This window comes from Urocitellus parryii, chromosome 7, assembly GCF_045843805.1.
Source record: "Urocitellus parryii isolate mUroPar1 chromosome 7, mUroPar1.hap1, whole genome shotgun sequence".
Lineage (NCBI taxonomy): Eukaryota > Metazoa > Chordata > Mammalia > Rodentia > Sciuridae > Urocitellus > Urocitellus parryii.
Genome location: NC_135537.1, coordinates 2955139 through 4108571, shown reverse-complemented (window position 1 = coordinate 4108571; position 1153433 = coordinate 2955139). Strand labels below are relative to the sequence as shown.

Sequence of the window (1153433 nt, the reverse complement as noted above, 5' to 3'; positions counted from 1 at the left end):
AAGTTCACATTCTCAAAAGAAATTGTTAAAATGGACAACAGGTGCGTGACACAATGTCCCTGATCATTAAGGAAATGCAAAACAAAACCACAATGTGCTATCACCTCTCTCCACGAAGAAAGACTTATCAAAAAGACAAAAGGAGACAAGAGTCGGTGAGGAGGAGGGAAAAGACAACCACGGTGCACGGTGGAGTGCGAGTTGGATCAGCACCAGGGAGAGCAGCAGGAGGTTCCTAAACAAATTGAAAATGCAACTGCCCCAACCCAGCACCCTGCTGATGGAGTATCCCCCAGGGGAAGAAAAGCAGTGTGTCCAAGAGACACCTGTGCTCCACCTTCACTGCAGCCAAGAACTCCAAATAACCTAGGATGCCGGGATCAAGAGAAGGTGGTAGATAAACACCACGGGATATTATTCAGCCACAAAAAAAGAGAGTGCAATATTTACAGCAACACAGTAGGAAATGAGCCAGGCGCAGACACATAACCTGTGATCTCACTCATGGGGAAGGTCAGAACATTGACGTCACAGGAGTTGAGAGCAGACAGGTGGCTGCCAGGGACAGCAGAGGCTGACCAATTGTTCACTGTGAGACGGAAGGCAGGAGTCCTGGCTTGCGGTTGCCTGGTCAGCAACCCTGGGTGAAAATAATGCTCTGTATGTATGAAACACCCAGGAGAAAGGGTCTAGAGTGTTCTCACTCTAAAGACATCATCACTCTTTGAGGGAGACTCTGAGCTGAACATGACAAGGTAATATATGTATGGAAACATCACATAGCAATTCATAAATATATATAAATTTCATGTTTTTATGTATCACTTAAAATATATTTAATTTTAAAAATCCATAAAAAGTTACCCCAATAATATTTAGTACTAAGAGTCTGGTGTTCTTAAATATATTCAAGGAAAGATGTAACTTGCTTTGAGGAAAAAAAAATGTATAAACAAAAGCACAATTAATTTTCTAATTGTTCTCCCCTCTGGAAAGTCTGCAGTGTAAAATAAATTTTGTTTTATATGTTCTAGGGGAGAAGGTTTAATCAGCCCTTACCACATACAGACTACCCCAAATTACAGTGGCTTAATGTGACCCCACTGATTGACCTTCTGAGTCCGTGGGCTTGTAATCTGGGCTGGACTGACATGGGCAGTTCTGCCTTCTTGGTGGGGCTTAAGCTGACCTTGAGGTGGGCCAAGGGTCAGCTTAGCTCCTGATATCAGGCTAGCTCCCGATGCTGAGGGCTAGCAGAGACCGTGCTCCTCCACACAGACCCCAGCCCCCAGCAAACACCAGACCTGTTGCCATGGCAACTGGATTCCAAGAGTGGAAGAGGCTGTAACTCCGCTGGGTGCCAGGCTTAAAATGACATCATGGACTTCTATGGGTCAAAGCAAGTCAGAAGGAGAGAAATGGATTATACTCCTGCTGTTCAGAAGCTCTGCAAAGAAGCAAGACCTCTGTTTTGTTTTGCAATCCAACACAGAGGTCCACCTAAGACGTCCAAGAAGTTCTGAGTTCCCTGACGAGTTGTACAAGGAGAGAACACAACAGATTGGTATATACTGTTGGGTTTCTGCCTAGGCAAAAGAAAACAAGTTCATAGCTGTGTGTTATGATAGTAAGATTTTTCAATGTTTGGAAACAGACTCAGGAGGAACCTATGTCCATTTGACTAGGAGAGGTAAGGACAGGCACAGGTCAGTGGCCTGTCCTATCACAGTTATGCCCATCCAGGTTGCAGTTAACTATTACATTGAGGCAAAATAACTCCATCTCCCATATTAATGCCATCTTGAGTGCTATTGTTTGTGTGTATACAATTTTCTATGCTTTTCCCTTATATGTGTTCTTTGGATTATTGTGTTAAGGAGTTTGGTTATTCTCTCAAGATAAGAGAAGAAACTTGATCTCACTTTGATACAAATTACTAGGACAAACCTGCATTGGATGTGAGTTTCAGTCAATATCTAAAATAAAGTGTTTTAACCTGTCCCGCCCACATCCTGCATGGGCAGTGGAAATGGGGTTCCCTTTGGTGGAAGGGGCTGGCTGCAAAATAAGAGCTAAGCAAAGTAGAATGATGAAAAAACCACAGGACCCAGAAAATATTCTCAAAAAGCGAGGGTGGGACCGGCTAGCTGACCATAGGGATCAAACTCCTACACGAGAAAGGCAAAATGGGGCCCGTGCTTGCTTTATTTATATCGGAGAACGTCAAAGGCCTTCCACAGAATGTTCTTCACCAAAAAAGGCAGAAGGTGAACTGTCCAGTTCCCGTTGGGAACTGGACATCTCCCAGCTATTGTGAGGGATCTTTCTAAGTAGAGCGGAGATAAAGAAGGTCATATGGCTTGAGATAAAGGTCATATGCCTTAGGCAATCTATTGCATGGGGAGCCACAGACACTTCCCAAGGTTAAACGTAAAATCTCTCCGTGTCTGACATATTGATGAAAAGACCCCCGATTCCCTGTCCAAGGAGAATCACACGAAACACTGGCTGCAAAAAGCAAGAGGGATTTATTGGGACACAGGCGCCTGCGGGTGCCCAGCAGAACCTCAGCCGGAGCTTTGGTGAGCTGGCACACCGGGCTTGGGGATACAGAGATTTTTATAGGGTAAAGGGGCAGTTTTCACGCGGGGGAAGCAATAGGTTTCTTAATAGTTAATTTTAAACCCAGCATATAGATTACCTAAAGGGCAAAGTTGTTTTTCACTGTATGTTACTAAAAAAGAACCACATAAAAGCTACATATTTGCACTCTGGTCCTCCTGTTCCTGCTCATTCAGGCATGCCTTGGGACCTGGGACCTGGTCCTTTGTCCTTTCCCAACCGGTTACACCTAACTAATTATCTGAAAAATACCTCTGGTGCCTGCGTAGGTTTGTGACATGCCTCGGTGGTTTTGCAACTAGGCCTGAGGTTGTTGGGCTGGGGTCTTTCATTGAGGGGAGATCCTCAAGTAATTCACAGGTGGCTTCCACAAACCTGAATATTAAAGCAGGTGTTAAAAAACATGGGTATGGGTTTCATCTCCAGAAAACTCACTGAACAGTGGAAGTAAGACAAAATAAAAACAAAATAACAATCATGAAGCAAAAACTAACAGAATTGAAAGTTGAAATAGACGACCCAGCAAGCAACTGACTACTTTCAACAAGGTACAGAACAACCAGAGAGAAGATGAGCAGCAACTAGGCCAGAGGGACCCAGCAGAGAGTGGAGAACCTGCAGCCAAAGCCCAGGCAGGATCCTCCCAGGGGCACGCTCTTGAGGGCAGAGTGGAGGGAGCCACAAGACCTTCTGAGAAGTTAAAAAGAAGTTAAGCCATACAAAGTATGTTGGCCAACCACCATGGAATGAACTCTGAGAAGTTTCAGAAAAAAGCCAGAAGTTCACAAATGTGGGAATTAAATAATATATTTCCAAGTACTGAGTCGGTCAAAAATCAACTGCCTTTCTAAACGCTCTCAATGAAAATAAAATCAGGGGAAATTGTATCATTTATAACACAAACAAAATAATGAAATATATAAGGATAAAACTGATAAAATATTTTAGCAAGATATATATATCTATAATATACATGACATTTATATTAACTTAATGGAGTTAACAAGAGTCACTGGTAATGATCAATGTGTCAATTTATGAAGAGGACATAAAAACCTTAAATGTATATCTGCCTAAAAGGAGTACTTCAAAACATAAAGCAAAACCTGATAGAACTAAGAGGAGTAATTGACAAATCTACAATTATCTTCAGTGAGTTCAACGCCTGTCCTCAATAACTGATACAACAAATTGAACAAACATTACTTAAGACACAGAAGACCTGGGCCAAAGTGTCAACCAAATTGAACTGACTAATTTTATGGAATACTCTCCCCAATATCAGTAAAATACATATTCTTTTTAAGTACAAAGGGATTGTTTGCCAAGACAGACCTTATTCGGGTCTAGAAGCAAGTCTAAATGCATTTAAAAGGATTCAAATCATGCAGAGTACGTTTCCTGACCACCATGGAATTAAATTAGAAATCAATAACAGAAATATATCTGGGAAATCCCCAGATGGTGGGAAAATAAGTCACAGAATTGTGAACTAATCATGGTCAAAAAAAGAAATTGCAAGGAAAATTAGAAAGTATTTTGTACACTAATCATGGTCAAAAAAAGAAATTGCAAGGAAAATTAGAAAGTATTTTGTACTGATTGAAAATGAAGGGAAAAAGCCAGCGCTATGGGAAACTCCCAAGCAGCACTTAATGGAGAAGTCATAGCAGTAGGCACCTGTCTTAGAAAAGAATCAATTACCTCAGTTTCTACCTCAAGAAAATAGAAAAGGAAAAGCAAATTAAATCCAAAGTACCGAGAGAGGGATTGAGGAGAGAGCCCAAAATTAGTGAGATTGGAAAAAAGAAACACAGGAGAGAGAATCAATAGATCCCAAGTTGGGCAACGATCAATAAGCTGATGGGCCCTCTAGGCAGACCAGGCAGCAGGGAAGGGACCATCGTGACGCCAGCTGTCTTACTCCTATTATGTGGGTCTGGGCCCTCTCTCACTTCCCTCTGCATCCTTCTGACTGCTATTTGATGAGTTTTTTCGATTTTAAAGGAAAAGCGTTGAAATGCCCGGTGAAACCTCCTTTGCAGGCTCCCAGGTCCCTGTGGCGGTTGGGGTGCAGGAGTCTCTGGTGCGCCCTCCAGGTATCCCAGCCTGACTCCTGGACTCTGCCCTCGTGGGTCCAGGGCAACAAGACCAAGCCAAACAGAAACGCAGCACCCCTTACACGGCTGAGACGGGGAGCCAGCGGAGCCGCTCACCAACGGATGAGCAGTAAAATGTGGCAGGTGGACGGGAGTATGATTACTGCAAAGAAGAATGAAATCCTATCATTTGCAGGAAAACGGATGGACTGGAGGACATTAAAGCCAAACAGAGAGACGAGTGTCACACATTCTGCCTCAAATGTGGAAGCCAAACGAGGCTGGCTTCTAAGCAGAGGAGGGATTTCTGAAGATGGGACTGGCACGTGGGGGAGGGGCAGGTGAAAGGAGGTCAGCGTGGTCAGTGCCTGCCGGGTGTATGCGTGGAAACGGCACGCTGAACCCACTGGGATGCACAGCTAATAAATGTTCATAGCAATATAAAGACTTCAAAAGGTAGCATATCCGATTCAATAATATGTGAAAAGATAATATACAATAGCCCACTAGGGTTCACCCTAGGATGTAAGGCCAGTTTAACATTCAAAAAACCAATCATGTTCTCCATATTAATAAGCTAAGAGAAATCACCTCACTAGACACAGAAAAAGCATTTAGCAAAATCTAACATGCATTTCTGATAAGAAAAAAATTCTCAGCAACGTAGGAATAAAAGATTTTTCTGCAACGTAATAAAAGCCATCTACAAAACCCTGCAGTTAACATCACCCTCCACAAAGAAAGACGGAACGTTTGTCCCCATTGTGGAAACGAGGCAAGGATGTCTGCTCTCGACGCTTATCCAACATCTCACTATGTCCAACATTCAGCACATGTAACAAGGGGGAAAAGGAGGAAGAAATAAAGGCATCTATACTGAAAAAAAAAAAAAAAGAAGCAAAACCATCTTCACTCACAGATGCTGTGGCAATTTACATGGAAAATTCCATTGCATCTACAAAAACGTCCTGAAAATTAATAAGTGTGTTTCTCAGGGCCATAGGATACATGGTCAATATTTAAAAGATCAATTGTGTTTCTGAACACTAGCAAGAAACAATAAAAATTGTATTGTGCACAGCAAGATAACCATAGTTAATAATATAGTGAACACTTCAAAACTGCTCAAAGAGTAGATTTAAAATGTCCTCACCAAAAAAGTATGATAAGGGGCGAGGTAAAGGATCTGTTCTTAGCTTGATTCAATCACATTGTATCTGGTAACTACAGAAATTATTTGTCAATTAGAAATTGGAAGTTCTAACTTTAAAACGGTACTATGGGGCCTTCCCCTTCCAGGAAGACAAACAGGCGCTCTCCCTGTCCCTCCCACCAAGTGCATGGAAAAACCTGAGCACGACTGTCCTCCGTAGCCACAGGGGTGGGGCCAGGGCCCGTGATTACCAAACTCCCCGCATGTCCCTTATGTGAAATGGTGCAGTGTCTGCACACCCTTCTGAGTGTGAAGTCATCCCGAGATCACTTATATCTAATAGAATGCAAATGCTGTGCAAATAGTTGTTACACTGTATCTTTTAAGAAATCACGATGAGAACAAAACCTTTTACCATTTTAGATTCATGGTTCCTTGAATCTGCAGATAAGAACACAGGGATACAGAGGCTTGACTGTACAGAAAATCGACAGGACGACTCAACAGTGGAAAGAAGGAGGCACTCCACTAGAACCCTCGGGCCCCAGCAATGACAGGAAGTGATCCCCTGGGTCTTCTGTCTGCCATGGCCACAGAGAAGCACCAGCCAGCACGACCCCAAAACATCCCAACAGAGAGCCTGTACTCTCTCACCAAAGGCCCAAGAAAGAGGCAGACGGGTGAGTCAGAAAACCTCACTCCAGCCAAACAAGTAGAAACCACGGCCCCCGCCTTCCAGCGCAGGCTGCAGGGGAGCCCGGCCTCCCCCGCCCACTGCAGTAGCTGAGAAGGCCAACCGGGGACAGGAGTTGACCCCGACAACCTGCACTGACGCCCATCACCCCTTGCCCACATCATCAGGGACAGGGGGCCAGCCTGACTTCCACCCATCCAGCCATGACAAGTTTCCCTGCACCTCCTCATGGGGGGCCAGCTGGAGTGTCCTGACCCCCACCCTTACCCACCTGGGGCCTGGAGGCCAGAACTCCCACCCTGTCCAGCAGGCTATCACCCCCAAGGCACCGAGAGGCAGCTTGCCACCTGCCCTTCCACCCTCATGCAACAGTCATGCAGCTGCCAGGCACGAGAAGTGGTTTGAAGACCATCTGACTGTGTCTTGGAAAGATCAACACCCACCTGCCATAGGAACCACCATCCTACCCCCAAATATTGCCCCCCAATAAAGGGAAGTGGGTGTCCAGATGAAGAATGGCACAAAAACGTACTGAGCCGCTTCATTTGTAGCAGGCAGACCCCAGAACAACCTGAAGTCCGCGAACACCAGGAAGGATGGACACATTTTGGCATATTCACCCAACAAATGTCACCCAGGACAGAGACAGGAACATTGTCAGACGCAGAAACATGGACAGATCTCAAAATAATTACACCAAGAGAAAGAGGCCAAACAAAAGGAGTACATACTGCAGGGTTCCTTTTTAAAAATTCAGTACCTATGATGACAGAAAGCAGATCAGCGGTTGCCTAGGAACCTGGGAGGGGGGAGGGGCGCGAGGGAGGGACTCCTGGGGGACGCAGGCTGCTTCCGGGAGTGATGGATTTGTTCATTATCTTCATTCCCTTTGTTCATCCATATTGACTAGAACAAGAGGGTCTGGAACATTGATAAATTAAGTTGATCGCCTTCATTAGTTTAAAAAAAAATCCAGAAGATTAATTTTTCCTCTATCTGAATTTGAAAAATAAAAGTTATAAACGGACACATTTGGAGTAAAATATAAGATTGTATCACTTCACATACTTGAAAACCTTGCACTTATCTAAAAGGAGCCACTTTAAGGAGCGGCACACACAGCCCTCTCTGCCTAGATCTGTGAGCTTCCTGCAGGTCCACAGGGCCGTCCAGAGAGGGGGGGGCTGCGTGGGAGCTGGAGTTCTCCCAGTCCAGGAAAACCCATTAACACCTTCACATGGAATAATCGGGGATGCATAATGGATCATGACTTCACATTTATTTTGATAAACGGTCCAATAACTTGGAGTTAAAATAAATAATTCATCCCCCTCTCCCCCTCAGCCCGCAGCTTGGAAGATATATCACATGCTGAAACCACGGTGCAATCTTCCGCAGGTCCTTTTACTGAATTTGAGTCTCGACAACACAGCTGGGAGGATTCGTAATGAGTGGCAGTCCCCCTCATGCTCACGTTTGCTGCACACTTGGATAAAAGCAGATTTGTGGCACAGCAGTGGCCCAGAGGTGACAGTGGAAGCTCTCTGTCCCTGCCAATTAAATGCCACCACTCTTCACTTCTGTCTACTCCGGGGGGACCTACTTGGATCACCCATTTTGGAAACATTGCCATGCAGCTAGATACAGCACTCGAGATTCTACTTCTGTCTCCCTTTCCCGGAATTCAGCCCAAATGCACCAAAAATTGGGACAAAAACATCTCAGTCTCTGTTCTTTCAGTCCCGAGAAGCAAATTCAAAGAGCATTTCCATACGAGTCACAGAAGCACCCATCCTCTTAAGACAGATTCCCTCTTGAGCAGAAAGTATTTGTTCATTAAGCCTTTTTCTGCATTAAATTGATGAAACAAAAGGATGTTTCAAAAAGATTGTGTTTTTTTTAAAAAAAAAAAAACTCTCAACTCTCTTAATATGGAGAAGAGCTAAACAAATTATGTGTCATCAATAAAACACATTCAGTTCCAAACATATTCATCCTGCAAATATCTATTTGTCTCCTATTTTGTGCTGGTCACTTTGCCAGCACGGGTACACGGCCATGAAGAAGGAAGAGTGTGGCCTCCATTCACACCGTCATGCCTGTCTTTGGCTGAGGACATCCCAGGGCATGCAGAGGAGAGAGGCAATGATGGCATGTTAAAGTCTGTGAGGAAACCAAGTGCTGTCCAAAGGGCAGAGGCACAGGCACGTGCTGGGGGTTGGTGGGCAGACTTGCACCAAGCAGGGGATCAGGAAGGGCCAGGGAGGTGAGTCCAGCCAGGGTTTGAAGGAGGTGGGGAGAGAGCCGTGCAGATCCTGCAGCACCAGGGATTACTGGCAGAGGAAACGGCAAGGCAGGGTGCCGGTGCCTGCAGAGGCTGTGGCAGGGAGGAGGGGTCCAGAGCAAAGGGGCCCAGATCACCAAAGACCTTGAGTGTGAGGATTTGGGCTCACTCTAACTGAAAGGAGAAGGTCGCTGAGGAGGTTTGAGCTGGGGGACTTGATAGAACTTAATAATTGTGGTCAATTACATGAAAGATAAGATTTACCACCTTCAACACATCCAAGTATCTGGATGGGTGGCATGGCGCCCACCCACCTACCCACCCACCCCGGAACTCTTCATCCCACAAAACTGAGCACCGGCTCCCCAGCCCATCCTCCCCAGCTCCTCCACCCTGCCTGCTCTCTGTGTGTGCTCTGGAGTCCTCCAGGATCCACACCTGGGTGGAATCAGGTAGCAATTGTCCTTTTGTCCCCAGCTTATTTCCCTTAGCAAAATGTCCTCAAAGTTCATTTTTGATGGAGAAGTTGTCAGATGGCCTTCCTTTCTAAGGCGAATCCTTCTCCGCCTGTAGCTGGTCAGCGTTTTGCTTATCCATCCACCCAAGGATGGACACCTGGCTGTTTCCACTTTGGGCAGCTGTGGATAGCGCTGTGGTGAACTTGGTGTGCAAATGGCTTCTCCAGACCTTGCTCTCAGTCCTTCCTGTTGGGATAGCCAAAAGGGTGACTGCTGGCCATATGGTAATTCTATTTTTACTTTTTGTGGAAATGCTGTGTTCTTGCTGCAGTGTTTAGGGATGGGATAGGCTGTGAGTGGACGAGAAGGATAGTAGGGAGGTCACAGAGGAGTCTGTCCTGCATCTGTTCTGCTTCCAGAACCCAGCATGGAAATCTGCACACAGGAACTTGCCTGGAGATTGCACTAGAGGGGAAGGACATGGTCAGGAGGGAAGAAAGGACATGCAGAGGAGCCGTCTGAATGGAAATGTGGTTACAGTGGGCCTCCTCTGATCCCGCAGATTCTGAGGCTGACCAGGCACTGGAGCTTGCTAGCTCTAAGGTGCAGGTGTGACTGACACAGGCAGAGGACCATTCCCAGAGAGAGGCTACTGAGAGCCTTCAGCCCCCAGCTAGCTGTTCTGCAGCTGAGGGATGTGGGCAGCCATTCTGAGGGGTGAGGGTCTGAGCCGTGCACCTATCATCCACAGCAGAGGCTGCTGCAGTTGAGTTATAAGCACTGTTGAGCTTTTCAACTATTTTGAAGGTAGAGCAAAAAAATGTTGGCTGAAAAACTGGATATTTGCTGTGAGAGGAAAAGGTGCCAGGATGACTGAGAGATTTGGCCAAGCAGCCAGAAGGTCAAGGAGCCACCAACGGAGATGGAGAAGTCTGGGCAGGAGCAGGTTTAGGGGGGTACTCAGCAGCTGGATTTAAGACATAGTTCATGGGTGGCACCAAGCCGATATCCAAGGACAGGCTGAGCAGCCAGGTGGGTATCTAGGGGAAGGTTTCAGAGGAAAAGCCCAAGTGCAGGGGTGGGGGGAGATGAGAAGATAGAGGTATCCATGAGACTAGACCAAACAACACCATCAGGGAAATGCCCAGAGAGCAGAGGCCTGGGTCCTGGGGGTCCAGCTCAGAGGTGGGGGAACCCAGCACAGGAGAGAACAGGAAGAGATGCAGTGTGCTGGCCACCCTGTCCCTGTCCCTTCCAACTGTACTGTCCCTGCCAGGCTGTGCTGCTGTGCCCACCCCTGGGCCTCCTTGCCCATGGGGCTCAGCCCATCCTTCACACCTGTGCCCAGGTCACCCTTTCTTTGACTCCAACTCTCAATTGGTTTGGGCAGCAACATTCCCCCGCCAGCCCCTCAGGTCTAGGAGAGTAGCAGCTCTGGACCAGTTTTTCTCTGGGCACATCAATATCTCTATCCTATTACCTTCCTCTAAATTGCCCATTTACTGCTATGTCTCTTTAAAAATCCCCTGCCCAGAATTTCATCTGTATCTGCCAAGACCCTGACTAATGTATGTGATGTCCTAGAAGAAAAGTTAAAAAAATTAAATAAAAAGGAACAGTTTGAAATGGAAAAAAATCAGTTATTTCAAGAGCTACTTGCCGTTTAAGAAGTGGAGTGAAAAATGACCATGGGATTTCACAGCATGGAAAACTGGTCGAGTTTATCAAGAGCAATTTCCTTAGAGAGTGGTGGCAAATGGATGCTCAGAATGTGTTTAAGAGAAAAAAAGGAAGAAAAGAATTGGGAAAAAAAATCAAGAGTAGACCACTATTTTAAGGAATAAAAAGCAGAGCCCTTTGGGGAGGGGGGAGTGAGCTGCTCCAGGGCTCTCCAGGGAGGAGCATTAGTACGTTCCCAGGGGTATGAGGAGTGACCTAGAACAGTGGGAACAATGCAGCGAGCAGGGGACAGTCACCACGGCCACGTCTTCACCAGGGGACACTGGGAGCCTCACTATGCAGGAAAGGGGGTGCTGGCCGGAGAGTGCTGGGAGCACATGTCTGTGCTGGGAAGCAGCCGAAGGCGCAGGTGCAGGTGGTGCCAGGCTCAGAGGGTGGGAGGGAATGGTTTTGTTATCCTTCTATTTTTCAGCCTAGAAGGATTGGTGTCACCTGAAAGAGAAGGTGAGGGCAACTTCCCTGGAGGCTGTGGGGAGAGGGGGAGTGTGCACTTGATCAGGGAGCGAGAGCACCATGGGCCAGTGAGAGATGCAGGGGCCCAGGGACTACACTGGGGTCACCAGAGCCACCCCTTCAAAGTCAGACCACAGTTGCTGGTCCTTCTGCTTTCTCTTGCCATGTTTAGCTACCTGGGTGGAGGCACAGTGCAGGGAAAATGTTTTCCTGCAGGTCTGGAGTTTTTCCAAGAAGGTGCTACAAAATGAGAAGGGGCAAGGGTGTCAGGAGGGTATGCAGTAAGTGAGCTGTGAGGACTGCCCAGGGATCCGTGTGCCGGGGGAGTGTGGACAATGGTATCCACGTGTGACGTTAAGTACTAGAAGAAATGATCTTGAACATCGGTGGTGTATCAAGTATATGGCGCTCCAGCCAAGGCACAATGAAGGACACAAAAGAATTTTCATGCCTACTCCTTACTGCCAACAGGGTTACATTCTGACGGGTGGGAGTGCATTTCTCAGGGTGCAGGAAGGGTCACTGGTTTTCTTTGCAAAACTTCCCAAATGCAGGAAGCTCTGCCTACCATTTCCGATTCAAGACACTTCAAAGAAGCAAAGTGAGGTGTATCATTGTTCCATTTCACAGAGAGGAACTTCTAGCTCAATAAATTGCTTTACATTGCCAAGATAACTCCGTCAAGTGCCAACTCAGACTGCTGTAACAGAATACCACAGACTGGACACAGCAACAACAGATAGTTCTGGAGACCTGGAAGTCCAAGATCAAGGTGCTGGCTAATCTGCTTCCTGGTTAGGATTTTCTTCCCTGCTTGGAGATGGCCACTTTCTTGCTGTGTCCTTACCTGGCAGACATTTTGCTAGCTCTGTCTCTCTCTTTCTCCTTCTCTTTTTAAGGACATCAGTTCTATCAGTTTAAGACCCTTATGATTTCACTTTCCCTTAATCACCTCCTAAAATCCCTATCACCAAATACAGTCACACGAGGTGTTAGAGCTCCAGCATGTGAATTTGGTATGGGGCACCACACAGTCTTCTGATCCCAAAATCACTTGCTCCTGTCATTTGGTCTCTGATAGACAAATTCAGAAAATATTTCTAGATGAAATTACAGATTCACTGGGCATGCATTGTTAGGCTGACCTCAACACACTCACAGTGCTTTAGTAATAGAAGCTATGTATGGTGCATTCCAACTCCAGCTCTATAACAAATGACGGCAATAGATTGAAAAGATTGATAAGTTCTACCAGCGATGTCCCTGTTATGGTAAATGAAAAAAAACAAGCTTCCAATCATTTCCCTCACAGAAGCAGGAAATGGAAGGGTGCTTTTCAGGGCCAGGGAGAGTGACTTTGGAGCTGATGGGTAGCCATGAAATTATGGTCACACAAGATGAGTACGTTCTGGAGATCTGCTCCAGACCGGTGTCTGTGGCTGACAGTGCTGCCTTGTACACTTAATCTGTGACCGACCATTGTGACCCATGTTTAAGTGTTCTTATCACAAAACAAAAAAACCCACAAAGGGGCCATAGGAGACTTTCGAAGGCAATGGATGTGTCTCCTTCCTTGACTGTGGTGGTGACATTGAGGGTGTTTGTCAGTGTCCAAACTCATGACATGAAACACATTTTCTGTATCTAAATTATACCTCAAGTCGTTTTTAAAAAGCAAGCTCAAAACACAAGTATGGAATACTACCATTTGTTTTCAAAGGATATGGTATTTCAGTTTGCAGAGGTTTATTCTCTCACCACTCTGGAGGCGGGAAGTCGGAGATCAAAGGTCAGCAGGGCTAGTCCCTTCTGAGGCCCCTCTCCTGGACTGCAGGTGACCTGTTCACCCCATGTCCTCACATGGTCCTCACTCTGGCCATGAATTTTTTTCCAATGTCCTCTTCTTACGAGTCCAACAGATCTGAGTAGGGTTCACACTGATGACTCATTTCACTTAAATGCCTCTAGAAAGAGCTATCTCAAAACACCTCCCCTTCTGAAGACCAGGGTTAGGAGTCACAATCCAGCCTGTGAGAGTGCCATGAGTGTGAGTGTGAGTGTGAGTGTGTGTGTGTGTGTGTGTGTGTATGTGTTTGTAGACATGTAAAACAGCACTGGGAAAAGATCACCAAAACAAAGAGCCTCTTGCTTGGGGAACTGGAATTTGAGATCAGGAAAACAGGGCATCCTTCTGTGGATTCCACCTAGGTTCTCATTCTTGATTCATTTTACAATAAAAAACTTCACTGCTATTGAAAGAACAAACTGTTTCCGAACAACGTGGGGAGGAATGTGGAGCAAGGGCCATTTGGCACTTCATTATGTAAATAAAGCCATAAGAACTCAGAGCTTCCCCAGTCCAATACCAAGCCCAGATGGCTGCTGTTGGCTGACACTAGATCATGAGCACCCACAAACTCTGAGGGGACCCCCGACTTTCACCTCTCTGGCCCTCATGTTTTCACTTGTAGAGTGAAGGGGAGCTGTGTTGATGGGCAAGGTCTTCTCCATTGCTACATTCCATGGTCCCTGAGGTTGGGATGAGGAAGGGGCAGGAAAGAACATTGGGTAGCCAGAGATGGCCGCCGTCATCCTCAGGGTGAGGCCTGCATTGCCCTGGGAATGTGAGGGTTCCCTTTCCCTCTCTGGGTCCTGGTTAGTGTCAGTGGTTCCTGTCTCCACTCTGGATTTGCTAACCAGGCGTAACTTCACAGATGAATCCAAGGAGGGCTCTCTGAGTCTGCCCTTGCTTTCTCTTTTCTTCGTGAGAAGGCAAGTCTGGGGGTGGGTGAAGAGAAGAGGATAAGAGAAGAGAAAGGATAGGGATGGGGGATGCGGAAAAGGGAGGAATCAGAGGACACTCGGGTTTGAATCAGAGGGCATGAATCCCCAAGAACAGTATGCGCCCATTTCTCTTCCATGGACCACAAGCTTGGTTTCAGCCAGAAATAGATCTCAATCTGGGCCTCTCTGCTTCCCTGTCCAGGTCTTGGGAAGTCACCCATTTTCTTAGCCTCAAGGTCCACACACACGAAACGGAAAGACCAGTCCATGCCAGTCCATGCTCTGTGGGCTGGCGGAGGGGAGGAAGGGAGTAGCACAGGCCCTGCCTGGAGCAGGAGCAGGCCAGCGTGAGCCTCAAGCCAGGTGTGGTCCGGGAGAGCTTGTTGGCTCCTCATCAGTTTCTGCTTCCTTCTGAGGATGAGGCGGTTGCCCTGGGATGGACTGAATAGGCAGAAGGAAGATGGAAGGCATTTCAGTTGCGAGGAGGCTGTAAACTCCAAGAAGAGCTTCATTCATTTTTCAGCAGCTTTTCATCCTAGAATATTTTACATACTTTGGTTAAAAAAAGCCAAATTTGAAACCAACATAAAGAGTGCGAGGTGAGGGCTACTCTCCTGTTTCTTCTTTTCTTTTTTGATGCAACTCTGGTAATTAAACACAAATCTTGAATAATGCAAACCTATAATTCATGCAAATTGATCCCTAATGAGATGGAAACAAGCCAGGTTTTAATTTGTTGAACTTGTGGGAGATACTATAATGAGTTGGAAAGAACAGATGCAAAAATGTGTCCTTTTTCACCTAAAGCGAGCCAGACATTTCATTTCTATACTCAGTCTCATCATCTTTTAATGCCTGATATGATTTCAAATTTCTTTGCTAAGGAGATGATCCTGCATCCCAGGTGCACCGAGCTACCTTCATAGGAATGTTAACGCTTTTCCCAGTTCCCCAGAGTTGTTCACATCATCAGTGACCTCACTTCCTAAGACTTCTGTGCCCTGGAAGAGAACTTGATCCATTAGTGGCACGGAGAACCAATGAATGCTCTAAATGAAACCTTAACCGAAGCCTTGAGGTTTTTTTTTTTTTTTTTTTTTTTTTTTTTGGTAAATGGCTGGCAATTGCTTCTAAATATGGGGAAAAGAGCAAGGCACCGACAGACTCCACTCTGGTGTGATGCTAGAATCAAAGCCAACAGAGAGAGGCATTTCAAGCAAAAGAACAATGAAAGCAAAAATACGGACCCATTAGTATGCATGACTTGTCTAGCCCACCCTGACTAGGAGGGACTGTTCTGCTCTTTATACTGATTCTTCTCCCAGGTACACAGGAGGAGGTCCAACACCTCGAACTTCTCCATGAGCCCTTCTTCAGTTGTACTCCTCAGTGGTCCAAGTCTCTCTCCTTCACAGTAAATAGTTTTGTCTACTCTGAACAAAATAAGAAACCAGTATGGCTGCAACAGGCCAATTTATTTCTGGATGCATCCATCCCATTAGTTTCCTATTGCTCAATATGTGTTGATCTTTTATACACCTGTCAGTCGATATGTATCTATGTGTGTTAAGACCTTCCTAGGGCTGGCAGGAGTAGAGAGTAGAGGCAGCCCTTAGAGGTACTATAGATTTGGTTTCAGATCATTGCAATTGAGCAAATATCACAATAAAGCCAAGTCACATGCATTTTTTGTTTTCCTGGTACATATAAAAGTTATGTTTACAACATACTGAAGCCTATTAAGTGTACAATAGCATTATGACTATAAAACAGTCTATATGCTTTAATTTTTTAAAAATATATTATTGTTAAAAAATTCTCATGATCATCTAAGCCATTGGAAAAATGGTGCCAAGAGCCCTGCTCATCACAAGGTTGCCACCAGCCTTCAAGCTGTGAAAAACCCATGTACAAAACACAATAGAGTGAAGTGCAATGAAATGAGGAATGCCTCTTTGGCTGTCTCTCCTTATCAGTGGTTTTGCTTTCTGCAGTTTCAGTTACCCACAATCAACCTTGGTCTGAAAATATTAAATGGAAAATTCTAGAAATAAATAATTCATGAATTTTAAATTGCATACCATTCTGAGTATCATGACAAAATCTTGCACTGAGTTGTGATTTTTCGCTTGATGCAGTATATCCGCTCTGTATATGCTACCCACCCATTGGTATCATATACAGTAGCTTTCTCAGGTATCAGACCAACCGTTACAGTGCCATTGTGTTTGTGTTCAAGTAGCCCTTATTTTACTTAATAATGGCCCCAACGTACAAGAGCAGTGATGCTGGAAATTTGAAGACACCAAAGGAAAGCTTCTAAAGTGTTTTTTCTAAATAAAAAAAAAAAGTGAAAGTACAAGAAGATATTCTGAGATAAAGAAAGATCACATTCACAAAACTTGTATTACAGCGTATGGCTATAATGATTTTATTAATTACTGTTTTTTAATATTGTACTGTGCCTAATTTATAAATTAAACTTTATTGTAAGTATATATGTATAGGAAAATACAAGAAATATAGGGTTTGGTACTGTCCAAGGTTTTAGGCATCCATTAGTGTCTTGGAACATGGATAAAGTGACACAGAGCCAAGCATCATATATGGAGAAATCATCAGGAAATTCTCTTGGAGCACTATAATGAGAAGAGGTAAGGAAAGATCTTGAAGACTTAACAAAGGTTTTCATTTCTTATAAGAAAAAAACTGTATTTTATGGTAGCCCTAGCCTCAAAAAACAGGCAGGTTTTCCGCAATTCAGGTTGTGCATAAAATATTGTACCCCTGAAAAAGGATGAATTCCTTGCCCACTGAGGTTAATAGCCGGAGTCAAGCAAAAAGGCTATTTTAAGATGAAATCAAAGAAAAATGACCTGAAATATTCTAATGCCAAATTTCAGAACATATTAACTTGGCCAAAGCTTAATCTGTTTTGTCCCATTGACTATTAATAATAATCTTAGTTGAGAATAATTAAAATATTGGGCCTAACCACCCCATCTCATCATTGGAAATGTACAGAATTCTAAATATTGGTATCCAGAGTAGGCAGAAAAGATGTGGAGCATATAGTACAGGGTCAGGGAGACCCCAGTTGCTCCCATGAACCATACATAACCATTAACCTCCAGGAGGCAAATTTACAAGTAAGGCTGGGGGAGTAGCTCAGTGGTAGAGCACTTGTCTAGTATGTGCAAGGTCCTGGGTTCAAACCCTAGCACCCCTGCAAAATGCAAGTAAACATGATGCCTTAATTTTAGGGGTATTATTGATAAGGATGAAGGAGGTACTATTAGACCTTCTTGTCTGGTAAGAAGATATAGCTTTGATGGTTCAGTAAAGGATATATTGCTAACTTCAAAACATAGTCTGAATAAAAGCTGCAAGTGTTCAAAGTGAAAGAGACACAGGAACCAGACTAATCTGTGCTTTATCAGAGGTATAAGCAGATGCTAAATAAAAGTGCATAGAGGGAGATTTGCTTGCTTAGAACTTTGCAGTGCAGTCACATATATATTTCAACAAAAGCTCAACCCACAAATACAAGCAAAGGCGCATTACCTACCAGCAGCACGCCAGTTCCATTACTAGACCGACTCTGTTCCTTCAATAAATGTCAGGGCCGAAAGCCGCTGCACTGATTCCCAAGTCCCCCGCTACCTAACCCTGTGTAGACCAGGATGAAAGTGCTCCCCAGTTCACCATGCAGTGACAACAATGAGAAGATTTTTACAGAATGACAAAACATTAATGTGATCCAGCTAAGAGCAATGGCAGGTGTCCCAGCCTAGGGGTCAAGAATGCTGAGGGCTCTGGAGCCAGTCTGGGCATAAATTCCAGCTGCACGACACAGTGGCCACATGGCACGGGTTACATGGTGTAACCCTCTTGGCCTCCCTTTACTCATGTGTGAAATGCAGATGATAATAGTGATGTTACCATATCATTTTGTTTTAAGGACTAATAAAGGGCATAAAGATCATTGTCTATTCCTACATAATTTTCTTTAAACAGATGATTTATTACAATAACTTGTGAAGCAGTTAGAACAGTATCTGGCACGTTCTAAGTATATATTAGTCAGCTTTACATCACTGTGTACAAAATACTTAATGAGAGAACACAGAGGAGAAAAGTCTATCTGGGCTTGTGGTTTCAGAGGTTCAGTCCGTGACTGGCTGACTCCATCACTCTGGGCCCAAGGGGAGGCAGAGCAACATGGCAGAAGTGTGTGGTGGAGGAAAACTGGCAGCTAGGAGGCAGGGAGAGGAGAAAGAATCAGAGGGACAAAATATAATCCCCAAGGGCAGGCCCCCAGTGACCTGCTTCCTCCAGGTACACCTCACCTGCCTACAGTTACCCCCAGTTCAGCAGTCCTTTCAAATTATTAACCCATCAAATGGATTAATCCACTGACTCAGTTATAGCTCTCATAACCTAATCATTTCACTTGTGAATATTCCCATGTTGTCTATCTCATGAGCTTGTTGGGGGACACCTCATATTTGAACCATAACAAAGTGCTACATAAATTGTTAAATAAATAAAAATTCATTTAATCTTAGATTATGTTCTCACTGATTTTCTGGTGTTTGTGATCTCTTCTGAAATGCCAGTTTTAATAAATCATTAGACTTTTTTGTTGATTTGGATTCGATATTCTCATCTGACAGAATATGCAACGGGTACCCAATCCAACGGTGGTTCTAGACCCTCCCCATCCATTTTTTTGTTTTCAACTTTCACTGAAATCTCCAAATTTGTAAAATACAAATTTGAATCAAATCCCCATTTATAAGCAGAAAAGCTGATGTCTGTGGACATCAGGTGAGTCCACCCACTCTCAATCCTGAAGTCTGGGCTCTTACCCCACCGCCTCCTCCTCCCCGCCCAGCACTTTGCTTCGCGCTCACATGTTCCAGCTACCCTAGCCTGGCTTTTCTTCCTCACCTATTCCAAGCTCATTACCGATTCGGAGCTGACTCTGTTACTTTGGAGGAGAGCTAGACATTACCCATTTATCTTCCTGCCAGTACAGCCAATTTTTTAGGTTAAGTTTTCATAAGAAAATCTGTTTCAGTGTGAATGATTTTAATAGAATGTACATGGAATTAAAATTGCAAAGGCTATGAAACCACAAGACCTTGTCTTATCCATATAGACTGAGGCTCAGTGAGGTCCCTGCAATCCATGGAGTTTGGGCTTATCCCACCAGAGGAGCAACTGGTGAAAAGGTGGAATTTTGGAGGAGGCCTTCATTTTTATGACCTCTGCAATTTTTAAGAGCCTTTAAAAATAAATAGATGCTTTCTTTGAATATTACATATTTCAACTTACATTAATTACACAGCAAATATGAAGCATACAATTAAAAACGTTAGCAAAGATTTCTCACTTCAAAAGGAAGTCACGGGAGTCATAAGAGAAGCATTTTACAACCAACAATATAATAAAAACAAGCCTCCTATTTTCTTTTTCCTCCAAAAATAATGGTGTGGCTAAATATAATCTGGATACCAATAGATGCATGCTAAAAAAATGTCCCCAGATATCGCATCCCAACTCAATTGAGTGTGTGTGCAGTCTATTGACTGTGCACCCTGACACTGGATGTATTATAGCCAGCCCGAGGTAGAAGCAAGTCATTAATCTCTACCAGCAAAGTAAAAATAGTTTCAGAGATTTTATTAAGTTTGGAATGGTGATACAATCTAAGCTATATGTGATAACTGACATAGGTCTTAAATAAGAATTCTGGTATTTTAGGTTGGGGGGCATAAGAAGGTAAGGATTATATTTCTCAACAATGTTTCCTAGAGCAATGTCTCTATAAAGTACAAACTCTGGCACGTCCAAGAGTCCCTAAGCAGAAAGAAGGTGCGGATGGTCTTGGTCTCCTTCCACAAGACGGAGCCAGTTGCAGATCTACCATCTGGATCTGCAGTCAAGAATCTGTTTTGCTTGTAAAACAGGAAAGCAATCCCATTTTTCTTATTTTTAGTGACTAACAGTGGGTTATAATAATAGAATGTTCTGCTTCATTTATCAATCTAAAGGGGAGTTTGTTATGCACAACAGTAGCTTGTGTTTCCGAAGGAAAGATATCAAGAATGTCACCAGTGGGAGAGTTGGTGGCAGGAATCCCACTAGAGGTCAACACAGGGGTATAGAGCATGCAGCAGGACTCTGTACCCTTGGTCATGTTGGCAGGACAGCAGACACAGCTATCCTCTGCACACAGCAGCCTGCAGCCTGCTCTCCCCAAACACTCTGGCATTGTTCAAAAGACCAAGATTCCAGGGCTATTTATCACTTAGGGACCTGGATGACTTGGGAAATAAAGCAAAATTCTTCTTTATGCCAAAGCCCCACGAATCACTGAGAATATGGGCATTGGGACTGAAGTGGTGAACTAGCTCCAGGCCTAGGCCTTCTTGTGCCCTCCAGATAACATAGGCACAGGCAGTCTGCTCTGCTCTTCTTCTGTTCATACCACAGAATTGGCCCTGTAATTTAGCTGCTTTATCATTAACCAGAATGCTTATTCACTGGACAGTTAGGATCTGACCTGCTGCAAGAACACCATGGCCTTGGGGTCTTCGGAGGCTTTACCTATTGTATCCTTGGTGTAAAAACACTGTCCACCAAGCCGTCTGCTCCCTGTGGTGAAGCCTCTGAGCCCTCCCTTAACCCTCCCTGCACCACACGCTGCCATGCCAAAGCCGCCTCTGTGCAGACTGAAGCAGCCACAGTGATGCCCAGGGCTACCTCCCCTGAGAAGACACACCTGCACACAGGTAAAGTGCACCATAGCCTGGCTCACCCAAACCCAGCCCTTCCTCAGTCCAGAAGCTGGGCAGGTGCAGGTCCAAAAGGCAATGGGTAAATGCAGTTGCATCGTGGTGTAAGGACCCTGTGCTCAGCACAAGCTGCGTCTTTGGAGTCATGATGGATTCTTTCTCAATGCAATTCCACCAAAATACTCAGTCTAGAGTCAACATGGCGTTAGAATCAGAGACATTATATTCAGGTTCCAATTTTTTTCTCTTTCTAGCTTTCTGTCCTTGAGCAGTTACTATACTTTTTGCAGCTTTGGTTTTCTCTTGGTGCCATTGTTAGGGCTGTTTTCCTCAGCTTCTCCTTCCCCTTCTCTTCCTCTGTGGCTGTTGTCCAATGCAATGTTTTTGCATCACATCTGGCATACGTGACTGCCCACCAATGAACACCAATGCAGGGGACATGCTCAATCAGGTAGACCAGATGACTCATGCTGTGATGCCAGTCAGCATCTTTCCTCACCCTTGCTCTTTCCAAGAGTGGCTCTGGTGGCAGAGATAGAGGTCATGCGTGGGTTCAAAACCAGGGACATGTGCTTAGACAGGTTGCTACCCAAGTTATGGATACACTTGCTGATAACCCAAGCCACAGCTGAGTCCAGCATGGGTGATTTCCTGCAGAGATGAGCCCACCACCTAGCAGCAGATGGACACATTAAACCCAGTTCATCATGGCAGATGCAGTGATTTACCATCATGGAAAAGCATACATATTCTGGTCAGGATGTTCCTTTCCTATACACTATGCTTCCACTGACTCTCGCTGCTTGTGGACTTGCACAAGCTTTCATTCATTCCCACAGTGCACCATGTTTGGGCTTAGAACTTCATCACCAAAGAATAAAAAAAAATGGGCTCCTGATCATTGCACTTCCTGGTCTACCTAACACCTATAGCAGCTATATCCAGCTAGACAGGTACAATGTCTTACCGAAGCCTGAAAAATGGCACTAACTAGGATAGAACCTTACAAAGTTAGGACCCTGTATGGGATATATTTTTGAGCTAGTGAGCAAAATATAATGTTGTTTCTTCCAAAGCCACATACACAGATCCAGAAAAGGAAGACTGCTCCATCACTATCACACCTAATAATCCACTGGCAAATTTGTACTTCCTGTCTCGAAACTTTGGGTGTTGATGAGTTAGAGGATTTAGATCCCAGGAGAAGAACTCTTTCATGATGGGACACAAAATTGGTCTAATTAAACCGGAAGCTGAAATCACCACCTGGCTATTTTGGGCTCCTCATGTCATAAAACACCAGGCAGAGATGGGATTTCCATTATGACTAGGATGATTGATTTAAACACCACAGGGAAATTGCTGGCTGCTGCAGAACCGGACAGGGAAGATGAGGTGGCATCCGGGAGTCAGTGGGCACTCATTAGAGTGTCTATACCCAATAGTAAGCACCAGTGACAGCATACAGCAACCCCCCAGAAGTCAGACCTCAAGCCAGGAATGCAGATCTAACCACACTAGGGGGAAAAATTGGTGTGTTTAAATACCAGTGTTGATAATGTTAACACCATTTCCCCCCATCACAAGACCCTGGTCTAGAGGCTGGTTGAGGATAAAAGTACCAGGAAATGATGGAAGAAGGAAGTAACAATATCTACCATGGCCTCACCACCAGGCCATATAATGGGAACTGGAGACATGCATGTGAATAAATGGCTTCTTTATAATCCTATGCCTCCATTCTGCATAATTAGCACTGTTGATGCTTCACCTCAAAATGTAGGTCATATATGATTGATGGGAAGATCCTTGACGTCTGCATCATTGACCTGTGATATTTCACGTCTGCCGTGGTTGACACTGTATGTCCTTGCCTGGCTAGGCAGACGCATCTGAGTTCAGAGGGTTGTCAATAGGTAGAAGAGAATGACAGAAAGAAATGGACTGTGGCTCTCTTGGATCTGAGTCCCCTTAAGTGTGTTCCTTGCTCTCCCCTGTCCTGCCTTTATCAAAGAGGCTGCCCCCAGGAGGCTGGCTTTCACCTGTGTTCACCCAGAGAGAAGTACTGGTAAGGCCATGGGACTGATCGCACAGAGGGCCTGAACTTCTCTTCTGTGTGGCCAGGCAGTGTTTCCATGGCAGCTTCATCCTCACTCAGATACCCTACCTGGGGGGGGGGGTTGTCTTTGGTGGTCCCCACTGTTATCAAAGAACACTGGCCTTGGTCCAGGAATAGCACCTCTTCATTTTGTCTCTCCAGAACAATGAAGGTAGAAGATTTCTACTGTTATTAAATCTGGGCTGGCTGAACATCCCTTATTGATTTACTGGCTTTTGTAATCACCTCTGTAAATGTCCCCTACATTAAATTCTCTTTCTGAAACATCCGGAAAAGGGACAGGGATGTAGCTCAGAGGTAGAATACTTGCCTACCATGCACAGACCCTGGTTCAACCCCTAGAACCCCCCTCCCCCCCAAAAAAAAGGTTTATTAAAATACTTGGAATGACAACTGCTTTTCAGATTTTGTTCCATCTGATTCACTGTCTTTTTGAGTTGCTATAAAATGCCATCAGTAATATACGAATGTGCCCAGCCCAGTGCCAGGCATCCAGACAACCTACTGCGTGGCAGCTAAGATAGATTGCTTAGAGGTGAAGACCAGCCTGCACTGATCTGAAACTGGCTCTAGCACTTACCACACGGCTGGTCATATGGAACAAGCACTTTAAAAGTTCTGGGTCTCATTTTCCAAATCTGCAAAATCAGGTAACAGTAAAACCTACTCAAAGAGGTTCTGTCTTAACTGGATTCATTCCAGGTAAAAAATGGGCCGAATAAACATGAGTCACTTTCACTAGGTATAATTTCTAAAAATCAAGTGATAAAATTTCAATGGAGTAGGGAATGAGAAATTAAAGTCTTTGAGGACCCAGTTATTAGAATTACTATTAGAATCACAGGATTCCAAAAACTAAATACTTCTTTTTCAAATTGGCTCAAAAGGTAAGATGTATTACCGTACATAAACTGATAGAATTCAGTTTTGAGCCTCTCCTCCCTTCTAGAAGTACAGAGAGGGTAAAAACAAGTGTGTCCACATGTACCTACATGTCTTCCATCACCCAGTGTCAGCAGGGAGGGCACCTGTTGTCAGGCTGGTCCCCACTCAGCTATCACCTCTAGTGGACAGCTTAGACCTGAGTCAGGAGCTGGTAGATTGGATGTGTAGTTCTGGCCCTCAGATGTTGAGAGGAGGTTAAGAACACTCTGAACTTAATTGCACTTATCTATAAATAGGCAATAATACCTGCTGACAGTTTGTCATACAGTGAAATGGAATTTTTGCTTATTATAAGGTATCTGCAAATTATGAAAGGGATTTCAGGTTGTTCACCAATAAAAAGCAGAAGTGGAGGAACAGTCCAAAACACTTGGGAAACATGGCTCTAGCTCCTTCAACATTCAAAATAATCCTGTGGCTTGGCTTCATTATTTAGATACTCTGGAAGAGGAAACAGATTCACAGAGAAATTCACCATCTTGTCCAAGACTGTTAGTAGCTCTGTCTTTGAACCTAGAGCTCAAGTTAGCAGCCATGGTCCTCTCGACCATTTAGCAGATAGGGCGATGGGGTAGACTGTTTTTGTCAGAGGCCTGCATGAGACAGGAACATCACCACGAGGAGAGAGAGCACTGTGAAGGTAGCTCAGGGTCTGGCAGGAAGGCAGGGAGATGAAAAAAAATCTCACGGGCTGCCTTAAACTCATTCTCAATAGCTTCTCAGTCCACAAGAGAGTTTTCAACAAAGCAACTCCTGAGTGAAATTCAACTTATTGAGAAAAATGGTAAAGGGCTGGAGTCTGTACCAACCCATGCAGAGTCATTAAATCGACCCACAGACATTTGCAGGTGTGCATGAAGAGGACCACGGTAAAACAATGTTAAGATGTGACAACATGGCGGAGGGTACTGAGCCCACCCAAGGTCTGACTTTGGAGAGTCAGGCATTTGGGGAGTCCCTAGGTCCCATAACGTTCAAAGAGAACCTACAGCAGTGTAGGAATTACTGTGCCCTCAGATGCCAGGCGACCCAGGGCGGGTTCATCCATCTCTGTGCAAAGGTTCTTCATCTATAATCTGGGACACTCCTGCTTTGTCTGTGCCAGACTGTTGATGAGAACACAACAGGTGGAATCCCAGTGGTGGATCCATTGTATGCATGTGCTTGCAAAAAGTTTCCAAATACATCATTCCAGTTGGATCTTACCTCAATTTAACATTATTAATAAAAATTGATAGTTACTGAAAATTCTACAATGGACCAAGGCACAACGGTAGTAAGCATTTTCATCTGTTTTTCTCATTTACTTCTCAAAATAACTCCATTTGACAGATGAGGATACTGAGGCAAATTAGGGACTAACTTGTCTAAGGCCTCCCACCTCATGCCAGTCGGGCACAGATCCAGAAAATGAGCTTCCAGGAGACCCTGATGGGTGGACAAGGCAGGTACAAAAGCCCCAGCCCTTGATGAAAGGGGGACTCTAAAGCTTGGGAGACCGAGTGGGTGACTTTGAGAAGTGTGAGTGCTTGGCAAAGCCAACCAGACCCCGTGGCCCGGGGCAAACATCAGACATGAGTGGCAAGGTTTCTTCTGCAGCACCCAGACAGATTGCTCCCCTCCTGATACATCTGCACCTGGCTGCCTTGCCTGACAAGTGCCACACTGGAGTGGGCATCGGTGTGTGGGAGGAGCCCCCAGCTCCCTCCGCCCGACCCTACACTGACCAAATGGTCTCTGCCCAGTCATTTGCGTTTCAAACCCGGCAGGCCTACTTCTGACTATTTTATATTGGTCAGAGCAGGAAAGATGCCCATTGTTTAATTTCTACCCACGTGCTCAGCCTTTAACTCCCGATCACTGTCTGAAGACAGAGCTGCATTTGAGAAGAGCCTAGGGAAGGGCCCCGGAAGAACTCAGAGACCAGCAATGCCTGTCTTATGGCACTGTCATGAGACGAGATCCAAGTGAGTGTGCAGGTGGTGGATGTGCTGCCACGGCCCAGGGGAAGGGTGTGCTGGGCCTAGGACATTCCCTAGGAAGTTTGAATTTGATCCCCAAGGGATGCAGATTCCTGCAGGGGTATGAGTGGACCAGGGGCCCACTTAGAACAGGATTCAAAGAAAATGCTAGCAGCCTTGGGACTGCATTTCATCAAGGGAAGAGGAACAACAGGCAGCAGGCTGCTGAGCAGACGGATAAGAGGCGCCGCACCAGGGCTGTGCAGAGGCAGACAGGAGCAGGGAAAATCAGCAGAAGTCACTGTTCACCCCTGGGCTGCACAGCACCCGTCATCTGCCCCTTCTGAGGCGGGGGACGACTAGAGCGCGTGAATAACAGATGGAGTCCTGTGTGGATGATGGAGACGAGAAGGAGCACCGCCACAGCGTACTTAAGTGAACATTTCATGGCTGAGCACCACTAGAGGCTGAGCAGGGGGCTCCGGCTGGGTTCCCTGGGTGACTTTTAGTGGCAGTGGTGGCAGAGGGGAGGGAGATGGGTTTTCTAATGATGTTGCTGAAAGCGGGGCATGATGTCTGGGGGGTCCACTGGGGAGACCAAGGAAGAGCAGACTCTGCCACCACAGCAGATCTCATGACAAAATGTGTCCCCACACCCCCGTGGTATGTATATCTGGCAAAAAAAAAAAATGTAATTGATTTCAGGCTCTTTGGATCCACTCAAAACAGAACCTGCATATTTGCTCTATCATTCCCATTTCTGAGGATCCAACAGCACACTCACCTCAAAAAAGAAGATTCACATAAGTCAGGAAGGCCCCCCGAGCTCTGAAGCCTCCTCCCTGTGTGCTAACCAGCCTTGTGACCCTCGAAAGCAAACCACCAAGGTGTGACAGCTGTGAGCCAGCTGACGCATACCTAAGCCTGGGTCCTCAGGGAACTGAAGCTTAGAAATTCACACTGTGAACTTGAAATCCAACCAGTTGTCCTCAATATGGTAACCACAGTGGTTGGCATTGGCTGCGCACTTACTAGTGCCAGGCTCTGGGCTGCTGATTCCTCACACGCCAACTCGTATGACTACCATTGAGGTAGATTCCTTTCCCCTGTTTTAGCCCCCAAGGACCCTAAGGTGAGAAGCTGTTGACCCACTCAATAGGCCTCCCAAGTAACACACAGCAAGCAGGGGACTGGATTCAGCTCTTTGTCAACTCTGAAGTCCTTGCAGATATATATGATGTCCCAGGCCTGTCACATAACTTTCACAAGCAGCAGTGATGTTGTTTCTCTTTGTCAAGACAACACAAGGAGGTTACTATTAGTAGTTTCTTCTTGCAGCCAAAGTAACTGAGGCTCAGGGAGCCTAATCGGACTCACTGGACAGTCATATGGCTGGAAAGGTCAGGGGTTTGCAAGAAGTTCCCCCGACTCCAAGGCATACGGCCAGTCAGGCCCACAGACCCATGGCCCTCCTGCCCTGATCCTGCTTCTCCTCCTTTCCCTACTGCATCACCCGCTCCCCCCGCTGCTCAAAACCAGAACTGTCCTCGACCCCTCCCTCCACCCCTGCCTCTACCACAGCCCAAACCTGTCTTTGTCCCTGCACTTCTGCGTCCTCTCTGCTTCCGTCTCCCTGACTTAAAGGGAGCCCCCTCCTCTGACAGTTCCCAGGCCTTTCCCGGGGGCCCCTCTCTTCTTCCAGTCACTCTCCAGCTTCAGCACACAAGGGAGCCCGGGGCCTTCCAGATGCGGTCCCTCGCCTGCCCCCCCAACACACCACACTCTGGTTCAGAAGATGCAACAGCTTGGATATGGTTGACCCCTCTGAAACGCACGGCAGAAACCATGATGGGAGATCAGGAGGTGGGTCCTTGGAGAGGCGAGTTGGGCTCCACCCTCACAAAAGAACTTGATTCTAACGTATGAAATATGATATGTCAAGAGCTTTGTAATGTTGTGAACAACCAATAAAAAAAATAAAAAATAAATAAAAGAAAAATTAAAAAAAAAATAAAAGAACTGATCTATTCATGCTACAAATGGATTCACGGGTTTTCTTGAGGGTCTATTAAAAAAACCTGTTTGGCTAAGTTACTGTATCTTTCCTCTCTCTCCTGTCTCTCGCCATCTGATGCCCTGTGCCACCTTAGAACTTTGTCAGAAAAAAAAAAAAAAAAACCCACTACCTTTGCCATCATTAGATAGGACTGGAAGTGTGAGCCCAAATAATTCCCTTTTCTTTATGACTTACTCTGTCTGTGGCATCTTGTATTAGCTACAGAAAACAGACTAAGATGGTGGATCTGGGTGAAACCCACAAATTCTCATCTCTAACAAGTTCCAGAAATGCTACTACTGTTGGCCCACGACCCTCACTTGAAGAATGTCCACCCTACACCACAGCCACCAAAACCATCACTTCTCTTCTGTATATATAAACGCCCCATGACTCCTCACGGTCTAGGTCAGTCGGATGCCCGGCATTTTATAACCTTTAGTCCATAAGAGCCCAGGTAGAGTAGACTCATAGCAGATCCGAGATCCAGCCCAAACAAGAGCTGGGGGTCACTCATGCTGATGGTGCTGGTGAACATATATGGATTTTTCTTGGCTCAGACAGAAACAAGAACCTGATGAAAAGAGGGTCCAAATGACCAGGTCAGGGAAGGCTGACCTTTGTTAAAGAATCTTTCCCAAATAAGATTGTTCACTTTTTTGCTTGATCATTCATTTACCATTCTAAGCAACAGACCAGCAGGATGCTCCCAGGATATAATCAGTGGCTCAAAACCCCTGCTGATGAGAAGCCTGCCTGGCTACAACTTACCAGTCAATAGAGACTTTTCATAAATTTTTTTAAAATCATATGATCTTCACACTAAATGAAGAAAAAAAAAACGTGGTACAACACAATCATTTCATGATTAAAAAAAAAAAAGCAAGCAAACTTCAGCCTAATAAAGTCCATCATGAAACACCCACAACTAACATCACACTTGGCCCTAAAGCACTGAGTTTTGCCCTCAGCAGGAACACAGCAAGGAGATCTGAGAGCACCACTCTCTTCAATGTTTTAATGCAGATTCCAGCCATTGTTGTTAGGCCAAAAACTACACAAAACCCCTGTAAAGAAAGAAGTAAAACTACTTATATTTGCAGATGAAATGATCTTGGATCCAGAAAATGGAGACATCCACTAAACTGTAAAACTACAAAAACTAATGAACAAGTTCACCAATGTTGCAGACACAAGATCACATACAAAATCAGTCCTATTTCTACACCTGTAGTGAGTAACCCATTAAGAAAGCAATTTCATTTACAAGAGCACCCAAATGCACAAAACAATGCCACATTTAACAAAAGAAGGGTGATGCTTGTACACTGAGAATTACAATAGTGTTGACAGAAATTAAAGAGCTAAATAAATGTAACAAAATCTCATCTTCAAGGATCAGCAAGTTTAATTTTGCTAAATGACAATAATCCCCAACTTGATCTACAGATTCTATGTATTCCTTTTCTAAAGCTCAGCTGGCTTTTTTGCATATGATGATGCTTTAAATAGATCAGGGACCCCCAAATAGCCCAGACAAGATTGAACAAGAGCAAGGTTGAAGGTTTACACTTCCTGGTTTTAAGACTACTAGAAAGGTACAGTAGTAGACAGTGTATTACTGCACATAAGGGCAGACATATAAATTGATGGCACAGAGTTGAAAGTAAAGAAATAAACCCTGACATTTATGGTAATTGATTTCAACAGGATGCCAGAATAATTCAGTGGAGAAAATGGTATTGTCAACAAATAACACTAGGAAAACGGGATATTCACATGCAAAATGGTGAAGCTAAACCCTTCCCTCATACCACACCCACAGAAATCTAATTGAAAGTGGACTAGAGATCTAAATATAAAGACCAAACTATGCTTGCATAAATTTGTCAAAATGAATTCTACTGTCTTGTATAACTAAGAAGAACCAATAAAACAATTTTTTTTTAAAAAAATACAACCTGTACAAGAAAAGAAAGACATATATACTCCTGGCTTTAGATTAAGCAATGGTTTCTCAGGTACAACACAAAAGAAAACACCAAAGAAAAATTAGGTAAACTGGGCTTCAATGAAATTTTTTTTTTAAAGAGAGAGAGTGAGAGAGAGAGAGAGAATTTTTAATATTTATTTTTTAGTTCTCCGCGGACACAACATCTTTGTTGGTATGTGGTGCTGAGGATCGAACCCGGGCCGCACGCATGCCAGGCGAGCGCGCTACCGCTGAGCCACATCCCCAGCCCTCAATGAAATTTTTTAAAATGCTAAAATTCAACCACCAAAAGAGCAAAGACCAGCCACAGAATGGGAAAAAAATATTTGCAAATCATGTATCTGCTAAGAGACCTTTATCTAGAATAAATATTTTTAAAGATACAAAGAAAAAAAACTTTTGTGATAATAAAAAGAGAAAAATAATTTAATGGGGAAAGGATGTGAATAGACATTTCTCCAAAAAGGACAGGAAGAGCCAGTGGCACACGAAGTGCTGTTCAACATCATCGGTCATTATAGACATGCAAAACAAAACCGCTGCGTGATACCACTTCACACCCACTCAGAGAGCCTGGCCAATTAAAGACAGGCAATAGTAAGTGTTGTTGAGAAGATAGGGACACTGTAACCCCATCCATTGTTGGTGGGAGCATAAAAGAGTGTGCATCTACTCTGGAGAACAGTTTGTCAGAGCCTCAGGAAGTCCAGCAGCATTACCAATGTCCCAGCCATCCTGCTCCAAGGTATACACCTGAGAAACATAAAAAGGTGTCCATGCAAAAACTTTGTTCATGAGTGTTCATAACAGAGTAGAACAATACAAATATCTATCAACAGAAACAGAATGTGATATGTCCATCCAGGGGAAAGTTATCCCCTCCGTGAGGGGGATATGGTAGTAATTCACAGACAGGAGAGATGAACCTTGAAGATGACATGCCGACTCAGAAAAGCTCAGCACAAATTGCCACAAAAGTGTATGACTGCATCTGTCTGAAACGTCTGGAACAAGCAAATCTACACAGGCGCAAGGTTGATGGGTCAAGCCCAGGACTGAGGAGGTGGGAGGGACTGAGAATGACTAATGGGGCTGGAGTTTCTTTTGGATGTGATGAAAATGTTCCAAATTAAATTATGGTGATGGTGATGCAACTCTGTGAACCTGAAATATAAAATATATCAGTGTGCACATATTAAGTGGGTGAAATTCATAGTACATGAATTATATTTTTATAAAATGATCTTTTAAAACCACATTGGGATACTCTTAAATGTTTTGGGGTTTTTTTGACACATTGTGATTGTACAAATTTACGGGTTACAACATAATGTTTCCATACATGTGTCCATTAGGTAATGACCAAATCAGGGTCATTAGCATATCTGTCACTTCAAACACTTATCATTTCTTTTGTGATGAAGCTTTCAAAATCCTGTCTCCTGGCTGTACTCAAATATACAGCACCTTACTGCTCAGTGCACTTGCCCTATTCTGCAGGAGAGCACCAGAAATTATTACTTGGCCAACTTTGTACCTATGGCCTAAACTCTCCCTTTCCTCCTGCTCTGGCCCCAGCCTCCAGTACGCTCTAGGCTACTCTGTTTCTATGAGATGGCCTTTCCAAAGCTTCCACAGGAGTGCGACCACATGGCCTTCAGTCTCCCTGCGCCTGACTGGCGTCTTTCAAAGCTCGCAGGTGTCACCCAGGGCGTCCCAGAGGACAGGGCTTCATCTTGTTCCGCCTGCACGACTTTCCACTGCGCTTGTGTACATTTTCTTCATCCACCGAGCAACTCTCACGCAGCGTGGACACTGGGCAGGGCCGAGATGAACTCAGAGAGCAGGTGTCTGTGCAGCGTGATTTCCTCTCCTGTGGGCGCGTCGCCTGGCTAGATCCGGCAGAAGAGACGGTGCGTAGGAGACAGCGCTGATGAAATCACCTAGGAGGCAATAGACAGCGATAAAGAAATGAAAAAGGAAATGAAAAACCTGGCGAGAGGCGAAGGCGAGATCGGGAACCTCCAACATCTGTGTAATGAAAGTGCCAAAAGAAGGAAATAAATGGGTGTTGACAAAGGAGATAATAGCCAAGAATGTTCCAGAAGTGAAGGACTTTTAAAAAGGCACAGGCACTCACGGAAGAAATTTCCTAAGTTCTAAGCAATAGGCATAGATATCGAAAAACTTTACAACATAAAGAAAAATGAGAAAACCCTAAAAGCCTTCCAGAGAGAATGGATTACCTACAAAGAAATCTGTTTGAGAGCATATTTCTCATCAGCAAGGAAACAGTTGCAGATGGAAATGAAATAATATCTTCCAAGTGCTAAAGGGAAATTACTGTCAACCCAAGATTTTAATCATAACTAGGCCCTAATTTATATGCAATGTAAAGTATGGGTGAATGCACAGCTCTGAAGCCCAGTCACGCACATATTTAAACCAGCTCTGTCATCGACTGGTCCTGAGCTGAGCTTGCCTCCATGTTCTGACCCATAACAAAGATAGCCATCCTGTGGAGAGTTGTGAAAGCTCAATGAGTTTATGTGTGTAATGGTCCTGGGCACCTAAGAGCAAGGTTTAAGGGTCAGACACTCACTCAGGAAATGTAACTTGACAATGAACACAGAAAACAACCTGGTTATAGTCAGGTAACCAAGACAGTTACTTAGTCATGTTTAGTATCAGAACAAAAACAACCCAAAGAAAAGCTACTAAAAGAATCAAAGGATCATCCCAACAAAAGGATAAGAGGAAGTGGAAGGGGATGAGAGGACCAGGAGACCAGGGACCCCGGAAGGTAGGAGGCGGGGGAAATGAGGGGCTCTGGGGAGAGACCCTGACCACAGTGAAGCCCACCACTGTGTACAGTTACAGTGCACAGAGAAAAGCATCACACAGGACCCTGTTATCACTTTATGCACAAAATGACCCCAAAATATATAAAATTGAAGAAAATGTGCACAAATTTAAAAAAAAAATGGCATGTAATGATATATTTAGAACAGAAGTAATACAACTAAGCAAGTAAACACGTAAACACACACACACACACTCCCTCTCCCTCTCACAAATCTCACAGGAAGGTTTAGTGAATTTATAAGTAGTTCATGATCTTTTGCCAGACCATAATTAGATTAGAAACCAACATTAAAATAATAAAACTAAGAACAAAAAATATGCACACTGAAATTACAGAATAAACAAGAGTGAGTGTATGTGTGTATGTGTTGTGTGTGTACACACAGTGACACAGTGCACACATACATATGTGTAAGGCCTAGGTGTTTAACAACCCAGAAAAAGCAAGGTAAATGAAGGCAGCAAATCAGAAGACTTTAAAAATTCAGAATTCAGAGTCCACTAATATTTGATTTGAAGATCCCCTTCCTGGTTTCTTTCATTTGTAAAATATTACCATGTTTATTTTCTGCCCATACATTCATGAGCTTTATTAAATTCTTTAAAATTGTGAATCTAATCCCAAAACAGTGTGCCTATGAGTATGTGTTTATAAAGCTTCCTAGACACTATAAATTCCAGAAGGAGATAGATTATGATTTATTCACTACCATATCCCCATTCCATATACGAGTGCCTAACATTAAGACTAAAAAATATTTATTGAATATTGTAGTTGAATTTGAAGTGAAATGAATTAGAAGCTAACTGTCAGAGAATTTTTCTAAGCCAAGCAAACTGCATTATAATCCTGGATCTGGGACACTGTGGCTAGAATCTGGGAAAGTTCAATGTCTCTCAGCAATAAGTTTCTATAATGCAAAGTGGAAATGGCAGTTTCTTGCAGGACTTGGAAAGATGTTACATGTCAGCTATGAAATCATGTGCCCTAGCTCCCCACCCACCCGGCTCTACTCTGCTCTATGGTGCTGGGCTGGGACCGCAGACCACATTTCTTGTGGCCAGCAGGGTCCATATAAGCTCCAGGAACAGAGGCAGCACAGCGAGCTGAGAGGTGGCGGTGCAAAAAGGGGCTGTGCGCTCCCTGGGGGCTTCCCAATTATCTCCTGTCCCTGTGAGCATCACCCTGCAAGACTCCACCTGGCAGTGACTATCCCTTCCTCAGGGCTGCTGAATACAGCTGACAGCTGATTCAGGGCCTGCTGACACGTGAGCACCAGCCGGGCAGCCCCATCCCAGGAAGCCCCATGACCTATTCCTGCCTTTTCTCTTGGGTCCCTGAGCCCTGGGAGTCCTACCTCTGTGATACCGAGAGTGCCCTTCCTCACCTGATGGTTATTAAGTCAACTTTGCACCTAGTTAACAATTCTTTTTATTAAATTCTTCCTGTCAAATAACTGGTAGGGGTGCTCTCTCCCGACAGGCCCCAAATTAATAATAAAAATTTTAAAAAAAATTTAAAGCCCTTAACATGGCTATCTTCCTTCTCAGGGCCCATTTGCATGCACTATCACATGGGATCCTCAGAGCAGGGCTGGGGACAAATTCTACTGTCAGTTCTCCTTTATACACATGCAAAAGCTAAGATTTACAGAGCTTGAATTTCTCAAGGTAATGCTCTAAGAAGTGACTGAGCCAGAACTAACTCCAAGCTCTTTTCAGAATGCCAACCTGTGCGTTGTTAGATATTCTTATTCCAAATGTACTGGCCACCATTTTGTTTTAAAGATAATAATTTGAACTATTAATCTTCATTGATTTGCTTCAACGGAATGCTAAATTGGATCAGGACTCTTTCCATTCTTTTGAAATATTTTCCTTTAAAGTAATGCTCAAAACAATGTCACCATGTGATAAATTGCAAATATTTGATATATAAGAAAATAGTTAATTAACATTTATTTTTGGGATCTGGAAGTCCTGGGTTTGAATCTAACCTCCACTAGTTATTAGCCACGTGAACTTTTAAAGGATACTTGAACTCTGTACTTAAAATTTCACATGTAAAATGGCCAATGCCTTGATGGACTTTTGTGCAAATTATATGGTCTCTGGACGACTCCTGGCACGTAAACATTCTCAAATGAAAATTGTACATCATCGGATACAGAAACTGGTTCTATCCTCAAAGTGAAACAAAATACTGTCTTCAAAATTTTCACAAAATAAACTTGGATAACTTCCACAGTTCCCCAGATCCAAAGAAATAAGTTCCTTTCCAACTTTTGCACCCCTAAAAGAGAAGTGGCATTTAATACCTGGTTTTGATCTACATTTCTTGCATCTCAATTCTTCAAGGTCCCTTAGGGGCTGTCAGGAAGGTCAACCGTGGAAGCAGGAGGCAAGTTACCAAAGGGGAGATTCCAACCATCAGGAGGATTCTGGCTGCTGGTAAATGAATCAATCTCCAGTCAAAACAGCATGAAAATAAGAACCCACATCAGCATTCATAATACTAAACCCAGAGGCAAAACAGACTTCAGTCCTAGAGCTTCTACAAGGACCAAGATTGGGCTTTTGTGGGATTGGTTGGCTTTGATTTTGTTTTTCCTTTGTTATCCTCAGCCTTGGGTCTGCCATCCCACCAGGAGGAAGATTGCTTAACAATCTTACAAGCTCCATCTGTGACCAGTGACGGCTCCTGGACCCCCGATTCTCCATTCACATCATCAGACTTCCCCGAGACACTCATCAACCATGTTTCTTCATGAGAAAAAATGTTCACCCTCAAGATGGAATGGGGTCAGCGTCCCCTGAGGCCCACTGCTGCTCAGAAGGACAGATCCTCAGAAGAAAAGCTAGTTTCCATTAGAAAGGAAGAAGCAGGACTCGAAAAAGAGATCTCATTGCAGATAAATACCAGGAGATTACTGACGCCAATGATATTAGAGTTCTTCTTGGTCATTCCCTCTCGTACCCATATGGATTCATGCCCTCTGGCTCTTGTAACAAGTAACACCTGGCTAACTACAAACCTCAGAAACTTATTCTCTTACAGTTCTGGAGGCTAGAGTCAGAAGTCAAGGTGTTGGCCAGCCACCTGGCCTCTGAAGGCTCTCAACGTTCTCAGGCCCTGCCTTCTCCAGGTCTGAAACCCCAGGTGTTCCCAGCCCAGGCTGCATCCCTCCAGTCTCCGTCTTGGCTATACCTTTTCTCTATGTGTCAAACCTCCCTCTGCCTCATTCTCATGAGGGGTTTGTCACTGGCTAGAGGGCCCACCCAGATTATCTAGGAGGCTCTTATCCCGAGATCCTGCACGTCTTTACATCTGCAGAGGCCCTTTTCCTAGTCACCAGAACACTCAGAGCTTACGGGGAGCAGTATGTGGATGTACCTCTTTGGGGGGGGGTGCGCACTATTCTCTACCCTCTACCACAGGGTCGGGGTAAGGCAGTGTATTTCAAAGCTCCAGCAAAAGCCTGGCACCCAGTAGGTAAGTGATGAATATTGGTTGGATCTAGATCCATTTATATATCTTCGCAGCCTCCGCTGGCATTTCCCTCACTTCCTATGCCGTTACTTCTGGGGTTCTTGGCAAAGCAGCACTCCCTTGGCCTGAACAAGAAGAGTGTGAGCCAGGGGGACAAAGGGTGTGACTGTGGGACGGAGAGTCAGAAGGTGACCCAGATGGCAAGGTGAAGGGAGAAGGTGACCGTCGCAGCAGGAGTGGGAGTGGGGAGGTAGCAGATGAAACAAAGTGCATGACACATGCAGAATTCCTGGGCACTCTGTCTCCCTGCCTCTCCTCCTCTTGGCGTGGGCTATAAATAACTTCTATGCCTCCTGTCAAGCAGCAGCCCCAGGAGTATGTAACTTCTTCCTCTTGAAAAATTCACAATTTCATAAAGGTTCTCTTTACAGATCCTATATCTAAGCTTATTTTTCTTCTGAGCAAACACATCAATCTTCCCAATCCCTCATTTTTCAAATAATGAGCCAAAGCTGTTTTCTCATTACTTTGTTTTCTATTTTTCAAAGAAAGGTGATGTTGAAGTTTCATACTCAAATTTCATGCTCAGAGAATTTTCCAGCTGGAATGAAGGGACCTCAGGACTCATCTGCCCTGTTCCTGTGTCTTACAGGGAGGGACTCTGAGGCTGGAAGACGTTCCCTTACTTGCCCAAGGTCAAAGTCAGCCGTTGGAAGGAAAGGATGTACCGCGGGAAGGAATGGTGGGAGCCAAGCCCCAGGTGAGAGAAGGGTCCTGGAAATGCAGGTGTCAGCAGGCCTGGGAGGGGGAACAGTGGGGGGGGCAAGTCTATCACCTCTGGGTCACCAGCTCCCGTCAAAAGTGTCTGTTTTGTCCCTTAAATTATCCCTAATACTCTTTATGCAATCTCATTTGCCAAGTAAAGGTTAGACCCTTAAACTATAAAAGGATCATTATTCATGTTCTGGAGCCTCTGAGCAAGTGAAGTGAATCTAAAGTATGAAATAATAAGATCCATAACTTTGTCGTCGATTGTATTAAATGTACCATTCATCACCATCCATTGACATGCAGTTACCACCCTCAAACTAGTCCCTATTTTTTCTCACCTTTTTAAGAGTGCATTTGCTCGTTGCTTTGGCCAAAAGCCACAACTCTAAAGAGACATGATGAATGAAGAGGTCATGGGACCCAGGAGCACCTTGAACTAAGCAGGCAAGGTCACGGAACTGCCTCTTTCCTCACACCTCTGTTCACTGGTGGGCTCTGGCAGACGTCATGAGCCCAAGGGAATGACAGCCTCTGGGACCTTCCAGGGAACGGTTCTCTGACCTACCAATTCTGCCCAGAAGAAAAGACAGACCCAGAGAATGTACGTCTCTCTCCCATGATTGCCTGTCAAGTGGGCAAAACGGGAGAGCAGGGAGCTCCACTGTCTAACTCGTGTTGGTTTCCAAAACCAGCCTGCAACTGAAGCTGCATCTTGGCCTAAAATAAAAGTGTCACCCAAAGGCTTTTGGAAAATTGCAAGTAGAATAATTGCCTTGGCAACACGGTGATTACATCAGGCAAGTTTCAATCAGAGAAATGGTGGGATGACGCATGTGTAGGGAGCGGGAGAGAGTCAAGACTCACTGATCACCAGGGATGAGACTCACCATCATGGTCTGGCCAAGCAATTCCAAGACCATAGAGAAGGCCGAAGGAAGGGAAGATCTCGAGCAGCTGGAACCCACTGGGCATGCTGTTCAGCCACAAAAGCCTGTCACTCCAGGAAAGGCCTATGCCTTCCTGAAGGAATTTCACCTGAGTCAGTTGGGCTCATTCAGAATAGTCCCCCTAATTTAAAGTCAGCTGACTGTGAACTTGACATCTTCCAAACTCATTCTCAGTGGTATTTAGATCAGTGCTTTCCTGAGTGCCTGGTGACTGTCTCTCAACCTAGCCAAGCTAACACCTGAAGAAACTCTCCTGACAATCAGAGTGGATTTCCAGAGGGGTGGAGTGGACAGTCAGGAATGGTCCCATGTAATCATTGGTAGGAAAGCACTTGAAGTCCACAACCTTTACATTTTGTTTATGATGAAAGAGCCCCAGGGCTCCGGGTGTATTATCACATACAAGTGGCTCTAGCCAGCGTGCGGGTCTGTGTCAAGGTCTTTGCCTCTATTCCCAGGAGATGCAGCAGTCTCTGATTTTCCTGATTTTCTTGCCGTGTCTTTCTGAGGTTTCAATATCAAGATCTTGCTGTTCAGAGTCAGGATGGTGGTCAGAGACTGGACGGGAACACAGGGACTTTCCTGGGACTGGTAGTGTTTTTCTCATCATCTGTGTGCTGCTAACATGGGTGTGTTCAAATTGTGAAAATTCACTGGTCTACACACCAATGAAAAAGGCCTTTTTTTCCGAGTATAGGAATGACTGTCCACGTCCTTCAAGAGGCAGAGGCTAAAAGAAATCAAGCATGCAGGGGAGCCATGGAGGGAAAAGTCTGAAGGACACAGAGGGAGGGGGCTAAGTAGGTGTGGGGGCTTTCAGGTCTGACACCTACGAAGGGAGAGAGGGAACCCAGGGAGTTGTGCACAAAGAGGCCCCAGTGCAGCCTGAGGAAGTCTCGTTAGGCTGACGGGTTGGCCAGAGCAAAGACCACTCCCAGCAGAGCCCACCTGGTGCCGAGACATCTGGCCCGGGTGTCCTCACTGTGCTTCACCATCCGCTGGAGCAGCTGGGGGCAAGCACAGACCTGAGAAGGACCACTGATCCCAGAGGTGCGAAAGCGGGAGGCCCATCGGCCCTTGGAGGTAGCTTCTCCTTAAGGAAGACCTGAGCCACACACCCTGCACCCCAATCCTGGTTTCCTCGGGAGAACAGCAGCGTGATGCGTTCAGCACTGCAGGGCCCCAGCTCGAGTCCTAAGGAAGCAAACTCTAGCCTGCGTCCCTTCCTCTCCATCACACCTGTGGTGCCAACCCCCCTGAGGCTCTGAACCCAGGTCACACTGAGGAAACGGACCCCTTCCTTCAGCCTCGTGCAGCCGCAGAACACTCAAGGGGACCTCGGGTCAGTGAGGGCAAAGCCTTTCTGGGTTATTGTCAGACAATCCTAAGAAATGGGTGAGAATCGGTATTCTGGGTGTTTTCTAAAGGATGAACTCTTCAAAGGGAATCAGTTCATCTCTTCAGTCTTCAAAGCAGAAATAACCTGCCCAGCGAAGGAGTAGCCAAACAGACACCAAAGGGCCTTCACAGGAAATCTTAAATCAGCCATTGAGAGGGCACAACAGATCAGCGACCGGAAGGCAGCCCCCAGCTCCCTGGAAAGCCCGGGGTAGGTTCTGGGCCAGGCAAGGACTGCTAACCACATGCAGGAGCAGGCTTGAAAGCAAGAGCCACAGAGTCAGACCTCAGGGAAGCCCCCGGGCACAGGCAGGGGCCAGAGCTCCTGTCCCAAGTCTGTACCTATCCTTAAGAGCCTGCCCCGCCCCCAATCAGGTCCTAGTCCCCCAGTAGCTAACCACTGCACACCTAGGCAAACACAATGCAAATTCCTTCTCTTAAAGGTCCATAGGACATGCCACCTGAGGGTGCACCTGGAGGCGCCTGCCTCCTTCCTCCACCCCTCTTCCCACCCTCCCCTAGCTCATCTCTTCTTCAACCACTGCCACTTTGGTGACAGGTATTGGGGGTGGTCACCAGGCATGGGTGTGTGTGAGCACACATGTGTGAGTGCATGTGTTTGAATCTTTGTGGGGGTGGGAAGCATCCTGGGGTGTAAAATGGTGTTTCCTTTACAACACGGCCCAGATGGCTTTCTTGCCTTCTCGCATAGAAACACACTGTTTGGCCTATTCCTGTGTGGCTCTTAGCTCCTCCCTGGCCTTTTGATCAGGGAACAGCTCACGACTTCAACATGTGCACTCTCTCCATGATTTCAGCTGGGGTGATCTTTACCCCTAAGATGGTTCTGATTACCATCTGCACACTGAAAGTCCCCAAGTTTATCCAGAGCATCAGAGCGGGGTATCCACTTGATTCCCTAACACATCTCCTTGCATGGCTGAAAGACATTTGCAATTTATCATACAAAAGCCAAAGTCTGGATCTTTCCCCCAAGAAACCTGCTCCTTTTCTAGTTTTATCTACCTCATTAAATGCAAAACCCCTGGCACCATCTTCAACCCCCTTTTCTCTCTCATCTTGTCCAAACTCACTAGCAAATCAAGCTGGCTGCATCTTCAAACCTACCCTCACCCAGCCCTCCCCTGCAACCACCATATTCAAACCACTAGATTTTGGCAGTGAAATGTCAACTTATCTCCCTTAAGGGCCTATCCTCAAAACAACTAAGTGACCCTCTGCCTTAGGCAAGGTCACCTGGAAGCAGAGACCCTGATGGAAACTTTTAGTGCATGTGATTTATTACAGAAGTACTCTCAGGGGAAATAATCAGCAAGGATTTGAGGGAAGGAGAAAGAGATGAGTGAGGAGGGCCTTGGCTTGATCAGTGGGGAGAGGTGTGCAGAGGGACTCTGAGGTTCAGACAGCACCATAGAGGCAGACCTCTAGGCAGAGATCCAGCTTTTTGTAATCAGTCACTAGCCACAGACCAGTAGTGGTTCTAGTCACTAGGGGGAGTGTCTGCAGAAGGGGCAGCTAAAAGCCATCAAGAGTCAACAGGCACAGATGAGGGGGAGCTTGCAGTAGTGTACCTACCCGACACAGCACGCTGGCCAAGGGAAAGCCCTTGGGTCAGACACTGACCACTTCTAGAGCAGTAGTTCTCAAGCCTCAGTGCACATCAGAATCACCTGGAGGGCTAAGTGAGTGAAGACATAGGGCTCCCAGTTCAATTTGAATTTCAGATCAACAATGAGCAATTTTTTCAGAATAAGTGTGGCTCATGCAATATTGAGCATTCTTATTGAAAATTATTCATTGTTGATCTGAAATTCAAATTGAACTGGGAGCCCTGTCATTTGTCTCCTCTCTGGAGGGCTTATTGAAACAGATTGCCCTGTTTCTGACTCATTAGGCTCAGGGTGGGCCCAGGAATGTGCCCCTCTTACAAGTTCCAGGGCTTAACTGGTTCAGGAACCACATACATATTGAAAAACACTGTTGTAGCTATTTTTTGTAAACATGTCAGATTGTGGTGTTCAAAATTGTCCAGGGCCTTCCAAGTACCTTATAAGAAAAGCCAAAGTACTACCAAGGACTGTTAAAGGTCCATGGGCAATGGAGATCCCCCCTTATCTCATTCCCTAAACCCCTCCCCTCTGCACTTTCAAGAGATGCAGGCAAAATAGCTGTTTCTGGAACCAAGCACAATTCCACCCAAGGAACTTTACACAAATGGTTCCTCCTGATTAAATTATTCTCCTTACACAGATACGGGGGTCAGTGCTTCACTCCTTCAGCCTTCCCTTGATGCCACCTTTCCACCGTGTTTTAGATTGCACCCCACGCACAGCCCCAAGCCCATCAGTCTGCTCTGTTTTGTTTATCTCCGCAGTGCTGTCTTCATCTGACAAGCAAGAAAACATATCATTTGCTTATTATCTACTTCCTCCTGAAATGTAAGCTCTGTGAACACAGAGATTTGTGTTTATTACACGGGCTGCTATTCAGGGCAGCAATATCATTTTCCCATACATAGGAGGTGCTCAACAAATGTGTAAAATAAATGTTTAAAGACAAGGAGATGCCCTGATCTGAGAGTGCGGCCTGACAGTCATTCTTTGATCACTGGCATTAAACCACCTCTTGAACAAGGCATGAAGAACCAACTGCAGAAAATCTCCTTTGTGCAAATGGATGAGCTCAGGTCACCCAAGCCCAGGGGAAAATCATTTGGACTTCAAAAACTGCTATTGCAAAATTACTTAGGGCAGTTTGGAACATTCAGCAACTGGTTTCCTGTGTTGCTCATGTTGCGGTGTTTAAAACCCAAAGTCAGGCCACAGGGGCAGGTAGAAGGTCTATCTGATCCCACAACCCTACCATCATTTGTCAAAGTCTTGGAGCCCATTCCTTTTTCCTCTAGCTCTGTTAAAATGCAAAGTACAGATAAAAATCAGATATTCTTCATGTACAAGGTGATGTTTTGATACATGTCTACACTGTGAAATGATCACCCAGACAATCGCAGCCAGTTCTGACAACATGCAGAAGCATCTGTAGCAGTTAGGCCTGTCACATACCCTACATCTCTAGTTCAGAGACACCTCTGCCGTCAGCCCATGGGCACTTCAAAACTAGGGCCAAACTTTCCCTGGGAAGCAAAGATAGCCTCACAGTAGAACCAGCCCAACCTCCTCAGGACAGGGGAACCCTGGCAGGGAGGTGGGGAGCTGAGAAGGAGGAGCCTGCGCCCAGCTAGTGGAGCCACACAGTCTCACCTGGCTCATTGTACTAGGAACAGGTGACACTGTTTTAAGCGATTAGTATTCTCTTCTAGTTCAGAAGCTCATTAAGTTATTTTGAATGTGAACTAAAGGTACTCAAATGCGTTACACTGTTTGTATATGTAAATTACACAAAGAAAGGTAAAAATGGGTCCTTCTGTGTTAAGTTTAAAGTTTGTTGGCTACAACCATCAATTCATGTGCCAATCACCAAGAAACTTCTCAAATAGAATGTTAATTCCAGATGCTTTGACACCAAAGTTGAATTGAAACAAAAACTATTAATTCATCAAATTCGCTGTATTTCACAGTCCTGAGGACAAACAAAATGAAATAAACAAACCCACACATTTTGCATAGTTAATATTCCAAATTCTTAACTCTAGCCATTTGCATTCTGTTTGCAGGATCAACTCTTGTTTATGCCTGCAGAATCCTAACACTAAAAATCTGACATTCATCTCCTCAACTAGCAGATGATAAAACTTCTAAAAAGTAATCTCTGTGCACACAACTGGTGAATTTTTTCATAATAAATGCTCAAAGGTATACATTTAACAAATCTCATAAAAACTCTAGCCTTCCTACCAAAAATCAAAATAATTTGAATTGAGGGAATAGGAAATGCTTGCTATCTAAACAGACTGAGTTGGAATCTATCTCAGGTAACTTTTAAGGCTAAGAAGTTTAGAAAAACTCAAGAGTGTTTAATTGCTGCAGAATGTTTCCTTCCGTCTGCTGCCTGTCCCAACCCTACTTGCTGTGGGCCAGTCCAGAGTCACAAGCCCACTCTCGCTGTCCTGCCCTTCTCTGCTGGGGTAAACCACCTCCCAGTTCACCTGGATTTATGCAGAATTTTTGTGCTAACAGCAGGACCTGTGGGCACAAATTGATCACTTACCTGAATCTTCAAGTTCCTCTCCCAGAGTGACCCTCCCAGCTGCCTAACACTAATGGTCTTAATGGCAGTGTCTCTGGTGAGTATCTCCTCTGGAGTTAGCTGCTGAGCCTCTGAGAGTGGTGTGCAATCCTCACCTTAACCCTGCTTGACCACCAGCACAGCTGCTGCCCCTCATCAACCCAAAAACCCCAACAGGAGGCTCACGGACGGGGTAGGCAGAAAGGCACTGTGGGCCAGGTGCTTGTGGTTCCAGCTAACTAGGTGGGTGGGGCGGAAGAAGTATACTTAGGGAGCTACAGGCATGCCCTTCTCTCGGTCTTCCTGGCCAGCATAAGCTGCCCTCGAGGCCCCGTCCTGTCCGGTGGGTGACTAGTTGCTGCAGCCCTGAGGTGGGCCAGACTCTGCCTGTTCTATCCGGTTGCTGGGGTGGGAGGTTGGGTCCCATGTTTTCTCTGGAGCTTGTGAGGTCTGCTCTTCCTTTGATCCTTTCTTCCTAAAGCGGCTCAGCTCTCTCTTTCTCAAAGCCCAAGACTACAGCCAAACAAAAGACCCTTTCTGGTGCAACTCCTGAACAAGCTACGCTGGGTTTCTTGCTTTCCCTGGCACTGCCAGAGGCCCCCCTCTCCCCAAAAGACTCTCCTTGTCCTCAACGACTTCCTTTCTTTCCCACAAAAAGGCTTTACAACAATCTATCCTCGGCTCCCAGAGCCATAGGTGAAGCTTACTTTATGCAAAACGGCAGGCTGGGAAGGAGCTGGCTGGGTGGAGGTGAGGGAAAAACACCTCCTCCCCTGGAGTAACGTGTCTGGGGGTGTGGGCAGGGCTGCTGCAAATCATGTGACCCCCAAAGCTGGGAAGTTGGAGAGGAGGGCTTGGGTGGAGGAGTCCTGCAGGAGAGCCACTAAAGAGCGTGTGCTCTGTGAATCGGGGTGATCCGATCCCTCAAATCCAGCTCAAAGGGAAAGTGATAAGCATTAGGGAGCTCCACCTGAGACCCTAGACCCCTCCAGGGCAGCCAGGCTCGCAGCTGCCACACTAGGAGCCCTGCGGCATTTTCTCTATGCTATTTCGTTTGACACACCTCCGGGACTCCTTGGGAGCATCCGACTTATGTTAATAAAAGGCCCAACCCAGTCGTCTGGGGTCAGCCATTTAACTACCTGATCCCTACAACCCCAACAAGATGGGTCCCCTGACACTACTGAGACGTGCCAGGATCTGGCCATAGCTTTACCTAAAGTTCAAGATTCTGGTTCATTCTCTAGCCAGTGAATGGTTTTCTCAACATAGTGGATTAAATACTCCTGAAAGGAAGAGCTAAGGAGTGGCAGGCTGTCTGGGGCTGCACCCGGCCATAGGAACCCTTATAAACACGTCTCTCCAATTAGCAAAGAATAGCTAGTGCTGTGTGCCATCACTCGAAGTACTTAACCATCTGGGTTCCAGACTTGGCAGACAGCTGAGGACCTCCTAGTACTTTAAAACCTTAGTCAAGGCTTCCATTAAGGCTCTGCACGGGGCAGAATGCCAGAACTTCTGACCCAGGGGGAATTCCATGTCTCTTGCTGATCCTGGGTACTACTGGAATCGGTACTTGTGCCACTGAGAAGTGACCCCAATGCCTATAGCTATGTTTCCACACTCCTATCTCATTCTTTGCTACACCCATCAGCAGCACATGAGTCTACCTTAAAACGGAAGAAAATCAAGTTGGGACTTCCCCAAGGCAATAACTAGTGACAGGCAGAGGAGAGTTAGTCCCACTCCTGTTCAGTCTGCTCCTTCTTGGTCCCTGAGCTGGGAGCTGAGTGAACATGATTTAGCTTGGCTTTCGTGGCCATATAAACCTGGGCTTACTACCTGCATTAATGCTAAGTTGCCTTCATCTGAGAAACCGGGAGAGTTGATCATTCCCGAGGCTTTCTCGGATCTGCCTCGGCATGCCTAATTTCAGGATGCCAGCTGAACGACTTCTGCGGGTGTGGGAAGGGGCGTCCAGCTGGAAGGGAGATGCTAACTAGACTGCTGCAGACTGCCCCTCCCTGGGGCTGCACACGGCCAGCAGGTGCAGCTGGCTTCAGATTCAGATGGTGTCTCTGCTGCTCCTGGAGAATGTGGAAGAGCAGAGGGCCAGGAAAGGCCTCAATGAGCTTCCTGGAGTGAGCCTCGCTCTCACCGACATACTATAATTGATGTCCCGAAGTCACCTTCTGGTGCAGAAAATGATGCAGCCCAACTCATGTGCTTAGGGAAAGCTAGAACATCATCCCTATTGGTCACAGCCTGGCTTTCTGCTCTGGCTTCAGCATCCTGACATCTATACTGAAGAGGAATTTAGTTTTTGTCTGAGAATGACTGACTGCAGTTGAAGGACCTAGTCACTGGGAGACGGTTTCTAATCTTCAATGAAGTAACAGTTATAAAGACTACCATAAAGCCTTAAGCTGCCCCCGTTTTAGCTTAGCACTAACATTAGCATAGGCAGTGCTGGATTGATGGTTGGTATTACTCATGTTAGTGCCCATAACCTTACACTGCTCTCGGCCACCCTACACCCATCACCCTTGCCACAATCAAATGCTGGGAAGTGTAAATGCAGAGGCCACTTGTCAGGTGGTGGTGTGTGCCTGGGAGGTTAACACCCCTAGTGAGACAGTCTTGACGCATCAGGGCCCAGTGGGTGCAATCCTGCAAGAAGCTGGTGGGCTCCTCATGTTTGAATTGGGGGTTGCTAAGGTCCTAGAGAACACACTTTCTACCCCTACAGAGAAACGAAGCTTGTAACAGCTAGTTCAGAAGCCTGCGTGTGCTGGCTCAGATGTCTGGTCTCTGCAAAATGAGTCGTGTGTCCCATCCTGTTGAGGGGACTCCTCAGGTTTTAAGAGTTAAGGGCAAACCATCTAAAACTTGAACATCAGGTCTCGCTAGTTTAAAAAGTGCTTAGAACATCCCAGCTGAAGGCTCTCAAGTGTCTCCCAGTAAAAACCAGAGCTTGCAGGTTCACGTAGTACAGGGAAAGGATAACAGTCTATTCGCTGCCCTGACTTGTATCCACAGTACTAAGGGTTGGCAGTTGCTCCCAAATTGGGAATATCATCTGTCAGGTATGAGGCCACTCCTCTTGGAATGTTGATGCCTCAGGTCCAGAACCCAAAGGAAACCTAAGTGGACTGGACTGAAAGACTTTGCACCAAGGTGGGCCCCTAACAATTGGCTTCAACTGCCATGGCTTTGGGTTTACCTGGACCTCATTCAGCCTCTTACCTTTCCCTCACCTGTGTCTGGACTTGGTGTTAAAATACAGCACCCCTTTATATTCAAAACACTAGAAAAACTAGGGATAACAGTCTGTAGAGATGTTCCTATCTACACTAAGCCCTAGGCCAATATCATTGTAAGTGGAGAAAAAGTGAAGGCATTTCCTCTAAACTGGAACAAGACAGGGATGCCCTCTTTCACCACTTCTATTTAACATAGTCCTTGAAACACTGGCCAGAGCAATTAGACAGATGAAAAAATGATACACAGGAAAAGAACTCAAATTGGCACTACTTGTTGATAGGATTCTATACCTGGAAGACCCTAGAAGTTCCAGAAAACTTCTAGAACTAGTAAATGAATTCAGCAATGTAGCAGGATATAAAATCAACTCTTAAATCAAAGGTATTTCTGTGTATCGGTGACAAATCCTCAGGGAAATGAGGCAAACTACCCCTTTTTCAATAGCCCCCAAAATAAAATACTAGGGAATAAACTTGATGAAAGAGGTGAAAAATCTATGATGAAAATCAGAACCCTAAAGAAATCAAAGATCTTGGATGGAAAGATCTCCCTTGCTCTTGGATAGGCAGAATTAATATTATCAAAATGACTGTACTCCCAAAGCACTACACAGATTTAATGCAGTTTGATCAAAATTCTAATACCATTCTTCATACAAATAGAAAAAACAACCATGAAATAAGACCAAGAATAGCTAAAGCAATCTTTAGCAGGAAGAGTGAAGCAGGTATCTTAAATGATACTACAGAGCAATAATAACAAAAACAGCATGGTATTGAAACCAAAACAGACTGTTAGACCAATCTTCCAGAATAGAAGACATAGAGATTAACCCACAATCACAGTCATCTTATATTAGACAAAGGTACCAAGAACATAACATTGGAGAAAAGACAGCCTCTTCAACAAATGATGCTGGGAAAACTGGAAATCCATATGCAACAAAATGAGATAAACCCCTATCTCTCACCGTGCACAAAACTCGACTCAAAATAGACCAATGACTACAACCAGAGATCCTGTGCCTAATAGATGAAAAAGTAGGTTCTAATATCCATCAGGTGGGATTAGGCCCCAACTTCCTTAAGACTCCTGTGGTACAAGAATTAAAATCGAGAATCAAATGGTATGAACTCAAACTATAAAAAACCTTCTCGGCAAAAGAAACAATCTGGGATGAATAGAGCCTACATCTTGGGAGCAAATCTTTACCCATCACACATCAGAGCACTAATCTCTAGGGTATAGAAAGAATTCGTCTATGAAGACAAGTGTTGGTGAGGATGTGGAGGAAAAGGCACACTCATACATTGCTGGTGGGACTGCAAATTGGTGCAGCCAATATGGAAAGCAGTATGGAGATTCCTTGGAAGTCTGGGAATGGAACCACCATTTGACCCAACTATCCCTCTCCTCAGACTATACCCAAAGGACGTAAAAATGGCATACTACAGGGACTTGGCCACATCAATGTTTTATAGCAGCACAATTCACAATAGCTAAACTGTGGAGCCAACCTAGATGCCCTTCAGTTGGATGAATGGATTTTTAAAAAGTAGCATATATACACAGTGGAATTTTACTCAACATTAAGAGAATAAAATCATGACATTTGCAAGTAAATGGATGGCATTGGAGAAGATAATGCTAAGCAAAGTTATCCAATCCCCCAAAAGCAAATGCCAAATGTTTCTTGATACAAGGAGGCTGATTCATAGTGGGGGAGGGAGGGAAGGGGAGCATGGGAGGATTAGGTGAATTCTAGATAGGGAAGAGGGGTGGGAAAGGGAGGGGGCAGGGGATCAGCAAAGGTGGTGGGATATGATAGACATCATTATCTAAAGTACATGTATGAAGACTCAAATTGGGTGTCAACATACTTTATACATAAACAGATGAAAAACTGGTAGGTGTAATAAAAATTGTAATGGAAAGAAAAATCTGGGAATGGAACCACCATTTGACCCAGCTATCTCTCTGTCCATACCCAAAGGACTTAAAAACAGCATACTACAGGGACGCAGCACAATTCACAACAGCTAAACTATAGAACCAACCTAGATGCCCTTCAGCAGATGAATGGACTAAAAATGGCATATATACACAATCGAACAAAAGAATAAATAAAATCGTGGTACTTGAAGGTAAATGGAGTCAGAGAAGATAATGCTAAGTGAAGTTAGTCAATCCCAAAAACAAATGCCGAATGTTTTCTTTGATACAAGGAGGCTGATTCATAGTGGGATTGGGTGGGGGGGGCAGCATGGGAGGAATAGATGCCCTTTAGATAGGGCAGAGGGATGGGAGTGGAGGGGAAGGAGCAAGAGGCCATTAATCATGGTGGAATGTGATGATCGTTATTATCCAAAGTACAGGTATGAAGACAAATTGTGAATATACTGTGTATACAACCAGAGATATGAAAAATTGTGCTCTATATGTGATAAGAACTGTAATGCATTCCACTGTCACATTAAAAAAACAAACAAAAAAAAAAACACTGAAGTGATAGGCTAAGATGTTCATGGGCCCTTTAAAACTGTGTTCCCTGTGGCTTTCAATCCTGGGCTTGGGTCATGCCCAGCAGCTATATAGGTTCCATTTGGAAAAAGCCTATATTGACTGCAAGTGATAAATCATTGATGCTAACAGACATGGTTGTACCAAGTCTCGGCCAGGAGCTGTGAGTAGTAACTGCTATAAAGTAGCAGTTGGTCCTCAGACCAGTGTGACTGCCAGCTTGGAGGACAAGTGCTGTAAGAAGAGTCCCCTGACGGGGCCCGGGCCTACGGAGAAGCCCCCATACAGGGCCCTCCTTGTTCTCCTGACCTCTGTGCACTGGCAGCTAAACAGGGCCACCAAAGGCAGGACTCGGAACCTGGGGCTACAGGGCTCCTCCTGGCTGACCCGAGACTCCACTTGGTGAGCCTGGGTGTCAGGATGGCCGTCAATGACATGCCACCAGATTCTGCCTCGGGCTGCTTCCTGGTCAATGAGGTTGGATGGCAACGCTGCCCAGTCGGGCCCATCCCATGTCTGAGGGGCCCTGGTGAGGCTGGTATCGTCCCCGTCTCTGACTAGGGAGGGACTTGTTCTCAAATGAGCACCAAGGAACGTGACACCAGCGTGAAGCGCGGGCGTGGGCTGTGTAGTCCAGGTGGGGACTGTCTTCTCGGTCAGGATACCCGAAATCTGGGTGCCACCTTGCTGGGCTAGACTGGATGCTAAGGTCACCAGACCTAAACGGGGACCTGTCCTCCAGCTGGAGCGCACAACCCTGAGGTGTTGGTGAGGTAAGGTCTAGAGACTCGGGCCACTCCAAAAGCTTATGCCAGTCTGAAGACGGCTACGTCTGGCCTAGCTGTGCCCCATGGGGACAGGGTGACCTGTCATCTGGCAGAGTATTCTGTGGCTGGGTCAACACCTTGTCTTCATGGCAGGACACCCAGGCACTGCCCAAACACAAGGCATCTTATGTGTGGATACAATGGCTGTCCACACTGACAGGAGGCCGGGATGCCTTAGACTCGGGTCTTGAACCTCTTTCTCACCTCCGTTCCAGCATCAGTCCGGTAGGCTGAGTCAACTGCTGGTGTTCAAAAGCAAAGACGACCACGACCGGTTCCTAGTGATGTGGACTAGTCTGTCCAATCGACGCTATCGTGCACCCCAGGGAGGGGGTCACTGACAGTCCCTGATCCTGGCTTCTAGAGCTAGGCCCCAGGACCTCTGGGATAGTCCATCTCTGTCCTACTCACCATTTACCAATTGCCAAAAAAACTTGTCTTTTGACCTGTCTGAAGACCCGTGTCTCCTGATAATCTCTCACTGAACAAGAAGCATCCCTGTCACCTGAACAAAGGGTGGCATCTTGCTCCTGAACCAATTCCATGATGGAAGATCATTGTTCTGGGAACTTTGTTTCAGTCTTCAACTTCCTTTCAAGGTGTCGGCCTTGATCCCCTGCCCAGCGGACTTCTGGCACAATCGCAGGACAGCTGTGAAAAGACCTCTGAGCCTGGTGCCGTTCTTGGGGTATCGGTGCACCTCTGGGGTGGGCTGTGAGTGAGGAGAATGCTCTGAGCAGCATGATCCTCGGCTCCCAAGTTCTCCCAGGTTCCTGACTGTGGGAGCCCGGCTCTGCCGATGACAGCTTTTAACTGGTATTAAAGTACCAACCTAACACAACGAACAAAGCTGCCTGTGGCTAGACGGGCACGGGGAATAAACATGTTCTTAGAACTTGCTTTTACTCCTGCAAATTGAGTCAGTAGATCCCAGTGCAAGATCGGGGACATGATTAGACCAGCAGGTACTGTCCCCAGAGCTCAGTGCCACTAGCAGAAAATCCCAACAATGGGAAGCAAGGGTGAGGTCAAGGTCACGAAGCAACCACTAAAAAGGAAGTGGGGTCCACTGGCTTAGATTGGCCAAACACAAGGCTTTCTGTAAAGGACCAAAGGGGGATTTGGAATTTTTCCTTTTTTTTTTTTTTAAGGGCAGAGGGAGCAACTTCAATGTAAAATGTTTCATAAATTGAAGAAACTAACATGGTCTACATACCGGCCTCAAATACCTAAAATACCTGCCCTTTCAAATCTCCCTTATGTGTGTCAAACACTGGCTCAGATGAAACTTATTAACTCCCCCAAGCCAGGGGAGTGGATGACCGTCTAGCTCTGCTGTCTGGAAACAGTCAACATTCCTTTTCATTGATGGCTCTGCTGATGTCTTGTGTTTAAGCTGCCTCGCCATGGGTAATAGAAGCCAGGCTAGGATGGGTTCCCTTCATTGGGGTCTCAATGGGACAATGATATGTCTATCGGTTCTCTGAATGTGCACTGACTGCTCCTTTGAGGCAGCTAGTCCTCTGCCCCCTTCACTACTCTCTATCAGAAGGCCAGAAGCTCAAGCCAACCGAGGGGCTTTGAGAACAGGATCAGCATCCCAAGGGGTTGGGTGTAGCTTCTCACTGTAGAAACGAAAGAGCAACTGAAAGGAATGGGCTCTAAGGTGTCGGCCTTTGAGCCTCTACCCAAGCCAAGAGGGCTGTGCTGCAGGAGAGTGCAGTGTTCAGCAGGGCCTGCTGCAACTCGCATCAGAGGAGTAAGTTTAGCCAAGTGATGGTGAAACTATTTTTAGCCACTGAGTTGTGGCTCTAATGCATTCTTACATGCTGTGGGTACACACGGGGGCACTACCAGAAATGAGGCTGAAGTGGAAGCTTAGATTTTTGCAGGGTTGGGAAAGGCCTATCTTGGTATCCCCTCGAGTACCCACGAGGCCTCAAGATCCAGAGCAACTGCTGGTGGTGGCCACAGGTTCTGCAACTGAATCTCCCAGGACAGTTCTCGGGCAGATCTTGGAGCTCCAGGATCAGGGACATCCATAGTATATGGAGTAACTTTATTGGGAGAAATTCCAAACACTCCCTTTGCTGCTCCTATTCCTTTGAGTATTAATTGTCCTACAGCCTCAGGATACCTAGTAAGAATAGTGTTAGAATAAGATAAATGTATCCACAATAATGGAACTTCTTGCCAAAATACTCCTGTAGGAATATTTTTTGTTGGTAGCACAACAAACAATAAAGGCAAACTTATATCAATTCTATCCAAATGCATATTTTCCATATGTTTCAATAATTTTTAATGCCTTTCTAGTTTTAGGAGTTAACATTCTGGGTGAATTTGGATCTGATGGACCTTTTAGAATATCAAATAAAGGTCCCAACTCTCCTGTTGGTATGCCTAGATAAGGCCTTATCCAACTTATGTCTCTCAATAAGTCTTGAAAGTCGTTAAGTGATTTGAGTTGATCTACTCGTATTTGAATTTTTGGTGGACGGACCATGGTTGAGGATAATAGAACTCCTAAATAATTAATAGGAATAGATAAAGTACAATTAAATTTTCCAATCTCTAGATTATAATTTTTTAACAAGTTTGTAAGTGTGGCATAATATTCCAGCAATGTTTTTATCTTTATGTGCTACTAATACATCATCCATATAGTGAACTATTTGTAGTTCAGGATTTTGATTTCTAAGTGGCTGGATTGCTTTGTTAACATAGATTTGACATAGTTGGATTGTTAGCCATCCCATGAGGGAGTACTTTCCATTCATATCTCTGATCAGGACCTTCATGATTTAGTGCAGGGATAGTAAATGCAAAACGTGGACTATCCTCGGGATGAATTGGAATCGGGGGAAAAAAAAAACAATCTTTAATGTCTATAGCTAAAACACACCAGGTTTCTGGTAAAGCAGACAACTGAGGAATCCCTGATTGAGCAGGTCCCATAATAACCATCTCATTATTAATGGCTCTTAAATCTTGCAATAATCTCCATTTACCAGATTTCTTTGACAAAAATGGGAGTATTATGGGGAGATATGGAAGGTTGTATATGTCCTTCCACTAATTGTTGTTTGACCAGATCATGGACTACTTGTATCTTTTCTTTAGTCAGGGGCCACTGAGGAACCCACACTGGTCTTTCTGATTTCCAAGTAATTTTGATTGTCCCAGTGGCCCTTTCTGAAAATCCAACCCATGTCTGTCTGTTCCTTGATCTATTTGAATTGGTGCTGCTGTATCTTGTTCTTGTTCTCCTAATCTTTTTTCTTTCCTAAAACCTTGTCTAGCCCTAGTAGTGGGCGCATTAGGATTGACGTTATTTGTTAACGTCAAACCTAGTTGATCTAGGACATGTCGTCCCCATAAATTTATAGGAAGATGATCCAATACATATGGCTGTATAGTTCCTTCACATCCTTCAGGATCCTTCCAATCTAATATCATTGCACTTCTATGGGGATTAGTCGCCACTCCTAGGCCTTGAAGCATTTAAGTGGCTTGTTGTAATGGCCAATGTTTTGGACATTCTTGACTAGATATGATGCTAATGTCCAGTAGCCCATTAAACTCATGTCCTTGAATATTTAGTTTTAGCATTGGGCGAGAATCTAAATTTAAAGACGGCATAGCCCAATCTACACCTTTGGAGCCTAATCCCCTGGAATCTCTTTCTACACTACGAATAGAGAATTTATTATGTAGGCTGGGTATTAACAACTGTGCTATTCTATCTCCAGGTGAAATTACTGATAGACCTCTTGGAGAACTAGCTATAATTTTTATTTCACCTACATAATCGGGATCAATTACCCCAGGACTTACCATAAGTCCTTTTAGAGTAGAAGAGCTGCGTCCCAATAATAAGCCTACTGTTCCTTGGGGAAGAGGTCCTTTTACTCCTGTGGGAATGATTTGAACTCCCATCTCTGGAGTTAGTACTGCTCTGGCAGAGGCGCAGATGTCCAACCCTGCGCTCCACAACCTGGGTTGGAGGACTTGCTCCTCTCGACTTTTCCCACGTGGGGCATGCTTAAGAAAACTTTCTTTTCCTAAATTGGTGTCTAACTTATTTGAATGAAAGAAAAGTTGGCTGGGGATGTGGCTCAAGCGGTAATGCACTCACCTGGCATGCACGCGGCCCTGGGTTTGATCCTGAGCACCACATAAAAATAAAGATGTTTTGTCCACCAAAAACTGAAATATTAAACTCTCACATTAAAAAAAAATGCTGAGAATCTTAGAGCCACATAAGGAGACACAAGGTTTCAGGAATGGTGTGGTCCTCAGTTCTTACTGTTGCTGCTGGCCTTGGCCATACCACATGTTTTTAGGTGAATCTTGATGCTGTAGGTAACGGCAGGATAACTGCCTGAGTGGGATCACATGACCATAGGGGACAGATGGTTCCTTTGTGCTTTCACTTTAAGCAAAATGTAATTGTTTGCTCTGAACACCTTCTTGGGAACCTGCTACCTCACCTATCCTATATCTTGCATACAACTAGAGGAACTCTCATGTGGATACTGGTACTGATGACAAGAGTGAGAATCCATAAGCCTGCTCAGAACATGAGGTTCGTAACTAAGTCCTCAATCTAAGCAGGAAGAGTCAAGGCAGCCAGTTCTTCCATGGGATCTCATGAGGATAAGTCACTCAGGTTCTCCGTAGGATCCACTTTTTGTCCCAGGTTAAAACTTTATACAAATCCTGTCAATAAATTATTATTAAACAAAGAAATAACACCTTTTGTAATGTAGAGGAACACTGTCACTCATGGCAAAAATATCCACACTCGGACTATTGGTCAAAATAGCACCTATGACCAGGCACTATGGCACACACCTGTAATCCCAGCTACCTGGGAGGCCAAGACGGGAGGATCACAAGTTTAGGGTCTTAGTTGCCAAGGCTTGCCTTATCTCAAAATAGACATCTTTAAAGGGTCTGGGGATGTAGCTCAGTGACAGTGTCCATGGGTTCCATCTCCAGCACTGCCCCCACCGCCAAACCCTTAGAAATCGACCAGCAAAAAGCAAGTTGGTCTCAGTTTGAAATACCCACCCACCCTCAAAATTTGTGTAATGGCCTCCTGAATTCAAGGATCACATTCTAAACCTCATTTTTATCTCAATGTTTCCGCCTCATCTAATATTTTAAGATGTGTTTTATGGCCTAATCTATTTTGGAATCAATTTAATGGGATAAAAAGAATGAATAATCTGCAGCTGTTAGATGGAATATCCTATAGGTGTCTTAAGATCATCTGATCTGGAAGTAGTTTGACTTCTTTGGCCTGAGTAGCTTAATGGTGAGTAGGTTATTGAAGTCATCCACTACTGTACTCGGTCTACATCTTATGTCTAGAAATGTGTTTAAAACTGGATCAGTTTGCCATTCAGAGCATATATATTTATAATATTTCATGACTTCCTTTATGTAGTGACTTTCTGCTTTTCTAAATGACTTTAGCTTAAGTCTACTCTATCATTTATCAGTACAGCTACTCCTGCTTGCTCTCAGGTTCTATTTGCTTAGAATATTTTCCATTCTCACTTAGTCTCAGAGATGAGTCAGGTGCAGGCAGCATGTTGTTGGGTATTGTCTTTTAATTGTTCAGCTTTAATTGAACTCACTTACATTCATTGTTAGTGTAGGTCCTATCATTTTATTTTTTACCTGAGTGGCTTTAAATATTCCATGTTCATTTTATTCCTGTATTGTTCATCTTGGATGCTTGATGGCTTACTACACTGTGAAAGCATTTGACTTATTTCTCATTTGCATGTCTAATCTTCTGGTAGACTTGTTCTTTCCTATGATCTTGAAACTGCTGATCCTCCCTGTCTGGGTGTGGGATTCCATTAAATATCTTCTGTAATGCTTGTCATGAATTTAGTTGATCTCGAAAGGCCTTTATTTCTCCTGATTCTGAGGAATACAACAATCTTAGTGAGAACGTGTCATTCATGACTTAAAACACATGAAATTCCATGCTCACATAACCTTACTGTTCTATGAGCCTGTTCTGATGGGTTTGACTTTCAGTGTGACCAACCAGGCACTACTTTCTTGCAAACTTTTTTTTTTTTTTTCTGTACTGGGGATTGAAGGCAGGGTGATTAACCATTGAGCCACATCCCCAGCCAGTTTTTTGAGACAAGACCTCACATTAAGTTGCTGAGGCTGCCTTGAACTCATGATCCTCCTGCCTCAGCCTCCCAAGCTGCTGGGATTACAGGTGTGCACTCCCACACTTGCATTCTTTTGCAACTTTGACTATTCATTCTTGGCAAGCTCAACATCCTGGAGAGGGTCTTTTCTGGTCATGTCTACTTGGGGTTCTAAATGTACATCTTACCTGGATGTCCACATCTTTCCCAACACCTGGGAAGTTCTCGGCTACTTAAGAGGACTTTATGCCCTCAGCATGCAGATCTTCTCCCTCTGTTGCTAACAATTCAGAAGTTTGATCTTTAAATGGTATCTAGAGATCCTGTAGTTCTTCGTTGTCATCTGAATGTACTATTCTGGCAGAGTTGTCCTCAAATTCTGATCTTCCGCTTGATCTAGTCTGAGGCTTTCAACGAAGTTTATCTGACTTAGCTTTGTGTAGCTTTCAAAATTAGCTTTAGTTTATTGAAAAGCTCATATCCTGTCTTCCTTGGTCAATTGTCAAGTTTCATTGAGCTTCTCAAAAAGGACTTATTATTTGTCCAGCATTTCAGCCAGTTTCTTTGGGATCTCCTCCTAGAGTTAAAAACTTCTAGGAGGGTCATATTGCCCTGATTCAGTTCTTGTTTCTATTTCTGTGCATCTGTTGTAAGGGATGTCTCCTCTACCTTCATGAGCACAACAAGTCGATATCCCAGGACAGTTTCCCTGTGGCTTCTTTGGGACTAGTGGCTTTTGACATGTGTTCCAATTCAGATTCCAAGAGACCTGCTTTCTCTGTAGGCCTCACAAGAACCGCTCCTTCAGGTAGTTCATGCAGGTGTAACGTAGACAGTGGGGAGGTGGGTACATTCTGTGCTCACCCCTCTGATGGAAACAGAAGCTTTGATTGGGTATTGGGGGCTCCCTAAAGCTCTGTAGGTACTACCTTTGTTACTTGACGGCATGTCTGCTACTGAATGTTCCAGTCACAGTAGCAGGTCTGGAGCACCCATCCTCTGAGTCGGGGGTTCAGTGTGGGGTATTTCATGGGGAAAGGTGGATATACCAGAGTCGCAGGTCCCTGCTCTGTAGCACTTCCCTCCAGTTTGTCACCAATGTGATCTGATAGAGAATGGCGGCCCTGAGTCCCCAGGCTATTGTGGCCACATCTGTTTCTCTCTGCTATTGCCATAGGAGTCACTGTCCAAGGGTAGGACTTCCATGCCCCCTGGCCGGGCCTACTTGAGGTCATCTAGGGCTTTTCACCTCCCTTCCTCCTGGAGTTGACGTGTCTGCCAAGGTTTGAACAGGGCTGTGCCATGGCTGAAGTAAGGAATGATCTCAGTGGGGCGGGATATGGGTCTCGGTGGCAGAGCCCCTGCCCCACCTTATCAATGTGCTGAGCTTCATGCCCAGTGCCACCGAGGGGCGGGATTAAAGAGCAAAAACCATGACACCATCAACAAGTAAAAAGGGGGAAATAATCTAGAATAAAACTTAAAATCAAAATGTAGCAGGAGAAGAGTGATAACAGGGGATGGGGGGAATGAAATGGGAACAAAACACAAACGGCAATAGGTTGCCTCAACCGAGGCACTGGAATGAGGGGCGGGGTGGAAACCTGGCCTCTGTCGCGCCTGTCTTGGGCTGTGTCCCTTGAAGCCAAGGCTGGGGCTACTTGCTACCCTTCTTCGGCAGTGATGGCCATCGGATATCCAGTGGGAGTGACTTTGGGTGGCATCTGCAGGAAGATCTCTTGGCAGCAGTGCTTACTGGACCTGAAGGCCGGGTTCCCTATATAGACCCTCCAGTGCTACTTGGATCGTGGGCTCTGGGAGCAGGGAAAACGCCAATACAATGTCAAGGAGCTAGAGAATGGAGAATTCTCTCAAGTCTCCCGTACTACACATTGGAGGCGGAGGCCATGCTAGCTGTGGCATGACCCTTACGCCCCCATGGTCACACAAGCCATGTCTGCTGGCAGGTGGCCTACGGCATGCTCACTTCCTCAGACTGGCAGCTGGCCTGGTGAGCCACGGATCCCAGGGGGCAGCACCTTGTCTTCCCCAGGCTCTGCAGTCTACACTCTCAACAGAGAACCCTTCGGCAAGTTTGTTGGTGCCCCACTCTGTTGCCACCCACTGAGCAGAAATGCTATGTTGCCCTGGGTCCCAGAGATGGGAAAATGCAAGTACTGTGGACTCCCAGAGCAGTGAGCTCAGAGTAAACCCTTCCTGATGGCTCCTAGTTCCAGTGCCACCGAGATGGCTCGTAGTGACAGCGCCATGAAAACACACTGCGAAGAGCCCAAACCGCTCCAGAGCCAGCGTTCTGGAAACCTGTCTGCTTAGACTGTTCCCCCAGGGTGCTGAATCCTGCCCCCAGGGGCCCTCCCCACCCTCGGGCTGTCCTCCAGCTCTGTTCCCCTCCGTGGTTCCTGCCCACTGCACTTGGCCTTCTCCCCTAGCAGCCGCCTCAGAGCAGCTGCCATGGAGCCGCTCCCTACCTCAGAAGCAGGAGCGTGCGGGGTGCCTCAGCTCTGCCACCCCGAGACACAGCCCACTCCCCTTGTGTCCAGTCCCCTCATCTGAACGGCAAGAATGTCTGTTGAAACACGTTTCCTGGAACACACTCCCGCCAGCGAGAACTGGTGTGACCCTGAGAGCAGAGCCCGACCTGCTCAATGGTGGCACTCTGGAGCATGGCAGCAGAATAAATGGAATGCTGCCCTTGGGAGGAGGGGCTGTGCCACATCCAGGGGGCTCAAAGTCGCAGGCGCAGAGACCATGGAAGACTGGGTGGCCTTCGGTAAGGACTTCTTTAACCTGGAGTCGAATGCAGATACACCGGGGTGAGTGATGTCCCGAGTCCTGAAAGCTCTCACTGGCTCCATACAGAGAAAGTGGGGGAGAGACCAGCTAGGAGCTCAGGCAGACTTGGACGGGCCGAGTCCCAGAATGTGTAGGGATGGGGACTGTCGGCTACTAGCACACCTTGAGGGAAGACCTGGCAGCCCTGCGTTTGTCGGAAGCCTCTGTGGGAGTTACAGGAGAAAGCCAGAAGCCAGGCATGGCGGGTTTGATATGCAAAAGAGCAAACAGGTGTTGAAAGCAAGTTGCTATCGATATCATCTTGAGCTCTACTCTGGTCTTCAGTGACAGACTTTCATGTCCGTTAAACCAAGGGAGACGGGCAGCGGTGTTGGCGGAGACTGCATTGAATAATTGGAGCTGGGAGTGTCGCGTGTTCCCACGGAGAACCCTGGTCCCAATGGCTGGGTCCCTTCAGGAACTGATACCTTCTTTTGAACAGGTGTATCAGGGTAGGTGGCACAGAATGCCAAAATAGCACAACGGGAAGAACAGTCAAAATCGGGAGTCTCTCTAGAGGTCAAAGTGGTTCCATGGAGCCAGGGGAATTACCTCTAGGTGGGATGAACAAAGTGCTCGGGGGAGAGGGGGGCGACATTCTTGAGGAATGAGAAGGAGCAGCTCCCAGAATCCTTGAATCTGGACAGAAATAACTGTTTTAAAAGTTACAAAATTTGTGAGGGGGAGGTACTAGGGACACTTAAAACCTGCTCCTGTCCAATGCCTATAACAAAGACATGGGAAGAGTAAGGTTCCCTCTGCAATCCTCATGGCAGGTGCAGGTACACTAGAGGCAAGCCAAGATGGCACCCCCGCTCCAATCGATGAGGACCCATGAGAGTCTGGGACTCCTGTTCCTCTTGAGCAGAGGTGCCCACCACTGAAACGCTCCAGGGCACTCAAGTGGCTGTCACTAGTGAGAATCCAGGCAATCGGGCATGGGGACCATGCGTTTCAACCTTCTCTTTGTCCTATAGCTCTGTTTCCTGAGCCTGGTCTAGAGCCTGAGTGCCACTCCAATCCCTTCCCTCACAGAAGCTCCTAATCATTGATCTTCCTTATGATGATCTTCTGTCTACCTGCTTTTCCTTAATCATCCCACTGACCTGAATGTTGGTTCCCCAACTGACACCCAATAGGTACCAGAGATGAAAGCCTAGAAAGGACATCTCATCTGCTCTGCAGAGATCGTCGGGGTGTGAGCATCCCCGCCCTGCTTGGTCCAGACACCCTCGCCTCACCGCTGCATGTTCAAATCCTGTTGGGACACCACCCTCCCCAACTCCAAAAATAAGGAAAAGAGTTGGTACCATGGCACTTGCCTTCAGTTCCAGAAGCTCCTCAGACTGAGGCAGGAGGATCGCGGATTCAAAGCCAGCCTCAGCAATTTAGCAAGGCCCGGTCTCTAAAATACAAAAGGCTGGCGATGTGGCTAAGAGCCCCTGGATTTAATCCCCAAACATAAGAAACTGGCCAAAATATCTTCCAAGTGGGGTCAGGGACCAAACACCAAGTTGCCCAAGGTTTTAATCTAAACAAAATACAAAAGGAAATAAGCCACTTGGAAGATGGAGCTCAGACATGACTCATTCATGAGTCTGCTGTAGGTCACTGTCTGGGCCAAGACTGTGGCATTTGGTCTCTGTCCCTCCTCTGGCCTCTCGGTGAGAGGGCTTAATTGCAAGCTCCACCATAGTCTGCCTACTCAAGAGTACTTCACTGCCTCCAAGAACATTTTGCCTTGATAGAAAGATCGAAGGGATTATTTCTGAAACCTCATGCTGTCTTTAAGGGACAGAAAGCAGGATAAAGACCTCGGTATTCCTCAGATGGCAAGATCTTGTTCAACTATTCCTGTAAATGGATAGGTACCAAGCCAAGGCTCTGGGGGGAACTACAGGAAGGGGAGCAGTGGGGAAGCTGAGCTGCCTGGGAACGGGTCCTGCCTCCCCTCGGCCTCCTTGGAGGCATTTTCAGAATGGCTGGAAGTCCCATGGGCCTCTGTTGCAAATCCCAAGAAAATCCTGAGAACTTGATTCTGGAAGGTTCAGTGTCAGTAAGCTATAGGGCAATGCCCTCAAACACTATACCATCCCCTCCAGGGCTACGGCCAGGCTGGCCTTGGTTCCGAAGGCTCCGAGCACGCATGCTTGACATCCTGAAATCTTGCTCGGGAGCCCTTTGCCTTTCAGTAGAATAAAAGATCTGTTAAAAGTAAACGGGACCAAGTTCAAGTTCGGCCCTCGGGACAGAATCGGAGGCTGCCTGGACTCCAGAGCCACAGAAAGACTCCCCATCTGTCACTGCACAGCAAGGCAGCTGGGTCTAGGACAGAATGATACACAGGACCCCTGCTCCAGCTGAGGGACACTGATGGGGCTTCCTCACGCAGCTTATCCCAGAACAGCATGCCTAGAAAATGATCTGGCCAGCAGCAAGATCTTAATTCTCCTTGTGGCCCGGGTCGGACACTGCTGAGTAGGCAATGTTTTAACTGACGTCCATCCTCAGGGTTATGAAATGGACGCCATGGGGGCCAAAAAACATGCAGGGATTGCTTTTCTTAATCTACCACAAATGTGGTCAACTTGAATGAATTTGGGGACCAAGAGACACTACAGACTCCTCCAAAAATACAGGAAAAGTGTTAATATATTGAGTCCCACATCTGGAAACCTCATGGTGTACATCAAACTTCACCTTGAGCATAGGCCAGACACTCCCTGGGAATGACGGGCACCTCTTCGTACCTCTTCATACATGTCACTTGGACAGATGTGTCGAGCACCACCTGGAGCCACGCACTGGCCTGTCTTTCCCAGCCTAGAAAAGTCAGACTTGGGTCATGGGAGTGCCAAGTGCGGAGCTGGGCTCCCAGAGGTCAGTGGCCAGGCCCGTCTAGTGTCTGACATCCCTCCTTAGGCCTGGGTCATTGGAGTGGGGAAGGGGTCTTGTACCTGCTGACCATAAGGCACCAGTTGAGGGGTGGTGACGAGAGGTGGCGTTTTTTCCTCCTCAAAACAAGTCAAGCTGGGCCTGCAGCAGCTAGCCGGCCTGAACTGCAGCCTTTAGAAGGAGCTATGGACACCGAGGTCACTGGTACCAGCCTTCTGCAGCTTCCAGGAGGGCAGGTCTCCCCAGGGCCCCGCCCGCTGGTGCAGAGATGGGACTCCAAGCACAGGAGGGTGCATCTCACGATGGGCGTAGCCGAGAAGTGGGAGGACTGGACCTGGTGATGCCGAGGTTCGCGGCTCCTCTAAAATAACTGGCTGCTGGAAATTCCCCCAAGATGCATCTCGGCAGACGGGACCTTCTGGGTGTCTCTTGCATCTCCACCTTCCCCCGTGCACCTTTGCCCCTCGTGCTGACTCCAGTTCCCCATGAGCTTTTGTTTCTCAGGGGTTGTGGCCAATGGGAGGTTCCACGTGAGATCATGTGGAGTCACATTGAGGTCACTTTATTCCAACAGTCTTCTCCAGCTGGCTGTGTCCCTGATGGTGGTTGCTGTACCTCAAGGCTGGCATCCCGAGGATTCCTCTAGAATCGACTCCCCAACCCTAGCAGGGCTCCTGTTCTCTCTGGCCTTAAATGATTCAACCCTGTGCCTGTGACAATGGGTATCACCAACCCCATCACATCCTCCTGAAGCGGAAGGCCTGAGGGCCTGGCAGCTTGTTCTGCACCAGCTCTCTGGGACATTCTGATGCTTATCAAAGTGCTCTGGGTGACAAATTCCAGAGTGACATTACTGTGAGTCCCCTTGGGTCCCACTATTCCCTGCAGATCCAGACTAGAGTCCCTCCTGAGCCCCTGAGCTCGGAGCCCCATTTCCTGTGTGGTCCTGTGAGGCCTCAGCAATACCACGGAGCTTCCAGTTCCATCTGGCAGTTGATCACAACTTGGTCAACATTGAAGGATCATCCTAACATCAGAAATGGAGATCCAAACTTGGAATTCCCGGTAGAATCCCATTTAGACGTCTTCCTCCAAGACTTGCAGCACACATTACTTGGCAAGAAGTCCTATGAGTGATGTAGTCATCGGGCACAACCTGTAGGTAGGAGGTATGGGGAACTACCAAAGTTGCCCTTGCAGACCTCAAGTTTTATGCTATAAACCCACCCACATGGGCCTTAAGGACTGGAGCTGAAATAACTGAGGCAAAGTGGTAGAAAGCCTTCTCTTGACCTGAGTGACTTCTCATTGGAACATGCAAAGAGCATTGGCTTGGCCTTTCCCCCAAGGTTTTGTGATCAGAATCTGACTTCTATAAATATAGAGAACCATGAATTTAAAGATAAAGTGGAGAAATGCCTGGATCAAGCACCAAGACACCTGAATTTCCTGCTAATGAAGTAGGTCTGAGCCTGACCACTCCAATTCCTCTGGCATTGGAATCCTGTGCAGTTCAATACTACACAGAACATCAAATAGCACTCGGCTCATGTGAGGTTAGCTACCAGGCACCTCTAAACTGTCTTTAGGTGTTTATGGCTAGCAGGACCCAGAAACCAGCTAGGAGTTGATCTTCAGTTATACAATATTTGCTGGCAGAAGTAACCATAGCTCTTCTCTTCCTGAAGTGTGTGCTGTGACTATCCACCTGGAAACTTCATTTGGATCCATATAGCAACTGTCCCTACCAGACTTGCTTCCACTGAGACCATATCCTCATGGCAGGGTAGCTTATCAGTCCAGACAGAAAGCAAAGCCTTCTCTTGACCTGTGTCCCACTCAATCACAGGAGCTCCAAGAATGACCTGTTCATTGCATCTGAGTAGCAGCCCCACATGTCATGTCCTCCATGACTCCAGGGCCCTACCAAAATGTCCTAGTCAGTTTGTCGGGTCTTGGTCACAGCAATGAAAAACTGACAAACTTAGAGGAAACATTGACTTGGGCTCAGTTTCAAGGTTTAGTCCGTGGTCTGCCGATTCCATCACCCTGGGCCTCAGAAGGCAGAACGCCATGATGGAAGGACCAGCCTGACAGTCTTTCACCTCATAGCAGCTGGAAAGCAGAGTGTGAGGTGCCAGGGACAAAATATGGACTCTGAAGGCATGCCTCCAGTGACCTGCTTCCTCCAGCCATACTCCACCTGCCCATTACCACTCGATGATCCATTCAAATGCCACTTCATCAAGTGGATTAACCAACTGTAAGGTCACAGTTCTCATAATCTCATCATTCAGCTCTGAACCTTGTACCACCTGCCTAATGTAAGACTTCTGTGGGGGACACCTCACATCCAACTTGCACAAGGAGGAATGTCTCTACTGGGTAGAGCAAAGGCAGCCCCTTGCTCTTCCCTTGTCTGACCTGGGTAAGGGTCCCCATCTTTTTATCCACCAGTGACTGAGGTACCCTCTCCCTAGAGAACCCTTATTGCATGTCTCCAGTGAAGCCAAGTTCTTAGACTCTTGCTTTGAGGAGTTAGAGAGGCTTTGTCCATGTTGACCCAGGAGAGCAAAGCCCTGACCAGGGAAGAGCATGTTCAGGCACAAGGCACCGCCACAGGGTACCGGTCAAGTCTGGTGTATCCTTCCTCCAGCTGCAATGTGTTTGGCTTTTGGAAAGCCACATGCTCCCAGTGATGGTGTGTCCAGTCCCACTTGGTCACAAATCCTGAGGTCCTAGCTGCCCAAGAACCCAGAACCTCCAGCCCCACAGTCAGGAACTGCTTGGAGAAAGTACCTGCCCTGAGGTATGTGTGTTCAGGATGCTTCGGGGGCAGTGGGGGGGGCCTTCTTCCTACCCCCAAGCCTCAAGAATGCAGCTTCACACTGCTCTGTACCTGTAGACTAGAAGGGGATGCTAGGAACAGACTGCCAGCTTGTCCTCAGGCCTTTGAAGTGGTGACGCGGGATGGCACAGCGCTGCACATGTCCTGCCCAAGGCGACTGCTCTCCCTCCACTGGCCAGATTCACCTGGAGACTCGATTCTCCTGGGGGAACATTTCTTGCTGTCCTCGAATATTTTGGGAGACCAGAGTTCTATGTGGCAATATTAGAACAGAGGAGAATAGATCTGGGTTGAGAAAGTCCCTACCTACAACTGGAGGGGAAGCATATCGAATCTAAACACAGGTATTTTTAAAGTGTGTTTTTAAATACTCTGGATTTTATCATCTCTATTGATCTACAAATCCGTGGATTCTCGCTTCCATTTTGCTCATCCAGTGAGCTTGAACTTTTTCATACCCTTCAATACTAAAATCTGTTTCCTCCTGAGATCTCCTATTTCTATCAGATTTTTTTTCATCTGTTTCAAGATGGTCTCTAAGTGTCCAGTGGAGTATTTCACCTTCCTGATAACTTGACATGCCTTTTCAGGAGTCAAGTCTGCATCCTTGTTCCAGCTGCAATATGGGTGGCTTTTGGTGTTGGGTGGCTTTAGACTTCAGGGCCTTGGGGGTTCCAGGACTCATCCCTTGTGATTCTACATTTTGGTATGTTCCAACATGTTAGCTCTGTGGACACTTGACCCCTGCCCTGTGGCCCTGCTGTTTCCTGAACGTACTTCCTGTGGTCCTCTTCTGGCCAGTCCCATCCATTTCCCAGATGATTTGGCTCTGCCCAATCTCGGCTCCAGCTTGCATGGTCACCCCACTGCTAATGGAGGGCAGTGCCCTTCTGCAGGGAAAGAAGGGCAGTCCCTCATGACTGCAGAGGGCCAGAAGGGTCTCCATGAGCTCCACCGCTGTGGTGTCCACAGGCAGAACTTGAAAGGCAAAATAGCTCCACTGTAGTTGAATGACTGCAGTGATTGCTGCAAGTGACTTAGTTTGATATGCAGCTACAACTGAACTGCTTCAAGGGGAGGTAAGGGTCATTGGTATTGGTGTGAAATGTTGGGCATTCTGAACACAAGCAGTGTTTCTCCCCAATGGCTTTAGGTTAAAATTCCTGTGACGGTGAATGGAAAGATTGAACCATGGGTCATGACAGATGTTAGAGACCTTTCTCCCCAAATACTGACAAGCCCCTCACCCTGAACACACCTTTTCTCTTTCAGAAGAGGTGACCAGAAACCTAATCTGAAATGAGAAAGATTGAGAGGGTGAAGTGGTCCTTGGCCCTAGACGACCTGACCATAGTGATTTGCAATGAAATCTATAGACGATGGCTGTCGCCTTGTTTTTAACCCTCAAACCTCGCCCTTTATATCTGAAACTGAGCCCATGTTAGACCACAAAGTCCTGCTAGATATTTACTAAAGGGGGCTTACAGCTGTAAATGGGTGTCTGTTACACCTCAGGAGTATCTCAAGGACCTGAGAACTATTTCCAAGACAGAATCAAAGGGGTCTCGGACTCCATGGGAGGTCAGTCCTAACTTTGGCTGCATTGGCTGGCAATGACCAGCCTTATCTCGGGCACACCCACCACCTCTACTTATTCCAATGCTAGTGGGTCCCTGCCCACCTTCTAGGACACAAATCAAAATGTGGCTCAGCATTCTCCTGATAGGAATTCAATTCCTCACTCAACTGTGGTGTGGAAATGTTTTACAGAACACATCGGACGGGCACCTTTAAAGCCTAACCTAAGGATGAGCACAACATGTATGCCCTAGAAGGTTCAAGCTAAAAGTTTGGGGACTGGGAGCTACATCCAAGAGCAAGGGTGTGTGACCTGGAATTTAAAACGGAGCTAAAACATTAAAAGACCTAACTGCATTCAACCAAGACAAACATCAGACCCATCAACTCAAGCCCTTAAACCCCACTGGCCAACTGTAGACAGATTTGAACTTGCCTCCTATCGCTATCGGTTAACCTCTAATAACTTCTTGTAAAAGCTGGTGCTGTGGCATTGGCTTCTGTGCACACGGAGGGCCAGCCCTTGGCTGGCTTCACATCTTTCCCTCAGAGTTATAACTCGATCTTTCCTTCTTACAAATTTGTGCTCCCTCTTTGTAGGGAATATCTATGACCTTTAAACTCACTGGATGAATATAGTCTAAAATCAGTGACTTCTAACTCGACTATTAAATGTGGCTGCAAGGATGAGTCTAGAAAAGTCGATTACTTCTGGAAGAGATGATTCTTGCCTCCAGTGTAGATTGTTTGTATGTGTAGTTCCTCCACTTGTGCAACCTGCAGTAAAAATCCCCTCTGACCGGAGCAGTCGGGAAGGACAATGGTTCTTAATTAAATTAGCCACGTTGAATCAGCTGATGGGGAGTCAGGGGAGTCGCTTGTGGCTTTGAAGATAGTAAACAAAAGAAGTGGAGATACTCATCATAGTGAGTTTCAAGCTAAAATCTTTGTGGCAGGTGATAGGAGGCTTAAAGTTGGAGTTTCCCCCACCCTTCTGAGCCAGGACCAGGGTATCCTCTGAGGATACAACATGAGGGCCTCCTGCTCAGCAAGAGCAGCAGGGTTAGAATACAAACACATCTTCACAGACCAAATGATGGCAGGTCTCCTCCCAATTGCCCTCCTAGACTAGAGTAAAATGCAAAACCTGTTCCGAGGCACTGACTGTCCAGGGACCCTTGCCAGTGCCCTAAAATGCACAGAAAAGATGGAGTTGAAGCACTAGCCTTCTGTTACTGCTGGAGGGACCTATCCAGGCCTTCTCTTGCCTGTCTCATGAGCAAGACCCTGATCCCCTTGTGCCCTATGAACAAGGAAAACGTGTGTGTGGCTGAGGACTTGGGAGCCCTGTGCCCCTTAAAGAGAAGGCAGAACACTATACAACTCTCCAGCTGTGTAGAGAGCTGACGGCAACTTGAGCCTCAGGTGTCGGAGGATGTGAAGTCTACAGACCAGGACAGCTAGGACAGGTCGCACTTGGACAGTGAGGCCCACAGGAGAATGGGCCAAGATGCTGGCTGCAACACCAGCTCCAGTCTGGTAGTGGGCCAGGCCCAGGAAGGTGCCATGTGGAAGAGTCCCATCTCCTTCGCTGCAGGCCAGCCGTGTGCTGAAGAGCAAGTCCTCGCGTGCCCTGGGGTGGGGGCAGCACCGAGGCTCCTGGAAGCCTGGTAAGGGCTGACTCTCCCCAGGGCTTCACTGGGCAGCAGCAGCCACAGGAGGGGTGTGCCTCACCTACTCGAGCTGCCTCCTGTTCTGGGGTCCCAGCTGGGCCCACTGCCCCTAGAGCCTCCCCTCCCTCATGTGGCTATAACAGCATGTTACTCATCAAGCCACAAAGTTAAAGCCACCAACGTCTCCCGTGGACCATCTTCCCTCTTGTATTTGCTTCCTTCATCTAAGAGATGAAAATTCAGTACTAGGACACTCCCTGAGGAGGAGTGAGGAACCTAGACCACGGAGCCTAATCCCTCTAGAGCTAGCCTGCCTGGGGAGTGCGGAGCCGGGAGAACCAGCCCAGCCCAGCCAGCCGGGAGCTTGGGCCTGTGTGAAGGGGGACGGAGCAGCATGCACGTAGCTGAGGGTACAAGTCGGAGCAGGGACATCGCGAGGCCTCGTGAGGCCTGTGTAAGCACCTCAGCTTTCACTTGGTGCGAGATGTGGACGTCCTGGTGAGCTTGGAGTGATGTGGCTTGTCTTTTAAATGATTCCCTGGCTGCACAGTGACATGTGGTAGAGGGATCAGTCAGAAACTTGGTGTAGTCATCAAGGAGCAGAGTGCTGGCTTAGTCTAGGCAGCATGGCGGAGGGGACTGACGGACTCTAGCATATCGTGAGGGAAGAACTGACCAATTCGGATGCTTGACGAGGCAGCCTATGTGGGGAAGCGTCGGAGCCGGGAGTTGGACACTGCAAGTCTGAGATGCAGAAAACCAAAGGGCAGGTACGAACAAACTGCCACTAACAAGCGACTTGGAGCCCCAGTGAACTCCATGGAGCAGGGTGGGAGAAGATTGACGTCAGCTCAACTAAGGGGGGAGACGGAGGAAGACGGTGTGGGAAAGGCTCATCTGCACTGAGCTGGACAGAAGGGCAGACGGGTTTTGAGTGACGGGTGGTTATTATGATATATATTACATAGTGGCTCTATAGCTACAGTGGCCCTCATTAGGGGGCCCAGAGTAAGTCACTTGGAATGACAAAGTGTCAGTGAGGTGACGGAACCTAGAATTCATCTAAAGGTCAAAGGGTGCTTTCAGGTAACCTTCGCTGGACTCTGCCCTCTTCACCTGGGCCTTGCTTGCTGTTGGAGTAGATCTGGGGCTCTAGACCATCCTCGGGACAAGCTGGCTATTTGGGAACCGATGCTGCCTGGACTCCAGAGTCACGGAAAGGGTCTCCACACGTGTCACTGCACAGCAAGGCATCTGGGCTCAGGACGGAGGATGAAGGGAACATTGATGGGGCCTCCACCGGCGGCCTACGCAAGCATAACGTGCGCAGAACACGACCTGTCTGGCAGCAGGTTCTCCCTGTGGGCCCAGCTCTAGCTTCCCGAGTCTCAGACTGCCCACAAATGGGGCAGAAACTTCACCCCCATATACAGCAGGATTGGTTCAGACACTGCCAAACAGACAGAAGGCTTAAGATTACGGCAGTACTTCCATTGTCGGGTGCAAGAAAAGGATGGAACCAAGGGCCACATGAATGGGGATAGCCTTGCTTTTCCTTTAGCTCATAAAATCTGTAAACAGATCAACTTGAATGAATTTGGGGGCCCAGGGACTCTCCAGAGACACAGCAGGAAGAAAGTGTTAATACTGAGTCCCACATCTGGAAACCTCATGGGTGTCCATCAAACTTCACCTTGAGCATAGGCCAGACGCTTCCTGGGAATGACAGGCACCTCTTTGTACCCCTTCATACATGTCACTTGGACAGGTACGTCAAGCACCACCTGGAGCCACACACTAGCCTGTCCTTACCAGCCTAGAAAAGTCAGACTTGGGTCATGGGAGTGCAAAGTGTGGAGCTGGGCTCCCAGAGGTCATGGAGGAGCAATGGCCAGGCCCATCTAGTGTCTGACATCCCTCCTTAGGCCTAGGTCACTGGAGGCGAGTGGGGGGGGGTCTTATACCTGCTGACCATAAGGATGGGGAGATTGGCATAGCCAGACCCCAAAGAACTTGAGATTCCACCCTGAACCTGTCGGTGGTGGATCTGATGTCAGGATAAGGTGAGCTTCTGTGATGTCGTCCGTGGTCCCAGGGCACGCAGAGCAAACGGCACTAGGAAGGTGGGCAGAGGCACCAGCTTGAGGGATGGTGACAAGAGATTTGAAGGGGGGGGGGGGAACGAGTTGAGCTGGGCCTGCAGCAGCTAGCCGGCCTGAACTGTAGCCTTTAGAAGGAGCTATGGACACTGGAGGTCACTGGTGCCAGCCTTCTGCAGCTTCCAGGAGGGCCGGTCTCCCCAGGGCCCTGCCTGCTGGTGCAGAGATGGGACTCCAAGCACAGGATGGTGCATCTCACGATGGGCGTAGCCGAGAAGTGGGAGGACTGGACCTGGTGATGCCGAGGTTCGCGGCTCCTCTAAAATAACTGGCTGCTGGAAATTCCCCCAAGATGCATCTCGGCAGACGGGACCTCCTGGGTGTCTCTTGCATCTCCACCTTCCCCCATACACCTTTGCTGCCCCTGAGTGCTGACTCCAGTTCCCCATGAGCTTTGTTTCTTGGATTATGGCCAATGGGAGGTTCCATGTAAGGCCATGTGGAGGGACAAAGTGACCTCGATGTGCCAGCAGTCTTCTCCAGCTGGCTGTATCCCTGATGGTGGTTGCTGTATTACAAGGAGGGCATCTCTAGGGTTCCTCTAGAATCCATCCCACACCTCCTGACTCCCCAACTCTAGCAGGATTCCTGTTCTCTCCCTGGCTCGGATGGTTCAACCCTTTGCCTGTGACTCTCCAAGGGAGTCTCCCAGACTTCCTGGGGAGCTTGCTGGTAATGGGTATCACCAACCCCATCACATCCTCCTGAAGCAGAAGGCCTGAGGGCCTGGCAGCTTGTTCTGCACCAGCTCTCTGGACATTCTGATGCTTGTCAAAGTGCTCTGGGTGACAAATTCCAGAGTGACATTACTGTGAGTCCCCTTGGGTCCCATTATTCCCTGCAGATCCAGACTAGAGTCCCTCCTGAGCCCCTGAGCTCAGGAGCCCTGAGCTCAGGAGCCCTGTGCTTTCTGTGTGGTCCTCTGAGGCCTCAGCAATTCCTCAGAGCTTGTCATCTGGCAGACGATGACTCCTGGGTAATGTGGGCAGCAGAGTTGGACAGACACTATTTGGGGTATAGCCCTTGGGAAGGGAAAGTTCAAAAATGACTTCAGCCACCTTGATTATAGCAGTCAGGCAGCTCAACCGAGCTACAGTAGAGAAGAGATGGAGTCGGAAGGAGCCCAGGGTTGGGAGGCCTGTGTCTGAATTACGAAATCCCTCTTCTGTGATGTTCTTGGACCTGGGTAGCTTAACTACAATAATTCTGTAACATTAAATTGTGGTCTAAACAGGAAAGCTGTGACTTCCAACTCTGTCGTTCTGTCACTCAGAACTATAGCCTTTGAGAACTTTTTTCTGTAGCATCTGAATTGTATATTTAAGCTCGGAACACGAGGGTTATACCACATTTGGAAACGAGACTTTTTGTATGCTTCCAATACTGGGTGCAACCTGTCAGAAGATCTTTGCAATTCAGTAGTTACCCTCCCTGGCTGGCCTCCAGTCCAAAGCCATGTACCTGTCACTCTGGTTTCCTTGGACTCTGCTGCCCAAGTCCTCAGCTGGTGAGGAGTCTGCCTGAGGGATTGCATCAGAAGGGGAAGAGGTCTCACCCCAGGACTGTGGGATCAGTTTCGGCTTCTTCAGGTAGAGCTCGTGTGGGGTTTTTAAATGCTGTCAGGGTTCCCTTGCTTCCCCCCATAGAGCCATAGGGGGTAGAAGATAAAGATGGAACTCAAGCAGCAGGCACCATGACCTCTGAAGTTCTGTGAGATGTCTCCTGGGCCTTCCAGTCCTGAGCCTTACCGCCGTCTAAGTGACGATTCCACGTGGTATCGGCACTCTGCTGGACAACCTCATGCAGCACATCCACTGACACCCAGCTCATAATTGTTCAGCCACGGTTAGCTTTTCTTGTCGGTGGTCAAAAGACCTGCTGAACACAATTGAAGGAGGAAAAGCTTATCTGGCACTCAGGGTTCCAGAGGTCTCGTCTGCAGATGGCTATGCAGGGCCCTAGGGGAGGCAGAACCTCATAGGGGAAGGGCATGGCAAAAGACAGTGGCCCAGGTTACAGCCACAAGGACAGCTCTGCACCAAGGACAAAACGGGCCACTGGACACATGCCTCCAGGATGTCTAGTTACCACCCGGTTAACCCCAATCAGGGCATTAATCCTCCTGTGGTTTGAGAGTCTTGACCTAATCACTTCACCTCTGAATTTTCTTGCACTGTCTTGTACATGAGCTTTTGGAGACTATCTTCTATCCAAACCACAACTAGGAATTCCAGGCTTTTTCTGATGTCCTTGGTGGCCATAAGTGCTGAAAGGTTGACTTCGTAATCCTGCAACTCAAATCCTGCAACTCAAGTTTTTCTTACATCTTAAAACTCCAGAAACACAGGTCACTTCCACATCTGTGTCCATTCCCACAGCATCTATTCCTTTGGAGCAAAATGAAAGAATGCTGGGTGTGGTCGTACATGCCCAACTACTTGGGAGGCTGAAGTGGGAGGGCTGCTCAAGGCCACCACTTCAAGACCCCTGGGTTCAATCCATGGTACAACAAATACTTTGCTGACCAGGCATGGTGGGAGTGCAACTGTAATTCCAGCTACTCAGGAAGCTGAGGCAGGAGACGGGCAGAATTGGAGACCAGCCTGGGCAATAGTGAGACTTGCCTCAAATTTATGGCTAAATAAATGCTAGTGAATCTAGCACCAGTTTTTTTTTAATGGCAGAGAGATGAAGCAATGCTGCATCTTGCGCTTCACCCTGCATAGTCTGCTACCTCACAGATAATAAAAGGCTTTGGATCATCGACAATACCAACCCAAGGCTTCAATGCTTCAGAAAAATCCATCTATGAAAGAAATGGATGTGAGACCTGATGTCCAAATTGTAAAAGGAACTCTCGCCCAACTAGGTCCCGATAAATGCCAATCCATCTAGGTTTTTCCACTAGAGCGACTGGGACAGTGCACTGAGCCAGGTAAACAACATTATGCATCTGCCCAGACCTGACAGTGGCCATGTCTCACGGAGTCTTGACCAACCTCCACAATCCATTCAGGCTTGTCTCCACTTGGACTTCCCAGTGCCAGCCAAAATTGAACCTCTCTGAACCCAGAACCACTGGACAAGGCACGATTCTTACTAGATTCAGATGAACAAGTTTCTCTCTGCACAAATGTCACGCGTTTCTCATCCTTGGAGACGAGTAGACTAGGATGTGCTGTTTCGGGATCCAGAGACAGAAGTTTGGAGAAGTTACTCATTTAGAGCTGAAAAGTATAAAGGAAGACTGCATCCTTTCCTTAACCAGAAGGGAAAGACCTGGGCATCTGAGGCTGTCGCACCTGTGGGAGACGTTATTAACATCCATCAGCAATTTCACTTCTGACATCATGCTCTTCTCTGCCACCCCGATTTTATTGGACCTTTGATCTTGGAAATGTGGCCTGAAAATACTCTCCTGTTCACAATGAATTTCTTTTCAATCTCTTCTCTTGCTAACCTTAACTGCCTATTGCTCATATTCTACAAACTGGTTCAGATACTCAAATTAAGAGGGTAATCTGTCTCTGGTGTTCCATCTTCTCCCTGTTCTAATTGTTCTTGGTCCTGGGTGACTAGTAATTTTTTAACACTCTACTTGCCCCTTCAAGGGTTCAACGTAACTTTTAACCCTCCTGTGGTGAGGGGCAGCCTCCTTGATGATCCTCATGTAGTGGCCCTGGTGGTCAGGGGGCTCAGCACAGACACACAATGGCTCTTGGTCCTCCTCACAAAAAGGTCAAGACCTCATCATGCTCCTCATACAAGTACGTCATCATCTCCCTCTTCTCATACTGACATGGAGTAGCCTGGAAATTCCATCATCCTTCCCAGCTGGGTGTTTCTCCTGAAGTGCCCTCCTTCACGCTGACCAAGACCAAGGGAACCTGTTCTGCAGATCTGCCCAGGACTGCTGGATGCAGGAGCGACAGAAGTCATGCCCACATTTGATGACTGGAGGTCCCAGGTCATCCAGACAGATGGGGCACCTGGCTTCTGCCACCACCATCGAACTGTGACTGGTCAGATGGATTTTCTTCAGACCAGCTTGGGGGGTACTCTGCAGTGAGATGCAGATACACCCTCAAATCTTGCTGTCCTTTCTGCTCGAACATCTTGTCAGTTAAAGGTCGTCTTGATGACCTGGGAGGCTACTGACCTTGGTGACAAAGGCAGGGAGCCAGGAGTTCCACTGCCACTTGTAGCTGGTCAGAGATGCATTCAGAAACTAGCTCCAAAGGGCAGCTCTGGGAGGGCCTTGGAGGCAAGTCTCCTAGACAGATCTGTGAAGCTAGTCTTGTCCCACACTCTACCAAGGATAACTCTTAAATGGGGACTATTTGCTAGTAGAAGTGGGCATCGCACTTCTCCAGAATCCGGTGGTCTGATCACCCCACTAGGGTTTAGATGACAACTGCATATGCACTGAGACCAAGCCTGCAAGAGCCTTCCCCTGCTCTGTCCAGCTTGGTAACGGCAGCTTGCTCAGTGTCTGAGCAGCACTCCTAACTGCTGTACACCTTCCAGTTCTTAAGTCTACCAAGCAATGCTTCCTACTGCGGGTGGAGCAAGTCTCCCGGCCCCTGGTATGAAATAACCTTGGACTATGCCTTGGGCTTTTGATGGTCTGGAACTCTGCTTCCTGCTGAAATCGTCCATCTTGGCACAGTCAACCTGTTAAACTGAGGAACTCTGGGTCCACCACTGTCAAAGCATGGTGCATCCTGGGTGTGAAGTCCCTGCAGCCCTGTCCTGGCCCTTCCCATGTGTCTCCTGGATGGAGAGACCCTACCAGAGTCTCGGTTGCCATCTGCAGGGCGCAGAAGGGACTTCCTGTGACAGCAGGAGGGCAAGGTGCACAAGGCAGCAAGGCCCAGCTGGGCAGCCTCGCCCCGCTGCAGGGGAGTGAGCAAGCTCATCCTCGGGTCTGCTGCCGCTATCCTCATGGAAGTGTGTGTGTGTGGGGGGGGGGGGGCTTCCTTGCCCTAGGCAGTGTGAAGACTGTCCTCCATCAGGTTTTCCTTAGGGCCATTCCTGACCCGTCCTGTCGGCAGTTCCCTGTGTCAGACCAACCTTGATCAACTCGCTGCCTGTTCATGGCTGAGGTCCCCACCAGCATGTCCTCCCGTAGCCACCTGGCAGTGGCTTCTGGTGGTGACTTCTGCCGGGTAGAAGGCACTCGGCCATGTTAGGCGGAGGTGGTAGAGAACAGCCTGCTCCACCCAGGACGATGAACCCTGAGCTGTGACCTCCCCAGCACTGCACTGTCTTCTTCTGTGGCTGCAGTGGTACTTGGTCACTACCTAGTGACCTGCTACACCTCTGCTGCATTCTCCTTTCAACCACCAGGGTCCTCCTTGGGCACTGAAACAAGTGACAAAGACAGACGGTGTGTGTCCTCGGATTGGGGCTGTGCTGTGCGTCTGACTGATGCTTCATCCCCTCCTTCCGTGGGTGAGGACTCTGCCCGGGGGCTGTGAGGGCACAGGCGGTGGGAGCCACAGCAATGCGCCACACGCCACCAGCCAGCTGCTGACTCTGTACCATCTGTCAGGGCCACGCAGGGCTTTCATTTGGGAGCAGTGACCAACCTCAGGGCCCTTAGGAAGCAGACAGCAGTGACAACAGGGAAAGGTGCCACACCTCGTTCCTACAGGAAGCTGTCCGAGTTCCTGGGCTGACAGGAAGTGAAGGGGAGGGGCAGCTGAACCTGACCCCAGGATCAGGAGAGCTGTGTGGCTGGAAGACCTTCTCCATATAGTGGGAGCCGTGGGGCCACCCGAGCGAGCCGTTCCAGGCCCTCCCAGTCTAGCCCCATGCTAAGACGGCACTCGGCACTGGACCTTAACTCTGGGCCTGATCCTCCTCACCGTGCAACCAACCTCAGCCCCTCCTCTGGTCGCTTTGGGAGGGAGACTTTCTTCCACAGATTCCATCTAGCACTTGAATTCTCCCATCATTAATCCCAATCTCCAACCTTATAACAACTGAGACCACTGCGTTCCATCAGAGACATATACTAGTGGGTTATGTGGGCTATAATAGTGAGTTTGTTCGACTTAGAAACATCTCTTTGCTCTGCAAGAATTGCTTAATTCATTCAAAATCTTCCCATCTAAAAACTGACCGAATGATGCTTATTCACCCCAACTCCAACTCTCCTACACAGGCACCAGGCTGGAATCTGGCTGCTCCCTCCCCCAGCTCCGACTTACCCGGTGTGTTGGAGTCACTGCTGGACTTTGTGAGCCCAACACTCCCCTCCAGTGGACCACACTTCCTGAAGATGCCCAAAATGAGGCACGCTGGGGCTGCCCATGACTTCCAGAGCAGTGGCTGTCCCACAAGCTCAGATTCCCGTAGGCGGGGTGACTTTCCTCTCCCCAGAGGGCCCTGTTCCTCTCTCGGGGCCCAACGATCCAGTTTAAATGTTGGCCATGGGTGAGTGAACTCGTACTGCTGGGTTTTCTTAGCTAGGCAACAGAACACTCGGGCTGGCACAATGCTTCTTGCTAGAACTCCATAGGTAATAGTCGGTCGAGGACGACGGCTGACCAGTAAGTGAAAGGTTACTGGTTCTCCACCACGGCAGCCTGTGTCCAGCTTCCTCTATTCCTGAGTTATGTCCTGAGTTTTCAAATCTGTATCACAGCTAAGTGAGAGGGCTGCAGCTTACCTGGTAAAAGGGTGTGAGATGAGCTGATGGCACACCTGGCTATCACCGGAGTAGATGCCACGGTGAGGACGCCGATGGGATGGTCTGTCTTCACTTGCCCTGGGCCAAAAGGAGGTGACGGAGGTGGAAGGCATCCAGACAGTGCTGGCCCTTCAAAGTTTTACAGATCCCACTGGTTTCCATATTCAGGTGACCTGAGCCGTGGCGAGGGGGTGCCACGGCAAGACTGCCTCACCATGTCTGAACGCAGAAGATGCAAAAAGCCAAGGTGACAAGTGTGGGTTTTGGTTCTCGTCTGTCGTCACCATGCGTCCCAGGCTGCAGCCTCTCTGATAAGGAGTCGAGTAGGCTTGGAAACTGGGGAAAGGGGGAGGGAGCACGACTGGGCAGGGAGCTGAGGGTCACAGGCCTTGGGTCCGAATGGCCAGACCCTCTCGCAGCCCCGACCCTTCTCCCTCAGTGGACGCTGGACTCCTGAGGAAGGCATGACTTGGGAAATCGGCTCACAGGAGGCCCTGGCAGAGCTGACGTCCAGAAGTGACCTCTTGGCCTCTGTTCCATGGAAGTAAGAGCTTTGAAGGAGATCAAGATGCACAGGAATGTTGGACGGTGGAGCTCGCCCAAGAGGGGGACAGCTTTTCCTGGATACTAATGTAGAATGGTTAGTAATATCGGCTGAGTTTCAGAAGGATCTACCTCAGAAACCCACACAAACTTGATCAAGTTTCCATGTCCTGTAGGTCTGTTCACTTTTTTTTTTCAAAACGAAACTTCACTGGAGAATCTGGGCTGGAATAGTAAGCACAGATCAGTATGAAGTGGCACAAATTGGCAAGACCAAAGAAACTCTAGGGTAGCTAGCTGCAGTGGTGCACACCTCTAATCCCACTGACTCGGGAGGCTAAGGCAGGAGGATTGCAAGGAGGATTGCCATCCTCCTGCAGCCTCAGCAATTTGGCAAGAACCTAAACAACTTAGTGAGACCCTGTCTCAAACTAAAAATGGCTGGGGATGGCTGGGTGGTCAAGCATCCCCTGGATTCCACCCACTACAAAAACATCAGGGTAAGTCTTCTAACAGTGTCTCAGTGGAGAGTCGCCACACTTTGGAATCATGTGACCTGTTATGAGGCTGGAGGATTGCTTAGTAAGACGGAATCGATTGGCGGGAGAGCAAGAAGAGTTGACTGGGATGAGGAAAATTTAAATTCTGCTTGGTCCTCAATATGAGTCCTTCGGGTCCTGGTATGAATGGAGAAAGAAGGCGGTGAGCAAAGCCTTCTGGAAAGATCTCCATCTTGATTGGATAAGGGAGGCGAGAAGCACCAGGACTTGGACTAAACCGAGCGCCTTCAGATTCCAACAGGACACTGAAAAGTCGAGGCTGGACGGCTAGCACCTACCTGGGACGGCTGGTTGTGGATGATGGAGCCAGTCTAAGACACACCTAGAATTCGGCTGATCCCTGACTCACTACAGGGCCTTGTGTGAGTGCCTGAAGCCCATGGAAAGGGGGGCGTTCTGGGTCTAGAACCAACCAGACAGACTATGGTGGCATGTGAGGCGGGCCTTGGAGAATGGGTAGTGTTTTGACAGAAATGGAAGGAAAAGACCCTGGAGCAGCTGGGACAGTGTGTGGGGGTATGATGGGGTTTACTTCAGAGCAGCAGGTTCATAAAACTGATCTATGCCAACCTCAGTGACAAGGTGGCTAGAGAAGCCCACTTGTCTAGAAGGCTGGATAATATACAGTCGGTGACCCCTCTGGGAATAAGGGCAACCTTAGCAAGGCTCTGGATACGACTTCTTCCCTCCATCCTGCAGGAGGATCAAGAGTCATGTCCATGGTGGATGGGAAGATCCAAAACCTGCATTTTTCCTGGCTTGAGTTCCATACACTCGGACAGAAGGGTTCCCAGACCCCCATACCCCAAACTCTGTTCAAAAAAATCTACTTGCGTGGACTAATGAAATCCTAACTTGAGTACCAACGAGACTAAAGGCTTGAGGTACATGACGAGCTCTGCCTGCTCTAGTGTCCCAAAGCTGATACTTTTTTATGTAGCTTTCCCCCATCGTGAGGCTCCCAAGTTGCAGACCCAAATGCAGTTCTCTTCTCTTCAAAAAACGTGGACAGTAGGCTTCTAATGTACTCTGCAGAGCTAGATAAAAGGACTTTTTGCTCTAGGAAAAGTGAAAAGGAGAAATCTCGGATCTACCTGGACATCCACATATTTGAAGTCGCCTTTCAGGAATTTTTTTGCTAAGGACCTACAGGTGTGAAATGTAGGCTTGATCTCAGTGCTGTAGGGTGTTGCTCCTAACCCTCTTGCTCAGTTTCATACAGTGGCCCTTCTATGCCATGATTGACATACCAGGAGACGATTGTCTAGTGCTAAGTAAACTCTTCCACGGCTTGAAAGAATCAAAGAATTGATTGACAGATGTGGTAAACTGTATGCCAAATGGCAGCAGGGCATGTTTAACTAAATTTCTAAAGAACATGAGAATTTACAAAATCTGCATTTTTTTTCTGCAGTGGCAACATTGAAATTGATAAAGAAGAGCTATACTTTTTATATTGGGTGAACTGAGATGTTTAGTTCTTTGCCTCTTAAAAGTAGGAATAAGAAATCAAAACAGTCTGTGCTCTTTATTTCCTCCTCCCTGTAAGGCAGTTCCCAAATAGAACTAGGAAGAAAGGGTTTTAGAGATGCAAGAGGGGGGATAAATTGCAGCAGTTACAAGAGTCAAATTTATGGACATGACCCAAGAAGAGGCGAGCCTTTTCTTGGATCTGTACCTTTCTGTGTTGTATCCATCTCACCTCATCCCTTGGGCATGTTGAAACAAGTGGATGGCGTTGGAGATGATGCTAAGTGAAGTCGGCCAATCCCCCCAAAAACAAATGCCGAATGTTTTCTCTGACATAAGGAGACTGACTCATACTGGGGTAGGGAGGGGGAGCATGGAGGATTAGATGAATTCTAGATAGGGAAGGGAAGAGGGAGGGAAAGGGATGCAGGGGATTAGCAAGGATGGTGGAATCATTATCCAAAGTACATGTATGAAGACACGAATTGGGTGTCAACCTACTTTATATACAAACAGATGAAAAATTGTGGTATATGTATAAGAATTGTACCACAAAAGTACATGTATAAAGACATGAATTGGCATAAACATACTTTACACGAAGAGATTACACATAGAGCACAATCCTTCATAAGAACTAATATATTCCACTGTCATGTATTTAAAATAAAATCAAAACGATAACAAATTTCCAAGTTTTTTTAAAAAAAACAGATTTGGCCCATATTGGGTGCTGTTCACCTTTCATCGGGAAGTGATCAAGAGTCATTGATCAAAGTACCACTTTCCTGATCAAATCACTCTTGCATTAATCTCAGATATGTGGCCTGTGTTTTAGAATGACCAACCGTAGAGGCTCAGGAGGACCACTGAAGCTGAAGAGGAGGCTGGCTGTGCTTGGGAAACTCAAAGAATAAGATCCCCAGATGAACCTTGCAAAGGTGTATCTCGCTCAAAGTTAAACTGTCAGCTGATCTCTCTATGGAGGTAGCTTAGCAAGTCTTTATCTTGAGTCTGGGCAACACTCAAATCCTGAAATGCTATTAGAAGTGATTTCTGAGGACAAAACTTCCAATTTGCTAAGCCTACGATGCAGGTACCCTGTCCAGACCCCCCACCCTGCCAAAATGCTGCATGTCTGAACTGGCTCAGACCAGAGAAATTGCAGGAGGTGTGTCCCACGGGTGATCCCATCCTCCTTTCCTAAATGCAGTGACTACGAATGAGCACCCCTGAAGCTGGGCAGGGGGTCTCGGCCCAGGAAGAGTGCTTGGGCCATGGATGGTGAGTCAAGGCACTTGGCTCTCTTGAAGGGAGAAGTAGCTTCTCGGTTTAAAGCTGCGTGTGCTGTATATGAATTCAGGACCCATGTAGCTAGGTTATTTGCTTTTTTTTAAAAAAAAAACAAAAGCCAAAACCTTGGATTTCTAGATAAAATTCCTAGATTTATTAAACTCCTAAAATAACTGCAAAACCAAGTGTGATACAAAGGTCCGTCATACAACCTCACTTACATGAAATTCTAGAAAATGCAGGAGCAACCTGTAGTGAGGACAGGGCTTCCCAGCAGTGACCCCCTAGAAGGAAGTAGAAAAGTGTGGTTTGCCCAAGTCCCTAGGCAAACTTCTGGGATAGTGGTGACTGGGGGTGTGCTTAAGAAACCCATCAAATGGTGGGAGGTCTCAGGATTTCACAGCGTGATTTTTTTTTTTTTAAACCTCAAAGTAAGCATTAACTAAAGTGATCCAAGTACTTAGGGGCAAGAGTTAACATCTCTAATTCACTGTGGAATGTATCAATTGCTTGGCAGAAATAAAACGCATAGAAACATGATTATAGTAACTGAATTACTAAACTGCCAATTTTTCTATGTTAAACAGATTTTTTATAATATTAAATGGAGGGGAAAAAGAACTAAAGCACAAAGAGTACCTGGAAATCAAAGTTAATAGCTTTAACACCTGATCCGTTAGCATAAAGTTTATTAACTTTATAGAAAAATGCTAAATTCCATGGTTCTTTTCTACCTGATTACATAAAGCCATAAATCATCATCATGTTGTTGGAAATAAGGAACTGCAATTTATGTAGAAATAAATTATCATCATCAATCACCACAGGCAGTGTGGATAATAGCGGAATGAAAACACAAGCCATTTAATTGGTCAGTACTTTACCTTAAGTCTTTCGATAGACTCCATAGGCCATTACTCTCCATCCACTTGATTCATGTGGAAACTTGGGCATAAGTAACTTCAGGCTTAAGGAAATCAGGAAACTGGAGACTTGGACATCAGCTTACAGGATTCACTTACTGGGCAAGTCTGGAGCCAGGTGCAATTGGTCTTGACATGAGACTTTAATTTTAAAAGCATTTTGCCCAGAAAAACTCTAATTTATCACAATTCTATGCAGATTCAACCAATTCCAAATTATTGTGAAATAGAAAAATCGAGTATGAACAGAGGTTTGTTATGGCCAGGATGTGAGAAGCCCCTATAGGTTAACATAGGCCTAGTTTACCACCTCTATAGAAATATTTCAGATGTAATGTTAGTAACTGGGAGCAAAGGGGAAGTTGGCACAAATAGCTTAGCTATGTGCTGATGGCCCCTGGAATGCGCACACTACGTGGCAGTTGAGTTAAAGCAAACCTGGTTAGCAAAAAAAGTGGAGCAGTAAGTTGTCCTTCTACAGGAAGCGGTGGGCGAGTGGCCAGGACATGACCTGCAGGTGGTGGGGACAAGGACCCCGGCAGCTCAGCCAGCTGTGAGGTATCGGCTCTGCTGTGGCTGCTGCTGGCTTGGATGTTCCTACTGACGTTTCTCGGCTTAACAGGGTCCCCCGGGTCTATGGGCTCCTCACTACTGCTCTTGGTGTTAGGAGAATTGGTCTCTGTGCACAAAGGAGCCTCGTGTGAAGAGGTGTCTTGAGCTACCTCTGGGGGCTGTTTCCCCAAAGCTGAGGGATACCTCCACGGGGCCTCAGCTAATGGACGTGGACAGTCTTGACCCATCTTCTACTTCAAGTCCAGTGCTGAACTATCTTACAGGGGGTTTTGAAATGCCCACTGTGTTCTCTCTCTCTCTCTCTCTCTCTCTCTCTCTCTCTCTCTCTCTCTCTCTCTCTCGGAAATGCGAGGTAAAAGCGCCCCTCTGGTTCTGAGGAGTATGGCAAGTCTGAATGTCCACACATCACTAATAGGAAACGGGCTTCTGGGCAGTGCCATGGGCCCCCTGACTCGGCCAGGATGAGACTGTGCAACGCTCGGAGATGGAAGGAGGGGGAGCAGCACGAGGGGCCAGTCTGGCTTGCCCTCTGTACCCTTGGTCATGTCAGATGGCTGCTTATGGCTACAAAAGCCAAGGTGGTCCTCGTGCTAAGAAAGCCAACCTCATGCTCATGAGGCCCTCTACATCTAGGGTTCTCCCCAGGACACTTCCACAGACAGAACAGGTCCCAGGGGCCTTAACTCTGAGTCATTCAGCTCTGCACAGCAGGGCTCAGGCCAGCATGCCCGGGAACTCTGCAGGCTTCTGGAGCGCAGCCCTGGTGCCCACCTGCCCTTCTCTGAGGGCGGGGATGCTGCAGCCTCAGGGGACAGAAGCCAGGGGTCATTACCAAGCAGCCTCCCTTCTGGAGTGATGCTCAGAGTCCCATAGATGTGTCCAGGAGACAAACAGGCAATTTGGAAATTGGGAATTGTCAAGGCAAATGGTCTCAGCAGAAACCAGACCACTGACCACAGCTGAAGGCAGGCGGTGTGCAGTGCACCGTGCACGGGGGCTGGCGTTCGAGGAAGGCTGCTCGGGTCTGGAATTGATGGGTCTTTGACACTGCACTTTCTTGGAATGCAGGACCTAATGCTCCAGGAGGGACCCTATGGGATGGTGCAAATTCACTGCCAGGTGGCACTGATGCCTGGGAAACCCATTTCCTTCATCTGGTTAAGATATTGGGGTTGCCACAGGAGAAAGGATGAAGGGCTGTGGTCGGGTATGCTGCAAGACAGGGCGCTGTGAGGCTGGAGGCTGGACGGAGGTGTATCCATGCCAAGGACGGGACTGTGTGTCCCACAGGCTGTAGGGAGGACACAGCATCGCCAAGTGCAGTGGCAGCTCCTGGGCAGCCAGGACTGATCAAGAGATGCCCAGAGCACAGCTTGATGACAGCCATGTCCACGCCCCAGCCACACCGCCGAGATCAGGCCCAGCACCTGACACCTGATGGCAGGCAAGATGCCTATGTGAGCAGGAGGTCATGACCTGCAAAGACGGGAGATGAGGGGTGGGAGATGGGCTAAGAACAACACTTGGCCAGTTATTTTGCCCCATGAATAAGGGAGAACAGGAAGCAGAAGCACTGACCACAGTAGTCTCCATCTCGCTTCTAATCCCAGAACCCCAGAGGGTTTTAGACCCGGAGAAAGGAAATGAGATGAGACACTCGGAGAAAGATTCTGCAATGTCAGTGTAGTCTCGGGATCTGGCCAACATCCCAGAGTCTTATAACCAGTTAAGTCCTTCGAATAGTTGAATAGTTGTGTCTTCCCTTTTTTTTTTTTTTTTTTGGAGGTGGACGTGAGTTTATACTGGTCCCTCTGCTGTCCTTATGCTTACTAGTAAGATGGAAGCATTTAAAGGCCAGTTTGAGTGGTCACGTGGACAAGGTGAGCTCCCAGTGGGTCCACTGCACCTACAGACACACCTGGTCAACTTTCTGGTCCCTTGATGACTTGAGTAGCAGTGACTTCACATTGGCCCTTGGCCTGTGAGGTAAGAGGTATCATAGGAGGCCAGGTGAAGAAGGTACTCGACTGACCTCTTCCCCAAGAGAACAAATCCAAAACACTGCCCACGGAGGCCCCGTGAGACGCTGCTCTTCAGGAGACCAAGGATGCAGGGGCGGGTGTCCCCACCACATCCCCCTAAGAAAGAAGAACCAGTGAAATGACTAACACTGAGCTCAACAAGGAAGGCCTGCATCATGGCTGCAGCTGGCACGTGTGCGCCCTCATAAAATGTGTCATCTTGTACCCAAGGGTGGGGGGAGGGTGAGAATCCTATGAATGCACTGAACGCTCAATATGCCTTCTGTCTTGTTCCACGGCCATGTGCACCTCCCCATTGTCACGCTGTCTCTCGGGCAGACCGAGTCCTGAGCAGCCTGCAGGACTTGATAGCTAGCGAGGCCACTGGAGCCATGGTGGGCCTACAGAAGGAGAGGGCTAGCCAGCAGGTGGCCTCAGTGGAACACATGTATCTCGGGCTGGGGGAGACTCTTCCAGAAAGAGCTTTGCAATCTGCCCTTAACTAGTTGAACGATGAAGAACAAACTGTAGCATCTCCCACCTGTGACCACACTGAAGCACAATGCCTGGCGGGTTTCCAAGGATTTAAGTCCCTTCTCCAAGCCCAGCTAGAGTGCTCCTCTAGTATACTGGGTGACACAGAGGCTTCCAGTTTGGGTGTGGCTGAGCAGAAAAGGACTCTGCAGCAGTGGGGCAAAGGGCCCTGATGCCTGGGCCACAATCGCACAGACCCCAAGGATTGGAGTGGTCAGGAGTGGGAAAGGGAATTGTGGAGTTGATGGGAGAGCCCCAGGGAAACCTTGGCAGGGTCCCTGAGGTCTACAGTAAGCCACGCCGTGTCTTTGGCTCCACCATGGCAATCCTGAGGAAGTAATGGCCCGTCGCATGCAGCCAAAGCACCAGTGCAGAGGCCATGCTGAAGACGGATGCCAGCCCCCTGGGTACAGGACTCACACTGTCGGAGTGCCATACGGCCTTTGACCCTAATAGGGAAAACGGTCTAGAAACCAAGGTGTTGAAGCAGGCACGGTCCCTCTTTCCATGAGCCCCTGGGAGTAAAGGTGACCACGCCTACTATCTCAAACTCGAGGCCCTGCAGAACTGCAGCCCTCATCCTGGCAGACAGAGGCCGCCCAGGGAGACTGTATCTTCCCCTCAGACATGGAGAGGAGCCCTGGAAGGTGTCTGGCAGTTCCTTGGCTGTCAGCGCCCTTGTCCTGGAAGAGCCAAGGCACACCCTTCCGCATCTACCACACGGTCACCTCTCCACGTGTGCGGAGGGGCTTCCCAGCCTCTGGTGGGCTTTTTCTGGGGGACACTTAACAGAGGGAGTTGGAATGAGGAACTGCCGCTTGTCACTGCAGCGGGTGTCGCTCACTGCCATGAGGTTTTAGTAGGCTTTTTCCTTGCTGGGAACAAAAGACCTAATGAGAACAATTTTAGAAATGTATACCCTAAAGCCACCCCCCTGAGACCTACTTCTTCAATCACACCCTACCTACTTACCTACCAATGGCTGCCGCCCACTTAATCCACTCAAGTGGATTAATGCTCTGACTAGGTTCAGACTTTCATAGCCCAGTCATTTCACCTCTGAACCTTCTGCATTCTTGCTCCCATAAGCTCTTGGTGGTCATCTCACCTAAAATGACACATGATGATAGAATGAATCATCGCCTCTTAAAATTCCCACCCCTCAACATCTCCACTGAGGGTCCTGTTTCCCACATGCGAATACTGGGGGACACGCTCAAACCATACTACCATCGGCAGTGGCTTATTCCCCACACCCTGCTCCAGATGGACAGTAGTCTGCTGTCTGTATGCCTGTCCTGGACATTACAAGTAGAACCACATGGCATATGTGGCCTCTCTTGTCTTCGTTCTCTCGGGTACCATGATGTTGTCAAGACTCATCCTGTGACATTGGCCAAACGTGAAGGCCATGCCCTACCCTGGCCCCCACCCCGTGCCCCCACCGATTCATCTGGATTTGATGGCAGCCTTTTGAGTAAGGAATTTTTTGTACAGAAGCACTGAAGGCTTGCAGAGCCAGCTTCTTTCTCAGTTGGAGGCATCTCCCAAAATAGTGGGGTTGTGAACTCAGCAGACTCTAGGCATCCTCCAGACACAATGGTACCATGACAAACTTGATTTGTTCAAGGCAAGTAGTGGCACTTATTCTTCCATTGCTAGTTGATCTCCAGAGATGGAGAGGCCTCAGGCTTTTGGAGCTTCCAATCAAAGGTCTTTGTACCATGGGCCAGAGGAGTCCATCGAGGTCACGAACAAAAGCAAGCATCCCTGGGAAGGTTCAGCCTCCACATCACATATGGTGGAAGAAGTACACTCCGTTCCTGCTCTGCGCCTTGCCCAGCCTCCTGTGCTATGTCTGATTCAAGCTGGGCAGGAAGGAGGCCTGGTGTCTCCAGCTGTGAAAAGCACTTGTCTTGCAATCAGCCATAGATGGCTTTGTGAGGTTAGGAGCCACTCCCCGGACTCCAATCAAGGCTGGACCAAAGTTTCATTTCAGAATGAAACAATCATTGACCTGGAAGTTGGTAAGGAGACCCTGGGGAAGATGATGCTGCCGGGCTGCTCCAGCCGGCTGAGGTGCAATGTGTGCGGGAGAGTTCAAACACGGCAGAGAATAAAGCCCAAGGATGCTGGTTCCCAGGGCTGAAAGCCCACCCAGGGGATGACTCCACCTACTTCCAAACAGCGGACACTGGCACCATTGTGCCTTGCCATAGCCCTTGGCTACTTCAGGACTTCCAGACAATGTCTTCACCCAAGTTAAACACACGAGGTCCCGTTTCCAAGGAAGCTGGATCACCTGAGGGGCGGGGCAGTGGGGCTCCATGAAGACCAGCTGCTCTGGCTGGAGACAGTCCAGCCAGGGCTGCCACCCAGAGGGGCCGGCCCTGGACGGACTTGCTGTACATGCGTACCAGAGTGCAGAGCTCTGACGGCTGCTCTGGAACTCTCCACCCGAACCTCTGACCTGGAGCCTGGTGTCGGAGGGCTCCCACTTCCCACTTGGCATTGGACTTTAGGTGGCAGCCTCCTGGAGTTCACACCTACCTGACCTTTTTGTGGGGCTCACGTGCACTGCACATAGGTGCAAGAGGTGGGGAGGACATACCAGATGTCCTTGGTCTTGCTGAGGCCGGTTACATTTTCTATGTGACCTTGAATTTGGTGATGCTAATTATCTTCTGTGATAGAAGTTGAAGGGGGGGAAAATGACATAAAAAGGCTGAATAAAAGACCAGCAAACGTTTTTTCAATTCCATCCCACCTGCTTTCAGTTTCTGATGGATTCCTTTGTGCTAAGCAGGCACAGGAAACGAATATATCCTTTATAATAGAAAACACCAAAGTGATAGCCATTTATGTAAAAATAGTGTTTCTTGAAATACATGTGAAGAGTACGATAGGCTATAAGAACTCCTACTTCAAATATATAATTACTGTATAAAACATGATTAAAATGCTCCCAGTATCCTGCCTAACCCTTCACTGAACCCCCAGGGGAACATGGGCCGCAGACTGGAAGCCGTCTTTCCGGCTACGGCAGATACCTCCTGCTCCTCGCTCCATTGTCTACACTCTGCTTCTCTTCCTGTCCTCAAAGTCCAATAGTGCTTTAGGAGCAGGGAAGTAGGATCCTCCTGTGGAGGAGCCACCTTGACTCCAGCCAGCCCCATCTAGGAAAGGGGGACAGATGCCCACAAAGATGCTGATGGGGCCTGGGACTGTCCTGGGAAAGCAGAATGGTATGTTCGAGGCTCTATAGGAGGGAGGCAGCGGCATCTTCTGTTGGGAATGCCACCGATTATAACTCCTAAAAGCACTGCCTAAGGTCGCTGGTTCAGTGGCAGGGTGCCATGGAGGTCCCACCCCAGCATTCCACTAGTATAACCAGGCTGACCACACGAGAGCCCAGCTGACCACCGAGCCCAGTTGTCCATCGTGCCTGCCTGGTTGGAACCCAGTCCAGTCATGCTCCAGAAACCTGAAGACCCTAGAGGAGCTCCAGACTGGTCCCCTCTCTCCTCTGTGGGGAGAGTTGGAGAAAGCAGCTTCTTGGTTACTTGCAGAGGAATCTAGTCCAAACCAGAAGACGCCAGGGTTGACTAAGAAATGGAGGTGAAGTCCTCTGCCTTGCTCCACGTCGGGTACTGCAGAGAGCCCTCGCTGAGGCCTTGGGCTGCAGGAGAGGATGAGCTACACCACAGCCTGTGGTCCCCCAGAACAGACTGCAGCTAGTGAAGCCCGAGACCCTGGATCCAGAGGGTCATGGAAGAAGTCCCATGTGAGCTTTGTTGACTGCTCAGTGTAAGTAGTGTGAATCAATTAACATCACATTGCATACTCTAGCCCATAAACTAATTTCCATTGCTCTTTACTGCTTTTAATTAGGTTAACTTTCATTTTCCCTTATTTCCCCTCCATGCATTAGCTGCTTTGATAGTCTTGCTAAGGATTTATAACACCATCAAAATCTAAAATAAACCAGGACTCCTGCCTCTTCTCCAGAGAAATGGGAGAACTTCAGATGACCATGGCAGCATCCTACTCCTGGCTTCCAGTGTTGCATCACGTGTGCTCTTTTAACAGGTCTCTATGCACTTAAGCCCCTGACGTTGCTGTAGTCGCTATAAATCCACTTGCATTGCCCTTAGTTCCAGGAGCATCACGAGACTGAAGTTTCGGGGCTTCTGGCCACCTCCTTTCCTTGGGGAGCCTGTCTCCCCAGCTCTCTCCCCCTCCAACCACGTCTCCTGTCCTTGGGAGTCTGCAAGCATGGCGGCCCTTTTCTGATGAGACCCAGAAGGATACTTCAGGGAGGTCCCACCACAGGCACCTGCAGTCAAAGAGCCTTTCTTCACTGTGCTGTCCTTTTCTATCCTTTTTAGAAAGGATTTGGGGGAACTGAGCAGCCCCAGTTTAAAAGTCGGGGCAAGGCTTGGATTACTGATGTAAAACTAAAGCAGGGTAGAGATGGCCCAAGCCAGGCCTGGCCACAACCAGGGGTTCCACATGGCGGAAACCAGGGCCAGGCAGGAGCTTCATGAGTGCACAAGGAAGTGTCGTGAAATACGGGACTGCCCAAGCAGGAGAGCAGAAGCAAAGCTTTTTCTGATGCCCTTCACCTAATTCCTCCCCCTTGTAAGTCTCCATCTAACCTGGCAGTTGTTACAGTGGACCTCGTGGGCTACTCTGAACATAGCTGTCGTGTGATCCCTAGGCTAGAAGACAGCTCTCTAACTGGGGACTCCTCCTTCCCTGCATCAGAAGGAAAGTAGCTGTGTGGCGTTGCCTGTGTCCTGAATGCGACTTCATTCAATGGCTCTTGGGGTTTGTGGGGGTTAACAGTGAGGGGTATCATTGCCATTGGTTGATCAACAGCCGGCTATGGAAAGTGTCCATGTGTTACTTGCTTCACCCAAATGAATCGTGGCAGATGTTGGCAATTTTAAGGGAGAGGATGCTTACAGCAGGGTGTGGCCTGCAGTTCTCAGTGCTGGCTATTTGGGTAGTAAATGAGTAGCATCGAAGCCCTTGCCTCTTAGAAATACAACCACACTAACACGCCTGGGCTGAGAAGGGAGGGGTCACAATGGGAACACAGGCTGCCCCCAGGGACCTTGTAAGAGGTTCCTCAGCTGAGGGGGAGGGCGGGTAGCGACTGGGAACAGTGCTATTAAATCAAGTAGTAACTACAGAGCATGAGCTTACTCCTGTAACTCGGGTAAATATTGTGGGTCCATTAAAACTTGACTCAATGTCGGCAAAATTCTGGCTAATCTTCCCCTTACCTGGACAGAACTTCTCTCTATAACTCCCAATCTCCATGGTCTATCGGTGAACATGTGGCAACATGAATCTATAATCCTGGGCCGCCGTGGCTGGGAACACAGGAGCCTGTCAGCAGCATTCTCTCTACTCCATGAGCTTTACCAAAGCAATGGAGTCCCAGGTCTTGTAATTAGATGGGAATACAGCTGTTACTTGGTGCTGGGATTCAGGGCATGGAACTGTCCAGGTTTAGCACGACCCCTGGCTTCATGCCAGGATCCTAAGTGATGTGGTACTGAGCTTCCCACATCTGCAGACCCAGGGCTCCCAGGAAGAATACAGTGGAAAAGAAGCTAGCTTCCTATGGAGCTGGTCATGGGATTGGATAGGGTCCAGTGCTCCTTACTAGAGAAACAGAGGAACTCTAGAAAATGACCGAGTCCAGGTCCTGGGGTTAGGCCAGGGTCATTCCCCTGGGTAGTTCTTACAGAGCAGGTGGTAAAGCTGCCCGAGAAAGCCCTCCCAAAGCAGTACCACAATCTAAGGCCTTTCCTGTGGCTTTTCCAGATCCCTCCACCATGGTCACAGCCTAGCTCCCATTCTGGCCCCTCTGTTTCCATGGTGAGCACTATTAGAATTGTCAGAGACCAGGAGGGTGATGCTGAAGAGGATCTTGCCTGTTGAAAAGATGATTCTCAAACAGCATGTGCTCCTCTGCCGGCACAAACAGTCTCTGCTCATGTTCCTCAAAACTTTAAAAAAAAAAAAAAAAAAAAAGCAAATGCTGTGACTCATACGAGCAGCACAATCTTAAATTCTGCATTTTGGGCATATTTTTGAAATACAACATTAACTAGATCAGTTTTAGTCTTGCCAAAATCTATAACCTGATCTCATCTCAAACCTCAAGTTTTAGCTGTGAAATCTAAAGTCTGGGGCCATGTGCTCCCAGGGCATGTGTTTCTGAGTTAGAATTTACTAGGAACACCCATGTCTTCCTATGGAGTCTGAGTCCAGGATGCATAGGATCTTGCAGAGTTAATGGGGTCAAGTGACCCTGGAACTGACCTGGGCTCATTTTCAGCTGTGTGAACTAGCACAGAACTAGTCCTGTCTCTGGGAGTGATGCTCGGTCCCTGGCAGATCATGTCACCAAGGTCCACAGCACTGAAGATGCACACTTATAAAACGCCCTGGGAAGTGGAGATGTGACAGTGACATTAGCAGGACCACCCAAGATGGAAAGGTGCTCTGATCTTCAGTAGATCTCGTGTGGCCAAATGGAGTCCCACAGGAAACGATGAGACTTCCAAGCTATCAAACCTAATGGAAAATGAGTCATCTGGCCCCAGACATGAACATGTTCTGGTGTTCAGGGACATGCCTCCTGTGGAGATAGCTTACACTGGGGCTACCTGGTCTGAAGGCTTAGGGGCCACAAGACTTCATGTACTTAACACTGTGTGCGTGACGAGAAGGGCTGGCGTTCGTCACTGTCCATGCTGAAGGTTCAGAGTAGACATTCTTCGAAATAAGTTTCTAACCTGCTAGAGATGGGATGAGCTAATGATTCCAATAGCTACTTCAGTATCCTGCTAGTAGCTAAGCAAGTGGGTAGATCCATGGTAGATGCCCAGACCAGGTGAATAGCCTTGGCCCATAGAGGTGGGCTAGGGATGTGGCACAGTGGAGTGCTTGCCTAGTAGGCATGAGGCCCTGGGTTCAACTTCTAGAAATTCTATTTGTAGAATCTTCACCAATTTCCTTTGGTGAAAAGGCACAAGTCCTTCCTGTACCTGCATGGCATGAGCTGAAGCCCTCAGCACTGTCCTCCTGCCACTGGCAGCCATGTGGCCGTAAGCCACATTGTCACTCATGCTTGTCTGAAATCATGCTTCCCCTCTCTCCCCTAGGAAATAAGGGGTCTCTGCAGGTAGTACTTCACAGGGCTGCAGATGACAGATTCTTGTTGACCTAATGCAAGTGCCTGCTATGCCCTAGGCCCTGTTCCAGGCACAGGGACACATTGGAACAAGACGGATGTTCCCATGGAGCACCTAAGGGGAGAGACTAATAGAAGCTGTGGAAAGACTGGAGGTAGCGGCTAGAGGGTGAAAGAACAAGGCTTGTCGTCGGAGCAAATGCCCGTTTATTGAGGAACAGCTCTGCATATTTATAGAGCCAGGGGTGGTTTGACAGTTGTCATGGGGTGCCTTTTGACTGGAGGGTAAGGATCAGGTGAGCCAGTAGGGCTAGTCGGGCTGATTGGTGGGTAAGGATCATGTGAGCCAGCAGGGCTCACCATTGGACGGCTCTTCTTGGAGGATGGGCAAGTTAGTCTTTGGAGCCGGAGGGACTCCCAACAGAGGGGACCTCCAACTGCACACCTCCTCTCCTCTGACTTCAAGTCCCTTTCAGCTCCCTACATCAAATTGTAAAGCCCAATAATCAAATCATAATTCAGACAAGCCTCTGCCTTATTCCTTCTCCAAATTGACTTCCCGTATAGTGTGATCAGCACTGTCCCAAGCACTTGCTGTCTGGCCTTTGACAATACTCCTTGGGAGGGACGATTCTCCTATCTATCCCCTCTTCTTAACTGCCACATGTCATGGGTAAAAATGCCATCTAATTCTTAAGCATCTAATTCTTATATTGGCCAGGACCAAATCTTCAGGCATGGTTCCTGGGGATTGTGGTGCTGGGGATCAAACTCGGGGCCCTTGCACACAGTAGGTAAATGTTCTACCACTAAGCTACACCACAGCCGGGCCTTAATGGAATTGTCTAATTCTCTTATCTGGATTTCTCCAAAAGCAGACCCTGAGACAAGGGTTTACTTGAAATGCAGTAGGACTGTCAGGTAGTGGGGAGGTGCTATGGGAGAAGGAAGGCAGCCAGTAAGAGGGGTCCTAACGAGCCAGCTACCACACGAGTGAGGAGAGTGATCCTTCAGGGAGCCTCCAGGAATCTGTACAAAACACTTTGGACTGCTCCTGGGTCAAGAAGCTGGTTAAACATACCTCTGACATGTATCTGCTGTCACCTAACGTGTGCCTCCTGGGTGGTCATCCCAAAGCACTTCAGCGCATTATGCATGCAGACAAGGTGGCCTGTGGGCAGCCCTCCTAAGATACAGGTTTCATCCAGGAGAATCGGCCTAATGCACAGCCTGATGTATGGGGACCCAAGGGAGATGGGTAGATGGCTAATGACATGTTGTGCTGGGCTTGTATCTTGGGCATTAGAGATGAATCTTTTTCCTTTAGGTGCTATCTATAATGCACAGTGGGCACCTGTTAATGCATTATCAGCCTGAATATAAAGGTGGATTTTCTTTTGCATTACAATGGTTTTCAAAAATATTAATAGCATCCAAGTGCATTGGGTTGTCATTTTCTATATCAGATTTTTTTCATGAATCTCATACCTTAAACATAAATTGTCACCCGAGAACTTTTTCTTTCCTATCAGGCAAGGGCCTTGTTCTATCTTGAATTGAGCTAGCCCTTCATGGAATTCTTTGATAACTAAATTCATCCTTGGATCTATGGGATCCATAGGTAACACTGGGTCACAAAACTGCAGGTCTGGTCACTGGTGTCTGTTAAACAGCCAATCCAAGGAGATGGTCCCCTCTAACAGAACCGCCACATCCCTCTCCCTGTCTTCCTGTCTCCCTTACTACTGCTTAGGATTCTCCAGCTCCCAGGAAGATGAGCAACTTAAAGCTAGGCATTAGATACAAGTTTGTGGCAGTCAGACATGGCCAGTTGGCAGTCTGGCTGGGCACAAAATCACGAGCCACTCACAGCCTTGTAGATTCAAACAGCAATTCTTTATTCCCAAACTTACACCGGCCCTCTACAAACACGTTCTGGGGAAATTCATGTTCTGGGCAAAATCCACATACTCCACCAGGCTCTAATCAGCAGGATATGCCCTATTCCCGGCAGGGTACACCTTAAACCTGGAACTGCCCTAAACCCAAGGAGCGGGATACTCCCTAAAACCTGATCTGCCCTAAACCCGGATCCTCCCTGGTCCTTGAGCAAGGTCACCCCTCATGCAATGTCCTACTTGGCAATGGCCCTCAGCATCTCCCCCTTCTGATTAATAAAACAACAAGCAATGTGGCTTAAGGACCCTGCCTGGTAGGTTGTCCAATTCAACATATGGTTCTTACCAGTCTTGGGAAAAACTGACCTCTAGGCGTCAGCCTCCTGTCTTAGGTTGATACCACTGCAATTGGATCATACCCGTCACTGACTACCGGTCCAGCATACAGCCATACTTGTGGATAGGCCTATGCACCAGTGGAGGGGTGAGGTTCTTGCCTCACCTCTGTTGGCGCCCAAATTTTAGACCATCACCAGCAGAAGGGAGGAGGATACAGAAATGCCACGACACCAAGACAATTGACGGCTCCTTTGGAAAAATTGCATCACTGGTGACACCATCAGCATCACTGGTGACACCATCAGCAAAGATATGCCAGCACTACCACAATTCGCTGCACCAGACGATAGTTCACAATGCATACAAGTGATATATAGTCCAGGCAAGTTCTGTAAGCAGTTCAAAGCGGAGGAGTCCATCAATGTGTCCATTTCCTCCCAAAGTAAATCGAGTCCTTGATTGAGCATTACTTGTTGAGTTATATTCATTGATGCATCAGTTTATGCAGTTTACTGTGATAGCTATCATTTGGTTTTATCTTAGTCTTCACCGGCACTGGGATGGAGATGGGAATTCTGGCAAAGATGCTAAAGAGACATTATCCTGAACAGAATTATTAAATATAATGAAAAGGAAAGGTGAAAGTAAACAAACAGATCTGTTAACCACCTTTAAACAATCCTTAACAGCTGTTTACCTAATTTAAACCATTTAAATCACGTGAATAAAAAAATTTGGATCCATTTTATCATGAGCACTCCTCATATGATATATGGACATATGCACACACAGACATACAACACAAAACACAAATGTGCACACAAACGTACAACACATAAGACAATAGTAAAGGCCTTGTAGCTTTACCTAGGTGAAATCTCCATTGCAATGTTTAAAAACTCCAGTCAAAAAATAAAACTGATCAGAAAAACATTAACCTAGGTCTGTATGAGCTCAAAAAATAAAATTTATGATGTGGGAAAATGCAATAATAAAATATTGAAAAAAGCACCCTGGTTAATCACTGTTGCAGATGTAAGAATAGCCAAGCTGGAGCTCTGGATATCGGCTGTTATGGATTTGAGTCAAATCATCTTTTTGGACTGTAGAAATTGCTTCAGTTAATCTCTCTAGAATCCAAATCGACTGCTGTTTTTCCTGTGGAAACACACAACAGAACCCCGACTCCAAACAATGACTGGATCAGGACCTTTCCATTGTCTTGTTAGAATATCTTTCCAAAGTACCTTAGGCTTATGTACACTTTTTGGATACATGTCTTTCCACAGCACTAAGCCCTGATGAATCCAAATTTAGAAAGTTTAGAGTAAAAAGGGTTATTTTAAGTTTATCTTTGGGGGATATATACCCATTTCCAATTCCCTCTTTTTGCTTTAATAAGTACGTTTTAACAGTTTGAGCTCTTTCAACTATGCCTTGTCCCTGTGGATTGTATGGGATTCCTGTTACATGAGTAATACCAAATGATGAGCAAAATTGCTTAAAAGAGGTAGAGGTATAACCAGGACCATTATCTGTTTTCAACTGTTTAGGAACGCCCACAGTGGCAAAATCTTGTAAGCAATGAGCTATAACATTTTTAGTTTTTTCTCCGGCATGAAGGGAACCCATCAAAAATCCAGAAGTATCTACTGTAACATGCAAATATTTTAATTTTCCAAATTCTGGCAAGTGTGTGACGTCCATCTGCCAAATATGGTTAGGTATCAGTCCTCTAGGATTGACTCCAAGATTAACTTGTGGTAAAAAGGTCACACAATTTTTACATTGTTTTATTATGTGTCTGGCTTGTTCCTTAGTTATTTTAAAACGCTTATGTAAAGTATTAGCATTAACATGAAACCTTTTATGAATTTGTAGCCTCTTCTAGGGTAGAGAAAATATGTATGTCATGTGTAGTTTTATCTGCTAAATCATTGCCCAAACTAAGGGCTCCAGGCAATCCTGTATGTGCCCTGATATGTCCTATAAAGAATGGATCTTTTCTGTCCCAGATTAGACTTTGTATAGTGGAAAACAAAGAGAGAACAGTAGAGGAAGGGGAAATCCTACCAGCATCTTCAAGGGATACAATAGCATTACCTATATATTGACTATCAGAAAATAAATACAGAATCTTTAAACATCACAAAAGCTTGTAAAACTGCATTAAGCTCTACCTTTTGAGCTGATTGTTTGGGTACTAAAAATGTAAAAGTTTGATCAGGGGTAACTATTGCTGCTGTACCATGATTAGACCCATCAGTGAATATATTTGGAGCATTCATGATAGGTGTTTTTCTTGTCATTTTAGAAAAAACTACAGGATGCTTAGACCAAAAAGACAACAAAGGATTTGGTAAATGATTATCAAATGAAACATTAGATTTACACATGATTATTGCCCAAGTATTTAACTCATTAGCTAACTCATCAATTTGATCCATAGTATATGGAGTAATTTTATGGGGAGAAATTCCAAACACTCCCTTTGCTGCTCCTATTCCTTTGAGTATTAATTGTCCTACAGCCTCAGGATACCTAGTAATAGTGTTAGGAGAATAAGATAAATGTATCCACAATAATGGACCTTCTTGCCAAAATACTCCTGTAGGAATATTTTTTGTTGGTAGAATAAACAATAAAGGCAAACTTATATCAATTCTATATTTTCCATATGTTTCAATATTTTTAATACCTTTCTAGCTTTAGGAGTTAACATTCGGGGTGAATTTGGATCTGATGGACCTTTTAGAATATCAAATAAAGGTCCCAACTCTCCTGTTGGTATGCCTAGATAAGGCCTTATCCAATTTATGTCTCCCAATAACTTTTTAAAGTCGTTAAGTGATTTGAGTTGATCTACTCGTATTTGAATTTTTGGTGGACGGACCATGGTTGAGGATAATAGAACTCCTAAATTAATAGGAATAGATAAAGTACAATTAAATTTTCCAATCTCTAGATTATAATTTTTTAACAAGTTTGTAAGTGTGGCATAACATTCCAGCAATGTTTTTATCTTTATGTGCTACTAATACATCATCCATATAGTGAACTATTTGTAGTTCAGGATTTTGATTTCTAAGTGGCTGGATTGCTTTGTTAACATAGATTTGACACATAGTTGGATTGTTAGCCATCCCATGAGGGAGTACTTTCCATTCATATCTCTGATCAGGACCTTCATGATTTAGTGCAGGATAGTAAATGCAAAACATGGACTATCCTCGGGATGAATTGGAATTGAAAAGAAACAATCTTTAATATCTATAGCTAAAACAAAATATGCCAGATTTTTGGCAAAGCAGACAATTGAGGAATCCCTGATTGAGCAGGTCCCATAATAACCATCTCATTATTAATGGCTCTTAAATCTTGCAATAATCTCCATTTACCAGATTTCTTTTTGATGACAAAAATGGGAGTATTATGGGGAGATATGGAAGGTTGTATATGTCCTTCCACTAATTGTTATTTGACCAGATCATGGGCTACTTGTATCTTTTCTTTAGTCAGGGGCCACTGAGGAACCCACACTGGTCTTTCTGATTTCCAAGTAATTTTGATTGTCTCAGTGGCCCTTTCTGAAAATCCAACCCATGTCTGTCTGTTCCTTGATCTATTTGAATTGGTGCTGCTATACCTTGTTATTGTTCTCCTTTTTTCTTTCCTAAAACCTTGTCTAGCCCTAGTAGTGGGCGCATTAGGATTGACGTTATTTGTTAACGTCAAACTTAGTTGATCTAGGACATCTCATCCCCATAAATTTATAGGAAGATGATCCAATACATATGGCTGTATAGTTCCTTCACATCCTTCAGGATCCTTCCAATCTAATATCATTGCACTTCTATGGGGATTAGTCGCCACTCCTAGGCCTCAAAGTGTTTGAGTGGCTTGTTATAATGGCCAATGTTTTGGCCATTCTTGACGAGATATGATGCTAATGTCCAGTAGCCCATTAAACTCATGTCCTTGAATATTTAGTTTTAGCATTGGGCGAGAATCTAAATTTAAAGACGGCATAGCCCAATCTACACCTTTGGAGCCTAATCCCCTGGAACTTCTTTCTACACTATGACTAGAGAATTTATTATGTAGGCTGGGTATTAACAACTGTACTATTCTATCTCCAGGTGAAATTACTGATAGACCTCTTGGAGAACTAGCTATAATTTTTATTTCACCTACATAATCGGGATCAATTACCCCAGGACTTACCATAAGTCCTTTTAGAGTAGAAGAGCTGCGGCCCAATAATAAGCCTACTGTTCCTTGGGGAAGAGGTCCTTTTACTCCTGTGGGAATGATTTGAACTCCCATCTCTGGAGTTAGTACTGCTCTGGCAGAGACGCAGATGTCCAACCCTGCGCTCCCTCGGGTTTGTCTGAGGGATTTAATGGACAATGTGTCCTGGGCACTACCCTGATGGTGTTGCTGGGTTCCTCCACTGCCCCTGTGGTTGTGGGCCCCGGAGCATTGGGCCCCCCCAGTCCGGTTTTTGGCAATGGAGCCCGATGCCTTTCTCCACAAAATACCTGGTCCTTGTCTGTTTTTTGATAAGGGAGTACCCTCTATGGTGGTTTGAGAACGGCATTCATTAGCCCAATGTCTCCCTCTACGGCATCGTGGGCAAATACCCAGTATTCTATTCCTTTGATACCTAGTTTTGTTAAACCCGCCTCCTATGGGGCAACTCCTTTTAAAATGTCCTGTTTGTTCAGTTATAGCATGTTTTTGGCCTGGCATCTAAAGCCTGTTGTACTGCAGCTGCCAAGACTTGCCCTTGTTCATTAATATCTCTACATAATTTAATGTGTTTAAATCTTCATGTCTCCATGGTCTAATAACCTCTCTGCAGCAACGATTTGCTTGGTCATAAGCCAGTTTTATTAATGGCATTGCTTGTTCTGTATCCCCAAAAATTCTGGCAGCTGTTTGAATAGGCCTATCTACAAAGTCAGTGTAAGGTTCATTAGCTCTCTGTATTACCTTAGATAGCTAACCCTGTACATCTCCATGCCCTTGTAAAGTCTTTCATGCCCTAACTGCGTCTGCAGCAATTTGTGCATATATAGCAGGATCATATTCAATTTGTTGCCGTTGACCCTCATAAGGTCCTTTTCCTAAAAACATATCTAGATTTCTTTGAGGGTAACCGGCTGCTGCATTTCGCCTAGCTGTCTCTGTGCAAAATTCCTCATTGGCAACCTTCCATAACAAATATTGTCCTCCATTTATCACAGATTTACACATGCTAGCCTAATCTGCTGGCGTCATGTCCAAGTTAGTAATGGACTCGACCATGCTTACCGTGAAGGGAGCTTGGGGACCATAGGTTGTTACAACCTCCTTTAACTGCTTCACTGTCTTAAAATCTAAAGCACAGTGAATTCGCTGCCCTCCTACCTGCTCAAGTACAGGGCATGCTAATAATCTTTGAGGTGCTGTCTCAGGATCCCATTTATCAACTACGGGGTTTGAGGGCCACTCGGCTGTCTCCATCGGTGGGGCTGTTGGTTGAATTACGCCCTCTGGTGATAAAACGGAGTTAGTAACAGCCTCCTGTTGTGGCCTTTTTCCTAATAACCCCTTTTCCTTTAAATTTTCTTCCTCTCTGACTAGCTCGAGAGACCTTCTCATTTGCTTGATCTAAAATGTCTTTCTCCATCGTCTGAACCTCTAACAATTTACTTAACACCTTTTCGGTTTGTGTTTTTACTAATTTCTAATCGACTATGAAGATAATGCAACCCAATAAGATAACACAAAACAAAATCAAAACTGAAAACAAAAACGGAATAAAAAATCGCTATCAATTTTCTCTTCCTCGGGGGCGACAAACTTCAAACCTTTAACCAACCATTTTTCCAAGTTTGCCTGAGAAATTTCTACGGATAGGCAGCTTGAAAGAAAAACTAAATAAATCAAAACAAGGACACATTGTTTTTTGAAATGGTCGCCCATTCTCTCGCCTTCCCTCAGGGGCGAGCAATTTCACTTACCTCCAAGTTTCAGACGTTCCGTGTACAGGCCACCAAATGCCGCAGTCTGGCTGGGCACAAAATCACGAGCCACTCACAGCCTTGTAGATTCAAACAGCAACTCTTTATTCCTGAACTCACACCAGCCCTCTACAAACACGTTCTGGGGAAATTCATGTTCTGGGCAAAAGCCACGTACTCCACCAGGCTCTAATCAGCAGGATAAGCCCTATTCCCAGCAGGGTACACCTTAAACCTGGAACTGCCCTAAACCCAAGGAGCGGGATACTCCCTAAAACCTGATCTGCCCTAAACCCGGATCCTCCCTGGTCCTTGAGCAAGGTCACCTCTCAGACAATGTCCTACTTGGCAATGGCCCTCAGCATCTGACAGCTTTGGGCTCTTTAGGTGAAGAGACACAGGACTCTTTGGAGTCCTACAGGACAGCTTGCATAGCTTCCGCTTGGTTACTAACCGAAGGGTTGCTGAACACAGCCTGTAAGAGAATGGCAGACATCTCTCTTCCGTTGTAAGACATTAAGATTGGAAGATTTCCAAACTAAAGAATGTGGTATTAGTAGGAAGCAAGTCTCTCCTGGCAGTGGTTGCCAGGGCTCTGGGGATGGCTAGAATGAGGACTGAGAGAGCAAGCCACGTTCAAGGTGTTATGATCTTCCATAGGAGAAAGTATCAGATCCTTTTGTTGCATTTATTCTCCTTGGCACATCAGTTCTCTGCTAGCATATATGGCCCTAAATTAACAACCACAAGGACAGCCCCAGTCTGTCTATTTTGTAAAGCTGGTTCCTTTATGCTCTGGAGTCTGGTCAGCAGTTAAAATGTGGAGTCACTGCGAGTACTGCAAGTGATGTAGTCGGGAAATCTACAGCTTCATCCTTCCACCAGTGCAACTAAGATGCTGGTAAGAGCGATCAGAAGCAATTTTTGAATTCTAGAAGCTAATGAAACTTACAAAACCAGGGAAACTTAATGTTGGACTTGAATAAGAGAAGAACTATGGCATCTGACCCTTCCTGCTTATTACTTTCTCATTCCCCAACTTGACAGCAACCCACATCCCTGGAAGACGTGCCTGTACCAGAGAGAACAGCATGGGCTTCACTCTCAAAGAATGGTGATTGTGTATATCTACCTATCTGGACTTCAGCTCCAGGGCTTGTCCTGGTCTTACCTTCGTTTACCTGACGAAGTGGCTGACATCTATTGCTCCATCAGCCAACATTTTAACAATAAGAATCAGAACTTCTATTGTGGTGGAGATTTGTAGTGGAATATAAGAATCTGGAAAGTTCCCATGTATAGTGGAGTATAGAATGCCCTACACATGTAGGGACAGGACTCGTGTTCAGAAAAGACCTGAGAAGACCCTACACTTGGCCTCTGGGTGATCTTTAGACCCTGTGCAAGCAAGAAATGGAAGCTAAGGCAAAGTTGTAAATGCTGTCGACTAAGTGTAAATGGAGTGCCTAACAGAGCCAGTTGGCAAAAACTTGGAGAAGAGTTCTTGTTTTTTGGTCTTGGGTGTTTTCAGCTAGAGGCATTTAAGGAAATCCTTAAGTCACTAGCTGAACACTAAGGTATTTTAGCCAGCTTTTGCATTGCTGAGACCAAAATACTTAAGAACAGCTTAGAGCAGGGAAAGTTTGCTTGGGGCTCTTAGTTTCAGAGGTCTCTACAAACGCCATTGCTGTGGAGCAATGTGAAGCAGATCTCATGAGGGAGAGGCGTGGCAGGCCAAAGCTCCTCCCATCAGGGGATCAAGCAAGCAGACCCAGGGCAGGGAGGAGCCCCAAGGAAGATGCGTATTTCCAGGGCACGCCTTCAGTGACCCACATCCTCCAGCCACACCCCACCCCTGTATTACCAGTCCATTCAAACAATAAAGAACTAACTGGGTAGTAGCTTTCACAATCCAATCATCTACCTCAGAGAATTCCTGCATTAACACAGGAGTTCTGGGAGCACCTCCCAGTCAAACCACAGCACTAAATGAATGGAGATCTTAGCCACATGGCAGGAGGAGAATAGTGGGCAGAAAGAATATTGGAAGAATTAAAGGCCATAAATTACCAAAATTGACAAAATACAGGAATCTACACATCCAAGAAGTTCAACAAATACAAGATAGGATAAAGTCGGGTCTATAGCAGAGCATCATAATCAAATTGTCAAACACCCTGAAATCTAGAGAAGCAACTCATTTCTTAGGAGGAAGACACAAATTAACCATTTCTTCATTACAGAAGCTAGAAGGCAGCAAGATAACACAGTGGTGAAAAGTAAAATGTCTATGCAGTAGTTCAAGCATGTCTCAAATTGTGCACCCTGTGAGTGGCATGATGTTTCATACTATCCTGACCCTTCCTGACCCATCTCACCAAGGGTATGAATCATCCCTTTGTCCAGTACATCCACACTGTAGAGCAGTTCTCAAGGTGTGGGCTCCAGACGAGCAGCATCCACATCTCCTGGAATTCTTCTGAAAATAGGAATTCGGGGGCCCCACCCCAGACCTGCTGAATCAGAAAACGGATTACACTACCCCTCCATCCATCACCTAGAATCCATCTTGGTCTTCAGAGGAAGACTGTCATGACATCACATACCTCGTGGTCAAGTAACCTTGCACAGTGACCGAACACTACCTCAGTGTCTGTCCCTCCTCATTTTCTCATAGGCATCATATCTCCCACACCACAAGAAGGGTGAATGTGACACAACTTTTCTGGAGAAAGTAAGGGATCACACTCACACAAATCTTAGTATATTGTAATTGTTCTATTTTTTGTTGTTGTTTTTTTACCATGCCTAACTCATAAAATGTCATATATACCAAACACACTGAACCCTGTGACGACTATCTATAGTTTCAGGCATCCATGAGGAGTCCTGGAATGTCTCCCATGTGGATAAGTGGGGACTTCTATATGTGGCAAAACTGTCCACCAAAAAATGAAGGGAAAATGAACATAAAAACCAAGGTGGTTCATCCACAGTAGACCTGCCTTTAAGAAACGTTGAACAGTCCTTTAGGCCTAGGTGAAAGGAGACTCCACTGTGATTCAAATCCATAAAACCATAGTTACCTTCTGAGGTAAAGAAAGAATTCTGGAACCAGTTGATGGTCATGGCTGTGTTACAACGTTTCAAGTATTCTCATGTTACCTAACTGTAATATGCTAAATTGCTAAATGACTTTTGTGTTCTGTAATTTTTGCCTCAACTGGAAAGTCTTTGAGACAGAATAAACCGAGGAACCACTTAAGATTTTCCCAACTGAGGTATCATAGTCCCAAAGAATACCATATAAGCAAATTTGAGGTGTTTGAGTCACACAATCTTTACTTTGGAACAACAGAAACGTGAACAGAAAGATGTGTCTGGACATGTACCTACATTGGGTTACCCTTGCAAAACTGGTTGACCCAGGTGGAAGTTCAACCCTCAACCTTGATAATCCAGTAGTAAATTTTGAGTACAAGACCAGCTCATCAAATGGATGCCACCAGGATCCAGGCTGAGACCACCACTAAATTTTCTTGTACGTTGAAAGACACATCCAGTGACGTTTTATTCACATCCTTTCTTCAAGTGTGATCCACTTCATGATTTAGAAGTGAAGGGTGACTCTCCTTCCAGTCTACTAGTTACTCCTGTCTATATTGGCTTTTCCTGTCAAAGCATCCTCCCCTCAAGATTACTTAGCAATAATGTTCATGTCCACTGCTGATAAATACTGTGAACCCCAAGGCTCAGTGAGCTTGCTTGGATGGCAATACTCCTCCTGTGCTGGGGAGAGAGAGCTTGTACCTGGTCTGTCCTTGGGTCCTCCCTGATGTACCTTTTTCATTGCTGACCTTAATTTATCATGGCTATAAACTGTAGCCATGAGCATAAGCATTTCTGACTTGAGTCCTTCCTAGGGAATCATTGAACCTGAGGATGGGCTTGGGAATCCCTAGACATACCACAGAGTTGGTCCTGCCATGAATCGAGGGATCCAGGTTCTCATGTACTGATATCAGTTAATCCACTAGTCACTGGACTTGACCAGTAGGGCTGTGGTCAGCCTTCCCAAGTGGGGAGGTTTGACAGAGGTAAATTCCCCTGAGAATAGGGCAACTGTTAGCAGCTGACACAGGGAGCAATTGGGAGATGGGTGCCGATCCTCCTCCCAGGCTCAGTGTTCCCACCACACTGGGATCTCCCTGGAACTGCACTCCTTTACTACTTCTCCTTCCTACTGCAGCTCTCCCTGCCCCCTTGCTGCTGTCTTCTGGAAACATTTTCTTGATCATTGGCGCATACCTTCCTTTCATGCTTCTGGGGAAAATCTACTTGGGACACTTGTAGCCAAAAGTTGTCTTAGGAAGCAGAGTTCCAGAATAGATGTTCTAAAGTGGCCCACTGACCAGCCAGGTGACAAGGACCCTTCACTGGTTGTAGGTGGCATATTGATAGCACTGGTAGAGCTAGAGTAGTTTTCCAGATGAGCCAGCATCCACATCTCCTGGAAATCAACTGAAAATGGGAATTTGGGGGCCCCACCCCAGACCTGCTGAATCAAACTGTGGGGTATGGCCCAGTAATCTATCATCGTGAGCCTTCTGGGAATTATGAGCGCAAGCTAAGCAGCAAAGACTCCACCCTAGTGATCTTGGATGGTGGAAGGGAATCGGCTTGAACAATGGTTCTGGCCTATGGCAACTGTAGGGATGAGTCAGTTGCATGTGGCTACGTCAGCCTTGGGTGTTCGTGAGGTTCCGTGTGAATACAGAAGGGACCCCAAAATGATGTTTTGGCAGCCTGAATCTCCCACCATACCCATATTTGCAGGAGGCCTGGCTTGGGATTCTACTCGTGCAGAGTTTAGGGCCCTGAGAGCTCAGGTTGCAGACTGCTGGCCACCTGACCATTTCCAAATCCAACTCCCAGCAGGCCACCCCATCATCCTCTGCCTTCTGTATGTGGCTGTCACTTTTAAATGCTGTCTTGTTATCGTTTCTATTTTGGAATCATGGGAGGTTTAAAGAACTTACTCACCATACTATATTGACTGCCTGGGATTTGTTTTAAAAATTAAAATTAAAACAGGATGATATTTGGTCTCACATGGGGTCTCAGTCCAATTATTTAAACTAGAAATAGCTCAGAAGGGCCTCTCTTCACACCAGCAGTCTACAATTTCTGAATGGATGTACATAATTGGTCACCAATTTATGTACTATATTTGCTTTCTTGGCAGTGTTAAACTTTCTTTCAACCTTGTACTCACTTCTATTTAGCACCAATTAAGTATATTGCAGTTTAATTTGGTTTACGCTAATAGAATCTCCAAACTGAAGAATCCAATTTAGTACATCTCTTTTGAACTCGGCTGCCCAAAATTACATGAGACGTACTTACACTAAAAATCACTTATTTATCTCCAATTTAAATTTAACCAGGCCTCCTATGTTTTTATTTGCTAAACCTAAACTTACCTTTAGCTGCTAAGGCAGTAAAAATAATTGGGATCTCTGCAGCCTTCACCTCAAACCACTCTCCAGTTGTTAGTTAGTATTGCCCACCAATCACAAAGCCGGGCGGCTTAGCCACCTACCTGTTGAACAGGACCCTGGGATCAGGCTATCCTGACAGATCTGGTGACTCTGGATGACCTGCAGGCTCCAGCACAGGGAACCTAGATGAGGTCCACTCCAGGAACTGCCCGATGCCTGCATTTCAGTTGGCACTGGTCACAGGGAGGGTCAGGACCATCCTGGACTATGAAGCAGACCCCTGGGACTCAAACTTTAAACATGAAGGGTACAGCAGAGGGGATTCCTCCAGGGGCTAGAGAAACCCCATGGAGCCACCTTCATTCCCAATAACCGGGGACCCTCCATGTATCTTAACTCCTCATGGAATACATACTCCACGACAGCCCTTTCTGCTTACCTCTGAGATAGTTCACTAAATCTTTGCCCCTACTTGGTTGGGTGAATTTGGGGTCTCTTCTAGCATTTCTCTTCATGTTTTTCACTAGGTTATTTTCAAACAGAATTCCTAAGAATTCTGTTTACTCTAGGGAAATAGTCCAACATATTCCTAAGAGACTCCCTCACCTTTTCTTCATGCTTCTTATTTTATCACGCTGCTAAGGGTTGGTCATGACCAAACGTACCATGAGGCGGGACCCATGGGGTCTCATGACCCCTTGCCCTTACATATTCAGGGCAGCCACAGAACCTCAGAGCTGAGGTACCATGAGATAGCTAGATATCACTTGCCCCATGGACTGCAAAACACGCTACAGTGACAACTCTTGGTAATAGTGGGACCCCATGAAGGGCCACCAATCAGCAAATCCCACTGGGAAACCTGACTGGGTAAGGCTCTCAATCCCAAGAACAGCTCCAACCCAGAGGACCCTTTCTCTCATTCCCCAGAACTACAACCAGGCTGCAGAAATCCTAACTACTATACTACCTTAGCATCTAAAGGTGGGTTTTCTAGACTTCGCAAGTAAAAACATAGAGTGCTCAATTAAACTTGAGATGAATAATCATGCCTGTCCTGGATGCCCCCCAGGGCCCAGGGGATAGGGAGCCATCTGCCACCCTCTTTGACCCTGTAAGTAAGTAATTAGCTGCTATCACTTCACGTGGGTTGAGTTGCTGCTTCTGTGTCCCACCTGACACCCAAATTTAACTTTCCAGGTTGGGTGCTTGCTCCCAGAAAAGGGCTATCTTTGTAGGAATAAACTGGACAGAGATCAGACAAGAGCCATACAGGTATCTGCCAGTGTAAAGAAGCTTTCTCCTAAAAGACGAAGACTAAAGACATGGTCAGGAAAGAAACGGCTGGTTCCAATTTCTCCATCTCCTCAATACTTGCTATTGTGCCTTTTTTCTTTTTAATTTACTGACTTCTATGGTTGTACATATTAAGTTCACCCCAACCAACTCTCACGTGCTTGAAGTTGATTTCCGTTCCGGCCTCCCTGGTGGACATGTGGGACCCCGCCAGACCTGATCTCGCTTCCCTGACAACGGTGCTAGGATGCCTCCTCATACATGTGTTGTCCCTGTGGATGTCTGATCTGGAGAAACTTCTTCACATCCTTCACTGGATTTTTACACTTAGTCATTTGCTTTTGTTATGTAACATATAATTTTTGCAGTGAGTTTTGGAACTTCCTAACTATCCTCTTCAAGATTGCTTTGGTTATTTTGGGTCCTTACATTTTCCTATGAATTTTAGGATAGTTTTTCAAATTCTGCAAATTCAAGCCAGCTGGGGTTTTAATAGACTGCATTAAATATGTAGGTCAACTTGGACTATTGCTACATGGACAACAGTCTTCTAATTCTAACTCATAGGACCTGAGATGTCTGCCAATTTTCTTTTTGTCTAATTTCTCTGAATCTTTCACTTGTTACTCATTATTCCTTTTGATGTTATTGTAAATGAAGTCAGTTTCTTAAATCATTTTCAAATTCATTGCTAGCGTATAGAAATATAATTCAGTATGCAGATTTTTATATCCTAAAGCATTGCTACATTATTAGGCTTAGTAGTCATGCATGCCTTGCCCCTGAACTAAGGGGGAAAGTGTTTAAGTAAAAAAATGGGTTTTACTTCTAATTGTTTACATCTTTTTGTTCCTCTTCCCATTGCTGCCTTGTCTTAGGTTAGATATTTTCCAGCACATCACATGTATTTCCTTCTACTGTCTATTTTTTAGATTTTCTTTATGGTTGTCTCAAGTGTTATAATTAGTATCTTAATCTAGTTCAGTTCTACCAACTAGACTTCAATATATATTTTTAAAAACCTTATAACTGTGTTCATCGCATTTCCTCATGCTATTATCATACAAGTTATAGCTAAATGTTACAAACAGGTCAACAATTTCCTAAGTGATTACTTTCTGCACGTCGTCCTAGACACTTTTTTCCCTGCAGTGCTGGGGAAAGAACCAGGGCCTTGTGCATGCTAGGTGAGAGCGCCAACACTGAGTTATATCCTCAGCCTTGACTTTATATTTGACTGGTTTTATACAGTATAGAAATATGGAGCCCATACTTCAGAGAATTCCCTTATATACATATGCAAATATCCCCCATTAAAGCTTCTCATTAGTATGATCATGCTCATATGATCATGTTCTTATTGCTCAGCATTAACACACTAACATCCACAGACTATTCCGATTTCCTTAGATTTTTGCTGGTGTCTTTTCACCACTCCAGGAATGCATCTGGGATACCATATTACACTCAGTTGCCAGGTCTCTTAAGTTTCTGGGTTATGACTTATTTTGTGACTTATTTCCTTTTTAATGACTTTGACAGGTTGGACGCATTGTAACAATAGAAAGCTGACTAACACGTAGTAAACTAATTCCAACAGATGCTCACGCTATCACAGAATACCTGAGACAACTGGTTGAAGAGGAAGAAAAGTCTGTTTCACTGGCATCACTGCATGTGGTCCATAGTTGCTTGGCCCTGTTGCTTCGGGCCCATGGCAGCACAATACGCCATGGCAAGAACTCGGGGGGAGCCTGTCCATCTCATGGTGTCTGAAGAAGGGGTCGGTGACTTGAGCTCCCTAAAGGGCACACCCCCAGTGAACTAATTTCTTCCACTAGGTTTCACTTCCTGAATGGCACCATGGGCTAAAGACCAAGCCTTTAACCCCTGTCTCTTGGACATTCAAGATCCAAACTATAGCGGGTGGTTTCCTCGTGAGTTGGGAAGTGAGTGGAGAAGATAAAGATAAAAGACCATGGCAGCACAGCAAGTCGGGGGCTGCAACAAATGATGTCACATATCCATTAAAGCATCACACCCCTAGTTTCTCCACCCTGAAGATTCCCAGTGCCTCCCTTCCTTATCCCACCCTCACTCCCTTAACCCCCAGGAAATGTTGATCTTTTTGCAGTTCTATAGATCTGTCTTGCTGTGAACATTGTATAATTGGAATCCTAGTTCATAACCTTCTAAGTTGGCTTTTTCAACTTGGCAACATACATTTGGGATTGCTTTGTGCCTTTCAGCAACTCGATAGCTTGTTTTTTTTTTTTCTTTTTTTTTTTTTTTTGGTGGTTCTTAGTTTTACATGATGGTAGAATCCATTCTTGTAAGATTATACAAGCAAGGATACATTTTGCTTTTACTGCTGCATGATTGTCTGTTGTATGGATGGACCAGTTTATCCATTTCTTCCATGGAAGACACCATGGTTGCTTCTGGTTCGTGGCAATTATGATAGCTCCTATAATACTCGACATGCTGGTTTTTATGTAAGCTTTCAAAACAATTGGGTAAAAATGCTCATGGGCAAAGTTACTGGGTAGTAGCATATCTACTTCTGTAAGACTCTGCCAAACTAGCTCGCAAAGGCGTTATCTTTACATTCCCTGCCGACAATGAGTGTGAGGTCCAGTTGCTCTTCCTTGCCAGTATTTGATAGTCTCTGTGCTGGATTTTAACCCTTCAAATAGTCTGTACAGCAGGAACTCATTGTGTTGACTTGCAATTCCCTAAAAGCAAGTATATGGGGCATCTTTTCATGTGCTTATTTGTTTTTTATGTATCATCCTTGCTGAAGTATCTGTTCAGAGCTTGGTGTGTTTTTTGGTTTTTTTTTTTTGGTTTTTTTTTGGGGGGTGGGGGCGGCTGACAATTTTTGAATTCTTGAGTTCTGTGTAATATTTTTAAAATTTCAAAACATCATGAAGGACTTTCCTCCCAGTCTGACTAATTTTCATTATCTTAAGAGAGTCTCCCACAAATTGGTACTTTTTGAACACCCCCCACTGCCCCCCACCCCCAAGGGTGGTACTTCTGGTGTTGCCCTAACCCTTGTGGGTGTAGATCCTACAGACCTTCCGCTGATCATTCCCTAGCAGCTTTGCCATCTTGCGCTCTACCCTTACGTCCATGGTCAGTTTTGAAGTGATGTCGGGGAAGGTATGACATCAGCACCTGAATGTTCTCTCCGATCCAGTTATCCCAGTGCCATTTGTTGAAAGACTATCCTTTCTCCTTTGACTTTGGGCCTTTTCCCAAAGATGAGTAACCTGTGTTGAGTGCCCTGCCCCTGGGCGCTCTATTCTGCTCCACTGACTTACAAGTCTATTCTTTCACAAATAGTGTGTCTATTGGTCACAGGAGCTTTCAAAGTCTTGACAAGGTCAGACCTCATTTTCCTTCAGTATTTCATTGGATTTTTTTTTCTTATAACCTTAGAATCACCAGTCAATATCCACAAATGGCTTATTGGACTTTTGTTTGGAATTTGATGCAATTGTCTTTTTAATCATGCAGAAAAATATTAAAACAGACCACACACTCGCTGTTCTTATGGTGCCCGGGAAGCTGTGTGTCCTAGTGGTCTGTATTTGCTTGTCTGGACTCGTGCTACTGTCTCGTCTGATTTCTTGGTGTTCCTATAGGGCAGGCATACTGGCACCTGTTTGGCCTGGGAAGTCTTAACTTCTTGTATAAGGATTTTGTTTTCTTGGTGTTGAATCCTGAGCGACAGTCTCTTCCCTGTGACACTCTGGGCCATCCCATTACCTTCTGGCCTCCATGGTTTTGAGTAAGAATGTAGCACTAAGTGTGGGGTTGGGTGGTTCTTTGTGGATCTCGTTCTTTGAACATACGAGATGAAGGGTGAGAACAAAGGAACAGGATTTATAATAGAAAGAAGCAGAGCTCCTGCTGGAGGAGTCCCAGGAGGGTTGCCAATGGGTGTCTGTTGTCTAGGGGCTTATGAATCTAGTTAGCCCCGTCCAGTCCTGATTAAGGCGCTCAGTATCCATGGACGTTCTATGTACCCTTTTGTCTAATTACTGCTTCTTGCGTTTTTGTTTTTTGTTTTTTGTTGGAGGGGGTCTGAGCATTGGGCAACGGATGTCTCAACGTCCGCTTCTGTTTACACAGGAATTGGCCTGATCTTGATGAAGCATGTGCCTGGTCTCTCGGCTCTGTTAGAAACCTGGCCCAAGGTTGGAGGGGCCCAATTCGGGTCTAATGGTCAACTCTCGGTGAAGTTTCTGGAGAGTCTCGACCTGCCCTGCCCTGCCCTTCCCAGTGGCTGGTAGACAGCTGGTTTTCAAAGCACTCCTAGTTGCAGGACTTCTGTGGAGTTGAGACGGAAACGGGAATGGAACAAGTGAAAATGTCCAGGACCTCAGATCTTGCTGAGATTTAGCCATGATCTTGAACAGGTTCCTCATACCACTGTAAGCCCTTGGTTGATTTCCAGAGTCGGGAAAAGTCCGTCTTTGACAAGTCGTGCCCGTGTTGATTGCTTTGCAGAGGACTGAACTGCCAAAGGCGGCCTCTCGGCTACAGGAGAGTGCTTCCCCATCAGTCTACTGACCAAAGGTTTCCCTCACTTAAAAAAAAAAAAAAAAAAAAAAAACGACATTGGTGTTTCTTAGCCAGTTATCTTCATATTACTCCACATGTGAACAAGTCATGACTTTTTAAAATTCAAACGCAGTTTTCCACAAACAATTTTGGCGCTCAACCACTTTTCGGTGCTCTCTGGAGAGAAGGGAAGTAGAGGAAGGAAGAGATTGGAAGTACTAATTTAAATGACTGAAAAAAAAGGTTTTTTTGGGGAAACCTACTCCAAGGCATATGGATTAACTCTTTAAATAATATGTACATTTACTTTTTATGATACCTAGGTCTACAAAATCCAACATCTTATTATAACACAGTATATAAGGTACATATTGTTATGTTTAGATGCTCCTGATAACAAACCAAGTAATGCATATATGCTTGGATTTCTACAGAAAAATTCACAAATCCTTTACATGAACAGAAGAAACTAACCATTAGTGCAGATATCTAAAATTTCATCTGAAGCACACATACTTAAATCTTTGCATGGTCTCACATAAAATAGACTTGCAATTCAGTTTTGTTTTTAGCAACTTTATAGGTGTTACACAGGTGAAATAAGTAATCACCATTACATTATTGAAACCAATTAACACTTTACTACAAAAAAGTTTTCCCTAATGCAATTAGTTTCCTAATCAGAGGTTGATATCAAAGTGAATTTTTAAATTTCCCACTTGTATTATTATACTACATATTGTAATCGCTTTCTGATTATTCACATTGTAGAATTTAATATTTTCATAATTGCTTTATTACAGGTCGTGGAGGAGGTAAGGAGAACTGGACTACCCACTCCCTGCTGTCCTTTCAACTTGAAAAGAGCCTCAACTGAGTTTTAAGACTGACATTTTTACTTGTTTTTCCCTTATCCAAAGCTTTCTCTTGGTCCCTATTCAAATCTGAATGCTCTGTAGAAAAGTTCCTTTTCTTAAAAGAGAAATTAAATTTAGAGAAAAATACAATTATTAGTTTAAATTAAATCATTTACCTTATGTTTAAAATTTCTTAAATTCAGTTTATTTTGGTATAGGATACGGGGAAGCCATTAATCACTTTTTTTCTGAGCAAAAATGAAGAAGCTCTAAGATTTATCAAACACTAAACTTGGCCAAGATGCAAACATTATAAATAGAAGATTCTAAAATAAGCACTTGACAAATTTAGCAATGGGAATCTCATGTCTCCAATTATAATTGATAAGACATCTTTCTGAACAATTGCTTTCAAAACTGCAGATGCTAAGCAGTAACTTAAAACCCCATTATCTAACTATATATTGGAACAAAACAAAGTGTAAGATCAGAGTTCTTCAGTAAAAACTGCTTTTCCTGTTCAATTCCCTTTTCACCATTTCAGAACCTCTGCAAACTCGGGAACATACTTGCTGTTTCTCTGTGCTGGCTCTTGTTTGCTTGGGGGAAGACAACCAGAATTCGTCTTGCTTTCCCGGGGGGCTGCAGAAGTCTAGTGACTCCATCTGCCAGAGTCCCTTACCTCTGAGATCATAGATATAATTTACATTTTGCTAATGAGAAATGCTCATGCAAAGCCTAGAAATGTGAAATTGAGACAGAATCTTTCTTCATCTCTAATGTACTTATTTGCTAAATGTGAACTTCGGTGTCCTCTGAGTTTTGCTGTTATCCTGCCCCAGGCTTGTAGAAGAGCTGTGAAATTTCTGGCAATTTCCTTAAGGACCCAGACTCTGCATAGCAGCTGCCATCTGGCTCTCTATGGCAGCGAACCTAAAGTCAGAGTTTGTCCCCCTAATTTTTGTGCTCTAGCCATTTGGGTGGTTTCATTAGTATGTGATTCCCCGAATTAAATAATTACTGCTTGAAAATCCTGCAGTGATTTACACAGCCCCCAGCCCAAGGCTTTTGTACCCTGAATTGCATGACATTTGATGCCAAAATAAAGAAGCTGGCTATTTCTGACTGCGCCTAAGAATTGAAAATGACAAGTTCAGATCTTTGCATGGAAAATCTGACATTGTTAGAGAACTGAATCTTCTAAGACTTCCCTAAAAGAAATTCTTCTTCTGTAACTATAGTCCACATATCATAAAATCAAACCCAGATTTTGATCCTTCTAGTGATGAAATAATCATAACCCTTAGCTTAATATCCATATTGGGGCTCCTCTGTAAAAGTTAGACCCCCTCAAATTCCATCTTGGGTTACTAAGTTGCGAGCTCCCCAATCCTAAGCTCCACCATGCGTTAGGATCTCCTCTCGCCTGTCTGAAGACTCGACCTCCTGCTTAAAGATCTCTACGGACTTCACTTGACGAAGTGCCCTGCAAGTCTCCAATCGCATCTCCCCCAGCTAAGATGCCAGAACTTCCTCATAAAATGTGGAATAGCCCAAAGACTTGGGAACGGGAATGCTGGGATGTGGACTTCTACTCTTTTCTGCGCATGCCACACATTCTCGTCCTCACTCTGCTCCAGAGTAGCTGCAGCAGTTGCATAAGGATGGTCTAATGTCCCTCGAGGAACCTTACCATATACACCTAGGTTTCTGCCCCTAGAACCTCTATGTGGCTGGCTGCCTGCAGGAATCTGCATCCCCATTTTGAGCTCAAGTACAAACCTGGATCTGTAAAGCAGTTACCACCTGGCCATCAGGGGACAGCGTATAGAATTATACTCTTATCCCAACGACTTTACATGTTCCCTCAGGGATCCAGAAAGTTCTAGCTCCAGTTTCCAGCAACAGGAACTCCAGTGACTCATGACAGCAGGTGCTAAATGCCGCCCTTGGGCCTTCCTATCTTAGTGCAGGTGATGACCACCCCCATCTTCCCTCTTCACACACAGCTGTCTCCAACCACTCGAGTTTGCTCTGCTTGCATGAACCACATCCCTGAAGCTCCTGAGAATCTGCCCCCCTGGAAGCCACTATAGCCAGGAACTGATAGTCAATGCATGAACACTCCAAATCCCTTGCCACTGAGCTGGGGTGACCCTGAGCTGCAGGTTCTGTGCTGGCTCCCAGAGTCTTCCAGTGGTATTAAGCTGCAGGGTTAACTTGCTCAATGAGGTACCCTTTACATGGAAGATAATCCCAGGACAAGGAAAGAAAAAGAATAGCCACCTAGCCTGTGGATACTTGCTTAGCAATTGCCTCTAGAACAATCATACCCATGACAGTTGACAGATTTTTCTTTCAAAATGGGAATCTAGAGTTGGGTCTCACTGGTAAACTATAGCAAGAACATCATTATTGATAGTAAGCGGCCCCTGGCATGCTGGGGAATCATATTACTAGGACTCTTACATGCAGGGAATTTGGATGGGACACAAGTAAATACGGTGGATTGTCTTGGGCAACACCTTTAGCACAAGGGAGTGGGGGCAGGTACACAGCAACATCTAAGATAGCATTGGTAGTCACAACTGGGTAGGGGGTGCTACGGGAATCTAGTGGGTAGAGGCCAGGAATGCTGTCCACATTGTACAGGACAGTCCCCACTAGGAAGAATCAGCTGGCTCAATGGCAATTAGAACCCCAGGAACATCTCAGCTTGTTTATTCTGTTCTGAGGCTTGCACTTTTTAAGCATTAAAATGCTTAGTTTCTAGTTGAAAACATTTGTCATTTGAATTTTAATCTATGTACTGATCATACCTGATTTTAAATAATACTTTAAGTGTTACAAAACACTTTAAAACAGTTAAAATCCTCAAGTGAAAAGCAAATGACCCCTGCAGGTCAGCCCATGGCCAACGAATATGTGGAAAGACCTTCATTAGTAATCAGTGACAGGTAGGAAAACGGAAAACACTCTTGGTATATCAGACGGGGATTTAAAATAGGGAATTGGGTACTTACAGAGCACTTGGGAAGTTGGAAGAGGGCTGGGAATGGTCCCTGACTAAGTTCAGAGAATCCAGAAGTTGAGCACTACCACCCAGGCCAGGAATCGCCAGAAACGGTCATCCGTGGTCCTCATTCACAGCAGCAGTGAGGAGGAGGTCAGCCCTGCTGATGAGAGGGCCTTTCCCGGAGCACACTGGAGAATCGAGGTTGCTGCCGTCCACTTGAGTAGCTTTTGCTCCCTGGGCACCTTCCAAATCTTGCCTGAGGGCCTCTCTAAAGTGCAACAAAGGGCCTCTGGGACTGTGGCCCAGGTACCAGTCCCTTGACGTAAGAGGAAAGAGATGAGCAAGAAAGAGGCTGAAGGCAGATGGTACCCCACTTCAAATGAAAATAGCCTATGTGGCCAGTGCGGGCAGCATCTAAGATACTGGTGGCCACCTGGTGACAGTGACTACTTGCAGAAAGGCGGGGTAACTCGCCTTCCCACCAGTGTGACCTGTTGAGTAAAATGTGACCACTTGGAGGGCAGCCGATAGGCTTCCTACTCTAACACAGTTCAGGGAATTGCTCATCATGAGCACACACTTACCTTGTATACGTTTTATAACGACTACAGTTTAAACATCCATAGGATTTTGACTAATGGCCATATAACTGAATGTCTAGCAAACTAAACGGGGCACAATTTGTATTAACTGATACATGACTTTTCTGTGTCTTACATCATCCTTAGGATAAAACAAAGTCCTCACTGACAGAAGTCTGGTGCAATGGTCCCTGCTTGCTTCACCACTATCTCATGGTCCTCTCCCTCAGGACCCTATTCATGCTCTCTCTGCCTGGAATATTCTAGATGTATGTCATCTTGTGAGTTCTTACTTACATGCAGAAAGAGAACGAGATAAAGCAAGGAAGACGGGGCTGAGAGGCTGCTCAGTGGTAGGACACTTGCCTAGCATGCCCCAGGCCCTAGGTCAATCCCCAGCACCAGAGAGAAAGAAATATTTTTGAATTTCTGTATCTATAGTTATATTTGTCACTACAGAAGCTTAGTAAATTACTTTGCAACTCTGACAGCCATCTTGAAGGTCTAGAGGAAATTGTACATGCAACTTGAACAATTTTTTATTATCTAGTAGAAGCAGATGCTTTTCTCGCACAAATGTTTTGAAAAGAATGGTCAAATTTCTCCCTCTTGAACTAATCTCATTACATAAAAGCCTTTCTGTGTCGCTAAGTTTACAAGTCTCTTAAGTCTATCTCTAGGAGATAATTTTATAAACCAGTTTGAGAATCATAACTGTGGTCAAACGTATCATCTACATAGAGGGGTGTCTATGACATAAAAGGGCATTTTATTTTTTATGTATCTGCATGCAGGTTAGAATCCAGATGTGAAGCCGTACCTTTTGAAGCCCTCTGTGCCTCCCCGATAGCGCCCCTTCTCCTTCCGGCAGTCCAAGAGAATAACACAAAACCAGCCGAGTAACTACAATCTCACTTTTAGTAAATGCAAGTCATACATGGGAATACCAAAATAATGTGCAGCTTGTACCAAGATAAGGAAGGACAATGGCTCCTATGACGAGATAAACCAAGAGCCCTCAGGCCCCAGTCTGAGTGGACTCCTGTGGTGGTTCCCATCTGGCAGTCGGTGGGCAGGCTCATGATGAGTCCTGGGAGATGAGGACACTCACCACTGTTGGATGCTTCCCTGTTGGCAGAGGAAGGGGCCACTCGGAGCCGAGGAACTCCCCCTTGCCTACCTCAGGTTCTGAGGAGTGGGTCAAAACGGGATAGTTCTGTTCAGGGATTCTAGCATCCAGACCTGGAGGGAGATCTAGAACTTCATCAAGGCCAGCTCGATACAAGCCAAATACCAAAAAGGCGGGCCATACCTAGCTGGGGGTCAGAGATGGGTCTCTTGGATGGATCACTCTTGGCAGAGCCCTTCTGGAAGTGGCCAGCAAGCTCTCTCAAGAGGTGTGATCTCCCTGGAGCCCACAACGGAGCACCCAGCACACCAGCCCCAGCCCATGTGGTGACCATAGTAGCCCCTGCCCAGTGAGGCCAGCACCCTCACTGTGTTCAAGTCGGCAGTGCTGTGATGCCCGGCTGTTTGGTGAAACACCAGTGTAGACGTTGCTGTGCAGTTGCCTCGTAAATGTGATTCGCATTTCAAATTGGTAGACTTTGAGTAAAGAGATCACCCTCCGTAATGTGGGTGGGTCTCATCTGATCAACTGAAGCCTGAGAACAAAAGACGACATATTTTCTATTTTTAAAGCTAGATTTTCCTCTGAGGACTTGATAGGAGACCTATTTTGTTCTCCTGGGTCCCCTAGTAACTCCACTTCCTGGGAGAGCGTTGACTTCCTGGTTCAGAGTGATCCTCTGTCGTGACCCTGTAAATGCCTCAAGCCTCCACAGAGGGTCTGGGTCATCAAGGAAGAGGGCAAAGATAAAGGCAGAGTCCCTGCCAGCACTGGGCCTGCCAGGAGGCCTGTCGCAGCCACCTGAGGTTCCGATATCCTGGCACTGAAGGCATGGCTTTCATTAGGTTAACTATTTCAGAAGGATTTGGGGAAAAGGGAAAGAGTCACATGAGTGCAATCGCTCATTCTTAGATTTGCAACAAATAAATTCCAAATTCTATATACTGAGCATATTAGTTTCAACTATTTTATCTCCATTGTGAGTTGGAACATTTATCGACATAAAATAGCCCTTCATTCCATCTCGGTGTCTGAAATCAATAAATCCATCCCAGTATTGTTTTGATGGTCCTGAAATTTTTAAAAAGATGGTTAAAGATAAACGGCTAAAAGACCAGAGTCTGTTTCTCACAGCAACACAGAGCTGATTTCTTTCAGCCCAAGTTTCAGTGGAATTTTTTTAGCCCAATCTGGGAGTTGGCCTTTTTTTTTGGGGGGGGGGGGAGGGCTAATAAATGAGTCTAAATCATTAATACTCTCTTCCTTAACCTGGGACTCTTTAACAGTATCAAGCCGTACTCTGGATGTCTCAATCCTAGCTGTTCGCATATGAAAACAAGATGAACCCCGTTACATATGGCCTTTGGAGCTACTCCCCATGGATTTTTTTAAAATATCTTTTTGGTTGTCAATGGACCTCTATTTATATGCAGTTCTGAGAATCGAACCCAGTGCCTCATACATGCCAGGCAAGCGCTCTACCTCTGAGCCATAACCCCAGCCCTTTTTCTCAGGGATTTTACTTCAAAAGAAATCGGGTCTAAAAACATGGGAGAACATTTAAGCCAACTGTCACCATAACAGGGTTAACTTATAATTGAAAGCATGGTATTGCATGGGTCAAATTAGGGGTGTGGGTGGGTGGGGTTATATATATACAAGTGAAATAGTTTTAACATATTCTCTGAACAATGGACATAGTAAAAAAAAATATGTTAAATAGCATAGGTATGGTTAATATACTACATATACTATTCTATATATACATTATTAATATTATATACTACATACACTATTCTATAGTAATTGAAAGTTATTTTTCTAGAGGGCATCTTGGTGTGTCTGGGATCTTACAACACAATACAATGGGCTAAGTGGCTCACAAGCAAGTTTCTCAGTTCTTGAGACAAGAAGTCTAAAAGTGGCAGCAGGTTCAGGTTCTGGTGAGGGCCCTATTCTGGGTTGCAGATGGACACCTTTTGACCCCACATGGCAGAAAAAGCTCTGGCCTTGTAACCTCCACTTCCTAACACCCTCACTCTGGGGACTAGGCTCAACGTGTGAATTTGGTCTACTGCAGAGGGATTTCCAAGGGAGCACCTAATAAGTGCCCGCACCCAATTTCCACTAGTCTCAGAACGGGGAGCTTACAAAGCGCATGGAGTGCTAAAGTGTCAGTTTCATCTGACAAAGACAAAATGGGGGTGGGGGGTGGGGAAGTAACTTGTCAGTCATAAAATTAACCAAACCACAAAATTAAGCAAACACCTACTCCATCCTGGGAGGACAGGCTCACCCCTGAAGGAGCATGCGAGAGTCTTCTTCACTGCAGGATTGGTGTCCACAAGGAGGAAAAACTGGATGGTATCTTCATATTCACAGATACAAACTGTAGCAGATGATGTGGCCAACACACAGATCTTCCTGCCCTTTTTTGACAGTATTACTCCTAGACGATGGAGCTCTGGTAGCCCCTGTCTCCCAGCCGTGTCCCTCCCTGGACACTGATCTTTCCTGGAGGGCTGCCTCGCCCAAGTTCCAGGGTTTTGTACCCTTCCTTCCTAGTAGATGCTCAAGTCCAAAGGCCTGGCCACTTGCCTTAGTGAGATGTCCAGGGTCCCCTGTGGGGCCTGTAGTTCAGCTTTCACTGTCCAGCCTGCCTGACTTGCTCCCTCAGAGCTGAGCTGCCATCGGTCTCCATCTTGGAACTGGTTTCCCTGAACCCAAGCTGCAACATCAGACTGTGGCCAGGTTGGTTTTAGTCCAAGAACACAAAGAAATTGGTATCAGGAACCCTAGCCTATTGATACAAGGGATTACATGGTAAAGAAGGCTTTAAAATGTATCCATGGCTACCTAACTGGCATTTCATGTAAGGTAGTAATTCTTGTTTAAAAAAAAATTTAAACTAGAATTCAGTAGAAAAGACTTCTTGTTCTGGGTTTTAATGAAAATGCCTTTAATGATTCAATATAGTTATTTTCTAATGTACATTATAAAGTCAATCTTCCAAAAACTTTGTGCTAATATTTCTGAAAACACTATGTGAAAATTTGAACAAATACTGACAAAAGCAAAATGGGGTTGCTATAATTTCATAACTAAATCCAGAAAGCCTTGAGTCTAAATGTATTTTGTTTTCTAAAACCTAATCTTCAGGTGAAGAATCGGATGTATACTCAAATAGCTTCTCTATTAACAAAAGGCCTAAAATCCTATCTTTATAAAAATAGTGCATTATAATTACATTATGCCAATTTGTACATTCACATAACTTGATCAATCTTGTTCCCCACTACCCTCCTTTCCCCCCTCCCTTCCCTGATCCACTTGTTCTACTCTGCTGATTTCCTATTGTGTTTAATTAGTATGTTATACCACAATGAATCCTGCTTCTATATGAGATTATATCTGTACGTGGACATAGCCTGACTTGGTAGACTTCATTCTCCAGTGCTTCCGGGCCTCCTCTCCTCCCTCTCCATTCCCTTCCTCTGCTCTTTGTCTCCCTTCCATTACAATCCCATGTATAACAGTGACAAATCTATAAGGGTTTCTAGAAATTTTCTAAGAATGGTCCAGGACTTTTATGTAAAACAAAATCTTATTGATGGACATTAGAACAAATGACCAGACACATTGTGACCCTAGAAGGGAGAAGATATATAATTGGCTTCAATGATATAAACATATGAATGCAATATAATGTGAATATTTCCAATCAGCATTCAGATAAGTTTTGAAATAATTAAATTTAAAACTTGTGTATTCCAACAAAAAAATCACTGAATCTAATAAATGAACTCAGTAAAATTACAGGATATAAAATCAATGTACCAAATTCTACAAAGTTACAATTACATAGATGAATAAGTCTAGACATCTAATGTGCAGCATGATGACTATAGTTAATAATATTGTACACTGGAAATTTGCTAGGATGCCAGGTGCTCTGATCATAAAAAATCTTACTTTATAAAGACAAATTACTTGACTATAGGAATCATTTCATTATGTATACATGTCAAAATATTCTTAATGCTTTAAATGTAATCAATAAATTGTCCAAAATTTATTTTACATCCCAAGTTGAGCACATTTAAAATATTAACTTTCAATGAAAAACTATTTCTTGGGCTGGGGCTCAGTAGCAGAGCGCTTGCCTAGCATGTGGAGGCACTGGGTTCAATCCTTAGCACGGCAAAAAAAAACTAAACAAATAAAGGCATGCTGTTCATCTACAACAATTTTAAAAAAATTAAAAAAAAATATTCCTGCAGAACCAACTTAAAGACAACCCATATACTAGGAGAAAATATCTGCAAGCCATTGATAAGGGTTTTGTAATTAAGTGAATTCTTAGGCAACCTAATTAAAAATGGGCAAAGGATTTGGACACTTCTTTCCGACGTAGGTCCACATGATCAATAAGCACATGAAAAGATGCATGAAGTCCTTAGGGGAAATGAAATCAGGATCACAATGAGAGAACAGCACTTCAAACCCACCCGAATAGCTACAAGGAAGATAAGGATGATGTGGAGATTTTTGGAATGCTCAAACATTGCTGGTGATAATGTGAAATGATCCAGCCACTCTGGAAAACAATTCTGAAGTTTTCCAAGTCTTATTCAGATACCTAGAAGAATTGCTGTGTCACAGATTTCTACTTAGAAGAAATGGAAGCAGACGACTACACCAATTGTACACAGGACTCAAGCCAGCCTTATTTAGATGGCCCTCAAAGAGAACAACCCAGATTTCTATCAACTGAGAATAGATAAGTGAAGCATGGTCTATACATACAATGGAAGGGTTGGTGAAGCCGTGGGAAGGTGGCATTGCAGATGTAGATTAACCTAAGAAGCAGAGTGCAAAATGAAATTACACCTGGGGATGGTCTCATTCACATGAGACATCCAGTATGGGCAAACCAATGGAGAAAGATCAGAGGTGGCTGAAGACTGGATGGGAGTGGCTGTTGGGTGTGGTGTGGGGTTTCTTTGAGGGGTGATAAAAGTGTTCCCAAGTTAGATCATGATTTTTTTTGACAGCAGAATTCATTTTGATAAAATCATACGAGAATGTAATATCTTATTCTAATTAGGACCTCATTCTTGTGATGGGGACATGGTGGGTTTCACTTAGTTAATTTCACATGTGTACATGGAAAAGTAGCTATTCTACTGTCTTTCCTACTCCTATTCCCTTCCCTTCCTTTCATTCCCCTTTATCTTACTAAACTTCTCTTCTTCCCCTCCCCTCACTTATTGTGGTTTTAGCTTCTACATATTTAATACTATGAAAAATATCTGTTTAAATCAAGCCATTAAAGTTACATGTCAATATTGACTAGAAGTTTGTCAGCCTGAAGATAATTTCCAAGCCTTTAGGTAGCTTGAAACCTTGAATGGATACTAAATCGAGTTAATGGCACCCCTTGGATGCCTAGATCATTCCTAAGTAAAATGGAATAATGAAACATGGATTAGTAAGCATGATTTGGTTTTGCTTATCTTTATATACTGCAGAAATGCTTTGTCTTAGGTCTATTAAGAACAAGTTCATTTTTCCACGTGGAGGAGTTGAACAAGAGGTATGTCACATCAGAGCACTAATCTCTGGGTTATTTGAGTTCTTTATATATCCTAATCAATAAATGGAACAAAAATCTGAACATCCACTTCTCGGAGAGGATATACAATCAACAATGAAAAAAATGTTCATTTCTAGCAATTAGAGTAGTTTTGATTTGCATTACTCCAAGATATCATCTCACTCCAGACAGATTGGCGGGTATTATGAACACCAAAAACAATAAGTGTTGGCGAGGATGTGGGGGAAAAGGCACACTCCTACATTGCTGTGGGACTGCAAATTGGTGCAGCCAATATGGAAAGCAGGATGGAGATTCCTTGGAAATCTGGGAATGGAACCACCATTTGACCCAGCTATCCCTCTCCTCGGTCTATACCCAACGGACTAAAAACGGCATCCTATAGGGACACAGCCAAATCAATGTTTATAGCAGCACAATTCACAATAGTTAAACTGGAACCAACCTAGATGCCCTTCAGTAGATGAATGGATAAAAATGTGGCATATATACACAATGGAATATTACCCGGCAATAAAATAAAATCATGGCATTTGCAGGTAAACGGGTGGCGTTGGAGAAGATAATGCTAAAGTTAGCTAATTCCAAAAAAAAACAAATGTCAAATGTTTTCTCTGATATAAGGAGGTTGATTCATAGTGGGGTAGGGAGGGGGAGCATGGGAGGAATAGACGCCCTCTAGATAGGGCAGAGGGGTGGGAGGGAAAGGGGAGGGGGCAGGGGGTTAGCAAGGATGATAGAATGTGATGGACATCATTATCCAGTACATGTATGAAGATATGAATTTGTCAACATACTTTATATGTAAACAGAAATATGAAAATTGTGCTATATAAGAACTGTAATGCATTCTGCTGTCATCTTTTTTTTTTTAAATCAAATTAAAAACTGATACAAGCCTGTACCAGCTAGTGTGCTGGTGCATGACGGACTCCTCAATCGGCCACCACACTGAGAAATAGGACTGAATGCTTCTGCTCCCCCAGGGAAGGGGCGGCTGTCCCCCGAAGTATCGGTGTTCAGGGTTCTGACCACCAGAGCTCTAGGCTGCCCTGGTACACTGGCCTTCTGCCCATGGTACAGGGCACAAGGCTCAAGCCAATGAAGCCAGCCTTTCTCTGACTGGAGGAAGCTTTGCTCCTCCTCAAAAGTGAGGAGACAGCAGGGGAAACTGTGGTTCCATTGACAACTGAGAGCAAGTGTGTCTCTAGCCCATCTTGGAGTTTGGGTCCGACTTTCTGGGGATGAACTCACGACCCTAGGTTGCAGATGAATGGTAACCAGGCCTGTGTGCAGAAGGCGGCCGAGCACCCCGCTTCCCCAGAGCTAACCTGTTCAGTTCCATTTGCACACTTTCTTTCTATATTTGGTCTATAAAAATCTTCTTCAAACTGGTTACAACACTTCAGTTTACTCACTAAAGAGAATCTTCTAGCTCATTGGTGTAAGGCTGGTTTTTACCTTTTCTAATGTTTCAGTATGGCTCGGAAGGCCGGTCCGCATGCGTTGAGCTTGACATGAGACAAGGGCTACGTTCAAGGCTGACAGCTGCTCATTTGTAGGAGAGCCGTGGGTTTTCCTTTTTTTTTTTTTTTACATGAAAACTCTCACTACTAAGGGACTGACTTGTGCACCTTGAAGAGCTCACTGTATGGTGAAGCCACATTCTGCATCAGTGGGGAGAGGACTGCCTAGTTTATAAAAGTCACTGGAACAAGGGGCTTCCATCTGAAAAAGAGCCAAGTTAGGCCCCCCAAGTGACAGTATCTACAAAAATGAACCCCAGGTGGATTAAAGATGCAAATGTAAAGATTTATTATTTTAACATCCTACATTTCTTGTTCTGGTATTAAGCTCGGCGTGAAGGGGCCACCTGCACAGGACGGGGAGGGAGCTGGCCTCCACCATTCCTGAGTTGTCTAAGACAGCTACGCATAAATCAGTAGTAAAAGGTCAAACGGTTCCTCAAGCTGTTATTTCTTTTGACTTCGCGGTTCTTATTGTTACTCAACACTTAAAACTTCCCATCTCATTGGTCTCATTTACTATGTGACCTTGGAGTTTTATCTTTCCAGAGAAAGTCTCCACCATTCCAGTTATTCCCCTCTCCATGCACAAAACTCTTTAGAACCACGTCGGAATGGTTATGTTCCAAAGTACTCAAAGGGCACCTTCTCTGGAGCAGACATACAGGTAATTTTATTCTCTTGTGTTTGCTAATCTGCTTTAAACAAGGGAATTTATATTCACTTTTTTGCGAGGGGAAACTAATGTTCTAAGAAAACATAAAATGTCGTACTAGAAGGATCTGTAGAATCCTAACAGACCAAATTGGTTGCCTCTGGAAAAGAACAGATTAGAGACGGGAGTGGAAGACGGATGTCCCACAGAATACTCTTCTGCACCATTTGAATTTTGAGCATTGCCAGTTCAAAACCTCAGATTAAGCTAAAACGCAATCCCCCTGGCCCAGGGAAGTCCTCGCCCCATTCCACAAGTTGCCTTTCTCCATATCCCCACCAGCCCCTTCTTGCCATGAGCCCAACTCGGTCCCCTGCAAACCATGGCACAAGTCTGGTCCCTGAGCCAAAGCCCTGGGCTGGTGTCAGACCACCCCTCAGGTATACAGAGCCACAGGAGGACTTTGCTTTTTTTTTTTTTTTCCCACCCCCCCCCCGCCCGGTTCCTTTATTTCAAAGTGAAGGTGGCTTATCCCAACAAACCCCTAAGCCTGGAATGGAGAAGCCATAAAGAGCCTCACATGTAGTAGATGCTTAATAAATAGACCTGGAGACCGTGATGGGCCTGCATGTGTGCCCAGCTAAGTCGCCATAGCTGCTGATCTTGCTGTAAATTGCTCCCTCTCCTCTGCTATGATGGCGCCCAAGCTGCCCCAGGGTTCTCCGGTGCTTGAAGTGGGCTCTCGGGACAATGGCTCCTTACACCTGCCAGGGCCAGGTGCTGTTCCCAGCTGAGGTGGATGGCTTCAGGAAGAGGGGGCAGTTTCAGCCTACATTGTCTAGGCCAGGCTCCCCTTTCCTTCCTCAAAGCAGAACCAGGAGTTGGGCCAGGAGGGTGACTGGGAGGCCATCCCAGGAGGCACAGTGAGGGCGGGGAAGAGGGAGGGAAGGTAACAGACCAGCAGAGCTGAGGGCTGCTTGACGCTCCAGGCAACTGACACTCAGGCCCACCCCAGCCCTGCGGAGAAAGCAGGTGCCATGTGACTTGAGACGCCACGAAGAGGGCTCAGGGACTGGGCCTTGGCCCAGCTGCTCACCACATTCTGGTAGAAGTTGCTTCTCAGGCCCAGGGGAGTTGGTGCCCAAGTGTGTCCCCTCACGTGGCCAAGTGGCCCTGCTGGCCTCAGAAAAAGCAGAGGGCCACCTCAGCTGGACAGACCTGGGATGTGTGCGTGGAGCTCTATAGCAGCACCATGCGGAAGTTGAGCACGCAGCAGCATTGTGTCTACAGCAGATGCCACTAAGCAACCACAGCACACGCCATGTCCCCGTGATGGGTCCTGCTGGCTCCCCAGACCTCCCTACTGATCATCCCCTCCCTCCAACGCGGACTGCGACACTCCAGTCTCCACTTTCATCCCCGCACCCCACCAGCCACACCCAGCCCGCTCTGTGACTACCAGTTCTGCACATCTGACCCTTGGTTTTCTCACCTGTAAAATGGCAGGAAGTTATTTTTACTATTGTGAAAGTACTGAACACCACAATGTTAATATGTGGAGAGGGGAAAATGTCTGGCACACAGTACACTTGGAAAATGGAAGTCATCATAAAAACTCTTCCTTGAGGCTCTTGCATCCCAGGCCCTGCCCTGTTTCTTTACCAGAATTACAGGAAAAACTTTCCTCAATACTATCTTCATGATCCCTGTGAATGCCATCTTGAACTTGGGCCCAGGTCTTCTGAGGCCCACGTGGCAGTGTAAAGCTGGATAATCTACTGGCCCAGCCAGCGGCCCTGGACTGGGGCTGAATCCCCAGATCCCTTCTAAGGAGCAACTTGCCCTTCACCTCGGGCGCTCCGTTCACAGCCAGCATCCCTCTGTTAGCCTTTGGGTTCTCATGGGATGCTGTACTCTCCCTGAAAGCCTGCCACTCCAGGGATACTGGGCCTGGCTGCTGCTGTCCAGCATGACTCCTCTGGGAGCCGTCTTGGCTCTGAAGCTCCCTCTGGGCTCAGCCCAACTGTCAGATCTGCTCGTGATCTGAAGGCTTTCTCTGTCCAGACCTGCTTCCTCCCTTCTGAATCTGACACTGTCCCTCAGGAGACAGCTGGCACTCCTAACTGCCTCCTGGCCAGCTTCCAGGAGGCCTGCATCCACAGTCGCTGCCTGGTGCTCTCCTGTGGGTCTTGGCCTCCCCCTCCGGGCGTGGAACATTGGTCTTGCTGGGCTCCAGGCCTCTTCAGCTTGGTCCTCACAGAACTGGGCCCCATTAGGGTGCCCTAACTACAGAAAGGGAACTGTCCCAAGTCCCAAGTCCCAAGTCCAAAAGAACAAGAGAACAAGGGACGGCAACACATTTCAGCAACTAGAAAGAGGTGGGATGGCAGCGTCTCCCTACCAAAGTCGAACGCTAACGGCAGCTGAGCCACATCTGCTGGGCATGCCGCAGGACCCTGCAAGACTCCGCTGATGGCACTGGGAGCTTCTAGGGTGGGGGTGGGAAGGGAGAGCTAAGGCTGAAATACCCTGTAAACCCAGCCTCATTTCACTTGGCTTCTGCTCCCCACCGTGGGAGAAAGGAAGTTGGCTCACCAAGGGAGTGAGCCAGAAGACCAGCCTACAGGCCCCAGGGGCACTCACAGCAGAAGGGCTCTGAGAAATCCAAGACGGCCAGGGGCCACATACAGAACTGAGATGCCCAGCCCCAAGCCTTCAGAGCACATGGGATTTAAGACTCTGCGGCTCTGCTCAACATTGGGAGCTCCTCCAAAGGCCTTGCTAGGTCGCCTTATACCAAAGTCAGTCTACAAGCCCCACTCTGTGCTCGGGACCCCATTGGCCCTCCTGTTCCCCACCCTTCAGCCTAAACAGACAACCAAGGGCTCCCAGAGATGAGGGGCATGTCTACCATAGAAACCACAGAAAATGGACAAGCAGGAAAAACAAGTATGGAAATAATTGAGACAAAGCAGGAAAAACGAGAAACATCAAAATAGTCTTTAATATCCCCAGAAACGCTGGCGATATCTGTGGCATAAAACAGTTTTTAGGGGGAAGACATCAGCCAAAAAAAAGCTTTCAGAATTTGAAATCGGATGCAAACATGAAAAACTCAACAGGAATAGACTCAAGAGAAGTTGTCTCTATAAAAAAAATTAAGGAAATCCCAAGGAAGTAAGAACAAAAAGATGGATAATGGGATGATATGAAAATATTCAAAGGCTACCTCAGGAGAAGCAACGTCAGAATAAAGAGTTCCAGAAAGGGGAATTAAAGAAGAGGAATCGTTAATAAGCTTTTAAAATGCTTTCCCAGAAACAAAGGACATGACTTTGTAGATGGAAAGGGGCTACCAAGCTCTCTGCATACCAAAGCATGCCTCATGGAGTTGTGGGCAATAGAAACGAAGACCAGATACTTCCAAAGGAAGAAAACAGATTTGCTCAATTATGAGGGAACACTAGTACACCGATATCCAGAGAGATGCCCTTCTGAAGAAGGAAGATGCCCGAGGTTTGATGGACTTATGACTGCCTCACACTGGGACAGCCTACTTCTGTGGTTTTTATGGTCACTAAAGGAAATCTGAAGAAACTACTGTCTTCTATCTGGAGCCTGTCCAAAGCCTTCTTAGTTAAACTTTCTGCTCTTCAATTTCCTCCTATGTCAATCAGGGATAACAATAGTACCACCTCAGAGTTGAATGTTAAATGAGATGATGTTAGGCTTGGTACTTGATATTGTCACCCAAATGCTATGTTGGAGGGAGCTACGGCAAAAGAGGAAAACTCATTTTTTCTATCGTGTCTATATGCCATATGGTCCAAATGCCTATTTTTCTCTTCTAGGAAAAAGTCAAGATTTTCTTCTTAATGCAACATTTCTTGAGTGCCTGCTGTATGCTAGGTATTCTGGGGCTAAGCACTAAAGACTAGCAATGACAATAGATGATAGATTCTGCTATAAGAGGCATACTGTCTAATTATTTGGTTAAGGTTGTCTTACTAATTTTCACAAGTGCTATAAAAAGTTCAAGGCATACCCTTGTAGTACATCAATGTTTACAGCAGCACAATTCACAACAGCTAAACTGTGGAGCCAGCCTAGATGCCCTTCAGTAGATGAATGGATTACAAAAGGGTGGCATATATACAGAATGGAGTTTTACCCAGCAATAAAGGAATAAAATCATGGCATTTGCAGGTAAATGGATGGAGCTGGAGGAGATAATACTAAGTGAAGTTAGCCAATCCCCCCCCCCAAAAAAAAACAAATGCCAAATCTTTTTTCTGATATAAGGAGGCCAATTCGTTTTGGGGTAGGGAGGGGGAGCATGGGAGGAATAGATGAACTCTACATAGGGCAGAGGGGAAGGGAGGGGGCATGGGGTAATTAATGATGGTGGAATGTGATAATTATTATCCAAAGTACAGGTATGAAGACACAAATTGGTGTGAATATACTGTGTATACAACCAGAGATATGAAAAATTGTGCTCTATATGTACAATAAGAATTGTAATGCATTCTGCTGTCACATAAATTTAAAAAATAAATTAAAAAGTTCAAGGCATAAGAGATAAACAAGATTTACTAATGTACCAAGGGGTGGGAAGGGAATGATCAAGGAACCCCCTCTGTGCTCCGAAGGATGAGTAAGAACTAACCAGGCCCTAGGAGGGGATATGCCGAGCAGACCAAAGAGCAAGGGCTGGTGTGGGAGCACTCAGCCCCCCCGTATACCCAAGAGAAGACTGGAGTTACAGGGAGGCGGCTGGGGCCCCTCCCGACAGGGTCCTGTGGCCATGGCAGAATTCAGATGTCGGGTTTCATCTTTCCAAGACCTACTCATGGCTTCTAATTGGCTTAGGACAGAGCATCCTAGAAGTGGGTAGAGTTGTCCCAGATCAGAGTTGTCAGTTTGCAAACAGAAGCAAAGGTGTAAGCCCAAGGGAGACCGATGACCAGCCACAGTCGGCCTCTCCAGGCACCCAGGGAAGAGTGGGCCAAGAGGGCTCTGGGGAGGAGCCAGCACACATCCATAAGGTTACCCTAGAACCGAGCCTTGGGCTTGAGCTCGAGAGCCACAGGGCCCCATGTCTCCTCCAAAGACAGAGTATCCCAGAGTATGGTCCCGGGGAAGCCCACAGACCTGGGCCTGACTCCTCTGTGTAGCCTAGGCATTCCGTTTTTAGCTGTCGCACAAGAGGGCCTGCCCTGACGCTCCCCCCACTTGCCCAGCCAGGCCCCACAGTCGTCCAAGCCAACTCTCCACGAGGACTTATCTCTGTCCTGCTGGCTCGGCTTCTACTGGCCGTCGGTCTGATCCAGCATCTAGCCTTCAAGAGGTCAAGGAAATGCCCTGGGCTTGCCCAGCAAGAGGTGGAGAGCTGGAATTGGATGGGGGCCTACCTGACCCCAGCCCTCAAGTGTAGAAGGCCCCAACCTTCAGGACTGGTAGATGGGGGAGCATGGATTGCTCCCCCATCATGCCCAGGACCTCAACAGCACTAAGGCAGGTGGGCAGTATTTACAATAAATGGAGGATGTAGAAGAGGGAAGCCCTCAGCTGTATCGGATTCCTGGACCTCACCCCAGTCCTGCTTCCTGTTCAGAGTCCTTCAGGGGAAACCCTATACTCCAACGTGTGTGTGTGTGAGAGAGAGTTTTATATACACATAATTATAATTTTTTTGTTTTTTACAAGATGCTACCCCCCAATCATCTATTCCTAGTGCCGCACTAGGGCGTTGCCATGGCAGCAGGAAGCCCAACAAGCTAGCTTACTTACCTGAGCACTCTGTGGGGACTTCACCACTCACGGGGCAGCTGCGTGAGCCAGTGCCATGTGCTCTGAGCAGTGAATATCAGCCTCCCCTTGACTCTTACTTAAACCCAAGTACAGCAGCCAAGATCCTAACAGAGGGACCATGGAAGAAATGAACATGATGGAAACCATTTTGGGAGCAGGCCCTGACAGAGCCAAAAGTGAGGGAGGTGGGATCCCCAGGATAATCTGCAGTGTTACCCCTTGAACTTCTGCAAGGTATGAGGAAGAAGTGCCACTGTGTCCTGTCACTTCGTTCTAGAGCCATGTTGGAGCCAACCGTCCAACACCTACATAGGTTTTCTGTTGTACGCTGCAGAGGGAGTTAGGCCAAGGTAGCACCAAGGGCTGGAAATGGGGCCAACAGACTCGAGTCTGCAAAGAATGGCACTCCACTGGCTAAGATGTGGATACTTCATTCCTCCCGTGCTTCCCCCCACCCCATCGACATTATGAGTCGGCATTCTCGAATCAAGAAGAAGGGAGGGGGCGAGGGGGTAGAGATCATGGTGGAATGAGTTGGACATCATTGCCCTCAGTACATGCATGAAGACATGAATAGTGTGAAAATATTTTGTGTACAATCAGCGACTTGAAAATATGTGCTCTACATGTGTAATGTGAAGTGAATTGCATTCTGCCATTGTGTAACAAATTATAATAACTTAATAAAAAGTAGATACTTAATGAGGGTACTATTTTTATTTTGAAAATACATGATAGCGAAATGCATTACAATTCTTATGAAAAATTGTGCTCTATATGTGTAATCTCTGGTTGTATACACAGTATATTCACACCAATTCGTGTCTTCATACCTGTACTTTGGATAATGATCATCACATACCACCATCATTGATTACCCCATGCCCCCTCTCTTCCCCTCCAACCCCTCTACCCTAGAGTTCACCTATTCCTCCCATGCTCCCCCTCCCTACCCCACTATGAATTGGCCTCCTTATATCAGAAAAAAAAATTTGACATTTGTTTTTTTGGGGGGATTGGCTAACTTCACTTAGCATTATCTCCTCCAGCTCCATCCATTTACCTGCAAATGCCATGATTTTATTCCTTTATTGCTGGGTAAAACTCCATTCTGTGTATATGCCACCCTTTTGTAATCCATTCATCTACTGAAGAGCATCTAGGCTGGCTCCATAGTTTAGCTATTGTGAATTGTGCTGCTATAAACATTGATGTGGCTGTGTCCTTATAGTATGTTTTTAAGTCCGTTGGGTATAGACCAAGGAGAGGGATAGCTGGGTCAAATGGTGGTTCCATTCACAGATTTCCAAGGAATCTCCATACTGCTTTCCATATTGGCTGCACCAATTGACTATTTTTTCTAAAGCTCAAAAGAACACAAGGGAAGAATCAAGGTAGGGAAGAGACCCAGAAGTAAGAAGAGCTGGCTCTGTCTCCTAGAGCTGTTCAACCTGGAAACCAGAGCTTATGGGACAGGCTACCCACAAGGACTTGGAATCCTGGCTTCAGGAAACCTCCAGACCACAGGCAAATGGAGGGAGTAAATAGGCCCACTCCCCTTTCCTGTAACCTCCTGCTCCCCATTGGCCAAATCCAGATGGAAGCCAAGCAGGTTCGTGTCCACCGACACAGGGCAGAGTGGATAAAGGTAGCGAGGGATTTGGAGAAGAAATGGAAAAGTCCCACCCCATAGTCTGACTCAGGCCTGTAGAGTCATCCCATCCAAGCCCACACTGGCTTTTAAAAATTGTTTATACCTTACCTGGATGTGAGTCTCCAGGGTGATTTGATCTGGGTCTGGAGCACTCTGCCCTTGCAGGGTGTCTAAAGGCCACCATGGTAGTCTCTGTGGCTCCTGTGGCACTGTCTGAGCAGCTGCCCTCTCCCTGGCCTCCCCAGACCAGACTCGCTTGAGAAATCAGCCTCAGTGTGGAGCTCGGCCTCTGGCTCTCACCTGGCCCACCAGAAGGGCCCTACAGAGAAGGCCTTGGGACAGAGCCGGTGGGGCGGGGTCTGCTCCCCAGCAGGTGGTGCCTGGTCACCTGAGCAGCAGGGTCTCTTGGGTAAGCTCGGCCTTTTAAGGGGTTAACCTTGTCCTTACTGCCCGCTGAGAGAAGGCAGCTACTGAGATACTGAACCATGTGCCTGAGCTAATGCCCACCGAGTGCCAGGTACTGTCCTGAGACACCTCTACACTCTGTCAGACCAACTGTGTGCCCTCAGGGGCTCCCACGCTTGGGCTGAGCCCACTATGGAAAGTACCTTCCGGTATTCGTGTGCCCTGTGCCTTCCACCTTACTCCTCCTCCCAAAAGAGTCCAGACTTGAGTCCTTTACAGGTCCAGAATCCTTTGAAGGGGAGACCGTGCCACACAGCCAAAACTGACCCTTCTCCCAGGCCTCCTCTGAGGGAGTCATGGCCATTTGCCCAGGTGACTGTGCATTGGGGAAAGAGACATGACCAGATTTGGGGGATTACCAGATCTTGGCTCTGAGCTGATACCGAGTCCAGAACACCTAGTATCACTGATCCTACAGTCGGCAGGCGACCACGGAGATCGGCAATCAATGGAGTCTTAGCTCGGGCCCATCTCGCAGCGGGTCTAGTGGGAGCCCACACTCTCCTGTGGTCACTTCCCCATGACTATACCCACCAGGGAACCAGGAAGTGCAACCCCCCTGTGCCTGGGGGGCAGAGAGAAGAGGAAGATGGAGCCTGCTGCCATGTGCATGTGGAGAGGGGGTGGTGAGGAAGGCCAACTGGGCCCGGCAGAGCCCTCCATGGGTGGATCGTGTTGCCACCCACTGAGACTAAAGAGGGAAGAGGGCTTCATGTGTAAAATGTGAACAATGTGTATTTCTGAATCCTAATCCAGATTTGCATGGAACCCTCTTACAACCCTAAAGCAGGGATCATAAAGACCCAGATCTGAGCAGGCTCTCCAGAGAGGCCACAGGAGGCAGGCCAACCACCTGCCCATCCCTCTGACCTGCGACTGCTCTCTGGGAGGAGAGCGGGGCCGCAGAGCAACATATAGGAGACGAGCTGTCACCAGGACCCATGACCTCCTGAACCCTCTGAGATGTCCCAGAGGGTATAGGAAGCTGACTACTCTCTCCTAGAACCAACTTCAGTTCTCCCTACACCTGGAGGTAGAAGATACAGCCACTAAGGGCTGAGTCCCTGGCACCTGGCCAATAGCTCAGAAAAGGGATGTGCACATTGGTCTCTAGGCCAGATTTGGGCCAGCCTGGTTCTGTATGGCCTACTGGATAAGAAAGGCTTTTCCCTCATGCAGTGGCTGGAGGGGAAGCTCAAATAGCCCTCTTCTGACACAGGAAAATGGAGTGAAATTCAAACTTCACTTCCCCTAAGTGAAATGCTATGGGACCCAGGTGTGCCCATTCATCTTCACAGTCTACAACTGTTTCCGAGCAACACTGGCAGATGTCGGCACACGAGTCAAAACCATGTGCTATCTGCTCCCTTAGGGGAATATTCTGCCTACTCCCAGAAGACCCAGCTCCAGAAACGTGGTTCTGCTAGGGACATACTACAATATAAACACCACAGCCAGCATTCACCCCAGGGGTCGGGCCCATCTGTCCCCAGGATGAGTCCCAGAGCAGGTAGCCAGGGCAGGGGGTGAGCACACCATCTTGAGACTCGCAGGGAGGGGCCGGCCCTGTGTAGGCAGGAATTCAGATGGCCTGGGGCAGGACCTGCCCGGACCTGCCCATCCATCTCAGCACCAGGGCAGGCTGGAGAACCCAGGTCTCCTGAGGTGCGGTCCCCAGGCCAGCACCTGAGTCCCTGGGGAGCAGGGGATGTTCTTGGCCCCACTTACGGCACCTCCAGGGGAGGCAGCCAGCCCCTAAGACGGGCAGCTCCTACAGGAGGGAAGAGGCCACCAAGCGCCTTTCATCTGCCTGGGCTTCCTCCTCCTCTTCCCTCATACGGGTTTTTGCTTGTTGTTCTGCCTTTTTAAAGGGCAATGCGACGTGGTTTTGTCTAGAACTAGAATTCTTGTTCGGTTGAAGTCACTCATTTTGACTTGGTTTCATTTCCTCCTTGAAATACTGCTCATCTACCTTCTGCCTCCAAGTGGAGCTGCACAAAATGAGTGGGTGCGGGGTGGCATCCAAGGAGAACTTCACCTCCCAGGAGGGGCCCATTCCCTACTTTACCAGGGCTTTTTGGGGAAAGGGGTCTCAGCAGGCCTGTGCAATGACGAGGACAGGCAGTGAATGTGACAAATCACGCAGACAGCCCAGCTGGCATCTGCTGGCCTGGCAGTGTGCTCATGGGATGTAGCAGGAGAGACTGGTCAAAGCGGCTCCTGTCCAACTTTTTTCTGAAGGAAAACCAAGACACAGTTGCAAATGTGCCAGAGATTTTAATGGGAAAAAAAATAGAAAAAGTGCAATATTTTATACTATAGCAAATGATTCTGTAAAAGAGAAATAGGGCTGCATGAAGCATTCATTAAAATAGAAAGATGCAATCTCTTGCACAAGGCGTCTGTCACGAGTGTGACGTCTAGGACATGTAAACATTGTGGGGTTTCTTATTCAGGTGAGCAACAATAACGAACACATCTGAAATTGACTCTGGTTGCCACGTTCCATTAATGGCATTCTAAGGCCGTTTGTGAAGACGCCTCTGCACAGGCTGAAGGCAAGGGGGCGACACCAGGGGCTCTCACGGCGGCAGGAGGCTCTGGCTCCGCTTCTCCGCAGTCCTGCTGGAATCGCTGGGCTTTGCCGTCTGCTGGGTCCCACAGGCCTGCGCCTCCACCTCAAAGGGCTTGTCGTCCACCAGTGGGAGGGCAGGTCCTGCTGGGGGCGTGGGGCAAACCATGCCATCCTCCCAGAATGTGGACCTACTGGTCTCTCGGGCAAACGGACGCCCCCTTCTTGTGGGACTGTCCTGCCTTCCATCACCCTCTCCCGCAAGAACGGTGGGTCAGGCTTCTGATAGTCTCACCATCAGAACCAAATCCAGATCCTCTTACCACAGCACACACAAATGTCCAGCAAAGCAAAAAAATAAAAGCCCAGAGACCCAGCTATCCAGGGAATGCACCCCCTCCCTGCCCAGTGATCCCAAGAGACCACCTCCCACTCCTAGAATAAGCCCCATAAATATATGCCAGTTAATTTTGAGGATGAGTTTGACATCAATTGAAACTTAATTTCTATGTCTAGGGTCACAAAAGATGGGGGGTTTGTTTCTCCTTGATGTCATGAGGCACAGAATACACATTTGGCTGAAGTTAAAGCTAGACATCTAAAAGGGGTTATTGGCCATCTCTTGGCCTGGTAGGAATAGACTAGAGATTTTTTTTTTTTATCAAGTCATTGGTTCAAATCTGTCTTTTGATGTCTTTGTTGCTTGTCTCCTATGTGTACTTAGTTGCAAACCTTCTCGTCAATGTTTTTGTACATAGGAGTCTGGAGGACCTCTTGGCTGGTATTGATCTCTCCCCCTGTGTTAGGCTGGGGGTCCCCATAGTGTCACCTAGCTCGGTGCAGTCTATCTGGTGGAGAGTTCTGATAAGGCAAAAGTGGGCCGAGATGACCTCGTAAGGGCCTTTCCAGCCCAGAACCAGCTGTCACAATGCTATTTGTGGACTGAATAAACAGATACATAATTAGCCCTTTTCAGGAGTGTGTTCTTCTGAGGAGCCATCAAATTATAGAGAAATCTTGTTAATTGTGGGTCTGCTTCATGGGGTTCCCACTAATCACATTTTTCCTTTCATTATTATTGTTCCACTCAACTTCTAAGCTTCAGCTCGAAAATGAAATAATTTTGGAGGCAAGTCCTGGTTGCAATCCCCGCTTCCCTGGCCTGGCTTGAGACCTCTCCCATCTCGGAAGCCTCAGGCCAGTGGGCCCTCAGCTAGGGGCCAGGGCCTTAGCCATCTCCTTCAGCACAGAGCCTCTCACAAAGGCTGGCCACAGACGGTCCATGTGCCTGTAGTCTCCAAGGGACCAGGGTGACCCAGCTGCCATTGCTGCACTCAGAATGGGGCCCAATGGGGCTGCCACTTCATGCCTGGCAGCTGTGTCCTCTCGGGCTGAGAGGTAAGACTTGGGCTCCTCAGTGGAAGGCAGCATTGGAGCTCTGGCCAAGACCCCTGCCCACCATGGTCCAAGACTCTGGCTCATTAAGAACTTAGTGTGGGGACATAAAGGAGAGCCCATTTGTATGGGGACCTGTCCAAAGGAGGGTCTAAGAGCTGGGGAGACATGATTTTTCAGAGAGGGAGTCTATAGAACAATTCTACCTGGAAAATGGGACATCCCCAAGAGACGGGAGTTGGCCCACGTTTAGCAACGCAGACCTGTGCTGGAAGGACTTGGTCCTGCCCTCCCCACCTCCCACCAAAATGCCAAGAAAGTCTGTTCACAGAGATGCTGGTTTCTTCATCTTCACCAGACGTCTCTGGGAGATACAGCTTCTCTCCTGGCTAGCCCACCTTTATAGAGGGGACAAGGAGTGACTAGCCAAGACCATGTGACCCAATACATGTATGGAAGGAGCCCATTGTCCCCATTGTCCTTCAGAGGCCAAAGCTATGGCTGAAGATTACAAAAACAAGCATAGCTCTCTAGATGCTGGAGGCTTCCAAGGTGCCATATTGGAGCCTCCAAAGAGGCAGTTAGGACTCCAAGGTAAAGGGGAAGATGTGCAGATTGAGATCTTCCCCAATAAGTCTCCTTGCCCCTCCCGTACCACCTCCCACCAAACCCCTCCCCCTCCCCCATCCTCCCACCAGAGTCCTTTACCTGCTGTGGCTGTTACCACACCTAGGGAGGAGGGTGACGGGAAGGCCAAGATTCCTGCTGACCTAGGCCATGCCACCCAACATCAGACAACACCCGGGCAGCCCCAGGAAAACCCCAGGCCCCGCTCTGAGGGTCAGTCACACCAGCATGTGCAGGGAGGGGTCCAGCCCATCCTTCTGGAGCAGCTCCTGCCACCTGAGGGAAGGCTCAGCGAGAGGGGCCCTTTCACCAGGATGACATACTGGAGTGTCGCTGTCCTGTCGTCCTCAGATCTGCCTCCAGGAAGGGTGACCTGCCTGGGTCACACAGCGTCCGCTGCAGAGGGGCCGTGGGCAGGGGCCACTGCAGGCTTTCAGAGGGCCCGCACCCTGCAGCCTCTCTACTGCAGGTGTACCCTGCAGGCGTCCTGCTAACCCCCCAGAGAACATGCTACCACCAGCCTCGGGTGTGCCCTCTGGGTTCCCTGGTGTGGAGAAGGCAGGCCTGGGACCAAGGTCTCATGGCTAGTAGGACCAAAAGCTTAGTCTGCACGTGTCTCCTGTGGGGTAGGGGGGTTGTCCTGGTGCTTGGCACAGAGCTGGGCTTCGAAACGGGCAAAGGATCTGGCGGGTTTAACAGACGCCCTTCTGGCCAGCTTGGAAGCTGCTCCTCTCCAACCGTCCCCACAGTGTGAGGCCCCATTTGGTTTCCTCGGAGGTGACACCCCACCCTCCCCCTCTTTTCCTCATGTCCTCTTGTGGGAGGGAGGGCCCCTCCCCACCCTGCACACTGGAAGTCCCAGTGGGCCGCTGGGCTGGGAGTTCCAGTGGAAAAGGAACTCGGCTGGTGGACCTGCAGGGTGGGGGTGCTCTGGCTGCCCCTCCACCCCCACCCAGCAGGTAGAGCAAGTGCACAGAGGAAACAGGAGTCCAGCACCCGCTGGTCCACATGCTCTTTGTAGTTCAGCCCTAGTAGAGCAGAGCCCCAGGTGAGGTCCCATGCTGGGTCCAGCACCTGTGGGTGAAGGGACCTGCCCTCCCAGGAAGCGGAGAACCCTGGCACAGTGGCCGGCACAGAAGAGGTGCCCATAGATGGCTTCTCCCGGATACCCTGTGCAGGAGGGGTTTCTTGTAATCTCCAACTGGAAGGTGGGGAAGGTGGGGCTTGGAGGAGCGAGCTACCTCCTCCTGTGAGTGGCCGAGGTTGGCTCAAGGTGTGGAAGTGCCTGGGCCTGAGTAACTCATCATGCTGTTGTCTGGGGGCAAGAGAGGGGGGGTTTGCCTCTCACAGGGCTCCAGAGCTGGAAGTGGCAGGTTCCACTGAGGCATGGAATCCCCTCCCACTCATCCCATGTCCCCATGTCGCCCAGCCTCCAGCAGAAGACCTGCCATAAGCAAATGGCGTTGACTAGACCCAGTTTCCTGGTAGTGTTCCTGCCACAGGGTTCCCCTCCCACAGGAGAAATGTCCCCAAGAGTGTTTTGCAATCTGAAGGTATTCCAATTGTACCCATGGAGGAAGCTCCCAGCCGTGGGCCACCAGCCATGGGCAGCTGACTAGCCAGGGGGGTGAGGCCGGTCATCTTCTCGGGGATCTGGATTGGTTTCCAGGCATTGTATAGCATTATGGTTTCCACTTGGGCAATTAAAGGCATGATCATGGGGATGCGTGACCATTGGGACAAATGTTAGAAGTCTTTTTCCCATGGCGCCCACAATGGCCACCCCTAAGGCTGGGACCACGGGAGGTTTGCTTCTCAGTGTGTTCATCCATGAGAGGAGGACGGGGGAGCTCGGAGGAGGACATCCGAAGTCTGTCGGGGGTAAGATGGTCAGGAGGGACTTTGACAGGAGGAGCTAAAGACCCTCGCACCACCCTACAGAGCAAAAGGGAGGCCCCAGGTGGCAGAACCTGAAGGGGCACATCTCCCCCGTCAAAAGGGAAGCTGAGGGGGACACAGCAGGTAGGTTCCATGAGATCGGATCTAGGAGGGCTGGGCTCTAGAACTTCTCAGAAAACCCCTCATAGATCACAGGTGGTAGCCCTTAGTGGCCAGGTGGGGCATGGAGACAAATTCCACTTCTTGGAGGGAAGGGCATGGCCAGCACTGAGCCCACGGAGGAGCCCGGGCAGCTCGCGGGGGCCCTGGAAACACGCATCTCTGCTCTCTATTTACAGCTGGGCTACCCCACAGGTGTCTAGGGGAGGTGCTGGTGTCAGCCCACACGGAAGAGGTCCCCGGGAGAGGTCAGAAATCTGAAGCCTGCTTGGGCTTCGGCAGTGAGACCCAGCATCCGTGGACGCCTCTTGCAGCTGTAGTTAGTTCCCCTAACAGAGGAAAACAACATTTAATATGACTTATTTATTCACAACGAAAGCAGTAACCACAGAAGTCCCCAGGGAGACAGACATCCAGAGCATAAATCATAGCTACACAACATCAACTGTTTTCTTGCCAACAGTTCCTCAACCTGAGGGAACAAGCAGACAAAAGCAGATCATAGGGCATTCTACAAGACTGTGGGCCTGGGCTCTTCAAAAATATCGAGAGACACAACTGCTGAGGGAGATGCCCTCAATTGGGGGGTTCTGGGACCACAAGACAAGCAACTGTAGGGGTGTCATCTTGGGTGGCGTCGAGTTTCACAAAAAGCTCTGCAGGATATTTTGGGGACAGTTGGGAGATTTTTGCATACAGATTTTACTAGGTAATACTGTAAGATACTAAATCTCTCGGGTGTGACAATGGCACTACTATAGGAGAATGAGCTTGTTCATGGGAGATACACAATGTTTTCTTTGGCTGAATCACCTCACTGTTACAGACATCGTGACATTCTGTCCTCCAAACGTCTCTGAGTGTAAGAGTTGAGGGGAAGGGGGCAAAGGGCTGAGGATAGTGGGTCAGGGTGAGAGGTATCGGGAAGCTCATTATGTTCTTCCAACTTTTCCTTAACTCTGGGATTTTCAAAACGACCTTGGCTGGGAAATCGGTCCTACTTTCACTGTCCTGAGGCAGCAGCCTCTATCGTGTTGTGGTCAAGACAGAATACCACGGGATGGATTCATGCCCAGCTCTCTGGGAAGCCCAGAACACGCTGGGCCTCAGTGCACATGACCACCACTGCTCTCTGCCATTGCTGTGTCCCTTCATTTTCCCAGCTCTGTCTCCTGCCAAAGGAAAGGATCGTTTGGCTTGCTTTCTGGTGGCTCAACCTTCAAGGTGCCCAGAGATCAGATTATCCAGACCAAATGCCTTTGTGGGTCAAGTCCGTTCTGCACAAAGTGCTGTCCGACTGTTGAAGGAGGAAGCTTCAGGGACTCGGAGTGAAATGACTTCCAAGAGCCCACTGAGGCAAGACACGGAAATGGGCCCTGTCCTGCCCCTCTTCCCTCCCCTAGGATGCTCCCAGGGTCTCACAGATACCATGATTCTAGAGGAAACACACTTTAGAAGTGAGTCCCAAGCTGCTTTCAAAACTAAGCCATGACTCTGGGTTCAGCAGCCAGCCCACACCTGGGATCTGGCACAGATACTCTCAATCGGGTCCCTGTGCGTAAAGAACAGGCGCCAGGTGACTCCAGCTCCACCTTTCTTACAGGTGGTTTAATGCGACCTCCTCAGGGGTCTCTTCCAAGTAGCAGTCTGCATCCATTTGCTTCCTCCCCTGGAAGTATGAGGGACGTGGAGGTAGGGGGGAGAGAGGGAGGGTCCCAGGCTGCAAATGACCTGCTATGATCATACTACCTGGGCAGAGGCTGCCTTGCTTTCAAGATGGAGCAGAAAGAGCAGATCTGGTCCCAGCTATGGGGCTAAGAGGGAATCTCAGAACTCAGAGAGGTTGGTTCACCTCTATGTAAACAAGAGTCTAACAGACTGTTGGTCAGGACAGCACCATCCACCTGGGAGGGGTGCTGCGAGGACCCAAACGGATGCTCGCTAGAAAGCGGTGAGCCCAGGGCTCCAGGGTAATCAATCCAATGTCCACCTTCCTCCTGCCTTTGATGGAGTAAAGATGGATATCACTTAGTGGAAAAGAGTTCAAGTGAGTCAGAAATCTCAAGTATATACAAGGCATGTAGTCGTGTGGGGACCGGAAGGCAAGTCGGCCTCCTACGCCCCTGGTGAGAGGGGGCTCTCCATTCATGTGTCCTAACAGAAGCTGATGCTATCCAAACCCCCGGGGGTGATTTCATCCCCCTTTCTGAATGGGCATGGTCGAGTGGAAGAAGGGAGTAACAATCACTTGGCTGAAAGAAGTTGCCAAGTACAAGGGAAGAAGAGGGGCCAGGCCAGAGAAGTCCAGCAGCAAGGGGTCTTTGGAGGGCTGTGCAGGACGGCAGCAACAAAAGCAGCCTGGACCACAGCAGAAAGAGTACCGAGACCTCGGCTCTAGCCATGACCTCCGGCGGCTGTGGGCCTGTGTGGCCCAGCTCTCATCTGAAGGAGATCAGCAGGGAGAGGCACACTGAGCTTCTGCCCACGCTGGCCATGGGGGGCTCTCGGCCGAGAAGGCCCACTCCCATCCTATCAAGAGAGAAGAGCTCTGGACATCGCGAAGTCCCCCACCCTTTCCCCAGGAGCACATATGGAGTGCACCATGACAGGGAAGAAATGGGCCATCTGCAGGGGAGCAGGCCATGCTCGCCTGCATCCCCTGGCCACTCTGGATGCCCAACTGTGAAGAGGGGACCCGGTGCTCCTCCCTCGGGGCTAGCCTGGCAGCAGCCTGCAGAAGACAAGGGAGGGGAACAGAACCAAGACGGTATGGAGCTGCCCCAGACCCTTTGGTCGGTGGTCATGACTTGGAGAAAAAAGGCTTCGTCCTACAATCCTAATCCTCCAAAAAGGGAGTTGACTGTGAGAATAGTGTGTCCTACGTCTCCTGTCGCTCAGGGCATTCAAGCAAGACGGTCACTGCATGACCACATTATGCAGATAGAAACCGGCTCTGAAGGGGGCGAGCTGACCTCCCTCTGTCTGACTCCACAGTGTGGGCCCCTGTGGAGACACAGGGCAGGGTGCCTCACTGGGGGGCCGGGATAGGATACCTTGGTGTGTGGAATCAATGTTGTGGACCCTTCTGAGACTATGGCCTTGGTTCTGTCAAGGATCAACTGATATTGAGCAAATCTTTCACCCTCCCTGTGCCACATGAAGATAAGATGATCACACACGCCCCCATTCGAGGGCAAATCTTACAAAGGTTTTCAGAACTCCTACATGTGTCCCAGGCAGCGGCCAAGGCAAAAAGCAGTCTGCAAATATGCATTAGTGAGTTCACACCTCTGATCTCCTATAGCCAACAATCCCTTCAGAGAATTCAAGAAGAGGAGTCTATTCTCTGGACAGACTTGAGCACCCTAGGCAGGGCGTTCCAGAATCGTAAAGATGAATGAGCCGATAGAGGCCTTGAAGGTTCATAACTGTCAAGTTCAGCCAAGAGAGTCTGAGGTTCACAGACTCCTTCTGAAGGTCCTGTGTCCTAGGCGAAGGGGACATTTCAACACGGGACGTAGCATTAGGTGCATGCGTAGCCTTTTCAAAGGAGTCCAAGTGCTCCTGGTTCAGCCCAGTGGCCCACATGCTGGGGCCGGGTGGCATTTGGGTTCGGTCTCCTTTAAGAAGTCCTGTAGGCCAGTGAGCGGGTTCCTTCTGAGCAGTGCAGCGAAGCCCATTTCCATCCAAGAGCCAGGAACTTCCAGTGTACAACAGAGGATTTGGGAGGATGAGTGAATGGGTGACTTTCAGAAATGGCAGGGATGATGATGGAAGAAATCAAAGTCCCCTCAGTGAACAGAGGTCAAACTGTCCTTACTCCTGCCATCGTAAGGGCCTACCATGTGCCATATTCTCTAGCCTAACGTGTGTCCCCCAAGAGATGAGCATGTCTTCCCTTTGGGTTCACCCCTTATGGAGAGTGGGAAGGAATTCTCCACTGCCTAAACCAAAGCATCCCCTGAGATTGACAAGTTCCCAGTAGGCCAAGATACAGCCTCTAAACTCTTCCTGAGACCAACTTGAACTTTCCCCTATTTACAAATCAAATGCAATTCCAGACAATCTTTCTTGAAATATATAATCTCTATATATTTTAAGCGAGGAATGCCCTGTCACTTTTTATTAGGAAAAGAAACCACATCCACATACCAATCCCACTCTCATCCAAGCATTCCAGAACTACACTGCTTATCTATGCAGGGAGGTGCCGCACAGAAATCATCGTCCTAGTCATCATCATCGAGCAGAGGGAAGTAATAAAATAGATACTCTGGGGTTCCAACCACTTTCAGTTTCCACCGACAATTCCAGCTGCACAGTAAATTGTTGGAACTGGCGATGATAAAACTAAATATCCTTAAGCGGGGGCTTTTGGTCATTCCATTGCTACTTCTGTTGATAATGCATACCAGTTTCACAAGGTGCATGCTTTTCAGATTTTTAAACTGGCAAGCTAAAATGATCCATGTCTTCTTGCCCACCCACCCCCTGAAAAAAAGTTAATAGAATAACTTAGAACCTATGGTGGTGGCACACCTGGGTCAAGGCTGCTCATGGAACATGCTCGATTTGGCAAGATGATTAAAAACCTCTTGGGTTTTGTCTTTCCTTTCTGTTTGGAAGCAGCCCAAAGCAGGTTACCAACAAAACATGAGTGAGGGGAGTAGAGAAATGAACCTGACACTTCCCATCTGGTCACACGGTCCACCTGCACATAGAGGCACACACGCTCACACTGCACACGCAGACACAGCCACCCAGTCCTCGGGGAGGAAAAGAGAGAGTTAGTGAGACACGCCTCTAGGGGCGGCAGTCAAAGGCTCTCGGCTTGGTGAGCCACTTCGGGCTGGGTATCCTCAGCTCTGTCTCCGTGCTCTTGGTCTCACACCTGTCCTAGAAAAGCCACCCCGGAGAAAGGGGGCAGGGCGGGGGAGGGGGAATATAAGGCATACTTTGCTGGGGAGGAAGGAAGAAATCCATGCTTCATGCTCAGATGCGAGTTTCAGAGAAGGATGGGCCTTTATCTTCCCTTTGGACAGCTCTGCCTGGCTGGAAAGGTGGGGAAGAAAATGAAACCGAGAAAGGAGGGAGGAGAGAAAGGAATGGTGATGACTGTAATCGTAACGAAAGGTAATAATAAATAAACAAGGAGGAAAGACGAGTTGAGCCAATGGAACTTACATCCACATGACAATGACTTCCGATCCTTCCCTCCCCACACTTAGACGGACTTCCGGCGGCGCATCAGCCTGTGGTTGTCGTTGAAGCTGTGCAACCCAGGCGACACGGAGCTGAGCGGAGACGGCAGGAGGCTGTTCTTCAGGGCGCTCGGCGAGATCTCCTCCATCTTGTAGGAGATGGCGCGCAAGGTGGGGGGCGCGAGCTTGGCACTGACGCTGCTCGGCGGCGCCTGGGGATCGTAGCAGGCGCAGGAGCACACCACCGACTGCAGCTCGCCGCCCTCGCTCCTGCGGCGCCGTCGCGCGGGCCGCCGCTCCTCCTCGCTGCCGGAGATGTGCGCCACCACCACGCTGTTGCGGTTGTCGGGGGCCGGCTCCCCACCTTCCAGCTCCGGAGGCTGCTCTTCGTCGCTATTCATGGTCAGGAAGCGGAGGACCACCAGGTTGAGGAAGGCTCCGATGACGGTCAGCCCCACCAGGATGTACATGAAGCTGAAGGCCACGTAGAAAGGCTTCCTCTGCAGGGCACCCTTGGTCTGCAGCGCCACGTAGTCCCCGAATCCGATGGTCGTCAAGGTGATGAAGCAGTAGTAGTAGGCGTGGAAGAAGCTCCACTCCTCGCACTGGGAGAAGGCGGCCGCCCCGATGCACAGCGTGCCCATGCAGGAGAAGAAGCCGACGGTCACCATGTTCTCCATGGACACCTCGGTGTTGCGCATGCCGCAGCACTTCTTGATGCGTTTCAGCAGGTAGCGCACAAAGGTGTTCATGCGCTCGCCCAGGCTCTGGAACATGACCAGCGTCAGGGGGATGCCCAGCACAGCGTAGAACATGCAGAAGGCCTTGCCAGCGTCGGTGCCAGGTGCCGCGTGTCCGTAACCTGCAGGAGGGGTGGGAAGAGCAGAGCGACAGTCAGGAGAGGCCCTGTGCCGTTCGCGCGTACTGGGATCTGGGATACTCTATTTGGGAGGAGGTTGGCCCACACCCTAAAGGGACAAGGAAAGGTTTGTTTAAGCAACGGAAGGGTTGGGGTGTGGGGGGTTGGAGGAATTTCAGTAGGGAGGGGACTTGGAGCATAGGTCAAGCATCCCTAATCCAAAACTGAAATCCAAATGCTCCATGGCCCAAAATTTGGAGAGCTAACGCAATGCCACAAGTAGAAAACTGCACATGAGACTTTGTTTCATTTATAGTTACTTAAAATATTATATAAAATTCAGCCTATTATATAAAATTCAGCCTAAGTGTATAAAGTATAGAAAATATGAATTTCCTGGGTAGGCTAAGATATCTCATTGCATACATGCAAATATCCCAATATCTGAGAAGATTCCAAACCCCAAACACCTCTGGTCCCAAGCATTTTGGTTAAGGGATGTTCAACCTATACTGTGACCCAGGACTGAGGAGAATCAACCAGGGTATGTCACTAGTGAGGTGACACTGGAAGGGTATATGGGGCATTTCAGTGTTCTCAAAGCAACAGTTTTTAAAAGAAGAAGAAAAAAGCATATCTAACTACTAAGAAATGTACAAATACCAAAACCAAGGGAGAAAATGAAGTATTCTCATGACGGGTGGATCCCTAAGAAAAGGGAATACTAAAAGAATCACTGCAGGAACCATACAGATGCCTGTAACACATGTCACCCCAGCCTAACCTCCTAGTCACCCTAGAAAACAGGCCTAATGATGCCCACACTGCTGACAAGAAATCTGGGTTAGTGACTTCATAAGTAGGGTAGGTTGGCTTCTTCAGAATTGGGATTTGAGCCCAGAGTTTTCAGCCTCCTAGAGTGAGGCTAAGAGTAAGAATTGGAATGGAGAGAGGTGATGCAGACTGCGGCACAATGCCATGGGGAGGAGGCCTTCATCTGTTTTGGTCACTGCTGTATCTCCCATGCCTAGATAATACTTAAAAAGGTAAAATATTCCTCTGATGGAGGCATGAGTACTTCTGCACCACTGTGTGAATGTGGCCTTGATAGGAATGTGGCCTTGAAGGCCCTCCATGTGCAGGAGCTTTGGAAACTCCTGCTGGAACTGTGCAGCATGCCATTCACCGATGCCCTGCTGTAGCCAGGCAAAGTCAGGCCTCTATTTTATTTGCTCCTGTTCAGCATGAGGATGATGGATCTAGAAAGGTAAGGTTGCTGGTTAGGGTCACCTATAGTCGGTGGCAATGTCCAAGCCAGGATATGATCTGCCAAATATGAGAAGAGGAACCTCAGAACCCAATAGGTTGTAGCTCAATTCTGGGATGAATATTGCCCAGAAGAAAACTTGGGTCATGCACAGTATTCAGACTCGGAGTTTGGAGGATAGACCTGGTCTTCCACCATCTCAAGACCTGACCTGTCAAGGAAGGCTTTGCTTATGTTCCCCCAGTCACATGATCATTGTCACTCAACCAGCTTCCTTACCATGGACCCAGAGAACTCCTCCCAACCCAGGTGTCTTCATCTGACACAAATAATAGCAATGTTTCTGGGTGGGTTTGGTGAGAATAAAGAGCAGCTAGTCCAATACACAGTAGGCATCTACTGACTTCTAACTGTGAACAATGGAGGCTGGCAAACAGTGGAATCACATCTTCAAAGAGCTAAGAGATTCTTAAACTCGGAATTCTATATGCAAAAAAATTACCTTCAGGAATGAAAGCAAAATGAAGACATTTTCAAATTTTTAAAACTAGGATAATTTATTACCAGCAAATCTGCATGGCATGACTACAGAAGGAAGTTGTTCTGTGCAAGCAGGGAGGATACCAGATGGAAATTTAGGTCTTCAGGAAAGAATGAGACACATAGTGGTAAACAAGTAGGTAAATATAAAAAATGCAGGTGGGAATCCCACTGTATTCCACATAGTCACCTGTAGAGCTGATACAAAAGCCAGATGGATGTTGGAGAATAACAGGAAATTGTTAGAAACTTAAATGGCAATGCTAAAAGTTCTGGATGTAATGTCTTTACTGGAAAAAATTGACGCAGCATTTTTGGGGTCAAAATTGCACACATCAAGGGCCAGGCTCCTCCACTCCTATCCCTATGGGTAAATAAGATCAGAACTGTTTGCCTTTACACAGTCCGGACAGCAGTACACCTGCACATCCCGTCTCAGGGCTGTGTTCATCCTGCTGCTATTGTATTACAGAATGGAAGAACCTGATCATGTTGACACCTCACAGTTCATCTCGCTGGTCCAGGTCCATTACACTGATGGCTTAGTGAGATGCACAAGAAAGCATGGGAGACCAGAACCACCCAAGTTCAGGGCCCTTGAATGCTAATAAATTCCATAGGAGCCCAGTGGTCTGAGAACAGGACCACTTCCTCTAAAGTGAGAGATGAGTTGCAGAACTTGCAAGGCCTTCTAGGAGAATGAGGATGTGCAGGCATCCTCCCCCACCCAGGCGCCCCACCTCCACCCCCACCCAGGCGCCTACCTCCACCCTGCACTCTACCCTGCTGTCCAAACTGTCCCCCTGCTCTCTAGTTTCCACTTGATCCATCCAATGGGCAGCCCCAGGGGGAGATCAAAGGAAAGGAGGACCCTGTCCATCAGGAGTCATACCACAGAGCTCTCTACAGGTCCTGGTGACTGGTCCCCAGGTGCCACACCTCACTTTGCTTTCCCCCAACTCTACCCATGGGGGTGGGGGGGGAGGATGAGGAGGGTAATTGGACTCGTCTTTTCTGTTGTGTCTGGGGCTTGCCTTAGGACCCACTGTGGCCAGAAGATCCTGCTCCTGCTGGCTTAGGTGAGATTTCCCAGCAGTGGACAAGCCACTGGGTAGGAAAAGCCGCCTGGCCTTGCTCCCCTCTGAGCAGCATTGCCTTTAAAGAGGCTGTGACGGGCCTGTAGGCCCTCCATATGGACAAAGACGGGCTGCAACCAGCCTCACCCCTGACCTACCAGTGTTCAAGAACTGTCCCTGGCTCCTTCCTGCCCCTGGCAAGGAGGCCCACCCACACCTGGCCGGAGGTGGTGGTTCCAGACTTCCACACACCTCGCATTGGCCAAGCGCGGAGCGTAGTGTGGGCTCCAGAGCTGTGTGGCGGTAGGCCTTGGTGCTCTGCCTGGCTCACCCTTTTCCTTCTACTTGGGAATGCCCACCACTACCCACATGCAGGTGGCAAGCTCCACTCGTGTCTGAGCCCGGCTCAGAATGCCTTCCCTGACGTCCCCACTGTCTCCACAGAAGCCCTCAAGCCCTGCTCTGAGTCTCCCCTGCAAGGAAGGGTAGTCGAGTAACAAGATCAACTTCCCACGTCAGGCCCGACCGCCACCTTAGTGACTGTGGATCACCTCCCTCCTGTAGCCTCCTCTTTGGTCATGTTTACTGTAACCTCCCAGGGAACCTGGTGTCAGAGAAGGGGTGGTGGCAGTCTCCTCCAGCCCATTGGTGCCAGGGAACAGAATGCCTAGAACAGTCAAGCCCTGAATTCAGGGTCACTAGTCAAAGCCTGAATCATTGAGATTTTTGCTGGAATAAAGTCTTATTCTTTCCTGTCAGAGCTTGAAGGGTGCCAGAGTGTGAGATCTGGAGCTGCTGCAGTCATTTCACCGTCATAAGGATAACCCCCAATTGGAGGAAATTGTCCCTGATATAAAAGATACAGAAGCTATTCCACCTGTGTCTGAGCCCATCCAACAGTCAGCCCTATTCACAGAATGTTCCAGTCTATCTCCCAATAAATCTAGCTTCAGACTATATGGGGTTTTTTAATTTGTTTTGTTGTGTTTTTGTTGTGGTGGTTGTGTTTTTGTTTTTGTTTTTGTTTTTTGGTTTGTTGGTACGGAGGACAGTGTTTTGATTATAATTAATACTCAACCAGGAGTGCATGTCCTAACACCTTCGCCTTCCTATGAAGAATCACAATGTTGCCAACAAAACCTTCTGTGTCCCCTGCTCCCTGTATCTCATGTGGTTCCTCTTACAGCCCACATCAGATCTGAGGGGGCATGTGGATCCAGGAGGTGACCAGTCTGTGGTAGACAGTGGCCAGCTGGACAGCCAGATCCTGTCAAAGAGCAGCTGCTCCCCGTCCAGCAGCTAAGACTGTGGACTGAGATGGCCCCATTTCCTGAGTTGTAAAGAGAAGCTGGAAATATGGATTTTTAAAATGTGAAATTTAATTAGTGTCTAATTAAACATTCTGAAACATAGGCCAAATACAACAAGACAAAACAGACCATCATTTGTCCTCAACAGAGCTTGCACGTGCTCCAGACATGGAAGAAGGGAAAGACGTCGGCAAATGCCCAGGCTCCCAAGTCTCCCTACTGACCAGTCCTCTCCCCGCCCCTTCGCCTCGCTCCACCCCTATGAGGTGAGAATCGCCCTTGGCTCCATTTCGCAGATGCACAGACCAAGGCGGCAAGAGAGCACTGCCCCACGAGGCCGAGGTGGCCTTGCCCTGCACAGGGCCCATAGAGGCACCCCTTCAGGGATCAGTGGCCCCATTTCACAAAGAGCACAGAGACTGTCCCGGTGACTTTCTCCCTGTGGGGACCCCAGGCCCGCTGGGCAGTCTGGCCCCAAGTACCACCTCGCTGTCCCCAGAGCCAGGAAGGCCCTCCCGTGGCTGATTGACAGGTCTGGCCTCTGCAGTTGGAAGGAAAAGCTGGCAGGTTTCGTGTTCTATTTAATGAACAAGTAACTTCTTCGTATGCTTTTTTATTGTTAATTTCCAAAAAGAACTTGGGTTCCCTTTAGCTTTCTCCCGTTGTGCCTCTTGGGGAGGAACCGGACCTACCAGACTTCTGACGCTCAAGCTGCAGCGCACGCATTTCTGCCAGGAGCTAGTAAGAACCTTGTCCTTCCCCCTCCTCTGCCCTGAGGGCGGCCTGGGGCGGGGCAGGGGACGGGGCGTGGGAAGGGGGTCCGGAGAGGCAGATGGGACGGGCAGGGAGCGCTCCCCTGCCCCGCCTGAGGATCTGAGGCTGGGACCGCCCCCGCCCTCCCGGGAGTTTGCAGCTGGGGAAGGCGCACAGAGGTGGTGCCGGGGCGGGCGAAGGCGCAGAGAGGAGGCGCCTGCAGAATTCGGCCCCTCGGCCACCAGAGGTGCGAGTGCGCCCTCTGGCGGGCGTTTGGACAGCTGCAGAAACGCAGCGCTAGGGGCCCCAGCAGCCTGCGCATCCACCTGGGACCGCACCCAGGACCTAGGAGTCCCAGGGAAGTTCTCTAATCTTCTCCATAGACGAGCACGTGTCCGTGGTCAGCTTCCTCCCCAGAACTACCATCAGTCCATGAAATCTTGGCATAGACAAAAGCTGACAATAAAAATCCCGACCACCATGGAGGGTACCACACAGCTCGGGAGCTGAGCTGAAATACTTTGTTGGCTAACTCGCTGCTCCAGGGAGAGGGGAAGCCTTTAGCAAGGTGGGCAGTGTTCTCTCTAGCATGGCTGAGAAGATGCTCCTTGCCTCGGGCTAAGCGTGGTGTCTTCAGGTAATCCGATCTGGGATCTAGACCTGGGTCCCTGCTCTCGCTTGCAGGCCAGGTGCCCACCCTTTCCAGATGGACAAGGACCTCCGCAGAGACCTGTTCCTGAAGCTCCCTCCATTCCCAGGAAAGATCTCCTTGGACTCTTCCATTCTCTTCTTCCCTCTCCATGCCTCACCAGAAAACAGAAACAGCAAAAAAGAAATCCTACCAAAAAGGTGCATGGGGAAGATGTGATACTTGACTGACATTTTGAAAAGTCTCTGGTAGAATAAGTAAATTTTAAATCGAGCTAGGGTCAAATACTCAATAGGTAATAATTGATAGTTTGGGTTTCTTTATTTTCTAAAATATTCATCTTTTAGTTGTAGTTGGACACAATCTTTATTTTGTGTTTGGTTTGTTTTGTTTATGTGGTGCTGAGGCTCAAACCCAGGGCCTTGCACATGCTGGGCGAGCACTCTACCACTGAGCCACAACCCCAGCCCTGATAGCTTCATCTTCAGAACTTTTTTTTTCTTTTAAGTGAAAACAAATTTATAGTATGTCTTTTTTTTATTATTGGTTGTTCACAACATTACAAAGCTCATGACATATCAAATTTCATACATTAGATTGAAGTGGGTTATGAACTCCCAATTTTACCCCAAATGCAGATTGCAGAATCACGTCGGTTACACATCCACAATTTTACATAATGCCCAATTAGTAACTGTTGTATTCTGCTACTTTTCCAAATTTATAGTATGTCTTTATTGTTCTCCCTTAGGTTTAATTCACCTGGAGCATGTGGCAGGGAATTCTTACTGGAAAGATCTGTTGGATCAGAAGGAGTGCCAAGTGACCTCAGGATCTGAATCCCAGCCAAGCTAGAAGAACCCGCTGGTGGATGGACTGTGCCCGCCCCCATCACAGGACAGATCTCTACCCTCTCAGGGCCCAAGTTCACCAGGGTTCTCCCCATCTTCCTCCACGTTTCCAGAGGAGCTCCAGGCACACAGGATCTGAGCCCCCAGTGGGCCTTTGGGGGCCTTCCACCAGGCCTCATGTCCCTCTGTGAAGTGAGTGGGGCAGGGAAGCCAAGGCATCAGTCTCCATAGCAGAAGAGTTGGACCATCAAAGTCTGCCCCCTCAGCAGAGCTGGTGGTCAAAACAAAGGGAAGGAGCATCGCCGTGAGGCTTCTGAAGCACCGCCCCACACTTCACCGTTCGGATCTGGCTACAGTACAGGTTGGGGGCAGGGGGGCGAACTCTGCCTTCCCAGCAAGTGCCTGGGTGACCTCCTGTCCTACAGGAAGGGCTGAGAGAGAACCTGCACCCAGCAGGGTAAGTGTCTGGCCTGAAAGGATGCCACCAGGCCCGGGGTGCTCTCGACTGAGCCCATTCCACGTCTGCGAGGACAGTGCCTGTTTCAGTTGGATGGCAGCAAATAGACCCAGGACTTCACATACTGAGGGACACTCATTTTGTCAGCTGGCCAGGTGAGGCGCACTCTCTGCTGTCCCCTGCCCAGGCCATTGTGCCCTGAGTAAATGGAGGGGAGGGGTCTTTGGGTGAGGTCAGTGGCTGGTAAGTCATAAAGATGTTAGCTGAGGCCTGCCAGGCCCTCCTGGGCTCCTCACCAGGGCACAGGGACCCTCAGAAAACCTGAGTCCTGTGCCTACCAGAGAGTTTCTGGGCCCTGTCTAAGGGGCACTGCGTGGGCACAGGAGATGACTCGCACAGAGCTGCCAAGAGGTCACCAGCTGGAACATCCCCTCCATTCAGCACCCTGAGAGGCCAGGGTGAGCAACCAGCTTATGGGCAGCGAGGGCCAGGCAAGCGAGGGCCAGCCCAGCGAGGCCCGTTGGATGCACTGCTATGTCCTCGCATGAGTAGAATCTCAATAAAGGTCGTTAATGGTTGGGGTTCATTCTCCATTCGTTTAAGTGCATAACAAATGTCAGCCAGGTGGGCGTGAGCACTGTTCTCAGGTAAGGCCAGCTGTGTGGCCAGCAGAGGGCATATTGGTCATCACGGTGCCACGGGGCTCAGTGTCCCCAGCTCAGACAAGAAGCTGAGGCGCAGAGACTGCTGCTCACAGGCTCCCACGGGCCAGGTGCCTGCTGGGGTCGGCACTGGAGAAGAGAAAGGCCCTGTCCAGCTTCCCAGCTCTGGGGAGAAGAGCTGCATGGCACCTTACCCCACCGGAGACCAATTCCACAAACGGGAGCTGGCCGCAGCCCATCTCTGCAGAGCCCCTCAACGAAAGCGGCAGCCAGGCTGCCAGAGGCCCAGGGAGGCCTGGGGCGCAGGAGCAGCCCTGCACCTGTCTCCTGTGTGGCTGGGTCTCGGGCTCTGCCTGTGCCAAGGAAGAACACGGGGAGAAGCACCCTTAGAGCAGGCTCCTGTTGAAGGGGCTCCAGGGCCACCTGTAAACTGGAAGTGGGGTCAGAGCCCCTTCTGAACCTGCTGGGGGGCGGAAGTCAGATGGACCTCCAGGGGTGGCCACGCAGTCCCCCTGAAACAAACACCTACAGGTTTAAGCTGCTTGGCACCAGACCCCAGGGAGAAAATTGTGCCCAACCAGAGCATTGCCCTTGTTACCCTTCCCAAAAAAGTCAAGGGTGACAGCTGCTGGGGTGGACTCTTCTGCATCTGTCACTGCCAATTCCCATCAACTGCCATCGTCAGGAACCAGCAGCAAGGGGCAGGCTGGCATCGCCAAGGGGAAGTGTGGGCTCACAATTATAATAACAGATACAGCAGACCTGGGTCCCAGTGGCACCTCCTCTGTGGCTCAGCTGTGTGACCTTGGGCGAGTCACCTAACCTTGCAAAGATCAAGAAATGCAAGACAAGAAATGGAAAATCCTTGCCAATCGAATCCCGATGAATTTATCTCCTTGACATCTATCCACTTCCCTTTATTTTTGACTTTTTAGATTTTTCCACTTAGTAATTTTGCTGATTGTAGGAATAATACTTGCTCACTGAAGAGAACTGCAAAGTTTTTTTTAATAATATGAAGAACCAGGAAAAGTTACAATCCCACTGCTCAGGAGGCAGCCCCAAGAGCATTTTGGTGTATTTAGGAAAAGGACTCAGAAAATACATCTTCCACAGCTGAGAGCAGGCTGTTTGAAAGCAGTTACACACCTGCATTTTCACTTCTAAGAAAATAGAATGCGGGCTGGGGATGTGGCTCAAGCGGTAGCGCGCTCGCCTGGCATGCGTGCGGCCCGGGTTCGATCCTCAGCACCACATACCAACAAAGATGTTGTGTCCGCCAAGAACTAAAAAATAAATATTAAAAATTCTCTCTATATATAAAAAGAAAATAGAATGCTTTTGCTTTCTGCTGCCAATAAAAGTTCTCCATGAATGTCACTTTCAATTCTTCAACTTCGAGTAGGTACAACATAACTTCATCACCTCAGTAGATCATACAGGGAATCTGTTGGACTCCAATTTGTTTCTGTTGCTAATAACCATTTGAGTTTTTTGCCAAAGGCATGCTGTTTATGGTCCGGGAGATTTTATTCTCACATGCAAAGACCAGAAGCCAATTAAGTGCTAGGACTTGGGCAAGATTTAAAATTTGGGAACCTTTTGTACCCCCTTTCCTGAAAACAGGGTCCTAGCACCAGTGAGATCTGTCTTCTCTCATGCACTCAATTGCTAGAGATAATGGCTTCCGTTTTCTACGTGAAGAAACGGGGAGGTTGCTCAACTTGCTCTTGTTGCACAGGAATGGAAAAACTTCAGGAGCAGAATGAGGGTGGAAATCTCTGCCTAGCTGTCTTCAGGCTGTGTGCTGATGTGAGTGGCCAGAACAGGCACCATCACACACCCTAAGGTAGGTCACTTCCTAAGCCTCCTGCCTGGCGGGATCCAGACCTCACTTCCTGGCAATGGCCCTCTTCTTCAGAAGAGGTGACCCCACCTCCTCCTCCTGACCCAATCCAGAGCCCAGCAGGCAAAGAGATGACATGTTCAGAGTACTGAAAGTGAATTCGTGTCAACAAGAATTCTATATCCAGCTAAACTGTCTTTCCAAAACTAAAGAGAAATTGAGACATTCCCAGATAAACACAAGCTAAACATTCACTGCTAGCAGACCTACCCTTACAAGGCATGAAAGGACTCTCTTCAGTGACTCAAATTCATACAAAGAAAAAAGGTGCTGGAAAGGCAACTACACAGATAATTTGAAAGTATTGATGTGTTTTATTTGTAGTCCTTTCTCCTAATTTTAAAAGGTTACTACTTATATTTATGCACTGATTTATTCTTTATAAGACAATAACAGTATAAAAGAAGAAAGGAAGCTATATTGGAGCAAAAATTTATAAGCCATGAAGATGGTAGCAACCCAAACTGATTTTTTCAAAATGCAGTTTCTCATTTGTAATCTCCAGGACAATTGCTGAGAAATAATTCAAAAAATATAATAAAACAACAAAGAAATCGGAAAGACATGCTAGAAAATATCTACTTACCGCAAAAGAAACCTGTAATAGAGAAACTGGGGGACAAAAAAAGACAAAATACCAACATAACAAAGAGTAAACTGGCCAATTCAACTCCTACAGGATCAATAAGTATGTTAAATATAAATTAAATGCATTTTCCAATCGACCTCCAGAAATCAGCAGAATGGAGGGCGGGTCTCCTCTGGAGGTGCTACATGTATCAAGCCCTGTCAGAAGACAGGTGGCCCAAACAGCCCAGAATCCAGCACACAGTTACATAAAACCTGATTTAGCAAATGCACTGTACTGAGCAGATCCATTCCCAGGTCTCCCGACTCTCAGCCCTGCTCTTCAGTCCAAGACGCCTCAAGGATTTTTGTGTCCTTGTTCTCCGCAGAATATACAGTCCTCAGTGTGTGATGAGCTTGTCCCCCAATCAATCGGCATCATAAAAAATACTGAAAGTCAAGGATGTGTCTAATGCACCTTTCCTACTGAACACCAGGGCTCAGCAGTGCGGTTTTCTGCAGGTCCTGCTGGTCACTGGGAGCTGCAGCCACTTCCATTACCGTCGAGTAGGCATCAGCCTGTGTGTCTCCAGCATGAGAGGCCAAAATCCAAACTCCAAAGACGTTTCTGCAGCACATTGCTTTCGCACCACGGTAAGCACAGGGTAAGTGTACGCAGGACAGGCCAAGCACAGCAGGTGTAAGTGCATGAACGGGGGGCTGCTGTGCGCAGAAGAGGCCCCTGCTCCGCCTCACACCAGGGCTACCCCTTAAAACGGGGGGAGCTGGCCCCTTGTGCAGTTGGCTGATTAAATGGTCATCAGCTCTGCCCTCCGTGTAGAGAAGACACCCCCTGAAAGGCCCTTCAGGAGAAGGGGAGCTGTGAGGTGGTCACCTCCCATACATTGGTCTACAAAATGAAATGCCAGCAGCTGGTGGCCAGGTCAGTAGGTAGCATCATCTGGAGGCTCAAACTGCAGTGACCCTCTGGGACAGCCTGACCCTGACCCTGCCGAGCACCACAGGGCCCCCACACTGGCTCCACCCCCACCTTCTCCTTGGAGACAGAATTTACTATCTCAGAGCTGGGGCTCAGGAGCTGCCCAGGCAGACAAGGGCATGATGGGGACTTGCTGCTGACAGCAGGCACGTAGGCATTCCTCCTGCCCACCCTGTGGCTCCAGTGCTCCGCACAGACCCGTACGATGAGGCCGTGCCCCATGCCTAGCACTGTGCCTGGCACATGCCAGCCACTGATGTCATGAGAATCAGAAGAACCATCACAAAGCCATCAGCCCTGTCAACCTCTGACTCCAAAGGGGGCCAGAGGCCACTCTTATAAGAGGTATTTCAATGTCGGATGTCACAGAGAAATGACCAGGAATGGGAAATGTTAATATATTTTACCCATGTTTGGCTTTATCGTAACAATGAAAGAACCTGAAAAGTTTTATTTCTTTGTGCCATGTTTGCTTTAAATCTAAGTGAAATCCAGGTCCTCCTCCCTAACCCCAGGACCTGACAGGACTCTTCTGGCCCACTCTATGCAGACTCTTGTTCAAGCCATACTCAAAACTCAAATGGGAAGATGTCAGAAAGTGCTCAAAACTCAGTCGTAGCACTACAACTACGAGGCAGAATTACCAGCTCAAGAAAAATCCATCCTCCCCGCCTTCCGGGGCCCATCCTCCGCATGCTGGCCAGCTCTGCTCCTACACGACACCCTGAAAATTCCTACTCCCTGCAGAGGCCCACCAACCCAGGTCCTCCAACCCCAGAGCCTCAGCAGAAGGGGACAGAACTAAGTACCAAGTTCCTTTCTTTCACCTGAGGAGAAAGTGAAGGCCCAGAATGGGCAAGACAGTGGCTCAGAGACGGCACAGCAGGTGAGTGTGGCAGCCTGGCAACCCCAACCCAGCGCCAAGGCTTTGAAGCACAATTCCAAGTAGAGCTTTCCATCTAATGCACCAGGGGAGGAGGCAGATGCCGCGGTTACTTGATGAAAAAAAGGAAATGCTAAGCAAGACCAAGAATAACCTAGAATAGCTGAGATTTATCTGGATTTTCTGCTTATATGGCCAGGGGAAGCTTGGAGCAGGTTTTCAAGATTTGCATGTGAAAGCGGCCACCAGGCCTCAGCGCCCCGACCTGCAGTATTGGCCCCCCATCTGCAGTGGGGCCAGATGATCTCCTGAGCCTCAGGCCCAGGCTGTCTGACCCACCATCCCACCCCACCCCCTTTTCCTCTCCATCCCACCCCCACTCTCACGGAGCCCCAGAACCCTCCAAGGCAGGCCCTCCAAGATGATAGCAGGAAACGGGCTCCTGGTCGGCCCCCGGAGCTGGGATGCCGCCACCTCCAGGAATCCCATGTGGCTCCCTGACATAACACCCACCAAGAGACACCATGAGATGCTCACAGACGAGCAGGAAATGCCCAGTTCACTGTCTAATGGCCTCCAGGGGACACAGACTGGCCACGGTGAGTCTCGTCTGCCACTCCGTGGCAGGGCCCTCAGGATGGCAAACAGGGATGTGGAGCTGCCCCACAGCGTTGGCTGCAGGAACTGATGTGTGGACAATGGAGTGGGGGGCGGGGGCGAGGAGTGGACTGAGATGCAAGAGGACGGCTGGTGGAGGGGAGATGGACAAATGAAGGGATGGCGAGGTGACCGGTGGATGGACACAGGAACGGGGAGGAGGGGGGAGGGGTGGAGAGATGGACAGGGATGGACGGATGAGATGGAGGGAAGGTGGGGGTGGAGGCTGGAGGGTGAGTAAGGGTAAGTGGGAGAATGACGGACAAGTGACAGATGCATGGTTGGCTAAAATGTGTTCAGATGGACAAATGGGTGGGCGGGAGAGGAGCAGGCAGATAACTGGGTGGGTGACAGTGGGAGCGTGGTGGGCTGGAGATGCACGGGGGTGGGCGGCAGGGCTGGAGACGATGTCTGGGTGGGAAGCAGAGTCCCCTCCCCTCCTCCACCGCCTTCTGTGATACTGCTGGGGAACAAGCTGACAGTGACAGGGTCAGGCTGCAGACCCACGTGGCCTCTGGCTGTCGGGCAGTCTGACAGTCCATCTCCTTCCCTGCCTGTCCCTCACTTGGTGTCCAGAGGAGGAGAGCAGGGCTCTTCCACCTCTGGTGATCACAAGAAGCAAACAAAACAAAGCACTCTTCCCGACTCGCTCCCAAAATAGCCTCTCACCACCCAGACGCAGGCCAGCTCTCCCCCACTCAACCTGACGAGGCAGATTCTCCAGGCCCTGGGCTGGGGGAAGAAGGGGTCTGGGGAGCTGTGGGAGAAGGGTGAGGCCTGGCCACCTTGGGAGGGAAGCAGCTGGCTGAGGCCCTGTGCGTGTAAGAAGTCCATCCTGTGGGCGACACCCGTTTCTCATGAGAGCAGACTGAGGCCCAGGTGGGGCAGTCACTTCTGAAGACTGAACAGGCAGGTGTGTCCCACCTGAATGACTTGCTGTACCTGCACCCCTGGGCTTCCCTGGCCAAGGTTCTGCCTGCCAGGGGTGGAGAAGACAGTGCCACGCCCCTAGGGTAGTCGGGAAGGATTTCCTGGACAGGAGTCAAAGGGATACCTGCCTACAGCCAGGGGGAGACGGGGCCAGGCCTGAAGACTTGGGGAGTCCTGGAGGACGCCCTCTGAGCCTCAGCTCCTCGTCTGCCTACTAGGAAAAAGAGCCTGGGAGGGAAGATGGTGGTCAAGTCACCTGGGGACGCTCAGGGGAGGGGGGACCCCTGAGTTTTACTGCACCCTGGACAGGAGGTCAGGTGTGGTGTCGTGTCAGTCCTCGGAGTTCTGGATGCTGATGAGCAAAACAGTCCCGCTCTCTGGCCAGTCATTTGGGCAAACACCAGACGGTGTCAAAAATCAGCCACAAGATGGTCTCAAAATAGACTGCGACACAATTCCCATGGCAACAGCCCCAAGGGCCGCCTCCAGGGGACACGGGATAGGGCCAGCCCAGCCTCCCGGGAGGCTCCCACCGTGGGGTGTCCCCCGTCCACAGCAGGCCCAGGGAAGAGAGGGGCCCGTGGGTTTTCAGTTCCCTTTCTCCAGAGAACGGGCAACATGGGAAGAAGCTGGGGAGCCCGGCAGCTGGGCGTCACCGCCTCCCAGAGGACCAGCAGGCCTGGAGGCCGGGCAGCCAGGCGGCACTCCACAGGCAACCCCCTCCTGCCCTCCCCAGCTTCGCAGAACAGAGGCACTGGGCCCAGCCCACAGGAGGGGTGCAGTTTGGGGAGCAGCCAGTCAGGCCCAGAGGGAGGGAGGAAGGAACCACAGGAGCCCCCAACCCAAGCAGCGCTGGGGGAGCCCACCCCACAATGGCTGCTCCCTTTGCTCCAGAAACGAGAATGACAGAGGCCAGCCTCCGTGAGAATGCTGCAGGGATGACCCTTCCATTTCAGTATGGGCACCGGGCCACCCACAGTGGAGGCCCAGGCCCTCCAGATGTGCCCCACTCCAGAGAGGAGAGGGAAGTGCAGGAGCATAGCTGTTGAGCTAACTGGTGGCTCTCACAGCCAAGCCCAGAGCCAGGAAAGGGAGACACTGGAGGGGCCCAGCCCCAGTGGGGAAAGAAGGCTCCCTTCCCTTCCTACAGTGCACCCTCCTGGAAGCTCCAGCAGTACCATGGTATCCAGGCAGGGCCCCCAGGACCCTGGAGGGAAAAGAGCAATGTCAGCAGGCCCCTGAGCTGAGCAGGGAGGCTGAGGGGTGCAGGGAGAGCCCTGGTCCCGTGGACAGCAGGGCCGCCTTCCAACTCGACCACCCACCACTTCTTGCAAACACCTGCTGTTCAGATTCGTGGGCTGCTGTTTTTCAAGGATTTGCTTTTCTGAAAGACCTAAAGAATATTCTAGAACAGTTAAATATAGCTCTCGTGAAAGCTGTCCCATTTACATGCCTATGTTCATTCAACAAACATTCTCCAAGGGCCTGCTGGGTGCCAGACACTGGTGGGTGGGCGTCTCAGCCACCGTGAAGTAGAAGGTCTCTGCCCAGAGGTGCTGGGGACAGGGGACAAAGACCAGTTTGGGAGAAGTTAGGCATGACACAGGATGACAGGTGTCAAACTTGCAGGAGCCCTGGAGCTGTGAGGACACACAGGAGAGGCACCTGACCCCCAGAGAAGGCTGCACAGAGGAGGGATCGTGGCTGTTCAGAGGTGCCTGCCCCAGATTGTGACGGTCTGTAAGGGACAGCAGTGACGTGAGGCAAGGGGCTGAGTGGCAAGCAAGAGGTTGGAACTCGAGGGCCATGGGCAGCCATCATGGGCTTCTGAGCAGGGGAGTGAACTGATCTGCCCTGAGAGCAGGTGGCCAGCTCACTGCACATCAGCTCAGCTGAAGCCACCTCAGAAACGCAACTGGGAGAAGGCCCCCCGGAACACTGTCCCAGTGCAGTGGCCCTGCCAACCCCCTAAGGCACTTGGCTCACCTCCAGAGGAAGCCAAAATTGGAGAGGGAGACACAGGGAGAGAAGGAGGGAGAGATTTTAAAACATACACACTTAAAATAACTTTTAAAGAAAAAAAAATACGTTTGCAAATTATTTACAGATAAATGCCAATAAGAGACCTATAGGATACAGCCAAAGCAGCACACAGAGGAAAACACATAGCCTTTAGTACTGATTTTATTAAAAAAAAAAAGTACATAATACAAGTATTTGTAAGTATAAAAGCAAAAACCAAGATAATAACTTACTTTAACTAAATCCAGAGCTGGTTCTTAAGATCACTAAATGTTGGCAACTAATTTTACATATTTCCAAGCAATGTAAGAACCAAAGAAAGCACATGTGAAGGCTAGAGCCTGTGGAGAACCAAGGGTTTTGTCTCTTCTGCACAGCAACCTGATGCTGGCTGTCACCTCCTGAAGCAAGGCTGAGGGGGAGGCCAGGCAGGACAGGACTCTCCCCTTCTATGCTACATTTTCCTTGATTTGTCCCCAGTGTTTACTATGCAAATTTTCAAAAGAATACATAGTGGAAAAAACTATAATTACACCCAGATATGAACAATCCACCAGTTATCAACAACTCGCGGTCAGTCTGATTTCATCTAAGACCCTTCTCACTTCCCTTGAAATTCAGATTATTTTAAAGCAAATCTCAGATATTACATCTACAAAGGCTTCAGTATCCCTTAAATATGAGAACTCATGTATTCTACACAGTCACAATAAAACAACCGCACCAAAAACTCAGCCTCTTGTTTTAAAAGGCTGTCCAGGGGTGATTTGTTACACATCCCTAGCTAACTGATACAGAAGGTCAAGAGAAGCAGTATATAACAAGACAGTTACAAACACAAAACCAAAGTCGGACTCCTTAGGTACCAATCCTTTCTGCTGCTTGTTAACTGTGTGGCCTGGTTTCTGAAGCTCTCTGATCTCCCACGTGCTCATCTATAAAATGGTGATACATAAAAATATTTTTAGGGTTGAGAGGATGAAATTAATTCAGATACTCTCTATAAAAACCTAGAGACCCATGGACATGACAGAAATGGTAGCTCTCTCCAGATAGAGAATGAGACGACATTGGCTCTGGAGACGCCCCACCGACAGGGCCGACACCAGCCAGGGGGAGCCGTTGGTCCTCTGTTGTAAAGCCAATGCCACATCTGCCTCTGCCTCTGCCTCTAAGTGAAGTCCAGCTCCCCAGCCCTGGGATTCGGCAGTGATCCATCCTGGAGGGCAGGGCTCCTAACTACCAGATGACGCCACTGAGCTGGCCCTCCCCATAGCCAGGAGCACGATCCCAGGCAGGGGAGGGGCTGGAATGACACCCAGCCGGGCTGTGCGTGTCGGGAACACCACCACCTTGGGCAAGCTCCACCCATGGGGCCATCTGTAGCCATGGCTCTCCTGACATGCAACACAGAGCTCCTGCCTCTGAGGTCCACCCTGGCATCGGCCCGGACGAGTAGGAGCCATGGTGCCGTCACTGCCCATCTCTACCCACGGCCAACATGGCCAACCGTGGTCCACGGTACTCCTGCCCCCGAGGCTGCGGCTTGTCCAGCCTCCTCAGCTGCATCCACAGACCCCCTGGACTAGCCCAGCAGAGCAGCACAGGTTCACGGCTGTGGGTGGGCAGCAGCCATTGGCCCTGCGTGGCCTAGTCCAGCTGCCTTTCAAAGGCCAAATATCGTGAAGGAAACTCTGAACATCCAGACATTCCCGGCACTTCCAGAGAAGCCAGCTTCCCATGCCACGCCTCAGCCACCATCCACAGCAACAGTACAAGAACACAGCCCCCTGCTTGACCCTCGGATGGGGAAATCTCGCCCTCTGTGGGAAACCCTCAGGGGCTTGGCTGAGCCGAATCTAGACTCACACCAAGATGCTCAAAGAAGCACTGCCTATAATTAGCCAAGAAAGAAAAGCACTAAATTGCTATAAATAGATGACAGTATATTCATTCAGTGGCTCTAGAGCCATGAAAATCAATCTCCCTAAAGACTGGAGGTAGGAGGTGATGTTTGCTAGAAACTTCAGTAGAAAGGAGGCCCAGAGTGCGAGGCCCACAGCAGGGAGCTGTGGTGACCCCCCTGACATTTTCCACTCCTCCTCCCCCGAAGGCCTCAGGTTGCCTGGAAAAGCCGCACACCTCATTCCCAGCCTCCCTTGCAGCTAGGTGGATCACGTGACATGGCCCGGGCCATTGAAATACAAGTAGAAGCTACTGTCTGGCAGGGCCCGTGACAGCCAAAGGCCATGTCACAGGGGATCTCTTCCTCCCTGGTGCCTGTGGTCACCTGGGGGACTGAGATCACACTTCCAAGCCTAGGGAAAGAGATGCTCCCTACCCAGAAAGACAGGTCCCTGCCCTGTCACCTCTAAGAGGAGTCCACAGCCTCAGCCTGCACCTGCCTGCCACCCAGGACACAGCCCACAGTGAGGCACACCCAGCTCCAGCAAGCACCCAGGCACCCAGACTGCCACCCCCTGGGAGCGGACAAACCAGTGCTATGGCCCAAGGGGCACAGGACATTGTGGGAAGAGGAAGGCAGGGCAGGGGCCAGGGCAGAAGACCAGGACAAGGGTAGAGCTGGGTGGGCCCAATGTGGGGACATTGGGGCAGATGGAGTAGGGGCAGACGGCAGCCCAAGGGCTTGTGAAGGTCATCATGGGGCGGATTGGAGGGCAGGGTCGGGAAGTCATACTTTCCCAAAAGACCAAGTTGGAAAAATGTACCTCCTTGGTTGGACCCTGTGCCCCCCAAACCCTGCTGCCCCCCCTGGTGGAGGGTGCTCTCTCCTCCTCAAGGGGCAGTTCTCGGCCTCGGTGGCCTCAGGCCACCCCACACTGGGACTGGGCCAGGAGGCCTCTCGCTCTTCCCCAGCGTCACACAGTATAGGGGCTGGGCTCTGTGTCCCCATTTCACACACGAGGAAGCTGGGCTTCAGGGCGTGAGATGGCCAGTGGGACCTGGGGATCTTCCTGCCACCTTGGTCCTCTGTTCAGATTCACGGACCAGGCATAGGAATCTCTGAGGCTTTGCTGGGGAAACAGGTGGCATTGTGGCCCACCCAGCCAATGGGAAGGCGCCCCTCAGCTGGCCAAGGTACAGGGGGGACTTGCCTCTGCCCTCCAGACCCTTCCAGCACCCCCAGCCACACCCCTCCCCCACCCACCTGGTTCATATGCCCCCTCCTCTGCCCCAGGCACCTACCAGGACTGAAGAGGACCAGGCCCATTCAGGGAGGTCCATTCCACTAGGCCAGCTCCTCCTTCCAGCAGCTGTTTCTGGCCAGGCTCTGCCATTGCTCAGGCAGGGGCATGGTGAGGTTGAGGCCAGCCAACCCTCACCTGGTGGACGCACCGGCCCAGTGACCGACAGGCTGAGCCTCACCTCCCACAGCTCCTCCCCCCGCCACACTGGGACTCCCATTTGCCTCCCTGTCTGGGTCCACAGCACCCAACCCTGTTCTGTGCTCAGTGTCAGTGCCCTGCCTTCCCCCAGAGAGCCGCAGGCTGCAGGTGGGTGTGCTTGGCTTCAAAGGAGAACTCTCTGCAGCAGAGTCCCCAGGGTAGGAAGAGGCAGGAAGAGACCCCGGGACAATCCCCCGAGGACAGGACACCGGAGCCCCCTCCTTTGAGGCTTGTGGTGGAGAAGATGTTCCAGCAGGAGAGGAAGAGACCCTGCCCTGCATTTTTACGTCCCAGAGCTGCCGTGCCCAGTGACACTCTAAGAGTGCCCACCTGGGTGTTTGCCTTTTAACTCCCAGGGCTCTTCCTAACTAGTGAGGCCAGGTGTGTATTTCCCTGGTCCTGCAGGAGGGCTGCTGCATACAGCAGGCACGGAGCTGCCCCTGCCCCCTGCCTCAAAGGGGCAGCGCCTCTGGGGACATAGCCTGCCATCTCGGCTCATCCCACGTGAGCAGACCTGCCCAACAGCTGCCAAGACCCCTCTGCTCTCCTGGACCCGGACCCCATGTTCCAGAGTCTCCGTGACACCAGCTGGCTCTGCCCCAGGACTGGCAGCATCTGAGGAGGGCCCCCACAGGCCCGCCTTCCACGTGGCAGCTCAGAGCTCTGAGCAGCACCTGCAACACGCGGCTCAGGTGAGGTCCTGAGCTCCCGGTGCGGCAGGCTTTCGAGAAGCAGCTGAGTCTGCAGTGCTGGAGCTGTGGCTTTGTGTGTGCGTGTTGGTGACGTGAGCGTGGCTGTTTACAAGGGTCTGTTGAGGTGTACACTTGTGAAATGCTGCTCTTCTGTGTGAATATTAAATAAAAGTTTTTAAAAATCAAAAATGACTGGATTTGACTGATGATTGGACAAGAAGGAGACGGGCTGGAGCAACGGGAGGATCCCACATTCAGCCCCAAGGCGCTGAGACCTACTGAGTCTGAGCTTGGGCTCTGCACCCTCACAGGGCACCAGGCCATGTGCAGGGAGGGAGGGAGGCGGGGGAATGAGAAATGAGTAGAGGTGAGTGGAGGACGGAGGGAGGGGTGAGCAACAGGAGGGACCACACAGGGGCACGTGGACAGAGGGGCAGGGAACCCAGGGCCGAGCCGTGCGATGGTGCAAGGAGGACCAGGACCAAGGGACCCAATGGCAGGGAAGGGGATAGAGACAAGTGAGTGGGGAAATGAGCATAGAATGGTGGCTGGGGAGAAGTGAGTGACACCGGAGTGGGTGGGAGAAGGAGTGACACCATGGTAGATGGAGACCGCCAAGTTCATGGAGAACTGGGTGTCACCGTGGCAGATGCCTATGTGAATGACAGGTGTGCAGGGCAGAGGGAGTCGATGGCAGAGAGGAAGGATGCCTGGTTGTGAAGGGTCCACCCGCACCTCGGCAGGAGCACGGAGCAGGGAACAACGCAAGGGGAGTGTAGGAGGTGCTGGGGTGAGGGGCGCGGTGGCAGACGGTGGAAGGAAGCGTGGGTTCAGGAAGGACTTCGGAAGAAATGGCAGGTGAGGCACAAAGGAGAAGCGCACGAGGACCAAGGGGGCATGAATGGTGGGTTCCTGGGGAAATGGGTGACGCAATAGCAAAAGGGGGGGAGTGGCAGGTGCGTGAGGAACTGAGTGACACTGGGCCAGGGACGAAAGGCAGGTGTACGGAGGACTGAGTGATCCATGACGGTGGGGAATGAGTGACAGGAAATGGAGATGAGGCAGTGGCAGAGGGGAAGGAGCAGTGAGTGAGTGACGGCCAAGGGACACGAGGAGGACTGCATGAGTGAGGCAGGGGACACAGTGGCACTGTGGCAGATGGGGGCACGCGTGTCGTGGGGGGGTACAGAAAGCGCCCATGGCAAATGGGGCGATGACCGGTAGGATGGGGACAGCCAAGTGATGCAATGGTGATGGACGGCGTGAAGGTCAGGTGCGCGGAGCACAGGGTGGCACAAGGGGCAAGGAGGGAAGACGGCCATGGCCCAGAAACACAGGTGACACAGGTGAGTGAGAAAAGGGCGAGAGTGGACTTCGACGGACAGATACGATGGCCAGGGGGGAGCCGTGGAGTGAGTGGAGAACTGCCTGACAAAATGGTGGTCAGGGAGTGAGTGACAGGCCCGAGGACCGAGTGACACGATGGAAGGTAGGGCGTAAGGAGAAGAATAGGGAGGAGAGGCCCTGACCAGGGAGGGGTAGGAGAGGAATGGCAGGTGTGTGGGGGGACGGTGGTGGGTGGTGGGTAGAGAACTGTGGCTGCGGGGTCAGATGGGGGACGAGTGGCAGACCCCGAGGAGCAGTGACACACAGTGGGAGAGGAAAGTGAAGCAGGAGTGAGATCCAGGTGCCTGGAGCCCTGGGCCATCAGTGGCAGGTGGGGGATTGAGTGCACCCTGAGCTCGGTGGCACGGGGCAGCTCAAGGCAGTCACTGGGCTTAGCTGTCCCCACACTGCATGCAACCACTTGGGTTCCCAGCTCTGCCTGTCAAGGCCAGACCTTCTGTAATCTAGGCTGTCACCCAGAGCCGTCGATGCTGGTGGCACTGGTGAGGCAGGGTGGGGCTTGGCAAGTGCTAACATGTTTCAGAAACTACACCCCAAAATGGGAAATGCCACCCATTTCAGGAAGTCTGTGTGTGGCTCTGCTGGTGACTGGAGAAGGAGGTCCCCACGTCCTGTGCTGCAGCAGCTGCAGAAACCCTGTGCTTTTTCTCCAAGTGCCTCACCCTGGGCTGGACCCCGGTCCTGAACCAGTCACCTCAGTTCCCATAATGACCATCCCAGTTTCAGACGGACCCAGAGAGACAGGGGAAATAGTGCCCCCTCCTCCAAACTGGTGCCAAAAAAGGAAAACCCCCATGTCTCACCCTCTTTCCCCGACGGAGACCATTGTTGGAATTGTCCTCCCCAGCTCTGCAGAGGAGATCTGGTCTCTTCTTCTGTCATGATTCTAGAGGTGGTGACAACCTAGATCCCCAATATTAGATTGAAGAAAGAAATGGCAGAGGGGTTCCACATCTGTCATATCATGCGAGAGCCCAAATGTGGGATGCAATTTTGGCTGAAAATGCTGATTATGAGAAGGTGACAAGATGGCACCCAGAATCCCTTACACAAGCACCAAGACCTCAGCCCCACGCAGAGCAAATTCAGAGAAAGCACCCACACCCGGCCCAGACCCTCCCAGCTCTCCTGACCCCCACCCTCCCACTGACAGGTCTTGGGACGGAGACACTCAAACTGCCCTGCTAATCAGACAGGTCAGGCAAGGTACAGATAAAGGTCTCCCGTGCAGAGGGCTGAAGCCTCACAAGTTTAGAACTAAACAGTCAAATCCTTTCAGAAGAGCCACAAGTGGCACCGACACAGACACAGCCATGGGGAGGCATGGAAACCAGAACCGGGTGGTGATGTAATGCATCTGCCCTTTGCGGAGCTGGCTGGACTGGTGCTGTCCCCTGGTGATCGCGACAGCAGGCTGCTATGCCCAGGGCTCCCTGGAGATCTGGGGCGGGAGTCAGTGCAATTTCCCTCCAAAGCCTTTCACCCAGGTGCGGCCACAGATTCAACACGAAGTGGCAATTATATGTGTTTTTTAAATCCACTTCCCAGAGTGAGCTAATCACTGTATCTGAGAAGATACGTTCAGCACCCGGCTCCCACCGCAGCCTCCTCGGAGGCTCGGACGCAAAGTTGACGCACACTTGAGAAATCGCTCAAGGTTAGATTAAAAATAAGAACGCCCATGAAGATTAACCCGACTCATTCACATCACTGTCCAGTAGAGACTACTCCTTGGAGGGCGGCTCGAGGGTGGCTTTTGTTCTAGGCCTAAGAGCACCTTAATTTGCATTTATATTAAAAAAAAAAAAGGAGAAGAAAACAAGCAGAATTAACTGAAAAGGTGCTTTATTTCCTGTAAATGTGAGCTCTTTTGCTAAAAGCTTCTTAGGCCAAAGAGCACGAGGCTGGATCAGCCACTGTCCAGGAACGTGGACTGCACACCTACTAAGTGCTGCACTGCGCCTGGCAGCCCTGGGCATGTGGGACCCTGCCGGCCCCCAGAGGCTGCCAGCAGGCGCTGACTGTGTGATGGCCTTTTGACAGGTGGGTAAACTGAGGCTGGGAGTCAGGAAATGATGTCCCAGGACTATGGCAGGATTCAGATTCCCAGTCTGTGGGCTCCACATACAATATCTGTCCACTAATGGGCAGTTGTGTTAGGGCACATGTGTGAGAAAGAGAGTGTATATGTGTGTGTGAGGAGGTGAGACTATGGGTGTGAGTATAAGAGTGTGTGTGACTGCATGAGAAATAATGTGTGCGTGTGAGACAGCATATGAGTGTGTCTGTGTAAGAAAATCTGTGTGTTTGTATGTGTGAGTGTGCATGAGAAACTGTGTGTATGAGACAGCGTATGAGTGTCTGTAAGAAAATGTGTGTATAAAAAAATGAAAAAAAATTTAAAAAAAGAAAGGAAGATGTGTGTGTGTTTGTGTGTGAGTGTGCATGAGAAACTGTGAGTGTGTGTGAGACAGTATATGAGTGTGTCTTTATAAAAGAAGTGTGAGAGTGTGCAAGTGTGTGTGTGTGTGTGTTCTCCAACCCTGCTTTTCAGAAAACCAGCTGAAACCCCAGTAAGGGAGGGAGTATAAGACACATGTTCCTCAGGAGCCCCTGGCCCTGCACTGAGGTCAGCCCACCACCCCTAGATGAGATGGCCGCCTCCATGTCCATGTTTCCCATGTTCTCTTCAGAGGTTCACCATTAGGAGCACACGTCCAGAATCACCCGTCAAAATCAATAATGCAAAACATACCTTGATAAGAACTTCGTTAGTCACAACAATTTTTTTTTTAATTAGAACCTTTCTGGGTTTGTTTTTAACTCCACCTCTTTCCTCAATGCTGTTGCTCACCTCCTGGAAGCAGCCAAACCTTTTATGTGCTGTTTCACGACTGGGAGCCAGCACGGTCGCCATGTCACCTGTCTGGGTCTAGATCACAGAAAGCACCTTTAGAAACCTGGGCTTCCTCCCTCCCTTGCAAGGCCAGCTCCACAGGCATATTTCTTGCTCTCCTGCTCTCCAACAAATAGGCCCCCAGAATCAATGACTTGCACATCTGCATGCCACCTCCACAGTTTAAAGACAGAAATCACTGCAATGACCAGCTGCCCCCCACCCCCAACACTAGAAACACAACAAGGAGGAAGGACTCTTCCCTGTTTGGTGCAAGCAGAGGGCTTGGGGCCAGCAGGGGCAAAGCTGATCACGGAGCCGACAGAAGGGCAACTTCCTTTCCGAACATTAAAACCTGCACCAATGAATTAAACATTGAAAACAAGATGACACTCTAAAAAGTCTTCTCAACCAAGAAGGAAAGACAGGCCGTCCTGTGCTGGTGCTTCCTGTTGCATATGGCACAGAGAAATCCACCCCCACCCCCAACTCTCCAGCATGTAGAGCTTTGCAGACCAAGAAAAATATCAAGGGAAATTAGAAGGGAGGTCAGGGAGGGAAGTAAGCCATGGGGGCTAGAGAGGGCAGAAAGGAGACCTCTGCCCAGCACTCAGGGGCCGAAAGGACTGGAGGGACAGCTTCTGGCCCTGGCAGGTACAAGAGACACCTAATACCCTAAAGACACAGCATGCCATGCTGGGACAAGTGTGACCCACAGAAACGAAACACGGCCTGCTGCCCACAGGGATGAAGGGATATGCTCAAATGCCCACAGGTCTCCAAGTGGCATGTTTGAAAGTCTCCCAACACCCAGCCTCAGTGGGGGTGATACCCTAAGGACCCACCAGACACCCTGCTGGGTCGCACCCCAGGCATGGGTTTTACAGACAACTCCAAGCGCACCAACTGGACCCTCATGTGGTGGGGTGGGGCTGAATGTCTCATTTCGGGCAATATCCAGACTTGCCTTACCCACAGTCACAATCGAGGGGGTGGGCCATCCACCTCCATCCAAGAGCAGTTCACCTGCCTGGTCCCCCCCCCCCCCCAGTGCTAGAAAGCACTCTTCTCCCAGGAGCCTGACATGTCCAAGCTCAAAGAAAAAGGGGGTGAAATCTGGTGTCAGGGAAAGCAAAAGGGAGATGAGAGGCTAGCTAGGGTCAGTGCCTCCCACCCTCAGGAACAGTCTCCAGCTGCCTAAGTCCTAGCGTGCCAGCCCTCTCCAACTCCCCAAGAGGTAGTGAGTGTAAGTCTTGGAATCCCGCACAGCGCAGCCCGCGTTGGGGCGGTGGGTGGGTGGGTGGGTGACTGCGATGGGATTATTCTTAGCGTTCCACTCTTCAAAAAAGTGGCGCCTCCGCCCTCAGGGCTCCAACACACTCTCTCCAGGCTCACACGCCTGGTCCAGACACCGGCGCTGTGGAGAGCAACGGGTGGGGTTCCCAAGGAATGCGCTCAGAGGCATAAGAGAGGAGTGGGCTCCCCAGAGACCAGGGGGCGCTGCAGGAGAGCCCCCACACGAGGCTACGTGTACCCCAAACACCCCGCACCCAGCCCTGCGTCGCGCTTTCAGCGATTTCCCCGGACTCTTCCTGGAGCGGGGCGCCCAGCGGAGGCGCACCCAGCGCTTACCTATGGTAGTGATGACCGTGATGGCAAAGTAGAAGGAGCCAGCGAATTTCCACTGCACGCCGGCGCGGTGCGGCTCCGACTGCAGGATCACCAGCTCGAGCTGCCGGTAGTCATCGCTGCTGATGTTGTACTTGCCCCTGATCCGGATCTCCTCCGCCTTGAGCTTCTCCTCCTCGCGCATCTCATGGTCGGACTCGAGGGCGTCGAACACGGCGGCGCCCACCAGCAGGTACGTGAAGGTGCAGGCTATGAGGGACAGAGTCCTCACGTTCTGCCTCTTCATGGCTGCCAGCAAGGCGTTGGTGCGGGGGACCTGTCCCGCAGGCTGGCAGCCGCGCGCGTCCCACTGCAGCGCCCCGCGGCCGCCGCCTCCTCCGCCACCGCCGCTGCCACCTCCAAGTTGTAAGCGGTGGCAACAGCAGCAGCAGCAGCCGGGAGGCGGGGGGCCGGCAGCCGGTGGCGGGCCCCCTCCGCTGGGGCCGCCGCCACCGCGAGGTGGACGGCGGGCCAGGGGTCCCGCAGGCTCAGAGGAGAAAGCGGGCAGGCACAGGAGGCTGCTAGAGCGTCGGGGCCAGGCGTCCTGTAACCCCGACACTCTGCGCCAGGCCCGGCGAAAGCAACCCGCCGCCGTGTTGCGCTGGGCCACGAGGGGCTGCCCAGTGACGATCCTCACGGACTGGGTGGCCCTGCGCATCCCGCCCCTAGCTCCCGCTGGAGGAGCCAGAGCAGGAGCCAGAGCGGGAGCAGGAGCAGGGGACAGGGTGGAGGGAGGAGCGGGGGTCGTGGGCTCCTCCTCGGGCTCCGGCTTGACGGTGGGCTCCAGGTTGACGGCGGCGGCGCCCAGCGAGGGCGCCCTGCGGGATCTCTTACTCATTTTTACCCCTTTCTCACCCCCTTCCAGGGGCGGAAAAGTTTGCTAAGTGGTGGCTGTCTCTAGAGTCCCCTGCTTGCGGGGAGGGAGCAAAGCAGGTGCAACGGGTGAAGCAGCCCGATGCCCTAAGGTCCGAACGCCCCGAGCCCACCTGGGCGCGCGGGGACACCGCTGGGTGTCCGCCGCGCGTTGGCCGGTCTTCGAAGTTTGCTCTTCTCAGCCTTCAAGACGCAGGAGCGGGGCGCGGTCTCAAGACGGTAGGGTCTGCAGCGGAGCTACCTCGGGGACAGCCAAGGAACTGCGCGGCGGCGGCCGGCCAGTTAGCTTCTCCGGGGGCGGCGGGCGCGGCGGCAGCGGCGGCGGAGGCAGGAGGGATCCCGCGAGCCTGGAGGAGCTGCGGGGTGGAGGCGCGGGCGGGCGCGGACGCACCAGCCGCGCCGAGGTCTGAGCCCTCCGGCGTCTGGGCGTCCGGAGAGGCTGCCGCCTCGCTGGTCTGCCTGGGGCGCTGTGTGCGTGCGCGCTGGAGGGAGGCTGAGTGTCTGTGTTCGTCTGTGAGTGCGCGTGTGTGTTTGCGCTTGACAGCCCCGCTCCGGCGGGAGGGCCGCGGGGGGGGGGTGGTGGCGGCGGGGGCCAGGCTACGCCGAGGCCGGGCCTCCCTCCCTCCCTCCCGCAGCCTCCGGGGCGCGCCACCTCCCGCCTGGTCCCCAGCCAACTGCGAGGCGGAGTGGCAGCTCCCGCCGCAGACCTAGCGCTGCGCAGGGCGCACAGGGAGGGAGCCCAGAAGAGGCGGCCAGAGCCGCCAGGGAGGGGGTGGGGGAGGGTTTAGGGATGGGTGCCGCCGGAGAGGGGGTGGGGGGCGGAGCCACTAGCGGATTTTGGCGGGGGATGGGAGAACAAACGTGGCTGTTTGGGTCCTTTCTCTGCTCCCCTCCGAGAGCGCACGCAGCGGTGGCAGGCAGAGAGTTTGAGGGACCCGAGGCTGGGGAAGAAGAAAGGAATCCAGCCGAGAAGGCAGACTGATGGCTGAAGGGAGCGGACACCTCAGGTGGAGAGTGAGGAGCAGAAGGAAGGGGGCCGTGGGCACCTGGGGGCGCGGCACTTGCGGCCAGCCACCTGGCGCCAGAGCAGGTCACCGGCCCGGGCCACCGCCTCCCAGAGTGGTGGGGTTCTGAGAGCCGCCGGAGTCCCTGGAGTTGGTGCCGCCCGGGTGGCCCAGCACCTGCCAACCTGAACCGTTTGCCCAAAGCGCTGAATAGCACAGGCTGCCGCTCTTAGAGTAGGGACAGCAGAAAAGGACGTCGCATTTCCCCACAGTACCCTCCCTGTTGCTCTTCTGAGAAGCACTCCCGGTACCCCGCGGTGGGGCGCGGAAGCTCCGGGAGGGCAGCCCTGCCCCTCCCCCAGCCGCACCGCGCCGCAGCCCGCCTCTGGGGGCCGGTGTCGGGAGCCGGTGCCGGGAGCCGGTGCCGGGACACAGCTATTCCTAGGGTCCAGAGAAGAAGCTCAGCTTTTTCTCCTTTCCATCTAGGCCTTCTGGGTCCCCTAGCCCCCGTCTCCCTTTAGGTGGTCCTAGGCTTCCCCACATGAATGACTCCTGGACTGGGGGCGCTCCAAACCACGCCCAAAACCAAGGACCAAGCCGCGGGAGACCACTCCTTGGCCAGGCTACCTCCTCTGACTCTAGCCACGGAAGAGATGGAGACTGGGGGTAGGGTCCTTCTCCTACCACACCCCGAGGTCTAAGAGGCCGGCAAGGAGACTCCCACAGGCTGGGATCAGACCCAACTCTGTAACAACCCCCGGACTCGGGGGGCGCTCCCGCTTCCCTCCAGGTAGCGCTCGGGCTCCTGGCTCTCGGGGATTGAAGGGTCTGGGATCCCTATGCGTCAAAGAAGAACCCAGGTGGAAGGCTCTGCACAGTACTTTGAGAGTTGGCGGGTGCGCACTGGGGAAAGTGACATCGGGCTGTGCGCTGTGTCTGGGCAGTCTGGTCTGCTAGGTCCACGGGAACCCTCTGGCACGAGGGTGGGGAGCCCCATCCGAGCGGGCATTCTCCCCAGAATTCATTTTGGAAACCGAGGCCCCCGCGCTCCGCAAGTGAGCCTGGCTGCTGGGTGAGTCACCGCAAGCGGGCGACAAGGATTCCCAACAGCTGGTAATTAATCGCGCCGCGGCTCTGCCCACGACGGAACCCCATTCAGGCCTTGCACCGCCCTGGCAGCGGTGCCACCCTGAGTCACAGCCGTCGGGCCTCTGCAAAGTCCGAGGCGGCCTGCCCGCCTTGGGGCCACCAGGGGGCGCTGGACTCCGACCCACAGGGCAGCGTAGCGTTGAGCCAACCTTGTGGCAGGGACGGTCCAGGCTGTTCCCACTGGCAAATGCTGGAGCGGGGGATGGGCTAGCACTCCAGGGACAGATTCCATGCTTTGGGGAGAGCCACTTTTCTTCTGTTTTCGGAACTCCAATTTACATACAGCCTTTGAGGAAAACAGAAAAGGACTTCAGAGATAGATTATTGCAAACCCTTTGTTTTACAGATGGGAAAACATCCAACAAGAAAGGGTCACCTGCTCAGGACCAGCAACAACTCCCATGTAGAAGCCGTGCCTGCCGGTCCTCCCTGGGCTTCTGTCCAGCATTGCTTTGAAGACCCCAGCAGCTTTCTGACCCCAACTTCAAAGTTTCCACAAGAGGCCAGCCCCACCGAGTCTCCCTCCTCTGTCCCCTGGGAACTATGGTACTTGGGCTCAAAAGCCACATGCCCAGGGAGCTGGGCCTCAGGGCAGGGTCTAGGGGTGGGAGAGGAGGGTTTCCTTGTGGGGCCACCCACGCCCACAGCCACTCTTTCCACACATGTAGATTGCCAGTGGACCAGAGTCTGCATCTCGACCATCTTCTCTGAGATGCTAGTGCCCATCCCCAAGGCAGGTGCTCAGAGAGCACCATGGGGTGCCACATGGCCGTCCAGAGGAGGTCAGGCTGTTGATAGGACATCTCCCAGGATGTCCTGCCCTGCCTAGCTCAGGTGTGGCCAGAGCCAAAGGAATTGCCTGGGCTTGGCTCACATGTCCCCCTCTGAGCCAGTGAAAACCTGACCCCAGCTAGAGTTGGAGACTGATAAGCGTGATTCCTGGGCATCTTCTCTTGGTTTTAGAAAAGCGTCTGTGAGATGTCTAGCAGGACTACAGGGCAGGGAGGAGGAGGGCTTGGGGAGCCCACGCGGGCACCTGCAGACCAAAGCACCCCGCCAGGGAGTAAGTGCGTTCTCTCTGCCTAAGCCACTGAGCTGGTCCCAAGGTTTTCGGAACCACTAGGCCCATTAGCTGGCTGCACAGCTGGTTGGCAAGCCTCCAGTGGCCAGCCCCTGGGCCTGCCAGAACCTCAGATTTTATAGTAAAAACAGAATCATCTTATTAAATAATAAAGCACATCATGGTTTTGGACTCGGCTGCCTACTTTTTGGCTCATGCTTACACACAGTGGGTCTGTCTGCAGCCCCTCCAGAGTTCTACCAGAGGTCAGTTGATCCTGGTCCTACATTAAGAGGATGGGACTCCCGGACCAATACTCCCTCCACATCACCACTGTGAGTCTGGAAGACATAGTGCTGTTACCAACTGAAGGCAGGGGATCCGAGCTCCAGGCTGGGTGCCCCAAGCTGATGCCAGCGATGACCAGGGTGGGTTCAGCTTGCTGGGAGGAAGCCGGAGCTGCCTGCTGCTCCATTTCCATTTGCATCTTTGAAAATAGGCAGAGGATGCAGAGGCACAGATGGGGAAAGTGAGGCACGGAGGAGTGCAGCAGCCCTGAGTCACAGGAGGAGCGGTGGTGACCCTCCCTGGTGGACATGTCTTCACGGTAAACCTGCAGCGGTGTCAGACTCCAGAGCAAGCCCTCTGAAAGCAGGCAGCTCGGCTCACCCTAGACTCTTCTTTGGGGTGTGAGCAGGTCTGTTCTGTGTTTGGGGAACACTGGGTTAATCAGGGAAGAATTCAGGACTTCTCTGAGCCTTCAGATTATGGCTCCCAGGCGGAAGCTCTGTGAGCACTTTTCCTAAACCTACTCACCCATGGAATCTGCCTCTGGGCAGAATCTGCAGGAACACTTGGACCTGGGATCATGGCTTGGGAACACCTGGCCCCGCCCCAAGAGCTGGTCTGGGTTAGGGTTAGGGTTGGGGTTAGGGTTAGGACCCGGCCTTCTCTCGGGTCCTCCCACCCATGTCTGACCTTCCCCTTGGCGGACCTGACACTTGTTTGCTGAAAGCCCTCCAGGAGCCCTGGGTCAATTCTAAGCCCTCCTTTCATCGCCCCCTCACCTCCTCATCTTTTGAGAATCTGCTCTGACTGCAAGTCCTCCAGAAGTTTCCGTGGCCCGCCAGGCTGAGGGGTCAGACCCGAGCAGGGCCTGTTCCCTGCCGCGGCTCCGGAGTCTCCTGGGAATTCTCTGACTACCTTTGTCATTCCCACAGGCCAGTGGGAAAGCCAAGCCTTCTGAAGGGCCTGGGGGTCTGTAGGGAGCTGTGTCCTTCTCTACAGAGACCAGTACCAGTGGCCCTGACATGGGAGGAAGAGGTCCACCTCCCTGACATGGGGTGGAAGAGGTGGAGAAGGGGGGCACCTCCCAGCTCCTGGGACAGTGCAGGTGCTCAAAACGTGTTCCATGGCTCTCTGCCTGAATCCAGAGATGCAGGGGTGAGTCCCCAAGGCTTGGCTCTGATGATGTGCCTGCCAGAAGTGACAGGGAAGGAAAACGGCTTAGAGCTTCTGAAACACAAGAGGCCAAGCCAGGGGCAGAAGAGGGGATGGCCGCTGGCCTCAGGCACATGACCTTGGCATTCTCAGACCCTCTTTGCCTGAGCTGTGGGTGGGTGGCACAGGAGCCCAAGCTGACGGGGTCCCTCGCCCGCATGCCACGCCCTGGCGAGTCTTGCTGGACGCTTTCTAGCTTCAGTGTGTGGTCACAGAGGTGGCAGCGTGACTCACAGCTGTGGCAGGAACAGGGTACACAGGGGCAGAACTGGGTGCAGAGTGGGTCAGAGGACTTGCAGTGGGAGTGTCATTTTATTATTGTGAACCACACACTCTAGGACTCCAGGTCACCTAGCCAATGAGGGAAGTGGCCAGAGGCAGGGTCCTCCCTCTTGGAGGCCCCTCTCCATGAGACAAGGAGGCCCCCAGCGCTCCACGCAGGACGGCGGCCTTGCCTGATGGAGGAAATCTCATTAGTGGAATCTGGGCTTCTCAGTGCAGCTGGACCACTGCCCGTCACTTGATCCAGAAATAGTCGCATCCATCCCTATGGAGCCCAGGCGCTGCCGGGATCCAGTGGACAGTCGGCAGAGGATGGCGGCTCCCAGGAGGGGAGCGGGGCAGGACCCTGTGTCCATCCTGAGGGTCTCATTAACAGGCTGGAGAGGCAGGAGCCATAAGCCAGGCCAAGCAGGTGGGAAGGCAATATGTGTCCCCAGCCACAGGCTGCCACAGGGACCCGGAGCTGGGCCTCCTGGGCAGCATGGAGGGTAACCCTGTCCCCAGCCTGTGCTTTGGGTTAAGGGCTTGGCTCAGAGCAGAGGCTGCTGAGCATTCACAATGGCAGTGGGGACAGTCAGGATAGTGGTGGCCAGGAAATGGCATTGGTGACAATTTCCCCATCACCCCCCCACCCTGTGTTGGGAATAATTAGACCTTCATAGTACAGGGACACTCGATGGACCTAGGCCTTCTACCTTCTTAAAGAAAACAGCAATTAAAACAGGAATATTCTGCTCCTAGGGATGAACAGACAGAGCTGTGAACTGGCAGAAGCTCTCTGTGGAGCTGGGGGAGGCAGCCCTCCAGCTCTTCCCCTTGACCTCGGGATGGGATAGGACTGCCTCCCAGGGTCACCTCCTGTGACGTGTCCAGCAAGACTCGGGGCAGAGTGGGTTTCCCCAGGCCCGAGGATCCCCAGGGCGGCCCCAGAGAGCGCGTCCAGCCTGGCCAGTTCACCAGCGCAGCCCTCGGTTTTGCTAGATGGAGCAATGAAGCCCACACAGCTTGCAGCAGAAGCATGGCTTCCAAGGCAGGCCTGGTTCCAAACCCTCTGTGCCCTTGGGCAAGTGAAGAACCCTCTCTGTGCCTCTTTCCTTGTGGATAAAACAAGGGGAAAGAGCTCGTCCCTACCTGGATGAAGGGAGAACAAGGTTCAGACCTTCCTTGGCAGAGGCCCAGGCACCCAGTGGTGCTCAACCAATGCTGCTTCTCTTCCTGGGCACCGAGGGCGTGCTGGCCCCCTCCCTCCACCAACTGCCCGCCATCCAGGGAGCAGTGCCAGTGCCACATGCTCGCGGTAGAGACGCTACTACGCGCCAGCTCCCTCCTGGCGGGAGCTAACTTTAGCCCCGTCACGTGGAGCAGGTTGTGCCTGTGCCGAGGGTTCACAGACCCTGGGAGGTGTCCAAACCTCCTCCTTCAGAAGCCTGCGTCTCGCCTCTGCCTCTGCCCTCTGTGTGGCAGAAGGCCTCTGTGCCACGCAGCCCGGGGAGCTGCCGGCCTGACCCTGCGTCCCCGCACACAGCGCTGCCAGGTCAGGGCGCGCAGTGGGTCGCTTGTGCCGTTATGGGTGCTGTCAACTCCCAGGGAAAGGGAAGAGGGGCACTTCCAGAAGCCCCCGGAGGCCCCTTCGCCTAGGGTTCCCTGGCACCTCCTCCAGGAAGCCTTCCTGGGCTCTGAGGCTGAGTCCAGAGCCTGAAGCCACTCCCCCACCCCCACCACCCCCGGCAGATAGCCTGCGACGGCCTCGAGCCTCCCTTGTGCAGTCTGCCTCCCCAGCACCAGGCCAAGTTCTAGTCTTGTTTGGGAGAATCACTAGTACCTTGTTTTTAACTAATAGCAGAGGGACCTGTGTCGGTGACATAAACAGGGAAAGAAGGGGCCTTAATGCAGTGGGGATGTGGCTGGGACTCCCAAGTTAGCAAAGGGAAGAAATGGAGGGAAAACTGTGAGCCAAGCCACAACAGCAAGGGAGAGAGAAGGAGGCGTCGACGCGCCAAGTAGCTAATCAGCGATAGAGTGTCCCGGATGGCACTGAACCCGCCACTCAAGAAGTGGGGCTCACAGTCCCCTGGGAAGGACTTCCAACAGGGACTCTCCCGTTAAAAGACAGGAGATTAATAAGTAAGACAAACAGACGGGCCAATGCTAAGCTGTTTGTAGAGAAACACTCAAAACGATACTTGAAGATATTTAAAATGAGTGGCTGGGGATACCTACAAGAATAAGTGAAGATGAAGTAGGACCGGCAAGTGCCTATAGAGAAAGGCCAGACACATGTGAATGTGATGAATGAGGACATCGTACAGAGGTGGCAGAGAGCCAGGTGGAGGGAGAGGGGCTCCTATGTAGAAAGATCTATCAGGACCAAAAGGTGATTGATAGAAAGGAAATTCTCTCCCAAAGACCCCAGCACTCTGCCTCAGAAAGGGGCCAGAGTAGGAGACAACTGAGGAACCAGCAGCTCGACGTCTAGCCAGACACTGACTACATCTGGGTTTAAACAAATCAGATGTTAAAAGTCATTTTAGGGACAATTATGGAAGTTTGAATATGGATGAAGTTTGAGGAGACTGGAGACCCTCACTGGGGTGCTCTGTGTGCAGCAAAGCCTTCCTCACGGCATGGGGGACGTGTCCCTATGGAAGACGGAAACTGAGGCATCTCAGAGTGAGACGTCATGAAGTCCCTGCCCAGTGGACAGCAAGGACGGCCAGACTGACCACTGTGGAGCCCTGGTGGTGTGGACGTGGGCTCCTACGCCTGTCTCCCTGCCTTTCTGCACATGTGAAATTCTCAAAGCACACAAAACTCCAAAAGAGTGACATCATCAGAATTGGAAAATGCAAACAGTCCGTGTGATCACTTAGGTGACTCCCAGCAGACGACACATTTCCATTTATCCAAAGACCCCGGGAAGAACCCACCTGGAACAGGTCACACAGAAAACCTGGGAGAACAAAGTTCTTCACAGGCCACCTGCTCCAGCTCTATTTCATACATGTAGCAATAAATAATGAAAGAGGAGCAAAAAATGTCTTCACTCAAAAATCTAAAACCCCCCAACCTTGGATCAAAGACAAAATCAAAGGAGAAGTCACTTGCTCTCTAGAAAACAAAGAGAAAGAAGGTTTTGTGTTAAAACCTGAGTAACAAAGTAGCCTGTTTGGAAACCCATGACCTCAAATGCCCTCATTAGAAGTGGGGAAGGTAAACAAATCCTTCCTGGTACTTGTCTCAAGAAATGAGGAAAAGAAGGAACTAAAAAAAAAAAGTAAGAAGGAGAGAATTCATAAAGATAACTGAATTGATGGAAGAAAATTGGAAAATATGGGGAGAATAAGGAAATGCAAAAGCTCATTCTTTGAAATGGCTAATAAAATAGAAAAAACCCTCCTGAGCCCAATTATGGAGACTGGAGAAGACAGAGAGTAAAATTAGTCAAGATTACGGAGGAGAAGATAGACATGACCAATATAACCACAGATACAGGGGAGATAAAAATAATGATGAGAGAGTAGTCTGTGCAACTCCGTGATAACAAACTGAAAGCCTCAAGGAAATGGATGGTTTCCTAGTAAAAGAAAATCACCAAAATCAATCCAAAAAAAATGGAAGACTTAATAGACCAATTATTATAGAAGATATTAGAAGATCATCAGAGATCTATCAGCGAAAGTCACCCGGATCAGATGGGCTTGCAGCCTGTCTTCTCCAACCTCTAAAGAATCAATCATTTCAGTACTGTTCAAACGATTTTAATTCTAGAACAAGAAAGAAGAGAAATTCCCTAACCATTCATGCATTTAGAATAACTTTTTAATACAAATAGTACAAACTATTGGGAACTCTAGACCAATGGCACTCATAGAGAAAAGTACATCATGAATAAAGTACCAGCGAGCAGGACGGAGCCACATATCCAAAGAACACTGCGTGGTCGTAACCAGGTTCACTCCAGCGTGGGCCAAGAACCCTGGGCCCAAGGGTTATGTGTTGGCATATTGTCACCCTCTCTTTCCAGCATCTCCGTGGCAGGACAGAAATAAGGACATGTTAGACAATGGTCACCAGTGCACTGAGGGTCTCAAGTGGCAGACAGCCCAGGGACTTGAAGTCTTTAGGAAAAGCAGAGACTTTACGGAGACGTCGTAGCCGACGTCTTCCTGAGGAGGACTCTGAAGGACAGTGTTGCCCACATGTCCCAATCACTCCACCGAGGCAAGCCCCTTTCTGTTTGAGGCCCACTGAGGGAAAGGCCAAGGCACTGCTTCTGTCCATGTGGGATGGACCTCGTGCCATTGGATGCCCGGCACCGACAGGAAGAGGACGTCAGGACCGGGGTTTGGAGCCTGAAACCCTGGGGCCTGGCGCACAGCCAAGCTTCCACAGGCCGCCAAGTCCCCCGCCACGCCCTGGTTCCCAGAGGACCCCGAGTGCGACTCTCTGAAGCCAGGAGCCACCTCTGAAGACGGCACGAGGGGTCAGAAGGCTGGTAGGACTTCTGAGGAGGCCGCCCGCAGGCCTGCAGGCCGCTGGCCGTGGTGCTGGCGTGGTGCTGGCGGCGCTGCTGCCTGGCCTGGCCGGTTTCTGGAGGAAGCGGCTGGGGAGGCTGCCAGGGCCCTTCGTCAGCAGGTGGACAGCAGCTGGTTCTCACGGTGGAGGGAAGGAGGGTTCTCTGTGGGTCTGTGCCCAGTGCCCAGACGCCTTCTCTCTTTTTAAACCAAACCACGTCTGTCCCTGCTCATCGCCTGAACTGACAGAGACACAGTTTCCCGTCAGGCCAAGGGGCACGTCCCCTCTTCCCCAAGCCCCTGGGGGTTCCTGCACACCCCCTTTTCCTGGGGAAATCAGTGCCTGGGCCTTGTGTCCCTGGGTCTTGGGGTGGTGAGGGTTTCCGGGGGCTCCTCAGCGGGTGGAATGTCACTGAGGGAGGGACTCTCCGGGTCAGAGGGCCTGTGTCTCAGCGCCCGCTCCTCCTTCCACACGTGGTGGACGTGCCCGTCTCGCTGCGAGTCCCCCGCCGCGCACGGCCGAGCCGCTGTTTATCTGTCCCTTCTCACCGAGGCTGGGGCTTCTGCCCTCCGTGTCCTGTCAGTTCTCTGGGAACATTCTGGAACACGCCTCACAGGGGCACCTGGCCAGGCGGGGTGGGGACCATGTGGCCTGACGGTGCCGGGCGTCGGCGTGACCACGACCCATTCTCGCCTCCTCCCCGTGGGAGACATGCCCCCGTGCACCCCTGGAGCTGGGTGACTTGCTCGGCTCCGTGGAGTCGAACACAGCGATGGAGCGATCTCGTCACTGTGCCTCAGGGCTTCACGGGGCTCTCAGAGCCGCCTTTGGGTCCCAGTGGCCAGTGCTGAGGTGACAGAGCTTAGAAGAGGTGGGCCTGGCAGAAGGGGCTTAGGTGGTGGGAACACTGCCCTCCGAAGAGATTAACGCTGGTCTTCAAAGTGGGTTAGTTCTCCTGAGAGAAGGTTATTACAAACAGAGCAAGACCAGCCACTCCCTCGTCTCTGACCTCCTGTCTCCTAAAATGTGCACCACCTCCTGCATGTGCTCCCACCATGATGCCATCTGCCACATGTGATATAACCAGAAGTCCTTCACTAGTGCCAACAGATACCGGAACCTCCTGAATGACGAGCTAAATAAGCCTTTTTTTTTCTTTGTAAAATAGCAGCCCCAGGTATTTTGTTATAGCAACAGAAAATATAGTAAAACAGTGTCAGACCAAACTCATGTTTCTCCTAGTTTGCCTCTTCAGTCTTGGGGACTCTCTGGGCCATCTGCTCCAGGTCCTGGGTTGGAGGTGGGTGTGTTCGAATCTCTCAAAGACTTTCTCCACATTCACAGAAAGGACCACGTGGGGTTTTAACCGTTAGACAGTGAGTCCATCCGTGATCCTCTCGAATCCTCTGAACCAAGAGGCTGGGCCTGTGCCACACCCAGGGGTGTCTGCTGGCCTTGGACCTGAAGTTTCACGCCCACGCGGACACACCGCAGCCTGAGCCCCGTCTCACCCTCTCCCCGCCAGGTGGGGGGAGTGAGTTCATGCCGGCCTCATAGAAAATATCCAAGAGTTTGCTCTTTTCCCACATTTCAAAATAAGTTGTTGATCATTACAATTTTTCATTCCTTGAATATTTGTTAAAACTCACTGTTAAAACCCATGTGGACTTACACCTTTCTCTTTGGAGAGAATTTAACTGCTGATTTGATTTCTTTAATGATGTTAGAATGATTTCATCTATTTATTATTATAAATTTTAATTTTTATGATATTTTCAGGGACATCTGCATTTCAGTTTCCAAGTGTATTGCACAACATCGTCCTTCCTGATTTCCTCTTGTCAGGTTTCTAATATCCTCCTCCCAGCACTGCTGCGGTATCTGATGTCCCCTCTCCATTTGTGATGTGGTCATTTGTGCCTTTTCTTTTTCCATTATTAATTTACTCAGAGCTTTCTTTATTCTATCAGCTTTTTCAAGAAATAACCTTTGACTTTGCTATTATGTGTTTCTTTTCTATTTTATTAATTTATGATCTTATCTTTATTATATCCTTCTATTTTCTTTAATCTCTTCAACCTGCATTTTCAACTTCTGGGTATGGTGCTCAGCTCATTAACCTTCACCCTTCCCTCTTGATTATAAGCATTGAAACTTTATGACCCTCCCACTAAATGCTGACCTATCTGCATCACACAAGTTTTGATGCATACCTTTATTGTTGTTTATTCTCTCCACTTCCCATTTTCCCTGGTTACTGTATCTTGCAAATGTGAGTTATCAAAAAGTGTTTTTTAATGCCCCAAAACATGAGGTTTATAATTATCTTCTTGTGATTGATTTCTTAAACATATTGGGTTCAGAAAAAGTGATCTGCATGATAACAGTCTTTCAACTGTACACTGGGCCATAAACCAAATCACAACATATGTCCTTTATAAAAATACCTATAGCTATTAAGTAAAATAGTTTATATATATCTACCAAACTCATTTACTAAAATTTCAAATCTTCTATGTCCTTCCTACATCCTTCAGATTTTTTCATACCTTTGTGGTCTTGGTTTTTCAATATAGGGGGTTAGTTATGTCCACTTATAGTCCTGTCATGTTTTGCTTTATATATTTGAGACTATATTATTGGTTGTATACGTATTTAGAATTATTAAAACTTCTTAGTGAGTTGTCAATTATCATCATGATGTTATTCTTTATTTCTAGATATTGCCTTAAAATTTTGTATTAGGATTTGCTGATACTTCTTTACTTACCATTTTATATCAACTTTCTGTATCCTTTTGTTTCAATATTTATTATTATAAACATTATAGCCCTGATTTTATCTAGTCTTTCACCTGGAATATTTAGCTGATTTTCATTTATTGGAAATAAGTATATTTAATTTTTTTTACAACTTATCTTGTAATCTTTCTAGCTTTTATGAAATATTGGCACAATATCTCATTTTTTAAATCTGTAATATGGGAATAATAATATCATCTACTTTGAAGACTTAGTATGGATTCTTTTACAATTGAGAAAAATAACTGATGCATGTATTTTTGGAGGGGGTTTCTTTTTTATTGGCAGTGCTGGGGATTGAACCCAAGGCCCTGTGCATGATAGAAAAACACTCTACAACTGAGCTGCATCTGTGTTCTCCTTTTTTATTTTTTATTTTGAGACAAGGTCTCATTAAGTTACCCAGGCTAACCTCAAACTTGTGATCCTCCTGTCTCAGCATCCTGTGCTGTTAGGATTACAGGTGTGCAACACCAGGTCCAGATGATAGATATATATCTGCCATCTATCTCTATATATCTATATCTATCTATCAATCATATAAGGAAGGACTCCACACCTTTATTAAATGAAATATCAGGGGCTGGGGTTGTGGCTTGGTGGTAGAGTGCTCATCTAGCTTATGTGAAGCACTGGGTTCAATCCTCAGTACCATATAAAAATAAGTAAATAAAATAAAGGTATTGTGTCCATCTACAACTAAAAATATATTAAAAAGAGGACATATATGTGTGTATATATACACATATACATAAATATGTGTATACATATGTATATGCTTAGATATGGTACATACATACAAACATATATATATATAAAATCAGAATAACACCCAACACATGGTGCTATTTAACTGTAAGCATTACTATCAACATTATTAATGTCATTATGTCATGGTTGTAACTTTTCTGTCATTTCTATTTCTTCAGTTAGTTCTCCTTCTTGTGTCTTCTTTTGGACTGATTGATTAGTTTGCCTTATTCCTGATTTGGGGTGTGTTAATTTAGAAGCTATTATGTTTTTTTCATTTTCTTAATGGTTATTCTAGAAACGGTAACTTTCATAACTAAAGCACCAAGTCTCAAGTCTGTCAATCATCATCTTGGCCCTCTTCCAGAACCTTTGAGATTGAAACCAAAGCACCCTATACCTGGATTCCAACCATCCCTCACCAACTTCCATGTGATTTTGCTGTATTTGTTCTTTCTTTTTTGCATCTCTGACATTCCATCTGGTGCATGTGTGTGTGTGTGTGTGTGTGTGTGTGTGTGTGTAGTGCTGGGATTGAACCCAGGGCGAGGCAAGCACTCAACCAACTGAGCGCCACCCCCAGCTCCTGTGTCAATCTCTTTCTCCCGTAAGTCCTGTTTGCATTCCCTTTGATGCAGCTTTTGTGCTGGAGGACGGCTTGGGTGAAGTTCATCACACCTATGGAAAAGCGTCATCGTCACTCAGCGCACTCCCAGCTATCACGAAGGGAGCTGTCAATCAAACCACCACTTCCTGGAAGGTCATGGTCCTTCTGCCTCCCTTTAAGGTCGCTGCGTCTCATCGGGTCCCCGAGTGACCCCCTGACGTGTGGATGGTGTGTTTTAAGTCTCGCCCGTCCCCTCTTCTTTCCCTCAGGAGTCCGCATCGGAGTCGGTGTGCGGCGCTCTGGGGACCCGCTGCCTGGGCCGAGGGTCCTTGCTGTCTGCTCACTGACATGGGGGTCTTGATTGCTGCTGTCCCCTGTTTGCGGAGGTGACTCCTGTCTTTGTTAGTTGTGTCTAGCAGGAAGGCCACTGTACGTCCCTGCTGTGGACAGCCTCTTGTTCTATATCTATTATTTGTCATAATCCGGGAGCCAGGTGACCGTGTGAAAGCCCTGCTTATTGGCACTGGGACTGGCTCTGAAGGTGTCGTAGTGACAGAGGTTCTCTGAGCTGTCAGGCTGAGGGCCCCAGTGAGGCTTTCAAAGCTGGCCCGTGGCCAGGCCGCTGGGGACGCCTCCAGGGAGGAGCCCCCTTCTCTGTGCAGCCCGTGCCCATGTGAGCGTGGGTTAGGAAGCTCTGCCCTGAAGTGCTTCATGTTGTGGACGAACGAACCCCCACAGGAGCACAGAGCGCAGCAGGGTCACACGCCAGGGTCCCGGAGGACGCAGAATTTCAGGGATGGGGTCCAGGTCACCTGGGTGTGCTGTGTTTGGAAACAATCACCAACACGCTTCCTGCTTGGAACCCAACTCGGCCGGGACCCCGCATCAGCTCTGCGAGGTCTCTACATGAGCCTGTGTCTCCACCCTCCCAACCGCACACCGTCCTGAAGTCCCCATGACCTGCGTCCTCCTTCCCACACCAGGTGCGCTGTCACTTGTGACCCCAGGAAGGTCACGGGTCACACCTTCAACGTATTTTTATAGAAGTCTCTTGAAGCAGAGGGCAATGGGGCCGGTGCCTGCAGCAGCCGGCCTAGGGCGCCCCACCCCGTCCTTCACTCGGCAGCGTGTCTGGGGATCTGTGCACACTGAGGCCGAGAGAGTGCTGGGCCCGTTAGGAGCCAGGTCACCCCTCGCGGAGCCTCCCCTGGGTCCCGACACCTGGGCCAAGCCGGCCTTCTGGGCTGCGTCCCCCATAGCCTCAAGCTGAGAGACCAACGGGCAGCTAGCGGGCACTGTGACCCACGTGCCACTGACCCACAACCTTGCAGCACCCCTGGATGACATCAGAAGGCCACAGGCGGGCGGCCAAGAACCCCATCCTTCGGGTCTGGGGATCAGGACGTCCAGGTACTTGGGAAGCGCCCTCAGCCCTCAGGCCTCCTGCGGCCCCCGCTCCCTCTGCTCCACGGAGCCCTGTGCCCACTGGGCTCTGGGAGCTTCGGCATCCAGGGACGCCCGAGGTCCGGCTCTGGGACCCAGCTGCTCGCGCAGGTGGCCACCTGGCCGACTGGAGCTGCCTGGGCGGGAAGTGGCCTCAAGTGGCTCGGAGTCGGTGTGTGCCTACGGCGCCCACAGCTGGCTCCCCTCCCCAAGCCCCCTGAGGAGGTGGGTGCCAGCCGCCCGCCCGTCCTGGGAACTCAGGGCCACCCTCTATGGTCATCCCCCTCCCGGTGACTCGCACCCCCTGGGGATGTCCCTCAACCTCCGGCACCAGCTGTCAGTGCCCAAGTCCCCGTCTTGGGGTAAGCTGGTGGGGGACTCAAGCTAAGAACCCCCGCAGCTGAGCCTGTCCTGCTGAGAAGCCACGCAGGGCCGGTGGCTCCAAGCTGGCTGCTGCTCTGGGCTCCTCCGTGGGCAGCAGGGTCTGTGGGCAGGGCCAACGGGGTGGGCCGAGAGCAGGGCCCTCAGCTCCCCTGGCAGCTCCGTGATTGGAAAGCTGCCCCTGCCCGGCCACGACCCAGTGTGCAGGCAGGACTGGCGGGGGCCTCTGGGTGGCCGCCGGCCTGCAAAGCTGCCTGCAGAGTGGACTGGCAGCGAGGCAGGTGCTGGGCAAGCTGGGTGGCAGCCCTGGGTGGACCTTGAGCTCCTGGGGCAGCGCCGCGTCTGGGCTGCAGGAGTGTTCCAGGAGCATTTGTGTGGAGGGGCCGGGTCAAGTGGCCCTCAGCAGGGAAAGCAAGAGGCCGGGCCAGCCAGGGCCAGCCGGGGGCTCAGGGCGGAGGAGCGTGGTGTGGGGCTCTGGCCGGTTCTGCGCGGGCTCTGGGGCAGGCCCAGCGAGCACAGGGGGGAAGTGACCTGGGAGCCCTACCGTGGGGACACACAACGCTGGCCAACCACGTTGGCTCAAGGCGGCGGCCCCGGCCCACCTCCTCACCTGATGCGGGCTGTGCTGGGTGGGTGGCCCTGCCAGCTGCCCGCCCCGCCCCGCCCCCCCCCAGCGAGCAGACCAGCGCTGTGCAGAGGCAGCGAGGGAGACTCTTTATTGGAGAATGTGTCACAGACAGGGACCCAGGACGGGCTCCCAGACAGAACCCCGCCCAGGTGGGGAGCCCCAGGCCCAGCCTGGCACAGCCACGACGTCCTCGCCCTCCTGGCTGCCCTCAGAGCCTCCAAAGGAAGGGCTGGCCCTGAGGACATTCCTAGGGCCCAAGGTGGCCCTCTGGGGTGCCCACCCTCAGGCTTGCCTTCCCGTGGCCAGGGCAGGAGCAGGGATGGGCTCCAGCGGTGAGCGGTGTGGGGCTTGTCCGGAGCAGCGCAGCGCTCCCAGCACTGGCCTGGGGCCTGGTCAGCTCCCGAGGGCCCCGCTCAGTGTGGGCAGAGGGCGAGGGCCCAGCGGGGCTCCTGGGAAGCCCAGCGGACTCCCCAGGAGAAGGGAGAGAGGACAGGGTGTGAGGGGGGAGGAGGAGAGGGCAGCTGCAGGAAGGCCTTAGGCCTGCGGTGGGGTGGAGGCCGGCCTCCCCCTGTCCCCGGGACTGGGGCCAGCAGGGGACTCAGGCCTAGGCCTCCAGGGCGCGCACGTGCACACTGGGCAAGCAGAACCAGGACGGCGGCAGCTCCTTGCTCTTGCTGTCCTCGTGGAACCGGATGTGCAGGAAGAAGTCCCCGGTGTAGAGGAAGAGGAGGGCCCCGAGGCAGGATGCCTGGCCTGAAGGCTGTACCTGTGTGGGAGGAGGAAGGGACGTCAGCCCATATTACCAACACCCACCCCAAAGCCACCAGGAGTGCCCTGAGCCTGCCCAGGCAGCAGGACATGGGGAAGGGAGGGACAGCCCGAGTCAGCCCACCCAGGCCTGGCTCCCATGCCCTCTCCCAGACTTCTTTGCTGTGCTGCCTTGGGCAAGTTGCTATACCTCTCTGAGCCTGTTTTCATCTCTGAAAGAAGATGATTGCATTTCCCTCTCTGAGCTGTTTGGGGGTTCTGTGAGTCAGGAGTATGGGCTGCAGTGTGGGGGTGGCTGGGGTGCAGCAGGTGGAGCAGGTGCTCGGGCACCTGGTGTGCAGTGGCTGCTGGTCTGGGAGTGAGGGCACCCCGGTGACAGGAGCACCGGGTCTGAGCGCACTCCAGTGCTCCCTGGCCTGGCCCTCGAGGGAGGTGCGGCCATCGTCCTGGCCTCCTGGACCCCGGTCAGGTGGCACAGGGTTACGATGTGTCGAGAGGAGCCCTGTCTGCTGATCTGGGCGGACCCTGCAGCCCGGCTCCCGGGGGAGGGAGGACAGCCACGGAGGCCCCGCTGAGCCGCCACGTACCGCGTCGAGGTAGAAGGTGCCGGAGCCCACGAAGGACAGCGTGTGCTGCAGCTCGCGGTCGTGCACGCCGTTCTGGTGGTCCTGGAAGGGCAGCACCGTGAGTGCAAAGGGGCCCACGCTGTGCGGGCTCCGGTTGGTCAGCCGCACCTCCAGGCTCACAGGGTCGCCCACCCGGCAGGCCGCCGCTGCCTCGCAGTCACAGGGCTGTCCGTCCACCAGCACGTCTGCAAGGGACACAAGGTTAGAGGCGGCCCTCACCCCTCCTCCCGGATCCCCCAGCATGCGGCCGGCCCCTCCAGGCCAGGCTGGGTGCAGAGCCCGGGGCGGGACGCCCTCTGAAGCAGGGTCTGGCAGAGACACCGTGGGGCAGAGGACAGCGCTCACTGTCCTCGGCCTGAGGCACCGTGGGTGCTCCTAACACCGCCACAGAGAAAGGCTGACCCTACCCACCGTTCCCGGGCTCTCCAGGGTTCCCCTGGCCCAGGTGAGGGTCAGAAACCACCGGGTGGGAATGGGGAAGGACCAGGCAGGGCAGCCGGCACCTGACTGGACCCTCCGTGACCACGTGCCTGAAGTCAGGCTGGGGAGGTAGGAGACCAGTGCAGGAGTGACTGGCAGAGGCCCTGGAGGAGGCTGGGTTCAGGGAGATCCACCTGGCCCACGGGAGGAGCAAGGCCGGCACTCCCACCTGCTCACGGGACCTGGGCCAGCAGGATGGCCTGGGGGCAGGGCCTGGGACCTGGTAGGAGGCACACGGAGGCCAAGTTCTGAGAGGCTCCCCTCCTCACGGTGGCTTGGGCTCCTGCCCTGTCCCCAAGCCAGCCATGCAGGTCGAGTGCTCTCGTTGTGGGACGGCAGGTGTGGGGCCAGCCAGGGGCCGGGCCAGGCCGGGGCTGGTGGGGAGATGGCAGGCCGTCTCGGGTGACGGCACCACCAAGGCAAGGAGTGAGCGGCTGGCGTCGGCCCACAGCCACCTCCCGCTCAGTGGCTGCACTCGTGTCCCTCCCCGTCTACAAGGCAAGGCCTCCACGGCGCCAGCTACGCAGGGGCAGGAGGAGCTGCGTCATGCCAACGCCGATGGTCCCTCGCACCCTGCCAGCACCTGCAGCCAGTGTGATACGGACAGAGGCGAACAAGTCCCAGCGCTGAGAGAGTTCACAGTGGAAGAGAACGGGCCAGTCAGCCAAGAGGTGGGCCAGGCTGCGTTTGCAGTGACCCAGCAGCAAGGGGGTCCACAGGGGGCCGGAGGGGTCCCTCCCTCGGTGCAGGCACAGGGGACGGTTCCAGAAGGAAGAGGACACCTTTCTCTTTTCCTTTATATATTTTTAAGGCTCTGATTTGCCCTCAAAACTTTGCTTCTGCCGCACCTCACAGCCCTGACTGACAGGACCGCCTGAGCTGAGTCTGGCCAGGCTGGCATCTGCTTGGGGCTGAGCCCCTGCCCACGGGTCCAGCTGTAGCACACATAAGCACTTCCGCCAGTGTCTGGCACACAGCGGGCAGCCAAGAGGACGGGCTGCTCTTTGCACTAGCTGCCGGGCTCTGCTGAGGCCAGAGCGAGCGTCAGAGGAACCCAACACTCATGGCCCTTTCTGTCTGTGGGCCTGAGACTCCTGTCAGATGCAGCCAAGCCAACACTGCCATCTGTGAGGAGGTATCCACACCCGGTTCTAGAAATGTCCCTCTGGAGAGGTCAGCCGCGACACCAGCAAAGCTCCATCTCGCCGCATGGTAAGTGTCTGAGGGACTTGAGACCTGAGGACCGTGCTGCTGTGTGACAGGTGGCCCAGCACAGGGAGGTGCCCGTCAGTCCTCAGCACCCCTCACCTCTACATGTCCCCTGAGTGGTGAACCCAGCCAGGTGCAGTCTGACGCTCTTGAACAAGCGGGAACGTGGCTGGTGCTGCTGAGGGAGGGAGGGAGCACGGCTGCTCCAGGGCGCCTCTGCTCTGTCCTTCCCGCAGACTGTGCCACGGCCCCCTGCCGTCCACCCGTAGGAGCCCAGCTCTGCACAGCCCCAGGGGAGACAGGATGGCGAAGCTGGAGAGTCGCTGTCCTGCAAGCAATTGTCCCCATGAACACAGCTCCTGGGGGACTCCTCCCCTGTCCCTTTCTAAGAGGAGGAGGGCGTGGGGCCTGACATCTGGCTGGGAAGCAGACATGTGCCTGGGGCTGGGCCCTGGGGGGTCTCAGCCTCCCCTCTGACCTCCGCCAGCTGAAGCCTCCTCCACTTCACCTGCAGCGCTGGCACGGTGGGCCTGACCTCCCAGGTGGGCTGGGGTGAGGGGCTAGGCTGAGAGGACCTGGCGGGGGTCTGTGGGTGCTCCTACCAGAGCTGGGACGTGTGGCTGTCATGACTGGCCTCCCCGATGCCCCCTGCAGGGAGGGCAATGATGGAGAAGGGTCAGTGCGCAGGTCTAGCTGTCTGTCCCTAGTCTGCCAGTGTGCCTGTCCTGCAGTGCAGGCAGACTGGGACACTTGGTCACTCCACCCTGGTTCCTGACCCCTACACCAACCAGCTGCCAAGTGAGTGGGCTTCTGAGCTCCTCAGTGGCCACTTCCTTCCGGTTTCAGGGGGCAGCCTCTGCGGCGCCAGCAGGTCAGATCCTGGCCCAGGCACACCACGCCTCCCCGTGAGGCTGCGCGGAAGCCCGTCTCCCCAGCGGGCAGGGCAGGCTTGCTTTCTCCAGAGAGTGCCACGGTTCCCGAGTTCCAAAGGACACCCTGGTTGGCTCCCTGGGGACCCACAGGGTGCTGCTTAGGGAACACGGTGAAAATACATCTCAGGATAACAGCCCAGTGGCGGCCAGTGACTGAGCTGTCCTGGAGAGGACATCGCTGCCGCACAGCTGTGCCCAGGCCGCACTCGCAGCCCCCAGAGCCACTGTCCTAACACCGGGGCTGAAGCGGGCTCACCTCTCGGACCTGGGACCAGAACCAGCTGCCTGCCAACCTTGGGGAAGAGGAGTGCCTCCTCTCCGGAGCCCCGATGAGCAAGGCTGCCGGGCAGGAACAGCGGAAGCCCCAGAGGAGCTGGCCCCGGGACCTGGGTCTGCGGGCGCAGGAGGGCGCTGGAGCGTGGGAGGTGAGACTTCGCAGACGGCCGCCGAGGCAGGGCTGGAGGGCCACCGTGAAGTGTGGGCTCTGAGGGCCCTTGTTCCCGCTGTGCTTGCTCCACCATGCTCCCAGAGAGGCCCCGGGGACACAGTGGGGGGCCCAGGAGGGCACCGGGGTCTGGAGGAAGTGGGGGTCTGGTGTGGGGCCCTCAGCTCAGTCATGGCAAGGTGAGCACCTGAGGGGAGGGGCCTCCGGAAGGAAGGGCCTGGTCTGCCAGCTCCTCGTCCCCCCCCCACCCCCCGGACCACTAGGCAGTAATGCAGCCTCTTCAGAGCAACGAGAATCAGTTCAGGGGGGCTGGGGACGAGTGGAGCCCCGGTAGCCCGGGGAGCCCCTCCAGGCCCCTCGGTGGACAGCCAGCCTGGGCACGCAGAGCCAGGCTCAGAGCCGACAGGCTGGTGTGGCCCTGTCTTGCTGTGAATGGACACAGCTGGCACCCTGAGCCTTGGTCTCCTCACTTAGAATCCCCGATGCCTGTCTGGGCAGCTAGTGGGTGTCCCCTCCTTAACTTAGGCAAAATGGAGGCCTCCACTTCTCAGATGCCTGTTCCCTGGTGCCCTGTCCAGTGGCTCCCACTCATCTGGAGGGTCAGTCTGTCCTCTCCACCTGACACCCAGCCCCAGCCAGTGGGCATGTCCTGTGGTCAGTGGGGCTGTGCCTTCTCCTCGCCTCCCCAGGCCAGCACTCTCTCCTGCAGTTCCCGTCGGGCCCCTGTGTCCACACGCTCTCAGGCCAGGCTCAGACCCTGCTGTGACAATGCTGGTGGGGGACATCTCCACTTGGTTTGCCCTTTGCTGGCCCTGAGCTTGCCCCTCCTCCACCACTGTCCTGGTTGTCCCTGCAGCACACCATCCCTGCCCCCAGGTCCTTTGCACCTCGGCTCCCCACCTGCAGCTCCTTCCTGACGGTCTCTTGGCCTGCTCCCCAGAGAGGCTGCCCTGACCACCCAGCAAAGGGCCTCGCTGCCCGTCAGCACTGCACTTTTCATAGGCCTCCTCCTCTTGTCTGAAGCTTTCTTGTTGACTCGTTTAGTCATTAGCTGTCTCTGCCTCTCCTCCAGGAAACTGGCCCTGGCTTTCCTGCTCACCATGGTGCCCAGGACCCAGAACAGAAAGGCACGTGGCAGACACTGGTCTTCTTCCTTATCTGTTGAAGGAATGAAAGGGTGGTCCTCGCGGGCAGCACAGGGCTTGGGGCTGGGAGCCCTGTCCACACCCTGCCCCTCCACTCACTCTGGCTGTGTTCCCATCCCGTGCTCCTCTGTAACAGGAGGGGACTGGAGCCACCATCTAAAGTGCACTCCCAACAGAGGACCTGGGAACCAATGCCGGGCCCACATGAGGGTGCACTCCTGGGGAGGCGGCTCCTGCAGGGGACCGCATGTCGCCAGGCTTCTCCCAGGAGCAGATGAGCTTCTCTTCTCAAAGTATTAAATCAGGTCAAGGACCGTCTTTTCCTCTGAGCCTCTGGCCCCAGTCTCTCCTCCGCATTTTGAACTGGCCAGAGTCACGGACTTCATCCTGAGGAGGCTGCTCTGTGCCGTACCCGGCAGGCTCTGCAGAACCGCAGGCTAAAAATAGGAGACGCGAGGCCAGGGCTCCCGGGGCTGCGCTGGCAGACAGGAAGGGACATGGCCTGGGCTTGGGCCCAGGGTGGCCAACATGGGCCTGAGAGAATGGGCATGTGGCCCGTGGCAGGGGAGGCTGGGCTGGCTCCAGGCTCTTACTGCAGCTGACAGGATCCCCACCTGCCAGGCCCGGGCCACCTTGTCTTCTAGGAGCACAGAGAGCAGGTGCAGAACTCGGGGCTGCAGAGGGGTGATGTGGGTTGCCACACAGAAGCAAGCCCTGACCTGGTGGGGAGGCACCGGTGGCCTAGGAGGAGTCAGCAAGCCACCCCTTTTCAGGAGAGTGATGATGATTCTTCACACAGACATGCAGAAGTGCACTCTGTTGGTGGCACCTGGGTTTTCCACCTCTCACTGTAGGAAATGCTGCTGTGAACTTCATTCGAGTTTTAGTTTCTCTGCGTGGACGCCTGAGAGGACTTGCCACGGAGGAGGACGGCGCTGCCAGAGTGCTTCCCCCTCAGCCCTGTGGGCTCCAGTCCCCCGGTCCCTGTGACACTGCCTCCTGTCTGCCTTTTGGGGCCTGACGTCTTGAGTGGGCTGAGGGACCCTGTCCTCTGGTTTCGATTTGTATTTCTGGTGCCCGGCCATGCGACCTAGTGCTCACTGTCCCCCACCACCGGGGACAGCCCTGTGTGCAGTCTGCAGGCTTGCTCCCTGCAGAAGGACCTGGAACCACTAGCCCAGGCCTCCACTCCTGAGGTGCTCCCTCCCTGGGAGCCTGGGCCCCAGCAGGGCTGGAACCGAGGCCGAGGCTCTTCCCAGGAGCAGCTTCCAGAGCTGAGAGACAGGCCAGTTAGGGGCCACCAGAGAGGGGCAGAACTCCAGCTCTGGGCAAGCCACATTACAAGAGCAAAGCCCTAGGCCACAGCAGGGTGGACACAGGAATTAGAGCCATGGGACAGGGCAAGGAGGGCTGGATCCCAGGACCTGCGGGCCCACTGGTCGGGACTGGGCACTGCAGCATCTCAGCTGTCCCTCCAGTCTGGTCTCTGCTGACTGGTGCTGGAGGGCCAATCCTGGGCCAGGGGCAGCTGGTCTCTGCTGGCACCTCGGAGGTATTTGCTGGGTTCTTAGGGAGAACAGGCCTGTCCAGCAGTGGTCGTAGACCACAGTGGACTTCAGAAGACAGCCTAGCTCCCCTCATCCAGGGCGGTGCTGGGCATGCGTTTCCGATGTGGTGTCCACAGGCACCGTCTGTCTTCCTCAGAGCGGGCTGTGGGGAGGAGCAGGGAGAGGAGGCGTGGAGGACGGCAGGGTGGCCCCTCCCAGGCCGCGCTGCACCCGGCTCCTGCTCCCACACATGGTTCAAGGAACCCTCTAAGACATGAGCAGGCCCAGGGCGAGTGCAAGTCACCACGGTGGCAGGTGCGGGACCCGTGAAGCCTTGCCCTCCCGGCTCAGCCCCCACCTGCTCTGCCCCTTGAGGACAAGGCTCCAGAGGCCGGAACGTGAAGGATGATTTTTGCTCCAGAGCTCCAACTCTGAGTGAGGCTGTCCTGCCTCTCCTCCCTGTAACTCCATTCACCTGCCCAGGAGACCAGCAGAAGCAAGGAATTCGAGGTAGACTTCAATGCAAATGTCAGATGTAGGATAAAAAAGGTAGACTCAGAACAAGGAGCAAGGTGCCCAGGTGCTCCGGGCCTGACCAGCTGATGCACGTTTAGAGTCAAGGTCTCAGAGATGGACACACTCCGGCTTTCAGTTGACATGGGTCTTGGGTGGACCTGAGTTTGAGAGGGAAGTTTTGTTCTTGGAGGGCATGGCCTTGGGAGGCGTGGCCTTGGGAGGCGTGGCTCTGGAAGGCTTGGGATTGTCAAGGAACTTCCTTTCTCTCTAGGTGAAGCTGAAGGAGTTCACCTGGGAAGAGTGGCAAACCTCAGTGTGATGAGAGCCAGGTCCTGGGCCCAGCTGTTGGTCTCCTTCACTTCCTCCATGCCATCAGGAGTCCTCTGGGGAAGCACTGGCAGATCTAGAATAAAGTTCTCTAATTTCTACTTCTGGTAAAGACTAGTGAATTTTCTTCTGGTAAATTTTCTCCCATGATAGCATAGCTAGTTGCTAGGTGTGCAACCAACCAACCTGACCGGCCTTCCCTCCTTACCAATGGAAGCCAAGCAACTTGCCTTTTCACACTGGCTGCTAGGAAGCTCAGAATCAAACATGAATCAAGTGAAAGCACCATGTTGGTGCCCAGTAGCTATATTTTCGTCCCTGTGACCGATCCTGTGAGCTGCACACACAGCCCCTCCTGCACGTCACTCCTCCAAGCCAACCAACTACGCCAACTATGGTTTTCCTCCACCCAGACGTTTCACTTGACTGTGCTGAGACAGAGTTTGGAAAAGGAGTCTGAAGCACGGTCAATACCCAGGAGGTGAGTGAGGAGATACGGGCTAGGGTCTAACGCAGGGGCACTGGGCGCATGGGAAGGTAGAGTCAGACCCCAGCCCCGGCTCTGCACCCACCTCTGACCCCGCATTAGGAAGGGGGCCTCGGCTGGGTGCACTGGAGCCCAAGGCAGCTCAGACGTGGAGAGGGGACGTCCCCCCAGACCCAGCATGCTGCTCCTCCTACAGGACACGCACTGACCTGACTGTGGACAGAACACGGGGTCCTCCCCGCAGCACACCAAGGCCTGCGTGCTGGAGCCGGCGCAGGGCTGAACAGCCGCCAAGGCAACCGGCTGCTCCGGGACCCAGTGCTCCCGCTCCGCACGCGGCCGCTGGGACGCCTGTGTAATCACCCTCCAGCCGAGACCGCTCCTGAGGAGCTGCCGCCTCTCTCGGGTAAATAATTTACTTTTACAACTTTTCATTAAAGATTAAAGGGAATTAAATTAAAATTAAAGCAAATTGGAGCTGGAGAAGAGACCTGTGAAGCTTGCGGCCTCCAGTGGGAGGTTCCTGTCCCAAGCCCACGGAGGGCTGGGGCTTCCGGGAGCCCACCGGGGTGGGGAGGGCTCCTCCACCCGGCAGGCCTCCAGGCAGAGCCCTGGGTGCTGGGGCTGTGGACAGGCCGAGCCGCTGCCTTGAACGGCAGAACAGCCACTGCAGGCGGCAAGCCGTGGCCTCCCAACTCGGAGCCCGCGTGGCCGGGGCCTGGAGCCCGGTGATGCCGGGAAGCTCCAGGCTTGGAATGGGAGCAGCTGTGCAGCCGCTGGCACTCAGGCACTGCGTCAGGGGCCAGGGAAGCCTCTCCAGGACCCAGAGCCTGGGCTCCCGCATCTGACCGAGGAAGGGCAGGGCCGAGTGAAGGAGGAGTGCTGGGAGAACTGGGCCCAGAGACTGGCTGGAGAAGGAAGGCCGGACAGACCCCGGGTGCCCACACCCAGGAGGTTCTGAGTTAAGCCAGCCAAATGCCAGGAACTCTTGGCACACCCGGCACCACCCAACCTTCAGCACATCAGAGGCACAAGTGTTGGTGCCATCGATGGGCAGTGGTGAATGGAGGGAGCTGGGCACAGACAGTGAGCACTCACTGCCAAGCCCTCAGGTTCTAGGGGACCTGGTCTGCTTGGGGCAAGGATACTCACCTGCTGAGGGTGCACCTGCAGCCCCAGAAGTCCCAAGAGGCTCTGGTGTTTGCTGCAGGGGCTGGAGTTTCCCTCTGGGATCAAGTGCAATGAGACAGTTGAGTGGAGAGGAACCAGGAGCCAGGCCAGACTGCCTCATGCCTGCGTGACCTCCAGCCAGCACCTAACCTCAAAGTTGCAAATCCATGGCCCAAGACTCAACAGACGGCAGCCAGGCTACTTGAGCAGTGCCAAGTGCACCAGCACTGTCCACTGTCCACTGAGGGTCCTGCAGCATCCCACAGGGGCTCATCCTGCCCCAGGGACGGTCTCCCTGGCACTGAAGCCTGCACATGCCCCACAGCCTGCCTCCTCCTGAGGCTGGCATCTGCTGCTGCCCGTGCTGGGCTCCTATGGCCTCCACCACAGCCCCTGTGCCCTGCTCACAAGCCCTTCCATGAAGGCCCTCCAGGATCCCTTCTGGAGAAGGCTTCAGCTGCAGTGGACGGCAGGTGAAAGCATGCCCTCTCCTCCCAGGCACACACAGACTGCAGCCCCTGCCTGCCCGAAGTCAGGCCAATAGAAGTAGGAAAATCACCCCTCCCTCAACCTGGACCGGAGGCTCGTCTCTCCTACAACCCTCATCTCCGGGCACCTACATGCCAGGACTGGCCATAGGAGCCTGCTCGGGATGCCAGCTCCCCACACTGTGTCTGTCCAGTGAGAGAATCAGCCCCGGGGAAGGAACGGGCACCAAGGAGAGGGCAAAATGTGATCACATTGCAGGGGGGGCTCCTGCAGTAGCTGCCCGTGTCCCCTCCCCTGTGACCACTCCTCCCCAGCATGCTGTGACTCCCCTGCCCTGACATTCTCCCTCACGACCTCCAGAAACATCCATGTCCCTCCTGATGGCTACTGTTGGTCTTTTCAAAACGGCCCCAGTGGTACCTCCTCCAGGAAAATGTCCTGAACTACCGTCCACTGCCTAGCCCGCACCACAGCTGTCCCCAGATGGAGTGACTCCCCAGGTAATGGTGAGCTCCCTAAAGACAGGGGCTCGGGGCCCGTTCACTGACCTACTGGACAAGTGAATAGACAGCCCCGCCCATGGGGAGAATCCCTCCAGCCGTCAGGCCCTTAAGCCCTGCCAGAGGACCAGGGTGAGGAGGTTGCACCTTGGGCCTCCCGAACCCAACGTTAATGGGGGCAAATGCTCCAAAAGTGGTGCCTGCCCAAGCTCAATGTGGAGCATGAAGCCCCGCTGCACCAAGAGACCTGCAGCAAGGTCAGGGCCAGAAGGCAGCTTCCAGGCCACGTTGGGCAGGCAGGGTGGTGATGCGAGCCACTCCCGGCCTGAGGCCCCCAACCACTGGTCACTTTGTGTCCGAGGCCTGCCAGAGCAACCTCCCCAGCCTGGGTCCTTCTCCCCAGGGGCTGGACGCTCTAGGATTCCTGCTCTCAGGCTACAGCAGGCAGCTGAGAAGCAGCTGATTACCAGGTCCCAGGTGCAGAGCCCGCCCCAGCTCCCAGCTCCTTTACCCTGCCACCTCCATCACACACACACAAGACGCACTCTCAGGCTGCTCCCACTCTGCTCGGCTGGAGGGGAGCAACATGGGATCAGGCAGCAGGACGGGTCCATGGAACTGTGCTGGGCACAGGCTGAGCAGTCGCCCAGGCAGCTCTAAGCCAGAGAAGAGGGACATGCTATGTTAGGGTTTGGGTGTGAGGTGTCCCCCCAAACCTCATGTGTGAGACAATGCAAGAAAGGTCCAGAGGAGAAGACTGGGTACCAGGAGTCTTAACCCAATCAGTGAATTAATCTCCTGATAGGGATTCACTGAGCGGTAACTGAAGTGGCAGGGTGTGGCTGGAGGAGATGGCACCGGGACGAGGCTATGGGTGTGTATTTGTACCTGGCAGGCGGAGACCTCTCTGTCTGCCTCCTGGTCATCACGTGAACTGCTTCCTTCTGCCACCTCTTCTGCCATGATGCCCTGCCTCACCTCGAGCCCTCAGGAGTGGACCTGGCTACCTGTGGATTGAGACCTCTGAACCCGGCCCCTAAGTAGACCTTTCCTCTTCCACAGCAGTTCTGGCTGGATCCTTTTGTCACAGTGGCAAAAAAGCTGACTGAAATCCAATGGTTCCCAGCACCGGCTGTGGCCCTCGCTCCTGGGTCAGGTCTCAGGTCTCTCTCCAGGAACTCTGGGGTTCTCTGACAGAGCCTCTGAGCCCCCCGGGGGGGGGGGGGACGAGTGGCCCCAGGGTTTTGGAACAAGGGCTTCCCGTCCTGCATATGATGCACCTGAGGTGGGTGCAGGTTGGGGGAAGCACTTGAGAAAGGACACGCCACAGGGACCATCTCTAGAATTGGCAGGTGGCAGGTCCTGGGCAGAAGGAGGGCTACCATCTCCAGCCAGTGGTAGGGCTGCAGTCAACCACCCTTTCTCTGTCTCCGGCTCTGTAAGAGGGGATGGTGGCATCTGCCTGGCAGGATGTGGAATACCCCTGAGGCCAAGGGCACAAGGGCACCAGGGGCTCTCCATGCTCAGGGTCACTGCAGCTCTCACAGGCGTTGCCTCTCATCCCGAAACCCTTCTTCAGCCACATGGCCGCTGACCGCTCACCTAGCTGTGTTCATGGCACCTGCCCAGCCGGCCCACACTCCACGCCACCTGCACCTGTGAGTCCACTCACTCCCTGCAGCAACAGCAGGGTCACCGGCAGGCAGGTCCTCACCCTGGACAAGGAGTACACCGAGCTTGCACCCTCCTGCGGGCAGTGCAGCTGAGGCTCCACGGGCTCCCAGGGCTGCAGTCAGCCAGGCACGGTGGGGGAAGGAGGCATCCTCACAGCTGGCACCCGGGCAGGCCAGCAGTCTGTGAGGTCATCCTGGGGGATGGCTGGCCTGTTCCCTGTGCCAGTTGATCAATAACCATTTAAGATGAGCACAGTCCAGCCCAGGAGAAAGGTTATGGGCGGTCAATGCAGTTGGCCCTCCCAGCCGTGCATCAGAAACCTCTGGCCCAGTTCTGTCGGGTGTTAGTCTGGAGATCACAGTAGATTTCTCGGCTATGGAGGGATGATGAGGTGGTTGGAACACAGAAGAAAATCTTTTCAGGAGTCTGGAGGTCAAGTCTCTGGTGCCTCGGACTGACGTTAACATTGGCTCTTGGTAAACCTGACCCATCCAGAAATCAGATCACCCATAAGCACCCCTGCTGCAGGCCTGAGGGCCACAGCCTACCCTTGCTCATTTTTGTCTCTGCATCCTCCCAGCTGCTTCTAGTACTGGCGTGGAGATACTAGCAGCCAGGTTGGGCTCTCCTGTTCCATTTCCTGAAGTTGTTGACCTTAGCTTTGTGGTGCTCCCAGTTAGGGTGACCCATATAGCTTCTTCTGTCAACCTAGCCATCTGGGCACCTTTGCTTCAACCCTGGAACAAAGATCTGGACATTACTTCCACCTTTGCAAACTCAAACCACACTAAAGTACATGTCACCCATCCATCCCCTAATCCAACCACCCATTGTCCATTCTTTTATCCATCCACCATCCATCATCTACCCATCTGTCTTCCATCTTCTTACCCATCTAATCCACCCAGTTACCTCCCCACCACTCATCCATCCATCCATCCATCCATCCATCCATCCATCCATCCAATCATGCAATCTTCTAACCATCTGCCCAACATCTGCCCTTCTATCTATCCATCCTCCACCTTTGTACCCATCCATCCATCACCCGTTTATCTATCCTTCATTCAGCCATCATGTACAATCATCCATCCTCCATCCTTCCTTCCTTCTATCCATCCACCACTCATCCCTCCATCCCTCCATCCCTTCATTTGCTCCATGAGATCTCCCACTAGACTTCCCCGCATTTCTCCATTTTGCAGGCTGTCCCATCCTCCTCCATTGCCTGCTGAACTTTTCTCTATCTTTGGAGGGCTAGGTCCACTAAGGTCACCAGCAGCAGCCTTCCCTACTTCTAGATTCTCCATGGCTTCCTAGGGACTTGATAGTACCTTTTCCTGGTTGCCTGAAACAAATAGGCCATGAAGCCTTATGTTTTCCACTTACTGGCTACCTGTCCTTTGGCAAGCCCCTCTTTTTACAAGTCCCAGAATCCTCACCTGGACTATCCTCACCTGAAGGTGTCTGCAAGGGTAAAAGGACATCAGTGTCCCCAGACCCAGTGTTGGCAGCACCTCCTCATCTGCAGGACGAAGGCCTCCCACCTGCATCAGTTTGACTTCGTAAGGTAGCAAAAGCTATATGCATTCTGTGGACGCCACAGTTTGAGGTTTGAGTTTCCATCTCCCAGGCTGGTGACGTGAGCATGATGTTCTGTGGTGCTGGCAGTGGCAGAAGCTGTAGCCCGACTGGCAGGCGGTCAGCAAGGCAGCTGCACTGCAGTGTGCTGTGAGGCTGGGCAAGGCACAAGGCAGGTGGGCATGCCCAGTGCATTTCTCGCATACAACAGGTTTTGGGGACACAGCACCACCACAAGTCAAGGAGCACTGTGTGCAGAGCGCTTGGGGGGCTGTGATGGGGAGATGAGGGAGCCACTGAAGCTCTGTGGCACATGGAGTCCTGGGAAGGACCAGCCAGGCCCATCTTCCTTGACTTTCAGGGACCAGTGGGACAGGAGTTGGTAGATGGCCCTCAGCTAGCCTCATGCGCACCCTGAGGTCACTGTGACTTGAGGTGGGACTGAGGGGAAAAGACACAAAGAACCATGAGCTGGCTCCCTGTCTGTGTCCATCTGGCCTCCTTCCTGTGGTCAGTCCAGAGCCAGCACAGCACCTAGCACATGCTTAGTAAAAGCCATGGAGCTAGCAACACACAGAGCCAACACCTGGAGGAGAAGGCGAGGCCCCCAATCCATCAGAGAGTGTGGTGTTGGGATGTGTCTCAGGAGGCCAGGGCTCAGGGACCACCAGACCTGGACACAAGGCACAGTGTGTCCAATGGCTGCTTTGGCAATGCCCTGCAGACTCATCCAGAGAGAGGTCCCCTTAGCCCAGGCCATCATCCGCTTTAGTGCCAAGGCCAAACACATCTTGTTCATGGGTCTTGGGCTCTTAGAGCCTAATGATCTTGAGCACAGAGAACTCAGGCAGCTTCTGACCAGCTCCACTGCCATGTACTTGCACCTCGTAGATGCTCAGTAAATGCTGCTGGCTGCCCCTTCCTATCCAACAGGGAATGCCTGAGCCCAGAGGAAGGCTGCTGAACTTCACCAGCAAGATCTGCGCCAGGAGGCCACGCGCCCTGCTGCGTAAAGACTTTCCCGTGATGGAGATGCAGCTCTGCAGGAGCAGCCTCCTTGTTTATTTTCAACAAGCCTGGTCCGGGGGATTGTGCCTGGGGCCCACATACCTCCTTCCGAGGACAGTACAGCTAGAAGATGGATGAAGGACACGTTAACCTTGCCCCTTCCCCTTAGGAAGGGGCCTGTGAGAGGGAGAAGGGCAAGCACTTGGACCAGGAGTGCCAGCGTCCCCCCACAGGGCTGGGAGTGGCTGCAGAGGCTGAAGCCAGAGCAAGTGCCACTGAGGGGACAGGGGTGCGTGCGTGTGGAGGAGACAGAAAGGAGTCACTGTGTGGGGTGACTTTCTGATTTGATGGCTGGATGAGAAAGAAATCCCCAGACTGGGCTGGCTCAGGGACGGTTTCCTCAACCTCCCAGCGCCTGCACTAGTTCTCGAGTTCCAGAGGGAGGAGCGGGGGCATCTGGCTGCAGGGTGGGCAATGGAGAGAGGGCGGGGCAGCCCTCCCAGAGTGATGCTAAGGCCAGGGGTGTGCAGGAGCGGCGAGCGCCGGGAGGGCACCAGGCGCACGCAAGGCAGGCGCCACTTGTGAACCCCTCCTCCCTTCCGCCCTCAGAGTGGCCACTGATCACCTACTCAGGCAGGCCTGCTGGAGCAGGGGTGCAGGCACCAGGGCAGGGACCTGGGTGTGGAAAGGCAGGGGCCAGAAGACCCTGTTCAGAAGGGAGAGTGGCAGGGGTCAGACATGTTGGCCCATGACTTTGGGCAGTGACAGGAATGAGCCCCAGAGGTGGAAGAGCCAGATCATGTCACCAGTCAGCCAAGTGAGGTTTGGAAATGGCTCAAAGCCACAGTGGATGAGTCTCGGTCAGTGTTCCAAAGCCAAAGCTGGTGCCACTGCTGCCCCGCGGGAGTGCCTACCCAAGTCTCTCTGGGGCCAGACGGAGGACTTGGGCTCCCTGAGGAGCCTGGGGTGCCATTGCCAGGAGCAGGTGTCTGCCCTCCTATTCTGAATCAGAAGGAACAGCAGGACTGCACTACAAGTCTAGAGCACTGTGGGCCAGGCCCCAAACCAGTCCTCGCAGCGACTCTCTGAGCAGGAGTTACCACACTCCCTGTTTTGTGGATGGGGAAACTCAGGCTCAGAGAAGTTAATGACTAGCCCAGGCTGCACACCAAGTGGGAGAATTGGAGTTTGGGGCAAAGACGTGGAGAATGCCGTTTACTGGTTGTCTCTCATGCTTATGGCACTGCATTGGGCTTTTGAGGCCCATTGTCCCTGGGCCCCTGCCACTGTCTTTAGCCATGGGCCATCTTCTTGAGGAAGGTGAGGGGTGCAGGAGTTGCCTGGCCTGGAACAGGCCACCACACTGGCAATGTATGGACATGGAGCGTCTGCACGCTGCAGCAGCACACAAGGGAATTCGAAGGCCTAGAACAATGTGGCAAGAGTGGACCTCTCTTCCTGCTCTGGGCTGCCCCTCTCTTCCTGCAGAGGAGCAAGGCATGAGGGAGCTTGGTGATTTTTCAGACAAGCCTGAGATGGACGAGCAGCTCTTCTAAACAGAAAACAAAGAGCATTCTGAAAGGCAGTCTCCCTCGGGACATGCCAGCCAGAGCAGACGCTGGGGCGGGCTCTCCAGAGAGGGATGCACATTCAGCATCCAGCTGCCTCTCCAAGGCTCCCAGGAGGCTGGTCACCAGCTCCTGCCCTCCTGTTAGCCCTTCCAGGTGTGGAAGCAAAAGACAGGTCCCCGTGCCTGAAATGGGGAGGGACCAGCACCATGCCCGCCAACAGCTGACTGCATCACCATCCCCAGGACAAGCTCCCGAGCCAGGTCCGCCCAGTTATCCATCTGGCTGTCTCTGCAGGGCCGGTGGGCACGGATTCCAGCCCTGCCTGTGCCTCTGGCCTTCATCTCAAGCCCGAGTGTGTGCTTGCATGTGCATATCCCGTGCACTCTGGCACAGGGCAAGTGGCTGGTGTGAACTGCACACGTCCATGCATGGACATGTGTGGGCACCTGTGCACTGTGAGGGTGCAGGTGTGTGCACATGTATAGCATATGTGCAAGATGTTGTTCCCATGGCTACTGTAGTGACTCGTGACCCACAGGGAGACCAGACCCATTAAAGAGGACAGGCCAGGGCAATATGGGTTGGGGGCAGGGGTGCCTGTGGATTCATTACCCTCTTTGGAAATCTAGAGAGAGAGCTCGCAGATCAGGGAAGGAGAGGGGGTGGTGGCAACAAGCCCAGGACAGGCCCCACCGGGCAAGAGGTGTAGGGGACTGGGTGTCCATCTCTTTGGGATCTGCAAAAGCAGAGACAGGGGCTCCCCTCCATCCCTGAACTTTGCAGACTGTGTGGCAGAGCAAGGAGCACCCACCTGACCAGCTCTTCATTGGTGGCACTGAGCAGGCCTGTGCGTGAGCGCACAGGGTCAGGCCAGAGTGACTGTAAGCATGGGGCTCAGCTAACCAGAGTGGGGTGGTCCTAATCCCCAGGCCCCTCTTGGCCCTGATGCTGGAACAAACGAGCACAGGCAGACTCCCAGATCTCAGCGTGTCCTCCATGTGGTGGGGAATCAGCCCCTGTGGTGGGGCAGCCTTCCCTCAAGGCCAGGGTGTGGGCGTTGGTGGGGGCTGCAGCACTGGGGCCCGGGGCCTCGGCTAGGAATGCCAGGAGAAGCATTCTTGCACAGCGGCGATAGCCAGCCCCCACAGAGACCAGGCTGGACCTCAGATAAACACACGCGGGTCTTATCAGTTCTTTGTCCACTGGCTTCTCATTAACTAAAAATTTTAAATGAAAGAAACCCAACTGCATGTCTCTGGCTTCCCATCCAGAGACCACAGTGGGGCAGCCCCCAGCCCCTCCCCTGTGACAGTCACAGGCAAGGGCAGTGCCAGGGGGCAAGGCTCCGCAGGGTGTGCAGAGGGGTTCGGGGGGGGGGCTGCCACTCTGGTCCTGGGGGTACTGTCGGGGGAAGTTTCGGCTCAGGGAGTGCACTGGAAGGGATAAATGCGGGGACTTGGGGAAGGGCAGGTTGGGTGGCTGGAGCGGGCCTCGGCCTTGGCAAGTACCCTGCTTAGCCCAGCATCCTCCTAGGCTGGCTGGCCCCCTCTCACCATCAAACAAGCACAGCACGTACCTCTGGGCCAACCACGCTGCGTCCAGAAGAAAAATGGAACTTTTGAAAGCAACTTGGAAATGACAGCCTGCGGCACTGGCTATGCATTTTACAGGGAGGCGGCTGGGGATCACTGGGGGCACCCTGCACAGGACTGAGTTTCCAGGTGTGCTAAGGCAGGGGGGTGGACGGGCCAGGCAGGCCCACCAGGCATTCTTGGGGTGCAGAACTGCACTGGAGACCCACCAGCCCCACGAGGTCAGTGAGGCTAAATAGTTAAAAGCTGCCAATGGAGCTAAGGAGCCGTGGCGTGACGTTGCCGTGTCCTTTTAACCTGGCAAATCTACCTTTCTTTACTGACCAAGAAGGCTGAGTTCAATTTAAGTCCTGTAGAGTTCTGGGCAGGGAACTCGGGGAAGGTGACCATGTGGGGAACACTGTCCCCCAGCCCCAGTCCTGGGCTCACCTGTCTTGTCCTCCCCCATCCCTCTCCGCCTGGTACTGGAGCCCCCGTTCTGACCCCAGGCCTGGGGACACAAGGTGTCAGCACACCCTCACGGCCCTCCCTTCCCCCGCCCCTCTGGCTTCTGTTGCCAGGCGGCCCCTATTGGCAATGTCCCAGGGGACAGTCACTGCCCACCCTGCTCTGTCGTCCCTGTTCCAGGTCTGAGGCCCACCCCATATCACTCACTCCCAAGGCCTGCTCCCCACATCCCTGGTGCCTGCAGGTGTACCGCGGCTTCCTCTGCTGGCTCCCCCCAACCCCTATATATGCCCCCATACCAAAGTTCTCTCACTGAGAAATGCAGGATTTTCACAGTGGGTCTGAGCAAAGCCATGCTTGGAACTATAAATGTCCCTCTGCCACACAGCCCTGTCCTGGCTGGACACTCCTTCCTGGACCCTGCTAGCCTTGTGGGCCACTGTGGCCCTGACGCCCTGGTGTTGAGTGAGGGCTGAAGGTTCATGAGAGGGGAGGAAGACCCAGCTTTGAATCGAGTCACACTGACACCTTTGAGATACCCCCACTGCAGCACAGCAGCCACTAGACAGGGTGGCTTTGGAGAACCAAGAAGAATCACTGATAATCAGCATGTTAAGAACTGGTATGCAGGGCTGGGGATGTGGCTCAAGCGGTAGCGCGCTTGCCTTGCATGCGTGCGGCCCGGGTTCGATCCTCAGCACCACATACCAACAAAGATGTTGTGTCCGCCGAGAACTAAAAAATAAATATTAAAAAAAAATTCTCTCTCTCTCTCTCTCTCTCTCTCTCTCTCTCTCTCTCTCTCTCCTCTCTCACTCTATCTTTAAAAAAAAAAAAAAAAAAGAACTGGTATGCAGATCCAAGTCATTCAATCATCTGCTCTGTCACCTTCTTCCTTGACAAGCATTTGCTTAGGAAACAATGGCCACAGCAGTCAGGGGACCTGGGCCTTCCAGATGTTGGACCCTGGCCTCTCATTTCACCCCTGAGCCCAGCTCTGTAGCCCCTGGGTTCTGGAGATAGGGCAGCAGCAGCCCCGGTAGCACCCACACACACCAAGAGAGAGCCCAGGTACGGGCCCAGGTATGGACAGGGCCACTCTCCCTACACCTGGGAGGGGCCATCACCTCCCAGTGTCCTGAAAGCGGTGCATGGGCAGTTGCGCTGAGCACGGAGGCCACTGTGGCCAGAACAACACACGGGCGGGGAGATGCCATCCCAGAGAGCAGCCGGTGGAGCTTCTCGAGCCAGGCTGGCTCTTTGCCTGGGAGATGGAGGTGCAGGAGTTTGAGGGGAGGAGAGATGGGGAGCCCAGGTGCTCTGCAGGCTCCCTCGGGCTGCCAGGTGGCAAGGAACTCGGGGCAAGGAGGAGACGTCCCTGGAGGTGCCAGCCCTCCGGGTGTTCCCCAACTCAGTCAAGGTGACACCAGAACCAACCGTAGCACAGGGTAACTCAGACACGGCCGATGGCTACCTACCAGGGAACCCAGGAGTGGGATGGTGGGCTTTGATCCCTTCTTTCCCACAAGGCCTCGGGGAACCCTGGACACTGGGAGCAGAGATGGGTACTATCCCTAAGGGACGTGCACGCCTCCCCCCTCTAGGCCCCGGCCCCCATTTGTACCACAGGGACTTGGAAAAGGTGGCTCCCCTGCTCCACCATACGGGGACTGGCCAGCCACAGCTGGCTCCTTGCTGCTGGGCCCCTTGAGCCCTGTCCTCACAAGGCCCCTCCCTGGCAGCAGGGGAAGGTGAAGCCTCCAGACCTGGGCCAGGTGGGTCCTGGTAGGCACCCGGGCAGGAGTGGGGTGGGTGTGGGGGCTCCGGAGGAGGAAGGAGGTAGAAAGGCGGTGTGTGTGGCAGCCCAGATGAAGGGGAAAACAGTCAGGAGGAGCACTCCAACCAGGAGGGCTGAGCAGCCGAACACCATGAACACGTGGCAAGCGGCCAAGCCTCACCGGGGCTCACAGACCGCAGTGCGTCCTTTCCTGACTCAGGAGACTGGTGTGCACTTTAAGGAAAATAAAAGTGACGCTGGCAAGAGGGGAGGGAGAAGGGGATGTTCACACATGCTGACGAGAGTCTGAAAGCTACAATATTTATGGAGGGCCATCTCGTAATAATTTGCAAATATTCTTGAAAAATACACAGACCCTTTGCCTCAGCAGCTTTACTTCCAGAACATTACTGATAGGGAGAGATTTGAGTAAAAACGCTAAGAAGCCGGAAACCACATTTCCAGCAAGGCATGGGGGATGGGCCGAGTACAGGCGCACCGTGCCGCGGGATTCCACGACTCGGGTGCGCATTTGGTTTAGAAAGACCCGAACAGCACGGTTTTAAGAAAAAGTGTGTTCACAGGCACAGTCTTTTAGTTGTGCCTCAGTTCTTAAAGCACGTGTGTGGGAAACACCCTGGCAGCGGCGCATCTGCGTTAGCAGTCTCCTCTGGGGTGTGGGGTTCTGGTAAAGGCCCATCTGTTCACTCGTGTTCACCTCCGAGTGTAGTTGTGCCTACAATGATCAGAATTGCTTTTTTATATTAATTTATCGGTGGGGAAGCTGAACAGAAAGCTGACAGGTCCCCTTTATTCTGCTCTTTGTACCATTTCTATTAAATACACACAATTACACGCCACGCCTCGTGTTATGGTCTGGACTGTGTGCCCCCAAATTCACAGGCTCTCGTCCCGACCCCTGGTATCTCAGGAAGGGGCTGTACCTGGAGAGGGCTGCCAAGAGGCGACCACAGTAAAATGACGCCCCCGGTGAGCCCCCCCTCCACAACTGGCATCCCTGTGAGCGAAGGAGATGAAGCACAGCGAAGACCACGCGAGCACCCGAGGGGATGTCAGCAGACAGCGGCCCCAGGAGGAGCCATCCTGCCCCACGGACCTTGGTCTTCAGGCCCTCGGGACTGAGAGAACCAGTGTCTGCTCTTGGAGCTGCCCCGTCAGCCTCGTCCAGACCCTTGACACAGACGTGCATGCAGACAGGGAACATCATACAAATCAGAATCAAGGCCAAAATTAAAATTAAGTAACATGACAAACACCCAAAGATTCAAAATTAAACATCAAAATGACCCAGATCTTAAATGGTGGGCAAGTGAGAGAACTGTTTTTGAGTATTCCCTCTATTTAGGGAACAGCATGGATTACTTTGTATTGGCATTTAAAAGTTATTGAAATTGTGTTTTTAAAAAAGAAAAAAATGTAGAAAACACCTACAGGTTGAATGTCCCCCAGGAGGTGGCACTGCCCTGTGCACGGGAACTGTAGCAGGGGGCTACAGTCGTCCCTGCCCCACAGCTGCCTGGGCACTCAGGGAACACGGGCCATTGGTGACATGCTTGAAGCAGAATCCGCACACCGGCAACCCCAGCCTGCCGCAGCTGGCACAGACCCCAGGCCTGAGCAGAACTGCCCTCCAGCAGGGGGTCTGGCAGACCCAGGGGCTAGGCACGGTGTGCACAGGCCTCTCTGTCCCCTGACTCAGATCAGGACAGCTGCCCAGGTTGGCTTAGCAGGAAGACGACAACCAGGATGACAGCTGTTGGGTAGGAACTTAGTCATGCTGCAGCCCGGCTCAGAGGGAGGCAGGGAGGCTGGCTACCTCTGGGGCTAATGGCCACAGACTGGTCCTGCCGATCTTCATCCCTTATACAGCCTGCATATGAACTCCCTTGGGATCCAGATGGTCTGCACGTGCACCTGCTCACACATCCACTGCACGTGTGTGAGGCAAACATACCAGGAACAGGTGTGTGCACACAGTCAGAGAGGCCCTCAGCAAGGGAAGGCAGAGACCCCAACTGAGTGCCCTTCCGTGCTGCTGCTCTGCACAGACCCTGCCTCACTGCAGAGGACTCAGCCAGGAAAGGTCGACCTCTCTGCAGATGAGCAAACAGGCTCAGGGCTCAGTGACCTGCCCACGGGTCCCCACAGAGCTGGGGTGAAGCATGGCCCCTTTTCCTCACCTCAGAAGGCAGCTGGGGGCTGAAGGTCCAGGGCTGGGTGGGGCGGGGAGAAGAGGACACACTGGTCCCTTCTGAGGACCAGAACCACATGTGGGGACACGGGAACTCTTGCTCTTAGGAGTTGCAGGGTCTCCTTGGAGGGAAGGGTAGCCATGAGGACATATGGGGCAGCAGCAGGGCCAGGTCACGGGGAGCTGTCCAATGCCCCAGCCCTGTGGCTCCCACCATTTCCTTGGCCTCTGTGTTGGCTCCACACCCCTGGGATCACGCTGATGCAGAGGAACCCACCTTCTGTCACGAGCAACTAGGTGTCCGCCTGAGGGGCTTCCCTTCCCCTGGCCAGACTCCCCGTGCCCACCCCTGCCTGGCATTCTCTGCTTATCTTGCTGATGATACCCAGAGTCCCCAGGACCACAGGTGAGTCCAGGTGTATCTCTGCAAGCGGCTTTATGGAACAGGTGGGGCTAGGGACTGAGTGACTAGGCTATGTCCCCTCTCTTCCCAACGTGGCTTCTCTCCAGGGGGCCCAGGCCTGAGCTTTACACCTGGGCCTCCTCCCAGTGGCTTCCCTCTGGGTCAGCGCCTTGCTCCCGATGAAGCCCTCTTCCTCGGCAGGAATGGTGGCACCTGTTGTGAAGGGTAAGTGTCCCACAAGACCCGGCTCATCTAGAAGTCAGTTCCTGTCTTTCCTCATGCTGGTGGCTTAAACAGGCTTTAGCGTAATCCAGAATAAGAGCTACAGCACACTTAGTGCTAACCAGGATCACTGAAATTAATCTGAATGAAGAGAAGGTTCCCAAGGACCCTGATTACGTCATGGAGTTTGTCCTGAGTGTTAGAATCACTCCCAGGAGCAGCAAATGCCAGAGAATGAACTTGCAGGAGACAGAGATCCCAACAAGAAGCTTGCTCCAGGGAGCGGCAGAGCCGTGAAGGGTGGGTCTTCCCCTGTGGCCAGAGCTGAGGTCCCCAGTACAGCTAGGTCCCTAGACTGAGCCATGTGACAGCAGCTTCCTCTCCACGTGGTCACCCCCAGCTCCATGCCCATGGTTGCAGTCACAGCCTGCCCCTGCCCCACCACCCTGTTGCCCACCTTGCAGTCCACCCCCTCCTATACCCTTGGCCAGCTGCAAACCGAGCCACCGCCACCCCTGTGGGTCTCCCTGTGTGGCCCTTTAGCTTGGAACCAACCAACCACCCACCAGAGCATCAGTTCAACTGACCACTCCATGTAGCTCGTCCTAGGGGCCCGACATTCCAATGGAAAGAAAACCTAGATTTCTAGAAATAAGTAAGATATAAAGACACATGAAAGCCTGGTTTAGCAAAGCCCACCTTTCAGTGGGGAAGGCAGAGAAGAGTTGGATAAGATGTCCCCTGTTGGGCAGCGGTCAACCCTGTGAGGGAAGAGGGCCATGGGAGGGGCGTCTGCTGCTAGGGGACCCAGGGAGGCTGGTGGCTTCAGGGAGCTGCAGCAGGCATGAGCATGGGTGGAAAGAGGTCCAGGCTGAAGAGTGAGGGAGGATGAACAGCGCTGGCAGAAGAGGCCCTGAGCCTTCCCTGATGCCATGGGCAGTCAGGCGTTCAACACAAGATTGCCGCCTCCTTCACAGGTCTGAGGTCGCTGCAGCCACCACGGGAGAAGACAGCATGGGCTGTGAGGCCAAGTGACGTGCCAGAGAGAAGGCCCTGGGAGGAGCCTGGGAGGAATGTGGGAACACAGACCTGGATGGGCATGGCGGGGCTGGCCAGAGCTGGCCAACCTCAGGCTGTCCCACACAGCCTCACTGTAATGACTTCCGAGTCCACTGAAGCACACCCCGGCTAGCTGGCCTCTTCCTGCCCATCTGCAGCTGCCCGAGCTGTTTCCCAGGCCTCCTGGGGTCAGCAGAAGCACTGGGAAGGAGCAGGCACCTTCTAACGTTCATCAAGGGCTGCGGGCATCCTCCTTCCACCTTGGGGATGTCTCATGATCACCACCAGCTGATATTTTATTTGTGATAAAACACAAAAGCTCAGGAAGGGACAGAATCTCTCTAATGGACAAGGGAGGGACAGAGCAGGACATTAGCTCTGCCAGCCCAACCCAAGTCCCCCTGCACATCACACTCTCCAGGAGGCGGGGTCAGCAGAGGACACACAGGAGAACAACGGGCCCGCACGCCCCTGCCACTCAGGGCAGTGCTTGGTAAAAAGCCGGTTGAAGCTCTGCCGACAGGGTGTCCGAGGACCACAGCGGCCCAGGAAGCTCCTGAGACTGCTGGGAGGCAAGGGCAGCTGGAGCCATGTCCCGGGTCAGACCCCAGGAGGGCACGGATCTTGCTGAACACACCCACCTGCCCAGGTGACCACAGGACCTCCCGTCCTGTGTGTGCTGGAGTCGGTGAGGGGCTGGCTCCCGGGGCCTGGCAGAGCTCTCTGGCTCACGGCTCTAATAAAAGCAAATGAAGCTAGAATTTTGCTCTCTGGGGACGAGGAACTGGGCAGTGATTATTCATTCTCTGTGTGTCTTCTGTTCCTGTAAACAGTTACCCTTTTCATAAGCTGATAAATTTGCTTTTCCCAGAAACTCTTAGGAAAGGGCCTTGGGCCGAGCTGAACACGGTTCATGCCACTTGTGGCTAGAAGTCAGCAACCACTCTTTCAGGGTGCTTGGTCGTCCAGGGCCAAGGTAGCATCATGCAGGGAGGGTGCAGGCTGGCCAGGAGCAAGCCTAGGGTCTCCCAAGGGACTCTCCGGCCAGCTTGGTCTCTCCAGTGCAGATACAGACTGGTGTGGCCACTGAGACGGGCCTGACTCCTGCAGGCTGGAGTCACTTTGTGCCCTCTTATGTCAAGTCCCTCTTCCCGCTGCCCCACAGTGGGGAAAAGCCAAAACTCTGGGAAGTCCAAGCTCTGGAGCCCCCAGAGCCTAGCTGGCCCAGGCAAGGTGGTGTGTCCTCCGTGGCCATCTTACTTCCTTCCTGCCCAACGCTGGGGCCTCCACGTGCCGTACTGGAGCACATCCTCTCTTTACCACCCCTGAGGCTCAGTGCTGCCTTCAGGGCCACCCAAGGTAGGTCCACTCCTGACCCCTCCCTGCCAACAGGACCTGGAGACTTGTGGGGAGAGCCAGGTTGCCGAGGTCCATCTGTGGCTTCCTGCTCCCAAGCCACCTGTCTCACTGGCATGGCCTAGGACAAGGACAAGAGGACAAGGATGGGCAGCCCTGGATGGGGCCACATGCTCACCCATGGGGACTGGGACCCAGGTCCGGGTCTCTTTCTACCCTGCACAGGAGGGAGGAGGGCTTCCTGGGTCGGGCGGCTCAGTGCACAGATGGTCTCAGCTACAGGAGGCCAGGCCAACAGGACCAAGCAGGGGAGCGTCACCTGCTGTGTGACACCTTCCGCTTGTAAAGAGCACAGAGTGGCCAGGCCTGTCCTCTGTGACCAAGGAGAGGGCATGCTGAACTGGAAGAATACAGTCACGAAGGGGAAGACCAACGTTCGTCACCTGGGGGTTGGCATGGCTTACATGACAGGGACGCGCTGCAACTCTTCCAGGAGATCAGAGCTTTGTGACAAACCAACTGTCCCCCAGGAAGACAGCACCCAGAACCCTCCCTCAAAGCCGCACCTAGAGCCCAGCCTCCACAGGGCCTCTGCCGCGTAGCTTGGCCTCTGCAGGTGCTGTCGCCTGCCCGTGTGCGTGTGTCCAGGCTCGCCAAGGAAAAGTTCGGAAATGCTGGCTTCGGGAGCCGGGTATGGAACAGGCCCCCAGGCCAACAAGAGGAATTATCAATGTTTCTGGGGAAACCACTCAGGGAACCAAAAGTGGCTTCGAGGTGATGAGAATCAAAGCCCGTGGTACTCTGAATTCACACTCAGTGACAACGTAGTCCTTGTTTCCTAGCCACAGACCGCTGCAGCGGGTGGTGCCTCCCCACCCATCCTGTATGCCACCCCCAGGGTGCTGTGGCCCTCGGTGGGGCTCCCACCGCCTCATCTTTGACCTGGGCCCAGACATGAGGTTCACAAAGTCCATCACCTTCCGCAGCTTCTGCCCTGATCACGTTTCCAAATCCACCGACTACCACCTTCTCTGGGGAGGGTTACCCTTCTCCTTTATGGTCAGAACTCAGCATGTCTCCTCTGTGGGCCTCCACTCCACTCCTTAGCAGAAAGTTCTCTGACGGCCATACATCTACCTCCATAGCCCGCGAGCTCCTTGGGGGCTGTGCGAGCAGCCTCTGGCGGACACTGTCCTGGTGAATGTCTGTGGGTCAGGGATAGAGCTTCATTGCTCCAGGCCCACCTGAGACGCCTGCTAAAATGCACTGGGCCTTGTTTCCCATAAGCCCGAGGGAACAGGGTGCAGCTGCTCTATCCTGGGTGGCACCACAGCTCCGCAGAGGCCAGGTAGGCATTTCCTGAGTGAGGAAATGAATGAATGAATGATTTTCTCCTTGACAATTCCTAGCTGAATTATCCATCCTGGCCATGAGACCCACACCCCTCTCTCCCTCTCCCTCTGTCTCTCTCTCTCTCTCTATACACACATACACACACACAGACACACACACACACACATACACACACACACACATATGACCTCTTATGTATTAACACCCATGTCAGTGAGATGAAATCGCATCAGAGCCTCCTGCCTGAGAGAGGCTTCTGCCTCCAGACAAGATGGAGCAAAGGGCCAGGGCCAACCTCCCTAGAACAAACTCACCATCAGACATACATGGGAACGAGGTTTCCAAGCTCTGGCCAGCAGGCAACCCAGAAGAGTGGGAGACCGAACACAGACAAAGGGAGCCCGGCACCCCGGCGCAGGCCCCACGGAGGCTCCAGGCACAGGCAGGGGAGGCAGCAGAGGAGCTCCTGGGGCAGAACGCCAGAGAGAAGACAGATGCAGGGGGGGAGGCAGGAACCCAGACCTGCGAGGGTTCCATTAGGCTCCTTGCAAGACACTGGTGGCATCCAAGGCTGCGGACCAGGGACAGCGAGGGGATTCCAGGGCGCAGGGCCCAGTGTTCACATGGAGCTGGGAGGGGAGCTGGTTCCCATCATAGACAACCAAGCACACGTAGGGCGCCCGGCAGCATGCTCGGGGAGCTCTCACCTCTGCGGGGGGAGATCAGCCCCGGACCAAACCTGCCTAAAACTCCTAGGAGTAAAACCTAACACCATGCGACTATTTCTTATTGTGATTTTTTTTTTTTTTTTTGCACTGGGGGGTGTTTAATCACTGACCACATCCCCAGCCCTTTTTTATATTTTATTCAGAGACAGGGTCTCGCTAAGTAGCTGAGGCTGGCTTGGAACTCGTGATCCTTCTGCCTCAACCTCCAAGCCGCTGCGATTATAGGCGTACACAGCCAAGCCTGGCTGTGACTATTTCTAAGTAACTTAACCGTGTCTTGGAATCTCAAGGGTATTTACATCCACAGCCAGCAGGGTGACCGAAAAACCTACGTCTATGCAAAAACCTTCACAGCAGCTTATTGACAAATGTTAAAACTTTGGAGCAACTAGAGCGTCCTCTGCAGGTGACTGGATCAACTGGTACATTTGCACAGTGAGTGTCCCTCGACAGCAGAAGAGCATGCTCAGAGGCCACGGAAGGCCTGAGGAAGCCTAAGGGTACAACCAAGTGCAACCAACCATTCCTAAAAGGCCGCATCCCAGCTGCATGGCGTTCTAGGTGTGAAAGACTAGGGGCTTGGCAAGAAGGGAGAGGGACAGGTGGGTGCTGGAGTGTCAGATGTTCCTTTGTCCCACCCACAGAATGTGCCTACTCGGGGACCCTTGAGCCAGCCTTGGACTTGGGCCCACCTGCTGTCTCAGCCTCACTTGCCTAGGGCGTCCGATGCTCCACCCCAGGGCAGGATGTCAAGCATTCCAGGATGCCGGGTGGTGGGTGCACAGGGACTCTGCTTCAGGCTCAATTTTGTCATGATATTAAAAATAATGGAATGATAAGAAATAATCAATTCTAAACAAGGCAGGGAAAGAGGAAAATGGAGCAAAGGGCAGTCTGGATGATGGAAACAAGGGCGAGATGAGGGACTCGAGCCTAAGATGTTAATAATGACTGTCAACGAGAGACAGGAACGACCAGGGTGGGCAGAGCAAGAACGAGCTTCAGAGAAACAAGTGGATTAACATCAAGAGCACAGAAAAGGAGGGCCAGGTACACACTGATGTGGGGAAAGCCGAGCAGCTCAGTCAGCATCGGAGCAACGGGCACCATCAAGCCACGAACGCCTCACCCAGCTACAGACAGGAGGACTGCAAACGATGCGCCTGACAGGGGATTTCAAAGCTCAAGAGGTCAACGTGACAGAGCGGAAGAGGGGCAGCCAAGTCCACACGGTGGGGGTGCTTCCACACCTCCCCTCCTGCCAGGGCACGTCCACGGCACCAGAGACCCGAGTGACCCTCTCCAGCCACACGGATTAAGTAGCATTTGTAGAACGTTCTATGCAACCATGGAATGCCCGTGGTTTCCAAGGACATGTTGAGTATCCATCAGGGTAGACCAAATTCTTGACTTTAAGTTGAAAAGAATTCAAGTCATATAAAGTATGTTCTCTGACAATAAAATTAAATCAGGAAACAATAACAGACAGGCAGATCTCTGGAAAATCTCCAAACACTTAGAAACTGAGAAATACACTTCCAAATAACTCTTAGGTCAAAAAAAATCAAACTGGAAATCAGAAATCATTTTCAACTGAGTGAAAATAACAGCACTGCATTTCACAATCTGTGAGATGTCACTAAAGCAATGCAAATGGGGGCTTATAACACTAAACAAGCCAGGTGCAGTGACACGCCTGTTATCCCAGTGACTTGGGAGGCTGAGAAGGAGCTGAGGCAAGTTCAAGGCCAGCCTCAGCGACTTAGCAAGGCCCTAAGCAACTTCACAAGACCCTGTCTCAAAATAAAAAACTAACAGAGCAGCAGAGGTGGCTCAGTGCTTGAGTGCCCCTGGGTTCAATCCCTGTAACCAAAGGGAGGGAGGGAGGAAGGAAGGAAGGAAGGAAGGGACCACAAGCAAACAAAACACTGAACAACTATTAGAAGAAAACAATCTCAAATTTACAATTTTTGCTTCCACTTTAAGAAACTAGGAATAGAATAATTCAAATCCAAAGTAAAGGAGTGAAAGGAAATAATGAATAGAAAGCAGAAATCAATGACCCAGAAAACAGAAGATCCACAGAGAAGATCAATAAGACCAAGAGCTGGTTCTTCAAGAAGCTCCGAAGAGCGACTAGGCTCCAGCCAAACTGGGAGGAGCGGGGAAGTCACAAGTCACCCAGGTCAGGGGGAGAGTCTGCAGTACCCACGTTCCCTACTCTCAAAGGGAAGTAAGGGATAAAATGAAAAACTTCATTCCTGAGGTTTGACAACTTCGATAAAATGTGTAAATTCCTTGAAAGACACACCACTGAAGCTCCCTAGAGAAGACATGAATGACCACATGTTCTTGAAAATATGTTATTGAAAAACCAAACATGCAGTCAGCATCTTTCTCACATTATTCCACTGGTAAGTTCTACTCAACAGAGATGATGACGATTTTCACAGACTCTAGAAAATCAAAGAAATGCTTTCCAGCTTATCCTGTGAGGCTAGCATCATCCTGATGCCAGAATTAGACAGCTACAAGAACACTATAAATAATCCTTGCAAATATAGGTAAAAACATTTTGAAAAGTATTTTGAAACTGAATCCCATATATATATATATGATGATATATCATTGCCAACTGAGGCTGATCCCAGGAATTCAAGGTTGGTTTAGCATGTAGAAATCAATTGGGGTTAATTTACCATATTTACAAATTAAAAAAGAGAAACCGTATCATCATCTCAACCCAGGCAGAACATGCCTTGGACACAGTGTAATACTCATTCCTGATTAGAAACTGGGAAAGAACAACCAGCCAAACAAACAAGCCACAGAACAAAGGCCTCAGAGATCCAGGAGCATCACAGAACCATCCTGGTGGGACTGGGGGCGTCTGTCTGCCAGAGGCTCACGCCTCCCTGAGGCCGAGGGGGACACGACGCTCGGCCTCTGTCTGGCACAGCAGCACTGGGGTGCCAGGCCTCCTGGGAGGAAGGAGCAGGACGCACAGGGCTGGGAAAGGGCGGGCATATCTTCCTCCACTCTGGAAAGCCACTGTTAGCACGGTCACATGAGCACACCGGCTTGAGAGGTTGCGGGATGTAAGCTCAAGACATGAAAGTCAGTGGGCCCCATGCCAGCAACAAGCTGTGGGAAACTGGAAATTTCAAATACCTCATCATTACAAGAGCCTAAAGAACGCTCACTGCTTAGGGACAGCTGACAAGACATGCAAGACCAAGGCCTGGAGGCCACCAAGCCCTGCAAGAGCCGGGAGGAGCTGGGAGGAAGCTGGGCCAGGAAGCAGCTCTGCCAGGCTCAGCTGAGTAGGCAACATCACTCCAATTAAAACCCTGGTGAGCTTTCTTTTTAAAATAGAAAGTGACAAATTGATGAGGAGATTCACACGGAAATAAAAAGACCTAGGACAGTGAAAATGCCACCTGACTTTGTGAGTTTTCAGACAGACACAATAATTAAGACCATGTGGCCATTAGCTTCCAGACAGACAAACAGATCGATAAAAAGAACAGTCCAGAAACAGATCCACAAATGATTTTTGATAAAAGTGCAAAGGCAAGTAGTCAGTCAAGAAAAGAGTCTTTTCAACAGACGGCGCTGGAGCAATCGAACACACATGCATGCTAACATGAACTTCAACCCACACTTTGTGCCACATACACATATTAGCTCAGACTGGATCAGAGACCCAAATGGAAAACTCACACTATTGGCTCCTGGAGGGGCACAGGGGAGAGAAGTGACCCTGGGTTAGGCGATGACTCCTTGAACGTGACAGGAAAAGTGCACTCCAAGAGGAGCTGGGTCAGCTAGCTGGACCACCCGACGAAAGGACAGGGGCAGCCTGAGAGGCCAGCACTGCAACTCACAAACACGATGAAAGACTTTGTATACAGCAAAAAAAAAAAGTGTTTTCAGAAGAATACTAAGGAAATCCAGCAAAACAGTGGGCGATCAGCAAATGGAAGGTACTCACGCCACGGATCAGTGGGAAATGCAAGACCACAGTGAGATGCCCCTCAACCTGCCAGAAGACAAAGGTCAGGGGGTCAGAGGAGCTCAAGCGCCTGTGCGGACCCACCCGCAGGCACTGGCACCCGCCCACCCCAGGTGGGGGCGTGCAGTGGTGGAACCTCCCTGAAGAACACGTTACAACAGACGTGTGCCCAGCAACTAACTCCACCAGGTAGTCAACTGCAAATGAATGAAAGAGTAGGTCACACAAAGGTGCTTACACAAACAGTCATGCCTGCCTCACCTGTAACGGCCCTGAATGGGGAGCAAGCTGAATGTCTGTCAAGTGAGCAGACAAGGAACCGCTTGGCCTGTGCCTGCGGTGGAACACCACTCAGCAACAAGAAAGAGCATGCTGCTGCTACCCACAAACATACCGACGAATCTCAAATGATTATGAGGATGGAAGAAACCAGCTGATACCACGAGTCCATTAGCACATGAATCCGTTCGTATAAAAACTACAGAAAGTGCCCACTCACCTACAGTGAGGCAAACAGACCGGTGAGTGGTAGGGAAAGAGGTCGGAGGGCAGAAGGAGTCGCCACGGAGGAGCATGTGGAAACCGTGGAGTCGGGTAGCTCCGTACCCGGACAGTGGCAAGGCTTCATGGGCAGGCAATTGTCAAAACCTATGAAGCTGCACGTTTAACTGTGTTTGGTTACTGTGTGTCAATCAGCCACAACAGAGCTGTTAGAAAAAATGCAGCTGCCAGTCACCACGGCACCCCAACGTTTACTCTCCCTACTGCCAACACCAAGAAGGCTGCGCCTTCCTATGGCAAAGCAGCAAACTGGCAGGGTGAGGGACTGTGGCCACCTGGCACATCCAAGGCCTGGGCAAATGTTCCGTCACTGCCTGATCTGAATTAGAGGAGGAAAAGTCTTGTTTGGAGGCAACTGAGCAGCTTTACGCCCACAGCCTGGCAAAGAGGGTGAGGAAGGGCAGTGCGGGCTGGACCCGCAGAGCAGCAGAGCCGGTCTGCACCCTGCGGCAGCTGCTTGAAGCTTGGGGACTGTGGCTGGGTATGAGCAGAGGTCTTCCTGCCGTCTCACTGTGGGAGCAGAGAGGTAGAGCCAGATCCCAGGCTGCCCAGCCCTGCCCTCCTCGCCTGGAAGGGGGACTTTCAAGGACCTCACTCAAAGCATACATGTACACAGATCAAGCTGGACAGTGAGACTCACGCTTTTCCTAACTGTCAGGACAGCTGTTAAAAACTGGTGCTTATTGAACTTTGACTTCAGCGACCTTCTTGGGTGACCTTGGGTGACCTTGCGTTCCTCAGGGTCCTGGCACTGGGGGTGCTGCCTGCTAACCTTCTCCTGGCGGTCCTGGGCGTCACCTCAGTGTTCCAGACCCCACAGGAGGCCTCGAAGCCCTGGGTTCCAATCTGGGCCCAGGCTCCAGGCTTGCTTGGGTGGCAGGGGTGAAAGCTTTGCCTCAGCCTCCTCCCCAGGTTACTGGCAGGAGCAAATGAGCTGGGCACAGCAGAGCTTCGGAGGGCAGAGGCTGAGGGGAGGAGCGAGGCACACCGGCTCTGGGCGCTGGCCCTCCCTCACTCCCAGGGTGACCACATGGCCTCTGTGGTACCGCCGAGGGCTGAGCACCTGAGAACCAGGGGCAGGAGGCCCAGCCTGGCAGGCCACTTCCCCTCTGAACCTGTTCCTGCTGCTACAGAGGCAACAAGGCCCCTGTCTAACAGGACCAGGGCAAAGGGGTGCACCTGGCCGAGCCCCAGCAGTGTCTGCAAGCATCCCTCGGGTCCCTCTGCCACCAGGTCTCCGTCCAGAGCCGCTGATGTGTTAGTGCGTGCTGGAGGAGGGGAGGATGGTGGGTTAATTCTAAAACCTAACTTGTTTTCCTTTTCCCACAGGGAAAAGGAGTGGGAACAGGTTTCTAAAAATAGGCTGGCCTGTCAAAACTGTTAGCGATCAGGCAGGGCAACCAGGCTGTCGGGGAGGGAGCTGGAGCCCAGCTGTGGAGGTTCCACATGGGACCTTCCCGGGGCCTGTGTCCCTGGCATGGCCAGTACTGTCTTTTCCACAGGCTTGTGGCCCTGTTGGCCACTCAGGCAGACGCTTCATGACAGCCACTGTCACTGTAGAACAGTGATGGCCACCCCATCAGAGCTGCCCGCTCTCCCACCAGGCTCTGCACAGCCACCAGGGGACAGATGCTGTGACTCACTTTCCCCAGGACTGTGGCTCAGAGAAGAGGGCCTCAGGGGTGCCCAGCTGGCTCACAGCTCCTCCAGGGGTGGTACTTGGTCCTGCATGTGGGCACTGTGGGCCCTGCTGCCTGCCCAGGTCCTGGAGCCTGTGCTGGGCTGGGCCCCACTCACCACTCGCCTTCCCCCCTGGGAAAGAGCAGAATCTGCTGCGAGGGGAGTGCCAGGTGCTGGAGGGGTCCCAGCATTTGGCCACACCTCTCTTTGGACACTCAACTCACCAGGATCCATGAGTCACACTAGGCCCCCCAAGGCTCTCTGCCTTCCTGGGGAGGGTGGAGCAGGCTTCCAGGTGTCCCAGGGACAAAACCAGATACTGGGGCCAGGCTGGCGGCACTCTGCCCAGTCTCCAGGTCACACCAACAGGTGTGAAGGAAGTCCAAGTGGAGAGCACTGATTTGAAAAAAGCCAGAAAATTAACTACTGGATTCTTTCTAATCTGAGAAATATTCTATGCACTAAAATGTATAAACGAGTTATGGGAACTGAGACGACACAGCTAAAATCACCATACATGTTAATCTAAACTTCATGAAATGATATGGAATGTACCAGAAATGCCCATCTGGCGCTCTTGTTTGGGTAAGTGCACCATTCCCCTATGAACGCACTCACACATCCCTGAAAGGCGCTCAGAGGAGCAGCCAACAGCCCTAGCTCAGCGCACGGTGAAACCCACACCTGCCTAGACACGTGCTTGCTGAGGCCTGGCCCTGTCACCTCCATGCTACTTAAATTCCATCCTAGCTGAGCCATGCTTTGCAATGGGAAGAGATGCGCCTCCTCCACGGCTTCCTATGGATCTGGCACTCCAGGGCAATTGGCTACGTGACCTGGCCACACACCTGTGTGCTCAGGCTCCTCACACCCATTTAGAGGCCAGAGATAGGGAGTTGTGAATGTGATGCCCTGTCCACCCCTGCTTCCTAGCAGAGGCTCTGCTAAGGTGGCACCCTCTGGAGCCTGGAAACCCAGAACCCCCTTCTGACTGTCCACCTGCTCCTGAGTCTCCTAGGCCTAAACAAAGGGCAAGAACACCTGTCCGAGGAGGGCTGGAAGAACCTAGAGAAGCTATTACTGAGGGAGGCCTCTGCCTGCACCTCCTCCAACAGCACCTTATTAACGGGCCTGGCTGGAACATCTGCCAGCAGTAATAGGATTAAGGAGGCTCCCTGGCCACCCCGCCTCCTCCCCCTGCCTGCCCCTCCCAACCTGTGGCGAGGACGTTTGGAGTGGATCATCCTTCTCAGTAATGGGGTTATTTGGGGCCTGGCTGGGCTGGGGAACATTACGACGTGTCGCTGCCCAACGGGAACAGCAGGTGTTTGTCGATGCATCTGTGGAAAATGCTCGTGGCACAATCTCTACATCAGGACACACACAGGCAAGGACACCGGGAAATTGAATCTTATCACTAATTAATGGCTCTAATGCCTATGATTAGGACTCAAAAACAGTCTATTTTCTGAAAGATAAGTTTAGCCTGTTTGAACAGGAACTCAAGTGCTCTGCGCAGCTCCGCTAATCAGATTCAGAAGTTCTGAATTGACCGCCTAGATGTTCAGAACTGATCCGGGGATAAAGGAGACCGGGAGGGTGCTTCGCTCTCCAACAAGCAATGCCTGGTGGGGAGGAAGCACAGCGTCCCCTCCCACCGTGCCCTGGGCCTACAGGGAGGAGGCCCCAGACCTGTGAGGTCCTGCCAGCTGTGTGTGGGGCCCTGCACTGGGCGCACGAGGAGCCTGGGCAGCATCCTGGGCACCTCTGCATCCCGTACCCACCCCTGAAGCTCCCCACCTAGGAGGGGCCCAGGCTTTGGGTGCTGCAAGCTTCCCGCAGCTCCTGACCCAGAGGCTGGCTCATGCCCACAGCTGCTCCGGGACCCACGCAGGCCCTCAGGTGGTCAGCCTTTGGGTGTGCCTGTCTGCCTTGGCTGGACACTATCAAAAGATGTCAGTGTGTGTTCCACGTGGGTATAGATGAGCGCCGGTCTGAGCAAGGCGGAGCCCATGTGAGAGAAGCTGAGGGAAAAGCACCCAGGTGGGCACCGCCACCCTCCCTGGTGCGGTAGGGCTTGTGTCTACTTTGAATCACACAGACTGGCTGAGTTTGAGCCCTACTTCTGCAACTTACTTGCTGTGAAAAGAGGGGCAGTCCCCAGGGAGGTAGGGACGGGACCCAGCAGGCAGGTGGGAAAGGAAAGACAGGTCCCAGACTGCCCTGCTCAGAGCTTCCTGCAGGTGTCTGGGGTGGCATCCTCTGAGACAGCCTGCCTGTCTCCCTCTCCTCCTCTCCTCCCTGCCCGGCTTTGCTTTGTATCTTGGCTTGGCATGATGGACAGACTCCATGTCCTGGTCACTCCTGTCCTGCCTCCTGCCCACAAGCTCCATGGGAGCAGACTATATGTGGCTTCTGCAGTGTTCCCAGGACCCGGAACCCTACCTGGCACCATAACCTCACTGCCCACTGACCAAGTACCTCCCACCTCCCTCTGCCTCAACTTCTGTCCACTGCAGATAACCTGTGGCACTTGCCCACAGAGGCCTCCAGATTGCTGTTCACAATCAATCCAGAAAAAGAGGGTTTCATGGCCAAATGGTACTCTTGGTTACACAGGGGGACAGGGTTCTTTCATGTGGTGCTTCTTGGAGCCTTGAGCATGCCGTGGAGTTGGAACTTCTCTCCACGTGTGCTCTGCTGGGCAGCATACCAAACACAGGTGGGCCCTGGGCCCACTGGGGCTGACGTTGGGAAACCCAGGTGTGAGCCCTGCCTAGCATCTATGAGTTCCCCAGAGCAGGGCAACTCCCAGGCCATTTCCGGCCATCCCTGTGCCCATACTCCATGGACCGCTCACCTCCTTCCCTCTTCACAAGTGCTGCTGGTGCTCCTGGCTTCTACCTGGGAGCTCTTGGTGGGTAAGCCTGGGCCAGCCCCCATTCCACCCAGAGGCTCTGGTGGGGACAGGTGCTAATTAAAGACACCCAGGCTGACGCTCCACCTGCAGGAAAGGCCTTACAGCCCAAGTGAACAGCAGCGTGTTGCAGAGTGCTTTGTACTTTTAAGGCCTCATGTGGGTGGCAAAGGCTGCCCCCACCATGAGTCACCTACACCGGGCCCATGCTGAACACGTGCGTCCAACTCCTCTCCTAATCCCCAGGTGAGCTCAAGGAACACAGAGCCCTTGTCAAGCACCTGCCATCGCCAGGCGCTTGTCATACTCAGCCCGACTCAGCCCCTCTCCACTCTGGGGGAAGAGGGAACTCACCAGGGGCTTCAGGGAGACACCAGGTGATAGGCACAAAAAACGGCCTTTGGTATCAAGCCCAGCACCTTCCACCAGAAGATCAGGGAGTTAAGCACCTGGCTGGCCATGGGCAGAGCAAGAGCTCCTGGGTCTCAGAGCAGTGCAGATCAAATCCTCTTTTGTAGGTCTTGAATCCTGCCCAGGATCCCATTTCCCCAGCCGTCACAGTAGGATAAAAGTCACTCCAAGAAGCTGGGCAAGCAGGCGTCCATGGTGTCTGCAGTCAACTTCATGCTTCTCCTGGACACAGACTTCTACACACTGAGTCAAGGCACACGATGCCCCAGGACCCTGCTATCTCTAGCAGCCCTACTCACATGCTCAAACACAGCTTTTCCTTGGAACCCAATATGGATTCATAGCTAGGCAATGCAGCCAGTTGGGTCTGTAATCCAAGCCTGGGGGGGTTGGGGGGGGTGGCGGGAGGAGTGATGTTGTCCCAAGGTGGACGCTCTGGCGAGTAGTTAGAACAAAATCACAACATAACCCCAAACCCAGAGTATACCCCCAAGGTGTCAGGAAACCTCAGAGCTGGTACTGTGCTCTCCTGGGTCCGGTGAGACCTGAGGGGAGGGGCAGATCCCTTGAACTGAGACTCAGCCAAGCACGAGCCAATCATCACTCTGAGATCCATCCTCAAAGTGGCATAGGGAGGAACTGGGATCCCCGTGTGCAAACACTCAGGGTCCTTAGCCTGGGCCAACAGTGCTGCTGTGAGAATAGCACGTCCTCAGCAAGAGCATGGGAAGGGCAGGGGCGGAGACACTTCCGCACTGTGACAAACAGATTCTTAAAACTTGAATACGTTCAAGCAGAACACCCTGCACTGACCGTGGGGCCCTGGGCAGGGCACTTGTGATGCTGGGCTCAAGGTTTATGCACCAGCAAAATGGACCACAGTCATCTGGCGGTTGCTCTCCAGCCCTGGTACCATGAAACATGCTCAGGAGCAGGGGCACCCGTTGCTCCCCATCCCCCAACTAGCAACCACTTATTGAACTCCTGCCTCAAGAGATTTGCCTAATCTGGACATTCCATATCAACGGACTCAGACTCTGTGACCTTTGGTGAACAAATCCTTCCTCTTAGCATAATGCTTTCCAGGTCCATTCATGTCCATTCCTTTCTGCAGCCAATAACATTCCATCCTGTGGATAAGACACACCTATCTACCTGTTCACTGGCTGAAGGACATTTGTGTAGACTGTGCCCACTCCTGGGCTACCATGAGCTATGCTGCTGGGAACACCCATGTCCAAGTTTCTGTGTGTACCTGGGAGTAGGGCTGCGGAAGCACGCGGCGGCTATGTCTAACGTGGGAAGGGCGGCTGGCTGCACCATGGGTCTCCACCAGCAGCACACAGGGCTCCAGTGTCCTGCACGTGGTCAGTAGCACTTCCTGGTGTCTCTTTTTGGTTCCAGCCATTCTCTGCCGGTAAAAGGTGGTATCTCACTGTGGGCTTGATTTCATTTCCTAAATCACTAGCAGAGGTTGGGTATCTTTCCTTTGCTGGCTGGCCATCTCTCCCTCTTTTTGAAGAAATGTCCAATCAAGCCCTCTGACCATTTAAAAATGTCTTTTTGTGCTGTTGCTGAGTTGTTGGGATTCTTTATCTATTCTGGACACCAGTCCCTTATTAGACGTATGATCTGCAGATACTTGTTCCCAGTCCAACGGTTGTAGACTTTGATGGTATAGAAACACAAATGTTCTTAATTTTGTGAAGTCTAGTTTATCTGTTTCTCCCTTTTTCTTATACTTTTGGTTTCCCACCTGCTGAGAGCCACATCCAAGTTGGAATGGCCCCTGGCATTTTGCCAATAGTATTGGTTGAGAGGCAAGCCACTAAGATGATGCTGGATTGATTCAATTGTATATTAGACCTTTACTATCCACCTCGGATTGCCTGGGGAGTTCCCGTTGGTTGGGGAAGTTCCGGGAGGGAGAGAGAGTTCCAGTTGGTGTCTGGTGTGTTCCTGGAGGGGCCACATGGGTGGCGTTGGGGAGTGTGCTGGTGGAGTTCAAAAACAAAGTTTGTTCCTGCTTGAGTGGCTCGTGATTTATGCCCAGCCAGACTGCGGCACCACCTAGGAAGCCGTTGCCAAATGTAAGGTTGTGGAGACCAATCCTTGTGTTTTCTTCTAAGACTTTGATAGTTTTAGCTTTTAGATTTAGGTATTTGATTAACTTTGTTATTCTGCATTTGGAAGCTAGTTCTTCAAGCACCATTTGTTAAAAATACTATTCATTCTTTATTAAATTGTCTTGGCACTGCTGTTGAAAATCAATTGACCATAAATTCAAGTGCTTATTTCTGGACACTCTATTTTATTATATTGATCTGTGTGTCTGTCCTTATGCCAATATCACACTTTCTTTGATTACTGTGGCTCTGTGTAGTTACTTTTGAAATTAGGAAGTGTGAATCATCCAACTTTGTTCTTCTTCAAAACTATTTTGGCCATTCTGGATCCCTTAAACTTCCATACAAATTTTAGGATCAGCAGCTTTCCACTTTTTACCAAGAAGCCAGCTGGGATTTTGACAGGGATTGGATTGAGTCTACAGATCAACTTGGGGAATACCGCCATCTTAACAAAATTAAGTCTTCCAATCCATGAGCACAAGATGTCTCTCTGTATAGGCCTTTAAATTTTTCATCAATTTCTTTCTACAATATTTTATAGCTTTTGGTTGCATGTCATGAGCTTTTTGTGTTAGCTATTATATTCCTTTTGCTGCTATTGTAGGTGGAATTTTCTTCTTAATATCATTTTTTGGATTGTGCATTGCTAGTGTATAGAAATACGACCGATACTGTATACTAATCCCACATGGCAACAGAGACTTTTAAACAGAACTGGGAGATAGAAATGCTACCTTAGTGTCCTATACAGAAGATTCTGGATATTTGGAGAGTAGAGGGGGGCTGCTGTACAAACCCAGGACTGAAGACAAGGCCTGAACAGTAATAGCTGCTCCTATTTGTTTGCGTTTTCCAGAGACAGGAAGATGGGGAGGTGGGGGCAGTGGCCCAAGGGTGGCATCTCAGGATGTGTGCTGTGGATGAGGCAGGCCCTGCAAGGCCGTGCTAAACCACAACAACTGGCGATGGCATCAGCTGGCGCTCAGTGGTTATGTTCTGAGACAACTCCGAATCCTAGGCACCTGGGCAGTAAATCAATATAGGAGCATGCAGTGGGATCTGAGCAGGACTCCTGAATCAGTGCCCCAGGCACTGGGTGGTTTGAAGCAACGGGAGTTCACACTCATAGTTCTGGAGGCCAGAAGTCTGAGAGTCAAGGTGTTCGTTAGCATGGAATTTTGACAAATAAACATGCTGCCTACCTTCTGCATTCCAGGCACTGTTTTAGACACTGGAGATGAGTTGCCAACAAACAAACTTAAAGTAGATCACATGCTATGCTCAGATGGCCTACTAGAGGTGACAGAGTAAATACAACCCATTGGGCAGACAGACAGATGTCTGTCCCATGCTGCCATTTTTGTGGGCATGTATTTGGTCCTGGCCACTATCACTGTGTGCCTCACCAGTGCTGTGACTGTATACCCCGCTTGTCACAGAGATGGTGACCAGAAAACCTGTGCTAACCTGAGCCAGGCTATTTGAGACTCAGGGGAGGAGAGGAATGGGCAGGAGGAAGGTGCCCTAAGCTGGGCCGTTACTCAGCAGCAGGCCCCTGGTGGGCTCAGTGCCGAGGAACTGGTTCTGCCTGAGCACCCAGGCGGGCAGGGCCTCTGGAGCCCTGCGGGGAGGTCCACAGACACTGGCACAGGCCCTGGGTACTCCTGGGCGGATGCTGCACATACCAGAGCATCAACAGATGTTCATCTCTTTCCCAATTTACCAGGGAGAGATTTTCTAAGGATGCAAACCCATCTTCCTCAAAGACAGCCTGCTGCCCTAGCGTGGCTGGGAGGCAGCCTGCTTCTCAAGATGGACGTGGCCCTCCAGCTCCTGTTTTCCAAATCCACTGATCCACTCTATTACCTCCCTGGGGGGACCAGGCTCGGCAGGGGTTTTATTTCAGTAGCTTTGGCAGCAGTGGCAGATAGATCACTTCCCCAAGTGTCGCTGGGGCTTTCAGTGGAGTTTGCATATATAAAGCCAAGAAGCTCCCAGTTTTCCCTCCCCAGGAGCCCCCAAGTCTGCAAACACACCACAGGACCCTGCTGCCACCACCAGCTTGGCCGTGGCTCCCTGTGCTCTCACTGCAGAGCCTCACATGTGCTGCCTCATTCTCAAAGGACCCTCGCAGGAGCCCAGGCCACCCTCCCACTGTCCAGCTGTGCCCATCCTCAGGGAGCCACACCAGTGGGTCTCACGCATGAGCCCACTCAGTCCATCTCCGGGGAGGGGTCCTCAGGTTGGGAGCAGGATGGAGCCCGAGTAAGGCACCTCAGTGGGAGTCCTGGGAGGTCAGACTACAGCTCTTCCCTGCTTCTTCTTAGCATCTAACCCACATGGAGCCCTCCAGAGACTCCTTGCAGCCTTGGCCCCATGGCCAGGGCCCCGGACTATTGGCCCAGGTGCAGAGCAGGCATGTCCCAGTGCCTTGGTGGCCTCCATGGGCTTGTGGACTAAGGCTGGAGGGCAGGGGGAGAGCAGGAGCAAGGGTGGGATGAGCTGCCCTGAGCCCTGAAGTCTGATCACCTCCCCAAGTGTCCTCCCCAGGGCCACGGCTGTGGGACAGTCCTGCCATCATCAGCTATGCCCTGGGGGAAGCACTGACTGTGCTGGGACCTGTTTGTTCTAATGCTTGGCAAGAAAACACCTACTGAGTATCCAGTGTGCGCCAGGCCCTGGGCTTGGCACGTCCATCCTGTAAATCAGGGCTGGCCTTCTCTGTTTTCAGGGCCAGTGAATTAATTATTTCTAAGTAGCATATACTTTGGCAAAATGCAGAGTCCACAAGAGAAATTATACAAAGAGTTCTTAGTAGGAGAGAAAGGGCTGTTAACTCCTGACGTGTGTTAAAAAGCTCAACAATGTACCCAGAAAGTCTGCCTGAGAACGGGGTTAAGTGTGGACTCTACTCCACTGAGCACCAAAGGACGGCTCAGCACATGCTCCACAGCGTCAGGAGGTCCCCTGCAGACTGGGCCGGCATCCAAGCCGTAAGCATCTCAATGAACAAAAGGTGTTTACAGCTGACCCTCAATCCTGTCCTGGCCACACGACGACACCTTCAGAGGTAACTGTGGGTGAGTCCACCGCAGAACCAACTCCTCACTCCTTAGCACGACGTTCAGGGACTCTGAGTGGCTCTCTGTGGAGCGTGAACCAAGAGCTCCCCACATGCAGAACCGTGCTAGGGACCAGACACAGACTGACAGGACTGCCTTACTCCCATGCTGCAACAGGAATACCAGGCTCGGGGGGCCTGGCTGCTCCCCACAGCCAGAGGGAGCTGGGAATGGTTGCCTGTTCTCTGTGTGGTCTCCCGGGCTCTGCCCCTCCCCACGGTGGGTGGGTTGGACTTCCCTCCCCTGTGGTCCAGGCCAGGCTGATTCAGGGGCTGGGGACAGGTTCCTTGCCCCTCTCCTACCCCTGGCAGTCAAGGTGCAGACACATGAACTTGACCACCTGGGTCCAGAGGACATGACCCAGAGACCTGTAAAACTGCCCACAGACCAGCTAAAAGGCCACATGAGGACAGTGTGCCCTGAGGTCCAGGGGATCTGACCAAGTCACAGGGATATGATGAGTCCATTGCCTGTGTCAATAGCTTGAAACCGACCGCTTTAAAAGTACTCGTGTCTCTGGAATGAGCAACTGCTACCAACAGGGCCCGCCTCCCCCCCCCCCCCGAAGGCTAGGTGTGAAGCTTTTATCAGCACAGCAGTGAATGACAACTCCCATGGCCAGGGATTCACTGGACCTCCACCTGGTAGCACAGAGTTTCTTTGATTCTCCACAGACCTTGGCCTGGGAACCTCTAGACTCAAGAGTCCATGAAGAGTTCCAGAGGTATGGCCCCTTCCCAGAGGCAGCTCCCAGGATGCTGGTATGAAGGCCTGTGACAGCATCTCCAGAATCTCCTCTGGAAATTCTAGTCCAGAGAGGGACTGGGGGAAGGGTCGAGGACCAGCAGAGCGGGAGGTCCCATCACACCTGAGGCACAGGCCCACTGGCTCAGCATCTCCCAGCCCCTGAGCCTACCTCCGCATCAAAGGCCAAGGCAGAGCCACTTGCAGACAGCCTTTGAAATAAAAGAGACTAAGAGAAACAGTGGAGAAAGAGGAGAAGAGAAACAGAGCAGGGAACAGAGAGCTTCAAAGGGAGCAGTAATTAATACTCTCAAGAGATAAGAGCAGATCTCTGTCCATTGAGAAAGAGCAAGACGCTATAAAAGGTGACAATCAGAGAACAAGGATGAATTCTTGGAAATTAAAAATGAAAGAAAGAAATTTAAAACACAGACTGGAAATGAAATTACGGGCATTTCCCAGGAAGCAGAATAAAAATTCTGAGAGATGGAAAAGAAGAGAGAGAAAAGAAAATTGAAAGACTTGCCAAGGAAGTCTAACTGGTGGTAAGCAGGCATTCTGGAAGAGAAAACAGAGGAGAGAGAAGAGGGAATCAGTAGAGACATCATGAAAGAAATGTCTCTTTTTTGTTCTGAAATAGCCCACCGAGAGCAGAGTGCCAGTGAATTTCAAGAGAGGAACCTCAGGTACTTGACGTGAAATTGCATGACACCAGAGGTAGAAGACAGGATGCCCCAGGCCCCCGAGGGAAGAGCGCAGGGCACCTAGGAAGGGCTGAGAACCAGGGACTCCTAGGCAGGAGACGTCCTCGTAGAAACACTGGGAGCTCATGCTTTAAGGCTATGCATTTGAAAGCTGGAAGATACAATTTTTAGAAGCTGGGAGACAGAAGCAACACCTCCAAAATTCTAAGGGAAAAAGAATTCTAAATTGTAGAGCCAGCCAAGACCAAGAGAGAACAGTCACGGTCTCTCCAGACGCACTATTTCAGGAACGGTTTTTCCTGTGCACTCTTCCCCAGCAGAGAGCTAGAGGGTGTGCTCCAGGACGCGGACGGGCCAGCCTGCAGAGAGAGGCCGGACACAGCAAAGCGGGGGAGAGGCCCGCGGGGGGCTAGGGTGACGGGAGGGACATATGGGGACCACAGGCTTGCCACAAGACAAGCAGGACAGCAGGCCAACCAGAAGCAGGCCCTGAAAAGCACCAGGCTCCAAGAATCCCAGGAGAGAGGGCTCCCGGAATCAAAGAGCACTCAGAGCTCAGCCAATGGGTGTGGTGGTCTTGAAAGGGGTATCCTGGCTCTTACGGAAATATCAAGGCAGAATCGTTAAATGTTCACAGAAAAACAAACAATAAAAAATAGGGCAATTGTTAATTCTCCAAAAAGTGAACAACTATGCAAAGGAAGTATCATCATAGTACATACTTGGCTCAGGTTTCAAAAAGGCACACTGACATCTAACAGGGAACCGAAGGACTGTTGATTTAACCAAAGCTCGGGACAGACAGAAGTCAGTAGAGGACATCTAACACCACAGCATCAGGTGAGGTCTATATGCGATATTTAGCACTGAAATGATGTCGTATTTCTTAAACAGCTGGGGAATAGGAGAGCATCTGAAGACCTGCCTCATGGTCAGGACGGAGTGCTGGGGTGGGGCATCAAGGACCACCAGTCTCATTGTGTGCCTTGGGGACAGAGTGGCTTTTCAAATCCTCCTGACTCAGTTACAAAATCTTTACAGAACAACAGCCATCAAAGGACATGGGGGTGAGTGAAATATCAGGCTGCTCTGAGTTAGCGCAAGTGTTTTCTGTACCCCAAACACATTCACCAAGAGCAGGGGCTGTAGCACCCGGACCGTGTCTTCTTGAAAGAGCTGTGCCTCCAGGGGCAGGGGCTACAGAGACACAGAGCCTTGTCCTCCTCAGCTACAAAACGCCATGCTCCAGGCTCAGCCCTGCAGCGAGGGTCACAGTCGCAGGTGCCATGGAGAGAGCAGGGCGGGCCCGGGCCATGATAGGTGTCTCACGCCCCGGTTTCCATGCTGTCTGCTCTGCTCTGCTGGGTTCCACCAGGGAGGGAGGCCCGAGGCCCGAGGCCCAGTGCAGGCTCCTCGGAGGTGCTGCCATCTGTCTCCCTGTCTGTCCACCAGAGAAGGCACAGTCCAGAGAGCACCCGAGAGGGTGGAAAGGGCCCGGGACCTGCTCCAACAAGCTCTGCAGCTGTTTGACCTTGACCCCTTGTGTCTCACCTCTCTCCTCAAAGACTCTGTCCCAACACAGTGCCCACCAAGGGGCTGGCGTGAGGACTGCCCAAGAAGCCCCCGAGGACCGGCCATGGCATCTCCTGCTGCTGCATTTCTCCTGTTGGGAGCCAGAGCCCTCCTTTGGAAGGGCAGGTGATGCCAGTTCTTGGCAGAGCCTGTGGCAGTGACAGGATGAGACGTGGTGCTCTGCTGGGCAGGTCTAGACATGAGGTGGCTTGGGCTCCCACACTGCTGCCCTGCTGGACTCATTATGGCCCCAGGGAAGAGAGGCCAGGGGCTCGGTCAGGTCTGGAGGCTGCCCCTGGGCCCCGCTGCTCAAGGCTGGTAGGGCTGTGGCCAGCTGTTTAGGTCAGCTTTGAGAATGTCCTTGGGTCTGGTCTCACAGGATGCAGCAGACAAAGGCCACACAGCTGATGGTGTGGGGCTAGGGGCTGCAAGTACACTGTGGGACACAGCGGGGACAGTTTGCCCTACTGGGGGAAGAAGTCCCAGAGGCTCCTGGGGAGGTGACACCAGAACCAGCACAGCCAAGCCGACTCTGAGGGCCTCTCCCATCTCATTCCGTCATGAGTCCCCCCTGGAGCTCCCACCTGTGGGCTGGAGGCCCTAGAAGAAGAATCTCATTCCCCCAGCATCTGCAGAAGCCCACCAGTTCCACCCAATGTCCCCAGGCTCCCTGGGGCCACTCATGAACTTCGATGCCAAGCAGGGAGGTTGTGGCCTGTGGGAGAGGCCGCTGGGACAGAGCAAGCCTGGGGCAGTGCCTTTTCCATGCCAGTGGGCTTCCCAGCAGCAGGAAGATAAGAAGCCAAACATGGTTCCACCCAGCAGCCTGCTCAGAACCCCTCCAGCTCTCAGGAGGGGTTGGGAGAACAGGATGCAGGCAGCCAGAACCCCGAGCCCTGGAGGCTGGCATTGCAGGAGGTGAAGGAAGCCTGCCCCTTCCGTGGCCGCAGGAGCCGCGCTTCAGTCCCTTGGTCAGATCCCACAGATCCCTTGGTCAGATCCCTTGGCTGGGACGTGAAACTGAGGCTCAGAAAGACTCGCTTTCCCAGGGCTTTATAGCTAACAAGTAGCAGATCTAGAATCTGAATCCAGGTCTGATTTCAAAGCTTCCCTTCCCCACCACAAATGCTGCTGGCTGCCCCAGAAAACAGAAAAGGAGGACAGTGACTGAGAACTCTGAGCTCAGTATGGATTTTCTAGAACTCCTGGAAAGAGCCAAAGACTTCCCCCACCACCAGGAACAACAAACTGTCACCAGCAGATGACATGGGCTATTCAGACCCAAACACATGAACCCCTGTGTGCACACAGGGTGCTGTGGGCACACTTATAGCCTCATCCCCTCTTCTGCTAGTGACTACCCTTTCTCTTCTGTCTCCTGTTGTCCCAGTTTAAATGTATGCTGCCCTGGGTTATTTCTGAATCCTTACAAACCACTGAAAGTCCTACCTTCAGTAAGGATGTACGCATGAGCGTGCGCACACACACACACACACGCACACACACACACACACACACACACACACGTATAGGCAAGTGTGTGAGAGTCATCACTGTGTGTGACAACGCAGAGTGCCACACACAAGGCCTGGCGGTCGAGGCTCACCAGCTCAACCTCTGCAGTGACCCTTGTCAGCGGGCACTGCAGCGCACTGCTTGGGATTAGACCAAGGGCTGCCCAGAGAGGCTGGGTCACTTGCTCAGGGCACACACTGAGTAACAGGCTCAGGCTTAAAATCTCAGGCTTTCCTGCCAAACCAGAGAGCCATGGGGGAGCGTTCTGGGCCTTTTCAAGAACAAGATTAGAAAATACTACGGATGGCAGATACATCTCAGGAGTCTCTTTGAAAACTCAGAAGTTGCCAAACTGCATGAAGATGGACAGGTGGGAACAATGGTGTGTGTGGCACACATCCAGGCTGCTTCAGGCAGCCAGACCTGCGGAAGGCCCTCAGCTCCCTCTCAAGAGCAGCTGCGGTTCAAGGCAGGCCTCTCTGCCTCCTAGGCCCTCCTCTCCCTTCTCTTTCAGTGACCTGTTGTCGGTCGCTGCTCAAGGGCAGCAGGTGCCATGTGACCAGCGAGCGGACCAGGCACAAGCCCCTGGTTAGTGCTCACAGCACGGCCTTCTCTTTACAAGGTTTTTCCTTTGCAAGTATCCAAAATATTTCAGTGCCTTCCACTGCTGGAGGACACTGAGCTGCTCAGCGTTCCAGGGATAGATGGTGGAAGAGCACAGCTCAGGAGAGGGTTTCAGGAATTACCTCAAGGCCTTGGGAAAAGCAGCGAACAGGACACAGGGTGACCTGCATCCTTGGGCCAGAGATGAGCCTCCATGCATGATGACAAGCACCCCTGACCAGAGATATGGTCTTACAAAGTCATTCCCAGATCTCGGAAGAAAAAGATAGAAAAACTAACAACACAGAAACACTAATGATGTTGTTCCATCTACAATTCTGGCTCCTAGACCTTATGTTTCAGCCACTGATGAACCCCGTGTTGCACAAGGCACACAGATAGCTCACATGCCAGCATCGGGTTCACCACCCTCATCTCATGAAAGAGCACAGAAGGTCTCCAGGCTTGAGGGAAGCCGCCCCTGACCACAAGTGGCTGGCCCCAGGGTTTTCTGACTCCAGGAGCTGTGTTCTGGGTGGCCTGGCGGTGCTTCCTGTCTGGGTGGCTGGCCCAGAGCAGTGACAACATGGCATGACCCCTGCTCCAGGGGTGGGGGCTTCAAGAGGAATGAGGATCAGGCAATTCAGCCAGCAGTGTGTGGGAAAACGTGGCTTTTTGTGTTTGCCAAATTCCAGGCTGTAAGTGCTTCCCACCAATGACTTTAGCTACCCATGTGATGTTGCTGGGCTCCCAAAGTTCCTGAGACCGTAAGCTAGCCCAAGAGCGCATGGCTGCAGCGTTGCTCTGCTCACGCATCCTGTTCAGATGTCGACACCTGGAGAAGGCCTTCCTGACCTCTTTAGACGTGATCTGTCCATTTTCTGTGACTTCTTGGCCCCTTGTACACATATCAATCACAAGGGTTATTCTCTGGCACTGAACACTGCTCTTAGGAGCCCCCTGAAGACAGTGATGATACCATCAGCACACAGAGGTGGGCATGTGGATACAGTAGCATCCAGAGACAACTATAGATAAATTCTACACGACATAGAGCATAAAAGGCAAGAATTCTAAATAAAATACTAGTAGATCCAATTTGACTGTGCAAAAAATAATTTACCATGGCCAAGTACATGTTAGTCTACAGAAGGGTCACATCAAGAAATCTACCAGCATAAATTATTACAGCATTTAAAAGGGGAAAAACACAATTATGCTTATAAAAACCCAAAGTCACTTGATTAAGAAAATTCAAGACTTCTGAAACAAAACAGGAGCAGCAGCAAACTCTTTAAAAGTTACAGTAACTATTTTAGAAAATAGCAAATATGAACATACATACATTTATTCTCTCTCTGTGTGTGTATGTGTTGTTGTTGTTGTTTGTTTTTGGTGGTGGTACCAGGATTTGATCCAAGGGCTTTGCCCATGCTATGCAAGCACTCTGCCCCTGAGCTATATCCCCAGCCCATGTTTTATATTTTTAAATAAAGTGTAAATACTTATAACTGGATCAAATGGACATATAATTAAGAAAATTGTGAAAAGAACAGTGAGACTTATCCCAAAGCCATCATGATAGAAAGGCAGGACCCTGGCAAAGAAAGGGACGATCTTTTCAGAGAAGAGATGAGAGAATCTAGAGACAGCCCCAGACAGCCCTGCAGTCACCAGCTGCACAGCAGTGTTTGGCCAACCATGACTGCCTTTTGATGGGTTCCCTGGAAAGGTTCCAGGGCCCAGAGATGTCACAACCATCAGAATGCAAAGCCTTACGTACGTGCCTGGGTGGTGCAGGTGAAATGAACCCTCCGTGCTGCCCGTAATATGTGCACGCAGCACGGCTGATCACGCACAGTGCCTGCCTGACGCTGCACAGTGATGGACAGCCACTGGTACAAGTGCTCGCTTCACTGTACTAGTCACAGGCGCCTTCTCCTGGAAGGAAGGGTCACAGGATGCCATGTTATGCTGCAGCAGCCTCCATGCTCCTGACCATCAAGCCTGTGTCTTGTCCTCATGGCCCTAGAAGGAAAGGGCCGCCCCACCCCTCTGCACACAACACAGCACAGGTGTGCAGAGCCCATGCCATCGAGGTCCTGTAGGCACACTCTGTGACGTCCACCCACAGATGAGATCGTCTAATGATGCACTTTGTCATTAAGAACACGTGATAGCCTGGGAGGGACGCATTATCGAGGTGCTGTGCTAATTCAGAGAAGAAAAGACGGTGCTTTAAAATAAGTTGGTTCTGGCATAACTGACTAAACACCTACTAGGACAAAATAAGGATTCATCTTATCCATATGTACAAATAAATTCCAGATAGATTAATGTTTTTTAAAAAAAAGAAATGAAGAGAACATGTGTGGATTGGTGGTGGGAAGATGTTCCTGGGAATACACGTGATTGAAGAAAAATGGCCACGTTTCACATGGCAAAGCTGTGGAAAACAGGCCACAGAAACAACAGACCAGGAAAGGAACCCACAGTGCAGACAAGAGCAGGTAGCCAGGTCCTGCCCCAGGTCACAATTTCCTCCCAATGAATAAGAAAAAGACAGACAATTGGTAGGAGAAGAGCAAAATATGTGAATAGGGCAACTGGGGAGAGGAATGCACACAATCAATAAGCAGGAGAGAGATGCCCACCCCCAGGAGGAGTTGGGAAAGGCAAATTAAAGCAATAATGATGTGCTTCACCCTTTGGATTGCAATCTATGACACTGACGACAGAGCACAGTGCTGGGGCGGGGGCTGATGGCCAGGCAGAGGGCTGATGCAACTGCAGTGCACAGAACATCAGCACACAGATCTCACATGAATTGATAATAGCAGGGCTCCGTTTCTGAAAGGCAAATACATCTTATATGCATAAATATATCTGCATACATCTCCATGAGCCAGGGAAATGTGCAGATGGAGGTGGCCGGGGTGCTAGGGCTGCGTTTCTCCTCAAATGATGGAAAGGGAGATGGTGGGAAACTGAACACATTTTACAGTGCTTTGTATTATTTCGCTAGTTAAGATACAGGGGCTACATTTGCACTTGGCAGTGTAATGAGGGGTGGTTTCTAAGTGCTTTCTGGGCTGAGCACCAGTGCCAGTGGCCAGGCTAGTAAGTGGTGTGACCATCAACACTGCTTACAGGACATGAGCTTGTCAGGGCTCCTTTAGAGAGACCAGTAGACCCATGGCACCATGACAGCCTGCAAAGTCGGAATCAGAAAGGTAGCAGCTGCAGATCTCCCCGTGGAGCTCTGCGGAGAGAAAATGAATCACAGCGCCACGCTTGGCTGTTGGCTGGGCCCAAATTGTTCCTCACTCTGAGAATTCGTTAAGTGGCTGAGCAATAAAGAGGAGAGATGTGAGAGTTCTTTCCCGGCACAATGGCCCTGGCTCCTGCCCTCCTCGTGGAAGGGCTTTATTAAAGGGGGAGGGTCTTGCATCATCTGCCTCCCTACAGCTCTGTGGCCTTGAGGCTTTGTGCAGATCAGTCCCCCAATCAATCCAAGCCCTGGCACCTGTGTGAGCTGGGCCTACCTGAGCCAGGCTTTGGGCACACAGAGGTGACTCCTCAGCCTCCTCCCAGGCCATGCACCAGCAGCACCAATGGAGCAGACCTGGAAGACCACTGAAGGGGCTCCTATCCACACAGGGGCAGCACAGCAGCGTTCCGGGTCGTGGCCCTCGTCTTTAAAAGGAGAGGGTTGGTGCCCACACTGCCTTGAAACTCAGTGCTCCAAGAGAATGAGGCTGGGTATCAGGGTGCAGGGCTGGGAGCCTGGTGAGAGGGGACGGGACGCTGCGACTGTGTGTTCACTTCCAGTGGTGCTTGAGGCCAGTGCTATCTGAGTGTGCCCCCAGGGTGAAATGTCAGCTGGGGGCTGCAGATGGCCCTCTGAAGCAGAAGGGAGGGCTTGCCTCAACTTCAAAGAAGAACAGGGTGGGCTACACCCGCCAGAGGAGCCTGCTGAGGGCATGCAGGTGAGCACGTGTCCTCTCCCAAACATGGCCCACTGCCAGCAGGACAAAGTCCTCAGATGCCCCGCCCACAAGCTAGAGAGGGCTCTGGGAGCAGAAAGATGAGTGCAGTCTTGTCCTTGTCCATCTTGGACAGCCACGACAACAACCCCCAGACCACGTGACTGGCACAGCAGACACTGGCTTCTTGCAGTTCTGGAAGCTGCAAATCCAGAGTCAGGGTGCCAGCTGAATGGTACCTGTCAGGGGCCCTCACCCAGCCTGCAGCTGGCAGTACCTTGCTGAGTGCTCAGCTGGCCTCTCCCCAGCACATGTGCCACTTTCTGTGCCTCGTCTTATAAGGACACTAACCCCATTGGATTGGGGCTGCACCCTCATGATCTCAGATAAGCCCTTGGAAACTCCAGCACCAAATACAACCATGGCTGGGAGCAGGGCTTCAACATACAATTTTGGGGGAATGCAAACATTCACTCCACAGCAAACACTCAATAACCCAGGGCCCAGCCACTCCAGAGGCACCCCAAGACAGAGGCACTCCAGTTGCCCCTAAGCTGGATGCTGGTGAGCAGTCTGTGTAGAGAAGAGTGTGCACATGAGTGGGAAGGGGGCGAGAGCAAGGTGGGGACAAGAGCAGGCATCCAGGCTGCCTGGCTAAGGGGCAGAGTGGGTCTGGAGATGGACAGCAAGATGCCCAGAGCAGGGAACTTGAGAGTCCCCAAGGTGGAGAGTTCACAAGGTCTGAGCCACGTGCTTTCGAGCCAGCTGCTAAGACCCTGGAGTCAGCCAGCCGGAACCCCAACTGATTTCACCACCCAGAAGCTGTGATTTGGGGCAGGTCTGTTCATGCCTCCTTGTTTCTCCTTCTCAACCCTAAAAGAGACACCCCCAGGGTAATGGTGAGGCTGAGAGAATCCATCATAGTCCCTGAAGATGAGGGAAGAGTTCTGTGGCAAGAGCCAACAGGATGGGGACCTCCAGGGCTGCTGGTGGTCCCGAGCATGCTCCTGGCCAGAGTGAGGCCTGGCCCCACGTTGAAAACTAGCGCCTGATACTTGCAACAAAATACATGTTTGTTTGTTTACAGAAAAATAAAGAACTGTCCAGGGAGGTGTGTGACTTGTTTTAGAAGTTTGGGGCTGCCCCACAGTCCTCTGCCTGAGGTGTAACAGCATTTGATCTCAAACACACCCCTACAAAGAGCAGTGTCCAGAACCAGGCCCAGGTCAGGGCATCTGGGGACAATCAGGCTGAAGGAGCCAAGGATGGCACAGGTGCAAAGGTCATCATCATAGACACAGAGTGCAGGTCCAAGGCTGCAGGAAACTGCAGTTCCTATTGGTTTTAACAGCCTTAGGGCGAGTCCCTTGCTCTCACTGCTTAAGTCCTGTGTGCTGTTCCACAGTCTTGCTCCAGCTTCTGAAGATACTGTAATATAAGGCTGGGTGCTGGCCAGTGCAAGACGGGGGTCCTGGGGCAGGGTGGCATTCTGAGAGGGGTCAAGGGATGGCCACAGAGATCATGATTGGCTTTCTCAGGGCACAGGTTTGCAAGCACAAAGAGGGGCACAGGTGGCTCTGCCTTTGAACCCAACCAAGCCTGCCACCTGTCCTCAAGCAAGGACTGGTCAGCCCCATTTTGACAAATGAGTAAACTGGGATGGAATCTCCTCCATGACACAGGGTCTATTTATGGTCTATTCAGCATCTTTGGTCCCCATAAGCTAATGTAGGAAACCATATCACCCATTTTCCTGAAATAAGCCAAGCGGCATGGCCCAAGGCCCATGGATGACTGTCAGTTGAAGCTGACTGTTCAAATTTTCTACTAAGTAGATCAAAGATCAGGTTCCATTGAGAAAGGTGATTACTGAATCAGGAAATGTTCCTTTGAAGGAGAAGGATGAGCCTGGGGTTTCTGGGCATGAGGTGGGCCAATGCAATCAGTATTCATTGATCAAAATGCCCCAGGGTATCTGACTTTGGCCTGTAACTTTGATCAAGGGCCAGATGTTTCTGTGTAGTCACGGCTAGAGAGCACCTTGAAGGAACTCTGTCCAGATCTGTCTGGTTCCAAAGCTGGCATCCCAGGACCATACCAGCAGTAGGTACTGAACATCAGTAGGAAGACAATAAATGACAGATTAGCGATACACTCACAAGGACATACAAACCAGGGAGCACCCTACCAAGGAAACAACCAACCAGTGTGGATAAAACCAGCTACAGAAGCCCAACTACAGATGCTCCTTGGCTTAGGATGGGCTTCCATCCTGCTGACCCATGAGTTAAAAGTATCACGGGTCAAAAATGCATTTAAACATCCACCCTTGGAAATGTTACAGCCTGGCCATTCAGTTCTCTCCCGGGTCTCAGCTCTCTCCCTTGCACTCGCTGCCGGATCGGGAACTACAAGTCATGGTGGCTGCCCACTGCTTATCATCAGCCGGGAAAGAACCAGAACCAAGATGTGGAATATGGTTTCTACGGAAGGTGGATTGCTTTTGTACTGTGGTAAAACTGACGCGTCCCAATCTGATCATCAAAGGTCGGGGACATCTGTATGCAGAGTTGCAAGATGGCACTTGGGTCACATCTCCGAGCTAAGCACAGATGTGGCATTCTGGGAAAGGCAAGTAAAGGCACAGCTGCACAACCCAGGAGGTCTTCCCGCTCCTGGGCAGCCTCCCCGTGACTTCCCTTCAGCTGTGAAGACTCTGGAGGTAGTGCCCCCTGCGGGAGGCAGCCTTCACCTCCTGGTGGATCAGCGTCCCTCTCTGTGGGAGCCAGGGTCCTAAGATGACCGCCAGTGAGTCGCCCTGGCAACGCCCTCCCCAGGAGAGAGAGGGGGCCTGTGAGTATAGGACACGACTCCCAAGACTGTGTTCCGTCTCTGGCTGAGGTGGGCTTTCACGGTGGCCTAACCTCCCCAGCAGCAGTGAACCTCGTCGGCTGACCTCGGAAGAGGAAGCCACAGGTGTGAAGCATGGGGGGAGGGGTGCCCAGCACACAATGGCAGGTTCGAGGAGTTTCAGGGAACGGGGGTGGCCTCTAGTAGCTGACAGCAGCCCCTGGAAAAGGTCAGCAGGGCAACCAGAGCCTCACCCTTCATCCCTGGCATCTGAATCCTGCCAGTGAGAACGAGGGTGAGAGCAGATTTCCCATCTCAGTGAGAACTTTCCTGTGCACACCCTGACTCCAGCCGTGGGGGACCTAGCAGCCAGTCTGTGCAAAGCGTGAGGCTCCTTACCTGGATGACTAGGGGTGAGGTGGCTCCCTCAGAAAGAGGGGGAGTGACTGCCCTGGCACATGTGGTGACCAGCTAGGTGACACACAGGGAGGGCATGGCACCTGGTGAATGTCCTACATGACTCTCGGCCCAGGGCCACTGAGCAGTGAGGATTATGGTTGCCTTGTCTCATGGCTGAGGGAGCTGAGGCCCAGAGGGACTGGCTTGTCCATGGTCCACCAAGAAGTCAGGAAGGTGGCCTGAGCTGGGCCCTGGCTCTCCTTGGGGTGTCTCCTTGGGGTGGCCAGGTCTGGAAGCTGACGTCTTCTTTAACTGGTATAGCAGGTGCTCCCGAGGTGGACTGTAGCCGGGGGGAGCTGGGCTGTGCCACTGTCACTCCTGCTTCAAGCTATCAGCCACCTGCCCAAGTAGCAGAGGTGGTGTGTGAGCCATCCATCAGGTTCCAGGCCCAGGGCACCTCCACTCCCCATGGCATTCGGTAAGTCCCATCCCACAGGCTACAGGTCCCTGTTTCAGTGCTGACTCCTAAGGACACAGCAGCCAGGACTGCGGTGAAGATTCTAAGGACAGAGGTGTCCCCTGAAGTGGGCACCAGGCCAGCTGGGCCGCAACGCGGCTCAACAGCATTTGGGTGTTCCTGCCAACTGGGGTTTTGCTGCTAATGAATGTGACCTTGAGCCAGTCACCTCTCCTCTTTGTGCCTTGGACTAGAGCACTGGTTTATACACTGGGGTGTAAGCAGGGCTGGGCCTACTCCCAAACCTCGCCCACTGAACCAGGGCTTTGGCTCGAGGCTCCCTTTGACCAGGCTAGAGCTGCTCTGAATTTGTCTTGGATATTGGGTTGTGCAAACATTCCAGTTGATTAATCAATTTCTAAAGGCACTGAACAAAAGAACCCTGGAGTTTCGCCGCGGCCCTGGCACTCCAGGGCCCTGCAATGCTCACCCTGGCCACCACCTTCTCCTGTGCCACTGTCATCTGCACACGCACGTCTGCACCCGTGTGCCTACCCATCCACAGACATGCACCTGTGCACCTTCCCAGCTCTGTCGCCTCAGGTTCTATTCTCGTATCCATGAGACATCTCACTGATAGCCCTGGGGACAGCAGTGGAGGCATCAAGGAAGGCGATCGAGTCCCAGATGACGCAGAGAGATGCGGCTGCCAAGTCTGCTTTCTTTAATTAAGGGAGAGATTGATAAGAGCTGTCAGAGCAAAATGAAGAGCCTCTAAGCCTCACTGGTTTACTGAGACACGAGAGGGAAAGCTGAAGATTAAAAAAGCAAAAAAAAAGTTTCCCTGGAAAGCTCGCAGAAGTAGCTGCAGCGAGGGGGCAGAGGCCAGCACGATGAACCACCCACAGTCTCAGGTCAGCCTTGAGGGGGTCTGACCTTGAGAGTTGTTTAGATGGGTCGCCCATATCTACCCACCCATCTGTCTATACCTCGACTACAAATAATGGTTTGTACCAGGGGAAGACTGCCCAGGAGAAGGGAGGCACCTCCCTCTAGCTCTGGTGGACATCTGTCTGCCTGCCCCCGTCCCTGGCACTCCATGTAACTGTCCAGCCCAGTCCTCCCCAAGCCCATTTCCCACTGAAGGGGAGGGAAGGACCTGCCCTGGCCAAGCCTAACGGGTTTCCAACAGGGCCCAGCCCAGGCTGGTGTGGACCTTTTGCTGCCCCTGCATTCAGCCCGGTGAGCCTCCACATACTCCAAAAGCACAGGACGTGGCCCAGGCAGATGGACAACTCACAGTTCATTTGGACTCCAGAGAGAATTGAGGAGAAACAGATTTAGTTTCCCAAAAGTCATCTGGAACATTCTATCGAATTCCTGTGAGCAGAGACCAAAGCTCTCAGAAACCTCGGCTTAACATGTTATTTGCTACAAGAAGAAACCAGTGCTCTTCAGGAGGAGGCTTCTGATTGGAGATATTTTATTTTGTAAACTCAAGCATATTATCTTTTATAAACTTTGTTGTTTGCTCTCATTTCTGCAAACCACTGAGATGCTGGGCCCACTCTCCAGGGAAGTCAGAAGTGCTCGACATGGGCTGCTGCTCTGTGTTTCGTTTGTTATTCTTATAAACAGCAAGGAGGACTTGGAGCTGAAAGTTCTGGGTCCAAGCCTGCTTGGCCATGAGACCTTGAGCAAGGGACCAGGACCCGAGGCTCCTGTGAGGCTTGAATTCCACGGTCCCTGCGTTAGTTCAGGAACCAGTGAGCAAGGGACAGAGAAGGCCAGGTGACCTCTGAAGCTCAGGAAACAGCTGCTGGGCAGAGGCCATGTGAGGCCAGAGCTAGATTAGGGTCCACACCAGGAGGGAAGTGAGGGGCAGGCAGGAAAGCTGCTTGAGGCAGGCTTGCAGGTGAGCATCCTGAGTGGACATGCCGCTCCTGAGGCTCAGCTGCCCCAGGGGTCTCCTGGCTCCTGACCACCACCTTTCTCTTCAGAAGGTTTCCTGTCTTCCCAGGGATGTCTGCCCAGGGGAAAGCTGGTCACTGCAGGAGACTATCAGCTGGGACAGACAGTCACCCCAACAGCAGGAGCACTGAGGGCTGTGACTGGCCCAGGAGGAGGCTCTTCCTGCCAACCACATGCGCTTGGCGACCCAGGGAGGAGCCTGCCTGGGTTGTCTCTCTCCTTCACATAATCACTGAGTGGCCTCACCGAGTCCCAGGAGTGGGTCTGGCCCCTGGAAAAGGGTCCAGCTCCAGAGTTGCAGAGTGCTAGCCAAGCACATCCTCAGCCCGTCCCTGTGGCTGATCCCCATTTCCCCCCCCACACACCTCATTTCCTGTCCTTCCAGTACCCAACCTAGACATCAGGGAGGCCCCTCAACCTTCTTTTCTGTCTCCCCTCTCGTTGCCGCCAAGACTGTTCTTCTAGAAGCTATGTCCGTCTTCTGCAGGGCCATTGCAGCAGTCCAGGCCCCAGCAGCTCTGGGCTTGTCCACCTCCAGCCACACGGTCCTCCCCAGGCCACACTGCGCATTCCTTCCAAGCCCTATCGCTACGGCACCCCAAAGCCTTTGCTATCCCCCTGCTCCTGGACATTCCTACAGGCCTCAGGGCCAGGCTCCTCTCACCCTGTGGTGGATTCTTCCACACTTTAAACCTGGAGTCTCGGCAGAAACCCTTCTGCCGCAAGGAGCTTCCCCGGCCGCTGCGCCAGGCACACACCGCTGCCTCCCCCTCCTCCACCCGCGGCACGTCTCTGGAGGGTTCCATGTTCAGCTGCCCTCCTCCTTGCTAGACTGCAAGCTGTGAGCACAGGACCCATCAAGCTTTCCGCCAAGCCCTGAACGCTCCAGGTGGATGAGAGGAGTGTCATGAACCTTCAGAGCACCCAGGGCAGATCCTGGCACTGAGCAGGAGGGCCAGAGCCACCGGGGAGGGATCCTTGCTGGTGTGTGCCTCCAGGAGCTTCTGGACCATCCAGTAGGACTCAGAGCACTTTCCTCCTAAGGGACAGGCCTCCCTGGGGCGAGACTGTTGGCACCTCTGCCTGGACTCTGGGAGGGAGATGAGCCACCTGATCCTCACATCCCAGAACCTTCCCAGCCCTGTCAAAGGCACTTTCATGGTTGTCTCTGACTGATGGTCCCTCCAAATGGGGCTCGATGTCTAGTGCTGCCCTTCTCTGGCCCCTCCCACTCGGCTGCAGGGAGGATGTGCAGGACATGCAGTGGGGCCCGGGCTGCCAGCCTGTGGTGACGGGGAAACCCACACACACAAGGAGACACCCACCCCGCCACCGGGTGGGGCATTTCTTCCTTCACAGGGCAGCCCTGTGGAGGGGACATCTGCCCAGCCAGGCCAAGTATCACCTCAAGATGAGCCAGCCCTGGCCTGTTCCTCAAGACGCTACCTCGGCCTCTGATGCTCTCTCCACCCGTGACTGTCCAAGACACGACTCGGGCCTGGTGCTTGGTGCTGGGGACACCGTCAGGGTGTGAGGGTCATGGTGCTGCGGTCAGGGGCTGCTCAAACTGGGCTCCCAGCCAGGCACTGCACACGGGAGGACAGTGCCTGGGCAGAGGGCTCGTGCGGTCAGGGGCAAGAGTGCTTTCAGCAAGTGACGTCATGCTAAGTGGGGAGCTGGACAGGCCCCCGCACAGCAGGGCTCGGGTGGGGGCTGGCAGACTGTGGCCACGGCATGGTTAGGGGCAGGTTCAGGACAGTTCCTGGGGACCCACAGCAGTTCCGCTGGAAGTGACCTGTGATACTTCAGCATACGCAACACCAGCCACCCTCTGGGGGCTGCTCCTGCCTCTGGTCTTCCCACTTGGCACCACCTAGGGGCTCCCACCCTCCTTCAGGTCACTGCTGAAATGCCACTTCCTCCAGGAAGCCTCTAAGCTTGGGAAGCAACAGGGAAGGAAGGAGTGTTCAGTCCTCGTGCAACGGGACAGTGGAGCAGCACCTTCCAGAGGCAGCAAGCACCAGCCTGCATGGGCCCGGGAGGAGAAGGGCCAGCGTCCTCTCCCTTCCAGGTCTGAGCTCTCAGCAGTTTTTATGTGTTCTCCACTAGACTCCACTTTCTGAGAGGCTACGAGTGTCAAAACACCCTGAGACTACTGACGATGATTTGGTCTCTGTAGTGAGAGCCCAGAGGGTGGACATTTTCCACGAAACGCCTGGGCAGTGGGACTTCCATGGTCTGAGCAGCCACGCTGGGGTCCAGGGAAGTGTGGGAAAGGGCCCAGCCTCCACCCTGAGTCAGAAGGTCCCTGGGCTGGGAACCATGGAAACTCGTGAGACCTGGCACCACCCTCTGCCTAGGGCTCAGGAAGGACAGCACCAGATAAAGATTCGCTAGATAATTCACTGAGCGGATGTTAGTTACCATTCACCAGGTGTTTTAATGCCACACGGTGTTGTAGTTATGGCAACAGAGCAGCTCTGAGCATTCCTAGTGACAAGCCAGCACTGCTCCCCAAGAAACCCAGGGTGATCCAGGGTACCACTGAGGTGGTGCTTGCTGACTCTGAATCCCCAGGGGTCCTGCTGCTGCTACAGCCTGTTCCTGGAAGGCTGGGCCCTGTGGGGGCCTTAGGACCATCTTGCCTGCCCAGCCTCCTGCTGAAGGACTCCCCTGTCATTTCTGCTCCTTTGGGAGAGGCTGCTTTTAATCCCGCTCCATCTAGAGACAGCAGCGCAGCACCCACCACCTCCAGCCCCTGGGGACAATCCTCTGGGGTCGCAGTGCTCCTGACAGAGGTTCAGCTGCTTTATGTGACTGTCTGGAGCTGGGGAGCAGGTATGGAAACATGGGGGTCTTTGGCTGGGTGATGGTGGCCTCGGGTGAGCTGTGTGCCTTCTCTAAGCCTAGAGTATGGATGACATGCCTGGGCCCTGAGCCAGCACAGGTGACAGTGATGTCCTGGAGCTCTGGCTCACAGACGTTCCACGAGCCTGGCGCTCTGCAACCTCTCCTGACTCTCCAAACACTTCCTCTGCAGGGCGAGTGCGTGGAGTGTGTGGGTGGCCTACGCTGTGCCTCCCTGCCATGGAGCTGGTGAAGGCCGGCTGCCCAGGGCCCAGGAAGAGCACATGACTTTGTTCACAGCCTGGGGAGCCATGACCCAGGTGTCTTCACACCTGGGCTCCCTCTTCACATTGAATGGCCTATGTCCGCCACAGCCATCCTCACTCTGGCCCCATGAGGTTCAACGTAATGGTCCTCATCTTGCAGATGCGGCAGTAGAGGGTCAGCCAAGTCATTACATTCTGTAATGTGGTTAGGACCCTGGGCTTTCTGAATCAGATAACTCACACCCTAGGCTGGGCCCAGCTGCGTGTCACCTCTGTCACAGATGGTCACTTAAACAGCTGCACAGCAACATCAGGCACATTACAGAACGTGTGAGACACTGCAGACCCCGAGTTCCGCCAAGCGTGGGGCAGGGGACACCAGGGCCATGAACTGGCCTTGTCTTCAATGTCACAGGAAGGGGAACTTGGGCTACCATTATGAAAAGCCTATCAGGGCCATTGCCCCCCAGTGAACATGTCACCGTGAGAGCTGGCCCTGACAATTCTTGCCTTGGCAAAAGCTCCTCATCTGGGGACTGGCTTGAGGTGGGGTACTAAGGGAAGGTATCAGGGTCCCTGTCACCTCTGGCTCTTGACCTCCTGCGTATTTCACTTGCACACTCACTCACTCATCTATTTCTTCAACAAATACAGAGCACCTGCAGGGTGCCAGCAGGATATGCTCAGGTCCCCCTCTCTCCCTTCCTCACTGGAAACCAAGGGCTAAGGTCTCCACAGGGATTTCTGGGAAAATGGACTTTCAGACTGACAAAACCAGAGCTCTTCTGAGGGATCCTGCCTTCCCAGCCCAGACTTCCCCACGCCGTCCCCTCCCGGGACATGGAGCCCACAGGGGAGCTCAGAGCAGAGGCTTCCTGCTCACGAGCCTGCACAGGCCCCCAGCACATGGCTGCGCCCACCTCACAGGCACACCAGGACCCTGTGTGAGCAGACTGGGGGCAGGGGAGTGTCTGCCCAGAACCTCAGGATCTGACCTTATTTGGAAACATGGTCTTCACAGATACACAAGTAATCAAGGCTCCCTAGGTGAACTCACCCTGGGCTGAAGGGGGTCCTACACTCAGTGAGCAATGCTTACAAGAGGAGGGTGCAGGCACAGAGAACCAGGCCATTTGGCAACAGGAACAAAGAGCAGTGGATGCAGCCACAAGCCAAGGGATGCCAAGGGCTGCAGGGCCACAGGAACGGCTGGCAGAGGGAACAGGACACACATCCACTGGCATCTGACCACAGACTCCAACCCTCCTGCAGGCGCCAAGCTCCACACGCCTTCACTCACTCACGGCCCCTCCTGCCTCTTCTTCCCATATCACATCACTCTTCTGCCACCCTCACTCACTTTTAAGGACCCCATGGTAACACTGGGCCAACCCACAGTCCAGGCTCAGCGAAGGAGTGACCTGGATTCCATCTGTAGCTACCTGGGGAGCATACTCAGGCATGCAGGTTCTGCAGGGCAGGATGTGGACAGGTCTGGTAGTATTGCTCTACCTGGCCCTTGGGAGGAGAAGAACCTGCTGCTCTGGCTGGCATGCCTCCTTGCTATGCCAGGTTTCTGTCCCTTCTCTCCGAGAACCCCTGCTTGCCTGGCAGAAGATGCTTGCCCCATGGAGTCACCAGCAGAGGCAAGCTATGCTGATGGTTAGCACCTGCTGAGTGCAGTCTCCTCCCTTTGCTTAATCCATCTCAGGGCTCAGAGCAGGGCTGGCCAGGTGGAAAGGGAGGTGCCTTGACAGCTTTGTTGTGAATCTGGGGGCTTCTGGAGCAGGCAGAACCCATGCTATTCTTAGTGGGGAGAGGCCCTTGTTGGGCCTAGGAGACAGAGTGGGCCTGCTGCTTGAGCCCAGAAGAGGAGGCCACCACCCTCAGGGAAGCCAGCCAGGCTTCTTCCCTGGTGCTCAAGGTCATTCTGGACGTGGCGGGAGAAAGACTTGGGGGCTGGAGTATGTGAGTGAAGACCCAGGACAAGGGTGAACCTGTCAATCTGGAGAACACAGCAGCCTGAGCACAGCTGATAGCAAGGGAGGAGGACTTCGCAGTAGCTAGCCCCTGAGGCTTGCTCTGGACACTGGAAGTCTGCGCTGGACTCGGCCCCCAGACAGAGTTGAGCTGTCAGCAGACTGTCCTGACGTCAACCTGGCCAGCCACAGCCTCTCTGGGAGAGGAGACAGCTGCTGGGAGTTGATCTCACTGCCTAGTGAAACACTGCTGCTGTTTGGTCTTGGGGCTTCTTCTTCTTCTTCTTCCTTTTAAAGAGCAGCCCAGGCCTGGGGCATCCCACCTGCAGAAATGTGCTCTTTAATCTCCACTGCTATCCAGCTCTGTCCTGAGGAGTGGCCCTCCAGCCAGGCTCCACACTCTGCATTCAAAGTGAACAGCAAGAGTTTCTAAGGAGAAACAAACCCCCCTCCTCACCCCCTGCCAAAGCAGTTCCCAGCTTCCCCCACTGACACCTGGCTCCACGGCAGCCCTGAAGGTAACCATCAGCAGGCAATCGCCTTTTATAAGTGGAGTCAGCATCTCCTCTGCCTTCAAGCTCAGGGCCCTGCTCATTGCTTCCCCTTGTCAAGGGGCCTGGAATTCCACGTGGGTGGGGGCAAACAGGGGCTCAGACGCAGGCCTGGGTACAGGGGTCTGGCTCAGGGGGAAGGGGCAGTGGAGCCATGTCCTGCACCCCAGGAGGGTCCTCACACAGGATGATACAGAAGCACCTGGCCACGACCCCTGCCCTGCAGCTTGCTGTGCTGCCCATCAGCGGTCTCCCTAGCTCCCAGTCTTGCACTTACTGTCTCTGAGGAGCATCACTCCCAGCAGCCCATAGTTCAAGTCCTGTCTAACGGACCTTCCTATGATCCCAGGAGGTAGCCTTGAGGATTTCCATTTCTCAGAGGAGGAAGCTGAGCCAGGGAGGAGAAGCAACAGGCCCAAGGTACAGCTGGTTCCCTGGGCTCCGGCCCGGTGCTCAGCACAGCGCCTGCTTCTGTTGAACAGCGAGGGAAGCAGAGCCGGCAGCTTGCTTTCTACACGGATAGGCTGAGGCTTGGAGGTGGACGCAGAGCAGCGCAGCACAGTCAGGTCTTGGGCTAAGTGGAGCCCCTTGCCCAGGTGCCATGGGAGAATGATGGCCCCCCAAACCCTGGTTCCCCAGAACCTGTGATGTGCACACTTCTGTGGCAAAAGGAAACAGGGTGGCCAACTGCTGCCTGGGGACAGCACCCTCTATCTTAAATTACGCAGGCAAGCCTGAAGTCACCACGGTCTTCAAAAGTAAAGGGTAAATGGCGCTCATACAACCGTGGCCCGGGCAGTTTCCACCCGCAGAGACCTCACCACCACCAAGGTGGAGTGCAAGGACCAAGTCGGTGCCTGAGAGGCGGCATGGAGAGCCTGCTGGCTTCTAGGTGGAAAGGGCCAGGGCTTGGGAGCAAGGAGGCGAGCCACCCAGGAAATGCTGCTGCCAAGTGTGGCCCTGCTGACGCCTCCGCTGTGGTCTGCTAAGGCTCACTTTTGACCCCGACTTCCAGACCTGTATGAGAATAAGCTCATGTGGCTTTTTAGAGCAGCCACAGGTCACAGATATACAGCCCCAAGTCCCAGGGAAAACCCAGAGAGGGCAGGCTTCGCGCTGGGCCCACCCCATCACTAGCGGACACGGGCCAACTGGCCTCCTGCTTCTCAGCACTTGGGTTTCCCAAAGAGACCCACCCAGGCCACCCTGCCAAAAGCACAGAGGGCCTCACAGGACGAAGAACACAAGGACAGTGCAGATCTCAGACCCCACCGCCGCTGGTTCCCGGTGCCTCTCACAGCCTCACTCTCCATGTTTGTAAAAGGGGGCGGCTGATGTCACATCTGGGTGTCGTGAAGGGTAGGTGAGATGGCACTACAAGCCTCCCAGCAGAGCGCCTGGCACAAGGAGGGGCCAGCCAGGGTGCCCCCTCCACATGGAATAATTGGGCTTTAAACATGTCATCGGATGAGGGAAAAGGATAGGGCACTGCTGTCTCATCAAGAGTCCCCTCATTGCTCTTCCTGTGAATAATGGAAGGGCCATTAATTTTCCAGAAAGGCAATCGTGAAAAAAATGACCCTCCTCCAAGGCGTGGGGACAGAGCCTACGCAGAGGACTCGAGAGAGCAGGGGAGGGCTGTTTCCCAGCCATGTCACCACTGGCCAGTAACCCACATGCCACACCTTAATTAAGAAAGGAGAAGGGAGGAGGGAGGAGGCACTGTCTGAGTGTGAATGGGAATCAGCCTCCAGAGGACCAATACCATCTGGGGAGAAGAAATAATTTTCCACTTTGCCAAAGGCAAGTGCTCCTCATGGCCACACCAGCAAGTCCTCTCTCCTGCCTTGTCACAGCCACCAGGCCAGGCTGCGGAGACACGCAGATGCCTTTGCCCGAGACCCTTCGTGGCTACAAGAGCTGCTGGCCCTGGTGGAATGCCCGGCCTCTCCCTGCCCCCAGCCTGCCCTGCTGCCGGCTTCCCCCTTGCCCTGCCCAGGTAGACTACCCAGGATTTCTTTTGTATACCACCAGTCGACCAGCACTCACTTCACCTGACTGAAGTTTCCCCAATTCCAGGGAGCTAAGAATGATGGCGTCTCTGGAGTAAGAAAACCCTAGCTTTTACTCCTGGCTCAGCACTGACTGGTTATCTCTCTTCCTCTCCGTGCATGGTAGGGCTGTGGGGAGGGGTGACGGAGACCCCAGGGTCAGAGGCTGGCTCAGGTAGGCACTGAACAAATGTGTCTCCTGTTACACTTTACACACATTCCTGTCCCAGGCCTAGGGTGGCTGACGTGGCACTCCACCAAAGCTTGTAGAAATTCCGTGAATCGGAGTGACAGACTGCTCGTGGCTTCCTGATGTCTACTTTCCCCTTCTACTACTGAAACCCAATACTCAGCTGGGCACAGTAATGAAGCCCCACTTCCCAGCTACCTTTGCAGTCCAGCGATGCACTCTGACTGCTGCATTCTAGCCAATGGAACACCGCAGGGGCCTCTGCAAATCTCAGGAATCCCTTCAGCAGGGGCAGCCGTGCCCCCCGCCTTGCTTCCTGTGGCAGCTGGGGAGGGCTTCAGGAGAAGAGGAGCCCTGTTCCTGGCTCTGAGCACATCACACCAGTCTCAGCGTATCATCCACGGGATGTGGATGTCACAGAGACATCTGAAACTCGTCGAAGCCACTGCTATTTGGGGGTTTCTGCTACTTGACCCAAATCTAGCCCTAACAGACAACCCATACATAGTCTTTCATAGTCACAGCCAGGATCCTCACCCAGGAGGGCTAAAGGTCTAGTGAGTGACCCAGAAAGTCACAGGAGGGGAGGAAAAGTTCTGGTGAGGACACACTAAAGTCTGGAGCATCTGGGAAGGCTTGACAGAGAAAGTGGTGACAGGAGGTCTCTGAAAGGGCCTGTGAGAGAACAGAGAGAAAGGGGAAGGGTGTCACAGGCTGAAACAGAGGCAAGTCATCAACAGAGAGGCCTCCAGGCACCAACTGTGGTGGCCTTGGGCTTCGTGCAGAGAGTGAAGGAACACCTCTGAAGAGCCGGGCTCAGCAGGTGCAGTCAGACCCGCACTGCAGACAGGCAACTGTGGCCTGGAGTGGGAAGCAGCAGAGGCTGTGGGCATCGTCCTGGCAGGAAGACATGATGGCCTGGGCTCGGGGCTCCCCACCAGAAGCCAACCCTGTCAACCCTAAACTGAATGGAGCTCTGAGCTCCATCTCCCAGACAGCAGGAGCCCAGCAGGATGGCGGCCAGGACAACATTGCTGCTCAGCTCTCCTGCCACTGCCTGTCCATGGCCAGCACCAGCCCTGTGGTCTGCACGGCCCATAGAACTCACTCAGACTCTGCATCCTGCAATTGGGCCATCGCTGGCAGGGCCAGGTGAAAGCACCCTAAAGCAGCCGGCTGCAGTGAATGCCGGATTAGGAGCAGAACAATGGATATCTGCCAACGACTTCAGTGAAATTCTCTCTCTCCTCCTGACCCTCCCTCTCTCCCTCTCTCTCTCTTACACACACACACACACACACACACATACGCTTTAGTGATCTCTGCAAAAAAATATAACCACCTCACTGAGCCCAAGTTAAGGTGTGTTAGCAACCACTACTCCAGGCCCCAGGGTCCGGGTGGCCTCATGGTGAGCAGAGCTGCACTGAGGAAGCACCTGCCCGTTCTCACTGCTGGTGCCGAGCCCAGCACCACAGTGCTGCCACCCAGAAGCCAGGAGGAGCAGCCTGGGCCAGGAGTCTGAACATCAGTGCCGTCTGTTCACTTGATCCACACCAAACCAACAGCTCCTTTATCATCCAAAACTGATGATTCAAAGCCATTAGCAGGCGATGGAAGCTGCCTGTGCCAGTCAATCAGAGCAATCACTCTCTCAATCATCTACTCAATGATGACTTATTAGGAGACGGCTGTGAGCCAAGATCTGGGCATGTAGCTGCAATGCCCTGCAGAGTCCCCAAGCACTGGGCACTGTGGGAACACAGGCAGAACAAAGCCCTGACAGCAGGAAGAGAAGATGACGCAAGGCCAAGAAGCAGCAGACCAGAGGGCACTTGAGGAACACATTCACCTGCTTTCTAAAACCAGGGGTAGGTCAAGAAAACAGAGCAGCCAGGTTCAGCAGGGGCACATCAGATCCTGGGTGCCCGGGGCAGCAGGCGGGGCTCTGGATTCCAAGGAGTCTGGACGTGGGCCTGCGGGTCACCTGCACAGTGCAGATGCCGAGTGGTGCCACTGCTTCTTCCCTTGGCTATCACAAATGGCTTTGGAGGGGCAAGGAAGCACAAGGGAAGAGAGTGGGGAAACACGGCAGGTGACAGCTGGGCCTTGACAGCTGGCCTCTGGGGCTGACAATGAACACCTGTCACACGGCCAGCTCCATTCCCACTGCTCGGAGCATGGTCACACACTGAGGGGCACTACTTATCTAGCCTTCTGCAAGCTTCCCAATCACCCTGCAGAGAGGACATTCTCTGCCTCCGTGGCCCCAAGGTCCACTCTGTCTCCTTAATGAGACAAAACACACTCCAGAGGGCTGCACAGGCGGTGGGTTCCCCACAGCAGCTCCCTGGGGAAGGACTTCCAGGGTCTGTAAACCAGGAGAGGGTGTGGGCACACACATCTATATGTGATTTTATAAATATAGATATAGATATAAATGCAAAATCGCTGAGCATACATCTCAAGTTGGATCACTGTCTATATATAGACCCCAAAACATATAGACACTGCTCTCCACAGATAAATATGCATGTGTGTATACTTCCCAGTCCCAGAAACAGAAACCTATACACTTGGATGAACCACAGTGTCTATGGGGATGAGCTACAGTGTCTACTCAGAGCTGTGCGTGGTGGTCCATGCTAGGCACTCTGAGCCTGCCTCCTTCCCTTCCCAGCTTCCCTGGCCTCCACCTCTGCCTCTCAGTTCTGGAGGGTGCAACTTCACCAGCCAAAGCCCACTGCAGGTCCACTGTGTACCAGACAGAGCCATGCATGTCTTGGGACAGCTGCTTAGCACCAGGCGTCCTGTGGGGTGTCCCGTGGGCCCCAGGAATCTGGTGAGAGCATGACAGAAGGCTCTAGCCTGGTGGAGTCCTCACAGTGCACACAGGCAACTTCTGGGTACACCAACCTGGGCCTTTCCATCTGCCTCACAGTCAGCACAAGGTGCCTCCAGCCCCTGTGGCCCCTGCATGAGATGACAGTGCCAGTGTCCTCTCTCCTCTTGGGTACCGGTCAATGCATCTCCAGCCATTCCTCAGGCAAGACCATTCCTGAACTGCATGTTTCCTGAACCCTCTGTCTAGGGGCCTGGGGAAGAGATCTGGGCCTCCACAATAATCCCAGGGGGTACAGTAGTAGGCAGAGAGCAAGTGGAAATGGAGTCCCTAGGGCTGGACCATTAGGACACTGACAGAGTGGCCACAATCGCTGCCCCTGGGGCCTTGCCTGTGCTACTGTGCCCCTCTCAGGAGTCAGCACCACCACTGCCCCTTGGGGAAGACTGCAGTGTCAGGAACCAGAGCAGAGATGCCACGCAGCAGCCGCTCTTCCTCCTCCTCCAGTTCTGGACCTGCGTACATTCCTCACCGCAACAGCAAGGGCGCTACAGAACAGTCAGCACCGCCCACCGCAGGTGTATGCTATCGGCACACTGGGCCACACATCGGGGCTCTGTACTGCAGCCCGCACCACTCCTTGGGATAATGTCACGAGCTCGAACATTTCTGAGAAGGTTCCACACCCGGAGCTGGGCTCAGTGCCCCATGCCTTCTGCCTCATTGATTTCGCGTTCCTTGCAAGGCAGGTATTAATGTGCTTCTTTCACAGAGGGTCAAGTGGCTGAGACACGAGGTGGCTTCCTCAAGATCACCCTGCGGGGACTCACACGAGTCATCTGACTCAAGGACAATCTCTGCCAGCACAGTTCTCTTCAGCTGGCTCAACACCAGTGCCCAGGACCTCCTGTCTACAAGACACCCTGGGGTCTTTTTCTCCCTGTTGGCCTCCCAGGGGCTCTCCGCTACTTCTCAGTCACCTCGCCAGCACCCCCGTAAAACCCAAGACCCTTCCGGTTCTCCCCGGGGTTAAGCCATTGGGAAAGCGCCCTGGCACCTGCGATTCCTCCTCTGCTGCATCTTACAAATGTAGCAAGGGGCTGAGAAGAGGCTGAGGGATCAGAAAAATTAAGCAACAACTGGAACTTCCATGTGCCCACCATGTGCCCACCACGGTGGCAATTGTTTTAGACGCATGACAGCAGAGCTCGGTTCTGCAGAGTGAGCAGCCCTCATGCTGAGCAGCCAGCGAAGCCGATGCTGGGGCCCAGGGCTCCCGACCCCAGAGTCCAGGCAGAGTTCAGCGCCTCTCACAGGCAGGAGCTTCTACACACTCCCGCCACTGCAATCCCAGATGAACTGTGTCCTGGGGAGAAGCTGGGCTACCTGTGACAACATCTCAACCACAAGTCACCATCACTATCAGTAAGAGTGACATGAAATACACATGCCAATGCATCTAAAATGGATGAGACATAATTTGCCATCCTCAAAGATCTAAGCCACACACTCCGTCAGTGACTTGAGCAATCAGATGACCCGTCCATCCACAGGCGCACACACCGTCTCCACAGCCCTGGTCCTCGTGTATTTACCCCTGTCACCCACCCAACCACCCATCTACTCAGCTCCTGTCCATCCACCCAGCTACACAATGACCCATCAACCATCCACCCCTCTAGCTAGGGACGCATCTTCCCACTCATGTCACCAGCAGCCACCTACTGATGTCCCCACCTGGGCTGGAAATTAGCCCAGATGCAGGAAAACCAAGAACAATGGGATACTACCCGCACTCAACAGAACTCAGTCTAAAAGAGAGGATGCAAAAGACAAATCTTTCCGTCCACAGGTTTTCACCTCAGAAACTTCCATGAGAATAAATAATGGAGAAAACTCACATGGGCCAGCCCCCAGCCAGCAGGTGGTGTCATGGGTCCCTGCCCTGGTGCTGCTTCCTGACCTCGGGGTGAGCAGAGGAACATGCCCACGGTGTCCCAGGGAGCCGTGTGCTGAGCCGTTGCGCAGGGCTGGGGAACGAGGCACGGCGCATGTATGTGACCTGACTTGACCCTCAGCAGGCGCCGCCCACAGCTCACGCCCCCCGACCACAGCCCCCTGTACACAGTGTTGCCAACAACAACTGAGGACTCAGACTCAAAGCCACTCAGAAAACAGATATGCTGACCCCAAATGCCACCAACTGCTCCTCTGTCCTGACTCCAGCAGTCAGGTGCAGGTGACGAACGAGGGCTGGTTTCCCCAGAAAATGTCAGGGAACAGGGAGCAGAGCAGCTCTGGCCTAGCTGTGCACCCCTGGGGTTCCACGGGGAAGCCCAGCAGAGGGCCACGCAAGACGCAGGGATAGAGCCTGGGGACCTGGAGTTGGATAGAGTGGGCTGGAGTTGGGAAGGAAGGGCATCCTGCAGACTGCGGAGCTGCTTGTGCTTAACGATCCAGGGTATTAGGGGCGTTTGTGGTGACTGTGCAGAATGGTTTCACTGTCAACTGAGCTGTCATCAGAAAGTGATCTCGAATCACTAGGCTTCGATATGCAGCTGCCCGGAGGAGGGGAGCTGAGCTCTGCGCAGGAAGGAGCAATGGAGGAAGGACGGTGGTTTTGGCTCATGGTGGCGATGCACCCTGCGGTGGTCTGGAGGGCTGCGGTGGGGACAGCACTCTGCGAGGTGCTGCAAACAGACCATCTCTGAGATCTGAGATCTGAACCCCCACGCACACACTCGAGGCAGGCACCCCCCACCCCCCACTAGAGTACCCAGCAAGCAGTGGACACCCTGCTCCCTGCCACTTATGAAATGCTTCCAGTGGGCAGAGTTTCCAAATGCATAAAGTGACAGTGCAGAGTCGGGCTGATGGCTTTGGCTCAGGGTTCCTGGAGGCACTAATGGTGCTAATGGTAATGATTCTCAGAGTCTCACACGGTCAGACGGAAACCACAGCCTCATCCCCCTCAGGCAGCACAACTGGAGACACCATATCTGCCCCCTCTGGGCTAGAAGGGCCTCAGCATGCCAGTTGCCAGGGGATGCCCAGAAGCTCTGGTGGGCAGCAGACGTTTTTGATTAGAACCATGAAAATGAGTCCACCATCCTTCGTTGAACAGGTTGGGACACAATCTTCCAAACTACAGGAGGACCCTGGGGCGAAGGAACTGTGAGCAAATGTCCTGATGGCGGGCAATGGCCATCACTGCTCGGCCTTCCGAGCATCGGTTGGAGCCGCTGACCAGGACGTCAGTCATTCTTCTTGGTTCAAAATGTTTTTGCATCTTCTTTCCCGAAATGGCTTTGAGACTAGGCTTCCCAAGAAGTGTTCTGAGGTGACACCAAAGTCTGGCATTAAACCACCTATCACTGTCAACTCAGGGAAGTGCCACGCTCACTTCTGGGAAGGCCCCTGGCCCACATGCCGTCCCTGCTCAGCCTGCTCTAGTTAGTCCTCCCACATTCAGCACCAGCCCGAAGTCAAATGCTCGGAGCAGGGATCTGCAGGACGCTGCCCCTGGAGGCCAGCGCCCCATCTGCTGCAGGGTGCTGATGAGGTGACAAGGGCCCGTGATCCCTCCATCTTACTCACCACAGGCCCGAATCAGTGACTGATGTATCTGCCCACAGGGAGGACAGACTGGGAGGAAAGGACAGGATAGCCAGCAAGGCACCAAGCAGACGCTCATTAAATACTTGCTGAGTGAATGGCGGACACACAGGGCTTCAGCCCCGACCTCCCTGAGGGTCTGACTGAGTTCTAAGCTCCAGAAAGCAGGAGGTGGATAAGGCCAAGGCTACTTCCTCCTAGGCCAGCATCAGTTAGGACTCCGGATGGGGCAGGGCCTGCTGAAGGGGGGCATCACACCACATGCTTGCTCTGGAGACCACAGGAGGATCAGGGTGCGTGCCCTGAAGGGCAGGGGCTGAGGGCCAGGGTGGGGTAAAGTGCCAGAGGACGTAGGGGTCTTGTGGCTTGGGGCTTTGTAATTCCTGTGTGAGTGAATAAGCATATTTTATATACCTGTATTGCATATATGCAATTATTGTCTACACATGTATCTATACCAGTAATTCCATATACATATGATTACTTAATGTGTAAATATAAATGTTAATTTGTTTTATTCTCAGGGCAAAATGTCTTGCTGCAAGAGTCCTCCAAGTAAAACAAGGAACCAGGGAAATTAATCCTCTCATCATTCTACGGTGGAAAATTCATCATTTTCCTTCAAACCCTAGGAAGGTTCTGAGGGCTTACCGTGCTCAGAAGCCTCTGAAGGACAGACTGGGAGGAAAGGACAGGATAGCCAGCAATACTCTGCTGCCAGTACTCTGTAATCTTCTCCACTTCCCGTGAACAACTGAAGTCATCTCTCTCTCGGAGTTGCATTCGGATGGCTTAGCTCCAGATGCCACCACCAATGACATCTTGGTGGGGACACAGCACTCCACCCCAGGGCAGGCCTGGTCACAGCCCCACCCTGCCCTGGTCAGTTGTGGAAGCTGGGTGCTGGCACAGCCCCAGGGTCCCCATCTGTGGCCAAGGGCAGAGCAGGTGACACCTGCAGCACACAGGGCATACTTAGTGAAGGGTGGTACTCAAACTACCGGCTTCAGCCCTGGCTTCTCTCCTGTGTGGTTCTGGGGAAGGAGCCTAACCTCTCTGAGCCTTGATGAAATGACCAGGGTTAATAGTGGTCACAGCGGCTACCCTATGAGGAGTGTTAGGGTTGTGCTTGGCACACAGCAGCATCGTCACAAGTGTGGCTCTCATAAACTGTCTTTTGCACTCTTTCTTCTGGAAAAATCTCGTAGACTCCCTGGCAGTGATCCTCCAGGTGGGCCCAAGGAAGTGGCAGTGGCCAGTTCTCCAAAGAGACCAGCAAAGGGGTTGCTGAGCAAGTGCCAGGGCCAGCCACGGACGCCTCAGAGCCTGCGCAGGAAGCACACAGCCTGCTGACCCCTGCCTTGGGAGTCATGCCAGCCCCACAAGGCCGGAGCCAGCTGGAGACCAGGGCCGACAGGGTCCGCTGGACAGGCTTCCGGTACCTTCAGGTGCAACTGGCACCAAACTTCTGAGGCAGGAGCATTAATTATTAAACCATTATTTGTTCACGTCTCAGAGAGGTGAGAGACTGCCTCCTCCACAAACGTCCCTGGAAGACAGTCAGGCCCAGCTCATCACCTGGGCACCAGGAGCTAGGCATAGGCCAAAGGACAGATAAATAAATACAGGCCTGAGGATTCTGAACCTGCCAATACCAAATCAGTGGGTGTGCCTGTCTGCCCAGGTGACGAGGCCACACCTCTGATGGGACATCCAGGCAGCTCCACAACCTGAGACGGCATGGTGCACGCACCTGGCTCTGGGCCCTGGCTGGCAACCACGCTGCGTTTCAAGCTCTGGGCTTGTCCTCTGATGAGTTGAGGCCTTGCGAGGTGAAGGCTGCTCTGCTGTTTTTTCCTGGTAGACACCAGAGCAGCCGTCCAGTGACGAAGCACCAACCTTGGGCCTTGGGAGAAGGATGTTGTCAGCAGCTGCCTGGGAAAGGTCAGGGGCTGAGCCTTTGAAGTGCCTTGCCAGGCTCAAGGTCTGGCTTCAAAGTGGCCCGGAGGTCGGCGCTACTCCAAGGACCACTTACTTTTTTGGGTTCCCCCACAGGAAGGGGCTACTCCCCACACCTCCTAGCAGCGCCTACACTGACCCACATTTTGCTTCCAGATTGTTTTTCCCTGCCAAAGAAAGTAACCATCTTAACTTCGAACACCCTCCATTAAGCACCTGCTCCAGGCTTTGTCAGCATATCCCAAGCACCCTGGGCCAGATACAGTGGGGAACAGGGGCTCCATGAGCCGAGAGCTGCGCCCTGTGTAGAGACCCTTGTCCACCCACCAGTGCAGGGCCAGATGCCCTCAGACCTCCATTCTGACTCCTGCATGGCACAGGAGGGACAAAGTGACCTCAGCTGCCCTGAGCTCCTGTCCAGAGTGGGCTTCCTGATCTCTGAGCACCCAGCATACATGGCCTCGTCCCTCTCTCAGCATGTGCAGGGCATGGGAACCTGAGGGAGCCCCAGAGCCCACTTCTCTGCTGGGAAGCCCAAGACAGAGGCAAGGGCCTCTGAGGCAAGTGCTTCTCTCTGCCTCAGAAGGTGGTTCCAAGAATCCCCACTGCAGCCTCTCTGATTCTTCTTCTCCAAAGGAAAAGGCCACAGAACTGGCTATGTTTGATGCAAAGTGGCATAGCCCCCATGCTGCTTTTACGGGTCATTTCTGTTCCTGCTGAGTCTGGAGCCTGAGCTCAGAGAACGAGAGACCATCTCCTCCACTCACCTGGCAGGACAGCGGGAGGGCACCACAGGAAGCCCACAGCTCAGGGAAATAGGAATGCTCCCTCTTCACTACCAGGAAGCTCCCCTGTGCCTGTAGGGAAGCTGCTTCCTCTGCTGGGGGATGCTCTCCACACTGGCAGGTGGAATCCAGGGTGCAGCACACTATGACCGATCAGCTCTGGGCCCTGTTGCCTGCCATATTGCCAGGCTCTGGGTCCCTCAGATCAGCTGCTGCTCCGGCTGCCCCAAGACCCCAGGAGGGCTGGATGAGGTGGAAAGTGTGGCCCCTGCAGCTTTAAGAACACATAATGGTGGGGGAGTCTACAGAGACCATCCTTAACCACCGCTGCCCTCTTCCCGCCCTGTCTGTCTGAAACTTCCAGCTTGAAGGTTATAGCTAAAAACAGACCCATTCCAAGAAGCCCAGAGCAGAACCTCCACAGCAGGCTGGAGATGGAACCCAGGTGAGGGCTGCGGTGGACATCACCTGGAAAGCTGGTGGCTGCCCACCAGCACTAGGACCGCGCAGCAGCAGGGTGTAGGGCGGCGTCACCACGAGTGCAGCAGAAACACGGTCGGCGCTGCTCAATCACCCCATCCTTCCAGGCACAGCTCTGCAGGCCACCACAAAGCCCCTGCTCTCCTACAATATGGGGGACACAGGGCCTGGGACTTGAGTTCCCCAAGGACATCTCTTATTTCCCTGAAGATGCCTTGTGCGTTGGAAAGGAGTCTGATACCCACTATCAGCTGACTAACCCTCAAGTCATCTCCTGGGCCTTAGTCAGATATCCACTCAGGTCACAAAGCCGGGACCAGAACCCCCAGAGGCCTCTGAGTCCACTACAAGGCTGAGAGGTAGGGCCAGAGGTCACGGAGGAGCAGGGTGCTGCTGGCTATCACCCTAGATTCCTGCCTGCATCTCCTCCCTCTTCCTGTGGTGCAGGGAGTACATCGGGATGGCTCACCTACACGCCCCCGCCTGTGCACACCCTACCTGGAGTCCAGATCTTGGCCATGTTTTCACTCTCTTCCTGTGGAAGCCAAATTCCTCACAAGGCCTGGTGACCACTTAGCCAGGTCACGGGGACCATGGGCTGTTGAGAAGAAGCCTGAGCTTGATTTTCTGATAGGAAAGGAAGACTTGGGGCCAGTACCTCCTCTTGGTAGCTGTCGCAAGGTACTCCCACGCGAAACAGCAGTGGAAGACGCCATCCCCCTGCAGGGCAGGTCAGCCCTCAGGCAGCACGTGTGTGCTCGGAACTGCAGAGCAGGGACGCCTGCAGCACCCCAAGGAGGGAGAGAGTGGGCGTCCGCATCCTGCCCCTTCTCAAGTGAAGCAGAGGGACGCAGGAGGCACCCTGTACCTGTGCCTAGAGCACTTCCTCTCCCGACACTGAACAGGAAGGAAGTTAAGAATTCACAGGCAGGACTAGCCAAGGACACAGAGTGGCACAATGGTGGACATACTCCAGGCCTGTGGGCCCTTCCCCCACCTGGGCTTGAGCTGCTGACACCCAGCACTGGGGACGTATGGGAAGAGCTTCATGGAAGAGCTGGGATCATGGAGGATTTGCAGGGCTGGGAAAGAGGGAAGGAAGAGGGAAACACGGCACCTCTGCTGTGGGAGGCGGATCCTGGGCAGTCCTGCAGGTGCAGGGGCCTCACTTGCCATCTCGTCCAGCCCCCACCAGGTGCTGAGTTCCTCATGGGGCCTGACCTTGGGGCGGAAGAAGCCAGTGGCCCAGGGCTTGGCAGTGTGGCAGGCTGAGAGCTTGATCCATCACAGCACTATGCCCTGGCTTCCCCCTGAGGCATGGGGGCATCACCTCGACAGAGGAAGCAGCATCCTACAGGTGCTGAGGAGCTCTGGGCAGCACAGAGAAGGCAGAGAGGGTGGGGTCCAGGTGGGGGTGGGGCCAGCACCTGAGAGCTGCCCCATGGGACAGCTATTTCTATTTCAGTGCAGGGGCTGGCACCGGGATGGGGCTCGGTAGGGCCCTAAATGTCAAGAGAGATCTTCAGGGAAGAGCAAAAACGGGTGACAGAAGAGAGGAGGCTAGAGACAGGCCCCCCCAGCAGAGACCTCTGGGCAGAGAGAGGCCACTCCTGGGCCTCCCAGAGAAGGGAGAAGGGAAGCACTGTTCCTGTCAGCCAGTCAGCTTCCACCCACCCTGAGGCCCCATGGTGGCTGCTTCTCAGGTGGACAGCCATCCTCAGAGAAAGGTGCTCCCCAGGCCCTGCTTAGGGACGACTGTGGCTGATGCTCCCAGGCAGCTCCCAGCTCTGCAGAAACCTGGCCAGTGTGCTTGTGCCCCTCCCTGAGTGGCCTCCCTGCCAGAAGCCCTGAGGACAGAGGGCCACTGCGAGAAGCATCCCCTCAGCTGGCATGGAGGGCTCTTTAAAATAGGAGGTGACCACTGCATGTGAGCCAGCCGAGCCACAGCCACGCTCCCCCAGCGACTCTGCCGTCACAGCATGTGCTGTTCCCTCTACATCCTCCACCCCAGGGTTGAAAGGCTGCAGAATCCAGACAGGTGAAACTGCCTCATCGTGGAAGCAGCAGGGGCTCATCTTTTTTCTTACTGATGAAGAAACAATGGGAAAACTGGAGAAAAACTGAAACCTCTACCACGTATTTTTAGTATGCTGTGTATCTTCAATTCACTTTATTACTTAAGGGACGGAACTTAAGGACAATGTGACCTAGGCTGCGGCCTATGGCTGGCACCAGACAGGTTTTGATTCAAATATTGGCTCTGTGACTCCCTGGCTGGGTGACAGCAGAGCCCTGGTTTCCAACTCTGAAATGAAGAAAACACACCTACTCCATGGGCCTGCGGGGGTCGGAGGAGGGGAAGTGGTGTCTGTAGAGTGGACGAGAGGTGCCAAACAGCCAGGGTTCCCTACAGGGCTGAGAGCACCGCTGCCCTCCCCAGTGTTATTTCCCTGGTCCTGGAGGGGGAAAAATTCAGCCAATGGAAGGTCCTTAGACCTGGAATGGAACAAGTCACACCCACACCAGGCCTGCCCCATCCACTGGGGTCGAAGGTACCAGAGTTATCTGCCTGCACTGAAGTCCCTTGCTCTTGTGGACACCAGCCAGACACAAGAATGGCAGGACACGGGGATGCTGAGAATGAATCTCTAAGGGATGAGGGCCGGGCAGGAGCTCTGCAGAAGGCATGTCTGCATGCTCTGCCTGCGGCTCCTGGGAAACTTTGGAACTAAGAAGCCCACAGAGACCTGGGCTTGATTTATATCGGCACTAATTAGCACCAATTCAAGCTGGCAGTCTAAATTTTCTTGATTTCACTGTGATTAGGCAGTGGCAGAGGAAAACTGAAGGAGGCCCAGCAAGCAAAGCCATCATCACAGTTGAGGCTGTCCCCACGGGGTCTAGTGGGAGAGCCCGAGATGCCTGCTCTGCACAGAGAAGCAGTCTGGCCCTCGACAGATGTGTTCCAGTCTGTAGGAACAGGCACTGCTCCCCAGCAAGGGGCTGCTCCTCTCACGCACAAACTGAGTGCTGCTCAAGGCTTACGGCTCACGCCTCATTCAACAGCACTTACTTTGTACCCACTTTGCATTGAGTTCATGGAGCATATGAGATAGACACAGGCGACAGGAGAGTCAGGAAGAGCCGGTGTGGGTGGGAGCAGGGTGCAGAGCAGGCTAGCAGGACGGCAGAAGAGGCCGAGTCTCCCAGGATCCACAGGAAAGGAAAGGGGAGGGAGATGCAGCAGGGAAGAGAGGCATCTCAGAAGACGGCTGTCACCCAATGTCAACAGCCTGGTAGCCCCTCCATCCCCAAAAGACTCAGTCCTGAGGCCACTGGTTAGAATGAGGCAAGATATGGCAGTCTGAGGAGAGCTGTTGAGCCTAGGCAGGGTGAGTGGGCATCTGCAAAGAGGGGCTTCTGCTCCAGGTGGGATGTACCCATGTGGCATCCCAGAGCCCAAACTGGAGTCAGTGTCCACACATCAGGGCAGCCTGGCCTGGGTGCCAAGAGTACAAGTGGGAGGGGGAGGCGAGGACCTCCTCACTGGTATCCACAGGGTCCCCTGTGATGAGGTTGGGATCCTGAGGGTGTGAGCGAGTGTCAAGTGGAGATGGGAGACGGGCTTCGTGCAGGGGACAGACAAAACAGGAACTACTTTAAAGCTGGGAAGTGAGGTTCAAGGAAGGAAAGGAGTAAACCAGGAAGAACCACCAGCACTGGGCTGGATGGGAGACTTGGCTGACGGTGGCCATGAATGGGTAGCCTCAGAGGGAGGTGCAGCATGTGTGTGCAGCAGTCCCTGGTGTGCAGGCAAGTGTGTGCAGCAGTCCCTGGTGTGCATGGTCCACTTTCTGGCTCTGGAGCAGCAACACCAACAGGAAAGACCACTGCTGTGTCTGGCTCCTGGTTCCAGGGTTAGGGTTAGGGTTCCAGTCCTGGTTTTCACTGGAGGGAACTGAGACTCCTCAGAGAGATGGTGCTGTTGGGGTGACTTTAAGATGAATCTGGACTATCTTACGCTGAAAAGCCAGGCATCTTCAGAGAAGGCTGGGGAGCCGGGAGGCACAGCAGCCGCTGGAAAGAGGGCCCACGGCTGAACCTGGGGCAATGCAGCATCAAAGTAAATATCGACAGCAACATCTCTTAACCCAATGTATAAAATAGGAAAGGATGAGCCATAGAAATATAACTAAAAGAACAAAGGAAAGTTGATGAGGAATTGGATATTTACAATTCCAAAGTACCTTCCCACAATGTTCCAGTTACAAAGAGGAAAATATAACTGCAGCAGAGAAGCCTGGCAAATGCCACCTTCATCAGATGACCAATGGCCACTGTTGGCAACAGAGTCAAATGCCACCTTCATCAGATGACCAATGACCACTGTTGGCAACAGGATGAGCAGAGATCATGGCCTACTTGATAGATGTGGCACAAAGGGCACATCACTCCTGTGACATTCCTGCCCAACGGCATAAACTGGATCTAACCATAAGGACCTACCACACACCCAAACTGAGGGCAGTCTACAGAACTGCTGCTGGTGGCAAGTCTTGGGAGTATCAAGGTGACAAAAGTCACAGGAAGACTGAGGAGCTCTTCTAGCCCACAGGGGACTATTGATACCTAACAACTCAGTGCAACTAGAGACTCTGACTGAGACCCCAATCCCTAGGTGGACAGAGGACTAAGGTAACCAGCAAAATATGAATGGGGCTTGGTATCCGAGAGTTACATTTCAATGGTAACTTCCTGTTTTGGTGGCTATATTGTGGTCTTTTATGAAATAATGTCATTGTTTATAGGAAATGCACATTAAACAATTTGGTCAATCATTTACCCTAAAATAGCTCAGGAAGAATCATTCTCACTATTGTACTTGCAACTATTCTGCAAGTGTGTACAGGAGGATGTTCCTTCTCCCTAGTCATCAAGGAGTGCGCTGCAGAGGGATATTTGGTTGGAAGTCAGCTGATCAGGCTCGGGATCCAGCTGCAGGCTGATGTTTAATTTTGTGATCTGGGACGTGCAGTACATGGGGGGAAACATGGATTTTGAAATCACTGCTGCTGTGTTCCACTTCTTGCCAAGCAGGCTGAACAACTTTCTTACAAACACTCTTGAGTTTCTCTTCCCTAAAGCAGGAGGATCACTACCTGCCTCAGAGCTGTATTGTGAAGGTTGTCTTTTATTAATTCCTTCAACAAATAATTAAGCATATATTAAGCCTTCCAGTGACAATTCAAGGTTCTGAGAATATGATGTGGAATAAAGTCGTTCCTGGATGGAACTTTTACTCTGGTGGGGGTGAAGAAGGAAATAAAAATGAAATATTCACATAGTCATGGTGCTGAGTGACAGGGACGTACATAAAGAAACACAATGAAATGGCCCTCTACATACCTGGGCTACGTGGCGGAGCCTGTTACTCCTAGGCTACAAATCTGTCAGGAATGTCACTTCACTGAATGCTTCAGCAACCTTAACATGTGGTTAAGTATTTGTGTATCTAGACTTAGAAAAGATACAGTAAAAATACTAGGCAACAGAAATTTTTCAGCTCCATCTTTAAAAAAAATATTCTTCTTCTTTTTTTTTTCGGTAATATTGGGGATTGGCCCCAGGAGTGCTCTTCCACTGAGCTATATCCTCAATCCCGTTTATTTTTGAGACAGGGTCACCCTAAATTGCCCAGGCTGATCTTGAACTTGCGATCCTCCTGCCTCAGGCTCCAGAGACACTGGAGTATAGGCATGTGCCATGGTACCCAGCTCCATAATGACCTTAGGGAACCACCATCATATATGGGATCCACACATCCAGACGGAACATGTGGGGCTCATGACTGTATAATGAAATTTCAGAAAACAAGAACTGTGAAGAAAGTAAGGGATTAAGACCTCAGAAGGAGATGGGGGTGGGAGGGCAGACAAGAGATGCAGGACAGCTTGGAAAGAAAGAAGAGGAAACAAAACCATGCAGAAAAAAAAAAAAGCCCAGAAAGCACACATCACAACAGTCAAGATTGAAAGTACAAAAACCAAAGCACTGGGCACTGGGTCCTGGACCCCACGCTTGGCACAGTGATGTGCACGACAGTCTCGGCCACTCGCCAGGGGAAGACCCAGGAGCCCCTCGGTGAGGAAAGCCCCAGCGCCGCTTCCACCAAACCATGTTTCACAAAGTGACTCTCAAAGGGTTCAAACCAAAGTATGGATGAAGGGAAGCCAGAAGCAAAACGGAGCAGGTGTGGCAAGTGTCAGGCGAGTGGGAATGAGCGCCAGTTCAGAGGAGACCAAGAGCACACAGAGTCCTCAGGCATGGCACACAGACGCTGGGAGCACCAGCACACGAGGTCTCTGGCACGCAACCACAGAGAGGGGTCACTGGGCAGAGTGGACCCCCATCAGGGAGAGCCATCGTGCACCCCTTAGAGACCAGGGCAGATCAAGTAAGTAAGGCTATCAGACTTGCCCAACTTGATCAGCAAGGCACAGCCAACACACGCTGACAATGAGGAGCGGGCCTTCTTCCTGAATGTCCTTGGAGTAGTCACCAGAAACATGCACAAAGAAACCGTGATAAATTCTGAGGTGAGGCTCATAGTGATTATAGAATGATTACAATGCCATTACTTTACAAAGTCATGACAGAAGCAGACAAACAAAAACACACAGAAGGTTCTTGAAAAAACTATCCTTTAAACAATATTTTGGACAGAGATAAAACACAAACTAGAATTGCAGAATGTCTAACAAATATCAGACATGAGACTGTTGAATTCTAGAACATGGGGCACAGTTAAAGCAGTGACCACAGGAAAATTAATGGCCTTAAAGATTTATATTAATAATAAGAAGTTACCTAAAAATTTCATAGTGCATTATAGTTTTGCATGCTAGTGGGTTCACTGGCACACTCAGAGATGTATGCAACAAAGCTTATTTCCCTTCAACCGTCCCTACGTCCCTACTTCTGTTGTCCCTCCCCTCTGACCCCCTCACCTACTCTACTTGTTCTTCTACTTAGTTACATGACTAAACTATGCTATGTGTGTATGTGAAGAGATCACAATGCATTCCAGTTTCATATAAAACTATAATGTACCAATTAAAAATAATAGGAAGCTTTAAATACATAATTTAAACACTTAATCCTATAGGTGAGTGAAAAATACCCAGGAAGCCCAAATAAAACAGAAATGAGAAACTCATAAAAAAGAGAAGCAACAATTATTGAAGTAGAAAAGAGAAAGGGGCAGAATTGATACATAAAGTAATCATCTATTGGCCAGCTTGATCAAGGAAAAGGAAGGAAGCAAAATCACATGAAAAAAGAATGGGGAAATGCGCACAGGTGAGAGTCAGTGGTGGATGCTTGTTTCTCAAGTGAGTTGGACGTGCACTTTCTGAAATTATGCAAAAATAAGCACCGCAGATGCTGTTCAACAGGTGGAGACTTTCAGTTTTGCAAGCGAAAATTTCCAGAGATCTATCATACAACAACATGTCCACAGTTGACACCACTGAACTGCACCCTGAGATGTGGTTAAAATGTCAAGTTCATGTTAGGTGGTTTTAAAAAACCTAAGTAAGAAAGGCAAGAATATAATACTGAGGAAGACTCCCAACAGCAGATGTTAAACTATACTAGAAAATATAACAGCTGCACCCAGGTAGATCAATGGAAAAGAGTCAAAGCTTTCCTTAAGCTTAAGAAAAGTGAGACTTAAGAACAAGAATCATATGATCATCTAAATAGATGCAGAAAAAGCAAAATACAGCATACTTTGACAAAATACAGCATACTTTCATTGTTAAAACACTAGAAAAACTAAGGATAGTAGGAGCATACCTCAACACTGTAAAAGCTAGCTATGCTGAACCCAAAGCCAGCAACATGCTAAATGGAGAAAAACTGCAAACATTCCCTCTAAAAACTGGAAGAATGCAAGGATGTCCTCTTTTGCCACTTCTATTCAACATCAACCTTGAAAGTCTAGCCAGAGCAATTGGACAGAAGAAAGAAATTAAAGGGATACAAATAGGTAAAGAAGAACTCAAACTATCACTATTTGCTGATGACATGATTCTATATCTAGAAGGTTAAAAAAATAGAAATTCCACCAGAAAACTTCTAGAACTAATAAATGAATTCAGCTAAGTAGCAGGATATAAATCAACACCCATAAATCAAATGCATTCCTGTATATCAGTGATGAATCCATTGAAAGAGAAACTAGCAAAACTACCCCATTCACAATAGCCTCAAAAAAATAAAATACTTGGTAATCAATCTAACAAAAGAGTGAGAGACCTCCACAATGAAAACTCTAGAACACTAAAGAAAAAAATTGGAGGAAACCTCAGAAGATGGAAAGGTCTCCCATGCTCTTGGATAGGAAGAATTAATATTGTCAAAATGGCCACACTACCAAAAGCACTATACAGATTTAATGCAAATCCTACTAAAATCCCAATGACATTCTTTGTAGAAATACAAAGAGCAGTCATGAAATTTATGTGGATAAATAAAAGACCCAGAATAGCTAAAGCAATGCTTATCAAGAAAAGTGAAGCAGGATGTATCACAATACCAGACCTCAAACTATACTACAGAGCTATAATAACAAAAATGACATGGTATTGGCACCAAAACAGACTGGTAGACCAATGGTACAGAACAGAGGACACAGAGACAAATCCACATAAATATGGCTATCTCATACTAGACAAGGGTGCCAAAAACATTCACTAGAGAAAAGATATCCTATTCAACAAGTGGTGCTGGCCAAACAGGTAATCCATATGTAATAAGATTTCACCTGGCACAAAAATCAACTCAAAGTGGATCAAAGACTTAGGCACTAGAACAGAGAACCCTGCACCTCATAGAAGAAAAAACAGGTTCAAATCTTCACCACGTCTGCCTAGTATCTGACTTCCTTAACAAGACTCCTAAAATGCAAGAAGTCAAGTCAAGAATCAATAAATGGGATGGATTCAAATTAAAAAGCTTCTTCTCAGCAAAAGAAACATTCAATAATGTAAAAAGAGAGACTACAGGTTGGGAGAAAATCTTTACCACATGCACCTCTGATAAAGAATTATTTTCTAGGATCTATAAAGAACTCAAAAAACTTAACACCAAAAACACAAATAACCCAATCAATAAATGGGCAAAGGAACTGAACAGACACTTCACAGAAGAAGAAATACAACCAATCAACAAATATATGAAAAAGCATCCAACACCTCTAGCAATTAGAGAAATGCAAATCAAAACTACCCTAAAATTTCATCTCACCCCTGTCAGAATGGCAATCATCAAGAATATAGGCAACAATAAATGTTGGCGAGGATGTGGTGAAGGTATACTCATTCACTGTTGTTTGGACTGCAAATTGGTGCAGTCACTCTGAAAAGCAGTATGGAGATTCCTCAGAAAACTTGGAATGGAACCACCATTTGACCCAGTTATCCTGATCCTTGGTTTATACCCAAAGGATTTAAAATTGGCATACTATAATGATACAGCCACTTCAATGTTTATAGCAGTTTAATTCACAATAGCTAAACTATGGAACCAACCCTAGGTGTCCCTCGATAGATGAATGGATAAAGAAAATGCTGTACATGTATTCAATGGAACATTACTTATTTAAAGAAGAATGAAATTATAACATTTGCCAATAAATGGATGGAGTTGAAGAATATCATGCTAAGCGAAATAAGCCAATCCCCCCAAAACCAAAGGCCAAATGTTTTCTCTAATATGCGGATGCTAATTCACAATAAAGTGGGGGGGGAGCACTAGAGAAGAATAATGTTACCCTAGATTAGATAGAGGGAAGTAATGGGGGGAAAGGGGAGGAAATGTGGGGATAGGAAAGACAGTAGAACAAAACAGACATTATTACTGTGTGTGTATATGTGACTGCATGACCAGTGTGATTCTACAATATGTACACTCAGAAAAAGGAGAAATTATATCTCATCTATGTATGATATATCAAAGTGCATAAATGCATTCTGCTGTCATGTAGAACTAATTAAACACCCCGCAAAAAAAAAAAGAAGAAAAAGAAAAAGAAAGAAAGAAAGAAAGAAAGAAAGAAGAAAAGTGGAACTTCTTATGCGTGGAGAAAGCCAGATTATAGATTATGGCTTGGTGTCAACTAAGATTTCTGGAAAAAGAAAGGGTGGCCCCATCACTCACATTATAACAAATTCCAGATAAATAAAAAGATTTCGATGTTAAATAATTGAGGTCCCAAAACACTCGGAACAAACATGGCAGAATTAAAAAAATAATAATAATCCAACTAGGGAAGGTCTTTCTAAGTATGATTATAACAAACCAGAAGATATTTTTTAAGAGATTGCTCAATTTGAAATAAATGCCCTACAGTGTGACTTACTTGTGTAAGGGATGACATATTTACAAGGAAACTAATTGCAACAATGTTTACCACAGCAGAAGATCAGAAACAACTTGAGAGCCCATCAACCACACAGGGTAAATAAATGGCAATACATCTCCAGAGCAGCCTGGTGGATTGAGATGGGAGTGAGAGCCACTGAAGTCCACCATTCATCACCCAGTGAAACAGAAACCACGCAGCAAAGCGCTCGCACACCCCTCTTGAGGAAAGCCGCCCAAGACAAGATGGCATCTGGAGACAGCCAGAGCTGGGGAGGCTGGGATGGGAAAGGTGTTTCTCATCATGCACCCTCCTGTGTCCCTTAAACTTTGAAGTATATTTGTGCACATTTTATCTTTTCAAAATAAATACTTAGTTCATAGGTTTTCAGAGAGCACCTTGCAGGTAGGATGATTCACTGTATTCCGGTTCTTTTCCTGGGGCGGGCAACTTGGGCATCTCAGGGCTAGACCATGAAAGGTCTTCATTCCACCACTTACTTGCTGGACATGGTGAAATGACCTTTCTAATTTTGGAGCTTCCCCTCTGAAGCAAGGTTAGTACTCCTACCTCCTGGATGTGAGGACATGACAGGTCCCTGTCATGAAGGATGCTCAGTCTAGCTAGTTGTGGCACTGGCTGGTGACAGTCTGGGTGCTGAGATGTTTCTTGGCTTTGTGGCACTTTGGACAGGCACAGAGCATGCTATTTTTACCTGGTTCTCATCAGCCCTTTTCTTACCAGGACTGGTAACGTGGAATCAGCCACCCTATGGAGAATTCAGACTTTTCCTTAGTGTTTTCTGAACATTTGAAAATGCCATCAGGTCGGCCCTTTTCTCAGCACGTGAGCTGCTCTGTGGGCAAGTGTTCTGCCTTCACCTCTCCTCTCCCAGATGGCCTGCCCTGGTCAGTGAGCAGAAGGTACTAGCAACACCCCAGCTCCCACATGGGGAGAGCTGTTCCAACCTGAAATGTTCTGGGTGTCAATAAGTCAGTCCCACCCTCCCCCAGGGACAGGCACCTCTCCATAATGGAGACGTCTCCTACAGAATGTGGCACACAGCTGCAAGAAGGGGAATGAGCAGAGGCTCACAGGTGGCCCCCTAATCTGGTACAGAGGCACTTTGGGGGTGAGTGAATGGGGGGTGGCAGGTGGAAGGCAGATGGGCAGGTGGAGGGGGTGGATGTGTGGTGGTGAAGATAAGAGAAAGTAGAAGGCTAGTTTTGAAGAAACTGCTAATTACTGGGGATCCCTGGGAAGACCCAGAAGTCCCTCCCAGACCCCCTCCTCATGGTCTGAGAGGATGGCAATATTTGCTCATCTGTCTTCTTCATCAGAGGCTGAGCAGCAGGTGGACACTGGCTACCAAGCCAGCAATCACTGTCCCAGCTCCCTGGATGGACAGGCCCTCTTCCTGAGCAGCACTGGTCCTCATGTGTCTGCCACCCACCCCACCAGGCTGAGCAGGAGCGCGGCACCAGGCCCTTCCTGAGCCACCTGGGAGGCTTGCAGGGCACCTCCTCCACCTGCCCCACGAGCCCCAGCTCCCAGGGAGACAGACATAGAAAAGGACAGATGGGGCCCAGGCAAAGGCATCCCTGGGCGCTGAGGGGTGAGATGGGGTGCTAAATGCAGCGGAGGCTCCTGCGTGGAAGAGGCCTGAGAGGAAGGCCAGGGTTATTTCAGATGGAAAGAGCTGTGGGGCCACGGGCTCTGAACTCCACTGGGCTTTTGACCCAGCCACTCTCATCCTCTGGGCTTCAGTACTCTCCAGGGACCTGGCTCAGAAAGACTCGGCCCTGGCTCAAAGATCAGACCCCGCGTGGTCCTACTCCTCCATCCTCTAGGCCCTGGCGTAGCCGGCTTCCCTGTCGGTGGCTGTCTCTTCTTCCCAGCCCCTTCAGCACCTCATGGGTGTTCAATGTCCATCCACGGGTAGCAGTCTCAGCAGCCAAGGCTTCCCTCCTCCTGTGTGCTCAAGGCTGAATTCCAGCCCAAGGCAAGGATGCCATCCTTCCAGGTGACGTCCATGGTCCTGTGCTGATGTGCCCACATGCACTCAGATGGTTCCCTCTTGTTGCTGATTGATGGCTTCACCTTCCCCTGGAGACCCCGAGGCAGGCGTGCTCGCCCCTCCTCCTGACAGCCCTGTTGTTCCGAGGATCAGCTGGCGCAGTGCACAAGTTCTGTGAGGTTTTGCAGGCCGGTGGCCAGTGTGGCCGCCAAGGTGGTTATATTGATCCATGCCTGTGCTGGCAAGGAGAGGCCGGCCTGCCTGAGGCTACTCTGTGTTTGCTGTGATGTGAAGCAGCCAGTAGGAGAAGAACCTGCCCCACCCAGGCATGGGCACAGGTTGAGCCAGGTCCAGCCTCACCAGTGGTCCTCTGCTCTGAGGCTAGGGGCCTCTCACTCTCCCCTTGGTGTGTTTGAGTACAGACTGACAAGGAGAACCATTCCTTGGTTCTTCCTCAGGAACACTGTGGCCTGGCTCACAGTCCTCCTCTGTCTCCTGGGCTCCTTCACCCTCCTCTTCTTCCTCTTTGCCTCACTGTCTTTCATTTCAAGATGCTGTCTAGGACCCTACTAAGTTGTGAGGTTTCTGGTCCTGTGGAGTGCTTCTGACGACAGGCCTGGGACTACGTGCCGTGTGCAGCCCTCACTTATTCTAAATGAGAGCCCAGCAGAACAAGCACTGCTGTGTTTTTCCTGAGAGAGACCAGAGGGAGGCGGCCGACATTCTGTACCCCTCCCCCACATGACTGAGCCACACATGGACCTCAGGAAGTGGACTCAGCCCAAGCTGGTCAGCCTCTCAGACTCACCCAAACCACCCCAGTCAGCCCCTGGGTCCCAGAGTACTGACGAGCACTTGGGCCCAGGATCAGATGTTTGGAGAGGGAGGTGGCGCTGGATACACCCAGAGAGCACTGCTGCTGTCATCTGGGAAGGAAGCAAGGGGGCAGTGGGAAGGCCAGTGGCAGGGAGACTTGTGTGCCACTGACCATCCTCCCTGCTGGCTGGGAGCAGCCCTTCTGCAGGAACCTCCGGCTAGACACAGACCAAACCTCTCACGACAGATCCCTCTCTTACACAGTTTGATGAAAGACACTTTTCAGGAGCAGGCGCAGCATGGACGTGTTTCCCCACAGAGCCACAGGAGGCCCACGCTCAGGCAGCACCAGACCCAGGCTCCTGCATAGAGCTGGCCAAATGCAGAAGTGCATGGGAAGGAAAAGTGTCTTTTGTCCTGGGGGCTGGGGGCTCCGCAGCCTCCTGGAGTCCGCTCCAGGGAGACCCGCAGGTGCTCACAGGCACGGTGCCACACCCCAAGCACAGCACAAGCTCCTTCCAGTCAAGGTGACAGGAGAGCTGAGTGCCAGCCCTGCTCCCATCTCTGCTCCAGAACACCTGCACAAGGTCTAGGCGCGCACACACACACACACACACACACACAAACACACCAGGACATGTGCAGATGGTGCAGACCAACCCAGTCCCCAGCACTCACCACATTGTAAGTGTCTCCTGGGCAGGGATTGTGTTTAATCTGTTCTTGGGTCCCCAGGCCTGAGACAGTGCTTGGTGTCCAGTAGCTGGGCAGTAGATATTTATTCAACAAACAGATGACACCATCAATACAAGAACCAATCCATCAACCCTTGGCACCCCCATCTACATCTTAATAGACCAAAGGAAAAAGTGATGGTAATGTCCAAGACTCATGCCAGTTCAGGCCCAAAGGGTGCTCCCAGAGAAAAGGCAGAGGAGCGCCCTCACCGAGTGTCAGGTGACCACCCAGCTTCCTAGACGGCCACTGTCCCCACTCCCACAGTCCTGCCTCCACATCGCAGCTCAGATCCTGGGAGCACAGGTGGGCTTACTCAGTGGTTATTTGGAGAATGTGTACTAAAAATGCCCACTCTGTAATGTAGCGAGAACCTGATTTGTATTCATTGAATGTCTATGAATGACAGCTCAAGCAAGCATCGATGTATCTAAGAAGACATAAAGAGCTATAAAGAGAAAAGTGTTATCAGTTCAAGAAGGAAGTAGCGGGTGGCACAGCAATGGGACACTCCAATCAGTGTGGCAAGCAGCTTAGCCCCATTAGTCACCATGACCCGGTATCTATGGAAACGTCTGGAAGATGGTCCTCAGCATAGACAGGCAGAGAGGCACACTGGCTTTTGCAAGGGGCACAGACAGGCCCAGAGCTGCTTCCTTCCCACTGGGAGAACAGCCCATGGACACATGTGTGCACCATGCACAAACACACTCCATTTCCAGAACATTCAAGGACTGAGACAGGAGGTATCTTGGAAGCTCCTGCCCAGTGCCTGGACTCAGAGTCCTGTTGTGAGCCTGGCCCTGCCTTTGGCTGGCTAAGCCCCAAGTCCTGCCTTGCTGTTAATGACGTGGTAGAAGACGCACACTGGGTCCTGAATTTGCCCCCTGGAATTTTAGTTTCCTTATTTCTACAACCAAAAGTAAGAATTATAATCCCAGAGCCCATACACAGTGACTTCTCACTACTAGGGCAAGGAAGTATTTCCTCCTCTTTTGTGTTCAGTATTTACAAATGAGATGTGGAGAACTGGACCCCTAGCCCAAGCCACAAGTCATCATGGGGTAGAAGAGCCTGGGATGAAACCCAGGTGGCTTTCCCAACAGCACCAGGCCTGTCTGTGCCCTGCAGCTGTCGCTACCACCTCATGGTAAAAGTGGGAATCCACACTGAGGCAGTAACCCCCAGATTCTAAATAAAGCTCTGTGTACAAACCTGGGTCTAGTGGTCTAAAACGTTTACAGCGGTAAATACTTTCAAACAATCTAAAATTTCAACATCAGGACAAGTGTTAAATTATCTTGTATCCATTTGATGAAACACAGTTCAGCCTTTACCTATGTGTGTAAGACGTGTTTATAATACAGATGATGTTTATATTTTGTTAAGCATAAAAAAGGATATGGAAGTATAATCGTGACACGACCATTTCCATGAACCAAGTTACAATTGGAGGATTGCAAGATAACTCAGAACTGCACAAAGATGAAACAGAGGTGGTTTGGGATAGGAAAGGGCTGGCTGTCCTCTGCTGAATTCCTCTGGTTGCTTCTCACTTTTTGCTGTGAGAACATATTACTTCCATAAAGTGACCCCGGGGGAAGGTCACAATTCAGGTGTGAGCGGCTCAGAACCTAGACTGTTCTTCTGCAGCTGTGAGCCCCAGGTGAGACGAACTTGGGTCTGCTCAGCCTCAGCTCCTCCTTCATGGGAGGGACACAAGAGCATGCAGGGTCATTAGGGCCCAAAGTCACTGCCCAGCCCTTGCCCCTGGCCCAGCAGGTGTGACCATGTTTACAAAATGGCTGTTTAAAAATAGCAACCTTTTTCTTTAATTGACCTCCTGAACCTGCTCTCAGGGAAGGAATAAAGCTGGCTGGGCGAAAGAGGTGTGGACTTCTGAGGCTAAAGACCAGCATGCCAGGGGACAAGGGCCTGGCGGGGGCAGGCGGCCCACGTGGTGGGCCCTTGAGGTGCTTCAGTCTAGTCCATCCTCGCAGGAGCCCCTGGAAGTCTGCTTAGGGTAGCCCAAGTCAAGAGTGAGTGTGCGAGGTGCAGGGACCACGGCAGCCCAAGAGCCTGGATACGAGCTACGTCGCGCAGGGGACAGGGAAGGTAGAGGGAGGCTGAACTGAGGCCGGGGTGAAGACCCTGAACCACTGGTGTGCCACTGGTGGGCTGAAGGTCCAGTCGGGAGGAAGGGAGGCAGACAAAACTCCCTTCTGCCCCTCTCACCACTACTGGCTCGCTGTGGCCATGCAGAGAATAGCCACCTTCACTAGCATCCCCTGCAGCCTGAACAGGTAACCCCCCAGCAGCAGCTCTGGTGGCATCTCCTAGGTCTCTGCCATCAGGTACCCTGACGGTCAGCCACACTAGCTGGCAGATACTTATCTGAGACAGAGGGTAAGGAGGCCACCTGCTTCCCGCCTCCCTATCCCAAGTCACTCTGCTCTTGGCTCTTGGCCCTGTTCTGCCCATGACCAGCCATTCCCTTACTTCCCCATGAATGTCCTGCTTATTTGCCAGGTGGAACCTCCTCTGGAGAGAAGTTACATAGGGCTGCTCACTGAGACCTTTCCCAGTCCCTGACCAGGAAGGTCCATGTGTCTGACCTCCCTGGCCAACCCAGTAAAAGCAGTTCACTGTGCCCAAGGAATTGGGAGATAGGACATTTGGACCTGGACAAGTCTCTGGACAGTGGGGAAGCCTGCAGAGGCCAAACTGTGACACGCTCTGCAGAAAGGCCAAGTCTTGCTCCCACTTTAATGGGTCAGAGAGGAGGAAGGGAATCCATCCCAGTGGCCAGGAGGGCACCGCCCACCCAGCTGCCTGGGTTCTCCCTGTGAGGAGCAGGGCCAGCAGAGGAGTGGGGGGATGCCACAGAAAGGCCGGCTCTCTTCTCCAAGCCCTAGGCTGATATTCAGGCATCTCCAGCATGCAGAGGGGCAGCTCCAGCTTATCAATGAATTGGCCAATATGGACCTTCTTAAAAGAACACACACTGACTCCTGGGTGAGGAGGAGATAGAAGGAAGGTACGTATTTTAGCAGCTGACTGCCACGGATTCAAAATAGATTATCTAATGAAACAACTCCAGGGAACAGAGACTTGTGCTCCAAAGAAATACTCACTCTGTCTCTGAGCAAGACACCTTTAAACACTATTTAGAATTGTGTGGCCAGGGCACAAGTTTTCAAGAATGAGCTCCATGGCATGAGTTTACGGGCGCAAAAGGAACAAACAGGCTATGTGTTAAGTGACCGTGGTCTCAAAGGACAGCTGAGTGAAAGTGTTTAGGAGACACACACTTCCACACACGGGTGTGGAAATCTGTCAAAGCTCATTCCAGGCAGAGGGAGGCCATCACACCTGCCTCTGGTCCCCCATCCCAACTCACTCCAAGTTCCAGAAATATCTGCAGAGCACACCTATCCAGACACAACAGCACCTCTCTAGCGGTAGGCAGTCCGGGCCAGGTTGAAGCCCACCCACACGTCCATGTTGGGACAGGAAGGAGTTCTTGCACATCAGGGCCAGGAGGACTCACTGGGGACGCCAAGCTCCTGAAGAGAGGTGCCAGCGCTCTTTCCCCAGTTTCTTGAGGTGATCATCAGCACACACCAACCTCTGAGGAACCCCCCAACCCGACACACCCAAGAACTTGCACAGTTGAGAGAAGGGGCCTGTTCACCAGCAGTGACAGGCAGGGGTACTCACCCCACTGCAGGGGAGCCAGCTGCAGGTGCTCCAGGACCAGCTGGCTCAGAACACCCTCCACGCTCGCCTCCCCGCTGCGCGTCAGAGAAGGGTGAGTCCTGGTCAAGGAAAAGCCAACAGCTGCTGAGGTCCTGGGACTGAGAGAAGCTCTGCAAGATTATAGTCAGATACTTGGACGAGAAACCTCCCACAGCTAATGTCCCCCTCTGCTCAGCCGGCGGTCGACCCAACCACTCCAACGTCACTCTAAGACAGAAAAACTTATTGGGCGCCCTCTTCCCTCACCCCTAAATCCATTCAATGAAGTGACTATTATGTGAGGAAGAGAAATCCACTGGGGTGATTTTAATCTGACAACTACTCTTGCTGGGGAGAATAAAGAAGAATGGGAGGCCATTTTTCCTGAATGAAGTCTGCACGCTATGGTTGGCCATTCAACGCAGCCGTGTTCTCCTGACGTGTACTGGCCTTCAGGATGGCTTCATGGCTGCTGCCTTCCACATCTCGAGGTAATTACAGAGACAATCACCAACCAGCTCACTTAAGCAAAATCACAACTGAGGAAGCCAAGGCTCTCATCAAGTACCAGTGGGTGAAGAACCTGGGCTGAACAGAGACCACAGAAGTCGGCCAGGTGCTAACATTAAACCACCAGTATGGCTCAGGGGCAGGAATATAAGCCTCTTTCCCTTTCTTAGGAAAATTAAAGCCACCATTTGTAAATTGCAATCAAGCAGGAAAAATTTAGTTCCTGACATTCTCTAGTGATTGGAAAAGGGGAGGAGAAACCCATGTTCTTCTTCCAATGCCAAATTTATTCCTTCAACAATCATGTTTGGTGCTTCTGAGGTGAGGCAGGCCCAGAACCAGGGACAGAGGTATCAGGATGCAAACCCTGAAGTAGAGTCCCGTGCACTAGTCTTAACTGCTAAGATAGCAATGAACAAACAGAAAATCAGATTTGCCAGAACTGGGGACAGCTGTGTGGGAACAAAGTGCAGGGCCAGGAGCCCGAGCAAGAGAGGCAGGACTGGTAAAGAATGCGGCTCATGTTCCCGGTCTCAGGCCGACTGGATGGAGTGTTGCTTTGGAGGCATGGAGTGCAGAGTGAGCACGTCCCTCCCAGCACCCAGCCCAAGGGGCATCCACAGTCGGAATGAGCGCTGCCTCAGAGAGCTGGGCTAGCACCTCGGCAAAGGCTTCACCCAGGATGGCTGAGGCAGTGATTCAGGGACCTCTGCCTACTCCTGGACTAGACGGGCTACTCTGGCCTTCTCCCCACTCATCTAAATTACCACATGCTCCCTCCAGCCCCTCCACATGCTATGCTTTCTCCTCTCTCTTCTCCTGCCTAGCCGTGTTCATTATTTAAGTCTCAGCTTGGACTCAGCTACCTACCTCTGGGAAACTTCCTTGGCTGCAAGACTTCTGTGGCCCCTGGCAACTGATGCTACATGTGTTGTCTTCACCACCGTCCTGGAGCTCAGTGAGGACACAGACTTCATGCTGGGACCTAGAGCAGGGCCTGGCTCTGCAGCTGCTCAGCCAGCAGTGCTGGGTAGTAAGTGGATGCCAGCAAGCAGCCTCGCGAAGCAGTGTGGGGGCCGTGCCTGGCACAGTGGACCCGGGCCCCGGAGACCAGCATGCTTTGCTAATGTTTGTTGTTGTTGTTGTTTTGAATTCTCAGGGCTGCTTTGCATGGGACCTTGTCTGTCCTAGCTCCAGGCACTGTTTCATTCCACACCCACCTGAACAGCCACCTCTCCCCTCCTCTCTCACCACCTCAATGGAGGATCTGAGAGCCTAGCAGCTGTTTCTGAAATATCTGGATCAGCGAGAGTTATTGCAGCCCCTGCAAAGCTCTACTGGCTCCCTCCCCTGGAGCTCAGCAGCTGAACGTCTCAGCCCAGCTGTGAATCCTGGTGCCGCTGCTGCTGAGCTCTGGTCAACTGACCTCAGACCATGGGTCTCCGTTTCAGCGTCTGTGGCACGGGACGAGAGCACCAGCCTCCCAGGGTGTCGCGAGGTGTGGGTGGAAGCACGGCGCCCAGTGGCTAGCACTGCCTGCTCTACCCTCTGCCCCTGGCTCAGAGGTTCAGCTGCCCCGTGCCGCCTTGGTCTCCACACTTTCACACACAATTTATCAAAGAGCTCCTTCCAAAGACAGCTCTCTCCTATGAAGAACCCTCCATTCTTCTCCATCTCATCACAGAGGGTGTGTGTTTGCTGTCCTCCGTGATATAAACCCCACAGTGCACTTCTAATTCTCTCATTTGGTCCTGAGGAAATCCTGAGCTGGGACTCCTTATTAGTTCAACAAGAGCGAAGCAGATCCTCAGGAGTACTGAGCCAAGACTGCAACCTGAGCACAAGGCGGACAGGCTGGTGAGGGCCAGCCACCAACCTTGTGGCCTCCAGCATCTCTGCTTCCGGGTACGATGTATCCCTGGGGGAAAGACCCACGCAGACACTCGCAAACCCATCACAGCAGCACGGAGCACAGTAGCCCAAAGGTGGAACAACCTGTGGTACAGCCACAGATGCAGGGACCAACCAGCGTGCACATTCATGCCACCCTACACTACTCAGCCCTCATGGAGGGGAGGCCTGGCAGGGGATTCAACACACACGGGCCTTGGCGGCAGTCTAAGTGAAACCAGCCAGTCAGGAAAGGACACATGCTGCGTGGTTCTGCTCTTGGGAAGGCCCCAGAGAGTCGAACGCAGAGAGAGCAGAATGCTGGCTGCCAGGTCTGGGAAGGGGTGCAGGGGCTGCCGAGCTGCTGAGCAGTGGCTTAGACACGGGTAAAGCGCAGTTTTTCGAAGATGCTGATTGAGGGAAGATGTTGGTACTTAGGGAAAGGGGCCATGGAAGCACAAGGAGCAGGAGCCAGGTGTGGAGGACTGGGAAACTGCCCCAGGAAAGGGCATCTGAGCGGAATGCTGGGCAGGGTTGAGCACCGAGGCAGAGGCCAGACCGATGAGGGTGTGGAAGCACCCAGAACAGCAGAGAGGGGTGCCTGCTTCCCCCTCAGACAGAAGAGCACTGGAGACCTGCAGGCCTCGGGGGAGCAGGCTGTGTGCCCACCCCTGAGCCCAGGCCGCCCACAGGCCTCCCTCCTCCAGCCAGCCTCCACCTTGAAGCGGCCTCCCCTGATCAAGCACGTGGCTGCCCCTGTCTCATTAATCTGTTACCAACGGCTCCATTTCTCTCCTCCATCAGGTAAGGGGTGCACCCTGCTCAGGGTGCTGTGCCAGAGGCCATCAGTGAGCGACCCCCAGGTCCTTCTCTGGAGCGCCTCGGGCTTCCTAAGGGAGCAGGCTGGCAGGCTGAGTGGGAATGGGGCCAAAGCCCAGGTGAGGACCCCTCAGGCCTCTTCTCTCAACTTGAGGGTGGTGGAGGCAGAGGCTGTCTGTCTCGTGGGCTGGGTGCTCCTGTCCCCCTCATAGCCCAGCTCCTAGCCAGGGTGCTGGGGTCCTGCATGGTCATCTCTGATGGGCTAACTGGCTCCCAAGTGGGGGAGCTGTGTGGGCTAGTGGTTAGAACACCTACTTTCACAGGTGTGGGACCCAATAGATTCGTTTGCCAGTTGCAGCCCACGGGTGACATCACCCCTGTAAACAGCCAGGTTCCCCAGGAAGTGGCCACCCACTCAGCTTCCTGGAAATCTAATCTCCCTAAGAGGAGCTGCCTGGGATTCAGCACTGCTACTGGCTGGGAGGACCCCGACGTGCATGAACAGGACACTGCACGATGCTCCTTTTCCAGGAATAGTGAGGGAATTCTTTTTCTTCTTTTGAAGATCTAGCTGATGTGACTCAATGTACCTTTATTAAGTCGGTTTCAAGGTGAGGATGTGAATGGATGGGAACCTGACCAGGAAAGGGTAAAGAACCTTTCTGAAGGAGGGAAGGGGCAGGGCAGAGACAGGAGAAACCAGGGAGTGGCAGGTACTTGGGTAAGGGGTTCACCCACCCCAACTGGTCCTTCTGGAGGAGGTATGGGGCCAGGATGGGACGCGAGGACTGTAGGGTCTACAGCCTACGCTTACCTGTGCACTTATTCACGGACTCGGGTCAGGCCCCCTGCTGGACATGGGGATCAGCACTGACTCAGTGGCAGAGGCACACAGTGAGAGCCATCTGCACCCAACTCTGTGCTGAGGGTTTCTCAGTCACCTACTGGGGATGCCCAAGGGACAGCGAAAGGGAGTCACTGTTCTCCTTGTTCTAGGAAGAGAGCTGAGGGCAGTCTGGACCAGGGAAGGCCTGTTTCTGATGGACCATCCATGAGGAGACACTTACTCTTTCATAAAACAACAAACAGACATCAAGACCCCTCCCTTAGCTACCACTCCCGAATCCCTGCCGGCAGGGCTGTGGTTGACCCTAACCTAGGCAGGGGCAGTGGCAGGATGTGCACCGTGCTAGCAGAACAAGTTTCAACCCACTGGTTCTGATTCGGGTACACAGCTACTGCCTCCTAGCCCAGACGGCACACAGGTGTAGGATTCATCCTCTGGGCAGTGACCCACTCCCAAGGAAGGAAATCTTCCCAGGGCTTCTAAGTCTCAGACTCAAAGTCACTCCACTGGGTCCCAGAGAGCAGGAACGAGGAGGGGCACCTTGGGGGACATTCCTGAAAGGCGCAGACTCCACGGCAAGGCTCTATATGCACCCTCAACTGGGCAGGCAGCCATGGTGACAGGTTCCTGCCTGAAGACCTGGAAGCCAGAGTGCTCCTGGCTCCGCCCCAGTCCACCCACTGCAGCGTCCTGCCCCAAGTGCCTTTGGCTCCTCCATCCAAGCTGCTTCCCACAGCAGAGCACCTCCAGCAAGGGAAATGACCAGCTCAAGAACACATAGCTGCAGACTGGCTAAAACTCCAGACTGAAGAGCATCCTGGCAAAGGTGTGGCCATGTGGCACCTGCTTCCTATTTCACCATGGGAGGACAGCGAGACAGCTCTCTATGAAGTCATCCAGGACATGTAGAAAGTGGGAAAGCAAGACTCAAACCAGAACATGCCCTCTGTATAAAAACATTAGGGTGAAAAAATAAGGCTGCATTGGCATTTACTTACAATGTCCAAAAACAAATCTGACAGTTTATATCAGGAGCAAATAAAACTGGGCACTCTGGGAGGAGGGACAGAACAGGGCAGGTGGGCACGTGTACTTGTTGAGAAGAGTCCAGAACTGTATGCACCTGTAACAACACAAAAATACTTGAGAAAAAGAAAGAATAAAGGGTCCTTAACAGTGCCCCAGACAAGTGCTGAGTGAGCTGCAGGCCCAGGCCTGCAGATGCAGCTGAGCTCAGGAGGGGCCTCTCCCCAGCCTGAAAGGAGAGGAGGACTCAGGGTAACATCATCCACGTTTGAGTTTAAAATGCACACTTTTATGTTTATTTCAGCTTTCCTTCCTGATTCTCTCCAGCATTTATTGTCACCTTTGTGAAATTAAGACTCCTGAGAGTGGAGTTTCTTATTAGAAACTCATGCCAGGCTCCCAAGGTGGAGAGAGGCTGTGTCTGCAGCACAGAGCAGAGCCTGCAAGAATTCAGGGACACGGGGCTCAGAGAAGATGAGCCAGAGAGGTAAGGTGGCATGTGGGTAATTACAAAGTTGCCAAATGGTACTGGGCTTTGGAAAGCACTGCAGCAGCACATTTCTGTATTAATTTGCTTTCGGACCTGAGCCATAAAATCATACAGCTGAGCTAATAAAGCTAATTACCTGCATCTGCAACCTCCTCTCTTGCAGCCATATAAGCCACCAAAACAGCCTCACATCTGAACCTGTGCCCACGTACGGTCAAGCTGGCTGGCTGTCAGCCACGGCTACCGCCCATGGCGCAGTGTCGCCGTGGGCCTGGTGGGCTACTGCTTCTTCAACACACAGACCCTGGCATGGGGTCAGGGGCTGAATAAATACTGACATGACCGGAGCAAAGCCTGTCACTACTGCTACTGTGGAGAACATTTCCAAGTGCCTGCCGGGAGAGGCCCAGTGGTGAGCGTCACCATGAATCCTACCAACCTAATACTAGTTCCATCTTGAGGCTCCAGAACATTCTGGGTATGAATAGGGACTGTGACGCCCACTTCAGAGACGGCTGTAGAACCTCGGGCCCATGGCTTGGATGCTAGCAGGTGGGGCCCCAGCTTGAACCTAGCAGTGTGATAAGGAGCCCTCACACTGCACATTCTGTCGATTCTTCACTGCAAAAATGGCCCCCACATGACACTGAGGACCCTGCCACCCACAGGCTGGGTCATGCCAGAGCCCTGAAGTTGCCAACGGCTTGGGCAGCATCCGCGGCCTGCCTGGCCCTGTTCTCTCCAGAGCCAGGGAAGCGCCGTGGGAACTCTCCGTGGTGCTGAAGAGGCCGACTCCAGCAAGGCTTCCCAGTCCCTGGGACATGACATCACATTTCCTCTCTCAGGGAGCCGCCTGTGCAGAGAGCAGGACCTGGCAGCAGCAGGACTGCGGCATCAGCTGTGGCATGTCTCCTGACCACACCCCTGCAAAGTGGCTGGGGCCTGAGGCCTGCTGTGAGAGACCTCCAGCCCCAGCTTGCTTAGACCAGCTCATGTGTCCGGCTCCCGCAGCACAGTCTAATGCCCCAGCCGCAAGCACAGGTCCTGCTCACGGTAGCCCCGGCTCACCACACTCTGCCTCTGAGACGTGGCTGAGTGAGTTGGCTTCCACTATGGTTAGCCTGCTCTTCCTACTGGTCACGGACCCTCAGAGGTGGTGACTCCAAGGACCCGAGGCTGGGCTGCCTCAACTCGGTTTAACCTCCTGCCACCCCCACTCCACCAGGGAGTCAGTGAGCAGCCCTGCCACCCCAACTGCCAGCTTTCACTTTCCTGTAGAAATGGCTACGTACAAAGAACAAAAACCACAGAGCAACAAGGAAAAGAGCGCAGAGAACACCTGGTTCTAAGCCACAAAGCCCCCAGAACGGTGTCCCAGGCACCAGCACCATGCTTGGCATGCAGTAGAGGCTCAATAAACACCTGCTGCCTTTCACTGAGCAACCAGGGAGACTATCCCACCTGTGAGGATCTAGATTACTATGCCGGCATTATATCCTATTCATTATTATTAGTCATTCATCATTATTTATCACATTTAATTAACTGGCCAATATTTGTGCAGAACCTTATTTTACACAGACATTCATGCATGCCATCTCGGTTCATCGAGAGAACCATGAATGATCAATTAACAAATCTCTGAAAACCATAGCCAGACACAAAGAAAATGCAGAGGGCAAGTAAAATCCCTCTCCTCTCCCACTGTTGGCTCAGGCAGAACTAGTGAAATATTTGGTCATTTACCATAAGCCCAGGCACGTTTGAAACCACTGTACAGATCCTGTCTCTATTTATGTGGCTTATAAGTATTCTGAAAAAAAAAAAAAGATTGGTCAACCAACTTGCCAAAGTGAAGAGATTGTGAGGCTGGACCCACAGAGCTGAGGTGTGGTGGCCTCTCCCCTCCAAGGAGAAATAAGCACCATGCTCAGAACAGCTGGGCATCATCGAGGGTCTACTGAACCAAATGGAAACTATGTCACACACACACACACACACACAAATGGACACTGAGGTCTTCCAGCTGGCTGCACGGTGAGCAGGGCTCTCTGGCCAGCCTGCCTGCCCTTGGGCACCCCTCCCCTGGAAGACAGGCTGCGTCCCACATGCCAGCTCTGGTGCGAAGAACAACAGGAGCAGGGACTGAGCCCAGCCCTACTTCAGCTCAAATAAATTAGCAAATTGTCATAAATAGAAATTACACTAATGGAAAGTCTGCTTTAAATGATTAATGAGCCTCTTTCTCAGGACTTTGTTTTCTGATTTGCAGCACAAACATTGGGACTGCTAGAGTCGCTGCTCTGCTTCTGGCCGAGCTCCCTGATGTCCTAGGCCCTAACTGGACAGGTCACCACGTAGCAGGACACACTGTCAGGAGAAGCCTGCACTACTCTGAGATGGAGCCAGGGCACAGTTCCACCACCCATTAGCTGGCTGATCTGAGCAAGCAAGGGAACCTCACCAGACCTGTTTTTTCCTCAATGGGATGTGCATTAAAAACTGCTGCATGCCCAGAGGAAGTGATATAGGCCAGATCATATTGTTACATTTGTGCATGCAGGAGCAGGTAACAATACCCATCAGTATGTGTAAATACAATGCAGCAATGAAAAATGTGGGAAAAGCTACATCAGAGAGTTATTGTAAAAATTAAGTGAATAACTCTAAGCAAACTGTTCAGATCAGTACCTGGCATCCACCCATACTGCCATATGGGTGGTAGCTGTTACGCTCTGTAATTTTATGACTATTCTATGAGATGCACATGTTCACAGTAATGATCATACCAAAACTACACAGAATTTGTTCACACTCAGCACACACACACCCAATCACACACACACCCAATCACACACACCCAATCACACAAACACAATGCACGTCAATTCATGCATGCATACACACACACACACACACACACACACACACCCCTAAACCAGTTTGTACACAAAACTGCCTTCCCCCACTTCCTGAGCCAGCCAGATCTGACATCTATACTATGTGTTAACTCTGACTCCTTTCAAATTCTGAGGTGTGTGTGGTCACTATTTGGATTTGGGGGAGACAGCAATCAAATTTACATCCATCTAACTTCACTCCTCTGTGCCTTGAAGGGCAAATGGCCAGGGCGATTGGATTCCACTGCCAGTGAGGTGTCTCGTTCCTCTGGCTGCAGAGATTCCCTGCCACAGGAGATTAAAGGCCTCTGAAGCAAGTTATTACAAACAGCTCTAAAAGCCAGACTCCCTGAAGGCAGATACAAAATGCAACCCTGCATTTCACTTAAGATGATCAAGGAATCAGCCATACTGATGACAGGAGCTGTTTGTATTAAAATTCATTTAGATAAAACTATTTCTCCAAGCATGACTATTAGAAAAATGTAGTGTGCTGTGGTTTAAGAGTCTTGTTTAAAGAGACGGAATGTTTTTTCGGGAGATGAGAAGACAGTGCTCCATTAAGAAGCACCTTGGAGAAGAACCGAGAAGCCATTAGAGACCCTGAAGGGGCAGCCCAGGGCAAGCAGTTCCACCCGCCTGTCATACAAGGGAGGAGTGGTCGGGGGACAGCACTTACCCTCCCTGGGAAGAAAGCAGTCTTGGAAATTCAGAACAGGGCTCAATTGGAGCTATATCCAGGGGGACGCGCTGGTTGTCATCAACCAAATGCAGGACATGGTACCTAAAGTCCTTGAAGGGCTGTAAACTTCTGGCCAATGTCTCAGCCACTGGCGAATCCCCTGCAGCTTATACAGAGTGGCTGATGTCTCTGAGGCCAGGCAGCAACACCCTCAGCCATGCACAGCCAGGAGGGGACCCCCTGTCTGGAGGGTGGCGGCTCAAGGATGTGAGACCCCCACACTCAGGACAACAGCTGCACTCTTCCTCATCCTTCCACTTTCCAAATCGTGGACGCTCACTTGGCCCCTGCATCCTGCAGACTCCCACTCTCCCAGTCTGGAGTACTGGTTCCCAGGATCCAAAGCCCAGTGTGCCCATGAACCGCCTGAGCCTCTCCTTCACTCTAAAAAGCAACCAAACTGGTCAAAAATGCTTCTCCAGACTCAGCAAGGGAAACAGACACAATCTGGGCACCTGGCAGAGAATGCCTAGATGGCCCAGGCCACAAGCCTCTGTGCAGGGCAGTCAAACTGCCCTAGCTCCTCCTCCTCCAACCTGCACAGGTGGTTCCCACAGGCCAGCAAGTGTCTTGCCAATCTCATAAAGGCTCTTCGAAGGGACATTTGTAACATGGCAAGGAAAACGAGGAGGCGAAATGACAGCAAGCTTGCATAACACTGTGACAGCCATGGACAGTCTATGCAGGGCCAGCTCTGGAAGAGGATCCAGGTTTCAATTCAGACTAATCCTTCTGGTTGCAAACTCCTTTCATAGACTATCACAGCACTCAGCTCAGGGCAACTAAGCTGGTCACCTTCTGTGGGCTGCATCCTGGAAATTATAACGTCTCATTCACACAGGTTTTAAAACCTACATGCCAGAGATCACAGTCAGCACTGGGGATGCTCTATTGTGACAGGGTCCACAGCTGCTCACGGTGGTGTCCCCCAGTGCCAGCCTAATGTCTGACATACAAATGTCCCTAACAAATAGCTGTGGAGTGAATGGGAGCCCACCTGACCTCCAGGCAGCATAATCTCACAGGAGAGACAGACTTCAGGAGAAAACAAATCTCCATGCTTCTTAGGAGTGTAACAGAAGGGGAGGAAGCACCGGGAGCCGCGAGCTGCCGAAGCCAGGCAGGAGGGAGGCTGGGGGCTGGACGGCTCCCTCCGGGGAGGCTCATCTTGGAGGAGCCTTGCCTGTGCCAAGTCACAGAGTAGCAGGAGGGCTTCCACAGGAAACTGGGGGATTTCCAGCTGTTGACACCTTCAGGGTCAGGAACCATGTCTGTGCCTCTCAGGCTTGACCTCACTGAAGTAGTCAACAGCACAAGGACACGGGGTCCTGGATATCCTGCCAGCTACCCGGGCTCTATAGTTTTGGATTTTCCAAAATCCCATCATTTAAAAGGGTTGGAGATGACCTGCTTTGCAGGTGGAGGGTTAACAAATGCCAGCACACACCTGGCAGGAGATCAAAAGAGCCAGTGGGACTGAGAACTGGTCCTCACAGCAACCCTCTGCAGCAGCTGTCACCATCCTGGCCAAACAGACACGGACACAGCACCCTTCTAGCCACATGGCCTCCATGTCAGGGTGCTAAAAGCAGCAGGGCCAGCCTCACCAGCTCAGGCTCCAGTCCTCACAGTTCTCTCCTAAAGTCAACTGTGGTGAGTCGGGACCACACTGAAGGCTACCATCCACTGCTAAGAGGTGACGTCAAGTAAGCCTGCTTCCCTGGACCAGAGGCTGCCTATACCAGGCAGAGCCCGACCTCCAGACAGCTACCCAGACAGTCCAACCACGTCAGTTCTAACTGAGACTGTTAGGTGCAAGGTTCCCTCCAGACATGGCCAGGCTACTTGGTGGCCTGGTGGAGGTGCAGGCAAGGTAGAAGGTTTTGAGTATGAGAAGTCCTTTGTGAAAACTTTAACCCTGGGACAGAATGAGGGTCAAAGCAGACAGACCGCAGAGGCCTCCTCTGTGGTGTGGCCACAGGACACAGTGGGGAGAGGCTGCCACCTCTACAGGAGCCACCAAGTGCAGCCTCAGCTCAGAAGCTCGTGCATGTCTCCTGCAGCCCGTGGCACAGGAACTGTCAACAGCTCTGCCTCAGAAAACGAGAACAGAGAAGCACAGAGGGACTCGGGGCATGGCAAAGATAGTGAAGGGAGGGCTGGCTCCTGCTTGCTGGGTGTGTCCCCAACCTCTGTGGGACAGAGGACACAGGCAGTGTGGAGCAGCTGACCCCGAGGAGGCACAAGCCGCAGCTCTTCCTGGTCATAACGACTCTGAACAGGGTTAGGACAGGGGCTTCCTGAAGGGAGGGAGGCACCATCACAGGAGCTTGTCCAAGCAGGCCCAGCAACAAGGGCACAAACGCCACCCCAGAGCCAGTGCCGTCCGGCACAGAAACCACGACCCAGGTGCTCACTGTCCACCACCCCTTGGGGAGCTGACTGCCATGAAGTCACTGGGTCCCACAGGTATGGGTCCTTGTCACCTCTCCAGGCAGCCTGAGGAATGCAGCTGTGAGGCCCACCAGACCCCAGCCACAGGCTGGGGAGGAATGGCCGGCTTCAAGGCTGTGATCCCCAGTGTCTTCTCTGCCACCTCTGTCCCAGGCTCCTGTGACAGACTCACCCTGCTCTTCCACAGAGCAGGTGGGCATCTGGGTTCGGGGGTAGGGACGGCCAGGGGCTGGTTAGAACCACCTGAGGGATACTCAGGGGCAGGATGGCCCCTTGGAGGAAGACTCTCAGGTGGATACTGTGCAGAAAGGAACACAGACATCTAGAGCAAAGACCCCAATTTCCTTTAAAACACATCTGCCCAGCATTACATGCTGCATATGGACGATTCCTACAGCTCTGGACAGGTGCCAAAGTAGGCTCAACAATTGTTATAGAGTCTAAATATTTAGAAAATATTATTAAAATGCATAATAAAATTAGTAGCCAATTCAATCCTTGGTCTTTCCATCTGCTTGAATTCAGGTTTATAGTAGCAAAAGTCTGCTACTCAACCATGCCAGATGTCATTTTCAGATGAGAGAAGGAGAAAGAGACAGAGAGAGGATGTCCCCAATGTTGGTTCTCTTTAACCAAATTTGCCTACAGGGACAGTTGCTCATAAACTTACAATTAGGAAACCTGGGAGACGGATGTGTATGGCACATGCTAGGCACTCCATAAATATTTGTTTGAAGAATTATTAAGCAAATACAGAACAGGATGACAACCTCTTAAAGGAGTCAAGGCTTAAAGAGAAATGCAAAGACATTTTGTGTTAGTGTTTGAAAAGCATGAGAGTTCTGCCGGTCAACATGACCCTGAGAGACAACAGACACTAGGCCAGGACCACAGGCCAGGGGAAGGCTCAAGGGGTCTGGGAACCAGCTCTTCCACTTTCTATGCACGAACCTGAGTCACCTCCCATCATCTTCCAGGCAGGATGGTGAATCCACGCTGAGTGGGGAGACAAGGGTTACTTAGATCCAGCACAGCATCCAGAAAGTGGTAGCTATGGCACTGACCAGATGCAACTGTGTGCCCAGCATGGAGGGGGTTAGTAAGGGGGTCACAATTCCACCCATTTGAGGTTTCCCGTCTTTATCTGAGCCTCAGAGTAACAGCCTTCAAGAGTGAATTCCTCCCTACAGTGCCACTTCTCCCTCTGGTCCTGCTGTCCCATCAGGCCCATCCTGCCCTGCCCTGCCCTGCCCTGCCCTGCCCTGCCCTGCCCTGCCCTGCACAGATCCATGCCTAAAGCTGAAGCTCCAAAACTGGGGAAGGGGCATCTCTTGCCTAATGGCGGCTTCCACAGCAGGCACACACAGAGCCTCTCCAACCCCTCTTCCCAGAAAGACCAAGTGGCTCCCTGCTCCAGCATCATGGCCAGCCCCTGGAGGTGAGGGCCCAGCCCCAAGCCAGCATGTGAACATCTGCAGTGGCGGGTGAGTGTGCTGTCGGCAAAGACCTGGGCTGGTCTCCGGCCCCACCACTGACTGGCCGGCCTCATGGGAACCACAGTGCCACAGACAATGGAGTGGCAGATGATGCTCTTGTGTGAAGGCTGCCTCACCTGCTAGCTCGCTGCTCTGCTCCTGCAGTCGGCAGGAGAGGAATGCGCCTGGCTTTGTGCGGAGCTCAGTGGGGCATAGGGAGATAAGTCCCACCACCCACCTGTCACATCTCTCTGTACCAAACACCTCCAACTGCACATGGACTGCTTTGGTCACCCAGGAGTCATTGGTGTCCAGCTCACAGAGCCGGGTGCTACATCTAAAGTTCATATTTTGTTATGAACTGCTTGGAGACATCTACCAGGCCAGACTCACATCAGTTCAAAGGTAGGAACTTGCCTCAGGTCCCAGAATTCATGGCACAGATAAATGGAGGCTACTTTTTTCAGACTCTAGAGAGGCTCTCCAGAATGATCTGACCATCCCCAGAGCCACAGAATCCACACACAATGACGATGATTGACGGACACTCGCATCAGAGTTGCCTCTTTCTGAAAGGCCTTCTCTGAGCAAGCCACACCCATGCCTTAGTACCCCTGGGCTTTCCCCATCCTGTCCCTGTGATAAACGTCTAGCCACCATAACAGCCCACTCACATGTCTCCCACTCCATGAACTTTCCTTGACTGCGTCTACCCGGCAGCTGCAGCTCGTGACCCCTAGCACCTGGCACAATGCTCTGCCCTGGCTGCCCTTCTGCCTACCAGACAGGACCACCACACTGAGGCCTTGACTTTGCTGCTCTGCCTGCTTAGTGCCTCATGCAATGCCTGACCTACTTTCAACAAGTGGACCTTCAGTCTCCCCAGAGCATTCCTTCGTTCAGCTACATGTCTACCGTGAGCCAGGCACAAGCCAGAAGTCGTAGCAGGCTCCATTACTTTATGAAGTACTCTTTCAGAGCACAGCCCTTCTGAAAACTCACTCAGTCTTTTCAAAACAGCATCTTCATGCCTCACTAGGCTGTACAATCCAATTTCAGTTTCCCAGACAATTGTGTCTATGTTTTCAGTTGTCAGCCTGTGAAAATGCTTGAGCCCAGCATTGATGGGTGGCCAATAGGACTGTCACTAACATGAGTATCAACACTGGCAAGGAACAGGTGATCCAAAGTCAAGAACAACACCAGTTCCAGGAAGACCTTTCCGCACTCAGAATCAATACTCGTTAAGTGGGGCTTCTAAAGCGTGGAGTGGTTAAGACAACGCCTGTCAGGGCCTTGTGGAGCTACCTGGGGGTCAGGTCCAGTAACTAAACCCTCTTGGCTCCTTCTCAGCACTCAGAAGCCCTAGGCACAGATGCATCCCAGTTCAAGGTAGACTGCTGTTACGGTGTGGATGTGAAGTGTTCCCCAAAAACTCATGTGTGAGACAATGTAAGAAGGTTTGGAGGTGAAATGATTGGTTTGTAGCCTTAACCTAATCAGTGAACCAATCCCTGATGGGGTTCACTGGGTGGTGACTGGAGGCAGGTGAGGTGCGGCTGGAGGAAGTGGTTCTTTGGGGGTGTAGCTATGGGGTATATATTTTGTCTCGGAATCTCTGCTTCCTGAGTGGGACAGAAGACACAGGCTGTGAGGACTCTTCATCACGTGAGCCACTCCCTCTACCACACTCTTCTGTCATGATGCTCTGCCACACCTTGACCCCCAAGGGATGGAGTCAACCGTCTGTGGACTAAGACCTCTGAAACTGTGAGCCTTAAATATATCTTTCCTCCTTTCCAGTTTAATCACTGAAGCAAAAGAGTGGACTAACAGCCACCATCAAAAGGATATGACCCTCCAGCGGATGTCCAGTCTGCTGTTCACCTCCAGGCCTCGCGCTTCCTGCCGCTCCTCTTCCAGCTGCTTCGGATTTGCAAAGTGCCCCTTCTCTCCTGGGCATTCGGGGACACTCTCAAAGTTGAACTTGTCCACTTGTATGGCCATTCTAAGAGAAGGGGGAGAACAGCAGAAAATCAATCAGTGGGGCGAGTTCCTCTGCGGGCTGTTAGACAATCAGCACAGGCCAGCGTGAGACAGCATAATGAATCATTATCGTTAGTAATTCATCACAGATTCATTCCAAGAAAAGGAAAGCACAGGCTCTCAAGGTGGCCCAGCCTGCAGAGCTGGCTCAACACAGGAGCTGAAGACGGTCTGCAGATTCAGAGCCCCAGAAGACCCACATTGCCCCAGATGGAAACTTGAGCTCTGTACAGGGAGGACGCAGAGAGGTCCCAGAATGCTGCCCAGATAGTGGACTCGGTCATATCTTAAATTTCTCCATGGACAGTCACAGAGAATGCTAGCAACTTCTTGACCACAGGGGTCCCAAACGCCCAAGGGAAGACCCTCTCCATCCCCACCTACTCCATCTCCAGCCAGGTGGACGGCAGCTCCCACACACACAGCGTGCACAGCCCCGCCTCCCCCTCAGCTTTCTGCACCTCAGACCCCACAGGCTCCGGCTGGGTCCCTGCTCAAGCCCACGCCCTCCACACAGAACCCCTCGCCACTTGTCCAGCCCTTTGACCTTCTGATGGTTTCCAAAACACACCATTCTCCCTGCCTGGACCTTTGCACCTGCTGCCCTGCCCCCGGGATGTTCTCTGAAGCCTTGAAACAGCTGCGCCCTTCCACCTGGGAGGCTGGAGCTTGTGAGCTCTCCCCAGTCACCCCAGCTGTGCAGCACCTTCTCCCCCTGCTGCAGAACTCCATTAACTTCTAGCAGAGTATGTACCACGAGCTTCAAGACCTCTCTGGGACTGTTACCCGCCTTCAGTTCTAGTGGTTAGATCCCTGAGGGCAGAGATCCTCTTGGTCTGTTTTCAGTTTACCCAGCCCAGAATAATGCCTGGCATACTGCTGCGGCTCAGTCAACAGAGCTGAGTGAGTGAGGGAGTGGATTCAAAGCCTTCCTGATACCAAAAGCCAAGACTTCTCTCTTCCTGCTCACCACTCACCCAGGGTCTGGCACCTATGCCCACATCTGGCTGCACCCTGGTTCCAGCCTAACACCTGGCCTGTGGGAAGAGGCACCTTCATTCTGGATGCTCTATGACTGTCTATAGCCTGTCCCCACCCTGAACCATCATTTCACAGAGGCAGAGGCTGACTCACTGATGTCTGAAACGCCACCTCTTAGTGCATAGGCAGGCAGACAAAAGGCACTAAATAAGTGTGCATTACATGGATGGAAGAAGGGGGTTTTCCACCTGTGAGGATCAGAGTGAAAGATGACAGCGTCAGTCACGTCCACAGACAGCAGCAACAGGGAGGCGCTAAGCAACCCAATGAGACTCTGCCTCTAAATAAAACACAAAATAGGGCTGGGATGGGGCTCAGTGGCTGAGTGCCCTTGAGTTCAATCCCCGGTACCCTCCCTCCATCCAAAAAAAAAAAAAAAGCTCATGAAACATGTGTCTTTCTGTCTTTCTTCCACATCAGGGGAAGCACAAGAGCATGCAGCACAAAAGAGTCTAGTTTTCTACCCAAAGTGCTTCTTATCTTCGCATCCCAAAGGTAGACTGAAGAAAACCAATGCTGTTTCCAAAGAGAAGGTCAGAGTATTTCCCATGTTTCACTAAAAAGGCCAATTTAAGTTCAATGCCAGACAACCCCAAGGAACTACGAATTTTCCTCTTCTGACTGAGTTTGCAAACAGACCCAGCACCAGGCTATCTTCCACAGAACAGGGAAGGGAGGGACACCCCAGCAGCAGTAGGCATGGGTTGGAGCACTCTAGGCACTTGTGGCCCTAGGACTAGTGGATGATTATCTAAGAGTATCTTTCCAGCCATTTCTGGTTGTGAGTATCATACGATACCACCCATCTCCAACCTCAACCACACTGTAGCCAGGCATACCCTGAAAGCCAAGGAGGGAAGAAAATAAAACTGAAGAGTGCCTCCTTGGAGCCAAGCCCTGTGCTGGGTGTGCTGCATTTGGATTTATCTCACGACCACATACCAGCAGGGGTGGCTGCAATTTGCAGTAGGTGACAGGGCTGAGTGGAAGCCTGGCGTGAGCACCTGCACAACACCCCCACGGTGGGCACCACACAGAGGCTGCCTCCAGAACTGACCCTGCTGCATCAGCTCCCCGTGCTTAGGCTGAGCACCCAAAATGAGAGGCTTTACTGCTGGTTCAGTTCTAGTGGTTAGATCCCTGAGGGCAGAGATCCTCTTGTTTTCAGAGCTGCATGGGACACGGACCCACAACTGCAGAGCCTGCCCTCCGAAGCCCGCCACCTGCATGAGCGACTGACCATATCCCAAATTCACTACAGGCCTCCTTCTTCCTGGGAGCCCTGAGATGCAGAAAAGGGAGAATCCTGAAGCAGTAGCCCCTTTCCTACAAGCAATGAGACTGAGACACCAAGGAACTGAGTAGCCAACACAGGGCCACCCAGTGTCCAATCCTAGAGCTTGGATTCCAGCACCAATGGATCGACTCCAAGGCCAAGAATTATCCCCCAAACCACAGAGGAGCATGCCCAGCTCCTCTGTAGCTCTAACCTGCCCCTGCACCTCCCTGCCCACCAGGAATGGAGGACAGCTCTGTGACTGGCAGCCTGGAAGCTGCAGGAGGTGCTCCTGAAGAGGAACTTGCTACCTGCGGCAAGATGGGTCCTGTGCTATCCAGCAGCTTCGAGGCCAGCACCTTTGAGGAACAGCCAGCATTGAGGCTGCCCTAGTAGGGGACCCTGCTCTAAAGCCAGCGAAGGACTGGCAGAGGCTTCAGTGAGAACTGAAACCATTGTGTTTAGAGGCCTGTCACATTTAAAGACACCGATGTTACTGGGAACGGCAAGCCACTTGAAGGATTTGTATAGGACAGTGTGGCAAAACCCAGGCGTGGAAAGCAGGAGGCCAAGTACAGAGCCACCAAGGGGAGGGGGGGGGGGCAACCGCCTGCTGCCATCACTCCAAAAGGGAAGGAGCTGAAGATGAATGGTGGCAATTTGCCCAGGGCTGCACTGGGTGCCAAGGTGCCAAGGCACACTGGGGCAGAGGAGGGAGTATGGTGTCCGGGCTAACCACTGGGGCCAGATTCCTAGCTCTCCACATCTTGCACTGGATCTTGGTCAAGGCCTTCGTGTCCCTGAGCACCTCTATGAAATGTGATCATACTGCTTGCACCTGGAGGGACAGCTGAAAGGACTGCAATGTCTCTGTTCAGTGCCAGCTGCGGGAGCTACCACAGTAAGTGCAAGTTGATGGCCAGCTTAGTGCCCAGGGCCACTTTCTGACTGCCTTCTCAAGTAGGGAGCACTCTTTCATAACAGTGACGGAATCTTGATACCTCACTGAAAACACAGTCCTCCCCTCTTGCCTCAATGGCCTTTGCAGGAAAGCCCACCCACCTGCTCCTGCCACTGCAACCTTGTGCACACGTCCCTGTTCGCATGGGGCACTCAGACTGGCATGGGGCAGCGCACATCAGGGAATAGCTGCACAATCTCACGCTAGAGAGAGTCCAAAGTAGTTCCAAAACATGGCTCATGCTTCTGGCTAATTGCAGCAAAGCCCCTGGAAATCATTAGCCTGGGAGACCACATGAAGAGGAAGTGGGCCAGCACGCACATGGCCCTCAGCCAGCCACTTGCCTCCTTTGGACCTAGGGTATCAGAGTCATGACCATCCAAGCAGCTCCTACAGGGTGGCAGCGCTGGGTCTTTGCCCAGGACACACTGGTTCTAACAGTTCTTTGGTGTTGTTGTTCCTAACAGCTATTTCTGTTTCAGGTAAAGAAGATGTTCTGCTGAGGGCTGGGGCTGGTCACCTCCTGTGAATGGCTACCCTGGGACAAGAATTTGGCCTCTGGCTCCCTGTCCTCCCAGGAACAGGAGAATATATTCCAGGACATCAGAGTAGAGGCATCTTCCCAGTGAGTGGGCAGAGGGAAGAGGAGGCTGGGCCTCTCACAGCCACCTGCCGGCCGCGGGAGCAGTGCCGGGACAGGCCAGGAACATGGGGAACAAGCAGCTCTCCCCCTCCTGGTCCTCTTCCATGTGCTCCTAACTCCTCTACCACAACCTGATTCTGAAAATAGGGACGACTGCTTACAGGGCCAAGGGTCACCGAGGTGGGGACACTGACACATGTAACACCCTTGGCACTTTGCGATGGTCTCTATAGGTTCACTGAAGGGACTAGACGTGAATCCCAGTGGAGGGGAGGGCCAGGCCCTGCACATGTCTCCCAGGACAGAGCTTCTGTGGATGTTGTAAAATGCATGATCACACTACTCCAGGGCTTCTGGAGGCTCGTCCACGTGCGTTTTCCTCTAGTCTCCGCACCGCCTTGCTACCTTAAAGTACTTCACGGTGCAGACACCATGGGTCAGTTTTCATTTGCTGGGATAAATAAACCCTAATGTGTAAGATCCTGTGTAGTATGAGTGAGAGGGTTCTGGAAGGCCGTGAATGCATGCACTGTTCCTGGGTGCACAGGCGGCAGCCTTCCCACCCCCTGGCCTCCTGTGGCCTGTGCAGCTGCAGGACTGGTTTCTAAATCTGCCTGGGTCCATCTGACCCTGCAGGACACTGAGGACAGGGAAGACCCCCCCCCCCCCCGCCGCCGCACCCTGCCCTGAGCCTGTGCTGAGAGAGCCATACACACACAGTCTTGTCTATGCTTATGTTGAGCCTATGATCCCACCCTCACTTGACAGAGGGGTAAATGGAGCTCAAGAGCATCCGCGGAACCCAGCATGGTCTCTGGAGTGCAGTGAGAGAGCAGGCAGGAGCTCAGGCCCCACAGAGCACCCGAGCTCGGGGGCCCACCTGGCCCTCCCTCCGGGGCTTCCCTGAGTCCCCTGCCACCCCTGCCCTGCAAGCCCACTGGGAGGGCTCTGTAGCCAGCCCTTACTGACCCTCACTACTGGTGTCCAGGCTTATGGGCCTAAGGTTGAGGGCCACATCTCAGTTACTTTAGTCTCCGCAGCCCGGAGCTGGCTCTATACATTCGTTAAGAGAATGAGTGACACGGGGCAGGCAGCCCTTGAAATGTTCCCTTCAACACTGATACACACTCACATTGTTTGAAAGCATTTATCCTGCATTAGAGGAAAGAGCGAAGCTTCCGCTGGCTGCAGAGAAGCTGGCCTAGAAGTGTGAGGACAGCAGGAGCTTCTCTGCAGCCCCAGCCAGCACGGCTCTGGGGACAGCAAACCCTTACCTTGCACTTCTATAGAGGAACATTTATTTTAGGACCTTCAAGTACTTCCTTTCCTCAGCACAGAAGGCAGTGCCTAATAAAATAAGAGACACCCTCAATGCCACTGGCTGCCAGCCGCCCTCCCTCTGCAAACTGCAGAGGCACGTGGAGGACTGAATTCTGTGGGCTGGGGGGTGGCCATTTTTCACTGATCTCCCTTCACTCAGGCTCCCGAGAAAGCAGCTTTTCCATCAGCAGGGTCACTGGCCCCCCACACCATCTGATCACAGGTGTGGCGCAAGCAGGGCCCACATTCCCCAAGGCCTCCTGTCGCAGGAGTCCAGACGTGCCTGCTCCTTGGGGGATGCCTGTCCAGGCTCTGCCCTGAGTTGGCCTCAGGGGGAAAGCCGTGTGGAGGGAGGGGAAAGGCTCTGGGGCCTCACTGGCTGGACTCCAATCTTCTTTGTGTGTCAGATCTGTGACCAGGGGCAGTGGCCCAAGTGCTCCCAGGCCTCAGATATGTCACCTGCAAAACGGACATTCCATAGTGCAGGGTTGGTGAGGCCCTGGGAGAGTCCACTTGTCTTCCTCAGTCTATAACTGGGGCTTGAAAAACCATAGCTGATACTTTTGGGGTGTCAAAAATGTTTTGAGGTGGACTGTGGGACACTGCACAACCCCAGGAGTTACCTGGGAGCCACCTGGTTGTACACTTCAAGTGGATGAATTGTACAGAATGTAAATCATGTTTCAATAAAGCTACTGTAAAAAAAATATGGCCATTACAGGGAGTTCCACTAAAGATCAACAGGAGAGCTTTTATGGAGACATTTCATGAGCTATAAATGCTAGATAAATGCTGGTTGTTTTGTGTATTCTTTTTTAAAAAATTTATTTATCATTCTAATTTGTTATACATGATGGCAAAATGCATTTCAATTCAGAGTACACATAGAGATCACAATTTTTCATGTCTTTGGTTGTACACAAAGTAGAGTCACACCATTTGTGTCTTCACACATGCTCTTGGGGTACAATGTCCATCTCATTCCACTGTCTTTCCTACCCACCTGCCCTTTCCCTACCCCCTCTCTCCCCTTTGCCCAATCTAAAGTTCCTGCAATTCTCCCATGCCTCCACAATCCCCATCAAGAATCAGCATCCTCATATCAGAGAAAACATTCGGCATTTGTTTTTTGGAGGATTGGATAACTTCACTTAGCATTAATATTCTCCAACTCCACCATTTACCTGAACATGCCATGATTTTATTCCCTTTTAATGCTGAGTAGTATTCCATTGTGTATATATGCAGCATTTTCTTTATCCATTCATCTACTGAAGGGCATCTAGGTTGGTTCCACAGTTTAGCTATTGTGAATTGTGCTCTATAAACATTGATGTCGCTGTGTCCCTGTAGTATGCTGTTTTAAAGTCCTTTGGGTATAGTCCGAGGAGTGGGATAGCTGGGCCAAATGGTGGTTCCATTCCAAGTTTTCCAAGGAATCTCCATACTGCTCTCCAGATTGCTCGCATGGATTTGTAGTCCCACCAGCAATGTACGAGTGTGCCTTTTCCCCACATCCTCGCCAACACTTATTGTTGCTTGTATTCTTGATAGCTGCCATTCTGACTGGAGTGAGATGAAATCTTAGAGTAGTTTTGATTTGCATTTCCCTAATTGCTAGAGATATTGACTATTTTTTCATATGTTTGTTGATTGATTGATTGTAGAAGTATCTGTTCAGTTCCTTGGCCCATTTATTGATTGGGCTATTTGGGTTTTTTTTGTTGTTGTTTTTTTTTTTTGGTGTTAAGATTTTTGAGTTCTTTATATATCCTGGAGATTAGTGCTCAATCTGATGTGCGTGTGGTAAAAATCTGCTCCCATTCTGTAGGCTCTCTATTCACTTCACTGATTGTTTTTTTTTTTTTTTTTTTTTTTTTTTTTTGCTGAGAAGCTTTTTAGTTTGAATATATCCCACTTATTGATTCTTGATTTTATTTCTTACACTATAGGAGTCTTATTAAGGAATTTGGGGCCTAATCAAACATGATAAAGATTTGGGCCTATTTTTTTCTTTTAGGTACAGGGTCTCTGGTTTAATTCCTAGGTCCTTGATCCACTTTAAGTTGAGTTTTGTGCAGGGTGAGAGATAGGGGTTTAATTTCATTTTGCGGCACATGGATTTCCAGTTTTCCCAGCACCATTTGTTGAAGAGGCTATCTTTTCTTTTCTCCAATATATGTTTTTGGTGCCTTCATCTAATATGAGATAACTGTATTTATGTGGGTTTGTCTCTGATTCCTCTATTCTGTACCACTGGTCTACCAGTCTATTTTGGTGCCTATACCAGCCGTTTTTTGTTCCTGTTGCTCTGTAGTATAGTTTAGGTCTGGTATAGTGATGCCTCCTGCTTCACTCTTCTTGCTAAGCATTGCTTTAGCTATTCTGGGTCTCTTATTTTTCCAGATGAATTTCATGATTGCTTTTTCTATTTCTATGAGGAATGTCATTGGTATTTTGATTGGAATTGCATTAAATCTGTATAATGCCTTTGGTAGTATGGTCATTTTGACAGTGTTAATTCTGCCTATCCAAGAACAAGGGAGATATTTCCATCTTCTAAGGTCTTCTTTAATTTCTTTCTTTAGTGTTCTGTAGTTTTCAGGGTATTCTTTTCATGCACTGCTCCATGTTCACAAGCAGCATTTCACTGAGGCTAATGTCAAGGTGTCTGTCTCCCACTGCACCATTACTCCACTGGGGAAAGCTGTTTCCTTCATCCTGCTTTCCCTTCTGCTGAGTTTCCCTCAAGCACAGCCCAGAGAAGGACCTGGACAGCCACTGGAGAGCACCTGCCCTGGTGGTAATGCACACTCAGACCTTGGGCCCCCTGCAAGTCTGGCAGAAGCCTGCCCACTGCGCCTGAGCAATCCTCCCAGCACTTCCAAACATGTGCCTCGTCTCCAAGAGTGGGTTTCTGGGTTTCCCCAGCACTGCTCACTAGCTATTCTGAGGACATTTGCCCTGAGATTAAAAGACCTATTAAGGCCAGGTGCAGTGGTACACGCCTGTAATCCCACAGGGTGGCCAGAGGCCTGCTGTGTGTGGGGGAGGGCATCCAAGGTGAGGTGTGGCCTCCTCCCTCCACTCCAGGTGACACCCAGAATGGTGCCCAGAGGCCTCAGGCCAGGAGCCAGGTCTGTTTCCAAAGGAACTACAGGACCGTCCTGTGCCTCACGCTGAAGCAGGGAGGGAGGGAGCGGCAGAACTCACCCAGCTCACACCAGGCCGGCGGGGCCAGGGTGTACACCTGTCTTCCAGCTCGAGGTCAAGAGAGTCTGGAAGTTTTAGCAGTTCTTCTCCTGGACGTCTTGGTAAAGGAAAGAGGCCAGAGCAATCCACAGAAGTGTGACCCCTGCACTTGAGAAAGCCCAGGGCAGCTTCTCTCATCAAACCAACCAGAGGCCAAAGAACCAACATAGTCAAATCCTTAGGTAGCTTGCTAGAACAGCTACGGCTGGATCAGACTAGAAAACCAACTCCACCGCAGCAAGGACTCTGGCACACAGCCGTTCCCAAGGTAAATGGAAACAGCAAAGGACTGAAGGACCACAGGGCTTCCGTTATCCGCCTCCATGGGAACGAGAATGCCCAGTATCGAAATCTCCCAGTAAGTGGAGCTGAACCTATAAAGATTATCACGCTGCTTCCGTCTTTCCTGGCGAGAAGTTTTCCCTGCCAGCTGCAAGGATCCTCCTCTGGGACGCCAGGCGGCTGCAGCCCAACTAAGCGCCGACTCTCCCGGAGGCTGCTGGCGTGCAGAGCAGCAGAGCCTGGACACCAACGTCAGCCTCAGGCTGCACCTGCATGTAGGCCCAGGCGGCTCCAGGGAGAGCTGGCGTCACAACATACTCGCCAAGGCCAGGTGTCCACAAGCCCCTCATTTCACCTCCAACTGTCTAAGGGTGGTGACCTATATTTGACAGAAGAGGAAACTGAGGCTTGGCCCTTGCCTACGTTGTGCCGAGCCACAGGAGCCGCACCTAGTGGGTCATGTGAGCTCTGACAAGGCAAATGTGGCCCCGTATCCAGGGGAACGAAGGCTCTTTACAATACACAGTTGTGCCCTGACAGCATCACAGAGAGCCCGCAGAGGCCACTCGGTCCCCAGGGCAGAGCACCAATGTGCAGAAGGCATTGCAGGTTAGCCTGCCATACAAGCTGTGACTCAGAAAAGTGTCCTGGTCACCATTAAATCAGAATGTCACCTGAAAGGTGCACAAAACTCTTATCTAAACAGAGATGGCGTGGTTTAACTGAGATGGTATATTCTTAATCAGAAAACCTTTTCGGAAATTCTGGTTGCTTTACTGCTCTTGTGATTCCCTCAATCTCAATATATCCAAACTAGACCCTGTCTCCAAGACTGCTTCTCCCAGAAGTACCCTTCCATGTGCCCCTGGCACAGAGGGCCTACTCAGCCACAGCTCACCATGAATGGCTCCTTCTCCTTCGCCTCTGGTCCTGGTCAGGTGCCAGGTGTGGTCACCTGCCCTTGCAAAGTGTTCCCCTCTGTGGGCCCGCTCCCCAGTCTCCTGTCTCCTCTGCATACCTGGTGCAGGCCTCCAGCCTCCCTTCGGGGGGATACGGTAAGGGTGACATACCAGCCACTCCCAGCTCCTACCCCCCCTCATCAGCCTCCCCTCATCAGCCTCCCCTCATCAGCCTCCTTGTCTGGCAGCTGCTAACCTCCCTTGGGTAGAAATCAGGCCATATGTGTGCCCAGCTGGCCTGGTGGGGCTGACATGTGAGAAAGAGGGTCCAGAGCCCAAGGGCCTGAGCATGTGGAGGCAGGGAGCAGAGGGGCTGCACAGAGACCAGCCTGCAGGACTGCAGAGGCCCTTCTCCAGACCAAACAGCCGTCAGGAGAACAGAAATACCGAGTCGGGAGTTCTCAGAGGGATTCTCAACTGGAGACTGCCTGATTATCATCTGTGTATAAAATAACACTCTCATCACCATCAACAAATAGCATGGATACCAAATATATTTATAGGACATATATATGGAATAAAACGATACAAATTTAGAAAATAAAATTTTATTTCCAGAAAGTCAAAATTCACTCACAGAAGCATAGTTCACAGGCAGAATTAGAATGAGAATTACCAATCCTCATACATGCTGTCTTCTGTGGACCGGGCCCTGTTCTCAGATGGGCTCAGGACCACAAAAGCAGCAGCAGGCAGGACCCAGCATTCACAGCCACCAACCCCACATGGCCCTGGAGCCCCGAGGGGCATGCACTGTTCCTCCCATTTTTACTGATTTGGAAACTGAGCCTCCCACAGAATTCCCAGCTACTGGGAAGGACAGCAGATGGGCAGGGACACACTTCCCGGGGTGGCAGCACTACTCTGCGACAGGAGGGGGACTGGGCGTGCTGAGGCCTTGAGGAGGTGCTGGGAGAGTGACCTCACCAGTGTGGCACTAGCCGTGGTCCCAGCAGGGAGCCATGTGACCATCTCTGCCTGGATGAAGGAGCCAAGAGGAGGGGTCAGACCAGAGCCAGAAAGAAGGGAGCAGGTGTGGCTGGCCTGGGAAGACTGTGGGCTGGAGTTGGGGAGAATGCAGAGAAGCGGGGTCCTCCACGGACTGAGGTGTGGCCTTCACTCTGGGTGCTGATTAGTCCTGGTAGCTGCAGCAACAAGTTGCTCTGGGACAGCTCCTGACATCACAGCACGAGAGCCAGCACAGACCGCAGATGCCAGCCCCACTGAGGCATGTCCACCAACACGGGAGGGACTCCTCCTTTCCAGCTGCACAGGCCCTGCCAGGGCCAGACTTAACACCTGGATCTGCACATTAGACAAAGGGACGCCACAACACAGATCACACACAAGCCTGGCCTCCACAGTGTACAAAGAACTCGCAAACTCAATGATGAGAACTCAGCCCAACTGTTTTTAAAAAATGGGCAAACATCAATGTTTCTAGCAGCTCAATTCACAATAGCTAAGCTATGGAACCAATCTAGGTGCCCTCAACAGATGAATGGATTAAAAACGTGGTCTATATACACAACGGAATACTCAGTCGTAAAGAAGAATGAAACTCTGGCATTTGGTGGTAAACGGATGGAACTGGAGACAATCGTGCGAAGTGAAATAAGCCAAAAGCCAAATGTTCTCTCTGATATGCAGATACTGATGCACAGTAAAGAGGCGGGGAGAATAGAAGTGTTTGGATTAGACAAAGGGGAATGAAGGCAGGGGATAGGAACAGGAAAGACAGTAGAAAGAATCGGACGTAACCTTCCTACGTTCACACATGAGTACATGAGCAGCATAACTCCACATCACCACGTACAGCCACAAGAATGGGGAGTCCTACTCCATGTACCTATGATATGTCAAAATGCTCTCTACTGTTATGTGTAACTAAAAAGAATAACAAATTTTACAAATCTGGAGAATACAGAAAGAAATATAGAAGAAAATAAAAGCACACAAATTTCAGCACTTGCTAAAGAAAAAAAGGGCAGTCGGGGAGAAGACGAACAAGCGGCCCAGAGGCACACGAGGAGATGCCAGCATCCACAGTCGTCAGGGAAATGACATGTGAGACCACCGAGAGATGCCCACCTCCACTGGCAACACAGGGAAAGGGCTGCTGCAGGAGCTCTCCCTCCCACAGCTGTCCGCAGGCCTAGACAGCATCGCCCCTAAGGTGTTCACCAAGGGAGCCGGAAACCTGTCCGTGTAAGCCTAACACTTGCACGGCCATCGCAGTTCTCAGCAGAGCAGCCACCAGGGTAGAAGACCTGAATGTCCACCAACAGGGGAGGGACACGCATAGTGTCACATCCTCACAATGGAACACTCATCAGCTGCGAGCAGAACAAGTCATTGCTGCATGCTGACAGTGTGGGTGAACCTCAGAATCACTGTGATGAATGTCAAAGACAAACGAGAACGCAGCGAAGGGCCCTTCACATAAAATTCCAGGACATGCAGCTGATGTGTGGTGCCGAAGGCAGGGCAGTGGGTGCCTGGGGATAAATCCCAAAGGGGCACAAGAACTTTTGGGGGTAAAAAAGCATTTGTATATGCAGTGTGCTGGAGATTTCTTGGGTTCCTATGGACATCAATAGTTATCAAATTGTACATTTTAAAAATGTGCCATTCACTCTAACTCACTAATCCCACAGAGTTGCATCACAAGACACACACAATGTTAGTGTCTCACCCCAAAAGTATTTAGTTGTAAACCGAGAATCAGAAAAGCCTGGGTCTGAATCCTAGTCTGGCCAGAGACTGAATCCCCCGACTGCAGCTTCTTTGCATGGAAAGCAGGATAGTGTCTGTGGGGTGCAGCGCCATCAGGGCTGGAAGACCTGTGTCCACTCCCAGTTTAGGGACCCTCCTGCTCCTGCGCCTCCGCCTGGAGTTCCTGCCTCTGAATGCCAGACTGCTCCGTATGGGCTGCTGATGGTGCCTCTCCTTTTGTTGTCTGGCTTTCCATCTCCAGGAGGCCAGGGGAGCCTGCAGGAGCCCACATCACACTCTTTGGAGGCACCCACAACTCGTGGCTGCTGCCGCACGGACAAGGCTTAACCACCGCTTGTGGGGAGAGCCTGCAGGAGCCCACGGAGTCTCCACGGCATGTACCACGCTCCAACAGCAAGCCCATTTTGTGGAAAATTTGTGACTATCAAGTGCCTAATGATATTGGTAACTGTGGTTAGTTCCAGTTTTAAATCTCACAAAGTGACTCTTCAGAATGTACTAGTTATTACCATCCTCGGAGGTTCGGTGCCCTAGGATTTCTTGCTGCCTTCCCTGGCAGGTACCCAGGTGACAACCCTGTCACTTGTCAGGACATAAGTTCTCCAGGTTTTTCACAGCACCTCACAGCAGAGTTGAGAGCAGAGTTGAGCTGTAGGCAACACACTTACTGCTCAGTGCCACCACAGTGGAACAGCATCAGTCACATTTAGTAGAGAAAGTGCCTTTGCACAGCTTTAGGAATCCTCTCTCCTGAGACGATTCAGACTTGCAGAGGAAAGCTTGGCCTGTCTCGAGGCCGGGCAGGGGCTGGTGCTTGGTTCTGGTGTCCTCTCCCAGCAGTCACCATGCTGCCAGCCTCTCCTTCCTTCCTGATTCACAGGGCTCCACCGTCTTCCAGAATGACAACAACAGGCCTTTCTGAAACTGAGACTCGGAACACCATGGGACCGTTCCCACCAGGAGCTGGTGTGTGAGGGGACTTTGAGTTACCCCTGGCTGCAGACTGTTGCCAAGCAATGCTGCAGGGACCTGCAAGGGTGGCCATGAGACAGCAGTCATGCAGGCCCAGGCAGAGCAGGCGGAGCCACAGCCAGGCCCCAGGCCTGCCCTCACTCCACTCCTGGCTTGGCCCTCTGCTTACAACCCTTCACTCTCTTCTGGGGTCCAAAATGTAGCACGTTCATCTGCAAAAACGTTACCACTCCCCTGCTGGTTCCAGATTCTCCAGTCCTAGAAGCAGCACCTCACACACAGAAAGCCATTGAAATAAGTGTTTGCTGCTGTGAGTAGGTCGCTGCTCTGAACCTCTCTGCTATGCGTGGGCAAGACAAAGCAGGTACGTGAAGCCACATGTGGCCCAGAGCTGGGACGGACAGCCATAACTCCACTCCTCTCATTCCTGGGACCTCTAGGATGTCTTAGATGTGACAGATCAGAGGACAATGCTTATAAAGGGCTGTGCTCCTTGATGGTTGTACATGCCCTTACCCCTCCCTCCTGACTCTCAGGAAGGGACAGGCATGCGGAGGGGCCCCAGAGCTGCAGCCAACCTGTTGTCAAGTTGGAATGTGAGAGACGGGAGAAACAGCTAAATGCAGGCAAAATTATTTCTCTCGGCAAATCCAACCAGGGCATAGGAAGGAGGGATGGCTGGCCCAGTATCACATGGGAAGACGGGAGTTGATGACTGGATCAAAGCCCTGGAAATGATCATCTGCTTTACATTCACAGCAGACAAGCAAGGGGAGCCAGCCTTCAAGGAAACAGACTGCTGTCTACAGTCCCTTATCCCAGCCCAGACATTGAAAGGACAAAAGGTGCCAGTGACAGATTAGCAGGCAAAGGTAATCTCAACCCTCCTGGGCCCTTCTGACAGAACACATACTCACTGGTTCGTAGCCCTAGTGGAGGGACATTAATTACACAGAGTGACTTCATCGTCAACCAACCCTAGTGACTCGTCTTCTGCAGCGGGGGGCCCTGGAGACCCAGGCTTGCACCACCACTTTCTGATAGAAAAGACAAGTAAGGCTCAGCAGGAGGGGGGATGTTTGGAGGTAGCCCCACAAAGGTTACCTGACAACAATATCTTAATAAAATGTTACCTGATGACAAAGGTTATCCTGATATTACATCACTGGGTGCTCACCTGTCCCAGAGACTGTGTGAGTGCATCAAGCCCTCAGAACACAGCCCACACCCAGGGCTCCGCTGGGACCCCTGCTTGGATGCCAGGGCCAATCCCTTCATCCTGGATACCAAGCAAGCCCAAGGCCCTGACCCTAGTTCTCCCACCTCCTGGCCTCAAATCCAGATGAGGCTACCCCATCTCTGCAGCTCAGAGCTCTGGGGTCATTGAGAGCTCACTTAACCTTGTGGAGCTCTTCTCTGCTCTGGAAAAAGAAAACTACCAATAGACCAATGCTGTTTACTGAAAGCCAGCCCACAGGGCCCCATGCCACCTACAATCCCCTGGGAGCCAGGCATGAACACCCCAGTTCCCAGAGCAGGAAGGGGAGAGTAAGGGCAGAACCCGGACAAGGGCTCACTGGCAGGACCACATACAAGGACAGGCTCATCTCCAGAGTCTGGCACACACACCTGAAGACAGCTAGCTCCCCCCCCCCCTCTCCCCGCTACTCTGTCTGCAGCATGAAAAACTTACAGCTGAAAGGGACCTTACACAGCACCTAGTCCAGTCCTTGTTTGCACAGGTAAAACAAACCCAAGCCACAAGGTTGCACAGAGCGCTGGGTCTGAGCCTCCAAGCCTGTGGGCTAGACAGAGCTCTGCTCTCTAGAGAGCGCATGGTCCAGTCTGCAAACTGACTGCATAGTCTTGGGAGGGGGACGCAGCAGGCTGTGTGTGGATCCTTGTCATTTGTCCCCCCATCTTGATAAGACCGAGGCCCTGACCATCATGTCTTATCATTGCCATTAGGGACTGCAAGTTTCATGTGCAGAGGGAGGGAGGGAGACATGAATACCACAATGAGAAATTAAAACCACTTCACCCTGAAAATGTGACTCTGATTTATTGCTCTAGAGCAGCTGGCGATGACCTGTCAGAGAAGCCGTGTTGAAAATAAAGAACAAAAATCACCCAGAGTTGTTTTGCCACAAATCCAAATTAGAAAATGCCATTCTCTGGATGATTAATGCTTCAATTTTCCCCCTCATTCACAGAGGATTTGTCAAGCATTACTGCAGCCCCTGAGAGCAACAGTACCATTCCAAATGAAAGGACGGGAGGCTGCGAGTCGGTGCTCAGTCGGGCTCCCCAGGTTCGGCCCCTGGGGCCGCTTGAGGCAGGCAGCCCCTGGCCATCATGCACCACACACAGGCCCCACTCAGTGTTGCCACAGGGAGGAGGACCTCCTTCCTCATGGACATCAGGCTCCACAGGTGGTTTTGGCCACCAGGCCTGAGCAGAGCAACCCACGCCACAGGGGTCAGAGACACCTGGGACTGTCATGTGGTCTGCCATTTCTTTCCTCTAGCAAGGGCAAGGTGAGGCTGGCCAACCTGACTTCTGGGACTGACAGGGCTTATAGGGGAGGGTCCCGAGACTCCCCCAAACTCTTGTGATGTGTAGTGTGACGTCGAAGAAGTCAAGCTTGGCTTTAATTCCCTGACTTTAGGAAGAGTCTGCCGCCATGGCTGACCAGCGGAGCGCTGCCCGGAGCCTACTTGTTCTATCTGCAACAGAAATTCCAGAACCAAGATTTCTCCTAACATTGAACAAACATGGCCCAGTTAGAACACAAATATGTGTCAAATGAAAGTCCACGTAAAGTGCTGCCTCGGAACCCCAGCACTGGGAGGAGGGCGTCTCTCTGCAGAGGAGCTCCGCCGTCCTGCATCCTCGATGCACGGAGCTTGAGGACAGCTGCAGAGCTTAGATGCCGCATCAGAGGAGGACCCTGCTGACCCCTGCACACAGCCCCACCCATCTACCTCAGCCACCACAGGACACTTCTTCCCGGCTCTGCCCACACCTGCACACACTATGGCAGGTCTTGCCTCCCAGAGGACCAGAGAGGACACATCTCAAACATGGGCCCTTTACTTCTGCTAACTGGTCAGTTTCCTCATCCTTGCTCTCGGCTGGTCCCTGGCTCTGCTCTGCTCAGCCCAAATTGAGCTTTGGGACCATTTTGTACACCTTTGAGATCTAATCAAAGTCCATGATCAGTAATGGACTGAGACAGATTTCAGGTCCACCTGACACAGCTGTGGGAGCCCAGACACATCACCTGACCTATGTGAACTCTGTTTCTTCATCTACTTGATGATGATGATGATGATTGGATGCCACCAGGCATGAGTACGGAGAAGATGAGCAGTAACACAGAGAAGCACCTGCCGCCGTGTGGCTGCGAATAGGTGGCATCCAGGATAAACCTGCTGATTGTAACAGCCTCCCATCCTCAGCAGACAGGAAACCACAGAAACCTACCTAAAGAATTCACTTTCAAACAAGCAGACTAAGCCCGGCCACCCCTCCACTAGTGCCCGCAACAGGATGCCCGAGTGCTGAGGCCACTGCTTTAGGTGAGTGCACTGCCCACGTGAGCTCTTGCTACGCTGGGGAAACGACAGACTGCAGAAGAGTGAGGCCCAAGCAGTCCTTGTGCTGCACCCTGAAGCACACGAGGCACAAGCAGCCACCTGGACGTGGGTCTGGGCAGGCAGGCTATTATCTCTGGGTGGTGGGATTAAGTGTAATTTAGAAATTATGTTCCATACACTTTCCCTTATCTTCTAAAATGAACACATGCTACTTTCCTATTGGGTTACCGATGTTATCTCCGGAAAAGAAATCCTGTTCCTGGGAGTTAGGTGGAAGCAGCCAGGGCCACAGGGGTGGGAATGAGGACAGGGCTGGGCCAGCAGGGCCTGGAGCAGTCTCAGCAAATGGGGGGCTCGGTGTGAGCAAACAAGCACTGCAGAGAGGCACAGCAGCAGCAGCAGCAGCAGCGCGGTGGGGGCAGAGCGGCTTGGAACAGCTCCCAGCAGATGGGCAAGGCCGCCACTGAAAGCACCAGGCAGCCTGGCGTGAGGGCCATGTTAACACAAATGTCACGTAGATCACCGCTGCCACCATGGTTCCAATCGAGTTAGGCACGGGTGATGAAGTTTTCTCTGACCATCACTTGACAAGGACATTGCCGCTCAGCTGCCACCATGGCCCCACACTTGCTTCAGTGCCTGACATGGCTCAGAAAAGCAGACAAGGCAAAAAACATGTCACTAAGACACGCAGAGAAAGTCACACTTCCAAAGCTGTTTTGCATCTTTGGGGATTTTAAAACAGAGAAGTCAACCTTGCTGGAGATAGATTCAACTAGAAAGATCTTCCAGGAGTGTGACCTAATATGGAAAATGCCATAGTCATTGAGATGCAAAGATGAAAAAGTCCTTAACAGTAGGGGATTGGCAATTAGGAACAAGAAAGAAATGTGTGGATTGAAGCAGTGGAGTCAGGGGCTCCTCTCGGGCAGGGCATGTGACGGGCAGGGCTTTGGGGGGAAACCAAACAAAGCAGCAACTGCCCTTCTCCACCTCCCAGGCCCAAGGCCCCTGCACCAAAACCTGGTGAGAAACCACACAGCAAGCTGGTCATTTGAATGCGAATACCTTATACGCAATCCCTCAAGATCCAAGAGTCATTCCACATCACTTTTTAAAGACGAAAGAGGAAGTCAGAGGACTGAATGAAGCCTCTGTCCTCAGATCCATCTCACTCCCTTCCCGTCCCCCAGGGATGCCAGCTCCTCAGCTTCCTCAGGAGGAACTGGGAGACAAAGGCAAAGCAAGCATGGTTCTGCATTCAGAGAGCTGCCAGATACTACGGTTTGGATGATGTGAGGTGTCCTCCACAAGCTCTCTTGTGAGACAATGCAAGAAGGTTCAGAGAAGGAAAGATTGGGTTATGAGAGCCTTAACCCAATCAGTGAACCAACCACCGGATGGGACTGAGTGGTTCCGAAGGCAGGCAGAGTGCGGCTGGAGAGGGAGGCACGGGGGGAGTGGCTTGGGGCTATATATTTGTATTTGGCAAATGGAATCTCTCTGCTTCCTGATCCTCATGTGAGCCACTTCCCTCCCTGACACTCTTGTCCTGCCTCACCCTGAGCCCCTAGGAATGGAGCCTGCTCTCTATGGACTGAGACCTCTGAAACCGTAAACTCTCAAATAAACTTCTCCTCTAAAGTTGTTCTGGTTGGGTCTTTTAGCCACAGCAGTGAAAAAGCTGGCTGAAGACCAGACGTCCCAGGAGAGGGACAGGCAGACAGGCAAGCAGGCATGTGACTCTTCTGTACTTTGGTAACAGCTCAATTTGGGGGACATCGCCTAGAGTCAAAGACTGGAAAAAAGCCCAGAAAGAGGCCACAGAAGGCCCTAGAAGACGTAACGCCTTGGCTGGCCCCAGAGACAGAAGAGGTAAGACAGCCTACAAGCCAAGGCCTGCACTGTGAGTGGGCAGCGCACAGTAGGGACTGCACACGGCAGGTCAAAACCTACAAAGGAGGCCAGCCATGGGAGCCAGCAGACTCCCTCCAGACCAGGACATCTCTCAAGCTCCAGGTCTACAGGCGTAAGGACATAAGCACCTCCAGGCAAAGTGCATCAGGTAGACCCCAACCCAAATCATCTACCCCTGGGGGCCTCTGTGGATGCAGTCAGTGGTCCTGGTGGGCAAGAGCCAGCATGTTCCAACTATCCAGAAGAGGCTGACCAGGTCTGATAACAGCTTTAGCTGGCCCCATATACTCAAATCCTAAATCCTAGAACTGGGAGGAAATGTGTACCTTTGCAGTGACAACAGAAGTGTCCCAGGCCCAGGAAAAGGGGCCGCAAGAAGGCAGAGCCAGGGCTCCGGGGCTGCTCACAGCAGCAGACAGAGCCAAGCGGCGGGGGTGGATGACAGGAGACCCCAGCAGCCACCCGAGACAGCAGATCTGATGTTTACAGAGAACTAGAAAGCAGATTGAATCTGAAATCTCTATATTTTTTAAATGACAGCTCAATTTGTTTTGTTTTGTTTTTTTTACATGAGGAAGGCTGAATACATCTGCGAGCCAGACTTGGCCTGCTGGTCGTGCAGTCAGGACTCTCTGACGGCCACTTGGTTGACACACCCTCCCGGCACCCCAAGTGCCTTCTCAGAGGACCTGCCGTGGCAGCGCCGTCAGGAACAGGGAGCTCAGGCACAGATGGGAAGTCGCTCTCGCCTGAGCGCTGGGTTCCTCCAGTTTGTCTTCATCTATCTCCTGTCATCTCTGCAGATACTGACACAAATTATTGGACAGAGAAATAGGGAGGAAATCAAATACTAAAGTTTATTTTAATTGCAAAGTTTTGCTATGTTCTATTCCAACCAATATTATCATCTTCATCATCTTCATTTTAAATTTCATACTGTGAAAGCCTCATAGTGCCAGATGGAAGGAAATGAAACACCATAATGAGATGGAAGAAGGTTTAAAAATTAAAAAGCGAATGAATCAGAGACCCAGCTAGAGCTTACCTGCTCTCATGCAGAGAGACAGCGCTCAGGCTTGGGTCTATCCAGCACAGCTGCACAGGCAGAGGACTGCAGATGCTGGCAGGGACCTGGGGAGGAGCATACCCCACTCAGGCCAGTGGCAGCTCCACTGTCACCGAGAGCAGCTGCTCCAAGCAGCCCCAGCTGCATCAGCCAAGGGCAGTAAGCAAGCACCTTGGCAGACACCCCTGCCCCCAACCAGCCTCAAAGTCTAGACAGTCTCGGACACCCTCACGGCACCATGGCCCCGGGGTGACCTGAGAAGCCCTGGACTCAACGTGTTCCCCTTGGGGGTGGAGACTGTTTGGGCAGCAGGGCTGGGTTGGGGTGAACGGGAATCAGGGAGTGGTTCAGGGCTGTCCCTGTCTCCAAGCACCTACAAAACCAGTGTCAAGGCTGGGCACCCACAGCAGCCAGTGGAGGGGGCCGGGGCAGCATCTCCCAGCACTGTCCTCACCAAGAGGTGACCTGCGCAGGCCCTGCCTGGCTGCCTTCTGTAGGCCCAAACCCTTGGCAGGGTTGAGTGGAAAGGCGGGTTGGGCCTCAGCCATGGCGCTGTGCAGTGCAGCAGGGAGTGTGGCTGGGACGGAGCCTGGGGAAGACCGTCAGCCTGTCCTTAGAGGGGTGGGGTCCCTCTCACCCCTCAGCCCTTTGCAGAAGGCTGCCAGGTGAGAAGGGAGAGGCATCTCACACCTACCACAGCCAGGAACCAGGGATGGGGAGACCTGGTGCGGTGAAGATGGAGGCTGCCTGTGCAGGGTGGGCCGTCCAGGAGGGCCAGGATCTGACAGGCCAGAGGGTGCCAGGATGCAAAGATTGCAGGGTAGGTCTATTTTACTCCAGACGTGACAATGGGGCCCCAAGTGGCCAGCCTAGAGGAGGGTAGGACAGGGGCTGGGCAGGAGGGTGGTCAACAACCAGATCCCACCCAGCCCAGACAGAAGGAAGGAGGAGCTCACTTGGTAGTACAACTACAGCACCTTTTGCAGCAAAACAAAGGGCCCTTTCCAGCCCAGGCAGAGCTATGGCAAACTGGTTTGCCCACAGACAGCACGGCAGGACTGAGGTCAGCCAGTGGCCCCAGTGTGACTGTCTTAGAGAGGGTCTCAGGAGGCAGCCAAGCCAAAGGGTGGTAGAGGAGCAGGGGCTGCACACCAGCCATCTCTAGCCCACACGTGTCTAGGGCTTGGGCTTCCGTAGAGCTCCACCCAGTCTTCCCAAGGCAAGTGGAGGAGGTGGCAGAGCAGATCTGAAGGCCACACAGAAAACAATCTGGAGCAGCATACAGGCAGCAAGACACATGAGGAGCTGGAGAAGCCAGCTCTGGAGTCAGACATGACTGGGTCTGAGCTAACCCCATGGCCATTGAACTTCTCCAGCCTCAGTCTCCTTACGCAGCTGTAACAGGGACTAGAGAACTGGCTTCACCGATTCCTGAACATTGAGCTGCTGAAGAAGTGAGGACACTCTGCAGATCTGGTGCAGGTGATAATGAGGTGTGGCGCTGCAGCAGTCTCCCTGGGCCCCAGCGGGGGTGCTGCCTACCTTTGCCTAGCTCCTGGGTGTTCCCTCATGAAGGTCAAGTAAGGGATGCGCAGACAATAGCTTCCATATACTATATCACTGGACCTTGACCAAAAAGCATCCTGTTTGGATCAGGAATTGGGTCATTTTTTTTCAGAAAATAATGAGAATTTTGAAAGCTTCTTAAAGGAAGCCTACAGGCTTGAAACAGAATTTTCCAGGATAATGCAGAAGGATAATTGGTCCCATAACTTCCTGTCGATGTTGTAACAGGAGTCCAGAGTCAGGCAAAATTGGAAAACACAAAAATCTTTAAAAGTAGGAAAGTTCTAAGATGTCTGGGTGAGCTCCCACTGCTCCTGCAAATGACAACCACAGATTCTGGACAAAGTCCATTTAAATAAACAACTAGAGGGTAAAGAAAAACAAGCATATCATTTTACTAGAAGAATAAAAGAAATGGAATTAGTTATACTTCAAGATTTTGGGCTTGAGGCCAGGCCAGGTTAGCTCTACATGGAAACTAAAACTCTACATGGACACATGTACAGAAGCCACCACAGCAAGGGAGAGGGGAGTGTGGGAAAGGAGAGGGTGGCGGAGGAGGAGCCCAGGATGTACCCAGACTCTGCCCCAATCTCAGCATCAGTCCTGAATCAGATGTGCATGGAAGAGTCAGTGAGGTCCAGCCAAGTCTAGAAGGAAGACACTGAGACCTGGGGTGCCCAAGAAGAGGTTTTGATTAGAATCCAACAAAGATAAATCCCTGCTACATAAAATTCATATCAAAAAAATTCTCTTCAAAGGAATATAACAGAATCTAGAGACTCCAAAACAAAACATTACAATGTTCAAGGTGTAATAAAAAATTATCCAAACTGTAAAGAAGCAAGACTGTGACTGCTTCTTAAGAAAAAAGGAAACCCATAAATTTAGATCAATCTTGAGATGATACAGGTATTGCAATTAGCAGACAGTTTTTTTAAAGTTACTAAAACTAAACTTAAGAACATTAGGGAAAATATTCTGGCAAAAAACAAATAGATATAAAAAGCTCAGAAAAGATAAGAATGATTGGCCTGCACTGCGACCGCATTGCTGCTGCCTCTGATTCCTCTGCTGCCAGCCTGAGGTCACCTGGAAGACTACTTTCTGGGTGCTGCTGCCCAGCACTGCCCTGGATGCAGCTGAAGCCAACGCTGTCCTGACCCCTGGAGATCACCTGGTGACGCTGCCCCCACAGCTGCAGTTGCAGCCCACACTTCTGCTGACCCGCTGCCTGCCGCCAACAACCACCACTACCTCGGCTACCACGGCCTAGAGGACTGCTCTGGGGGAGACTCCAGGGTTGGTTACATGTGGCTGCACCCATTTTGGGTCACCAGCCAGGGCCTGGGGCCTGGGGCCTGGGTTCCAGCAGGTTTACCAGCACAACAGCCTCTGTGTGGGGACTCTGGCTGGGACTTGCAGGTCCAGTGTGGGGGTGCCTGCGGGTTTGGAGGAGCCTGTGGTCTTCCTGCTGAGAGTGCTGGTGGCCCTTGCTTGCTGCTGCATCTCGGGGTTGCTCCTTTGCCTGGGTGTACCCCTGGTGGTCTCTCTGCAAGTAGGAGCAGCACTGAGATCTTGGGACGGCAGTGTGGCCGAGCCTGAGGTATCTGAGGCCCAGATGGGTGGGATAGAGACCGGGTTTGTGAGGGCTGTTCTGTGTTTGGTGATCCTGAGAGACATCAGAGACAGGGCTGAGGAACTATTGAACACTGACAGAGACAGTTCAGTTTTCCATCAAGATTTATTTTATTTTTTATTTTTTTTTTTAATTTTTAAAATATTTATTTCTTACTTTTCGGAGGACACAACATCTTTTGTTTGTATGTGGTGTTGAGGATCGAACCTGGGCCACATGCATGCCAGGCGCTACCGCTTGAGCCACATCCCCAGCCCAGCCCAGCCCAAATCTTTTTTTTTTTTTTTTTTAGTACTAGGGATCAAACCCAAGGCTTTGTGCATGCAAGGCAAGTGCTCTACCAACTGAGCTATATCCCCAGCCCTTATTTTATTTTTGGATTCACTAATCTCTCTACCACATTTGGAACAGGATGTTTTTATGCATCAGTGTGTGGAGGACAATGATATATGAATGGTGTTTTGCATTTCTGTTGTATTCTTATGTCTTTAATTTTTTCTCTTTGTTCGTATTCTTCCTCTCTCGTCAGTTTTCTTATATTTTCTTTCTAACTTTTCTCCAACCAACAGCCAATCTCTGTGGGCTCCTCTTTCATTCTTCCTGTGAATTTTTACCTCTAGCTTCTCTCCTCCTCCCTCCTGAATACTGCATATCTCACTACCTCTGTTCTCTCATCCACAATTGGAAATTGTAAACCATTTTAACAAACATTCTGTTTGTACTATAGATAGTTGTTGAACTCATCATTTTGGTTTAATGTGACAAAGCAGTAGACACCTTAGTTGGGAGCTATTAGGTTTAAGGCTATATATTGTCTACACTGGGTGCTGCTGATATTGGTCTCACCAGTAAAGGTGAAGCACTGGAAACCTTCAGGGACACTATAGGTCTACAGGGAAGAATTTATCCTGCCTTAGATCCATACTTTTAGATGGGAAAACACATAACAACAAGAAAAAACAAGGGAATAAGGCACCCCAAACAAACCAAGATGCTTCAACAACAGAAGCCATGATAACACAGTAGAAGAAATGTCCAAGATGGAGTTCAGATTGTACACAGTTAAATTGATATGTGAAGTAAGGGATAGTATAAGGGGTGAAGTCAAAGAAAAAACACAGGAAGTGAAAGACCACTTCAATAAAGAGTTAGAGATCATGAAAAAAAAAACAAGCAGAAATCCTCGAAATGAAGGAATCAGTAAACCAAATTATAAATTCAACAGAAAGCATCACCAACAGACTAGACCATTTAGAAGACAGAACCTCAGACAATGAAGACAAAATATATAATCTTGAAAGTAGAGTTGTACAAGTTGAACAAGAAACCATGAACAGAACATCTAAGAATTGTGGGGCAACATGAAAAGAGCAAACTTAAGATGTTATTGGAATAGATGAAGGAGCAGAGATACAAACCAAAGCAATGCGTAATCTTTTCAATGATATAATAGCAGAAAATTTCCCAAACCTAAAGAATGGAATGGAAAATCAAATACAAGAGGCTTACAGGACCCTAAATGTACAAAATGACAACAGACCCACACCAAGACATATTATAATGAGAGTGACTAACACAGAGAATAAAGATAAAATCTTAAAGGCTATGAGAGAAAAAAATTAAATTATGTATAGGGGGAAACCAATTCAGATCTCAATTGATTACTTAACCCAGATCCTCAAAGCTAGGAGGTCCTGAAATAATATAGATATTATTTCTTTCAGACTCTGAAAGAAAACAGGTGCCAACAAAAAATTTTATATCCAGCAAAATTAAGTTTCAGATTTAAAGATGAAATTAAGACATTATTCTATGATAAATAAAAATTAAAAGAATGCACAAGTAGAAAGCCTACAATATAGAGTATTCTCCACAAAAATATTCCATGAGGATGAGCTGGAAAAAAAAAGTGAAAACCAGCAAAGGGAAGATCTACACTAAAGGAACAGTCAACCAAATAGGAAACTAAGACAAATCAAAACCAGAAATAAGTCAAAATGGCAGGGAATACAAATCATATCTCAATAATAACCTTGAATGTTAATGGCCTCAACTCATCAATCAAAAGACATAGACTGGCAGATTGGATTAAAAAGCAAGACCCAACAAAATGCTCTCTTCAAGAGACTCACCTCATGGGCAAAGACATCCACAGGCTGAAGGTAAAAGGATGGGAGAAAACCTATCACTCATATGGATTATGTAAACAAGCAGGGGGCCGCCATCCTCATCTCAGATAAAGTAGACTTCAAGCCAAAGTTAACCAGAGGAGACAAAGGAGGACATTTCATACTTCTTAAGGGAAGTATATATGAGCAGGACATAATGATTATGAATATTTATGCCCCAAACAATGGAGCATCTATATGCATCAAAAAAACCCTTCTCAATTTCAAGAGCCAAACAGATCTCAATACAATAATACTCTCACTACTAGACAGATCTTCCAAACAAAACTAAATAAGGAAACTAGAACTAAATGATACAACCAATAATTTAGACTTAACAGACATATATAGGATATTTCCTCCATCAACAAGCAAATATACATTCTTCTCAGTAGCACACGGCTCCTTCTCTAAAATAGACCATATCTTATGCCACAAAGCAACTCTTAGTAAATACAAAAAAAAAAACAGAGATAATGCCCTGCATTCTATCAGACCACAATGGACTGAAATTAAAAATAAATGATAAAATAAAAAATAGAAGCTACTGTAACAAATGGAGACTAAAAAAATACACAATTGAATGATGAATGGATAGTAGAAGAAATCAAGGATGAAATAAAAAATTCTTAGAGGTAAATGAGAACACTGATACAGCATATCAAAATCTCTGGGACACTATGAAGGCAGTGCTAAGAGGAAAGTTTATTGCATTAAGTTCATTCTTTAAAAGAATAAAAAGTCAACAAATAAATGTCCTAACACTACATCTCAAAGCCCTAGGAAAAGAAGAACAAATCAACACCAAAAAGCAGTGTAAGACAGGAAATAATTAAAATTGGAGCTGAAATCAATGAAATCAAAGCAAAAGAAACAACTGAAAAAAGTGACAAAACAAAAAATTGGTTCTTTGAAAAAAAAATAGATAAATCCCTGGCCACGCTAACCAAGAGAAAAAAAGAGAAAACTCAAATTACTAAAATACAAGATAAAGGAGCAAATATCAAAACAGACATATCTGAAATGCAGAAGATAATTAGAAACTATTTTGAAAATTTTTACTCTAATAAAATAGAAAATACTGAAGACACTGACAAATTTCTAGAGACATATGACTGACCCAAACTGAATGAGGAGGTCATACATGATTTAAATAGATCAATTTCAAGTAATGAAATAGAAAACGCCATCAAAAGCCTACCAACCAAGAAAAGCCCAGGACCAGATGGATTCTCAGCCGAGTTCTACAAGACTTTCAAAGAAGAATCAACACCAATATTCCTCAAAGTATTTCATAAAATAGAAAAGGAGGGAATCCTTCCAAACTCATTCTATGAAGCCAATTAATATCGCACGGAGACCAAAACCAGACAAAGACACATCAAGTAAAGAAAACTTCAGACCAATATTCCTGATGAATATAGATGGAAAAATTCTCAATAAAATTCTGGCAAATTGCATACAAAAACATATTAAAAAGATAGTGCACCACAATCAAGTAAGATTCATCCTAGGATTTCAGGATTAGTTCAACATACAGAAATCAAAAAACATTAAATCATCATTTTAATAGACCTTAAAACAATAATCATATGATCATCTCAATAGATGCAGAAAAAGCACTTGACAAAATATAGCACACCTTCATGTTCAAAATACTAGAAAAATTAGAGATAGTAGGAACTAGTAGGAACTAACAAAAACGGCAAGGTATTGGCACCAAAATAGACTGGTAGACCAATGGTAAGAGGTCTACCTTACAATCTTTTCAATGATATAATAGCAGAAATTTTCCCAAACCTAAAGAATGGAAGGGAAAATCAAATACAAGAGGCTTACAGGACTCCAAATGTACAAAATTACAGCAGACCCACACCAAGACACATTACAACGAGAATGACTAACACAGAGGATAAAGATCAAATCTTAGAAGCTATGAGAGAAAAAAGTTAAATTATGTATAGGAGGAAACCTATTTGGATCTCACCTGACTTCTCAGCCTCAAAGCTAGGAGGTTCTGGAATAATATATTTCAGGCTGTGAAATAATTAATATCAGAGCTGAAATCAATGAAATCAAAGCAAAAGAAACAATTGAAAAAATTGACAAAACAAAAAGTTGGTTCTTTGAAAAAAAATAAATAAAATAGATAAACCATTGGTCACAGAATAGCAGACACAGAAACAGACCCACAAAAACACAGATATCTCATATTAGACAAGGGTGCCAAAAACATCTTGCAAAAGCTATATATGCGAAACCCAAGGCCAGCATCATTCTAAATGGAGAAAAATTTAAAGAATTCCTGCTAAAAACTGGAAAAGACAAGGATGTCCTCTTTCACCACTTCCATTCAGTATCATCCTTGTAACTCTAGCCATAGCAATTAGACAAAAAGAAAGAAAGAAAGAAAGAAAGAAAGAAAGAAAGAAAGAAAGAAAGAAAGAAAGAAATTAAAGGGATACAAATAGGTAAAGAAGAACTCAAACTATCACTATTTGCTGATGATATGATTCTATATCTAGAAGATCCAAAAAATTCCACCAGAAAACTTCTAGAACTAATAAATGAATTCAGCAAAGTAGCAGGATATAAAATCAACACCTATAAATCAAATGCATTCCTATACACCAGCGATGAATCCACTGAAAGAGAAACTAGGAAAACTACCCCATTCACAATAGTCTCAAAAAAAAAAAAAAAAGGTAATCAACCTAACAAAAGAGGTGGAAGACCTCTACAATGAAAACTCTAGAACACTAAAGAAATAAATTGAAGGAAACCTCAGAAGTTGGAAAGGTCTCCCATGCTTCTGGATAGGAAGAATTAATATTGTCAAAATGGCCATTCTACCAAAAGCACTATACAGATTTAATGCACATCTTATTAAAATCCCAATGACATTCTTCATAGAAATAGAAAGAGCAATCATGAAATTTATTTGGATAAATAAAAGACCCAGAATAGCTAAAGCAATCTTTAGCAAGAAAAGTTAAGCAGGAGGCATCACAATACCAGACCTTAAACTATACTACAGAGCTATAGTAATAAAAACGCCATGGTATTGGCACTAAAATAGCCTGGTAGACCAATGGTACAGAATAGAGGACAAAGAGACAGACCCACATAATTACGGTTATCGCATAATAGACCAGGATGCCTAAAATATTCACTAGAGAAAAGACAGCCTATTCAACAAATGGTGCTGGCAAAGCTCGAAATCCATAGGCAGCAAAATAAAATGAAACCTCTATCTGTCACCCTGCACAAAAATCAACTCAAAGATAATCAAAGATTTAGGCACTAGAACAGAGACCCTGCACTTCATAGAAGAAAAAGTAGGCCCAAATCTTCACCACATCGGCCTTAACAAGACACTTAAAATGTAAGAAGTAAAATTAAGAATCAATAAATGAAATGAATTCAAATTAAAAGACTTCTTCTCAGCAAAGTAAACAATTAATAGTGTGAGGACAGAGCCTATAGGTTGGGAGAAAATCTTTACCACATGCACTTCCAATAAAGCAGTATTCTCTAGGATCTATAAAGAACTCAAAGAACTTAAAATACCAAATAACAATCAATAAACGGGCTAAGGAACTGAACAGATACTTCACAGAAGAAGAAATACAATCGATCAACAAATACATGAAAAAGTGTTCAACATCTCTAGCAATTAGAGAAATGCAAATCAAAATTAAGATTTCACCTCACTCCTGTCAGAATGGAGTTTTAATTTAATGGAGTTTTAATTTAAAAAATCATCAAGAATACAGGCAACAATAAATTTTGGCGAGGATGTGGTGTAAAAGGCACACTCATACACTGCTGGTCGGACTGCAAAGTGGTGCAACCACTATGGAAAGCAGTATGAAGATTCCTCAGAAAACTGGGAATGGAACCACCATTTGACCCAGCTATCCCACCCCTTGGTTTATACCCAAAGGACTTAAAATCAGCATACTTCAGTGATACAGCCACATCAATGTTTATAGCAGCTCAATTCACAATATCTAGACTATGGAACCAACCTAGGTGTCCCTCAATAGATGAATGGATAAAGAAAATGTGGTATATATACTCAATGGAATATTATTCAGTTTTAAAGAAGAGTGAAATTATGGCATTTGCCAGTAAATGGTTGAAGTTAGAGAATATCATGTTAAGTGAAATAAGCCAATCCCACAAAACCAAAGACCTAATGTTTTTTCTAATATGCAGACGCTAATTCACAATAAGGTGGGGGCAGTAGGGAAGAATAGCATTACCTTAGATTAGGTAGAGGGAAGTGATGGGAGGGGAGAGGATGTGGGGATAGGAGAGATAGTAGAATGAAACAGACATTATTACTGTATGTATATATGTGACTGCATGACCAATATGATTCTGCAACATGTACAGAAAAAGGAGATATTATATCGCATCTATGTATGATATATCAAAGTGCATGAATGCATCCTGCTGTCATGTATAACTAGTTAAAGCAAATTTAAAAATTTTAAAAAGGTAACAACTATTAAAAATAAGTAGAAGAGTTGAGATTGAGAAATAGAAAAGTTTTAATTTTAAAAAAAAGCACTGAATGTACTTAACAGAAGAATGAAACAGTCTAAATAAGTAATCTAATCCCGAGAGATAAAGAATGTGGAAAAAAAAAAAAACAAAAACAGAGCTTCTAAGACCTGTTTGGTAAAGATACCCAAAATCCTAACTTATCTGTCCTTAGAGTCCCAAAAAGAAAAGGAAAAATAGGAGATGAAGAAATACATGTATTTAAACAAGCAAAAGCAAAAGTCTCCCAAATTTGGTAAAAGAAATACAGACTCAAACATTTCAGCCAAGCCCAAGCAGGATAAATGCAAAGAAATCTACGCCTAAGCACCGCACAGACAAACTGCCAAAAACCAAGGATCAAACAAAAAATCTTGGAACTAGCCAGAGAAAAGTGATATACCGCATACAGACAAGCTCAAGAGGCACCAACTCAAACCAGCACTGATTCTCTTCCACATTATGGAAGCCAGAGCACACTGCTGAGCAGACTCCTGAAATGCTGAGGGAAAAGAAGTCAACTGGACCTTTATATCCAGCAGAATAGCCTCCAGGAATCAGAGCAAAATAAAAACGTTTTAGATGAAAGGAAAATAAGAGAAACTGTCACTGAAAGTCTATCACAAACACTAGAAGTAATTCCTTCAGGCTAAAGAGAGAAATCAGATGAAAACTAGGTATTTTGATAAAAGCAAAGATCATCAGAAACAGTAAATACTTAGGCAAATATCAAATATTTTGTCATATTTCTTTTAAATATACAGGACTTCTTATAGCAAAAATTAGAACCCTGTCTTGTGTGGTTTAATATGTATTAATATACTGACTACTACAGTTTAAAGAAGAGTGTGGGCAGTGAAACTGTATGGTTGGAAAGTCTTGCTCTTCTGCATGCAATGGAGCAATAGTAATTAAAGTTGATATTAACTTAAATATTAACTTAATACTTAAAAATTAAAGTTGTGTTTTGTAATCTCTATGGCAACCACAAAAACCATCTGAAATGGTATAGGCAAAAATTAGATAAATCTATATGTGAATATATAATTCATGTATAAATGCATTTGTGCATATATAACATTACACTATTACATATAACTAAATAAAATGGTGGGAAAAGGAGGACAAATGAACAAAAGCAGTGAAGACCTATGGGGAATATTAATAAACTCAAACTCTAACAAGAAGGCAAGTGCAGTTACAACAGATAAAAGGGCAAAGGCCAAGTATGTGTTGTCTACATGTGATGCAATTTAAATATAAAACCTAGGAAGGTTTAAAGTAACTGGGTTGATGAAGGTATCCCTTACAAATAGCATGGTCACATTACCGTGCTGGAGTAATTACATTAATATCAGACAGGTTTCAAGACAAAGCATCCCCAAAGATAAGAGAGAAAAGTCCACAAAACAAACAGCCTGGATTTACCAGCAGAGCCTAATAATCATGCACATTCAGGGACGCAGGAAAGGGCTTCAAAATCCACAAAGCAAAAATGACCACAATTAAAGGGATCACAGACAATGCCACATCACAGCTAGTCCCTCTCTTGGCAATTGACAGAACGATTAGATTTAAAAAAAGAAAGAAAGAAAGAAAGGAAAGAAAGAAAGAAAGAAAGAAAGAAAGAAAGAAAGAAAGAAAGAAAGAAAGAAAGAAAGAAAAAAATACAGTAAAGACACAGTGACCAAGACCACCAGCTGCCGAGCATGTGCCCTCACAACACTCATTCTGTCCAAGGGCAGGAGGTGAGCTCACCAGCACAGGCCAGATGTTGGGCCATAAAACAAGTCTTAATGGATTCAAAACACAGAGCAGGCATTGAAATATAGTCAACAATGTGCACACTGAGCTTTTAGGGAGATGTATTCTGAGGCTTACAATTTCCCTTAAAATGCATGAACAAAATATAATGGACATATAACAGACTGTGATGAAGCAAGTGTAGCAAAATATTAATGGCACCATTTAACTTTACTGTATATTTAAAATTTTTAAGAAAAACTGGATATGGTGGCACATGCCTATAATCCCAGAGGCTTGGGAGGCTGAGGCAGGAGCTTCACAAGTTCAAAGCAACTTAGCGAGACCCTAAGCAACTCAGTGAGACACTGTCTCTAAACAAAAAATCAAAAGGGCTGTGGATACGGTTCAGTGGTTAAGTGCCCCAAGGTTCAATCTCTAGTACCAAAACCCAAAATCTTTTTAATAAAATAATATATATTTTTAGTCATTTTGTTAAGTAAAGAATCTTGAGAGTCCTTAAAACACTATTGAACACTGAAATCTTAATGAACAGAAAATGGCTGCACTGTATTTTCACATCTTATCTTTGAAAAAATACCCCCTTCCTGCCCTCTTCTTTAAAAAAAAAAAAATTATTTCTTTTGATACTAGGGATTGAATTCAGGGACATTTAACCAGTGAGCCGCATCCTCAGCTCTTAGTTGTAGTTGGACACAATACCTTTATTTTATTTATTTATTTTTATGTGATGCTGAGGATCAAACCCAGCCTCTCATACATGCTAGGTGAGTGCTCTACCACTCAGCTACAATTCCACCCCGCTTTTTATTTTTTCAATTAAAAAAAATATTTATTTTTTAGTTGTAGTCAGACACAATACCTTTCTTTTTATTTACGTATATGTGGTGCTGAGGATTGAACCCAGAGCCTCGCACTTGCTAGGCCAGCGCTCTACCACTGAGCCACAACCCCAGCCCTTATTTTTTCAATTTTGAGACAGAACCTTGCTGAGTTGCTTAGGGCCTTGCTAAGTTGCTGAGGCAGGCTTGGGATCCTCCTTCCTCAGCCTCCTGAGCTCCTGAGATTACAGGTATGCACCAATGCACCCATGCACCCAGCCTCCCTGCCCTCTTCTAAGGAAGGCATTGAGGACAGAGAAACTCAAAGGCCAACAAGCTGAATGGGAGAGGCTGGCCAAGCCTGGGGCTAGGCAGACGTGGCCTTCACTGTAATGTCACTGATTCCTCCTTGGGCAACCCCTTCCTATCTACGGGTCTTAGTCTTATCGCCTGTAAAATGGGGTTTCTAACTGCATGCCCTTGAAGGCCTATGTGGCAATCAAATGGGGCCAGGTGTGTCAGCAACTGACCTCAACAGCTGGTATACAGTAGATGCTGGGCAATTACAAATGACCTCTCCTGGCCCTTCAGAGCTGACAGTGATGGCTTGGGCTTCGCCTCCTACTCTGTCTCTGTGGGGCTCTCCGGAATGAGTGGGGATGGGGCAGCAGGAAGCCTGCCGTGCAGACAGGCACTACAGAGGACAGATGCAACGTGTCACCAGGGTGTTAATAACTCTGCATCCAAAAGGAAGGTCCCAGCGGGAGAGGGCGGTTGCAGGCCCTGCATGAGGAAATCGAGTTTGTGCTCAGACTTCAGGGCCTGTGAGAATCCTCTGGCAATCCAAATACCAGCACTGCAGCAGGACAGGAGGCACCGTCAGTGAGACCCCAAGACCATGGGAACAAACATAGGCACCCCACGTGCTTGGCTGCTGTGAACACGCTAAGGCTGAAGGTATCCACGTGCACCAGCAGCCCCTGGCAGAGAGGCACCCCCAGAGCTGGCCCGCTGCTGCTGTGGGAGGGGGAGAGGAGCCAGGCCAACGTTCCTGAGCCTCGGGGCAGGAAGGATGCTGGACCAACAGGCCAACAGGGAGAGGGAGGGGCGACACTAGAGCTCTGCTCTGTATACCAAAGTCTCCCCAGTTTTGACCTGGACAAAGTTTCATGTTGTCCTTCCTGAAAAGTAGAATCTAGGCTCTGCTTCTTCCCTCTAAAGTCCTTCATGATCAAGATGCAGTGTGGGCGCCTCTGGATGGAACAACACAGGCTCTGACCTGAGTCCAAGGGACCTGGATTCCCACCTGTCCCGCCCGCAGGAGCCGAACGACCCTGAGGAAGTTGTTTAGCGCTGAGCCTGGGTCTCATGGTCTGTGGAGTGAGGACAGCAACACCAGCAGAGGGCTTTGAGGGTCAGTTCCCTGTCATTCAGAAGCCCCCAGAGAGAACAGGATGGGGAGCCCCGCCCAGCTGAGTGTGAGGGTGGGCGGGGTGAGCACATGTGAGCTGGAGGCCAGCAGGACCCAGAGCCCGAGGCGAGGCCTGAGGCCACGCTCCCCACCCCTCTCCTTTAGGAGCCCCCCTCCACCCAGTTTGGTTCAGGTTTCTGGGGCGGCTGTGCAGCTGTGGGCAGGCCTTACTCCGGGCACAGCCTCTGCACCTTCCTGTTGTCAGGACACTCGTCAGCCAGGCCCCACTAACCCCCAGACAGACACGCACTCACTTCGGTGGAAGTCTCTGGTAAGAATGATGGAGAAGGCACCAGTGAGAACATGGAGAACAAAAAACTGACTTGGTGACAGAGACTAAGAGAGCAAAAAGGTCAGAGAAAATCGTGAATAACTCCCTGCCAATAAATTTTAAAACTCAGATAAAATTGGCAAATTCCCATGGGAAAAAAATATATGACTCACCAAAGTTGATTCAAAAAGAAATTTTAAGTTCAAGCTAGCATTACCATACAACCCAACAATTGACTCCCTGGGGACATGCCCAAGAGAAGTGCAAACATGGCAGAGAAGTGTGTGCAAAGACATTCCTGACAGCCCTGCTCGGAACAGACAAGAAGGAAGCAGCCGAGGGTCCATCTGCTGACAACTGGTGAATACAGCGTGCAACAACCGTGCAATGGAATATATCTTGGTGATAAAACAGGAAGAAGAAATGATACTACTGTAAAGTGCAGGAGCCACAAAATGTTACACTGAGCCAGTTACACGGCCACACCTCATGTTGACACTCTGCTAAGGGTTCCGAGCAGTCGAATCTACAGAGGATAAAAGTACATCAATGGTTGTGCAGGTATTTTTTTAAGGGGGGGGGGGGTGATGTTCTAAAGTTGATGTGGCAATGGCTATGCAATTTTTTAAATGCATCAAAAACCACCAACTTGTACACTCTGAACGGACTTATGGCACGACATGCTAATTCTATCTCAATGAAGCTGTTATTTAAAAAGAAAGTAAATTGCTATTGATCCTGTCCATCTGACACAGTAACTGCCCCTCTTCAGCAGACATCTGAGGGTATCGACCACACCTTGAAGAATGAGGTCTATAAAATCGCTCAGAAGACAGAGGCATCCCCTAAGACAGCAACCGTTTCAAGATGGGATAATGAGCAACTAATCCAACAGGGACGGCTAGAGAGCAGCTGAAGTTCTTATGGCTAGAGTTACACCAGACGGACCAGGGTCCTAGGCCCAAAGTCAGGTTTTGTCTGTCCACTGCCGTGTCATGAAAGTGAGTGCTATCCCCAGCTATCACTTGAGGGATTAAAAATGATAGTGTGGAAACACTTTGCACAATTTAGTCTCCTTAGGATCAGCATGCTTAGTGGGATCTGAGCCTGTCAGCAGTTGAAATCAACAATTTGATCCCCATTGACTGATTCTTCTTCTCCCCCCAAGTTCAGGTGGAGGCAACTGAGGTCAGAGTGGTTGGGGAGTGCATCCAGAGTGCAGTTGCTAAAGCGCCCAAGAAGTGAACGAGGGCTCCACAGCCCTAGACCACGGCTAGAGAGGCGAGTGCCCAAGTGGCCTCAGCATTACCTCCAACAGGAGAGTTCACCTTGCTGCTGTGAGGTGTGAACTGGTCAAACTGACGAGGCTACCCTGGCCTTCCAAGTTCTGGTGATGACAGAGCAAACACATAAATCTAAAAATAGTGCAGGTATAAACCAAGCCTTTCCCTAAGTACCGTTATTTCTTGGCAGGCACAGAAACCAGCAGTCTTAAACTGACAAACATAAGTGAACAAACTTGGTTTCTGGCAGTTCAATGAGGCCACAGGAAAAGGACACTAATGTTTCCAGGTTGGGTCCAAACCCACAAGTGCACCCGTAGCTCCTGCAGTTTTTCTGTTATGCACCAAAATGTACTGGCATGTGCCACAGGCTCTGCAGTTGGGAGGGAGAGGACAGCGTCCCTACTGTGTAGTGAAAACAAACGAAGCAAAGAGATTAAATGAGTCCACTAAGGACTCAGCCCTGGCCAGCAGTGTGCCTCCCTCTGTCGCCAGGACCTGGGTGGCCCATTCCTGCCTGGGTCAGTTAAATCCCCTTTCTGAGCTCAACTTCTTCATCTCAGGAACTGGGAGAACCCTTCTCAGTCCTAGAAGATGGGCAAGGGCAACAGAGGCATGTGCAAGCTCTCCAGCAAGCAGGCAGGGACGTGCTGAGCCCCTGCAGCTCTGCCTGTCCCTCAGAAGCCGGCCACAATGAGTGGAGGGCTAAACAGATGGGTTGAAGACAGCCATCTTCTTTGGACCTTAGCATTCAACACAGTGAACAAAATCTGTCAAGAGGTCAAAGATTTAGAAGAAAAAAGGAGGTTGCCACTGCCACCATGATGGCCTTCCCCACCTTGCCCAGTCCTCTGTCCCCAGTGGTTACCAAGTGCTTAGACCTTGTTGAGCTTCTACACTGGACCAGCATTTCTGGGGGGCAGCAGGTGTCAAGTCTGTGCTGCCTGCGTAGGTCATAAATGCCCATTTGGCAGCGGGCACTGAGGTTGGGAGCCGACTTCAGGCTGCAGTCTGTGGCCTGGCTCCAGGTTCACCACCTGAGTCTGTAGCAGTGGCTTTGAAGGGTGGGAGAGGAGCTCACAGAGGTGGTCCACAGCCCAGAGCATTGGTGGTGACAGTCCTGTCACGCCTGCCGCCCTGTGGCCCAGTGGCAAGTAAGCACCCGTCACTCACCCCTTCACCAGGCACAGCCAGTGAGGGGTGTTCTGCCACCAAACTGCCACGTGTAACCACCTGCTGGCCAGGTTTGCTGATTTCTAGGATTAAGAGGAAGGAGATGAACTGTCTCTCAGGCCTAAGACCTGAGGAAATACTTTGCTTTCTCTCAACTCCACAACTTCTGCTGTTGAAATGGCTGTTTCTCCCCTTTGCCTTCTGTGGCTAAAGAACTAGATTCGTTGATAGTAAGCATGTGCCAGCCACTTCCTAAGGGGCTTTTGTGTCCAACTTGGAGTTTCGTCTGTGTAATAATCCCAGGAAGCTGTTCTTTTTCTCATTACTGAGGAAGAATCGGGCTCAGGGGCTCTAAATCACATGGTTAAGTAAGCGACGCGATCCTGGTGTGAGCGGGCCTGCCAGCCTGCGCTGCGGGGCCAACGCTAATCCTCTGGATTCCTAGGGAGGAGCAGGGCATCACGCAGGCCTGAAGAGGCGGGGCCCGCTGCTGGAGCCTCCTGGGCTCCCCACAGGCTCGGGAGCACAGGTCCTACAAAGTGGGCACCCACTAACACAAGCACGGAACAGCACCGAGGAAACGGAACAGGAAACAGGAAAAGGCTCTGACGCAAAGATTCCGGGGCCCCTAGGGAGAGCAAGGAATGGCAAGATGAGACAGGCCATGGAAGGACAGCGCTGAGGTCCTGGCAGTGAACTGAGAGGGGAGCTGGGGACGTGCCAGCCAGCAGGAGGGAGCACTTCCTCACACAGCACGCTGGCTACGTGCATCTGGTCCCCGTCTCAGAGGACGTCACAGCAGCCCTAACAAACTCATCCTATTGTTGGCCACTTCACAGATGAGGAAGCCAAGGGCTCAGAGGTCAGCTGACTTTCCAAGGTCCCACACCTAGAAGTGGCAGAGCTGGACTTGAACCCGAGCACAAGTGGAACCTGACGTGGAGCCAATGCCAGGATGAGCCCAGACTGTCTGCCACCCAGTAGGGGAGGACAAGCAGGAGCACCCGGTCAACAGGAAGGCAGAGGGCCTCTGGGACAGCTGCCACCTCTAGGCAGTGAGGGAACCCTGAACCCACCTGCACCACCACGGCTAACTCTGAAGGTAACACGATCTACCTGTAAAGCCTGACACTGGGAACCCATAGCAGCAGACACAACAGAAAATCTCCATGGCCTTAGGGTAGGCAAAGACTTCTTAGAAATGACACCAGAGGCGTGACTCATAAAAGCACAAACTGACAAACTGAGCTCATCAAAAGTAAGCACCTCTGCTCTGCTGAGTGGCTCTTGAGAAGATACCCCAGAACTTACAAGCGTTTACTGTAAATCACATATTAAATCAATGTCTCATATCTAGAACATGTAAAGACCTCAAACTCAACAGCAACAAAACAACCAACCCAACTTAAAAACAAAGCACTCAAACCCACACTTCACCAAATAAAATTTACAAATGGAAAATAAGTCCACAAAAAGGTGCTTATTAGCCATCAGGAAAAATCAAAGAAAAGCCATAAGGATACACGACCACACCCATTAGGAAGGCCGAAGTGGACGAGACTGGTCACAGCAGGTGTTGGGGACGACGTGGAGAGACTGTCCATGCGTTTGACAACATGGACAGGCACCCAGCAGTCATGACGGCAGAAGCCAGACAAAAGGAGTGTGCACTGCATGAGCCACCTGTGTGACACCTTGGGAAACGCCAGCTGACCTGCAGGTAGGAGGGCGGGCTGGGACTTCCCTAGGTTGGCCAGGGAGGGAGGAATGATGGGCTCAAGGAACTCTGGGATGACAGGCACGTTTGCCATCTCAACTGTGCGAGCCTTCCCTGGGTGCACACGTATGCCCAAACTTACCAAATCACACGCTTCTATACAAGCACTTGTTACTGTGAGCCAGTTACATCTGACCAAGTAGTTACGAACTGAGCCATCTGTGCGCTCCCACGACTCACACACTGGAGCCTGACGTGACAGCGTGGGAGACGGGGCCACTGTGAGGGAGCTGGGGTGTAAGAGGTGGTGAGGGGGACCTCCAGGACGGAGTTGGCGTCCTTTAAGAGAGCAGGGATCCCGTATCCTCTCTACGCATACCACACTGCACAAAGGCAGGTGAGGACATGGCCAGCCTGTAAGGGGGCAGAGCCCCGACTGGCACCAACACCAGGGATGCCCTCCGTCGGCCCGTCCGCTCTGGGGCTGTGGGAGGTAAGCCTCTGATGTTTCCTTCCAGCTTCCCAAGCAGATGAAGCCAGTGCTGAGTCAGCAGGGGTACGTCAGGATCAGTTGGTGATCATCTCCTGAGAAGAAACCACTTGTGACCTCAGGACTGCACTCCCACCACTGCCAATGTCACTGGCTAACCATAACAGAATGGTGAGGGGACGCACTTGCACCATGGACACAGGAAGGACATTAGGGCACGCCAGCGAGGACTTTGCCCTGGCTGGGGCACCCGTAAAGGTTGAGGGTGCAGAACTGTCTCCCCGCACACAGCCATGCAACAATTAGAGGACGGGCCTGTAGCTGCCAAAGCGAGGCTCACAATCCTGCCAGCTGCTGAGCTCCACTAACACACCTAGCCAAGTTCATCTGGCCGTTTTACATACACTGCATGTGTCTAACTGGGCAGTGCTGCAAGCACAGGCTCCACACTGGATTTCACGCCAACACATACTTAGCTACTTTATTACAGTGTATTTACACACATAGGGGGATCAGGACACTATCTCACGTGGAAAAAGTGAGCCCCCATACCTCTGTGGCGAGGGCGCTGCCATCCTTCGCACAGTGGCCTTCTAGCCTCACGCCCCACCATTTCCAGCAAACTAAAAAAGAACTATCAGACAGGAAGTGATCTTGCCAAAAGTGACCTGTGGGGCTGATGCGTTTGGTTTCCGAGATCTGAGCCAGATCAGTCCCTCCTTGTGAGTTCTCGGTGTGCACAACACACAGAACTGGCCCCACATGCTGGGAGAGCCTTGGGGGGCTCCCTGGGCCCCTCTAAGATGTACCCAGAGCAAAGCTGGTTTCCAGTGCCTTCTCACATGTCCAGTAGAAGCAGATGAAGCAAATGTGGACATTGAGGCTCTTCATGTCCAGCTGCCCCTTTGCCAATGCTTAGACCAGAGAAAAGACGGTCAACTCCAGACGGAAAAAGGCCGTGCAGTGCAAGGCCATCCGAAAGCTGTGACCATGAGAAGCACCCAACTGGAGAATGACAGCAGCAAAGAGAGGGGACATGGTAAGACAGCTGCACACGGTCTGAGAGTCTGACCCATTAATGAAGCTGGAGGCCAATGTCCTTCAGGAGAAACCAGAGAGCTCCTGCACCTGCCCCGAGCACATGGTGAACGTGCTGTGCATGACTCCAGCCCTGACTTCTACCAGCTCCTCAGGTGCATTCAGCACCAGGAGCGAAGGCCCAGACTGAAGCCGCTTCCTCCCCACCAGTTCCTCCATCCCTTGGCTGAGGGAAGGTGGCTCTGAGCTCACAGAGAGCAGGTGAGAGGGCAGAGTGGCTCCAGAGCTGGATGCGACTCTCCTTGTCAGACCCAAGGCACATCATGGCCATTTCAACAGCTTTCAGCTGGTCCCATGCTACCTTCCTCCGTCTAGAGTTAATCCTCCTCCCTCTGAACTTACAGCATTTGCCAAGGGGGAGCTGGACCTCTTTCTGCTTCACTCTGGAGGCTCCACTGGGTGTCCCCAACTGCTCCAGTATAGAGTCCCCTTTACCTAAGGGCCCATACCTGGCCTCCCTCTCCATCCTCCCTACCAGCCCCAGCCCCAGCAACTGCTTTGTAAGACTGTTTGAGGTCAGGTCAGGCCCCTTTGGGATGAGGAACAAAGATCCGGGTACTGGGACAGCCTAGCCCAGCCCCCTGGAGCCTAATGCCTGAAAGCTATTGAGGCAGGGGGTCATGTGCTTCCCGGCGGCTCTGGCACAGGATAACTGTCCTGTGGAAGGAAACCAGACACCAACACTGAACGCTGAGGGACCAGAAAGAGGGTGAGGCACGGGGTGCTCTGGGGCAGACGAGGCCAGGTGGAGCCCCGCACTGTGCTGACGGCACATGTAGGTGCTAGAGCCAAATGGCAGCACTGATGGCACACACCCTCGTGGGCCCACTCAGGGCCAGCACAGAAAACTCACTGGGACACTGCTGAGGGCCAGGTGCTGCTCAGGGACTTCTTCAGTAGCCCTGGTGGAGTAGCCAGTCTGCACTAGTGTGGGTGAGGGCTTCTCCCAAGAGCGCCCTTCTCCCCATGGCCACAAGAAGATCAGAGGGGAAAACACAGCACTGAGTCACCAACCAGCAGGCAGGATGGAACTCTGGAAATCGTTCAAGGCTCATCCTTTCATGCCCAGCTAACCTTGACAATAGGCACAGGGTTGAGACACCATAGTGACCATGACATCCTCCAGATGGAACCAGGCTGGCTATGCCTACACATAACCCTCACTCAGAGGCCAGCACGGGGTGGCCCTGGCATGGGACCAGCCCCTGCAGTGCTGGCTCTCAGACAGCCTGCTGGGACTCTCAGGCCAGTCACACATCTTCTGTCCCCTCCCCCTGCAGACGCCTCCTCATCCTGAATACAGCACCTTGCCTCCAGGCCAACTCTGGGCAAATGAGTTTGGGTTGGTGAAAGACGCATCACTTCTGATGAGTGCAGAAACTCTGCCAAAGAGGAGGAGAGCCCGCGGAGGCCAAGGGGCGTCTTGGAGTGCACCACTGTCAGAGAGAACATGGCGTCAGAAGGCGGCTTGCTCAGAGGTGGGAACTCACATTCCACACGGGCATTTGTGCTCTGAGAGCAGTTTCTCCCGTAACATTCCTAAGTTAAAAGATTTTCCTCACAGAAACTAAAAATAGCTGACACCGTCCTGATTAGTCTCATCAGCAACCTGTGTCCGCAGAAGCCTGGGCCAGCCCAGGCTGCGAGAGTTGCCATGGAAACAGCTTGGAAGATGCCACGAGCAAGAAGGACACATGGCATCCACCTCTGCACTGCTCAGGACTGGGACAGCAGGGAGTGGGCCGCCCGGGGCGGGTGCAGAGGACGGGGCCGCAGGTGGACAGTGTGCCGCCCTCCAGCACTCCAACAGGAAGCTGGCTTTCTTTCTTTTCTTTCTTCTTTTTTTTTAAATAAATAACAACACACATGTTTGGAGACAGCAAGAACTCTGGAGTCAGAGATGGGGTCATCAGGGGACCCTCTGCCTGGTGACTGCTGGGACCAGGTGGATCCCTGTGTGTCTCGGCTTCCTCAGAATAAAATGGGGTTAACCAAGCCTGTCCTGTAGGAAGGTCATGGGACAGTGCCATGTGCCTCTGGCGTCCAACACAAGTGATAAGGAAACAGGGCTGTGGTCTCGCTATCTCCAGCTCCATGCACTTAGGGTGAAGGTGATATTCCCTGGCACGGAAGGGCATGGCGTCAGGCCCACCTCAGAGAAGAGCTGTGGTCATCCCAGGGGCCAGCTCGCTTACTTCTGGTTCAAAAAAGAGCAAAGCATGGAGCATGGTGTGCACACAAGCCACTTTGCTCCCTAGGGCTGAACCAGGCCAGCCAGGCCCTGCCCACCACCCTGGCCTGCACAGGGCTCCGCCCATCCTTCCCCTAAAGAGACCCTGTGCTCCAATCGCACCCTACTGTTTAGCGTTCCCAAACTTTTCAGTCTGCCAGTGCCTCGTGCCATTCACAGCCCTGCAAGGAGAGCTCAAGAGCTGAAAGGCCTGGGGTGGCCAGGGGAGGCTGGTCAGCCAGGGAGGAACACTTAATCTAAACCACCAGGTGCTGACATCCTCTTTGCAAAATGTGCAGGAGGCACAGACCCAAGTCAGTGGATGGTGGGGACCTGAGCCAGGAGGACTCGGCGTTGCGTCAGACTCGTGGCAGCCAATGCTCTCAGGCCATGTGAGGGGAATGAGAGAAGCTGCTGGTGGGCAGGAAGCCCAGCATGCTGACAGAGCAGGGAAGAGGCCCTTGCAGGCCCTCTGCATGCCCATCTCAGACTCATCTCCTGACAGGACACTCTGCTTCTTGAGCTGGCATAGAGCTGGCTCCTGCCACCAAGTGTCATCATTTTTTTAACCTCAGTGTCTTTTCTTCATTTGTCCCTCTTTACCTCAGCACGGTGGGATCCACTGTCTCACAACTCCAAGCTTAAAGGCTGCATGAGGCTCACACCCATGGCCCTCCCGTGAGCCTGCAGTCCCCACAGGGCCTGGTTCCAGGTACCTGTCGCCTTCCCTGTGCTGTGGAGCAGCACACCCCTGCGCCTGCTTGTCCCCTCCTGCAGACAGCAGGCTTGGCAGCGCCAGACACATGGCCTGGACCAGCTCCTCCACGGAGAGGCCCCGGGTTCCGAGGCCTGCCTGGCTGAAGGGAGGGCCAGGCACTCTGCAGCTGCAGCTGCTGGGGGTCTCAGGATGGAGAGGCTCCTCCTTCATCTACAGACACCTCACAAGTAGGAAGAGGCACTAGTAGATCCCAGGATGTGTGAGGAAGTGTCCTGTCCCTTCTGGGGGCCAAGGGAGCTGTGCAGATACCATAAGAGGCCACAAACACAACTGTGTCCCAGGAGCCTATGTCTGACCCACCGGAGTCTCCAGCTGTGGGGAGGCCAGAGTCCTGGGTTCTGTGTCACACAGTGGGAGTGCCCCAGCTTGGCCACTTTCTGGATAAGTGACAGATAACAAACTTTTTAAGCACAATTATCCCCGTGCAGCCCAAGGACTGTCCGGAGGGTCTCACAAGGGTGTGCTTGTGATGCACCTGGTCTGAGGACTCCGACTTGCATGAGGGCTTAAGTATCACTTCTATCTAAGGTTTGCTAAGTTCCGGCCATCTGCCAGGTACTCACTAGAAGCCTCAATACCTGTAAATCCATGGCCTGCCAGATTAGCCCACAAAGTAGGTCATTATCCCCACTTTACAGTGAGTGAAACTGACACTAAGAAAGGAAATGCATCCCACAGCTGGTAAGCCGTGAAGCCAACCCTGATCTACGCCGCCCAGCCCAAGTGCCATGAGTAGCAGCCCCTCCCCTGCTCCCTGTGCCAAAGAGCTTTGCATGGGAGACGCACCAGCAGAAGGAAGCACCAGAGTCCACTAGCCAGAACCTCAAAAATACTCCCACTAATGAAGTGAGCTATAATGACAGGCACTGCCTCAGCTACGAGAGCCACTTGGTTTACTAGGCCAGAACCACGCAGGGAGGGAACTTGTTGGACAGGCCCTGGGCGGCACCTTCCAGAGCGGGAGGGACCCACGCAGCCCACCCAAGGGCCCTGTCCGGACTCACACCAGGTGGATAGAGAACTTGAGGCCACCCTGGTGGCTGTTTCAGATGACACAAGACCAAGGAGTCCCATCATAGCCTTGATTTATGTCACAAGACACCAAGAGCAGGGGCATGGAAGGAGGCAGGGAGGCGATGAACGGAAGAGGCTCACAAGGATGGTACACTTGTGGGACACTGGAGGGGACGTCATGCGTGAGGTCACGCAGGATCCACAGGTAACCATTTTCCAGACATGCACAGCAAGATGCCAGGCTCCCTATCCTCCTCGAGATCAATGGCAAGCCGTTGCCACTCCTGGCTTTCAGAGGTGACTCCGTATGGCGCCACGCTGTGACTGGCATACTGTGGACTCTCCAGCTCCACAAGCTGCAGCCACAAGGACCATGACTGTGTCTGTCCCTTGCCAACACATCTACTGATACACAGACCCGCCAGGGGAGAAGGTCCTCCAACATAACCAATGCCTGATAACTCCCATCATGGCAAATGTGCCCCTCTAAGGCCACCCAAGGACACAGCGTGGCTCCTGAGCTCCTGACCCCATAGAGTGGAGGCTTCCACCACGAGAAGAGATACCTTCCTTGTAAGGGCTCAGTAAGGACAAGGAGGTTCTTCGGGGCTTCACCCCAATCTTCAGACCTGCCTTCAGGGTGCAAGTGCTCCCAGCACAAAGTGCTATAAAACATGCAGACAAGTGCCAGCAAAGCCCTGGCTTCCCTAAGCCCTCCGAAAGGAAAGGCAAGCAGAGCCGGCGACAGGACAGTAGGGCCAGCAGGGCCCGCCTCTCTCCTGGATCGGTGGAGGAGCAGAAGCTATGCATGGCCACGGCAAGGGAAGAGATGGCATGGCAACGTGCACGGATGGCCCTGGGAAGGAAGGCGGCTGCTCCGGGTGCGCAGCCTTGTTCTGGGCATGCTTCACAGTCTGTGAGATACCTACGCTAATTGAATTGTAGTTGTCACACCAACAGAATAAAAGCAACAGCCATTCCACAATCAGGAGACGGTAAGCAAAGACACACAGGATAGAAACCCAAGTCAGGTGGCTTTCGTTCACCCATCCACTCAACACTTTCAAGGACCAGAAGTGAGCTGAGCGGCTCCTGCAGCACAAGATCCAAGCAATGCACACAAGAAGTCAGGGCCCCACCGTGACAAAGGCGAAGCAGGTGAGAGAAGAGAAAGGGTTAAGGACAAAGCATAAGAAGACATGGGTGCTGGAGGCTGAGGAGACCCACGTAGGGAATAGGCAGGTAGGAGCCCAGCAGGCAGCTCCCAAGAGGACGAGACGCCAGAGGATGAGAGGCGGGGAGAAGACCGCAGGACACGCACAGGGTGGACTGTCTACTCCAGGGGACGGGCTGTGTGGAGGAGGCAGGACAACCTGCAGCAGGTCACAGGAACGCGGGCTCAGGAAGGTGGGCGGGGCGCGGAGCCCAGGGGCCTTGCTGTGTTCTACCCGTGCCTCCTGGCGAGACAGTCAGTTTTCAGAAGTAGATCAGGTCTTCTGCTCCAGGCCTGGAACAGCACCAGGCATGACCTCGCACACCTGAAGAATGGATGGGAGGTGAAGGGCAGAGGGAGAGAGACGGCCTTGCAATGGGGTTTGCTATATTCTGCAGATATCTCTGTGATACTCCTGAAAGGGCAGGACAGACTACATGGAGGAGCGCGTCTGCCGAGTGGCGGGTGGCAGGTGGCAGGGGCCTGAAGTTGAGTGTATATTGGTAGATCTGGAAACAGAGGGCCCTGCAGGTTAGTGAACAGGGAGTCAGGATGCCATCCCCAGAGGCAGGGTGAGGGAGGACAGCTGAGGAGAGCTACCTGCAGAGAAGGCATTGACCAGAGGGACCCATGGTGACCCTGCCTCGTGTCCAGGGCTGATGAACGTGGAGCTGGCTTATAACAACCTTGGTTCACTCTGGGGTGCCAGAGAAGGCATCAGGCCTGTAGCTGAGAAGTCCTAGTGAGAAAGAACTGCAGAGCTGGTGATAGGAAATGAGCGGGAAACCCCCAGATGAGCAGCGGAAGGTGGTGGCCCCATAAGAATTATCTCCCTTTAGGGAAAGTGACCCAGAAGCTACTTCCACTCAAGTCTGATTCACTCTAGGACTCAAAATGCTCAACTCCACAGGGCAGCCCTGGCCTCATGGGGGCTCCAGAAGGTGCTGGGGGGGGGGGGCTATGGGAGTAGAGATGCAAAGGGAAAGTGTCAAGTTCAACTCTGTCCCAGACACACAAAATGATATAAATGGGGTGAATGATATGGTGTTGCTCCAAAAACCAGATGGCAATTTCAAACACGGTTGAAGGGCTCGCTGTCACACTCGTATATGAAACAACAGTGCTGCAGGTGCGTTACAAAAATGGTCAACACAGAAGAGAAACTCCCCATGGCCCTCCCCACGGCCACGCTGCTGCCTTTCCTCCGCACAGGTACACGAAGGCTGCTGCCAAGCCAGGCCAGCCTCGGGCACTGTGCATCTTGTTCTAAATACCATGCCATGTCTCCTTCTCCTCGTAGCAAGTGGTAAGCATCTATCCTCCCACATGCCGTACCCAGGCGAGCCTGCTGAGGGTGCAACACTCGACTTCCTGTCCTGGGAACCCAGCTGCAGCTCTCCCAGACTCCACGGGAATGACCCCAATGTCACCACTGTGGTGGGGCGGGCAGAATGAACATAAAGGGGAACACACCAACCTCCAAGGAAGGATCCAAAAGTTTCTGCAAAACCATGACCAACACACGTCCATCAGGAGGGGTCAGCAGTAGCTCGGGGGGTACTAGGCCTGCTGAGGTCCAGGCTGCTGGATCTCCAGCTTGCTGTGGCTACCTCTGTCTGTGAGGATGTTCTCTCTACTTGCATTTGGGGACTTGTCTCTTGCCTGTGCTGGTTAGCATCACTATTCTCTTTGTGACAACTGAGCCCACCAGCATGATTTCCTGGTAGCCATGCAACAGTCAATTACAGAAATACACCACAATTTACTTCTCAGGCCTGACTGTTGGACATCGTGGTTGCTTCCACTGTTTATGTATTATAAGTAACAGAAACAGGCATCCTCATGTTTGGACTTGGTCTGTACAGCAGAATGGATCGGACATCATTTTCCTGTGTTCATATATGAATATACAACCAGTGAAATTACACATCATGTACAACCACAAGAATGGGAAGTTATACTCCATGTATGTAGGATATATCAAAATAAACTCTACTGTCATGTACAACTAAAGAACAAAGTCAAAAATTGTAAAAAACACTTGGTTTGTAGTTCAGATTTTCTTTCAAGAGGACAGCCTCCCAGGAGGGGGTGCTCACCGGCACCAGTGCTTTCCAGGCCCTGGGTCAAGTATAACTTAGCACCTGTGTAGTAAGGCACAGGTGTTATTGTCCTGGACACTGAGTACCACCTGAAAGCGAAAGGGAGAAGGGCCCACGTGACCTGAGGCCCTGACAGGAGGACAACTGTGTCACCTTCAGTTAAAAGGTAGTGTCACTCATTCCTCCCAAAGTTCCTAAGTACCTGTGGCCACCAAGAGCCATGGCCATCCAGGGAAGGAGGAAGAAGTGAAAAAGCCCCTGATCCACATCCTCAAAGCCCCCACCTCAAGGAACCGCACCCAGCAATGCAAGAGCAGGGTGAGGACAAGATGTAGACCTTGCAGGTGCCCAGCCTGGGTCTTAGTGCAAGGCCGAGGGTGGCACTGCTGGCACTTAGTGCAGCCGGTCTCAAGACGAGCCCACAACCCACAGGAAGCTCAATGACAGACCCTCTTTCCATGCACTTTACCCAAGAGATACGGGGAACCAAACCATCTGCACTGCGTCCCAGGCAGGCTGAGCACAGCAACTGTGTGATTACAGTGATTGCCCAGCTTGGCCCTGGACACCAGCAGACATGTGCTGGAGTGGACAGCAGCTGCCTGATCCTGGGCAAAAAGCCTGACTTCTGTAAGCTTTTGTGTTCCTGTTTGTAAAGGAGGGTGCTAACCCTCTTGCCATCGTGAGTGCCACCGTGAAAGCGAAAGACTTACTGGGAAGAGCCCAGTGAGGGCTAGCATGATGGACAGCATAGGGTGGGCATATTCCTTACCATCACACCCAGGCCAGTGCTGAGAACAGGCCACGCAGGAGCATCCCAAATGTCCATGTCAGGACCCCTCAATCTCCAGTGAATAGAGCTCTCAGAGACTGAGAACTGGACTGAATACAGAAGCAGAGATAGAAGGAGGGACTTGTTCAGCACCTGGAGTCTGAACCCTAAGGGCTCCGGACTCAGGAAACAGGTTTGAAGGCCCCTCTAGCTCAGACCCAGGAGAGCATGTCAACCCAGCAGCAGCTCCTGCTTCACAACCTGGCATGGTTTGCAAAGCGAATGTTCCTCCCACTCCTCTTCTCCTTAAAAGGTGGGGGAGGAATGAGGAGACGAGGTGGAGGAAGAGCAAGAGCCCAGGTGATGTGCTGATGGCTGGTGCAGCAGACAGAGCCTCCACCCAGCATCCCTCTTGGCCACTGGCCACCAGGCTGCATCTACTCTCTCAGTGACGGTATTAGTTCTCCACTGTTGCTGTAACAAGTAAAGACAAGCTTAGCAGCTTAAAACAGTACAAATGTGTCCTCTCTGTCCCACGGGCCAGGGTCTACCAGTGAATAGCAGGGCTGTGCTTCCCCTGGAGGCCCTCTGCAGCTTCCCGGGCCACCTGCACTCCTGGCTCAGGGCCCAGACTCCCTCCCGCCTGCCTCTGGGTGTACATCCCTTCTCTTATCCCACCCTATTCTTCTCTCTTGCCCCATGAGGCCCTGGTGATCATGTGGGGCCCACCTGAAGGAACCAGGCTCCTCCACTTAAGCACATCTGCTGGGTCCCTTTGGCCACCAGAAGCTCTGCCTCCTGCATAGCTGACATGAGGCACTCCCACAGGTTAGAGAACAAATGAGGCCCAACCCCCACCTATGGGGAGGGACACCTGTAGACATGTGAAAGGCACAGGGACACTGCAAGAGGGGCCTAAGAGGAGCTGCAGAACACGGAGGAAAGGCAGCGTCTCAGGCCAGGGGGCCATGGCCGGGAAGGGGCTTGTCACCATCCAGGAGATCAGGGGCCACGCTCCAGACCCATGGGCAGGAGACCAGGATCAGTCTGCTCCCAACTCGGCCGGTACACCCCCTCAGAGAGCCCTGCCTTGGCCCTGGCTGAGAACCCGCTGCCTTGCGGAAGACCAGGTAGCCGTGGCCTTACAAGGCAGAAACCCAAGCTCCAGTCTGGGCTCTTCCAGCAGCTTGTCATGAGGTCATGAGAAGGCCACTCTGTCCCCTGAGACTCAGGGCCCACATTTGTGGAGCCAGGGGGTGTGGGCTCGAGGTGCCTCAGGGACCCCTCCCAACTTCAAGATTCCAACCTTTAAGGTTTTCGGAGGCATTTTTCGGGATACTCATTACCAATGTTCAGAGCTGCACCTCCACAATGATGCACGAGTAGTCATTTGAGACAGCACTAAGAAATGATCAGGGCAAAGCCTCGGCAGGATAACCTAACTTCAGGCACTCAGCAGATGTGGGGAAACAGCTTTTGATGGAGGCTGGATTCTTAATTTCCCTAAAATACTTGATGTTTCCACCGAGGAACTCTGACCCAAGTGCTGTCCACTCAACACTGAGAAGGCGGCTCAGCGACAGCAGGGCAGGAAGGCTGTCCACCAAACACCAGGGCAGCAGCTGTTCATACCATGGTGATGCAGACACACTGGACGCAGATAGGGAAGCACGGCTGGCCTCGGCGCTCTGGGCTGGTCAGTTCTGTGCAGGCCAGCAAGACCCTCTGTAGACTTCTCTGTGTTAGTCCCCCCATCCTGGGGTCCCTGTGGGGCAGCACTGGCCACCTTCCTCCACCCCCTGCTAAATATAAAGAAGAAAACACTCACTGAGGTGTGGCCCCTCAGTCCCTAGCACAGGCACAAAGAAACGACTGCTGATAGAAACTGACTTCCCAGAATATTCCTGCTGATTCTGGAATGCGCCCTCAGTACTAGCAAAGCTGGGCTTTGCTCCGCTCTCTAAGGTATTGATTCTCTCCATGTTCAGCCTCTGAAAACTCGCCTTTCTCCAGCTTAACCCCCAAGGACCACAGCGGGTCCTGGCTCCCTGCTGCCTCACTAGGTCCCCCCACCCGGACTTGGGCTGCATGCTCTTCCCAAGAGGCTCAGCAGGCACCCTGGCGCACAAGCCTCAGAACTTTGGCTCACAAGTGGTCCTCAGATTCCATTTAGCAGGAAACTAAGCATTCATGAATTTTTAAGAGTCAGGGAAGTTCTCAGGAAAAAGAAGGAAGGTTTCCAGGGCAAAGCCACTTTGCCTCCCGGTCTCCTGGAGCCTGTGACCAATGTGGTTGACAGGGCTTTCCCTATCGAGGTGTCCATTAGCCTCATCAGCCATGAGCTTGGCTCCTGGCCCCAGAGGCCTCCTGATGCAAGGAGCAGGCACAAACAGGGCAACTGCTCTTGAATACCAAAGAGGAATCACAGGGAGGGAAGATGCCCCACACCACACACGCTGCATCGGAGCAGGCTCAAGGGTGGCTAATCAGAAATACAGAATGTCCTTCCACCTCATCTCCAGCGAACCACATGAAGGGAGCACGGTGGACTGACACCCTGGAGCACGGTGCTGCATATGTTAGGATGCCTTCCAGCACAACGCCCGAGTCCCTCTGAAGTAAGAAGTCCCTCTGGGCTTTCAGGAGCACCTTCCTAGTAGCAGGCACAGGGATAGTTCTGCCAGCACTAAGGAGCACCTGCCAGGTGCCACAGCAGAGGTGAGGACCCAAAGGCAGTGGGAGAAGGCCCTGGCTTGACGGTCTCTCTCCTAGAAGGCAGTGGACAGCCCCTAGGTTCTGCTCACATGCCCCAGAGCGTCAGCTTGACTGGTTCCTGAGGGCACCAGGCAGTGGGAACACAGGACACCTCTGGGCCCTGCCTGCTCCTCTGATTGACAGGGATGGGAGCCCCGTGGCACGGCAGGGTCTTCTCCCAGCACACCTGCAGCACTGCGGCCACAGCCCAGGTGGGCTTTGAGAGAACACCCTTCTGGTTAGTGTTGTTTTAACTTGGTTTTTGTTTGCGAAACAGGTATAAATCTACCTGTTTTTCCAGTGGGCAGGGAACACAAGGTCCAGTAATGCTAGGTGCCCAGAAATGTTCTGATCTCCTATAACAAAGATGTCTTTTTTAAAAAAAAGTTGTTCTTTTTAGGTATACATGGCAGTAGAGTGTATTCTGACCTAGTATACATACATGGCACATAACTTCCTGCTCTTATGGTTGAACACCATGTGAGTTACCCTGGCCGTGATTCATACATGAACAGGGGAAACTTGTGTCCAATTCATTCTACTGCCCTCCCCATTCCATCCTCCCTCACTCCCTCCATTCTTCTCGGTCTAACCCAGTGAACCTCTATTCTTCCCTCCCCCTCCTCACTGTGGGTTGACATCCACACATCAGAGAACAGTCAGCCTTGGGTGTCGTGGGATTGGCGAAGCCTTCTTGAGAGCAGGCGCCAGGCTGTTTTCCTGGAGCAGCCACAGCAGGTCGAGTCCAGTAGGCGCTCAGCGAGCCCCCATTAAAGCATCCTGTGCCTCATCCGCCCGCCAGGCAGATGTGTGCATGGTCACAGGTCGCCACAGACGTCAGGTTATCCTGTGCAGCCCTGCCAGCACTTCGCCCAGCATGCTGTTGGCACACAGTAGGTGCACCATGTCAGTCTTCTGAACAAATACAGGAGCACAGAAGAACAGAGCCCACGTGAGCAGTGTGACACACGAACATGGGACGAGGAAGAAGCATGCATCCTCTACAGAGGGGAAAACGAAACATGACGGGCAGGTTGCAAGAGGCGTGGTGGTCAAGGCAGGCTGTGTGACTGTCCACGGCACACAGTGTCCCTTCCACAGGCCATCTGCCTTTTCCCCTTTGAATCCAGCCTGCCCTGTGACTTGTTCGGACCTGCACGATGTGCCTGGAAGAGACCTGAGCCCCTCTGGGCAGTGTGCTTGTGAGCCCACGTGCTGCTTCTCTGCCCTTCCTCCTCTGCCTGGGAACCTGCACATCTCACGGAGGACATGGGTGGAATGCAAGCAGCACTGCAAGGCCAACCATGAGGGACACACAACTTGCATGAGAAACAGATACTCTTCTTACTGTGAGTCACTGAGGTTCTGGGCCACTTGTTCCTGCAGAATGACCTGTCCTCTCTGAATGATGTGAATCAGGGTTCCGTTTCCACTGTACTGGGCACCCGTAGAGACATGAGGAGGGACAGGGTTCCTGCTAAAGGTGCTCCCCATGGACAGACCCTGAACAATGATGACACGACTGTGTGGCAGGCGCAGGGCCCAGGGATGGCGAGCCAGGGAGCACATGATGGCAGCACAGCAGGGACCCTGAGGGAGTCTGAAGGCGTGAGGAGGCGAGAGGCAGCCCAGGCATGGACAGCGCGCTCCAGAGGGCAGCGAGGCCTCGGCCCCACGGCACTGCACTCGTCTTTCCTGGTCTTTCCTCCTCTACAACAAGAACAGAAGCAGCACATGAAGCAACAGAGTGCTGCTTTGGGTTTTCAAAACACACCGGGATGCTTGTGCGTGCTCTCAGTGTGGAACTCAGAAAGCCTAGCGTTGCCCTGGGCCTGACTGCCCTGCTGTGATGTGACCCCTGGTCTCCAAGCAGCCCTGGAAATGGGCTGCTCCCATCGAGCTCAACGTGTCCTCCCAGGAAGGCATGCCCGGTCTGCCTGCCATCTCTCTGGATCTCAGGGATCGCCAGGGGAGAGGAAGACTCTTCCAGAGGGGACAGCAGCACTGGCAGGCTTCGGGGCCAAACCAACCTGGACTCTCACAGTGTTAGTGGACGGGTCTGTGCTCTCAGAGTCCCCCACTGCTCAAGGTGGACGGTAGCTGCCTCCTTGTCTTACAGTCTTCCCTTTGCTCTGCTTTAAAGAGGAGCACACCAGCTTCCCCAAGGAAAGAGAAGCAACTTCTCCTTAGAACCCCTCACTGAATACTAGGTCGGCACTATGCCAGGGATGAAAGACCCCTCACCCCAAGGGCCCCCAGCAGCCCAGCAAAGCCGGCTAGCAGCATCCTGGTGCTCAAAGAGGCTGAGGGCCCACCAACAACCATGTAACACAGCCACGGTGAGCGGAGGACTCTGGCTTCCAGAGCCCTACGCTAGAGGACCTTCGGCAATGTCAGCTACACCTGCACTTCAGACAGACCCCATGAGCCAGAGCAACCATACTCCAGACAGAGGGGGAAATATTCACCATCTTACGTGTCTGCAGGCAGCCACGTCTCTGAACACGTCTACACACATGCTGTGTGTGTCTGGTAGGGCCACTCCCAAACCTCTGCATGGTCAGCAGAGGCAACAGACAAGAGGGTGACACAAGACAGCTTCTCACTCCACACTGTGCTTCACAAGAGTCACAATGCGTGGGGCCGCACGCTGCCCACCCACGAGGGCCCAGGATCATCTGTGCAGCCCCTCTCCTCCACTGGACCCCAAGGGCTCAACACCACTGCCCTTTAACACCTGTATTTCTGGTGCCCAGAGCAGGGCTTAGTTCCTACTAAGAACCTAGTTCACAGTGGGGACCAACAGGTAAGCAAGTGCGACAGAGCTCTCCACAGCAGGAATCTTAGTAGGCACTCAGTGGGCATCCTGACCGACAGTCTGGCAGTGCCAGCCGGGGCACGTCACTTGATCTCCCCTAGCCTGTTTCCCCAGACGGCCAGTGGGAACGGTGTGAGGAACCCTGGAGGCCCTTTTCGGATGGCTCTGGAAACCTGCTATTGCTGAAGGGCCATGGCAGGTGAACGGCACGAGAGGAAGGTGCGAGCAGAAGGCCTGGGCAGAGGCACGGGCACCCTCCTCCAGTGCCAGGGGCACCAACGTCAAGCTCTGGAGGCCAAACACAGCTCCTCTCCGATGCTGGCTTTTCTGTGTCTACCTTGGGCAGGTTCCAGTAGCTAATGGGTCCTCTGAGTTAATGTGACTTCTCAAACACTTTCCAGACCAACACAAATTAAACAACTCCATGACGTCAGCCTCGTCTCACTTTGGTTTTGCCACCAACAGTTCTAACAGGCAAGCACTTTGCTCTCTGCCACCACCTCGTTATCAGAGTTCCTAGCCAGTTCTCCAAACTGAAGTGTTTTGTTTTTTTTTTTTTTGAAGTATTTCTTTCATTATGTAAAAAATGTTGTGCAAGCTGCAGTCCAAGGAGAGACACAGCAATTTTTCTGGGCCATAAACGATCTGCTGACAAATGACAGCGGGCCTTCCGTGACACGCTTTCCCAAAGAGGCGAGAGCTCAGACTGGCTCCTGCCCCACAGATCCCTGTGGACCCCTGACCAGGACGGCAGGCCAGGCTGTCCCACAGTGAGACTCAGTGACTTGTCTCAGCCTCCCCTTGCCACCTTCTCCAAGCCACAAGGGACTCAAGCTCCATCCCTGGGCCAAGGGGCGAGGTACCAGGTTGGAGCGACGTGCTTCCCACGCTGAGGAAATGGAGGCACCCACGATGCCCACGGGACTGAGCAGGGCCTCAAGAGCCATGGACAGGAGTGCAGTCCAGGCTCTGCTATCGGAAGCCGCCTGTGGCCGCAGCCTCTCTGCACTTTAGGGCCACTTTTGTGATGGTAGACCCTTGACTCCAGAGCCATTCCTAGCACTGCTGCCATGTTAACTCATTCACTGCTGAGATGTGAGCAAGTCTTGGGAATTAGGGACCCCATTCCCTAAGGAGCAGGTCAAAGCATGGTCCTGTCTGGTGGGACAGGAGCCCTGCTCCAGGGACCCTGGCCCAGCCTCTCCCTTACAAACCCCTACCAGGGTGGGTGCTCTGCCCCATGCCTGGCTCTGCACAAAGACCTGCACCATTCTCAGCTGGGCCATCAGCTCACATCTGCATGGCAAGCAGACATCTATTGAACAGATGCTGACAGCTGGAAGCAGGAATGGAGGCCCCAGAACGTCTTCAAACATTCTGTGTGAAAAACCCACCCTAGTGGTGCCCCACTCCAAGCCACGCACCACCACCAAAAGCCTGCAGGGAAGGTAAGGAGGTGCAGGACAGGGGTCAGACACCACATCTCCATTTACACCTGGTGGCACAGCTCTGAGGAGGGGTCAGGCCAAGACCCGGCCCCAGAGGTGGTTCAGTGTGGGCTGTTTCCCTTGCTCTTGCCAACGCTCCCAGCAGTGGGCGCAGCCAAGACAGTGCAGAGCCCCACCGGGAGGGTGCACCCAAGACCATGGCACATCAGTTTTCCTCTGCGAGCCAGTCAATGTGCCCATGGTCCAAAGTGCCACCTCTGGGCAGGCCACTCTTTCAAATCACACGGGCTGTGGAAGGGGCTTCAGGCTGCACGCAACGAACACAAGACACAACCTGCACCACCATATGCCATGGCCTTGGCACAGCTCAGCCCAAAGTGACTCAAGCCACTAATACCAGGGTCAAGGTGGTTCCTATCTGAACCTCAACCAAACCTCCACATTTGAGGCTGGACCCCTGGGGCAATAGAGAGAGCAACAAATTCAAAAGCCCAAAGAATTTCTGCAAAACAAAATATAGGATGAAGAACAAATTTAATTATTTTCCACTGCCAAAATGCCTCACAGACCTGTAAGATGGGGAGAGGCGGTCAAAGTTCAGCTTCTCCACAGCTGAGATTCAGGCCCGGCCCTAGCCAAGGCCTCCACCACCCAGGAGGCTGCACAGCAGTTCCTCTTCTGCACAGTGGCCCCAGCTGACCCCAGGGCTGAGGGAAGGGAAAGACCTGCATTACCCAACAGAGGACAGAATAAAAGAGCTACTTTTTTTTTTTAACAGCAAATGTTTCTACTAAAAGAAGTGTGCTTCAGTTGGCTACCACACTCCTGCACGAGCGGATGTCAACGAAACCGCATGGTGTAAGCACATGGACCTTACGTGGCTCAGCCTCCAGGGCTCCCTCTGAGGGGAGTCTGAGCTTATGGCCCCGTCTCAGCAGCTGAGCAGCTAATCTGGCAGGCAGAGGCCACTAGCCAGCCTCCAGTCCAGCGTGGCCTACTGCCCTTGCATGCCTACCACAGCCATCACTGTCTCCGAGCCATTCTCAAAAGTACCCAGGGTCAGGCGCAATAGTGAGGAGGGCTGCACGGCTGTGCATGACCAAGTCAGTGTACCTAGGAGGCTTGACTCAGGTGAAGTGACAAATGTCAAAATCATAGAAATGTTACACTAATGTTTTTTAAAAAAAAAAAAAAAAAAAACAGAGGGGATATCAACGTGGAGAAGACCACGGAGAAAGTTCCAGGAAGTTGGAGAATAAACAAAGTGGTTTCCCCACGTCTGGAGTGCTAACCCTGGTTAGAGAAGGCCAGATGAGACCCCAGAGCTCTGCGCAGCTCAACCCAGCTCAGGCTCAGGCTCAGGCTCAGGCAGCAATATTTAGGAGAAAACTGGGGTGGGGGGTGGTTAAAGAGCCAAGTTATAGGCGATATCTCACCTAAAACAGCAATTGTCTTGGAATCCGCATCTCAAGGATTCGGATGTACAGTTTCCCAGGAAGGACAGGAATTCCCCATGTGTCTCTGGAGACAGTGCTAATACTGGCTGCGAGTCCACACCTGAAGAACCACAGCTCTAATAGGGGAAAGACCAAGGTAAAGGCATCCTCTCAACGCCCCCCAAACCCTATTAAGAACACCATGGAGATAATTCCTTTCCCCCGGCACCCAGATCCTCTCAGATCTGGCCTTCAAGGCCCTCATCTGCCCTACAGTACCAAGGGCCTGCCCACAGGGTCACCTCTCCTGTCTCAGCTTCACTCTGCACCAACTGTCCTGTCCACCCAAGCCCATCCTCCCCTCTCCTTTGAGGTCCACAGCAGCTGCTGCCCTCAACCGAGTCTTCAGAGTAACCCAAGCACTTGTGGTCCACAAAGGCCTCTGTGCGGAGGACACTGCTTTCCCTGCTGGCCTGGAGCAGATGGAGGCCACGTGCATGGGATACTGAAGCATCTCTTCACATCATACCCAAAACAACCAGCTCAAAAAGGACTGAAGAAATAACGGAAGACCTCAAACTGTGAGACCTGCAGAAGAGAACATAGGAGGAAATATCTCTGACCTTGGAATATGCAAAATTCTCCTGCATATGACACCAAAAGCACAATTTTTAAGAGAAAAAAATACAAGATTGGACTTTGACATTTAAAACTTCTGTTCACCATGAGGAAAATAAAAGGATGACTCATAGGCTGGAAAAAAATATCCTTGTGTCATATATAATATGAAAAGGGGCTAGTACCATAATATAGAAACAATCTCAGAGCTCAATAAGAAGATGGCCACCCGCCTGATCAAAAGAACACTAGACTCAGACACCTCTCCAGATGAGACCTCTGAGTGGCTCACAAACTCTTGAAAAGATGTGATCATGGGTCACTAGGAAAATGCAAATCAGAGACACAGACACAGCAGGCACCTTCGGGACGACTGAGACCCGGAGCTCACACAGCAGCCTGTCCAGCCGCATAGGGAGAATCCACTATCACCTGCTTCCTTCACCTCCTGCTGTGGCACTAGCCTTGGAGTCATTTATACATGGGCATTGATACAGGAGCAGAGCAGGGGAGAGGGCCAGGAGACACAGGCGCCCAGGACAAATTGTTCCGGGTGCCCTCTGAGCTCGTGGGACTCCAAGAGATGTCCCCTTCTGATGGGATAACCCTTGTCAAGAAACACATACACATGCACAAAGTTACAAGCTCAAGTTGTTATTAGAGGAAGCAGCCTAACATGACAATGGACACGGAGGTCATTTAAGCAAGTTTGTGCCAGAAAGTCCCAGACATCCAACTGGGCTCACCCCTCTCTTGCACCCTGGACACATCTGTGGGCAGCTCACAGTCACTCCCGCCTGGTGCTCCTCCAGCAACCCGTCCCCAGCTCCAGGCTGAGTTGGCCACCCCAGGGTGCTGGGAGGTCTCCAGGTTCTGCCAGGCCTCAGAGAGCCTGAGAGGCCAAACGTCAGCACTGCCCACACCCCTCCCCAGCAGCCACAGTGCAGCTGATGACACTGGACTATCAAGGAGTCTGGTGGTCCAGAGCCGACAGGGTCCTGTCCTCTGTCATCTCCATACCCCAGACAGGACATACCTGGTGTTTTGTTTTGAAGAACAGCTGGGGTTTCTTAATGTCCACTGGGCTCTAGGGATGGAAAGTCACTCATGGACTCTCAGCAAGGTATCTGGGTACAGGGCCAAAGCAGGGAACAACAAGGTATGCAAGTATGGGTCCCTCCAACAGGCAGATGCAAAGCAGCCGTGGGGACACACCGCTGGGCATGGCCAAGCCCCTAGATGCCGCTGCTCACTTAACAAGGAATAACGAAGCAGCAGCCAGAGAACCGGCTGAGCGCCAGCCCAGGCAGGCAGGCAGGCAGGCAGCAGGCCCAGCTGAGGGGGGCTCCCAACAGAGAAAGAGAGGCACAGGAAACCCACAGACTGAAAATGGATTTGAGACACGGCAGTAGCTTGAATTCTGAGTCAAATGAATGTTTAATGATATGAGAGGGACAAATGGAAATTTAAACAGTGGGTACTCAATAATGAATTGTTAACTTTAAAGCATGACATGGTACTGTGGCCTTGAAGAAAGAATCCAAGCATTCAACAGGGAACTGTGTGCAGATGAAGCCGTGTTTCCTGGGCTTGCCTCACAGTAACAGGAGCTGGGGACGAGGCGGGAGGGTGGGGCTGCTGCTGTGAGAGCTGTTTGTCCAGCAGGGTGGCAAGTTCATGGGGGTCCAAAATACTATTTGGGCACCTTTTTTACGTATTTGAAAGCTCCACAGTAAAGTTTTCGATGAAAAGAATGTGTCACCATGCTTCACGTGTCCATGGCACACGGCCATCAGCAGCGACCTTCCGCTGCGGCCTTTCACGGAAGTTGTCTCAGGGGAGGAGGCGAACTGCAGAGGAGGGCAGCGTTTCTGACACCTTCTTCATCACTGTGACCAATAGACCCAACAAGAACGACTCAGAGGAGGGAAGGTTCAGTTGGGGCTCACTGTTTCGGAGGCTCAGTGCCTAGACGGCCGACTCCCTGCTCTGGGCCCAGGTGAGGCAGCACACCCCGGGAAGGGCATGGCAGGGAAGGCTGCTCAGGGCAACAGGAAGTATGGAGTGGGGGCTATGCACCCTTCCAGGGCACAGCCCAGTGACTCACCTGCCCACAGTTCCCACCTCGCCTTATGCTGATGAGGTTATAGCTCTCATAATGCCATCCTGTCACCTCTGAGTGTTCCTGCATTAACAGGAGATTTGGGGGGCACCTCATCTCCACCACAAAACAGGAGGTAAGGTCCCAGCCCAGCACCAGCAGAACTGGGACAGCCACCTCCGCCGCGTCTGGGGACTCCCCTTTCCCAGGAGACCAGGTGAGTGCCTTTCCTAACAGATGGCAGAGACGGCTGAGGACAGAGTCGGGAGGGCTTCACCTGAGGTATCCAGGAATGCGGCTCAGCCCCCGGACTCCCGCCCCTAGGAGGGGAAGGGCAAGTGAGGTCCTCAGGCCCATGCAGGACCGTGGCCAAGGACACGCTGGCCTTGGGAGTCACTGATAAGCCCTAACCAGAATGGAAACACCCAAGAAAATACAAGACTGGGGCCATGGCTGCCCACTCTTCGGGGTGAACAGAGTTAAACACTGCCACGCTCCCCTGAGAGACCTTCTGACCAAGTCAGGCCTTGCTTGACGACCAGGCAGGACCAGAGTAAGAGCCTGAGGCGCCGGGCCCTGCAGCACAGGACGCCAACTCACTGGCTCACTGACCAAACCTTTCCTGAACACCAACCAGCCAGTGCCAGGAGGACCAAGCGGTGGGACAGTCACAGAGGAGCCAGACACAGACGCTGATCTCACCAATCTCAGTCTGGCACTGGGAGTCCTGCTCTTGGCAGTGTGTCTGTCGCAGGGGAGATTTGAGTCTCCCAGGGCCCAGGATGCACCCACATCACAGGATCTGCAGGCTGGCGAGGGCAGGGAGGGCATCCCTCCTTTTTTGAGCTCACTTCTGTTATACATGATTTGGGGTTCATTTTCACACAAGTATCCAACGTGCTACATAATCTGCTCTGATTCAATTCTAATACTTGCCCTATTCCTGCCCCTCCACCCTATTGATCTTTCTTCTATTTATTTGTAGTTTTTAAACAGTCAGTACCTTGTGAATATGCATGAAGGTGAGATTCATATATATACCCAGGAAAATTAGGTGAGATCCATTGCACCATTCTTCCCTTTCCCCATCTGCCTTCCCCCCTTCAATCCCCTCCCTCTACTCCACTGATCTCTCTTCTGTTTTCGTAGTAGAAGTCCCTCCCCTCTTTTGGTCTAACTTCTGCATCTCAGAACTTTGATTCTAGGTCTGGCTTTATTCACTTGGCATGATGATCCCCAGTTTCATCCATTTCCTAGCAAATGCCATAATTTCATCCTTTATGGCTGAGTAGTGGTGCATGTATACATATACCACATTTTCTTTACCCAATTATCTGTTGATGGGCACCCGGACTGGTTCCATAGCTTACCAACTGTGAATTGTGCTACTATAAACCATGATGTGATTGCATCCCAATAGTATGTTGATTTTAGATCTTTTAGATATGTAATATTATGGTTTAGATATGAGGTGTCCCCCAGAAGCTCATGTGTGAGACAATGCAAGAAAGTTTAGAGGTGAGAAGATTGGTTTTTAGAGCCTTAACCTAAGCAATGCATTAGTCCCCTGAGTGGTGATTGCAGACAGGTAGGTGTGGCTGGAGGAGATAAGTCCCGGGGGTGTGCCTTTGAGGTAAATATTTTGTCCTCCTAGAGTGGAACAGTCATTACCCCACCCTCTCTCTCCTTTCTGGAGTGAGGGTACCAGCTGCTTCCCTCCACCATACCTTTCCACCTGACGTTTTGCCTCACCTCTGGCCCAGAGGAAAAGAGTTGCTATCTATAGACTGAGACCTCTGAAACATGAGCCCCCAAATATACTTTTCCTTCTCTAAAATTGTTCTTGTTGGGACTTTTGGCCACAGAAGTAAAATAGCGAGATCAAACATATACTAAGGAATGGTATAGATGGGTCATATGGTGGCTGCATTCCCAGTTTTTTGAGGAATCTCCATACAGCTATACAGAGTGGTTGCACTAATTTGCATTCCCATCAACAACGTATACATGTACCTTTTCCCCTTCGACGTAGTCAATATTTACTATTATTTGTATTCTTGATCATTGCCCATCTGACTGGAATGAGGTAAAATCTTACTGTAGTTCTGACGGCGTTTCCCTGATTGCTAGAGATGTTGGACACTTTGTTAGATACTGATGGTCCTTTTGTAGTTCCACTTTTGAGAAGAGTCCGTTTAGTTTTTTTGCTCACTTGTGAATTGGGGTTTTTTCCCCCTGCTATCAAGGTTTTTGAGTTCTTTATATATTCTGGATATTAATCCACTATCTGAGGTACAGGTGGTAAAGATTTTCTCCCTTTCCACAGGCTCTTTCCTCACACTCTCATCATTTCCTTTGCTGTGCAGAAGCTTTCTAATTGGATGCCATCCCAATTATTGATTCTTGGTTTTGTTTCTTGCCATCTTGTTAAGTAAGTCGGTGCCTGTGCCAATACATTGGAGAGTCGAGTCAACATTTTCTTCTAGCAGTTGCAGAATTTCTGGTCTCAGTCCTGTCTGAGGTCCACTCTGGGTTGACTTTTTGCAGGGTGACAGAGAGAGATCGTTTCATTTTTCCACATAAGGACACCCTATTTTCCAAGCACCATTTGCTTAAAAGGCTACATTTTCTCCAACATATGTTTTTGGCGTTTCGTCAAGTATAAGATAACTGTATCTACATGGTTTTGTCTCTGTGTCTTCTGTGCTGTTGTGTTGGTCTTCAGACCTGCCTTAGTGTCAACACTATTCCTTTATTACTATACCTCTGTAGTATAATTTTTGAGATCAGCTACTGTGATGCCTCCAGCATTGCTCTTTTTTCGCTCAGGACTGCTTTGGCTATTCTGGGTCTCATATTCTTCCAAATGAATTTTAGGACTTCCAAATGAGTTTTCTAGTTCTGTGAAGAATGCCATTGGTGTTTTGATGGAGATTGAATTTAATATATATAATGATTCTGGTAGTAGGGTCATTTTGACAATATTAACTCTGACTTTCCATAAACCTGGGAGGACTTTCCATCTTCTAAGGTCTTCTTCGACTTCTTTCTTCAGGGCTCTATAGTTTTCATAAGGGAGGTCTTACACCTTCTTCATTATATCAATTCCCAAGTTTTATTTGGTTTTATTTTATTTTGAGGTTATTGTAAATGGTATACTTTTCCTCATTGCTTTCTCAGCAGATTCACTATTGGAATATAGCAAAGTGACTGATTTATGTATTTTGATCTTCTATCCTGCTATTTTGTTAACTCAGTGTATCAGTTCTAGAAGTCATGACCTGAGTCTTCTAAATATAAGATCTAAATATAAGATCATGCCATCAGCAAGCAAGACAATTTGACTTTTTGTTTAAAGAACACTGAATTGTATACTTTATTTAGTTATTTTATGTGGTGCTAACAATTGAACCCAGTGCCTCCTACCCGCTAGGCAAGTGCTCTACCACTGAGCTACAACCCCAGCCTCTGACTTTTTTTTCTTCCTATTTTTATCTATTTAATTCCCTTCTCTTGTGTTATTGCTCTTAGTTTCTGCTTATCATGGAAGGTTTTTGTTTCATCTTCCATTCTGAAGGCAAATACTGCTGGTATAGTAAACTTGGTTCGTCCCCACTTTCTCTCAGGGCTTGATATATAATATTCCAGGCTCTCCTGGCTTTTAGGGGGTAGGCTGAAAAAAAAAAGTTGAAAACAACTTTGGTTTATCTCTAAATGTGACCTGCTGCTTTCCTCTTGTGGCTTTGAAAATTCTATCCTCTTCTGTATACTAGGCATTTGTTTTCACTATAACGTTTTGGAGGGGATCTCATTTGATCTTGCCTATTGCAGAGTTCATTATGTATGTTTTTTCCCTCTTTTTTTCTTTTCTTTATTCATCTTGGATTTGGATTTCCATTTCATTTCTAAGATTTAGGAAGTTTTCTATTAATGATTTCATCAAAAAGATTGTGCATTCATTTTGTTTGTATTTTGGAGCTTTCGTCTACCTCAATGATTAATTTTTGTCTCTTGATGGTATCCCAGATTTCTTGAATATTATGGTCATGTTCTCTTAACATATTTCCTTTATTGTCAACTTTATTTTCAAGATTATACTTCAAGGCCTGAAAATCGATCTTCAGAGTGGTCTGTTGGTTTCATTGAATTTTTAATTTAATTTACTGAGCCTTTCATTTCCAGGACTTCTGTTTCTTCTTCAGAATTTCTATGTCTTTAAGTTACTGTATTTTCTAATTTTACTCCTTATGTCTTCTTTTAGCTCATTGAACATTTTAACCATGAATTTTCTAGATTCTTTCTCTGATATCTCCTCCACTCTGGTCTCTGTGCAGTCAGTTATTGAAGTGTTGTGGGCTGTTTGGGGTGGTCTGTGCCCATGCCTTTTCATACTGCTTGTATGTCGACCCATCTATTGGGAAGGTCATTTCCATAGAAAGGAAACCCACACCCTTGATTGCACACCCTTCACCCAGGCCCTGGCCTGCTCTGATTTTCATGCGTGGTGCACAGGCATGGTGGTAGGTGTGTGGCAAGGATTAATTTTACTATTTAGAACACTTGTCAGACATGAACTGTTATTCCTATTTTATGCAAAAGCCCTTGGGACCTCAACAGGCTAGGTGACGCACCCCAGACACTGAAGAAGCTCAAGCAGAGCCAGGCTGGGAAGGACTCCTGGGCTTCAAGCCTGCTCACGGGCCTCCGCCATGGCAGTGAGCAGCTGAGGGTCTAAAGACAGGGCGAGCCACACATCAACAGGGGCCCTCCTGTCTGCCCCACACTAAGGGAACACTCAGACATGGTCCCATAGGGGAAGTCATCAAGAATAACAGAGAGAAATACCCAGAAGGAAAAGCTCCCAGCTAGGATTTTTAAGGAACCAAAAGCATCGAGGCGTATGCAAACCCAATCAAGCCGTCATATTTTTCTGTACTCACAAAAAGCAAAGAATTTCTCCTGTCATCTGAGTCTTCAAACCACCGCATCTTCCAAGTTACTGAACCTCAATTTCAGCTGCTTCTCGGGCTGAACTCTGGCATTTCTGCTCTCTGCCTATTGATCATTAGGAGGCTTCCCTTGCCTCAAGAGCCATCTGGGTTTCTATTAGAAACACTTCACAAGCTGCTCTGGACAGGGCACTAGAACCCCCAGCTCTACCAGCCCTTGCAGGGTAGGCTAAGCAAACCTGAGCCTCAACCAATGGTGCAAGAACACATAGGTGCCTTTTCTGAAGCCAAGTCTCTGAAGGAATCTCCTACTTTCCTTTCAGATTGAACAACTAGGTACACAGAAAAATTTTTTTTAATTATATGTAACTCAGAAAGACTGCAGAAGGGAACACCCAGGCTGAGAGGTGGAAAAGTGCTAAAGTATTATAGGTAACATTAAATAACAACTAGTGTTATGGTTTGCATATGAAATGCCCCCTAAACAACTAGCTCATGTGTTAATGCATTTGGAGCAGAAGAATTGGCTAGAAGAGTGTAATGTAGTCAGTGGATAATTCATTTGATAGATTAATCCATCTGATGGACTAATAATTTGAATGGACTGAGGAAGTGGTGACCCTAGGCAGGTGTGCTGTGGTGGAGGCGGAAGGTCACTGGGGGTCTGCGCTTAGGCCTTGTACTTTGGCCCTAGTTCTGTTGCTTCCTGGTGGCTGTGAGCAGAGCCGTGCTCCTTGACACCTTTCTCCACGACGTTCTGCCTCACCCTGAACCCAGAGCAATAGTCAGCTGGCTACAAACTGAACCTCTGAAGCCATGGGCCAAAATAAATTTCCTCTTCTAAGTTGTTCTTCTGGGGTATTTTGGTCACAGCCACACAAATATAACTGACACAATTAGTGATAAAACTAGTCTCCCTCCGCAGATTAGGTCTCACTTTGACGATCCACAGTGTTCCTTGGAGTGTCTGAAGGAACCAAATGAGAAACAGCGTTACAGACAGCTGGGGGAAGAGCCAGGTATGTGCCTTCTGTGCTGTTCTGTGCTTGGACGGGCAGGAATAGGAATGTGCGGCTTGGCACAGTCCCTGGGAGACAGAGCTACACAGAAAGCTCAGGGCCCCCGAGCTGTGGGCTGTCCCCTCCTGGGTCGTCCTGCACCAAAGCTGCTCTGTGGTCCATCTGGGTACACTGACAAAGCAGACAACAGGGTGGGTCCATCCAGATCCTCCAGGCCCCAAACCCTGCCATGTGCCGACACTTCAGTGCCAGGTTTCCTGCAAAAGAACGCAGTCTTCCGCAGCACAGGAGGACAAAACAGTCTCTTGAAGCATGTAATGAGACAACATCTATCACCATAAATTAAAAATAGATTTATGCATTAGTGAGGGTTATTGTGAAATTTAATTTTAATGGTTTGATAATTAAGCAAACAACAATTATCATACCTTAATTCTGGTCTGTTTGGGGCCAGTGTCATTCTGACTCAGAAAAGCCTTCCACCGTCTCGGGTGCCTTTCTGAAGCTAGGTGAGAAGGGATGCCCAGCTCTGGGGACACAGCCCAGCCACAGAAGACAACTCTCATGAAGAGCTGTGCAGCTGGTGCCCTGCAGCCACAGTCCAGCTCCAGCCAGCTGTGTGGCCACGGCAGCCTTGACTCCTCTCTCACAGGGAAAACAGGCTCACAGTCCATGCCTCAAAGATCAGCGGTGAGGGTGAAGAGGCCGAGCAAGAGACCTCAACAGCACAGGCCTGGGCAGGAGAGGAAGGCTCCCACAGCCGCAGGCCTGGCAGGACATTTCTATCCACGTCACGACCGACAGTGGGGAGCACAGAAAACGTACTCACCACAGAACCAGCAGCACTAAACCTCTCATCAAAAGTGAAGCTCACCCACTGTCCTGAGTCACAGACGCACGCTGAGCAGGTCCCCGAGACTCACAGCTGCGAGACGCACGTGCTCTGACTCCCAAGGGCCCACAGAGAAGAGTTGGAATGTGGAGAAGCACCTTCTACACACTCTGCTGAAATGCTGTGCTTTAAATCAGAAAGATTTCTCTAGGAAATGCAGTGGTGAGGGGGTGTTCCTAATCTGTAAAACCCAAACCCTCAGTCTCTGGACAGCTCTTCCACCACTCCCTGCACATGCACTCCACCCCACGGTGATGGAATTAGGAGGGGGAGCCGTCGGGAGGTAACTGGGTCCTGAGTGTGGCCCCATGAACAAGATTAGTGCTCTCAGGAACCAAGAAAGGCCCCTCCCTCAGCCTCACCTGAGGAGAGTGATAAGCCTCTCTGCACAGCAGGAGGCGGGTGAGGGCCAGGCAGAGTCAGCTGGGCCTCAATGCTGCCTCCAGGGTGTGAGGAACAAGCTTCTCACAAGCAGTGGTTTGATCTCAGTAGCCCCAGGGGTCAAGACAAAAACCTGGTACTAAAAGTGGGGGCTGCTGCCACAAAGACGTACACCGTACAGCAGCTGTGGGCTGGGGACCAGGCAGACCCTGGGAGGGCTGCGAGTGCACCTGAGAACAGGCCTACACTGCCACGAACACCTGTCAAAGGCGACTCTGCCAAGGGTCGTGATGTCGTGGTGTGGACAGATGACTCTTGTGAAGAGCTGTGTAGCTGGTGTCCTGCAGGTGTCCCGAAAGAGCAGGGAGGGCTGGAGAGGCTGCCAGTGGAAGAGGACATCTAGCTGACGCCCCCGGGACCTGGCTGGTGATGGCCACTCTGAGGAGACCTCAGACGGTGGTGCAGATGATGCTGCAGCTCAGAAGCAGAAAGGCACCTGGCCATGGCCAGGCAAGACCACAGCTGGCGTGTGCTCACGTGCCAGTGCTCCCTGGGAGGCTGAGCCTGTGAGCAGCCAGCTGGAAATTCGGCAGAGGAGAACATCAGCACAGGGTTGGAGGTGCGGCTTGGTTTCTCTGGACCTCTTAGAGCAAGATGAGAGAATGATACAAAGACAGATTGTAACCCAAAGAAAAGCAGAACATAGAAAATTCTGTCATTCAGCCTGTCCACAGTGAAAAGAAGAACACAGAGGGTGTGACCAGGTCACTCAGGTGGGTCACTCAGTCACCTCAACAGAAGCCCAGGACTCCCTGTCCCAAATGGCGAATGACCCAAGGGCACTTCAGAAGTCATCAAGGATGGCCCTCACCTCACAGGCCCAAAGTGCAGGAGCCTGGCGCAGATCAGAAAGCCACACTGGGGCAGGGACCATGGAGCCACCAGTGTGACAAGATGGCTCCTGCTCAGAAGAACACAGGCACTTTAGGGGCTGGATCTCTGCCTTGTGGAGCTGCAGGGTGCTGGGTCTGGAAGGAGGCCCCACCTTCATAGGTCTGAAATGGGGGCCCATTCTGGTGGATCTGGAAGGCCAGCATCAAGCCAAGAAAGGCTATTCTCCAGCCTTGGCTGCTCAGCTGCGTTCTGGACTTGCTTGGGATGAGGATCTTTTTCTTACTCTTCCCTGTAGGAATGGGAAGGAACATTTATCCCATGCCTATCCCACCACTGTATTTCAGAAGCCCGGAACCAGACCCTTAGCTGGAGAGCATCTGCCTTGTGATCAATGGAACCCTGAGTCTTGCCCACATTGATGCAGACAGGTAGTGAGGCTTGGGACTAAAGACTTTTGAGTTGATGTCAGAAAGATCTGAGCTATGGGAATGCAATGAATTGATTTGGCAAAAAAAAAGAAGATATGGCCTTGGGAGAGCCGGGCATGGAATACCATGGCCTGAATGTCTGTGTCCCCAAATTCACATGCTGAACTCCTAATCCATGATGTGATGCTGGGGGGGGAGCTGTGAGAGGGGCTTAGGATGAGTGCTTTTGAGAAAGAGGCCCTGAAAACTCCCTCACCCTTCTACTGTTGACACTGTAGAGAAAACACAGCAGACTCAGAAGCAGCCCTCGCCAGACAAAGAACCTGCCACAGCCTCCTCGGCAGGCCCTCACCTCCAGAGACATACCCTGTTGCCCACAGCCCTTGCCCGTGGCACGTTGTTTGCTGTGGCAGCCTGAGGGGCCTGGGACGTCCTGCAGGTGAGCAGACTCCTGCCAGGGAGCCACAAGGCCCTGTCCCAAGCAGCCCCGCCCCCCCCAGCCTCCCTGCACTGCAGGAGGCCTGGCCCCAGCAAATGTGCAGCTGATGAGTTGAAAGATGGATGAGTTCCCTGAAAGCCAAAGATTCGATTGCTTCCCCTCTGCTTTGGAAATCATCTGACTGTCCCCCAGGGCCCACTGTGTCCCAGACTTCAACCCAGAGCAGAGCTACAAGGAAGTGCTGCGGAACCTCTGGGAGGCGAAGAAGGGGAGGGCTTAGCACAGTGGGGACTCGCCCTGGAAGGCAGACTTGGTGGCCTCTTTAGAGTTCCCCACTCATTCTCTCTCTCTGCTCCTTGTTCAAGACATGATCACTTCTTGCTCCCAATGTGCACTCCCACCACTGTCACCTGCCAGGTAGTATGAATATGCTTTTTCTCTTTATAAGTTAGTTACCTCCAGTGTTTTGTTGTAGCAATGAAAAGCTAACACTTCCCCTCACCCTTTCTTCTGCTGGCGGAAGGTGGGATTTTCAATGTTGAGCACAACTCAGCAAAGGCCACACAAAGGTCCCCGATGGAGAAGGGGAGTGCCAGGAGAGACTGGGACCAGGCCCGGGAAGAGAGGGGCCCAACCCTGTGTGAGTGGAGCTGACGGATGCCTAGGTGTGTAAGGTGCATCCCATTGCGGCAGCTGCTACCACTGCCTTGCCACCTCCCCCCAAACTGGCCCCGAGAACCAAAGGACACGAACCCTCTGTGCAGACTGAGCATGCACCTGACCACAGAAGAGAACTGTCTTCCTGGGCCTAGGCCTTGGGGTATCTCCAGCAGGGGCTCACAACAGAGTCCTTGGGGGTTAGTGGGCACCCCCAGTAGTGGGGACCCTGAGGACAGTGCCCAAGATGACATTCCAGGCAGACCTAATGTCAGCCTCTCATCTGCCCACCATTCCTCACCCCACAGGGACAGCAAGGAGCAGGGGGCACCCACCTGGGCTAGACCCTGCAGTGCCCACACAGTGCTGCCCTGGCCGAGACGGGTCCTCATCCATTGACCTTGGTGCCCCTGCAGCCTGACGCGGGGCTCACCCCATAGCAAGCTCTCTAACCATCAATATTTACTGAATGAATATTTTATGAATGACTAAAACAACATGTGAGTTGCGAGCTTTTGGAAATGAGAAGTTCAGCAAAACGCTTAATAAAGCAGCAGCCTGAAGCACAAAACCAAATCGCAATTATTTGCGACTGGGGTTGCTAATATTATTCAGCCTTCCTCACTGCCAAGAATGAGTAAGCTACACCACAGCACACGCTTGGCAACGCATACTTCTTAAAGTGTTTTATATTGGTATCATAAGAAGACCAGATTTATGTTCTCTGGGATCTTGAGCTACAGCAAGACCTCTAGACAAAGAGGACGGGGCAGAGGGTTCCCCTCACAGCTAAGGAGCAGGGCAGCAGCTGGCACCACTGCCTCAGAAGGCTCTGTCCTCCTCCTGGGAGCCTCCGGCACATTTGCCAGCAGAGCACAGGAGCCTGAGCGGGCACACACTGCACAGAAAGTCCTGCTGGGGGTAGGGAGAGCCAGGTGACACTGGGAGTGTGCTGGGAGGCGCTCTGCTCCTCTCAAAGGAGGCTCATAAATGCCCCCAGCCACTGGTCTCCAGCTTCCAATTATCTCCCACAGGGCTGCAGGCCCTTGCTCTACACTCCTGTGTCATTAACAGTCATATTAAATACCAGTATCCTGGGAGCCTCATGGTGAGGGCATCGGCATAGAGACGAGCCAGGTGCCATATTTACACAGTGAAATATTAACAGCAGTCAAATGAAAGAACCGGATTTGTCACTCCAAAGAGTAGTGCTTATTTTGATTTTCAAAAGGACATATATGATAAGGAACCACTTAGGCCATTTAAAAAAAAAACACACTCAGAATACGACCTGGCTCTGGGTATGTATATATACAATGAGAGTGGCAGAGCATGAGGCCAACCCACATCACCTCCTCGGCAGAGCTGCCCCCGGGGAAAGGAAGATGGCACCACGTGGATAGGAAGGGGTTCAGCTGTTTTTCTTTTGCTTATTTTTCCAATATTTTCTTATTTAAATGATGCCCAATATAAAGCTGAAGGGTCTCACAGTGAACGCCTTGCACACCCACTGGGCCAGACCTGCTTCCATGCGTATCTGTCCCTCCACTCTCCTCTCCAACCGGCATCCAATAAATGAGTTCTGCACTTCAAATACCATTGCAGAAACGCACCAGGCCCAGCCCCTTCGGCGTGTGGATCAGCAAACACTGAGGCACAGTGTCTGTTGACAGTCTTTCTTTGATGTGAATTGCATACAGGGAAACACCAGACCATCACCCAGGAAACCACCTTCTGCCCTTTAGGTCAGAGCCATCCCAGCCTTTCCCGCCGCAGACTGGCCCTGCTGGCTCCAGGCTCCTTCACTACTCTGGATGCCCCTGAGGCTCACCCTCAATGAGCAGAGGAATAACTCCTCTGTTTGTGTTGGGGTACTACCCCATTCTTAGGAAAATGTCACCAATTACTTTTCTTTCTGTAAGGGCACCAGCACTCTTTCTAGTTTTTGGTTTAGAAACACTCTTGTAATGCTCTTTTGGTGACCATATGTTTGGTTTTTCTTGAGTAACTAACTAGGGCTGGAGAATCTGGGCAAGGGTCAGGGTTGGTTTTATAAGAGCTGCAGCCAATTCTTCCAGCAGCTACACTTCTTACAGCCTTCCAGTTGCTTCACGTCCTCGCCAACACCATTCTAACTGTGCTGAGGACTCGCGGTGGATCTGACTGTGCTCTAGATTTGCATTTCCCTGCTGACTAATAATGTTAACATGCCAGGTATTTTTGAAAACATTTTCTTTCCTTAAAATAAGACAGAAGGGGGTGGGGAGGGAGAAATCTGGAGTAAATATAGCAAAACGCTTTTACTTATATTTCTTATTTTTCTGTATGTTTTAAATATTTTGCAATTAAAACCTAAAAAATAGTATCCCTTCTCTAGGTGCACAGCCCTAACCCCCAGCCGGGCCCAGAGACACAGCTTCTTGGTGTGGAGAGCCCGCTGCTACTGCCACACTGCCACTTCAGGGCCATCCCTGGGCCCAGCCATGCTCCTGGCAGCAGGCAGAACACTCACCGCTGGCACTCGCCGGCATGCAGGGTGAGCTCCTCATTGTTCCTGGCACCGATGGTCAGCTCGTGCTCCGTGGAGTTGAAGACGTCCAAAAGCAAGTGGCACTGCCGGGTACTGTGTTTAAAGACAAGAGAGAGTTCAGAATTTTCCAGAGCCCATGAAGAGTGACCACCTCTCCTCCTCTCTGAGTAGGCACCACGAGGTGCAGACGTGCAGAAGTGTGATTTACCAAAGGCCCCTGGGTAGAGAGGATCACCCAGCCCTGTTCTGCATGGCTGAGCTCAACTCATTCTAAAGTGAGTCTGGGTCTCAGGTCCTCCTTCGTCCTGGGGACATGTATTGCAACTCAGTCATGCCTACGGCATACCACAGGCCTTGGAAGACGACTGGACGCATAGGAGGACTGGAGCAGCCCACACCAAAGGAAGATCCCCTGAGCTCATGGCACACAGCGCCACTCAACAAAGGTTGTGTAAAGAGAGGAGCCCTTCAGCCCCCTGGCACCACGCCAGGTGCTGCACCCTGGAGCACGGAGAACTGGACCCCAGGAGTCTCTCCCCCCAGGGGTAAGGGTTCCACCTTACCCTTCGCAGCTGTGGCAGCACCATAGGCTCACATGCCACCTGTTGGAAAGCTCTACTCACTGCACTGGCTCCTCACGGCGGAAAGCAGTCTACGTGGCAAAGCTCTAGCCAGGAGACATGGCTCCTGGGACCTGCTCTGAAAGAGAGCTTGTGTCCTTCAGCCTCCCTCACCCCTATGCCTCCTCCCCAGAAGTAAGCTAGACACCTCAAAGCTCAGCAGCCCTTCAGGGACGAGGACAAAACCACAGCCTGCAGCGAGCGAGTGGGCTCAAAAGGGCCTGTGCCCACACCGTGCTGAGGGGCGGCTACAGCTCCCACTGCTCCTCCCTCTGGACTCTTCAGCGGCGTGGTCGAGCTGCTTTTTAAAAGCCAACAATGCTTTTTGTGTGTGTTGGTCACTATTTGTGAGGTCCCCATCACAGCTGAATGCTTGCCTAAAACTAACACAGTTCTCCAAATACCAAGCATCATGGCGAGCACATGACAGGTAATCGATACGTGTTCGCTGGCCCAAGTAGCACAGCTGTACCCAGGACTGGAGCTGACAGAGAAGAGGGCACAGGGCAGAGCTCATCCATCTTAGAGGAGGAGAGTGAACTGTCTTTATGGCGGGAGGGAAAGACATGGAGACAGACCTGTTGTCTGGGTCACTTCTAGTTTACTGCGGCCACGGGGCGTCTGAATTCTCATAGGTCTCCCCCAGGTGGGAAGCGAGGCCCTGCTGCTTTCTGGGAAAGCCAAGCCCAAGGAAAGGGGAGGAGGACAGACCCTGCCATGTGCCCAGGCATCCCAACTCACCTAGGAGGCAGCTCCTGCCCCTGTGCTCCCCTGAGGAAGGGAGGCCCAGGAGAGGACAGAGCAGGGGGGTGGTGCCCAAGGCTCCACCTTCACGGCTGCCGGGGACCTGGCTTCCTGGACCGCACCTGTCCTTGCTCCCTGTAGAGAGGGAAACCGAAGTGCACAGGGGTGCACCAGCACGTCCAGGGCCCCAGGCACGGTCCTGGCTGTGTGTGTGTGACCTCTCAAGAGGAAGGCAGAGGAACAACATCTTGTTTCTGGCACAGACAACAACACCGAACCAAGGTGGCAACACACACCTTCAGGTGACAGGTTCACACTGGGTGATCCAGGGTCAGGTTTGGCACTTAGAAAATACTCATGCACTCCGAGGGGTGCCTACGAGGGGCTCTCCCTCTGCTCGCAGGAAAGTGAGCTCCATGAAGCAGGGTCTGTTCTGCCTTCATCAGAACTTCATGAAACCCTTACACAGCAACATCTTTCCCCAGAAACGGGAACTTGTAAAACGTTTACCAGAGGAGGAAACCAAGGCGATGTCTAAAACTACCAAGTATCATGGCTAGCACATGACAGGTAATCGATGTGTGTTCGCTGATCTAAATAGCACGGCTGTTTAAAGCCTGGAATAAAAGGCACAGGTACCCGTTGCCCGCCGCCCCCCAGGGCAGCGCTGCGGGACGCGCAGGAGCGGGTGGCCTCAGTGCACAGCACAGTTCTCCTGGGCTGTGCCTCTGACTCACTGTCTGTGTGTGGGGGCGTCTGGACCTCCTATTCCCTCTAATTGCTGACATGATGATGCAGGGGTGGGTCTTTGTTTTCTGTCTATTACTCATAAGTTAATTCCCTTTCCCAGACTGCAGCAGCATTTGTCCCCACAGTAATATCACTGACTCTGGGGATCTTTCCCCAGCACTTTGGAAGATTTTCTCCCAGGCTTATGCTCCACTTGAGCTCAGAGTACTTTAAGTCTTGTTTGTTTATGTTTTTGTTTTTCTGGACCTATCTTTCTAAAGAATAGGAAAGTCCAAGGAAGCTTCCTGGAAGAACTGAGATCGAAGCAAGCTCCGAAGGACAAATATGTTGAGCATATAGCAAGAATATAGAGAAGGGAGCAAAGACCCAGCTGCAGGGAACAGCACAGCATTTGGGAGTCTGAGGTGCAGCTGGGCAAGGGGGCTCAGGCTGCCACCCAGAACACACTCTGGCAGGGGAGCGGTCTGTGGAACTGCCTGTGCATTACTGTCCCCACCCAGAACTGGAAATGTCATTAACTCCCCTGACCTGTGTTCTAAGCAGGGACATGCAAGTGAACAGGGACCTGGGACCTCAGCTTCACATGAAGTCTACAGGGAGGGAGGGTAAAAGAATTCTAGTCTTTGTTTGTTAAATTAGAAAATAAAATGGTTTAAAAAGATCGCAGAATAAAGAGTTAAGGCACAAAATCAATAACATTACTATACATTAACTAAAAACAATCACAAGGTAAATTTTTTAAGAAAATGAATTTGTAATAGCAATGTAGTCCATAATACACATCCAAATAATAAAAGTGACACAGTGTATGCAAGGCACATACGGAGGGTACCTGATGCTTCACAGAATGACAGTAAAGAAGACAGATAACACAGAGATGGTATTACACTCAGTGCTGGGAAAATACTTCTAAAACAGTCGCTATTTTCCAATTTTACATAGATCCAATGCAACTTAATAAAGATGCCCCAACAAAGGCTTGTTCTTGGCAAAACCTGATGTGCTTTTCCAAATGTTCTACCAAAGGGCTGAGAACATGAAAACAGGGACAAGAAAGGCCTTCAAAGGGATTCAACCTACAAGGTATTGATGAGGACCATAGGGCTGCAGGTGAAGGCAGACATCCTGGGGCAGTGGCAGGTACCCACGTGGGCAAGTAAAAAGAGCCCAGAGGAGCCGTGTGCACATCAGGGGCTGAAGGGGTGATAGCCATGAGCATTCAACAGCACCCAGGACAAGAGGTCACAAGGGGCAGAAATGATCTGCCAGCTCCCACCACAGGCAAACAGATCCCAAGCAGACGGAAGTTCTACCTAAATATGAGAGCTTGGCATTATAATCTTAGGTGAACAGAGAAAGATTCCTCAAATGACTTACAAGATATACAAGACATAAAAGAATAAAATGTTTGGTTGAGTTAAAATGAAGAACTTTGGTATAAAAGAAAACATTAAAAACCAAAGAAAAACCAAGCCACTTTGGCAAAGGTGTTTGCACTACCTTAAACTAACAAGGATTAGAATCCTGGATTTCTAGAAAATTCCTATAAATCAATAACAAACGGCAGTAGAAAATGAAGCACAGGGCAGAAATTCACCTTGAAACTGGAGGGAATCCACTGGTCAATAAACAGTGATGGCTCAATCCAGCTGGTGGCCAGAGAAGCAGAGATGAGCCTCAGACACTGTCTCCCACTTGCCCCAGCGGAATAGCAAGACCTGTCCTTGCACAAGCACTGGTGAGATCTGCATCAGCAGAAGATGTGGAATCTTGTTCACAGCCAGGAGGATCATGATCAGTACGCCTCCTCCAGCGAGGACTGTGAGCACCCAGGGCTGTTGCCCATGAGACCCCCCGCCTGACGTTTTACTTCTGGCATGTGCTTCTTGGGGCAACTCAGAAGACAGCAGGGCACTTCCAGAAACATCTGCCACAGTGTCATTTGCAAAAGCAGGGGACTGCTTCTGAGGAAGTGCTCGTCGGCAGGAAGATGGGCGGCCTGGGACAGCCACAGGGCTGCAACCTGACACAGTGAAAACAAATCCAGAGCAGCTGCCCACCAGGAATGAAGCTGTGTCAGTCAGGCTGGCAGGGCTGTTGAGAACACACTGTGGACATGCCTGTCAGATGCTGACATATTTTAAAATATTCAACATTGTTTGTAAAGATCAAATTCGGGATAAAAGCCACTCCTGCTGAGTGAAAAAAAAAAGTGGCTCAGGACAGGGTACAGGGCATCCGTGGTGCACGTAAAACAGCAGCAAAGACTCAGCAAAGTGTCGACATGGCTTTTAACTGTTGTCCTGTGAGCTTTCTTTGTTTCTTATAACAAAAATGCTTTATAGAAAGTGTCCCATAAGTCACTTAGACTGCTGTCTCAGCTTGGGTTTTGCATAGAAAGTGGAGCCTGAGAAAAGCCAGGGCTCCGAGGAGAGGGGCCAGGGGAAGGTCGTGCAAATAGAGAGGGGGAGGTGGGACAACAGCACACTGTGTCGCCCTATGCGTGATGGAGCTGGCCCCGGAGGCAGAGTGGAGACAGCAGAAGATGTGGAATTCTTGGGAACTGTGCACCTGAGTCACAGAAGATGGAACAATGTATCCACTGACTCCTGACTGCACTGGTCAAGGTCTTCCTTGGGGATCAGCTCTCATACTTCATGCATGCTGTGCAGAGAAAATGCCCATGGTCATCCAATTCTGTAGCATTTAGAACATTCCAGAAAGCAAGAGTCCCTTGGCACTGTGGAGGCAAGGTGCTCTCAGGTAGCACTTGCAGAAATCTGGTTGCTGTGGCAACAGGGAGTGCAAAAGGAGGCTGTGGCATGCAGCGGGCAAAGACCCATCTGATTCCAGTAGGTGTGAAACCTAAGTGCACCTCTGAGAGCAGGAATTTAGGGATGATTTCACATCCAATGCCCACCGACGGCCTTCCTGAAGAAGTGACATTTGAGATTTAGGTGACAAGAAAGCAATCCTGTGACGGTCCTAGAGGAGAGCTTTCCAGAGAGCATGGCAATTAGTGCAGAAATCTTAAGGTACAGCGTGATCACAGAACAGGACAGTGAAGAAGAGAGTGGCATGAGATCAATGACAGAGGAAAGGCCGTAGGACAATACTGGTTTCATTCTAGCATGACGGGAAGCTATTTTGAGAGTTCTAAGCAGACGAGTGGCATGAATTGGTTGATGTGAAAAAAAAAAGGATGATTTCCAATCCTGAAAAAGAGGAGCAAGCACAGCCACCCTGACTGTCCTTCTGCAGGCAACTGACTCCTGTCTGCAGACCACAGCCAGATGGACAGCGCTGGGCCCTCAAACAGAGAACTACAGAGGACGAATCAGAGCAGAGGCCAGGAGCAAGTTCTGAACTGGGAGAATTTCACTCTCCCGCCCAGGGGCCCTGGCCTGAGCCAAATGCAGCTGGGGGCTGAGGGGCACGTGTGGGGCGGTACAGCCACAGAAGCCCCCCTTCCTGTAAACATCATTTACAATAGCCTCAAAAAATAAAATAAAATACTTGGGAATCAACTTAAGGAAAGAGGTGAGGGACTTACAATGAAGCTAGGGGACACTGCGTGAGGTACAGCAGGAATGGAATTCCTGGCTTTCCCCTCTGCTCCTCCAGCCCAGCCCTTGGCAGCACCATGAGATGGATACAGCACCAGTGGCCAGCAGGCCTCGCCTGAGGTGTGCCACTCCCTGACTCAGAAGCTGAGTTGGTTCCCAAGCCATGCCACCTGGTCCCCTCACTTTGCTCTTCCTCTGAGTCTCTGGCCAAGTGTCCTGCATGAGACACACAGAAGGGGAAACCCGGAGCCTGGCTCCAGAGCAGCCCATAGAGGAGGAGGCCCTGGGAGAGCTGGGGAGAGCCTGGGCAGAGACGGCTCAGAGAACAGCCTGCCAAAGCGAGGCACGGACAGCTCACCGAGGAGCACAGCGCAGGGCGCCAGACCCACGGCTAAGCTCCAGGGAGAACGCAGGTGGCCCACAGGAGGGCTGGTCGGAGGGCACCACGGTACCATGCAGCTGGACCTACGCCACAGCCCACACCAGGCCTCTGCACTGTGCCAAGAAGCAAATCCCTATAAACAGATGCCCCCCCCCCCAAAAAAAAGAAAACCTTCTCAGGATTCAAACAAGGCCCCAAAGGCTCACAGCATTAGGTTGAAATATTCAGAATATCACCAAAAATACCAACTTCCAAGGAAGAAGAAAATCAACAGGCAGAATCTCAAGATGACTCTCTCACAGAGAGACGCTACCCACAGTCCAACAAGTAAAAGTGGACACCCCTGGAACAAGTGGAAGGCGAGAGCTCAGCAGAGAAAGAAAGGTGCACAGAGAACAACCAAAGAGAAACTGTGGAAAAGAAAGAACTGGACTGAAAAATTCATCAGATGGTGAACAAGGGGCATGGCCACCTGATCTGACTGCAGCACCCACGTGGCAGACGCTCACGCTCCTCAAGGGCCTGCACCTGTTTACCAGGTCCTAGGCCAAGGCAGGCGCTCTGGCCACTAAAAAGAAGAGAGACCACAGGAAGAAGGCTTTGGAACCCGAAAGGAAATAAACTAGAACATTTGAAGATAGATTAATAAATCATCAAATAGAAATAATAGGGAGAGAAAATTATCATAAAAAAAAATAGTTCTATGGAACAAAAAAAGCCACTACAAATCGTGTCGTAGGAAATTCAGAAACAACGAAAAAAGCAACTACAGCTGTGAAGAAACGAAGGCTCAACACCTCCCAGACGGGCAGAAGCCACACACAGGTGCAGGAAGCTCGGCAGACCCCAAAGGGAAAACCAGAAAGAGATCCTCGCCCAGGAACATGCCTCGGCAGAAAGCTAAAAAGACAAGGAGAGCCGCCCGCAAACAGTGCCTCCACACAAGGCCACCGCGAGGGCAGAGGGAGGAGCGCTGTCCAGGTGCTGAGAGCAGGGGCCCTGGACTCCAGGCTGCGCCCAGGGATGGAGATGCAACGAGACGCTCTCCCGTGAAGGGGACCAGGCCGGCTCATCAGCACAGGGACCCCTCTAAGAGAAACACCAAGAAAGCTCTGCAGGTGAAAGGGCAGCCACCTGCACAAAGAAGCCCAGAACGCAGCCACTCCTGACCAGAAGCATGAGGCATGACAGCTTCTGTGACACTGGACACCAAACCCACACAGGGGAGGACAAACCAGCGGTTGCCACTGTTCCCGGCAGGTGGAGGGTCTGGTGAGGGCAATGTGATGGTTTATTTGTTGTTGCTTTTTCCCCCCTCAGTACTAGGAGTTTTATTTTGAGATAGGGCCTTGCTCAGTTGCCCAGGCTGACCTCAAATTTGTGATTCTCCTGCCTCAGCCTCCCCAGATGCTGGGATTACAGGTGTGCACCACCATACATGGCCATGATGAAGTTCTGAATGGAACTGCTTGTCCTATTACAGTAAATACACAAATATGTGTATATTAGAAGTCATAAAAATGTAAGCCAAATAAGTCTGTTTTACTGCGTTAGTCAATTTTTTTTAAACAATGCAATTAAAAAGCAAACATCACTACGAGTGTGAAATCCATTCCAAACATGATCTGTTGCCCAGAAGGAGTCAGGGCATCAGCAGGCTCTTTAGTTTCTCCGACTCTCAGTTTCCCCAGTAGGAATTTTCCATGACATTATTAGTAGGCTCCAATGGACAAGTGACGGTGCTTTGTAAAATGAGAGCAAGTGCTACACACACAAGAGGGCCAAAGATGACCATGTGCCTGGCTGCCGTCTGCAGAGCAGCAGAACCTGCTGCTGGTCAGCTACAGTGAGTGTGCGAAGCCCAGCCCAGGTCTGAGCATGGTGAGAACCAGGCGCTGTACAGGAGAGCCTATGGGCTCCCCTGCTTCCAGCCTGCTGCCATCCACGAGGCCTCCGCAGGCCCCGCCATCATGCTTGGCCACTCCCAGGAAAGAGGAAAGTGGGCAACACAAAACTAAGGCAGGCCTGATCTGTGTGGTCTTCTAAACTCCACATATGCCAGCCTGCTTCCTCTGCTGCCTTCCTTCTAGAAAGAACAGTGGACCTGAGGCTGGAGAGCTTTCTCCTAGTCTTAGGACAGCCATGGAGCCTAATTCTTTCTGAAGTCCAGAAAAACGCAGAAGTCAGAATTAGAACATTTTCTGGTGATAGAATCGTGACCTGGCCTCTGCTGTGCTGCATCACAGAGCTCCAGAATCCCACAGCAAAGACTGAACGGTTGCCATCTGCTAGACGGGGTTTCTATGACACCGCCCACAGCCACTCAGGAGGACTTGAGGGTCAGAGCCTCTGCAGTGACCCCAGGGACCAGGATGCATGCTGGGCTGGGTTTCACCATGCGTGCAGGATCCAGAGAGTCACAAGATGCTCAGATCTCAATGGAGAAAGGAGCACACGGCAAGAAGGCAATCTGGGTAATGGCCACAGAAGGTTCTAGAAAGGAAGTGACACTTCACTCACAGGCTTGAGAGCAGGGAGAAGGTCTTCTAGACAGGGTAAATGCCATACGAAATGGTTAAGCTCATAACAGCCAAGAGCCACGTGGGATCAACCCAAAAGTAAATAACCAGTGAATGAATAATCAAAATGTGCTATATTGATACAATGAAACATTATTTAGCAATAAAAAAATGACGTACCAATACTTCATTGTGGGTGACCCTGGGAAACACTATGCTCAGTGAAAGAAGCTGTTCAAGTGTTACTTGCTTCTATTTACATGAAATGTTTAGAATAAGAAAATCTATACAAAAGGAAACCGACGGGTTGGGGGAGGGTGGGAGGAGGAATAGGGAGCAGCTGCTAATGGGGACAGGGTTCTTCTGAAGTGAAGCAAACTTCTAGAATTCGATGATGGTGACAGCAGAGTGACTCTGTGAGTGCACTAAAATGATCAACTGTACATTGAGTGGGTGAATTGTATGGCATGCAAACTGTATTTTAATGAAGCTGCTGTAAAAGAAAGCAAGCATCTGAGAACTGAGTGTCTCCAGCAAGATGCCCAGGAGTTGCTGGAGATCAGACAAACACTCACGGCCCTCTCTCCACCTTCCAGCCCATAGCCATGGTAGTTCTGCCAATCGTGCAGAGGAAGCTGCTAAACTACATAATGTGTGCTCAAGTGGCCCAGTGGCTAGAGAAGAGGGCTGTGAAGCCCACACACTAACAGGGGTATAAGAACGGTTCTGAAATTGTGCTCCAGGCCTATGAGTCATGATCATCTGCCACCACTCAACTGCAGCACCTCAATGTACTGTAGTGCATCAAAAAACAAGGCTGAAGAGATGGCAGGCAATGCCTGATGTCTGTCATCCCCGTGACTCCGGAGGTTCAGGCAGGAGGATCACAAGTTTGAGGCCAGCTTCGGCAACTCAGCAAGAACCTGTCTCAAGCTAAAAATAATTTTAAATAATGGGGATGTGGCTCAGTAGTAGAGCCCCCTGGATTCAATCCCCAATAACAGAAATAAAAAACAGGACAGCATATGATGATGACCACATCCAATTTGGATTTTCATCTCTGGGAATAAAGAAAATCCACATCCACCAATGATTATTTGAAAAAAAGTAATTGCAAATAACAACTTGAAATCATGTTTCATGTTTCATTAGTTGGGAATTAAACTTTACAATGATTAAACAAACCAGCTGAACTTGAAAAATGCCAAATGCAAGAAATCAAAAGGAAACACTGGCCAACTATTATACAAAACAACCCAGCTATTAACATCCATTCAACCCCCAGCCAAATGTGACATGCTCACTTGGAACTGATGTTTACAAATCAGGCTCTTAAATATGTTAACAAATATATGATGTTTGTTAAATAGAAAAAATTTCAAATATTTTTAGATAATATATAATGCTGTTTTAAAATGAACACCAACATCTAACACCTAATAATATGCCAATCTAGAATGAAGTGTGTGTCACATAAAATTATTGGTGCTAATAACCTGGCAGCATGCACTAGAAAGAGAGCACAGAGCCCCTGAGATACACCTGTGAGCAGAGGCAGAAAGAGCTGTGGTGCTCCTTAGCAGGAGGTGTGCTTGGGAGACCACCACTGGTTCAGGCTGGAGCTGGGAGGGGCTAGTTGCAGAGCCAGCATCAACCTGATAGAGGCTCTGCCTGCTCCTGTGTGCCACGCTGGGCCCCAGTTCCTGTCCTGTACACACCTACAATATGTTCACAAATGAAAAGGAGACAAAAGCCATGCTCATTTTCTCAGAAGACACGAGCCAACAGGAAGGGATGAGGTCAAGCGAGTGCATTCCACTGTCAAGAGCCCTTCCAACCCCAGGGTCTATGGACTGACAGACTGCAGGGGCAGTTTGCGGGTAGGGTGCTGAGTGCAGCCTGCAGAACCAGTGCCCGAAGCTCCTCCAGCTTCCTTCCCTCACTAACGCAGGCCTCGGTACAGATGCCCTACCCTGTTGCGTACACCTCGATGGCCCACCATGATGGGTAACCAGTGGGCAGAGGGTGGAGCAGAGCCATAAGCAAAGGCTTCCCTCTTGGAAACACAGCCCCTTCCTTCTCCCCAGCCACCAAGGTGGAACACACCAGCTGGGCTCCCTCTGCAACTTCCACAAGAAGAGGGGAGAGAAGGGCATCACCTGCCCTAGAATAGTCTTTCTGAGAATTTCTGAGACATTGATGAAACACTGATGACCAAATCTCAATGATAAAACCTCCAGTCAAAGAGGGAGTCCAGCTGGCTTGACCTCGCCCTCGCACGAGGGGCAGCAGCAGAAGCACAGCTCCCAGGGGAGAGCTCCTTCAGTCTCCTGCATTAGCGGCCAATCCCCTTGTGGCCACCACCCCTCATCTACATCAGACATCTTATTATAGACACTCAGTGTCCAGAAACAACACTGGAAGGCTCATCATATTTAGAGCTATCACCAAGAGATCTTCATCTGGAACTTAAAATACTTCCTTGTGACATTCACCTTCTAAATGTCCAACCACAGAGCTGAGTGCTGTGTCCCGGGAGGGAAGGCGAGGTGCACAGCGTACAGGACACCTCTCTGCATCTTTTCTTGCAACTCCCTGCAAATCTAGAATTATTACAAAATAAACTGAAAAGATGGCATGCACTGAACCAAAACAACAGAATCAAAACTATTTCTATTTTCAGGCATCTGAGGAGAGCAGGAAGGTAGCCCCATAGCTCCCTCCAGGTCTTAAAAGCATGGTGGAATTAGAATAGGTTTTTCCCTGTAGAATTGTACTTATCATGAAAAAAGGGGGAGTCTGAAACCTCTACTCTTTTAGAGGAGCGTCCATAACACCATACTCCAGTCAGCAAGCCACAGGCAGCTCACGTCACCTGTATGTGCAAACATAGTGCCCCGGCGCTAGCAAGGCACCAGGAGGTACACGAGTCCTGGTCCAGTTCATGATGCATGTAAGAAGTACCACGCACAGAGATCAAGGGTACCACGTCTGTGGCTACAGTGACAAGAGTAGAAAAAGAACAGTGAACGGTATTTTATACTTATTTATGCCTTGGACTTGCTCAATCAGCAAAAGATAAAACTTGTTTCTCCTCCAGTTTTTCCTCTCAGTACATGGTACCTGCATTTCCCCAGTTTCTCAGGATGAAAGCCCTGCACTGTTACACCTTCTGAGTAAGAGCAATTCTTCACCTATGTACTGTTCTTTCAAAGTACATTCAGAACCTAGTTAATGATGCCACCTCTGCCTGCTGACACCCAGGATTAGCACACCAACCACCCAAGTGGCACTTGCTTCTGTCCTCGCTCCGTCAGAGTCGCTATTTGTTTCCATAGCTCTTGCCATCTGGCACCTCTGTGTTTTCTGTCCATGCCCCTGGCACGCATACTACCTGCATGTTGATGCTCAGTGCTTCTCTCCCTGCTGAAACGTGAACTCTCTAGGCAGGAGCTTGGCTTTCTCCATTACTGTGTGCAGTATCCAGGATGGTGCCTGACACAGAATATAATGCAAAAAGTGTATGTTCCCAAGAGAAAGAGGGAAGGAGGGAAGGAAGGAGGGAAAGAAGGAAGGGAGGGAGGGAGGGAGGGAAAGAGGGAGGAAGGAAACCATGCTGACAAGACCATTCGGAAATAGACAGGCAAGCCTAACTGTGTCATATACTGGAAATCTCTTTTAGGCAATTTAAAAATACACACTAAATCTAGAAATTACTCATAAATTTTGTCTGCATTCATTATTCATTTTTACTATAAGTAATAAATTGAAATTTACTTTTTAATAGTTAAGTAAATTTATATAACACTTCACATTTTACAGTGTTTTTTGGATTTTTATGGTTAAAAAATTTGTTCTCAATCTCACAGTTTATGCAAACATAAATATGAATAAATAAACATAAAAAATGTAAAATTATAAATATATTAGCAGAAAGCCAAGGGGAGTATTAATGTAATATGAGTTGAGAAAGGTTTTTCAAAATGATATATGACACTCAAAAGCCACTAAGAATAAAATGATAATTCTACACATAAAAATGAAAAAAGTATACAATCAAAAGGCCCAAATTATATTACATTAAGACACAAATATAATTTGTATTAAAAATGTAAATGACAAATTAGGATAAGATTAAAATATATAGCACACAAGCGTTCCTAACAATAAAAAAAGGATCAATAAAAAATTTTAAATAGGATCAGATTCAGACGGGAACACACAAAAGAAAGGCAAGTGTTCAATATGCACATGGAAAGGCATTTACCTATTCAAAATTAAAGATATCAGAAATCAAACAAAAATGAGACCTTCCATATCCATCAAGCTGCAAACAATAAAAAAGAGTTTGATGATATCTATGAGGCAGAGAAACTAGCATTCTCACACACTCTTTCAGGAGGGCAAACTGTGGAGCAAAATTCCAAAGCATATAGTAAAAGTAAAAATTCTTTGAACTTCTATTACAAAAACCTATTCACACATGCTCAGATTTACGAAAAAGCTCAATGTAAAACTATGTGAAATAGTAAAAAAATAAAATAAAAAACAGCCAGGCAGAGGTGTATGCCTGCAATCCCGGTGGCTCAAGGGACTGAAGCAGGAAGATTACAAGTTTCAAGATCAGCCTTAGTAACTTAGCGAGGCCCTAAAAAACTTGATGAGACCCTATCTCAAAATAAAACATAAAAAGGGCTGGGGATGTGGCTCAATTCTGAGTTCAATCCTGAGTACCAAAATAAATAAATAAAAAACAATACAAATATATCTAAATAGAAAAGGCATTAAAACATCATGGTAGGGCTGGGGACAGAGCTCAGTTGGTAGAGTGCCTGCCTGCCTGCCTCCCTCTCATGCACAAGGCTGGGGGCTCAAACCCCAGCACCACAAAACAAACAAACCAACCAACAAACAAAAACATCACATCATAAAATATCTACACATACAAGATATAGGAAGAGCAGGCAATTTGAAAATGAATAAGGGTAACTATATGTCCTAATATGAAAAGATGATTCACATAAATTGTTTTTTAATTCATGAAATATGAAGATTTAAATTTTTATTTCAAAAACGTAACAAAGAGCATACAAGAAGTAACTTGAAGACATCTGTATCAAGCCGGCAGCAGTGTGTCTGTGAGCTGCCACTGGAAATGAATAGTGTTGGCACAGTGTACTTCCTTGCACAGGCATAAACTTGGTGTAACAAGTTTGAATGGCTTTAGCCTTCAGAAAAAAAGAAGTGGGGGAGAAACATAATGCTCATATACAATCTTTCCACTATTCTAGATAAGGTCAGGCAAGGCTCAGGGCAACCCAGAGTCCCAACCAGGGCAAGAACTAGGCCCCATCCCAACTCCACACCCTCTGATCACGATGCCCTGTCATAAGTTGTTTGCTATGTCCCTCACATGTGCCAGTGATCCTGGGGATTCACTTCAACAGAGGAAAGGTAAGGTGTGGCCTGCAACCCACCACAGAGGCTGCACACAGGAGGAAGGACACTGGGACAGCAGGATGGAGGAGCACCTGGCTCTGCTGCACACACTGATGCGACATTTCTGAGTTAATCCTCGCGACAATCCCGCCAGGAGCCTCATTTTATAAAGATCCCAGGCTTGGTCAGCGTGGCAGAGCAGGGATTCGGGCACCAGGCGATCGGCCTGGCCTCCAACTCCCATCTTTTTCAGCCCACGGCTGCGCTGTCTCCTGCAGACCAGCCCAAGGCTCCCCCAGGAACTGGGATGTGCAGCACAGATGGGGCTCACACGCAGGTGCAATATTTAACCCAACTCAATGGAGTCCTGGTGCTGGTCTGTTGCCATGCACCCTGCTAGGTGCTTAGGGGACACTGCTCTGGCCTTCAGGGGCTCACAAGAAGGCAGGAAGGAAGGCCAAAAAAACAGCCTGAGCACATGCTAGGCAAGAGACAGGCAGTCCCCAGGGCCAGCTGTGCAGAGCTGGGCTCACAGGACTGGCTCATACCCTGGTGCTCAGAGCGCGGCACATGGCAGAGTGCACCACATGGCAGAGTGCACACGAGAGAAAAGACTGCTCTTGGCACCGATTACCCACAGTCGCTGCTGCTTTAGACATTGCATGCGCCATTTTTAAACATGCAGTTTTGTGACATGCAAGATCCACATTGCCTTCATTTCAGGATGCAAAAAGAATGGTGCAGGGAAATGCCATGGCCCTGCTCGAGACTACAGAGCAAAGGAGTCACTGCATCAAAACCTGAGCTCAGATACAGGGGCGTGCAGTTCTGAATCCTGGCACTCCCTAAAGTTCTAAATTCTTGTTAAACTTACAACCAACTTGATAAATAAATGTAGCAATTTGAAAAATACCTAGCAGGCTTTTAACCCTCCCTTAACATAGCCTTTACTGCTTATCTGTGAGCACATGCTCCCTAAGGAGCTGAGCTGTCCCTCCCCTAGGGGGGACGAAGTTTCTCTAAATGACCTCGAGCAAGTGCTGTGGTTCCTCGAGAGCTAGGATTCCTATTAATAATGCAGCAGCTCCTACACCCTGCTCCCTCCTCTGAAGAGTGTATTTTCCACAAAGCTCAGCGTAGAAATGTCTAAGATTGGATCATTTATTCTAACAGGCCAGAAGAAATTGCTCCTCAGGAGAGAGGGAAGCTCAGCACTCAGACAGGGACAGCGTGGCCTGATCCATTTCAGTCTAGTCCCTAAGAACATTGCCAGGCAGCTCTGTTAAAATGTGAATCTCAGAGGTAATTGGTCTTATAAATAAAAGTCAACTGAGACCTATGTACACCCTAGAGGGAGAATGCTAAAAAAAAATTAATAATAATAATAATATAATGAGAATTCCATCTCACATCTATATTGTGCTGTGGCATTTAGAAGAAACAGGCTCTCCCATTTCATTTGATTCTCTTATCATCCTGATGCGGAGCGCGGAGCTGCTATGATCCCTGTGGCGAGGGCTAGGACAGCTGCAGCTAGGAGAGACAGACTCCACCATGACCACAAAGTCTGTCATGAAGGCCACAGAGCACGGGAACCAGCACCCAGGGCTGGGATGCAAAGCTCAGGCAAGCATGAATGGCGCCTCTAGGCTGCAGTTGAGGCCCATCTCTTCCACCCCGCACCATGCACACCACACCAGCCACTGCACCCGCCTGCAGCAATGCCACTCTGAGGCTCTCTAAAGGGCAAAGGGAGGGCTGAACTCAACATACCTAGGCACTCCCTGGAATAAGCAGGCTTAAACAAAGAGGATTTCTCCTCTCCCTTTCTCTTCTAGAAAACTACCACTTAAAAACGATCAATATGCAAAACTGCAGAAATTATCAATACTAATGAGAGGGGCAGACACACAGACCATTCCAGGAACAACTAATCCACACCATTTATATTTTGGTTTCATAATAGAATATAAAATTTTGTTTGTGCCAGCCATAGAGTGCTCCTCTGACGTATATGTGGCTCTGGTTTGAATTTCCATGCAGGCTCAACCTGACAGGTACATGCTCCTCTACCTATCCGCGCAGCAGCGGCCTTGGAGCCAGGGCATCTGGATGGCAGCGTGGGCCTCCTGGGCCTCACTGTAATGCAAATGTGCTGAAACAGGCCATCTCCAGGGATGCATATGACTCTAACAAGACATCGTGCTCACAGAACATCTTCACCTGGGAACAAATGGGAGACCATGAGGTCCTAAGGTTCTGTGTGTCACCGTGCATCAGGCTGACAAAGCTGAGTGTCACGGTGCACGCCAACCCTGCTTCGTCCATGCATTTCACATGGGTCTCTGAGGAAACAGAACTTCAGCCTGGCTCCAGATTTTGCAGAGTTCAAAACCTAGAGAGGAAATAAAAAAATTGCAATGTGCTTCCCCTCCTCTACAACTCTGCATGGAATCCTAGTCATCTTTGGAATTAATACCCTATTCCACTTTCTATGATGTCTTTACACATCTCTCCAGGAAAACTTAGGTGCTGTCTTCAATTGTGTACCTAGTTTTTTTGCAGAAGTATCACACACTTTCCATTAAGGCATGACTGACCAATAAGGCATCTGAAGTGTACATATCAATGACTTGCCATGTTTGTCCCCAACCGTGCAAGCCATCCCCTGCCAAGACCAACAGCATTCCATCATGCCAGAAAGACACTCTTCCTTCTAGGGAGGCTGAATGTCCTGGTCTGCCCCAACCGAGGACCTTCTGGGGGGCAGGCAATGTAGATCCGAAGCCAGGGAAATCCAGGCAAACAGGGTGGCTGCTAACCAAGTCCCCTCCTGTCCCACCCACCCTGACTACATTCAGCTCCAGGTCAGGTGGCATTTATCAAAGAAGAGGATTCCCTGTCCTAGAAATCTGAACAGTGGAGTCTCACAGGGCATTTTCCTCTGTGGCTGGAGTCTTTGATGAGCACCCTGATTCTGGTTTCTCTCTGCAGGCACCAGAAGTCGCTCACTTCTAAGTGGAATCGCCACTGGGCTGGTCTTACCCCTGTGGAGGGCCTACTATAAACATATACTTGGAGTTATTTATTAAGAATAAAGTTGTTACAAAATTCTTACAGAAATCTTTTTGTGGATATAGATTTTTATTTCTTGTGAGCAAACATCTAAAAATGAAGTGGCTGGATCATCAGAGAGGTTGCCTGAATGCTGAGGAGCTGCTGACCAGCTCCCGAAAGCTTGCCTTTCTGCACCTGCGGCAGCCACGCGCATGCGCTCTGCCACCTCCCTTCTCGAGGGCACTCGCCATCAGTTCTCCCGTCCAGCCATTCTGGTGAGCATCGAATGACATCTCGATGTCGTTTTAACTTGTGTTTCCCTGATGCGGATCACTGTTCGGAGGTCTGTATGCCATGTGAGAAATATCTACTCCAGTATCACAGCATTATTTTACAGTATGACTTGCCTTATGTGAAGAGAAGTTTTTAATTTCTGTTAAATTCATCTTTTGTCAACCTTTTATTTTATGGTTAGCAAGTTTCTGACCCCATCTAAGACATTCAAGATGCTCTGCTATGCTTTCTTTGAGGAGAAAGGACTTTGATTTTCCCCATGAAATGGTTTTTGCATCTTGCTAAAATCAACTGCTGACAATCTAGCCTGCTGAACCCTTTTTCTATCTTTGCATCAAGACACTCTGAACATTACATTATGTTTTAAAATCAGATAGCTGCAGTCATCCAAACTTGTTCCTTTGTGTCAGGCAACCTGTCTATTCAAGGTCTGTTCCATTAAAAAAAAAAAAAAAACCAATTTAAATAGTTTGTCAAATTCTACTGGAAAACACACTAAGCTTTTGATTGGGGTTATAGTGAATTTATAATCCATGTTGGGAAGACTGACATTGCAATAATAATTGACTCTCCAGTTACTCAGGTCATTAACTTCTCTTAGTCATGTTTTATCATTATCTACTAGACATCAAATTTTTAGGAATTCATCCATAGTTTTATGCTTTAGACTCTATTAAACACACTGCTTGCAAAATTTCATTTTCAAAATGTTAGTTGTTAGATTATAGAAAGACAAATAATTTATAAATTCTGAGTGGTTTCTGCTAAATTTTTGGTAAGTTCTAATAATTTATTTTGAGTGGCAGATTTTTAGGATTTTTTATTCACAATCACTCGGACCTTGCATGTGATCAACAACCACCTCACTCCTTTGTTTCCATCTTTTAATGCCATTATTTACTTATTTATAATCTTATTGTCCTGGGTAGGATTGCCAGAAAAAAAATAACCAATACAGTGGTAACCGCCAACACACTCACCCAGTTCCTACTCCTGGAGAAAGGCAAGCAGACCTCCACCGGAGTGTGGCTTTCCCCGGAGGTCTCTCCACATGGCCTTTCTTGGGCTGAGTTCCCGCTGACCCAAGTTTATGTATGTTTTCAGCTAACTGTTAAATTTCGTCAAATGATATTTCTTCAGCAATTGCATAATATGATTTTCCTCTTTATTATGCTAATGTAATAAATTTCAATGATTGATTTTCCAATAACGAAAATCCCTTACATTTCTGTGAAGCTTGAACGGCTCCTGCTGTACCGTGTCTTTTCACACACTACTGAAGTTGGCTTGATTAGCACTCTGTTTTCATATTATACACATGTATTCGTGAGGCTACGGGTCTCAAGTTTCCCTTCTCGTGATGTCTCTATGTATGTTTGAGAGTAAAGTGATGCTGGTGGCATGGAACAGGAGGTAGGAAGGATTCCTCCTCACGTGTTTTCTTTCTTTTTTCTGCCCATATTTTTTAATTGGTGCTCTGTAATTATTCATAATTGTGAGATTCATCATTATATATTCATGCATACACACAATATAACAAAACAAGGAGGCCAATATCATTCCCTAGTATTTCCCGTTTCCTCCCCTCCTCCCCTCCCTGTTATGGATTAGATATAAGGTTTCTCCCCAAAGCTCAAGCGTGAGACAATGCAAGAGTTTAGAGGTGAAATGACTGGGTCATCAGAGCCTTAACCTAATCAACGCATTAATCCTTCGGAGGATTAACTGGGTAACTGTAGGCAGGGAGGGTGCGGCTGTAAGTCGGGAGTCCAGGGGACATGACTTTGGAGTTTATGTTTTGTGAGCTGAGCCTAGTCTCTCTGCTTCTTGAAGGCCATATCCTGGCCTGCTGTCCTCCACCACACTCTTCTGCCGCACCTCAGGCACAGGCCAATGGAGTTGGCTCCTATGAACTGAGATCTCTAGCCTCAATTAAACTTTTCTTTCCCTGATTGTTCTGGTCAGACCTTTTGGTCACGGCAATGAAAAAGCTGACAAACACACCCTCCCCTCGATCCCTCTCCTCTACTCTGCTGACCTCCCTTTGATTTCCATGAGATCCCCTGGCCCACCTTTCTCCTCCTTCTTCCTTTCTGGCTTCAACATGAGAAAACACACAACCCTGACCTTCTGAGTTTGGCTTATTTTGTTTAACACAATGGTATTAATTTCTTTCCATTCTCCTGCAGATGACATATTTCATTTTCTTTATGGCTGAATAAAATCTCACTGTATATATACTCTTCACCCCTTCATCCACTGATGCACAGAACTGGGCTGCTGTAAACATGGGTATGCAAGTGCCACTACAGATGATGACTTTAGCTCTTTAGAATGCATATGAGGGGGGCATAACTGGGTCATATGGTTGTTACAGGCCTAGTCTTTTGTGGAACCTCCATACTGATTTCCATAGTGGTTGTACTAATTTACATCCCAACAAGAGCGTTAAAATGATCCTTCTCCCCATCATCTCCAGCACTTATAATTATTTTTAATCTTGATGGCTGCCATTCTGACTGGTGTAAGATGAGATCTCAGTGTGGTTTTGATTTGCACATGATCACTACTAAAGATGTTGATCATTTTTTTCAAATATTTAATGGCACTGTATATTTCTTCCTTCAAAAAGTGTCAGTTTAACTCATTTTACCATTTATCAGTGGGGCCTTTTTCCTGTTTTCTGAGTTATTTATATATTCTGAATATTAATCAACTGTCATAAGTTAGCAAATATTTTCTCCCATTCTGTAGGTTCTCCATGTTCTTAGTTGCTTCTTTTGCTGTGCTGAAGTTTTCTGATTTGATGCTATTTCATTTGTAAACTCTTGGCATTATTTCCTGAGCTTTAGGGGTCCTATTGAGAAAGTCATTCCAGCATATATGTGTTGGAGTGTGGATCTTATGTTTTCTTCTAGGAGTTGCCTATTTTCTGGTCTAATTCCTAGGTGTTCGATACATTTTTAGTTGGCATTTGTGAAGGTTGAGAGATAAGTTCTAATCCCATTCTTCTGCATATGGATAACCAGTTTTCCCAGCACCATTTGTTGAAAGGCTGTCTTTTCTCTATGTTTTTAGCACCTGTGTCAAAGATGAGATGACTCTATCTGTGTGGGCCTGACTCGGTGTCTTCCATTTTTTACCATCGGTATATGTGCCTGTTTCCATGCCACTACCGTGCAGTTTTTGTTACTATAGCTCTGTAGTATAATCTGAAGCTATGTATTGGTTTTTTTCACTTACAATAACTTTGGTTATTTTGTATCATTTATTCTTTCAAATGAATTTTATGACTGTTTTTCCTAGTTCTACAAAGAATGTCATTGGTGTTTTGATGGGGATTGCATTAAATGCATATATTGCTTTCGGTAGTATGGCCATTTTAACAATATCAATTCTGCCTGCCTGTGAACCTGGGTGGCCTTTCCATCTCCTAATGTCTTATTTAATTTCTTTCTTCAATGTTACATAGTTTTCATTGTAGAGGTCTTTCTACTCCTTAGTTAGATTTATTCCTGGGGTTTTTGTTTATTTGTTTGTTTGTTTGTTGGGCTATTACGAATGGGATTGTCTTCCTGATTTCTGGCACAGTAGATTCATTCTATACTGCTGTATAGGAAAACCACTGAACTTTTGTTTGTTGATTTTGTATCCTGCTACTTTGCTGAATTTGTTTATGAGATCTAGCAAGTGTTCTGGTGGAGTTTTTTGGATCTTCTAAGTACAGGAGCATACCATCAACAAACAGTATTAATTTGAATTCTTCTTATTTTCTCTCTTTCATTTCCTTCTCTTGCCTAATAGCTCTAGCTAAAATTTCTAGTACAATATTTAATAGGAGTGGAGAGAGTGGACATTCCTGTCTTGTTCTAGATTGTAAAGGAAATGCTTTTAGTTTTTCCCCATTCACTATGATGTTGAATTTGAATTGTCATATACAACCTTTACAATGTTAAGGTACATTCTATCCCTAGTTTCTTTAGTGTTTTTATTATGAATGTGTCCTAATATAATATATGCTTTCACTACATATATTAAAATAAGTGTGATTTTTTACTTAATTCCATTGATGTGGTGAATTATATTTATTGACCCTCACATGTTGTTTAGTAATGTTATTAAACATTATCATTAAATAATATTATTCCATCCCTGAGACAAAACCACATGGGTCATGATGTGCAATCTGAATATGGTGTTGTATATGATTAACTAAAATTTCATGAAGGATTTTTGCATCTAAGTTCATCAGGTATGTTGGTCTGTAGCTTTCTTTCCTTGATGTGTCCCTCTCTGGTGTGGGTATGAGAGTGATACTGGCTTCCTGGGGTGAATGTGGTGCTGTTCCAAACCTTCTAGTTTATGGAATACTTTGAGAAGCATTGGCATTATCTTCTTTAAAGATCTGGTAGAACTCAGTTGAGAATCCATCTGATCCCAGGATTTTCTTTGTGGGAAGACTGTTTATTACTGCTGACATCTCCCTGCTAGTTATTGGTCTGTTTAGGTTTTTCCTTTTGATTTGATCTCTGCATGTCATACATGGTTTTCCAATTTACTGAAGATAAGTTTTCAAAATAGAATTTAATGATCCTCTGGATTTCTGTGATTTCTGTGGTGACTTCTCCTTTTTCATCTCCAATTTTATTACTTTGAGTCTTCTTCTTCTTTTGGTTAGTTTGGCTAAGGACTTATCAACCATGTCTTTTCAAAGAAGTAAGTTTGTATTTTTCATAATTCTCAATTTCATCGATTTCAGCTCTGATCTTGATTATTTCCTTCCTTCCACAGGCTTTGGAACTGGTTTGTTCCTGTTTTTCAAGGGCCTTGAGAGGCATCATGAGGTCCTTCATTGGGGTCTTTCTGATTTGGGGACATAGGCTCTCATAGTTATAGACCCCCTAGAACTAGGGAACCAGGCTCACAGCGTCCCAGAGGCTCTGATGTCATGTCACTATGCCACTTAAGTCTAGGACTTTTTAATTTCTCACTTGCTTTCTTCTATCACCTATCCATCATTCAAAAGTGTTTGTGTTGTTCATTCTACATGTATCTATATAATTTCTGCAGGTTTTTTTGGTGTTGATTTCTAATTTCATTTCATTATAATAAGATCCAACAAAAGTTATTACTTTTTCGTATTTTTAAAAGTTTTTGTGACCTAAAATATGCCCTATTTGGGAGAAGATTCCATGAGCAGCTAAGAAAAAAAGTGTAATTGGCTGTTGTTGGATCAAATATTCTATATATCTGTAAAGTACATTTGGTTTATCATATTTCTTTGATCGAAAGCATTTTTGCTGAATTTATGTCTGCATGACCTATCTATTGGTGAGAGAGATGTGTTGGAATCACCCACTATTATTATACTATGGTTTGTCTTTTTTTTTGCAGGGAGGGGGGACATCAAGGATGGAACTTAGGGGTACTTGACCACTAAACCACCCTCCCAGCCCTATTTTGTATTTTATTTAGAGACAGGGTCTCACTGAGTTGCTTAGCACCTTGCCATTGCTGAGGCTGGCTTTGAACTCTCAATCACCCTGCCTCAGCCTCCCAGGTCGCTGGGATTACAGACATGCACCATCACGCTTGGCCTGGTCTCTGTCTTTAATAGTGCCTCTTGTATGCAACTAGGTGCACCAACATTTGGGTACTAAATGTACGATCATCATATCCTCTTGTTTGATTGTTCCCTTCACCACTATGAAGTGACCTTCTTTGACTCTTCTGATTAATGTTGACTTGACTTCTGCTCTGTTGGATATGAGAGCAACTTCTCCTGCTTTATCTTTGGGCTCTATTTGCATGGCATCTCAAGTTCTATCCTTTCACTGTCAGTCTGTAAGTATCTTTGCATGTAAGGTAAATCTCTTACAAAAAAAAAAAAAAACAACATGTGGTTGGGGCTTGTTTTTTAATTCATTTTGCCAGCCTATGCCATTTAATTAGACAGTGACACCATTAACATTCAACACTATTCTAAAGAGAAGTTTGTTAATTCCTGTCATTTTGACTTATTTCTAATGTTTAATTTGGTCCTGTTTCTCATATGCTTAGCTACTCTTGGTTGACAGGTCTTTTTTTTTGTTGTTGTTGTTGTTTTGGTTTTTTTTTTTTCAGGATTTGGTACCTATCATTCCAAGCCCTCATGGATTTCAGTGTTTGTGCTGAGAAATCAGAAGTAATTCTGATTGGGTTGCCTCTAAATGTGACCTGACATTTTTCTCTTGAGGCTTTTAAAATTCTATTCTTTTTCTGTATGTTAGGAATTTTAATTGTAATGTGTTGTAGAGAGGTTCTGTTTTGACCCTGTGGTTCCTGTGTCTAGATGCCAATCTCATTCTCAAAGTTTGGAAAACTTTTTTATTATTTTCCTGAAGAGGTTGTCCATGCCATTAGCCTTCATCTCACAACCTTCTTCAGTCCCAGTGGTTCTTAAATTGGTTAACAATGCTACCCCAGAGTTCTTGGACAGTCTGGCCATGATTTCTTATTTTCCTCTTCTGTAGTACTGTCTGAATGTTCAAAGCTGGCCACTTTTTCTTTCAACTCTGAGATTCTGTCTGTGGCATGGTCTACTCTACTAGATGGAGTTTCAATGTTCACTTGGAATTCATTGATCATTTTTATATTCACTCTTTTGAATTCATTGATATTTTATCCACTTCAATGTCTTTGGAGTCTGTTGCTGATGAATTATAAACTTTACCTTGTTTTTAAAATATATTTCTATTATAAATATACTTTATTTAATTTTATTATTTAATTTTTATTTTATGTATCTGTTGGTATGGATTTCTCTTTTCTTTATGTGTGGACCTTTTTTTAGGGCATAGCCATCTCTTGCCAAAATGTCCCAGAGTTAAGTAATATTGAAACCCCTCTTAGGTGTTGTATCCTACAACCTTTCTGTTATTTCTCTATGGTTTTGCTGTAGAAGTGGATGTCCAGGAGTGTTACTGGTAGGCTGACCCAGCTGGTCATTCCTACATAGGCCTGGTTATTAGTTTAGGGTTTCTGTTCTTCTATTCTTTGTATCATTGTATAGCTGAAGTCTAAGTGTGATTAATTTGGCTATGGAGCAAGGTTCACTGTCTTTTGGCTGGTTTTTGTTCAACAGTGGAGTCTACCCTGTGAACCTGTAGTTTCCCTGTAGATTCCCACCACCTTACAAGTAAGGGGGAAACAAATAGTAGCAACAACTGAAGCAAACAATATATGGCATTAAAACAAATACCCAGTGCCTACTATGGCATCTCAACACTAGTTATCACAAAAATAAGAATAGTGGGGTCAGCAATTGCCAACAGCAAAAACAATAAATAGTCCTGACCTCGATCTGACATTAAACAGCATGTGTCAAGTATGTGATCCATAGTACCAATAACTGCAAGAAAATGAATGGTAGACAGAGAAGTTACATAAACCAAATAGTCTAAAAGATGGCAAAAATACAGTTTATTAAGAGACAAAAAAAAATGTGTTAGGAAGGTAGAAGAAAGTTTAAAATGTTCACAATGCAAACAGGAAAAAAAATGCAGAAAAGGTGTAAGAAGTAATGATGGTTAAAAAGAAGGAGAAAATTAGAAAAAGCAAATCAAAGAGAGAAAGGGGAGAATTTGTCTGTTAATGGGAGAACAAAGGAAGAGAAACAATACAAACAAAAATCACAAAAAACAAAGATAAATAAACCAAAAATTATAACCCTCAAAAGATAAGGAAAAATAACTATCATAAAACTGCTAAAAATGAGGGGAAAAAAAGGAACGAATTGTGTTTGTGCATGTGTGTATGTGTATCTCTATGGCAAGCACACACACACACACACAAAATTAAAAAAAAAGGAAAAAGGATTCTTAATGAAAAATTAAAGAACTATCTCTGTTGAGGTGTTCAAAACAGTCAACAAGAATGGAGGTCACTGCACATGCCCCGCTGTCCTTTGAGTTTCTTCTTGGGCTGTGTATATATACAGAGACAGAGGACGCACACACAAATGAGAGAAGGGAGCTTGTCGGTGTGTGTGGAGACTGGTTTGCTAACCCCTTTCTAGTGACAGGTTGCTCTCCAAGCTGCCAGCTAGAGTGGCCTAAAACTGAACCTGGCTGAAACAGCTCTCAGCTTCTTTGCCACCAGTATGAGGAAGGACAGAATGGGAAGTATGATCAATTGCAGGTTTGTCCCAGTAGATTGGATGAATACACGCCCAAGGTGAGGCTAAGAGTTCTGTAAGAGGATTTCTGACCCTCCCTAGACTTAAGTCTAGTCAGGCATTAGGGACTTTGTTGGGTGATATGTGTTCTGGAGAAATTAGATCTACACAACCCTGGAGCCAGGCAGATGCCGATCTCTGCTAGGAGTCCAGGTATCAGGAGCCTCCCAAGAATTCTACTTGTGGAGCAGGAAAAATAATCCTCCGCACACTCTGCTGCCCACAACCCAGCCTTCCCAGGCTTAGTCCACGAGTGTATTTGCCCTGGCCTGTTCAGTTTCCCGACCCTCTTCTGCTGGTCACATGAGCCACCAGACACAAGGGAAAGCAAGTTTCACCCCACTCCATTTCTCTGACCTGAATCACCCTGGGTAGAGTCTCCTCTGGTCTGTCTCACTCACCTTCTGCTAGGCACATCCTAAGCCACATGGTAGGTGCTTGCCACAACCGTATGGAAACGTTGGCTATGGCCTCCTGGCCTCCCGCAGCAGCAAGCAACTGTGGCTTCCTTCAGATGCATCTTGGCTCAGCTGCCTGCTTGTCAGTTGAGAAACACAGAGCACTTTCACACAGCCATTGGCTGTTCAGTTAGATCAGCTAAGTTAAACTGCTTTTCTGATCTATGCCAAATTTGCTCTTTGTGGTTTTCCTCTCTTGTGTCATCCCTCCCCTCTGCACTACTGCTGCTGCCACAACCAGATGGGCCCCAATGTGCTGCTTCTTGTTCTCTGTTCCATGCACCTGGATTTCCTAGTCTCTAAGAGACTCGGACTGTCACTGTTGAATTCCAGTGAATGCTCACTTTCACCAACCTCACTGAGAACCAGTTTTCCAGTGCTTGAATCCTGAGCCATGGAACTTGAAATGCAGCCTAACTGATCTTCTGGTCTTTTGACATTCTACCAAAATCACCCATTAAGCTCTGTTTACAACAATATAAAGCTTTTCCAGTTTGCATCTCTAAATGTGTCAACATTCCTCCCACAAATTCTAAAAAGTTCCAAGAATTTCATAACCACATGATCAGGTTAGACACAGCAATGACCCCACTCCCTGAACTAATTTCTGTTTTAGTCAGCTTTTTTGCTACTATAACCAAAAGACCTGAAGCGAACACTTTTGAGGCAGAACATTTTATTTGGGGCTCATGGTTTTTAAGAGTTTTTAGTCCATAGACGGTCTGCTCCATTCCTTGGGGACCACAGTGAGGCAGAGCATCATGACAGAAGTGTGTGACATTTCCAGGAAGAAACTGGAAACATGGCACCAGGAAGCAAAGAGAGAGCTTCCCTCTCCACAGACAAAATATAAACCTCACTGGCATGCTCCCGATGACCCATCTCCTCTAGTCACATCCACCTGTCTATCCTTAACCCCCAGATGATCCTAATCAAAGGGTTAACACACTGATTAGGTTAGAAATCTCATAGCTCCATCATTTCACCTCTAAGCTCTCTTGCCTTGTCTCACTCTGAGCTTTTGGGAGACACTTATATCTAAACCATAATACCGACTTTATACATTCTTTTTTCATAATTTCATTGATACCTACACTTTATTTCTGCTGTTTGCTCTGAGTACATTGAGCTCTTCTTTAATGCAGAAGCCAAATCACTGATTTTAAGCCATTCACCTTTTCTACTAAAATAGTTTACTATTCTATGACTATTAGGTGGAATTGGTTAACAGGATTATCTAAGTTTGCTATAGTTTTCTGGGGTTTCGTTCTTTTAATTGTTTCTTTGTATTTGTCTACTTGTTCTATCAAATATTAAGAGGGGGGAAAAATCCCAAAATATCCAACTATAATGTGCAGCTATGCATTTATCCCCTCAGTATGTCTGTTTTATTTTGAAATTCTGCTTTTAAATACACTTGCATTTTGGGCTACTTTCATTACAAATTGTCTTATCTGCCTCTTTTTATGCTGAAAGAGTATCTGAATAATGTTAATATACTCACACCAACTTTCTAACATTATTGTTTAGTTTGAGGTTTTTTATTTTTGTTTTTTGGTACTGGGGATTTAGGCCATAGTTGCTTTACTGCTGAGCTACATTCCCATTCTTTTTTATTTTTTTCTTTTCAGACAGGTTATTATTAAGTTGCTGAGGTTAGCCTTGAACTTGCAGTCCTTCTGCCTCAGCCTCCTACGTTGCTGGGAACATAGGCATTCACCACCATGCCAAACCAGATGCATGATGTTTTCCCCTACCTTTTAACTTTTACACTACACGCATTTAATGTCATTTTCTTGTAAAAAGGCATTTCACTTTCTCTAATTCTAAATACACTTCCTGCAGTTCTTGAGATGCAGGTGCAGGCCTATCACATTGCTATTGGTTTCCTACTTGACTAAATGTTCCTTGTTCCACTCTTGATACCTCTTCCTCTTTGGTTGAATTAGATATTGCTAATATTCCATTTTATCTCTTGTACCCTCTTGTCCACACCTAGATGGCTGCTCTGGAGAGTGCCGCATGCCTGGTACCTCTGCACTCTGACCTCATACAGCAGCCTGGCACCTTGCGTGTAACATTAGCACTTCTAGCACCCACCCATTCTTTTAAAGAAATTAAGAATGAGAGGAACAAACCCTTTTGTTCTGTATTCGCTTATTCACTGTTTCTTGAGCTCTTCCCTCCTTTGTGTACATTCACATTTCCTTTTAGTGCTAATTCTGCCTGATGTGCACTGTGCTCCCCCCACCTCCTACCCCAGCAAGTGGCTCATACAGTGCCTGTCACTTCAGAGGTGGTGGCTTAAAGCGTAAGTGAATGTATTCCCAGGACATTTGGCAAATGCTTTCCCAGAAGTACCTGGAAGGTACACAGAACCCACGGAGAGAACAGCCCCCTCTGCTTGATTACCCTCAGGAAAACCCTACAGGAATGATAACATACATCTCCAGGGCAAGCAGATATTTCCCAAAAGGTTAAATCAAAGAACGACAATTTAAGAAAGAGAGAGGTTTTAGAAAAAGAATGTGGCGCAAGCTCCCAGAAGTCAATGCGCTGAGCAGGGGTGGTGAGGAGCAAAGCCGCTCTGCAGGGCGGGTGGCGGCCCGGGCGAGGCCCGAGTTGTGGGCATTGCACACATCTTAGGGGGGCTCCGGTCCTGCGCCTCACGAGCACTAGGAACCTGCGCAAGGGCAGCCATGGGGGACATTCGTACTTAAGGGACTCTGCACAAAAAAGACTGCAGGCAGGGGATGCCTGGGCCTCTTCCCACAGCAGCAAAGATACAGCAGGACATCTAGGAGGGACACACAGGGTCATCCAGAGATGCTGGAGAGGGCACTTGGTGACAAACTAGATGTAGGGATAACAGAGGAGGATTAGAAGTCAAACCTCAATCCTAAGAGCAGGGGACAGAAACACATGGGCCAGAAGAACGGAGGGAGGGCCGTGGGCCAGAGATCAGGATCCAACCCCATGTCAGCTAAGGACCAACCTGTCCAGATCTGTCCAAAGACCACCACGTGGCGGAGTTTCTCCTCGACTTAAATTGCCATTTGGAACCACAGGGACCATGACGTGGAAGCCAGGTATCAACAGGGGAAAAAAGAGCCCAGGAATAACCTGTGCCGTTTCGAGGATTATTTATATGGGTGACGTCAGCAGGAGGTGAGGGACCAGGACAGAAAGGCGCAGCAGGTTTATGCACAGGGAGACTGGCACACCCTAAGAGCCCCCGGAGGGTCCTGGCCAAGCCTCCCAGGGACGAGCGCTCTAGGCTCTGTACAAATTCAGAGCAGAAGCCAGCCTTGGCAGCAAAGCCAGCCACTGCACACACTGCAAACATGACAGGGGATGAAAGGTGACACCAAGAGGCCCAGCCACACCATTAACTTTTGCTGATGGTTTTCTCCAACGGCTGAGAAGAAAAAGTCTTTCCCCTACACCAAAATCACACTTATTATTTGGGGCTTTATCAACTTAAATGGACTTTGATGTCAACATTAACATGGACAAGAACATACCTCTATTTCACACAGAAGAATAAGGGAGACAGACAGATGAGGGCACTGCCTGTGGGATACTCTTCACCAACGGCCTGCAGGGGTTTCAGGTCAGACAGGCAATGTCTGTCACCACTGCTCCTTAGCTATTAAGAACAAATACTCTTGTCCCAGCCCCCCTCCCCAGAAGTGAGCAAGGCACAGCTGAGCCAGAGAGCCTGGTCGAGTTCAGCAGTGACAGGCACCTGCTCCCTAGAGCCTGCACAGGCCCGAGTTCCTCGGCTCTCCAGTTGTGGGGGCTCCTCCCAGGCTTCCTGAGCCCACTGCTCCACTGTACCACAAGTCCAAGTTTGGAATGAGAAATCATCACTCTCCCACCCGAGAGAAGAATATCCCTAGCACCTCTTGCCACTTCTAGCCTTGAAGCAGACAAACCAACCAACTCCTTTTGCCTGAAGGGAGATCAGGATAGGAAAAGGCAGGCCCAGAGAGGGTCACTGAGCAAGAAGGCCTCCCCGGGCAGGAATGACCTGACACTCCCTGTCCATGCTGGGAGTTGCGTACCATGCTGGACAGTGGGGCTATTAAAAAAAAAAAAAAAACCATTATGCTCAGTGGGCACCAGAAGTAGCATAGACAGAAATTCTGGGCTCATCCAGGGGCCCCCAAGACATGTAGCTCTCTCTCAAGCCCCTGTTAACAGCAGAGGTGACCCAGGTCAGAGAAAGGCACCTAAACAATCAGGTCCACACAAAGGAAGGCCCACAGAAGCCCAGCAAGCCCACCCCCCTCCCAGCACCTTCAGAATGGAGAGAACCTGGCCCCACAGTGCCCGTCAGAAGGGCAGCCAGACTACAGTGAACCAGAGGCTGGTATTCCAAACGCAGTGCTGTCAGACTCACAGGGACAACAGTTACCTGGTTGCTGGGAGTGTGCTGACTCTGGTGAAAAACACAGACGGCTCGACTTCCACGTGCAGCCCCAGGGAGAGGCTCCGGTAATACCCTTCAGCATGGCCCGGGCCTCCTGAGTACTTGAAATTCAGGACGGCTTCCAGAGTCTGAAAAGACATAACCAGTAACGAGTTAGTGCTCCCAAGCTGGCCAGGCTCCTTGCCAGGAGCTCCACCCACAAAGATTCTAGAGTGCACCCCTGCACCCAGCAGGCTCTCAGCCCAGCTGAGGCCAGGCACCTGGCACCATCTTTCTCGTGTCACCCACTGTCCACACAATCTTCAGCCTGGATATGCCACAGAGGGGATTCCAGAACTTATTCTGTGGCCGGGTGTAGCACTTAGGAGAGGAGAGCACAGTGCAGTGAGCATCACCTAAAGACACAAATCAGCCAGGGTGGGGACAGGCCAGCGTCCGTCCACCGCAGAGGCAGTGTACCAGCCTGGCTCCCAGTGAGTGAGAGGCAGCCCACAGACCCCTCACCCCACGCCCTGAGCCCACAGAGATGAAGTCAGGGCCGTGCCCCTTGGGAACAACACGGTGTGGCATCCTCCCACTGGCAGCAGAGCACCTCGCAGAGGTGCCAGTGCTACCCATGTGGGTGGGAAGGGACCCGCTGGGAGGTCATGGAGTATCAGAGGTGGGGTGGGGCCCCACATGAGAGTGAGGACCCCTCCCCAAGAACCTGGACAGGAAGGCCGTTCCCACTCCTCCCAGGCTGTTCTCCATGAGTCTTCCCTGGGCGCCCAGACCAGGGTGGGTGGGCAGACAGGAAAGCAGAAGCCGTCTCCCTTGGTGGTCAGTCACTACCACTGGGAAAACAAGACACTGAAACTCCCGCCAGGTCCCCACAGGGTCCTTCCTTCCTAGGGGGGAAAATCTTAAGGTGTTGAAGGAAGGGCAGCACTGGCCACAGGCACAAACCAGATCAGCACACACCATTCTCTGGGGTAAGGAAGAAAAGGGCCAGATCCAGGATGCCACACCAACACCACTGGAGACAGCAAGCCTCTGGGACAGGGCAGGACACCACGCAGTCACAGAACCCATCACAATGTGGGCAGGGACAGTCAGCTGTGGTGCAAAGGGCAGGGACCCTGAGAAAGCCCACCACTGAGACTGGGGACCGGCCAGGGAGCAGGGAACCCTGCCTGTCCCTGCCTGCAGCCTAGAAACCCCTTGGGAGGAGAGAGGTGGGGCGGGTCTATCATGGTGCTGTGTGCAAAGAGAAGGGCAAGCAGGGTTGGGGAGACATCGTGGGAAGAGCAGGTATCCGGCACCTGGACTTTCTTCACCCTTCCCCAAGCCAGCACGAGGCAACACGAGAGAAATCTGCAGCCTGCAAGGCACAGAGTAACCATAGCAACAAGAACTACAAACCCAGCCAACTCCTGACTGAAAGGGTGCAGCTTTCCACCACCACCCAAAGAGGCCCAGCAGACTGCGGCCTGGAGCCAAGTCCAGCCCGGGCTGTTTCTGGACGTCTGGAAGCTAAGAACAGTTTTATATCTTTTAAAGCTGGGAAAACAAAACAAAATAAAGGTAATTCCTGGGCCACTAATAACCCTGGTGGAAAGTTCCAGAGGTGGAGTGAGGCCACAAGTGAGGCACCACACACAGCCTGAGCTGCAGTCCAGGCAGGGTAGCAGGTCCGGATGGGGCCTCCAAGCATGTGCTGCGGCGTGAGGATCTTCTCCCCTGGCCTGCCAAGGCAGTTTGGAGTCCTGTTTCCACGGGTCTGGAGGGAGGCTGGCACCACCTGCCTTCTTCCCTGAGCTGTGGGGTCACGCTGTGACCCTGGAAAGGTGCATTCAGCCCGCAGTCACGCTCCTGGTGACCTACTGCTCTGCCAAGAGGACACGCCACAGCAGCAGGGTGCTTTAAAGTAAAGGAAGTAGCCCGTGTGTGCGTGGTGGGTAGGGTGGCACGCCAAGGACCGACTCCACCAGGCTGCTACAGGGGCCCGGGGCAGGAGGGACTCCTGGGAAGCTGGCCACACAGCACCACGAGACCTGGGGTTCCTCGTCTCGCCTCTCTCAGCCTCAGCTTCTCAACTGCGGAGTGGGGAGCCGACATTAATGCCCACCTCCCCAGGCTTCACTGAGGATCAATGAAGAAACAGGAGTCACCACTGAGGACACTCCTGCGTTCCTCGCCACCTGACCCATCTGGGGCCCGACGGCAACACGGCTCAAAATAGGGAGAAGTGAGTTTTAGTCCTCTCTCTTCAATTCTTTTACATTTTACTGGGGGAAAATAAACCTAACAAAAGTCACCATTTTAGGTTCGCATACACTGCTGACAAACAGTGACCGCCACCGCCCTCCAGCACATCTTCACCTTCCCAACTCTGTCCCCCCTGGCCCCGGCCACTCTCCTCCTGGGTTTGATGTTGTGCCGCCTCACGCAGTGGAATCATAGAGTCTGTCCTCCTGTGGCTGGCGTGCTTCACTTAGCAAAGGTCCTCGAGGGTCACGCACGTTAGTCTGTGCCGATTCCCCATGTGAAGGCAGAGTGACACTCTGTGGAATGGCTGAGCCCCGTATCCCCCACTCATCAGCCAGCAGGCACTCGAGCGGCGGCCGCCTCGTGGCTCGCGTGAGTGACGCGGCTGTGAATAGGGTGTGCAGATGCCAGGGGCAGGCAGAAGTGGCATTCTGGGAACACGCGGCCCTTCCACACTGGACTCTGAGAACTGCCACGGGGCTGTCCGTGGCAGCTATGCCATCCCTCACTCCACCAGCTGTCCTCTCCCTCGCCGATGATGGCTCTGCCTCTGGTCCAAGTCCCCCTGGGGCAGTAAGGGATGCCTTGCTGTGGCTGGAGGCCATTTCCCTGAGGGCAGGAGACACTGAGCACCTCTTCAGTTCTCTCCGGCCTTTTGTGTCTCAATGAAGAAACATCTGTTCAGATCCTTTGGTCCTATCTTCAAAGCTCATCATTCCAATTCACCTCCTGCCCCTCAAGGTACCTCCGTAACTGTGTTCACAGGAGTCCTTCAAACCTGCGTGTCCAGAGCTGTCTCCCTGACCCTCTTACACACAGACGTACTCCTCCTGGGAGGCCCAGCCCTTCTCCCTCCTCACCATGTGCTCAGTGAAACAGGGTTGGTTTCAATAATCAAGCATCATATTTCGGCCTCGCTAAAACCCCAAATCATGTTGCCATGGCCATGTGCCCAAAGCATGGTCCCAACTGCAGAGAGCTGCTGGTTTCATGGGGACAGTTCCTAGACCCTTTGAAATCACACTTGCCACCGGCAGAAGGTGCAGACTGCACATACCCCCCAGAATGCCTTCCTGGGAAGACTCAGGGCGGCTGGCTCCCCTGGTTGGTCTGTTCTTTCCTCTTCCTTTCCAAACACTTCTAGGTGTCTCCTCCGCACCAGGCTCAATGGAGAAGAGGTGGCCCTGATCTCAGAGAGCTCAGGAGAGCCAAGGGTGTAACACTGGAATAAACCAGTTAATACCAGCTCCAGTGCAGGCAGTGGCCAAGGGGATGAGTGGCTATGGAACCAGAATCTGCCAGGAGACGGCCACGCTGGCTTTTTTGCTTTAGGAGGTGACTTAGGTCACCTCAGAGAGCACTGTGGGAGAAGTCACCTGGGGGGGGGGGGAGTAAGACGGAGACAAGCAGTTGCCAAGCACCACCTAGGGAAGAAGGGACAGTCTGTGTTCCTGCTGCCGGGGACTTGCTGCCCCCTCCCAGAGAGAACACGGAAGAGCAGCTCCAGGGCGTCAGCTTCATGAAAGCCGCAGAAAGACAAGTCTCAGAGGCATTGTCACTGCCTTCCTCGTGGTTCAGAGGAAAGGAGCAGAGGTCTCCTCGGCCCGGTAAAGTGGAGGACGTCAGTAAGACGGCAGAGTGGGCTGCAGTGGCAAGACAGGGTGTCCAGGCTCTTCAGAGCAGCAGGAAGCCAAGCCCTGCTCTGCTGAGAAGCCCCTGAGAACCTCAGCCCTCACCTCCAGCGAGGACTGCCACAGAAATCAGGGGAGCAAAGGTGAAAATGGCACTGCACTTCCTGGGCATCCTCCACTGGTTTTTCGTGCTGAAGTGAAAGGTCATCCAGCACCTCTCAGTACCAGGCTGCGTGAGGCGACTTGCCCGCTCTGACGGCAATATCCTGACAAGCCCTAGCAGGGGCTCTGCGCCGCCCACCCTCACAGAGGTGGCACGTCCAGGGCTTGAACACAGCACTACCTGAACCACCGCCGTCCCCTGCGTCGCAGGGAGCGGGTGCTCAGGCGCCCCACCGCCTGCTGCCCTCAAGGTGCTCAGGTCTAGTAAAAGAAACAAACCAAGACACCTCTACAGAACAGCCGGCCTGCTGTGACACAGGTGAGTGTTGGGATGCTGGAGGCACTGAGGACAAAGGACTGCCCGCCTGGGGGCAGGCACTGGACAGGAGGAGCAAACCAGGAAGGAGCGCGACTGGGCAAGGCAGGGGCTGAAAATGGACAAAGACAAGGCTAAAACCTACTTATTGAAAATATTATTAGGGTAACGATCCTGTTAGGCTATTCAAGAAAGAAGAAGGAGCAGGCCAGCGACACGGAGGCAACAGTGAGCGCCAGTGCAGAGGCCGCCACAGGGGCCAGGAGAGGACGGGCATGCAGCTCCAGGCAACAGGCTTAGCGCTCAGGCTCAGAGGACTCGCACGCCCACATGGGCTGAGGAGGAGCGGAAGACCAAAGAGCCTCACTCAACCAAAGACGTTCCTAAGAGAAACCCCATGCCCAGATGGTTTCCCACCTGAATCCCATCAAGCACATGCCACAAAGAACACCAATTTTATATGCACATCTTCAGAAAACAGAACGGAGAAAACTGCCCCCTTATTTTTATCAGTTCCAAATATCAAGATCAAATAGAGTTTACAAGAAAAATATTCATGAGGACTATATCTCTCAAGAATTTAAATGTAAAAAAATCCTTAAGTAAATACTAGTGAGAAAAGCTCGGTAGTATGTGAGATGGATCATACGTTGTGTCCAATTCTTATCACAGGAAGGCAAGGTTAGCTTAATCTTTAAACATATAATCAATATCACTCACTATACTAACAGAATATTAACAAAGAAAAAAGGTATATAATATATAGCTTCAGAAAAGGCAGTTAACAAAATTCAAACTCCATTTATGACTTTTTAAAAGCACTAAGCAACTTAGGCATAGAAAGTCCACTCCTCATCTCTGCATGCATCCATGAGAATCTCATAGTAAAAACCATACTCAGTGGCTGATAACAGAAGGCTTTGCAACTAAAACTCCAAAATAAGGCAAATGTATAGCTATTACTTCTATCAACATTGCACTTGAGATCCTAGTGAATTCAACATGTTACGAAATTAAAGATATGCATGTTTAAAAAGCAGTAATAATACTGTTCAAAGACAGTGTGATCATGTCAAAAAAAAAAAGTCCTAAGAAACTAGTGGAACTCTTGCAAATTGCTGGTGGTAATGTAGAATAGTACAATGGCTTGGAAAAGCACTAACAATTCCTTGTGAACTTAAACCTACAATTAACACATTACTACTCAGCAATGGGACTCCTACCAAGAAAAATAAGGATAGATACCCCCACACACAGAAATACACATAAGTAAATGTCCACAAAAACTTTATTCTTGATAGTCCCAAACCAGAAGCAACCTCAAAGTCAGGAACAGACAGGTGACTGGATGAACAAACTAGCATAACTATAATATAGGTTACTACTCTGCAACAAAACGGTCCAAATTACAAACACACACAGCAGTATAGAAAAATCTCCAGGTCATTATTCTGAGTGAGAAGCCAGAACCCAAAGAATCTCCACTGCATGCCCAGATGTTCAAATACTAGAGAGGTCAGTCTTCAATGACAACAGAACCAGAGCTGCTCGGACTACAAAGGAGTCTGGGACACTTAGGGGTGACTGGATATCCCCCACCTCGATGGCAACAGTAGTCACATGGGACATAGACTTGCCAAAATCCAGCTCAGTTTAAGAATTCAAATTACACGCAGTAGAGTTGATTTGTGTTAGGCACACAGTCATCTGTAGACGTGAGTCATAGTGACAGGTACCATGTACTTGTGAAGACAAACGTGGAGCATGGAGGGGCTTTGGGCGCAGATTCGGGAGTTTCAGGTTCTGCAGCAGACGTACATGAGCTTAAGGCTCTAGGTAACCTTGCCAAGTCATGCCCACCCCTCCAGCTCTCAATATCCTCACTCAGAGTCCAAGTGTTCTGCCAGATACTACCTAAGATCTTGATCAGCTCTTCTGCAAGCTGTTGGTGCTTACCCTGGGTTATTAATCTAATGTTCTATAATTTCTAATGTATCTAAGGCTATTGCCAGGGAAAACCAATCACATATCCCTAGCCAATTTAAAAGTATAAGCGGATCTTTGATTTTTAAAGACCCCAAGTGAACCTGTCACCACAAATTTCCTTCTGCTCTATTTCTGAAATGACATAAAATTAATAGCGGTGATGTGGTCCACATAGTAAGTCAGGACCAGCAGCTTGGGCAAGTCCCCCCAAGAGACCAGCCCAGCAGTTTACCTAAGGTCAGGAAAACATGCATACAATGAAAGCCACACCACTCCTTTCCAGCTCATAAGACTTTTGGCCAAAGTCTTTCTTCAGTGCTAATTGTGCCTTAAAGATGCCAAGTAGCTACAAATTAACTGGCACATCCACGATGATGTAGAAACCGATTTGGGCAATATCCACCATCAAAACAGCTCCAACTCAGGAGGTCCAGGGCCCCACGGTGGCTGAGAAGGGCTAGGCCTCAAGGGTCAGAAGAGGTAGTAAGTGGAGGAGGCAGGAAGGCTGGGCTTGGGAGCCAAGGAGAGGAGCAGATCAGAAACCAGAGGCTAGCCTTCACATGGACTACTTCCTGGGCAGTGGACAGGTCAGGCCCCAGACACCACAAACCTCAGCCACACAAAGGGCAGTCATGCCCACCACACACTTATTCTCAGGCCAGTGCTCTCTCTAATAATCCTTTGCAGGGTCTCCAAGGAAAGTCCCTCACTCCCTATATATGCTGCATGGGCATCCTGCCCTGGCTCTCAGAGCACCAGCCACACTGGTGAGATCATGGACTATGGTCAAGGGAAATGCATTCACATCACCTAAGCCTAATGTGTAAAAATGGCATTGGCCGGGATGGCTCACTGCCGTCCCCTCTGAGGTCCACATCGTCCTCCGCCCATCTCACGTAGGTAAGTGCTCTCATTGGTTTTGATAATGTGCCCACAACCAGACAGCCACAGAGACAGACACAGCGGGGCCCCCACCACACATGCTCAAGGTATTTTGAGATGAGTTCTACCTGGGAGCCGACAGTAGGACACCCGAGCCCCTAGAGCAAAGCCTGGGAGATGGCAGAGGGCTCCCGGAAGACCCCAAGGACACCGAGCACCAGGGGAAACCATGGAATTCCATGAAAAGAATTTTACTTCCAGGAACTCTCTGAAAAGTTAAAACACAAAATCTGTCCTTTCCAGCCAGCTGCTAATGCATAGGCCTATGATCCCAGTGACTCGGAGGTTAAGACAAGAGGGTCACAAACTCGAGGACAGCCTGGGCAACTCAGCAATTTACCCGTCTCAAAATAAAACATAAAAAGGGCTGTGGGTGTCCCTCGGTGGTAGAGGCCTCTGGATCCAAGCGCCAGTACTGCAGGGAGACAGGTGCACTCCATCCAGCTGTGGGACCACTGAGGCGCCTTGCCCCTAAGTTCTCGTTTGGGCCCGGGAGCCACAGTGCGCCCCTTTCGTCTTTGGTGTGGGCAAGCTGTGCTTCTCTTTGCTGTGTGTGTCTAAGGGGCTGTCAGCTTTGTCACTGCTCTGAAATTGTCAGCTTTGGGCTTTGCCCATTTTCTCCGATGCCTGGAGCTGGCGCAGTTTGTGGCACAGAGTGAGTGCTCTGCAGATGCTGCTGACTAACGGGGCTCAACACCTATGACATCAACAGGTGTCTTACTCACGCGTATTTGGCCCCCCATGTCTGAGCCTGGCCTTACAGAGCTCCCATCTGTCCGGCTGCTTCCACCTGGCAAACTCCTCCTTGGTCATCATTAGGTTTCTGCAGACGGCTTGTATCAGCGGGCAGCTTCCAGCTCCATGGGTTCCAGATGCCCTAGTGACCCCGGGGCTGGGCACCTTCCCATCATGCTTAGCTGGCCATACTGCAGCACAAGGCTTGGACCCAGGAGAATCCGTGCTCTCTGAGGGTAGAACTCAGATCCTCCAGGGCAGGTGCTCAACACATCTGGGTTCAACCTAAGATACAGCACGTCCCCAGAACCTCTGAGAAAGGAGGAGCTAGCCCTGGCACCACGGGCACTACTCTCAGAGCTTCAGGGACTTTCGGTCTTATCACCGACTTACACAGGCATTCTCACCTAAAAAGCATCATTTTCCAAGACAGAGAAAAGAAGAATTTGCCACAAAGTTCAAAGCCAGATCTGTCTGACCCCAGAGATCCTGATCTTCCTGCAACACACATGGTGGCCCGAAAATCCCAGGGAGTGGGTCAGAATGGGACCAGGAGTCGAAGCCGACGGTGGACACCTTCTTTAGAACACTGACACAGATGTACCTGGGGCAGAGGAAGAGGCTCTCGAGACAGCAGCCAGTGGGAGGGGATGTCACCGCCCAGCTGAAGAAGGGACAGTGGATTCTGCAGACTGCTAGAGGGTGAGGCATCAGAACTGATCAAGAGACTGTACACTGAGTGGGACAGAAAATGGGGTGGCCTTTGTGGTCAGGAGCTCCCACTGCAGGAACTGGAAGAGCGAGCTGTGAGCACTGAGTAGGGGCAGAATTAGGCCACGTGGGCATGGCATGAGGGACCCTAGGCTTCAGCCTGGGACAGGTAAAGTATAAAATCCCCAAGGGCTGCCATGCAGACAGCAGGGTATCAGAGATGGAGCCCAGGACAGGATGGCTATTGAGTCCAGGGGACAGACACAGTCTGCAGGTGTGGAGGGCAGGAGCCAGACTGGGCCCTACAGCAGACTCCAGGGCCCTTCTGAAGAGGAGATGCTGCACTGTCTTCAACAACACCACAGTGACACAGCTGTTTGTCACACGCCCTTCAGTCCCCTTGCCATGGGCCATTCGGCACTTGAGGCTAGGCACGTGTCCTTGCTACACACTGCAAGAAGCAGAGCAAAACAGCAAGCAGACTGCTGCTCAGGCCCACTGCCACTCCCTGCTGAACTTCTGGGCAAGGGGTCAGTCTGTGTGCAGCCCCCTTCTCACCTGAGCTAGCAGGAAGACACAGCCAGCTGGTACCGGAAAGATCCCTAGAGGAGAGCCCGGCATTTGGAAGGAGAGCCAGGAGCGCCTGTTAAAACTAAGCCATACTCGACACTGAGAAAGGAGGGAGTTACTGGGCACGAGAGAATCACAGAATCAAGAACAAGGAGACAGTCTCCAGACCCACCCCTTACTCTAGCCACAGTTAACACCCACAACTGTCAAACTCTGTCCCCACAGTCTTGGGTCTTCACGTGCACACCCGCACGCAAACACACCTGGTGCTCCTGCTGTGTGTGCCCGAGAGCATTGCTGGAGCTGGAAGAACCTCACCACCAGCCCCCACCAGCCTGCCCTCCACTAACCACCCTCTCTGGTGCCTCCTCCCTACAGCTCCCAGACCTCAGCTAGGAGTCTGTCTCTCCGTCCTTTGTCACCATGACACCCCATACACGTCTCATCCTACCAGAGCAGACTTTCATCGTGAGACAACAAGGCACATAAGAGCCACGTCACAAGGCTGTGAGGAAAATGGGAACACGGTCACCAGACCAGAGCTGCCCAGTGCCAGTCTGCCACACATTTCCGTTCACTCTGTAACAGGGCTCCATGGGCGGGGACCTGAATCCCTACAGAACCTGGAGTGGGGCATGACACTCCCACAGGACACACCCTGAGCTGGGCTGCAGGCCAGGAGGATGGGCAGGACCAGATGCCCCCAGAGAAGCGGGTGATGGCAATCGTGGGACATGGGCAGGCTACATCTGCACCTCAGGACCACGAAGAGCACACAGAGAGGACAACCTCCAGGGAATGACCCAGCATCCCGGGGTGTGTGGATGATGGACACATGGCCTCGGCAGCCATTCAGAGGGAGGCAGCCCGTCCTCATTCAGCAACACCCATGCAGGCGTGATGGGGGCCAGGTAGGACCAAAGCCAACTCACTACGAAAGCAGAGAGGGAGTGGGGCAGAGCAGTCTCGGAGGGGCCATGGTGCATCAAGAACTGCTCTCCTGCTGTCAGACCCATATGCCCAGCAGCTCCCACCTCATGGCAGGAGAGAGGGGCTTATCCTCGAGCCACACAGCATCTGTGCTCCCCTCACAGACCCCAAGCGGCTGCTTCAGAATGGCCCACCTCCCAGCTGGACCATGGCCTACCAACAGGCTACCAGGAACTTCCTCCTCAGACCTGGTGCCTGCACTGTCAGGGAACTCAGGACACATCTGTGGGAGGGACCAGGGACACTGACACAAATCCACCTCTCAAAACACCAGCCCAACGTGGAGTGATCGCCAGGATCCCATTCAGGGATACCCCTGTGGAAAGGAGACTGTCTCTGGACTCGTCAGCCATCATCCCTGGGGCCAGCGCACCTGCATTCAGTCCCTAATAGCTCTCTCGCCCTGGCTGGAAGCCTGAGAGCACTGCTGGCCCGACAAGACCCTGGCCTCTAAACCAGGGTTGGAAACACGGAGATCCTTTACTTACGTGATCGAGCTGAGATTATGGCTTCACCTGAGAGTTGTATAAGATCAGCGGGGCTTAATTTGCAGAGGTCACAATGTTTGAGTAAAAAGTCAGTTCTTATTTCGGAGAGCTGTGAGTATACCAGATAAATAGTGGAAGGAATTCATAATAAATATATTAATTATTACCCACTTTTTATAGGTAAGGAACCTATGCTCCAACGTGCCCAATAGCTGAGTAGTTAATATGACAGATACATCTACCCGTAAGCCCATATTCTACCCCTTAGCCACAGAAAGCCCTTCATGTGAGGACCTGGGGTCAGGGCATCTGTGCAAACGAAGGCTCAGTGTGGGGGTGCTCTGCTCCACTCTGCTCTGTCTGCACCACTCACCACGTGCCAGCCACACCTCCCAGAGGTATAGGTTGCAGTACCTGGATCAGACCTGCTCACCAGGGTGGCTCTTGACCCTGGACAACTGGCTCTGTGGCCATCGATAAGTTCTACTCTGACTTTTTTGTTGATTTCTTCATTGAACAACTACAAGGGCTGCAGGTTCCAATGTGACTCCACCCCTGGCAACACTCAAGGGACCATCAAGGAGACAAAGGAATGTTGTGATCAAAAGAAACCATGTCCATCTTCCAGGAGGAAGAACCCAGCAACATGAAGCAAGGTGCTGCAAAGGCTGAATATGCTGTGGAATCCACAGGTGCCTTGAGGATTCTAAGACTCGCCCCAAAGGGTGGAGCCACAGGAGTCACATCCCTTCCTTCTCCTCCGCTGACAGCCCATGAACGTAAAGAGAAGGAAGCACCAAAGCCTGAGAACACCTTCGAGATTGCCAACAACCCCCAGGCGCATCCACTGCTCAGCACCCAATCCCCACCAGCCGAGAATGTCCACCACAATGGCAGCCTGGTAGAGGTCTGGCGGCCTCGGTGCACACCCACAATGCTTCTCAGGAAATGGAAGGCGGCCCCCTGACAAAGTGAAGGTTGATGGCCCTGCTCAGAACATCACTCTTACAACCACCTACACTACCAATGTCAGTGGTCAGGTGGCAAGGTCATCGTGACCTTAATGAGCACACACTGACAAGCCCTTCTGTGTCGCCACCCCCAATGCATCTATCAGGGACGTGACCTACTGTCTAGAAGGAACCAGCTATCATGGCACCCGGAAGTGGGTGCTGTTGGAGCTAAAGGACTCTGTGGAAGGTGTGCTGGGCCACAGGGAGGCAGCTATCCTGGAGCCATGACGAAGACACCCACTCAAAAGGTGGGAACCTCTGCTGGGACTGCCCTTCCTTCTGCTACTGCAAGACAAGTTTTGGGAAGACTCTGGTATAAGTGCATGCAGACCTGGTGGTTCACACAGCCTTCAAGGACGATCAGCCTGGAAACAACAGCAGAGGAAATAAGCCCTTAGTCACCGAGTCTCCCTGATCCAGTCCCACCCCAAACACCCTGTGAATTCCTGTCTCTCATGGTGTCTATCCCTGGACCCTGAAGAAGGGAAGTCGAGACAGCCATCTATAACCAATCCCATCAGCACAGCCCAGCAGGGGAAGACACAGGCACACAAAGAAGTGTCCAAGTGACCCTGTGAAACAGCAAGCTGTCTAACAGCACTGGTGCTCAACACCCACTGCTGTCAGGGCCACTGCCCAGCGAGGTGGACTGAGGGACCCCTCCAGTCCTCCTTCCCATCAAGGAGAAAACGAACTTAGCTACAAAAAGTTAGAAATAAACAGAGACCTTGCTTTTCAACTGAGGCACCCAAGATCCAGAGAAGAAGAGAGGATGCCCTGGACCCAGGACCAAGGTGTGCACTCACATGTGGCCCTTCCAGGCCCACCCGACCTCGGGAGGTGGCAGAAAGAGCCCTCAGGTGGCCACACAAGCCTGACAGGTCCCTCGACACAGCAACGAGATCTATTCCAGCTTCTTGTCAGGGTAACACACCAAAAACAGACCGAGGAACATCACAGAGCAAGCTGCACAGGAGAAATAATGACTAAGGAGACCCAGGTGCGGGCCCCTCACAAGAGGAAGAAAAGATGAGCAATAGATGAATGGATGCTGGGGACAATGGGAGAAACACAAACATAAAATGAGTGTCAGATAACCTTGTACCAATCTCAAAGTTCATGGCAGGGTAACAGTGGTTTAGAAAAATGTCATTGGTCTTAGGAGGCATGTGAAGATTCACACACGCAAAATATCAAGCCTGCAACTTTCAAGTGGGCCTTCCAAAGAGTGTGTGTGTATCAGGGAGAGAAAATGTATATGCATAGAGAGAGGAAAGAAGGGAGAGAACTGGTACATGCACTGCACTATTCTTTCAACTTTGTGCTAGAAGTATTTTGAAATAAAACATTGGGAGAAATTGTTTTTTGTATTTTTTAGTTGTAGATGAATACACAGTATCTTTATTTTTATGTGGTGCTGAGGATACCAACCCAGTGCCTTACACGTGCGAGACAAGTGCTTTTAGCCACAGCCACAGCCCAGGAAGAAATTATTAACAAATCAAGTGAATTAGGGCCTCTGACTTTAAAAAGATGATCGAAAACCTGCAAAAGTGTGTGCAGTGGTGACTTTGCTGAGCACCTGTAGGCTTCAAGGACAGTTCCAGCTGCTTCTTCTAAAAAGATTCCTAATCTTCCCAAGAAAGACCCGCTTTTTCAACTGGTATAACTGGGCTCAGCCAGCATGAGGAACCTACCCCAGGACACAGTCTTTCAAGAATCATAGCTGCCCCTGCCCTTCCTCCTCCTCTGCACCCCTCAGGAGCAGCGACCTTGTGGAGCCAGGATGGATCCGGCCAGGGCCCTTTGCCCAAGCCAGAGGAGGGCCCACAGGGTCACAGCGCGGGGCTGCAAAGCCCCCCTCCTCGTCCCAGCTCTTGATTTAATTTCCTCCTGTTGATCTTTTCAGTAACTCAGTGACGCACCTCGCCTGTGGCCTTTGCTGTGCTCACCCCAGCGCTCTCCCTGGTTTGAGGCTGCGCAGCAGGGGCACCTCTGCTGCTCTGGCTGGGCCCTGGGTAAACAGCTACTCCCCCAGAGCCTCTGCTCCCTTATCTCCGTAATAGAATCAATCTAATAACTGCTTCACAAAATTGTCTTTGACTGGCACAGTGGGCCAGAGCTGGAGCCCATCCATCCTGTCTCCTCCCCACACATCGGCTGTCCCCACCCCCAGGATGAAAACTGGACAGATGAGATTAGCAGGTGCTGGTCCAAGTTCTCTGATGGGCTCCTGTCTGCAAAAACAAAGGCTAAATCCTACACAGGGTTCCTTCTTTTCTCCTAGAAGCTGCTCCCCCATTTCTGTGAACTCCCAGGGTACCCGATGCAGGCCAGGAGGACACGAGCTGGGAAGGACACCTCGTAATGAGCAGCTGATGCATGGGGCTCAGCTTTGTGTGCTCCTCATGGGCTCAAAACCATCCCACAGAAAAGCCTGCATCAGCTCACACTGCAGGTGAGGGAAATGAGGCTTAATGAGGATAAGTGAACCCAGTTCTCCATTCTTCATGTGCATGCGAAGGACTCCCCCAGAGAAGTGCTCAACCCAAACCCCTCTCCCGCCCTCCTGCCCATCCTGAGGTCTAGGCTTCAATGCTGTGCCCTGCAGCAGCACACAGACACAGCACACCCACTGGCAGCGAAGCTCTGCCCTTGAGCGTATGACAGAACCCTCTGGTGCTGTTGAACAGACTGCCAGACACGGTGCTCCTAGCTTAGAGGTTTTGTGGGGTCTGAGAGTTTGCTTTTCCAGGAGCTCAGGTTGCTGAAGCTGCCAGTCCAAGGCCCACACTTAGTGCACTGAAGATGAAGGGACAGGACCACTTCTCTAACTGGGAGGATGGGGAGAAGGTGGGCCACATGGCTCCGCCCCGCCCTCTCTCTGGCAGCCGGTGACTACAGGGATGCGCTCAGCGCTCCAGAAGTGTAAGTGGACTGTGCCACACCTGTCTGCACCTCGCAGTTGTTCTAAACTGAGAATGCAAAAGAAAGGTGTTAGCGAGGCACCCCTACTGGAGACGTCCATGTCCACAGAGAAGCCAAAACCCACTCCAAGCATCACACCCTTCCCCCGGCCTCACAGCAGGCCAGGAGAGCCACACACCTGACCTGACTGCTCAGCAAACGCTGTGGAGCACCTCCTACCACCACTGCCAGGCAGAGCAAACTCAACTTCAGTGACCCCCAAAACACAGCACTGGACTTAGGCACCGACTCACAATTGTCACCCTTGAGTTCTGCCCTCCAAGCCTCATGGGGCCAACAAGAAACTGGCTTGGATCTGTGGGTTGCCAGCTAACCCTGTAGCCTACTGGTGGCAGAATCCCACCCTCCCCGCCCCACCCGGCTCTCCAGGCAGATCGTCACAGCCCACTGAAAAGCAGGCATCCCAGCCCAGCCAAGGCCAGGCCTCCCCAGAGATCCTCCCGGTGGGGCTGAGCACAGAGCCTGGCATGTGCCCAACAGACAAGGCGGATGGATGCACGCTTACGGAAGGAATAAACAAGTGAAACAAACACCTTCCGCATTCACATTCAGGGCTTTCAGAGGATTACAGCTTCTAGCTTCTGGGAGAACAAGTCCTTATTATAAATGGAAGTCTTAGAGTCCTACAGATGATATTTTCTTTAATGCACAGCTGCAAAAGAAAATTATCCCCTATGTGCTAAATATGCTTTTCTAATTACACTCACCTAAGACACATCACTCCAAAGACCAAGAACAGCTAAATAATACAAGTTACAAAGGAACACTCTTCTCTGTCAGCTAAAAACAAGAAGCCAGAGGTGAGCTAGGATTAGGGAAGAGTCAGTAAACCGCCACAGGAATCATCGGTATTAAAACAAGATGCAGAACAAGGGCTCAGAGCTGCAACCAAGTTGCAATCAAGGCACGTGTCTTCCTGTTTCATTTGAGCCCTTGCCTGTGGTCACCCTATCTCCATCACAGAGACAAAGAGCCCAGAGACCAAGGCAGGCACCGCCCTGGACCTCTCCAGCTTTGAGACAGGGTGATGCTTACCCACCTACAGATGTGAACGCTGAATGAGAACAGGGCTGCGGGTCTAACACACCCAGGACGCTCTGCGGATGCCACCTGGGGAACGAGCACCTGGCCTCCTAAGCAAGCTATGATGGCCACACAGGTCTTCTGGGGACATGCAACCAACATGCCTACCTCAAGCATGTTCCTCAACTCATCCTTCTGCCAATGGTTGCTCTGAGTCAATACTCTCCTATTTAAGGAAAACAAAAAGCATCTGTTACCAAGCCCACCTTGGAACTCACACTGAAGTGCTGTCTGCTTTCCACAAATCAGGGGAGAATTTTAACAAGAAAAATGAACCTGGGGGTTCCTTTAAACCCAATCTGAGCAGGATCTAACCTGGATAAGGGGGCTCACATGACATTTCCTCCACAGGACAGGACAGAAGTCATGAAAGCAGTCCTGGACTGCTAATTCCCAATCTTTAGCTGTGGTTAAAATGCACTGCCACCCGCAGACCTCTGTTAAGGAGAAAGTTGAGCACTCATCACGGTTGCCTTAACAAGACAAGATGTCAGGGATCACGAGATGTGGGAAGAGGGAGGGGTTAGGAACTGTACATCCCCCACCCACACAAGGGACAAGCTGAAGGGACATTTGGGACCTTTAAAAGCCAGAGTCACGGAACAAAGGACAATTCTGCTATTCCCATGGGTTCCAGAAGATGGGCAGAAGAGCTGCTTGGGACCCGAATCCTACCACTGGCACCTGGGTCCTGCCTCTGCACCCTCCACTGCTCGCATTCCACACGCAAACTCACCTTCCACCCACCATCAGAGGCCTTAATGGCTACCAGGACCTCTGTTTCTCCCTAGAGCATCTTATTGGTCCATCTCCCTCTCCTGACACAGGTAAGGAGGCACAGGATGCTGCAAACCACAAGCCCCCACCAATACCTCCCACTCAGACCTGGGAAAACAGGCTGGCTGGCTCCTACCCCCCAACCCACATAGTAAAATGTGGTCAATGGTGTTTTTTTTTTTTTTACTGTTGGCTTCAAAAACATAAAACCAACATCAAACATAAAGCAAATTCTTGGGAAAGGGGGATGTTTTGATCTCCAAAGATTTATATTTAATGGCCCATGAAGGACATTTATAAAGAAGCCTAGTTAGGACGGCCGCTTCCCCACGTAACAGAGATATCATTTGTAAGCATTCCAGTAAGCACAGGCAGCAAGCAGCTAATGAGAGGACCACACGTCTACACTCACGATTGGTGGCGCGAGATCTGAATTTCCACGTGCACTCACAGCAGGAGCGGAAACATGTTTCCAAACCAAATGCATCTGCCATATTTCTTTCCACTCTAAACAGGGTAACAACCAGAAAAAGGGAGCAGAAGAGAGGGAGAACTGGACATTCACCAACTTGCAGTTTCTCTCCAGCACCCCAAGTTATGCTCAGCAATGAAGGAAGGTGGATGGGCCAGTGCTGGCCAAGTGACCAATAGTTACAGGGGGCAGCACACAGGGCATGAGAGCCTGGCACAGAGGGTGCAGACCTCCACATGCCAACTCAAAGGCTCATAGTGTTGATGTAGAATTACCACAACCAGTAAAGAATAGGTGGCACTGTCTCACCACAGCGTTCTCCAGTGAGTAGCCTGGCTACTCACTGGAAGGAAATTACTGAAAGCCTCTTGAAAAAGGAGGCATTCCCAAATACTGAAACTCAAGCAAGGTAATGAGGAGCAGGGTGCTTACAAGTCCCAAGGTACCTCCCACATCAATTGCAAAAAGAAACCCAGTTGCTCAGTGCAGCAGGATGACAAATGCCACTCGATGACATGACTAAGGTGACCATTGCCAGAACAAGGCAGAAGAGGAAAGCACATGTCACTCTCAAGGGAAGAAGCGTCACTCTGGGCTCTTCCTGCCCAAACTCCACCGTAAGGAAATAGCACACAATCCTAAGTTGAAGGGCATTCTAAAAACTACCCAGCTAGCACTTTCCAAATTGTCATGATCATGAAACAAAGGACTACTGAGGAGCGGTCCCAGTGTAGAGACAGAGGACACCTGCAACAACTGCACAGTGACCCCTGCAGAGTCCCAATCCATCAAGTAGACAATAGTAAGACAACTGGTGAGATTTGAGTAAGGTCAGTCATTAGTGATGGGAGGTGTATCGGTGTTAACCTCCCAATGTTAATGCTTCCATAGTGGTTACAGAAGATATTAACATTTGGAGAAAATTGATGAGGGATGTGCAGAAATTGTGTGAACTAATTTTGCAGGTTTTTAAATTAAATCTCAAATTCTTTGAAAATACAAAGTTTAAAAAATTAATATTGAGCAAGAAACAATTGTTGGAGCAGCTAACATCTCATGAGCACTTAATAAGAAGGGTCCTTTTATTATAGATTAGGAAAACGATGACAGAAGTTAAAGCCACTTGAATGTAAAGATACACTAAACCTGAAAGTGAAAAGATAGACAGATACATTTTATGTAAATGGAAACCAAAAAAGAGCAAGGGTAGCTATACTCAGACAAAATAGACATTACATCTGAAATTGCCTACTAAGAAGGAATGAGAAGTTCGTTATATAACCATACAAAGGTCAGTTTAACTATAAGATGTGACATCAGAATACCTAAATATATAAAGCAAACACTGACAACACTGGAGGGAGAAATAGACAGCAATATAATAGTGGCCCCACTTTCCATAGTTCCTAACATCCAAACAGAAGATCAATGGAGAATCAGTGGACTTGACAATAAATACTACAGACCACAGGCCTAACGTTTCCCCAAGAGCCACAGAATGCACATCTTTCTCTAGTGCATACAGAACATTCTCTAGAAGAGAGCACATACCAGGTCACAAAACATGTCACACAAAACAGAAGAGCAAAATCATAAGGGCTTTTCCAATTTGGTGGAATGAAACTAGAAATCAATAGAAGGAAAATAGAAAACTATATGAAAATAACACACTCCTTAACAACTAATAGCTCCAAGAAGAAATCAAAAGGAAATTTAAAAAATACCTTGAGACAATAAAAAACAACAAAAACATAACATTCCAAAAACATGGGATGCAGCAAAAGCAGTACTGAGAGGGAAGTTCACAGCAATGGACACCTACCATGGAAAAAGAAAGACCTCAGGTAACCTACCTTTAGGGACTAGCGAAATACAACAACTGCACCCAATGTTAGCAGAAGAGGAAATAATAAAGAATGGAGAAGAAATAAATAGAGAACACAAAAACACACACAAAAAATAACCAAAGAATTGGACTTTGGAAAAGATAAAACTGACCTAACTTTAGACAGACTAAATTTAAAAAAAAAAAAAAAGATGGCTCAAATAAATAATATCAGAAACAAAAGGGAAGATCCTAGGACACAGAAATAAAAAGAATTAAGAGACTACTATAAACATGTAGTTTATAGTTTAAACAGGTGGATTGTCTAGAAGAAATAGACAAATTCCTAGAAACTAGACTTTATTAGAAAGAAATGGAAAATCTGAGCAGAACTACAACTAATAAGGTGACTGAATTAGTAATCAAAAATTTCCCAGTTAAGGAAATTTCAGGACTAGATGGTTATTCTGGCGAATTCCATCAAACATGCAAAGAAGAATTAATGTCAACCCTTTGCACTCTTCCAAAAAACTAGAGAGGAGGGGATTCTTCCAAACAAATTTTATGAGGCCACCATTGATACCAAAACCAGACAAAGACTCTACACAAAAGGAAAACTACATACAACTTAATATCCTGATGAACAGAGATGAAAATCCTCAAAAAAATTCTAACAAACCAAACTCCAGACCATATTACAGGAATTACACACCACAATCAAATGGGATTGACTCCTGTGGAAAAAGAGTGATTCAACACAGATCATCAATAAATGTGCTGGACCACAGTAAATCTCATAATCATCGAATGATACAGGAAAACACAAAACTTAGTAATTTCATAGTATAAACCTCTAAACATCATAATAAAGCTCACATATGAAAAGCCCACACCTAACATCATACTCCATGGCAAAAAAAAAAAAAAAAAATCTGAAAGCTTTTCCTATTAGGAACAAGGCAAGATAAGGAAAAGACTTCCATTCTAGCCACTTCTATTCAACACAAAACTAGAAATCCTAGCCAGAGCAATTAGACAAGAAAAGAGAAATAAAAGGCATCCAAATTAGAAGAAAATAAGAAAAATTATCCATTTACAGAAGACATGATCTCACACATAGAAAACATTAAAGATTTTGGGTGGGGTTAAGGAACACCGCTAGAACAAATAAATTAATTCAGTAAAACTGCACGGTCAGAATCAACATATTGAAATCAGTTGCATTTCTAAATATTAAGAATTGTCAAAAATAGAAATTTAAAAAGCAATCCCATTTATAATAACATAAAAAACTTACAAATAAACTTAAGCAAAGAAATGAAAAACTTGTACACTGAAAACTATAAAAATTGATGAAATTAATTAAAATACAAACTAATTAATTAAAAACACAAATGGAAATCCTATGCTCATACATTGTTAATATTATTAAACTATCCATGTTAACCAAAGTGATCTACTGATTCAATGCAATCCCCATCTAAATAATGATAGTTTACTACAGAAAAATAAAAACAATCCTAAAATTCATATGGAACTACCAGGGACACAGAATAGTTCAAGTAATCCTGAAAAAAAAAAAAAAAAAAGAACAAATTTTGAGGCATCACATGTTCTGATTTCAAAATAAAATCACAAAGCTACAGCATGGTACTAGCATAAAAACAGAGACGTGTACCAGTGGAATAAAACCCAGGGTCCAAGGACAGGGGTGCAGCTCTGTGGTAGAGCACTTCCCTAGTACGTGTGAAGTCCTGGGCTTGATCCTCAGCACCACCACCACCACAGCAACCAAAGCCCAGGAGTAGATCACTTGCCTAAACCTGAGGGCTCATACATAGATCCATGCACATAAACTCAAGCTGATGTTCAACAAAGGGCTACGAGGACACAATGGAGGAGGGACAGTCTCAGCAACAAATGGTGCCAGAAAACTAGATGCACACATGCAAAGGACTGGAATTAGACACTGTCTCATGCTACACACAAAAATCAACTCCAAATGCATTCAGGATTTAAGTTTAAGCCTAGAACTATAACGTTCTAGAACAAAACACAGGGTAAAGACTTTGTGATATTGGACTTGAAATGATTTCTTAACTATGGCCCCCAAAGCAAAGGCAACAAAACCAAAAATAGACCCAGGGGACCAAAAAGCAAAAGAAACAACCACAGAGTGAATAAGTTACCTACAGAATGGGATAAAGTAGGTACCCATCATATCTGATAAGGGACTGATATCCAAAATACATAAGGAATTCTGACAACTAACAAAATAAATAAATGATATATACAAAGTAAAATAATAATACATAACCAATTAAAAATGGGCAAAAGAGGTAAATAGACATATTTCTCACAAGAAGACAAGCATATGGAGCAACATTCAAGCCCACTCAGCATCACAGGATGCAAATCAACGCCTTAATGATAGATGTTTTCTAATGACAAATGACACCGATTAAGATGATTATTTTTAAAAATACAAAAAAGATAGCAAGTGGTCCTGAGAACTTAAAGAAATCAAAGCCCTCAAACACTGCTGGTTCGAATGTAAAATGGCACAGTCACAGTAGAAAACAAGATGGAGAGTCCTCAAAAACCCAAAATAGAATTTCTCCATGATCCAGCAGTCCCACCTGTGGGCATTTATCCAAAAGAACAGAAATCAAGATCCTGGAGCGATACCTGCACTTCCATGTTCGTTGCAGAATTATTCACAATGGCTGAGACAGGGGCAACCTAAATGTCCACGGACAAGGAACACCCAGCAAAATGCACTGCACAAAGGAATACCAATCAGCCTTTTAGAGACAGGAGGTCCTGCCACACGTCACTGCGCAAGGGAACCCGGAGGCCACCATGCTGAGGGGAGTAAGACAAGCACCCCAAAGCATAAGTCCTGGGTGATTCTGCCCAGGTGAGGGACGGAGAACAGTGAGCTTTAGGAGGAGCAAGTTGAATGGTGGTTCCCAGGGCCTGGGGAAGGAAGAGACGGGACCTGCTATTTAATAGGTGTACGTTCTGGTTATGAGACGAACAAAACCTAGAAACCCACGTGTAATACTGTCCTGCAGGCATGGTGGACTGTGAAGAGGCAGCTGTCCTACTGAGGGAAGGAAAAGGCCAGTGGAGGTTTCCCTGCAGCAACTGAGCTGCTGCCTGGCCAGGGGGAGGTGGAGCTGGCCAGCCAGCCTCCTCCCCAGCAGCCCTGGCCTGGGCTGCCTCAGGGCCCTGAGGGCAGAGGGGCCACAGCACCTGGGGTATTGTTTCTCTAAGCAGGGTGCAGACAGGAAGTTCTGGTATCAGCGGCAGCTTGCAAGCCAAGTCTACTGATTTCTGGGATACTGTCCCATTTGGTTTTAGAAGATTCCTGGGTCAGACCTTTAATGAGTTGAGATCAAAATCCGTCGGCAACAATGGAAAATTAATTTCCTTTCCCACAGTCATTTCTCAGAATCTTTAATATATAAGGTGCCAGGGGTGCAGGCGGGAGCACAGGCACCGAGTGTCACCTTGACAGTGAGTTCCAAACGCCCTCCTTGTAGATGTCCACAGGGCCTAGAGCCAACTGAGCAGCCTATCTGTGAGAACTAACTGGTTGCCAAACTACCCTTGAAATCCCCCTGGCTGATTCTTCTCCTCCTTTACCAGAACAAGCCCTCTCCTCTCCAGCCCTGCCCACGGCTGCTCTGTCCTCACTTGCCTATTTAGCCTCTTTTGCTCTTGAGATACCTTCAGCTGGGCTTGCAGGCCCTAGGAACAGAGATATGGAAATCAGGGCCTGGGCCAGGGGCTCTCACCACAGAGAAGAAACCCGAGACAAAGACCAACCAACCCTGATGGAGACAGGCCGGGGACCAGGTGCCAGGCCACACAGGGCTAAGAAGGCTTGCAAGGAGAAGGAGGGTGTGGAGGAAAGACTTTTTAGACAGGTGGAACACACTTGGAAAAGGAAACAAACACAGGATACCTCATTCAGGAAGTTGCATGCAGTACCCCGTGGGCTCTGGCCAAAGCAGAGTAGTGGTGGAAGAAGGAGGAGGGCTTGAGGCCAGAGAGGCAGGTGGCGAGGGGCCTTGAGGCCACAGTGCTCAAACAGCTGCTGGCTCTTTGCTATTGCTGCCACTGTCTTTTAAAATCCATGGTGGTAAAGTAGAATTTCCACACAATAAAATACACCTATTCAGCTGTCAAGTTCAATGTGTTTTGACAAAAGCAGACTTGCATAATTGACAAAGTAAAGACAAACCTTCCCCATCACCCCCAACAGTCCTTCCCTGCCCACCTCACAACCCACCACCACCACCTCCAACAGTAGCAGTCTCTTCCGTCTGACAGGAGTGCCGCCTGTTCCGGAATTCCCATGGTGCAATGACACAGGACAAGCTTGGAGTTGGGCACCTCTCACCCACCGTGACCATCTACCCATGTTCCCAAGTGCACTCGTGGGCTCCTGGCACTGCAGCACTGTTCCGCAGCACCACTGGTGGGGGGGGGGGGGCAGGGGGCGTGTCCAGTGGGGCATTCAGAATGGCCTCCAGTGGACATTGCTGTTGTGCGTCTTGTGCGCCGGGCGGGCCTGCCATTCCTCTTAAGTAAACACCCAGGGACGGGCTTGCTGAGCTGCATGGGAGCCAGACTCTGTTTCTGAGAACCCACCCACGACTCTCCAAGGCAGCCGCACGGTCTTCCGCAGTTGCCAGCAGCACCCGCTGCCCCTGCTTTGCGGTGCCTGTGCAAAGTGTTTAGCCATGGACTGATGCGAATTTCTCTGAAAACGAGTGAAATGAGCATCTTTCATCCTATTGGCCACCCTCTTACTTTCTTTTGAAATGTTTGTTTAAACTTTTGCACAGTTTGAACTTGGGCTGTCTTCTTGTTAGTGAGGTACAGAATTTCCTGGCATAGTCTCAATACAAGTTAGTCTCAGTGTTCTTTTCCTTCCATTCCTCTGAGTACTTGAGCTCAGCCACGCACAGTGGCAGTGACGGCTCAAGGTTTGTGTGTGCCGAAGCCATCGTCCTCACCACTCCGGATCTGCTCAACCGCCTGCCTCTCTCACAGTTAGGATCCCTATTTCCTATTGCTTTTGTGAGTTTCGGGTTGTTGCATCTCAATTTGCTGCCTTCCTGTGAAGAGCGTGAGTCCCCTCTCCCTTGGCAGCTCAGTTACCTGTGGAGCAGCTTGTCTCTTCCGAGGCTTTTTCTCCAGCTCTCCGAACGTGAGTCTGGAGCGAGGTGGTCAGCAGGGAAGGTTGGCTCCTCCGTGGTGCCTCCCTCGGAAGCCTGGGCGTTCCACGCGGTCTCTCCGCTGGCTGCTCAGGCAGAGTCCCCAGCCGTGGCTATGCCCTGTGTACTGTCTGACACTGACCTGGTGGCTGTCTGCCTGCAGGGCTTCTGCCTGCCCAGTGCTCCCCTTAGGATGGAGCCCTGGGCTCACCGTGACCCCAGCAAGGACTCTGTGGTTCTCAGCTCCTTCCCTGTTACTCTGCCCCTCCCCACTTCCCTCCACAGCCTTCCCTACGGCTGGGCTCCATCTTCTCAGCTCAGTGGCTTCTCCCCACCCCGACCGGAAAGCAGATCCCAGAGCACCTTCGGCAGGGGCCCAGCAGCCACAGGGCTCACTGGCCTCTTCTCTCAGATCACAGGGCCGTCTGGGCAGGGAGGTGGGGGCTGTTATCATGGGGTTTTAAGGAGAAGGTCACTTTGTGGGGAGATTTTGGTTGATTATCTGAAAACCCTCAGTTCAAGTCCCACCATGCGTTCCTGGTTTGCAACAGGAGCTCAGCCTGGCAGCAGGGGCTCTACCCAGATGCAAAGGCCATGTTCCAGAAGAGCTGGACCAGACCCGGGCAGACCCCAGGCAGACCCCAGGCAGTGGTAGTTTTTAAGCCCTGCAGATGAGTTCAACATTCAGCCAGTTGGAGAAACAGGACCTCAAGGGAGAGGTCTCAGGTCACAGCCAGCATGTTTCAGTCACATTCCAGTGCTTAGGAGATGATAAGGACCCCCCTCCTCAGATCCTCATTCAGTCTGGCATGTGCCCAGGCTTTTTTTTTTAATATCCCCAGATCATTCAAATTTTTCATGAAGCTAGAACTGAGGAACAAGTCTACAGGCACTGGGGAACCAGTCAAGGTGGGCACAGGCCCTGTGCTGCGGCCAGGGACGCCCTTGTATGTGCAGACACTTGCCCGGCCCAATGACAGGCGGCCACCATGGGAAGGTGGCCATTACCAAGACCGTCTGGCTGCCTACTGCGCCCTTTCCTGGAGCTCCTGAGACCACATCTGCAGTTGAGTATTTTCAGTCAAGAAGCATTTACTGAATACCTAATGTGTGTCAGACACTGTGGAGGATCTATGGATGTGGATGTGATAAGAAGGGGTTTCTGCCCACAAGGACCCATGGGAAGGGGTCAGAGTGCAACGGGCACTCCGCCAGAGGCCTGGCAATTCCCCTGGCACAACAGAGAGGCACCTGAGCCAGATTAGAAGACAGGGCATGTGAGCTGGGCTCTGAAGGGCAGGAGGCAGCAGGCAACAGATAGATGAGCACAGTGGGGACACTGGTCCAGGCCCTGAGCACAACAGACACAGATACCAGTGAGTGGAACAGGGCCTAGAGGAAGGGAACCGGGATGAGAACAGGGAGAAGCCAGGACCCCTGTCCTGGCTGGCTTTGGATCTCTCCAATCATGCCCCAAACATAGCACCCAGTTGATGAGCACTGATGGGCCACTTTGCCAGCAAGCCTTGCCCATGTGCTGGAGGCAGGCCCACTCCTGCACCTTTGGCTGGGAGTCCACATCCATGCAGCTAAACACCTGCCAGTGGTAAATCAAGTTCAGCTGACTGCCCAGTACTTGGGCACACACAGGCACCCATGCTCAGGTCACCCTGGGGGCCACCCTTCTGACCTGAGCTTAAAGGAAATGCTTCCCAGGAGCAGCCTTGTCACCTGAGGCCTGAGTGGTGCACAGACTGTGAGTGGAGTAGGACAGAGCTGGGCTGGGCAACGGCCGACATGCCCAGAGTGAGGAGGGCCTCCCCTGGAAAAACCAAGGTCAATGTCAGGGGTTTGTGCCCACCACCAATTGCCTTAAGGATTTCCAAGTGCTCCACACTACTGCGTGAGACCAGTCCTCAGCATGACCTCAGGCAGAGACGAGCCCCACCTGCTGCACAGGGCACCCTGCCCACCTGCCGATGATGCGGCTCCTGCTTCCCCTGGGCACTTCCCTGCACTCGCCCCAGGGCTGGAGACCCCACCTCCCACACACAGCTCTAGCTCCTGACTCTACTTCGGCTTCTGCCTGCCTTGCCCCCTGGCCTTCCGGTGCTTGCCACTGCCCAAGGCTCAGTCTGACCACACTCCCCCCACCTTCCCCACCCTGCCACTCAGCACAAACCTCACCGGCTCACTGCTGCACCGCCATACACATGGCACCTGGCACACAGCTCTTTCACCCTACCACACCCCCGAACAGAAAGCGCAGGGTGGCCCTGCTTCCAAGAAACGGCCACAGCTTGGCACCTCTATCAATGCCACGTCCCCTCCTCTCTGCCAACCGAACCCCATCTGAAGGCACAGCTGAGGTGGCAGTCCCTCAATGCCACCTTTGCTGGGCGACTGACTCCTTCACAGCGGACCTCACATGTTCCAGCTACTCGTTTATCTAGTGTGGCTTTTGCGACTCTATGCATCAGAACTGCACACATTTCCACAGTGACATTCAGATAATTAATTTTCCCAACTCAACTGTTACACTTGGCAGGAATAACAAATCCCTGTGCCAATCATACACCAACCCACATGACCCCTTCCTGAAAAATGCCAAGAGCAGTGCTGTGTTCACATGACAAGGGGCAACGTGGAGGGGTCAGCGTTCCTCCACTCCCTCTTATTTCACAAAGTGACATTCATTGGTATGCACTAGGAGTCTAGGTCACGTGAGTTGGCGATTGCAATCCTCAGGATAAGAAGAAGGAAGAACAGGAGAAGAAACAAGACCCAGAGGGGACAGGAAGGCATCTGAAAGTCAGGAGACACAGAACCAGGAAGAAAGGCCAGGGTGACCATCCATGTCCTGTCCACCTGGCAGCACGGGTCCCAGTGTACAGCCCTGGAGCTCCAGGAACACAGGAAACTCCATGGTACTTCCCTGTGCGCAGAGAGGGGGGAAAAGTGCAGGAGACAGTGGCACGCACCTAGAGACCGGACTGCGGGGGCCCGAGACACAGAAGCAGCCTTTAGGTCCTTTCCCTGGCCCAGGGCCTCTGGGAACAGGCTGAGGCCCAGCACTGGGATCCACCAGATGAAGGAAAAGGTGATGGAACCTTCCGGGCTGGAGTGCTGTCTCGTGTGGAAGATGCCCCTTCTGCTACAGGGCCACAAAGACCTGGGCCCACAAGCCCCTGAACAACTTCTGCTCTGGGTATCCTCCCCACACAAGCAGGAACAGCTGCTACGTTCATGCTGTCAGCTCCCCTTTCTGACGAGAGCAGAGGACCCAAGGACAGGTTGGAGACTGGAGCAGCAGCAAGGCGTCATCCCTCCTGCGGCCGATGGGCTTGCACCAGTGTTCGTTGGCCGTGCTACCGGCCTACCTCCCCTTCACACGGATCCTCCGAGACGTGTGGCCTGGGAAGCCAGAATCCTGAGGACAGGTAGGGAAAGATGGTTCCTCCCAGGTCAGCACAGTGAATGGCCCTTGAAGCAGTGAACTGAACAACTCAGTTGTTAAGTGCTAGGGCAAGACCAACGGGGTCCAGAAAGCAGGCAAAATGGAAGTTCCCCCAAGAAAATTGCTTCCAGAGTATTTTTTATTACATTTGCCCTCATTATACTCTAAATAGGTCAAGGAAAAGAAAACTAATCAGTAAGAAATTATGTGCAGGATGCAATTCTTAATTATCAAACACCTACTATGTGCAGAGCATATATAAAATGAACACCTTGGGAACCCAATGTGTGGTCGTTTTTTAAGTCTAAAAGAGAAGCAAGGATCAAAGCTACATGGAGTCAACACAAAAAAGTATAGTTCATAGCTCAGCATATGTGTTCAACCAACTCCGGTTCAAAATCATCCGGGAAAAAGAAGTTACATCTGCACCGAACACGAACAGACTCTCTTCTTGCCGTTACTCCTGCACCCAACAGCACGACAACCATTTGCAGAGTGTTCACACGCATCAGGCATGACAGGTGATCCAGAGGTAATCTGGAGTGTGGAGCATATGCCTCAGTCAGGTACAGCAAGGTCCCACTGCGGGTCCCGGAACCCACCCCTGGATACTGAGGGATGGCTGCACATGACCTAAGGGACAGTGACCAGGAGTGTGGTGTGTCTGGTGACTGTAGCACAAAGCCTGCTCCTGGAAGGGACACTGCAGTCTTTCCTGTGAGTGCCTACAGGTAAGCCATCAGGAAAAGAAAGGCACCGGCACATGGACTTAAGCTGCTTAGTGACGGTGCCCCCTACCTGACTTCAGGTGCCCGTGGGAGCTCATCTAGCACAGGAGAGGAACCCTGAATAGGACACTAAGGTTTCCCCCCTGGGAAACCTGTTAGTCACAGGGTGTCAGTCAGTCAGTCAGTCAGTCAGAGAACAAACAGCAGCTCAGGAAAGACCTTTTCCCTTCAACTTGACAATTCTCCGTTTCTCAGTGGTCAAGTTTGGCTCTTGGCAGCAGACCCCATTGTGGTTTCCCTTGACCCCATGGGAACTATTGCTCAAGTCCAGGGCTTGCTCTTAGGCACATCTAAGCAAAAGGAAGGACTAGGTGAAAGCCTAGAGGACCTCTTCCCCTTGCTCTTCCGGTTGTCAGTGAGAATCCAGAAGAGAGAGCAACCTGAACAGGGCCCTGGAGCAAGAAAACGGACCCAAGAACATGACATGGGGAGAGGGCTCCGTTGTCCTTCCGCGTATAGATGTCATTAGCCTAGACCAGTGAGCCCACACAGCGAAAGGGCAAGTGTGGGAAAAGGCAGGCACAAGCGGAGGAAAGAATCCCGAGGAAGCTTGACCAAAGCTCCAGGATCATGCCAAGAGAAAGCGAGGTGTGCTGCTCTCCGCCGAGTGGTGCAGCAGGGCCTGCCCCGTGATGCCTAGGAAGGCGGACTCTGTGCACATACGGAGCTCTCCCACCAGGCGAGGGAGACAGGTGTTCGTTTACACATGCACTTATTGATTGAGCTGCTGTGCTGCTTCTGAACTTCACACTTACCTGTAGTGCATGTGAGTGTGAGCCTGAGTGTGTGCGTTTGTGTGAGAGAGCCATGTTATGGAAACCATCTGTCTGTCCCTTTGTGTCCTGTCTCTGCATCAATAAGGACTGTGCTGGGTAGGTCTGCGCGTCCCCAGTGCCGAACTCGGCACACAGGAAGAGGACAGAGCTGCCTGAGCAAGCAGGAAAGACCTGGTGGGAAACGGCAAGTGAGCCATTTCAGGAAGAACTGGTGGCTTCAGGGGTGGGGAGAGGAAAGTGAGGCAGGGGAGGCCCTGCTCTCTGCAGCTGTGGGCAGCCCTCAAGTTAAGGGTGCCAAATGCAGCCTACAGGAGGCCAGTCTGATTCCTGGTGGGACTATGAGAGGTGCTGCTGTCACCACCCGCAGGGCAAAAGACCCAAGCAGACAGCCCACAAAACTTGCATATCTGGCGAGGACTTCTGCTCAGAAATTTGGGATAATTTTGAATTAAATAAGTTTCACTTTCAAATGCATTTGCATCATTAATATTCCTCATTCAAAAGAACAATTCAAACTCTGCCACCCTCCTGATGAAATCTGGCCACTGGGTGAAGCAAGATTGGGTGACCACCTATATTATAAAATTCTTAAATCAAAATAGCTTAATTAGTCCATTTGTATTTTGCAGGCAGCAATCAAAGCCTAATTAGTTTACCACAAACAGCACTACTCTGGCCACTTGTTCAACCCTCATTCACAACGACGCTTCATTTGGCACAACAATATAGCTTTGCCTAATAAATCAAATCAGTGAGTCTTAATGACCTGAATTATGCATGAACCGTTTGGTGTCAATGCAAGTTTGATTATTTAATCTGTGCTACTATATTGAGTAATTCACCCTTGAATTTCCCTTGCATCCACAATATAATGGGGATGAAAAAACAAGAGAAGGAAAGTGAGCTTCTCAAGTGATGTTGGGAAGATCACGTTGTGAGATACACAAGGCGACTCGCTGTGCACAGCCCCACGCTGGACAGAGGCACGGCAGGCCTGGTTCCAAGGGGTCCTGACATCCTCCTGGAGCCACCCTGCTCTGCAGCTGCTAAGGAAGGAGGGTGCAGCAGCAGAATGCGGCACTTGTGGAGCCAGGAGAATGCTGCCCACTCTGCCCCACCCCACCCCCAGGGGCAGCGGCATGCTGGCCCGGCTCCCAGTCAGACTGGTCAGCTCCCCAGGGGTGCTCACTACCCCAGAACCTGAGCAGATTAAGATATAAGGCCTCATCCTACTCCTCTACCAGGCAATCATCAGGCAATGGGGGACCTGGCATGAATGGGGGGACATGGCAGACACAGTGAAGCACCACGCGGGGCATGCCTGGGGGAGCCAGGCCTGTGAGCACACGGTCTATGAGCAGGTGTGGCTGGAGGGCACTGAAATGGCTTCCAGGCTGGGCCACCTGCCTTGGTTTCACTTTACTTACTAAAGGCTTGGTCCCCAACCTTCGAGGCAGCGCCCAGCAGAAGGTGACTAGGTGGAGGGGCTCCCCCCATGACAACATTAATGCTGGGCTGGAAGAGTGGGTTAGGCTTCATAGGAGTGAAGGATATAGAGTGAATGAGTTCTCTCAAGAGGGAGTCGTGACAAAGCAAGGCCGCCCTGTGTGTCTGCCTTGCCCCTCTGCATATGACGACTCCTTTTTGGTTTCTCTGTTACGTTGTACAGAAGCCAGGGTCCTGTTCCAGGATGCAGACCTTCCCAGCACCAACATAACGAGTCAAGTCAGTCTCTACTCTATTAAGTGAAGGTATTATATTACAGCAACACAAAACAGACTACGGCACCTTCTAATCACCCCATAACATACCGTCACCTAGACCAGCTGACAAGTGCTCTCTGTTGATTGATTGTCATTTAAGTTGCTCTCACATTTGCTCATACAAATAAAACCTGGAAAGCTATATATCCATATATCCATACATACTTTTTTCTTCTACTTTTGAGTTGCTTTAAAGTAGGCAGAAGACATGACACAGCACAGATGCCATGTGCACACTGCAGCTTGCTAAGGGGCAAGACCAACCTGCACTGGCCACAGAAACACAAGTGGATTGGTCCCAACACACCACAGCAGGGCTGGACATGCTCAGACAGCACATGCCTGCACATGTGACACACAGACATTTCCAATGCACGTGCCACACAGTGGTGGCTCAAGGCTTTGTGACTTTTTCTTTGCATGAACAACATTTGATTAACAATCACCATGAGGAGAAATGTTTAAATAAGCCAGACTGTTCCTGTTTCATAGTTAGACAAGCTGTGGAACAATAAGAGTGGGTCTTATTTAGAAATTCACAACAATGACAGGGTAACAGCGCAGGTTCTCCAAATGAGGTTCAGAAGGACTGGGCCACTCACACACCCTGAACACCAGTCAGCTACCCCAGAGCCCCAGACCACTCTCAGGTGGTGGTCACGTGTGATCCTAGCCACACAGGCTGAGGAGACACTTCCCCAGGGACTTGAGGCCTGCTCTCTCTCTCTCTGACCAAATGCTCTGGGCCATGTAGTGACACAGAGAGACCCCAAGGCACAGGCCTGGGGCACACACTCTGGAGAAAGTGGAATGGTGTGCCAGGTCCACTGCGGGCCACTCAGCAGCAGCATCACACCTAATCTCCCACTGCCTAGGTCACACCATATGCAGGGGCACAGCCCACAGCACAGCCCTCTCACACCACCTTCCAGGAAGGTGCCCTCCTCAGAGTGGCCGTGACTGTGCTAGAGGTGTGACTAGGGGGTTCTCGGAGAGCAAGCTGACCCACCCACCTGTGCCTGCTGCCCGAGATCTCCTGCTCCCCCACCCCCACCTCTCCAGCTGCCGACACCTCGGGCCCCAAGTCCAGGAAGGTCTGCTGACGTCTCCTCCTGTACCGTGTTTCAGACCACCACAGGCAAAGTGGAAAAGAGAATCAACACAAATGCACACGATTCCTCTGCATGGCACTTCACACGAGACGCTTACAAAGGACAGACCATGGCGGGGTCAGGGGTGATGCTGGGAAAGATCAAGATGAGCAGTTTGGCTCACTATTCTCTCAAGGTATCTGTGTCTCCATGCATGTCTCTGGCCTCAAACAGAGGCCAGGGCCTGGCCCAGAGAAGGAACTCTGGCCAGCACTCTGCCTCCAGCTGAGCCTGGTGTATCTCAGCCTCCCCCAGGGACCTCAGCAGTCCAATATTCTCTGCACAGGGCATGTCCTCAAATCAAGCCTGGGAACTAAATCAAATCGAAGAGTTCTGAACAAGGAAAGGATGCTGTCAGTGGAAGAGAAAGTTTTCAAATGTTTTGACCCATTTCTGCCTTATCTGAAATTTGAGTTTTTATCCGGCCTGTCTGAACGCCATGTGTTTCTGTTATCAGAGCCACATGCTTTTATGACCTGGGCCCAGCAGCGATTTTTTTCCCCTAAGAATTTAAAGGCAGAAAGAGTCTGAAACATCACATTAGCAGCAATGTATCTTCTAAGGAGGAGAACGTGCTGAATGAAGCAGCGAATCACTTCTCACTCCCCACAGAGACTCTACCAGAGCTCAGCCCCATGTGGCTGCTCATGAATGACCCCAGGGCATCAGCAGGAAGGGCATCCCCACTTTCCACAGAGCCAGGACAGGTCAGGGAGGACACGTCAGCACATCCACTCATTGTCATGCATTTTAACTACCTAATTAACATTACGGTGGTGAGAAGCACACAAAGGAAAGGAGTTAAGGATTATAAACTGATAACCTTGAAAACACTACTTTGAATAGCCCAGTCCTAGACAAACTGTTATTAATTTCGTATTTTTTCCAGCCTGGTAGCGTTCACATTACTTTTTCTGCTAGAAATAAAACTTTTGCAAAAGACTGCTAAATACATTATCTTCTCTTTTGTTAAACCAAGACCAAAACCAAAAAACCCAAACTGGGCAATTTAGCTCAAGACTACAAGATTTCCTACACTTCAGGTGAGTTCACACATCCAGGGGACTCCGAGCCCCCTGCTACAGAAGCACGGGAGGGATCTGCATCCTCACACAACAGAGGCCTGGGAAGGTTTCTCTGGAAAAGCAACTTGACAGCAGGCGCCAGGCCCCTGACCAGGAAAGGCTACCTCTGGGACCACTCCTGGAAGACGAGCTAGAATGCAGACAAAGCCTCTCCCTGGAGTCAGCAGTGTTCATCCAACAGTGTTTACAAAATTAGCAATGAAGGGGGCAGAACCTACATGTCTGTCAGAAAAAAAAAAAATTCTTTAGAATGTTCTGGTAGCATTCTGTATAGCTTTTAAAATTACAGTGACAGTGACTGCTAGATGAAATAGGGAAGGGAGTGACGAAGCAGGACACAAAGCTGCACTGACAGCTCAGTGACCTGGAAAGGGTGGGACCTGGAGTCAGAGAGGGCAGTGTCTAGCACTGTCACACTCTGCCGCGAGCCTGGGCAAAGCCCCTCTGGTCCCCTGCCCCTCTGTGTGCAGGATGGGGAGATGCTCTAACTGGGAATCACGCCCCTCGTCGTCGGGCAGGCCCTCAGGAAGTGGTGGCTGTTGTCGCGACCACCCATGGAAACGGGAATGAAACACGAGACCGAGAGCTGAGCAGAAGCACCAGGCTGACGGCCGCTCCAGCAGCTTCCCCTTTCACATCTTCCACGTAAGCGCTCATCCTGCTGTAGGAAGAGGGAGCCTCGGGGAATCCAAATCATCCACTGAGCATCCTAAACACACAGATGGGATCACAAAACGACATCAGTGCCCTCACTTTCTCTGTCCCCAAGACGGACCCCGTTGGTCTGACCCACTCACAGTGGCCACCTCAGAGGCAAACATGCTGAGCAGGACCCTCTCCTAGTGACGAGACGTCAGTGGCAGCCTGCAGCATGGTGTCCAAGCTCAGCGAGTGACATACAGGGCCTTCATGATCTGGCCCAAACACACCTTTCCGCGGGGCCAAGGTGAAGACCAGAATGCACCACTTTGTCAGTGCCTGAGAGCTGCCGAGGGCAGGGCTGCTGTCTCGCTCACAGAGGACTGAGACCCCGGCGCCCGTCAGTGAGCCGCCTTGGGAACACCATGCCTGTGCTCAGTCACATGCTGCCTGTCATTGCCCTAGGTCTGGGGCCCAAAGCTTTACAGGAGAAAGTCACCAGCAACCTTGTCCCCCTGGGAGGTGCCACCCGAGCACAAGGAGCGCCAGGCTCAGGGTCACGCCCTCACTGGTATCTTTTCTTTCTTCCCTCAAACGCATCTTCAGATCAGATGTATCATTACTGTCCCCCGACAGAAAGGAACCTGATGGCTGCTGAGCTGTGGGAACTGCCCGAGATAGCCGGGCTGGGGCAAGGGAGAGGGTAGGCTAGAGTGCCTGGCCCTCCACCTGCCTGGAGAGTAGCGCTAAGTGGGTTTAGAGAGAGCGGGCGCCATGTTGTCCGCCTCAGGGACCCACGGGGACCCCGTGGCCCAGGCTCCTGCACACCTCTAGCAGTGCAACCCCACCATGAGCACTGCACAGCCGAGGTTCCCTCTGCATGATTTTGTTTGCAGAACGTGGCATCTAAAGGGAAGAAAGAAAAAGGCTTGGAGACCACTAGACTGGAAAACACAAATCTTAACCTCTTCTATATTTACAATCCTGATTAAATATCTCTTTAAATATAAATGAGCTTTCCTTTTCATGCAGAGTCAAATGAGAATTCACCAAAAACTCTCTTGAATGGAAACACCTGAAGGCACTTCCGGCCAGCCCACCTGGCACTGCAGGAACTGGGCTCACCCATCAGACACTGCAGGGAGCACGGGCTTCCCGACACAGCAGGAGCCCGTCCTGCCACTTCAGAGTGAGCGGCTCTCTCTTGTTCCACCTGCCCACTCAGACAGGAAAGGGCCTACTCACTGATGCTATGGCCTCAGAAGTCCCCTCACCAGAGAGCGGCCGAGAGCCACGCCTGACACAGCGCTCCCACCATAGCCAGAGGCTGCCTCCATGGATGCACTGCTCTTCATCCCTCCAATTCATTGTTACAAATAAATATTTCTTCTGCAAAGTGCTAGTAGAACTCTCTGCAAAGTCTGCTACATTCTGACGGGTTCTCCCCGCTTCCACCCCTTGGAATCACTGAGACTCCCTAGGAAAGCAAGACGGCAGCAGGAAATAGAAAGCGAAGCCACCGGTGTGCACACCTGCCTTTACGGTGACTTCTGGATTTTCCCACCGACTCTCCCCACCTGAAGCAGGAGAGAGCCTGGTAGTTGTCAGACCTCTGCATCCTCCTGAAGACCAGAGAGGTGGAGCCAAGCCAGAAGATTAGCCAGCCACAGCTGGGATGGCAGCCACCCGACTCGGGCTGCCGCGAAGACATCACAAGAGCAGCCCAGAGTGCGAAGATGAAGAAGCAGGGAAAGGGGAGAACAGCACAGACGGAGAAAGGAAGAGGTGGAGGGAAAGAGAAGTGGCCAGGGAGACGCCATCGGCTGGGAATGGCTCTGCACCGCCATCCCAGGACAAATCCTCTCTGAGACAAGAAAGCGGCATTCCTGAGGCCTCCAGGGCACCCCACCGCGTATTGTGCCCTAGCTCCTCAGCTCAGGGCACATGTATCTAGGTCCCTCCGTCAGCCGCTCCACACCTGGGAATTTCTCCGTAGCACACACCATCACAGGCCCTGAGAACATCAGCCTGTCTCCATCCTACCTGCCCTCCGGCCACCTCCAGGTCCTCTGCCCCTTTGCAGGGGGATCCCCCCAAGCCCAGCTGCTCCTGCCGGCTCCTCTTCCCACCACCAGGTCCCTCCTACTCTCTGTGCCAGGTTCCATCCCTACTCCTTGACAACCCTTCCCAAACACAAAGCCCAGGGGCCCGTTTCTGGCCTTGTTTCCCTTGACACTCGGAGGCTGTGGTGGTTTCCTGACCCTGTTTCTCAGACACGCTCTGCTCCGTGCTCCTGTGGGTCTCTGCAGGCTCCTCTGACTTCTGTGCCCATTCCAGGCAGCACCCTGCAGAAGTCAGGTGGGACACTCTCTACTGACCTCTCTCCACCCACAGTGGCCATCCGAGAGCCTCGGGCGCACTCACAGCATTCCCTGGCTTCCAGGGCTTCCCACCGTCCCTCAGGGCTGTGGCTCCCCAGCTCCTCAAAGGCCCCACCCCAGTGCCCGCCAGCCTTTGCCAGGCTGCCATCTGCTCGACCCACTCGTACTTGCCCTCCTCAGCTGAACCAGCCCTCGTCTTGCCGAACCATCTGCTATGTCTCTTCCTAGGACTGCCGCTCTGCGGTCTTACTGATTTGTTCCCATCCACCACTGACCCTCTTCCCACTAGAATCTAAGTCTTTGAAGGTAGGACGTGTTTGTCCTGGTCACTGCTGTGCACTCGGCACCTCAAAACCTGCCTGACGCACAGTCATTGTCCAGTACTAACTTACCCCAGGAGTTTGCCGGCTGACCATGCTGTAAGATATATGGAAATACAACGCCTGACAGGCAGCCATCCTCTAAGGGAGAGTCCTGACAGGAAGATCCCCCAGCCCAGTGAGAAGGGAGAGAAGACGGAGAATGGGGAAGCTCTGGCCAGGGCAGTGACGAGTGCGGCCTCCACCTGAGTCACGAGGAGGACAGATCGCCCTTTGAAACCACGTGCTCATCATGGAAGGCGAGGCCTCAGGTGGCAGAGTCCATGGTGAGGGCGACCCAACAAGAAATCAGTCAACAACTCGAAAGACTGAGACACAGTATTTAATAACATAGTATCAATATTTAACTTGCTGCAGTTTTTCATGATCTTTTCTCTTCATCTTTTTTTCTTACTTTTTTTTCTTTTTTTCATTGGTTGCTCAAAACATTACAATGCTCTTGACATATCATACTTCATACATTTGATTCAAGTGGGTTATGAACTCCCATTTTTACCACATGTACAGATTGCAGGATCACATTGGTTATACATCCATTTTTAAAAATTTATTTATTTATTTATTCTAATTAGGTACGTATGCCAGAAATGCATTTTGATTCATTGTACACAACTGCAGCACAACTTTTCATTTCTCTGGTTGAACACAATGTAGTGTCACATCATATGTGCAGTCATGCATGTGCCTAGGGTGATGATGTCCATCTCATTCCACCATCTTTCCTGCCCCCACCCTCCTCTCACCTTAAAGAGACCTTTAAGGGAATAATTTCCGATCACAAGAAATACATCAAATTCAGCAATTTCTTACATTTTCACTCCCATTCCCTTCCCTCTGTTATGCTAAAGAAACATGGAATTTAATAGTTTTGTTAAAAAGCAGGCACACAGTATGGTGCTGCTGCAGGGAAACGGTGCCCGCCTGGCCTCTGTCTGAGGTTCAGCTAATAGAACCTCTGTTCTCAGACAAAAATCTGTGACGCTTTCTTCTGTACATCTTTCTCTTGTGTTGGTACTTTTCAAAAATTTTTGACTGACATAGACAAATTATACATGGATCTGAGGCATGATGTGATATTTTGATTCATGTATATATTGGGCAATGGTCAAGTAAGGGTCTTAGGGGCTGAGGTGCTAGTTCAGTGGTAAGGCACATCCTAGCACATGTGTTTTATCCTCAGCACCACATAAATAAATAAGTAAAGATACTGTGTCAATCTACAACCAAAATATAATAATAATAATTAATTAAAGAGAAAGGGTGCCAGGCACAGTGGCGCCCACCTGTCATCCCAGCAGCTCAGGAGGCTGAGGCAGGGGGTTCACAAGTTGAAGGCCAGCCTCAGCAACTTCGCAAGGCTCTAAGAAACTTAGCAATAACTTGTCTCAAAATTTTAAAAGTGGTGAAGGGTGGGGTTTGCTGGAGACATGGTTCAGGGGTTAAATGCCCCTGGGTTCAACACCTGGTACTACTACTACTACTAATGATAACAATAATAACGACAATAATAATAATGATAATTAACCTACAGATCACCTAAATGATGGTCACTGGAAATCCTCTCTAGTAGCCGTTTTGAGACACAATGTATCACTGTTAGCTTAACACCTTCCAGATTTGTCCAGTTGTCACCAATGACAGGATTTCACACTCTACATAGCCGCATAGTATTCCACTGTGTATACACACCATATTTCTTCATCCATTTAGCCACTGAGGGACATTACATCAATCCACATCTTGGATGCTGTGAACAGCATGTGTCTTTTAACATGAGGATTTCATTTCCTTTGCACATATACAAAGCACTAGCTGTAGATTTTTGAGGACGCCCTACACTGTTTTCCATAATGGCTGTGCTAGTTCAACACCCCACAACAGTGCGTGGGAGTTCCCCTTTCTTGGCACCCTGGCCAACACCTGTTGTGTCCTGTCTGTCCACCCAGGCCAGTCCAACCAGGGAGGTGGCCTCTCACTGGTTTGGACTCACCTCCCTGATGGTGAGTAATGCTCAGTTTTTGAAAGCAGAGAGGGAAGCTGGGCCACGGACCCTCCCCGCTACCAGAGCACATGCTCCCTGTAGCGCTGCAGGTCCTCAGGCCCTTCACCACCACCCCCCCACACACACACATCCTAGCAAAACCCTTCTTCCCCCTTCTCTCCAAGGACACTGTCCCCCAGCTACACCCACTTCACAGGCGGCTTGCGCCCCGTGCCAGCCGTCCCTGCAGGTCAGCGCTCCATCTCCTGCTCACACCCACCTCCCTGCCCCAGGAGTTCTAGGGCCAGGGGTGCACCTCACAGAGGCAGCTCCCTGGACCTGGACCAGGCAAGTCTCAGTGAACATGCAAACAGCCTGCTGTACAGAACAGAGAGGCTCTACAAGGCCTCCGCCACCAAAGAGGGATCCTGCCTTCCCTCGGAGGCCATGGCTCTGCCAGAGCGCCTGCTGCCCGCCTCCCCACAGGAAGGCTGAGCTCCTCACAGATCCTCAGCCCAGCAGCAGAGCTGGCACCTGAGAGGCGACCCACGCTGGGCAGAGTTGGCCAGGAGACCTTCAGCATCCATGCTTACAAGGCTGGAGCAGGCATGTCCGTGCCACAGCGACCCAACAGTGACTGCAGGCCTCCTCTCCGCTGTGATGCCAGCAGAGTGACCAGCGTGAAGTCTGGCACTGCCCCCGACTCAGAAGCCCAGCACCACCACATACAGATGCCAGCCCCGTGCCCTCGCTTCTAGGAAGGGCTCCTGCCTCGGCTGCACCTGCTCAGAACTGCACCAGGGAACTCAAGTCCTGGCGCTGGAAGCGACCCTCCTCTGAGGCAAGTTTCAGTTTTCACCTGACTTTAAACAGCTGTCACTTTTAAAAAAAGTATCCTCATAATCTTATCTCCCCTGGCTGCGTCACCAGGTGACTCATTTCCAGTTTCCCTGGGAGACCAGGGGATTGGAGCTAATCCAAATAATTCCATATTTACCAGACACCTGAGCCATGCCAAGTTCTGTGCCAGGTTGTTTGCAAACCTCGACCCTGACCCCGGGCTGTGCCCTCCCGTCAGTGTGCCCTACCACTCCAGAATAAGAACAAAGGACACAGGACCCCCAGCCCCAGGGGGTGCCTCTCAGGCTCCCACTTTGGCCTCTGGCTTACCCAGCAGTTTGCACCTGCTTCCCACATAGCCGTCTGGGGCAGATGTGGGGGTACACCAAACCCCGTTTGTGCAGCACTGAATGACTGGCTTCTGGGGGACACATCCGGGCTTGTGTGACTGCCCTAGAGACACAGCTGGTCTTGGTTCAGAGCGGTGCGGGGCCTACAAAGCCTGAAGGCCAGCCTGTCCAGGCCGAGAGAAGACACAGCACAGGGCGAGAAAGAGAAGGGACTGTAGACACACAGAGCGAGTCATAAAAGGTTCCAATGGGGTTCACCTGCCTTCTTCCTGAGGAGGACGCTGGGTGAGGTGAGGAGCCATGTCCCAGCCCTACACCAGTGAGTCCTGGAGGGGACCTGGGCCCAGCAGCCTGCACCTCCCACCTGCACTGCCACGCTCCGCCAAGGCTCCCTCACACCTCACCCCACACCCTGCTATGCTGTCTACCTCCTTGTCGAGCCTGTCATACCGTGATGGCCTCAGATGACCCTGCACCCCAGGGCCAGCTCCAGGCCTGGCATGCAGAAACACCCAACAAATGTGTGGAGGGAACGGCAGGCAGAAGGATGGTGGGCAGGGCCCCTGGAGTGGGAGTCTCAGCTTTCTGCCCTGGACGGGGCAGCCCCTATGCCCCTCTAAAGCTCCAGGTGGGTGCTCAGAGCAAGGGCCCTTTGCCAATCATCTGCTGCTCTACTTTGGGGGCACCAACATTTTGCTACTAAGGATGATTCCTGTAGAAACCAGGAGGTTCTCTTGGGAAGATGATGGAAAATCTCATTATGAAGTCACAGGGAGAGTTAATATTTGAAGAAATAATGAACTGTGGAGATCTAGATAAGAGCAGAGATGAAAGACAGCTGGAGTCCCCCAACACAGAGGCACCCAGGCAGCTTGGAGGGTTCTGATCTGCCCTCCCGCCTGCTGGGATCAAGTTACAAAAACAGCAGAGAACCCCAAGCTCCTCAACCCAGGTCCGCTCCACCCAGCAGCCGCCTCTCAACTGGCCTGACTCCCCCTCCTGGGGCCAGGGCCAACCATCAGCCGCCCATCAGGCTCTGTAGACCGCCTCCTGCCATCCCCATGTGCTACCCCATGATTCAGCCACAGAAGCCTGACCAGCCCAGCTAGGCCTCCGCGGACTCCTTAGCCTAGAGGCCCTCCCTTCTCCTTCGCCACTCCGCCAGGGTCCAGGCTTTCAGCAGACAGCTTCTTGACCAAAACCCCAACAGGAGCCACATCAACTGAGTATGTTCTGTGCTAGTAAACAGCGTATTCCAACCACTCTTCCGTATCTGGGGTTCCATATAAGTCCTTGTTCGGTTACAAGTGAGAAAAGGGAGGGCAGAGCGTGAGACACCTGCCAGATGAGTCCAGAATCCAATCTCAGCCCACGCAGCCCACCCCACCAGGCCAAGAGTCCCTGCTGCCCACCTCTGGGAAAGGAGGGATGAGGCGGCCATGTGATCGACTGTGCTGGGCATGGTCAGTGGCCAGTGCATTTCTACCTGCTTATTTGTTGCACACACACAGCGAGAGGGTTAAGAAAATGGGATCGAGTCAGAAAGACAGAAAGCCTTGGCTCTCCCACTTAGTGGTTACAAGAACCTCAACTCTCTAATCTTCTGATCCAGCCAGCGATGATGACATTTGCATCGCGACAAGTACGAGAGCGGGTGGACAGCCCACAGAATACTCAGCATGCCACCGGCACAAGCGTCTGCTCCTCGGTGCTACTACTTTCACCATGGGAAAAGCAAGCTTCCTGGAATGTTCCTGCCCTCCTGCCTTGTCAGGGTCCTCCTGGACAGTCCCTGCCACAGCCTGAGACAAGGACCTTGCCCTCTGGCTCCGTTTCCAGCGCTCTCAACGCTTCTCAACAGATTCTGTCTCACATGTGCCACCGAGGTGGGTCCTATAGGGCTGAAGGTTGGCCTAAGTCCCTACCCAGTCTTGGGAAGTGGACAATGCCCAACCAACAGGTCCCTATTGAAGGTCAACAGCTAGAAACAAGGGGAAACAACTTCACTGCTCTTAAACTGAGCAGAGTCTGGAGGTCAAACTTGACCCCTCACTACACAGAGGCAGAAGCTCAGCCCTCTAGGGACAGGGTGCCTACCCAACATCACCTGCCAATAACTCACAGGGCTAGAATCAGAATCACAAAGGCAGATATATGTTTAACTTCCCTGACCCCTAGCTACCCTCAGTGTCCTTTCTTTCCAGAACTCTACATGGAGTCCACATTTGCATAGGTCACAGTCTGGGGACATCCCAGCTGCCCAAGATGGTTCCACATGGAACTTCTCTTCAGTGTGGCTTCCATTTCCCCTAAGAGCTAAGGTGCTCTGGGATGGCTACTGAGGTCAGCTCAGCTCTGACCTTGAGGCATGCTCACCTAACACTCTCTTTGGGTCATCTGTGTCTAGGGAACCAGCCTTGCCTACACCTCCCACTCTGCTTACACCTCTGCCACCACTGTGCTGGGAGACCGGGGAGTCGCCAAAGAATAGCGAGGGGTGTGGTCCACCAAGTGACTGTCTATAAGGAGCCCCACCAGGGAGCCCAAGGGCTATTGCATTCACTCTGCGGAAGAGGGGACTCACACTTGGGTTCCCACCAAAGTGTCAGCCAGCCAGCCAGCCAGCCCATGTGGTGGCAGAGCCGTGACCAGGCCACGCTAGCTCCAGTGACCGTGCAGCATCACGTTAGACCTCAAAGCCAACGACCCCTCGTGGTTCCCACCTGGGTCAAACCCAACCAAGGGAAGAGTTACCAAGGGGAAAACCTTGCCCTTGAACACCAGCCAGCTGGGCTCTGTGGCAGTCTCTTTGCCACTGAGCATCCCCAGGACTCCTGGGATGGGAAGGCAGGCCAGGGCCCTGCCCGTAAGCACTGCCATCTTGCAGCACCAAGCAAGAGCCTGGCAGGCAGGCTGGCTGTGTCAGGCTGGACAAAGCCCAGGCTCTGGGGCTGGAGTGCAGCTCCCCCACTTCCCAGGGGGTGGCCGGGCAGCTTCATCCTGGGTCTTAGTTCCCTCACTCACAAAACAGGGTCATCAGTATCTATCTACCCCAGTGGCTCCTTAACAGGATTATAACACACAAGGACTAGGGCACACCTGGGACCCTTCCCTTCTCACAGGAGCTACTGAGAATAAGCCCGCGATGGGCAGGAGCAGCCCACTGTGAGTATTCCTTTTAGTCGTGAGCACAGTGCACAGGGCGGGTCCACTGAGGTGGATGCTCAAAAGCCCAATGTAGCCATGCCACAACCCAGGGCCCGGAAACCCCACACACCAGGTGCCTGTCACAGCAACACCCCGTGCTACACAGGCAGCACAGATGCCCCGAGGCCTGAGTGTCAGGACCTGAGTTTCCTACAGCCGCCTGGCTGAAGACTAGAGCAGATCTCCAACACCAGGGCCAGTGCAGGTAAGGGAGTGAGCCATCAGAATGAGTCATGTGACACACACTGACGGGCACCCGGGTGACAGACAGGACCTTCTCTGGGCTGGGGCAGAGAAGGGCAAACCACTGGTCATTAGAGCAAGGCTCTTCCAATGACACCGCGTGAAGCGGGATGGGAGTCTGGAGACTGCTGTAGTCCTAGTGGCACCCTCACGGGGAGGCAGGAAAGTGGGAGAGACAGGGAAGGGAAAAGCAGGAGAATGAGGCCCCACTCCCCAAGCTCAGCATGGGCTCCAGGCCTCCAGGCAGGACCTGAGGAGCCTCCCGCCCTGTGTGTGGTGCCATCAGGGGACAACAGCCGTCAAAATAAGTTCCTCACACTGGGAGCAGGAATATTTGTAAACTTTTATTTATTGAAGGTACAACGTACCAGGCACTTGAAATATAGCAATCAACAAAACCCAGACCCCATCCACAAGAAGCCTAGCTTCGAACAAGGGGAGGCAGACAGCGGGTGGCAGACCACTCAACAAGGATCCTCTGGGGAATGACACAGAACGGACAGCGCTCCGAAAGAAAAGGAGAGCCAGGAGAGGAGCTAAGGGGGTGCTGGGAGAGAGGAGCTGGCCTTGGCACACACCTCCCTTTATTGTCAAGGCTATCATTCAGCAGGGACCTGAAGGAGGTGAGGAATCAGCCTGTGGGCATCTGAGGGAACAGCATCTTCGGAAAAGGGAAGAGCCTCTGCAAGGACAATAAGGCTGAAATGGAACCTCATGTCCCCAAACTGTTCAGCTAAGACAGTCTGGGGCCAGTGTCAGAAGGCAAAACGAGCAGGTAAGAGGTGGGGAGCAGGTCACACACAACTTTTCAGGCCATTGTAAGGACTGTGGGTTTTGACTTGAGTAGCTAAGGAGCCTCTGCACTTAAGCATGAACAGTCCTGCTCAGGTTGAGGGTTGAAAACAGAAAAGACTGTGGGAAGAGAAGCCAGGAAATTGCTCCAATAATCCAAGTGGGTGCTAAAGGTGACATGACCAGTGACAGAAGTGAGGAGTAGCTGCACTGGGGGTGTGTAAGAGAAAGAGAAAAAGGGGTTACTAAAGGGTGAGACATGAAGCTTAAAGACAGAAGTTAAGAATGACTCCAAGGCATCTGCCCAGACAACGGGAAGGACACTGTGGGCCTGGAGGACTCTGTGCAAGGCATGTCTGTCCACAGGCCTCTGGAGTCCAAAACACACTGAGGTCCCACACAAAGAAATGCACAGTGAGGGCTCTGCAGCTCCACCTGCCCTCCCACTACTGCTCAGGGGCCCCAGGCTGCTCTGGAGACACAGTGCTCAAGACTACTTGTGTCCTTGGGGCACAACCAGAGTCATGAATAGATCCCGTATGTGCCTGTAGCCATGACAGTTCTCAGGTCAGGTCTTTGGGCAGCCATGACATAGATCACAGGCTTAGAACCCCAACCAGGTCTTGATTTCGTGGAGACATAGCATCCATCATGTGGTCCGCAGGGTGAGAATACCAGCTGGGCTATCTGAACAGCTCCACTGTGCCACCATCCCCAGGGGATGTCTGCTCAGGCACTTGGTGTGTGGCCACAGCCACACCAGCATGAGGACCTGGCTAGGTCATCATCATGATGTAGTTCTACGGTGTCAATGTCCTCAGATTAGGAACATCCACCCAGGTCTTCAGTGTGCAGCTGAGGCCATCCATAACAACATCCAACTCCATTATGCCAGCCTCCTCAAGGTAAGAGTGTCAATCCAGGTCCTCACCATGCCACAGTCCACAGCGTAAAGCCACTTGCCCGAGCCAGTCCTCAATACAGAGCCAAAGTAACACCACCATCCACAGAGTACAGATGCCCAACTAGATTCTCAGCAGGGTGCAACACTATACCAAAATCCACATGTAAGACATCCTCAGTGAGTGGCAGCAGCCATCAGCAGGGTGAAGACACTGGCTGTGTAGAGTGAGCCTCCACTACTCCATCATTCCCAGGGTCAGGACCTCCTCGCAGGTCCTCGGTGTATGCCTCAGCATTGCAGCTGTCTGCAGGATAAAGACACCTGGCTGGGCTGTTGGTCTGCAGCTCCTATGTGCCACCATCCCCAGGATAAAGATGTCCTCCCAGGTCCTCAGTGGGTAGCCACATCAGTGCAGCTATACAGAGTAAGGACATCCAGCTGTGTCATCAGCGTGCGGCTCCATGTGCTACCATCTGCAGGGTAAAAAATACTCATCCAAATTTTGGGGGCATGCCAATTCAGCTGTGATACAGTCTATAGGGCTACAGCGACCCTTCAGGCCCCTGCAGCAGGTCTTCAATGCATAGTCACCATACTGCAACCATCCAGATAATAAGGAAGCTCCACTGGGTCAGTTCCAGAGGGCTCCACTGTGCCACCACCTGCAGGGCAAGAGCATCCACCTAGCTCCTAGCCATGCTGCAGTTTCCAGGGTAAAAATGCCCACCCAGGTGCTGGGTATGCAAATGCAACTGTGATGCAGTCTTCTGGGACAGAAAGCCCACCCAGGTCCACAGAGTGCAACCTCCACAGTGCAGCTGGCCACAGGATAAGATGCTCCATTGGACAATCAGTGCTCAGTCTACTGTGCCCCCGTCCCCAGGGTAAAGACATATTCCTGAGTCCTCAATATGCAGCCACAATAATGTGGCTACCCACAGGGTAAGAACGCTCTACCATCTGTAAGGTTAGAAAGCCCACCCAGGGCTTTAGTGCACAGCCACATCACAGAGCTGTCAGCAAAGAAAACATACTGCAGAGAGCCATCATCTTGAGGTAAGGACTCTGCCTGGACATTCGATAAGCAGCCATAAGAATGAGGAATTCTCCAGGGAAAAGACAATTCCATGTGCCACTAGCTCTAGGTAAAGATATCCACACAGGTCCCAGCCACAACATAGTCTATAGGGTCAAAGCTCTGGCCCAGGTCTTGGGTGTGCCACACAGCTGATGCACTCTGCAGGTTCAGAAGGCTTTCCATGCCTTTTTTGCCACAATAATGCAGCTATCCACCAGGTAAAGATGATCTGCTATGCCAGTGTCATTAAGGTAAGGAAAAATAAACGGCTCCCAGCCATGCCACGGTCTGCAAAGTAAAAATGTCCACCCAGGTTCTAGTCCACAGGATTATAACACTTGCCCAGGCCCTTAAATTCTCTACCACAACACAGAGATCCGCAGGATAAGGAAGCTCCACTGCACCACCATCTCCAAGGTAAAGACACCGGCACTAGTTCTTACTATGTGAAAACCAGTAGGGTACCCAAGTTCTGCTGGGTTATCACATCCCCTTACTGCTATCCTCAGGTAAGGACATCGGCCCACGTCCTGGATGTGAGACGCAGCTGTGCATCAATGAACAGAGCAAGACTGGTGATGACTCATCACCAAGCAGCCCTCTGTGCCACCCTCGCCAGAGTAAGGACATCCATCCAGGTGCTTGATGCGTGATTAAATTGGCGAATTGCTCCAGTGCACGACCATCCACAGGATAAGAACGTCTGCCCAGACCTCAGCCTTGCCACATTCCATAGGGTAAAAATGCCTTCCCATGTCCTGGATATGCAGGTGCATCTGTGATGCAGGATGCAGAATTATAAGGCCTGCCCATATCCTCAGAGCGCAACTCCACTGATGCAGCTGTGCAGAGGGGAAGGGCGTTCACCCAGTTCCGTGGTGTCCTGTTGCAAAGGGAGGTGATGGCAGAGTAATAAGAAAGCTCTTCTGGGTTATCAGGGTGCAGCTCTTCTGTAGAACTACCCTCAGGGTAGGAACATCCACCCAGGTCCTCAGTGCACGGTGATAGTGGTTCAAGTATCCAGTATGCCACCATCCACAGGATAAGGATATCCGTCCAGCTCCTAGCTTTGCAGTCCGCAGGGTAAAACATCAGCCCAGGTCCTGGGTGTGCCAATGAAGCTTCCCCACAGTTTGCAGGGTTGGTGGGCCCACCTAGATCCTCGGTGGGCAGCTGCAGCAATGCGGATATTTCCAGGGGAAGGACATCCACCCCGAGCCGCTGCACAGAGCAGAAATCATAGAATAAGGCAAATCCGTGTGTAGCCCTACTCTTCCACAGGGCGCAACACAGAAAAATCCGCTCAGGTCCTCGGTACGCGATAGCAGTGGTTTACGAATCCGGTGCACCACCGTCCACAGAATAAGAATACCCACCCAGCTCCTCGCCTTGCCCCAGCCCAGAAAGGAAGTTTGCCAATAGAGCTGTGACGTTGTCTGGGGTTGGAAGCCCCGCCCAGATCCTCAGTGCGCAGCCGCGGCAATGCCGCTATCCAGGGAAAAAGGATGCCCGACCAGATTCTCTGTCGCTACCACACAGGGCAGTAATCACGCAATAAGGAAAGTGCTCTGGATAATCAGCGTGCAGCCAGGCTGTGCCACTATCCTCAGGCCAGTGATATCCGCCCAGGTCCTCGATGCAGGGTAGCAGTGGTTCAAGAATCTAGTGCGCCACCTTCCGCAGGATAAGGACGTCCGCTGAGCTCCTCGCCATGCCGCAGGTCTGCAGGGTAAAAACCTCAGCTCCGGCCCTCAGCGTGCAGATAACAGCCGTGACGTGGTCTGCGCCATTGCAACCCCCACCTAGATCCTCAGAGCGCAGCCGCGACAACGCGGCTCTTCAGAGAATAAAGATGCCCACCCAGATTCTCAATCGCTACCACACAGGGCAGTAATCACGGAATAAAGACAGTGCCCGGGATTATCAGCGGGCAGCCAGGCTATACCACTATCCTCAGGACAGGGATATCCGCCCAGGTCCTCGACGCAGGGTAGCAGTGGCTCACGAATCTATTGCGCCACTTTCCACAGGATAGGACGTCTGCTGAGCTCTTCGCCATGCCGCAGGTCTGCAGGGTAAAAACCTCAGCTCCGGCTCTCAGTGAGCAGATACAGCCCTGATGCGGTCTGCGGTGCTGGAAGCCCCACCCAGATCCTCAGTGCGCAGCCGCGGCAATGCGGCTACCCAGAGAAAAAGGTTGCCCACCAGATTCTCAATCGCTACCACACAGGGCAGTAATCACAGAATAAAGACAGTGCCCGGGATTATCAACATGCAGCTGGGCTGTGCCACTATCCTCAGGACAGGGATATCCGCCCATTTCCTGGATGCAGGGTAGCAGTGGCTCACGAATCCAGTGCGCCATCTTTCGCAGAATTAGGAAGAACGCCGAGCTCCTCGCCAGGCCGCAGGTCTGCGGGGTAAAAACGTCAGCTCAGGCCCTCAGTGTGCAGATACAGCTGTGACAAGGTCAGCGGTGTTGGAAGCCCCGCCCAGATATCCTCAGTGCACAGCCGCGGCAATGCGGCTATCCAAAGAAAAAGGATGCCCGACCAGATTCTTTATACGCTACCACAAAGGGCAGTAGTCGTGGAATAAAGACAGTGCCCTGGATTATCAGCGTGCAGTCGGCCTCTGACACTATCCTCAGGACAGGGATATCCGCCCAGGTCCTCGACGCAGGGTAGCAGTGGTTCCCGAATCTAGTGTGCCACCTTCCACAGGATTAGAACGTCCGCTGAGCTCCTCGCCATGCCGCAGGTTTGTTGGGTAAAAACGTCAGCTCAGGCTCTCAGTGTGCAGATATAGCGAAGAGGCGGTCTAAGGGGTCGGAAGCCCCACCCAGATCCTCAGTGCGCAGCCGCGGCAATGCGGCCACCCAGAGAAAAAGGATGCCCGACCAGATTCTCTGTCGCTACCACACAGGGCAGTAATCACAGAATAAAGACAGTGCCGAATTATCAACATTCAGCCGGGCTGTACCACTATCCTCAGGACAGGGATATCCGCGCAGATCCTCGATTCACGGTAGCAGGGGTTCAGGAATCTAGTGCGCCACCTTCCGCAGGATTAGGACGTCCGTTGAGCTCCTCGCCATGCCGCAGGTCAGCTGGGTAAAAACACCAGCTCGGGCTCTCAGTGTGCAGATATAGCTATGATGCGGTCTACTGGGTTGGAAGCCCCACCCAGATCCTCAGTGCGCAGCCGCGGCAATGCAGCTATCCAGAGAAAAAGGATGCCTGAAGAGATTCTCTGTCGCTACCACACAGGGCAGTAATCATGGAATAAAGACAGTGCCCGGGATTATCAGTGTGCAGCCGGGCTGTGCCACTATCCTCAGGACAGGGATATCCTCAGAGATCCTCGATTCGCGTAGCAGTGGTTCAGGAATCTAGTGCGCCACCTTCCGCAGGATAAGGACGTCCGCTGAGCTCCTCGCCATGTAGCAGGTCTGCAGGGTAAAAACGTCAGCTCCAGACCGTAGTGTGCAGATATAGCTGTGACGCGGTCTGCAGAGTTGGAAGCCCCGCCCAGATCCTCAGTGCGCAGCCGCGGCAATGCGGATCTCCGGAGGATTAGTTGTAAGCCCAGATTCTATGTACGCCACAGCACAAGGCAGTAATCAAGAATAAAGACAAAGCCTTGGATTATCAGCATACAATCCAGCTATGCCACTGTCCTCAGGACAGGGACATCCGCCCAGGTCCTCGATTCGCGGTAGCAGTGGTTCATGAATCTAGTGCGCCACCTTCCGCAGGAATGAGGACGTCCGCGGAGCTCCTAGCTTTGCCACAGTATGCAGGGTGAAAACACCCTCCCAGGTCCTGAGTGTGCAGATGCAGCTGTGATGCAGTCTCCAGGGCTGGAAGGCACATCCAGATCTTCAATGCACAGCTCCACCAATGCTATCCGCAGGGTAAGGATATCCACCCAGGTCCTCAGTATGCAGCAGCAGAAGGCAGTAGTCCATGGAATAAGGATGTTCCTCTGGTTATTAGGGAAAGACTCCTTAGTGGCACAATTCCCAGGGTAAGGACGCCCGCCCAGTTCTTCAGTGTGCGACCACAAACAGCAATGGTCCACAAGGTAAGAAAGCTCTGCTGGGTTGTCAATGTGAAATCCTGGTGTGCCGCTGTCCTCAGGGTAGGGACATTCTCCCAGGTTCTTGCTGTGTGCTTGCAGCAGTACACGGATCCAATGCGCCACCATCCACAGAATAAGTACGTCCTCCCAGCTTCTAGCCTTGCCGCAGTCTGCAGGGTAAAAATGCCCTCCCAGGTCCTGGGTGTGCGGATGCAGCTGTGACGCAGTCTGCAGTATTGGAAGCCCCGCCCAGTGCCTTAATGCGCAGCCGTGGCAATGCGGCTGTCTGGAGATTAAGGATGTCAGTCCAGTTCTTCTGATCAACGCCGCGGTAATCAGAAAATAAAGATGATGGACTGAATTTTCAGCATGTAGCCCGACTAGGCCACTATCCTCAGGGCAGGGACATCCTCTTAGGTCTTCAGGGCGCTGTAGTAGCAGTTCATGAATCTAGTGCGCCATCCTCTGCAGAATTAGGATGTCCGCCCAGGCCCCAGACTTGCCGCTGTCCGCAGGGTAAACACGTCAACCAAGGGTCCTAGGTGTGCAGGTGCAAGCGTGATGTAGTCTCCAGGGTAGGAAGGCCCGCCCAGATCCTCGGTGAGCAGCCGTGCAAACGCAGCTATTTGGAGGGGAAAGATGTCTGCCCAGATCCTTGGTATGCCACCGCACAGAACAGTAATTACAGAATAAGGACGATGCGCTGGATTATCAGCACGCAGCCGGGCAGGGCAGGGACATCTACCCAGATCCTCTGTGCTTGGTAGCAGTGGCTCATAAATTCAGTGCGCCACGGTCCACAGAATAAGACTGTCTTCCTAGCTCCTCGACTTGCCGCAGTCTGCAGGGTAAAAACCTCAGCCCAGAACCTGGGTGTGCCAATAGACCTGTGACGCGGACTGCGGGGTTGGAAGCCCCGCCCAGATCCTCAGTGCGCAGCCGCGGCAATGCGGCTATCCAGAGGATAAGAATGGCTGCCCAGATACTCTGTACGCTACTACACAGGGCAGTAATCACAGAATAAAGACAGTGCCCTGGATTGTCAGCGTGCAGTAGGTCTGTGCCACTATCCTCAGAACAGGGATATCCGCCCAGGTCCTCGATATGCAGTAACAATGGTTCATGAATCTAGTGCGCCACCTTCCGAAGGATATCTGCCAGCTCCTCGCCCTGCCGCAGTTTGCAGAGCGAAAATAACCCACCCAGATCCTGAGTGTGCCGATATAGCTGCTATATCTGTGATGCAGTCTGTGGGGCTGGAATTCCCGCCCAGAACCTGGGTGCACAGCCACGGCAATGCTACTGTATGGAGGTTAAGGATGTCTGCCCAGGTCCTCTGGACGCCACCCCACGGGGCAGTAATCTCAGAATGAGGACGATGCATTGGATTATCAGCATACGATCCAGCTGTGCCACTATCCTCAGGACAGGGACATCCGCCCAGGTCCTCGATATGCAGTAGCAGTGGTTCATGAATCTAGTGCGCCACCTTCCGCAGGATAAGGACATCCACAGAATTCCTCACACTTGCCGCAGTCTGCAGGGTATAAACTCCCTCCTAGAGTGTGCGGGTGCAACTGTGGCGCAGTCTCCAGGATTAGAAGGCGCACCCAGATCCTCAATGTGGCAACGCAGCTATCAGGAGGGTAAGAAAGTCCATTCAGGCACGCGATGTGTGGCTATCCAGGTTCCCAGGATAAGGATGCTCCACTGTGGCACAATATCCGGGTTCCACACTTCTACAAGGTTCTTGGTGCGTGGCCGTACAGGGCGGTGGTCCACAGAGAATAATTCGCTGGGTTATCAGCGAGCGACTTTGTTATACCACCCTCCCCAGAATAAAGATGTATGCCCAGGTCCTTGTGGTGCAGTTGCAAGAGTGCAGCGGTCTGCAGGTAAGGAGCCTGACCAGGTCCATTGAGGGATGCGGGAGGGATACCGCACTAGGTCCCGCCCACAAGTTCACCCTTCCTGGGCGCCGATAGGACCTCTGGGTAGCAGGTGCCCCGGCTCTGGAAGGCACCTTAGATGAAAGCTTACAGTGCATCTGGGGGTAGAAGACATTTGACTGTGGCTTTAATCTTGAGCGTGGGTGAGAAGCCTGGCAGGTGATGGGTGTTCCTAGACAGCGATCTCCAGAATTGGGTCTTTACGCCGGGATAAGCATGCCCTTCCCAGAACCACAGGTGGTATCCAAGCGCACTAAAATGCTCCATCTTAGGTCACTGCACTTTTTAGTTGTATTAACTGCCAGAACTAACAACAGAGTCTCTGAGCGCTCCCTGGAGGGCAGTTTGTGTTTTACTAATTTCTAACCAAAAGACAATATTTTTAAAAATATAAATAAATAAATAAATAGATTCCCACCTGCTTATTTTTGCACAGGAAGGGCTTTTTGAACCATTTAAAATTTTTTGTGGGTCCTTACTCTTCCAGAAACAGGCCAAAAAGTGGGATAGCTTAACTCTAAAATGAGGATATTTATTTTATTCTCTTTTATTTATTGTGGTGCTGGGGATGGAACAAAGGGCTACGTAAGCACTCTACCACCAAGTCCCAAAGTTAGTGTTCTTAAACATTTTTAAGCAATTATCATAAACACATACTTAAAAATTCTAGTTTCTAATGAGTTGGTTGGTTAGGTTTTGGGTTTTGCTTTATTTTTTGGTATGAAGAAAGACTTGGGAAAGCGGGGGTGGGGGGTGGGGGGTGGGGGGGGTGACATTCTGCTATATCAGTCCAGTTCAGTCGGGTCGGGTTGAAGTGAAATATCTGATCCCAGTCAGATCTCAAATTGGCTCTTGCAAATTCATATTTGTTCAAAAGTACTTTGCTTTTGTTTCTGTGGAGTTTGTATGCTAATACGTTGGTTAGTTAGCAGACTCCAAATCAAAACAGAATGCAGTTAACACTATCGACTAGCATAACTCAGCATGCTCTGTAAATACAACCAATGTGTTTGGCATTATTGAAACTGATTACTAATATAACTCAACATTTTTTATGCTCTAAAAGTTTACAATACTCTGTGTTAACTTTAATTTTAAAAAATCTATCTAATGTGTTTTCCTGACTTCCAGATGGAAATGAGAGAGATTAGTAATAGATACATGTAAATTTCACTGAAAATTCTAGCCTGGACTTCAGAGAAATGAAAATCTCATACGTGTCTTAGCTGAGTACCTGCACTGACACATGCAAAATAGCCAAATAAATACTTTCACAATAAATAAAATAAAAGTGCACATGCACACACCCCCCCACACACACCCCCAGATGTGCATGAGGAGATGACAGCTAGCCACCCGCTCCCTGACACCTTCCAGTTGGCTGCCAGACACACATGCTCTTGGTTTGGCTTAGTTTTTTTTTTTTTTTTTCCTACCACCTCGCACCTTCATTTCCATTTTTGTTGTCCAGTTGGGGTGGGTTGAAAAGAAAATCAGAGGCCCGGGAGACAGCAGGATCCAGGCTGCTGAGATAGGCCAGAGTGGGGAGGACTCAGAGGACACTGAAGGGCTGCAGCTTGGGTTTGATGCTGCCTTGTTCCATGATTCCGGGTGAGGTCCTCTCAGCTCTGCGCTCTGCCTTCTCTCAGAGCCAGGGCAGTGGGCAGGAGAGTGCTCCAACTCCACATCCACAGGACTCCCCTTTCAATTACACAGAATGTTTCTTAAGAGCTGGAATGGTGTCTAACTCACGTGTCAGGACCACGCACAGTCCCGACACAATGCAGACAGACAAGGAAAGCTATTAATCCAGAGTCCCACTGAAGAACCATGTGCCCCACCTCCCCTGGGAGGGAGGGAGGGAGGGAGGGAGGGTGGGCACCCCCGGGCTCAGCTGCCCCCTGCCTAGCCACATCATCTCTCCTTCTGGGGCTTGACAAAAATAGTCTAAGAAGCTTCATTTTTACAGAAGCATGTTGAATGTAGCGTTCCTGGGTAGTCCACCTCCCTATGCCAGTCTCCCCCTCCATAAACCAGACTAACCAACAGGGAACTGTGAGGATTTAATGGAAGAACACCTGCAAAGCCAGGGCTCTCCCAAGGGATGACTCTGCCCCACCACTGGGGTGTCTGGCAATACCTGAAACACTAGACAGCCGATTACTCCCACCCACCCCAACAAAGAATCATCCAGAAAGGAGAATGTCAAGGGGCTTAATGGGAGGGTGCTTGCCTAGCATGCTTCAGGACCATGGTTCCACCCCCAGCCCTGCAAAAGCAGAACATCAGCAGTGCTGCTGCTGTGGAGGACCCTGCTGTGAAATGCTAGAGCAGCACCCAGGACCTGGTAAGTGACAACAAACGTAAGCAGTGTGTATTGTCAACAACAGCATCAGGGCCACAAAGCACTGTCACGGTGGCCGCTCTGGTTAGGCACAGCAGTCTTCAGAGTATCTGCCACTGTTCTTCTTTACAGATGAAGGTTCTGAGGGTCAGGGGTCATGGTGGCTGGGAAGTGACAGAGCCTGGGCAGCCTCCCTCAAAGTCTGTGTGCCTCTCCACTCCACCTCCTCTCTGGGAAGAGGCAGTGCACACTGACTGCTGACTCCCCAGCTACACCAAATATGTGGTTTAGAATATATAAATGAAGATATCCAAGTAAGCGTCCACTAACATGCATCTCTAGACCCAGCCATGGCACCGTCCCCAGGCTTCACCACTCACTCAATCCTCATGTGCCGAGCACTTCTCCTGTGGACGTGGCACTGTGCTAAAGGCACAGAGATCCCACAGGCATCTGGGAGAACTGTGAACAAAGCATGGCAGGACAATGCATCACACAGGGCCTCTGAGTGTCTGGGATATCAGTCACCACAGGGCATGCAGGGCATGGGCTGCAGCCCAAGGCTGTGAGCAGAGGGAAGACCTCTGCATCTGCCCGAGTAGGCGGAAAAACTCCCCTCCAAGCTGGGGCTTGAAGAATGAGGCACTCCTAGCAGATCAAGGAGGGGACATTCCAGGAAAGGGAAAAATGAAGCCAGGAGTGGCATTGGGAATGCATGTGACTAAGATGCTGAGCCTCGAGACACTGTGGACTAGTGCAGCCAACAAGCAAATGCACAGCCACAGTGGTTTATAACAGCAGCAGATAAGTCGGGGAAGGGGATGAACTAAGAATCACCGTGGAAAAGAGGCAAGAAGCGGTTTTTCTGCCTGGGTGATGAAGACAGTGGCTCTGAGGTGGGCAGGTGACAGCTCTGTCTGCAGTGATGCTGTCATTCAGGTGCTATGAAAAGCCATGTGCTGTGGAGGGTGCAGTGTCTACCACCCAGACACGAGGGCCCAGCGTAGCCATCTCTGCTAACAGAGCACAGGCATGGACACTTACACCTCCCATCTTGATTGGAACATTTCTTAGAGTTGTTCAGGAGCACTGAAGCCTCACTTCTTCTTTCTAGTTCCATTAGGAACAGTGCTAAATGGCCATATTTAGTGAACTCGAGTTCCTTGGACTGAGTCTGCCCCAGCTTGCCCCCTGCCAATAACCTGTGGCGCGCCATGACAGGGCAGCAATAGCCTGCATCACACAGGGCCTCTGAGTGTCCGGGATATCAGTCACCAACTCTGTGGTAACAGGAGGCAGTACAGCATGGCCACACCCCAGTGAGGACTGGGTCAAATGGAGCACAAGACATGGTCCCTTCTACTTTCCCCTCACGCAGCTCCTGCCCTCCCCAGCCTCCCCTTTCCGACCTCCATCAAGGAGCACCAGGCTCCTGTTTCCTCGCTGCCGTTGAGTAGCACCTCATTATAACTATCAGTACCACCCACAGGCTCCTCTCCAGGGACATGGCGGCTGCGCTCCAACAGGGCCTGCCCCAGAACAGACACACCATACACAGATGGTAAACTGACAAATGAACTAGCGATTTATTCTAACAGCCAGTTCTTCTCCAGACCTCGGTTAACACCACTGAATCTGACTCCCTGGGGTTACTGGGTATGATCCCCAGGGAGAGAACCCTCATTTGAGGTGCAAGTGTCTTCCTTCTCTAAAACCATATGGCCTCCCCAGCTTCACAGAGTCATCAGCTCCAAGACACGGAACCTAACACACCTGTCTTTTCAGGCCTGCCTCCCTCTGCACATTCAGGCCACTCTCCTGCAGTAGGTACCCCTCCCTCTTCCCGCCAGGAGACACCTCCTCTCCTTCCACACTTCACTTCAGCAGAGCCTCTGATGGAAGCCAGCTCTCTCTGTGCCTTCCTGCACACCTCTGTCCCTCAGTCATATCTCAGTGATGTGGCTCACCACGTGGAGACAGGCCCAGGAAGGAGAGAGACTGCATGTGGTCTCAGTCGTCCACCCCTGAGGGTCTGTCTTCAGTAACAGTACCAGCACGACAGCTCAGGATTGGCCACTCTGTGCACCCCATGTGGCAGGAGGGGAGCCTCTGGCCTGTCCTTGGGAATGGCAAAGAGTTCAATCGCCAAGTCGAATGTAGATTTTTGTAATGATGACATTTTTCTAAAAAAAAGGTCTGATGCTCACATCAAAAAGAAACACAGATGACAAAGTGCTGGCTGGTGAGTTTTGAGGGCTCAGCTCAACCTTCAGAACAAAGCAAGGGTGGCACCGCTGTGGTGGGAGCCCTCTCCCTCCTTCAGCTCCTAACCACAGGTCATCGTGCCATCAGAGCCAAGGCCCCATCCCTGGAGGTGAGTTCCAGGCTAGCGCTTTGGCTCACCTAGTGATGCAAGGGAAAAAGGAAGAACAGACAGAAGAGCTTCGGTAAACAGTGCCTGGAACTGAGTGTTGACTCCAGGTTGGCATTCCCCACCTGCTGGAGTCACCTAAAGCTGCACAGGTGTGTGCAGTGGCTGCCCCTGCAGACAGCAGGGCAGGCTGGGCATCCCCCCACAGCCGAGGGGGTGACTGCTGCCAAGGCCGCCGGGGGCTGTTGGGTGGGCTCCTCCAAGCAGCTGTGAGTGGAGAGAGCCAGAGAGTGTGTGGAATGATGGTAGCCACTCTTTCTTCATGAGGATACCGAGTCTCAGCCCAGGTCTCCCCTCCAACCCTTCCACTTCTCCAAGGCACAACTTAGGTCCACTCTCTGGCTCTCTCCACTCACAGCTGCTTGGAGGAGCCCACCCAACAGCCCCGGCGGGCCTTGGCAGCAGTCACCCCCTCGGCTGTGGGGGGAAGCCCAGCCTGCCCTGCTGTCTGCAGGGGCAGCCACTGCACACACCTGTGCAGCCTAAGATAACTCCTACAGGTGGGAAGTGCGATATTGAGGAATTCACCTCTAACAGGGCCCCTGAGGACCCTCTCAGCGAGAAGACAATGCTCACTCAGTCTGTGTGAGGCCTTTCATTTTTCTCGACCCTCACCAGTCACACTGCCACTCCTGACAATACCCAGTATGGGCCTGGCATCCACTTGGCCTTCCAGCATGTTCCATAACATCTAGCTTGTGTGGCATCCTCTGCCCAGAACACACTTCCTCCTAGCCACCCCACACCTGCTCCACTCCCTGGCACTGGCCGGCCATGGGACCTAAAGGTGAACAGAAGGGATGAAGTCTGCTCCGCCATGGCCCCTGGCCCTGCCGCCCCACCCAGCCTCGCCTGTGGCTCCTGTGTGCTCTGTTCTCTGCTATCTCCCTGGTGCCTGAGCAGTGCCTGTCACACGGAGACCCACGGCAACCACGCAGGGAATTAGCAGATGAACAATGCCCAGTGGTCCGGCTTCGAGTAGAACTGCCTGGCAGCCATGCATCCCGAATTTGGGGGTCTGTGAAGCTCTGTGTGGACAACACACCAAAGCTGAGGGCACATTTAGCACGACTGTCAAGAGAGCAGCTGTTTTCTTCTCTTCTTACTTCAAGAAGCCCTGTTACTTTGTGAAAACAGTGCCACTTGTGTGGAATTTCCAAACACCAAAACTACCCCAAGTACGTATTTTTCCCTTTCCAGCCTCCAGGTCCATGTTTGAGCTTTATAAAACACAGTGAGAGTGGCACCGCAGGCCAAGCAAGGCAAAGATGGCAGAAGCTTCTCAACGTGTGGGGCCCAGTCCAGAGACAGACAGGGCAGAGACTCACCTGAGGAGAGCCAGGAGCCGGGTCCGGGCACCTAAGATGAAGGAGGCACTGGATATTACTTCAGAACAAGGAGGGTGACCCAGAGGAGGTCATTAAGGAGGCCACCACTAGTCAAGATGGGCGATGATTATGTGGGACGGGACTGGGTCAATTCCACGCCCAGCAGGGCCCCCACTCAAAAACTGTTAAGGAGGAAACAGGGCCTCAGGGGTAAGAATCAGATAAGAAAAGACAGCACGAGCTCAGTCTGAACCGTGCTGTGTGCACAGAGGGCAGTGTGTACAACCAAAGGATCTGAAAGTCCCCGCAGAAACTGTGGGTGCCTTGTCTAAGTCACTAAGACTCCCAGAATATCCATGTCATCGTCTGCTAACTCATAACCTCTCCCACCTGATGGCATCAAAACAGGTCACACGTACACAGCTCTGTGCTCCATTCAGGGACACCGGGTATGCTTCCTTGCCTGAGAAACACCGGGCAGGGTCCTCAGAGGCCAGGCAGCCTGTGCGTGAAGCCTTGTGGCATTGTGTCCAACCCAGCTCCTTCCTGTGGAACCCACTGGATATGATCTTCCTACCCACTGCTGCCACACACTGCGTTCCCAGAAGGGGACCTGGTGACAGCAACTCCCAGCCTTTGGGAAGACCCCCTTTACTCCGCAATCCCAGCCACACCTCAGATCTTGCAGCATGCCCTCAGTTCCAGCCTTGGACCTCGCATGGGGCACCTTAAGGCTCAGAGGTCACCTCCAGCTCTTCTCTTCCCACTGTCCAGACCAGGCTGTGCTCAGCACCATGGGCCCTCCCCCATGAACATGCACCTCATCACCTGGGGGTGGCCACCTCTGGAGTGCAAGACGGGGAGGGGCAGGAGTGCAGAGAACAGTCCCCCAGAGCCACAAGATGAAGCACCCCGACCTTGTGTCCTCAGATGCTAAGCTCATCTCCTAGAAAGACAGGAATTTATCCAAGTCCCAGTATGTGGATGAGGGTACGGAGGAACTTTCTTCAAAACTCAGGCAAAGCAGAAAAGGAAAGAAACTGACCACAGTACTTATGACTCCCTGGTTAAAAAAAAAAAAAAAAAAAAGGCAAGATACTTTGTCCCGAAAAAGTGATCAATGTGATGGATTAATATACAGAAAACGGCGGGCAGATAAAACTCCTTAAAATATCGATGACTTCCAAGTGATTCTGAGAAGAAGCAAGCCCTCCCAGTGCCTGCCACCACACCCATAAGGGACACTCTAATGAGGACTCCAGCTGGTGGCTCGGCACTGGGGCACAGTAGGACAAGGCAGAGTTTTCATAAAATATTCACAGCTCTCCCTAGGAACGAACATTCTGGGCAGCCCTTCTCTTTATCAACCTGGCCTTTGAATACCCAGAGAAGTAACAAGAAAGCCCTGAGTCATTGGGAAGCGGATGGCGTGGAGAATTCCAGGGCAGCTGACGGCTGCCGCGTGGGAAGCCTTCTGCCCACCCTGCCCCAGGCCAGACACTGTGGCCCTGGTTCTCAATCCTCTCAACAGCTCCGCACTCCTAGGCTCTGCAGAAGGACCCACAGGGCAGAGCACCAGGATGCTGCCATGATCCCCAGGCCTCAAGAGCCCTGCTAGACGGATGGTCTCCCAGGTGAACAGATCCTGCTCAGAGGCCCCATTTTAGCAAGAGGCCTCGCAGGTCACGAGCTACAGCTCAAACCAGATCTCTCACCAGAGGGCCCAGGGCTCTTTCTACAAGGCCATGCTGCAGTCTAGACATTTGCCTTGTGACTTAAATTCCTTTTTTCTTGACAGCAAAAAAATAAAAATTAAAAATTAAATTCATACGAGTTTTCCTTTATGTGTTTATGACTTACTAGTCACTCCTCCGGTCGTCTAAAATGTACCAAGCATCCATATGTCAGAGGCTATTTGAGGGGTTGGGCCCTGTCTGGGATTATTTGGGGAGCCAAGGGGTATATAAAGAAAGGTAAAGAGGCACAGAAGATGAGAGAGACCCCCACCCAAAAGGAGCTTCATTTAGAAAGAATGAGACACTGTGCCACGCTGGGCCATGTATGCTGCGTGACTGTTCAGAGATATATGTGGGGGGTGGGGGAGGGGTGTTGCTTCCAGTGGGAGGGACGTGGGGTCTCTGGGGAGAAGTGGGGCTGGGATAGGCATGTTTGGGGGGACCACAGGAAGCAAGCAGGACCATGGGAGTGGCTACAGCCCACAGATGTGCCATTCCCGGCTACCTGCATGGAATTTGAAATGACACGGCTGCTTACCACTGCTCACTGTGGCAGAACGTGGAGTGGTTCTTTCCATGTTGGGGATGAGGAAAGAGACAGCCCTCTCCCGGGCCTCACATTTTCACCAGGGCAGGCACCAGCTTCTGAAAGGGACACCCTGGTCACCTGTTCATAGGGAGGCCCTGCGGGACAGTGGAGGGGAGCAAGAAGCACATGGGCAGGAGGGAGGCCCTTGGAGTGGAAAATTCAACTCCATGGAGTCCAACACCCACTAGACTAGCAGAACCCAGTCAGATTCCTACTGCCATCCTCACTGGTAACACAGGGGACAGGCACCTTCTGATGGCTTCTGCTGAGAGCCCTGACAATGGAGTAAGGTCACAAATCAGGCAAGTCTGTCTGTGCTGAATGCCCATCCACCCAAGAACATGTTAATAAGGAAGAAGAAGATTAAAAACAAAATCACCTCCCCGCAAAAATATTTTCCTAACGGCAATTGCCGACACTGTGAGAGACAGGAGGCACTCAGGGCCACGCAGCGTGGAGATCAGTTATCAAAATGCCATTGATCTTACTGTGCTCACCCCCCAAAATCTGAGCTAAGCTTGGCCCAGGAAATGACATTCATGGAGCCATTTTTGGCACTGCGTGGTGAGATCTTCAACCCCACCCAGGCTGGAATGGGAGAGGACCGTCCCTCACTGGTGCAGCCGTGGTGTGATTGCTCTCAGGCCTGGACCAGTGCCCCCAAAACGTGAAGACAAAGCAGGAGGAAGTGGCAAAGTGCCAAGATCACAGGGCAATACAGGCTCAGGGAGTGGGGATGGGGGGCAGTTCTGCAGGGCCTGGCAGAAACAGAAAAGGCTCTGGAAGAGAAAAGAAGTGAAACAAGAGGAGAGCTGGGGGCGGGGGGGGGGTGGGGCAGGGGCACCTGGAGATGGCTCAGGGATAATGCTGCTTCCAGGCCATGTGTGTCATGCATAGTGTAATTCCATCCGGCTGGTTCACCAAGAGTCCGACCACCTCCAGAGAGCTGGGTTTGTGCTGGACTATGGAGGGAAGAAGAATCAAAAAGGGCAGTTCCTGATGAGAGGAAGCCTATGATCTACAAATCGTAAGTTATCACACAGTGGACTAAATGCAGCAGTAAAAAGGACAGTGAAGGCCAGGGCTCAGAGAAGCGGGGCGGGTCCCCGTGGAGAGGGCACCTACAGTGGGCAGCAGGGGCTTCTGAGTCAGGACTGGTTATGAACTTGTCCCTCCCTTGCAGGCAGTGCACCCTGTTCTGCCCTTCCCACGCCAGCAGTGGTGGTCCCCGAGGGGCCATGAGGAGTGCGCTTGCTCACGGCAGGGGCAGGCTAGGCCTGGGCATTCCTGGGGAAGGAAAGCGGGCAGAGAAGGCAGCGCTGAGCCAGGGCCTGAAGAGCTCACAGGGTGTGAAGGGGCGAGGGGAGAAAGGCTACTGCAAGCAGAGGGGTCAGGCACCAAGCCAGGAGGGGTCCAAAGGACAGGCTGGGAAGCAGGGCTCCAGGACCGGGGACAGGTGGAGCAGAGTGGCCTCACAGAATGGAGGGTATGTCCTTTCCTTCTGAAGGTGGTAAGGGGCAATGAGAGGACTTGTAGCAGGCCTGAGGTCTGAGCGGCCCTCAATTTAAGGAGGGCATGCTGCAGCTGCACACAACCTGTGGGAACAAACCCTGGGCAACTTCCAGAAGCAGGAAGCTCGTACCGGAAAGCAGCATCTCATCCCCAAGGCAGGCTGCTGGATACGGCCTGGCCCTCCTCTACAGGGTCTCGAAACTGTCCAGTAAGCAGCCAGGCACACACTCACTGCGGCCCCTGGCAAAGAGGCAAGAAGCTCACTGAACGCGGGGGACATGGGAACCACTGTGTGGTGCTACCGTTACTTTACTGATGCTGATGCCAGTGACTTACAAATTGTAGGGGCCATTATAAAATAGAGTCACACATGCCTCTTGAGCACTAAAATTGCTGCATAACCCCGTGTTTTTAGAAGACAATAAATGCCTGCTTCTCTGTGAGGACGGGTTCCCCCAGGCAGTGCTCTGTCTAGGCAGCACCCTCTGTCAGGCACAGGACGGGGTAAAGGTCTGTCGTTTCCAGCCAAGCACACAGGCTCCCAGGACACTGCCCGGAGGTGGGGCAGAGCTCCAGGGGGCTGAGCAGGCAGGGCTCGGTTCCGCCAGAGGGCTCCACAGGAACAGAAGGGAACTGTGTGGGAAGGGGAAGGTGGCAAGTCTGAGAATTACACGCCTTCTTCCAGTCTTTTACACACTGAGACTTGATGTCTTCATAGGCAAAGTAGAAATACTGTATTCTGTATAGAGTAAGGATAAAAATGATCTGATGTGCATAATATGCTGGGTACACAGTAGGCCTAGGTTAGTCCACTTTGTGCTGCTACAAAAAAAAAAAAATCCCCCCAAACTAGCTCATTTATAAGGAATACAAAAGCAATGGCTCACAGTTGTATCCCAAGGCCAAGCCTTCAAGTTAGGGCCCGGCCTCTGTTCCAGAGGAAGCCCCACAACCCTCTGCCCTCAGGTGGAAGGGGACACGGGAGCCTCTCGTGGCAGGAAGGCCGGCCTGTGTAGAGCCCATGGCCAAGCCCCTCCACAGTCTGATCTCCTACTTACCTTACTGCTGTAGTGCTGTCACTAAGACAATTTCAAAATGAGCTGGAGGGACAAACGTGTAAGCCACAGCAGGGCACTAAGGGCAGCTCTATTACTGCCTGGAAGTGACAAACCTGCAGGAAGTGAATGAGCTTCCAACAGGCTGCTGCCACAGCTCGGGGAGCAGCACAGAATCTGCAAAGCAAATTCTGCCTCAGCACTACATTTGGGCCGAGAGGCAGCATCAAGCTGAGAGCCACAGAGACCAGCGTGCACCGGTACTGACCCTCGTCGTACTGACTCCACAAGCTACCTACAACCAGGGGGAACACCAAGCCACGTCTATGCACCAGCTTGTGGCTCACAAAGTCCACACAAACGCATTTTCCATAAAACTTCAGAACAACCCTGTGAGATGATCCTGCTCATCCCATTTACAAGGCAGGAACTGAGACCTGCTCGAGGTGAAGCCCTATGCCATGCATGTGGGTGCCTCCCAGCACCCCAGTGGGCACAGAACAGCCACAGCCAGGAGTGGCAATCGCAGGGTGAATCCAGGTCAGCCTGCACACAGCTGCAGTACAGGTACAGCTGGATGTCCGCCAGGCTCTGCATGGCAGCGACGGAAACATGCACACTGCACCCTCACAATCCAGCCAGCGCCTGCGGCTCTAGGTGACTAGAAGTGCTGAAAGAACACACGCCCTTTGTCACAGCTGCATGGCCTGCAAGGTGTCCAGGAGTGCAGGTGAGCAGCTGGTGTCGTGACAGATGCACTCAGCAGTCTGCCCACTCCTCGGCGGTCCCCTTCTTTAGAAACTGTCCTCTATACCAGGAAAGGCCACTGGCGGCCATGTGTGTCACTAATGGGCTCCCTTACACTGGCTCACCGTGACAGGACCAGGGAAGGGCATGAAACAGAAGCTGGGCCAAGAAGGGTCCTCCAGGAAACCTGGAGTTGGCGCTGAGAGCATCTATAGTCAGGCTGCCGTTTCCCCTGGAGTGAGGTGAGCTGGGGACTGGGCCAGCCATTGCTGGGGGCCAGGGTTTGAAGGAGAGAGGAGCCGGTGGCCAGAAAAAGATAGAGGGACAAGAAATCACAGAGCGACAGAGCGCACTGGAGCCGAGAACCTGGCAGGCAGCTCTGAGGACTCTCCAGTCCACAGTCCCACTGCAGCCAGGCACTGCCACAAGATCCACATGCGAGGTCTCCCCAGTATATCCCCTCTTTTGCTTAAGACAGCTTGAAAGAAATTTTGTCAACTAGAGTCAAGAGTCTTGATTTAGTCCACACAAACACGTTTTTCCATAAAATGCAGTCTAATGTCATGCCAAAGCCATGTGACATGTAAGAGTCTGCAGGAGATCCGGTGGGCACATCTGGGGCACAGCGGAACACAAGGGGAGAGAGGGAACCAGGTGTACAGAGGCGGCCAGGAAGGAGACCAGCCAGATGACCCCAGGCAGTGTCACCCTGCAGCCAGCAAACACCTGGGCTACAGGGTCCTCCTCCAGAATGAGTTCAAGAAACTCAACTAATTTTACCACAGCCCAAGAAAGCTGGGCTGATGATGATGGAATGCTGAACAAAAGAAACGCAATGTGTGGTAAAGCCAACAGGCTGCAGAGTGGCTTCTGTCTGTCACCTCTGCACCCACAGCACCAGCACCAGGGAGGGGCAGCAGGGTTGCAGACCTCAGGCCAGCCTCACACTGGCCCCTGCAGCTGTAATGCCCTTCCTCTCCCTGCACAATCCCATGGTCCCCTTGGGGCCAGCATCCACATAATTCAAAAGAATCCAGTCGCTGGAGGCTCCTTCACATGCAGGACATCATTCCATCGTGGCATGCACACATCTCAGGGGACAGTACTACTCCCAACATAGGGTGAGAAAACCAAGCCCAAGGGGAAGCCGGGTAGGGTGAGTGAGAGTCAAGGCAGGGAACTCAGGCAGGCCCTGACTACAGAGCCCCACAGCGGACTCCACGGGGCCTGCCAAATGTCACCCCCTCCACTAAAGCTTTCCAAGTTCCTACAAACCAGAAAGGACCCATTCCACAGCTGGGCACCCCTGGGACATCCCAGGCCTCTCTGGGTCTCTGCTACAATCCATCTCTACAGTGCCTCTTTCTGTGCCACTTCAGCACCCACAAGCCATTGCGTGCCCGGGTTCCAAGTTTTATTCAGGACCTTGGATGCCAGTTTCACAATACTAGTGGTTAGTAAATGTTCAAGAAGTAGAGACAAATTTATTGTACAGCACTGCTCAGGATTTATGTCCCTGCTAACCCCCAGGTTTTAGTAAGGATCTTTTAGCACTGACCTAGCACTGTGGCAAATCCTAAAAGAGGAGGTGACACCTAGCCCCAGATTTTGAATTAGATAATATCCAGTACACATCCACAAAACAGAAATTAAGGCAACTTTGGACTCCAAATGAAATCTCTTCAACTCAAAAGTATGGTGTAATTTCATTTCCTTATTTACCAGAAAAACAAGCTCAGTCAGACCTAAGCTGAAAATGATGAATGAAGAGAATACTCTGCCAGCTCCTTCCCTCAGCAACTAGAAAAAAGAGATCGTTAGCATTTCTCTGATTTGCAAGCTTCTGAGTGAATTAATACAATATAGTGTGTCTCTCTCAGAAAGGAATTTTAAATAGATCTTGCTTTTAAGATTTTCAGTTCATAAGCCTCACTGCAGTGCCCGACCCACCTACCCACCCACCTACCTACCTACCTACCTACCCACCCACCCATCCTTCAAGGTGTATAGAGAACAAAACCAAATTACTATGCAAGATGTTGAGATCTGTGACCAGAGTCCACCAGGCACCGCGTGGTGAAAAGCGCCCAGGAAGGGAGACCCGTCCTGAGGCTATCAGAGAAGCCTGCACTAAGCAGGAACCGTGGATCCCATTTCTGGAAGGACAAGTGGGGGTTAAGCAGGCCATACATCTGGCTGGGAAAGTCCGATGAAAAGGGGCAAAGGCTCACATCTCCCCGATGCCAACCAGAACCTCAAAGCCAATGCCTCCACAACTGAATTTTTTATTTTCTCCTTAAACCTGACCCTCACCCAGGCTTTGCCATCTCGGGGACTGTCCCACCATCCACCCTGAAGCTGTCTACTGTGCCATAGCAAGACTGGCCACATGTCCTTGAGAAATGTACGTCAAAATCATAACAAAAAGAAAAAGGAGAGAACAAGAATAAAGAAAGAAAAAGAAAAGGCCCATTGCCACAGTGACACCCCAGCCCTCCAAACTCACACTTCCCTGGCTGCTTTACCACCCACCTGCCCCCTTCAACCTACTCCCTGTACTCCAGCCAAAACCACTCTTAAGTGAAATTGCAAATTTCATTCCTGCTTAAAACCTTCCCTGGCAGCCACAGTCTGTGTCAACTGCAGACCCTGACCCAGGGACGCCCTGAGAAAGCCAGTCCTAAACTCGGACGGCCACATCCACTTCGCACCCTCTGCCTGCGTATGGCCACACTCAGCACCAGATGCCTTGGGGCCTGGAGCCATCTCCCCTGCTGCCTGCAATACCCGTCCATTTCTGCACAGCCGGGCTCTCTTCACAGCTCAGCTTCAGCTCCCTGCTGTAAAAGGCCCTTCTCACCCTCCCCCTCAGCCACTCCTTCCTCACTCATAACCCTCATCAAAAATTATAGTTATAGATCCATTTGCTACTTATTTATTTGTTGTCTTCCAAACAAGACTATAAGTTTCCCAAGCATAAGAATGGCCGATGTCCAGGTGCCGCCCACTGCATGCCCGGGCTAGCGCAGGGCCTGGCTACCAAGCAGCCCTGGAAAGTGTCTGCCGAGCGATGGAAGGCCCTGGTCCCTGAGGAGGACCCACAGGCTCCGTCAGGGAGGACAGGCTGCGGTGAGAGCAGCAGTTCCCAGACCTCACTCCCCTCAGACAGGCCCTGGCGGCTCATCCGGCTCCACTCAGGCCTGGCTGACAGCGGTCCTGCCTGGGATGGTGCCGGCCTCAGGACGGAGGCAAGAAAGATGGCCACGCCCACAAGAGCTCCTTCAGCTTCTGCTCAGAAGTCTGCTCAGACCCTGCATTAGATTCCTATGGCCACTGTGACAAATGGCCACAAACTTGGTGGCTTCAATGTGTTATCTCACAGTTCTGGAGTCAAAAGTGCTGCGCTCAAGTGTGTTCCTTCCAGGTGTCTTGGAGAATCTGCTCCTGGAGGCCACTTTTCGCTCCTGGCTGGCCCCGCTTGGCATCACTGTACCTCCTGCTCCCGCTGTCTCCTGCCCACTGTCTTTCTGAGCTCCCAGCCCCCCTCTTACAGCCACCCTGATGACCACAGCGGGCCTGCCTGCGTACCTCAGGACCATCTCCCCATCTCCTTAATCTACTCATATCGACAGAGCCCTTTTTGTAAAGTCACACGATCATAGGGTCCCAGGACCTGCCCATCTCTGGGGAGGGCTCAGAGGCGCTGCCCCCTCATCACGTGGCCAAAGCAGTCCACCACCTGCTCCCAGCACCAACAGCACATGGAGCCCAGCTTCACAGGGAGGAAGATCTCAGCTCCTCGGCAGAGTGAAACCCCCACAGGAAGGGTGGCGGACACTTGGTGACAATGATATGATCTGTCATGGTAGGCTGGTCCCTTGGAGAAGAGTGTCCTCACAGGCTCAGGGACAGTGGAGTCGTGTGTTTTCTAGAGCTTGGAAAGAAGGCCTTCGGGGTCCTCAGGCTTCACGCTCACCCTTCTAGAGGGAAAGCCCTGTCCTCCTCAGGCTTACACTTGACAGAAGTGTAGGCGTCACTGCACCCCGACGGGGTGGCTTGGAAGAGTCCTGCATGCTGTCTTCACATCTTGGGAAGAAAAAGCGTGATGATTTTCTCACTTCCTCACAGGGGCAAGGAGGGAGAGTGGAGCACGTTGAAGTGGCCTCCCAGAGCCAAAGGAGCTGCCCAGGTCCTAGAAGGAACCACAAGGCTGGACTCTAGAAGCTGCAGGGAGGCACAGACAGGAGCGCTCAGGTGAGGGCCACGGCAGCCCAGCAGGGAAGGGAGCAGCCCGGAGGCCTGGGGCGGGAAAGGTGTGCAGAGTGAGTGCTGCTCATTGTAAAGGAACCACGGGCAAAAGAAGTCTCCTGTAGACGTCCAGAAACCTGGCAGTGTTGTCTGGGTGTGGGGTGACGCAGACACCGGTCCAGGTGAGGTGGCAGCCATGGCTTGCTAGGTGTGCTCTTGCCGGCTTCCCCTCTACAGCAGAAGCAGGGGTCATACTGAGAAAGGAAAAAGTGTCCAGGGAGACTCAGGGCAAAGCACAGGGCAGGGAGGCAAGGAGAGAGGCAGGAGCAACGCTCAGCTCTTCTCAGCTCCAGGTGGGGCCCAGCAAAAGAGGAGAATGGCCCAGAGAGGAGGGAGTGGGTCCTCTGGAGCATCTCACTGTGGGACACCACTGGTCACCAGACTTATGGAAACTCACAGGTCCACTTCAGGGCTGGACTCCCAGGCGCCAGGCTCTGAACAAGTCGATTACCCAGCCAACCCCGTCGCCACCTCGTCAGGGTCCTCTCACAGAACATCAGCAGAAGGGAATTCAAAGGCCCCATCCTGACACTCGTAAGAACGTAATATTTTATAATGTATAAAAGCTCTGAGATAGGGTCCAATTTAGTCTGCGGTTGAATACAAGAAGCACAATGATCCTAAAATTAAATGACATCATCTGTCAAAACAGCAGCTTTCTAATTTGAATTATAGCACTGTACAATTTTAAATGAAAAAGAAACATTTAATTAGGACAGTGTATTTAGCCAAAGCTTAAGCAGTAAGGAGCAGCAGCTCAGCCGGGCCAGCTCCACCAGGGCTCACCCCAAGCTCCAGGTAGCAGGGCCACCGAGGGCAGCCTAGAAAGCCTGCAGCCTGTGTGTGGCCTTGAGGGGCCCAGGCACACATGCCCTGTGATCCTCGCATTCAGATGACTCTTAACGTGTCACTGGGTGTGTGTCCGTGACTTCACAGCACAACGCCAGAGCAAGACTGTCCTCCTTCTGGCAGAGAACTGGTCCACTGTCCTGTGCACGGGCACTGTGGGGATGCCCACCTCTAAGTAGATGCTTCGTCACTGTCTGTTTAAAACAGGTTCCAAGGAAGAGGAGGACCTAGACAGAAGGTCCGTGAGGCCCGTGCCAGGTCAGGGTTGCTCACCACTGACAGGCAGGGGCTCAGTACCGACCCACATGCTCACTGAATCAGTGGACAAACAAGTGAACAAGAATCAGGGACACCTAACAACCAGGGTCAGGATGGGGCCTCGGAATTCCCTGTGTGAGAAACCCAAGAAATGAAATCCAGCTGGGTCTGGGCGAGTCCGAGACCAGCAGGAACAGCTGCACCACGGTCACGGGCCACCCCACACGTCTAGCACCACAGCGCTCACTCCAGTGGGACGCCCAGTACCTTGAGGGCACTGGCTGTGACTCATGCCTGACCACAGCCCTGGAAGTTGGACTGGCATCTAGCACACAGTAGGTGTTCAATAAACACTCTGAACAAAACAAGCTGAAATGTCTCTGGCCTCCTTAATTGAAAGTGGGGTTTACTGTAAGGCACAGATGTCACTGACACTCGCACACACTCACTCCAGCAGTCACTTCACTCTTTAATGAACACAGAGAGGAAAGATACCCTCGGTTGTGAAGGCCCCGCCATCAAGGAAATATCTGCCAGACCCAGAAGTGCTATTCCCAGGCATGAACTCGTAAGCCCAAAATGCTGATGATTCATAAGGTCTGAGTTCATGAACCTCTGCTGCTCCACCAGCTTCTTGCCAAAAAATGAGGCCTCAGTAACATATGAGCTCAGGTGCTTTGACTCAGATTAACCTAAAGTCATAAACTCTGAAGCCCGAATTCACCTTTGTTATGAAAGTGTAAGTAATACTGTGACTTTTTCAGGTTGAGTGATAAACCAACAAACGAAGATAGCATCTACTTGACTCACCAAAGAGATTCACAGAGAAGAGCTAAACTGGCTTTTCAGAAAAACAGACAGGACAGACAATGAAATATACGATGGCGAGGATTCACGATGGGTTGGATTTGTTTTTGTCAACCCAAAGGCAAGACCTGTCATCTCACTTTGCTACGACTATGGCTCTTTAGTCGCAGCGTGCCGCCGTCAGGACAACCCGGCTAGATGCCTGGAGGCCTGGTGCAGCCTCTCGTGCTGGAAAAAAGAGCCCTTTCTGTGCGTTTTCATGGGCATCGACCATTGCTCCTCAGGCAAAGGTTCTCCATGGGAGGGAGCCTGCTGCCACCTGGGGCTGGCAGGCAGGGCACGGTGAATTAGGGCTGTGCAGCCTGAAAACCAATGATGGGGACAAAGGCCAGGGGATAAATGGTTCCCATTTTTTCCTGAGAGTCTGAGTGAGGCAAATTCACTTTCTTCTGAGAGAAGTAAAAAGGAACTTGTGCTAACTGAATACCGACTGTGCTCCTGAGCTACAGATCCCCAGAACAGTCCTGAAGCTACACTTCGCACAGGAGAAAATCGAGGCTCAAGAAGCACGTGAATTGCCCAGGGGTCAGTGAGATTCAGCCGGTAAATGGCAGAGCTTAGCTTTGGAGCCGGTTGCTGCAGAGCCTCTGCTCCCTCCACCTCCCCGTTCTGCCTCCACTAAGTCCTTCCGATAATGAGTCAGTGCATCCTAGGAAAAGGTCGGCACCCAGGGGGACGTAAGCTGATTCCTTTGGAAAGGAGGCAACTCCACAGTCGTTTAAGCTCCCATTAAGAAGAGTCCTTTTCTGAAGATCTTTGTTGCTCTGCCAAGGACGTTGATTTTCATGGGAATTTTTAGTTGGCAGAAGGCAAAGTCCTTCTTTCTAAGCCTCAAGTCACCTCTAAAGCATATGCTAGTTCCATACCAGATCTGCTTCTTTAACAACAGTCTGGGTCCCAGCCCCTCTTGAACCATGCCGTGCTGAAGTTACTGGGCGAGGCAGCGAGGCATCCACTAGGGGCGAGGGCGCAGGGAGGGTGCCCAAGCAAGGCGACAAGGAGAAGGCAGCACCTGCCAGAGGAGGAGCACCTGGCCCTAGAAGCCCAGGAGGACGAGGAAGACATCCACGTGTGGGCTCTCACCTGACGGGACACCCGGGCATCAGCGAGGGGGGTCTGCCACAGCAGCGCGTAGGAAGAGGACTTCTCCTGGCCGAACCATGAGACTAGGGAGAGGGACAAAAGGGTGAGCCTGAGCAGATGGGGGTGCCCACACAGGGGCAGGGGCAGCAGTGGCAATGGGGGTCTGGCCTTAGGGGAAGAGGGACAAGTACACACACACAGGAGATGGAGGACCAGGCTCCTCCCTGAGAGTGAGGGACGCAGCAAATACAGAGAGGAAAAGCAGGCACGCGGAACGGATGGGAGCGCGCTGAGAGTGACCGGGGGACTGATGAGGAAAGAGGCACCGAGGTCAGTGAGCACAGGCGAGCGCACACCTGTCCACTGAGAAGCCCAGAGCCACTGGCACCTCCAAGCCCTGCCTTGGCTTCTAAGGAACCAGGCCTCCTGGAGAAGGGCTGGCTGCAGGGTCGGGCAGGGAAGGGCTGGCATTGCATGGAGCACCTTATGCCATGGAGCAGGGAAGCACTCAGAACCACATGCACTGCAGGTGAAGAGGCAGCTTAAGGGCTCCACTGGTCAGATGGGAGACAAGGACGTCAGAATGCACAAGAGACCGGCTAGAGCCTGCTAGCAAAGAGATCCGCGGCACACGCACACTTGTCGGATTCATCACACTGTCCCCAGCCTGCGCCTCGCCATGTGGCTACCCAGGGGAGGTCTGAGAAGAAAGCACCCTCCTATAAATACCAAGTGAGTCAGAGTCCTTCACAGTGGCAAGGTCTGCAGACTCACCTTACTCACGTGGCCACAGTGACACACAGACGCCGTGCCCCACCCAAGAGCTGCAATGGGACACAGCACCATTTCTGTGATGTTCCCACCCAAATCCAGAACCTGAATCTAATCCTGAGGTAAATGGAACCCAAACTGAAAGACATCCTACAGGTCATGGAAGTCAGAGAAGGCCCGGGGAGCTGCGCAGAGACCACAGGGTGGCTGGGGAAAGGCACCCTGGCTCGCCCAGCCCAGGATGATGTGGTATGGTTCTTTTTAGTCATATGTAATAACAGGATTCATTCTGACAAATTATAAAAGCCTGGAATATAATCTGCTCTAATCCAGTCTCAGGACTTCGCCCGCCCTCCCCCCTCCTCCTGGCCCCTCCCTCTCCTCTGCTGGTCTTTCTGCTGTTTACTTGTAGATTTCTTAAGGAGTGTCTTGTGGATGTCCTGACAGTGAGGTTTACCATGGCACACTCACATGAGTGGTAGGAGGCTAGCTGGATTCACTCCCTGTCCCGTCCCCCACCCTGCGTGGTCACCCAGTGAAGAGTCCACAGCTGCTGGGCATCAGGTCAACAACGTGCTCTGACTCTCAGCTGATTCAGGAGGTGGGGTGGAGGAGGTCCATTCCATGATATCTGCAACTTCTGGGTATAATCATTCCAATTTTTTTTTCTAGGCATAATGTTCATCAGAAAAATTCAGAAAATAGGACACAAGATTAAAATAATCTATGGCTGCATCAGTAAAGTGACCAACGCTAACTCCACGTGCAGCCCTTCCAGCCCTTTTCCATAGATTTTTAATAAACTGAAATCACACTATAAAATATTTTATGACGTACTTTTAAACTCTCTCAATGAGTACTTATTGTTCCGTTGAAGATGTGTTCAGTAATGCAACTCACTAGTCCCCTGTTATTTCACATTAACACTGCTTCCAGGTTCTTCTTTTTATAAATAACACTGCAATGCTCCTCTCTGCATACAAACCTTTGAGCACATAAGATTTTCCCTTAGGGGACACTACTAGATGTGAAATCCAGGGTAGCAGAATGTAGACTTCTCAAGGCTGTGGACACAAGGGACTGCCGTATTTCCCTGCAGAAACACACTGAACTCAACTACATATGTGGTGTTTAGAATCTTGGCTTAAAAAAAAAAAAAAAAAAGACACTTCAGATTTCAGTTCCATCACCATCTACCCTGCATTAGTGGCACTCGGGCTTTCTCAAAGATATAGCTCGTTTGGCTTCTGCATCCACCCAGGGAAGAAGGAGAGAGAGTCCTCTGAACCTCCTAACCTCTCATGGAGAGAGTCAAGCTCAAGGTTTAAGGGGCACAGCCCAGGCCTCATGGCTCCCGAGGGCAGAGCACACAGCACAACACAGGCCCTCCCTCCTAGAGGCCTGGCCTCCCAGGAATGGAGCATGGACTTCTTCTCATCCCATGGAGCAGACCCCAGGCCCTTCCTTCCCAGGAACCTCAGGGAGTGGCATCTCCAGGCTCAGTCACCCCGGCACACCACTAAGGTGGTCTCCCCATGCACGACCTCTGGCCCCCTACACACTCAGTGACATCTCACTGCCTCCACGTTCAGCCTGGAGTCCACCAGAGCCCAAGTCACCCTCCAGCCTCCCAGCCTTCCAGAGGGGACTGCCACACTGGGTGATAAAGCCATGGACCTCCACAGCTAGCCTCTGTCCACGCTGCCCTCACTCCTCCACAGAGGAATCTCAGCTGGCCCCTCAAGCCAAGCAGTCCCTGCCCTCCCTGGCCACACTCTCCATCATCAGCCACTCCACACTGAGAGCCCTCATCACAGCCCTGCTCTCAGCTCTGCACCCAGGGGCCGGCACGGCAGGTACGCCCAGCAACACGCGTCCCAAAGTCAGGGAACTGGTGCCTCTCAACCACATAAGACTTGACTTTTAAAAAATGTTGAATAATCCTTGCAGAAACCACATAAGACTCCTTTCTAATCTTGAAATCCAATGATCTTTTTATTTGCCAGAGATGTTTTTTTAACAGAATAACTTTCTCTCATATTATTTTATTATGACCCAAACTTCAGTCTCAGGAGCTTACATCATCTTCCCTGTTTATGCTGTGAGTCACTGAGAAATGAGATTAGGGCCTCACTGTGGCCACTGCCATGTCACTTCATCAAGCCCACCACCGCAGAGGTTGACACAAGGACAGAACCGCAGCCTCTGCGACACAGGGCACCCTGCTGTCCTTCTGATTCCTGCACACCTGGAGCTGCAGGCACCCAAGAGGGATGGGCGCCACCTTAGCCCCGAGACCCTGGTCTAGTGAGCAAGACAGATGGGGTCACGAGACATCCACAGGATGCTGATGGCCACAGAGGACACCAAAGAGCCTGGGGAGGGGGTGGTCAGAATAAACTTCCAAGACGAGGTCCATCTGGGGGAGGGGGGCTCAGAGCAAGACCTGGCAGCCTCGGGGGCAGGTGTGGGAGATGGGCACCCAAGGAACCCTGGGCAGAACCAGTCATCAAAACCTCCCAGCTCTGATAAGCCAAGAACCAGACAGCTTCACTAGCAAATTCAACCAAACACTTGAAAAAAAAACTAAGACCAATTCTTCTCATACTTTCTAAAAAAATTAAGAGGGAGTAGACTTCCTAACTCATTCTATGAGGCCAACATCACCCTGATATCAAAGTCAGACAAAAACATCACAAGAAAAGAAAGCTACATACCAATATTCCTGGTGAATATAAATGCAAAAATTCTCAACCAAATACTAGGAAGCCAAACCAAATGGCATAGTAAAAGGATCATATACCATAACCAAGTGGAAATCATTTCTGGGTTGCACGGATTATTCAACATTTTTTTTAAATCCATGTGATACATCATTTTAATACAATCATGGAAAAAACTCACACAATCATCTTAATGCAAAAAAAGTATTTGAAAAAATTTCAAACACTTTCATAATAAAAAATACTCATTGAAATAGAAATAGAATGCAACTCCCTCAACAAGATAGAAGGTATCTATGAAAAACCCACACTGTACTCAATAAAGACTGAAAGCTTCCCCGCTAAGATCAGAAATTAGACAGCACGCCTTGCTTTCTTCATTGCTATTCAACATTATACTGGATGTTCTATCCAAAGCAATTAGACAAGAAAAAGGCATCCAAATTGGATGGAAGAAGTAAAAATATCTATATTCATGGATGACAAGATCCTATATATAGAAAATCCTGAAGAATACATAAGAAAGCTAATTTAAAAATTCAGTCAAGTTGCAGCACACAAGATCTGCACATATTAAAAAAAATCAGTTGTATTTCAATACACTAGCAATGAACAATCTTAAAATAAAACTAAGAAAGCAATTCCATTTAAAATAGCATATGAAAGAATAAAGTAAAAAAAATGTTTAATTTTTTTAAAAGTAAGTTTAGCCAAAGAGATAAATGACTTGTACACTAAAAATTATAAAACATTGCTAACAAAAGTAAAAAAGATCTAAATAAACTGAAAGGCATCCCATGTTCATGGATTCAATTAATTAGTGCTAAGAGCTACCAAAACAAAGATTAAAACACAATCACCATCAAAATTTCAATAGCATTTTTCTTTCAAAAGTAGAAAAGCTAATCCTTAGCTCCTTATGCTATTGCAAGGGGCCCCAAAAAGCAAATAAAATATTGAAAAATATAAGCAAAGTTGGAGGACTCACGTACCCAATTTCAAAAAAAAAAAAAAAAAAAAACCTACAAAGCCACAGTAACCAAAATACAGTAGTTCTGGCATAAAGAGACTCATGACCAGCAGACTGCAATTGAGAGTAAAGAAACAAACACCTACATATATAGTCAACTGATTTTTTATGAGAGAAACATGTTTACGCAATGGGAAAAGAATAATAATTTCTTCAACAAATGGAAGTAGGACAATTAGACTTCCACATGCAAAGGAATGAAGTTGATGCCTACCTCACCTTATATGAACTCAAACTGAATCAATACCCTAAGTGTAAGGGTTAAACACATAGAACTTGCAGAGGAAAACACAGGGATAAATCTTTATAATCTTGGACTTGGCAATGGACTCTTAGTTATAACACCAAAATGACAAACAAAAAAAAAAATTAACCAGATGTGTTGGACTTCATCAAAAGTAAAATACTTTTGTGAACAAAGGGACATTATCAAGAAAGTAAACAATCTACAGAATGGGATAAAATATTTATAAATCACTTATCTGATAAGTGCTTAATATTCAGAACACAGAAATGACTCCTATAATTCAAATACAAAAAGATAAAACAACCCAATTTAAAAGCGGGCAAATAACTTAAATAGATATTTCTTCAAAAAAACAAATGGCCACCCAGCATGTGAAGATGCTCAATATCCTTGCTCATGAGGGAAACACAGATAAGAACACAGAAAGATGCTATTTCCCACCTTCAAGGACAGCAATAATCAGAAAGACAAAGTAACAAGTGTTGGTGAGGATATGGAAATACCAGTACCTTTGTGCATTCCATGTAGGAACATAATTCGGTGCAACTAATATGGAAAAACTCAGTGATTCCTCAAGGAACTAACTGTAGAATTACTATGCCTAACAAATCTCCTCCCAGATATATATACCCAAAAAAAGTAAAAATAAATAAATAAATAATAGGGACTCAAGCAGATACTTGTATGCCAGTATCCATGCAGCATCATTCACAGTTGACAAAAGATAGAAAAGACCCAAACATTGATCAATAGATGAATGTATAAATTATTCTGCTATAGATACACAATGGAATATTATTCAGCCAGAAAAAAAGAAAGTAATTCTGATACATGCTGTAACAGAGACATCTTTAAGATATTAGGCCAGGTAAAATAATCCAGACACAAAAGGACTGAGAATGTATGGATGTGCATATAGAAAATGTCTAAAATAGAGATTCATAAGGAGACTGGAGGTTGCCACAAGCTGAAAGGGTGGAGGGATGTACAGCTATTCCTTAGTGGGTACAGTTTCTATTTGGAGTAATGGAAAACACAGTGGCAGGTAACTGTAACATTCTGAAGGTAATTCACGCTATCGAACTGCCCATGTAAACACGGTCAAAATGCTTCTTAAGGAGAGAAGCAAGAACTATGAGAATTGCTGCACTGGAGCAGACTCTGGGCTTGTGTGAGCACACGGCCTGTAGGGCCGGGAGAAGGCTGGCTCTTGGCCCACCGGCAAGTGGGTTAAGAAAAAGAGTGACAGTCAGCTCTGCTTCAGAAGCTATGTCATGACAATAAACCAAAAGTGACAGAGTGCTAAACTGCTTACTGCTCGGGGAAGGTGAAATGGCACAGGAGCTCTTGTGGCACAAGCATGGGGTGGAAGGGAGAATGTGGCTGCACTCACCATGTCCTGCAAAGGCCAAGAAGAGGAGGCCTGGGGCAGGCTGGGTCCAAGGAGTCGGAGAAGGCCCCCGGGGAGGCCAGCTCCAGGCAGACCAGGATCCGCCCAAGGCAAAGCGAGTCTGCACAGGTCCAGGCGACCCGACAGAGGCCGCAGGGCTTCACCTCCCCACAGGACCAGCACTCGCTCTGAGCCCACGCTCAGGGCACCATCTTCATAGGTCCTCACTGAGCAAGGACATGCAGCCACTGCTCAGCACCTGCAGGCAAAGACCATGTGACCCTTTGGGACACAGAGGAACAAGTCACAAATGCTAACTCTGTCCTTGAGAGCCTTAGCACCTAGGACCAGGCCTTTTAACAGGGGTGGCTGTGAAGGGTCGGGTGGGCAGCCAGGACGTAGGGAAGAAGTGGCAGACAGGTGGCTCACCAACAACACGCCAGGGGAACATTCTGAGCACAACATCGTCAGGTGCCGTCCTGTGTGCTTCCACACACCTGGAGGCCTGGGCCAGCCACGCTGCATGGCCTCTTGGTGCAATCTAGAATGCAGCAGTCACAAAGAGGAGGTCGCCAGGACAGCCTGGCTCACGGTTCCACAGTCCCGTTTTCTACAGTGCAAGGTGCACACTCTAAAACCGCACCAGCAGCAAGGCAGGCACACGAGCCTGAAGTCACGTATCTTCAGGAGTAGGCATCGTGCGGGGTCTGCCAAAGGGTAGGTGCGCATGCTCCAGACCACCACAAGCACACGGCTGCAGCGCACAGCCAAGGTGTGGGACAGCTGCACCACCGCCAGGGGATCTGGGAACGCACAGGAACACCGCTGTACAGTCCAGCCTCCTTGGTGGACTGAAGTGACGGAATCCAGCAAGTGACTGTGTTTGAGTCAGGTCAGACTCAGGAGGGGACTGAGAGAAGCACTGCACTGAGCACACAGCCAACGAGCAGCTGCCACAAGCAGAGGCCCAGGCCTGCCCTGCACTCTGTGGCCAGAGAAGGGGTCTAAGCGCCCCACCACTGTGGCCTGGCAGGTCTGACCTGTATGTAGGGTCACCAGCAGCTACACACAGAGCCATGCGGAGGGACACTGAGAGGCTCCCAAGAGGTCTCTCTCTCTTGGGGTCCTCCGGGTGGTCATCATCCTCACTAGGCTGTGAGGGACCCTAGAGTAGAGACCACAGCTCCAGTTACCACCTTGGACCAGGAGCTGACCCTCTATGCTGCTTCACCTCGTTGATTAATCCCTCTTCAATGAATGACCTCAGGCTGCAGAGGTGGAGGGCCCTCTGGGCTCCTCCAGAATGGAGAGTGGCTGTCCAGCATGAAGGACAGGCTGTGAGCACCTCCTGCGCAGTCACCCAGCTGCCCAGGTGCTGTGGGGGCTGACCACACCAGGCCCACAGACCTGCTGGGCCAGGGCCTGCATCCGCAGGGGCCTCTCAGGGGCCGATTCCCACCTCAGTGGGTCACTGGCAATCCTGTGGTGCAGACGTTGGTGTCGCCCTCTCACACAGGGTGTGAAAAACCCAGGCCTGGTGATCCGGTCCATTTTGAAAATCCAGGTATATCTGTATTGTAACCAAAAATACTTATAATTAGGCTTTTTTTTTTAAGTATTTTTAGGAGTAGTTGGACACAATGCCTTTATTTATTTATTTATCTATTTATTTATTTATTTATTTTTATGTGGTGCTGAGGCCTCACACGTGCTGGGTGAGCGCTCTATCACTGAGCCACAGCCCCTGCCCCCCCCTTACAATTATACTTTGTCAATAAAATAAAATAATTAGAAAAATATCTAGTGTGTCTCACTCTGAAATCTGTGCTTGCAAGTATATCATGGCGTTCCCCACCATATACCAGCAAATACATGGCAACATTATGACTGGATTAATAAAGCAACAATTACATCAGTGGCTGACGCTCAAGGAGCACTACCTAGCACCGGGCGCTGTGTGCCCAGCACACAGTGTCTCTCTGTTGCCTGGGTTTACTAAGAAGAGATGTGGTATGGAGAAAGGATGCCCACATCCTAGCACCCCTCTCTAGAACCACGTCCTTGCCAGCTCTGCTCTCCTCGGCAGGACTGGCTCCAGCCCAGGCCTGTGGGAGCTCATGGCAGTGTCCACTCAGGCCTGACAGAAATGGCCCCCTCCTGGTGGTGCCACCTGTGGGGGTGGGGGTGGGTAGGTAGCACAGAACGGCTCGGACAGACAGAATGAAGGGCAGGATGTGTGTGGCACGTGGCACCCAAGTTGATCCGGGCGTTTTTCTAAACCAATAAATTAATGACAAGGAGGAGGGGCAGCTGCAGACAGTGGGCAGCATGACCAGCTGACCTAGGCTGGGGCGTGGTCTGCGACCTGAGGCAGGACCGAGCCCTACAGCAGACAGCACTCATCTCTCAGGAGCCAAGACTCAGTGGGCCTCGGCCTCCCAGAACTGAAAGCAAGCACAGCATGGTATTCAGGAATGTGGGAGATGCGGCACAGAAGTCCACATGGCGCCATCCAGAAAGGATAGCCAAAGAAAGAACTTTAGAGGCAAGGGCAGCACAGCTAAAGGATCCTTATATCCTCAGTCCAAAAGGTGCTGGGATGAAGCCAAGGAAGAGGAGCCTGGGCCTTCCACTCCCATCTGCCACTCCCAGGCAAGGGCAGGGGACAGTGCAGCTGGGCAAGGCCCTCACAAGATCTGACCCAAGCCTCCCACCACCCTGCTCAGTGGCACCATCTTTGTCTTCCAGAAAGCTCTGAGTCCTCGGTGACACATGGCCTGTCACTCAGTAACCAAGATTTCAACAGAGGGCTTTCTTAGGACAAAGCCAGTGTGCCTCTTCCCCTCCCTGGAGGACATCACTAGTCACCTGTTTGCCCAGTGGTAGCACTAACCAGACCATGAGCACCGTGAAAGCAGGTCATGGCTTGATGTGCACCCCCAGGACCCAGCATCCTAGACAGAGGAAGCAGGAAGGGGTAGTGACCTCTCAACAAGGGCAGCACTGTCCTCTGGACTTCCTCGTGACTGTGTAGCACAATTACTGTCTTAGCTTCATCAAAGAGGAAATGGAGTGTGTGGCCTGTGTGTATCCGCAAGTGCAAGTGAAAGAACTGAAGAAACCCATGGCCCTCTACCCCCAGGGGTCCTGGGCAGTGAGCCATGGCCCTGCTGCACCCCACGGGCTCCTGTGTGCTCCAGGGTGAAGGCTTCTCCTTTGGCGTGTGCTGAGGAGTAACAAGATTGAGTCCACATCCTTCCTCTAGGACGCTTACAGGCCATAGCCCCCTTACCAGAGGTTCTTCATGCCCACAGCTGACCTTCAGCACCAGATCAACCCGAACCACCCCTCACGGAAGGCCTCCCTGGAAAAGGTAAACGAGCTAACAAGACAACCCTCAACTCAGACTGACAGTGCCATCCCCAGCAGCCTCATGGCATTTCTAAGTGGCATCTTTATCCAACAGAATGCTGGACCGTGCCTGAAACCTCCCCTTAGTTTCACTTGCTGGCCAACTTGGTTACCTTGACAGTGAGCACCTGATACCAATCAATTTAGGCAACGCTTTACAGAAAGTGGAAATGCATGTCACTCCTCCCCATTTAAAAATACAACATTTTTGAGAAAACAATGTTGTGTTCTTCAATTTTCTGGAAGGTTCTCTAGAGATTTGTAACCCACAGCCAGTGTCTAATCTGCATCAGAAAGATTAAATAATATTGCAGTTATTGAAAAAGTATGCCAAATTTTTTTCTTGTGGTATAAAAAAAATTGAAATGTCTGATTCATCTAATTTATTTATAAACCAACAGAACAAGTGGTGCTCAGAGCAGCATGTTTCAATATTGACACCCAAAGGAAAGCCCAGGATTGCCTCCGTTTCATGGAAATTCAGGACTTTGGGGTATGTTTCAGTATGGCTGATGAAAATCCCTGCATTGTTATTTTCCAAAGGTTCAATTTCCTAAAAGAATAAGAATAATGACTGCTATGGTCGCTTCTCAGGTGCAGAGGGAAACGGAAGTGATTGCACAAGCGCTCTGTGAACCTCAGGCCCTGGAAGCTGGTCTCTGCATCCCCTCCAGCTCACACAATCCAATTTGTAAGAAGCTGAAATCTGCAAACCACCATGGATATTGCTGGGTGAGCATTTAGAAGCAGAGAGCCTCCTGAACTTGATGAGCTTCCAGTTTCAGACTGTGGTTTACCAGGTGGGGGAAGGATAACTTTGATGGGGTGCTGGTCACGGGGATTCAAAGGAATACATCCCTGAACTGGGGCAGTAGATACATAAATGATCAGTATGCTATTCTTTATATCCTTCTGGCATGTGCTTTTGGTTTTTGTTTTGTTTTGTTTTGTTTTTTGCAGTGCTGGGGTTTGAACCTAGGTCCTCATGCAAGGTAGTAAGACTCGACCACTAAGCTAAATCCATGGCTGCAAATAATTCTTCATAATTTTATTTAAAATTTAAAAACCCACTCCTTCAAAAGCCATTCATCTATTCTTAGTTTTGTTTTCATTCATTCATTCATTCTACTCTCACTAGGACCTATCATAAGCAAAGGTCCCCGCTAGGAATGGGAATACCCAATTAAGATCAGGTCCTGCCCTTAAAGGACAGGTCTGGTGCAGCAGGGAGGGACAGGGGGAAGACAAGGCCATCAGTGATCACGACCACTAGCTGGGGCCCTACCACAGGGTTGCTTGCGAGCAGAAACCAGGGGCAGCAAGCGGCTAAGCGGGTAGAGGTGGAGAAGGACAGAGGAGGACTTAGAGGGGCCCTACACGCCGGGACTGCCACCCCTGGATCTGGAGCAGTGCTGGTCCTTGCTCTTCACCCTGCCCGTGTGGCAACAGCAGCCCTTCTGCTGGGCTCAGAGTTCAGATGCCCTGTTCCCAGCAGCAGCCCTTTGTCTGTGGCCTCCAAACACTCCTCCTGTGCTATACGTGATGTTGCACATTTAACTGGTTAGAGACCGCTCCTTCCAGAAACGCATGCCTGCCGATTCAGTGAGAGGTTCCAATGAGTGAGAGAGTCCCCTTCCCCACCTGGTGTGTCTGAGCCTACACACTGAGTACCTGGCCTCCCAGGTGTGTCTGGCACTGCTCATGGCACAGAACAAGATCACAAAAAAGTCACAGTTCCACTCAAGAAACCATCCAAGAAGGAAAAATGCTATGCAGTTCAAATTCCGCCAGAAACACCTCCCAGAACCCTCCTTCTGCCTCCCTGCCCCACCACCCCAGTCTCACAGCTGCGTTCACAAAACGGAGGTCAGGTCAAGTCGACTCAGAAACCTTCCAGAGCTCCTCAGCAGACAGCAGTTCCTTGGGCTGGACCTGAGCCTCCCAGGGACAAGCGCAAGGAGTTTTCCCAGCTGTTGCCACCATATCCCTCCAGTGACTTTCAGGCCCCAGCCACTACCCCAGAGGGTTGTGTGGCCACAGCTTCCCCAGCCACTGATTTTTCTACTTTCTTTATTTACCTGATCATCCTTAATCTTAAGGATAAAAAATAAACACTTTTTACATTTTCATAGAACATTTCTGCTATCTTTTTCTAATACTTTGTTCTTCATGCTAAAAGATTTGTTTAATTCCTCTTCTAACTCTAAGCTGCTTGTGGGTAGGAAAATCAAAGACATTTCTAACACTGCGTCCTTGTGGTGGGGATTTATTAAAAGCATGGAGAATCCAGAAGTCTGTTTACTGGACTACCTCTCAGTCCTGAGTCAACCCATGAGTCCTTCCAGACTGACCCGTGCGTGCATCAAGGGACAGGGCTCCAGAGCCTGGTGTGACGGAGCCGCACTAACATTAACAGGAACTAAGATTTTTTTAAATCACAACATAACTAAATTAGAGAACTCGTAGTAGTGAAGCAGGAACAATGTATCTTAAGGGACTTCTTCTTTCTCATGCATTTGTCTATGTTCAAATTCAAAAGATAATTTCAGCACTGTCAGTGCTGGACAGAAGCTACAAAGCTACCTGTAGTTGTTATAGCTTTTAAGGGAAGGGGGGAATCTCTACTAATATTAAACCACTAGTGCTGCCCATTCATTTACAGAGTTTATTCATTACTTAAGTATAAAATACACTTAATTTTTATTTCCATTTCAGAGTGCACTCATGCCTTCAAAGGCTGCTGAGCACCCTGAGGGGAACAAAGCATCCCATGGATAGACTCTTCCAAAGCAAAAGGGTTAATGGTAACCATGGCAACTGCCTCCAAGAATAGCATCATCTGCAGCAGCATTCATGCTGGGGCCTCGACAGAATGGTTATAAATATACCTATTAGCAGCCTGAGCTGAATCTTTAAACAGCACTGTTGGGAGGAAGGGTGCCTAAAAATAGCTCAGCGCATTCGCATTTGAAGACTGTCCTCAGAAACACCGCATCTTGTGCACACACTCACACAGGCACACATACACGCACACACAGAGGAAAGCTTTTCATTTTCTTTTTTCCTAGTGCCAAGAATCAAACATTGGAGGTACACAATAGACAATGTGACATCTTATGACCTTCCTCTTTCACAGCAATATTCCAGAAAGAAACCCCCAAAACACAATGGTCTACCATCTGAGCCGGCTGGCAGCAGCCGGCGCAGGCAGTGGCTGCAGTGTCAGCATGTTAGGGTGGCCCCCACAGACTCCAATGCCGTGAGCACCAGAGAGGCCGCTCCTGCCCTGGCCCTTCAGGAGCAGGACAGGCTGGAGGGAGCAGTAGCCCTACTTACACCACAGCTGTTTTCCCTGCCATCCTTCCCATCTCCCTCTCTATCTTCCTCCCATACCCTAGCCACACACACCCTCAAGCTAGGCTCTTGTCCGCATATGCCAGAGGCAGAGAGCCAGACAGCTGTGGGCTTGGACTTTGACTTGGCCACATTGTTACTTTACTTGCACAAATAATTCACCTCTGCAAACCTTCACTCTAAACACCAGTACTTGTGAAAAGATATGGTGGCCATGGGGTAGCGCTTGCTGGGGACGCTCCCTCATCTCTCTAATGTTCCTTCATCATAGTTAGCACATGTGCAGAAAGATACCAAGCATATAATCCACGTGTGCATTCGATTACACATTCTGCTCAGATTGGCCTTTGTAGAATTCTGTGAAAGGTGATCGGCATCAGCCTCTGGGCCCTTTCCTCCGTGCTGGGCTCAACTGCCTTTGCCTATGAAGCCCTCCCTGCCCTGCATCACTAAAACTGTCTTCTGGCCTCATCGGCCTCCTGACCAGGTGTCCCAGCACCACTCATGAAAAAGTTGTTATTTTCTCCCTGATTGGTAACCTCCCCTGCATCCCTGCTCCTGTGTGCTCTGACCAGTGCTCTACAGTGCTCTTCACAAGGCTTCTGTTTTCAAGATACCTTAGAGTATTGATGACATATGAATGGGAATGTTTTAAACTGCATTTTCTAATTGGTTTTTATTGATATGATGGAATGCTATTATTTTTTTGTCTTGAACCAAGAAAAACTCTCTGACACTAATTCTCACAGTTTGTTCATAGCTTCTCTTTAATTTTCTAGATAGAAAGTGCTCTCATCTGCAAATAAGATCAGTTCTACATATTCTATTCTAATCCACAGATGTCGCATGTCTTTGCCTTTCCTTATTGCCTTAGCAGGAGTCGGGACCACGTCAAGTGGAAGCAGTGATGGCAGATATCCTTGGCTTGCTCATGACTTCAAAGGTCAGGTATCAACATGCTACTGCATGTATGATGCTTCCTAGAAATTTCTGACAGATATTCTTTACTAAGTAAGTCATGCTCCCTTGCAGCCTTAGTCTACGAAGAGCTTCTATTATTATGAATAAATGAATTTTGTGAGTTATTCTGTAACTATTTAAATTAATATTTTTTTTCCTTTTGTTAATCTGCTCGTGTGACATGTGGCACTGAGAGACAGCCCGATGCAGAAGCATCTGCATTTCGGAGGTGAGCCCTACTTGGTCACAGTATAGTATTCATTTTGTTCCTTACAGATTTTGTCTTGCTAACATTATATTTAGATTTTTTTGCATGTGCTAAAATCCTAGCACCAATGAAACTTGTGAGCTAGGAACACATTAACTGCTTCATGTTTGACTTTATTTCTATTTCATGAGACGTTGATCTTACTTTTTAACCACTGAGGTATCTGAGGTATTTTCTGGCTTTGTCCTGTAAAATTTTTTCTTTGCCTGCCTAAGCCCTTTGGCTAGCAGGAAGGAAAGAAAGGCTGACCTTACTGGGCTATCCTGGCTGGAATTCCAATGCCCTTCCGTGATCCCATCCTTATTGTCTGTCCCTTTCTCCAACCTTCACCCAAGCTCTGTGCTTATTGCCTTACCTGAGAAGCTGCAGACCCAAGTCCTGGAACACCCAGCACTTCATGAAGTTCCAACCAACTGACAAACTGCTGAGTGTGTGATACACTAGTTGAATTTCAAAACCAAGATTCTTCAAGGATAAAGAGTTTAGAGATGCTATATATTTAAAGAGTTCATGAGAATATATTTAGTAAATTCCCTGCTGGCTACTCACTTCTGCTGGCTGTGGAAATGCCTCGCACTGGTGTGCAGAGGCAGCTGAGTGGGCCATGGAGGTGTGAGGGCCAGTGGCCACAGCAGACACCTGTCAGCCCCCTCGTGCAGACGGGGATCCAAGTGGGGTCTAGTGAGGAATGGACTCCCACACTTGGAGCTCAAGGAACATGTGACAGTGGGTCCCATGTGTGCATGGGAGTCCAGGGTTGGGGGTCGGGGGGGGGGGGTCAGGGAAAGGGACAAGATGTGGCACATTTTTTATATTCAAGCCAGTGTAAGTACCTCCATTTTTAAAAAGTGTGTCCCTGAAAACTAAGTCCATTTTAAAAGATTTTTTTAACTATGATATATTGTAATTAACTTTTTAAAATTCTCCTGTAAGAATGTCAGTCCCACCCTAAAAATGTGAGCCTGCCTGCCTCTCCCCTGTCACTATGCCTCTTTATAATGAGGGAAAACTCCACGCTTCCTTCAGCTTCCCACAGATGGAACTTGGGAACGACTTGCGCTGTCAATTCTGAACTCTGTAACCTCGGGCAAGTGACTAGAGAAGAGATCGGGGCTAAGTACACTTCTCACGTAGCATGAGTTTGACAATTAAATTAATTTCAGGTGACCGAGCATCTGAAAGTACCAACCACAGAGTGCTCCATAAAGACTCCTCCCTCCATTCCCGCCCAAAACGTCAGTGCTTTCTTCTTTCCACGTCCTCCCTTCCTCCCTTCCTCCCTTCCTCGCCCTTTGCCTCTCGTTTCTTAGTCCTGCACTTGCTCCCCCCTGCAGAGCTCAGTGCTCAGTACCCACTCGGTGCTCCTCGACCTCTCAGCTCTGCCCCCTATGATGCACTCTGCGGAACAGCTCCTGCAGGACTCCCAGCAAAGAAAGTGCCTCTGTGGAGGGCACCTTCAGTCCGCGTCGTTCTCGGGTGTCCAACACACCACCTTCCTCTTGTTTAATATATATTTAAATGAATCCCTTTATTGAAAACAGCGCTTCTGCTCTCAGCACACAGTGGAGCTTCATATCTTATAAATGTCTAGATTGCTCAGCTGATGCCGCGTTCTAGGTATGATGGACAGTCACAGGAGACACTGAGCTACACTGGCTAATGTCGTGCAGATAAGTTGTCTGTGTCAGATAAGAAGCCCTGTTTCAATTTCTTTGTCACAAAGTAGTCATAACATTTATTTATAAATTGATAACTTCAGGGCAAGAAGATGAGAAATCAAAGATTAAATCAGAACTTACTAACATTATTAGAGTTGCTTTTATCTTAAGTGTGAACATCACTCCAAACTAAAGGAACATAATAACAATGACAGACAGATATGGTTTAATGACCAACACCACCTCATAGTTGCAAAAGCATTTTCATCTGTATTATTTGACTTGATTCTCAGAAAAAGCCACTGAGAGTTAGTTCACAGAATTAGTTCACTGAAAGCCAGGCAGTGACCACAGCAAAGTGACACAGCACTGTTTCAGGAGAAGTGGTTGGAGTCAGGCTCAGAGCCGGCACAGCTGTGCCCACAGCACACAGGCCCTGGGGCTCCAGGAGAGGAGCATACACAAACCCACAGGCACCATGCAGTCAGGTGGTTGCTCCTGCTGCACGCAGAGTGCTGGCTCAGGTCCTGGGAGCTCTGCCCTCACAGGCGCCCTCAATGGTCACACCCACAGGGAACCCCAGTGGAATCAGTGAGTGACCAGACAAGGTAAGTGTGCAGGGAATGGGGAAAAGCCACCAGCTGCTGCAGAAGCCAGGTGTGTTCTGGACATTCTCTATGTGTACACTGGATCATTCTACCATCCCTGGCTACCGTCCACAGGAGTGAGCCACACTTCACTCAACTTGCACACCCCATCTGGACCCAGCTGTCTCTTCTGTGCCAGGCTGAGTTGCCAAAGAGAAAATCTCACTGCCTTTGGCAGACTCACCTTCTGACCAGAAGCTGGAGCTGCCCACTTGCTCTCCCACTACCACATCATGCTTCGGTGGCCAGACAGAGCCCAGAGCAAAGCTGGGTAGGTCAAATCCCTGGGCAGCATATCCGAGCACCCCACCACCCCCGAGGGAAGCCTCATGGAGCCCTGGCTCCAGGCCCAGGAGGTGCCCCAGAGGGCTTTCCCTGCAGCTTACTGCACTCAGGGGGCACACCAGGCCTCACGTGGAGGGCCAGGCGGTTGGCCTCACACTCACCCACAACACGAGGCCAGAGACCACTCCTAGGCCAGAGACCAAGTGGCACAATGAACCACTCAGATGCTCAGTTTTTCTATTCACTGTCACAATCTGTTCCTACTTTATTGGAATTGCAAATGGTTAATCTGCAGATACGATTTATAACCCTGTTTTATTGATCATGTTTCCTGAAGGAGCTGACCCATTTGGGGATGGTTTTCTTGTTAATTTCACTGTATCTCAAACAGAAAAAGAGCACAGGTAAGTAAGTGTCACATTTCCAAACTGTGATGTGCCAGGCTGAGTCCGTGCATCTCATAGAGTTAGGGAAACACAGAAGATGGCTTCCAACGGGCAGGACCAGTGTCAGGACCACACTGGTAGCACCAGTGTTGTCCCTCTGGCCTCGTCCACTACTCCAGCCAGGCTGCACACAGTGATCAACAGATCCTGCCCCATGGTTGGCCTGACCCTAGGAAGCAAGTCAACCCTAAATGGGCACAGAAGTTCAAAAGCCACTGCAGGTTCCCTGGACCCTCATTAGGAATAACATGTCCCTGGGATTAGAGACTGGCTTTCCATTCCTTGATTGTGAAAAGAGGATCAAATCTCTGACATGCAAGGGTGCTGTATCGATGACAATGTACATAAATCACAGTTCCATGGCATTTGGCAAGTTATGTGTTAAGTGTCCGTTCATCTCCTCCACCTTTCTGTTGCTTACCCCAGAATAGGAAATACAAAAATGGTACAAATAAGGAACACATACGCGATGACTCCATTAACATTCACGCATGCACGTCTGTGTGGATGTGTGTGTGTAACACGATTAAAATCCAGAATACAGATAAAAGGAGAAGCAGCTGAGCTACTGGGCTAAAGCTAGACTCTTTGCAGGCTGCCATCCAGTAACAGGGCACAGCGAGCCAGCAGGCAGCCACCTCTCCTGGGAAGTGTGTGCCACATGACAGCAGAGGTGCAGTGGCCATGATGGTGAACGTGCCTGAGGGCTCAGCATGTGCCCAGCACCCTGCCAAGTCCTCTACTCACGTCAACTCATGTAACTGGCATAGCATCTACACCTTTGTGTACACCACTGACTCTCCAGTGTACAGATAAGGAGCCCGAAGCCCGAGAGTTCAAGGTCTGTATACTAGCTGGACGGCAGAATTCACCTGGAGAGGCACTGAAAGCAGCAGGTGGAGCAGGACTCAGGGAAGAGGGGTAAAGGCAGGGGACCACCAAGGACCAGGGGGAGAAGAGGAACCCAGGATAGGGCTACCAAGGTTCTGGGACCCAGAGTTAGGAGAGAGGAAGGGCTCAAGAGACCCCAGGGTCATGTCAGGCTTGGCCCTTTGGAGCTGGCCCTTGGTACCCTGTCTTCCGGAGACTTAAATAAGGAAAATAAGTTTGGTTTAACTCTGTGGACACCACAGATCTGTAGGGAAATCTCAAGTCTCTTCTGAAATAAAGCAGACATGATATGGTACACAACTACTACAGGCTACATGACACTTCCCAGCAACTCACCTACCTCCCACTCAGGTTCAAAAAAATTGACAGCAAAAGATCAGATATGAGGAGGGTAGAGTGACAGCCAATGCAGGACACAGGGAGGGAGGGTACCTACCCCCTTCCTGCTCAGGGTAGGAGCATGACTCAGCAGGAGAATGGCCCTGTCCACGTCAGCAGCCCCTCGCAGAGGCTGACGCAGACCTCCCAGGTAGGTCTGGGCTCCATCTCCAGGTGAATCAATCACTGATGAAAAGTCCCCCCTAATGAACACCCTGCCTTCCTTTCTGTTTTGGTTTGCTAGGGCTGCCATAAATAAAGACCACAAACGGGGTGGCTAAAACAAATCCAGATTTGCTGTCTCAGAGCTGCAAGCATGAGGTCTGAGATCAGGGTGTGGATGGGCTGATTCCCTCGGAGGCCCCTCCTTGGCTTAGAGGTGGCTGCTTCATTCTGGGGAAGGGGCATCCTCCCTGTGTGCATGTCTGCCTCCCATCTCCCCTTCCGAAGAGGTCGCCAGACATACCAGACAACTCAGATGACCTCACAACATCACATAAACTGGACTGCTTCTCCCAGATGACGTCTAAGGAAGGCTCAGCGGAGGTGATGGGGTTGGGGATTCAACATCATTTTCTCTTAGTTTCCGTGACCTGGAGACCACACAACTTCCTCCCCCGCCGCGTGCTGAGCACCACTGGGTTGTTTCTCATTTCCTCACCCACCAGTGCAACTCACAGGCTTGTAACATTGGTTAATTCACATAAAAAGAGCACACAAGGCCTCACACAGCATGTGTCCCTCATATCCCAACTACGTATTAAGTTAGCTATGGTTAGATAAAGGCATTCTCCCAGGAAGTCATGCTGGGAAAACGTGAATTTTAGGGTCAGCTTCCTAATCTACACAAAGAAGGCAGATGGGATTCTGACAGGAAGTGCACTGCATCTGCACATCCACGGGGGGCGCTGCCACCCAGCCACTACGAGGTCCTTGGGGCCATGAACATGGTATGCCTTTCCATCCACCTAGGTCTCCTTTACCTTCTTCTGGTGGTCAGTATAAACATTTTGTACTTATTTTGGTTAATTTATTACTGATTATTGCTTTTTTTTTCTGGTACTAGGGAGTGAACTCGGGGGCACTCAACCACTGAGCCACATCCCCAGCCCTATTTTGCGTTTTATTTAGAGTCAGGGTCTCACTGAGTTGCTAAGCACCTCATCATTGCTGAGGCTGGCTTTGAACTCACAATCCTCCTGGTTCAGCCTCCGAAGCCACTGGGGTTACGAGCGTGCTCCTCCACACCCAGCCTGATTATTACTTTTGATAATATAAAAACTATTTTCTTAACTTTGTTCCCTGGCTATTCTAACCAGTGTTCAGAGATCACTGATTTCTGTATGGACATCTGGAATCTTGTAATTTTGCAGACTTGCTTATTAATTCCAACAGTATTTTAGTGGACACTTGGATCTTTCTATATACAAGCTCATGACATCTGCAAAGGGAGGTAGTCTTGCTGCTGGTTTTCCAACTGGGTGCTTCACAGACTTCACTAGAACTTTCCGTATAAGGCCAAACAGCAACAGACACCCTGGTCCAATCCTGATCTTAGGAGGAAATCGCTGAGTCTTTTAAAGAATGACACTAGCTGTGGGTTTTCTGGGGTTTTCTCAGACGCCCTTTACCCCTCTGGGGAAGCTCACCTTCACCTGGTAAGGTTTGGGTTTTGTTGTTCCTTGTCTTCTCAAAAAGGGACTCTCGGTCTCTTGTCTGCAGATCCATGCTCTCCTCCACTCAGGGTGATAGACTAACATGCAGAGCGGAGCACAGGCCACCTGTCCCTTAACAGGCCCCTCCTCTCATCTCCATCCTCCTTCCCACCACCTTGCTGTGCTCTTTCTTCTGGCAATAAACTGACTTGAGCTTCCTAATATTATGCTCGGCTATTTTGCTCTTCCTGTCCCTTTGGTTTGGAAGGCTCTTCCTATGACCACCCATTTGCCCCCACAGTTCTATTAAGACTTTGGATGATCTTGTCTTGGGAGCCCCTCCACACAGTCCAGGGAGCTTCCCTCTCAGTCTGAAGTAAACCCTCGCTGGCTGGACTCCAACACCCATGGCCTACGAACCCCCGTAGGGAAGGCGTGGCATCATGCCACGCCCAGCACTGGGCAGGTGCAGAGGAGGCGCGCACTGCACTCCTCAGACAGAAACAACACCCGGGCCCTGCCAAGCCTCTCTCAGCACGTCTCCCCCATGAGCCCATGTGCACAGAGGCTCTCTCCCCTCAACCTGAACTTGCAGGTGCTCAGTGAACATCTCAGGACTGAAGGTCACTTGGTGGATGTGCATATTCTGAGAGCCACCAAGTACAAGAGCAAACTCTCCATCAGCAAATGGAAGGGTCACAGATCCTCGAGCCTAGGGTTGTGTGGAGATGAGCCCCCATGCAGACAGGGTCAGGGTGCAGCGGCAGGGCCTCAGAACAATGCTCAGCAGCTGCAGAGGGGCAGCCAGGATGTGACCGAGACCTTGAAGGCCAAAGCCACTGCTCACATGCTGCAGAAAGAATCCCTTCATCTGGCAGAGAGGTGACTAGTAACAAGAGAAAATGAGAGAAACAAGCGCAGAGAGGGTCTAGATCGCAAGCTGGATGAGTCTGCAGATTACTGTGCAGACTGCCTCCAAACCTTGGCGTCTAAGAAATCACTTTAATAAATTAAAAGGACAGTCTCATTTGTTTTAATACGTAACCCTTTGGCCAAAACATATAAATTTCTTTGGGCCTATTGACGTGTGTCCCCATTACACCCCTCAGCTGTCAATCAATGTCCAAAAAAGCAGGAGAGCTAAATCAAGTGAGTATATAATTTGGCCCTTGAAATGGCTGCCCAACTCATTGGTGATGCCTAATGGGAAAGGGGTTAGGTTCTACTGACAAGAAAAGACATCACGCATCTTCAAAGATACTTGCAGACCTCTAAAACAGCCCATCTGAGTGCAGTCCTGATGGTCAAGCATATAATTTGTTTGGGTGGCCATGGCAGTCAACATGCTACCAAGGCCCACGAGGAGAACATGGAGCGGATGGGTTTGAAATCAGGGGCCAGGGCCACAACCACACCAGCTGTGTGATTGAGGACAACTTTCTCTACCTCTCTGAGCCTCAGCTCATTCATTGCTAAATGGAAAGGGTAAAATTCAACCCAGACAGGATCGCTGGGAGAATCACAAGGACAGGGCCTGATAGACAGGAAGCCCAGGACAGGTGCTCCACACATCTGTGCCATGCACCGTGTGATCTCTCTAATCACAAAGACAGACCACAGACATCTGGCAGCAGTGATCTGGGACCCAGGAGACCCAGACATTCAGCCCAGCTCAACACCCACTAGCCACGTAACCTCAGGGCAATCGTCCACCGCCGTAGAGCTCCACACCTGCACTGAAGGCACACGCCAGGCGAGCGCCGGCCCCGGGCGCTGAGGAGGCCTCAGAAGAAGGATGGAAAGGGCTGCCTGGAGCTGTGTTCCCGCGGCTGTGAGCCAAAACACTATCAAATGACTTCTTAATTACAAACCTGTTTTCCTTCCCTATCAACAAGAGGACGGCCACGGGATGCCTGGGGAAACGAGGCAACAGCCTCATCGGCAGCCTCTCCAGTGGCAGAGGGTGCAGCAGCCTCTCCAGTGGCAGAGGGTGCAGCTCCAGAGCAGGAGAGCGAGCTGTTTTCAAGTTACGAGCACAAAGGAGAGTGCTGCCACTGAGGGCTAGGGGACTGTCCCCGGGCCTCTGGAAGGGAGGCATGACACACACAAGTGTGAAAGAAGAGCAAAGGACAACTCCCACAGTGCAAGAAGGAGGGCTCCAAACCAGGCCCCAGAGACAGCGTGACCCTGGTGCGGAGGCCAAGGAGAAGCATCCCGCTCCCGCTTCCTCCTCTCTGGGGACAGGGAGCAGGGCCGGGTGAGGTGATCCTGGCCAGAGGCTGGAGAGCAGCCAGCAGACCATGCAGTGCTCTGCGGCACCGCCTGGCCGGGAGCTCACCCCCCGGCTCTAGACGCCAGCTCTGCACTGCATCATAAACGTTCTCTTCCACCAAACTCAGTCATCTCTCTTTTTTAAAAAGGAGGGGGTTCTTTTTTTAAGACTCAAGCATTTTTCACTGTCAAAACATTAGGAAACAGTGAGAAGTAAAAAGAAGAAAAATTGCCTATAATACCACAACACGGAAATAACCCTGGCTAATGCCTCCTGTGTTCCTCTAGACGCCCCAAGGCGCTCCAGGGCTGCTTTGTAAGAAGGGGATCACACCCGACTCCTGTACTACGACCTGCCCTCTACAAAGTCAGAGATCTCTGTCCACGTGAATAGATATCCTTCTGGACTTCACTTGTAATGATCAAAGGGATACATCATCATTTATTTAATTAAGTCCCTATTACTGGACATTTATGTTGCTTCTAATAATTTTGGTATTATCAATGATGCTGTGACAAAGGACCTAGCACACACATCTTTGTGAACTACTCCAATTTTTTCTTAAGATCAACTAATTATGGGATTGTTGGATCAAAATTCAGACCCCTTCTTGGACAAAGAAAGCCCCCCCATGACATTCACATCCCAATCTCCAGAACCTGCAAACATGTGACCTTTTGTACAAAAGGGACCTCGCAGGTATGACTAGGTGAAGGGTTCCCAGGGTCCTGGGGGCGTGGTGCCCCCAGCATCATCACAGGGGTCCTCAGAGGGCAAAGGGAGGCAGGGAAGTCACCAGAGGGGAAGATGCAGCACTGCATTCAGGCTGTGGAGACAGAGAAAGGGGCCAGGGGCCAGGGCACACAGAGGCCTGTGGCAGCCGGAGAGGCGAAGGAGCAGGTCTCCCCTGAGCCTCCGGGACAAAAGGGCCCTTGACTTCTGCCCAGTGACATGTCCAACCTCCGTAACCATGAGAAAATAAATGTGTGCTGTTTACAGTATTTGTCATAGCCTCGGGTTCTTAGTACACCTGAGTGCTTATTTTAAAAACATGACGTCCCTCCGAAGGTACTGCACTGCTCGGCACAACACTCCCACTCCAGGCCCCACAGCTCTGAAGCCAGGTAGGTGCTGCTCAGGATGGGCGGCACGCTGTCCTGGGGAAGGTTGGAGGTAAGCACCCATGTGCCAAGCGCTGTTCGGGCTCACCCCGTCTTTTCCTCATAAGCCGGGGCTTGTTTGTCACAGTTCTCCAGCTTGACAAACTTCACGTGTTCACTCAACAGCCCTCGTGGGGCACCTACTCTCATGCAGGCACGCAGCTCTGGGCACTAAAGATGCAGCATGAACAAAACAGTCCCTGCCCTTCTGCAGCTTCTACCCCAGGGACCCGCTGGGACGGGGAGCAGGCTGGGGCCTCAGCACAACCGCCTACTCCACAACACAGCCACCCGCCCCACTCTACCTTTTCCTTTTGTTCCCTAATACCTAATGCATAAAATACCACATAGGTAGATTTAGGTCTAATTGCCTAAATCTTCTTGTCACTACATTCATGGTCACCCCTGCTACAATGGAGACTCCACACAGAGACAGGGACCTCACCTTCCCCACCTAAGGACAGTCCCTGGCACGGCAGGCCCCAACAAATAGCTGCTAAATTACTGTCCAGCACTCATACGGCCTCCCCAGACCCACTGCTCTCCAGCAACATGGAACTCCCAGCAGTGCCCCTGAAAAGCTGTGCTGCCCACCTGCCTCCAAGGCATGGCCACAGGACGTCACATCTTTCCTGCCAGGCAAAGAGCACTGCGTCTTAAACAAAGCAGCATCTCACAGGTGCTGCCAGGACCTCTCCAACTCCTCTCCCTCGCCATGTGGCCACGGTAAGGAAGGAAGTAGGGGCTCTCACTCTGCAAATCCAAAGAAAGCCAAGGACTGCAGGTAAAGGAGGAAGGAAACAACAAGCCCAGCAATGGTCCTCCTGAACAGCCTCGGAGGCCCCACAGACACCGTGCAGCCAGCATTCCATGAGGAAGGGCAGCCCTGCGTGGCGAAATGCAGGAACTGCAACGGCAGCCTCACGGGCTGCCGCATCCCTTCATCATCCTCCAGCCAGGGAAGAGAGTGAGTCATTTGCTGGCCCCTATTCCAGAAGTTCTGCCCTGTTCAGTGATCAACAAGGTGGACAGAGGCAAGAAGGCCAACTGTCCTGAACAAGAGGAGAGATACCACACAGACAGACAGGGAGCACCCACCACCGAGCCCTGAGCACTCAGTGTGCATCCTGTACCGTGCCCAGTGCTTACAGGAGCAGCCGGAAAGCCTGGAGTAGCTGCTGTCATCCCTGGCCCACAGAAGAGGACACTCAGGCACAGAGGAGGAGAGAGCTGCATGGGCATCTTGCAATTAATAACCAACTGCCCCAGAGGGCAAAGGAACCATGTCCTTCATGTAAAGCAAGAATGCACAAGCCCCTCCACTCCCCCCTTTTGGGAGAACAAGGCAAAACATCATTTGTGACACGGGCTGGGAACTCATTGTGTGCCAAGCACCTCGCATATGTGACCTTCCCTCACACAGCACCCAAGGTAAATCCTATCCCAGTCTGACAGACATAGAAGCCACAGCTCAAAGAGATCACGTGGCTTGCCCCAGTGCCACAGCAAGCAAGCAGCAGAAAGACCCTCTCCCAACTGCACCACACAAGCGCCATCTCAGCCTGGGCAGCGTGGAGCCTCAAAGGGCAGAGGAGGGAGGGTGAGCAAGGGGGCCGAGAGGGAGAGGCAGACAGACTTCACTGGTGACCACAGCAGTCCACAGCAGCCACAGGGGCAGGAATACCAACAACGGAAGCCTGGATCCAGGCACACTGCACCCCCAAGGCCAGCCCACCGCCTGAGCAGGGAGGTGAAGATGCTCCTTGCACCACTCTGGACGGAGGGGCCACCCAGGCCTAAACAGACCTCTGTAGGACACCAGCTCGGGGGCATGGTGCCATCCTTCAGCCTTGAGCTTGTGGCCAGTCACTCTGCAGGTGCCCAGGTGACAGAGAGCATGATGGAAAAACCCTCAGTCTCCTGCTTTGAGAGAGACTCAAGTGAAGACACAGAAACAGCCATTGCTGCCACCCGCTTCCCTGTCCCCACCCCATCTCTGCACAGGCCTGACTCCATCGCTTGCCAAGGACTCAGGCACGTGAAATTCCTCGAAGCCCCCAAACACCTGCCACAGCAGCCCTGTGTTCTCCTCCACTGTGGTGTGGCGCTGTCCCCGTGCCCACCTGGCGGGCTGCAGTGTGGTGGCTGTGGCTCTCAGGAGGGCCTGAGTTCCGACCCAGTGCACACCTCGTGGGGTCTGTAGTCCCAGAGTGAGTCCAGGGCTCACTACTGAGCGCTCCATAAACACCCGATAGTCACACTCCACATAGCCTGTCCCCCTGCCAGTAATTAAACTGGAAGGAAGACAGCAGAGGCCAAACACACACGTCTGTGGGGACAGGGCAGGAGCAGCCCCACGGCCGTGCCCCGGGGCCACTGGGAAGCACTCTTAGGAACGGCTACCGTGGTCAAGGTTACAGCAGGTATACTTATAAAAAGTGTTTAAAAGCATGGTGCATTCTCTTTCCATCCTGAGGACTGCGCCTTCCTGCACCTCGGGGACAGCTATGGAAACACGGAAGGTGTGCCCACGGCCAGCCTCGCCCGTCACTGTGCCGCTGCAGCCCTCGCCTCACCATGAGCCAGGGACGCGCGTCCCCACAGCCACGCTAGCCTGGCCTCCTCACCACAACTCTTGCTTCTAGCTTAAGCTGTGAGCCCCCAAGGGGAGGGACCATCCTCATCCCTCGCCCCCGCCTCACCCAGAGCTGCACCAGGAGTTCTCACCCTCAGAAAGAAGTGGCAGCCATCAGGGAAGAGGCCACATGCTAGCGTCCGTGAGCACCACTCCCCCGTACCACCAGAGAGCCTCAGACCCACAGGTGACGCCACCCCAGTGCTAAGCGGACCCAGAAATGGGTGAGAGGAGTGGGCCCTGAGTGAGCACTGGTGGCAACAGGGCGCGAGCAGCAGGCCCAGCCGGACATGACCGGCAAGTCTCCATGGGAAGCTGACCTCTGGGGAAGCAGCCGGGTCCCAAAACCAGGTCCGTCCGACTACCCTTCCAGAAACATCAAAATTTCCCAGCAGTTATTAGACCCCTGCTTCAAGAAATTGCCTTTCAAAGGAAAAGCTGGGGGACAGGAGCATGAAGAATATAATTGCCAGTTCAGACCTCAAAGAATGAATAAGTTCGACCTAAAAGACTATTAACTCCAGATCCCAGAAGAGAGTGGGAAAGTGAGAGCGAACTTAGAATTTATATTTTTTAAAAATAAGTCTGAGGATTAATTAACAAATGGAAGAAAAGTTTTGAGAAACTAAAAATACCTCACCTAATAAAAGAGCAGCTAATTTAAATCTACTTCTTTATATATCTTCTACCAAAGTCCGCAGCAGCCACGTGGGGGGAGATCGGTGCCATGCACATCTGCTCAGGAAATGCAGCCCTGGGCCCACACAAGCGGGGGGGCTTCCGAGCAGCAGGGACATAGGCCTGATATCAAGCGCCACACTCGGCACACGTCACCCCGTGATTCCTCGGCACCACCCAGATCCTGCCGACGTACTTCATAGAGACTCCTCACACTGCCCAGTCAGCTGCTGCCTGTGCACGTGCCACCAGCCGCCTGCTGGAGACCCTTGTCTTCTCACATATACCCTTCTTCCCCTTCAATCTCTTCCAGGGGTATCTCTTTGCTTGCCAAGCCTCAGACACTGAGGTTGCAGGAGGCTCTAGGGCCCATCTCCTGAATGACTGTCCTGAGTGGCTGTCCTTTCCCCTTACCTGTGGCTCGCTGCCATGTCACCATCTCTAGCTAACTTCTCTGAATAACCAGCCACTACCCTCCAGGGCTGGCCTATGGCACCAGAGCCAGATTTGGCATGCCCAGGTGGAGCTCAGCATGTCGCCACCACACCCCACTCTACCCAGAGCCACTGAGGTCAGAAACCAAAATCTACCCCACCTCCACTTACCTGACCCTGAGTTCTGTCAATCTTACTCATTCTCTCCTATTGTTTACTCAGCTTTGAGTTGTGGTGACCAAAAAACCTGACAAGAACAACTTGGTAGATGACAAGTTTATTTAGGACTCACAGCTTCAGAGATCTCAGTCCATAGATGACCAACTCTGTAGCACTGGACCCAAGATGGGGCAGAACATCGTGGCTGAAGGGTGTGCTGGAGGGAAACAGCCGAGGACTTGGAAACCAGGAAGCAGACAGAGAGTTCTGCTCACCAAGGACAAAACATGAACACCAAAGGCTCACCACCACCACCACCCCCCGCCCTGTGAGCTACTGCCTCCAGCCACACCCACCTGCCTCCAGTCGCCCCCAGTTAATCCATATCGTGGATCACCCACTGATTAGGCTACACCTCTCCTCATCTAATCATTTCACCTCTGCGGACTCTTGCATTGTGTCACATGTGAGCTTTCAGGGGATTCCTCCTATCCTTCCACAGCCAGCACTGGGTTCGAGCCATGTCATCTCACAGCTCCACCACCAGCAGCCACCTGTGTCCTTCCTCAACTCCACCTTGAGCAGCTGCCAGGACGCTCAGGCCTTAACAGGTCCCCGACATGCAACTCCTGGCCAGGAAGTTAAACGCACCCAGCACCCTGGCCCTGCTGGTAGTGATGAGGTGACACCTGAAGCGCTAGTCCCATGCCCACTGTGCCCTAGGAACTGTGACAGTGTCACATGGCACAGCTGACTCCTCGCAGCACACACCCTAGGAAACGGGCCCCACCACCTTTCTCATGTGGCAGAGAGGAACCCAGAGTCCACAGAGCTGAAGCATCTGTGTGGAGGTTACACGTGCATTAGGAACGGAGCCAAGCTGAAGCCAAAGCCAGAGCCCATGTGACCAGCTGCTTTCCCTCTTCTACATCATCACACACCACTTGTCCCCAGAACCCACGACCTGGTGAGAACAAATCTTTTCCTCCTTCCTCACCTCTCTTGCTCTAGCTGCTTCTGTGCTCAGATGCCAGGACCCGCCTCCCCAGTTCCTGGAGCATCAGCTCATCCTCCCAGGGAGCCCCACAGCCATGCCATCTACCAGCTCCTTCAGGAACCCTGCTGCCATGAGCCACAGTAGCCTCCACCAGCGCCCACCTAGGACCAGCTGGTGCAAATAGAAATCTCAGGGGGTGACACTCATCACAATGCCAACAGGAAGACAGAGAGCTGGCCCAGATCAACACTGTGGGAGGAGCCAGCCTCAGCAGGCCTAGCAGCTCCCTCTCCAGGGACTTGGTGCAGCATCAACAATGACCACCATTACCCGAACCTGAATTGAGAACAGAGCTTTCTAGTTAAAACACAGTCTTCCTCCCGGCCAACCTGCTGGTGTAGCAACTGTGACACCAATTGAAGTCTGTCCTCCTACTTCCTCTGAACAACGAACTCCTCCAGGGCCAAGTACCCAGTCATGGCACAGGGTCAGGTCTCTTCATCCAGCAAAAGGACATGGCTGCTGTGCACAAGCCCTGGGCCCAGCTGTGCCTCCCCAAACCCCTCCTCATTCAGCAGGAGCTCACCTGGCCTCCACGAGACACACAGAGGAAAGCAATCAGATCCGACCAGACCTGCCACCTGGAATCACTCAACCCAAGACACTCCCGCCACAGCAACTCTGAAGACAAGAACAGGTAGCCGAGTCCAGCCCACACCGACCGACATTCACGGACAGCTGCCTTGATTTCCACAGTGATGCCAGCGCACACAAGACAGAACAGCCAACACAGACAGAGGTACACGGTCCCTAGCCCCGAAACACAAACAACCAACCTCATACTGAGATCGAGAAGCTCAGACGGTGTAGAATTAAAGTCAACGGCCATGTCCACAGAAAGGCAAGGATAAAGCAGCAGCTAAGTCTCCTGGGAACTACAATGGCCCTGACAATTAGACGAAGGCTCAGCGGTCACGCCATAGATTTTTATAAGAGGATTTCAAAAACAAGAAGGAAGCAGTTCAGGGACTGGGACGTGAGAGGGAAAGTGACAGTGTGCACACATGCCACACACCAGAAGCACCCCTCAGGGCGACATACACATCTTCCATCCATCCTCAGCACAGCCCAAGATGGGCGTCCTCACCGCCATCCCAGGCATGGAAACTGAGGCTCAGGAACTGGTGGAGATCACCTGCAGGAAACAGCTATCCCAGGCCCCACCCCAAGTCTAGATGAGACAGCTCCAGCTTGGACACGTTGAGTTCGTAGGGCCACGAAGACATCTATGGGGCACACCTGGAAAGCAAGGGGCCTCAGAGAACGGCTCAGGTAAGAAGGTGGAGCAGATTCAGCAAAGTAGCAGGATACAAAATCAACACCCATAAATCAAAGGCATTTCTGTACATCAGTGACAAATCCTCTGAAAGAGAAACTACCCCATTTACAATAGCCTCAAAAAAAAAAAAAAAAGATAACCTAACCTAATTCCCAACCTAAAAAGCAGTCATGAAATTCATTTGGAAAAATAAGAGACCCAGAATGGCTAAAGTGATCCTTAGCAAGAAGAGTGAAGTAGGTGGCATCACTCTACCAGACCTTAAACTATACTACAGAGCCATAGTAACAAAAACAGCATGGTATTGGCACCAAAACAGCCTTATAAACCAATGGTACAGAATAGAGGACACAGAGACTAACCCACATAATTACAGTTATCTTATATTTGACAAAGGTGCCAAAAATATACATTGAAGAAAAGACAATCCTCTTCAACAAATGGTGCTGGGAAAATTGGAAATCCATATGCAACAAAATGAAATTAAACCCCTCTCTCTCACCATGCACAAAATTCAACTCAAAGTGGATCAAGGACATAGGAATTAAACCAGAGACCCTGTGTCTAATAGAAGAAAAAAGTAGGCCCAAACCTCCATCATATCAAATTAGGCCCCTATTTCCTTAATAAGACTCCTACAGAACAAGAATTAAGATCAAGAATTAATAAATGGGATGGGTTCAAACTAAAAAGCTTCTTCTCAGCAAAAGAAACAATCACTGAGGTGAATAGAGAGCCTACAGAATGGAAGCAAATAAAGATCACACAGATAAAGCACTAATCTCTAGGGTATATAAAGAACTCAAAAAGCTAAACACCAAAACAGCAAATCAATAATCAATCAATAAATGGACCAAGGAAATGAAGAGACACTTTTCAGAAGAAGATATGCAATCAATCAACAAATACATGAAAAAATATTCAACATCTCTAACAATTAGAGAAATGCAAATCAAAACTCCTCTAAGATTTCATCTCACTCCAGTCAGAATGGCAGCTATTAAGAATACAAACAACAATCAGTGTTGGCGAGGATGTGGGGGGAAAGGTACACTCGTACATTGTGGGTGGGACTACAAATTGGTGCAGCCAATCTGGAGAGCAGTATGGAGATTCCTTGAAAAACTGGGAATGGAACCACCTTTTGGCCCAGCTATCCCTCTCCTCGGACTATACCCAAAGGACTTTAAAACAACATACTACAGGGATACAGCCACATCAATGTTTATAGCAGCACAATTCATAATAGCTAAACCATGGAACCAACCTAGATGCCCTTCAGTAGAGGAATGGGTAAATAAAATGTGGTATATATACACAATGGAATATTACTCAGCAGTAAAAGAGAATAAAATCATGGCATTTGCAGGTAAATGGATGCAGTTGGAGAAGATAATGCAGATGTGAAGTTAGCCAATCTCAAAAAAACCAAATGCCAAATGTTTTCTCTGACATAAGGAGGCTGATTCATAGTGGGGTTGGTAGGGGGAGTAAGGATGATTAGACGTACTCCAGATAGGGCAAAGGGATGGGAGGGGAAGGGAGGGGCATGGGAGTAGGAACGATAGTGGAATGAGATGGACGTCGTTACCCTAAGTACATGTATGAAGACACGAATAGTGTGGCTCTACTTTGTGTACAACCAGAGGTATGAAAAATTGTGCTCTATATGTGCACTATGAACTGTAATGCATTCTGCTGTCATATATAGCACATTAGAATTAAAATAGATAGACAGGCAGATAGAGAAGACAGAAGGTAGAGTAAAGGACAAGTTACACTCGGAAAGCACCAGTGCCCACCCTCCTCCCTGACTCCAAACCAAGAGGCCACACAGAAGCTCACCCAGGATTTTCACAAAGAAACAACTGCAATTATCTGACCATCTGCATTTACCTCAAGACTCAGTGAAGGGACACTTCCTCACTCCCTGTGTCACCCATGTGGCAAACAGAGGAGAGGCTGGGGTTTGCAGAAACCCACACAGCAGCAACATGAAATGAGACCGGCTGTAAAGAGGCCACGCCGTCATCTGTGCTCCCCCAACACACTCCCGCCCTCCACCAGGAGCCGGCTCAGAGACACGCCTGGATGGGGACGGGGGGGGGGGCAGAGAGGCAGCCAGAGACATAATTAGGGGGGCATCCTAATCACCCATCACCACACAAACCATCCTTTCGGAATCATCAGGGCGATGTTCATTTTTCTATAACTTCCTTGTCGAAGGTGAAGTTGACGTAACATAAAAACCATTTTTACATGAACAATTCCGTGACATTGAGTGCATTCACCATGATGGACAACCCTGCCTCTACCCAGTTCCAAAATACTTTCATCACACAAAAAGAGAGCCCACGGCCATCCGCAGCTGCTCCCCAGCCCCAGCGGGCCCTGCAGACCACCACTCTGTGGAGCCTCGACGCCTTCCTCATTCTGAGCACCACACGTGCTCAGGCTCATCTGTGTCGCGGGGTCTCCCCTTTCGTGGCTGAATAACACTACTGTGTGGCTGCTCCACAATCCACTCACCTTCTCATCTGCTGAGAGCTATCTGGGCTGTTCCGACTTGTGGCTAGTACGCACGCTGCGTGAACACGTGAGCTCGGGTATCTGGCCTCAGATGTCGTGGCCTGTGCCAGGGCAGAGCTGCTAGAGCAGATGGCGGCTCCAGCGGAGCTCCTCGAGGCCCGGGTCCCCCATGGCACTGGGCTGTCTGCACTCCCCAGGGCCTCCTGTGGCCACACGGACACTTGCTCCCCTCCAGGGTCTCCGTGGCAGTCATCCTGCTGTACGGGAACTGGCACCTCAGCAGGGTTTTGATTTATATTCAATAACTTTTTCATTTCAAGTATAATCAATGTGTACTGTTTTTTAAAAAAAATAATAATAATAATTTTTATTTACTTAAAAATAAGTGAATTTTCCCCAGGTCCCTTAGGGAAGTACTGTGCTGACCACCTTCACTGTTGGTTCACCCGCCCTTCTCCCTAGGAGACTCTGTGCCCCTTGAAGACGGCTGGTGTCAGATCTGCTATTAGTCATTCACTCACTCAGCATTTATTAAAAGCCTACTGTATGCTAGGTGTTAGCCCAAGCGCTATAAGCACAGAAGCAGACAAAGCCTAGTCCTTGCCCCCAAGCACAGGCAACCTGGTGCAGGAGGCTTGCAGCAGGCTGCCCACTCCATAACAGAGCTAGGGGCTAAGAGGGACATCCATGCCAGGGAGAAGGAGGCGTCTGAAGAGAGCAAGTGCCCTGGGACCACCAGCCTCAGGCAGCACCTCCTCTCCTGGCCTTCAATCCATCTGTTCCTGCCTTGCAGAGAGAGCCAGACGTGGGCAGGAAGTGCCACACAAGGAGACACAAGACATTGTCCAAGAGCCATCCTACCTCATCCCAGCTCTGCTCCTAACTGCTCCCGTCAACCACTGCCCACAGTTAACAGGGCCCCCCAGCTCCTGGGCACCACGTGGTGGGAGGATGGTGAGGCCAGCACCTGGGCCACCTTGTCAGTAGAGCAACAAGAACCATAGCAAAGAACACGAATTCTGGAAATATACTAGAACAGAGCCGCAAAGGAAAGGAACGACAGATTTGAAAACAAGAGTGGGTCCATGGTTTATTTTATGTAACTGCTTTCAAGACTTAAAAATAATCATGCAATAAGCTTATTGCATGGAAGCAATAAAATCACTGCATGAACTTCCTCCTATGGGTGCTTTACCCAACAGAAGTGCTATTAGGAAACTCAGCATTGGAGATTTCTGGAAGTGGCAACAGGGCAGGGTGGGCACGCAGTGCTGCTATGTGACAGTGTACTGTTTCACACCTCCTAAGAGTCACTGTCTAATGTCTAAAACAGCGAGGCCAGGCACGCTGCACAAACACCACGTGACTCTACCACAGGAGGTTTAGCTCACCTGTCCTCCAGAGGAAGACACCAAGTCCACAGAAGAAATTCCTCTTCTCAAGGCCACTCGGCTAATAAGCAAGCAGCCCTCCCTGGGCTGGGGACAGGGGCGGGGGGAGGTGCAGCTGGTGTGTCTCAGACACCTTGCCCTAGGTTTGCTGTCTCTCAGAAACTTTGGGGCAGCCGAGACATGCCAGGGCTTACAGGAGAAAGATGGAAAATAGACTTTACCTTTCAGGAACTCAAAATCCGATTAGACAAACATATGGATGTCAAACTCTGATGTACAATAGAGTGAGTTACAGAAACTCAAAGAAGGATGGAAAAGCGCCGGGGAGGAACCAACAAGAACAGGAGGCTCTGAGCACCGCCGGAAGGTAAGCGGGAGGCTCTGGGCCCTCTTTTGATAGCAACATCTCCATTTCCCTGGGAGGACCACAGCCCCAGCCCCTTGCTCTCCTGCTCCAGGTGGGATGTGCCACATAGCATCCAATAACCTCGGGCAAGTGGCTGGGTGGCGGAGGCAGGCCCTCGGATTTCCAGTCAGAGAGGAAGCACACTTTTTCTCGTCATCCCCCGTCTAGGAGAATCAGGGACTGGCATCACCAGTAAGCCATGCTTCTGCCTCACGGAACCTAAGAACAGAAGAGAGCTAAAACAAACCTGCCCCCAAACTTCCACTGAGTGAGCGGAGCTGTCACCTCCGTTATGTAAACCACAGAGAGCTGGGGCTTCTGCCATCAGCCATGAAAAGAGAAGCACTGATGAAAAGCACTGGACCTCAGCAGGCCCCGGGTCCAAGGCCAGGAGCCCCCGGCAGGGACACTGCCCCCCGTCCCGAGCCTCCGAGGCCCAGGCTGGGTGGTGTGCTCCAGCAGTGACAGTCACAGTCCCTCCCTGCTGCCCAGGAAGAGAGGGGGTGACAAAGTGAGCAGGGTGAACCTCAGGTTCCCCACACAGCACAGTGACCAGAGAAAAGCCTTAAGGTTCCCGGATGGAGAGAACCAGAGCGAGATCCACAGACCAATCTACACCAGGGACAGCGTCCCCAGAACTCATGCCTGCAGCCACAGGCCTCATTGCTACCGAGGAGGGGAATCTCTGAGCCCCACAGGAACCTTCTTTCTTTCATGGCTCCCTGGAACCTCAGGTGAGGAAAGGGAGTGAACAGCAGGCCGTCCCGTGGGCATGGAAATCCCAACCCCCAACATTCTTATACAAACATTCTAGAGAAATAAAATCATTTCCCTGATATAGAGAAACTGATACCCATAAACATAGGTGAGGAAAAATACCCTCAACAATTGCAAGAAAAATGACTGAATAATGTTGCAGCAGGGAACATCGGATGTTAGTAAACGTCCAGTGGGGAACGGACAGGGGCTGCTGAAGACCAACTTCTCGGGAAGGACACATCTTAGAAGCTTTACTTGTAAGTCACTGAGGGTCTCTGTGATTATCTATGCTTACAGCTGTGTTCTGTTAAATCTTACAAGAGTTATTAATAGCAAGAATTATAAATAGCGAGGTATAAAAGTCACGGCTAGAGTCACACAAGAGCTGAGCCTTCTGCCGCAGAGCTTCTCGGGCGCCCTGGGGCTTTCAACTCAGCACAGCTTGGCAGTTTATCTGAGCAGGACAGAGACCCCCACAGAACCACAGGAGGGGCAAAACAGGAGAACTTAACCCCCACCTTCCTGAGATCCCCTGTACTATATTCCAAGACCAGAGTAATTTGTATACTTTTTAGCACATTAAAAGTGAGATTCTGAGGAGGCGCATGGCCACACCAAACCAGGACACTGTGGAAACTCCCTGAGGTGGGTGGGGTGGGGTGGGTGGGAAAAGGTCCAGGCCTCTGCTTTCCGGAGCACCTGGTGTGGCGGGGAAGACCAGGACAAAAGCAGCCATGTGGGAGACGCCATGTGGACAACTCTGACCCCAGCCCTGGAGAAGGTGACACGGGGCCTGAAGGACAAGCCAACTACCAGAGGGACTCGGTGCCATGACTGCAGCCACTCAGGCACGCAGAAGCTGCAGTGGACAAAGGAGGAACTGGTTCTTGGTGCAGGAATTGCAAAAACAAGTTCAGCCCTGCATGGAGATGGGCTGACAGGCACGGGGACCTCTGAAACATGGCCAGGCAGAGCAGAGCTCCCTGAGCAGGTGCAGAGAAAGAGTCACCCGAGGATGACGGAACTGCATGTGATCACAAAGGACTTTCGTGCCAGTTTGGACTATCTCTGAACAACAGAGGAGGATCAGGAAGGGACAGCCTGAAGGGATCTGAGATTAAGAGATGCAATAACAACAGGAGCAGGTGGCCTCCACTGAGCACTGAGGGACGCGTCCATGCACTGTGCTGAACACCTCACGTGGCTTCAGAAAGGGTGCAGCACGCAGCAAGTACACAGAATAGTCAGCTATTTCGACCATCATGAATGATCCTAACAACCCAAGCACTATCGCTCCCAGCTTCAATGATTTCCCATTTTTATAATAGACAAGATTCAGTGAGATTAAGTTTAGGTTGGCCAAGGTCAACAGTAAGTGGTTGGGTCTGATAGACTGATTGCAGAAACTGTCTCTGAGCCACCAATTGCTGGCAATATGGCAAAGAGTGCACTGGCAGGAAAGAACCTGAGGCTGAGGGGCAGTTAAAAGGATGCATAAGGGTCAAAACCAGACATCCCAGGCCCTCTAGGTTTGTGTCAGTAGCCATGGAGACAGATGCTCACATCAAAGCCTACCTTGATAGGCAACAATATTGCTACTGTTCTCTGCAGTCTGTGTTTTGACTCAATTGATATTGACCTAGAAACAATCCATCACCCAATACAACATCTGATAAATAGTTCACAACTGTAAGAAAGGATAAGAGGAAAGAAGAACCAGAGCAGCAGGAGAAGTCCCAAGCCAGGCCGCGGGTGAAGGACAGGTTCTGCTTCGGCCCCCAGTGTCATATAAACATTAGTATCGGATTGCCTCCAGTCAGGGTGCAGATCTGGTCTTCCACACGCCTCCACAGGGGACCTCCTGGCAGCCCACTACAAGCACCTGCTACCTTGCTCTAAGATACGTCCACATGGCAGGACATGGGCTTGGCTATCCCCTCACTGGAAACACACACCAGGAAGACTTCTTTGAATGAGGCAGGAGAACATGAGAGAGCAAGAGATGCCGGGGAGTCAGGAAGATGGCATTTCACTGGGTGGGGAAACTGTGAGGGAAACTGTGAGGAAGCCCTGGCCATGTGGGCATCGTGCAGCAAGACTGCTCTACACCTTCAGTACAGGGGCGACCCTGGGGGCCGGGCATAGCAGACACACAACAGGAGTGTGGGCAAGCTGGTTGGGATTCGGGAGATGAGTTGGGAGCCATGGAGGGCAAGAAGAGAAGCGGGGGAAGAGAAAAAGGTCTGTTTTAAGAATTTTTTAACTGAAATGTAACTCATAAATACCATAAAATCTACCATTAGAAGGGTGTACAATTCAGTGGCTTTCAGTATAGTCACAGAATCATGCAGCCATCTAATTTCAGAATGTTTCTTTCATTCCAAAGAGAATCAGCACCCACCAGCAGGCACTCCCAACCCCTCAAGCCCCAAGCACCCAGAGCACCACCGGCTGCCTCTGTCCCTGTGGAATCACCTATTCTGCCTGCTCCTTCCTCTGGGCCTACTGCCCTCGAGGCCTTCGTGCTGTAGCTGATCAGCCTCCTCCTTCTTCTCCCAGCTGGACACACGCTGCACCCCGCTGTGTTCATAGTTCACCACTCAAGAGCCATGCAAAGTATTCGCTCTACTCGACTATCAAGAGCAACGCTGCTATGGACATTCATGTACAAGTTTTTGAGTGACCATGTTTTCAACTCTCTGGAGTACAACCCAGAGTGGCACTGCTGGGTCAGAGGATAACTCGATGCCTAATTTTTTGAAGAAATACCAAACTGCTTTCTACCCGTTTTTTGTTTTGTTATTTACTGTAACCCAAAGTCAAAGGTATTTTTTAAAAATCTTTTTAGGATCTAATAGAAAATAAAATGTAGTGGTTCTGGTGCAGCCTGGTTTAAATCCACTCAATATAATGGACCCTCCAACAGATAGCCACTTAGCACATTTCTATGGAAAACACACAGCTCACAGGAAAATTAACCAAGGAAAGGATGCCAAAGAAAATTCATCCATTAGTTCCCAAAATAACTGGCTTTTGAATTATGAACTTTCAATTTGCTGACAGTTGTAAGAGATTCATTTTTTCTTTAAGGGAAAAGGAACAAGCAGAAATTGGCATCTGAGTTGCCACAAGAGTTTTTAGGCACTCATCCCATAGTAATTAGTTTATTATGCAATTAGACAGCAACAGTGCTGCTCAATGTAAGTGCTTGGCCAGGTTCTGAAGACAGGTGGCTCCAGGGTAGTTCCCTCTTTTAAATCGTTTTCCCCAAACATAAAGAAGTGCTGTCAAATGGGTTAGAAAACGCAAGACCCATGTCACCAGAGTAAACTCCACCTGCTAACAAAATCAATTTGAGAAACAGCAGGGTAACTAAGTCTTCAGAACAGACAGACACAACTCCATAAGAAACAGCTGAAGCCAGCGCCTTCCAGGGGTTTCGATCCTGGCACTGCCAAAAGCAGGGGAATGGCCTTGCGCAAATGTTTACATCATTCCAACTCCATGATGGTGTGTGGCCATGCTACTGTGACTCTGGAACTCACTGTGCATCAAACATCTACTACGGAGAGGCATCGAGCACCAAACCAGACACACGGCAGACTATCAATAAACTGGCTATCATGTAGCGAGGGTCCATGCCAAACCCTGGGCTGTGCTCTGGGGACACACACATAAAAGACAGTCCTTGCTCTTGGGAAGCTGCGAGACTGCTGTGGGAGGCAGGGAAGGAAGCAATCATCTCCGTATGCACTAAGTGTTGTGGTAAGGGAAAGCACGGGGTGCCCCAGAGCACGGCAGCAGGGTGAACATGAGGAAAGACAGTTCAGGAAGGCCGGGCTAAGTGTAGAAAAGTTTTCATGCACATCACTGAGGAATAAATGAAAGTGCACTGAAATGCTGTGCACTGTCTCTAGAACAACCTTCAGTAATTAGCTCCCTGGTGTACCCATGAGCACAACAAGCACGCACGAGATCTCCACAGCCCCACAGTTTCCCTGTGGCTCCTCCTGCCAGTGCCAGAGTCTGCCCCACCTGAAGCCCCAGCAAAATGACCCACTCCCTAGCCTTGCAGTTTGGTTCTATGTATTCCAAGTTCCTCATGAACTCAACTATGCAGCATGTGTTGTGTCTAGCTTCTGCAGCAGGGCACCTTTTTGAGAGCCATTTGTGTTGCTGAGTGTTATCAGCAGTGCTTCGTTTCTTTCTGGTGCTGAGTGATACTGACTGTAGAAAGACGCAGCTTCTGCATCCATTTGCCTGCTCACGGACATTCAGCTGCTTCCAGGCTGGGGCTACTATGCACAAAGCTGTCACAGGCTTCTCTCGTGTCTGTGAACCTACACTTTCACTTCTCTATGGCAGACAATTAGGAGAGGAACCGAGAGCTCTAAGCTCTCAAGGAATGGCTGCACAATTCTCCAAAGTAGTTGTGCTACCTCACACTCTCCTTAACAGCACAGGAGAGCAGCAGTACCTCCACAGCCTGGCCAACCACTGGAACAACCACTCTTGAACCTCAGTCATCCTGGTGGGCTGCACAAGGCACCTCACTCTGGTCTAGTTTGCTACTGACAAAAGATGCTCAGCATCTTCCACGTGCATATTTACCATCCAGGTATCTTCTGTGGTGAACTAACTCGTCAAAGCTTTTACTCATTTTCAAAATCAGGTTCTTTATCTTAGTATTGTGAGAGTCTTTTATTGTTGTTTGTTGTATATTATGGATGCAGATCCTTTTACTAATTATGTTTTGTCAATATTTTCTCCAAGGCTTTCTCATATCCTTAAAAGTGACCTCAAAGGGAAGGGTTTTTTGTTTTTGTTTTTGTTTTGTTTTTTGGGTTTTGTTGTTGTTATTATTGTTTTCAAATTTCTGTTTTTTCATCTGGATGGATACCTCTATTTTATTTATTTGTTTTTATGTGGTGCTGAGGATGGAACCCAGGGCCTCATACATACTAGGAGAGCACTCTACTGCTGAGCTACAGTCCCAGCTCCTGAAGAGAAGTTCCAATGTTGAAGTCTAATTTATTATTTTGTACTGTTTCCTGTGTTTTTGTGTCTCAGGAAGGCTTTGCCTGCCCCACGATGACACCATCTTCTCAAGTGCTATCTTTCAGGAACTTCACTGTTCGGTCTTGTGGATCTAGAGACCTGCTCCTTCCCCCTAACTCTGATGCGTGTGCCATATAAAGGCCAAGGCTGATTTTCTTATATATATTTTTTAGTTGTTGATGTGCCTTTATTTTTTATTTTTTTTTAAATTTGCATGTGGTGCTGAGGATCAAACTCAGTGCCTCACACATGCCAGGCAAGTGCTCTGCCACTGAGCCACAACCCCAGCTCCCCAAAGCTGATTTTCTGCATACTGGTGTCCAGTTCTTCTGGCATCACCAGTCGGGAGGTCAGTGCTGTCCCTGTCAATCACCTCGGCATAGCAGACTACTCCTAGGTGGGTCTCCTGCAGGACTCCCTGTGTTGTCCCCACTGATCTCTGTGCTCATCCTTAATACGATACCACATGGCCCCTATTTCTGTGGCTCTCTCATCTGGGGTAGCTCAGATCCTGTGTACGTCAATACGAATTTTAGAAAAAAAGGAGTTACCTTGTTTTACAAAAAATAAGTCTGCTGGAATTTTTATCGGAACTGCACTCAATCTACAGATCAATTCAGAAACAACCGCCACCCTTAACATTAGGTATCACCACCCACCACCACATGTACCTTTTCATGTTTCTATTTATTTGGTTCTTTATTTTCTCAAGACAATCTCTTGCAATTTTCAATGAACAATTCTTGCATATCTTTGCTTAAATGTATCACCAAGTATATGATTTTTTTGTTCATCTTTTGTAAATGGTATGGTATTAATTTATTTTTCCAAGTGTCCATTGATAACATATAGAAATGAGATTTCTGTATATTGACCTTGTAAATAAACTTAATTATTCTAGTAGACATTTAGTAAATTCCTTAATATTTTTCTAAGTAAATGGTAATATTTTGGTGACTAAAGAGAATTTGTTTCTTCCTTTCTAATTTGGGCACTTTCTTGGCATTAACTAGACTTCTCAGCACAATGTTAAATAGAGGTAGGATGAAAACCTTGCCTTCTTACCAATTTGGGGAGGTAAGCATTCACCATGAACTATAAAATTAAGTACAGATTTTTCTGTCAAAGCCCATTGGAGTAGAGCAGGTGACCTTCTACTTCTAGTTTACTGAGTGTTTTTGTATCATAAAAGTGTTATATTTTGTCACGGCCATTTTATGTGCCTAGTGATATCATGGTTTTATTGTCTGTTAATATATGGTTTTTATTATTCTGTAAATATGGAGAATGAGACCGGCTGAATTTCAAGAGTGTCGTGGATCTTGTACTCTCGGACTAAAGCCCACTGGGCCCACCTTGAGGCAGCGCCATGCTCCGTATTGCTGGGTTCTTGGGCTTCTTTTAGCATGGGTGGCCTGCATTCCATTTGCTGCTTCCTAAGGACCCTGACTCCTGTGTTTGTGACAGATTCTGGTTAACAGTCTTCTTGTAATGTCTGTCAGGTTTCACTGTCAGGATAATGCTAGCCTCATAAACTAGCAATGTTCTCTCCTTGATTTTTGGAGAGAGTTTTATAAAAATTGGTATTTCTTCTCATAATATGATAAAATCTGCTGAAGCTGTTTGGCTGGCATTTTATTTGGGGGAATATTTTTAAAGAATGAACTGTTTTCTCTTTAATAAAGGGCTATTTATTAAAATATTCTATATCACTTGAATACATTTTAGCTGTGTGTGCCTTTCATGAAGTTTTTGCTTTTTATTTAACTTAACAAATCAACTATATGAAGTCCACTAAAAATCCTTTATTATCCTTTTAATGTCTGTAGGAGAGATCAATGTCCCTTCTTCATTTCTGATCTCAGTACTTCACATTTTCTCTTTCTTATCTGGATCAGTCTAACTAAATGTTTACTCCTTTTATTGATCTCAAAGAACTAGCTCTTGGTTTCATTGGTTTTTCTCTGTTGTCTGCTATTAATCTCATGGATTTCTGGCTTTTTCTCCTTTCTGGTTACCTTGGCTTTAATTTCCCCTTCCTTTTTGGTTTTTGTATGGTGGAACACAGTTCATTAATTTCAAAGTATCTCCCTTTCCTAAGTAAGTATTGGAAGCTATAAATTTCCCTTTGGGGAATGCTTTAGCTGCTTCCAAAGGTTATGGTATGCTGTATTTTTATTTTTATTCAATCTATACTATTTTCAAATTACCCTTTTGATTTCTTTTTGTAGCCCATGAGCAGTTTAGAAGCAAGTTACTTCATTTACAAATATCTGGGGCTTAGCAAGACATCTTATTGCTATGGGTTTTTAATTTAATTCTGTTACGGTAACAGAACATACTCTAAATGATTTCAATATTTTAGGTTTATTGAGACTTGACTTATGGCACTGTATATGGTCTATCTTACTAAATGTTCAATATCTATTTGGAAAGAATGAAGATTATTTTGTTGTTAGGGATCTGTCAACTAAATCAAGTTGGTTGTATTAAGTCTTCTATATCTTTACTGACATTCTATTTGATCCATCAGTTACCAAGAAAGGAGCAGTTAAATCTCTGATTAAAATTATAAATCTGTCCATTGTTCATTTCTATGATGTCAATTCTTTGCCTCATGTATTTTGAAGCTCTGTTATTAAATGCATATATGTTTAAGAATGCTACATCTTCTTTAAGAATTTGCTCTTTTGCTATTATGAAATGTTGCTCTCTATCAACCTGGTAATGTTCCTGTTGTACATCGTCTTACGTTAACATGCCCCTGCTTTCCTATGAAAGGTTTCCAGGGCACATTTTCTCCAGTCCTTTTACATTTCATCTGTGTTTTTATATTTAAATGCATCTGCTATAAACACGGTACAGTTGAGTCTTGATTTTATTTTCAGCCCAATGTGATTGTGTCTGCCATTAAATTGAAGTTTCTAGACCACTTACACTTGACACAGCTGTAGATGTGGTGCTTTAATGCCCACAACCTTGCCATTTATGCCTCCTCTTTTTGCTTTCTTTTTTCCCTCTTCTCCCACCTTACTTTATGATTAAATATTTTTTTAGGATTCTATTTGACCTTCACTACTTAGTAGATATAATGCTTTGAACTCGTTGTTCATAACTGTTCTCTGATTATAACATGCATCTTGAACTTACCACAGTCGCTCTTTGAATAATAACATATATAGCATATGACTACAGTACAAGAATTTTCTCCTCCCCACCATATGCCTGTCATATTTTTTATTTTATATATATTTTTCAAATATATTTTCCTTATAGTCATTTTTCTTTTAAGGAAACTTTAAATTTTTTCTAAAGTACATTAGTTATTCTTATCCTTACCCACATTTCTACCATTTTCAACATGGCTTAAGATCTGAGGCATGTTTTCTTCTGCCTCAAGGATATACTTAAAGCCTATTATGGAGCAAATCTGCTGGAGATGAATTCTCTTTCTGTATGTTTGCCTGTACTTTACCTTTTTTAAAAATATTCTCTTAGTTGTAGATGGACACAATACCTTTATTTAATTTATTTTTATGTGGTGCTGAGATGGAACCCAGTGCTTCAACATGTGAGGCAACCGCTCTACCACTGAGTCACAGCCCCAGCCCTTTAGCTTTTTTTAAAGGATACTTTTGCTGGATATAGAAAAAAAATCCTAGGCTTACATATATTTTCTTTCTTTCTTTCTTTTTGGGGGGGGGTATTAGGGATTGCCACAGAGATACATCCCCAGCCCTTTTTCTTTTTTCTTTTGAGATAGGATCTTGCTAAGTTGCTGAGGCTGGTCTTGAGCTTGTGATCCTCCTCAGCAAAGAGGTGCTACCACCCAAACTTCAGGGAGCTGTCTCAGCCTCCTGAGCCTCTGGAATCACAGGCATGCACCACCACACCTGGCCAGCTGTTTTCTCTCACCAAGTGAAAAGTAAGATCCAATGTTCTCCAGCTGCATTTTTCTTGACAAGGTGTCCAAAGCCACTGTCTTTGCTTCCAGTAATACGTACTTTTTCTCCAACTGTTGTAAAGATTTTCCTTAACACTGCAGGTTTTCAGCATTTTGATCACAGTGAATCTTGGTGTGATTTTCTTTGTGTTCATCCTGATTGGGATTTGCTAAGCTTCTTGGATCTGAAGATTTATCATTCTAATTAAATGTGAAATCCCAAAACTTGATGCACTTGTTTAATTTAATGCCTCTGGCATTTCTTAAGCTAATTCTTAGTTATTGTCTCTTTGAATATTTTCCTCTTCAATATTTTTTCTGCTTTGTATTCCTGGAACCCCTCCTAGAAACATACTGGAGACTCTTATTCTATCCTCTTAACCACTCTTGCACCGTCTTTCCTTGTCCAGCTGAAACCCATCAACGGAGGTTACTAAGATGTATCTCCCAATTCACTCATTCTCTCGGTCTTCAATTCATCAAAGCCACTCTTTAACCCAACCAATATTTTGAATTATTTTTGCCTTAACAGCTAGATGTATGGGTAGGTGTATATATATATTTTTTTTTCTTTTTAATTCTAGGATGTCCATGCAGCTCTTCTTTGAATCAGCCTGCTTTTGTTTCACACTTGTGGTTTACTTCTCATAATACTATGGTGATCACTTCAAAAAGGATTCCTTGAAATGTCAAGATGCTCCCATCGCTGTACCTGTGGATTCCACATTGTGACAGTTTGTCTCCTGGCAGTTTGTTGCAAATAATTATTCATGTGGAATGCCCAGTGTCTCTGCAGAGCAGCTTCTATACAGCACGGCTACTTGCAAGTTTCAGGGAAGACCAAAGCATGCTTCCCAGGCTCCCAAATCTGGGCGCAGACTTTCCTTCCAGCTTCATGGAGCAGTGCCAGAGGCCTTCAGTCCCACTCTCTCCTCCACACGGACCCCAGAAGCCCACGTGGGTTGGTGAAGTCTACCATGAGGAAGCACTTTGGCTTCAGGTTCCATTCATCATTGCAGTTTTGAACTTCCTTGTTGTTTTAGGTACCTAGAGATCTTGCTCTCCAGGTCTCTAGTGCATATTTTCATCAAAAAAATTCTTTAAATTATGGTCTCTGGGTTGAAGTAGACAAGTTTCAGAAGCCTGTCTTTCCCCAAGAATGTGGTGCATTAATTTATTTTCTACATATTTCAAATACATCAAAAGAAACATGGTGTAAGAATGTTGCCTTCCAGAAATAACTGCCCATTACTTTAAATTCAATTTCACAAATATTCTTGAGAATGGCTGCTTCCCTCAGGCTACTGCTCCACAGACAGGAAACAGCTTCGCTATTGATGCACTAATTCTTAACTGCACAGCTCTACCTTTGTGCTCACTTTAGAACGATTTAGTGCACATTGATCCACTGAAAAGTGTCATTTTGTTAAGTGCACTCCCAGCCTCCTGCTCACAGGCTTTCCATTTCATTCTCCAATAAAGAATATTAGAAGCTGGCAGAACAAATCCTTGTACCATCTGACTATTAAATCCTAAGAGCTTACTTAAGAAATTTCAAATTCTGAAAATACAACTTCTTGGCAATCAAGCCCTCTTGACCTGGCCTTGACCTTTTCTCTCAGCTGCACACATGTCATGCACACCAGCCTGCATCATGCCCCCTTCAGACCACAGCACAGCCATGAGTTGCCCAGCAGCCCTCCCAGCACGCAGGAAGCTTTGTGTCACTCAGAGAGCCTCGTACTACCTCCCAGCAGACACTAGAAGAGAAGCTTCCATCAGTATATCACCTCACTCATTTCTCACACAAAACTTATGTAGGAAAAGAAATGATGCCACATTGATCATACTTCTCCCAGTTCTAGCTCTCACTTACTCTGGAATCCAAAAAGCATGTGCTGAGCCTACTATGTGCCAGATACTGTGTCAGACACCAGAAAAAAATAAACTGTCCCTGCTAGAAGTGCTCACAACCTAGCTGTGGAACAGGGAGGGCTGCTGAAGACCTGCCCGCAGACACAGCGCTGTCCCCCTCACAGCCCCAGCTCCTCAAGGACCTGCAGATGGATGAACAGCAATTGAGGGGGGGGACAGAGACCAGACTGTCAAGTCCAGTGGCATAATCAAAGGAACCAACTCAGGAGAGAGATGAATAATATTAAAAACTAAGTACAGAATCTCATCTCTATGAGATTATAAATTATCACAAAGCAAAAATCTAAATCCAGCACTCAGCTCCAGAGAGAACATGCCAGCTCCAGGGCCCAATCCTGCCCACACTGCGTCACCAAGCTTGGCCCTCCCCAAATCCTGACCTCAAACTCAGAACTATAGATTTGCACAGCAGCAATGACTGAACACGACAGAACTGCTTATTGTCAGACTTTCCACAAAAGAGACCACTCACCCACACAGTACTTGTCATCCACAACAGGGAAAGAGCTGTCAGTCCACCATATTCTCAAATTTGGCCCCCCAGTTCAGCTACTGGATTTTCATGTGTCACAGTTAGAGACTTCAACCCATGCTGAGCACCAGGCCTGGTGGAGGGTGTGGAACCTGGCACACTCCAAACTGATTGGAGACTGGGAAGAAAAGTGGCCCCCAAAATGATGATGCTCCCCGCCAGTGTACCGGTGATGGGGCTCCCCACCAGTGTACTGCAGGACAAAATGCCCTCCTGCTCCAGGGTGCATACACACACTCCAGTGCAAGTCCAAGTCATGGGTGCACCTCTGGCCTCGTGAAGACATGGAGAGGAGAGAGGCAGAGGAGAACAGCAGGAGGCTGGGAGGGGGCTGATCAGGACAGAGGCTCATGTGCTATCCCACACCAAGGCGCCAGGGACAGAAAGACCACCGAGTTCTAGCTCCCTCTCCCCTAATGGTCCAGGCTAAAGCAACTCCAGGAGGGGATGCTCCAACCTGCTGCTGTGCCATTCTCACTTGGCCTAATCCTCAGAGAGCAAGACGGGTCACAGCCTTGTGGCATGACCAGCCAGTGGGCAGAGACGACATATTCTACTCACAGTCCTGCACCCTGGGTGTTGCCGGTCCACAGTTGGCCACACAGCCACACTGAGGTCCAAGAGTAGCTTCTGCCCAGGAGGGGTGGCAGGATGGCCACACTGTGGAACCTGTGGGGGCCACACGGAGAAACCTGGCGCACTCCAAACTGATTGGAGACTGGGAAGAAAAGTGGCCCCCCAAATCCTATTCTAGGAGATTGTTCAAGCAGCTTTCCAGCAGAGAATCCACATCGTGGGACTAGCTAGCAACCGCCATGGAACCCGAGAGAGTCAAGGCCTGACCCAGGGGCTGAAGGAGACAGGGCTGCAGACACTCCAAAAGAAGGCACCCGGAGTCACCATCTCTCAGTCTACAGCGCAGGGAAATCAATCCCCAACAGCCACTGTCACAAGGCTGTGGAGATAGTCAACTAACACAAAGGACATTAAAGGCCTGGGAAGAGTATAAATCACTACACCTACTCCAAAGCCAAACATTTCTTCAAATCTAACTTGACCAATTTACAAAACAAATTTAAAGAACCCATTAAAGATTTTTATAACCACAGGTAACAGTCACCTTATCTTTTTATAAACTTTCTTATTTTATTTCTTTTTAAAAGAATTCCATTTAAAAGTAACTAAATATCAAAAGTCAGTTGACTGCCCATCCGTGGGTTCATTGCTGGCTCTCTGCTGTCTGCTGGTCCATGTGTCTGCCCGTTGTAACACCAGTGCCATGCCGGTCTCATTATACAGTTTCACACACATGTGGAAGTCAGGTAATGTGATGCCCCCAGCTTCGCTTTTTTTTCTGAAGATTGTTTAGGCTATTTGGAGTCTTCTGTGGCTCCACAGGTGTTTGAGGATAGTTTTATCTGCTTCTGTAAAGAATGCCATGGACATTGCAATGGGCATCTCACTGAATCTGTAGAGCACCTGGGGTGGTTCAGTCATTTTAACAACACTGATTCTCCCAACCCGTGAACATAAGATGTCTTTCCACTAGTTTCTTGGTTTTTTTCAACCAAGAGATTTTATTGGGGAGCTGCCCAAAGGGGAAGGAAAGGAGAGGCAGGGAGAAAGAGAAAGGGAGAGGAGAGAAGGAAGAGGAGGAGGGCAGAGAGAGACTGCATTAGTTTCTTCTTTAATTTCGTTCATTAATGATATGTAGTTTTCAGCATATCAAGGATATACCTCCTTGATTGAATTTATTTCTAAGTATTTTTCTTTTTGTAGCTATTATAAGCGAGATTGTTTCTTTTTTTATCTCTTTGTTTCAGATAGTTTGCTATTGGTATATATGAATGCTCCTGATTTTTGTATGCTGATTCTGAATCCTGCAATATTGTTGAATTGGTTAATTCTAATGGTTTTTTTGTGGAATCTCAAGGGTTCTCTCTATATGAGATCTGCAGAGACAATTTAACTTTGTCCTTTCCAATTTGGATGCCTTTTCTTTCTCTTTCATAATTTCTCTGGACAGTGCTTCCAGTACTGTGTTGAGTAGAAGTAGCAAAAGCAATCATCCTTGTCTTTTTCCAGTTCTTAGAGAAAAAATTTCCAACTTTAGGTGTGGGTTTGACATATTTGGCCTTTACTGTGTTGAGTTTCATGCCTTAAATGCCTGATTTGTTGAGATAGTTTTTATCATGAAGAGATGTTAAATACACAATAAAGAAAGGTCAGTCTCTTCCAAGAAATGGGGCTGGAAAAACTGGACAACCACAGGCAGAAGAATAGAATTAGACCCTCATGTCTCACCATATGCAAACATCAACTCCAAATAGACTAAAACTAAAACGTAAATTTAAGTCCCAAAACTCTGAAACACCTAGAAGAAAACACAAACTCCATGAAACCGGGATGGGCGGTGGTTTTTTGGATATGACACCCAAAGCACAGATAATGACAGCAAAAACAACAAATGGGATGGCATCAGACTACAAAGCTTCTGACAGAGGAAAAAAGCAATCAACTGAGTACAGAGACAACCTACAGGACAGGAGGAAATATCTGCAAATCACACATCAGATAGACAGGAGACTAATATCTAAAATAATAAGGAACTCAACCACTCAACAACAAGGAAACAACACTTTTTTAAATGCTCAGAAGACTTGAATGGACATTTCTTTCTAATATAAAATAGACAAGATATATGAAAAAACGCTCAAAAACACTCATCATCACAGAAACACAAATTAAAATCACAATAAGATGTCACCTCACACCTGCATGATTGGCTATTAAGTAAAGATAACAAGTGTTTGGGAACTCTTGTACACTGTTGGTGTATTATGAATTAGTACAACCGTTCTGGAAAAAAGAATGGAAATTTCTTAAAAAAAAAAAAAAAAGAAGAAGAAGAACTGCCATATGATCCAGCAATTCCACTACTGGATATATGTGCAAAGGAACTGAACTAAGTGTGTTGAAGGTACGTACTCCTGAACTCCCAAGTTCACTGCAATAGTGCGCATAAGACCTGGGCATAGACAACTTTAGCAGTCCTCACTAAGTGTCAATCCACTTTAGAATAACTTTCTAAAATGCAATATATAGTAGGCTAAAGTATAGATCAGTGGTAAAGTGCTTGCCTAGCCTGCACAAAGACCTGGGATCAATCCCCAGCACAAAAGGAAGGAAGGAAGGAAAGAAGGAAGGAAGGAAGGAAGGAAGGAAGGAAGGAAGGAAGGAAGGAAGGAAGGAAGGAAGGAAGGAAATGGAATGGCATTCAGTCATTTAAAAAAAAAGAAATGTGGTCATGTGACAACATGGATGAAACTAGAGGACACCATGTTAAGAGAAATAAGTCATTTCTCCATTCCCCTCACAACCTCTTATATGTAATTTTGTATAGCAATGAGGGTCTCCCTTCATTTCCATGCAATTTCCCTTTTCTCTCCCTTTCCCTCCCATCTCATGTCTCTGTTTAATGTTAATCTTTTCTTCCTGCTCTTCCTCCCTGCTCTGTTCATAGTTGTTCTCATTATATCAAAGAAGACATTTGGTATTTGTTTTTTAGGGATTGGCTAGCTTCACTAAGCATAATCTGCTCTAGTGCCATCCATTTCCCTGCAAATTCCATGATGGGGTAGAGAGAGAAGATGTGAGGGAAGAGGAGGGGGGATAGTAGGGAATAGGAAAGGTAGCAGAATACAACAATTACTAATAGGGCATTATGTAAAAATGTGGATGTGTAACCGACGAGATTCTGCAATCTGCATTTGGGGTAAAATTAGGAGTTCATAACCCACTTGAATCTAATGTATGAAATATGATATGTCAAGAGCTTTGTAATGTTGTGAACAACCAATAAAAAAATAAATTAAAAAAAAAGAGAGAGAGAAATAAGTCAGACACATAAAGACAAATAGCCACTGACCTCACTTACATGTGGACTAAGTCACATTCGAAGAAACCAGGAGCAGAGTGGTCACCAGAGGCTGAGCAAGGGCGAGGCACAGAGATGCAGACCAACAGGAGGAATGAGGTCCAGTGTTACAGAACAGCATGGTGACAACAGCTGATAACCACACGTTGTATATTTCAAAATAGCTAGATGAGGGTTCTGAATATTCTTAGCACAAAGAAATTACAAATGTTTAAGGTGATGAATATGTTAATTACCCTGATTTGATCATTATATAATCTGTACATGTATTAAAACATCACATTGCATCTCATTAATACATATAATTATGATTTGTCAATTAAAAATAAAATTTTAACAAGTTATTAAGTGGCTGGGGTACTTCCATTTACCTGTAGTGTTTATAAGTCGTGTTGCTTAGAGTATAATTGCTTATACTTGCCTTTTCTTCTTGATCATATACTTCATTAAAAATGTAGTTTCTGTGTCCCTGCATTATTCTTAACTGAAGTAGGTACCAAAAAGAAATCCTAAAAATCATCAGATTTTGACAACAGGAGTGAGAATTTATGGATGTAAAACATTTGTCTTAAAGTGCTGTCTCATCAGACTTTAATAATTACTTTTAATACTAAAAATTAAACCCAACATTTAAAAATATTCCTTTGTTTATGGAATCAAGCAAGTCAACACTATTAAAGCCAATGTGAAAAGAAAACCACACCAGTGACACACTATTGTTATGCCAGCAGGTGTGGTTGCATTAATACCAAGCTCACTGTGCTTATCTCTGTGGGACAGTCCACGGAGAAGCTGTTGCTGCAGCAGGCTAAGGGTCCCAACTTTCAGACTCAGCTTCTTGACATAATGGTCACTGAAAAGAATCCAATTCTTCACTCAAGTCCCTTGCAGAAATCTGAATAGTAGCTACCACATGACCTTGGATCCCTTGCCTCTGTCCCAACTTTCCTTCAAGGCATGAGGTCCCTGAAGTGACAGGAGACCCTGCCTCCCTCTCCTGCCCACCCACCCTGGAGCAAGGCATCAGGACCTAAGCACTCCACGCCTGAAGACTCTCTGGGTTCCCCTGACTCTTCTCGTTGATTATAGTTTGGACATGAGGTGTTCTCCAAACGTTCCTGTATTAACATAGGAAGGCTCAAATGCGGGACAATTGGAATTCGAGGGTTGTAACTTAATCAGCCCATCCTAGCTGGAACGGGAAGACCGCGTGGCCACTGTAGTGGGGCAGGGAGTGGCTGCAGGAGGTGGGTGACAGGAGGTGTGCCCTGGAAAGGTGCCTCTTCCCTGCAGCCCCTTCTCCATCTCTCCGTTCTACTTCCTGGTGGCCAGGAACTGAGCAGCTTCCCTTGGCCACTCTTCCCCCATGCTGCACTGCCTCAACGTGGGCCCAGAGCGGTGGCTCAGCCCCCATACACCGAACCTCTGAAACCATGAGCCCAAATAAACTTTTCCTCCTCTAGGTTGTTCCTGTCAGGTATTTGGTCACAGTGAAGAAAAGCCGACCAAAACACCATTTGATCCCATTTTCTTCCCCCCAAAGATTCAGAAGCAGCCAAGAAAATAGGCTCATCTCAGAGACTGAAGGAGAAGGAGAAGCTAAGTTGCCAGGGAGGGAGGAAGGCTCAGAATGTAACCCGAGATGGAGCATGAATGAAGGCATCCATCATGCCTCCTGTGGGAGTGGCTGAGGGGGTGCTCCACAGGAGAGCTAGGGAGCAGGGCCCCAGCAGGCGGGGCCCACAGGAGGAAGGGGCAGGCAAAGGGGAAAGGGGGAGAGAGGCTTGGGCACACTCAGGACACTATTTAGGGAATAAGTTCTGGAACCAATAATATAATGTTACCTAATGTTACGAGAAGTCTCCTCCAGTCTAACCCACACACACATATCCACCACTTTGTTCTGATGCCCTTAAAAAGCCTGTGAGGAAAGCAGTGTGGTTCTGCAAGGAGAGACCGAGGCCCAGAGCCACGCAGTGTCTTTCCAGAAACAGAACAGGGGAGTGGAACCTGGGGCAGCCCAGGGGGCTTTCTGCTATTTGCGCTGCACACAGTCTTGCTATTAGGAGCGCCTGCCTTGCTATCAAGACCTATCCACATGAAGCCCAGTGATGTGGGGTTTAATTTCCTCTCTCTCTACCAGATACGTATTGACATTCAGGCCACAATCCAACCCTTAGGGATATTTCATTTAATGAGTTTCTGGTTGCTTTTTAAACTAGCCCTGTCTTCAAGAGCACAGAATATAAAACAAAAGAGCCCAGAACCAAAAAAAAAAAAAAAATCAAGATTTGTCAGGGAGCCTACACGGGCTGAAGACAAGGGCAGAGGAGGTGGTCTTCAAAGCCCTTCTTGGAAGTGCACAGGACACCTGTGTGAACTGGCTGTCACCTGCTAACGCCTCTAGGACCAACATTGAGGAAGCAAAGAGACCTCTGCTTCCTCCGGGATGCCAGGCAGTGGGGTGAGGCACAGGGTCAGTATCTCACTGGCCGTCACCAGGGCTCAGCCCCAGCCCCGCTCCAGGCACTGGGAGCCTGCATCCCTCCTTAGGTGCTCATGGCATCCTGCGTCTGGGGTGCCCAGGTCTCACTGGCCTCCTGGAGTCTGCCTCCCCTCTGGGTTCCAAGCTCCTAAGCAGCTGGGACCACTTCTTTCCTCTTACGGTCTCAGGAGTTGGCCCAAAGTCAAGAACATTCATTAATCAGCACATATTTATTGAATACATTCAGTGTAGCAGATACTGTGCATGGAAGAGGATGGGACAGTGAAGAGGACCGAGAGACTGGTGACAACACAGCAAGCAAAATGTGATGAGAGACCAGGCGAGGGTGATGGAGGGCTTCTGGGAGGAGATGCCCACACAGGAGAGTACGGAGGCTCCAGCACAGCTGAGCATCAGCATCACGTGCACCCAGGCATCAGGGTCTGTCAGAATGCAGGTGCCCAATCCAGGCAGTCTGAAGCAGGGCCTGCTGGTCCATACGGACAGCACGTCCCCAGAGCAGGCCAACCGTGCTTAGCTGGTGCTGCTGAAGCACTGGCTGTCAAGCGGTCCAACTTTCCAGTCCTGGGGCCAGTTGCTTCCTCTAAGCTGAGGAACACACACTGGAGACTAGAATGCAATCTGTATGGTGGACTAGTTCACAGTTTTTTTTATAAAAAGTCAGCGTTTTTCAGGGGGAAGGTTTATTAATATTAGGGCCTTGTATACTCCTAAAGATTAAGTCTCTGAAGAGAAGTGTTCCTATATTCCATTGCCTGGATAAACACCTCTCACTTCTTCATCCAGCTTTGTGTTTAAGAAAAAAGGTCCTAGAATTTTCCAAGGATGCCTTGGTTAGTTTTTTAAAAACACTCAGTTGCAATTTGACAAATTTTACTTTAAACTTTTCCAGAAAACAGACGAGCCCCTTCCCACCCGCTCTGCAGTGTCTACTGTGTGCTCCACGCAGAATGCATGGGTTCCCCAAAGCAGCTCTAATTTCAAACATCATATCTCACTGTCATTTATACATGTTGTCGGATGACAGCTCTTGATTATTAATTCAAACAGAGTCACACTTGAACTGCATCATTCTGCTGCTCAGGACATTCTTACACAATTCCTCCCACCCCCTCACCAGTGGATATCATCTTCCTAGAACTGATCAAAAGGGAAGAATAAGGACAGCAGCCAGGGGTAGGATGGAGCTCAGGGACAGGAGGATAGGCACGCTTGGGGCAGGCATGAATGCAGAGCTCGGTGCCCAGCGGGCAGGGAGGAGAGGGGGCACCAACTGTCTGAAACACGTGGGAGCAACGGCAGACGGAAGGGCACCGAGGAGAAGGCGGAAGTTTCCAGAGCTATGGAGAAGACTGGAGTCCAATGAGCCTGAGTCTGTGCCACAGTGGTGCCACTCACTAGATGCATTAACTGCTGCAAAATGTCTGCCTTAAGCCTCAGTTTCCCCCTTCCACTGGCAAAATCAACACATTATAGGTATAAGATGAAAAGGGCCTGTTCTCTCTTTTAAAAGCAGTGAACCTCTCAGAGAGGAACAAGCACGCCAAAAGGACACAGAGCCAGCTTAAGAAACCTCCCTCCGGCCTCAGTGTGACAATCTGAGCTACGAGAAGGATGGCTGTAAGTGGATTAAAACAATGGATCAACAAAACCCCATGAGTCCACGATATTACCCGGAAAAAGGTGGGGGGGTGGGGATTATGTGAAGAAACTTTGAAATTAGAAAGTGAAAGTGAAAAGAGGAAACACTTGTTTCTGTCTTTTGGGTAGGTAGCTTACAGGCACCCAGACAGCCCAGCAGCAGAGCTGCCAGTCCTAATTTGTAAGAGAAAGCTACCTTATAGAGACAGGAGAAATAAGAGAGAACATCATCTTATAAAACTATGATGACATTTTGGAATCAGGCAAAGATTGGCAATGGATTTCAAGCCATTAGAGGCATCGGTAATGCACTGGTTAGTGCCAAAGGACCAGCTCCCAGAATGTTCTCTCGTGCAAGGAGAATGGGCTAGGTTCAGAGCCTCCTCGTCCTACTAACTGCAGGACAGTCAGACACCAGGCATCTCCAAGGAAATACAACTTGAAGTTCCAACCTCACACCTCACCTGTGCAGCATACTAGGCAAAAACAACTTATCTGAATCCTAAAGCCTTAACGTAAAACTTCCAGGGTAAGGGACAGAGGAACAAATCAACAAGACAGATCCAGAAGGAAAGAAAACCCACAGGAGAACTGGCCTGGTCTCTTCCACAAGTCAGTGCCCACCCCCACCCCCACCCCGGAAAAAAGAATGGCAACAGCTTAAAACCACCTTGAGCGATTGCAACTGCAGGCAAGGAGAGGCCCAGACTGCATCTGGGCTAGACCATACTTGGTATTGCTTGGGGGCCAAAGAGGCCATTTAATATTATTTACACATTATAGGCAATAAAAAATTAGTGGAACAGAACATGGACTAGCACTAATTGAATAAAGCAAGTTACAAAACAATAGTTAGTTTTCAATTTTGATTTAGAAGAAAAACAATCTCACACTCAGGTATTCACGTGTGCATGCTCATTATGAGGTCCAGCAAGATGCACCCCCATTCAGAATACTGTTTTACACAATTCAACTGCACTCCAGAATGAGTCTCTGTCAACACCACTCCTGCAGTGGAACATGTCTGCCAACGGTCTGGGGAAATGCCCTTGCCCTCCCAACTTCACAGGGCTGCTCAGCAAGAAGGCGACCATGGTCCTGCCAGGTGCCCATGCCTGGGGGTCGCATCACTGTGGCATGGGAAGCTGGGTCTGGGACTAGAGCCAAGGGCTGGCAACTACTGGTGAGCTGGGTGGGTGCCAGGGATGGATAAAGGATGTCACGTGAGGCACAACATGAGGAAGCTTCAAGGACCAAAACCACGAAGAAAACTTGGAGACCTCACTGTACACAAGCAGGAGGCCACAGGGGCACCCAGAAGAGAACAGTGTCCAGTGCTTCAAGTTTGGGGAAAAGATAAAAGGGAATGAGAGCAGTGAGAAAAACACCACTGGATTTCATCAAAAGAAGTTCACAGATGATCCCAGAGAAAATAATTTCACAAACGCTGAGGATCTGAGCCATATGCTAGAAGTTTCCATTGAGGGAAAAAAGATTGAATAATAATAACAGATACAAAGAGTTTTTTTGAGGAATTCAGAAATCATCTACAGAAATGTCAGTTTAAAAGCAAATCAAAAAGGACGATGTTTGTATAGGAATCCCCAACCTAGATGTAAAGTGATTGTATTAAGTAGTAACTAATGAAGTCTCCATTATTAGAACTCTAATGTCAAAATTACACGACCTTGAAAATTCTTGGTGTTATCAGGGGTTAAAGAAAATATCACTAGTATTCAAAAGGCACCGAGAGTATAAAAAACATGGATAATTCATTTGACAACCCACAAGGTATCAAAGGGAAGCAGTTCAAACTGCACAATACACAGGACCATGTCCTAAAGGCTACAGTGAATGTGTTCATTTATTTTAGTTTTAGGAACCCAAAACTATAATATCTACAAAGATCAAAAACATACCTCACTAAAAACATCAGTCATAAAGAGACTGTTATGAAATTTCATTAATACAGAATTCATGTTGTTTAAATGTTATGATACAGAGTGAACCATAAGATTAAGAAATTAAGCAGAAATTCTCAGAAGACTGCCACTTCATGGGCTGTTTGCAAATACGAGACTTTAATTCATGAATGCACTACATGAACTATTTTAAGAATCAAAGAGAATGAAAATAGAAATAATGAGAGTGGAAAAGAGCCCCGGTCCAGGGGCCCTGTTCAAGTCTGTTTAACTGCCAGCCTGACGTGCAGCTGGGGCAGGGCTGGGCAATGCAGCAAGAACTCAAGACTCCTGTTCACTTTCCCCACATTCTCCTCAGAGGTGCCAGAGAGTCACCACCTTCCACATCTTGCATTCAGTCTTGGCATTCCACACTCTTAGTGCTGGTCCTCTCCCCAAAATAGTCCTATATTATCCAGAGACACCAGAGAAGTGCAGCCACTCTTCTCCCCACAAACAGCCTCCTGTCTTCTTTCAGACCCTGATCATCTTCCCTGCTGACTATCTCAGATCCTTCACACCTTCTGTCAGATTCATTCCTAAGCATTGCATATGCTTTGAGGCTGGATGCTACATCATGACCAGGAAAGGTTATCCCAAGAAGGCAAGGTTGGTTTGACATGCTGCAATTAATCCTTGAAAGTCATCATGTTAACAAACTAAGATAGAAAGTCCATATGCTCATCTCAAAACACACAAAGCAACTGAGGAAAATCTAACACTCATTCCTGGTTTAAAAAAAAAAAAAAACTTAACAAACTAGGAATATAAAATAATTATCTTGTAAAGTTATGGAACTGTTTTCAAAGTTGGCCAAAGCCTTTTCTACAGCATTTAATGCTTTTTATGCATCTAGTCCCATATCTGCTTATTTCTTGTCTTCAATCTTCCTTCAGGGCTGTTATTTATAAAGTAATGATTTTCCATATCCTAGGAAAGCTTTTATCTAATCTGAGATGGACATCAGGTAATTCTGTTTTGTGTCTTCCTTGACAGAGCAAGGGAAAAAACCCAGGATATTCAAGTTTGGGCTGACAAAGCCAATAAACTTGGGCTCAGGGAAGGCCATGGTTACTGCCCCTTGCAGGCTCAAGATGGCTCCACAGCCATGTTATCTAGCTTGGATCTTTTGAGTTGCACTCAGGAGTCTTCACTGTGGTCTCCCCTTCTCTCTCTGACCTCTTCTGTCATTGCCGCACTTGGGCTCAATTCCTCTTAACACGCACGTACAAGCAGCTCATCCCCCTGGTGTTGGCTCTAGCTGCTCTTTGCAAGGTGCTTCCCACCAGTCAGCTGAGGGTAGATGGCCCCTCCTTTGCAAGATAACTTTCAACCTTTTGGTAGTAACAGTCACTTACTGGACATCTTGGATATGCCAGGCATTCTGCGAGGCATGGTTAAAGATGAGAGGATAATATTTTCTGCTTTTGTGAAGCCTGGGCTTTGGTGGGCCAACATCTCCACCATGTGACACTGAGGTGCCAGGAAGCATGCACACCAGAGTGGGAACACAGGGCCTATGTCTGCTTAGCTCGAGGAGGCCTGGCGTGCTCCTATGCTGGGTTCTGTGTGGCCTGACCCAAGGTAGGAAGTCCCCTGGGTATACCAAGGGTCCCCTCCAGCTCACTTATGCGTTGAAGTAACTCATCCACTGTGGCAACACTGGGGAAAAGCAAGGGTCATTCCAGGTCTGCTTAAAGCCAAACATGGGGTTTTTCCATTGTGACATTTCTGGAAGCAAGAGATAGAATCATTTTGTTTGATGTAGTCTCTAAACTGCTTTGGATTTTGTAGGAACTAATAATGTCACCTAAATGTCCTTACTCAAAGCAAACATATTTGTTTTCTGTCAGTCATTCTGAATAGCAGATCTAACTCAATTTTCCTATTTGGCAAGAATGCAATAAAAGTACACATTTTCTCCTACCGACTGGTTCTTCCCCCACTGTCTGCAGATCAATCATGCTGAATGCAAAGGCACAAAATGGTTTGTAATGACAGTTCCCAAGACCTGCCTGGCACTAAGAAGGTGCCTCAGAATCCCTGGAGATCCCGAAAATGAACCACCAGGTACTTCTCAGCAACAGGGTCACACACTCCAAAGACGTGAGGGTTTCTGAGAATCCTGGCACTGTGCTGACTACCCCTAGCCTGGGGAAATTCCTGGATGGGTAGGGCTGACGGGTTTATGGATTCCCCACACAGGTATTTCTAGACTTGCCCCCAAATAAGCATTTTAATGCCTAGATTTTTTTGTTGTTCTGTTTTGTTGGTTTTGTTTTGGGTGCTAGGGATTGAACCCAAGGCCTTGCCCATGCTAGGCAAGCTCTGTACCACCGAGCTACGTCACCAGCCCTCCTAGATTTAATTTTAATTGTATCACAGATGTTTATGAAAACTCCTTCTCAGGAATCGAGGTACTGCAAATCTGCCACTGGGGCACCTAGAGAGAGCCTACCATGTGCCTGTCTCTATGAGGAATATCAGAAAGGCCCAGAAGTCTTCTTAAGGACACCACAGGCCAGTCTCACAGAAGATCAAAGTCAAGTGCTTGCTCTCTTGAGAAGTGACCTTGGGGAAAGCTCCCCACCCCACAGCATCAGCATCACCTGGGGACCTGCTGGAGATGTAGCTCCAGGCCCCACTGGACCTGCAGGACTACAGGCTGTGGGGATGGCCTGGCAAGTTGGCTTCCGGGCCTGCCAGGAGATTCTAATGCAGGCTACCCTTTACAGCTCTGCCCTTGACACCCCAGGATGGGCTGTAACATGTGACTCACCCCCTGCTACTTTTACTAGGAAAGAAGGGCAAGTCTTCAGAAGGCTTCAATTTTCTTTCTTATTCAGTCATTCAACATTTTTTGAAAGTCCTATGAAAATGTGTGTGTGTGTGTGTGTGTGTGTGTGTTGTGTGTTCGCACATGCACAAACACAATAGGCTGGCAATGCAGAGACTGGTAGGCCTCATCCTTAGCCTTAATAAACTAACAATACAGTGGGGAAAACTGGCAACTTGGCAGTGATGCTGTTATTCAAATAATGCACTGACCTCAGGACAGCAGAGTGTCACACAGACTGGAAAGGGGCTGCCTCCTCTCACAGAGGGTGAGTGCTGAGGCATCTGGAGACCCTTTCCCTGAAACAGCAAGTGGCAGTCGCCCCTGTTTCTTCTCTGCTTATCCATCTCGCATTAGCACAGTCTGATATTTACCTTCGTTGTTGTCAGTTTCTTCTGCCAGAATGTGGCTCTGGGACCCTGTTCACTCTTATGGCCCCAGCATCCAGAATAGGCATGAAACAGTTGCTTACTAGATATCCGTGGAAGGAACAAACTGGATGAAATGCTGCAGAGGCTCAGATGAACATGTTGATCACAGAGGCACAAGTTCTAACACGTCATGGAACCTCAAGGAACATTCCTTTGGCCTAGCGCCTCAAATATCAGTGTGAGATTAGAATTCCACAGGCAGCAGGCTCTCTCCACATCGCTTACTTCTAAATTTCTTATTAAGTTTTGAAATTGTTGAGCAGATTAAAGGATTCCTTTGAAGCTTTTATGCTTAAACTTTGCAGGAAGAAATCCCCTGTCTCTATAACTATCACTGGGACAGATTAGAAATAATTTGGAAGCGAATTGGATTTGCCATTCTGTAAGCTTTTCTTATCTACCAGGGCTAATAGCAGACACTTAACTCCTTACAATAGCCCAGGAGGAGCTGTATTATCTGCTTTTCACAGAATGGAAACTGAGGGCAGATAGGCCAAAAAGCTTATACACAACCGCTCTATAAATATAGTCTGAATCAATAGAGATTTTGTATCCCACAATGTTTAGAAACTTAGGAAATTATATGTAAAGAGACAGCATGGTATTGTGGAAATAGCACAAGCTTTGGATTCAGACACACCTGGGTCTGAGTTTTAACTTCAACTTGGTAACTGCTTGACCTTGGGCATATTAGTTAATCTCTCTGAGCTACTCGGTAATTTCTACTTGAATAATGCACACTTGCCATCATGAGGAAAGCAACCTGCAAATGCTGCTTGAAAGGTGCTAAATCTCCCAGTGGAACATGAGAGCCTCCTGTATGGCACTTCTCTCTGGCCTCAGCGCTTCAAGGGCGTGCCATCCCTGAGCATGCCAGCATACTGGAGGGTGGCACAGGAATGTTCTGAATAGCCAGGTGCCTGTCATACCTATGCCACTAAATTCCTGGGCTGATTCTTGTCTATCATGCCCAAGCCACCGTGTCCCTCTAAAATACAGAATGCTGACATGGCCCTTGCCTCGCAGGTTGGTGGTGAGGACTGCGCGGCTACAGGTAGAGAACTGGGCACAGCACCCCGAGGCCTCCCCCAGCAGCAGACCAGCTTCTTGCTTGTGTGATTATGCTCCCTGCTGCTGGAGGGAATCTCGTCCTCATGCCCAGGCCCCTGGGTGAGGACCAGAAATGGGCACAGCAATGCAGAGCAGCAAACTGCCTTCACTGCGGGTCCTCACGCAGGAGGTGCCAATTCTACCTCCACCAACATCATTGGCTGGTTCCCTCCTGCCAAGACCTTGCTTCAGACAACACCTCCCCCACCCATGCTGCCCTGCTGGGGCAGCCCTGCAGTGCAGTTCCTTGTGACTAATCTAAGCATCTCTTAGTCAAGCTCCTCCAACAGCCCCATCAGTCAGCGTGCCCTGACACTTTGGCATGAGGACCGTAAACAGCAGCCCCAAAGGCTGGGCAGGAGTACACGCTCACTCGAACTCCAGCAGCAGCAGCTCCAAGCCCTGCATTTCCCCAACTGCTCGCTCTCCAGGGCGGGCTCTGGGACGACGGCTCCCATTCACACCTTCCTGACAGCCTGCAGTCTCTGCTCAGGCTAGCCTGCCAGTACCAAGCATCTCAACTTTGTAGGGACAGTCAAGCTGTTCCCAAGTACTTATAAACCAACAACCGGAAGGCACCACCACAGCTGGGATGAATACCCATGCAGAATGATCACGCCATGATGCATTTTCCAACGCTGACCAGTGAGGCAGGAAATGGTCCACTCACCACTGTCCTCCTTCATTCCACCAAAATCCCCTCACATAGAAACAAGGCTTTGCAGCACCAAAAAAAAAAAAAAAGTGCCAAGCTTCCTCCAGACCACTTTCCAAAGCATTCCACATGATAGAAAACACAGAAACCACTTCCAGCCACACACGGCCTTTCCCCTTGGAACAGCACACCCAGGCTACCTTGGGAAGGCTTTGCAGACACCCGGCAGGCTGGCAGCCTGTCCTGGGCAGGCTCACCTTCAGGTGGCTGAGGTCCCCGGTCTTGCTGCCCTCGGGGGCGTTGGAGGGCCTGCTCTCCATTCGAGGACGGATGACCTGTCGGAAAGGACTGGACAGGGGGAAGCCGCTCACACTGCTTCCATCTAGGAAACAAGAACAAATGTCACAAGTCAGACCTGAGCTCAAGCTTCTGTTTTTGGCTTTTGTTTTTTAATGTAGGGGTTTTTTTGGTTTTTGTTTCTTCAAAAATGCTAACAACAGGAAGAGCACTCTAATTTCTGTCCTTACTATTCTACAAAGTGCCCACTTACTCAGGAGAAAATGCCACAGACTGCACAGGTCTCCAAGGCCATGACAAGGCCCTCTCATTCCAACTACTGAAGAGAGGAGCCCAGGTGAATTGGTGAGATTTTAATTATAGTTTTATTATTTTAAAGACTATAAGGAGATGGACTGGGGTTGTAGCTCTGCGGTAGAACGCTTGCCTAGCAAATGTGAAGCACTGGGTTCGATCCTCAGCACCACATAAAAAATTTAAAAATTAAATAAAAGCATTGTGTCCATCTACCACTAAAAAAATATTTTAAAAAAATAACATAAAGAGATTATTTTCTAATACATTAATTTCAAGTAGCCAGAGCTCCCTAACAATAACCAGCTGGCAAGGACACCTGTGAGTGCGCCAAGCATGCTGGACTTGTAGCCCAGCAAGGCTCCAAGGACAGACAGCCCAAGGCAGCCTGTGCAGGAGTTGAACATTAACACTAATTCTGACTTAAGAAGCAGGCAAACAGCAGAGATCAAAGAGCATATGGTAGAAAGAGATGGTAAGATGACAATTTTTAAATGCTACTTGTCTTAAACAAACCCCTAAGTAACGTAACTTCCTATTAAAAAAGTAAACTTTCTTGGGGCTGGGGTTGTGGCTGAGCGGTAGAGTGCTTGCCTAGCACATGAAGATGCTGGGTTCAATCCTCAGCACCACATAAAAATAAATAAAGGTATTGTGTCCACCTACAACTAAAAAAAAAATTTTTTTTAAAAAGAAAGTAAAGTTTCTATAAGATGAAGGGCATTTACATTTAATTCATATAAAACAGATATTTCCAAATTCCCAATCACTTAGACCCAAGACCTTATGCCTAAAATGTATTTGAAAAACTTATAACTAACCAAGCATAACAGAAATGGCTCGTGATTTAAAAAAAAAAAAAAAAAACTTCTCTTAAACATCATTTGCTAATATATATTCCTGTAAGTAATTCAATTTTCAGGATGTCAAACAATATTCATCTGAAGTAAGGAAAATTAAATAACTCTCTGTTTAGAGCCTTCAAATCTTCTAATGCTAAATTACATTTAACAAATTAAAAACAGTCTATTTGAAAGGTTTATTAGACCTTATATTCAAAATAGAATGCAGAAATCAAACATTGAGCATCCATAAAGAAAATTGCAAATTGATCTGTTCCCTCCAGAAGTGCCCGTGGAAGATGACCGGGAAGACTGAGTGAGCACGTGAGAAAGTTCAAAGAAAATGTAGCTGCCACGCAGGCCTTTATTCAAGCATCAAATGTGAGCAACTGTGGCCCATTTGATGTCCCACGGCAGCTCACACTTCAGGAGATCCTACTCCTGAAACCAACAGTTCAGGCAATTCAGACCCACTGGGCACAGAGACCAACTGGACAACACAGGCAAAGTCATCCTGAAACCTGTCCAAGCAGTAAAGCGCTCAAGAGGCAGTGGAGAATTTCAGGGCTAAGATCTAGCACAAGAGGAGAAAGACCAAGACAGGACCTTGGCAGGGACTTCCCTCTACAGGTATCTGCAAATTCCAGGAGACTGACTAAGAGCCTGAGAGTCTGAGCACAGGTTCTGACATATTCATGGGGCAATCGTGAATTCAAACAAACAAACAAACAAAACTGTCATTCATGGAGATGAAGGATGGAAAGTGAAGAATGCAGAAGTCCCGCTGGGATCCCAAGAACAGCACACTAAGTGAAGAGCAGACCAGAGACAAGGCAGCTCCCACAGTGCTGCAGCCAGCTCTGAAAGCCCTCAGCCCCTGCAACAGGAGTTAACAATTCCTGTGCCCAAATGTGTTCCTTGTCACTCCCTGTTCTGCCCCATGTTTTGTCACTTTTGTAGCAACCATCCTTGCTCACCCAGATGTCCTTGAATCTCCATCTCAATCCAGATGCAGCTCTTCCTCAGAGCCTCTCTAGCTGCCCTAACTGAAGCAGGTCCTCCTTCCCCTGCATTCCAGCACCTCTCTGTGCTGAGAGCCACGCCCTGCTGCTCTCTGCTCCACACACAGGCAGGCTGAACATAGGGAGCCACCTCTAGGGACTCCATCAGCACCGCAAAAGCACCTTTGGAAATACAGATCTGCAGTGCCCGGCAGATGGATGGGTCTGGAACATGGGCATTTTGCAAAAAAGTTCGGTTTACATCAGAAAATTGCCTCCATTTGGGCACAGACCTTGAAATCTCAAAGAAACTCAAATATCTGTCTTCAAGCTCAGAAAAACACTAAGAAACCATTCTGTCCTTCTCATACACCAGAATTCTGCTCTCTGATCCAAATGGAGATGGAAGGATGAGGAGCGTGTGAACTGTGAACTGGGCAGAGTCCTGCTCAGGTGTGGGCAGAAGCCAGCATGAGCCTTCAGCCCACAGGACAGCCACGTGGAGTAGGACAGGGCAGCAGAAGGAGGCTGAGTGATCAGTTAGAAGGATGTGTGACAGGAAACAACTCGCTGGGAGTACCAGGGCAGAGCCCCTCCAGCTGGGGCAGGGCTGACACTCAATCATTTGGCCACTTTTTCTGCCAACCTGGGATGTCACAAACAGCATAGAGAAGAGGTTGGGCTGCCAACTAATGGGAAAACAGGACCAAGAAAGGTAAAGCAGATGAAGGCACCTGCAGAAGGACCAAAGCGTTTGTGGGCTTATCAGAACGGTGGGTGCGTGTGGACGGTATGAGCCCTGTGGAGCAGCGAGAATGAAGTGAGATTTTAGACAGTTTCAGAGTTACCACTATGGTGCTCCATTTTCCTATTAACAGCACCTCTTGGCAATTCAGAAATACCATTTTGAATGCTGAATTCATAGTTTTCTCTTGAATTCAGCCATGTCACAGCCATGAGGACAAGGGAGAAAAATGACAGCTGAAAGCAGGAACACGCAGTGAAAAGAAAATACAGGGTCACAATAAAAGCAGCCACACTGGAAGGGGTGACCACGGGGACAGCTAATGTTGTGTCAACTCAAAGAAACTAAGGAAAACCCAAAACTGGCAAGCCCTCACTTCTGGGGGTGTCTGGGGGTGTCTGGAGATTGGCATGAATGTGACCTGGCGTGGGCGGCTACCATCCAATCAGCCTGGGGCCTGGGTAGAATAAACAAAGCAGGGAAAAGGCGATTTCACGCTCTCTCAAAGCTGGGGCACTCTTCCTCCTGCCCTTGGAGTTCAGAACTGTGGGCTCTCTGGACTTGGGACTCCAGGACGTGAGCCAGTGGCCCTCTGTGTTCACAGGCCTTTAGCTCTGGATTGAAGTGAGCCCATCAGCTTCCAGGGTCCTGAGGTCTTTGAACTTGAGCTGAGTCACACTCCTGCTTCCCGTGTCCAGTGTGCAGATGGCTGCTGGGGGACTCCTCAGCCTCTGGAAATCCTCTCCAGTTCTTCTACTTACATGGTGACTCGGATGCCCTTAGCCTGGCAGCATGGGGCACTAGGTGCCCGGCCTCTCACTCCCCACTCCCTGCGAGACACACAGCCTCTTAACAACGCAGAAGGAAAAGTGGAGGCTCCAAAAAGATGAGGCACCTGCTCAATACTACAGTCCCTCTGAGGCACAGCCAAAACCAGAACTCATGACCGTCGGCTCTGCTATGACAGAGCACAGCCACCCCAGCACTGAGCACCTGAAGAGCTCCCAGTCCAGGTTGCTCCTCAGTACATCATGGGGTCAGGACTGCACAGTAAACACCCCACCAAGCCTGCTCAGGACCCTGCTATGGCTTGGCAACCATCTACCTGGGGACCGCGTCCATTTTTGCACACTTCCTCAAGAGTCACTAATGAATAAGCATGAGTATACCTTTTTCTTTTTTGTGACAGGTACCTAAATAAATGAGAATAAAATACATTTACAAAGGCAAAAGGAGGCAACAATCTCTCAGTGGGAGTCTGTCAGAGTATGCTGTTCCAGGTAGAATGTACTTCAAAGATGCTTTCTCATTTATTCATGAAATCCATGGGTGCCCAAAAAAGGCCATCTGGCTATCATAAAATATTCTCAAGAGAACCAAAGCAAAAGAAGCAGTTGGCTAGGAAAATTAGCCTACACTCATCCTAAACTTCCACAGAGAAAGCAGCATGCTCACTCATTCTCTGGAAACTCTGGAATATGCTTAAGGAAGAAAAAATAATGTCTATAGAAACAGTGGCCCTTAATGGACAGTTCCCATCCCCCAGGGGCAGCCTCACCCAGAGACTCCCTCCTTGTGTTGGGCACATGCTGTATTGGGATCAAACATGGCATCCTCTGCCCCACTGCTGGGCGTGGAGGCCAACCACCTGAAGAGATGCAATGTTTTGGGGTTCCCAGCTTGTTCTAAACTCAGATCACAGTGATGCCTGCACATCTCTTGAATACACACACACATACACACACAAACCACTCAGCTGATGGGAGTGAATTCCACTCAATGAAGACATTTTGAAAGTTAAAGGACAGTTCGAGTTCCTTAGGATACAAACACATCTCAGGGGTCTGAAGGAGTGGGGAAAGGGGAAATATCCAAATGAACTTCATCAGACCAAGAGCTAATTTCCCAATTGAAGTCATGAGATGGCACAAATTCATCTTCCAGGTATTTAAGAAAACGGAACTGCTAAGCGAGACTCCTGTGCACAGTAGGACTACTGTGTAAGAAGGATGGAGACCTAGAGACGCTTCAGACAGCGCTGAGAGAACTCAACACCAAACACCTTCACCAGGAAGCTCTGGTTCTTCAAGATGAAAGACTTCAAGAACATAATAAATAGTTTCAGAAGGAAGGTCAGACATGTAAACAGAAAAGATAAACACAGAAAATGGCATGTACACATGAGCTTGAGCCAATTCAACACGTTCCCAACACCACTAGCATCTGCAAAGTACAAGGCAACATCACATAAGCAGAAAAAGTTTTGTAAAGGTGTAGCCCTAAAACCTGAGAGCAGACCTCTATCTGGTGTCCCCAATAACAGAGAGAATGTGAAGGTAAGATTCCATGTGGCCACATGCATGGATGTCCACCTCCACATGGTGATCTCACAGGGAGTCCAGCCTGCCCCTTCCAAGGGAAAATAAGAAAACTCACTCTGAAGCCAGGCCCTCTCAAAATAGACACAGGGTAAGATGCGCTCCAAGAGCCAGTCTCTAATTAAGATGGCACTTCTGTTGGACAGTGACCATCTGAGTAACCGGCTGTACAGGAAACCAACCAAAAAGCACATTCAAACCACTCAACAGCCTGTCAGCAGAAGGACAGTACTGGGAATTCCTCCCCTTCTCAGACGATCAAGACAAAACTGACTCAGCGAGGACTACACGAGCACTCAGCCGGACTCAGCCAGAGAGGACAGCTGTGGCACAGGCCCTACAAAAGCACTGCTTTCTCTTCTGCAGAAACCTTCAGGGAAGTGGGGTCTCGGGGTCCACTGACCAAGAAGGGCAGCTCAGACTGACCCAGGCATATTTTTATTAAACTGTGTGTGTTGGGGGCAGGAATTCTGCACTTAAAGCTGGCACCCGAGCAGTCTCTCAAAGCACCTAGCACACAGCAAATAAGGAAAACAGGATTTTCCCGGTAAATGAATAACCTACTGTCATTTGCTAGTTGCCATGTGATGACAAGTGTCTCCTGACACGAAGGTGACCAGACACACCTCCTGGGCCATCATTCACAAGGATGGTGATGCCCAGATTCTCCCTGAAGTCATATAATGTGACAGCATGGAACTGTACACATTGATAGAAAAGCACCTAATGAAAAAGAGAGGAATGAATGATTTTGTGAATGAATGACCAGGAACCAACTGTGACCATCTGTCTGATAAAGACAGAAAGGTGGGTCATTTCTAGGCTTCCAATCCAAGGATTCTTTTTTAAAAAAACCACTAATATAAATCTTGTATTTGTGGAATCTGAATGGATTGCTTTGGCAAGTAATGAGCTCCTTGACACTAGAACTGACTGGTCAGGAGGAAGATGACTTCTTGACCAAGAACTTACAGGAAGGAGAACAGGCCCACACCCAAGGTAGACTGGTCTGCTTTCATCCTTTTGTCCCCAGCTGAAAGCCACCAGTCATCCACAGCACTGACATCCCTAGCCAGGCCTCTCCCTGCTTATGCAAAGGCATGCAGTCAGTCACTGCCTGAGGTCCTGGAGGGTCAAAAGGCAAGAGGCCTGAGTTCCAATCCCAGATATGCCCAAGCAACCTGCTGGAGGGAGACCTAGGCGTAGGATGAGGGGCCCGGTTTCACCAACCCTGCCCCTCTGGTCTTGGGATGCGACAGATGCCACCAAGTACAGACAGCAAGTGTTACTGTCTAGGAGTGCTGCCTTCACTGTCTCCATTCAGCAAAGAACTGAAGAAGAGGAACAGAAATGGCAAGCAAGAAGTATGCTTACTGCAAAGAGACAGAGACCCAGAAACAGACTTCTCAGAAGAGAAGGGCCCAGGGCTGGGAGTCTGGTGGGAGAGTTTGGGCCTGTTCTTTTATGGTCTCTGTAATTTCTTCCTTTCCTTATCCCCTCCCTGTCCACACGCTCCTCACTGTATTGATGAGTGACCCTCTAACCACAAATCTGTGTTAGTTTATCTACTGGGTCCCCCAGAAAGGAATATGAGTACAAAAGTGTCTGTCTGACTAGGTCCCCTACTTGTTTCCTTTAGCACGTTTTTTAACTACCTTTATTTTATGTATTAACTTACTTATTTATTATTTTAATGTGGATCGAACCCAGTGCCCCACATGCTAGGTAAGCGCTCTACCACTGAGCTACAAACCCAGCCCTCCATGAGCACTTTGGTCAAGCAGGAAGCTGACCTCCTCAGAAGATCCTTTCCATGCCCCTTTGTTCTGGCCCTGCCTCGACCTCCTCACCTGCCATCTTCCCTGACTGCCCACCCCTCCTCGATCTTCCTCACAAGGATCTCAGCAGCACCAACCCTGTTCCTCACACGTTTCCCCTCTGAGTTTCCTTTCTCTCTATCTTGTTTATATGTGTTACTCCATTCTTACTGGAAGAGAAACACAAACAAATGAGCATCAATTCCACAAAATTAATTCAAGATGGCTCATAGGACTAACTGCATCAACTCTCCAAAGGAAGCCGCAGAAATAGCTCAATTAGCATATGTTATTTTGGGATAAAAATCAGGGAAACAAAACCAGAGCACTGTCAGTTTGAGATTAAAGTCCAATGCTTCTTTCATATGATAATAAAGGGGCACAGAGGTGTCACGCCTAACAGTGACACTTGCTTGCTCTCCTTTTAGAAACCAGAAATTCAAAGGACAGGCTAAATGTTCTCTGCACAGCAGTACTGAGCACTGCTATCCCTAAGAAAGGAAAGTCATTACTTCTTCATTAAGCAATCAGCCAAGAGGATGTGGGGGAAAAGGTGCACTTAAACATTACCAGTGGGACTGAAAATTAGTGCAATCCCTCTTGAAAGCAGTAAGGAGATTCCTCAAAAGACTAGGACTGGAACCACCAGGGGACCCAGCTGTCCCAGTCTTTGGTTTATCTTAAAGATCTAAAATCAGCTTACTATAGGGATGCAACCACTTCAATGTTTATGGCAGCACAATTCACAGTAGCCAACTTACAGCCCAGATGCCCTTCTACAGATGAACAGGTCAAGAAAATGTGGTGTATCTACACAATGGAGTTCTCCTCAGCCAGAAAGAAGAAGAAAACAATGTCATTTGCCAATAAATGTGTGGCACCAGAGAAAGCATACAGTTCAAGAGAACATCATGCTTAGTGAAATAAGAGAGGCCCCCAAAATAAAGCATCAAAAGTTTTCTCTCATATGTAGAAGCTCAAGCAAAAGAAGGCGGGGTGGGGGTGTCTGGATATCACAAAGATAAAAGGAAGATCGGTGGAGTAGGAGACCTATAAGGAAGGAGAAGGAAGGGAAGCAGGAGAAAATAAGTTCTAGGCTGGGGCTGGGGTTCAGTGGCAAAGTGCTTGCCTAGCCTGCAGGAGGCACTGGGTTCGATCCTCACCACAACATAAAAAATAAAATAAAATAAAAGAATTATATCTATCTACAACTACAAAAAAAAAAGAAAAGAAATACTAAATTTAACAAGATCGTGTTATATGCATATATAAATGTACTATATATATGCATATAACTTTCATGAATGTGCAGAAAGCACTACTCAGAAGTCAATCAACAAAGGAACCCTGTAGAGTCCTGCTCCTCCTGTACTGCTCACCCCACCTTCGCTCGGCCCTGTGCTCAGCCCAGCGTCACATGCCGCACAGCCAGCACTGGGCGCTCACTTGGGCAGCTGTTTCTCTCTCCCACGAGCCTTGTGTGATCTAATTGATACAGGAGCCACCAGAGAAATGCATTAAAACTTAGAGTAATTAAAATCACATAAAATTAATGATCAGTGTATTAGAAGCACCATCCACATGTCAAGTGCCAAGGTCACATGTAGCCAGTCACATTCTGTGCAGCACTTAGTGGTCATTCCTGCAGTCAAGGGAGCTCCATGGGAGGACACTGCATAGGCAGGATACTGGGCTTGGGGACCAGTGACTCACTGTGCTCCTCAGCACAATTCCAAGAACAGCAGAGCACAGGGAACAAGACTGCTTAATTTGCTGAACTAGCCTGCTTTCTAAAACCCACACAAAAGGGGAGGAGACTATGCTAAATCCTTTTCCAGATTGGAAGAGAACACAAATAATTACTAAACTTAAAACTTCAGGATGCAGGCTAGGGTACAGCTCAGTGGTAGGGCACTTGCCTATCAGATGCATGGACCAGGAGCGCAGCACCTGGGGAGACTGGCAGCACCGGGCAGTGGTGACGAGCTGAGGGAGGACAGCTCACACACATGGTTGGGGAGGAGAGAGAAGGAGGAGGAGGAGGAGAAGAGCCACTCTGAACACCACTTAGCTGTAAATATTGTAAAAAATGTTTATACTATAACTAAAATATCTAGAAATAAACCTGGTAAAGTACTATAAAACCTTTATAGAGACAATAGAAAATACTGAAAGACAAATAAGGGACATACAATATTCATTGATAGGAAGACCATGTATCATGAAAATGTCATTTTTCCCAGAAACTCAACTATTGATTCCATGCAGTCCAAAATAATACTCTAATAGACTACTTTGACAAACTGATTCTAAAACTCTTAAGGAAAATCAAAGAGCAAAGAATATCCAGAAGGTACCACGTCAATCACCTGGTCAGGAGACTTGCCCTACCAGACTTTAGAGCTCATCATCAGTGGGGCTAAATGGCCCCTGGCCCTGCTGGCAGAAGTCCAGGGATGTGAGAATGAGCAAGAGGGAGCGGTCTCCAGCAGGGGTTCCCAAGCTGTACTGCGCGTTAGAATCCTCTGGGATACTGAAAGCAAATTAAATCACAAGGTCCATGCTGGGAGCCAGGCAAGCATTGTGAAGACCCTAGCTGATCCCAGTATCCAGAAAGGTAAGAGTGCCTACAGTCTACACCCGCAGTAAAGGAGAGGGTGTGGTGAAGCATTGATTCAGTTCTTCTGGAAGATACACAAAATGAGGGAAGGGCGGGACAACGAGGCCAAATGGTAGGGAGAGAGACCGTGTGAGCCACAGGAGAGACTCTGTCCTGAGAGCAGTGGAGACCCATGGCAAGGGCTAGAAAGGGGGGCCGAATCAGATTCCACCTCAGGAGAGGCTGGGGGTGCTCAGTGGTAGGCAGAGCGCTGGCCTAGCATGTGCCAGGCACTGGGTTCATCCTCAGCACCACCTAAAGATAAAGTAAATAAATAAAATAAAAGGTATTATGTCCATCTACAACTGAAAAAAAAATCTTATAAAAAAGAAATACGACCGTGGCCACCGTACTGAAGACAGTGGCAGGAGTAAAGGCAGCAGCTGGAGGTAGTCAGACAATGGCCACAGGAAGCTGAGCTGCAGCGATGGCTGCAGTCAGAGCAGCGGCAGCACGTACAGGGAGAAGGGCAGCGGTGCCCGGAAAGCAGAAGGGCCCACCTGGGTGCAATCTGAGCCAAGCTGTCGGGGAGCCGACCTGCACTGGTGGCCAGGCTTCACCCCCTCCTCTCTGGATACAAGGCTCTCAAATCCTTGCTCCCCAACACCTCCCTAATCACCTCATGACGAGCACCACCAGCTTAATTGGAAAAGGCTACAGTAAGAACAGCAAGATCAATGGCCAAAGGACTTCCGCCCTGGCCGCCTGAAGAGCCCTGGCCGCCTGCAAGAGGACCACCCGTTGCCGATGAATGACAAACACCTGGATCTCCATGCCACCCTGATGGGTAGGAGGTTATTCTGCAACTCAAATTTAAATCAAAAGGCTGAGTCAAGGGGAGGGGGTTGTTGTGGCTCAGCAGTAGAGCGTTCACCTAGCACGTGTGAGGCCCTGGGTTTGATCCTCAGCACTACATAAAAATAAATAAAATAAAGGTATTGTGTACAACTACAACTAAAAAAATAAAAATTTTTTTTTAAAAAGGCTGAGTCACCCTTCTCAGCTGAAGGGCAAATGGTGTGTAGGGGATAAGTGCACCTCACAGGTCACTAACAGGAGTCTTTGGCAGGAATCCAGCTTGGGGTGCCGTGAGGCTCAGTATCTATGCAAGGCCAGTGCTCAGAGATGTGCCCCAAGAGCAGCGGGGTGGCAGAAGCAGGGTGGCAGGAGCAGGCTGACCTTTCCCTCGGCCGAGCTGCGTGCTGTGAAATCACTGTCTGAGTCAGAAGGCTGGGAGGTGGCCCGGGCTAAACACGATGGCAGGCAGGCCGGTGCCCACTGGCTTCTCCTCCAGAGCAAGCAGATACCCCTGATCACAACACGCCCGCACCTGATGTGGCCAGCAGCCCACTCAGTGCAAAAACGACGGCAGGTCTGGACTAAAATGTAGGATGTCAGCTTCAATTTCAGCTTGAGGTTGAGAGCGTGGACAGAAGCACTGGTCCCACCCTCGTGATAACAACAGACAGGATGAACTAGAGATCCACTTTCCCTGACGGCGGGGGAAGAGGACACGGGAAAACTAGCCTGAACTTCAAGAGGGACGTCTGCAGGGGGCAGGTCTGGCTCCACCTCCGTGGGGTGGCTCAGTGGCCTACCACTGGAGCCCAGCATGGCTGCCAGAGCGTGAAGACCAGGCGAAGACGGTCCGGGGCGGGAGGCAACCTGCGCCCGCACAGGCTCCCGGCAAGGGGCTCGTGGGCAGCAGAGGGAGGCCCTCAGAGCGCTGTTCCTGGCACTGGCTGGGGCGGCAGGAGCAAAGCACCAGGAAGTGGGAGGGTAAAATGGAAACCCAGCAGGGAGGGAAAGCCACCAGCGTCTTCCCCCAGGTCCCCTGAGGGGCAGGGGTTCAGAACCTAGATGGCAAACAAAAATCTTCAGAGACAGAGCCGGAATGAGGTCAAGAGGACCTGGGGTGGGGTCCCTAACGGAAAGAGGAAGTGGAAGGTGCTCCACACGATGCTGACGCAAGTACCAAAGGCCCAAGAGACGCAGGAGCAAGGAAGCCTCCTCGCCCATGCTGGCCTGCCCTCAAGACCACCCAGCAGAGGCAGCGAGACCGCCCGCAGACAAGCACCGGGGTGGTGGGCACCGAGCTGGCACAGGGGGTGCAGAGGCCAGGTGGAAGACAGCACAGTGCAACCCTCTCCTGCTGCAGGGCAGGGCCACTGTCTGAGCAGCAGCCAGGCATGGTGAGCACCCAGGGACTAGTCATTCTTTCTGTCCCTATACTCTCTGGCCTCAGGATAAAACCCAAGTCTCAAAAACATCCCTAGCCGCCTTCAAAAAACACGTCTGTGAAAGACTCAGGCATCTAGGAACCACAAAGAAAAAGAGAAATCATGGCATTAAAATTCTAGTCACGTTCGTCTTTGGCTTCTGGATAATTCAGGATGAGTCACTGTTCTTTAAAAAGTAAGAATGAGAATTCCAGAACTTAATGTTTCTTTTCAAGGGGGGCAGCAGACTAGGACAGAGACACGGAACAAGCGCCCCAATTTCAGAGGACAGTCGGGGCAAGGACGGTTATCAAAGTGAAGACAGCGTATTGGACAGTGACTCAAGTCGGATCCATCCCTGGCCGCAGTAGTAAACAGCAGCTTCTGTGGGCCTTAAGTTGTGAAGAAACAACATACAATGAAACGCCACACGTAACTGATTCTCGCAGTGGCCTGCAGTCGCGGAGCAAGAACCAACCTGGCTGGACCTTCAGCAGGTGGTCTGTCCTTTGACAAAACGAGGCAGCAGGGAGGCAGTGTGGACAAGCTAGAGTGATAATCCAAGATGCCATGGTGACACACAGGAAAGAGCCACCTTTGCCAGCAGGGAACGCTAGGGACAAGACCTTCAAAAGCTTAAAACAGGAGGTGACAAGCTGCTGTGTGCAATGAACGTGCCTGTCATCCCAGCTATATAGGAAGCTGAGGCAGGAGGACAGCAAGTTGGAGGCCAGACTGGGCAACGCAGAGAGACACTGTCTCTACATGAGAAATAAAAAAGGCCAGGGGTGTAGCTCAGTGGGAGAGTGCTCCTGAGTTCAACTCCCAATACCAGATAAATAAGCAAATAACCAAGAGGGGGCTGAAGTTGGGCTCAGCAGGCGGAGGCCAGATGGCATTCCAAGGCCAGGAGGGTTTGCAGGTGTGGCACAGCACTAGACAAGCAAAGCAGGGTTTCAGAGCAGCTGCAGCATGGCCTGAAAGGGTCCCAGCAAGAGGCAGAGGGACAGAGGGACAGCAAGAGCAAGGAGAGAGCCTGCAACCAGCCTGCATGGCCTAGTTTTTGAGGAAAAGCTAGGATATAACAGAAGGTGGATTTGAGTTCTGTGTGACCCAGAGGAGTTCCTGTGACTGTTCAAGTAAAAGGTGTTCAAAGCGCATCCCACAGCAATGAGGAGAGCACACGAGACTTCAAGAGAAAAGAAAGGTCAGACACATCTTCCAAGACAACTGGACGGAAATGTAACGCAGTCCTCATGGAGAAGAGGCCAAGGAGGACCTCCATCTATCTGTGGAAAGAAATGTCTGCCCAGGGAAGGGGCAGGGTGGGAGAGGCCTGAGAAGGTGGAACACACTGCTCCGTGAGTTCTGTGAGAGCAAACGCATGTGGAAGAGCAGGAGGTCCAGGAGGCTACTGAATGCCCACATGCCCCGGCAGCATGGGGACTCCAGAGAGTACACTCGTGACTGGCAGAGTTACCACCTTCCCATGACACAGAGGGCAGACAAGTCACAGCACAGGCTCACCCCCTCTCCACCCATGGTGCGAGGTGCCCACAGGTACCAGGTCACAGCCCCCCTGAAAGCGAGGGCCCTGCATACCCAGGGAGCTCTGACAGGCACAGCAGACAGAGGCTGTGGGGTCTGTCACTCCCTGCGGGAAGGAAGCAGTGGGGGACATTAAGACCCCCTGGTGTGTGGGGTGCTGGCACTACACACAGAAACTCAGCATCCCTTTTCCTTCCTAGGACTCGGCCTCCTGCTCTATAAAACAAACTGATTACACGGGATGCCATCTTCAGTCCGCCCGGGTCTGCCAGGCTTGAGGACCACTCCTTCCCATACTGAAATTGAAATGCCACATCTAATTATCGGGTCCAACAGAAACTGTCTGCAGGGAAAGCTGACATTTCTCTTATGAAACTGAGAGCCAAAAAGTACAGAGAAAAGAAAAATCAAATTAAATAATGAATTAATTGGAAAGGAAACCAAAGCAGGCAACATTCCCATCCCGCTGTCAGGGACAACAGACCCTGAAGGCCATTCTCATCCAAAGCATCAATCCCAATGAGATCAAAACACAGCGCATCGATCCCTGAAAGCTCCCTGTGCTCAGACGCAACCCTCGGACGCAGACGGCCACGGGCAGCATGGCTGGGTCTTTCAGACGACGCCTTGATGAAAGATTTCTCGGGTAAAAATAACTTTTCAATTTGATCAGATGAGAAAGCGTCTGTGAGGCAAAAGCCAAGATGTTTCTAACTTTTCTTTGAGAAACATTTTATGGTGAAACATAACACAGACAGAACTGCATATAATAAGTGTGTGACTTAATGAATTCGTAAGAAGCAAACAGTCCGGAAACCACCACCCAGGTCAAGAAACAGAATTTCACCAGACACCCAGAGGCTCTGTGCCTTATCCCACCCTACCTTCCTGCCTCCCCGTGGCCAGCCCCTGTCTCCTGGGCAGCCACTCCCAGCACCATTCCTGTCCTCCTAAGCATGGAGCCCAGAACACTACCATGCAGCTGCACCTGTTCATTCTCCAAGACATTGTTTACATTAATCTTATAAACTACAGGCAGCCCTTTCATTCCCTTCCATTTCCTTTTGAGGGGAGGGGTGCGTAAAAACCATGCGTAACATAGGCGTTCTCAGGAGTTAACACAGGAGTGCGGCTCAGCAGCATAAAGCGTGTTCATAATGTTGTCCCACCATCACCACCCCCATCTCCAGCACCTCCTTCCTCCTCCCCACTTATCATTTACTCTTTGTCTGACGTCAGGGTTTCCGTCTGCATTGCACCTGCACCCCCATAGTGTGACTTATCAAGGGTCCCTGTTCCCTGGGTGCTGTAAGCCACACTCAGAGCTAGAACACATGCAGCCTCAGGTGGGGCCTGGGGCTCAGGAGGTGCTGTCCCACCAGCAGGAGGGCGTACTGCAAAGCACCTCTTAGCTCCTGAGGGTACTCATTGCCTCAAGCCACCATCCACTAGGGAGGACAAAACATGCCCTTCTGCTCCCTCGCCTCTCCTCCACTAGTTACCTGGAAAACTTCCCTTAGGAGAAAACCCCTCACCGACTACTAGATTGTCCAGTGTCAGATTGTACAAAAAGTAGAATAAATGCTCATTACTTATCACTTTCAAAATAATAAATTGGTTCCCCACCACATCCCAAAGGTGAACCACTCTTTTTAGTAGCACTAAGAACTCAAGGGCTGAAACACAGTTATTCTTCTTACTGACACTTAAAATTATCAGCTAAAATTTGGTGGCTCGAATGAGGAGCGACTGAGGGTAAGTAAACTGCTGGCCCCTGAGGGCAGGGCGAGAGGATGGGTAGCCATTCTAAGATTCCTCTTTTGTTTTGCTTCACTTTTGTTTTAAGTTGCCTGTCCCTGGAGATGAGAGAGACGGAAGGAAAACCGCTCACATCTGAGGAAAAACTATTTACGTCTGAGGAACAGATAGGGAGAAAGGACGGATGCACATGTCAGGAGGATAGAAAGGCTATAATGAATTTTTGTTGTTCCATTTTTATTTCATTCTGTCTCGGTTTTGTTTGGCGTCATCTTGCTGGGTTGTATTATAGTAGAAATACGGGATCAGCAATTAGTAAAAAACAAACCGAAAGACTGTTAAGTAAATTGTTAGAGCAAGGAGGCTTCCCAGTAAAACCAAGAGCAGTCGGGGCATACGTTGATATAATACAAAAATGTAGCCCATGGCTTTTTAAGGAGGAGTTGTTAAATATATCACAGTGGGACCATCATGGTGAGGATTTAAAAAGAATAGAAAAGAAAAGCCCAGGGACTCTGCCAGTTGGCACATTGCCATTGTGGGCGTTGGTATCTGGTTTGCTTAGTCCAAAGCCTTCAGTTCAGACAATGGCAGAGGAAGGAGAAGACATATTGATTCAAGTAAAAGAGAAGGTCTCTCAAGTTAGTCAGACAGAGGAAAACATTCAAGTGAAAGAGAAGGTGTTTCGAGCTAGTGAGACAGAGGAAGGAAGTTTAGAGCAGAAAAAGCCATCAGGGGAAAAGTTACAACAGGAGACTGCTAATAACACCTTTCTATCAGAGAGCGTAAGTGTCCAACCAACACCGCCACCTCTACAGGAGACTGCTACTAACAGCATTCTATCACCAGAGGGCATAAATGTCCAATCAACAGCACCACCTCCATAGGCTAGGAGGCTCCCAACCCCCGAAGTTGATAGTTGGGATCCTGAGACAGGATCTCAAGTATTAACATGCCCTGTATTTGAGGTAGGAGGGCAGCGAATTTACCAGGGTTTAAATTTCAAAACAGTGAAGCAGCTAAAAGAGGCTGTAACAACCTATGGTCCTCAAGCACCCTTCACTGTAAGCTTGGTCGAATCCATTACCAACTTGAACATGACGCCAGCAGATTGGGCTTATATGTGTAAAGCTGTGCTAAATGGAGGTCAATACCTGCTATGGAAGGTTGCCAATGATGAATTTTGCAAGGAGACAGCTAGGCGAAATGCAGCAGCTGGTTATGCTCAGAGAAATCTAGATATGTTGTTAGGAAAGGGACCTTATGAGGGTCACCAGCAACAAATTGCATATGATCCTGGTGTATACTCACAAATTGCTGTAGAGGTGATTAGGGCATGGAAGACTTTACAAGGACATGGAGGTTTACAAGGTCAATTATCTAAGGTAATACAAGGAGCTAATGAACCTTACGCTGAATTTGTAGATAGGCTTATTCAAACAGCTACCAGAATTTTTGGGAATACAGAACAAGCAATGCCATTAATAAAACAACTGGCTTAAGACCAAGTGAATCGTTGGTGCAGACATATCATCAGACCATGGAAACATGAAGATTTAAACACATATATTAAATTATGTAGAGACATTAATGAACAAGAGCAAGTCATGGCAGCTGCAGTAAAACAGGCTTTAGATGCCAGAGACATTAATGAACAAGGGCAAATTGTGGCAGCTGCAGTAAAACAGGCTTTTTATATGCCAGGCCAAGAACATGCTACAATTGTCAACAAACAGGACATTTTAAAAGGAATTGCCCCATAGGAGGAGGGTTTAACAAAACTAGGTATCAAGGGAGTAGAATACCGGGTATTTGCCCACGATGCCGTAGAGGGAGACATTGGGCTAATGAATGCCGTTCTCAAACCACCATAGAGGGTACTCCATTATCAAAAAACGAACAAGAACAAGGTGTTTATCCACAATACCGTGGACAAAGGCATCGGGCTCCGTTGCCAAAAAATGGACAGGGGGCCCCAATGCTCCGGGGCCCCAAACCACAAATATACGGGGCACTGGAGGAACCCAGCAACCCCATCAGGGTAGTGCCCAGGACACATTGTCCATCAGATCCCTCATCAGACAAACCAGAGGGAGCGCAGGGTTGGACATCTGCGCCTCTGCCAGAGCAGTACTAACTCCAGAGATGGGAGTTCAAATCATTCCCACAGGGGTGAAAGGACCTCTTCCCAAAGGAACAGTAGGCTTATTATTGGGACGCAGCTCTTCTACTCTAAAAGGACTTTTGATAAGTCCTGGGGTAATTGATCCCGATTATGAAGGTGAAATAAAAATTATAGCCAGTTCTCCAAAGGGTATATCAGTAATTTCACCAGGAGATAGAATAGCACACTTACTAATAATACCCAGCCTACATGATAAATTTTCCAGTCGTGCTGTAGAAAGAGGTTCCAAGGGATTAGGCTCCACAGGTGTAGATTGGGCTATGCTGTCTTTAAATTTAGATTCTTGCCCCATGCTAAAACTAAATATTCAAGGACATGAATTTAATGGGCTACTGGATACAGGTGCAGACCTTAGCATCATCTCTCGTCAAGAATGGCCAAAACATTGGCCATTACAACAAGCCACTCAAACGCTTCGAGGCCTAGGAGTGGTGACTAATCCCCATAGAAGTGCAATGGTATTAGATTGGAAGGATCCTGAAGGATGTGAAGGAACTATACAGCCATATGTATTAGATCATCTTCCCGTAAATTTATGGGGACAAGATGTCTTAGATCAATTAGGTTTGACATTAACAAATAACATCAATCAAAATGCACCCACTATTATGGCTAGACAAGGTTTTAGGAAAGGAAAAAGATTAGAAAAACAAGAACAAGGTATAGCAGCAAGAATACAAATAGATCAAGGAAGAGACAGACATGGGTTGGATTTTCACAAAGGGCCACTGAGACAATAAAAATTACGTGGAAATCAGAAAGACCAGTATGGGTTCCTCAGTGGCCCTTGACTAAAGAAAAGATACAAGTAGCCCATGATCTGGTCAAACAACAATTAGCGGAAGGACATATACAACCTTCTGTATCTCCCCATAATACTCCCATTTTTGTCATCAAAAAGAAATCTGGTAAATGGAGATTATTGCAAGATTTAAGAGCCATTAATAATGAAATGGTCATTATGGGACCTGCTCAATCGGGGATTCCTCAATTGTCTGCTTTGCCAAAAACTTGGTATGTTTTAGTTATAGATATTAAAGATTGTTTTTTTTCAATTCCAATTCATCCTGAGGATAGTCCACGTTTTGCATTTACTATCCCTGCACTGAATCATGAAGGTCCTGATCAGAGATATGAATGGAAAGTACTCCCTCAAGGGATGGCTAACAGCCCAACTATATGTCAAATTTATGTTAACAAAGTAATCCAGCCACTTAGAAATCAAAATCTTGAACTACAAATATTTCACTATATGGATGATGTATTATTAGCACACAAAGCTAAAAACACATTGCTGGAATGTTATGCCACACTTACAAACTTATTAAAAAATTATAATCTAGAGATAGCAATAGATAAAGTACAATTAAATTTTCCAATTAATTATTTAGGAGTTCTATTATCCTCAACCATGGCCCGTCCACCAAAAATTCAAATACGAGTAGATCAACTCAAATCACTTAATGACTTTCAAAAGTTATTAGGAGACATAAATTGGATAAGGCCTTATCTAGGCATACCAACAGGAGAGTTGGGACCTTTATTTGATATCCTAAAAGGTCCATCAGATCCAAATTCACCCCGAATGTTAACTCCTGAAGCAAGAAAGGCATTAAAAATCATTGAAACATATATGGAAAATATGCATTTGGATAGAATTGATATAAGTTTGCCTTTATTATTTATTGTACTACAAACAAAAAATATTCCTACAGGAGTATTTTGGCAAGAAGGCCCATTATTATGGATACATTTATCTTATTCTCCTAACACTATTCTTACTAGGTATCCTGAGGCTGTAGGACAATCTCAAAGGAATAAAAACAGCAAAGGGAGTGTTTGGAATTTCTCCCAATAAAATTATTACTCCATGTACTATGAATCAAATTGATGAATTAGCTAATGAGTTAAATACTTGGGCAATAATCATGTGCAAATCTAATGTTTCATTTCATAACCACTTACCATCTAATCCTTTATTGTCTTTTTGGTCATTGCATCCTGTAATTTTTCCAAAAATGACAAGAAAAACACCTATCATGAATGCTCCAAATATATTCACTGATGGGTCAAATAATGGTACAGCAGCAATAGTTACACCTGATCAAACTTTTACATTTTTAGTACCCAAACAATCAGCTCAAAAGGTAGAGCTTAATGCAGTATTACAAGCTTTTGTGATGTTTAAAGATTCTGTATTTAATTTATTTTCCGATACTCAGTATATAGTTAATGCTATAGTATCCCTTGAAGATGCTGGTAGGATTTCCCCTTCCTCTACTGTTTTCTCTTTGCTTTCCACTATACAAAGTCTAATCTGGGACAGAAAAGATCCATTCTTTATAGGACATATCAGGGCACATACAGGATTGCCTGGAGCCCTTAGTTTGGGCAATGATTTAGCAGATAAAACTACACATGACATACATATTTTCTCTACACTAGAAGAAGCTATAAATTTTCATAAATGGTTCCATGTCAATGCTAATACTTTACAAAAGTGTTTTAAAATAACTAAGGAACAAGCTAGACAAATAATAAAACAATGTCAAAATTGTGTGACCTTTTTACCACAAGTTAATCTTGGAGTCAATCCTAGAGGATTGATACCTAACCATATTTGGCAGATGGACGTCACACACTTGCCAGAATTTGGAAAATTAAAATATTTGCATGTTACAGTTGATACTTCTTCTGGATTTTTGATGGGCTCCCTTCATGCCGGAGAAAAAACTAAAGATGTTATAGCTCATTGCTTACAAAATTTTGCCACTGTGGGCGTTCCAAAACAGTTGAAAACAGATAAAGCCCCTGGTTATACTTCTACCTCTTTTAAACAATTTTGCTCATCATTTGGCATTACTCATATAACAGGAATCCCATACAATCCACAGGGACAAGGCATATTTGAAAGAGCTCATCAAACTATTAAAATGTACTTATTAAAGCAAAAAGACGGAATTGGGAAGGGGTATATATTCCCCAAAGATAAACTTAAAATAACCCTTTTTACTCTAAACTTTTTAAATTTAGATTCATCAGGACTTAGTGCTGCGGAAAGGCATATGTGTCCAAAAAATGTACATAAGCCCAAGGTACTTTGGAAAGATATTCTAACAGGACAATGGAAAGGTCCTGACCCAGTAATTGTCTGGAGTCGGGGGTCTGTTTGTGTGTTTCCACAGGAAGAATGGCAGCCAATTTGGATTCCAGAAAGATTAACCATGGTCCTGACCCAGTGATTGTCTGGAGTCGGCGGCCTGTTTGTGTGTTTCCACAGGGAGAACAGCAGCCGATTTGGATTCCAGAGAGATTAACTAAAGCAATTTCTACAGACCAAAAAGAAGATGATTTGGCTCAAATCCATAACAGCTGATATCCAAAACTCCAATTTAGCTATCCTTACATCTGCGACAGAACCAGGATGCTTTTTTCAATATCTATTTTATTATTGCCCTTTCCCATATCATGAAGTTCTATTTTGTTTTTTGAGCTCATACAGACCTAGGTAAATGTTTTGCTGATCAGTTCTATTTTTTTTTTTTGACTATAGAGTTTTTAAACATTGCAATGGAGATTTCACCTGTAAAAAGTTTAAAGGCCTTTACTATTATGTTATGTGTTGTATTATTATATTATGTGTGCACACTTGTGTTTTGTGTTACATGTTTGAATGTACGTATGTCCATATATCATATATGATGAGCGCTCATGAAAAAATGGATCCAAATATTTTTTTTATTCACGTGATTTGAATGGTTTAATTTAAATTGGGTAAATAACTGTTAAGAATTGTTTTAATATGTAAACAAAAAGGAGGTTAACAGATCTGTTTGTTTACTTTCACCTTTCCTTTTCATTATATTTAATAATTCTCTTCAAGATAATGTAAATTAAGAAAATTGTTTTCTTTTAGTGCCTTCTGGAATGTTACACAATTTTTTCTTTATCCATTATTGCCAGAATTCCTATCTTCATCCCAGTGCCACTGAAGACAATGTAAATTGTTAAGAAAATTGTTTTCTTTTAGTGCCTTCTGGAATGTTATGTAATTTTTTTCTTTAGCCATTATTGCCAGAATTCCTATCTTCATCCCAGTGCCGGTGAAGACAAAGATAAAACTAATCTACAGTTTCTGCAATAGCCATCACTGAACTTCTTGCAGAACTTACCTAAACTATGTATCACTTGTATGCATTGTGAACTCACTTGTATGCATTGTGAACTATCTGTTGGTGCAGCGACTTGTGGTAGTGTTGGGGTATTTTTGCTAATGATGTCATTGGTAGTACAATTTTCCCAAAAGGAGCCGTCAATTGGCTTGGTGTATCTTCCTCCCTTCTGCTTGTCATGATCGTTCAGCTAAAATTTGGGGGCCAACGGAGGTGAGGCAAAGAACCTCACCCCCCTGCTGGTACCTCTGCACAGGTGTGGCTGTATACTGGACGGGTAGTCAATGACGGGTAAGATCCAATTACAATGGTACCAACCTAAGATAGGAGGCTGACGCCCTGAGGTCAGCTCATCTGATGACGGGTAAGGACCATATGTAGTACTGGACAACCTAAGGCAGGCACGGTCCCTAAGCCACATGCTTGTTGTTTAAACAGAGAAGGGGGAGATGTTGAGAGCCACAGCCAAAGGGGCCCCAGCAAACTTCTAGCTGCCAGCAAACTTCCAGCTTCCGGCTGATGATTGGCTCACAGTGGCCCCAGCAACATCTAGCTGATTGGCTCCTCTGTGGTGATGTTCATTGGGCTGTTTCCCCGCCCTTCAGACTGCCAGCTGATGATTGGCTCACAGCGGCCCCAGCAACATCTAGCTGATTGGCTCCTCTGCGGTCATGTTCATTGGGCTGTTTCCCTGCCCTTCAGACTACGGAACTGCTCATTGGGGGACTTCTTTGGCTCCGCCCACGCGACCTAGCCAATCGGCCTCAAGAGCAGGAGGATTGTGGGAGGTGGTTGTTGGTGTGGGAGTGAGAGGCTTGTGGGAAGCCGGTGGTGGCAGTTGGGCTCTGAGGGTTTTTCCTGAGGAGCTGTTTTGCTTGGCGTTTGTAGTTCTAAAAATAAAGTTAGTTTCTTTTGACAAGTGGCTCCTGAATTGTGCCCAGCCAGACTGCAGCAGGCCAGTGGCAGCCTCTTCAGACAGGGTCCTTCCAAACCTCCTCGGTTCTCTCCAGTTACCCCCCTGCTGCAGGTTGCACCACCAGGTGTTCCGAGACAATCTCACTGCTCCAATTCCTGCTCCAGACCTGGAGTCAACCAATCCTGCAAGAAGGACTGGTCCCCCTGAGCAGGAAAGAACGCTTCACCATGAGCTGTGCTGCACCACCTCCAGTTCTGGTGGGAGACAGGACTTGGAGACTAGCTGGCTGGCTGACAGACGGACCGGCTCTTAAACATCTTGTAACTGCTTGCTGATATTTTTAATTGAAACTCTAGGACACACAATCTTCATTTGACCTCCTATCTTACTTAGATCAGCTACCTCCTGTCTTCCACATAAGAAGCCTAGTTCAGCCAGGCATAGTGGCGCACGCCTATAATCCCAGCAGCTGGGGAGGTTGAGGCAGGAGGATCTCGAGTTCAAAGCCAGCCTCAGCAAAAGTGAGGCGCTAAGCAATTCAATGAGACCCTGTCTCTAAATAAAATACAAAATAGAGCTGGAGATGTGGCTCAGTGGTTGAGTGCCCCTGAGTTCAATCCCTAGTACCAAAACACAAAAGAAGGCTAGTTCAATCCATGATAACAAATGAGTCATTCATATGTTAATTCATATTGACACACTGTTTCACCACATTGACACCAAAGCTGACGATATCTCAACCAAAACAGCCACAGATGATGGTCCCTTGCTCCCTTCCAATCTAATGCAGTGTGAGGCACCACAGGGGCAGATGGCCCTAACATGGCACTGTCCCGCTGATGTCACTGGGTGTCAGCACACAACTGCTGTGTGTGTGATGCTCACCACAGTCCTCAGCACAATGTCTCTCCAGCTGTTCTGGAAGCCCTTTCCTAGTGGATCCTTGAGAAGGTACCACAAGAGCATAATCTTTGTGTCCTCACGTTGACAGCCACTCGTCTGGGCCCCTGACACCTGGAAGCGCACACAGCTAAGCCTAAGGACTTCGGGCTTGCATCTTCATCCCATGAGCATCTCACACACACTGTTCTACAACCTGAAATAATTTGCTATTTTGATCTGAACACCCAAAAGAAAGATGGATTTCCAACTCTTAACTTTTTTTTTTTTTTTTCAGTACCAGGGATTGAACTCAGGGGCACTTGACCACCGAGCCACACCCCCAGCCCTATTTTGTATTTTATTTAGATACAGGGTCTCACTGAGTTGCTTAAGGCCTCACTTTTTCTAAGGCTGCTTTGAACTCATGATCCTCCTGCCTTGGCCCCCTGAGCCGCTGGAATTACAGGCATGCACCACCGCGCCCAGACCCAACTCTAACAATTTTATTAGAAGATGTCTTGGTCTTTCTGGGTCAGTGTTTTCATGTACACAATGTGCCACTCAATAGTTTCAAGGTTGTTTTTCTTTTCTTTTTTTTTTTTTAAAGTTTTTTTTTAAATTTGTTATATGACAACAGAATGCATTACAATTCGTATTACTCAGCAGTAAAAGAGAATAAAATCATGGCATTTGTGGGTAAATGGATGGAGTTGGAGAATATAATTCCAAGTGAAATTAGCCAATCCAAAAAAAACAAATGCCGAATGATTTCTCTGACTTAAGGATGCTGATTCATAATATGTGTGGACAGGAGGTGGTGGTGGTGGTATTGGTGGGAGGATTAGATGAACTCTAGATAGGGCAAAGGGGAAAAGAGCACAAGTTCTCATATCTCTGTTTATACACAAAGTAGAGTCACATCCTGTGTGTCTTCATACATGTACTTACTGTAATGATGACCATCACATTTTTCCACCATCTTTCCTACCCCTATGCCTCCTCCATTTGCCTCCCTCCCCTTTTCCCCTTTGCCATATATATATATATATATATATATATATATATACCTTTCCTTTGGGTATAGTCTGAGGAGAGGGATAGCTGAGCCAAAAGGTGGTTCCATTCCCAGTTTTCCAAGGAATCTCCATACTGCTTTCTATATTGGCTGCACCAATTTGCAGTCCCACCAGCAGTGCATTAGTGTGCCTTTCCCCCCACATCCTCGCCAACACTTGTGGTGTTTGTGTTCTTAATAGCTGCCATTCTGACTGGAGTGAGATGAAATCTTAGAGGAGTTTTGATTTGCATTTCCCTAATTGCTGGAGATGCTGAACATTTTTTCATATATTTGTTGATTGTGTATATCTTCTTCTGAGAAGTGTCTATTCAATTCCTTGGATGATTTATTGATTGGGTTATATGGGGTTTATTGGTGTTAAGATTTTTGAGTTCTTTATAGATCCTGGAGATTAGTGCTTGATCTGATCTGATTAGTGCTTGATCTTGATCTGATATGGTAAGAATCTGTTCCCAATTAGTAGGCTCTCTATTCACCTCAGTGATTGTTTCTTTTGTTAAAAGGAAGCTTTATAGTTTGAATCCATTCCATTTATTCATTCTTAATATTAATTCTTGCACTATAGGCATCTTTTTAAGGAAGTTGGAGCCTAATCCAACATGATGGAGATTTGGGCCTACTTTTTCTTGTAATAGACGCAGTGTCTCTGGTTTAATTCCTATGTCCTTGATCCACTTTGAGATGAGTTTTGTGCATGGTGAGAGATAGGGGTTTGATTTCATTTTGTTGCATATGGATTTCCAATTTTCCCAGCACCCTTTGTTGAAGAGGCTTGTCTTTTCTCCAATGTATATTTTTGGCACCTTTGTCAAATATAAGATAACTGTAATTGTGTGGGTTAGTCTCTGTGTCCTCTATTCTGTACCATTGGTCCACTAGTCTATTTTGGTGCCAATACCATGCTGTTTTTGTTCCTATTGCTCTGTAGTATAGTGTATGTCTTGTATAGTGATGTCACCTGCTTCACTCTTCTTGCTAAGGATTGCTTTAGCTGTTCTGGGTCTCTTATTTTTCCAGATGAATTTCATAACTGCTTTTTCTACTTCTGTGAGGAATTTCATTGGGATTTTGATTGGAATTGCATTAAATCTATATAGTGCCTTTGGTAGTATGGTCATTTTTGACAGTATTAATTCTGTCTATCCAAGAACAAGGGAGATCTTTCCATCTTCTAAGGTCTTCTTTAATTTTTTTCTTTAGTGTTCTATAGTTTTCATTGTAGGGATCTTTTACCTCTTTTGTTAAGTTGATTTCCAAGTTGTTGTTTTTTTTTTTTTTTATGCCATTGTAAATGGAGTAGTTTTCCTCATTTGCCTTTCAGAGGATTTGTCACTGATATACAGAAATGCATTTGATTTATGGGTATTGATTTTGTATCCTGCTACTTTGCTGAATTTACTAGTTCTAAAAGTTTTCTGGTAGAATTCTTTGGTTCTTCTAGGTATAGAATCACATTGTCGGAAAATAGTACTAATTTGAGTTCTTCTTTTCCTATCCATATCCCTTTAATTTCTTTCGTCTGTCTAATTGCTCTGGCCAGTGTTTCAAGAACTATGTTAAATAGAAGTGGTGAAAGAGGGCATCCCTGTCTTGTTCCAGTTTTTAGAGGGAATTCTTTCAATTTTTCTCCATTTAGAATGATGCTGGCCTGGGGCTTAGCGTAAGTAGCTTTTACGATGTTGAGGTATGTCCCTGTTAGCCTGGTTTTTCTAGTGTTCTGAACATGAACGGTGCTCTGTTTTGTTGAATGCTTTTTCTGCATAATGCAGCAGATCTGGGATGAAGGAAGTTTTCTTGAATCACAGATTCTAGAATGTCAGGGTTCTCTTGTTACTGCTCCCTTCTGTGGTGCCCCAGGGCTATGAGCACACGCCTGTGGCCTGCTCTCCTGGTGTGCTGCTGTGCCACTGTGTTCACTATGATTTCAACGTAACTTCCTGAGGTTGGACCTGGGCCCTCTCCTACTGAGACCATCTTCACAGGAAACCAGTTTATGTGAACTTCTAGGAGAGAGGATGAGGGTTGGCTGTTCTGACTCTGTGCTTCTACACCAGGGATGGTTCCCCACGCGGCCCAGCACCGTGCTCCTCCTGGTGTGCAGCTGCGCCTTCCTTTGCTCTGCACTCCCAAGTCCACTCCTGGTAGCTGCCCACAGTGGTCCTCCTTCTAGAACAGTTCTTTATAATCAGCTGAACTGTGCAAGATGCCCCCAGCTCCTCAGCTGCTGCTCTCGACCACACTGAACTGCCCAGTGAGGACCCACTGGCTCTCGGGGATCCCTAGTCTGTCACAGTCTCCTCTGCAAGCTGCTGAGACCATGGAGCTCATATTCTGAACACCATGGCAATACCCTCGTGTCTGGCTTAGCTGTACATTTTGCCTACAAAATGAGTTGCCCAGGCTGACTTCCTGGATATTTCAAAGATAGACAAGGCCTATGAAAGTTTCTCACCATCTCCCAAGATTTCTAGTCTTAAATATAAAATTCCAAGAAATCAAGACTTCTGAATATTGTAATGATAAGAAAACATACACCCTCTTCTAAATGAAAGGTTGACTTGTCTTACCCTAGAGGAAGACAGATGCTGCCCCAAAAATTGGAAGATCCAGGAAAACATTTGCTTGCTAAGAATCACTTAGAAATCAAACATAATAAATCAAAGCAGTGCTCTACAAAGGCATCTTTTCTCCTTTTTTATTTTCAAAATATCAAACCTGCAGAAAAGTTACAAGAATAGAAATGGACGCCCATATGCCCTTCATCTAAAAGTCATCTAAAGTTTTAATAACTTGACACATTTATTCTATTTCTATCTACATTCACATTCTCAGACTCCCCAACCATATCAAAGACAGTGCAGGCATAATTATCTTTCATACTTGAGTACTTCTGAATGAATTTCCTAAGAATGAAAACATTCTGCTATAATTTTAATTTCATTGTTATAATAACATTATCTAATGTATAGCACATATTCAGTTTCCCCAATGGTTCCAAAAATGTCTTTAGCTTTTTAATCCACGATATAATTAAGGACCATGCAGAGCATCTGATGGTCATATTTCTTCAATCTCATTTAGTTAGAACAGTCCTCCCACTTGTTTTACAAAGTGGGAATTGTAACATTTACATTTACTTCATAGAGTTGTCGGGAAGATTAAATAAAAATAATACAAATAAGTGACCAGCCCATCTGCATACACACTATCTGACAATGCTCAACAAATACTAATTCCCTCCCATCTGCTGAAAGCACACACTGAAGCCAGTATCCTAGTTTTATGTGACAGCTCTACTTATTGCAATACATCTTTAAAGTGGCATCTAATTTTAATAACCATACTTAGTATGTTCACACCTGAAAACTTGGGTCTTTTTCAATGCTTCTGAGATGGTCAGACTGAGAGCCAGAGGGGTCATCTCCCAGCTTCAGGAGGCCACAGTGAGCCCCTGCCACTGAGCACTCAGACTGAACTAGGAGTAACAAGGCACCATCCAGGGACCACACTCTCTACGGGTTCTTGTGTCCAACTTCTTCCCCTATAAAATTTGCCCATTAAGATTATCTGTTTACAAAGCAAATTGTACTGCAAGCTACAACTGGCCAAAGCTTCTGCTAAACTCTAGTGATAAAGAGGGCATCCAATGACCATGTTCTGTTTCACATGACTAACTGACCAGGAATTTGACCTGCCTACCAGCTCAAGCCATTTAATAACCATAATTCTGGTTCTGGTTTGGTTTTATCTTAAAATTTAGAAGAAGGTATTGCCTGACTACAAATCCCAAATTGCAACCTCACTCTCAACTTAGAAGAGCAGAGACTACTTTCTGCCAAAGGCAGAAAGAAGTACAGAAACATAAAAAACAAGGCAGCACTGGGCATGTACATTCAAAAGGCCACCCCAACACAAACAGCTGAGGTCTCCACCTGAGGCCTTCTAGACCCTTCCTCAAGAATAACACGACACAGGCAGCCTGGAGTGGAGGCCCGGTCCCCAGCCCCTGACTGCTCACATGCCAGAAGTCCCAGTCAGAACTCTACTTCCCAAGAGCACCAGGGATGATGCCCTAGCATCTGCAGGAGAGGTGTCTGGATAGGTTCCCAGGCCTGGACACCATCTATGCTGCCATACTCCCTTCTTGGCAGTCAGAACCCAGGCAACCCTCTGTCCACTGACAGAGGACTGCAGCTCAGTGGCAAAGGGTGGTTTACAAATGGGGGCTGAGGGCATCTGCTTCATCTGGTATCTTTAAGTGCTGATATAATGTTCAATCCACATGAGTTTTTCAGTTTCTAACATGCTGCAACACTAAACTTTTTTCCTACCTTTACTATATTGTAAAATTAATGTTTCATTAAGAACTAGCATTTTAAGCAGATTGCACAATGGTTCTTAAATACATAAGGTGACTTCTATGAGGGGTATATGGACTGGATTATGTATTGAAGTCCTGGCCCACAGTGTGATGGCATCAGGAGGTGGGCAATCAGGAAGCAGGTAGGACAAAGTCCTGAGTACCTCCTGATGATAGCCTCCTCAGAGCTCCCACACTGCACTGCATGAGGTCACAGCAAGAAGATGGTCACCTGCAGACCAGGGGAGAGGCCCCGCCGTTAACCAGACCTGCCAGCACTCTGACCATGGACTTGCAAGCTTCCACACACATAAGACGTCAGCATGCCGCTCAGTCCAGTAGGCTGTGGTGTCTTGTTGCAGGAGCACAAGCTAAGACAGAGCAGCTTGCTGGATCTTGACATAGCCACACTATAGGAAACCAGCACAGGAGTTTACTGCCATATATCTGCCCAGGAAGCCAAAACTTTCAGTAACTCCCTGAAGAGATCTTTTGGGGGGAAATTCTCACCAGAACGAACAGGAATACAATGTGGAACCCCCCACTGGGGGGAGAAGCAGGGAAAGAAGCCTCACTTGTGACCTGCTCTGCAAATGCGGACACCCTTAGAACCTATCTAGGTGCTGTGACAGAGGACGGTCAGGATCCTTCTCCCTACTCTAAAGCAAGGAGACAGGTAGGAAAGAACCAATCACCCAGGCACCTCCAGGAAGAGCACTGAAAGTGGGCAGGTGAAGAACTGAGCAGCAGGGGCGCAGCGGGACAGACTTCTGCCAAGTGATCAAGGGGAGGTTTAGACTAGGGGCTGCAGAATGAGGAGCAGGCCATGCAGGCTGTGCAGCAGGGCCATCGGGTGAGGAAAGGGCAAGTGCAAAGGCCCCAGCAGAAATGGCAGGGTGCACTTCTGCAACAAGGTCACACCAAAGCCAGAGACTCCAGGGAGGGAAAGAGTATGGAAGGAAATTTCCCGTCACAGGAAAAAAAAAACCCACAGCTGGTCATGCAGTGTCTTGCATTCACTGAACAGCACTGTTTCCCAACATGTGAGATGCTGGGACAGACTGGCTGGGAAAGAGAAGCCCAGGCCGCTGGATCTGCTGCCCCTAGGGCTTCGGGGCTAATTCTTTTCATGTCACCTAGGAAGCTTCCTGGCCCAGGCCCCAGACAAACATCATCAACCCACAGGACTCTTCCAGAAGAAGCACACTCGTGAGTCTAGGTGTTCCAAGGACTCGTTCACACAGCTAACACTTGCAAACTCACCGTGTTCCAGGTGGTGTGCAAGTCCACATGATCACCCAGAAATGGGGCTATCATCCTTTCTTAAGTTGGAGATTAAGGTATAGAGAAGTTAAGCTACCCGAAGTCACATACTCAGTAAGTTCTAGAGACAGAATCCACTGGCTGTCTCCAAGAACAGCCACGTTATAGACTGAAAGTTTGCGTCTCCCTCCAAAACTCAAATGTTGAAGCTCCAGCCCTCAACCTAACTTTATCTTGTGACAGGACCTGTGAGGTAACAGGAATGGAGCCCTAATGTAATAGGCTTGGGCCCTTTTAAGATGAGAAAGGGGTACCAGAGAAATAATCTCCCTACCCTCCATGAGAGGTAACAACCAGAAGATAATACCTGCCATTCAGAAGGAAGACCCTCACCAGAAACCCACCATGCACCATGATCTCAGACCTCTGGCCTCAGACTGTAAGAAATAAACTTCTATTGTTTAAGACATGCAGTCTGTGGCATATTCGTTAGAGCAGACTGGGCTGGCTAATATACCCACAAAGCCTGTCAATGAACACAGGGACCCAGCTTCATCATTTGGCATAAGCGATCTGCAGAATCTTAGCCCTTGTCTGCCAGTCCTAACATCGCAACAAATACAAATGCCCATTTCCCCAGACTCCATCTCCTTGCAGAAATCAGCAGACCCAGAGGAAGCACTTGATCATCACCGTTAATTGGAAGTCTGCAAGATCACAGCAGTTAACTGGAAAAAACGCAGCAATTCCTACATTCCACTAATTTAGGCTGACCTCCTGGCAAATGAGCACCAAATGGTAAAGAGTGAGAATTAAGAAATCATTTAGCTCAAATGTACTTTTATTACTTTAGGCATATGCAGTAACTCACTCTGCTAACAAAGTGCCAGGAGAAGTCTCAGTCGCTGTAGCAAGCGACTGGCCGGCAAGTCACAAAATAGCACAGCGGGCCTCAAGCAGGGGATGGGGCACTGCCCAGGAGCAGAATGTGCCGGCTGAACTTGGTGGGAAGCACTCACCATCGCTGAGGTCCTGGAGGAGATTCTCCTGGCAGGAAAAGTCCAGCTTCGCCTTGATGCTGATGGTGAAAGTAGCCACCTTCCCAGGCTGCAGCGGGAACTGGGCCAGGGTTTCTTCCAGCTTCCAGCTCAAGAAGTCACCGTATAGCTTTTCTAGGATAACAACAATGGTACAGATGAAGCACGGGAAGCAATGTACTTGCTGATCCCCCTAGAAAATGCTGACACATTCTTAAAAGTAATGAGAGATGAAAAGCACTTAAGAGGCAAGAGATCAAAGAAAACTCCAGAATTAAGAGATGCTGTGAGGCAGTCGCCCCTGTTTGTGGAAAGGACTGGTAGCAGAGAAAGAGGTGGTCCACTCGGCTCTTCAGGCTGAGTCCTCCACTCCTGATGAGCAGCTCCTTCTCACCCATGAAGAAAACATGGTCTCTGATCCTATAAACTAGAGTTAAACTAAATTTCTTCATGAGGTTTTCTGTAACACATCGCTTTAAAGAGGAACAGACCTAAGTTTAGTGGAGGAGGCATCCTCAAGTGAGGAACTTCTGGAAAAAGAGAGGACACGGTTGCAGTGGGACCCAAAGGGGGCAGTCTGGGGGGCGTGTGGAGGAGGGTGCTTCCCTGGCTTCGCTGCAAATCCGCCTGCCTTACAAGATCTCGGTACTAGACGAACAGGCCTTGAAGTGGCCACCCTCGACAAGGTCTCTCCGTGTGCCCAGTAGGTTAACCACCCCTGGCCTGGGGGGCTACTTGCAGATTAGACACACCCTCTGCAGACCAAGGGAAGATGGAAGCACTAAAGCACAACATCCTGAGAGAGGGAAGGAGAAGACGGGGCCACCTGTGCCCCTGGGAACAGCGTATTACCTCTGGTCCCCCCCACCCCCGCAGCCTCTCCTTCCCTAACCATTGAGGACATAAGACAAGACCAAAAATCAAGGCCTGGTCCACAGGCTGCATCCCACCAAGCAGAACAGGAAGGGACCTGGGGGCCTTGAATGGCCTCCAACAGCCTCACACAAGTTTCCTACTGGCTCTTCCCATAGGTGAGGTCCCGGCCAAATAGCCCTCTATTGTGTGTAGGGATCTACACACAATCCTGCTGGCTCCTGAGCAGTGGGCTCCAGTTCCCTGCCAGTCTCAGAAATATCAAATGAGCCCATAGGGATCCTGGGGCACCACACCCACTTAACAAGGTCTGCTCCACTGCCCGAGTTGGCCGTTCACTCTTTCCTCGGTGTCAGCCCAAAAGGCAGGGCAATTCCCCTAGCCCATGAGTACCTGTGATGATAGACTGCCATCAATCGCCTCTGCACCACAGTGTGTGTCTCTGATGGGCCACCCCCATAGCCAGGGGTGAGAATCCATCCTCCCCAAGGCAGAACCAACAGCCAGCAGGCCCTGCCCATCTTCTCGTCTCTCTCTAGAGGGCCTGGTTTCCTGACCTTCTAATACCCTCTTCCCGTGGCCCCTCTAGACATGGAGTGGGGGCAGCTAGCTGCTATTCCTACCCACTCCTTTCTGTGAAAAAATTCTCTATGCTATTTCCTTTGTCTGAATAAGGAAAAGGAGGCTGAGGCTAAGGAACTTCACAAACTAGGGAAAATGATCCAAAGCCATTTCATTCTCTTCCTGCACAAAGGTACTTCATGGTAGAGTTCAAATAGAAAGTTCTGGTCTTAGCTGGGCTCAGTGGTACATGCCTGTAACCCCAGCAACTCAAAAGGCTAAGGCAGGAGGAAAGGGAGTTCAAGGCCAGTCTAGGAAATTTAGAGATCCTGCTTCAAATATACAGGTTTTTAAAAAGAGCTAGGAATGTGGTTCAGCAGTAGAGCACCTCTGAGTTTAATCCCCAATATCAAAAACAAAAAAGAAAGAAGTCTTGGTCTTAGGGCCCTGAAGCTAATCCAGTAGAAGGAATTCAGGAGACGACAGAGAGCTCGGAGGTCCACATGAAGGAAGGACCAGTGAGGTCCACTGCTAACAGCGAGAACGCAAGGCCAAATGGTGCCACCATGTACAACCTGCTCATGTCTGCCAGGCAGGAGGGGACCTCCATCATGACGTCCTCCAGAGCTGGCCACGCTGGGGTTCAGCTCAGCTAATAGCCATGGGCATTCCTCCTGGCCTCCTGGAAGAGAGGCGTTAGCCAATGGGAGCAGACCCAGGGACGGAGTCCCTGAAAGGTGCTTAGAAACCACACCACACTCTCTTGCTTACTTAGCCATTCGCTGGACACCTTGAACGTGCCAGACACTTTCCACATGTGCCATGCTTATTCACTCCATTAACCACTGAGATCACCACTATCACCCTGCTGAAAGCCAGGTGGTGGCCACATGTGACTTGGGTCACCTGCCAAGTAAGCAGAGGACCTGGCACCTGACAGGTGCTCAACAAACATTAGCAGCACCAACTCTGCCCCTTAACCAGGTCTCCAGGTGTTGTGCAAACTGGTGTCAGGACCCGCTCAGCACCATCTGGGAGGGTGGACCCTGGGAGGAAAAGGCAGCACTGTTGAGAGGGCTGTTCCCAGGGAGCAAAACTGCAATGACAGCAACGGCTTGGTAGCCCTAGGTTGGGATGGTTTCCAGAGGCTGTGGGTGTCGAAGGAGATTCTCATGGAATCTAGGCACAGACGCAGAAATAGAGAATTAGAGGAAAGTAACCAAGTCTCAGTGAGGTGAGAGAGGAATGGTCCAACAAAAGGAACCTAAGAGAGAAGAAAGCGCGTCACATCAGAGATCAGCCGCTGAAATTACAGGGTAAAAATTCAAATGCTCCAGCAAACTTTGGGGAGAAACGGCAGAGAATGGCCGCCCACAGGAGAGAGGCAGGCACTTTTGATGGTGCCCTATATCAGGGCCAGGCAATAATGGGAGCTGACAACAAGGACGACAATCTACTGGGGCATGTGTGTCACCATCTGAGTCTCCAGACTCAACCCTGCCAGTAAGGAAAGCTCTCGGAAGCCATGGATTCACCCTGGCAGCCATGCTACTGGAGGTGGTCAAATGCCTAAAAGGAGTACGACTAAGGCTAAGGAAAAGTGAGCCCCAACTCCCCAGGTCAGCTTTGCCTCCCTTTCCACCTCCTGCATGGCCTTGGCCCAGCAGGGCCCTCCAAAGGAAGGTGAAGGGAGCACGTCTAGTGAACCAAGGTAAAAACTGAAACGGCACTGGTGAAGCGCCATCTTCCAACACGCACGAGAGCGACATCATTCCCAAGTCAGACAGAGACACGGGAGCTCAGAGTGCCAGCGCTCACATCAGGCCACCAACCTGCAGCATCAGAGCTGGGACTGGCCCAGGCTGGGCTCTCTCCAGAATCCTGTCCACCTGTGTCCCCTCCTCTGCCAGAGACATTACCCTGGCCAGCACTACAACCAGAGAGAGCTCTTCCAGGAAGACCTCGTGAAGGACATGTGACCAAGCGCCTTGAAAGGAGAAGGCGGAGGGGAACACAGCAGGGGCCAGACCCTGCCCTAGGCGTGTGTGCAGCCACGCAGCCACGCGTCCTCCCTCACCCCAGGTCCTCCCTCACCCCAGAGGCCCCAGTGGTAAATGGAGACAATAGCAGAGTCACTGTGAAGACAGACGAGGTGCCACACGGACTCAGCACAGCACGGGCACGTGGAAACTGCGGGGAAGGCACACGAACGTCTCTAGAAACCACGGAGCCCTACAATATGTGCTTTTCCAGACCTCTGTCACTCCACTCACCCAGTGAAGAGCCATCACACCGCCACCCACATCCTCATGGCAGGCAGTATGCTGGCTTCTGGGGACAGAGGGACAGTGCCAGAGTCTGAAGGGGATTTCTGATGGTAGAAAGACACAGGCATAGGAGAAGCCCCCCAGACTTAGACCAGATGGGAGATGAAGTCCTCCTCAATCTAGAAATTTCTCAGGAAGTTATACCTCCAATTACACTGAGAACAGTTCAATCATTGTTGAATTAATTGCCTAGAACTAAAATAAGACTCGCTGTCCTTCCTGGAAGGGTCCCAGATCTGTAGCAAAAGAACAGTTCAGCTGTCAGTCTGGCCCAGCGTAAATTGACAGCTGGTCAGGGATACCAGACTCAAACCCTATGACCACTGCACCACTCTTGCCTCTTTGGATGGCTTTTTGTTTCCTAAGAGTGTTTCAACTGAGAGTCTGACTCTGTGAAAATCAACTCTGGGAAGTCCCCCAGGTTTCCCCCCAGCCCTGACTGCAGGATGCCCAGGGACAAGGAGGTCAGGAGGCCATGGTCTGCCAGACAGGCGTGAACTTGGAGAAATGCCACCAACTGAGACTTCAGCTGGGCTGTGGGGGCACCTGCCAACTGCAGCCCAGAGGAAGAAAACAGGAGAAAGCAAGCACCCCAGGCCCACACGCTGCTCTGGTGGGCACGTCCACTAGCCGGCCATGCTGAGCTCTTTGCCTGCGCTGCCTCAGCGACTCACACGCCACTCTCTCCGCGGCCCCACCAGTGTACCCACTTAGGGAGGCTGCTCAAGACCACCCAGAAGTGGGGAGGGCCAGTGTTCAACCCTTCCCCAAACAAACCCCTCCCTCACGTTCACTTGTTCCATCCTAAAAACAAACCCATGAAATGGTGCTGGATGTCAATTAGGAAGAGGACTTTTTTCCTCATTCTACTCTTGTGTACCATGTGTTCTGACTTGGATCTGCAATGTCCCTCAGAAGCTCACGCGTGGAAGGCCTGATCCCCAAGGCAGCTAGGTGCAGAGGTGGGGCTCTGGGGAAGGGACTGGATCACGAGGCTCTAACCCCATCAGGGGACTTGTCCTTCTGATGGACTACTACTGTGAATGGGCCACTGGGAAGTCACGGGAAGTGTAGGCAGATGGGGGCATGACTGAGGAAGTGTGACACTGAGGGTGGCCCTTGTACACTGTAGAGTGTCCCTGGACCCTGACCCCTCCCCCACTGTTTCTGGGCCACTGTGAGCAGAGCAGCTTTTCTCTGCCACACCCTACCCACATCTCCGCCTCAGCCAGCCAACCACGGACTAAAACAATGAGCTAAAATAAATCTTTCTTCCTCTAAGTTGTTCTTGTCAGGAATTTTGGTCACAGCAACAAAATGCTGGCTGACACAACATGATGCACCAGGAGCCCAACAACTAGGAATTTAATATTCAGAACTCCCAACTTCTCCCATGCTCCACGTCTTGCTCATTTCTTTCCATCCATGTTCCAAAGCACAGGACACACCAAGTCTCACAGCACTGAAAGGACTGTCACTTGGTCTAAAAATCAACGTGTTTTGCAAACTTCTCCGGCATGACTTGGCATTGTGTCAATGTTGAGCTGTACAAGACACGCACCGCGATTCTGCGCGGCTGCAGGCATCAGGTTGAACGGCTTTCAGTCATTCAAGAGTCCGACATCTTCCTAGGAGCGCACCTGCAAGTCCATTCACTGTGGTCAGTCACACAGAGCAGAAATGACACAGGATATGCAATCAGAGCTCAGCTCAGCTCAGCACATCTGATTCCCACGCCAAACTGTGAAGTCCTTAGGACAGTGCTCATGCATTATTCATGTGCTGGCACAGTGGCTGCATATAAATGTAATATAAACGTCTGACTGTTGAAGAACGCAAAGCCAAGTGAGGTGAGTGCTATTGTAAGAGAGCATGAGCAGCATGCAGCAGGCGCAGCAGTCAATTCTACTGGGAGGCATCGGAGAAGCCTTCAGGAGGCACATGTGGACTGGCTATGAGGAGGACAGAACTGGGGATGGGGCAGGGGAGCAAAGTTCTGAGCACATGGAAGTGTGTTCACAGGCTATGGAAGCACCATGTGCACCCCACAAGTGAAGGCCCAGAACTGACTCAGCTGGGGGTCACCTGTGCCAAGCACAGTAGCAGCACAGAGGAGGTGCTCAGGACAGTTCTGCCAAAGGGTGAGCAAGGGGACGGGCAGCTGGTAGCCAACAACAGACGGATGGACAAGCAAGGGGCTGGTGGTGGCAAAGGGGAACTGGGAGTGCAATCCTGCACAGCCCGAGTCCTGTCCTTGGCTTTTGCAGACCACACTCTGAACCCAAGAGGACATGATCACTGTGGCCCTGCTCCCCAGAACAGTATCCAAAACAGAGGTATTAGGGAAGTGTCTGGGGGGGGATGGAAAAAGAGCCTGGGGCAGTGTAGTAAACCTGTACTCCAGCTACTCGGGAGGCCAAGTCAGGAGCCTCACAAGTTCAAGGCCAGCCTGGGCAACGGAGCAAGACTCTGCCTCAAAATGAAAAATAAAAAGGGCTGGGGATGTAGCTTAGTGGCAGAGCACTCACCTAGCCATTTGGGAGGCCCTGGGTTCCATCCCTCGTAATGAAAATAAGCAACTGAATAAATAAACAACAGTGGCAGCAGCACCAATATTAACTACAGCTCACAGGAAGACTCTGATTAGTGAATCCTTATTAACACCAGGGACTGTACTAAGTGCTTCCCATGATTACAGCAACCAGAAGAGAGACAGAGAACTGTATCCACCACAGGAAGAGACTGGCACAAAGAGAAGCAAATGGCTTGGTCCAAGTCATCCGGTGGTTAAGTGGCAGAACCAGGACTCAGACTGGGCTGGGCTGATTCTAACAACTGTGATGTAATAACTAGTTTAAACCAGTCCGTCTCCCACCAGTCCAACACCAGCTGCGGTGGCTGGCCCCTGGCTCCTGTCCTACCTCTTCCCATTCCCAAATGCAGGTGGGACTTGGTGTGGAAGCTACAGGAAGAACTGAAGACACTGAGTCCTTTCTCCTGTCTCCCCCAGATGCCCCACTCTTCAGCAATACCAAGTAGAAATATTTTTCTACAACATTTATTCTTAAAACTTTGCCCTGTATTGCTATGATGTTAAAAGCAATAATTCTATAAAAAGAGCATAACTCAGAAATAGTCCAGGCCAAAAATTTAGGATGCTCCCATGGCACAGCCACCTCTTCACTGGACCCCTGGCCCCAGGCTCCCCTGGGTTGACAGGGACCAGGAGTCAGCCACTCCCTCCCGCAGAGCTGCCTGGCTAAGATGCTGCTCCCTCCCTCCCTCCCTTCCTCCCTTCCTTCGTAGATTCCTCCTGGTAACAGGCAGGCTCAGCTGACACTGCTATAGGGTCTCCAGCTTGGGTTTTACCAGTTTTAATGCAACGTACCCTCGTCTACCCGGAGAACTGTTCAATTTCATCATTTCTCATGGTTTGAACATGAGGTGTCCCCCAAAAACTCCTGTTAAAGTAGGAACCTTCAGAGGTGAAATATTTAGATTATGAGAGTTATAGTCTAATCAGTGAATCAAACCACCTAATAGATTTGATGGATGACTAATATAAAAGGACTAATTAACTGGGTAGAACTGTAGGCAGGTTGGGTGCTGAGGGAAGTAGGTCACTGGAGCGTGCCCTTGGGGATTATGTCTCATCCCCCGGCTGCTCCTCCTCCTCTCCCTCAGCCTCCTGGCTGCGTTCCTCCACAACTTTCTGCCATGATGTTCTACCCCACTTTGGGCCCAGATCAACGGGGCAGGCCTTCCACAGTCAGACCTCTGCAACCGTGAGCCTAAATACGCTTTTCATCCTCTAAGTTGTTCCTGTCCCGTATTTTGGTCACAGCGCTGAATAGCTAACACACCATTCCAGAAACTCTGAAAACAAGGGGGAGAAAGCTAAGATAATTTCTGAAACATCTTATTGAAAACGAGGAAAGTCAAGTGAGGAAATTTAGACAAACACACCGTCTTCATTAGTGGGACATACATTTGCTTATTTAAAGTCAGCCTTAACAATCCTGATGGTCTGGTTTCCCAGGCCCCAGAAGGCCAGGAAAGCAAGATCATGAGCTCATTCCCCATGTGCCAGGAGAGCAGCCAAGTGGCCACTCTCAGCCGCCACGTGTCAGGCAGAGTGCTAGGTCCTCTGAAGACGTTGATCCTGGTTCTGGAACCACTGCACAGCAGACGGCTGGGCCCGGCCAGGAGAGCACCCAGGTGAGAGTGCTGTGTCATCAGCAGTCAGCTGACGTGCTCAGGCCCAGTCAGGTGCCGCCGAGCAGCAGGTGAACCACACCTATGGCACCAGCAGCAATCAGGAAGAGGAAGAGGCTACATGCCTAAAGAGCACGGCAGGCCAGGTCAGCAACCCAAGGTAGCCAGGAGGCAGGGAGAGAAGGAGGAGCCAGGGACAGACATGATCCCTGGAAAACCACGCTCACACAACACCAGAGGCCAGCAGCTACCCAAGACCTGGATCCCCACCCCAGGGTCCTGCTCTTTCCAAACACATAGCACACCTTGAAAAATGCCTCGCCGTGTTGTTTACTTCTGTATTAACTTTTGAGGCTCATGTGTGACACATTCAAGTAACAGGCAAATCCACTGATCCAGAAACGGCTCGTTCCCTTCTGAGGCCAAGGAGTCCAGGTATTTGCATCTAGAAACAGCACAGAACCCTGCAGACTCTCGGGCAGCTTCGGCAACACAGGAGCTGCAGGTGCAATTGCCAGACCTACCGCAGTCCTACGCCTTGCAAGCGGGCCTCTTTCTCTGTCTCCCCGCACTTTGTGTGAGGCAGGGGACACCTAAAGGAGCTTCCCACGACCCAACAGCACGACAGGCAGTCAGGAATCGCACAAGAAACATCAATCCAGAGCACGGCATACGCTTGCGCCACTGTTTCCTCTGGAAAATTCAGTGTCTGAAATAATGGTCCTTATCTTAATGCTGTAATTCAGGTCAGTGCCATCAAGTGAAACTGGCTATGTCACTCTGAAAATAGTAAAGAGAGTGTCACTGCTACGGATGTTCAACACCCAAGAAGCCATTAATACTTGCCAATTGCAGGAATGCTGGACTATGACATTTGGGAGAGAAGTAATAAGCAATAAAGAGAATCCTGCCCAACCACAGCATTTACAAATTTTTAATTATACTGAAATGGAGTCATCATTTTTTTGTTAAAAAAGTAAGTGAGGAGAATGAAGAGCCAAGGGATGTGTGTGTGTGATTCTGTGTGTGCTGCAGGTAGATCTGACTGTACACACACACACACACACACATTCTCGGGACATGTGAGGAAAAGGTAATAAATTTTCCTTAATTTGGGCTTCATTACAACAAAATCTATAATTATTTAAGCAAGGAAGCAGTTACATTTTTCACACTCTACAGACCTACTTCCAAGTGGTATGTCACTAGCATGACAGCGCTACATGATACATGATCCTTATCTTGGAACTGGGCAGATTATGAGTACTCATCTCTGTGGCAGAACCTGTGAACAGGGACACCTTGCCAGGGACATGCTTCTGTATGCAGGAATGTCCAGGAGCTTTCCACGTTCTGAAAGAGTGCCTCGCCCAGATGACAGCCCCAGGCAGAGGATGCCAGTGCTCCTGCTAGTGAGCTCCGGCTTCTCACCAGTACTGTCCACAGCTCCTAGGCAAGGCCACAGCAGTGAGACAAAAGGACATACACCACATGCACACCAGAAGATCTCTGGAAGTGGTTCTGTGCATTTCATGGTGAAGTGCCACTCACATGGCACATAGAGAGCCAGAGAGGAAAGGCTGTTGTCACTACTGAGATGTAAAGCCAACTTATTGCACACAAAGAAAACAGCATGGGAACCCAGGGAAGGGAGCATGTAACTCCATGTGCTGAAGCATCCAAGCAGATATTTAAGAAACCTCTAAAGAAAAGAAACTCAAAGGGCTTCAGGTAAAATGATGCTAACATGGAAATGGATGCCACTAACATCCTCTACCAGGTCCCACAACTTCCCCGCTCTTCCCCGCACATGCCACCAGCTCCAGCTCCCCGCTGCAGACATTTTCTCATCCCCTCGGAGGGCAGGTCATGCATTAATGCTGACAGTCTCTGGGGACTGCAGAGCACAAGCAACGGGAAATATTCCCTTTGTATATTTTGGAAGCAGATGGTTTGTTTTCATTAATTTAATTCCACATGTAAATGTACTGCAGCTTGGGACAATAATAAAAAAAAGAATGATAGCTTTAATTTTTCATTGTAACTCCACTGCTCTGAAAACGGCTATACGCTGCTGTATTACATGTCTGCCTTCCTCCCTCAGGAGGAAGATTGAGGACACCAGAGCTGAGGACTGGGGAGCCCGGGCTCTCGCTCTGGTTCCCTGTGAACCTGAGATAGGTCCTTGACCCCTTCTGCTTTTACTCTCCCTGTCCATCAAGTGAAGGCAGTAACATTCTCCCCATCTGTGCCAGAATCAACTAGATGTCAGCACAGAAAAGCAAGACAACCAAAAACGGATCAGGCATGTGCAAGGCATGATGGGAAATCCAACTTGGGACAGAGAGGTGAATGCATGCACAGTGTCCACGTGGACCACTGCACAAAGCACCTCCCTTGGAACTCTGTCTGGTTGCCATGAGTGTTCCCAACCTCCTGCCTTGTTAAGCTTTCACTAAGGATGACCAGGAACATGAAAAAGAGTGACTGCCTCCCAGGCTGAACAGGGACTACTGGGAAGGAACACGAGGGACTTTCTCCCGAGATGAAGATCTTCTGCAGGATTGGGCTAGACAGGTGCATGTGTTAGTTGGGATTCATCAAACAGCACACTAGAGATGTGTGCACTTCACTGCACACACACTTTACAAACATAACTGAATTCCAGTGAGAGGCACGCTGCAGCATTGGAGAATAAAATGTCCTGACACCTGCAACTCCTTAAACAGTATTTTAAGAAATAAGACAGGTTAATGGATGACAAGCAGGCTGGATGGACCTGTGAGGAACAAAACGTTCACTGCAGAGCCTAGACGGCAGGGCCAGGGTCACTACGAATCCCTCAACTCTTCTGTGTTCAAGAACCTGTTAATCAGAGTGGGAAGGAGGGAAGGCGGACCCAAGAAAAAGCTCTGGAAGAGTTCAGAGGCCCACGGAGAGCCCATGCCAAGGTGCCCTGGGAGGGGGGTGCTGAGACAGCCCCAGCAGAGGCAGAGCCTAGAGGCGCAGAAGCAGCTGAGGGCAGCCAGAGTGCAAGGAGGACAGCCAGGATGCAAAGACAGCAGCACATGCAGCACACCGGGGGGGTGTGTGTCAAAATGTCATGATGGCTTCCACATTTACTGTCACTCCGGACCAACACACAAGACGGTCGTTCTACAAGCCTCATTCTGGAAATATGAAAATGGCTTTCCATCCACAACCCCTCAGTAGTGGCCACCCATCCTGCCCCAGGCGCTAGTCAGTGCCTCTGCGAGGACTCAGCACGCTAGAGAGAGGGACCGGACACAGCAGTCACCATGTAGCGTGGAGACAGGACTACTGCGGTGGTAATTTAGGGCACTCTGAGCAAGAAAGAAGGACCCAATAACACAGTCTAGGAAAGCTTTCAGGAGAGCAGGTGACACCAAAGGACAAATTAATCAACACTGAGAAGCAAAAGGGGTAGTAGCAGGAGTTCGCAAGTTGAGTCCAAGGCAGAGGAAATGGCGTATCCTAAGGTGGAGAAGAGAGAGCAGATGTCAAGAAATGGAAATCGGCTCCTGAGGATTGACACCAATGGGGTCCAGGGGAGGGGGTGAGGATGAAGCTGAAGCACTGTGGGGAGGCCTGGTCACACAGGGCTCTGGGCACCAGGGACAACAGGGAGCCTGTCAAGGACTTCCCAGGGGAGAGACAGGCAGAGCCACGCTTCAGAAAGAGGGACAGCTCACGAGGAATAATGATCACACAATCTACAATTTAGGTTTATTTGAGAGAAGGAAAAAAATACTTTCCAGTTGCTAAACTATAAAAGCAAGATAGATGTGAAAGAATTTTACCATATAGGCTGTAATTTTCTGACATTCAATGTTAGCTTGCTTGGGCAAAGATCAACCAAACCCTATAACCAATTAACTTAAATTCCAAGTAGCACATGAAGGTATCCTGCACTCAAGAGAGAATTTCTGTCTACTGCATATATTTGGTCCTCAAAATGGAGGAGGAGGTGAAATCAAATAATATCATTAAATTTCCCAGTCTAAGATCCACTTTAAGCCAATAGTGTTGGTCATTCAAAGTGTATCTTCTGCCAGGAGGCAACTCAGCCCTTCCTCCCAGTACCTACCCTTGGTGGTGAGAATCTTGGAGGTGACTTCCAGTTTCTCCAGTGGCTCCGTTCCAATATTTTCCAGTGTAATGATGAGTGGCTGAGTTTCTCCATTATACAGCTGGACGGACACGTTAGTAGATATCTCATCACCAGACGAGGGCTGCAGCGAATGTGCGGATCTAAATAAGAGTAATAACCACCGTGAGCACGAGGGGGAAAGGAGAGGGCAGAGCGGAGAGCATTCCTGTTCCCTCGCATCAGGTCAGCAGCTGCCTCACTCATGGGCCTCAGGGCCAGGGCCAGCTGCCGCCTCCAGGGTCTCCCACACGCAGACCTGCCTGGGCTTTGCGTGTTGTGAACTGGTCACCCTCACTCAGGCTTCATGGCTCGTGTGTGTGTGTGTGTGTGTGTGTGTGTGTGTGTGTGTGTGTGAAGGGCAAGACTACTTAATTACTGCATTGTGGAGGACACAAATTAAGCAACGAATTAATGCAAGTGAACCACGAGGTGTTGCTCATGCTGAGAAGGGGGACATTATGGACTTAAAGAGAAACTTCTAAGAACAATTCCTACTGGAGCTGGAGCCAGGGAGATAAAGGAGTGCACAGGGCCAACCTGGTCTCCCAAGTGCAAGCCAGGAGTCACGCCCACAAAGACCCAGGCAACAGAGGGAAGGAACAGTGGGGCTCTGTCCTCCTGCCACTCAAGTGAGGCCCTGCACCGCAGGACAAGCCCCGATGGCCAGCCCTACATACAAGCACAGCCCAGCATCTGGAGCCTCCTCGCTAAGGCTCCTGCACCAACACCCTGTCCTAGGCCTGTAGTCTGTGGGCTCTGCCCAAGTTCTACACTACTCACTCTCCCAGTCTCTCCCTCCCAGGCCACAGGAGCAAACAGACTTCTGCCTAGGAGGTAACACAACTGGAACCAAGGCCCGCTGGCAACAACGACATATAGGCGGCCCCGCCTATGTTTCCTCTGCACCTGACTCTGCTCCACAGTGGTCTGCATCTGTGTTGACTGCTGGTCCCTCTTCCTGCACGTTTTCCTTGCTGCAGGACCTGACTGACTTCCACAAGCCCTGGGAGCCTGTACACCATCGTGCCTTGAAGCGCTCCTGAGCCCCCGGGAGGAGAACTCTCTTACTGGTGTCCACTGCAGAAGCAGCTGGAACTCTTGGCTGCAGTCAATCTGACCCTCCCTCTAGTCTGAGCTCACACAGGGGACAGACACAGGTCAACGGAGTTCTTCCTAAATGCCAGTCCCATCCCACCAGGCCAAAAGCATACCAGAGGTGTCAATAAACATGAGCAGATTTGCTGCATCCGTCTCAGGTATGTTGATTTTAGAATATTATCAACACCTAAAGTGGAAAAATCACCTTAGAAAAATATATACATTCTTAAAAATAAGAAACAGCACTTTAACTGCAAATTGGAGTTAAACTCCCCCTGCCAACATCTCGTCTCTCTCCCCAGGTGAGGACGCACACTCTGGAGTGCACTCCCAGAGCCCCAGGTGCCCCCTGAGCAGGCCAGGCGAGGCAACCAATACCTGAGAGTGTGTGTGCCCATCCATGGGACCATGAAAATGGAGCAGGTGGGCACAAAGTATCTTTGAAAACTATTCTAAGAGCAAGAGAAAAATGAGGGAGACAAAGCCACAGCTAGCACACCCATGTTCGTCACCTCTTGTGCAGCTGGAGGGATGGTCTTTGAGCAGGGAGCTCACAGTTCCTTTTCCTGGAATCCTCTCCCTTCCTGGGAACAGCCTTTGCCTGGGTGCCTTTTCACCTTCCACTTTGCCCACCCTTCAGCTGGGTTCCAGGTGGGGGCTAGCAAGTGTGAGCAGGCTCCACCGTCGCCTAGAATCTCTGCACAATCCAGGAGCCACCTGCTGAGGCCCGACCAGGTACCTGACCAGGTACCTGCCAGCTGCCACAGTAGCAGGAACAGTAGTGGGCCAGGGCAAGCAAGTCCTGATGGGAGTCTGCAGGCTCCGCTGCTGGAGTAACAGGGCTTAAGGCAGTTCTGCCCAAGACAACAAGGACAAGGCTATCCTCCTGAGGCTGCCAAGGCCTCTACTGAGACCAGGTGTCTGCCCTACACTGAAGACAGAGCAAAATGATCTATCTGAGCATAACTTATGGCCATCACGCTCACCCTTTTAGGTCTACAATCATGTCTAGTAAGCCTACAAAGTTGTTCAACCATCCCTGATACCCAGTTTGAAAACACTTCCGGCACCTCAGAGGACATGCCCTGGTGCGGGCAGTCAAGCCCTGCTCCCATGGCTGCCTAAGGCAACCACCCAGCTGATTCCTCTTTGTGTCTGCTTCTTTCACATGGCACCTTTCTGAGGTGCGTGTATACTGAAGCATTATCAAGAGCTGGCTTGTTGTTATTGCTGAGTGATATTTCATTGTACAGATTGACAAGTTTTGATATCAAATGATGGACATTTGGGTATCTTCTGCTCTTTTGACTATCATGAGCAATGCTCCTACGAATGTTCATGCTCAATTTTTTGTGTCAATGTGTTGAGACTGACTTGCAATTATTGGGTCACAGGTAGCCTTATGCTAACTTTTTAGGAAAGTGTCTTTGAAAGGGACATGCCACTTTCTGCTCCTCTCAGCACTAAGTGTAGGTCCGGCTCCTCCCCACCTCACCACCACGGCTGGTGACTGTGTCCAGTCACCCTGCAACTGCAATCTCGGATGACGCCAGCTCCAGAGACTAATGATCTGAGCCCTCTTCCAGGTTGCTTCTGAGCTGCGTGGACTCTTCTGGTTGAAACAGCTATTTGAATCTTTTGCCAATTTTTTAATTAAGTTGTTTGTCTTCTTATTACTGAGTTTTAAAAGCTCTGTATGTGAATACAAGCTCTTTATCAGATATATGATGTGCAAATACTTTCCCCAGCCTGTGGGTTTTCATTTCCCTGATGGTGTCTTTGGAAGTACAAAGGTCTTTAATATTGATGAAGCCCAATTCATCAACATTTTATTTTATGGACCCTACTTCTGGCATCACATCAAAGAATCTTTGCCCAACCCAAGATCATAAACATTCTTTCTCCTGTTTTCTTCTAAAAGTTTTGGACTTTTCAACTCTTACTATCAGGTCTGTGCTTCATTTGAGTTAATTTCTTCGGCTTCCTGTTTCTCCTCAGTCACATGGTGCTCCCTCCACCAGAAGCTGCTCCACCTGCCCACTCACACAGCTCATGCCTCCTCCGGCCCCACCTGGTCACTCAGAGGCCTCCTGGAAGAGCCCTTCCCAGTGCAGGGCTCCATCAGCACTCTACTCACAGCACGGATGCTTGTCAGTCTCCGCCTCTGACAGGACTCCTGTGGGCAAGGGACAGGACTACATGCTCACTGTCATAGCCCTAGCACCTAACACAGTGCCTGGCAGATGAAAAGGGCCTGTTGAACATATGAGGTGGTTTTTAAAACACTTCACAAAATCCCAGGACACCTTTTATTAAAATGGCCAAAGGATACTCATTATTCATAATAGCAAAAGTTTAAAATATCACAAATCCCAATAGCAAGGATTCCAAAGGCTAACTCCACATTTAGTTCTTGTAAGAAACATTTCAACTTTGTTCTGATTCATGTTCGGCAAATCATATTAACTATTGGCATCAATTCATTATAGCTAAACTATGGAACCAATCTAGATGCCCTTAAAAGATGAATGGATTAAAAAAACTATGGTATATATATATATATATATATATATATATATATATATATATATATTCATTCACAGTGGAATATTACTCAGCATTAAAAAAGAGTAAAATTACGGCATTTGCAGGTAAATGGATGGAGTTGGAAAATATCATGCTAAGCAGAGTAAGCCAATCCCCAAAAAACAGGGGTCAATGTTTTCTCTGATAAGTGGATGCTAATACATAATGGAGGTGGGGGGGGCATAGGATGAGTGGAGGAACTTTGGATGGGTCAAAGGGGTGAGGCACGAGGGCAGGAAATATGGTGGAATGACATGGACATCATTACCCTAGATACATATATGACTGCATGAATGGTGTGACTCTACTTCATGTACAACCAGAGAAGCAAAAAAATGTGCTTCATTTGTGTACAATGAATCAAAGAGCTTTCTGCTGTCATGTATAACTGATTAGAACTAATTTTTAAAACCACAATAAAATTAAAAAGAACAGAAAATCTCAGCCACATTCTGATCAAAGAATTTCAAATTAACTCAGATTCTTTGGATATTTTAAAACATGTATAACTAAAAAACATCTATAAGAGGGCTGAGGTTGTGGCTCAGTGGTGGAACGCTCACCTAGCAAGGGTGAGGCACTGGGTTCAATCCTCAGCACCACATAAAAATAAATAAATAAAAATAAAGGCATTAAGTCCACTTGCAACTAAAAAAAATATTTTGAAAAAATATCCATAAGACCATGTCTTGTCAACAATTAGTAGCCACTCCTTGGAAACACTACCTGGGTAGAGACGTGCTGATCTGTAGTCTTGGCAAGGCGGGAATGACTTCAACGGTAGAGCCACTGGTTTTGATTCCCGGGAGGTTATCTAGCAGACAGTCACTGAAGACACCAAAGACAGTGGTACGGTAGCCTGGAATGCAAGGCAGAACTCACACCTCCTGGCAAGGCCCACGTCCCACCCAGAGCAGCAGTGAGAAGAGCACAGGCATCCTGGGCCTGAGGCCTGGCCTGCCACCCACCAGCTCCCCACACTGCCCCTCCAACCAGAACCCACCGTATCCTCATGCTGATGCAGCTGGTAGTGGCACTATGTCCTATTTCACATGCTGACCAGGTCCAAATAAAGGGCAGATGTAAAGGTCCCTGCAAACTACAAATCTGCAGAACCTGATAATCAGTATCTCATCCCTTTACTAATTTGCTTTTCAGATTTCTCCATCTCCAAAATGAGAATGGTACTTAATATTCCTTTGCAGGACATAATGTATCTGAAAGAGTATCTGAAAAATGCTTCAAAACCTTCTGTTGAGGATGAAAGTTCAAGAACCAATTATTGTTATTATAGCTGCTATGTGATACGGCAAATCTGCCATATGTGTACAAGTACTATCATTTAAGATTATCAAATTTCCTAAGCCAAAAAAAAAATATGTTGGTTAGATAAGCACACAAAATTGTTTAAGCAAAGCTTTAAAATGGCCCTTGAAATTTCAAGAGATAGCTATCATAAACAACATTCACTGTGCAATGAGATTAAATAGCACCTAATGCCCAAGGCCCAGGGCACCACCTTCTCTGCGCATCCATATTGGGATACACAGATCTCCAAAGGGAGAAGCCAACAAACCAGGCCATCCCTGTCAATATCCGCCCTCCCCCAGCAGCCCTCCCCCACACCCTCCCCCAGCAGCCCTCCCCCACAGCCCTCCCCCAGCAGCTTCAGGCTCTCTCCCAGCTCACAGGACTCCCAGGCATGCTCCCTGTGCTCGCTCCTCTCTAGAGTGAGTTCTGGAAGGCTTCCTTCACTGGCAAACCTTTTCCTACCCAAAACCCCCCTTTGCCAGTAATGCCCCCCCTTCCCTCTCTAGATCTTATCATGGTGTGGTTTTGTCTGCTAAGCAACCATTATTTTACAATTCCTAATGAAAATAATTTTCCTTCTCTTACCTATTGTTTAAAACAACTACCTTATAAAACCCCAAGTCTGATGACAACTGTTTAGCATGAGCATGAGGATGTCTGATAACACAGCCAGCCCTTCTGGCCACATCTGAGGGGCAGGAGAAGTGCACACAAGTTGGCACCAAGGATGGACACGGAGGGATCAGCTGGAGGCCCCCAGGCTCACTGTCACAGACACCTAGGGGTCAGCAAGGGGGCCCCCCGGTCACCATTACACATCAGCCCCAGCTCTCCTCCTCCACAGAGGTCTCCAGGCCTAATCATCCCCCCGCCCCAGCCCCCACACTCCTGCCACCGCACCCTGCCCCCGTTCAAGGCAGCAGTCAGTACCCTCAGGGTGATTCCCAAGGTCCCCTAGGACTGCCCTCTACCTGCCACCCAGCCTCATCACCACCACCCCTTCACTGGACCAGCTACTCTGGCCACCCTGGTTCCCTGAGTATACCACTGGTCTCTCCCACCACCAATCTCCGACCAGGTGCTGCTCTGCCCAAGAGCTCTTTCTACACTCTGCTTCCCACCCCTGCTTCCCACTCCCACTCCATTCATTTGGACTACTCCCAGGGACCTTCAAAACTCAGGTCACTTGCTATGGCAGGCCTTTGTTGACCTTCCTCCTCCCCGAGTCCCACCTCTACACGCTGGCCTCCACCTTGGTACTTCCACAACACACACCACCTGGGGTTACGCCTGCCCTCACCTCACTGGCCCCAAAGTCTGCACCTTTCCCAGGGAGGAAATGACAAAGACCTCTGGTGTGAGGGGCTCTGCAGCAGACACTGAGGTGCTCCACCAAGAAAGGCCAGCAGGGAGCACATCCACAAGTGACAAGGAGGAGAAAGGTGTGCGGAGCCCAGGGGAGCCAGAGGAGGCTTGAGCCACCTGAGAAGGGAAGCCTCACTGAGAGCTGCAGGCAGTGAGCCAGCCCTGGGTGGAGAGGGTCCAGGAGAGCTAAGGAAACAGTGCCCTGCCCAGGAGGCGCCATGAGACTCAAGTGCCACTCCACAGGAGGGAAGGGAGAGAGGAGTCCACAGAGGTGCGGGCCACATGGGGACTAAAGCACAGGAAGGCACGGGACACACTACAAAAGGCCCAGCTGCAGCCTGCGAGACAGACTTGGTGGCAAGCAGGCCCGTGGGCAGAAAGACCAGGCCTGACGCGCTTGTGGAAACCCTGCAAGGGAACTGTGGTCTGCAAGACAGGAAGTGGCCAGTCTCACCTACTGGGGAGACAGTGAGGTGTCCTAGGGGCTCACAGAAGTGGAGCAACTGGGACGACTCCCAAGAAGCTGGCGAGGGTAACTGACTCATGGTGGCATCATCACTCGGCTGGGGCCACAGGGGGAGGTGCCACTTTGGGGAGGAGAGGCAGTGGTTCTGGTTTGACAGGCGGTGTGTAAAGAGTCCCAGAAGCAAGAGCCAGAGAGGCAGCAGAAGAGCTGAGGGAGGCTGGGCCGCAGCTCAGCAGTGGAGCCCTTGCCTGGCGTGCACCATTACAGTAACCAAACCCAGAGGGTGTGGGTCACGAAGGCCGCCAAGGACAGCTCTCCATGCAGGAAGGGTGGGCTCTGAGAGTCAGGTTAGGGGAAAAAAAAGGAAAAGCAGGCCCTGGGTTCATCCAGAAAATACTAAAAATCACTAGTGACCTGGGGTTAGGCGTTCTGGTGAGGTGAGGCGATCGGGGCTGGATGTGGGATGCAGAACATGAGGAATGTCTGATAACACAGTCAGCCCTTCTGGCCACATCTGAGGGGCAGGAGAAGTGCACACAAGTTGGCACCAAGGATGGACACGGAGGGATCAGCTGGAGGCTGAGAGGTGGACAGTGGCCCCAGCGTGTGTGCACACCTCCAGGAGCAAACAGAGCACCATAGCAAGGACAAGTCACGGCAGCCGAAGGGCAGGGAGAAGCTGGGCACGTGTCTGCAGACTTCCAGAGGACCACACAAAGGAAGATGGTGCGGTGGGGAGGGAACGTGACGGACGACCTGCCACAACAGGACACAGCCACTGCCACCACATCACACACTCAAACCCAGTTTTCCCAGGTCTCATCCCAAAGAAATGCCATTGCAGCCTCGTCCTCATCTTTTCATGGTTGGGACCAGAGGACAGGTGATTAGCTCTAGACCTCAACAAAGCGATACACACGCTCAGCAGCATTTTGCAAGCAGAACTAGAAAGGGATTCTCCTTACCGTTCACAGTGATGGTTCCGGTTGTCTGCGGCACCCCAACAAGTGTCACCGGGTACAGACCAGATTCTGCAGGAAGGGAAAGCGCAGCAGGGAGAGACTCGAACTCCACGCCACTGGTGAGGAGCCCCTGAAGCAAGTGAAGGGGCATCATGAGCAGGCTCAACACAAACCCATCACGGACTATCAGTTCTATCTGATCCTTGAGGCATGTGCTGCAGGCACACCTGGGACTGTCAGGAAGAAAAGACTGATGGTCTCAAAAGACCCAGAGAGCTTTAGAGACAGTGTGTACAAACAGAAGTGTAAAAGTGTGTGTGTGTATGCACACAGAGGTGCATGTTCAGACACAGATATAAACATAGTGTGTGCAGGGGTGTGTGTGCACAAAGATGTGTAGATACACATGTGAGTGTAGTGTGTGCAGAGGTGAGTGTAGTGTGTGCAAACCTAAGTGTGTGTGTGCAGAGGTGTGTGGACACATGTAAGTACAGTGTGTGCAGAGGAGAATGTGCAAACAAGTGAGAGTGTGCAGAGGTGTGGATACATGTGTCAGTGTGTGTGCCCAGAGGTGCATGTGCAAACAAGTATGTGGGTGCAGAGGTGAGTGTGCAGATACAGACATTAGTGTGTGTGTGTGTGTGTGTGTGTTTGTACATGCACGTAGAGTATGTGTGTACAACTGTGAGCGTATGTGTGCATGCACACCTTTCCAACTCTGTTCACAGACAGCACCCAGAAGCAAGGACGCTCTGAAAGACTGAGTGCACCTCGTGCCTGGAGTTTGACCAGCGCTGTCAGATGATCCATGTGTGGTCAGATGTTGTGGGCAGGGGTGGAAGCAGTTAGAATGACCCTAGGCAAAATATCTTATTTTAGCATTTCCTTTGTCTTTTTTTTAATTCAGGGGCTTAACCACTGAGTCACATGCCCAGCCCATTTTATTTTTTAATTTGAGACATGGTCTCACCAAGTTGTTTAGAGCCTCACAAAGTTGCTGAGGCTGGTTTGTGATCCTCCTGCCTCAGGCACCTGAGCCACTGGGATTAGGTATTCACAACTGTTCCTGGCTTCTTTTATTTCCTTTCCAAACAGCTAAAGCAGTATGGCCAACTATTAGTATTTGTTAATGTGGATGGTGGATATGAGCATGTTGGGACTCCCTGGAATGTTTCATATGGTCAAAATATTTCGTAATTCAGTTTTTGAAATTCTGACCATGATTTGTGGGCCATCTCCAAATGGAGCTTTTTATTTTATTCTTTATTCTTCCTAATTGTTTATAATAGCATATATTACTTTTAAGCTAGATAAAAATGAAAGATACTTTTTTTAAAAAAAAACGTGAGGAAGAGTAGCGGGGCTGTGACGCTCTAATCACTAGGAGAATTCTGTACTCACTGACTGCGGGTGTCACAAGTGGGCAGAACGCAGGTGTTGGAATCTGTGCTGGTCTCAGGTAAACTTCAAAATCGGCACTTCATTTCCCTGTCCAGGCCAGGAGCAGGACACACTAGAGAGGCCTCACCCAAGAGCCACTTCCCAAGGCAGCCTGTCCTGGCCAGGAGGTGGGGAGCAGAAGGCCCAGAGCAAGGCTGAGGCAGCGGGGGTCTCTCAGCACTCAGGCAGGAAGCATGACTACCAAACAGTCTCCAGGAAGTCCCGACTCCAAGTCAGGCACAACCCTCCACCTCGGCCCCAGGCCTACTGCATGGCACAGATGCTTTTAGGAGAGCCGCGGCCTACCCAGTGCCAGCTGGGACCGCTCCTCAGCTCCACACACCCTTTCCATGTCACCACCAGACAGCAGCACTGCAGGCAACACAGCAAAGGCTGAGGGTGGGACGCAGGTGGGGAGGACCAGGAGGGGGTCCCCCCATGGACCTCCTTCCAACCACGAAGGTGGCCGAGCAGTTCCCGGGGATGCACGACTGCAAGGGAGTCTCGGAGAGCTACGCTGGGCCTGGGAGCACATCAGGATGGCAAGCCTGGACCCCGCACAGTCAACAGTCTGCTCTCCTGCCTGCTGCTCATTCTGCCCTGCGCCCTGATCCTCCAGTCACCCTGCAGCCAGGGGACGCTGCTGGTGTTACGAGCAGGAGGAATGCAGACGCTGGAATCTGTGCTGGTCTTGGCTAACCTTCAAAATGAGCACTTCAAATCTCACATCCCGTCAGCTAAGCTCAGTTTGTGTGCAAATCAGAGCTCTGTTCATGGATTCAAACATTTCCTGAGTACCAGGCATAAGACACAAGAATGACAAAATGCCCAAAAAAAAGAATGCAAAATGCAAAAAAAGAATGACTCAGAACAAGCTCATATCTCTACCAAAATGGAAAAAAAAAATATGTCACAGATTGTATGTGTCAAATATTAAGTAAAAATTTGTATTTTAATGATAAATTGGTATTTTTAACCCAAAAGACCAACATAGTTGGCAGTGCGTACCATGTTCTCAACGCGGAGTTCGAACGGCATTGGGTTGTACACCATCAGCTGAACCTCACACACGTCTCCTTGAACCCACTGGAAATCTACAGAGCACAAAGGAATCCACGTTAGTCAGCACCTCTGCAGCGTCTCACGGTGTCATGTGATCCATCTGGCAACACACTTGTCCGGCAAAGCAGTGGACCTCACGATCACCTTGAGAGAGCAATTCACAGCTGGCTGTGACACCAGCTCTCTGAAACACAGTCAAGCCTGTCATCACAGCCACTTGAATGCAACATGGAGGACTTTTCCTGCGGCATTCTGCAGGCTGCACTGGTGCATAGCTGAACTCCACGGGGACAGATTTCACAAAACCGAGTTCCACCAGAGCAGGGGCTCCACCCTGGTCACTGGGCCACAAGGTACAATGCACACCTCACTGGCCCACAGGCTGGCGAGGCAGGCAGATGTCATCAGAGTCAAGAGGCACAGAGCATGGCCGCCCTGTGCCCCTGGCTCTGTGCCCCTGAGACTGAGAGGGAAGAGGGTGGTTTCTCCTCCTCTTAACTCCCAGGCCCACGCAGTGCAGAGGCAGAACAGAAATGACCCTACCCCAAGGCCCAGCACATGTGCCCTGTGCAGCCCCTCCCTGGAGGACAGGTCCACACTAGGTTCCCAGACAGGCTGATCCAACCAGCTGAGTCCCTAATGGAGATGTAGGGTGGCCTCTAGAAATGGACAGCAGTCCCAGTTGACAAGCACCTTGAGATAATAAAAGAGGACCAACCTGAGGAACCTGGGAAACAAACCGCTCCCCAGTGGAGCCTTCAGAAGGGGACCAGGTGACACCTGGACTCAGCAAGACAGACTCAAACTCCTGACCCATGCAGTGAGAAAAGTGCTGACATTGTTCTGAGCCATAGGTAAGCTTCAGAAATTTGTCACAAAGCTATTGAAAACCAGTAGAGCTCCCAGCCCCATCTCCATTGCCCCTCCACCCCTGAGGCTCAGCACCAGGCGGCCAAGGGAGTTCAGGACCAAGGGGCATGCTGGCAAGTGTCAGGTGGGAGGCCACCTCCTCACTCTGTGACCTGCCTCGTGACGTGGTGTCAAGGCCACCGCAGTACAAGGCGGGCACTCACAAGCCAAATGGGTAGCGAGCTCGCCTAGGAAGCCCACTGATGACAAGGGCAGCCACAGTGGTGCGGCCAGGACTGGGAAGTCAAAGCAATATCTAGTCCAGGCACAGGGAGCTCAAGCCAGTGCAGGGCTTTTTCTAGAGCAGAGGTAGGATTCACTGACCAGAATTCACCAACTTTCATGGAGCTTTCACATCCCATTTCCAAGATATAGCTTTTGTCCCACTTTGGACCAGGGACCCTGCACAGAGATTAAGAACAGCTCCCCCAAATCTGTGACACCTGGCCAGATCGGGCATCTGCAACTGCATGAACCAATGACAAGGCCACCAGGAGGTTAGCTCACAAACGCTGCCGGAGCTGTGCACACACCTGAGCTCTGGACAGCACAGAGAACGACCACACTCTGCCTGGTCAGAAAAGCACATTACCCTCATTCTACAAAATGGAAAACTCCGGACTGCTGAACTGTCTGCCCACCTATGGCTGCAGTCCAAATTCAAGTCCTTCTGGCTCTAAACCCAAACACTTTCCCTCACGATACACCCCTCAACGGCTACAGACACTCAGGCCATGTTGCTCCTCCACCACACCTGCCCTGACCCACCTGCACAAGCCTACGACCCCCGGTGAAGCTTCAGTATGGGGTTCACCCTCCCTCCTGGCACACGCGACCAACCAGAGCACAGCCCAGCCCCTACCACCCTTCACAGTACCCCGGCCTGCTGGCGTCTGCAGGGGGCTAGCAACCTGCCTGCTCCTCCCTGCAGATGAGAAAGCCACTGTTTTTTTTAAATAAGTCACTGTGCCTGTGGCTAAGGGATTGTTTTCTCTGCAGTCAAAAAATAATCATTTTTTAAAATCATGCTCTGAGATACTAGAAGGAATGATTTACATTTATGTGATAAATTGCTTTTGTCTGAAAGAAGGTGGTCCAAACTCCCATGTGTCAAAGCACAAGCCCCTTCCTCATACTTTGTCCCAGAAAGATCAGGAGGGCACAGGAAGTAGTAGCTACTAAACACCCTCTGCCAGCCCTCCCTGCTCCATGTTGGCACACCAGGACCAGCAGCACCCGGCAGTTCTACTGTTGACAAGCTCATCTCTGTCGGCCATACCGTGTGGACCCGCTTGGCAGGAAGAGTTCCCAATCATCACGGCATCTGGATACCCCGCACCACACACAGCTGCTCCTGAAGACCCTCTGAGTGGGCGCCAGGACTTCCAGAACTTGTCTCACTGGATCTCGGAACAACTCTCGAGTCAACTCCTAACGTCCCCATTCTGTAGACAGCACAACTGCAAACCAGGAAGTCACACGATGGGAAGCGAGAGTTGGGGGCCAGGCTGCGTCAGGGCCACCTGGCAGCCCCAGCTGACCAGGGACAACATGGCATCTGGGCAGCTTCCAACCTCACCAAAAACCCTGGCACTCCAATCACAAATGACATGTGACCCTCACCGCAGCACTGCAGAATGGAGTTAGAAGGTGGCCACACTGGCCATGTTGCAGATACAAAGACCAATAAATAACCCCTTGGCGGAGTGGGAAATGGCCGCAAGAGTCTCCCTGGAGAAGCTCTCTACTTCTAGTATCTACATGCCCTGCTGTAATGGTAACATCCCCAGTAGCTACACAGACTCGGGTACAGAATTAGGAATTCAGATTAAAGATGGGTGATCCTTCAAGCCTCCAGGCAGGTACTCTCTGGTCAGGCTATTGCCCAAAAGATATTAGAAGCTGTAGAATACGAATTAATTTTTCCTATGGATATTCAACAAATAATGTGCATTTTTTGCTGAACCTTCTGATAGCTCAGAAAAACACTCTTATATCAACCATAAATCCATCCTCCAACCAAGTGAGCAGGTGCTTATTGGTCCCATGAGGAGCCACCTCACAGTGGGAAAACTCCCTGGGCATCAAGTCATGGGATGGAGACTGGGCTCTGCCACCTACTGGCTCTCTGGCCCAGGGCAGGTAATTTGCATCCAGTCTAAACCTCCCCACCTGTACACAGGTAGAGAGCAGTACTGGCTGCATCAGCACCAAGCAGCTGTGAGAATCTGAGGGTCCAGTCTGCTCCAGCCTCTTACACAAACACAAGGATTTTCATAATAAGAAGCCTCAACAATTCCTAGAATGAAAGAGGAAAAATAAAGGGACCGGGCTGGCCTCAGGGACCTGCAATCCAGCAGTCAGTGGCACCAGGCCCATGTTTGCAGGCCCCGTATGTGCTGTATGCTTGGCTCTTGTTGTATACAAATTCTTAATACTTTCTCCATAAAGGGCCTATGTTTTTGTTCTGCACTGGACCCCAGGAACGCACTGCTGCCCTGGGGGATGTCTCACCCCACACAACTCTAAGTCACCTCCTGAGTTTTTCTCTGAATGAAAGGAGTGAGGCTCTCCTTAAAAGTTCTTTAGGGAAAAAAACATACTGAGGACCAAGAAAACAGGCAGAGAGTCCCGGAAGGCCAGAAGAAGAGTCCACCAACTCCCTAACAATTGTATAGGTCCACACAGGAGGGACGAGTCACAGAGCCAGCAAGACGCCCCACTACGGCAGGGCTCCAATCCTCTGCCTCCAAGGAGGTGGCGGAAGTAGCTCCCAGAGGCCGTGCAGGGACACCCCACCTCTCTCCTCTCCCTGGGATGCATACTGGACGGGGCCTGGGGCATACCACCTGCCCAGGATGCTGCCCATCAGGCTCTTCAGCTTCCAGTTACCTGCACATGTTCTCTGGAGCAGAGAAACAGAGGTAGGGGATGAGAGGCTGGCACAGTCTTTCAAAACCAAAGACTCAAGATGGAATTTCCAGAATGCGTGTGCACACACACACACATGGCACATGCACGTGGCACACACACGATACACACACATGACACACACCAAGGGAAAGCTGCCAACAAGTGGGGTCGTGTCTTCAGAAACCCTCGCATGCTGGCACCGGCTGCGCTCTTCAAGGCATTGCCCCTCGACTCTCCCTTCACTTTCCTCTGGCTTCAACAGGGAACTCTGGCATGGGCGAAGCCAGGGCCCTCCTCTTCACAGTGGCCCAGCGTCTGCATGGATCCTGCTCCCAGGGAATGGCACTTGCTGCTCGCCTGAGTTCAGCAATAGGTAACCAGGTGCTGGCAGAGGGCCGCCAGGGCCACAGCTCTCAAGAACCTCCATCCACACTGTCTCACCCTTCAGCACCCTGTCCTGTGTCCCACCTGCATGAACTGAATGGGAGGAGCTGTCCAGGGCAGGGACTTTGTGACATAGCTTCTCATCTCACATCCCCACAAGCTCTTCCTAAGTCCAAAGGGCTTCTGTGCCCTCACCTACCAACCATCACAGCCTAGCCGCACCAGCACCCACCTTGGCCTCCAGCAGGACAAAATCACCCAACACAAAGCCTGCTCCATAAAAAAGTGGACTAGCTCATATAATTCACGAAGTACTGCAGTGGTTTGGACACGGGTGGCAGGGGTCCAAGGGTCTGTGGGTAAAACTTGACCTCCACTATGAAGTATTAAGGGAATGGAAACTGAATCCAGTGCTAGCATTTCAAGGCTGGGTCTTCAGGAGGTGACTAGGCTCAGATAAGGTCAGGAGGGTGGTACCATGGTTGCATCCTAGTCACTTTGTCAGAGAGACAGAGTCCAGAAGAGATGCACATCATGTGCTCACTGTCTCTCTGTGATGACCTGAGTCTTTCTGGTTTCTAGAACTTCCACAAAGTCACCTTTAATAAAACAGATTTTCAAGTATTGAATCTATGGGCACACAGATAAGCCAGCCCTAAAGTGGGCACAGACGTGCACACATGGTGACCAGGCCCACATGCATGGATGCGCACATGTGTACACAGAGAAGCCCACCCTAAAATGTACATACACATGCACACATGCACACACAGGTGAGCCAGTCTGAAATTCTGCCCTAAAATTCCAGAAATCCACTAAAAACCAAGAGCCGGGCACAGTGAGAAGGTGGGAACAAAAGATCCTACCTATTTTCTTGCTCCGTTCCTCTCCACGGTTGTGTGCAATGATTGGTGAATAGATGAAGGGGCTCTTGGTCGAGACGCTCTGGCCCAGCAAGCTCTTCATCTTCTGGGGCCGAAGGCTGGTAGGAAGGCTCAGCAGCTTCACACATCTGTCGTTTCAAACAGAGCACAAATGCATCAATGGCCTCGGTGGCTTGGTTTCAGGACAGACCTTACTAAACACCACAGGAAAGAAAACCAAGGCCCACTAGAGGAAGGGAGGGCACTCATGCCAGCAGGACAGGCAGCTGGACTCTGCTCAGGGCTGCCCCACTGCCTCTGTGCCTGGGCTTAAGCACAGTTCACAATGAGAAGGGCCAGGCTGCAGCCCCAACCCCTGCTCTCCAGCTGCACACCTCTGGACACGGCCTTGCCTTCTCCAAAGTGGGTTCCTGTCTATAGGATGCAGATGGGGTCAGCACCTCACACGTGGAACTAGGGTGAGGACTGGAAAGCTCTCTTCTCTCACGTCTCCCTCTCCTGATAGCCAGCCCAGAACAAGTAGGAGAGAGCCTGGTCTGCAGACTAAGAGCACCCCTGCTTTGTCCACACGAGGGACTGCTCACGCCTGCAGAGGTAAGTGTCCCACCCCAAGAGCCCAGCATCTACTGAGGTCTTACCAGTAGTGTGCACATTCACAGGCACTATCATAGGAACAATCTCAATTAAACATCACAACCACTTTTGTGGCTTCAGTACTGACTCTGTCTCCACATTACCTACTGGGAAACTGACCAAGGGAGGTGACCTCCGCTGCTCAAGACCCCACGCCTGGAATTGATGAGGACGAGAGACACTGCATATAAACCTCCTTTATGACCAGTTAAGATCTGGAACATTCCTAGGCCTGAGAATGAAAGGACAAGGGGTAGACAGGGGGGCACTGGGAGGTCTGGTGAGGACACTTACTGACTGAGGTGGCGGCATGCCCTCCCCACCCGCCTCCCCACCTCTCTGCAGGAAGGTGAAGCCACCTGCGCAGCCCGGGCCGTGGGCGGAGCAGAAGCCACACTCGGATGCAGCATTCTGAAGCCATGAGCCAGCCCCAGCGCTCTCCTGGCGCGTGGCAGTCCTGGAGGCCAAGTGTTAGGACGATGGAGACCAAGGCAGCACCGCCTAGGTCACTGAGCAACCCACGAGGTCAAACGCCTAGACAACAGCCTGACTCACACCAGCCTGTGTGCGTGGACAGTCAGTCAGTGAGGCGTTGGAGTCAGCTCTCCTGCCTCAGCAGAGCCTGACCTCTGGCTAATAGACACCACCTTACAGGGTCCAGAGATGACCCCCTCTCTCAGCTGGAAGGCCTCAGACACCTAAGGCAACTGAGCTACACCCCAGCTCTTCTTATTTTTTATTTTGAAACAGGGACTCATTAAGTTACCCAGGCTGGTCTCACACTCACAATCCTCCTGCCTCAGCCCCCGAGTTGCTGGATGATAGGCATGTACCACCCTAATCAGCTCTTAGCCTCTTTTGAATAAATGCCTAGACTGCTTCCCCAGATGGTAAAATTAACCTAAAAAGTTTAAGTTTAAATGCACCCAAGCAACTCAAAACTCACTCTGGCTGCTTGGCTGGATCTTTATTAATTTAAATGCCTTCATTAACTCCAGAGCTCTTTTCCAGGTTGTGGGAAATCAATGTTCATCAAAAAAAACAATTGATGAGTCCCCAGCCCCCCTCATTTCCATTCCTCAATTAAAGACTCACTGGTTAACTGAAAATGAAACCTAAACTCAATTCCAATTTCTTCTTTAATAATCCACAACATAAGAGGAAAAAAAAAAAACTATGAGAGGGCAAATGAACTTTTCCATAAAAAGAAGCAATAAACATATTAAACAGTCTCCAAAAAATCCACAACAACATACTCTGGAACACAAAAAATGTTCCTCTTGACTCTCATATACACACTTCGTCTCTTTGGGAGACTCCTATAAGGAATAAACTAAGACCACTTGGGACCTTAACTGTCTGCCAGCTGCTGTAACTGGCAACAGACCTGGCAGCCTCTTGGTAGCTGAGGTCACACTTGACCACTGCTGAGCCCAGAGCGGTCAGCTGAGGCCAGGCCCACTTTGAGTTCTCAAGGCACATTTGATGAAGTGAATTTGGGAACAGAATTAAACAGTGCTGTATTTTGGCTTATTTTCCTTATTAATCTGCATCATAATTACACAAAAACACTTTGGGGTGAGCCTAGTTGATGTTTCCAGGCCTTGGAGAGCAGGTGAGCTCTTCCTATAACTTGCTAAGATGGTTTTATTGTCAAAAACTAAGGAAGACCTCAACAGAAAAGAAAATGGCTCCAAATATCTATTGTATGAAAAAAACAAAGAAAGAAAAATCACAGTTTGGGACATCTCCGACAGTAAATTAGCTTGTATCTAACAATTTTAGACATTTTTAACCAATTTATTCTGTAATGCAAGCAGGAGCTATAGCCCTCAAACACTCTCCCTGCAACTTAGGAGGACCTTGCGATGCCTGTCTTGAATTTTTCAAATTAAACTGGCAAAGCCCACCTTCCTGGACACTGGACTTGGAGCCATGGTTTAATACATTCCAACCGTCCCAGACCTGTTTCTAAGGGAAGACCTCGCCCCACCCACAGCCTCCGCCTGGCCTCCCTGTGGTGGAGTCAGACAGCCCCACCTGCAGCCACAGTCCTTCACAGTCCCCACGGCATTCGGGAGGCCTGCTGGGCACCAGCACTGACAGGCACCCCATCAGTGACCTGCCCTCTTCTGACGCCTCAGAGTAAGGCTCCGAACTCTGCTGCCCAACTCCTGCCAAAGGCTCACCCGTGGGCAGCACATTCCTGGAGGAAGGCCTGCTGCGGCCCGTGCGCCCACTGCTCTGCATGTCCCACCATGTGGCTGAGCAAGCCAGATGCCCGAGGACCACGTCCCTCATCCTCTGGGAGAACTGCACATCCCCAGTGGGAAGGGTCCACATCCGCTCACGAGGGACAGAGGACCTCATAACCAACCAGTTTTCCTTCTTGCTGGTAATATCCAATCACACCTTTTCCCATCTCTGGCCATTGCTTTCTGATTTTAGATAATATGAACTTCCAAAATAAGTAAAGCTACCTTTCAGCATTCCTGGGAGACCTCTGAACCTCATCCAGTTAATTTAATCTAAATGTACAAAGATGGAATAACTCAGAGGGAAGAGTGGAGAGACCTCTAAAGCAAGGCAAAGCTCCCCAGGCTCCCACAGGAAACCATACCCGTGGAGAGGAGAGCTCTGCAGCTCAGGAGCACCTTAGAGCATTCAGCACTCGCCTGTGGGAGGAAGGGAAGGAGGGACCCTCAGTCCCAGTTAGGGCAGAGGAAACGGGGCTCCGAGAAGGGAACAGGATTACTGTGCACACAGGACCTGGACGCGGACTGTGAAGTGAACGGCACGTCTCTCCTGTTACAGAAAGGGACGTGCTGATGTCAGGCACAAAGGGACGCCCCGACACCACGAGGCTGCCGCACTCTCCCTGAACCTTCAGCATGCAGCGCCCCTCCCAAGTCACCACAGGGAAACAGAAAAGGGCATGCAGGGTCCAGCCTGTTCCCAGAAGAGCCACGGCACCCCTGTGGAGGAAAAGGACCCTGCTTTGCAAGGAAAAGAGAAGTGTGAGGCTGAGGGACCGTGGGACAAGAACATCACACTCATTCCAATTCTTTCTATTTCCAAATGGCAAAGACTCAGGAGGACAGCCCAAAAATAAACCTGGAACACCCAGGAACATGGGCATTCTCTCCGGTGAAAAATGCATCTGGGATAAAACAGACCTATCTGCAGGAACATGTGGCCAGCCCTCTGGGTCAGAAGAGCCAGGTCCAGGGAGGACGAGGGCAGCCCGTAGCCAGGCTCACGCCCAGCTCCCAGGGACTTCTGTCAGGGTTACCCAGGGAGGCAGCTGCCACTCAGCACCATGTCTCTGTGGCTCCATGTCACCATGCGGAGGCCAAACCTGTGCTTCCTGTCCAGGGCAGCACGGTGGGGAGGGGACTTGGGCACCGCCCGCTCGGCCCTCACTGCTCTGCTCCCCTCCTCCTGGGCCCCAGTTCTTGGGCTTTACTTTAGGACACCACAGGTACTCTCCCAGCAGTCTGAGCCCCAGTGAGAGGCAGTGGGAAACAAGGGGACCCAGACTCCTTCATGGATGTCCCCAAAGGCTACCTCTCTCTCTTCCTGGACACTGTAGAAAGAGGATGCAAGGTCTAGAACTGCTGCTGCCACTCGGATGCCTCCTGGGGCTGAAAACGAATGCCCCTCACAGGGCAGGGGCGCAGCCAAGGGAGGGAACCCAAGTCCCCGGGCGGCGTGAGTACTGGCTTCTGCCTGCCTCATTCCCCTGGGCTTTTCGGGTACACATGCCCTAAATCCTCTCTGCCTACATGGTCTAAGCCAGGTTTTCTACTGATTGAACTCGAATGGATAATACCTCTGCCTGCTCAGTGGGCATGCTCCATGGCATGGCCAGAGCCAGAGAAGACAAAGAGCTCTTCCCAGTGCGCTTGAAAGAAAGACGCGGTGCCAACAGAGACAGGTGATGAAGTTCCCTGAGTGCTGGCCAGAAGACACAGCAGGTACAGGGGCAGAGACGCCTGCTGGCTCAGCAAGTGCCATCCTGTCCCCCCTCCTCGGCCACCTGTGCTGCACAGTGAGAAGAGCCGCATGCAGACTTCGTCACCTTCTAGAGACATACTGCTACTCAGTGAGACTGGGGCAGGAAACCACTAACAAAAGAGAGGCATCCCTGAACCTGCCGCCTCCCCCTTCCTCCTGCCCTGGACGCACATGTGCTATCTAGAGCGGCTGAAGTCATCTGGTAATCAGGAGGTAAAGGCAGAATCATGGAGAGGCCACTTGTTCCCAGGTTCCTCATAAATAAGAAAAATAACCTCCTCTTGGACTCCGAGCCATGACTGCATTTAAAGCTCTTCTCAGCTGAAGCAACACCTAACTTATACGAAGGCACAGTCATTGCTACCTGAGCACCATCAGAAAAACCTCACAGAAGACGTAATGCTTGAGCTTAATCTCAAAAGACAAAGCACCACCAGGCAGACTGAGAGAAGAAGCCATGCTCCAGGCCCATCACACACCTGACCTTTTCTACGGATCTCTACAAGGGAGGAGGGAATGGTCGGACCAAGTGAACAAGGGGCTCACGATCAAGGTCAGAGGCAGGGTGATCCCAGAGGCCCCCAAAGGCACTGAAACCAGGAGAAGGCAGTGCACAGGCTGCGGCTGCGTCTGCGTCTTTCCTGTCTTCCCAGCGCTCCCTCCCACAACAGGGCAGCAGTGCTCCCTGGGCAGAAGGTCTGTGCCCTGCACTGCTGCACCACGGCTCAAACACTGGCTCTCCCTGGTCCTTCATGGGTCCTAGCACAGATGACGCTACATGAACCTGTCACCAGGACAACCAAACTGACTTACCAGCTAAAGGTCTCTGAAAATCGTAAAGACGGGTAGCACACTGAGAAAGCAGTCTGTGGCCACTTCAGGTGGCAAAATGGCACAAGGAGGCGGGCAGACCCAGCTGCTGGCAGGAGAGCTCTCCACCAGGGCTGGAAGACCCTGGTAGCCAAGGAAGCGGACTAGAGCAGACTCACCCAATGGCATTTGCCTAAATATAACTACTACTCTTCTGCCTGGTTTTTAAACAGCTCAGGGATGAAATGTTAACATTACAGTATTTTTAGGCAAGGTAGTGTTTGAAATGTGGGTATAGCAGTGTCCCCAGAAGAAACAAAGGTCCACTGGGTCTTTGTGTGCACATATACCATGCTCCACGCTGCATGGAACAAAGCCTAGCGGCCCTGCAAGAGACCTTCAGGCCCATCCTACAGATGAGGGAGATGAGGCTGCTGGGGAACACACCCCAACTGTGTGGCTGCCTTGGTGCCCAGCCCTGTGTCCTCTGGGCCTCGACAGGACAAGCTCTTCTCTTGCCTGGTTCCAAACTCTTCCAGGACCAATCTTCCCCAGTTTCACTGACAAAGAGGCCTGGGTGCTAGGACACTGAGATCAGCATCAGAAGCCCAGAATGTTCTAGGAAGTTCAGAATGTCCTATTATGCAAGGCTTTATGAATTGAAAAAAGATCTAAGTCATGATGCAGATAAAAAATTATTAAGAAAGGCTTTTCTAGCCTTTTATTTTTTAAAATGAATCATGACCTTAGTCCCAAATCAAACACACACCACTTCAAGTCTTGCTCATAGGAAAGTCCAAAAGGGACCCTCTCCTTTCCTGTCCACATCAAGGAGGAGGACGCAGCATGGCACAGAGTGGGGCTCCCTGCCTGGGGCTGCACACATGGACTATGAGGCCCTCTGACGTGGAGATGGCATCCAGAGGGCAGTGTCACCCCTGCCCAGCCTGACTGGTTTTAGTTCTCAGTGGGGGAGGAGGGGGATATTCAAACTGAAACCCAGAGAGACCAGGGGCTTTGGTCACTAGGCAGGAGGCCTGTGAGTCAGCTCAGCCCCCTGCCCCACTGCAGGGCAAAGCCAAGGGGACCCAGGGAAGAGCAGCAAGCAGCACTTCCAAGGGGCTCAGTACCTTCCTCCTGAGGAGCCCTGTGCTATGGCACTTCCACGCCTGTTTCCAAAAATCTCACAGCCCACAGAGAGACAATGGCACAGGAAGGGGATCCCAGAAAGGGGACCCCAGGACAGCACACAGTGACAGTGAGCAGTGGTGGACTTCAAATCACAGCAACAGCAGGACAGGGCCCCAAAACCTGGAGAATCGAGCCTAAAGTTGGCAAGGCACCAGAGCAGGAGAAGGCCACCCACTGTTGTCAGCAGGACGCAGGCCAAGAACAGAGATGCCGGGAAGCGGGAGAGGCACACAACAGGCCGGTTTCCATCACAGTCCAGTGGTCACAGTGCAGCCAGGGACACAGGAGACCTGTGTGCAGGCAGCTCAGCCATCTGACAGGCAGGGGGCCACAGCAGTCACATGATGCCACTGGATTTTCTCATGTAAGACACCCACTCTCCCAAGGACTGCCAGCACCAATCACCAGGTGATAAACTAGATCTGCAGCCAGCAAACACGAAGCTCCCCTCACGATCTCCACGCACAACCAGACCAGGGAAGGATCGGGCACAAGGCACACCCTGCTGCCTGGGCCCAGGGCCGGCTCACCTGACGATGGGCAGCTTGGTGAAGGGCACCGGGGGCAAGGTGAGGCCATCGGGGAGAGTGATGGGCTCCATGGTTCCAGGGCACTTGGATGTGTAGCTCTCCAGGCTTTGAGTCACGTCTTTTTTCTCTGAAGATGAAATATAAACAAGATAAAGGTTCATTAGACAAAAGCAAAACTGGGGCTTTCATTTCTTTTATTTGTTGCAATACACACCAGTCTAAGGAGTCCAATCTTCCAGCAGAAATAGGGGATAGTGACCACCAGAGATGAGCACTAAGCAGACCCTTCATCTGACCTACATACATCATCCTGGGCAGCTGCTCCCTGCAGGACTCATGCTGCTGTCCAGGAGAACAAGTCCTTACCAAACTCCAGGAAAGTCAGGCAGGCCTGCAGAGTCAGCACATCTCAGCAATTATCAGGTACCAAGGACAATGCCAGGACCCATCCCCAGAGAGTCCACAGTCTATTTAGAAGACAGACACTTAGGCAAATAATCACAGATTGGCATTTTTATGCCAACAGACCATTGTAGTTAAGACTGTTCTTCTCCCTCACCCCATACTTTTCTCTAGGAGAGAAGAAGAGCAAGTATGATCAGTGACAACAATATCTGCTCACTGTCCAGGCATACTCTGGACACATGCTCAGTCTCTGCAACATCTCCAGCACTGTGAGGCTGAGAGCCTTCCACGTGATGACTTGGGACAGCAGCCAAGCCAAGGGCATAGCTTGTCTGAGATCATGAACTTGGCCCTAAGTCTGTGCTCTTCTCACTGCAATATCATAAAGAATTAAGAAAAGGTAAAGTATAGTAGTGCATGCCTATAGACCCAGTGACTCAGGAGGCTGAGGCAGGAGGATTACAAGTTGGAGGCCAGCTGGGCAACTTAGCAAGACCCAGTCTCAAAATAGTAAATAAAAAGGGCTGGGGGTGTGAGTTAGTGGTAGAGCACCTCTGAGTTCAATCCCAGGTACAACAAAAACAATAAAAATTAAGAAAATAAAGACTGGACAATGGGTTTGGATATGGGGGTTCATGCCCGCTGCCATTGTGGGAGAGAAGGACAGGGAGTAGAAGAGAATGGAGGCAGAGGGCACCATCGGAACAGTGACGTGGGGCCCAGGTTTGAGTGAGTGACAGCCTTCCCTGCCCCGTCCACTGGAGGGGAAGCACTGAGCCTTTCTGAGACTCGGTCCCCTGCAGAAAGAGCAGTGCCCTTAGAAGGAAGCACCCAGGGCCAACTGAGAGACTGCACCCAGGAACAGTGACCTGCAGACAAGAGCACTGGATCAACTGAAATGGTGACCGCTGTTGTTTGCGTCACTATCATCCGGCTGCACGTAGGGACAGGCTAGCCAGCAGGCAAAGAGGCAGAAGGCTGCACGGTAAGCCCAAGGGCTCCACTAGGGCTGGGAGCCACAGTGAGGGTTAAGGTGGGAACTCCCAGACCTCAGCACAGACGGACAGGAAAGCCTCTGCCGCAGAGATTTTCTGTCCAGGTGGTTTTCTCCAGGAAGCAGGAGGCAGGAAAGGAAGCAGAATTACTTTTGAATACAACGCAGTAGTGCTCATCCACACATGAAAGAAATTCTTCAAATAATCAAATCATTTTCAATTTATAGATGATAGATCGCCCCAAAGGCTCCCGCTGATACTCTGCAAATCATCTAATGTGCCTAATGGTGGGCAGAGCACTTGTGGTTCCGGTGTCTTTATCAGGCTGCATTATCCAGCTCCACGCACACACTGAGGGACGCTGCCAAAATGCAGAAGGAAGTAAATGGACAGAGGAAGCCCAGTGCTACCCAGGAAGTCAGCCCTGCACAGGGCCTGAGAAGGGACAGGGACCTGGCTAGAGGGGAGCAGGCAGCAAGGGTGAGGCGCAGCAGGCGGCCTAGCCAGCAGGGAACCTTGGTGCTTCTGCTCACTTGTGTCTTCCTCCAACAGAGGCCCCTGGGAGGGCTCAAGAGTCTCACCTTCCCCGTGGGTGCAGCAGGGCACACGGCTCCAGCGGCCTGGTGATGCCCTGCCAAGCACATTTTGTTTCGCCCACTGCTGTGCTCAGAGTGCCTCGTCCAAATTCACATATCAGGAACCGCATCCCGTGGAAGAGTGTAGGGTGGGGCCTCGGGGAAGCATCTAAGTCCTGTGGACTTCACCCTTGGAAACAGACCCGTGCCATTTGAAAGGGTTCGCTGGGGAGGAGTTTGACCCCTCTGTCTTCTACCACCTGAGAACAGAGCATTCGAGGAACCAGCAGATGCCAGTGCCTTGATCTTGAACTTCCAGACTCCAGAACGGTGAGAAAACATGCTTTATAAAACATTCGGTCTGTAGTGTTCATTGCAGCAACACGGCCAAATGCTAGCCATCTGCTGGGGCAGAGAAGGGAGAGGCCCCGCCTCGGGAACACAGCAGGTCAGGGTCAGGGCCAACTCTCACAACGATCTTCAGCCAAGTGTCCACTTTTCCTGGCTGTCACTGCTCTTCCATTCAGAGGCCAGGACTGCCTCTCGAGGCCTCCCCAGGACAGAGGGGTGCTTCTTGGCTTATTTTCCATACAACTCTGGGTCTCTGTGGTCATTTCTGTGAGGTTTCCAGATTGAGGTGCTGGTGTGTGACCACCAGCATGGCCTGTTCACCTTCAAGTCCCACTGGCCTTTCTCCTGCTGGATGCAAGCATCAGCTGAATGTCATTGCCCAGATCAACTTCTTCACTGGGGAAACTCGAAGGTGGCTCTCCATTTTTCTCATTTCTCTGTACTTATTACTCAGGATTTGTCTTGAAAAAAGAAGGTTCCTTCATCAACCACTTGTTTATCCTAAAACACAGACGATACCAGCAGGAGGCCAGCAAGTGGTGGAGGCCTTGCCTGGTTCCGGGTGGAGAACAGTGCCCGTGAGCCAGGGATGGCCAGTGAGTTGTGCCACCAAGAGTTAGTTGCTGCCACATTTATTTTTTATATAAATATATTTTTTTTTAGTTGTCAGTGGACCACTTTGCTTTTTTTACAGTTGTAATTGTCGTGTAATTATGCTGTATAGTTGTGATTTATTGTTGTAATTTCTTATGTACCTGTAGTTATAATTGGACACAATACCTTTATTTATTTATTTATTTTTATATGGTCTTGAGGATTGAACCCAGGGCCTCCCACGCACTAGGTGAGCGCTCTACTGCTGAGCCCAGCCCCAGCGCCACAGTTTTATGGGTGGTTGTAGCTGCACAGGCGCAAGGCTTGTGGCTGTATATGCGAGCAGTACATACTGTAACAACGTAGATTTGGCTATTAGCACCCCCAGCACTTCCCCGGCCTCCTGTCTTCAGTCCCTCGAGCACTTCCCTCCACTGATCTCCCTCTGGTTTTCCTGAGACCCCCCACCTTCCCACCTTTCCTTTCCGTTTGCCTCTTTAGCTTCCACTTACTTGTAAGAGAAAACACAGCCTTTGAGCGCCCGAGTTTGCCTCATTTCACTTAACATAACTGTCTGAATAAAACTCCGTTGTGTAATATGTGTACCACATTTTCTCTACCCGTTCATCCATTAACGGACTCGTGGGCTGGTTCCACACGCTGGCTCTTGGGTGACTGTGCTGTTACAAACATGGGCTTGCGTGTACCACTGTAGTAAGATGACTTCAGTTCTTCAGGGTAGATACCGAGGAGCGGGACAGCTGGGTCGTTCCACACCTAGTCTTTTGAGCAGCCTCCATACTGATTTCCACAGTGGTTGTACTAATTTACAGTCCCACCAACAGTGTAAAAGTGTTCCTTTTCCTCCGCATCCTCTCCAGCCATTCTGACTGGTGTGTGAGATAAAATCTCAGTGTAATTTTGATTGGCATTTCCCTGATTGCTAATGATGTTGAACATTTTTTCATATATTTGTTGGCCAATTGTGTTTATTCTTCTAAGAAACGTCTGTTTAATTCATTTTCCCACTTATTAATTGTGTCACATTCTTTTTGATGTCCTAAGTGTCCCTCTTTGGCCAGTGGGAGTCTGTTCAGGTTGGCTCCCGGGTCCCATGGTTAAGGCCCCAGTGCTCTCTGACATCTCTCCTTCTTTCCAGCCATAGACATGGGATCCAACCACTTGTCCAAGAAGCCCTGATTCCCTCCCATGGAAAGCAGTGTTCAGAGAACAGAACCCAGAAGCCAGGTGCAAGTTACTGGATTCCCACTGTGTCTCTAGGCCTTCAAGTGCTGACAGGAGAAGTGATTTTTACTTTAAATTTTTTTAAATTTTGAGGACTAACCATGAAACATTTTGTACTGCCAGCTCCTTCAAGGGAATAGTGTCTTGTCATTACTCACATTCTCTGGGCCAAATACTCACTTCTGGGTGCCAAATACTATACAAAGTTATTCTGCAAGGTATCCTGGTATAAAAGAGGACCTCAATATTTTCAGATTCAAAATTGATACATAACACCTTCCCACAAAATTCCTGCCAGGGGAGGGGGAAGGCATTATTATTACCTTGAAAGATAATAAAAATTAACTAAGGGGAACTCTTTGAAATTTGATTATAGAATGGCATTGAACACTACCAAAAAATTAGTAATTTTAAACATAATATTAACATCATGATTCTATAAGAAAATGTTCATTTTTCAGAAATGCATACTAAAGTATGAAGATATGAAATAAAATTCTTTAAAATAATCCAGCAAGTTAAAAAAAAAAAAGTGAAGTAAATATATGCAATGCTCAAGGACCACTGAACCTGGGTAGCTGGTACATAGGAAATTGTTTCATTATTCTTTACACCATTTTATTTCAAACTGCTTCATGGAAATATTGTTTTATGGGCCTGAGGAAATGAGATGATCTTCTCAAGGGCACAAAGAGGAAGAGAGTTGAGGGGGTCTTCCTATCCCAACAAATGAGGCCTGACCACGGGTACCACTGTCACCAGTAAAAGAGCACCAAGTTCTGGGGCTGCTAACATCTGTCCACACTCTCAGCTGGAGTGAAACTTTGATAAACCTTAACATTCTCAAAGCACAGGATTCAGTCAGTGGGAGGTGATGGTTCCTTAATTTATTTCACTAAAAATCAATAAACCTCAATTCATTTTGATCAGAGTGTCCAACAATGATTTCATTCAAATTAGAGCACCTAATGCCTCTGAGAGCTATTTATTTCCATGCCAGAAATTAAAGAATTCACACAGACAAAAGACCATTTTTAATGAAAAATTGTTGTCACCTAATATATACTGTTCTTTGTGGAAGCAGAAAATGTGGTCAGCTAACTTTTGACCGTAAACAATTTGCAAGCCATTTGGCATTTCAAGAGTTGACACTGTCGTGAAAACCAATGCATCATGATTTCACAGTTTATTCTTGTTTCTTCTAAGTAATAATCTGAGACAACCATGTTTGTATTAAGTCAGTTACAGTGTCCCCAACAGGTAGAGAACAGAAAAAGGAGAAAGAAGTACATCTTTTTTCTAAACCTGAGAGAAAATAAAAACTAAGGACAAAGAAAAGAAAAGTATACAGAGGGGAAAGTCCAGATATGTCTTGATGCAATCTGAAGTTGTATTTTCAAAATCAATTCTGGCACTTTCACTTACAGAAATGGAAACCATAGTTAAAATCTGAATTGCTTTATAAGAGCACTATTGCCAGGCACAGTGGCACATGTCTGTAATCCCAGCAGATCAGGAAGCTGAGGCAGGAGGATCCTGAGTTCAAAGCCAGCCTCGGCAACTTAGCAAGGCCCTAAGCAACTCAACAAGATCCTTTCTCTAAATAAAATTCCAGAAAGGGCTGGGGATGTGGCTCAGTGGTTACGTGCCCCTCAATCCTTGGTGGGGGAAAAAAAAAACTATACTGACCTTCCAATGTCATGGTGTTGGTGGGTGTGTGAGAAGAGGAAACCCTGATGTTCCACAGAAGGGAATGCTGGGAAAGCATTATGGAAAACAGGATGGGGGTCCCAGAGAAATGAGAACTATATCATCCCTCCGCCAGCACACACCCCAGGAGGGAAGCTCACCCCCTTGTAAGGACACCTGCGTCCCTGTTCCCTGCACTGTTTACAGTTCTCTGCATGTCAGCTGGCAGGACACATGGGAAGGAGAGCGTGGCAGGTGTGAGGGGTTCATGTAGTGTACAACATGAGGGCACACTGCCAGGACTGCATTGTGTCAGGGACTTCTCCCAAATAAGCACACTTCAGCTGCTCTTGTCACAAGGAAGTCAACGTGTGAGTGACAGATATGTAAATCTGCTTCACCACAGTGACTATTTCACCATCTATACATATCCACAGAATCACATGTGAGCCTCAAATACACACAATGAATTTTTTTAAAAAATAAACAAATGAAGGAATAGAAAGATTCACAATTTTTCTGAAGATAGAGGTTTTAATACCTTCATTAAAATAATTAAAAGAATGAGTAGAAAACAATCAATAAAGCTGTAGAAGATTCGACAAACATTCGAACCTCTCCCACTAACTGACATTTATGCAACACTATACCATCACCTGTAGAATTCAAATCCTCCTCAAGCACTCATGGGAAACTCACCAGGACAGACAGAGTACATGTTCCACCAGAAAACGAATCTCAATGCCTGTACAAGACTATGTCCCCCAACGATGACGACACTAAAACAGAAATCAACGCCAGCAGCGGATCCACAAGCCCTCTCAACACCTAGAAGTTAAGCAACACACGTGTCCAAATTAAAACAAAGTGGAACTGCTTGCTACAGCATCTCCCAATGGTCATGGAAAGACGCTTGTGGAGATCCACGACCTGCCCCTGAAGCAGGGCTTGAGGAAATTCACAGCTTCGGTGTTTCTGTTAGGAAAAAGGCCAAAAGCAACTGCTTGTCTCCATTGTAAACACTAGAAAAAAACATGAAATATACCCAAAGTAAATAAAAAGGAAGTAAAAAATAAAACAGAAAATAAAGAAAATCAACACCCAAAGTTGGTTCTTTGAAAACGATTCATAAAACTGAGACACGCCAGGAGAGAAACACAAACATGCCAGTCAGGGACAGAGGACAGAGGGAACAAGGGAAACCACACACACAAAAAAAGGGACTGAGGCCCTGAGTCTATCAATCCCCCAGGAAAGTCCCTCTGCCAGATGGCATGGTCAGGCTACCCCAGGAGAGGAGAACACTGACGCCTCCACAGACTTCCAGAAAAGAGAGGAGGGACGACCTCCCCACTCATGACCCTCAGCCCACAGCAGACAGGGACCCTGCACTCCACAGTCTCACAGAACCAGAGTCAAACATCAGCACTCAGGACCCACAAGGAGGAGCTCCAGGAAGCAACAAGCCTGTAGCCGCCCCCAGAGCACTGCACAGTCAGAGCAAGCTCAGCCTCACAAAACCACACAGCCCAGCGCAGAACCATCAGGAAGGCTGGAGATGGGGGGATTCGTGGGAAAGCAAATGCACAGGCTCGGAGCTAAGAAGGCCTTCACACAGCCACTGGCTGAGACACCCAGAGATGCCAGGCATGAGCCAGGGACCACATCCACATCAAGAAGCACTCCTAAGCTCCCACGCTGCGGAACTGAGAAAGAGACGAGATGAGGTCAGCAGAACAGCAGCGGAGCAGGAAGGGGAGCCCAGGCCAGGCAGAGGTGCAGAGGTCAGGAAGCTGATCCAAGACTCTGGTTTAGACAGGCCGCCTCGGAGGCAAGCCCAGAGGATGAAGACCCACCAGACGCGGATCACAAGGGAGCCTCCTGAGCACCAGGAAAAGCAGCAGAGGGGCGGTCCCCAAAGGAAACGCAGACCCGGGACAGCACCCCGGGAAACACACAGGCAGAGAGAGAGAAGAGAGCACCAGTGGAAACTTCTGAAAGGAATCCTGGAGGTCTGGGATGGACTCAGGCGGAGGACAAGCTTTTCTGGAAAGGGAGATAGGTGTGAACATGACAGAACCGTCAGGCAAGACCCCTGGAAGCCCAATAGTCTTTGGTGGTCCTCTGAAGAACTTAAGCAACAAGTTGAGAACTGGGCAGGGGGCAGGAAAGTGGCAGTCAGGCCCCTAGATGGTGAGGGACATTTTAAGCACACACAGCAGGGGCCATGCCTGCACAGTCTGACCTGGCGGTTTACCCACTAGCCCCAATGCAGGCATAAGAAGAGGGGAATTTTAAAAAACCCTCTCCAAGGTCGAATTATGATGGGACAAGGCTGGGTTTTTCCACACTTTTCAAATCTCATATTCTTCCCATCACTCAGAGCGTCACTGGCCCACTTTACAGAGGGGCAACTTGAGGCTTATGACTAAAGTAACAAATGGTTAAATTATTTCCAAAATCAGAGCTCTGAGCTCAAATTTCTTGCTTTTCTCATTTTGTCACACTGCCAACCCAGACTGCCCGATGTATAAGGAAAACACAGATATCCCAATCAGGCACACGCAGCACCCTAACGTCTCACACGGGAAAAGCATCCAGGGGGCCCAACAGTCACCTTCAAAGGATGAAAAGGAGACATCTAAGACCTGCCAAAAAACAAGAAAACAAGCCTCTTCCTTGTCCACTGATGGGCAAACTGCAGTGAGCCACACAAATCACCCGGGATACCCTCCACATGTGCTCATGCACTTCACAGAGGGATGAGCTATCACTCAAGTGCACCACGAGGTACGGAATTTCCCTGTGTTAGCTCTAAGTTTTTAAACTCTTTCTCCCAAAATGAAAAAGAATTATGTTAAGCCATCAACTTACCCCATAATTACCCATATAAAGTACTACCTAAAAAAATTTCAAACATCTCTAAAGGTGTTAGTATCATATCTAAAAGAGGAAATCACCTTCAGAATAAAGACTTAACCAGATAGCTGGGGCATAAGGTGGTTCCACCCTAGTCTCTGGAGGAACCCCCACGCTGGTCTCCACAGTGGGCGTATCAGCAGCGCAGGAACACCCCTTCTTCCCACTCTGTGGACTTTATGCAAAAGAACTAAAATCAGCTCACTACAGTGACATACGCATACCAATGCTTAAAGCAGAACAACTCACAATACTCAAGCTGTGGAACAGCCCAGGTGCCCATCCACAGAGGAATGAGTGATGACAATGTGGTATGTAGCCACAACAGAGCTCCACTCGCCCTAAGAAAGAGGTAAATCCCATCACCTGCTGGTAAAGGAAAGGGACTAGAGGACTTCCTCCTGAGTGAGATGAGCCAGACTCAGAAAGTCAAGAGGTGAGTGTGTGCTCACAGTGGGAGCTGGAGGGGAGACCAAGAGGTGAGTGTGCTCACAGTGGGAGCTGGAGTGGAGAACAAGAGGTGAGGGTGCTCACAGTGGGAGCTGGAGGGGAGACCAAGAGGTGAGGGTGCTCTCACAGTGGGAGCTGGAGGGGAGGACAAGAGGTGAGGGTGCTCACAGTGGGAGCTGGAGGAGAGGACAAGAGGTGAGGGTGCTCACAGTGGGAGCTGGAGGAGAGGACAAGAGGTGAGGGTGCTCACAGTGGAAGCTGGAGGGAGAACAAGAGGTGAGGGTGCTCACAGTGGGAGCTGGAGGGGAGAACAAGAGGTGATGGTGCTCTCACAGTGGGAGCTGGAGGGGAGAACAAGAGGTGAGGGTGCTCACAGTGGGAGCTGGAGTGGAGAACAAGAGGTGAGGGTGCTCTCACAGTGGGAGCTGGAGGGGAGACCAAGAGGTGAGGCTGCTCACAGTGGGAGCTGGAGGGGAGGACAAGAGGTGAGGCTGCTCACAGTGGGAGCTGGAGGGGAGACCAAGAGGTGAGGGTGCTCACAGTGGGAGCTGGAGGGGAGACCAAGAGGTGATGGTGCGCTCACAGTGGGAGCTGGAGGAGAGGACAAGAGGTGAGGGTGCTCACAGTGGGAGCTGGAGGGGAGAACAAGAGGTGATGGTGCTCTCACAGTGGGAGCTGGAGGGGAGAACAAGAGGTGAGGGTGCTCACAGTGGGAGCTGGAGTGGAGAACAAGAGGTGAGGGTGCTCTCACAGTGGGAGCTGGAGGGGAGACCAAGAGGTGAGGCTGCTCACAGTGGGAGCTGGAGGGGAGGACAAGAGGTGAGGGTGCTCACAGTGGGAGCTGGAGGAGAGGACAAGAGGTGAGGGTGCTCACAGTGGAAGCTGGAGGGAGAACAAGAGGTGAGGGTGCTCACAGTGGGAGCTGGAGGGGAGAACAAGAGGTGATGGTGCTCTCACAGTGGGAGCTGGAGGGGAGAACAAGAGGTGAGGGTGCTCACAGTGGGAGCTGGAGGGGAGACCAAGAGGTGAGGGTGCTCTCACAGTGGGAGCTGGAGGGGAGGACAAGAGGTGAGGGTGCTCACAGTGGGAGCTGGAGGAGAGGACAAGAGGTGAGGGTGCTCACAGTGGAAGCTGGAGGGAGAACAAGAGGTGAGGGTGCTCACAGTGGGAGCTGGAGGGGAGAACAAGAGGTGATGGTGCTCTCACAGTGGGAGCTGGAGGGGAGAACAAGAGGTGATGGTGCTCACAGTGGGAGCTGGAGGGGAGAACAAGAGGTGAGGGTGCTCACAGTGGGAGCTGGAGGAGAGGACAAGAGGTGAGGCTGCTCACAGTGGGAGCTGGAGTGGAGAACAAGAGGTGAGGGCGCTCACAGTGGGAGCTGGAGGGGAGAACAAGAGGTGAGGGTGCTCACAGTGGGAGCTGGAGGAGAGGACAAGAGGTGAGGCTGCTCACAGTGGGAGCTGGAGGGGAGACCAAGAGGTGAGGGTGCTCTCACAGTGGGAGCTGGAGGGGAGACCAAGAGGTGAGGGTGCTCTCACAGTGGGAGCTGGAGGGGAGGACAAGAGGTGAGGGTGCTCACAGTGGGAGCTGGAGGAGAGGACAAGAGGTGAGGGTGCTCACAGTGGGAGCTGGAGGAGAGGACAAGAGGTGAGGGTGCTCACAGTGGAAGCTGGAGGGAGAACAAGAGGTGAGGGTGCTCACAGTGGGAGCTGGAGGAGAGGACAAGAGGTGAGGCTGCTCACAGTGGGAGCTGGAGTGGAGAACAAGAGGTGAGGGCGCTCACAGTGGGAGCTGGAGGGGAGAACAAGAGGTGAGGCTGCTCACAGTGGGAGCTGGAGGGGAGGACAAGAGGTGAGGGTGCTCACAGTGGGAGCTGGAGGAGAGGACAAGAGGTGAGGGTGCTCACAGTGGAAGCTGGAGGGAGAACAAGAGGTGAGGGTGCTCACAGTGGGAGCTGGAGGGGAGACCAAGAGGTGAGGGTGCTCTCACAGTGGGAGCTGGAGGGGAGACCAAGAGGTGAGGGTGCTCACAGTGGGAGCTGGAGGGGAGACCAAGAGGTGAGGGTGCTCTCACAGTGGGAGCTGGAGGGGAGGACAAGAGGTGAGGGTGCTCACAGTGGGAGCTGGAGGAGAGGACAAGAGGTGAGGGTGCTCACAGTGGAAGCTGGAGGGAGAACAAGAGGTGAGGGTGCTCACAGTGGGAGCTGGAGGGGAGAACAAGAGGTGATGGTGCTCTCACAGTGGGAGCTGGAGGGGAGAACAAGAGGTGATGGTGCTCACAGTGGGAGCTGGAGGGGAGAACAAGAGGTGAGGGTGCTCACAGTGGGAGCTGGAGGAGAGGACAAGAGGTGAGGCTGCTCACAGTGGGAGCTGGAGTGGAGAACAAGAGGTGAGGGCGCTCACAGTGGGAGCTGGAGGGGAGAACAAGAGGTGAGGGTGCTCACAGTGGGAGCTGGAGGAGAGGACAAGAGGTGAGGCTGCTCACAGTGGGAGCTGGAGGGGAGACCAAGAGGTGAGGGTGCTCTCACAGTGGGAGCTGGAGGGGAGACCAAGAGGTGAGGGTGCTCTCACAGTGGGAGCTGGAGGGGAGGACAAGAGGTGAGGGTGCTCACAGTGGGAGCTGGAGGAGAGGACAAGAGGTGAGGGTGCTCACAGTGGGAGCTGGAGGGGAGAACAAGAGGTGATGGTGCTCTCACAGTGGGAGCTGGAGGAGAGGACAAGAGGTGAGGGTGCTCACAGTGGAAGCTGGAGGGAGAACAAGAGGTGAGGGTGCTCACAGTGGGAGCTGGAGGGGAGAACAAGAGGTGATGGTGCGCTCACAGTGGGAGCTGGAGGAGAGGACAAGAGGTGAGTGTGCTCACAGTGGGAGCTGGAGTGGAGAACAAGAGGTGAGGGTGCTCACAGTGGGAGCTGGAGGGGAGACCAAGAGGTGAGGGTGCTCTCACAGTGGGAGCTGGAGTGGAGAACAAGAGGTGAGGGTGCTCACAGTGGGAGCTGGAGGGGAGAACAAGAGGTGAGGCTGCTCACAGTGGGAGCTGGAGGGGAGACCAAGAGGTGAGGCTGCTCACAGTGGGAGCTGGAGGAGAGAACAAGAGGTGAGGGTGCTCACAGTGGGAGCTGGAGGGGAGAACAAGAGGTGAGGGTGCTCACAGTGGGAGCTGGAGGGGAGAACAAGAGGTGATGGTGCTCTCACAGTGGGAGCTGGAGGGGAGACCAAGAGGTGAGGGTGCTCACAGTGGGAGCTGGAGGGGAGAACAAGAGGTGAGGGTGCTCTCACAGTGGGAGCTGGAGGGGAGAACAAGAGGTGAGGGTGCTCTCACAGTGGGAGCTGGAGGGAGAACAAGAGGTGAGGGTGCTCACAGTGGAAGCTGGAGGGGAGAACAAGATGGTGGTTTAGGGAAACTGTGATCATCAAGAATAGCATTTATAAAAAGTCTTCTGTAAGACAGAAAATGTCTACTATGCCTTGGAAATGCAAGGTGCATAATTACAATAATCAAGTAAGTTCAATTTTTTTAAAAAATTAATTCACTTTGAAAAAATAATACAAAAGAAATACACTAAGATGTTAGTGCCTATGTGGGATTATGCCTAATCTTTCTCATCTGCTGATGCTTCCCAAGATTTCTACATGAAACATTTTATTATTTGTATAATAAAATTATTTTAAAAACATAAAACTGAATTTTCAAAAAGTTTTATAAAGAAAAATCAGGGTTTGGATCCCTTGACAGATGAACAGTTTGCAAACATCTCCGCCATTTCGCAGGGGGCCTCTTCACCGATTTCCCTTACTGTACAGAAGGGTTCTAGTTTGATACCGTCTCATGTGTCATTTCTGTCATTGCCTGTGCTTTTATAATCTTATCCAAACACTCCTCACCCAGACCAATGTCTTCTGTTGTCTTCCAGTGGCTTTAGGTGTGGGTCTTCACATGGAAGTGCATGACCCACTGCATCGACCCTGCGACCCTGCGTGGCCAGGGCTGGAGGTCTGGCCTCACCCTGCTACATGTGGACACCCAGTTTTCCTAGTACCATTTATTGAAGAGAGTGTGTGGCCCAGATGTGTGTTATTGGTGCCTTTGTGGAAAATCATTGACTGCGTGAGGGGTCTGTGCATAAGCGCTCTGTGTGCAAAGAACATAGTATTACAATGCGCTGATGGAGTGAGGAACCTCCAAGCTCTCCCCGTGTTCCCAGGGGTGAGGGTTAATGGCAGGCAGTTCACAGCCACCCCTGGTGTCACACAGGTGTCCCTGGCAGGCTGAGGAACAGCTGCTACGTACGTCCTGTGCGAGTACGCTGTGCACCAGGCACCATACCAAGCACTTGGCACATGTGCTCTCATTAAATCACCCCAAAGCCTACCAGTGTGCCACTGCTGTGCCCATCCTGCAGGCCAAAACGCTGAAGCGTGGAGAAACCTTCTCCTGGTTCGGGGCTTGCCACTTCCCCACTACTCTCCCTCGTAATGGGCTCAGCCAAACGGTCTCCTACTTCATTCAACAGTCACTGAGCAAACTAATGTTGCCCAGCCATTCACCTTTTAGGAGAAAGAGACCCTCATCAAGACACTCACCAGCAGGTGAAGAGGGCGAGGACGAGGACTGCAACCCTACAACAGGAACAGCATGGAGACTGCGTAATGAGCTGCAAGAAGAAAATGCCCCCCACAGAACACGTCCATTCTGCAGATGGAGACGGTATGAAATCAGGTTGTCAGAGAGGCTGCATCCACTCGTGAACAGCTTTGAGATGGACCTGAGACTATTGAGCAGACAAGGGGGAGTCACTCAGGATCTCGAGGAACAGAATGTGATTAAGTTTCTGTGCTGAAATGGTTATTCTGGCTTCAGACTGCAAGAAGCAAAGCCAGGGAACATCAGCCTTCAGATGCTAAGAGACTACTGCAATGCCCAGAGGCACGGAGGCCAACAGTACGAACCCCAAGCCATCACCAGGACAGGTGGAAGAGAAATCCCATGTGAGAGAAACGTGAGCCTCGCGTGGACATCCCAACCAGCCAACAGGACACAAGGTAAGCATGGCGAATTGAGGGTGACTCTAAAGGTTTTAAGCTTCCAAACCAGGAAAATGGTGTCACCCTTAACTCAAACAGGAAAGATGGGAAGAAAAGATGATGAAGTCAACTGAGGACACAGTGTTGTCCTGCGAGAAGACAAGCCCAGTCTTCATTTGGAAATTGAAGCAATAAAAGTCCTACCTATGTAAAATCATAAACAAATTTGTTAAAATATTTTTTTTATAGACCAAGCTTCACTCTTAAATTTCCACCTTAAACCTTCAAAGAATTTTTTTAAATCAAGCCTTCATTTACCTTCTTTGTAATTTTGCCGCAGTCTTGGCTGGGCACAAAATCACGAGCCACTCACACTTTGTAGATTCAAACAGCAATTCTTTATTCCCGAACTCACACGGGCCCTCTACAAACACGTTCTGGGGAAATCCAAGTTCTGCCCGTGCAATTCACGTCCCAAATACTTTCTCCATTCCACGAGAACTCAACGGGAACTCAGGCAGCAGGATACGCCCTATTCCCAGCAGGAGTAATCTTAAACCTGGAACTGCCCTAAACCCAGATTGTCTTAAACCGGGATACTTCCTAAAACCTGCAGGATACACCCTAAACCTGGATCCACCCTCGTCCTTGAGCAGGGTCACCTTTCTCAAACATACATGCAATGTCACAGCGAATGTCCAAGGCAAGTCCATTTAACATGGGGTACGCTGGCAAGGAAATTTCGATGCGTCATTCCTACTTGGCAATGGCCCTCGGCATAATTTCTGGTTTATAGTAACCTTTTTTATGACAAATTGCTATCTTTGATGATATATGACTGACTTCATGATTTTTCTGAAATGAAAACTCTTCTTCCAGCTTCTTGGTTTTCTTCCCCGAAGGTGAAGTGTGAGAGAAACACTTCGTCACCCTCTGAAGTCCTGGTGCTCAGCACTCAAGGAGCAAGCCTCCCTGATTCTATGACGTGACCATCACAGGTGCAGTGCTGTGCAGCTCTGTTCAACAGATCCCTCCACCATTTCCAAAGGCAGCTGCAGGGCAAGCAGCCTCTGGCTCCGGCCTCCTCTGCAGCTAGCGAGAGAGCTGGTGTGGAGCTCGGAGATGGGAAAGGCAAGGCCGAACCGAGAACCTCTGGGAACCCTGAGGAAACACACCACTTCTTTCATGTCCTGCCCTCTCAGGCCCAGAAACACAGAGAAATGAGAGCCCGAGGCCCACCTCTCAAGATGGAGGCCCATACAGCACAGCCTCACTCAGCCAAGTCCCCGTCCACCGTGACACTGATGAATGGAAAACCTTTAATGCATTTCTTTGGGCTGAGTAGCAAAGTAACGAGCTGGCGGCGAAAAGAAGGAGTAGCTGAATAAATTAAACCTGACATTTTCTATCTCATCCAATTTTTGTCTTTCAAACAAATAACAACCACATCTAAGTTGAGATAAAACCTCCTCAGTACAGGGACAAACTCGGGGTGTGGCCTCTGATGCCCACGGACACAGCCATGGTGATTCTCGTCCCTAGGCAACGAGACCCCGTGTTCACTGGGCCTGCCAGAGATGATGAGGGCCAGGAAGAGCCCAGGCTCCAGGGCAGGGCGGCAGAGTGCCATGCCCTTCCTCAGGGCAGCACCAAGGGGGCCAGGGCACCTAGTTTAGCTCCTCCTGTAACACAGTCCCCGCGGTCACTGGCTTGGCTGGCAACAGTGAGGCCTGAAGTCATGGCGCACAGAAAGGCGTCAGCACTGGGGCAGCACTTGGGAGGTGCTCAACAGCGCCCGTCACACATGCCCGCGGACCCGGAGCCCGGGCGAGGTAGAGCCTGGCCTTTCTTCTCTGCCCGTCAGAGTGGGGACAGGTGAGGAAAGATGTGACAGGAAGAGCAGCCTGAAGACGACACTGGCTGGGAAGTGGGAGACCAGTCAACTGGAGCATGCTGTCACTGTGACCAGCGAGCAACAGGCTCAGAAGATCAAGACTGGCCCTGGACGGCAGGACCACTCAGGACCCCACCGCCCACACCCTCACGCATCTCCCCCACACACGGACACGGGTGTGGGCCTGCCTGTCAGAATGGGCCACTTGGGGTCAGGCTCGGCTGCGTGAGAGGGCGCTGGGCGTTCGCCCTGGGGGAGCCTGAGCCTGCTGTGAGGTCTCACTCAGAATCCCAGCATCCAACAGAGGGGCAGGTGAGAGATGGTGAGAGACACAGGGGCAATCATGACGGCGCTCCGGCAGGCAGCGGGGCCTGGAGGTGGCATCCTGCCCAGTCACACCAGAGATGACAGGGCTGCTCTCTGAGCGGATGAGGCCCTGATCCCTCTGAGGCCACCTCGGTGGCCCCATTGTCCCTAGGCTCACCTGCAACCTCACTGCCTCCGGAAGCTTGGTGCCCCACCACATGAGCAACCAAGTCCTGTGACCTGCGGTGGCACTCTAATGAAGCCAACATCCTCTGTACCCCTGACCTCCTATGTCCTTGCAGCCACAGCAGACAACACCTTCCCACGCTGCACGGCCACCTTACCACAGCTGGGCTGTCTGTACAGAGTCTTCCAATTCAACAGAGTCCCTGGATGTGTGCAGCTCCCCACTTCCACTGAGATGCTCCCCCAAAATGCATCAAACGGTGGCTAGAAGGTTAAAGAGCCCTTGGATAGCTGGGGACACAAGTCAATGGCAGAGTGCCTGCCCAGCATGCACCAGGCCCTGGTCCCATCCCCAGCACCACAGCAGAGGATAGAGCACGCCCTTGGATGCCTCACGGGAACATCATCTTCAGGATGACACTCCTGAAGCACCGTGGCCTGAGCAGGCTCCTCCCTCGAAGGGGGCATCGTGCTCTCTGTGCAGTCAGAGAGGATAAACTCAGAATGTCCATCCTGAAGACGGGCTCTGCAGTTCACTTACCAGGTCATCTGCCATATCTTCCCCTCACACAGATCCCAGCCACTTACAAGCGAATCAATAGACACTGTTGGTTTGACTTAACCCCAATCTTTTTCTTAAAATGATATTCAAATGGAATTGGAGAGCCTCACATCAAACAAAATAAGCCAGACTCAAAAGTCAAGCATCAAAGGTTCTCTCTCACAGGTGGACGCTAGAGAGAAAAAAGTAAACAGAGAGACCTCCTAAGGAGGGGAGCAACAAGCAGAAGAAAGGGACAGGGAGAGAGAAGAGGAGGGAGGTATCGGGGAAGGAAAGTGCCCAAGTTATGTTATGTGCAACATGAACACACCACCATAAGGCCCCCTATGATGCTCCTCCATAATGCACCAACAACTAACAAACAAAATGACACCCAATAACAGCCTGAGCCGATGCCTTCCTTCTCTCCCAGATCACCACAGCAGGAACCAGCAAGATCTGACGGCTGCCTGGGCCAACTACTGCCTTCTGTCCACACACCACACAAACAAGCAAAGCCAACAAATAAGGACCAGTGGCCGTAAGAGACATGTGTCACAGACCCCAGGACAGGCATCATGGCCTGGAACGTTGGTTCACACACACAACATACTTCCCACTATGGGTCAGGGTCAAAACTGCCGGAAGGCCCCGCTGTCACGCCCTGGGCGAGAGCCCTCTGCGGTGCTCTGCTGGCTGTGCGGTTTTGAATTCCTTGCAGGGAGGTGACAGAAAATGCTAATAGATCCCAGATTCTACATCACATCTGAGATCCAGTATCTAACTAGAGCTACTCAATAAATGAATGAGCATTTATGAGTGGTCACTTAGCCACTTCCTACATTCCCACAAGCAGGACCATGCCTGGCCGTGAGAAAGGCCACGGCCCCAGTCCACGTGGCAGCACATCTTCCAGCAGCCTCCACTTTCTGAATCAGCACCTCCTGTGAGGACCCTGCCACCCCACTACGGCTTGACTGTAACCACGCCTGTGCTTACCTCACTCTGACGCATTTCTGATATGCCTACATTCTGATCATTGAAGTCACACATAGCAATAAATAAGCACCTGAAGATGAGTTAGCCATAGCCAAAAATAAAGCCCCCCCTCCATTCCCGCCTGGCAGTGTAAATCCCACCCAGAAGCAGTCTTCTGGCTCTCTTAGCACTTCCCCCACAGCTCAGAGTCTCAATGACACCCACCAAGAGCCAGCTGCACAGGACTTTGAGCAGGAGAACCATATAACACTGTCAGGGGGCAGCTTCCTGCGAGCAGGGAAAGTGAGTGAGGATGCTGATGTTTCCTAGGCACCCACTCCTCAGCACCACACTGCAACTGAGTCACACTAGTTCTGATGACCCCCAACTGACCAGACACTCTCCTTAATTTTATATTTGGAAATTGGGCTTAGTATAGTCAATAAATTGTCAAAGCTCACTTTTAATAAGTAGATGGCCAGGATGCAAAGCCAGCTCTGCCTGAGTCCAAGTACCACAGCCCATACATTACTCTGCCAAAACCACGCCTCCCTGTCCCCTTTCTATACACTCCGCATCTTGTCCCACAAAGGACACGAACAAAACAGAAGGCTGGAGGATTCCTGGCTCAGGTGTGATGGCAAAACCAGACCTCGTTGTGAAATGAAATTATAAAAATATTACGGTAAGAAACCAATGCCCGGGGAAGGGTCAGTTCGCCTCCCCTCTCAGCCTTTCTCCAGGAAGCCTAAGTAACCACAGGTCCCTACCTTTTGGATTGTAAATAACTGCCCTCAGAAGCGAGTCTGGCTACTCCCTCTTGAAACTTAACAGATGCCTAAGAAAAGAGCCTTTTCTTCTTACCTGTCTCTGTGAGCATGCTTTACGTTGGAGACCCTGCACAAGACCTTCAAGCCTTTAGATTGGGAAGTTTTTTAAAAGAGGGAAAGGCCCCAATGAGAAGTTGGGTCTAAGATGACACCTAATAACTGTGGATCAGGCTCAGAATTTGGAGTCTGTTTTCCTCTGGACCTGCTGGAGTTCTCCTCTCCGAGTGTTGCTTGCTGCTTCTCAACTAGTCTGCTTCCCGCAACATAAGAACAGCATGTAGAAGACGCTTCTGGAATTCTAGTTGTGAGGAGCAAACCTCCGTGAACCAGGCACCAGTTCCTGAGCACACAGCATGTGCAGGCTCTTCACACAGACGGACTCCGATCCTCACAACTGCATGGCAAGAAGGTGTTTTTCTCAACCCCAGAGAAAAACAAGGCAACTAGATCTAAGCAGCACTTCCTGAGCCTCTGAGCTGGATTCTGTGCTGGGCTTGTGTTTAGAACAACCAAGACCTGCCCAGGTATCACACAGCAGCTCACGGTTATGGAAGCCAGCAATTCACAAGCCCTGCAACCAACACTGGAGCACACTGTGGGGAAACGCTCCACCAAGAAGGGAGTGATGTGATTCCTGACAGTGTCCAGGGGAGATGGTGAGGGTGGCGGGCGGGGGGGGGGGGGGGGGGGCTGCCCACCTGTGCACAGAAACACACAGGAGCCCTACAAGCAGGCACTGGAGTGGACGGCAGCAGACTGGGCACACTGCACAACATGCTACGGTGCCTGAACTTTATTTCTGTGGACAAAGGGAAGCTTTGATGCTATTTGTACACTAAAAAGCTACAGGTAAATACCCGCTTTAGAGATCACTGGGCCACCCCAGAGGAGAGCAGGCAAGACAAGGAGGGTTTGAGAGGCAAGGAGGTCACTTTTGTTCCAGACCAGAATGGCAGGGCCTGAGCCATGGGGTGGTGGCACTTGGCACAGAGACATGGGCCAGTCAGCACAGCAGCAGGACTGTGCTGGCCCACTAAAAGCATGCCACGGGAGCCACCCCATCACCAAGGCCAGACTCTGGCAAGGCTGCAGAAGGCCCTTCTGACACCACCTGGACGCTCACATTTGGCCCACCCAAACACAACTCCACAAATTAGTGTTTTCCCATAACTAGTAAATCCACACGTACACTTGGGACTTTGCCATACTGATGGCTTTTCTTCACCCGCTATTTTACACTTGCATGATTTCTCCAGCAACAACACGTTTTATTAGAAGGTACCTATTATGTTGCACTACACAGCACTTATCTCCTCGACACACAACTAACAGGAAGTCCAAAACCCCCCTTCTTTTTGCTGGGTTTTATTCAACTGCTTCTGCCTATTTCTGAGCAAAGAAAAGAAATCATATAAACTGCAATAGAAACAAGTTACACCCCTTTACTGAACAACTCTCAGAGGGAATCTGTAACAAAACAGTTCACATGCAGATCTTGCCTTCTCCCCCATCCAGGTGAAAAAATGAAATATAGCGAATTAAAATTCCCGAAGAAGCCATATACACAATCCAGGGGGGAACTACAAGGGGAAAAAACATTGGAAACAGAAAACCGGAAGGGAAAAAAAGGGTTGTTGCCTTAGTGATTTTTAAAAAGAAAAAAAACTGGGCTGAGATTGTGGCTCAGTGGTAGAGCGCTCGCCTAGCACGGGCGGGACCAGGGTTTGATCCTCAACACCACATAAAAATAACGGCATTATGTTGTGTCCACCTACACCTAAAAAATAAATATTAAAAAAAAAAAAAACATGCACTCTTCATCTGTGGCAGGAGTCCTGGTACAGCTTTGTGTGCTTCAGAACCAAGTGTGCCAACACCCAAACAGGAGGTGTGTGTTGGCCTCGTGGTGGGAATGAAGAGCAGCACAGAGGGCCTTCAGCACACCCCACATTTTTCATCTGACAGTCCATAGTACAGAAAACTTCCAGTTATTATGGCATTTTTTACCCTAACCAATACCAAAACCTAGGAAAAGAAATTTGCATTCTAATTTTAATTTACTTTACAATTTCCTTAAATTCTAAAAGATTCCTCAGTGAGACCCTGTCTCAAAAATAAAATAAAATAAAAAGCCAAGGCACGGTGGCACATGCCTGTAATTCCAGCAGCCCGGGAGGCTAAGGCAGAAAGAACGCGAGTTCAAAGCCAGCCTCAGCAAAAGCGAGGCACTAAGCAACTCAGTGAGACCCTGTCTCTAAATAAAATATAAAATAGGGCTGGGGATGGGCCTCAGTGATCTAGTGCCAATAAATAAATAATAAAATAGGGCTGAGGATGTGGCTTGGAGATTAAGCACCCTGGAGTTCAATCCCTGGAAAAAAAAAGAAAGAGAGAAAGGGAGGAAGAAATGAGGAAAGAAGGGAGAAAGGAGGGAAGGGAGGGAGGGATACTTTGTAACTGCAGATAAAAGGCAGGATGGCAATAACTGTCCATCTGGCATCCTCCTGTGTCCTCCCAGGGCACTAACACACCTACGCCCCTGCGGTTTCTCGTCAGGCAATTCAGGGATGAGGCAGAGGCAGCACAACTGTTCCCCAGTCCAAAGCCACCCAAGCCAGCTCTCCACTCATCCTGGACCTCTCATCCTCTGTCCAGAGTTCCTCCTCCCCTTCCTGAGAAGAGGAAGGTGGTCGGACCCTCCATGCCACAAGCCTCCCTCGTCCCTGCCCCTGCCCTTCCTGTGGGACCAGGCCTCACTCTTCAGCTCCAGCAAGGCTCTGGCACTGCCTGCCTGGACCCTCCTCCCCAGCACAGACGTCCAATGCGGCGTCAGCACACTGTGTTCTACAGACCGTGTACTCGGCCCATGAGCACCAAGGGCACGGGCACTGCTGCACCCTGCTCCCGCAGGCTCTGGCCTACAGCACCCGTGCCCTCCCACAGCCTGTTGGCACAGTCAGGATTGGCCAAGATCGCCTCCTGACCTGCTGGGAAGCAGCACAGCACTGGACTTAGAGACATGGAAAGGACACAAGAGAGTTTCCCCTGTCTGTGCACCTGTGTCTGAAAGGCACGCAGAACCCCGCACACCCAGAACCCCGACACACCCTTCCAAGTCCAGAGGGTCTACCAGAATTCACACACTACACAACTAGCTACTTCAAACAGAAACGAAGGTTTCAAAAGGAACAGTGGACTTCACGTTTTCTTCTCTTCACAGCACAGTTCATGGTCACTCAGGAAGCATCATGTGATGTCAGATCAATGCTCTGACGCCACCCGGGGAAGTGGGGGAAATCATCTTTCCTACTACTCCAGCCAAACCCTTCCAAAGCTGTTAGTATGGACTTGCCAAGAAACCAAAAAGTCGTACCGGATGCTAACAAGTAAAATATCAAATTTGGTAGAGACAAGGGGAAAAAAAAATGCTTTTTATCAATGGTGATCTACCTCCCACCTCCTGAAAATCTCTGGTTGAGATTCACACCAGAAATTAAAACCGACAGCACTGTGGGCACGTGGCTGGGGACCTCCCTGTGGAGCTGAGCCAGCCAGCCTGTGCTCTGGAGGCAGAGGGGGCTGGGCATCTCTGTGGAGGTCACCAGCACGTCACCCATGGCCCCTCTCCTCCAGCCCCTTCCAGCTCTTCTGCTTCAGTGCCACTCCTGGCCAGCCCGCCCCAGGACCACCATCAGGGAGGTCAGAGGTACTGGGAACATGGCCCAGCCATCCCTGCAGGGTCCTGCTCAGCCTCCTGGGGCCCAGACTCCTGCCCACCTTCAGCCTGCGGACCCCGCAGCAGACACCCAACAAGCACTGCCGAGAGCCACGCAGCCAGCCCCACAGTGGCACGCACTTGTGCAGATGTACTTGCTACGCGCGGAGGAAGACTCCCCGACCACACTCTGGACAGGCTCCTGTGGGCCTCACCCTTGGGCCCTCCCCTCGGTGTGCCTCACCCAGTTTCAGCAAGAATGCTGTGAGCTCGCTGGGCGCAGTGGTGCACAACTGTCATCCCAGCTCTGGAGGCTGAGCAGGAGGATCCCAAGTTCAAAGCCAACCTCAGCAAAAGTGAGGCACTAAGCAACTCAGTGAGACCCTGTCTCTAAATGAAACACAAACTAGGGCTGGGGATGTGGCCTAGTGAACAAGTGCCCCTGAGTTCAATCCCCAGTACCCCCCCCCCAAAAAAAGAATGCTGTGAACTCACCTTGGCCATACCTCCCAGCCTTGTTATTCCCGCCAGGCCAGCTTAGCCAGAGTTCCCTCATCTGCTGACCCCTCACTCTGGCCTTCGGCTACCAATCCTCATTTGTCTTGCATCTGGAGCACAGCCTCCCCACACCGAGCGACGGTCATACACCTCCACCTGAACCCTGATACAGCCTGGTCACCATAGTCAAGCTGGTACTGCCTCTTTTTCCCTAAATAGAGTCCCTGTGCATCAGAGACTGATTAGAAATTGTTTATTTCTTCAAATACGAACTGGTGGACGTTTAAAACCACTGAAGGGACAGGGACATGGGTCTGCAAGTGCACAGAGGCAAGCGTACTTTTGTTTTTGTTTTTGTTTTAATATTTATCTTTTTTAGTTTGCAGTTGGACACAATACCTTTATTTCATTTATTTATTTTTATGTGGTGCTGAGGATCAAACCCAGGGCCTTGCTAGGCAAGCGCTCTACTGCCAAGCCCCAGCCCCAGCCCCAAGTGTGTTTTAATATGGCATTTAAAGGTCTGGGACCAAAAGGGAGCAAGTGACAAAAAGATCAGGAACCAAGCCCCAAGGCCAGTGGCCCACACACAGAAGTCAGTGGAAGAGGACTCAGCAGGTGGCCAGGAAGAAGGAAAGGAGGGAGGCTGTGCTGGGAAGGGAAGAGAGCGGGAGGACAGGAGGTGACCCCTGCTCTGGAAAGTGGTGGCCATGGTGTATGGAGGGTAGAGGAAGCCAGGGGAGCCTGAGAGGGGCCTGGGACAGAAGGACATCAGACACGGCTCTGCCGACCAGTGGATCTAAAAGGTGAGGACCCCGGGGCACTCTGCAGAGGTGGACTTCAGGGGACGCTTGGGACCAGTGTGGCATGAGGCGGTACAGGCCTATACAGACCCTCCTCCTAGGAGAGGGTCAGCTCCAGAGGACAAGGACCCTGCGATGGAGCCTGTTGAACAGACGAAGACCAAATTCAACACTCTTGATGGGGTCAGGACTCCTCACTCTCTGCTAGGACCATCCAGAGCACCCTGGTGGTTTGGGAATGGTCCAGTGCAGCTGGGGAGAAGGGGACAGCAGGAGAGTGCTGTGCCCAGCCTGCTTCCTACTTGGCTGCCACCCTCCAGGCCATGCACTAACAGGCCACTTGAGTCCCAAACTTCCATTCCAGCAGTGTCCCTTAAGGTACAGGCCTGTATAGAACACTCAGGGGGTGACACAAGGAGGTAAAGAAAGCATGAAGAGGGTGACCAGCTGCATCCACTCCTAGGGACACAGACAACCAAAGCCACCTCTGCAGTGACAAAGCCATACTCCTGCTCGGTTACTGCAATGGAGATGGGTCACTGACACCTGATGAGAGAAAGTGAGCTCCACCTGAGAAGCTCAGTCTGACCAGTGATCCTTCGCAGAACTCCCCTCTCAAGATGGTGGCACGGTCACCATACGTGGGTGTACCCTGTACTGGCAGCCTTGGTGGGACAGGTGGCAGCTACTGAGCCCTGGGTAGCACATGCCACCAAGAGTGGAAACAGAGCCACTGAATTTGGCTCAGAAAATGATTTTTTCTGAAGCAGCAAACTGCCTGCTTTGCAAAGGGCTACAGGGGGCTCTGCTTCTGCACTCTGGGCATACACGTCTGTGCTCTATGGCTGAGACCAGTACCACCAGCCCACATGAGGTGCTGACGTTTAACCTCCTAAATGTTCATCACCTGGCAGCCGTCACAGTCACGGAGTGCTAGGGTCAATATCCAAGGGCAGGTCCCTGTTCCCTGCCACCCTGCACTGGGCATGCCCCAGGCAGGCTGCCCAGGGAAAGCCAACATGGCAGGGGAGACTGCTCGCACCCTCAGGGGGAGGCAGGCAGGGAGCAGCAGGGGAAAGGGCAGGCCAGAGTCAGGCACTGGGAGGAAGCTCCCTGCAAGGGGCCAGCCACACTGGCTCCAGGGATGTCATTCAGCCTCAAACATCAGAGGATCCAGGGAACAGGAGCAGCAACTTGCAGCCTGCAGGCCACAGCAAGGAGCCTCAGTTCATCACAGGAGCCAGGGGAAGTGAGGGAAGGTCCTACACAAGGGCGGGATACAATCTCCCAGTGTAAAGGAAACTCTGGGGCTGATGGAGAAGCAGCCCCTGCTAGAGAAAGGCGCCCTCACTAGAACAAAATGATGGCCACAGAACAAGGCTTCCGGAGGGCAGGCGCCCAGGCCTCAGTAACACATCCCAAGTGCAGAGAGACAGCATGGGGAAGACTCATTGCCAGGGCTGGGGCCTCCTCAACTTGTGGATCATGCCCTTGAGCATGAGAAATGAGAGGCAGAGTGGCCTGCAGGGAGAGCCGCTGCCTCTGCTGGCTGCTGACCAAGGGCCACCCCACCCGGCACATGCATGGCAATGGCAGGTGGCGTGCCTGGCTTCTTTCATTCGGCAGGATGTGTCACGGCAAGCATCAGTACTTGGCTTGTGGAGGTGGAGGTGAAGGTGGAGGTACAAACCCAGGCGTCCCCAGTGTATGCTAAGTGGATGGGCTCCCCGTTAGCTTGGGAACTGTTTCTCAGTGAATGTGTTTACTATTCTGAGAAAGCCACTTGAGTAAGCTCTTCGGCCTTCCACTGGCTCAGGGCTGCAACACTGCTCCCGGGGCTGTGGAGGCTCCATCAGGCACCAGCAAAGCTCCATGTTCCCCGGGCCTCGAGTTCCCAAAGGAAACCAAGTGAATGGTTCAGGACCAGAGCAGGCTTCTGAGCCCCTGCAGCTGAACAACACCCAGCACTGCGTCTGAGCCGCGGGTTCCGTGGCAAGGCAGCAGGCCTCGGTCCCCACACCGCAGACCTGGGGAGCAGAAATGGCACATGCCAAATCTGCAGCTGCCTGACCACTGCTCACTGTCTAGGGACAACTTCCCATGCACTGCCCTGTCCTTCCCTCGACCCTCCTTTCTGTCACCTCCCACTCGGCATGTCATTGTTTTTTTTTTTTTTTTTAAATTTTAATATTTTATTTTTTAGTTATCGGCAGACACAACATCTTTGTTTGTATGTGGTGCTGAGGATCGAACCTGGGCCGCACGCATGCCAGGCGAGCGCGCTACCGCTGAGCCATATCTCCAGCCCCTCGGCATGTCATTGTTAAGGCCAGCCCAGCAATTCAAATCGTAAGTCGGCACATGCTGGACAAACAGTATGTATATCTACTCACCCTCAGGGATCACCCTGCTGTTCCCTTTCTCTTGGGGTCCTTTTGTGGTACCTCAGTCAAAAGAACCACCATATTGTGACTGAGGAGCCACGTCCAAGACCCAGGGAGAACCTCATCGTCTCAAGACATCAGCAAGCACCTAAAGGGTGTCACCTCTACCCTTCACATAACGCTGCAGGCAGACATAAACCTGGGGCTGAGAGAGGGTTTCACTTCCCAGAGTCCCCACAAAACAAGCCAACAGACGTCCTCCGTGTCCCCATAAGGGCAGCCCAAGCAGGCACGTGGAATTGCGACCACACCAAAGAGCAGGAACACAGCTCTCCCCACCACGGAGGCACGAGAAGTCCATCCCCACAGAGAATTCTCTGAACCTTCCACAGAGGTGGTGGGGCCCCGTCAGCAGCACACAGGCGGCCACCAGAGGAGAGTGCTGCTGCCACAAAGGAACGCTCCTGGGACAGTGCGAGGGCAGTCAGGGCAGTGTGCCAGCAGGCTGTCCAGGGTGCTGTTGCGCCTGCAGCACTGTCGGGAACTCGGCCCAGCCAAGGCAGGGAGAAGCGCAAGGGGCGCAGGCAAGGCTGGAGGGGGTGGCTCTAAGTCACCCTCAACCCTCCACAAAGGGAGAAGCCTTTCAAGAGACCCCTGCCTCTCGTGCATGCCAGGATTGCAGGCACAGCCCACGAGGTCCAAGGGATGACAGCTCCATAAATCCACTACCACATGCCGTGGCAGCTCTGCACCCACACCAAAATGGCCCATACCAGTGAAATCTAAGACAGCTGCGCTTCCAGGGAAAACCCCACAAGTCCTCAAGTCTAAACTTCTACCTTGCAAAAAAGACCAAAGTCCCGGGAGCTCAGAGCCTTGTCGGGTGAAGAGGTGCCTCCTGCCAGTCTGGAAGCCCACTCTCTGCTCACCTCAGAGGCACACACAGGGAGGGACAGGCAAGGAGTCCCCAGTGGCTGCCCCACTGCCAGCAGCCAATGGGGGCACACCTTTGTCTTTCCTTTCTGCTGCTCTTCCATTCCAGCTCCATCTCCATGCAGGCATGTTGAGAAATGTTAATTACCCAGCCTGCCAGGGGTGCCTGAGCTCTTCAGGGAAAAGGGCAAAAGACCTGCCATTAAAACAAATCAAAATCCCATCATTAAAAATAACAGCACTGCACAGAAGTTTCCACATCCCGCTTGTCCAAATGAGAAAACGGAGATCCAGGAAGGCTGCAGTTATTGACCTGAGTGTCCACTGATCAAAGGTGAGAGGTGGAGAGGCCCTCCCAGCCCTCCTCCCGTCCTTCCTCAGAAAACTCCCATTAACCAATGACATCACTCTCAGCCTCTCAGCAAACAGCAGTTTGTCAAACAATATCAAATACCTAGATTCTTCTCTTCCTAAACAACGTAGCTTTAAACCTCTAATTAGTAAGACCTCTGGCAACCACTGCAATGCTATCAGCATTATATGGGCAAATAAATCCTTCTGTCACCTAGAAACGCACAGCCAAGACCCCACCCATCACATATCACCTTCCCACACCCAGGGAGAGCAGCCCGCAAGAGCACAGGCCAAGCGCAGACCACCACTGCATTCTCCACATCCTCCCTGGGAGTCAGCCATCCACCAAAACCAAACCCCAGAAAGAAGGACACTGCTGGCCTGGCGATTGCCCCTTCCCAGAGATGCCTGATGTGACTCCAACTGAACCTCAAGGGCTCCATTCAGGTCCAAATGCAGATTTAGAGTCTCCCCACACTAACTCTAGGAAACAAGGAAAAGAAAAACTCTACATGATTTGAACTCAGGATTCAATTTTATCCTCCAGCACTTCTAGTAGATCTCAAAGCAAGAGAGGGATAGGAAGAAAAAGGGGGGAAAAAAAAGGACTCCACTGAGAGATACAACCAAAAGGGATCACAGCATGCAGTGTGGGGACCCCAGGACTCTGGCCACAAGTGCAACACTGCCCACCTGAGGGAGACAGAGCCTGCCCAGGTCCTGACCTTGAGTCTCCCTGTATTTCAACTGGCCTTCTTGAGACCATAGGCCTCTACAGACATGCTATTTCAACCTTATTTTATGTTTAAATATTTTACATGTATAGTCCAAAAAGCCTTCAACATGACCTGCCACAAGATGTCCCATTGCCCACACACATCACCCTTTTTGGAAGGTGACAGGATAGGTTTAGAGGGAAACAAATCTTAAAATGTAAACGGGATAAGAAAAAAGGAGGAGGAAGTCACCAAATTCTGAGGCTCAGCAGGATTCTCACCTCATTTGGGGAGGAGGTTTTCTCTGAGTCTCTGCAATCACACACTTCTGCTCACGGGCACAGGTGACAGTGGTGGCTGCCTCGATGGAGGGAAGCCAGAGAGTGACCCAGTGTACGTGCTTCCTCTGCTTTCCTGGGGCCTCCCATGTTCAGGTAAGCCATGGCATGGAGGCGGGCTGCTGACTAAGCCAGGACACAGTGCCTTGTGTCTGGAGTGGAGAAGGTCAAGTCACACCTGATGCAGCAACGAGGAGCGCCTCACTCTACTGTCGGACCCCACTCCACACTCAGCCACTTAAAATCACCACATGCTACTGAGGTCCTCTGACTGCAGACCCCAACCCTTGAGAAATGCAATATACACAGAAACAGGTGCTTCTGGAACAGACACAGGCGCCAGGCAGTGTGTACAGCCTGAGCCACGTGTGAGCGAGAGAACGGGGACAGGCCCTTCCGCCTGCAGACAGGGTGCAGCGTGAAGGAGCCAGAGGTAAAGGCCCCCACAAGGAAGGAAGGTTCGTGCTGCTGAGGAGAAAAGCCCATGGTGCGGCAGGGAAGGCAGGGGGTGTCACTCAGGAAGAACGAGGGGTACGTGAGACTGCACACGTCTAAATGTGACATGGGGACAGGACCAGGGAGAGCAGAGCCATGGCCGAGGAAGAGAGGCAGGGCCTCAGGTCAGGGAGGACACAGAGGCTGTGCTACCTCTTCGGGATTGCAGATCTCAGGTCGGGTCATGAAACCAGGGGAGCAGGGAGGGCAAAGAGGCAACGAAGCAAGGAGGGAGCCACCCCTGCCCCCCAGCAGCTGCAGCCTCAGGGGAGACGGGAGGACGCCACAAAGACTCAAGAGCGAGGTGTTCCCATCGGCAGCTTCCTCGGTGGCCTTGCTACTCAGAGGCTAGACACACCAGGGTAGGGAGGCCAAGTGGTGACTCCAATGTCAAATGCAACGCCAAGGGAAATGGGAACCGGCCAGGCACAGAAGCTGGGCTGTTGTCCAGGAGACTACTGTCCCAGCAGTGACTCCTCCAGGTCACCAAAAGTCCTAAATAGAAAACAGCAGCTAGCTCACACCACGAGGGAGGCAGTGGCCAAGTGGTGTGCACCCTAAGAACAGAACATTAAAGACAGACAGGGACAGGGGTTGGAGGACAAGAAGTCATTCTGGGTAGAAATGGCCACGGAAGTCACTGCACACAGACGGCCATCTTTAAATGAGGCCCGAGTTCCAGCAGAGACGGGGACAAGGGCTCTACAAGTGAGGGGGACGGCAGGAGGAGGACGCAGTGCTGCCCAGAGATGGCGTTTCAGGACCTGCAGGGACACAGACTGGTGAGCCTGGCCATTTCAGCCTGGAGGCAGGACTCGCGACCCTCTTCTGAGTTCAGAGCCTCGACCGAACCTCCCCTCCCACTGCAAGAAGGCGAGGCCGCGGAGGCCAGAGCCTCTCCCTCTGTGCGGGGCACCGGCACATGGTCTTCTGCACACCCGTTCTGAGGGCAACGCCATACAGTGCCCAGAGTGGGCCCTGCTCCTGAGCTCTGCGGGCATGGGCACATCCAGGCCTCACAACTTCCCTGGGAGACACACTCCCTGAGGACCCTGGGGCTGGAGAGGGCTGCTTCGATTCCAGGACAGGGACACTCAAGAGAAAGCGATGGGACAGTGGGAAGACAAAGGCGCACAGAGCTTGGCAGACCCCTGGATGTGGGTTGCAGAAGGGGGCATTCAGGCCTCTCAGGCTCCCGACAGCAGCAGTGACCACACGGCACTACAGCAGACAGCGGTGCTGCTCAGTCATCACTCAGGGCGAGGGAGGAGGTGCCCCAGAGGAAGAGCACTGCCCCTCCAGAAGCCGGCCTCCCCGGGTCACAGCCCCCCTGGGAGCCACATGCACCAGTGCCTGGGAAGAACACGAAGACCCAGATCCTCTCAGATCTCGCCGCAGAGGTCCAGGGGTCAGCTGGGGCCGCGCCCTGGCTGCTGAAGAGGATGACACCTACCTGCCACCAACAGCTGGCCAGCAAGGGAGCAAGAGGCCTGGGTCAGCGGTGCACGCCACCCCAGCAAGACCAGTCTCCCTTCCTCTCCACTTCAGAGGGTGTTGATCCCAGGAGTCCTTCCTAATAAGCTCCCCACACATGGCCTCACCGCAGAAGACACGTCCCTGAGCACCCAGCCAGCACCCTACACTGACACAGCCAGAGTGGCAAAGGCAGCCTGACAGGGGAGCCGCTGGGTCCCCTTCTGACGCTGACCTTCAAGCACAACACCAGGGAGATATGCTCCAAGCTGCGGAATAAACAGATCACCACTGAAACCCAAAGCCCAGGTGACCCCAGGAACAGTGTGGGCAGAGGGAGCAGAGGAGGCCCACTGTGGAGTGCGGGCAAAGATGTCACTGGGCCCATTACAGCAGCACAGGCGACCCTGGCCAGGTGCCCTGGAAGAAGCAGTGCCAGAGGACAAAGGGCTGGGCCTCTGGCTGTCCCACCTCCCTTCAGTGAGGCCAGTGTCCTCGGGAGCTGAGCCCTTCCCTCCACAAGCACCACACCTCGGCACCCGTGCCTGACACAAGGCAGAGTGCAGAGCGGGAGGGGGCGAGAGCCAGGCACAGGGCCTGGGGGCCTGGGCGGGAGGGGGACAACCCGCCCACGAGCACCACACCCCAACCCAGACACCTCCTGCTGCCTGGGAAAGACAAAGTCCAATGGCTCACCCTGGTCCGACAGGAAGTCCAGCATGGTCTGCAGGAGGAAGCACAGGTGTCTCACGGACAGCGCAGGGTTCCCCATTCTCCGGGAGGCATAGACCAGCTCGTGAAGCAGACGCATCTGGACAGCAGCCCAGCCTCTGTGTGTACCTGCAGCAAGGACACAAGTGTCATCAAGGAAACGTGCAATGTCCCATGACACCTGGCAATCTATGGCAAAGCCTCAGCTTTCAAAGTCAAAGGGCCACAGAACATACTCCCCCGTGGCCACTGATCCTGGAGACAGACTCTAAAGTGACCCACTTTCCATACATGAGAACGTCTTCCTTTCTCTCCACGCAAAGACACAATTTCAAAACTATCTGAGATGATTCTGATAAGCTTAGAAGAAAAGACTTTTCAATGCCATTGAGTTACAGACATATATTTTCTCAAAAAAAAACTGATATTTTGATTGGCCTTCCTTACCAACCAAGAATATTAAATTAAAAACATAGTATTTCTCTGAAGCGTAAGAAAAATACAGGAAAGTGGAGAAACTGGACAAAGAGGCCATATCAAGGGGCTTTTATGGCTGCTCCTGTCCAACTTGGCTCAGCATGCTTCAAACGCTAGGCTGGAGATTTGGGTGCAGGGCCAGTGGTGCACCGCCTCAAGCCCAAAATCTGAGAGTCATTTACTCCACTTCCCTTTGCTAACCTAACTATTCTCCACCTAAAAACACCGTGCGGCCAGGCGCAGTGGCACACATCTGTAATCCCAGCGGCTGAGGCAGGGAGGCTGAGGCAGGAGGATTGCGAGTTCAAAGCCAGCCTCAGCAATGGCAAGGTGCTTAATAACTCAGTGAGACCCTATGTCTAAATAAAATACAAAATAGGGCTGGGGATGTGGCTCTGTGGTCAAGTCCCCCTGAGTTCAATCCCTGGTACCCTCCCCCACACACAAAAAAATGAATGGATCTAAAAACACTGCATGGAGAAGATAAGGTGACAAGAGTCTGCACTGCGTCCAGGGCTCAGGGATTGGAAAATAATTTCAGTCACAGAAAGGTCTGATTCAAAAGCATCCCTGCCTCGAGGCTCCCGTTCCCCACTAGATGCTCGATGGTAGCCTCCGTGGCCTCCACTGCAGCGGTCCCCTTGCAGCAGGTGGGCAGAGCCACTTATAGGGACTGAAATTCAGACTGCAACACACCCTCTGCACGAGAAGATGCTGATCTCGACACATCTGGAGGGGGACCAGGAAGTCTGTGTTCTCACCTCTGTGTTCACCCTAACTCTGACGATCAGCCAGGCGGGTGGCAATTCACTGCTCCCACTGACCTAAACTCGGGGCATTCAGGCTCAGACAAGCCAACGACATCCCCTGAAAGCCTGCAGCAGCCCGTGACAGCAGGTCAGTTAACAGGTGCTCACCAAAAGCCTAAGACAAGGCAGGCCTGGGAAGATGGTGGGAGGGGACGCAGGACCCGGAAGGGAGCACGCTGGGGGATGCCATGTGGCCACAAGGAAGGACGGCAGCAGGTAAGTGTGTGACCTTAGCTGGGGCGGGTGGCAAGGAGGGGACATCTGAGATGAGGCTTCCATAGAAGGTGGCAACAGGAAGCCGCACAGCGGGCACCGCAGTCGTCGACAAAGGCAGTGAGTCACCTCAAGAGCCCCAGCAGCTCCTCGTGAGTCCCTAATAAACACTTGCTGACAAATGCTAGTGACGTCATGATGCCAGGAACGCAGTGTGACCGCACACACCTGACTCGGCTGTGCCAGGATGGACACCAACGCGGCCACGCTGTGCCAAGAACGAACCCTGCACCACCGTGTCTCCCTCAAGGTGCTCACTGGGTAAGACCTGCCCGGGTCACAGTTTGTCACCACACTATCCCAGAGCAGAGCTTCCACAGATCAGGCGCTCCTTTGGTGCTACCTACGGGCCAACGCGACCATGGGAGGAGGCTCCTTCTCATCCCCTGACCTCCAGTGGTTCACCTGCCGTGTTTTAGACGCCTCCCAAAGGGTTCCTCTGCCCACGGCACCTCCCGGCCTGTCTCCTACATCCTGCCCCACACGGCTGACCACCTAACAGCACAGAGCACAAGTTCAGCCCAACGCAGCTGAGCTGCGGGCCACGTTTTGTGTCCCCTGAGGGCCTTCCTCAGGCACAGATCCTGGAGGCCCACAGGAGGCCCAGGCCCGGATGGCACTCAGCAAGCGTGGGGTCAAGATGGAAACCTGAGGCAAGAAGGCCTGCACACTCCAGGGTCTGAGGTGGACCGGGATGATTTCCGGGATTTACTAGAAATACTCCAAAAGAAAGTAAATAAAGGAGAAGTTAGGACACACACAGGCCAAATGCTAAATCTTGATAACAACGTGAAGCTGTGGTGGCCACGGTGCTGCTGTCTGAGCTGGGAATGTCCGCAGTGTCCCATGACGAGGCCCACACTGAACTCCAAGGACCTGACTCAACACTTGCCTAGAGCACAACCCGTGCACAGATGTCTTCGAGAAGCCTCTTCGGTAAGACGGTGGCACAGAGAGCAGAAGGAAGGGAGTGGGCACGTCCTGTAGTGCCCCCTCTGTCAAAGCTGGGACCCTCTCACACCGAAAGTTAAAATTTTAAAAAGAATTAGGCAATCAATGTCGTGACTCACCTAGCCATGCCTGAAAAAGACCCAATTCCACCCAATTTCAACACCAAGAAGATTTTCTCACAAAGAAACTGGGCAAATATCACTTTGCTGATCTTTTTAAAAACAGATAATAATGCAGTTCTCCCACAGGTGATTATAAGTAAGCGGGAGTGTGAACTTTCTCAGGGGCAGACAGTACAGGCTATGATTTCTCTGTGACTTGAAGTGCTCCTCTGACAAAACACAGAATTTTTTTTTCTTAAGACAGATTTGAAGCATATGACTCAGTGATAAAAAAAAGTTCACCAATTTGGGGGCTTATTAGACACGTCAATGACTGCCACTTAGCAAATCCACTTGCTGTAGCAGCCTCTTTTGGAAAAATGCCTGGCCCAGTCCAATCTCACCCCCAGGAACAGGCTGAGCAAGGGGCACTAACCCAACCTTCAGGACAGGGACGCTGGAGACGGGAGGCAGGGCTGGCACCCATGCCGCAGCCCTGGGGCACTCGTCTAGAGAGACAGGCGGTGCTACGGGACCTGGGAATGCCAGCAGGCCGCCTGTGCTCACAGGCGCAGGCACTGGTGGGTCTCCAGGGCACTCCTGGAGACGGAGTTTAAAGTGGTTTTATTTTTAATTAAAAGTACAGCCAGCTGACATTTACCATTTTGCTTTATTTGATCTCATTCCCTCACCCTCCTCCCTGATCTCTTCCATCATCTTTTCAGTGATGATGGCAAATGTCCCCCTCCTGAAACAAGTCCAAGTAAAATGTTCTGAGTCACCTGGAAGCATGCTTGTTTGTCTTATTTTTAAAAGGACCTCCCAATGAAGAGCAAGAACACTGCCCTCGGTGAGAGCCACAGAGGCTGGGGGCTGCTCCGGGGCTGCGCTCCACGAGAGGAGGCATCGCCCACAGCCAGGGCTGAGTGTAGGGGTGTGGAGCAACCACCCCACATGTGTCTTCAGACATGTAAAGCCACGAGAGTGCTCTGAAGAAGCCCAACAGCGTTCCTCGAGAGAAATGAAAGGAGTCCCTGAGGCAGAAGGGGCCACACGGGACCTCTCTCAAGAAACGGCACTCGGCTGACCCAAAGGATGATAGAGTCAGACAGCAGTGCAGCGCGGAGACCCCTGAAAGAAAGAAGAGCCACTAGAAGACACTAATACATCTTTAGACATGATAGACACTGGTCTCAATAGAGAAAGAAAAAAATTAAGACAACTTCTGAGCAACTTTCATAAAGCCCAGGTGGCTAGCTTCCCCCTGAAGCTAGCCTGGGGTTACAGTCAAAGAATACCCAAAAAAAAAAAAAAAAAAGTAACAGAGAGCAACTTCAGTCTTTCCTAAAGTGTCTCAGAAGCATGCCAAACGGGGATTCCATTCACAGCACACATAGAAACCTCTTAAAATACACTTCCCTGCCAGGCACAGTGGGACACACCCATAATCCCAGGAGCACGGGAGGCTGAGGCAGGAGGATCACAAGTTGAGGACAGCCTCAGCAACTCAGTAAGGCCCAAAGCAACTCAGCAAGTCCCTAGCAATAGCAGAGGATGTGGCTCAATGATTAAGCATCCCTGGGTTCAATCCCTGGTATCAAGAAAATAAACAAAATATACTTCCCTGTTTCCCTCTAAAGTGATAGTGCGACTGCCCTAAAGTCTTCTCTTCCCTCTTCCCAAACACTGCCCCAGTCCCATCAAACTTCTTAGGAATACAGCAAAAACGAGTTTCAACTCTAAGGAGAGTTGAAAAAAAAGCCTGGCAGAATCCAATCTTCTCTTTCACCTGTAACTCTTTTGTACGCAAATCCTACAAGTTTCCAGGGCTTGTCCAGTGATTTCTGCCCTTAAATCCAATCAATACCACAAAAAACCAGGGAGGGGCCCCGCCTGCGAAACCTACTTCTGTTGTGTGGACACCAGCAAGAAGGTCCCGACTTGCTGCTTTTTCCTTTGTCCCCTCACACTGGACTTGCTAGCTCTGGAAGAGCACTTGGCTGGTCCTGAGCTGCTCCCTGTAGGCTCTGACGACCCAATCCCATATCCCCTGCAACTCAATCAGCATCCCCATTTCAAACATTCAGGACATCTGGTGACTTGGCCACAGCCGCACAGCAGGGTGCCAGTGTCCCAGCCTTAGGGACAGCACTTCCCCCTTGCAAGCCACCATCCCCTCTTACATCACATGGACTCACAGGTTCCACTCCTTGAGCAGCTGAAACTGCCCACTAAGAGGCCACAGCTGTCGAAGTGGCCAGGGGCCCAGAGGCCCAGCTAGGTTCCTGGGGCAACAGGCTCACTGGCCCTGAGCCAGACAGGTCCCAGCACTGCTGCCCAGTGCTCTGTTCGGGTCATGACCACTGGCAACAATTCTGCCCAGCATGGCAGCTGCCCTGGGGCCTCACTGAAAACACCAGGAAAGTGCCATAAAAATATAATCACCTTTGTGAACGATCATTTCTGTAATGTCCAATAAGGGCAGTTTTTTTAAAAAATAAAAATATCCCTGACTTCAAGACCAGTACCAGTACCAGTGTAGTTTTGGAGTGAGAACAGACAAAAAGATCCACAGAACAAAACAGAGAACCTGGAACTAGAGTCACAGAGTACAATAGGCTGGTCTCTGACAAAGGCTAAAGGCAACACGCAGCTGAGACAGTCCCTCCTGACAGATGGTCTGCCACAACTGGACATCCAGAAACTTGGCCACAAGTCTGGACACAGACCTTGGACTCTGCACAAGTACCCGGGAACACGTAAGGTTCAACTGCAAACCCCAGACGTTAACACAGAAGTGGAGGTGACCCTTAGTATAGCAATGACTTCACACACTCACCAAAGGCACCATCAAGGAAAGAATCAGTACACTAGATGTCATTAAAACTGAAGACTTCTGTGTGCTCCATGAATGACACTACCAAGAAAATGAGAGGGCAAGATACAGACTGACAGAAAATATTTGCAAAAGACGTCCAATAAAGAACTGTTGTTCAAATCATACAGCACACTCCTAAAACTCAACAGAACAGCCTGATTTTAAAATGGGTAAACGATCTGAACTGACATTTCACTAAGGAAGATACTCAGGTGGCAAATAAGCACATAAAAAAATTTCAACATCATATGTCCTCAAAGAACTATAAATTAAAACAGCAACAAGGTACCACTCAGCACTTGTTAGAATGGCCAAACTCCCAAGAACTGACATCACTGGACAGGATGTGGAGCAACAGGAATGCTCCTCCATGGCATGGCAGGAAAGCAGAATAGCACAGCCACCGAGGAAGAGAGTTTCCTGCCAAACTAAACATACATTCCCCACACGAAGTAGCAACAGTGCTCCCCGACATCTACCCAAAGGAATTGAGAACTTACGTCCCCACGAAACTTACACGTGAATACTATGGATGCTTTATTCAGAATTCCCAAGGCTTGAAAGAAATCAAGACTTGAACCAAGATTCTTTAGGCTACTATATAAATAACTGTGGTATCTCCAAGGCTACAAAGAAACGAGTTAACAATCCATGAAAAAGACATGAAAGACACCTAAATGCATATTACCAAGTGAAGGGAGATAATCCGAGAAGCCCTCGCACTACTCAAGTGCAACTGTGCGACCTTCTGGGAAAGGCACAACTACGGAGGCTGGAGCAAAGGGTACGGTGTCCAGGGGCCTGAGGAAGAAGGGACAGCAAGGCCTTCGGGGCAGGGAGGCTCTCTGCGTTCTGTGACGGTGGACATGGGTCACTGCACATTTGTCCAAGCCCACATAACACACGGCACCCAGAGTGAGTCCTGAAGTAGACTAGGGACAGTGGGCTGTAGCAAATGCTCCACCTGGTGGGTGACGCTGGCAGTGGGGAGGCTGGGCCCCTGCGGGGCGGGGACTGGGGACTCTATACTGTATGCTCAGTTTTGCTATGAACCTAAAACTATTCTAATTTTTTTTTCTTTTTTTGTGGTGCTGGGGATTGAACTCAGAGCACTGTGCGTGCGAGGTAAGCACTCTACCAACTGAGCAATATCCCCAGCTCCTAAAAGATTTTTTTAAATAACATAAAACCATAGGGAGGAAAGTGTAATGATGGGAAGAATATGAAAAAAATGAATTCTTAAGTGATCTATTTTTTAAAAAGAAAGAATGGGGGCGGGGGCTGGGGCTGGGGCTCAGCGGTAGGGCACCCGCCGTGCATGTGTGAGGCCCTGGATCCTCAGCACCACATAAAAATAAATAAAGATATTGTGTCCATCTACAACTAAAAAAATGTTTAAAAAAATATTTGCAAAAAAAAAGAAAGAATGGTAGGTGCTGGTTAGTGGACACATGAGCAGTACTATTCTGTTCGTATAGAATCGAGCACTCTGAGACATTAGGTCACATTCCAGGGCCACATGCTATTGTTGGCAGTGCACCTCTCCTGCTGGGGGCCCTCTCGGGCCAATGAATGTGCTGACTGGACACAGGACAGCATGGAAGGCAGGCCTACAAACACTCCAAGTTTCCGGCCGGACAGGCCCACCAGAGGCAAGTCTGTTCACTGAATTATCATCCATTTGTTTCTCCCTCTGGAAAGTAGAAAGCTCTTACAACAAGGCTGCCAGAGTGGCTATAAAGAGGCAGGAACTCAGGAATGGGGTGCCCTGGCCCTCAGTCCCCAGAATGCTAGGAACTGGGCTGGTGCCAACAGCACAAACCTGACCAATGAGAACACAAATGACATGCTCCCCTGAGGGCCATGTCATTGCTTCAGTTCACGCTGCCTGCAGGTCTGGTCCCAGCTCTGCTTCCTGTGAAGTACACTGGCCACAAGGACAAGGGGAGACCTTATTTCAATCCGAAATTCCTCACCCTGCCCCGTCTAAACCTAGCTCCCAACCTTCATCACACACTCCCTCTTCCTAACTGGCCTCTGTCCCCAACCCCTGTGGGCAGCCAGACCCAGGGCCTCACTCCCGGACTCCTTCCTCTCTCCTTTACCAATGGGGTCAAGCAGAAACAACACTAGGCAAGAGCCCACCCGGCCTGCCAAGAGGGCAAGATGAGTCGGGTCTTCTCAAGAGTCGGGTAGAACTCCCAAAAACACAGGCCAGGCCCCTCTCCACATGTCCCCAGCCTGCCACTGAAGCAAAGGAAGAGAGCCACCGGGAAAGACAAGCACTCCCCTTCAAGTGTGGGAGGAGCTGGGCTTGCTGGGGGAGGCACCGAGTGGGGCCCAGGGAGAGACCTGCCCTGCAGTGAGAGCCCCATCTGGAGGCGTGTTTCTGCACTGTGAGCACCGACCTGCTAGCCCAGGTTCCAGACCCTGCTCTGCAGGGAACCAGGTGTCTCAGTGGTGCTCTAGGGAGCAAAGGATAGTCCTGTGGCCACAGATGGGGTTACGCTGTTCTGACAGTGGAAGCAGCCCTGAGGAGCCACTGGCAGGCCATCCAGAGGCCCTGCAGAGCAAGGGTTAACAGAAATAAAGCCATGTTGCCTTCCCAGCCCCAAGATGTTGGTACCTTTGCTAAAGTCCTTTGGGTCCAGTGACAGACTGTAGCCAGGCAGCGTCTCCAGGAGGAGCTTGTAGCAGGCCCTCCAGCCGGGCTCCGCAATGCTCGGGGCCACGCACTGCATGGCCGCCACACGCTTGAAGAAGGCGGACTTGCGGTGGAAGCCGATCAGCTCGTAGAGCTCGGAGAGGATGCTGTAGCGCTGGATTTTCTCTTCTTCAGAAAGCTGAAGCACAAGAAGAACACAAAAAGCTTTTCAAATACACTTGTAAATGAAAAAGGAAATGCACATGAAAAGACTTTTACAAAACAAGGACCTGGAGAGCCATCAAGGAGAGGGAGGGCTGGGCCCGGCAGTGGGACACAGCAGCACTGGGAGAAGTTCTGAGGACCACAGTGGACACTGCAGAGCCCTCCGCCAGACCATGGCTCCAACTGCCTCCTCACCTTCTACTGAGGAGGCCCAGACTCTGGCACAGAGGTGTTTGCCAACATGATATAAAACCTCCTTCATTAAAAGAAGACGACGACGACGATAAAGAAGAGGAGCAGCAGGCCTGTAGGACTGGGCAAGGCCTGTCATCAGACGCGTGCTTGTTGGAACGCCAGAGGTAGGGAGTGGCTCAGCGGTGGGGTGCTCATCAAGCATGCGAAAGGCCCCAGGTGCCCTCTCCATACCACAAAACAAATAGACAGATAAATAAAGACAAGAAAATGGCACGAATATATAGAGCCATTTACTAGAAAATGAATTGTTATTCAGACTTGAAACTCCACAGCCTACACCAAGTTTCTTTCACATGAAATGTTAAGAGGATTCTCCCAACAACTTCGACATGGAGTAATATTGACTTCTGCTGCTAAGCACCTACTGTGTACCAGCATATTTAGCATACCTCCTTTAATCAATACAGCAACCCATGAGTGCGGTACTCCAGCCTGTGGACAAGGGCACTGGAGTTCAAGGAAGCATCAATAACCTGTGCAAAGTCACACAGCCAAGGAGGACCAGAGACAAGACCTCCCAGTGGTCAGGTCCTGCTCACTGCAGGCCTTCACTTGGCTGCAACACAGCTGCCCTGGGACAAGAAGGCAGGTGGAGGCCCCCAGCCACACACGGAAGCTCACCTGAGGAGCTGGCTCTCTCTGGCCCCAACCTTGACAATAAATCTGCCACACCTGAACACCCAGTCAACTTACACCCTTAATCCTTCCTGTCCACTCTCTCCTGAGCCTGAGTGCTCTTACCTCTCTTCCAGGGCCTGCCTCCCACCTCCTCACTTTCCTTAATCCACCCACACACACCTGCCAGACTAGTATGTCTAACCCCGGCTCAGAGACAACACCCTGCTAAAGACTGACTGTGCTGAAACCTAGATGCCGTGATTGGGATGGAAGGCCTCTGGGGGGTGACTAGGTCACAAGAGGAGAGCCAAGGCCTCACAAACAGGACAAGTGCACTTGTGAAAGAGATTCCTGAGAGACCCCTCCCCATGCCTACCACACCAGGACACAGCACCTACAGGTCAAGCAAGGGCCTCAACAGACTGGGTCTTGGACCTCCAGTCTACAGAACTAGGAGAAATAAATTTATTGTTTATAAGCTGCTCAGTCTCTGGTATTCTGCTGTAGCAGCCTGGAAGGACCAAGACAACTCCCATTTCAAAAGGAATCTTCAGAACCACAAAGTGCAGCCTGGAGGCCCCATGTGCACACTGACTCCCAGGCAGACCCAACCTGCCCTGCAGCTCCAGCTCCTGCCTACCCACAGCCAATGAGAACCACTTCTACTCATGTTTCCGTCCTCAGGCAGCATGTCCTTAGTGAATGCCCGCACTGTGCCAGACATGAGGATGGATAGGGACAGAGTGAGCAAAGACCCCTCCTCTGGGGCCTCCAGGGAGTGACAGGCTGGACCCACTGAGGATCGGTGGGGAAGAAGACCACAGACCAGCAAGTGAAGGAACAGAAACACCACTGCACCTGTGATGAAGCAGACTGTCAGAAGGATGGTGGGAAGGTCGGGCACCACTCCTGCCAGGGGTCCATACGACTTCACCAGGCAGAGAGGCTCTGGGCGCACAGCCTCAGGCCCCCCCCCCCGCCCACCCCACCACCGTCTGTACCCAGCTCTCCTTCAAAGACTCTCACCCCACGTCACCCTCTTCCAGAAACCCGTCCTCAAGCCCCCACCCTGCAAGCCGCTGCTGCTTTCCATAAATTCTCACAACCAGGCACACTGCATGACGTCACTGCTCTGCCCCACACCATCCACGTGCAGGTTGAGTCCCCGACCCCCAGCACCAGAAGACCCCAGCATCGCTTCATGCTCACGCTGTGGTGCCCACCCACGTGCCACGGGTGCTGCAGGTGCTCACCAACAGTTGACGTTATCAGTCTTTCTAATTTTAGCCATTCCAACTGGCTTTAATTCGCATTTCCCTGATAACTACAATGCTGAACATCTTTCCATATGATTACTGGCCACTTGTATGTCTTCCTTTGTGAAGTGCTTCTTCAAATTTCCTGACAGCTCTTAAAAATTAGATCATTTGTCCTGTTCCTGAGTGGAGCGGTTCTCTATATGCTCTGAATGTAGGTCCTCAGTCATACGTGTTTCACAAATATTTATTGCCAATTTATTGTCTTCAGGGACTCTCTTGATAAGCAGACATTCACTACGATGTAGCTCCAGTTATCAGTTGTTTCTCAGATGGTTATTGCTTCCTGTGTCCTTGTCTAAGAAACCTTTGCCCAAGGTCACAAAGATACTGTTTCCTTCTAGGAGCTTGATGCTCAGGCCTGCAATTCTGCTTCCTGTGAATGTGGAGCACAGCTGTGGAAGGAGCCTGTGACGGAGCCATGACAGAGGATCAAGGAGGCCCCTAAGGAGAGATGAGCACTAAACGCTCCAGCACAATCCTGGACACTCCTAGAGCTTTATCTGCACCAGGGCATGCCCACTAGGACAAGGATGGTGGGGGTGATCTCAGCTGTGGCCTCACGGAGACCCATGAACACAAGGTAGCGGCTCAGACAGGGTCTGAGCCCTGGCCCCCACCCACCGGAGCCGCACGGGTTCTTCCACGAAGCCACTCAAGCGAACTCTGACTGGTAATGCACACTTCTGTTCTTCTCCTCTCCATCAGAATGCGATGGGGCAGCCAATGATGAAAGAACACCATATCACAAATGGAACTGAAATCACATCAAGCCCTTGAAGAGATCCTTAGTAGGAAATCTTGGGCATGATGGTTTTCCAGCACCAGGCGCAGATCAAACATAAAGCTTCTCCTAGTAGAGCCCTGGGAGCCTCGGGACAAGGCTCTGCACGGTGGACACGCAAGAATCAGCACACAGCTCCGGGGGAACCTGAAATGGCCCCAGGCAAACACCAGACCAAGAGCCTCAGGAAGTTTTGTTTATCTGTTGATTTTACATATACATGACAGGAAGGTGCATTTTGACATATTATACACACATTACAATTTTGGTCTCATTCTTGTTGTTGAACATAATCTGGAGTTGCACCAGTGTGTTCATACTGAGCATAGGAAAGTTATGTCCGATTCATTCCACTGTCTTTCCTATTCCCATCTTCCCTTCCTTCCTCTTTAATCCAATGAACTTCAACACTTCCCTTCCCTATCCTCCCTTGTTAAGGGTTAGCCTCCAGATATCAGAGAGAACATTCAACCTTTGGTTTCTCAGGATTGGCTTATTTCACTTAGCATGATAGTCTCCAGTTCCATCCATTTACTGGCATATACCATAATTTCATTCTTCTTTATAGCTGAGTAATATTCCATTGTGTCTATATACTACATTTTCTTTATGTATCCATCCGTTGAAGGATACCTAGGACGGTTCCATACATTGGCTATTGTGAATTAAGTTGCAATAAACCTTGATATGGCTACATCCCTGTAGTATATATATTGATTTTAAGTCCTTTGGGTTTATGCCCAGGAGTAGGATACCTGGGTCAAATTGTGGTTGCACTCCAAGCTTTCTAAGGAATCTCCATGCTGCTTTCTCAGGAAATTTTTAAATGCAATCAAACCCCCAAATTCATTTCCAACCTGTTGCTCTCCTAGGGAGCTCTCATGAGCACATCTTTGTTCTAATTTTTCAATGGCCATGCAGGCAGAACGCCTGAGTTCAGTGCCCCGACGTTGAGACGCAGTTCCAACAGAAGGGCTCGAGGCCTGTCCCCACAATGGGCTGCCGGAGTCCCGTCTTCATCCGCCATTCCACTCCAGCTGCAAAGTCTGTGCCAACAGTAAGGAGGCGGTGACACGGGGAGAACTCAGGCCACAGGACTAGCACACTGGTTCTCTGGCAGGGTGATAGAGGGGACGTGACGGATGCAGAAGTCCCTGAGCCCCATCCCGTCTCGGCCACTCGGCGTGCTGGCAAAATGGAGTGATCAAGAATCAAGTGTGATTTTGATTGTTAAAAAGACCAAATGAAATAACGTGTACATTTAGGAAAGGCCTAAAACCCTCAGCGGGTGTTCAGGAAATGGGAAACATCACTGTTGGCTAAACCAGGCTGTGACCAAATTAATCAAGAGCTGCGACCCTCGAGTAAATGCCTCATTCCCAGCAGCCTCAGAAGCACAGGAATTGCAGAGATCTGAAGAGCAAGGAGGTGGTGGAGGCTCTGGGACAGGCTGGGGACAGCACCAAGTGCTGACTGTGGACAAAAGCATGAGGGATGACGGTGAAGGCCATGTGTTCCCCAGGACGGAAAACACATTCTGTTTCTCTCCATGATTACTTCCAGTCAGAATCGTACAGAGAGAAATGTATACACAAAATTCCCATGCGGCTGTGGAAAACAGTTGGTAGGAATGGCACTTCCCTTCCTGCCTCCCAAGCTGGGGAGCAAAGCCTGTACCAAGGAACTATCTTTAAGAAGCATCTGCCTAAGGCAATGGGATCCACTTCCATTTTAATCATTCAAAGGGAAGAACGAAGGGGAAAAAAGTTACATCAGAGCTGGCCCTTTGACAGTCCCGAGGCAGTAGAGGACATGGACAAGCCCATAAGGGATCACTCTACAAGGGATCACTAGCAAGACAGATGGCCAGGGACACCGTGCTCCAGGCTCTCGGGCAGGGACCTACCAGGTACCTATACTCAATGCCTCAGCAAGTGTTGAAGAGGGATGGAATTCCAGTCAGTACTCATGGTAAGTGCACCACCCACCAGCAGCCAGGGCAAGATGGAAGCCCAGCTCTCCGTTGCCTCAGCTCCCTTTGATTCATTTCTGAACAACCTGAAAAACCAACTTCTCTGCCTTCAAGCAAGGCCTCCTTTCACATCTGAGCTTGATAAGCAAGTGTATGTGAACTCAGCTGCACAAAGGTGGTCACAGATTTTCTCCACACTCTCTTTCCATATTGGCCTAAGTCTCTTTAAGTCCATCCTCCATAAAATCTATTCCCTCCCATGACAACTCATGGAGCCTGAAACTGGCCGACTGAATGGGAATGCACACAGCTAGAACGTCCTGCCTGCCTCTGGGCAGCCACTGTTCCTGCTGGCACGGAGCACGGAGCACAGCAGACCTGCCTCTCCAGACAGGGTGAGTCCTGACTCCTGGCACACCCCCAGTCGGCAGAGGAGTCGTAACCAAGGCTCCCTTCAAGAGCTTCAAGTGAAGCCCGGGGGAGCAGTGGGAAGGGTGTGGGGCTCCTGTGGCCGCTCAGGCTGGCTGCTCATCCAGAGCCCACCTCCCCTTCCATACCCTGCCAGTCTGCACTTGAGCTCGTGCCAGGACCACTCTAAACTAATTCCCACTGAGATGTCTCCCCTTCAACAGGATAAAGAGTTTCCTTGTTGTCTTGCTCTGGGGAGTGGATTCTTTCATTAAACATGCATCCTTTGGGGATCAACTTTAAATATGGGTCTGCCATTCAACTCCAAGTTCAGGCCCCATTCCTCCCACACAAGCTGGAATGGTCACTCTCTGGCTTCTGGGACTCACTTTCAGAATTCTTGCTTTTGGGCTGTTTTTGGCCTCTGAGGACTTCCCCTTTCTTTCTTAAGAATTAGCTATGCATTTTGAAAGAGGAAAAAAAAATTATTTCTTAATCAGTGTTTTTATGGAACTTGTGCTGAGAGTTTTGGGATCACCATATTGCCCAAAACAGAAACCATTAGATATTTTCCACACTGATGTATTATTTAGAGATTTTCTTTTCTTTGACTACTAACAAATAATATTTTTAATTTAAAAAAAAAAAATTGCTCAGTTTGCAGGTGCCAAGCTAGCATCTGGGTTTTACCAGGCAGGCTGGGTCTGGATCTAAGGTAAAGTCCCAGGCTTGCTTCAGTCTACCTCCCCGTGCAGAGAGTGCCCCGCTCCACGGGGCCTACCCAGGCCCAGAAGAAGGGTGACCCCAGGGTGTGGACCACCCTTCCTTCCCTCGTCAATGCACCTTTTCTTAGTTCTATGTTACACTCAAGTGCAGTTGTTCCCATTGCCTGGTGCCCTGGCTCTTGTGAAGGTGTTTCAGAAAGTTCATGACTGTTGCATGAGTGTTTCTGCAAATGGACAAGTGCACAAAGGTCCAATTCTGTTATTTGGCTAACTTCAATCCTTCCCTCAGAAAATTAATATCAGTCACAAGTCACTGTATATTTAATATGAAACAAACACAGAAAAATGCTAAGATAAATCATTTGTCCCCAGATATTGTTTGTTTTATAAAAGATTCAATATTAGAATTAAATCTGCATAAAAATGTTTTAAAAGTAAGACCACAACTAGAATAGAGCTTTGAATGGGCAAACAAAATTAAGAAGGTAGGAAGCAAGAAGAGAAGAGAATCTACAACGTGAATCAAGTCCATATCCTCTGAGTGAATCTGCAATTCCTAGAACACTAAGTATGACAATAAGACCTCTCTCTTATTAGGAAATGGCCAAAGTAAAATACAATCAATTAAAACAAAAAAAACTAACATTTTAAGTTGTAGCAAGTTATAAAAGGCTAAATGTGTCTCCTTACTGGGAAAAAAAGCAAGATTCAACGGCTTTTTATTATAGACATCCCATGTTCATGGGACTTGAAGACTATATTATTAAGATGGAACAACCCCATATTGATTACAGATTCAATGAAATCCCTGTCAAAACCCTTCTGGCTTCTCGAAAGAACTGCTAAACTGATCCTATTTGAAAGTGCAAAGGGTCCCAAAATAGCCAAAGCAGTCTTGAAAAAGGAGAATAATATGGGAGAAGACTTATTTCCCAACTTAAAAACTTACTACAAAGCTATAACCAAGGCAATACGGAATTAGCGTAAGTACAGATATATAGATCAGTGGAAGAGAATTAAGAGTGGGAGGGGAGGAACTTATACTTATGGTCAACTAATTTTCCACAGCAGGCCAAGACCATCCAATGGCAAAGAACAGTCTTTTCAACACATGGTGTTGGAACAAATGAACACCCACGTGCAAAATAAGAAGCTAGCTGGGTGTGGTGGTGCACACCTGTAATCCCAGGGGCTCGGGAGACTGAGACAGGAGGACCACAAGTTCAAGACCAGCCTCAGCAACTTAGTGAGGACCTAAGCAACCTGGCAAGACCCTGCCTCAAGATAAAAAAGAAAAAGGGCTGGAGTTGTAGCTCAGTGGTAAAGTGCCCTTGCGTTGAATTCCCAGCACTAAAAAAAAGTTTACTTGAGTTATATGGGCCAGCAATCACACTCCCAAGAGTACACCAGCAGGACTGAAAACATGTTTTGTACGTGAATGTTCACAGCAGCATTATTCATAATACCCAAAAGGTATCATGAAGAACCCAGTGACCACTAATTGATGACTGGATGAACTGACCATGGTACCTGACACGCACTGCGACAGAATGCACCTGCCGACACCGTGCAGAGTGTGCAAGGCAGACACAGAAGAGCCAGTGCTGTTCTGGAGGAGTGGGCAGGTGGGGGCTCACGGCGACACTCGTGCAGCTCCCTCCAGGAGCTGGGTGAAGCCTTTCCAAATACAAATACATTAATGGATGTGAAATGAAAATGATTCCTCACAGGAGGGTCCTAAGGGTTAAATGCAGAAATGGTGTGAATCTCCCCTTGCACATCCACCCGCAGCCACTGCTGTCACCGCTGCTCGGAGGAGCAGTACCCGCGCTCCCTAGAGCAGCAGGATGAACCGTGCGTCAGTGCCAGGCTGCACTTCATGCATCCAACAGACTTTAATAAACGCCTGGCATCTGACAAGCATTGTGCTTGGCACAGTGATTATTTATAAAGACTAGTAAGACGCAATCCCTGTTCCAGAATCTGCACACATTTTCAAACTTTCCTATTAAGATGTATTGCTTTAATACTCAGATCAACTCCTAAGGTAAATAGCTCAGAATCTCTGAGAACAGTAAGAGTCTATGATATACTCTTCATGCATTTATTTACATTCTGCCTCATTCTATAAAAAGATCTAAAATCAATTGTTAAACATACACATTTTAACAATAACAACAACAGAGATGAAAATCAGGGTGAGAACAAAATAAGAATTAGAGTTGAATGAGACCAGGGTTTAATTACAAAAAACACTTGTCATGAAGCAGGTGTAATTATTAATCCCTATTATTTTATGGATTAGGACCTAAAGTTCCTAACACCTAAAGAAAAGAGAAAAACTCAATGGGCTACAGGATCCACAATGCCCATGAGCTAGACATCTACCAACTGCTGGCATGTCCCCGGGCGGGAGATTCTGAGGCACCACTGTCATCCCTGAGCTTCATTTCCAACAACCCCTCCAGCCTCTGGCTTTCTTCTGACACCAGTCCTCTCCTCTTTCATCACTGTACTGGGCTGCAAACAGAGGCCCACAGCGTGTGAAGGGCTGGGTACGAGGGTCCCACCCTTCGCAGGCAGCACTCCATCCAAAGGGCAGCCAGGCCTCACGAGGCACTGACTGCTCATTACTCTGAAACTTTGACATCTCATGAGAGTGCGCTGTTTCTACACCTGTTTCCCACAAGACTCCCCTCTCCTAAAAACAAGGTGACAACCATATCCCTGACACTTGTTCAACTCAGTGCCTTCTCCAGTAAGATACTTGCCTTTCCTCCCTCCCCACCCAAGGGTTTCTTCATAAGAACAGGAATTCCCCATGAGCCACCTCAGGAAGCCAAGCAGGCTGCCGGCTGTGTGGCATGTCACAGCCTCACCTAAGCTGCTTTCTTACACTTCCCTTTCTTCTGAAAGAACCTTTTCCAGACTGCCAGACCTCCAATTCTGAGCTTAAACTGACACAAAGTTCTGAGGTTATGATCACGATGGACGCCTGTGTCCACCAGGTTCTTGCAGGTTTCCTTAGCAACAGCTTCACTAAGGGACAGCATCAAACACTGAAGAGGCTGTCCTTACATCTGAACAGAGCAGCCTGCGTAGAACTCGAATGACTCTGAAGACAAATCAACCAAGGGCCAAGAGGTGGCAGGTCTTGGTCAATAGTGTCACAAAAAGTTCTCAAATGACTCAGAATCGTCCCAGCTCTGCAGGCAGCCAGAGCACCTTCCCACAACTGGTAAGGTTGGAGTTTTCTTAGGTTTTTTAATTTTTTTAATATTTATTTTTTAGTTTTTGGCGGACACAACATCTTTGTTGGTATGTGGTGCTGAGGATCGAACCCGGGCCGCATGCATGCCAGGCGAGGGCGCTACTGCTTGAGCCACATCCCCAGCCCATTCTTAGTTTTCCAAACAATTCCTTACTATAAGTTAATTAATTTTAGTCACTTGGGTTATTGAGTTGTTCAGGTAAAGTTACATAATACAGTACAGGAGCTAAAATTTTTTTTCCTTTTCTTTTTTTTTTCTTTTTTTTTTTGGGGGGGGGGGTAGTGGAGACCAGGGATTGAACCCAAAGGTACTTAACAACTGAGCCATATCCTCAGTCCTTTTTATTTTGAGACAGGGTCTTCTTAAGTTGCTCAGAGTCTCTCTAAGTTGCTGAGGCTGGCTTTGAATTTGCAATTCTTCTGTCTCAGCCTCCCAAGTTGCTGAGAGCACAGGTATGCACCAGCACCCAGTGGTACTTGGACTTTACGAGCATGGCAAACTAGATTTAAACAGCAGTGGTGAAATTCGTCAGATAATCTGGGTCCCCGACCTTGATTTCTCTCTCTCTAAAGTTGGGTACAACAAACTACTTAGCAAAGTTGTCCATTATCTGTAAAGCACTGGCCAGGTGCCTGCAATGGGCTGGTTACTCAGTGAGTATCGAGTACTGCCAGTGAGCTCATTAACAGTAAGTACTGCCAGGAGTCGCAGTTAACCTGGTCTAGGCAGAGGCTTTGCCTTTTGTCTTATTTTTGTAGTAACAAATTTATTTTCTTAGGGTTAAAACCACTGGAGCAGCCCCAACCAAAAAATGCCTCAGATCTGTGCAGCAGAATTTTCTCCTTCTCTGCTTATCTGCTCAATACCTGTTTCCCCCTCGACTTCAGGCTCCATCGGTGTAGGACCAGTCTGCTCTGCTGAATACTCAAGGGCAGGAGGCAGTGACACAGTGCCTCCAGATGGCCTGCTATGTGCCCAGCAGGTGAAGGAAAGAGCAGGTGTGCTCACCTCTCACACAGTCTGACCTTAGATGACCCTTGGCACCTTTCATGACCTGAGGTGCCTCCTCTCCAACAGACACGGAATTTAAACGGTTAAACAGCCACAGCCTCGTGAAGTGTCTGTGATGGGCCCTCAACCTACATGAGCTGCCTTTCCTCCTTTGGCACCCACCAAGGAGGCAGACATGCCTACTCAGCCTCAGCACGTGCCCAACAGGGGGTCGCTCTAGGCACGCGTCACTGTAGCACTTGAAACTGGCATGTCTAGAAGAGATTATTATTATCGTTCCCATTTCACAGGTTTGGAAACAGGCCAAGAGAGGTTACATAACAACTCCAGGTCTCACAGTGACAAAACAGTGGTTTAAACCTAAATCTAGGAGGCTGAAACCTGAGCTCCTTCTCTCTCATCTCTACCTCCCCATCTGACCGTAGAATCCTCATGTCTAATGCAATTTGTGCACAGTTGCCGCCATTTGTCAGTGTTAGATAATTATCATAAACCACTTGCCTTAACAACTAAAGAAAAAGCAGATCAATCCAAGACCCTGCACACAAAACAGAGGTGTCCTGCCCTGACTTCTGTAAAGAGACCATTTTCAACCCACTCAATCCAAAAGCAGCATATACCAGTTCTGAGGTTTGTTCAGGGCCTCCGAGGATAGGAGGAACCTGCAATAACCAGGTCTCAGCTACTTCCAAAATTTCCACATTTGACAATCCTTCCCCAGGAATAGACACAGCTCATCCATGCTACAATGAACACACTGGATCAAGAACCAAAGGCTGTTCTGTTTCAGAAAAACCACCAGCCCTTCCCTTCACTGGGATCACAAAACCACCAGAACTCCTCATCTTGCTGCCTGCTCGCCTGGCAAACAAACACAGAGATGAGTCACCCAGAGCACAGAGGCGCACTGGGGAGGATGCAGACGGCGAGCGCCCACACTGGCACCACGCCACAGCAGGGAGCGGCGACAGCCCTTCCAATGAGGCTCTGCTGACCTCTAGTGCTCTGCAGGAGAACCGAGCAACACTGAAGGCAGCGCCATGAGAATGGCAGCCAATGCCCACACATGTTAAGTGAAAGCATGGTATTTTGTAAAATATGTGTATTTATCTGCCCACCTGTAAAAACAGTTTCACAGCAAACCCAAAGTTTCCAGATTAATTTGCAAAGGCACCTGCAGCGGCTATGGGCACAGGCGTGCACGCCTTCAGAGGTGAACCTGTGCTGGAGTGGCTGAGTCCCCTGCCCTGTGGAATGGCTGCCACTCCACAGCTCCAGCCCCTGGGTTCTGTTTCAAGACACCAGGTGGCTCTGAAGCCTGTTAACACTCGAACACCACAGTCCCTCCCCAGGGTGGGCACCAAACAGCGCAGAACCCTGAGTCGCTAACCTGTTCCTCCTGCTCCCATGTGAGCTGGCTGCATATCACATCACAGATGGGGAGCTGAGGGTTAGGACGCTGAGTGACTCTGCTTGAGGTCACACAGCCACGAGGAGGCAAAGGCAGGGTCTGAGCCCTGGCCTGAGTGCCTGCTCCTGAGCCAGCACATTCCCCAGCACCCTCTCTGGCCTTGCTGATGAGACCCAGCAAGCCTCACCCTTACACATGCTCCCCACTAGGAGCTCACCCACCCTCGCAGCCCCTCCCAGCCTCACTACCCCCCACACAGTCGTTCCAGCCTCCAGCTGTGCACTGGAATCCCCGTGGCCAGCCCCCTTTCCTCGCCTGAGTGCACATGTGCAGGGGAGCCCGGCCTCATACCCCAGGTCTGTGTCGGCACCCCCCTCACCAGGACTGTGTGTGCAATGCTTGGGCGATCGAGACCACCAGGTCTCAGGGCAAGGACGACACCCTCATCATACCTGAATCTATGGCCTGGCACAGCGCTGAACCCTGCACGACCCACCCAAGAATGGAGCTAAATGCTCACAAAATCCACACCATGGCTCTTCACCCCAGCACCACTGAGGGCTGCCAGCCTCACCCTGGGCAGCCTCCCCTTGCTGCCCCTGCCCACCTTTACTGAAAACTTGAAGGCAAGCCAAGACCACAGCCTCTCCAGCCTTTCCTAACAATACCAAGCTGCACAGACCCCGACCTCCTCCCTGGCCCCGGTCCACCTGGTGCTCACTTCCTTATGCAAAAGGCTATCTGTCTGTCCTCAGGTCATGGCTCTCTGTTATGGTCTCTTCCTCTGGTGTGGGGCTGACTGTTGCCCCTCCTCACCCCACTCTGTAGCCTCACTCTCAGTGTCTCATCTAGGAAATGAGCTGCAACGAGGGGCCTGAGGGGCAACAGATGTGCTTTACAGAGAGGGATCTAAGGCACAGAGAGGCTGAATGTCATGCCCCGGGGAGCAAAGCCACAGTCAAGCCCAGCAGTCGGTGTCTGGAGTCCATATGCTTGACCATTATGTTAAAACATCTCCTTGTTCACAGACTGGCTGTATACACACAGAGGACCAAGTCATGGACACTCATCAACTCTAAGATGCTGGTTAACCCTGTTATTTCGTCTCTACTTAAGCTTTTACTTTCCATTGAAACACTTAATGACCTCTGCAGTCAGCAGGGCAAAGCACCAGTATGTTGAATTAGATGAGCGGCTTGTTGTGAGTCATACTTTTTATATGTTCAAGTAGAGAATGACTTTAAAGTCTCTTTCCCCTCCCCTCCTCCTCGCCCCCTCTCACCTAGGCCCCAGACCTACTCACCTCAGTCTTTCTTAGGCCCAAAGCTGCACCTCATGGGCCCTCACACCTCGTGCAGTTTGTCCTTCTCAAAGCCCAGCCTGACCAGCAAGTGCAGAAACCAGGGGTTACCCTGACCCCCTCAGGGTCATCACTGACCCTTACCACGTGCTGCACTCTGAAGTCTCAGTTCCCCTTGGCTTTCCTTGTAAGAGCCAACTCAGACCAGCTGACTACCTAAGATCCTCCTCAAACCATCAGTCTGGGGACTGGCATTATCAGTCTATGACCACATGCTTTAATGACTTGGTTTTGTTAAACCTATACAGATTCAGACTTCACTAACATTTGGGGAGTGCATGCTGGGCAAAAGGAACAATATAAAAAAGATACCATCTCACTCCAGTAAGATTGGCAGCCATTATGAAGTCAAACAACAACAAGTGCTGGCGAGGATGTGGGGAAAAGGGTACACTTGTTCATTGTTGGTGGGACTGCAAATTGGTGCAGCCAATTTGGAAAGCAGTATGGAGATTTCTTGGAAAGCTGGGAATGGAACCACCATTTGACCCAGCTATTCCCCTTCTCGGTCTATTCCCTAAAGACCTAAAAAGAGCATGCTACAGGGACACTGCTACATCGATGTTCCTAGCAGCACAATTCACAATAGCAAGACTGTGGAACCAACCTAGATGCCCTTCAATAGATGAATGGATAAAAAAAAAAATGTGGCATTTATACACAATGGAGTATTACTCTGCATTAAAAAATGACAAAATCATAGAATTTGCAGGGAAATGGATGGCACTAGAGCAGGTTATGCTAAGTGAAGCTAGCCAATCCCTAAAAAACAAATGCCAAATGTCTTCTTTGATATAAGGAGAGTAACTAAGAACAGAGTAGGGACAAAGAGCATGAGAAGAAGATTAACATTAAACAGGGATGAGAGGTGGGAGGGAAAGGGAGAGAGAAGGGAAACTGCATGGAAATGGAAGGAGACCCTCAGGGTTATACAAAATTACATACAAGAGGAAGTGAGGGGAAAGGGAAAAATAATACAAGGGGGAGGAATGAATTACAGTAGTGGGGGTAGAGAGAGAAGAGGGGAGGGGAGGGGAGGGGAGGGGAGGGGGGATAGTAGAGGATAGGAAAGGCAGCAGAATACAACAGACACTAGTATGGCAATATGTAAATCAATGGAAGTGTAACTGATGTGATTCTGCAATCTGTATACGGGGTAAAAATGGGAGTTCATAACCCACTTGAATCAAAGTGTGAAATATGATATATCAAGAACTATGTAATGTTTTGAACAACCAACAATAAAAAAATAAAATAAAATAAAAAAGTACCTCCATGAACTTCATCTTATAAGCCTGACACCCAGGATGGTTACAAATGGCAAGCACTTCACAAGAGACCAAGTCAAGGCAAGAGCCTTGAAGCATGTGCAAGCACAAGGCTAATGGAGGCCAAGTTGCTTCTCCAATCAGAAAAACTCAGAGGGACAGCAAGTTCTGACTTTTTATATATATATATATATTTTTTTTAGATATAGATAATACAATATCTTCATTTTATTTATTCATTTTTTTATGTGGTGCTGAGGATTGAACCCAGTGCCTCAAGCATTCGAGGCAAGCACTCAATCACTGAGCTCCAACCCCAGTCCAAGTTCTGACTTTTTAAAGTAAAATACCATAAAAGAAAGAAGTAAAACCTATGAATAACTACATTCATTTGGCTACCAAACTACAATTCCATAGTTCTTTCCAAGCCATAGTGCATTCCAGACAGAGAAACAGGCTGGGTCAGGAGAGAGAAACTCCATGAGCCCTGCACCAATTCCCAGAGGCGGAACAGACTCACCTGTCGAAGATTAATATACACTGCATTCTGCAGAAATTCTGACGCTTCCATGCTCCTCTTCTGGATTGCCAGGACACGTACAGCTTTGACACAGGCTTCCAATTCAATCACTCCAGCATTCTTGTACTGCAGGGTATAAAGGAGACACCTCAGTCGAAAAACAAGTTTCTGCCATTTCACAACACAGCACGTCCTGAGCACACGAATCCTGCAATCACCTCGCACCACCACACCAAGGGAGGAGAACACGGTTCTCAGAAAGTATATCCTACACAAGTACAAGAGAGGTTCATGGGACTGGGTGAACATACAGTTGCCCGTGTAAATACACTGGCATTCATTAAAATAATACAACAACATTAGCTTAATATTTTACAAAATTTCAAAATGCAGGTTGAGGATGCCTTACCCAAAGTACTTGAGACCAGCAAAGCTTCAGACTTCAGGGTTCTCAGATGGGCCCCCTGGCTTGGACTTGACTAGTGTACTTTTTGAGCATCATTGCTAGTTAGCCCAGTTGGAGTAATTTTCAATTGATGGAGTTGGGGAAATTTTTCTTAAAATTGCAGCAAAGTTTGCAGAGGTGAAGCCCGTGTGGATTAGTACTTAGGAGGACCTGAGAGGGGCAGGGATGACACACTAATATTCTTTTAGCAGAGGCGCTAACACGGCAATCAAAGCGTTCGGGCAGCTGTGGACCTGAGTGGGCCTGGCAAGGTAGGACTGCTCCTAAAAACGCAGCCTGCCTGCTTGGCAAGCTCAGAAGGCGAGAGGGAGCCAGTTGTCCTCTCACCTAGGTCACATGTGAGTGGGACATGATTCTTAACTCTGGAGCAAGAAGAGGCACGTCATCAGTCTCCCCTTCTCCACGCCCGTGACTCACCCAGAACCTGTGACATACTACAGGCAGTTATCGAGGGTGCTCAGGAAAATGGACCACGTAAGCTTACCTAAGACCACGCCTGAACTTAGAACTCTTCCAACCGTGTACGCCACTTAACAACAACACAGAGAATTAATGGAGGAATTTGATTCTGTTGGAATAAAATGAATACTTTTCCTTCAAAACTCTTAAATAGTTTCTATATAAGTGAGAAAAAAAGTGTCAACTTGATGTTTTTTCCACATATTTTTGGTTAAATTTACATATTTTAAATTTTATCACAAAGAAATGTGTAACAACAAAGCCTATCATTATTTACAACTACAATGGACCAACAAAAAATGTGGAAATGCTGGGTGTGATGGCCAGGCCTGTAATCCCAGTAGCTAGGGAGGCTGAGGCAAGAGGAAGTTCAGGGACAGCCTCAGCAAGTTAGTGAGGTTCTAAGCAATTTAAGCAAGACTCTGTCTCAAAATTTAAAAAAGGAAAAAAGTTTGACACAGGGACTTGCTGGGGATGTGGCTCAGTGATAAAGTGATCCTGGTTCAATCCCAAGTATCAAAAGCAATGGCACAGTTACTGAGAACTTGCTCCACACCTAGCTGTACACGGACGTCCCCTTGGGGCATGAGCTCTGAGAAGCAGGCCTGCGTCCAGGCTCACTGCCGAGTCCCTCGACCTACCTACCTACCAAGCTCCTAGCGCAGAACAGTTACATCTCAGAAATAAATGAGGGAGCTGTCTCACTCAATTCCAAAACAAAACCCCTAAAATAAGTGTTACCCTATTCATTAATGAATTAATAAAGAAAAGGAGACCAAAAAAAGTCAAGCTTCTTGCCCACAGTCACGAAGCAAGTGACTGGGGAGGCAAGACCTGAACTCAGACCACCTGGGCAGACCCAGGTGGAAGGGCCGGCCAGAGACTGGAGGGGCCCAGCACCACACACTGCCACCTCACTCTGCTCACATCTGGCCTGAGCTGACCTGGGGGGCAACTCCAGCAAGAAGGGGCTTCTGTGCACTGCCTCTGTTCTCAAAGCCTCAGCAAGCCAGAAGGACAGCCCTGCGGAGAACCCCTTGCTGACCAGAAATTGTCTACAGGCAGAGAGCAGCCGTGCAGAGGCGGCAAGGACAAGTGACGACGGGCAGCACTAATGACTCTGCCAGACACCAGGATCCAGGCAAGCAGCTGTCGGCCCACCCCACCAAACCACCGCCTTGTCATCTGTGTGCATCCAATGACCTAAGCTTCTTGTCCAAATTATGCCCCTGTGTGACTATCTAAGATGGGCGACCTCTCTGAGTCCCTCCAACTGTAGAAAGGCAGAAGGCTTCATGTTGTCTGTCTATAGTTCCTCCCACCACAAAAGACAAGGATCAGCATCTCAGCAGAACGACTCCATCTCAGCTCTCCCACTAGAGAACTTCCTGGGTCAAAATCAGACACCCAAGAAGAAAGCACTCACGAAGCCAGGAGAGAGACTGCTCAGGAGACCCGTCAGCACCCCTGCGCGGGAGACCCGCAGGGCAGTGCTGCCTGCTAATCCAGCGGGAGGAAGCACAGCGGACGTGGCCACGTGGCGTGTCTGTGTGCACACGTCCTTCATGCCACCGCCATTCCCTGATGACAGACCCACCTCACAGGCTGCTCATCTGGGGGTCGAGCAGCAGGGCAGTCACGGGCCCTCTCTGCGGAGGTGAAAGAAGAAAGAGGAGGAGAAAGAGCCAAGTGAAACCGAGGAGCAGAGGCAGCGGCAGGGAAGGGGGGTGTGAAGGCTGCCCCTCCACCGGCATCGCACCCCAGGAGGACCGCTTGCCCACACCCTGCAGAACACTGAAGGGAGGGTGGAGACAACGACCAGCTCCACTGAGCAGTCTGATGAGCCTGTCACTCTGCGGGCACTTCACATACAGAAGCCACTCACCCTCACGAGGTTTCCAGGCACAGTCCTTAGCCTCCCCATTAGAAAGGACAGAAAATGGAGCATACAGAGACACGGGACCTCACGGGAATGAGACAGCCAGGAATGGCAGGGGGGAGGGCCACACTCAGTCCTGTCTGACTCGGGGTCTGCGCTGGCACGCTCACGGCAGCCACCCACAGCTAGTACGCCAGGGCAGACAAGTCCTGCCATACGGATGGGCCTCGAGTGCTCCCTGCACTTTTTTCAAATAAAAAGAGCTCAGGATGTGGCTCAGTGGTGAAACAGCCCTGGCTTCAATCCCTGGCACTAGAGGGGAAAACCCTAATACTAAAGGGAGGGACCTAAAACAAGCTGTCCTAACACGGGGCTGTTGACATATCCCAAAGAGGAAAACGGCACATAAAGATGAAATGATGTCTCCAGGCTAAACAGAAGTGCCACATAAGCCACCAACATGCCAGGCTGATTCTACCTTAAACAAAGTCCTTTAGATTAAGGAACCCGCCCAGCCCAAAGGAGACAGAAAGATGAATAACAGCTAAAACCAAGCAAAGTCCTTCAGACTTCTTCAGGAATAATAAATCCATCATATTAGACAAGAAAATTGAGGAAGGGAGGAAAGAACTAGTTAAAAGTTGGGCTGGCAGAGCTGGCTGGGGCTCAGGGGCACAGCACCTGCCTGGCACATGTGGGGCACTGGGTTCGAGTCTCAGCACCACATATAAATAAATGAACAAAATAAAGGTCCATCTGTCTGAAAAAAAAATGTTTTTAAAAAGGTGGGCTGGGGTTTGGTCAGACAGAAGAACACCCACCCGGTGAGCACCAGGACCCAGGTGGGGTCCTCTCTCTACTGCCAGGAAAACAGGAGGCAGGGAGGTCAGGAGGGAAAGGACCCAACGACTAGATATGAGACAAGCGACTCTCATGGTGCTACAGAAGGAGTGACACACTATACAAAGAAATGAAGAGCTCAGAAATAGATAAAGTGCATTTAAAATGAGATTTCAAGTCAAGGAAAAAATATGAATTCAATAAATTACAGTGAGACGGTAAGATAATCGCCTGGAAAATAAGTTATATTCCTATGCCATAATGCAGACAAAATAAATCATAGATGGTATCAGTATTTTAAAATATCCATAATAGCCAACACAAACATACTGTGCATATTATCAGCTTCTCCTAACTGCAACTCTATGATGAGTTCTATTGTCATGCTCATTTTAGATAAAAACTGAAAGAGTTTTATTCTATTGTAAAGAAAGTATTTTAAGCAAATAACCAAACATAAAAATCATAAAGAAAGCAATCACTATGTTACAAATACGTTTTTGACCAAGCCAAAAAGAAAAACCTTATAAACAAAATTTAAACACAAATAACATTAAGAAAAAGATTTGCAGGCTGGGGGTATAGTTCAGGGATAGAGCTCTTGCCTAGAATGTGTAAGTCCCTGGGTTCAATCCCCAGCACCACAAAAGGAGAAAAAAATAAGATGTTCAATGTCTCTGATAAATAAGAAAATAACATTCATAATACACAAAGAACTTTTATAAAGCAATAAGAAAAGCACTCTTAGATATATATAAAGAACACAGAAGGATAATACATAAAATCAAATAGTTAACAATTGATAAATGTCCAGTAAAATAACTAAAATGTCCACTAAAATAACTAAAATAATTACCTCTGCCAGTATACTGTCAAATATTTTAAAAGGATAACAGCTAGTGTTTTGGGGGGGAGTTTAAACTGTTAGTATAACCTTTTTGGAGAACAACATAGGAATATACAGGCCTAAAAATGTGTCAAGTCTACTTCTAAGAATGCTGGCCATTTAAAAAATCAGGCCAGGGCTAGGGATATAGCTCAGTTGGTAGAGTGCTTGCCCTGCATGCACAAGGCCTGGGTCTGATTCCCAGCGCCATTAAAAAAAATCAGAACAAAAAATTTTATCTACTGGGCTATTTATGAGAACACTGTTTATGATCATGGAAGGAAAAATCAAAACCAAATACTATTTAGGAATGAAGCTCTGCTTAAGTATATAATTCTCTCATAATTGTTTATCTTTTCATTCTCTATTAGAGAAGGAGTTTAGAAAGCAACTTGAAATGACCTATGACAAATGTTAATGTCACATCCAGTGAGTAAATGTCTAGAAAAATCTAACATAAAGGAATATTCACACAAGAACATAAGAGTTTATGTACAAGAATGTTCAAAAAAGCTGAATAAGGAAAGCCTGGCACATGTACTGATGCTGGTAAGGGGATGGAGCTGGGGACACCATGCTGAGTGAGTTGCCAGACTCAGAAGCCAAGGGCCAGCGCTTTCTCTCATGTGCACACGGGGGCGGGGGCGGGGGAGTCGGGTAGAAGAGGGATCTCACCAAAACAGAAACAAGACCAAGAGGACAGAAGGGGGCAGAGAGGAGAGGGAGGCAGGAGGGGGCAGAGAGAGGCACGGATACCTGCCAAACTGCCACATCCAGGGACAAACACCCGACAGTGAATGCTGCTCTTGTGTGTGACTATGACGCACTAGTTAACAACAACAGGAACACGGTGGTCAGGAGAGCGGGCCAGTGGGTGGAGGGAGCGCGAAAGAGGGAGGGTTCAGGGGACAGGCTGACCACTCACGTCACGTGGGCATACGAATACGCCTGAAGACCCACAGTTTGTGTGACTATAATGCCCCACAGAAACAAGAACACTTGGGAAAGCGCCCGCGGCAGCGGGGAGTGAGGACCCTGACCCTCCGACAGGAGGACCCCAGAGCACAGGCGGCCAGCGGAGAGCTGCAGAGTGGGCGTCTCCCCTCTCTCTAGGCACAGGCTGTGACAGCCCTGCACCAAGCCGCCAGGGGACGGATGACCACACACAATGTCCCCACAGTGCTCCCAAAAGCCCCGAGGTCTGAGGAGGAGGACAGCACGACTGCAGTACTGCGAGTGGACGCCGGTCCCACGCCTGTAAGTGCAACGTCCAGTCTCACAGGCGCCACCCTGGGAACAGGGCAGAGGGCAGGGGCCTGGGGTCTTCCCCACGCCTAAGTGGCCCTTTTTAGTATTTCGGTAATAATACTTGGAATTTAAAAACTTTCTTCAGGCGAGGGGTGTAGCCCAGTGATACAGCACATGCAAGGCCTGGCCTCAATCCCTAGCACACGAAGAAAAGAAAGAAATTAAGTCCAAAGTAAAAGAATGTTGCATTGGAAAATGGAATGCCACAGAACATGAGAAATCACACCAGGGAAGACTGGATAGCACAGAAAAACGCACAACATGCCGAATGAAAAACACACTGTAGCACACAGCAAACAGGACAGTAAGTGCAGTCCCTCCACGACATGAATAGTGCACAATGACAAAGAAGACAGAAGACAGGTACTGAATGTTCATAATGGTCATCAGACTACTGAGGTGACAACAGCCTCTTTCCCCTTTTTCCAAACATACTTCATTAAACACATACTGTGTTAAAACAAAACCTACTTTAGACGCACAGTATCATGCACTTGAGAACAACATGTGCACACTCACCACACCACGAACTCCTGACTGAAACAACGCGACATGCAAAACATTCAGTGGAAAGGTCACCTTGCTGTAGTAGGAAATGGCCTCCTTGTACTTGTCGATGATGTCCTCGGGGCTGAGGCAGTTCTTGGCACGCCCGATTTCAGTGCTGGTGTCGGGGTTTATGCCGTTGGTCGTGAGGGCACCTGCAAGTGCAGGAAACACACAATAATCTTTTGCTTTTTAAGTGTCACTTTTTTGTTAGTTTAAAGAAAAGCATGAATAAGGTAAAACCTAAACACGTCCTACTGAACTCTGAACAAGGAAACAGCGTTTAAAGTCTTCACAGGCCAACTTCTTCCTCCAAGTCTTACCCCCAAAGCACTAGATTAAAAGTTAACTTCGAATAAGTCTTCCTCCCTGTTGGAACTTTGTATTAAAGAGTATGAAATGCATGGCATAAAAGTGACAAGTTTGTAAAAACCATCTTAGCCGTCTTGAGATGGGTGAAGTCACGGCCCTCTCTCAGCTGGAAGCTCTTCTTGCTGGCGAGGGCCCACACTGCATCCTCAAAGGAAACAAACCATAGGAAACAATTTTCTGAACTACACGGCATTAAAAAAAATAACCTTAAACCACTACCCTCCTTTCCATGGCTGTCATTTTCTATTTCTGACCAAAGCCAGTCAATAAACAGAACCACCTAATTCCCAGCCATCAAGCCCCCACAGGGAAGAGTTTTGGAGAAACAGCCATTTTAAACACAACCAACTACATAGAGAAGTCTAGCAGGAGAAAAAGGATGAAATGTTCTTTGGTTTCACAGAACACTCCTAAGGTCTAGTAGCAGGAAATGCTGGACTTCTCTCAACACCCCCCTGCACACTTGCACCCCCTTGCACCCCACCCCGTTCCTTCCTAGGCTGAGGACGAGTTCACTACTGTCTGCAGCTGTGCACAACCAGGGTGTGCTACTCACACTGCTCCCAGCTCCGTGAGCTCTTTGCTCACCCTGGTTTCTAATCTGCATCCAACTTCCTCACCTGTATGTCTTCACTCTCTAATTCTGTAAGCTGCCTCAAATACTTGTTGGAACAAGACAGAAAAGAGAATGAATAGATAGATAAGTGGAAAGATGAATGGGTGACAGAACAACAAATAGTCAGAGAAAACACAAACCAAGAACAAAGAAAATTCCACATGCAAAATTCTCTCCCAGCCACAAGACAAAGAACTCTAACCAAAACCTCAGAAAGGCAGGTGGCTTCCAGTTTTGTTTCTTTTTTTTTTTTTTAATTTTTAATATTTATTTTTTAGTTCTCGGCAGACACAACATCTTTGTTGGTATGTGGTGCTGAGGATCGAACCCGGGCCGCACGCATGCCAGGCGAGCGCGCTACCGCTGAGCCACATCCCCAGCCCCTTGTTTCTTATCAATTTTGTAAAAATCACAGCAAGAAATAAGAGGAAAGAACTATAAATAATAACAGGAAAGGCCTTACTTAGAAAAATATCTAAAATATGTTCTTTTCAAATAATACATTCAGATCAGCAAGAGCCTGTGACCCAGTCTGTGTGCCACAGAACTCAGGGGTCCCTTGGGAGCAAAGTTCACACAGGGTGGTCATCGAACTACCACAAAGTAGCACCCTGCACTCCTGCTCCGAGGACTGCCCTCCTGTGGCCAGCCCCAAGAGAGAGGAGCTCAAAAGGAGCCCCACTTGTACAGGGCAGGGGCAGGTCCCCAAGGGACAGTGTTCTTGCTAGGAGCTCCGAGGACCAGTCTGGGGGTTGTAACCATCACGCTATGTTCACTGCTCTGCGTGTTCCCTAGGCTTATAATACACTCAATTCTGGCACAAATTAGGATTTAATAAACGACAAGGTGTCTTAATTTGTCTCATCAGTGCTAACAAATTACCTTTGCATTATTGTCAATCTTTTTCCCCTAGAGAAAGGAAAGGGGAGCTATGGGGGGTAAGAATGAAGTAGGCTATTTGCTTCTCACATGGGACCTCATTTCCTCCATCATGCAGCACAGGATAAAAGCACCGGAGAGGCTCCCAGATGCTACTCCATCTTTGGAGAAAGGACGTCAACACCAAGGGCTCTCTGAGTAACCTAACTCCAAACCCAAGGCTGGAGCAGACGTCAACAACAGTGCCATCTGTGGGCAGGCAGGCAGAGCAGAGCACTAGGGAGCACGTACTGCATCAGACTGATTTAATTTCACTCAATAAAAGAATAACAAGGGGCTGGGGATGTGGCTCAAGCGGTAGCGTGCTCCCCTGGCATGGGTGTGGCCCGGGTTCGATCCTCAGCACCACATACCAACAAAGATGTTGTGTCCGCCGAGAACTAAAATGTAAATAAAATATTTAAAAAATAAAATTAAAATAAAAGAATAACAAGCTCTAAAAATCCTAGAGCCCAGTAGACTTGCTCTTTCCTCACAGCCACAGTCCTGATGGCCCCATGGAACATTCCCGTGGGCCAGGGAAACAGTGCCTTCCAGACCAATAGCCCTGCACTGCTGCAGGGAACCCGTGCTGGGGCAGGCTGAGACAGCAGCATGCCCACTCTCCACCTGCAACCCTGCCATCACTTGCTAAGTAGTCGTAAGCTCATACTTCATGCAAGAGTGTTGATAAGGCACAAAATAGGAACTCAGAAACACAGAAGAAAGCCAGAAAAAGAGGGAGTAGTAAACAGAGACCAGTGACTGGAGAGAGAGGCAAAACCATCGAGATAGAGAGGAGCTGAGACGGGAGCAGTCCTTAGGTGGCAATAATTCCTGTAGCAGCTACCACGCTGGGGTCAATAAGGCTTCAAAGCCATGCCTCCCAACTGCCACCAACACAAGACAGTGATTCCATGAGCCTAGAAGTTGAACTAGCCAAGAGACACTGCCTGCAGCAGCGAGACACAGCCCTGAGGTAACAGGGCTTGAGGGGGGCCTTCTCCCTGGGGTGCTGGGACACCTAGACAGCCACCTCTGACGGGGAAAGAAGACCCTCCCCTCCACCAAACACCAAAACAAACTGCAAATCTACGGGTAAACAGAAAACCTAAAGAGGCTCAAAATCCATGACAAATTCCTTTAGAACCTGGGTATAGTTGAAAGGCCATTGTGACTCAAATGCAGCAAAAAATAATAACAAATAAATATACATATATATATGTATGTGTGTATACACATATGTGTATATATACATATATGTGTATATATATGTATATTTAACCTACTAATCATACAGCAAAATACCACAAACAAAGCAATACATAAATGAGCACCTGAGAAAATATTCACAACATACATCACAAAGTGCATATCCCTGAAACATGAAAAGGTCATAAAAGCTGAGAGAAAAACCAGCATAAATTCAATAGAATATTTTTAAAATGAGCTGAGCTGAGGGTGAGGGATGTGGCTCAGTTGGCAGAGTGCTTGCCTACCACACACAAGGCCCTGGGTTCAATCCCCAGCAACACACACACACACACGCACACACGCACATGCCTTAAGGGTGAAGCCCAGTGGCAAAGCACTTACCAAGCACACAGGAGGCCTGGGCCCCACCCCCTGCACCCCACCCCCAGCACCACCATCCCAATAAAAGTGTAGCATCTTACACTTTGCATAAGAAAGAGAAATAAAAATATTTAAATCTTTGGTTTTTTCCAAAAAGAAGAAGAAAGAGAAAGAGGAGGAAAACCAAGGAACACAAGAGAAAAGCCACCTACAGGGTTAAGTAAAAACCAGGTGCCAAATGAGACGGGAAGTGACACATCTCAAGATATAATTTTTTTTTTTTTTAAGGAGAGAGAGAGAGAGAGAGAGAGAGAGAGAATTTTTAATATTTATTTTTTAGTTCTTGGCGGACACAACATCTTTGTTGGTATGTGGTGCTGAGGATCGAACCCGGGCCGCACGCATGCCAGGCGAGCGCGCTACCACTTGAGCCACATCCCCAGCCCTCAAGATATAATTTTTCATATAGTTTTTGACTTTTTTAACCATTATGATGTTTTTTAGACTAAAAATAAATCAATAAAGGTGAGGGAACCTATTGATGGAATACAAACAGAAACAACTACATTTCAAATAAATAGGTAAGCACTGATAGGGAGCACCACAGAACCAATCAAGAAGGTCCACCCACAATGCTGCACACAGCATCCTCACACAGTGGCAGAAGGGGCCACCAACAGTCCCTGAATTCCAGCTTCATGCAGAGGTACTGCGGAAGGAGACTGATCAAATCATGCTGCATGCATGTACAAACGTGGCTCAGTGAATCCCGCTACTGTGTATAATTATAATACACCAACAAAATGGTTTTTAAATGGACCTGCGCTGCACAGAAAGGTATCACATGAAGGTTAAATTCCCTGACTGTAACCACCACACCACTTCTGTGATGACACTGTCCCTGGAAACACACCCGATGCATTGGGGAAAGCATCAAACCTACAGCTCACTCAAATAGCTCAAAAATAAGACACATGACACACAGAGCTCAGATCGTAAAGCCAAGACTAAGCTAACTGCTGGGTCTTCATGAGGACACCAAATACTGGGTACTAATCTTTAAACTGTTTTGTAAGACCTGGGCCTTAAATTGTTTCAAAATCAACAATTAATCCAGGCACAGTGGTACACATCTATAATCCTCACACCTTAGGAGACTGAAGCAGGAGGATCAAGAGTTCAAAGCCAGCCTCAGCAATTTAATGAGACACTAAGCAACTCAGTGAGCCCTGTGTCTAAATAAAATACAAAATCAGGCTGGGGATCAGCTCAGTGGTTGAGAGCCCTTGAGTTCAATCTCCAGTGCCAAAAGAAAAAGAAATCAACAATTAAAAATGAGAATTCTGATAAATTCAATAAATTATAAAATAATTCTATTAAAATAGAATGTATTTCAGTAGCAATTGAAGCACTAAATATGTAAAATTGGGAGTATAAATGAAATGAATGTGCAGAAGACCAATTACAAACTAAGATCACAGCTCAGAATGACTGAGTACTTCACTCCTAACACCTCCCATGTTCCAGGCACTGGGCAGGACAGTGGACCATGCTACCAGAGCAGGGCACATTGGTTTCAAAGAGTCAGCCTACCTGTGTGTTGTCCTAGCCACTCAAGAGTCTGAGGCAGGAGGATTCCAAGTTCAAGACAGATACTGTCTCAAATAAATGAAACGGACTGGGGGTATCACTCAGTGGCAGAGAACCCCTGGGTTCAATCTCCAGTACCACCCAAAAAAAAAAAAAAAAAGTCACCATCAGGGACACAATGGAGCACACCTATAACCCCAGCTATTAGAGAGGCTGAGACAAGAGGATGGCAAGTTCAAAACCAGCTTGGACAACTCAGTGAGACCCTGTCTTAGAATAAAATAAAAAGGACTGGGAGTGCAGCTTAGGGGTAGAGTGCTTGCCTAGCATAATATGGGTGAGTCCTTGGGTCCATTCCCATTTCAAAACTGCAAAAAAACAGCTTAAATTTAACTTAAAAGAAAAAGAAAGGAAGATCTTGAGCCACTACTTTAAGAAACTAGAAAAAGAAGACAACTAAATTCAAAGCAAGCAAAAGAGAAGAAGTAGAAAAGATGAGAAATAAATGAAATCCAAAAATAACAGAAAAGGGGCTGGGATTGTGGCTCAGCTATGGAGCACTCACCTAGCATGTGGGAGGCCCTGGGTTCGAGCCTCAGCACCACATAAAAATAAATAAATAAAATAAAGAATATTGTGTCCAGTTATAACCAAAAAATAAATATTAAAAAAATAACAGAAAAATCAAATCAACAAAATCACAAAGTTTGTTTTTTTAAGGCAATCAACAAAATTGATAAATAGCCAAAGGAAGGAAGGAAGGAAGGAAGGAAGGAAGGAAGGAAGGAAGGAAGGAAGGAAGGAGAGCGGCAGACTGTAATCACTAAAACCAGGGCTGAGAGAGCAAACACTAGCACAGCCTCACAGAGCTGGACGGGAAGACCCAGGAACACTAGGAACACTCACCCACAAGCCAGTACACTGTGTAATCTAGATGAGACTCTGGGAAAGACACAAACTACCAAAACCAACTGAAGAAGAAGAAGAAAATTGGAATACACACATAAGTAAAGATATTGAATCAATAATCAAAAATTTCACCTGGGTACATCTCTCACAAATACAGATGTAAAATTTCTCAAAAAATATTAGTGGACTGAATCCAGCAAGATATAAAAGGATTGTGCAACACAATCAAGAGAGATTGGTTTCAGAAACGTAAGGTTGGCTTAGCATCTGAAAATTAACTAATGCAACACAGATGTGAGTTGAATAAAGGAGAAACAAAAACACGACCATCTCAAGAGACAGCAAGAGCACGGACAAATCCAATACCCCATGACAAAAACGCTCCGCACACAGGAACAGAAGGTGTCCTCAGCCAAGGGAAGGCACCTGTGAACACCCACAGCTCATCACACGTGGCGGTGAAAGACCCAACGCTTCCTTGTAAGATCAGGAGTAAGACCAGCCTCCCAGTGGGAAAGAAGAAGCAGACTTCCTCTATCTTCAGGTGACACACATTCTTACATAGAGAAAACCCCAGGGGATCCACTAGGAAACCCCCAGAGCTCACAAGTCAGTCCAGCAAGGTCCAAAGATTAACTGTGCTCACATATGCTCACAATGAATCAACTGAAAATGCAAGTAAGACGACAATTCCATTCACAATAACACGAAAAAGATGAAACTTCTTATGCATAAACCTGGTGCTTGGGCAGCTGAGGTAAGAGGATCTCAAGTTCAAGGCCAGCCTCAGCAACTGAGTTTGACCCTTGGTAACTTAGCAAGACCTCATCTCCAAACAGAAAGTAAAATGGGCTAAGGATGTGGCTCAGTGGTAAAGCGGCCTGGGTCCAATCCTCAGTACCAAAAAAATAAAAAATAAATTTAAAAACAAAAAAAAATATGATGGGATACTCTGAAAACCCCAGCCACTGCTGAAAAAAAAATTAAGGATAGGATTGAGGATCCAGCTCAGGGATAAGTACTTACCCTCGCAGGGCTAAATCCCAGGGGTAACCACACAACAAGGATGCTGACAAAGATAATGGAAAGCCACCCCGTGCCCAAGGTCTGGAGGAAAAAATATTCTTAAGAGGGCAATACTCCCCAAATTGACGCACAGACTCAATAAAATCCCTACCAAAATCGAAGCTAGAATCTTTGTAGAAATTGACTATCTGATCCTAAAATTCAGACGAACATTCAAGGGATGTGGAATAATCAAAAACATCTCAAAAGAAAAGAAGAAATTTGGAGGGCTTCACCTCCAGATTATAAAATTTACATGTCTTATCTGGGGTAAGGGAGGAGTAACCTTACGATTTACCTACTTTACCCTTACTTCCCAAATTTTCTACAATGAACATGATATATATAATAAGGGAGAAAATGATCATTTTTTAAAACATGCACACTTATTCCTTAAAAAGAAAAAAATTTTAAGTATAAAGAGTAAACAAATACCCAGTGGAAAAAAACTTACAAACAAGAGCGCATTTAAGCTTTTTATATGTTAAAAACTCAAGAACATAGAGTTCCTTGGGAAGCATATGTAACATATTAAAACAAATTCACTTTCAAAAAATTCTAACTGCATAATGAAAACAGGTAATATCCCATTTGACAGCCAACTTCAAATATAGGGACAAAAAAGGCCTAGAAGCCCTATAACTCTTAACACTAACCCAATATAATGAAAGGAGAATCTTTACCTACAAGAAAGTGAAAATCTGGGGCTGGGGATGTGACTCAAGCGGTAGCACGCTCGCCTGGCATGCGTGCGGCCCGGGTTCAATCCTCAGCACCACATACAAAAAAAGATGTTGTGTCCGCCAAATACTAAAAATAAATAAATAAATATTTAAAAAAAAAAAAAAGAAAGTGGAAATCTGTGCATAAGACAGGACAAACTCGGTCAAACAACATTAGAGCTGGGAGCGATGTTTAAATAGAATTCTAAAGTTAGAATCTTGTTGAAAAGCTATAACACGCTCTGAAAAACAGAAAATATAATACGAAGTTTGCCCCTATGTCCCATACAAATGCAAACTTAATTTTTGTTTACTCATGGGTACTAATTACTTTAACGAAAGCAGAATATTTTAATTAAGACAAGCAACCAGTATTACACGTCTCTCTCAAATCTAGTTAACGAGTCTACTCTGCCATTAACCACAATGTGTCTAGGACAGTTCTGCCACAGTGAAAACGCCTTGGGGGGCTGGTGGAGCTCCTCAAGCCTACCAGACCGCAGGTGCTTCTGGGTCAGCTAGACCTAACATTCCCCTTGTGAAACGCACAACCGCCACAACAGGGCTGTGTCAAGACTCGGCTTGCAGATGCAGGCTCACGAACACTGCTGTCTGAGGATGCTGTTGGACCACCAGGTTCTACCAATCCCACAGCTGGTAAGTGACTCCCATCTACAATATGAAAACAACTGTTACAACTTAATAGTTAAAAAAAAAAAAAACAGCCCAATTTAAAAAATAAGGGATAAGGGACCCAAATAGACATTTTTCCAAAGAGAATATACCAATAACCAATCAACGCAGGAAAGGATGCTCACCAGCTTTATAGGAAACACAAACCACAACTACAGTGAGGCACCACTTCACACCCGCTAGGACGGCTGAGGCTAACAGACGCCAGTGAGGACAGAGAGGAAGAAACTCCTGCACGCCCTGGGGGAAGGCAAAGTGGTGGGGCCACTTAGGAAAAGAGTGTGGCGGCTTTTCAACATTGAACTACACATGACCTGGCAACTCTTCTGCCAGATGCACATGAGAGCTTCAAACACAGGTCACCCAGAAACCTGCACCGGAGTGTTCCCAGTACTGTCCTTCCCAGCACCCACAGGTGGGAGCAACACCAACATCCAACTGAGAGAAAGGATGAGCAGAAGAGCACGAGGAGGAAGAATAGACAGCGCAGACACGGCCACGAGGCCCAGCCACCCGGGAGCAGGCCAAGAGTCACAAGTTCAAGGCCAACAAGCAACTTAAAAGAACCTGCCTCAAAATACAAAAAATAACAAGAGCTGGGCTGTAGTTCAGAGGTAGAGCACCTCTGGGTTCAACCCCCAGTACAAAAAAAAAGGCAGTCACAAAAGGCCATGTGTCATATGTTCCCATTCATGTGAAACGTGCAGATCGGGCAAATCATAGACAAGAAGAAAATAAATTACTAGTCAAGCTGGAGGAGGGTGGAGGGAACAGGAAGCAACAGTGATTGGTGCAGGGGTGGCTTGTTGGTGTGATGTCCTAAAAGTGGCTATACTTACAGCCACACAACACTGATGAGTACCAGAAACCCACTCAACCGTACACTTTCAACGGGGGAGTTACATTCAAGTTCTTTTAAAAACAAAGCAGCTGAGAGCAGTGCTCTCACGCGACAAACACACAGGAAGAAACAACCCTCGCCACGGAGTGGGAGCGCAAGTGCAAGCCAAGGAGCCAGGGAGCGTCAGAGGCGTCCCTGTGTCCCTGAGCGAGGGCATGCTGAATGTGCAGCGTTCAGGAGGAACAGAGCAGTGAGAAGAGAAGCACCGCCTGGAGTGCAGGCCAAGAACCCGCAGGGTGCAGGTCGGAGGACACAGGTCACCCTCAAGTAAGCAGCACAGCACGCACCCTCGACTGCCCAGCTTTTCTTGGGGTTTTGTAAACAGTTGTGGGGAAACAAATACTATCTTCATTTAAAACTCAAAAATTAGGGGCTGGGATTGTGGCTCAGCGGTAGCGTGCTCACCTAGCATGCATGAGGCACTGGGTTCGATTCTCAGCACCACATAAAAATAAAGACAATAAAGTCCATCAACAACTAAAAAAATATTTTTAAAAAAACTCAAAAATGAATAAAATGGAGGGGGGTGGCTAGGGAAGAATAGAGGTACTATGGACAGAGGGGAATGAAGGGAAGAGAGGGGTCTGGGGTAGGAATGATAGTAGAATGAACCAGACATTATTTACCCTACATGCATATGTGATTTACACAACCTGTCTAACTCTACATCATGTACAACCAGAAGAATGAGAAGTTATACTCCATTTATGTATGAAGTGTCAAAATGCATTCTATTGTCATGTAAAACTAATTAGACCAAATAAAAACTTAAATAAATAAAAGTGGGATACTTTGCAATGGAATGGCTGCATGTGGATGGGCTTTCTGCAGGGCGAAGCAATCCTATCACCCCTGAGGGAGCATTAGCTCTTTATACTCAGAGCCTCCTGAGAGCTGCAGAGCGACCCCCACCAGTACCCCTGCTGCTAGCACATCTTCAAGGGTTGCAGCAGCAGAGAAGGGAGGTTGAGAAGACAGCCAGCTCTCATCGATGCGTTCAGTCTCCACCCAAAGACCTCACAAGCTGGGCACAGTGGCATACTCCTCTAATCCCAGCAAGTGGGAAGGCTAAGACAAAAGGATCACAAGTTCAAGGCCAGCCTGCCTCAGAATAAAAAGTAAAAAGGACGGGGCTATAGCCCTGTGGTGGAGCACCCCTGGGTTCAATTTAAAAAAAAAAAAAAAGGTTGTGCCCTGCAGCAGTGGGGGAGGCTGCCTCCTTGCTGCCCCTTGGCAGGCAGGCAGGTCCACACTGCTCTCGTGGGGACAGCTGCAGAAGGCACCCTCAAGCCAGTGCCAGCCAGGGTCCACGTCCTTTCCCAGCAGCCTTCCCCTCGGTAGCCTGATCCAGATGTCCCTGAATAACGAGGCTGGTGATTGCCGTCACCCCTCTCCCAGCACCCCAAACCAATCTCACCTCTACACAACTTATTTTGAAACTTTGCAAAAATTTATAAAAATATTCTTTATCTCAACTAATTTTTTTTTAATTGGAAGAAACATCTGACTTTTAGAAGTAGCTCTGAGCCACTTATACAAGCAATGCGGTAACACAGGGAAATTTAACATCTCCTATGAGGCACAATGAACTGGTCCAGGCTCAGTAAGTGTCTCCTGGTCAAACATCAGCCCCAGGTCAACTGAGCCCTGGAGTGGCACATACACTCAGCTGGAACGGGAAGGCCCTGCACACAGGCCCCAGCGGAAACTGAGTCTCCTGAAAGCAAAGGCACTTTGTTGTCCTTCCTCTGCGCTTTCCACAAACCCTACAAAATCTTGAGCCACCAACCTAGAGAAAGGAGGGGATACAAATATTAAAACAGAGTCTCCAAACCTGCATTTCAGAATGGAGACATATGGGGGACAAACGTGGATAACCACCCTGCGCCATGCAAGTGCCCTGCCTGACTGTTCTTCAGTGGAGACCAGAAAACACCAGCGCTCATCACAAAATGATTGAGCACTGAAACAGGATAGATTTTTGCTATGTTAATTACAGAAGGTATGAAGAAGGGAAAGAAAAACCCACCTGTGTAAAAAATGCAAAATTTCTTTCCCCATTATGAACACATGTGCGAAATGCAGTAGAGAATTTGAAGTCATTTGAAAGGAGCACAGCCACAGAATCAGAGTGAAGTCATTATTATAAATGAGTTCAAAACTGACAGGACAGGCATGCACAGTGCACTCAGAGAACTAAGGCACATATTCACTTAACCATGCTAGGGCAAGAATTTTCTTCTTCAACAGACAACACAAAGCAATAGCGTGCCCCATCAAACAAGGACCAAATAATAATCAGGTTTTTAACAGTTCTGATTTAAAGTTTCTTAAATCAGAATGTTCCCAAGATCACAATCCAGAAATTTTAACAATTCATTCACACCACCATGAAACAAGCACTTAAAAAAAATAAATAATCAAAAGAAACTAAGCACATAGATGATGTACCTGGATCAATGAGAACTTCCTGTGCCCCTGGAAGAGAGAACAGATTAGGGTCTTTTATTTGGAAAACAAAACTATTTTTTAAGTACTAAATCACATTTCATAATTCACATAGCGTTGAAAAGCTGGACACTTGAAGGTAATCAGAAAGGCAAGTCAGTGTGTCCCCAGTGTAGGGCCTTTATGTTGCAGGAGGAAAGAAAGAAAAGCCCCTGTTACCATGCCCTCCACCAACAGCTAAGTGCCTCCACACCTCTGGGCCCCCACCTTCTTAACTCCTGCTCCAACTCTTCTTAAACAAGTGTGAGTTTCTTATTTCCACAAATAAGCCAAGTGAGAAAGAAATATTGTTTGTGCAAGTGTAGGTCAGCACCTTGCAACAAGAGAGAGGAGGGGCCAGAGGTACTGTGGAACTTACCACTACTTCCCTAAACCAGACAGCCATCTAGATCTCTCCACTCCCTCCTCACTCCCCGCAGCGCTCTCTCTCTCTCTCTCACACACACACACACACACACACACACTGAATTACTGGACACTTCATTGAGCAAAGAATTTCCAGTGTTTAGAAGATAACTTTGTATTTAGTTTAAAATAACTGACTTTATTACTATCGAAAAGCCTGTGAGGGCTGGGGACATAGCTCAGTTGGATATAGCTCAGTGCTTGCCTTGCACAAGGTCCTGGATTCAATCCCCAGAACCATAGCGGGGGGGGGGGGGGGGGGGGGATACTGTGAAAGCCCTGGTCATCTGCTAGACCCCCAAGTATCGGTGAGACCCAGCTAGTCTCCTCTGCAAAATGTCATTTCCCATCACGGCACAACCCCCGAGAACTAGTGGCTCCAGACATGTTTTATCATTAGCTATTAACATCGTTAAGCAGTTTTATAGGATTCAAAAAGGTGTGTCCTGAAAACTTCCTCTTACAAATAGCACATTCACCAATCCACTGTCCATACAGAACAATCCCGTGACTACTGGTGCCATGAGGAGCCATTCTGCCTACGGCCATCTGTTCTGCCACAGCCTGGCAGCCACCACTAAAATAAAGCACAGGCGCTTCCTTCCACTGAGCACCTCATCTGCCCCACCCTGCACCTGGTGCTGGCTCCCTCAGAAAGCACCCAGGATCTCTGCTTAAGCCTGAGGAGGTAGTCCCCTCAGTAAGCCCCCTAGCCCCCATGAAGGGGGCCTGGCTAGAGGTGGGACATGTATTGACAACCACTGTCCTGCACCTGTGAGCTCACTGCGATATGGCTTCATCAGCAGGAGGTAGCATTCCCATCCTCTACCTTCCTACTCTTTAGTCTCCTCTCTCAACTGGCTGGACAGAAGCAGGAGAGCTACTGTGGGGCCAGCACATGTTCACCAACAGACACACACTTCAGCCCAGGCCTGGCCTGTAACCAGGAATAGGGGTTCAGGAAGGCTACTGACCCTCTAGCCACCTCAGCAGTGCCCTCCTCGATGCCTGCTCACTTCTTAACTGGACCTTTATTCACAAAACCATTTCCTCCTAGTTTAGTCCCTTAGTAATTATTCAAAATTATGAAATGATGGCTCCAACACAGAAACTACTAGCCAGCGGGGCTGGGCTTTCCACGAGGTCTTTCCCCTCTGCTGAACACTGTGCCCCTTCTCCTGTTCTCACCACTCTGCAGAGACATCAGCAGCCCCTGCCCAGACGAGAGGACTCTCTAGGAGCACCTGGCTTGGTGCAGCGCCTGCGTTCAGACCCACGTGGCTGAATTTGGAAAATGAGTCCCACTAGTGAATGCACAGCAGGGTGCAAGACCAGGGGCTCAAAGTTCTTCTCAGCTTTAAGGGGCTCCAGAGGTGGTCTCTCTCTCTCTCATGAGGGCACAGCCAGCTGGTTTCTAATATTGGAAGGAAAGTTCAGCTTCACCACTCTCTCACAGCATGCCTAAGATGTTCGTGCTGAGATGACAGACAAAAATAAGATATAACTGGAATGCTTTTTCCAGGTATCCAGAAATAATGGACATCGTGCTATTCTGAAGCACTAGATAAAAAAATAAAATTAAAGCAACCTTGTTTAAATCTTCTTTACAAACAGGAAAATTAGGCCTTTAAAAAAAAGGTGCAACAGCTCCACCTATGGCCAAAAAGCCCATCCAAGCTGCTGAAAAAGACGCAGCAAAATAAATGGCCTGCATACTGAGAAGAGCTGAGGGGAGTTGTTAACTAGGATGCTCAGAAACCTGACTAAAAGCTTAGTTAGCACATACTGGATTCTGCTTCGGGAAGGGATGGTATTCAGTAATTAATCTAAAAAGTTCCACACCCCTGCATGTCAACAAAAGAGAGAGGCTCACAGAAACTAAGCTGACCAGGAAGGGCCCCGGGGCACCCAGGCCAGCCTCCCGGTCCACAGTGGGTAGGCTGCACCACAGGCTCTGCCCATCCAGCAATCAGGCTGGCTTCCTCCCAGGCTCTGCATTTTGCTCTATTCCAGAACCCAACTGATCCCCGAACCCTGCTACCATGAAGCCATCACTGATTTTGGAGCAGTAGACAGTGTCAGTACCTTGCATGGTGACTCCCAAAGGGTGACACAACTGTTGAGAGACAAAAGTTCTTGAAAAAGCATGCCTATTTAGTGACACTGCCTTCCTCTCCTCCACACAGGAAAGCTGACAGGTGGATGCCACCCAGTCTGTCACTGTGACAGTTACTCTGTAGTGGACACTGGGGGCTCTCAGCAGGTTCCACTGTCATCCCTCCCGCAAATGAGGAGAAAGATTCAGGCCACAAAAACAAAGCTGGCAAGTTCCACAGAGCTACATTCACCATCAAGAAAGAATACAGAGGTCTACTCTCTCAAAACTCACTAGCTTAAGTAAGTTGATCTTTTCTTCAGACTAAAGACTCCGTAGAACCACTCAGTCTTTACAGCTAGTTCTCTTCACAACAACACTAGAAAAATGGACAGAATGTGACTCAGCAACAGCTGGATTTTCAAGCCACATTTTTTTGTTTGGTTGTTTTTTTGTTTGTTTTTGCACTGGAATCATTTTCAATGTGTTGTTCTTAATGCTTAAAAGGTTAAGAAAGTAAAAAAATATATATATTGACTTTTAGGTGTTTAGCTGCAAATAAGACATCTGTAAAAAGGCATGACTTTAGCCTAGGCCACTCTGGCTCTTATTTCCAATGACATCTCTTCCCATAAGGCCACAGGAGCCGCTCACTCACAGGTTTCGGGCTGGGCTGCTTGCAGTAGCTGAGAAGGACCACTATGCATTTGAGCACCTGGATCACATCCCAACCCTGCAGCTCCCCAGCTAGCTAGACCACCTGGCCTCAGTCCCTCTCAGAGAAGCACTGGCACCCACCCTCTGACACCCACTCTGTGGACCACAGTAGAGCCCTGGGCAGGCCCCCCGGCCTGGGATGCTGAACGACTCTCTGCTATTCTGACCAGAGCCCTCCCCCGGCGCCTACTGAGCACAGGTTCTACCACTGGCCCCACCCCAACACTGCTGGATAACTCTGAGAATGATGGCTACTATTACTGGGTTCAGATAAAACAAAAAGTAAGGTAAGTCAATGATAAGCATTTTCTTAGGGATTAATTATAGAATGAAATATTAATTTTGGGATACACTGTGTCATCCTTTAATCTCAGACTTACAGTTTCATACACGAGTCTCCAGAATAAACTATTAGTGGAACCAAAAGTAAAGTTTTAAAAACTGAATTAAGACAAAAGAAGAATTAAAGAAAAAAAGAAAGAAAAGGAGAATTAAAGCAAAACAAGGCAGGGACTACAGTTAGGCGAAGATAACTCAATTTTAAGGGGAGGGAGTGCCCCAATCTTAGAGGAAATATGCCTGAAAACTGCAGTCTAGGGGCTGGGGATGTGGCTCAAGCGGTAGTGCGCTCGCCTGGCATGCGTGCGGCCTGGGTTCAATCCTCAGCACCACATACAAAGATGTTGTGCCCGCCGAAAACCAAAAATAAATATTAAAATACCCCCCCTCTCTCTCTCTCAAAAAAAAAAACTGCAGTCTAGATCTGAGATGTCGAAAATCTTTCAATAATATTCTTGAACTCAGATCATTATTTGGCAACAGTAGTAATACTTGTAATAGCAGCAGCTTCTATTCTCACCAAGTTCTGGGTCCTAATTTACCTGTGATCTCATTCCACCTTCTCAGTGACCCTGTGAGGTAGAACTCTATCACCTTCCCTATTTTACAGATAAGGAAGCTGGGGCACAGGAGATTACACAACTTGCGTCAGTTCACACTGACAGCAACCAGCATCTATACCTCTGCTTTCCACTGCTGAAGAGGGGGACTGAGATACCCACTCCTCCAGGTATAGGAAGGGTGTCAATCAGCTGGTCTGGCCCTCATCTCAGGCGGCAGAAGCCATAAGCTCCCAGGAGATGGGGCAGCTCACTAATCCTGACACTGACACGGACTTGGGGCCACTATCTGCTCACGAGGCCCTTCCTCTGAGGAGGCGAATGGCTTCCAGCTCCTGTGTGGGAGTCCCTGCTCTCCCCGCCATCCCCTGGGCATCACTGGAGAGTCCCCCCACAGGCAGACTTCAACAGCGAAAAGTTTCCAAGATCTTTACACTCTGAGAACTAAATAAAGACATTTTCTACCGCACACAGAGCAGTTTTCCAACTTCTTTAGACTTTCCTTCCTGCATTCAGCAAGGCTGCCTGAAAGGCTTCTCGTCTCACTAATCACACCAGCAGAAAGTCTACACACTGTCAACACCTCAAGCCACAGTTCAGAAAAAAGAACACCAGTGGAAAGGCACTTCCCAGAGTGCAGAGGGGCTTCCTTAGAGAGAAACAGGGACCTGCTCCTGTATTTCCACATGTGTACGATGTCAGCGCCTGGAGACTGACTGGACAGAAACAGGGACAGCAGTCACGACCACAAGGCACAAGGCTAGTGGCACCTGAGCCAGAGCCTCACAAGGGAGACCAAAGCCCAGGAGGCAAAAGCAGAAACTCTCCTCTTTCCAGCCTCTACTCCCCACACCCTCCCAGCCCACTTCACTCTGCTCTCACCTAATGAGATGCACCAGGGGCCTCTCCCACCAAAGAACCATCAAATACCCTTGAGAACTGTCAGGCCTCATCTAAGAGCTGCACAGGCCACCAGGATCCAGACAGCTGTGTGGCAGCACCCAGCACCCAAAGGTATCTGGGGTCTCTGTGAATGGATGAACACCTCAGGGGCAAACCCCCAACATACACTGACAACCATCTTTTCTGTCTGGGGTGGGGGTGGAATGTAGGCTGACCCTGGGGGATACCCAAAAATCTCATGAACCAAAACTACCTAGCAGTTTTGTTTCTGCATTCTTCACTACACTTGGGGCCTATGCAACATGATGACTATATCCCACACCATGAAGGCCAGTTTACTTGTTATGGGTCAAAGGTTCAAGTTCACGTGGACTTGTGGGTCTGCTCCTTCAAAGATGTGTTTTCACTGGTCATTTATGCCAACAAACATGAGAAATCAAATTTAACTCCTTAAAGAGAACTTCACCCATCAGAAAATCTAAGAATAGCCCAAGCCCTGAATTAGCAATTAAAACTGTCCTCTGGGACCAGACTTGCCCAAAAATAGAAATGGGGAAAAAGGACCAATGCAGATCCCCAAGGCTGCTCCACCATGGAATTCCATGCCAGAGTTCCAGAAATCAACCCAACACTATGACCAACTGCACTCAGTAAGAAGAATAAGCACTCGAGAAAATCAGAAGAAAACATCTCATTGCGAGATTTCTGACTCAAAAGGCCTCATACTTTATTTAATAAACACTGGTCAGCCCTAACTCAGAGGAAAAAGCAATAAACTCCTCCTGTTTTCTTTTAAGACTGCAAGTTAGTCAGAGACCAGAAGAAATACCTGGTCGATGTCTGTTGGCCGCTTCAGCCGGAAGTGAGCTGCCCTGCAGCCTCCGAGACCCAGCCTTGCCGCCGGTCCCTCCAGGGTAGTGGTAGATGACAGAAGCAGAGCACAACCCTTCCAGGGCAGCTGGATGTGAAAAGAAAAAAAGAAGTAGGGAATAAATAGTAAAGTTAGTGGTCCGTGAATAGCTCAATTTACGGTAGCTAAAAATGATTTAAACAGCTGGATTATTTGAAAACATCAGTTTTTCCTCAAAACAAAAATCAAACCTAAACATCAATGGTTATGCTACACACAGAAACTGGCCACCCAGCTCTCACAGGCCCTCGTCAGGACTGGCAACCCACGAGGCTCCAGGTGCCACAGTGCAGGGGGGTGCACTGGTGAAACATGCACCTGCTCACCGCTTCATCCACGGGAGCAGCACCTTCACACCTGGACAGGGCAGGCTCTGGGCTGATGCTGCACCCCGTCCTCCTGCCAACAGGCACTCCCTCGTAATCTAAAGCCACACCAGCGGCTTGCAGGTCGTGCTCCCAAGTTCACCCTTATCATCTTTACTCATTAATTCAGTGGTGCTTAAACTTCTGCTCTCAAAATTTCTCCACACTAAATTACTAAATTACTAAGGACCACAAAAACCTTTTTTTTAATGTGGTTTATATCTATAGGTATTTGCCATGTTATAAAATAAAACTGAGATAGGATTTAAATATTTAAGTATTAATTCCTTTTAAAATAATAATAAACTAATCACACTATTTTAATGAAAATAACTGTCTTCCAAAACAAAAATAACATACTGGAAAAATAGCCTTACTTCACCATTTTAAAATTTCCTTAACGCCTGATTTGCTACAAGCCAGCAGAGTCTCCGGCTTGCTTCTCCTGGAGTCTGTACCAGTGCAGATGCTGCGCAGCCTCTGGAAAACGCCACCCTACCCTCGTAGCGACCAAGGGGAAGGATGCATGGTGCCAGCTGGACCTCTGGCACACTTCCTCAGGAGCTGCCCCCAGGGCGTCCTGTATTGAGCGGGCACCACTGCACCAGGGTCTCATGGCATCTTGGAGTCCAGCACATCTGCCAGGAAGGCGGGCACTCCCAAGGCCACTTCCAGGAAAAACCAGGGAGCATTGAGGCTGTCTCTGCCTCCTGCTAGAGCCTTCCCCTGCTCCTGCTTTCCTTCCCATCTATTCCTGGCTCTCGTTTCCTCTTTCCCCACTTGTATTTCTCTATTCTCTTCAAGAAGCCAAATTATGGACTCCTGAAGCCCATTTTAAGTATGTCACACATACTATGTCAGAACTTACTTTACTCCTTCATTCTGACTTGGTTTATTCTAAGTGGGTGACAGCCCCCTCACTAAGCCATCAACCTCAAGGAAAAAGCCTATGAACCTGTCACCTAACAGGCATTTATTTACAGGACACTCAGATGGAAAACCCCAGTCCACACTCCAAAGTCCCACTGCCAGCAGATGCCATCCGCAAAGGCAAACTCATTGACAAGCATTTCCAGGCCCAACTCCAGCCCTACATGATTGCTGTTCTTCAAAGTGGGTTTTAGCTTTTTTTGTCCTTTAAATTTTAAAGTTCAAATATAATTCACTACAGACTCATCTTCTTCAAGTGTGCAGTTCAGCCATGTTGAACTATCCACAGTTGTACCACCATCACCACCTGATGCCAGGGTATTTTCACCATCCCAGAAGGCAGCTGGCCATTAGCCACCACTTCCTTCCCAGGCCCTCCTAACATGGGCCTGCCTTCCACATCCACTGGTCTGCCTATTCTGAATATATCATATAAATGGGACCATGCCCTATCTGGCTTAGCACAAGGTTTTCAAGGCCCACCCATGCTACAGAGATGTCAGTATATCATTCTTTTTTGAGGGCTTTTTTTGAGGGGGCGAGGCTACTAGGGATTAAACCCAGGGGTGCTTACCATCCCCAGCTCTATTTATTTTTTATTTTGAGGCAGGGTCTTGTTAAGTTACCGAGGCTGGCCTTGAACTTGCAATCCTCCTGCCTCAGCCTCCTGAGTTGCTGGGACTATTTCTTTGGTTTTTATGGCTGAGTAACATCCCACATTATAGACATTATGGAATGTCCACCTGCTCATCCCCTCATCGTCTGATGTATGGAGGAGGTTTTGATGAATGTGCAGGAGGTAAAGGCGTGAGCAATGGCACCCTAAGCAGAGGGCAAGGGCCATAACAGTGAAAACAAGGGCCTCTGGCGCATCCTGGCCATGCCGTCTTACCCCCCAGCCACAGGAAGTCGTTCACTGATCGAAGCAGCTCCACCGACATGTGGTAGTGCACCAAGGAGTCCTGTAGCATCCCAGCCTGCAGGCACAAGTCCCCCACGTGCTTCCGCATGCGTCCTTGGCACCGCTTCTTGTAATGCCTGCAAAACAAAATGCAGTGAGACTCATCACTGTCACTGCTCACTCCACAGGGCACACTGGCTAAGCACTATCCCACTCTCGCTGCTAGAAACTGCTAGGGAGGCAGCCTCAGGCTCCAGGACTAAAAGCCAGAGACCATCGTTGCCAGTTACAGGAGCTGGAGGGGTCCTGACTTCACAAAGGCACTACCAAGTGACCCTTTAAAGGTAACAGGTGTGCAGAACTGCTACTGTGGACTGCACTTGGACAAGATGAGAGGAGGGTATTTCTTTTCATCTTTTCCAACTGCAACATTAGGACAAGAAAGTTTGTTTCAGCTTTTTAAAAAATCATTTATGTTCCATTTTTACATTAACTCTATTACTATTTTATAAAAAGATAAATGCTGCATATTATTAGCCAACCATTTGGCTTTAGCAAACAGGACCTTTATCTTCACAATTTCAGAGCAGGCTTTAATAAAGCCTTCAGGGCAGAGCCCAGGATGCATGCTTCAGCTCTTTAAATATTGGCAAGGACATGCTGTTAAATAATGCAAAGGCTTCAAACTCCATATCAACTAAGAAGCCAAAGCAACCATACCCAAGCCGTACAAAAAATTCCTAATCTTCCAAACATCAAGTTTCTTAGATATGATTTTTTTAAGAAGAAGAGCTATTACATGTTCCCCAGGAGGAAGCAATTGCATCCAGAATGAGCCTGAGGGATTCTAGAAGACAGCCGCTCCTACTGGACGAGGGGGACCCAAGGTGTCAAGATGAAGCTGTCCCTTCAGACCTGACTGTCCTCAGCTCAGCAGCTCTGGCTACCGGGAAATCATCTCTGCTGTGCCAAAGGGCTGCTTGAACCAAGGCCTGACACAAACAGAAAGGGGGAGGTCGCCCAGACTCGGCTCGCTTGCTCTCTGTCAACAGGTGCCCCCTGGGAAACCCCGCATTCCAGCCGCTCCTCCATCCCAACCACACTAGGCCACATCCCCAGCCTCTGCTGGCCTCTGAACCTCCCCAGTAGTGCCCTCTCCTGAGCCTCTGTGCACACAGCCAGAATGGCAAAGCACAGCCGGCAGTGCCCTCTCTGGCTTCAAGCCTTCAAAGGACCCCTACAGTGCTAGGAGAAATGGGGCTCGCAGAAGCCGCACCCCCAGGCTCCTCCCATGGCCCTCAAGGTCCACACCCAGGCCCACCGGCCCAGCGCCATCCTGCTCAAGGCTCATGCCATCTCAAAGGGAGGCCTACCCTCTGCACGTGGGGAAAGGTGTCCTTACTGTGCCCCTAGAGCATTCGATCTTGAATGGACTGCTGACGCTGGTAAGCTTCAAGGAGGTAAGAAGGTTCTACATGGCCTTCTGCCCTGACACTCCTGATAAATGAATGCAGGGTCACAGGGGACTGAGCAGCTTGTGCCATCCCAACCCCCACTTTCCACAGAAGTATGAGCAAAGCAAGACCCTTCGCTGCCTCCCTCTGCAGTCAGCTCTCCTAAATCGGGGCTCCTCTAAAGGCCTTGTTTTCTGCCCCTCCAGCCCTTCTCACCCTGAGCCCAGGACAGAGACTGTTGGGAGCTTTTCAGCCCAGCATGCTGTCCCCAATCCCAGCCCCACAAGCCTCCAGGCCTCCTCCCAGGATGCCCTTTTCCTTGGGCAACTCCTAGTTTGTCTTCATAACCCAACACAGAGCCTTCTCCTCCAAGAAGCCTTCCCTGGTAGCAGCCTCCAGCTCTTGGCTGGGTTTCCTTCAGCAAGTTACACATCTGCACATGAACTTCACAAAAGAACACATCTGCTATACTGAAATATAGCCCAGAAATTTTCAAAAGTAAAAGGTACAATCATTATGATAAAAAACAATGTGTTCTGGGCTGGGGATGTGGCTCAAGTGGTAGCGCGCTCGCCTAGCATGCGTGAGGCACTGGGTTCGATTCTCAGCATCACATAAAAATAAAATAAAGATATTGTGTCCACCTAAAAAACTAAAAAATAAATATTAAAAAAAATAATTTAAAAAAATGTGTTCTGAGGGCTGGGGTATAGCTCAGTGATAGAGCACTTGCCTAGCACATGTGAGGCACTGGTTAGATTCTCAGCACCACATAAAAATAAATAAATAAATAAAATAAAGGTACTGCAACCATCTACAACTAAATACATACATACATATATGACAAAAATGTGTGTTTAGAAATATAAGACCTACAAAAAGAACTCATATAAATACTCTCAGAATTTTTCATATTAAAGTGGTATGATTCAATAAAACTATATAAAGTATTTTTGTTATATAAAAGTAATGTAAGCCGGGTGTGGTGGCACACGCCTGTAATCCCAGCAACTCAGAAGGCTGAGATAGGAGGCTCGTGAATTCAAAGCCAGCCTCAGCAACAGCAACGTGCAAAGCAACTCAGTGAGACCCTGTCTCTAAATAAAATACAAAATAGGGCTTGGGATGTGGCTCAGTGGTTGTGTGCCCCTGAGTTCAATCCCTGGTACCCCAAAAAAATAAAATAAAATAAAAGTAATGTTAATACTCTGAGAGGAGTCTACAATCCCATGCAAATAAATTCTACTCTAGATTTACATATACTAAAATAATTAACTCTCAAGAGTAGTATATGTCCCAAAATTGGATCATTTCAAGACTATAAGCAATTCTGTTATAATTCTTTGAACAGCAGAGTAAGAAAGAGATAATAGGATTAAGACAATTCAATTTCTAGTTAGCTATGATATGATAAACAACCAAAAAATTTAAGACAATTGTAGTAAAATTCAGAACACAGGCTTTCTCACTACAAGCTTTTTCAAAATGGTGTGGATCTTTTCTTCTTTGAAAGTGATGTTGGGTTTTCTTAATCCCTCTTACTATAAATTTTGAATTCTCATATACATAATTAATTGAATTGTCAAATTGTGTGACCATTGAATATGCTAATGGATATGGAGAAAAGCCCACACAAAACAGTATGTTGGGGCTGGCGTGTGGCTCTGTGGTGGAGCACTTGCCTCGCATATGTGAGGTGCTGGGTTCCATTCTCAGCACTACATAAAAATAAATAAATAAAATAAAGGTACTGTGTCCATCTATAACTAAAAATATTTTTAAAAAAAAAGAAAGAAAGAAAGAAAAAAGAAACAGTATGTAAAAATGAAAACCAGTGAGCTAAATAAACTTTTTTTATATAAAGTTTAAAAGAAGAGGAAGAGGAAGAATGGGGCTGGGGATATAGCTCAGCATGGTGAGCATCTGCCTCGCAGTGCACAAGGCCCTGGTTTCAATCCTGGCACCACAGAGAACAAAAATGAGAAAGCATAGCATTAAGCCACAGTAGTAATGAGTTTAACATTAACACAAAATTCAAATATTAAAAGTACGATTTTAGGCCCAGGGCTGTAGCTCAGTGGCAGAGCGCTTACCCAGCATAATTATCCAGCAGTTACCTCTCATGATTTTGCAGTGGGATGTTGGACCATGGGAGCCTTCCCATTACAGACATCGGGTAAATGCAATCAGGTGGACACCCTGCCAGTGCCCAGCTGGCACAGCTGAAGCTCCAGACAACCACACCTGGAGAGAGCCCTGAACGGAAGTTAAGATGCAATGCTTCACACTCCACTGCAGGGGCTTTACCGGCCATCACTGAAGCTGCATGTTGCCTGATGAAGAACCAATGACAAGCAGCAGTGGCACAGTCCGGGCCTGACCACAGAGACCATCCACGCCCACGGAGGGCTTCCTTCTCTAAGTCTGTAATGGGAAGACTGTTCCAGAACTGTCCAACAGCCCCCAGCCCCTGTCACCACTCTCCCCGGACCCCACCTGGTGGGCCACCTGTTGGGCTGGAGCCCCTGCTCAGCCTGGAGCCCTTGACTGTCTTCTCCCCACTACCAGCAGCCCCCTCCACACAGGCGCTCCCAGGCCCGAGACAGATGGCATCTGGCTTCATGGGACCTCGGCTTCTTCAGTAGCAGCCTGCCACTCATCAGCACCTCTAAGACACATGGCAGCTGTCCCTAACAAACCAAGCTTAGAAAACACACAACACTGCCTCAGTCTGGGCTCTTTCCTGACCTCTTGGTCTCGGCCAGACCCACACGCTAGCCCCAGGCCTCCCTCCTGCCTCAATCTACAGCCTTCTCAGTTTATCCACATCCATGCTTCTAAATACAGTCCAGAGAGTGACAGCTCTCCCTTCACCTGAGCCTCTGTGGGCTCAACTCCTCTGTGGATCTGGGCCCCAAACTCAAATCTCCACCTGAGACAGGCACCCGACAGTCTTCCCCTGGCCATCAGTGGCCCACACTCCACATCCAGCTGTTGAAATCATAACCTGTGCGCTGTATTTGGTCTCCTCTTTCCTGTCTCTAAAGTACCCCTCAGCTGGTTCTAGCACCTAGCACAGCACCCAGCAAGCACCCAGTAAATGTGTGCTGAAGCAGCACTGGAGGTCCTTACTAACAAGGACCTGCCCATTCCACTTGTCCTTCACACAGGAGGCCCAGGACAGAGATTCACAATTCCAGGCAGCTCCTGGGTGTTGGCCTTAATGTCCTTCCTGCCAGAGATGGGCAAGGGAGAAGAGCAGAGCCCAGGCCAAGTACTTCTCACATGGACTCCAGGCTCCAGTGACAGGAAGGCCACACAGTCATGGAGGAACCCTGTCCTGTACTTCCCAGGTGGACAGCTCCAATTTCCCACACCTGCCATATTCATTTCTCTTTTGTCCCCCCACCCTTAATGAAAGAAAATCCTTCAGGAAGTCCCACCTATCTCAGTTGAGATAAAGGAAGTAAAGAATGAATGTGTTCTCATTTGAGCCACAGCACTAAAGAAGATACCAGGCTCCAGGAAAGCTGGTGGGTGGCAGCAGTGTACAGAAGTGACACTTTCCCCCACAGTGCACTGGGGACCAGCAAGGAGGCCAGACAAAGACTGTCCTTGGAGCTGACCATCCGTTGAATGCTCCAGATCCATAACACAAATGAATGGCATGCCACCAGTGGTGGACATGGCTTTCCTGCCTAGAGGGGAGAGGAAAGCTGGTGCGAGGCCTGTGACGGAAACAGGGACCCCGCCCACCCCCACCTTCACTCTGAATGCGGAGGCAGAGAGGAACTGGTGGCCAGAGACAGAGGTCCCATGTCCACAGACTCCAGCGAACCAGCTGTGGGAGGGGTCCTCTTGCCCTACACTTAAAAAGGTCACCCTTGAACCCTCCCAAGAGGCCATGGACTGGACTCGGTGTGGGGACTACCTCTGCCCCCTGCTGGGGGAAGTGTGGAGGTGAGGGAAGAGGGAATGCAGGCTCAGGTGAAAGCAAAGGTGGAGGGGGCCCACCCCCGCAGCTCCAGCGCCCAGCACACTCGCTCCCGAGGGCCGCCAACATGCACCCCACAGCCACAGCCACCAGCACAAGCCTGAGCATCTGTTCCCAAGCCCAGGCTCAAGCAAGGCACGGCAGCCTGAGTCCCCAGCTAAAACTCCCCTGAAATCAAGGGGCATCTTGCTTTCTTAAAAGAAACCAAAAAATGAATGAAGCCTCATTTGTCACTGAATACTGAAGACCAAACATGTTCTCCCACAGCAAGTATTTCAACAAATATCAAACACCAATGGGTTACATGCTAACAAAGCTATGATTCAAACATTAAAAATTAAAAGGTTATCCAGATAACATAGGAATCCAGGCAGCAGGGAAGTTCTGTTTCTGAAAGCAATGAAGGCCAGGGAAGCCAGCTCACAGGGCGCGGCCGGGGAGCAGCGCATGCACGGCCTACCTTTTCAGACCCAACAACACACTCACAGGGCGGTATGAGAGAAACAAAGGAAAAGAAAAGAAAGAGGAACAAGCAAAATTAGAAACGTACAAGAACAAAAACTCTGATAACTACCACTCTACATGTACAAGAAATGACCATGGCTCTGGGAGCGGGGCAGGCGGGGCCTTTAGGCAACACACCCACACTCAGGGCACTGGGAGGCGGGGCGGCAGGCAGGCTGCCCATCAGAGAGCCCAGCACACAGCCCCTGGGCCAAACTCAAACTGGACCTACATCCAGCCACAGAATGAAGTGTCTGTGCAGGAGAGATGCATACCCTCTCTGCCAGCAGGAGGTGCAGGCAAGGTGAGATGAGCTCCGCTCCTGCACCAGATCCAGGTCACCAGCCACCAGGGGAATGGATCTGAGCCAGCTCATGGGCCTCACAGGCTCACTGAAGTGCAGAGGGTGACTAGTGCTTATAATTGTGAGAATGGGCATACGTGAGGGCTACTTCACTGCCCATCCTTAAGCCAAAAGCTCACGTGCAGGTGAGGAAATGAAACTTCCCTGCAGACCCTCAAAGTTCACACAGTGTGACAGGGCCACTCTACGCTTCCAACTCCTAGGCCGGACTGGACAGTTGTTTTTGGTTCTGTGACATCTTCTCCTCAGACTTACCACCAACCAGAAAGCTGCTGTGTGGCCACAGATCAGTTCCAGGAGCACCCAAGGACTTGCTCTGTGCAGGCGCTGTGCCAAGTGATCCTCACAGACCACCATCCCAGTCCCATGGTAAGAAAGAGACTCAAGTGACCAGATACCTGCTGAGGCCACAAGGCCAGGAGTGACAGCTCCCTGCACTCCCCCTAGCAGGAAGGGCTCCCTCTTGTAGAGGCTGCTGCTAAGCTCACATTTACTTCTTCCACTGGACAGCAGCTTTGCAGGACAGAGAAACGGGCAGTGGGCAGAGTGAAGAGGATGGCGAGGAGAGCTGGCCTGACCTCCCTGGGACACAGGGCATGCAGCCAGTCCATTGCTATGCTCAACACAAGTGGCTGTGGCTACTGTACTGGTAGGAAGCGGCAGGAGTCTCACCAGGGCCCCCAAAGGGGACTGAATGCACACACTAACCCCAGGGATTCCCTTACCCAAAGGCCACCTGTTTTTAAGTCATTGGTCTTGAAAAACAGTGGACAACACTTCTCTGTCCCCACAGCAATAAACTCTACAGAAGGAAGCAACCCAAACCCCCGTCCAGGGGTCAGTGTCTCAGGGGCAGCAGTTCCCCAAGTATACTTACCTACTATCAGTGTCCAGTCCCACGAAGTCCTTCTTCTCGAAGGGGACGCAGAGAAGGGGAATCTTGTCCCCAGACTTGTCCGTGGCCCTATCCAGGCGCTTGGACTCGAGCACAATGAAGAGTGACTCAATGAAGTCCTCGATGCGCTTCTCTACGGAGCTGCAGTCCTCGTAGCTGGGGTAGAAGGCCACGTCGGGGCGCTGCTGCTCTGCCACGTCCCCCTGCAGCCCGAAGACAAAGAGCCGGGAGTCGTAGAGCGTGGAGCCATAGATCTCCTTCTGCACATGGAACTTCTCGAAGGTCTGAGGCCAGTCCCTGGCAGAGAAGCAGTCGGTGATGGTGATGAGGCCCACAACCTTGCGGTGCGTCTGGAAGTCGCCCCACTCATTGTTCTCGGGCGGGTAGTGGTGCCGGTAACGGATGAAGAGTGCGCGCTGAGAGTCCCGCATGCTCAGCTGGCTCACAGAGCAGATCCTCCGGTAGATGCTGAAGAAGTTCTCCTCAGAGACCACGCCCACGGGCTGCACCACCACCAGCAGGGTCTGGTGGTCCTCAGCACACTGCATGTAGTCAGGGACACTCATCCTGAAGGCCCTGTCCAAAGAGAGAAAGCTAGACTCTGAGAAGCAGAGATGACCTCAGCACCGGTTCAGAGACACAAAGCCTGTGCTTCTGTCCCATCAGCAGCGGGGACAGTGACCTCAATACCAGCACCAGGTCTACCTAGTCAGGGCTTGTGATTCTACACTGACCACTGCTGTGTGATGTAAGTGACCCATGCAATGTCACTGAGACTTACTTTTCCCTTTTGTGAGAAGCCACAGTTGAAACTAACCATGTGCAAAATCTCATCATTCACATTCCTAACGTCCAGTGAACACAGAAAAGTTGGGGTGCCAGATGTGCTCATGGACAGGAAGTGAATATCCCAGATGAACAGAATCAATGCAATTCTGATTAGAATTCCTACCAAGTTTTTTTTTTTTTTTTTTGTGTGTGTGTGTGTGTGTGTGTGTGTGTTTTGGTGATAATGGGGATTAAACCCAGAGTTGCTGTACCATTGAGCTACATCCCAAGATTTTTTTTTCTTTTTTGGCAGTACTGGGGATTGCTCTACCAATAAGCTACAACCTCTGCCCTTGTTATTTTTCAAGACAAGATCTCACATAACTGCTCAAGCAGTCTTTGAACTTGCAATCCTCTGCCTCAGCCCCCAAGTGGCTGGAATTATAGGTATGCACTACTGCACATGACCCCTAACAGATTTTTGATGAAAGGTAACAAACTAATTTATGGTCAAGAGTAGCTACAAAACTCCTGAGGTACCACCAACAAGGGGCATTTATCCCACAAGATGGCAAGACCAGGTAGGACTGCTAATGGGGTAACAGAGTATCTTTGTAGCATGATAAAAGTGTCGTAAGACTGATTGTGGTGGTGGCTGTGCAGCTTGATCTGCATATGTCCCAGGTCACCAGCCTGTACACCTAGGTTGGTGACCTGGATGATATCTCAATAAAGCTATTTTAAAAAAAGCCACCATTACCACAGTATTCTCACAAAGACAATTAGACCAGCAAAAAGTAACCCATCTCAGAACCAGATCCACACAGCCAGGAGATGTGAAACGCAACAAGCGCCACTGTGCAAGGGCAGGAGGGACAGTCTCCTCAACAAAGGGCACCAGGAGGCAGGCACTTCACGAGCAAGGAAGATGCGGGCCCCGTCGGAACACAAGCCTCCCGAAGATGAAACTCATACGGCCAATCCATGCCCAGAAATAGGTCCACCTCAGTGGCAATCAGGAAAAAAACATTGACAAACCACTTCGCATCCACCAGTGTGACCAAAAAAAAAGCAGCCGGATGCAGAGGCATATGCCCAGCATCCCAGCAACCAGGAGGCTGAGCATTGCAAGTCCAAGGCCAGCCTCAGCAACTTAGTGAGACCCTATCTTAAAAAAAAGGGATAGGGATGTATCTCAGAGAATCCCAGGGTTGCCTAGTACCAAAAAATAAAGTTTGTATTGTTTTAAAATATACATGCACTCTACCATGGCTCAGCATACAGTTCTGCAGCATGAAGTATGCTCACACTACTGGGCAGCCTTCACCACATCCAGCTCCAGAACTTTTCTCTCAAACTCTGGACCCACTAAACATCAGCTCCCCTTCCCCACAGCTCCTGGCCACCACCACTGTACCCTCTGTCTCTAGGAATCTGACCTCACTAAGTAACTCACATAACTGAAATCATGCACTGTTTGTCCTCTTGTGACTAACTTATTTCACTTAGCAGAAAGTCTCTAAGGTTCACCCATGTTGTAGCATGTGAAGAATTCCCTGCCTTTTTCAAACTGAATAATATCCCATTATGTGCAAATACCGCATTTCATTCATTCATCCATTGAATGGACACATGGGTTGCTTTTACTTTTTGGGGGGGGAACTACCAAAGATTGAACGCAGGGGCACTCAACCACTGATCCACATCCCCAGCCCTATTTTATATTTTATTTAGAGACAGGGTCTCACTGAGTTGCTTAGCGCCTCACTTTTGCTGAGGCTGGCTTTGAACTTGTGACTCTCCTGTCTCAGCCTCCCGAGCTGCTGAAATTACAGGCGTGCGCCATCACACCCGGCTTGCTTATACTTTTGGCTACTGTGAATACTGCTGCTATGAACTCAGGTGTACAGACAAAACTATATAAGTATGAAAAGCAGCCAGTGTTTGCAAAGCTGTGGATCTAAGGTCATTCTCCCATTCAACAGATGGAAGCACAGACAGCATGTCCACTTTAGAAAGTACTGTGGCACATACAAAGGCAGCACATGTGCTCTCTGGACCTGGTGATTCCTCCCACAAAAACTCTGGCACACGGATGGTGAGCAGACATAAATAGAGGTTCACAGAAGCCAGATGCAGAGATAATGTCAATCAATGCTCACTAAGAAACGAAAGGATAAATAAACTAGAAAAGTGACAGTGAAGGACCCACAGCTACACTGCAGGAACATGGGTGGAGCTCAAAACCAATGGGCAAGAGCAAATGAAACCAAGTAGCCAACTAACACAAACGTAGGATTCCATTGACATCAAATTCACACACAGGCAAAACCTGCGCTAGGGCGCCCTTCAGTGGTCGAGCACCTACCCACCATGCACCCGGCCCTGGGTTCAACTCCCAGCAAGGAAAAAATTTTAAAAAAACAGGCAACACTGAACACTATTTTGTTGAAGAATATTTACACATACAAAAACAAAAAACAAAAAAAAATAAGCAAACTTTGGTAGTGGTACTTAGGTGGTAGAGGAATATGTTTGTGAGGAAAAGGGCAGACATTGTGCTTCCCCAGCGGGTGGCAGGTACAGAGGATTTGTGTGGTTAGCCTCAAAACTGTCCATAAGGGGGCTGGGGCTGGGGCTCAATGGCAGAGCGCTCGCCTAGCACAGGTGAGGCCCTGGGTTCGATCCTCAGCACCACATAAAAATTAATTAATTAATTAAAGATATTTTTTAAAAACTGTACATAAGCATTACGTGTTTTATGTATATTCCAAAATCTTTTAAGAATTAAAAATATGGGGGCTGGGATTGTGTCTCAGTGGTTAGAGTGCTTGCCTAGCATGTTCAATCCAAAATAAAGGTATTGTATCCATCTACAATATCTACAATATTTTTTAAATGAATTAAAAATATGTATTTCAAATATTATACATAGGTCATGTGTTCAAACATTATATATTTGATGTTATATTTTTCAAAATTTTCAAGAGTTAAAAAAAGGAAGAAAGTCTAAATTCAAAGAGCTTATACTCTAGCATGCAACCAGCTGCTGCATGGAGAACCACAGTCCTCCTCTGCCCTGCGGCTCCTCCCACCGTACCCTCTCCAAGGAGCAAAAGTGAGGACTCACAAGTCACGTGTGCTGTAGATGCCGTTCTGCCTGAAGACAGGGGGACACTGGCATTCAACACGGGTCTGGTTAGGGGAGTGTTCAGTTCCTCTCCTCTGTAGAAAAATGAGAAAAATAGGAATGTATGCTCTTTTTTATAAAACTTAAGCAAACCTAATAAGTGCCTTGTGAACAATAACTATGACCATGATTTTTTTTTTTATACTGGGGATTGAACTCAGGGGCACTCGACCACTGACCCACATCCCCAGGCCTTTTTTGTATTTTATTTAGAGACAGGGTCTCTCTGAGTTGCTTAGTGCCTTGCCATTGCTGAGGCTGGCTTTGAACTTGTGATCCTCCTGCCTCAGCCTCCCCAGCCACTGGGATTACAGGCGTGCACCACTGTGCCCACCTTATGATCATCATTTCTTTTTAGGGTAACTTCTTTCTTTTTTGGTGTTAAAACATTCTTAGCAGCACACATCAGGGTATGCCTGTCATCCTAGCACTTGGAAGGCTGTGGTGGGGGGATCGCTTGAACCCGAGAGTTCAAGACCAGCATGGGCAACACAGCAAGACCATCTCAAAAAAAATAAAAATCTCATTTTTATGAAACGATGATGAGAGTACATAGTGGCTGCGTGTCTCTCTGTTATCCTATCTGAGCAAAAACAAAAACAAGCAACCCAATTATCAACCCTCTAACCTTTGGGATTTTACCTACAAACCAGGTCCTCTTCAGGGTCCCTTCCACTTGTAACTGGGCACAGAGAAACACAGGAGGGGACACACCCATGTCCTGGCACACCACCTCAGCAAAAGTTGTCCCTGAAGCTTCTTAGGACCACAGCAAACTTCCCATAAAAATCTGTCTCAGATTCAAACCATGCCTCTGACCCAAGAAGCAGGAGGTCTTAGAGAAGCTGAGAACAGGAAGTATACTAAAATTGTGGACAACTTTTCACACTTCAGACTTCACAACACCCCTGGGGTAGGTGCAAGTCACCTTCAGGCTCACATGGGAAGCCCAGCCTCATAGCCTGCTCTGGTCCTGCTCCACACTGGCAAACTGGAGCTCAGGCTCCAGCCCGGCCTCCCTACTGCCTCCTTCCAGGGGATCTAATGGAACATAGCCCAATACCAGGCAGACAATGTCCGGGACAAAGCTAGCGAAACTATGAAGACATCAAAATGGATTTGTTCAGCATGGTAGCTTCTCAAAGAGTGAAACAGAGTTGCTAGAAAACTATCATTCTATTCCCAGGTATGTACCCAAGAGATCTGAAAATGTGTCCCCGCAGGTCAAAACCTTGTACATAGCAGCAACATTCAAATTAGCCAAAGTGAGGAAACAAATCAGATGAGCATTGTGCCAAGCAGACACACAAAAGATGGTCTATCCATGCCATGGGATGTTTTTCAGCCACAGAAAAGCACAAAGTATTGACACTTGCTAAAACGTGGATGATTTATGCTGAAAGAAGCCAGACACAAACAACACGTATGGCACTAATATGAAACGGCCAGAACGTGCAAATCCATAGACACAAAACAAATCAGTGGCTGTGGGGAGTGGGGAGCAGGGGGATGAGAAAGGGCTGCAAACAGATGTGGAGCTTCTTTCTGGGATGATGGAAAATGTTCTGGAATGGTAGTGGTTGCGCAATGGTAAATATATTGAAAATATCTGGAAAATACACTTAAACAAGCAGGTTTTCTGCTAGGTAAAGGATTTATCAATAAAGTTGTCATTTTTTAAACATTTCCTGAGCCTGGCTGCATGCCTGTAATCTCAGATACTCAGGAGGCCAAGACAGGAGGATCACAACTTCTAGCAATTTAGCCAGACCATGTCTCAAAAATTTTTAAAACCAGTTGGGGATGTAGATTATAGTAAAGTGCTTGCCTGGCATGCCTGAGGTCCTGGGACCAATTCTCAACACTGGGGGGGGGGGGGGGGTCTTGACAATTATTTTTCCTTCTCCACTACTAGTCTACTCTGTAATTTTTAAAACATAACAAAATCTTGACAAATCTGTAGTACTGCAACATTCTTAGGTCTCCAACATGGTGAGGCTGGTGCTTCTGTTTCAAATATTAATAAAGCTAGCCCAGGAAGTAGCTACTGTGCTTTTTAGAAATGAGCAGTCACTGGTTTAAATGAGGGGGTGGGGTGGGTTTCAGTCATAGCCTCAAACCTCCAGCTCATTATGAAATGAACAGAGCCCTGCTTTCAGCATTTTAATTTCCCTCTCCACAAAAACATGTGAAGACAACACACTGCATCCTAATACCAGAAAACTTCCAGTTGAAAGGCTTTTATGGACGCATAAGGTGGTGCATGCTTGTAATCCCAGCTACTCTGGAGGCCAAGGCAAGAGGATGGCAAGTTCAAGGCCAGCCTCAACAATTTAGGAGAACCTGTCTCAAAGTGAGTGCAGCTGATTGGTAGAATGCCCCTGGGTTAAGTACCCAGTATCACAAAAAAGGGGGGATGGTGGCATTTACGTGGTCGGGAAGGTGAGCGGGCGGAGGGGACACTGACAGAGGCGATCACAGGCCAGCGCGGAGTGACACTTTCCTGCCCCACGGCTGCACCCGCACAAGCACAAGCGAGAGTTGCAGGGAGGGTTCGAGGCGCTCCTCCCGCAGCCGACTTCAGGAGCGCGGCGGGTCCCGGGGCGAGGGGCGTGTCGCCGCCCGCACCGGGAGCGCCAGCCCGAGGGCACCCAACGGAGGCGGCGGGCACCGCGCGGACCCGGCGCGCCCAGGCCCGGCCCAGCGGCAGGTGCGGCCCGGGACCGGACAGGTGCGGCCGGAGTCTGCCGCGGGCGTGGACACGGCCCGGGACAGGTGCGCGCAGGGCACACGGGCACCGGGGCCGCCAGCGGGGCCGATCGCAGCCGGGCGGGGCGGCGACCCGGGGCAGGTGGGCAGACCCGGCCGGGCAGGTGTGAGCTGGCCAGCCCCTCCGCGAGGCCACGGCGGCTGCGCGGCCGCCACACGCGCCCTCCCCGGGCCGGCCGACTCCCTGACCCGGAGCCCCCCGCTTCGCACTTACGCAGCCGGTGGCCCGGGCCGGAGCAGGAGCCAACGGCCTGACGGGCAGCGGGCCGAGCTGCCTCGGCGGCCGCTCCCCCGGCTCACGGCTGGCGCTTCCGACTGGGGCCGAGCGGCGCCCCTCTGCGCATGCGCAGATCCCGTCCTGCCGGCGCTCCGGCCCGGGTTTTCACACCGACGCGGGGAAGCGCGTGCGGTGGGCGGAGCTGGACCGGGAGGAGCGGGAGAGAGGGAGGGAAGGAGAGGGAGGAGGTGGAGGGAGGGAGAGACCTGGAGGAAGAAAGGAAGACTGGAGGGAGAGAAGCAGAAATGAAGAGCAGAGCTTTTGCTCCTGGGGCCGGGCACCCTGTCTCCCGGCCACTCACTAATCCCTCAGGAATAGTAGTAGAGGCCCCTGCAAAACCCCTAGTGACTGGCCTGAGGCTGAAGCTGGAGGATCGGATCGTGAGTTCTAAGCCAGCCTCAGCAAATGGAGGTGCTAAGCAACTCAGTGAGACCCTCTCTCTAAATAAAATACGAAATAGGGCCGGGGATGGGGGTCAGTGGCCGAGTGCCCCTGAGTTCAATCCCCAGTATCTGCCCCCAAATGAAAAAACCCTAGTGATAGGGGACAAAGAGACGTGATGGGCGGAAACATGAGGCCAAGGGAATCATTCTAAAACTGGGTCCCCTGTGCTGACCCCCACGTTTTCACTTTTAAAAAGCAATTTGCCTGCAGCCCTGCCTGTCTTAAGTCCCCAAGATATGTTACATTCCTCCCCAAACAATCTGTCATCTGCAGGAGAAAAGCAGGCCCGGGAAATGCAGTTAAGAGCACATGTTACCCAGGCAGCGAGGGAGTGGGGAGACACACTGTGACCCTTACACAGACCAGATTCCAGAACTCAGGGAGATGAGGATCACCCCCCTGATCGTGAAACCATTAAGAACAAGGTCCAATTAGAACTGGTCAGCCTGGGCCAAAGTGACCTAGAGTTGTCATGGTAGTGGGGACTTGAAAATCTGATGTCGTGGGCTGGGGATGTGGCTCAAGCGGTAGCGTACTCGCCTGGCATGCGTGCGGCCCGGGTTCGATCCTCAGCACCACATACCAACAAAGATGTTGTGTCCGCCGAGAACTAAAAACTAAAAATATATTAAAAAAAAAAAAAATCTGATGTCATCCTGCTGTCACTCAAAAGTCAAGAGGTGGACCTGGGCAGAACTCTAAAGACACTCTAGGACACTCCCCCCACCCAATAAAACCGGAGAGTAAGAGAGGTGGGCTGTCCCCTCTCTTGAGAGGACCCACTCTCTCCCTTGAGAGTGTCTTCCTTTCCCCTTTCCTGTCCTTTCTAATAAACTCATGCCTGCTACTCTTAGCAACATGTCTTGAAAATTTTTTTGGCATGATTACAAGAATCAGGGATTGAAGGGGGATCTTCATGCTGCCTCAGATTCCCAGAAAGCCCCAGCCTTATATGCTTTATGGCACTCAGGGGGTCTCAGTGCACAACTATCCTTTTCTCCTTTTGCAGAAAGACTAAGGGGTGTGTGGCAAGGGACTCTCTCGGGCATGTTTAATCTGCAGGGTGGTAGGGCCCAACTGCTAATGTCAGTCAGAGGTCAGAACATGAGCCTGAAGCCTGCTCATCCCCCACTTGGAGGACCCCAGCAATCAAATTCCATGACGGGTGCAGGGGACGTGTCAACTCCAGGGCCATAGCACCCAGCTTGCCAAATAGCAACAGAAGCCACCCAAAGGTGTAAATTGCTCTGGGTTTAAGACAAAGGAAAGAGGATTCACACACATAGCTTAGACTATGCACAGCACAGAAGGAATTTTTTTCCCTTGCAGTGCAAAGGATCAGACCCTGGGCCTCCTGTGTGCTAGAGGAGCTCCACTCTCCCTCTGAGCTCTATCCCCAGCCTCAGACGGAATTCTTAATAGGTGACATCTCCAGGAAAGACAGAAAACAGGGAGAGGGAGTCGCTCTCCTTTGTGTATTTTTAATGTTCTGTGTGAATATTTCACTATATGCATGCTTTTTTTCCAATTTAAAAAAAGACAGTAATAGAAGCCAGGACTAGTTTTCTCAGAAAACACAGTAGCAACAGAAAAAATGGTCTGAACCAACCCTTATGCTGTAAGCTAGCAAGCATTTATTGGCCCTTTCCTGTATGGCCAAGACTGTTTTATGTCTTATGTTATTATTCATATTTTTTATAAAATAATAATATGCTACCCCTCATCCCTGCCCAGGACCAGTAGGAAACCAATTGAGTTTTTATTGAATTTTAAGGAGTAGGAATGATTTATAAACAAAACACATCTTCTGAGAAAAACAGGTAGAGGGGATTTCTAGCATGCCAGGAAGCATCTTCGGTGGAGGGGGGGGGGGTGAGGACTGAGGAAGGGTGCCCACTAGACAACACAGAGAGCTGGCAGAGGGCAGGGGAGGGCCTCAGCATGATAAAGGTCTATGTGGTTAATGTTATAGAACACAGAAAAGAGACATCTTTAAGAACCACCAGTGACGGAGGGCTGTGTGCCAGGAACCAGGCTCTATGCCTCACTCAGGGACTTCACAGATCCACAAAAAGTGGCTTTTTTGAGTGCTGAGGTCCAGAAAGGACACACCACTTGGCTAGGGGCACACAAGAGGCTGGTGCTATTTGGGGATTCTAATCCTGGGCAGTCTGACTCCACAACCTGTACTCTTCCTGTAGTTCTTATTCTCTATAAATGGATAAGACAAGCAACTGGGAAAGCTGGCCAACTGAAGCATTGTTTATGTTTGTACAGCATTTCCCTATTTATAATCCCCGCTTTATTTCACCTTCTCAGCCTATCTGCAGGGGAGGAAGGAACCATCATTCGAAACCCTTGTCAATGAGAAAACAGATACTCATCAGGTGTAAGAGCTTGCACAGCCCCAAGTGGGGTGGGGCTGTCCAGCTGCCAAGTGGGGGTGTTCGGATCAGGCCCAAGTCTGTCTCTGGGACTTGGTTCTACTTCTATACCAGCTTTAACATCTCCCAAGCATATGAGAAATGGATATTGGGATTCAAAGAGCATACAAAGACTGCCCTGGTTAGACGTACAAAGTTGGAAGGAACCTTTAAAATAATCTGAGCCACCTCATACCCATACTAGATCCTCTCTACAAAGATCCTAAGAAAGGCCAGGCGTACTGGTGCACACCTATAATTCCAATGGCTCAGGAGGCTGAGGCAGGAGGATTGAAAGTTCAAAGCCATCCTCAGCAATTTAGCAAAGCATTAAGCAAATTAGTAAGACTCTATCTCTGATTAAAATATAAAAAGGGCTGGGGATGTGGCTCAGTGGTTAGGTGCCCTGGGTTCCATCACTGGTACCAAAAAAAAAAGAGAGAGAGAGAGAGGATTGGCAGGAGGCTTTTTGGCTTTTTGTTTGTTTTTTGGTACCAGGGATTGTACCCAGGGGCACTTAACCACTGAACCACACCCCCAGCCCTTTTTATTTTTTATTTTGAGATACGGTCTTGAAGTTCCTTAGGCCTCAATAAATTCCTGACATTGGCTTTGACCTCCTGTCTCAGCTTCATGAGCCACTGGAATTACAGTCGTGAGCCACTGTGCCTGATTAGATAAAGTGGCTTTGATGCCATGTATGTATTTTCATGGGCCACTGTAACAAATGACCATAGATTGGTGGCTTAAACGAGTGTTGATTGGTTATGGTCCAGAGGCCAGAAGTCTGAAATCAGGAAGCCAGCAGGGTGCTTTCCAGGGAGGGCTCTTGCTATGGCTCAAAATGAGGAAATTCGGTCCCACTGTGAGGAAAACAGAGGGTGAAAACCTAGTCTGACCTTGGTGTTTAGAGATGGGGCTTTTAGGAGGTAATTACAGTTAGGTAAAGTCACCTGTATGGAACTCCTGTGATTACATGCTGGTGGCTTTATAAGAGGGAGAGACCAGACACATATCCAAGCACCCTCTCTCTGCCCTGTGCTACCTTGATTTCTGCCAACAAGAAGGCACCTCCAGATCCATAAGCCAAAATAAGCCTCTTTTCTTCTGCATTTATCCCGTCTTTGATACTGTATTATTAGCAGCAGAAAACAGACTAATGCAGCCCTCCCCTGGGTTGCAGCCTGCTGACTTCTTATATCTTCACAGCAGACGGAGAGCCAACTAGCTCTCTTGCCTCTTCTGAGGACACAAGTCCTACTGGTGAGGGCAAAGCCCTGACGCCTAACTGCCTCCCGAGGGCCCCACCTCCTAATACCACCGCACATAGAATCAGATTGCAACATATGAATCTGGGGGTGTACAAACAATGAGTTCATAACAAGCTCTATTAAAGTCTCCAACAGAGCCAGAATCTGCTTCCCTGAAACACCCAATCTTGGGGTCTCAAAGAACAGGACTTATGCCCAACTAGGCTTGGTGGAGTTGATAATTATCAGTCTTGAGTTAACAGGGTAAGTTGGTGGTCCTCCTCCAGCACTCCCTAACTATAAACTTCAATGTTGTCTGTTAAATGAGGGTACCACTTATTAGAACTAAATAAAACAACGGAAAGCAATTTTAGACAGTGTGACACAAATTCTGTTACACACACAGCTCTGGGACAAGATGACCATATGTGTCTATTTGCCTGAGACAGTCCAAGGTAATGGCTGTTGTTCTGGTTGTTTCCTTTTTGGATGGTGCTATCATCCCACCTCAGGCAAAAGCCATCATTCCTACAGGCTTTGATCCCCCAGTACTGTGAAGGGTCCCTTGCTCTTTCCCGTGTTGCAGAGCTCTCTTAATGAGTAGACAGGCACTGGGATGCTTGTCAACAGTGCCATGTCTCACCTGGGTTTTCTAGCTCACAGACCAAGGAGGGAAGAAATTATTTCAATAAACCACACTTATTTAGCATCACTGAATGCCAATCGCTTCATTAAACCTTCACATGTCCTCCATCAAAAGAACGCAAGAATGACAGATACCACTTAGGGACCTCCTACCTGGCAGGTAACGTGCACTGTGCTAGTCATAAATCTCTCACATAATCCTCATTCTGACCCGATAATTCAGGTTGTATTAAAGGGCAGTAACACTCTTTCCCCCTCTTCTTGAGCGTGTAACAATTGAGAAAACAAAGAAATCAATCCATTGAAATTATAATTGCAATAAAACCCTGATTCAACCCCAACTTAAGTGCCAAGCTCATTTGAAACCTCACCATCTCTCTGCAAGATAGCTACACTATTCTTTCAGAGATGAATGCAAAGCCAAAGAGGGGGCTAGCCAGGTCTTTCCATGGAAGGTCCCCTCCTTTTGCAGAAATCACATCACACTGGACACGAGAGGAGGGGAAACCGCAATGTCAGCCAGAACATAGGCTCCTCGAGGACTGGGACTGCTTGCCACTCATCTCCAAACCCCCAGCGCCTAGCTCGAGCTTGTACTGCGTGCTCAACCACAACCAACCAATGCTTTCCAAGAATGAACGAGCGGGCCAGCTGACCGCTAGAATGCGCCGCCAAGTCGGCGCCGGGCTCCCAGCCGGCCAATCCACACCTCCGCTCGTCGCCCTGCCTTCAGACACGCCCCTACCCGCCCTCGGGGCGCCCTCCAGCTGCATGCAAATCCCGGAGCGGAGGTTCCCGGGCTCCAGCGGCGGCAGTGCGCATGCCCTAGGGCGGGCCGTCGCGAGGCACCGCTTTCCCGCGGCGCCTAGGGGGCACATTTGAAAGCGATTGGTCGGGAGGACGGAAGTCAAGCTCCGCCCTCCTCCCCACCCCCGGCACAGCTCCTATCAGAGCACCCCAGCCTCGTTTGGGCCGGCCCTGCCCGGGCATCGTCTCCACCCACCCTGACGCTCCGGTCCCTCTGGGAACTTAGCCTCAACCGGGTCTAAATCAGAAGGGGGCAACCGGAAGTGACGCGCCGCGCAAGCGAAAAGAGGCGGGTCGGCGCTCGTCGCCCTGGCAATCGAGCTCCCCGCGTGCGTCACGGCTTCTCTGGCGGCGCCTGCCTTTGTGCGTCTAGTCCGCTGGGAAAGGAGTGCCCGCGGGCGGCCGGCGGGCGGCGGGCGGCCATCGGGGGCAAGCCCTGGGCAGTCCGAGAAGAGGCGCTTCGAACCTAGGTGCTCCTCGTTCTCGGGGGCAGCTCTGTCCCCCCCCCATTTTTTAAAAAACATGCTGTAAGTGGCAGATGGACCCAGGGCCTTTATTTCATCTATTTGTTTTATGTGGTGCAGAGGGCCGAGCCCAGGCCTCACGTGCTCGGGAGCGCTCCACCACTCAGCCCCAGCCCCTCTCCCCCACCATTTTTAAAAATTGGTTGGAGCCACTCTTGGGGTCAGCGTTTTGGTTTTGGTCCAGGGGACTGAGCCCAGGGGTTCTGCCACTACCCCCAGGCCTTTCTAGTTTTCGTTTCGAGACTGGATCTTACCAAGTTGCTGAGGCTGGCCTCAACCTTCCCATCCTCCTGCCTCAGCCTCAGCCTCAGCCTTCGGGATCGCAGACTCTTGATGCCTTTTTTAGAATTAGCTTTTTAACTGTGCTTTTAAGCCAGAAGGTCTGCACGAATTGTAAAAGAAATTCCCATACACCTCTTAAGCATATTCACCATTTTTTAAAGTTTTTGCCTTGTTGGTTTAATCGTTATGTGTGTTTCTCCCACACATCGGCAGTACATTTTAATTGATAAAAGATAAAAACATTACAAGGAACTGTCAAAAGATAGAAAAGTTATAATTTAATGTTATGACCTAGCTAATGCTTAAGTATGCTCACCAATGTGTGGGGGCTGCGTGTAGAGCCAGAAAGGTTGTAGAAATAAGTTGTGATTTGTCCCACTTAATAACAATCGTATTTTACATTTCAAAATAAAGTTGAAAAAAAAATCCTGACAAAGATTACATTTGAGGAACTGCGATTCCATGTGCGAACACCAGATGGCATAAGAAGCTGTTCTAAAAAGGCAAGCATCCATGTTTGCACTGAATTAGGATAAAATTGCCTCTGAATCCTAGAATTTCGTCACCTCGGCAGAGTTCTGTGCGAATTCACAGCAGAGTAGAAATGAGGAGTTGAGGAGAGAGGTTCATCTGTATCGCCAGTGGCTTACTCTTGGGTAATTTAAGAATCCGAGTCATTATATTTGTTCTATTATGTTGTGCTTTGTGTTACCTATACAGTAATATGTAACAGTCTAATTGGAAGTATGTGTGGTGTGTATGTCAGTATCATGTTATAATTCAAGTGATGTTCTCTTCTGTTAACAGGCCTGAAGCAGCATTTTAGAGTCAGGCTGAGGCTGCATCTCTGCTGTCTGCTGACCAGTACAGGGCTTATCTGAAATGGTCAAGTTCCAGAGACCGTGGAGGGGTTTTGGTCATTTAAGCACCCTTGCTCTTTGTTTCCTCCTTTCTGGAAAGCAGGTCATGAGGATCCCCAAGAGGCTGAAAGCAATGCTAACAGAATAGACCTAAATGGTGTCCCACCTGACGTGGCCTCATGCTGTGATGCTCTTGCCAGCCATCACAATGTGGCTCCAGCAGGCAAACAGGGCCTTTGGCAAGGACCTTTCAAAGTATCAAGTCCCAAAATCCCAGGAAGGACAGAGGAACCATTCCAGACTCAGTGAGACAAAAAAGATAGGGCAGAGTCCTGCAAGGCTCCACACTGGCTCATTAAATATACGCACAATACTGACTCCTCTAAAGTATATGCTGGGCTGGGGATGTGGCTCTAGCGGTAGCACGCTCGCCTGGCATGCGTGCGGCCTGGGTTCGATCCTCAGCACCACATACCAACAAAGATGTTGTGTCCGCCGAGAACTAAAAAATAAATATTAAAAATTCTCTCTCTCTCTCTCTCTCTCTCTCTCTCTCCTCTCTCACTCTCTCTTAAAAAAAAAAAAATAAAGTATATGCCAGTTAGAACAGGCAGTGAGATGGAATGGGGCTGAGGATCCCATGGCAGTGACACATTAATGCTAATGTCCTAGTTTTGATGGCTGCATGGAGACTATGCAGAAGAATATTCTTGCCAGGTTTGGGAAAATACGCTACTTCTGCAGGGCACAGTGGCACATGCCTGTAATCCCAGCAACTCAGGAGGCTGAAGCAGGAGGACTGCAAATTCAAAGCCAGACTTGGCAACTTAGTGAGGTCCTAAGCAACTCAGTGAAAACCTATCCCTGAATACAATATTAAAAAAAAGGCTGGGGCCAGGCATGGTGGCGCATACCTGTAATCCCAGTGGCTTAGGAGGCTGAGGCAGGAAGATCGAGATTTCAAAGTTAGTCTAATCAAAAAAGTGGCATTAAGCAACTCAGTGAGACCCTGTCTCTAAATAAAATACAAAATAGGGCTGGGGATGTGGTTCAATGTTCCCCAGTACCAAAAAAAAAAAAAGAAAAGAAAAGGGCTGGGGATGTAGCTCAGTGGCTAAGTGCTCCTGAGTTCAATTCCCAGGACCAAAAGAAAGAAAGAAAAAATAAGATATGTGTACTGTACTTGCAACTTAAGTTAATAACTGCTTCAAAAATTGAGAATTCCAAACCACATGCAGTGGCACACACCTGTGATTCCAGCTACAGGAGGCTGAGGCAAGAGGATCATGTGCTTGAGGCCAGCCTGGACAACACAGCAAGACCTTACCTCCCCAAAATAAAATAAGTTAAAATAAAAAAGGAAAGAGAGAATTTCAGAGAAAGTTCAAGCAACTAAAAAAAAACACACCATGATTTCCTGGCTTGACACACTGAATGAGAACACTAGAGGAATGGCAGAGAGGGGTACTTTTAAAAGCCGGTTAGGCTTGGAAAGGAGCTGCTCTTGGGGCCTGAGACAGGGAAGATCAGCCCACGCAGGCAGACTGATGGCTCTCACCATCCACTCACCAGAGCCTCATGGGGAGCTGAAATCATTTGTTCCATACACGTTGCCTTGTTAGTCGGGCCTCCACTGATCTCAGCTTTGTCTTCCATTTCTGCCTTGACATGGGAGGCCTTCCCTCTCCTGCTAAAGTACTAGTGTTGCGGGAAACAGACTGGGAGAGGAGAACCCCAAACTGTATTTTACACCAGCGGGCCCAGAGGAAAACAAAGCTCCAAATCCTGAGCTCCCATGAGAGCTTCTCACACATTTATAGGCTGTCTAGTGGCATACATCTTCTAGTCTGCTTGGGTTTCTAGTGGGAAGGATGTTTACAACAGCAGTTCAAGAAGGGGAAGGACTGGCTGCTCTTACAAAGCCTCTAACCTTGAGCCCCAGCCCCCACAGGTACATTTACACTTCATAGGGGAGTGGTCAGACCCCAGGGGAAGTTTTCTACAATTCAAAAGGTAGGGACCCAGGTCAATGGGCTTCCTGGAGAAAGGCTGAGGAGGGCAGGGGAGGGGAACTTGCCCAGGCAATGATTTCTTACACAACATTTTTGTAATTTCACTAAATGACCAGGTTTGGATTTGCCATCACACTACTTTAAACAAGCCAACTAAGAGCCTCTTTGAAAATGCAGGGTGTGCACTTCTCCAGCCAGTGCTGGGACACTCCGTGGGTCTGTCTCAGAGGAAAGGGGCTTCTGGAGCTTCAGCACAGCCCAGTGCCCCACTCTGTGATTTTTAGAATCTTTGTGCTATTCAGACAGGTTAGTTCAGGGCTGGGGTTGCGGCTCAGAGGTTGAGCGCTGGCCTAGCATGCGTGAGGCACTGGGTTTGATTCTCAGCACCACATAAAAATGAAATAAAGGTATTGTAAAAAAAAAAAAAAAAAAAAAGACAGTTTAGCCAGTGTGGGGGCCACACCTGTATGTACACCGACATCTCCAGAGGCTGAGGTACAAGGATAACAAGCTCAAGGCCAGCCTGGGCAACTTAGCAAGACCCCCTCTCAAAAAATAAAAAGGGGGATTCCACCTCTTGGGTCCCCTTCTTCCTCCAGGGAGAAGTCTTTTCTGCTGTCCTTTAATAAAGCTTTTACTTTCCACTGTAAACTTGCTTTGGTGTGCTTCTCTGGTGTTTATGTTATGCTCAAATTCGGGACCACCAAAAGACCACCAGAGACCAAGATCCATGTAAGCAGCAAAGAGGTGTTTAATTGTGAGCTAGCTTAGTCCTCCGAGTGCACACAGCAACTGGTGATGCTGAGGGGCCCCGAGCCTGGGGTTTGCAGCAGTTTTATACACTCTTTGGGGAAGGCAGGGACTTCACATACATCATAGCATCTCTTAGCATATCATCACACACCGAGGGAAAACAACTCTAAAACATGATTAGCACATTCACTGGCTGGAACCAGTTTGGTAAGGATGATTGATTAGTACAAGAGGGGGACTCATTTGAACTGATTGGTTTAAGCCATGGGGGAGTACGTGCTGAACTACATGTTTTCCCAATGTTATCAACCACTATAAACTACTGGGGGGTCATCTGGCATCCCAGGTATTTTTCCTGTCTCATGTTGATTGGTGGCTGCTAGGGGGTTGCTATGGGTCCTCACCTAGCCTGAGTCAGGGACACCTGGCACAGCAGATCTTTCCTGTAATTTGTAGACAAACAACTCAGCAGGGTGGGTATTTGCCTAGGAGTGCTCTGTGGGTCTTTCCAAGGACAAGGGTAACGCCCCCTTCCTTGGACAGGCTTTGCTCTGAAGTAGAGGCTGGTTTTTCATTATACTTCAACATTGGGGAAGCAAGGACTCGTCACCAGTAAACAGCAGTAACAGATTGGAGGTTCCCCACCGAGATCTACACCGAGAGATCAAGAGGAAAAGAAGGAGAAAGAGCACAGACACAGAAAACGGGCTGAAGCGCTGGTATTCGCTCTTGGAGGAACCACCCATCACTCAAATGGCCCTCCAGCCTGTTACTTCTCAGTTGGACTTCTATCATGGACCACACAATAGACCCGATTTTTAAAAAGGGGGACTCCAAACTGCTTGCTCAACACCACCCCCTTTCAGCTAGAAGAAGCCAGAAAGGTCATCTCCCCCCTTTCCTTACAGCAAATTAGAGGGGAGAATGAAGCCAGATTTAAAGATAGGTAGTTAGTGTTGGTTAGGTAAATCAGTTCTAATAGCGAGTAAAATCAAGAATGAAGGCCATATTGAGAATGGAGTCCAGGAAAAGGGGAATTGAAAAAGTCCACAAGGCCCAGAGCCCATCCCAAGGAAATATTAATGAAGCAGCTCCCAGCAAACAAGGAGATGCTAATCCAAAAGCCCTTCCTGCCGAGATTACTCCAGATTACTCCCACCTGTCCCCCACCCTTTGGGCCTTCCCACCTACATTCCATCACTGCAAGAGAACAGAACAAAGAACAGAAATGCATGCCACAGGAAATCTGAGAAATCTGAAAGTAGACCTTAGCTATAAAAAAGGGAAGACCTCCCCCTTCCATGGATTCCACCTCTTGGGTCCCCTTCTTCTTCCAGGGAGAAGTCTTTTCTGCTGTCCTTTAATAAAGCTTTTACTTTCCACTCTAAAAAATTTTTAAAAGGGGGGGGGGGCAGGCACAGTGGCACACAACTGTAATCTCAGCCCCTCAGAAGCCTAAGCAACTCAGTGAGACTCTGTCTCAAAATTTAAAAAAAGAAATTTTAAAAAAGGACTGGATATGTAGCTCAGTGGTTAGGCGTCCCTGGGTTTAATCCTCAGTGTGGAGATGGAAGGACAGGTTATAGGAGTTGTGGCCACAGGAAACCTGCTGTATATAGCTCTATTCAACTCAAGGAGTAACTAACTGGATCTAACCATGTTTCAACTTCTCTTAACTATACTTTACATACCCACCACACTTAAAAGCCAGTTCAGGGAGCTTCAGAAAGGCCACTTGCAGTAGGACCTTATAAGGGTCTGGGTTTCCCTATGGTCACATGAACTCTAAACATGTAAGAAGTCAATGAATGGTGGGTTTTCTGATGTGGTTGTGTGTGCGTGTGTGTGCATGTGTGTGCTGCAGATTGAAACATGGGCCTCACACTTGCTAAGCAAACTCTCTACCACAGAGCTACATTCCCAGTCGCTTTGATTTTTTGACACAGGTTCTTGCTGGCTGGCCTCCAACGTGTAATCCTCTTACCTCAGGCTCCTCCTGTAACTAAGTATTACAGGTGTGTGCCACCACATACCCTGACGAGTTGTGATCTTCAAGTGAGTGAATTGTGTGTCATGCCACTTATATCTCAGTAAAGTTGTTTTAGAAAAATTGGTCCCCAGCAGGTGTGGTTGAGGCAGGAGGATCACAAGTAGAGGCCATCCTGGGCAATTTAGTGAGACCCTATCTCAAAATAAAATTTTAAAAAATTTAAAAGAACTAAAGATGTAGCTCAGTGGTAAAGTGACCCTGGGTTCAATCCCCAGTACAAAAAGAAAAATTTCTCCCTTGCCTAGAAGCCCAGCCTCACTTCAGCTCCGTTTTCTAGGGGTCGCCCTCCTACCCCACGGAGCTCTGACCCGTAATTCTCTTCCTGTTCACGCCCATCTGGCATATTTCCCCCAGCTCTCAAATCTTAGTCCTTCCTTGTCTGCAAAGCCTTCTCTGACTTTCCAAGCAGAGGGATCACTAGGTCCTTGGGGTCAACTCCCAGGCACACCTCTGTACAGTGACAGTCCCCTGTCTGCCCTCCACACTGTTCCAGAGCTTCATCTCTGAACAGGGACCAGCAGCCATAAAGACTCACTGGAATGGCATCGAACCAATGGAGAGGAGATGGTAAAAGGCTGTGGAGTAGCCCCAGGAAGCAGGCTCGGGTCAGAAAACTGGGGGGGGGGGGTAAGGCAGTCCCCTGCGAAGGCGGCAGCTGACACAGCCCTTCCGTTTTAGCTATGTCATGCCTACAATGCCACCACTCACCGGTCACATCCAGTATGGGATGCTCCTTGGAGAGCCACATGCGGCTTCATTGTTGAGCACTCCCTGTTCCCCACGGAAACCCCCATTTCCACACGGCCTGTCTCCTGCGGTGTATCTGCTGAAGAGAACACAACTGGAATCCTCGGGAACCCCTGGCCCTGAGAAGAAGGTGAGAGCAAGAGGGGCCACAGAGAACACTGAACGGGGAGATAAAGCGGGGTGTGGGGGTGTGTGCACCAGTAATCCCAGCCACTCAGGAGGCTGAGCAGGAAGCTCACAAGTTGGAGGTCAGCCTGGGCAACTTAGCAAGACCCTGTCTCAAGATAAAATAAAAAGGGCTGGGAATGTAGCTCGATGGTAGAGCACTTTCCTAGCATGTATGAGGACCTGGGTATAATTCCAAGTACTGAAAAAAATGTGGGGATGATCAGGGCTCAGTGGCACACACCTGACATCCCAAGTACTGGGAGGCTGAGGCAGGAGGGTCGCTTGAGCTCAGGAGTTCAAGGCTACCTGTGGCAATACAGAGAGACCCTGAATCAAAAACAAAAGGAAGGAAAAAGTAGTCATGACTTATTTCACCCACACAGTAAATTCATAGCCAAGCCTCATGCATTATCTGTGTATCCATCTTAAAATTATATAAGTGTGTAACTTTGAAAAGTAAAAAGCAAATATAGGGAGAATAGCAGCACCCAAGCTCCGCCTCACTGTGAACCGGGTGAGGAAATGGAGTGTTTTAAAACACTGAGCAGCAGGCAACTTGGGACCTGTCCCTGACACAGGTATAACAGGTGAGGTGAGCTCTGCAGATACTCAGGCTTCTGCCAGGAGTCCATCTGTCCACGGTACATGGAGAGGTCACTCACACACACCATGTGTCCAGGTTGAGGAGACAGAGCCTGGAGAGTGAGGGAGAGCGCCCCAGAGCCGTGTGCGCCCTGGGCCATCACCGAGATGAGCCCACACAGGTCTGACCAAGGTGGTGAATAAGAGGCTTGAGAACAGATCCACAGGTAGACCAGGGCCCGGAGCACAGAGCAGGTGACAGGTGAGGCCTCCAGTCGCAAGTACCGAGGCCAGCCAAGCTCACAGTGACCTGAATACAGATTCTCTAGCTGTACCTTGAGATGCTCACAGCTGTAGCAAGGACACCTCTGGTGCAGCCCCAGGCCAGATCCTGAGCCACACAGGCCACCAGTGCCTCCCAGAGTCTACCCTAAGGCCCAGTCGCTGGTTATGCAGCAATAGGTAAGTGAAACTGAAAAATGCCATGAAGGAAATAAGAAGGCCAGCCACAGACCAAGTGAGAGATTCACAATAGAAGGAATAATGTGAAAGACGTTCACAATGCATCAGTAGGAGGCCAACAACATGCTGGCCAGGTAAAAAAATAGGCAAAGAAAAACAAAGAAAGAGGCAAAGTATTTGAATAAGTGCTTTGCACATACATACCACATCCCCACATCCCTATGGTTTATTGGGCCTTGTGGCTCAGGAGGCTGAGGCAGGAGGATCGCAAGTTCAAAGCCAGCCTCAGCAACTTAGCTTCTAAGCAACTTCGTGAGACCCTGTCTCTAAATAAAATATAAAAGGGGACTAGGGGATGTGGTTCAGTGATTAGACACCTGTGGGTTCAGTCCCCCCACACACTGAAAAAAACATTATTGGGGTTCAGCATGGTGAAGCCTGCCTGTAATTGAAGCTGTGGCAAGGACACCTCTGGGGCAGCCCCAGGCCAGACCCTGAGCCACACAGGCCACCAGAGTCTGTGTGGCTCAGGTTCAAGGCCAGCCTTAGCAAGTTAGTGAGACCCTGTCTCAAAATATAAAAGGGATGGGAACAGAGGGAGAGGGCCCCTGGGTTCAATCCCCAGTTCTGCAAAGAAAAAAAAAATTATTGGGGCCCCAGGGGGCATCGCTTAGTGGTAGAACACTTACCTAGCCAGCACAATGACACAGATTTGACCCCTGCACCCCCCAAAACAGAAACGTAAGTTGCTAGTCTCCAAGGAATGTTGGGGACTGCAAATCAAGTCAAGATGGCGTTTGGCAGTTTGCCAGGAGGAGTGGTTTGTGAGGCAACGCCACCAAGTTATTAAGATGGTGGGGACTCCTTATTGGCTGATTGCTGTATCTGGATGATGCTAATTGAGTCAAGCTGTGTGTAATCAGTTAGGTATATATACCTCTGCTGTTCCGCAATAAAGCAGTTCCCACTTCAACCTTCAAGTTGCTTGTCACCTCCTGGTTATTTTGCCCAGCTGGACTGCGGCAAAGGAAATGCTTGATGAAAGAATCTGTCCTTGAGTAGGACTACCAAGCTCCACTTCTCAATGAGACCTTGACTGTGGCTTCTTTCCTTGAAGGCTTGATATTGCCCAGTTTTAGCAAGAGTTCTGCTCAGTCAACCTGGTGAGGATCCCTGCCCTTGGTATTCAATCACCCTGGCCTGCCTTAAGTGGTAACCCTGCTGCATCAGTTCAGCAAGAATCCCCCAACCCTTGATGTCTCCATTGAGTGACTTTCCACCCACAAAGTCCCTCATCCTGCTGTGGCTACAAGTCCCCAGCTGTCTTTGCTGTGTGTGGAATTGAACCTGATCCCTCTCCCCTTGTGCCAAAGTCTCAGCACCTGTTGCTAGAGTCCTAAATAAAGTCTTCCTAGCTGCTTTAGGAAGTATCAGACTAAGTAAGGTGCAGGGCATGCCTGTAATCCCAACAACTCAGGAGGATCCAGGCGGGAGGATCACAAGTTCAAGGCTAGTCTCAGTAACTTAGAGACCTTGTCTCAAAATAAAAAATAAAAAGGACTAGGGAGGGTTGGGGTTGTGGCTCAGTGCCAGAGCGCTTGCCTAGCATGTGTGAGGCACTGGGTTTGATTCTCAGCACCACAAAAAAAAATAAATAAAGGTCCAATAACATCTAAAAAACAAACAACAACAAAGGACTAGGGATACAGTACAGTGGTAAAGTACCCTTGGGTTCAATTCCCAGTGCCAACAAAGAGAAGTATCAGAATAATTTTCTTATTAGCAATATGAAGACCACGACTAGAAAGCCCTACACATTTATTTGATTACTAAAATTGAAAAGGCTGACCATGCCAATCCTTAATGAGGAGATGAAGGAACTGGAGCTTTCAGACATTGCCCAACAATGTCAAAGAGTTCAAATACTTTGGCATAAGGTTTGGCAATTTCCATCTCACACACATATTTACCACTTAACCCAGCAAATCCCCATTTTTAGGATTTTTGTCTTTAGGTACCACCAAAAGACAAAAACATATGTCCATAAGTGTTCACAGCAGTTTAATTCATAATTACCACAAAGAGGGAAAAAATATCCATCAACAGAGGAACTACAGTCAAGTGTGGTGGCGCACCCCTATAATCCTAGCTCCTAGGGAGTTTGAGGCAGGAGGAGCACAAGTTTGAGGCAGCCTCAGGAAAAGACAAACAGATAGGGTCCAGATTTGTGGCTCAGTAGTAGAGCACTTGCCTATCATGAGTGAGGCACTGGGCTTGATCCCTGGCAACACATAAAAATAAACAAATAAAATAAAGGTATGGTATCTGTCTACAACTAAAAAATAAATAAGAAACAAACAAAACCCCAGAACTATATAGCAAGAAAGGAACAGATCCCTGATATACTGATGTGTTGTCATGTGCTGAATTTCATAAATGTGCTAGTAAAAGGAATCTGACATAGAAGAGGTCATGACCATCCATATGACCCACTAGAAAGAACAGGAAGATCAAGTGTCATGCTGGGCCCAGTTTGAAGTTGACTAGGAAAAGATAGTTTGGGTGATGGGAATGTCTCTACTTTGATTATCATGCTGGTTACACAGATCTATGTATTTATCAAATTGCAAAATGGGTGTATTTATTACATATAATAATTCATTCAGAGGCTGGGATTGTGTCTCAGCAGTAGAGCTCTCACCTAGCACAGGCAGGACCTGGGTTCAATCCTCAACACCACATAAAAATAAAGGCATTGTGTTGTGTCCACCTACACCTAAAAAAAAAAAAAAATTCATTCAAGGGTTGAGGGCACAGCTCAGTTGTAGAGTACTTCCCTAACACATGTAAGGACTTGGGTTCAATTCCAGCACTGTAAAATAGTAACAATATGACGTGTTCAATAAAGTTCATAATGTATAAAATGAATGCGTCAATCTTAAGTTCTTACTTATTAATTTGGCTATTATTCATCTTGATAAGTCATCTAGGCCAGTCTTGAACTCCTGCCTCGGCCTCCTGAGGAGCTGGCCCTACAGCAGGGCCTCTGTACCATTGTGCCCACTCCCCGGTTGTGCCAGGGCAGGGGGATACCCAGAGACAATGCACAAGGGTAAGGCTCTATTAAGAAGCGCTCCCAGGAAGGCCCAACACCCGCAGGCTGAAGAGATGGCACCTCGTCCCTCACTGTCCCTCACTGTCTTGGCCAAGCAGCACCTCCTCTCCTCAGGCGTTTAGTCCAGAGGCGGCCAGCTAGGCCAATGGCATGCGTCCTTTCCACTGTGGCCTCAGCTCTGATCCGTCCCCACAGAGAAAGGGGTTTCCTAGCTTAGGCTGCAGATGCAGGGACACCCTCAGCACCCACCGCTCAGTTAGCTCAGGTGACCACCTCCCGGGGGCAGCTGTCCTGGTGTTTAGGGAGGGCAACTCTCCACAGACCGCCCGGGAGTGCCGGTGTGCTCCCAGGTGAGGTGCCCACACATTCAGGGCCAGACTCACTGTCATTGTTCCCTTAACTTGTCTAAGTTCTGGGGACAAAAAGAGGGATTTCAGGGACATGGTATTTTACAGTCCCCCTTTTCTTAAGGACAACACAGCACCTGGTTTGTTAACTTAATTCTATCGGAGTTGGTGATATATGTATGATGTTTGTGTCAATTGTGTGCCAATAGTAACCTTGATAATATATCAGTGAAGAAGAAAAGTATTCAGATTTTTGTAGCCTTTAGACTTATAGGCCAGGCATACTGTCCACACCTGTAATCCCAGTGACTCGTGGGCTGAGGCAGGAGGGCCACAGTTCAATGCCAGGCTCAGCAACTTCGTGAGACCCTGACTTTAAAAAAATCTTTCAAAAATATCATTTTAGGCCAGGCACGATGGCTCACACCTGTAATCCCAGCAGCTCAGGAGGCTTAGGCGAGAAGACAGCAAGTTCAAAGACAGCATCTGCAAAAGCAAGGTGCTAAGCAACTCAGTGAGACAAAACACAAAGTAGGGCTGGGGATGTGGCCCCTGAGTTCAAACCCCTGTACCAAACAAACAAACAAACAAAAAAAAGTGTGTGTGTGTGTGTGTGTGTGTATACAGAGAGAAATTTTAAAAGAGCCTATAGTCTTAGGAAGTTTTAATTTTTAAACTTCCTTTTTTTTTCTTTTTGTGCAGTCTGGGGATCAAACCCAGGGCCCCATACAGGCTAGGCAAGCCCTCTACCACTGAGCTACATCCCCAGTCCTTTTCTTTATTTTAATCTGTGTTGCTTAGGATTGCCTTGAACTTGGGAACCTCCTTCCTCAGCCTCCCAAGTGGAATTTTTAAATTTTCAATGTCTTTAAACACTTTTATTGAAGGGAGCTATAAAAAAGGATTTCAGCAAAGGACAAAACTCGTTGGGAGAAGTGGAAAGAAAGTGCAACTCCAAGGCCGGAGAGGAGCTGACAGGTGTGTCTTCAGTGGGCCTCCGTGTGTTCACACTCCTCTGGAAACATTGAAAAGGGACATTTTATATCAAAAGTTCAATATTTATTAATGCTGGAACTTACATCATTTTCAGCTACTTATAATGTCAATAATAACGTACTTGGTTACACATGTCAAGTATGTCAATTTTGAGAATTCTTCAGAAAAATCTCAGGTCACTTTTCAAGGAACAGACTTAAAAATAAATAAAATTGCAAATTATGCTTATTTGTAAATTCAAATTTTTTGTGACCTATCAGAAAGGCCCAAATCCAACACACAGACACCACCAAGTACTGGCCGAGATGTGCAGCAAAGGAACTCGCAGTCACTGGTGCTGGGAATGAGGGAGTGGCCGGCTGCTGGGGAAGACGGGTCAGCAGTTTCTTACATAACTAAATCCACTCTCACTATGTGATCCAACCATCATGCTCCTCGGTATTCACCCAAGAGTTGAAATCTTATCGTCCACACAAAAATCTGCACACTATAGCAGCTTTAGTCATAATTATCAAAACTTGGAAGCAACAAGAAGCCCCTCTGTAGGTGAGTGGATAAATAAAATGTGAGCTATCAAGCTATGAGAAGACACGTGAGAACCTTAAATGTACATTACTAAGTAAAACAAGCCAATCTCAAATGACTAAGGCCCTGGGTTCAATCCCCTGCACCCCCCCCCAAAAAAAAAAGACTATGTACTATATCGTCCCAACTCTAAGGCTTTCTGGGGAAGGCAGTAAGATGACAGGGTGGCCTGCAGCAGGAAGGGGGGCTGGAGCACAGGGATCGAAGGGCAGTGAGACTGTGGCGTGAGACGCAGGTCAGTGTACAGGTGTCACACTGTGGAGTGCACACCACGGCAACACCTGCTGTAAACCACGGACTTGAGGTGACCTGGTGTGACAGACAGTGCAGGCACACTCACTGCTTCGAGCACGCCACTCTGGAGCATGCTGTTGATGTAGGGGCTGCAGCCGTGCAGCCAGCTGGGAAGGCAGGTGTGTGTGGGAGCGCGGTCCCTTCTGCGGGGTTTTGCTATGAACTCTTAGAATGACCATTGGAAGCAAAGTCTATTCAAACAAATCAATGTCATAAAATTACCAGGATAAAATACAGTCCTCCTGTGTTACATTAGAGCTGGAAATGTCTTGTACATGTGACACAAGCTGGAAACCACAGAAGAAGAACTGGGAAGTTCAGCAGCATGAAAAATACAAACTGAGTATAAGAGACAGTATTCCTGAGCCACCACACACTTGGGTGGGGGGGTCCTTTCAAGGGTGCCAGGAAGGTGCAGGGCTGGGCTCAGGAGCAGAGGCCCACCTGGCACGTGTGAGGCTCTGAGTTGGATCCTCAGCACCACATAAAGATAGATAAATAAAGGTATGTGTCCATCTACCACTAAAAAATACTTTTTTTTTTTTTTTTTTTTTTTTTTTTTTTTTTTTTTTTTTTTTTTTTTTTTTTTTAAAGAGAGAGTGAGAGAGGAGGGAGAGAGAGAGAGAGAGAGAGAATTTTTAATATTTATTTTTTAGTTCTCGGCGGACACAACATCTTTGTTGGTATGTGGTGCTGAGGATCGAACCCGGGCCGCACGCATGCCAGGCGAGCGCGCTACCGCTTGAGCCACATCCCCAGCCCTAAAAAATACTTTTAAAAAAATGTAGTTGATTAAAAAAAAATGTGCTGGTAAGCCAAGCATGGCGGGGACCCAAAGTCCCTGCTAGTCTGAAGACTGTGGTTGGGGAATGCCTTGAGCCAGGGGTTCAAAACCAGCCCAAGCAACTTAGCAAGACCCTGTCTTAAAAAGAAGAAAGAGGGACTGGGGATGTGGCTCCAGCGGTAGCGCGTTCGCCTGGCATGCGTGCGGCCCGGGTTCGATCCTCAGCACCACGTACAAACAAAGATGTTGTGTCTGCCGAAAAAGCTAAAAAAATAAATAAATGTTAAAATTCTCTCTCTCTCTTAAAAAAAAAAAAAGAAGAAGAAGAGAGAGAGGGAGAATTCAGCAAAAAGTGTGGGAGTGATGAATAATATAAGACTGGTACCTGATGAGGCTTGCCGTTAGTGCACAGGTATCCATTTGGTAGTATTCTCTGAGTTCAGGACCTCGATTTCCAGAACTGTTTTGTCTTTTCTTTTTCCTCTAGTACTGGGGATTGAATCCAGGGCCTAAAGCATGCTGGGCAAGAGCCCTCCCGCTGAACTACATCCACAGCCACTTTTATTTTGAGACAGGGTCTTGCCAAGTTGCCCAAGCTGGCCTCCAACTTGTGATCCTCTTGCATCAGCCTCTCAAGTCACTGGGATTACAGCTGTGCACCGCTGCACCTGGCTGTGACTCATAGAACTTGAAGATAATAAATTTGTTCAGTTCAAGCAACTGAGTTTGCAGTAATTTGTTACAGCAGCCATAGAAAATTGATGCAACCTCTACCTTACAGATGGAATAACTGAGGATCAGTGTAGGGTCCACCAGTTTGTGAGGGAAGAACTAGGATTGAAGCAGAAGCTGGCCAACTCTGGAGTCCGTGTCCTTTCCCTAACATGTCTGTGGGTGCCAGGGCAAGTGCAGAGTTCTGAAAGCATTCCAACAGTCACCTGGACCAAACCCAAACCACCGATGCATGGGAAGTAACATTCCTGGGACTCTTTCTGCCCTGACAGCAGCTCCCACGCCAGGCTGCTGGCGTGCCATTGCTGTGAGCCAGGGCGACACTGCTCAGCTCAGACTACCACGGTTTGCACAGCAGGGCCAGAGCATGGGGGCCAAATTCCATGCAGAAGACTGACTCCAGTGCCACTCTGCACCCCCAGCACCAGGCTGACACCAGGCCCAGCAATCTGTGGGGCTTTTGCTCCATGATCAGAAATTGGGTGCCAGCCCCTGAGATCTCTCTTCAGTGCTGTGCTTCCAATCAAAGTGGGTGATGTCAGCCCAGGGACAAAGTGTACTTGGAATACATTTCCTTTTAGAGGATGTGTCTTAGCCAGAGTCAGGGAAAGTGGGTCAGCACTTGACTATTTTTCAGAAACAAGCACACTTGTATCCAGAGCTCGGCTTGGGCATGGAGCCCAGAGCTTGGCCTCCCCGAGGCCCACCTTCCCCCCACGTTCCAGCCAGAAAGTCATCTGGAAGTGACAATTGTGCATGGACTTAGGAGAACTGGGCTGGGAGCCCAGCACTTGGGGAGAGACTCAAGGACAAGAAGAAGATGGAGTTTGCCCCAGTGGAAAGAGGATGGAGCAGTATATCCATCTCCTGTTGCTATTGCCACAAATGACTGAAAATTTATTTATTTTTTTAAGAGAGAGTGAGGAGAGAGAGAGAGAGAGAGAGAGAGAGAGAGAGAATTTTTTTAATATTTATTTTTTAGTTTTCGGCGGACACAACATCTTTGTTGGTATGTGGTGCTGAGGATCCAACCCGGGCCGCACGCATGCCAGGCGAGTGCGCTACCGCTTGAGCCACATCCCCAGCCCCATGACTGAAAATTTATTTATTTATTTATTTATTTTTAAATATCAGGTCCTTCCACCTTAGTGTGATTGCTATTATTTATTTTTATTTTTTTTTAATTTTATTTTATTTTAAAGAGAGAGGAGAGAGAGAGAGAGAGAGAGAGAGAATTTTCAATATTTATTTTTTAGTTCTCGGCAGACACAACATCTTTGTTGGTATGTGGTGCTGAGGATCGAACCCGGGCCGCACGCATGCCAGGCGAGCGCGCTACCGCTTGAGCCACATCCCCAGCCCATGACTGAAAATTTAGAAGCTGAAACAACACCAGTTGATTATCTCAGAGTTCTGTTGTATGAACGTCCAGGAATCCATTTTCCTGCCTATTTTCACTATGGGCAGAATAGTTCCTTGTGGTTGTAGGATTGCAGCTCCCATTTCCTTTCTGGTGTCAGTGGGGCCTCCCAGCTCCGAGAGTCAGGCTTGCTCCAGCCTTCAAAGCCAGCATTCCCTGCTGAGGCCCTTGCACACCTGGAGACTCCTCTGCCTCTGTCATTGCCTCTGTGTGGCAGACGACTCGCCTCCTTCTTCCTCTTTTGAGGATCCATGAGATTCCATCGGGGCTTCCTGGGTAACCCAGAGTGGTGCTCCCCATTCAGGATCTGTAATCACACCTGTAAAGTCCCTTCGGCCAGCCAGAAGCATTTCCACAGGTCCTACAGATAATGAGCAGCGAGGGCTGGGATTCTGAACTGTGACTCATCCAAAGTCTGAACCAGGCCAGGGTGCAGGATGCGGCCATCCCTGTCACTGGAACTCCCAGGCAGGCTCTCACTGCCACATCCATGCTTCCTTCTGTCCCTCTGTCTGGAACCCTCTCTGCCTGGCCTCAGTATCTGGCTCGCATACCTGTCATGGTTTGGATGTGAGTGCCCCCCAAAAGCTCCTGTGTGAGGCAATGCAGGAAGGTTAGAGGTGACATGATGGGGCTATGAGACCCTTAACCTGATTAGTGCATTAGTCCTTGACAAGGCTTACCTGGGTGGTGACTGCAGGCAGATAGGGTGTGGCCACAGGAGATGGGTCCTCAGTGACAAGCCTTTGGGTTTTATATTTTGTCCTTGCTCAGCAGGGCTCGCTCTCTCTCCACTTCCTGGGGACCATGTCCTGAGCCTCTTTCCTCTACCCTACCCTTCCGCCATGGTGTTCTGCCATACCGTGGGCCCAGAGCAATGGAGCTGGCTGTCTGTTGCCTGAGATGTCTGAAACTGTGAGTCGCCAAACACACTTTTCCTCCTCTAAGATTGTTCTTATCAGGATTTTTGGTCACAGTGGTGAAAAAGCTGACTAAAACACTACCTGTCCCCTCACCTGTGTCACCACTTGCCCTGCCTCCATCCCAGCCCCCGTGGCATCACAGCAGTGGCAGGTCCTGATTTGGTAAGACCCTGTCTCTTCCCTCAGCCTGGACGTCCCCTGGGGACAGGCAAGCACCCTCACCTTCTCTGCAGTCCTGAGGCAAGGCCCGAGATCTGAACACGCCTGGGCTGAAACCACCGTGGAACTGGTGTTCCTTCTCCCTGTGACCTGGTCACATGCTGGCCAGTGGTGTCTAGGTGATGGCACAAGCCTTCGTGCCAACTCATGAGCAGAGCCAGGGCCATAGAGCCGTGCTCACAGTGAGCAAGAGCAGGACTCAAGTCAGCTGCTGCTACCCGAGCAGGACTCTGCCACCTGTTAGCTACAAACTCTTCTCTTCTTTGGACCTTAGTTTGCTGAACTATAGGTGGAGCCAACAACAATCAGGAGGGCTAAATGAGTTGCACTGTCACCTGGCACACAATGACTACTCTCTCAGTGCGGCCGTTCCTTGTTATTAGAGTACAGAGTCAGAGAGCACTGAGCTTGTGTCCAGCCAGCCCACCGGCAGCTGGGTGGCTTCGCCTTTCTGAACCACTTTTTTCACCTGCAACATGGAGACAGTAAAGCTCACCTTGGGGTGCAGTGGTGGAGATTGGATGTGTGTGGGCCTGAGAAGAGCTCTGCATGGGGCCTGGCACCTGCTTTTGGCTACTAGTTGAACTTCTCCCCACAACGACAACATGTAGTGCTGATTCCATCTCATCACACGCACTTGACTGAGGTCAATCTCACCCCTTTTGATCAACTTGATGAGTCATTCCTGGGGACTTACTGAGTGCTGCAGCCAGTATCAAGCTCCATAATGAAGACCTGATGGGTGTGATGGGTCAAGTGCTGCTAGGAAGCAGGTGGAGGACATCTGGTCAACCCCAATGCCCTGGGCTTAGGATAGCACGGAGCTCCTAACAGAGACTCTTGGAGGGACAGAGGCAGACTTGGCCCCAAGAGGCTAAAGGTGGCAAGGAAGGGTGTGGCTGGAGCAGGAGCAGTGGGGAGGGCACAGCAAGAACAATCCATAGGGAACATGCCACTTCCTTCAAGCCACTGAGGGGGACTCAATCCTAGGGTAGAAGCATCCCCTAGAGGCTCAGCACACTGGGAGGAATGGTCTTGGTTGTAAGGACCAGAAAACCCCATTCCACTGCATCCCAGGAAGTCAGTGGGGAAGGTGGCTCAGTGAGGGAGTATCTGCATTGCATGGAGGCCCTGAGCACCATCCCAGCACACACTCAGTAGCCAGGGGTAGGAGGGTTACCAGAGGGCTCATCAATGCCATCCAGAGCCCAGGCACCTCCCATTTTTGTGACTGGCTGCTTCATGTCCACTGTGTCTCATGGCTGCAGTAACCCCAGGCATCACACCCTTTGATAACAAACCCAGAGGCAGGAAAAAACTGTCTGCCTCTGACTTATGCTTCTTTTCTCTTTTTCTACATGAGATGTAATTTATGGAACATAAAACAGCATTTTAAAGTGTACAGTTCAGTGGTTTCAAACATATTCACCATTTTACCATGTTGTGTGACCTCTACCACCATCTAGTTCCCTCTGGGGAGAATCTGATCCCTCTCCCTTGGCAGCTTCCACAGGCTGCCACGTTCCGTGGCTGGTGGCCTCTTCCGCCATCCTCAGAGCCTGCTGAGTCCTTCTTACACTATGGCATCACCTCTCCCTCCGACTCTACTCCTTGGCACCCTCAACCACTTTTAAGAACCTTGGGGCTCTCCTGGGCCTGGATGGTCAGGCCAGCCTCCTGCTTTCGTCAGTTGATCAGCACCCCTGATTTCTTCTGCTGGGTTAATGCTCCTTTGCCATATGACTTAACGAAGTCTCAGATCCCCAGGTTTAGGATGGGGCATTTGGGGGGCCATGCCTCAGCCAACCACAGGCACTAGAAGAGCCCGCAGCTCCAGGTTCTCCAGGTGATCATGCACAGCTGCAGTGCAGAGAGGCCACTAAGTGTGGTTCAGATGGATTTAGACTGCTGAGGTTTTTTTTTGCCCCTGACATAAATCTACTTTAGTGATGTCTTCAAGATAGATTCCAAACAGAACACTCAAAAAAATGTGTTTCCATGGAAATCTTGCAGCTCAGTCAGAGCTCTGTGTTCTGTCTCCATGATGAGAGATTTCTCCTTGAAAGGCACAGAGCTGATGTCATAAGGTGAGAGGAGATGGTTCACAGAGGCAGCCTGAACTGATCAGCCTGATGCACTCAAGAGAAGAAGGTTCCCTGGAATCGTGGCCGTGGAATTTCTCACTTCATTGTTGACTAAAATTTTTTCATTTACTTCAAGGTTTATCTTTCTGAATTCTGCTTGGATTCCTTAAAATAAACAAAGTCTAGAGGAGCTTTAAGGTCATTCTCCTGGGGGCACTGAGTCTTAATTAAATGAACAGTCTTTCTTTTCTTTCTTTTCTTTCTTTCTTTCTTCCTTCCTTTCTTTCTTTCTTCTCTCCCTCCCTCCCTCCCTTCCTTCCTTCCTTCCTTCCTTCCTTCCTTCCTTCCTTCCTTCCTTCCTTCCCTCCCTCCCTCCCTCCCTCCTTCCTTTCTTCCTTCCTTCCTTCCTGGCTTTCCCACTGAGTGATGCCCCCAGCCAAGTGAAAACTCTTATTCCCAGAATATTTACTGAGTACCTACTATGTGCCAGGCACTGGAGAAACAAATGAGCAAGAAATGGTCCCTGCCTTCTGAAACTCAAGGTGGCCCTATATTTGTTAAATGTCCTGGGAAAGATTGAAACAGAGTTCCTGCATCTCCTCAAGCTGAGAATAAGAACTTCCTCAGGCTGAGGACAAATGCCAAGAAGGCCAACACCAACATAGCACAGCCTGGTTAATCTGTGTGTGTGTCACAGGCTCTTGTTTCTGTGAATTATAACCTCTTCTAGAGGCTGGCAGAGGATCTAGCTACTTCTTCCCAGTTGATCAAACTGCATAAAATTCATTTTTCCTTCGTACATTAGTTGCCTGTTTCTTTTGTGGGCAGGTGGCTGACACCAGCAGCTGGGATGCAGGCAGGTCCCCTGGCTTGCTGCCAATAATGACCATGACCTGGACTAGACTAGGCTGCCTTCTGTGGTAACTGCCCCCCTGCAGGAACAGAACTGATAAGGAACCACCCTGCAGATGTAAGACCTGATTTCATTTCAAGACTCTCTTTCCTTCCCCTTGACCAGTGTTGACCATCCTCTGCTGCTTTGGATAAAATGGAAAAGGGAATTTTAAGGAACAGGTCTGCCCAAAGTCTGGCTGCCCTAGTCTCATAAGCAGTCACACAGATCCTCATCCTTTCTTTCCTATTCTCTGGGACTATTTAATACAATTTGGGATTCTTTCTTGAACTGTTTAACAGGAAAATTTGGCCTTGTCTCTGACAGGGGTCATCTGTTTGATGGTGCCAGTTTGTTTGGAAGAGATGCGCAGAGGAGTGGAGAACTAGGGTGTTGCTTTGGGAGATCTCTGCTGAAAAAATGAAAAGCACTAATTCTATCCTGGAGCTCCCCAGAGTCTGGAGTATGGTATGGCCTGTGTATCTATAAGTGCACTCTGATTTAGTGCAACTACTTTATATGCTTAGTAGCTTGACAGTTGGCTTAACAGAGATAAAAATTTGATGGCTACAAGGACAGAAATTTAGCTACATTTTCCCAAACATAAGTCATCAGATAAGCCTCTGTCCAAAAAATGGACGAAACTTACCCACAACCACTTTGTTTTGAGCCCAGCAAATTCACTTTTTGATTGTGAATGCAAAAATTATAAATTTTTGTTTTGTCTGATTAAAAGTTTTGGTTTTCTCTGAGATTTTTTTTTCCTCTATGATAATAAAAACTGGTTACTCAAGGTTTACAGGTCTGAATCTTTAAGATATAAATTTTCTACCTGGCCTCAACTGAGTGTTTTATATTTGGAAACACAAATTTAGGGTTTAAGGACGAGGATCTGCTCTTAGCAAAGTTATAAAAAAAACAAAGATTTTATGCCTTCTATTGATTTTATTAGTTTTTTGATTGCTTAAAGGAGAAATTAAGTCCTACAAGAATTAGGACAAATTATTTTTATAATAATGAAATAAGTTTTATTGATACTAATACTCTAAAAGTTTTTTAAATCTGGTAGTCCTGTTATAATGCTACAAATCATTGTTGTCTTAACATATTTTAAAGGGAACTAAATTGTTTTGCTAAATTGCTAAACTTTCTATATAATAGTAACACCTTTTTTTTGCCCAGTAAATTCACTGGGAGTGGTGGCACACACCTGTAATCCTACCAACTCAGATGGCGAAGGCAGGAAGATTTCAATTTTGAGTCCAATCTCAGCAATTTAGCTGAGGTACTATCTAAAAAATAATAATAAAAATAAAAATAAGAAGGGCTGAGATGTAGCTCTGTGGTAGAGCACCCCTGGGCCTGATCCCCAGTAACACAAAAGGGGGAAAAAAGACACCATATAACATAGAAATACCTTTTGTATCATTTATAGTCACTTTAGATAACATGAGCTGTGTTTCTATAATTAAAAAGGGGCAGACTTACTCTATTTATCCTCTAACTCAAGACAATGGTTAAAGATTCTGACATGATATGTGTAAGAGGGCTGGGGTTGTGACTCAGTGGTAGAGCATTGCCTCACATGCATAAGGCACTGGGTTAAATCCTCAGCACCACATAAAAATAAATAAAACAGCACCACATAAATAAATAAAATAAAGGTATCATGAACATCTCCAACTAAAAATTAAGAAAAAAATATGTGTAAGACTGGCTAGCTTAAGAGTTTTCTCAGTTGTACTGTTTGCATTATGACAGTTTATAATCACATTTAAGTATACATATGTATGTTCTTAATTGGTAAAAATACCCTTAATTCTTGTAGCCTGTATTCAAAATTTTTACAATCTGTAAAATGTACCTTCATTCTAAAGATGTTATAAGATGTGATGTTAAACTTTGTTTTCAGATGGTAATTAATCTTGATTTATATAAGAAGGACTCTAGCTAGCTGGTACTCTTTATTATTTATTTACTTTTTTACAGATCTGGGGAATCTAATCCAGGGCTCTGACATTCTAGGGAAGCACTGCTGAGCCACATCCGTAGTCCCAACAGGCATTCTTCAGTGCAAATCTGACAGGACTACTTTTACAGACAAGTTGATTTTCTTTGATTAGATAAAATGATAAAACTAGGGCTGGGGCTGGGGCTGGGGCTCAGTGGTATAGCACTTGTCTCACCCATGTGAGGCACTGGGTTTGATTCTCAGCACCACATAAAAATTAATAAACAAAATAAAGGTATTGTATTCATTTATAACTAAAAAATTTTAAAGAGATATTTTTTAAAAATGATAGAACTAGGGCTGGGGATGTGGCTTAAGTAGTAGCGCGCTTGCCTGGCATGCATGTGGCCCGGGTTCAATCCTCAGCACCACATACAAACAAAGATGTTGTGTACGCTGAAAACTAAAAAAATAAATATTAAAAAATCTCTCTATCTCTCTCCTCTCTCTCTCAAAAAAAATGATAGAACTAAAGACATGGGGCTGGGGATGTGGCTCAAGCGGTAGCGCGCTCGCCTGGCATGCGTGCGGCCCGGGTTGGATCCTCAGCACCACATACCAACAAAGATGTTGTGTCCGCCGAAAACTAAAAAATAAATATTAAAAAAAATTCTCTCTCTCTCTCTCTCTTTAAAAAAAGAAAAAAGAAATAAAGACATGATGTTCCTTGCACAAATCTACTATACAGAATGGATTTTCTTTGCCTTATTTTTAGGAGCACAGAGCACAGCACATAACTTTTACTAATATATTTTCATGCATTTGGATTTTCAGGAAGTATATTTGATGCAGGGGCTTTTTATGCCCTAAGAAATGAGAGGACCTGGTGACCAGCTTACGGGAGGCCACCTTTGGACTGGAACCAGGTGCTGTATCAAACCTGAAAATGTGCCACTTTTCAAAAAACAGGAGCTTCACAGCTCCTGGTCTAGAAGGTGTCCTATTTTCCAAAGCCAGCGTACAAGGTCCTATGTGTTAGTTCTGTGAGAATAACTTGAAGTCATTCTAGAAAACGTCAGGAGACCTGTAAAGTAAGTTCTTGGTTAATTTTTCTTTTCAACTAACTTTGAGAAGAAAGTATGGAAACATGAAATAATGGAAGAAGAGAACTAGTCATTAAGGGGTGTTGAGCTGTGCGGGGCCACACGCTTATCATCCTACAGCTCAGGTGGTTGAGGCGGGAGCACTGTAAGTTCCAGGCCAGACGTGGCAACTTAGTGAGAACCGTCTCAAAATGAAAGCCTTCCAGGCTGCATTTTCCACAGCTGTGCTTTGCTCTTAGAAGATGTTTTGTATTCGTTCTTGCCCATTAAAATTCTTGACAGTAAACTTCTAGATGAATTTGCCTCAGAACTGATCTAATACCTTCTGTTGCTTACTGTAGGCTAAAGGGGGGGTCTTCTGACAGTTTCCATCCAATGTGGGGCCAATGAGATCAAAGAATGGGACAAGTCTGCTGTGACACAGGACCACAATGCTTGGCAGATAATCAGAGATGTCCCAGGATGTGTCTCCGAGATGGGAGTGGGGTTTCATGGATCCACGAGTCCAAACACCAGAATGAAGGGCAGAAGTTATGGAGAGCTCTCGTGCAGAGGAGCCCCAGGTCCTCCTGAGGTGGGGCAGGCAGGTACTGAGACGTTGCCTCCTCCAGAAACAAGCCTCTGGCTTCCTCGTGCTTAGAGCTCCTTGGTGGGATGTACACACCACCAGTGAACCGCCACACAGGTGACAGGAGCCCGGATTTACTCAAGACAAAGGGATGAATCAGGGCTGGGGCTGGGGCTCAGCGGTAGAGCACTCACCTAGTGCGTGCGAGGCCCTGGGTTCGATCCTCAGCACCACATAAAAATAAATAAATAAAATAAAGGTATTAGGTCCAACTACAACTAAAAAATAAATATTAACAACAACAAAAAAAGGGGGGATGAATCAACAGGAGAGTTTAAGCAGAGAGCTCCTGAACCTCCTCGCGGTGGGAATATAAACTCCCCAGTGTGGAGAGCAGATCTGGGAAGGCCAACGCTGACTTCTCCAGCCACGCACAGCCTCACTAAGTCTACAAGTGTGCATCACCTGGCTTTTGTTTCCATAAATGGCAATGGCTCCTACAGGACCAGGGGAGATGCAATCTAGCTGCTTCTTCCCACTTTGATCAAGCTGCATAAAAGTCATTTTCCTTTTTCCATCATCTGCCTATTATGTGGGCAGGTAGCAAGCAGGATCCAGGCAAGTTCCTGGCTTGGCTGTCGATAACCAAATGTGATTGAAATTCCATCAATAGGCTACTAAACTTTCAGGACATTTTTTCCTCCCTGAGACATGGGCAGAATTTATCTCCCTTCAGAATGAAGACCCCCAGGTGTCCTCCTTGGGTGACCATGAAGACATCTTTCATAAAACATGGGCCAGGATGCCAAACGCAATCTACACTCTCACACAGCATGGGGTTGAGAATTCATTGACTAGCAAGGACTGACAAGGGAGCCATATTTTTATCTTAAAACTATAAGAGGGCTGGGGACGTGGCTCAAGCGGTAGCGCGCTCGCCAGGCATGCGTGCAGCCCGGGTTCGATCCTCAGCACCACGTACAAACAAAGATGTTGTGTCCCCCGAAAACTAAAGAAAAATAAATGTTGAAATTCTCTCTCTCTCTCTCTTTAAAAAATTATTAAAAAAAACTATAAGAAATCTGAAACTGAGGGAAAGAAGAAAAATATTCTAGAATTGGACTACTATACCGCAACCACTGCTAGCAATTAAATGTATTTCCTCCTACTGGTCTAAGAAATGAGGAACAACCTATAAAGAACAAGAAAAAACACTTAAACAATAAGCAAAAAGCAGGATGCCAAGTTGGAAAGTGTTTTTCTGCATACAGAAAAAGCTTGGGAGGGATTTACCAATGGGGAGTCATTAAGTTGGGGTGGGATGGAAACATTTTAATTTATTTCCATTTTTTTTTTTTGTAATGACACAGTGGCTGCAGTTCAGCTATGAGAAGGCACAAAGCCATACCGGGGGCGGGGGAGTTGAGTTAAATAGAGTGAAGTTCGTGAACTGGAAGGATGTGGAAAAAGGCAGGAAGCCTCACCAGGCTGCGGCTGCCATAGACAGCAGACAGGTTTTGGAGGTAGTGAGGCCCAGTTTCAATCCTCTCTCTTCTGCTTCTCCATCCTGTGCCTCTGGGCAAGCTGTGCAGCCTCTGGTGCCTTAACATCACCATCTCCAGCAGGCATGAGGCTGTGGAGAGGCCTGCTGTGGCCGAGCAGAGTGAGCAGGGCAGGGGACCCTGCGAGGCCTGCTAAGGATGCAGGATGCTCCTTTACAATGAGTGACTGGGATTCACAAGAATGAAGGAGACGGGCAAGGGAACTGCAGGCTGCAGCCAGGGTCACAGCAACACTAGGGGCTCTGCTTCGGAAGGCAGGAGGGGGCTGTCTCACCAAGGGCCAGTCCTGTCTGCAGGGGGCTGTGGGATGGTGTTTGGCAACCTTCTCCCCACAAGGGCAACTAGGCTTGTTTTGTTTTAAAATACAGTTGGTTTTCATGACTTGTGGTCATTGTTAAAGTGGCCACAAGCACTGAATTAGAAAATACTGAAGAGCTGCCCCTGGGAGATACTGGGTTAGGCCACGGCCAGCCTTGAGCCTCTCTCTGGTGACAACATTTCTGCCAACTGCCGTTTGATGTGTGCTTTCTGTTTAAAGACACCTTATTTAAAATAGATTGTTGACATAATTAATATTAAACTCATATGGCCAACATGAAGCTCATCTGAGCTTTTCTCTATAAGGCACATCGAAGCCTTCTGGCACCCAGGAACCCTGGACAGTGCTTTAGTGCTGCTCTTGGAGCCCCTTATAAACACGAAAATCTCCAACAAAAGCACAAAAGTGCAAAAAATGTGGCGCCAAAGAGACTGCAAAAAGGATACTTGTTTCAGGTATGACAGCTGAAACAGTAAGGCCAGAGGGTGGCCTTGCTTCATCTCAGCTGGAATATGCTCATCTGGTGATCCAAAGTTTTCACTATCCTATGCATGTACAGGTCCAGAAATGATCTAAAAACACCACGAGCACTAATGTGGGGATACAAACAAACTTTAGCAAGTGGGTGCTAACATTTGCAAAAATGGAATCTATGACAAAGATTGATTGTATACTGTTTCCACTGTAAAAACACAGTATTCTGATTAAAATAAGAGTAAAAGAACCTAAGCCAGTGTGGTGGCACACACCTGTCATCCCAGCAGCTTGGGAGACTGAGGCCGGAGGATGGCGAGTTCAAAGCCAGCCTCAGCAACTTAGCAAGGCATTAAGCAACTCAGTGAGACCATGTCTTAAAATATAGAAAGGGCTGGGGATGTGGCTCAGTGGTTAAGCACCCTGGGTCCTAGTACAAAAAAAAAAAAAAGCTTAAAAAGTAGAAAATAATAGGAAGATAGGCCGGGGTGTTGCTCAGTGGTAGGGCATCTGCTTAGCATGCAGGAGGCCCTGATCTAATCCCTAACATGTGCATCAACACACACACACACACTTAAAAAGAATAATGGCATCAGTGATTCAGACTTAACCACTGTTAATGTTGCCTGATTTCTCATGAAATTCTGATATTTTACCTTATCCACAATTTGTCTGCCACAGTTTCACATATGCTGACAGAAGACTCCAAGTCCTGCTCAGAGACATTATTACTCGCAGCAGTGACTCGTGAGCTGCATGGCTACGTGAATTGCCCCCATGTCCATGGGCATGTGGAAGTAGCCCAGCTGCCTCAGTAGGTTTGCATCATAGATGAAGACTCCTGAGCTTAGGAAACTCCAAACTTTTATAATGAGATGTATGCAAAGTTGACTTTGTCCCAGGTATCTCTGTTACCCACCCAGCAGGCAACCTGCCTTGCTCCAGATGGAGACACTAGCTCTAATTTCAAGGTTGTCCTCTATGCAAAAATCCTTGCAAGATTATCTGGAGCAGAGGCTGTCTGTACCTTTGCTTGCAAGGTGTGTAGAAACTTGAGACCTGTGCAGAATTATCTCCTAAATGCCTTTCCATATTTTCCCTAGCCTGAGTTTCCAGTTAATATAATTGTAATCATAGTGTGTATATAACTATGCCTACTTTTCCATTTAACCAAACCACTTCCCATGCTGCTAAAAGTTATGTGTAAACATCATTTAAAAAGGTTTAAAATTTTATTTCTCTCATTTAAGCACTAACCAGGCCCCTCTCTGCTGCACTTCTGAGATCAGACAAAATCAGGCAACTTCAAGGTGGTATGATCAAGACATAGTTTTATTTCTCACATAATAATCCCATTGTAACTTCCACCCAATCACTTTGAGTAAAATGTTTTTACAAATTTCAAATTATTTTCTTAGAGAAATTCCCAGAGGCACAGTCTGGATCAAAGGCTGGGTCCCCATTTGTTTGGTTATTTTTTTTTTTAACTTTTAAAGGCCTTAGCTACATACTGCTAATAGCTTTCTAGTTAGTACAATATGCACAGCCCAGCAGGGCATGAATGAGGCCCTACCCAGGGAGCCACAATCATTAAGGAATTACTGCCTTGTTTCTAATCTGCAGAAGCTTGTACAAGGGTGACCACACTGAGATGATGTGTTTCCAGCCAAAGTGGATGCCTTTTCAGAGCATTGAATGAGGTTCCGGGCACTGGGACTGAAGCTTCATGCAGGCCCTGTGGGAAGAGAGAGAAAAGCAAATGGCTCCTCCCTGTTTATGAGGGGCGGTAGTGCCCTCTCTGCTTCTGATCAGCTTTTCCTGAATGTGCTTTGCTAGTTGTAGTTATTCGAACTTCTGTTGCTTGAAATTAAGGCAAAGGAGTCCCAAGAGGGTTGCTCACCTGAAAAATTTAATAAGCTTTTGCTCTTAAAACACAAGGATCCTCCTAAGGAGCTAAAAATCTCATCATGTAAGAAATCTAAACTTAATTGGGTAAATCCTAAGCAAACCAATCTGCACCTGAGACACACATGGAGGGGCTCCAACCTTGCCTCTGCAGCCTACCTGTCTGTCACTAAGGGAGGTGACTCCTTCCCAGCCTGTTTCCCAGTCTATAAAATGACATAGAACAAGCACTTGGATAGTTCCTTTTCCTTCCCTTGTGAAGGGATTGAGGTGATTGGTTAGTGTTGGGGTGACAGTATCAATTGTCATCCAAGCCAGGACACTCTGGAAAATGAAAGGGCCTTTGTTAATTAGCTGGCTCAAAGGGTCCTTTCCAGCAGAAAACCTTTTGCACAGACACTCCGTTTTCTATCCACAGAGTGAGATTGTGAATGATGTTTACCTACTGTACTCTCTGTGCCAGGTGCTGCTGGAGGTGCCTCTTCACACTGCTGGTTGAATTCTTGTACGCCCTGCAAATGGGTTCTGTTCTGTTGGAGAAAGGATGGCCCAGAGAGCTAAAGCAACTGGCTTGGACCGGCAAACCTGACAAATAATCCTTGCATGGCTAAGCTTTAGGCAAGCTCTCTGCACCAGCCTGTGAAATGCAGAGCTACAAGATCCCTGCTAACTCAGTTTAGCAAGACTCCCCACCCCCACCTTGCATATCTGATCACCTTCAACACCTGACCCTGTTCCTCCTCCCCCACCACTTAAAGGTCACCCTGGCCTGCCTTGAGCAAGAATCCTGTTAGGACAGTTAGACCAGAATCCTCCTCACCCCCAGTGTTTCCCCTTAGCCATCTTCTGACCCCACTTGCTTCTTGACAATAAATTTCCACTTGCCCCTACCGGATTTGGAGTGGAGCCCAATCTCCCTCCTCTGCTACAAACCCCTGTGGCAGTGGACTCTGTACCTACCTCCACGGTCCTTACCTTGCTTTAAAAAGTGTCACTGAACAAATTTTTAACAAACCATATGTGGGGAATAATGAAACTGGGCACACAAAAAAAGCCTCCAGGAGGTCAGGGCGAGATCAGGAGGCAAGGCTGGACAAGGCCTGAAGAGCTAAGTGGGGAGTCCCCGAGGGCACAGGCCTTCCCCTGGGTTGAGCTGTCCAGGAGGGTCACAGGGAGGCTGATCAGTGGGGAGGACTCTGCCAAAGGTCAGCTTTTATGCAACCATTGGTCCTCCCTGGACCACACTGCAGCGGAGAGAACCTGGGCCTGAGAGGGGCAGCACCCAATCGCTGGGACCTTCCACACCAGGATGTTCTTGGTTGCCAGCTGGCCATTCATTCAGGCCCAGGGGACAAGCCCCAGATGAGAAACTCAATGGTTTCCACTGCTGTAATGGCCACATCACCAGAAAGACAACAGAGTGTTGGTGACACAAGGAGATATTTAGCAGGCCCTGCCTGGAGAGGAGTCTGGCCATGTGGGTAGCACATGGGCACCCTGGGGGCTAATTCCTGAAAAACATCTCCAAGCCTAATCACTGATGCGGTATTTAAGAGTTTTGTGGTCTGTGAATCAAGAGACAAATTCTGTAAGCCAGAGGGTAGGGACCCATGGGGACTATGGTTCAATTCCTGCATCAAAGCAGGATTCCTGGGCTGGGGTGTAGATCAGTGGTAGAGTACTTGCCCAGCAGGCCCTGGGTTCATCCTATCACTGGGGAGTGGAAGGAGCTGGATTCCTGAACCCCTTCTCCCCTCACCTCCACATGGGTAACCAGACCCCCATCATTCACTCTGTGTGGTAGGCTCTCTCTAGTGAGGACTAACTCAGACCCTGGGGAAGCAGGAACCATGTGACCGCAGCGGGACCTCACTTCACACCCCACCTTCATGCAAGCTGTTCCTTCTCCTGTCGGAAGCACCCTTCCCTCTGATCCCTGCTTCTCGTTCAAGGCCCCCTCAGTAGGAAGGGTCTGGAGGATGCACACCAGAGATCTATGCAGGCAGGATATAGTGAAGTCAGAGTTTCTTCTTTTTGCCTGTCTGGTTTTCTCTCTCTCTCTCTCTCTCTCTTTTTTTCCTATCTGTACTCAAGAGGCATTGCTTTGGTAATAAGAAAACAGTTTGTGACGGTGTAGATGGGCAGTCCCAGGTCAGAGTCATCTCTAGGGAGGAACTCTGCTCTCCCTGGGCTGTCTGGCTCCATGGAACTCTTGCATTAGCAAAGGCCATTCCAGTAGCAGCCCTGACCCTGCCCTTGATAAACCAAGGCCTGCTCAAGCTTCTTTCCTAATTGGGGAGCTAGCCCAACCTCAGGGTCCTCTGTGAGGCCACAGAGCCCTGCATGACACTTGCCCCAGGTGTTGACTCCACATGCACTCTTGTCATTACTTGCATTACATCCCTCACTCGCGGGCTTCATGAAAGCAGGGACTGTGCCTCTTCTTTTACATCAACTTCACTGGGGTATGATTTCATACAGTAGAAGACATCCCTTTTAAATAGGCAATTTAATGAGTTTTGACAAATGCATATGCTCCTGTAACTATCACCACAACTAAGATACAGAGCGTTTCCTGCATGCCCTCAGCAGCCAGTGCCAGTCCCCACTGGCTGGCCACTGCGATCTGTTCTCCATCACTGTGCATTAGTTTAGCCAATCTAGCATCTCACACAATGGAATCGTGCAGTGTGAATGCCTCTGGGTCTGGCTTCTTTTCCTCTGCATAATGCTTCCAAGATAATAAGAAAACAGTTTTCTGTGCACCAGATTTCTGTGGACCAATTCTCTGCTGTGGAGTGTCACTGTCACTGACGCACTGAGTGCGCATAACACAGGTGTTAATAGCCCATGCGGGTGCTTCTATTCCTGGCCATCATAAAGAAAGCTGATGTACCAGTGACAATCTTCTCCCTGGACATGGTATTAGTTTCTTTGGGTGAATATCAGTAGTAGAGTTGCTGGGTAACATGGTAAGAGGATGTTACCATGCTAACTGTTCCCCAAGGGTTCTATACCATATAACTTTGCCAGCAGCAGTGAGAATTACAGTTACATACACTCTATCTAAGATAGACACCATTGGATCTCTTCTTGCAGAGTGCATATACCAGCAACTGGCCCAGGGCTGCTACCGTGGGCTCCCACTCCCTCAGTATAGAATGCAGGAGTGAATGCACTTAGCTATTGTTATTTTTGTCATTTTCAAATTCCTGTTTATTCTACTTTCACATCTGCTGTGTTTTTAGCTTTTGTTATTTTATTTCATTATTATTATTTTTTGGTGCCAGGGCTCAAACCCAGGGATGCTTAACCAGTTAGCCATATCCCCAGTCTTTTAAAATTTTTTTTTATTGAGACAGGATCTCACTAAATTGCTGAGGCTGGTTTTGAACTCGAAATCCTCCTGCCTCAGCCTCCCAAGTCACTGGGATTACAGGCATGTGCCACTGCCTCTGGCAGCTTTTGTTATTTGAAATAATTACACAAATAATGGCCAGGACATAGAAATTAGGACCCTAATGCAAAAATATATTTTTAAACTTACCCCTTAATCTCTCAGTTTCAGATTCCAAACTGGGCTCAGGGAAACAAAGATGAATAAAACATATTCTCTGTCTTTAAGAGCTCTACAGGCTGCTGGAGCTCCAGCTTCACCGACAGACCACAGTGGCACAGGCAGGGGTCCACCGGAAGAGAGAGGTGTAAGAGAGGTGGCAGTCCTAGGGCCTGCTAGGGGAGGCAAGTCTTTGGGAGGAGGAGAGGCATGACAGAGTATGTAGGACTTTGCCAGGGAGATGGGTGGGCCGGAAGTAAGCTAGATCAGGTAGATGGGGTCTCCAAGCCCAAAGGCTAGTGGAAATGTCAGTATTCATAAACTAGTCTCCTGCCTGCTCCAATGCCTTACTGCAGCAGCAGAACCTCAGCCCGGGCCTGCAGAGGCCTGGCTCCTGGCTTCCTTCCGATTTTCATGCATGGGCACCATGGCGACTACAGCAAGCCTGCTCCCCAGAGCTTATGCTGCCTGTGCTGACTCCATTCCTCCTGTCCCCTGTGAGCAATACCAGGGTGGACCTGGCTCCCGGCATTGCCTTTCTCCGGCTATTCTCCTTCCCTGGCCACCCTACCAGGCTTGTGGCTCTGAATGCCACCCAATTTCTAACCCAGCCAAGCTGTGGTGTCTGCCGCACACATGAACTTTCCACTTGGCTATTTCATGGTCATCTTGGACTTTGGTGTCCTCTGTGCAACTCTTAATACCCATCAACCTTTTTCATTTTCCTGTCTTCTCCATGCCAGCAATGGACACTGTTGTTTGCTCCAACTCCAGGCCGAGGAGTCATTCCTGGTTCTTTCTTTCCCTCCTCACCCATATCCAGTCCATCACTAAGTCCTACTGATTTCATCATCCAAACACTTGCTAACTCTGTCCAGGCTAATCTGTGTCTGGTGCTATCTCAGAAGCACCATTCATTCCCTCCCCTGCTACCTCCTAACTGGTCTCCTGCTTCCACACCCACCATACCCCAAGTTAAAATTACACTTTAGTCAATGTTTTCTGCAGAAATAGAAAAATCCATCTTAAAATTTGTAGGAAACCTCAGAGAATTCTGAACAATTAAAAGAATCTTGGAAAAGAAAACAAAGCTGGAGGTCTCAAAGACTCTGACTACAAAACTGACTACAGGGGATTCAAGATGGCAGGTCAGAGGAAGGCTGCATTTCTAGTTGCTCGGTGGCTCAGGATTCAAGCAGTAGAAATGCTGCTCCTCAGGGAGCTACCAACCAGTAGTCAACGACACAGATGCTCAGTTTGAGGCCTTTCTTCAAGAAGAACTGATGATTAAGTGTTCTTTCTTGATACTCATGCCCATGTGAGCCTTTACTTCATTTCACCTACAGGACATTCTCTGAAATCTTTTGATCTATTGACAATGAAGAACATTGACAATAAGGTGAACATAGTATCATTGATTGCTTAGGCAGATACAATTTGTAAAATGACTTACAGAAGTTTAAGAGTAAGCCGATGAATGAATTGATTAGCAATAACATCCAAATATATCAGTTCCCAACAACAGATGATGAAACTATAGTTGAAGAAAACTCTTCGACTAATGGACTGCTACCTTTTGCTGTGGTAGAGTATGGATGAGGTAAAAGTTGGAAAAAAGATGGTCAGAGGCCATCATTACCCTTGGGGAATTTTGCAGATGGAAAATTAAAATCACTGTGACTTTGTGAAGCTCTGGAATATGCTTCTTTGTACCAATATGGAAGGCCAGAAGGAACAAACCCACTGTCATTACTCTGAATGTTATAGATGCTGCAACTTCAGGAAATAGGCTAAACAGACATGGGACCAGAACAAGACAGTTACTTTTCAAGAGCTGTATGAAGCCAAAAGATAAGAGTTTTATGTTCAATGTCAAAGGGAAGAAGATTGAAACAGGTTTAAGCAGCGAATAAATGAGAAAGAAACAACACTTAAAGATGCTGGAAGAGAGTTAAAGGACAAGTTTGAGAACCTTAAAAGATTTCAACAAGAGGAGAAAATAAGGCCTGAAGGAAAGGGAAGACAACTGGAAGAAAAAATCATAGATCTCCTAAAATGAAAGCTGCCTCTGAAAACTTGCAGACTCAGGTGTGCACCTATATAAGGAAGAACAAAGGGTGTAAGGAGGAGTCCTCTTACCATTTCAGCTGCTGTAGAGTTCTGTCACTTTTTATTCCCTCAACCTGAGAGATTTTTTTCATAGCATTTAACTCTGATTATAGTTCTAACTTTTTTAATATTTATTTTTTAGTTGTAGTTGGACACAATATCTTTATTTTTATGTGGTGCTGAGGATCGAACCCAGGGCCTCACGTTTGCTAGGCGAGCGCTCTACTGCTGAGCCACAACCCCAGCCCTAAGGTTCTAACTTTAAAATGTTGTTTACTTAATGTATATCTTCCTCAATTGGAATGTGAAATCCTTAGGAAAAGAAACCTTTTCCATTTGTTAGATGCTGCAACATAGATATGCAGAAAGTGTCACTCATGGTTGGGGCTATAGCTCAGTGGCAGAACACCTGCCTCTCATGTCTGGGGCACTGGGTTTGATCCTCAGCACCACATTAAAATAAACATAAAATAAAGATACTAAAATAATATGTAGCACAGTATAAATAGAGCTGGTTTGGTAGAGGAAATTCTCTTACCATAGTGATGGCTGTGGCTCCAGTAGCGACTTTTAAAATTTATATCCCAATAGAAACTATGGACTTTGTTGTGAAATGATAGGTATGAAATATTAAAAAGTCATAATGAAACACATTTCCTTATCAAATTCTATTGATAATAATTCCTTGATAATTATCATTATAATACAGTATTGACTTTTTTTTTTTGGTGTAGATTGTCACAACACAATACATTTTATTTTTATGTGGTGCTGAGGATCGAACCCAGGTCCCGCCAGTGCCAGACGAGCCCTCTACCACTGAGCCACAATCCCAGCCCCCAGTACTGACTTTTTAAAATTATTTTTATTTTTTTTTTTTAGCTGTTGGATCTTTATTTATTTCATTTAAATGTGGTGTTCAGAATCAAACCCAGTGCTTCACACATCCTAGGCAAGTGCTCTACCATTGACTTTCGCAATATCTCCGTCTATTAAAATGTGATTTTTGAGGGTCTTGGCCTCTATTTACTCCAGCTACCTGTGGATCAGCACACACAGCCCTTCTCATATTCCTAAGAGTAAAGGTTGGGTCACAACCCCAGCCCCCAGTATTGACTTTTGATTAGAATTCCTGTGCTTTGATGTCAGAGTCTGTAGAACTGATATTAGAAAAAAAGATTCAAAAGCTAGAGGCAGAGTCCAATGGGCAGCCATGAGTACCATTTGATGTTATCCTTACACAATCTCACTGTAAGTTGAGTTTAATATTATCAAAATTATGGAAAATAAGCCCAGCGTGGTGGCACACACCTGTAATCTCAGTGGCTCAGGAGGCTGAGGCAGGAGATTTGAGAGTTCAAAGCCAGTCTCAGCAACTTAGTGAGGCCCTAAGTAACTCAGTGAGATCCTGTATCTAAATAAAATATAAAAAAAGGGCTGGGGAGGTAGCTCAGTGGTTAAGCACCCCTGGGTTCAATCCCTAGTGCCAAAAAGAAAAAAATATGGAAAATAAGATTTTTTTTTCTTTTTTGAAAACTTCCTTCTGGCATTATATACCATGTTTCCTGAATTTAAAATGTTTTTCATCATTTCATATATTTGAGTATGGTTACTTTTGCAATATCTCCGTCTATTAAAATGCGATTTTTGAAGGTCTTGGCCTCTGTTTACTCCAGCTATATTTGGATCAGCACACAGAGCTCTTCTCATATTCCTAAGAGTAAAGGTTATTTGTTGAAATTTCATTGCTACATTATTTAAAGTACAGAATTTTTAGGGTATCATATAATACTGTAGTGTAACTTCAAAATACTTTCAAAAACATAATCTTTGATTATACCTTTACTTCAGAGCAAAGTTTTCTTTTTCTGTGAAGAATAGAGAATGAAGGCAAATCCACAATTAGCTTCATATATGTGTTGCTACATCATGTTACAATTTGGGGGAGGAAAGACATCTGCTATATGATCTTTTGTGAAACTCTGTAAGGACAGAATTTCTGTTTTGTTCACTCACCTATTCATCCCTAGGCTGAGAATGATTCCTGACCCATAGTGGATATTTTTACTTGAATAAATGAATACAGTAATAGTACTTTAGATATATTATATGTATAAACAAGTGAATTTCAGAAGATAAAGTAGCTTATTAACATGCTTACCTGTTGTATTGCTGACTTGTATTCTTATTGTTTCATCTTAATTAAATGGTATTATAATCAGAATCACCAATGTTACACCATATATAAAAACAATAAAATGAACCTTGTTAAAAAAAAAAAAAACTGACTACAAAGCGACAGCAATCAAATCAGTGTGGTACTAACATCAACAAAGACCAACAGGTAATGGAATAGAATAGACATCCCAGGATTAAGCCCTTGCATATATGGGCCAAATGATTTTTTGGAGGGCACTGGGGATTGAACCCAAGGACACACTACATTCCCAGCTTTTTCTTTTTTTCTTTAATTTTGAGACAGACTTGCTAAATTGCTAAGGTTGGCCTTGAAATTGTGATCCTCCTGCTTCAGCCTCCCAAGGTACTGGGATTACAAGCATATGCCATTCTGGGTCAAATGATTTTTGATAAGGGTACCAAGATCATTCAATGGGGAAAGGACAGTTTTTTCAGCTTGAGAAAATGGGATATCCACATACAAAAGAATGAAGCTAGACTCTTGCCTTAAACCATATGCAAAAATTAACTCAAAATGGATGGAAGAACTAACTGTGAGTCCTAACACTTTAAAAAACTCTTGGAAGAAAACACAGGGCAGGACTGGGGCTATGGCTCAGTGTGGTAGAACACTTGACTAGCATGTGTGAGGCATTGGGTTTGACCCTCAACACTGCATTAAAAAAGAAAAAAAAGGTCCATTGACAACTAAAAAAGAATATTAAAAAAAAGACTTAAAAAGATGTAGGGCAGATGCTTCACAGCACCATCATCAGAAATGTTTCTTGGATATGACATCAAAGGCACAGGCAAAGGAAAACCAGACAGCCTGATTTGATGAAGATATTTTAAAACTTGAACACTAAAGACGTTATGAACAAAGTAAGACGGCAACCCACAGAATGGGAGAGAATATCTGCAAACCATAGAGAAATACTAACTTAATAACAAAACCATCAACCTCCAATCTGAAAATGGACAAAGGACTAGAATACACATTTCTCCAAAGACATACACATGGCCTTGAAGCACATGAAAAGATGCTCAACATCACTAATCATAGGGGAATGAAATCAAAACTACAATGAGATACCACCTCAGGCCCATTAGGATGGCTACTATCAGAGAACAGAGTTCTGGAAAGGATGTGGAGAAACTGGAGCCCTTAGGTTGTGGGTAAGAAAGTTAGATGGTACAGCCATTGTGGAAAGCAGTATGGCAGCCCCTCATAAAAGCAACACTAGGGCTGGGGTGTAGCTCAGTGGCAGAGCGTTTGCCTACCACATGCAGGGCTCTGGACTCAATGCCCACTACAGAAAAGAAACATTACAGTTAGAATTGCATCTGATCCAGCAATTCCACATCTGGATAGAGACCCAATGGGTTTAAAACAGGTGGTTTAATAGATATTTGTATTTCTATGTTCACAGCAGTACTGTGCACAGTAGCCTAAGGGTGGAAGCAACCCAAGTGGTCACTGATGGGAAAATGGACAAGCAGGACATGGCACATGCCTATAACAGAAGGAGATTCTGACTGCTGCAGTACAAGACCCCGAGGACACACGCTAAGCAAAAGAAGGCCAGCACAGGACAAACTCCACATGGCCCAACTATCACCAGGTGCCAAGAGTTGTGGAATTCACAGGGACAGGAAGTAGAGGTGTGGCACCAGGGACTAGGGAGGAGATACATGGTGGCAATGTTGGACGACGGTCTGAACTTAGTGTCTCTGAAAAGTTAAAATGGGTACAGCGCTCGCCTAGCACTTGTGAGGCCCTGGGTTTGATCCTCAGCACCACATAAGAATAAATAAATAAAATAAAGGTATTGGGTCCAACTGCAACTAAAAAATAAATATTAAAAATAATTAAAATGGGGGGGGGGTCACATCTCAGAGGCAGAGCACTTGTCCAGCAAGCTCAAGGCCAAGGGTTCCATTCCTGGTATCACCCCAACCCAACATTCAAAAATAGTTAAAATGATGAATTTTATGTTCTATATAATTTACCACATTTTTTGGGGGGGGGATCAAACTCAGGGTCTCATGCATGCAAGACAAGCACCCTACCACTAAGACAGGATCTTGCTATACTGCCCAGGCTGGTCTCGACTTGTGGTCCTCCTGCCTTAACCTAGTAGTTGGGGTCAGAGGATGTGAGCCTCTGCATCTGGACACAATAAATAAAAAATGTTAGGAATCCTGTCAGCACTTGCTGCTCTCCTGTTGCCATTCCGCTCTGCCATCCTGGTCCCTAAGGTTCTGTGGAGACTGGCTCCCACTGACCTCTCTGCTGTACCCACACTGCTGCTGCCTGCCTTGTTCCCAGCTGCCAGGTGCCCCCAGCAAACATGAAGATCTGCAGTGGCACTCAAGTGCCTGCCTGTGGCAGCCATCATGACAGAGGGCTCTTCTTACCCTCATTATCCCTGTATTTAGGCCATTATCTCTAATGATAGCCTGGCATCATTTTATTTTCACAATTTATATAATCATATTCTTTGAACTAAATCATCACTGTTAGTATTGAGTGTTTATGAAGCACTTGCAGCCATGCACTGCACCGGAAGGTGAGGCATCAGCTCTGGACTCTTCCTTCCTCAGTCCATCCCATGCATTCCAATTTCAGCAGTCATTCCTTGGAGAAGAAGGAAGCTTAAGTCTGGGTCTGGGGCTTTAAACGGGCAAGAGCTCACAGGAGCGCCTCAACAATGCTGGGGAGCAGATGCTACTCCCTTCCTTTCCCATACTTCAATTTGGATTTAAAAGTGAAATCTCTGAAATTTTAAATACTGGCAACTTTAGCAAGTAATTAGTTATTGCCTAAACACCCCACCTTAAACCTCATTCACAGTCCTCTCAGTAGGCATCAGATATCCTTTGATCTCAAGAAGCCAGCTCACATGTTTGCTGAAGTTGTTGATCAAATGGAGCATAGTTCTTTGCAGAAGAGGCCAAATCTTTGCTCCAGACTCTGGAGTATATGCTGTGACTCTCAAATTGGGACATGCACAGCCACCCTGAACACCACAGGACCTGGGGCCATCTGGTAAACAGGTAAGAGCAGAATGCTCAAATGTGGTCTACACCGTCTCCAAAAGTCAAAGAAAGCCACCAGTGAAGGACACTCAAGTCCAGATCTCTCTCCACATTTGCTGGGCAAACTGCACGATCTCTATCTGCTAGAGCTACTACCAAATCTAGAACCTTAGGTAAGTCTGCTATCTTAACAGATTTGGCTTGATCCAGTATTATGCTCCAGACCAACTCCATTTGAACCCACTTCCCATACACCCCCCAGGTTCCGTCTGGTAACCAAGGATTAATATCCTACAGTTCTTTCAGTGAGTGAACTATCTCCACAACAACTTTTGCAGGTGTCTCCCAGAGGCACACTGAGGTGTGACACAATGACAGGAGCTGGGAGGGGGTCACCTTGAAGAGACAGCATGCCCTAGCCAGGTGGACTCCAGGGAAGTTAGTGAGAGGACCTTCTGTAAGGAAAGGCTCTTGCCTCAGATGGCGGGAGGCTATCAGCCATATCTCAGGACAAAGCAGCTTAGAGGGACTGGGGTTAAAGGTTCTCAGGCTTCCTTCCAACACTCCCTAGTCCCATGCTCAGGACCCTATTCTTCCAAGTCAGTAGCCTGACTTCACTCAAAACTGTAGTTCCAAATTGAATTTCTGCTAATTATGTACTGGGCAGGCCAGTCTGACAAGTAGCCCTATCTGCTCAGAATAAGAGAATCTCTTTGGGTTATCAGGGAAACTGGTTTTCTGACTGAGTTTGATCTGACATTTTAAAACCTGAGTTTTGACTTCCTGAAATCTATTACAATCAGAAGCTGGCCCATTCCACAAATCTGTGCTCACCACTCCCACTGTGATGGCCACAGTCTTGGTCCTGCCTTCAACAGACATACCATACAATGACTGGCAATCATTGAAATAGCTGTTTGCCAGGGCACTCTGTAGTGAGACCAACTCCAGCTTCCTCTGCATGTGTGTGTTGTGTGTGCACACATATACATACAAGCTTTTAGGCTCACTCCAGGAATCAAGTGCACATATTCAGCACTCAGCCAGAAAGGCAGTATGAGGATGGCCTGAGGCCTGAAGCCTAAGCAACTTTAAATATTCCATTTTGAAACCTGCAGTCTCACCAGGCACACCTAGGGAGCCCTCCAGTAAGGCCCTCAGACACAAACAAGTCACTACCCTCCATCCTGATAAACTCAGACTGAAGCCCTTGGCAGACTGTCCTCTCGGATAAGAGGGAAAGGCGAAAAGATCAGGGTGGGGACCACCAGACCAGATGTTTTAACCCCAGGGTAAAGATGTCACTGAGAGACCCGGTGGTAGCTGATAAGGATTGAAATGGGGGTCAGAGTCCTCAAACTTAGTATAAATAATAGAGTAAGTGAACAGACATTCAGCCTGCTGACACTGATGCACACAAGCCTGAGAGCCTGGTGAGGACTTGGACTGACATCCCTATTCTTCTCATTTGCCTGAATCTCTGTGTAGTTCTCATCGCTCTCAAACTCTACAGCCACATCTTGACCCTGGTGAGTCGCAACTTCTCCCTAGGACATGGTCTCCTTAGCCAGCCATCAGCTCCACCCCAGGAGAACTCAGCCAGCCATCAGCTCCACCCCAGGAAAAGCCTACCTTGGTTCCAGACCTGATCACCGCAGTCTTGAGTGTGCACATCTGCTGGACTTCAAGACAAAGGCTGGAGACTTTTGATCTGACACTCTAGCATTCAGAGAGAATGTTTGTCATTAGCCTGTCATGATTGTGTTTGCAGTGCTTAGAATTAATTAATCTAGAATTATTTGCTGTGAATTGATTATGTTTATTGTAGTGCCTAGCATTAAGGATTGTTGTTTTCTTGATTAAGAAACTATAGAGTGAAATTGTATTGAGTGATTTGAGTGACTAAAGCATTGAAAAGGGCAGAAGGCATGGACATTCTTTATTTCTCCCCCTGGACTGCATAAGTCGCATGAGACTTTTGCACATCGCAACATGCAGACACTTCTCCATGTATTTCAAACAGGGATCTAAAGCCAAGAAATGTTTCCAAGGATGCTGGAAACGCTGGAGAGGCTGTAGGAAGGAGAGGAAGGTGTTGGGCACCCAAGGGAGAAGATGCTACCTGGAGGTCAGAAGTGGGTACTGCCCCTTGCCTGGAACCTTGTAGCCTGCATAGCTCAAGCCCTACCCAATCTGGTGGCACTCACTGTTACCCGCCTATAGTCAGCACCTGTGCCAGTGTCCTCACCAGCAGATAAACAATGCTTCCTCCTCCATCCCCAATATGGCCCCTTGGCAGAACTTAATGGAAGCCAGCAGGCAGGGGATTCTCAATGTGTCCCCCAGAGTGTCATCGGGTGCCGTCTAGCACTGATGAGATGCTGCAGAGGCATCAGAGAACCACCATACACCTCTCTGGGAGGTGCAGACAGGAGCTAGCAGAAAACACACACACACACACACACACATGAATTTTAGTTGTAGACAGACACAATACCTTTATCTTATTTATTTTTATGTGGTGCTGAGGATCCAACCTAGCACCTTGCATGTCGTGATAGGCAAGTGCTCTATTACTGAGCCACAACCCCAGCCCCGACTTCTTTCTTTTAAATAATGGGCTGGTCCCCACTTTTCCAGTATTTTCCGAATATTTCCTTCTTTGCTCTTCTAGCTGCTTTCCAAATGATTAATGCTTGCAAATATCATTTGTCACTTCCAAATCAGAACTTCTCATCCCTCTACTTGAATTCTTATGGATATCTTGTCTCCAGAAAACCTTCCTACTGTTTTCTTTCCTCATCTTAACCAACTCTACTGTCAAACACACTTGAGAAAGACAAGCCATTTATTTATTCAAAAAATAACCAGCCAAAAAACACCACATTCAGAAACTTAAAAATACGCCAACATGAGTGCTTGTTTCTTGTGTGAAGTAAGAGTCTTACTGTATGTGGTTTGCTGTTGAGCAGTTCTCTGACTTTTGTGAAGGTCAAGGGCTTCCCTGGAAAGAAAGCGCTCTGTTCAAGACCTGAACCCTGAGATAGAAGCAGCACCTTCTACCCCCTGCAAACCCAGAAGGTTGGTTCTGCTTGGGGTGTCATTTAGCCATTGTCACTTAGGCTCCTAAAATGGATCTGATCCCTTTCTTCACACCTCTTAATGGTTTCCACTGGTCTCAGAATGAAAGCCAAACTCCTTACCTAGCTGCCTGAGCTGACCCCACCTGCCCTGCTCACATCTCCCATGCTTCCTTCCTTACTGAGCTCCCTTAACACTGGCTTGTTCCTTAAATTGCCAAGGCATGTTCCTCCTGGGGTATCCTTCAGGCTATCTTGTTCAGAAAACTCATCATGTGCCAGCTTTTTGCACCAGATCTGAGCACAAATACCACTTTTCAGAAAAGCCACCCTCAGTTTTGTTTTCCTCATAGCACTCACCACTGGAGATGTTTTTACTTTTTTTAAAAAATATTTTTAGTTGTACACAATATCTTTTATTTTTGTTTATTTTTTTAATGAGGACCTTCCATATTTAAATGTATATTTTTTTTTTTTAGAGAGAGAGAGAGAGAGAGAATTCTTAATATTTATAGTTTTCGGCAGACACAACATCTTTTTTTGTATGTGGTGCTGAGGATCGAACCCAGGCCTTCCATGCACGTGCTAGGTGAGAGCTCTACCGCTGAGCCACAACCCCAGCCCAACTTTTCTTTTTTTTTTAAAGACATATTTTAATCATCAATGGACCTTTATTTTATGCATTCATATGCCTTGCTAAGAATCGAACCCAGTGCTGGGCAAATGTTCTCCCACTGCATTACAACCCCAGCCCATGCTTTTACTTTTAAATGTGCCTCGGAACAGAAAGTAAGAGCCACGAGAGCAGGGACTCTGGCCATCTTACTCGTGGGCTGTATCCTTTTGCCTAGTGTTGGCCGACATGTAGTCATCCCTCAGTATCCATGGATCCCACATCCATTGCTTCACCCAAACTTGTGTTACCGCTGTTGACCGGTGACGAGTTCTTGCTCCCCGATGTTGAAGAATAACACCAAAGAAGCACGCCGAGGCAAGGTCAGAGTAGAAATTAGAAATTTATTAAAGGACAGAAGAAAAGACTTCTCCCAGAGGAAGAAGGGGACCCAAAAGGTGGAATCCAGTTAGCGGGCAATGTGTTCCCCTTTTTATAGGTTTGGTGATGTAATGTAGGTGGGAAGGGTTTGGGACAAAGAAGTAATCTGGTCATTTCCGAGTCAAGTTTGCTGTTCATTAGCACTTCTTTGGGATGAGCTATCTCCAAATCTGTTGGGGGCTGTATCCTGGGCTTCATTAACATTTCTTTGGGATGGGCTGTCTTCGAGAATCTGTTGGGGGATGTTCATTAACATTTCTTCCAGGTGGACTTTGGCCTAGGGCCTTTTCGGAACTTTATTAACACTGCATGAGTTGTCCTGTTTTCCCTGAGTCATTCCCAGCATGGCCTCCATTTTAGATTTCACTCGATATTAGACCCGATTTACCTAACTACACTGACTACCTAACTTTAAATCTGGCTTCACTTGGACAGAAAACATTCAGAAAAATAAACAAAAAGACTTTTCTGTCTTTTTCCCCAAACAAGACAGCATAACAAGCACTTGCAGAGCATGTACTTTTTATTGGCATTTTAAGTACTCTGGAGACGACTTAAAATACTGTGCGAGGGAGGATGAGGGACTCCAGCTTCTACAGAGAATGCGGGTGTGTGTGTGTCCTGGAACCAATCCCCTGCAGATACTGAGGGACAACTGTATTGTGTGCTCCCTTATCTAGGCCAGGACTGGAGATCACGATGGTAAACAAGGCACTAAAACTGAAGCCAGATTTAAAGTTAGGTAGTCAGTGTAGTTAGGTAAATCGGGTCTAATATCGAGTGAAATCTAAAATGGAGGCCATGCTGGGAATGACTCAGGGAAAACAGGACAACTCATGGAATGTTAATAAAGTTCCGAAAAGGCCCTAGGCCAAAGTCCACCTGGAAGAAATGTTAATGAACAGCCCCCAACAGATTTGAAGACAGCCCATCCCAAAGAAGTGTTAATGAAGCCCAGGATACAGCCCCCAACAGATTTGGAGATAGCCCATCCCAAAGAAATGTTAATGAACAGCAAACTTGACTCGGAAATGCCCAGATTACTTCTTTGGCCCACCTGTGTCCCAGCCCTCGGGCCTTCCAACCTACATTCCATCACTGAAAGAACTATAAAAAGGGGAGACAACTGCACTTCCACGGATTCCACCTTCTGGGTCCCCTTCTTCCTCCGGGAGAAGTCTTTTCTTCTGTCCTTTAATAAATTTCTAATCTCTACTCTGGCCTTGCCTCGGCGTGCTTCTTTGGTGTTATTCTTCAACATCAGGGAGCAAGGACTCGTCACCGGTCAACAGCGGTAACAAAACTACACATGCTCCACACCAAACCACTGCCAAATTTGCTCGGCTCACGGCTCCCGGCAGAGTAAGGAACCCATCTTTCTTTCACCCATTCCACCTCACATCAGCAAGTGCTCCTGGCTGTTGTTCCAATCGGACCTCAATTCCTACCACTACCCAGGACCCCTCCACCAGGCTCTTCCAAGGACCTCCCCAGCACAAGTCCGTGGGGTCAGCGCGCCCTGCCCTTCCGTCCGGCTGGGTGGGCCGCAGGGAGCTGGCCTCCCAGCGCTTGCCTGGGAGGACCTGGTGTCTCCGTTTCCACCCTTACGCTCCCGCCCGTTCACAACCAGTAGCCAAAGGGATCTTTTCAAAACCTAAGACTCGGCCCACCGATTCTTCTTCCTCGGCGACCCGCTGTTCCTAAACACAGTGCACCCGGCGCGGCTGCGGCTCCCCACTGTGGGCTCCCTAGGCCTCCCTGGGCGGCAAGTCCCGGCGGGCCTCAGGGCCTCTGCACCTGTTTCCTGGGAAAGCGTTTCTCTTTCCTGTCACCCTAGTGCTCGCTGGCTCACCCATACATGCCTTCGTCTTCCTTCAGGTGCTGCCTACCACAAGCGAGCACACGTGCACATGCGCCGTCGTCACTCGACCACGTGGCCGAGAGGTGTCGCCTCCCGCCGCACCCCAGGCCGGCGTTCAGGTCGGCGCGCTGGCTCTGCGCAGGCGCGGCGCACCACGAGCCGCCCGCTCCGACTACAACTCCCAGAGACTACAATTCCCAGCGGGCAGCGGGGCGCTGGCTCGCGCAGGCCGCCGTGTTGGGCGGCAGCGGAAAGATGGCGGACGTGGCCGTGGGCAAGGACAAGTGCGGGGAGCAGCGGCTCGTGTCGCTGCCCCTGTCCCGCATCCGGGTCATCATGAAGAGCTCCCCCGAGGTGTCCAGCATCAACCAGGAAGCACTGGTGCTCACGGCCAAAGCCACGGTGAGGCGGAGTGAGGGGCGGGCGCCCTTAACCGTCCGCCCCGCTGGGCCCCGCGGCACTTCCGGGTCTCCTGCGGCCTCGGTCTCTCGCGCCCCGCTTCCTGCCCTCGCCAGCGCGCGCTCTAGCGCCCGAGCTGTCCCGCCATCCCCTGCGTGCCCTCACCACGCCCCCGGCCCTCCTGCTCGCCGCACCCCCTTCCGCTCCCGTCGTGCCCTGCGCTCCTGCCGTCCCGCCCCCGCCGCGCCCTGCGTTCCCGCGCCCTCCACGGTTTCCCGGTCCCTGCGTGCCTAGAGTTGAACGTGCGGACCGTCGCGGGTGTCTACCACCCCTTGCCCGGCCCCCAAGGCTCTCCTTGTCCACGCCTAGGCGAGAGGGTCGGGTCGGCGACGCGTGCGGCCCCCCCGCCCCTCCGGGGCCCTGAGCGACGAGCGCGGACCACAGCCTTCCCGTTCCCAGGCTGGGCCGCGTTTAAGTCTCACGGCTAATTGCTTCAACTGTCTTAGGCGGCTTCCAGCCCCACTAACTCGGTGCGTGGTGTTTGGCGGTGAAGGTGGGCTGGGGGCGAGGAAGCGGAGGTCGGGGTTTTCCCCGTCGTGCCAGAGCTGTGCGTTTTTAGAGCCCAACAAAATAGACATCGCTGGGTGTTCTTGTGAGGTGGCTCTCAAGATCTCCAGACACCAGAGGCCTGGGTGCTCGGCCCCAGGTAGGAAACGGTGTGGTACTCACATAAAAACCATCACCTCCTTCTGTATACTTTGAAACCTGTAAACCACAGGGCAACTGCGATTGCATGTTCCCGTGAGATCTTGGGACTTTCATGTCTTCCGGTTCAGTTTCATGGTTAGTAATAAGGAACTTAGTTATGCAGTCACCTCTGTAATTTATTACTAACTGGACTGATGGATTAAAGTGTGACCTTTGAGGAAAAAAGTCTCAGGTTGTTGATTTAAGGTGGCTTGAGGATTGTGGGTTAGTTCCCAACATAAAAGACGTGTTTGGGCAACACAGGATATGTCCATTTTTAGCTCCGAGTGCTTGATTCTATCTTTGCACAAGGGATTCAAATAGGAAGATAAAAATGTGTTCCTAATGCACAACTGTAAGAATGGAATCCTAACTAGAACGTCATGCTACATGTATGTATGTCAAAATACACTATGCTCTCATGTATATCTAAAAAGTACAACAAAACCGTGATTATAGATGGACATGGTGGCACTCACCTATAATCTCAGGTACTCCCAAAGCTGAAGCAGGAGAATGGCAAGTTCAAGACCAGCCTGGGCAGTTCATTCAGACCCTTTCTCAAAAAGGATTAGGAGTGTCGGTGTAGACCTTTGCTTGTGCAAGGCCCAGGCATTCCTAAGTTGTATTAGTGTTTTTTTGGCTGTTTTGGGAATTGAACCCAGAGCCACCTGCATGCTAGACAAGCACTCCACCCTATATAGAGTTTTTTTTTTTTAAGAGAGAGTGAGAGAGGAGAGAGAATTTTTAATATTTATTTTTTAGTTCTCGGCGGACACAACATCTTTGTTGGTATGTGGTGCCGAGGATCGAACCCGGGCCGCACGCATGCCAGGCGAGCGCTACCGCTTGAGCCACATCCCCAGCCCCCTATATAGAGTTTTTGAGTAGTCTGTTGCTACCTATTTTTACTGAAGAGATTGAGGCAGGAGGGTTGCGTGTTCAAAGCCAGCCTCAACAATGACAAGGCGCTAAGCAACGCAGTAAGACCCTGTCTCTAAATAAAATACGAAATAGGGCTGGGATGTGGCTCAGTGGTCTAATGTCCCTGAGTTCAATCCCCAGTACACCCCACCCCCCACCAGAATAAAGAAAGTCCTATGATTTTAAAAGCACACTTTGTTTCATTTTATTTTAGGAGCTCTTTGTTCAGTACCTAGCCACCTATTCCTACAGACATGGCAGTGGAAAAGAAAAGAAAGCACTGACTTACAATGACTTAGCGAATACTGCAGAGGAATCGGACACTTTTCAGTTTCTTGCAGGTACTTAATCTCTGAAACATCTGGTTAAAGGATCCCTAATCATTAATCTTTTGTTGTTTTAACCCTGGTTCTGCTTGCAGTGAATTAGATTAGATCCTTTGCTGCTTTCTTCACGAGCCACAGTTTATCATGATCTGGCACAGGGAGATATTTCTAGTCCTTTATGTTTGAAGACTACACATTTTTAAAAAACATTTTTTAGTTATACATGGACACAATATCTTTATTTTGTTTATTCATTTTTATGTGATGTTGAGGATCGAACCCAGTGCCTCACATGTGTGAGGCAAGCATTCTGCCACTGAGCCACAACCCCAGCCCCCTAAAGACTACACATTTTTGTTGCGAAATTTGTTTGTCCACCTAGAACAGTAATGAAGTCAATAAATGGGGAAGATGGTTTGCTGGGTAGACCCTCAACCCCTGCCACTGAAAGGAAACTCAAAAACAGAAACTAATGCTTGCTTCTATGGAAGAGGCCCTAGCTAAAAAAAAAAGCTTGAGTCTGCCCTTGGTCTAGCTTTGCCCATCTACGGTAGGTTGGGCAGGGTTGCTCACAAAACCAGCACATAGAAACAGCATGGTTTACCTGGGCACGGTGGCACACACCTGTAATTCCAGAGGCTCCAGAGGCTGAGACAGTAGGATCGTGAGTTCAAAGCCAGCCTCTCAGCAAAAGCCAGGCACTAAGGAACTCAGTGAGACCCTGTCTCTAAGTATACAAAATAGGGTTGGGGATGTGGCTCAGGGGTTGAGTGTCCTGATCCAATCCCCAGTTACTGCTCCCCCCTACCAAAAGAAAAACAGTATGGTTTGCTGCTGGAGGAGTGGGAACAGGTCTGTAGCATTGCTAGTTTCCCTGATGATTTATTTCATCTTGTTTTGGAACCTGTTCTAGAGGTCAAAATAGGAACCAGTTTCTTTGATTTCAGTTTGTACTGTTCTATTCATAGTTTATCATAACCAGTTGCTGATGTCAGCTTTATGTTTTTAAGATATATTACCAAAGAAGATTTTAGCTAGTAAGTACCTGAAAATGCTTAAAGAGAAGAAGGAGGAGGATGAGGACGATGAAGGAAGTGACGATGATGAAGCGGAGTCCTAGACCAAGGAAGAAGGCTTCTAGAAATCACCTGGCCAGGACCCTCCTTGGTGACCCTCTTGATCTGAAGCAATCAAATCACCATGTGGCTTTGGTCTCCCTTTCCAGAAATTTCCAGTATAGCATATTCCTTCATGACTAAAACTGAGCATCTCCTGCATCTACACCATGAAGAGCTGAAGGGAAAATAATGCAACTGCGGTCTGACAGGCCACCCTGCAGCTGAAACCACTGTCCTTTCCTTTGAACTTGCAGACAGATTCTGACAAGCTTCTGGATAAGCTGTGGACTTATGATTTATATTCTGAAATTCTTATAAGAACTGGATTTAGTTTCAGCTAAATATGTAGTTTATAGTCATAAGCTTCCTTTCAGTTATGTATTTTTATAAAATTTGACTATTTGTTCAAATTTTATTTTTTTATTGTAAAGAAATATACTTTTTCTTTTCTATTAAGCTCTGTACATATTTTTACAGTAATGTGCTTTGTGGAACTAGTTTTAGGACTCATTTGTTCTAATCCTTTGCTTACTACCTGAAAGTTTTGTAAAATTTAAAAGCAGGCATTTCTTTATGGGGCTGTGGCTCAGAACCAAAAAACAAAATCCCACTTTTATTCCCAAAGGTAAACTCCCAGATTATCAAATGAAATGCAGAAACACTGCCTCTGCCTTGGTATACTGTCCTTATAACCTACATCCAGTAAAATCGCCCTTTTTGGTTTCAAGTGTATTAATTTTGACAAATGTATGATTTGGGGGATATTATTTAAGACAGGGTCTCATGTTGGCCAGGCTGGCCTTGAACTAGCAGCTGGAACTGTGGGCACCTACCACTGTACCAGCCACAAATGCAGATTTGTAGCCAGTCAATACACAGGATAGTTCCATCACCCAAAGGCTTACCCTGTGCTGCCTATAGTTGGTCTATCCCCTACTCTCTGTACCCTCTGGCAACAACTGACATTTCTGTGCCCACCCCCTTTTTTGGTACCAAGGGCACTCAACTGCTGAGCCACATCCCCAGCCCTGTTTTTATATTTTATTTAGAGACAGGTCTCACTGAGTTGCTCTGCACCTAGTTGTTGAGGCAGGCTTTGAACTTGCAATCCTTCTACCTCAGCCTCCTGAGCCACTGGGATTACAGGCATGTGCCCCCACACCCGGCTCCTCATGTTTTAAGTATTTAGAAATCCACTTCTGTCGAGTAACCATCAGAGTTAAGACACAACACTTCTGTCACCCTCTGGACAATGCCCTCCTGGTCAATCCACCACTTTACCCTTGCAGCCTCTGAGCTGTTTCCAGTTGAAAACTTCTGGAAAAGGCCGATAGCCACTGCTCAGCTCTGTTATTATAGTACGAAAGCAGCCAGAGATAATATGTTAAATGGAAAATAATTAATGACTATTTCTGGACCCTGAAATATGAATTTTCTATAATTTTCACGTGTCATGAACTATTTGGATTTTCTTTAACCATTTAAAAATGTAGGCTGGGTGTGGTGGCACATGCCTATAATCTCCATAGCTCCAGAAGCTGAGGCAGGAGGATTGTGAGTTCAAAGCCAGCCTCAGCAACTTAGTGAGGCCCTCAGTAACTCGGTGAGACCCTGTGTCTAAATAAAACACAAAAACAGGCAGGAGATGTGGCTCAGTGGTTAAACACCCCTGGATTCATTCCCCGGTACCAAAAAGTAAATAATTACATACTATATAAAAGGTTTCATCCTCATCTCTACAGCCTCCTTCCTCCTATCAAAGTAATTTCATGAAGATTAACACCTTTTTTGTCATTAGTGGAAATGGAATTGAAATTCCAGACTAGACTTTTCATTGAACCATGCAGCTTAAGAAGTAGCGTTTCCACAATCGGGAAGGTTCTCAGTTTAACATTCAAGGCCCATGAGACTGATCTCACTCTATTGTAGAACTTTTCTCCATTGACTTTCATTTCCTGCCGATACAGGCTGCTTATCCAAATAGAGCAAAAATGTCCACATGCAAGGAGTTCTTTGGAATCCTTTCCAAATTCATTTAACATTAACCATCATGCACTGCTTTTACATTTAGGTCGCTCCAATCAGATTGTGACTGCCTCTAGCCATTCAATAAATGACAGTGAACAAGAGATTTTAATAGGTCAGGCCATAGTAAGTATATTGTAGATTGTGGGGCGCCACCCGGAATGCCCCACACCTTCCAGTCCTGAAGCATAAGGCTCTGACCGATCACTACATTTCTTACAGCTCAGATGATAGCAAGATGGGTCTTCAGGTGTGTCACCCTGAGATTGAGTTTTACTCACCTGTCCCTTGTAACCCTGCCCCGTCTGTCCTTTTTTGGATAGAACTTTCTAAATAATAAGAGTCCCCCCAATAAAAGCCCAATTCCAAACGTGCTCGCTCTCGCCAGCCTCTTTCTCTTGCTCTCCCTTTTGGGGAGCTTGAGGCTGAGAGTAGAGATGCTGGCCTGAAGCTTGTGTAAAGGTAATTTGTGTTTGTTTTATTTGGTGTCCCTGCAAACTCTCTCAAGTTCAGCTGCCTGTGCAGGTCGGGGCCGCATAGATCTCTTGTCAGTTTGAGTATTCTTTGGATTTTGACTAACATGTTCCAGGGCTGGTGGGCACAAAGGTATTTTGTGGCTTTCTTCTTTTGGGTGGTACTAGGATTGAACCAAGGGTGTTCTACTACTGGGCTATGCCGCCAGGCCATTTTGAGACAGGATCTGACTAAGTTGTCCATGCTAGACTTGAACTTGTGATCCTCCTGCCACAATCTCCCAAGTTGCTGGGGTTACAGGTGTATACCACCATGCCCAGATGTAGTTTTTTTTTTTTACATTTAAGTAGTAGTAGTACAGGGTTCTAGATACGTTAAGAAATCACTACATCTTGACTTTGTTAAAATAAGTAAATAAATAAGAAAAAGGAGACCAGAATGTCAAAAGTAATAATTAATTCAATAATGGATTATGGTAACTTAAATGACAAGATATGGCTTGTGGGCTGGGGCCTGGGTTCAGAGGTGGAGCACTTGTCTGGTACATGTAAAGCCCTGGATTTGATCCTCAGCACGACATAAAATTAAATAAAGGTCTAAAATAAAGTCTACCCACAACTAAAAATATTAAAAAAAAAAAAAAAAACAAACAAAAAACTCAGTGGCCTGCTTTAGCAAAGCATATATCCTAGGGATTTTCAGCTGTTGGCTTTCTTAATCCAACCCTCTTTTCCTGTTCTCCTAGCACCACCTATTCTTCAGTATAGACAGAAGAAGTCAAAAACAGCCCAGAATGAGACCACCAGGAATTTCAGAGCAGCATGGAGGTGTGTGAACAGCCAGGGTGAGGGGTAAAGGGACTTACCAGCAAGAAACAAGGACAGTTTGGGCCCCTTCACTTTGTCCTTCCTCCCTGGCTGCTGGTGTGGGACCACGTAGGTTTCCTGCATGCTGCGTTCACCCTCAGTCCTGTCCCGCTCAGGTCCTCAGGTAATGCTTGGCTCTGCCAAGTCCATTTATCAAGGAAGAGCCCCCACAAACTGTGTAAGAGGGCTCTGGACTTCCTCCCTCAAGGCCTGCAATGACCTTGAAATCGGACTCAGCACCTGTGCGCAAGGCAGCGCCCACAGACAGACTTCGTGAATAACTGGAGATTGTTGGAAGAGGCAGCTGTAAATACGAGGAATTTTATTTTAATTTTTGCTGACATACTATGAGGCAAAACAAAATCGACACCATACAAAATAACTTTATAAAATATCATTCACATCATATTTTATCAGATTTACAGCATTCTGTGCATGTTAGGGGTTATGTAAGGAGGTGAAAAAACACTATGCCAAACTTTTAATATTAGTTTATATACACACAGTAAGAAACAAAACAAGTAACTGTTAGGTTTTTCCATGAATTTATTGCAAAAATAGTGCAAACTACTTAACCTAGTAAGCTGTAAAAACAAACTTGAAAGGACCCAGCTAAGCTTAAACACAACAGGTGCTCAGTGTCTCAGCATTTAGCTTTCTTCACCAGTTTGTCTTGTCCATCCAGACCACCCCCACCAGTTCAGCCTGGGGTGAGTGCAGGGGAATGAAGAAAGGCGCAGGCTGGCTCCTCAGAGGCCAGGCCGACCAGCTGCTGCCACCAGCAGCACTGTAGGGTCACGCACTTGCCCAATGGCAATGACTCTATGAGGTCTGTGTTGAAAAACTAAAATGCCATGGTTTTCAACTTTGAGCTTAGAAATAAGGTCTCCAGCCTCTGATGACATGGAGAAGGGAATCGAGAGCAGCATGAACAGAAAGGATCCGCCACATTGCTGTCTGCCATGAACGTCGCACCCTTTCCTCAGGAGTGTCTGGGTACGGTACTCTAATGCAGGGCAACCTCTGAATCAGACATTGCAGTACGTTAAAAAAGGATACTATACCTCGACAAGAGAAACTTTGAATTTTCTTTCAACAGTCTATTGGGGTCCAAAAAGCATATATCTAAACAAAATAACCAAAGCAAGACAAAATGCTACATGTAAAAGCTAAAGAAACAAAAATGCAGCATATGCAGGTTCTTTTTCTTGAGGTACCTATATAGATTTTAATCACCCCCCACCCCCGCCCCCAAGTACTCTTGTTAGGGGAAAACAAAATGCTTCCTGGCGAGCCAATTGTAGGGCATTTATTATTACCGAGAAAGTGCAACAACTCTGATCTTTATATGCAGCATACTAAAGGATGATTTACTCTTTATAAAATATAGCTTATGTATCAACCTGATGGAAGTTAAAAAATTAAAAAACATTTAAACTAGAATTATTATCTTTTTTTTTTTTTGAGGTCCTACAGCAAAAAGCCTCCCAAATCAACTTTCAAAGTTTTGCCACTAAGGAATGTTGGTTCTCTTGTAAAATTCAGAGATCTCCTTAAAATAGTAAAACTATATACTACAGGAAAGATCCCTAACTTTTATTTCTTATTGTTATAAAATCAAATTCTTAAGATTCCAAAATATTGTGTTACCTCCAAAGAATTAAAAAAGATTGCCACAGTAGGAAAAGTCTAGAATTGTAAACTGCCAAATATAAAAGTGGAAAGTCATCGATCTCCTATCTGATTTTCTTACTCATCAGGAAGCCTTCTTAACTTTGGAAACCTGCCTCCAGACAGCTGTGAGCCCACCCTTCCTCTGCTCCTGGTCGTCAGCACCTGCACTGGGTGGGCCAGGAGATGGACCAGCAGCAGTCCATCTGCTGCTCATGAAGAAGCTCTTAGAGAATTCGCCAGAGGAAGAGGGGCATGAATGGCTACACAGCGATGAAGAAAGTACTTATGATTTTTTTTTTTTTTGGCCGCCCCTTCATTGGCACAGAAAATGAAGTGATAGCTTTAAATATATGCATAGAAGAATTTGGAATTTTTTAAACGGTAAATTTGCTTTTAGACATAATTTTTTCCCCTTCCACAAGAGGGTAGTTGGGATTCTGATGTACTGCAGCAGTTGGCTGGGAATCTATCAAATTCCATGGCCAATTGGGCTCTTCTCCCCATCTGCAATGTAATTCTATACTGATTTTTCAAATGCATTAGGGTTCAACATAAAAGGCACAAAATAAATAAAAATATTATTAAAAAAACGGAAACTGTGATTTCAAGTTTCATGTGGAGTCAACATCTCACTGTTTGGTTACTTTTTCCAATTTAATTTGACAGACTTAGTAATAGCACCCAACTGTTTAACTGAGGTAGATCCACATTGTAAAGAAAGCTGGGTCCCCTCTATTTTATCTCTAAACTGAAGATGCTTTTACAAAACATAAATCCGTTTCAATCATATGCAGAAGCAATGACAGGTGGCACTACCTGAAGAAAGCTTATAGAACATGAGCAGGTTTGCAAGTAAGACCTACACCCAAATCGTACTCTCCAGTAGTATAAATAAATCTCAGACTGGAGGGGAAAAATCAAACATTTAAAAAACAACCCTGAAAAAGTCTCTAGACTTTCAGAACAGGTCTTTTGGACTGACTGCCACAGAAATGAACAACGGTCCATTTTCATCAAACAAGGGCAATAGCTAAGCCAGACCAGAGAGAATGCAGGGATGGGTTAGGGTAGGGTGGGGTGGGGAGGGTGGTAATTACTAGATGCTTCCCTTTTTAACTTCAGAGAAAAACATTTGTTTATTTATGATATAGTGTATTGATTGGAACAGTTTAAACTCACTCTGCCTATCATTTTTGCATACTCTGAATCTCACAAATTTAGTATCTAATTAAGGCTTAATTTAAAGTGGCATTACCGCCTAGCATCACGCAAACACTGGACACCCTCATGACACACAGAATGGTATCAAACCAAAGATAATGACATGAAGCCTCAGACTGGATTTAGCAGGTACTATAATTTTATAATTAATTATACAATCCATGTAGCAAATGAAAAATTATACAGAGAGGCCGACGTATATAAATAATGGTGTTTATACAGGAACTGTCAATTTACAAAACAGCACTGCATGGTTTCCATATTGCAAGCACAAGACATGTTCACGCAGATCCACCGTGCAGGGACGACCGAGTCCAGGACAATACATGGAGTACTACCTGAAGTGAGGCCCTTTAGCTGCTCGACTTCTTAGAAAACAGTAAACTTCAAATGGTCATAATACATTTTGATTCAAAATGTCTTCTATAATGTGTTACTATTGGGTAAAATTAAGAAGGGGCAAGATCCATTATGGGACTTTTGAATTCATTTTTGGTTCTTTTTCAATTATTTTATAAAAATAAAATAAAACTAGAAAAATTGATAAAACTAAGGGCTAAAGCCCCTCAATACATATTAGGCAAGTGATCTTGAAGTGTACCGGAGGTAAGGAAAATCTGGATTTAGATACTACATTCTCTGCTTATATTTAATGAGCTCTTAGCCACTTTGCTGCACAGAAACTTACAATTATTCTCTTAAAACTTTTTTAAAAATAAAAAACTCACTTGCCTCTACAGTTATAAAACATGAATTCATACCTTTAACAACTATTAAAATCCACTATCAAACTCAGGACTTGAATTTCAGTTGAATGCTAAACTACATACTTTAGAATCTTAGTCACATGGGTCTATTTGGCTTTGAAGAGGAACCAGAATTGTTAATGAATCACCCTCTCTGCAGCCAGTGACTCTGCCAAGGGAAAGGCCTTTTCCATATATTTAAAAAATAAACACGATGGATTCTGTCTCCAACCAAAACCCACAAGGTCATCCCTTGACAGGGACGGGTGGTTTTCAATTAGACCACTGACCAAGAAGCTGCTCAATACCTGGCTTGGAAAAGCTAGAGATGAAACTGCTCCTGGAAGCGGAGCCCTCTGTGCACAGCTCAGGTGACACCAGGCCCAAGTAAATGGCGTCCCCGAAAGTCACAAAACAGCAACAACAAGAACAGAAGGACTTAAGAGCACCTTACGTCTGAGGACGTCACACACATTCACAAACACATGATTCCAACTCCTGTTTCAACAATCTACTTCCATTACAACAGACATTCTTGCTGAGTCACTAAGGGAACAAAACCATCAGGCTTTGCTGATGGTCACGGTCAAGGCCTGACTAAGAGGTGGTCACACCAGTCTCCTAAAACCGCAGCAGAAGTGTGCTCCTCAGGGCGTAGGAGACGCTGGGGATGGGATGGCACCAGCAGCACCCGTGGGCCACCTGCAGTGGTAGCCAGCCCACATCAGGTTGTAGCCTGGGGCTGAGGGTGGCAGCGCAGTAGCTGACTTGTCAGATGGCTCAGGCTTGCTCCCACTACAAACACAGCCCCAACACCACTCCAAAAGGACACTGAGAACCAGACTTCAAAGGCACAGAGTCTGGGACTGAGTTTCCAGACCCGGGTAGAGACCGGAGGAAGACCTGGGGCCACCTGCCTCTTGGGTGGGGGCCTGCCCCACTCCGCCCTTCAGACTGTTCTCACAATCTCCCGGGTACCAAGGAGCCTTGGTCCTGTGCACACAGCTGGCTCTGCCGGGCAGCCTGCATCACACCCTGCCCGCTGCCAATGGGTGGCGCAGGTGTTGTTGTGATCAACTCACTGGTTTTAAGGACCTTGAAATTACAGAAAGAATGAGAAGAGTTAATATTTGGTGTTTCAGCTTTAACTCAGAACTATCTAAATCCAAGGAGGTTTTAAATGGGAGATAATCCAGCTTCCTTTCACTGCCCCCAATAAAAGGGAGAGGGACAATGTGAGGATTTAACCCCCCAGTCACACCACCAAGGGCTCTAGAGACCTAACATATCTGAATTTCTCACCGTAACCAATAAGAAAAGTGTCAGCAAAAGCACCAGTGGTCCTCAGTGCCTTCCTTCAGAATAAGCTTTCCCCCACACCTGGAGTGGGAGAAGCCACCTCTGTCTCCTGGAGTCACGTGCAGAGGCAGGCAGACAGATCCAAGTGCAGCGGGGGCTGGGGCTGTGCATTTCTCTCAAATGCCCTGCACTGGACTCTGGCTAAAAACCCAAGGCCAACACAGAGGAGTCAAGCAGCCAAGGAGGCCAGTCAGGGACGTCACTGGCACCCAACCTAAACACCCATGCTTCCTGGGGTAGAGAACAGTGTGAGGGCAGGATCCAAACATTCTTAGACTGTGAAGGACACTTAGCTCTTTCAGAATCGAAGCACCCCAGATGGCCCGAACCCCATCCCACCCCAACCACAGTGTTACAGGCAGCTTCTCCAGGGAATGATGTATCAGGCCACTCAGGGCCAAAGCCACAGGAAGCACAGAGCCATCTCCACACCAGACACACACAGTGGTGAACCTGTCACCTGTCCCTCAAGAATTCCAAATCCAACCAATGGAGGAGGGGCTTTGGAGTGACTGCAAAGCTCCAAGACCAGAGACCATGAGGAACCTATAGAAAGAAGCGAGGCAGGCCAGGGACGAGACAGACCCACAGTGCAGGGCGTGGGGACGACACTGCTGAGAGCAGAGTGGGTCCTCACTGAGGGCTACTCAGAGGAACTGGCGCTCTGGGGCCAGACTTCCTGCAAGACAGCATGTTATCATCCCCAGGGTGGGTGGCAGGACCTTCCACTCGAGCTATGGTCTTCTCAAAGGACCCTGGGTTGGAAGAGATCATTTTACTCTTAACCCTTAGTTCCTTTATAAATGGGGAGTGACAGAAATTCAGGATCCCGCCCTCTTTTGAAACTCTGCAACTATCTCAAAAGTATCTCTTAAAAAAGAGAGCCGGTGTTAAAGCACCTTGGTGACTTTAGAGAGTGAGACTGGAGAGGAGAGCAGGCGGGGGAAGCCATTGTTTACCCATTTATAAGCAAGCAGAAAAAACAAGGGCTGCTTCCCTTCAACAGGAAAGCACAGGAGGCAGGACAGAGCACCCCGGGCTCCATCGCGCGTGCCCTGCAGGGTGCTCCTCACGGCCTGGCAGAAGGCACTCCAACTGCGCAGGGAAGCCCTTCATTCCCTTTACACCTGGCCTCCCAGAGCACTAGACCCTCGCAGCTGGACAGCGCCGAGAAGTCCCTGGTCCACTGCCACAGCAGAGGATGGGGGGCTGCTGCCCTGGTCACAGTATGGCACACACATTTTCAAGCCAGAACTGAACAGAGAGATGTTCCAAATTCAGTTTACTCAGGCAACATTTTGGCTATTTTCAGTGTGGATAGCTACACTTAAGAGCAAATAAGAATCTACTGAGATTTCAGAGGTAGCTTTTTATCTGTATCTGTTTTAACTAAAAGGTATTTAGAAACCACCTTCTGTTAGTGACTTGGCTAAGCCAATACATTCACTTGAGACAATAAAATGGCAGGACACATCCACAGAAGCAAAGTGGGGGCAACATGATGGCACTGATGACACACACACACACACACACACACACACACGCACGCACGCACGCACGCACGACCTGTTTGGGTTTGAAAGCTCCTTTCTGTATCTGATACTGGGAAGCCTGACCACAGACACAGTTATACATGGCGGCTGGAACATGTCCCTTGCATCCAGCAGAACACAATGTATGAGCAAGCACTGACTGGGCTTCGGGTCTCTCTGGCATTAATGGATACAGCCACAAATGACAGTCTGACATGACAGTACCCTTGTGGCTTTAAACAGACAGCTGGCCAAAGAGATGCAAGAGAGGCCCCCGTGGTCTGCTAATACGGGCCATGCAGATGCTTCTGCCCAAACTGTCAAAGGCTGGATGGAACAACAAGGAAGTACTTTGGGGAGCCATGACAAACAACAAAAAACTGAACAGACCAAGAAGTGTCCCAAAGGTTTACAGTCAGTCCTCTTGAGTTTGACTCTGCAGCCATCAGGAAAGCAGACGGAAACTTCCTGTCAGAGACACGAGAAAAGGAGGCTTGTCTGTCCTTCATGAATGGTCAAGACACGAGGCTAACGAGCAGGAAGCAGGGCAGAGGCCAGTCTGCACCACCCTAACACACCACACTGAGACGTGAAGCCAAGCAGCGTCCATCCTGTCTTCACATCATTTCTGCTACTACGAGTCTATTTACAATCATTTCAAACAAGTACAGCAGATGCAAAGTTGGACACAATAAAAAGAAGTTGTCAAAAAATCAGTGCAATTACTTGAGCTGAAAAATTTTCCTTACAAAAGCGTCAACATGCATGTAACAGGGACACCCCCCGTGACAGAGTCACATGTGCACTGTGTCCACATGGAAACACGTCACAGCAAAGAGACTGCTGGCATGGCAGCTGGAGAAGGGAGGGCTTGAAGTATAAATAAAACATGTGCATTCTGCAGGGGAGGCCTGTGAACACTGACGAGGATCTGTTTCTACTTATTATACATTCCTTTTCTCATGAGCACAGAGATGAGTCAAAGAGAGGTCACAGGGGAGCTTCTTATGGCTTGTTGGGGCCACTGGGATTGTCCACTGTCTAATTAGGTCAGCGTCTAAAGCACCTCCTAATGGAGCTGCCATAGGTGCAGGAGAATGCCCGTGAAGTCCCTTGGACCTGCCTGCCAGACCAGAGCCGCACTGAAAGGCCCACCCACTTCCCGGGGCCCCTGCAACAAGCTGAGTGCTACCACGACCCTGGGCAGCCAGGAGCGGCCACCAACCCCCAGAGGCCCCTGACCCTCTGGTGTCCCACTGCATGGCACATGGCTGGTGTGCCCTTGACATATTGTATCAAATATATAATTTGACTGAAAAACTGCCTTGTAAAAATAAAATTTAAACCACCCGGCAGATCAATGTGAAAGCACACTGCTGCGTATATTAAAAAAACAATTCATCCAGAAAAACTACATTTGTGGCTTTCAAAAATAAAATCATCCAGCAACCTTGAAGGTAAACATTAGGTCATTTATAAAAGTTGGGGAAAATCATTTCTACCATATCAGGTACCATGCACTGGAATACCCACATCAGCCAAATCAAACCAGAGCAGAAAGGAAAAAAATAAAAAATAAATAGCAATATTTGCATTTAACAACAATAAAAACAACATACAACAATAAAACTCCCCCAATCCCGAATCCCGCTGCAGGAACTGAACCTAAATGTTTTTTCTAAAGAGCACTCAGCAATGGGGCAAGCAGGGCCCAGAGCACCAGCTTGCTCGCTGCGAGCAGCCACGCCTGCCCTGGGGAAGGGGGTGGGGGCAGGCAGCAGGAGGCTTGGACCCTCCGGCCAGGGCCACCTGGTGATATGGAGAAGACCAAGCAGACCCTAGAATGGATGCCAGAAAGTGTGTACACAGACTTCTCCGTAGGAAACCCAGGCCGAGAGCAAGCGACCCCTTTCTAAAAGCACAGACACACCCACCCAGTCATACAAAGTTTTTCTGAGCAAGGAATCTGAGCTCACAACCACCAAGTGACAGGATGGTATCTTTGCTAATGTCACAGGGGGCTCTCCTTTAAATGGTCTCCTGGGCCTTGCATCACTTACTATCACAGGGAGGAGCTGCTGAGCATGAGAGAGAGTGGTAAACGGGAGTTCACTAATGGTTTTTAAAAAGTGAGTGTTTTAAAGTATACTAGGAAGAGTCCCAGGAAGAATCATTGTTAATTGGCAGGCCTCTTCTAAAGAGATAAATCCCAGTTTTCCTTTTAGATGAATCCAGATTTCTACACTGTCATCTTCACATTCAGTTTGCTTAAAGCAAGGCACACCTTACTTAACAGTGGGGTGGGGACAAAGCCAGCGACTGAGCGGTCAGCCCTCAAATTTGAACATAAGCATAGGAGCCCCAGGGGCAAGGAGCCACCTGGGAGCCAGCTTCCTTGGGCACGAGTGTGGGCAGAGGTGGAGGGGCACCGCTCCTGGCTTCCACGTGAACGGGGTTGGACTCACGCTACTTACTGCGCTGCCTCAAAACTTATGCCGATAATGGGGTTATTAAACAATTATTTACCTGAGAAACTGTGACTACAGCCATTTAAATTCTGAATCATCTGACACGTACAAGATATGCAGCTGACAAATGGGGACATTTGGTCTGTTAATGCTTTTAGTTTTAAAAGTTTTACAAAACAAGCAGAGGGTTATAAAAAAAGTATGCTTCTTCAAAGAAAACTCATCCTTCAAAGTGATCAAAACAAGACTAAACTAAAATACAACAAAACAAAACCAGGTCTGATTTCCTGCCAGCCTGTACTTGCTCACACCTCCTGGCTTTGCTGAGCAGGCCCTCCCTGCAGGTGCCCTGGGAGGACGTCCTCAGAAGGCCTCCCCCTCCCCAGCTATTCCAGAGCTGGCAGGTGATACCTTCAAAAATGCAGATGCCCAGCCACTCCCCAGAACCTGACTCAGGTTGTTTGTTTGTAGACAGCTCAGAATCTGCATTTGAACCAGACCTGCCCTTCTCTGACACCCAGATCCTGTTGCAGAGGGTAGAGAAACACCTTTGGGAAACAAGGTTCCAAATAGCTCTAAGAATGGCTGAAACTAAATTTCAGATTCTAAAAATTTACTAGCCAAAACATTCCCTCTTCAGCTTCAGTATGCCTGGTGAGCTCAGCTCAGTGTATCTGTGTCCTTCTGGAAGCAGGAAAAAGTGCCACTTGCCAATAAGACAACAGGCAGCTGTAGTGCTTCTTAGAGCGGAGGCTGCTGTCACTTAAAAAGATTAAAAAAAAGATACAGCAAGAAAAGACTAATGTCATTAGCAAGAGACCCACATGCACACATAGACACCCCCCCCACTGAGTACTCATCTTCACCGACCATAGCCACCTGTCACTGCCGCCAGCCCAGGCCCAGGGTCAGGATGCTCTGCCAGGGGCTCACCAACACTCCTACCACCTCTGGAGTGAAGGACAGGAACAGGTGGGTGCCTACCTCAGCATGAGGCACCACCTTTGGGACCCTCACTCCACCGCAGTGCCAGAGGTAACGTCACATAGGGATGGGGAAGGGACATCGGCAGGGAGAGGGGAAACCTGCAGAGCACAAAGCAGCACAGGGGAGGCTTGTCCCCTTCCTTAAGGTCTACATGGAGCATGGGCATGATTCTCAGATTGCACACGAGGACAACAGGCCCATTCAGCACAAATAGCCACATCTGCTGTTACCTTTAAGCTGTCTGTGGCGTCACTCTTAGTGCAATGGTTTCTAGATTGGCAAACCCACGTCTGGGGCCCTGGATGCAAATCCCCACAGAGCGTTCTGTGTCCTCTGCTGGCATCTCCATGGGCGATCCTCCCAGGGCAGGTTCCACTGCCCTGACTGCAGCCAGGAGAGAGCTACCGGCAGCAGCTTTCCGTCTGTCTCAGTGCATAGATCCTATGAAACTCGCCTAACAAGACTGCACGCAGGGAGAAGTGCACTCTGATACATGAACTTGTTTCCCAGCGATGGAAGAATAAATAAACTCCATTTGTGCTTCATCGGCTGAGCAACACATGGGGAGGAGGCAGAGGGAGGGTGGAGAGTGACTGGTGGACACGCCGTCCCTCCCGGAGGTACAGGCCACACAGTCCACATTGGGGGCAGATGGCTGTCACACAAAGTCAGTTGCATATTCCTGTACTTAAGCACTAAGAGCCACAAGAGGTGGCCTGTCTCCAGGCTCCAACCTCCTGATATGCAAAACAGGTCACAAGAAGCACCCCGTAGTCAACAAAAGGAAAACAGCATCTACCTATCACATTAATACTGCAAACCAGATATATATATTCTTCTCTTACATTAAAGACATAACAGTGAAAAAGGATTGTACTGTATTTCTCACCACAGACCCGTATTCTTTAGAAACTTTGGAAAATAAACGTCACAGTCCTATAGGACAAATCTTATGATTAGACTGTCGGTATATTGTCTTTCTTCTCTTTTTAAATAAATTGTTATTAAAATGGCACTTATCTGCCAATCTCTCTGGACATGTCACTGCTGTAAACACACGTGGCCCTCCTTCTGCCACTGTACCTCGGCTCACGCTATGGGAGGTAGGCAATGGCAGAGCAAGACACACCTGTGGATGCCGCGCACGGCCACCTGCCCTTGGGGCTGAGCTTGTGCAGCCAGGCCACAAGCACACCACGCCTCTTGGAAATCAACTTCAGTGACAACATCAGAATGTTCAAGGCTTTAAAACCACAATGTTTTGTGTTGCTTTCACTCTCAGAACATTCACAGCTAGTTTGAGCCCATCAATTTCATAGAGAATTATGTGTTAAAAACAAGTAAATTGAATGACCAAATAAATTAAAAAATGTTTTAAAGCCCTGAGTTCATAGACTGGTTTTAGGATTTTTAGGAAACACGGGATTCTATTTTAATAAGCAGCTCATAGATTTTGGCAAACCATATTTCCTACGACAGTGGGGTCTCATACAGGTCTGCAGTTCAAAATCCAAGTTTGAAATCTGGGACGGAAGGCATTCTGGAAAATGGAGATCTGATAAAATCAATGACGTCTCATGTTGGATGCTGGCTGTCACGGAGGGCTGGGCATCTGTTGGTCTGAGTGAGGCTGGTCTCGTGTGAATCCAACTTGGTGCACAATCGCTGGACACTAGACACGTCAAGCAAAGTACATGGTGCGCAGCGTGTCCTGATGGACCTGGACCGCCTTGGCCAGGGCCTGGTGGTCTCGCCCGTTGCTTTGCCCCGAGGTATGGCTCCCCTCAGCACTGCAGGGAAACAGGAGGGAGAGAGAACAGCCTTTACTGGACAGACACCTGGGGAGGGGAGCAGTGTGCGCGGGCACACAGCTGATGAGTGGCTGCAAGGCTGCCATGTTGAGGGACCTGTGTGTTCAATGGGCCTAGGTGGCTGCTAGGATACCTGTCTATCAGAGGCAGTCCCTGCCCCAACGGGCACAAGACTCACCTATCGTGTTCTTTGTCTACCAGGTGGTACCTGGCCCGGAAGGCCACCAGGTGGGCATAGTAGGCTGGCGCTGGGATGGACACAGAGCGTGTGCAGCGCACGTAGGTGTGACACAGCTGGTAGGTGAGAATCTGCAGCTCGTCAGAAGAGAAACGATTGTCATCCCAGAGGACATGGTAGTGGGACGGCCTGCTTGTCCCCTGAAAGCAGATTACAGGATGAAATCAGCCAGATGCACCGTGAAATCTGCCCAAAGAACACTGCAATGATGTTAAAGACAAAAACTGATGACTGGCCCAGGTGGGTGTGTCCAGACACGGCGACAGCAGGGTGCCAGCTCCCCGAGCCCCCCACAGCCCCCCAGAAGGCTCCCCCCTATAAAGTCTCTGGGCAGAAGAGAAGCCAGAGGCCTGAAAGTGAGGGTTCCCCTGTCAGGAGGGAAGCGGGGTGGGGGTGGGGGCACACAGCAGATAGAGGAGACATCTCGGAAACAGTGTGCCTTCACAGAGAAAGCTGTGGTGGGGGACGGGACCAACGGGACAGGCCATCTGCATCAGGAACCTGCATAGAGACCTTCACATTCTCTAACTTTATTTTGTTCTTCTTTTTCCTTTCCTCATAAACAAGTTTCAAATCTGTAAAAACAGCCTCAATTCTTAGGTCTAGCAAATGGGCTGCAGGTGGCCACACCCCAGGCTGCAGTCCTCCACCCGAGTGGTAAAGACAGTGTGGCCTGAGGCAGGTCAGCTTCTCAATGGAAATGGCACTTTGGTGGCCACATGCATGTGTCCACCCTTGGCCAGATAGGGGTCTTTTCCCCGAAGGAGCCTGACAGGGTCACAGGAGATGGCAACTGCATCTCCTGGTGCCAGCACTCACCTGGAGCCTGCCCAATCAGCCAGCCCCCACGGAGGGGCTGCAAGGTCGGCCAGCCAGAGCTGCCTCGGCCGCGTGCACATTCAGGTCTCATTTTCTAACTTGCTAAGCGCCGTCCACAATGTAGCCTCTACCCCCTCAAGTGCCCGGGCACTCCCAGCTCCTTCTGCCTGGACCTCACTTCCTTCAAGAGGAACTCAACTGGGGAAGCCCTAGTGGCCACTCCACACGGTCTACCCTAGCACCTCTGTGGTTCTCTCCTTCCAAGTGTCCGACATGGCCACAGTCTCCTGGGTCCCAGGTTAACTACCCATCTCTCAGAGCCCAGAGTGTGAGCCAGGGGCGGGGGGTGGGCAGACCCTTGTCCATGCCACTCCACCATGTCCCAGGGCTGATCAGAGCACAGGAGTTGGCTGACTGTGTGATGACACTGCCAATATCTCAAACTGTGTGAACGGGGCCCTCCGTCCTCACCTGGATGCCGGCATGACTACACAGGTAGAAGTCAAACTCCGTTGGGTGGGTGATCTTCGTGTCCACAGTTGTGCCTGCTGGAATGTTCCCACTCTTCCCAACCTGCAGCAACACGAGAGCCTCATCAGACAGGACACAGGTAGTAAGGAAGATAGTCCACACAGGCTTTCTGGCCAAAGCAAATCTTTATTTTTATTACATATTTTTTGTGGTGCTGGGGATTGAACCTAGGGCCTTATGCATGCAAGGCAAGCACTTTACCAACTGAGCTATGTCCCCAGCCCCGTGACAAATTTTCGAACTGCTTAATGCATGTGTTCAGAGGAGAGTGTGAAACTCCAGCCAGTATTAATAACTAGACTCGCTCTGTTTCTTCACCCTCACATCCTATAAGCTGCACAGGCCAAGTGCAGTCTTCACCGAACCATCTACTCTAAGAGGGTATTGCACTGTTGGTGCCACTCTGATCTGGGGCCCAGGGGTACTGCCAGCAACATACTGAAGCAACATGCTATCTACATCCAAGCTGGGCGAAGACCCTCTCAGGCTGGTGCCCAGCATGCCCACGTAGCAATCAAGGCAGGGAAGCAAAACCCTAAAAGCTGGCCAGGGCTCCCACGAGTGGCTGGCTCCTGGCCACCACTTGCAAGAGAGCAGTGCAGCCTTAGTAACTTAGTCTCTGTCTTGAAATACAAAGGGTTAGGTATGTATGTGCAAGGGCGAGAACTGAGCCCAGGCCACCTCACTCAAGACCCTGGACCCTTAACCCCAGCACAATACCTGCATCCTCACACTTGGGATTAGCAAGCCAGCCTCAGAATGTAAACTAATTCCCCCCCCCCCATTCCTGATCTCTGACATGGTAAGAGAGTTTTCCTTGAAGGTTTGATAAATCTTACCTGCAAAACTCTCACTACACCCATAAATACACCAAGTAACTCTGTGTGTTCTGTCATACTTAAGATGATCTGTTACTGAAGGTTTGGAGAAACTTGCTTGTGAAGCTCTCTGGGCCAATACCTTAGAATGATCATATAGTGATCACATAAAGGGTCACGCTCCTATGCTTGGACAATGTCCTCTTCTGTTCCTTGTGGAGTCTTACTAGGTCTATTTTCAAAGAGGCAGGTTCTGATTTTAATCTCCTGTCTTGCTTCTTTACTTTGTACTTATTTTCCATTCTGGGAAGGGGGAGAGGGTGTAGGTGTTTCCAGGAATAGTTGCCTACGGAGCCTTCTTGCTTCCTGGCAACGGAGACCTGGGGACTGAGGAGAGGAAGGAGCCCAGCCCCCGAGCTCTGCAGCTCTCCCTCGACTCCTGGGTCCTGGGGTCTCTTCTTTCCATTCTGTCTTTATTCTCACTTTCTGTCATGGTTCTTATTTTATACCCAATGCATCTAAGTCTACGGGCTGCACTGTTTTAGCTACACTGCACAGGTTTGATATGAAATCTTCAGGTTTTTGTTCATTTCTGAGTGCTCTGCAATTTCTATCTTCTTTATATGTTTAATGCATGAGCTACTTAGCAGTAAATTGAAAGTTTCAAGTGTTCTTAAACTTCATTCCTACTGATTTGGAATTTAACTGCATAATGATCAAAACATAAGGTTTATTTTACGAAACTTGAGGTATGGAAATGTGAGTGGCTCCTCTGTCCTGGTGGAAAGCCGGCTTCGTAGCCCTTCTGTGTGGCCCCAGGTGCTGTGGCAGGTCCTGTCCAGTGACGGTGCCTGGATCATCCTTTTCACTCTTGCAGTTTTCAGTTCTCATTTTTTCCCATTTCAACTTCTGATGAAATTCTGTCCAGTTTTGCTTCACTTTTTTTTTTCCCATTCTTATATAATTTTAGGGCAGAGTACTGGGTACATTTAAGATCACAGATGCTCAATCTTGATAGTGAATTAGTCCTTTTATGAGACAAAATATCCCCTTTCCTCACTGTAACATTTACCTTTTGGTTCCTCCATTTACATCATAACATTGCTTCTTGCACTGGTGTGGCAGTAAGGCCACCAGGACTGAGCTGCAGTTAGTCCTCTTCAGCACCCAGTGCATCTAAACCACCAAGCTCTTGCCTGCTGCCACCAGTGTGAGGGCTGTGGTTCTCAGCCTGGCTCCTGCCCTCCTAGGCACTGTCTCTTCCATGGGCAGAGGCAGGACCATGTGTCCTATTAGGTGTGTGGAAGACGCTCTCAGCTATTCCCACCCATGCGAGAGCTCCTCAGGACACCCAGCAGCACTTCCCAACAGTCCCACATGGGCCCGTGCCGACTCCATCCTATCACACTCCACGCTTGCCCAGTCCACGGCTGTGTGTCCAACGGGTTCTCAGAATCATGTCTTTTGGTAATTTATGAGATAAACGACATTTTAACACTGGACCTATCCCAGATCTGCGAGATTCAAGATAAAACTGCTCCCAAGGCAAAGAGAGCCATCCAGGACACTTGAGGCAGGTTCCCAAGAAGCTCCTCAGAGCACAGTCTCCCCAGGGCCTGGGGCAGCAGCTCTGAGTGGCTGGTAGGAGCTCTGTGAGGTGGCTCAGGTCCAGGGCTCAGGACCCTGAAATGACCTTCGCATATCCCCAGGGCCTCACCGGGACATGCCAGGGGGGCTTACCCGCTCATTCTTGTCAGTGCAGAAGAGCCGTGTGTGGTGCCTCTTCTGCACCACGATGAACGTAATCCCCGGCTGGTAGTCCTTTTCCAGCTTAATACAGGCCTCACGGATGGCCAGCAGCTCGTGGTGAAGGACCTGAAAGGGAGAGAGAGACAGGTAGGTTTCAGGGTCGTTCTAGGCCTCGTGCTACTCGAAGTAAACATCTTAAAAATATGTGCCACTTAAACGCCTAGAGTCAAGCCTTCCAGCTCTGCTAACGTGTGCCTGGGCACGCAACTTCCCTTGTGACTTCCTGTTTTCATTTATACAATAGAGCTAGGGACACCCAGGTTTCATGGCTAACTGGTTTTTAAGTTAGAAAATGCATGAAAATGATGAGCACAGCACTTGGAACACTCTCAGTGCTCAGTAGACGGCACTCACACCCCTCAGGGCTGAGGCACTGCAGAGGACTTAGAGCACTGAGAGAGTCAGTCATTCATTAAGCTGCTGCTTTTTAAATACATATCTAATGGAAAAGGCAATGGCTTAGGAGTCAGACCGGAGTATGAATTTGAGCTCTGCCACCAATTACCCATGTGGAAAGCCACACATTCTGACCCTCAATCCTACCTGTAAAACTTGCATGCCCTATCTGAGTCCCAATGGGAAGACGGAAAATGACGGGCACAGCCTACGAACCAGGGCACTTTGAATTTCTGTTATTTTTTAGGGTCTTGCTGTTCTGTTCAGGCTGATCTTGAACTCCTGGATTCAAGCCATCCACCTGCCACAGCCTTGTAGCTGGGATGACAGGTATGTGCCTCTGTGCCTGGCTACACTATAGATTTTAAGCAATAATCTCAATCAAAATACTCTATTACAATGTCTCAAGAACATAAGCTCTGGGTGCAGAAAACTCAGTTGTGGGATTCTATAAGACAGAGCACTCAGAGCCTAGGAAGGCAGATCCCCTCTCTACATGGGCATGGCACTGTGACATGGGGGGAATGGCACTGTGACATGGGGGAAAAGGGCCAGGAGCTCAAGGGAGGAAGAAGAGTCCCTGCTGGGGGAGCCCAGGAGGTCTGTCAACATAACAGGACCCTGGGCTGTGAGGGCACAGAGGGAGCCACCAGCCCAGGCTCTGCAGCAGCTCAGAAAGGCCACTTGGTCAAGAAGCAGAATCTGTTTTTTTTTTTTTTCCCCCCTAGGGGATCCTGCGCTTAAGGAGCACGAGCCACTATTTCCATAGGTACCAGGAAGGCAAAATATGTGTACTTGGAATCAGCCTGTGACCAAGGAGGGGCAGGTTCCTGTGCACCCGGAGCCTCTGAAGTGCACAAGGACAATTCCCTACCATGAGTGGCCCCCACTGCCACCACTGCTTAACAACACACTTGCTTTGGGAGTGGAGAAACAGAAGTGCAACCAGCCCAAGCTGATGGGGAGAATCTCAGGGCCAGGACAGAGTTCTATTGCCACAGGCAGGGCACCTTGACCCAGCACTGTAGGAGGCAGAATCAGGAGAATAAGGCCACTCCCATGCCCTCGCTCACCCCTGCATGTGAGGGCTTTCTTCCCCTTCCAGACCCTCTCTTACCCACCGGGCCCACCCATCTCTGTGCACCCACGGTGCCAGGGTCATGATGTTGCCCAGCCCCTTCTGCCCCATGCAGTTCTTATCCTGCTGCTGTGGTACCTGTTCCAGCCTGTCTCTCACACTACAGACAGAAGGGTCGCCAGATATAAGGTCTCTGTCGTGCAAAGACCTTGTTCCCCTGACAGCTCTTCATATCCTCCAAGGCAAAGTCCACACTTCTGGAAAGCACGGGCAGTGAGCTATGCTGCTGAGCCCACTGCTGGCCAGGTGAGACCCTCACTCCCATGTCTCCAGGGCCCAAGCTCATACCCACTCCTTCTCCACTTCCTCTGCCCTGACTCTGCACCATGAGCCCGACTAGGGCCAGGGCCTGGACAATCCCGTGCCCTGCAGTCTCCACCACTGCCCGCCTTCAGGTTGACTCTGACCGCATCAACCTTGGGTAGAAAGCCACTGAGTCAGTCTGCATTAGTGTACTGGGGAATCTTAGACACCAGACAAAGATAGAGAAGCTCAAAGGGAGGATAGCCAACCTGCTGGAACTGGCCTTCGGAGACACCATCGCGGTAGAAGATGATGCGGGTGGGTTTGAAGCGTGTGGACTTGTAGAACTGGATGAGCAGCTCACGCACCATGGCCGCCAGGTCCTGAATGATCTCTTGCCGGTGCTGCTGCACACGCACAGTGGCGCAGTAGCGGTTGGGGTGCGCATCCATGCTGCCCACGACCTGTGGAAACATGCAGTGAGCATTTGGCAAGGTTTCCAGGCTCCCTCTTCTAGGTACGTGGTGGCGCTGGCCTGCAGGTGGGCAGAAGGGTCTCCACCTGGATGTCCCAACACAGCAAAGTGGAAGTGGTGTCCTTGCTTTCTCTGAAGGTTTGGCACCTGCTTTTCCAAAGAGCCCTCTGCATTATCAACACACAGCAACCCAGATTTTGGTTCTCAGGAAAGGGGAACTCCCAAAGGCCAGAGGCTGTATGAGCCCCAGTATGAATGCCAACCAGAGGGAGACAGGGTGAGCAGGCGAGCGAGCAGAATGAGCTCGTGACGACTCAGGTTGTCTGGTCGGGGTATAGGGAGTGTCAGGGACAACGGGAACTCAGCCCTGTAGGACAACGGACCAGGCACTACCAGGACCTGCTCACCTCTGAGTTGGGAGGCAGGTTCCTTACACTGGAAAGACCGAGGGAAAGCTTGTGCCCGTGGAAAGCAGGCTCCAGGAAGCCAGCTTCTCAGGACACCCAGGCAGGGCAGCACTCCCCGGGCCAGCCCCCAACGCCTTGCCTAGGTCCTGCCTTGGCCAAGATTTTCCTCTCAAACAAGTGAAAATAGACAGACCCTGAAATGTTAAGTTGGTATAAACAAATAAATTAACATAAACAGAAATCTGTTTCTATTTATTGAGAATTTGGGGGTTGGGGTGAACACAGATTTCTGTTCCTGAAAACTTGAAAACATAACCCTCTAAACCCAGAGATGACACTACACCACATCTGTCCAGAAGAACAAACACGAACAGGGACAGGCGAGGCAGGGAGATGGGAAGACCCAGAGCTGGAGCCTGCAGGCCCGCAGTGGGTGCAGAACTCGGCCGGGGAAGCCCCGGGGGGCCTCCTCTCTAGGCCCAGCTTCCTCCTCTGCAAACCTCAGCACAGCCAGCCGCGCCGAGCAGAGCTGCTGAGCTGCTGCTCTCTGACCAAGGGAGGAAGGAGCTTTATAAAGGCATCCAGCAAAGCGAGAAATGCTGCTCGCACGGGAAGTGCTGGGTCGCAGTTACTGGGCCAGGCAGCAGGAACTGCCTGGCTTACATGACACTGATTTCATAAGGAGAGTGACAGCCAAGCACGATTTATGTGTGCTGCACACACATGCACCCAAGTACCATGGCAGCTCCCTTCCACCCAGGGCTCACCTGGCTCCCCACATCCCTGAGACAGGGTCCTACACCAGAGTCCCTCCAGACTTATCAGATGATGCCGCATTTTCTTAGCTCCATGGGCCGGGCTCCATGCTGGGGCTTAACTACACTGTCTCATAATAATCTTTAGAGATCCACAGTGGTTTCCTCACTTTACCCAAGAGAAAGTTCAGGAATGTTAAGCTTAATTGCTCAAAAGAAACAGATGCGAGCAGGCAGAGTCTGCAGTAGTCCAGGGCCGAGCTCGGCCGGTGCTTCTGTGATCCATCCAGGGCACCCTCTGCAGCTGTGCCCTGCCCAAAAGGAACCCACCTTCAGGGGCCTCAGCTCTCACTCCTGCCAGCAGCCCAGCACTTCTCTGAGGCAATTCGGCCAAGAAAGCCAGGGCACATGGCAGGGCTCTCAAGAACCCAAGGTGACACTGGGGGGTGAAACCCAGTGGCTCCGGACAATGACCAAAAAGAGACACCTGATGCTTTCTGCTTTCCCCCACTGCTACGAGGCCAAGGCCCTCAGAAAAGATGGCTCTCAGGTAACCCCCTTTGCTCTCTGCACTCCAAAGCTTAAACCCTCACTACGAGGAAGGCATGGTTTGGTTCTCTTTTAAAAATGAAAGGCCACTGTAACAGTAACCCTAGACTCTCCTGAGAACAATCAGCACTGCTAGGCAGCAGGACGGAGGCCCAGCTGCAGAGGGTGGAACGCCAGGCGGGCAGCCAGTCCACGTGCGTCTATGGACAGCGCTGGTGCGTGCGACTCAGCTTCTTGGGGCCTGTTTCATGCCACCGTCAGTGTCCCCTCCAATCACCTATTCGCCATGAGGCCCTGAGGTTCTGAGCAGCTGGGCAAACCTCCATGCCCTTCAGCCGTATGGCTGCAGAGACCACATGTGTCTTGGTGGTCTCTGCAGAGTCCTAAGCACCACGCCACCAACAGAGGCTCAGGGGAGAACACTGACACTCACTGCGGCAATCGAAGGCTTCTTCCCGTCCCCCGCAGGTGGGTGAGTGACATCTGCTCCCAGAAAGATCACAGGCTGCTGGAACACTGGAGGCCTGCAGAAGTAAGTGGCATTGGAGGCCTGGATCAGTGACGGGGTCAGTTACCACCCCTGTGACCTGTGCAGTCGGCAGAGTGGTTATATGCTTTTGAGCAGAACCTTTACTTTAAAGGTCACAGAGAAACCTCACACATAAGTAACATGAGGGCTGAAATATGCCTCAGAAGGACCCTGAGAAAGTGGAGCATGGGTGGAATGTACCCAAGACAAGACTGGCCAGGCACTGATGGCTGTTGAGGTCAGAGGTCAGACACATGAGGGTTCATTGTTCCTCATCTTCTTTGTGTTTACTTTAAAATTTCCAAAAAATTTCCCATGGCTTGGGCTAGGGACGTAGCCCAGTGCTAGAGTGCTTGCCTAGCATGTGGGAGGCTGTGGGTTCCATCCCTAGCACCAGAGGGGAGGGGAAGGGAGAGGGAGAAAATCCCACGGGTTGTTACTCAGGCTTGGTGCTGCTGCAGGGAGTCTCTCCACCCACGACTCTATTGTGGGAGAGGCTGCTCTGAGCACTGGAGGAGGCCCAGCAGCACTCCTAGCCTCCACTCACTCCTCCTGGGAAGCAATGTGCACAGGAGGGGTTGCTCTAGGGAGGGTTGTGCTGTCCGCTTTCAGGGATGCTACATGACCACAGAAGCTCATGCATGTCCAGTACTTTCAGAGGGCTCCTCTCACGGTAGCACTAGCAGCTGGCCCCATTACCATTTCCATGCTGATGGAGAAAATATCATGAGAGTGTAGAGACCTGTGTCACATCTTTGGGTGCATCCTGCCCCTACAGCTAGAGACTGGGTTGGGTGTAAGAAAGGGTTCTGTTCCACCTGCGGTGGGTCTTAATCTGCCCTCTTCCAAACTGCATCAGCTGCTTAGTCTCAGGACTACCCTTTGGTGCCAGAAGGATGAGTGGGTACCGCCACAGAGAGAACTGAAGAACAGACACTCCTAGGCAGGGAGTGGCAGCCAGGAGAATCTGTCCGAGCCACCAGGGGGTGTGGAAGGTAAGGATGTGCTCCCCACCTAGCGCTGGCTCAGGACCTCCCACTTGCTCCTGGGCAGGTCTGCAGTCTCTGACCATACTCCTCAGCAGGCTGGCAGAAGGGATCCCGCCAGGGATGCTGGCCATTGGGACCTGCTCCCATCTCACTTTGGGTGTCCCTTGCTCAGCTCCAGGGACAGCCCTTAAGCCCAGCATGGCTGTGCATGCCCACCTCTTCACTTCCTCAGGATGCAGAAGGAGCTTCATATACATATGCCCCGTGCCAGCTGCCTCAGCAGGTGGCCAGGGTCCCTCCAATCCCCACTGCAGTTCCAGCTGCACCTGGGGCACTGGCTGGCTGGGTAGGGGTTCCTGGCAGACCTCAGGCCGCTGTCTGCTGCCCCATTAAGGCCAGGCAATTCACAGGCACCTGCTTCCCGCAGTGCCACATCACTACTGCTGCCAGGTACAGAGGCAGACGGCATGGAGAATGCACACCCCACACTGTGAACTCTGGGGAGGCCCCCAAATGGCATCAGTCCCACTGACCAGGCTCTAGAACCAGCCAGCACCCCATGTGGCCTCACTATGCTCTGTCACACCAGAAGGCAGGAGCCACGGGAAGCCACACCACAGGCCTTGACACTCACTGTCAGGGCGCTCAGAGTGCAGGGCCAGCCCGTGACAGCCTCACTCACACATGCAAATCACAAGCAAAACCACACCTGTCCCAGCAACCTCGCCTGCCTTGCAGCCAGCTCCCTGAATCTAACAACCTGTGACTGCCTCCCCGACGCCGGAGGACCACCTTCCCACTGCCTGGCAGTCAGGTTCCTCGGCAAGGTCTCCAGGGACTGTCACCTCAGCTGGCCCAACAGACCTTCCTGTATCCAGAAACGCACTCAGGCCTCATCAAGCACGGCTCACTGCGGCCTTGCGACCCAGGACACACTTTCCCAGGCATCCAGAGACCTGGCCACCTTTCCTCCCGCCCGGGCCTCACTGCTGTCTCCACTGCTGCCCCCAGGGCTGCGACACCGGCCCTCCCAGCACTCAGAAGCTCCCTCAAGGGGTCTCCTCCAGCCTCCTGGCTTTGAACACCATCCAGGATTCCGGGATCTCATGGCCTCTGGGGATCAGACGCCTGCTTCCCACAGGCCACATCACATGACACAGGGGCTCTGCAGAGGCCTGAGCAGGAGGCCGGAGCGGCAAGCCTGGGCCCTCAGCGTGAGCATGCGCTTGACCTCTCGGGGACAAGGCCGAGGGCTCTGAAGCCCTCCTTGCTTCTTCCCTAAACACACACCTGCCTGCCAGTTCCAGGGTTCTCTCTTCAAAGCCACCTGGAGTCAGGGTGTTCCCTCTCCACATCTGCCTCCAGCCTGGCCCAGGCCAGTGGCCCCTCTATGCAGAGCCACAGGCAGCCCTCCAGAACACAGGTCAGGTGTGTCCCCGTAGCTGCAGCTTACCTCACGGGCCCACCACTCTTGTAGCCTTTCAGCGAAACAACTACCATCGCTCCCTCGACTCCCATGTCAGGGCTCTGGAGGCCACGTCCTCTGCCAGACGCTCATCTGAGCTCATCCCCTGCCACCGTGATGCAGCTCACGGGCACACCAGGTGTGACGTCCTCATAGCCATCACCCCTCCATTAAAGGGGTACAGATGAGGTCCCGGGGCTCTCTGTTTATGGCCTAAACTCCTTGCACACAACCACCTCAGAGCCTGCCGGCTAACGGAACTACCCTTGGGGTTGCCAGCTGCCCCTTGATGAGTCTTCATTCGTTCCCAGGAACTCGTGGGAGTGGAATGGCTCTCGCTCAGAGCTGGGAGCAAATTCAGGCAGAGGCCAGGTTCCTCTGCACCTCCTCTCCGCAGCTGCGAGCATAACTCGGCAGTGCTTAGAGTGTGTGTCCCTGGCCACCACATCAGCAGTGCAGGGCATGCTGTAAGGAGAGTGGATTCTTGGGCCCGAAACATGACCTGCTGAGCCAGACACTGACCAACCAGACCCACAGAGTGTCTTATGTGGGTGCTCTGGTGTGGCCCCAGAGTCGTGTTTTGGAGATGTGGTCCCCAGTGCGAGGCTACGAGAGGTGTGGCCCAATAGAAGATGGTTAGGTCACTGGGCGTCACCCTGGGAAGGGACTAATGTCCATCTTGCTGGGATGAGTTAGTTACCATGAGAGACTTGTTACAAACTTCTTCCGCCATGTGACCCCTCTCCATGCATGTGAGCATTCCCAACATGAAACCATCCACCAGGAAACCTCGGCAGAAGCCAGGGTTGGCTCCTCACTCTTGGACCTTACTGTACCTTTAAATAAACCTCTTTTCCTTCTAAACTTTGAAGCCTCAGGTATTTCCTTCTAACAACACAAAATGGAAGGAGACACTAACCTAACCCCAGGGCAGGCTGGAGGTTACACCTGGGCAGTGCTTATCAATGTCTGCCTCTACTTTTCACCATCATCTCTTTTACACTAGGACAGTCAGGTTCATTGAACTATTTCACTGTCTTCACCATGTTTCTGTCATTCCTATACTAAGACAAGGCCCTGGGACTGTCATCATAACTACCCCTTTCTTCTGTGCTGGAGGCCCTGGTTTCTGAGGAGGGGTACATGGTAAACTTGGTTCTGCAATTTAGTACCCAGGGCAACAAGCCAGCCCCAGGGGGCACTCAAGGAAGGCATAGCTGCATCACACCCGCCCCAGCTCAGGGACATGCAGGCAGCTGATGCTCAGCCACACTTCCTGGGCTAGCCTGGGATCCAGCAACAGTGATTCCTGTGTGGCACTTTTCAGACAGAAGTGCTCCAATCACAGCATCAAGTGCCATCCTTCCCTGGTAGGGAGCCTCTGGCAGGAACTCCCGTGCAGACTCTAGAACATCCCGCTGCTCCAGGGTCCTGCCGGTGAACAGGGCACCCCTCTCCCAGCCATTCCAAGTGTGCCCCTGCTGAGCCTCACTCACCTGCACAGATCCTAGCACAGGGAGGGGTGCCCACTCTGGCCCTGCACTTGCCCCCTGCATATTCCCCTGGTCCTGGAGAGATTGTGTGTAGTCGGGCCCCATGTCCTCAGCACTGTCCAGGACGGCCCTCACCCAGGCACCTCTGCACACCATGCCCTGTCCACTGAAAACCATCCACGCACCCGGCACACAGGCAGAAGGGCTGGCTCACCTGCCCTGGGGCAGCAGGATGTTGTTGACGCCTCCCAGCTTGACATTGATCTTCAGGCAGAGGTTGGACAGGGTCTGTGGTGTGGTTCTCTGCACGTTTTTCATCTGCACGCACTGTGTGGCCATCCCAAGCACTGTGTCACCCACGCGCTTGACCTCAGCTGTGAGACACAACGGTGCACACATCACAGATTCCACCAGTGCCTCTTCCTCTGTTGGCCTGGGGGCAGCAGCTGTCTCTAGCTCTCCAGCCCTTCAGCCCCGACCTGAACTGCGCTGGTGCAGTGTCCAACCACAGCACTCCTCTGGACATTCTTGGTCATGAGTGACTGCGGTCACCTATGTGACAGGATCTCTAGCAGGTGGAGGGGCCGAGGTTCTGGCCAAGTGCTCTTCAGCACCTGTGCCTGGCTCACCCTCATTGGGAATGTGAAGCTGCATAGGCATATCTCATCCTTCCAGTCTGTGAACCAAGAGCACTTAAATGAGTTACCCAGGGCCAAGGGCAGGAAGACGAGGCACTGCTCAGCAGGACGACATCTTCTTATGGCACAGGCTTGAGTGCTTAGATATAAAAACACTCACACCTGGGAACCCTTGGCAAACGCAGATCTGACATCAGAGCTCTCCAGGCCCACAGGCCTCCACCCTGGACGCTTCCCCAGCAGGTGCTCCTGTGGCAGCTCTGAGGAAAGAGGACGCTCAGGGCAGCACCACAGCCTTCTTGTTACTGCTTTTCTGGAAGTTGAACTTGGAGGGGAGAAGCGTGGCTTTCACTTGTCTGTAACTGGACTCCGACTAGACAGGGAGCCCTGCTGGGGACACCCACCAAGCCCCCGTGCTTCCCTGGGCCCTTCTGGGTTCCGCCCTGCTGCCAGAGGCTCTCCCCAGGCTGTCCGCCTGCTCTCCTGCTTCTGGACGCAGGGCCGTATCTGACTTCTTTGTATTCTCCAGCAGCTGGGGCACCACAAGGCTCAGGATACCATGGCTATTCCTCAGAATCACGAATAAACTAGAGGCCAATGCTCCCCAGTGGGGCAAAACACAAGGGTGCTCAGGTTACAACCTACTCCTACAAAGGCCAACATGGTCCCTGAATCCAACAGTCACCAGATACCCACCATAGACTGGGGTCTTGCCAGGCAGGATGACCACCACCAGCTGCAGGCCAGCGTATGTATTCTTCAGGTGCCGGAACATGGGCTCCACACTGTCCGCCCCCTGGGCATATTTGCAGAAGCACGGCTGGCCCTGGATGGGCATTCCAGCATCTCTTGAGATCTTTCGAAGTTGCTCTGTGAAGGACCTGGGGAAGAAGGTCCATTTCATTAAAACGCACAGCTAGTGGCAAAAGAATTTATACCAAGCACAAGGTTCATGAAGCCAAAAGTACATTTACAGAGGTCAGAGTTAAGTTTTTAAATTAAGTCTCAGACAGGGCCAGAATTCAAAGTAGTGTGTGCTGAAACATCAGCCCATGAAAGAGCTGACATGCAACCATCCAGGGGGCTACCAGAAAGGGACAGCGGAGGCAGGGCTGAGACCAAGCAGGGACTCCAACTTGTACTCATGTCGCCTCTCAGGCCGACACTCCCAGGGTGCAGAGGTGTCCTTTCACAGGACGGTGCCAAGCTGCTGCTGCTCCGCTGTAGGCCAGGACAGTCCCTGTGTCAGGTAAGAGCTTGGTTTCCCCACCGGAATGAAGGCACAGAGATACAGAAGACGACCTGTGTGCCGTCATCCTAGATTCGCCCACTATTCCTGGGGACACGGGCTGGACTTGACACACCCATAACGGGAAAGAGAACAAGCCACAGCACCACCCACAGCCACAGCCAAGGGGCCTGGAAGCTCAGCTGGTGGGACAGGGATCTACTGCTTCTTTGTGGAGCTCAGGGATGAACCCTGCGTCATCTTCTACCATCAGGCAGAGGACAGTGTGCTCCAGCATAGCGTGTCAGTGTCCAGTTCCCCACACGTCCTGCCTCTGCACTCTTATCTACATGTGACCATGCCCCAGCACCACGGAGCTCCAGGTGAAAGCCAGAGGAAGGGATGGAGGACCACGGACAGGTGGCACCCAGGCTCTCACCTGTCCCCAGAGTCCTCTGTGATTCCAGCCCATTCTGCCAGCAGTGCAGCCTCCGGGAGGTGATGGACTCTGGCCCTGGGTGGTTGCCTTGAGCTTTCAGAAGGCCCCTGGCTGGTCTCGTCAAGTTGTCAGCTATACTCATGGGCTTTGGGATTTCCCCCTTCTACCCCCCAGACGGGGAGAAGGACAACCGCACGAACCACAAAACTGTGTTTCCTGACAGCAGGTCAGGACTGGTCCCTCCCAGTGCCCCTCTGCTGAGTGGTTCTGCACAGCACACAGCAAACGACCTAACGCTCTTGCTCCTCTCCCCCCTCTTGAGCAGGGAGGAAGAAGACACTCCCAGCCTTGTCACCTCCTTATTTTACCATCAGCCCCGTCTTGTTTTCTCAGTTTATAGATGTATCAAATTAAAGTATTTTTTAAAAATTTAGTTCATGGATCCAACTTCTTCTTTTGTTTCTAATTTATTAATTGACTTATTTTGTTTTGTGAGACAGGCACTTGCTAGGTTGCCCAGGCTGATTTCGAGGCTCAGTCCTGAGCAGCTGGACTATAGGTATTGCCACTACACCAGGCTTGATCTTGAGCCAATCACCAGCCCATTTTAATATTTTTTTGAGACAAGGTCTTGCTAAGTTGCCAAGGCTGGCCTCAAACTTGCAGGGCTCCTGCCTTAGCCTCCCGGGTTATAGGGATTATAGGTATGTCACTGTGCCTGCTCTGCCTACATTTTAAACTCTCTCGGCAGGTATTGTCTGTAATCTGTACTACCTGCTCGTGCCCATGTTCGCAGTGGTCCTGTGGGTAAGATGCACACCAAGAGGGCCACAGCTCCTGATCTGGCTGTCCCACCATGTGTTCTGATAGGGAAAGGCTGACAAGCCCTGACATCAGGACCCTAGTAGACACCCTGTCGCCCAATCAGAGTTGATCTTTCAAGAAGTCACTTGATTACCACCCCCCACTCCAGAACCACTGCCAGGCATGTCTGGTGTTCAAGCTTACTTAAGATGGACTTCCGTGCACTGGCGCTGGGGGGCGAAGCAGGCAATAGCCCACACCTTGATCTCGATGCCTGTGTGGAACTGCTTGTTCCTCATGTCCCAGACACCCTGGACAGGGGTGGCAATTGCTTTGTTCTGCAAGCATCAAGAAGTGTAGAGTGAGAAACAATGGCGAACACATTCCCCTGATCAAGAATGACTTGAGGGCAAAAACTTAACCTGTCTATTGTCTCCTGTCTCTCCCGCGGGGTCACAGGCAACCTGCACCTATCTGCAGAATGGGTGGACCACAGATGGTGGTGTTTGGGGAGGAGCTGGATGACTGACAGGTGGACGTGTGGCAGGTGGAGGGGAGACGGAGGCAGGGTGGGGTGTGCACGGAGAGTTGTAGGAAGAATGGATGGGTGTGGGGTGTACGGAAGCTAAGCCAGGAGATCAGGAAGGGCCCAAATCTCCATCCAGCCTCCTAAACAGCCTGGTGGGACACAGTGTCTTGTGAGGACACAGCAAGGCCTCCTGCTATACGGAATGTGCCCCTGATGTCACCTCCTCTGCTATCAATGAGGATGCCAGAGAGGCAAACAAGTCTAAGGTCTGGGCTTGAAGTCTTCATTCCACCACCTGGCCGGCCCTGGGACCACCCTGGAGCCACCTGGAGGGAGACAGGTGCTGTTTATACAGTGTCCAGGCCCATAGTAGGAGGCCTGCTCAGAAGTCCTTTCAGGACAGGGAGCATCCTGTGGCCCGTGTTCAGCAGTGGAATACCACACAACCGTCACCAAGAATCAGAATCTCGTCTCATAACACAGATGACCTGTGAGCCCTCTGTGAGCTGTGAGAGTAAACAGGACAGTGACAAGAGGCAGGGCACAGAGTGTACTTGATATGAACAAAAAGGCATGAAAGCATATAATGATGACCCCTGGGTGGTTCACAAATGAGAAAGATGGCTCCATGGTTTCCCTGGAGGGCAACTCTGGATTCACATCCTGCCTGCACCAGCAGCAAATATAAGCCCCGCTACAGACCTCAAAGACTACAGCTTCAAGTTGTAGTACGTAAAAAGGGAACAAAGACAGGTAGACTCCTCCCCCAAGATCCGTCGATGTGCACTAGGTACCTCTGGATGCTCAGGGCCATCACCCGGTCTCCTTCCAGAGGGCCCTGACCAGAGAGTGCTCCATGTTTTGCACCCCAGAGAAAATGAGGAGACTCTTCTCATGAGCCCTACCTTGCTCAGTGGTCAAGATATCTTGGCACACACACAGTCACTACAGACACACACACAACAACAAAAAATCCAGGTTAAACTTGCAAAAATTAAGTGCATGGTGGCCAGGCCTGTAAGTCTAGCAACTTGAGGGGCTGAAAGAAGAGGTCCACAGGTTAGAGGCCAGCTTGGGCAACTTAGTGAGCCTCTCTCAAAATAAAATTAAAAAGAAAAGGGCTGTAGGTGTGGCTCAGTGGTAGTGTAATGCCTGGCATATAAAAGGCCCTGGGTTCACTCCCTAGTAACAGGAAAAAAGAAAAAAAGACACACACTCACTCACACACACACACACACACACACACACACACACACCAACCACCTAAGGTGCCATGCTTGCCACCAAATACCCGTGAAGCAAAAGCTAAAGAGGAGGAAACAGGATAAGCCTCTAGAGAAGAGTTCAGAACCAGAGAGCACTGATGACGGGAGGAACGACATGGGATTCTGAGGCAACCTTCCCCAAGGCCCCAGGGAAGTCAGGTCCTCGTCAGGTCTTTCCTCCTCATGGACAGCCAAACAAGGCTCAGAGACCGCTGCTCCACAGCAGACCTGTCCCTGGCCCTGCGCACCTACCCGGCCTCCATAGAGGATGGAGGGTGGCTGTAGGACCCGCCCCGTCACATCAGTCATCTCGTCTTTCACCATGATTCCAAACTCACGGACATATGGGTCTGTGTTGAAACTGGCACTTCGCATCTTGAAAAGGGAAAGGAGGGAAAGCCTGGAGTCAGACAGGCCTCTGTTCTTTCCAGTGGCCACATCTGTCTAACGCACAGGAGGTCTCCTAGCCTTGGTGCCCACCCCAGATCCAACCTCAGGACACATGCTCACCAATTTGCTGATCTCTTCTTGCCTATCGGGCGCTGACCGGGCAGTCGCTCTGATCATAGTTGAGGTCTGATTGTCGGTTAATTTTTTTATACATCTCTGTCCTGCTACTATGTTACAGACCTACAGAAGAGATGAGGAAAGGAGTCAGCACCTATGCCGTGTGCAGCCAGGAAGCAAAGGGGTCTCAGCAGTGGAGGACAAGCACCCACACTGGAAGAGAGGTGCTGCAGGCCTTCTGGCTCACCACAGCACCCACGCTGAGGAAACCCAGCATGGCACCACGGGCACACCACGGGCACACCATGGCACTGACTCCAGCCTGCGAGGCACAAGGGGCTGGGGCCCCTCCAGAGTCCCCAGGCCATCTCAAATCCTCAGCAGTACCAACGTGAAGTGTGTGAATGTGAAACCAGCTGCCCAAGGCCCTGTGCCATCTGAAGACTGACGTGCAAGGATGAGTTAACGTGGCTTGTGGCGCAGTGTGGATCTTTCCCCAAGCAGCCTTACTCTGGATGGAAACTGAACACCTGGCCCGGGCATGGAGCCCTGACTTATTTCCTGCTGGGCACAGGCCCTAGACCTCATTCACCCACACACCAATCCCACTAGAGCTGCTGGTCCAGTCCCCGTAAAGGGAAACCAAGGTTTGGCAACACCCGATAACTCGCCCAGGGTACCATACACCAGACGGTGACCAAGCTGGGACCGTGTTGTTCCTGAGATGGCCAGGCCTGGCCCAGTGCACTCTCTCCTCCAAGCCACTTGCCTCCAAGGGAAGGTAGGTGTGTTTCTGCTCCTGTCCGACTTGTAAACACGGGAGGTGGGGGTAGCGCAGAACCAGCTTGTGCCTGTCCTTGAAGTACTGGGCCACTGTGCATTCCACGGTCTGCCCACTCTCCTGCTGTAGGGGGAACCTGAGGGCAAAGAGGCGGCTCAGACAAGAATATCCTGGGATCCCTGGAGCAACTGCTGGAGTCTGCAGGTGCCCACCCAGGGCTCTGTCACTGTGCTTGCTTTGCTGGGGTGATGTGTGGGAAGAAATGCTCAAGGATTTCTGGGAGTAGAAGCCAAGCCCTATCTCCTAGTTGACCTCAACTATTCCAGAGCCTACCATTCTCATTCTGTCTCCACTGGAGGAAAATAAAGAATATCCCCACACAGAGACACAACAGTCAGAAGTTAACCATATGTATACAGGAAAAAAAATAATTCATGATCAACAAAGACAAATCTAGAAACCAAGGCTGTGTGCTTCCCAAAAGACCACGGTGACTCCCAGAGTCACTCCTGTGTTCAGGCCCCAGCAAGCCCCACTGTTCATGTGTGCTCTGCCCTATGTGTGGCTGAGGCAGGAGGAGATGCAGGGGACCAGGACGGGAGAGCCAGCCGATGTTCCCCACATCGGGGAGGGCAGCCCCACCAGGGGACAAGGTCACACGGCACAGCCTTTCTGTGCTGACTCCTCTGCTCCATCTACCATGCCCAGGCAATCTGTAGCCTCTGCCCAGACAGAGACGGCATTAGGCCCAAACCCGGCTGAGCTCCCCCTACTGCTCCATGTCAGTACCCCCAGTGCTATGCCACAGGCTAGGGGTTACCATACAAGACGACAAGACAAGGCCTCACTGGGCTCAGTAGACCCCAGGTAGGCACAGGGTCCAAACCCCTCACCCCACTGACACACAAACACATACTCAGGGCTGGGAGTGTAGCTCAGTGGTGGAGTGCTTGCTTAGCACACGTGAGGCACTGAGTTTGATCCTCAACACCACATAAAAACAAACAAATAAATAAAGGTACTGTGTCCATCTACAACTAAAAACAAAAGCAAAAACACCACCTATTTGGTGGGCACAGCTCTGCATTCCCAGTCAGGCCATGGACACCACAGGCGTGGACACTGAAGCAAGTGGTCCACGTGAGGAGACAGCAGAAGACACACGCCAGGCAGCCAGATGGGGCAGTCTAGGCCTGGTGGCCCCGAGGGTCAGGACCATGTCCACAGCCGCCCACTATTCCCAGCCCCACTTCTTCTCCTGTGACAGCAGGAAGGAATGACAAGGAGCCCTGTCCGCCACTACCCTTCACAGGTGGAATTCTACTATGTGAGTTTATTTTATCAGGTGAACTCTGGGATCTAAACAGCCATATGAAGTAGGGTACTGTCATGCAAGAGCAAAACAAATGATCCCCCTAGGAGGACCAAGGCCCCAGAATTTGAAGGGGTAGCCATCTTACGTTTGGTGGCTGGCAGGCCGCCTGGTCACGTTGCAGACGCGGTACTTCCTCTTCATCTGCCCACAGTGCGTTATCTCCACCTTTAGACCTGGGGGACCAGCACAGACAGTGTGAGCGTGCAGGCTGAACTCCCCTTCGGAGTCGGTTTTCACAGGAACTGTGTCCACAGACCCAGACACGGGGGTTCCCAATCTGCTGCAGGATTCCCCGAGGAGGGGAACACAGGCTACCACAGAGGTGGAGTCCACTTCCCTGCAGGGAAACTTGACGCTGCAGGACACAGCATCTCCGTCCCTGGGGAGCACGTGGATTGTGCAGGGGGTGCAGGCTCCTCTGCCCCCCATGGGGCCACCATGTGACATCAGCAATGCTGACGGCCCTTTGATGGCAGGTGCAGCCAGCTCTGCCACTGATGGGCAGGGGTCCCCAAGAAAATCCCAGAATCCTGGACCCACACCTCCTAGAGCGGATGCCAGGCTGAGAAGGCACCGTCAACGTGAGGGCCAGAAGGCATCCTGCGGTCTGGAGAGGACAGCCCAGGTGCGGCCATGCTGGCACTCTGAGGGAGTTTCTAGTCCTCCATCTGCGACTCAGACAGCACTGACCCATCAGCTGTCCCTCCCCACCCCATCCCACAAAGACAGCTGCATTTATCTAGAAAATGACCATTCTGGCTCTGTGGAATGGATTCCGACCATCTCCACCAGGAGAGCTGACGGCTACCTTCTCCTGCCACTTCCACCTCCCTCCACATGCAAAGAAATCAGAACTCAGAGGCCAGCGGGCCAGGAAGGGCTGCCCAGCCCTGTACCCTGGAGGTGGGGGTGGGTTGCTCATTACCTTTAATTTCTTTGGTAAACTTTACCCTTTGGGAATCTGTCAGAGGTTTTTGTTGTTCTTCAATACTTTTAAAATCCAAAACTTCACAAACGAACTCAATTACTGGCTGTGCCTTGTAAAACGCTGTTGCCGACACTGTGGGCAGGAAAGGAGAGCTGAGGCTTGTCTGTGCCCCTGCAGGTGGGTCCTGGCAACCAGAGGCTTCTGCAGGCCAGCCTGCCACCCAGGGTTCCCACCGGAGAGGGGGCGGGACCAAGACCCAGGGATTCAACATCGAGGGGTTGGCTGAGCCTCGGTGAAGAAGTCAGTGACAATAAAACTAGTTCTTAAAAAATAAAGCCTGACAATCATGACAGCTGGGGTTTTCTAGATACCTCTGAAGCAGACACTTCTAGAAGTATTAGTCCCTTTATATAATCATCCTTTAATAAATGTGTATCTGAGCAAGATAGCATCTTGAGGCCTTTCTAGAGCTTTCCATAGTAGCTAACTCTCACACGAGAATTCTTTTTTCTGAACTTCACTCTTGTCTTGTTAGCAGAGAACAAATGGAGGCCCAACACTGAGGAGCAACCATCCTCAGGAAGGCACAGCCACGCCCACGCATGGCTGGTGCACAGACGGTGCTCTTTTGTGAGTCTACAAAGACAGGGGCAACTTGGGAAAACTGTGGCTATGACTTGGGAAAGACCTGCTAAGGGTGGCCAGACACAGCTGGCCCCCACTGTACTCGAACCTTGCAGCAACTTGCGAGCCTGAGACACGAGGGTGAGAAGTCAGGCGTGCAGTGCCAACCCTACGCCTGGTGACCTCAGTAACACCAAGGGCCATGGCAGAGGCAGCTCCTCGGGCCACCTCAGCCTCCCAGGGCTATGATGCCTCTGAGAACCACTCCTGACCTACATACCACACAGGCGACACAAGCCAGGTGTCAAGATACACCAGTGCTTTGCCATAAGCCATTTTTGGAGCTGGCCACAAGAGTCCTCCCCCAGGTCTTGGCTCCTCCACATGTTCCCCAACCCACCCACAGTTAGGGCCCAGGGCTTTGCTTACCATCTATATTCAGCATCATTTTCCAAAGAGAAGGTCGGACGGATTGATGGAAGCCAAACCACACTTCTCGGCCCCCACCAAGAGGATTGGAGCAGCCCTCAGAGGCAGTGAAAAAAGAGCGGCCCACGGGGGTGTACCTGCAAGCACAGAGGCCTCGCCTGATGAGAGCACAGCCCGGCAGGGGCAGGCCGACCGCACCCGCCCTCCCTCCACGTCAGCCAGCAGGCAGGCACACTCGGATCATTCTGTCTTACTCTTCTGTAAGGTTGCTTTTACCATACTGTACTCCAGGCTGTGTTCACAGCCGACTGAGGGACACTGTGCGGGCAACAGCCCTGGGGACTCGTGGCCTTGCAGTAGGGACAGCATGAGATGTTTAACCTATTACACAGCATGGAGACCCAGGGGACCATTCTCCTCAGTGCTGGTGCCAGATGGCCCGAGACCCTGGGGGCCACAGCTCACGGGCGCATGGCTGGAACTAGAGGGTGCTCTTTTGTGAGTCTACAAAGACAGAGGCAACTTGGGAAGGTTCTGGCTGTGGCTCAGAGCCTCCAGGTACATTCAGAGTCCCGGCGTTGCCTGGTAATTTCCCCGCCCACCCCAAGGTCATCACACTTACTGCTCATCTTAAGAGTAGCAGCTATGCATGTCAACTCTAGAACAGGGCTGTATCAAGTACATGGGGCAGACAGACGGATGTGAGCATTTTCCAAGTGCCAACAACTACCAGGCTGAGGCAGCTGGACTGGCCAGCCCCAGGCCTTGGGGAGAGGTTGCTTTGAACTGTGTGGTTGCTGAGGATGCCACAGAGATGCACAACCCAGCATTTATTTCCCATTTTGCTCAGCTGTTTACTGAGTGCTTCCCAGGCACCAGGCACCCAGGGGCAGGGCTGAAGCTTATGCACAGGGGACAGTAAGGTCAGCACAGGAAGATCCACATGCCTGGGGTTACAACTGTCTGGAGTGCTGGCCCAAGCTGCCACCTGGATACATTCTCCAGAGCAACCTTGCCTAGGGGCTGCCTGAGGTGTGCCACCGCGCATGACCTGAAGGAGGATGCGCGGTCTAGCAGAGATGCACGTGAGTCACAGTCTTAAAGATCACGTGGTCCTTTTCATTTTCCACCTAAGATGTGTTAAATCTGCCACTATTCCTATTGTTTTTCCAAAATGAAAATAACCATTTCTTCCTGCTATAAAATTAATGTAAATCACCCAAAAGAATTCAGAAACAAGATCACTACAGTCATTCCTGCCACTCAATGAAAGATATAGACAACATTTCAACAACTACCCTTCTGGATGTTTCCTTCTACACACACACACTGCCTCTCCCCCATCCACAGCGCCAAGAACCGTACTGAGAGAAGCGTTATCAGTCCAGACAGTGGCAGATTACATGCCAAGGCCCCAGCAGTGTCAGCTGGTCCTGGGTATGGTCACCTCCACAGGCCTCTCCATGGACGGAAGGGAGCCTTTCACTCTCTCCTCAGTTTAGAGTGTGCTCAGCCCTGGGGGCACTTGGAGTGGAGCTGTTTCAGTCTGAGGTTTCTGCTTTTCTTTTTTTTTTAAATATATATATAGTATATATGTAGTTGGACACATTTATTTTTACGTCGTGCTGAGGATCAAACCCAGGGCCCCACATGCACCAGGCAAGCGCTCTACGGCTGAGCCACAACCCAACCTCCAGTTTTTGCTTTTCACAGAGCCATTCACATAGCTCCTGAGGTCCCACTATGTGCCAAATGTGTGTGTGTGTGTGTGTGTGGCGGGGCGGGGGGAGGTGTGAAGACCCAGGTCTGGATGTGGTGAGATGGCCTCACTCCTCTAAGCTGGTCCCACAGAAGTTAGCACAACCCTCTGCCCAGCAACTGGGCAAATGAGGACTCATTAAAATGTTCACCTGCCCTTATTCCCAGCAACTTGTGGTAAAAAGCTAATCCCACAGAATGAAACAAGAAGTCTGGGGGCTGGAGCTGGGTATGGTGGCTGATGTCTGTAATCCCTCCTCGGGAGGCTATGCCTGGAGGATTACAAGTTCAAGGCCAGCCAAGGGAACTTAGTGAGGTCCTATCTCAATAAGTAAAAGGCCTGGGGATGTGGCTCAATGGTAGAGTACCTAGGTTCAATCCCCAGACACCCCCCCCCCCAAAAAAGTCTGAGGCCTCTATTCTGCTGTCCACAGTCATGAAAAGCTGTGGAGAAGGTTTCTGTGGGGTAGACCTGCTGCTCAGTAACATACTGTGACTCCAGGGGAGACAAGCACAGGAGCACCACAGGATCCTCCAGGGGGGCCTGTGGAAATCCACGCATGTGGGGTACAGAGATAGGGAGGTGACCTTGAGGTGACCTTGTTGTGCTTGGCCGAGAATGCAGGTGATTCATCGTAGCATGGGATGCTTTCCACGCCAGCACTGTCTACTGCCTTCACACAGAACACCCGCCAACTCTGCGAGCACCCTGTACACTTCCCAGCACCCCTGGGGTGAGAAACCGACGCCTTCAGCCCTGGTTCCCCGGGCACCCTTACCTCATGGATGGCAGATGCCTCATGACCACATCCAGGGCCTGGATCGTCTCAAAAGGGACACTGGGCAGACGCCCTGAAAGTGCGTCATGCAAGGCCTGCAGGCTCACACAGGACACCCACTTGATGGACACCTTGAAGATCCGATCTTTGCCTTCTCCTGGCAGTGTGACCTCCAGCTCCACCTGCAGAAGGTCAGAAGCACAGTCATTCCCTCCTAAAAAGCCACTCCAGGATCGCTGGCGGTGGGCAGGCACAGACTACCAGGCCCAGACACTCCCTGAAGCTATTTACCCATCCTCTGGCCACACATGGCTACTGAGCATGTCAAATGTGATCAAGAAACTGAATTTCTAGCTGAGCTGCCTTTTAGTGAAAGCCTGTCTATACAGCTGTTTGTGGCAAGTGGCCCACATAAAGAACAACGGTCCAAGACTCGCACTTGGGTTGGTGCTTAGCAAAAAAAGCCACTCTTCCCTCAGGGAGGGCCTCTAGATCACCCTTCACGCACCTGCCTTGCTACACAAGAGGACAGGCCTGACATCACCTGCTCGCTTGGCCCCACCACTTAAAACCTGCGGCTTGAGTGCCACCAGGCCATCAGCATGTCCTGACTGTGGTACACACAAAGCCCCCAGGGAGTCACTTAGGGTAGAGGCGGGCTACAGTAGCTTCACGCTGCTGATGACACTTCCCAACACCTCTGCAGTCATCACTGACATTTATGGACTACCTACATTTTATCCTCAAATGCCAGAAATCCCAGCAAGGGAGACAAGGCTCACCTTCTTTTAAACACACTCAGACTTTACAAACAGCCCAGGGCCACAGCAACATGCACGGGCAGGGATGGAATTGGAACCAGGCTGGTTTGCACTGAGGCCTTTCCACTCAGCACGTGATGCCTGGGCTACGAGGACCTCAGGCACCCTCAGGCATGTGACTCAGATGCATGGACCCAGCCCCAGGCCCACTTCATGCTTGCACCTGCTGCCTCTGCCCCATGTGCTTGTAGCACCCTTCCCAACTCAGGTACCCTGCATATCCTATTCAGCCTCGGAGTCCTGGTCAAGTGTGATCCAATTGTCCTGGGCATTCGCTCACTCACAGGCCAAACACACTCTGCTCCCAGCTGCTCATCAGCCTCCTCTACACAGCCTTCCCTCCTGTCCCACCTGCCATTCCTTGCTTGAGCCTCCCAAGGGCAAAGATCAAAACCCACTGCTGCTCTGCACATGCTTTATATTCGGGCCTTGGCCTCCAGCTGTGCCCTCACACCTGGCCACACCTGGAGCTCTGCTGCACCTGAGACTCCAAACTGGAAATTGCCCGAAGTCCATCTGCTGGGGAAGGGGGCTGTGAAAGTTTGAAGGCTGGTGGTCTTCAAACTCTAACTCTGGGGAAAGGAAGAACCACCAAGGGCACTGCACCTGATTCCCTGCAGACTTCAAAACCAGACTAAGCAAAACAATGAGAGGGGCACGTTCACTAGAAGTCAGGGTGGACCAGCCCGAGTCACCGGGACAGGGAGGGTACGTGAGAGGGCACTGGGGGCTAAGTGTGGATGGTGGGTACGTGGGTTTATTTCTACTTTTGGTAAAAGCTGCAGTCAGTCATCTGATGCAGCACTGATAATGTAGTAGGCGTCTTCTCCCGTTACAGCCACGGCCTTGAGATCCAGAGCGGCTGAGTGAGCTTCTGGGACCACAGGGGCAGGAAGCAGAAGGGTTGTCCCTACCTTGTGGAGCTGTGATGGGACCAGGCTGCCATGCAGGACTGGCAGAGACCTGCATGAGGCTCCACCACAGAGGTGACTGGAGCAGAGTGCCCGTGGGAATGGAAACCAGCATGCAGGTCTCTCAGTGGCACGCCCACCTCCACAGTGGGGACTTTGAACCTGCTCACCTCTACCAGACACATCCCCACGGATGTGAAGACTATGCAAAGAAGTGGTACCTATCAGATGCTTATTAATGTCATTCTTAAAAATGCCTCTAGAATCAAAACTGAGGACCCTATACTTTCAAAGTATAGGGTATAGAGCACCCCTAGGTGCTCTACCACTGAGCTACACCCCAGCCCTTTTTATTTTTATTTGAAAACAGAGTCTTGTTAGGCTGCTGAGGATGACCTTGAATTTGCAATCCCCTTGCCTCAGTCTCGTGTCACTGGTATTACTGGCGTGAGCCACTGCAACTAGCTATACTTACATTCTTACCATGTTCCAGCCCAATCTCCTCTTGGCCACACAAAAAGAGCTGCAATGCCCACCCTGGGCTTGGCAACACCCTCTGGACAGGCGTGCAGTCATTTAGGGTAGAGGCTGGCCAGTTCATCCCCTCTTAGGCAGAGTGGCCTGGCAGCTTCTGGAGAGCAGGCCTCATTTGTGTCTGGGCTACTGGCTGTGCCCATGGCACAGCAATATCTGGGCCCCATTAACACAGCATTCCAAGAGCCCCAACTGAAGCACGGTCCTGTGACCCTAAGGCCTGATCATGGCAGGTGGCTCCGTTAGGCCCTTCTGCACGTGAGGAGTAAGCACAGGGCTGCAGGAGGCTGTCTATGCTGCAGGGACACCATGACTGCGACTTCTGAACATGGACAACCAAAACGTCAGCACGCAGCACCAACCTGCGGCCCAGGTAAGCAACCTCCCCAGCAGACCTAACACTGAACCACGGACCCTGCTCAGAGGTCATCAGAGCTGCTTCAGTGCCACTACACAACTAAGAAGCAACGGAAGGAAAATGACACTTTGAAGAACACAAAACAACACATGTGTGAGCCTGGGGACAGCGAGCTCAGTGTAGCAGCTGTGTTCCCAGGCATTCTGGCACAGAGCTCAGCTGTCAGGCCACTGAGGCCTGGAGGTACCCTGGAGAGAAGGAGAGGCAGCTCTAGCAGGTGGGTTGGCATGGCCAGGACCCTCCTGGACCCAGGAAGGGTGTCACACCCACTGCACCAGCCAGGCTGGGACGGAGATGCATCTGTAGGTAACATCCTACTGAAATGTGACCAAGGAGCTACTGTCTAAAGGGCTTCTATGATTGCACAGCCACCAATCATCTTGAAAAGCAGATCACCGTCCCTTCAGATACGAGGGATGAAAACGAGTCTCAGCCAGTGCATCTGCAAGGTACACGGGACCCCTGCATGATGCTTACAACTTTCCGAGTCTGTCTCTTACTTTGAAGGTGAGGGTGCAGGCCTGGGTGGTGAGGAGTCTCTTGGCTTCTTTCCACAGGGAGGAAAAGCAGGCAGGTAAATACACAAGTGGGAGGGATTAAGGAAGGGTCTGGAGGGAAGCCACCTCAAACAGGTGTTGTGCTTGGACATCACGCAGAGCCCAGGCAAGCGCTACTAAAGTCCCCACTGAGCCTCTGGGCAGACAGGGGTTAGAGGGACAGCAGGAGATTCTTCCCTTACTACAGGTGATGAAAAGCAAAAACAAAGAAAAGCCCCAAAGATGACTCTGCTCCATGCCACATAGCAGCACGGGTACAGGAAAGGGGACGGCTCTTAGCTCTGACAAAAAGGCTTCACCTCACTGTCCCACAGGTGTGTGGCAGAACCGTGCCAACAAGTGGGAGGGGTGTGGCAAGAAGGGGAGACCATGCCCACTGGAGCAGGCTGCACCCAGGTCTCTGGGAGGTCATGAGCCCCGGAGGTGTCAGCTGGGTGCATGAAGGCCACTGCAGGCACTGGACACCCCAAATGATGCTCTGGACCTGGGCCAGGATGACAGAGCAGTAACAGCAACCAAGTACCTGTCAAGTGCTACCACGTGCTGGCAGGGGATGAAGTGCTTCACACACCCGCTATGCAGAATGAGATGCAGGGGTCAGTGCAGCATTGGGGACTAGCTGGAAACGCAGAGCCCCAGAGCCACTAGAATCTCAGGCGGACCCATCCTTCCTGGGTGTGCCTTCCAGCACGATTTGACCTCTAGTGCTGTTGAGGGGACACTGAGTCTTGCCAGTGGAGGCTGTGCCAGGGTCCCAGCACCAAGAGGGGCAAATCTACTTTGGGATTGACTTTCACAATGACTCGTTTCGAATTTGAGCAACAGAGACTCCCCCACACCTTCTTAAGGAAAGCTCTCCTCATGTCCTCCTGGTGTCTAATTTTAAATACGTACAAACAAAACTGTGAATCATCTCCTTATGCTTTTCTTTCTTACATAAACTTAAACCAAAATAAATGTAAATTAAACATAAAACTCTTTAAGATCAATAACTCACATCACAGCATGTTGATCTGCAAAGGAGATCACACTCAGCCTGTTTGCATCCAGTCCTGGATGCCCTCCAACCTGGGACAGGCCTTCCACCACCCTGAGCTGGCAACAACAACCCACACACCACTGGTGACCCCGGGAATCACCATGAGACCAGAGCACACTGAACAGAGCCGGGCGTGGATGGCACCTGGCCTCCAGCCTCCTAATGCACAGCCCGCCTGTCAGCACACAGCGCTGTGCGCAGAGGGCCTGCAGCAGAGGCAGACAAGCTGGAGCAGCTACAGAGCTCACCTGCTCTAAGATCATTATTAAGATGCAAAAGCACAAAACATCTCCACCTCTGCAGAGGAACCGCAGTTTGAGATGGCAAGTCTTTTCTTCCTCAGGGACTCGGGGCTGAAGGGGCTGGTCCTGTATGTCCTTCCCAGAAGGGATCAGCTGGCACATTCCCACAGCTGGTAAGTGGCTCCTTTTTCTAGTGTTTGTTACAGTATGTGTAAGGGTTATTCCTTAGCTGGTCTCTGCTCCTTCTGAACTTACAAACACCCTCTATCATCCTAGAGCAGCAGCACATTTGTTAAAAGCTGATGCCAAGAAATGACAGCTTCCAGGGAGAGATTTTATTACTTTTTAAACAAAGCCACAGTAAGGATAAAGATCATGAGAAAAGGAGGCATTTTAATGTCACTACCTGTGTGACTTGACAGATACCCTCTTCTGAGTCCCCTCGATCACTGGCTACAGCAGAACGTGCACTTTGTTTTACTGCCAGTAACATACACTACCCCGTGTGAGCACACTTCTTTCGTGGAGATGATGGGGATAAGCCCAAGGCCCACGAAGGCCTGGCACACTCATGCCACGCTACACCCCAGCCATAGACACACTCATCCAAGGGCCTCGCTTGGTGCTGTCTAGGGCCTGCATTTGCGGTGCACATGTACTGTGTGGAGTGGTGTGCTCTGTATCTAACCCATGATCACTGTGAACTGTACCACATGCAAGGTGGTTTTCATGGGGCTCAGGATGAAGCACACAGGCAATTGGCCGCCTTTTCTCCTGGTAAAATGATGCAGTATGTGATAAGAAGAATCAACTTCAAACCATCTGCACTGCATTCCAATGCACTTTACCCAATTAATGGCCTTACCTTATCCCTCCCAATTGGAAGGGGCATAGCTGTGTAAAGATTCTTCCTTCCATCAAACACTGGCTTCCGATCCCCAAAGATCTGTGTTTTAAAGTGCTGGACCATATGTTCCACTATTTCCCTGAAACAGAGAGTTCAAGTCAACGACAGTAAACATCAAGGAAGGAGCTCAGCCGGACAGCGCCCTTCCGACACGGACTTTCAACAAGCCTCCTAAGATCCAAGCTTCGTTTAGGAACGTGAGTTTTCACTCTCTTCTGTAACCACCACCTAGAACCTGCAGTGGGCTGATGCCTGTTCAATCTGGTGGTGCAAGTACACGTACCCACAGCAGACAGCAGGTACCTCTGGAACCTCCAGAACTCTCGGGCACCCTAAAGAGTGGCACTGATGGGGTTCTCATCCCAAAGTTATAGATCAGACACGGTGTCTCTGCCATGACTGTGCAGGGCCCCCGCAGCGTACAGGGGATACACAGTCGTGGGTCTCATGTGACTGGCTTGGCCTTTGGTGCTCTTGGGATCACCAGACCAATGCGTCCCATGTCATTACCAAGAATGAAGACCTTGAAGTTGACTCAAAGCCCACCCAGAGCGGCATGGCCCAGCTGGCCCTGCCAAGACCCAGCCCACCTGCGTAGGCAGCATGTGAGGTCTCAGCATTCTGTGCTCCTCTGGCGTCACCTCAGCACAAACCTGATGAACACACCCATGTTGTTCTGCTGCTCGGCGTGCAGAGGACCGGAGGGCTCTATGTGTGCCCTCTGCACCCAGCACACATGTGCAGAACACCGCAAATGGCCAGGACTTGGCTGCCCGCGGCTTGGAGGCTTAGAACAGCAGCCCCTCACCTTCCCGGCTTCCGCTTCTGGAGGCCTTTGCTTGGCACATATTCCTGGCATCTCAGGGGCTTCTGGGGCATGTTTCACCTCATTAGCTACCTGCTGCTTATCCATGCTGTCTAAGGAAGTCCTGACACCAAGCCTTGGCCCTCACCTCTCCAGGCAGATGAGGCAGTTCAGGACCAAACCATACCAAAGAAACCTGCCATGCTAAGAGCCAACGTGCTTATCTAGAAGCAGCAAAACAGAGAACAGGGCACTTCTCAATAAACTGTACCAGGGCAACTGGCACCCAGTATTCAAGAAAGGACTTGAGCCCACGCTGCACGAACACTCTCTCTCCTGAGCCGAACTCATCCCATGGGGTGGTCTGGGGCAGGAGTCGGAGCCCAGCACTGGGCAAGGCACCAGGCATGCAAGGGCAGGCATGTCCTAGGTGAGCCAGGAGCCTGCTCAGCCGTGACAGCCAGGCCACTGCCCCAGACAGCCCTGTGCTATCCAGACCTGTGTGGCCAAGATAACAGCCCCCAGACCCACGAGCTACCCCCAGGCCTCAGCACTCCGTTTCTGTACAGAAAAGCCACTACTGTTCCAGGTAAAGTCCAACAGAAATTGGCCAGCTGAACAGGCCCTGTAAACCTGCCAGGAATCCCAGCTCTTCTTTCTTTATAAAATGATGGCAAGGGGCTGGGGTTGAACTCTGCACTTGCCTGGCATGTGTGAGGCCCTTGCAAACCATCAAAAGAAAACTGAAATATAAAACTTAAATGAATAAAATTACATCATAGTAAAATAAAAGGTGACATCAATTCACCACTTCTGCCACCTCCCCCATGTGCGGGGGGTGGGGTGGGGGTGGGGGTGGATAAAGTGCCAGACCATTCGTCCACAGACTTTCTCATCTTTCTGGACCAAAGCTCCACACCCATGAAGCATTACTCCCTGCCCTGTCCCCAGGAAACCTGGGAGGAACAGTTAGGACGCTATTCCCAGAGTCCCCGGATCCAGATCTTCCTCGACATCAAGGTGGACCACGGAAGGCCAGGGGCTGCACTGCACCACCCGGCTCCCCAGAGAGACCCTTCCCCAAACACAGTCGCAGGATGGGCCAGGCCTCACTCAGAAAGCCAGGACCAGGAGCCCCCTGTCCACCCGGTACCTGACAGGGAAGTCCTGGGCCACAACAGCGAGGACAGGGATCCAGCCTGCAGGCGTCACTCTCTCCAAGACCTGGAGCAGAACCACTGGCTCAGCCCACAAGAAGCTAGGCGGCAGACACTGTCACCTGCACTTCACACCCGGGACAGGAGGAACACGGCAGGGAACGCACAATGACGTGGCCTGGGCAAGGGCTCGCCCGGGTCCCTGCTCCTGACCCCACAGGAAGCCACCACTCCATAAGCAGAATGGGTCACTGCTGTTCTCGCCGCCATCCCTGAGGAAGACTCTGCCTCAAAACAGTCCTCTCCCGGGGCCCCCATTACACAGGGCTGGAGTCCACGCATTCTCAGTGCCAAAGCCAAGACACCTCCTGAGCAAACACACAGACACATAAAAATAAACGCACTATTATTTTTTATATACATGGTATCCACACATGGTTTGAAGCTTGCTGTTTTCCTAATGTATGTCTCAGAGCCCTGTCCTTCTCGCCATAGTTAATGAGGCCACGTGGTCTTGAAACACTGGCTTCCTGCACCGTGCCATGACACTCCTGCAGTCCCCAGGTCTTCGCACCCAGAGGCTCCACCTCAATGGGTTGATGGTGGCCCAGAAACCCACCTCACATTCACTCGGCACTGCCATTCATTTTACCTCCCTACGGACTGACATTTAACCAGTGGTGTGTTCTCTCCTTTTTTGGCCATTGAAATACTAAGAGTCAACATGGTGTGTGTGTGTGTGAGAGAGAGAGAGAGAGAGCTTGAGATGAAGATCCTGAAGGACAATCAGCAGGCCCTGGGGCACACAGCACTCTTATGTGACTGTGCACACCCGACTGCCTTCTGAAGTCTACGTCAATCCACACTCACGGGTGGTCGGTGGGCAGTCCCGGAGCACAAAGGGGAGGCTTCAGACACCACTGCTGTGCGGCCAGCTTCTTTCCCTGGCCTGAACCAGAGCTGGAGAGCAGCAGGGAGGAAGGGACAGGCTACAGTATAAGGTTGGCAGTGATGACCACATGAGGTCTTTCTAGATTTCTGCCCCACTCCTGCATGTCCTGCCCCGGAAGGTTCTGAAGTGATGTGCACTTCGACAGCTGGGCTCACAGTAGCAGCAGAGGTGGGTCGGGCTGTGCATGTGGCCACAGCCGGCCCGACTCTAAGGTTTTAAGAAACTTGAGTGCTGCCTTCTCCAACCTGCAGCCTCCCTGTGGGCTCAGCAAGGCCACATGCCTGAGTGATGCACCCTGAGACAAGGGACTGGCCTCACAAGGTTCCCTACTGCAGTGTCACTCAGTCACAAGGGTGTGGCACTGCTAGATACAGAGGTGAACAAGAGGAGTGGTCACAGGCACGCCCCATAGCACCCCCACAGAGGGGAGGGCAGAGTCTTCTCACGGCGCTGCTGAGAGCTGTGACGTTGGACTTCACATTTACCCTACGCCACGTATGTGGTGGTGGAATCGTCTTCTTGGTTTTCACACATACTACCGGCATCAAACAGAGCAGACCGTGATGACCAAGTCCAAGACACACCACCACGTGCAGTTACCATTTGGAAAACCAGAGGGCTGGGATGTGGCTGTGGGACAGGCCCTGGGTCCCGCCCCAGCCTGCAAAATAAGTAAAAATGAAAAGCAAAAGGAGGGAAAGCTCAGAGTCAACAGAGGAAATAAGCAGAATAAACAAACAAACAAAAAACACTTGGCAGACACCAGGGGTGAATGTCCTCTGCCAATGAGGACAGAGAAAGTTGGATCCACAAGTCAAGGAGGAGGCCATGCCCCAAGCCCATGATGTATGTGAGTGCCCCGATCCTGGACTTGCAACCTCCCAAACCATGAGGATCCTGTTGAGAAAACAACAATGAACCCCAAAGGGAAAAGAGAAGCAAGAATAAAACCAGACACGGGGCGGGGTGTGACTCCCTGACAGAGCACCTGCTGAACATGTGCAAGCCCCTGCGTCCATCCCCATTCCCCAAAAAGATACCAAAATAGAAAACAAGTGGCAAGATGGTGAAATCAAGTCCAGCCACTGATGATGAGATAAAACTGACACACACAACACTCCAAGGAAGAGACAGAGACAGTCTGATGGTGGGTCAATGCTCAGCAATCACACAGACTTTTTTTTTTTTTTTTTTTTTTGGACTGGAAAAAGTAATGTCTATAAGGAATCTGCTAGAAATGCAAAGAGAAACATATACGTGCCTGACACACAGGGTGGGACTGGACCTTGAAACAGGGAGAAGGCTGCTCATGCGGCTGAGGTGATAGGCAAAGGAATCATTCCTTAGTAAGAAGGGTCAAGGAGGGATACTTCCCCATGACAAAAGGGCCACTTTAACATTAAGACACAGCAAGGACAGGTGTGCATCACTCACAGCATTTTAAACTACAGAAGGTACAAACAGAAAATGCGAGGCCAGAGTTAAATCCATGTTGGAAAACTCAACAACAACAACAACCAACTCACCCTCGGAGAACGGCAGGCTCGGTAACTCCAGAACACAGACCTGTGGGGCATCTATGAAGATTAACCCATGCTTAACCCCAACACCAGCCCCAGAGTTCCAAAAGACTCAAGTGCTCTGACCACAGAGGAAGTAAATCATAAATCAACGTCAACAATATATTTACAAATCCCCCAGATAGGTCTGGGGCTGTAGCTCAGTGGTTGAGCACGTGCCTCACACGTGTGAGGCCCTGGGTTCAATCCTGAGCACTACATTAAATAAATAAATAAATGAATAAATGAATGAATGAATAAATAAATAAATAAAACGAAGACATCGTGTCCAACTAAAAAATAAAAATAAAAAATCCTCCAAATAGTTAGAAATGTAACAGCACACTTCTACAAATCCAGAGGTTCAAGAAATCACAAGGAAAATGCAAAACTATTTAATGAAAATTAAAATGTAGTATATCAAAATTTACTGGTTACAGCTAAAACCAAGTTCAGAAGGAAACTCATTGCCTTAAATATTTAAAATTGATGATCTGAACCTAGAGTGAGTAGAAGGAATGAAATAATAAAGATCAGAGCAGAAAAACAAGAGAAAAAAAAAATCAACAAAGTAAAAAGTTGATCCTGGGAAGAGACGAACGGATTGTCAACCCTCAATGAGGCTGACTGATGAAAACAGGAGCTCGACTATCAGGACTGAAACAGGCTTTCACTTCAGGCCCAGGACGTTGAGAGAAGACCCCAAGCAGCTCTCTGCCAATGACTCAACAACACAGATGGAACTGAAAGAGTCCTGAAGGCAAACCCAAACTGACCCAAAACAAAAACACAAAAAAGCCAAATGTCCACAAGTCAAGGAGGAGGTATGCGATAAAGCAATTTAATGGCAAAAAAAAAATTCCCTACAAAGAAAACTCTGTCAGTATAACGGGAATGCCTTACAGTGTTCTCAATTATGCCTCATAACCCTCATATCAGCACATGACAAGAGGGCTGGGGACGGTGGAAGAGTGCTTGCCTTCCAGGCCTGAGGCCCTGGGTTCAATCCCTAGCACCGAAAAACACAGAACAAAACCTGACAAGAAGATCACACACCAATGCCCCTCCAGATACAGAGACACAAAAATTCACACCAAAACACTAACAAATTCAATCCAGCACTACGCAGAAATAATATGTATGAATTTAACAGCAAATACAAAAAAAAAAAAAAAAAAAGAAAGAAAGAAAGAAAGACAGGCAGGCAGGCATGATGATCTCAACAGATGCAGAAAACGCGAATCCAAGTCACCACTGAGAACAATTTTCAGCAAACTAGGCTGATAAACCCTCAGCCTGACAAGGTTCTGAGGGTCTGGAGGAAGACCCGACAGTTAGGACCACATCTTTCAGGCCAGAAGAGACAGATGCCCACACCTCTACCACCATGCTCGACACTCCACGGGTGTCCCACTCACCTGAAGGCAAGAGAAATAAAACACATTACAAACTGGGAAGAAAGGAAACCATCTTTATTAATAAAAAAATAATGAAAATGTTTTTAACATTTCTATTGGGATACTGTTCAGATAAGTATAAAATTCACCATTAAGTGTAAAATTAGGCAGGTGCTGTGGCACACACTGGTAATCCCAGCAACTTGGGAGGCTGAGGCAGGAGGATCACAAGTTCAAGACCAAGCTTAAAAACTTAGGGAGTCCTTGTGTCAAAATCAAAATTGCTGGGTATGTGGCTCAGTGGTACAATGTCCCTGGATTCAATCCCCAGTAAAAGGGAGGGAGGGAGGCAGGGAGGGAGGAAGGAGGGCAGGGAGAAACACGCATAATTCAATGATTTAGCATATCCTGAGTTTTTGACCATCACCACAATCTAGGTTTAAAGTATTTTCACCACCCCTACAAACAAACTCCAGACTCATTAGAAGTCACTCTTCCACTCCTAGAAAAGTCACTCTTCCACTCCTAGAAAAAGAGATTTTAAGATACTATTCCCAACAGCAAAGAACACATCATGTGTTTATTAGAGTCAAAGCAACCAGAGTTTAAAAACTCCAAAGGGCTTTTAGTAGATTCTATCTGGAAAAGCAAAGGACCAGGTTCTCTGAAGAACAGGAGTCCTGGTCTCTCTGAGCCAAGCCTGTCATGAAACCTCAGGGAACAAGACTGTGGCCTACAGGAGAAGAGAAGCAGCCCACACACAGACCCACACCCGAACCACCAACCCATTCCCCTTCAGAGACTTGCATCTAGAATCTACCAAAATCTACAAATTAATAAAAAGATAATCCAATAAAAATAGAAAAAAAACTTCAACAGACACCTTACTAGAAACAATATTTGATCAATATTTAATACATGAACATATGAATGTAAGCACATGAAAAGGTGCTCTGCCCACCAGTATCAAGGAAATGAAAATTGAAACCACCAGGAGAAGCAGCCACACTCCCCCAGAAGACTGGCCCCACTAGGAGCTCACAAGGGCATGGAGCACACTGCTGGTGGAAGCAAAGTGCTGCAATCACTGGGGACAATCCTGGGGGTGGGGGGGTTCGTAGACAGCGAAACCTACACCTGCTTTGCACCTGGCCATTCCTCTCCCCGGTATTTATCTAAGAGAAATGAAAACATATGTGCAACCCCCCCCCCCCCCGGAAAAAAAAAAGACTTGAGCAAATGTTCTTAGCCGCTTTCTATATACTGGCCAAAGCTTAGCCTGCCCAAGTGTCTAAAAGTATGGTGTTTTGAGTACACAATGAAGTTTTTCTTTTTTAAGTATTTCTTAGCAATAAGAATAAGTTACAGTACATAAAATGATACAGTTGGTGGATCTCCAAAACTAATCCTGGAAAAAAAAGAAGTTAGGACCCGAGGACACTATCCCATTGTTGTCACTCAAGTCTCTATGAAGAGAAAAATGATCTATCGTGACAGAAATCAGAACCTGTGACTGACTCACAGAGCTCTACATTTACAGTGTATTTCACTGCAACTGTCTCAATAATAAAATATTTTTCAAAAACACACACAACAGAAACTTTAAGAAAAAAAGTCAGAAGGCCACGCTGAGAATGAGAGTTGGTTAGTTTAAAACACAGAGTTTGTCTGCACAGACCCCGCCCCATAAATCAGTGAAAGAAGTGAAGGATGGAGTGGAATACCTGTTAACTCTCCTTGGACACTTCTCTGGCTTGATATCCAATTCGTAGTGATAGATGTCAATTTTGGGGATGTCCATTTCGAAGAAGTTGGCCTGTAGTTTGATTGTTCTTCCCGAGGTCCCAAAGTCAGGTCGAGGTGGAGGCTTGAAGGCATATCCTTGGATGGGTGGTGCGGGGGGCCCAGGAGGCACAAGCACTGGAAAACAGTGGGAAGAACCCCTGTCATCAAGGACAGCAGACTTGTCCCAGGGTGGGGGCAGGCCCTGCCTTCACACCCCTCAGGACTTCCTGTGCCTTCTCAGCCTCTTCTCCTCTTGGGCTCTCACATTCCTGGAGGAAATCTGAGGCTCACCACCCAGCTGGCCCTTGTCCCTGTGCAGACTCCCCTCATCCCAGGGACCCCCACTGCCAGGCTCCAGGGACTGTCTGCAGTGCCTCCCTCTTCTAATGGCGTGGTGGCAAGGAACACGGTACCATGCCATTCTCTTCCAAATTTTCTGCCCAGATCTTCAAAATGGATCTGCTCTACGAGGCCCTTCCCTGGAGGCTCACTGCAGCTCAGACTCGGCATCTATAGTCACCCTTCTCTCCCCAGTACCCTGCTTCCAGGGGCAGCCAGGAGCCTCCCACACAGTGCAGCGAACTGCACAGCATGCCTCTGCTCACCTGCAGCCTCCTCTACTGCCCAGCCCTCACCCTACCCAGCCTGGGGCTGCACGTTGTCCTGCAGGGCTCCACACACAGGCCTCACGGCAGGTGGTGGTGGTCTTGGTCTCCCCTGCATCCATGTGCCCGGCTATAGCCAGAGTTTCTGATCACTTCTGGTTCAGATGCTTCTATGGCTCCCACACCTAGGACACACATTCAAGCACTTGCCAGTCCTTGCCATCTGGCCTCAGATTTAGTTCTGCACTCTAACCACCTCCAGCCAAGAGAGCCGGCCTTCAGACACTGCGCCTTGGCTCTGCCTGGGGTCCTGATGCAGTGTTCCATTTGAGGCCCTGCTCAGGCATCATTAGCCAGGACCGCACCCTCCGCCATCTCCACCTAACCCTACTCCTTTCCCACTCTAGGCCATGCTGTCATCTTGTTTATTGTCTGTTGCCCCCAGGGTCTTGGAAGGCACAACAGGAGCCTAGAACCATTTGATCGACCCTTGAATGACTATTTTAGGAGGTACAGGAAAGTCCCCAAAGTCACCCAGAAAGCATCCTCTGTCATGACTGAAGTCCCAAAGGAAGATGTGCATGCCATTCCAAGTCCAAGGCCAGCTTTCCTAACGCTGAAGTTCATGCATACATCTGCCACAGGGCCTGAGCAGCACTTGCTGTGTGCACCCACTCCCTGGTGCCTGAGAGCCGTGCAAGCTACTCCAGGCATTCTCTGCAGCCCTGGAAAGCACAGCTCCATGCCCTCGTCTGCAACAGACCAAAACTGCATTTCCACAGAGGAGGTGTCTCGGTGTCAACCTGATCACAGACCTAAAGGACATCTATCACCAATGGTTTGTCACACCTGGGGCACTGGAAAGACAGGCAGCATCAAGCACTGGCAAGGCAGATGAGGCCAAAGGGCAAGGCTCAGCTGTGATAAAGGGGTCCAAATGTCAAGGTGGAGCCCCTCTTTCACTGCTATTCAAAACAGTAATTCACTCAGAAACACTGGTACACGACATGGGAAGTGGAAAGAAACGTCATGTCAAATTTTCAGGCACTCCATATTGGTAAAGCTCAACCTGTGGATCTAGGAAAAACACAAGCACTTGTTCAACAAGGACTACTCTTACTTCCAATTAAATGTCTGTCTCAAAAACCAAACCCTTTCCATGTAAAAAGAATTCAGTATATTTCAGTATTTATTGATATTCACCTGAAACAAGTAATTTATTAAGAAGAGCAGGAGTGATCTGTTCTTACTGTACTTCTGACCTAGGAAAACTCAGTTCTTGAACTGTTTGTGTTTTGCTTTCTATGGACAAACTTATATGGTCCGGGTTACTAAGGTCACTGAGCTGCTTCCATAGGTACCGACTTGACTTCAGGGGAGGAGTCGCTTGTGCAGAGGCACAACACTCACCGCCCAGCAGCACACCAACTGTGCCCCTTCCCTGTGGGGGGCCCAGGAACAACTGTTGTCAAGCAGCTTCCTGTTGTTTCTGAGTGTAAGTCACCCCAACTGGAGGAAGCTTTTCCCTTTTGGGGGGCAGTACTGGGGACAGAAACCAGGGCCTCACATGTGGGGAAGTGCTCTGAACTAGGACCCCTAGCCCAATCTTTTCTCTTTTGCCAGTGGTACTTTCCACTGTAGACTCTGTGTCAAGGAATGGACATCACTGTGCACATGAGCTCTGCAAACCTGGTCCCTTGAGGACCCAGGGGGGCTGGACAGAGAGGATACCCACAGACAAACGCTCTAGTTCTCAGGTCTCCATCCGTCCAACCCAAAAGTAGAAGCAAAAGTGACATTAGTGCCCCAGGAAACATGCAGACACAGAGACACCAACTCCGCCCTGCGGTCCATTTCAGGGCCAGAACACTCTCCTGGTGGAAAAGAATGAGCAGTCCTTGCTGGCAGGTACGGTTTACAGGGTGCTCACGGGCGTTCCTGACCTGAGCCTCTCCAGCACAGAGGAGGGGTCCGAGGCCTTGATGGAGGAGCACAACCTCATGGTGGAGCAGAGACAGCGCCGGCCAGGCTCCCCCTGATGGACTGGTACTTAAAACTGACCAGAAGCACAGACTTGGGCCGGGTCCTCTCTGGGGTCAACCCTGCTTCTCCCACGGCGCATCCCTGAGGCCCCATTCCTTTCATATTTACTGTGGGAAACAAGCCTCTGTTACTAACCCCAACGAATAAAAGCCCTGAGAAAATACAAAGGCAATGTATTTATAAAATGAACACCTTCCCACAACAGTTCTTCCTTGCTGCTGGGGACAATGAAAACACTGAGGACTCCGCTAGAAGGCACATGGAACAGAAATCCCCAAGTTAAAGTCATGAATGTCTTCCAAGCAGAGCGAGTGGACCCACACCTCCTCCCCGGGGAAGGAAATTCCCTGAATAACAGGAACCCTACACAGGCCTCAAGCCCTGGGAGTGCCTGGGCTATTTTTATCACTCACAGGGAGTCTCAAGTGTAGGCAGAGGGATCAAAACCAAGGCACCAGAGAGGAGAAAGCTGCCCACCCAGCCCCTGTGACTGCGCATCTTCCCCAGGGTCCTGGACACACCAGCTCCCCCGCAGGCATTTCCTCCAGACCACAGGCAGTACACCAGTGCTTCTCATCTGGGATGGACCACTTGGGCTTGTTTTAAATGATGTCCACTTGTTTCTGGAGCCTGTGTGAAGAGAAGGAAAATCCCTCTTTTTCATCTAGGGTTCCCTGGACCCTAACAGTGGGAAGGGACCTTGCGGCTCCAGGAAGGAGCAGTGCCATTGCTCTGTACATAATGACATACCCCTTGGCCAGGCACTCCTTGCTGAGCACCGCTAGCAGCGAGAGTCCTGAGGCCCAGAATCCAGCAGTGTCGGGGACAGTGGGTGCAAGTGTCTGCTGACTTGCATGTCACTCAGCACAGCGGTGGTAAGATCCCATTTTAGAGAGAAGCAGCAAGCAACTGACTTCCTGCGTGAGAGGTTGGGTCACCACCAAGTCTCAGTGTGGATGACAGAGAGGCATGCCTGTGAATGAGGCCCTCCCAGAATGCCCAGGGAGCGAGCCTCAGCTTCTCAGAGGAGGGTCACAGAATGGGCTGTGACACCTGCCCAAGAGCCACCTCCTGGAACAGCTGGCCCTACCTCTAAGTAAGGGCGGAGGACAAGGGGAGGCCTGCAGGCAGAGGGACAGCGCCTCCTGGGTGGCCAAGGGGACAGTCCTGATGATGAAAACTCGCTCACAGAGACACCGCTGAGAGCACTGGTGGCAAGTCACCATGCACCCAAGGGCTGGAATTTTCACCCCTGGAACTTGGAGCTGCAAACTTAGATCAGGAATATTTTAGCTGTTCTCCCTTCCACTAGGAATGTGTACCGTTAGTCACTGCAAGGCCAGGAGTACTTACAACTCAGACAGAAGGCACAGCTGACCCCATGTCACACAACAGTCATTATCAAAGCCACAGAGTGCACTTCAAATCACCCACTTGTGTCCTTGTAATCAAATGTGATGAAGAACTCATCTGAAACTTTGTCACATTTGGCTTGGTGTCTTGATGACCATGCCTTAGTACAACTGGCTGGCTTCATCTGCCATCCTATTTTGTTTTGTCCCTGAAAACCATTTTTGGAAAGGAATCCTCATTAGTGTCACCAGACTGACCTAACCTTTGAGAACTACCTCTCCTCGGGGCCCGGTAGCCTCCTCTCTAAAAAGAAGGTGCCTCAGCTTGAGAACACCACCCAAGCCTGCCCTGGTCACCGCTGGGGCAGGATGGGCAGGGCCTGCTGTTCCTCTGCCACAGCCCCCAGGCATGTCACCTGCCGGGGTTCTGAGGAGAAGCAGCTCCCAGGATAGGCTCACGCACTGCAGGTCCAGTGGGGGCTCTGCCGTCTCCATGGCTGCACTGATGTGCACTGAGCTCACGACGTACCAGCTGCCATGACAACCAGGCTCTCAGAGTCTGTCTCACCACACAGGCTGCCTGGGTGTGGGTGGGGCTCAGAACTGGAAATCAGAAAGCAGCCATTCTGACCAGGTCTTACACCCTTGCGTCAATGCTGTGCCCCCGGTTGCAGCACCCCACTAACATGTGCCTGGAGAGCTAGCAAGCAGGTGGCCAGGGGACCTGACACTCAAGCTCTGCTGGCACCCCTGCCCAGAGAAACAAGCAGCCTCTGCAAGTAAGAGGGTCTAGCGTTGAAGGCACTCTGGAGGGCATGCAAGCAGAAGAGTGCGACTGCCAGAGATGGAATTTCTGGTATTTTCTATAGACTTAAACATAAGCACTTCAAAAAACAGCTGCTCAACCCATCAGGTTGGGCATATGGGTCTCAAACCTACAGGGCAAATGGCCTCATCCCAACCCCCCACCCCAATCTCATCCCATTCCAAGTGGCCAGGCTTTCACTGTACGCCAACCGTGTAATGAGCATCAGCACAGGGCCCAGGACCACCCCCTTGACCACAGCCCACGCCTGACAAACCTCAGGACTGAGCTGGAAGTCACCTTAGAAGCCAAAGCGGGAGAGAATCGCTCACTCCTCTTCCAAGCTGCTGGACACACAAAGCCAAGGAGACAGTCTAGGGCCTTGCTCCATCTAAGGAAGGGGAAATGAAAAGGGAACTGCCAAGAGGCAGCACCCAGACTTCCCAGAAGGGCTGGCCACTGGCTGCAGCTTCCCATCACACCCTGCCTGCAGCCCGCATGCCCTGCACGACATCTTAGTATGAGTTACGGGGCCTTCGAAAAACAGAAAGATCTGCATCATGTTCACTCTCGGGTCACTCGTGAAAACTAAAACACACGTCACCCAATTAACCCCAAGAACCCCAGGGAGGGCCCAGGTCTCCCACAACGTGCCATGCTGCTGTCCGAACCAAGGATGGCCTGGAGCTCGCAGCTCTCCAGGGGGCAGGCCCAGCAACCTCCAGGAGGTTCCAGCTACTCACCTGAGGCCTCAGGGTGAGCATCACTATTCCAAGCCACACCTCCCTGACCTCCCTCGAGAACTCTTGTTGTCACACCGGTGCCCTCTAGGAAGAGTGAAGGCCACATAAGTGCAAAAACGGCTCAGGATTGAGGAGCACTTCTGTGCTACAACCTGGGCCAATCCGGCGCAGACACCATCTTTTTTATGCCTCTGGTAATACCTGCAGGGGGAGTCACAGGCTGCAGGGTTGACAGCCTCATCAGGGTCCGATGGCCAGGCAGTGGCCAAGAGAACTGCCACCTATCACTGGCTCCAGACAAGGAAGGATCCCTGATGGCTCACGGGAACACTGATTGGAGAGGAGAACCACCAAACACGTGCCCTCCCGGGAGGCAGAGGACCTGTGGCTGGAAGTCATCTGCTGCCTAAATGGCAAGCCCCACTCTTGGTCACCAAATGAACTGGACTGCATTCAACACAACCACAGCATCCCTGTGGAGAAACCAATAGGGCATTAAAAATAGGTGCTGAGAATGTAATCAGAGCCAGGTGTGGTAGCCAAGCCTGTACTCCCAGCTACTTGGGAGGCTGAGGCAGGAGCATGGCAAGTTCAAGACCAGCCTCAGCAACTTAGAGACCCTGTCTCCAAAAAAAAAAAAAAAAAAATGCAGCTGGGAACCTGGCCCAGTGGGCTGGAGAACAAGCCCTACTGCACACCAGCCACAAAAGTGCAGGGCGCAACCTGGAGCACCGCCCCGCCAGCCGCAGAGAGGAGACACAATGAAACTGGGCCTGCATCCCACGGACACGTGTTTCAGAGTGGTCAGTGCTCTCCTGTCCCACTCGAACCTCACAGCCAAGCAGAGCTGGGACAGCAGCTACATCGGCAGCCAGGCAGCTCTCATCCCAGTTCCAACCCCCAAGACTCCATCCAAAATGAGAGCCTAAGTTTTCCAGGTGTTCAAGGACACAGGAGAAGTCACATGGGACCAGAGCGGGAAGGAAAGGAGCCCTGCCCTGTGGAGGCCCCAGCTCCCAGACCTGGAGACCCTGCCACAACAGCACTGAGACAGGCACACAAACACTCCAGGATGGAACAGGGCGATGGCCCCAGCCTTTCTAGCCACCACTCACAGCCACCATGTGGGAGGCAGCTCCTGACGCCAGTCCATGCAGGTGAAGTGAGCGCCAATCAATACGTGGCAGCATCATGTTATCAGTTCCCTTTGAAAGGAGTACTACCTGTCCTCAGGTGTGACTGGCACCACCAGGGTATGTAAATGCAATGGTAATTGGCCCAGAGTCACAGGTTCAGGGAGTATGTCCCAGGGACTGCTACCAGCCTGCACTGCTCAGGAGAAGGACAGATCCTAATGGCTTCTGGGAACAGACACCAGAGCACAGGAGCCATTTACCTAGTGCTCTCCCGTGAGACCCAGGACGTACGGCTAACCATGACTGTCCCTTGTTCCTAGAAACAGACCCCTAATGTGGCCCTCAGGACCTCGTGGGTTACAGCTGAATAAAGGACTCCTTCCCCCTCTCCTGCAGGCACATCCGTCTGCCACAAGAAGGAACGTCACTTCCAATTCTCCTGACCCCTGGGGAGGCTGGGCCAGCGCTGCCGGCTCAGGAATGAGGAGGTGAGGAATGAAGGGCCTGCAGGAAGCCCCGAGCAGGCCCAGCCAGGACTGGAGGATGTGCAGGAAGGCCAGAGGATTGCTCTCTGGAAATGCTGTATCGGCAGGCAGGCGGTACCCAGTTCCTTTTGTTATCCCTCTGAAAAACCCCCTGAGCATCTCTAATCCATCACAGCCTGGGGGAGCACCAGAGAGGGGCCCTGGTAGACCACCCGAATGGGGAGTCACTGGTCCAAAGGGACATGCAGGAGCCCGCAAGCATGGCAGAGAGCACACCCCGGGGAAGACAGCGCGAGAGCAGATCCTGATACAGTGCAGCAGGTGAGGCCGGCACAAGTGGAGAGCTCCCCGACACACAGCAAGTCTACTACCATTACTCACTCAGCTCTTTTGGTTTCATGAGTACTCTTCTAAAAATACTCTGACCTTATTTTAGTGAGCACTATGGCATGCAAAAGAGAAGCACATGACACTGAGTTTCAGATGAACTGTAAACACTCCCAGTTACCTGGTGGGCAGGGCTTGCTGCACTCTCACTGCAAAGCATGGGCTTCCGTGATTCAACCTCAAACTCCAACCATCATTCTTTGAGAGATGGTCCCCAAAGCCAACCCTGTGTCCCATAAAAGGACACCAGCATGTGGCAGCAGATGGCAAGGCAAGGACTATTGTATGCTCTTTTACTGTAACGTACTCACCCTAGACACTAAGAACATTTGTCAATACCTACCATTTCCCCTTTTTTGGAGGTGGGGTACTGGGGATTGAACTTGGGCACTCCACCACTGAGCCACATCCCCAGCCGTATTTTGTGTTGTATTTAGAGACAGGGTTTCACTGAGTTGCTTAGCACCTCACTTTTGCTGAGGCTGGCTTCGAACTTGTGATCCTCCTGTTTCAGCCTCTGGTGCTGCTGGGATTACAGGTGAGTGCTACCATGCCTGGCCCTACTTATTTTCCCTTCTAATTTTAATTCTGCCTAAGAATTTAAGTAGCAAGCACCACCATTATGCCAAACACTATGCAAATGCCATCCCACAGATCACTTTGTGAGGTCAGTGCGGCAGTGGAAGTGGGTATGGAGGAGGGAAGGCGGGGCATGTGTCCCGGTGCCAATCTCTAGGCCAGACTGCCCCCCTCTTAAGAACAGATGTGTGTGCATCTATCAAAGGTGCACAGGAAAAAGAGTGCATGAGGCTCACCCCAAGGAGCCAGCGCGGCACACTGCACAGCAACAGTCTAGGCAGAGGCCAGCTTGGACAGCATCTGCACTGGCCACACCCTGCACCTCCCCCACACCCAAGGCAGGTGTGAGCAGGCAGTGGGTGGAACCAAGGCCCACTGCAGAGATAGTGTGGGAACTTCCTGCGGAGCACCTGAGGGAAAGTAAGGCCTCTCTCTCACATCCATGAAACAAATTCCAAATGGGCACAAAACTGACTGGTCAGTATTTTTCAGATTTTTTAGTTGTAGCTGAACATAATACCTTTATTTTATTTATTTTTATGTGGTGCTGAGAATCAAACCCAGGGCCTTGCACATGCTAGGCGAATGCTCTACTGCTGAGCCACAACCCCTGCCTGAATTCAGTAATTTTTTATAATTTTTGGCAGGAGGCACTTTCTCAGAAGCAAAAAAAAAAAAAAAAAAAAAGACAAACTTGACCACCATCTTCTTCTTGGTCGCCTTTTCGCAGTGCTGGGGACTGAACCCAGGGCTTCATGGATACCAAGCAAGTTCTCTATACCACTGGATCACATGTCCAGCCCGACCGCCTAACATTTTGAGCTTTATGTTTTATTTGATCTTCAGTGCGACAGATGAAACCCAGCGCGCTAAGCAAGCCCTCTACCATGGAGCTGCATCCTCGGCCCTACACAGATTTTTTTTAAATGTCTCTAATTGCAAGACAAAACCAGAAAACTTATGGTATCATAAATTCACAAACCTAAAAGTATAAAAACTCAGTTTATATAAAGTAACAAGGAGATTTTAAAATCCAACAGGAAATGGACAAGGAAGGACGAACGCCAGGGGCCAACAAACATAAAATATATTTAGCCTTTAATCAAAGAAATACAAATGAAAACTGCAGATTTTTGCCTCCCCATGTGGCGAAAGCAGGGAAGGTCCCACCTCACTGGCACTGGACGCAGTGCAGGGTCTGACTCACTGCCTCTCATCCAGAAACTTCCTCCAGCCACTGTCCTAAGCCAGGCTCAGGCACCCATACCCAGAGTGCTGTTCCCAACCCACCGCAGCTGACACTGAGTGCAAAGCAACACACCCATCTGTTAAGTCACACTGTGCAGCTGCATTTATCACATGAAAAGGTCCACACACTAGCAAGTGGGCAGGTTCCAAGATGGTGGAGGGCACCCATTTGTCCTATATTGACACACATAGTCTTGTTGAAGGAATGAGGAAATTTACGGGCAGATTAAAAAACAAAATGCTAACAGTGATTATTCCTGGGCAACCAAGTCCTGGTTGGTCTTCTGGCTCTTTGATGTGTTCCTATACTTTATAAGTAGGTATATTCTATCTATTATTAGAAAAAATGACAGGGACAAACCAAGTGGCCTCTGGAAGGAAGGTCAAAATACACTTGACATGTCATCCTCCTGACATTTCCTAAAGTTGTGTGCAGTCACTGCCTCACTTCAGGCCCCGAGGTGGGCCTGTCTCCCCACTGTGCATCTCATGAACAACAAGGTGGGGGTTACAGGTGAAGCCCTTACCAGGTCACACAGGTGCTAGGAGGCAGGAGGTATAGCGGCAGGTTAAGGGGTAGGTGCCTAGCACCACAGTGGAGCACCATCATCACGCCACCCTGCGGCCAAACAGCTCTGTCCTAGAGAATTCCCCTGGCACCACCAGTCCCTGGGGAGCTGCCCAGGAGCCCCAGCCAGCCAGGGCAAGATGGAAACAACATCCTTGCATGGAAGTACACCCTGCTCTTCTACAGGACAGCTGGTGATTGTACCATCTGAAAGAAGACAAAAGCCACAATCTGGGTTTATATCACAGTTAAAGAGAACTCACATTTCGACTCGGCCAATCTCTTTCTGTTTCTAGCTCCACCCGACCGACCGACACGGCCTGGGCAGCACCTGCTGCTCACTCCACACAGGCAGGGAGGTCCTTCTCCCACACTCCTGAAGTGTCGGGAAAACACCTCATTGACACACACCCTTTGCAGTGGGCACCAGGAGGAGTCCATCTCCAGAGCCCGACTGCCCACTTGGCACCAGTACACACTCTGGGAAGTGTGGTGCCCACTCGGGCAGCAGGGTCACCTGACCTGCAGGGAGAGGGGAGTGCTTCTTGTTCACAGCAGTGCACCTTGCCAGCTAAGTCCCCTCCGTCAACTTCCATCTGTGTCTTTCTGATCTGCACACGCACGTGTGAAAGAGATGTGGAAGGCCAGTTTCTCACCCAGTGAGGGGAGTTTTGCTCTGCGTCAGCCTTGGTAAGCTGCCTGCCACTGCGTTCTCCAGTTGCTTGGCTGGAACAGCCCCATCCAACCAGGACCAGGCCTCGGCCACCACAGAGCAAAAGGCCCCAAAGCCCGCGTGCTGGTGATGGGCAGTGGTGACTGAGCTCTCAGCTGTCCTTGACGGCTCTGCAGGTCTTGAAAAGAATGTCTATTTTTGCCAATGAAGCAACAAAACCTATGAATATCTTCCACTTATCTGCACATCACATACTCTATATACTCTGCACAAGACACTGTGTCACCTACCACCTGGGAAAACTGGAAAATGACCCTGCTGCCCAGGACCTCGTGCCCCATGCAGCACTGAGCTCATCATTCCACACGACATAACACAGAGGGTGAGAGAGAGGGAAGGGATGAGAGCCGGCTGCACCAAGGGGCTAGAAGTCCCGCACAGCTGCCCTGCCACTGGCAGCAGCCATTCGGGAAGGAAATGGACATCCACAAGAAAGCCCACAACCCCTATGGGAAGAGGCTCTCGTCACAGGAGAGTCACATCCTGTGCTGTCACAGAGATCAGGGGCTTGGATCAGATGGTTTAGGGCCACTGCACCAAAAGAACCAACTTGGGCAAAAGCAACAGGACTTGACAAGACCTGAGTCTGGTTCCACCACTGGAAGCCTGGCCGTCCAGAGAAGCTTCTGCTCATCCACGTCCAACCTTGCAAGAGATCAAGCCTTGCCAAATCTTTGCTATTCACCAGTTTGATAGCCAGCCCTTCCTCAATCCTTGCAGGCCAAACATTAGGGCCCTCCAGGAGCAACCGATGTCCCCACACCGAGGAGCCCACGGCACAGACCAATTGCTGGCTCCCCTGTGCTGCCCTGCACTGCTGAGCTCCACCAGGAAAACATGCCCTCGCCACACCCCTCCCGGCTCTGGGATCCTGCCCTTCTCCTGCTTCCTGGGCCTCAGGTCATCCAGAGAAGCTCTACCTTCAATGAGGGAGAGGCTCTGACCCCAGAGCCTCCCCTGGAATTTCTTGTACCTTCCGGCAGGACAGGAGGACCTTCAGGCGCAGCCACCATCCAGCCCCTCACTCCCTGCCTCTGCTCTGCCCAGTGAGGCCACCAACCTGTCCTTTCTCCAAGTCCACCTGTGTGTCGTGGTGTGTAGGGGGCTCCTGAGCCCCCTGCAGACAGGGAGGGCTCTGCATTTGCCACCACCCAGGGGTCCCAGCACCATGCTAGCACCCGGCAGCCTGGCACCTCGGCGAGTGCTCACTGCAATGCAGTTGTCACTCAGCATCTGTGACCACGTTCTGTAAGTCCCCCAGCAAGCCGCATCTGAAGGGGATGTTGCTGAACCCCTACTGTGTGCTAGGAGCACTGTGTTCACTTTCTTAACTAGTATGAAGAATTTTACCTTAGACAAGATGGGGCGAGATAAATCAAGAAATTATCAGAGTCACAAACCCAGGCTGGTGGCCTCTGAGGGCACCACAGACCAGTGACAACGAGGACACAAGGTCTGCCCAAGAGCAGTCAGGAGATGGTGGAGGCAAAGCGCAGGCTCCCTTAGCCACAGGCTCAAGTCACAGGTTAGGCTTTGAATCTGCACTCTCTGTAGGATCCAGAAAGCCCAGAGAAACTGAACTCACACATGAAGGGCCCCCAGGAAGCTCACAGCTACTTCTTTTTTTTTTGGGGGGGGGGGGGAGGGGAGGTGAACTCAGGGGCACTCGACCACTGAGCCACATCCCCAGCCTATTTTGTATTTTATTTAGAGATAGGGTCTCACTGAATTGCTCTGCACCTCACTGTTGCTGAGGCTGGTTTTGAACTAGCAATATTCCTGTCTCAGCCTCCTGAGCCACTGTGATTACAGACGTGCACCACGGCCCCCCGCCCCCTCACAGCTATTTCTTTAAATGAGGTGGCAGCATACACACCCCCGCCATATAATTTGCATCTGTTCCCCTGTCTGAAAAATCAAGAGCCTCTCATGACTTAAAATAAACAGATGAGAACCCCCAGCGGCTCAGGACCGGGCTGCTTCTCTGGCCTGAGAAGGCCTATGACAACATCACGCTCACTGGGGAAGTGGAAGATTCAAGCTCAGAAACAACGAGGCCGGAGACCACAGCTTCCACAGGCCTCAGCAGGCTCAGCAAGAGCAGCGGCAAGCAGACAGTGAGGCTGGCGCAGTCACACGGCCACACGCCAGCAACGGCGCCGCGGGAGCTCTCGTTCCTGTGTCTGAGCAGCGCTCATCTTAAAAGTTGATTTTACAAAGAGGCCATCTGCAAACAACCACTAAAGTACAAAAAAGAGAGACGAACGAGTGTAAGAGCTACTTGAAAGAGACTCTGACCGTCCCTCCACACAGGAGGACTTCCTAGGCTATCGGCCTTGGGTGACTGCAAGTTCTCCACTCAGGACCCCGCAGCACGGGGACAGGTCGGCATGGCGCAGGCTCAGGGATCTGAAATGTTCACAAACTCAGAAGCAAATCAAATCAGACTGTAGCGGTGCCACATCTAGCCCGTACCAACATGCCTTCCCAGGAAGCTGCTGCCTACCCCAGGACTGAGCACCAGGCGGCTGGGCAACTAGCCCAAGCCTTCTGCCTGCTGTGCAGGGAACTATGGCTGCCCAAAGGAGGACCAGCTTGGCTTCCATACCAAAGACGGAGTCTCTCTCCACCGGCTCATTCCCAAAGGCACACGAACATGCTGCTGTCCAAACAAGACAAAGGCAAAGAACCCCAAAGGACGAGAGTGAAAGACTGGTCAGGCATACAGCAGCCTCAACAGCAGCTCCGCTCGCCCAGAACAGAGGAGCCGCACCGTCAGAGCACAAAGAAAATGACTCTAGACGTGCCTTCCGAAACCTCCCCCTGAAGAGTGAAGACAAAGGAGTTTCAGGTAAATACCAGGTCAGAGCCCACAGCATCCACACAAGGAACACCGTCTCCCAAGTGCACCTCCCCTCCAACCTGCCAGCCCACCTTCCATTCCCCTGTCCATTCCCACCCCCTCTCCCAGTCAGACCGAGCAATGATCCTGACCCTGCAAAGTCAACACCCACAGTCAGACCTCAGCCCCTGGCCTGTCAGTGTCACAGAGACGGTCAGACCGCTGCTTCCCTGGCTTCCACTACCACTTCGCTGGCTGCCTTCCTTCCACTCTCTCAGTTTGAAACCCAGGGCTGGGTCCCAACAGTCAGCTCTGCACAGACCTACACCTCCCCTGGGGACCTCACCCAGCACTGCACCTCTGCCTGGATATTCAACAGAGGCCCCCAGGCCACCTGTGCTGCCAGCTCCAGGTCCTCCCCTCCAGTCAAGCAAAGGCCTTGACTCCTCTAGAGCCCTGTGACGAGGCCATGTTAAACCCCCCACACTGCATGTTCTCATCTCAGTTAGGAGGCTGCTGCTCAGGCCACAATGTCAGCAGGCTCGCTCGAAGGCTCTCCTGTCCCTCTCACACCTAGCTCACGACAAGCACCATGCCCCAGCTCTGAAATACGGAAGCACGCCTGGGTGAGAGACAGCAGCCTGGGGCCGCCTTCAGAAGAGCCTTAGTGGGATCCAACTGTAGCCCTTCCCTCTGCCCAACCCAATCTCAGGATCAGCCAACGATGCACACTGTGACCCCGGGCTCCTCCAATCAGGAGGCAGGGCCGGGCAGGTGAGGTCAGGTGCACTTGCTAGCCGAGTCCTGGCAGCAGCCCTTCAGCGTAGGAAAGTCTGCCTCACCCACCCGCTTTCCAACACTGGTCTGATTTCTTGTGTCATCTAAGTATCTCTTCCATCCGGAAGTGCTTCAGCTTACCCTCTCTACTCTGAAAGTGCCGCTGTAGGCCATCATTTTCTTCTACCTGGCACCTCCCCCTGCATTTCAGAAGCAGCCAGCGACTGGTGAGGTGACCGGGCCTCCCTCTGGCATCCGTCTCTATCAGGTAAAGGCCCAAGCCAGGCCTCTTCTGTCACCTACTCTTCTCCTCCTGGCTGCCTGCCCCAGGGCCTTTGCTTGTTCATCCTCTTCAGATCTTTGCTAAACTGTCACCTTCTTAGAGACCACTGCTGACTGCTCATTGAAATGGCGCTTGCCCTCCACCACCCCCCACTCTTCTCTACACACTGGTGTATCACATCATCTGTCCTCCCCGCACCAGGTAAACCAAGAAGGGCTGCCTCCTCGGCTTTTTTCACTGGTGCACCTCCAGCACTCACCCACTGGCAAACAGCAGGTTGAGGAACGACAGGAACTGGATGGGCAGTCTCCAGGCACAGCATCTCTTTCTGCTCTAAGTATCAGAAGCTGCTGGCTGTCCACTGCAGCCTGCTGACTCTTCTACAGCAACTGGGTACATAGCTGCCCACCTGTACCATGCTCCAGGTGCCCCCGGTGTTTTGGTATGTGGTAGGCAGGTCAACTGGGGGTGTCCACAGAAGCACCCCTGCTACATCTTTACCCTTGGGGCTGCATGTTCCAGTGACCTAGGTGGCTGCACAGAGCAGCATGAAAGCCACACAATCCTGGAGAAGAGAAACCGGTTTCGAAGGGTCTGGATTCCCAGAAAGCCACTCTGTTTGGTTCTGTTGTGCTACTTTTGTTTCATTGTCTTCCCTCTGGTGCTAGGGACTGGACTGGAGTCTCACGCATGCTAGGCAAGTGCTTCATCACTGAGCTACATCCCCAGAATCCACCCCCTTTTAAGACAAGGACTAAGTTCCCAGGGTGGCCTCAAATGAGCCATCCATCTGCTGCCCTGCCGCCTACTGCGTAGCTGAGATGGCAGGTGTGAGCCAACGCACCAGGAGGGTCTACCTGCTTTAGAGTTTTGCCCACCTCGGCAACACATCCCTTCCGGGCCACTTTGCTTTCTATGGTGCTTATTTTTTTTTTTTTTAGAAAGTAAGAAAATTGATGTTAAAAGTAAGCACTATGGTAGGGAAATGCAGCCTCTGCTCATGATCTCTTGTTTGAGATAAGTGTGGCTTCCATGACACAGCAGGCCTCCCCAGCCTGGATTTTCAGGTCCCCGTGTGACACATTTAGAAACCTAGCACTTCAACTCAGCAGGTCATCAGCTACCAGAACACTCTCCATTTACCTGAGATTACAATCACAATACATTGCAAATGGAAATATTGTCTTAATGTTGACAAAACAGGGCACACGTTAAATAGAAAACTATTTACATATCATTGTGTATTAGAAGACCATTATGTTCCAGATGAAAACCAGAATGTTCATTTAAAAAAAAAAAAAAACCAGCCTCAGCTTTGTTTTTATGAAGTAAGATTTCCCTGTAAGCTAGCAATGCTTTGCAGCCAATACCTGTGGCTCAATCCAATCCAGCCAAATGCAAATTCTACTTCAATTCCTGGCCCACGGAATGAACATAATCCCCTGAGGAGACACTTAAAAGTGAATTCAACAAATGACGGAATCAGAAAATTCCCCCAATTTGTCCAACCAGATATTTGAAATGTCACTTCTTAAATACTGGCATCCTGTAGAGGTACGATTTTTTTTTTCTAGTCAGAATAATTAATTAGGAGTAAATTGCTGAAAATCAAGCAGATAAAATCCCCAGGACTGTTTGGCTTCTTTAATCAATTCATTCCTGGAGACAAGCTCACAACTTAAAATAAATTACAATTGTATTCTGTGTTCTTCAGAAGACTGAAAAAAATCAAAGTTGATTGCACATGTTTTGGACTGTGCACTGTGACTGAAGCAGAACCCTGACTGCTACCTTTCAAATGGCACAATCATGGGGTCTCTCGTCCCAGTCAGGCTCCAGCACTTGCTAAATGTTTACTCCTTGCTCTACCAGGCGAAAGGTGGGCCCTCTGCTGCCTGGGGATTCTTGCACAACTGCCCGGTGGCCCAGGCAAGCAGCCGGGCTGGCTTTCTAAGGCTCCCCAACTGCAGCCCAGGGAGATGGGAGACTGGGTCTATGTGCCCCAATGAACCGCTATGTCATTGGGAGCCAGTGGTCCAGAAGCATACGCCTCAAAGCAGAGTCTGGGGGCCTTCAAGCTCCACACAGAGCTGAGTTTGGAAAGTGAGGCTGATAAATATATATGAGATGATGTAGAGCCTGCATTTATCCTTCTCTGTATTAAAGTTCACATACAACTTGCCACCTTAACCATTTTACAGTGTACAACACCCTGGCTTTCCCTATGCTGGCCATCACACTGATTCCAGAGCACCTTCGTCACCCCAGAGGAGCCACATGCCCTCCGATGTCACCCCCATTCCTCTGCCTTTGGATTTGCCTGCTGGGATACTGCCTAAGGACATCGTGGAGCACCCGGCCACTGTGCCTGGCTTCTCCTGAGGCTCCTCCACGCTGTGGCTGGCCTTGAATGCCTCGCTGTCTCACCTGAACTGGTTTTCTGGGGCTTCAGGAGGGAGCTGGCACCTGGGACATGAGGCAGGGTGGGGAGAAGAGAGGTGGCACTGCTGGCCACTCTCCCTGCCACTCTGGACCCTTCCACAGACTCAGGCTTATCCAGGTGACTTCCCCTGGCCAACAACGGTTCCATAGCCACTGGAGGCTTATCAAAGTGCTTGCCTGTTTCTGCCCACTCTCCTGGGACCCCCATCTCCTGGGGATGAGCCACTAGTTCCACCGAGAGAACCTGGATATCCAGGTAGCGAGAGGACCAGCAGCGGTGGCTGAGCTGCTCAACTGGCCACTGTCCAGATCGGGTGCACCAGGGAAACGGGACCAGGAAAGCACACATTCTTAAGCTCAGCAGAGCGCTCTGCACCTTGAAGAGTGGCCCACGACACAGCCTCCACTAGAGCAGACTCCTTCAGCCGCAGTTCGCCTGCACCACTTGAAATCATTGGGCAGCAGCTAGGAGTGCTGCATGGCCCACACTGCTCAGCACCAAATCAATCTCAAACTGAAAATAAAAATGCATTTGCATCAACTGGGGAAACCAAGTGTAAATCTGGTGACACTGAGAAGTGGCCATTTGTTGTGGTCATGATGCTGTGATTCAGATACACACTCAAGCCTTTATGGATCAAATATGGGGATTTGCCTCAAAATCCCCAGGTAAAAAAGTGAGATTAGATACCTCTCACAGTTGGCAAAAAGCACAGTGGACTCTCCTGCTTATGTGACATCTATGGGCATGTCTTAAAGCTTAAAGAAATACAACAGCTTTCTTGGGAAACTGAGGCAGGAGGATCACAAGTTAGAGACCCCATCTCAAAATTAAAGGGTGGAATGTAGCTCAGTGGTAGAACACCCAAGTTGGATCCCCAGCACCAATATATACTCACCATCGCCTAGCAGCACATGAGGGAATGACAGATGGGGTGGAATGCAGCTACCCAGCCAGGAATCCCCTGGGCCAGCAGCCCACCCGAAGGGCTGCAGGCTGGGGGATGGGCAGTGGGGCTGCTGCGCTCCCTGGGGAGGTACACAGGGATACCCCACCAGGTTCTTAACTGGACTGTGTGCACAGCTGGAGTTCACAAGATCCTGTGGGTGAGGCCTGTGCTTCCTCCAGGCAGGGCCTGCAGCTTCATCGGGGCTGCCAGGGCTGGGAATGGGGCTGGCAGGGTTTCTCATCCAGAGCCATGATGGGGCCCTCTGGCGAGGAGCCTGGCACACAGGTATGGGTCTAGATTTATTTCCCAGCATGTTTCTCCTGACCATAAAATTGAACAAGAAAAACCATGGAAACAAACACCTCAAGGAGAAGAGGGGAAAGCCAGAAACCCGCTCAAAGGGTTCAAAATTAGCCAGGAGCTGACAGAGGTAGGAAGGTCAGCAGGTACTGTGCAGTAGAAATGCAGCCCAGGAGGTCCTTGTGGGAACCCTTGTTTAACTCCTGGGAAATGAGGCAGTGACAGTAACTCCATTAATCTCCCCACTGTGCTGAGCTTAAATTCTAAGCCTTGAGCCTTGAGATGCAGTAAACATGAGCAACGCTATACACAATCTCACAGAATAAGCTGTTTTTCATGGTTACAGTAACAGAAGTCATGCTCCCAGCAGCACACTTACAACTCAGAAAGGTTTACCAAGAATAAGACAAGTTTTCCATGATCACATGCACATAGAGATGAAGCTGGAGCCGACCCTCCCAGAACAGTGGTGACATTCCAGCTCACTGAAGACCACTCCAACCCCACAGAGGGGCCAATGCAGATGGGACACGGGGCTCCCACCCATCACTCGGGGCAAGCGAGAACCAACTTGTGACACACGCTTCCTGTGCTTTCAGTACAACATGAAAGAACAGTCAAACTGGCCACTGTGTCCCCATAAGGTTGCACACATTTATAATTCTGGCACAGCAAGCTAATTCTATAATTTAAAACAAACTTGAAAACAACCCAAATGTCTACTGAAAAATGACATAACAAATGTAGTACTTATGCCTGCAGTGGAATATCACACGTTCATAAAAAGGAGGGAAGCACTGATACACGCTATCCCTATGAACTTGAAAACACTTGGGCAGGTGTAGGGTCGTAGTCAGTGCTGGAGTGCTTGCCTAGTGCTCGCTAGGCAAGGCCCTGGGTTCAATCCCCAGCATCACCACCAAAAGAAAAGAAAACACCTGAACAACAGAAGCCAGCCACAGACCACCATGTGCTGCGTGCAGGCAACGTCACAACAGGGAAAGCCACTGAGGCGGGCACAGACGCAGCAGGCACCCTCCTCACTCTCTGGAGCAGCTGGAGAGTGACAATCTGGCAGATAAGCCTCCCTTACTGGGATCCAAAGGGGGTTAGGGAATGACTGCTAAGGGGCATGGGACTTCCCTCTGGGGCAATGGACATCCTGAAGTGGGCAGGAGGTGGAGGATGCACAACCCTGGGTACACCCAGTGCCAACAGACACCTGACAGTGGGGGCAGATTGGTTTTGAGTGCCCTGCACACACATTTACAATGGACCCAACGACTGTCCTCCGCACTGAGCTCCTGCCCACCCTCCTGGGCAAGGAACGGCCCTCTTCTGTGGAGACGACACCAGGAAGCCATGCCTGGCACCTAGAGTTCAGACCATCTAACCCGCACCCCAGCCCACACCGGAATCCGGGGCCTGGCCCACTCTTTCCTGAGGAGACAAAGCTGTGGTTTTTCCAGGTACCTGTGCTCTTCAGGACAATGATGCCACCCTTCCCATTCACTGCCATTCAACGTCACAGCCAATAAGTCACCAGCTTCACAGCACAGGCCACTTCCCCAGAGTTCCTTCCTAAGAAAACTGCCACTAGGCTCTGCACACTCATCAGTCCACCTTCATCCCCTGCAGTCTTGCTGCTTAATGACACCTCTATCCCTTACTGGTGCTACTAAGAACTCTGAGCTGCCCACAGGCTGGGCAGGCAGCCAAGCTGGCAGTAATGTGGGCAGACACCTCTCGCTTCTCAAAAGCCCACAGAGAAGTGGAGAGCTGTAGCAAGGTCACGGTCAGCAGCCACCAGCACGTCACCTGTGAAACTCACCCACAGCAGCCCTAGCCAAGAGAACTACCAGGTGCTGGACTCCACTGTGCAGACCAGGCAGTCAAATGAGGGCAGTTAAGGGAGGAACACCTGCCAGATTATTACTCTCCATGATGAGAGGTTACCTGGTGGGTCACAGAACAATGTCCAGTCAACCCTGGCCCCTGAACAGGCCCTGGTAAAGGGACAGTCCATGGTAAAGAGCCCCCAACCTGGCCCTGACCCAGGACCTGGCCAGCCGGACTTGGCAGGTCCCGCTAGGTGCACTATGCCAGCCTCGTGGGCTCCAGCTCTTCTGTCCCCACAGCTCACTGCAGGCAGCCCTCACCACCCCCCAGCACCTCAGTTCCAGCAGGGCAGGGACCTGTGCCTCCCCAGATCCTAATACCATCCGGATCTTGTCCACACCTTACCTTGCGAGCTGAGGTGCTGAATGTCTACTGGCAATGGGCAAGGACGAGCAGGGCGGCAGAGCCAGGGCTCCAGCCCCTCCCCCAGGCCACCACATGGCGAGGCACAGACCCTGCTGCAAGACCCAACAGGTAAGGGGAAGGGAAGGGAACTGGGTTGCGAGCCAGCTGCTGCCCCAGACACCTGGTGAGGCATCCAGCAGGGCCCAAGAAGTGGAGCTTCCACCAGCATCAGAAGGGCCAAGGTCACACAGGCTAGGAGCCACATGGCACACATGGCACACGCTCTGCAATGGTGCTCAGTGGCCATGGGGACTTGGGGTGTCCCCAGGCCCAGCTCCAGGGGTTGGGATGCTTTCTATATAGGACCAGCAACCTCTCAGATCCTCCAGAGAGGTGTGGGGGTCACAGCAGGCTAGCACAGGGTCCCCTCCCACTGTCACTGCTGCTCTCCCAGCCTGGGCTCCAGCCACACCAGGCCTGGGGCTTCCACTGGGGCCCTCCCCTTCTGCACAGGCCCCGGAATGGCTTCCCTCCCGGAAACTCTCCATTCCACCAGGCCTCCCCCGCCACTGTCCCTGCATGCTCTGCACAGAAGGCATGACGCTCTTTATCCGCACCTGTCTGTCACCACCTCATCACATCATAAGCTCCCTGTGGGCAGGAATGGTCTGTTTGGATAAGTGCTCTCTCTGCCACACCTGGAATAGGGCCCAGCACATAGTAGGTGCCTGATACAGTGAAAGGGATGATAGGAAGGAACTGACGTCCAGCAGAGAGAACTGTAAAGACAGAACCTAGGAGGAGAGAGGACTCTGCGAAAGGGCAGGGCACCACCCCAACAAAAGGCAACAAGGGTTCTGTTCTGGCCCCTGGGCTGGGACCGTGGTGAGACCACACATGGCAGATCATGACTCCCAGTGACAGAGCTACCACCCAGAGGGCTGCCTGTGATGAGGGACCATGTAGGATGCACGCTCACACCTACCTCACTGCAGCAGGTCAGAGCCCACAGGCACAGACAAGCAGAACCATCCTGGAATCAGCCATCAAGTAGAGACCTTCCCAAGCCCCACCAGGCCTCCTGGTGGGCTTCCACATGGTCCTGGGAGGGAGGAGTACACTTTATTTTTGCATAGAGTGGAAGTGAGAACCAGGTAGGGCGGGTGGAGAGGAGGCTCTCTTTCCCCAACAGAGAAAAACACAGAAAGACCTAAGGAGTCATCTCTGCGTAATCACCCAAGTCGGGGTGTGCAGAAATGATCAGACACACCCAACGCATCACCACAGGAGGCTTCTCCACAGAAAGCACATCCAAAATCCAGCACTCACGACCCCACTCCCCAAAGGTGCCCATTTTCAAAAGAAGGTCATCAAGATGAGCAAGGAGCAGCACTTCTTGGCCCCTGATCAAAAGGGGTTGGCGGCTCTTGATGCCGAGGGCAGCCCTCTGGGCCACCTACTGCACTGGAGGCATAGGGAGGCCAAGATTCCCCACGCAGCCCCAGCACACACAGCTGACAACAGACCCCAGGCAGGCTGCCTGCTCAGGCATCTAGGAAGCACGCTTATCAATCAGTGTGCAGCTCAACTAAAGGGCACATCTCTAAAATATCCTGGAACGAAGTACTCTCACTCACCATCAGATCGCTCTGTAGAGCAAAACAACAGAATTCAGGATGTTTCTAATTCATTATTACTGGGTGTGATCCACCCAGCCCAGGGGCTCATGGGGTCCAGGGCAGGTACCCACAGAACAGGGTGGAGCTGAACTCCCGGCACAGCACCTATCACCAGAACACACTTGCATCATAAAATGCCAGTTTAAACCAGGCACGGCGGTGCATGCCTATAATCCCAGAGGCTCAGGAGGCTGAGGCAGGAGGATAGAGAGTTCAAAGCCTCAGCAACTTAGTGAGGCCCTAAGTTACTCAGTGAGACCCTATCTCTAAATAAAATACAAAAACAGGGCCTGGGAATGTGTCTCGGTGATTAAGCACCCTTGGATTCATTCCCCAGTAACCCCCACCCCCAATACGCCAGTTTACTTTAAAATGTCTAGCGTGGAGCTGTATACCACCATCAACCTCAAGCTCTCACCACCTTGTGAGGCAGAGAGCGGTGACCAGGCCTGGCAGCACTGCCCAGAGAAGAGGAGTGCTGGGCTGGGAGCCGGCTCCTTTCCCTGGGCAAGAGCAGGGTGGGGCTGGGCAGACAGTCTCAGGTGAACAAGTGACCTGCCCTCCAAAGAAAGTGGCAAAGTGCATGTTGCGATTATGCAATTCAAGCTGTGGCATGAAACCAGAATGGAAAACTGAAAACTAGAGACCTGTGCTCGCCACCATGGCTGAAGTCTTCTCGGCCCTCGGCCTCCTGAGGAGATGGGCTGAGCCACGAGGGGGACAGTGGTCCTGGTGATGCGGTGTTGGTGCCTGGGAGGGGCGCTGTGTGCCATTATGAAATGCCACAGGGCTCGCCAGGCAGCAGGGCACAGCTATCTGAATATTTTCTCAAGGTATGAGGTTTCCTCCGGCATGGAAACATTGGCAGCCTCAGGGACACACAGGAACCGCAACCAGGACACCTACAGAAATGTCAACATGGCCAGGTGTGGAGGACTGTTGGTCTTTAGGGCCTGAGATAACTCAGTCCTCCTGCCGCTCTCGGGAGGCTTGTCCACAAGGCAACTCGACCCAGGTCAGAAGGCACTTCCTCCTCACAGTGGGTGCAGAGCGGGGCCTTGAAGACAACCCACCGCACAGGAAAAGGCCACTCAGCCAACATCAGCAGCCAACAGATCTAATCAGCAACCAGATCTCTCCAGAACGCCTGGGGTCAGTGTATAACAGGCCCGGATGTTTAAAGGTAGCTTATAAATGTCTTTTAAGCCCCTTGTTTTTTCCTAGTATCAACAGCCCAGAATGGAGAGGGAGGTGGGCACACGTTCTACAAATACTGGACTTTCAGAATCCCTAATTTAGTGACCAGGACAGACTTCCTGTATTTTTGTGGAAGTTTGGCAAATCATCATGTTACCTCTGAGTTTATCCAGTTACTTCAGTTTAAACAACTACTTATCAAGTGCTTAACTCAAAAGACAGCAAACATCATTCACTTCAAAATACATAAAACCACACCAGGGAAAAGAGCTGAGCAAACAGGTGCGCCTCTGCCCTCTGCATGAGCAAACAGCCGTGCGCTGCTGCAGAGCTGCAGGATTAGAGGCCCGACCAGGTCCTCACCAGCCTGCCCCAGGAAGCCCCTGACCCAGAGTCAGGGCACAAATGATCTCAAGATCTGGACTGCACTGCTTTAGGGACGCCACAACTTTTCCTTTTCCACTTCTTGCTATTGTTGTGTTTTTGTTGTTGTTGTTGTTGTTTTTGTTTTTAGTTTATCCTTAAGGAAAAAAGTCTGGGCTTGGAGTGAAGCTCAGTGGTAGAGCCTTGCCTAGCTAGCATCACGAAGCCCTGGGCTCCATCACCAGCACGGGATGGGCGGGGCGGGGGTTGCTATTGAATGCAAGTGTCATCTTACTCCAGCTCCTGCTCCTGAGGGCAAAGGAGTCCCGAGTACATAAGCACAAGATGGGGCCAGATTTCAATGTGGTGGCGGGCTATGAAGGGATCACCTGACACACAGCCCAACCTCATCCACAGAAGTGGAAGCGAAGCATCTACTTGCAGCCACGGTTCCGCAGCCACTGTACCAACAATACCTCTTTGCTCTGATGTGAAAGAAGGAAAGTGGTAGAGAGCCAGGAGCCGGTTGTAAAAAGGCATTTTACCCTAGTACCCAGCTGGTGCCATCAGCCTTCACAGAAGCAGATGACAGTGACTTCAAGCACAGCCCCAGGAGACTGGTGGAGATCCCCAGGGAGCCCAGGGCCCTGCAGCATCAGTGGCATATAGTATACCACAGAGCATCACAAACCCATGGTTAAAACAACAGAAGAGTAAAACTCAAGTCAGGGGCTGGGGCTGGGGCTGGGGCTCAGCAGTGCAGCGTTTGCCTCCCATGTGTGAGGCCCTGGGCTTGATTCCTAACACGGCATATAAATAAACAACTAAAATAAAGGTCCATCAACAACTAAAAAAAAATTTTTTTTAATTTAAGTCAACATTCATTTATTCAAAACAGCATCCTAACATAATCTGTTCAGCTGACTGTTCTTTAATGAAATCGCTAAAAAATCCAAATCCACTAATTCTAAGTCAATTCTGTCCTTTTATTCCTTTATTAAGTTTGGTCTATTTCTAGGAATCCCTTATACAGTTCTGTAGGCCTGTTTTGACCTCTGCACAGCCACAGCCACCTCCTAGGTCTAACACATGAACTGCATAATCCAGACCATGTGGACAACAGTCAAGATACTAGAACCTGCAGGCACTACTCAGGTCAGAATCCAGACTCGGCACATATACCTGAGGCCTACAACTCAATTTGGAGAATAAACCAGTGACATGAAATTCAATCTTGTTCAGAGTTTTTTGTTGTTGTTGTTTGTTTATTTAGTACCAGGGTTTGAAACCAAGGTTGCCTAACCACTGAGCCACATCCCTAGGCTTTTTTTAATATTTTACTTTGAGACAGGGTCTCCCTGAGTTGCTTAGGACCTTGCTAAGTTGCTCAGGCTGGCTTTGAACTTGCAATTCTCCTGCCTCAGCCTCTCAAACCTCTGGGATTACAGACATGTGCCACCAGTGCCTGGCTCAGAGTTGTCTTTTAAAACAAGACAACTCTGCTGCATGTCCATCTCTGGCCTTGCTAGAGACAGAATTGCCAGCCCAGCCCAGCATCAGGCTTGAACTACATGCACTGCCGAGTTGCAGCACTAACGTGTCTGCTGTGCCTCTTCTGCAGCTTTGTTTCGAAGACAACTTTAACAACATCCAAGCAAACACTGGGACCAAATGCTGGTAAAGTCACTTAGAAGAACAAAAGAAGGACATTTTATGAGACATATGCTGCCATCACTCTTCTGAACCAACATGCACTCCCCACCTACAGTCTTGATCCCTACCTCAGAACACGATGGAGATGGCGCCAAAGCATGGCCCATGCAACGAGTCTTTTGGGTGGACAGACAGCTCACACTGTCACAGCTCCTATGTCCCCTGGTCCAAGCCCAGGTGAGACTCCCCAGGGAACCCCAACTCCACCTCACCAGCACCCCTGCTCTACCCAGGCAGCACCGGCGCCACTTTCAGACCCCAGCAGGAGCAGCCCCCTCAATGAATGTGTGGCATCCCTTCCACCCACCAGGCACTTCCTGGGCACCAGGAGACTACTCACACATTTATTCATTTCCCTTCATATCATGATTAGTCATTATGATACTATAAACTAGGTTATATATAATACACACAAACTACTATATCACTTTACCATATATAATACAATGCATTATATTATTCTGATAGTCATGATACAAAATTTTGTACTAATATTAAACTTTTATATTAACAATTTTATAGCACAATAATTAACAATAATAACAGGGACTATTATCCTAGTTTTACAGAACTAGACACAAGCCCAAAGAGCTGAAGTGATGAGCAAGGCCAGGGCGGAGTCCAGGGACCAATGGCCCACTGCCCAGGGCTCAACCCTCTCCACTGGACCCAGGTGCTCAGAAGTCCACACGGCATGGTCCCTCTGTATCTGACTCCAAGGAAATGTCACAGTACAAAGCAACACTTTGCTCTCAGCTTCTACTGTGCTAGATGCTAGGGACACAGTCAGGGTATGGCCCAGCCCTTAGGCAGCGAGACAGGACATCAAATCATCCCCTACACTATTAGGGATTAACAAGCACGCTGCAGGCAACAGAGAGCTCTAGGAATACATGCTGAGTGTCCGTGATGAGGCAGGCAGGAGCACCTGCTGTATACCAGCTACTCCTCTATGACTCACAGGAACTGGGAGGAGAGCACTGTGGTTATGGCACCACACCAAACAGGAGATGGGGAGTTTCTAGGCACCAACGCCACAGCTGGGACACCACTGCCCCATGCACAGCCCCTCCTCATGGGTGCCCACCATCTTATCTGAGTGCAGTCATCAGCTTTCTAAAGTGCAGAAAGCCTGATTCCATCAGGACAAGTAAGCAGCACTGAGAAATGCTCAAGATATTAGGTAGAAAGAAAAGAACAGCACGGTGTGGTGGTGCACGCCTGTGATTCCAGAAACTTGGGAGGTTGAGGCAAGAGGATCTCAAGTTCAAGGCCAGCTTCAGCAACTTAGCAAGATCCAGTCTCAAAAATAAAAAGGGCTGGGCATGTGGCTCAGTGTTAGGCACCCTGGGTTAAATCCCCAAAAAGAAACTGAAAAGTAAGCTGATCTATATCTACGCACACACAGGAAAAGATCTGCAAATAAATACATCGGGTCAACAGCTTTTTCTCGCAGGTGATTATTAAAGGCTATTGTTTCTTTTTATTTACCAATCATCTAAATTCTCTGGGAAGAGTGTGTATTCCTCTTTATTAAAGAGAACAACTTAAAAAAAGAAAACCAAATTAAAGCAAAACAGTGCATACCCACGCAACCGCACAGGAAGAGTGTGCTGGGAGCCTGGAGAGCCTGCGCCTCCTGACCCAAGATAAGACTGCCTGGGACCTCACCCTGCAGAGACTGACCACATGGGCAGTGCCTCCAACGCAGCCAGCGCCGCCCCTACTCCAGCAGCTGCTGCTGCTCCTGGGTCACCATCCAGGCTCAAGCACATACTTGGCAGTGGCGCCAGAGGCAACTCTAACCTTCAGGGACGACACCAAAAACAAGTCCACGGGGTCAGAAGTAAGGCCTCCTCAGACTGGTTCAGTCCTAACTGCAACGCGAGAAGACACACGGGAGGACCCAAGCCGCGGCAAAGAGGAATGTCCTCTGGCACCCGTGCAATTCAGAATGCACACCTCAGAGAGAAGGGAGCACAGCCTGCCGAGGAGCACCAGGGACAGGGTGGGCAGGAAGCCCCGGCCACGCCAGCCTCCCAGGTGCACGTGGTCTCTGAAGGCCTGGCCACTGAAGACCAAGGGCTCCACACACACCAGATTCTCACAGGAACACTGGCTGGCAATCCTGAAGCACTGTGTGTACACTGGGTTTGAACAAGTAGGCAAACTACTGTGGGTGAGGAGAAACCAGGCATTTTCTGATAAAGAAGTTATAACAAGCAGCAGGAAGGCCAGTGTGACTCAAATCAGAAATACTCACATGAATTGTGGATTTTAATATTAACACAGAAGGATAAATATAGAAGTGTGTGCGCAAATCTATCATTTATACAGGATTTCCTGGCTGTGTCCACCCAGAGGACCAGGTCACTCCAGCAGCCACAGCATGCCAGTACCCAGATCTCCAATAAAAGGAACAAGAGCTCGCTGACGACATGGACTGCAAAGGACAAACCCAAGACAGGCCTGGAGCACCTCAACAGTGAAAAGGGAGCTACACATGTTACAGAATGTGAGGGGCACCGTGCACCCACAGGGACCCACCAGAAAGAGCACTCAGTTCAAGGTTGCAAGAGACACGGCGGGCTGAGGAGCTGTCAGTCAACCACACAGCAGTGTGTTGGAAAGGGTCCAGAAACAGAAGGTAGTCAGACAAATTGGCAAGTGGGCATCCATCTGCAGGTCGGGGCTGAGCACTATGAGAGGCGGATGTCCAGGTTTCCGCGGTGGTCCCAAGACTGGGCAGGATGACATTGGGCTAATCAGCAAACTCCAGGTTACATTACTATGGCCACTTTCTGTAAGCCAAAATCATTTCAAGTGGTTCAATGAAGAGTCAAGGAGCTGGGAGCTGGGGTGCAGTGCAGTGGTGGAGCATGTGCAAGGCCCTAGGTTCAGTCCCCAGCACCAAGAAAAGTCAGGAATTAAATGACATGCTTCAGGGAATCACGGAGGGTGGGGATGACCAGGCTGCTCGAATCCCATAGCTGTAAGGGTCACATGGTGGGTCTCAGAGTCTCTCACCTACTTTAGTGTATATTATAACTTTTCCACAATAAAAAGACCTTTAAAATATTTTTTTCAAAGTTTACCAACAACATAAATCTGGTCTCTGATCAGTGAGTCACACCATCTAAGGCAAAATCACAGAACCTGGGGATACACTCTGACCCACCTGTTCAGTCCAAGGCACCTCTCCCTGCCTCGTTCCCACCTGCCACTGGCGGGGGGCCTTGTAAAGGCACTGTGCATCTGACATTCCGGAGGAGCTGGCCAGAGCTGGCCATTCCTGGCCACTCTCTGACCCTCACAGACCCTCACTTAGCAGGAGACGGTGCCCTTCACACCACGTGCTGTGAAAGATACCTGGAACTTCCTATGGATGCCAGTGACCCCTTGATTCACAGCTGTACTCACAAGTCAGTGAGCCCCAAAGGCAGCAGCCAATCTGCATTTCCCAGCCCCAGGAATGATGTCTAGGATATAGCTGTGCTATATCTAGGATATAGCTCGGTGCTTGTAAGAATGAGCTGCTTTGACATTAGACCCCAGGATTGAATCAGGATTCTTCTTTGGGGGGCGGGGGCCTGTTATGTTGACTTTTCTGTATTCATCTGGTTGTCTGAGTTCCAAATACTACACTCTGGCACAAAGAAATCAATGTGCCTTACATCTCTTAGGTTGGTCTAGGAAAAAAAAAAATGCATGAATTTAACATTTTCCCCAGCTTGGTGACTAATAAAATCTGTCACGAATGGTTTACTACTTAAAAAGTTCACTTTTTTAAAGACGTGAGGTGCCAATAACAAGTGTTGGCAAGGATGTAAAGAAACCAAAATTCTCGTGTTGCATGGAAACACGAAATAGCACAAGCATAGGGAAAACAGCTCAGCTGTTCCTCACAAAGCTGCACACAGCAGTCACCACACAGCACAGCAATTCCACTCCCTGCTGTACACCTGCACACACAAAAAACCAGGTTCACACAAAAATTTGTACCCAAATGCCAAAGGTAGAAATAACAAAAACGGATGGATAAACTTGGTATAACCATATGATGGAATATTATTTGGCAATAAAAAAAGGGAAGTTCAGAGCTGGGCATGGAGGTTTGTGCCTATAGTCCCAGCTACACAGGATCCATGGCCCAAGGATCACTTGACACCAGCCAGGGCCACATGGCAATACCCCATCTCAAAAAAAAAAGAGAAGCGGCTGGTGTGGTGGTGCACAACTGCGATCCCACAACTCCACAGGCTGGGGCAGGAGGACCACAAGTCTGAGGCTCTAAGCAACATAGGGAGATCCTGTCTCAAAACATAAAAAGGGCTGGAGATGTAGCTCAGTGGTAAAGAGAAAAAGGAGGGGAGGAGAAAGAAATTTAGTTCTGATACATGCTCAAATGCACCCCTTGAAAATACACTGCTAAGCAAAAAACAGCCAGACACAAAAGGCCATTCACTGTCTGACTGTCATCCATGATCTTAGGAAGAGGTGGATCCACACAGTCAGAGCAGACTCGTGATTTCCAGAGGCTGGGGGTGGGGGGGTCAGAATGGAGTGACTGCTCCGTGGGTACCATTAAACCTTTTCTTTAAATCGTTTTTTATTTGTTTTAATTAGTTATACATGACAGTAGAATGCATTTATGAATTTTGATATATCACACATAGGTGGGGTATAATTTCTCACTTTCCTGAGTGTACATGCTGCAGAATCATATTTGTCATGTAGTCACATATACACATACAGTAATAATGGCTGTTTCATTCTTAAATGTTTTTAAAATGGCTATGATGCATGAATTTCACCTCAATTTTTCTTAAATACACATTTTGAAATAACTTTCTCCCTCTGAAACATGGACCATTTTTCTTTTCCCTCTGCTAACAATACAGACCCACTTGACGAACCAACACAAGCACATCGGTAGAAGCCGAGACTTGTATTGGGTCAGACTCAGCCCATGCTGGGAAGGCCCAAGTGGGAAACAGGCCGTGTCTGGGAGGCCAGAGCTGAGCTGGCAACTGTCCACAGCAGGGCTTAGGAGGCCATTCTATAACATGAACCTAAAAATACTTTATTCTGATTTTTTAAAAAGGAAGCTAGGCTTGGTGGCCCACGTCTGTAATCCTAGCAGCTCGGGAGGCTGAGGCAGGAGGATCCTCGAGTTCAAAGCCAGCCTTCAGCAAAAGCAAAGTGCTAATCAACTCAGTGAGATCCTGTCTCTAATAAAATACAAAATAGGGCTGGGGATGTGGCTCAGTGGTCGAGTGCCCCCGAGTTCAATCCCCAGGACCAAAAAAAAGGTAAAAATAAAATAGAAACCACACTTCAAATAAATTGTCACTGAGTGATACCTGGAACCATGGGAGTGCTCAGGAAGGCTGGGTCTTACAAACCACAACTTAAACTTCATTCCTGAGTAGGTCTGCAGGGAGGGCAGGGCCAGGCACAGGGCACACCCTCCCCGCCCTGCCAGTGGCACACACTGATAGTGCGCCTGTCCAGGAAGCCCTCCTCAGCACAGGGCTCCAGGCAGCAGGTTCTTACCAGGTGAGAGGATGCTGTGGAATGAAAGAAACTCAAATCCCTCCAGGGCCAACCCTAAAGAGAGAGCGAGCGAGCCAGACACAGACGCACGCAACTGCTGCCTCTCAAGATTCTGGGCATTTTTTATATTTACTTCACAGCATTTATCTTTCATAAGAAAATTCTTCAAATAAGAATCTCCCTCCAAGACACCCATTTTTTGTCTTCGTTCACCTCCAAGCTTTTGGCAGAGGGCAGGCAGCTCACTGGGCTCAGATAATGGAAAAACAGAACTGCTGTCGCGGGCTGCCGTATCCCCATGAAACACCAACCCCCATTCAGTCTCCCCGAGTCATGTTCCAAGTCTGGGAGGCCAGAGCTGAGCTGGCAACTGTCCACAGCAGGGCTTAGGAGGCCATTCTATAACATACCTAGGCCCAGAGGGCCCGCTGCCTGGCTCAGAGAAGCCCCAGGCCACCACAGCTGATCCACATAAGAAGGCAGGCGCCACCATGGTCCCGGCTTTACAGACACGGAGCACTGAAAGGCCCTCAGCTTCCTGCCTGTGCCCTGAGGGCCCAGCTCTGGACAGCAGAGAAAGCAGTCGGGCCACCTGTGTGACAGGGTGGCAGGCCTGGAGCTGCTGAGCTCCACACAGAGATGGGAAGGAAGGAGCCGCCTCACTGCTATTAAGGTCTCAGGACTTGACCTGCCCTGCCGTCCTCTCCACATCCCCTCAACGACTGGTCATGTCCAGTGGGATGGACGGGTGCTGCCTCCTGCCCTGCACAGCCGGGCGGAGGGAGCCCACTGCCACCCAGAACCTAGACATCGCAGGGGTGGCCCCACAAGGGAAGGCACCCAGGGACCAGACAGCTGCCTGAGGGATTCTCAAACACGGGGACAAGTTCTAATGCACAGATTTAACTTTTAAATAAACTTTCAAACTTTTTTATCAATTTAAAGTCGTCAAAAAGAAGATACCACTGGGGCTGGAGTTGCGGCTCAGCCCAGAGGCTCACCTGGCATGCGAGAGGCCCTGGGTTCCATCCTCAGCACCACATATAAGAAAATAGATAAAATAAAAAGATCCATTAACAACTAAAAAATATTTTTTAAAAAAGAAGAAGACACATTAGATCCTGGAAAGCAGACAAGGGTGACCATGAGGATCCTCAGGCAGCAGGGGGTTTACAGCAGGAAGAGGACACAGACCACTGTAAGGCAGCACACCCACCAACGTACGCTCGATGGGTCTTTTCTCCTGTGTTTCTTAGAATCACCTTAAAACTTGGCCTAAGAAACCTTACCCCGTGCTCTTCCTCAGCTTCAGGTGACCATAAAGCTGGCTTCTGTGCCTCCCCACCCCAGCCACTGCTCCTTGCTCAGCCAGCTACAGCCTGTCACCACCTGCTCAGCGCTGGGGTCCCCACTGTCCACACAGCCCAGAACGCCCTCCCTCAGCAGCCCCTGCCTGCAGCCCTCCCCACTCAGGTCCCAGCAGTGTCCGCCTTCAGTCACACGCTGGCTTCCCTTTTGCCCTCAAAATCCCAACAGCTGACCAGGGAAACTAATGTGAAGAAGTAGAATTTAAAAATACAAATGCCAGTGCTGGGGATATAGCGCAGCTGATAGGGTGCTGCCTAGCATACACAAGGCCCCAGGTTCCACCCCTAGCACCAAAAAAAAAAAAAAATCTGCATGCCACAGCTTTGGAGTAGCGCAGCCCAGTGATGGGGGATCAACAGCAGGAGCCACAAGACAACCAAGAGCCCTGCATGCTGGTGAAGAAGGTGCTAAAACAAATAGGAAAACTGCATCAGTTAGGCTACCGCTCACTACTCACCTGCAGCAATACACATGGGACTGAGGGACATGCCGCAACACACCAGGGGACAAGCCAGCCAGATCCAAACTGTGGGAAACCTAACAGCACAACCCGGCCAGTGTCCTCCACAAATAAACAGTAAGGCTGGGAGAACAGGAGAAAGCCACAGTACCTGCATCCCACTTCTGCCACTGTGGGATTCCCACCCCATGAGAAATCCAGCAACTGGAACTCTGTGGCCCCAGGGAGCATCAGCTCTCAGGGGCTCTCAGGGGCCTGTGCACAGGGAGGGAGGCAGAACCACACACCATCACAGGGACACCTTCGGGAACATAGGGTGAAGAGCACCTCGGCACACAAGGCACTCCTGTAACCCAGCCACTCGGGGAGCTGAAGCATGGGGATCCCAAGCTGGAGGCCAGCCTGAACAGCAAGACCCTGTCTCAAAAAATAAAAAGGGCCGCCGCACACCTGTAATCCCAGTGGTTCAGGAGGTGAGACAGGGGGATCGCGAGTTCAAAGCCAGCCTCAGCAATGGTGAGGCACTAAGCTACTCAGTGAGATGCTGTCTCTAAATAAAATACAAAACATTGGGCTGGGGATGTGGCTCAGTGGCCGTGTGCCCCTAAGTTCGATCTCTGATACTCAAAAAACGGGGGCCTGGGGGCTGAAATTGTAGCTGAGCGGTAGAGCACCCTGGGTTCAATCTGTAATACCCAAAATAAAATCCAACAGCAGCAGCAGGACGAGCCACACAGATGTTGGCTGGTGTGAGGACATGCACACATGCTCTTCCAGGTCCTGAGAGGGCTCGGCCGGCCAGTCCCACCACTGAGATGCCTCTGATGCCTCTTCCAGGCAGGTGTGCCTGCTTTCGCAGCACCCCGTGTCTACTCTCACCGGGCATTACATTCAGCTGGTGCCCTCCCCTGCTGGGCCTCTCCTGGGATCCTCCCAGGCTCAAAGTTAGGCCATTGTGCCCCACCAGTCCTCAAGGCCCTTGGCCTGCCTCTCTCCCTCCCCTCCTCTAGTCCTTGCTTTTTGCTTCAGGGACCCCCTCCCCAGCACACAGTGGGATTTCTCCTGCAGTAGGCACAGACATATTTGCAACTTGAGTGTGTCATGTTTGGAATGTCCGTCCCCCAGAACATGGTGCAAGGCCTCTTCTCCACTGCTCCTTGTGAGCTGGCACCCACCCTGCCCTTTAAAAGTCCCTTGCAAATGGTATTTTCTTTGAAAAGCATTTCCTGGGTTTTCCAACCAGGATTCCCACCCTCTCTCTGCGAAACTGTCCCAGTTCCTATGTTCAATGCCAGGTGCTAGTGTGGCCAGCTGCATCCACAGGGTCCTCCTCAAATGTTCCAGAACATCTCAAGAGAACACACTGCACTCCTCAGGGGAGTCAACAGAACAGGGACCTCTCCCACCTGAGTGCGCTCCTGACTGCCCCTCCCCCCAAAGCTCTGGATGCCTCTGAAAAGGGTTAACTGTAATTTTCTGTCTCAGGTGCTAAGAAAATTCCCAAGGCTCACACAAGCACACTCAAAACAAGCCACCTGTTTTAATATTCAGTGAGCAACAGCACCCTTGCGGGGGGAAAAGGTGTTCCCAGTGAGGTCTCCCTGCCAGTCACCCTATGTCCCATCTAGAGCCACTGCAGGGAAACCACACAGTGCTACCCAGCTGTGACCAGTGGTATGATCTGGGGACATAACATGGCTCTCTTTCACCAATGTTCCTGACCCCGTGGGTAGGCAAGGCTGGTCCCCAACTCCAGCCAGCAGCCAACTGCAGGTGCTGCATCACATTGAGCAGGGCTTGGGGCCCAGGCATTGAGGCCATACTGTCACATCCCCAAGACACACCTTACCAAGGAGCACAGGCACAAGCACTTGGCAAATGCTACCCAGCTGAGACCTTTCTATTCCTCCCTCCTTGCAAAGTAAAGACCCAGAGGTCGACAATGGAGCACAGAGGTGGGAAGGAGACACCTGCAGGGTAAGCAGCCACAGCGGGCAGGAAAAAACAGTTGCACCAGCACCTCATCTGGCCAATGTGATCCACGTGCTCTCCATTCTCCATAAGGAGAGCAGGAGACTGGGGGTCCAAGAGGCACCTGGCCTGTGACCAGGCTCACTGAGAGGCACTGAAGGGAGGCACTCCAAGGCCTGACTCCCTGGCTTTCTCCAAGTGCACCTCCTCTCCCGGGGCTTCTCCTCAGCTTCGCCCACTCTTTTCTTGCATCACTCTATTAAATGATGCGACCACCTGCTAGAGCTAAAGTCTGGGGAAGCTGCCATCTCTGCGAGCCTGGCTCAGCTTCCTCACTCATGGCTCTGCCAGCTACATGGCTTGCTCAGGTAAGAACTGTGCTAAGGACTCCCAGAGCATCAAGTGCCACGTGAAGGGAGCATCAGTCACTGTTCCTGAGGCGCAGAGGCAGCCACCAACACAGTGCCTAGAGAGCACCACCCTCACCAGCACCAGCCCCCTTCCTGTCTTGAAGGGGCTCAGGCAAAGCAAGACCGAGGGTGTGAGCACCTGAGTTGGGGTTGCAGGGTCCTCCTGCTGTCAAAGTCCAGGAAACAGCCCAAGCAGGACACCCCAGTGAGTCCTCGGTCATGGCGACACGCACACAGGGTTCAAGCTCCCCCAAGAGATGGCCATCAGGTCGTGAGACAAAAATCCCAACTGTCGCATTATTCTACTTTAGAATTCAAACTTGAAAAACATCTCCAATGGCTTTTTGGCTTTTTTATGTGTAACTGCCAGAAATTTCTTCTTGTTGCCTTCTTTACACAAAGTATGCCCTAGAGTTCACGGTGGAAGCACCCAAAATAGCTTGGAGAACTCCAGAAACACTGCCATTGGGTCACTGTTGTAGAAAGATGCTCAGGAGATGGGAGTAGCTCACAGTAAGAGAAACGTGGCTCAGGAGCCGCCGGGACTCCTCTGAGTCTGGCTGTTTCTCACTCTTGCTAGAGTTCTGTTTGATTCAGGCCACAGGTTCTTAAACACGGAGGCAGCATGGTCTCACTGCACTTGCTCCCCCGCAGCAGTAACCCTGAGAGGTCTCCTCAGGCTTGCTCATGGCCACCAGGAGCCACAAACTGCAGTGCATACAGTATCCAAGCCCAGCAGTGAGACCTCTGAGCTTTTCTGAAAAGATGCCCAGGTCACCTGACTGATGACCCAGCTCTCTAGGCTGTGCCCAGCTTTCCTCTGTGGCCTGGCTGAGCAAGGTGTCCTGGAGTGGGCTCTGGCCCATTTCCTACCTCCTTTCCCCACCCCACTTCCAGCACCAGTGGGACCCAAGCTCCACCACACAGCAATCATCTGGGACAGGCAAAGCCCACTCCCTGGGCCTTCACGTACCTCTGGAGCCACTGCCCAGGTCACTCTGCCCAGGGCTGGGTGTGCCTGAGGCCAGCTGGGGACCAAGGAAGAGTATCACTGACCCTGGAGCCCCACGCCCATACCACATTCCCAGCCTTTCTGAGCCCATTTCTAGTACCAGCTTCAGCCCTGCCCTGACCTCTCCATGCACACCCCTTCTCCCCAAGCCTGTGCTAGTCAGGTCACCACCCACAGGGCCTGAAGCTAGATACCACAATGCATGTAGTCACTCATTCAAACTTCCCCAGAGCTGAAGTTACAAGTTGAAGGGCCCGTCAGGCCTAAGGTCATGCATGGGTTGCTTCCCCAACAAAGGGTCCCGTGCTGGGTTCTGCAGAAAGCCCCTGGTAAGGCAGGGTGACACCCACCCGAGTGATGAGCTCATCTTAGAGCAACTCTCAGGGAGGTGCACTATCACCTGCATTTTCTAGGTCAAGAAAGAGGTCTTGTGTGAGCCTTGTACCTTGTCCAGGCCAAGGAGCTAGCTGAGTGGAGGCCAGAGGCCACACACAAGCGAGCACCTTACCTAGGTGAGCTGGGTTGGCTTCGGGCAGACAAGACTCTAGCCTGAGTGAGCAGCCTCACCTGTCACCTCCCACACACAGTACCAGAGCATCAGCTCCAAGTGCTCACCTCCCACAGGGCCCAGGTGCTGAGCAGGGTCTACAGGCTCCTGCTCATCACCCCTCCCCCAACCTCCCCCAGTGAGTCCTACCTCTCAGGTCCCAAGGACCCACCTGCGATTTCCCCTTCCCCACTTCCAACCTTTGTCTGCCTCCCAGCACTGCTGCCAACTCCCGCCCCCACAGTGCTATTAGAATGGCCTTTCTAGAACGAGTCTGACCAGCTGACACTCCATGTGCCTGGGAGCACAGAGCCTTTCACAGTCAAAGCAAGCAGCCTCTTCCCTGCATACCCACACATAGACGATGGGTGTCCTCCAGCTGTTCCTAGGGCTCATAGACTCTCCCCACCCCCCACTCTCTAGAGAGGGGCAGGAGGGTCTCATGCCACTCTGTTTCCCAGGAGAGCATGATCAGCCTTCCAGTGTTCGTGACAAGAATTCCCAGAGTCCAATCCCTCCCCACTTTTTTTTTTTTTTTGATGTGTATGGTGCTGGGGATTGAACCCAGGGCTTCACACAAGCTAGGCAAGTGCTTTGCCACTAAGCTACATCCCCAGCCCTTTCTATTTTTTGAGACAGGGACTCACTAAGTTGCCCAGACCGGCCTTGAACTTTCGATCCTCCTACCTCAGCCTCCAGAGTAGTTAGTTGGGAGTTCAGGTATGTGTCACCAAGCCAGGTCCTGATTCTTTAAACAACTAGCACTGCCCAGCTACCAAACCGCAAACAACCTCCCTGCTCCAACCCTGCCTCTCAGCAGCAGGGATCTACTTCCTCCCCACAAAACCCACCTCCAGAGCACCGCAACCTCACCTGCTCTGACCTACTGCTTCCTGGACAGCTAGTGCTCCCATCCTGGGCTGGCTGTGCTTCTCAGGGAAGCATCTGTGCAAGCGAGTTCCCCAGAGTCAGGGAAGTCAGGGACCTGGGGCCAGCACACATGGAGGCACAGGTACTTATGTTTGCACATGGCAGGAAGGTGCTGCTCTCAGCATGCCCCATAATTCCACTCAGATGCTTCTAAGATAGGCCTGACTCTGGAACCCGTGGTCTATTTGGACACACAGAGTAAGAAGCTCTGCAGGCGACACAGCACAGTGGCTGCGAGCAGAGTGTGCCCAGTGGACTCCACTGAGGCTTGGCCATCCCTGCTTGGCCTGGAGCAGCCTTCTCTCCCCTAGGTTAGGTAACTACCCACCCTGCCAGAAGACTCTCAAGACAGCAGAGGAAATGTGCAGCTCTCCTCGGCCTCTGGCCCTAGAGGTAGGAGGCAGAAAAGCAACTGAGTCACAAGATCCAGAGACGGAAAGAGCATGAGCCATCCAGGTCAGACTCCCGGCCATTACAGATGAGGAAACTGAGGCCCACACAGGGGACAACTCCCCACACCACACCAGTGAAGGAGGACAGGGCTGGAGCTGAGAAAGACTGGAAGTGGGAATCCAATTCCCCCTCCTGGCACACCCTTCAGTCTCCCAGGAAGCGCAGGACCACTGAGGAGTGGCACAGTTAAAGGGTGCAAGCCTACCCTTCCTGAGGCTACGCACCAGCCTTCAGTCAGGGAGCAGCCACCCCAATGTGCCCACAGTCCTTGCATGTGCTCACAGTCCCAGGAAACAATTAGGAGGACCCCGTTTTACTTATAAAAGTTCCCAGCCAAGAGGACAAGCTGTGGTCACTGGGTACAGCTCTACTGAAAGATAAACCAGAAGGGCACAGTTATCTGGTCACAAAAACTAAGGGACCAGGGGCTGGGGTTTGGGCTCAGCGGTAGAGCACGCCTAGCATGCGCGAGGCCCTGGGTTAAAAATAAATAAATAAAATAAAGGTATTGTGTCTAACCAAAAAAAAAAAAAAAAATCTTTAAAAAATAAAAGACTAAGGGACCAGAGAACAAATAGTGGTTTCAGGTTCTTAAACTTTTGGGGAGAAAAGGTGGAGAAACAAATTAGAGTAGTGTACTCAATGACATTTCACCACACCAAGAGCTCGATTTTAGCCAGCCAGAGGGAAAAGGCCAGGCCACAGCCATGGCACCAGCTGGGGCTCAACAGCACGGGTGTGGGCTGGTGGTGCTCACCCGGAAGATAGCCACGCCAGGGGTGAAGCTGCCAAGTGCAGGGAATGGAGGGCAAAGATAAGGGCACAGCGAGTTGGGGGAGGACCTGGAGCCCTCCTCATGCCAGAGAGGCCCTCTCAGCCCAAAATGGGGGAGGGGAGGTCCATTTTCTGAATAATCTTAAGCCCACAGTGTCATTTCCATTTTCTAAGTATTAGGTCACTCTACTGAAAGATGCTACACGAAGAGGGCTCTGCTTCACCTGTGACTTAAAGTCAAAGTGACCTGTCAGCAAAGACACTTGGTGAGTGTACTGGAGTGAAGTTCACAAGCCCTGTCTTCAGGGAACCAAGGACTGTGAATATGGGTTCTCTATAAAACTGATTAAAGAAAGAAAACAGCTGGGCAGAGGTGCGAACCTGAATTCCAGCAACTTAGGAAGCTGAGGCAGGAGGACGGCAAGCTGGCGACAAGCCTCAGCAACTTAGGGAGGACCTAAGTGAGACTGTGGCTCAAACTAAAACACAAAAAGGGCTGGAAATGGGGCTCAATGGCAAGATGCTGCTGGGGTTCAACCAAAAGAAAGAAGGAAGAGGAGGGAGGAGATGCCTACTCTGAAAAAAAGATAATTTTAAGGACTTAAATGTTTGTAACAAGTAAAAAGAAAGGACAAAAGGGGGACTAGCTTTCAGGGACTCAGTAAATTGCCTCAGAAGACAGAAACCCAGATTTATGTACGACTTCTATTAAAATTCAGGAGAGAAAACAGTCCATCGTAAGCGTGTCCCTGAGTGAATGAGAACTGACAGCCGACTGGGGTGACAGTAGCCTCGTCTAAAACTTCCCTGGCCTCTGGGTGCACACGTACAAAGAGAGGAAGCCACCTGGCTGGAACCACCTTAAAGGGTATTCACGGAGGGGCCGCAGTGACAGCTCAGCGTAGAGCACCTGCCTAGCACGTGTGAAGCGCTGGGCTGGTTCCTCAGCATCACAAATAGGTAGGCAGGCAGGCAGACAGAGCGAAGGTATCATGTCCATCTACAACATCCACAGAGAAACAAGAGTGGGGGAAACAAGCAAAGGTAGAAAATTCTGAAGGCACATTGTGTACTAATCACTCTACTTTTATGTTCTTCAAATTACTTCACAATAGTAACTCTTTCTAAAAGAAGCCAAATGTTACATTTTCAAAGTTCACAGTAACAATTCATAAAATAAAAACACATTTCATCAGACTGGCACACTGCAGCAGAATATTGCTTAACTCAGAGAATGAACTAGACCCTTGTCAACACATTCAATATAGCCCGGAGCAGTAGCACACCCATAATCCCAGGCACTAGGGAGGCTGAGGCAGGAGGATTGAAAGTTTGATGCCAGGGCTGGGGTTGTGGCTCAGTGGTAGAGAACTTGCCCGGCATACAACAAATCAATCAATCAAATGAAGTTCCATTGACAACTTAAAAAAAAAAAAAAAAGTAAGTAGGTGGGAGTGGGATTGTGGCGCAGTGGTAAAAGTGCTCGCCTAGCATGTGTGAGGCCCTGGGTTCGATCCTCAGCACCACATGTAAATAAATAAAGTTATTGAAAAGAAAGAAGGTAAGTAAGTTTGATGCCAGCCTCAGCAACTTAGCAAGAGACAGTCTCAAAACAAAAACTAAAAAGGACTGGGGATGTAGCCCAGTGGTACAGCACCTAGGGGGGTGGGGATGTAGCCCAGTGGTAGAGCACCTGGGGGTGGGGGTGTAGCCCAGTGGTAGAGCACCTGGGGGTGGGGGTGTAACCCAGTGGTAGAGCACCTGGGGGTGGGGGTGTAGCCCAGTGGTAGAGCACCTGGGGGTGGGGGTGTAACCCAGTGGTAGAGCACCTGGGGGTGGGGGTGTAGCCCAGTGGTAGAGCACCTGGGGGTGGGGGTGTAGCCCAGTGGTAGAGCACCTGGGTGTGGGGATGTAGCCCAGTGGTAGAGCACCTGGGGGTGAGGTGTAGCCCAGTGGTAGAGCACCTGGGGATGGGGGTGTAGCCCAGTGGTAGAGCACCTGGGGATGGGGGTGTAGCCCAGTGGTAGAGCACCTGGGGGTGGGGGTGTAGCCCAGTGGTAGAGCACCTGGGGATGGGGATGTAGCCCAGTGGTAGAGCACCTGGGGGTGGGGATGTCGCCCAGTAGTAGAGCACCTGGGGGTGGGGGTGTAGCCCAGTAGTAGAGCACCTGGGGGTGGGGGTGTAGCCCAGTGGTAGAACACCTGGGGGTGGGGGTGTAGCCCAGTGGTAGAGCACCTGGGGGTGGGGGTGTAGCCCAGTGGTACAGCACCTGGGGGTGAGGATGTAGCCCAGTGGTAGAGCACCTGGGGATGGGGATGTAGCCCAGTGGTAGAGCACCTGGGGGTGGGGGTGTAGCCCAGTGGTAGAGCTCCTGGGGGTGGGGGTGTAGCCCAGTGGTAGAGCACCTGGGGGTGAGGATGTAGCCCAGTGGTACAGCACCTGGGGGTGAGGATGTAGCCCAGTGGTACAGCACCTGGGGATGGGGGTGTAGCCCAGTGGTAGAGCACCTGGGGGTGGGGGTGTAGCCCAGTAGTAGAGCACCTGGGGGTGAGGTGTAGCCCAGTGGTAGAGCACCTGGGGGTGGGGGTGTAGCCCAGTGGTAGAGCACCTGGAGGTGGGGGTGTAGCCCAGTAGTAGAGCACCTGGGGGTGGGGGTGTAGCCCAGTGGTAGAGCACCTGGGGGTGGGGGTGTAGCCCAGTGGTAGAGCACCTGGGGGTGGGGATGTAGCCCAGTGGTAGAGCACCTGGGGGTGGGGATGTAGCCCAGTGGTAGAGCACCTGGGGATGGGGATGTAGCCCAGTGGTAGAGCACCTGGGGGTGGGGGTGTAGCCCAGTAGTAGAGCACCTGGGGGTGGGGATGTAGCCCAGTGGTAGAGCACCTGGGGATGGGGGTGTAGCCCAGTGGTAGAGCACCTGGGGGTGAGGGTGTAGCCCAGTGGTACAGCACCTGGGGGTGGGGGTAGTTCTAAAACAAAACAAAACAACATTTTCAATACAGAAATTGCAAGTTGAAGAAATACTGCTACTTCTTAAACAGTCGTTTTAGGAGTCACAGCTCTTGCAGTTAGGGGAAGGAAGACTACAATGCAGAGCCATGCTACCATGCCTCCTGGCCCAGGTGGAGGCACTGCCATGGTAAACAGGCACCATCACTGGGAGAGCTGCTCGAATCCTTGCTGGGACAACTGGACAACTCGGAGTCACGGAGAAATGGGGTTTAGAGAGAATTAAGTGTACCAGAAATTACCAATGAAAGCCAGGTATTTTCAAAGTCAAGATCCTATTTAGACAACTCTCACTAGGAATTAGGTGTCACAGAGATTACTTTGTAGCAAACCCACAAGGGGTATAACATTAGGCAAAATCCTCAGAAAACCACCCCATTGGAGGAAATAATCCTTTAGATACTATTTAAGATCTTTAAATGGGCGGCAAGGTGGGTAGCATTCAGGTGGCACATGGGTGTATTCCCAGCCACCAAAGCAGGAGGATCAAGAGTTCCCAGTCAGCTGGGCAACCTACCAAGTCCCTCTCAAAATAAAAAATAAAGCCGGGCGTGGTGGCACATGCTGTAATCCCAGCAGCTCAAGAGGCAGACGCAGGAGGATTGTAAGTTCAAAGCCAGCCTCAGCAAAAGTGAGGGTGCTAAGCAATTCAGTGAGACCCTGTCTCTAAATAAAACACAAAATTGGGCTGGGAATGTGACTCAGTGGTCTAGTGTCCCTGAGTTTTTAATCCCCAGTACAAATTAATTAATTAATTGGAAAATATGTGGGACTGGGGATATAGCTCAGTGGTAGAGCACTTGCCTAATAGGCACAGGCCTCCAGCTTCAATCCCCAGTACTGGGGGGCCAGGGGAGCCCACAACTAATTGATTGATCTATGAAGTTTCAGGGTCAATGCAAAATCCACCTATCCTCACTCTTTTCAATAGTTCAGAAAAATTAAGAAACAGTAACATTCCTAACTTTGGAATCCAAATTTCAGTTTCACATAGGTAACAGTATTTTTTTGTAACAGGCATAATAATATAAACCTACTGTGAACTTTATTTTTAAAATTAATTTACAAGTTGCTTAGTAAGTCTATAACAATTGGAAGTAGCAGAACTATCTGTAACTTTTCTACAATTCAGATGCAATTAGGATTCTAAATTAGGAAACAAAATATTAGAAAGAGTCTCACTGAAGAGATTCTATTCCAAAAATTTCCTTTTAAACAAAATTAAAAGCTTGGGTAGAAAAAAAAAAAAAACTGAACCGCATAATTACAGCACGCTTGTACACCTGGAGCTTGGGCTCAATCCTGTCCAGCCATTAGCTAGGAATTATCCTGCAGACATTTATTTTCCCCATGAAAGCTGGCTAAAGGGTGTCCCCGCTAGGCCACCAAGCAGAAGCCCACAGCACAGAAGCCATCTTCAAGCAGTGTTCCATAGACAAGTCAACAGCCTGGCGCAGGTACACATAGCAAGCAGCCTCAATGCCACTTCCTGAAGTTCTCATTTCAGTTACAAGTACGCAGCATGGCCTAGTCTAGCCTAGACTTAACAGGTATTTTTTATTGTGGGTCAAGGTCAAAAGGGACTGAGAGCCACTTTCTGTAAGGAGGGTTCAGAAAATCAGCTCAGGAGTGGAGCCAGGCAGATTGTTCTAATGCTCCTGGCTCCATGACCTTGGCAGAGTTCTTAACCTCTCTGAGCCTCTGCTGCCTGCCTTCAAAATGAAGGCGCTCCACCAATTTCAACAAGCTGAACCATCAACACATAAAACAAGGCAGAAGCCTGACCTTCCTCAAGGTTCCTCACATTTTCTGGGCCTTCAACTTTAAAACTGATCATCTGAAAAAATGTACAGCTTCATGACTCACATCTGCTGGGTTCCTTTGTAACTCTGCTCTAGAAGATTCTCACATTACAGGGCAGGGGCTGCCCAGCCCACTTCACAGTTAGGGGGCTGACTGCCAGGATCTCCAGAGGCCAGCATTCGCCACAGGTCTGTGGCACCTTCTAGGTGCAGGTTAAACCATTCATCAGTCAAACTGTTGAGGGCCCCTGAGGGTTTAAAAGTTGGTCAGAGAGCCTGGGCTCAGCTAAGTGACATCAGGGGAAAAAAAAAAAAAAAAAAAAAGCTGCTCAGAATTCACAAAGCACAGAGCTAATTGTGTACAGACACAGCCGTGGGGCCACCATTTAGGGACCTGAGTGGATGGGGCAGGCTTCTAGACCTTACAATCTGGAGCAGGTCTGGAGAGACCGGGGACGTGAACCACCTAGCCGTGGACCAGGTGGACAGGCGGCAGGCTGGAGCGTGGCGGACAAAGGGGAGCAGGCAGTGCCCGGTCCAAGTGCCGGGAAATTTAGGAGCCACGTGCCTGGCGGGAGAAGGCAAAAAAGCCGTGGAGCACTTGACCGTTTTCTCGGCCCAGCAAGTAAACGGCCCCACTACTCTGCATTGGAAACGAAAAAGAAAAAAAATGTTTATGGGTTTAAGTTTTTTGGAACTTTTCCAAGGAGAGAGGCAGAGTAGTCGAGGGGTGCTGAGGACACCGACACGTCCCCCCACCTCTCCTAGCACCTCGTACGAGGCAATTAGCACTCGCACCAGCCGCGTGTCTGGAATGAGAATGAGCCGCGGCCCGGCCAGCGGGCGCCTCCCGGCCAGCCCCGGGCCCGGCCCCGCCAGGGGGGGGCCGCCTCCCACTCCCCTCCGAGCCGGGGCCTAGGAGGGGCGGCCCACAGAGCCGCCGGCGACGCCCGCCGCCCGCCGCCCGCCCGGGCCGCGACCCTCGGCCGGGCGGGCGGTGGGCGCCGGCCGGGCCTAGGCGCGCGGCCGCCGGGGCGCAGGCCCGAGCGCAGGACGCAGGCCGCGCGGGCCCGGGGCCGCGCCGAGCAGGCCGGACGGCGACGACGGAGGACCCCGGCCCCGCCCCGCCGGACCCCCGCCCGCCGCCCGCCGCCGCCGCGCGAGCACTCACCGGGGCCGGCTCCCGAGTACATGGTGGCGCCGCCGAGGGCTCCGGGGCCGAGGGCCGGCCGCCGCGCCACGGGCCCCGACGCCGCGAGCCGCGAGGGAGCCGCCGGCCGCACGATCCGCCCCGGCGCGGCCGCGTCGCCAAACAGGTTTACCCGACGCGGCCGGCGGCGGGCGGAGGCGGCGGGCGGGGGAGGGGCGGGGGCGGGGCGGCGGCGGGGGCGGGCGCGGGGCGGGGCCTGGGCGGGGCGGGGCCGGGCGCGCGGGGCGGGCGGGGCGGGCGCGGCGCGGCGGGCGGGGGCCTCGGCCGGGCGGTGGGGAGCCCGGGGCCGGCCTGACGCGGCGACCCGAGGCCCCGGGGGAGCGGGGGGCGGCGCGGCGGGACTCCGCCCGGGCCCCTGCGGGCGCGCCCGGGCCGCCGGGCGGGACCGTCCCTCGCCGCGTGGGGAGAGCTCTGCAGGCCGGAGCGGCGCTGGGTCCGCTGGCTGCCCGCGCAGCCGGCCCCAGCTCGCGGCCTGGCTCTTTAAGTTATTAACAAATGCGAAGCTTCTGCCGACCCGGAGCTTGAACTTGAGCGCAGCTCGGCCCTAGCACGCGACTACACTGCCACCTCCCGGCGCGTCCGAGCACCCAGATAATCCGCATAAAGCACTTAAAAAGTAGTCAGTCTTTGGTAAATTTTCACAGTTGTCAAGGATCAGATCAAATACCACTCCCTCTCCCCGGTCAGAGCATCCAAACACACTCTCTTTGCCCTGCGGACCTCATGGACCTCCCTCATACTCCTTTTGGGCATTTCTGTACCTTCCCCAATTGCTGGCTTCCGTTTTTCCTCCAACCCAAATACTCTTGGTCCTTCATTTGCCTCTGAGTCCAGCAGAAGCCGGACAGTGGTTTCCTGTTTTCTCCCCTAATTGGTGATTAGAAGACAGAAGGGGAAATAAAACCCAGACTGGCTCATCATCTTTCAACATCCGTGCCAACCCCTTCCCTTGTCCTGTAAACAGGTGTTATCAGCTTGTGGGGTGCAATGCCCAGTGTTGAGGATCCAGGTCAAAAGATAAACAGGTGTCCTGCTTGCCAAGAGGTCAAGTAGGTTTGTTAGTTACTTGCAGTCCTCAAGGAAGGCCCAAAGTTAGTGCAGGGAAAGTACCACTCTCCTCCAGGTAAACGGAAAAGGGGGACCTAAGTCTTCACAGTGGATGATACTAATGGATCATCATAGCGATAGGTGGTGGCCTATGGTCCCAGCTGCACAGGAGGCTGAGGTGGGAGGATCTCTTGAGCCCAAGAGATGAGACCCGCCTGGGCACCACAGGGAGACCCCACCTCAAACAAACAACAGCAACCACAAAAAGCATCATGATAAAAATGGGTTTCTGTGCTTCAAGAATCTTGGATGGGATGCAGTGCTGCTCACACAGCCAGGACTGAACACTGCTGGGGTTCCTGGGTACCCACTAGCAGTACAATGAGAAATCAAGCCTCTGCTAGAATGGAATCCAGCTATTAAAGAGAACCCACTGCAGCACATACAGCGACACAGATGAGTCTCAGCACACTGAGGCTGTAGGCATTCTGCCCGGCTCCATTCATAAAGTTCTAATAACCCTTAAGTTAAACTACATTGTTTAATGTGTTATTAAATTTTAAAAATCCACAGAAAAACAAGACAGATATCTGTAAGCGTCAGAATGATGGGCAGAGCTGATATGGTGCACAGCCCTGGGCCTCTTGGGTTTCAAGCCTGTTCCTACCAGCAGTACTGCTGGCTGTTCATTCTGCAGCCAACCCTTAACACATTTTTATGTACTCAGACATTGACATTTTAATGTACTTTTCTGTACCTTTGCTGTATTTCTCAACAAAGAACATTGCAACTAATCATGAAGGTTATCACTCTCCTGCTTATGAACCACACCACCTCATCAGTTTCCCAACGCCCAGACACCCATCACTCTGCCTCTCTCCTTCACCCACCCACAAGACTGGCTTCTGCCCTAAATCGCTGGAAGCCGAACTGCTCCTAGGGCCTCAGAAAAGGAGGAGACCGGAACTTAACAGTATCCTAATGGGATACTTTGTTGCCAAGCTTCCCTCCTGGAGGACAGCAAGATACTGTCTCCTCGAGCTGCCCTTGTGTTGCTTCACTGCGCAGACCTGACACTTGGGGGCCCCCTGCTGGCAAAGGGTTGCTAATACAGTCTGCCTGTGCACTTCCAGGGCGAAAAGCAATGGCTGGGTTCAGGTCCCACAGCACTGGGACTCAGGTTACTCCTTGGCCAGGTGGCTCTTGGACGCCTGTCCTCCTCAGACGCCAGCCCCTTCCTGCAGCCCCAGTTCCCAGCCTCCAAAGAACTTCAGGCCCACAGCTCCAGCCAAGTGCATCATCTCCTCTTCCCACCTGCTCTTCCAGCTTGGCTAACAGATTCACCATCCACCAGAGAAGCTGGAAGCTCCCTCTCCTCGGCCTTCTTCTCGTGTAGTTAGTGACCCTACTTCCTCCATGTGGCTGAGTCCTCTCTCTTCACAATTCGGACCCTTTCCAACCCTCCGGTCCTGCTCCCCAGCCCTCTCCCAGCACTCAGCCTGCCCCCAGGGCCAGCTCCTCCCTGCTGCAACTTGGCTCTTTACTAGGGGTTCCTGATGCTGTGATAAGGCAGTGGGCTCCAATCCCAGGCAGGGAGACTGGACAGTCGAGGCTGTTCTGCAGCTGGCAGGGCACACAGGACCTATCCAGGAAAGAAAAAAGAGCCTGGGGGAAAGCCAGCACAAAGCCAGCTCCCGAGAAGGGGCCTGTAAAGCTCTCAGCTCGGGGGCCCTTAGTTCCCTCAAGACTAAAATATGAGCACTGGGATCAATATTCATTCCCAAAGCATGATCTGAACATAATTCAGAGGGTCCAGGAACAAACTGAGAAGCACTGGGTCAAACAACACTACACTATTTTGTTGAGTGCAGGCCTCCTCAGGGCCTTTAGCAAAGCATGAGGAATCTCACTTCTACAAAGAGAAACGAGGGAAACAGAGATGGTATCTTAGTCTCTTTTCTGTTGCTGTAACTGAATGTCACAAATTGAATAATTTATAAAAGAACAGAGCTCTGGCCAAGCACAGTAGTGCACACCTGTAATCCCAGTGGCTTTGGAGGCTGAGGCAGAAGGATTGCAAGTTCAAAGTCAGCCTCAGCAACTTAGCAAGGCACTAAGCAACTCAGTGAGACCCAGTCTCTAAATAAAATACAAATCAGGGCTGGGATGTGGCTCAGTGGCCGAATGCCCCTGAGTTCAATCCCCAGTACCCACCCCAAATATAAATATATAAATATAGATATAGATATATAACTCCTGAAATGCACAGCCACCAGGAGGAAGCTCAAGAGAACTCTGTAGGGTAAAGAAGAATTCCAAAAGGTCACATGCTGTGTAACATTATCAAAATGACAAAGTTTACAGGAATGCAAAGAACAAATGGTTCCAGGGGTGAGGAAGCTGGTGGATGGGAGGCAAGAGGGTGCAGCCATAAAGAGCCCTGTGAGGGACCCCGAGGCGAGGTAGAGCCCTGGACCTCACATGGGCCAAAGTCACTGCCCTGGTTGTGCTATTGTGCTGCCCTTTTGCAAGTGTCAGCATTGGGGACTTGAGTCAAGCATCCCCAGGATCCATCTTCCCTCCTTCCTGTCCTTCCTTCCTTCTTTCCTTCCCTTCTTTTTGGTAATGGGATTGAACCCAAGGGCACTCTACCACTTAACTACCTCCCCAGCTCCTTTTTAAATTCCAAGTCAGGTTCTCAATAGGTTTCCCAGGCTGCCCTTGACTTGGGATCCTCCTGCATCAGCCTCCTGAGTAGAGTGGCTGGGATCACAGGAGTGGCCACCACACCTGGCAGAGTGAGAGTGGTCCTCTTCAGGAAGGACTTATTAGACCTGCATGTGAACCTACAATTATCTTAAAATAAATTTAATCTTGGAAAGGTCTCACACTGAGAATGTAGTGCAGATTTCTGAAATAAGACAAAATAACTACTGTGAAGAAAAATTTGAGTACATTGAATTAAAAATTCTATTCAACAAAAGAAAGTATGCCCCGGATTTGCATTTGAATATTTAAAAAACTAAAAAGAAATCATAAGAGTATAAGGAAAATTTGAATTCTGATCTGAGTCAGTGGGGTGGGTAGTGGGCATTGCTGTTTCAACGTGTGTGTGCCCTCAAATTCCTGTGCTGAAGACCTTATCCCCACAGTGTCGGTATATGGGGAGCCTGGGGTGATGAGGACGTGAGGGCAGAGCCTTTCTCAGTGGAGCTGGTGCCCTGGGAGCAGAGACCCAGGGACCTATCAGGCAGGATAAAGCACCAGGCACCACCTGAACCAGGAGGCAGGCCTGCCAGGCCCTGGATCTGCCCTGCCTTGACCTTGGGCTTTCCCTCTCCAGAACTACGAAAATCAGTTTCTGTGGTTCTGGTTTGGGGGGTGCTGGGGCTCAAACTAAGAACCTCGTGCAGGAGGCAGAGTTCTCGCTCTGAGCTGCCCCACAACCCTGATGTCATTCTTCTCTCCCCTTCCTTCCCTTGTGTACCTGTCTCCTTCCTTCTCTCTTTCCCCATCCCCCTCCTTTTTTTCTGAGATGAGAGTTGCTGTGCTTCCCAGGCTGGCCTCAAAGTCCTGGGCGCAAGTGATCCTCCCACCTTAGCCTCCTGAGTACCCAGGACTAGATGGGCAGACCCCCCAGGAGCCCTGATTTCTCTTGTTTGTCAGTCACCCAGTCTATGGTGTTCTGTTTTAGCCCAAAGGTACCAAGGCCTATTATTGGGCCCTCCTACTGAGAAGGGAAGAATCTTGCTGCTTCCTGAAAAAGCAGACCAAGAATGGTTCCTTGAGAGGAGTAACCTCCTAGCTAGGAGACAAGTTCCCATCAGAACCAGTAAACACTGGCACGGTGCACTTCTGCCAGCCCAGTGCCTGCTCCAGGCAGTGCATGAATTCCCATATTCAGGGGCTGGGGATGTGGCTCAAGCGGTAGCACGCTTGCCTGGCATGCGTGCGGCCCGGATTCAATCCTCAGCACCACATACAAACAAAGATGTTGTGTCCGCCGAGAACTAAAAAATAAATATTAAAAAATTCTCATTCTCTCTCTCACTCTCGCTCTCTCTTTAAAAAAAAAAAAAAAAAGAATTCCCATATTCACCCTCATCCTACAGATGTGAAACTGAGGCCTTGAGTTCACAGCAGGCTTTGAACCCAGTAGGTTGGGCTAAAGTGTAGAACCAGCCACCTCCTAAGAGGCACAGTGGTACCGTCACACCAAGGGACCTGGAGCTTGGTCTCTGGGTTCCTTCTGACCCTAACAGCCTTTTTTTTTTTTTTTTTTTTTTTTAAGAGAGAAGGAGAGAGAGAGGGAGAGAGAGAGAATTTTTTAATATTTATTTTTTAGTTTTCGGCGGACACAACATCTTTGTTTGTATGTGGTGCTGAGGATCGAACCCAGGCCGCACGCACACCAGGCGAGTGCGCTACTGCTTGAGCCACATCCCCAGCCCCTAACAGCCATTGAAAACACTGGCTACAGTAGTCTTCAAACAGTCTTGTTCATGAACCCCTACAATCTGAAATATTCCATCCCCCAACACATTGACACCTAAAACATTACATAAGCTTAAGTAGTTACAAAGAATGCAACTTCTGGCATACTGTAAATATTGACACTTAGAAGCAAAACTGTCATATCACTTTAAAGAATGTAGCCAGATGGAATATAAATACCACATCCATTTGATGTCCCTCACAATCCTTTTAAAATAGCACAGGATGCAGACATAGGACATCCTGTGCTCCTGGAACCCATATTCCATTTTAATTCTTCTACAGATATTTCTCCTCAGGTAACATTTTTATGTTTGAAAGTTTCACTGATCCCTCTACATACTTCTCTACAGCAAAACTGGATGTATAGGGGTTGGGGATATAGCTCAGTTGCAGAGGGCTTACCTAACATGGGCAAGACTCTGGGTTCCATGCCCAGCAGCAACAAAACAAAACCAAACAACAACAAAAAAATCTATAAGCTGAAATCTTCAAATTTGGTTTCCTGCAAAGCTCCATTTGTTAGGGGGAAAAAATCCTTTCCAGGCCTGGTGTTGCACACCTGTAATCCCAGCTATTGGGAAGGCTGAGGCAGGAGCACTGCAAGTTTGAGGTCAGCCTGAGCAACATAGAGAGACCCTGTCTCAAAATAAAAAGGGTTGTGAATGTGGTTTAGTGGTAGAGGGCCTCTGGGTTCAATCCCCAAAAAGAAAAAAAAAAAAAAAATCTTGTTTATCACCACAATTACCAGTGCACAGCTGTTGCAGATAGGTTACAAATTTGGATCATCATGATGAGTCAGGAGAAGTACAAGGTTGTTGGAAACGCATCTTTCTCTTGGTGCCCGGGGTGGCACCCAGGGCCTGGCTAGGCGGATGCTCTGGGGCCCACCCCGCCCTCGTCCTGGAAGCAGATCCAGGAGGCCCTCATCCCTGGTAACCCCGTTTTGCATTTCACCACGTGAGCTCTGCAGAGGGCTGTGCCCTGAAGGCCGATGGGAACGGAGGGTGCTCCGTCACGGCGACGCCAGGTCCTGCGCGCCCTCTCCCACGTGCCGCAGCGGGCAGCTCGCGGGTCCCAGCCCGGGAAGAAGGCGAGGGCGGCCTGGGGGGGCGCCGGGTCTGCGGAACCCGGCCCCGGGCGACCCCGCCCCTCCCTGGGAACCCACGTGACCGGCCCGGCCCCCGGACTCAGACTTGACCCTCCCCCGGAGTGGACGCCGAGCCAGTCCAGCCCGGGCAGCGCCTCCCGCCAGCCCCACGGCTTCCGCCGACGGCCCGCGGTGCCGGGGCGGGACGAGAGTCGCCGGAAGTGCCGCGCCCCCAGGGCTCCCCAAACCCTGGGAATGTGGGGCGAGGTGGAAGGCCGCGCAGGAGCCCTCCCTAGGAGCCAGGAGTGAGTGCAGCCTCTCTTTGTAGGATGTGGGCACCAAGTGTAAGAGTGACTCCCAGCAGTGACTCCGAGATCTGTTTCCCATCGCCTCTTGCCAGAAAAGGCGACCTGACCTCTTTTCTTCAGCGCGCACGACCTGGCTTCCCCCAGCGCGCTCCTGCGACTGAGCCCAGCGAACCCGGGCGGGTTTGAGGAGAGGATTCCCCCAACCCGAAGGTGCCCTCCACCCATCAGGGGAGAGTGAGACTCCAGGAAGAGCCGCGGGTGGAGTCCTGCTGACGCTCAGTTCCCCGCGGTGTTCCTTAAAGACAGACCTCCTCCTGGTGGACGGGACAGACCTACGTGATTTTGCCTGTTAAGATCATCACAATAAAGAGACTTCACTTTGCAAAGGAAAAAAAATTGACAAATTGACTCTTTTTTAAAAAGTATTTTATTATTTTTTGCAGTGGTGGAGAGAGAACCCAGGACCTCCTGCAGGCTAGGTGACCTCTGTACCACAGAGCCCCACCCCCTACCCTGAAACCAACGAAGCCATCCCAAAATGTACCTATAACTTAAAATGAATTAGAAGAGGCATAAATAAAATATCTGAAAAAGAACAAAATGGGATAGCTTGTACTAGGCAATTTCAGGATCAACTCTATTCAATTTCACATCTGATTGAAAATCTACAGTAACCAGGTGGGTATGGTGTAGACACAAGGAAAGACCCAGAGATCAGCAGAACCCAACAGCAAGCTGGAAATACATCCACAGGAATGTCAGTTCGCTTTCAACCAAGCTGCCCAGGTAACCGATCGAGGAAGCTTTTCAATAAAAGGTGCTGTACAAATTGGATGTCCACATGGAAAATAACGTCCCTCCACACCCACCTGGTGTTCCTCCACAAATTAAGATAAATCACAGAACTAAACATGAAATTGACACTGTGAAGCTTTTAGAATAAAATGTGACTATTTTGTAACCTTGGGGTAGGCAAAGATACCTTAGAAAAGGTGACAAAAAGCACTAAAGTATTTAAGAAAGTATAAATTGGACTTTCTCAAAATTAAGAACTACTGCTCAACAAAAGATAGTTTTAAGAAAATAAGAAGGTGGCAAGCCACAGAATGAGAGAGTACTTGTGACACTGATGGCTGGCAAAGGTCTTGTATCCAGCGTATATAAAACATGACTACAAATCAACAACCCAAAATAAGTAATTTGATTTTTTAAAAATAGGCAAAAGACTTGACCAGGCATTACACACACACACACACACACACACACACACACACACACAGTCAATAAGCATGTGGGAAGGCTCTCAATGTCACTAGTCATGAGGGAAATGCAAATTAAAACCACAATGAGTCACCACTTCACAACCACTTCACAACCACTAGAATGACTAATAAGAAAGAGACCAACAAAACCAAGATGGAAAGGGTGAGTGGTGTGAAATCCTACACTGCTGACGGGAGCCCACTTGCTGCTTGCCCTCCCCTAAAGTGTGGGCTCTGAACAAAGGCAGAGTACATCCACACCATGAGCCAGCAGTCCACTCCAGAGACTTGCCCCACAGGAGGGAAAGGGGCAAACCCTATAAACTTGTGCTCAGTTTATTTATTTATTTATTTATTTTTTGTACTGGGGATTGAACCCGGGGTCGGGTGGGGGTGGAGGTGGGCCTTTTACCACTGAGCCACATCCCAGCCCTTTCTATTTTGAGACAGGGTCTCAATAAGTTGCCCAGGCTGACCCTGTGATCCCTTAGCTCAGCTGGATAGACAAGCTGTGTCCCACACCCTGCTTTATTGATTCTTTTTTTTAAAATATTTTTTTAGTTATACATGGGCACAATATCTTTATTTTGTTTATTTATTTTTATGTGGTGCTGAGGATCGAACCCAAGGTCTCACACGTGAGAGACGAGTGCTCAACTGCTGAGCCACAACCTCAGCCCCTCATTGATTCTTTAAATACACTTTTGTCAACCCCTTAGAGTTGTAGACTTAGCTTATTTAGTTTACGGGAAAATTTGGCATGCAATCTGCTTGGCTGAATTTGACCTTCTTTTTACCCAGACTCACTCCCTTCAGGAGGCAACTGTATCTTCCAACCTACCTCAGTGCGCTCAGACACATTTCCAGGAACAGAACAGAATCTACTGAGAAATAAACTAAGGGACATATAAGGCAGATTACTAACAAGCAGTCAAGATTTAAATGATAAAAACAAAATTCATGTATCTATTTTATCATATATTGAGGAACAAGTAAATCAATCATACGCTCTTTGACATCCTTTACAAGTATGCAACAAAACACATACCGAGTGGAACAAGTTACTTATGAAGCCAGGAGTGTGACAGAAGTTCCCATGGTCAGTTGATAAATGTGTGTGCCTGTGTGTGTTCGTGTGCAGTTTCGGCTTTGAGGATTTATTAAATCAGCACCAGGTATAAAAATCAGAGAGGGGCGAGGGATGTAGCTTAGTTGGTAGAGTGCCTGTCTAGCATGCACAAAGCCCTGGGTTTGATCCCCAGAACCATCAAAAAAAAAAAAAAAGTCAGAGAAACTTTCATTCATTTTATTAAACATCAGGATCATCTTCTTACGATTCTAAGGAAAGAGCAGGGTAGACACTGCTCTGAAAACACTCACTCTGACAGCCCCCTGCCAGTTTTACTTTTTGCTGTTAGAGCAGAAAACACTAAGTGCAGGTGGCAGTGGTGCACGCTATGATCACAGCAGCTCGAGAGGCTGAAGCAGGAGGATGGCAAGTTCAAAGCCAGCCTCAGCAAAAGCCAGGCACTATGCAACTCAGTGAGACCCTGTCTCTAAATAAAATACGAAATAGGGCTGGGGGTGTGGCTCAGGGGTTGATGCCCCTGTGTTCAATCCCTAGTACAAACAAACAAACAAACAAACAAACAAACAAAAAAAAACAAGAAGAAGAAGAAGAAGGAGGAGGAGGAGGAGGAGGAAGAAAGAAGAAGAGGAGACTAAACATTTGAAAGTCTGGGATAAAAGGACTGGCCCAAAGCAGAGCCTTTAAAGGTGATTTAATAACCCAGTTTGACCTACTTCATCACTTCCTGCCACCCACATTAAAGAGAACAGGCCTGAGCCTCACATGGATGTTAGTGCATGGCTCTTGAAACACTGGGAGGTTCCAGTTCAGACTTGTTGTCATTAAGCCAAGGTGGTCTCTCCTCACAGATGCAAGGGAGGGAGGGAGGAGGGAGAGAAGTGTGGGGGGAGAGGGGAGGTGGGGAAGAGTGGGAGAGGGTGAGGGAGGGAGATGTGCTTGAGTGCTCCGTGGAGGCTCTGGGCCTTCAGAGTTTCCTAGCCGTGTCGTGTCTTGACTTTGCCCGCAGATGCTCCTCCATCTTGTTGGGTGGGGGGCTGGAGGGATGAGGTCCAGGCCACTCCATCCCTGTTTTTAAGTCATAGCACCCCTACAAAGCAGGGAGTCCAGACCCCCAGAAATGTCTTCCTGAACAGTGTGCAGGTGGGATCTGGGGAGGTTCCAGCAGGTTCTCCTTCCACACAGGGAGGATCCTGTACAGAAATGGACCATTTGGGCCACGTGTGGTGGTACATGCTTTTAATCCCAGTGACTCAGGAGGCAAAAGAGTCCCAAGTTCTAGCTCAGCCTGGGCAACTTAGTGAGCCCTGCCTCAAAATAAGAAAAGGACTGAGGATGTGGCTTGGTGGTAAAGTGCTCCTGGGTTAAATCCCCAGTTAAAAAAATAAATAAATAAAATTTAAAAATGTAGATCCTCTGGAAACTGCCCTTCAGAGTCCTCCCAGTTCCTTAGCGAGAGCTGGGGTGCTCCTGAGGCAGGCTGCCCAGGTCAGTCACTGCCCCCACATCCTGGGACACAGACTGCACCCAAGACCTTGAGGCTCTGAGTGTGGTCCCTAAGTGAGGGACGCAGGAGCCACATGAGACAGATAGATGCAGGTTTGGGCTGTGGTTTGGGGCACTGTCTGTAAAACGAGGTGTAGACAAAGAACTGGGGCCTGCCTGACAGTTCAAGGTGCATCCGGGTGGCAGGCCTGCTGTGGATTCAACAGAGAGCTGCCCAGCATCACCCAGATGCCCCTGGGCAGGGTGTTAGGTGGCTCCCTAGAACTGCCAAGGGAGCCAGGGTGACGGCCTCCGTCCCCACATTTGTTTCCCTTTTTCCTACTTTTTTCTTTCTTCTCTTTTCTTTCTTCTCTTGAGACAAGGTCAGGTTGTGTTGCCCAGGCTGGTCTTGAACTCATGGGCTCAAGTGATCCTCCTGCCTCAGCCTCCCAAGAAGCTGGGACCCAATGGGGCACCACCATGCCCAGCTGCTTTTAAAACTGGTGGTAAACACACCAATGTGAAATTAACCCTTACAGTGACATTAGGACAGGGACGACATTGTGCAGATGCTGCCTCCAGCCAGGTCCTGACCATGTTCCTCACCCCAGCAGAGCCCAGGAAACTGGAGATGGCCACACTGCGTGGCCTCCTCCCAAGCCCTGGCAAGCCCTGATGGACTTCCCAGCTCCATGGACTGTGGGCATGTCCTGGGAATGATTACGCCACACGCAGCATGTTGACCCCGTGTCAGCTGGGATTCTTTGAAGAAGTGTAGCCAACAGGAGCTGGCCAGATAACCAGCCAGCTGGGGAGGGATTCATCAGGGACTGAAGCATGGAGGATGGGGCTGAGAAGTCCTATCACATTCAGAGTGCAAGTCAGAGAACCAGGGAAAGCAGAGGCGGAGTTCAGTCCAAGTTGGACTGGAGACCCAGAGGGGCCGCTGGAGAACTCTCAGTCTGAGGTTGAAGGGTGGAGAACTTGGGTGCATGACGTCCAGGGCAGAGGGTGTGTCCTGGTTCCCAAAGAGACAGGAAACAAATTCACCTTTTCTTGGCCTTTTGGACTCCTCTCTAGATTGGCCTGGTCCTGCCTGACTCCAGAGCCAGACAGGAAGCGAGACAGACTCCAGAGCCAGACAGGAAGTGAGCCATGCACTTTTGAAACAGTAGTCCAGGGGTGGAGGACATGCCGGTTTGGAGAGTGACCTTGGGGCTTCTGTCCCGGCCCCATCCCCTCAGTGCAAGGCTGTGGCCAGCTAGGACCAGGTGGTGGGGAGAGGGCAGCGTCTGCCGCCCAGGAGAAGGGCAGCTTTCCTGGACACTGAGCTTAGGAAGGAGATTCTGGAGGCTTCATCACTGTCCAGCCTTCCTGGTCACTGAGCAGCTTGAAGAAAAGGGCAAGTCACAAACCGAAATCTCACATGTGACTTCTGAACATGGTTTTTGGCCTCTGTAACGGGCTGTTTTGATGCTAGGAAATGAATCAGGGCTGGGAGCAGGGAGGAACCAGCAGAAACCTCACCTCACTGGTGAAATCAGGTCCTGCCAACATCAGAAGTCTCACAAATCCTGGTTGAGGTTTTAAAAAGGGCGGGACTCTGCAGCTCAGCGGTAGCAGCAGCCAGGCCAAGAGGAAGGTCAGCTCCGCCAAGGAGGAGCCCCAGAGGAGACTGCCCACCCAAGGTGGAGTCACGCCCAGGAAGGCGGCAGGCAAGGATAAATCTGGGGCAAAAACCTTCAAACAAAAGCGAAAAGGGGGAGCACAAGGCAAACAGGCTGAAGTGGCTGACCAAGGAGCTAAAGAAACACACAGGGGAGAACAGGACCTGAGAAACGACGACGCGGAAGAGAACAAAGCCAAGTCTCACTGCTCATACACCATGTCTTACAGTGGGCCATCCAGAGGAATATTTAAAAAATATTTCTAGATATTAATGAACCTTTATTTTATTCATTTATTTAGACGCAGTGCTGAGAATCGAACCCAGTGTCTCACACATGTGAGGCAAGCGCTCTACCACTGAGCCACCACCCCAGCCCCAGAGGAGTATTTTCATCAACTATTTTACAAATGCAAGTTTTATAGTAGCTCTAGAAGCATTTTTATAAAAGAGGGAATCCTACATCATCCCATTTTTTAAGTGTAAATGATTTTTTTTCACAAGTGAGATAATTTGCTGGTTGTTTATTTGGGGGTACAACCAGAAAATAGTGGGGTATTGAATCATGGGAGGCTTGGACTGTCTTGGGTGTCAGCTTAACATGCCATGGGTGAGGGGTTAGTTTTATATCCTACAGTACAAAGCATATTAAATGGCAGTTTAGAGTCACAGTCTTGCATTTAATGTCTTGAATATTTTAAATTACTTCTTGTTTTTTTTTTTTTTTTTTTTTTTTTAGTAGAACTATTTCCTAAAGAAGGTCACTGCTGGACCATTGCTGTCAGAAACGTGTGTACTCTGTAACTTCTTTGGTTGTGGAAGTCTACCTTTCCTAATATTTTTAATGTGCTATGAAAGATGGAAAATTTGAGCATGTTGTGTGTGTGACCAAGTTTTGAATTAGTGGAACCTAAATCACAACAGTATTCAAAGATACTGGTACTTGATATTTCATTAAGAAAAATTTGCCTCCAAATTCAAAGCTGGAAAGTCACCAGGATAACTGAAAGTCGTATATGTTTTTTTTTTTTTTTTTAAAGAGAGAGTGAGAGAGGAGAGAGAGTGAGAGAGAGAATTTTTAATATTTTTTTTTTTTTTAGTTCTCGGCAGACACAACATCTTTGTTGGTATGTGGTGCTGAGGATCGATCCCGGGCCGCACGTATGCCAGGCGAGCGCGCTACCTCTTGAGCCACATCCTCAGCCCTCATATATGTTTTAATGCCAATATTGTTCGCGTTGCTTTTTCTTCTCAATTTAAAATATCTCTAAACTTCCTTGTAAACATGAGTCTCTCAAGCGAATACTAAATTGAGGTATTTACTGAGAACTCTGAAGAATTTTTTTTTTTTAAAGAGAGAGTGAGAGGGAGAGAGAGAGAGAGAGAGAGAGAGAGAGAGAGAGAGAGAGAGAATTTTAACATTTATTCATTTTTTCTTAGTTCTTGGCGGACACAACATCTTTGTTGGTATGTGGTGCTGAGGATCGAACCCGGGCCGCACGCACGCCAGGCGAGCACGCTACCGCTTGAGCCACATCCCCAGCCCTCTGAAGAATTTTTTAAAAATTCAATGACAGAGAAAGTGTTTGTTCACCACATAATCCTAAGTATGTTTCTTTCTATATTTATTTTCTCCACAAACACTCAAGACACTGAAATTAGTTTAGTAAAATGAATGAACTGTAAAAAGTGTTATTCCTTGTAAAGCTGACTCTTTTTTTTTTTTTTTTTTTTTGGTACCAGGGATTGAACTGAGAGGTGCTTTACCACTGAGCCACATCCCTAGCCCTATTTTTATTTTACCTAGGGACAGGGTCTCACTAAGTTGCTGAGGCTAGCTTTGAACTCACAATCCTCCTGTCTCAGCCTCCCGAGCCACAGGAACTACAGGTGCACGCCACCTTGCCCAGCCTGACTGCATTTTAAACACTGCAGCTTAGACCACCCTGCCGAATAGGCCCTACTGGGGTGAGTACCTGTGTGCCTCTGCAATTATACACAGGAAGACTGTGCGTGTCCTGGAGAAGGCTGCCCTGCTAGAGAGCACAAGGCCCCTGGTGCTCCCTATTTATATCCAGAAGTCAGGATTTCCTCTCATCAGAGTGATGTGTGCTCCCCATTCTCTGCCCAGTTACATTTCATGCTAATCTCCCTCGCAGTCCTTTGTGCCAGGTCTTGTGGGGACCCAAGCCCTGGGGCTTCGGAGGAGCCATGCTCTCTGGACCTCCTCAGGGAAGCCCGTACCTGCATGACCGGTGTGTATTCAGGTGGATGAGGAGGAGGCCCTGTCTTCCCTCCAGGCACCTGACTGCTCTGGGCTGCTATGGAGTCTCCTCCACGTGCCATTCTCCAGGAACAAAGGCAGCACCTGCTTCCATGCTGCATGGACATGGCAGGCAGGGTGTACCTGGCCCTGCTATCTACCCCTTCCCACACAAGTCGAGGTGTCACCAGGCTGCCATGGAAATGGACACCCAAGGGGAGATGGGCAGTCAGCACCGAGGCACAGGAATGCCAAGAGAAACTTTCACGGAACCAGTGTCACGACCCTCCTGCTCAGCCTCTAGAGCCCCTGGGATGGCAGGTGTGCGCAGTGCCATCCTGTGGTGTTCTCCTTTCCCTACAAGGATACCCTCACTGGATTGGGGCCTAGCGTTGTCCAGAATGGCCTTATCTCAATGATGACATCCACAGAGACCCTGTTTCCAAGAAGGGCATGTCTACAGGTTCAGAGAGCAAGTGAGGTTTGGGGTTCCCTGTGCTACCCAGTACAGAGGTAAAAGCACCTGATGTGGCAATGTCTTCAAACCCTGGGGGAATCAAATCAGAAATCAGTAACAGGAAAGTCTCCAAGTGCTTGGAAATTAAGTGACAAATATGTTTCCAAATAATCCATAGCTAGAAAAGGAAGTCTCGAGGAAAACAAAACATTGAACAGAATTAAAATACAGGGTAACAGGGCTGGGGCTGTAGCTCAGTGGTGGAGCACTTGCCTTGCAGGTGTGAGGTATTGGGTTCGATCCTCAGCACCACATAAAAATAAATAAAGATATTGTGTCCCATCTACAACCAAAAAATATTAAAAATACAAGGTAACAAAGTGAAATTCTAGATGTGGCTAAAGCAATGCTGAGAAGGGAATTTGTAGCACTACATAAATACATTAGAAAAGAAGGAGAGTCTCCAATTATCCACGTTTCTTTCTTAAGAACACAGGGTTATCTGAGTGTGGTGGTGCAGCCTGTCATCCCAGTGACTTTGGAGGCTGAGGCAGAAGGATCACAAGTTCCAGGCCAGCCTCAGCAATTTATCAAGGCCCTAAGCAACTTCATGAGACCCTGTTTCAAAATAAAACAAAAGGGATTGGGGATGTGGCTCAGTGGTATAACACTTCCCTTGTATGTTTGAAGGTAATGTGGGTTCAGTCCCTAGCACCACCCAAACTGAAAAACAACAAAACCAACCAACCAACCAAAACCAGGGTCTCTCAAAAATAGAAAGGATTAGGGCTCAGTGGTATGTGCCCCTGTGTTCAATCCCCAGAATTAAAAAAAATGTACATACACCACCACTACCAAGTGGGACTTATTCCAGGGATGCAGTGTGTGAAACTCCATCAATGTAATCTGCCATAGTAATGGTATAAAGAAAAATCATCATGTGAATAGATGCAGAAAATGCATCTGACAAAATTTAATACCAATTCATGATAAAAACTCTTATTAGAAAAACAGCAAAACATCTAGGGGAAACTAGGCTGAGGGTATGCAGGGTCTCTTCCCCCTTTCCTGTTCATTCCTTCTCCCTCCCTCCTTTTCCAGTGCTGAAGATCAACCCAGGATGCTAAGGAGGGCTCTGTCGCTGAACGATACCCCAGCCCCTTTTATTTTGAGACAAGGTCTCCCTGAGTCACCCAGGCTAGCCTTGAACTTGCACTCTTTCTTTGTCAGCCTGCTTAGTAGCTGGGGTTACAGGTATGCACCATTGCAACCGACCCCCCAATTTTGTTCTGAGGGAGGGATATCAGGGATTGATCTCAGGGGCACTCGACCACTGAGCCACATCCCCAGCTCTATTTTGTATTTTATTTAGAGACAGGGTCTCACTGAGTTGCTTAGCGCCAATCCTTCTGCCTCAGCTTCCCCAGCCACTTGGGATTACAGGTGGGAGCCACTGTGCCCGACCCAGACCCAACTTTTAAAAAGGCAAAATATTTGAGTCAATCTTTCACAACAGGCAAGTGGCTAGGAAGAGATGCCCAGCACCACTGGACGTTGATATCAAATTAGAATTTGGTGCACACACCTGCAGAAAGTCTAGTGATCAGACTCGGGAAACCTGATGCTGTGCGAATGCGGAACAACCGGAGCACTCCCACAGCGGCAAGCAGTCTGGCAGTGTTCAGTGAGTTAGGCTCGTATGTACTGTGTGTTCCAGAAGTTTCACTGTTTATTCGTCCATGAGAAATGAACATGGTATTGTACATATGTCTTTTCCCCTCAAGTACTGGGTATTGAACCCAGGGTCATTTTACCACCCAAATCCTTGTAGTTTTTTTTTTTTTTTTTTTTGAGACAGGGGTCTTGCTAAGTTGCCCAGGCTGGCCTTGAACTGACAATCCTCCTGCCTCAGCTTCCTGAGCTGCTGGGATTACAGACAGGCGTGAGCCATCACAGCCAGCTGTACACATATCTATGGCAGCTTTATTGGCAAGCTGAAAACCACCCCAATGTCCCATTCCTTAATAGGCGAGTGGGCACATCAGCGGTGACATATTATCATTCAGGTTGTGGAATACCTTCAGAACTAAAACAGCACGACTGACACACACAGGAAATGGGTACTCAAAGAAGCCAGCAATGAAAGAGCACCCAGGAGAGTCCCAGAGGCAACCTGCAAGTGACCAGGACCACGTGGAGGCTGCTCAGTGGGTGCACAGCTTTGAGTGCCACTGACTACACACACACACTTGAAGAAAGCACCTGCCCTTCACTGGGTTCTTACTGCCTGCAGATCATAGCTCAGTGATTGGGAAAGAAATACGGGGTGAGGGCTCCCCTCCTGGGGGAGTGGGAGTGGGAGGGGGAGCCAGGTCCTTTGGGGGTGATGGTTCTAGTCTGAGTCTGGCTGTCAGTTATGACAGCGTGCTCCATTGTGAAGAATTCCATGAGCTCTGTTTACATGTACTTTTCACTATTTAAATTATTCTTCAACTAAAACAAAGTAAAATAAAGAGCACTGAGGAGAGAGGTGGGTGGCTGCCTCCTAAGACCGACATCTGGGTGGCAGGCAGGCAGAACCATAAAGCAGAGCCATCTGAGGACCTTTAGGCTCACATGCACTTTTCTCTGGCTCTCCATCTTGAACTCTTCGTTCTGCTTTACAGTGGAAGTCACCTCATGCCCAACAGGTCTCCAGGCCACTGAGGCCTCCCTCCTGGGCCCCTGCCTGGTACTGCCAGCCTGTGTTGGCCTATAGGGGCCACACTCCACCTTTGTCCTCCAGCCCTGGCCCTGAGGCAGCCTGCCTCTCCACCTGTTCTCAAACCCAATGTCTTTCTCTGGAGTTCAGGAAGGTGTGAGACTCACCTGCCATCTTTTGCCCCAGAGGAAAAGCAGGATTTCCCAAATAGTGGCCCACAGAGCAAAGGGGTGTCTTGACTGTGGGCAAGTCTTGCTCTGAAGCCTCTGAAGGGAGTGGGGCAGTTCTGGCCTCCTCCCTGGGGTCATGTGCCAGGTCTGCAAAGCTCCGGCAGTCATCGTTGCAGGAGCTGGGATGCTGCTGCACTCCCACAAGCATAAGATAGCCCTGCAGCCCCTGATCCTACATTGGGCTTTTCTTATTTCACAATCACTGTCCTCATCACCATTTTTTTTTTTTTTTTGTGGTGTTGGAGCTTTAACCTGGGATGGTGTGTATCACTGAGCAAGTCCTCTACCACTGAGCCACACTCCAGCCCATGTCACCATCTTAAAACCGAGGAAACTGACTCAAGAGATCCAAGAATGCCAAAGAATAAAGACCATCTCAGAACACGACAACCCTGATGCTTCCTTCGGATGAAGAAAATGCCACACAGCACAAATGGAGCCGACCGTGCAGCTACACAGATGTGTTTATCTGAGAACACTCCCCCAGATTCCTCCCCTCAGGTCCCTGTTCCTAAGCCTTCTCCTTCCCATAGTCCTGGAGCTGGGGGACTCAGTTCTATTTGCTCTGTGGTTCAGAGACTGCAGCAAGATCAGGGAGGGCCTGGGAGACCAAAGCCAGCAACTCCCTTAAAAAGGGCCCTGTGCCCAAATGGCTTCCTGAGTCTGGACGGGTGATTCCGACGCCAGGCCTGCAGAGGGAGCCTTCCCTGCAGAAGCACTTGAGCCAGCATTCTGATGTGGGCAGCCGGCCTCGGGATAGCCTCCAGATGCTCAGAGACACAGGAACAAGGAAAACAGCATCAGTGAGAGCTTACTACTGTATCTAGCAACCCCTCTGAAGGAAGAGAATCAAAAGAAAGCACACTGGAACAAGAGCCTTACGGCAACACCTTTTTAATAGGTCAAAGTAACTGTACAGTTCATTATATTCTTCCTGAGAATAATTCATATCCCCCGACAAACTAAAGGGAGGGTGTGTTCTTCAGAATGATCTAAGAGGACGATGGTGCAATAGCTGGACATCTAGAGAACCAAACCCCTGCGTCCCGCTTAGTTCTCTGTGGGGAAGACAGACACGATGAGGGTCAGCCAGTGCCCGTGGCTGTGAGGGGTCAACATGGCTTTAATCTTTCCTTATAAATCATATAAAAATGGAAAACGGTGGTTCTGGACTCCTCGCTGCAGTTTGGAGGTGCTCTGGTACAAAGTGTTTCTGCTTCCAAGAGAAATTACACTGCTACAAACAACGGGCACATTATCCTGGTGAGAAGACACGAGTTTTGAGTCTTGGCTGGGCTCTGCAGCTGGCTCCAGCTCAGCGCTTCCATGTCCACGTAAAGTGAAAGGCAGGAGACAGAAGGGAGCTAGTTTTTTTTTTTTTTTTTCTGAAATGATCTGAGTCTTCAAAATATAGCTTTTATATTCTTTCTTTGTAAATGGGATTAGCATATTGCAACAGAAGGGTGTTCTAGCCAAACCCCAGTCTGGATAATAATGCTATGGCAAGAAAGGAATCCTCAGCCTCCTGGTCTCCTGGGATTCTTCACCACATTCTCTTCTTCCTATATTCAGTGAAGGCAGGTCAGGAATGAACACAGCCCCCAGGCCATTCCCACTAAAACACCCCAACAGGAATACCAACTGCGCTTCACATTTCTGCTTTAATTTCATTTTGACACAGGGTCTTGCTAAGTTGCTGAAGCTGGCCTTGAACTGGCAAACTTCCTGCCTCAGTGTCCCCAGTTGTTGGGATTACAGGCATGCACCATTGCATCTGGCCTTCATGTTCTTAAAAGCTTCTTAATGTATAATTTTCATTCTTGAAAAATGCCAGATTATGGACCTCAGACTTTTCTGAACCCCATGATTTAAAAAGAATAACAAAAATGAACCCAAGTCAAGATGTGAACTTATGTGAGAGGTTTTCAGCCAGCCGTTGCTCGGCTGGAGCTGTGATGCTGGCGCCTGAGGACACGCTGGCTCTGGCTGCTGGTGGAAGGCCGGTGAACACCTTCCCAGGGAAGAAGTACAGCCCCCGGGCGGGCTCAATGCGGCCTTGCCTGCCCAAGCATCTTCAGTCTCGCCTGGTCAATGGCATCCAGCAGGTTCTTGGCATCCACTGCGAGGGCGTGGGCGGCAGTCAGCATTTGCTTCTTGTACTCCTGCTGCAGGCTGGTCATGGCACACTGCTGGGCCAGCCGCATCTTGCTGATGAGCTCTCCCAGGTCAGAGTTGAGCAGCTTCTGTGCCATCTCGATCTGGAAGGACAAGAGGCAGGTCAGGAGGATGGCTTCTAAAGAACCTTTCAGGGAACTTTCTTGTCTTTTATTGCAGGGCTGGGGATAAAATCCAGTGCTGGGCACGCACTCTCCCACTGGACCTCACCTCTGCCCCTTCTCTACACAATTTCACAAGCCTTTCTTTTGGTGCCACCATGAGAAAAAAAAATCTTTCCCTCAAATAAATCCTCCTTAGAAGCAACAGGGTGGAAAACCTTTCTCTCCCTGGGAACTCTGGCCAGTGTTGTGTGCCTGTGCACGTGTGCTTGCCCAGCAGTCCTGCTTCCACCCACAGCCCTGCTGTCACCAGGACGTCCTCTCCATTCTGCATTTGCCGTCTGGACTTCCACCCACCTCACTGTCTGGCAGGGCTTTCCTTTGTTTTACAGTAAATCATAGAACCTGACAGAATCTCAGAGAGTACCTGGTCCAGATTCTCCCATTTCAGCACGGGCAGCTGAGGTACAAAGTGACCCGATGAAGGCCAAGACAGGACAAAAGCCTGGGTCTGGACTCCTGATACCTCTCTGGACCTCCCGGAGCTGCATGGGATGATTCTCGGTGTCAGAAGGCCCTGGCCTTGCCTCGGCGTGAGCAGGCATGGGATTCGCCTACTGCCCCCATGGGGGCAAAGGCTTGTGTGTGGAGTCTCATGAGCCCGCCTGTTCATTTAGCTGGGGTGACAGCCATCTGCTCTTGTGGCCCTTCCTGAGCACTTAACATGCACAAGGTACCTTGTGCTGTGACATGAGAAGCAGTCAGACATGTCTGCACACACAGGCCAGGCACAGGACTGCCTGGGACCCCCAGAGACAGTAGCACAACAGAAATGCACAGTGAGAAGGGGCAACTCACCCTGCCTCAGAGGCTTCCCAGGAGAGCCTGGACTTGGCCTGCACTGTGAGTGGGCTGGCTTCAACTGCAGGACCTCATAGGCCATGCCCAGCTGACCCTCTCCTGCTGAGCTTGGTGGTGGGTAGGAAGATCAGATTTTTAGGAAGGGAACAATGTAATCTAGAGATCTACCTCTTTCTTTCAGAAAGAAAGCTCTGGTGACAGGGGAGGAAGGCAAGTCTTATGGCAGTCTGAGGAGGTGACAGTGGTCGGTGAGGATGAGGCCCACTTGAGACTCATCAAAGTGTCTGTGTCCCATGTAGAGGGGACTGAAGGGGCAAGTGGCCAGTGTGTGGTAGGCCCTAGCTGGGGAAGCAAGCAGGGAAAAGCAGACAGCTCCTGCCAACAGCTGACAGATGGCTGGAGACTGAGCTCGGTATGGCCCTACCATACATGGGCTTGGGAAGCAACAAGTATTTGGATCTATGGAAGTGGGGTGGGTTGCCAAGATGAGGGTTTTTCTTTAATACAAATGGGTGGCACCTGGGGGACAACCACACTCAGTGAAGCAGCAGGAGGGGAGCTGAGCAGGACGTGCAGCTCCTTAGGAAGCAGGGAGGGGCAGTGGGCGGGGAAGCAGGCCCACAGGAAGGCTCTTCTTAAAGAATGATTCAACAACAAGGAATAAGGGAGAGGGATCTGTATGCCTGAGAATCGGGAGTGCGAGTAGTGACTTCAGCTACTGGCTGCAGTAAGTGCTGATGATGGTCCCGCAGAAAAACCCTTGTTAGACCCCTTTTCTTGCCTATGGTCATGAACTCCTCTGCTTTCTGGCAAACTTGTTGCTGATCATGGAAAACTGCTCAGAGCCCCAGAGAAGCAGGTAAACTGGTGAGGACCTGCTTGCTATGAAAAAGCTGCACTGTGGAGGCACTCAGAGGAACTCCGTGGTTCTGTCACTGATAGAGGAACCACCAGTGGTTGCTGTGTCCCACTGTCCCTTAGGAGGCAAGATACAGCTCCCCAGATTGACATCACCCAGACAATGTGTACCTCAGACGTGACATCCTGAGAAGGACTCCACTCCACTTCAGGAGTCCTGCCTGCTTAAGATGTGACACTGATCTGCCATCCTCCTGCCTCCCCTAACCCTCCAGCCTGAGACAACAGGCATGCCTGGTGATACTGACTTTTTTTTTTTTTTTTTAATATTTATTTTTTAGTTGTAGTTGGACACAATACTTTTATTTTATTGATTTATTTTTATGTGGTGCTGAGGATCAAACCCAAGGCCTTGCACATGCTAGGTGACTGCTCTGCCGCTGAGCCACAACCCCAGCCCAACACTGACCAAGTATAGGCTCAGTTACTTGAAGAGTGTCACCATGTTGAGAGCACTCCGACAAGTCCACTGCCCTTCATCTGTAAGTCAGAACGAGGCAAAACTACTGAAAGGTGGTGGAAGCGATGATTGTTGCTAGGAGACAATATTTGGGGTGAACTTTGGTCCCTTAAAAACTTTTAGTAAAATTTATTAATTTAAGAGAATATTTTAAAGGGAAAGCCAGTATCACTTGCAAATACCAAGGTTTGGGAAGGAGCATTCAAAGGAAGTGGCAATGCGTCTCCCCCTCTGGAGGAGCTCAGCACCGACAGCAGTTTCCCTGAGTGCTCACGGCTACCCTGTTCCTCAGGGGAAGGCCTCACACAATGGCTCTGAGCCTGAGCAGGTGCTGGCCTTGGCAGGGGACAGAGTGAACAGAAGTGAACCTGTGGAGCACCTAGAGCCAGCCTCTGCTAGTCCTGATGTGGGACCTTCAGCACCACAGCTCTTTCTGTGTGTGGCCCCGCACATGACCCTTCCAGTGCTGTGCCTACCTCTCGGTGTGTGCTGGCTGGGAGGACAGGAATGGTCTCATCCACGGTAGCCAATAGTGTCCGCAGGGCCAAGCCAACTTCCTAACAGACAAAATCACAGCCAGGGTTAGAGCACATAGGAATTTCATGGTGGCACTGACCATTTCACCTTGCAAGTGAAGTGTGCATGAACCTGCATGCGCGCGCACACACGCGCGCGCGCACACACACACACACACACACACACACACACACACACGAGTTTCTAACAGTTCTAAGAAAAAATTCTGCACTTCTTTCTCTTAGTGCTGACCCCATCTAGTACATTACAAGGCTCCTTCCCTCTGTAAAGATGCAGAACAATGTCTGTCCTTCACCATAATGTACCAGAGCAGTTGCTCAGTTAAGAAGCGTCACATAGATGCTAGGAAACAGGCATGTCCTGTTCCCACCTGACTCAGGAAGACGATGATGCCCACACAGGTGAGGCAGATACCACCTTTCTCATGTGTGCGCATGGAATCTATTCTTGAGGCCATTTTGAATCTTCCACTCCACACTCCATCCATTCTTATAATCCATGTGAGTTGTTAAGACAAGGGCTAACTGCTTAGAACATCATCATTTTAAATTTCATTTTTTTTTCTAGTATTGAACCCAGGGACACTCTACCACTGAGCTATATCCCTAGTCCTTTTTTTTTTATTGGGGGAGGGAATACCAAGGATTGAACTCAGGGGCAATCAACCACTGAACCACATCCTCAGCCTTATTTTGTATTTTACTTAGAGACAGGGTCTCACTGAGTTGCTTAGCATCTCGCTTTTACTGAGGCTGGCTTTGAACTCTTGATCCTCCTATTTCAGCCTCCCGAGCTGCTGGGATTATAGGCGTGTGCCACTGCTCCCACCTCCTAGTCCTCTACTGAGACAGAGTCTCTCTAAGTTGCCTAGGCTGGCCTTGAACTTGCGTTCCTCCTGCCTCAGCCACAGGAGTCACTGGGATCACAGGTGTGTGCCAGTGCCAGGCTAAATTTCGTATTATTGGTATTGTTGTTCTTATGAGGATCCAAGATGTATGACCAGTATGTCAATATGTAATATGAATAAAATCAGTATGAAAATGGCATTTATACTTGGGTCAGCATGCAAAAGGAGTGGAATCTCTGACCAAAGCAGTCAGGCTTTACCTAAGAGGGAGATGCTCTGGGCGGGCCTTGCTGGGCAACTGCCTGCACAACTAGGATGGCTGCAGTACCACTTGAGCATATAGTCCTACAGGACCACCACTCTAAGTGGCCAGGTGATGAATGGAGCATCCCACAGACTACATGACTGATAGTTAAAGCAGTAGTTGCTACCAAATCAACATGCACAATCTTGACATGTCTGAAATCCTGAGTGCTTTTGTTTACTGCTGAGTTGTTTTTTCAAACTTGGCTATGGGTTCATCATGTTCTTCCAGAAGAACTTAGGCTATGATAGTCACAGGAGCACAGTTTAAAACATGAACCAGAATGATCAAGAAATATCACAGCTTTTAAGCAGCTTTTCTACATTGATGGTATTTCTACAAAGACTGCCAATAGGTACACTAAAAAAGTGGTATTGACCCCACAATCAACAACAAAAAAACTAATTAAAGCACAGGCAAAGGAACTAAATAAACATTTCTTCAAAGCAATCACACAACAAAACAGAGAGCCACCCACCCATGCAGTTTAGAGGCGGAGCAGCTGGAGTTTGCACAGGTTGTGGGGAAGCCAGAGGTGCAGCTGCTGGGAAGCACGGTAGCAGGATCTGGGAGGATCACAACAGGGCTGCTGTGCCTGCCAGAACTCCTCTTCTGACTGCACACTAGGACTGAAGGCAGAGCCTCGAAGGGCTACCTGTACGTCACATGCACCGCAGCACTATTCATGAGAGCCACCAGGTAGAAGCAACCAAGTGTCCACAGATGGACAAATGAATGAACCAAAGCAGGTACGCACGTACAGCAGGATGCTGCTCAGCCTTAGAGATGAGGGAGATTCAGACACATGCTACCACAGGGAGGAGCCTTGAGGACATCTTTCCCAGTTACAGAAGCCTGTCCCAATAGGACAAATGCTGCATGACTCTCACTATGTGACAGACCCTGAGCAGCCAGATTCAAAGAAAGATAGAAAGCAGAACTGAGGCTTGCAGGGGCTGAGCAGGAGGGGGAATGAGGAGTCAGAGCTTAACTGATGAAATTTCCGTTTTGCAAAGAGAAAGTGCTTGAGCTGGACTTGGTGACGGTTCTCAGCAGCCTGAAGGTGCTTAATGTCACAGATGTGGGGAAAGGGAAGATGATATATTTTAAGAAATGTTCCTACTAGTGCTGTCTAGTTACACATACACTGTAGTTATATGTGGTAGCAGGATTGATTTTGACATATTCATCAATGCATGTAAAAGTTTGCTCCATTTTAATCCCCAAGGATGGTAAATTTTTTTTTTTTTTTGTACTGAGTATTGAACCCAGGAACACTTAACCACTGAGCCACATCCCCAGCACTTTTCATATTTTATTTAGAGACAGGGTTTTGCTAAATTGCTTAGAACCCTGCTAAATTGCTGAGGCTGGCTTTGAACTTGCAATCCTTCTACCTCAGCTGCTGGAATTACAGGTGTGCTCCACCATACTTGGCTCCAAGGATGATAAACTTACCACCGTGGGGGAAAGAAAAAAAAAAAAAAAAAAGCATGTGCCAGTACCTTTCAAAAACACTAAAACTAAGTTTGATGGCACTCTTTGAACTGCAGGACACTTCTGAGCACCCGTGTGCCATCATGAGGGTCTGGTAGGAGCAATGCTGAGCCTCCTGGGCAGTCTTGTTTGGACATGAGCACAATTTGAAAAATAGTCCACAGTATTTTTATTTTGGTCTCTTCCTTCTTTTATTTTTTTAAATTAAAAAAAAAAAACACACACATACTCACCCCTTAGTTTAAGAAAATCAACACAGATAAATTGTCCATATACTCTTTTGCCTCTTCCTCAGAGGGACAGTATCTCAACTGGATAATTACTGATCCCATGTACTTCTTGGACTCATTCAGGATGTTCCTGCATGTTCTTCAACTTTACATAAATGCCTCATGCTGACAGTACCCATCTGCAGCTGCTGTTTTAACTAGAGACTACATTTGTGAAAGATGGTATCCCTTCAGGACCCTACCATCCTAATGTTTACTGACATGAGAAAAGCAGGGATTCACAATGATGGTGGCTATCTCCAGAGTCCTCACCATGTGGTGCCTTCACACCTTCCTAAGCATCAGGTCTGACTCTGGGAGATGTCAGAGACATCGAGTAGCTCTACTGCAGCCTCTGTGCACCGCAGGCTGCACTCACCTTCACCATAGGGACGTACTCCTCGGGTGGGGCTGGCTGGATTTTACTGGACATCTCGATGACAGCTTTCACCAGGCCCGTCACGTTCTCATACACCTTGTCATTGGACCGGTCCAGGTTGGCAGTGGGAGGGGGACTGATTTCCTGGGGTTGAAGCTGACAATAAAGAAGCAGATCATTCTTCTGCTCTCCAGCAGTGGGCGTAATACCACCACAGCTAAATTAGACTTCAAAGCAGACTGCAGAAGATAATGGATTTTCTTGTTTGTATAGGATATAGTTCAGTTTGAGACAGTAAAGTGATTCACCCAAGTGACAAATAGAGTTGGCAATATATTTTTTTCTAATTTTGAGCTCAGCTAAAGGAAATGAAATGGAATGACATATACTGTACTTAAACTCAGTGTCCCCACACCCCAAGATTATTCACCACAAGAGAAACAACCCACATACTTTACATCTGAGGATTCACCAAATTCCACAGAAAGTCACTTGCTAATGATGGAACACTCTACACCAGTACTGAGCATTTCCTTGGCTTTAAGTTCTGCAGTAAGGAGGCTTATGGCTCAGCTGAGCTGCCTAGGAGAAACCCGCTCTCTTCATGATGGAAGGCTCTCACACGGGAGTTCATCCCCAGTGGTCACTACCTACCTGCAGGACACTCCTAAATCCCAGTGGTGGGGAAGCTGCTTCCCACAGCTCTTGGCTGCCTGCTGGATGAATCTGGGCTCTGAGCCTCAGCTTCTCTAGTGGGCCAGATGAAGGGCAGATGAAGCCCCGAGGTACATATGCCCACCCAAGGACACAGGAAATATTACATGTTACCCAGATAACCTGAGTACTAGAGGTGGAATAATGTGTGGCCTCTACCAAATTTTTGGCAGTAATTAAAAATTCAAATTGGGGGCTGGGGTGTAGCTCGGTGGCAGAGCACTTGCCTAGCCTTCACAAAGCCATGGGCTCAATCCCCAGCACCACCAAAACATTTAGAGTTATACTAACTACAAGAAAGACACTGTGTGTATGCGCGCACGCGCACAGATGTGCGTTTAGACTAAATTGCTGTAAATGACAGTCATTTGATTGTGATCTTCTGCTGGTGTTCAGTCTAAGACTATAAGTGCCCGTTTCTGAACTCTTGGGTACCTTGCCCAAGGAGACTGGAACAGAACTAGTCATTTGTTCCCAAGTCTGGGTACAGGACAAAAAAGGGCAGGAACAGCTCATCTACTGCAAGGGTGTCCACCTCTCAGTTTTCAGCCAACATCAGTGCTGTTTCTGGCATCTGTCAGTCATGAGAGATGAAGAACCAAGCAAAAGTGCCCCCCGACTCCTGCACCAGGCTTCCCACTTGCTAGTTCAGGGTCACATGCAGGGAGCTGGGTATGAGAGAGCAAGCTGGACAGACACACAGACACAATGTGCTTACCCTCCATGGCTATTGTCCAACGGAGGTGAGGAAAAGTTAGAGGAATTTATCAGAGGAAGGGAAAAAAAGAAAAACAACATTAATCAAGCAGCAGATACCTCCCCAAACACATGAGCAGGACGCAAGGTACCAGCTGTGGCTGCAACCCGCTCTTGCTCTCTGCCATCAGGAGCCACCTTGTCTTTTGGGGGCTCCATGCACAGTGGGTGACTTAGAGCCTTGCCATGCACCACGCTTGTTCCCATGAGATAAGTGAGCAGGACAGCGTGCAAAGCCTGGGAGTGACAAGTGGCAGCCGTGCAAGGATCAGCAGAATGAGGCTTCTTCATAAGAGATGGGGACGTTTCATCACTGGAAATGCCACCTGACTTCCCAGGGATTTGGTTCCCACACTTGGCCCTTCGCATCCTTGGGAATCCGCACTGGCATCTAGCTACACTGCCCCAAGAAAGATTCCTGGTGTGCTTAAAGACCTCAGGAGCTTATTTTAAAAATCAAAGTATAAAGAATATCCTTCTTTTGAACCAACTATTATTATTATTATTATTATTTTTTAATATTGGGGATACTGAACCCAGGGCACTTAACCACTGAGCCACATTGCCAGCCCTTTTTATATTTTCTTTGGAGACAGGATCTTGCTAAGTTGCTGAGGCTGGCTTTGAACTTTCACTCCTCCTGCCTCAGCCTCCTGAGTTGCTGGGATTACAGGCATGTACCACCGTGCCCAGCTTGAACCAATTCTTAAGAGAAGGTCCCATGACTTTGAGTAAAACCACCCCTGGCTGTCCTCTGCCTGAACAGGCAGTGAATGGGAGAAACAAGCACCTTCTCCTCTTCTTAAAAGTATCTCAAAAGATACTTTTGAGATCCCCAGCACCTGAGTGTAGAGATGCACTTCTCTCTGGTACTTCCATGTGCACTGGAAAGAAGAACTCTAGAACTCATCACTCAAAAGAAAGGGCTGGCTGCCTTTTACTTTCTGCAGTGAGGACCTCAGCGCAGTTTTGTTTATCTTCCCAGGATGGCCTGTATAGACTCCATCACACAGGAAGACACATGGCTTCTTCGGGAGGGTGCCAAGGGCGTATTCCACCAAGAAACAGGATGGTTTGCAATTCTAGGGGTGGAGGGTGGCCTGCTATGACTGTGACCTGCTTAAGGTTTCCCTTCTTATGGTGCTTCTAACCACGCATGGTGACACTCCAGAAGTTTAGAGAAACATCTGTTCTTGGTTCCCTATTTTCTAGAGCTCAACAACTTGGAAACTCCTTGTCTGGCAATTAATGACAATCAACTGTCCCCCAGCCATGTGGCCAATCTCACCCCTCAGGGTGGTGCCTGAAGCCTCAGAGCTCCAGGGAGGCTCCAGGGGGAGTGTGACAGCATAGGGCTTGGGATCTGACCCCAGCACTGAAACCAAGCCACAAGAGCAAAGCTGCCAAGGAAAACTGGGACGATTTCTGGCTAAATGTTATTTGAATGATTATTTTAGTTATACCTAGTTAAAGGCAAACATTTCTGTATCAAAACAATCATTCTTTCAAGCTACACTTACTACAGATAGATAATAAAGGAACAGGCACGGGCTCCACACTAATCACTTCAAAATCTTTTTTTTTTAATATTTATTTTTTAGTTTTAGGTAGACACAATCTTTGTTTTATTTTTATGTGGTGTTGAGGATCGAACCCAGTGCCTCATGCATGTTAGGCAAGTACTCTACCACTAAGCCATAACCCCAGCCCACAAAATCTTCATGTATTTTAAGCATATTGTTTCTTTTTAAATTTTTTTAAATATTTATTTTATAGTTGGACACAATATCTTTATTTCACTCATTTATTTTTTACATGGTGCTGAGGATCAAATTCAGGGTCCAGAGTGTGCGAGACGAGCACTCTACGGCTGAGCCACAACCCCAGCCCAAGCATATTGTTTCTACCAAGAGTTTACTCACGAGGTTATTCCAGGTGTGGGACACGAAGGTGTGTCAGGGTTCTGGGGTTCCTCAACAGCTTCTAACGTTGGTTTTTCACTGGAGCACAAGTCATTGTGCAAGTCTCGTCTTGTGGCTTATGGAAATAAGCTCACTAACCTGATTTTTTACCATTCTGTTTTTCAAATTTTTACTTAAAAAATCTGTGTTAGGAAGGGTCATGTCTTTGCTGCTTCTGAGAATACCCACATGTCCCTGACAGCACTGGGAAGCTGCAGGGTCCCAGGAGCTGACGACTGGCCAACAGGTGCTCTGGATATTCATCGGTTTCAGGGCAGCATGGGCCTAGCTGTCTCACTGGACACCCCCCAGGGAGCAGGCTACACCTGCCAGCACCAGCCCACTCACTCTCTGGTCACCTCCTGGATGGACAGGGCAACACTACCCCTGGTGAGGATGCGTGCTCCCTTCCGGGACTTGGGATAAGAATGCATATACCTGACCAGGGGTCAGCTAGAGCAGCTCTACAGGTGGCACCTTGGAGCAGAGTGCAGAGGTGTGCAGTCCATGGATCTGCAGCAGCATGCCAGCCCAGCCACCAGAGCCAATGACCATAAGCACGCTGCTTCCCCTGTGTGAGGCCAACACGAGGATGAACGTGGACAAGGTCTGAACCACACCTGACGGGGGGAAGGCACTCCAACATCGCAATGAGTGTGTGGAGCAAAGATCACCTCCACCCAGCTCATGTGCACTGACCTGGGGTGCTGTCTACTTTGAGGTGTACCGTGTGTTCACGCAACACCAGGTCGGGAAGAGCTCTGCCCCTCAAACCACCACCTGCCCCTATTCCAGACAGTCAGATCATGGGAATGGTGTGCCTCTGGTCAATATATGGAGCATGTTTGGAGAAGTGGCTGTAAAGTGGCCAGGCCAGAGGGGCTCCCTGTCCAGGTGAGGAAAGCTGCCCTAGCTCTCAGGCTTGGCAGGGGGCCTGGGAGAGCCAGATGGTGAGCTCTGGCTCCAAGCCAGGAGCAGAGTTGATGAGCCCAATTAAGGGCAAGATCATGCTGTGCCTGGGCCAGTGCTGCTCTTGGCGGGAGGTGGGGGCTCTACTTGTTCTCACAGGGAACCATCCTGACTCTGGATGGACAACAGGCTTTTCTTAACACCACGATTATGAGCCTAGAGGCGAAGTGGGCCCACAGGTCCTCACTTACCCCTGGCATCATGGCTTAATTAATTTACAAAACTTGATTTTTAAAAAATCAACACTTGATTTCCACAGACACGTTGTGCCTCATGGGAGGAAGATGTAGGCACAAAGTCAGAATGTGATAAAGTCCCTAAAGTCAATCATGAGAGAAAACTGGGAGAGTCTGGGTAACACTTCCCTGGCTCTCAGGGGATTCAAAACCAGCTGAGTTCTGGCCCCTTATGGTCCTCTCTGTGCTGTCCCCACCCACTGTATGACAAAGGGATCCAACCAACCCTAAGAAAAGAGCATGCCCACATCTGATGCCTACCTTGACACCCTCGTTGTAGCTGTCCCCAGGGCTGCTGAGGCTGGCGAGGCTGCCCAGGTGGCCGGGGGCTCCGGGGCGTGGAGGTTTCTTTGGTGGAGCTGCAGGATCTGGCAAAGCAGAAGGACTTCCTTAAGGGTAATGAAGAAAGCCAATGCCCTGCACTGGCACCAGGCTCCTGTCCTAAGGGCCTGTGGTGTTACAGTATTAGATTCTGCTTTTCAGGACTCCAGCCATGGCTGAGTGTGGTCAGAACCAAACTTGCTATGATCTGTTGGGGGAAGGCTTAAAATCCTGTGGACATCCTCCAGCTGTGACACTACACTTACTTCCAACCTGCTGCCAACTTACATAAGTATTTTAAAAAAAAAAATTTTGGTACTGGGGATTAAACCCAGGGATACTTAAATACTGAGACACATCCCCAGCACTTTTTACTTTTTAATTGAGCCAGGGTCTCATTCAGTTGCTGATGGTCTCCCTAAGTTGTTGAGGCCATCCTTGAACTTGGGATCCTCCTGCCTCAGCCTCCTGAGTAGCTGGATTACAAGTGTGTGCCACTGTACCCAGCTACTTACACAAGCTTTTGACACACAACTCATTTCTTCTTCTTTTTTTTTTTTTTGATTTTAATATTTATTTACTTTTTTTTTTTTTTATTCTTCGGCAGACACAACATCTTTGTTTGTATGTGGTGCTGAGGATCGAACCCAGGCCGCATGCATGCCAGGCGAGCGCGCTACCGCTTGAGCCACATCCCCAGCCCGACACAACTCATTTCTTCACTGACCTGGTTTGCCCACAGGCTGATAGATGTGTTGGTTTCCAGTCTGTGGGAAAGGAAAATTGAGTCAATGTACTGATGTATAAAGGGAAAGAACCATCCCACTCTCTTCCCTATTCATCCACTCCCAGAACTCTGCCAGATGCTGGGGCATTGGGATGAACAAGACAGCTACCTGCAGGGCTCAGTGGTGTGGGGAAATAGGCAGGTGACACCTCACACCAATAGTGTGTGTGGGGAGGGCTGTAACAAAGGCAACCTCGGGGTACTCTGGTATTCATACAGATCTAGAACTTTCCTACATGGATGTCTCTGGTTTACCATCAAAGGTCTGAAATCCCAGCCCTCCCAGCATGTGTCCACTGCTGATCTCATGCTCAGGGTCCTTCTACCCACTCTGATCACAGTAAGGGTGCAATCAACAATGAAGAGATAGGGACCTGGTAGCACTGGGGTGTTTGGCAGTCTCCATGGGCTCATGCTGTCAGTGTCCCTAAAGCGCTGTGTACATCAGAACGGGTATAACCCTCCAGCAGTTCTAGGACAAGGCAAGGAAACAGGGACTGGGTAAGGGGAGGCCTCTAATGGAAACAGTCCTTCTCCAGGTCTTTATGCCTGACACTTCATTTAAAGTAATAAGTCCCTTGTTTTTTTGGTAGAGATTGAACCAGGGGTGCTTAACCACTGAACCACGTCCCCAGGCCCTGTCATATTTTTCATGTTTTATTGTGAGGCAGGGACTTGCTAAGTTGCTGAAGCTGGCCTCGAAATTACAATCCTCTTGCCTCAGCCTCTTGAGCTGCTGGGATTAAAGGTGTACAGTCAATCTAAAGTAATGAGTTTTATAACTAAAATGGGAAAAAAAAGTTTTAGAGCCATACCCAACCTTGTAAAAGAAAAACTTTTCTTGCTCATTTTAAAATAATGATACATACAGATAATTTAATATGCTTTGTTTTCTACTGAAAAGAGGTACTTCTTTAAAATACCAGGACAATGAAACAGTACATATAATTAAAATGACTATTTTCCCCAGAATCAAAGTTGTTTTCAACCTGCCATTTTATCCTGTTTTAACTAACTAATTTAACTACTTACATTTTCTTCTTCTTTTTTAAAGAGACAGGGTCTTACTATGTTATGTTGAAAGACTGGCCTTGAACTAGTGGGCTCAAGTGATCCTCCTGTTTCAGCCTTCCAGGGGCTGGGACTGCAGGTGCTGTGACACTGTGCCCAGCACAAGCTCTACTGCTGAGTTGCATCCCTAGTTCCCACCCTGGTTCCCAACCTTGCAGACTCTCAGAGCCTGGCGGGGGGGAGGGGTCCTAAGCAACGTGCTTTCTACCTTACATGCCATGTTCATGCTTGCATTTCTTCAACTAGCAGGCACTGAGCCCCTGCTTTGTAGCTGATACTGTACTGGGTACAAACCAGAGCTCCTGCCCTTGTGGAGCTGCCATGCTTGGATATGAGGTATCCCCCCAAAGCTCAGGTGTGAGACAATGCAAGAGGACAATGCAAGAGGTTGAGAGGAGAAGATTGGGTTGTGAGAGTCTTAACCAAAACCAGTTATTTAATCCCTTGATAGGGATTAACTGAGTGGCAAATGAAGTGGTAGGGTGTTCCTGGAGGAGGTGGGCATTGGGGCGTGGCTTTGGGGTATATGTTTGTATCTGGCAAGTGGAGACCTCTCTCTCTCTGCCTCCTGATCATCATGTGAGCTGCTTCCTTCTGTCACACTCTTCCACCATGATGTTCAGCCTCATCTTGAGCCGCGAGAAATGGAGCCAGCCTTCTAAAGACTAAGGCCTCTGAAATCGTGAGCCCTCAAATAAACTTTTCCTTCTCTACAATTGCTCTGGTTGAGTCCCTTTAGTCACAATGGTGAAAAAGCTGAATAAAACAGAAATTGACAGAGAGGTGGAGAGAGACACTTGTGCCCACTCCAGACAGCACAGGGCCAATGGAAGGAGAGTCCTGAGCTCAGGCTTGGAGATGGCTGTGATAGCCAAGCTCATCCTAGGTAGGAGCCAAGCCACGTGCAAGGAGGGAGGACAGAGAGCGCGCCTGGGGAGCAGCGAGGTGCCAGGTAGCCAGAGGAGCCTGGGCTGGGTATGGTGGTTAATATGGCCAGAACATGATGCAGTGCCTGCTGGCTGTGCTGCACCAAGATTTGGCGGTAAAACCTACACAATTCCTAAAAGGCTTTCAACTCGGCGAGCTTTCTGGTTGATATTAGGTGACAACCAAGCTCAATTAACTAGAAAACTCGATTTTTGAAACATTCTGGAACCACCTAACAAATGTGCCTGTGTGCAGCCAAGCAGGTTCCACTCTGGAAGGGCAGGCACTGGAAGGGAATCCCATGTTCCACACATCGATTGAGCCACGTGTCATGGGCCTGCCGGGCCTCAGTATACTTCTTCTCTGAAGCTAGCGATGTACCCAGTCCTGGGCTGCAGTCACAAATTGAGTATGCTACTGACTCACAGGCCATCTTAAAGGTGCAGATGTGACTCTGTTTGTCATGTACACAGAAGGGGTTAATTTCCATCAGCTAGTCATTAATGACTATTAACTAGGTGCATGCACTAGTTACACATTAATATGACTATTGGCTACAGCACACTCGTTCACAAGCTGTGCTGCTTTTTACCCAAACAGCTCTCTCAGAACATTTCAAAAATGTTAAAGCTAGGGGCTGGGGTTATGCCTCAGCGGTAGGGCACTTGCCTAGCATGTGTGAGGCACTGGGTTTGATCCTCAGCACTACATAAAAATAAATAAAATAAAGGTATTGTGTCCAACTACAATTAAAAAATAAATATTAAAAAAAAAAAGTTAAAGCTAAAGAGTTCCAAGAAATGTGCCAAACTAAACGTTGTCTTTAGAGAAGGACCAAGGTGGTTATGGGGAAGTAAGACAAGCCTGCTCTGCCAGGTGGCCACAGGAGTTTACTGCCTGGGTCTGGCACTGCAAGGAGGCCTCTGCAGCAGCCAAGTCTACGGATCTGTGGAATACAGGTGACAACAGGGCCTGACAGTAATATGAGTATCACGTGGAGCCCATTCCACACAGCACTTTGCAGTACTAAGCACCAAGCACTCTTACTACTGTCTACGTCTGGCATGCAGAAAATCATGACATTGCAGGTAGGCCTGTCATGTGTTGTCTGACAGTTCTTATGAATAAGGCATTTCTGAGTAATCCTCTTATCCAGGTCTCATTCATTTGTTCTACGTATTTTCTGAGTATCTTCTATGTGCCACATTTTGGAACACAAAGAATTTTTCTTTTCTAACAAATATCCTATTAGCAATTCTCTCACTAGTGAGTCCTTGAAGAGTTTTTCACAAGTCAGGAAAGAATGCTTGCTGTACTTGAGTCTTTTCAGCCTAGGAAAGGAACTTGGTGGGTGATGTAACATTGCTTACGAGCTGAGGAACGTCAGACTCAGGCTACCAGCAGAGTCTGAGCTGACACATTAATGGGAAAAATGCCAAAGGTTTGCGGGTTGGTAATGGGTGACCTTGGCATCAGACCTTAGGGGATGCTGAAGCTACGGCATAGGCCAGGGTGGTTCCATACCATGCCCTTAGGTGCTGGGAACCCAGGACTGTGATTAAGATGGTGCTGTAGCTACTCAGAGAAGCTTATCACGGAAAGGCCCAGACAATCCTCAGCACCTCTTATTTCAAAACTGGATGTAATTTATATACATAGAACGATGTTTAGGCCAGGTACTATGGCACATGCAAGTTCAAGGCCAGCCTGGGCAACTTCGCCAGACTCTGTCTCAAAAAGCCAAACAACCAAACCAAACAAAATGAAATAAGGGCTGGGGATGTGGCTCAGTGGTGAAATGTCCCTGGGTTCAATCCTTAGTACAACAAGAAGAGAAAAAAAGTTTTAGAAATTTAAAGTAAGTGGTGACAGTGGCAGGTCTGAAAGTCAACTCAGAGGTTTCTTTCTACCCAGAACCTCAAAAGGGCCAGAAGAATTCACCTGCTGGGGTAGATGTGTTTGAGGAAATGTGTATGCATTTATTAGACACCAGAAGGTGCAAATCCTAATGATTTAAATTACTTCCCTCCTGGCACTAGGAAGTATTTCTAGCTGGCTTTAAATATATTTGAACTAAATCTTAAGTTAGTTCTTGCTAGGCAAGTGCTCTACCACTGAGCTACAATCCCAGCCCTTCTAAGTTAGTTCTTCATTCTTTAAACTATTTTTTTAGTTGTAGATGGACACAATATCTGTATTTATTTATTATTTTTATGTGGTACTGAGGATTGAACCCACTGTCTCATGCATGCAAGGCAAGCACTCTACCATTGAGCTACAGCCCCAGCCTTTAAGTTAGTTCTTTTTTTTTTTTTTTTAAAAAAATATTTATTTTTTAGGTGCAGATGGACACAACACAATGAATTTATTTTTATGTGGTGCTGAGGATCGAACCTGGGTCCCGCCTGTGCTAGGCGAGCGCTCTACTGCTGAGCCATAATCTCAGCCCTTAAGTTAGTTCTTTAAAGAGAATTTCAGGCATCTCTTCCCTAACACCCCCAAGGGGGGAAAAAAAATCTTGTTTGAATAAGTTTTATGTGACTATGACAACTTTTATAACCAGCAATAGTAGTATATAAAACGTTGAGCAAATGGAAATCGTATGTAACAATAGAACATGTGTACATACTTTTTAAGATTACAGGGACTGTGGCTTACTACTGTGGCCTATGACAATAATGGGCAGAAAACTTAAGTATCTGCATAAGAATTCTGTACAGAGAATGTCTTAATAATCCTAGTGAAATGTTCACTTTACTTGTAGAATTGATTATTCTGTCTGACATTAGAGGTATCATTAAGGTGGATGCCCACACACTACGAGCCCCAGCTTACCGGACCCTGAAGACTCCCGTCCTCCCTGTCAATGCTGCCTCGAGATAGCCTCACATCAGGTTTCTACAGAAATAAAAACAGAAATAAGTCTATTTTTAAATTTGAAAGCCCAGTGGCAGATTCTGCTCAAAATTCCTTTTTCATTTTTTTGGTACCAGGGACTGAACCCAGGGATGCTTTACCACAGAGTCACATCCCTGGCCTGTTTTGTTTTTTGAGACAAGGTCTTGCTAAGTTGCTGAGGCTGGCCTTGAATTCATGATCCTCTTGTCTCAGCCTCCCAAGCCATTGAGATCACAAGTGTGTGCCACCAGGTCTGACTAAGATTCCTTCCTTCTACAATATAACTGTCCTCTGATGTAGCCAACCTCTTTACAGAGCCAATTCCCAGACAGTCTTCCTTCCCCACTGCTGGCCTTCTCCAGTTGAAGTGGTTTCCTTCTACGGGGTCTGTGCTTCCAAGTCCCGAGAGAGCCTCGAGTTCTGCACCGATCAGTCAGGCTTGTTTCCATGGTGGGCTGGAAGTGAACTTCTAGGACAGGCTCCCCCTTGTCTTCTGCCCACTTCCCTCCTCTTATGCATGAGGGGGAGTGCAGGAGGCTTGTGACAGACGCTGAGGTCTGGGAACTGGCAGTGTAGGACATGGGTAAAGGAGCAGCTGGGGGCTAATTACAAAGAGAGGACTCTGGGTTGATGAGCATTGTTAAGGATCCCCAGGATTGTCCTGTGGCAGATGAGAAGCTTGTGTGTCACCCCTGAACCCAGGCACACACACTTACACTCACTTATGGAAAAACTTTTTAATAATCAGAGGCCCGAGGAAATAGGACAAAAAGCCCTAAAAGTGAGAAAAGGGCAGAAGGACATGTGACTCGATGTGTGTCCATTTAGCAGAATGAGACCACACCCAGTCCCGCACCTCACAGGTGCACACGCTCACATTGCTGCCAGAGGTAACTTCCAAGCTGTAAAAATTATGATATTTTTATTGGAAAATATGCATCTAAAAATCATAGGTAAATGTAGGTGGGAAATGACCTAAGTCCTCAATGAGTGTCAAGAAAGCAGAATTCTACAAAGCACGATACAACTGTATCCATAAGGAAACCAGAAAAGATCTGAATAAATACTTCTGAACTCTGAAAAGCAAAACTTAATGAAACTCTATAGGTGAAATTACCTTCTATGTTTACATGTGCTACATACAATATCACTAACTGGTACTTTTTTAGAATATTTTTTTCAGGTGTAGGTGGACACAATGCCTTCATTTTTATGCAGTGCTGAGGATTGAACCCAGTGTGTCACCCATACTAGGTGAGTGCTCTACCACTGAGCCATAGTCCAGCCTCACTCACTGGTACTTGTAAAAGAAAGTTCTTACTGCAAGTGTCACAGATCTATAAATCCAGTGCCATACAGAGGCAGAGCAGAGTGGACCACCTCCCAAGACAGAGCAACTGTGGCTGGGTGGGAAATGCACCCAGGAGAGAATTCAGAGGTAGGCAGCCCCTGGCCTGGAGGACAGACTTCCTAGCAGGAGTACCCCCCTGAAGAGATACACAGCAAGGAGATGTAACAAGAGCCACATTAATCCAATCAGCCATCCCAGCTGGTGAGCCATGGGCAGTGTCTGGGCTGCAGGAACAAAGGCAGCTTTATGCAAGCCTTGGGTCCAAACCCCAGGACACAGTGAGAAAGCTTGTTGCTGGTGCTGCTTCGACTCAAGGTGGACAGTGGAAGGCAGCTGGGTACAGGCAGAGGAGAAGGGGCCTACTTCCTGGATACCTGAGCCAATCTCTAGGGAAAGGTGCTCACTCACTGGGGAGGGCTCCGTCCCCACAGCCCAATACCCTGGTATTGGCCTCTCCCAACACTTCGTACTGAGAATTCAGGTCCAACAGGTGAACTTCTAGGGGACACGCTAGAATCCTAGCGGAGGGGGAGTCAGGCTTGACTGTCACTGAAGCAACAATGAGAAACAAACACTTTCCATAGAGAAATTAAGAAACTATCAGAAAACCAAAGGGAAAGATAAAATCCATTTACTCTTCCCCGGAAGAAGTTATCACGAGTTAACGTATGCTCACAAGGCGAAGCCACATCAGTGGTTTGTAGCCTTCGTGTGGAAACCTGTATGAGGCAAACTCAAACAGAACTGAGGGGCTAGGCAGCCCTCCTCCTCAATGAATGGCCTGTAAAACAAAGTGGCAGCCTTGGGCATGGGCTCTAGGTCAGGGTGGGGTTCAAATCAGTTCACGACAAGCAGTGTGGCCTGGGCCCATGTCCCTTCTACAAAGACAGATCTGTGACTAAGTCCCTGATGATTTCCTGGGATGGATTTCTAAGAAAGGAATTATTGCTGCTGGGCGTAGGTCTGGGAACTTGGGAGTCTCGATGTGAGCTTCCACATAGAAGGCTTCTCTTCTGGTGCCACACCATACGGCAGCATGTCAAAACTCTGCCCACCCATAGGCAGAAAACTGTCGGTTGGTGAACTCTGTCCCTCCTGCCCTGTCTTCTGAGGATACCTGGATGCTGGTGGGGGAAAGTGTCCTGGGCCTTCCTCCTTGAGCAGACTGTCTCTGCTCCTCTGGACATGCGCCAACCCTCTTCTATGTTGCTGTTGCTGCTGAGGCAGTGCATGGCAGGGCGGGTAAGCATCAAAAGCTTGCAAAGGCACACTTAGTTGCTGGGGGCAACACAGCCTTTAAATAGTGGAGGTGGGAGTCAATCAAGCAAACAAAACATGTATGTCTAACGTATTCTTTCACTTACAGTCATCTAGTGCTCCATGGAACCAATAGAAACCCCTGTTTAAGCTCCTTCCTCATACATGGCCTGTCTGAATGGAAGATGCCACACAGAGGGTTGGAGTGATGTAGGTAAAACCAATCAAAAAGCAGATCCTGGGCTGGGGTTGGGGCTCAGTGGTAGAGTGCTTCCCTAGCACATGTGAGGCACTGGGTCTGATCCTCAGCACCACATAAAAATAAATAAAGATACCGTGTTTATATACAACTAAAAAAAATATTAAAAAACAAACAAAAAAAGTCAGATGCTGGGTTTGTTCTGTGCCTGAATGAAGTCCTCTCTCATCCCCTTACAGAAAGTTCTAAGGATGTACAAAGATACAATGCAACAATTTATATTTAAAAATCTTTTTTTTTAAAAAAATATTTATTTATTTATTTATTTATTTGGCGGACACAACATCTTTGTTTGTATGTGGTGCTGAGGATCGAACCCGGGCCACACACATGCCAGGCGAGCGCGCTACTGTTTGAGCCACATCCCCAGCCCCTAAAAATCTTATACAAATAGATCACATAAATAAAGAATGTTTGGGATGAACTGACCATGTTCCCTAGCAGATATATGCTCTTTAGAAACATTTAATAATAGGGCTGGTGTTGTGGTTCAGCAGTAGAGCCATTGTCTAGCAAATGCGAGGCCCTGGGTTTGATCCTCAGCACCACATAGAAATAAATAAAAAAATAAATGTCCAACTACAACTAATAAAAATATATTAAAAAAAATCCGATTAGAAAGTGCATAGCTCAACACATGTATCTGTAGGTGCAAAGCACACCACCTGGATCAAGATATGAAGCAGGGGATCAGCAGGGTCCCACACACCCTGCCCTAGGCCTAGTACAGGGACCACACCTCTCTTCCAGCCCGAGATCACTACCGCCTGTCTCTTTTCTGGTGGACTGAACTTGAAGCCTTGTGGGGGGCAGTCTGCTCTTCCTTATGCTGCACAGAGTTCCATGGTATGAACATCAGCAGGCGAGGAGGTCGTTTCCAGTTCCTGGCCGCACAAATAAAAGCTGTGGAAGCATTCTTTTATGTCTAGGCATGTGTGCTTAATCCTCTTGGGCACATGTCAGAAGGGCGAATGCTGGGTCACAGGCAGCAGCCATGTTCCCACCAGGGGTAAGCCGAGCTCCAGCTGTTCTGGGTCTGGACAGCTACAGACTCCATGCTCATGTTGCTGTTACTCTAGAAAATGACAAACTTTAGACTTTTGGCTCAAAGTCCTTTCTCCTCTGATTACACTCTGCAGCCGTAGACCGGGAAGTTTGCAGCAGGGCGGTAGCCAGTGCAGAGGCTGTCCTCAGACAGTGACCGTCCACTGCTACTCTTTAGCTCCCATCTTGGCACTCCTCCTTCTTAGGGACTGACTGCTCTGCTGTGTATGGGGAAAATAGCTCTCCACTCCTGATTTCCTTTCTCAGAACACAAAGCAGGCTTTATATGGACAGAACTCTCATTTTAAAGTTAAGATCCTTTTTCAGTATAGTGCCACATTAGAAAATTACCCTACACACAGTAATAAAAAAGAAGCCAATTTACTGTTTTCAAGCAGGGCTTGGTAGGAAAGAAAGGCCTCTCTACAGACTGAGGCCCACCTGCTGCCAGCACCTGGCAAAATGGCCAGTTTGCAGAACTCAAATTTTGACAGTAGATTCTCAGACATGGCACCATTCTTTCTGAGTTAGGGACAGGAGGGAGGGTGGTTCAGGACATACCATCTTGAGGCCACAGGATGTCAGGCAGGAGTTGTGGGGCTTCTGCTACACAATTAACTAGTGCTGGCCTCACAAGGAAGAACAGGAGGCTGGCTCACAGGGCTGGCAATAGTAGGCCCTCACTCTGGCAGCCACTGGATCTTAACCCAGAAGGATGGGGTGGTTACATGTTAGAAATACTACTGCAGGGGGCTGGGGCTGGGGCTCAGGGGTGGAGCACCGGCCTAGCACATGCGAGGCATTGGGTTCGATCCTCAGCACCACATAAAAATAAACAAAATAAAAGTATTGTGTCCATTAACAATTAAAAAAAATATATATATATATATATATTAAAAAAAATACTACTGCACCACTGTAGGAAATAGCCTGGAGGGGACAATGTTTCAGAGAAGACTTCAACTCAGTTCATTTATTCTTATTTCTTTGCAGTGCCAGGGATTAAACCCAAGGCCTCATGTGTGCTATGGAAACACTCCACCACATGGCCGCCCCAGCCCTTGTCCAGCTGTGGAATGCCCTGGGTCTCAGCTGTCCTGACTTTCCTCACCCCAGACCTGCTCTCCACTCAGAGTCTCCAACGGGCTGGCTCCCCAGCTGGCCACTCATTGAGCCTGCTGGCCCCTCAGTGGGACACTCCCCTCCAGATTCTTTTCAGACCACCCACCCAGCACTGCCCACCAGATCACAAGGTCTATGAGTAAGGGGACAGCTGCTCACAGGAATCTGCAAGGAGCCCACTGAGCAGGGCTGGTCCAGGGTGAAGTGGGGTGACGGACTCAGACAGCTGGAAGGTAGACAGCAGAGGAGAGGCTCAGGAGGGACTCAGGAATTTGAGCCAAGCATGTGACACGAACATGAGAGGAGAGACAGAAAGTACAACACTTCAGTTTCTAAGAGCCAGGGAAGTAGAGTTTGTTGGAAATGCTCCAGGTTCAGTTGCAGACCTGGAGTCTGATGCCCACACCTGAGATGGGACAGGGAGCACTCACCTCATTCCATGAAACAAGTAAGGTTTGGATCTTGAAAACAGCAATGACCATGGATAAACCATTCTCATTTATCAATACCACCACGGAATTCCAAGTTAAGCAAAGCAACTCCTGGAAGAATCACCTCCTAGACTCAGACAGGTATCTGTCTTCCTAAACACAGGATGAGTGCTACCCAAAGGGAAAGGTGTGCATGATTGGACAGGGGAAATCTTCCAGAAAAATGTAGTAGGTTTAAGACACAGAGACGAGACTGTACTTCATGGAGAACTATCACAGAAAACATACAACTTCAGAAAGAAAAGCAGGTAGAGATAAAAATGCAGGAAAAAACCCCCAAATTCAAAGGCAGGCAACATGTGCTTCAGGAGACAAAAACCAAGATATAAAGGAGGGGCTAGGGTTGTGGCTCAGTGGTAAAGCGCTTCCCTAGCATGCGTGAGGCACTGGGTTGGATCCTCAGTACCACATAAATAACACTAAATAAAGGTATTGTGTCCATCTACAACTAAAAAAAATGTTAAAAAAGGAAGATTTTATATATATGAATGAGGTAATGAGTACTGAACTGGGCATCCAAGGAAATCAATAAAGGCCTTCTTGAGATACATTATTAGAAAATGACAGGATATTCCTAAAAATCAATGGCCTTTACACAGAGAATACATAGCTAAAAAAGGTCAATGACAATGAGGAGCCATTATGGTTGAAGCACCTGTAAAGCAAGCTGTAAAGCCACCTGGGAGAAGGTAGAAAAGTGGAGCCAGGGCAGACTCAGATGCCTGCTGCTGGGGAGGGTGAGGGGCACACTGAAGAACACAGGTAGCCACATAGGCCATCATGTGACCTGCGTTAGAGTGCTTGGGGATATATCACCAGTGTTATGGGGGTCACATTCTAGGTAGAGCACGGGTCACACAGGTCTAGGCCTCTGTCAGAAGGCCTCACATTAGCTACATGTGGCAGGGCACACCTGAGATCCCAGCGACTTGGTTGAGGTAGGAGGACGGCAAGTTTGAGACTAGTCTCAGTAACTCAGCAAGACCCTGTCTCAAAATAAAACTTAGAAAGTTCCAAAAGGATCTTGGTGTTGGGCTGGGGCTGGCTCAGTGGTACAGTGCTTGCCTGGCATGTGTGAGGCAATGGGTTCAATTCTCAGCACCGAATATACATAAATAAAAATAAAGACCCATTGACAACTAAAATAAATAAATAAATAAATAAATAAATAAATAAATAAGTGAGTGAGTGAGTGAGTGAGTGAATCTTGGTGTCTAGGAACACAGAGGTTTCTCTGCTCCAGCACTTCCTTTTGGTCCCCAAGGGACTTCTAAAGGTCACCTGAAGGAAGACATTTCTCATTCCCAAGTCCAGCTGCATCTGGGGCAGGGCTGTGAGGCCGTGCTGCAGAGGAGCGCAGGCGCCCTGCAGTACTGCAAGCTGACACCAGGTGGGATTCTCTGATGTGAACAGTGAGGTCATGAAAAGCCACAGAGCACAATGAAACCTAAAGACAGACCTCGTTGAGCAACTGAGAAAGCAAATGACTCACTGCTGCACATTTCAGGGACCAGATGTGAAACGAAGTCTGTTTGTATAATGTAAAAATTTTGCAATTACATGCAATATAGTAGACCCTAATGGGATTTCAAAGTGGAAGAAACTGCTCTGAAACATGATTACCAGAAATCTCTCCTCTTTCTCCAGCCAGCGCTGATCTTCTTCCATTTCCTGCTGCTGTCGGATCAGTCGCTCTTCCATCAGGTGGGCGGGCAACACCTGCCCCATTCCTCTCAGGTCCAGTGATGCCGAGTCCTGGCAGGAAAGATGGAAACAACATGCCCACTCTCACAAGGCTGCTTGCATGCCCCTGCTTTGAACCAAAGCAAAGCAGCAAGGGTGGTGGAACCAGGGCCTCTCATGCTCCAGCCTCGTCCCTGTAGGCTGAAGTTTATTGTGTGTCAAAGATTCCCTTGGAGGGACCGGGGTTGTGGATCAGTGGTAGAACGCTTGCCTAGCATGTGTGAGGCACTGGGTTCGATCCCTGGCACCACATAAAAATAAACAAATAAAATAAAGTTATTGTGTCCATTTACAAATAAAAAAAAATTAGGAAAAAAAAAAAAGATTCTCTTGGAATTCCCAGCTCTGGAGCCATTCCTCTTTGAAGAAGTCTACCTCTGTATCTCTGTCACTTTTGCAACAAAACCTACTTCTTGCTTGCTTGTGGGGTTCTGTTCTAAAGAAATAAACTGAGAATGTGTACAAAGAAGGCAGCATTACCTATAGTCAAAAAGCAGAAACAATCAGGACGTGGACAGCAGCACTGAACATACACACACAAGTTATGGAGCATCACAGAGCCGCTCACCACGAGTACTCCCAGGAAAGGGACACGGACTACAGACAGCTGTGGATCTTCTCTGACTCAAATGAATGATTTTCAACCCTAGGACAGTGGGTCTTATCAGGGAAACTGAATAAAAATGAACACAGCCCAAAGAACTGGTCCTGTCAGCTTGCCTTTCCTCTGGCCTCAGGCACGTGCTAATAAATACCTGAGCACTCCCCTCAGGTATTTCTTTTAATTAAAAAAACCCTCAAAAAACCAGAAAACATTTGAGCAGCTGGGGAGTCTTGATCTTAGAATTCAGTCTTCAAAATCAAGCAGTCAGACTTAGAAATATGAGGTGTCTCACTTCCTAAGTCAAGAACACAACTTACCTCCATGTTGGGCTGCCACAGGGGTATCTCCTGGGGCCTGTGATTCCACGATTCTGATTGGTCCAAGAGAGATGCTGGGCCGGGGTAGATGCTGCCAGCCATGGCTGTGAGTCCGTGTGGACCAGGGTAGCCAGACACCTGTGAGTGGGACAGGAGGAAGGAACGTTTCCATAACCCAGCTTCTGTGTGATTCTGCTTTGCAGGGAAAGTGACCTGGAGCACTTCATACTAGGCAGACGGTGTCCCCTCCCAGAATGTCCAGGTCCCAATCCCTTGAACATGACAACAGCTCTCTAACGGGGCAATGTGCAGATGCAACCCAGGCCAGGACCCTAGTGTGGCAACTGCCCTGGACTACCTGAGTGGCTTAATGTGACCCCAAAGGTCCCTGGGTACAGAGGGAGCAGAAGCTGAAGAACAGTCAGAGCCAAGTTCCGGTTTTGTACTTGGGTCACAGGGACCAAGAGCCAAAGAACACAGGCAGCTCTTACAGAACCTGGCAGACCAAGGAAAGGGACTCTCAACAAGAACCCCGAGAAAGGCAGTCTGGCTGCATTAGACAACTAAAGAAAATGCACTAGGAAATGAGAAGTCATTCACTTTGGAATTTTACGACTATAGAAATGCTCAGATCAGACTCTCTCTGCATATAAAAGCCAGAGGAAGCCATAAAAACAGCTGTGCCACACTTGGCTCCAGAATCCCCCGTCCTGTCCAGTGCCAGAGCCACAAGAAACTTGTCCTCCAATGAAGGAGGGCCTGATGGTGGAGGGGTTGTGCCTTCTCACAGTGGGACATGGAGAACTCCAGGCGTGAGGAGAGCTGAGGGGTCTTTCCCCACAGGCCCCCTCTGGATGGAGGCTCAGTGAGCAGACATAGGATCTATTTACATAGAGTATCTGCTGGTATGGGATGGCCAGGGTGGCCAGTTAAATTTTTAATGAGATAAAGCAGAGCCAAATCCATATGTTCAAACACCCACACATACCTCATGTTCATTTACTAGGTCTCCAGACGTGAATCATACCAAATCCCACATGGACAACATTAACCAGTAAGTCTTCATGTAAGATACACAGAAAGCTCTCATTTTTTCTGAATAAAAATATCTTATAAAATCCTAGTAAGCACAAAATGTTGTGTTGCTATAGTTTGGGTGAAAAATGACACATACCGCCAGAGAACTTTCAGGAATTCTCAGGACAAGAAGTTTTGAATTATTTAAAGCTGTTTTCTCCCCCCACCCCATTATTTGGAGAATACTTTATTAGTTTCTATAATCAAACCCATGAAGACCTTACATATTTAATACAGTGCATTAACCCTGTACAAATGGAAAAAAGTTAAGTTTAATGTTTCTAGACTAATATGTTTGTTAATTTCTCTACAAAGCAACTCAACATGGTAAACTGGGGTACTTTTCCCAAAGCTGACAGCCCAGCTAAAGTTTCCAAAAATCCAACGTGTGTGTGTGTATATTCAATTTCTTTAGTGTTACATAGTTTTAATTTTTAGCTTGATTCCCAAATATTTTATTTTCTTTGAGGCTATTGTGAATGGGATAGTTTTCCTAATTTCTCTTTCAGTAGATTCATCACGATGACTAGGAATGGAATTGACTTACAGGTGTTAATTTTAAGCTGTTTTCTAAATAATACTGGCCATGTGGAAGAACCAGTGGACACCTGAGGCTAAAAGGGAATACAAAGAGACACCAGCAAAGGCACTATAACTGGCCTCACTGATGGGACAGGAAAAACGGCTTGGTGAGGCTCACCGACCATCTGTTCAGTGATGACACTCTTATTTTGCTGTTTATGTGCTGCCTAGGCACTTAGCAAATCACAGAAGTCAGAAGAGTGCTGCTCCCAGGGCAGGTGTGACATTCTGTGAAGGGCACGAGGGGCCTCTGGGGCCTGTCCTGGGAGGTGGGCATGGGACAGAAGAATGTTGGCATTGGTCAGAACCCAGACTTGTGCACTTCACAGTAGGTAACGCAAACCAACAAAAGCTAATCCCTTCCTTCGAGAACAAAGACAGATGCTACTGACTGCTTTAGGTCCTCTACTAAGGTGCTCCTTTCTTACCTGTGCATGGTACTGGCTGGCACGTCCAGCGTCCCTTCCACACTGTCCACTGTCTAAGACAGTACCTTGTCTGATTTGTTATAGTCATTTTAAATTTTATATTTGTCTTCTGGAAAAACTGATGTTCAGTATTACCTCTGCATAATGCGTATCTACTGGTTCCAACTTGTGCCTTGCAAGAGCAAGTAGGAGAGAATGGCATAAGAGCTGCTGGGGCACCAGCCTGTCTCATTAAGACTGTGAGGACACGTATGCCTTGCATGGTGTCCACAGACAACAGTCACGTGGGCAATGACCAGGTGAAAACTTTCCTAGGTCACTCACCAAAATGAGTAACAAATACAAAATGGAAATATACACACCACGTACCTCCCCACCACCAAAGTATGGGAAAGCCAAGTAACACACTTCACTTCTGCAATGGCGGTACCTGATAATGATTGCTCTGCACCATGTGCTGCGGGCTGGGGTAAAATCCTTCACTGGAGCGCGGACTAGGGTAACCAGGTCTGCTGGGCTGTGAAGAAATCAACAGTGTATCATATGAATGAACATTTACAGGTCTAAGTTTTACAGAAATAATAGGAAAATATATCTCTAACAAATAGCTTGGTTAAAAGCAATGATAAAGGGCTGGGGTTGTGGCTTGGTGGCAGAGTGCTCACCTAACATGTGTGAGGCACTGGGTTTGATCCTCAGCACCACATAAAAATAAATAAATAAAATAAAGTCATTGTGTTCATCTACAACTAAAGAAAAATATTTTTTTTTAAAAGCAACAATAAAAATGCTAAGATATTTCAATGATGAAAGAAGACCCCTGCATGTGAAAAAGGCTGATTATTCCTTTATCACACACAAAAATTAACTGAAGGTGGACCACAACCTAAATGAAAGAGTGAAAGCTCTTAGGAAAAGGACACAGGGGCAAATCTTTGTGACCCTGGGTTAGGCGACAGTTTCTAAACTACAACACCAAAAACACCTAACAAAGGAGGAGAGAAGGTAAGAAGGACATCATCAAAAACACAAAGCGTGTGTTGCAAATAATACCACCCAGAGCGAGCACACAATCCAAAGGACGCAAGAAAATGCTTGCCAATACTTTATCTATCTTCCAGTTGTAGCTGGACACAATACCTTTATTTTATTTATTTATTTTTATGTGGTGTTGAGGATCAAACTCAGTACCTTGCATGTGCTAATAAGCAAGTGCTCTACTGCTGAGCCCCAGCCCCAGACACAGCCCTTGCCAGTACTTTATCTAAGAAACACGTTTGAACATACAGAGACTCTGAGCAGGTTGGTGGTGAGATGGCAAAAGGTGCTACTAAAGAGTAGTGGGGGCACAAGCACCCCCCAGAGAGAACAGGAAAGGTGCTCAGCTCCTGAGGCTCTAGCACACCACCACCTTGAAAAACCACAGTGAGCTTCTGCTTGTAATCGCTGCAATGGTTTGATGAAAACACAGAAAATGTAAAAAAAATCCAGGATGTAGAAAAATGGAAACCTTTTAGCACTGCTGCTGGGAATACAGACCAGGGCAGCTGCTGTGGAGGGCATTCAAGGGACGGCTCCAGCACCCCAGAGGTGGGGATGCATAGCAGAGAAGTGCAGCCCACATCTGGGCCAACACGGCTCTCAAAGGCATCATCTGCAGCAGCCAGAGAGGGAGCATGACTACCCGCAGGAGAGGAGAACACACGCAGCACACCTATAGGGGAGCACCATGTGGCCCTGCGTGCTGACACAGACCATGACACAGAGGAACCTTGGCATGTGCTGAGAGAAGAACCGCTTATAAGGAACTACAGTGATTCCACCCATAGGGTGTCCAGAGTAGGAGTCGCGCAACAGCAGGCATAGGAACAGGGAGGGTGTGCCTCGAGGAGCCAGACACTTGGGGGGGTCACTGTGGAAGTGGGTGCACAACTCTGAACACACAGAAAAGCTGTATGCATGGTCTTGGGGGTAGGTTGGTCATGAATTCTGTCCCCATGAAGCTATTAAACTGCCACCAGTGAAGGACACTGGCCATACTGGGCATGCCCTCTGTCGCCTGCCTGCTCTGGTGCTCTCTGCCGTGCCCTCCTGGGCCAGTGATCCACCTGCCAAGCCTCATCTTCCTCACTATCAGGCAGGTGGAGCCGGAAGAGCTCTCCAGCCCCTTCCAGCACTGAGGATCTCAATTCCAGCTTCTGAGATAAGTGAATTCAAGTTCACAGCAAAGGGAGAGTTTAGTTTGAAATAAGAGGGGACAACAAGGGAAGTCCACAAGGTCTTACATGACACAGGGATTCAACCAGGTGGGAATACACTGTTCTCAGAGGAGTTAAGACCAGAGTATAAAGGACTTGGACTGGCGTCCAGCAAGCGGGACACTGAAGACTCTGTGGCACCATGTCCTCTGGCACTGGTGCTGGGTGGACTCAGGCTTTGCACTTGCACTGTGCCCAAGGCCTGGAACAACCACATCTCCACCTGCGGGACACTTCCCATCCCATGAGTCTTTAACAAAGGTCTCCTGGTCCTGCCGGCCTTGGGGAAACTCAGGTCCTCTGCTCCCCTTGACTCAGGGGCAGGGCCAGCATTTCTATACTCGCTTCGGCCTACCAAGGAGCCACTGACTTCCTGAGGACAGGAAGTTCCCTTACCCCTCAGCCCCTCAGAGATTAGGCCCACTCCAAACTTAACTGAATGTGACCATGAACTCGTCAAAGACCCCTGCAGCAGGAAACGGTCTGAGGGATGTTCTAGGCTCCTCTCTACTCCTGCCAAAGCGGCAGCTTACAAAGTGTGTTCCTTGGGGCTAAGGGGCTGTATGCAGATTTACATCTTTAAAGATTTAATTTGAAAAAGTGGTTGTGGTGATTTAAAAGAGGTTTCAAAGGGAAGAGTGTGACTTCCTCTGTACACTGAGACTGCTGTGGCAAGAGCTGTTTAGAGGAACGTGCCAATAAGTAAGCAGTACCATAACGGCTGCGCGGGAAAGACGTCCTGGATCCTGTGTGGAAGGACGCACAGCCAAGAGCTGGGGCAACAGACGGAGCTTCCCAGCCACAGGGCAACATCCATGGCTTAAATTCTGAAAATGGCACATAAGTAAAAGGTGCGGAAATATAAACAGCCGCCATTTACTCGGTGTATACTGTGCATAACCTCTGAAGGGTTTTTACGTACAAGTAAAATCTGTCGATGAGCCATACATTTTACGTAGGCTCAGAGAAGGCAGGTGATTTGAATAAAGTCACACAGCTAGTAATGGCAGAATTCTAAAATCTGCTGCGCCATCATGCTTCTATATGAGAAGTGCACTTGACTCAAACAAAAAGGAACATAGCAAAGAAATAAAAATGGCAAATGCTCTAAAAAAAACCCAACCAAACAAAAAACCATCTTGTAGTGACTCAAAAAAATAGAGGTGAGTGATAAAACCTATAAGGCTCCATTTCAAAATAACAGGTAAGAAGATGGAAAGGTTCTATGATGATGAAGTGACTGCACCAAGGGTGCCCAGAGTCTAATGCTGTGGAGAGGACCAAGGTCAAGGCCAGGAAAAAGGTCGGTGCCAAGCCAGATTCTAGCTGTCATTAAGACAGTGTCCATGTCGCCGAGCACTGTGACCCGAGAGGGTCAATGCACCTCCCCCTCCAAGAAAACTGGGGTTTTCACCTGAAAGAATGTGTGGTGGAGGGGATTTTGCCAACTCTCCTGAGGGGGATGAGAGAAAGGTAGGGCAACCCTCGGGGCATGCAGGGCACTTGTGAGGTACTCCTGTCGGCCATGAGGACTGGGTAGGGGACTGGCGGGCAGTTTCCAGCAAACATAGGGATTCCCATGTCACTCAACTTCATCTAGGTGACAAAACACAGAGTCACAAACTCCATTGGAGCCCAGAAGCGGCTCTGCGTTTCCGTTAACACAGGTGACACTTTTTGGGGCCTGTCAGTTTACTTTTCAGGACTGCAACCACTGGGAAGAAACATGGCCTCCTATAGTGTGTACGTGGGATAAGGAGAACTGAGGATGGGCCCAGGCCCTCGGGCAGAACTCTGCCTGGGAGCTGCCGCCCGGCTGTAAGCCTTAGCCATGAAGTACAGTGAAGCTGTTGAGTCCTGGATAGGAGAAAGACATTTCTGCTTAAAAAACTAAGGAAGCCATGGGGCTGGGGCTGCAGCTCAGCAGTAGAGCACTTGCCTAGCATGTGTGAGGCACTGGGTTGATCCTCCGCACCACATAAACTAAAGATATGGTGTCATTTAAGACTAAAAAACATATTAAAAAACAAATCAATGACAAAAAAAAAAAAACAAAACTAATGAAGCCATATTAAAATTTTTTTGTTTGTTTTTTTGGTGCAGTGTTGGGGACTGAACCAGCACTAGGCAAGCGCTCTGCCACATAGCTGTACCCCCAGCCCCATGTTTTACTAGTACACAAAATTTATCTACAAAGTCAGGAAATCCAAGTGGGATATATCCTGAGGTATCACAGTTGGAGTGAGGAAAACCCACAGGATCCACAGAGTCCCCATCTTGTGGGGCAGAGTAAACCACAGTGCTGGCCCACTACCTGGGAATAACAGACTCACTTTAGAAATGGCTAGGACTGTGACCATAAATGCAGAACCTGACCCTGACAGTGAACTCTGGGAAGGAACACACTGCACATGAGACTTGATTCTGCCTGGTGTAGAGGAGAGCCCGGCTCGCTGCCTGGGATCACCCCACACCTGTGATGACATCCCAAGTCTGGCTACAGAACCAGGCAGATGGCTGCTGCTGCAAACACGTGTGGTACAGGGAAGAACCTCCGCCTGTAGACAAGGGCTTCGGACGCACATTCCAAAGACATTTCAAAGAAAGAGAAAGTGAAAGCAAGAGACAGAACGATGTTTAAAAAGATCAGTGCAATGGCTCTTGTATGCTAAACCAAGAAAAGCCAAGCCAGCTCTACCTCGTGGCCCTAATTTAAAAGTCAAATATAAATGATAAACCAACAGATTGGGATATAAAAAGATGCTTAGAGGCTGGTATGTGGCTCAGTGATAGAGAGCCTGCCTGACACCGGGGAGGCCCTGGGTTCTATCCACAGCACACCAGAGGAAGAGAAGGGAGGAAGGGAGAGAGACAGACAGGAGAGAAAGAAATATTTAGATGAAAAAAGTTCTTCAGTTCCATGAGTTCCGGGGCAGGCAGTGTGGCACCGTGTGGTGCTTGTCACAGAACACTGAGGTTTCTATACTTCAGTGTGCCAAGAGGAGAGCCCAAGGGTGAATGATCTCACAGCACGTCCCACTGGCTGGAGGAGGAACGTGAGGTGTGTACAGCATGGAGGTAACTACCCCAATCGGCAGCAGAGCGTGATCAAGACACGATTCTCCTGCCTCCCAGCACAGTGCCATTGTGCAGCTGCTACAGAATTAAAACACAGGCCAACTGTGGAGACCAGGAAGAGGGGCTTCGTGGGAACCAAGGAGTCATGCTGTTGTTAAACTAGGAACAACAGAGGAATGCTTGGGCCTTCCCTGGAGTGGGGTGCTTTTCTTTCTCTGCAGAGGGACTGGGAGGAGGCCCCTTCACCCCTCCATTCTGCAGGACTGTGCTCACTACCCATGCTCACCTTCAATGTGATGCCAGGTTTACTGCTATGTGGCTCAACAAGAAAATAAGTTTTCAGGCATCATTTTGAATGGTTCAATAATACTTAAATTATATTGTGTTGGCAGATTTGTGAATAGTTTTTAAAAAGAAGATGAATACTTAATTAAAGTCATATTTTTAGCTAATCAATTATCAAAGAACAAGTAACTATTAACTGCAAAAAAGCCTGTTATTTTTTGGCTTTCCAGAAAAAGGTCTGATAGGCATGTTCATGGCCGGTACACCATGGTGTGAAAAGCCACTCTTTGGAATGGCGCAGAAAGACTCTATTACTCAAAGCATCAGGGGCCAACTCTACTGAAACCCCAGCCATGGCAGAAGGCTATAGCTTCGCTCCTGGGTGGGAGAAGACAAAAGAAGGAGGGACCCGGGGACAGTGCGCAGGCAAGGTGAGAGGCAGGCCTCTCTGAGGAAGGAAAGCAAGAGCCACGAGCTTCCACACAGATACCCCAGCCGCAGGCAGAAAATGTGCATGGTGTTCTCAGCAAATGGAGACAAAGCAAAGGGGACATGGTCAGGTGGGACTGGACTCATTTATAATACTGTGAAACGTGAGGCGTCTGTGGCCCAGTTTCATGTTTAGTATGACCAATTATTAGGGAGACCCCTGACAGTCAATGAAAGAAAAGGCTCCTCCACGCTGGAGGAGGGGGGTGCAGAGGAAAGGGAGCATACTCTACGGTTATCAACAGCCTCCACCTGAAATACAAATTATGGAAAGGAACACAAGAGGGTGACCTGCAGAGGGACGAAGGGAACACTGGTTGCAACTGTACTCTTTTCTCCTCAAAGGAAACAGCTATCTACAGCACAGACTTCAGAAGGCACTTAAAGAGTCACCCCCAGCTGGGTGGTGCTACCTTGGGTGGTGCTTCGTCGGACCCTCCAGAGTCCCAAGACACGGTGGCCTGTCTTCTGGACTCCATCCTCATCCGTTCTTCCTGCTGAGCCTTCTCTTCCTCCAGGATCGTGCTAGAGAAAACACACTGAATCAGGGGGCTGAGAGCCAGAGCAGCACCCGTCATAGCCCACCCGGCCCCTCCAGGAACACACCTGGACCCTAGTGGAGGACACTCATAAAGAAAGGGGAACGCCGCATTGGGTTCCTAACCCTGAGCCAGGACGCTAGAGCAGCCTTGGTTCTCAGGGGCACAGGGAAGAGAGAGGCTGGTGAGAGTGGAGGACTGGCCAAGGGGAAGCATCTATACGCCGAAGTGCACTCTGAGCAGATCAGAAAGACCCGAGCAATCCCACACAGCCCTCGTCAAGCAGCTACACACGAGGCAAAATCTGGACAGACACACTCCCACAGAATATGACCTCACCAGCACGTTATGTGACCAATTAGCAAGTTGGCCAACAACTTCCTCAATTGCTCAGTACAGTAGTCCTACTAATTCTCAGCTTAAAAAGTACTTTATCTGGCCAGGAAAATAAGGAAGACAACAGCACTTACAAGTGCTTCAGAAAATACCGTCTGCCCTGAGCTGGAAGCGCTACACTTACCCCGGCTGTGCAGAGGTTGAGGTCCCACAAGACTGCCAAGACTTCAACTTCTCAGGCAGAGGGGGCGGGGCGAGGCTTAGCTAGCTCCCCAGGCCACACGCACCCCCCCAGGCTCAGTGGGCCCAGTGGGTCTTTGAAACGCTCGTCCTAAGCCTAAGAGGCAGATAGTGCTTTCCTACGTGCCTGTAGCTCCAAGTTCTAATAATACAGCTCATTCAAAGTTTCTGGCCCCTGGCAGGCAGAATGCAGTAAATAACCACCCAGAATTATTCAGGAAAGAGTGACATCAGCGGCAGAGACTCTTTCTAATCTGGGAATTTGTTCAACTGTTCATAAAGACATTCCTGTAGAGGTGGAGCCTGGCTCTCACTCAGGCACCTTCCCAATCAGGAGGACAGACAAGATTCATTTCCTAGCTGCCCTGAGTCAGAAAACCATCACTGCAGACCTTAAAGACATTTTTCCTCAAAAGGAAAGGAAATATTCTCCTCAAGGCAAGGATCGTATTACCACTTTAAAGGCTGAGGCCCACCCTTTCCTCCCAGCCTCTGGTTTCCTTCCCACTTAAAGACTGTGGTCAAGCAAACAAACGCCAAGCCACCTCCATAACATGCAAGAATCCCTCAGCAGCCTCCCAAGAAAGGCACTCTGGGCACCTGGCCGAGGGTGAGTTCCAGGTGAACCCAGGCAGCGTTTGGGGAGGGAGCCCTGGGCATGTGTTTAAGGTGCTCTGGTTCAGGGTAAAGGGAGACTCAATAGCCAGAAAGAGAATAGCAGTGCCCTTGCAGAGAAGGAGGGTGGGTTCTGTCTGGAGTGTCCCTGGCTGCACAGGCATCAGCCCAGTGCCATTACAGGCCCTGTAGAAGCCAGGAAGAGGATTTCTAGCAAGCTACCAGGGCAAACCCATCCAAGCACATAAGCATTACATGACTAACGCTTGGCAGTGCACTCTGTCCACTCTGTGTGGAAATAAACATCTTTACATTTAAACTTTCTTTACGTTCATGACCTAGAGCCCCATGTTACACTTTGAAACCATGCCTGTCACATAGTTGACACTTAGGCATCTGCTGGATGAACAAAGGATTCACAGTGAGTGGGTGAGACACACACATTCCAAGGACCCAGCAGATAAGTGACTTGGCTGGGACTCAGCTCATCAGTAATGACAGCTGTAATGAGTAGTCAGGTACAGGGAAGGAGCCTGAGGTCTGAGTCAGACTGATGTGGGGTTCAAGTTCTGCCACAGACAGGCTGTTACCAGACAACTTGATCCCTCCACACCTCATCCACAAAATGGAGCGCCTCCCTAACCACCCTAACTACTGACCTTGAGGGTTACTGAAAAGATAAAATAAAATTCAGACAATCTCTGTAAAGTGCACCAAAACCCAAGAAGCTTTTAAAAATGAAAAGAACTATGCCAAAATCCCCATCAAATAGCATCGCCCAATGGCTAACGGCTAGCATTCCCACAGGCGCTGCAAGTATTTCAAATGAGTTAAGCAGCAATTAGAGCTTGAGGCATGAAAAGAGCAACTCTTACTGAAGTGTTTACAGTGCAACTTTCATGAACTTGCTAGAATAGTTACTGATACTGGTGCCTCCGGCTAGCCAAGAACATTGCCACCATCGGGGACAGGTGAGTCTTGGACAGGAGCTAAAACAGCTCCACAGCAGAAACCTGGCAGATGCCCCTTAATGTCTCAGGGCACAGAACAAAGGTACACCCCTCCAAGGCTGTTGGGGAGGATGGAGACGGGTATCCGTGGTAGTTCACTCTTCCAAAGTGATGTGGGTGCTCTCTTCGTTCCCCTCTTCCTCCGAGCCAGGAAGAGGGGCCATCATATTCTCCACCACCTCTCCTGGAACACCTTTCTCTCCTCTGCCTGGCCATGCCTGACTTATGTCTCAAATGTCCTCCATAACATCTTCCCCAAGCTTCCAATTCCCTTCAGGCTGTCCGTACATGTTCAGAACTGGCACGGCCCTGAATCACAACATGCATGAAGAATTGCCAGGAGTGGCCAAGTGACGCCCTGGAGCAGAGCGGGTCTGCTGTCCAGTGTGGAGGACCACACTGCAAGCCCCCAGCACTGGCCAATGGTGAATCAGGAGAGGCCTGCACACAGGCTGCTTTCTTTGAGATGGTTCCTAGGGATCAGAGTCAGTCTGAGACCACAGCACAGTCCCAACTGGCCCTAGGGAGAAGCACATCCCTTTAGCAGTTTCCAGGTGCCCTGCTCTTCATCACCTGACCCTTAAAGCAAATAGCAGAACCTGAATCCTAACATTTTAAGACTTAAAAAAAAAAAAACCAAAACCTTAAAAGCTTTTAAAGTCTTTAAAAAATCAAGGGAAAAAATCAACACAAAATAACTTTTAAAAGTCCTTTCTTTTATTTCTTCATATGATTAAAATACAGGCAAGCTGCTATAAGACTAAACAGGACATTTCTTCCAGGCAAGACAACTCTACTTTAAATAGGTCCCACTGTGCCATTTTATGTCACATGGGTTGTCTAATCTTGTGGCTGTGTCCCAAAGATTGCATCCAGAATTGTGAAATCCCTTGCATAAGGAGATTTCCTGAGGTCCCACCTGGCCAACCAACCTCCCCCACCCACTGAAAGTCACTTCCCCTTTTCTCTAGCCTGCTGAGTTCACCTATGAATCTTCCCTTGAGTCCTTAACCACTGCTGCCTCAGTGCCCGGTTTAGGCTATAAGCTTAGGCTTCCTGCACCTGTCAGATGGGTTTCCATTCCTCTTCTCACTTGTACAGCATGTGCACACCAGATATTCCAAAATTTCTTTTCTTTTTAAATATATTTTTAGTTGTAGATGGACACAATACTTTTATCTTACTTATTTAGATTTATGTGGTGCTGAGGATCAGATCCAGTGCCTCCCATGGGCTAGGCAAGCACTCTACCACTGAGCCACAGCCCCAGACCCCAAATTTCTTTAGGTAAGCACACCAGTCTGTGCTTCAGAGACACAAAACAACTAGGAAGGGAATTCCTGCCATTTCCAGAAATAGCATATCAAACACTCCTGAGTAACCATAATCTGTTGTTCAGAGTAGGAATATAAATCACTCACAAAAGGCTAGTCCCTAGATGGAGGAGGAAGGCACCAGAAGACAACGCTGAGCTGCTCTCCTGCATTTGCATCTGCTGAGGAACCAAGGGCAACACTAGAATGTGCACAGGGTCATGGAGATCAAGCTGAAGCATATTTTCCCAAACTCTCAATATTTTTAGTAGCTATTCATTATACTTGGAAGCTTTCAGCTGCTGAATATGAACTGGCAGGGAGCCCTCATGGTTTTTCCTAGAATGGTGGTTTCAAAGTCTTATGCTTGCAAAGAGATAGAACAATAAGAGCTGAAACTTGTTGCTTCAAACACGAGTGCACTTGATAACTATGTCCATTTATCCACAGGGCCCATCTAGGAAGAGAGTCCTGAAGAGGGCAAAGGAGAACTCAGAATTTGTTTTCAGCTCCTTCATTTTAAAAGAAAGAATTGCCCAAGTAGCCAATTCACACTTAAAGGACATAAAAACGTGGGAGAGTGGCTGATTTTCATCTGGTTGCATTACCCCTTGTGAAACTGGGTCTCAGGCTCCCTGAGTGGGCATGGGAGGGTCTTACTCACACCCTTCCAGAGCATCCAATGTGAATTCACTTGTAAGGTATTTTGATGGTAAACAAGAACGTGGTCTATTGAGTCCCCCATTCCCAGCACTCAGCCAGGATACACAAACAAATCTCCAGCAAGGACAGATTTCAGGAACAGAAAAGGCCCATCAATACAGAGTGGCTGATGTTTGGGTTGTCCAAGCACTTTCAGAGGAAAGGGACTGCACCCCTGGTGGGCCATGCAGTCACAGAGCTCTCCCTGCCAGGCCCGCAGTGAGAAGAAGGCTGGCAGATGAAGGACCATGCATTGGAGAAGACCTGGAGAAACTCTGAAGGAAATGCTAGATGGTTCAGTGCTTGGAGCCGCCTTACAGCCACAAGAAAAGAAAGGAATGTTTATCTATTTCCTTTCTGTAGCCTGTGTCTCAAGATTGACCGTGATGTGAACTCTCCTCTTTGAAACTACAAAACTATATTTCTTTAAATAAGAAATGTTCTCTGCTTTATTTAATATGGAGGGAAGAACTTTCACTTTTAAAAAAGACTGGACTTTGACCACCTAAACAAAGCAATGATATCACAAAATTTACTTTGGAAATAAAAATCAGTCTGGGTTTATAGTGCAATAAATTTGAAGGAAAAAAAGTGGGAGGGAATGGCTTGCTCTGGCAAGTTCATGGGAATGCCAGTTTTGAAACATGATCTCTTGTAATTACTCAACTTTGCCTCATCACAAAGGAACGGAGCTGACCTTTCCGAGAGCTTCCTGGCATCTGTGCGGAAAACAAGCCTGCAGAATTGAGCAGGGTGGGGAGGCTCAGCTGGGTGGGCTGAGCTAGGGACTAACTGCCACCGTGTGTCCCAGCTGCGCCTCCCCTGGACATCACCCTCATCAACACTGAGATCACACTTCTCTCTTCACCTAAGACGTATTTCAGCATGCAGGACGTGAGCACTGCTGTATGTTTGGTGAGTCGGCCATCTTGAAATTATGTTTTAAAAAGCAGTTTCTTCTAAAATCTTACTACACAATGGTGAACTCTTTCTATTTCTGGCATGTTTGACAGCTCTTCTTGTGGACTGGAACTATAAACGATGAATATAAGAAACAACTCCATGACAGCTCAAGAGAGCAGCCAATAGCTGTAGGATCCTGGAGGGCACTGGTCAGAGGAGGAGTGCCACCAGGCAGAACCTCACAAGTGGGCCGGTACTCTGACCAAGCTGCACCCCAGCCCGGGTTCCTACTTTATAACAGTCCTTAGCCAGCAGGCAGACCCTAGTACTACTGGCTTGATGAACCAGAGAACGAATCTGGAGCAACCATGGCTGACGGAAACAAAGGGGAAATCCAAAAAAGAAGAGACCAGAGAGGGAGTGCCTTGGTTCTGAAGCACGAGTTCTGTCCAAACCTCCAGCTGACACACAGGGCAGACTCCAAGCAGCCCAGCCAGGCTAAAGAAAAGAGTGGGCAGAGATGTGACTGGCTGCCTAACTCAGGTAGGATCTGCAACCCAACAATCCGAATGCTCATGAGAGGAATGATTACAAGTCATAATACCCAGGACATGATTGAAAATTCTCTGATATACAAGTCCATATGAAAATGTCATCTGCTGTCAAGAAGAAAAAAGATTGACTCTAAAGAGGACTCAGACATTGAACTGGTAGGCAGTAGCTTTCAAAGAAGCCACTATATTGAAGGACAAAAGATAAGTTTGTTCATAATAAATGAAATGAAAGGAAATATTGGCAGGGAAAGAAAATACAGAATAAAAATTCTGTAACTAAAAAATATATCTGAGATAAAATTTCCATGGATGGGATGATAAAGAAGAGTTAGAGAACTTGGCGACAAATCAGTAAAAAAATTATCTAGTCTGAAAGAGAAAAAGGACAGAGGAGAGGGTGGAGGGGAGGAGGAGCACCTGGGCCTGGGTTGCACACCTGCGATCCCAGCACTTGGAGGCTAAGGCAGAGCGCTTGCCTTGCACATGTGAGGCACTGGGTTCGATCCTCATAAAATAAGTAAATAAGTAAAACAAAGGTATGGTGTCTAAGTTCAACTAAAAAAAAAAAAATTAAAAAATTAAAAAAAAATACATCAGAAGAAGTAATGGTCAAAGTTCCTCCATATATGGCAAAAGATGCAAATATACAGCTTTCAGAGGTTCAGAAAATCCCAAGCATGAAAATAGAAAACACCCGCATAAGCTGTGTGAACCATGGAACACCACCGATTGGAGATGACTAAAGCTATACACCACACACAGAACACCAGCACTGGTGCACTAGAGGCTCCTTCCAAGAAGGGAAGAGGTAGAGTAGAAGGCAGGACACCTTCACAGGACTGATAGGAGAAACAAACACAACAAACCCCACTCAGGCAACAAAAATCAAGTTCAATTCACTTATGGGTAAAGCAGGACTAATGGAATTCACTACCACCAGATCTGCACGAGAAACGCTGAAGAGGCTCCTCAGGTTGGTGAAAAGCCAAAGCGTGAGCTCTTCATGCAGAAGGGAGCACTGCGTGGGGATAAATGCAGAGGACTCTTTAAAACGTGCTCAAGACAAAAACTGCAGTCTTATTTTGCAGGGTTAATAGTGTGTGTGAATGTGGTACACACCTGGCCTCCAGAGCACAGCAGGCTGAGGTGTGGTAAATGCAGGTTCTATATTTCCATCTAGACAGTGAAAGGTCACAGAAGGATGTCAAAATCCCCAGGGCAGCACAGGAAGCCCAAGGCAAATATACTGCTGCAAACGTGCATGAGGGAGTGGGGCAGAGGATGGGCTAGTATCATTGAAGGCCAAAGCCACTTGGCTAAAAGCAAAGACACTGACTACAGAGGCCCTAGGCTTCTCCCTGTCTTCTGGCTACTGACATGGAGCCAATGGCCCTATATTTGCGCACTCTCCCCCTCCAGTCTCCTCCCCTGTCTCCTTTGTAAGCGGGAGCAGAGAAGGTAACCACTTGGGGCCCCAGGCACTTATTTCCAGAGAGGCAGAGAAGGACATTCATGCCTTCTAACTCCTCCTTAATATTTCTAGGGACACTAAGCTTATAGACAAAATTCATGGCAATTCAGAAAAACTATGAGGAGGGAGAAAATAGAAACAGAAACAGAACAGATGGAAGAAATCATGGTGGCTAGGAGCATCTTGAGGATTTCACCATGGGCACTGAGGACAGGGGTCTCTGCCACAGATATGCAGCCACAAATGCTGCACCTGAAAAGCCCCGTCTAAGGCTGGTGAGAAGCACTGACAGTAAAGAACAAATTAGACAGGAAATGGTTAAGACAAAAAGTTTTAGTGGAGGGCTGGGGATGTGGCTCAAGCGGTAGCACGCTCGCCTGGCATGCGTGCGGCCCGGGTTCAATCCTCAGCACCACATACAAAGATGTTGTGTCCGCTGATAACTAAAAAAAAAAAAAATTAAAAAGAAAATATTAAAAAAAAAAAGTTTTAGTGGAAACCATTTTAAGTTTACATTAAATTCCTATTAAATTCAGATTCATTCATTACTTTTTATTACTCTGAAGGCTGAGGTGCTGTGAGCATCTTAAGAAATACAGGTATAACCAGAATGTGGACTGCCCTTTAGGTAACATCCAGGCCCCGGAGAGGGAGGAGATGGAACACACGGTGTGATGACCAGAAGGCAGTCAGATGCCCCCTCTGAAAGGAATTCTGGAAGCAAATACAGAGGTACTTCAAAAGATATGCAGAGAAGCAGCACAAGCAATCCTATGTCATCAGTCCAACCCTGAGCTTCTAATGTGAGAGTCTTACTGGAGGACGAGTGGAGAGTCACCAAGAGCTGCGACTCTTGTGGAAGAGTTGTGTGCAGACTCATGCTCTAGAAGACCTGCCAAGTGTCAAAGCGCTTGGCATCGTCAAGTCTGCACAGCAGGAATGGCTCCCCGTACTCAAGGGGGCTGTCCACACTCCTTCACTTATACAACCAGACCCTGCAAAGGAGCTGCTGCTGTTGTCCAGGGAGACTCGGTGGTGGGGCCAGGGCTCAAGCTCAAGTCTGGTGCCAAAGCTCATGATCTTGCATGGTTCTGCTGTTGCTTATCTTAAGTTCAAATCCAAGAAACCAGACTATTCTAAAGACATTTAACTAATCAATAACTGTGGATCTTCAGAAAAGTTTTGTTATGGTACCTGCCACTAGGCAGGCTAACGGAGTATGCGCCTACCTTGGGCTGTGTGTAATTACAAGCATTTGGATGAACTATTTCACTTAATCATGAAAATCATCACATGGACAATATTTATGATCCTCCTCTTATAGGGAGACTAAGCAACTTGCCCAGGGTTACAGAACCTTTTAAACACTCTTTGAAAAATTTTCCATACACGTTTACTTTAAAGGTGTTGCTAGCTTGAACTGGAAGTTTCACAAACCAACTGAAAGTTTTTGTTCCTGAGGTGCCTTGTAATTCACTTGAGTATGCTACTGACACACAATATGAAAAAAAAAATTGTGCCTGTAGGTACTGAACTAAACTTTATTCCTGACCAAACCATCTGTCACAGTGCTGTATAACAAAATTAAGCACCAAAAATAATACAAAGTTAAAACAATTACCAAAAACCTAAGACCAAAATTATACATGCATGCATACATGTCAAAACCCCAAAACCCAAACCCCCAAAAGAAAGCTCTCAGCAGCCTCAAGCCGGAGCCGAGTCCACACACTGCCTGAGTTTATAGCAGACTCAGGATGACCCCCACAGAGAGGCCTGACTCCCCAGCTGCTCCCTGTGGGAGCACACTAAGGATGAGCCAGCAAAACAGGCAGTGAGACAAAAGGCACACTGGGAAACTGTCACCCATAAAAACCTGGGGTAGAGGCCTTGGTGCTGCTGTTGTACCTTATTTATTTATTTATTAAAACACACACACACACACACACACCTTTTAAAAATTTGTTCTACTTAGTTATATATAACAGCAGAATGCATTTCAATTCTTTGTACACAAATAGCACCTTTTGATACTCAAACAATGTAGAAAGCCCAGCTATAGGAATTCTGGATTTCTCTTTCTTGTGTTTATTTTTTCACTCATTTATTAAGTTGCTGATCAGTCTAAGTCATATGGCAATGTTTTCTCTTTAAAAAAAAAATTTATTGATACTAGGAATTTAACCCAGGGGCACTTCATCACTGAGCCACATGCCCAGCCCATTTTATGACTTATTCTGAGACAAGGTCTCACTAGGGCTGGCTTTGAACTTGTGATCTCCTAACTCGGCCTCCCAAGTCAGTGGGATTACAGGTATGTGCCACAGCACCAACTAGGGCAATGTTTTCAGGGAATTCTAGACATCTAACTGAGGCTGTGGGCAGGACAGCTTGAGCTGTGGACTGGGTACATCTGCTGGGTCACAGTTCTATGCCCCAGGTTCAGCACCTTGCCACATGGTCTTAACCTCCTCATCTGCAAAGTGAAGGTGAGGGTGCCGCCTATATCCCCAGGGGCTGCGGTGAAAGCTCAAGGTGCAGTGCCTGGCCACACAAAGGGCTCAGTGACCGCTCCTTTCTAATGCAGTGACTAGTAATGCAGAGGAGACTTGCTATCAACTCAGTGAGCGCTTCCTAAAGAGCTCAGTGAGGGAGACTGGCTCAGAATGTGACTGTCTTCCAAGGCTATGCTTGCAAGCCGAGTGTCCTTATAACACAGACCTTCAGGTGAATACCTTGACATGCCACGTGTATCCTTTAACCTTCTCTTTCTATGTGAAAATGGCTTGCTTAGAAATAAGTAATAATTTCCAAAGGTTTAAAAGCATAAAACAAAACTGAAAACAACTACTGTTGGAGCAAGTGGAAGACATGCTCTCTCCTGGGTACACGTCTGTCCACTTAGAAACAGAACGCTCACACAGCCTCAGGTGCATGGATACATGCCTGACCTCGATGCCCACCCCCATGTATGCTCACAAGATCTTGCTGCTGCACTCTTGGAACAGTATTCTTTATTTCCAGTACTGGGAACGAACCCAGAGGTGCTCTTTCTAGCTACATCTCCAGTTCTTTTTATTTTATTTTGAGACAGGTTCTTGATAAGTCACCCAGGCTGGCCTCCAACTTGTGATCCTCCTGCCTCCTGAATCCCTGGGACTACAGGTGTGGCTCCTGCTTGGCTGGAGCAATATTCTCAAGCCCCAAACTAGTAAGCATCCAAATATCTACCACTGTGGAATGGAGAAATCAACTCTGGTGTGGGCACAAATGGGGCCACACAGCCATGACAATGAAGTACAGCTACCCGAGTGACAGGGACAACCTCACCAGCTAAATGCTGAGCAAATTAAATCACAAAGAAGAAGGGTGACAGCTGAGACCTTCAACCCGAAGGCTACCCTGGGAGAGTGGACAGCGACTAGGGAGGGCAATCTGGGTGCATTTCCAGGCTGTGGCCTTCTTGGTTCCCACTGGTTACAGTGTGTGTGACCTGACAGAGTCCACTGAGCTGTTCACTCAGCAATCCCCTCAGCGTTGGTGTTTTTATACTGCAGTAAAAGGTAAGGAAGAGATAAAAATTATGGCACAATTAATTTGTTAATTAAATTAATAATTTTGTTCATTCATATTAATCTAAAGAGGATTTAAGAAATTTAACATGAACTTAAAACTTTCCCTAAACTGAGATGAAACACGTTGATCCTTTTTACAGAGGCACAGATGCCTTTGTCAGGGAGCGTGCTGCTCAGAAGTCTTGGTTTTGAATAGAAGCTCCCGAAGTTCTTTCTTGTGGTCTCCTGCATGCGGAATCTGACCAAGAATTAACGGAACTCAAGTGGGGACCTAATGATTTTCCATCAGAAAAGCTCTAGTACACCTTTAACAATCTGTCAACCACAAAACACAAAAATGCTAGAATATGTATGATGAGAAATTCTTACTGTGGTACACTTAAAATACTCCTATTGTGGGGCTTTTTTACACTTGATAATGAGCCACCCGCAGGTTGATCTCCTTCTCCATGAATTCACTCCTACAAACATGGAAAGAGGTCATGAGGACAGGTTCCTAGGGACACAGAGACTGACTGACTCAGTAAAGTCTCACTGAGTGGTTTTCCTAAGACGCCACCTAAAAAGCTCGGTCCTGGGTCCCTCTCTTCAACTCACGCAGTCAGAACACACACACACACAGTCCAGTCAGGACGAGTGGAGGCCACAGTGCAGTGAGCCCACAGGGCGGGAAACACACTTGACTGGCCGGTGGGTGAGGATCACCAGGCAATTGCTGTTTCTTTGTGAAAACTCTGACTGTAATAAAAACTCTTAAAAACTTCACAATAGCAGCTATTTAATTATGTAAATGCCCAAGCAAACAATTATATAAAAAAGTTTAATTTCATCAGCTATTTGGTAGCCATATTACAAATATTCAAAATGCCAAGTTCAACTCCATCTCTGCTGAAAGCAGAGCGCCCTGGGACACATGAAGGCTCAGTCACCTGTGCTCAGTGTGCACAGGCCAGCCAGTGCTCCTGGCGGGAGGTGCAGGCAAACCGAGGCGAGTGTGACGATCCCTGTCCTCAAGGAGCCTCAGTCTAGTAGGGAGGAGACATACTAGACTGTGAGCTCCTCGAGGGCAGGAAAAGTGCTCCGGTCATCTGGCCCAGTGACCAGTGCCAGGCTCGGCAGCCCTTGTGGAACAGAGCTGAACTGGGATGCAGCCCTCTGTGGTAGCACAACAAGTACAGGGACACAGGGCTCCGGAGACCCAGGGTGCAGGCTGTGTGGCTGAGAGGCCCAGAAGAGCCAGCGTGAGACAGTAGCTGAGAGACAGGGAGGGCCAGGCAGGCGGGGCGTCGGTGGAGGGGTACAGGGGGGTACACCAGGCCAGGAGGGGGCATCTGCCAGGCTATTTGGAAGATATGGGGATGCCACCTGGCCATCCTGGAAGTTGGCTTGAGTGTGGCCTGCAGGCCTCTATCTGGACATGGGAGGTGGGTGCCAGTGACCCACTAGGGGTCATTCTGATCAGGGGAGGTCCCTTTCCATGGTGTCGCTTCAGGAAAACCAAGCCAGCTGTGCCAACCAGACAGGAGAGGAGTGCAGAAGAGCTGGCTCAGAGGGTAAGGCAACAGACTTCCTTCTTGGGTAACACAATGCCCAGCTGGCAATTTAAAATGTAAGTTGGAACTTATGAGAAAAGGGCAAGGCCAAAGCTAAAAAGTGGAGAGGCCCAGTCCACGAATGGCCAGATCAAGGGCACACGGAATCTGCAGGAGTGCTGAGGGCACAAGGGCAGTTGAGAACAGAGACCTGATCAATGCCCCTGGGAAGGATGTGGTCAGCATGTCAGTCAGTAGGGAGACACCAGGCAGGTGGGGTGATGGAACCCATACTAGAAGGGTAAATTTCAAGGACAGGCTCTGTGAAGTTCTGGGGGAAGATCAAGGAGGAACAAAAAAATCTAAGCAAAACATGAAATAAAGCATATTCAAAACCCAGCTATAGTAGCACGGAGGACATAATGAGTATGAGAACTGATTAAGACTGAAGAGTGTCTACTTGAAGAGGACTGAAGAGATGAGGGTGCTGGTGGCCCCATGGGCAAAAAGTGGAGACAGCAAGTGAGGCTGGCCTGACTGCGCTCTTCCCTCAGGATGAGGCTCTATTGAGCAAGGACTGTCTGGTCACCATGAACCCACAGAACCTTGCTCAGAACACAAGCATCCAGCAAACACCTGAGGACAGAAAGAAGCTTCACACTCCTTCCAACAGGGCTGACCCTCCCAAAGCATTCTCCTGCAAGGATCCTTCTTCCAGTGGCTGAGCCGTCTGAAGGTTGATGAAGCTTCAGGAGTGCTTGGGCACCACCAAAAAGCAAGGGCCAGATGAAGTTGCAGGGTGCCATGAACCCCGATATTTGGAATTAAAAAAAAAATTCTGTCCCTATCAAAATATTTGGCCCCAATGCAGATTCTAATTTGATTCAGTTCAACAAACATTCATTCATAGTGCCTGGTCCTACAGTCTGTATTGGCTGAAGGAATGAGTGAGATATGGTGATGCTTATCAGTAGCTCTGACTAAAGCTGAGGACACAAACATGAAAACAAGGACCCCAGGGCAGATGGCAGGTAGACCATGCAGATGCTTCTCTGAGGGACTCAGTACACACCTAGTCCCTATGTGACTTCCAGGGGTCTGGAAACTACTGGAGGCCTTGGGCCTAACAGTGCCTGGAACAAAGTGAGAACCACAAAAAGGCATCTGAACCAGCAGTGGTGGCAGAAGAGAGGCTACCTCTCTGGGGGGCAGGGCTGCATGGGGAAGCATCCTGGATTCTGAGTAGGAGTTTGCTATTGGCAAGGTGGGGGAGCAGGCAGTGAGCTCCCTGCACTAGTACAGGGAGGCAAAGGGGCCGAGTGGAGGAGGCTGCAGTGACAGCAGGGCTGCAGTGACAGCAGGGCCGCAGCAACCATGGGCCACCTAAGCCAGGCCAAGTCAGGAGCTTAGGGAGAGATCTGACAACAGCTGGAACTTCATTAAGATTTGAAGATATTATTCATTAAAGGCTCTAGCAAGGTACAAAGAAATGCCAATTAAATTTTAAACTAACTGAATTTGCAGAAGAAACAGCCCAGCCTCAGATGTCCTGATAAAATGACCTTAGAATGCTATGACTGCAAAGGATGAGAAGCAGCAAGGTCTGCCCCCGCCCAAGCCCTCTCCGCCCCACTCCTACCTGAGCTGCGCTTTAAGTTCAGTAAACCTGGGCCGCCTGCTGGGGTCATAGGCCCAGCATTTCGTCATAAGGCTGTAGAGGGTAGGAGGACAATTTGGAGGCATTGGTAATCTTTCCCCATTTTCAATTCGACCGATCACATCATTGTTCTTCACTCCTTGAAAAGGCTTCACACCATGCATCAGAATCTCCCACATACATACACCTGTGAAGTGGGAACGAAAACAGCGCAGTGAGCTCGGCAGGAAGGGCAACCCCATGTCTGGGAGTGGCTTTGCAGCGGGCACCATGGGGCCAGCTGTGAGATCCAGGCAACACATCAAGCAGAGCAGTATTCATTACCTCCAACATATAGTGAGATCAGTGATAACCACTTGACGGGGTGTGAGTATTGGAGTGCTGAATTATTACAAAGAAAAAGCCATAAAATCCCCTTGTTTTCCTCAGGTCTATTTCTCTGAAAATGCTGCACTTGAAAGTGACCCACCAGCTCAGGCACACTCCATGGCTCCAGAAGAGAGGCTACTTGTACATCCCCACCCAACTTCAGCCCAGCCTCATTACAACTGCAGCTGCTGCCTTGAGGACTGAAAAGAAACTCCTCAAGCACAGGTCTGCAGCTTTCAGAGAACTCAGCTTTCCCTCTAAGGCGCACGATGGCTTTGCTGTCTGGGCGACCCTCCAGCCCACCACTCCCCCTTCCCTTGGCCTGGTTGAGGACTCCCGTGGCTGTAGCCATCTCACCCAGACCAGGCTGCACCTTAGCAATGACTGCACTCTGCCCCAGGAGGCCAGACTTTGTTATCGGCTCAGTGATCCTATAGACCCACCTTTCAAATCAACAAACAGGACAGCTCAACACTGAGGATGGCACTGAGACGTGACCAAAGGCACCTTCTACAGCACCACACGATGGCCACCTGCACTCTGGCCGCCTGGGAGGCCAGTGCCTTGGCAGGCCACAGCACACCTCCCCTGGCATCAGCCCTTTTGCTCTCGGACCACCTCCTTTCAGCTTGTTCCTGAAGCAGTTCTAGGAGACCCTCCTGTCCCCAGGATGAGGCTGCTGTCTCAGGTCTGACTCTACCTTGGAATGCACACGGTAGGAATAATGCCCCATGCAGAGGACTTGGGATGCAAAGAAGGAAACTCCCATGCTGGCGTGAGCTGGATTCTCAAACTGAGCCACACATCGGCAACTACTGATAATTCCAGAATCTCTAACAAAAAAAATAATTTCTTGGTGCCACTCTTTTAGTAATCCCATTATCAGTAATAAAATTAAGAGTCGCTATTTCTCGAGAACTTACATCCTTTCTTTGAAAATCACATATCATCCTTAATGCCCTTACCTTTCTCTAAATACTATTTTATTAAATCAAATATGAGATGCCATTAATTATGTGACAAAAAGGGAGAAATACTGCCAGAGTGATTATGATGCAACCCTTTTTCCCACTTGGGGTTATTACTTTATTCCTACCAGAAGAGCCCTTTCAAACTCACTTGGACACAAAAACAATAATGTGAACAAACATGACGCCTGTGAGCAGGCCAGCCCAAAACAGCACAAAGATGCCCCCAGGTGACACAATGGGCCCCGCCCTGGAAAGGGCAAGATGTGACCATAGGTGCTGCAGGATCTGGGGCATGACCTTCCTAGGGGGATCCTGCAGTCTGGATTACACAGCTGCTCTTCCTTTTTCTACCTGTGGGCTCCTAAATACCAATCAGGGCACCAAATGGTTGCTGAAAATCAACAGCATGGAGCCAGGAGAAGCTGCATGAACTCAGCCAGCACTCTGAGCTGCTCCTGATCTCACGGGACACTCACACATAGGACTGCCATCAGGTCAACACGTGAGGGTGAAAGACAAGGAATGCCAGGGAGCGGAATGACGCAGGACAGTCGGGAGGCAGTGCCACCCATGGGAGGAAGGGCAAGTCATGCCACAGTCAGGATGAGCTGTCCAGCCACACAGTGCAGGTGGATAAGCCCAAATTTACACCAGCTGGGAGGCACTTCGACAATCCAGAGAGAAGGACGACCACTGAAGAGGACGGGAGGGGTGGGCCAGACAGGGAAGCAGCAGCTGAGGCCAGCAGGCCCCAGAGGAAGGACACCAAGGACAGCATAGACCTCGGGAAGCAGGGCCACCGAAGGGCCGAGGACACCCGATTGTTGAGTCTGTCACAGAGAATCATGAGATGGCCGAGGGGAGAGAAGGAAGGAAGGAGACAGACAAAGCTGCTCCCCAGGCAGAAGAGACAGCAGCAGGAGGAGCACAGAATAGCAATGGGACGTGCCACAGAAGGCAGAGCGCCACAAGGTGTGCCCAAGAGCTGTGAGCCGCACATGCTCCTCAACCACAGCCCCACGACCTGTGTGGCCAGGGAGATGCTCAGGCTCTGAAGGCCAGGCAACCCACGCTCGGGAGATACAGTGCAAGGCCTGTTTTGCCAAGCACATGAGACACAATTATTAAAAATACACAAAACTCCGAGAAATACTCACCAAACATCCACACGTCACTAGCTGAGGTAAAACGTCGAAAATTGATTGACTCTGGAGCCATCCATTTAATAGGCAATTTTCCTTTGGAAGCTAGAAGATTAATTTTAGAAAATAAATTTTCCCTGCAATCTGCTTGAGAACCTAGCAGAGCTGAGATTTTCACTATCAAATATAAAGCTGCATGGGGCTGGGATTGTGGCTCAGAGGTAGAGTGCTTGCCTAGCATGGGCGGGATCTGGATTCGATCCTCAGCACCACATAAAAATAAAGGCATTGTGTTGTGTCCATCTACACCTAAAAAATAAATATTAAATAAAAGTAATAAAAAAATAAAGCTTCAAATATTCCACCTGACTCTTTAGAGAGCAATGTTCTGCTTCCTCGATGCCCTGAGTAGTTAGACTAGGGTGGGGACAGAGACCCTGGGGTCCTTCCCTCTGTGGTGAGGCAGGGGCAGGGAGGAGAGTGAGTGGCAGGGCTTCGATGCTCACCAGGACACACCCACCCGTGTAAGACGGGTGGGTCCTGGTAGTGCGTACCGCACACTTGACTCTCGTGGCCATGAATATGGGGCCAATGCTCCACACATATGTGATGTCTCACAAAGATCACAACCTGAAGCCCTAAGACTATTCGTCAGGAGACCTTCTGGAGGCTGCCCCACTAACAGGTGGCTCGGTTCTGCCGAGCGCTCTATGGACCCAGACTTCTGGCTTGATAGGAGGGAGAATGCCAATGTGCCTACTGGGGAGACTTGAAATGTTTGCTGCCCCACGCATGTCTTTGTATGACTACAAAAGCACCTTGCGTACAAGTCTTATGGGTTACAAATTGTAGCAAATAAGTAAATACACAAATATGGACTCTATCCTCCATTTGCATGTGAAGAGTGAGGGGCGTGGAGCTATAGGGGTCTTCTTCGGGACAGCCCAGATCAACCCCGAGCTTCCCTTCTGCAGCCAAGGTACACCATCCAGGACCATCCTTCAGCTGCTGGGCTTCCAAAGGAGCCAAAGGAGACAGGCTACAAGGTGGGAACAGGTATCTCAAATATGGCATGGAGTGAGCAGAGACAGACCAGGGTTGGGAGGAGTGGGAGGGTGGATGGTGACCAGGAACAGGCACAGACACCAAGGGCCTACGCGGGGCCCTTTGGACCCTTAGAACCCTGAGAAAAAGGAGTAGTTTGAAGAAGTCTTAATACTTAGGGGTTCTTTTTCCATTATCCAAAAAAATCTACACTCATTGATCATTCTGAGGTGATATCTGCATGAATTACCAACTGCTCATTTTTTTATTTTTTAAAGTAGTTTTGAAATTGTAGATTGACACAATACCTTTGTTTAATTAATCAATTTATTTTTCATGTGGTGCTGAGGATTGAACCTAGTGCCTCACATGTGCCAGGCAAGTTCTCTACCACTGAGCCACAACCCCAGCCCCCAACTGCCCATTTTAAATGCTGTTAAAGGATGTGAAATTTTGGTATTTGTATGAATTTAGAACTTAGCTCTTTATTGGAATTCTAGGACTTGGACTAGTTAATATTTGAGCTAAATATGAGATATAGTTCAAAATTTGAAAAACTGACTTTTTAAAAAAAGTTAAATGACTAAATAACAAAAACAAACTTTTTTTTTTTTGAGAGAGAGAGAGAGAGAGAGAGAATATGAATTTTTAATATTTATTTTTTAGTTCTCGGCGGACACAACATCTTTGTTGGTATGTGGTGCTGAGGATCGAACCTGGGCCGCACGCATGCCAGGCGAGCGCGCTACCACTTGAGCCACATCCCCAGCCCCAAAAAACAAACTTTTTTCCTCACATATCAAAAGAAAACAGGATAGTAGTCACAGGCACAGAACACAGAAAGGGTGTGGAAGAGAGTAGTCAGAAAGGCTATCTGTCTGCTGCCGAAGAACCCGGGCCTCGCATGCTAGCCAAGCACTCCACCACTGAGCCAACTGGATTGAAATTTTGGGCCAATACAAATAAAACTGCAGTAACAAGAGTGCATGTGCTAAGTCTTCACTTCTCTGGGATCAGTGCCCAGGAGTCCAACCACAGTGCTGAATGATGGTCACAGTTTTATTCACTGAAGGCCTGCACACGCTCCTGCGTGGCTCTAATGTTCTACATCCCCCTGAGGACCTTATTAGTGGCTGAGCTTCTCTGAATCGCCTCCACCAGGTATGGGCAGTATTTGTTGTAATGATTCTGACGATGTGCAGTGTTCTCTCCCTCTGGTCTTAATCTGCATTTCCCTGATGGTTAAAGATACTGAACAAGGTCAAGGCTCATTTGCCACCCTATGTTCTCTTCAGTGAAGGTCTTCCTTTCTTTTGTTCATCTCCCAAGTACCTTCTTCATCTATCTTCCTGCTAAGGAAGTTCCTCCTGTGTGTTTGGTAAATACTTTCTCCTACCCTGTACTTTGACTTTTCATTCTCTTAGTAGTCTTCGGCAGAACAAAAATTACAAATTCTAATGTGGTCCAATTTATCAATTTTTCTTCCTTTTGGTATCAAGTTAAAGGATTCTCTAGATTTATATTTTTCTTCTAAAGGTTCTATGGTTTTATGTTTTATAAGCTCATGATCCATTTTGGATCACTCTGGACATCCTTCTCCTCTAGCACTGTTTGTGGACAGGGCCATCCTTCCTTCCTCCACCAAATCCATCTGACACCCAAGGAAAGCACATTGGAAAATACCTTCTTATTTATTTATTTTAAAAATATTGTTTAGTTGTCAATGGATCTTTATTTTATTTATTTATATGTGGTGCTGAGAACCGTACCTAGTGCCTCACAGGTGCTAGGCAAGCGCTCTATCACTGAGCCACAACCCTAGCCCCTGGAAAATACCTATTTAAAGAACTATAAATACATCAAAGATTTGCAGCTTATTTTTAGTTATTGCTTTAGTTTCTTACCTTTGTAGTAAGTACTGTCTTCCATGTACCGAGATAATCCGAAGTCTCCTAATTTTACACAATCATTTGAGGATACCAGGACATTTCGAGCAGCAATGTCCCTGACAAGGAAGAATTTGGGACAATAAATTTTAACACAATGAAAACAAACCTATAAACTCATCTATACTATATAAACATATTTTCACAGGTACACTGTGAAAGACAGCTTATAGACAATGCAAATAGATTTGTTATAGGCTAAAGAACATGATTTTACTTCACGTGTATTCCTTTTAGTAGATATTTACTCATGAATATGCTGATAGCTATCTTAAATAATGGAAAAACATTCTCAAATGATGAAAATGCTTATTAACTTTTCACAAAATTCTATCATTATCTGCAACAACTGACAGACATGCTCAAATGGGGGTCTGTAACTTCACCAGTACTAAAGAGATCTTGTTAAATCAAGTAAAAGTCATCTTCTGATCACAAGACTTTTGAGTGCTTTTGTGGATACAGCTTGTTTCAAAGCTGGACAATAACACAGTAACTGGTGTGACCCTTGGCAGATAGTTCTTAAGGACTTTCACTGGTCATCAAACTGGAGCCACAGATTATAAACAGAAATTCCAGAGAAGGGCAATAGATGTCACGGATAATGCTGTGGTGTCCTGGAGTTAATTATTTCGGGGACTCTTTCCACATATCCCCTGCTTCGTGTCAAGTACACATTCTTGACTATATGTGTGGAAGGAATAAATGTCCTGAAAGCATCCAAGAAAAGCCTTTCACCATGTGTTCCAAGCCAGGACTTCCCTCTGTAGGACACAACCTGATAGGCTATGCAACAGATCTGAGAGGTATGAAAGGTTCTGGGGCACTTGGAGCATGGCTCCTCCCCATACTTGGCCTGCAGTTCCACCCACTCAAGGCACTTGGTAGCTTCAGGATTGTGTCTCACCTGTGTACAAATCTTTTGCTCTCCAGATACGCCAGTGCGGTACTGAGCTGATAGGCATATAGGATCAGAGATGCCAGATCCAAGCTGTATTTCCTTACTTGCAAAAATGACCTCAGCTTTGGGAACAGCAAGATAAAAGAGAGAATAAAACTCAACACATAAAAGCTACACTCAACAGCATTGCACCAACGTTCCAAACACATATGAATACTATGAAATGGCTTCACTTTTCCCCTTATACAAAAAAAGTAATGAATGAAACATTTTAACTCAGAAATTGTACTTAATCATTATTTCAATCCTATTGTAAAACTAGAATCTTTATGCCTATATATGAATTCCAAAAAAATTATAGAAGACAAGCTTCAAAACAATAATAGAATCACAAAATAAAGAACTGCTAATAACAACAGGGACCCCAAAGATCTAGCTACTGTTCAAATGAACCTAAGACACAAACACAGCTTATTCACCACCACTGCAAAACTCAGTGTGGCCCAGGCGGGTGTGCCACGCAGTGAGGAGGACGGGATGGTAAGGGTGCAGTGGTCAGGTGTTGGGTGCTCACCCCAGGGGCTCACTGGTCTCAAGACTAGACTGACACAGTAATTCAGCTACATACTAACATGGGAAAGAAAGGCACACGGCTTTATTAATACTCTAGAAAATTGGCAAATAAAAGACAAATATTTAGCAAGAGGCTCTTAAGTCAGAAAAATGAACAAACTCTCCAAAAGCCAAAGCAGAAAAAAAACAGGGGGCAGGGAAATCTACACAAACACTCCATTTGTCTTGGAAGCATAGGCAGAGGAAGAAGGTGGGCTGAGCTGACAGAAACAGTGCTCCAGCCTGGCCAGACTCAGCAGCTGGGGTGGGGCTTGAGAGCTTGTGTTTCCACCAAGTTTCCAGGTGCTCTGACTAAGGTTTCAGTAACCTGGAGAACGTCAAAGAGGGCTGCTGACACTTTTGTTACTCACATTTTTCAAAGAAACTGTGACTAATGGCAGCTGGTCTAAAAGACACTGCAAAGTGAATTCTCAACACTTTGTGAATTCTCAACTCAAAGTGAATTCTCTTGACACTTTGGATTTACCTAAATTCAGCATTAATTTACCCAAACTCTATTAACAATGTTTCTTCCATCCTCAAATCATTGGGCTAGTTCTTCAGACAATGGCAACAGAGAGAAAAAGAACCCTTTGGTTGTGTGTTGTTACCAGTTCTGATAAAATATCTGGATGCAACAGCTGCCAGGATTTTCTGGGAATTTAGTGACAAAGTTTCTTTTTTTCTTGAGACAAAATCTCCCTACATTTCCCAGGCTGACCTGGAACTCTTGGACTCAAGAGATTGGCCCACCTCAGCGTCCTGAGCAGCTGGGACTATGGCGTGTGCCATTGTGCCTAGCTCAGTGATGAAGATACCCACACTAACATTCTCTGGACGGAAACCACGCCTGATCCTGTATGAGAATTCTCCTGAAAATCTAGGATGTAATCTTTCTACTCCCCTTTTCAGAAGCAAAGGATGTCATGCCCAAATTGCTGGCTGACTGTGAAGCAGCAGACTACTGAGCAGCCAGCCCAGGCAGGCACAGAGCTCACCATACCTCTCCCAGTGTGCACAGCTCCATGATTATCCACACGGGGTTCTCTGTGATGACGCCAATCAACTTCACAATGTGAGGATGGTCAAACTGACGCATTGTTACTAAGGAAAAAAGTTGTTGTCTACAGTTATTCTTTTGAAAACTTTAATTTTTCTTGAAGACTAGTCCAATGAAGGCAAATACTGACGGTGTGGGAACTCAGAGCTCAGTGTCACAGGGTGCTCCTGCTTCTGAGTGGGCGTGCACTGGCATGTGCTTCTGGGCAAATTTGTGCCATGGGAGAACAAAAATGGATAAATAGCCAAGAAAACCCATTCTTTTCCTCTAGGACAAAACTGACATAGGCTTACTTCCCAGGTTTTTCTCTGGACATCTGATAAAGTGGGAACGTGCACTTCACTTAGTTGGGCAACATGCTCCTGGTAAAAGCAACCTGACTGGTACACTGGGAGGAGAGCAACGGGGACTGGGAAGCCACTGCAGCGAGTGTCTGTGTGGAGACCTTGCTGACTGGGCATGCTCCTTGCAAGGCCTGAAGGGTCTGTGGGGCTGTCACAGGGATTTCTAGTTGGTACACAGGGGTTGCTGCATCCAGCATTGTGGTCTGACCCTTGCATGTGACTAGCTGCTCTCATGGGTCTAAGGAAGGCATGTCCTGGACAGACAGTTGTGAGGGCCTTCGGGTCACCTAACCTGCCCTAGTTCTGGTCCTGTGCTGCTCCACTGCAGCCCCTAAGGTCTGTCCACCTGCCTGGGCCAAGATGACCACCAGAGCCTACACACACACAAAGGCAAACCAAATCGTGGGCAAGTGCTCGTTCATAATTTCTAAAAGTCACCTGCACTGTGTGCTAGGATTAGCAAGACAGATGATCTGCACAGAACTACACGATTATAAAACAACTCAAAGTAACTTCAAGATGACCTAGTCCAGTGGCAATTAAAACACTTGGATTTCACAGACTATTAAAACAAACAAACAAACAAATAAATAAAGTCCAAGATATTGTGAGGCTAAGTAAAGACATGATGATAATCGCAGCAGTGATTTTCCTTTAATATTACCAACATGCTATGAAACAACTGGTGTCTGAATGTTGTCAGGAATGGACCCCCATATACTAGTGAGTATTTTATGCAGTTCCTTCATGTATTTTACAATTCCTAAGTTGTAGGAACTGGTAAGAATGTACAAAATTCTTGTCCATAAAAATGCAACTCAGTTCTGTGGGGAAGTAAAATTAAATCTGCATGTATTTAAAAAAAAAAAATCACCTCAGAGATTCTTACTCTCTATAGACACAGGGTTTTGGGAATTCTCTTGAACCAGCTGTGACATCTGGCTGGTTCCCTATTGACTCCATTGCTTTCTGTTCCTTTTTTCCTGTCTCTGGTTAGGGAAATGATACAACCATGTTCAAGGAACAGTCCCTGCAAAACCTGGAGGCTGCACTCCAGACCAGCCGGCAAGCATCTCTCAGGACGTTCTCAAGCCATCATCCGATTGGCATAAATGTGGAGCCACAAGGCCCAGAACCAGGCATGCCTGGAGGTGGGTCCTAGCTGCCTATGGATACTGCAGGTCCTGTTGACACACCTAGAGTTTCTTGCCAAGTTGCCTCACCTTCACTCAATATGACTCAATCCCTGGTGGGTATTCCCACCTTCAACTACCAAATTTTCCACATATTTCAAGAATAAGACCTGGCAGCTTTGATTTTGTTTAACATACAAAGGCCCAGTACAAAATTCCAAGTGTATCATTAAATTTACTCTTGTCAGACTGAGGTCACTGTGTGAGTACTCTGTCATCTTTAAATGGACATTTAAGTACAAAATGTATTTACATCTATTTTCAATTTACTGTTAGTATTTACTATCACTTTTGGTGCGATCTTCACATATAATTAAAGACTTTTGTGTCTCCTCTGATGTAATTACTAAAATATCAACCAAAAAGGGCTGAGGGCACAGGAGTATCCTGTACCAAGGCACAAAGGGAAAGTGTATCTTCTACCCTGACATGTAAAACACCATGTTTACTGGGGAAAATCTGCAGATATATACCTCTTCAAATCCAGATATTAATTTGTAAAGCAAAATAGTAAACATAATTATCTCATAAAAGTTATAACATATTTTTCCTTACTTCTTAGAGTTCACAGATAGAAAGTCAAATGAAGTTACACAGAAATTTCTAGACACTTACAGGCTTCTTGAAGGAATTTCTCTCTCACGCTGTCCGAAGTACAGTTTTTACATGTTTTAATTGCGACAGCCAAAGCTGGATTCTCCTGTGTTAGGGAGATCACAGAATCACATAACATGTAGGAAAGTTCTTTATCAACAGGTAAATTCATGAAAAGTTGTTGTTTTGCAACTATATGTATCTGGACTACACAGAATTGGCACCACAGGATCTTAAAGAAAGAGAGAAATACTTAAAACAAAAATGCTGTGCAGAATCCTCTGAGCTAAATGGACACACATGAGCCGCTGAAGACGATTCACTCTTCAACGAGTTTGGAGTGTCTTCCAGCAGCAGGTGCTGCTCTAGGCAAGAGGTGCCTGTGGACAGCAGAGGCAGTGATCCCTGCTCTTGTCCAGCTTACCTCCCAGGGAAGAACTGACAGGAAACAACGCGTCATTTGCCAGAGGGGAGTGAGGACATGGAGATGTTGTGGTGGCTATGCAGGAGGAGGCTCCTGGGGCAGATGGGAGGAGAGTGAGGACCAGAAGGAAGCAAGGTACCAGCCTCGAAGGGCAGGAAGTTACGCCTGGCAGAGGCTGGGTGCACATAGCAAACTCAAGAGACCCACTTGGGCGTGAGGCTGGAGCTGGGCCTGAGTGGAGGCCCGATTAGAGGGGGCCTCCCAGGCCAACAGGGAGCAGTGGTTTTCACTGAGTGAGACGGGGAGCCAGGGCAGGGTGTGGGCAGAGGAAGGAGCACTCTGGCTGAGCTGTTGAGGAATGGCTGCTGGGAAGCAAACTTAGGCACAGGAATCCCATACGTGGAGGTCACAGTAAGCCAAAGGGTTGGGGGACAGATGATAGTGGCTTGGGTAAATGTGGCTGCAATGGAGGAACATAGAGGGCTGAGCCTCTGGAGGGGCTCTGAAGGCAGGACAAAGCTGGCTCTGGGTGGACGCAGTAACACAGAGGGAAGCTCTTGTTTTGGGCCAGAGAAATAAGCAAGATGGAAGGGGAAGACCAAAAATTCAGCTTTGGCTGTGATGAGCTTGAGATGTGAGTGAGACACCAAGGCACCCAGGTGCAATGGAGTTCAGGTGGAAGCCTGGCTAGAGACAGGAATCTGGAAGTAGCTCAGTTCATGGGACTACAGTCATCAAGGGGACACGGGTCCAAGCTCTACAAACTGAACAAGTGCCAGGCCAGTAGTGCATGCCCGTAATCCCAGAGATTCGGAAGGCTGAGGCAGGAGGAATTCGAGTTTAAGGCCAGCCTCAGCAACTTAGCGAGGTCCTGTCTCTAAATAAAACATAAAATGGGCTGGGAATGTCGTTCATTGTTAAGCACTCTAGGCTCAATTCCTGGTAACAAAAACAAACAAACAAACAAAAAATGAGAAGTTAGATAGAAGAAAAAATAGCAAAGGAAACAGGAAACTGTGACCACAGGGTAGGAAAAAAACAAAAAAATGTGTTTTCCTAGGAGCCAAAAAGTTTGTCTTTTCTTCAAGTTCAAAAGATAGAATTTAAGAAATGCAAGAAACATGATACTAGAAATGACCTGCCACTTGCAACAATTCAAGAGTCTGGACAGCATCTGAGTGTGCTTATCTCACGCTGGGCTTGAGGCTCCTATGCCAGAACACCTGTTTACCTCACTTCACACAGATACTTTAGCAAATTGCCTCACATTCTGTTAAAGGGGCAGAAAAGGGGAGGAAGGGAATAGGGGAGGGGACCAAAGAGGATTTGTGAAGGTTCGGCAATGCTGAATCACGTCTCTATCCTTTCTGGGAATTCTCCAGAGCTTACTGGGGAAATGCAGCTGCATCAGTCAGAGACACCCGGGGGTGGGGGTGGGGGTGGGGGTGGGTTTGGGTGTGATGCTGTCCAGAGTCCTCCTTACTCCCTGTACCTCTCTTCTCCCTGTCTAGCTTCTCCATGGCTCTTGCATGTCCTGGCTTTATATAAGAAGGTTCTTTGGGGTTGATGGATGTTATCTAACTCTTAAAGCAAGTGACAGATGGCACCCAGGACAGGGATCCTGTAGGTGAGTCAATGGAGGCTGGAGGCATGGAGGCTGTCCACGGTCATGCTGCCAGCAGGGGTAGGTTGTTTGGGCACTTCATTGACAGTGAATTAGGGTAAGCAGAGGTTTTGTGGTGCATGCCTGTAATCCCAGTGGCACTAGAGGGTAAGGCCTGAACAATTTAGTGAGACCCTGATTCAAAAATAGAAGATAAAAAGTGCTGGGCAGGATGTAGTTCAGTAGTAAAAACTCCCTAGGGGTTCAAATCCAGTACCCCAAACAAACAAAAAACCACAACCAAACACTGCCCCCCCCAAAACAGTGAAAGGGGAAAATTAGATAATTTGTAATTGTGATATGCAGGAGGTGGTGGCAACAGCTTGGTAACACAATAACCATTCTGAGTCAGTTCCCAGCCAACATGGCGCTGTCACTCGTTCCAAGGTCTGATTCGTAAATAGAGTCCTTCTAAGTTCTTCCAGTACCTGGAGCTTGCCGATTTCTAGCTTCCTCTCAAGAGCAAGCTACTGGGCTGGGGTTGTAGCTTGTGACAGACCTCTTGCCCTGTCAGTGCCAGGGCACTGGGATTTGGTCCCAGCTCACCTCTATATAAACAAACTTATCTGTGTAAGGAACTCCAGTACAGATTGTCCTCAGAGTAGCACCCAGTTCCACCTCCCTCTTGGCCCAGATTCAACACTGAGCCCACCTACTCCCTGTTTCCTTTGGAGGTGGAAACGCTGTGCTATACCATGAGGGTGAACCTCATGTGGCCATTTGACTGGGCCATAAGGTGTCCAGATATCTGGTCCAACATTATTCCAGTCTAACATGCAAGTCAGCAAGCTACCTAAAGTGAACTGCCCTCAGTGACATGGACCCTCCAGGAGGAAGAGATGCTGCCTGGTAGCTGCCAGGCTGGGACACTGGTCCATTTCCTGTTTTCAGATTTGGACTGCCCTCTACTCTCTCAGCCTTTGGGTCTTGACTGGACTACACCACTGGCCGTCTTATATCTCTGGCTTGCCGAGTGCATATCACAGGACTCATGGGCTCCCGTGACTGTGTGAATCAACTGTTTATGATAAGTCTCTTGTGGCTCAGATCCCATTGGTTCTGCCTCTCTGGAGAACACTGTCAGAGCTGTGTCTTCCAGAGTCTCCTCCATCTCACTTAAGGACTCATACAGATGCTTAAGGCAGATAGCCTGAGCTATTGTGACTCTTCTGTTCCATGCCCGCGGGATCCTCTAAGCAAGGAGCAGGGCTCACTGCACCTACTTGCACCACCAGCACCTCAGGGGAACAGATGTTGCTGCCTCACTAAAACCCACTCTCCATACAGCAGGGACAGGTTTGAAAACGGCCATGGGATCATCTCTCAAAGTCCTACCCTGTACCATGGGTCCCAGCCCCCCTTCCACCAGCGTCTCCTGCCCAGCGTCATCTGCATGCTTTTACACTCTTCTGCTGCAACACAGAAACATCTTTGACATCTTGGGAGTCCTGGTGTTTTTCTGGGGCTAGGATTCATTTTATAAATAGTAAGTAAACACTACACTGAGAATATAAAAAAAAATCCTCTATTATTTTTGCAGCTAAAATGGACTTATTTTAAAGTCCACCATTAGCTCTGTGACCCTGGTGAGACATTGAGCCTGAAACTTTGCAATACATCTGTATCAGGAACCATAGGGGTAGGAGGAAGCTGGAGTTCACCTGGGTTGGTAACTGGAGTCCTCTTGCCACATGGGCATTAGAGCCAGGCCTAAGTTCAGGCCTTTTCACCAAGTTTAGATCCAATGCTCTTCTACTGTGTTTTGTCTCAAAAGTAGAGTAAGGAGAATAAGGAAGATAAATACGCATAGAGTTAAAAAAAAAAAGAGTCTACAAGTTTTTGGTTATGAAAGTACCATTCCCTGGTGTGTGTGTGTGTGTGTGTGTGTGTGTGTGTGTGTGTGTGTAGCGAGTTTAACAAACGGGAAGACATGGAAGGAAGGGCAACAGCAGGGCAGTGAGCTTAAAGAAAGACAATGTGAACATCCAGAGGAACCGGGGACTTCTGAAGGCAAAGAGGTGATTTACACTTGACAGTAAAAATTAGCACATATTTTGGGAGGTCGTAAGGGACTTACTGGACTCATGTACACGCCTTGATGCACATCTCCAAACTGGCCTTCTCCAATACAGCGTCCGAGTTCTATTCTTTCTCTTTGAATCTCATAGTCCCTGGCTGTAAAACACGACCTGTGTCAATACGTAATTAGGTGCAATACTTTAAATGTAGACACAACACTTGGCACATAGTTTCATCATGAGCAGAAACTTCATCTGTGGCACATGGATATACAGAGGTGCTTTCAACTGAGTGGAATTCTCTTAAACAATACTTTAAAAAGAACTTCTGTTCAGTTATGGTATTGGATGAATATAAAAATGAGTTTTATTAAATGCAGATTTTTTTCCACACCAGGAGTCTTTAAGTATCTGATTTATTTGGTATCTGTTTCATAGTTCTCTAAATAATTGCTCTAAGTATTATAGTATATGCTTCATTAATAAGAGCTATTAGTTTAGGTATTAATGTAGGAAGTCTAGAAAAACACAATTATTTAAAGCAATTATTTTGCAAATAACTAAAGTTGATAAACACAGGGGCACTATAAAATTGTTAAACTTTATGCTTTGAAAGTTTAAGAGCTTTCCACTTTATTATAGTCTTATCTCTAGATTATCATTGAGCTAAGAGAGTTTAAAGAGGTAGTTTCTAAAAAACAATTTCAAAATCAGATGACATGGAATCAAGGCTGAATATATCAGCATAAACTTGAGAGTATGTGCCTTAAATATGAGTTATATAAGATCAGTGTCTTGGCAGGCTGTTGAGGCATACAGAAAGAAAACACCCTCTAGGAACAGAATAGATTGAATTTCAATTCAATTACTCATGTGGTCCTTTGATTTATTTCCCATAAGAAATTCATCCAAATCAGGGCTGTATATATTCCATTAGTGAAATCACTAATAGAACAAATCAATAGCCAAATGTCTTAAGACCTTCCCCTGGGAGATCAAATTGTATAAATCAATTGTATATAAACATTGAACCAACATTTTAGATAGTTGTTTTCCTCTTTAAAATCAATTTAGCTAGTAATTCCATTGATTTAACAGAATGAGTAAACCAACGATAAATAGTTTAAAATAAGTTAACTGAAAACTGAAATGTCCCGTATCATTCCACGGTTGCAATTGCAAGCAAATGCAGTTATTTCAAAGGAATCCTGTTACCTTCATCTATTCCATAGTTTTCTGTATTGCAATTAAGAGAGAAAAAAATTGAAGACCTTGCTTAGAAATAACTAATAGCAATTAGGTTAACAATAAAAACTTGGAGAGTATATTTCAATAATATTCACTTCATTATTTTAAACTCAAATATGAATAAAAAAAGAGACCTAAACAAGTAAAAACTTTATATCTTTGAGTTACCTTGATGTTTTTAACGTAATGTCTTTAAATCTGTATCTCATAAATTCCCATTTTTCAATTCATTTTTTGTGAGGTTTGGGTAAAAGGTAGCCATGTTAGGAATTTACTGTTAAACTATAAATAATAAGTAAATAAATTGTATATGTATATATAAATGTGAATTCTCTGTAGGAATGTACAAATGACTAAATGGTCAATCAAAACACTATCCTTAATCTTAAAAAACATTTTTCCAAATTGCCATTGGCTGTTAAAAAATATACACTAATTTTCAGCTCTTGCCTTGGTTTTAATTACTCTGATAAAACAACCCCCCACCCTCCATACTGGGGATTGAACCCAGAGGTACTTAACCATTGTGCTAAATCTCACCCCCGCCCCACCCCTGTGAAGGCTGGCCTTGAACTTGTGATCCTCCTACTTTAGCCTCCAGGGTCACTGGGATTTCAGGTGTAGGCCACCATGCCTGTTGTGACTGGTGACTTTTGGCAGGCCAGTATGGCCTGCCCAGGAAAATACCTGCCTTAGAGGTCTACTTGTTTCTCTTTATTTTTGTAATGTTTCCTCATTGCATATACAACTCAAATGAGAATACTTTAAAAAATATTTACAAAATAGGATAAAGAAACTAAAATACTTAGTTCTACTGATATCGGGGCATTTGGATTTCAGGTAAAGCTGCTGAGGCTGCCTTAAGAGGTGGGATTAAATTTAAAAATTTTTTCCCCTTGTTTTTTACAAACATGAAATTTCAAGGACTTATCCAATTCAAGAGCTGGGGACAATATTCTCCAAGGCAAGGGCTGAGGCATCTACAGATTCCCTTCTGTACAGACAAAGAGGAGAGCACCTTGCCACTTCCAGGTGGCAGGAGTTCATCCAGAAGTTCTGTGTCCCACACAGACACCACAGAGGGTATGGACTGGAAGCTGCTGGCACTGCTCAGTCAACCACACACAGCAAGGCATGATTTCAAGGGGAAGTGCAATTCTTTGCATATGTATGTGTGTACTAAACCTTTAAAGAATACTAATTATCTACAGAGAGTAAGTACTCTAATAAATGTTGCTAAGCAGTAAGAAAACAAGACTACAAAAATACTCTATCTAAACAACATTAATTATTTCATTTTAGGCTTCTGGTCTTATAGGAGTGCATATATAGAATTCGTAAGGTTGAAAAGAACACTTCTGTTAAGCACACAACAAAGTTTTCAAAGGACAATAAATACCCTAAAACCTATAGGCACCTATAGGTTATATACCCTATAACCATGAGGCACTGTCTGTCAACCTCAGCAAATACAGAGAGAAGAGCACTTACTTGAGGGCATGGTGTAAGTATCTTCTTCATCGATTATCTCGGCATAGTCGTCTGTTTCTGTACAAAAGGAAAACAGATATGTTGGCAGAAGTTAAAGACTTGACCTCTTGGCCTTTGATACAATTTAAAAAGGCAAAACGATCTGTCTACACCCTTTACCATGCTGAAATATTCTTAAAATACTCAAATTTTGCTCACAAATGAGTCATTTATGGAAATAAAAGTGACATCACTGTCACTGTTAATAATACAGACTTGTTTCTCAGATAGCAAACAGGCTAACACAGAAAGCCCTTGTTAAGAAAAAAAAAAAAAAAAAGAAAGAAAGAAAAAAAGACAAGAGAAACCGCATGATCCAAATCAACCAACCTGTGCTGGCTGCTGAACTTCCCTCTACATACCATGTACATGCTTAGAACCATGCTTCTGGCTACTGGAGTCTCCCAAATAAGACTGGCCCCTCCAGAGACCAGGAAGTTTTGATTTTATTAATGACAAGATTCAACAGCATATTCTGAAACTTTTCTTTGAGGGAATAAATGGTAGCCTGAGTTTTGTGGGGGGAACTGGGCTGACTTATTTCATTTGTTCCAGATTGAAAAACGCAGGGATTTATCTTCTGTAACTTTTGCGCTCACATATTTCAAGAAGTATGTCAATGTCAAAAAGCTAAAAGACGGCTGGGGTTATGGCTCAGTGGTAGAGCGCTTGCCTCACATATGTAAGGCACTGGATTTGATCCTCAGTACCACATTAAAAAAAAAAAAAAACAAAATAAAGATATTGTGTCTCCATGTATAACTAAAAAAATATTAAAAAAATAAAAATAAATACAGCTAAAAGAGCCAGATGTGGTGATGCACACCTGTAATCCCAGAGACTCAAGAAGCTGAGGCAGGAGGATAGCAAGTTCAAAGCCAGTTTCAGCAACTTGGTGAAGCTCTAAGTAAATCAGTGAGACCCTGTCTCTAAATAAAATACAGAAAGGGGCTGGGGATGTGGCTCAGTGATTAAGCACCCCTGGATTCACTCCCAGTATCAAAAGAGGAAAAAAAATAAAGAAAGAAAAAAGGAAGGAAGGAAGGAAGGCAGAAAGGAAGGAAACATGTTAAAATGAGTTATTTTTTGAGACAAAGTCAAGGAGTTCCAATGTTTCCACTGACTCCTTCCTGTAAAGCAGGATTTTAAAAGCCTATCACTGCACTAATGGGGACATTTCAAAGCACTCATCTAGGGGATAGCCGTCACTCCAACAGTACTGCGCTAAAACACATTACTCTCCTCCTTCTGGAAAAACAGAACCCTTTGCTGTTTTTAGTGTCCCTCCTGGGGGGACACTAAGCTCTAGTTTTTTTAATATTGTAGATAAACACAATACATTTATTTTTATGTGGTGCTAAGGATCGAACCCAGGGCCTCAAACATGCTTGGCAAGTACTCTTAACACTGAGCCACAGCCCAGCCCCACTAAGTTCTCTCAAAAGAGACCTGAGGGATGACTGTAGGGCCTGAGAAGCCAGCACCTCCTGCTGCCTGTGCTGCCCTCAATACTTCACTCAGCTGCAGAACCATGAAAGCTGAGCTGGAGCCTGCAACTGGAAGAATTCAATTCTCAATGTGTATCATCATTAAAATGACTATGAAAATTCTGGTTGGCAGAGTGTAATGTTAATAAATCAATTCTCTTTTAGACATTTATCATATGTAAACGATTATGGAGAGGTGAATATTATGTATTATTCTTTTATGTTTATTAAGTAATGCGACTTTGGGGATTCAAGAAAAAAAAATTAATCTATTCCAAACCTTCTATTCTTTCATTTCCATATTTCTCCCCCATCAACACTCACTTCTCCCCTTTTATGGCAGTGCTGGCTTGAAACCCAGGGCCTCACACATGCTAGACAAGCCTCTACCATTGGTGCTACACCTGAGCCCTTTGATTATTTTTATTTTGAGACAGGGTCCTGCTAAATTGCCTAAGCTGGCCTTGAACTGCCTCAGCCTCCCGAATTGCTGGGATGACAGGCGTGTACCACCAGGTCTGGCCCATCTTTTCTCCTCCTTCTCCTGTTCTCAAGAGAATATGAAGAACAGTAAACTGGCAAACTGTAGGCCTGCAGCCTTGCTCCTGTGTAAGATGGTTTATCAAAAGACCTTGTGGGAAAAGATCTGGAGCTGCAGAGGGAACTGCTCAGGTACCTGTAACAATCTGGACTAAGAGGGGAAGAATCTACTGCATGAGCCGAGATGATAGAGGCAACACAAGCCCCAGATGAGTACCTGCTCATCACTGTCTCTTTTCATCCTGTAATTTAGCAGGCTCAACTTCCTGACAATGCCCCCAGAAAATGAATGGCACCAAGGCTGCCTTTCCACAGACAGCAGCCCCAGCTCCCTCCCTGCCTTCTTTCATGCAGAATGGTATGTGCCTCTGGCTGGCCCCGGTGGGGCGGGTCTTGGGAGAGCTGCTCAGACTCCCACCTCTGCTGTCTTTCCCCAGGGGCCCTGGTCCCCGATTGTTCAAGGCTCTGACAAGCTGCCCTCACTCTCAGTCTGACTCAGCAGATGCTGCAGACTCCATGGGAGCCTGGGAAGACTAGGCGTGTGCTGCCTGGAGAAGAGTATGAGGCTAGTAAGCACAGCAATAGCCACAGCCCACCTGAGGCTACCACCTGCTAAAGCTCATCTTGGCTCAGAGCCAATTCTGGTTTCAGCCAAGTGCCCCATCTATTCAGAGACCTCTCCCCAAACGAATCTGCCCTATCCCCATGTTCTTGATCATGTTCCTTGACTTATTGTCCTCTGACTTTAAAAAATTTTTTCCCTGCTTCCTTGTAACTGGTCTGTACGGCTCTTGGGAACAGAGTGTCCCTGGAGCAGAGCCTTTGTGCATCTTATTCACCTGTGTTCTCAGCATGGAAAACAGTGAATAGCTCAGAGCAGGTGCTCAGGAGATACAGCTTCTCAAGAAAATGAGTGCACTGGTAGACTGAGTGGGTGGCACATCCCCAGAACAAGGGACAAGGCACAGTGCACATGTGACCGCTTGAGAGTTGCTTCCTGACTATGGGTCAGGTATGCTCTCATGTGCACAGCGAGAGCACAGTGCCCGTGCCAGGTTGTCGTGAGGACTGTAGCGGGTGAGTGAGCATGAAGTTGAGGTGTGCCCTGTACCCACAGACTGCCAAGGAGGAACTGCTCCTTTTGTGGCTGTCGTGTTCCTGTGAAGATTCTGAGAGGGGCTGGCAGGTCTGTGTGATGACCCTTCCAGTCAGTCTTAGTGTGGCTCAAGTACCTTTGAGGACTGTCTCACAAACCTCAAGCAGAGGTTCCACCCTTGAAATAACTCTGAAATTTTTTAAAGAGTGATGAGTCTACTACAGGAAATCTCTGGGGAACCTCACTGGACCCCTGGGAATTAGCCACAATACTTGGGGCAGATGCATGCTTTAACGACACCAAGTGCACAGAGAATGATTACTTCGTGAACTACACGGGTAGGTTCTTAAGAAGCTGAGTAAGCACCAACAGGCACACGGGACTGCGAAGCTTTGCAGTTTCTATGTAGGAGTTTCAAGTGGCAGTTCTTGGCATATTTCTCTAAGAATTATTGATATTAATTTGGTTTTATTTTTTCTCCTGGCTTTTAGGTTCATGGGATACTATGACAGACATTGAGGTGAGAACCTTTTCTCTTTTTGCTGTGCCCAGGGCCTTGGGCCTGCTGGGCAAGCACCCTACCACTGAGCCACATCTCCAAGTCAGAGATATTTTTACACACTTATGGGCCCTGATAAATTGGAGGCCAGCCTTAGACTGTTTCCTCCACCCCCAAATAATGGTATCATAGAGGGACAATGCAGGACAAAGGAAACAGTCAAAGATTTGTTAGACAGCATTCTCTACTTCTGATAGGGACTGTCAGCTTTGGTAGGTGACAGTGTCCAAGGGCTCTTGCACTGTGGCTTACTCCTCAGCCGAGTGCTCTGGGGGCACAGTTGTCACTTCCTATTTCCCAGGCAGAAGGCTTAGGCACACAGATGTGCAGCTTTTTCAGGACCCTGCTCAGGGGTAGCTTGTACTCAGCCTGGTGGCGCAGCACAGAGCCTAGTTTGCAGTGCTGCATAGTCCTTAATCACCTTTCACTTAATCCCTTCACTTTGAAACTACCACAACTTCCTATAGATATACTTCCTCCCTTCACAGGGCTGAGTGCTACACCAAGGATGCTCACAGGAGGGCTCATCTATGCAGGGGTCCCACAATGCCATCACAACACAGGAGCACAGGCAAAATCTTGAGCAAGAGCATTCTTTCACTTAGCCCTGAGGAAAACCCCTTTGCTTTAGCTTATAAAATCTCACTTCTTTGGTGGCTTATTGGTGAACCTGGGAGATGCCTGGCCCAGGAGTTAAAGGCTTAAAGAGAAACATTAAAAGCTGGGTGTGGTGGCACATGCTTAAACTCCCAGCTTTTGGAAGCTGAGGCAGAAGGAGTGCTTGAGTGCAGGGGTTCAAGATCAGTCTGGGCAAACTAGGGAGACCTTGACTCAGAAAAAAATGAATGATAAATAAATATATAGAAACATTTTAAAAAGGAGAATCCTAAAATTTAGATAACATTATAATTTTACCAAAATTATTAATTAGATGAACAATTTGTTAAAAGGACACTAAGGGTTAAGCAAATAGGGAGAAAATTACTAACCTGTCATTTCAAAGCAAGGTTAAGAAGAGAAAGTCACTACTAACTGATCAGCATGCACAAAGACATTGAAGGTTCATGGTCTGTCACTTAAAGAGCCTAATGCCTCTGGAGGTGCTATCAGGAGATTGGTTTGGTGTCTGGGAGGGATCTATCTGTGGAGAAAGCGTACTATTGCCTGGTTTATAAACAAAAGGAAACACAAAAGTCTTTGAGCTCAGAAAGTTCCCAAGCACTGAAAACCTGTGAAATTTTTCAGTTATGAAGCAGAGAGCGGGACCTGTCTCCTCACTTTCTCCTGTCTCCTGGAGGCAGCAATTCTGACAATCTGCTCCCTTGCCTGGCTTCCCCACTGCTCCCAGAGGCATGGGGCTAAGCAAGAGGGGCAGGAAGTCTGAGGCACTCTCAACCACTAACATCTGCACAGGGCCCAGGCTACAGGCAACTTTCGAGGACTAACCAGTATCAGTCTTCTATCCAACCGGCATAACTCAGATGTGCCATGGAGTCTGCAGGCATGTGAAGCAGAAGATAATTCTTTTCTAGTAACCAAGATAACTCCAACTTTGCTTGGCAGTATTATTTAGCCACACTACCTAGACCAGGGACTGGCATTCTTTTTCTACAAGGCCAGGTGGGAAGTGTGTGAGATTGTGCAGGCCACACACTCTGGGGGCAGCACTCAGCTTGGCCATTTGCACCACAGTCAGCAAGTGGGGAGGACACCATGGAAGTACAGGTGTGGGGCCGTGTTCCAACAGAACTTGACTTATGGGTGCTGAAACTGGGATTTTTACATAACTGTGATGTCACAAATACTAGCTTTCTTTTGATATTTTCTGTGCAACCATTAAAAAAATGTGACCACATTGCTAGCTCAAGAGGAAGTACCAGAACAGCTGGGTTGTTAGGCCTTAGTTTGTGGACCCCCAATCAATACCAACTGAGTCAACCATTAGGATGTGGGTGTTTTTGTAAGAAAGGTTAAGTATACTTGCCCTGGCTAATTCGCAGTACGGAAAAGTTCTAGTGTTGGGAAATTACATGAAAACATTTGCATTCTGTCAACCTATAGTAACAACCCTTTGTCTGTAGACATTTAAATCTGTATGCTTCACAGTAATCCTATAACCACCTGGGACCCCTTTTACTGATGGAGATGCAGGGGATGAACAATCTGCTTCAGGTCACTCAAGTCACCTGGTGACAGGATGGAGCAGAAGACAAGGGTGACACTGGAGCCCAGACCTAGCTACTCCTCTCTGATCCACAGGCTCTTTGTCTGCAAACAGGGCCACCCAGTGATATTCCCGACTGCTGTGAGCAGGAATCACGCAGGTAAGGTGCTTGCACATAGGAAGCTCTCAATGACGTAAACTGCTGACTTTATCACTACCAGGGATTGATTTAGAAAGGAAGCTCAGATCTTCTGGCTTCAAATCCTGTGAAAAACACACACTTTCAGATGAGAGTTATGTCGTGGCCTTTCCCCGAGGCCACGAAGCTCATTCTATGTAGGGGTCCCACACTGCCATCCCAACACAGGAGCAGAGGCAGAATCTTGAGCAAGAGCATTCTTTCACTCAGCCATGAGGAAAACACACTGTCCACTTTGCTTTAGCTTATAAAATCTCACTTCTTTGGTGTGAAGGACCACAAAGTTCCATGCAGGCAGCACAGACTGAGAAATGTAAGACTCTAAATGTGATTTTAAGTTTTCGAGCTTATTAAGTGCTATCAACAGTCTGGAGGGGGGGGGACAACCATTATCATTATTGCTGGTATCTTCCCTTACTGTTAGTTTGCAAGACTCTAAAATCATTTTCACTCTTTTCTTTCTACTACCTCACTCTGATCTAGGAATCATTAATACATACTCCATACCTGCTATAGATAGAGAATGTTTGAATCTCTATCACTGTTTTCAAGTGTGACTAATTTTGCTGAAATATGCATTGACAATTTTCTAGAATGCTAAAATTTTAACTTAAAAAAATCTAGAAAACTCACTATGAACATACAGCTCAAATTTCCTGCTGTGATGTGATTAGCTAATAACTAGTTACACCTTCCACACCCCACCCTGAACAACTCTTAGCAGACCATGTTCTTGTGCCATTTGTCCTTGTTTCTGTTTTATCAAAACCACATTTTGCCTTTCATTAAATACTGGACTGTACTTATTTCCATAAATAATTATCATAGCAGTAACACAAATGTGAAAATAGATTTTACCGTCCCCACTAATTTCATCTGCAGATCCAGGTGGCATGCAAAGAAAGGGGGAGCAGGGAACAGAGGGAAGGAGAGATGGGAGAGGAGAGAAGAGAGGGAGACACTATTAAAATGACAAGTCGATCAAATCTCGAGAAAAGTAACAAAATCACCCCACCCAGGTCTAATTCAAAAGGCAAAAGACTGTAGTCATATGTTACTTGACCTGACGGATATTATGTCAAGTATTAAGATATCAAAATGTTATACCAAGTTACACAGTAATAGAGTTTTAAATTAGTTTCTACTATAGTAAGCAAAATCAATTCGACAGCCTCTCACAATTACATGTTAAAAAATGCTTCTACTTCCCTCAGGGAGAATTTGTATCCTTTTAGATAAAAGACAAACCAGTCATTACATGTATGTTAAAAGATAAAGGGGAACCCTCCTGGAATAAGCCTACTGCAGTGCGCAGCAGGATTCAAACACCACATGAGAGTCTAGGCCAGGCCCACTGCAAACCACAGGGAGTACAGTGCTCCCAGCTCTGCGAACAAATAAAGATCCCCTTTAAATGTGTATGAAACAACAAATTTTATTACCAACATTCTGGAGAAATTATTGTTTCAACAATTGTAAGAAAATCATTGCTTTCCTAGAAAACTCTCCCAACAGCAGAGCTGGCCCTTCTCTGCAGCATCCTGAGCACAGAAAGCAGACACGGGCGATTCTAAGCAGCTCCTCCTCATTCAGGTGCATGCTGCGTTAGGAGACCCATAGTACAAGGAATGTGGTCCTGCCCACCCCTGTGGGAAAACACTCAGAACGCAAAGGGGACAGGAAAGCTACTTTTTGCCCTTTCATGCACTTGGAAACCAGCAAACAGGCAAACAAAAGTCTATTACTCAAGAGAGCAGCTCCAAGACTGTGAGACAGCAAACCTCCCCCAGTTATCACCTCTGAACAGCAGACACCACACACACTGACATTCAGTAAAGCTAGGAGCTGCTGAGGACAGTCTCTAAGCATCAGTTAGAGAGTTAGCTTTGTGGTGCTGTGGTTAGCAAGGGACCCTATGCAACAGAGTGCAGTACCGGCAGGAGAAGGTTCATGGGAACAGAAGACCAAAGGGAGAAAGCGCCTAGCTTTCTTAACTTTATGTTGGCAGTGACTGACTCCTTTACAAAGAGGCGAGAGGAGGAAAGAAAAAAAAAGAAACAAATTATTTCAATACAAAAGATAAACTGTTACATTTTTAAGGCACATCTATAAAAATAGACACAAATTTGCAAATATTTGTATTTCACTACTGCACACCTTACTTTGTACTAGCACTGACTTGCAGCTTATAAAATAAATGCTACTATTTTAAGATCTAATTTTCTGTCTTAGCAAAGGTTAGCACTGGATATGGAAGACACAATGAAACTCTCCTGATCTGCACAGTCAGCCACTGACAGTACAAATATGCTTACAAACCACAAAACCCAAACAAAATAAATAATAAAAACCAATAGTAATTCAAGAATCAAGAACATTCAATATTCTTGTGATAATATTCAACAATAAAGAAAAAAATGTAGAAAACTAGCAGATCCTGATTTTGTGAAAGAGTTTTATGTGCAATTTACTCCACATTCTCAGTGGAGACAGAGACTCGCAGATCTGGAGTACCTTGTACACCCTGGTGAGGAGGGTATTTGAATACACAGGCAGCACACCTTCCTCATTTACGCACTTGCCCACTCATGTACTGCGACTCATTTGAGAGGTGTCCCACTCTGATTTTAGCAGTGAGAACACGGAGAAGCAACGATTATGGATGATAATAGCAGCAGTGGACACGCCAATGAAGTTCAAGCAAGGGATGGAGCTTGAAGATGCAAAGTAGCAGCTGAACGACCCAGGCAGCAGGAGACGCAGACGGCATCAGTGGTGAGTTGCCACTTACAGCGTGGGCCTTGGAGGAGGCAGGCCAGGACTGTCTGGCCATCAAGATGGCAATGATCTCACTGGCAGTACCAATATACAAGAAGCAGAAATGAAAAGAACTAAGAATACTTTGGTACTTTTCAAATGATGTATTTTGATTCCAAGGACACAATCTCACTGCTTGGTTTGAAAAGCTACCTTTTTCACAGACCAGAATCCTGGCCCTGCAGGTGATGGCCTAGGAATGCCACTCCTTGTGATACTGGTGAAGAAGATGGCCTGAACTGACAAATGGATGCACCAGAGTTGGTGGGGGGGATCAGGAGGCAAGAGCTATGTGGGATACCCTGGATGGAACAAGAATGTGCACTGTGGACAAGGGCATTCTGTCAATATTACATGTGTCAATTTTGTTAATTCTACTCTGATATGATGATGTCTTTGACCCTAAGAAATACACATTGAGCTACAATTATCAACAGTGCATTCAAATAAACAATATATGACACTTCGTTTTTATTATTTCTACAAACATTTTCCAAGAATAAACTCAGGAAAAATAAAAATATAGGGAGCATGGGCTCTGTTTCAGAGAATGTCTGGATTCAATCATTGGCTCCACCACTCAACCTGACTGTGGGAAGGCAACCCTACTTTCATTTCTCAGTTTTCTTACCTGTTCAATAGGGTAGTAACAAGCTGCCCCAGGTAAAGAGCTGAAGGAAAACTTTCTGCTAATGGTAAGTGAGTGGAAGGAGCTGGACAGGGCAGAGATGGTGAGCGTGCACATCAGCAATGTCAGGGCAGGGCCTAGTCACTAAGCAATGAAGACACACATGTAGGGGACCTGGAGCTGGTCGTGGACACTCAAGGAATAAGCTAGAAAAACAGGAAGGCACAGTTCGAGAGGGTTTTCTGAAAGTGAAACTACAGCTGGGTGCAGTGGCACACACCTGTGATCCCAGCTACTATGGAGGGTGAGGCAGGGCAACCACAAGTTGAAGGCCAGCCTAACAATTTAGCAAGCCCCTGCTTCAAAATAAAAATAAAAAGCTTAGGGACATGGCTCAGTTTCAGAGCTGGGTCCGATCCCCAGCACCTCCCGCTACCTGACACTGCAGCGGGGTTGCAGGTAAGACCAAGTGCGAGCACTATGAGGGTAAGAGGTTGTGGGGAGGGGGGACAGGCCCCTAGGCAGATTGCTAACAGGGAACACAGAGCCTCCCATGGTGAGCTGAATGCTTAGAAGGCAGGTGGGACTTTGATAGACAGGATCCAAAGCTAGCGTTTGTGAAGGAGCAACAATGAGAAGCAAGGGACACCTCACTCACCTCGTGTCCCAGGACTGCAATGGCTCCAGGGAAGAAGCAGTCATTGGCAATAGGGTACCCAGAATAGTAGTGCACACCTGTCACATGTGAAGGGGGACTAAGAGGTACCATCACCCTCAGGGTGAGAGCTAGTTGCACAAGAGGAAGGTGACAGGATGGTTCAGAGAAAAAGTTGTGGGTTCAGAGGAATGGCAGAGGCACAGTGAGGGGTTGGGAACTAAGAGAAAGCAGAGGAAGACAGTAGGGATGTTCAGGGTGTCTGGGCGACACAGGAATCTGAGGCTTCTGTAGGGATATGGGCAAGAGTCCAGGGGGTCACTGCTGACCTTTCCAGCTTTGCACAGTGAGGTAAAGTTCCCTCTGGCCACTCTTCTCAGGAGCATTTGATTCTGGAGGAAAGTTCCTGAGCTCTGTACTCTGACAGTCTTCCCAGAAAGTCATCCCAGCTAGGGTAGCCGTGGGGGAACCCTGCACCACTAGTGGAAAAACCCATTCATTCATAATGACATTTAAAAAGAAGATCCCCAAGGACAAAAGCAACATCTGGCTAGTGAGGCCAAAACTCCTTGTTTTAAAAACTGGGAAATAAAGGAAAAGAACAGGGCTATTTTTTCCTAATTCTCCAGTAGAACCCATTCCCTAGGGTACTGAACAGCTCATGTGGAGAAGCATCTTCAAAAGTGTTCCAGCAGGGGCTGGGGCTCAGCACAGTGGCAGAGCACCTGCCTTGCGCATGGGAGACACTGGGTTCGATTCTCAGCACCACATAAAAATAAATAAACAAAATAAAGTGTTCCAGCAGAAGAGAGGAAGGACTGATGGTTTGGCACCCTGTTGTGGTCCCTGAAGAAAGCCAGGCATGAATGTCAATAGTTGCTAAAACCAAAAGGCAAGATGCTCATGGGAACATTATAAGTGATGGATCAGACCAGAGGGACCTAATGCACGGATCAATCTTAATGTCTCCAAGAAAAATAATGAGATGTACACCACCTATGAACTATTCTCTTTGTTCCCTTTTCTTGCTGCTATACTGGGGATTAAACCCAGGGCCTTGTGGCTGGGGTGGTGGCTCAGTGGTAGAGCACTTGTCTAGCATGTGTGAGGCACTGGGTTCGATTCTCAGCACTGCATATAAATAAATGAATAAAATAAAGGTCCATCAACATCTAAAAAAATATAAAAAAAACAAACAAGAAACCAGGACCTCACACATGCAAGGATAGTGCTCTACCACTGAGCTACATCCCAGCTCCCCCCCCCCTTTTTTTTTTTTTACTTTGAGACAGAGTCTCACTAACTTGCTAAGCTCACCTTGAACTTGCAACCCTCCTGCCTCAGCTGGGATTACAAACCTGCAGCACCACATTTAACACCTGTGAAGCAGTCTTGCAAGAGTATATATCATTGGATCTGAGTTGGATCACCTTCTCTAGATCCTAACAACCAGTTTACATGGACCAAGGAGCCAGAGATGAACAGTTAAGCAAAACGATGTCAAGAAATGTGATCAGCTGAATGCGGAGTATAGGGAATGCAGGGTAAGTTCCAGTGTTTCTTCAAAGGTAAACGCCACTACAAACAACAGGAAGGCCCAGCCACCAGGCACGCGGAGAGGCAGAGAGCCATGTTCCACAAGTGTTACTTGCTTGACTCTTGTTTGCACAAGACAAAGCATGAAAATGAAGCAGTAAGAGAAATCTGAATGCTGGCTGGATATTTGTTAATGTTTTCTAAAGGGTCTTACTTATAAGAAACATAGGTGAAATATGTCTTAGATTTGCTAACAAAAACCAGTGGGGATTATGTGTCAGTGTAAGTAGCTAGATGCAGAAATGAAATAGGACTGGTCATGAGTCTCCACCACTAACTGTGGGTGATGTGCATGTGGAAAATCATGGTACAATTCTATGCTCTCTCTTTTGCACATGTTGGAAACTTTCTAGAATGAAAAACCTAGAGAAATGATTCAAAGGCATAACACACAGTGGGCACTTAATAATATTTGTTTACTATTTGTTCTGATTCAAGCAGCTTTGATTTTAATCCACAGGCTACACAAACTGGGCCCTGAGGTCTGACTCTAGAATTTTATTTTAAAAATCCCAGTTCTCCTTTAAAGTTTTTCTCTGCAGAGAAAAAAAAAAATAAGAGGGCCATTTTATATTGCAATGTTTGTTTTATATTTAGCAAGATGATACTTGGGCTTCTTGCATGTTAGTAATATGATCTTTAAAAAGGTTATTAAAGCTTATCAATGACTGTGTTAAGCAGTTGCGTCTAAAGACTGAGAAGTATACCCAAACATTGCCAACTGTGAAACATATGCTATCAGAAAGACAGGAACACATTTCTGTTCAAAATACACTCATGAGGGCTGGGCTACGGCTCAGTGGCAGAATGCTTGCCTAGCATGTGTGAGGGAGGCACTGGGTTCGAACCTCAGCACCACATAAAAAAATAAATTAAAAAAATAAAGGTTTTGTGTTTATTGACAACTAAAAATATTTTTAAAAATATACTTATGAAGCATTTCATTCTCCTTCAGATGCAAAGGGTGTTGGGGAGAAGATGAGAATAACGCTCTATTATGGAAAAACTGTTTACAGGATGGAGGCAAGAGATCTGTGGGGGTGGGTCTGCGAAATCAAAAGTCCTCCCTGCTCAGCTGTTGCTCCAGCCTCTGCTCACAGCCACTGCTCAAGGGCAGGGAGAGGGCAGAGGACAGGGTACCTGGCACTGGGGCTCTTTCAGGGAACACTTCACAGCCAATGGTGCTGTCTCAGTGCGTGTGACATCTGAGATTCTCAACTCCTTGGAAAACCAAAAGAGAGTGAGGTGACTGAGTAGCACCCTTGAATCTCAGGAGTGGCAGGTAGAGTTCCAGTGATGCCAAGGTGGGAGAAGGATGGCTCCAAGGAAGAAGGCAGCAGGGTGGCCTCCTGGGGTCCTCACACCCGTACTCCTGCCCAAGGCTCCAGCCTGTGTCTCTGTGAAGCCAGATGCAAGCTCCTCGATGGCTTGGCCTCTCTTCTAATACCAGGCTGATCACAAAACACTAACAACTGCTACTGAAACTAGAAGAACATCCAGTACATTCCAAGTACTAGAAACACCCGAGTCATGTCTAATACCTACCACTTTGTGCCCAGAAAAGCTACTGGTAGCATTCCGATCATGTCATAAAGCATATGATTTTCAAAATGAACTTCTTATCTACTAGGAAAGAATACTCTGAAATTAGGGCAAGGTTTGCTTGTTTGTTTTCACATTCAACTTCTGAAAAGCCAGCATTTAAATCAAGCATTCAACAGAAGAGACTACCTTAGAGAAAACAGTATTATAAAAATTGTAGTCAGAGTATAAAGCCAGGTACAATTAGCTCTTTCAAATTTAAACACAGTGCACACTTCTGAATTTTAGCAGAAGAGTCAGTACTATATTATTACAGCTTAAGGGGGAAAAACTACCATGAATCACCCGCATGAAAGTATTACTCCTTTCCACACACATCAAGCTTTTGGAATGAACCAACAGAGAGTCTAATGAAAGGACAAGGAGCCTCCCAGTCAAGGCTCTATTGCTCCTATCAGGAGCAATACTGAGCTGGACCAAGCATCTAAGCTCCCATAGTGGCAATTTCCTGATCTGTAGAGAGGAGATGCTGCAGACAGTCCTGAGGTCCAGCCTGGGCACGGTTGGGCATAGCACATGCTGGGCCCCAATCACACCTCAGCACTACTTGTGTTCACATAGCAGTAAAGGAACAAAGACCTAATGTGTAAGGCCTGCTCTTAAGTGTTTTAATATTTAAGAATAATTTCCAGTCACTGATTTGAAATACCTGAAGAAAAGTATGCTGCATGGTTAACAACCAAGCCTAAATGATGTTACAATATTTTAAAAAGTTTGCAGTAATACTGAAAAAGCAGCCCTAGTAGGACAAAATTTGTACTTTAGCACAACAGGGCTGGCAGAGACAATCAAACTAAATATTCTTACTGGCAGGTGAGAAAGGTCACTCTGCTCATTTCTATGATGAGACATGAAAGAGAAAAACTGCACTCTGCAGTCCTCTTGTGTACCATGGAAACACTTAACAAGAGTCATGGCCATGATGAGGTGGTATCACAAAGTCAGCTCTGAGCATCAATTTGGAAATATCTGTATTCCTGGACATTTTTTGCCCCTTCCCACCGTGTTCCAGCACCATGCAGGCCACACCTCCCTCTCTGAGCGCACGTATAAATCCCACATGGCAGAGTGACGCTGGCCTCTAAGTTGCACCCTAAATTCCACCAGAACCTTGACCTGGCCGTGGCTCTCAACAGAGCTTTACAGTAAGTATGTGTTTCCTAAAAACTTAATACTTAATTGTCTTGAAAGTCCTTTAGGCCCTCAGAATAGTATGCCTGGGGAAACACGATTCTGTTGGGTATTTCTGAAACCTCTATTAATCTCATTTTTACAGAGAAGCTCCCAAATTTCAAAGGTAGACCCTCTGGGTAGAGGGATGCCTTCAGCAGTGCTCGGCATGTAGCATGCACTGTCTGCCAGGTGGGCTGCTGTGCAGTGGGCAATGAGAAGCTTGCAGAACCCCCACCTTAAAGGAGTACTGGCGGCCAGAGGAGGTGGTGTCTGGCAGAAAAGTAAGACCACCTTGCAGCTGGCCTGGCTGGACTGCAGCCTGATCCCATTGGCCTGTACACAGAACAGGCTTGCCCAGGAACAGAGGCAGAACATCCCAGGGTCCAGCAGTATGTCAGCACCCCAGCCCATATGGGGGCAGAGAAATAATCCTGGGCTCTGTTAACAGTACTAGTTTTCCAGGTGTCAGTTTAATAAAGATACTTCAAGAAATGTCAAATTTCAGCTTTGGGCAAGTGTGATGCACAGGTAGGTTGGATGCTATGTGACTCTTTGTGGACAACAGAAATGTACCATTTGTTAGTCTGATTCTGCCTACATGAGCAAGCAGCAGGTGGAATGACAAACAACCACATCATGACTGTGGAGGACATTCTTCTCTGCTGGATCTGCAATTATCCAGGACAGTCTTTTGTCAAAGGATCTCAGCTCTGGAAAGACTGCTGTGGCAATGAGAAGAACAGAACTGGTGGGCCACCTCTAGTGGGGCTTCAGGGGTAGGGGAACCACAATCCCAACTTAGTGTGGCTTAGAAACAATGTAGAGAAGGGGAAGGTGGCCTGTGGGCAGGTAGATGGCCTTTGAGGGCTGAGTAAGAAAGCTTGAGCTTCATCTGATGAACACTAAATTATCACTGTTTCTGACCTGAGTGATGCATATTTAAATTAACATAGTAGTAAAGAAGTGACAGAGAAGGAGGTATAACCTTATTAAGGTAGATCTAGGAAGAAAGTATTAAGGCAGAATCAAAATAAATTAAGAAAAGGTTTGAAACTAGAGAGCCAAGTTTGGGTACTAATTCTACCTTTTGCTAGTTATGTAATCTTAAGCAAATTATCTAACCTCTCTGGGCCTCAGTTTTCTTCATCTGTATATTAAGAACTATCTCCTTGGGCCATAGTGAGGACTACAAGAGTTAATCCATGAAAAAAGATACAGAACATAAAGCAGAGACTGGAACAAAGTATGTCCTGCAAGTATACCTCACAAGTCAGCTGGCTTTCTTTTCAGCGTGTGTCTGAATTAGGATATAAAAACTGGGAGTGTGTCCAAAAAGGGTGGCTGAGAATGCAAAGTGCAGAGGTGTGATGATGACCAGCTGCTAAAAGAAACTGAGGTTCAGCCTGAAGAATGGAGGAAGCTGATGAAGAAATCAGTCAAACTGAAGGACGAGGTATGAAGCTTCTGTGGGACCTAGTTGATCACTCAAGACAGATGCAGGAATCATGCTTCTTAGCCCAATAGGAGCTCAGCTTGCTCTCAAGCAGGAGTGATCATGGGGAATGTGCATGGTCAAGCGCAGAACCAGGGCATTCAGCAGACCCTAGACCTCATCCCGGAAGCTGCTTTTCAGGCTCAGAGGTGGTACAGGCCTCAAGGGCTCTACAGACTGCTCGGCAGAACTCCCTCAGACATCCCCAGGCCCTTCTTGCCTCTGGAGTCTGCTTAGGGCACCTGGTGGCCACCCTCTCCACCAGACTGTGAACTACGAGGCTGAGTGTTGCTGGACGGCCCAGATCCGCTTCTGGAAACCTTGGTTACTGCTTGAGTCTTGCACTAGGTTTGTGGAAAGACAAATGTGGACAATGAGTGGGCAGCACTGAGAATGCCTCTGCAATGAAGCCCGAGGGTCTTTGCCTGGAGTAGGGACACAGACACATTCTGCAGAGGACACGTGGGGTACTTGTGTGCGACAAAAGACAAGAAGTTACACTTTAATGTTGGATACTAAGAAATAATCCAGTATTGACTAGGCAAAAGAGCAAAACCAAATTTTAGGAAAAACTAACTCATAATAAATTGAACAGGAATTGAGTCCCTGTATGCCAGAGACTAATAACTAATGTTATCAGGAAGCTACTATTTTAGAAATAGAACATATACGTTCATATTTTTGTTCAAAGACAGATGAGACACACACGTATGCAGCTCCACCTCTATCTTCCATATTTTCAGATTGGAAAAAAAGACACATGTACTTTAAAAACATACAAGAAAGGCACACCACACTCATCACACCAGCAAATAGTTAAGATAATGCTTATACCAGTATCTTAACTATATGTAAAAGAACCATATCCAAACACCATTGTATGTTCATTGAGAAAGACAAAAACCATCTAAAAAATGTTTCACATTTCTTGACATTCAAAAGACAATAAAATAAATGTACAAAGTATATAGCTTTAAATTCCACTCAAATGCAAAGATAAATTATGATGGCAAAATCAAAAGTAACAATTTTCACTCCAAATATGACTAACACAAAAAACTGAAAAACAACCCAAAATTTATATAGCCCGGAGAGTAATCTGGTACTTCACATGTCTCATCTAAAACAACAAAACCTCTGAGCTGGTAAAACCATGCAAATCCCTAGTCTAAGCTAGTCCGGAAGAAGCCTTCACACTGTAAGTGGAGGGAGGTCTGCGATGCTCTTTGCCTGGCAGCTTGCTGCAGAGGCCTCTCAACCTGGTCCTTACCTGACACAGAGACCGCATGTGTCCGTACGCCTTGCTTCTCACTGTTGGCCAACCTGCAACAGACAAGGAAAGAGTGAGCTCCATCTTCCCAGGACAAAGCATACAGGCCCCACCCAACGGGGAATGGACCTGGATTAGAAGGACTTCACTTCACAGGGAGATTAGATTTTAGACGGCTGTTTTGTTTTGCTTTTTAAATTGCATACTAGTACTTGAAGTACTTCCTGGGGAGAGTACTTTTACGCTTTAAAGATCAGAAATTAAAATAGACAACAGGGCTGGGGCTCAGTTGCATAGTGCTTGCCTATCATGTGCAAAACTCTTGTTTCATCCCCAGAACCACAAAGTAAGGAAATATCTAAAAAAATATATGCTTAACTTCTTTGGGAAAGTTACTCATGATGGTGGCTGAAAACCAGCAATATCATGCAATGTGAGTTACACAGAAGTTTGCATTTAACTACTAGTCTGTAAGGACTGCTGCAAAGTTAGGAGAAAAAAGTCACACATTTGGCACTGAATTTTGATCTCTAAGATGTAACTTGAGGACTAGGGTGTAAATCAGTGACAGAGGCTTGCCTTCCATGCCTAAGCCCCTGGGTTCCATCCCCAGCACTGTGGGAAAACAGGTTTTTTTGAAACACTATAACATGATTGGTCCATATTAATTTATACCATGTAAAAAAGCCAGGAAATTCACTGATACCTACTGTTATTACATACTGAAAAAGAGTAATATTTTGTAACTATTTGAAATCTTGTATCTTTACTATAAATATTGAAGTTCTTTGCTAAGGAGTCACCTATTTCTCTTCTGTTACAGCTACATGATCACAGTTTTTTGCTTTTTTTTTTTTTTAAACATGCCACAATTTTTATTGCAACGTGGCCATTTTTTTTGACAGTGAGGAATTTGATTGCAAAATAATGTTCCCTTTAGGGCTCTTGTCTGCCTGCTCTGTGACTTCCTTGGACTTTGCCCCTTTGGTATGTGACCACAGGCTGAGTTCTATGTGTCCTTCCACAGAGCCGCTGGGCCTGGGTTGTCATAGCATCCCCGACAGGGTCCACTGTAGAGGAAGACAGGGAAAACAACCCCAACACTAGGGGCAGTGGGTCTGATACATCTAGAAGGGCAACTGGAGCAAGTGACAATAGGAGGCCTGTGTAGGTAGGAACAGGAAGAATACTAGGCACCTCCTAGTTTCCACCTGCATGAGAGTCGCTGGAATCTAACTCTCCCATCTGGGCCCCCAGTTCCTAGCACAGTGGCTGCAAATATAGAGCTAATTAGATGGGTTCTTTCAGCATTACTATTTGATTTCTTTAATTTTAAAGACCAACACACCTATTATGAAATTTGTGACATAAAAAGTAAAAATATTAGCATAAACTATTGACATTTAATTTCCCTACTTGTAAAATAGCAGAAACACACCTCTTTTCAGGTTCTCGTAAGGTTTGTGATAAGAATGTGAAGAAAGTTTTCAACAACACCCCATCTTGCATTATCATCATGATATTCTTTAGCTCCTTAATTAAACCTCAAATAAGGGAAAAATAACTTCAACATTTTCATTAAACCTGGATTCCTATTAGAATTGGCAATGAGGGCTGGGGGTTGTGGCTCAAGTGGTAGAGCGCTTAGCACATGTGAGACACTGGGTTCGATCCTCAGCACCACATACAAATAAAATAAAGATATTGTGTCCACCTAAAATTAAAAAATAAATATTAAAAAAAAAAGAATTGACAATGGATCTGGTTCATGATGGGATGGAGAGATATGGGAATTTCATGCTGTGGGGTACACGGTATAGCAAATTCCTTAAGGCTCTCCCGACATTGAACAAGGCACACAGAGCAGCACTTACTTGGGTATTGATGGCAATGCCCGTTCACCTTCTGGGAAAAAAAAAGAAAAGATATGAGGTTGCTTTCATTCCTTTTGAAGAGTTTATACATAGAAGCTAGGGAGAACGGTAAGCCTCCTCCTGGGATTTAGCAGTACTCCTTTAAACAAGTCAGTACACTGTGTCTTAGCTGTCCAAATACCTACCATAATCACAGACTGTTATGTGCATCCTGTTCAAGAGGCTTGCTGAATCATAATAAAGAACTAAGGTGAAATATTGATAAAAGATTTCTAAAATCAAAATCAAACTTCTCTGCCAAAGATCCAAACATTCTGCATTTTGATAAAACTATTCAACGGTAACAGCTCCAAAACCCGTGTAGGCAGCCTGGTGAAACAAGGCTCAGGTGAGTGTTAAATGACAGAGGGTTCCTGCACCCGAGAAGCAGAGGCACGGGGAGGACCCCCTGGTCAGAGAGTGTGCCACGCAGCCACCTGCCATGGTGCTCAGAGTGGGCCTCTCTGTGCAGAGCAGGACACCTCTTCCTTTGGGGTGCAGTAACTGGCTCACGCAGGGGATCATGTACTCTCCTCCAGCCTCCTTCTGGGAGTCCTTCTTGGTTTTCGCCTCTTCAAATCCAACTTTATTTTTCTCAGTTCTGCTGATCACTATTTGATACATTGTACTGTGTTACTTACTTTCTCTTAACAGTTTATTCATGCTATTCATGTCTCTATGAATGTCCCAGGCATGCAGGGCCTGCGTTTAGTCTGCTGCTACATTCCTGACTGGTGCACAGCACCTGGCACTGAGGCGGCTCTCGGGCCACTGCTCAAGGAAGGAAGACATAAGTCAACCTGGGCCCTCCCGACTGACTGTCTCTTTCAGGGGCACTGCAAGACCTGGGTAACAGGGCAAGAACAGGACCCACGGCAGAACCGTACAGCTCAGTGCCAGCAGCACCGCCTGCTGAGCTGGACAGCCAGCCAGCATGCCCCCAAAGACTGCAGATCAGAGTGGGGAAGCCCATGGTGAGCTCACTATCCCCGGGCACGACCACTACACCACACCCAACACCATCACTTAGCAAGATGGCCTATCCAATGACACAGGGGTGTGATGTTTAGATTCAGCTTTTAAATTTTTTGAGCTCTATGAAATTTCTACTTCCTCTGAGAGCAAATCAATCATTTCACTTGTGAATAATAGAGATTCCAAAGTAGCTGGACATGGGCAGAAGTTCACTGTGACAAGGTGAACAACAACCAGAGAGTACTGACAGCAAACTTGAAGAAGTGAGGAGAAGGCAGCAGACACCCCACCAGAGCATCAGGAGATGACCTGCATACCCACTGAGCACTCTGTCTGGGAATTAGGGTTCAGCACTCCTTTAGACCCACTGGACTGGTACATGATCCAACACAGCTCCTTGCGTCTATCAGGATGGGTCTTACTACTCTGAATATACTCTTTTAAGAATCTTTGCATCACCTTACATTTTGCTTGAGTTGAAGGACTTTACAGTTCAATTTCTGAATAAAAGATTTTATCTACTGGTCTTCATGCATTTAATAAAGATTTGCTGTAAGAAATCTAAAAAGGTGAAGCTTACCCAGTGAAGAACGTGGGAAAGCTGAAGTCTGGGTCCCCAGGAGCAGCAAGCTACTTAGGCTCTCATGCCTTCCTTATGCCACAGGCACTTAAAACATACCCTGGTGTGGACATATTGTTTACTGATTCCCACTCTGCTTCTAGCTTCTACTGTCAGGAACAGTGTAACAATGATTATCCCTGAGGCAGTGCTACTGGGGAACCAGCAGCAAGCCCTCCTAGTGCCTGCTGGCAATGCTGCACCAATGGCACCAAGTACATGGCAGCATGCTTCCAAATCTTGGCACAGTGGCTGATGCTGCTGGTTATTTTTTTGAGGGGGTGCCAGGGATTAAACTCAGGGGCACTCAACCCCTGAGCTACATCCCCAGCCTTATTTTGTATTTCATTTAGACACAGGGTCTCACTGAGTTGCTTAGTGCCTCGCTGTTGCTGAGGCTGGCTTTGAACTCTCGATCCTCCATGTCTCAGTCTCCTGAGCAGCTGAGATTAAAGTCATTTGCCACCCCGCCGGGTAATAGCTTCTGTTTTTAAAAACAACCTAATAAATGCAAAATGACACATGTCCCTGTTTGGGTCCATGTATACCGGACATCTGCACATACATTCTTTTTATGTTGGACTACTTTTTATTAATAAGCTGGAAGAACATGTGAAAAATAAAGAGTTTTAATTCTTTACTGTATGCCTCACAAACTTTTTCCCTTTCCGTGTCATAGCTTTAGAGTGTTCGTCTTTTATGAAAAGCGTATTTTAATTAAGTAGTGACACCTATCACTTCTCTTCCACCTTCTGGGTTTTAATTGCATGCAGTAGTTCACATCCTCTCTGGAAAAGAGCAGCGCTTGCTGCAGTTTTTACAGGAAACCTTAGAGAGCAAGTTTAAACTTCACAATTCTTTCTTCCAAGGGGAAGAACTGATTCTGAACATTCCTACAGGCCCAGGATAGGTCAGCTGATGCCCTGCAGTCAGGGAAAGGCCACATAATGATGCTTGTGGAGCCTGGTCAGGACATCTTTGTCCAGCTTGTGGCTTTTATTATGTTTTCTGCCAATAAACATCACCTTTAAGAGCACTATAAATCCAAAATAATGATGGTAGATCAATACACAAAGTACACATGAGCATGCCCAGAGATCACACGCAGAGCTTACTGGCCAGTTCTCACTGCTATGCTCTGTTATGCACCTGCATCTGTACACTCTGCCACTCTTAAGCAGTTTGTAATCTAAAGACAGAACAGAATATGTCATTTTTGTTGAATGTGTATTGCCAGAAAAACATTGTAACAGATTTGAAAAACACAATGTTATTTGAACTTTTCTTTTATTTTAAAACTTAGAATGTATTTTAACTGATAAAAACCTGTATGTCATAAGTACTACAGGATGCCTCAGTACATGTATGCACGGGATCACGGTCAGATCAGGGCAGACCCAAGCCACACCAACACATTCATCGTCCTTCACGGGGAGACACTCAAGACCCTCTCTCCTGGCTGTGAAAGATACCACATGCCAGAGCTTCTGCCCCCACAGTGCACCTCCATGAGACCCTCCCATCTTACCCTCGTACCTGCCCACCCTTTCCATTGTTCTGGGGGAACAAATCTCAATTAAAAAATGCACATGTGGGGCTGGTTTGTAGCTCAGTGGTTGAGCGCTTGCCTCGCATGCTTGAGGCACTGGGAGGGAGGGAGGGGGGGGAGAGGGAGGGAGGGAGAGGGAGGGAGGGAGAGGGAGGGAGAGGGAGGGAGGGAGAGGGAGGGAGTGGGGGGAGAGGGAGGGAGGGAGAGAGAGAGAATGAATCGTGTCTATCTACAACTAGAAAAAAAATTTTAAAAATGTACACGTGGCTTTCCCACATATATTTTTGACTACCATCCTTGACCTCAATATTATATCAAGTAGGGAATAAATATGGTTTTGCCTCCGGGGCTTATGATTAAATTGTTACATATAAGGTTGGGCTATAGCTCAGTGGTCACATGTCTGCCTAGCAGGCCAACACCCTGAGTTTGGCACCACAAAAATTACAGTCGTGTAATAGATAAATATGCTGGGATTCAGAATAAGATGAGAAACTATCAAGCTGAAAAATCTATCCTAAAAGAAAGTTAATAATCTATCCTAAAGGACCGGCAGCAGCCAATACCCAGCTCTCCATGCAGAGCACTTTCCTTTGTGTTCTTCCCTGTGAATGAAATTCTTAAAGTACCTCATCTCATGTTCCCCAGCAGAGCCTCCTCCCTTCAGGACCAAGATGTTAGTTAACTGTGCAACAGGCATGAGAAGATGCTGATGCCTTAAATGTGGAGTGGATCAGTGGCTACTGTTTGAATGTTGTTACCATGTATTAAATATACTCACAAAACAGTGATAAAAGACATTTTGGTAAGTTAAGCTGAAATTAGAAAATTATTTACTAAAAAAGGAGATATATGATATACTACATTTTAACATTTGCTCCAAAGCACTTTCTGAAGTATTCGCCCAAGACATTTAAATATTTTCAAGGTATGTACTCCTATTTAAAGCACAAAGGGAAAAATCAAACACTTGTGGCTACAAAGGTTTTAACTGAAGGGCGCTTCCAATATTTCTGAAAGCAACTTCATTACTACATTTTAGATAAAGAAAACTTCAACAAACATACACGTTTTAGAAGAACACATAGACAGGTTCCCCTGGTGTGCTCTTCATGGGAAGAGCCTCTGCTAGGCGCACCATATCCAGGCCTCATGCAGATGGAGCTCAGTGTAGTGTACCTGTGGTCTCAGCTCTTGCTCCAGAGCACAACAGTGTCCCCTATGGTCTAAAGTGACTCCAATTTGAAAGGCCCATTGTGCCTACGGTACTCTGGCCAGATGTTCTCCTCCAGGGCAGGTGGGGGTCTCTGGGTTCCATCTCAGAAGCCAGTCTTTGTCATTTGCTTTGCTTGTGTGTCCCTCCACTCTGGTCACTATTTAACTCAATCCAGCTTGTTGGACACACCACATAGGCCTTGGGATTCTTTCTAGCCATCCTGGTCACTGAGTGACTGCTGGAAGGGGTGTTGGCCATGAGGGCAAACTCTGCAGAGTGCCCATCTACCCTGCTGCAAGCCACTTTATGTTACCATTTGGGACCCACCTAACAACTCTACAAGGTGTCACCTTCCCTCTTTTACAGGAGTGGTCTCAAAGTCAAGGCTAATCCAGTACATCAAGACTCAACAGGACTGGAGAATGTGACTGAGCTTCTGTGCAAGCCTGCTCTTCTAGCAGGAAGTCACCGACCTCCCGCACCATGCAGGCAGGTTGGCCGTTCGGCTTCCTGGAGCCAGGCACTGACAGACGGCAGTGCTGCAGACTCGCAACATGACCCACAAGCTGACGCAACTCCAAGGCCCAGGCCTCCCCAATTGATGCAACGCTAGTGTCCTACTGGGAATATTTTCATTTGATTATTTCAGAACTCCAGATTCTCTGGAGTATGCTTTGTTTGCAAAATCCCTGTGGCACTTCCGAGAGGACAGACTCCTTTCTAGTTGTTTATTCTATCTAATATTCGATTTCACATCATGATTTAGAATTTATTTTGTTCAACTATTCTAAGCTTTTGAAGTACTTTAGAAAAAGCAAGAAAGAAACCTTATTTAATGAGTTAAAAGGGATGCTTTTCAAAAACAGAATGAAAAATCTCGAAATTTTACATAAAAAGTACTCATAGTAACTTAGAAAACACTCTAAGTGGGTTGTGCAAACAGGGGCCTACGAGTGCAAGCCAAGCTGTGTTTACACTGCACTTGGGGGTCCAGCACCAGATCACCTACCCAGAGAAGCAAGCATCAGATCATGGCACCTTATGCATCCGTCTGGCTTTCCCGTTACAGCATGACAGAACCAGGAGAAAACTGCCAAGGGAGCCCCTCCAACTGCTCAGGAGGAAAGAGGGGCCAGGATAGAAGCAGAGCCTCACCTCTCTGAGGTCTGATGATGAAGGACTGCGTGGCTCCGCTCACCAGCCGGCAGTACCCGTCTATTAGGTCCGCCATGTTCTCGGCGATGCTCAGGGACGGGGCTGTCACTGTCAGAGGCTGAATAGGAGAAAAACCAAGAAAGAGACACTATTGTTCTTCTAGCAACCAGAGAGACAGCTGCACTGACATCAGACCTCCACAACATGGGCCCGGCGGGGGGTGGGGGTGGGGTGAAATAAGGCTGTCCCCAGACTGGACTTCGACAGGTAGGCTACTAGTTAAGGACACCATTCCTTGGATGTGAGACACAAGACCACGCCAGGGGAAAAGAGGACAATCACTTCAACTGAAGCTCACAAAATGGAGAAAAAAGGTGGGAAAATATTTTCTTCTGTCTGGCTCCCCTAGCACACTCTGATTGGGGAAGAATTTAGATAATCGGTGAGCTGAAGTAAAACTTGTTTTAGAAGTGAAGCTAATGTGTCAATTTTTATTACTGTCCATCACAATTTTCTAACATTAAACAAAATTAGTAAAATTCCACTGTTTTTAGCATACATAGAGTGCTCTGCCCAAACATATAAAAATTACTCTTTTCAAATGTTCTATTTGATGAATTTCCTAAGACCCATCTTTAATTGTTCTCTAGGTCAAAATAAAAGCTGCATTTCACTTTCAAATCCAAGAACATCCTAATTTGGTGAGCACTCACGTCTCCTACCATATGATGTGCCCCCCTCAAAGCCATCACCCTGAACGTTACTAGGGGACAAGAAGGAACGGCTCGAAAATGATGCTGGAGTTCAGGCTTCAGGAAACTGCAGTTTGCAACAAGTTTTCAGTATTCTACGGGAGTATTTGTTAATCCTGATATCAATAAACTACATTGCATGGAACTCAAAACACCTTAGAGTGGAAGAGCAATGAAGTGAGCAGGGGAGGCCCAGGTGTTCACTAGACAATTCACATGAGAGCGCTTAGCCCATTTTTCAGAGGGTCATGATACCTGGTGCTCAACCAAAGACTATTTCTGGTGACACTGCTTGCTTTTAATGCACTGCAACATGGTGATTTAGAGTAAGGGGCATGGGTTTACGTGCTGCAGTATGAATACATCCCTGTCAAAACTAGGACTGTGGCCAGGCTGTGCCTCAGCTTCTTCATCTATGGTGTTCACCAAAATAAAGGTACCTACTTTGCTTGGTTGTGACACCATCACAAGCCTCATCAGCATGAGCCACTGCTGCTATTATCCTGTTAGTACCCACAGCATATCACATACAACATAGGTTCACAGAGTACACACTAAGACATAATTCCAAGAACTTGATTTCCTTGATGCTTTGTGATCATCTTCAAAACACTGTTCTTAAAATTGGTCTCCTGTTCCTTGGGGATAATTACTAATTGAAAAGCAACCCTTATAAAAATGAGAAAGTTGTGACTCTGATGATCCATGAAAATTTCACCCTTATCCTAAAACACATCATTTCTAAACCGGTAGGATGCTTTGCTCTCCCTCCCAGTGAGTGCCAGGGTCCCTTACCTCGGGTGCACCTGCGATTTTGAGCTGTAGCATTCCTTTTCTGTCTTTGTCTTCACTGTTGGAATACTGAATGGTCTGCACTTGGTTGAAGTCAGCCAGATGTGTGGGCTTTGGAAAGGAAAGCACAAAACACTCTCTTCACCAGTTCTGTTGGATATTCTGTCAAATTCTGTGGCTCCAACTGCTAGCTCCTTCCTCTGAAGCCTCTCCCCAGTCTGGAGGCTGGGGAGCGCTGACCCTCCACAGAGCCTGCACAGCAGCAGGCAGTCAAAGAGCTGTCTCCTGCACTTTACATTCGGGGCATGTCTGTCCTTTTTACTGTCCTGAGGATATCCACACGAATGAGCTGGTGAGGGGAGAGCACATCTCCCACAGGAGAGAAGGAAGCAGGAGCAGCCCCTGCTTTGATCCACTGGCCAGCCCAGATGGGCATCTGCAAACTGGCTGGAATGAGGCTCTGAGGCACTAGAAGTTCTGTGGTGTGCTGGGGCAGGGAGATTGCAGGCAAGCAAAGGGCTCCAGAAGACAGTGGTATCCCAAAACCCCATCCTGCCCTGACTAGACTCCAGGACAGTCAGAAGTGACTATGGTCCAGGTTTTCTTGTTGGAAAGACAAGACATACACAGTGTCTCCTGAACTCCTAGCACTTAATGACTATGGTCATTGTGCATGGTGATTCCTAAATGACTGGTCTAGCTATGGCCAGTTCCTTAGCATACCCAAGGTATCATGGAGGGTACCAAGGGCTTGAGCAGAAGAAGGGGCTCAAACTGAGTGCCCTCCCTTGAAAAGCATCTTCCTGATTTGTTTTCAGGGATGCAACATGTATGTGTATACATTGCGTCCCTCTAGGCCCCCACTCTCCAGCCCACCATCTCACACTGTGCTATGGTTTCCTTACTGGCTCCCCTCACCCATGCCTGCCCCAACCTGGAAATCAGGGAGATACTTCAAAAATATAAAAATCAGAGCCTTATACAGTGGTGTGCAACAGTGATCCCAGCTACTCGGGAGGCAGAGGCAGGAGGATCACAAGTTCAAGGCCAGCCTCAGCAATTAAGTCTCTGTCTCAAAGTAAAAAGTAAAAAATAAAAAGGGCCGGGGATGCAGCTCATCCACTGGGCAAGTCCCTAGATTCAGTCACCAGCACCTCAAAAAATAAAAATTAAAAAATGAGTAAAAATGTAAATCAGATCATATTTCCCTAATTTAAAAGCTACAACCCAAGTGCCATAACTCACGTGACATATAGGATGACTTCTGTGATCAGACACTCTACGTGACATGACCCCCTCCCTGCCTCTCTGATCTAATTCCCCACCATAATCTCCTCAGCTGAAATCTGCTCCAGACTCGCTGGGGTAAAACCATTCCAGGGGGTGAGTGGCTTCTAGTCGACCAGAACCTAAGGCATGTAAATGATGACCAGGGCTGCCAAAGGTCGCCAAACATGGCTTTCCCAGGTCCTAGAGTGGGAGGCCGTATTCACTGCACTGAGCTGCCCAGGAACATACCTCATGTGTGTCCCAGGAATGGTACACTGCACTGTATTTGAAATTTTACTAAGAGGAGTCACTATTGCAGAAAGGGCATTGCCAGGGTTAGGAGTGTCTACAGTGTGTCTGTGTCAGTCTCCATTCATAACCAATGCACGTGCACATATAAAAGTAGATCCGAGACTCCTCTGAGGTGGAGATACAAACATTAGTAACCTGGTGTGGCCCATGAGTTTTGAGTGCTGCTATCTCAGTTTTTTTTTTTCTTTTTAAATTCACAAGCACAGTAAGAAATTCAGGGTATGGAAATGACACACTGGAATACTTTTCCTTACTTTTTTTCAGTCTGCTGTTTCTCCTTCTCACTCTGACATTCTCTCCCTCAGGGTTCTTCCCTACCACTCTCCTGCCATACTGCTATGGATTACTTCTGGTGGTCCGTCCTCTCTCAGATTCTAAGCAGGTGCACCTGACAATAATGCTGTCCAAAGTATTTCACATATCCAGACAAGTGCACTATTAAACTATTAGGACCCATGTTAAATCCCCAGCAAAACACACAAACATCAAAACTCAATACCTCTCCAGATAAACTGGAACAGCCCTATCAAATTCTAACATACGTAAAACTTGTATGATTCATTTCCTTCCAAAACTAAAGAATTCTGAAGAATCTCAACAGGGGTCTAGGATTTCTCTTGCCTTCGCCAGCTTGAGCAAGAGGTACCACTCAATGGCAAGGCCTGATGCAGGGTGCTGCCTTTGCAGAGCAGCACCCCATCTCATTACCCTGACTCCTTTCTGCCTACAGTCTTGTTTGAGAGGCGTCACAGGAGCAGACTTACATTGCAGCCCTTGTCTGTTAGGTAACTGATCCCTTCTTCGGGGCCGATTGCCAGTTCCACTGAAATAATCCAGCTTGACTTTTGAAGGTCAAATAGGTGAGGACAGAGGAATGGGAAGAAAAACAAAGATTTTAGATCAAGAGTCATGGATATATTAAAGGAGGGGGCTGGCTGGCTTGGTTTGCAATTAACCTATCTTAAAAAAAAAAAAATTAGAGAAAATATAACTTCACTGCTCCTGGGCCTCCTGAACCTAGAGAGGGACACAGTGTGGCCCTTCCAGCAAGCCAGAAACCAGTATTTTCTTTGACAACATGATCTGAATAGGCAAACCAGGCCTTGGAGAACAAATTGCAGGTTGGAATAAAAACACCTAATTATGAACACAGTTGGACAACTTCATTCTCACATTATTTTTTTCATTTTCCCCACTATGAAGTGACAAAATAGTATTCTCATTAAAAAAAAAAAAAGACACAAATTAGTTCTTTGAATCTGAAATTTAAATACACATAGATAAGAAAAAGCAGAAGAAGCTGGGCACGGTTGTGCATGCCTGGCAATCTCAGCGGCTTGGGAGGCTGAGGCGGGAAAATCACAAGTCAAAGTAAGGCACTAAGCAACTCAGTGAGAACCTGTCTCTAAATATAAATAGATAGGGCTGGGGATGTAGCTCAGTGGTCAAGTCCCTCAGTTCAATCCGTGGTAACTCCCTCCACCAAAAAAGGAAAGAAACAGCAGAAGAAATCAAACTGGCTTATTTCTCCATGGTCCCGTACTTACCCCCAGGGCACACTTGAAGCATTCTTTATCAAATCTGTACACTGGAGAGAGGATCTCAAAGAATTTCAGAATACTTTCTTCTCTATTAAGGTTGGCAAACTGTCTAAATGTTTGTTGGATCAGTTTTCTTAAAGTTTTGGCCTGCAAAATAAAATTACAAGAGAGAGTTTTAGAGTCAGCAATGAGTAAAGACCGCATCAATAGTAAGATTTCTTCACTGCCCACTACTTAATACTACTTAAAGCGTGGCAAGGTTGAGTATATTCAGTACCACCTGTTCCACTGTTACCAAGGAAAATCAATATGGCTTTTTGAAGGGTATCACAAATCATCAACTTAAAAATCCCAATCTTTGATCCAAAAGGTAAAATTCGGACGTGAAGGCGATCTGGCTGCGACATCTGTAGTCCCATTGATTGACGGGGTTGATTCAGCTGATCTGGCTGGCTAGGCCAGTGTTCCCTCCTCCTTTGCGGTTGCATGTTTGTCCCTCCTGATGCTATGTGTTTGCCCAAAAAGGACGACCTTCCCCGATAGAGGAGGACAGTCTTGGGTCAAGGGTATACAAGTAGCTGTGCCCCCCTGCTAGAAGCTCCAAACCAGCTCTCCAGGACATTTTTTTTTTCCTATTTTGGTACCAGGGATTGAACTCAGGGGCACTTGACCACTGAGCCACATCCCCAGCCCTATTTTGTATTTCACTTAGAAACAGGGTTTTACTCAGTTGCTTAGTGCCTCGCTGTTGCTGAGGTTGGCTTTGAACTCGAAATCCTCCTGCCTTCGCCTCCCAAGCCGGTGGGATTACAGGCGTGTGCCACTGCACCCGGCCAGGACATTATTCTTTATAAATGACTGAAGACAGATGCAAAGATTCAGCAACAAGGAGACTAGGGCAGGGCAGTTTACAGAGACATGTGGACTGGCTACATACTTCATGACGTATCCACCTACCCTACTGACATTCTAGATGGCCCAGAAACTGCTTTGTGTAATTAATTTAATGATATTAAAATCCACACCACATTGTTATGCCACAGAGATGACAAAACTGTCAGCATGAATAGAACATAAAAGAATGCAGGGGAGCCTCCCATGGACTGGGGCCTGCCAAGCATGCAGTCATGGGCACATGAAATGGCAAACAATCATGGTTTTTACCTTGGAAGGGATGATCAGTGGCCTCTGGTCCTCTTTTGCTCATTTGTGATTTCTGTTCCTACACATGAACATCTGGCTAGCAGAGCTAGTGCTTCCCAGGGGGAAACCTCAGCCCATGGTGTGAGAGGCAGCTACAGAGGCCATGTGGTAAGGTCTGAGAGGGTGAGAGCTGCAGGCTGAGGTGGCCATGGTATGAAACCAGCTATCACCTGCTGTGATGCCTACTCAAGAGCTTTGAGCAGAGGATGACCTTATTCACCTAGCTTTAACAGGGAAACTTGGGCTGCTGTGATGTAAACAGCAGGAAAGGAACAGGAGAGACTGAGTAGGAGGCTAACAAAATAATCCAGGTGGGAAGTGACTGCACAAGTGTGGAAGCAGAAAAGGGGTGAGCAACAGTCAGATGCTGGTAGATAAGAGCTGGCATTGACCTGCTGAGGCAAAACTATGGGAGGAGCAGGTTGGCAGGTGAAGGGTGGGGAGAACAGTAGGAGAATATAAGAAATCCAGGCAGAGCTGTCTAGCAGGTCACCTTCAGTACAGAAGGAAAAAAAAGCTGGGAGACTGGAAGGCAGGAGTAGGGGGAGATGGACTAGGTGACTCGCTAATCTCAGTGGCCTTGAGTAATGGCGAGCTGCAGTTGCTGAGGCTGGTACAAATGAAGTAGGAGGGTGTGGCTCCTTTTGCAGGTGGAGGGTCTGGGTGGTCCCTTGGGAGTCATGGGATTACTAATCTGGGACAACAACAGATAGTCAGTTGGGAAGACAGTAGTTTGTTCAGAGAGGGTTACACACAATGAGGGGCTGCAGCTGGTGAGATGAAAAACCAGAGTGGGAGGCTGAGACAGGGGAGGGGCACGACTGGAGGACAAGCGTCCTTAAGCAGAGTGAGGGTGCTAGAGAGTCACGGAAGGCAAGTGACTTTTTAAGCGGTGGATCTGCTCCTGCATACAGAGGGAGAGAGAAGTGCACTATCTGTGGCTGGCTGTGTGGGTGTGACTGTCCCCTAGAAGACTGCACCCTGTGGGTGATTCTTCTCTGGCCTGCAGTGGGCCAAAGGCAGTTTTCTCATTGCAGAGCAACACATAGTACCCTAGAAGCTGCAGAATGTAAACAGACTCTAAGAGCAGGTTCCTTCCACTCCAGAAAAAAGGCACTAAGGGAATTCTATTGGGTGCTTGGCATTTGGAATACACTGAAGAACCAGGGAAGACACTTTGTTTCCAGAAATCTAGTGTAGCTGGAGAAAGCCTCCAACCTGTTGTCAAAGCCACATAGGACACTAAGAGTTCTGTGTGCACAGTGCTTGGAAGACAATGACTAACACCATGAGATTGGCGCCAGAAAAGCCACACATCAGCCTGCCATGGATGTGAGTCCACGTCTTCACAATGACCCCTGCAAGACAGATACTACTGTTCACAGATTAGCAAATGGAGACTCAGAAGGTTAGGTCAGGAGGCAAGGTCAGAAGAGATGGCTGCAAGTCCAGGCTGCAGGAGCTCTCCTCACCAGCTTGTCAGCAGCACAGGCAATGCCTACTCTAAGATGCTCTCCAAACTGCATTGTGAAGAAATGACCACCAGGTTCTGCAGCCTCCCCTCACTCTGAATTTGGTTTCAACAGCACTCTGGTAAGATCTTTGTGGGCAAGAAGCCTCTACGATGGCTGCCCACAGCTGAACTCAGCTAGATGCATCAGCCTGGTAAGCATGCGACTCTGCACAATGACCTGGATTCTGGGGGCCTGGTTCTCTCACATAGCTCAATGACACTGCCCTTCCTGCATGAGAGCAGGTATATAGTGCAGTCCTCCTCACTTCAAAACTGTCCCAGAGCCCACTGCCCATGTTCGGATGAGAAGAAAATCTACATTAGCAAGCAGAAAACAAGTCCTGCAAAGGCCCTGGGGGCCAGACATCTTTCCCCGAGGTGGGGGATACCACAGATTAGAATGAGCAGCAGCTGTGGAGTGGAGGTCAAACAGGCACAGGGACCACAGTGCGATGGCTCTACTGTTCACATCAGTAGGAAGCTGACAATTGTTCCCAGCTCTAACCCAGATATGCACAGATGGGCAGAAATTAAAACTATATAAAACAACTCAGTTCTCTCCTTTAAACCTTGATATGGTATGGATGTGAGATGTCCCCCAAAGCTCATGCGTGAGACAATGAAAGAAAGTTCAGAGGTGAAATGATTGGTTATGAAAGCCTGAAACTAATCAGTGCATTAATCCCCTGATAGGGATTACCTGTGTGGTGGCTGTAGGCAAGTGGGGTATGGCTGGAGGAGGTGGGTACCTGAGGCACGCCTTTGGGGTGTATACTTTGTCCCTAGTAAGTGGAGCTCTGCTTCCTGGTTGCCTTTCCCGAGCTGCTTTCCTCCACCACACCCTTCTGCCATGAGGTTCTGCCTCACCTCAGGCTCAGAGCAATGGAGTCAGCCATCAGCCCCAAATAAACTTTCCTCCTCCAAAATTGTTCTTGTCAGGTCTTTTGGCCACAGTGATGAAAAGGCTGACGAAAACAGAAATTAAGGGGTGAATGGAGGTGTTGCTGTGACTAACCTGACCAAGTGTTTCAGGAGCTTTTGAATCATTCTGGAGTTTCTAGGAGGAATTTTGAGATGCTTAAAGATGCAGGCTAGGAAAGCTTTGGAATGTTGTGATCAGAGCTTAACAGGCAATCCTGGTGGCAGTTCAGATGACCAGACTGCTAATAAGACAGTAAAGCCTGGACTTGAGAGGACTCTATTAGAATCTAAAGAAGTTGTCTGCACTTTGCCCATGTCCTGAGACTTCCTGTGAGGCTGAATTTAAAGGTGATGTACTAATTATTCTGGGGGAGGAAATTTCAAAGGAGCAAAGCATTTGCAAGTAGTGTGAATGTTGCTGGTGGCTTTTAGCCAAGTTTGTTGTAATCATCAGAAGAAGGGAGCTGAGCATGAAGTTTCGAAAAACTTTCAATTTGGTCACAAAAGTGGAAGTAAAACAGTGGCTAAAGAAGGTGTGGTTGCTAAGCACATTACAGCCACTGAAGAGATACTAAATACTTTACCCAGGGACAATGGGAATGATGGTTTGACAGGTCTCAGGAATTGGCCAGATCATCTGAGGCTCAAGGAAGTAAAAGTAAAAAATCTTGAGAAGAGACCAAGGGGCGCACTGCTTGTACAGGAAGTCCTGGGAAGAGTTTCGCTGTGCTCAGGCACTTATAGACACTCGGAGGCTGCTGCAGCCAGGGTCCCTGGAGGCTGGGCTGCTATTCCAGATAGCAGCAGACCTTGGTGTCAACCACATGGTGCTGGTTCTGCATGAAGGCAAATGCTGGAGTTAGGGGGTCATGAGACTTTCACCAAGATTTCAAAAAAAGGCTTGGGGGACTAGGCAATGCATAAAAATATGAGGCAGCCAAAGTTGCAGTGGAGAGACCCCCCTGAGATTCAAAAATGCCAGTATCATGGGACATCTGCTGAGGAAAGCTGCAGGAAATAAATAGAAACAAGACAAGAGAGAGGCCATGTGGGATGCAACTAGCAAGGTCACATGGGTGGAGCTACACAAGCCCACTGGAGAGAAGAGCACCATGCCCTGTGGCATGCCCCAGATGCTGACTGTTGGAGCTACAAAAGTTGTTTGCCCAGCTGGATTTCATTCTTGCTTTGTTCTCATCCCATCCCTATTTTTTTTTTTTTTTTTTGGTACTGTAGAGTGAATCCAGGGGTATTGAAACACTGAGCCACACTCCCCACCCTCATTTTATTTTATGAGAAATTACAACTACTCAGCCATGTTAAAACAGCAAATAATTTCTTATTCATCAACCGAGTCTCACTGAGCTATTTAGGGCCTAAGTTGCTGAGGTTGGCTGTGAACTTATAAACCTCATGCCTCAGTCTCCCAAGCCACTGGGATTACAGGTGTGCACCTCTATGCCTGGCTTCATCCCTTCTTTCTATGCCCCTATTTCTCCTTTGTGAAAAAAAATGTGTATTCTGTGCCAGTATACATTGGAATGCATATCTTACTTTTGATTTTTACAGGAGCTCATGCTGAGAGTTTGCCTTGAATCTCAGACCAGACAGACTTTGGACTCTGATTTTTGAGACTATGAGACTCTTGGTATTTTGCATTGTGAGGTAGGCATGAGTTTCTAGGGATCAGAGGCAGAATGCCATGGTTTAGGAATGAGATCTTCCGAAAGGCTCGTGTGTAAGACAATGCGACAAAGTTCAGAATTGAAATGACTGCATTACAAAAGGCATCAGTGCATTAATGTACTGATATGGGTGGTAACTTTAGGTAGGTACTTAAGGAGGAGAAAGGTCACTGGGGGCATGCCTTTGAAGTTAATAATTTGTTCTTGATAAGTGGAGCCAATTATCATGTCCTGAGCTGCTATCCATAATGTTCTGCCTCACCTCCAGCCCAGAGCAACAGAGCTAGCAGTCAATGGACCCAGACCTCTGAAACCACGAACCTCACCTAAACTTTACCTCCTCTGAAATTATTCTTGTCGGGTCTTTTGGTCACAGTGATGAAAAGGCTGACTAAAAGATGTCTAATTTCCAACCAACTGCTTGTTTATCAACTATTGGAAATCATACCATATACTTACATCTGATCACTCACTTGATGCTATAAAGTAGCAGGGGCAGAAGTTGAGGCAGTAGAATCTCCCCTTAAGCTTCAGCCTCACTTAGGGATTAGGGGCAGAATGCTATGGTATAGATGAGATCTAAACCAGATCTTGGCCATCTGACAGTTCCAGCACTCAACTAGAACTAGAAAGTCTTTGCCAACTGAAAGAAGTTCCAAGATCAGTCTTCATAAGTGGGATACCTTAGAAAATACTAGTACTTTCCTAATTTCTCAGAGAAGAGAGAATTTCATAAAGCCCAGTTTCCCAGGATCTCTTGATGCTAACCCGTGTACTTCCAGAACTCGAGGGTGCAAGGCAGTCCTGCAGCGCATTTCAGGGTTCAGTGCTGCTATGTGTCTGCCCAGAACTAGGAAGCAAGGCATTCAGCTGCACACATGCTTCAGTTTTAAACCAACTCACATGTGGAGAGAATGACTTAAGAATGTGATGCTTCTTCAAAACAAAGCAGAAAATTAGTAGGTTGAACCATCAGAAATTAAAACTACTCAGCCATGTTAAAACAGCAAATAATTTCTTATTCATCAACCAAATGGTTTTCAGCTATTTCTAGCAATAATGGGTTCCTAGGTCTCTCACATGAAAAGAGTATAATGTGGGGCTAAAAAAGAATAAGTCACCTACAGAGTTCAGGACGGACAATCAGCAGTGCATGCTAAGCACATTCCCTCCTGTTTATAGGGCCTAGATCCACAGCAAGCTTCAAGCCAGGCGGGGCCCCACACACTCTCCATGCCAGGAACTCCCTGCCAGGACTGTACAAATCCATGTGTTCCTGCTCATCATAAGAATGAAGGTAAAGGCACTTTCTTTAAAAAAAAAAAAAAAAAAATTAGTTGGAGATGGACACAATACCCTTATTTGTTTGTTTATTTTTTTATGGGGTATGTGGGCTCGAACCCAGTGCCTCACGCATGCTAGGCAAGCGCTCTACCACTGAGCTACAACCCCAGCCCAAGGCTACTTTCTTTAAGAGTAAAATTAAATGGTCCTAATAGTACTATAGAAAACCATGTTATCTTATAACTTGGGAACCCAACAAACCTGTTATTACTGATCTCTTAACATTGCTAATTCTGAAATTAGATTTCTACTGAATTATGACTTGCTACCTACAGCAGCAATTTCACGCCCACAGCAAAGCCACAGAGGCAGCGGTGTGCTCCCTGGGTGTATGCCCTGACAAACAAAACACCCTCACCCACCTGGCACAGCGCTCACCAGGGCCATTGCCATCCCTCACATCCAGACTTCACATGCACTCACACATCTTATCCTCAGCCGCTCCAGCTGGGGCAGCCTCTTGGTCTCCTCACTGCTCATGACCCTGATGATCAGAGTTTGCAATGTCCCTGGACATGGGTTTGATTTACTCATATTGCTGGTACAGTGATTTTAAAAATGTGTTTCTGGCAATACTAAATTTAAAGTATCTTTCTAATTTCTGTTTTGCACGTCCATCCTAGCTAATTCATGGTCCACCAAGTACAGTAAGGTAATCCTTCAACAGTTCCATGTGAATGTTAACTGCAAACAAGCCTCCAGAAATCCAAATGTAAGGGGAAAGGGCAGGTAAAACAAAATGATTTTTTGGAAAAACAAATGTATTGACATAGTTTGTTTACGGAAAAACAACTGGAAACTGGCCCAACCACTCTACAGAACTATTCTAGAAGAAATAAGGCAGGCATCAATATCTTGTAAGATGAAGTTTCAACAGCATTTTGAAGAAAGGACTGTCTGAACACACCTGACTTGTACTGTAATTGTTATACACGACATAGGAACAACTTTATCTTCGTACCATAGTCCACGAAAGTTTGATGGCAAATAAACCAACACTGCAACAATTTATGTAGAAGTTGAAGAAATCTTGGTCTGAGGATATGAATTCCAATTAAACTATTTAAGAAGTCCAAGCAACACTATCTGTCTTACAAAGTTGATTCTTTATATTTAAAAGGGCATATCAGAAGCCAGTGCTAAGAACCTCATTTGTGAGCGGCTCCATGAATCTGATGATTCTGTAGCTTAGAGTAGCTAAAAATCAACTCTGCCTGCATCAAGACCAGCAGCAACCGACTTTCTGAAAAAGCACAACTGCTCTGTGCTTCCCGCAGGTTTCCTCAAGTCCTCGGCCATCCCTCCCTAGGACTTAGTCACAGCAAGCTTCATCATCTTCATCACTCCTATGCTTTCCTGCCTCTGGTTAACGGACTTTCCACCTATTTCCTAGGCTGTTGGAGTTACATTCTAAAATAAAAAAGTGATCATGTCTCTCCCGTCCTGCAAAATCTGCAGCAAGTGCTCAGCCTTCCATTGCACAATGAGTGAAGGTCCACAGCAAGGTAGACTGGCTCTGCTTAGCCTAACCCCCAAGCAGGTTGAGCTCTGCTCTGCACTGCACTGCCAGGTGCAGGTCTGTAGTGGGTGGGTCTCTTTCGTGGTGTGGCAACAGTACAGCAGGAAAACCCAGAGAAGCAGACTTTCCTAGCTCGAAATTCCACTACCTTTCTTAATCTGCACTTCAGGGCTATTCCACATCTTAACCTTGCTCCAGCATCTTCTCTACTCTTCATTTTTCACACTGCTGTTAAGATTTTCATTCTTCCATTTAAGTAGAATTTGCAAACTATTGCTATGTGCCAGGTACTAACCAAGCCCCACCAGGAGCATGGAGGATGCAGAGATGCTCTCTTGGTCTCATGGATCTTACAGCACAGTGCAGGCAGGCAGACAAATGCAAACAAGGAAATAGCAGTGGGTTCACACATTGAGAGTGAAATGAACAATTAAAATACAGAGCAAGGTCCTATAATTACAAGGAGTGATATTCCCCCTCTACTTTGGTGAGGGATATTGGGAGAGAACCCTAGAACTGAGTTGGTTGAGTCAGGCAGGGGGCAGAGCCAGGGCTCCCTTGACTCCCATGGCACCTGCCTCCCTCCTGCTGTGCTCACCTGTGCACTATAACCTGTAGCCACACCTCAGGCCTCTTGCAGACTAAGCAAGTGCCCTAGCACTGAGCTACAGCTCCAGACACAAGGATGGCTTCTAAATCTAGAATAATTACAAGTGACAGAAGGCGCGCTTCCTGTGACACCAGTTTCTGAACTTACAGGTCTGAGGAGACCTGCAATAATTCTGAGGCCAGCAAGGGCCCCGGCCCCCACTGGCGAGCCCTGGTTGATACTCCAATGTGCTGAACAATGGGCAGCATGCTCTTCCACCGGATGGCAAGGTGAAGTCCCCGACACCCTGGTCTTCCCGTCAACGTCTCCAGCATGATCCTCGAACCTCATGCACCCCAGCAGTGGCTGCCCAGGGGCCCCTCTCCCACTTGGGCTCTCCCCAGGCTCCCCAGGCCTCACCCCAGACATTCCAGTCAGCAAAGGCCTCATCCTCCCAGCTCCAGCAGGTGGCCAGCCCCGACATCAGCCTACCCCAGGAGGCACTACTCCCTCATCCTCTTGTTCCTTGGGTGCCCTGGAAATCGCCACAAACCTCTCCACTTCATTAAAGCTCTTTGTCCCCACTGCCAAATATGCACTCTGGCTCAAGGGTTGGGACAGTCTCTGTGCCTGTACCCTCCACCTTTGCCACACTACCCGTGTGGGCTGTGAAAGCTGCGTCCTCAGGCTTGTTCTAGTGTTCTCGGTAGATGAGGAGTGGTAATGAGCACGTGAAAGGTGCGTGAAAGGATTGGAGAAAGGGCCTGGGGATTGGGCTCCACCCCTGCCACTCCTGCACACATGCATGCTGGACTTGGAGACTGCTGCACACCACAGACCTGACACCTCTGCACTATACCCCCACAGGCTCCCCAGAAGCTGTATGAGGAAGGGAGAGCTGTGACTCCAGACTCTGGTCCTCAGACCTGGCCCCAATGGCTCTGAGTGCTGGGACGGAGGTCCGGGCAAGCTTTCCTTACAGAGTGCACTCGATTAGTTACGTTGGCACCCTCACCCCCTGACAGCCACCAGGACCAGTGGGTCTTTGAGATGTGCAACAGGGAGCAGCCCACCAGGCATTGCGGTGGGCACAAGGTACTGCTGCTCCTCTTGGCTGGACATACCAGCTGCGCTCAGCCAAGGCTCCCAATTCCCAGACTTCACACACACAACCCATTGAACCTTCACACGGAGCCCTGTGCACTATGTACTAAAAACTGGCTTCCCTCGCATTACAGATGTGGAAATGAAATACAGAAAGTAATGGACCAAAGTCCCAGGCAAGTCCCATAGAAGCAATGTTCTTACCAGGGCGGCTGGCTTGGGAGCCGTTTCCTAAACCCTTACAGTTTTCTGAACTCTTACGCTACATGCTTTCAGGACACATGCCAGGGAATGCAGAACAAGACCATTTTAGAAAAGAATAAGAGCAGTAACAGCCACTGTTTGTGAATTGCTATGTGACATGTACTAAGGGATACATATATGGTTACATCAACACTGTATTTCCCTCATCATGGAAATAAGATACTAGGTCCCGTAGCATAAGGCTAGCAAATGGCAAGCTCATCTGAGCTGGAATTTGTCTTGATGTCCAAATCTGAGTGCTCCCAATGTACCAGGATGTGTGGACCTGTGCTGTGGATCTAGCAGGAAGCAGCCCTGCACAGTCCCAACTCAGCTCTGCACAGTCCCAACCCAGCCCTGCGGCACGTACAGATGCACACTGACACGCACATATGCCTCTTCATCTCCCCACCATGATTCTTTCACACAGGGTTCCTCTCCTTCTGTATGCTCAAGCACCCGAAATGTTGAAAACCCAGATAACAGGGACACTGCATCTAGCTTTCTAGTTTTATATTCAGCTGAGTATCACATATGATGAAGTGGTGAAACCATGGTTTTGTGGGAGAAGGCTGACCTATAAAAATCTCCTTGTCATTGACAGAACTAGAATTAACTGCCAGATTTTTACATGATAGCTTTCACACATAAGGGAGAAAACTACACCATTTCATTTTCCCAAAAGCAATTGATCACTGGGGAAAAGGTATTGGCATGATTTCATTATTTGATTATGATAAAGTAGACTCTAATTACCTTGACAGAATCCAGTAAACTCTTAGGAAAAAATCGCTTTAAACCAACATCTTTTCTGAAATATAAAAAGAAGCATATTAACAAATAACACCACCAAAGCAATTAATATAATGACAAACTTGCAAAACATAAGAGCACTTTACATCATTTATCCTTCCACATCTTATGCAGGAAGGAACCAGGTGAGACAAGTTCCAAGTTACCAGTGCACGCATGGGGGATCATTTTCTAGCTATGTGCAGAAAACGGGAACACAACTGCTTTAAGTAGAAATCTTTGTTTTTTTTCACCCTTACTGTTGAAAAGCCTTATAAAATATTGCTTCCTTATAAATTGTGAGTACAAAAAAAAAAAAAAGCCCAAACTCGTCTTTTTCAGACATTGCGAGTTTATCCTTGTAAACATCAATTCCAAGTGGGTAATACTGTATTTTTAAAGAAAGTAGGACATAACTTGTGAAATTAAAAAAAAAAAAAAACCTGGATTTATTTTAAAAGTTTAGCTGTTTTTTAAAATAAACATTTTTGATTAAAGAAATCATTCACCTTATCATTATTTATCATTCAGTTTCACGAAAGGAAAAACAAACAAACAGAAGTGATTTGTCCTAGTCAAAAAGCTGAAAGTGTGGAAATGTCAGAAATCCCAGCAATTTTCTATAAGTCAAGTTCTATCCCTAAATTCGTCATCATTATTGACAGCAAGGAAAACAGTTGGGAAGAATGGCCCAGTCTCACTCTTCTGCCTCTGTGGGAGCTGTTTCCCAGCAGTCACAGCCACTAGATGGCACCTGAGTGCTACTGAGAGAAACCAAGGCCTTCACACTTGGGAGTCTAAGTAGGGAATACAGAAGGACCAGTGGAAGGTGAAGCGCAGGTGCATGGACACAATGCACTGAATATGAAGGATCAAAACCGGGGACCCCCATTGCAGACCCACGTCAATGGATCTGTGAACACACACAGGCATTACAGTGGAGTCGGCACACAGGGTTCACCTGTGGCCAAACACCTCCAGCACAAGGCAAGGCAGCACCCGACCATTAGACTCCGTGCTAAAGCCAGTGATGGCCTCAGATATGGGTCTGCTTGTGTTTATCATCATGCTCCACACCCTACGCATCTCCTTAGCTCCGTGACAAGCCATTTCCTGGTTTTACCTACCAGCCAATTCACTTAACTATTCCTGGTTTTGAGTTTCTCTGAAACCCTTCTGTTTGTAACTTCTTTCTTACCTTTTTGGAACTGCTACTACCTATCTGGTACTGGATGCAAAGAGAAAACATGCCCACCCAAGTGTCTTAAACCTTCTAAAACCACAGTGTCTTCACAGGGCCTTTGCATTCCAAGGACCCTGTGCCAATCACTGCGGGTAAGGAAAGATGATCAGACTGTGCAGGAAGAGGGACAGGCACTCCCAGCACCTTCTTCCCTATTTTACTCACAGGGAGCTATTCTATAATAAAAACATGTATTTCCAAATCGGGCACCCTGGATGTGGACCTGGCTCTGCTGTGGGAGAGTCTGGGATAACTCTGTAGTCAGAACAGATTGCATGCAGTGGTGCCAAACATTAGATAAGAATGTGCTTCCTTAACTCCTTAAACATCCTATCAGCTCTTCGGGCCAGGAAAGCTTTTGCTGCCCATGCCTGTTTAGCGCAGAGAGAGATGTGACCTGTGAAATCCAGTGGAGGTGCAAGTGGCAGGGCAGAAGGATGGGGGCTCTGATGGTGCCCCAGAGACAGCAATACAATGGGGTGGGCAGAGCATGTGCACAGCTGCAGGGCAATGACAGAGTGAGTGCTGGTGTCCCTCCCTACGCACAGCAGGGAGGTAGTTCTGGCCACAAGGGGCTGGGCAGGGGATGAGCCTTCCTAGTGGGAATCCACAAGGATACTGGCCATGGCCGCCATCTCTGGTGGAGGGAAGGGCCAGAGCGGAAAGGTGCTCTTGCAGGTAGTGAGGCTGTCAATGCCTGTTAACCCCAACGGTTGCACATCTAATTTTCACAGAGCCAAGTAGAGGGAAAAAAATCTTATGCTGGGTTGTATTACAAATGGGAAAATTAAAGATAGACCAAGAGGGCTGCATATTTGAAGAAAAGTAAGACAGCATATTTCTTGGAAATGGCTTGTTCCTATGTTACTCCTACTTCAAAGGGAGGAGGCCTACATTAAAAAGAAAAGCTCAAGGCCAACAAGTGGCATGTATGCAGTTTTTTCCCTACTACTTTTGAATAATAATGGAGTTATACCAGTACATCAGAACTCTTTCAGATGTCTGGCAGGTGATAAAATGAAACAAGGCCAAAGGACACACAGACATGGAAAGCCTAGGCAATCTACCACAGGGAGCAGCCCGCTGCAGGGCTCTTTACAGGCAACTGGAGAAGTGCCAGGGCCGCTCGAGCTTCTGGAGGCCTGCTATAGAGACTAAATTTAAACCTCTCTTGGGAGGCCAGGCAAGGACACGCAGGCTGTCCTCTCCAAGCTGGGGGGGCCATGGTTCAGCAGGCCTAGACCTCTGCACTGGTTTCACCCATGTGACATACAACTTCTTTGAGGCCAAACTCTACACAACCCTCCTACCTGTGACTGAGATAAAATGCGACTTACACTCATCAACAAAACTACTGGCCTCTATGAATCTTTACTGAATTATTAACTACTGAAGAGTATCTCCTAAATGTGTTTAAACTAATTTGATAAGAAACTAGTTCAGAGGAAGCTATCAGAAAGTTGTCAAACACCAACTCCCAAACCTGAGCATCAGTTGTTTTTTTTTTTTCCACATTTAAAAAAACTTTTTTTTTTTTTTTGTAGTTGGACACAATATCTTTATTTTTACGGGGTGCTGAGGATCGAACCCAGTGTCTCACACATGTGAGGCAGGCGCTCTACCAATGAGCTACAGCCCCAGTCCCTGAGCATCAGTTACTAGGGTCCCACATCAGTCCGGAGGGACCTGTGAAGCCACACACAAATGACAGGCTATTAACATGAAGTGAGAACTGTGCTGTCCAACACAGTGTAGCAACTAGCTATATGTACCCATTTATACCTCCATTTATTAAAATCATTTTAAAATTCCGTTCCTGGCCACACTCACTGTTTCTCAAGTGGTCACTACCTGTGTGTGGTAAGTGGATACCAAACTAGATTGGGAACACACAGGGCTTTTCCATCAATGTTCCACAGGACTGGCAGGGCTGGGTTCAGGGGATGACTCTAGGATTTCGGGCAAACTGCCTCCTGTGGGCCTGGTGCTGGAGGCCTGAAGGTACAGGCAGGAATGGAGAGGTGTATAGACATTGGGAATGGGGCAGAGCTACCATGGGGACAACCACATGGGTCCCCAGACTCAGAAAGATGATACACAGAACTTGTGGCAGGGCAAGGGAGGGGAGAACCTGCAGCAGGCCAGAAGGGACCAGCAAGGGGCCATGTAGCAGGGGGTGTATAAGCTCCTTTCCCTGCCTTCCTGCTGCAGGAGTGAAGGGTTCCTGTGGTCTGCTCTCTGTGACTCCAACAATCTGGACCCAAGCCATAGGAAGGCAGTGTTCACGTGGCTCAATGCACGTTTTCAGCTTGCAGTGCCGTCAGGCTCTGGAAGGGAGAAGCCACTGTAGAGATTTCCCCTCTCCAGGAGAGAGGCAGGTGTGAACCACCACCCGCAGCAAAGCCTCACAGATACCACAAGAGATCAAGCGCTCAGAACCAGCCACATAGCTCCAGCAATTCAGGGCATCTGGGACCTACAATTATTTTCAGGATCAATTTTTAAACCAGAATCTTTCATCTTTTTATTTTCTGCAGTACTGGGGATGGAAACCAAGGCCTCATGCAGGCTAGGCAAGTGCTCTACCACTGAGTTACATCCAGCCCTAGAGCTTTCCTGATTGTTTATTTTAACTCTGCCCTGCAAGAGAGACAGACTACCACTGACTGACAGGGTCTGCTTCTCTTTCCCTTTGAGCTCTGCACTTCCCACTACCACTCAGTGGTTCTGGCAACCAGCACACAGTTGTATCCCCGAGGAGGGCCTTATACAAGCCCCATCGCCTTCCCCCGGCTGTTCAAAATGGACCATGCAAGAAGACAGCATAGAGGGCTCTACACCCTGCCCTCAGAGCTCCCAGTCAGCAGACTAAACACTCGCCAGGGCGCAGGAACTGCTGAGTCACCTGCAGCCCACCCTTTGCCTTGAACACGTGTTCATGTCCACAGACACGCAGCATGCCAGAGGACTCACCTGGAATGGGCATTATATCCATATTCACAGGAAGTAAGCATGTGACATGGTAGGATCTGGGGACTGAACCCAGCAGTGCTCTACCACTGAACTTACATCCTTGGTCATTTTTATTTTGAGACAGGGTCTCACTAAATTGACTAGGCTGCCTTAAAACTTGCTGATGCCACTCTGGTGGTTGGGATTACAGCTGTGTCACTCTGAAATGGCAAGGGAAAAGGAACCTGGGGCCCAATACCTGGCCGAGAGAGTCAATCTCAATGTCAAGGATAAATCTGTCTTCTCTTTCAGCATCATTTCTGAGAAGACCCAGGCCTTGTTTGGTGACCTCAATACAATGTGGACATAACTCCTCAAATATTTAAAGCCATGGCAAAAAAATGACCAAAACTAACTTCAAAATATAACTTTATTGCATATTCTCATATATCCCTATCTTATCTTTTCTCCATATCTCTCAGAATTGAGACTCTTCAATCTAAAAATAATTCAGAAGTCCTTTAACTTCAAAATCATACATTACCCCTCTTACAAGCTGGTGAGGTATTAACATTCTCTACCTGCAGTACGGAGTCCCACCTCTCTCTTCATGACATTCTCCCTTCCATCCTGGCTAATGAAAAGAACTCTGTTGGCCATGCACAATGCTGCACTCCCCAGCTCCTCATGTGGCCAGGTGAGATCAAGGTCTCTCCAAGGGAAAGCACTATGTACACATTTGTATCCTGAAACAGGAGAGAAAGAGAAGGTCCATCTCTGCCCACTCACGGGGTGGAATACCCACGTGATGAGTAGCTTCCAGTAGCCTCCCCAGGCCACGAGGAGGCATTAGACTGTGAAATGGCAAGGGAAAAGCAATCTGGGGCCTGGTGGCTGAGAAACACTGTCTAGGACTTGTTTTAATGAGAGACAAATGAGCAATATCAGGGAAGCCACTTGCAACTCCTGCCAACTGTGTCAGCATCCCCTTCTTTCCATATGATTATACACATAAAGCAAGCACTGAATTACCATTGACAAGAAAGACAACAGAAAAAAAAAGAAATGAAAACAAATCACAAATATAATCAATCTTGGTTAATATTATTTATTTTTTGCCATGATGGGGATGAAACTTGGGCTACGCAGGCATTCTACTGCTGAGCTACCCCTAGTCCCTTCATGTGCCAGGCAGGCAAGCTACCACTGAGCTACACCCCAGAAATTTCCTCAGCTAATTTCAAATCACATATTTATTCATCCTAAAAATTTCTTATGAAATGCCTGATAAACGTTAGATGCTCTGTTAAGTGTGGGAAAAATGGGTAGACCCCCGACATTGATGCAGTTCACATTCTACGAGGGAATAGAGACAATTATACAAACAACTATAGCGCAAAACACACTACATGCAAAAATGATGCAAATTCTGAAAAAAGGTGAAGTGCTCATAGGGAGGTGAAATGCAAAGTTAACAGGTTCGCTGCGACCATTTCCCACTGTGAAGTTCTGGTCTGAAGGATGATCATGTTAAGCCTCTTCCTGCTCTAACATCAACTGGGAAGACAGTGTGTAGCACTGTGCTGGTCTGCTGGCACTGTAAGCAAGACAGTATGAGAGCTGATAGAGAAATCTGACTTCCTGGGCTATTGCCTGTGTACCCAGCCTCTTGCTCTCAGAAGATGCAGATGAAGCCTCTTTTGTGCTGCTGTTTGTTTCCTGGTAGTGTTAGGTGCCAGGGCTGGGTCTGGGACCTCTCTGCCATGTTACTGTTCCTTCACCTACAAAAGAGGCACCTTGGTTCCACCAGGCTTGGAAGGACATAAGAAGAATGATGAACTCTAATTTAATTATAGAAAAAATACAGAAGATTCTAGATGGTCCTTATCCTATCATCTGAGGCCGGCGTCATTACTTTAAGCATAATTCAACTAGCTATTTTGAAATGTAGCAAAGCTGAAGGGGTCATCTGTACTAGGATGTACATCACCAAGCTTATCTTTAAAGTTTCCAATCAAATATCAACTATTTTTTTATAATGGGCAAAGAAAAAGAGGACCCAGATTATGATAAGAAACAAACAATATTCTATATCCATGTATAATTCTTTTCTATACTAAAAAAACCCACAAATTCCTAAATGGCTGCAAGTTACCAACAAAAACCAATCAGAGTAAGTACTGCCAAGCCTGCCCTTGAGCATGAGAGCAGAGAGCCCCAGTCCTCCTGCAGGTCAGTCACACAGCCACACCATGCCCAGAGCACACCAGGCCCTAGCACCCGAGCAGGGAGAACCCAGCAGTGTCTCTACACACCTCTAAGGCATCAAGAGAATACAACCATTGCACTAGAACTGAGACTATATGGGAAGTACAGAAATTTACAAAATGACAGAAACAGAAAGCCAAGTGTGTTGACACAAGCCTGTAATTCCAGTGTTTCTGGAGGCTGAGGCAAGAGAATTCCAAGTTTAAGGCAAGCTGGGCAACTTAGCTAGGTGTACTCAATGGTAGAGCCCTCCCAGGTTCAATCCCCAGGACCAAAAACAAAAACAAAAGTTGAATTTTATCACTAAAAACTAAATGTTAACAAACTTATATATATATAAAAAATGCTTTAAGAAATTAGAGGAAAATTGTATGAGGAAGACTGAAACTCAACCAGGATGCTTGATTGACAGGGTGAGAAGGCACAGGCCGGAGGACCAGTGCTATGGGCAGCTGCAGTGCATTTTGGGCCACCCATGGCTCCACCAGAAGCCACCAGTGGATAGAAATGAAGCCCAGGAGCCTCGCTCAGCCAGTCCAGGGCCTCCCAGGAATCAAGTAAGCACAGATTTAGATGCTGATGGTGCCCCGTGGTCACTATCAAACAGCACACCGCAGCTGTGCATGGGACACACGACAGATAAATAGGAACACACAGAGCTACACACCAGAGACCATGGGGACGGGGCCACTAATGCCTTCAGTGAAGATGAAAGCAGTAAACGAAAAGCCAAATGGCCAGGGCACGAGGGCAAGGGAGTGCTGAAGAGAAATTAAGAAACCAGAAGAAGAGGTAAAAAGCTGCACGCACATGGCCACTGAGGGAAGGGGGAGAAGAAACGCTGAGGTAGACCGAGCAGATAACTGAAAAGATCACAGATGCACTCCCAAAGAACACATGAATTCACAGAGCAAGAAGCCAGCCATGTCCTGATGGGATTCATAAAAGGAAATCTATGCTCAAGACATGAGTAAAATAAAAAATAATAATAAGAAGAAGATCTTAAAAGAATGCAACCAGGAAGAGATCCCAACAGACCTTTTCCGAAATTGTAATAGATTGTCATCTGCACAAAACTGAGAAAGTACAACTTGGATGTTACATTTGAAGTCAAAGTACACACAGGATGTTTTAAGAAATAAAATGACAGCCGGGCACAAGGAACCTTGGCTGTAATACCAGCAACAGGGAAGGCTGAGGCAGAGGGATTTCCAAGCTCAAGGTTAGCCTCCGCAACTTAATGAGACCCTGTCTCAAAACTAAAATGTTAAACAGAAATACAGGGTGGGGGGTGTAGCTCAGTGGTAGAACACCCTGGGTTCAATCCCCAGTACCTTCCAAACAATATAAATAAATAAAATGGCAAACTATGGGGTTAGTAATAGCAATGTCCTATGTCTGAAATTTAAGAAAGGATAGAATTAACAGAAACACTTGTCATGTAAGCTGGAAGGCGAAGGGAGCCGGTGTGCTCCAAGGTCCTTGCATTATTTCAAAGAAGATGAAATCATTTAAGAATCTAGATGTGTCTAGCTAATGCAGAAAATGAAGTATAAGGGCAACTAATAAAAGGGTCAGATAGTTTATAAATTCACAACTCATTAGAGAAGAAAATCTGGAAGAAAATCCACCTAAGACACGCGCGCACGCACACACACAGCAGGACACCAGCAACAAAAAACAAGTACAGAACATTCATCATAATGGACATAAATGCATTATGTCTATCATTTAGAAGAAAGATTTGGCAAACTGCATTTACAGAATCCTGTTCCATGGTATTTACAAGGAAAACATCTAAAAAGTCTAAGGACATAGAAAAGTTGAAAGCAAAAAATGGAAAATAAAGCAAGCCACAGCAATCTGAAGAGGGCAAAACAGACTTCAAGACCAAAACAAAAACCATATCACTAGGCACAAAGGGTCACTAAATAGCACAAGGTTCAGTCACCAAGAAGGTAGAAACACTGAACCAAAGAAAGCAAAGCCTGGTGGACCCACAGAGCAAGCCAGTTGTCATATTCCCCTCTCACCTGGTATTCCAAGAGACAAACTACCAGGACACTCACAATCCTGATGCAACTCAACACCTGTGAGGAAGACCCATCACACAGAGCAGATATATCAGTTGGCATAAAGTACGGGGCGAGGGCTGCACGCTCACTGCAGAGGCCTCGCCCATCTTGTGAAGGTCTGAGACTTTTTATTCATCCACCAAGACAGCCTCACCAGTCAAAAGGCACTTCTCAGACTAAAGTTAAAATGTGTTGTAATGGGGCTGGGATTGTGGCTCAGTGGTAGAGCGCTGGCCTAGCACGGGCAGGACCTGGGTTCGATCCTCAGCACCACATAAAGATAAAAGGCATTGTGTTGTGTCCATCTACACCTAAAAAATAAATATAAAAAAAAAATGTGTTGTAAGAATTCCACAGATTTGGAGATATTAAACAGAAATGAATTCACAAAGGGTTAGAATGAGCACTTAATAATCTTAAGTTTTTGCATGCCTTTTAAAAAAAAATCAGGTCCTGAACCTCAAAAACCAAAATGAAAGTAACTGACAGATTTTACAACATTGAAAAAATTTTCAGGGCTGGGGATGTGGCTCAAGCGGTAGTGCGCTCGCCTGGCATGCGTGCGGGCCCGGGTTCGATCCTCAGCACCACATACCAACAAAGATGTTGTGTCCGCAGAGAACTAAAAAAAAATAAATAAATATTTTTTTAAAATTTCATATAATGAAAGCCATATATACAAAGTTGAAAGACAAAGATGAGCTAGAATCAATACAACAAATATTATAAGCACAGGGTTAAAATAACAAAAACTTTTTAAGATTGATGAAGAAAAATATAAAAGTGTATTAGAAACACTGTAAATAATGCAATTTGCAAAAAGGATATGAAATGGCCACATATGAAAGTTATGTAACGTCACCAGTTATCAAACAATGTAAATAAAATAAGTTATTACTTTTTATTCTCTAGACAAAATGAACAAAAAAATATGGCCACAACACTTTGTTATGTAGATCGAATGTGCACTATAGGTGGCTGCTCAGATGTCCCTCACACGATCATCTGATGGCACATACCTGTAATCCCTACTACTCAGAGGGGTAAGGCAGGAGGATCCCAAGTTTGAGGCCAGCCTCAGCAACTTGGCAAGATCCAGTTTCAAATGTTAAAAAAAAAAAAAAGGTGGGGGTGATGGGGTAGGGATATAGGTCAGTGGTAGGACACCCTGGGCTCACCCATGATTGCAAAAATAAACAAAAGCAGGATACATGTTCAGCATCCTTCCACTACATGAAAACCATGCATGGCATGCACACCTGTGCATTTAAAAGGGAGTTATAAGGTGTTCAGTGGGACTGCAAAGATATTATCAGGATGTGATGGGATTGGAAGATGTTTTTTCGATCTGGCAATGTAGTTTCAATTTTCTCTAAAACGTAGTATTCTTTAACTTTGAAAACAAACTAAAACCTACTTAAAAGAGCTCAATATGAAATCAATAAATGACTCCTGCAGACACTGAATGATGTGCTCCCACGCTGACTGATGGCCTCTCTTTGGGATAATGAACATGTGTGTCCAGGGCTGGGCTCTTGACTGATCACTAGACTTAACTCCTTACAAACACTCAGAATGCAGGCAGGAACCAGAAGGACCACTTCACCAATCTGGAAATAGCCACCAAGAGCGTGACTTGTCCCAATAGCAAGTGGACAGCTGGTCACTAGCATGGGGACAGGAACCCAGGTCACTGCTGCACGAGCCCAGAGAACCCACAGCCTCTCACAGAGGCAGGCAATGAGTGCACACGGCTATAAAACAGCAAAGAACCACTGTGGTGGGGGAAGTGTGGACTCAGAATGAAGACACAGAAATAGGGGCACGAAACAGCTCAGAACGATGGGGACCTCGTAGTTCAAGGATTTGAAGGACTACCGTCCTTGAGGCAACCATGGCAATCATCAGGCTTCCACATAACCACTACAGAGGCAAGCTGACAGCAAACAGCCATAAAACAGACCACTCAACTGCTCAACCACACCCCCTGGGGAGGAGCTAATTCACCAACCCAGGGGGTGTCCATTCCTCCTGATCAGGTGACAGCCACAATAACCCTCCTGTTCAGCAATTCCACAAAACCCCCACAGCCCTGAAGCCACGGACTAGCACCCCATCTGTGCTCTTCTATTCATCTACGCTCCTGTCCCAGGATTTCTACCAACTTCAGTGTAACACTGACTCTCAGTAAGATCTGGAACTTAAAATTCCTCCCTGCGACATACCGTGCCCACTTCATACTGTGGACACCTGCTTCTTCATTGCCTTCACCTGGATTTCCTAACTGCCAAACACAGGTCAGCTAGTTGTCCAGAGACATTTCAGGAATCCACCCTCCTGGGACCCAGCACACCTGGCCTTCATTCCTCCAGGAATTTGGTTTTCCACCCTCATAGAGGCAAGGGGGAACACAATTCCCACCATTGTTTTCCCAGTCCTGGCTTCCCCAAACATTGTGAAGGACCATGCGTCCCTGGCCACTCTCCCTGGTCCCTGGCCACTCTCCCTGGAACCTGCCACCAGGGAAGCAGCACTGTGTCCAGACTCCACCTCATACGCCCTGAAGGACTTCCACAGAGCACCACATTGATTCTTGCTGGCTTTTGGCTTCCACAAATCTCCCACCAGATTTTTTTTCCCCAAGAACAACTTTTTAATTTGTGCACTTTTCATAATTTTTGTTATTAGTTCTCAATTTGAAGTAAGTTAACATAGATAAAATTTTTTAAATTGTTAACCCAATTAGTCTGGCTTGGATTTTTAACAATCTGTGTTTAAAATTTGTTCTTTTTGGTTATATGTGACAGTAGAATGTATTTTGACATACATACATGGAGTATAACTTCCCATTCTTTTATTTAATTGTTTAGCTGTAGATCGACACAATAACTTGTTTATTTATTTTTATGTGGTGCTAGGATTGAACCCAGTGTTTCACGCATTCGAGGCAAGCACTCTATCACTGAACTACAACCACAGAGCATAACTTCCCATTCTTGTGACAGTCAGGATATGGAGTTTCACTGGTCATGTATTCAGGTAAGAACACAGGAAAGTTATGTCCGACTCATTCTACTGTCTTTCCCATTCCCATTCCCCTCATCCAATCCAGTGAACCACCACTCTTCCCTCCCCTCCACGTATTGTGTGTCAGCAGCTGTATATGAGAGAAAACATTCAGTCTTTGTTTTTTGGAGATTGGCTTATTTCACTTAGCATGACAGTATCAGATTCCATCTATTTACCAGCGAATGCCATAATTTCATTCTTCTTTATGGCCGAGTAATAGTTCATGTTGTATATATACTATATTTTCTTTATCTATTCATCTGTTGACGTGTTGGTTCCATAGCTTAGCTATTGTGAACTGAATTGTTATAAACATGGATGTGGCTGCATCACTACAGTATGCTAATTTTAAATCCTTTGGGTATATGCCGAGGGATATATACCAAAAGGATTTAAAATCAGCATACTATATATAAGAGGGTCAAATGGTGGTTCCATTCCAAGTTTGCTTAGGAATCACCATACTGCTTTCCGTAGTGGTTGCACCAATTTGCAGCCCAACCAGCAATGTATGAGTATACCTTTTTTCCCCCACATCCTCTCCAACATTTATCATTACTTGTATTCTTTTTCCCCCCATAGTTTTATTGAGGTAAAATTGAAGTACAATAAAACACACATATTTGAAGTATGCCTTTTCATCAGTTTTGACATGTATGTAACCAATACAATCAATATAAAAAGTATTTCCATCACTTTCTTTAAAATTTGAAATCATGCAGACTGTTTCCTTCATGATTTCTTACATTAGAAATCAATCACCTTAAGATATAACAACCTCACCCCACGTCATCTAATTCAAAATTAAATGGCATACTTATAAATATGTCAGAGGTCAAAGAAGAAAGGACAAGAAAAGTAAATAAAAAGTGCTTTGAACCAAGTGGTAATTAAAACTTAAAATATCAGGATCTTGGGGATGAAACAGTATTCAGAGGAACGTTTATAAAGTACTTGAATCAGAAAAAAGGTAGACTAACAATCAAATTATTTTCAAGTTACGTAGTGGGAAGGAAAAACAAGTAGGAGCAGAAATATATGATATAAATAATACAGATACAAATTGATAAAAAATAAAGAAGTCTAATCAAGAAAGAAAAGTATGAACACAAAAATTAATTTCAATGGAAAAGGAACTATCAAAATAACCCTACAGCCAGGCACAGTGGCGCATCCCTGTAATCCCAGCTGCTTGGGAGGCTGAGGCAGCAGGATTTGTATGTTCAAAGCCAGTCTCAGCAAAAGCGGGGCACTATGCAACTCACTGAGGCACTGTCTCAAAATGTAATACAAAACAGGGCTGGGGATGTGACTCAGTGGTCAAGTACCACTGAGTTCAATCCCTGGTACCTCCCGCTCATTCCCCCCCCCCCGCCCCGCCAAAAAACCCTACAGATGCTAAAAATATATTAATATTACATTGTATGTCAACATATGTGATAGCTTATATAACATGGTCTATACAGAGAAAGATCCATGTGCTGCTGAGAAGAAAATGTATTCAGTCATTTATGGATGAAATATTCTATATGTCAAGCCTAAATTATACATTGTATTTTTCACCTCTATAATTTCTTTAGTTTTTGTTTGGAGGATCTATCCAGGGGGGCAGAGGCATGTTAGAGTTAACCAGTATTATTGTATTGTGGTCTACTTGATTCCTGAAATTGAGAAGGGTTTGTTTGATCTACATAGATGTTCCATGTTTGGGGCATAAATATTTATGTTGCTATGCCGTGTTAATATATAATTCCCTTAATAAGTATGAAATGGCCTTCTTTGTCCCTTCTGATTAACTGTGGCTTGAAGTCCACTTTATCTGATGTAAGGACAGAAACCCTTGCTTGTTTACATGAATTATGTGAGAGATGTTTTTCCCCACCCTTTCACCTTCAGTCTGTAGGTGTCTTTGCCTATGAGGTGAGTCTCTTGGAGAGCACACATTGTTGGGTCTTGTTTTTTAATCCAATCTGCTAGTCTGTATCTTTTAATTGATGAGTTTAGGCCATTAATTTTCAAGATTATTACTGAGAAATGATTTGTTTCCCAGTCATTTGGGTTTATTTCTAGTTTTTAATTTGAGTTAGTTTTTCCTTTGATTGACTATTACTTCAGTGTAGTTCCTCCCTTTGTTGGTTTTCACTTTTTAAAAAAATTTTATTTCATCTTCATGGAATACTTGCTTGAGAATGTTCTACAGTGCAGGCTTTTCTAGTTGTGAAGTGTTTTTACCGTTTGTTTATCATAGAAGGTTTTTATTCCATTTTCAAATCCGAAGCTTAATTTTGTTGGATATAGTATCCTTGGCATCCATTTTCTTTTAGAGCTTGGTATATGGTTTTACAGGACCTGGCTTTGAGGTTCTAAGTTGAGAAATCAGGTAAGATCCGAATTGGTTCCCCCCATATGTAATCTGATATTTTTCTCTCACATTCTTTAAAATTCTATCTTTATTCTGTATGTTAGGCATTTTCATAATAATGTGCCTTCGTGTGGGTCTGTTGTAATTTTGTACATTTGGGGTCCTGTAAGCTTCTCATATGTGATTTTTCATTTCATTCTTTAGGCCTGGGAAACTTTCCAATATTATTTCATTGAAAATATTTGTGCATTCCTTTGGTTTGTATCTCTGCACCTTCATCTATTCTGATAGATCTTTAATTTGGTCTTTTCATGTTATCCCATAGTTCTTGGAAGTTCTGTTCATGGTTTCTTAGCATCTTCACTCCATGGTTAACTCTATTTTCAAGATTATATATTTTGTCTTCATTGACTGAGATTCTATCTTCCAAGTGGTCTAGTCGGTTTGTGATGTTTTCTATTGAATTTTTAAATTTGATTTAATGTTTCCTTCATTTCAAGGATTTCTGCCTTTTCTCTTTTCCCAGAATCTCTGCCTCTTTTTTGAAGTGATCTTTCACTTCCTGTATCTTCTGGTTTCATTTCTTATACCATTCTTTACTTTGCTGATCCATTTAACTATGTACACTCTAAACTCCTCTGACATTTCCTCCACTGCGGTGTTGATGGATTCTGTCACTGTAGTATCTTGGTTTGTGTGGGGCAATTTGTTCCCTTGCTTTTTCATGTTGTTTGTGTGTCTACCCATCTAATGGAATGGATCTGAGGCAGTAGAGTTTCTACCCAGTGGACTTACAGTGTCCCTGAAGGTTTTCAGTACCTGTTTAGGGGGAGACAAATAATTACAATGACCAATGCAAACAATATACAGTATTAAACCAAATAGTTCCTATTATGTCATCTACAATGTTAATTATCACAATAAACAGACATGATATGATCGGTTATTGCCTACCATAAAAACAGCAAGTTTGCAAAAGGGTTTATAATTTCAAATGGTGGACAGGGAGAGAACAGAAGTGATATAGGATGTGATGATTATGAGAGAGGAGGAGAGAAGTAGTAAAAAAGGAAGAGTGAAAGAGAACAATAGAGTGGCTGTAGTAGAAGAGAGAAGGGAAACAATAGGAGAAAAAATACATGTAAGTAAAAAATTTTTTAAAATTAAAAATAAAAATAGAATACAAAATAAAACTAAAATGTACTAATCAAACATATAGTTCACAAAAACTAGTTCATGAAAAATAACTGGTTTCAAAAATGCTAGAAATGAGGGGGGAAAACCCACATATGAATATGTATAAATAGCCACGAAACCTTAAGATCACAATTAAACATAGAAAAAGAATTTTAAATAAAGATCTTAAAGAAAAGGTAAAGATTTCTTTCTGTTGGAGTTCAAGAGATTCTCAGTTTTTCCTCTCAGGGTTTTCTGGAATGTGATGTTCCACACCCTAGATTGCTGGAATGAGAGAGGTCATCCCACAGGCAGAGATCTGGAGACAGGGTTTAGGATTGCATGGGCTCCAAGCTCTTCACTGAATGCCAACTGGCCTGGAGATTTTAAATCAGCACACCTTCAGTGTCCAGCACTTCCTACTCCAAACTGAAAGACTGTACCCCAGGGATCTCCTCTGGGTCCTGCTCATATGGTTGGGAACCCGATTCTTAGTCCCCTAAGCCACCTTCGGATCCCATGTTTCCTGACCTCGGATTCAGTATCCAAAAATCTCTCCTGACCCTGCCCTTACGAGTTCCCAGTCAGATGTGTGTCTCTCCCAGCAGGTCCTCCAAACAACTGGTTTGGGGGGAGAGGGGTAGAGCCAGGTGGGTTTCCAAGACCAGTTGTCCCCTGTGTAAACCTCTTTCCATGTTTGTTTACTGGGCCTATAATTTGGGCCAAACTTGGGTTTGCCAGGAATTGGCCCCCATAGCTGCTAGCCCACGCACTGCACAGCAGCTGCAAAATGGTTCCTTCTTTAGTCTTCATCAGGCCATCAGCTTCTTTTCCCATTTCACCACTACTGTGCAGCGAATCTTTTTGGTTTGCCGGCAATGTCCTTAATCTCTATATGCTCCATACCCAGACACGTCTTGGGCCTCCCAAAAATGAGGGTTTCGTTAATTCCTTTATCCCTCTAATATGCTTATGTAGGGACCGCTCTGGCTGGTGCTTCTAGCCCAGCCATGGCAGTGGCTGTGCCACTGGGGATATTTTTCCTTATTTTATTATATCCAACCTCCTGAGTTCCCGATCTGCTTTGAATGTCCAGCTTTAAATTCCAGAAAAGTACCTCTACTTTTTTTGGTCCACCTCCTTGCTGATAAGCTGCCTGTCTGCTTTCTTGGTTTTTCCTTGTTACTTGTATTCTTGATAATTGCCATCCTGACTGGAGTGAGATGGAATCTCAGTGTATCTTTAATTTGTATTTCTCTAATTGCTAGAGATATTGAACATTTTTTCATATATTTGTTAACTGATCGTATTCTCCTGTGAAGCATCTGTTCAGTTCCTTTGCCCATTTATTGATTGGGTTATTTGTTCTTCTGGAGTTAAGTTTTTTGAGTTCTTCATATATCCTGGAGATTAATGCAGGTGATTAATGCAAAGATTTGTCTCCCATCCTGTAAGTCTCTCTCACATTCTTTGAAAAAATATTTTATTTAGAGACAGGGTCTGAGTTGCTTAGGGTCTTGCTAAATTGCTGAGGCTGGCTTTGAACTTTCAATTCTCCTACATTAGCCTCCTGAGCCAATGGGATTACAGGAGTGAACCACCACACCCAGCTCTTTTCATGTTCTTGATTGTTTCCTTTGAAGGAAGAAGCTTTTTAGTTTTAATCCATCCCATTTATTGATTCTTGATTTTACTTCTTGCACCAGATTTTTAAAACTTGAGATAAACATTTCACTTTAGAGTAGTTTTAGATTTCCCAGGTTGCAGAGATGATACCTCACCTACCAATATCTGGGTGCCTTGCTATTAACATCTTGCATCACTTTGTACGTTGGTCACACCTGACCGGATGTCCCTTCTCTGGGCCAGGCTCCTATGTGGAACAGCATATTTAAAATCATGTTCTCTGTTGTAGGTGCCACCTGGCACTGCCGGTCTCTTGGGCTTGCCTTTTTCCTTGATGACCTGCATTGCCAGTTTGAGGAGTGAGGGTTAGATATTTTATAAAATGATCCTCAACTGGGCTTTGTAGGGAGTTATTCTCATGATAGACTGGCGTAAGGGCTTGGAGAGAAGGGCCACAGTGGTGAAATACCACTCTCAACACATCACATTACGGTGGCACCCTATCAACAAGACTTGTCCCTACTGGCACTGACCTGGACTCCCTGGCAGAGGCTGCCTGCTGGGTTCCTCCATGCAGCGTTTGTTGTTCCCCATGCTCCCTCTCACCTGGTACTCTCTGAAGCAAGCCTAAGTCTTGGGGTAGTCTTACACTCCACCACCTTTGGGAGGAGATGTCTACAGAAAGTATTGGGAATTCTGCAGAACAGACTGCACATTGTATGTTCAAATTATCATCTTAGTATGAATTCTGGGTATTCACTGTATACTCTGGCTCATTATCTAAGCTACATATTTAATTTCTTCCTTGAACTGTTCCCACTTTTGTCGCTGAGAGCACCTCAGTTGGCTCCTGTGTCCCTGAGACACAACCTTTCTTGCTGATTCTTTCTTTCCAGTGCTATGAGAACCTCTAGGCTCATGCTGGTTCCTCCCCTCCCTAGAGCGAGGCACATGGAGAACTGTGTGAGAAACCACCTCTGGTGCTGGGCACATCATGGGCTCTAAGCACTGCTTTGATTAGTGATTTAATAGCAGATGCAATGAGCTAATGTTTCCCTTTCCTCTTCCCTTTAAAAATACACAAGCACTCCCACAGAAATAAGTGAACGTGCCCAGTAGTTTCTCTCTGACTACAGCCCTGGTGCTCAGGGCAAAACCAGAGACAAGAGCCCCACCCTTTGTTGTGGACTCCACACAGACACTAGCTCCATCACTACTCGGAGACTCCTTATTCCTCCCATGGAAAGATTCAAGAGTCTCTTGAATTCTTGTTCCCCTTTCCAACCTTCTTTAACATAATTCTAATTCTGTAAGTATAGAGTTCTAAACCACAAACCTCTTCAGAGACTGCCCTGCTTTGTATGGCTCAAGGATTCAGCAAGGCTCCAGGGCAAAATGCCCGTGCTTGCTGAGGAGTGTTAATGACCTGACAGACACACTCCTCTATCCCTCAGATGCCCAGGGATCCTCCACCCTCTGGGCATGCTGGGCTCCCTCCTGGGACTAGAGCCCATAGGCACCACTTCTGCCCGTTGCAAACGCTGCATGAGCTGCTCCCTTGTTTGTGAGGCCAGCCCATGGCATTCTGCTGTGGGACCACTCAAGGTCCATCCTGCATACCTCGGTGGACACACAGCTTCTAGCATGCTGTTCTGTGATCTTGCTGACATGTCTGAGACCCTCCCACCTAGCAATGAGCTTACCCAGGATGATAATTTTGTATTACTGAGTTTTCAGTCTCAAGCAGTTCACTACCAAGTACTCAAAAGGCACTCAATGATGGCTGTCAAGTGAATTAATAAACAAAGAAATGGACAAAGAAGCAGATAACTAAGCAAACCACTAAGATGATAAAAATCACTCCTATTTTTCCTGAATGTCTTTTTGAAATGAAGACAAAAATTGTTTTCATTAAGACCTTCAATGATTTCTCTGATTCTGGCAATTTATATTTTCAGCATTAAGGAAAGTCTTTCAAGCTGAAGAATGTGGCAACTTTTAAATAAAAGATCCAAACTACAGTGAATGATAGTTTTAATATTTTAATGACATTAATGGTATCATTATTACCACACCAGCTACTGAAGAACTGAAAAAATTCCATTTAAAATAACTGTGACTAGTAAGATACCCAATTGATCTCTACAGTTTTTAAGTCAAACAATTAATTTGCATTTATCTAATCTGTTAAGAGGCACAACACAGGTGAGATATCTTTTTTTTAAGAGAGAGAGCAAGAGAGAGAATTTTTTTAATATTAATTTTTAGTTTTCAGAAGACACAACATCTTTCTTTGTATGTGGTGCTGAGGATCGAACCCGGGCCGCACGCATGCCAGGCGAGCGCGCTACCGCTCGAGCCACATCCCCAGCCCCAGGTGAGATATCTTTATAAACACATACAATTACAAATATTTGGTGAGTATCTACTATGTGTGCCAAAGCACTGTGAAAGTGCGACGCTGAGCTCCAAGGCCCAGTGGTGCATTAGGTCACAGCTCTGCAACAAGACGGACTGCTGGGCCACGTGCACATGCGTGACACAACAGGCCCAAAGGACACGTATGTAAGTACCAAAATAACGGCTATATCTACTATTACCCATCATCATTTCAAATGATTTCACATGCTTTGTAACGACTTCCAAAACTATTTATTTCTACTTTTATTTTTAAATGATTATATCTCCCTTGAAAAATCCTATTCTCAAAACAGGGATGGTAAGCTCACAGCATGAGAACAGGTGGATACACCTAGAAAGTCCAGATGAAATCTAATACCATTAAGTCTTTATTACATGGAGAATTTTCACTATATTTTACCAGCATCTCTCAAATGCCAGAGAATTTCAGTAATGACAGTGAAGAAAGTGTGTTGGCAAAATATTGCACTACTGTAAATGAAAATAAAATTGGCCTTTACAAGAATAAAACAAATATCAATTATCTTTTGGTGAATTATCAAAAGATGAACTGCAGAACTCCCAAGACTGCCAAGGCGTAAGCTCAGCTCAGCTTACGTACACGTGAAATCATCTGAGTCTAATGTAGGAATCAATTTCATTATCAGAGAAACTTTTAGATATTTTAAATTTTCTGATGCATGGGCAACAAGTAATCCCTATTCCTCCATTTGTGAAAAAATTCTTTAATATACAGAGAACATGGGCAATAGTGCACAGGCAATACTAGAACTCCATGTAAATCAGAAGCGATGTACCCTCATCATGATTAAATGTAGATGAAAAGTGCATTAATGTGTTGATAGGCCGTACACATTATTAGCATAACATCTACCAACAAATTTAAATGCTTCCTAACAAAATTAATGACATTAAGAATTTTTTAAAAACGTTTTCTTTTCTAGATACATTTTAGAAACATGGTGTCCGAGTCAATAATTTTATGTTAAGAAATGATTCAGTTCTGAATGCTTATGGGTCTAGACAGGTATGCAGTACTTACTCTAACACTTCATAGTTAGACTTCTTTTCCAGTGCATTGCCGCGCATCTCCCAGTATGATCGCCTAAAACCAGGGAAGACAAATTAAAATATGTATTCACAGAATAAATATGTTGTTAAAGGGTAACAATAGCGGGCAGCTAAGTAACAAGCAAGTAATTTGGAACCTTCTTGCACTTCATTTAGAAGAAAGTACTTGGAAATTTTTTTCAAAAATAATGAAAAGCATTGACAAATAAACACTCAACGTATGGTCACCACCTACCGTATTTCTAGACAACCCAACTTCAAAGCAATTTCCTGGTCCACTTGGTCTGCTATCTCTAGCATGTAGTCGCTCTTTACCTGCAAGGAGAGGAAGCGGGGCTGTTCAGAGGAAGGTCGACTCCACCCAGGCATTCCACAGCATCTGCCGAGTGCCTGTATAGACCACTCACACTGTCAACTACCACTCCAGATTCTGGATATAAAATGAGTGACACCAAATACAATTGAAGAAACAATAGTCTCCTGCTAAAAGAAGCTCACGTCATTGATGCTGGCTTACATGGGATTTAGAAACAACTCACACACCTGAACCATAGGAATGCTAAGCTCCCTTGCACCCTACCCACAGGGTCAGAAGCAAAAACAAGCAGGACAAGATCTTTTTCCATGAAAACTTGCAGCAAATGCATTTTCTAAGCTATGACTACAGTTCTGCAGCATTTTGGGGATCCAGTGCAAATTCATGGAAATTTACATACTTACCTAGGGAACTGAGGTGTTTCTACCTAACCACTGATTGTATGTGACCAATCTGCAAAGCAAGGAAATGCTTCAAGTCTAACAGAAAGCAAAGAGTCTACAAGAACACCAGAAATGCCTCCCAGCAATGAATATGCTCCATGAGAAGTGCTGATGAGCTAGCAAGCAGCTAGCTGCAAGCACAAAGGCGTCTTTAGAGCTGAGACACAATCACACTTCTGACAGATGAGTGCTGAGAGCAACTTCGGCAAAAATCCTGAAGATAGGTGCACGCATCCTGAACCTCCCTTGAAGGGTATCTGGACCAAACATTTACTCCATTACACCATGAACTGCACCAATACAAAAATCCTTCATAAGACCTTTGATTTTGTCTCTTGGTCCTTGAAGCCTAAACTATTTACTCTCTGCCCTTCACAGAAATAGTATGTTGATTATTGCCCTGGAAAAAATTTCAAACACCATGCTCTTCAACTACTAACTCTGAGCCTGCTGGTGCACTGGCTCTACGACTTCTACCCCATTCATTGGCCCTCACTTCACACCAATCTCAGTCTGTCTTATGGTGGGGAGGTCATCATTATGACCTTCTTCTTTGGATATTTTTGTTTCCCCTTTATCTCCTTTAATTGCTAGGTAAAACCGTCCCACAATGAAGCCAACCATTTCTCTATGCTTCCAGCGGGACAGCTGGAGAATGCTCATGAACCTCAACTTAACCTCAGCAGGCCTGCTTGGCGTTCCTTCAGCAGTGCTCCCCATGGGGTTCCCCACACACCAGTGTCACACTTTCCCCAGTTACCAGTCTCTATCAGGTGGGAGTACTCTTCTTTGACCTGCTGAGAATGAGAAACCCGATCGATGCCACCAGCACCCACCCACACATTCCTTTCTCTTAGGGCAGGAGAGCTGGCTGGTCCCTAGCATGGGACAACACATGATTTCAAAGCCTGCACAGGCACTTAGACCTGGGTGGTCAATAAATATTGATTAAATGAATAAGCGGGCAAATGAATGAACAGATAAGTAGCCAACACACTGGGGAGTATTTCTGTGTGTGGATATTTTGTAGATGAGACTTATAAGCAAAAATAGTTTCTATTCCTTGCACAGCAGACACTCGAGACTGACAATTGGAATTAAATTACTCAACCCAGTAGGTTAAGTCGAATCACTTAAGACTTCCATTGGCTCACCGTTCTGTACAATAAAGCAATCCAAATGTCAAATCTCAGTGTCTGCAGCAGAGCACTTTGTCACTGAATACAAAAAAAGGAGGCACAGAGGCAGATGTTTGCAGTAGAGGAACCCCACAGCTAACTGTGGTTCTGTCTTCCAGTGCATATTCCAGGAGAGCTACAGATACTTGATGACACGCTGAGGAAAACACAAAACTGCTGGAAGATCAGTCACTGAAATTTCTAAACACTATTCACAGATAAGAAAATATGATCTAGACCTGTATTTCATTCTTCAAAACTGAATTCATATGAGTTGCAAAAAGGGTTAATGATAATTTACCAAGCTCTAGAAAATCCCCTACAAACGACTTCATGCTCTAAGGTTTTTTTTTTTCCTACGGCTCCAATTTACTACTCTTGATCATCAAAGCTGCTGACCATGGCCTGGAACACCCTATGGTATGAAGTGATTCACATGTTCTGCAAAGGGCTTTGACCAGTGACAGCACGGATGGGCACAGCAGGCCTCATGGCCCTTGTACCTCTCAGTGGGAGGAAAGAAAACACACCCATTGGCTTGTTCCAGGGCTGCCCAACTTGTACCCTCTAGATTGTGTGTTCTGAAGGTCCTGAGAGGGTCACATCATGAGACGGGCTTTCAAACTCAGGGTTCCTTACCCTTGGTGTCCATTTCTCTTGTGAAATACGTTTGGACTTTGCGTTCTACTTTCACAGAAGAATTGGTTGTTTCCATTTGCAAGATGAATGAAACATACCAGGTCATTTAAGCTCACGTGCACATGCAGTTGTGTACCACATGATGGCATCTCAGTCGGTAGCTTCACTGCATATGTGATGGTGGAATGCTAGAGCTGTCTTAGATCTTACAGTGCATTCTGTAGTGTCTGCACAACAGTAAGATTACCTAATGACACACTTCTCAGAATGGACCCCTACTGTTCCTTGATGCAGACTATAGCCCACTGTGAAGCATGTGCATGTGGACATGAGCACATGCTTAGAAGCACATGGGCGCCTTAAGCCAACTTATATGCAGGGCTCTTATAGCCTCAGAAAAACCCTGAGGAAAAGGATCAAGATGATGGCAGAGAAACATATACTACTTAAAGAGATCTACCAGGGGCCAGGTCCTGTGCTCAGCATTTTACATCCATCATTTCGGATCTTCACAATTCTTCAGGGTAAATTTCATTAGCACTATTTATATATATATATATATATATATAAAACTAGAAAACTTAATTTACACTGGGTCACATAAGCAAGCTTCAAAGATGAAATTCAAACACCAAGATGACTGGTCCCTAAATTGCAGGCTTCACTATGCCTGCTTCCTTGGACTGTCACAGAGCAGACACATGTGACCTGAGCAGCTGTGGCCACACCACATCAACCCAACAGCCCACTGAGACACCTGCCAGCTCTACTGGGCCGCTCATTGCTCTGTGCTCTCTCTTCAGCCAGGATTTCTACTGAGAACTAATTCTAGGTTCAGCAGTGTACAGATGTTTTCAGAAGACTGCCCAGGAGAAGAGCACTCATACTAAAGCCAGCGCCCAGAAGCTCCAGGTGGTGAAAACACCACCAGGGAGCAGCAGCACGTTACCAGAAAATTACCTCTGTTGCCTTTCTATTTCTGAATCTTTTATGTACAAGGATGATGAAGAAATAAGAGTTGATTAATATAAATTTAAAAGTTCACCTAAATCTTCATTAACCACAAGAGCTTCTCTGAATCATGGAAATACACAGGCATGGAAAGAGAAGTGTACACTATTAAATCCTACCAAAGAAATACTGAGAATTCAATTCATAGAAAGACAGACCTGTACTTAATTTTTTACTGTTGCATAATTACACATACTAGTGGAATGTTATGCCAACCTTGTACATGTACACAACAAAGCTTGAAAAACACAGTACATATACAAAACAGAGCCAGAACAATCCTGTGCATGCACACAACAGAGCTGGAACAACCCTGCGAGTATAAACAACAGAACCTGAACAACGCTGGTTGTGTAAACAACAGAGCCTGAACAACCCTGGACGTGTACAAAACAAGTTTGAACAACCCTGTTTCTAGCACCTTCTCTCTCCCTCCCCACCTGCTCCCAGGTCTCCTGGGCCTATACACAACTTTATCTTCTCTCTGGAAAAGGGCAGCTGACTACCCCGACTTCAGCTGAAAATGTCAGATATTAAACTCAAATTTCACACTTAGAATTGCAATTCCCTGTTTCTTTTTCTACTAGGGATTGGACACCCAATGATGCTTTACCACTGAGCCAGATTCCTAGTCCTTTTTATTTTGAGACAAGGTCTTGCTAAGTTGTGATCCTCCTGTCTCAGTCTCTTGAGTTGTGAATACGGGCTTGTGCCACCATACCCGGTTGCAATTTTCAAAAAATGCTTTAACTGTAGCTTCAAGGCAAAAACAGTATAGGATGAAGTTTATTTCTGACAATAAATAATCTGAGTGAAATATTATAAAAATAATAAATTGGAGAAAACAAAAAGATTGATCAACAGCTGGCACCTCACACATTTCCACACCACAGCCTAGTTGTGGTTCTAGACTTGGTTGTTGTCTTGGAATTCTTTTGTTAAATAAACCATTGCTTTGTTTGGTATTTCTTACAAATAACAGGTGAATATACTCATGCTAAATATAAAATGTTTACAGGAGTGAACAAATGAGGACTTTGTATTAGGTCCAGGCATCTTACGGGTTGATATGTCAAGAGCATCAAGTGAGTTCTACACAACTTCAACATCATCAATGGAAATTTAACGAATGTGGCAATCTTGAAATTAATGGCCACTGCCATTTGCAAAAGGGTGGCAGTCAAAAACAGCTATAACCAATGAGAGCTAAGCAAGAGGAAGAAAAATGTTATACGATGAAGGAAGTCTAATTTTTAAGGTAAATATACTTTCTTGTTTCTAAAAGTCATAAGCTTTATCATCAAAACGTATTTTTCAGACTCCTGCCTTACAGTAAATAGTGTTACAAGATTCTAGTTTTAGAATGTGATGACTAACACCTTTCAGAATATTTAATGACCCATTTGAGGATTTCTCACCTGGTAGTCATGTTCAGGACAACTTTTACTGTAACCACGTGCACACAACATCATCTGACCAGAACCGAAACCTCCTACATGAATACATCCACTGGCACTTTGTTTCCCTTGTGACTCCACACAGTGGGCATGGACTCCATATTCTCCTAATTTCTTAGTGGAATGGCTAAACAGCCTCCAAAGCCATTTATAAATTCAATCTAACCCTGATGCTGCCATCTAATCAAGGTGGTCTCATTTTAAAATTTTAAAATTCTGACCAAGGCATTCACTAATTAAATTCTTTAAAGGCTCCCAATAACCTATAGAAAACATAAACTCCTTTTCACTCACATTGGTTTCTTGTCAAGCCACGTTAGCCCCTACTGAAATGCACAAACTCTTCTTTCTCTCTCTTCGCCTCATTCCTGTCAAGAGAGCACCTGGATGCAGGTGGATACTCCTTGGAGCCCGACTCCATGCATTCGCTGACCTAGCAGACTCTTCTAGAAGGTCCATGTTGCCTGCTTGTGCTTACTCATAGCACAGGAGCAAACACAAGGCAACTGTCTGCAAGAACTATCTGCAAGACAGAGGAAGCACAGGTGCAAATCACCACCCCTGCCTTACTAGCTCGGGGTGGATGGTCATTGAAGATGTTTAAGACAAAAACCTGACCGACCCAGTGCTCTGAGTGGCAAAATGGTACATGCAAGTGGCTGGTACCCACCAGCAACCTTCCAGGGTACACTTCCACAACACTCACAGGCAACACTTATATGGTGTCATGTTGGGCCACAGGTGTAAACAGCAGCTCTTCAGCGTGAAAAAGTCAGGTTTTGCTTTACTGTTCGAACTACTATCAAGACCAAATGGGTAAAGTTCACTCTAACAAGGACTTTCACATGAGACAGACTTACTGATACCCCAGCTAGAAAATTTTCCTTGAATGAAAGAGAGCAACATGGTTATAGACTACTGTCTCTGAATAAAACAAGTACCATTTAAGATTTGTCCCAGAACACAGCTGTTCACAAAGAATTAAAATCTCAATTTCTTATGGTTAAAAGATTTTCCATACAGTGATAAATTTATATTCTCTGAAATGCTGGGTTTCCTCTAACCCTAAAAATATGCAATAAATAATTCAAAGAAACAAAAAAGCATATTAGAGCACTGTCTCATACCTGTTGGTAGAAGAAATTCAGAGTTGGCTTGTCTTCAGTAAACTGGTTCAGAAATCCTTTTGGCAAGTAACGAATCCTTAATTCATATCTAAAAAAAAAAAAATTCATGAAATAAATAATAAGAAATGAGTAATTTTCAATTAATTTCTACGAGTCCAAAATTACTGTACATATGGCATTGCAAACTACTTTGAAATATGACTTTTAAAAGATATAAACTATAATCAATCTTTACATGGAAATCTTTTATTTTTAGCAAAAATAAAGGGCTCACTGGGCAACTAAATGGCAGATAATTTTCTCTCGTTTCAAAAATAATGATCCTGTGGCAGGCAGCATGGATCTCGTTCTGCAGGGAGGGCTCAAGGAGGGCCCAGGTCACAGATCTGCTAATCACAGCACCGGCTACAGCTCAGTGTCCTGCAAGGACACAGAACACACCAAATCGCCACCAAGGCCCAGAGGGAACACAGCCCTCACCCCACCACCCAGAGCTAGCTACCACAGGGGTACAGGCCTTCTGTGTGAGTCTGATGTCTGTTGCACAGTGGGCTCACCATGATCTGAGCTGGCTGCAAGCACAGTGCACTGAGGACCATGAAATCAGCACCTCAGCAGGGCTGGTTGCCCCGTGACCTGTTCCAACTTTTTGGCTATAATGAATAATGCTAGTCTTTTTTCTTCTCCTAAACATAAAAACTCACTAGCTCAGGAAAACAAGTTTAAGAGTGGTCTGGGCTGGGGATGTGACTCAAGCGGTAGTGCGCTCACCTGGCATGTGCGGGGTGCTGTGTTCGATCCTCAGCACCACATAAAAATTAAAAATAAAGATATTGTGTCCACTGAAAGCTAAAAAATAAATATTAAAAAATTCTCTCTCTGTCAAAACAAGCTGGCCTTCCCAGAATGTGCTTCACATGCTTCTCCTTCTGGGTTTGTGCACCCAGAGGAACTCTCACATGTCTTCTGGTGAATGTGCAGCAAGTTCCCTTGGTGCAAATCCCAGAGGACAAGCACCGGGCTATGACGGAGGCGAACACAATGCTAGTGGGTGATCCCTGCAGGGTGCCATGCTGTGCCACACTTGGCCTTCTCCACACCCTGGTCCACCTGGTCTCCACCTTTCTACTTGTTCCCAACAGCACAACAAAATTGGACATGGCAGTTTTAGCTGCCTTCTCCATGGGGACGCCTCCACATTCTAACTGAATACTCTGGCACAGGTGCAAATTACCACCTCCTTTCGCACCCAAAGTGCCTGGCCTCCTTGCATGCTCTGCCCCACTGAGTGCTCTGTCTCATTTCCCACCACCCCTCCATACTGCCAGCTCTGTGTGTTTACACGTGAGGCCTTGGTAGACATCCACCGCCCTCTCCTGCCCTGTCACCTGCCTTCCTAATAGTATCTATTTTGGAATGAAAAGGTCACTTCATACATCAGTTCTGTCTCATTAAAATACATAGTTACCAAACAATTAGGTTCTGTTTCACTTTTACTGAAATGACTGAATGACTTACTGAATGACTTATGGCAGCCATTCTGTGTTGGGTGATTTTTACAGAAGTGACACAGATCTCATCTATGTTAAATGCAGGGCTGGCCAGCACTTAACTGCCTTCCGTGACTTCTCTTCATCAATGTCAAGATCAGGGAGCAGGCCAGGAAATGATACTGAACAAGAGTAAGTGGTCAGTTCTGAGCTTATATGCTCAGGACTCAGGGAAGCCAAAGGAGGCTTCCAGCACTAATATTATGCCCATTTTAAAGATAAGCAAATAGTCCAAAAATGGGTCCACACACAGCACCCTGTTGCTGATGGAGTTTAATACCTACTGAATACTTGGTAAGTGACACAAGTTTCAATGAGAATTTTACACAGATGACTTTGTTTCATAAGAAGCGGAAGGAATGTGGGCTCTTGAGCAAGACTGCCAGCACCTGAGCTCCAGTCATATCACTTAAGTTAGCCTTCACCTCTTGCCACAGTCGGCTGTGGCTCTCAGCAACCTCTCAGCCTCAACTTCCTCCTAGGAAGTCGGAAAAATAAGCCATCTGCAAACACAGACATCTAGAACATCCCAGGCATAGCAGGGGTCTCTAAGGTTTATCCTGATGGTCCTCACTCACAGGGACAACACCAAGCATGTCTGAGACCTAGCAGAACGAGGCAGGTCCCGGCTCTCATAAAGCTTGTAAGGTCTATGTAAAGTGGTAGCAAATGTCACAGAGACAAACAAGCCACTAGGGAACGAAAGTAAATGCGCCTCGACAGGAAGCGGCTAGAAAAGGGCATTCTGACACAGGCTCCAAGTCAAGGAAGTGAGAAAGTGAGTGACACACATGCAGAGAAAGAAGAAGAGTCCAAACAAATCAAGGCCACGGGGCCAGGAGATCCTTGTGTAACCCAACACAGCCAGGGGACTAAGCAAGGGTGTGAGGAGTGAGGCAGCAGGGCACACAGGCCCTGTAAGTCAGGACCCTGCAGCTCCTTCTCAGTGGGCAAAGAGTGTCACAGTAGGGTGGTGACACCATAGGACAGATGGTCCCTGAACTAGACTGCACCATACAGAAAGGGCGGCAGGAACCCAGAGGAAGCAGGGCACCACGAGGCAACTGCAAGGCTCTGAGGAACAATGGCCAGGGCAATACTCACTCCACTCCCAGAGAAAGAGCTAAAGGGGCTGTATTCCCAAGGTGCCCCATCTGCTAGCAGATGAGGGACTCCTCTCCAGCAAGACATGTACAATGTCCACGGTGACCGAAGACCAGGAGAAAGCACCCAGAACCCACATCGGAACTTGCATGGAGCTTGTTGCATGTGGGCCAAGGACCATGGACCCTGCCCCAACACACTCAAGCAGACTTCATAATAACAACACTGAAACTCTGCTAAAGGTGTCCAAATTTAATCCATCCAATCACCTCTCCTTCATCCTTCCAGCATGCCACCTGATGATGCCTTCCACTGCCCCTCATCCCTCTTGTCTGCCAAGCTCCTCACCCTCCTATACTTTGCAACCATTCCAAATGCCTGGTGTATCCTGATATGTACGCTGCAGTGAACACAACACACCCCAAATAAGATCATCCTTTGGCTGCTAATCCAAGCCACGCACTCCCATCAGTGCCACTGTTGTCTGGCTTCCTCAGGCTGACCACCAACTCGGAGTATGAGGACGCCCACAAGCTAGCCAATGATTGGTAGGAACACAGGTGTTCCAGAGGAGGTAAGCTGGACCAGGCTCCACCCGGACACTGAGGGGGCCAGTGCCAGTCTGCCTGTGAAATGAAGCATCATGGGAAATGGCACAGACAGCCCTTGGCATCAGCATGTGGACAGGGCATTCCTTAGTGGCCTCCAGTCAACAGCAACTGAGAAGGGAAGAACAGAAACATTCACTGTGTGGAAGTCACAGCAGTAATCTCTGTGTGACTGCGCCATGAGGGGTGCTGCGATCAGTGAGTGAGGACACAGAACTGGCACCGCTCTCCACAGGGCCTGTGCAGATGGCATGAGGAAAAGTGACCACGTGGGGGAGCAGCCTGCTGCCACCACCTTACCCTGACATCCAATGCTGACATTACAGACTTCAGGAGTGTTTTGCCAAAAATGCATAACCTTCACAAAATCATGAAAAAAAAAAACTGACAAGCCCAAATTGAGGAGCACAGAACAAATAACCGGTCAGTATTTTTCTCAAAGTGTCAAAAGGCAGGAACAGCACAGGCAAACTAAGGACAGACCAGGCAGGAGAGGATCCCAGGAGGTTTGGGAGGCGGCAGCAACTGTGCAGAGGCCAGAAGGTCAGAGAGCAGTGCGGTGTCCACACTGGGCTTCTGGGTTAATTCTGCTGTTTGCCTGTGACTGTACTATTAAAGCTAGGTGAGGGTACACAGGACTTGATGCATTACTGAGAATGTTAAAACTCCTACACTCCAAAGTTGCTCCTTCTGTGGTAAAGTAATAAATACTTACCAGAACCAGTTTTATGCCAGTGTGGCCTAAAATACCAATTATACAGCTACAGACCCAACAAAACTCATTCTGAAGCACCTTTACTCCATCCACTAACAATGTGGCTCAGTGGACAGGCACACTAGGACCACTAAGCGAGGCAGTGCTTTCCTTAGCTCAATGAAGCAGGAATTGACTCTGAAGAGCATGTTTCCAGATCCTCAACAGTCAGGAAGAGCCGAACCTCACCACGGTCCTGAAGCTGGTAACACTGCTTGCATCCCCAGAGCTGGCTGCTCAGATTCATGCTTCTCAAACCTCACTGGCATCAACAGCATGTTCTTCTCAGGGAGGTTGTCACTGACTGGCACAGCTCTCCTAAAAGCCCCATGCATGACTCAGAGAAGGAAACATATGATCTCAGGTGTGGACAATATATGAGTAGAACATTTCCACTGAATTAACAAACTGATTATGTCAAAAGTCAGATGCCCAGGATGGGACCACAGGTCAGTGGTAGAGGTCTGCCCGGGACACACAAGGCCCTGGGTTTGATCCCCTGCACTAGAGCAAATTTTAAAAGAGGAAGAGGGCATGGTGGCTACATCTGGAGACAGAAACAGAGAATATCACTAGGAATAGGGCACACCTCTAATTAAATGGGCAACACCAACTAAAGGTGGTAGGGCATTGATAAAAGGCATAAGGAAGGGATGCTTACACCACCAAGTCCGAGAGCAGAGGAAGATGCCGTGATCAGGAGCCTTCACGCTCTTGCCAGGACAGCCTTAAACTCCTAACACAAGACAGAACCTCTAAGAAAAAATTAGCTGATAAAAAAATTATAGCTGAATACATTAATGCCATTTTTCAAGCAGACAAAATGCAAACGTCATCTTCACAGGCTTAACAATAAGCTTAAGGGAAGGCACAGGACACACCTCTTTCCAATCACAGGACATGCAGTCCTTTCAAAACTGATGAAAATGCCAATGAGCCAGGAAGGCACAAAGAATCATCCACAGAGTTTGTCATAAAAACACTATTTTTCCTATAAAGCAAGAAAACAAATCAATAAACAAGAATATTTTCTTTTTGTAAATTTACTTATAGCTAAAACCTGAATAGTATATACCTAAATAATTCTATGATTGAAGGGGAAAATCTTTGAAGTTTTTAAATTATAAAGTACGAATTGACAATAAAAACATTAATCAGGCCTGGGATTGTGGCTCAGCGGTAGAGCGCTCGCCTAGCGTGTGGGAGGCTCTGGGTTCGATCCCTAGCACCACATAAAAATTAAAAAATAAAGATATTGTGTCCAACTACAAATAAAAAATAAATATTTTTAAAAAACATTTATCAGATTTATGAAACAGACAAATCAAAATTTAAAAGGCAACTTATAGGTCAAACACATTTATTAGAAAACATTAATAAAATGAAACAATTCATTTACAGGAGCAGAGCATGAATAGGTCCAAGTCCTCGAGGGAGGCTGGCTACACCCTGGCCCTGAAGCAGGAGGCCCCAGCCAGGCTGGAAAGGTGCAGGAGCCCTCTCCCTAGAGCCACCCAAGGAGCAACAGGCAGGGCAACAAGACCAACGGGACAGGCGGGACTGGAAACAAGACATGAAAAGCAGGACAAGACAAAGCAGTGGAGGAGAGATGAGGGTGGTGATGGTGAAGATCGAGGGCGAAGCTATTCTCCACTCCACAAAGCTGGTTCAGAACCACCTCTCCCAACCCCAGCCTGGGTATTCATGAAAATGGTTTGTAACTCCATAGCACTTGCCTGCCTGATGAATACAAGGACCTGTGCCAACACACTTCTTAATGCTGTATGCTTTTATAATTAAGTTATTAGCACATGAATTTCTTAGTGCATAAATTAATGTTTTGTTAATAAAAATATATACTAAAGAGTCAAGTAGGAATTGGACCTTCAAAGGAGCAGACATCACAAAATAGGGGAAGGAGAATAGCAGCAGGAGACAAGATTGCAGGGAATCAGAACCTGTGGAGTTTGCCCTCGTGTGATAAGAAGCTCCTGGTAGCCACTGGGGTGCAAAGACCCATGTGTTAACTGCATGGATTTCTGAGGATCCCTAGTGCACTCCCTTAGCACCAGGCCTCCACTGAGGGACAGCAGTGACTTGCTCCCATGCCTGTCCAGTTGAATGTGTGAAGCTAATGTTAAAGCCAGGTCTAGGGAGGCTTCAGGGAGAGGAGAAGGGAGTGTGCAGGCTCACCAAGGTACCAGGGATGAGCCCTGAAACAGGAGATCAGAGCAGGCATCTGGGAAGCCAAATGAAGAGCATGCACCTTCTTTTTGAGGAAATGAAATTTTCTTACTATGATGCCTTTACAAATGTTTCTGGAGCATCTTCTGAACATACTAACAGGCTGCAGACACCTTCTTTTACTAGTTACTATCTGTGCTATATTTTATTTACTGTGAGAAGTAATAATGCTCTTCAAACTGCACACCAGGCCTTTCTGTTACTTTTGTTTCAAGAGCCAGTGTGTGCTGAGAGCCAACCAATTATTTTCCTTCTTGTGCCTGAAATCCTCCTCTGAAGACCATTTTTCTTTCTTGTGTGCATTCTGCTGGTTCCCTATGCTGGTGAACTCTCTGATCACCAGCTTCTTTGCTGAGCCTCCTGAAGCATCTGGATCTTCCCCTGCTGCTCTGAACACCTGGTTGGGCTCACTGGCTGGCACTGCCACCAGGGTCTGCCCACCTGTCGGTCTAGCCCTTGCCTTTGCTAGGGATTTCAAGTCAACCCCTCACTTGAGGGCTCCTTTCTCACTGATTCTAGAACATTCGCAGCCATTGATGCACGAGGCATTCTCTTCTTCCCCATTCTTTCGTTATTCTAGATTATCTACTAGAAGTAGGTTGACTTTTTATGTTACATAAACCTGCTTTCACATTTTCTATGTGTTCACCTCACACAATGTTCTGAGCAGTTTTTCAGCTATATCTAATCTACTGTTTTATCAACAACAATTCCTATTCAACTTTACTTGGAACAAGGTAAAATAAATTGGCTTAAAAGAAGAACAAAAAAAGCTTGCATACTTGCAGATTTAGGTTCACTGAATATGTTATTACTCATTAGGAATGTCATTAAGTAAAACTGACACGCCTGTATCTATGAAGATGACAGAAGCGTCTTAACAAAAGTGCCCAGGCATTTGAGCAGACTGGCAGCTATCCTCAGCATGTACATACTTCACCACTTAGCTGATCATGCGGCTGTCATTCAGACCTTCCCTGGCCATTGATGCAAGCCGGTGACACCACATGCTCCAGGAGAATTTGGTTAGCTAGTTCCTGTTACGTGACACGTTTGAAACCAAGCTGTGCTTCTGACGCACTCTGGAACCGGGACAAGACTGCAGTGCACTTCAGATACAGATTGTTTCCACAAAATGTGCTTTCTTTGCTCTCAAAATTCTGATTTATACCCTTGGACCGAATATGACTGACCACTGCGTACACTGTCTACACAGTGCTTGATTTCTGCATCAGTACCTACAAAGTGAACCCCTTGAAAGAAGCCCCTTGTTACCAGTTATGCTTCTCTCAAAATTTATTTATTTTTTTAAAAATATTTTTTAGTTGTCAATGGATCTTTTTATTTTATTTATTCATATGTGGTGCTGAGGATTGAACCCAGGGCCTCACACATGCCAGGCAAGCACTCTACCACTGAGCCACAACTCCAGCCCTCACTCAAAATTTATTTATTTTTTATTTAATTAATTTAGTTTTGATATTGGGGATTAAACTCATGTGAGCTTGACCACTGAGCCATATCCCCAGCCTTTTTTGAGAAAGAGTCTCACTACATTACTTAGAGCTTTGCTAAGTTGCTGAGGCTGCCCTAAGTTGCGATCCCCCTGCCTGGGCCCCCCAAGCCACTGGGATTACAAGCATGTACCACTATGCCTGGCTCAAATTTATTACTTTAGATGCACAGTTTCCAGCTCACATCTTAAATTAGGAGTAAAATAAATAAATAAATAAATCATTATGGGAGAAACAGAAAAAGGATAATTATAGGGATTTCTTCCAATTCACCTAAAATCATTTCAGTTTAATTTAATGTTTCAGAAAAAGTCACGAAGAGACCACTTCCTAACAGTGTTCCCTGTGGATGTCACACACATACTCATGCTTCTCAGGTGACCTGCAGCCATGAATAAGGTAACCAGAAGTTTACTGATGGGCAGATCAAGCCCTGCGACATAAACAGAGGCCATAGATCAGAAGGTAAAGAGTTGGGGCTCGCCTTCTATTTAGAACAGAGGTGGACACAAGTAGCCCTGAAAAGAAAGGTGCCTGGCAAAAGACCACTGGTGGTTTAGGTGGACCTAGCCTCTGAAGCAGCACTGGCCAGCAATTACAATCCCACTTCCTTTACACAGGAGCTACGACGACGAGCAGTGTGAATACTAAGCATGTACCAATGCACTGTGCATGTTTTTGACACATGAAACAAACCAAGTGGGGTGTGTGTCTTACTTCCACTCCTCTGGAGGATGGGCAAGCTCATACTTCTCCCTCACGCTGGAGACACCCATGTCCACATGCAGCCAGTGAACCTCCTCCGACCGCAGGTGGCTGAGGCGGAACCCGTAGCAAGCCACGTGCTTCACTCTGTGGCTGTCCACTATCTTCTGGATGATGCCCTGGAATACATCCCACAGAAAGAGCTGTTAAGAAACAAAAAGAGCCAGGCGCAGTGGCATACATCTATAATCCCAGTAGCTTGGAAGGCTGAGGCAAGAGGATCACAAGTTCAAAGCCAGCCTCAGTGAGGCCCTGTCTCTAAATAAAATACAAAATAGGGCTGGGGATATGGCTCAGTGGTTAAATGTCCCTGAGTTCACACCCTTGTACTGACAAAGATGACGACGAAACAAAGAAACCAAAAAGACTGCACAAGGTGGTGGCCACACACGTACCTAAGAAGCTCAGGAGGCTAAGGCAGGAGGATTTCAAGTTTGGGTAAACTAGCAAGGACCTAACCAATTAATGAGACCCATCTCAAAATAAAAATAAAAAAGGTTGGGGATGTGGCTCAGCAGTAGAGCCCTCCTCCTGGTTTAGGTCCCCAGTACCCCCCCCCAAAAAAAAAGAAAGAAAAAAAAAGAAAATGAAAAGACTGTCTCTTTTAATTACCAGACATCTTTGGTAAAAGAGCATCAAGTTAAATAACTTAATAGTTAATTTTATATAGGAATTTGTTTCCAAGAAGGATTTTTATGAACAAGGGAAGTTTTAGAAAAACAAACAGTAAGATGCTCTTCCAAGTCCTTCCTGATAAACGCAGCACAGTTAACTTCAACACTCTGCAATGCCGCCCTCACATGACTCCAGCTCTGCCAAGGTGCGCCAGCGTTCTTCAGGTTCCACTTCCCAAGGACTGGCCCAAGGGGAGGTCGGAACATTTCTCAAGACCAGGCTAAAACATCATGTTTCCTAAAAACACACGTTCAGGAACATTCAATTAAGCCCATGTTCCTGGTGATGTTCAAAATAAAGTTCTTTGAGGGCCTCATCAGTCTACTCTCTGCTCTCACAGAGTATGCAGCAGCCTATAATGCCCCAAATCCAAAGCTTGCAACAACCTGTCCCTGAGTCTGGAGGAGGGGGGCGTGAGAGCTAGCTCCCACCCCACACTGTCCCTGTGGAGACGCTGAGAAGGTGTCTGCAGATCAGCAGCAGGTGTGAGGACTCAAGTGCTACCCTTCATGAGAGAGGCACAGAAAGCCAGGACCCAAGGGCACACTTCCCAGGCTTTCCAGTGATTGAGAAAAGCTGCTTTTTTGGGGGGCCAGGGCGCGGGGGGGAGAGGGTAAGAGTTCTTTGAACCCAGGGTCACTTCGGTACTAAACCAAATTCCCAAACTTTTTTTTTTAATTATTATTTTGAAACAGAGCCTTGCTTAGTTGCTGAAGCTGGCCCCAAATTTGCAATCCTCCTATCTCAACCTTTTGAGCCAGAGGGTTTGCAGGCTCATGTCACCATACCTGGTATGAGAAAAGCTTGTTTAAGTAATGCTAATTTTATAACAAAACATGTCTATGAAAAAAAATCATCACTAGTTATTAAAAATTAGCAATTAACTGAAGCTACAATAACTTGTAATGTAAGCCACATTTTTAAAAATTCCCACACTTGCTATTTATTCATTATGGCCTCATGCTGTTGATAATACAATACAGGATGTTCCCGGCCTCTCCATTAAAACAAACAAACATGACACAGCACATTCACAAACAATGGAGGCTGCACAGTGCCCTGGAGTCTGGCTTGGTGGAGCTCCCTGAGTGCTGAATGGGTGAGGCAGCCATTTGAGCTCCCTTTCAGGTGTCCAACCACACCCAGGAACAGTGGTAGAGAGCAGACAAGCTGTCAGAGCACCAACAGAGGATCAGGCTCCGGTGGTCCATGGCAGTCCTAAGACTACACCAACAGCCTCTCGTCCTGGGGGGTGGTCTCTGGCCGGCAGCCCTCCATCTGGATCTGAGGGAGGCATAAAGTGTCCTTTCTGGCTTTTTGAGGCAAAAAGCCTGGAATTCTGACAGGGCTGGTGTAGATGACGTCCAGGCTGTACACTGCACAAGGGTGTCCAGTCGTGGGAATCATCAGCCCAGTTACTGACTTGGGATCTTGTGCACTAGGTGAGGGTTGCCTGGATAAGGGTCGTTGCTTACGGACTCTCTCCAAGCAGAGCTCTGTAGCTTCATCTTGCCAGCACGCATGTCCCTGGCCTACGAGCAAGGGGACTGGCGCCACTCTGGAATCCCCACAAAAGCAGCTTTGTCCCCCTTCCCAGATCTGCCAGCTCAGCCGCCGGGGCAGCAACCCAGTCACCTTATGGTGCACAGTGAGTCACACCTGTGGCTCAGCAGCTGGGCCGTGACACTAGTGACCTTGGTGCTGCACTGCCTGTCACACCAATACCTGCGGCTCAGGAACTGGGCAGTGACACCAGTCACCCTTTGCACAGTGTGCCACATGCCTTATATCTCATTGTCACCATGGTTCAAGAGCAAGCCCTCTGCTGTTGGAACTAGAACAAAGGCCTGTCTCTCTAATCTGTTTTGGTAAACTGGTCTATGTTTATACCCAGAAGCCAACTGCAAAGCCATGCAGGGTATTAATCATTTCTTAATACTAGTGTCTGCCACCATTCACATCCAAGGGAAATTCCTCTTCTCTGGGTGCTCTCACTGACGATCCCACAAAAAGGTCCCCTTCCTTTCCTCTCAGCGCACAGAGCAGCTCCTGGAACCCACCTGCAGTAAATCAGTGTCCATGGAGAGGCTGAACCTGGAGCAGCCCTGCTTCAGAAAAGGCCCATGGTCTTGTTGCTTGTTGGAGGAGACTGACTTTGAGTCTACTCCCTGGACCACACTGCCTGAAGAGACCCAGGTGACTTCAGTTTCCGTATTGTAGCACTTTCACACTCCTCCAAGTAACTAAAAATATAACAATGCAAGGGGTTCCCTGTTTTGTGCTGTGCTTTCTCATTATGTGTCTGTGTTCCATCCTTTCCTCATTCTCTGGTTCCCTCAGAGTCTCTGGACAGTGGCAAACATGAAATGTGAGGTTCTTAAGTATATGGAGCTGATGCTGATTTAGTCTGTATTTTTTCACTGGTGCGACTAAAAGATCCGACTAGCACAATTGTAGAAAAGAAAAAGTTTATTTGGGGGCTCACAGTTTCAGAGATCTTAGTCCCTGGAAGGATGGCTCCATTCCACGGGGCTTGAGGTAAAGCTGAACATCATGGTAGAAGAGGGTAGTGGAGGAAGCAGCTCCCATGGTGATCAGGAAACAAGAGACAGACTCCACTTGCCAGGTACAAAGGTATACCCCATAGCCATGCTCCCAATTGACCACTTCCTCCCAGTACACCCTACCTGCCTCCAGTCACCACTCAGTTAATCCTATCAGCAATTAATTCACTGATTAGGTCAAGACTCTCATAACCCAATCATTTCTCCTCCAAACATTCTTGCGTTAGTCTCACACATGAGCTTCCGGGGGACATCTCACATCCAAATCATAACAGATGCACATACTCAACAGCTTACAGATGTTATCTTGAGCACCAAGTATTTACTTGTGAACAGCTCAGCAAGTACCTGAGAAGCAGAGGTTAGTGAGGGAGAAACTCACAGACACTACCAGCTGCCATTTCCATAGCACATGCTCGTTCAGATATACAGCACTCACTTCTGGCATGCATACATTTATAAATGTGAATGTCCCCAGGGAGTGAGAGAACATGGTTTATAAATACTACTAAAGTTAGCTGAATAAAAATTTAAATTCTCATCTTACTGTGCATGACAAACTTGTCATAGGAAATACAAAACAATACTCAGCTACTCTGAAGCCTCCACTTTTCTATCTGTTCCATGTTTTTAAAATACCCAATTTTCTGGAAAATATATAATTTTTTTTTTTTAGAGAGAGAGAGAGAGAGAATTTTTTTAATATTTATTTTTTAGTTTTCGGTGGACACAACATCTTTATTTTATTTTTATGTGGTGCTGAGGATCGAACCCAGTGCCCCGCACATGCCAGGCGAGCACACTACCGCTTGAGCCACATCCCCAGCCCTGGATTATATTTTTATATTGATATTTTGGTAAAATAACTCTTTTTTAAAGTTTAAAGTAAAAGAAGCCCACGTCTGCATTTCTGGCAGCAGGAGTAGACGTAGTCATTTCCCTGCTGATGGGTAGTGTTTGTGCTTGTGTGGTTGAGAAAGCTGCTGCCACACCACAGGCACATGTAGAAATGGAAAAGCTGCCTCAGGAGCAGCTGCCACAAAACATGCTCAGGGAGGGAAGCAGCTGGCACCAGGGCGGCTCTGAGAGGCCGTGACCCCCGCTCCTGGCCTGCCTGCCACAATGCTAACAGCAGAACCACAGAACACACCCCAGGCTTTTCCTTGCTGCTTCCCAATGAGACGAGGCTGCACAGTGTCCTCCTGAGTTTGCCTGGTTCCATCTGGTCCTCCATCTTTTAGGCAGTGCTGTGGAACGAAACCTTTACTGCTCTCAGGAGTGTGTCATAGGACGCTTTCCTCTAGTTCATGAACCTACTGTGTATGTGACACTAGCAACTCGAGCCCAGGTGAGGTGCCATCTTCACCCACGGAGGGCCAGAGTCTAGCAGGAACACTGACAGTGAACGCTGCAGGTGAGCAACGGCTGACTGGGGATGGGGGGAGGTAAGGCAGGGAACCATGCAAAAAGGAGGTTTGATGTTTCCAGTTATCTCCCCACATTTAATTTTAAAGATGAGCTCATTATCATAAGAAAGAGACATCGAAGCCACATAGTGCCATTATGTCCTCCTAGGACTGACCTGTAGTGTGTGGCATTTCCTTCCTCTATGTACTCCTCCTCTGGACATTCTTCAAGAAGTGAAAGCATCCCCATCTTCTTCTCTGATCACACCCTGTACTGCCAGGACCCATCAATGAGTCATCCAACCAGTCCAGAGCTTCAAGTCCTGTTTCTACAAAGCCCTCCACTAAAAGAACAACTTCCACTGCCTAAGACAACAGTCACCACACTCTCAGGGCTCACACAGCACAAAACATTGTCTTCAGGATCTAGAGAGCACCAGTCTAAAGTGGGTCTCTCTGGAGCTCTGGCTTTGCTGCCTGCAGATTCTTGGTGCATTGGCATGCTTTGGCTCACAGTTCCTTCCTTCATTCAAAAGCCAACAACATGGCATCTGACCCTTTGTCACAGTCACTTCCCTCTGACCACAGACATGTAAAGTCGCTGATGTTGGACTTCCCTGTTCCCAAGCCACACCTGTGAAGGCCTTTAGACCACGTGAGAGAACACCCACGGGTTCTGGGGCTTAGAGCATACCAGTCTTAGTGGCCACACTTCTGCCACTACACAATCCCACTCTGCAGATCTGGTGAGGAAGAATCCCTCTTCCTCGGAAGCTGGCCCTGACTTCGAGCTCCTCCTATGGAAGTCCCAGGTGCACCTTCTTCTGACAGAAGGCTGCTCCCTTGGTACGGGAAGCACACCACACAGTGCAGCCACTCCACTGACTCCCGGACTAGATCTCCTGAGTGATGAGCTGCAGCTGCCACGTCAGCACTTGATGGTTCTTCCTCTTATGCTTCTGTAGAGCCAGCTTCTGCCCTTCCACCTCCAGAACAAACCTCTGCTGCCTTTGGGCTTTTTTTCTGCAGTTTCCTCATCTCTCTCAGCCTTCACAGAATTGGAGAGAGAGGGCCTTGTTTCGGGCTAAGCTTTGGCTTGTGGGATGCCCTGGGTGGCTGGATGGTCTGTCTAGACTGCTAAAACTGCTTCCATTCAGCAATAAGGTGTTTCACTTTCTTGTCATTCATGCACTCACTGGAGCAGCACTTCCTTCCAGAACCTCCCTTTGCACTCCACTTGGCTACATTTGGCACAAAGGCGTTCCTCATAATGCTTCATCAGTTTTAGATTCTAAGTGAGAGACTTGCAGCTCTTCCTTCCACTTGAACAGAGACCACTGTGGGTTGTTAGATGGCACAACTTCAATACACTGTACCTCAGGGAACAGAAAAGCTGGAGGAGAGGGAGAGACAGGAGGTGGCCAGTGGCTGGAGCAGGGACAACCTACACATAATTTATCAATTAAGTCTGATGCCTTTCATGGCTGTGTGTGTAGAGCCTTCAATGATTATGGCAGTAAGATCACAGGTGACCATAACTGCCTTAACAGTAACGAAAAAGTTGGAAATACGTGAGAATTGACAAGATGTGATAGAGACATGAAGTGAGTCCACTCTCCTGGGAAATGGTGCCACAGACTTACTCAACACAGCGTGGACACAAACCTCAATTTGTATAAAGGAAAAGAAAACAGTATCTGCAAAGTGCACTACAGCACAGCATACTCCAGGAGGGATGCCAGTGCAGTGTGACAACTGGGTGGCACCAAGGCTGGGCCTAGACAAACCCGAGCTCCCTCGGCAGGGACAGGCAGGGTGCTGGGTCAGATTGTGCCGTAGCCTTGGGAGGTGAGGGGAACTCTAGAGAGGAGCAAGGCAGACCATAGACAGGCAGTGGCCTGCATATGGGCCTCACCATCCAGTCTCCTGCTGGATGGCTGCCGTGGCTCCTTCTAGCTCACTTTTCTGCTCCGACAATCACATCCTAAGTATTTTCAAAGACAGCTGTACGTTAACTTTCCACATCACTGTTTTCCTGCAGGAATCTTCTTCATTCTGGATTTTCTTGATTAATAATTATCTGGGATCATCTTCTGAAGAACAAGTCACTCTCTGTCCTGAGCCCTTTGAAGATAACAGTCAACATTTACCTGCACATGTAGTCACTTAAGGGAAGTCTGGTGTAAACAGCATTCCTTCTCCTAGGTAGGGAGGGGCGTCTTTCTTGAGTAGACTGTAATTTTCTCTATATTGTCATATTCTAAAATATCAGTACAATGTTTGTGGATGACTGACCTGCATATATATGTGTGTGTTTTACTAGGTATTGAACCCAGGATGCTATACCACTGAGCTGCATCCCATAATATAAAATTTACCATTTTTTTAAATTGTTGATGCTTTATTCATTTATACGTGGTATTGAGAATCAAACCCAGTCCCTCACACATATGAGGCAAGCACTATACCACTGAGCCTGAGCCACAGCCAAAGCCACAGCCCACAGCCCCTTTTGAGACTGGGTCTTGCTAAGTTGCCCAGACTGGCCTTGAATTTGTGATTCTCTTGCCTCAGTCTCCTGAGCTGCTGGGATCACTGATGTGTGACACCACACCTGGCTAAATGACTAATCTTAACATTGTACAGGCTGGGTTCATCTTGCTGTTTGAAGTGATCCATGCTTGTGTCCAGAGCAGTCTAGAGCATGGGCTTGATACCTGACCAAAGCCATGACCAAGATGAGTGAGGTCTGTAGTCACAGGTTCCTGAGTTGCTTAGGGAAATAACATAGCAGGCTGGCAACACTGCTCAGTAACCATGACTAGATTCATGACTTGCGTCTGATTTTGGTGGTGCCTGGGTGGTGACGTGAGTGCAGGCTGATCCTGCACGTGGAAGTGTCGATGTGACCAGCTCACAAGCCACACCACTAGAGGCCTAAGGCTTCCTCATATTGAGGTGCTACACAGAGAGCCAGGATGGTCTTCAATCTGGAAGAAGGCACATGCCAAGCCCAGAGGCACCTGCTCTCTCCAGTTTCTGAAAGGAATCACTGTGAACTGACACTTCACCTACAAACTGTGGGGTCCTGTGAATCCTTTTAGCAAACAAATCTTTAAACCAATCACTCAGCACATACATGTAAAAGGCGTAAACTTTATTAATTGAAACACAAGAAATAAAAACCTCTCTTTCAAGAACTAAAAAAAAAAAACCCGGGGGTGGGGGTGGGGGGAAACAAGTCAATACCATTATATGAATATGATTCAGCTAATATTTTCCTAAGAAATTTTATAACTAAAACTATAGTCAGTCACATATTAAGTAAATAAAGCTTAAAAGGAAAAAGGTAACATCCCTGACATTTCTGTAACTTTGAAAGTACCTGATAAGTAAGAACCTCTCCATCTTTTTTTGTATATATCCTTAAACTTAAAATAATGTCGCCTGGGAGATATACTTACCCTGACATCAGTAGCATCTCCATGCCTGATAATACTGGCCCAGGTGGTTGGCTCACTATTGCTTTCAAAATAATGAAAGACCTTCAATACTCGCTCCATGGCACCAGGGGAACGTTCCATGCCAGGACCCAGGTGGGTCTTAGCACTTGAGTGTGGCGTGTGGTTCAAGTTGGGGTCAAGGTAAGCAGCTGCCATTATTTTGCTGGATGCTAGGTATCTATCATATTCTGTTAAGAGAAAAAAGTTTTTTTCAATGTCCAATATTTGAAATCAAATCACAATCTGATGCATTCGTATTTACATTATCAACACCAATCTTCACTCTCTCCCATGATGTATCATGCAGAAGAAATTTGAGGTGAATAGGGTCTTAACCTGCCAAAGTAATCACTGTGTCCCCATGCCCAAGGCAGGGCCTGACTGACCACAGTATAACACAAACTTGTTGGAGAATTCATTTGAAGAGCAGGACTCCTGTTTAAGTAATGTAAAAAACTCACCGTGCTATCTATGTCCCTTCCCTTTTACTTCTACAGTCTTGAATTTTGTGGGAAAATCTCATAGCAAAAGCCAGATTTGTTAATTAAAAATACTGCCCAGTTTTGAGAACTTTACCCTAAGAAAAAAGTTCATTCTTCCTACAGTAAAAACTCAATGAGTAGACTGTATTCATACTAAGACTGGCAACTAAAAGCACTAGAATCAGGGACTGGGGATGTGGCTCAAGCGGTAGTGCGCTCGCCTGGCATGCATGCGGCCCAGGGTTTGATCCTCAGCACCACATACCAACAAAGATGTTGTGTCTGCCGAGAACTAAAAAATAAAATATTAAAATTCTATCTCTCTTAAAAAAAATAAAACAAACAAACAAACAAATAAATAAATAAATGCACTAGAATCAAAACAAGTTCCTCCCACTTAGTCAAGTCAGGTTAAGCAAGAGACTCTGATAGAGAACGACTGAAAACAAAATAGCCTAAGTGACTACATTATTTCATAAACTCACCTTGAGATTAAACTGAAAATATGGATTTTAAGAAAACAAAACAAAACTGATGTTTTTGGGCTTGAGGAAGAGACAATCTGTGGCAGCCCGAACAACAGTGATGGAGATGGAGCCAGAACCCAATTCCTGACAGCTGCTTCTTCCTACAGGAAGCTCAGGTCTGAGAACCAGAAGAGTCCAGGAAAGGTGGCTAGTGGGAAAGAAGCCAGTAGGGCCTTGGGCAGCAAGGGGCTGGCATGCTGGAGGACTCCGCCTCATCCTGAGCCCCCACTAGAAGCATTTAGTTACAGCAGCCCCAGTTAAGACACATATTTACAACCTGTCAATATGTATGTATAAGGTCATTCACTCCAACCTGGCCCAAGAGAGTAGGCAAATGAACTATGGCAAATTCCCACAACAAAGTACCATGAATCTGCAGGGAAGGATCCAGGGAGGAGACAGAAATACCCCTACAAATAAAAACACTGAAAATAACTGCTAAAGTACACGTATCCAACAATACACTTAAAAATTTTAAAAAATCAAGTTATCTCTTTTCTAAAAATAAAAGAAATAGTAAGGTATATCAAGGATTGAAAAAGACAAGAAACATTAGCATTATCAAGAATGAAGCAAAAATGAGGATACAAATAAAATGGTTGGGAAATAATTAATGACATTGAGAATAAAAAATCAATACACAGAATCAATGCAATCTAGCAACTTCAATGTTTACAGCACGACGGTTCACAGTCACCAAGTCATGAAACCACTCCAGATGCCTGTAAACAGATGAAGAATCAGGAAAATGTATGTATACACAACGAAGTTCTAGTCAGCCATGAAGAAGAATGAAATCATGGCATTTGCTGGTAAATGGATGGAAATGGACAGCATCATGCTAAGTGAAGTAAGACTGGCCCAGAAAATAAAGGGTGGTCAAATGTTTTCTCTCCTATGTGGAAGCTGGAGCAAAATAAGGGAAAGAAGGCTGGGGATGGGGGGGGGGGGGGCGTTAATATCACAAAGATAAAGGAAATATCAGCAGAGGAGGAGCAGAGACAGAGAGGAAGGAAGAAGGATGGGAAATGGGAGGAAATGCAGAATGAATTTAACAAAATCATGTTATGTGCATATACAAATATACTTCAGGGAATTATCCCTTTATGTATATGTAGAAAATACCAATCAAAAATAAATAAATAAATAAGCAAATAGATGAGTAGAGGAAGAAAAACAAGGTAGGGGAGAGAAGAAGGAAAGGGGCAAGGGAGAGGGGAACGAAAGGGACAAACAGGAAAGGAAATCAAATTCGACACATTCATGATTTTGTGAAAATGAACCCTACTATAGTGTACAACTAAAATGCTCTTTTTTTTTTTTTTATTTTTTAGTTCTTGGCGGACACAACATCTTTGTTGGTATGTGGTGCTGAGGATCGAACCCGGGCCGCACGCACGCCAGGCGAGCGCGCTACCGCTTGAGCCACATCCCCAGCCCTAAAATGCTCTAATTTTGAAAAAGACAATTAGATAAGAGATGAGACTATTAATATATTTTAATATTCTTTTTTTAACTTTTTTTTTAGTTGTAGGTGGAAACATTTTTATTTGGTGCTAAGGATCAAACCCAGGGCCTCACACGTGCACGGCGGGCGCCCTACCACTGAGCCACAGTCCCAGCCCTATCTTAATATTCTTAATAAGAGAATATAAATAACTTCATGCCAATGAACTTGAAAATTTTAGATGAAAGACAATCCTTGCAAAACACAATTCAGGAAAACTGAGACAATAAACATAAAATTTAGAATACTATTTAAAAAACCTATAATTAAAATTATTCCGATAAGAATATTTGCATTCTTCCAATAAATAAATGGAAAAAATATATTGATCTCACAGAAAAATTCAACAAATATGGAATATTTCCAAATCAGCTTATTGAGACAAGCAAAGCAGTGGTATCAAAACCTGTCAAGGACAATACAAAAAAGGATACAAGCTGGTATCTCCTAAAATGAAACATTTTAACAAATTGTTAGCAAATTTAATCCAACAATATTTAAAGAATACATCACGAAAAAATGAGTTTATTCTAGGAACGCAAGGGTGATTATGCATTCAAAAGCAATTTGTAATTCACCACTTTCAGAAAGGAGAACAGCCACAATTATCTAGCACAGACAGGAAAAGCATGTCATACAATTTACCAACCACTCATGATAAAGGGCTCTTAGTAAACTAGGAATGAGCTTCCTTAATCTCCTGATGAGTATCTCCAAGAAACTCATTAAAAGCCAGGGGGAAACATCCCTTTCCTAGACTAAAAATAAGACAAGGACGCTCACTATAACCACTTCTAAGTAACCTTGCCCCAGAAGTTACTGCCAATTGCTGCAGGTAGAGGAAAAGAACACAGGGTGAAAAGGAAGAAATAAAACTATCATTATTCACAGACCACATAATTACCTATAAAGAAAATCTGAAATAATCTACAAATAAACTTCTGGAATGAATACAAGGCAATGTTGCTAGACCATCAACTAAAAGCCCACTTGTGATCACTCTGGCTTCCTCTCTAGGGCAGGAATTTGGCACTGAGCTTCAGGCCGTAGGGGCGTATTCGGACATGTCTTATTTTCAGTCTCACTGCCCCCCTGACTTGCTCAATATTATTTGTACTGCTCTCCTGTTGCTAGTATATCAGATCCTCTGATCACATTTTCTGGAGTGGGTTAGGATCTCGCTGTGCTGCCCAGGCTGGTCTGGAGCTCCCGGGCTCAAGCACATTCCTGTCTCAGCATACAGAGTAGCTGGGTAGACAGACATGTGTCTGATTTCTTTGAACATTTTTTTTTTTTTTGCCTTTTTTTGGGTGGCCCTGGGTATTGAATCCAGGGGTGCTCTAACACTGAGCTACATTCGGAGCCCTTTTTGAGACAGGGTCTCACTAAGTTGTCCAGACCAACTTCAAACTTGTGAAATTTCCTACGTCAGTGTCATGGTTTAGTTGTGGTGTCCCCCCAAAAGCTCACGTGAGACAATGCAAGAAGGTTTGAAAGAGGAACAATTGGGTTATAGCCTTAACCTAATTAGTAAATTAATCCCTGGTGGGATTAACTGAATGGTAACTGAAGGCACGTGGGGTATAGCTGGAAGAAGTGGTTCATTGGGGGCATGGCTATGGGATATATATTTTATATCCAGAGATGGATTCTCTCTCTCTGCTTGCTGATCATCATGTAAGCCATTTCTATCTGCCACTCTCTTCCACCATGATGTCCTGCCTCACTTTGAGCCCCAAGGAATGGAGCCTGCTGTATATCAGACCTCTGAAATCGTGAGCCCCTAAATAAACTTTTCCTCCCCTAAAATAGTTCTAGTCAGATCTCTTAGTCACAGCAGAGAAAAAGCTGACCAAAACACTCAGCCTCACAAGTAGCTAGAATTTTACAGGTGTGTGCACTGCACCCAGCTTTTTGAACACTCTTAAAATGCAATGCTTTTATTTATCTATTTGCTTTAGGAAACACTTGATAGTATGCTTTACTTTGATGTCCTTACTGTCTCATTTGGGGACCAAGAAGAAGTGCTTACCATTGAGCCTCATCCCCAGCACCTCCCTCCTCTTTCTAAATTCTTACTTTGAGGCAGGGTCTCACTAAATTGCTGAGGCTGGCTTTGAACTTGAGATCCTCCTGCCTCAGCCTCCTGAGCCAGTGAGATTATAGCCATCAAAACCTTTTTAAAAAGATAAGCCTGTTACAGTGTGAGTGAAGCAGTTTTCCATGACAGAATGTGACTGTTTTGCAGTCGAATGCTTTTATTTGTTTGTCAAAATGCTATTTGGACCATGCAATCTCAAATGGACATTTCTGCCACCATGCCTTTCTCATCCCCCTCCAGGTAGTTCTGGGCCTGATTCTGGTAACAACTTGACCCCCAACACTCCCAGGTGGCACTTAAGTCTCTTCATGTGTCCTTTTGCTGGTCTAGAGGGCCGAGACCCTGACCTGGAGTGCCTGGTAGGGTGTTCCAGGAATGGCCAGCCACGAAACAAGTCCTGAGCTGCCTTCTCTAGACTGCCTGGTCATCTTATTTGTGTGGTGCTGCCTTTGTTCTGACCCACAGCTGGAACTGCATGACTGGGGCTGCTGATCTCTGACTGTGAAGGTTATAAAGAACAACGGCTCTCACCCCCACAGGGAGAGGTGGTCCCACAGGGCTCTGCTGTCACTGCAGCCCTCCAGCATCTGCTGCCATTCTCTTACAGCTTCTCAAGATTTCTCCATCAGAGGTATCCAGTACTTTTGCATACTGCAGAGTATTGTTCTCAAAAACTATCAAAGTAGAAAGATTTTAAAACCCAAAACTGTTTTTACATGGTTTATACTGGTAACACTATTAGTTTGTGATAAAGGACCAGTTTTGTCTTCAGTTCAAACATGCCACACATCAATACGTTTGTAAAATATAATGAAAAGGAATTTCTAGAAAGATGAAGGTTAAAAAAAAAACCAAAACATAAAAACCAAGCACAAAACTTCTAGCATTAGAGTCAATAAACATAAAACTGCTGTGAAACTGGAAAAAGGTTTCAAGATGCTTATGGTCAGTTCTCAACCTTATCTTGTCCCAGAGGCTGGGGCACTACCTCCTCTGACTTCAGTCAGGCAGTCTGGTTACACCAAAGTGCCTGAACCCACCCGATTCCTGGAGTGGCCATGCAGATGGTCATCAGCTATCCACACCTCTAGGACAACCCTTTAGTTAAAAGGAAGCACCACAGGGTGCTTGAAAGAGGGAGGCTGGCTCAGAGTCAAGCCAAGAGGAACAGACTACAAGGCTCAGTCCACGACTGGCTCTGACCATGAGGACAGCAGGACAGAAGGGAAAAGAGCACCAGGACCCCAGCCAGCACCTGCTCCACAGGCCCCTCCTCCCTGCACTGCTATGCCCAGCCACTAAGCCCTTCAGCAGAACCCAAGCTGCCTGGTGAAAGTGAAGGGAAGGAAGTGTGTGGGAAGAAAAGCAGCCAGGGCCAGAACACAAGAGGAGGAGAAAAGGTATGCAAAAAAGTGGACACAGCTGAGCAAAATAAAACATAACTTATCTAATTAAATGTATGACACAAACAAATTGAAGAGTTCTTAAAATTCTGGGTAATAATCCCAAAGTAAATACTTAACCAGACTGATATAAAAATTGTCCTCCCTAATAAACCAAGGCATGGGTTTAATTTTCCCATAAAAAGTTTAATCTGAGTGCCCTAAATTCCTGCCAAAAGCTAATGTTAAATTAGTTAAAAGCTTGCTATCATAATATCAATGTGTGGCAGTTCCTATTTTCCAAATGCCCTTCTTCCATTGTGACTCTGATACTCTCCCTACCAAGAGGTGAGGCCCTGCATTCCTTTTACTGAGTCTGGCTTCTGACTACAGATAAGGGACTGCTCCTAAAGGGTGATACCAAAATAAAAAAAACACAAGCAGGTGATCTTGGTTTTCTTGGAACCCAGCCACCATGCTCTAAGGAAGTTCAAACAGCCTAAGAAGAACTGAGGCCCCCAAGCCAAGCCTGGGTTGGGCTTCCAGCTGAGGTCAGCATCAACCTGCCGGCCATGGAAAACAAGCACCATCTTGACCAAGGATCTCTGGCTCCTGGTGGATCCGGAGCTAACATCATGTTGAGAGAGTCCAGCTGTCCCTCTCAAGCCTGAGCCATGGCCAAACTACAGATTTGAAAAATAAGTAGTTCCTGTCATTTTAAGCCCTCAGTATCGGGAGGACTTGTTACACAGCAACAACAACTGATACTGAAGGTATGTGACTGAAGACAAGTAGTGCTCACTCTGCACAGCAGTGTGGGTCCTCACAAGGACTCAGCACAAGTATGTGAACAGCACCACCCTCGCCCCACCTTGCCTGTGAGCTGAGACATGGACTGCCCATCTTTTCCATGCTTCGGCCAACTACTGGGCTCCTTTCTCAGTGTGGATCAGCCTCTAATACTTCCATCACCGGCTAGTGTCCTTCCATGAAGAGTCTCCAACACAACCTGCTCTGTTGTGTTCCCCGCAGGGATGCTTCCACCCTTTCTATCACATGGCTTTCTTCAGCTATGTCTAGACACTCACCTTAAAGTTTCTCTGGCTGCTTATCTAGAGGCTCTAAAAGCAAAATCAATGTTCCACATTGGCTATCCTTTTCCATAACTCCATTTACGTTCAACTAAAATCCTGCAGCTACTTGCACAGTACAATAAAAGGTACAGCCCACTGCACACTTATCACTCTTACTGCCAGGATGCAAATTTTATCATTTTCATGCTTTGGCCACATTTCCTCCAAAACTAAAGAAACTGCATCATCATAGTCTCCAGCACCAATAGCTTAATCAAAGTCAATCAATAAGCTGTGAGGGCTGCAACTTCATGGTACACTAGCTGGAACTAAACAGTTGTGTTTGCTGGTTTGTGAACACAACCTCATGCAAACCTAAGTCCAGTCCTTTCTCATTAACTTATCATCTTCCAGTCTTCTAACCACACCCAATTTCATTTCCTATATATCTTCCTATATTATAACTTTTTGTTTCCATTCTACATTTCATTTTTGTTGGCCAACTCCCTCTTCTGCTTACCCATTTTTATGCAATGTCATGTGGCTGTCTATATGTAAGGGAAAGAGATGAACTACTAATGTGAAAGAAGTGACACAGTGGCCACGGGTCTATGTGCACAGTTGCTCATACAGCCATTTGTAGGCTGAGTTTGTACTTCATATAAATAATAATAATGAGGATTCCATGGTAACAGAAATTTGAACTACTCTTGAGGGACTGGGTATAAGTTAACAAATCCATAGTAAATGAAATCTGTGCATACATGAATCATGTTCAAAGTAGGGTAACCTGTGTAAAATGCTCTGTCATCATGAAAAAGATTTTTTGAAATTTTCAGATAATATGACAAATTGTACAGTTCTATACTTACTTTAAAGTATCAATATAAAAATTTTTAATGTCATAAAATATTCAACAATTGTCTTTAATATCAAGTTTAAATTAATTTCTAAAATCTCTAATATTGGAACCTCAAAAGAAAGTGGTAGGGGCTGGGGTTGAAGCTCAGTGGTAGAGTACTCACTGAGCCCGTGCAAGGCCCTGGGTTCGATCCTCAGCACCACATAAAAATACATAAAATAAAGGTATTGTGTCCATCTACAACTAATAAATAAATATTTTTTAAAAAATGTAATTGGTCCAGGGATGGTTCCATCATGGCATCAATGCAAAAAAAAAAAAATTGTTGGCTTTGCAAAATGACCCACGTCCCAGGATGACATTACAGGAAGAGTGTTCAAAATTCAATTACACAAGAAGACCACCAGATAATTCTTTTTATATGAGAACATGTAATAAGAATCCAAAGAAAACAAAATGGTGGTAGCCTGATGACACTTGTTGATGCCACTGTTATTATCCTCCTAGCAGAAGACAGTCCTACTGAGAAAATGAGCACTTTGATCATTCATTCAGTCTTTGAACTTTAACCCTTGACTGGAAGTGACCTATAGGCAATGAAGATTATTTCCTTTTACTGCATTTTTTAAAAAAAACTTGTTTTAGTTGTAAACGGACATAATACCTTTACTTATTTATTTTTAGTTGTAGATAGACACAATACCTTTATTTATTTTTATGTGGTGCTGAGGACTGAACCCAGTGCCTCACATGTGCAAGGCAAGCGCTCTACTACTGAGCTATAACCCCAACCCCTTTTGCCTGCACTTTTACTCGTGTGCATTCTGGTGCATGTTGATGGCTGTTTCAGTCCATGCAATGGTCATGCTTTTGTTAGTCATACAGGATTAATGCAGGTGTCAGGAAATGTCAAATGTAATTCCTTTTTTTTTAAGCTTTTGTAAAAGTTCCAGGTCCTCAAGTGTTGTTCAATAACAATGACTTCCTTGGTAGTTTGGGGACGGTCATTGCTGGCAATGGACGTTGTAAAGAAGTTTTCATTAACTCCTGCCACTCAATGATTAATGCATGACAGGGCCTAAGAAATGAACTTTATTGGCTATGGTGGGATTATAAATAAAGTGAAGGATCCAACAGTTCTTTGAAAGTCACCCAAACTTTTTATATTTGGATTCTATGCACTGTGATCCTAAGGTTAATAGCATGAATTAATGCACATCTTTAAAGGACTATAATGAAAGACCACTGTGTATTTATTTGTTTATATCTGCTGTCAAATTGTTTTGACATGGAAGGTTTTCAGGTAACATTGGCAGAGAGGTACAATATGTTATCCCTTTAGTGAAAATAAATTAATTTCTTATATACAGTTCCTCAATCTCTGAATTAAAGATACGAGTAATATAGAGTATGAGTGGTTTAATCAAGGCTTTATTTTGGAAGAAAAATGGCAGTAATGAATAAATTGCTGCAGTCCATCCCTTGGGCTTGTTATGTGTATATTAAAGATTTCTTCCAAGTAGATTTCACTGTTACTTCCTGCTAGCCATCAGCATGAGTCCTACTGCCTAAATACTATTTCATTTATTTTGTTTGCAATCTTGTTGTTTTTGTTACATTTTAAATCAAGTTTGAATGCTATAGTACTTTAACTGGAAAACTTTTGTCACGTTTTTTCTTGTAAAATTTATTTACCTGTATCATCTTGTTCTTTGATCCTGTACCCTAAAATAAGAAATACATCTTTGACAGAAGCTTTATGTCTTAACAAAAGAGTGTGGCCATTTTTATTACAAAATTTAGGCAAAAATACACTATCAGGACTGGGGCTGTGGCTCAGTGGTAGAACACTTGCCTGGCATGTGTGAGGCCCTGGGTTCGGTCCTCAGCAACACCACATATAAATAAACAAATACAGTGAAAAATCCATTGGCAACTAAAAAAAAATTTTTTTTTAAATACACTATCAAATGTTATGTTTGCTTATTTGTCTCACACAACCATATAGATTTTCCTGGAGGATTTTGTTTTCCTGTTGTTGAAAAGACTTTGCTTATGGCGAGAAAAAGTTTTTCTATTTAAAAAAAAAAAAAAACTGTTGAAAGGTCCCATTCTCAGTACCATGTAAGTTAATAATGCCACAACTATGTTCTTTTTCAAAAAGTGACTAATGTATTTTATAAATTACCTTTATACATGTTGTTAATTAAGGGCATATAATTTTACACTCTAAAAGCATAATTGCTGAACTCAGGTGGGTAGACTTCAAAACTATGTCTGTTGTAGAAACAACTTGAAAAAGGTTTTAAACCTGGCCAGCCACCAAGTTGTGGACACTCTTTATACTGCTTGTTATCAACTACCACTTTTAAAAAAATCATAAATTTTTATTGTTTTAACTAGATGTATGTAAGTTCTCACAGTGATCACTATCAATTTTATCAGTTGCCCTGTTTAACTTAGATAAATCTTTGAATTATTTATTCTTAGTTTTTAATAGCTTTTAACATAAAAGTTGTAACTATAAATTACATATTTTCATATTTTACATAATTGCTCTAAACTACTGATTAATTTGTTTTTTTTTGTGTGTGTGGGGGGGGCGGTAGCGGGAAATCATTCTCCATATTGCTGGTCCTCTTAGTAAAATACTTTTATAAAGAAATGACCTGGGGGTGCTGGGGTTGTGGCTCAGAGGTAGAGCGCTCACCAACCATGCGTGAAGCACCAGGTTTGATGCTCAGCACCACATAAAAATAAAAGATACTGTGTCCACCTATAACTAAAAAATATTTAAAAAAAAAAAAAAAAGAAATGACCTGGAACATTTACTCTCCAAAGAAATCAATATACCAGGTCAAAGATTAACAATGTTATGCTATATATTAATAGGTCTTACTTATATAGCCTCACTTGAGATTTTTATAATAGTGTTTTAACATACCTCTCTCTACATGTAGATATCATAAAATAAAGAAAAGTAAAAGAAAACCAAATGATTTGGGGACATTTTATGACTTAAAGAGAAGAAAATAAGATGAAATATCCTAAAAATCATAATCTGGTAAATAGTACTCCCTTGAATGTAGCAGTTATTGAAAATTCCTTTACACTTAGATTTAATTACTTTATATGTAAGTTACATTATTAAAAGTCATAAAACTTGGGCTGGGGTTGTAGCTTAGTGGTAGAACGCTTGCCTGGCATGTATGAGGCACTGGGTTTAATTCTCAGCAAATAAATAAAAATAAAGTTAATTCTCTTACAAATAAATAAAAATAAAGTTCCACCGATGACTAAAAGAAATATATGTATGTCATAACACACTTAAAAGTCACCGTTTCTCCAAGGGCAAGTAATGATTTTATAATAAGAAAAAAATTTCTCTGTAATGCATTGTTTAAAGACAACCAGAATGCCTAGAAATGTATATGCATGCTAATACCTTCTTCCTTCCATAGGGCATTCAGCCTGCAAAATTATACTTTCTTACTTAGAATATATGTACTCTTTACTTCCTTATTTATTTATTTAAGGCCATTCTTGTTTGTCTAATTCTGTTAAGATAGTCATACACTCGGTTTCTTTTTATGTATGCTTAGAACATGAACTTGGTGCCCTTTCAAAAAAATTGGGTTAAGTGGGGATTAATGCCATAGGTTTTACCAAAAAAAAAAAAAGGATTATTTTCTGTTTTTTAAGAAAAATTTTTAAAAATAAAATTTGTGACTGTTAAAGAATTAATATTTACTTCTAAAGAAGTTGTATTTATGTATTCTTACTTTTAGCCCACAAGGAAATTAAAAACTTTTATCCTCAGGGGGAAAAAAAGTGCAGAAAATAGATTTTACATAGTCAAAAGTTCAAATGGGAAAAGATATTAATCCTTCTTGTTTTGGTTAGTACATAAATATTTGTTTTAAAGTAACCAGATTAAGTTGCTTTTTCCCTTCTGAATTTTAAATATATGCAAATACACACACACATATGTATCATTAAATACCCACAGTGGGTAATTTCTTCACATTCTAAAACAGGAATCTATTGACTACTTATTTGTTCCCAGATTGCATCACAGACAAATTGACAAACAATGGAAATGAATAGTGATATGAAAATGGTATGCAACGACACATTATTTCTGGTAATCAAGTCTTTATTTTTTAAAAAAGCCTATTGTTTTTGAGAAATTAGAAATTTTAAAATTTGTTAAAACTTCTTCTTGTTAAAACTCCTTCCTAAAAGTAGAAGAGAACAGGAGATACTATATGTTCAAAAAAATTTTATTTTAAATAAAGAATTCAGTGTCACTAGTTTAAAAAAAAAAAGTAATTGGTGAAGCAAGGTATAGTAGTGCATGTTTGTAATCCCAGCAAGTCCAGAGGTGAAGACAGGAAAATTGCAAATTCAAGACCAGCCTCGGCAATTTAGCAAGACCCTGTATCAAAATAAAAAGGACTTGGGATGTAGCTCAGTGGAAAAGTGCTCAGGGATTAAATCCAGTATCTCCCCCCTCAAAAAGTAACTGGTGAATGATTTTTGGAGACTTTTAAAAAAAATCAAAAATTAAAAGTATCATTATCTACATGTATATACTTGAACCCAGACACACCGGGGTATATTAACATTACTAAGTAAGAAAAGAGTATGAATGATAACAAAAACAATTGTTCATAAGACTTGATACACCTCAACTAGCTTTGGCAGACCAATGATGGAGCACCATAACCCTGTGATCTATTCCCTTATCTCATAAAGGAGGAAACATAGGAATAATTAGAAATAATTGCTTTTATATATCTAATTAATTAACTCAACTTGTAAAACAACTGTTGAAGAGATCTCCTTTGGGATCCAGATGTAGAAATGATCCTTTCCTTTATTAATAAAGTAATTCAGTAACTCCCCACATTAGACATTTCTAACAGTGCAAATCCTTCTCAATTTTTAGACTTGAAAAAGACAAAAAAAATCATACTGTAAAGGTGCAGTCTTAGTTCAGAACACTAGAATAACGATGGCCCTCTGTTTCTTACTCCTAACAGCTGCACGGCAGAGACTCCTGCCCACTCGGGGCCCACGATGCCAAAGAGGAGCCCTCCTAGGGGCTTGGACCTGACATCTAAACCCACAGGCCTTGGAGGCTGTTAGTGTCAGCAGGCATGAAAATAGGCACCCTTAATTAAGAATTGGAAAGGAGAGGGCAGGAGAGGTGGCTCATTAGTAGGGCACTTGCCTAGCACACAAGAGGCCCTGAGCTCCATCCCCCACCAAAACAAAAACAAAGAGGAAAGAAAGCATAACTGCCTGGAGACAAAGTCACCTGGACCTGATTACCTGCAGGTGAGAGGCACAGCCCAGGGGCACCGTACAGCTGCACATCTCTCAGCTCCAACAGTTTCTGCTACTAGATCATCTAATGGATCCAGGGGACTGAGAACCAGGTCCCTATCCAAGATTTGGGTATCAAGACAAACCAGAGCTTGTTCCTTTCACCTTGTTGGCTTAAGCTACTAGACTATGAAATGGCATCCAGTTCCTCTGCTTCCTTTTGCCTGACAATCTGTCAAACTCAAGGACCCTTGGACTATACCAGGGAACCCAAACTGCTGTACTCCACCCCCAAGTCAAGGCTCGCTTTCCCTTTTACAGTCAATATATGAATATCACTAATCACAACACTCTTAGACTAAGGTTAGGCCCCCAATAATTAGGCAAAAATAGATATTTCCAAGAGCCCCAAAGACATTCAGGGGATGTGAGATGTTGGATAAACACTATAGCCAATGCTTTCTCTCATGCAGCTCCACAGACACCAGTACATGGTCCATTCAAATTCACTCCAGACACTGGCACTACCCATTCAGATCCATTAAGTGCGCATTGTTACAAGTCAGATCTCATACACAATATATCTGTCTTCTCAATACAGAACCAAAAGAGTGATCAGATGACCTTCCCATGCATATTAAATCAAAACAAACCCTTGGCTATTTATTCTTCATTTTTAAGACCTCACCAAGGTGGAAATGTGCTGGAAAGGTGTGAAGAACTGATATTACAGCAGTGTTCTACTCAGGCTAGGAGGTCTTGGTCCAGAATCAGGACTCTATATCTTCCCAGGTCATTCAGATAAATGCCAGCTAGTGCAAAGCATGGATGGCAATGTGGCTATTGGGTGCCTGGGCACTGGGGTTGAAGGCTGGCTGAACACCTGTTCAACCATGCTGCAATTATCCATTGCACCTCTTCTTTACAGGTAGGGGAGTAAGTGGGCCTACACATCCCAGGGCTCAGCACCTTCAGACTCAACCAACTGTGGAACAAAACATCCAAGGGAAAAATCCAGTGTTTGTACTAAACATGTACAGATCCTGATTTCTTGTCAGTGTCCCAAACAACCATTCACACAGCACTGGAACAGTCATGGGAATCAGTAAGCAAGCCATAGTCAAAAGTGGCTTAAGCATAAAGAGTATTCCCTGTCCTCAGGAGACCTGAGTACCCCAGGTGGTTTTTGAGGGCTTGGAACCAACCCCCATTGGTGCTGCCATGCCTGGCCTATACAATCTGCAGGGATGGTGTCCCTTGTCGTGTTCCTGAGGCTCAACCCACACAGTCTCACCTAGGCAGCTCCCATTCGTCTAACCCCTGTGCACTCCATCCTACTAATCTGCAACCACACTTGACTTCCTCAATCCACATGGGCTAGCTGTGTCATACCTCCAAACCCCGTGACATGTGGCCCCCTTAAGCCCACTTCCTACACTGAAGGAGGTCTGAAAACTCACCCTGGGTATATGCTACGTGAAGAGAAAGGTGAGAGGAAGGGGGAATCAAGAAGCCAAAGACAGCAGCTTAAGAGATGAATCAAGAGACTGCTGAGGAACCAACCCAGCATGCTTCCAGGAAGAGAGCCATGGTCAATGCACCACTGGTCACAATAGAACCTTTGCTGTGGTGACAGAGAGGTCCTGGTGACGGGAGACTGCGGTTTCTATGGAGTCGCACCAAGGAAGAGGATGCTGAGAGAGGGTTCAAAAGGGCACAAATGGTCCAAGCAGGGGAGCTCCCAGGGCTTGGCTGAGGCAAAGAGACCCAGGAGCCCACTCACAGAGGTATACAGCTCACCAGTGGACCCTAACTGACACTGGACTGCCACACATGCACACTGGACGGAAACCAGAGCGGGTATTCTACAAATGCTTACCAAAATACCACATTAAAATCCTACTTTTCGCAAAGACAGAACACACCCAAACTCTCTTAAGAGGACAAAAGGAAGCCAGGTTTTGCAGTGTTAAAATACACTCTCTCCTCCCTCCCCCCACCCCACACACACACACACAGCCTTTTACTGAATATTGGGAATATACGAGGTATCTGAGATTTGTGAAATACATTATCTCATTTAATCCTGTTCTCAGGAGCAAACCTTAACCCCATTTTACCGTAAAGGAAGACAGAGACTCAAAAATGAGGGAGAAACAGAGTCTGGACTGACCACAGTACAAACAAGTGAAAACCTGCATCCAACACGGGTGCTACTTTCACACCCTGGACAACAGGAAGCAAGTGACGAACCCCAGGAACAGGGAAGCAGGCCAAGGGAGACCAAACATGCCCAGGCTCCTGGTAAATCTGGGACACAGGGTAGACAGGGCAACCCTGAGAGCTGGGTGATCCAGGACAGAGAGGGCAGGGCAACCAGAAGCTGCTGGGAGTTCTGCAAAAAAAAAAAAAAAAAAAATGTTCCACAACTATCTAGGGACCTCCCATGGGCATTTGGGAGTTGAGTTCACTGATTCCTTAAATAGTCTTGATTAGTGATTTACAATGAAAAAAATGAGTAACTTCCAAGTATTTAACAGCCATTGATCACCATATTAACATTTTAGTCTCTTAAAACTACCAGTGGTTTCTTTTCAACATCAAACTTTATAGATGACCTAAAATGGGACTTCTTTTATGCAACGTTCCAGGAAGAGAGACATAATACAAAGCAAAAACACTGATGTATATTAGTTAAACTGTCTATCTTAAAGAAGAAAGTCTACATCTAAACCGAAATCTAAAATCATGAGCTACATTATGAAAATCTACAAATATAACTTAAATGCAAAATGAATACATCTCATGATAATTGTTTTAAAGTTAGATTTCTCTCTTCTAAACTAAAATTAGATAAGAAATACAGAGGGACTGATAGTGTAGCTCAGGTTTGATCCCCAGTACTATAGGGGGTGGAAATTGGGGCTGGCGACATAGCTCAGTGGTAGAGTGCTTGCTTAGCACACCTGAGGCCCTGGATGTGATACCCAGAACAACAAACAAACAAACAAAATATAAAGGAATATAGAAAACCATTGACCTTATAATAAATTCCTCAGTGTTTAAACATCCATGAATGAACTTGAAATCAAAGATCTGTAAATGCTTTCTTCCCCGCCCCTTCAAAAATCAGCGTCACTAACCCCTTAAAGAAAAAAGAAAGAACTTGGGTGTTTTCTAATTTCCAGAAATATTTCCATCATCCTCTTATCTGGTTCTAAGAATTTAAACCTTTGTTGCTCCAAGCAGACAAGTTACCTTATTAATCATGAAAATATAGGAGTCTACTGTGTGGGGGATACAGGGTAGAAAGCACAGTGGGTGGGCTGCATGCGAGGTGGGGGCATGGCTCCCTTTTATTAAACAGGGTACCAGAGAACACACACTAGGCTTCTGCGTGGTTCATTGTCCCCACCAGGGCCCTGAGGACAGTGCTGCCCGATGCAATGTGGGGATGAAAAGCATCAACTGAGGCATGCTGCCTGTCTCCTTAAGAAGACCATATCTGAGCAAAAACAACCAATTCAAATAAAAGAGGAAAAGGCTGGAGAACCAATGGCCTTCTCCCAGAGCCAACAGTCAGGCCAGGGACAGAATGGTGCAGGTGCAAGAAGGCCCTGATGCTGAGGTCCCACACAGAACACAGGAGCAAAGCCCACCTGCAGAAAATCAGAATGCATGCAGGCTTCCCACACAGTAGAGGAGGGACTGAGCACCAGTCACTCCTCTCACTGAACTCTTTTTAAGGAAGGTGGATTCAAAGTGACCTGCAAGTGCAGCTGGTTCCTAGTGGGCCTTCCATTCCATACCTGTGAGCAGAGTCAGGAAGAGGCCCTCGCTCTAGTCACGTCCCCACCATGCTGCCCTTCCCCCATCAGGGATCTCTGCCATACAATTAACACTTGGAGCCCTCTTCCTCCAGACATCCCAGGCCAATGCCTCATTTCCTTCAGGTCTTCTATGAATGACACCCTCATAACACAGCTGGCCAGACAATCTCCAGAAAACTGCCATCTGGCGGCAGCAGCCTCACTGTGACTCTGGGCACCTATCACTCATTCTTGTTAACTTACTATTCTTATCATTTGCTACGCTCCTCACTGGAAGACCAACTTCACCAGGGAGTAGGAGGCTTTACTCACTGACATCTGCCAAGTTCTGATAGCAGGCTTAGTATACACTAAGTGCTCACTGAACACTTGTGGAATGAATGGTATCCAAAGAAAAGTATCTGAGATTACAAGTCATGATTCTTCTATCAACATGTATATATTATACAAAGCAGATAATTCTATTGTGAGCTATGGTTTCTCCATTTGTATACTCCAGTATACAATGATTAAGTATACTGGAGTCAGACTCCTGATGATCAGAACCTGACACTGCCTTCATGCGCTAAGCAACCACTGCCAAGTCTCTTAACCTCTCAGGGCCCCAACTGTCTTGTCTGCAAAACTGGTACTCTGAGGAATTCCTGCCTCATGGGCTTTGTGAGAATTACATGGGGCAATTTGTATAAGCTTCTATGCATATGCTGCTCAGAGCGGTGTCCGCATGCAGCACCTGCAAGGTTTCAGTTGATAGGAGAAGGGGTAATACAGACCAGGGAGTGGACGCAACCAAAAGGGACACAAGTTTAACAACTTGAGGTGTGTTGGAAGCAGAATCCATGATGGAATGATGTGCTTGTTACACATGGAAGAAGGGCCAAGGAGATGATCTGGATGGGCAGTGTGAACTGAGTAAATGGGGTTCCACTGTTTACCAAGCAGAGATTCAGGCAGCAACTGGGAGGCTCCTCTCTGCAAGTTATCAGATGCTTCTGAGTATCAAATGTGGGTACCAAGAGGCAGCTGACTGCTAGAGAAGATAAATGGGCAGTAAGCAGGGCTATCTGTTAGAGAAGATAAATGGGCAGTAAGCAGGGCTATCTGTATGGATGGACAGATGCACTAACTGGCAGATGGAGTTTAAAATTCTATTACAGAACAAACATGACTTTAACAACTTCCAACAACAACACTGCTGACCCCTCTCCTAAGCTTCCCGCCTTTCACATTGTGCATATTGATAAATCTGGACCAGCCCAATCTGGCTCCCTGCCTCAACAGCCCTGCCATCTTACACTGTGGACATTGGCCTTTAATCCAGCACTCTGAATTAAAACTGTCTTCATGCCTAGGAAACCACAATATAGTTACACGTGTTACAAAATCTTTTTAAAGTACTTTACAATATAATCTTCTTGGGTGAGATCTTTAGATCAAATTCAACAGTACAATGAATTTTGTTTCAAAAAGATCCCAGAGTGTTTTAAGGACACCTTAAAAGTTTTGTTTCAAAGTATATAAATATAGGTCTGTTCCACTATTTTTAGCTTGTCCTGGTAAGAATTTTATGTGTTCTTAAATTGGGACACTGCTATGCTTTTTGAGGTTAATGTGACTGATAAAGTCAAGTGTGTGGTTTAGAATGTCTACTCAAGATAGATATTTGTATGTTCTTTGGATGTGAGCTCTTTACCCTATCTTCACATCCTAACTCTCAAACTTGAAATAACTAATTCAGCCAATTCCTGTACACCAACATCTTTGTCCTTATCATGAAGCCAAAAATCACCCAGCATGAACAGGTCTGCTGCTTTCCTGTTTGTGCAAGGGAGTAAGCTGAGCAGGCAGGGAAGGAATTCACAGAGGCTGGGCCATTGGGGTTGGGAGGGCAGTACTCAGCTCTGACAGGGATGGAGGCCAGCACCTCCATCAGAACCAGCCCATCTGAGGACTGGCTTGCTCCAGCCCTAAGATGAACCAATTCTGGTCTTTGTCACATCCCCTACTCACATCCTCCCCAGGGGAGAGCTCTGACCCCTCTCACCCAGGCCCACGTTCTATCATAAATGTTTGCTTCAGTTAGAAGCAACTGTGTTCATTTCTGACCACCTGAAAACACCCTTGGAAACCCAGTTGCTCTGATCATTTGCTCTAGAATGAACCAAAACACTACCATCTCCCCCTTGCTAAAGTTCATAATGCCCCACAGCAACTGTGCTTGTCCATCTTGAACCCAGTATAGGCTTGGAAGAACATGGAAGAACCTTACTACTCCCTATCAGAGCTAACATACAAAGGTGAACTATGCCCACCAGCCCCCAGCAAGTCTGTAAAAAGATGGAAATTGTCAGCAAGTTTAGAATTCTGTGGGGAGCCATTCTCACACGTGATCGGGTGCCTCCCGTTGAGGGTCTGAGGCACTTTGGCATAAGTCGAAGTTTTTCCCGGCCCTCTCCTGATGAGAGAGCCCATCCGTGTGGGGGTGTGCCTGACCACTGACCCCGGGGACCCAATCGCTGACCCTGACCTTGGAGTGCAGCCCCCCCTCAACCTTCATTGGATGGAATTCTCCCCTGAATCTCTGGTTCCCTAATAAAAGGCTACTCCCCGGCGTGCTCGCTCTCTCTCTCCTGCTAGCCCTGAGTAATCCTTGCTGCCCTGCTGGGCGGCTAGAGGAGCGAACCAGAGAGGGGAGCCGTCTCGGACCTAGCAATAGAATTAAGGTAATTGAGTCTTGTGTTTTTATTTCGATCTCGTCTAACTAACTTTATGCCTAGAACCTCATTAATGAAACCACTGCGCAGGCCGCGTGGTAGAGAATTCTTTGCCTCTGACCATTGGTTATGCTCAGCATATGGTTCTAAAGCCAAGAAACTACAATTATAAAAAGTCCCCATGCCAAATGACCTTTAAAATACAAATTTCCATTGGGCATGGTTGTACAAGACTGTAATCCATCAGCTCCGGAGGTTGAGGCAGGAAGAGTGCAAGTTCAAAGCCAGCATCAGTAAATTAGTGAGACCCTAAGCAACTTAGTGAGACTCTGTCTCAAAATAAAAATTAATAAAAAGGACCAAAGATGTGGCTCTTTGGTGAAACCTCTGCATTCAATCCCCAGTGCCCAAAAAATACATAAAATTTGAGTTTCCATTAACTTGGCAAGATCTCTTCTGAGTATCTAGTCATGTAATAAAGTGACAAACGCCTTGTGCAGACACTGGAAGAGTTCTAACATTATGTGCTTTGTGGGAGAGAACCGAAAAAAGAATTCACAGATGGCAAAGACAACTCAACCACCACAAACAAATTTAATGCTGTAACTGCAGTCTGGTCTGACACGTCCACATCCCAATGGACTGGAAATTTCAACCTAGAACCCAAAGCCAGTCAGCTTGCAGCTCTGCTTACACAAATGCAGTTTCCTGCCGTGAGGTACATCCAGTAAAATCCTTCCTCGGAGAGCAACAGGACACTTACAGTTACAACACACTTATTAAATTCTTCATTAAGGACTTTGCTTAGATAAATATCCACTAGTACTTTAAGATAGATTTACTTGGATTCAGCATGCACTAATTACATGGCCTTTTTAACTTTTAAATATGCTTTCCAAATACTGTCTTGAATGTTACAATGAAAATGCCAACTTTGATATCTACATTTCTATGCAAATAAAAACCCTAACTACATTAGAGTGGAAAACTGTTTATTCACAGTTCCTGGGCCTTGGATATATGCTCATCTTAAAATAATAAGACCTTCAAATTAAATACATAATCTTTATAGTGCTTTATATGATAAAAGAAAAACTTTTTAAATAAGAAAAGCCATGTTATTCCTTTTTCCTATGTCTTTTATAAAGTTAAAATTGGTCTTTTTATTCTTTAAAAACTTCCATATCACAGAACAAATAGGGATGTCTTAAGTGGAAGAGAAAAAGTGAACCATTCAAGAGGCACAGGACAGAGCGTGAAAAGATGGCCTGGCTCACTAAATGCACCTCCCTGTACTTACCAGGGGAAGGTACCTAACTGGGCTTGCAGGATTCTTGTTAAACCCCACTGCGTCAATTTCCATTTTCCCTCCAGTTTAACAGTAAACCTATTTAAAATAAATTCTGAAAAACTCTTATGTACCTTTCTTAGTGCAAAAACATGAATTTAAATAAAACATAAGCCAAACAGATTTTTAAGTCGTTTATACCTTTAGCCCAACACATTGGAAATGGACTACAGCCGCTTTTCTCCATACAGATGGCACCTGCTGGTTTCAGGGCCTCCTGGCCTGCCAGTTGCAACAACATACACCCAATCCTATCAAGATAAGCCCGGAGTCTGCATAGAGTCCCAGTTCACTGCTTCGATAGCATTTACTTCAATCCAGAGCAAGATCAAGCTCTCTCTGTGGCGTAAACCATTCTTCAGAGTCTGAAGCAAAATTTGGGAGGTGCTCCTTCTGTAATATTTTCCAGCAGCCTGAAGGAAGCCTCTCAGTTACCAAATCTTCTCATGCTTTTGCAATCTGAAGCATAGACCATCCTGGCCAGATGAAGCTACTGAACAGAAGGAAACCAGCTAGTAACTGGACCCTGTGGGTCTGTGTTCCTAGATTCATTCAGAGAGGCGGGGAAGGCAGGAGGGAGGAGAAAAAAGAAGGCCAGTAGCCAGGGCCTTATGAATATGCTAATCTCACCCTTCTGCTCAATGCATCCGGGAGACTTCTGCATACAAAGCTGACAGCTGACTCTAAAATTGAGTAAGCTACAAATCTAGTCTGACCCAGATCAAGTCTATAGCAGGGTCCTAAACCATTTTTGTTTTCTAAGTCATGCTTTTGGCACTTCACCAATCTAATTCTGACCTTGCAGTCAAAATAATTATCCTGATGAAATAAGAGTAGTAGTGGTGGGGGCGGTACAGATCAACATTAAAAACAAATTTGCAAGAAAAAAACCCACAGGAACCCAAAAATCTTTGAGGCAAAATATTTTTCCTGATACTTTCTCAGTGAGCCCATAGATTTATAAAACTATCTAAGATGAAAACACAAAGAATGAGATATCTAAGATGTACAGAGTGTTGTTTTAACTTAAAAGATAAGTGACTAATACAATTCATGGTGAAGAAGCAAGACAGAAAAATATCCTAACAGTCTGCATCAGCAATTGTTTTTTAAGATGCAAAGTTACTTGCTTTTTCAATTCAAACTGGCAAGAGAGTCAAGGTCAGGACAAACATTGAGCTATGTGAACACATTCTACTTAGTGATCAGTGCAAGGACGCACTGCTGCTCAGCTCAATTCTAGCTTTCCTGATATGTGGGTCATTATGTTGGATGCACAATCTCATAAACGAACCGTGACTCAAGTACTTCACTGTGCAAATGGCCACAGCTTTGTTTATGAGTTCACCCACTGCTGAAAGCAAGAACAAGACAAAGCCTGAGAGAACAAGAGGCCTGTTTGTACCCAGCCGCCCTGGACAGTCGGCTTCAGTTCTAGTTACCCGTGATGAAGGCCTTGTCTCCAGGCTCCACTCAGTCTCCTGTGAGCTTTCCTGAGCCCCACAGAAAACACATCACACCCCAGGGTGAACTATGATCCTAGGAAGAAAGTGGCTCCTGAAAAGCACAAGTAAACAGCCTAGCAAAACAAGGAAAAGGCACCCAGAGCACCCAGAAGAGCCCTAGGAACACCACAGTGCCAGCAGGCACCAAGGGGAAGGCCATGGGACATCACGGCTGGGAAGATGCAAGCAAGCACACCCTCTGCCTTAGCCAGAGGGGCCTGGGGTTTGCCCAAGCACCAATCTCCCAAGCCAGGGAGTGAGTGCCCTCTGGAACTTAGGCTCTCAAAAGTTAAAAAGACACAAGCCCCTTTTACCAGCCACGACTGTATTCTACACATCAAGCCCTGTGGCACTTGCCATCCCTTCAAGAAGATCAGAACTTCTGTATCCCCTTACCAACAGCAACCATGAGAGGGAGCCAGGGCCTTTACACCACAGACCCATCCCACCAACCACCTGAGTAAAAAGAGAGTGGTGCAAGGAGGTGTGGGGGCCACTGGGCAAAGGCACTGGCAGTGATGTGGGAACAAGGGCAAAACTGAGAAGGAATGTGGACAAAAAGGGCCTAAGCCCAGCTGCTGACTCTAACCAGTGAGTGGGGGCTTCCTCTGCCACCCCTCGAACTGCTTTGTGATCTATTATTCCAGCAACAGCACGTCCTCATCTCCTACTGTGCAAGAGCCAGGGGTGTGGATATTTCCAGAAACAGACTGGTGAAGAAGAAGCAAGCAGCATTCAGAGAAGAGGAGAACTCAAGACTTTATTATAATATACTGGAGGGCCCAGAGGGAAACAAAACTCCAAATTTTGAGTCTGATCCAGTTTCTCACAACATTTATAGGTTATCTGGTGTCATCTTGGACCCAGCCTATCATTGGGGCTTTTTCCTCTTTCAAAAGAAATTGCCAGGCTGGGGATATAGTTTAGTTGGTAGAGTGCTTGCCTCACATGCATAACACCCCCAGCACCACCAAAAAAAAGAAAAAATCCTAATTTACATAGCTGAAGGTCTTGTGCAGGGTCTTCAACATTAAGCATGCTCACAGAAACAGATAAGAAGAAAGGGCTCTTTTCATAGGCATCTGTTAAGTTTCAAGAGGGAGTAGCCAAACTGGCTTCTTAGGGCAGTTATTTACAATCCAAAAGGTAGGGACCTGTGGTTACTTAGGCTTCCTGGAAAAAGGCTAAGAGGGGAGGCGAACTGACTCTTCCCCAGGCATTGGTTTCTTACCATTTTTATGATTTCATTTCACAACAAGATCGGGTTTTGCCATCACATGGAAAGGTAAGAGATGGAAGGCCAGAGAGCAAGGTGGGTGATGGCATGCCCAGGGATCACTCACACCCAGGGACTGGTCACTCAGAAGCAGCAGCTATGGGAACCACTGAGAACTGAGAGTGGACAGCTGGGGAGAGCAGCAGCAAGAGAGCATGGTGTCAGCAACAGAGAGTAACCTGTGCCCTTTCGTCATGCAGAAAGTAACTGCTTTTAATCCGTAACACATCCCAAAGTAGTAAGTGCTTCCTCGTTTTGACAGAAGAGGAAAATGAGGCTGAAATCTAACTAAGTATTAGCTAGCTTGGAAATTTAATTACTCTAATTTTCCTCTTGCTAAATATTAAAATCCAATTATGCTTTTAAATTCCTAATCCAGTGACAGCTTGAAAAGAACAGAAACAGCCTACAGTTAAAGGTAACATGAGTGAAAAAAACTGGTCAGTACTCTACTTTCTTGTTTAAGAAATTCTATATACTAATTCAAAGGCCACCATTCATTAAAAAGTCCTGTGATGTTCAAATCAAACTCTTAGTATTAGCACAGTTAAAACCAACTCTGGTTAGTTGAACTTAACAAGTGAAAGCTTCATTAAAATTCACAAAAAAGATATTGCTATTTTCTGGGGCCCAAAACCTTAGTCAGTCTTGTGTTCTGTCTCTTACTCCAACATAATCCACCAGCAAAACCCTGCATCCTGGCCCTCAGAACACAGCCAGCACTCAGGTAGTCCTTGCCCCATCTACAGCTGCATCCCAGCCGGCGGCTGCTTGATCACAACTGAGGTCTCACCTGCTCTCCCTCCTTCCTCTCTCCACCAACTCTGCACTGCTCCTTCAAAACCCGAGTGGTGCCATGTCACTCCTCCACTCAACTCACCAACAGGTCCCCACAGTTCCCAGAACAGGTGCCTAGGTTCCGATCCACACCTTCAACTGTGTCTCATCTCCTGGGGACTCCTCTTTCCTCAGCTCCCACCTCCACACTGACCTCCCTGCCCACCTCAGGGCACCCTCTCCATGGATGCTCTGGAGCCCAGTACTCGTGGTGTGCACCCTTTCTCTCCCCTGCCAAGCCGCTGCTCCTGGAGGGAGCCTATGCTGCCCACGCCATCTAGAACCTCATGGCCCAGGCACTTCCCTTCCCCCTTTCCTCCTCAGGTGATGCACCAGGACACCAAATGCCCCCCATCCCAACTACTCTGCCAGCTCTGCCACAGGAGGGGTTTTGTCTGTTCTTGCACACCGTGGATGACCAGAGAGAAGTGCAGGCTTCACTGCCGGCACCTGTCAGCTCCAGCTAGAGAAGATGGCAGAGGGGATGCTTGCTCTCCCAGGCCGGAGGTCATACCAAGACTGCAGATGTGCTGCATGTCAGTGCCAGTGTGGCCTGCCACCATCCTGACACTCTTCCATTACAGGACCAGCACAGGACAGGCTTGAAATACACTATGAGAAGCAAGTAAGTGCAGCATAGGGAAAACCCTGGTTTGTTAAGAATGTGAGACTGGAAAAGGAAAATCAACACAAAGTCTAGGAAAATCACATGGAATGCCTCTGCTCATTCTATGTTTAAAAAAAAAAAAAAATCAGCATGACACACACTTATAATCCCAGCCACTCAGGAAGCTAAGGCAAGAGGATTGCAAGTTTGAGGTCAGCCTCAACAACTTAGCAAGACTCTGTTTAAAAAAAAAATTTTTTAATTAAAAGGGCTGGGGGCGTGGCTCAGTGACAGAGCACCCCTGGACTCCATCCCCCGTACTGCAAAATGATCAGTCAAACCTACAACTGTTAGGCTTGGGTACTCCCACTGAACTCTCAGTAGAGCAAGAATGGAAACAGGGTGAAATGAGACAAGGTCCTGAGGCTGGGGGAGGCTGTGAGCGCAACGCCAAACCTCCCCACACCGTGGACGACTTTGTCCAAGCTGCCTAAGAAGATCCTAGGCAAGAACAAATAAGAAAAGAGCTGCTTATAAAATGCCTCCAAAAGCAGTGCATAGAAACTATCTCCATATGGCTGTGCCAAGCAGTACTTCTTGGAAAGGCCAGGTACAGATGAGTACTTTTAGGTCAGCCAGCAGGGGGCAGGGGAGAGACTGCTCATGAAGCTCCTGGCTCCACTCCTCCGCTCTCCCAGGTTCTCCCAGGTCCACAGCCGCCAGGAGTCACAGACTTAAATGACTTCAACACCTCATGACATGGCCTCTCCAATTAGCAACTGATAATTACAACATATACTGACTTCCCAATGCTCAGTATCTAAACCAAGTTTACTTACTTCCATTGAGATCACTAATTATCATTTCTGCCATTATGCCTTTTTCCACCATAAAAAACAATTTTTAGAAAAATTTTAGCCTATCAACAAAAACCATAGCTTGATAAAGTTTAATAAAACATTAGTCATAATAAGGATAATCGCCTTCTCAAAACAGACAAGTCTCAAAATACAACCCAGCTCCCAGAGGCTGGTCACTTGCTGGCAGAGATTCCTGGCAACTGCTGTACCTCCCTTCTGTCACATGAGGACCTCAGGAGAAGGCCCTGGATTTGTGCCTGGAAGAAACAAAGGAACCCTAGTTCTACCTGTGGGTCAAAGAATCACTTGGCTGGCCTGAATCTTGGTTTCTGTATCTGTGAAATAGGACAATGACAATACTGAGGTTTACTAAGCACTGACCATGTGCCAGCCATGACAGCACAAAGGGGGCACTGAGGAAATGAAAGCAGAATGGCCTTGCCCTGGGCAATGCCCAAGCTTCACCAGGCACTTTCAAAACACTGGCACATCCAGTTTTTATTTACAAATCCTGGGAAGCAGAAACCCAAGCAAGGTACCCCAAGGTTACATGGTCACACAGCAAGAGTCTGGGCTCTTCTCAACACCTCCAACAATGCAGGCAACTCTGAGGAATCAAGTAGCATACCTAACATCAAAACTTGCTCACCCCAAGTCATAACTCAGGAATCAAGAGTCATCAGGGCTGGAAGTGTGCTATGAATGTCACATTCACACGTCAGCTGAGCTTTCCTACCCTGTGGTCTACAGTTTGCTCACCTCATTGCAACTGTGTTGTTCCACGTTAGGGAATGAAGACACAAAGGCTGGAGGAGCTCGGTAGTCGCAGACACACTACCAAGCACCCCGTGTGCTGAGTGCAGTCCTTCCATGCCTGCTGCTCCTCAGCTGTAAAATGAAAACCTCAATACTACCCTCTTTAAAGGTCCCTGTTACAGCTGAAGAGGCAGAGTCTTGCTACCTTCTGACTCCATGCTCTGTTTTCAAGAAACCTCAGCACCATGCAGCAAGGGTCCATGCCCTACCCCAGGCACAGAAAAGCAGCTTTTCTTCTTCCAGCAGATGTACAATGACTGGCCTTCCCTGTCATTCTCCATTCTGTTTTTGGTTTTGTCATGCTGGCAGAATTATTCCACCTTACCAAGAAATACACGGAGCCACTTGTCTAATTCTATCTAAAATTTTTATCATTAAGCCAGGCACAGTGGCACACACCACTGTGTAATCCCAGGGATTCAGGAGGCTGAAGCAGGAGGATCACAAGTTCAAAGCCAGTTCAAAGCCAGGTTGGGGATATAGCTCAATTGGCAGAGTGCTTGCCCTGCATGCACAAGGCCCTGAGTTCATTCCCCAGCATCTCTCTCTCTCTCACACACATACATACATACACACACACACACACACACACACACATACACACACACCACCTCAGCAAAAGTGAAGCGCTTAGCAACTCAGCGAGACCTAGTCTCTAAATAAAATACAAAACAGGGCTGGGGATGTGGCTCAGTGGCCAAGTGTCCCTGAGTTCAATCCCCAGTACCAAAAAAAAACAAAAACCAGCCTCTGAGATTTAGTGAGGCCCTAAGCAACTCAGCAAGACCTCAGGTCAAAATAACACATAGATGACATGGCTCTGTGGTAAAAGCACCACTGGGTTCAATCCTTAGTACAAAAAACAAAAATTTATTATTAAAAAATGTTGGTAGTGCTGACAAGAATGTGAAGACATTAGAATCTCTGGGCACTATTGCTGGGATAAGGAAGATGACGCAAGTGTCACAGAGAACAATGTGGAGGCTCCTTGAAAACTAACCCTCAGCCACCGTCTGACTGAGCAATCCCACTCCTGGAAATACACCCAGATGAACAGAAATTTGCCTCTGAAGAAGTGTTTGTGCACTCATATTCACAAAAGCCAAAAAGGGAAGTGACCAAGTGTCCACTAGCAGATGCACACACAACGCAGCACACACATACAGCAGAATAGCCCTCAGCCTTGGAAAAAAAGGCAACCTGGCACAGGTACATGGCAAACGTCAGGGACAGGCTGCCAAGGGAAATAAACCATCAAAAAGGACAGATACCTATGGCTTCCCATACAAGAGGTACCTGAGAGTCAAATTCACTAGGAGAGCAGCAAGAGAGGTTACGAGGGCTGAAGTGAGGGGGAACAAAAGTATCTGTTCAGTGGATGAGAACTTCACACATTCTAAATGAAAAGACTCTGGAAATTTGTTTGCAGAAACATAAGGCACTTAAATTAGCCAAATACTTAAAACCTGGTATAGTTCAGGTATGTGTTTTTTTGGTGCTTATTTTTAATCAGAATTTTTAAAACTTCAAAAAATGTTTAAAACATTTTATAAGAGTAAATTTTATGTATTTTACAAGAAGCCTACAAATGTGTTGTAATGCCACTTTCCTAGGTGAAGGGTCAGGAACCAGACAAAGAGCAGAGGCAGGGAAAAGATAATAGCCCTCATTGGTACAGCCCTCGGGGCCTGTCCAGCACTGCAACAAAGGCCCTGTGTGTGTGACTACAGATATTTAATCCTTCCCTGTGTGGCAGCCACGCCTGTGAGCCTAGCAACTCAGGAGGTTGAGGCAGGAGGCAAGTCCAAGGCCAGCCTTAGCACCTAAGTGAGGACCTGTCTCAAATTAAAAAGTTTAAAACCTTGTGTGTTGGGGGAGAGGGCTGGGAATGCGGCTCAGTGGCAGAGCACCCCTGGGTTCAGTCTGGAAGCAGCACCACCACCACCAGAAGAGGAGGAAGACGAGAAAGGTAGTGGAGGGGGACAAAGTGGTGAGCTGCAAGAAGGAAGGGTCTCTGGTGCCAAGTGGAGCGAACGGACATGGAGGAGATCCTAGCACACATGAGCTGTGCCTGATGCCCAGGGCTGCAGAAATAACACAAAAAAGTAATTATTTAGTCCCCAATAAACTGAGGCGATTACCCATACCATCATTTCCAAGAATGAGGAAACGGGCTTAGAAAGATAGGGAGCTTGGGCTGGGGCTCTATCTAGCTCAGTGGTAGAGTGCTTGCCTAGCATGTGTGAAACACTGGGTTCGATCCTCTGCACCACATACATATAAATAAATAAATAAAGGTATTATGTCCATCTACAAATATTTTTTTTTAAAAGGAGCTTGTGATACAATCAGAATTTGTGAAACTAAGAAGGTCATGCAATGCCAAAGAAGAATCATTTCATCCTTCCACCACTCTCTGCATATAAAAAGATGTGTCCATAACTTCCTGGATCTCTGACCCAGCTACACACTGGAGGTGTGGACTTGGCAGTCTTCCTGTAAGTCTGTGACTTGGTTTTCTCCTCAGATAAGTTAAAACCTGTACCTACCTTCCACAGCTGATAAGAGAATGAAAAAGCTGCCCACACAAAGGGCTGTAGGACTGCCTCCCGCAGGGCTGTTTGCATCCACTGTCCTTGAGCCAGAAGCCAGGTAACTAGGGACCCAAAACCATCAGGACAGAGTCCTGACCCACCAGAAAACAAACTCATAAATCAGAGCACCTCTGGTCCTAGCTCCAGGCAAACTGGTCAAGACATCTCCAACAAATCACCTTCAAGCTGAGCACAGTCAGGGGGCATCAATGTTTCATAGGTTTATTTGTAATGTTGTCAAACTGGGAGCAGCATACATGTTCACCAGGAGAGGAATGAATAAACAAAACTAAGAATATCAAAGCATGTAATTCCACAAGCATTAAAAAGGTGTTTTCTAAAATGTTTTCATTGCCTATGGAAAATGCTCATTAATGAAAAAAGCAAAACAAAATATCAAGGTAGCACCTGTCCTAAAATACAAGGCTTCTTAAGTTAAATTTTTAAGTGACTAAAAAAGAGGTATTGAAGAGTGTGTTGCATGTGATGTGTTGGTGCAAAGCAAAAGAAAACTATACTTTCATGCACAGGCAGGAAACACCTCTGAGAGGGCACATGGGCAGCCAAAGGCTGTGGATCCATCTGGAGAGAATTTAAAGAGAACAGATTAAGGGCACGCCCTTTTAACTTTGTGCCATGTGGTTATAGTTTATGTTCAAAATAATAAATGAACACAAAACACAACTCGTAAAAGGAACACTGAGGGCCCAATCTTTAGGAACAAAACCATACTTCTGTAAATAATACATGGGTCGAAAAAAAAGAAAGAAAGAAAAAAGAAAGAGAAATCAGGAAATTTTAAAAAATAACTTTAAAAAAATAAAAATAAACAAAAAATCCCCAAATCTTGCATGCATGTCAAGGAGTAGTTAAGAGGAACCAAAACTTATATAATAAAAAGGAAAAACTATCAATTGTCTATTTTTACCTTAAAGCCAGACACATAAAAGCAAATTAAGCCCACAGTAATTGCAGTAAAGGGAGAATCAGGAACAGGGCTGTGCACCAGAGCACAGGCAGAAGGAAAAATGAGTAATACTGTTTCTATCTTTATTTAAAATGTTGGTATCTTTTTCATTATGAATTATTTTCATTCGTTTTCTATTTTTAAAAATACTACATTAAACTATTATTTTCTGATTAAGTACTTTTGGTGACTCCTCAGATTCTGTGTCCAACACAAGCACCTCTCCTTGCCCAGCCCTGTCCACTCCACATTCCTCTCCCCAGGGCCTCCTGGGTCAGAGGAAACCCACATCGAAGGCATGTCATCCAGGGAGTTTGTGAAACTCAAGACATTTCTGTCCAGCGCACGAAACATAATCATTCAGTATTAAATATCTTTACTGTTCTCACAATGGAACCTTTAACGTTTCTTTTTTCAAGGACCAGACTTCAGTAACTAAAATTGCTAAAGTCTTATCTACTCGAACTGAAACAATTAAAACATTTTTACAAAGGACCAGTGAACTCCTAAATTCATAAATGTGTGAGCTGACAAGTTGTAAAAATTGTTTAGCAAAATTGATACAATTATGCATATCTTAATTTCCTGTGACAAAGCAAAATTTTCACATTTATCCTCTCATATCCTGCCCAAGGGCCATGACTACGAAGAGCAGTAACTCGGGCTCACCCCCCCATGCCGCACCTCGTCAGGGCAGGACCACTGGCGGTGGGGGGTGGGGTGCAAGCCCTCCATCCTCCCACTTTTAACCCGGAACTGTGCTAATAACTGCAATACAAAAACAGATTTGAAATTTCCAAATGCAAGACAGATGAACAGCTGCAGCAGAACTGAGTTCCTCCAGAAAAATGAAGAGAGTGACTGATATGCAGAAGTGACAACAGGGCAGCAGAGAGAGCAATATCTTCTGCAGATGACTCTTCTGCAGCTACTTCTATCTTCATATTTACTTGCCAACTCCAGGAACAAAAAGGAGGCTGAGAATCTGGACTCCATGTCCACAGGAAACTGATGCCACAGGACAGAAAAACCAGGTGCAGCTTTGGCAGACTACAGCCTACAAGCAACTATAGGACATTAATCGACAAATACTACTCAGCAATAAAAAATGAAGTACCACACATGCTGTGGTTCATGTGCAGTACATCATGTCAGCTGCAAAAGACCACACACTGTTTGCTTCCTTTTTGGGAAAAATCCAGATACTCAAACCTGTATTGAGACAGAGAGCAGATCATAGGTTCCTTTGTATAGGGGCCAGGAGTGACAAAGGTTGGCTGTCCTTCATCGGTGGGTATAGCGCTTCCTTCTGGGTGATGGGAAGGTTCCATAACTGACAGAGGTGAATGTACACTTTAAATAGATGACATGTGTCATATGTGAATTATATTTCAATGTTAAAGCACTAAATCCAGACTGGGCTGTGGCTCAGTGGTGGAGCACTTGCCTAGCAAGATCCAGGCCCTGGGTTCCCTCCCCAGCACCCCAGGAAAATTAAAATTTATAAGAAGACACAAAGTCATACTGCTAAATGTGGCCAACACTTAAAACAAGTTACTGTGCAGCTGAAAACCTGTTTCCTAGAGTAAACTACTTCATTCCAGTGCAGTTTCTCAGCTTGCAATGTGATCATCAACAAACTGGCCTCTCTCCTGAGCACCATCTGTAGAAGGGCACATCTTACATCCAAGTAATTTTACTTTTCTAAGAATAAAAACTCTCCTGTAAAACTGGACAGTTCTGTGGGAGCCTACATAGGAATTCCTGTCCAACACTTCTGTCCGCCTAACAGAGGACAGGATGTTGTGCTGCTCCTGCATGACTCCACACCCAGCATCCAACCTACCAGAGTGTGTCAGTCCCCAGACCTCAGAAAATGAAGAGGAAGAGGAACCAAAGAGTCTTCTCCAAGACAGGGTGAGGGAGGGAGAGGAGGTAACAGGAGGTACAAGGAGAAAGTGGAAGAGAACACATTAGCATCTGTGACCCAATCCTAGAAGTCCACGTGGCATAAAGTGACATTCTTTTTAGATTCTACCTAGTCCAAGGTGAGTTTCTGGCAACTGCAAACCCAAATTCCTTGACTAATAGAATTCATAAACTTAAGTCATACTAATAAGCAACATTCCCAACCATCCAAAAGCTATCCTAAAAGAACTATTTTTCTCCTCATTCAGCTAAGAATTACTTAATGGGCACCTACTGCATGCAATCACTGCTCTAGATATCCTGAATACATCAGTGTGTGTGCAGAGAGAGGGATGCACAGATGTGAGCCGTGCTGGTGGGTATTTAACCACCACTCTGCAGGGCAGAGAGAGTAACTGTCAACAAACTGGTCATGTGGCATTTGCTGGTCTTCATGGCATGTCTCCTGTGCACACATGCACACATTTCTGTTACATGTGGACCTGGGAACAAAATTACTAGGTCACACCTTGTGCTTAATCTTAGTAAGCACTACAAAGCAGGTGTACAAATGGATACTCCGTATCTGGGTGTGAAGTTCCCATGCTCGGCCACAGTCAAAAGAAACAGTGAGGCCAATGTGCCCAGCAAAAGGGTGACCTCACTCAAATGAGACTCTGCACCAACCCTGAAACACAGGAACTGAAGTGCATGTCCCACAGTGCAGCACCACCCTGCAGGGAAGAAACTGTAATGAAACTTTAAGACTTCTTTCATTATCATATAGAAAAAACCAAGGTGAAGCAAACAAAACTTGTTCGAAGGTATTTATTTAGAGGTCTAGTGGCTAGCGGTAATAATACTGTTATTCTGAAACTACACAGTTTTATATCTATAAAAGATAAAGCAACTTCATGAGTGTGTATGTTAAGAACCAAGATTTTAAGAAAAATAAAATATACAAGTAAAAGTAGGAAGTAAAAATATATGATCTTATATTTGAATTGGAAGTATCAGAATAAACTGTTTTATTTCTCTTAAAAATATATACTTTCTGCCTCTGTATTCTAAAAAGACCCAGAAACAGCAACACCCCAACATGAACCACCCCAGTATCCAGGTGAGTCACCAAACACCATCTCCCACTGAAAGGAATCAAGGCTGCCAGGAGAAGTGGACCCCACCAAGGTGAAGTGGCACCCCTTTCTCCACTGAAAAGTCTTAACTAGGCTTCTCCAGAAATCTTCACCATGGCTGATTTTAGGACTGTCAGCAAAAGAGTCTCTGCAAAAGAGTTCAGTGTAGATAAACTTCCTATTTTCATGTCGCCCTGTTTTACCTGGCCACTGGCCGGGAAGATATCAGCACTCCAGGTGCTGGACACCCCCTTACTAGTTTTTCACAAACATGTATCCTGTATAGGAGTTTGTAGAAATGTGCAAACAAGGCCTCTGGCCTTGAGCTGGGCTTCACAGAGATGTCTACATTTTTAAGATAAGTTACCAACTGGGTTCCATGGTAATAGCTGGCAGGGGGAGGAAAGAAGGGGAGAAGAAACTCTCCCCTTCTCAGGTGTTGTCCTTGAAGAGTTAACTTGCCCAAAACAGTGAAAGAAAAAGCTGCTTTTATGTGAACTTCTGCCGATTGGGGACTTTTAAAACCCTCCCCTTACATGCTGGGTATAAAACTCTGAAACTCCCTGAACTCGGGGTTCAGGGGATTGATTACAGCAAAAGCTGTGCCCTCTGATCCTGGTTGCAGCCAAATAAAACTGTTTCCTGCTATCTTTGGTGCCTCGCCTCATTTGTCCCTACAACAAAGGTTCTCGCCCCAAGCAGCTACTGCCAGGTGGCTGTGAACGGTGACTTTCCATTGCTACCCCTCCACACACTCCAGCCCTGTTCTTCTGTGCAAGAGAGGTTCCCCTCCTTCATCTGTTATTCTGCTCCTTATCACATTAGGAGTAATGGCATCCTCATGGATCCTTATGTTATCTGGTGGCTTTTCATCTGTTGCTGCCATTTTTTTTTCTTTCTGATTTGGCATAAGGAAGTCCCCTCAGATCATCTCCTGGGTCCTCTGACATGTCCCTAGTATTTCCCAAGCATCTTCCTCCTCTTTAGCACTGTAGAGGCTCTGGGCATTTCTTGTCATCACTCTGTCCCATGCTGAGATGTGTAATTCTCCAAGTGGCCCTGTGTCTTTTGGTGGGAAACAGAACTTGGAGGACAAGATCTGGACACTGGGGGTGTCAGTGCTTGTAGGCCACCTTCATGTAAAGGAGAATGTGCTTGTGCACCCACATGTGCCCTGGACTCAGGATGCAGAATCTTGTTCTGCTCTTCTGAGGTGGCTCTGACCAGCTTCACTGGCTTCCACTGGGTGCTTGCTTTACCATGGCTCCCTGGGAGGTTCCAGTACCCCTCCTTTGGGCTTTGATGATCAGTAGGTTTGGGTAGATTTATTGATTCTGGGGTTTATCTTGGGCTCCCCTATTTCCACAAGCAGCCTTCTCCCAAATTTCTCTGACATCTCCTACCACCAAAGCCTGTCATAGACAGTGCCGAGTCAGTGCAGCAGAGAGCAGACTTCATGGGAGCCACTGATGTGCAGTGGTCACACTTTTCTCTGCAGGTCCCATTCTTGATGTCCTGAGTCTCCTGAGCTATGCACAGATTCAGTCTCCCAGGGACTTGGGCAGTTCGGATTAGGTTTGGAACTTGGCCTTTTGCTGCCCTTTTTGTTTCCACACATTCGCTTAAAACAGCAGTGGCTTTGTTCTGAAAACCATCAGCTAACCTTCTGGTGCCCTGCAACAGTCCTGCTACCCAGAGCAGGGCTGAGTGAGATGCCTGGCTGGGCAGGAGCGTGCAAGAAGCCTCAGGTCCTGCCTGCCTTGTATATTTCAATGTCTTCAAACAGTCTTACAAAGGATTCTGTCCAGCTTCAATACCCATGTCCAAGAGAAACTGCTGCTGCCTTTCCACTAGGAAGGCCTTCCCTCCTGCCATTTTTCTTCCCTTCTTGTCTAGCTTAATCTGTTTGATTTCTGTATTTGTGGTAATTTTTAGACACACAGCAAAGTTACAAGAATTTATTATTCTCCACACATGCACTGCCCAGGTCGCACCCACACTTCCCTGCTTTGTCAAAAGTGCACACCCAACCATCCGTCCCTTTGCCCACCACACACCTTTCTTTTAACACTGTGTTAAAAGCAAACGGAAGGTGGTAGATCACTTCACCCTGAACTTGGGTGGACACATTGTTACCAGAGTTGGTGCCTATTTGCAATCGTCTTTTCCCTGGTAGCCACACCTCGCAGGCACACTCCCTGCACTGACAAATGCCTGGCCCTAATGCCCGTCAGGTGTAGAGCCTTGCAGCGCCCTCCTCACATCTCCCCAAAGAGGTAACTTTCCTCCCACCTCTGGTTAGCATCACATGGCATGAGTGTTGCTGAAGCCTGTCCATGTCATTTCATGTAATGTCATGCCATTTCATGCTCCTTTCTGCTGGTCTGGGTTTCGCTGAATTGGTCGTATCTCCTTTGTCTTTTTTTTTTTTTTTTCTTAATAAACAGCTTCTTTTTTTTGGAAGAAATTCTTGCGGATTACAGAATTTGTTATGGTTTGGATATAACGTGCCCCTCAAAAGCTCACACATGAGACAATGCAAGAAGTTTCAGAGGAGAAATGATTGTCATAAATCAATCAGTTAATTAATCCCTGTTGGGATTAACTAAGTGGTGGCTGGAGGCAGGTGGGGTGTGGCTGGAGTAGGTTGGTTAATTGAGGGTGTGGCTAGGGGGTATATATTTTGTATCTGGAGCTGGAGTCTCTCTCTCTGCTTCTTGATCACTATGATGTGAGCAACTCTCCTCTGCCACCCTCTCCCACCATGATGTCCAGCTTCATTTCAAGCCCCAAGAAATGGAGCAGGCCTTCTGTGGATTGAGACTGCTGAAACTGTGAGCCCTCAAGTAAACTCTTCCTCCCCTACAGTTGTTCTCGTCAGATCCTTTAGTCACAGCAGTGAAAAAGCTGACTAAGACAGAATTCTGGATGGATTTTTTTTCTTTCAGTGCACTAAAGGTGTCCATGTGCCTTCTGGCTCCTCCTGCAGATTTCTAAAACTTATTTTATATGTAATTTTTTCAGCTCAGGTGCTGCACCTTACAAATTTCAACTTCTTTGACTTCCCAAAGTTCAAAATTTTCCCGCCTCTACCTACTGACAATGCTGCAGTCAAACTGCTTTCAACTAGATGGCCAGGGAGCTAAAAGGGCTCCCAGGTGGCTCTCTTCCCTCTTGGCATCACAGTCCTGCATGGCCTGTCGCCTCAAGGTTGGACAGAAGTGGTTCCTCTTTCTGTCCACAAGTCTAGTTATTTATGGAGAAGAACAGGCATGTCTCGTACCCTTCACTCCTTTGTGGCTTAAGTAGACCTCCCAGGATCAATGCTGTTTAAAGGCAAAAAGTTCATAAGCTGCCTATTTCTAAACTTTCTAGAAAGCAATGTGATAAAACTGCATGTATGTTAATATTAGTTTAGTTTAGCTATCAATTTTACTATCTAGAAGACCTTGGGTAATTTCCATTTTAACATAGAAAATTTATTCTTAATTTTGGCAGAACTTCTGTGTTATTTTGTTACTAAATTCTTACCAAATTTGGTTTACTCTGCCTTGTTTTTAATGCAAAGTAGTACTTCCTTCCTGGCTAAATGGATGCTGCATAAATGTTAACAGCTAATCCTAAAACCTGCAAGCAAAGCCTGTTTCTTCCATCACCTGCTCCTCCATTCAGGGACCTGTGGAGAATTGCTAGGGGGAAGTGAGGGTCTCTTCCCTGATTCAGTCCCCATGCTACATGCAGTGGCCCAGGCCTTATGCTCTTCTGAGGGTTTTCTCCTCTGAACTTTCAGATGATTGGTTGGAGATCTGTAGTTGTTCTTGGCTTTTGTTTTATTCCCACCTACTTTTCAATGTAAGTTTTAGTAACTTTTTCCCTTTAAAATATGTTTTTGTTAATTGGGAAACTGAGATTTGTCATTATTAGTTAATGCCAAAACACTACCCATATTATCAAAATGATTTTATGTAAACCTTCAATGAAATGACATACTATAAAATAAATAAGTGTACACATACTACTTAGCTTCTTTTGTTCTTATGTAGTTTCTTTTGTTTTTTTCTGGTACGGGGGATTGAACCTAGATGTACTCTACAGTTGAGCAACATCCCAGCCTTTCTTTGCTGGTACTGGGAACTGAACCCAGGGGTGCTCTACTACTGAACTATATACCTCTAGTCTTTTTTTATATCTTGAGATGGGATATTACTAAATTGCTGAGGCTGGCCTCTTAACTTGTGATACTACTGCCCTGGACATGGACACCTGAGTGGCTGGGATTACAGCTGTGTGCCCCACACCCAGTTTGGTATCTCGTTTTAATCCTCTGGTGAGACTTTGAAATGAAAAGCCTAGTGATGCAAATGGCATAAGGGACTACATGTAACCTCTAGGCCTGTGGCCAGAGTGGAACCTAAGATGTAAATGAGCAGAATTCGTGATAATGATGGTGTTGTTCTGCACCTCCAAGGCCACGAAGGTTGGATAAGTGTGAAAACTATGTATTACAGTTTTCCTCCTTTTGATGGACTGAGGGAACTGAGACGTGGTCAGCCTTGCACACATGAGACACTGGGTTCAATCCTCAGCACCACATAAAAATAAATAAAATAAAGGTATTGTGTCCATCTACAACTAAAAAATTTTTTTTAAAAATTTTTTTAAAGGTTGGAATGCAGCTCAGGTAGAGCACTTGACTAATATGCACAAGGCCCTGGTTCCATGCCCAGTGACCCCCTCAAGAAACACCACAGCTTCTCACCCTAAGTTTCCTATTCAGCATGTCAGAGGTGGGGCCCAAACACCTTACAAGTCTAACAAATTCCCAGGGAATGATGCTGATCCAAAGACCACCCCTCACCCACTGCCTAAAGTCACCAACGTGAACACACAATGGTGAACACACAACCGATCACAGAACAACCTGTATCATTGCCATCCCCACTCCTGTTTCCTGAAACTGTATAACTTCTGTGACAGTCCTCAACTCGTCATCAGAACATCATGCAAACTCAAACTTAGGGGTAACCTACAAAACAACTAGTCTGCCTCCTTCAAAACTGTCAGTGCACAAAAAGGGAAAGTCTAAGGACTATATCCAGACTAAAAAGATTGATGAGGCTGACTGAACGCCATGTGATCTGGAGAGGCTCCTGCAATAAGGAGAAGGACTGTCATAAGGAACATTAATAGGGCAACTGCCAAAATAAAAACAAGGAACACATTCCAGATAGTACATGTGTCACTGTTAGATCCTGTAAATTTGAAAATTATGTTACTATTATGGAATTGTAAAAATACCCTTCTCCCAGTAAACACTGACTGAATATTCTGGGGAAGAGGGCATAGTGCCTGCAACTCAATGGCATAAGGTTCAGTGGAAACAAACATATGTGAATATTCATGTGCATGTGTACATGTATACAGAGAGGGGAAGAAGAGCAAGGCCTCACGCACACTCTGAGGTCAGCTGGTGAGTCTAAGTGGAGGGCAAGTAGGCTCATCACTCCAATTCCTGCATCTTTTCCATAAACAAAAAGCTTCTCAAAACAAAGACTTTCAAAGAGGCAGAGGCAGCAAACTGGAAAGGATGCTGGAATGGCTTTCAGAGAAGGCCAGGGGAAGGCAAGGGGCATGGGGGTGCACACAGAAGTCTTCATCTGAGAGTCCTCAGTCATTCTGAGACACAAAAGCAGGTTCAGTATCTTTCAATGCATTTTTAGGCCTGTTAAATATCATTTTAGAAGATATGAGAAAATAAACATGATTAATAAACTCATGCTCCAGGTTGGAATGTGACCTCTTAGAAGATGCTTTAAATGCACTTAAACTCCACAGGTAAAGCAATGGGAATGAGCACAGTGTAAACAGCCACCCAGCATTCACAATGGAGCCCAAGACGACTGTGTGCGACTGCCACCTGATGGACCCAAGTGGGAATGGCATCAACTCTGGAGCCTGCAAGGGGACACCAAGAGATTTCCAGAGACAAACACCTTCCAAACAAATCAGATTTCTATGGTCTGCCAATTGTAATTTTATTTATTCGCTTATTTGTTCATTTATTTTTGTTTTGTTTTGTAAATTCAAGCTAAAAAAAAAAAGAAAAAAGAAAACTCAAACAACTAAGCCCTAGCTACTTAAAGGCAAAGTATAACACATTGAACCTAAAAGGTCATTGATCTAATTTCAGGAATGTCTGGAATCATACAAGATGCAAGAAGATTCTCCACCTAATTTTCTTAAACAATATTACTCATGGTGGGATATACAATATAATTAATCATTTTAAGTGGTGCTGAGGATCAGAATCAGTGCCCGCACAGTTGAGGCATGTGCTTTAGCAATGAGTAACACAAGCAGCTCATTCAAGCAAATTACTAAAGTTATCCTACTGAGATTTTACCAAAGAGAACCTTGACAGTGTAGATTGAGACAGTGAAAAACATAAAGAAGGTCAACCACCATCCCAAACATCATTTGCAAGAAGCAGACACCACATAGGACAGAGTCACATGAAGGCTGCAGCCAGCAGATCTGGATGCCAGGGTAACGCACCACCTACTGGAAACAGTAGAGTGCTTAGGGCAGAAGCTCAGACACTAAGGAAGCAAACTTGCTGGGGCCGCCTGCCACATACCTCCTGCATTACCCATCACCACACATTCCAGTGCTTCCCTGACCCAAGTGACCAAGGGCGTGGCAGAAAATGATGGCCTTCTTATCTCCAAAATGAAGATGCTAAATAGCCACTCCATAGGACATTGACAAATGCCACAAAATAGTGAGAAGCAACTCTCCTGCACACTTTCAAGAAACTCAATTTACAACTGTGAAACCTTGGTTAGTGTCTCAAATTTTCATTATTTACTGTATACATTTTTATTTTTATCAGCTTAAAGTACAATTGCACCCTACAATTATAGCGGTAACTAAAATAAAGAGCTGAAGAATGCATAATTAAATTGTCTTGTCTGTATCAGAGAAAGCAAGTTTATTAAGTTGTAAAGCTACTGTTCTAGTTCTCCAAAACTAGAACAACAGGGAAGAATCTAAAACAATTTAACTTGTAAAACATCTTTTATGTAAAACATCCTTCACATGTGCTAATTATATAACCTCTATAAAACACAATTTAATTATACAAAACAAAATGCCTTTAGGCTATAAATAAATCAGATCACAAAAATCAACTGAACACTACAAATTAAAAATGAATGCTTTCAGAGTTTGGGTCCATGCTGAAATGTGGGCCACACACATTCCATGACCTCTAATACAAGAAAAACAAACTTTAATCCAACTGTAGAAAAGAACTGAGCAGAAATGATTGTGTTTCCACCTACGTATGTCTCCTTCTTTTTAATGCTTGGCCTCTTGAGCCTGGACAGGGTGCTTGGCACAGGGGTAGGGTTCCTCGCCCCAGGAAGAGCTCTGGTGCCACTGACAGACTCCCCACCATGTCCAGGAACCAGGATGCTACACAGCAGTCATGGTGGTGCAGCTCGAGTTTCTGCCTGGAAGCTGCTCTGGAATCCCCCATTTTGCTGCTGAAGTCAGCAGTATACTCCTTTCTGCTAATGAACGGGACTCGGCTATACAAGAGGACCAAAGTCTGGTCTGTTCATCCGTTTACCAGCGGAGGTGTCTCAATTACTTCTGGTTACCATGAAGACAGCTGCTATCAATATTCAGGGAGGCCTTCTGGATTGTGCAAGTGAGTGTCCAACTACATTTTTTTACTGACAAGCCTCTTTCCACAGTGAGCAGCTCTGAACTCCTGTCAGCCAAAGTGGGAGCTGCACATGCTTGTGCTCTGGCACTGCTGCCTTCTGCTTGGTCTAAAGCTACCAGCCCCACAGGTCCCGACAGCATCTCACTGTGGTGTGGTCTGCATTTCCTAATGACCATGGATGCTGAGCATCTTTCTAAGGGCACACTGTCATCCATACAAAATGCATTAAGTGTCTGTTCAAAGCTTTTGGCCATTTTTAATTGAAATTTTTATTGAGACACATGATTTTTTAATACAGTTTATCAAAAAAACACTGAAAAGTCTGTGTAATAAGCCACTTAGAATTCATGAAAAACAGACAAAAATAAAATGCCTCCTTGCCAACTCCCACTCACCATAGCCTGTCCACCCCTGAAAGAAATGCAAAAACAAGCAGAAAAAAGGCTCACCCACCCTCTCCCCAACTCTAAATATGATAATTCTAAGAAAGGGTACCTGCCTACTTCTAGGGTCAGGAAGCCAAACTTTCACACTATTACAAATGTCTGATGGGAAACCATCCTTCCCTCAGTATTAGCTGGGACTGGTTGAGCACTGTGTGGTGTTTCATAGAAGCAGGGGTAAGCCAGCTCAGGAGGTAGCACTATCCTCTTGCCAGGTAAGCACAGGGCCCCACCTGTGCACTGGTTGAGCACAAGGGCTAAGCTTCAAGAGAAGAACCTGACACCATCATAGGAACCTTGCACAAGTTTCACCATCTCTAAGTTCAGTTTATCTGTAAAATGGGAGCAGTAGTCACTGCCTTACTGAGCTACTGTAAGAATCGCACCAGAGTCAGAGTCCACACACACCTGAAAACTGTTCTGTGACTATCATTCTTCACCTTAACTCCTGCATCTCAAATGTAAGCAAGATTGGGAAAATGGCCTTCAAGGGCCACCCTGTTTCTGAACCACACCGCCCTCTGATGGAAGTACTTCCAACAAAGACTGGGAGCAGAACCTCTGGCACATGCTCTTTCAGAAGCACACTAGCGTTCCCCCAGAACCAGACTGCACTGCTCCCTTTCCTGCATTTAAGTTTCTCAGAAAATGAAGTGTGGTAAGCCCATACTCCTGCCCACCCAGGTGGCTCAAGAGCACCCAGCAAAGCGCAGGTCAAAGAAAGCTGGGAGGCGCTGGGGCTGTAGCTCAGTGGTAGAGCCCTCACTAGCCCTGGGTTCAATCCCCAGCACCACACAAAAGGAGAATGGGTGAGCTGGGGTCAAAACACTCCACTGCCCAGTGTCAACTCATGCCAATAGCTTACTCCTCAGAAAGCAGTTTGGACCTCTGAACATGAGTTTTCTTGCCTGCAGAGTGGCAATACCACCATCGACCCCTAGTGCATCTGGAATGACTAAGCACCCTAGTGGGGGGTATATTTGATGGCGGTGATCACATCCTTAGGCCCAACATAACCCAAATGCAACCTGCCTGTCTTCCCTCTTCAGAGCAGGAGCCACTAAGTTAAACCACCATTTCAGCAGCCTCTCCCCATACACCTAAACTGCTCTGAATACCACCAAATGACCTCCACTATGCTATTTAGTACGAGGTCAACCCAAAACTTCAACTTGACCTTTCTGCTGCATGACAAAGTTGAACATGCCCTTCCTCATGAAGTATTTTCATCCCTTCTTTCCATAGCAACCAATACTGGTTTTTCCAGCAGCTGCTCTGTGCTGCTAACACTCCTCCTGACCATTTAACAGCAAAGTAACATACAGCTCAGTCTCTGGCCAGCTTCTCTATGCTCACCAGTGACCACCTAGTGTCCCTTAGCTTGCACTTCTACTTCCAGCTCAAAATTCTCTTCCAAGCTCATATTCCAACTGCCAGAAACCCCTAGGAGGCCCTAAGGAACAGATCCAAATGAGAAATGCCTGAAGGTGCACTCCTCATACACCACTGAGTCCCAGCCCAGTCCTGCAGGCTCCTCCCACAGCCTCACAGGCAACTGGCCCCTACTTTCCTGCCTAGTCCCACAGGTTCTACTTTCAAAATGCATCCAAGGTCTACCTGCTTCTTACCACCACTACCTTTGCCACCCTAGCCCATGACGCCTCTGCTGCTTGCCTGGTCCCCTTCACAACCAGTGGGGACTCACCAGTGTCTATTCCTACATTTTCTCTGTTACTGAACTGAGGAATATTCCGCTCCACAGCAGCAAAAACAGCACTCCAGCTGCCCTTCACTAGATACCTGCACTCGCCATGGTGCTGCTCCCTCCCAGCAATGCTCTTTCTCCTAGTCATCCGCCTGTAGCCTGCAGCGCCTACTGCGGAGCCTACCTACGCCACAGTATTTAGGTGAGACCTGCTTCCCAGCTTCCAGCTCGTGGCTTGGGCTCTCACTATGCTGTTGCTATGATTGTTCCCCCTCCATCCACCCTCTGGCTTGTGCTGCAGCTGGATCAACCTAATGCCATGAGAACCACATCTGGCAATCAGCAAGAACTCAGCAAACATTCCCTGAACTTAATGGCTAGTCCACAGTACAAACCAATTCTTTACCAGGATCACCAGCTCCCACTGTCTTTCCAATGGAGCAGCCTGGAAAGAACCCATTCCACAGTTCATGCGAACACTGGAACTACTCTCAGACTAATTGGCTGCTGAGGGCTGGCACCAGACAAGGATGGCATGATCTCAACTGCCCCTCCTTCCTCACTGCTGCAAACCCTCAGAGGCATCACAGCTCCAACCACAGGTGTGCCAACTCTGCTCACACGGGCACAGCCTCAAGCCCTGCCTCAGAGCAGAACAAAAGCCACTCCAAGAAAACCAGCTCCACTGCCCCGACTTCAGTTACAAACACAGAAGGGGTACAATAAGTATCTGTTGAAGAAATGAGGAACAGAAAAGCAAATGTCTTGCCCAGAGTACAACAGCAAACATGGTAGTGTCATTAGCCTCAGAAATACCTGACACCAAAACTATTGCTCTTACCCAAGCTGTGTGGCCTACACCTTAAGGTCCTCACAACAGGCCAACATGTCACATCCTACCCCTAAGACCTCATGACAGGCCAACATGTCACATATCACTGCTAAGGTCCTCATGGCAGGATGTCACATCCTACCCATAAGGTCCTCACAACAGGACAATGTCACATCACACCCCTAAGGTCCTCATGACAGGACAACGTCACATCCCACCACTAAGATCCTCAGGACAGGACAATATATCATATCCCGACCCTATGGTCCTCATGACACACCAAAATGCCACACTACACATGCCCATCCCTTACAGTCCTTAGTGGCTTCAGGTTCAAGAAGGAAGACTAGCACTTTCTAGTGCTCTAAGGACTTCATGAAACAAAAGCACTAGAGAAAATGACAAATCTCTAATAATAAAAATCAGAAAAGGGAGAGTCACCAAAAGATGAGAATCCAACAAATATCCAAATATTAAAAAGGAGCTGGGAGCAGAATGATGTCAGAGACCCACAGACACTGAGCCCTGGAACAGGCAGGCTTCTGGCCGTGAGGTTGCTGAGTGTGGCCTAGTTCCATGACAAATTATGCTCAGGCCAACCCAGCATCTCCTCTTGGACAAAAAAAAAAAAAAAAAAAAAAAAAATCCAAGGGTATCTCTCTAGAAAATGAAGCAAAGGTTTATGGTACAAGTATTGACCTTCTGAGAGTAAAACCTCCCCGCCACCTGGTTATCTGGGGCTGACAAAACAGAAGCATGCTGAGGCAGAGAGCCCAGGCTAAACTCCTTCAGAATGCTGCTCCAACTCAGGCAAACATCAAACCCTGCTTCTAGGCACTTCAGACAACCACAGCCCACTAGACCCCAAGGAATGCACCTCCACCCAAAAGGAGTCAGTACCGAGAGAGAGAAACAGCCTTGAAAGAAAAAGCCAAGATGGAAAGCTGAAGAACACCTACAAGAGATAGGCAAAACCTCACTAAGCACATCTAGGAAGAACTCTGAATCCTTAAAACAAGAGACTCAAAATAACAAAATGATCCCTATAATTAAAAAACATACACTGTTTTTAGAGTTCAACCCATGTGCAGCCCCTGAACATTTGGCTGGAACTGCAAAGGTAGCAACATGAAACCCAGCAGTGTAAAAGGTAGAAACAAAAGTGTGACCCAGGACAAGGACACTTGCTAGAAAGGGAGGGAAGAGCCAGTTCCTGGGGCAATACCATCCTTACCCTGCAAATTGAAGAGCAAAGATTCTAATATAAACTAAGGGCCCAAGGAAAAGATTGTTAAAATCACGAAAGAAGACTTTTACAAGAGAAATACACATGGAGACTATCCAAAAATGAGACGCAGGAAGAGATGTGGGAATAGCACCAACCCACAACAGATCACTTAAAACTGAGAGGCCACAAATGGCAAGGTTTACATGAAATATCACGTTTTGGAGATAACATCAGCACACCCAAAATGAAAAGTGGTTGAAGGAAGAAGCCTGTGGCATGGAATTCAGGGTTGGGAGGGGCTGATGCTGGCTTTCCATCCACTCTCCTAGCTTTCAATCATATAAACAAGTAAAAAAGCACCACCAGTCCTTCCCCACTGCCCTCAGCCAAGCACAGCTCCTTCAGAGGGCAGAAACCATGCATCCAAGACACAGCCCAGCCTCCTGCTTCACTCTGAACACCTCCCCCAGTTCTCTCTGGCAAACCTGGTTCTACCTATAGCAAACTGCATCCACAGGGACTCAACACCAAACCTGCTCACCTCTGAGCCTCCATATAAGACCCACTCCCTGCCCACCCCTCAAGAACAAGTGTTCCTACTCTCCAGGGCTCCTACTGGACACGGCACCCCTGGGAGCAGTGTCCAGCAGGCTGACAATGCTGGGCTGAGGCCCAATGAATACTCCCAGAGCAACTCGATGAGCACTCCCAGAGCAACTCTTTCTCCATGCAGCACTCACCAGCCTGTATGAGCTGCCCAGCCCCTGAAGAAAGGATGTTATAAGAACAAGGCTCACAGAAAATCTCAGCCTAGCATAGCGCCCAGCATTCTAGACTCTTAGGAAATGCTCTTTGGAGTAGAAGTCCCAGACCTCAGAATCCAAATGCCAACTGTTTGGGGGCTATAAAGGGTGCCTCTATTCACAAATACAGCGGGTTGCAGAGGGTCTCAGGGGAGTTTTCCTCCTGTCTACCACCTTTCCATAACCCATTAGCCCTGAGAATGACCTGCAAACTCACCAGAAAACTGAAACCACATCACATAATTTCCCTTCCCTAATACCTAAAAACCGAAGTAGATGTGGGGAGAAAGGAGAACAAAGGAGGAAAGCAAACTGATTCTCATATGGAAATGGAAAAAACAAACCAGGGTTCCTACTCTAAAAACACTTGCTATGGTGGACACAGTGGCACTCGCCTGTAATCCCAGCAACTTGGGAGACTAAGCCCAGCCTGAGTGCTTAGCAAGACCCTAAAGCAACTTGTTGAGATCCTGTCTCAAATTTTTTAAAATAAAAAAGGTCTGGGGGCTAGCTCAATGGTAAGACACCCCTGGGCTAAATCCCCAGTACCAAAACAAAAAATGAAAACACTGGCTAAAGTAAAATTCAATATAAATTATCAGAATACTGACTCCATGAAGTCCAAGTTCATGAGGCACTCACTGTGGTGACATACTGGTTAAACAAAATGCTCCTAGCTAGCACTAACCCAAGGGAAACTAGTGACTCTTCCATCAACACATCTGTCCTCAGTTTACTAAGCTCTGTTCAAATGGGGATGGACTCTCACGTCTACGATTTCCCTACTATGGACCAGGAACTAAGGTCCACAGCTCACAAATCAGCAATATATACAAATTATAAGTAATCTAATCTCTTCTTTTGGGGGGGGGGGTACCAGGGATTGAACTCAGGGGTACTTGCCCACTGAGCCACATCCTCAACCCTATTTTGTATTATTTGGAGACAGGGTCTCACTGAGTTGCTTAGTACCTCACTTTTGCTGAGGCTGGCTTTGAACTCACGATCCTCCTGCCTCAGCCTCCCAAGCTGCTGGGATTATAGGTGTGCACCACCGTACTCAACTTTAATCTAATCTCTTCAGGGATCAGTTCTACTCTCACGATAATGGGAAGAAAAATACCACCAAATACTATTTGCTATTTTAAGTGTTGAACAAATTACACAAATCTCACAGCATCTTCATAACAATCCATAAGAAAGATCATATAACAGTCTCCTTTGTCAGGGAAGAAACTAGGTTTAGGTAGATTAAACAACTTGATTAAGGTTGAATTATTAGTATACAAGATGCCCAACCCTTATCCATAATTTTATTTTCTGAAGTTTTAGTTACCCACAGTCAACATGGCCCAAAATTATTAAATGGAAATTTCCAGAAATAACTCCTAAATTTCAAATTATATACTATTCTGAGTAGTATGATAAAATGTGCCCTATCCCACCTGGGACATAAATCATCCCTTTGTCCTGTATATGTCTTTGTTTATGCAAACCTTACTCATAAGGCTATTGCAGCACTGCAGTGTTTGCATTCAAGTAACACTTATTTCCTTAATAATGTCCCCAAATCACAAAAGTAGTAATTCTGGCAATCTGATTATGCTAAAGAGAAGTTGTAAAGGGTTTCCTATAAAGTGAAGAGCTGAGGGCTGGGGATGTAGCTCAGGGGTAACACACTTGCTTAGCCTCCTTAAGGCCCTGGATTCAATTCCCAGCATCACCACCACCACCACCACCACCACCCCCCAAAAAAGTGAAAAGTTGAAAATACAACAAGATATTTTAAAAGAGAAAAAGACCACAATCACATAGCCTTTACTACAGCATCTGGCAATGGTTTTATTTTATTATTAGCTGTTATTTGTTAATCTCTTACCATGCCTAATTTATAAATTTGATTATCAAAGAAATACATGTATATTGGGGCTGGGGTTGTGACTCAGTGGCAGAGCACTTGTCTCACATGAGTGAGGCACTGGGTTCAATTCTCAGCACCACATAAATAAATAAAAGTATTGTGCCCATCTACAACTTTTTTAAAAATCTAAAAAAAAAGAAAGAAATACATGTATAGGGGAAAACACAGTACATATGTGGTCAGAGTCTATGGCAGCCTCATGCATGCTGCAGATAAGAGAGAATGACTGGAAATAAGCAGCCAACGTCTGAATCCAGAGTCCAGGAGGATAAGAGAGCAACCTGTAGGAGGTTACACTGAAGCCAGGCACTGCCAGTTATAACATCAGCAATGTTTGGCCTCTCTGTCTTTGTTTATGCAAGCATTACTCATAAGTAATTACAACTTAGTGTTTATAATGCCCAGAGTATGCAAGTGTTACTATTAGCATCAGCCAATATAATTATACAGCCTATCTCAGAAAAGCAACACAGAGCTTCACTCTCAGTGACACCGGACGACCCATGCTTCTCCCCTCACCTGCCCTACAAAACCAACTGTTTTGTTTGCTGCTACTATATGTCACAGAGATCCTAGGACAGGTGAAGGAAAGCAGACAAAAGGACCAAGACACAAGTGTAGAAGAATCACACTCACAGTTCAAAAGGCAGCAAAGCTCTGTGAAAATATCCGAAGACGATCTGAAAACACTGCTAGTGCCTCCTTTCTCCTTCCATCATAGTCCAGGGGAAGCTGAAGAGACAAGAGACACACACGTGACTACCTTCCTTCACCGTGTTTTCAAGCACTACTGTATCTACCACCTTAGTCGGCCTCTGCGTGCATACCTTGCCAACTGGGCTAGACTCTGAATGAAGGAAAAAAAATATTACCACAGGGCCTGGGGTTGTGGTCCAGTGGCAGAGCACTTGCCCAGCATGCATGAGGCACTGGGTTCAATCATAGCACCACATAAAAATAAATAAAGGTATTGTGTCCATTTGCAATTAAGAATCCAAGTGACACTCAATTACCAGTGTCATCAAAGACACCTGATATACAAGAGGGTTAAGTGATGGATATCATCCACCGGTTAATAATGAACAAATGAAATAAATGCTAAAAAAAAACAACTCTCTCTCTCCCTCTCTACAAATATATATATATGTATGTATAATATATATGTACATATGTATATATTATACATATATATATAACCACAACCCATGTGTCCAAGTCCATACTTTAATTATATAAACACAAATACACAAATAAAAGAGGTAAAAACCATTAAAACATCAACAAGCGTAAATCAACCTGCCACAAAGTTGGCTAATAAGTTCAAGGTAAGATAAGAAACAGAAGGCACATTTTTATTTCACCCCCTCTAACTAAAGTTACACTAAAGAGTTTTTTTTGTTTGTTTGTTTGTTTTTAATTAAAAACCAAACATGCAGGCCAAGGAAAGTTGAAAGGAGAAAAAAAAAAAAAAAACCTCAACATTTGTGAAATTGTAAGAAAAGTCTCTAATGCACACCGAAACAAAAACAAATGAGGAAAAAGAAAAAAACCTGGAAGACAAACAACAAAAGACTCGGGGGCACAGTGAATGACTCCATACACCAAGATGGCCAGCAGTGGCCACCAGCCCCCTCCAGAGCAGGACATGTGGAAGCCCAGAGCCCAATGCAGCAAAGGCTGCAGACCAGGGAAGAAGGCAAAGGCCCAGGAGGGGGCTCAGGGAGCTCCCCCACCCACCCCACCTGCCAGACTAGAGGCTGCTCTAGAAAGGGGCACCATTGGGATGGGGTGGGCCTGGCCAATGGGACTGACAGTAGATCCCCTCACTGAACACACACTCCAGCCCCCAGCACTTGGCATTCAAATCCTAATCCTGCAAGAAAGAGACTATCAGAGCATTCTTGGGGAATCTGATCAGCCTAGAGGAAAAACAAAGATAACAACACGGGATTCCCCAACAAATGGCCTGTCCAGATGCCCTCATACAAAACTCAGTTGAAGGAAGCCACCCATGTGTTTAAAGAAGAATTTCTTGATTCATGGCAAGGAAATACTACTAGGCATGTGAGAAGAGCCTTTGATGCAGAAGATAGAGACCAACAAGGGGAAGGGGTGGGGATGCCAATGTGGAGGAAAAGGAACCATATGAGCTACAAGAACCCAGGCACACTTGTCAGCAAGATTTGGCAGCACACCTCTCTGGCAGAAGCACAGTTTGCCTTGCTGATCCACTTCCAAACATGTGTTTGACACTTTGGTATTTCTAACAATTTCAGCACCCAACACGGGGCCCCATAAGTCACCTGGGGTCATGCGGGCTCTCCCCTTATAGAAGACAGGTCTGCCTTTTTGCAGTGGTCTTAGAGTGGGAGGGTGATCCCTGAGGCTGATCCAAAATCAAAAGAGGGTTGGCAGCATGGAAAAAGGGCCCAAGCAAGTACCATGGCAACCAGGTAACCCATGCATGGACCAAGGCAGGAAAATCTATTCTTGAGCTCAAGAGAGAAGTACTTCCTTGGTGATAGGGACATCTTGGAGGTTGTGTGTGACTCAGACTCTATTCAGAAACACAAAACCAGGGTGTATAAGTAACCTCCAATAAAGACAGGGTGGAGTACGAAGCAGTGTGGGGCGGAAGGGAAGGGCTTAATTACACAAACCACCAAAAAAAAGGGGGGGGGATAAAAATTTTAGGCCTAGGGACAGGGAAGGACAATAGAAAGATTCCATATGTAAAGTTTTCTTCTAAAGTAAAAATGGGGCTAAAGCAGTGGCTCAGTGGTTGGAAGAGCCCTTGCCTAGCATGTGTGAAGCACTGGGTTCTATCTTCAGCACCATATAAAAATAAATAAAAAATAAAGGTCCAGGGCTGGGGCTGTAGCTCAGTGGTACAGCGGAGTGGTATGAACTTTTTGTATACATATAGATTACACCTGTTAATCTATATGTATATAGATTATATACATATAGATTAACAAATTTGATCCTCAGCACCACATAAAAATATGAAGACATAAAATAAAGTTATTATGTCCATCTACAACTAAAAACAAATTTTAAAAAAATTCATGTATAGATGAGTACTCATAAATTTAATGAATGGCCTTTCAGTTCATATGATTCAAATAACTTCAACAAAAAGTTTAAATTGGTAAGAGTAAGATGCCTTTGAAACTTCTAACCCACACTCTGCCAATCAGAGTGTTGGTTTCTATAAAATATTTAAAGTACAACGTCCATTGCTTCTAAGAATTTTTCTTCGGCAGGAATAACTGACTTAAAGTGTTAACTAGAGTTGTAAGTTAGAAATGGGTAAATTAGTTTTTTAACATGAATGGGATTACTCTTCATAAATGTGTTTCTTAGGAGTCATCTGATTAATTTTGTAAAGTTAAAATAGTAAAATATCAACTAAGCACAAATTCAAGTACTCTCAGCTTCTTGAATTCCATACGGTAACATATTTGGGTCTACTAAAAATGTTTTTTTGTTTAGTAAATTTTAAAAAGAAAGATTTAAGATTGCTCATTTCTGGGTTTTAACCTACAAGCAAAGTTACTAAGATTTAAAATTCTAACAGGTGTAATCTATATGTATACAAAAAGTTTCAGCTGTGTTTTGATTAAAGTACTAAAAAAAAGTGTGAATATTTCATCTTATTGAAAAGGAGTAAGGTTTGTTTTCTCTAACTTCCATTTGGGTTCACCCCACTTCCATTTTCCCACCACTCTGAAATAAGGAGTTGACTGAAACGTTTAAGATCACAGGGTGGCCTTTACATTTGGTGGGAGGACCTTAATTGAGGCCCATTACCCTGAGTGCCTGACTATTAACTATCCTATCTTCTTCAGGGGGCGAAAGCTGCCAGTCACAAAGGAAACAACATGTATGTAACTAGATAAAGGTAACCTGTTATCAATAAGATATATAGAGAATTTTGTGTTATTTTTTACACTGGGTTGGGAATTTAAAATCTTTTTTTTTTTTTTTTTGTACCAGGGATTGAACCCAGGGGCACTTAACCACTGAGCCACACCCGGAGCCCTTGTTGTATTTTGTTTAGAGACAGGATTTTGTTAAGTTGCTAGGACTTTGCTAAATTGCTGAGGCTGGCTTTGAACTTTCGATCCTCCTGCCTCAGCTTCATGAGCTGAGTGTGCCACCACACCCAGCTAAATATATTTTTGAAAGATAATAATAAAAGGTGATGTTTTTAAAGGTTGACATTGTGAAACATTGATGTATTTGGCACTTTTCCACAAAAAGAAAGCCAGAAACTCTCTCAATTTTTGTCGGACTCACGTTTCCAGTGTAATGCTGTATTACTATCAAGAGCACTGCCTTACCTAAAATAAGGCCCACATTAGGGTGGTTCCAAAGTGGGCTAGACTTAACCTCATTTAAAGTTATGTTTTTGTTGTAAAGATTACATCTCAAAATAAATGGGATATAATACTCAACTAAGTAAAGGTTTATGATTATAAAAATCATGTTTCTTGGTTCATAGCTATTATACAAACTGGATGTTTTTTGCTTGTTAATTTCATTTTGTATTTTCCTTTTTAAAAAAAGAAAGAAATTTTTTAAGGCGTATAAACTGGTGGGCTGGTATTGTGGATCAGTGTTAAGAGCGCTTGCCTCACACACGTGAGGCACTAGGTTCGGTCCTCAGCACCACATAAAAATAAAATAAAGGTATTGTGTCCACCTATAACTAAAAAATAAATATTTTTAAAAAATGTATAACTGTTGCCTGTTAATGTTTTGCAGAACCACTGCTTCTAACATAACAACCTGAGGTAATTTGAGACAATAAGCCATCACAGATAGGATATAATGCTGACTTCCGGTAATTAAACAAAAGGGGTTACTGTAAAAATTAAACACGTTAAAGTATAACCTATTACCCCCACATTAAGACTGGTGAAACTGGCCTGCTGAACATTTAAAACTAAGACCTGGAGACCAAAGTCAAGGAAGTAAAAGGGCTAAGGAAAAACAGTCAATATTTTGGCCCTTGCCCTCTTTTGTCAACCAAAACTCAGGGAACAATGGCAGTTCTATAAGGGCCCAGGGTCTAGTGAGTCACCCAACCCCCCAATGAGGGGGATCAAGAGGACCCTAGAGAACAGGAGGACAAACAACACACTTTCTGCAAAGAGGAGGGTCCCTGAAGAGGGAAATGTCCCTGATGCTTCCAAGAGAAGCCATGTATGATCAGCAAGACCCTATCTTATCTAGGTAGAGGAAAAGCTGAAGGAGCCAAGAGGCTTCTCACAATTTCCCAAGAGTGATCCCTAACAAATCTCAGCTGACTCCAACTACATGAAAAAGGTCAGTTTTGAATAACTTTCTCTTAAACCAGGCAAAAGAATATAACCAAAGCAGCCATATATGGACATTTAAAAGATAAGACAGGGCTGGGGATGTGGCTCAAGCGGTAGTGCGCTTGCCTGGCATGCGTGCGGCCCGGGTTCGATCCTCCAGCACCATATACAAACAAAGATGTTGTGTCCGCCAATAACTAAAAAATAAATAAATATTTTTAAAAAAATAAATAAATAAATAAAAGATAAGACAATGGTTATTTTATTTATTTTATTTATCAACACAAATCCTCCTGAAAGTAAAACTGGGAGATTATAAAGCAAGGGTTTTTATACAGAAGTACCTAGTAAATATCACAAAAAGGTTCTGTCAGAGTCTCAACTTTGTTCTAAGTCAATTCAAAGGGTACCAGTACAAAAATGAAAATGAAATCAAAAGGTATTAAAGGGGGGGGGCGGGGGGCACATGCCAATAATCCCGGCAGCTCAGGAGGCCGAGACAGGAGGATCGCAAGTTCAAAGCCAGCCTCAGCAACGGTGAGGCACTAAGCAACTCGAGTGTGACCCTGTCTCTAAAAATAAAATACAAAATAGGACTGGAAATGTGGCTCAGTGGTCAAGTGCCCCTGAATTCAATCCCTATTACCCCACCCCCTCAAAGAAAAGAAAAAGAAAAAGGGGGTCTTGTGAGAAATAGAAAGTCTAGTGGTCAATTTTCAAAACACAGTATTTAGCCTTAATAGAATGTGAGATCGAATGTAGTCATTTTACCTACAGCCCTTCCCTTTGCCTGCCTCAATTTTAAAATTAGCTAATTGAACAGATTACAACTCCAGTTCTTCCTCTAGGCAGCACTATGTTAGGGACAGATGCAGATGGAGTGCTGCCCAGGTACACTGGCTAGCCAGGTTCAGCAACATGTCCTTCAGGCAGAAGTACAGTTTTCTCTAGAGAAAATGCTGACTGTCACTGCTCCGGGTGTGCTTGCTCACCCAGACACCAGATCTCACAAGACCATCAATAAAAAACCTCACTTTTGCTATACCTCATGTCTTTTGTCCAATCTTGGGTTTGAGCAGATGAGCTTGTTTCTCATGGTTGGGACAAAATCTTATGGTTTGATATGAGGTGTCTGCCCAAAGTTCCTGTGTTAATGTAGAAGTACTTAGAGGTGAAATTACTGGACTGTGAGAAATGTAACCTAGTCAGTCCATCCTAGTTCAAACAGACTAACTGGATAGTAACTGTGGGCAGGTGGGACACGGCTGAAGGATGTGGGTCATGCCCTGGAATGGTTCATCTCCCTCTCCTCCTTTCTTCCTCCTTGTTTCCTGGCTGCCATGAATGGAGCAGCCTTCCTCTGCCACTAGTTTAAGACCTGATGTTCTGCCTCACCTTAGGCCCAGAGCAATGAATGGTCTTGGTCAATCACGGACAAAACCTTCAAAAATAAACCGTTCCTGGGGCTGGGGTTGGGGCTCAGTGGTAGAGTGCTTGCCTGGCATGTGTGAGGCACTGGGTTCAATTTTCAACACTACATATAAATAAAATAAAGGTCCATCGACAACTAAAATACATAACACACATAAAATAAATAAAACTGTCCCTCCTCCAAGTTGTTCTTTTTGCATATTTTAATCACCGCAACAAAAAATTAACATACCTATCTTCTAGTGGAACTAAATTGCTTTCGGTTTACAAGTAACTCGAGCCCTCTCTCATATCTCCCTGCCACTTACTGCTACCTCCACTGGATCACCTTCCGTGGCTAGCTGGTGATGCACGGATGGGTGCTGCCTTCCCCTGCACTCCACAGCATGTCTTCATTCACAGATATGATTCAGTGACTGACATCAGCCGTGCCCTGCACTAGACAATGGATATACAGCAGTGAACAAGAGACACAGCCCAGCCCCACAGAAATCAAATGGTGCAGCTTAGTGCTTAACACACTTCTTAGAATGAACATTAGCTCTCCTCTGTGCAAGACTCTAGGGACAATGACAGCCTCTGCCAGCTAGGCAGCCACAGAACCTCCACACCAGGTAAATAACACTATCAAAGAAAACCAATGTGAAGTTACAAAAAAGCTACAGTCAGCTACAGTTAGAAGTACTTGCTCTTCGAAGGTTCTCTGCCTCTTTTGCCTCATTCAGGGGTGTCAAGTTAAAAGCCTCATTCACTGAAATATCTTGAGTGTCCTGGAGCTTGCTTTCTTCTCCCTGCTGAATGCAGAAGCACCCCACCCCAGTTATTCCCCATGCCTGATTTTTGCTTTCCACTCTACTTCCAGTAGTATGCATCACACCTAAAACAGGGCCCACACTACACAATGATCAGTAAATACTTCCTTGGTGCGTGACTGACTTCATGAATGGATAAGTGGATATACTGGATTTAAAAACTGCTCTTTGCTTTATTTTGTATTTTTAAGGAAAATTTAAGCAAATGAGAACACTGGGTCATAGCAACACTAAGCCCGTTGCCTCCTGCTGCTTCAACTTAAGGCAAGATGTGTAGTTCTAGCTCTCCCTTATTCCATTCTCATGCAGAATACAAACCAATGTATTTTGAGTTTGAAAGTGATAAAATACACATGAACTACTTCAAACATGGCCTAAAGATGATATTCCACAAACTTTATAATTAAAATGTATAAATTCTTTTGCTCCAGATGGATTAAAAAATTAAACTTGGCTTATTATACAATAAAATATATTCTCAACTATCCAAAAATTTCTGTAAGATGGTTACTCCTTACCCTTTTTGCATGAATGGGTGTATTTTAAGATAGGTATAAATGGATGTCTGGGCTGCTCAGGATGGTTTTTCCTTTCTAACCTGCACAGTAAATCCACCAGTCATAGTAAATCTGGACTTCATTATCACATAGAGTATTTCCTTTCCTCCCTTGCTTACAATGTTCTCAGTGAACAGCCTTCTTCTCCTTCCATCTCTCACTAAATCCAAAAACAACCCCAATAATCAGAAGGGTAACACTTCACAAATGTGCTACCTGTAGCTCATTAATCTTCACAGTCCTAAGTGGTCACTATTATTATTTCAATTATACACAGAAAGAAGCTAAGTCTTTTAAAAAGCCAAAGCATTCTTGGAGGTCACATGGCAAACAAGGGGGGAGAGATCATAGAAAACACTGGCTTGCAAGCCACTTCTGAAAATTGCACTGCTACTGTGCATCCCAGATTAACCAGATAAGAAGACTGTTAAAACAATAATCATGAGCTGGGTTTTCAAAGCACAGGGCAGAAAGCTACTCCTAGAGCTGGGTGGCATTTAATAAAATATACTAGCCAATCTTGAGATATCTGGCTGGAATTAAGTAGGCTGAGCCCCTGAAAAGAAAATACGTTTGATGTTAACTGTGTAACAAAACCCAAACCCAGTACTCCTTTACCAACAACAGCCTAACAGTCTAGATAAGTCATCACTGAAGCTCTCCAATGTCCAAAGCACACCACCACCAAGGGTTAGCCCCTCTTCTTCTACACCCAGATAGGCTGTGACCTGCATTCTGAAAGACAAAGGACTGAGGTGACTTTCTGAAACACAGGAAATATATCTGGAATGTGAATATGACCACAAAAATGACTGGGACAAACAAAAGCTTCTTTATGCTTCAAATAACTTTTTAGCCAAAAACATCATTCCACTAGACTGCAGAGGGGGTCAATGTGGGGACTGTCTTGTTCATCATGTGCCATTGCCTGGTACAATTTGCCATCCAAATGGTCCTAAGCTGCTGTTATGGCTTGGATGTGAGGTGTCCCCCAAAAGCTCCTGTGTGAGATGTAAAGGAACACTCAGAGGTGAAAATGATTGGATTATGACAACCTTAGCACAATCAGTGCATTAATCCTCTGATGGGGATTACCTGGGTGGTAACTGAAGGCAGGTGGAGTGTGGCTGGAGGCAGGTCACTGGAGTGTGCCTTTGGGGTTTATAATCGGAATCTGGCAAATAGAGTCTCTGTTTCCTGGTATGAAGTCCTGAGCCTCTTTCTCTGCCAAACTCTTTCACCTTGATGGTGTGCCTCACCTTAAGCCCGAGGAATGGAGCCGACAGTCTATACACTGAGACCTCTGAAACCATGAGCCCCAATAAACTCTTTTTCCTAAAATTGTTCTTGTCAGGTCTTTTGGTCACAGCAGTTAAAAAGCTGACTAAAGGAGCCACTGACCAAATGAATACCCTAAGGGAAAAGAAGCTGTAAAGCTACTGAATTCTGAAAAGTAAACTGTTGACAATAACAACAGTAATCTGCCCACTTTGTGTTCAGAGCAAATGTTAAAAATAAATTTCTTTCCAGTTCTTGGATTAATATAAATCAGGAATGATAAAGATTAGGAACTGTACTTGCCAAACTCCAGGATGCTTCTGTCCTAAAAATAAAAGTTTTTAATTATTTATATGACTATCTGTGTACTCAAACTAACTTATACCACATTTGTAAAAAAGTTTGCTATTCTCTATTTGACAGATGAGGGGACAAAACAGATTTAGAGAGGTTAAGTAACTTGAAGAACATCACATAGCATGCAAGGATCTGATCTGACACTCAGTAGAATCTCTCCAAAACCTGCACTCTTTTACTTGCTGCAAGAAACATCCCACACTCCACAACAGAGAAAGGCACTGTGATGTCAAAGGAATATTATTCTACTGAGATTAATTAACAGGTGAGTAAAAACACTTCAAGACAAGGCAAACCTTCACCTACACTCAGAATAAGCTATGGCTATCATACATGGTATTTCACAACAGTTTATGTTGTGTCCCTGAGAAAGTCCTATGGGAAGAGACATCGAAAGAAGGAGATCTAACCAGGAACAATGGTGCATGCCTGTAATACCACTGACTTGGGAAGCTGAAGCAAGAGGATGGCAAGTTTGAGGCCAGCCTCGGCAACTCTGCAAGACTCTGTCTCAAAATAAACAATAAAAAAAGCTGGGGATGTAGCTCAGTGGTAGGGAACCCCTGGGTTCAATCGCCAGTACCACCAAAAAAAAAAATTTTTTTTTTCAAATTCAGGTATATGGAGAAGCATCTCCCGTAGCAATTAGGGGAGGTAACTCACCAAGCAACACAAGTCATCTAGGTGCTGTGACCCTGCTTAAACTGGAGCCCAGCACCTGAGTACAGAAGCAGTCTGCCCAATAGAGAGCCCTAGGTCAGAGTGAGGAGGCACAAGCACACGCCCTGCCTCTGCCCTGGAAGCAGTAAGAAAGGCTGGACAGAACAGCTGCAGCCTCTGCTTACTGCAAAGTGAACAGCTCAGGAGAATCACAGGGAGGCTGGAGCTCACACCACCACCAGGTGGCAGTCTGACCAGACCCACATTTCTGGCATCTGGAGCAGACCGCCAGTCCACTGGGGCACCAGAGCATAATTAGGAACACCTCCTCTCCTCCAGAAAGAGATCACCAAGACATGCCAAAATGACACAGCTATGAGAACTGCCCGCAGGTTTTCAGACCATCACACAGAAGATCCTTTGAGCCTGCATACTCACACTGCATCCAGTATCACAAACTCCTCTCTCTACCCAACAGCTCACACTCCCACTCTTCCACCAACACTCTACAGGTTGACCAGGGGCCTCCCATGCCTAAACCCTATGGTCAACCCTTGAAGACTACTTGATCTGGCAGCGCCCTCCACTTCCCTCCTGGTTTTCTTGCCCTCTGGTTCTCTAGGCTGATGCTCCTCTGCTCTCAACATGAGTTAATCCCAGTGTCTTTGACTCTGGCTTTCAGCCCTTACCTGCACTCACCTCCTAGTGACACCTCCTAGGTGACATCACTTGAATCGCTGTCTCCCACTCACTCCAGTGCAGGCCCAGGCCTCTCTTCCCACTCCCATCTCCTGGACCCAGCTGCCCAGCTGCTATGCTGGCTTACTGCTGTCAAGTGCATCACAGTTGCCACCTTTGTCTCCTGAGCACCACAGGAAGAAGCCATAGCTGCATCCCATGAGCCTCGGCCTGCAACAACTCAGGGTCAAGGTTAACAAACAGAGGCACTCATGCAAGACCCAGAGGAATGAGAGTTCTGATCAGCTGCAGGCACAACACCGTTGCAGATCGGTATGCAGGAGAAAGAACAGGTTCTGGCAATGGAAACCTAGAGCAGCTTCTGCTGAAAGTGCCCAGCAGCCTCAGCTCCAGGGACCACTGCCCCAACTGCCTCTAAAGGGACCTCCTTGGAAGCACTCACTAACCAGCCCTCCCTCACCCAACTTTCAGAACTTCCCTCCCAATTCCTTCACATCTAGCCTAGCTTATTTTCCTGACCAAACCCTGATGGATATGCTCTGTACAGATCCCTTAGGGAAGTACAGCAAAGACATCAAAGACTGGAAAAAAAAATATCCAAGACACAGCACAAGGCTCAGCATGATACTGCCACAAATCTTCTTTATGCTACTTCAGTAAAATGACTGTCTTTCCAGGAGGTGCTCAACCCAGAAAACATGCCACCTTGACTCTTCTTCCTCCCACACCCCTACCCAATGTTGTCACCAGATAATAGCTCTTCCTGTAAGACCCGCCTGTCAGCTGTCCACTTGGCCCCAGGCCCATCACAACCACCCAGACTCAAGCCTCCAACACCATCTACCCAGTGAACACAATGACCACCTGACCAGTCCCACCATCTACCCTTGCTGCCCTGGAGCCTGCATGAACCAGAGGCAGAGGCAAGGCTAACCCAGACACCATCACTTGCAAGCTCATCTTACATGCTGACAATCCCTTAGTTAAACCACGTTGGACTGCATCCATCAGGGAAACAAGTCAACAAGGAATGAACCTGTTTAAGACCATCACCTTTTCAGTAAGAACAGTTGCTGAGTTGAGGACATTAGGAACAGCATCAGTTGTCAGTTAAAAACAATGCAGATACTTCCCAATGGCTTTCCCTATATGAGAAGTGTGTGAAGTTGACACACATCATCAACATCGCTTGGTATTTGAGGAGTCACTGCTGAGCATGAAACAAGGAATGGATCAGATTCTAGGAATAGGTTGTGAACAACAGCACAGGTGAGGGCAATTTTCAATCCAGGTGGGAAACCACTGATTTAACACACATTGGTGTGAAGCTGCTGGCCTCTAAGTGCTAACAGTGAAAATACACACAGGCAGGAAGAAAACCGGCGGGACAGACTCGCAAGAACAAACACATGGGGTGAGGCCACAGCTAACCAGCAGGCCCTACGTGAACAGTGCTTCAGCACAGCAAGGGTTAGGTATGGGGCGGGGGCCTCAAGCATGAGCTAATTTATTATCGCCTTAGCCATCGCCAGTTCTTTTGACTTTTTATCAGAAAGAGCAGCTTTAGGACTTTTACCAGAGCCCACTGAAAGTTTTTGAAGACTCCCTCTTTTTATCACTAGTGGCACACACACTGAACAGCTCTGGAACCCCACTTTCACTCCAGACTCAATAATGCTTCTCCAGATTTCGGACTAATCAACATGGCATGAGGAACTGACCTGCAGCAGTCATCTACACGACAGCCGACATCACAGCAAGCTTCTTCACACACTTCTCATACTGTCAAAAGCAAAAGAGAAGCAAGATTTTCATCCTGCAGATGTATTTTCTCAGTTCCAAGTATAGTTCCAAGGGCTGGGATGCAGGTCAGTGGTAGAGCACTTGCCTCCCATGTGCCTGGTCCTGAGCTCATCTCTACCACTTCAAGAAATAAAAGGAACTGACCCAGCAAGATTTTCTGAACCCTGATGCAAATACAGAATAGACTGATGTATTCAAGATCCAGTTAACTGCAGTTGAGGAGCTTCCACCTAACCGCAACAGGAAGGGACTCATCTGCAACATGACAACATGCTTCAAGGTAGGTACCAAGAAAAACACAACAGAAGGCTACAGAGACCTTCCAAGCACTGAACATGCTCAATTAAAAGAGCGTACTGCTGGCTGCTCTCAGTATGAAGATGTTTTCAAAAACGAAACATGTACACTCTCCTTGCAGTCCAACATCATGAGGCAAACACCTGTGACTCTGGTGACAATGAACACTAACTCTGAACTCCAATAAAGAAAATGGTATCCACCTTCTCCAAGATTCCATTCTTCTCACAGTAGACCTGCACTATAAAAAATTATGCTCACAGGGCTGGGGTGGTGGCTCAGTGGTAGAGCACTTGCCTAGCATGTGTGAGGCACTGGGTTCAACACTCAGCACTGCATATAAATAAATAAAATAAACGTCCATTGACAACTAAAAAATATTTTTTTTAAAAAATTATGCTCACTCACTATTATAATGTCTGGAAATTTTCTCAGTGGAAATTAGCAAAAAAAAATTTTTTTCTTGTGATATAAATACTTATATAATATCTTTATTTTGCCTATTAATCTACAAAGTATAAGATATTTACCTTCTGCCCCTTTATAGAACTAGTCACCTATCCCAGGTTAAGTCAGTGAAACCCCCTAGTCTTCTGCACAGAGGCAGAGTCAAGACACATTTAGCCTGTCTTTAATTTTCTCAATTGCCATTTTACATTTATCCCTGATAACTTTTTACCTTATTGATTTTAGCACTTCATTACAACCTGTCAAAATATTTTAAAATTCTAATTCTAAAAATGAGCTGTCTCCTAGCATGACTCCTATTCTTATTCAAATCCCTGATAGAAGTGTTAGACAGGACAGGTGTCAAATACGACACACCTCTTATGACATTCTCACTTGTCTATCAGAATTCTAACTTTTTGAGACAGAGTGCTACTGTGCTGCTCAAGCTGGTCTGGAACTCATGGGCTTAGGCTGCTCTCCCGTATACAAATATACAGCTACACTTTCCCATACCCTAAGCAAAGACACTCCAAACTCTGCCTATGCTGGAGCCACAACCATCCCAGCCCACAACCCGAGTTTAACATCTGAAACTATCCAGGTTTTCACTTCTGACTTGAGCTTCCTCACTCAATACTGCCATTCCTTACATCTTTGCCACTCGAGACACTTTGCCTTAGCGGAAGTCACAATTTTTCTCAGCAGAAAGGGAAAACCTCAGAAAGGACCATGGTCTCCATCTCTCCTCCCTAAACCCTGCCTCATGTGGGGCAGTCCTCTCACCAAGTCCACCCCATTTCTACATGGACTGCCACCATCTATAATCTGCAACTTCCCAATTCCATATGATAACGCAAAACCAAATAGAAGCCAACCCAGTGGAGTCTGCAGACATCAGGCTGACCTGCCTGACACCCACATCCCAGCAGGTCACCAGCTGCCCTGCTTCTCCTGTCACCCAAGGGCTCACCACAACACCATGTAGGTGCTGCTCTACAGCTCACCACCAAACGGTCCTGACTGATCAGGAATGTCGCTCACTCTTGGTGTTGAAACATCCTACTGAAAAATGACACTCTCTTACACAGCATAGGAACTTTAAGACACACTCACAAGTCTACAAACTTGAGTCAGTCTGTGACCAAGAGCACGCTGAAGACACACCACAGCAATCCCAAACACCTGGCTGGCCTTCTATATACCGAGTATTGTTTTATCTTCCAAGGGGAGGCAGAGAGGCTGAGAAAGACACTTTTAACTGCTCTTTAAACAGTCCAACCTTAAGAATAGGTGCATGTCTGCATTTTACTGGCCACCTTCACATTTAAAGTAAGATTCCTGTAATGTGGATGGCTGGCTTTCCCTCACCATCACAAACCTACTGGAACACCACACCTGCAGGACCTAACAAGGAGTGCCCCACCTTCTTCCCCAACCTCCCTTCTGTAGACCTGGCAAGAGTTTAGAAGACTTACCCCAGAGAAAACCAACTCACATTCACACTCAGTTCTGCTTACAACTGCAGGGCTCAAGGACCCAGGAGAGAATGTTCCCTCCTCAAAGCAAATGTTTGATCACTAGTATACTCCAGGGGCAGAGAAAAAGAACTAAGAATCCTGAAACTGGAAATTACCCTGGAGTCCTCTGGGCCCTGCCACTTCATTTACATTGTCAAAACCTGTAGATTAACCTGAAATAGCCTTCAAATCAACCCCTTCTTTCCATTTCCTCCACTGTCGCCTTAATTAAGGCTTACTTCATTTATTTACACAACATAATTACATAATTAAAAGAACACAGGGACTGCTGGATCAGACCTCTGGACTCTGCCCTTTCACCCCTTTCGCCAGTGACAGCAGGTGAGCCATTTTCCCCAGAATGAACCCTTGCTTCTCTCCCTTTCTCACAGGCAATGCAGACACCTTCCTTCCTGGGCCTGGATTCTAGTCCAACCATCCTCCTACCAACAGGCCTGTTCCTGTCATTCCAGGACACAAAGTGTGCATCAGAATCAAGAGCACAGATCAGGTAATCCTGCCTAGATTCTCCTTCATCTCTTGTACTCAGCCCAACCTGTAATCCAGGTGTAACCAGGGGTAATTCTCAACTGAGAGTTGTGCACCAGGGGCCTCTGGCACCTTGTGCCTTTCCCTGGAGTGGTGGACCCTTCCTCCCTACCCCTCTTCCACCAGAGGGACACCACATCTGCTCCACAGCCAGGTTCTAAACCTGCAAAGGCTACAGGGTTTGCTGGCCATTAATGGAGACAATCTGCACCACTGCCCTCCACCTCCCCATCTCCACATCACTCGGGACCTGCATGGCCAGTTCTCAGAGCATGACTTGGGACAGAACCACATGGCAGGCCACTGAGCTGTGACAGCCTTAGTCGCCCTCGTGTCTGCACCTCCAGGTCTTAAAACTGTACCACACACCTAAGAGCTTCCAGTGAATGCTCAACAAAGGAATCAACTGAATGAGCCAGCTCAAGACCAATCTGGTGAAAACCCAGGGGAAAGGACCAGACTTTTCACAGTAAAACAGACCCAGGTCTTCAAGATGCCAGCACACACTGATGTTCCACTTCACAGGGAACTGCAAAGGCTGAGAAAAGCAGCACCACCCTGCATGGATGTAGCCACTGAGAGGCACAGAAGCCAAGCACCTGTGGAAAGCCACAGGACTGAAAGAGAGAACCAATCTTTAAACCGAATCTTGTTCTTAGATAAAATGCTTTTCATTTAAACAGACCTGCATGCTACACAAACTACAACACCAGGCACCTTCCATGAGCAAGGCAGCTTCCTGAGACTGCAGGGAGGGTGAAACTTCATTTCCCACCCCTCACTTAACTTTGATAATCTGAGCTAACGCCAACTTCTGGGAGGATGAAACAGACACCCAAAATACTTTGGAATAACCACAAAATAAACATTTCCTTTCTTTATCCTCTTTTTTTTAGTCACTCACAACAGCACAAAACTAAACAGCTTAATTAGCAAATGCCACTGAAAGGAGGGCAGCTGTAGTCGCAGCATGACACAGTGTGTCCGCCAGCTGACGAGCCACAGGCAAGGGAGTCACTGTCTGCAAGCTCCAGTGTGGGTGGAACAGGGTCCAAATGCTGGTGACAGACACTAAGCCTCACCCCAGCCAGGAGACAACAACGCAAGTGTTCACAGGGCAGAAGACAAACCTAAGAAACACTTTAAAAAAAAAAAAAAAAACTTAAAAAAAAAAAAAGGCAACAACTAAGAATCTATTGGTCTAGTCTTCTTTCCATAAACCAGGTATTAAACTAAATACTTTTAAGTGCCCAAAAGTCTCTGAGTTAGGAACAAGATCTTAATCAAATTCAAATACAATATGGATCTATTTAAGACATCATTAATATCAAAAGATTGCTACCATACAGGACACTATTTTCTGGTGGGTTGTTTTATTTTGTTTTGTTGAGATACTAGAGAATATACCCATTGAGCTACTTCCACGGCCCTTTTTATTTTATTTGAGACAGGGTCTCACTAAGTTGCCAAATCTGATCTTGAACTTGTGACCCTCCTGCCTCAGCTGGGACTACAGGACTTCACCCACTATACCTGACCAAAACACATTTTCTGACCACAATCCAATTTTAGAAATATGACCAAGATTTATTCAAAGAAATCCCTATGAAATTTTTTCAAACATGTTAAACCAAGAATCATTAAAGGAACCCTAAAAAAATTTAGAAAATATACCTAACTACTGAACATATTTATTGAATGAAATAAACACTTCATGAACTAAGTATCAAAAATATTTTACTTCATAACCTAGCCCTTCCTTACATGAAACAAAAACTGGGCAACCTGCTATCAGGTCCCTCTTGCCCCTACAGGAATCCTATTTCTGTACTTCACACTTGAATAAATCATACTCCTTTCACTCCTGCCAAAACAACAACAACAACAAAAACCACTAATCATAAAGGAAGAGTGAAGTCAACGACCCTAAAAGAACTTTAGGTCCAAAACACCAAAGATTAAAAATCACACATATGCAAACCAGAACAAAATGTTACAACACATAATGATAAAAGATTATAATCCACACATAGAAAGGTTACCCCCAAAAAAGAAAAGAAAATTGGGCCAAAGACTTAAGAGGTCTTTCATAGAAGAATAAACAGATAAAGCAGTATATTAAAAGAGGCCCAACTTCAACAGTAATAAGGGAAATTCACATTAAAGCCATATGAGATCTGACACACCCACCAGAAGAGCAAGGCTGAAAGCCTAAGACAAGATAAACCACTGGCACAGATGGGAAGAACCAGGAGCTGCTGCACTGGCAAGCCACTCACTGGTGCAGCTGCCCAGAAAGTGACCTGTGGGCTCATCAGGCTGAAGGCAGGCTGGCCCCATAACCAAGCAATCACCACTAAAGAGGCCAGGACCACCACCCCGCGGCAGAGCCACACGTGTACAGCTCTAGCAGCAGGCTGGTAACAACCAGATGCCCATCAACCACAGACAGAGAAGGCAGTGGTGAAGCCTGGGGTGAAAGGGAGGAGGGAGGAAGAGCAACCAGAGCAGTCTGGCACACAGCTCAGAGATGACAGGCAGAAGTCACTCACACCACTTCTCTAATTGTGAGAGTACAGCGGTGAGCAGACAGGAGAGAAAGAAGCCAAAACTCAGAAAACATGGATGACATCAGAGGGAGGAGAGCTTGAGGAGAGGAGCGGGGCTGAGAAACAGCGGGGAGACACAGGGCGCAAGGGTAGGCTGGGCTCAGTCCTCTGGAGTGAAAATGGGACACCACACTGGAGGGGAAAGGGGGTGACATGGATCACACAGGCCTTGGAAGGTAACAGGGATGCTCCACAGTTTAGAGTGGGCAGGAGGTGCAGGGGTTGCTCTGTTATTGCCCGCTAGTCCAGAGCAGCAAGCCATCCAGAGGACAACCTGGCCCCACTCGTTTTTGTACATTTCATGAGCTAAGAATAGTTTTTAGATTTTATATGGTTAAAGGAGTAATCAGAATAATCTTACATAACATGTGGAAATTGTACAAAATTCAAATTCCAGTGTCTACAGATGAAGTTTTATTCTATATAACAAGCTCGTTCCTTTACGTACTGTTCAAAATTCCTTCTGCACTGCAACAACAGGAACTAAGCACCTGTAGCAGAGGCTACATGCAACTTGCAAGCCTAAAAGAGAACTGGGTACAGTGATGCCCACCTGTAATCCCAACAACTCAGGAAGCTGAGACAGGAATATTACAAAATTCAAGGCCAACCTGGGCAACTTAGCATAACCCTATCTCAAAATAAAATAGAAGAGCTGGGGGTGTAGCTCAATGGTAGAGTGCCTGCCTAGACAGAGTGAAGCCCTGAGTTTAATCCCTAGTACCACCAAAAATAAATAAATAAAATAAAGACAGATAAATAGACACTAGACAGCCAGTTGTGTTGCCCACTCACTGCAGGACCTTAGAGAAGCAGTGAAGCCACATTCAATTCTTCCCGGGCATTTTTTTAAAGAAATATGCCATGAATCATTAGTCTCCTCCAGGGGGAGTCCCGACACTTGCCCAAGGTTAGCACACACATTCTCAAAGCAAGTTCCCTCACAATCTCCACGTTAACAACCCATACCTCAGAAAAGCTAGTGATACCCAGTGACAATGGCTGAAGGTGATGAATAAGCAGCAGTTCATTACAACTTTGTTTTCATACGTGTCTGAAACACCCAAGTTTTAAAACAAAACTAAGAAATACATAGTTTTATTCATTATTAATATCCATTTAGCAGAAAAGTCAGTTCTCAGTTATGCATCTTTCAAAACCCTCAGTACAAAATGTGGTTTTCCTTCATCCCAACTGTTGGCAACTAAAGAAAGCTTAGCCAAGCATCCCTGTCCAGGCATGAACTGACAGTGAACAGCACTGTCTAAAGGGACTAGCTGCATCATCTTGGAGTCCTCCAAGTCCTCTCGGGGGTCACTTCCCACTATATCAGCAACTTGTCTCTGCCAGCCAGGCTTTATGAGGGGACAGTGGTATCCTCCAGCATAGGCCAGTCCCAGAGAGAAAGGGAAGCTGCACTCCTGAATGAAAGTACAGTTTTCCTGAATAAAAGCACCCCTACTCCCTGTGCCCAGCCACCTGACAGTTTGGGCCAAGATGCAGGGGGGATGAGTATTCTGAAAACTTGCCAACTTTTGATGTAAACATTTACTTCTAATCGTTGTCTTCTGTACAACATTTAATAAGGCCAGGCTTTGTACCATCAGAGAGTGTATCACTCAATTCTTTCAACATCTAGGGTTCTGTATTATTTGACCCATTTAAGTGACAGGAAATGCTGATGAGGAATTAACAAATGAGTCCAAGATCACAGAGCTAGAATTCTGACCTGAAGACCCTGCCCTTAACTACTGCCCTCCACAACAGTTATTCAACTTCCAAACTAAGTAAGGCTCAGTATCACCTTACCAGCCTTACTTTGAAGACACAAACTCTGCTATTCAAAATGAAGCCCACTTGGGCTGGGGATGTGGCTCAAGTGGTAGCGCGTTCGCCTGGCATGCATGCGGCCCAGGTTCAATCCTCAGCACCACATACAAACAAAGATGTTATGTCCGCCGAAAACTAAATATTAAAAAAAATCTCTGTCTCCCTCTCTCTCACTCTCTCTTTTAAAAAAAAAAAAAATGAGGCCCACAGACCACCAGCGCTGGTATCCCCTACTTGCAAGAAATGCAAGGCTGAGGCCTCTCAGTCTGAATTAGACCTAAAATTTAACAAGATCCCCAGATTATGCATATACACATTAAAATTTGAGGAGGCTTGATAGAGTGCCTGTGTACGTTGCTTTGTTAATAGACTTCAAATATCCTATACAGTTCAACTAAGCTTGCTATGACCCCAAACCTATAGGCAGACCAGTGAGAAGCCCCTGCCTGTGCAGCCATGAAGAGCCTTTCCCCTGCACCCATCCCCATTTGCTCCTTTGTCATGACCTTCCCCCTCCTGCAGGGTATAAGCCACAGCCCAACCTCCTGACAGGCTGAACCTTCCCCAGGGTGAGGAAGGATAGGGTAATGGCCATCAGCAAAGTCCCCAAGTTCCTTGAAACGTGCTCAGGAGTTGTCAGGCTGACCCAAAGAATAAGGACAATGAAAAACCACTTCAGGTAGGCCCTCTGCTCCTGACAGGTATGGACATTCTCAGGACTGGTAATCTGTGAGCTAGAAAGGGGTTCCAATACATCCCTAACCACCACCCTCCACTACACATAAGGAGTACTTGGTGAATGAATGGGGGTCCTGACTTTCAGGCCTTCCTTATATCTGTGGGTTCTGCTACCTTTCCATACTAGAAACCAAGCTGAACCTGCAGCAGGCCAATCTCTGCACACTCCACCAACACCTGGGCTGTGCTCATCCTTTCTTCCCCTCCAGGCAGGTAGCATTGCTGTCCCACAGCCCACAGTACCCCACTGGAAAAGTATTAGGGCAGGAATAACAGGAGAACCCTGAGTCTGGGAAGAAGATCAACACCTTAAAAAGGTTTTCACTAGATCTCTTGCTTAATCTCACAGGCATTTATAAATTAAAATACCAACACTTAATGGCCTGCTACTCATACACCACAGCTAAACACTCACACCTAAGCTAAGAGCTCACACAGTGCCTTAAGAATGGGGTCACAATAACCCATTAGAGCACAACTGTCTGTCCAGCTATGTGAGCTATAGATTCCAGGACAAGCAAGTCCATGGCTCTGAAATGCAGATAGGTATCAAGGTGAACCTTGCAGAGGCTTCCTAATCTAGCCACTGGAACATCCCGTGATAACAAATACATTCTACTTCCATGTCGTCCAATGTGGCCGACTGGCCACAGGTGGCCAATGAGCAGGTGAAGTGAGGCTAGAGTGATTACGGAACAGAACTTTAAATTTAATTTTAATTAACTTCAATTTAAATAGCCACATATACTAATAGCTACCACACCAGACATCAGGTCCAGGTCTAGACTCTAGACCATGGAGTGAAGCAAGAAAGAACAAAACTTTTCTTGGCTTCTTAACTTCGGGCTACTTATCTGGAAAAGACTTAAAAAGATGGATAGAAGCACTGGGTTCAATCCTCAGCACCACTTAATTAATTAATCAATCAATCAAAGATATTGCGTCCATCTAGAACTAAAAAAAAAAAATTAAAAAGAAGGAAATACCAGTCCAAAGCTAAAGGAAAGCCAGGAACATGCACAGAAATCACCTTTACCCTGAAGGAATCTTCCAATATGAAAATTTTCAATTTTTTTTTATATACATATATTTTTTTTTAGGTGTAGATGGACACAACACAATGCCTTTATTTTTTTTTTTTATGTGGTGCTGAGGATCGAACCAGGTCCTGCCCGTGCTAGGCGAACACTCTACTGCTGAGCCACAATCCCAGCCCCTCAATTTTCATTTTTATATGAGTACAGGGATCAGGGACAGGACTCAAAGGCTGGGTCCTCCAAAGTACAGAGTCATCCCTCAGTATCCATGGGGGATTGGCTTCAGGATCCCCACAGATACCAACATTTACAGGTGCTCAAGAACCTTACAAGATAATGTAGTGTGTCCACAGGACCAAACCACATCTTCCCTAGCACTTTAAATCATCCCTAGATTTCTTATAATACCAAATGCATGGAAATGTCATGTAAATAACTATTAAACTGTAATGTTTAGGGAATAATGACTAGGAAATAAGTCTGTACATTCTGAATACAAGCATTATTTTTTCACAATACTACTGACTCCTGTTGGTCCAACTGACAGATACAGAACAGAACCCACAAATATGCAACTACAAACCCTGCCTTGTGACACAGGGCCCCCAGAGACTAGACATCCCAGCAGGAGAGTAACCTCTGGAGAGCTGCTGCAGGCCTGAGTGTTTAAGGTGACCCTAGATGGGCTGAAGCAAAAAACAAGGTCCTCTGGAGGAAGTGAACTTCACTTCAGGCCTTGGAAGAGCCCTACAAATCATTTGGATCCATAACTTATATCATGAGCAGAAATTAACTCAAAATGAATCACAGACTTAAAGGTGAAATATCTGAACTTGGAGGGAAAAGGAAAAGGTGGAAAAAGGAGGAATCCTTTGTGTGCTAGGATTGGGCAATTCTTAAATATGATGCCAAAAAAATCCATGGGACTGGGGCTCAGCAGTGGAGCACTCACCTAGCACATGCAAGGCACTGGGCTCGATCCTTGGCAACACATAAAAAATAAATAAATAAAATAAAGGTTTTGTGCTGACTACAACTAAAAAAATTTTTTAAATAATAATACCCATAAATAGATATCAAGATTTATAACTTCTGCTCTTAAATACACTGTTAAGAGAATGAAAAAAGCCACAGCCTGGAAGAAAAGCATAGTGTACACCTGATGAAGGACTTGTATCCAAATAATGAAGAACTTTCAACCCAGAATAAGGGGAAGGACTAACTTTAAAAGTGGGCAAAAGATTTGAATAATTCATCAAGGAAGATATAAGGATAGCAAGTAAGCAAATGAAAAAGATACTTGACATTATTAGTCATATGGAAAATGCAAATTAAAACCACAATGAAACTCACCTGTTAAAATAGCTAAAACACAATCAGGGAAGTATAAATCAAAACTACACTGAGGGCTGGGGATGTGGCTCAAGCGGTAGCTCGCTCGCCTGGCATGTGTGCGGCCTAGGTTCGATCCTCAGCACCACATACAAATAAAGATGTTGTGTCTGCCGAAAACTTAAAAAATAAATAAATATTAAAAAATTCTCTCTCAAAAAAAAAAAAAAATACACTGAGATTTCATCTCACCCCAGCTAGAATGGCAGTCAGCAAGAATACAAATATACTGTGGTGGGATTGTAAATTAGCACAACCACTATGGAAACTTCAGTATGAAGTGTCCTTAAAGGACAAGAAATGGAACAGCCAGACGCAGTGGTGCATGCCAATAATCCCAGCGGCTGGGGAGGCTGAGGCAGGAGGATTGGAGGATTTCAAGTTCAAAGCCAGCCTCAGCTATTTAGCGAGGCCATAAGCAACTCAGTGATATCCTGTCTCAAAATACATAGGAAAAAAAAAAAGGCTGGGGATGTGGCTCAGTGGTTGAATGCTCCTGAGTTTAATCCTTAGCACAACAACAACAACAAATAAACTAGAAATGGAACCACCACATGACCCAACTCCTCGGTATTAAAAAAGTCAAGTCAGCATACTGCAGCAGTACATACACACCCACATTCACAGCAGTGCAATTCATAGTAGCCAAGTAATGAAACCAGGCCTAGGGTCCATCAACAGACAGTGAATAATAGAAACATGGTTTACATACAAAATGGAGTTTCATTTAGCCAGAAAAAAGTGAAATTATGTTATTTGTAGGAAAATGGATGGAAATGGAAATGGAGAGCATCATGTTGAGTGAAATAAACCAAACTCAGAAAGTCATAGGTCTGTTCTCTCCCACAGGTAAAAGAGGGGCAACCAGTGAGTAGAGGAAGGGGATGTGAAAGGGAAAGGGGAGGTGCTACAGAATAAAACTGGCCAAAATTTGAGTGCTTGCCTTTCATGCACAAAGCCCTGGGTTCAATCCCCAGCACCACACACACACATACACACACACACACAAAAAAAAAAAAAAAAACCTGGCCAAATTATGTTATATGCATGTATGACTATGTCTCAATGAATCCTATTACTAGGTATAATTATAATGCACCAATAAAAACTTTTTTCTTAAAGAAAATGGCTAAAACCTCCAAGTGTTGACCCAGTAATGTGGAGCAACCAGAGCTGACACAATGCTAGTGGGAATATAAACTGGTACAACCACTCTAGAAATTCTGGAATAGTCTTAAAAAGTTAAACATACACTGGGCCATTCTAGCCCTAGGTCCAATCACTCCCAAGAGAAACAAAAGCCTGTATCTACATTAAGACTTGAACAGAAATATCCAGACTTGCTTAAGTCAAAACTAGAAGCAATCCTCCACAAATAGATTCATACCTCCAGTACAATCACAAACAACATCTGGAAGAATTTTTTTGGAAGTTGACAAGTAATTCTAAAACATATGGATCTGGAAAGGGTCCAGAATAGCTAAGGGACCCTTGAATAAGTAAGACTGGTAAAACATTTAGGCAGCTCAGAACCAATAGAATTGAATGAAGAGTCTAAACAGATGCTCAGATATATGGACCCTCTGATTTACACGAGCATGGCACCATGAAGGATTAGGGAAACTGACATCTTTTCAATAAATGGTGTTGAGTCAACTAGATGTTCACAAGCTAAAAAAAAAAAAAAAAAGAGAGAGAGAGACTGGATCTCTTCTTTATACTGGACACTAAAACCAATTCCAAGCAAATTATAAAGTTAAAGGTGAAAGACAGAAATATAAAACATTTGGAAAAGAGGAACTAGCTACGACCTCAGGACAGGGAATGACACAAAAAGCACCAACTCAAAGGAAGACAAATAAAGAAGACCATGTTAAGCCTAACTCTTCATGAACTTCTATTCATCAAAAAACAGCAGGGAGTGGCTAAGGTTGTAGCTCACCTCGAATGTGCAAGGCCCTGGGTTAGATCCTCAGCACCACATAAAAATAAACTAATAAAATAAAGGCATTGTGTCCAACTACACATAAAAAATAAATTTAAAAAAAACACCAGGGGAGGCTGGGGTTGTAGCTCAAGTGGTAGCGCGCTCGCCTGGCATGCGTGTGGTCCGAGGTTTGATCCTCAGCACCACATACAAACAAAGATGTTGTGTCCACCGAAAACTAAAAAATAATAATAATAATAAAAAAACCCACCAGGGAAAGCCAGAGAAACTGCATGTCCCAAAGCAGGAGGAGAGTGGCAAAAAACATACCCAACAAGGGACTTATATTGTTGACTTTAAGGAATCTACAAATCAATGAAAAAGCAGATCTAATTAAAAAACAAACAACAAAACAAAACAAAACAAAAAACAGGTGAACCCAAATGGCCAGCAAATGCATAAGATGTGCAACCTTACTTCAGGAAAAGGCTATTTACAGCCACCAGGCATAACACTGAGAAACCACCAGGCAGGGACAGATCCTAGGAGCAGAGAAGAGGCACCTGCTAAAGTGACCACAGAAGAATAGCTGGGGCAGGAGCCGATAGCACCTGCACAGAGTCAGTGAGTCTACTCCAGAGCTGTCTAGGCCAGGCACCCCTAGAAATGCACGGAACAGGGGCCACCATCCATAACTGTGGAGTACTGTGACTTTAACTCCACTCCACCACTTGAGGAAGAAATGGCTCCAGAGGGCTCTTCCTGCCCCTCATTTCTATCACTGTTGCTCATAGCTGAGCCAGAGTCAATAGGGAAGGGAGACAATAAGCATGGAAACATCCTTCTCATTGTTTTGACAGTACATGACATTTAATTTCATCTGTTTTTCTGTTTCTTCTGTGCCCTTTAACAACTTTCACACACTCAAATACCCATACAACAAAGCACCCCCAAGAGGTATTACTTCTGACCTACCATGTCTTTTCCTTTGACAGGGCTGGGGTGCTCCAACACAAAACTCTTTGCCTAACTCTTTGTCATCCCCCCCCCCCACTTTAGGTAGGGTTTTGCTAAACTGCCTAGGCTGGCCTCAAACTTATGACCCTCTTTCCTCAACCTCCCAAGCCACTAGGATTATAGGCGTGCACAGTGGCACCTGGCCAGCACAGGATCTTTTTGAAACTCTTTCACAGAGATCATGTTTCTATATTCTTCAACTATCTACACACTGACAACCCAAAGAACCTGAGCAAGAGTCTCTTTGTTCATTCAACAAATTATTTATTGACCACCTACAACAGCAGTGTGAGGAAGTTGAAGGGGACTCCAAGATACCTGAAGGACAACAGCCCTTCTTGCTGAGCTTACAACATTCCATTTGTCAACAAATGAACCCAATTTTGTACAAAGCATAAGAGATAATGCATATCACATTTCTTCTTTGTAGGTTCTTTATTTAGATTTTTTCCTTTAAAAAAGGTCAAAAGAAGAAGAAAATATATTAAATCTATAAATGAATTCAATGTTAAGCATAAAATCAATGTATACAATACTGCTTCCTTCCTTAGTCACCACAAGACTCGGCAATCACCCTGACTCTAATTTATGCTAGCCGATTTTTCAGCACCAAAACAAAGACTCCAGGGGATCTAACTTGTGCCTTATGCATCAGCAGGTACACATTCTCCTGATGTTTCCCAAAAGCCACACATTGACAAACCATACAAACTGCTATTTCAACACACAACTGTTCATTTAAATCCCAAACCAAGACTCAAAAAGAATGGACCCATTTTGCTCCACCGTCTAAATGTGGAACACCTGTGAAATCTCAAATTAAGCAAGTCATGGATAGTGATGCATGTTTGTAATCCCAGCTACTTCAGAGGCTGAGGCAAGAGGATTCCAAGTTCCAGACCAGCCTCGACAACTTGGCAAGACCCTGTTTTAAACAAAAAATAAGAAGGGCTGGGGATATAACTCAAGTGGTAAAGTGTCCTGGGTTCAGCCCCAGTACCAAAAATAAATAAATTGAGCAATATACAACTTTTGATAACTTTGAAATAATTATTATGTTCACAGAATTTAAAACTTGGGACTTAATGGGTTAAGTAGTCTCAGCATTAAAACATTCAAAATTCTTAAATAAAACTTAATTTTCCTGCACTGAGGGTAAACTCATAAGCAAAATCTAAATGGTAAGGAAGAGATTACACACATTTCCAAAACACCCACAGAGCAAGTTCCAACAGCATGTTGAGTTCCACCCTCAGAGACCTATGAGTAGGGTCAGAGGCAGGGCCTCATTCTTTCCTAATAAGTCTCCTGGTGAAGGTGATGATCTCCTACTACTTAGAACCACTGAGACCTCATGGTACCTTCTGTAATATGTGTAAGTTCCCTCTGAATAGCACAGTAAGACAGAGGAGAAACTCTCTAAGGAATAGCAAAATGGAAAATCTCAGGAAGCCCTTGTATCCAGATGTTTATTTTCCTGACCTGCATGAGGGTATTTTCACCTCTTACTATCAAAATGTCCTATCTGAACAGCAGCAAGGCAGAAAAAGACTTTCTGAGGAAGGTCAAGAATGAGCTGATATAGTGTATAACTGGCATTAGGAAGAAAGCTACTCTACAGGGCTTCAGGGCTCCTAAAGCTTCCAGAATCCACCTGATTAGCAAAGAACAGACTGGAGGTTCTCAACCACTAACTGCAGATCCTTCTAAATTTTGTGTCATCTTGAGCAATCCTGTCTACAGAATGTGAGATGAGTCCTAATGAATACAAGATAAATTTCTACAAGATCAATTTCTAGAAAAAAAGAAAATTGAAAAGGGACCAGACAATACTTTTTTCCCCCGACCCAAGTTTGATGATACTAGTTATAAAGCAGTCAAAGGTAAAAATGTAGATAATCCAAGTTCTTCCCTGGTATCAAGTCCTATTGGGCTTTTAAATGAGGTTTTTAGCCAAGGCAAACAAAACAGTAGATAACAGAGTGACAAAATTAACAGTTCTCCAATAAGTCAAACACTCGTTCAACAGGCACTGTCAGACACTGAAGATGTAACAGCTGTCACTTCTGCCTTTATGGAAGACATACAATCCACTAAAAACATTTACACATGTCAAATTCTTTTAACTCTTCCATCATGTGCTTGGTCAAGAGAAAAACAGATGCAACAAGCACCTACGTTCAGAGCAGAACCAAAACCAATGACAGCAGGAACTTGAACACTGAACATGGGGGCAGATCAGGAATCTTGGGCACAGACAACCATAAACAGGATTTCCAAGGTTCTTGAGGCTTGGTTTTGGTCCAGTGGCCCCAAATAATGAAGTAGAATGTGTCAACTCTTAAAAGCAGAATACAATATTCTAGATTAATGAGAATGAGTACCTTCATTTCAGAAATTCTTAGAGGAGTAATGTGTTTGACTATAGACACTCGGGTTTTCTACAAAGGGATCACTCACACCTGTGTGAGAAGAAACCTGCAACCATGTCTCCTTGCTTCCCACAAAACCCTGTCGCCTGTAAACACAAACCCAAGAAGAGCCACCCAAATCCACCCTGGAGATAGAGGCTACTAAAGCATGTCCTTTGACAAACAGCATCAATCGCCACTCCACATGTTGTTTCTTTGTATTTAACTAATTCTAGTTGGTCTAAAATGTTTACTTATGCTATGCTAGAGGTTCAAGTCCCACAAATGTCAGATTCCAACAGGTACTGTAATTATCTAAACTTCCAGACACAGCGATTTACAGTAGCATCTTACCTACTACTTGGAAAGACTGGGTTAAAAATGCTGCTTTCCAGCCCTGCCAGCCCCAGGGCAGCCCAGAGCTCCCCCACTGTGCACGGGGGGCCAGGGTAAGGTGACCTGGACAACCTACTCTAACTTGAATGTAGTGCTTCATGTGAACAAGGAGGATGGCAACAGCACCTGAAACACTAGAGTTCCCATGGGGGACAGATAAGGTCAATATCTGGGCTCAGGTGTGGCACAGTCCAGAGCCTCTCCCATGTTTCACTAAGCTACACAAAGGCAATAACTCTACCACTCTACCAAAGCTTGACCTACCCACACAGGAGCCCCATAATATGATGCTTCTTCCCCTACCACTGGATCATATTCTAATTATAGCTTCAGTCAGTTTACTGTATCTAAAAATGTATTATAGTAAGGCTTAAATACTATTTTAACTGATTATAATCAAGGTTGGTAAGAGAACACCTTCATGTTCTTAAAGAGGTGAACTTTGAGTGATGTTTCTGGTGTTTTTCTCTTAAGCTTCAACTGCTTAAGATGGGAACAAGGCCATTCATGTGGCAGAAACCTGTATTCCCATTTTCGTCCCTAAACCACTTCATTAGTGTTAATGCAGGTCAGAATATAAGCACATTAGCTAAAAATCCCATTAAAACTGAAAAGCTGATCTATATATGCTTATCTATGTTTTATTTCCATAGAACCCAGAAAAATGAAAAAAATGCTATAGATTGTACACATCATAATCAGAAACATATTTAAGGAACTCTCAATAAAATCTGGCACAGTTCCTAAGAGTTAGTACCAGAACTGGGAGACAAATCTCACCTCTCTAGCACTAGGCTGCCTTCTGACAGTAATGAAATGAAATAAACTTTTGCCAAAATGATGGCAGAGAGAAAAAAAAAAAACTAACATAATCCACTACTAAATACAACTCAGGGAAAAGACAAAAAATAACTTCATGGTGTATTTGATAACCTCAGTGGGCAGTAGTTCACCCGAGTCAAAGGCAGCCCTGACAGTCACCACTTCCTATTCCAGCCTCAGCAATGGTAAGCACCTCACTATCCAGATATTTGAATGCATTCAGAAACCACCTAATTCAAATAAGGTCACTTACTTTGCTGAATTTAAAATCCTTTAAATTTTTTACATTTTAAATAATTTACACAAGTATCGGTAAATTTTTTTTAATTTTTTTAACCAAAAAAATTCAATTCACAAATATTAAAATGGCATTTTTTTTCCCCATGCATACAAGGAGGACTAACTCCAGGGGCACTTCCCACTAGCCACATTCCCAGCGCCCCCTTTTTTAATTGTAAGACAGGGTCTTGCTAAGTCTCTTGAGGCTGGTTTTGAACTTGTCATCCTCCTGCCACTGGGAATATAGGTGTGTACCACCATGCCTGGCCATAAATTTTAATTTGTTGAAATGTAAAGCAAGAAATGTTCTAGGTGAAAATTTGTCAAAACCGAAAATGCTTAACTTCAAAATAGATGAATATATTTTATTAACACTTTTGATGGCATCTTTTGTAACTCAACACAATTTTTAATTATTTTCTCAAAATTAAAACACTATAAAATATAGGGGGAAAGTTTTCATAAAATATTTAGAAGGCTAGGGTTTGTAGCTCAGTGGCAAAATGCTTGCTTAGCACATTTGAGGCACTGGGTTTGCTCCTCAGCACCACATAAAAAATAAATTAATTAAATAAAGGCATTGCATCCATCTACTACTAAAAATATTTTTTTAAAAATATTTAGAGATGTGAACAAAGATCCCACCTCTCTAACTCAAATCAACATCCAATTTTCAAAAGTTTTTTATTATAAAATAGTGTAACATCTGCAACATAATTTTAAAAAGTTTTTTTTTTAATGAATACCTTTATGGATTTATTTTTATGTCGTGCTGAGGACTGACCCAGCGCCTCATGCACACTGGAGAAGCACTCTATCACTGAGCTACACCCTAGCCCAAGCAGCTACCTTTAGTAATATGATTTTCTTCAACTTCCTAGTGAGAAAAGTTACCTGACCAGCTCATGAGCATGGTCATGAGGACTGAGGCTGAGTTACATAACTTCCAGCAACAGGCGTGGGGCTCTGTTGAAGCCACAGGATTCCCCCTGTCTTCTAACCCTACTCCAGCCAGGGGCTGCCCTCAAGAGAGGCTGCTGAAGCCCCATCAACTCTAGGAGCTTGGCCCCAGTATTCTTTGCCCCAAACCGTTAAGAACAGTTGTGAATTATCCTGAGGACCTGATTCTGATGCTTTGCTAATGCCATCTTTGGCTCCTTTCAAATACAACCATCTTTTATTTGAAAGTAACAACAAATTCTTTAGCAGAAAATACTATAATATTGATCCTGATGTTTTGCTTCTCTAGCATTTAGTAAACTAAGTGTTCAAAAGCGATTCAGCTTGTTTTTTCTTACAAGGACAGCCATTAATACACAACACTTATATTAATGAAGATATGGAATACAAACGTCCTTAAAAAGTTTCCTCTGGGCTCAGGACGCAGCTCAGTGGTATTGTGCTGGCCTAGCGTGTGCAAGGCCCTGGGTTCATCCCCAGAAAAAGTTTCCCGTTTAGTTATTGTAGGGATTTTTTAGTTACCTCAAGACAACCAGATGAATATATCATCTATACTGTATCACAACAAACGTAAGTTGAATGCTACTTTGTATCTTGTAATCACTTCATCCACAAACTTTGTTTCAGAGGTTTTCCCAGACGCGGCCAACGGATTCAGAATGTTTGATAGCCTTTCGAAATGAGTAATTTTTACTACCCGTTTTACAAATAAATTCGAGTGAGGCTCTGGTATTTCATTTCAATGGACTATTTTCACCAACATGAAAACATTTACAGTCTAAGTAAAAATCTCGGTGACGAGAGAAGTCTCAAATACAAACCCCCAAACTCCTACCCTGCACTGTGCTGGGCCCACTCCCCCCCAGCTCCCACCCAGCTCCCCCCCAGCTCCCACCCGCTCCCGTAACGACAACATCACTATTATCGCCGTCTCCCTGCCAAAACCCAGCTGCAGGCTAACTAGGCAAGAATGAGACACTGTTGAGCCGGCTCTAAGGAATACAAAAGACAAAAAAACTTTATCCCCGGTGCATTTTCTACAAAATCCTGCAACGATACGAAGCCGGGTGAGCACGCCCCGTCCCCCTGGGCGGGAAGGGGTGCCACCGCAGCAGCCCGCCGAGGAGGCCGGCCCGGCCCGGCTCGGGCGGCGCGCGGAGTTGGGCGGCGGCGGCAGGAAACTTGGGCGGCACAAAGCCGAGGGCTCGGCGCGCGGCGCTCGAAGGACGCCCGGGCGCCGGGACGCGGGGACGGCGCCGGCCCGAGCCGGGCTTCCCTCGCCCTCCTCCCCGTCTCCCCTTTTGTTTTTCAGGTTTTCGGTCCCTCTGGCGGAAGCCGGCCCGACCTCCCCGCGCCCTCCCGCGCCCCGCGCCGGGCCTCCCCGCGCCTGAGGCCCCATCCCGCCGAGCGCCCCGCCGAGGGCCCCGCGCGCCGGGCCGCCTCAAGTCCCCGTCGCTCCGGCCTCCGCGCCCGCAGGCCACCCCCGCCGCCCCGCGTCCACGGCCTCCTCTCCTCCGAGGGAGTCCGGGGGGAAGCCGCCCGCACCGCGGAGGCGGCCGCGCTCCGCCCTCCGCCCCCACGACCACCGAGGCCCGCCCGTGCTCCGCACTCACCGGCTCGGCGAGCGCGAGGCTGAGCGGAGGCGGCGGCGGGGCGGCGCCGGCGACAGCGGCCGCGCTCCCTCCCACGCGCACGCCCGGCGCACGGCGGTCCGGCCGGCGGCGGGCTCGCGCCCTCGGGCCGTGCTGAGTCGGCGCGGGCCCGCGCGTGCGCCTGGCCTGTAGAGCCCCCCCCCCCCGCGCCTCTCCTCCACGCATGCGCCCCGTGGCCCGCGCATGCCCAGACGGCGCCGCGCCCGGGTCTAGGGTGGCCGGGGCAGCGCGGGCGTGGCGCCGCCCAGGAAAGCCCTGGCGGGGGCAGCGGTTCAAATCAACTTCTGGAGACCCTTGCGTCGCGAGCCCCAAAGCAGCCGCTCCCCCGCCGCACCACCCTGACCAGGGGCTCATGGACCCCTTTTGCAGATACAGAAACTGAGGCTTGGATATTCTTTTAATGGCATCATAGCTAATGCTGGGCTGTGCCAAGATTAGATCTTGGAGGGAAGCTCTGACTGGGGTTGGAAGCCCAGCCGGATGGATTTATCCAAATGATGGCCTGCGGGGAATTGACCCGGGCCACTTGCACCCCTTTTCCCTACCACTCCCCTGGGTCTTGAGTCAGGAGGATTCTCCCGGCATTGCAAGGACAGAGGGTCCCGACCTGGGAATCGCCAGGCACAGGCCTTCTGGGATGGGGGCAGTTTTGGAGAGGAGCTGACTGGAACGGAATGTGGGGTGTAGGGTTAGGGGAACCACAAAAGGTGAGGTTGGAAAGATTGAAGGTGGTGAGGGGACCAAGACCTGCTTAGGGGCCTGAAACTTACTCTTTAGGTGGCTGGAGCCTCCGGAGGGTTTTAAGCAGGAAGTGATAACTGATTTATGTTCTTTAAAAAAAAATCACTCCGGCATCCTTGTGGTAGGAAATGAAACCAGAAGCAGGGCAATTTTCGTTTTTATGGTGACAGTTTGATTCTCACCGCAAGTCAGCAAGTCAGCGGGCAGGACAGGCACATAGTCCTTTAGAAAGGTAAGCCCCCAGAAGCATCATCCCTTTCTCAGGAGAAGTAGTTCCACTCAGTAGGACAGGTATAATAAAATGCTTTTGTTTAGCAAGATTTTGTCATATTTAAGTTATTTTTTATTGTTCTTTAGTGAAATATATGAAGGTTAGGGTTTTGTACCTTGTGTTTTACTTCATTTAAATTGTAAAGGATTTTGTCTCCAAGGGGCAGCCTCAGGGCCTTTTGCACTGGGCTCTGGGGTGGGGAAGGGGGGACTTTTTGTTCCCTCACTCACTTAGTAGATATCACCTCCTTGATATCAACTGACCACTCTGTAATAAGAACTACTCAGCCAGGTACTGTGTACCCATGCCTGTAATCCCAGCTACTGTGGAAGCTGAGGCCAGAGGATCCTAAATTCAAGGTCAACTTTAACTACTTAGACCTTGTCTCAAAATGAAAAACTAAAAGGTCTGGGGCTGTAGCTCAGAGATGGTGCACCCCTGGGTTCAGTCCCCAGTAGGGGGGGCGGTGTGCACCCACTCTTGGTTCCATCCTCTTACACACTCCCCCACCCCTCACTCTGCTCTTGTTCTCCAAGGGTCCTATTGTTCACCCAACCCAACACTGTGTTCTTGTGTTCCCAATTGTCTCCCCTTTACTAGAATGTGAGATTTATTAGAGCAGGGCCTTTGTTTTGTTCCCTAGTGGATCTTTGGCACATAATAAATATTTGTTGAGTGACTGAATGAAGCTTTGGATGAGGCGAAGTGAGAAGTATAAGAAGAGTATGGGCAGTGGGGGAGGGGAGCAAAGGCAGGACGGGCATGGGGGAGGGGTTGCTCTCAGTGGGGTAGATGGAGAAGGGCCACCAATTCTCTGACACCTCTCCCTAGTTACTCAGTCCCTGATCTGGACAGATCTTGTAACTTGCTTTGACCAATAGAATGTAGCACAAGTGCCATGGTACAAATGCTGAAGCCAGGCAGCATCCTTTCCATCCTCTTAGGCCAGCCCAAGCCAACAAGCCGTGTGGGAGAGATCTGAGGAGCCACAGCCAGCAAGCTGCCAACTGCCAGGCATGTGAGTTTGGTGGCTACAGCAGTCCTCCGGCCCCAGCCGAGCCATCAGCCAGTTGCAGCAACATGAGGCTGGGAGAAAAGAGTGAGGAGCTGCCCAGCTGAATTAGCACACACTGTCAAACCTCAGAATTGTGACCAAATAAAGTGCATGTGGCTTTAGGCCTCTGGGGTTTGGGGTAGTTTGTTACACAATAGATAAGTGACACATCCTTGTTCCTGGACCTGCCATGTTCATATGGAATCAGTATTCTTTAATGGCAGCTTTAATTCTTCTTAATAGGGAAAGTCAGGAAGCGATGGAAGTGGGATAGGCAAACAAACAGCAGAAAGTGGAGACAAGCTAGGTAGTCATGGGCTTTCTGATCTTTTCTCTTGGCCTTCTTTGGGTGCCTGATACCTCAAGCTCAGGAATCAGATGGATATTGGTGCCAATCCAGGCCCAAGTTCACCCATTCGCCCGCTGCTGGGCCCTGGATAGGAAGTTTAACGTCTGAGTCTGTTTCTCATCTGTAAAATGGGGCTTGTACAGGATCTACATTAAAAACAGATTGCTGTGGAGAGGAAGAGAGCCAAACTCATACAGTATCAGAGTGCCTGGTGTATGAAGGCCACTGGGGAGCATAGCAGTAGTATGTGGGTTACTCATAACCAGAATGGGGATGGAGAGGATGGTCAAAGGCTACCAGCATGTGGTATTTAGAGGGCTGTCCTGTCCTCCATCCCTAACCTCAGAGCAGCCCTGCCATGGGGACCCTATTGTCATCAGCCCCATTTCATGACTGTGAAAAAAAGAATGAGTCTGGTAGCAGGGCTGGAACCCTTTCCCCAGCAGTCTCTGCTATATTCAAACCCAGACAAGAAACAAAACAAAGCACAATTTGACTTCTCCCTTCCGGCCCTGTACCAGATGGGCCAAGTGCTGCCCTTGAGAAGGAAGCTTTCAGGAGAGACTTCCTGTATGTTGGCAGAGCAGCTTCACCGAGCCCTGGTGGCTGTTCCGCTTGAAAAGTCTCCTACTCCCTGGTCTGGTTGATGAACCCCCCTTAGTGAGGAAGCAGAAATACAAACACATGGCTGGGGGCACAGTAATGAGGGTGTGGAAGCTGAGGAGACACCGAGGCCTGTGTTACAGGGTGCATCATGCCTCTGAGCACCCTGCAGACCATTCTCAAGAAGCTGGAATGAGAGAAAATGAGACCCAGAAGACAGTGTCAGTATTCCTAACTGACACTGGTCCAGTAAGATGTCACATAGCCAGGGATCCTAGCCTTCAAGTTTAAAAATTCAGGGAGGAGAGAGCAGGGAGCAGCCGGATGGCACTTCCCGGGGAGACAACTCAGTGGTCCCTAACAGGCTGCTCAACCTCTCTGCCTGTCACCTTCCTGTCTGTAAAGTGGGAAGAGCGGGGAGAGTATGCCCCAGGAAAAATGGACCCAAAGAGGGACCCCTTGGACCTGGATCTGTTTCCCCTCAACCCTAGGTATAGACCAAGCCAGGCTACAACCACCAAGAACATTCAGACCATGATCACTGAGCCCTATACTTGCAGGATGTCTAGACTACATATGCAGGTTTTGCTACAATTTGGAAATTTCACCCTCCATGGAAATGAAATGGACAGGTTCGGAGATGTGCAGCTACTTACCCTTGAATGGGGGGGCACACCCACCAGCAGTGCCAGGAGGGCCTGCAGTGGGTGCCCTTGCCTACCCCCTGCACCATCAGGTATTCCAGGGCCCTCTGATACAGGGGGCACTCACTGGGCCTCCTCCACTTCTCACCTCCACCCATTTCCTCCAAAGGCGCCCTGAATGAGAGCGAGCAGGTGCTACCTGGAGACACAGGCCTACAGCAGGACCCAACCCCACAGTGTTCCCAGGGGTGCTGCTCCCTGGCCTGGGCCCCATACCCACTCCCACCCACCCACCCACCCCATCCCCCAAAACATATTCACACAGAGAGTCACAGGAAACCATCCCCTCGTCGGGGCTCAGCAGGTCCAGGCCAGGGACGAACCCCATCCCCCACTTGACCTGGAACTTATAGTTGGGGCTCAATCACACAGTTCATCCAGACCTGTCATGTTTTCTGGATAATTCTGCTCCAAACCATTATCTCATTTATCAGAGGGCCCTGGAACAGCTGGTGGGGTGGAGGTATCTCCGTGAGCAGAGGAGCTGGGACACCTGCTCTACAGTTGGATAAACTGAGGCCAGAAGGTGTAGCTCCCCAGGGAGTCAATGGCAGAGCCAGGATTCACATCCAACTTGTCTGGCCGTGCTCTGTAGCCTTTGTGTCCTGCTGGGTCTTTGTGCCTGAGGAGAGGGCCACCAGGCGGAGTAGCTGTACTTGTCCTCCAGGCCATGAGCTTGTGCAGCTCTCTTCACTGTGTGAAGACCGCCAGCTGCAGGGCCTCTCTGCCCTGGTCTCCTGCAGCATGGCTGGAACACAGTTCTCGGTGGGGTCCTTTGTTCTGATCAGCATCGAATCCTCATTACGAGAGTGTCCTCTGGTTGTAAGAGTCAAATTCAACAGAAGCTGTGTACTTTCACGATTTCCAGCTTTTAAAACTTAAACAGACCACGGCTTTGAAGAGTTCCCATTTCTGCCTTCTTCTCAGCCTCGCTTTTCTTTTCTGGGCCCCCGTCTGTTTTCCATCTCCGTCCTGATCTGAACTTGCCCTGTTTCCTAGTGGCAGGGAGCACTGCTGCTTGCCCTGCCTATGATGAAGGAGCAGCTCTTTTTCCTTCTAATCATCGTGGACTCATACTTTTGTAAAATGCAATAAGAATCAAATTACTACAAATAAAAGAAAAAAATTGAAAAGCAAATACATACAGAATATAACCCCAATTTTATTTATTTATTTTTTTGTATGCCAGAGATCAAGCCCAGGGCCTCCCGCATACTAGGTAAGTGCTCTACCACTGAGCTACATCCCCTAGCCCCTCCGATTTTTATCATTAGTTTCAAAACAACTTTCAATTTGTTTGGAAAGTTTCTGAAACTCTATGGGGTTCAAAGTCAGGGGCACTCAACCACTGAACCACATCCCCAACCCTATTTTGTATTTTTTAGAGACAGGGTCTCACTGAGTTGCTTAGTGCCTCGCCATTGCTGAGGCTGGCTTTGAACTCTCAATCCTCCTGTCTCAGCCTCCGGAGCTGCTGGGATTACAGGCATGCACTACCAGGAGTTTCTGAAACTCCTAATGCCTGTACTCATTCCATGGAATTAATAAGAGCGTATGGGCCAGTGGTGGTTCCAGGAACCACACTGTGAGCAGCACTAATCAGAAGGATTAAAAAATAAGGTTCAACTATGTTCAAAGTCTGTACATCTGAGCACACTTTCCCCAAAACAGAATACATAAAGGCAGTGTGTACAACTACTGCATGTGTATGCACACACGCAATCTTAGCGCAGGAGCATTGTTGAATATTGCAATGGGTGGTTGTTCTTCAACCACAGTGCTGGATGAGGTAGCAATGATGCTGCACAAACTACACATACTAATAATCATTAAATTCTAAATTTTTTTACCAAAAAAAAAAAAAAGTTAAAGCAAGGATGCCATCATGGAACCACAGGATCAGGCTGAGTGAGGCATCCTGGGGAGCCCTTTTCTCCCAGCTCTGCTGCTTATACTGTTTTCCCTGAGTCAGCAAAAACATCCCATGGGCACCAGTTTTTGTCCTGCAGTGTTCCCAGGGGTGCTGCTCCCTGGGAGCTAGGCAGAAAATCCTGCCTCTTTTCCAGCATTTTTGGTCAAACTCTCATTGCCTTTGGTTAGCTGGGTTTGGATCCTGTGCCTGCCTTGGGACTAGGAGTAGAGCTGGCCTTACCCAAATCACAGGGACCTAAACTTGAAAGGGTTGTTGCCCGTAGGAAGAGAAGGAAGATGACAGCCCAAAGTACAGAGACAGCCATCACACACGTCTTCTGGTGACCGGACCCTGCTTTTCCCTCAGGAACTTGACCATACATTTCACAGGGTCCCGATGGGTTATGAAACCTGAGCCCAACTTGGGCCTCCTTCCTAAGCACTTGACTCTCTCCCAGGAATGGGATTCTGGAGGCTCACAAAAAGCTGGGGCGCTTCCAGGGGGAGGGCTCCAGAGCTTGTCCTGCCTGGCACGTTCAGAGCTCACCTGGCTGCATCTTTCCGACCGTTCAGTGAGTTGTGCTGCATCCCTTGCTTTACGGTTTCCCTTAGATTAACCGCTCAGTACCTTCAGCTGATGCTGGGTGATGGCGAGACCCACCATAGGTGGCTGCAGGGTCACTGCCAACATGACCCACTGAGCACATTGCAAGCCCTCAGTCACTAACAGATACTGGTACTGGTGTTCTTCCCCAGCTGTCTTGGGGAGACCTCTTTTGCTTTTTTTTTTTTCCTTGGCACTGGGGATTGAACTCAGGGGCACTCGACCCCTGAGCCACATCCCCAGCCCTTATTTCTTCTCTCTCGGATCTCACTGAGTTGCTTAGTGCCTCACTTTTGCTGAGGCTGGCTTTGAACTCATGATCCTCCTGCCTCAGCCTTCCAAGCTGCTGGGATTACAGGTGTGCACTACCACGCCCGGCACTTTTTCTTTTCAATAGACTTTATTTTTTAGAGTAGTCTTGGATTTACCGAAAAATCAAAACACCGGGACAGAGTTCCCCCACACACCTCACTAGTTTCCCCATTACCACTTCTTACATTAGAGTGATATGTTTGTTCCAATTAATTTTCAAGCATCGGTGATCTGTTATTATAGAGGTCCGTGGTGTGTTCCATGTGGCCTTTGTTTTTACCAAACATCCTTTTCCTCTTCCAGGATGCCATGTGACATCCAGTCATCACATCACCACTGGCTTTGGCTGTTCCTCACACTTCTCTTGTTTTTTGATAAATGGAGTTTTGGAGAGTACCATTTAGGTGCTTCCTTGTTTTTCGCACCTTTTATTGGTGCATTACAGTTGTACATAATAGTGGGATTTATTGTTTCATATTCAGCCATGCACACAAGACACGATATAACCATGAAATCTGGCCCAGCACTTCATTCCCTGCACTCCCCCTTTCCCTCTCCTCCTCCCTCCCCCATCCCTTTCCTCCACTCTACTGATCTTCTTTGGTTTCCATGAGATTCCCCCACACCTCTCTTTTCCTTTTTCCTCTCTAGCTTCCACATAAAGAGAAAACAGATGACCCCTGACCTTCTGAGTTTGATTTATTTTGCTTAATATAATGTTCTCAAGTTCCAGCCATTTTCCTGCAAATTACATAATTTTATTTTCCTTCATGGCTAAATAAAACTCCATTGTGTATGTATATACCACATCATCTTTATCCATTCATTCATTGATGGCTGGTCCCAGAGTTTGGCTATTGTGAATTGTGCTGCTATAAACATGGGTATGTGTGTAACACTGTTGTGATTTAATTCTTTAGGCTAAATACCAAGATTGGTTCAGATGGGTCGTAAGGTGGTTCCATGCCTAGTCTTTTGAGAAGCCTCCATACTGATTTCCATAGTGGTTGTACTAATTTACAATCTCATCAATAGTGTAAAAATGTTCCTTTTTCTCCACTTCCTCTCCAGCATTTATTATTGTTTGTATTCTTGATGACTGCCACTCTGACCCATGTGAGATGAAATCTCAGTGTAGTTGTGATTGGCATTTTCCTAATTGCTGAAGATGTTGAACATTTTTCTCATGTATTTGTTGGCCATTTGTATTTCTTGTTTTAAAAAGGGTCTGTTTAATACTTTTGCCCACTTATTAATTGTCTTTATTATTATTATTATTTTTGATGTTAAGCTTTTTCTAGATATTGGTTAGGTGCTTTGTAGAAGAGTCATTGTTGGAATCTGTCTGATGTCCATGAAAAGAAGAGATCATTGGTCATTGAGAAAAGACCCAGAGGGATACTGCCATGACATCACATCCTTCGGTCAACATAACTTGTGACTGTTGATGTTGGTCTTGATCACCTGGCCAAAGTGGCATCCATGGGGTCTGTCCACTGCAGTGTGCTCTCCCCAAGACCCTTCCAAACCAGACTTTGGGAGGAAGTCAGAGAGCAATGCTAACTGCCTTGAGGGCAGAGTTTCTGCAGAGGTGATTCAGAGCTCTCCTGCAGGGGAGAGTTATTTCTTCTCCCTCATTTGTTAATTTACTCAACCATTGGTATCTGTACAGACTCATGGATTTTTTTTATGTTTTTATTTTTGCTTTGAGTAATAATTGCTACTCTATTTATTTATTTACTTATATTTATTCCAGGAACAATGTTAACATCCAAAACACCTTCAAGTCTGACATCATCCATCAAACTCAGGCCTGGGTTTGGCAGGCAGTAGGAGCATCTCTGCCTCATGGCAGGAAATTAGCCCTGGTGACACATCGAACTCTGCTCTGTGCATGAAAAGAGCCAGGTAGGCAGCAGGCCTGTGGGAAGAGATTGATGGATCTGGTTATAGAGCCTGAAGCCACCTCGGCCCCCTGTGTCTACAACCTGCCTGCACTCCTTCAAACCACATGCGCCGAGCCCCTCGGACACTCTGCCTGGGAGCTATACCCCGGGCTGCCTGCCGTCTGGTGGGAAGCACACAGGCAAAAGGGAACTGTGACACAGAGCCATCTAAGATATGTTGCCACAAAGATGATGATTGTGTGGAGTCTCAAGAGGAGACAAAATCAGGGAAGGACATTCTGGTCAGGGGCACAGCATGTCTCCTTAGGGAGGCACACAAGCTCCATTGGGTCAGGAACAAGGCACACGAGTCATTGTGCCTGGGTGTGGGTTTGGACTAAAGAGGGCACGATGGCTGGGAGTGGGATCCATGAGCCTCCTAGTAATAGAAGCCTGCCTGGGGCCTTCAGCGAAGGGGTTTCACTGCAAAGGGAGCTTCCCCAGGTTGGCTCCATCTGTGGGCTACAGAGGCCCTCCTGCAAGAGGGAAGAAAAGGTTTCGTTCTGTTCTGTGAACACAGTCCAGAGAAAGAAAAGAGAACTGGTATGGAAATTCCATAAGTCAGCAGTGCCCCAGCCTCTTCCTGTTTCTGCTCCACCATATCTGATTTCCTCTCTCAGATCACATCAAGGTCTAAGACGGCTGCCAGAGCCCCACATTCCATGAAGCAGGAAAGAAGAGAGACTCCATGGTACACATTCTCCCCAAACCACCCAGACCTCCCTACATCCCTTGTGGCCACACCAGCTTTGAAGAAAATGGGAAATAAAATGTTTTAGCCAGTAAATCCTGGATACTGGGCAGGTGCTAGGGGGCCTTCTGGGGACCAGGCAGAAGAAATGAATAGGGAAGAACCCCACTCCCCTGGTGCATATCACCAGGAATGCATTATTATAGCAATCTCATCTTCCCTTCCCTGCTCAGGACTGAGACTCCCATAGGTGCATCACAGGAGGGAAGAGGTCATGTGACTATGTCCTGGAGATTCCTGTTCAGTCCCTGCATTCGGAGTAGCAGCCTGTAGGAGGGAAGTTGGTGTGGGGCAGCCACAAAGGACAAACATCTCCCATGGATCCACCATTGGATTCCTCTTCTAGAGGATGTCCATCTCCTGGAGTCCACAGCTGCCCAGAGCCTTCCAGACCAGGCTCCTGCTCCCTTCCCAAGATTTCCCCACTCTCCTCTTGAACTATATCCCCAGCCCTCTGCATTCTCTTCCATGGTCTCCTCCCCATTCTCTCTCCATCTCACCTTTCTAGACGTTTCTATGCATTCTGTACCACATATCCAGGAATAGTCAAGGAGGCAATGTCAGATCTGGAGAGAAGGGGTGAGCATATATTGAGCTCTTACTGTGTAGACTCCATGGCAGATGCTCTGCATGTAGTGGCGGGCAGATGCCAGCTGTGCTGATCATGAGTGCCCACTGTTAAACACAGCCACTGTTAAGGATTAAGCTCTAGGGGAGGGCCTAGGGTATGGCTCAGGGGTAGTGCACTTGTCCAGCGTGCACAAGGACCCTGGGTCCATTCGCAGCATCCTCCCAAAGTTAAATTTCATGAGCTTCCATTAAATTTTTTTTTTTTTTTTTTTTTTTTTTTTATTTTTTAGTTCTTGGCGGACACAACATCTTTGTTGGTATGTGGTGCTGAGAATCGAACCCGGGCCGCACGCATGCCAGGCGAGCGCGCTACCGCTTGAGCCACATCCCCAGCCCCCCATTAAATTTTTTTAAGAGCAAATTAATTATTCAGACTCATCACTTGATGACGTCTGCTGGGCATATAAGATCATCACTGTTACCTGTGCCCTCATCCATGGTGCATCTCTGATGGAAATGCTGTGTGACCGGCTCCCAAGCACCTCTTCCCAACTCAGCACTTACCAGACTCACATGGCAGCTGGAAATGGGCAATAGGGTTACTCCACACAAAGGGGTGAACACCACAAATCAGGGCTCCCAGCTCCTCGAAGAAGTCTGGTTTTGACTTTTTAATCAGCATGCCACTGTCTTTCATCTGACGGAAGGATACAGGGTCTGGAGACAAATGAGGTAGGACATTAGGTGAAAACTCTGCAAGATGAAATCCAATCTAAGCACCTACTGATTCTGTGCTTACCTTTTGCATCTTTAGCAAATGATGGAAGCTATAATTGTTGCCCACCTGTATGGTTTGGATGTGAGGTCTCCCCCAAAAACTCACATGTGAGACAATGCAAGAAGATTCAGAGGAGAAATGATTAGGTTGTAAGAGTCTTAACCTAATCAGTAGATTGATTCCCTGATGGGATTAACTGAGTGGTAGCTGGATGCAGATGGGGTGTGGCTGGAGGAAGTGGTTAATTGGGGGTGTGGCTATGGGGTATATATTTTGTATCTGACAAATAGAGTCTCTCTCTGCTTCCTGATCACTGAGATGTGAGCTGCTTCCCTCCACCACACTCCCACAGTGATGTTCAGCCTCAGCTCAAGCCCCAAGGAATGGAGCCACCCTTTTATGGACTAAACTTTATTTATGGGCTCTGAAACTGTGAGCCCATAAATAAATTTTCCTGCCTGCAGTTGTTCTGGTCAGATCCTTTTAGTCACAGCAGCGAAAAAAGCTGACTAAAACACCACCTGAGGGAGCAGGCATGTGAGTCCATAACCTCTCACCGTCATTTTCAAGTTAGATGTTATTATTATCCCATTTTATAGATGAGACAACTGAGGAGCCAGGAGACTGAGTGAGACTGCCCAGGGCGAACCCTTTGCTTCCTGCCACAGGGTCTCTTGCCTAGCTCACGGTGCCCCTGCCTCTTTCCACCGGAGGTAAGCTGGAAACCAGCAATCTGTCATTTGACATGTTGTCATTTTAAATCACACTGGTCTCCCTGTCTCTTCTGCTTTTTCTGAAATGTCATTTATTCTTTGGCTTGAGCTACTTTCCTTTTCATCTTCTCCAGTTTTTTGCATCTGCATTTAGCCGAGATGGTGATAAAGCCCTTTTCTGTGAAGTTATCGAGCCAAGGCAAGTGGTAGTTTATAACCTTCACCAGATAATTAATGCGTGTGACAACCCACAGGCGCACAAGCGCTTCAGCAGAGGCTTGGAGGCCCACAGGCTCCTGAGCTGCAAATAAACTGCAGGGTAAGTTCTGCACCCACCCCTGCTTCCCACCCCTCTGCAGATGGCAGCTCGCTGTTCTCTCAGCACCCTGTTGATGATGTTGGTGACCAGGATGGTCACCCAAAGGCGGACACTCGTTGCATTCAGCAAATTAGCACCAGAGGTTTGTGGACATGGGAGGTCTGGGCAGAATCCAGCTTGGAATCACCTCGAGCTATATTCAGTGTGTGCATACCTTTCTGCCAACAGGCCCAGAATAATTAGGAACTGTTCCTTGGCTTGGTCCCTTCTGTCCTGTCCCCAGGCTCCTGTAGCCAGACTGGGGCCCATTTAAGCTTCACTCGGCAGCCCACACAAGTCCACTCACGGGCCTTTCTGAACCTGAATCTGCCCACACCGGCCCCAGGCTCTCAGCTCCACCCAGTCAAGTCACCTCTTATCCCTCTTGGCTTTCCTGTCCCTGTTCAAGCTGCCCCTGCTGCACAAGTGCCCATGGTCTGCTTTAGCCTGGCCATCCTCCTTACCCATCTTTTCAACCCTGCCCAGGTGTCCCCTCCTTCATGACGCCCCACCTCAAGCTTCTCAGTCTGGGCTCCACGTGCCCTCACGGTTCCCATGTCCCTCACCATTCTCTTGCACCCTCCTGGGCATTCCTGAATGTGGGGGCTGCTTCTGTCTCATTTGCACCTAGTACCATGTGCCCACCCCTCAGTCCCCTGAAGCCAGAAATACTCCGCACGTGGATCTAGCTGTTCATAGGACACCTGTGCCAATGTGTCGAGGACCAGTGTGGTCACCCTAAGTTGAAAACTGAAGCATAGCAAAGTCAAAGACTCACTTATGACATTCAGCAAATTAGCACCAAAGCACGTGAGGGGTCACGAGTTCTGGGCAAAGAATGGGGGGTCACCTATACGGAATCCAGTGTTGAGGGTTCCCTAACAACCTGCCTCCTCTCACGCTCCTGCGTATGTCTGTTACCTTTGGCTGTTTTCACTTCTTGATTTCCCTGAACTATCCACTCCTTAGGACTTGGGCTCCCTATGACTGAGGTGATGATGGAGATCATCGTGATCCCCTCACAGGCTTGTCATAAACATCAATGATTTACTCATAAGGAAGAACTGGTACGGTATTCTTCTCCCCACACAGACACCTGTCTGGTAGGCTACACTTTAATGGTTGATGCTTAAATGGACTATGTGTCCATTTGTGAAGGACACAAATGTTAGTGGTCAGGATACAGATTATAAAGCCTGTCTGTAGTTTGGGATTAGTTTAGTGTGCCCAGTAGAATGTCCGGGACTCTCTGAATGTTCTATAAATGACATTTGCAGACACATATGTGGTGAGAGACATTTCTAAATCGGCCACCTCGAGCCGCTGCCACCTGGGACTAAGGAACTCTGGGTTTGCTGTGGTTGGTAATTACCATCTTCACTTGGAAAAAACCCAGGTGACTCAGCAGGGTGAAATTGCCACCTGTGCCTCAGGGACAGGAAAAGAGCTGGACTCAGGCCAGCCCCTGGGAGGCAGCAGCTCCCTGGCTCCCTAAAGAGTTGAGGTGAGTTGCCTCACCTCTCAGGAGTGGAAGCTGGGCTGCAGGCCTTGCTGCATGTCACCCCACTTTCCTTGGCTCACTTCCTGGCCCATCCACTGTGAATCACAAAAGGGTGACATTTAGACCGTGACAGGCAATCAGCTGACCCACTGGCAGCTCTCCAGAGGCAAGGCTGAAGCTTTGTGCTCACACAAATTGCAAAGCCTGCAGGGGTGCTCAATAAATAAATCATTGTGCTGGTTTTAAAACAATGTTTTAGGAAAATTCACCATCTCTAGGAGTTACATGGCAGGCGGATTTCCACGGTAAACAAGTTGGGGCTGGCTTTCTGTAGGTTGGACTGGGCCCCAGTGGGTCTCTGAGAAGCCGACCTGGCATCAGCACCCTCCACAGGGGAATGCTGAGAGACAGTCACGTGTGGCAATCCGGAGTTGTCTGTGAATGAGGCGTCGTGGGCAAGGCCTGGCGAAGGCCCAGTGAGTACTGGTCATCCTGGAGCACACCCTTTGGTGCGAGTGGGTGGCCTGTGTGGGTGTGTGGTGTTTCCCAAGAGGACACAGGGCTGGAGAGCTGGAAGGGATGTGTCAACCCACATCCCTCCACTCACTCATCTGTCCAGTTGGGGACTCGCATCAGGTAAGCACAGGTGTTTGCCTTGAAGGGTTGGGTGCCACAGTGTGTGTGGCTGTGGATGCTGCCTCCTGTGTCATACCTGACATACCTGGGAGCACCTTCTGCATGCAGCTATCTTCTTCCAATCTATAAATGAAACTCTGAGCAGTCACTGAGCACCTACTACGTGCATGGTGCTGAACAGGTCCCTGGTCTGGGTACTGTGGAAGGACCAAGAAGCAGAGGTCAGTTGGGTTCCAGCTACCCATGAATTGACAAGGGGCCTGCGGGCCTGAGGGCCTGTGCAGACCTCCGTGAGTGCTGCAGAGGCGGGAGGGCAGGTGGCACAGGCCAGCTCCTCCCACTCTCCTGACTGCGAGAGCTGACCTACACCTGAGATTGTTCCCCTTTTATGCTAGAGCCCATTTCTGTCCCCTGCTCTCTGTGTTCCTACTCCTCTGCACTGGTCTGCTGGCCTGCACCCTCTGCGTGGGCTCTCCTGGAAGGTCAGAGCAAAGGCCTCGCTCTCTTCTGGCTCTTCCTTGTGCTTCCCTCAGCACGATGACAGGTACGTTGTGCCTGTATCCCACAGGCAGAGGGTTTCTGGGGCCCTGAGCCTGCTGGACTCAGGTGAGGACTCTGTCTCTCCTGGCTGCTGCTGCTCCTCTTAGGAGCAGGGCCCATGAGGACCTCCCTCGTGACTGAGGGAAGGGATGGTGGACAAATCCCACCCCCTCCACCACATGGTCTGAATCCTCCCAATGTCATGCCAAGGCATGTGTCTTACGGTCCTTGCTGTCTGTCGCCAAACCCTACTATCTCTTCCCAGAGCAATAGCTAACCAGCACTTCACCAGAGGAAGCAGGGATAGGGAGACGAAGGACGACTGCACAACTTAGTGTGCACCTGCTGCTGCCTCCCTTTGGACAAGTCACCTCCCTTTGTGAGTCCCAGTGGCCTCCTGGGAAGATTGGGCTAGTGATACTCCCTTGGAAGGCCGTCACGAGGAGTGAGCCGTACGTGGCAGGCAGGGGCCACAGAGGTGTTAGCTAGGTGACCACGTTGTTCCTAGTCCTCCACAGATGGGAGTGCCCTCCTGTGTTCCCCTCCTTCTGTGGGGCTTGAAAGAAGGGACAGGACAGCTCAGGCCTCTCCTCCACGTGGGACCTGCAGCATCTTTCTCGTTAGGCCCAGAGCTCAGGAGGGAGAGAGGGAATTGTCATTTATTGAGCAAATGTTTGTCCAGACCTGTGTGTCCAGGCCCCGTTCCCAGAGCTTTACTGATCTGACCCTGTGTCAACCGTGTACCAGCCCGAGAGGTGTTCACTTCCGTTACTCCCCTTTCACTGGGGAGGACACTGAGGCCAGGGAGAGTAGCTGACCCCAGGCCCTGCAGCTAACAAGTAGTGGAATGGAGCCAGGGTCTGAGCCCAAGTGCCTGTTGCCCGGGGCCCTGCTGCTCACCATCAGCAGCAGCGTGGCCTGGGTCCATGCCGCCTGCCACGTGTCTTCAGTCCCTAAGCCCCGCGACCTGCGCAGCCCTTAGTCTTCCACTCCTGTTTTAAGACAATGCAGTGGCTGGGAGGAAGCAGATAAGAGTCGTACTTTCCGGAGCTCTGGGCTTGGCTGACCCTCCCATCAGTCCAGTTGGGATGACCACGAGAGGGAGATGGGTGCGGCCTGAGAGGGGCCACAGGGAGGGTGTTGGGCGGCTCCCTCCTGGGCCCACGCTAGAGACGGAAATTACCAACTAGACCCAGGCCTAGGCGCCACTGTGAACGAACGTGATAAACCCGGGGAAAGACACCAAGCAGGAGAGTGGGAGATGACGCTACAGACCAAAGGGGGCCAGGTGGACGGCCCGAGGGCAGGCCTGTCCTCCAGCCGTTCAGCTGTTGAGAGGCGCCTGTGCTGTTCTCTGGAATCATCAGCGTGGGTTTAGTGAGCCAGCACACGTGGCCCGGTGAAGAGACAGCCAGGAGGGAGGCCACGCCGTGGCCTTGAGACCTCAGAAGGTGGGAGGGCCCTGGAGGCCAGCCCAGCTCTCCAGGTCCACGGCGTGGGTGCCGCCTGGCTCCCGCCCTCCGTGCTGTGGCCCTGACCTCTGAACCCCCCTGTGTCTGTCTGGGTAGAGGGCCTGCTGGCCACCAGTAGCAGCTCTCAGTGGAGACTGGCCATCCTCTTCCTCCAGGCGTAGAGGGTGCTGCTTAGGGACTGGTGGGGGGGGGACGGAGTCCTGTCAGACAGGGAGGAGAGTATTTCTATCAGGGCCCTGGATACTCTGGTTATTCTCATGGGGCCAGGATGGCCCCAGGAACCCCTGGCTGCCCAGAGTGAGCTGGATGAGCCCTCGGAGACCATGGTGAGCACCTCTGGAGGCTGGTCCTGGCGGCTGCCACCACCACCCCAATGAGTGGGCAGGGCACGTCTACAGGAAGCAGGTGGCCAGGCCAGGCAGACTGTGTCTGGCAGATCAGGAACTGGATTCCTGGGCATGTGATGGTGCAGCCTCAGATGACCTGTGCTCAGGAGGGGTCCTGAGACTGGGCTGAATGCTCTGTGGTAGCCATCTTGAAATTCTTTAATTTTTGTCTTTGGATCTGCGCTTTGTAAGTGATGCCAGGGGCAGAGCCTCAACTCACGTGGCCACACTCCCATGTCACCTATCTTTCTGCTTCCTAGTGCCCTGGGCTGTGTCCCAGCTCACACTTCCTACCTCACCCTGGTGGGGAACAAGCCCGTACCCCGCAGTGTTTGGAGTGGAGCTTGGTAACCCTCTCTAATCTAGGGAGCAAACGTGTCTGGGCACCTTCTTTGGGGGCTGGGTGCCCTCCACCACCAACTAGGGTATTGACCCAGGGGAAGGGGGAAATGGACTTCTCATCCTCACCCCCAGCTGGGCACTACATTTATCACTTTGCATTGACACAGATTACATAGCTGGTCCCATGTGCCTGGGGAGATACTGAGAAGCCCTACCTCAAACTCTGCTCTGCCTTATCCTCAGCAGGAGGGGGCAGCTCCCCTGGGGCCCCCTTGCCTCTCCTCAGGGCATCAGCTTGGTATGGAGGCCAAGTGGCTCAAACCACAAACATCCTCAGCCTCCACTCACTGATCTCTTCTATGTACAAAAGGACACTTCCCAGAGGAGGTGGGATCTCAGAAAAAGCAGGGCTGTCCAGGATCGGAACAGTCTCTCTAGGCTGAAGAAATGACATTTGCTGAGATTCTTAAGCTCAGAAATGCCTTTCCAGGGAGCCCTTGCTGAGGCAGGCTGAGGGCAGAAGCTGTGGCAGGGACAGTCCCAAGGAGCTTTGATGGTAGGACAGGCTGAACCGCCCCACGACACCACATAAGTCCTGATATTACTTTTGGCTAATCCTCAAACCTTAACAGGAGGCCAGTAGGGGAGGTGAGAACAGACTGACTGAAGTAGGATCCTTCCTTGAAGTTTCATGACATTTTCTTACAATATTTGGGAATCGTATGGAAAAAAGAACCATGTCTTCTTCATTATATAAAAATATTTGAAAAGACAGGTGGATGATGCAGGTGCTGCAGGGAAAAGCTTCTCCCTTCCTCTAGGACTGTTTCCTCCCGAGGCTGTCCAGGGGAGGCAGCCCAGAGGCAGGGGGGTGATGAATGCATGATTGGTGTAGTTAATAACTGGTGGATCGATGCAAGCATCTATAGATATTTCAGAAATGTGCACAAAGACGTACGCAGATGTGGACTCAGCCACTGCCCTGAAGAAGCTGATATTTCTTCTGGGGCAGCAACAATCCTACCTGTGCCAACTGCGTTAGTTTCCAATTGCTTCTCTGGTAGATCATCACAAACTTACAGGCTTAAAAAAAAAAAAAAAAAAAAAAAACAGGGGCTGTGGCCGTAGCTCAGTGGTAGAGCACTGGGTTCGATTCTCAGCACCACATATAAATAAATGAATAAAATAAAGGTGCATCAACATCTAAAAAAATATTTTTAAAAAATAATAGATTGGGCTGGGGTTGTGGCTCACTGGTAGAGCACTTGCTTTGAATGTGTGAGGCACTGGGTTCGATTCTCAGCACCATATATAAATAAAAAATAAAGGTTTAAAAAAATAATAGATTTACTGGTTTAAAGTTCTGGAGGTCAGGAGTCCCCTGTAGGTCTCGTGGGCTAACCAAGGTGTTGGCAGGCTGCTTGCTTCTGCAGGCTCCTCACTTTCCAGGCTGGCAGGGGCTGCACACATTCCTTGGCTGGTAGCCTCCACCTTCTCTAGGAGTCGTGTTGACCTCTGCTTGTCCTTGCCTCCCCTCTACTGACCTGGGCCCTTTGTCCTCTCTCTTATAAGAACCTACTAGATTATACTGGGCCTACTAGATAATCCAGGAAGCCTCCCATCTCAAGATCCCTAATTGCTTCTCCAAAGTCCCTTGCCACACAGGTCACATACAGGGTTCAGGGGTTAAGGGGTGGATATCTCGGTGGGACTATTACTCTGTCCACACAAATTACTAAGTCAGTATCATGAGACACACCCAGGGAAGCAGTCAGAGGGAGTTCAAGGCTCCAAGAAGGGAGAGGTGACATTTGACTGTAAATCTAGGAAAACCCCATTGAGGAGGCAACGTCTGAATTGATAAGACAGTGTGGGAGCAAAGACACTGTGGCAGGCCATGGAGCCATTGGGACACCAGGCAGGTGAGGGGTGTAGGGACACGCTCATCATGCTACTTGGCTGTTCTTTCCCTCCTGACCTCACTGAAGTCCAGCTGGTGAGAGTGGGCAGGGTGGGCAATGTACCCTGGGAACGAACACATAGGCCAGCTGCCCAAGCCGGGACACTGGCCAGCTGGTCCCCCTTGGGAATTTAGACTGGGAGATACAGGAAGAATCCCCAGATTCTTTTAACCAGAGGTGAAAGGATTCAGAGAGCCAGCTCTAGAGCAGGAGGTTCAGGCTGACCACAAGGAGGTCAAGTACTGAGTAAGCACAAGAAGCCCTGAGCAAGCAGGAACCTCAAGAAGCCGGCTGAGTCAGCCCGTGCCCCAAGCCCACTGACGGCAAGGAGGGAGGGCCGCTGAGTCACCACCTGGCCTGCTGCCCAGAGGGGCTAGATGGCCCTGCGGCTCTGCCCTGCCTCCTGGCCTTGCTGGGAACCTCATCTCTCCTGTGTTCTGGTCCTGGCCCTGGTCTTGGCCAGGGGACCTAGTAAGCACAGAGCCCTAGAGGGCCAACACATCTAGAGGCAGGGCAGGGGGCAGATAAGGGCAGGCCCAACCTCAACCCACCTCCCAGACTCTCTCCCTCAGACACGTCCCCCACCAGTGCCTCCCATGATGCTCAGCAACTTCCTTGCCCACCTCTTGGCTCCACCCCCCTCCAGCCCCAGGAACTGTGAGCAGCAAAACCCAGGCTGAGCAGCGCAGTGGCCTGGCTGACCCAGCTTCTCCCAAATAAAGTGAGAAGGGGCTGGGTGGGTCCTATGCATGGACTCCCTGGATGCTTTAGAGCAGTCTTCTTTGAGTAATAATCTCTAGGCCCAATCATCTCTAGGAAATCCAGGGAGGCAACTTTTCCAGAGTCTCTCCAACCTACCTGCTCTGATACTCCCAGAATTTCAGAACAAACCAATTCCCTAATTTCTGCATCCAGTATCAGTGGCAACTCTGGGCCGGGATGGAGCTAGCTGCAGGGGTATGCACACATTACACGCACACAGAGGCCGTGTGTTCACTTCAGGCATTATAAAGTGCTGTAAGAAAACAAAGTAGGGCCTTGTAATGGCGGAGGAACTCGGTGGGGAGAGGCAGAATCAAGAAAGGTCTTTCTGAGAAGATAACAGTTGAGCAAAACCCACAACTGAGAGTGGGCTAGCCTGGTAAAACATCAAGACGGCAGTATTACAGGCCACCAGCTCAACAGGGGTCACAGTGTTCAATCAGTGGTATTTAATTTCTGGACAGCAAACCTAGAGTGGCTTCAAGGCAACTGTAGAAAGTGCTTAGTAACTTTCAGTGAATCACAATGTAACACAGGGACGGGAAACTGTATATGCAATTATAAGACCAAAATGATTGACACCTGAGTGAGCCCAGCTGACTGCCTCCTCCACCCTGTAAAGAATTCTAACTTGGCCCATGTTCTCTCTTCTTCCTTTCAAGGCAACCCTTCAGACCCTTTTCCCCCCTGTTACTGGGGATTGAACCCAGGGGCACTTCACCACTGAGCTGTATCCCCAGCCCTGTGTATATTTATTTTTTTAAGATGAGGGCTCCCTATGTTGTTGAGGCTGCCCTGGAACTTGCGATTAAGATACCTGACTTTCTGTACTGAGCTTCATTTACAAGAGGAAGATCATCCTGACTGCATACGTTAACTGACACTCTGGGCTTCCCCCAGCGTCCTTCTCCTTCTTCATTTCCAACAGACCCTCATTCCACATGAGTGGCAATGCCCAGCTGGAGATGCTGCTTCAGAATCTTTCTGTTCTGGTGGTGGCTACTGACATTGTTTTTGTATATAAGGAAGACTTGGGCTTGGAGATAAAGTTGTCACTTTGTGAACTTGACTAGACCAGAATGAAGATAAAAGCCCACACACCCTAGAAGGCAGGGTAAAGAGGCAGGAAGAGTGTGGGTCCTGGGTCCCTGACAGTGTTGCTGAGTCACCAAGCCAGCTCTGGATTGCTAATCTTGGGAGAACTGGTTAGGTTAGAAAGCCATCTTGGTTAAGTGAAAGGGTGAGTTTCCCGTTACCTGCAGCCACAATACTATAAGGTCCTTGAGACAGTTCTGTGAAATAAACATGGCACCCAATAGAAAGTCACCTCATGATCGCTGTTACAATAGCCACATACCCCACAGTGATGTTTCTGTCTACAACAAACACGTGTACAGCAGAGGTCCTGTCAGACGGCACTGCCTGCTAATCTCATTGCCATTTTAGTCTGCGCCAGTGCACCCTACCATGCTCACAAATCAGTGAAATTGCCAACAACATATTTCTTAGAAAGGTCCCCGTTATTACATGATGCATGACTATTTTTGATTGTGAAGTCATCCAAGTGTTAATTGCTTCCCCTTGGTTTAAACTCTCCTCAGCATTTGGCACAGAACCCTGCACATAGTAGGGCTATAACCATTGCTTCTGAGAACCAAGGAAATGAATTCAAAATTTAGGAAGTGACTTTTACACATTTGATCCAAACCCAGGATGTAAATGCTCGTTTTTAATAACTGAAAAGTAAAAGTATGGAATTCGTGCAATGGTGGCCCCAGCGGCCAGGTTAGTCATCGGTTACAGCCTTGGGGCTTCATGGAGAGAGTGCCCGCCTTCCTCATGTCAGGTGTCCCAGTTTGTCTTCACAGGGGTCTTGCTGGTTTAACTCACAGACAGGTAAGTATGCAAGCTGAGCAATGAAGGGCCCCAGTCAAGATTTTTGTTCTGATTTTGAAGCAAAAACTCCTGGGTCAGACTCCTCAGCTGCTCCCAAGCCAGGCAGGGCCTTCTGCTGCCCCCGGGCCTGGGCCTCACCCAGGCAGAAGCTGAAGAGTGCTGGTATAGTCCAGGTGGGGGCAAAAGAGGCAGGGAGGTTGTCTTCCGAGAGTCGTGCCTTTTGGCTCTTCTTGAGAGCTGCCGTGCTGCCTCGGTGTGTGGAGAGGGGATGGCAACCTGGGAAAATCCCCAGAGGCCTGGCCTCCCTGTCTGGGCTGCAGAGCCCAGGACCAAGCACCAGGTGGGCAGAAGCAGCCAGACTGCAGAGCCCAGCGGACGTCTGCAAGCTGGCCCTGGGTCTCCGTGTGGGAGGGGGGGCACCCCTGACGCCGCCTGCACAGCTAAGGCAGATTGGATGTCCTCCGACGGCAGGCCCTTCACCGTGGGAGCCTCGGGGCATGGGGCAGCCACTGCCCAGCCCTGCCACTTTATCATGCCATTTCCGTGTACGTGTCCTGCCACCAATGCTGGGTCCAGGTCCTTCCTTGTTCCTCCTTGCATCCTCATTTGTTGGGTGTGGTGGAAACGGGGCCTGTTAATTGCACGCGGATATCAGATGGACATGGCTCTGATCCTGCCACTGATGTTCACTGCCTGTGGAACCCTTAGACATGTGGCTTCTCTGTGCCTTAGCTCTCCTGCCATTTGGTGGGAAGGACTGATAGTGCCTGCCTCTCAGAATTGATGCGGGAGTGATGAGGCGACATCGATGGAGAGATTAGCACCTGGCAAGGGGCAGCAAGCAGGGGAGAAACAGCCTGGTGCCAGGGCCAGCTTCTACCCAGGCTCTTCCACCAGTGTAGGTGCCCACCCGGGACCCTTCTCTTCCCACTTTAGCCCTCTCTCCCGCCTCCTCCGTCTCCTCTCCGGTTTTCCACTCCACTTCCCTGGGCATGGTTTGGTACTATTTTCCTTTGCCAGTTTCTGGGAAGCCAGTCATCTGCTTGAAACCCCGCTTGGTTTCTGAACTCTCCTTCAGCTGCCTGCAAGTTGGTGACACGTGGGATGCTGGGAGTTTTGCCCCCACCTCAGCCACCAGGCTGCATGTCAAAATCAGCTTCCTGGATCACACTGCCAGTTTGAGCACCCCCCACTACAAATGGGTAGGCTTCTACTGACATGGGGTTCTGCTCATAGATACCCCTGCTCCCCAGGTCCACTCAGGCTGGCCCTGGCACGGACATGACTGAAACTTGGGCTCGAGGCTGAGGGATGGAGAAGTGTGGCAGGGAGACAGGAGCAGGTGTGGTTCAGGGGTCCAGGTTACAGATTTGCAGGTTACGTAATGAGGAGGCAGCGTGTGCTGAAAAGCTTACAATTTTGAGTTTACTATCAAGAACAGAGTCAGGCTCCTAGAAGAGTCTCCTTTTGATGGGCACAGCTCAGTGATTTCAGTCACACTAGGCATCAAGAAATGGATGCTCAGAAATAGAGTCTCCTTGGAAAGGTAGCATGGCTGAGGGCGCCTGTAACAGAGGGGGCCTTAGCAGAGGTTTCCGTGGCGATGCCCACCCTCCTTGTTCATTCCAGAGTTGAGGGCACGGGCTTGCAGAAAGGAGAGCTAGTGGTGGTCATTCTTCATTCAAGACCCATTAGCGAATGCTGGACAGATGCTGATTTAGGTTCTTGGGCGGAAGTGATGAAACAGGCAGACCTGCCCTGGGGAGGTGTTCCATCAGGTGAGGCAGACGCCCAGCCAACAGCAGACCACAGCTGCCTCTGACATGGAGAACACGGCATGGGTCGGGGGTGTGCTGTGCATTTTACATGGGGCAGGGGCTCTCTGAGGGGTGACATTGGATCTGAGAACTGAAGGACAGGAGGAGCCCCCAGGAGACCTGAGAAAAAGACTCTCAGGCAGAAGGAGCATGGGTGAGATCCTCCAGGCAGGCCGTCTGCCCGCTTTCCACAGGGGAGAGACAGCAGAAGGATCTGTCAGGCCGGACTGCAGGGGTGAGGCTGCAGGAACCGAGGAATGAGAGCAGAGGGAGGCTCTGAAGCCCTGGAGGGAGGTTCTGTTCTGAAGGAGAGTGGAGGCTCCGAAGCTGTGTGAACAGGGGAGTGGTGTGATTTGTTTGGGGCTTGGGCAGGGGAGGCAGGCACAGAACCAGGAGAAGGCCAGCAAAAGGCCCTCCATCTCACTTCTTGGGCCTCCTGTGGCCTGTGCTGCAGACGCCCCAGCATGCTTTGCAGCCACCCTTGTCCAGATTTGCACTAGGCCTCAATTCATCTATTTTCTGGCTGAGAGGTGGCCTAGGATCCCTCCTGTCCTCAGCCACCACCTCGTCAGTTGCGGAGCCCAGAAGGCTCTCTCCCACACTCGGCAGGCTCTTCCTTCCACCTCATTCCACAGCTGACAGGATGCACGATCATCTCCCTCACACACACAGGTGCCATGGCAACGGCGACTCGTGACAACAGCGAAGGAAGACAGACCGGAATCTGCCAGCCAGGGAGGGGACCATCTGTGAGCCGAACCCTCCAAATGCTGCCGGTCCTGAGAGCTCGTCCCCACGGGGCTTTCGGATGTGGCAGCGGTGACACTGAAGTGTCATGAGAATTCGACTGTGGGTACACGTGAAATCCCTCCGAAGTGTGCAGTTTCCTGACCCCTGTGACAGAGATGAGGAGGGAAGGAAGCTGAAAGGGGCAGAAGACTTGAGCAAGCTGCAGGGCAGGGTTCAGTCTTTGGAAGTTAAGATCACCCGGAGGGAGGGTCTCTTGAGGTACAGAGCAGCCGGTGGTTTGCGTTACAATTCCATTGCCAAGCTCGCCAACCTTCGACGCGGCCACTCTCCACGTGGGCAGCATGTTTTAATAAGGCCCCCAATAAATTGAACCCTGGGCCTGGTTTCCACGGCTGGCTTCTGCGGGGCGTGAGCCGTTTCCCTAGGGAGTGCCTATCATCTGCCAGGAGATACGCTAAGACCTTCACTTGCATTATGTCATTGACTCTTCGCCACACACTCAAGGAAACACCACAATTGCTTTCTTTTCTGAAGATAAGAAAACATGCTGGGGGATGGCATGTGCCCCAGGTCATTTGGCTAATGGCCCAGGATGGAGGAACTGAAGGAAAAGCCAGCTCTTGGGCTGAGGGTAAAGCATTGCCTCATATATGTGAGGCACTGGTTCTATCATCAGCACCACATAAAAATAAATAAGTAAATATATTGTGAACATCTACGAATTAAAAAAAAAAAAAGAAGTATTTAAAAAAAAAGAAAAGCCAGCTCTAGACCTTCACTAAGCAGTCAAGGTAGCCTGAGGCCTGGCCCTGCCACCAACAAGGCCCAGCAAGTCTTGGAGGATGGCGTCCACCTGCGGACGACAGGGCCCCAAGGCGCACCGTGAGGGGTCAGCGCAGGACTGCTGGGGTGCAGTTGGCTGGGATGCTCTTGGCGGCAGCTCCCTGGCCCTACCTGTCATTTCCACATGTCTGCCCTGGAGCCCTGGGCCTGATGCTCAGCTGCGGGCTTTCTTGGGGCCTCTCCCTTCTCTTTTTTCCAATCCCAGTCTTGCCACCAGCTGCCTGAGAGTGAGGGAATGGGGCAGGAGGTAGCCGCAGGCTGCTGGGCCCCTTTGCCCAGGCAGAATGAATGAGAACATTGAAAGGTGGGTCCGGTACCTCCCCTGGACCACTCTACTTGGGGGCTGACCAGGGTCTGGAGGGTCATGAGGAGTGTGGAACTGGAAGAGGGCCCAGTGAGGGCCACTTTTAAGTGCCATAAATGGGTGGGGCAAATGACCAGCGCTCCCTGGGAGAAGGGGTGACAAACACACAGAGGTGAGACCCAGGAGCCAAGGGAGATGCTTTTTTTTAACCTGCTGCCTAAATTCAGGAAGCTTTGGGGGCCTTGGGATGCAGGGCTTGAGGTGGGGGTGGTCGGAGAACTGCCCTAAGTGGCAGTTGGAAGGTCCTAAACTCTGGAGGAACGAGGCTAGTGAATGTGGCCACAGTGTGTGGGTCTGAGGCAGCAGGGGGCACGAAGGACTGTCACTCAGAGCCCAATGGGCATTCTTGGCTCAGGCCTACTAGTACTTCTCTGGAGCCTGTCCTGCCCCCTGGGACAGCTCCAGTGGTCCCTGCCCCATATCCCCAAGACACATTCATCGCTGTACCTGGTAAGCCCGAGCTTCCTTCCTGCCTCGCTGCTGGTCTGAGAGCTCCCAGAGGCCATGGACTGTGCCCAGGTCACATCTCGGAAACCTCAGTTCCTGGCTGGGACCATCCAGCCCCAACACATGTGGGCCAGAGCTTCCTCCCCAGCCCCGAGACCCGTCTCTCCTTTGCTTCCTATGTACCCTGCCCCCACATGATCTGATCCGTAGCAAGTCCCATCTGTCTTCCTCCCTGATGTCAGTTGAATCATGTTCTCTGAAAGATTTGTCCAAATCCCAACTCCCAGTGTCTGTGAATCCTTATTTGGAAACAGGGTCTCTCCACATGTGATCAAATTTGATTCAGTTAGGCCCCCCAAATCTAATATGATTGGTGTCCTTAAAAGAAGAGGGACTGGGGCTGAGGCTCAGTGTGGAATATTTCTCTACATGCACAAGGCCCTGGGTTTATCCCCAGCATCACATAAAAGAAACACACACACACACACACACACACACACACACACACACACGGAGGGAGGAGGGAGAGAGAAGGGAGGCACACACAGGCAGGTGCGCCATGTGAATGGAGGCAGGGATTGGAGTGCTGTGGCTAAAGCCAGGAAGCACCCAGGATTGGTGCCGAGGCTGCACAAGGCCTGGGTGATGCTCCCCAGAGCCAAGACCGCCTGCCCTGCCCAGGCCTCCAAGGCCGACTTCAGCTCTGACATCCAGCTGCCAGGTTCTGGCTCTTGGATCTAGCAGCCCCCGGAGGCTGGACTGTTCCCTGGGCCCTCACACCTGTCCTCCCTCCCCAGCCCTCTCTCTTTCTTTCTTTTATTTATTTTTTGGTACAAGGGATTGAACCCAGGATTGCTCAATCACTGAGCCACAACCCCAGCCTTTATTTTTTTATTTTTGAGACAGCTCTCACTAAGTTGCTCAGGGCCTCACTGAGTTGCTGAGGCTGGCCTTGAACTTGTAATCCTCTTGCCTCAGCCTCCCAAGCTGTTGGGATTATAGGTATGCACAACACGGCCTGGCCCTCTCTTTCCTTTTAATCCAGCTGTCCCTTCAGGGCAGGAAAGCCAAGCCACCTGTGCGTGCCCAAGGGCCCGGCACTATCCCAGTTTGCCCATGCTATTCCTGTGCCAAGGGCTAAATCCTACCTCTGTGGGGAGGCAGAACCACGGCGCCCCTTGGCAGGACGGAGACTCTGGTGGAGTCAGCCCTCCCCCCTCAGTTATTGCTCTGACTGTGCGCTCCTCCTGTCAGAGTGGGTTTAACTGCTTCCTGTCTTCTGTGCCCTCTTCCCCGGTCCCTTAGCATGAGTCTCTTGAGAGTGTATCTGTCCCATGCACAGACTCAGTGGAGAAGGCAGGTAGTTAGCACAGGGCCTGGCTGGGTAGTTGTGGGACGACAGAAAACCCAGGGAGACACCACCCTGGCTCTGTCTGTGCAAGTGGGCATAAGCCTCCGCTTGGTGGCAAATTCACGCTGCTGGTGGCTGTGCTGGTAAGAGCCTGCCCCTGGGTCCCAGGGCAGCGGTGTCCCAGTCACCACTTCCTCTTCTGACCGCTAACCGCAGCAGCACTTTCGCTGAGATTACTTCCCCTCGAGGTCTGCAGGTCTAAAGCAGCAGCTTCCCCTGTGCTCTCCACACCCTGTCCCCTCCACACCCTGTCCCCTCCACTCCCTGTCCCCTCCTGCCACTTCTCCAGCACAGCCAAGGAGCCCTGGAGGCCTGAGTTCTGTCTCTTGCTTGCAGGTGCTGACCCTCTGTGGGCTGGGTGTGCTACAGTGCATGAGTATCCACTTGTAAACTGGGGGGCCTAGAACCAGGGAAGGTCTGAAATCAAGGTGCCAGCAGGGCCAGCTTCCCTGTTCCTTCTGGCCTCTGTGGCCCCTGGCCTTCCCTGTCTTCCCTCTGCACCTTCTCCTCGTATAAAGACACCTGATATTGGATTTCAGTCTCACCCTAAACCCAGCATGATGTCATCGTGAGTCCTTCACAAGCATCTGCAAAGACCTTTTTCCAAATATGGTCACATGCTTGAGGAACAGGGGTCAGGACTTGGACATTATTCAGCCCACTACATGTGGGAACAAAGATAGGACCCATGTGTTGGGGGTGGGGGTAGCTGGAAGAAGACTGCGGGGCAGGAGGGTTGCTGGTCTGCGTGTAACTAGCAGCAGAAGCCCTGTCCCAGGGGCAGCCTGCCCGGTGCTCCCACCCGAGCCCCTGCTCTGCCTGTCCTGAGGACTCTGCCTCTCTTCTGTCCACAGAGGGAGACCACAGCTCCAGGGCAGCATCCCTCCTACACCGCAGCTCAGTGCCTGGCCCTGCACCTGCTCTCCCCTCCCACCTCATCCCCACCCTCCCCGCACCCAGGGAAGCTGGCCTCAGTCCTCCCTCCTTTCTGCCCTCCACATTCTTCCGCTCTCCTCCTTGCTCCCTGCACTCTCCAGGCTCTCCTTACGGCATCCCTCTTCCTTGTTCCAAGTAGAGAGTGACTGCTGGGAAGGGTGGCAAGAGGGCTCCTTCTCTGGAGCCTCCACCTCAGCAGTGGCCACACGCCCCCCGACGGGCTCCTCCTGACGTCCCTGTGTGGAGGTGGGCCCTGGACCTGCGTCCTCTCTGCCTCATGCTGCGGCTCCTGACCAAGGCTCCTCCTCCCCCTGACTACCCACCTTGCTGGCTCTCCTGGCTGCTGGAAGACACCCCCCACGCCCAGAAAGGCCCACGGCTGGTGCCACCTCATCACCCAGCTGTAGTTTGGTCGCCCCCTGCCCTACCCCCCGTTCTAGGTCTCAGCCTCCCTGGGCTCCGTTCTAACCAGTTTTGCCAGGGAAGGCATCCCCACCCCCCCGCCCTGGGGAAAAGGACGCCCACGAGGCCACCTTCCTATGCAGGCTAGCCTGCCCGTGGCCCTCGCTGGCTCCCCTCAGCCAGCTCCAGGTGTGCCCTCCTCTGGTGGACACAGCCCTGCTTAGCCCACTCCTGGAGAGCTCCTCACTGGGGATGGACAGGAACCCATCTGAGTCAGGCGGCTTGCTCTCCTCCGACAGCTTCTTGTTTCATTTCCCAGCCCAGAGCCAGCATGGGCCCTCCACCCACCACCTGCCTGACTGATCCCAAGGTGGAGGAGTGGGTGAGTGTAATCAGTGTCCTCAGCCTCCCGCACTTGGGATTTGAGTTGTTTGGGGTCTGCTTGCACAGGAAATCAAGGAACGACCTGAGGGCAGGCCTGGCCTGGGTTGGGACTGTGAACCGGCTCCTAGAAGCACAGGGACATCAGTCCGGCTTTGCCTCCTTCTGCACAACAGGGGTCAAGGCCCCGGGCCCCAGGTTGTGCAGCCCACCCCCGGGGAATGGGACTCATGTGATGGCCTCCGACCTCAGGCTACAGTCTCTGACTCAGGTAGACCTAGGCAGGCGTCAGTGGCCTGGGTCTGGCCACCCTCCTCCACCTCTGGTCCCCAGGGATGAGGATGGTGGGCCTCATCCTCCCACCCTCTCACAGGAAGCCCTCCCGAGGTGTCATTTCCTACAGAGGAAGTCTCTTTGTCCCTGGAAGCACAGATCTGGTGTGGGAGGCAGGCCTCTTGGGGACCATTGTTTGGCACTTCCTTCTTGGCTGTAGCCTGGGGCTTCTGGGTCCCTCTGCTGCCAGCTGCGCAGGGCCTGGGCTCCCCAGAGGTCCCCACCCAAGAGCACTGGGAAAGTGGCAGCCAGCTACACTGGACAAGGCCCCACGCTCCAGGGTGTGACAAGGGCGACCCGCCTTTAGAACCACCCAGAACCCGAAGCCAAGCCCTTTCCAAGTCCTTGCCCACAGAGACGGTGGGAAATAATAGGATGATTGCAGTCGTGTGGGTGTGAGAGTATGGGTGTGTGTGTGAGAGTATGGGTGTGTGTGGGTGTGGGTGTGAGAGTATGGGTGTGTGTGAGAGTATGGGTGTGTGTGGGTGTGGGTGTGTGTGGGTGTGTGTGTGAGAGTATGGGTGTGTGTGGGTGTGTGTGTGAGAGTATGGGTGTGTGTGGGTGTGAGAGTATGGGTGTGTGTGTGAGAGTATGGGTGTGTGTGGGTGTGTGTGTGGGTGGGTGTGGGTGTGAGAGTATGGGTGTGTGTGGGTGTGGGTGTGTGTGGGTGTGGGTGTGAGACTATGGGTGTGTGTGGGTGTGGGTGTGGGTGGGTGTGGGTGTGAGAGTATGGGTGTGTGTGGGTGTGTGTGTGGGTGGGTGTGTGTGTGAGAGTATGGGTGTGTGTGGGTGTGTGTGTGGGTGGGTGTGGGTGTGAGAGTATGGGTGTGTGTGGGTGTGTGTGTGGGTGGGTGTGGGTGTGAGAGTATGGGTGTGTGTGGGTGTGTGTGTGGGTGGGTGTGGGTGTGGGTGGGTGTGGGTGTGTGTGTGAGAGTATGGGTGTGTGTGGGTGTGGGTGTGAGAGTATGGGTGTGTGTGGGTGTGTGTGTGAGAGTATGGGTGTGTGTGGGTGTGGGTGTGGGTGGGTGTGGGTGTGAGAGTATGGTGTGTGTGGGTGTGGGTGGGTGTGGGTGTGTGTGAGAGTATGGGTGTGTGTGGGTGTGTGTGTGAGAGTATGGGTGTGTGTGTGAGAGTATGGGTGGGTGTGGGTGTGGGTGTGGGTGGGTGTGGGTGTGAGAGTATGGGTGTGTGTGGGTGTGGGTGTGAGAGTATGGGTGTGTGTGGGTGTGGGTGTGAGAGTGTGGGCATGTGTGTGTGTGTGTGTGTGTGTGTGGGTGTGTGTGAGAGAGTGTGGGTGTGGGTGTGAGAGTATGGGTGTGTGTGTGAGAGTATGGGTGTGTGTGGGTGTGTGGGTGTGGGTGTGAGAGTATGGGTGTGTGTGTGAGAGTGTGGGCATGTGTGTGTGTGTGTGTGTGGGTGTGGGTGTGTGTGAGAGAGTGTGGGTGTGTGTGGGTGTGGGTGTGAGAGTATGGGTGTGTGTGTGAGAGTGTGGGCATGTGTGTGTGTGTGGGGGGGTGTGGCGTTAGGGTTGGACCCAGGGCCTTGTGCATGCTGAGCCAGTGCTCTTAGGGTTAGGGTTTGATTTGGTGGAATCGGCCTAGCATGAACTTGACAGTTTCAGTGTACGCCTCAGCTGCCCCGGCATACTCCTGTCGTCTGTACCAGCACCCATCCCTCTCCAGAATGATTCCATCTTCCCAAACTGAGACTTTGTCCCCATCAGCCACCAACTCCACTCCCCGCCCCTTGCCCCTGGCAAACCCTTTACCACCTCCTGTGTCCAGGAACTTGCCACCTTGGGGGACGTGCAGTAGTGGCCTTGGTTTTGTCCTGTGAGGGGCTTGTTTCAATTAGTGTCACATCCTCAAGGTCCTTGCAGCATGTGTCGGGATTTCCTTCCCTCTAAGGGTGCTGATGATTAACGCAGGTGGAGCGCGCGGGTTGTGGGCACTTCCTTCCTTTTGAAGGCTCAATAATACTCCATTGTGTGGCTGTTCCACATGGTGCCTGTTCCTTTACCTGTGCGGGGACAATTGGGTCACTTCCAGCTTTGGGCTACTGGGGAAAATACTTGTCTCATTAGAGTCCCTGCTTTCAATAAGTTGGGCAAAACGGAGAGCAGGACTATCGGATCACACTGGAGTTCTATTTCAATGTCTCAGGTGCCGCCAGCTGTTATCCGCTGCGCTGTACCTGTAGCTGCCCCGCGACGCTGCCTGTGGCTTCCCTTCCTCTGCATCCTGCCAGTTGTTTCTCATGCTTTCAATAGTACCATGCTTCAGGGTGAGAGCCGCATCTTATGGTGGACCTGGCTTGCACTTCCCTGATGGCTAATGCTGCCGAGCCTCTTCATGTCCTATGGGCCGACTATAGGGCCGTCTGTTCAAATCCTCAGCCCTATTTTGCAAGAGGTTGTTTGGCTTTTGTGAGCATTTGCTGCTGTCTTAGGTGGTGAGGCTGCAGAGTGGTTTATTAGGTGACAGTACTAGGGACTCTTCCTGGGCACACACCCTCTGTGCCCTTCCTCCGTGCCCTGCTGGATCCTGGCAGGAGGCTTGCCTGGGCTGCCCACACCTACCCTTCCCCCTCCCAGCACCTTCTCCAGCTGCTTCACCAATCTCACCCCACGTTTCTTCATGGGGTTTTCCGTCAAATGGCCACAGGACTCAGATCTAGCCAGTGGGCAGAATCTTCAGGGCCATGGTCAGAAAACCTCGGCACCTGGGGCTGCCCTGTTGGCTTCTGCCTCCCTCAAGGGCTGTGGCAACAACAACCATCCCGGGGATTCCAGGCCCCACAGCTGCTGGGTTGGGACGGTGCTCTGTTCCCTGGGGGCCCTCAGCAAGGAGGCACAGGATTTGGCGCTCAGTACCCCAGATCCTCCCTATGGCCAGCCATCCTCCAGGTGCTCTGCAGTCTCCCGGAGGTGTCCACAGTGGTCATCTGCACCCTTCACAGTGGTCAGCTGTGCCCTTCACTCATTTCCTTCCCACTCCCCTGACAGTGTGGGGCCACCTCCCAGGCCAATCAGTCCCATTGAACCCTCTGCTTTTGTTTAGGAGGACAGCAGTGGAGCAGGAAAGAAAGAGCCCACACCTGGACTCCGGGAGACCCGAGTGTGGTTCTTGGACTCCTCTTGATCTTGCCACTTCTCAGCCAAGTAGCTTCAGCTAAGGCACTTCATCCCTCTTGGTCTTATTTTTATTTCTCTCGCTCTTTTCTTTCCCTGTCCTGTTTGTCTGTCTCTTTGTTTCTGCAGTACTGGGGACATACCCAGAGTCTCCCACTTGCAAAGCAATTGCCTATTACTGAGCTACATCCCCAGGCCCTTTTTCTCCTTTTTAATGAGAGGAATAATACCCCCACCCCACTGTCTTTATTTTGCTGTTAGGAAATTTATACCCAAATTTGGACCAGCCCCTGGAACCAGCCTCTGATGTTCTTTTGTGGTCAAGGACGGGAAAGACCCATGTGGACATGAGCAACATCCTGCCAACAGGCAAGCTGGATCACAGGAGGAACGGAGTGGGTCTCGGAGGTGGTCTGGTCATGCCAGCCCTGACCAGGCTCTCAAGGCTGAGGTGCCCAACCCCAAGGACAGCTGCTGGCTCCAGGCAGGACCCTTCCCTGCAGGGGTGGCAGCAGCCCCAGGACGATCTGTCTTTCCCTTCCCCACGTTCCACCATGCTGCCGCCAGAGCAGATGTGCAGGGTCACATCACTGGGTTGGGACACTGCCCAACCACACGTGACTGTGTGTGGCAGAAACAATGGCAGGGGAACACAGGCTGATAGAGGGACTGCTCCCAGGTTCTCCTTTCTGAAAGTCGGAAGCAAGAGGGAAGGAGGGAAGGAGAGGGAGAGAGAGGAGAGAAGATGGCCTTCCTGCCGTAATGGGAACGGTGGAAACCGCTCTGCTGGACTTTAAGCTGGTAAAGCTGGCCAGTGGAGGTTGATGAGATGTCTGCAAGTGCTCGTACAGTGCCCAGCAGAAGGAGGGTGCCCAGCAGGTGCCGGGTCTTTTTCATTCCCTCTGCAGCGCATCCCTCATTCAGACAGCCCCCTGGACAAGGTCCAGTCTGCTCTGAGGCTGCACTTAGGGCCTACACATGGTAGGTGCTTAAGCAATGTCTGGTGAATGAACAGGCCACCTGGACACTGCCTCTTTCCAAACACAGGGCTGGGGCCCTTTGATCCTGCGCCTGGCCCTTTGTCTGCCAGCCTGTAGCCAGCCCTGAGCCAGGCTAGGGTTTCAGCTCCTCCTGGGCTGGGTGCAGGCCTGGAGCGGGGCCTCTTGCCGGGAAGGGTCGGTGCGTCTTTCCCCAAATCCCCAGCTAGACAGCCGTGGTTGGAAGGTTTTCTTATTTCCAGCTTTCTCTTGCTTGTTAAGCCCCATACAAGGGCCTCCCTCATGTCTGGGAGTTGGGGACAGGGATTCTAAACACCAACCTATAAAGTGATGACACCGTGTTTGGTCCAAAGAACACACACACTCACCCGACCGGCCCTTCAGTCAGCACCACGTCATCAAGTAGGAGCCAGCTTGCAGCTCAGGTTGGTTTGGGAGCCTTCCAAGTGGAGCTCAAGCGGCTTTGCCTTAAGAGACACAGGATGGAGTGTGCGTGTGTGTGCTGCTGTTGTGGTGGTCCTGGCTGAAGGGCCAGGGTCTGCTCCAACAGCCCTGACCAGACTCTGACGTCCATGCTGTTTCCATCTGCAAACCAGAGCTTTTCCGTCTCCAGATCTTTTCCGTATTGATCAGCTCATCAGAACATCACAAACCCGAAGACGAGAGTCACTGTGGTTTTAAAGATAGATAAGAGAGCTGGACGCGGTGGTGCCTGACCGTAATCCCAGTGCCTCAGAAGGCTGAGGCAGGAGGATCTCAAGTTCAAAGCCAGCCTCAGCAACTTAGTGAGGCCCTGTCTCAAAAAATAAAAAGGGTTAAGCATCCCTGAGTTCAACCCCTGGTACGAGAGAGAGAGAGAGAGAGAGAGAGAGAGAGAGAGAGAGAGAGAGAGAGGGAGGGAGAGGTGTGACTAATTTTCACATTGGAGACAGAGCTGGGCGGCTCCATGGCTGAGCCCTCTGCCCTGGGTTCCGCACATGTGGCCTCTAGGCCCAGAAATGTGGGGAGCCCTGGAGACACAAGGAGACACCATGTGTTGACTGAGAGGATGAAGGAACCAACCCGAGATGGCAGAGCACAGATGAATCTTGAGGAGAAATCCAGGAAGGCTGGCTAGAGGAGGTCCCATGACCAGGTCCCTGTGCCAATCAGATTTCAGTTGGCTGCATGTGCCAGCAACCATCCATGGTGGCTAGCCATCGGGGATTTATTGTTCCCACAAAAGGAGAGGGCTGAGGGGGCCGCCCAGGACTGGGGCAGCCCCTCGAGGAGGCTGCACAGCGAGAGGCTCCCTCGGGCCCTACTGCAGCGTCTCTGGAGGCCCCATCCTGCAGCCTTGGGTTTGTAGTCAGAAAGGAGGGAGGGAGGGAGGGAGGGAGGGCAGAGTTGACAAGCAAAAGGTCCCTCTGCGGGTCAGTTGAATCCACCGGGCCCATGGCCTCGCTCACAGCCCAGGGTTCTTCTGCCAGGCTCCTGCTCCCTTGACGAGGTGGAGGGTGGCTCGTGCTGGCTGGGCAGGAACCCTGCAGTCAACGGTGGGGGAGAGGAGGAGCCTCGGGCTCAGGGCATGGCGAGCGTGGGCAGCCTGGGGTGGAGACGTGGAAAGAGGCAGTTTCTTGTGTGCATGCATGCCCTCCTGCACGTGCACACATGTGCATGGATCACGTGTGCACAGGTGCGTCCATGTGTGTCTCCATATGTGTGCATGTGTGTGTTCCATGAGAAGGTGGTGATTACAGTGGGCTCAGGGTTCAAATCCACCCCTTCATGTGTGGCCAGTCACATGAGGCACATTCTCTGCCTTGTTTTCTTTTTTTTAAAGAGAGAGAGAGAGAGAGAGAGAGAGAGAATTTTTTTTTTTAATATTTATTTTTTAGTTTTCGGCGGACACAACATCGTTGTTTGTATGTGGTGCTGAGGATCGAACCCGGGCCGCACGCATGCCAGGCGAGTGCGCTACCGCTTGAGCCACATCCCCAGCCCCTCTTTCTTGTTTTCATGTGCACATTGAAGACAATCGTTTTGCCAGTGTCAGAGCTGTAACCGTGAATACCTGAGCAGAGCAGCCGCAAGGCGATCCCGATGAGTGTTAGCTGCTTACACCCAGGTATGGCAGTTCCTGCTTCCCCAGAGGCCTGTACAGTTTCCTGTTTGTCCCTGTGCACAGGCACTCTCCTGTCTGTCCCTGTGCAGGCTGTGCGCATGCTGGACGCACAGGCACACTCCCACGCTTGCCCTCTTGCACAAAGGCCAGAGCATCCCTGAGGCCTGGGCATCCCTGGCAGCTGCTCTGAATCTGGGGCAGCCAGCTGGCTCCTGGCCAGGATGCCCTGAGAAGTGGCTTCCAAAAGTCATTGATAAAAAAAAAACCCAAAGGCTGGCACGGTTGTCTCTCTTACCAGGGCCCTCTCTGCCCTGATGTCTTGCTTCTTGCAGGAGCCAGTGGGCTCCAGGGGCCATGAGGCATCAGTGCCGGGTGATCGTTGGCTAGCTCCCGTCATCCTGGGGGTGTGGAAGTCCACGCAGAGCCCTGAGTCAATGTGCAGTGAATGTGGGTGTGTCCCAGCCCTGCCTGCCCTCCAGTCTGGGGAGGGGGGAGGCTGGCAATTAGAGGAGTGACCACAATGGTGGATCTCATGCTAAAGCAAGGGCTGCTGCAAGGCACTATGGGAGCTCAGGGAGGCTCCTGACCCAGCCTCGAGTTCAGAGAAGACCCCAGGCAGTGGTGATGTCCACACTGAAGAACAAGCCAGGAGCAGTATTTGAGGATGTCATGGCTGAGCACTTCCCAATCGATACGATGATAAGCAACAGGTGCAAGAAACTAAGAATTCCAATCAAGGTGAGTGAGAAGATCCCTCCTAGGTACACCACTGCTGAACTGGCAGAGAGGAAATCCTTAAACCAGCCAGTGAGAAGACTTTAAATGGAACAAAAACAGAACTAAGAAGCTGGCTTCTCAAAGAGATGATGGAAGACGGGGTGGGTGTCTTCAAGGTGCTGAGAAGCCCACCACCAACCGAGGACTCTAAACAAGGTCAGAGCAGACTTCAAAATGAGCATGAAATGAAAGTAGATTTAGATAAACAAGAGCTCTTGGAAGTTGTCACCAGCAGACCTGTGCTAAAAGAAACACTGAAGGGAGTTCATCAGGCAAAATTAACCTGGATGAAGATAATAATGTTGGAAGGAATAAAGAATGATAGAAAAGTAAACATCTAGACACAACTAGCTAACAAGTAACCGCTATGTCAATAATAACAACAGTTCTTGGAAATTAAACATATATAGCATAAAAATGATTAACAACAGTTCAGAAGCCAGGAAAGGGGTTTGTGGAATTAAACATTAGGTTCTTGTATTGTCTGAGAAGTGATAAAAAACTATAGTGAACTCTAAAAATTCAAGGATGCATGCTGTAACTTTCACTAGAAATAAATGAAAGGATGCATAATTAACAATGTAATAAAAGGAAAAAATAGAATAATAAAAGATTTGAGTTAACAAAAAGGCAAGAGGGGAAAAGGAACAAAGAACAGGAAAAATAGAAAATGAATATTAATGTGGTAAATTTGAACCCAAATAAATCAGTGATTGCATTAAATATAAGCAGAACAAATACTCCAATGAAAAGACAAAGATTGTGACACTGTGCTAAAAACCAACAGCCGGGGTGGGTGGCACACACCTGTAAACACAGCAACTCAGGAGGCTGAGGCAGGGGGATTGCAGATTCCAGGCCAGCCTCAGCAACTTAATGAGACCCTGTCTCAAAAGAAAAAAGAAAAAGTGTCGGGGTCCCAGCTCAGTGGGAGAGCACCCCTGGGTTCAATCCTTAGTACATGCCCCATCCCACCCCCATTAAAATAAATACCAACCCGCCATAAACATAGAGATGGAAAGTGAAGGGAGGGAAAAATGTGAATGGCAAATGCACACAGAGAAAGGAAAGAAGGGAGGCAGGGACGTAGGTAAACCAACATCAGACAAATGTGGCCTTAAATACACAGGGATATGTCAGAACAATAAGAGGCATCCAACAGTAAGATACTTCAATTCAACAATAAGATATCAGATCCCGCCAGGCGAGGCAGCACATCCTGTAATCCCAGTGGCTTGGGAGGCTGAGGCAGGAGGATCATGAGTTCAAAGCCAACCTCAGCAACACAGTGAGACCCTGTCTCTAAATAAAATACAAAATAGGGCTGGGGATATGGCTCAGGGGTCGAGTGCCCCAAGTTCAATCCTGGTACTACCCCCCAAAAGAGAGATCAAATCCTAAATTTGTATTCACTTCAAAAGTTGAAGTAAAAGCTGACGACCTAACAGGCTGAGCTATAATAGGAGACAAGAGTCACAACTAACTTGCGGGAACACAGTGGAAGCTTCACTGAGGGCCATGGGGACTGAATGCCTGCATCTTCCAGAATTCCTGAGGGCGCGTTTGGCGGTTCTAGCAGGGGGCCGGCTGCTCTGTCCCCTTGACTGGAGAACGGTCCTCCTCTATGTGCAAAGGCCCGCAGCTCAGAGAAGGACACACAGGGAGTGGTGAGCGAGGCAGAGGACAGCCGCCCAGACAGCGGGGTCAGTTGAACCCACCCTGGAGATCAGTGGGTGAAGGTGTCGCAGCAGACCGCCCTCCCACCCCAGGGTTCTAAGGCTGAAATCCTCCCCATGGTGCTGTCCCTTATGAATGGGACTCCAGTTCCTAGGAGTCACAAGAGGGACTCTCCAAGCTCCCCCCCCCCCCGTTGGAGGGGACGATCAGAAGGCAGGTGTCCACACCCTAGGAGGTGGCTCTCAGCAGACCCTGGGTGTGCCAGCCTTCATCTTGGACTTACAGCCTCCAAAGCTGTGAGAACTAAAGGACTCTGAGTTGAGGCTCCCAGGTGGTGGCCCTCTGTGAGAGCAGCCCAACCTGACCAAGAGGTGTCCCCCAGGATGAGCAGGGGTTCTGGGTGGGAAAGGCGACAGGGGGAACAAGGGGGCTTGTCCCTGGCTTCTCTACGGACAGTTTCACTCGACTCTTACAACAATGTGGCTCCATTCAGTTCCCAGCAGAGGAGGATTCGGAGGCCCAAAGAGCTGAGGAAGTTTGACTCAAATGACGAGGCATGAGACGGATCCAGGGCTTGGACCCAGGCCTTCCTGCTGCCCACGCTGGGGGCTTCCCCTTGGGATCCTCCTGCCCCGTGTGCTGCAGGGCATCGTGTGCACGAGGTTTGTCGTTTGTCTGACCTGTGTCTAAACAATTTGCTTGAGGAAGTCTTGATTATGCTATCAGTTGTAAAATCCCCAACCTTTAGGGAAAAACAGAACATACAAACAAAAAAATATTACCAATGAGAACTCACAAGCCTGTACCAGACGACTTGGCTGAAGGCCAACACCTCCCAGAAAACAGATGTGCCTACTGCCACCTAGTGACAAGACTTAATAATTGTAGGGAAAGAGTTGAGAAAAGACAAAAAGGTTTTAAGGGGGTAGTAACCCAAAACTAAAAACTCATAAGATGACAATAAACATTGGAACCTGTCACCAAGTTAGTCAATAAATATTTGTGGAATGAATAATTCATTGACAAGCTGTTCTATCACCTGCTTTAATTTCACAAGCTCCATGATTTCTTTCCCCCTTTTTTACAAGTAAAATAGTTTCCCCTTGCTTTTAGAAATTAAAAAAAAATGATAAAATCATATAAAAGAGACAGCAATCATTCATGGTTCTAATACTAAATTTTCAGGATTAGTTCTGGTCAACATTTTTCATGTTTTCATCCAGTCTTTCTGTATAAGGAAAAAAAATCAGAATCTTTTATTTAAAAAAACAAACTACTTTTTAAGTAAAAGTGGCGCCTGGGTGCTTGCTCTGCTTACCATGTGATGCCCTCCACTCTACCGCGATGCAACCAGGAGACCCCAGGAGAAGCCAGCCTCACACCCTGGGCTTGAACTTTGCAGCCTCCAGAATCCCAGGCAAAACAAACCTCGATTCTTTTAAAAGTTTTTTTTTTTTTTTTTTTTTTTTAATTATACCTGTACAATTTAAAATGTGCTTAAAATCCCAAAGATGGAAGTGAAAAAGTCAACCCCAATATGGTCAGCCAGAAATAACCATGAACATCAGGCAAACGGCACTTTGGACGATTTGCTCTGTGAATGCACAGACAGAGGGGTGGACGAAGGAACAGATGGGTGGAAATATTTCCACAAACTCAGAAGAATAGTATTTTGAAACTCTCTTAAATTTTCTTGAATTCAACAGAAGTAAAAGAAAGGGAAATTAATGGAATGGTTGAATTCTTGTCTTTTATGTCCCAAAAATATTACTTTAAGTTTAAAACAAAAAAGGGTTGAAGTCATTAATAGGTTGAAGCCATTAGGAATTTGGGGGGTACTGGGGCTTGAACTCAGGGGTGCTTCACCACTGAGCCACATCCCCAACCCTTTTTATTTTTTTATTTTAAGACAGGGTCTTGGGCTGGGGATGTGGCTCAAGCGGTAGCGCGCTCGTCTGGCATGCGTGCGGCCCGGGTTCGATCCTCAGCACCACATACCAACAAAGATGTTGTGTCTGCCAAGAACTAAAAAATGAAATATTAAAAATTCAAAAAAAAAAAAAAAAGACAGGGTCTTGCTAAGTTACTTAGGGCTTTGCTAAGTTTCTGAGGCTATCCTCAAATTTGTGATCCTCCTCCCTCAGCCTCCTGAGCAGCTGGGAGTATAGATGTGTGCCACAGCACCCCACAGGAATTGTCTTCCTAAGAATACAGTCTCAGTTTTTGTTCTCAGCTTCTTGCTGAAGTGGAAGCATCGGCTGCTCGTGGTGGTGGCACGTGCATACAGTTCCTGACCTAGTAGCAGCCATAAAGACCAGCCCTGCACTCTGCTAGCTGCACCTGAGGTCAGGCCCACTCCACACCTCCCCTGCCCATCTCACCAGGATCCAGAATTAAAGGACAAATGGGACTCTGGCCCCTTCTCATGGCCCTGTGTCAATTCCTATTTCTATGTAAGTAATTCAGGTTTTACCCGTTTTATATATTGAGTGTCCATAGGAGGCAAGGGGGCCTAAAAAAAGTTGGAAGCCCACGGCTCCAGGCTGGCCCCCAGGTCCTTGAGACCCACTGCTCCAGGCTGGCCCCCAGGTCTTTGCAGTTTGTACAGCTCCTGAGTCTTGGGACCTAGAGCCCTCTCTGTGAGCCCTCTCATTAAGGAACCAAAGAGCTCTGTCGTAATCACAGTGTAATTACCTAGCTTCCTAATTGGCAGCAGATTCAGGCCTGCGGGTAAGGAAAGTCCGTGGTGAGCTGGCTCGAGTAGCAGGAGACGGAAGATGCCAGATCCTGGCATGCTCCGGGGCTGCTGGCCAGGGCCTTGTGATCCTAGGAGGGGTGTGGCCCTCCTCTTAAGAGGAGGAAACAGAGGCTCCAAGTAGTGTGCAGCTGCCTGAGCACCTGCCTGCCCCCAGGCTGGTGGGCTGGCCTGCATGGGGACCCAGGGCTGCCTGCTCTCTCCCTGCTCCCGCCAGGCCTCAGAGAGCTTCCTCACCACACAGAGGCCACAGAGTGAAGCAGGAGGCTCAGGGACTGTCCATGCTGCCTTTGTGCCCCCAACCACAGGACAGGGTACTGAAAGGTACGCCCAACGGGCAACTAAAGGGACTTTGAGGAGAAAGTGTCCCCAGCCGTGCGGCAGAGAGCGGTGGGAGAGCAGGAGTGGATCTGGTAGTCAGACCTGGGCTCAGGTTCAGCTTTGCCCCTCATCCCTGCAGCCTCTGGTGGAGCACTAGTCCCTCAAAACCTGGGTCTTCCCTGGAAACAGGTCAGCCGGCCTTTTCCTGGGAGGGGCCAGTTGTACCCACTACTGGGAATCCCCTGCAGGGATTCAACCAAGGAAAATCATTTCTTGGTGAGCCTGGGAACAGTGAGTCGGGCGCCTTTGTACCTTTCTGTTCCCAAACCCAGCCTTGTGAGTGCTCCCACTCATCCGTGCTGGGGTGAGGGGTGTCCAACTCTGCCCCCCACCAGGTCTGTGACCTCAGTGGTGCCTTGAGTGACGAGCAGGAGGGTGGCCAGTCAGAACTCAGCCAAGGGTGTGGATCTTCCTCACCCATGAACAGGGGCAGGCACCCGCTCTCACTCACACTCCGAAACTTGAATGCACTCACCTGGATCAGACCTGACCTGCAGTAGAAGCTGGCTTGCAGCCTGTGAAGCCATGCCCTGGGTCTCCTGCTGAAGCCCTGAGTCCACAAGACAGGCGGCCAGGAAGGGCATCTGGGTCACATACGCGGTCCCTGGCCCTTTTCCTTCTGGCAAACCCTACTGGCTCTCCCACCCCCAGGGTCACCTGCTCTGCTGGCCTGCCCCACTGTGTATCCGCTCTCCCGCCCCGCAGTCCTCGTGGCCCTCGAGGTGCCTCCCAGGGTGCTCCTGGTGTGTGGCCCCTGGCCCTGTCTCCCACTCTGGGGGCTGAGGCCTGACTGCTCGGGGCCCAGAGCAGGGCCAGGCACAGGGTGGGGAAGGGATGAGCAGGTGAAGGGTGTGCCGAGCTCCGAGTGGGTGGGGGCTGGCGGGAGGGAAGCCCTGGGGCTGCCCTACCACCCTGGAGGAAGAAGGGCCAGGAAGGCCGAGACCAGATAGTCCTTGTCATTTCATTTTAAAAATAAAAATGTCATTTACACTTTCAGTAAAGTCCTGGGTTGTCAGGGAGCGTGCAAGGCCGGCACCTCTGCTGGCTCCTGCCACCTCTGCTGGCTCCTGCCCAGCCCTTCCTGCCCAGGCCCTTTCTGGTCACTCCTGCCCAGGCCCTTCCTGCCCAGCCCTTTCTGGTCACTCCTGCCCAAGCCTTCCTGCTCCCAGAGGCAACAGTTGCCTCAGTCTCTGTTTTCAGTGGAAAGTTCTGGAAGCCTGACAAGTCTGACCGGTTTCCCTCACCCTTGAGTAGAAGGCCCAGGGGAACTGTCAGTGACTCCTGGCTGGGGCTCAGGACACCTCCAGCCCCCAGGCGCTCTCAGGGCTACCTGTGCCCCTCGCTCTCTCTCTGTGCTCAGTGGGTGGCCTCCAAGGCAGCAGGGCTCTGTGGCCAGTGACTGTACCCCTCTGACCCTTAGGCTCTTCATTGGCAACTCTTGGCCTAACTGCCAGGCCGTGGTGAGGGCTGACCGAGGAGCCAGCCATGAATAGCTATCTCAGGACCCTTTGCCAGTGGGAGCCCACCCATGGCACTGGCTTTGCAGTGGGCTGCCTGGGCCCCCAGTCCTGGGAAGTGCTGAGGATGTGGGCCTCTGTGAAGGTCTCTGAGCCACGGGACCCTGGGGGCTCAGTCCCTGGGCACCTGCTCTGCACCCTCAGGAGGCAGCCAAGGGAGCTGAGACCTCCACGGTGGGCCTGTCAGGGGCCCGAGAACTGACAGGCCACGAGGGCCAAGGTGTGACAACAAGCAGGACCCAGGAGCCAGGGTCAGAGGGCATGTGGGGAGGTGACCTGGGACCTCACTGACACCCCCTCAGCTCCCTCCCGGCCTCCCTGGGACCCAGTGAGAGTGAGGCCCCTCTGCAGCCCCATGTACCCCAAGAGAACCACTGGGCCCAGGTGCAGACCCCACATACTGGAGGGTCCCAGGGCGGGAAGTGCTGATGGTCAGAGGGCCTTCCAGATGTGCACAGTCCCTCACTGTGGGCAGGGCAGTGTGGGGCCTGGAGCCCAGGACCTCAGGGCCACAGCTGGGTTGGGGGTCACCTGACTCACTTCCTGGACCCTCTCTCTCTGGCCTCCTCTGACCCCAGCTGCTTTGAAAGGAAGTGATCTTGGCCTTGGGGCTGCGCAAAAAGAGGCTTTGACATTCGTTCACACAAGTGGGGAGACAGGGCTGGCTGGGTGTATTTTGGGATGTGTCTCAGGAAGGCGCCCCTCCCCCCCCAGCACCGTGGCAACCAGGCAGAGCCTGGAGAGCTGCCTCTGGGGGCGGGCCTGGGCTGGCCGTCCCCTTGTGCGCTCACTGCGCCCCAGCCCAGGAGCGGCAGGGGGCAGCTCCAGGGCCCTGGGGTAACAATACTGGCAGATGGCGGTGATGGATCGAGGGAGGCCAGACCCAGAGCAGGCAGGACGGGAAGCAGGTCCTCAGAAAGGCGGGTCCCAGTGCCCCAAATTATTAGGGGGTGGAGAAGGGGGGCTGTGGGAGCCCCTGATGGCCTGCGCCCCTCGGGAAGGGGCCTGCCTCTGTGTCCCTGCCGGGCTCCGTCCTGGCCAGGAGTCAGGTGGGCAGTGAGGCGTGGCTGAGGCCAGGCAGCAGGAAGGGCCTGCAGTTGGAGGTCTCAGGCCACTCAAAGACCTGGGGCTTCTGCTGGCTCCAGAACCAGACCAAGCAGGAGGCGGGGCCGGAGCCCCGTCCTTGTTTCCCCAGGCTGGTGTAAAAGATGGACACAAAGCGGCTTCCAACCACAGGACTATACTCTCTCAGTTCTGGGGCCAACAGACCAAGGCGGTGTTACCGCTGTTGACCGGTGACGAGTTCTTGCTCCCCGATGTTGAAGAATAACACCAAAGAAGCACGCCGAGGCCAGGCCAGAGTAGAGATTAGAAATTTATTAAAGGACAGAAGAAAAGACTTTTCCCGGAGGAAGAAGGGGACCCAAAAGGTGGAATCCAGTTAGCGGGCAATGTGTTCCCCTTTTTATAGGTTTGGTGATGGAATGTAGGTGGGAAGGGTTTGGGACAAAGGAGTAATCTGGTCATTTCCGAGTCAAGTTTGCTGTTCATTAGCACTTCTTTGGGATGAGCTATCTCCAAATCTGTTGGGGGCTGTATCCTGGGCTTCATTAACATTTCTTTGGGATGGGCTGTCTTCGAATCTGTTGGGGGATGTTCATTAACATTTCTTCCAGGTGGACTTTGGCCTAGGGCCTTTTCGGAACTTTATTAACATTCCATGAGTTGTCCTGTTTTCCCTGAGTCATTCCCAGCATGGCCTCCATTTTAGATTTCACTCGGTATTAGACCCGATTTACCTAACTACACTGACTACCTAACTTTAAATCTGGCTTCAGCGGCACAAGGTTCTCGGGGGCCCCTTACTGCCTCTTCCAGTTCCTGGGGGCCCCTTCACTTGCGGCTGCTGATCGATCGTCCATCGTTGCGAGGCCTCTCCTGTGTCTGTCCCCTCCCCTGGTGAGGACTCCCAGGGCCGCACTGAGCCCAGCCTGATGCAGAGGGACCTTGCCTTAACTCATCATGCCTGCAAAGTCCCTGCTTCCAACAAGGTCATGTTTCAAGGTCCAGCCTGGACATGGATGTGGGGCGGGGGCCATCAACCCATTAAAGCCCCCTTTGGGCAGCCCTGCTGGGAAGCAGGGCCAGCACCCCGCAGGAGTAGTGGAGTGTGATGGTCCAGAGGGCCCAGCCAGTGTGTGGAAGAGGGGCACAGTGGACGTGTGGCCTTCAGCAGAGAGAGGGCCAGACAGAGGGCCGTAAAGAGGGGGAAGGTGCCCCCATTCCCACCCCCAGGCACTCTGAGAGCCCGGCCCCGGGGCTGCAGGCAGACTGTGGGGTCAGCATGAGACCGCAGGTGTTGGTGCAGCTCTCCTTGGTTCCAAAATCATCCCGGGCCTTGGCCAGGCCCAGGGTGCTCCGCATCACACCTGTGTCTCCACCAGGTAGGGAGTGACCTTGGAAGTGCCTTTGCCTCTCTGTCTCTAGGTCCCCCTCTGGGAAGGACACCTCAACTCGCCCACAGGGGCCTGAGGAGGTAAATGAGTGCCCCTGGCTCTGCTCCTGTCACAAAGGAAGTGCTTGGTGGATGAGTTCGTCCATCAGGAGAGCGTTTCAGCAGAGGGGCAGCATGTGCAAATGTGCGGGGTTTGGGGAAGCAGGGCTTCCGCTGAAACTGGCCTGCCCTGCCGCTCAGGGAGCATGCACAGCGCTGCTCAGAGAGCCTCCTCACACTCAGCGTGCCGCCGCACTCTCTTGAGAACACTGCTGCACTCCCATGCTCAACTGGCCCCTCCTGGGAGCCACACAAGCCACCCGCCAGGCAGCCCCCCAACCCTCCTCCCCTCTGCCCTTCACTGCTCTGAGGCCAAGCCCCAGCCCTCCCACCCCTCCCAACCCTCCTCCCCAGCCCTCCCGCCCCTCAGCTACTCTCCTCCTCTCCCAGACCTTTCCAGAAGATTCTGTGAGGAGCCAGGCAGATGCCTCAGCACTGCACCGGGTGCCTAGCAGAGCCCTCAGGCTGGCACACAGTGGAAGACCACAAGCTCAAGGGTGCAGTATGACCTCAATGATACCCTGTTTACCTCTTCTGGCTGCTGACCAGGAGGCCAGCTAGCCTCATGGTCAAGTTCACAGCCAAACCTAAGCCCAGATTTCCAGTCCAGTCCTCCTTGCTGGCTCACACCCACAGCGTCCAGCTAGCAAGACTCTCCATCCTCAAAATGTCACGCCTGCGCCCCCTGCAGCTGCTGTGCCTCATGCCTTGCAGATCAAACGCCTGTGGAGCTGAGGGGGCAAATGCTATTCAAGCTACGGGGATCCTCCCTATGTGTGTGCCAGTCATGCTTTCCTCCAGCTGTCCACCTCTGTACCTATCCACAGCCCTTGGTGCATCCATCAGCGTCCATCCATCTATCCATCCATCCATCCATCGCTCATCTATTCACCTACCCATCATCCATTGTTCATCCATCATCATCATCAATCTATCCATCATCTATCATCCCTCCCTCCCTCCCTCCCTCCCTCCCTCCATCTGTCCATCTATCCATCCTTCCATCAAGTCATCGCTCTATCCATCCAACCACCCAACCCTAAACCTAACCCTAACCCTAACCCTAACCCACATACCTATCAACCCATCTCATTCCTTCTTGATGGCGTCCCTGACCAGCTGCTATGTCAGACCCTGCTCCTGGGGGATAGTGGTGTATATAAGTGAGAAAGGTGGTATCTAGCAGCCAGGAAAGAGAAAGGTGGAGGAAACCCACCTGAATGAACCTGGCAATGCAGTGGTGACAGCCAGGAGAGGCAGGGCTGAGGCCGTGGTGACAGACAGGAGGCTTCCACGTTGCTGGGTTGGGGGCATCAGGGAAGCTTCTCAGGAGCACATACAGTGACAGGATGGTACACCGGCACAATAGGGGCCCGCGTGATGGAATCCCGGTGGCTTTGAAAGGAGAGGGAAAGAGAGCAGACATGGGTGGACACAGTGCCAGCCGGGAGGCATGCGGCACCAGCTTGCTCTCCAGAGCTCCGGCAATGCTGCTTGGGCTTGCACCTCCAGAACCATGAGCCAAAATAGACCTCTTTATAATGTCGTCTGCTTCAAGTATTTTATTATAGAAACAAATCTGACTAATAAAGGGATGAAAAGTAGTTGCATAGGTAGGCAGGTGAGCAAATGGGTGGATGGGTAGATGGGTGGGTGGGTGGTGATGGATGGAGGAGTGGGGAAATAACTTATACTGGCTGAGCTTATGTGAATCTTCAACAGAGTGAGAACAGAGGTTCATGACCAAGGATAAAGCAGCAGGTGGTGAATGGATGCTGGGTGGGGGAGGGAAGCTGGTGAGATCTTTCCCCTGAACGGGGATGTAGCAAGTCCAACTGCAGCTGGCTCCTAAGGCCCCTCAGGTGTACATAAAACAAAAATATTAAAAAGGGCAATGAGGAGGCTGTAGCTCAGTGGCAGAGCGCTTGCCTAGCATGTGTGAGCCACTGGGTTCCATCCTCAGCACCACATAAAGATAAACAAATAAAATAAAGGTATGCTGTCCATCTACAACTACAAAAATAATAATACTAAAGAAAGTGCTGGGGATGTGGCTCAATGGTTAAGCACCCCTGGGTTCAATCCCCTGTAAAAATGAGAGAGAGAGAGAGAGAGAGAGAGAGAGAGAGAGAAAGAACAATTTGGAGGAGGAAGGAGGAAAAGTTCATTCTGGGCTGAGGGTTTCAGAGTCCACAGCTGCTGGCTCCATTGCTCTGGGCTGAGGTGAGGGAGACCCTTCTGGCAGCCAGGGAGTGGGGGCGGGTAGGAGGGTGGTTTGAGAGAGAGAGAGAGAGAGAGAGAAGGAAGAGGAAAATGAGGAAGGGGAGGACAAAATATAATCCCCAAGGGCATGTCCCCAGGGTCCTGCCTCCTCCAGCTATGGCCCATGCCCACAGTTGCCACTCAATAGCCCATTCAAGTGGTTAATCCGTCAAGTGGGCTAATCCACTGATCAGACCACAGCTCCGTAATCCAATCACTTTGCCTCTGAACATTCTTGAGTTGCTAGAGGGGCACCTCATATCTAAACCATAATGCAGGGCCTAGCCCAACTTTGAGCCAACTCTGTAAACACGGAGGACCTACTGGGAATTATGCATGTGACACATCCTAATGCCGATTGAGAGTTGAGGGAGGAGGGACTGAAGGTCGCTGGCCCTAGAGGGGCCCAAAGGCTATCTTCAGACTCCACCATCCAGAGGGAATGGACGCTGCTTCTGGCCACACGGCCTGTGCGGGCTGGGTCTGCAAATCCCAGAACATCTGGGCTGTTCTGGGCTCCAGGGCTTCTGGGTCAGGGCAGGCGCCTCACAAACCTGTCAGGACAGAGGCTGGGGTGGCAGCACTGCAGCGCCCAGGACGTTGGGGCAGGGCCCTGTGCGCAGTGTATCCCACACCCTGGCTGCTGTGGTGGGCAGCACATGGCTGGGGTTTGGGCTGCTCTACCATTTACTATCCATGAGACTCAGCTTAAGAGGCCACGGTACTCCCTGTGCCTTGCTGCAGAAGTCCAGGTTCCAAAACGTGCCAGCTCTGACCACTGCGCACTGCGCTCGGGCTGAGTTACTCCGCTTCGATGACTATACGTCCAATCGCTAATTTTAAAAAAATAAGATAAGCGATTAGCCTTTAATAAATAATGACATTTGACATTTATGAACATTCAAAACAGAAGTAATTCTGAAGTGCTTTATGAACATCACGTTTGTGTTTGACATAGATTGAAACAGGCCCATATCCACAGGAGAAGCCCCTGGCTTGGCTGTGACCTCTCCGAGGTTGTCTCTCTGAGGTTCCAGGTGGAGGAGGGCCGTGGAGGTCCCCAGCTGACACTTGGCCTCCCCAGCCTTCATCACCCTGTTGTTTCCTTTGGGGGCCTAACTGAGGGCCTTCAGGAGGTAGGGGACCAGCCTCCCTTCAGCTACAGACTCCCTGGAGACATCCCTTCCACTCCCCAGGGCTGTCCCTCAGGTGTCCACTGAGAAAGCAGAGGGCCAGGGGGCGAGGGCGGGTGCTGCACGGGATGTAGAAAGCGGATCTGAGGAGCGCGGTTCTGAGGAGCCCATACACTGCTCACCAGTCCCTTGTTCACCGTTGGGTTCAGGATCTGGGCGTGAACTGTCACCGTACGTAGCATTGTGGCAGTGCACTCCCCAGCGTGTGCCCCGCTCCTGTCCTCCCTCGAGGGGGGGCTGACTGATGCTGGCAACAGAGGACTTGTCGAAGCAGCGTGACGCCTGATGCCAGGTCCTCGCGATGCGGTGGCTTCCGCCATGCCGTCCCAAATCACTGCTGGGGGAGCAAAAGCCGTGTCACAGGGACACTTGAGCAGCTCCACCGGAGGCCAACGCCATGCAGAGCTGGGGTCTCCTGCCCATGGTGGCACTGTGAGCGTGCCAGCCAGGAGGGTGACCCTCCTGCCTGCCACACCTTCAGAGGCCCTGGAAACCGAGATGATACGTGACTGTTCCTGGTGTAAGCTGGGTAGCTTGGGGTCATTTGTACACAGCAGGAGACGCGAAGCCACGTAGTCTTCATCACCCCATGTTGTTTCCTTCAGGGGCCTAACTGAGGGCCTTCAGGAGGCGGTGACCAGCAGGAAGGTGTATTACTCTGGAATGAAGAGCCCAGTGAGACCCACCGCGGAGGAGAGTTCTAAAAGAACAGCTTACATTGTTCTTGCCTTCACTTTATTCTGATTCAACTGGATTGAAATGATGGCCAGAGCCAGTGGTATCTGGAGAAAATATGGTGATGACTTTGTTGATGTCTGAGTTCATTCCTGTTGCTATAACAAAATACCAGAGACTGGGTAATTTGTCATTAGCAAAAAACACATTTTCACAGCTCTGGAGGCTGGGAAGACCAGGATGAAGGTGCTGGCAGATTTGGTGTTTGGTAAGAATGCACTTTTGGCTTTCAAAATGGTGCACGGTGCTGTGAGCTCTGGAAGGAAGGATTGCTACGCCCTCCCACCGTGGAAGGGGGGGAGGGGCAAAAGAGGACTGATGCTCCCGCCTGCCTCTTTGCAAGAGCATGAACCCCTTTTGTGATGGTGGAGGCTGGTGACCTCACCGCCTCCTGAAGCCCCCTTCTGTTAACACCATCGCTCAGGGATTTGGTTCCAACACATGAATTTTGAAGAGACGTCATACTGTAGCAGCGGGGGTCACCAGAGCAGGTGGCTTACCTGGGAGCTGAGCTTAGGGAGCAGGAGTGATGGGGCTGGGGACAATGAGACAGGACAATGACCCACGGGCCTCCTTGCAGGAGAAGGTGGACATGAGTCCTACCCTTCTACTACTCCGAGCAGCCAGAACGCATCACAGGACCCGGTCAACGTGGCCGCGGTAAAGAACACTGAGGGAAACCGTGACCGGCGAATCCTCCGGTGGTGCAGGTCAGCTAGGTGATTCCCAGAGCCCACTGTGGGCCCCACCTGGGCCAGCTCTGGCTGTTGACGAGATGTCCTTTGAGGCTATGCCCAGGCGCAGTGGGAACAGCACTGTGGTCATGTTGGACATGTTGGACAGCCTTGGACAGAGGTGGTGGCCCCTGCCATTTGTGCACCACCACAGGCTGAACAATGGCTCCAAAGACATCCAGTGACCTTAAATGGCAAGGGATTAAGGACTTGGGGATGGGGCAGATTACTCTGGACTGTCTGGGTGGGCACTAAATGTGATCTCTTTTTAAAAATTTATTTATTCTCGGGCTGGGGATGTGGCTCAAGTGGTAGCGCGCTCGCCTGGCATGCGTGCGGCCCGGGTTCGATCCTCAGCACCACATACCAACAAAGATGTTGTGTCCGCCGAAAACTAGAAAATAAATATTAAAAAAAAAAATTTATTTATTCTAATTTGCTATACATGACAGCAGAATGCATTTCAATTCATGTTCCACATATAGAGCACAATTTTTCATGTTTCTGGTTGTACACAAAGTAGAGTCACACCATTCATGTCTTCATACATGAACTTGGGGTAATGATGTCCATCTCATTCCACCATCTTCCCTACCCCCTGCCTTCTCCCTCCCTCCCCTTTGTCCTATCTAGAGTTCCTCCATTCCTCCCCACCATCCCCATTATGGATCAGCATCTTATATCAGAGAAAACATTTGGCATTTTGTTTTTTGGGAGGGGCTAACTTCACTTAGCATAATATTCTCCAATTCCATCCATTTACTGAAAATGCCAAGATTTTATTCTCTTTTACTGCTGAGTAATACTCCATTGTGTATATGTACCACATTTTCTTTATCCATTCATCTACTGAAGGGCATCTAGGTTGGTTCCACAGTTTAGATATTGTGAATTGTGCTGCTATAAACATTGATGTGGCTGTGTCCCTGTAGTATGCTGTTTTAAAGTCCTTTCGGTATAAACCGAGGAGTGGGATAGCTGATAGAATGCAGGGTAACATCTCTATGTTTTTGTATGTCGCTTTGTGGCATAATATATGGTCTATTTTAGAGAAGAATCCATGTGCTGCTGAGAAGTGAATTCATTTGTTGAAGGATGAAATATTCTGTATATGTCTGTTAAGCCTAAGTTATTGATCGTATTATTGAGTTCTATAGCTTCTTTGTTTAGCCTTACTTAGGAAAATCTATCCAGTGTTGAAAGAGGTGTGTTAAAGTCACACAGAATTATTGTGTTGTGGTCTATTTGACTCTTGAACCTGAGAAGGGTTTGTTTGATGAACATAGCTGTTCCATTTGGGGGGGCATATATATTTATGATCGCTATGTCTTGTTGCTGTGTGGTCCCCTTGAGCAGTAGGAAATGTCCTTCTTCATCTCTTTTGATTAGCTTTGGCTTGAAGTCTACTTATTGATATGAGGATGGACCCCCTGCTTGTTTCCGCTGTCCAGCCTTCCTCCTGCTCTTTCCCAACCTTTCACCTTCAGTCTGTGGATGTTTTTTTTGTATGAGATGAGTCTCTTGGAGGAAGCATATTGTTGGATTTTTTTAAAAAATCCAATCTGCCAGTCTATGTCTTTTTTTTTTTTTTTTAACAATATCTTTATTTTATTGTTAAGTGGTGCTGAGGATTGAACCCAGTGCCTCTCAGGTGCTAAGCCAGCACTCTACCACTTGAGCCACAACCCCAGCTCCAAGTCTATGTCTTTTGATTGGTGAGTTTAGGCCATTAACATTCAGGATTATTATTGCGATATGATTTGTATTCTTAGCCCTATTTGTTTATATTTGGAATTTAACTTGACTTGGTTTCTCTTTGGTTAGCATTTCCTGTACTGTAACACCTCCCTTTGATGATTTTCATTATATTTTTAAAGATATATTTCCCTTTTTAAATCTGTTTTTACTTGTAGATGGACACAATATCTTTATTTTAATGAATTAATTTATTTTTATGTGGTGCTGAAGATCAAACCCAGGGCTTCACACGTGCAAGGCTAGTGCTCTACCACTGAGCCACAACCCCGGCCCTCGTTGTTGTTTTTCGTTTCCTCCTCATGGAATAATTTGATGAGGATGTTCTGTAGTGCTGGCTTTCTAGTTGTAAATTCCTTTAACTTTTGTTTATCATGGAAGGTTTTTATTTCATCATCAAATATAAAGCTTAATTTTGCTGGATATAAGATTCTTGGTTGATGTCCATTTTCTTTCAGAGCTTGATGTATATTGTTCTAGGATCTTCTAGCTTTCAGGGTCTGGGTTGAAAAATCTGCAGATAACCCATTGATTTCCCCCTATATGTAATCTGATTCCTTTCTCTTGTGGCTTTTAAAATTCTCTCTTTATTCTGTATGCTAGGCATTTTTTCATTATCATGTGCCTTGGTGTAGTTCTGTTGTGATACTGTATATTTGGCATCCTGGAAACCTGTTGTATTTGATTTTCCCATTCATTCTTCATGTTTAGAAATTTTTCTGATATTATTTCACTGAGATAATTCACAGATGGTTCATTCCTTTGGTTTGGAACTCTATGCCTTCCTCTATCCCGATAATTTTTAAATTTGCTCTCTTTCTTTCTCTCTCTCTCTCTCTCTCTCTCTCTCTCTCTCTATCTATCTATACACACACACACACACACACACACACACACATATATTTGTAGGTGGACCGGATACCTTTATTTTTTATTTATTTATATGTGGTGCTGAATATCAAACCCAGCACCTCACACACGCTATGTGGGTGCTCTACTGCTGAGCTGCAAGCCCAGGCCCCAAATTTGGTCTTTTTATGTTATCCCATAATTCTTGAATGTTCTGCTCATGGTTCCTTACCATCTTCACTGTGCAGTCAACATTCTTTTCAAGATTATATATTTTGTCTTCATTGTCTGAGGTCCTGTCTTCCAAGTGATGCTTTCTATTGAGCTTTTAGTTGTTTTTATGTTGTTGTTGTTTCTTTTATTTTCTATTTTATTTATTTATTTTATATGACAGCGGAATACATTACCATTCTTATTACACATATAGAGCACAATTTTTCCTATCTCTGGTTTTGTACACAGTATATTCACACCAATTTGTGTCTTCATGTACTTTGGATAACCATGTCCATCACATTCCACCATCATTTATAACTCCTTCATTTCAAGGATTCTTTTTTTTTTTTCCAGAACATCTATCTCCTTATTAAAGAAATGTTTTGCTTCCTGTATTTGGTCATGTAGCTCTTTGTTGAAATGATCTTTTGCTGCTGTACTTGCTCTCTTATATCACCCTTTAGTTCACAGAACATTTTAATGCATACGTCTGAACTCCTTCTCTGTCCTTTCTGCTGCTGGGCTGGCCATGGGTTCTAATAACGTACTTACTCTCCTGGTTTGTCGGGGCACTTTCTTCCCTTGTTTCTCCACGTTGTTCACGTGTCCCCTTCAGCTCTGCGAATCCGAGGCATTACGGTTTTACCCTATAGACTTGTAGTTCCCCTGCAGGTTTCCAATGCCTCTCTTTTAAGGGGGAGAGCAATGTGGACAGATTCCCATACAGACAATGTACAACCTTAAACCAGAGGGCTGCTATAAGACATTTACAGTTTTGTCACAATAGACAGAAATGGTGAGTTCAATTATCTTCTACAATATAACAGTAGGTTTGCAAAAGGGTCCACAGTTTCTGATGGTGACAAAGAACCAGGGGTGAGGTGTAGGATGAGATGTTGAGGGGAAGGAGGTGAGGACACCGAGCTATAGGTCTTAGAAAGTGTGAAAGAGGAATCTAAAGAAGTTGGTTAGTAGCAGGAGAAGAGAGAGGTAGTAATTTTGGGGAGACAAGTTTAAGTGGGAAGACAGTAGGGTACAAAAAACAAACAAACCCAAATATTAAGTAAAAAAATGTGAAAAAAGAGATAAAAGAACACAATATACCATGCAGACATCCCAGTCCTCAGTAGCCTACTTCATGAAAAGCACTTGGTTTCACAAATGTTGGGGATGTGAGGGCAGAAGGAGAGAGAGAGAAGGAAAAAAGGAAAAAAAATCTCGAAGGAAGATAGAAGGATAGTTCTGGTTGGAGGTCAGGGTCTTTCCTGCCTCTCTTCTCAGGCGATAGGTGGGGTTTCTGTGTTTGCTGGTATCTCCACGCTCAGGACGCTGGAGGTTATTAGGGCAGGAGGGTTGCTCTTGGGGGCAGAGCTCCTGGAAGTTTGGTATGGCACTTGCCGGTTCCTGATGGCAGACTGCACCCAAGGGCCTCCTTTGGAGCCCACTGGTGGGATGTGGGTGCCTGGTCTCATCTCCTTATATCGCCGATAGACCTTGCAATTCCTGGTCTCTAATTTAGTATCTAAGCTCTATCTCCCTCACCCCCTTCCTTTCTACTTCCCAATCAGGAACCTCTCTCCGGAGGTCTTGTGGGCTGCGCTCTGGGGCTGCACTTCTGTCTAGAGAGCTGTGTTGTATTGGGCAGTTCAGGACCCAGTTTTGCCACCCAGTTTGGCAAGCTGTGGACTGGCTGTGCAGCCGCAGGCACTGTGCCGGGTAGAGGGGGGAATTGGGGACCTCTGGTGCCTTAATATTGTTTCTAAGCCCCGGCCACGTTCCAAGCTGGGAGTCGCCCCAGCTAAAGATGGTGACGAAGGTGTCCCCAGATGGAGGCTCTGCTTTCAGTGATGGGGTGTCGACCTGGTGGGGCTGGGCGGTGTCCTTGAGCAGCGTGTTGGGAGATACAGCTCTGTGGCGTGCAGTATTGTGGCTGGCAGCTGTCACCAGACTCAGTGCAGTGACCCCAGGTGCAGGATACCACGTATAGTGGACTGTGGCAATGGTTATAGTGCCCCACGATGTAGGCGACCGGGGGAGCCCCACATTGGTAGATGGGGGTCCGCACGGGAGTGGCAGCCAGAGTTCCTGAACATGGGCTGTGGCCAGGAGTCCTGGGCGGGTGCTGATGCCAGTGATCCTACTCGGGCACCTGGAGGACCTGTGTGAACGACTGGCCTGGAGTCCTGAGCTGACACCGAGGCCGGGAGACCTGCCCTCGCAGCCGTGATTCCTGCGTGGGAGCAGCTGTGGGGGTCCTCTAATCACTCACAGAGAAACAGCATTGCCACGACTTGAACCCCAGGTCCCCGAGTGACACAGAATGCAGCTCCCTGCAGCCACCCTCTGGGATCAGCCTCAGGGCGCTCTGAAGAGGGAGGTGGGGAAGCGCACAGCAGAGGCTGAAGCAGAAGTGCACTGCGGGCTACGGATAAGGACTAAGGACGGTCAGGAGCCACAGAAGGCAGGGAGCAGCTCTAGAAGCTGCATAAGGCTAGGAAACGGTTCTCCCCTTGAGGCCCAGGGCCTGCGTCGCTCTGCTGACTCCCTGCTTTGACCAGGGAACCCGATCTCAGACCCAGAGCCGCAGGGGACCTGGTGTGTGGACGGGGACCAATGAGAGGTGTCCTTGGTTGCTCTCACCTTGACCTGGTGGGAGACTCTGGGGGGGGAGGGCTTAAACCACACAAGTTGGCCTCTCGCCATTCTGGAGGCTGGAAGTCCAAGATCAAGGCGGCAGCTGATGGGATTCCTGGTGAGGTTGCTTCTGGGGTTGCAGATGCTTCCTTCTTACCTGTCCTTAGGTGGCAGAGACCGGAGGAGCTGTCCGGCTTCCCTTCCATCCTCAGGACCTCATTTAACTTGAATTCTTCCCCACTCCAAATTCAGCCATGTTGGGGGCTGGGGCTTCAACGTTGTGCAGGGACACGATCCAGCCCACAGCACTACCTTTCACCTCTCCTGAGGAATGAGAAGTGAGGAATCTGCTCATTCGTTCTAGCCACATTTATTAAGTACCCGTTGTATGCAAAATGTTGGAGAGCAGTGCAGATACATCTACTGAACCTCTGCCTTCCAACCTCTGGGTTAGATATTTTCCATCCATCTCTTCCTTTTCTCCTCTCCCTTCCCTCCCTCCCTCCCTCTCTCCCTCTTTTTCCTGCTCCCCCTCCCTCTCCCTCTTTCTTTTCCAAGTGGTTCTGGGAATTAAACCCAGGGCTCTGCACACAATAGGCAAGTGCTCTCTCACTGAGTTACATCCCCAGCACTTTTAAAAAATTTTTTGACACAGAGTCTTGCTAAATTGCTGAGGCCAACCTCGAACTTGTAATCCTCCTGTCTCAGCTTCCTGAGTGGTGGGATTTCAGGCATGCGCCACAACACCCAGCCATTCTTATTTCTTAAAGCAATCATAGAAAAGTAATTGTCTAAGGGCCCACATTGCACACAAAGCTGTGCATGAATGCTGAAACAGTCTGTACATTTTCCAAAAAAAAAAAAATTAAAAAAAAAATATATATATACACATTAGGTGGAAAATGTCCACTGACAGCTGCATCTTCATACACAAAATAAATCCTACCAGGGCTCCCTGTAGGCTGTCAGGGCAACCGTAGACAGCCTTGGTTTCTGGGGTGCTGCCTCCCCTTTGTCTCACTATACTGGCCCTCAGACCTGTTAGCAGTCCCTTTGCCAAAGTCCTTCCAGACAGTCACTTGCACACGCTGTCTGTTTCCTGCTGGGACTGTGCAGACACAAGTTGGCAAGGAGCCCAGGAGAGCAAGGGCTTGTCTTGAGTCCACGAAGAAGTCTCAGGCAGGGTCAAGGGAAGGACGGGGAAGCAGGCTGGTGATCAGGGACAGAAAGCCCTCAGGCAGGTGGGGTTCAGGCCTTACCCTGGAGGAGTGCAGTAAGATTAAAATGAGTCTGTGTCCCTGTCCCAGTCATAAAAGCCTCAGGATCTCTAGAGCAGTTTCCCCGGGCCCAGCAAGGGGGCTCCTCTTACCCTGGCACCTGGGCTTCCACTCTGTCCCTGCCCCGGCCTCTGACCTTGGGCTGTATTGGGTCAGGGGCCTTGTGTGGGGACCTCCGGCCTCTCTTGCCAAAGCGCCATTATTCATTCTTGTTGCTTCTTCCTGTCTGTGTGCCTTCCCAGCAGATTTTTTTTTTAACCTTGAAAAGAAATTGATTTCAGCTGCTGCAAACCTCCCAACTGGCTTCCTGCATCAACTCGAGAAGTGGAGCTGCGGCTGCTGCCCACTCCAGCTCCTTCAGGCCATCTGCCTCTGCCATGGCTTCAGCCTCCCGAGGCCCCCCACCCGCATCAGCACCCCAGATCTGACCCTGCTGAATGTGGAACACTGAAGCCCATCCCATCACCACCCCCAAATCTGCCTACAGCCCCGGTGTCGGGGAGCCAGTTATGGGGGGCAGTGGACAGGTGGGGGCAGGCCTCTGAGGCACAGGGAGCAGGTGCCAGGCATGCACTCGGCCCTGCGGAGACTTCAGTTCCCCTTCCACCTGGAGCGTGTGCGGGCAGCAGCGTAGCCCCTCCTGGAGGCTGGGCGGGAGGTGGGCAAGGGCAGGTCTTGCAGGCACGCGGGGAATTACGGGTGGAGGCTTCTCTGAGGTTACCTGGTACAGTTCCATCTTGGGCCCAGGTCCCAACTCCAAAACCCACATTCTCAGCACAGGAAGATGCTGGAGAGCCCAAGTCAGGCCAGGTCAGGAGGCTGCCCAGGCCACAGGCGGCAGGGCCAGGGATTCAGTTATTCCAGGGCAGGAGTGATGGACAGTTGAGGCTCTGTCCCTTTGGATCTGTTCATCTGCCCTTTAACGGGGCCTGGAGCATCATTTTAGCCATTTTTGGGAAATTGGATTTTTCTGGAAAAGAACAAGGAGGCTTCTGAAAAGGGAAGCAAACTTGGTGGGTCCAGGGGGCTGTGGGAGCAAAAGGAGGAAGGCTTTTGCAAAGTGCCTTTTATCTATCAGCATCTGGCCTTGGACCCTGCACTCCTCGTAAGGGACTGTGAACACGGCCCCACTGCTTCTCCTGACGTGGTCAGGAGCTGGGTGCAGCAGTGAGCAGGGGCAGGCAGATCCAGTCTGCTCCTGGAGGCAGAGAAGCTCACGGCTGTCACATGACTCTCCCATTGTCCCAGACATGTGGGCTTCACCAGCACCCTGAGAGGTGGGCACTGTCTCCACTTTCCCGTAACAAACATGTTTCAGAGAACCTAAGCTCTTCTGAGTCTCGGGGGCCCTCAGTGTTCCAGTGATCTACTGTTGCACACAAACTGCCCCAAAGCTCAGTGACTTACAGCATTTTACCAACCACTTTATCCTCCTCCCAAATCTGCAGGTAGAGCAGGACTTGGGGAGGATGTTTGCCCGTGCTCGGTGGCATCTGCTCCGGTGCCGATGGGAACTGAGGGTTCACCTCCCAGTCTGCTCTCACTGGGAGCTCAGCAGCCTGGGCCCAAAAGCCAGTGCTCCAAGGGCAGAGAGCTTCCCTGTGCAAGACCAGACCCAGAGACAAGGGCCACATCATGTCCCCCACACTCTGCTGATCAAGCAGCCTCAGGCTGGCCTCTTCATGAAAGGCCAAAGAACTTGTGGCCATTTTCCACTGGCCAGTGGCAGGACCAAACTTGGAGACTGGATCCTCCAGAGGCCCTTAAGCCTGCACAGGCCCATGGGGAAGACAAGTGAGGAAAGCATGACCCCAGGATGGCCCCACCCAGCTGCTGGACCTCTCATGAGTGCTCACACAAACAGGGGACAGGGGTCTGCTGGCCCCAGAGTTCAACATGGTTCTTTCCTCTGGGAACTCCTTATCCCTGGCCGGTCCACATGGTTCCAGGGACCTGCCGTGCGCTCACCCATCTCTTCCCAGCCACAGTCCAAGGACCTGGTCTGGGTGGCATCTGCCCAAGCTGGGCCAGGGGTTTCCTCCCCTGAGACTTTCACACAAGCACTGGGAGTTGCCAGGGGCACAGCTTCTGCCAGGGGAGAAAGGCCATCTTCAGGGAGCGAGTGGAGGAAGCCCCCAGGCCGAGGAGCACACAGCAGAGCCAGGGATGGGTTCCAGGGCTTTCCGTGACCTGCTTCTGGTTTCCCAGGGACTAGAGGCATGGCTACCCTCACAGAGGAACCCCGGGCCCTCTCGCCTTGTCCTCTGCAGGTGTCTGTCTCTGATCACCAAGGGAGGCCTGACTGAGGAGCCGTTTCCTGCAGCCTGGAGAGTCCTGAGCCTTCAAGGCTATCTCCTGGAGAGTGCTGGCCTCCTTGGTGGCCTTCCTGGCTCCCAGCAGGCCCCTCCAGTCCTCTCCCACCGAAGGACCCTGTTTCTCCCTTGTGTTCAGACTGCCAGCTTCTCCTGAAGCCCGTGCCTGCCT

The 1153433-nt window shown here is 48.8% G+C and overlaps 5 protein-coding genes and 1 pseudogene across 21 annotated transcripts; 2 read left to right on the top strand and 4 right to left on the bottom strand.

The window, feature by feature from the left end:
- Window positions 1–145274: 145274 nt before the first annotated feature.
- Window positions 145275–171957, bottom strand: Kcnk9 (potassium two pore domain channel subfamily K member 9). Its single transcript, XM_077801356.1, has 2 exons — window positions 171675–171957; window positions 145275–146113 (listed from the first exon to the last, which is right to left on the bottom strand). The coding sequence occupies exons 1-2, from the start codon at window positions 171955–171957 to the stop codon at window positions 145275–145277; spliced, it is 1122 nt and encodes a 373-aa protein (XP_077657482.1).
- Window positions 171958–188784: 16827 nt separating this feature from the next.
- Window positions 188785–692464, bottom strand: Trappc9 (trafficking protein particle complex subunit 9). 5 transcript variants are annotated; one of them, XM_077800372.1, is made up of 25 exons: window positions 692354–692464; window positions 689311–689405; window positions 685396–685988; window positions 684110–684140; window positions 678193–678338; window positions 675925–676053; window positions 670020–670046; window positions 658241–658362; window positions 651824–651949; window positions 636661–636877; window positions 628531–628674; window positions 597146–597272; window positions 589947–590092; window positions 584821–584906; window positions 582376–582502; window positions 578995–579127; window positions 574522–574685; window positions 562420–562572; window positions 531244–531368; window positions 398433–398575; window positions 367951–368061; window positions 296269–296421; window positions 281243–281334; window positions 190059–190282; window positions 188785–189469 (listed from the first exon to the last, which is right to left on the bottom strand). In XM_077800372.1, the coding sequence occupies exons 3-25, from the start codon at window positions 685976–685978 to the stop codon at window positions 189308–189310; spliced, it is 3471 nt and encodes a 1156-aa protein (XP_077656498.1). In that variant the 5' UTR covers window positions 685979–685988; window positions 689311–689405; window positions 692354–692464; the 3' UTR covers window positions 188785–189307. The 5 variants fall into 5 exon arrangements, with proteins under 5 accessions (XP_077656498.1, XP_077656499.1, XP_077656495.1 ...); XM_077800373.1 differs by lacking the exon at window positions 684110–684140 and having other exon boundaries at window positions 685395–685988; XM_077800369.1 differs by lacking the exon at window positions 692354–692464 and having other exon boundaries at window positions 684110–684130; window positions 685395–685988; window positions 689311–689389.
- Window positions 692465–731632: 39168 nt separating this feature from the next.
- On the top strand, window positions 731633–732257 carry LOC113192820 (septin-14-like; annotated as a pseudogene).
- Window positions 732258–742766: 10509 nt separating this feature from the next.
- Window positions 742767–753787, top strand: Chrac1 (chromatin accessibility complex subunit 1). Of its 6 annotated transcripts, XM_026403028.2 has the most exons (5): window positions 742774–743977; window positions 745860–745986; window positions 750334–750415; window positions 751327–751450; window positions 752215–753787. In XM_026403028.2, exons 1-4 carry the CDS (start codon window positions 743573–743575, stop codon window positions 751418–751420), a joined length of 708 nt encoding a protein of 235 aa, XP_026258813.1. In that variant the 5' UTR covers window positions 742774–743572; the 3' UTR covers window positions 751421–751450; window positions 752215–753787. The 6 variants fall into 6 exon arrangements, with proteins under 6 accessions (XP_026258814.1, XP_026258813.1, XP_026258812.1 ...); XM_026403027.2 differs by having other exon boundaries at window positions 742776–743977; window positions 751327–753787; XM_026403031.2 differs by lacking the exon at window positions 751327–751450 and having other exon boundaries at window positions 742778–743977.
- On the bottom strand, window positions 750762–845105 carry Ago2 (argonaute RISC catalytic component 2). 2 transcript variants are annotated; one of them, XM_026403026.2, is made up of 19 exons: window positions 845010–845105; window positions 800014–800209; window positions 792378–792498; window positions 786991–787172; window positions 784454–784590; window positions 783398–783532; window positions 782558–782645; window positions 781086–781233; window positions 780320–780439; window positions 780062–780184; window positions 778220–778353; window positions 776241–776425; window positions 775121–775280; window positions 770864–770954; window positions 768514–768708; window positions 766399–766533; window positions 763781–763882; window positions 762431–762630; window positions 750762–762231 (listed from the first exon to the last, which is right to left on the bottom strand). In XM_026403026.2, the coding sequence occupies exons 1-19, from the start codon at window positions 845029–845031 to the stop codon at window positions 762123–762125; spliced, it is 2583 nt and encodes an 860-aa protein (XP_026258811.1). In that variant the 5' UTR covers window positions 845032–845105; the 3' UTR covers window positions 750762–762122. The 2 variants fall into 2 exon arrangements, with proteins under 2 accessions (XP_026258811.1, XP_026258810.1); XM_026403025.2 differs by lacking the exon at window positions 845010–845105 and adding an exon at window positions 805824–805864.
- A 19367-nt stretch (window positions 845106–864472) lies between these two features.
- Window positions 864473–1094603, bottom strand: Ptk2 (protein tyrosine kinase 2). 7 transcript variants are annotated; one of them, XM_026403058.2, is made up of 35 exons: window positions 1094518–1094603; window positions 1062386–1062481; window positions 1013384–1013610; window positions 1005227–1005393; window positions 996736–996823; window positions 990800–990879; window positions 990536–990598; window positions 970266–970320; window positions 959395–959535; window positions 958612–958689; window positions 956270–956377; window positions 954723–954840; window positions 949170–949200; window positions 947296–947348; window positions 937997–938080; window positions 936921–936938; window positions 929979–930035; window positions 928455–928475; window positions 927299–927396; window positions 923156–923240; window positions 920947–921047; window positions 919338–919453; window positions 918389–918489; window positions 915456–915545; window positions 912941–913145; window positions 898925–899036; window positions 892832–892918; window positions 890315–890452; window positions 889274–889405; window positions 882064–882126; window positions 877171–877210; window positions 876384–876490; window positions 871487–871642; window positions 868130–868210; window positions 864473–865396 (listed from the first exon to the last, which is right to left on the bottom strand). In XM_026403058.2, the coding sequence occupies exons 3-35, from the start codon at window positions 1013576–1013578 to the stop codon at window positions 865184–865186; spliced, it is 3282 nt and encodes a 1093-aa protein (XP_026258843.2). In that variant the 5' UTR covers window positions 1013579–1013610; window positions 1062386–1062481; window positions 1094518–1094603; the 3' UTR covers window positions 864473–865183. The 7 variants fall into 7 exon arrangements, with proteins under 7 accessions (XP_026258843.2, XP_026258846.2, XP_077657133.1 ...); XM_026403061.2 differs by lacking the exon at window positions 928455–928475; XM_077801007.1 differs by lacking the exon at window positions 936921–936938.
- Between the last annotated feature and the right edge of the window lie 58830 nt (window positions 1094604–1153433).

Bases quoted from the DNA above. Each gene is read 5' to 3' on its own strand.
- Ptk2 (XM_026403058.2), bottom strand. From the start codon at position 1,013,578: ATGGCAGCTGCTTACCTTGACCCCAACTTGAACCACACGCCACACTCA. The intron at 899,037-912,940 runs GTAGGAGTGGGG...TGTTTTCTCTAG, and splicing joins GAACTTAAAGCGCAGCTCAG to CACGATCCTGGAGGAAGAGA. The intron at 877,211-882,063 runs GTAAGCTGGGGC...CCTTTCCCACAG, and splicing joins ACGGGAGTCTTCAGGGTCCG to ACTGGAAACCAACACATCTA.
- Trappc9 (XM_077800372.1), bottom strand. From the start codon at position 685,978: ATGAGTGTCCCTGACTACATGCAGTGTGCTGAGGACCACCAGACCCTG. The intron at 651,950-658,240 runs GTGACCTTTCCA...TATACCCTGCAG, and splicing joins CCATTTCCTACTACAGCAAG to TACAAGAATGCTGGAGTGAT. The intron at 531,369-562,419 runs GTGAGTGCTTCC...CTTGTTTCCTAG, and splicing joins CCTCCAGGACCTCAGCGATG to ATGGAAGCAGTGTGAGCGGC.
- Chrac1 (XM_026403028.2), top strand. From the start codon at position 743,573: ATGCCTTCGTCTTCCTTCAGGTGCTGCCTACCACAAGCGAGCACACGT. The intron at 743,978-745,859 runs GTGAGGCGGAGT...ATTTTATTTTAG, and splicing joins TGCTCACGGCCAAAGCCACG to GAGCTCTTTGTTCAGTACCT. The intron at 745,987-750,333 runs GTACTTAATCTC...CTGTTCTCCTAG, and splicing joins CACTTTTCAGTTTCTTGCAG to CACCACCTATTCTTCAGTAT.
- Ago2 (XM_026403025.2), bottom strand. From the start codon at position 805,863: ATGAGGCTGTCAACCCTGCAGCCTGTGACTCCCCCTGCAG. The intron at 781,234-782,557 runs GTAAGATGGCTA...CTTTGCCCTCAG, and splicing joins CGGCCTGCCAGCCACCAAAC to GTTCCCCCTACAGCAGGAGA. The intron at 776,426-778,219 runs GTAAGCTTGAAC...CTTCTTCCCCAG, and splicing joins TGCACGGAAGTCCATCTTAA to GTCCTTCACAGAGCAACTTC.
- Kcnk9 (XM_077801356.1), bottom strand. From the start codon at position 171,957: ATGAAGAGGCAGAACGTGAGGACTCTGTCCCTCATAGCCTGCACCTTC. The intron at 146,114-171,674 runs GTAAGCGCTGGG...CCCCTCCTGCAG, and splicing joins CACGGTCATCACTACCATAG to GTTACGGACACGCGGCACCT.